The sequence below is a fragment of the Staurois parvus genome, unplaced genomic scaffold, assembly GCF_062004578.1.
Source record: "Staurois parvus isolate SC_StPar_1 unplaced genomic scaffold, SC_StPar_1.0 ptg000988l, whole genome shotgun sequence".
Classification (NCBI taxonomy): Eukaryota; Metazoa; Chordata; class Amphibia; order Anura; family Ranidae; genus Staurois; species Staurois parvus.
Genome location: NW_028318784.1, coordinates 2,468,219 through 3,621,651, shown reverse-complemented (window position 1 = coordinate 3,621,651; position 1,153,433 = coordinate 2,468,219). Strand labels below are relative to the sequence as shown.

At 40.9% G+C, this 1,153,433-nt stretch overlaps 1 protein-coding gene and 1 pseudogene across 3 annotated transcripts; one reads left to right on the top strand and one right to left on the bottom strand.

The window, feature by feature from the left end:
- Positions 1-93,570: 93,570 nt before the first annotated feature.
- On the bottom strand, positions 93,571-95,070 carry LOC149441403 (uncharacterized; annotated as a pseudogene).
- Positions 95,071-518,845: 423,775 nt separating this feature from the next.
- On the top strand, positions 518,846-1,034,405 carry NCAM2 (neural cell adhesion molecule 2). Of its 3 annotated transcripts, XM_089657373.1 has the most exons (18): positions 518,846-519,351; positions 805,758-805,832; positions 810,775-810,981; positions 812,931-813,074; positions 817,869-818,006; positions 820,259-820,376; positions 865,231-865,391; positions 878,695-878,840; positions 896,688-896,838; positions 899,591-899,778; positions 910,857-910,953; positions 911,761-911,934; positions 914,504-914,623; positions 949,240-949,361; positions 973,762-973,942; positions 1,007,625-1,007,829; positions 1,011,852-1,011,968; positions 1,019,410-1,034,405. In XM_089657373.1, exons 1-18 carry the CDS (start codon positions 519,300-519,302, stop codon positions 1,019,519-1,019,521), a joined length of 2,508 nt encoding a protein of 835 aa, XP_089513499.1. In that variant the 5' UTR covers positions 518,846-519,299; the 3' UTR covers positions 1,019,522-1,034,405. The 3 variants fall into 3 exon arrangements, with proteins under 3 accessions (XP_089513499.1, XP_089513500.1, XP_089513501.1); XM_089657374.1 differs by lacking the exon at positions 1,011,852-1,011,968 and having other exon boundaries at positions 518,847-519,351; XM_089657375.1 differs by lacking the exons at positions 518,846-519,351; positions 805,758-805,832; positions 810,775-810,981 and having other exon boundaries at positions 812,950-813,086.
- Positions 1,034,406-1,153,433: the final 119,028 nt, after the last annotated feature.

The following is a 1,153,433-nucleotide window of genomic DNA, read 5'->3' as shown; positions in this document are numbered from 1 at the left end:
ATTTTCAGTCTTATTTCATTTGTTTAGAAAAAAAAACTCAGGGGTGATTAACTAATCTCCAAAAGAAAGCTCAGTCTATCTATCTATCTATCTATCTATCTATCTATCTATCTATCTATCTATCTATCTATATATCTATCTATCTGAAAAACAAAATGTTATATGAGAACAGTGTTGCATGATCGCACAATTGTCATTTAAGGTGTGACAGCACTGAGCTAAAAATTGGCCTGGGAAAGAAGGGGGTGAAAGTGCCCAGTATTGAAGTGGGTAATTGAACAAGCTGAAGTTAGAAGCTGATTGGCTACCATTCACGGCTGCACCAGATTCTGAGTACTCCAGTTTTAGTAAATCCCTCCATAGGGTCGGGTATGAAACCACAGCACACAGCAGAGGACAGAAGCATCCAGCATTCACCAAAAGTGTTGAATATTGCACAATACCACTAAAGACTGCACTACTGTCTAATTTTGTGTAGCATAATAAAGATGCACTTTGGACACTGAACTCGCATTACATTTTTATGTTGAACACATTTGGTATTCATTTACTGTAATAGGCAGTGCTTTGAGCTTATATACTATCATAAACAGGGTAAAACCTTCCGGTGCTCAAATGGTTAAATGTTGACTAACTGAAAAAATATGTTCATATTTTTTTTTCCATTTTTATTTATTTTCTTTATTTCTTTACTTTTGATTTTTTTCAGGTTTCACTTTCCCCTTTTTCTAGTTTATTTTTATTTTCATTTTTATTTTCTTCTTGATTTTACTTCCTTTTTGATGCTTTTCTCTCTGATCAATCTTTTTCACATTCATAGTAGGTCTCTTGTGCTACTTCTCCCATGACCAAATTACTTTACACATCTGACACTTATTCCTTCTGATTATGTGGCAGCCAATGATGCATATAACCTCCTCCCTTGCCTGGAAACCCCATGATTAAGCTTCGGGGGGGAGGGGCAAGAAACACCTTGGGGCGTGGCTTGGCCTGGAAGAGCCTGGCTGAGACTGCTACAACTTCCTTACATTAGTGTATTTGCAGTGATCTGAAGCTTGAGGGACTTCTCTTTCACTATATGTTGACTAGCTGGAAAACCATGTAAAGTAGATGCCTTCAATGAACTCTTTCTAAATAGTGTTGTAAACTATTAAATTAATGAAGCTCACCGTTTACACATGTTTTTATCAACAAACCTTCCAAAATTAATGGGACAAGTTCACAGATAAATATTAATATGTCACTTTGCATATTTACCTCTTTACAGATGATTGTTTACTTTAACTGAAAATTAAAATACAATTACAGTACAAATCAATTAAATCTAAAATCCCCTCTATATTTTTTGCATGCATCTGTCTGTGCTTTATCTGCATATAAAAGTTACGTGTGAATTACAAAACCTGTACCAGGAGTATATTTTGTATGTTCCTTATTTACTCTTTATTTCATTTCTTTAATGTTACAGCATTTATAGCAGATATCAATACAATTGTTCCATTTCAGCTAAACAATGGCCACAGTCTATCATTCTAAGAGCTGGAATGATATGTGACTGTTTTGCCATTTGTATATATCTTAAAAACTATTGTGACTGGAAAATAATATGAAAGAATGAAAAAATAATAAAAAATAAGAGAAAATGTATGCTTTTTCATTTTCTATCTACTGTTGAGAGATGAAAAAAAGCAGTGATATGGGTTATGGTTTTTATATCTTTCATTTTTATGGGATTAATAAAATGGATGATGGTAAAACTCCATCACGGCTTATTTCTTTGAACTACACAATTTCAATAAAAACTGCTTAAATGTCAAACTATTTTCAATAACTCTGAATGTGGTTTGATTCAATAAAGCTATGGCATCAGCATATGATATGTACATGACTTATCTGTTTCTTTGAAAGTTCAGATTATTACTTTTCATTGAAACTGATTTACGAAATTCTCCATTTTGAATCATTTAAATTATCTGCGCACAAATTACTAAATCATGGCTATATAACTGTTATCAAATAGAAGAAAAAAATCGAAACGTTATTTTGAAATTTAAATCAAATAAATTAAAATGATTGATATCACGTGTTTGTATTTAATAAGTAATATAAGAATAATAAATGTTACTGCGGATTAAATCTTGTATTTGTACACGATGACGTGCATGCTATTGCTTTTGTGTTGAGCGTGTAGGTACCGTAATTCTTATTGCACAAACAAGTTAGTAGAGGTTTATCTGTGTATCACTGGATCAGACAGCAGGTGCATAATGCTGATTGTATGATTTGAAAACATATCTTAGTGTATTGTGTATATTACTAATTTACATGCCCTTGCCAGTAAATTCCCTAGTGCTTTATAGAACAGAAATAACCAATCACACCTGGCAATGACCTTGAAGAAGTCTAACCCCGTAAACTGAACATTATTTTGTTTTGGGCTTGCACAATGAAACTAGAGAACTAAACAATTTGGGGTCAGCTAAGCTTCTGGGAATAGAGAAAATGCATCTTTGTAAAGGCCATGCCTTACAGTGTATAGATGTTGACTATTTTTTCATTTACAGCAGCAGCAATTGACACTTTTGTATCTAACCCTCTGCTTTGTAGGACTCACTCTCCCTGATTTCCTGTTGATAAGACCTAAAGCCCCTATTCCCCCTGGGCCACCAGTTGTGCAACTGCCCCATATAGTTCTATTATATAAGCAGCATGTAACAACATTGCTATTTGCTGCAGAGGGAGCATGGGAGCATTGTGACAAAGAAGAACATTGGACTGGAAAAAAGACAACATTGGACATCATAGACTAGAAATAATGTATTTTTTATTTAGAAACAGGAACTATTACTAGGGAATAAAAAAATTAGTAGGGGTGAAATACTTCTTTAAGCTTTTCTGTATTTCAATAAATCCTATGGAATCACAAACATCACCAAAATGTTTTCCAATATGTCTCCTATACTTCAAAAGGAAAGTCAACACATAAACAAATGAACTGTTTGTTTCTACCTCAATCCCCGTTTAATGGACCATTCTGAAACCCCTGTTACAGCTAATAAAATATACACAGAGATCATAAATCACTGTCACTGTCATTATGCAGTTGGGTTATTTAAAGAAGAGGTGAAAAATTATATTACCGGCTTGTTCAGCAATGGTCATATAGCACTCTTGGTAACAAAAAAATTAGAATAGATCGATAGATACATAGATAGATAGATAGATAGATTTTAAAAAATAGAGCTCTTACTGGTTATTGCAGTGAATTTATGACCTGAAGGATCTTTATTAAATCACTCCTTAATTGTAAATGATATACTGTAAATATATATTGCATTTCATAAATCAGATATTGTATACATGCATATTGTTCATGCTCTTAACCTTCAAAATGGAAATCAGAGTAAGGAAGTCCTGTGTACCTCTTTAATACAGTAAGGTAGCCAGCTTCTCTATGAACAGTGTAATTGATTGCAATAGATGTCCCCCCTCCCCTTCTGTCTAAACTAAAAGGATAAAGATGCTTAGACCTCATAATCAATTAAACATAAGACACCTTATTAACTGTATGGTGTCACAAAATCTGTGGCAGCAATTCACTGGTTACCCACCAATCTTTAAACATGAACATCATGCTTATAATACAGTAGTAAATATAAACCTTTTTATTCATAAAATAAATAGCAGGGTGCTCCTTTGGACCTTCCCCTAATAAGGGCTCAGTAACATCCCTGTGACACCTCTGCTCTATAATGGCAATAGTATGCTTCATTATTAAGCTATGTTATCAAAGTCAGGGATTCTAGCTGGCATATGTGTCAAACGCAAAGCCTGAGGGCCAAATCTAGCCCACTGGGCCATTTCATGTTGCCCTTGCACCCAGGGATTTTCTTCAGCTGAAATGTGGCGGAACTCCATTTTGCCTCCTCCGGATCTCACCCTCCACTCCCCGTTCACCTACTGTGTTTACAAGGACAGATTTCCTCACATATCCCTGCACTCATGGCTGGGACAAGGGAGATGCAGATGTAGGTTTAGGTGGGGAGTGTGGCATCATATGGTAAGCTGCATTGGGATCCCCATCTATGATATCCAGGGGCGCAGATACCAACCAATGATCTCCCTGCAAGTCAGAGAGAGAGGCGGAGCTACATTGCCAAGAGGTACTAGAGCTGGACCAAGTAGGTGAGATGCAAAGAAACTTTTGGGGGGAGAGATGAGGGCTATAGAGGGAGATGTGTAGAGAGGTGATGGATCCTGAAGAAGGATGAAGAGATCTGAGCTGAGGAGGGGTGGAAGATGTGGACAGCCTGTGAAAGAGAGCTGAACCCTGCACACTATGCATAACACACCCCTAAACCTTGCACTCTGTACATAATGCATCCCTGAACTCCAAACATAATGCACTCCTGTTATTTATTGTCTCCTCCCTCTGTTAGTGCAATATGGCCACACACACCATTCAATCCAGTTTGGGGGTGGGCGGGAGAGGGGGGGAGTTGAGTTCCTACACCTATTCTCTGAGAAAAAGCCATGGATAAATTATTATAGTCTTACAGATACAACTGGACAACCGTAATGCTGATGCGGCCCACAATGAAATTGAGTTTGACACTCCTGCCCTATGGTGTTAAGAATTCCTTACACTGCCAGTTAAGGCTCTATTAATAAAGCAGTGAATGTGATTTTCACCAAACATTTACTGGTGGTGAATCATTATCACTTAAAAACACAGGCACTTGAGAGATTCACCTGCTGTGAATGTTTGCAGAATGTCAGATTCACTGCTTTATAATAATGCCCCTAAGCATTACCCATCACTGACAAACGGTCATTATGTAGTTTTCTGTGGTCCAAGAAGAGATGGGGTTGTGGTTTGACTGGCAGACTATTGACTGACTGCAAGGAGTGTGTTGGACCTCTGCAGAGGAACCACACAAAGAACAAGGGCTCTTCTCTGTAGCATGCTGACAGGACAGGGGCTTTTCTACTCAGGCTGTGGCTAGTTTTTTAAAGAAAATGAACTGAAGGACTTTGCACACCTTTTGCTTTGGTGCAGTTGGAATGTATTTGGCTAATATAAAATTAAAGTTCAGCTGAGCTTTAAGGTAGTGAAAGTAGAATATCACGGCATATCAGATGTTCTGCTACTGACCAGACACTGACCATTTCCACTTCTGATCCACTCTTCAAATTCTTTTACAATTACTGTATGCTCTTTTTGATGTTCCCAGAGCTGGTTCTGTGGACAGACATGTCTCAATATCCTGACTTTCTGTTTCTTCTGCAGATAAAAGATGTGAAGTCAAAGCAGTTGGTGCCTGTGATGCTGGGGGAAGTACATTACTGCCAATCACTTTGCAGCAGTTTGCCAGCTAACACTGTCACCACAGAAGTGTGAAGACAGAAGTTGTGCATAAATAGCTTCAAATTAGTAATTTACATCGGAAAGTAATTTCTGTGAAAAATTGTTTGTTCTGCAGCTAATAATAGGTTGTCTGTGACTAGAGATGAGATTCCTTAGTTGTATAATAATTTCTCTAGTTACTTCATAAGTGGCAAACAAGGGAAAGATGTAGCCTCGTAACATGGCTGGCAAGCTATTTTTACTGCAGTCCTTGTAAGGCACATTTGGTTTTGTTGTGACTGTAGAACATGTTCTCAAAGCATATCCAAATCCAATCCATATTTTGTCTAGGGTTGGAAATTTAAAGGTGCCAGATACAGATATGAAACCATGTGTTAAAATCATACAATTTCTTTCTTTCTTTAACCACTTCAAGTCCGGACACTTTTACCCCCTTCCTGTCCAGGCTGATTTTCAGCTTTCAGTGCTATCACACTTTGAATGACAATTGCGCGGTCATGCAACACTGTACCAATATCAATTTTTTAGCATTCTTTTGAGACAGATAAAACTTTTTTTTGGTAGTATTTATTCACCACTGGGATTTTTATTTTTTTGCTAAATAAATGAAAAAGTCCAAAAATTTTGAAAAAAAGTGTTTTTCTTATAAAATTTTGCAAATAAATAGTCTTTCTTTATAAATCTTGGCCAAAATGTATTCAATTATCTTTTTAGTAAAAAAAATAAAATAACCAACATTAGTTTATAACCAAAAATTATAATTTTTCAAAATTTTTTTTTACATTTTTATTTTTTTTTATATTATTATTATATTTTTTTTAACATACTGTCACACTAGCAGTACAGTGTCACCTTAGTGACACTGTACTACTTGTGGGGGGTGATGAAGATTTTTTTTTCTTTTTACACTGATTGCTTTTACACCCATTGCTGTAAAAGCAATAATTTCTCCTTCTCTCTGGCTGCATTCTTGCAGCCATTGAGAAATACTGTGAGAGCTGTGATTGGTCACAGCTTGTCACATGGTACAAGGCTGTTGTGAATAGCCTTGTACCATGTGACCGCTGATCATTCACAGATTTCACTAGTAGTAAGCAATGATGTCAGGAAGTGACATCTTGTTTACTACTATTTATGTGATCACTGATTGGCTAATCAGTGATCACGTGATCAGGAGCTTACACAGAGGTCCCATACAGCGATCGGTGTTCCACTGTGTTCTTCAGACACATCGGGCACTGGATCACGGTGCCACGTGCTCCCAGGGAGCTCGCACAGCCAGAAGAAGCCGGTGCCATTTATGAAGGTAACCCGCTCCTGGACTGCTCATGGACCGTTTACGTACATGGGCCGGACAGGAACTGGTTAATAAATAAAGAGTTATGATTTTTTTTGCAGTTTACAATATGATCATTTGCAATGGCCTTTGATTGCAGGAAATTATTCCTTTGCCTACCTCAAGATACAAGTAATCACAGATACCATGCCCATGTACTTAGGTCAATAATATGCAACTCATTTCATTAACGTCTTGAGCCCACTTCAAATAATCTCATAAGGCATTTTGCACATGGGAGTAATAATTACTGAGTTTTTTATGAGGTGCATTGTTGTCTATGGGACATTGCACACAGCTGAGTAAAGATCAGTAATACAGTGTTAAGTACAAAGTAGTAAAACAAAAACAGAACATTTTTCATTAGATGCAGAAATTTACCAGCATACACTTGCTCGTGTACAAGGGGCCAAACACTGTGTGTAAGGGCCTGAGTAATGTTGTGTATCGGCAAGTAAGGATGTGTAAGTGTATATACGAGTATAGATGAGTAAGCTTCCTCTTCAATATACTCATTTAGTCCTGTTGCATATAGGAGAAAAACATGATGTGTTTTTACTGATCTGAAATGAGGTGTATTGTTGTCTAGGGGGCATTGCACACAGCAATTGGTAAAGATTGGTAATACAGTGTTAAGTTCAGAGTAGTAAAACAAAAATAGACATTTTTTCATTAGATTCAGTAATTTACCAACATACATGTGTTTACTTGTGACCAGTGGTGTATTTAGGTTTTGTGCTGTCCTAGGCAACACAAAAATCATCTGCCCCCATGGACACCGACCAACCCCCCCCCCCCCCTTCCTCCACCCGCGGAGAGAGCCTGACATTGACCAACAACACCCCTGCCTTCCACCTGGGAGAGCCTTCCACTACCCCCCTGGTGATAGAAAGAAAGACACTCATCTTCACAGCTCCGAACATCCCCAGAAACAAGAGTCAGGCTCTACATATACCATCAAGCAGCCCCTCTCGGATCCCACCTGGTTCCTATCGCGTGCGTGTCTCTTCTTTCATCCCTTCTTCTGGGGAAGAAGTGCTGCCCCCCTGAAAAGTGCCACCCTAGGCAAGTGCCTTATTTGCCTTGTGGTAAATACGCCCCTGTTTGTTACGCTCGAGTGCAAGGGGCCAAAAACTGAGTTTAAAGTAACCTAAGTAATGTTGCATATAGGTGAGTTAAAGTGTGTAAGCATATTTACGTGTAAACTTCCTCTTCATTAGCAATATTGTAATATACTCATTTAGGCCTGTTGTATATGGGAGACAAAATGCTGTGTTTTTTACTGATCTGAAATGAGGTGCATTGTTGTTTATAGGACATTGCACACAGATTAGTAAAGATCAGTAATACAGTGTTGAGTACAGAGCAGTAAAACAAAAATAGAAACATTTTCATTTGAGTGCAGTAATTTACTTGCGTGTTTACTCGCAATGAAGAAGAATTTAAATCGTCTGTACGCTTACACACCTTTACTCATCTGTACTTAATACCTTGACGCAGACGTCACACAAATATCTGGCCTCAGGGAACTGGGCTTTTTTCGTGGGGCCGCATATCTGCGTACCTGCCTTTGTGCTGGGAGCGTGCCGCACTGTGCGCTCCCAACACAAAGACCACGGTGTCACTGAGAGCCCCGGGTCCCATTCTAACAATCGGCACCCGGGATTCCCGATTCCAGGTCACATGATCGCTGTGATAGCCTCTGATTGGCTATCACAGTGATCAGTCACTGTACAACCTGGCCCTCTTGTTTTTTTCTCTCTCTATGGAGAGAAGAGATATACATTGTATCTCTTTAACTCCTGGCATAGAGAAAAAAAAATGTTTGTAAAAAAATAAATAAATAAATATTAAAAAATAAAATAAAAAATAAAGAAGATTTGATCTAGTTCAGTGCCAGGGTTACTGTTTGGGTCAAGGTCAGGGTCAAAGGTCAAGGTCAAAAGGTCAGGGTCAAAGGTAAGGATTTAAAAAAAATGGTATCAGTGTCAGTTAGTGTCAATGTCAGTGTGTTTTAGGTAAAAAAAGACAAAAACAAAATGTGCACTATTTTTTCTGGGCTGTACTACGGGTACAAACAACAAATAACATACAGATATATGGTATCGCTGCAATCGTCAGGAGCTGGAGAATTTATGTTGGGTTGTTCTTTGGTGGTAGGTTATGGTAGTAACAAGCAACAGACAGCTAAATAAAAAAAAGTATTTTTTTTACTATTTTTGGCCAGTTTTCCTTTGATAATAAAATAAAATCAGGAGATATCCATTACAATTTACCACCAAATGAAAACCCAATTTGTCCTGAAAAAAATGCAGTATAATCAGGGGCGGACTGACCATTCAAGCACTCGGGCACTGCCTGAGGGCCCGGGGTCAGTAGGGGGCCCCATGAGATGCCCCAGGTACCTTTCATTGGCTTTATACATAGGCTTTTTTGCTATGGGAGAGGACACAGGGGCCCCATGACACCCTATTGCCCGGGGGCCCCATGAGTTGTCAGTCCGCCCCTGGGTATAATTCACCTGGATGTACAAAGTAGTTGTGATGATATGTACAGTTTTACTAACACATGTCAACATTGCAAAATTGTGCTTAGGCATTTAGATTTGTTTTACCCTTAGGCGTGAAGGGGTTAACATTACTCATGTCTTTACACACAGTTTTTGGCCCATTGCACACAGGCAACACAAGTTCCTGAGTAAACATCAGTAAATTATGACACCCATGTGCAAGGTGCCTTATACTTGCGTAAACATTATAAACAAGTAAACACACAACTAAATTACTGCACTCAAATGAAAAATGTTCTGTTTTTGTTTTACTGATCTGTACTCAACGCTGCATTACTGATCTTTACTCAGCTGTGTGCATTGTCCTTTATATAGCAATGCATCTCATTTCAGATCAGTGAAACAACTGGCCTTAATGTGTGTTACAATATTGGCAATGAAGAAGGATTTTACCCATCTATACTCATCTATACACTTACTTACCTTTACTCACCTATACCCAACATTACACAGTGAAATATGATGCCCATGTGCAAGGGGCCTAATGGGTGGCTGTATTTTCAATACATTTCCCTATCCATTTCTTTTAGGCAATCTCCAGCAGGTGTCTCCTCCCTATAATACAGCCAAGTGAGGTACATTAACCACTTCAGCTCCAGAAAGTTTAACCCCTTCATGAACACACCATTTTTTGCTATATCACACTGCACTACTTTGACTGGTAATTGCAAAGTCATGTACCCAAACAAAATTTATATAATTTTTTTTCACACAAATAAAGCTTTCTTTTGGTGGTATTTGATCGCCAGTGGGTTTTATATTTTTTTTTGCGATATACAGGAAAAAAGACCAAAGATTTTGAAAAAAAACCCCAATATTTTATAAAACATATCCAATAAAAAAAATTAAAAAATCAAATTTCTTCATAACTTTTTGCCAAAATGTATTTTGTTACATGTCTTTGATAAAAAAAATCCTAATATATGTATATTGCTTGGTTTGCATGAGAGTTACAGTATAGCAAAAACAAACTATGGTATATATACTGGATTTTTTTTATATTACTAATAGCGGTGATCAGTGACTTATAATGGGACTGCAGTAGTGCGGTGGGCAATCTGACAATGACTAACTGACATTGACATCACCAGTGACATTAATACAGTGATCAGTAATAATACTATACACTGTCACTGTACTAATGGCACTGGCTCAGAAGGGGTTAACATCTAGGGTGATAAAGGGGTTAAAGTGTGCCTAACTAAGTGTAATGTTTGCTTCTTTTACTAAACTATCTCTACAGATAGCTCCATTTGTACAGACCTCTGTGTTGTTTACCAATAAATAAAAGAATATAACAGAATAGAAAAAAATAGAATAGAAAAGAACGTATACAGAAGTCTTCTGAAATTTGAATATCCAAAATAATAGAATAGAATAAAAAAGATTAGAATAGAAAAAAATAGAGTAAAACAGAACAGAAAAGAAAAGCATAGAAAATAAAAGAGTAAAATAAACTAGAATAGAAAATAAAGAGATAGAATAGAAAATAATAGAATATAAAGGAAAATAATAGAGAATTAAAGAACATAATAGAATAGAATTTTAAAAAAATAGAATAGAAAAGAGTAAAATAGAATGAATATAACTGTCTTCTGAAATAGAATGGAACCAGCTAACCTTTACAATCAAATTGGACCAATGCAATATTTTCGTTTTGAATTTGATTTGAATTCAATTTGAATACTTGTAATCCATTGGAAAATTTTGAATCTGGTCAAAAACAAATAAACGAAAATAAACTAAACTAATTTCGTTATGAATGCAATGAAACAAAATTAGAAACTTAAAGGATAAGTTCACCTTTTGGACAAAAATAATAAATTTGCAGGTAAAAAAATGTGCATTTATAATTATTGTCCAAAGGAGCCTGGAAAGCAGTGCACCAGTGATCAGTAGATAACTGATGCCATGCAGGTCTCCTGCAGACCTGTCAGAATATCTGCTTGCCGTATGGGATGTACGAACAAGCACATATACTGACAGGAAGTTTCAATGAACTACCACGGCGCTCCACAGTGCTGTGGTAGTCCATTGAAACTACAAGCTGACAGCCGCTAAGGCTGTCGGGACTTGCAGTTCATTTTTTAGTGAAAGTCCGTGAATGAATGACGGGACAGTGTGGGCGGAGCCCCGTATGATCACGCTGTTTTAAAATCTGACAGTTAGTACTGTCATAGCTGCAGCTATGGGAACATGCTACATATCACATCCTAAAAATGGGTGGAACATGTAACATGTTCCCAATGGTGAACTTATCCTTTAACAAATTGATCCGAAATGAAACACGTTTTTTCATTCTGTACATGTCTGCACATGCATGGCGCACAGCAATGTGGTTTATAGATGTACTTAGTCCTCTTCTAGCTTAATAGGTAAATAGATAGGGATTGTAAAAAAAATAAATGGAGGCAAGAGCCCTTTCAGGTGACCTGTCAAGGTCACATGATCAACACTCAGACAAATATGGGGTTCATTATCAGTATCTGACCTCATAAAAAGCTCTTTTGGATGAATGAGCATAAATGGTTATATAGTATATACTGTATGCAAGAAGGGGTGGATACATGATAATACAGCTTCTGAGTACAACAGTTCTCATTGCCATTTTGTAAGCTAGAAGTATGGCCTGAGCTATATTGAGCTATTGAAAGTGAAAACTCCATATATATATATATATATATACAATTTTCACTTTCAATATCTCAGTATAGCTCAGGCCATACTTCTAGCTTACAAAATGGCTATGAGAGCTCTTATACACAGACACATAGACACACGCACACACAAAAACACACACACACATAAATATATGAATAAAGCAAAATAGAAAAAAAAAAATATATATATATATATACATATAAATATATATATATTATATATATATGTGTGTGTGTACATTTGTGTGTGTGTGTGTGTATATATATATATATATATATATATATGTGTGTATGTGTTTTATATATATATATATGTATACACAGTATATATCCGTCTATGAAAAAGTAGGTACACCCTTTGGGGATTGTTGAATTTTTCAATACATATGAAGAGGCACACATTTGATATTTTCTGTGATGTAAATGATTATTAGTACACTTCTACATTTACAACCACTTTAAATCCAAGAAATTAGAATCTGATGCTGCAGATGCCAGTGATTAGAAGCTCCTTAGGGAGAATGCAGGTGGAATCTGTGTCATTGAAACCTCAGACATCTAGGGCCTGGTGCTATTTTTGCTCTTGCTATGCATGATGTCATCATGGCAAGATCAATAGAATTGTTTGAGAAAAGTTGTGAAAGTCTATGAGTCTGGCAAGAGATTTAAAAAGACCAACAAGTGATTTGAACTCAAGCATGCCACTTTAAAGTAGGTATAAAACCCCAAAACAAAAATGTACTATATTGCTTACCAAATATCAAGATATGGTGGCTGCATCAGCTTTTTTTTTTTTTTTTTTTTTTTTTTTAGGCTTTCCTTCCTTTGTTTTCAGCCAAGAAATCTGTTATTTTCCAAATTACTGTAACAGACCGAACTGTCCAGCAAATTTGGCAGTTAGAGGGCTGAGACAAACTTTTAACATTTGCTTAACAGGCACTTTTACCCCCTTCCTGCCCAGGACAATTTCCAACATTTAGCTCTGTTGCAGTTTCAATGACAATTGTACAGTCAAGCAACGCTGTACCCAAACTAAATTTTTATCTTCTTTTTTAGACAAATAGAGCTTTCTTTTGGTGGTATTTAATCGCCACTGGGGTTTTTATTTTTTGCTAAACAAACAAAAAAAAACAAAAATTATAAAAAAAAAAGTTTTTCATCATTTCTGTTAAAATGTCTTGTAAATAAGTGATTTTCTCCTTCACTGATGTGTGCTGATCATGTTGCACTGATGGGCACTAATAGGCTGCACTGATGGGCACTAATAGGCTGCACTGATGGGCACTGATAGGCTGCACTGATGGGCACTGATAGGCTGAATTGATGAGCACTGATGAGTAAACATGTGCAGTTCATTTCATTCCGAATCGAAATTCAGACAAATTTCCGTTAGGCTACTTTCTCACTGAGGAATTTTTGAAGCGTTTTTGCATTAAAAAAAGTGCCTGAAAAACTCAAGAAAAATGCTTAACTGTGTATGTGAATGTATGTTTTCACAGTGAAGCGGTGTAAAAACTCCCGTTTTGCAGCATCTTTGGGGCATGTTTGGTGATTTAAAAACAATGCCCCCAAAACACCTCTTCCCATTAAAATCAATGGAAAACGCCTGAAAAACGGCTGAAAAGCATCTAAAAAATGAAGCATTTTTGGTGCAGTTTTTAAGTCACGTATCCATTAAAAAACGCTCAGAAAGTGCGGCAAAAGCGCAGTAAAAATGCTTATGCATTTTTGCTGTATTTTTGCAGTGGATCAGTGTAAATATAGACTTATATGGAGATTTGAATGTATCCAAATTCTGAATTTCAATAGTAACGAATTTGACATATGAACAACCAATTTTCTATGCAGTGGTATGACGGTCGTACGAAAAAAATCAAGCGGATGTTTATGTCCAAGGAATCTTCGTAAACACGAATGAAAAATCCAAATGTTAAAAGTAGATTGGCCTAATGAGATAATAAAACCAGAATTATGCATATTATATGTACCACCATTTATGTAAATAGATAATGTAATAAACTATATTATACTCATTGCTGTTACTTGTTGTGTATATCGCTCATTCTGGCCGGAAGGGCGTGGCTACAAGGTCACATGCACACTGCATCACTTCTACTTGTATGGCCCGACGAACAATTTTTTTAGATTGGTTAATGTGGGCCACGATTTTGACAAACAAATGAACACCTCAGTCGTCGGATGACCGATCGATCGATTTTCTAATCATGTATTCCCATCTTATGGGTCTGGGCAAGTTGCAGTCACTGAGTCAACTATACAAGCTGCGTCATATCAAAGTGTGCTTGATGAGCAAGTGAGGCCATCTCTCTAAAAGTTGAAGTTAAACATGAAATGAGTATTTCAACACAAACATGTTCCAGCACACAACAAATTCAACAAGGAATAACTCAGATTAGACAGTTATGGACTGCCATAGTCAAAGCCCTGATTTGATTCCCATTGACAATTTGTAGGGGGATGTTAAAAAGGATCTTCAGTTCCCACCCATAAACTAAAAGTCAGCAGCTACAAATACTGTAGCTTCTGATTTTTAATAAAAAGACACTTCTTTATCCATGGATCTGGTGCTGTCCCCACAGGGGCCAGCTCTTTAGCATTCTTCGGGCCCCTGGAGATAGCATGTTAACTAAGAGAAGTCATCTCAGGCTTCACAGATGGCTTCCCACTGCACATGTACAAGCTGTGCTGAACTTTGTAAATGGTCCTGCAGCCTTCTGGGACCTGTGACGTGTCCTAGAAATTTTGGGTAAAGGGGGGGGGGGTGAAGTGGGAGCCAGGTTCCCCCCTCAACAAAAAATATGTCCAAAAGTGGTAGAGGAGGTGGGAAGAGGCACTTTTGATAGCTCTTTGGATAGCATTTGATGTCTTTTCATCACCTGTCAAATGCTATCTGAAGGGTGATCTGAACACAAATCAAATCATGTGTAAATGAATAAAATTAGCAGTGTAGCGCTTAATTGTTGATATATGTGATTATTATTAATGACCAATCATCCACCAATGGTGAGAAATCACTAAATAAATAAATAAATAACACAGATAAACCAATTAAAAAAAGTTCAAATAATCAAGAAGTATTGGTGCTTCGCAAGAAGCCAGAACCCAAAAGGATAGAGAGAGTCCTTCACCTTCCACCCAATCATGCCTCTTACTAGAAAGTTTAACCATCTGAAGGAATGGTCAAACAGCGCAGTTATCAGGCTCAGTTGATGTATCAAGGACTGGAAGATAGAACCCCCAGAAAATCCAGACAATGTATATGAGATTCTCCAAATGATATAACTCCTAAATGGCAGATGTCTCTCCTCACATTGGATACCCAAAAGGGGAAGATAGTGTAATATGTAAAAAATTGATTAATTTATTAAAAGTATTGCAATTACAATCAACAGGATAAACATGAGCATGTCTGTATGAAAGTTTCCATCCATCAAAATGGCCACGGTCCGTAGCAGTGCGTAGTGATGTCACGCATCGAGGCTCCACCCTACGCGATACGTCACTCATAGGAATTCGTCGGGGCGTCATGTGTAAATCAGCCCTAAAAAGGCAGAGCATGCATGGAAACCCACAAACATCTTGAAATTGAAGACATTTAGAATGGAGACGTCAAGGACTGGTGTGCAGTCATACAAAGTGTCTACAAAAAGTAATTTCTGCCAGAGGAAGCAATACCAGCTACCAGCTAAGGGTGTTTTTACAATATGCACACAGTATATTTTATATATATACATATATATACATTTACATAGTTACAGTGTTATAGTGTTGTAGTAAAACAAATCTTTTGAGAGTGATGCTTTTACACAGACTAACATCCACATGGGTTAATTTAATAAAAGGAAAAGAGCTGTTCACTTCAAAAGTGAAGTTGCACATTGTAAGGGACTTTTCCACAGAGCTTAATGCATGTGGTGATATTTCACTTTGCAAAGAATTCATTGCAAGGAAAGTGAAAAACACAACATTTTTGCTTGCACCTAACTGGACATTTTTACAGTGGCTGTTTTTGGCTTTTGGTGTTTTTTTTTCTACAGCCAATAAACACCCCAGCATGTTATTCTATGTGTCCATGCTTTAATCTGCATTTTTTGGCAGGGGCGTTTTTTGGCTGGAAAACCCAGAACTAGGGGAATGTTTTAGCCGTAAACACGCCCTAACGCTGAAAAACGCAGTAAAACGCGGCAAAAAAACTTTTTTTTTGAGCAAAAATGTTTTTCCATGTGTAAAAAAAACGTTAAACAATTCAAACACGGAAAACGCAGCTAAATGCTAATGCAAAAACGCTGAAAAACTTGCATTTTTAACATGACTACACAGTCAACGCTACCAGCGTTATTAAAACGCATGGAGCCTTATAAATGACAAGGATAATTTATTTTTACCATCAACTGTAATCTACCACCTAATCCATTTATTATTATTAAGATTATGATCACTCACTCTTTCAAATATTACTTTGAATGAAATGCCCCTTCTGATTACTATTTTGGACCTTGCTTATTTTGCATAATTAACTTGAATTCAAGACAGAGTTAGATCCTCTGAGTGCAAATAGAAAGCTGGAAAGGTGCATGCTGATAATATTATCATTTATAATCCAAAATACGCTCTTTGTTTGTCAATTATAATTTTGTTTAAAGAAGGAATATAATGCTGCTGCTAACTTTAATGCTTGTAAAATATTGTAAAACACAATACTGCTATTTAAAATGGATATAGCACCAGATATGTGTTTTCATGATGAGGTCACATATGCTGAGTAATGTGTAATTTAACACTTCCAGGGATGCATTACCTCTCAGAGATTGCAGGACTTCCCCTGAAAATACCTTCATGTTTTTTTGGTTTGTTTGTTTTCCTACAGAAGGACATAGACCTCGTTGTGAAGATGTAAAGCCTTTCCTAAGTTCTCAAACCAATTTTGGAAAAAAGAAAAAAAAAAGTAAAAATGTTCCTAAACATTCAGCCCAATTGTGAAAGAAGTAAAAATGTTACTAATGTATTTTTTGTATAATCTTAGATTTAGGCACAGAACCTGAATACTACTATAATATCTACATTGGGCCGACGACTTGATGGTGATTTTTTTTCACCTCATTAACCATTCATAATATGGATATTACACCAAAGTCAGAAGAACCGTAGAATCCAAATTATTATCATTGCTATATTTAATATAATCAATATTGTCATTGTTTTTATATGTATCTTTATTTATTTTTATTTTTTAACATCATCATCATTTCTGCCACTATTACTGTCAGTGTGTTTTTAATCCAATATATCAGAATCATGGCCTAATGCATCATCCTATTAAACTCAAGATTGTGTGTTTTTGTCATCTTCCAGCTTTTTATAATAAATGTGCATGATGTATGATTTTAATACATATGTAATCCATCATATGTGTATATATATATATATATATATATGTGCATAACTAAATATATATATATAATATATATATATCATTTTTTTTTACTTACATACATTTTGTATATGCATATTATCTATTTACAATTTAATGTTTTTAACCTGCATTGAGCTTTCTCCCCAGATCTTTAGTTTTTTGGGTTTTTAAATTTTATTTCTACGATATACTGCTATATACTTCAATGCTAAACTACAACTAGATGTTGGTATACATAAAAAAATCTATAGCATTATGCAGATCAATGAAACAACATCAAAAATACAATTTTAGATAGCATACTAGAATCATATAATTGTTGGTTCATCTGCATTTTTAACAATGATCAGACAGTGCTGTAGTCTCTGACTATGTGACTTGCTACAAAGTTGCACGGTTGCAATTGAATTACTGGAGGGGAGGAGACTGAGGAATTTGTCATCTTGCCTGCAGCAGACTGGTGACATCATTTCAACTTAGGCAAAGTCACCTAAATACAATTCAAGGATTGCTTTGGTGTAGACCTGGCTAATAGGGATAAAATATAGTTATAATCATCATCATCATCATCATTACTAGAGATGAGCGAATCGAAGTAGGCGAAGTGGAATTCGAGTCGAATATTGGAAAATTTTTCCTAAAATGGCGGCGGACATGTGCGGCGACGGAGCGGGGATGTCTGGGAAGGCGCGCAGACAAGGCGCGCTGACCCATAATGCATTCCTTAATGACATGTGATCGCATTAGCCAATCAGCAGCCAGGCAGCCAGCACTGTGTAATGGTCGAGCTATAAATAGCGGCCATTTTAGAATTCTTCATTTGCCTCCAGTCATTCAAGAGAGGCAGACCGCTCTGTATTAGGGACAGAGTTAGGGCCACAGAAACGTTACTTGGGGACAGAGAAACGTTACTTAGGGACAGAGAAGCATTACTCAGGGACACAGAATTGTTAATGAGGGCCACAGAATCGTTACTTAGGGCCAAAGAAACGCTAGTTAGGGCCACAGAATTGTTACTCAGGGACAGACAGAATTGTTACTGAGTGCCAGAGAATTGTTACTTAGGGCCACAGAAACGTTAGTTAGGGCCACAGAATTGTTACTCAGGGACAGACACAGAATTGTTACTGAGGGCCACAGAACTGTTACTTAGGGCCACAGAAACGTTATTAGGGCCACAGAATTGTTACTCAGGGACAGACAGAATTGTTACTGAGTGCCAGAGAATTGTTACTTAGGGCCACAGAAACGTTAGTTAGGGCCACAGAATTGTTACTCAGGGACAGACACAGAATTGTTACTGAGGGCCACAGAACTGTTACTGAGGGCCACAGAAACGTTAGTTAGGGCCACAGAATTGTTACTCAGGGACAGACACAGAATTGTTACTGAGGGCCACAGAACTGTTACTTAGGGCCACAGAAACGTTAGTTAGGGCCACAGAATTGTTACTCAGGGACAGACACAGAATTGTTACTGAGGGCCACAGAATTGTTACTTAGGGCCACAGAATTGTTACTCAGGGACAGACAGAATTGTTACTGAGTGCCAGAGAATTGTTACTTAGGGCCACAGAAACGTTACTCAGGGACACAGAATTGTTACTGAGGGCCACAGAACTGTTACTTAGGGCCACAGAAACGTTAGTTAGGGCCACAGAATTGTTACTCAGGGACAGACACAGAATTGTTACTGAGGGCCACAGAATTGTTACTTAGGGCCACAGAAACGTTACTCAGGGACACAGAATTGTTACTGAGGGCCACAGAACCGTTACTTAGGGCCACAGAATTGTTACTCAGGGAAAGACACAGAATTGTTACTCAGGGACACAGAATTGTTACTGAGGGCCACAGAACCGTTACTTAGGGCCACAGAAACGTTACTCAGGGACACAGAATTGTTACTGAGGGCCACATAACCGTTACTTAGGGCCACATAATTGTTACTCAGGGACAGACACAGAATTGTTACTGAGGGACACAGAATTGTTACTGAGGGCCACAACCGTTACTTAGGGCCACAGAATTGTTACTCAGGGACACAGAATTGTTACTGAGGGCCACAGAACCGTTACTTAGGGCCACAGAATTGTTACTCAGGGACAGACACAGAATTGTTACTGAGGGACACAGAATTGTTACTGAGGGCCACAGAAACGTTAATCAGGGACACAGAATTGTTACTGAGGGCCACAGAACCGTTACTTAGGGCCACAGAATTGTTACTCAGGGACACAGAATTGTTACTGAGGGCCACAGAACCGTTACTTAGGGCCACAGAATTGTTACTCAGGGACAGACACAGAATTGTTACTGAGGGACACAGAATTGTTACTGAGGGCCACAGAAACGTTAATCAGGGACACAGAATTGTTACTGAGGGCAACAGAACCGTTACTTAGGGCCACATAAAAGTTTATCAGGGACACAGAATTGTTACTGAGGGCCACAGAACCGTTACTTAGGGCCACAGAATTGTTACTCAGGGACAGACACAGAATTGTTACTGAGGGACACAGAATTGTTACTGAGGGCCACAGAACCGTTACTTAGGGCCACAGAAACGTTAATCAGGGACACAGAATTGTTACTGAGGGCCACAGAACCGTTACTTAGGGCCACGTAAACGTTAATCAGGGACACAGAATTGTTACTGAGGGCCACAGAACCGTTACTTAGGGCCACAGAATTGTTACTCACGGACAGACACAGAATTGTTTCTTGAGGGACACAGAATTGTTACTGAGGGACACAGAATTGTTACTGAGGGACACAGAATTGTTACTGAGGGCCACAGAACCGTTACTTAGGGCCACAGAATTGTTACTTAGGGACATAGAATTGTTACTGAGGGCCACAGAACCGTTACTTAGGGCCACAGAATTGTTACTTAGGGACACAGAATTGTTACTGAGGGCCACAGAACTGTTACTTAGGGCCACAGAATTGTTACTCAGACAGACACAGAATTGTTACTCAGGGATACAGAATTGTTACTGAGGGCCACAGAACCGTTACTTAGGGCCACAGAATTGTTACTCAGGGACACAGAATTGTTACTGAGGGCCACAGAACTGTTACTTAGGGCCACAGAATTGTTACTCAGGGACACAGAATTGTTACTGAGGGCCACAGAACTGTTACTTAGGGCCACAGAAAGGTTACTCAGGGACACAGAATTGTTACTGAGGGCCACAGAACTGTTACTTAGGGCCACAGAATTGTTACTCGGACAGACACAGAATTGTTACTCAGGGACACAGAATTGTTACTGAGGGCCACAGAACCGTTACTTAGGGCCACATAAACGTTAATCAGGGACACAGAATTGTTACTGAGGGCCACAGAACCGTTACTTAGGGCCACGTAAACGTTAATCAGGGAAAGACACAGAATTGTTACTGAGGGACACAGAATTGTTACTGAGGGACACAGAGTTGTTACTGAGGGCCACAGAACCGTTACTTAGGGCCACAGAATTGTTACTTAGGGACACAGAATTGTTACTGAGGGCCACAGAACCGTTACTTAGGGCCACAGAATTGTTACTTAGGGACACAGAATTGTTACTGAGGGCCACAGAACCGTTACTTAGGGCCAAAGATTTGTTACTTAGGGACACAGAATTGTTACTGAGGGCCACAGAACTGTTACTTAGGGCCACAGAATTGTTACTCGGACAGACACAGAATTGTTACTCAGGGATACAGAATTGTTACTGAGGGCCACAGAACCGTTACTTAGGGCCACAGAATTGTTACTCAGGGACACAGAATTGTTACTGAGGGCCACAGAACTGTTACTTAGGGCCACAGAATTGTTACTCAGGGACACAGAATTGTTACTGAGGGCCACAGAACTGTTACTTAGGGCCACAGAAAGGTTACTCAGGGACACAGAATTGTTACTGAGGGCCACAGAACTGTTACTTAGGGCCACAGAATTGTTACTCGGACAGACACAGAATTGTTACTCAGGGACACAGAATTGTTACTGAGGGCCACAGAACCGTTACTTAGGGCCACATAATTGTTACTCAGGGACAGACACAGAATTGTTACTGAGGGACACAGAATTGTTACTGAGGGCCACAGAACCGTTACTTAGGGCCACAGAATTGTTACTCAGGGACAGACACAGAATTGTTACTCAGGGACACAGAATTGTTACTCAGGGACACAGAATCGTTGAATTAAAGAGTATGTCAGACAACATGCAGAGGAGTGGCAGAGGAGGCAATGTTTTAGGAGCGAGCAGACGTGGCAGCAGAGGAAGGGGTCGAGGCAGCACTATTCGCAGCCAGAGGCCAGTGCTCCCGGTGTCATCCAGCGGTCGTGTCTCCACCGACAACCCTGCCGTCGTCGATTGGTTGGCTCGGTCGTCTTCCTCTTCCCAGGTCACCTCTGACACCTACAGCCAACGGTCGGTGGGTACGTCAGACACAACCGTTAGTTGGCATGGCCCGGGACCAAGCCCACTGAAATCACGTGTCCTCTACCTGCCCCTGTCCTTTGGTGTTCCCTCACCAAGCGAAGTATCGCATGCTGTGGGCTCAGCCCCACTGTACAGTGAGGAAGAGCTAACAGAGGGCGGTCAGAAACGGGGGGAGACATCCGCCTTTTCAGCAGCCAGGCGAAGAAGTAGTGGCGAGGAGAGTGGCTCGGTAGCCGGTCTAGAGACAGGTCTGTCTCCTGACCCACACGCAGCCGAGGGGGCTAGTAGTGAGGCGGAGACCCTACTTGATGATGAGGAGGTTGATCGCACTTGGCAGCCTCGTCGTCATCAGGCAATTTCTTCCGCATCATCAGGAGAAGAGGGTGGCAGCTTGGCAGCGAGCAAAACAGTCGGTGGGTTGCCCAGGAGACAGCAGCAGGGTCGCAGCAGTGTCAGTGGAGCCAAACGGCCACGGAGTAGAGCACCAGCTCCACTGCAGCCTACCACCACGGCCAGTAGTGGTGCCGGTGTGCACGGAGGAAGCAGCAGTCAGCCAGTGAGGAGTATCGGGGGCAAAGTTTCCTACTCGGCGGTGTGGCAATTTTTTGTCAAGCCGCCCGAGGAAGTAAACGTAGCCGTATGTCGACTATGTGGCCAGAAAGTCAAGCGTGGCCAGGGGGCCCATGTTGGGACTACAGCGTTGCGGCAGCATATGCAGCGTCGCCATTTGGTGGCCTGGGAAAACCGTGATAAAGATACGGCGGTTCTGCCCGCCCCAGCCCCCGCTCCATCACCCGCTCCGTTACTTGCTCCGTCACCTGACGTCAATCGCCCTCCATCAGCCAGTCAAGGCTCCAACACCTCTGCTGAGGGGAGTTGTCGCTCGTTGGCATCTTTCGCTCGTTCAGATGCTCCTTCTCCTGCTACTCCTCTTCACGGATTCCGTCAGCAGTCTTTCTTGGAATCCGTTTCCAAGAGACAACAGTTTGCGAGCACGCACCCGACGGTGCAAAAGCTGAACGTCCTCCTGTCCAAGTTGCTGGTGCTGCAGTCCCTCCCTTTCCAAGTGGTGGACTCAGCACCTTTCCGAGAAATGATGGCTTGTGCCGCGCCGCGGTGGAGAGTGCCAAGCCGTCATTTCTTTGCCAAAAAGGCAGTGCCAGCCCTGCATTCACATGTAGAAGAGATGGTGGGCCAGTCTTTGAGCATGTCGGTCTCTGCCAAAGTGCACGGCAGCGCCAACGTGTGGAGCTGTAACTACGGTCAGGGACAGTACATGTCATTTACGGCCCACTGGGTGAACGTGGTGCCGTCACAGCCGCACCAGCAACTTGGACAGGTCACGCCGCTTTTGCCTCCACGTTTGCACGTCCTTGGTCCGGCAAAGATGTCCGCCTCTACCACCTCTTCTTCCGCCGTGTCCTCAGCCGCCACCCCCGTGCCAAGTCCCATTACCCGACCGGCATATCACATGTGCAGGGCGCAACGGTGTCACGCTGTGCTGCACCTGGTATGCCTTGGCGAACGTAGTCACACAGGGGAGGAACTTCTCAGTGTAATGAACAGAGAAATCGACAGATGGCTGTCTCCGCGCAAACTCAAAATCAGAACCATGTTGACCGACAACGGAAAGAACATGTTGTCTGCTCTGCGTCAAGGAAGGTTGTGCCATGCGCCATGCATGGCTCACGTGTTCAATCTGGTTGTCAAGCGGTTCCTAAAATCCACCATCCCACTGCAAGACATCCTTAAAATGTCACGTAAACTTTGCATGCATTTCAGCCATTCCTACACCGCAAAGCACACCCTCCTTGAGCTGCAGCGGCAGAACGGAATTGCACAGCATCGCCTGATCTGCGACGTTGCAACAAGGTGGAATTCAACCCTACACATGTTAGACCGCCTTTACGAACAGCGAAAGGCCATCACCGATTTCCTGATGTTACAAGCGGATAAAGGTACTCCCCTGTGTAACTTTGATGTCAGCCATTGGCAGCTCATGCGTGACACCTGCCGCTTGCTCAGGCCCTTTGAGGAGGCCACGCTATTCGTGAGTCGGCAGGACTATGGGATGAATGACGTCATTCCTCTGTTGCACGTCCTGGAACAAATGCTGTTAACAATGGCTGGTCAGGGTGCGGTAGACGTGGCGCACAGATCTCAACGCCACATGACCCCTGTGGGGACAGGACAGGAAGAAGAGGAGGAGGTAGAGGAGGACATTTGTGCTCAGGAATTATTGAGTGAAATGGGTGGTTTTTCCACTCAGCGGACAGGAGTGGAGGAGCAGGAGCATCTGGTAGAGGAGGAGGAGGAGGAGACAGAGGACCCAGACGCATCGTGGCAGTATGCTGTGGAGATGGAGGCAGGGAGTCCCTCGCATTCCTTGGCACAAATGGCCCATAGCATGCTCGGTTGCTTGCGTAGCGACAGCCGAATAATAACCATCAGACAGAGGGATGACTTTTGGCTGTCCACCTTGTTGGACCCTCGCTATCGTTCAAAAATGGTGGCCTTTTTCACATCTGCTGAGAGGGAGGCCAAAATAACGTACTATAAAAACCACCTATGTAGTCAGCTGGTCTCTGCCTGTCTGCGCCAACGTCCATCCTCAGACACTGTGGGCCCTGTGCGCTCGCGTTCCGCTGCCATGGCAGCAGGGGAGGGGTGGGGTGGTAGGAGCAGTGGCAGCTCCACCAGCAGCGGCTGCCTCAGTCTGCAGTCGATGATGAGTAGCTTTCTTCACCAGCGCAGTGAGGAAACTACTAACCAGCCGCAGCAGCAGCAGCAGCAGCAGCAGCATCAGGTGGACCTGGAGCAGGACCTCAAACAACAGGCTTATGCCTACTTGGACAGCACCCTGCCAACCGAGGTAGACAATCCCCTTGACTACTGGGCAACGAAACTTGACCTTTGGCCCCAACTAGCTGAATTTGCCCTTGAAAGGCTGTCATGCCCGGCCAGTAGCGTGGCATCGGAGCGCGTGTTTAGTGCGGCAGGAGGTATTGCAACTCCGCGGAGGACACGACTGTCCACCCAAAGTGTGGAGAGACTGACGTTTGTGAAAATGAATCAGGCGTGGATTAGTCTGGATTTCAAACCACCAGTTCCTGACACAACTGACTAAATCCGCCATGAATCATGCCCCAAACATGTGCCACTTTCAGGTCTCCTCACACTGCTGGTGTGTTCCATTTTTTGTCATAGGGTGCTGGCAGATTACGGGCCTCCCATAGCTGCTGCCAGGCCCCTAATCTGCCATGGGCCCCTATACCGCCTCCTCATGCTGCTGCCAAGTCCAGAGTCTCTCATGGGTCCCTGTACGGCCTCCCATTGCTGCTGTCTCCATCGCCACACTCTGCCATGTGCCACTTTCAGGTCTCCTCACACTGCTGGTGTGTTCCATTTTTTGTCATAGGGTGCTGGCAGATTACGGGCCTCCCATAGCTGCTGCCAGGCCCCTAATCTGCCATGGGCCCCTATACCGCCTCCTCATGCTGCTGCCAGGTCCAGAGTCTCTCATGGGTCCCTGTACGGCCTCCCATTGCTGCTGTCTCCATCGCCACACTCTGCCATGTGCCACTTTCAGGTCTCCTCACACTGCTGGTGTGTTCCATTTTTTGTCATAGGGTGCTTGCAGATTACGGGCCTCCCATAGCTGCTGCCAGGCCCCTAATCTGCCATGGGCCCCTATACCACCTCCTCATGCTGCTGCCAGGTCCAGAGTCTCTCATGGGTCCCTGTACGGCCTCCCATTGCTGCTGTCTCCATCGCCACACTCTGCCATGTGCCACTTTCAGGTCTCCTCACACTGCTGGTGGGTTCCATTTTTTGTCATAGGGTGCTGGCAGATTACGGGCCTCCCATAGCTGCTGCCAGGCCCCTAATCTGCCATGGGCCCCCGTACCGACTCCTCATGCTGCTGCCAGGCCCGTAATCTGTCATGGGCCCCTGTTGTCACTTGTTGGCATATTCCGCTCGTTCAGATGCTCCTTCTCCTGCTACTCCTCTTCACGGATTCCGTCAGCAGTCTTTCTTGGAATCCGTTTCCAAGAGACAACAGTTTGCGAGCACGCACCCGACGGTGCAGAAGCTGAACGTCCTCCTGTCCAAGTTGCTGCTGCCAGGCTCGTAATCTGTCATGCGCCCCTGTACCGCCTCCTCATGCTGCTGCCAGGTCCAGAGTGTGTCATGGGCCCCCGTACCGACTCCTCATGCTGCTGCCAGGCCCGTAATCTGTCATGGGCCCCTGTACCGCCTCCCCATGCTGCTGCCAGGTCCAGAGTGTGTCATGGGTCCCTGTACGGCCTCCCATTGCTGCTGCCAGGCCCGTAATCTGCCATGGGCCCCCGTACCGACTCCTCATGCTGCTGCCAGGCCCGTAATCTGTCATGGGCCCCTGTACCGCCTCCTCATGCTGCTGCCAGGTCCAGAGTGTGTCATGGGTCCCTGTACGGCCTCCCATTGCTGCTGTCTCTATCGCCACACTCTGCCATGTGCCACTTTCAGGTCTCCTCACACTGCTGGTGGTTTCCATTTTTATCATAGGGTGCTGTATGGCCTCCCATTGCTGCTGCCTCCACCGCCACACTGTGGCTCCACACTCTGGTTTTGGCCCCGTGACTGCCCAAATGAGTGAAGTGTGCGGTGATTCTAAGATCGACGGCACTCATCTGCATGTCATACTGACTGACAGTATTATTTCTCTTCCCCAGCAGACTCCAAGGGCATTTAAATTAAAGGTACAGTGTTCTGCACTAATATTAATATTAGCCTAGAAACACCCTTTTTTAAGTTAAATTCACAGCGAATATATTCGACTCGAATCGAAATTTTTCCACGAATTCGCCGAATCAGTCGAATCAAATTTTTGAATACTTCGCTCATCTCTAATCATTACCATCATGATCATAACCGATAAAAGAGTGTTTTTGAAAAATTATACTGTTGCTGTATCTTGGAACATGCCAGGATTGTAATCATGCAAATGTATTAAGTTATTGAAAAGTCCACTTTAAAGCTGAGCTCTAGGCAGCTGTATAAAGCATAATGTAATATGAATAGACCAAAATAAAAATATGTTTTAATGCAACTATAATATTTAACCCCTTCTGCCCATGCCAATTCTAAAAATGCTCATATACCTGTTATAAGCAGCATTTTTTTTGCTAGCAAATTACTTAGAACCCCCAAAAATATATATTTTCTGAAAGCAGAGGCCCTTAAGAATAAAATGGGGTTGTTGCAATTTTTTAATGTCGTATAATGTCTCACAGTCATTTATCAAACGCAAATTTTTAGAATTGCATTGTGTTTTTTGTACCAAAAGGCACTTACATTCATTTTAGTGCAAACAAACACATTATAATACCCACTTTTTTAGTAAAATATATAAGATGATGTTGGTTAAAGTTTTACACGCCCATGAAATGGCAACACACTGCAGTATCTTAAAACTTCCATAATTGACACTTTAAAACCTTTACAGGTTACCAGTTTACAGTTTAACATGGTGCTAGAATTATTGTTCTTACTCTGAGGCTCGCGGTGATACCTCACATGTGCTGTGCAACCACCTTTTAAATCTGCATGTGGGGCCTACAGGGGTGCTTTACATTTTTTAAGCATTTCATTATTTATTTTATTTAAAATGTATTATGTTTACACTGCACCTTTAAATGTTTTCTTTCTATTCAACTTTATTGATATCACAAGAGAGGAGCTACATCCCTTGTGATAGCATGGGTAGGGACAGGTACTCTTTATGGAGAGATCTGGGGTCTATTAGTCAGCAGTTTGCAGCTGTTCCAGGCATGGGAATGGCAGCAGATGGTAGGAAGCAGGCCCCCTTCCATGCCCTGTAAAAGTGATTGGGCAGCCGCAGAGCCACTTGGATCACTTTAACTGTAAAGCTTATCTCTGGCTGTGAAAAATTGATACTAGGATCATGGTTGCAGCTACTTCCACCCAAGGCTGTGTATATACTGTATGGCCTAAAGGCTGGAAGTGGTTTCTTCTGTCATGCTATTCCCACTGGAGATGATGAGCATTATGAGCCAATCACAAGTGCTGGCTGGAAATATGCCCAATAAAAGAGAGAAGAGAACTGATAACTTGTAATTGTGCTTCTGTTACTTGAATTTTAAAGCATTGTGAAGGGGATATGTTGTAGACCAAGTTTAAGCTGTTGCTACAGTGTCACAATCTGGTTGTAAATGCTTGTCAGGGCTCCTAGATCTCAAAACGTTCCGAACTTAATTACAAATCCTTTGGCAGAGAACTTGGTTACACTATATTTACTTCAACTGTATATTTTTCTGTTTGCTTAGAGTTCAGGTTTAAAACCTAATTATTGCCCAAGGAACCTTTACATGTAGACCGAAGTACACTTAAAAATAGCTCCACACCTTTTCATTCGCTAGAGATGCACATAGGTTCAATAATGTAGAGAATCCGTTTTTATCCATTTGTCAACTGCCCTATAGCAGATATACTGTTACAGGGCGGCCACTCTGTGCAAAATCATCTATATACAGTGTATGTGATTTTGCACTTCCTGGTGTACGCGCTCCGCTTCTGCTGTGATTGGTCACAGCAGAAGCAGATCAACAGGTGTCGGCCATTGGAGGAGTGTTGGCACCCATTGATCAACTTGGAGAGTGACAGGACACAGCTCTGCCTATGTAAACAAAGCAGAGTTGTGTCCTGTCAGTGGCGATCTGCTGGATTTTCTTTCACTGCAAAGCATCCAGCAGAATACCTACTAAAATCACCATACTGTGTACACAAAAACAAGGATTAGCCACACAGTTAACCCTTTTATTGCCCTATATGTTTAACCCCTTCCCAGACAGTGTTATTAATGTAGTGACAGTGTATATTTTTAACACTGATCACTATATTAGTGTCACTGGTTCCCACAAAGTGTCAGTGTCAGTTTCAGATGGTCCACCGCAATATTGCAGTCCCACTATAAGTCACTAATCGCTACCATTACAAGTATAAAAAAAAATTCAGTATATATACCATAGTTTGTAGAGGCTATAACGTTTGCTCAAGCCAATCAATATATTGGGATTTTTTTACCAAAAATATGTAGCAGAATACATATTGGTCTAAATGTAGGAAGAAATTAGATTTTTTTAAAAAAAAACTATTAGATATGTTTATTAGCAAAAAGCAAAAATTATTATTATTTTTTTTTTTTTTAAATTGTCAGTCATTTTTTGTTCATAGCACAAAAAATAAAACAACCCAGAAGTAATTAAATATCACCAAAATAAAGCAGGGCAAGTGGTTATATTTTGTTTTAATCAATCAGAGATTAAGTCCCATACCCCATCATGGGGTATGGGACACAGCCTAGATGAAAGATTTTTATTTTCATCTAGTAATTTTTTTGCTTTACCCACTATATTGCCAAAAGTAATGGTCACCCCTCCAAATCATTGCATTCAGGTGTTCCAATCACCTCCATGGCCACAGGTGTATAAAACCATGCACCTAGACATGCAGACTGCTTCTACAAACATTTGTTAAAGAATGGTTCACTCTCAGGAGCTCAGTGAATTCAAGCGTGATAGTTAGTACCGTGATAGGTTGCCACCTGAGCAATAAGTCCATCTGTGAAATTTCCTTGCTACTAAATATTCCTCGGTCAACTGTTAGTGTATTGTACCAAAGTAGAAGCAACTGGGAACACCAGCAACTCAGCCATGAAGTGGTAGCCTACGTAAAATGACAGAGTGGGGTCAGAGCATGCTGAAGTGCACAGTGTGCAGAAGTTGCCAACTGCAGAGTCAATATCTAAAGACCTCCAAACTTTGTGTGGCCTTCATATTAACACAACAGCAGTGCATAGAGAGCTTCATAAAATGGGTTTCCATGGCCGTGCAGCTGCATCCAAGCTTTTGCATCACCAAGTACAATGCAAAGCTTCATATGCAGTGATGTAAAGTACGCCACTATTGGACTCTAGAGCAGTGGGGACATGTTCTCTCAAGTGTTGAATCACACTTCTCTGTCTGGCAATCCAATGGACGTGTATGGGTTTGGTGGTTGCCAGATGAACAGTACTTGCCAGTTTGGTGGAGGGGGGATTATGGCGTGGGGTTGTCTTTCAGGGGTTGGGCTTGGCCCCTTCATTCCAGTGAAGGGAATTCTTAAATTCCCAGAAGAGTTGAAGCTACTATAGCTGCAAAGGTGGGCCAACTTAATATTGAACCCTATGGACTAAGACTAGAAGGCCATTAAAGTTCATGTGCGTGTAAAGGCAAGCATCCCAATACTTTTGACAAATAGTGTGTGTGTGTGTATGTATATATATATATATATATATATATATATATATATAATGTAAACATTAAAATACTCTCACACACACACAAATATATATATATATATATATATATATCCAAACATTTTACAGTTTCCCTTTAATCCATAGAACAGGTACTTTTAGCAATCATTACCTGATATACAATAAGTTCATCCTCTTTTTTTTCTGACTGAAGCTTCCCTTTCAACTTGAAAAGTTAGAAAAGAAAGACATCAAGGATCCAACTGACTGGTATCAACACCTGTAGCAGAATGGTAAGAAGATTGAGCTTTCAAATGTTCGGGAAGGTAGACATCATAGCTTCTGCAGAGTGATATCAACATTTATAGGTGAAAAGACAGAGTGCTGAAAATAGAGGAGGAAGCACTAGTTGGGATTTTCTGTATACTTTACATTGCATAAAATTGTTGAGTATAAATTGTTTGATCCTTCAACCCTTTGGAAAAAGATCTGAAAGATATAATATGCAGGAATTTGCAATGCATTTAACCAGTTTTATTAGCATCCCTTCTTAATTTCTTAAACTTTACAATGCCAGGTCAGAATACTGTTAAAGCACAAAGTGCTTCCTATAAATGCACTCAAGAGATACGCATTTAGAAAATGTATAATGCATTGTAATGCATGTAATGTGTATTGTCTGTTTCCAAGATTATACACAAGATCTTATAGGTTAAATCTATTTGAATATTATTATATAATGACCCTTTTATGATAGGATGGTTTCACACTTTTGTTTCCAGGTAGTAATGTTTTAAAGCTGAACTTTAGGTAAACAGGTAGAAACAAAATTTAAATCTATATGTTGAAGCTGTTTTGTGTGTCAAAGGATTTATGTTTATCCGGTCTTGAGATTTAGGCTCGTTTACACTTGCTGTGACTTCAGCACACATTAAAGTGCCTACCGCTTCAACATACTTTTTTTAATGTATTTTTGATGCATCTGTGATGCTTTGGTGATACTTTGTTCTTCGATTATGCTTTTTTTAAGCCTTAATGAAGCTTGGCAGATGCCCTGTGTGTGTGTGTTGATATATCATACCTGTAATACCTCTAATGCTAAGTGAAGCTAAAACTGAATAAAAGCCTTTCAAAAACTGCAGGTGCTGTAAGCAAGCTTTGTCATAGACTTCTATGGAGACTTTGAAAATTCTTTGAAGCACCACTAAAGCGACATGGGGTATATATTTTTTTAATTATTATTATTATCTTTTTATTAGGTACAAAACCACATAATAAATACAATAAACTTAATAATCACAACTTTCTTTACAAATTTTTCCAATAAACTCCCCCCTCCCTCTGGACCCCCCCCCCCCTTTTCAATTTCCGTTTCTTTTCTCTTTCTAATAGTTTCTTCAGATCTCTACGTTATCCTTTATCTACTCTTATTTACACTTATTGATCTTGCTTCTTCACTTTATATTTACCTTTTTCCCTTTTATTTCAGCAACTTTGCAAATCTCTGTGAAGTTTTGAATTCTCCCCACTTTTCCCTGATCTTTCTAAATACGTCCATTTTACCTTCTGCACTAAAGTATAGCTCTTCATTCTTGTAAATAAATGCTGTCCTTTTTTCCAATCTTTTATTCTTGGGTTCTCTTGGGCCTTCCAAAATTTGCGTATCAACCCTTTTGCTGTATTGATTAAATGGGGTGTCATAGTGTTTCTATACTGTTTTGTTGTTAACTCAGTATTATGAAATAGGCACACCCATGGGTCTCTGTGTATACTTTCCCCCATAATCTTGCTTATTTGTTGTAGTACCTCCTGCCAGAATTCCTGTATTTTAGGGCATTCCCACCATTGATATATTTCCCTTAAGACCTTATGTCTTTTTTACCAGGGAGTTTAATCCTTTTACATTTTAAGTTATAAAATTAACTGCCTTCCAATCCTCCATCCTTTTTTCTATTCCTGCTTCTTTTCTTTCACTCCACCTAAGTGTAAATCTTAATATGGCACTTTTAACCCAGCAAGACACTACCAAACAAATTTTTCTACCTTCTCCTTATTTCCCCCATCCCTCCCCCCGCCCCCTCCACCTGACTCCCACCCCCTCATCCTGTCTCCCACTCCCCCCCCAAAAAAATCCTATGGCTACTCTGTAGCCTACAAATCTGATATGGGATTATACCCATCATAGATCCCACTAATTGGGGAAAGGCTCTATCTATGTACTCCCACACTTTACAATGTTTAACCGGGGATATATTAGCCTCCATTTTACCTGCTTATGCTATACCTTTCACACCTCTACTTCTAATCCTCAGTCCTCCTTCCCCCCTCTCCATATCACCCCCCTCACTACGTCTGGGGAGAAAGATCTAGGGGAGAACAGGCCTAGAAGGGGGAGAAAGAGGAGGCAAAACACCAGCCTGGGGAGGAAGGAAAGAGCAACAGAATGAGAGAGGAGAAAGAGGGATTTCCCATCAGGTTCCCATTCTACTCCCACTATTAAGACTAAATATTATCTCCTTCCATTCTTCAAGTCTCTATTACTGTCTCTCTTTTAGGATCTTAAAGTCCATCTCTCTTCATCCTTTTTCCTCCTTTATCTCATCAGTCCATCCTGGAATTTCTGGTATATGCAGGTCTAATCTTCCACAAAAGTCATTAAGCTCTTCAGGGAACCTTAGTCTCACTGAGCAAACATCCTTCCATCCTATTAAACATGCTGGGAACCCCCAGCTGTATTGGATATTTTTTTTCCTCATTTGTTCCAATAATGGTCTCAGAGTTCTCTTTGTTGACGTTTCCGGAGCAATATCTGCGTATATCTGCACAGTCACCCCTTTGTATTTCATTGAGGATAATCCTTTCATCTTCTCCCAGACCTTCATTTTATCTTCATAATGGTAAAATCTTACTATCAAATCTCTTGGTGTTTCTATGGTTATTCCTTGAGGTCTTCTTATCCTATGAACTCTTTCCATCTTTACTTGTTCTGTGGTGGATCTACCTAATTTTAAGTTTATTAGGTTGTTCATTACGGTTGTTAGGTCTTTTCCTTGAGATAATTCAGGTAGACCCCAGATCCTTAAATTATTTTTTCTACTTCTGTTTTCTTGATCTTCTATCTTATACAGCAGTTTTCTCTGTTCACTCTGCATTTCTTCCATTTGCCCCTTAATCTTAGATATTACTTGTGCATGTTTATCTTATGTTTCCTCTGTTTATTCCACCTGAGCCAGAACCTGTCCTATATCCTTATGTAGGATTTCCATTTTTTTCTTTATTGATATTTCTAACTTCGCAAACATATCTGCCATTTCAGTTTTTGTGGGTATTTGTGAATTTCCTATTTGTTCTTCACCATTTCTTTTATCCTCCGCACGTTCTATACTTAATCCTTCTATAATTGGGTTCAACTATGTTTCTAATGAAAGTCTAAATTGTTCACCAGTATTACTTTCCATGTCTTGACATCCATTTATTTCCCAAATCTCATTCCTCATTAGAATCCACTCAAAGCTGAGCCCACGAATGCATCATCATCCTCATAAGGAATACCTCCAGAGACAAACTTATAATAGTGTAGTATCCTTTAGACATGTGATATGTGCTCCTCTCTTCAATACCACTAGTTTAATGAAAAACACTCTCCACCACCTTCCAAACCATACACCTTACTGGACTTTAAATGTCCAATAGCATAGATGAGAAATGATGTGAAATGGCTCCTCTTATTCCGCACTGATCCAATCTCCAATCACATTAAAGCATCATATCCTAGATCAAAATAGAAAGACCATATATAGTAGTATGTCATATAAATGGGTCTACTTTATTAAAACTGTGCTTACAAGAAAAACCTCTTAAAATCGCATATTTCCTCAGTGAAAAAGTATAGTGTCCATCCAATACAGCATAGGGTATACAGAACCTCTCTCAAGATGGCCGCTCCGCTACTTCCGGTTTACGTCCACGTCCGACGTCATGTCCCTTGACGCGTTTCGTCACTTCCAACTTCTTAAAAAGGGGTGTGTTTGTCGGAAAGGCGGCTAGCTCTTTACTCTCCCTCCTCACCTCTTCATACACCAAAAACGCCATCTTAGAATGGGGCAGCACAGCTCACAAAGCCGTTCTCCAGCTACCACATATCCAAAATCCCTCATGCAAGGAACAGCATCTTGAGACAGGACATTTCATTATATAACTAAGTTCAGCCCTTACTCAGTTCTTGCACACAGCACAGCTCTGTTTGGCAGGCGAGGGGACCTCATCTTTCTGTATTGCAGTTTCACAATTACCTACAGGTCTCTTCCCCACCCCCACCCCATGACTGGACATTGCAAGAAGAAGCTGAATGCTGATGAGCTCTTTGTTCTGACACTCCAATCTTTCCTCCTATCAGTATGTCCCTTGTACTTTAGCATAGCTGACTCCTTGTGCTGCCCTTCCCTACCAACTCTCTGAGCTCTGAAGCACAAGCACTACAAGAGGTCAAAATCTACTTATTCAGCTTTCATTTACAAAAAATAATTTTAATGATGTATTAATAATTGCAGATCTGCATTTTGTGTGCCTTTTATATCTGACTGGAGTTGAGCTTTAAATGCTTTGTATTTTAATACAGAGGTTATGCTGTCTGTTTGTAGGGACATATTTAGTTTCATTTTGATAGCATTACTCAAAAATAAGATTTCAATTTGTGCCTATTATTCATGAAAAATTTGTAAAAATAAACATGAAAATTAAAATTGTGTTTGAAGATTATGATCAATTGGCTGAGCATAAAGATAAACTTTAAAATTCAACCTGTTATTGTTACTTTTTTTTTTTACCCCTGCCTCAACCCAAACTCTAATCCTAGGTTTAGTCCTAACGCTAGTTCTTACCATAAAACCAACACTAAAATGATATAAAAAGTTTATTTGTTTAAAAATGAATAAAATTCCTTATATTTTGGAACAATACCATGCTTTATGTTATTCTGTCTTTCTCTGTGATGTGTCAGAAAAAAAGAGAAAGGCATCATGATAAAGACATGTATTCTGTATACATTTATCTCATGATTACTCCAGCCAATAAGAGATATCTATCACTGTAAGTCACTCAGATATGGTCTTGGCAAGGCTGAGATTGTTAATTAAAGCTGAGTTTGGTAAAGCAGCGGTGTGGTGGTGATCCAGGGGGTAAGTTTGGTAGTACATATAAACCTATTTTGGTTTGTAAAAGTGTTGTAAAGTGGTAACCCCCCTCCCCTTAAAACCATAGATCTCCAAAAAGTAGCTAAAGAAGAACTCCATGAAGCCTATCTTACCTCCATGACATCCTTAACCAGATATACAGATTTAAAAAGATTTTTTAACATAATACACCACTAAAATTCTTGATTTTTCCATTACTTCTCCTAGAGGAAGAGGTTCTGTCATGTTTCACATGACTGTCATATGCCTTTAAGTGTTCTTTGTATTTTGTCTCTGCTCCTCCCTTTCCTTTGGTTTAGTTAATGCTGTATAGATAGCCCCACCCTTTTATTCATTTCCCAGTAATGCATTTCAGTTTCAAACCTCATGTCATGAAGTAGATCACATTATGATCTTTTGACCTATCCAATGTTCATTGTGTAAGATTCTGTCAGTTTATGGAATTAACTTCACAAGATCTCAAGGTGTTATCTGGATCGAGTCACTGCCTGTGTTACTCAACTAAGATTGGAGTTATCACTATCTCATCACAACTGTAAGTTACAGAGATCACACTTTCAATGCTTAGATTGGAGAGACAGAACAGGTCCTGTTCTTTTCCCACCAAGATGGCCATTGAAGTCTTCACTCTGCTCTGGCCAGGAGATGGGATCCCCGATGCAGGATGGCACCCTGCATCACTTCTTTCAGTTTCTCATAGATCAAGTTTTGAGTGCTGAGTAATAAGGAAGGGGGGGGGGGGTCAGTTTACAGTTCTGTAGTGTTTGCAATTAAAGAAATCCAGGCAAAATTATTTTTTCCCATGCAGAGCTGTGCCCACACTGCATGTGTTAAATGCTTGTTTTTGTCTAGGGGCTTGGAAAGTGCAAAGCTATACTTTCCTAGTTCACTGACGTTCCAAGCCAAGACTGGTCCCCGCCATTCCTGTCCACCCCATACGAAAGCAGTCTTATGAATGGGCTGTTCCTGATGTCATCACGCCCACAGACCAGCTCAGAACAGTTTACAGTTCTGTAGTGTTTGCAATTAAAGAAATCCAGGCAAAATTATTTTTTCCCATGCAGAGGAGCTGTGCCCACACTGCATGTGTTAAATGCTTGTTTTTGTCTAGGGGCTTGGAAAGTGCAAAGCTATACTTTCCTAGTTCACTGATCTTCCAAGCCAAGACTGGTCCCCGCCATTCCTGTCCACCCAGTACGAAAGCAATTTATGAATGGGCTGTTCCTGATGTCATCACGCCCACAGACCAGCTCAGGACATGAGGATGGCAGGAACAGTCCACCGCTGGATGTGGGGGGCACGATTTTACAGAGGATCTCAGGAATAGGTAAGCACATCTTTTCCCTGAGCCCCTGTACAAAATGAGCTCTTAACCCATGCAGTGCGGGCACAGCCCCACAGCCCCATGGGAAAGTAAAAGTGTTGACTGAAGTTCTGCTTTAAGTACACATTTCATAAAACTTATAGGAATTCCCCAACTTAATAGGATGTTGTATATTCCATGCTGAAAAGTAGACCAAAAACTATAACTATGGGGTTGATTTACTAAAACTGGTGCACTCAGAATCTGGTGCATGGTAGACAATCAACTTCTAACTTTAACTAGTTCAGTTAAGCTTTGGCAATAAAAACTGAAAGCTGATAGGTGTCAATGCAAAGCTGAACCAAATTTAGCATTCTTCAGTTTTAATAAATAAACCTCTGTAGCTTACTTAGTGAAACTAAACAGAACTTCAGCTTCCTAAAACATTTACAAGGCCAAATCAACCATGGTGTGGCACGCGTTTTGAGGAAAACTCCATCTGGGAACCCAGATGTGTGCAAATAGTTGTGGCTGCTGAGCCTGTATAAGCAATGATAGGCTGAAAGCAACCACAACTGTTCACCAGCATTCAAAGCAATCACAGGGAGCGAGTAGCTGTGATCATCCCTGGCCACAAGCTTTTTTTATCTGGGATGATCATCTATCCCTAACTGAAGGTAAATGTATGTGTGCAAAATAGTCATGTAACTTTAGTTTTTGGCCATCTCTTGTTAAATGTTGCTAGGCTTTGTTAGTCCCTTATAACACTTTGCCATTCCCTTGGAAAATGGTAACTGTTTTGAGAAGTCTTTTAGAAAATAGAAGCTGTCATAGCTGTAACCTAACAAAAAATATGTTTTTCCCAAACTGGCTTAATTTTTCTATGCATTGCTCCCTGCCTGTAAATGGACCGTCACCCTCACGCTAAAACTGGAGAGTGCAAAATCTAATGCAGCTTTGCATAGGAACCAATCAGCTTCAGGTTTTATTGCCAAAGCTTAATTGAACAAACTGAAGTTATAAGCTGATTGGCACCAGATTATGCACTATCAAGTTTTAGTAAATCAACCTCTTTGTGTTCCAGTAGCGTAGTGTTGCAGTACCATAACCTCAGAATCACTAAGTCTCTAAAAAACGTTGCTCTCATGATAATAGAATCATTGATGGTTTCATACCTATATAAAATTGCTCATAATATACAGGTTCACATTTTACTAAAAACCAAGGGGGTTCTCCCACCCACTCTTACTTATTATTCCCCCATATATACCTCAGATACAGATGGATCCTCTGTGCGCTGTTCGCCAAGCCAGACAGTGCTTACATCTATTTCTCTGCTGTACTTTCTGTTGCTGTAATGTGCAAGGATGACTATAAGTGCTATAACAATAATAGAAGAGCTGTCTAGGTTCTCATAATCATTAATTGTGGCTGAGCACTGCAGCACACGTATTTGCTGTGTCCATTCTGCATCTAAAGTTTGTGTAGGGCATAATACATGGTGGGGGTGAGTGGGGGCAGAGTTTTTAGTTTGAACATGAACTTGTACTTTAACCACTTCCCACCTGTAGGATGTCATATGACATCCTGGATTTTCAGTGGATATAGACATCATCCCTGTATCAAAATTTTTGGCCAGCAATGTTGAATAATGTAAAAGCAATCGGAGTGGCCAAATAGCCACTGGATCTCTTTTACATGTGGCTGGAGGAGGTCTTATCCCTATCTTCCAGTGCCTTTCTTCCCTCTCCTGTCCAGTTGGCTCACCATAGAGATAACCAAGGAACGGAACTTCCCCGATCATCTCTATGGTTTATGAAACTGGAAGCAACAAGGATTATGTCACTTCCAGTTTCACCAAGATGTGAACAAGCCATTACTGGCTTGTGAAAGCATCTGATCAAACAGATCTCAGCTTGATCAGATGCTTTTAAGGACAGAGGAGATATATGGGGTCTAATAGACCCCAGATGTCTCAGTAAAGAGGGATGTTGTCCATCCCTTGTGATATCAATAAAAGTGATAGAAAAATAATGGGAAAGTGTAAAAAAAAAATAAAAATAAAAATGAAGTGCCCCTACCCCCGTGCTCGTGCGCAAAGGTGATCGCATACGTAAGTACTGTACATAAATGTAAACAGTGTTTGTGCCACACATGTGACAGGTATCATCTCAAACATTAGGGCAAGAGCATTAATTCTAGCACCAGACATCCTGTGTAACTCTAAACTGTCTTTTAAAGCTCCTCCTATGGAAATTTTAGGTACCATAGTTTGGCTTTATTCCACAGGCATACACAATTTTGTGCTAGGTATCCATTTACTTGGCATATCATCATCTTTGCTATTTTACCAAAAATGGGTATTACCGTATATACTCGAGTATAAGCCGAGTTTTTCAGCACATTTTTTGTGCTGAAAAACGGCCCCCTCGGCTTATACTCGAGTCAACGTCTGCAGGTGTGGGCGGGATGACATGCCGTCCCTGTCATCTGGACACACCCCCGGGATCAATCCTCGCTGGTGATTGGCCGCCGGAACTGTAGCTCAGGAGAGGCACACAGGCGCCCAATCACCGGCGAGGAGGTGGAGCTTGGAGAGGAGGAGCCGAGCGGCACCGCGAAGATCGAGCGAGTGAAGAGGAGGAGAGCGGCCGGAGAAGGAAGACATATGACCGGTAAGTGTGTACCATGGGAGAGGGAGGGAGCGAGCGAGCCCAGGCTGGAGCAGGGGTCAGCAAGGTAAGTATCATTCCTCCCCCCACTGACACCGACGATGGGGCACTATTCCTCCCCCCACTGACACCAACGATGGGGCACTATTCCTCCCCCCACTGACACCGACGATGGGGCACTATTCCTCCCCCCACTGACACCAACGATGGGGCACTATTCCTCCCCCCACTGACATCACCGGCTTATACTCGAGTCAATAGTTTTTCCCAGTTTTTTGTGGTAAAATTAGGTACCTCGGCTTATATTCGGGTCGGCTTATACTCGAGTATATACGGTATATTGTGCTTGTATGCACTACAATTCATTAAAGTGTATTTTTTCCCAAAAATTTGCATTTAAAAAAAAACACTGCACAGATACTGAGTAACCTAAAATATTGCAACATCCACCATTTTGTTCTCTAGGGACTCTGCTTAAAAATATACAATGTTTAGGGGATCTAAATACTTTTATAGTAAAAAAAAATAATGATTTTTACATGTAGGGGAGAAATATCTTAATTGGCCCATGTAGGGAATTAGTTAAAGTGGAAATATAAAAATGTGAAGCAATTAGATCATCATTGCAAAATAATTACTGTACTAATTAATGTATTTTTAAATGCAGTTATTTTCAAATATCTGGTATAATTCCTGGTATATTCTTTTTGTTATCCCCTGTAAAGCAGCACTCAAATTGGAAGAGAGGGGAGCAACACTAGGAGCCAATCAGGTTAGCTACATGCATACGTGCTGACAAGGAACACGCTGACAGTAGAGAAAAAAGACGTCATCAGTTTGATTCTGCTTGTTCACTGTCCAATCACTAGCTGGGATCAAGAGGTTACCAAACTGTGTTACATAAGTGCAGTGCAGTGAAATCACGTAATTGACCTAGCTGTGCCATCTGTCAGAGTTGTAAAAATCTCTTCCTTGATGTACAGAAATACAAATCTTCTAGCATATAATAAAAGCTCCCTTGTATTTATTTTAGCTGTGTATTTAGCTGGTTGATTTGAGTTCAGCTGTAAATTATTGCTAGGCATGCCATGCCACGTTTCCATTCCTGATGGCATTTTGCAAAATCATTGTTCTGAGCAGAAGAAAGACTTAGTGACATGAAAACTAAATTACATTCATAACATAAGTTTTTAAGGGCTTAGAAAAATCTTAGCTTTCATGTAAAGACCTTTCCTTGAGCAACTCTTGAGCATGTTTTGCACAATATTCAAACAATGAACAGAAAAAAAAGAACCCACTAAAATTTTATGGGGATTTTGCTATTGTTAACAACTTTCAGACCATAATGTTGCCCCTTGGGATGAGTGCAAAGCTGTACCCGAACAAAATTTATATAATTTTTTTCACACAAATAGAGCTTTCTTTTGGCAGTATTTAATCACCACTGGGTTTTTTATTTTTATTATATAAATGAAAAAGGACTAAAAGTTTGAACAAAAAACAATAGTGTTTACTTTTTGCTATAAAACCTATCCAATAAAAAATAAATAAATACATTTAGGCCAATATGTATTCTGTTACATATATTTGGTAACAAAAATCCCAATAAGCATATATTGATTAGTTTGCATGAAAGTTATAGTACCTACAAACTACGATATATATAAAACTGTAATTTTTAATTACAATAATACTATTTGTATGAATTGCAGGGAGAAGAAACAGGGAGATGGTTCCCTCTGTACAGAGCTCTGTGTTCAGCAGATCCCGGGCATGTTTCGTTGGCCAGGACCTGCTGACAAAGTCCTGCTGTGTACAATCACAGTGGGAGTAGGCAGGCGATGGAATGGGTAAGCACCCAGTACCTGGAAGAGGCCAGCAATGTACAGGCATGTAACTATGCCTGTATGGGGTGCCCATCCACAGTACATTGCAGATGGGCAGTCTGCAAGTGGATAAAGAGGCTGTCATGTGGCTTTTGAGGCAAAGAACAAGTCCAGGGTAGGTAAAAAAAAAAGCAGGAGCTATCTAAAGCTTTTTTCAACCATAAAAGCCAACAAAAAACACCAACATTTCGCTTTCTAATGGATTCCAAAGCATTTTGCAAAAATGTCTATATTTCACAGAAATATCCCAAATTTTGCATGAAAACTCTCACCCAGAATTGCCTCCTTATGTATGATCCCACTGTTACATTCATACTTATACCAAAGGAATCCACACACATACAAAACTCTCCCATTGAAATGATCTCTAATTATTAGGACACGGATAGTACTGATGTGAATATGGTAATCATTATATACTAATACAGTTGCTGCAGTGAATGTTTGGAGCAGAGGTAAAGTTCATTTGTAAGGAAATGTGAGAACCATGTGGCCCAGAACTGTAAAAAAGCCATCAAAGTCAGTGTGGTCCCAAAACAGTGCCCAGATCCTAGGTCAACCGCTGAGGAGCTCATCATGAGGTTACACAGACTTTCACCAAGTCATCTTAATTTATAGTGTTTAGGGAAACAGAAGCAGAAACTCACAGCAACAAATAGGAAATTTCACTGAACTGCTAATAGACTCAGTTAGCTCAACCTTTCTGCAAGTTTAACCACCCTAACGGTCTGATTATGTCCATATTTCTGTGCCCAAAGCGGTACATCTTTTTGCATGGAAATGTGTATTTTTTTATTGTAGGCCTGTAATTTTTAGGAATAACTCACTGAAATCTGTCCCAACATGAAATCATAAATTATAATTTAATAAATAATCATAAAAATAATAATATAATAATAATAAATTTAATTCAATAATATAATCAAACTAAAAACACTGAAATTTGAACGTTCGCACATCACTGAGCAAAGTCGCGAAATTGTTTTCAGTGTCTGATGATGAATTTCCCCACGAATCATTATCACTCAATTCTGCAAGTAGTTCTAATTTACTATCACTGTTCTCTAGCTGGTCTAAAACCGATTTTGACCTAAAGGAACGCTTTTTGGACGCCATGGACGTTTCTCAGTTTCCACGCAGAAAGAACAGTAAAAATGCAGGCAGGGCACAGGACAAAGAACTCGGGACAAAATGTATGTGAAATGCTTTGATACAGTAATGTTTTACTATGTTATTTTAGTGAATTTAGTGAATGTCACTTTTTGTCATTTTCAAATTTCCCGCCGTTCCGTCCTCGTACATCCTGACGTTGCAGGGGATGGAACCCAGAAGACAGATGCCGGCATCCGCCGGAGGACATTACAGGGGACACTGCAGGAGGGACATCGCGGGAGAGCAGGACAAGGTAAGTGCAGAAGAGATCCCGGAGCAGCGCGAGTGTAGCTCAAGGTTACCGCTTGTGGTGCCGCTTGCACTTCTGGCAATGGCACGTATTGATGTGCCATCCTGGAGCAATTGGACTGCTTGTGCAACCTCTGTAGGGTCAAGGTATCACCTCATCTACCAGTAGTGACACTGACCCTAGCCAAATGTAAAATTAATGAGAAACAGTCAGAAAAGATGACTAGGTAAAAAAATGGCAGTGGCCTCCACCTGTAAAACCATTACTGTTTTGGGGGTCGTTTCATTGTTGCCCATCTAGTGCACCTGTTGTTAATGTAATTAACACCAAAGCAGCTGAAACTGATCAACAACCCCCTCTGCTACTTAACTGACCAGATCGATATCCCAGGAGTTTATATACAGTTGTGGCCAAAATTATTCAACCCCCACTGAAATTGAGTGTTTTGGCCAGTTTGACATTGCTTTTGATCATTCAGTCATCTTGCTTACATTTACATTAAAGAGGCACTTGTAGGTCAGACAAATATAACATAACAGTTATAATGAAATAACCACAAATGTCTTTTCTGTGCTCACAGCATTATCAGTTTTATTCAACCCCCAGGTGACATTCAATCTTAGTACTTAGTACAGCATCCTTTTACAGTTATAACAGCTTTTAAACGTGAAGCATAGCTTGACACAAGTGTCTTGCAGCGATCTACGGGTATCTTCGCCCATTCTTCATGGGCAAAGGCCTCCAGTTCAGTCACATTCTTAGGCTTGCGCACTGCAACTGCTTTCTTTAAGTCCCACCAGAGGTTCTCAATCGGATTTAAGTCTGGTGACTGCGATGGCCACTCCAAAATGTTCCAGCCTTTCCTCTGCAACCATGCTCTAGTGGACTTGGAGGTATGCTTGGGATCATTGTCCTGTTGAAAGGTCCAACGTCTCCCAAGCCTCAGGTGTGTGACGGACTGCATCACGTTTCCATCCAATATCTCCTGGTACTGAAGAGAATTCATGGTACCTTGCACACGCTGAAGCTTCCCTGTACCTGCAGAAGCAAAACAGCCCCAAAGCATGATTGACCCTCCACCATGCTTCACAGTAGGCAAGGTGTTCTTTTCATCATAGGCCTTGTTCTTCCTCCTCCAAACATAGCGTTGATCCATGGGCCCAAACAGTTCTAATTTTGTTTCATCAGTCCACAGAACACTATCCCACAACTTTTGTGGTTTGTCCACATGGCTTTTGGCATACTGCAGTCGACTCTTCTTATTCTTTGGAGACAGCAAGGGGGTACGCCTGGGAGTTCTGGCACGGAGGCCTTCATTACGCAGTGTGCGTCTTATTGTCTGGGCTGAAACTTCTGTACCCACATCTGACAAATCTTTTCTCAGTTCCTCAGCAGTCACACGGGGACTTCTCTCCACTCTACGCTTCAGGTAGCGCACAGCAGTCGAAGTCAGCATCTTCTTTCTGCCACGACCAGGTAGCGTTTCAACAGTGCCCTTTGCCTTGAATTTGCGAATGATGCTTCCTAAGGTGTCTCTTGGTATGTTTAACATCTTTGCAATCTTCTTATAGCCATTGCCCTTCCTGTGAAGAGAAATCACCTCTTCTCTTGTCTTCCTGGACCATTCTCTTGCCTTCACCATGTTTGTAACCACACCAGTAAATGTCTAGAAGGAGCTGAGTATCACAGTCATTTTAAAGCTGCCTAATTGGTGCTTATTATGCTTGATTGCTGCTCGGTGACATCCACAGGTGTTTTCAATACCTGATGGAAAGCACCTGTATGAACCTCTGTTCTTCAGAGTGGTAGTCTTTAAGGGGTTGAATAATTGTGGCAATGAAGAAACCACATAAGAACCATTTACTACTGTATTACATAAACAATTGATGTCATTTTAGTTGCATTTGGGTAGTTACAACGTCCTTGTAGGATTTGATTCTGAATACAATTCCAAATGTACACTATAGTCCCTAAACCCCTTTACAGCATTGGGGGTTGAATAATTTTGGCCACAACTGTATATAGTGACACAGGGTTTTTTTTTGTAGTGGGAACGGGGGAGGGGAGCAGTTCCGGCACCTCCAGCATGTATGTAATGGTATGTAATGGTACGTGGTGGGGTGTGCTGGCTGCTGGGGGATATATTTCCACTGGAGGGGATCTATTTTTGCATGGTGGTCTATTGTTGATAGAGGAGATTCTATTATTGCTAGGAGGTCAACAGTTGCTGGAAGGGATCTACTGTTGAGGCAAGATCTGTTGTTGCTACTGGGGGTGTGTTGTTGCTGGGGTGGTATTTTGTTGCAGAGGCCCATTGTAGCTGGGGAATCTACTGTTGCTGGAGTGGGGCTATTGTTTCTGGATGCAGGGGATCTGTTTTACTGCTTTTCTTGTAATCATTAACAAATTACATACAAAATGATACTTGGCTCTGTATTCTCTAAAAGGAGCAGTGCAAGGAGGTGGGTAGGGGTAGGAACCAAGGGACGGTGCTCAGAGTTGGGTAGGTGGGCGGAAACAAAGGGTGACTCAGAAGAAGGTAATTCCTGCACCAATTCTCTGAGAAAAAAAAGCCCTGTAGTGAGATATTGAATGGTGAGGTGATAGAGGGACTCTGTATATCACCTCGAATGCTTTCATGTGTAGGAAACTAAGTTGGAATCCAGTCCACGTTTCCCAGGCCACCTTGGCAGTGTAGGATGTGGGTTTTGCTTCCCACTTGTGACCAGCAATGGTGGGATAAATAAGGAAGTACGGGAGCAATAAGTTGCTCTAGCCTGGGACTCAGGAAGGTAAAAAAGAAGAAAGAAAGGCACACCAGCCTAGTGCATTATGTTTGGTGCGTCTTTCTTTCTTCTTTTTTTGATTTTTTGCAGTATTACTGGACTCCCCCCAGTCGTAGGAAGGCAACAAGGCCTCAACATCCCTGGATTTTGGGATCATAGGGGAACCTGTCGAGTTACCCTGGTTCATCACACCCATGTGCAGGAGGAATTGTTTCATTTTGGACTCAGGAAGCTAAACCTGAGAGAGCTACATTTGGAAGGCCTGGTTCACACCTTTGCGTGTCTGCGGGCCACATTTGCTCAGTCACACCATTCATTTGCATGGGTTGTTGTGTCTGCGTTACATGCACTTTTTTCTAACCACGGCCCGCAGGGAAATTGCATGGTCCTTGTGGCCATGTGATTTTCCTGCAGTTGCTGCACCTGCAAACGCTCTGTGTTTTTACATACGTAAGGGTACCATTCAGAATGAATGGGAGCCCCACGTGTTTTCTCACATCAGCGCATTTTCACTGCAGGTGGCTGAGGATGTGGGAGTATTTGTTATTCCCGCACCAGCAATTACCCACATAGATGTGAACCAGGTCTTAGAGAAAGGAAAAAGGTTCACCAAACGCTTGTTTTTTTTTTTGGTGACTGGGAGAAGCCCTTCCCCTGTCAGAGAGGAATCTGTACTATTTAGTTAATGCCTGAATGGCAAAGACTTACTATTTTTATTCTGTTGTTTGTTTCTGTGCAAGCTTTTTAAACAAAATTGACTACAAGTCAGAATTGTTAAAAAGACCTGTATATACAGTATACTGTATATATATATATATATATATATATATATACTATATTGCCAACAGTATTGGGACGCCTGCCTTTACACGCACATGAAATTTAATGGTGTCCCAGTCTTAGTCTATAGGGTTCAATATTGAGTTGGCCCACCCTTTGCAGCTATAACAGCTTCAACTCTTCTGGGAAGGCTGTCCACAAGGTTTAGGAGTGTGTCTATGGGAATGTTCGACCATTCTTCCAGAAGCGCATTTGTGAGGTTGGGTACTGATGTCGGATGAGAAGGCCTGGCTCGCAGTCTCCTCTCTAATTCATCCTAAAGGTGTTCTATCAGGCTGGGGTCAGGACTAGTCAATTGCAGGTTAGTTAAGTTCCTCCACCCTAAACTCTCTCATCCTTGTCTTTATGGACCTTGCTTTGTGGACTGGTGTGCAGTCATGTTGGAACAGGAAGGGGCCATTCCCAAACTATTCCCACTTAAGAGTTCCATTCACTTGAATTAAGGGACCAAGCCTAGCCTCTGAAAAACAACCCCATGCCATAAACCCCCCTCAACCAAACTTTACACTTGGCACAATGCAGTCAGGCAAATACCGTTCTCCCAACCACCAAACACAGACAAGTCCATCGGATTGCCAGATAGAGAAGTGTGATTTGTCACTCCAGAGAACATGTCTCCACTTCTCTAGAGTTCAGTGGAGACGTGCTTTACACCACTGCATCAGACACTTTGCATTGCACTTTGTGATGTAAGGCTTGGATGCAGCTGCTCGGCCATGGAAAGCCATTCCATGAAGCTCTCTATGCACTGCTGTTGTGCTAATCTGAAGGCCACATGAAGTTTGGAGGTCTTTAGATATTGACTCTGCAGACAGTTGTCGATTTCTGCACACTGTGCATGCGTGGATCCTGCTCTGTCATTTTACATGGCCTACCACTTCTTGGGTAAGTTGCTGTTGTTCCCAGTTGCTTCCAATTTGTTATAATACCACTAACAGTTGACCGTGGAATATTTAGTAGCAAGGAAATTTTATGGATGGACTTATTGCACAGGTGGCAACCTATCACGGTACCACGCTTGAATGCACTGAGCTCCTAAAAGCGACCCATTCTTTCACAAATGTTTGTAGAAGCAGTCTGCATGCCTAGGTGATTGATTTTATACACCTGTGGCCATGGAGGTGCTTGGAACACCTGAATCCAATGATTTGGAGGGGTGTCTCAATACTTTTGGCAAAATAGTGTATATATATTAGATGTGTATTTACTTATTTCATGTATTTGCCCAGATTTCAGCTCTAAGATTATACACAAACTCTATTGAAATGGAACTAAAAGCACAAATGCTTTCAACAGTTTTACGCCTTAGTGGTCCATCGCTGGCTTAGTATCTTCTCCCCAATTTATTCTGAATCCCAATCTTCAGCTATTTTGATTGACAGGCATGGGAAAACATCACTCCTTCCCCATTATTTTTTTTAATATGCATATATGTCTACCAGCTATTTCTTCTACAATACTTTGTAGAGCACAACATTCTGCTGAAAAGAAAGAATACTTTGATTGTCTTTATCTAACATTCCATTTTTCATAGGTGTTAAAGACTTTTATTGTATTATGGACTGAACTGATAGATTTTGCAGGTGAAATAAATAACAATGAATACATCAAAAATCAACTGCTATCTCAACAGCTACATACAATGCAGAACATTATTTTTTCCTTTCGCCTATTCAGAAAGTAGAACAATAAGGACGTATGACACACAGACTATTGTGCACTGCGGTGTATCATATTAATATTGTATCCCAGAACATTGTTAGGACAAGCTGAAGATAAATCTATAAACCTCAGAAGCTCTTTCACTTTACTAAAACATTGGAGAAAGTGATGTTTACAGCATGCATCAGCATTTGACCTATGGTTGTTTACAAGAAAGATAATTATGTTATTTTGAAGCACTGTTAAGCCCAACTTAAGCAAATAACTTTTCTTTAGTTTTGCAGAAATTGTGAAAAGAATAGAACATCTGTCAGTATTTTTTTCTTTGTGTCTCAAACGGGAAATTTTCTTTCCTTCTTGTCAAGGTGTCCCTGTCAAACTTTGTCACACAGTGGGCTCTATTCACGAAGCAGTATCTACCACTTTAAGAAATGAAGTAAAATACTTCTTAGAGTTTTTCAAAAGGTTTTTTGACATTCACAAAAAAAAATGCTTCTAAAATACTGCATGCAGTATTTTTGTGAAATATGAGGTATTTATCTCATGAAACCATGTAATATTTTATCCCATGCGATATCCAGTGGGATGGCCACAGTGGAGAAGAATTCGAACCCCTGTTAGTTTTTATTGCTAATAAAGAGGCAAAATGGTTTAAGCCGTAGAAATATTGTAACTCACAAAATCAGTGCAGTCCCTACAGCATATGTATCAATACAACAGAAAAAAATAACCAAAATATCAGTCAAAGGGAAGCTGCTTTCATAGGACACACACGTGTTCAAAAAGAAAAAAGTTAAATTGAGTAAATACAAAATACCTTTATAAATATCAAATACTTTATGAAAATAAAATCAAAAATCACACACATATATAAATACCCATCTTCTACAACATTATCTTTTTTATTGGTGGAAGAAGGATACTTATATGTGTGATTTTTAAAATACTATTTTTATTCAATATTTGTTATTTATAGACATTTTGTATGTACTTAAAGGATAAATTCACCTTTTAGGCAAAAATAATAAATGCACATTTTTTTTTGCAAGTAAAAAAATGGCCATTTATTATTTTTGTCTACAGGAGCCTGGAAATAATTGCACCAGCAATCAGTAGATCGCTGATGCCATGCAGGTCTCCTGCAGACCTGTCAGAATATCTGCTTGCTGTATGGGATGTACGAATGAGCAGATATTCTGACAGGAAGCTTCAATGAACTGCTTCACAGCGGACTTCTGTGAAGGAATGATGCAGCCCTTCCTGAAGATGATCTATTGGTCGAAACGCACCGAGGGCTTATGACGCAACTTCCACTGATGTCACTTCCAGTATTTGGAATGCATGCTGGAATGAGGCGGCCATCTTAATTCCCATTCATAATACATAAAGTTGAATACACCTAGTGCCAAAGTTGAATACACCTAGTTTTTTTGTGAGTGGCATTTCTATTGTTTGACCCCATGTTAAAGTTTTTATACAGTTTTACACTATGGGATGTCTGGTTTTGTTTTGATTTATGCTGAATATATGAAACACTGCCTGTGAAGGAGAGGAGTGGCTTAACATTAATGCAGATCTAGTGGAAAGCTATCCGTTACCACCAGCAACCATGGTTATAAGGGCAAAGGAATACTGGCCATCAGAACCGGATGCAAACTGGGATAGTCCCAAGAAGCAAGTGTGATCTACCTAGAGATAGGTGGTCATGAAATGACGGTGAGTTTACATCTATGTTGGGCACCAATGTGAACACAGTGAAGCACTTGTCATTTCAGTATGGAGTATCACCGTTAAAGATACAGCACCGTTGCACCAATTATTCACATGTTGGGACTGAATAGTACTATTGTACTTGTATTTTGCTCATTGTTATCACTTTAAAGATTGCACAGTTTATTTAGGCAATTTGTGACCTTAGTGACCTTGTGAAATATTTAAAATGTTATCCTATGTGTCTATGCACACATAGGCTGTAATCAGTGTTTTTTGGCAGGGAAAAAAACCCAGAACTAGTGGGTTTCTAGTGGAGTTTTTTAGCTGTAAAATGCTAATGCTGAAAACGTGGCAAACCGTGGTAAAACACAGTAAACCACTGCAAAACAGCGTTTTTAGAATTTTTTTGAGGAAATTTTTTTTTGGTACAAAAAAAACCCGCTAAAAAACACAAACATGGAAAAACATGGAATAACATGGCTAAACATGGCTAAACGCTAATACAAAAATGCTAAAAACGTTTTTAACATGACTTTAGACAGCTAAAGCTGCCAGCGTTGTTAAAACGCTGACTGTGCATGGAGCCTTAACGAGATTCACCCTCTCTATTTGTCCTGTTTACCATTATCATTGCAAGTACAAGTAAAATAAAATCCCAAATTGTGGGTTGTCCCCAGAAAAGTAATAAAGGGGAAATCTTCCAATGGGGACACTAGTTCTGGTGACCTAGGAAACCCCATGGGATTCCCTTAATTTGCATGGATTTTTCTGTTTTTGCAATGAGACAGGAAGTGAAGATAAATTTCCCCATTGGGATACAGATGGAAAAAAACTGACAGGGGTTCTAACACTCCATTACTCTATCCAAAATGAAAAAGAAAGTTTTGCCTTCAGTTACACTTTCAAGCATCCTTTCTCAACCTTTTTTAGCACCGAGAATCCCTTGAAATTTTCCAGTCTCATGAAATCCCTGCTAAAAATTACCGTATCTACAACTCATGATACATTAGTGCGATGGTCAGTGGGAAGAAATACCCCTATATAGACAGCTAAAAAGATCAATAGTGTCAGTGGGAAGATTTCTATCAAATAATTGTGAAAACGTAAAGTATCCCCACTACATTTATGACATACTGTATGTTCTGACAAGGAATTAGACCAATGTGATATGCATGGACATTGGATTATGTTTGGAGTCAACAGGAGTTTTTTTGCAGCAAATGATGTACAGTATATGCTTGTATATACACAAAAAAGTCTCTGAAAATCTGGCAAAATGACAGGAGAAAATAGCTATATTTTATTACACGGCTCTCAATGGACTATGAGTGATTTTTCTACCACTTCTGAGGTAGAAGGAGCTCTCCTACTTCTCTTCCTGGTTTTGCAAGGAATGCTGGAACATTTGGCTTCCGCTCCTCACACCAATTACAATTTTTTCTTTTCAAATTTTAAATTTTACATTTTTAGATTCCCTTGATTAAGTTCTCTGATCTCTTGGTTATCTGGAATTGTCTCATAATCTGCCCCAGCTTACTGCTGATTCATCTCTGAATCTTTCCTGGATCACTGGACCTCTTTCCTTGCCCTGCACTAGACCTCTTTCCTTGCCCTGCACTGGACCAATTTCCCTGCACTACACTATGAATAACTGGACATTTGTTTTCCCTACTGTACCTGGATCTCTCAATCATGCTGCTTGGGTACACTGAACTGCCACTCCTGCTACTAAAACAGAACTATTTTTTGGCTAAAGATGCATATGATCTCACATCACCTGGGTTACCCCGCCCCCTTGTGATGTCATATACCCAGCATGCATCGGCAACGTCACTGGGTGCCTCACTCCATAGATATTTAGGAACTGTCAAACGGCGGGGGCCAGCATTGGGAGCGGAACCTTTTTTTTTTCTTTTTTTGGGACAGCGGCGGGCATCATGATTGATGTTGGATCTACATAGAGGGGAAGTTTTTTATTTTTGTTTTTTTATTAAAGTCAAAAACTGCCTATTGTGGTTTTTTACACTACACTCTTTTTGTTGTGAATGAGTAGTGGTACTATGTACCCCATACTCATTCACAGGGGGGCAGGATCTGGGGGCTTCCAGATTCTGATAAGCCCCCCGCCCACAGACCCTCAGAACCACCGATCATGGTTGGCAAGAAGCCCTTGTCCCCATCAACATGGGGACAAGGTGCTTTGCCCCAAAGCATCCCTCCATATTGAGGGCATGTGGCCTTGTATGGTTCAGAAGAGAGGTGCTTGGTGGCCCCCCCTTTTCCTGACCTGCCTAGCTGCATGCTCGGATAAGGGTCTGGTATGGATTTTGGGGGGGACTCCCATACCATTTATTTTTTTCATATTTTGGCAAGGAAACCCACGCTGTTTTTTAAAAATTGATTTCTAATTGCTGGCAATTCTTGTTTTTTACATTCAGCTGTCATCAGGAAACCCACTGACAGCTGATGAGCCATCTGTTGTTAAGGGCTCGGTTCCGGCTTCCTTAAAAAACAGCTACTGCGAGATAAATTAGCACATGTAAATATGTGGTAATTACCTCAATAACGATATTTTACCACATGAGTTATTTTCTGCAAAATTCTTAGTGAATTGCACATTTGTAAAAGATTTACTGCATGCGTTATTTTACCGCATTTTTTCAGTAGTTATTTAACTCTTAGTTAATTGACCTCATTGAGTGCTAATAACAAGGGATTACTTATTTCTGACTTTATTGTAGACAGTAAGTTGGACCTTCTGTGCTTAACTGAAACCTAGCACAAACAAAATGATGACATCCTTTTCAATCAATTACTTGACCTCCCACGTCTCTCGGGCAATGGTGGAGATATAATTGTTATTTACAGCTTGCTATACACCTTATCCCCTGTTTACATACCCAGTGGTATATTTAGGTTTTGTGCTGGCCTATGCAACACAAAAACAAAAATTACCTGCCCCCACAGACACTGACCAACACAATCCCCCCTTTCCCCTTCCGTGGAGAGAGCCTGACACGGACCAACAACACCCCTGCCCCCCACCCGATAGAGCCTTCCACTACCCCTCCCCCCCAGCGATAGAGAGACACTCATCTTCACAGCTCTGGACATCCCCGGAAACGAGAGCCAGGCTCTATATACACCATCAAGCAGCCCGCAGTCTTTCTTGGATCCCACCTGGTTCGCATTGTGCATGTGTCCCTTCTGAAAAATGCCGCCCCAAGCAAGTGCTTTGTTTGCCTTGTGGTTAATATGCCCCTGAACATAACCTCTTTCTCTTCATTTGAATGCCTTGTTCTAAAGGTCTGTGTTCCCTACTCATCTATTATTGTTACTGTTTATCAACCACCCAAGTCTTGCAGAACTTTTTAGGTGAATTTACTGATATTCTTTTATTTTTATGCCTTAGTTTTAAGAGAATCATTATCCTTAGGAATTTTAATGTACACTCTGACTCACACTCTTCCAGTTTATAAAAAGATTTTTTGGCTTTACTTGAATGTTTGACCTAGTTCAATTTGTTTGCACCCCCACTCATATCAAAGGACACACCCTGGACATTATCATTGCTAATTGCACTTTTGTCTCTGATAGCTCTTCCCTTGGCTTAGGACTGTCTGATCACCTAGCTATTTTTTTCAATCTGGAATTAGCAGTTTTTAATACCTTCATGTCTCGATCTGTTAATTATCACAATTGGGCTACTACTGATCAGCCCAAATTTGCAAATTCTGTTACTTCCTCCCTATCCTGCATCTTCTTCTCTGACACCCTTGTTGACAAAATAGATGCCCTTAATCAGGCACTTTCATTTTCCCTTGACATCTTTGCCCCATTAAAAACTCAAACCATCTCATTCTCCCGCCTGGCTCCATGTTATATTTCTCACTTGCGTTCAATGAAGGTAGTCTCGTAGAGACTTGAGCATAGGTGACACCGTTCTGGCCTGACTGTTCACTATCAGGTTTGGAAAGATCATTTGTGTATCTATAAGGCTCAAATTGAGATGGCTAGATTAACCTCCTTAGCGGTATTCCCGAGTGTAGCTCGGGGTAACATTTCAGTACCAAAAGCGGTAACCCCGAGCTACACTCGGGCTTACCATGCGGCACTGCTCCGGCATGTGTTCTTCACTTACGTTACCCTGCGCTCCCACGATGTGTCCCCTGCAGCGTCCCCGGCCATCTCCTCCGGCCGATGCCGGCATCCGGCTTCTGTGTCCTGTCCCTGTGACGTCGGGCCGTACGGGCACCGCCGCCGCAGGCGGCGGAAAATTAAAAATTTTTTAAAAATGTCATTTTTTTTTTTTTACATTTTACATAGTAAAACATTGCTGTCTCAACCAATTTCACATACATATTGTCCCTAGTGCTTTGTCCTGCGCCCTGCCTGCATTTTGTCTGTTCTTTCTGCCTGGAAACTGAGAAATGTCCATGGCGTCCAAAAAGTGTCCCTTTAGGTCAAAAGCAGTTTAGATCAGCTAGAGAACAGCGATAGTAAATCAGAACCACTTGCAGAATTGAGTGATAATGATTCGTGGGGGAAATTCGTCATCAGACACTGAAAACGATTTTGCGACTGAGCTCAGCAATGTGCGAACTTGGTGCTATATTTCACATTTCAGTGTTTTTGGTTTGATTACATTATTGAATTAAATTTTTTATTATTTTTATGATTATTTATTAAATTATAATTTATGATTTTGTGCTTCAAATTTTATCATACCCGGGATGTTTACTAGACTCTTGTTCGGACAGATTTCAGTGAGTTTTTCCTAAAAATTACAGCCTACAATAAAAAAAATACATATTTCCATGCAAAAAAATGGTACCGCTTTCAGCACCAAAAATCTGAAATAATCATACCGCCAGGGAGGTTAAACTAATTATCCCATGCCATCGAAAAAAATCTTGGAAACCCTAGACAACTTTTTTGCATCATTACCAGTCTCAATGCAGCTCTGTAACACATTTTTAGATTTTTTTCTCCTCAAAAATTGACAAAACAAGGTACCAAATTCTTACCACATGTTTCTTCCATATCAATTCCTGACACACCCAGTTTTACTGTTTCTTCTCTCTCCCACTTTTCTGTCCTTGACTCTGCATCTCTGATTAAATTGGTCTCTAATATGAAATCTTCCACCTGCATACTTGATCCTTTCCTACCCTTTTATTTAAATGCTGTCTTAGTTCTCTATGCCCCATTATTCTCAATATCATAAATGATTCACTTAGCATTAGTTCTATACCAACAATCCTTAAAACTATCACTATTACCCCAGTACCAAAAAAAAACCTAACATGACAAATGCAAACAACTTTTTCCCCATATATACCTTACCCTTCCTTGCTAAGATACTCAAGCGGGCTGTAATATCTGTTACATAACCACCTGGCTTCAAATAACCTATTTGAACCCCTCCAATTTGGTTTTCAGCAACTGCACAGCACAGAAACCGCCTTTCTCAAAGTCACTATCGATCTTCTGTTAGTTTCTGATTCCAGTTCACTAACTATTCTTATTCTACTGCATCTTAGTTCTGCTTTTGATACTGTAGACTATAATCTTTTACTCTCTTGAAACCACATTTGAAGTCTCAGAATTGGCTCTAAAATGGATTAGGCCTTATCTCATTGATTGCTGTCACTTTGTTTTTCTTGTCAGATTTCAGTCTGAAGTCAGTCCAGTCAAGTTTCATGTTCCGTAGGGCTCAATCTTGGATCCCTTACTTTTTAGCATTTACATGTTTCCACTTGGCCAACTGCTTGAATCATATGGGCTTAATTATCACTTCTATGCTGATGACCCTCAGATATATATCCACACTAAACCAGATTCTACAAAGGCTGCTTCACTCCTATGTAACTGTATTTGTGATATAAAAACTTGGATGGCCCATAATTTCCTTCAATTAAACTGTGACAAGACTGAAGTCATGCTTATTGGCACCCCCCATCAATTGTGTAAGGCCAGTCCTGGTAGCCTTTCTATTGATGGCACTGTACTTGAGCTTCAGTCTAAATTGAAAAATCTAGGGGTGGTATTTTATGCTAGCTTAATCTTTGATCCACATGTACAAAATGTTGTTAGAATATCTTTTTTTCCACTTGAGAAACATTGCTCAGCTGTATCCTATGCTATCGTACATTGTACCTGAAAAGCTAATCCATACATTTGTGTCAACCTGACTTTACTATTGCAATGCTCTATTTGCTGGTGTATCTAAATCCACTATTAATTGACTGCAATATGTACAAAATTCTGCATCCAGAATTCTCACTAGGTCTGGTACAAGTGACCATATTACCCCTATTCTGGAGTCCTTGCACTGAATACCCGTCAGGTTTCACATAGACTTTAAGATCCTCTTGCTCACCTATAAGGCTCTTCATGTCTGAACTTTTATCAACTTATTCCCCCCCTTGTAACCTCAACTTTTCAAATTCTGGTCTTCTGTGTTTCCCCCCTACTCACCTACTATTCTTCAAAACTCTGGAATTCACTTCCAACAAACATCAAAGAATCATCTTCTCTAAATTTATTCAAATCAAATCTAAAAGCGTTTTTCTTTAGACAAGCTTGCACTTAATTGTCCTTTTTTTCCTTTGTTTTATCCTGTATATTTCTTGTGTTTTCTTTGTAAAGCACTTTGAGAAGCTACCTTAAAGGTGCTATATAAGATAAAGTGTATTATTATTATTATGTAATGCAGTGGATTTCTTCAAAGTAATGGGGTGGATTTACTAAAGGCACATAGACTGAGCACTTTGGAAGTGAAGTTGCTCCAGAGCTTCATAAATGAGGGGGAGTTCTGCTGACTTCCATCATCCAATCATGTTTTTTTTTTATTTTCATGCCATCTGTGTCCCATTGGGAAGATTTGCCTTTACTTCCTGTCCCATAGCCAAAACAAAGTGAGAGAAAATCCTTCAAATATAAGGAATCCCTTGGGCCCCCATGTCACCAGAACCAGTGTCCCCATTGTAAAACTTGCCCTCTATTACTGTTCTGGGGACAACCCAAAATTTTGGATTTTCTTTTACTTTCACTTTCAATGATAATGGTAAACAGGACAAATAGAGAGGGTGAATCTCCCTAATGGAAGCACACACAATTAAAAACCGGACAGATGTTCCAATCCACCTCCACTCTATCCAGAATTAAATTAAGTTTTTCCTTTAGTTATACAGGGTGTCCCTAAAGTCTGGACACATAGGAAAATGCATACTTTCAAAAAATTTCAATAACCATTTCAACAACATTTTATTTAATTGGAATATTAATCAATAACATCTTCAAATTGATTTCCACCATTTGTGATACAAAGTTCCATGCACTTTGCAAAATTCACATGAACCCAATGCAGTAACTCCACGTTTCCATCACTCTGAGCACATTCGTTCATGATGCATTTCTTCAGGTGATTCATATCTGTGATTTTCATTTAGTACACCTTCTCCTTTAGCATACCCCAATAAAAGAAGAAGTCAAGGGGTCTAAAGTCTGGTGAGCTTATGTAGTGATATATACAGTATATATATATATATATATATATACATATATATATATATATATATATTTTTTTTTTTATGTGTTCAGACTTTATGGACACCCTGTTCTTTAAGTAAATAAACCCCAAGGATGTCCATACTTCCATAGGTTTCTATGTATTACTATTGAGAGAGCCAATTAAAAAAGTTAGAGACTACTCAAAATTGGCTATTATATTTTTACATTCCTTAAATACTGTATGCCTGGATCACTACTTAATTAATTCATGCATTTAACTATTTATTTCCTTCTGTGAATATACTTTAACCCTTTTTATGCTGTATTTACTGAGTGCTTTGCCGTAAATACTGCAAAATGGCATAGTGAATTAACAATTTCAGGATAGCATGCAATATTTAGGGAAAATGTGTCTGGACATGTAAATATCTCATGCAATCTGCTTTAGTGAACGGAGCCCAGTGTCACTGATATAAGGAAATATTTCAAAAGTCATGTATCCTGGATGGGAAATCTGTATATCTCTCCCTTATTTGGATAGTGGACCCTTTAAGGAGAAGTAGAGGGTTACCTTATCAGCAAGGGGGGTTTATACCAAGTAAGTCCCTACAGCAGAGAGTAGTGAGAGTCTGAGAGTGATACAAGTGTCTGGGAAAAAAGCTGTTGGATCTGTAAAGATATATTCTTAGGTATAAAGCTGGTTATATGCTATTAGTTTTTCAAAAGATGATTTGTATGAAAATACAAATGAAAATTCTCAGAACTTTTGGCAGCTTGATGAACATCATTCAAAAAGTAGTTAACAATTTTATTTGTTTTTAACATTTGATTTTGGAGTGAATGGACTGTGGAAAACCACATACACTGTTAGACTCTTGTTCAAGCCAGAAAACTGTTGCATCTTGCTCCTTTGTATTTCCTCACCACTGTAGTTGAAAACGAAAGTTGATTTGACATTGGCCAAATATCGGCTGGTACTGGCTGGTCAAACAGAAACCAGTTGACATTTGGCTAGTGTGTACTGCATCCTGTCCAACAGAAGTCAGCCTAACGTTTGGCTTCTGTAGAACAGGCATGCTGGACAACCAGTAGCCAACTGACATCCGATCAGCGCTTACAACCAATAGCTGTGAGTGCTGATCAGCGTATCCTGTTGGGGGGCTGTCAGAACACAATAGCTCAGCAATGGAGATCATTGGACTAACATTGTTACATCACTTGTGTTAGTACAGCAATCTGTCAGTTTTTTTTATCATTCAGCCCACTGGGCTAAATAAAAAAAAAATTATAGTGTGTATCCCGCATTAAACATTTGAATAACATTTTATTAGTGTATACCTAGTATAATGTTGTAAAACTATACGATGCTATTCATTATTACTGCTGTTGCTATCCTCTACTAACCCAAAAGTTTGCCCCAGGACCTCCTAGTACCCTGTGTACTTGCAATAATTGTAAAGGTGATAGATCTGCTCCGGAGTGGAGGCAAAAATGGTAAACACATAGTTTAAATACATATGCATGAACTGTCTTACCACTCTAACATTGGATAGAATGCCTACCTACCTGCTGGTAGTTGTTTTTCTTTGCAATATTCTTGCCAACTGTTGGCCATAGACCCACTCATGACTTTCCTGGCCTAGGCCTTAAAGTAGAACTATGGGTAAAACTTTTTTTTTCATTTTGGATAGAGCAAGGGAGGGTTATAACTCCTGTCAGAATTTCTTCACCATCTGTCTTCCATTGAGGAGATTTCCCCTAGTTTCCTGTCTCATAGCCAAACAGGAAGGGAGGGGAAAATCCCTGCAAATTAAGGGAATTCCTTTGGGACCCTCAAGTCACCAGAACCAGTGTCCCTATTGGAGGTTTTCCCCTCTATTACTTTTCTGGAGACAGCCCAAAATTTGGGATTTTCTTTTACTTTCACTTTCAATGATACTGGCAAACAGGACAAATAGGTTGAATCTCCTTAATGGGGGCACAGACAGCAATAAAAACTTATAAGCGTTCAAATCTCTCTTCACTCTATCCAAAACTAAAAAAGACATTTTGCCTTTAGCTATACTTTAATATTTAAGAACAAAGGAATGTCCATGCAAGAAATGTTTTCCACACTTTACTGTAGCTTATAAAGATGGCCATGACTTTTAACCTCACATTGACATACTGACAGAATTCTTCTGCGCAAATCACAATATACAGGAACAAACATTCTGTAGCTATCATTTGAACACAGAACACCAGCATGTAATTTGTAATCCATCTTCCTTATTACATTTCCTCTCTCCTTGGAAGCACCACAGTGTTGGGACCACTTCCCCGTGTATATAGCATTCAACTTACAACACCAAGTGTAATCAAGGTGTGCCTTATTAGTATAACAGCCTCTCCCGTTGTATCATACTATAGCTCTGCCCAGCTGGGCACACTCCTCAATTTCATACTCATTCCAGATATAGTAGTACTCATTTCAGAGGACTATTAGCCTAGCCTGAAAGGCTTTTTGCATGCTGCTCAAAGCCTGCACCCAACCTGCAGCCTCACCCAGAGCTGCAGCCCTATCCAGGGCCCTTAGCAATAGCTAGCTACATCTGACTAGCTCTGGGGTGTTCGGCTCTCATGCCCCATCTCACAATGCTTCTCCCATTCTGGCACATATATGGGTACTAACTCCACCCAGTACATCACTAAAGAAAGGTTTCTTCTTAAAGAGCCTACCACCCAGTTACACAATTCGCTTTACCATACTATGCGGTTGATTTACTAAAACTGGAAGCTGATTGGTTTCTGTGCCAGATTTTGCACTTTCCAGTTTTATTAAATACACCCTCATATTGAGAACAAAGCCATCTAGTCACTGACTAACTGCACCTGCTAACATGTGTTTTCTCCTTGTGTTTTGAGTTTATTTTTGGGGTAGATTTGGTGGGTTTTGAAGGCTTTTTCTCCTCAGAAAATCAGAAGTCTATCAACTTAAAAATGTAAAAAGGCAGTGAACCTCAGTTCTACATTAGGAGCTTTGTCCTAGGGCATAACTAAATGGGTTGCAGAGGGTACAAAAGCTTCTGAGACCATGAATCAGGAGGCCCTACGGGAAAGGTTACTTCCCATTGTCCATATTTTATTTTGTACAAACAGCCTTTCTCTTTGCTTCACATTACTTTTGAGTTCTGCTATCTGGTAGGCTTTGAGGGACTAAACACATTGAAGTCTAACCTTTAAGCTTTTGGTTCCACCTTTGGTTCTCTCCTTATGGAAAGAGCCTCTGTCAATACCTTTTTCATCATTCATTTAATCAAACAATCTCTACCTTTATTTTTGGAGTTGTCTGTGATTGAAAAAATATCATTTAAAGTTTAAATTTTAAATGATTTATTTTTGTTATAACTGTGAAATTCCCTTGGCATATTAATACATTTTTCTTTTCTTTTATTTTAAGCTATTTTCTTATTTCTTATCCTCCAGTCTGTAACAAAGGATTTCAAGGCCATTTGGTGTACCACCTAGAGAGCTGATGGACATGTTTCTTGTGTGTTGCTTTAACAAAAATAGAAGATTTGTTCCTGCTTGATAGATTCTTTGTGCTCATGAATATTTAAAAGGGATTTTTCAGTCCCCATAGATTATAGGAGTATTTAAAACTGAAAGACTGATAGATTCTCTCATTTAAGATCTATTTCTGTATAATGTGAGCAATTTCTGTTGGTATTTCAGGGGAGGAATGAATGCATTCCTGGTCTCATACAGCTGCACAGGTGGCACTGGACACGAGTCTCATACAGGGCGTGCTTCACATAACTTTACTTTTCTCTCCAACTTCCAATAATTTCAACCTGAGAAAATGGAAAACAAAAAGTACAATGTACAATGTCCTTGCAATCCATGTCATTGTTGTGTCTGATAACAGTATCCAACATAAATAAGATGTGGCCTCCTGAACTCTTTTGACCCTTGCAGGAAAATAAAACCCATTTCTAAAAAGGACACAATATCAAAGCACATTCATGAAATGGCTCTGTACACATAGTGTACTACAATCTTGTATAAGTTTTTTCCTAATGCATTAGTTTTCATTGTCAGATGTTCAGGCTTCAGACTCTTTGCACACCAATAAAGATACTCATTGAAGTTCTTTGTTGCACTGCCTCTTCCACATACCACCTGTCCATGTTCATAACGTAAGTTACTGTATGCGAATTGGGTTGATTTACTAAAACTGGACAGTACAAAATCTAGTGGAGCTGTGCATGGTGGCCAATCAGCTTCTAATGTTAGCTTGTTCAATTAAGCTTTGAGTAAAAAAAACCTTAGAAATTGATTCCTGAGGGAATCACGTGAGCAGTGACGGAACACATCGGGCAAATCCAGGGGACATCACTTTCTTGCCATGGTCGAGACCGGAAGTAGTGGTGAGAGGATCGCTGTTTCTACAATACTGATTTTAATGCATTTACTCTCATCCATGGGTGTTTGTATATTAAATGTGAGTGCAATTTTATTAGAATTAAAGTAAGAGTTTAAAAAGTATGTATAAAAATATAGGTCTATTCTGAAGTTGAATAGTCACTCTGCACATAGTTGGAGCACAGTGGTTTTGAGTGCAACAAGGTGGAGTGTATCTTTGTAGATTAGTCACCTATGGAATTACATGAATTAAGAAGTTTATGCATATGGACTGCGATTTTAGTTTACATGTGGACATTTATTGTTAGCACTGTTATGAAAATTAAGTGACTTGCACAAACAGCACTGGGATATCAATTGACACGTGTATTTTGTATGGAAAGTATTCAAATGCACTGGTGTTTTGACATCAATTTCCATATATTAGATAAATTCCATATATTTATTCCATGCACTTGTGGACCATTGTTTGAGCACTTTCAGCACATGTACTTTTATACATTATTTGCATTAATTTGCCTTGTGTATATATATTAAGTATTTATTATTTTGTTGTATGGAATACAGTTAACACATTTTGGCTTTATGGACACTATTTATATTATTGGTAAATATTGAACCAGCACCACGTTTCCTGTAATTATTACTGTATCTATGTGGAGACACATATATTATGGTGAGCAGCTGCTCATGTATAGGAATCCTTTATTTCTAATCAGCTTTAACCTTGACTTTACACCCTATCCCCTATGGTTATTCTACATTCTGATTTCTATATTCTGTTTTCTATATTGTTATATTATTAATTATATTGGAATTAATCTTTTATAACATAAAAGATTAATTCCTTCTAAAGACATTTGTTGTGCCACCCAGCCTTTATTTAGCAGTAGTTCAGCTGCTTTTTTTTTCATTGTAGTATTTTTAATTAACAATTATAAAAGTACAAAGATACAGCATTAACATATGTGTGGACAATATACGTAACAAAGACAACATATGAAACAGTAAATAGTTAACAGACAGTACAGTAAGACTGAATATTTTAACAACATATGATAACACAAACCTGCAAAGGGACTATGTGTAGAACAAGATTGCAGGTTAAGAAATGTCAGGGGTAGATGAGGAGACAAAGGGAATGATCCAATATTTCCCAAGTTACAGTAAAGTGGCCTTGGTAAAATTTTATATACAGGTGAAACTCGAAAAATTAGAATATCGTGCAAAAGTTCATTTATTTCAGTAATGCAACTTAAAAGGTAAACTAATATATGAGATAGACTCATTACATGCAAAGCAAGATAGTTCAAGCTGTGATTTGTCATAATTGTGATGATTATGGCTTACAGCTCATGAAAACCCCAAATCCACAATCTCAGAAAATGAGAATATTGTAAAAAGGTGCAATATTCTAGGCTCAAAGTGCCCCACTCTAACCAGCTAATTAAGCCATAACACCTGCAAAGGGTTCCTGAGCCTTTAAATGGTCTCTCAGTCTGGTTCAGTAGGAATCACAATCATGGGAAAGACTGCTGACTTGACAGTTGTGCAGAAAACCATCATTGACACCCTCCATAAGGAGGGAAAGCCTCAAAGGTAATTGCAAAAGAAGTTGGATGTTCCCAAAGTGCTGTATCAAAGCACATTAATAGAAAGTTACGTGGAAGAGAAAAGTGTGGAAGAAAAAGGTGCACAAGCAGCAAGGATGACCGCAGCCTGGAGAGGATTGTCAGGAAAATTCAGGAAAAGGACATTCAAAAGTGTTGGGGACTTTCACGAGGAGTGGACTGAGGCTGGAGTCAGTGCATCAAGAGCCATCACGCACAGACGGATCCTGCACATAGGCTTCAAATGTCTTATTCCTCTTGACAAGCTGCTCCTGAACAACAAACAACGTCAGAAGCATCTTACCCGGGCTAAAGAAAAACAGACCTGGTCTGTTGCTCAGTGGTCCAAAGTCCTCTTTTCTGATGAGAGCAACTTTTGCATCTCATTTGGACCCAGAGGAACACTGGAGAGGCACACACTGCAAGATACTTGAGGTCCAGTGTGAAGTTTCCACAGTCTGTGTTGATTTGGGGAGCCATGTCATCTGCTGGTGTTGGTCCACTGTGATTCATTAAGTCCAGGGTCAATGCAGCCGTCTACCAGGATATTTTGGAGCACTTCATGCTTCTTTCCACAGACGAGCTTTACGTGGATGCTGACTTCATTTTCCAGCAGGACTTGGCACCTGCCCACACTGCCAAAAGCACCAAAACCTGGTTCAATGACCGTGGGATTACTGTGCTTGATTGGCCAGCAAACTTGCCTGACCTGAACCCCATAGTGAATCTATGGGGCATTGCCAAGAGAAAGATGAGAGACATGCGACTGAACAATGCAGAAGAGCTGAAGGCCGCTATTGAAGCATCCTGGGCTTCCATGCCATGCTGCATTGAGGCAGTAATTGCTGCAAAAGGGGCCCAAACCAAGTACTGAGTACATATGCATGCTTATACTTTTCAGAGGTCCGATATTGTTCTATGTACAATCCTTGTTTTATTGATTGCATGTAATATTCTAATTTTCTGAGATTGTGGATTTGGGGTTTTCATGAGCTATAAGCCATAATCATCACACTTATGACAAATCATGGCTCAAACTATCTTTGCATGTAATGAGTCTATCTCATATATTAGTTTCACCTTTTAAGTTGCATTACTGAAATAAATGAACTTTTGCACGATATTCTAATTTTTCATGTTTTACCTATAGGTCATCTCTATAGGTGACACATCAGGAAGTTTTAGTAGCCGACTCCCAAATCATCTGCCAGCTTTTTAAAGATAACGTCAAAGGGCTCCCTCCCAGTTACTTATATAATGATGTGGACGTTCTTCTATAGGGTCGCAATTGTGAAGCAATTTATACCATGAAGATATAAGGTGCAGCTGGGAAGGACCTTGAATAGCTATTCATTCAAAGTCTGTAGGCCGATCCAGTGTTAAAGAAGAACTCAGGGCTTGGAAAAAGTGATGGAATTGGAGGTAAGTATAATGGGCTTGTGAGGGTATAGAGGGTTTCCATGCCCTGATCTCCTCAAACGATCTGATTTTGCGAGTGGCTGGATTGGTTAGATGGCGAAGTTGAAACAACCCATTAATTGCCAACAAGTTCATTTGAGTATAGGATAAACTATTAGGGATTTCAGGGTTATATAAAATATTGATCAGAGGAAAACATGTGGACAGCAACATATGAGATTTTATACAGGTCGACCATAGAGTTGAGTAAAGGTGGGAGGGAGATTAGAAGCAAAGCGGCGTTCAAGAGGCATAGTAATGAGCAGGTATGAACAGGATATAAATGGTTTATTTCTCTCTCCAACGATCTGCTATGGGGAATCTGGGAGAACCAGGCCAATGTTTGTTGTAGGTGAGTTGCCCAATAGTATTTAATTATGTCCGGAGCCTCCAGACCCCTCTAATTTTTGGGGATAAAAGTACAGTTTTTCCTATTCTGGGCTTCTTGGCTTGCCAAATAAATCTAAGGACCAAGCGTTGTAGGGTCCGTAATTGAGACTGTGGGACTGCGACTGGGAGTGTCTCAAAAGAGATAGAGCAGCTTCACCACATTAATCCTGCCTAGAAAGGAAATGTTATGTTTATCCCACTGATTCAGAAGGGCATGAATCTCCTTACACATGGGAGGAAAGTTAGCTTTATACAAAAGTGAATATTTATAAGTTATATGAGTACCCAGGTATTTAAAAGAGTTGGAACACCAGTAATATGGGTAATTTTATTGTAATAGCTGGAGATCCTAGATAGGGATGTGGAGAGGCAAAGCATCTATCTTTGAAGTATTTATTTTGTAACCAGAGAGGTCACCAAAGAGTTGTAAAAGTTTATGTAGCACAGGCAAACAAAGGTGGGGTTTAGTGATTGTTAATAAAACATCATCGCAAACAGTGATAACTTATATTCTTTCTTTCCAACATTCACTCCTGATATGTCTGAATGCGTTCTAATTGCCATTGCTAAAGGCTCGAGGCACAACACAAATAGCAATGAAGACAAGGGGCATCCCTGTCTAGTACCGTTAAAGACAGAAAAAGTGTCTGACATGGCATAAGGGAGTTTGACTTGTGCAGAATGTTGTAGCAACTCAAGCATATAGGGCCATCCCAGTCTGTCTAAAGCTTTTTGAGCATCTAGACTTAACAGCAAAGCAGGAGAATGCAAGATATTAAGTATGTCGATTAAATTCACCGTTCATCTCATATTATCACCCGCCTGTCTGGCCATAATAAACTGTTTAGGCAGTAAGGGAGCTAGTCAATTCGCTACAATTTTCATGAAAATGTTATAATCCGTGTTAAGTAGGGCTATGGGTCTGTAATTGGCCGGAGTGGCTGGGTTTTTACCTGGTTTGGGAATGACTGTGATATAAGAATGTTGGAAGTGTGGATGAAGTGCTTCCCCATTCATCAGAGAAGAATATAAATCCAGCAGAGTGGGGACTAATTCAGCAATAAACTGTTTGTAGTAAGCATAAGAAAAGCCATCAGAACCAGGTGATTTTTGCGTGGGAAGATCCTTGACAACTTTACATAATTATTCCATGACAATAGGTGCATTTAAAGTAGGCCTATCCTGTTGTTTAAGTTTAGGTAGGAGAAACGCGGACATGTAAGTATCAAATGATTCCTTATTAAACACTGGGTGTAAGTCTGGGGACAGACAATTATAAAGCTTGCGGTAAAAATAACCAAATACCTTGGCTATCCTTTGAGGACAAAATTAGGGGGTGCCATCTGCTTGGAATAAGAATTCAGGAGAGGCACTAGATGAGTTTGCCCTCAGTTTGTTGACTAAAGGTCTGTGTGGTTTATTAGCATACTGGTAGAAATTGTGGTTCATCCACAGCAAGATCTTTTGCTGCAGAATTTTCTTCTAGTACTTTAAGTTGATTTTTAAGTTGTATTACTATCCTAAGTCTAGCAGTAGATAGTGATTCTACAAGGTTTTTTTCTGCCAGTTTAGTTCCCTTCCTGATTAGTTCCCTTTTCAGAAGGACTGAGTTTTTCTTGAGATGGGAGCTTTTTGCTATGAAGCGACCTCTAATGAACTCCTTATGAGCTTCCCACAAAGTTGAGTAGTTGGGTACAAAATCAGCATTAAGGTAGAAAACCTCACACAATGCCGCTGTCATAGAAGCTTTGATGTCTGCATGATGCAGAAGAGTGTCATTCAAATGCCAATGGCATGTGTGGGAGTTTGTTTGATTTATAAGTAAATCAATCAAGTAAAAGAGTGATCAGACCAGGAACTGTTGATAATAACAGAGTCTACCATCTGTTTAACCTCCCTGACGGTATTCCCGAGTGTAGCTCGGGGTGAAATTTTAGTACCAAAAGAGGTATCCCTGAGCTACACTCGGGCTTACCATGCGGCGTTGCTCAGGGGTTCCCTGCAGCACTTACCTTGTCCTTCGCTCCCATGATGTGTCCCCTGCAGCATCCCCGGCCATCTCCTCTGGCCGATGCCGGCATCCGGCTTCCGTGTTCCGGTCCCTGTGATGTCGGGACATACAGGGGCCAGAACCGGAAGCAAATTTTAAAATTGTAAAAATTGTCATTTTTTTGTAAACGAATAGTACATAGCAAAACATTGCTGTTTCAAAGCATTTCACATACATTTTGTCCCGAGTGCTTTGTCCTGTGCCCTGCCTGCATTTTGACTGTTCTTTCTGCCTGGAAACTTAGAAAAGTCCATGGTGTCCAAAAAGCGTCCTTTTAGGTCAAAAGCGGTTTTAGACCGGCTAGAGAACAGTAAATCAGAACCACTTGCAGAATTGAGTGATAATGATTTGTGGGGAAATTTGTCATCAGACACTGAAAACGATTTTGCGACTTTGCTCAGCGATGTGCGAACTTGGCGCTATATTTCAAATTTCAGTGTTTTTGGTTTGATTATATTATTGAATTAAATTTATTATTATTATTATTATATTATTATTTTTTATGATTATTTATTAAATTATAATTTATGATTTCGTGTTTCAAGTTTTATCATATCCGGAATGTTTACTAAACTCTTGTTCGGACAGATTTCAGTGAGTTATTCCTAAAAATTACAGGCCTACAATATAAAAACTACATATTTCCATGCAAAATAATGGTACCGCTTTCAGCACCAAAAATCTGAAATAATCATACCGCCAGGGAGGTTAAGCAGAGGATAGGATATAAAAAAATAATCCAGTCTGGTATATATGTTGTGTACAGGGGAGAAGAACGAAAATAGTTTGGAATCTGGGTTTTGCACTCACCAAACATCAAACAATCTGTGTCCTCTGATCCATTGCCAAAAAAAGTGGATTGTTTAAGTACATATTTGGAAGGTAGGTGGCCCATAAGAGATCTAAGATCTCCAGTAGGAGATACATTTAAGTTAAAATCCCCCCTTTGATCATAAAAAGACGAGATGTTGACAGCAAAGGGGAAACGGAATCTCTGAAAAATTCCATCTGGTTAGCATTTGAAGCATAAACATTCACAATCGTAATATGGGTGTTGCTGTATTGACAATTTAGTAGTATGAATCTACCTTGGGCATCAAGTGTAGATGAAAGCCCTCGAATAGGGCAATGTTTCTTTAAAAGGATAGCAACACCTGCTTTACAAGTATGATCGATAGCCGAATAGGTTGTGGGGTAATATTTGAGAGCAAAATTAAATGAGCTTTCTTTTATAAAATGGGTTTCTTGAATAAGAATAATATTAGCTTTAGAGTGGCGAAATTCCCTCAGGGCCAGCCACCTTATTGTTATCAAGTTCAATCCTTTAACATTACATGAATATAAACGTAAAGACATGAACTCATATTTTTCATAATAAGCTGACATATGCAGGTCAGAAAAAAAAGCAGACCATGCTGTATTAACATAATATAGAGAACAGAACAAATAGGATCTGTGAGTCCAACAAAAAGCCAAAACATGGTGAAGGCCCAAGTAACAGAAGAGACTCAGTCATCTATAGCAATACCCATAGATTGCTGGGGCAGCATCGGGAGAATGAATTCCAGGAGGCGTCTTCCCGCCTCACTTTCAAAATGAATAAAAAGCTGTAAAAAGGACTAAACCTTTAGAAAGTCCCATCTATCATCCCAAGGGTGTGTCGGGTATATCCTACTAAGGATATAAAATATGCGTTGAAAAGAAAAAGGATATATATGTCTGCATATATTAGTGATTACCAACCATCTAAGGACCAGACGTTTTTAAGTAGCTGATGACATCCACGTATTGGGAGAGCATTATGGAATCGGTATGCATGTTTTGTTTCTAGAGATCTTGCTAGGAGTGTTGGCAGATTTAGCTTTTGATATGGCAATCTTTAGGGCCTCATCCGGTAGAGGGGGTAAACCCAGGTTTTGCAAAAACGCCTCTCCTTCTTGAAGATCCCTGATGACATGTTGATTCCCATTTTTGTTACTGTCAGTTTTTAAAGGGAACCCCCAACTGTAGATGATACAATGTTTTCAAAGATGGAGAGTAATCGAACGAAGCAAGCGTCTCTTAGTTAGCGTAATAGGGGACAGATCACTATAAACTTTCATTTTTTCTCCTTTGTAGTCGACGGATGCCGTGTTACGTGTAAAATTCAATAGGTATTCCTTACTGTCATAATAATGAAACCGAATGATAATGCTCCTTGGTCTCGGTCCCAGTTGTGGTTTCAGGGCAAGGGAGTGGTGAGCTCTATCCATACGCCAATCTATATTCAAGACTGCAGGAGCCAATGTGGTGAATAGGACTGACTCTTGCAGGTCAGTGTCTCCTATTGATTCAGGGATGCTACATATACAGATGATTTGTCTCCTCTCCCTATTTTTCAAATCCTCTTGCTGTGATTACAGCTGAGAGACATGTTGTTTAAGGGTATGGGTATCCTCTTCTAACACGTGCATATATTGTACTGGATAATCAAATTTGGTCTTGAGATGGTCTGTTTGTTCCTCCACCAGAGCTATCTCCCCCCTAAATTCTTGTGCTATTTTCCCCACTGCTGCAGAGTTCCGCCACTGGGTGAGGATGATCACTAAAGGCTGGGGATGCGGCGCAGGAGATGAATTTCTCCATGTGTGTAGGCCGCTGGTGTTTGGCGGGTGATGGAGGGTACTTTTGATGCCCTATTTTGCCCATTGGGATTTGCAAGTGGTGCTGAGTCTTATGCCGATGCTCCTCTGCTGTTTGTGGCTAGCGTTCGCTCCGGAGGAGCCAGAATGGAGATTGGTGAAGCGGAGCGAAGTTAGTGTGCGACCGCCATCTTCAGGCTCTGCACATGCACCCCCAACAGTGGTTCAGCTGTTTTTAACATCAGAAAAAGGAAAGCATGAGATCCGAGAACTAGGCTCCTTTATTTTGCTATTTTTTTGTAATAATTAATTTAAAATTGCAATATCAGATTATAGGTTTAGATTGTGATACAACTAGAAAAATAATTGACAGGGTTATAGTTTAAAGCAGTGGTCGACAAACTGTGGCTCGGTTGCCAAATTCAGCCCTTTGCTTGCTTTAATCCAGCCTTTGGAGAACTATTTTCATACACCAATACCAACAATGGAGCATAATTACCCCCCACTGACACCAATGAAGAGACAGGATTCTTCCCAATGGCACCAAAGTTGGGGCACAATTCCTTCCAATGACACCAATGACGGGGCAAAATTCCTCCCAATGACACCAATGATAGGGCACAATTTAGCCCACTGACACCAATAAGGGGGCACTATTCTTCTCACTTGCACTAAAGATGGGGCATTGTTTATTCCCACTGATGTTGGGACCTTTTCTAATCCCAATGGCCACTGTATGGCCTCCCTTAACTCTGAAGGACAGTAAACTGGCCCTATGTTTAGAAAGTTTGGAGGCCCCTGGTTTAAACTTTATGCTCGCCTTTCATTAAAAAATAATAAATGCACATATTTTTCAGAAAAATGTGCATTTATTATTTTTTCCTACAAAAGCCTACAAAGAATTGCACCTGAGATCAGTGGATCACAGGTGCAGTGTCAGACTTCTGCAGACACATCCTGCAGCTTTCTTACCCTTACATATGTATGAGCTTTCTGTTAGAAAGCTGGATGAAGTGTCAGTGGGCTACAAGGATGCTTATTAGAACCTTAACATTCTATTAAGAACTAAAAGTCCATCTGCTGCAGTGGCAGATGGGACTTATTGCTTCTTCATCCACAGAGCCCTGCATAACCATGCCGATTTTGAACATGACACTGAATATGAGTGTAACATGTAAATGTTCCAGTGGTAAACTTTGCCTTTAAGCTGACTAAAGAAAAAACTAATTAGCAATAATGATAGCTGACCACTAAGAAAATGTGTTATAATAAAGTCTACATTTAGTCAAAATAAAAAAATAAATAAATCAGCAACAAGGGACTTACTATCATTCTGATGTACCTCTTGTGCTCCTGGCTCCTTCTTTTTTTTTTTTTTTAAAAGAGACTTTATTAGGTTTTATCTTATACACACATGAACCAACGATAAAAGTTATACAGTATGCGTAGCGTAGCAACATGTCAAAGCAGGTAACAAAATCCAAAAATACCAATTTTTCTCATAACGAATATGCAAAAGCCCCAAGAGAGACAAAGAGAAAAACAAAGATGTGTAGAAATAAAAGATTTACTTATGGAAAGGGAGACATCGCACGAAGTGTCGAAATGTAAGGGCTTAGGAGTAATGTATCCAGGTTGTTAAGAAGATACGAGTCAAAACATGCAAAGGTATAATTCTAGAGAGACAAGCAGATATATTCCATGTTAGCCAATAGTCAAATGACCAGGAGGAGGGTCAACGTGCATATGGATAGGAAGTGGGAACAAAAACAGAAAACATAGAATAAAGAATAGAGATTAGACCGTAGGGAAATAAGGAGAAAGAAAATTGAGAAAACAAGTCTAGAAAGAAATAGACCATCATGAAAGACAAAGATAAAGAAAGAAAGAAAGAAAGAAAGAAAGAAAGAAAGAAAAGAGGGAGAGGGAGAGGTAGAAGACTTAGGAATGTATTACCTAGGTTCAGAGGCCAGATGACCGGAAGAACATGTCAGTAGCAAGAAACAGCTCGACAGTGTGTGGAGGTGTAGATGGGCTAGTATGGGGACAGTTCCCTAAGAGTCATCAAAGAAGCGAAGTTGTGAAAGAAAGAGAGTAGAAGAAAAGTGAAAACTGAATCCAATGTGGAAGGAGGGTAGATTGTCAAAGGTCCAAGAAGGCCCAGAAAGTATAATTCAAACAGTCAGATTACCCCTAATACGAGCAATACATAATGCATCAGGAATATCCCAGAGGCTACATTAGGACCAGGCTAGAAATCCATGTGAGGGGTGCTGAGACTCCGAGGAAGGGAGTATTCTTGAAACATATTGTCCCCACTTGCGGTTGAACTTTTCCTCTCCTGGAGTAGATGGGGAGTTATGAATGCTGAGCCGCTCCAAACGAAGTAGAGAGTGTAAGTCCAATTTGACATCCGAAATGGTTGGCGGGCAGTTGGAGGCCCATTTTTTTAAAATTGACCTTCTCGCTGCCATCAGGCAGGTGGAGAGCCACGGTTTGGCAGTTCTGAGCAGAGCAATGTGCTGATGTGAAGCAGCAGTTACGGGAACATCCAGGTTTCCAAAAAGAAGGAGCAGTGGGTCTCTAGGTAGCGGGAGAGCAGTAACGAAGAGTATAAAGTTCAAGAGTTGGGACCAGAAATTAGAGATCGAGGGACAACTCCAAAACCTGTGGTGGAGGGATGGCTTATATGAGCCACAAAGCGGACACGCAGAGATCGTTGGGTCCGATCTTGAGTACAAACAAGGCATATAGGCATGATGCATAATTTTAAATTGCTGCTCCCGCCAAAATTCGTTCGTGTTGAACGCACAGGTAGTGTTAAAGCCTGCAAGTATTTGTTCCGCAGTGAAAACATTGTCGAAGTCCCGCAACCATGTTTTGATGGAGGTAGAGGAGTCCAACGGTGTAGCATATTGCAAGGACAATTGATTATATATGTTAGATATGTTATACTTCTGGTTCCTCACAAGAACCTCTATCATAGTCGTGCAAAAACGGGTGGACTTATCCTGAGCTATGGATTTCACAAAATTCCTGACTTGTAAAATATACAAAAAATGATGGGAAGGTAGTTCAAACGAGCCAAGAATTTGTTGAAACGAAAGGGGAGAACCTGATGCACCATCATACAATTGGTTCACAAGTCTAAGACCCTGGTTATACCACAAATCGTAGGCTGCATGTTGTTGAGAGACAGAGAAGGAAGGATTGTGATGTATGGGAAGAAAGCGAGATATCCAGGGAGAAACTCCTAGTCTACGTCTGACCTCCCTCCAAGTGAAGAGTGTATCCCGTATGAGTGGATTATGTTTAAGATGAACCGGTATTGAGTTGGAGTTAGAATGTAATAGGGCCGACAGGTCGAACGGACTCACCATGGCTGATTCAAGTAGGTAATTGGAGAACATGGACGCTTGGGATAACCAATCTATACACACCCGTAAAATACAAGATAAATTATAGAGCCGGATGTTGGGGAGGCCCAGGCCGCCCTCACATCTAGGGAGAAACAGCTTGTGTATAGCTATACGCGGGCGACGCCCTCTCCATAGGAAACTGGAAATCCCCTTGTTTAACTTGACTATATCCGTGCGTTTGAGCAGAAGAGGGATAGTTTGGAGAGGGTATAAAAGCTTCGGAAAGCTTGTCATCTTGAAGAGATGGGCTCTACCCATGAGGGATAATGGCAGGTCTTTCCACACTTCCAATTCCGCTAAAATTTTTTGAATAACTGGCGAAAAGTTAAGAGAATAAAGGGACGAAGCCAATTTCCCAATTTTGATACCCAGATAGGTAATGTAACGTGTATTGATTTTAAAGAGGGAGTCGCAGGCCCAATCTGGAAGTCGGGCGTGGTATAGGGGAAGGACCTCACTTTTTGCAAAATTAATACGAAGACCCGAGCAACACCGAAAGTCTGCAAAAACTTTCTGAATATATGGCAGATCTAGTGACGGGTTGGATGTGAATATTAATATGTCGTCCGCAAATAAAGCTAGGCGAAGGTCTTGTTGAGCAACTTGAACGCCATGAAGTTGTGACTGAAAAAGCAGGAAGCGGGCTAAGGGTTCCAATGCTAAATTGAAAAGCAAGGGAGATAGTGGACAGCCTTGCCTTGTTCCTTTATGTAGTAGAAAAGAGTTAGATATTTTTCCCGCGGCTACTATCTGAGCCGTTGGGGCAGAATACATAGCCTGAATTAACTGTATAAACGAACCGGAAAAGCCGAATTTAGAGAGTACTAGTTGAAGCCATTGAAAACTAACGTTATCAAAGGCTTTTTCAGCATCGAGAGAAATAATCGCTAAATCCTGAAGGGGGTTATTTTTAGCCTGATGCAGAACTGTAAGCACTTTGCGGATATTAGACGTGGCCGATCGACCCTTTATAAAACCTGCTTGAGAAGGGTGAATGATAGAGGGTAAAATAATGGCCAAACGGTTAGCTATGATCTTAGAAAGGATCTTTGCATCTAGGTTAAGGAGGGAAATGGGACGATACGATCCAGGATCAGAAGGGTCTTTACCTTTTTTTGCTATTAGTTTAATGTGGGCTTGCGAAGCCGATGGGAGATATACCCCGCTCTCCTGGATGGACTGATAAACTAGCTGGAGAGTAGGAGACAGAGTTTTGTCCATTAGTTTAAAAAATTCAGAGGTGTACCCATCTGGACCTGGAGCTTTACCATTAGCTAGAGATCTAATAGCTAGACAAATATCCGCCTGTGAAATAGGGGCATTTAGAGATTGCAGTGCTATTGGATCTATTTGGGGCAAATTTACACTTTCCAGAAAGGACTGTGCTCGTGCCTGGTCAATAGGATCCGGCCCGTACAAGTCTGCATAAAAGTTTTCCAAAATAGATATAATCTCTTCCTGAGATTGTTTAAGTGCCCCCTGGGAGTCTTTAAGAGAGGTGAATTGCGTAGGGGTGAAAGGCTTCCTACACATGCGCGCCAGCAGTTTGCCTGGTTTATTACCAAACCTGTGATATTGTAAGTCAAGGTGTGAGTGATGTAATGCTTCCTGAGCAGCCGCCCAGGTATCAAATTGGGTTTTAGCGTCCGCCCAAGCTTTTCTGTTGTCCTGCGTATTAGAGTCCGCCATTTTTCTTTGAGTCAGTCTAAGAAGGTTACTAGCTTCAGTGAAATTACGTGAAATTCTTTTTTTATAAGCGGACGTAAAAGCGATGATTTTGCCGCGTAACACAGCCTTCCCTGCATCCCAAAACAAATTTGGATTAGAGACATGGACAGCATTCGTAATTTGAAAGTCTGCCCAGGTGTCCTGTAATAGTTTGGAGAGCTCCTGATTATTCGCCAGAAACGAGGGGAAACGCCATATCCTAGGATGTGGCGTAGGGTCTAAAAAGTTTATAGTAATAGAGATTGGAGAGTGATCTGATATGGCTATGTCATGTATGGTAGATGATACAACATGTTGCAGTAGAACGGAATTACAAAAGGTATAATCTATTCTAGATAAAGAATGATGAACAGGGGAATAGAAAGTGTAATCTTTGCCGTCCGGATGGGTTAAGCGCCATATATCGGTAAATTGCATTGCTTCAGCGAAGCTACATAGCAAAGTAGGTGTGAGACGGGGAAACTGAGGGGAGCGAGGGCCACGGTCTACATTCTGCGATTTATCCTCCTGCTCTTGCATAACAGAATTAAAGTCCCCTCCCACGACGAGCGGCTTGTGAACATATGCCGCCAGCCGTGAAGAGAGGGCCTGGAAAACCTGCCTCGTCGGGGAATTGGGTGCGTAAAAACTAGTAAGAACCAATTCTTGGGTTCCGAGTTTGATATGAGCTGCTATGAAACGGCCTTCAGTATCAGCATCCATAGCGACTAATTCCGGATTAAGCCGTTTGTGAATAAGAATAAGTACCCCTGCTTTATTATTTAGGGAGGAGGAGCCGAACACATGACCCACCCATAGTTTACGCATGCGGATAAAGTCAGATTGGGTAAGGTGAGTTTCTTGGAGCAAAGCTATATCCGCACGCAAGCGCCGTAGATGTCGTAGAACCGCCATGCGTTTGTGAGGGGACCTGAGACCCTTGACATTCCAAGAGAAAATACGTGTCATCTTAACTGATGTGCTTGATATGATAGAAGGATAATCATTTTACCCATTAGAAATGTACGCATAATGAACACTGCTTCGCTAGACAATTGGGGGTGATTAGAAACCGGTCTCAGAGGACGGAGGAGTTCTCCCAAGAAATAAAGTTGGAGAAGAAAAGAAAAGCGAGAGAGAAAGGCGAGAACAAGATCAAGGGCCCTAATAGAGCCCAACAAAAAGTCAAAACATACAATATACCAATACAGTATACAGGACTTCACGTCATTCCGCATGCTGTTTCCACCAATACCAGCGTGACCGGGAGTATATGGGAGAAGAGCCTGCCCCAGGGGCCAGTGTATAATTGTTGGGATGGGAGAGGGCCTCCCTCAAATTTATTCCCATCAGCGGCTCCAGCATCTCCCCCCCCCCAGCACCGCTGAAATAGGGAACCAGGCACATGCAGGAGTAGGGAAGTATAAATTCAAGCAGATATATGATTTACACAATAATGTTGAAGCAGGTGAGCGTGAGAGAACGCCGCACCATCAGATAATATATATATATATAACATTACAAGTTGAACAACCAATAAAACTCAGACTTTGGAAAGTATGTGCATTGCAATAGAAAGCAATAGAAACCAAGCAAAAAATGAAAAACAGTGAAAAACAGTCACATCCGTACCAATCGGGCCAGGAGAGAAGCTTAAAGCTAATATGTAGAGACCAATGGCCTCTTATACCTTCAAGGCGGGCGAGATTTGGAAGACGCTGGGTTTGTGCGTTGACGCTTAGGTGGGTCTTTGCGAGGACTACGTTGATCTCTAGGGCCAGAATTCCTGCCCGCAATACGCGTCGACGGATCCCCGTCATTTAGATGATCTTGGAGGTATTGGTGGGCTTCTTCAGGGTGGACGAAAGATTTGGATTCCCCGGATGGTGCATTGAAACGTAACGTAGCCGGATACGCTAATGTGAATTTTATTCCTTTCTGGTGAAGAGTGGCGCAGACTTGCTGAAACGCTTTCCGTTTACGTGATACTTCCTGTGAATAGTCCGCAAATATTAATAATTTGTGACCCTCAATTTGTAGAGAATGGGAATTACGAAAAGAGGTGAGGATCGCCATGCGATCAGCATAGTTGAGATAGCGGACAATCACCGAACGTGGTACCCGGCGTTCGTTAGATGGGGGCCCCAGGCGATGAGCTCTCTCCACCTGACAGGAGGAGGATAGACCCAAAGCTGCAGGGATTCGTGCTGAGCAGAGATCGGGAAGAGAACCTGTATTAAAAGATTCTGGGAGACCCACGATGCGTAAGTTATTTCTACGTGAACGATTTTCCAGATCGTCGATTTTATCCAATATATTTTGCTGTATACGATTGGATTGTGACGTAACTGCTTGTATGGAATGGACTTCATCTTCTAAGTCAGATAAGCGCTGCTCAGCCACAGTTAACCGTTTAGAATGTTCGCCCAAATCTATTCGCAGCTGTTCAATGCCCTGGCTTACAGCCTTATCCACAGCCTGTGTGATATTTGGGAGCAAAATTGAAGAAACTGCCTGGGCTATTTTTATATATTGCTCAGAAGAGCTATCAGTGCCTGATGTGAGTGGAGAGGCAGTGAGGATGGTGGGGAGAGGTGCAGACATACCTGCTCCCACGTTGTGATCTCCCTCTGTGCCTGTGTCCATGCTGTGACAGGCAGCTTCGGCGGCCATCTTGGCTGCAGGAGGGGGAGAGCCGCACCCCTCCGCCCCAGCAGCCGACTCGTGGCCGGACTGCATCGGGAGAAGGTACCGCTCCATGCTGGGGCCGCCGCGGGATGTGAGGAGGCACCCCAAAGCCAAGATGCGGGGGTCCCCGAGGCAGATGGCAGATGTTATACGGGCGGGTTCCCGGGAGCCGCGGGTCCCGTTAGTCACAGCATCCGGCGCCGGAACCGGAAGTCTGGCTCCTTCTTTATTTGAAATCTTTATCCTCTAATCTCCTTCTACCTTCCAGTACTGTAATTTTCTGGTGTGGTGGGGGTTAATGGAGCTGAAGGTGCTGGGACAGGCACTGATCACAGGGAGGGCAAACAAGAAAATGTACCCCAGCACTGCAATTCAAACAACTCGAGAATAATTGGTTACAGTAGATGTAAGCATAACCACAAAAATCCCATACAAGCTTTAACATGATGATATAACGTGGGAAGCCTATTTTTATTTTAATTGCTAGCTGTTATAAAAATACCAGCTGGTGATACTGATACAGAAGTTTTTATTTGGACACTTTGGGGTTGATTTACTAAAGGAAAATAGGCTGTGCACTGCAAGTGCACTCCAAATGCAGTTCCTCTAGATCTGAGGGGAACATGCAAGGAAAATTAAAAAACAGCATTTTTTCTTACACATGATTGGATGAAAGAAATCAGCAGAGCTTCGCCTCATTTCAGAGCTTTCCCTCAGATATATAACAATTGCACTCACAATGCACGGTGTGTTTTAGTACTTTAGTAAATCAACCCCTAAGTCTTATGAAGGGACAACACTCTTCCCCTGGCTCCCACAACCTTCTGCCTGTAAATTACCCTGCTACATGCTCTCCCGAAAACGAAAAAAAAAAAAAAATAAATCAGCAACAAGGGACAGTCTACTACTAAATGTAGACTTTTGTGTTGATGCACGTTGCCCAGGTATATTCAACTGTTCTCAGCTATCATTTAAAGTGGACCTTCCATGAAAATGAAAGGTCATCTCTATTGAAAGTCCTCCAAGTCAAATTGGTTGTAATAGTCACTTGAAAATAAAGGTATAACTAAAAACAAAAAGAAAAATACTTATGTAGGCTTAGCTTCCAGTGTCTTCAGGAGATGCAGGTGACATCATTCACCATGCCTCACCGCTGTTACCTGACATAGCAGGGCACTCAAAATTCTATGAGAATGCACTCCAGACCCATTCAGAGGCATAGTCTCATGAGATTTTGAATGGCCAGCTGTCCCAAGAGGTACCTGTGAGTCATGGGGACATGCCCTGCATCTCACAAAAGCATAGGAAGCCAGGGCCAAGGTAAGTTTTTTTTTTATTTTTAGCAATGTTATTTTTAAATAGTCTTTGCAGGCATCTTGACTTTTGTGGCTTTCAATAGAGTAGACTGTTCATTTTTACAGAAGGTGAACTTTATAAGCAAATGACGTTAAAAAAACAATTGCAGAACAAGGAAATATGATCTGTGAAAAAACACATGCAGCCAATTATCATGCATTGGACATATGGACAAGGATAGGATTCAATAAGGCTGTTGGACATCAGCACCATTAGGAGGTAACAAAATAAAAAAAGGTATAAAAAACCCTTACCTCATCCACACCAAAAATGTCTTCAAGATACAAAGGAATTTGCTACCTACAGGATAGAAAGGGCTTTACATTTTCTTTAAGTGACCTGCCAGAGCATACAAGGCATAGACTAATGTCTCCATATGGCTTTTATCAGCAGCACTCCCTATGCTTTCCTTATTAGATCTAAAGCACATAGTCAATATGGTTGCTGGGAACCCATCCTTGTATAGTGAGGGGGTCAGCTTATCCAAAAGTCCTCTTATTAGCACTTCTAAGCCAGCAAAGCTCAAAGGCCAGGTTACTATTAGACCTGTGTGATACGTTTCTTTATGAATCAAAATTCTAACACATTTTTTGCTATTTAGAGATTCGGATGCATCACAATAGTAAAGAATTTCAGCTAATCCAAAATAAATGATAAGGAAAACAACTAATTCATTTGTGACTTCAATTGGTTCAATATGTGCCACATTCTGTATTATTATGATTTCTAAAGCCAAAGTTGCAAAACACCAAAGTGGCAAGAAAGTCACATTTAAGGTGCAAGCAAGTTGCATCAAGTCGGAAGCAAGTTGCAAACTAGGTCGCAATACAAAGTTGCACTGGAAGTCGCACGAATTTGAGGTCACAGCAGTGTGAACTGAGCCTTAATGTTTGAAACATTCTAAATAACATAACAACATAATGAATGAATCCTGAATCTTCAGAAATAGCTTCCAAAAATACAAATTGGCAGCACAGTGGCTAAATGGTTAGCACTTTCGCCTGGCAGTACTAGGGTCATTGGTTCAAATTCTGACCACGTCACCACCTGCCTGGAGTTTGCATGTTCTCCCTGTGCCTACATGGGTTTCCTCTGGGTACTCCAGTTTCCTCCCACACTCCAAAGACATGCTGGTAGGTAGATTGCATCCTGTCTAAATTGTCCCTAGTATGTGTATGTATGAATGTAAGTTAAGGACTTTAGATTGTACACCCCTTGAGGGTTGAGGACTGATGTGAATGTACAATATATATTTAAAAGTGCTGCGTAAATTGACAGTGCTATACAAGTACCTGTAATAAATAAATAATAATTGATTCAGATCAACAAATATATTAAACAAATCTGAATATGTAAAACAAATTAAAAAAACAAATCATTCTAACATAACCAATATGACGAAACAAAATGAATAACTTAATGAATGAAACTAAACAAAACAAATGTTTTTGTCGTGCACATCTCTAGTTACTATGGATTCCTGCATATTTGCTAGGTCTGTGAGCTGAAAAAATGTAGGTTTGCCTTGTACCTATGTTAGGGGTGAACTTGAACCTCATCCCTAATGGACAAACACATACAAATTATTACAACAAAAAGAAAACACTCTCTAATTTCATTGCAAAATAGCCACTGTTTTCATCACAAGGTGTCCTGTAATGCCTGCCACAACACATCTTTTCTGGCATTTTGATTTTAAGACTTTTCTGGTACTATGTTATCAAGCATTATTATCTTCTCTACCCTATTGATTCCAAAACTAACAGAAATTGCTTTTTTGCTTAACTCCTGTTGTTTCACACAAGGTCTGCTATATTAAATCTTTCAATATGTCCTTGCTACTTTTGTCTATATTCTACTGCAGCAAGTGTAAAATCAGGAAGAAAATTAAACATTCTTTCATTAAGACAGCTGACAAAGCTAACCCCAACATCTTCACTTGCAGCTTCACTCAAATAGTTTTCAGTTAAAAGTAAGCTGCATAGAATTACTGTATGCCTTCCCTGCCCTTCATCTAAAAGCTCCATGGCAAGTATAAATTAAAGATAAAATGAAACATACCTATTGCAGAAATAGAGCTGACAAAGCTACTCTTTGTACTTTCTTGCCACAGTCTGAATGGTGCAGTATCTTGTAAATCCATTTGTACAGAAACACCATATGCCTGTTAAGTTTGAAATAATTAAATACACTGTCCTTAGAAGTGAAAGCTTGAAAAAGAAAAGAGAAAAATGCAGGGAGTAAATTTCCAAGGTGGTGGTGACAGTGACAAGGTTAAATCATGACCCTTGGACTGAGATCAGCTAATCCACAAGACTGCAATTAGTGCAAAGTCAAATACACTGTAGGGCCAAATCTATGTGGACACCTCTCCAAATTACTGTATGCAGTTGTCTGTAGTGAAGGGTACTAGTAATGTAACAATATACAAAGTCATTTTATTCAATTGTTCTCTTACAGCCTTGTGCAGCAGTTTGAAGAATGCCCTTTTCTGTTCCAGCATTACTGTGCCTCTGTCCATAAAGACATTGTTTGGTAAGTTTGGTGTAGAAGAGCAAAAGGTTAAGACAAAGCCTACAAACATAGCAATCTCTTAACAAATGCTTTAAAATAATAGTAAAGTGAGCACTGGTAATACAATTATAAAGTTCTAAAATATTAAAAATGATATATAAATATGAATATAAATGTAGCAGCTAGCACTCAGGGTATTGGCAACAGTCCCAGAATTGCAATTTCTAAAGTATTAGTATTAGAGCTGCACTAATACTTTAGAAATCTTAAAAAACACATACACATACTGTACATGAAAGCTGAGGTCAGCATTCAGTCTGTTATCTGGTGTCAAACTAAATTTTCATTTGTAGTTCAAAGGTTTTCCTTTGCTGAGTATCTTTAACCACTTGCCCTCCTGAGGATTTACCCCCCTTCCTGACCAGGCCATTTCTTGCGTTACGGCACTGCATCACTTTAACCTCCCTAGTGGTCTGATTATGTCAGTATTTCTGTGCTCAAAGTGGTACATTTTTTTTGCATGGAAATATGTTGTTTTTTTTATTGCAGGCCTGTAATTTTTAGGAATAAATCTGTCCAAACAAGAGTCTAGTAAACATCCCGGGTATGATAAAATATGAAACACGAAATCATAAATTATAATATAATAAATAATCATACAAAATAATAATAAATTTAATTCAATAATATAATCAAACCAAAAACAGTGAAATTTTAAATAGAATGCCAAGTTTGCACATCACTGAGCTTAGTCGCAAAATCGTTTTCAGTGTCTGATGATGAATTTCCCCACGAATCATTATCACTCAGTTCTGCAAGTGGTTCTAATTTACTATCACTGTTCTCTAGCTGGTCTAAAACCCCTTTTGACCAAAAGGGATGCTTTTTGGACGCCATGGATGTTTCTCAGTTTCCAGGCAGAAAGAACAGTCAAAATGCAGGTAGGGCAAAGGACAAAGCACTAGGGACAAAATGTATGTGAAATGCTTTGATACAGTAATGTTTTACTATGTGATTTTAGTGTACTGAGTGAATGTCACTTTTAAAATTTTTTAATTTTTTTAATTTTCCGCCGGTTCCGTCCCTCGTACGTCCCGACGCTCGCAGGGAATGGAACCCGGAAGATGGATGCCGGCATCAGCTGGAGGAGATGGCCGGGGACGCTGCAGGGGGGACATTGCAGGAGCGCAGGACAAAGTAAGTGCAAGAGGGATCCCGGAGCAGTGCTGCAGGATAATCCCGAGTGTAGCTCGGGGGTTACCGCTTTTGGTACTGAAAGTTTACCCCGAGCTACACCAGGGAGGTTAACTGACAGTTGTGCGGTCATGCATCGCTGCACCCAAATGAAATTTGGATCCTTTTTTTCTCACAAATTGAGCTTTCTTTCAGTGGTATTTGATTACCTCTGCAGTTTTTTTTTTTTGAGAAAAAAACTATTTTTTGACTTTTTATATGTCCAGTAAAAAAAATTTAAAACTCGTCATAAATGTAGACCAAAATGTATTCTGCTGCATGTCTTTGCTAAAAAAAATCCTAATACATGTAAATTAATTGATTTATGTAAAAGTTATAGTGTTTACAAAGGCGGTATAGATACTGGAACTTTTTCTTTTTTTAACTACTAATCAGCAACTTATAACTGGACTGCGACAGGCATTCTTACACTAGGGGGAACTGATTTGGTGTCACTGGCATCCCCATTGACACCAATACAGTGATCAATGTTAAAAAAAAGCACTGACACCATACTAATGGCACTGGGCATGAAGGGGTTAACATGAGGGGTGATCAAAGGGTTAACTGTGTGCTAGGTGTGCTTTACCATGGGGCCGTGTGTTTGTGTTGCACTCTAATCACACTGCTTTGCAAAACAGTGTGTATGAGCTGACAGGGAGGAGAACTGTTTTGTTTACAAACAGTTCTCCCCGTCAGAGATGCTTGGCAATCACTGGGCACTGGCGAGTAATCACTGGCAGGGACCCGGTGATTTACAACCATGGCAGCGAATGGCAGCGCTGGTAGGCCGTGTGCATGTCCTCTACCCAGAAATGCAAAATCACGTATATATACATGATTTTGCGCACCCGGGCCGCCCTGTAGTAGTATATCTGCTATAGGGTCGGTCGGGAAGTGGTTAAAGTTCCCTTTAAAGTGATTGTAAAGGTTCCATTTTTTATTAAAATAACAAACATGTCACACTTACCTGCTCTTTGCAATGGTATTGTACAGAGCAGTCTCCTCTTCTAGGATCCCCTTCTGGCGGTCCTGGCTCCTCCTTTCCACCAGGTGCCCCCATAGAAAGCTGCTTTCCAAAGCCACCCTATCTGTGTCTATCGACCATTCATGGCTCCCTCCTCATATAATTTTATTGACAGGAGTAGGAGTCTATGGTTCCCACTTCAATCTGCCCAATAAGGAGGGACAGAGCTGGGAGAGCTGCTGCTGGATCGAGATCAGGCTCAGGTAAGTATAAAGGAGAGCTGGGGGATCCTCTGCAGCAGAAGGTTTTTACCTTAATGCATATAATAACAAATTGATAAAAAATAATGTTCTTTAGCAAGGAACATACATTCCACATATGCTTCCAAAATGAGTGTGTGATGTAAATTGTCTCCAGCATTATTCCCTTTTTCTTCTTGCTGGAGGCTGCCATTTTGCTGAACTCTTGATCCCCTGAGCAACAGTAAATCTTTAGGCTGTCAGCAGTCTCTACAGATTCAGCACAGTGACACAAAATAGAGCACAACTGAGCATGTGCAGAGAAGAGTGAAACAGTGTATTACTGGGTTTTAAGCAGTATAGGCACTTACTTTTACATAGCTATACAATCAAAAGGAGCCAGCCTGAAGTGATCTAGTGGGATTTTATTTTAATGTTCTACTTTAAAATAAAAAACCTTAAGGCTGTAGAACCATTATAAAAAACAAAACATTTATTTCTTCCATAGAGGGGACTTTTTGTGAAAAAAAGGTGTACAGCAAACAAAAGGTGTGCAGCAATCATCTTCATTATGTAGATTCATTGTTTTTGTAATTGTTGTCCCGTTTCACCAATGTAACATCCCTGGTTGCACTAGTTGCACTGAATGAGGTACATCCTAGTACTAAAAGTGCAACTGTATGGTCGGGTAATAATGAAGGTGTATGTTATGCATGTCGTTTTTTAATGGATTGAGGTGGCTGCAGTTTGCAGCACTTATTGTTGCCATATTTTGTTCCCTTACTGAAAGGAATGATTTTCTTTTCCCCTCAGAGACCCCCGGTCTGTGGAGAGATTCCTGGTTTATCAGCAGAATTCTGGGAACACCCCTTGAACACGGAAATCACGACATACGGCTTATGTTCAGAGATGTTCAAAGTTTATTAGACATTAATAAGATTATATAGACTACAGATAATAATAAGGGAGGGGGGAGCGAGTTTCAAAACTGTAACTTGTAACTTTCCAACATGAGCTAACTACATGAAACATAACATATACATTTCTTGGTACAAATTATTTTGGCTAACTTTCTGGGAAAACAGCCAGACAAAGACATTGTCAGGGTCGTGTTAGCTTCTGTTGATACATCCTTGAACAACCAAAAACAGTTTCATTAAACTTCTAATATCTCTACAAAAAGCTAACTTAATACTTAATACTTAAAATGGCGTACATAATACAAAATGGAAGTTATCTAGATCCTTTCAATCCCCTCTAAGATCATGAACATGATCTCAATTCTTTACTTCATTCATCTTTTTGTACATAGCTAGATAACCTTCATTTGTAGTCTGCAGCTTTGTAGCTCTAGCAATGCAATATAATGAGCATTTAAACCATAGATATAAAGATAAAACAAAAACAATATCATGACTATGCTTACAGTGATACCTTTCATCCATGAAAAGATGGAACCAAATCCTGATCCTAACCAATCAAAATGAGTCCATCCATCTTTTCCTATAGCTCTAGCTTCTTCCATCAAACCATCTACCTGTTCCCTGTGTTGCTTTATTATTTCATAATAATCTGGAACAGTCATTGTGGTATTATATATCCAAGTACAACATTCATAATCCTCTGTCATCTCACACAAACCTGTCAGAGCAGCACTCATACTTTCAATAGCTAATTCTTGCATCTCCAGCTGTTTTCTAATAGCTCTGGTCTCAGTATTTAGCAACCCCATGTCCTTAGAGTTCCTCTCCAGTATATCATCAATAATGTTTGTGTTATTATTTATTTTGTTCATGAGTGTTATTCCCCATCCAGTGTAAGTAGGAAACCATGACCAAACCTTATCCCCTGTAGAGAATAGATCTACCTTTTCTTGTTTGGTTTCCCTTCTCTGTCTCAGAGTTAGTTGGTATTTTGGGTATGTACTGGCTTTTACCTGGTGTTCCTTTTGGTCTATAGCTGCCATAATTGGCACTAATTGGGCTACATAGCACCAGCCCTGGACATTACTCGGTATCCAAGGGTAACAGATCTTACCACAACAGATATAGGTATTGTTTCCCAAGGAGATCGGCAATTTTTGTATTGCAGAATGAAATTCAGGGGTGACAACAAGTGTAAAATAAAAAAGAAGTTTTCCAAACATAGCTTTCCCCACATTATCTTGTATCCCTTCTAAACTTTCCTTCAGGGTTCTACCATTTACTTGCCAGAGTTTCACAGAAGAAGTTCCATCCCTCCTTCCAGGATCAGATATGTTTAATATGGACTGAGAGCACATTCCCCTTCCCTTGTGAGAAGTATTCCCCAGTCTAAAACACCAATCGGGGAGTTGAGTGACTCCCAGAGTTGGAAAAAATATGGTGGCATTAGAAGCAATATTGGTCAAACCAATACTTACATTCCCTTTTATTAACAAAAATATTTTGACTGGAGCGGCCAGAAGAGGAATTTCATATGTGCTAGGATGTAACTTACTACATATCCAACATTTATCATAACCTGACTTTTGAGCATAAGCATATTTAAACTGCATCATCAACATTTTTCCTGAAAAAGGATTGTTCTCTTCAAAACTTTCTTTTTGACTTTCTTTCACTTTTGGTTATCTGGGTCTCATTTAAAACTAGTCCTTGACCACAGATACCTTTTATTAGGCCCAAGTCCTCAGGGTGATAAATACAGTTAGTTAGGATCCATACTGGCAGGAAAAAGAGCACAGTCAGTGTGCCCAATAGGATCCAGAGTTTCAAAGCACCATGAGGGGCAGTAAAAAATTTCATCTTCAGGGCCTTTTTCACTTACTTCACCCACTCTTCGAGGATTTTTCTCTCATACTTCACCTCCTTTTTCCATCTCATGTTTCTCAGGTGTTTGGTTCACCTTCTTCACTCAACTAGCATGGATCCAGGACTGGGAATTCTCCACCAGAACAGCCGTTCTGGTAACCGCTATCACCGTAGTAGGTGGTCCAAAGGGGTAGCCTTGCTTCTTGTCTTTAGCGAGTTGGCGGACCACTACGATATCTCCCACTTGGAAAAGGTGTGTTGATTCCTGAAAAAATAAAGAAAAAGTGCGAGCAACATTTCTTTCAACCTTATCTAAACTCTGAATCAATTTTCTCACATGTTCTTGTTGTACCAGGTCAAGGTCCCCTCTTTCTAACATAAGTGGCTGTCTAGCCCAAGGAGTGGGGAACGGTCTTCCCATTAATATTTCAAAAGGAGATAACCCTGTAGTCTTATTAGGTGTCATTCTTACCTCTGCTAGAATTGCAGGTAACATCTTCTTCCAGTGGGTATAGGTTCCTCCAGTGGCCTTCCTCAACTTATCCTTAATCGTCCTGTTCATCCTTTCTACTATACCCGAACTTTGAGGATGATAGGGAATATGAAACTTCCAATCTATCTTAAGTACTTTTACCAAATCTTGACATACCTTGGCCACAAAAGCTGGTCCGTTATCAGAATTTATCTGCAGCGGACATCCCCATCTGGGTATTATCTCCTGTGTAAGAATTCTGACTACAGTTTGTGCGTCTTCTTTATTAGTGACAAATGCTTCCACCCATCTGCTAAACATATCCACCATTACCAACAAAAACTCTTGCCTCTGTCCTGTTTTTGGCATGTGGGTAAAATCTATTTGTAAATGGGTGAAAGGTGTCCTTGTAGTCAGAATTAAGTTTGGCTAACTCAGTAGATTGTTTGAAGAAAGGCCTGGATGCATTCCTAAATACACATAATATAACGGAGTATTAATATTTAGAGGTAATAACACCAAGGTTAGTTGATCCAAGGAATATCCAATTGCCTCTAGGGGATAAGGAATTATTTTTGTTTCCCTCATTGGAGTAAATTGGATCATGCATTATTGTTTTTAATTTTGCCTTCCTCTGGATCAACTGTGGGTATAGGATTGTGTAAATGGGGGTTTTCAATATCTTTTTCATGTTGGTTGAACTAGATGGATTTGTGTCTTTTTTCAACCTCGCTAACTATGTAATTATATTTGTTGCTTGTTCATTTTTGTTTAAGGTTGGATGATTGTTTGATTGTCAGCAATGGGTGCTGCTGGAAGATTCCTTTCAGTTTTTCACCCTGTTTTTTTGATGAGCTGCATCTCTTTGATTATTATTATCCATTATATTGCTGTATGTGGTTACTGGAAACACACAGTTTTTTTTTCTATTTGAGGTGATTTTCTCTTTGGTTTTCCAAAGCAGCAGTCATACCTGTACTACTGGTTTTGGTGCTGTAGCATTATCTATGGAAGGATTCTGCTAGATGAGATGTTTATTTCTGTCTTTTGGGTCACAGCATATGCAGTGGTATCTAATAGCTTTGGTGTGTATTTGATCATTTCAGGTACTTAATGATCAGGTACATTACAGGTTGTGTAAATGGACAGCACTGTCCATTTATACAACACTTTACATATATATATTGTACATTCACATCAGTCAATTAACCTACCAGCATGTCTTTGGACTGTGAGATAAAACTGGAGTACCCAGAGGAAACCCACACAAGCACAGGGAGAACATACAAACTCCAGGCAGGTGGGGTCATGGTTGGGTTTCAAACCAACGACCATAGTGCTGCCAGGTGGAACTGTGCTGCCTGTTTATAATGATTTGTTTGGTGTGCTGGGGTGGAAACTAGATTCTTGCATTAGCAGGTGGATTTTCTTTATATTTTGGTGCGCAGTTTTTAATCTGATGGGTACTGTGGTGTTTATGATGTTTATACTGTATATGGGCTTGAATAGTCCATTTTTAGTTTGATTGAAAGGTGAAATGTAGCAAGTAAGCAGTGATTTTTGTTGTAAGCTGTTAAGGAATTTGTCCTCCAGGTCTGAAAATCTGTAGCTTTTATTTGACTGAGCTGTCTTTGTTCTTTAGCAAACTAAAAGTCAATTAGCTAGGATTTAAAACTACTTTAATCTACAACTGCCACTGAGGGCTTCCTTTTTTTCTTGATGTCAAAATGGTAGGCTCAAGGTTTGCACACATAGGGGTGCTGTATGCAATCTAATTTAAAAGGATCTTTAATTATTAGCAGTACAATGCTGAGTGAAGGGAACCAGTCACTTAATACCCATGTCAATCTGCTGTGAAAGAGCACACAGAGAACTTACCTTTTTTTTTCTGAAAGTGGAAAACCCTGTATCTAAACTTTTGAACTACCTATAACTACTTGAAGTTGATTAAAATATTCATAACACAAGACATAACAAATGTTAAACATAAAATAGAATGTTTTGCCTTTAAATCATACCTTGATGCTTTTTTTTAAACTATTTGACATAATTCATTCTGTCATCTGTGTCATACTGATTATATGTCACTCTGGAGGATTAATCAGAAAATAATTAGTTCTAGATGGTTTTAGTAAGTTTCTCTCCTATTTGAAGCTCTCCGGAGGAAAGTTTACTTAATTCAATTGCTTAAGATTGTATTTGCCCACACCATGGATTAATTGATCTTGGGTTTTACATTACCATTTTTGATTAGGGTAAACATGCTGTACAGCATGATGAAATGATATGCACATTTAAGGGAACAAAAACAGAATTACTGAGTGCTAGTGGAATCTAGAATACAATTTGTTATGACATAATTGGTAGATTAATATACAGTACACACTTTTTTAATGTCTAAAGCAATCCTTATAATTACTGTCTTAAAACAGAGCACATAGAAAATCGTCTATCTTTTTGGTTGTAATTAAAAATCCTTTCCACCCCTGCTTTTTTTACTACCCAATGTCAAACTATTTGCATTAGTATATTATCTTGTATGTAGAAGCGTTACAAAATCATAATTAAAAAACGAACTCTGACCTTTTGAAAATATATTTTTTTCAATGTAAGGAACTATATAAAGAAAAGTAGGCTATTTACTGTGTATTATCAACTTAGAAACATAGAAAAGTGACAGCAGAAAAAAGACCGAGTGGTCCATCGAGTCTGTCTGTTTTTTAAATACATGTTTTGTATTTAATTTTGTTTTGTTTTGTTTTTTGTTTTGTTTTTTAACTTTTTTGGGTTTTTTTTGGAGTATAGATCTATGTTTGTCCCAAGCATGTTTGAAACCACTTACTGTTGACTGGCTTGCTGCCTCTGCTTTAAGTTTATTCCAAGCATCAACTGCCCTTTCAGTAAAATGATATTTTCTAAGATTAGTTTTGAAATTTCCTGCAGTTAGTTTGAGATCATGTCCTTGTTTTCTTGATCTTAGTTTCATATTGAAAATACTGCTCTCTTGAACCTTATTCACCCCCTTGAAGTATTATTATTATACAGGATTTATATAGCGCCAACAGTTTATGCAGTGCTTTACAACATATTTGCAGCAAGATTACAACACAAATTAATACAGGAGGATTCAGAGGGCCTTGCTTGTTAGAGCTTGCAATCTAAGAGGGAGAGTTGAGAGGTAATAACTGTGGGGGATGGGTTGATGGACAAAATACATATTCAGATGTTAGGTGGGGGCTTGGATAGGCTTCTCTGAAGAGATAATGTAAGTTTTCAGGGACTGTCTAAAAATGCACAGAGATGGAAATAGCCAGACGCATTGGGGAAGGGAGTTCCAGAGGATGGGAGTGGCTCTGGAGAAATCCTGGAGGCAAGCATGGGAGAAGGTGACAAAGAAACTAGAGAGCAGGAGGTCTTGGGAGGAACGAAGAGAACTATTTGGTTGGTATTTTGAGACCAGGTTAGTGATGTAACTAGGGGATGAGTTGTGGATGGCTTTATAAGCTGTTGTAAAGGTTTAAAGGTTTAAATGTGAAAGGTTTTAATTATGTCTCCTTTTTCCCTTCTTTCCTCCAGACTGTACATATTAAGTTCCTGAAATCTCTCCTGATATGTTTTATCTCTCAGACTTTTCACCATTTTTGTTATCCGTCTCTGGACTAATTTTATCTTATCAATATTTTTTTTGTAAGTGAGGTCTCTAGAACTGGACACAGTATTCTAAATGAGGTATCACAAAAGATCTCTCTAGGGGAATCAGAACTTCCTTCCTCCTACTGGTGACCCCTTTAGTAATGCATCCTGAAATTCTATTCACTTTTCCCACTGCCTGGTCACACTGTTTGCTCATTTTGTGATCATCTAAAATAAGTACCCTCAGGAGGAAAAAGATTTAGGCCTAGCTTTAGCGCATAATCAACTCAGGCTATTCACTAGGTTTTACCAGCTAAGCTGATAATGTTTTACTTCATGGGCACAGGTATGTCCACTCCTTCCACAACAGCTTGGTTTATTGTAGTAATTAATTGTGTTTTGTTGTAGATTTCTGTGTGCAATTCCCTTGTTTATGTGTTAAATGGTTTTAAGCCCTTAGTTAAACACTTTCTTCTTCTCATGTTCCTGTTAATTTCGGTCTTACCATTAATAGTAAAGCAGCTTTAAAAGAGTCAAGTGACTTTGTGATTGGAAAGAGATGCACGTAGCGAAAGGAAGGAAAAGAAAAATAGCGCAGGGCAGACATGACTAGGCCAAGAGGGGGTTAAAAAAGACAGGAAAGGGTGAGAGGAAAGTAAGAGGTGGGTTTTAGTTAAGGCTAAGTACCTGATTGGTAACTGGGGGTGGAAAGTGGGGTCTTCTGAACCTGTGGGTGGGTATGGGGAGGGTCGTTCTGCAGTCCAGGAGCAGACAGCAGAGAAAGAGCTTCAGAGAGCTTGGAGCTGTTGCTTTCCACCATTCTTGCAGGGACTTCTGAGTGCGGCTTTCATGGATGTGGAGGGGCTGATGTCCCAGCTGTGGGAGGCTGCTGTGTCCCGTGGTGCTGCCTGGCTACAGAGTTGGGTCTTGGCCATGCTGGGGGGCCTGGGCTTGGTACCAGCAGCGGGTGGGCGGGAGTGCCCACGCGCTCGGAAGTCTTGGCCTCCAGAGCGGTTTAGTCCGGGCTCCTCCCCCAGAGCTCAGCGCCTTCCTGGGAGCCCCGATCAGTACCCTCCGGCCCCGTGGGCAGGGTGCTCCCCTGCCACTGCTGGCGTAGTGGTCGGGAGGAATCCCCATCCGCGGCTGAGCTCAGCAGAGTGGTCGCCGTGGTAACGGCTCCTCCCCTGGCAGGGCGCCGGACCGGGAGGGGGCTCAGTGTGGGAGACGTTCAGCTGCGGCTGCTGGGCTGTCCCCTCTTGCAGCCGGCGGTCCCTCAGGGGGGTCAGGAGCCTCAGCATGGAAGACTGGCAAGAGAAGCATTGCTGGGCAGAGAGCAGCTAGGCGCGTGGCTGGATGGCGATCTGGGACTGCAGCGGGCGGGCCTGGTGCCAGGAGGTGGAGTCGTGAGCGGCACAGACCAGCAGGACCCGTGGCTTCTGGGACCGGGAGGCCATCTGCTTGGCGGCGGTGGAGTCCGAACCTGCGGCTGATGGGACCTCTCCTGGGCAGCCTGGTGAGTTGAATGCTTTGGTTCTTCTTTCTCTTTCTGTTCAGCTCTGCGGGACCTGTTGGGGGGTGGGGCCACCCCTTTAGTGGCGTTGGATGGTGGCGTGGCCTCCGCCCCTGCGGTGGCAGACATCGGTGCTTCCCTGTCCGTTTTAATGCGGGTCTGGGCGAGTTGGTTTCGGGGTTGCGGGACTTGCTGCGGCTCCTTGAGCAGGGTGGTAGTGTCAGCACTTGGGCCAGCTTCTGCGTGGCTCCCTTGTGCTGGTGGGGATGTGGTCAGGGTCCCGGGGCGGGACCTTGCTGCGGTGCAGGGGTTCCTTCTTCTCCATGTTCTGGGCCGGGTGTGGTTCCAGCGGAGGCCTGTGCTCTCGGCCCTGCGTGCCCATCCACGCCTTTGGGTGTGGGGGCACGGGTTTTGGAGCTGCTCTGCCTGGCGGACTCTGCTAAGTGTGAGATGTATGTTTGCATCGAGGGTCCGTCAAGTGCGCACTTGCAGCCCGATGTCCGGGAGAAGATTTGGAGCGGTGAGTATGTGGAGATCTTCACGCTCCTGCCTTTGGAACACTTTCCTGTGGATGGGTCATGGGTTGAGGGGGGTAGGTGGGAGTAGGCGGAGAAGGGGGTTTTCGGTTTATCTCACGGACCTTCTCTAACTGGTTGCAGGCGTTCGCTATTATGGCCAGTGTCATTGGGGAGAAGGCTCCAGAGCATTGCTTGGTGCTCTTCTGTAATCTCGACGCTATAAGCGAGGCTCACAGGGTTTACGGGGGCACCGCTTGGCTCCATTATGATGAACAGTTCCAACAGCGTAGGGCCGTCCGCCCATCTTTGCATTGGGACCACAAGGACATTGGTGACTTATGACTCCAGTGCGGGCCCCTGGTCAGTTTTTTCAGGGTGGGGCCGGTGGTTCGTTCTCCCCGGGGCAATCGGCCGCAAAGCATAGGGTTTCTGCTGGCAGTTCAACAAGGGATCCTGTCGGTGTTAGGAAGGGGTTAATTTGGCCCCTCGGATGATCTGGGAGACCCTTCAGAATTTTAGGAAATTCTGGGAGAATTCTGAGAAACCAGGAAACGGATAGGCTCTTAATGTGCTCATTTAAAGGTAGCATGAGAAGGAATACAGACAGTTATTGAGGGAGGATGTCCCTCCATCCAATCAGATTATTATAACCAATATCAATTCAACCAATCAGAACATCATTAGCTAGGAATATTCCATAATATGATCTCATCCTAATAGTTGTTATGTAAAAATGCTATGGTTTGCAGAAATCCAAAGTTCGATATTTGTAACTAGCGTGATATTAACAATTTTGGGACTAGGTTGTCATGACCCATTAAATGTGAATAAGCAGTGGCTAGAATAAACATTCAGTATTGATTAGACCAAAGTTCTCTTTCTGTGAGGGAGAATATTAAGTGCTGATATATTAGAATTATTAAAGTAGCTTTAGACAGGAATAAGAGATTAACCCTTTCCCCCACAATCCCTTCTTAAATAACAACGTGATTTCCCTCACAGAGCTATATTCATTTCTATGATTACATATACAGATAACAATTCTATATACTGCATATAGAAAAAGGAGAAAGAGTAAACACATTAATATCAGCATTCCTGCTTTCTTAGACCATAGGAAAATACCTCCAAAGAAATCACCAATCCCTCCTAGGCCTTTAAATGGATTCCATCCTTCTTCAGCTATTTTCCTGGCCTTCTCTTGGAGGGCTGAGACCTCTTCTCTATGTTTGCTAATTATGTCATAATAGTCTGGGACATCAAAACTAGTGTTATGTTTCCAAGTACAGCATTCATATTCCTCAGTCATTTCACATAATCCTGTTAAAGCAGAACTCATAGATTCAATAGCAAAATTATGTATTTCCACCTGCTTTCTAATTGCTCTTTGCGCTACGCTTAAAAGTTTAATATCTACAGTATTTTTTTCCAGTATGTCATCTAGAATGTTTGAATAGTTATTCAATCTATTCATTACCTCCACTCCCCAACCTGTCCATGATGGAAACCAGGCCCAAATCGTATCCTGAACTAGAAACAGGTCCCGTTTCTGTTTGTACCTTAGTGGATACTTTGGATGAGGCCCTGCTTCCAGAAAGTGTGTGTACGCATCCCCTTTCCCTCCAAGGACTCCCATGACGGGTATTAAGTAAGCTAGATAACACCATCCATGGGCTTCCAAGGGTATCCAGGGGTAACAGATCTTTCCACAGCATATGTAAGTGTTGTTCCCAAGTGACATAGGTTGAATACCTATAAACATTTGTACTGCATTGGAATATCCTGCAAGGGCTAGGAAAGCAAGAATTTTACTTAAAGCAGGATTCTTATTATTAACCATAACATCTACTAAAGTTTCATTGAACACTTGATCCTCAGTGTAACATGCAGAATCTGAACTAAGAGAAAAATTCAACTTTGACTCACTGCATGCTCCCCTCTTTTCACTTGAGATATTTCCTAACCTAAAATACCAGTCTGGAAAATGTGTCTTACTAACTACATGAAAAGATATAATGTTCTCACACATGGCTGATATATTAGCCAAGGTCACTGGAGGTGATCAATTAAGGAAAGGGAGGAATCTTGAGGGGAGGCTATCAGGGGGAATCTAGTAGTGCTGGGGTGCAATTTGCTACATATCCAGCATTTTTCATATCCTGACCTCTGTGCATAAGTACACTTGAACTTGAACAATGACATTTTCGCAGTGTAAATTTCCACATTATTAAAAGCAATTTCCCTTTTTCTGTCTATCATAGCTATACTGTGAGCCACAGATAGAATTAATCATACCCAAATCAACTGGATGGTATATACAATTAGAAACAATCCATGTGGGCAGAAACACTATCAGGACTAGGACAAATAGTCCACACATTAGTTTCCCAGAATGCAGGGGCAAGACTAGCCAGGACATCTTCTTCAGAGACTATATCACCTGCTTCACTCACTCTTCAAGGTTTTAAAATACCTGCTTCACCTTCTTTATCTGTATCCAGTCCTTCAGGCTTGGAGGGAATCTTCTTTATCCTGCTTGCATGGATCCAGGTATTAGCTTGTTCGGTTAGGACAGCTGTCCGGGTCACCGCAACCACTGTAGTTGGTGGTCCAAAAGGGTATTCTCGCTTCTTATTCTGATTCAGTTGTTTAATTACCACAACGTCACCTGGTACAATGGAGTGGATTGGTTCCTGTGAAGGCAAAGGAAGAGTGCGAGCTACTTTGCCATAAACACTGATTAATTTGTCAATCAGATTTTTACAATATTCTTCCTGCATTTGCTCCAGGTCGCCTATTTCTATTATTAGGGGCTTTCTAGTCCAAGGAGTGGGAAACGGTCTCCCTATCAGGATCTCAAATGGAGAGAGACCATTTGTCTTGGAGGGAGTCATTCTGATATCAGCCAAGACTGCTGGCAGTGCATTTTTCCACTTGTGATAAGTTCCTCCTGTGGCCTTCCTGAGTTTGTCTTTGATTGTCCTATTCATTCTTTCCACTATTCTTGAACTTTGGGGATGATAAGGGATATGAAACTTCCACTCAATCTGGAGCAGTTTCACCAATTCCTGACATACTTTGGATGTGAAAGCCGGCCCATTGTCAGAATTTATCTGAACCGGGCACCCCCATCTTGGAATGACTTCCTGGGTCAAGATTTTGACTACAGTCCTGCTATCCTCTCTGGTTGTCACAAAGGCCTCTACCCATCTGGAAACATGTCCACTATCACCAGCAGATACTCCTGTCGTGTACCCATCTTGGGCATGTGAGTAAAATCAATTTGCAAGTGTGTGAAAGGTGAGGTAGGATATTGCAAATGATCGTGTGTGGGTTTGTGAGGAATGTTAGGATTATTCCGTATGCATTTGATGCATCTGGCTACAAATACTTTGCAAAGCAAAGGTAGGTGCAATATGTAGAAATCCTTGGCTATCAGTTCTGCAGTAACTCTCCATCCTCTATGTCCTATGCCATGGTACTGTGAAATGAACAAGGACGCACTTCCTTGTGGGATACCTGGCTTCCCCTCTTTGGAGATGAGCCCTGTATTGGGGTCCAATTCCAAAGCTTGTGAAGCCCAGAAGTCCAGGTCCTCTTTAGTTGCAAAGGCCTGGAGATCTTGGAGTACTTGTTCCCAGGGAAGGGAGGGGGGCATTAAGGGAGGAAGTTGTACAAGAGCCTGAGTGGCACTAGCAGCCATTTTTGCAGCCGCATCTGCCAGGGCATTTCCTTTAGCAACTGTGTCTGCGCCATGAGTATGTACTTTGCAGTGAATGATAGCAACTTTTAGTGGCAAATGAATGGAGGCCAATAAATCATCAACCAAGGATGAATGAGAGATGGCTTTACCATCTGAAGCAATGAATCCTCTCCTTTTCCATATTACTCCGAAATCATGAACAACCCCGAAGGCATATTTGGAGTCAGTGTAAATGTTTACTTCTTGATCCTGGAATAGCTGACAGGCCCTTGTGAGAGCAATCGGCACAGCAGCCTGTGCTGACTGGTAGGGAATCAGTTTGGCCTCCAAAATTGTGTCAGGTAAACGCACAAAGGCATAGCCTGCATAATAAGTGTTATCATTAGGTCAGGAACAGAAGTCATCCACAAAGACAGTCTGCACCCCCTTCATTGGAGAAGAAAGCAGATCAGCTCTTGGGGAAGTATCCTGATGGATGATTTCAATACAGTTATGTGGGGAAGGTACCTCATCACCCTCCCATTTCAATCCCAATAAGGCATTTAAAACGGGGGTCGGGCCAGAGGTAGGGGAGCCATATTTAATGACCAGGGATGGGTTACTCAAGAGGATAACTTCATATCCACTGAGTCGCTGGGCAGACATGTGTTGTGTGTGTAGGTTCTTTAACAAGAACATTATCTGATGTGCGGTGTGTAATGGGATGACCCATTGTAAGTGGTGTAGCCATCTCCACTGCCATGGCACACGAGGCCAGGGCCCTTAGACACGCCGGCATGCCTTATACCTGCATTGGAACTACTTTGGAAAAGAAGGCTACAGGTCTCAGCTTACCACCATGCTCCTGTGCTAGAACCCCTGCCATGGTTTTACAGTTGTCCCTTGCAAACAAATGAAACATTTTGCAGTAATCAGGAAGTCCTAAACCAGAAGCTGTCCCCATTGCAGTTTTAAGATACACAAAAGCATCAACCATTTCATCAGACCATATTACAAAATCAGAGTTTTCAGGTGAGGTTGCTTGTCTCAGGATGTTGTCATAGAATGAACAGTCAGGTATCAATTTGCGGCAGTAACCAATCATACCCAAGAAGGTTAACATTTGCTTCTTTGTTTGTGGGCGCGGCAGACCCATCAGAGCCACAGCTCGCTTGTGACTGATCTTTCTCCATGAGACAATGTGAAACCCAGGTATTCCACAGTTTCCTTACACCATTGCAATTTCTTTCTAGACATTTTGTGACCTGTCTGCGCTAAATGTTCAAGCAATGAGATGGAGTCTTTCTCACATGACACTTTGTTAGCATTACAGAGCAATGTCATCACAATACTGAATCAGGATGGAACCATGGCAGGGTGCCCAACTCTGTAAGGTAGCCTGGAGTGCTATAGAGTAGACTTCAGGCGAGTCTATATAGCCTTGGGCTAAACGACACCAGGTTAACTGGCGCCCCCTATATGTCTAGGCCATCAGTAGCTGTGTCTCTTCGTCAACTGGGATAGAAAAAAGGCGTTTGCTAAATCAACAACTGTAAAAAACCCTGCATCCACAGGAATGGAGGTAATGAGAGATGGAACATCAGGTACAATTGGGGCAATGGGGACTACCAGATTATTAATGGCCCTGAGGTCTTGTACAAACCTATAGGTTCCATCACTCTTCCTCACTGGATAGATGGGCGTGTTACAAGGTGATATGACTGGTTTCAATATCCCTTGCTTCAAAAAGTGCTCAACCATTGGGGCTATGCCTTCTTCCTTTTCTTTGGACAGTGGGTATTTTGGCTTGGTAAGGGTGGCCTTGTGTTTGCTGTGTCTGTTGTAGCTGTTGTGGCTGTGGCTGTTGAGGCTTTGGTGGATGTGGACATTGATTCCTCCAGTGGCCCTCCTGGCCACAGTTGAAACAATGAGTGCGCCTAACTCCCCCTTCTTGTCCTCCGCATCTTTCTCCTCTCCATTTTGGTCTTTCTCCTCTCCCCCACTTCCTATACTCTCCAGTATTATCACGGGGCCCGGCATGCACTGGGTTGTACTGCTGCAAACTTCCCTGATAATGCAATGCTGTCACTCCCTTTGAATCAAAACAACCTGCTGCATCCTTCTCCATAATCTTACTAGTAAAATCATTCACTGTTAAACTTGGCCATTCAGAAATTATTTGCTTCACCATGAGCCCTGATTCATTCTTAAAACCAGAAATGAATGTTTGAATGAATAAGGGACCCATTGATCCTTCAGTAGACAAACCTGCTTCTTCCTTCCACACTTTCATAAACCTTTTGAAAAACTCCACAACTTCCTCCTTACTCTTCTGTTTACATGCCACAGCTGTGGGGAGAGAAGACCTTTCACTAAAAACCCGCTTCATCTCTGTTGTTAATTGAGTCCACATATCATCCCACCCAGCCTCAGTATTGAGTTTATAGGCACCAGCTGCTGTGCCTGGGCCTTGAATAGTGTTTATGGTTGGGACCTTGGTCCAATCCCAAGCACTTTCCTGGCCATAACCCATGATCCCGTCTATGTTTAGCCTCATATCTTCCTGGGTGAACTGTCTATCTTTGCATGCACACTTGAGAAACGTTATGCAAGCAGCAGGATTGTGCTGGGGTTTTGGGGCTCTGTTAATAATATCAGCTAATTCTCCAAATTCCAATGGCTAGAGAATCATCTGATCTCCCATGATTGAGTAGGGCAGTGTACTACTAACTTGTGGTCCTGTTCCCCCAGTTGCTCCTTCTGTTACTTCTGGTTCCCACATCTCTCCTTCAGGGATCCCTGGGCAGGTTTTACCTTTAACAGAAAACCTTTTAAGTTTCTCACCAGCTGCCATTTTGGCCTGTCTGGGGGCTTCAAGTGTTTCTTTTTCCTCCTGCATTGCCTCATCGAAATGTTCCTTCAATGTATCTATTACATGTTCCAGCATCGCCTTCGAGACAGTTATCTCTTCTTCACCACCTGAATCTCCTGACTCTTTGACCATACTTGGTAAGGGGGCAGATGCAGATGCCTGGGCCTGAGCAGCAGGAACTTGTGGGGCTTGGGGTTTCAGGGCCAATGCAGCTATTTGGATGAGCTCCTCATCCTTGGCCCTTGTGGTTCCAGCTGGGAGAACTGGATATAGGGGGCAGTAACACCTGCAAGCATTGTAGATGGGCACTTTACTTTTGCATCTATTACATGTAGTTGTTTAGGGGTAAAGGTGGGTACATTACCTTCCTTGTTCCTTTTTAGTTTCAGTTTGGGCAATACTAACCTTCCCTTCGGCTTCTTTGATTCTCCATTATCTCCATTGGCTTACTCCCTTACTCCCTTTATCCTCAACCTCATGCCAGAAAGAGGCTACTAAAAGCCAGTTTTCTCCCCCCTTTCTCATATAAGACTGATCCCAGCCTGGGTCACCTGAATACCATGGGAAGGCGGTTCTATCCCCTAAACAAAGTCCCTTTATCATATCCATATGGAACGGATCATTTGCTCCTTCCCGAGGAAATGGGAAGGAGCTTCCCATTAGTTCAGTCCATCCTGCCAGATTATCTACAAAGGGGTTAACAAGGAAATGGTCTGTCCCCCAGACCCGGGCTACATAAGTTTTACATGTTTCCCCAGGGTTGGGGGGGAGGATACTACCTTTTGATCCCATTCTGCAAGTGTGTAAGTGTGTAAAAGCAGTCAATTATAATTGTGGTTAACTGTCAGCCGTGTCTCACCTTACAAGGCTTTCGGCAATCTTACAACTCTATGAATGGCAACCTTATATTTTATATCATGCAGCGATAGAAGAGGTCAAGCAATAGAGGTTAGGAGTCCCTCAGATCATCCACTTCCCTTGGTCTTTCCCAAAAAGACCTATTTACTTAGTCTATCAAAGACAATATTTGTACTTCCCAAAAGTACAGCAGAAAAACTTCTATTGTGTACTGAACATAACCGTTGCGTACCAAACACAACCTCAGCTGCTAACAGCTGCTAAATTTAACTACAGAGAGATGCAGTATAGTCAGAGCCGAGGCAAGAAGACACAAATTCACTTACCCCGGATGATCACTGCATCCCACCGCTGCCACCATCTGTTAGCAAGGGGTTAATTTGGCCCCTCGGATGATCTGGGAGACCCTTCAGAATTCTGGGAGCACACAATGAAAACCAGGAAACGGATAGACTCTTAATGTGCTCATTTAATGTTGGCATGAGAAGGAATTAAATAGAGACAGTTATTGAGGGAGGATGTCCCTACATCCAATCAGATTATTACAACCAATATCAATTCAACCAATCAGAACATCATTAGCTAGGAATATTCCATAATATGATCTCATCTTAATAGTTATTATGTAAAAATTCTATGGTTTACAGGAATCCAAAGTTCAATATTTGTAACTAGCTTGATATTAACAATTTTAGGACTAGGTTGTCATGATCCATTAAATGTGAATAAACAGTGGCTAGAATAAACATTCAGTATTGATTAGACCAAAGTTCTCTATCTGTGAGGGAGAATATTAAGTGCTGATATATTAGAATTATTAAAAGTAGCTTTAGACAGGAATAAGAGATTAACCCTTTCCCCCACAGTCGGTTTGGTGGGTCCTGCCAGTTTAATCACGAATGTTCCGGTTGCGGTGGCTCCCATTCTTCGTCGCGCTGTTTCAAGCAGGGTAGAGGCCGTTCCGGTGGGCATGCGGGTAAGAGGGATGACGCCGGTGAGGATGGAAAGGATGTGGCCTTTCCTAAATAGATACCTTGATCGGGAGGCTGCCTCGCTGCTGGCGGCGGGGTTTTTTGAGGGTTTTCACATCCCTTGTAATTTGGCTGCGGTTCCGCCATTGGCGCGGAATTTATGGTCTGCCTTGCAGCATCCGGAGGTGGTTTCAGCTAAGTTACATAAGGAAGTGGGGTTGGGACACATGGGCGGCTCGTCTTATTATGCTCCGTTTCCGGATCTGGTTGTTTCTCCCTTGGGGGTTGTGCCCAAAAAAGAGCCCAATGTGTTTCGGTTGATTCATCATCTTTCCTTCCCCAAAGGGGTCAGTGAACGACACGATCGCTCTGGAGGCGTGTACTGTGTCTTATACGTCTTTTGATGCAGCTGTTTTTTGGCTTTGCCGTTACGGGCGGGGGGCTCTCATGGCCAAATCGGACTGTCATTGGCAGGGCTCGTTTTATGTTGATCAGTGCCTTCCCATGGGGTGTTCCATCTCCTGCACGTTGTTCGAGACGTTCAGTTCTTTTGTGGAGTGGGTGGTGCAAGATGTCTCGGGGGTTAATTCCGTTATCCATTATTTGTATGATTTTCTCTGTGTGGGTCCGCCAGCTTCCAACGTGTGTGCTGTTCTGCTGGCCACGTTGCAACACATTTCCGAGCGTTTTGGGATTCCGCTGGCTTTAGAGAAGACGGAGGGCCCGGCTTCGGTGATTACTTTCCTGGGCATCGTTTTGGATTCTGGCGCTATGGAGTGCCATCTGTCTAAGGACAAGCTGTTGGCCCTCCAGGTTGAAATTTGTGGGGTCTTGGGCAAGCGTAAGATTCAGCTGCGGGCCTTGCAGTCATTGTTGGGAAAGCATAACTTTGCTTGTCGCATCCTGCCAATGGGTCAGGTGTTTTGCCGCCAGTTGTCGGCGGCAATGTCAGGTGTTTCCTTCCCTTTGCATTTTATTCGCATGACTCAGGAGCATCGGGCGGACTTGAGGATCTGGCACAGTTTTTTGGATTCCTTTAATGGGCTGTCTCTATGGATGTCTGGCCCAGTGAGAAATTTTGATTTGGAATTGTTCATGGACGCGGCCAGTTCCGAGGGCTAAGGGGCTTTTTCCGGGGTCGGTGGAGTGCCTCTCTGTGGCTGTCTTCTTGGCGGAAGGCGGGTTTTCTTCGCAATCTTGTTTTGTTGGAACTCTTTCCGGTTGTGTTGGCGGTGGAAGTTTGGGGGAGTTTTTTCGGAATTTGAAGGTTAAATTTCACTATGATAATCTCGGGGTGGTTCAGGTTATCAATTGGGTCTCGGCTTCTTCGCAGCCTGGACTGGCTTGCTTCGCCACTTAGTGTTGCGTTGCCTGCAGTTGAATGTTTTTCTCTATGCTGTGCATCTCCCTGGGGTTGATAATGCTCTGGCTGATGCTTTGTCTCATTTTCAGTGGGACAAATTCCGAGAGTTGGTGCCGGCAGCGGAGCACCGCGGGGTTCCTTGTCCCAACTGGCTGTGGGAGATTGCCTTGGGGTCATCGCGGGCTGGATCCGGCGTTTGGTGAGTGAGGCGACGTGGTCTGCGTACTCCAAGGTCTGGCTGGAGTGGCTGTAACTGTTGCAACTGGTTGGCCTTGATCCGTGGGGGCCTGAGGTACGGCTTGCTGTGTTGTACTTCGTGGCTAGGAACTTTGAGTGGGGTGTGTTTGCGGCGGTTGTGGACCGCAGGTTGGCCGACTTGGCCTTTTTCTTTAAATTACAGGGGTGTCAGGATTTCACAAAGGATTTCTGGGTTTGACGGGCTCTTAGGGGTTATTGTAGGGCTCATCGGCGCGGGGATTCATGTCGGCCGGTGTCTTTCGCGTTATTGGGGACTCTGTTTGAGCAATTGAGGTCGTTGTGTTCATCGGGCTATGAGGTGGGTTTATTTCAGGCGGCCTTTGTGGTGGCCTTTTTTGGGGCATTGAGGATAGCCGAACTTGTTAATCCATCAAAATCAGTTCTTGGGGGGTTGTTTGTGGACTGGAGAGTGGGTTGAAGTGCGTATCCAACGGTCCAAGATGGACCAGTTGGGCCGTGGCACGCGGGTTCGGTTCTTTGCTCTTCCAGCTTCTCCTGTGTGCCCAGTGCATGCAGTTCAGGGTTTTTTATCCCGCCGTCCGACGGGGACAGGGTCCTTTTTTGTGCATGCTGATGGGTCTCCCTTGTTTTGCTTTCAGTTTGTGTCGGTTTTTCGGAAGTGTCTGGCGGCGGTTGGATTGGATGAGTCATTGTATGCCTCACATTCCTTTCGTATCAGGGAGGCCAGGGAGGCTCCCTGGTGGGGTTTGGCTGATGATGTGGTGAAACGTATTGGTCAGTGGGAGTCGCATAGATTTTGCCTTTACGTTTGTCCGCATTTGTTGGGGGAATAGGTGGGGGGTCCCGTGTTTGTTTTTCCTTTGGCTGGGTTGGAGTTTTTTATCTTTCACTCTGGTGTGTTGTTATGGTTGTATTTGTTGTCTTTTTTCTTTTTAGGTGGTGCGGTGTGCCTTGTGTGGATCCTTGGTCACTCCTATGTGTTTTGGGGGGCCAGGCGGGCTGACGTGAGGCCTAATGGCAGGCAGCTGGGGTTGTCTCAGCAGTCGGCCTGCGTCCGCTGGATTGGAGTGCCTGGCATGTTGTGGGGTCGTGTGCTCCATTTTGCTCGTCTGGACCGGCCGCCTGATGTGCTTTTGCTTCATGTGGGCGGAAACAATTTGGGGGTTAGGTCTATGAGGGAGCTGGTTTGGGATGTCAAGTTGGATTTTCTGTGATTGCGGAGTGAATTTCCGGATATGGTGGTTGTGTGGTTTGACATGGTCGCCTGCACTTCTTGGCATTTGGCTAGATCGGTGGAACGGCTTAATAAGGCCTGTATAAAAGTTAAGGAGGTGGGACGGTTCTTTATCCGCAATGGGGGGCTGGTTGTACGACATTTGGAGTTGGAGATTGATACTTGGCGGTGCCTTCATAGTGATGGGGTGCACCTGAACACAGTGGGGATGGATTTGTGGTCCCTGGGTCTGCAGGATGGTGTACAGCTGGCCGTTTGGGTGTGGCATGGCACGCATGGGTAAGGGCTTACACAGCGTGCTGTGGCTGTTGTTGGTCTTTTGGAGGCGGCACTTATTTTGAAGTAAAAGATAATGGTTTGGGACCCATCGGTGGTATGGTGTGCCCGGGGATATTCCAGTTAACCGAGGTTTAGCTGGAAGGTGGTGGTTCTACACTACGGATGGTATGTTTTGTCTCCGAGCCGGTGCATTGCGGCTGAAGGCCTAGTTATAGTATTGGTTCCACAGGTGGATATTGGTTCTGGTTTGGTGCCTTCGAAGACCAACAACTTGTCTTATATGTTTCTGTTTTAAGGAATGTTTTGTGTATTGAAGTTGAAGTGTTAATAAAAGGCTGTGTTGGCCATTTTACTCCAATCGGTGTTATGTTTTCTTTAATGATTGGTTATAGTGGGGGTATGTGAGAAAATTAGATGGTGGTGTAAGGGGTCTTGACTTGTGCACTAGTCATGCTTTGCACCTCTGAGAAAAAACCCAGAAAACAAATGTGGACCAAATTTCATTAGATTTCTCTGTTAGTCTTACTGGTGAGTTGATACTGCTTTTGAATCTTGTTAAGTCAGAAAGTTGACATACTGTCTGCCCGCCCAGACTGGATCTCAGGAGGTATGTACTGTATATTGCATAAGTGACATTTGAAACAGAAAATCTACTACAGTGTAGGGTTTCCCACAGAGTCTAGCATATACTAAGCATGCAGATATCAGATGATTAGCATATTTTATTTACAGAAACCTATTATTTGAAGATACATGCAATTTTTGTAGGTATGAAGAGTGTGTGTGTATATATATATATATATATATATATATATATATATATATATATATATATATATATATAATTTTTTTGTTATGTTTATAAGGCACTTTTTAAGTGTAAATTTATATTTTATTAGAGTGGGGAAGAATTTTTGCCAGGTTATTATCTCTGTCTGTGACTACACTGGGAGATTTCCCCTCACTTCCTTTCTCCATGCTGCTAAAACAATAAGCTATGGTGAAGTAATTAAGTTCTAAGTTCTAATTATATTCTAACACTTCCCCATCCTGCTAGACAATGGAAGCCATTTATCAAGCAAATTATTGACAAAATTAGTTGCAAATCAGTCAACAAACTCTCTTCAGCAGGTTTACAGATCTGTGAGTCTGTATTCCTGTGGCAGCTTGCAAAGACTGACTTATTACTGAAGAAAAGACAGATTTCCACTCTAAACAGAAGCATAACTAAGAAGTGGATTACTCATTGGTCCTCTTTGAGCTTGTATATGCAGTGTATGGAAAGCCAACTCTAGTTTTTTATTTGTTTTGGACAAATATGGAAGGCCCCTGTTACTTTTTTTTATTACTGACTGTGTCTTTGGGGCAATTCACATCTCCACTGGTCTTGGTGACCATTGTCTCCAGTACAAAAAGTAATGGAAAATCCAAAAGTTCTGAGTTGTCATGGGAAGAGGAGGTGAGAGTATATCTCCCAATGGAAAAATCTACTCTGGTGACAAGTATAAAGAAAGGAATATCCTCTTGCTTTGGAGAGATATTCTGCTGTAACTGCTCTGGAGCAGAACGTAAAAGAAAATCTCCCTGATGGTATGCAGACAGAAACAAATAAAAAATGACAAAAATCCTTAACCATTCCCTACTATATTCAAAATTGTACTAAATTGTTTTGACGTTACATATAACTTAACCTAAGTTCCATAGTACAGTCATTTGCACACACATACTTTCTAGGAGCAATTTAGATGCATGCTAATTGAAATGAAGTGAATTTAAGAAAAAATTGAAAATATTGTAGATTACTAGTCTTTAGATGTGATGGCTGCATTCCTTTTCTTTTTTTCACACATACTTTTCCTTTCATTTTTCATCTGCTGATCCTGCCAATGACATACTTCCTGTCTTTGGGTGACAACACTCACTAGACTCAATCTATTGAAGAGAAACTTTGTCACCCTAGGATAAGAAGTGACTTAGGACTGCAGAACACCTCTCCTTTTCCTTATCTCAATTAAGTACTATTGAGGAAGGTGTCCCTGGAAACTGCAGGGTTAGCAATATTGCTTGAGATAAGACTGAAGAGAACCCAGGACTGTACTGAATTTCCGGTAGGACTGACTAGTATTTTCTGCTCTTATCAAACAGATATAACACATAACTCAACAGTGTACTTGTCTTAATTGAGAGCACTAAGCGTCATTCCTGTCTGCTGCTTCGTTCTTCTGCTATCTGAACAAATTACTTCTGACAAGTTTTTCTGACACCAAGATATAAATGGTGACAGGGGAAGGACCTCCATCTGATTGACAGCCTCAGCTCTGTTCCTGTGAGCTGTGTGGAAGGGAGTGTGTCTCTTTCCTCCAATCAGCTCTCACACCTCTCCTCACTGAGATCTGCAAAGTGTAATTTCAGCTCTCCACCCTTTTTTCTAAACTCTCAGACAGGCTTTATATATTCAACATTTTGAACAACTGTAGAGAAGAGAAGACTGCAGGTAAGCAGGTACAACTGATGAAGGAGGATTTATTTCATCTCTGTGTTTCACCTAAGGCTGGTCACTTTACTGGGTATATGCAAGGGTTTGCAACCACATTAACATATCAAAAGGGAACAAATAGAAATGGTTGATTGCTGGAGTTTACTTGTTAGTAAACAAAAGGAGAAATAAAAAGATAATGCAGATCATATCTTGATGTGAACCAAACCTGGGTCATCATCTCTGAAACCATCAGTGTGCTACTCACTGGGGGAGATTTACTAAAACCAGAGTACTCAGAATCTGGTGCAGTTGTGCATGGTAGCCAATCAACTTCTAACTTTAGCTTGTTCAATTAAGCTTCGACAATCAAAGCTGGAAGATGATTTATTGGTTTTTATTCAGAGCTGCACCAGTTTTTGCACTCTCCAGTATTAGTAAATTACCCCTGATGCATCACCATGCTTCCCAATTAGCTACCTTTTAGAAATAGGTAAATCACATCAAATAAAAACCTGTCTCTAAATAAGATGAACTATAAAAGCCACAATAATAAATCACTGGGCATGTTTGAAATTTTATGCTCCATTTAGATGTGATTTTTTCAAGTACTGAAGCTGTTCATGTTTTGCTTCAATCTATCCCCCATTCAGCCTATAATACCTCTGGAATTGTGGAAGAGCGATATATGAAATATGTTTTGAAAATGCAAATGTAAATGTGTAAGAATTTCCAAAACACTTAAGAGCTCAGCTTCTGGGAAAGCCTATTATCTGAGACCCTTTTTTGAATTATGCATCTTGAAACATAGCGGATGGGGCACCTGGCCAGCCAAGTGTATTGTAAGCTGGCAGGAATTGTTGTTCGTTTAAACATTGGTTTAGAGCAGTTGCATTAAAACATGAATATGTCAGCAGCCTCCACAAATCATGCTTTTAAAGTCCATCATGATTATGCATCTTGGGTTTCTTCTCAATCATAAAGGTAGATGTATGTAAATGTTCATTACATAAAGGCACAAGCTGTACTGGATTTTTATTTTATTCCTTTAAATTCTTAGCTTATTTCCCAGAGGAGGTTCAATGAAAATTAGTCATTTGATGATATACAAGCTGCTGTGATTTATTATTTCTATTGATTGATCTATCTCAGGATTTTGTTTCAGTCAACTTTTTTTTATGAGACAGCTATTTTAATGATTAAATGATCTTAGTTGAATATATTATTTGAATTTTGCTTTCTGTTATTTAGTATAGTTTTCAATATATACAAGTTTATATAGCACAAATAAAGTTAAAAGAAATAGTTAATCAATCATTTATAACTAGCACAGGAAGCCATGGTGAGTTATAGTTCAAAGAAAAATTTGCCCTCTATTACAGTACTTTATATCAAAGTCAAAACTTTTTTTTATCTAGTTAAGGATACTTTTTGGTTTAAACCCCTAACAGTTGTTTCCCCTGTGTTCTCCCATTAGGGAGAATTACCCTCACTTCTTGTTTTATACAGTAGATACTAGTAGACATGAGTGAAATCCTATTTGAGAAAGTTGTTATCAGATCAGCTTTCCAGGGTGGAAGATTATGCCTCAATTTCTGTGACAGTAACAACTCAGAATTTGGATTCTCTCTTAGTTTTAGTCCTGGTGACAATGTTTTCCAGAACAAATAGGCAATCTTAATAACAGGGACATATACAGCAATAAAATCCCAACAGGTGTTCACACCCTTGCTAATGCTATTTAAACAGGAATGTTTTGGCAGCTCTAGAAACTCTTTAAAATACCCAATTCATCCTGCTATGGAGGAGCATGGAACTTACATTCTTCTCATATAACAGCACTGGTGCCTAGTGATTAGCCCTGCATTGTCACATGAAGGTAGGAAGAGAGACCTGAGCCCTGTGGTCTGACTAGAACAACTAGAGCTTATGTTAAAGTGATAATAAAGCTTCAATGTTTCTTTAATAACAAGCCTGTTACACTTACCTGCTCTATGCAATAGTTTTGCACAGTGCAACCCCGGTTCTCTTCTCAAGTTCCTTGCCGGCTCTATCTACTCCTCCCCCCTGCCAAGTGCCCCCATAGCAAGTCGCTTGTTATGGGATCACCTGTGTATGCTTAGTCCGGGGCTGGCTCTGTATGTCCATAGCTGTTACACTTACCTGCTCTATGCAATAGTTTTGCACAGAGCAACCCCGGTTCTCTTCTCAAGTCCCTTGCTGGCTCTATCTACTCCTCCCCCCTGCCAAGTGCCCCCATAGCAAGCCGCTTGTTAAGGGATCACTTGTGCATGCTTAGTCCGGGGCTGGCTCTGTATGTCCATAGCCATTGGCTTTTGCTGCTGCCTCTTTGTCCAATGAGGAGAAAGAAAGCCAAGAAAGCTGCAGCTCCCGTGCACATTGCTGGATCAAAATTTGTTTCAGGTAAGTAATTAGGAGGGGCTGGGGCAGCACATTAAAGGTTTGTTTAACTTATTGCAGAAAATCCATTAACCGCTTCCCACCTGACCATTGCACATAAACGGCCAGGTTGGATCTTCTCTGTTCTGAGCGGACATTCCTAAACGTCTCTCAGAACATGGGTGTGCGCTCAGCCTCATGGCCGTGCAGCTGCGCGCAGTGCACAGTGTGCCTGTGTCACCTGGACACAGCACAACGCCGCATGGCAGAAGGGCTCTCTGATTGGCCAGTCTGATCACATGATGGCTGTGTCCAATCACAGCCATCATGTGATGTCAACAAAGCCGCCAGTCTATTGATTGGTTTTGCCTCTCCTCACAGAGAACCCACTAGTGAGGAGAAACAGAGCCGATTTCTGTAAAATTGAGTTACACACCCACACACATCACCACATAGTGTCCCCCACACAGCTGTCAGTGCACTAGTGATCCACAACTGCCACAGTGTACTAGTGGTCATTCACATCTGTACCAGTGATCCACATCTGCCACGGTGTACCAGTGTAAATTCCACATCTGTACCAGTGATCCACATCTGTCATGGCATACAAGCATAAAATCTACATCTGTACCAGTGATCCACATCTGTCACAGCATAAATTCAACATCTGTACCAGTGATCCACATCTGTCACAACTTACTAGCATAAATTCCACATCTGTACCAGTGATCCACATCTGTCACAACGTACTAGCATAAATTCCACATCTGTACCAGTGATCCACATCTGTCACAGCATACCAGCATAAATTCCACATCTGTACCAGTAATCCACATTTGTCACAGTGTACCAGTGGTCATCCATATCTATACCAGTGATCCACATCTGCCACATTGTACCAGTGTAAATTCCACATCTGTACCAGTAATCCACATTTGTCACAGTGTACCAGTATCTGTCACAGTGTACCAGCATAAATTCCACATCTGTACCAGTGATCCACATCTGTCACGACGTACTAGCATAAATTCCACATCTGTACCAGTGATCCACATCTGTCACGGCATACCAGCATAAAGTCAACATCTGTACCAGTGATCCACATCTGTCACGGTGTACCAATGGGCATCCATATCTATACCAGTGATCCACATCTGTCACGGTGTACCAGTTTAAAATTAACATCTGTACCAGTGATCCACATCTGACACGGTGTACCAATGTAAAATTCACATATGTACCAGTGATCCATATCTGTCATGGTGTACCAGTGTAAATTCAACATCTGTACCAGTGATCCACATCTGTCACAACGTACCAGTGTAAACTGCACATCTGTCACGGCATACCAGCGTAAAATAAACATCTGTACCAGTGATCCACATCTGTCACAGCATGCCAGCATAAAATCCACATCTGTACCAGTGATCCACATCTGTCACTGCGTACCAGCGTAAAATCCACACCTGTACCAGTGCTCCACATTTGTCATGGTGTACCAGCATAAATTCCACATCTGTACCAGTGCTCCACATCCGTTGTGGTGTACCAGTGGTCATCCATATCTGCACCATTGATCCACATCTGTCACGGTGTACCAGTGTAAAATTAACATCTGTATCAGTGATCCACATCTGCCGCAGTGTACAATGTAAAATTCAAATCTGTACCAGTGATCCACATCTGTCACAGTGTACCAGTGTAAAATTCACATCTGTGCCAGTGATCCACATCTGTCACAGTGTAGCAGTGTAAATTCCACATCTGTACCAGTGATCCACATCTGTCACAGTGTACCAGTGTAAAATTCACATCTGTACCAGTGATCCACATCTGTCACAGTGTAGCAGTGTAAATTCCACATCTGTACCAGTGATCCACATCTGTCACAGTGTACCAGTGTAAAATTCACATCTGTACCAGTGATTCGCATCTGTCACGGTGTACCAGTGGTCATCCACATCTGTACCAGTGATCCACATGTCACGTCCCACCAGTGTCAAATCTACATCTGTCACAGTGTACCAATCCTCATCCACTTCTGTACCAGTGATCAACATCTGTCACTGCCTACCATCTGTCACAGTTTACCACTGCTCAATATCTGTCACACAATACTAGTGTAAAATCCATATCAGTACCAGTGAATAACATCTCTCACAGTGTACCAGTGTCAAATCCACATCTGTACCAGTGATCAATATCTGTCACAGAGTATCAGTGTAAATCCACATCTGTACTTGTGATAAACACCTGTACCAGTGAACATCAAAATCAATATCAGCAATGCAGCATAAACATGTCTAAACAAATTATACACCAAGGAGGAGGCTTTCCAGATACTGAGTATGACGGACGAGAGTAGCGGGAAACTCTCTCTGTAAGACTCAGATTTTGAGTATGAGCCAGTTGAAAGCAGTGGGTCAATAGATTCTGAGGAGGAGAGAGTCCAAACAAAGAAGTTCAGGATATCTGAGGAGGAGCAAACATCCATCAGTCTAATGTATTGTGATTTGATGGCGACTCTTTTCCTTTAGCCTAAAGAAATGACATCAGTCACTTCTCATGTTCCTGACATCTTGGCAACGATGCTTTATTGTAAAAATTACCCAAGAAACAAAGGGTCCAAGGTCAACACATTTCATAGGCATTACATGGTATAATTTTTGGTATGTACATGCTATGTGTTAGAAAAATCTTTTAAATGGATAACTTTGTTTAAAAAAAAATACATTTTCATTTTCTGTCCACATTTTGGAAAAAAATGACATGTTCAAAAGACTTATTATGCCTCGTAGAATATACAATGGGGTGTTTTCTTACCAAAATGCGATCATTTTCTGTGTAATTCTATTGTCCTGGTGCTCCAGAGCCTTAAAAAATGTGATAGGTAGTCAGGAAATGAGATGTGTCATTTTTGCCTCTAGAATGCCTGTGGGTACTACTTGGATGTTGGGCCTCTGCATGTGGCCAGGCTGTGGAAAAGTCTTACGCATGTGGTATCCCCTTACTCAGGAGGAGCAGAATAGTGTATGTCGGGGTGTCATTTTTGGTATGTACATGCTATGTGTTAAAATTTTATTTATTTTTTTTTTTTACACAAAGTTGTCCATTTATAAGATATTTCTAACACATAGCATGTACATACCAAAAATGACACCCCGACATACACTATTCTGCTCCTCCTGAGTAAGGGGATACCACATGCGTAAGACTTTTCCACAGCCTGGCCACATACAGAGGCCCAAAATCCAAGTAGGATCTATGGGCGTTCTGTAGGCATAAATTACACATCTCCTGACTACCTGTTACATTTTTGAATGACCCCATTTTTTAAATCAAACACCCCAATGTATATTCTATGAGGCATGATGTGTCTTTTGAGCATGTCATTTTTTCCACAAGTTTTTGGATAATGTGGAAAGAAAATAAAATTTTATTTTTTTTTTTTTTTTTACACAAAGTTGTCCATTTATAAGATATTTCTATTTTCTTTCCACATTATCCAAAAACTTGTGGAAAAAATGACATGCTCAAAAGACACATCATGCCTCATAGAATATACATTGGGGTGTTTGATTTAAAAAATGGGGTCATTCAAAAATGTAACAGGTAGTCAGGAGATGTGTAATTTATGCCTACAGAACGCCCATAGATCCTACTTGGATTTTGGGCCTCTGTATGTGGCCAGGCTGTGGAAAAGTCTTACACATGTGGTATCATCCCCATACTCAGGAGGAGCAGCAGAATATGTTTTGGGGTGAAGATGAAAGAATGCATATGTCATGTGAGAGGAATAACCTGTTAAATAAAACAAATTGTATTTACTTTCTTCATGTTCCAAAGACTTGTGGGAAAAAGGTTCAAAAAATCACCATGCATCTTACCTTGGAATGTCTACTTTCCAAAAAGGGGTCATTTGGGGGGTATTTGTACTGTCCTGGCTTGTTAGTGTCTCAAGAAATGAGATAGGCCATCAGTACATCAGGTTTGATCAGGTGTGATCAATTTTCAATTATTGGTATCATAGTTTGTAGACTCTATAACTTTCACACAAACCAAATAATACACACCGATTGGGATTATTTTTACCAAAGCAATGTAGCAGTATATATTTTGGCCAAAATGTATGAAGAAAAATTACTTGTTTGCAAAATTGAATAACATAATTGAAGAAAAATGTGTTTCTTTTCAAACTTTTCAGTGTTTCTTAATTTATAGCACAAAAAAATAAAAAAAACCAGTGCTAATTAAATTCCACCAAAAGAAATCTCTATTTGTGTGAAAAAAAGGACAACAATTTAATTTTGGTACAGTGTTGCATGACTGAGTAATTATCATTCAAAGAGTGAGAGCGCTGAATGCTGAAAATTGGTCTGGGCAGGAAGGGGATAAAAGTGCCCTGTATTGAGGTGGTTAAGGTATAAAACCTTTAGGCTTTAGAACCACTTTAAAGCGGAGTTCCACTCACACTGTAAAAAAATAAAAATCAGCAGCAACAAAAACAGTAGCTGCTGACTTTTAAAAAACAACCTCTCACCTGTCCCACAATCCCGTGGTGTCCTCCCCAAAGCCCGTTTCATCAGCCGTCTGGTGTTCCAGGTGCCGGCATCTTCAGTGTGGACACCCGGCTGTTACAGCTTGAGGCTTCACAGCCGGGTGCCCACTGTGCATGCGCTAGTAGCGCTGCGCTTCATGAATGGCTCTATAGTCTTCTGGGACCTGTCATGTGTCCCAGAAGACTACAGAGAGGGAGGGTAGGAGGACAACTTTCTCTTCTGATCACCTAGGCAATAGCAGCAGAAGTGGGAGCGGGTACCTGTCAATTTCAGGTATCCGCTCACCCCCCTGCTCCCCAAAGGTGCCAATCCTTAATAGAGAGTGGGGGACCAGTCTTTAAAGTGGAACCTCCCCTTTTGGGTGGAGCTCCACTTTAAGCTGATTTACTTGATCCTGGAAGCCAAATGGAGCAGTGAAGGCTAGGTAATTATGTGCTTCTGGGTATGAACTCAAAAAGTAAACATTTTCTAGGAAACATTTACAAATGTTAATGTTGCACAAGCAGTACCTCAAAAGACAAAATTTTTTTTCTTGAATTCTTCATTAAAAAATGCAGTGTACTTACTGGTATGTAAGGGTACCTAGGCACTCCTGTGTCTATAGCCTTGTAGATTTATATCTGCAGTGTGAAATCTAAAGGCACTTCTGCCTTTTACTGTTAGTCTTAGGAGGTTTGAAGTGAAGCACTACTGTGCTGCTCACTGTTTCTTGCTGGAGGCTCTGCCAACAATGAGTCATAAGTGTAAGGAAGGTCCAATGTGTACTATTATGAGAAGACCATTGAGAGCACATGGGCATATTTCCGAAAATAAACTCAGAAACATTAGCGCTCATGTACACTTGCCACTGGTATTGGCACTATCCAATGGTTCATAGGTGCTTCTAGCTTCCTGTGTAACAACTTCACACAGTGCTCAGACTCTGAGGCTGCCAACACCTCTATAGCATGTAGATCACAAGAAGGGTAGTCAGCACTTGAGATGCCATCCAAAAATAATCTTTATTAATTGAAAAAGCATGTACAAAGGCTTGATGTCTACAACACATCGCCTGTTTTACAGTCTTTGTACATGCTTTTTCAATAAAGGAAGATTATTTTTGCATGACATCCCAAGTTGCAACCACTCTTAATGTGATCATTGGCACTGTCCAGCCTGTTTTAGCTGGAATGTGGCATGGACAGATTGCTGAAGCTATGCTTGCTTTTCTGTATATGACTCACCCTGTCTTCAACCTGCTTTGGATTCCTGTCTGCCTGTTTAGACCTTGCCCTGTGTTTCATAATCTATATCCTGCTTTCTGATTTGGTAGCTTGCTACCTGGCTATGAACTGACCTTAACTTGTATTCTGTCTCTGCCTTATGTTTCTGTACCTCACTGTCTGGCTATTGATGACCTTGGCCTGTATCCTGACATTTTCCCTGCCTTCAGATTCACTACATCTTTGCCCAATTGTTGGCGACATCTGGCTTGTATTCTGGCTTTGTTCTTGTCCACTAATTGGATGCTACTGTGTTCCTGCCTCTGGTCCCTATACAGTGCTTCACAATCAACATTGTCTTGCATCAACATCTGGTGCTGCCCAGAACAATGGTCCTTGTACCACTCTGTGTCCCTACATCCCCTATCACCACTACCAGAGGTGTTGGACAAGAGGAGAAACACCCCACTGTTCTGTTTGAGGTCGAACATTTGAACATAATGAAAGTTCGACCAGAACTCCAAACAGAGGGGACAATTATCTTACCACATCTGAGCATGCGGTACAATACCACACAGCTATTAAAAACATTATTTAATGTTTCAGTTATAAGCGGGGTTCCCAACAAGGGCCCCCCCATGTGAATGAGTATGGGGTGCATGGTACCACTACTCATTCACCAAAAAAAAAGTGTAGTGTAAAACATAACACAACAATAGACAGTCTTTGACAAGTCCTTTATTAAAAACAAACATTTTAATAATGTCCCTTGAAGTAGATCCAACGTCGATCACGATGCCTGCCACCACCGCCGACCCGAAAAAAGAAAAAAAAGCTCCACTCTTGACTCTGGCTCCTGCTGTCTGACAGCTGCGCTGGGATGACAGTTCCTAAATACGGTGATGAAGTCACAAGGCAGGGGGGGTCACTCCGCCCCCTTGTGACATCATCGTGCACTGTGATTGGCCAAAACATTGCACCTGATCTGTGGTGATGTGAATTGCTTTGGTCAATCACAATGCACTGTCAGGGCACAGTGCATTGTGGGGTGTGGCGGGCGAACAGCTCACTGAACGCTCTTACTGTTCAAGTGTTCGCTGAACATATAGGCCAACACTAATCTCCATAAAGTATGTGGCAGTAAGTAAGAGGGTAAAGATAAGCTGTAGTCATTTACTCTCTTCCAGCCTTTCTTTAGGTTTCCAGAGTTCAGTTTCTCTTTAAAGCAAAACCAATATGGCTATGACTAAGGCTTTGTAGCTGAAACTCTTAAGCCATTGTATACCTGTACTCCTCCTACAACAATAAACATATCTGCTTCTGGATGACGAGTTGCCCACTACTTATCTTGAATTCATGCTACACCTGGGTAGGAAGACACCATCAGCCAGTGCACTGAACACTCATCTCTTTCAAGGAACACAGACAAGCGTTGTCTCTTCTCCACGAAATATTACATTGTCCTGCATGAGCAATATTTGCATTTAGGGTAAGGGGCACTTGAATAAAACACACTGCATTTAACAGCTTTTAGCAAAAGTTTGATTAGTATGTATAGGATCCAAGGTCATATAAGACACTGATAAGCTATAAAGAATGTCAGGCATATTAAGAAAAACAAGTAACCTGTTTGCACAGTCTTATCTTTGTTTTATCTTCAACAGTCACCAAAAAAAATGCTAATGCAGTATTACAATCTTAGGTAAATGTCACTTTAAGATAAAAATACCATTTACAAAACTATATATTTATTCCTGAAAACACTTGTTAGCGTAAGCGCTAAAATTCTATAAATACAAAATTAGGCAGTATACAAGGTTGAACATATAACATTAGAAGAGTAATGGTTGGTGATGACAGAAAGAATGCCACTGTAGCAAGCCGGGAATCTATTGAGCTTTACTAATGTGACACTTTTTATAACCTGCACAGATTACTATGTTAATAATAGATGAGCAAAGGACAACAATATTTTTCTTCATTTCACAAGAGGAAAAATATATTTTAAAAGATAGAAAAAATAAAATCCTATCAAACAAATGGTAGCTTTAGCACTTACTGAAAAACACATTTAAAACTAAAATCAAATTAATTTTCTAAATAAAGTGGTGATATCACCGCCATCATCACTGACTTTAGCAGTACTATTTTTATTATGATAAATCTTTTCTTTGACTCTTTAGAAATAAAATTAAAGCACAACTCCAGTCAAACAGCTCTTATACTAACATTCGCTCAAGTAAACTCTGCTGGTATTCAAATTTAATTTCACAGTCCCATTCACTCTATTTACAATATGGTAAGTGTACACCAGGTGAATGCAGAAGCCAGGAAGACCCTCTCTTGGGTGGGTATTATGAGTGGGTTTAGTTGAGTCCTATATAATCTAGAGCCAGAAGAGCCTGGGGCCAAGGGAAAAGGCTACCCCTGGTATACTGCCATATAAGCTTGTAGTCTTTGGACGTGAACCCTTCGAGGTAGGTCAGGAATAGGTTCTGTTGGAGAATTCACCTATGGAGACCCACAGTGAGGACAATGGAAGAGTTGGACGGCCATCCTATGTTGGTGTTGGTCTTGCACTGAGCAGAATTATTGATGTTGACACAGAATAGGTGGAGGTGAAGGGTATGTTGGCCAAGAACTGTTCATTATGCTTTGGCTAAAATAAAATCATGAAAACTTTGAACATGTGAACATTCCTTATTTGTGGAGGTAGGCCTTGGACCTGGAGAATGTGAGTGACCGAAGATGAGTGAGTTTGTCCATTTTACAGGTGTGTACGTTCCCTATCTAAATCCTGAGCAAGAGGACAGTAGAAGGAGCCCTTGGCCAGCATGCCTATTGCTGACGGTAAGTTGGGGTTTTACTAACAAGTGAACAGTCACTAAATCTCACTTAGTAGTATAGTAGCAGTCAGAATAGTATATACTGTGCAAGGGAATTTGATGGCAATATCTCTTAATGGTGCTGAAACAGTTCTTATACATTTTCAGCACTAGGAGTATTAACTGTCATGTTTATTTTTTAATGTATACCATTGAAAAAAAAAAACAGCATGTCAACCTTCCTCCAAGAGTTAACATACCAAACATGTAAAACGGAATGCGTCAGTGAGTGTGTACCCCCTACTATGTTGATGCCAGACAGCATTCCTTTCAACTTTGGGAATGGGTCTTTGAAAGGGGTTTCTCCAACCAATGCACTCATTGCCACTGCAAATGGGCACCAAGCTCTTTGGTTACCGTGAAGCAAGTAGGTGGCTGTTCCTTCCCTGGTGAGCTGTCGTTTCTTAGGTGGTTGTCTCCTCCCATTTATTCCTACTAAGAGGCTGCCAACTGTTGCAGGACAGATGTCCTCTCTATAGAAATACAGAATAATATCCCCACTTTATTAGATTGCAAGCTCTCAGGAGCTGGGCCCTCCTAACCCTCTTGTATTGTATTGTATTGTATAGTATTGTATTGTATTGTATTGTCTCCCTTTATATTGTAAAGCCCTTCATAAACTGTTGGTCCTATATAAATTAAAAAAATAATAGTAATAATATGTTTTTCTTTTGTGGTTGTGCAGCACCCTTTGGACCAGAGTGTGGACAGATGAGAAGGCTTGTGGGGGTATGTTAACCATTTCAGCTCCAGAAGGTTTTACCCCCTTCCTGACCAGGGCATTTTTTGCTATTTGGCAGTGCGCTGTTTCAACTGGTCATGCAACACTTTCCCGAAACAAAATGTATATCTTTTTTTCAGACAAATAGAGCTTTCTTTTGGTGGTATTTGATCACCCACCACTGGCTTGTTTATCTTTTACGATCTAAACTAAAAGAGACTGAAAATTCTGAAAAAAGAAAAAGAATTACCCCCTTCTGAGTCACCCCTTGTTTCCGGCCCTCTACCCACCACTGAGCACCGTTCCTTGGTTCCTACCCCTACCCTCCCTCCCCATACTGCTCCTTTTAGAGAACACAGAGCCAAGTATAATTTTGTATGGAATTTGTTACTCATTACAAGAAAATCAGTAAAATAGATCCCCTGCAGCCAGCAACTATAGCCATACTCCAGCAACAGTAGATTCACCCAGGAACAATGGACCCCCACAACAAAATACCACAGCAGCAACAACACACCCCCAGCAGCAACAACAGATCTACCCTCAACAGTAGATCCATTCCAATTGACCCCCCCAGCAAAAATATATCCCTCTCCAGCAACAATAGACCACCATGCAAAAATAGATCCCCTCCAGTGACAATAGATCCACCAGCATCAATAGACCCCCCAGCACACCCCAGCAATACTTGCCATTGCATGCATACAGGGATGGATGTGTTGGAGGTGCCAGAACTGGGTTCCCCCAGCCTCTTGCTGAAAAAGAGCCCTGCGGGTATGTCACTCTCCCTGTACATGCCGCCTGTCCACAGTACAAGTACTGTGGGTGGTCTGCAACCGTAGGAAAATAGATATAGGTGGACTTTTAAAAGCTGGGCTTTACATTTTTTTATTATATATATAAAAAAAGATTACTGTTAAAGAAAACATTTTCCAAGGGAAACATGAGAGCTGCCATTGCTGACATCTCATCCCAGAAATGCTAGTTGCCTGACTGTCACACTGTCCTCAATGCTCTAGCCTAAAACAAGTCACTAGCCTAAAACAAATGCACAGATAAGTATTTCTGGCCGAATCTTAATTTTCCAAATTTGTACTTTTTTTTAAATTTGTTTAATTTCTTTGTTCTGTAATTCAAAAACTTTTGAAACTAAATGATTAACATTAGAGATGAGCGAAGAAATGAAAAATTCGATTCGACTGATTCGGCGAATTCGTGGACAATATTCGATTCGAGTCGAATAAATTCGCTGTGAATTTAACTTAAAAAAGGGTGTTTCTAGGCTTCAGAGAGACTTAATATTAGTGCAGAACACTGTACCTTTAATTTAAATGCCCTTGGAGTCTGCTGGGGAAGAGAAATAATACTGTCTGTCAGTATGACATGCAGATGAGTGCCGTCGATCTTAGAATCACTGCACACTTCACTCCTTTGGCCAGTCACGGGGCCAAAACCAGTGTTTGGAGCCACAGTGTGGCGGTGGAGGCAGCAGCAATGGGAGGCCATACAGCAACCTATGACAAAATGGAAACCAGCAGGAGCGTGAGGAGACCTGAAAGTGGCACATGGCAGAGTGGGAGCAATGGGAGGCGGTACAGGGACCCAGGTCACACTATGGGCCCAGCAGCAGCGTGACCAGGCGGTACGGGGGCCCATGGCCGATATGGGGCTTGGTGGCACCTATGGAAGGCCTGTAATCTGCCAGCAACCTATGACAAAATGGACAACCGCAGGAGTGTGAGGAGATTTCAAAGTGGCACATGGCAGAGTGGAAGCAATGGAAGGCCGTACAGGGACCCAGGTCACACTGTGGGACCAGCATCAGCGTGAACAGGCGGTACGGGGGCCCATGGCCGATTTGACCTCATTCATCCCATAGTCCTGCCGACTCACGAATAGCGTGGCCTCCTCAAAGGGCCTGAGCAAGCGCAGGTGTCACACATGAGCTGCCAATGGCTGACATCTAAGTTACACAGGGAGTACCTTTATCCGCTTTTAACATCAGCAAATCTGTGATGGCCTTTAGCTGTTCGTAAAGGCGGTCTAACATATGTAGGGTTGAATTCCACCTTGTTGCAACGTCACAGCATGAGGAGTCGGTACGGGGGCCCATGGCAGATTACATGTCTGGCAGCAGCTATGTGAGGCCCGTAATCTGCCTGCACCCTATGTCAAAAAATTTAACACACCAGCAGTGTGAAGAGACCTGAAAGTGGCACATGGCAGCAGAGTGTGGCGATGGAGACAGCAGCAATGGGAGGCCGTACAGGGACCCATGAGAGACTCTAGACTTGGCAGCAGCATGAGGAGGCGGTATATAGGGGCCCATGGCAGATTAGGGGCCTGGCAGCAGCTATGTGAGGCCCGTAATCTGCCTGCACCCTATGTCAAAAAATTTAACACACCAGCAGTGTGAAGAGACCTGAAAGTGGCACATGGCAGCAGAGTGTGGCGATGGAGACAGCAGCAATGGGAGGCCATACAGGGACCCATGACAGACTCTGGACCTGGCAGCAGCATGAGGAGGCGGTATATAGGGGCCCATGGCAGATTAGGGGCCTGGCAGCAGCTATGTGAGGCCCGTAATCTGCCTGCACCCTATGTCAAAAAATTTAACACACCAGCAGTGTGAAGAGACCTGAAAGTGGCACATGGCAGCAGAGTGTGGCGATGGAGACAGCAGCAATGGGAGGCCGTACAGGGACCCATGAGAGACTCTGGACCTGGCAGCAGCATGAGGAGGCGGTATATAGGGGCCTATGGCAGATTAGGGGCCTGGCAGCAGCTATAGGAGGCCCATAATCTGCCAGCACCCTATGTCAAAAAATTCTACACACCAGCAGTGTGAGGAGACCTGAAAGTGGCACATGGCAGCAGAGTGTGGCGATGGAGACAGCAGCAATGGGAGGCCGTACAGGGACCCATGACAGACTCTAGACTTGGCAGCAGCATGAGGAGGCGGTATATAGGGGCCCATGGCAGATTAGGGGCCTGGCAGCAGCTATGTGAGGCCCGTAATCTGCCTGCACCCTATGTCAAAAAATTTAACACACCAGCAGTGTGAAGAGACCTGAAAGTGGCACATGGCAGCAGAGTGTGGCGATGGAGACAGCAGCAATGGGAGGCCGTACAGGGACCCATGAGAGACTCTGGACCTGGCAGCAGCATGAGGAGGCGGTATATAGGGGCCTATGGCAGATTAGGGGCCTGGCAGCAGCTATAGGAGGCCCATAATCTGCCAGCACCCTATGTCAAAAAATTCTACACACCAGCAGTGTGAGGAGACCTGAAAGTGGCACATGGCAGCAGAGTGTGGCGATGGAGACAGCAGCAATGGGAGGCCGTACAGGGACCCATGACAGACTCTAGACTTGGCAGCAGCATGAGGAGGCGGTATATAGGGGCCCATGGCAGATTAGGGGCCTGGCAGCAGCTATGTGAGGCCCGTAATCTGCCTGCACCCTATGTCAAAAAATTTAACACACCAGCAGTGTGAAGAGACCTGAAAGTGGCACATGGCAGCAGAGTGTGGCGATGGAGACAGCAGCAATGGGAGGCCGTACAGGGACCCATGAGAGACTCTGGACCTGGCAGCAGCATGAGGAGGCGGTATATAGGGGCCTATGGCAGATTAGGGGCCTGGCAGCAGCTATAGGAGGCCCATAATCTGCCAGCACCCTATGTCAAAAAATTCTACACACCAGCAGTGTGAGGAGACCTGAAAGTGGCACATGGCAGCAGAGTGTGGCGATGGAGACAGCAGCAATGGGAGGCCGTACAGGGACCCATGAGAGACTCTAGACTTGGCAGCAGCATGAGGAGGCGGTATATAGGGGCCCATGGCAGATTAGGGGCCTGGCAGCAGCTATGTGAGGCACGTAATCTGCCTGCACCCTATGTCAAAAAATTTAACACACCAGCAGTGTGAAGAGACCTGAAAGTGGCACATGGCAGCAGAGTGTGGCGATGGAGACAGCAGCAATGGGAGGCCGTACAGGGACCCATGACAGACTCTAGACTTGGCAGCAGCATGAGGAGGCGGTATATAGGGGCCCATGGCAGATTAGGGGCCTGGCAGCAGCTATGTGAGGCCCGTAATCTGCCTGCACCCTATGTCAAAAAATTTAACACACCAGCAGTGTGAAGAGACCTGAAAGTGGCACATGGCAGCAGAGTGTGGCGATGGAGACAGCAGCAATGGGAGGCCGTACAGGGACCCATGAGAGACTCTAGACTTGGCAGCAGCATGAGGAGGCGGTATATAGGGGCCCATGGCAGATTAGGGGCCTGGCAGCAGCTATGTGAGGCCCGTAATCTGCCTGCACCCTATGTCAAAAAATTTAACACACCAGCAGTGTGAAGAGACCTGAAAGTGGCACATGGCAGCAGAGTGTGGCGATGGAGACAGCAGCAATGGGAGGCCGTACAGGGACCCATGAGAGACTCTAGACTTGGCAGCAGCATGAGGAGGCGGTATATAGGGGCCCATGGCAGATTAGGGGCCTGGCAGCAGCTATGTGAGGCCCGTAATCTGCCTGCACCCTATGTCAAAAAATTTAACACACCAGCAGTGTGTGAGGAGACCTGAAAGTGGCACATGGCAGAGTGTGGCGATGGAGACAGCAGCAATGGGAGGCCGTACAGGGACCCATGAGAGACTCTGGACCTGGCAGCAGCATGAGGAAGCGGTATATAGGGGCCTATGGCAGATTAGGGGCCTGGCAGCAGCTATAGGAGGCCCATAATCTGCCAGCACCCTATGTCAAAAAATTCTACACACCAGCAGTGTGTGAGGAGACCTGAAAGTGGCACATGGCAGAGTGTGGCGATGGAGACAGCAGCAATGGGAGGCCGTACAGGGACCCATGAGAGACTCTGGACCTGGCAGCAGCATGAGGAGGCGGTATATAGGGGCCCATGGCAGATTAGGGGCCTGGCAGCAGCTATGTGAGGCCCGTAATCTGCCTGCACCCTATGTCAAAAAATTTAACACACCAGCAGTGTGTGAGGAGACCTGAAAGTGGCACATGGCAGAGTGTGGCGATGGAGACAGCAGCAATGGGAGGCCGTACAGGGACCCATGAGAGACTCTGGACCTGGCAGCAGCATGAGGAAGCGGTATATAGGGGCCTATGGCAGATTAGGGGCCTGGCAGCAGCTATAGGAGGCCCATAATCTGCCAGCACCCTATGTCAAAAAATTCTACACACCAGCAGTGTGTGAGGAGACCTGAAAGTGGCACATGGCAGAGTGTGGCGATGGAGACAGCAGCAATGGGAGGCCGTACAGGGACCCATGAGAGACTCTGGACCTGGCAGCAGCATGAGGAGGCGGTATATAGGGGCCCATGGCAGATTAGGGGCCTGGCAGCAGCTATAGGAGGCCCGTAATCTGCCAGCACCCTATGTCAAAAAATTAAACACACCAGCAGTGTGAGGAGACCTGAAAGTGGCACATGTTTGAGGCATGATTCATGGCGGATTTAGTCAGTTGTGTCAGGAACTGGTGGTTTGAAATCCAGACTAATCCACGCCTGATTCATTTTCACAAACGTGAGTCTCTCCACACTTTGGGTGGACAGTCGTGTCCTCCGCGGAGTTACAATACCTCCTGCCGCACTAAACACGCGCTCCGATGCCACGCTACTGGCCGGGCATGACAGCCTTTCAAGGGCAAATTCAGCTAGTTGGGGCCAAAGGTCAAGTTTCGTTGCCCAGTAGTCAAGGGGATTGTCTACCTCGGTTGGCAGGGTGCTGTCCAAGTAGGCCCAAGCCTGTTGTTTGAGCTCCTGCTCCAGGTCCACCTGATGCTGCTGCTGCTGCTGCGGCTGGTTAGTAGTTTCCTCACTGCGCTGGTGAAGAAAGCTACTCATCATCGACTGCAGACTGAGGCAGCCACTGCTGGTGGAGCTGCCACTGCTCCTACCACCCCACCCCTCCCCTGCTGCCATGCCAGCGGAACGCGAGCGCACAGGGCCCACAGTGTCTGAGGATGGACGTTGGCGCACAAAGGCAGAGACCAACTGACTACATAGGTGGTTTTTATAGTACGTAATTTTGGCCTCCCTCTCAGCAGGTGTGAAAAAGGCCACCATTTTGGACCGGTAGCGAGGGTCCAACAAGGTGGACAGCCAAAAGTCATCCCTCTGTCTGATGGTTATTATTCGGCTGTCGCTACGCAAGCAACCGAGCATGCTATGGGCCATTTGTGCCAAGGAATGCGAGGGACTCCCTGCCTCCATCTCCACAGCATACTGCCACGGTGCGTCTGGGTCCTCTGTCTCCTCCTCCTCCTCCTCTACCAGATGCTCCTGCTCCTCCACTCCTGTCCGCTGAGTGGAAAAACCACCCATTTCACTCAATAATTCCTGAGCACAAATGTCCTCCTCTACCTCCTCCTCTTCTTCCTGTCCTGCCCCCACAGGGGTCATGTGGCGTTGAGATCTGTGCGCCACGTCTACCGCACCCTGACCAGCCATTGTTAACAGCATTTGTTCCAGGACGTGCAACAGAGGAATGACGTCGTTCATCCCATAGTCCTGCCGACTCACGAATAGCGTGGCCTCCTCAAAGGGCCTGAGCAAGCGGCAGGTGTCACGCATGAGCTGCCAATGGCTGACATCTAAGTTACACAGGGGAGTACCTTTATCCGCTTGTAACATCAGGAAATCGGTGATGGCCTTTCGCTGCTCGTAAAGGCGGTCTAACATGTGTAGGGTTGAATTCCACCTTGTTGCAACGTCGCAGATCAGGCGATGCTGTGGAATTCCGTTCTGCCGCTGCAGCTCAATGAGGGTGTTCTTTGCGGTGTAGGAATGGCTGAAATGCATGCACAGTTTACGTGACATTTTAAGGATGTCTTGCAGTGGGATGGTGGATTTTAGGAACCGCTTGACAACCAGATTGAACACGTGAGCCATGCATGGCGCATGGCACAACCTTCCTTGACGCAGAGCAGACACCATGTTCTTTCCGTTGTCAGTCAACATGGTTCCGATTTTTAGTTTGCGCGGAGACAGCCATCTGTCGATTTCTCTGTTCATTACACTCAGCAGTTCCTCCCCTGTGTGACTACGTTCGCCAAGGCATACCAGGTGCAGCACAGCGTGACACCGTTGCGCCCTGCACATGTGATATGCCGGTCGGGTAATGGGACTTGGCACGGGGGTGGCGGCTGAGGACACGGCGGAAAAAGAGGTGGTAGAGGCGGACATGCTTGCTGGACCAAGGACGTGCAAACGTGGAGGCAAAAGCGTCGTGACCTGTCCAAGTTGCTGGTGCGGCTGTGCCGGCACCACGTTCACCCAGTGGGCCGTAAATGACATGTACTGTCCCTGACCGTAGTTACAGCTCCACACGTCGGCGCTGCCGTGCACTTTGGCAGAGACCGACATGCTCAAAGACTGGCCCACCATCTCTTCTACATGTGAATGCAGGGCTGGCACTGCCTTTTGGGCAAAGAAATGACGGCTTGGCACTCTCCACCGCGGCGCGGCACAAGCCATCATTTCTCGGAAAGGTGCTGAGTCCACCAGTTGGAAAGGGAGGGACTGCAGCACCAGCAACTTGGACAGGAGGACGTTCAGCTTTTGCACCGTCGGGTGCGTGCTCGCAAACTGTTGTCTCTTGGAAACGGATTCCAAGAAAGACTGTTGACGGAATCCGAGAAGAGGAGTAGCAGGAGAAGGAGCATCTGAACGAGCGGAAGATGCCAATGAGCGACAACTCCCCTCAGCAGAGGTGTTGGAGCCTTGACTGGCTGATAGAGGGCGATTGACGACGTCGGGTGACGGAGCAAGTAACGGAGCGGGTGATGGAGCGGGGGCTGGGGCAGGCAGAACCGCCGTATGTTTATCACGGTTTTCCCAGGCCACCGAATGGTGACGCTGCATATGCTGACGCAACGCTGTAGTCCCAACATGGGCCCCCTGGCCACGCTTGCATTTCTGGCCACATAGTCGACATACGGCTACGTTTACTTCCTCGGGCGGCTTGAGGAAAAATTGCCACACCACCGAGTAGGAAACTTTGCCCCCGCTACTCTTCACTGGCTGACTGCTACTTCCTCCGTGCGCAACGGCACCACTACTGGCCGTGGTGGTAGGCTGCAGTGGAGCTGGTGCTCTACTCCGTGGACGTTTGGCTCCACTGACACTGATGCGACCCTGCTGCTGTCTCCTGGGCAACCCACCGACTGTTTTGCTCGCTGCCAAGCTGCCACCCTCTTCTCCTGATGATGCGGAAGAAATTGCCTGATGACGACGAGGCTGCCAAGTGCGATCAACCTCCTCATCATCAAGTAGGGTCTCCGCCTCACTACTAGCCCCCTCGGCTGCGTCTGGGTCAGGAGACAGACCTGTCTCTAGACCGGCTACCGAGCCACTCTCCTCGCCAGTACTTGTTCGCTTGGCTGCTGAAAAGGCCGATGTCTCCCCTCGTTCCTGACCGCCCTCTGTTAGCTCTTCCTCACTGTACAGTGGGGCTGAGCCCACAGCATGCGATACTTCGCTTGGTGAGGGAACAGCAAAGGACAGGGGCAGGTAGAGGACACGTGATTTCAGTGGGCTTGGTCCCGGGCCATGCCAACTAACGGTTGTGTCTGACGTACCCACCGACCGTTGGCTGTAGGTGTCAGAGGTGACCTGGGAAGAGGAAGACGACCGAGCCAACCAATCAATGACGGCAGGGTTGTCGGTGGAGACACGACCGCTGGATGACACCGGGAGCACTGGCCTCTGGCTGCGAATACTGCTGCCTCGACCCCTTCCTCTGCTGCCACGTCTGCTCGCTCCTAAAACATTGCCTCCTCTGCCACTCCTCTGCATGTTGTCTGACATACTATTTAATTCAACGATTAGGTGTCCCTGAGTAACAATTCTCTGGCACTCAGTAACAATTCTGTCTGTCCCTGAGTATGAATTCTGTGGCCCTGAGTAACAATTATGTGTCTGTGCGAGTAACAATTCTGTGTCTGTGCGAGTAACAATTCTGTGTCTGTGCAAGTAACAATTTTGTGTCTGTGCGAGTAACAATTCTCTGGCACTCAGTAACAATTCTGTCTGTCCCTGAGTAACAATTCTCTGGCACTCAGTAACAATTCTGTCTGTCCCTGAGTATGAATTCTGTGGCCCTGAGTAACAATTCTGTGTCTGTGCGAGTAACAATTCTGTGTCTGTGCAAGTAACAATTTTGTGTCTGTGCGAGTAACAATTCTCTGGCACTCAGTAACAATTCTGTCTGTCCCTGAGTAACAATTCTCTGGCACTCAGTAACAATTCTGTCTGTCCCTGAGTATGAATTCTGTGGCCCTGAGTAACAATTCTGTGTCTGTGCGAGTAACAATTCTGTGTCTGTGCAAGTAACAATTTTGTGTCTGTGCGAGTAACAATTCTCTGGCACTCAGTAACAATTCTGTCTGTCCCTGAGTAACAATTCTCTGGCACTCAGTAACAATTCTGTCTGTCCCTGAGTAACAATTCTCTGGCACTCAGTAACAATTCTGTCTATCCCTGAGTATGAATTCTGTGGCCCTGAGTAACAATTCTGTGTCTGTGCGAGTAACAATTCTGTGTCTGTGCAAGTAACAATTTTGTGTCTGTGCGAGTAACAATTCTCTGGCACTCAGTAACAATTCTGTCTGTCCCTGAGTAACAATTCTCTGGCACTAAGTAACAATTCTGTCTGTCCCTGAGTAACAATTCTCTGGCACTCAGTAACAATTCTGTCTGTCCCTGAGTATGAATTCTGTGGCCCTGAGTAACAATTCTGTGTCTGTGCGAGTAACAATTCTGTGTCTGTGCAAGTAACAATTTTGTGTCTGTGCGAGTAACAATTCTCTGGCACTCAGTAACAATTCTGTCTGTCCCTGAGTAACAATTCTCTGGCACTCAGTAACAATTCTGTCTGTCCCTGAGTAACAATTCTCTGGCACTCAGTAACAATTCTGTCTGTCCCTGAGTAACAATTCTGTCTGTCCCTGAGTATGAATTCTGTGGCCCTGAGTAACAATTCTGTGTCTGTGCGAGTAACAATTCTGTGTCTGTGCGAGTAACAATTTTGTGTCTGTGCGAGTAACAATTCTCTGGCACTCAGTAACAATTCTGTCTGTCCCTGAGTAACAATTCTCTGGCACTCAGTAACAATTCTGTCTGTCCCTGAGTAACAATTCTCTGGCACTCAGTAACAATTCTGTCTGTCCCTGAGTAACAATTCTGTCTGTCCCTGAGTATGAATTCTGTGGCCCTGAGTAACAATTCTCTGGCACTCAGTAACAATTCTGTCTGTCCCTGAGTAACAATTCTCTGGCACTCAGTAACAATTCTGTCTGTCCCTGAGTAACAATTCTCTGGCACTCAGTAACAATTCTGTCTGTCCCTGAGTATGAATTCTGTGGCCCTGAGTAACAATTCTGTGTCTGTGCGAGTAACAATTCTGTGTCTGTGCAAGTAACAATTTTGTGTCTGTGCGAGTAACAATTCTCTGGCACTCAGTAACAATTCTGTCTGTCCCTGAGTAACAATTCTCTGGCACTCAGTAACAATTCTGTCTGTCCCTGAGTAACAATTCTCTGGCACTCAGTAACAATTCTGTCTGTCCCTGAGTATGAATTCTGTGGCCCTGAGTAACAATTCTGTGTCTGTGCGAGTAACAATTCTGTGTCTGTGCAAGTAACAATTTTGTGTCTGTGCGAGTAACAAATCTCTGGCACTCAGTAACAATTCTGTCTGTCCCTGAGTAACAATTCTCTGGCACTCAGTAACAATTCTGTCTGTCCCTGAGTAACAATTCTCTGGCACTCAGTAACAATTCTGTCTGTCCCTGAGTATGAATTCTGTGGCCCTGAGTAACAATTCTGTGTCTGTGCGAGTAACAATTCTGTGTCTGTGCAAGTAACAATTTTGTGTCTGTGCGAGTAACAATTCTCTGGCACTCAGTAACAATTCTGTCTGTCCCTGAGTAACAATTCTCTGGCACTCAGTAACAATTCTGTCTGTCCCTGAGTAACAATTCTCTGGCACTCAGTAACAATTCTGTCTGTCCCTGAGTATGAATTCTGTGGCCCTGAGTAACAATTCTGTGTCTGTGCGAGTAACAATTCTGTGTCTGTGCAAGTAACAATTTTGTGTCTGTGCGAGTAACAATTCTCTGGCACTCAGTAACAATTCTGTCTGTCCCTGAGTAACAATTCTCTGGCACTCAGTAACAATTCTGTCTGTCCCTGAGTAACAATTCTCTGGCACTCAGTAACAATTCTGTCTGTCCCTGAGTATGAATTCTGTGGCCCTGAGTAACAATTCTGTGTCTGTGCGAGTAACAATTCTGTGTCTGTGCAAGTAACAATTTTGTGTCTGTGCGAGTAACAATTCTCTGGCACTCAGTAACAATTCTGTCTGTCCCTGAGTAACAATTCTCTGGCACTCAGTAACAATTCTGTCTGTCCCTGAGTAACAATTCTCTGGCACTCAGTAACAATTCTGTCTGTCCCTGAGTAACAATTCTCTGGCACTCAGTAACAATTCTGTCTGTCCCTGAGTAACAATTCTCTGGCACTCAGTAACAATTCTGTCTGTCCCTGAGTATCAATTCTCTGGCACTCAGTAACAATTCTGTCTGTCCCTGAGTAACAATTCTCTGGCACTCAGTAACAATTCTGTCTGTCCCTGAGTAACAATTCTCTGGCACTCAGTAACAATTCTGTCTGTCCCTGAGTAACAATTCTGTCTGTCCCTGAGAATGAATTCTGTGGCCCTAAGAATTCTCTGGCACTCAGTAACAATTCTGTCTGTCCCTGAGTAACAATTCTCTGGCACTCAGTAACAATTCTGTCTGTCCCTGAGTAAAAATTCTGTGGCCCTAATAACGTTTCTGTGGCCCTAAGTAACAATTCTCTGGCACTGAGTAACAATTCTGTCTGTCCCTGAGTATGAATTCTGTGGCCCTAACTAGCGTTTCTTTGTCCCTAAATAACGATTCTGTGGCCCTCATTAACAAGTCTGTGTCCCTGAGTAATGGTTCTCTGTCCCTAAGTAACTTCTCTCTGTCCCCAATTCTCGTTTCTGTGGCCCTAACTCTGTCCCTGTCCCTAGTACAGAGCGGTCTGCCTCTGTTCAATGACTGCAGGCAAATGAAGATTTCCAAAATGGCCGCTATATATACCTCGACCATTACACAGTGCTGGCTGGCTGGCTGCTGATTGGCTGATGCGATCACATGTCGTTGAGGAATGCATTATGGGGCAGCGCGCCTTGTCTGCGCGCCTTCCCCGACATCCCCGCTCCGTCGCCGCACATGTCAGCCGCCATTTTCGGAAAAATTTCGATTCGCGCGTCCGAATTAGGCTGTTTTTCGGATTCGGCACGAATCGAAATTTTTCCGATATTCGACTCGAATTCCACTTCGGATACTTCGATTCGCTCATCTCTAATTAACATGATAGCTATACAAGTAGCATTTTCAGAAAGAGATCAACTCTGGTTGCTTCCATATTTCTCTTTTGAAAGGTTAGCATTAATGCTGAACTCCAGGCAAACAATTAATACACAGATGATATGGATATACAAGAGCTGTTTTACCTGCTAAAGGATTTGTATTTCTGTCCATCCAGTCCTGAGGTTTACACAGCTCAGCCACACAGCAGAGGAGGAGATCATTTTACAGGTCTGTTCCTATTTTTAGTGAAAGGAGATGCAGCACAGTGTAAGCAATCCCACTGTCACTCTGTACTCTCTTCCTATCAGCATGCTCCTTGCACTGATTGGATTCTTGTGTTGCTTCTACCTTCCCCTTCTCTGAGATCTGTTGTGCAGATAGTACAGTAGGCTGCAAGTCAAATTCAGGTGCTTACCCAGCTTGTGTTGACTTACTTACCCTGTCTGCATTCAAATATACAATTTCATGATATATTAACAGCTTCCCCACCTCCCTATAGCAGAAATTCTATAGGGGGCATGGCTGTGCAAAATCATGTGTGTATATATATATATATATATATATATATATATATATATATGTGTGTGTGTGATTTTTCATTTTACACCCTACCAGCGCAGCCATTGGCGGCTACTGATGTCAATCATCAGGTACCGGCCGGAGATTTCCCACCTATGTGTAAACAACACAGGTCTCTCTCCTGCCAGCAGTAACATGCTACTGTGTATCTCTCTTTACAATAGAGAAATACACAGCAGCATGTTTCCCTAGTAAAACACACACACAGCACACAGTTAATCCTTTGAAAGCCCTATATGTTAACCCCTTCCTGCCCAGTGCCATTAGTACATTATCAGTGCTTTTCATTAGCACTGATCACTGTATTAGTATCATTGGGATGCAGGTGGCAGTTAGCCAGTTCACACCCAATGTCAGAATGCCCGTCGCAGTCCCGCTATAAGTCGCTGATCGCAGCCATTACTAGTATAAAAAAAAATTAAAATTCCAGTATATATACCGTCATTTGTAGATGCTATAACTTTCACGTAACCCATTTAATTTACATGTATTGGGATTTTTTTTTTTAACAAAGACATGTAGCAGAATGCATTTTGGCCTAAATTTATGACAAAATTTGATTTTTAAATTTTTTTTACTGGATATGTTTTATAGCAAAAAGTCAAAAATATTGTTTTTTTTCAAAATTGTCTGTCTTTTTTTGTTTATAGCGCAAAAAGTAAACGAATGCACAGGTGATCAAATACCCCATAACGAAAGCTCTATTTGTGGGGAAAAAAAGGACACAGATTTAATTTATGTACAGCGTTGCATGACCATGCAATCGTCAGTTAAAGTAATCCAGAGCCGCATAGCAAAAAATGGCCTGGTCAGGAAGGGGGGTAAATCCTTTGGAGGGCAAGTGGTTAATAAATACACAGCTGCAGTAATGTGTGTCTTTTATAGCTGTCTGGAGTTCAGCTTCAAGCCATTATTGTGTAGAGACTGGCAATTGGCAAATGTACAATTAGCAATATGTTGTAATATTAGGAGTGCAAAAGTAATTTAATTTACATTTATTTAAAATTCTGTAATCATAGAACAAATGTATCCAGCAGCTATTAGCAACTATCAACATTTTAAAGTATGCACATTAGCATGTTTGAAAGGCAAACAGAATGCAGAACCTAACTGAATGGAGTCTTCAAGTTGCTTGTTACAATAATTTGGCAGGAGAATGGCTAAGTGAGCAGGTAAGTGTAGATAAGTCTCTGCTGGAATTTGTTAGCAGGTATATCAATCAGCCGAGTGTTCTAGAGAGACAAAGGTCAGCTTATACTCAGCACTTGCAAATCATTAAAATGTTTAAAGGTTATCACTCTCTAAATATCCTAATCCTCTGACGCACCTCTGCATTAGCTTTAAAATGACCACTGATTCACAGTAATCACAGGAGTGAGTTTTTGCTGCATAATTGGATATTATAAAATATGATTTGCAAGGATTTCTCTCTCTCTTCTGAATATGGTTACACTGATGACTTAGACAAGTGAATGAATCAATCAATTGATCAATCAATATCCAACCCATGTGGATCCCATTTGTCTTTTAGTTCCTGTCAGTGTGTTACTCTGAATATTTGTATCCACATTTTAAAGGAAGACTGCTGTGAACTGAATTTGTGGGATGACTCTTGCCAAAGCCTCTTTTTTTCTGACTGTGAGACTGCATATCAATTTTGGAAAACTGTTAAAAGCCCCCTTCAAGCTCAATAGTGGGACACAATTGTTAATAGGCTAAATTTACCATAAAGTCACATTAAAGTTTCAAAAAATAGATATGCACTCAGATATTTTATTTTTAAAATCAGATGTTTATTTTTTTTAGTTTTCAAATACTATAGACAAAATACAATTTTTAGGAATTTTGTTGTACCAATTATAGATGATTTTTAGATAATATTATAAAATTACCTTGATTCTGGTGGCTTATGAAAGTATGGCGTTAGGGCTCTTTCCCACGCATGTTCAGATCAGGTTCGCCTGCCCGTTTTTCAAGCGAACCCAATCGGAACCTCCATTCTCCTCTATAGAGTGGCGGGTATAAATGGACATGTGTCCATGTACACCCGTTGACATCCAATTCGATCCGATTCGCCATAAAGGGATGGATGGGGATCCAATTCCCCTTCCGTCTATCGGGTCAGATGAAAATGGACAGGTGGTTCATTTTCATCCAACTGTCCATTGTGGAGAGTGAGTGGGTCTGTGTTTGCTCTGCAGCACCATAGCAGACACCCGCTTGGATCAGCAGAAAGATCCCCCGCTGTGCAATTGGATCTGCTAAACAGATCTGCTCCATGTGAAAGAGCCCATACACTCGAAAGCTTCTTTAAAGATAGCAAGGTCCTTAAAGCTGATTTTTACCTTAAAGGGGACATTCAGTTTTATGCCCTCCTCCCCCTATCATCTTATATTTTGGGCACTCTTTTGGGCGGAGATTTGGTACTTGGTTTTGTCAGGTACCTGATAACATTTCCAGTTGGATTGCCACAGTGGATCCACCAGAAGTCCCCCTCTCCCTGCCTGCAACCTTATGTAAATGGACATGTCACAGGTCCTAGAAGGCTGCAGCACCATTCACAAAGCACAGCATGAATCAAGCATGAGCAGTGGACAGCCAGCTGAGAAGCTGCAAGGAATCACAGCCAGCTGCACACAGTAAACATGGCAGCACACAGGACCAGAGAAGAACCAGTTTGGCTGAGGAAGGCACTGGATCCCAGTGTCCTTTTATTAAAAGATTTTTTTTTTTTCAAACAGAGGGAAGAATAGCTTTAATTTATCAAACTGGTTGCCATTTGGAATGTAGTTGATGGTAATTTTCTCTAATATCTTAAAGTTTCAAAATTCATGTTGAGATTGCCTCCTACCCCTTATATCTCCTTGTGAGCTGTGAATGGGAGATTGCATATTGGTGATATTACATATTTATAACAAATTACCTTCTGAAGAATCAAATTCATGATCTGAGAAATGTATTGAGACAAGCCTTCCTTACTGGTTCTCTCAAAGAAAATAAAGTCAAAGAGAGAAGTGTATTTAGCAAATTTGAGGTTGATGTATATCATACTAGTAAAATAATGGATGTACTTGGAGGCTGATATCTATGTCAAAGTCTACCTCTAGGAAAAACCTTTTTTTTTTTTTTTTAGTTAGAGTAGGAAGAGTTAAAGTGGTAAACTCAAAAGGTTTTCACCGTAATCCATTCTCTACATTAGGCCCGGTTAAAGTGGTTATAAACTCAAAAGGTTTTCACTGTAATCCATTCTCTACATTAGGCCGCACACTAGTGCGGGCTGTGCGGCCACGGCAGCCCATTCATTGGAATGGGCTGCTGTGATGACGTTTCACACAAGGAAAATGCATGCACCTTTTCCAAAACGCATCCACAGGAAAACCACATGATCTCTTTGACCATATGGTTTCCGCACCCACTATCATGCTGTGGGATGAGATGCATGGGGTGCCATTCAGAATGACCATACGGTTTCCGGGTGCGGAAACCACATGGTCAAAGAGAGCAATGTTTACATTTAAAGCAGAGTTCCACCCAAAAGGGGAAGTTCCACTTTAAAGATTGGTCCCCCGCTCCCCATTAAGGATTGGCACCTTTGGGGAGTGGGGGGGGGGGACGGGTACCCAAATTTGACAGGTATCCGCTCCCATTTCCAATGCGATCGTCTAGGCGATCAAACATTGCTGAGTTAGGCTTTAGAAATTGCAAAAAAAGTTTGTTTAGACCAGAGCTTTTTTGTAACTGTTAACAAGCAAAAAAAGTTACATTTCAACTCCAATGTTGCACAGTTTGCAAGTAGTATAGAATCACAAATTTCAAACCTGTATGACAAACTGCCACCCTAATGATAGCAGTCTGGAGAAATGTTCACTTAAACAGATGTTATAAATTGCAGGGAACATTTTATCTAGTTTTAAATTTGAGTTTTTTAATGCAGCCGCAGCTTCCTCAGTGTACAGAATGCACACAAAATGCAGGGCTTGTGTAAATTGTGTTTTGACAGCTGTGAAAGCACATAAACTACTTTTCATCGAAACATTTTTTTGTTGTAAATAAAGGTCTGGCTGCCAGCATTGCAATGTGTTCCTCAATCAGGTTTGAAGCATAAAAAAATAGTTAGAAATTAAACACTATAACACAGAGCATATGAACAGAAATATTTAAGAGTATTTAACTGACAGTGATATTAAGTTACAGAGTGGAGTTGTAGACATTATTTGTGATAGATTTGAGGTGCATGTTAATGGAACACAATGAAGATAGATAGCACATTTCCATTATTATTGAGCAGACAGCTGCCTTGTGAAATGTTACTATGCCACTAAACATCAATCTTTCCATGATAGCTGCTTACATCAAAGAAATCAAACGCACCCTTGTGAATCCTTAAAAAGCCATTTCTGCCTGTTTGTTAAGTTGCTTAACTTTGTTTTGATTTTATGGGTATTGGCTTGGATTTTAAACCCATGAGCAGTGGCAGGATTGTACTTGGGCAACCTTGGATGTAGTTCAAATAAAAATACATAAATTATGCAATAATTTGGCACAATGGTGGTGTAGATCTTGATGTGTGTTATACATTATCATACTGTTTACCAAAGGAATTGCTATACATTGTTTGTTTTTTTGTGAGCCTGCATTTACGAAACATTTATGATAAAGTAGGATTATTGTATGATCACAGTTCAATAATGCCTTCCATTCTTTGTTATTCTGTGACCTTTCTTTATTGTGTGCATGTGATAAAGACAGAAGACTATGCTGAAAAATCAGCTTTCATCTCCAATTTCCCAGTAATAATAGTTCCAGTGGAGAGAGAGCAATACCCTATCCCTTACATCCCTTGCACTAACCCTTCCTTTATTAAGGTGAACCTGTTCTTTGCCCATGTAGAGCACAGCACCAACTTAATTTTAACATTAGCCCTAGCTGATTTTTATACTCACCTTTTTTTTGCTTCCCCACTGCTTTGTTTGCCACCAGGATCTAAGAGTACACAGTAGTTCCAATATAGGGGCATGCTATTTAACTACTTTCCTCCCATGTGACAGTGTTTTGATTTTTGGCAATTGGGTACATTGAAACCAGACCTATCAAACACAAGACACAAGTCCTCATCACAACTAGGATCAACTTGGAACTTACATAGGTTTTCATCTCCTCAAACCAACAGATTGATGGGGAAGAGAAGGAAAAAGTATAAGGTGGCTTTTCCCTATCAGCAATAGACATACTAGAGTTGATTTACTAAAGGCAAATATTCTGTGCACTTTGCAAGGGAATTTTTCACTTTACAAGATGAATAGGGTGAAGCTCTGCTGACCTTCATCATCCAATCATGTGTAAGAAATACTCTTTCGTCCTTGCATGTCATTGGGTATACTCTGCAAAGTTAATTTTTACCACATTCACAAAGCTAATTGTATAATCCCATGCAAAGAGAAAAATTTCCTTGAAAAGTGAAGAACCGTTTTCCCTTTAGTAAGTCAATCCAAGAAAAATGTTATATAAACTTAGTTACACATTGCTATAATATTCTAAGCCAGGTTAGTACCAGTAAACCAAGAAAATCTTTATTACAGTACTTTGGATGCCAACATTGTGTGACTAAGGCTTCCCATGATGGAAACCATACTCTGTTTCCAGTTAAACACCTGTTACAATGAAAATAGTCAAAGGTGGAATGTCTGTTCACTTGAAGAGTTTCCTGTCACTCTCTAGCAGTTATATTACAATTAAAGTTAGAATTCTCTGACCTATGGCATGCAGAACTTAATGGGGGCCTTATATACGAAAAATGACCTAACAAAAATATACAAAAATACAAAGATAGATAGATGATAGAAGAAAGCTGGCTGTCAAGGATAAGGATATATGTGTGTGTGTATATATATATTTATATATATATAAACACTTTATTGCCAAAAGTATTGGGATGCCTGCCTTTACATGCCCATGGACTGTAACGGCATCCCAGTCTTGGTCTGTAGAGTTCAATGTTGAGTTGGCCCACCCTTTGCAAGGCTGTCCACAAGGTTTAGGAGTGTGTTTATGGGAATGTGTGACCTTTCATCCAGAAGCAAATTTGTGAGGTCAGGCACTGATGTAGGACAAGGAGGCCTGCCTTTCTCTTCTAATTCATGCCAAAGGTGTTCTATTGAGTTGAGGTCAGAACTGTGCAGGCTAGTCAGGTTCCCCCACCCCAAACTCACTCATCCATGTCTTTATGGACCTTGCTTTGTGCACTGGTGCGCAGTCATGTTGGAACAGGAAGAGGCCATCCCCAAACTGTTCCTACAAAGTTGACAGCATGAAATAGTTCAATATGTCTTGGTATGCTGATGCTTTAAGAGTTCCCTTCACTAGAACTAAGGGGCCAAGTCTAACTTCTGAAAAAAAAACCCGCACCATAATCCCCCCTCCACCAAACTTTACACTTGGCACAATGCAATCAGGCAAGTACTGTTCTCCTGGCAAACCATGAAACCCAGACACTTCCATTGGATTGCTAGACAGAGAAGCGTGATTCATTACTCCAGAGAACCTGTCTCCACTGCCCTAGCGTCCAGTGGTGGCATGCTTTACACTACTGCATCCAACACTTTGCATTGCATTTGGTGTTGTAAGGCTTGGATGCAGCTGCTTGACCATGGAAACCCCTTCCATGAAACTCTCTGTGCACTGTAGTTGTGCTTATCTGAAGGCCACACAAAGTTTTGGAGGTCTTTAGCTATTGACTCTGCAGACAGTTGGCAACTTCTGCGCACTGCACATTTCAGCATGCGCTGACCCCGCTCTGTCATTTAACATGGCCTACCACTTTCTGGCTGAGTTACCATTGTTCCCAGTTGCTTTCACTTTGTTATAATACCACTAACAGTTGACTGTGGAATATGTAGCAGCAAGGAAATTTCCCAGATGGACTTATTTCACAGGTGGAAACCTACAACAGTACCACACTTGAACTCACTGAGCTCCTCAGAGTGACCCATTCTTTCACAAATGTTTGTAGAAGCAGTCTGCATGCCTAGGTATTTGATTTTATACACCTGTGGCCATGGAGGTAATTGGAACACCTGAATCCAATGATTTGGAGGGGTGTCCCAATACGTTTGGAAATATAGTGTGTATATTACGGAAAATTATCATACTTGCCATCATTTTCCTTTCCTGGACTCTCCTCAAGTCAGCCTACCACGGGTCAGCTCCACCCTCCTGACCCCTCTAGGACAACCCATAGCTAGCCCATAAATCTAAGCTAATCCCCCCCTCAGGTGTTCCATCACAAGCCTCGCAACGGAAATGAAGGGTGGGAGAATCAGGCTGATATGAGGAGGGTCCAGGAAAGGAAAATTAAGGTAAGTATGATAACAATTTTCTGTATTCCTGGGCCTCCTCAGGTCAGCCTACTACGGGACATAACTAGCAATGGCAATGCCCAGATGGAAGGAAAAAAAAAAAGAGACTAGGACCAGAAAAGTACTGCTAAACACACAGACATTTAATGGTTCACAACTGAAGAAATAATTGCAGCCCCAGTGTTCAGAATCCCTCAAACATCCATCCATCCTGTAATGGTGCATGAAAGTATTTATAGTGCTCCAACTATCCACCTTGCAAACCACCTTTGCAAAGACTTTTGAATAAGAAGCCCATGATGCCACAATGCCCCTGCTTGAATGAGCCCTTACTTCTGGAGGAGGAAGGTTCAAGAATTTATAAGCCAATTGTATACTTCTAACAATGTAGGCTGAGGGAACCCTAGGAGGCATAGCCTGACCTCTTCTTGGGTCTGAAGGGTAGACAAAGAAATGATCCACTTTTCTGACATGTTTGGTGCGCTCTAGGTAGACTGTAAGAGATGAAACTAGATCTAGCTTTTTCCATTCTTCTTCTGTTTCTTCAGGAATAAAGGATGTTAATACAGACTCCCAATTCAAGTGGAAAGATGTGGACACTTTGGGAAGAAAAGAAGGTACTGGCCTGAGAACCACTCTCTCTGGAAAGACCAAGCAGTACTTTTCCTTCACTGAGAAGGCACACAACTCTGAGACTCTTTTTGCTGAGGAAACAGCTATTAGGAATACCGTTCTTAAAGTAAGAAAATACATTGAACAGGAAAATGGAGGGTCAAAAGGAGATCCCAGTAAAGCTTTTAAGACTTGGGTCAAATCCCACTTTGGGAAGTAGGTCTTCACTGGAGGACGGATTCACTTTGCGGTCCTCAAAAAGCGAATCACCAAAAGATGTAATGTCCATCTCTTTTGGGTCAGAGCTGCTAAGGCCAATACTTAGACTCTCAAGGAATTATATGCCAGACCCTTATCCAAGCTTTTTGGAGGCAATCCAACACATTAGATATTAATGGAGAGATAGGATCCCAGCCATTCATAAAGGCAAATTCACAAAATTCTCCCCACACATGCTGATATGTGTAATTTAGTGACTGTTTCCGCGAGCGTAAAAAGGTGTCGATGACTATCTGAAATACACATTTCTTTCAACCAGACCCCCTTCAATCTCCAAGCCATTAGATTCAATCTTCTGATGTATGGGTGTCTTTTCCCATTCTGCATCAACAGATCTGACCGATGTAGTAGGGGAACTGGATCTTCTAGCCTCGAGCATTCATTTCATACTAAAAGGAACCAGGGCCTTCTTGGCCAAAATGGAATAATTACTATTGCCTGGACCCTCTCCCTCTGTATATTCAGCAATACCCAAAGAATTAGAGGGATGGGAGGGAATATGTACACTAGGCAAAAGCTCCAGGGTTTGAAAGGGCATCTTGGCTCAGAGCTTGCAGATCTCGAAAACGAATTATCGAGGAAACCTATCGTTCACAGCTGAGGGCATCAAATCTATCACTGGTGTCCCCCATTGGCTGAAGATTGGCTGGAGACTGAGTGGCCACTTGTTGTGGTTTAAGACTTTCCGACTTAGAGAATCTGCTATGGTATTCTGGGACCCGGGAAGATATGCCACTGTTTTGGATGTCAGATTAAGTTCTGCCCAGAGAAAAATTTGAGCTGTGATCTTCAGTAGGTTCAAGCTCTTTGTACCTCCTTGACGGTCCACATAGGCTTCTGCTGTTTTGTTGTCTGACAAAATCTTCACTGCTCTTCCTTGAAGCAGTAGATGGAAAGTTTGAAGAGCCTTCACAATCACCATAAGCTCCAACTGATTGGAGGCTGCCAGAGGGTTCTGGTTCCACTGACCTGGAGCTTGTTGACCCAAGCAATGGCTCCCCAACCTAAGACGAGCATTTGTTGTCACAATCCCTGCAGCAAGTGGTTGAAGCAGCACACCTCGTGCTAAGTTCTTCATTCTCAACCACCACCTCAGAGACTGAGCAATTGAAGCGGGTATGAGAATACCTTGTATTAGGGAACGGCGATCCCACTGCTGCAGAAAGTTGAATTGAAACCGTCTGCGATGCCATCTGGCCCACGGGACTGCTGGAATTGTTGAGGACAACTGGCCCAGGTACTGCATACATTCCCTCACTGATAAGATTATCTGCTTCATTACAGCTCTTGTCGAGCTATGGATCTATGAAATTTTCCTCTGAGGAAGAAATACCCGATCTGGGTCTGTCTTGAAGAGGATACCCAGTTATTCCCGGTTCTGAGAAGGTTCAAGATGGATTTTTTGAATGTTGAATATCCAGCCAAACTGCTTGAGGGTTTTGCAAGTTGGGGAAATGTGCTTCTCCACTTCCTGTTTTGTGCCTCTTAAAATGAGAATATCATCCAAATAATGGAAGATCTGAACACCCTTGGTCCTTAACAGTGCGATAACTACTGACAAAATCTTTGAAAATGTTCTTGGAGCTGTACACAGTCCAAAAGGGAGGCACCAAAACTTAAAATGAGAGCCCCTGATAGCAAATCATAAAAAGCAATTGTGACTTGTGTCCATGGGCACATTGAGATACGCATCTGCCAAGTCTACCGATGCCATCCAATCGTTGCCTCTTACTATCGCAATAATCGTTTTTACCGATTCCATCCTGAAAGCTGGAGGTTTTATGAAGGAATTCAGGTATTTGAGATCTAATACCAGTCTGAACCCGCCTGGTGCCTTTGGTACAAGAAATAAGGGAGAGTACACCCCCATACCTCTCTCCCAATCCAGTACTGGAACATAAGCTTTGGCAGCCAACAATTCTTCTACATAATTGTACACATAAGAAGCCTTTTCCTGGGAAGAGGTGATTCTGGTTTTCACAAAGTGCCTTGGACTTGGGTCTCTTAGTGAAGGAGGACTGACCGGACCTCCAGGAGGGTCTGAAATACTCCTGTCCAGGTCTGTAAGACTTTGTGTCTTTAAACTGATCTTTCAATCTCTTATTTGTATGAAAGGAATGGTGCTGCCTTCTTCTCTCCCGGGGCAATAATCCTGACTTGCCCCGTTAGACTCTGTGAATGGCCTCCTTGAGGGTATTTCTAAATAGAATCTTTCCCCTCAAAGGGAATAGAACAAAGGGCCTGTTTTAATGCATTATCAGCAGACCAGTGCTTTAACCAGAGAGCTCTGAGTGCTGTCACTGAATGAGCCATGAGCTTGGCTGCCATACGTACCTGGCCAACTGCCATTTCTGGGATAAAATCTGCTGCAAGTTGTAAAAGTAGCAATGGTGAAGAACTAGAGCTCCTCTGCACTCCTATCTGAGATTGAAGCCAAATCAGAAATCCAAACCCCAAGAGCTTTTGCCACAGATGTCAAAGCCACAGCTGGTGTACATGCTGCTCTCGCCAGCAAAAAAAATATTTTGAGGTCTGTATCAACTTTTCTAGTCCATGGGGTCTTTAAAGGAAACAGAATCCCTAAGAAGCAGTGTAACATGTCTTGCCAGCCTCTGCAATGCTGCATCTACCTTGGGGAGTGTATCCCAAAGCTCAGAGTCCTTTATTTTAAAAGGACATAGTTTAGCTCCCCTAGTTTGCAGTTATTTCCCTGACTTTGAAAATCAAAGAGAAAGAAGGCAATTCTCTTTTTAGTTTGGGATAATATTTCCTCTGCTTTCTTGGAGGAGAGGCTACTTCATCCTCCCAGACAATGGCTTGTTTAACCACATTCACCAAAAAAAACTCTAATGAGTGTGTCTCAAGAACTGAGGAATCAGAATCTGCATTTCGTTCATGATGGGAAGCCGACATTGGAGACAGTGAAATTTCATCCGAGGAATATCTTCTTGACATTTCCTGAGATCTTCCCAAAAGCCTGCGAAAGCCATCTGCCACTGCCTCTTTAATATAGGATTTAACTTCTTGAAATTCTGCTTCTTTATCTTGTGCTGCATCTTTAAGGCAAGAAACACATATCAATTTTGTAGGTAGCGCTGGCACTGAACAGGCCCAGCACAAATTCTCGTGCATACTTGATGGAAAAGCCTCTTGAGAGGAGGAGTCCACACCTTCACGTCGCTGGTGTGCTCTCCTCCTGCAAGACATTCTCGATTTGTGGATGACCTTTCCTCCCAGGACCTCCTGGTGACTTTCATGAGCAACTGGGGAAGGCACACTGATCATCACCACGCCACTGATGGAATTTTATTCCACGCTGGGCTCTTCTTCCTGTCCAAGAGAGGATGCATCTTTTTTGAAAAAAGTTGCCAGAACCAAACTAATGATAAAAAAACACACCTGCTCTTACTAGTATAAAGAACACACAAAATAAATAAATAAAATAACCTTTCAGAAGTTTGCTGCAGTGCTCTGGTTGCGATGTAGAGGAACTCATGATGGCACTAAAGAAACAGAAATAAAAGAGAGCATGTGAAAAACACAGCACAGGAAGAAGCTTAAACTGACAGTATCTCAGAAGGATCCATAGACTCACAGGGGCAGTTGGAGCTTAAAGCCAGCAGAAAGAGATCAGGAGGCTGCAGGTCTGTTTGAAGTATTCACAGCTGACAGGAGCAGAGGAGGAAGCTGGATTTAAATCTCCCACCCAGAAGACTCAGAGAGGAGCTGAAAAATTCCTGACTGATGCCTAGCAACCAGGAAGTCCTGGCCAGTCACAACTCCTGCTGCATCCAATGAGGCAGTCTGAAACCCAAACAGCTGCCTAGCTCAGAGTCTCTGCAGCAATCGCCCCTCCCCTGTGAGTCACAAGGGAGAAGGAAGACAGCAAGCCCCAGCCAGTCCAGCCATAGCAGATGAAATAGAAAGGAGAGGAAGGAAGTTAAGCACCTCAACACCTACAATCTGGAGCAGTTTATGCTCATAACAGCCCACTTGCCCGAGTACTCGGGGCACCCACCATATAGGAGCCTTATACCTAAACAGGGGGTCTCCCACCCAGGAGAGTCTAAACCTGGGCAGGGGTCACACTTTCACAACTTCTCTCTTCAATGAGTGTCCGGAGTGAGGATGAAAAAAAAGAATGCCTGAGGAGAGATTAGCTTAGATTTATGGTCTATCTATGGGTTGTCCTGGAGGGGTCAGGAGGGCGCAGCTGATCCACAGTAGGCTGACATGAGGAGGCCCAGGACATATATATATACTGGGGTTGATTTACTAAAACTGGACAGTGGATGTGACGGTTGTGGCGTCAGACCCCCAGCCCTTCTCACCAATTCGTGACCGAAGGACTAGCCAATCTAAAACTGTGCTGTCACATGCTTAACAGTGCCACGCTCAGCTGCACCCTGTACAAATATTTTCCAGCTAATGGACCGCAATCTATGTACCTGCAGCCTAGGAGTGATTGTTACTGGGTCAGGTTAATTACACAATTAGCCATTTGATGCCCGGCCAATAGCCGTATCGCGTCCGGAAAAATGCACTAGCTTTCCGGGAGGCCACCATATGGCGTACTCCCGCACATGCGCAGTTCGCTCGTTTGCAGAGCCGCGCAGCGGTGCGATCTGTCACCGGCCGTGTACCTCAGACATGGCCGATGACAGATCTGAGTATTGGCCCCGTTGCCGGTACCATGTGACCTGCTGTGACCAATCACAACAGGTCACATGACAGTTGTATACAATGGATGGCTTCATTCATGCCATCCATTGTATACTAGTGTCTAGCTGTGAATGGTCACAGCTAATCACATGCACATGTCATGTGATTAGCTGTGGCCAAATCACAGCTAAGCACAAAAAAACAAAACAAAAAAAAACCCTGATTGAATTGATGTAATTTCGGTAAATGCTTGCTTATAGCAAAGTAATTCTTTGCTATAAGCAAATTGTGTAAAAAAAAAAAATACTGATCACTTCCCCAAAGTAGTACAATGTTACTATGGTAACATTGTACTGCTTTAGACATAGAAAAATATGAAAAAAAAATCTTAATAAAAGGGAAAAAATGGTAATAAAAAATTTTAAGTAATAAAAAAAAAAAAAAAATATGTGTATATATATTTTTTTTTCACACTGTCACCAGTCAGTGTCCCTGATCACTGCCATGCCAGTTATATGATGATGCTGTACTGCACTGGTGACAGTATGTAAAAAAAAAATAGTGAAAATATATTTTTTTATTTTTTCATATTCCGAAAAATTATGACAAAAACAATACAACTTCAAAAAGCTTGCCATTCCTCTTATGAAGTACGTCGCACTGTCTACTTTGCAAAAAGGGGTCATTTGGGGGATATCTGTACTATTCTGACATTCTTGGACCTCAGGAAATTAGATTGGCTGTCAGTACTTCAGGATTGATCAATATTCAGATCTATACCATAGTTTGTGAACTCTATAACTTTCCTACAAACTAAAAAATACATCCTAATTTGGGATATTTTCCCCAAAGACATGTAGTAGAATACATCTTGGCCTAAATTTATGAAGAACAATTATTTATTTGCAAACCTTTATAACAGAAACAAAGAAAAACGTTTTTTTTCAGAATTTTCGGTCTTTTTTTGTTAATTTAGCAAAAAATAAAAACCCTGGCGGTGATTAAATACCACCAAAAGAAAGCTCTAGTTGTGTGAAAAAAAATGATAATTTTAGTTTGGGTACAATGTCGTATGACCGCGCAATTGTCATTCAAAGTGTGAGAGCGCTGAAACCTGAAAAATGTCCTGGGCAGGAAGGGGGTAAATGCCCGGTATTGAATTGGTTAATCCTTTGCACTGCCACCACCGCCTTTTTGTGCGGAGAAGGAGGAAACTCGCCAGTCTTAGCAGTAACACTATGATGTTTGAATAATCGTCTGTATACACAATGTCACCGCAGACACATACACCGCAGACAGATGTATGCAGAAGTTTAAAACACACAGTAGCGCTCTTCAGAGACATGGATTCTTAGTTTGCATTAAAGAGCTTTAGAAACAGTTCAACACTTTTCAGAAAATAAGATTTATTACTAAAAAGGTCAAAATGCTGCAATAAAAATATTTACAGAAAAAGATGTAGCCAATATATATATATAAATACAGAGATCAATACCACAACAGAGAGATAACAGAAGTTTAGAGAGGTAGAATACTTGCCGTCAGCCTTGGTTTAAGCAGATCAAGTTTCCTGAACAAAAGGGTACCATCTCCCAAGTTGGTTCCTGATGTTAAAAGGGAGATCTCTTCATCTTACTTCTCCAAACCTGACAGCCTTTTTCTAGGAACTCAGCAGGGTGTCTCCTTACAGAAGAGAACCAATTGCCTAAGTTGGGGAGGGGTGTTTTAGGCGGGGAACTCAGGCTATGACCAAATCACTCCCAGTTTATATCATGGTCAATAACCTTCCCTAGGTGCATGTAGCAGCCTAACCACTAGTAGATTAATATACAGAATGATATCCTGAACGTCCCGACATCAAACATGCCATATTTCACTATTTCAGCTAGAACTATATGACTCTCTGCTCTCCTGTAGACTTCAACTAGGGATGTAAGATATTATATGGAAAAGTGGGTTTTAAATGTGATGTCTGTTTTACGGCTATCCCGGAATGCGTTTGAAGTCCAGTGAATGACTGGTTTATGGCTTTAAGATTAGCTTTAGAGCAAGAGTCTCACAGACATACTGGGCCCAGGCTAATTGGGGTTTATAACCATGAAGCTACCCCTCTGGGCCTGATACCTGTGATCTCTCGGCAGACATACAGACCACATTCCTGAGGGAGGGGGGATTAGAGGGAGAGAGATTGATACAAGATGGAGGATCCTTAGCAAGATGGATGACCATGTCCATCTCTGTACGTACAATTGCTACAGTGGACAAATCTGGTGTAGCTGTGCATGGTAGACAATCAGCTTGTTCAATAAAGCTTTGCCAAGAAAGCACCTGCACGCTGATTGGTTTCTATGCAGAGCTGCACTAGATTTTGAACTCTCTAGTTTTAGTAAATCTCCCTTCACTATATCACGATATATATATATATACAGTTGTGGCCAAAATTATTCAACCCCCACTGAAATTGAGTGTTTTGGCCAGTTTGACATTGCTTTTGATCATTCAGTCATCTTGCTTACATTTACATTAAAGAGGCACTTGTAGGTCAGACAAATATAACATAACAGTTATAATGAAATAACCACAAATGTCTTTTCTGTGCTCACAGCATTATCAGTTTTATTCAACCCCCAAGTGACATTCAATCTTAGTACTTAGTACAGCATCCTTTTACAGTTATAACAGCTTTTAAACGTGAAGCATAGCTTGACACAAGTGTCTTGCAGCGATCTACGGGTATCTTCGCCCATTCTTCATGGGCAAAGGCCTCCAGTTCAGTCACATTCTTAGGCTTGCGCACTGCAACTGCTTTCTTTAAGTCCCACCAGAGGTTCTCAATCGGATTTAAGTCTGGTGACTGCGATGGCCACTCCAAAATGTTCCAGCCTTTCCTCTGCAACCATGCTCTAGTGGACTTGGAGGTATGCTTGGGATCATTGTCCTGTTGAAAGGTCCAACGTCTCCCAAGCCTCAGGTGTGTGACGGACTGCATCACGTTTCCATCCAATATCTCCTGGTACTGAAGAGAATTCATGGTACCTTGCACACGCTGAAGCTTCCCTGTACCTGCAGAAGCAAAACAGCCCCAAAGCATGATTGACCCTCCACCATGCTTCACAGTAGGCAAGGTGTTCTTTTCATCATAGGCCTTGTTCTTCCTCCTCCAAACATAGCGTTGATCCATGGGCCCAAACAGTTCTAATTTTGTTTCATCAGTCCACAGAACACTATCCCACAACTTTTGTGGTTTGTCCACATGGCTTTTGGCATACTGCAGTCGACTCTTCTTATTCTTTGGAGACAGCAAGGGGGTACGCCTGGGAGTTCTGGCACGGAGGCCTTCATTACGCAGTGTGCGTCTTATTGTCTGGGCTGAAACTTCTGTACCCACATCTGACAAATCTTTTCTCAGTTCCTCAGCAGTCACACGGGGACTTCTCTCCACTCTACGCTTCAGGTAGCGCACAGCAGTCGAAGTCAGCATCTTCTTTCTGCCACGACCAGGTAGCGTTTCAACAGTGCCCTTTGCCTTGAATTTGCGAATGATGCTTCCTAAGGTGTCTCTTGGTATGTTTAACATCTTTGCAATCTTCTTATAGCCATTGCCCTTCCTGTGAAGAGAAATCACCTCTTCTCTTGTCTTCCTGGACCATTCTCTTGCCTTCACCATGTTTGTAACCACACCAGTAAATGTCTAGAAGGAGCTGAGTATCACAGTCATTTTAAAGCTGCCTAATTGGTGCTTATTATGCTTGATTGCTGCTCGGTGACATCCACAGGTGTTTTCAATACCTGATGGAAAGCACCTGTATGAACCTCTGTTCTTCAGAGTGGTAGTCTTTAAGGGGTTGAATAATTGTGGCAATGAAGAAACCACATAAGAACCATTTACTACTGTATTACATAAACAATTGATGTCATTTTAGTTGCATTTGGGTAGTTACAACGTCCTTGTAGGATTTGATTCTGAATACAATTCCAAATGTACACTATAGTCCCTAAACCCCTTTACAGCATTGGGGGTTGAATAATTTTGGCCACAACTGTATATATATACAGTATATATTAATAAAAATATATAATGATGGGATAGTTGCTTTACTTTAGATGATCTCTCATGTCTTTATCACTGCTTCTTTATGCAGCCCTGATATACTCTTTCAATTATATTGCATTAAATTCTAGTTAATCGCTACATTTATATTCCTCTATCTGGCACTGTGGTTTTATTATTTAGTATGTGACTGTTGTCCTGAGGGTCCATAGATGTGAATTATATGTAAGATAAATGATTCAATTATCTTTTTTTCTTGTGGACACTGGAACATAAAAAAATCAGTGATAGTCATAAAATCTTTAATTATGCAATGTTTATATTTGTACAGTAGGAAATTATTGGTGCTCTAAAACTGTTTAATACCATCTATAAAACATTTCTCTATCGCTTTACTTTCATTGTTTGATAAATTGCTAGATTAAAAGGTATGACTCTTTGGTTCACACTTTTAAAGTTGTTCTATATCATTGTATAGGAATTTATTTTTAATTAATGGCAATAGACAGTTCAAGTAAGGGGCTAGATGCCCAAACTATTTTAAGGACCTGTGATAAAAAATAGAATATTAGCATGGTTAGCTAGCAATAAAATAGGGAGGGAAATAAATTAGATTAAAAAACATTCCACCATTTAGGGTGGAAATACTGTCACATTCTGGGGAGGAATTACTGCCACCATCTAGGGTGGAAAAACTGCAACCATCTGGGAGTTAAATACTGCCACCAGATCATGAGGAAATATTGCCACTATTTGGGGAGGAAAGGTAAACTTGGGTAGTTGGCAGAGCAAGGGACTAAGCCTTGTTTAGCTGAATGAGAACCTTTTTGACCACTGTCAGATAAAGAGAGGTCGGCAATAATAAATTCTATTTTTTGCTCTGAGCAGACTTTATGTAGACAGTGTTCCTGAAGGAGATCATAGCTCAACTCTAGCCAAGCTGTCTATTAACTAATTGACAGGAAGTAAGGGGCATCTACCTAATGGGGATGCAGAAATAATAAAAAACAAAACAAAACGTTCACTTTTATCACTGCCTGCATCCATGTTGGGTAGGGGAAGGATCCATAACACCAAGGCTCAGCATAGCAGAGCACAGCACAACCACATGTCCTCAGCAGCAGTAAACATATCCCTGGTAAATGCTTGGCAGCAGCCACACTCTAGGCCCGTATTTTCTATCCTGAACCCCAGACTCCAGCTCCTGGTCACTCTTTCTCTCTCTGTCTCTAACTTTCTGTCCCTGGGTTCACTGCTGCACTATTCACAGGCTCACAGCTCTCCACATGGGTATTAGCCAGGGGCGGACTGACCATTTGGAAACTCAGGCACTGCCCGAGGGCCCGGGGTCAGTAGGGGGCCCCATGAGATTCCCCTGGTATCTTTTTCTTAGGCTTTTTTGAGTTTGGGCAAGGACACAGGGGCCCCATGATCCCCTATTGCCCGGGGGCCCCATGAGTTGTCAGTCCGCCCCTGGTATTAGCTGCTCTATCCTGCATTTCAGAGAGCGGTGGGTGGGATTAATTCCCTGCCTGAGCAGCAACCAATCAAGTCTATTTCTGCCTCATTGTTCAGGATGGGCTCATTTTAGGCTGCTGCATCAGACAAAAAACCTCCTCTACAGTCCAGACTTCTTCTCATTGAACTCTGTCTCCAGGTCAGGAGAGAGATATAATCTGCAGCTGAGAGAAACATTCTGCCCAGACAGCTTAAAGGGGTTATTGGCAGGTGCTATATTGATATGGAATTTTCAAGTTAGAGATGTAAATGAGATCCTTTTACAATTGACTGCTCTTTCTTGAATTCCCACTATAGATTGGGTCCTGTTTGTAGAGTGTCATATATTAATAGTGTATCCATTACTTCATGAGAATGTATACTCATTAAGTTTCCTCATTTTAGGACTGTGGGCAGAGCGATGCAAATCATGCAGTTACTGTATACACAGTGCAGTGTATGAAAGCCTTATTATTTTTATTAGTATTGGGACTTGGTCTTGGAACCTAATAAGACAGTATAACCATACAGATTATGATAGGAAGGAACTAAAAGAAAAGAAAATCCCCCAACTGAATCAGTGCATTGCCCAGTGGAGTGTACTTAGAACAGAAGGTGTTTACAAATCCTTTCACATTCTTTATTTGACTTATTCTGATAAGGGTTCCTTTAACTTCAGCCCGATATTGCATAATTTTTTCTCTTGTTTGATATCTTTGCAGTATAGAATAAAAGGGTCACTGAGGATTTATTTGCCACAAAACATCAACTCCAATTTTTAAATTTTAATCTTCCTTTATTTTTTTCTTTTGTTGAGCTATCACAGAGCAATTGTGGATATATAGTATCTATCAACAGTAGTTATAGAAGACAGAGTGAGCTATTTATATGCAAGCTCCCAGGTGGTTAACAAAAAAGTTCAATATGAGCTGAGAAAATAAAAAAGGCTGCTTCTAACTGCCTATCAACCATTTCTGACTGATGCAATATAAATCTAGACCTACACAGTTATGGTACTGGTTGCCTAGCATAGATGACTTTGCCAAACATGGACAGTCCATTGTCTCATACGTAATTTTCCCATGAGAATAAAATGTAAGTCATGCCAAAACATCCTTTCTACTGGCATACTCCCAGTTCTGAATTAATTTCAGGGCTATTAAATTTAGCACATATACACATGTACTAACAAATATTGCAGAATGCTGATTGTCCTCTGTACCTTTAGCAGAGAAACAGCTCCAAAGCATAATTGTCAGGAGCCGCCACAATCCGCGGCTCTGCGCAGGCACACTGTGCCCGTTCACGCTAGTGTATGGGCACTAGGTCTTGGCCAGCCACGGCGGAGACGGAACCCGCGCATGCGCACTCGGAGCCGCGGGTGCGCGCCTGGCACCAATGACAGCGCAGGGCGCGATATTTAAATGCGCTGACAGGTATTGCCGTTTGGTCTCCCTGTGTTCCTGATCCTGTTACCGTGATTCTTGCTGACTCGGATTGTTCTTGACCTTGCTGTTCTCTCCTCCTCTGCCCCTTGGCTTGCCTGACCTCCCTCCTGGATGCCCCCTTGTGGATCTGATCTTCTGTTGCTGACCTGGCGTGTGACCCGACCATTCTCTGCCCGCTGCTTTGTACCGTACTGCTCCCACGGCTACCGATTCGGCTTGTCTGACCACGCTCTTGCTCATCCATCCATCCACCTTGCCCTGGCATATCCGCCTCTTCACATCAGGCTCTCACCCTGCAGGAACCTCTGGCAGATTCCTCTACCACGGGTAGGTGTACTCAGGAGTCGCGACCTGGTCTCGGTTCGCTCCAAGTCCATCCCCACCATCAGGGGCCCTGGTGAACAAGCGGACCAGGACTTAGACTCCGCGCTCTGGGGAAACCTGACCAGTGGGCTGCTAGAGGTACCGCCAGGCGGTTCCTTACAATAATGTTTCTGCCTCAATGCGTGACTGTAGGGATGGTGTTCTTAGGGTCATAGTCAGCATTTTTCTTCCTCCAAACATGGCGAGTCAAGTTAATGCCAAAGAGCTCAATTTTGGTCTCATCTGACCACAGCACTTTCTCCCAATCTTTCTTTGAGGCATTTAGATGATCATTTAAAAACTTCAGATGGGCCTATACATATGCCTTCTTGAGGAGGGGTGCTGCAGGATTTCAATCCATGGCAGCGTATTGTGTTATCAATGGTTTGTTTGGTTTAATGATGCACTGGATGCACAGTTCCTCATTTGAGCAAGGCCTTTTTCAAGTTGAACACCATTGTGATCCACATTTGGCCTTATAAACTTTTGCAGGGTCCAGTAACCTTAGCACTTTGGTCCACTTTTTTCAGCTGCTATATCCATCTTTCCTATATCATATACTTACCATCACATAGGCTGCATGTGAAAGGGCCCTGATAGTCTTGACTAGAGATGAGCGAATCGAACCTGGCAAAGTGGAATTCGTTTCGAATATCAGGAAAAATTCGATTCGCATCGAATCCGAATTTTAGCATACTTCGGGTGCGCGAATCGGATTTTTCCCGATCAGCCGGCAAAAGTGTCACTGCAGAGAGCTCCGCTATTTCTGACAGTTCTGACAGTTCATTTACAGCGGTTGAAACATTGTATCTATTTGTTTCCATTTAGGATACAGATGTTTTTATTCGGAAATAAATAGATACAATGTTTCAACCGCTGTAAATGTGAAGGAACTGTCAGAGAACTGTCAGAAATAGCGGAGCTCTCTGCAGATACACTTTTTGCTGTACTTTAATTCTTCTTCTTTTCATTCTTCTTCTTCTTCTTCTTCTTCTTCTTCTTCTTTTCATTCTTCTTCTTTTCATTCTTCTTCTTTTCATTCTTCTTCTTTTCATTCTTCTTCTTTTCATTCTTCTTTTCATTCTTCTTCTTTTCATTCTTCTTCTTCTTCTTCTTTTCATTCTTCTTCTTCTTCTTTTCATTCTTCTTTTCATTCTTCTTCTTTTCATTCTTCTTCTTTTCATTCTTCTTCTTTTCATTCTTCTTCTTCTTCTTTTCATTCTTCTTCTTCTTCTTCTTTTCATTCTTCTTTTCATTCTTCTTCTTCTTCTTTTCATTCTTCTTTTTATTCTTCTTCTTCTTTTCATTCTTCTTCTTCTTCTTTTCATTCTTCTTCTTCTTTTCATTCTTCTTCTTTTCATTCTTCTTCTTCTTCTTTTCATTCTTCTTTTCATTCTTCTTCTTCTTCTTTTCATTCTTCTTCTTCTTCTTTTCAATCTTCTTCTTCTTCTTCTTTTCATTCTTCTTCTTCTTCTTTTCATTCTTCTTTTCATTCTTCTTCTTTTCATTCTTCTTCTTCTTCTTTTCAATCTTCTTCTTCTTCTTTTCATTCTTTTTTTCATTCTTCTTCTTCTTCTTTTCATTCTTCTTTTCATTCTTCTTCTTCTTCTTCTTCTTTTCATTCTTCTTTTCATTCTTCTTCTTTTCATTCTTCTTTTCATTCTTCTTCTTCTTCTTTTCATTCTTCTTCTTCTTCTTTTCATTCTTCTTTTCATTCTCCTTCTTCTTCTTTTCATTCTGCTTCTTCTTCTTCTTTTCATTCTTCTTTTCATTCTTCTCATTCTTCTTTTCATTCTCCTTCTTCTTCTTTTCATTCTTCTTCTTTTCATTCTTCTTCTTCTTCTTTTCATTCTTCTTTTCATTCTTCTCATTCTTCTTTTCATTCTTCTTTTCATTCTTCTTTTCATTCTTCTTTTCATTCTTCTCCTCTTCTTTTCATTCTTCTTCTTCTTTTCATTCTTCTTCTCATTCTTCTTCTTCTTCTTCTTCGTCGTGCCCCGTGACTGCCCAAATGAGTGAAGTGTGCGGTGATTCTAAGATCGACGGCACTCATCTGCATGTCATACTGACTGACAGTATTATTTCTCTTCCCCAGCAGACTCCAAGGGCATTTAAATTAAAGGTACAGTGTTCTGCACTAATATAAAGGCTCTCTGAAGCCTAGAAACCCTTTTAATAAGTTAAATTCGTGGCGAATAAATTCGCATCGAATCGAATTTCTCCCGCAAATTCGGCGAATCAGCCGAATCAAATTTTTGAATAATTCGCTCATCTCTAGTCTTGACCTATATACAGATAATTTTCCATCATTATATGTTTGATTAATACTATCTCTCGAGCACTATTGATCACATCACAAGTCTACATAGATACAGGTAGCATTGTGTTCACACATACAGTATACTGTATGTACATAGTTATATGCCCTTCACATGCAGTATGTGCATGATGATCATTTCCATGTATGTATGCATGTACATGTGTGTGTGTGTGTGTGTATATATATATATATATATATATATATATATATATACACAGGTGAAACTCGATTGTGATGATTCTGGCTTACAGCTCATGAAAACCCCAAATCCACAATCTCAGAAAATGAGAATATTGTGAAAAGGTGCAACATTCTAGGCTCGAAGTGTCCCACTCTAATCAGCTAATTAAGCCATGGGATGCCCGAAGCCTGGAGAGGATTGTCAGGAAAAGGCCATTCAAAAGTGTTGGGGACTTTCACAAGGAGTGGACTGAGGCTGGAGTCAGTGCATCAAGAGCCACCACACACAGACGGATCCTGGACATAGGCTTCAAATGTCATATTCCTCTTGTCAAGCCACTCCTAAACAACAAGCAACGTCAGAAGCATCCTACCTGGGCTTACGAAAAACAGACCTGGTCTGTTGCTCAGTGGTCCAAAGTCCTCTATTCTGATGAGAGCAACTTTTGCATCTCTTGGAAACCAAGGACCCAGAGTATGGAGGAAGAATGGAGAGGCACACACTGCAAGATGCTTGAAGTCCAGTGTGAAGTTTCCACAGTCTGTGTTGATTTGGGGAGCCATGTCATCTGCTGGTGTTGGTCCACTGTGCTTCATTAAGTTCAGGGTCAACACAGCCGTTTATCAGGAGATTTTGGAGCAGTTCATGCTTCCTTCCGCAGACAAGCTTTTGGATATGCTGACTTCATTTTCCAGCAGGACTTGGCACCTGCCCATACTGCCAAAAGCACCAAAACCTGGGTTCAATGACCAGTGGGATTAATGTGCTTGATTGGCCAGCAAACTCACCTGACCTGAACCCCATAGAGAATCTATTGGGCATTGCCAAGAGAAAGATGAGAGACATGAGACCGAACAATGCAGAAGAGCTGAAGGCCGCTATTGAAGCATTCTGGCCTTCCATAACACCTCAGCAGTGCTACAGGCTGATAACTTCCATGCCACGCCGCATGGAGGCAGTAATTGCTGCAAAAGGGGCCCAAACCAAGTACTGAGTACATATGCATGCTTATACTTTTCAGAGGTCTGATATTGTTCTATGTACAATCCTTGTTTTATTGATTGCATGTAATATTTTAATTTTCTGAGATTGTGGATTTGGGGTTTCATGAGCTGTAAACCATCACAATTATGACAAATCAAGGCATGAACTATCTTGCTTTGCATGTAATGAGTCTATCTCATATATTAGTTTCACCTTTTAAGTTGCATTACTGAAATAAATGAACTTTTGCACAATATTCTAATTTTTTGAGTTTCACCTGTGTATATATATATATGTGCGTGGGTTTTTTTTTTGTTATGGCCATCAGTTATGTATTCCACTTGGTATTTTAGCAATATGGAATATTTTCAATTTAGAATTCTTCCATACATGCTTGGATGATGTTCTGACACATATTGTGCATTCTGGTCTGCTGTCATGTTTTCCTCTCTCCCCCTTGGTTTTTTTTCTCTAGTCCTCCCTTTAGGCTCTTTGGAGGTTTATATCTATGTTTGTACGTTCATTTCAATATGTTTCAAACATTTTTAGTATTTTATATATAAAACTATTATTAGGTATTTCATACATAGCAGAAATATTTTATTAATTATTTCACATGCCAACAATTTTGTATTCCTATTTTTTGCTATTAGTAGTGCTGTCATTGCCATTTAATAATATATAATAATATTGCATCACTTTGAGTGCTTATTGGTAGTGGAGATCCTCACCCATCCCTCTCTGTGCCCTCATGATGGATCCTGGCTTTTTCATGTGTGTCCCCCCTCTCCCCTCTCTTTATACTAGATTTTTCAGATTTTTTTCCCCCGTTTTACACTCTGTTTTTCAATTCTTTTAATTCTTTTGTTCCGGGCTTATAACAGGGCAGCTGACCGCTGCTGTCTCCTAGATTTGCCATATCTTGGTCCCCTTACACTGCACACTTCCACCCTCAATATCCATCACTTCCGCATATAGGATAGAAAATGTAGATACCTTTGGCGCATGCGCGGCCGGCACCTCACCTGGCGTGCATGTGGAGTGTTCCCGGATCCGCTTTCAAGCTTCCTGCATTGGCATTTTTATGCACACACACATTATAGACACCATGACAGTCAACCATCTTTAGTGCTTTAAAAAAATTTGTTTTGAAGTGTTTTGCCATTTAAAGGAGCAGGTTGATTTTTGTGCATTTTATATGCACAGACCTATAGTTACATTTATGCTCATTTATAATACATTATTTCCCATACGGTCTCGATCAGTCCATCTGGTAAGTACTTTTTATTGCCATTTGTTCCTATTTCATTGCCATCTTTTGCCATTACCATTGCCTATTGCTATTTCTTAGTCTATTGATTATTTATTGATTGCCGCACTATAGTCAATGTCTCCCACTTGGAATAGTTACATTTTTTTTTTGGCGTTACTTGCAGGAGCCTGCCCCACTTTTTGAACAGAGGGGGAGTGGCCAGGGTTCTCACTGCCATTTAGTCCTATACATAAGAATCTTTCTCATGCATTGTGTTTTCATCTATTGCTCTGAGGAAGGGAGTTTGACCCCCAATATGTGTTAGCACTTTACCCGAGGACCTATGCTGTCCATAACTGGCATCCTTTGACTCCTTGTCCCTGTTGTTTGAGCTTTTTGGCTTGTGAGTATGCATTTGTATTTTTATAATAGATTTCATATTATCACAGTAATGCACGAGGAGAGTGCGCCCTGTTTTGTTCTTTTCTGCTAGTATCAAGATTCCCTGATCTACCAAGTGCAGCACCTCAGCAAGTGCTGGGTTCCATTTTGAGTGTAGCAGGAGAGATTTGAGCGCTGGTTTCTGGTTACTGTTGAACGGTTTGTTTGGTGACTGTGGTCACAACTGCCTTGAGATCATTCACAAGCTCCTCCCATGTAGTTCTGTTCTGATCCCTTCCTTTTCTCATGATCATGCTTATCCCATGAGGCAAAACCTTATATAGAGCTCCAAACCGAGGGGGATTAGTGGTTCTTTTGTATTTCTTCCACTTGCAAATAATCAATCCAACAGTTTTCTCCTTCTCACTAAGCTTCTTGCTGATGGTCTTGTAGCCCATTTCAGCCTCGTGCAGGTCTACAATCTTGTCCCTGTTATCTTTTGACAGCTCTTTTGACATTTCCCAGTAGTGACCAGTTTTAAGCATGGTGCAGTTTTTTTAATCCAACGTAATCCTTTAGTAACGTTTAAGCTTAATCATTGCCCAGTTCCCGCTGTCACCACATTTTAGGGACACAGTCACTAGGAAAATGGAAGAGAATATTAAAAGCAAAACAGTCTTTTCAGCTGAAGATATCAATGACAAGGAAACTTATGAGATGACATTCCACAAATTACAATGTTTATCGGCCACAGAAACCCACCTATGGTGGGATGTAGCATTCCTTGAAAAATATTAAAAGGAGAAGAGGACCCCAAGAGGTCTAAGAATAAAAAGGTTCCCCTCCTTCCAAATTGAGGATGAAGATTTTAGAACCAATTGGACCCAAGTCCTAGATGAAAGCTTGTTTAAACTAATCAAACTCATAGTGGAACACAAGAAACAATAGCTTAAAACCATTACTAATGAAATCACACAGTGCCAGCACAATCTAGTGAGATTCCACAGCCAGCCTGATTTTCAAACAAGAGAAACCAAAATTATCAAGTCTCTGAATACTCTTGAAGAGGATATAATGAAAAGAAAAAGAGTATAATTTTTAAGAGACAAATTAGATTATGAGGAGGGTACAGTTTATTAATGGATTACTCCAGGATCACAGAATAGATCCAATACTTCAGGAAAATCCAGATATTCCATCCCCAGGACAGCATCAACACCAGTCACAACTCCCAAGAGGGTCAGCTTTTTGGAGACTGAAGCAGAGGCAACTTGTGCTTCCTCGTCCTCATCTACATCGGGCACACAGGACAGGCAGAGGAAACTGAAAGACACTTTTTCAGAGGATAGTGACTCGCCCCGGCCAAAAAAGTACTATCCTCCCAAGAACAAAAACAAAGGGTGGAAAAATGGTTAGCAAAAAGACAAGAAGAAGAAAAAACATGTGTCGGGGCATCAAGAAGTCTCATCGGTCCTCAATAAATTTGGTCATGAACTATTCTGATTATGCACTGTCAGCGGAAGGCAGTATTATCAAGAAGTTTAAATTTTGCACCATCACAGGACTTTGACTTATTTTAAACATTTATTGATATAAATCATTTTGTACAGTGTCTCACACTCAGAAAACATTTACTGCACACATAATTCTTTACAGGTTCAACAGGATCCAGAGACCCATCAGAATGAATTTGACTTCCAAATTCTACATGATATTCTACATAATATGAGCTCTTTAGATAATCAAGGCTATTCAGGGATTCTAACGGTGGATAAGATTAAGACCCCAAAATGTCTGGATGTCACTTCAACGCAACGCCTCGATTTTTATCCAGTGCAATCAAGAGGTGAGAATATGGCTCTCTTTCAAAAACTTATTGAACAAGAACTTGTCTCTCTAGCATGGGAGATAGAAAGGTCTCCAAGACATGCTACATCCAATATGAATCGAAATAAGAAGATAGTCTTCCAATCCCTCAAGGAGAATTCTAAAATTACCATCAAGCAGATAAAGGGGAAGCGGTGGTAGTGTTGAACTCCACTGATTACCATCAAGAAGCATTGCAACAGCTAACTGTAAGACAAGTATATGAGCCTCTTAGCATGGATCCTACGCCTCTATATAAACAAGAATTGAATAACATCATATGAGAAGCTACAAGTCTGAATATATTAAAACCCAATAAAGCAAGAAAACTTGTACCTGAATACCCAGTAATCCCCATTTTCCATCAATTGCCTAAGGTACATAAGACGGAGTTACCCTCAAAGGGGAGGCCCATAGTTGCAAGTATAGGCTCCCTTGGAGAACCTTTGGGAAATCTCATGGACAGTTTACTTCAACCTTTTCTAACTCGATTACCATCTTATATTCGAGATACAAAACATATTATCCAGGTTCTTGAAGATTTCTCCTGGACGGAGAATTTGAAGTGGCTAACCTGTGATGTACAATCATTATATTCATGTATACCACACAACTTCATCCTTCGAGCCTTAAAGCATCACTATACACCGGTTATAATCAAGAGATGAAGTGGTTTGTCTTGAAAAGTGTATATTTTTTGTTAAAACATATTTTTTTTCTATTCAATCAGAAGTTCTATCTACAGACACAAGGATGCTCAATGGGAGCCCGGTTTGTACCCACACATGCCAACCTCTACATGGGAAGGAACAGTTCATTTACAGTACCTCAAACCCTTATAGACATCTAATCAAGGTATATTTTCGTTACATTGATGATCTGATTTTTATAGTGGACAAGGACGTACCGTTTAAAGATTTTCTCATGTACCTGAATACCAACACCTGGAACTTGGGTTTTACAGAAGAACAACCCATGTCCATCAGTTACTTGGATGTTACCCTATTGGGCTCTTCACAATTGCAACAAGTTACTGTAACAGAAAACCTACATGAAAGAACTCCATATTCCACACATCCAGTTGTCATCTGAAACATGTCATTCATGCTATTCCTAAAGGGCAGTTTACCAGTAACAAAAAGAATGTTTCCCTCATGAAGGAATTCGAAATCCATGCTAAAAATATAGAAGACATGTTTTTGGAACGAGGCTATAATAAACATCTCGATTTGAAAGCCTATCAAGCAGTGAAGAACACACCCCAAAAAGATCTACTTAGCAACAGAAAAGCTTCAAGAAAAAATAGAAAGAAAACTAAGGCAAGTCCTACGTCTGTTTTTTCAAAGCAGTACAGTAATCAATACCAATATATCAAATGCACTCATATCTCAATACTTACCCATCTTACATGGGGACCCTGACTATAAAACTATTCTTTCTAATGATGTGAGGTTTGTAGCCAGAAGAGCTAAGACAATAGGCAATGTAATTTCATCAAGTCTGTTCCTTTCAAGACAACCTGAACACACCTGGCTACATACCACAGGTTTTTTTTTAAATGCAATGCTACACGGTGTTCTAGCTGTCACTTTCCAGGGGATCCCCATACCATTTCCTCATGTGCCAATGGCAATGATCACCATATTATACAACTTGTTAACTTTCAGACTAGGTATGTGATCTATGTCATAACGTGCCAGATATGTAATGTACAATATGTGGGTCGTACAACCAGATGCCTGTACCACAGAATGCAGGATCATTTGTCCAATATAAAAACAAACAAAGAAACCAATGTTTCTAGATGCTTCAGAATACATCATATTTCAGATATCCCTTCCCTCAGAGTGCAAGTCTTAGAAAGCATAGATCAACACAACAGAGGAGGAAATAATTTCTCTCTCCTCTCCAAGAGGGAAGAATTTTGGATATTCAGACTTGAGACTCAGATACCCAAAGGACTACATTTTGAGTGGGATGTCACTCACTTTTATGAATAACATCAGGATTGTAGACAGCTTCCCAGCTCTTTTTTTTTCTTTTCGTTCCATAAAAAAAGAAATAAAAACTAAGACCAAGATCAAAGGATATTGGTATATAGATTTTTTTAACTCTCATTATGTCCTATATAATGTCCCTGAGTAGGACAGCAGACTCTTGCGTTTTTATATAACAGTTTTTTTTTCTTTATTTTTTATAATAATTATTTTTTTTATGTTTACATTTTTCACTTTTTTATTTTTCACATTTCATTCTCACACTTTTTAATCCAAACATCTTATTTTTCTTCTTTTCTTTGTTTTTTCATCTTTTTTTCTTTTCTTTTTTGATTATAAATACATATATTTTTAACCACTTGCCTACTGGGCACATATACCCCCTTCCTGCCCAGCCCAATTTCCAGCTTTCAGCGCTGTTGCACTTTGAATGACAATTGCGCAGTCATGCAACACTGTACCTATATGAAATTTTTATAAATTTTTTGTGACAGATAGAGCTTTATTGTGGTGGTATTTAATCACCTTTGGGTTTTTTATTTTTTCTTAAACAAACCCAAAACCACTGAAAATTTTGAAAAAAAAAATTTTTTTTCTTAGTTTTTGTTATAAAATTTTGTAAATAAGTGATTTTTCTCCTTCATTGATGTGCGCTAATGAGGCTGCAGTGATGGGCACTGATAGGCTGCACTGATGGCAACTGATAAGTGGCACAGATGGGCACTGATGAGGAGGCACTGATAGGCATTGACAGGCATCACTGATGGGCACTGAAAGGCAGCACTGATACATGGCACTGATAGGCAGCACTGATAGGCGGCACTGACTGGCACCGTTAGGTGGCACTGACTGGCACTGTTAGGCAGCACTGACTGGCACTGATAGGCGGCACTGATGTGCACTGATAGGCAGCACTGACTGGCACTGATAGGTGGCACTGACTGGCACTGATAGGTGGCACTGATTGGTAGCACTGATAGGTGGCACTGATTGGCATTGATAGGTGGCACTGACTGGCACTGATGGGTGACACTGAAAGGCAGCTCAGATGGGCACTGATATGTGGCATTGATGTTCACTGGTAGGCACTGATGGGCACTGGCACGAGGCACTGATGAGCACTGATTGCTGGCACTGATGGACACTGACAGGTCGCACTTCTGGGGCCACACTGATCATCAGGGCACACTGATCATCAGTGCCCTGATGATCAGTGTACATGTCCCCTCCGTGGAAAGCCGATCACCGGCTCTCCTCTCCTCCTGAGCTGTCAGCGTGACAGCTCAAGAGGAGAGAAATGCCGATAACCGGCATTTCCCTGTTTACATGTGATCAGCTGTGATTGGACACAGCTGATCACATGACCGAGCCGCCATCTTCGGCTCTTTCCGCGATTGGTGATCCGCTGTGTCCGAGGGACACAGCGCGCCGTCGATCGCCGCGCTGCGCGCTTCCTGAGCCGCACATGTGCAGTGAGAATGGGAGGACGTCATATGACGTCCTCCCAGAACAAGAGAGCCACCTTGCGCACATCATATTACTATATGGCGGGCAGTAGGTGGTTAAAGTATTAATTTTAAAAGCATCTTTCATAACAAAGTACATACACATATGCACACATTGTTTCTGTCTTCACTTTTTTGATTTTCATTCCTGTTTATTTTTTAGTTTTTCTCCCCTTTTTCATATAAGTACCCCTGATTGGTTTATTCATTTTTTTTTAGTATTTTTTATTTTTTCAACTTCTTTATTCTTTGTTTTTATTTCTTACGTTTATTTTCCACATATACTTTCTGCACATTTTCTCATACATTTTCTTTTTATCGTTGTGCTTTATTTTTCCTTTTCTATCTCATTTCTTTATTCCTTCTGCATTTCATTTTTTCACTTTACATACCTGTTCATCTCCAATCTAAGCATTGAAAGTGTGATCTCTGTAACTTACAGTTATGATTTGATAGCGATAACTCCAATCTTAGTTGAATATCACAGGCAGTGACTCAATACAGAAGACATCTTGTAGCTCTTGTGAAGTTTATTCCATGAACTGAGAGAATCTTACAACAATGAACATCTGATAGGTCAAAAAATCATAATGTGCCTTGCTTCATGACATGAGGCTAGAAGCCACAATGCCTTACTAGTAAAAAGGGTGGGCTATCTATACAGCATTAACTAAACCAAAGGAAAGGGAAAGCAGAGACAAATTACAGAGAACACTTAAAGGCATATTACAGTCATGTGAAACATGACACTCCCCATCAAAATCTATGATTTCTATTAAATTAAACTTTAGTTCAAGTCCCATATAAGTAATGAAGTTTCTTTCCAGGAACATCTACAAAACAAGAGGCAAAGGAAGAACAAAGGAAAACAATGCAACCATTTAGCATAATACTAGCAGATGTTGGTCTCGAAAGTCTAGGCTGAGACATGAAAATCCATATTCAGAGGGAAAGGCAGCAACATGCACTATTCCTTCTTACCTCCCTTTAAATCAAGTTGATGACTTGTCTTTCTCTATGGGCAAAATAAGTACTAGTTCCTTTATAGGCCTGGAGTAAAGGTGTGCAGAACCTCTTTCATGGTGGATATAGCCAAGATGTGTCCCGAAATGCAGTAGTAGGTACTGCACGACTGCCACAGTCAGCAGGGTTGAGACTAGTGGGAACATAGTGCCATTGTTCAGGTGTAGAGAACTTCCTTATGTGTTCCACTCTCTTGCGGACATACACATAGAACTGTCTTGTGCGATTGTGTATATATCCTAGCACTATTTTGCTGTCTGTATAAAAGTCAAAGGAGTCTATTTCAACATTTGTTTCAAGTTCTATAAGCTCAGCAATTTCCACAGCTAACACAGCTGCACAAAGTTCAAGCCTTGGAATAGTATGTGCAGGTTTGGGTGTGAGCTTGGTCTTGCCCATGATAAATCCTACCTATTTCACCGCTGGGATCCGTAGCTTGAAGATAAGCCACCACAGCAATGGCTTTGTTGGATGCATCGGAGAAGACATGAATCTCTCTTCTGATGGCATTCTTTAAGGATGCTTGGGTGTAAGAGCGTGGTATCTGCAGTTGTTCTAATGCTTTTAGAGACTGTTTCCAGGATTCCCACCTTTGTTGTTTCTCCTTGGGTAAGGGGTATCCCAGTCTGAGCTTTTAGAAGTAAGTTGTCTCAGCAGTATATTACCCTGAATGGTGAGAGGTGTAATGAAACCTACGGGATCATAAATGCTGTTCACTATAAACAAAACTCCTCACTTTGTGAAGGGTTTGTCACAAGCTGATGCTTGAAATGTGAATGTGTCTTGTTTAACATTCCAAAGCAATCCAAGACTGTGTTGTGTAACAGAAAGGTCAGATCCTAGTTGGAATTTCTTCACACTGACAGCATAGTCATCTAAAGGAAAAGCTATCATGACCTTGTTGCTGTTAGAGATGATTTTGTGAAGGTTCTCAGTGGCAAGCATGTTCTGGGTTCTAATGAGAAGGTCAATAGTTTCTTCTTCCTTGGGCAGAGATTTCAGTTCCTTCGGCTACATAGAAATTCCTTTCGATGAACTGTCTTGCATCAGATCCAAATTCTTTCTCATCCTCTTGAGCTGTTTTCCTCAGTCCATAAATTGCTACTGCAGGAGAAGGACATGTACCTTCATTCGGTAGTCTATGACTTCATCATTGACATCATTATTGTGGTACCATCGGAACCTGAGGAAGTTTCTGTAGTCTACATGGATGATGAAATAGAGGAACATCTGCTGAATGTCAGCCATAACAGCAATTGGCTCTTATCTGAAGCGAAGTAAAACTCCTATGAGATTGTTGTTCAGATTAGGCCCAGTGAGAAGATTGTCATTGAGGGAGATGCCTTCATGATGAGCACTTGAGACAAAGACCACCCTAATCTGATCAGGCTTGCAAGGATGGTAGACACCAAAGCATGGTAGGTACCAACATTCTTCGCCTTCCGTAAGAGGAGGTGCAGGTTCAGCATGATCTCTCTCAAACTCCTTCTGCATGAAGTCCACAAAGTGCTTTTTCATCTCAGGCTTCTGGTTCAAACTGCAATTTAAAGAAACAAACCGTGATTCTGTGTGTACCCTATTGTTTGGTAGTCTCTTTCTTGGGGTACGAAATGGTAGAGGTGCTACCCAACTGTTGGAATCATCTTGGTAGAACTCTTTACTCATGGTTTTCAAGAATTCTTTGTCTTCTATGGTGGCTGCCAACTCATTGTCTGTAGTGGTTACCTTGAACACAGTGTTGCCGATGTTGTCATCCCAGAGATTAAGAGCTTCTTATTGTCTTGTATGATGTGCTGTTGTGCACTTTTTTCAAACAGTCTTTCTTTCACGATATATTTATGTGGTCGTTGTGCAGAACAAGTTGTTCGCCCATTTGACAGGACATGTGTTTTAAAGGAAGAGACTGAGTAGGACTTCCTGTCCTTGTCTAGGCAGACATTGCCTATGATGACCCATCCTAGGTACAGACGCTGAGCACATGGTGCATTGTGTGGACCGTTGATTTTATGATGAACTTTGTGCACCCTTAAGATGTCTCTACTGAGTAACAGCAGGATATCACCACTTTCATCGAGGGCTGGTATTTGGTTGGCTAAGTACTTTAAGTGAGAATGGTGAAAAGCAGCTTCAGGCGTAGGGACCTCCTCTTTGGTGCTGGTTGCACTCAGTGATAGTGGGCAAAATATTTCCACATTGTCATTCAGAGGAGCAACTACAAGACCACTGGCTCTCTTACCTAAGACTTCTGTAGTGCCGGAACAAGTGCTTAGAGTATAAGGCAGAGCATCTCCAGTAATGTTCAACAGTTAAAAAAACTGAGTTCTTGCAAGAGATCTGTTACTCTGATCATCCAGAATAGTATACAGTCTTATGGCCTTTTCAGGTTGACCTTTGGGGTATACACGTACCAAGCATATCTTTGCACAGGATTTGTTGCAGAATCCTTCTCCAAAGACCTCTGTACATGTAGAGAATGCTGGGGTGGTAGCTGCTGCTTGATCTTGGCGCTCCCCACCTTGCTTTACCTCAGGAAGATTGTTTGTGAGTGTAGTAGAGTTGTGCAAATATTGATGAAGAGCTTGTACATGGTCATCACTGTCACACTCTATACATTTGATGATCGCTTTACAGTCCTTTGCAAAGTGTTCTGTGGAGGCACAGCATTTGTAGCAAACCCCAAATTTCTTCAAAAGTTCCTTACGTTCTTGGAGGGTTTTCTTTTTGAAGCCGATACATTTCTTAAGTGGATGTGGTTTGTTATGTATTGGACATTGCCGATTTGGGTCCTCAATTTTCTTGTCTTGATCAGTCTTTTCAAGAACTGTAACAGGCAAAGGTAGAACATTAGTCCTTTTTACTGAACACTGGACCTCTATGGTCTTTGTGTGACATACAGTACATGTGTTTGTAGGTCTTGGAGAGAGTGTACTGAGAAGGTTACAGTCCCCATATGAGAAACTTGGGTCATTCTTAGTGCCTGCAATTCTTTTGATGAACTCGCAGATGTAGGAAAAAGGAGGAAATGCAACTCTGTTCTTCCTTATACTTTGATCCAAGCGCTGCCCATCTTTCTTGAATTCCATATGGTAGCTTGAGAACAATAGATTTGATGCCGTGAGAGGTGTCAAGGTAACTGAGACCAGGTAAGTTGATGTCAGCCTTAGCAAGCTGAAGCTCTAATAAAACATCGCTGAGTTCTTGAAACTTTAGATTGTCGTTAGCAGAAATCCTTGGGAAGCTTTGCAACCTTTTGAATAAAGCTTCTTCAATGGCTGCCAAAGGTATGTTCAAGTCTGCCCCAAGCAGCATTAAGGCCGCAGCAGGGTTGTCAATATGAACTGCTTTGAGCCTCTTGATGCATTCAGTGGACTGGAGACCTAGCGATCTGATGAGTAGATCTAATTCCTCTGTGGCACTCGTGGCCTTAAAAGTGGATTTCCAGCCTCTGTAATTTTCAGGCTTATCATCAAACTTGGTGAGGCCTGTCTTAACAAGCTCTCTGCTGAGCATGTATTTAAAACTGTGACATGTCCATGTTTTCTGATTTTGGGTGCATGATTGCAGGTGGAACAGAGTTGGTTGTGAAGGTTGGTGGACTTACGTGGAGTGACTTGGGAACATATGTTGCTGCTAAGGCATTCAATGCCGGATCTGGCTTAAAGTCCATTGGCATGTTGGTTTGCAGAGTAGTGCGTTTGCTAGGAGGTACTCTGTTGGTGCCAAAGTAAGGTGGACGGTCTATTATACCAGTGCCTGTGGCTAATTAAGATTCTGCAGTCTGATGTATTGGGGGATATAAGGGCAAATCGCCTTGAGGTACAGTAGGTGCAGAGAAGAGACTTTGATTGAGTAGTTTGGCTGCTGTGACAGGGAGTTGACATTCTGGAGAGGTGTGTGAAAAATCTGAGACAAAAGATACAACTGAGTGTGTAGAATTGTTGTCTCTTTCGTTTTCACTAGCGACTTATTCTAAGATCCTTAACCTTGCCTTGGCTGTGGCATGTTCACATTGTTTTTCCAAAACTTCAATTTCTGCCCTATGGAGTGTGGCTTCAGCTTCTTTCTCTGCTTTCTGATGTGTGGCCTGAGCCTCATTTCTGCTTTCTTTTATGCGGCCTGAAGCTCCATTTGTGTGGCTTGAGCCTCCATTTCTACTTTCTTATGTGCGGCCTGAGCCTCCATTTCTGCTTTCTTTTGTGCAGCCTGAGCCTCCATTTCTGCTTTCTTATATGCAGCCTGAGCCTCCATTTTCTGCAGCCTGAGCCTCCATTTCTGCTTTCTTATATGCGGCCTGAGCCTCCATTTCTGCTTTCTTATGTGCGGCCTGAGCCTCCATTTCTGCTTTCGTTTGGGCAAAAACTGCTTGAATTTTGTAAGCTTCAGCATCAGCACGGGCTTTTATTAGTTGTTGACTGAGTGTAGAAGACCTTGATTGTAGGGATTTAGAAGATCTTGAGGAGCGTTTAGTAGACGCAGAACGATAAGAATTGGATTCACTGAGCTGTGTTATTCTCACTTCTGCCTTTATCTTTGTTCGCACCACTAAATTGTCTCTTTCAAGATTGAGCTCCTCAAAATCCATTAATTCTTCCAATGACCTTTGAGTGTTGTTCCGCTTTATGAGAGCAATATATTTAACACACAGTCTTTGATAATTCTCATAAGCACCATTCAGTTGCTGGATAGCGCCCTCTAGTTGTATTGGCTCATGAGATTGTTGGGAGTATTAACAGTATTAACAGTATTAGACCATAAGTCATTAATATTAGACAGCAATTCTAACTTGTCAGCATTAAGATTCTCTTGCACTTTCCAGGATGGTTTTCTCTTTTGTATAATTCAGGGTTTAAATTCTGCTCTGGATGAAGCTCTGATTGTGGATGTGTATTAGTTTCCCCAGACTGTATATTATCTTCCTGAAACATCATGTTAGCAAGGAGAGGGGTTGATAGAAAGTTTACAGAGAAATGTATCAATTTCTCTGTGGGTGAGCTCAGGTTTCCTAAGGCAATGGTTGCAGAAAAGTTTTCTTTTACTTTCTTTAAGATTTCACAGACAAGCCATGTGCTAATGAATACAGATGCAGTGTATAAACTTTCAGTTGTAAGACATTCACATCAATAATTTTTCCTGACACCGATGAGTGTTATGCTGAGATATACTTGCAGACATGTACAGGCTTGTGTAGAGATGGCTGCACAGTCTGTAGCTGCTATTCCAGTGTCCATATAACATCTCACTGTGTATCCAAAGCTAGCAAGGTTCCTATGAAGACATTTCACTGATCTTTTGACTGATCTTTTGAAGCTAGCAAGGATCCTATGAAGACATTTCACTGATCTTTTGACTGTTCTGTCTCTCCAATCTAAGCATTGAAAGTGTGATCTCTGTAACTTACAGTTGTGATGAGATAGCGATAACTTCAATCTTAGTTGAATATCACAGGCAGTAACTCAATACAGAAGACATCTTGTAGACCTTGTGAAGTTTATTCCATGAACTGAGAGAATCTTACAACAATGAACATCTGATAGGTCAAAAAATCATAATGTGACTTGCTTCATGACATGAGGCTAGAAGCTGCAATGCCTTACTGGGAAAAAGGGTGGACTACCTGCATTAAGTAAACCAAAGGAAAGGGAGGAGCAGAGACAAATTACAGAGAACACTTAAAGGTATATGATAGGCATGTGAAACATGACAATACCTTTCTCTATGTCCATATTATGACATGTCTCCTATGTCTCTTTAGTATTTCTTCTTTAATGTTTTCTCTGCACCTTCCACACACACACTTGTCTTCACGGCCGATGATGTTGATTATAGTTCTCTGGCTGTCTGTCTCCGATGTCTCTGTGATGAAGCCTAGATGGGCGGGGTGAAACACATCAGGAGGCGTGGCTGGAGCAGTGGCTAAGGCCATCTACAACATGCCACCACTGTCTGAGTCCGGGGATTGGTTTTGAGCAACGTCCGCTCCTCCATATACCGCATTAGTTTCTGGAGTAACTTGGGACACTGCTCCCCCACCTCTTTGCTCTGTCAGTGGGGTGACTTTCACCTGCATCCAGCCTCGAGTGGCACCACAAGTCTCCCATATAATTTAAACAATGCAGCCTTAGTTAGACTATTCATATTTCGACACTTCCAGGAGTGTCAAATGTCTGTGTCTCCCACTTTTTGCTATGGCTTCTTCTGTAATCAATATATCATTGTAAGACACAGCACATTGATGTAGGGGTCAAAGGAAAGAAACAAAGCACATTGTGGGCATCAGATCAGCCTCTTCTGCAGACTTTTACTTTATGACTTGCTAAAATCTAAAGGGGTTGATTTACTAAAACTGGAGAGTGCAAAACCTGATGCAGTTCTGCATGGAAACCAATCAGCTTCCAGGGTTTTTTTTTTAAATCAATGCGTAACCACTTCCCAACCGGCCGTTGCATATAAACGGCCGGATCGTGGCAGTACAGGGTCGGGTGGCCGTTTATGAACGGTCTCCCCGCACCCTGCTTGTGCGCGCTCCCTGGGAGCGCGCAGTTCCGCGATCCGGTGCCCGCTGTGTCCTCCGGACACAGTGAAACACCGATCATCGGACGGGACCTCTGTACGAGGTCCCGATCATGTGATCACTGATTGGCCAATCAGTGATCACATGCAAAGTAGTAAGCAAGATGTCACTTGTGACATCATTGCTTACTACGTGTGAAATCTGTGAATGATCACAGAGGTCACATGGTACAAGGCTATTCACAACAGCCTTGTACCATGTGACAAGCTGTGACCAATCACAGCTCACTCTGTATTTCTCAATGAGTGCATGAATGCACACAGAGAGAAAGAGAAATGATTGCTTTTACATCCTATATGGGTGTAAAAGCAATCATTGTAAAAAAAAAAAAAAAAAAATCTTCATCACCCCCCACAAGTAGTACAGTGTCACCATGGTGACACTGTACTGCTAGGGTGACAGTATGTAAAAAAAAAAATAATAATAATAATATAAAAAAATAAAATAAAAAATGTAAAAAAAAATGTTTAAAAATTATAATTTTTGGTTATAAACTAATTTGTTTTTGTTTGTTTTTTTACTAAAAAGATAACGAAGTACATTTTGGCAAAGATTTATGATGAAATATTATTTATTTGCAAAATTTTATAAAAAAAACACTTTTGTTCAAAATTTTTGGACTTTTTCATTTACATAGCAAAAAAAATAAAAATCCCAGCAGTGAATAAATACCACCAAAATAAAGCTTTATCTGTCACAAAAAAATGTTAAAAAATTAATTTGGGTACAGTGTTGCATGACTGCGCAATTGTCATTCAAAGTGTGATAGCGCTGAAAGCTGAAAATTGCCCTGGTCAGGAAGGGGGTAAAAGTGTCCGGTCTGGAAGTGGTTAAAAGAACAAGCTGAAGTTAGAAGCTGACTGGCTACCATGCACAGCTGCACCAGATATTGCACTCTTAGGTTTAAGTAAATCAACCCCATAGTGTCGCAGTTGAGGCTGAAGGATATCCTTTTCTTGCCACAGCAGATTGATGACATAATTTCATACTAGGCAAAGTGACTGGGCTGGAGTTCAATACCTGTGTTTTAAAGATTTTTTTTAAGATATAGTTGTTATATATTGGGAAATATAAAGAATTTATTCAGGCAGACTTATAAAGTTAGGCTACTTTCACACTGAGGAGTTTTTGAAGAGTTTTAGCATTAAAAAAAGTACCTGCAAAGCTCAAGAAAAATGCTTCCCTATATATGTGAATGTATATCTATGATGTTTTCACACTGAGGAATTTCGCTTGGAGAGCAGTGTAAAAACTCTTGCTTGCAGCATTTCTGGGGCATGTTTGGTGAGTTAAAAAAAATTAACCCAAAAACGTTTCTTCCCATTGAAATCAATAGAAAACTCCTGAAAAGCGCCTGAAAAATTATTCAAAATGCCTCTGAGAAGCTTTTTTGGTGCCGTTTTTAAGTCACGTGTCCTTTAAAAACGTTCAGAAAGTGTGGCAAAAGTGCAGTAAAAACGCCTCTGCAGTTTAAAAGTGAATACTTGTGAGCTACTATAACTCAGGTGTTCAGTATATTAGGTGAAATAGGTGGTAGTAAACTACCTGTATATTGTGCTAGGTGCGCTGGCACTTTCACAAACTCACTTGATTGTGTATATGTTAATTAGTTAAATGTACTTATAATGCCACGCTCCTACTATAAATACTTAATCATATATTGTGTATCACTCATAATAATCAATAAAATGAATAAACTAATAATTAATAAATAAACTAATAAAAAATAAATAAAAATCAATTAATTGATTATTGTGATAAGTAAATATGCATACGTTGCATCGGAGAGGCTCGGCGATTCCAGCAGAGGCAGACAGAGAGGCAGAGGGAATCACAAGCTCTGCATATCTGCACAAGATAAGTGCCTCAAATGCCTGTATCACCGCATCTGGTAGCAATAAATACTCTTACCTAAAAGGATAAGGCACCATGGTCTTTTTTTCTCCATCTGATTTATATATCCAATACTGAGGAAAGGTGGATATGAGAAGGAGGTGTCCCCAGGAGGGGAAATAGGAGATACTCATACCCTTTTCAAATGTCTATCTATGAGAGGCTACGTGTATGAACTGAGAGGAGATTATAGGAGGATCTGAGCAGGCCTTCACATCCATCTGGAATACTGCATAGAGGAGCATTATCCCACCAGTCCTGGAAGGACTAAAAGTCTATTTGCCTAAATTTATTTGGGCAAATATTAAGGTGAGCGCATATTGAGACTACACGGCACCTGGAAAGAGGGATTAAGGAGTTCACCTGCACATTTGCACAAAGATATATAAGACTTTTTATTTATTGATTTATTTTTTCATGCACTATATGAATTACATTAGAATATTTATTATGGCATTGATATTATTGATTGAGCACTGATGGCATGCTTTAGCACAATAATGGTTTGATTTTTATTTACTTATCCCAATAATCAATTAATTGATTTTTATTTATTTTTTATTAGTTTATTAATTATTAGTTTACTCATTTTATTGATTATTATGAGTGATACACAATATATGATTAAGTATTTATAGTAGGAGCGTGGCATTATAAGTACATTTAACTAAAAAAAGCCTCTGCGTTTTGGCGACAGATCAGTGTGAAAGTTGCCTTACTGAAAGGTCCACTTTAAAGAACTAAGAGGCAAAATTCCCTCCAAGCAGTTAAGGATCTCAATTATGCATTTGAAGTTTTCTCATTTAATGTGTTAAGTAACACTGCAGCTCTGGAATATGTGACAACTTACAACTGCAATCAAATTTTCACTTCTGCATGAATACTGACTTCCCCATGTGTTTGCTTCATCCAGCTGTGCTCCTTAAATTTTAATTTCAGAACGATGGTTGTTTGAACAAACAACATTTTTAATGTAACATGATTTGTAGAGATGAGCAAATTGGTTTTAAAAAATGTTGAATGTTGATAATTACATATTGACATTGCATAGTACTAATTCTCTGTTTTTAGTTTTTTTTGAAATGTGAAACAGTACCACTTCACGTCCTCTGCAAACTGGGTGTAATTCTCTGTATCTGCTTTTATTTTGTACAAAAGGAGTGCATAATAGTATGTCTCCTGCTCTGTATGCTATTTGTAACGTTCAGTATGGGCTTATGCACACTTATACTGGAGGGGGGGGGGGGAGATGAGATGGGCGGTAAAAATAGACAGTTGAGCCTCAGTTTTACTGTCCACCAAAAAAAAACTCTTAACCTAACCCATGAAAGAGGGTATACTGTACACATATCACAACTGCAGCAAAATGTATACCTCCTGTCTCATTTGGTGGAAAGTACCGCCACCAAATGTGACCCATTCAAGTAAAGGCAGCTGTGCAACAACCTTTGAGAAACTACGTGCTATGCACATGGTTGTAGCACAGTGGTGCACACTTTGCAGTCTTAAAAAAGTGGCGGGGAGGCAACATATCACCTATTAACCACCATCTGAAAATTGATCTGGCATGGATCTATTATCTGGGGGGTCGCAAGGGCTGCTACTAGTGTACACAAGCCATAATTGTGTTTATTTTGCACGAATTATAAAAAGTAGCACATTTCTTGCTCCATATTCTCTGTAATACTCAGTATCTGTATTTATTCTGTAGGTATAACTACACTAAACAGTTATATCTACAGAATAATCACTTCTGTTGTCCTGCATGCTGGGTGTCATTCTCAGTATCTGCTATTATGTCTGCATGGACACCACACAGTGTTATTTCCTTTACATCCTAAAAGGTATTCTTGACATCTGTAATTATTTTCTCAGAGCACTTTACAAATTCCTATGTCTGCTCAACATTTACTTTCTTTACTTTTAACTGTGTGTTTTTTTTTTTTTATTTCTGACCCTTAAACAATTACTGTACCTAGTGATGTGCATGATGAAAACATTTGTTTTGTTTCGTATTCATTTGCTAAGTTAATCATTTCCTTTAGTCATATTATTTATGTTAGAACAATTCAATTTCTGAATTCATTTTGTATATTCGGATTTGTTTCCCATATACGTTGTTCCACATTGATTCGTATTTTCGAAAGTTATTTCGGAAAATTGGCTATATGTTAACATTTTTAATTAATTATTTTGGGAGATTACTTATGCACTCTGAGTCATCCCTGTTAGTCCAACCCACAAAGAAAAATGGAATAAGCTGATTGGATGATATCAACTGGAATTGCATGTATCCGATAAAACAAATGGAAAAAAAATAATTTTGGATTCATTTATTTTGTTGTGTTTGGAAATGCTAATGGATCCACCTCTACCCAACCCGAAAAAGTAGGAATCAGCTTATTTCACATTTTATACCTTACTGTATTTATTGCAATATATTTCTATTTCATATGTAGCTCATTTTTTTTAATAATGAAAAATGTTAATGCAAAATAAGAACAAAATGAATCCGAATCAATGCAGATAATTTGTTATGTTGTTATGTTATTTTGGGAGCTTCAAACATTAACAAAAGGCCCAAAATAGCCCATCATGTCATCAGATATGAATGAATACAAATTAATTTGTTGTTTCGTTATAATTTATTTTGGATTTTTTGAAATTTGTGATTATTGTGATTTGGAGATTTGGATACATCTGAATCACCATATTACAAAAATTTCACCTGAATTTCAATTAGTAAAGATATGAATCGCACATGTCTAGAATTAACCAATGCGCAGGGGCGTCCCTAGAGTTAGTGTCACTCTACATAACACTTGGTGACACCCCCTCCGATGATCCCCACAGGATGGATCGGATCTGGGATTTGAGCATAATGGATCGGACTCTGATCCATTATGCTCTATCCGCAGATCCGATCCATCCTGCGGGGATCGTTCGCTTGCTTTACAACTTACCTTTTCATGAAGCGGGTCCGGTGACACCCCGTGCGGTAGGTGTCACCCGGAACGGCGTGTCCTAGGGACGCCACTGCCAATGCGTATATATAATGTTTTCCCAGGCTTACATCTCTGATGGGCTACAGAACGATAACAACCAAATTGTCAACAATTGCTGTCATTGTCACATGGCTGAGATGATGACATTACCATTTCCTTTAGACTCACCCACCAGCTGATTCGGGGCAATTTGGTGCTGGCTAAGATAGAGAAAGGAGTTGTGGGGGATCACCAGAGGGGTGAGCAACAGTGGGTTGCAGGTAGGGAAGATTCCTAGAGTCTTGAAAATTTGTAACAATGCTTATAGGCATGTTTTACTGGTGTAAAACCAAGTGAATAAACCCCACCACAACTGGTTAAGTTAGTGCAAACTATGTCACTAGCTTCATACTGCTAGGAAATCACTAATGCTAAATACAGTCCTAGAACTTGCAAGTGTTTTCGACATGTACATTTGACAAGCTCATTGACAATGGGATAACAAGTATTACCATGTATCTAACACATATTAACATCATAACTGTATAATGCGCCATGGTTCTGTGTTGCATTAGTTGCTCTGCTGTTGTGATTAACCTTTAAAATAGATCAGCTACAGAGATTTCATCCCCTCAGAGGTCCATTAAAATGTCAAAGAGATATTACTAACCAGTGATATGTAATTTAAAAATGTTTTATTTCTGTAGTAAGAAAAAAAGGCATTGCTATGCAGAAAAGGGCAGCGGTAAAAAAAAAAATTACATCAATTTGACCCAAAACAAGTTCCTGCCACATGCTGTTGGCTGCAAAATATGTATACCCACTAAGCAGAGTCTTACAGTAGTTCAAGAGTGCACATATGAAATGACAACTGGACATACTCTAATATTAAAGCTGTCTATTTAAATATTGACACTAAATTTTATCCTTATTATTCAAAAATAATCCATACACATCCACTACTTAGTGGCTTTGCAATCTATTTTTAATTAAATTGTTTCATTCTCTGTTTTTCTGCTTCTTTGTAATGTCCTCTGTGAGCTTCTGAACTTTTTTCCCCTTACTTTAGTTTGTTTGGAATGATCAGTGCATGTTAGTTGAGGTCATGTGCAATGCTCTATGCACACAACACATCCCATAGACCACAGTCCATCTCGGGAGTGAGCAAGAGAGGGTGGCTCTATTCCTACATACAGTGTGACCATGGAGAATGAATGTAGCTACCCTCTAACAGAAAGTCAGATCACAACAACAAAAAATGGAATTTTGGAGATTTGGATGAATATGAGAGTTAAGAATACATACTTAAATACAATTTTTTTTTTAAAAAACCCAGAGTTTAGCGTCACTTTAGCACTTTCGCTACCAGAGATGTTTTTTTTTTTTTCATTTTTTGCACACGTGTTTAAAAAATAATTTTAGGCCTGAAGATTACATAAACCCCCCAAAACATTAAATATTTTCTGAAAGCAGACACCATATAGAATAAAATAGTGATAGTTGCAGTTTTTTATGTCATACAATATTACCACAAAGGTTTAGGAAATGCAACATTTCTGTAAAAGGGTTAATCAATGTAATAAAATACCCACAGTTTTGGTAAAATATAAAAGATGAGGATGCATCAAGTACATAGATGCCCAACATGTGAGACCTTAAATTTGTGTGTGCCTGTGAAATGGCAACAAACTTCAGTACCCTATCTTTTCTATAGGCAACGCTTTAAAATCCCCCTATAGGTCATTAGTTTAGCATTACAGAGCAGGTCTTGTGCTAGAATTATTGCTCTCACTCCAGCATGCGCGGCAATTTGTAACATGTTTATCACAATTGATGTTTTCATGCATAGGCGACCCCAATGTGTGTACATGCGTATATGTGGGGGTGGAGGGCCTCACATTTTTTTTGGGGGGGAGGATTTTATGAGCTTGAGTATAACTTAAATTTTTTGCAATTAAATTTTTTTTTTTTTTTGCTTAGTTTTATTTATCACATAGGGGACAGGGTTCTCTGTAATGAGGCATGCATGGTCTAAAAGATCCTGCATGTTTCCCCTGTGCTCCACTGAATGTATTGCAATGCAGATCACATTGCAACACATTACTTCCTGGCTTTACTAGTCGGGGAAAGTGACAGCGCGACCCTGTAGTGACATCATACATGTTGCTTTCTAGGTCATCAATAAGAATTGGAGGAGAGCAGACATGTTTCTGCTCTCCTTCCTCCCCTCTACCCAGTGGCACCCATCATGTCGGTCCTGCACCCCACATAGGGGTGCAGAGCCTCAAATACATTATTATATTATTATACAGGATTTATATAGCGCCAACAGTTTGCTCAGCGCTTTACAATATAGCAGGAGACCATACAGCAACAATACAGTTCAATACAAGAGGGATAGGAGGGCCCTGCTCCTTGGAGCTTACAATCTAGGAGATATGGTGGGAGCATGCTCCGGGGGAGGGGAGCACTGATATGGGGGTGTGCGGGGGCTGTAGCGCAGATTTTCACACAATCCCAGTGACTGCAGCCATCAGATATTGTGTAGAGCCTCCCATTGTCAGGTCTGTACAATGTACATACAATCCAAAGAGAATAGTAAAAATGTCCAAGAGTCCAAGGTAACTTAAAAATATAATTAATTCATAGCAGAATAAATCCAAAGTGTATTGGGGCAGAATAAAGTCTACACATTTGGGCCCTGAAATATATTGGATTTATTCTACTATGAATCAGTTTTACCATTAAATCACTTGGAAGAAGAAAACCTTTGTGGGACTTTATTGCAGCAAACTGGGACATTACACATGTACACCCAAGAAAACTTAAAAAAAACTTTATTACATAGATATGCTTATAAGAAATACATATTTTTTTGTTAAAAAAAGCATTCACTCTGACAAGTATTACAAAAAAGCTTTCTTCACAAAGTGAAAAGACACCCAAGAAAGAGAGGAGTAACTCTCTCCCTTTCTTGGGTGTCTTTTCACTTTGTGAAGAAAGCTTTTTTAACAAAAAATTATGTATTTCTTATAAGCATGTCTATATAATAAAGTTGATATTTTTTTTAAGTTTTCTTGGGTGTATATGCGTAATGTCCCAGTTTGCTGCAATAAAGTCCCATACAGGGTTTTTTCCTTCCATGTATCCATTCAGGGATGAACAGCCAGATACTCGATCCTTTTGGTAATGACCATTAAATCACTTGGGCTCTTGGGATTTTGGCTGTCTTTGGATTGTATGTACAGTATGTGAATTCCAAACTCTGGGTCCTTCCCCTGTTCCTGGGTTAAGTCCTGGGTTTTTGGAGTGATGCCAAACGAGCCAGTGTGCCCAGTGACAATTTCACTGATTCTTAGAAAATTTGAATCCAGTACCCTGTTTCTTCTTGTGTTTAGCAATAGAAACCTGACAGAGGTTGTAACACTTCCTCACTCTATCTAACGCTAAAAACATACACTTTTTATTATGTTATTTATATTTGATTAATAAACAAATATTTTAGACTAATACGTTTTTCTATTATTTCCGCAGTCTTATAGGTTTGAATCTAAGATGTTGTTTGATACTGTCAGGAAAGGCTTACCCATAGTGCAGGTGAAGATTTGCGGCACATAAGTATGCGCATGCGCAGAACAGTAATGGGGCAGACAGATGTGCGTGGACTTGGGCATAGGCGCGTGCAGTCGCACGCTCATGCTCACTCACGCATTCAGGTGCATGCCTGTCACTAATGCTGGTACCAAAAGGGCTATTTAAACTGTCTCATTGATATTTGGTCTATAGCTTCTGAGTGTGTTCCTGATTCTTGTGCCTGACCCCTGATACTGAACTGCTTGTTCCTGATCTCCACTTGTCTGCTACCTGCCCTGACCCCAGCTAGTCTTGAATTACTCTTCTGCCTCCTGCTCCTGTCTGATCTAACCTCCACTGCTGACCTGGCCTGTGATCCCAATAATCTGCCTCCTACTGTCTATGCTTGATCTGCCCGACTGCTACCTGCCTGGCTCATCTGACCTTTCATCCTCCATCCTAAACACAGGCACTCATAAATCGGAGCTGTACGGGAGGCCTGCCTGTTCATGTCAGGCTCACTATCCAGATACATGACAGATATTTAGTAGGAATGTGTTTAGTTTAGTCATCTATTTATTTTTTATTGTATACACAAATATCACACTAACATCTTTCTAACTCATAAACGTTTCCTATGAGCAGCTCCAATATTTCTCTCAGGCAGTCTGCATTGTTTTAAAACCATTTCCTCATTAGAGGTAATACTTCCACTTAAACGTACTCAACTTACAATTACCATGTTGCCAAAACCTACCTTTTTAAATCGCCTATTATCCTCTTGACATTGATCCTCTTTACTTTATTCCCTATTGTCTGGAAGTTTCTTCCTTGGTCAATTAGACTTATTCCCTCCTTTACCATGCATAATAATCTGTCAAAACCTGTTTCAATTTGCCTACCAATTATCTTCTCTATTTAAATAATTCATTACCCTGTAAAAAAATGTTCATATCCTCCAGTCATTGCTTTCTCTCTTACTGTTAATATCAAGTGTCCCACCACCACTTAGATCAGTGCACATTAAAGTATATGTAAACTCAGTCACTATAGTGCAGGAGCATCATCCCAAACAATTTTGGATCCTCAGCTTTCACAGGACCTTGCTGTAAGGCATGTGATGCCAAATTCAACCAGCAGCACCAGTGGAAATTGAGATGCGATGTAAGTAATTTTTTGTATTTTTTTATTTTATGTGTAATGCTGCATTTTTACATGGAGTGGTGCAACCTAAAGAACTAAGCAGCGTTGTGTTTGGGAAGAGCTGGGACCCTGCAGCATCATCATGCACTAGAGGTTGTGCTCACACATCCCACATATACACATGTGGATATTTTATACTGAATATGAATTTGTCTAATGGTTAGATTAACATGTGGATATGTGAGTATATCTTTTATGGCTTTTAAAGCTTTTTTTCTAGATCAAACCTTGCATTTTTATGCAAGGTTCATTTGTTGTACAATTCTCAATGTTATATGCCCATTTTTATAAATAAATAATAATGATTATGAATGTAAATAATATTTTTTTCTCTTTAATACCACATCTTCGGCAACATTTTAAATTAAAAAATACTCACGTTAATGTTGAAGCAGCTAGCTTTCAGTAAGGTGAAAGTATAAGAACGTTTTGATTGCTGCAAAACACAAATCTATGACAATTACCCCAGCAGCTTTACTCAATGACTTTGATGTCTCTTTGCAAAAAAGCAACTGTTATGACAGCTATGTATTGTGAATTATTATTGCCTGCAGGCTGGCAAGATTACATTAACCACAACCGGGTTAGATTATAGTTTTGTAGCTGTGGGAATCAGGTAGGCTAAAACTTAGCTTTGACCAGGATCTGAAAAAGCATTTAAAAACTTACAGTATAATTAGGTTTGTAATATTATTGGAGGCCTCTAACAGTTTTATATTTAAGAAATAAATGAAAGAATAAAAAGCAGGTAGGCTACAGCTCAACTTTTTCCAGATACGGAAAAGCATTTACAAATATACAGAAAGATTAGGTTTGTAAAATTATTGGAGGCCTCAAACAGTGTTATATTAAAAAACTAAAAAATAATTAAAATGTAAATATCTATTAGTAAATGTAAATACATATTAGTATAATTAGTAGATCACTAAATGCACATTCAGAGTTGAGATATATTGAAAAGAAGCTCCAAATATAGTAAAACAAACCAGATATGACCTAAAAAGTTAATGCCATTGTGGAATATGCACTTATGTAGATGTCATATTTTCTGGTAGTACTTATGTTGGTCTTCAACTCAAGCCTTGTTCCCCTGTGTAGCCCCTTGGATCCTAGGTCCAGGCTGAACACAAAAACTAATCTTTTCTCCAAGTCCATTTAAGTCTCAGACTCTGTCATTCAACTTGTATGGCCCACTGAAGCTCTGAAATGTGAAAAATGAATAGCAGGGAACATAGGTTTGTGCCAGAATGCAAAACTCAACTATATCTATCAAGGAACAATGTTATTAACCTAAGCTGCTCTCTTGATTTGGTTATAAGCACATCCTCCTATCCCAACTCCATACCATAGGGGTGGTGTTGAGCAGCCCACAGAAAAGAACTGGTGAGGGAACATTTAGGGTTTTATTCCAGTGTACAGGTAGTTCTTAGAACACAGGATTTGTGGCAAAATCAACAGGTATTTTTCTGTATTTACAGCAGATCATGTAAGCTAATGAAGCCACCACATCTAAGAGTTTGGAGAGATGTCAAGGTATTGCACATAGCCTGCATAACAACAGGGACTTTTTAGGAACACAGGAAACATTTGAAATCTAACAGCTACTTACAAGCACCACAAAGGGGCCATTGCTAAAGCACTTTTGTTACCTTTACCTGATTGCCATTACCTCCTTTACCCTCCCCCATATCCCTACTGGCTCATCAGTATGACTGGTAAGATTAATGAGTATTTTCTTTACATGCTGAAAATGTTCTTAGCCTAAAAAAAATAACAAATAAAGCAACCACCTTATCTAGAGACTGGTAGACTGCAATGTATTATTTTGTAGTTTTTGTGTTTAGTTATTCTTTACATGTCTTTCCTTTTTTTAATGAGAATACAATTGAAAGTTCTGTATAAATCAAAACTGAATAATAGATTTGTATAACTATTCCAGCCTCAGTTGCACTTTATGACATTTTGCTTTCTGAAATCTGCTTGTGCTACCTCTCCTACAGAATATTGCCATCTACCTCTACTAAGTCTCATGTAGCCAAACATGGCAGATACCGTAGAGTAACAGGCTACACAGTGATAGGGAAATACCCTACTTTCTGCACAAGTATAGCTACTCTTACTTACAGATTTCTCAGTGCTATAAGTAGCAATTTTCCAAAATGTAGATTTTATGTAAAGTTTATCAACCCTTCAGCTATATTTTTTCCTTTAAATATTAATATGAAAGTCTTCTGGGAACTCTTTATATTGCAATTGTATTACTGAAAGAAATCTCAATTTTCCAAGTTTCTACTTCTCTGTATTTGACATAATTTATTTTCTAAAAATATATATTCTGCATTTTATCAGTCTTTCAGAAGTAGAATTCTCATTTTTCCCTGTGCATACTGAAAATAACTTTTACTGTTCCTGTTTGGAAATTCTTCTCTCACTTAATTGCTACATTTGACCCTGTTACATTTGTGTGCTGTGAAGAGGATGAAAAGCACTCATAAGGGCAATTTTACTTGAGATACTTTTTATTAGTAAGATAATTATATTTGTCTTGCTCATTTACTTATTAATAACATTAAACCATGAAATTGTCATGCGGGTATACTTTTTTCTCTTCAATACACGTTTACCAAATACCACACTATAGAAGCAATCCTTCTAGGTAATTAATTACAAAATTAAGATAATTTAAAAACTGCAGTGTGTGAAAGCATCCATCATATGCTTTAATTTGGATGGATCCAAAATATTGTTGGACTTTCTAGTTAGTAAATACAGTATTTCTGAGTCCATAAGATAAAGAGCCCAGACATGATGCTTGCTATTTACCAGATCTCTGTTCCTATTTATTTATTTATTTATTTTAGACTTGTTACAGGATAAAGTGCACATTTCCATCACTTTTTCATTTTTTTACTTGCTGGTTAGGATTATAAGTAATACAAATGATAAATATTACAGACTATTAAAGATACTGTAGATCAAGGGCCTCCAATTAATAATGTGCATCTGTATGTACAGTTTTTTTAGTCCCCTCACAAACCTGTTGATCCTACCAGTGAAGTCCACCTAATGCAGCTTCCTGTGATGGTGTGACAACACTGCTGCACTGCTCCTACCTTCAGGGTAGAGAGCAGAGTTGCCCCTCTCATATATGCTGTGCCTGCTTGCACTACAGTAGCATCGGAAAATGTTGCAGGGGATGTGGCTATCAGCATTGTTACTGTTTATACAGAAGCCTGTAGCTTGTCAAGCTGTACCTAGACCCACCTACTCCTGCCCACTGTTTTTTGGATTGGCAGCACTGCTTCTGTTGCTGAAACTCTCCCACTGTAACAATTTAAAGGGGCACTGTAATTTTGAGAGAGAAAGAACAATCTAGATCGTGTTTAGTAATCCTGGAGTAAATGATGCTGAGCAAAAATATGTATGCATATAAGAGCTAATATCTTATAGGAATATGAAGAAGAGAATAATTATACCATTTTAAGCAAACTGCAAACTTAAAAAAAAAGTGTATTTAACATTTTATATCCAAGAAATTAATTGTTAGAGTTTACACTTGAATAGCAATCATGGAGAAAGAATGAAGGAAGTCAGGAAAGATAAGTAGGATGGTTAAAAAAAAGGAAGGGTGGGTGGAAGAAAGGGTAGCAAGAAAGGTAGGAAGGAAGAAAGAGGGGGATATAAAGAGCAAAAAAGAGGAAAATAACACAAAAGCATGGTGTAGGGGTAAAGACAGAAGGAAGAGAAGAGAGAAAAGTTAGAAAGGAGGAGGAAAGACAGGAAGGAATTTCCAGGAAAAAAGGAAGGAAGAAATAAGGAGGTAAAGGGCAAAAAGAGGTACAGAGTTAGAAAAAGGGTGGATATGGGGGGATGGAAGGAAAAGGAAATAAATGATCTTTATCTGTCTGATTTGTGAAGTTGAGTTTTAGTTTACCATGAATTTCATTCCCTTTTACTTTCAGGATGTACAAATGAAATGCACTGGGGCATCCAATTTTACTTTGCAATGAATGACATTTGGCAAATATAGCTTCAATAAAAGAATAATATCTTGTGAAACGACTGCTTTCAAAACATTTGGCCATCATTCTAAGTACTTGGCTCCAAGCCTTGTATTCATTATTTATCGGAGAAGATCAGATCTATAATGGGGATGTTAAACAATTCACAATGAATGTGAAAGATGATCTTTAGTGATACTGTCAGCAATTAATCCCTAAATCAAAATGTAACAAAATCACTTTAAATGTCACTGAAGAAACATTTGGCCTTCTGAGTTTGAAACTAAATTTGAAAGCTGTTGGTTTTATGAACAGGACAAAGAAACGATTCGTTTTCTTGCATTTTTATTTTACTCAGGAGCTGCTCAAAATTGTTTCTACATGAAGACGAGACAAGTTTAGGCTTATAGATAACATCCCACTTTACAATGACAAAACTTTAAATGTCTGTTTATACATTTTTGAAATAACTGTTTCAGTATATACAGCTGGGAAAGCTGCTAATATACAAACTGTCAAATCTCTTGTGTCACCCAAAAGAGGTTTGGAATCTACCCACCTTGCTTTAAGATAATTGGAAGTCTGTTAATTATGAAACCATCCAAATGGGGCTGTAATTGCTACACTAGGCTTTACATATATGGGAAATTACACAAAGACAAAGACTTGTAAGGAATGTACCATTTCATGTGCTAGTTGTAGTAACTGGGCCTTGTGGGGCTTCCAGAGAATGTAATGTCATTAAATCAATGTCTCTGTTCCTTGAGAAGATTGTGGTGGATCATGGCAGTGAGTTTGATGAGTTCAGGGACTCATCATCTATTGTGTATGGTAAGACATGTGTTCTTCATGCAAAGACCTGCTTTTTATGCTAAATTATCACATATATATAGGTATTACAATAATCTGGGCTTCTGCATATGAAGCTAGGAAAGTACTTTGGTTATCTGCTCTCGATCGACTAAACATTTCTTGTTATTCAGCAGCAGAGAGTTACACAATGCTACATGATGGTTTTGCTTTTTGTAGCTGACTTGCTATCTTGAAATTAAAGCATATGGTGATGGCTGATTTAGGCAGAAAGGCTGTTCACTTTGCAAGGGAATTATCCCTTGGCTTAGTGAATGAGGAAAAGCTCTGCTGACCTCCATCGTCCAATCATGTGAAAGCAGAAAATGGGGGGGTTGTTTTTTTTCTTGTATGTATTTTCTGAAAAGTGAATTTTCACCACATTCAGTAACCTAAGCGAAATTTTTCTTGCAAAGTGAATAGCCTATTTACCATGGAGTCCTTAACCAGTTCCTTTGAGTAGAACATTTTCTAAAACTTTTTGCATGCGTTGTAAAATCTGTTTTGCCTATCATTAAATTACTTAAAAAAACAACATTATATATTTTCCAGAATGCAGAATCCATTTAGAGTAAAATGTTGTTGTCATAATTTATTATGTTGCAAGATATTTGCACAACTGTTTATCAAAGCTATACTTTCAGAAAGAAAAATACTAATCAATTTATTGCAAACAATTTAACTCAATGTAATACCTATTTTTTTGTACACAATACAAGATGAGGTAGTATTGAGCAAATAGATATCAAATATGTGAAACCTCAAAACTGCATGCACCTGCAAAATGGTGAGAAATACAGAACCCACATTTTTTAATATGTGAAATTTTAAATAATTTTACAGCTCAGAAGTTTAAAATTAACCATAAATAAGATACCGAGAATTATTGCTCTCACTTTAAAGCTCACAGCAATATATAACATGTGTTGCCCAATCACTGCTGACTTGTACTTGCATGTCCTAGGCACATGTTTGCATATATGGCTGTGTACAGTGTTAATTTTTTTGTGTGATTTATATTAATTTCACTATAATTTTGCACTTGATTAGCTGCTTCTATCTCTAAAGCCAGCGCTTAAGCTGGAAATGCTCAGATATGTGTGCTTCCAGTTTCATACATAGCAGAGGAGATTGGAGAATGGATGTTCCCCAATCCCCTCCCACTTCAGATAAAAACCAATTGCTACTGTTGCAGTCATGAGCTTGTTTTAAATGCTTCACACATATTGCTAGTTAAATGAAAATTCCAGACACAATTCAGTAAAAACATACAGTATAAAATGAATAATTGAATAATTAACTGTGCCCTTTTTGTCTTCATGCTGGAGGAATAAGTAGAAGAATAAAGATATACACTGAATTATGAGGTTGGTTTAATACAAATAGACTGTTCATGTCACAAAGGAGTTTTCACTTTGTAAGACATTTTTCCCTTAGCTTTGTGAATTGAGTGAAGCTCTATTGACTTCCATCATTCCAACATCCAATATGAAAGCAAAAATACTGTTTTCTTGCACATAAGTGGGTATTTGCAAAGTGAACAGCTTATGTGCATTTGGTAAATCAACTGAATAAACAGCCCCAGGGAATCTGAGGTATGATCTATGACAGCAGGCAATTGTTTGACAAAAATTCTTCAGGGAAAAATTCCCTTTGATAAGATCCACATTACTATTTGTAGACAAAAAAACTAGGTAAGTATATTTTTTGTGCTCCAGCCTAGGAATCTCAAAAACTCACAAAAAATTAGTATAAACAAAACATCATAGAGGAGTAATACCAAAAAAGACCAAGTAGTCCACTAAGTCTGCCTTTTGTCTGGGTATAGATCCATGTTTGTCCCAAGCATGTTTAATTTCACTTACTGTTTGCTGACTCACTAGCTCTGGTGGAAGTCTGTTCCAAGTACTTTCTAACATTAGTTTTGAACTTTCTTCCTGGCAGTTTGAGGTCATGTTAATGTGTTCCTGATCTTAGGTTTTTTATTGGAAAATTTTCCCTCCTTTATCTATTACTTTACCTTTAATTCCTTGTACAAGTGTCAAAGGGATAACAGGGGAAAATTTCCCACCAAAGGGTCACTGATACTAAACACCTAACAGAAATTTCAAGTCTTCTTTCTCGCTATCTAAAACAAAAACCATGTGTCTGAAGTTAGCTTTTAAAGTCAAAATTAGTTTTCTTTGCTTTGAATAGAGTTGGGAAGATAGAGATATTTCCCTTCCTTTTCTGTCCTACTGACAACAGTTTACCACTATAATTTTTTTTTCCTGTCTGTGTCTCTGTTGGTTATTTTCCATCACTACCTTTTTGGTGAAACCATTTTCAGCAGGACAAAAAATGTGGGAACATATCTCTAATGGGGCCCCAGATAGTAGGGGTTGTAATCCTTCTCCATTCCATCCAAAACTATAAAAAAAAAAAGGTTTTGATTTGACATACACTTTAATATCAAAATGACTAAGCACAGGGTGAGAGGGAGAATAAGGACATTGGAAAGGAAAAAAAAATAAATAAATAACAAGACACGAGTGTAAAACAACATCCTTAAATGAATAAAACATTATAAGAAAAGATCCTCATTAAGCCCATTAGGGTGTAAGAGAAAAAACCTAATACGCTCTCTCTGTAGCAACAGTAATTTAAGTTGCATCTTATTAAATATATCTTCTAGCCTAGAAAATGTCATCCAAGGTCAGAGAGCAGACTGTTATGTTGCTTAAGGTGTCGGGAAATTGTGGTATTATTCAGATTTTTTTTCTCAAGGAAAGTAAGTGATAGTTTGTCATATTTCTGGGAAAATTTTGGAAGGCAATTTTAGGTTCATTGGTATAAATGCAAATTTATTGACTGGTCTGCCCCACCCAGAAAAAAAGCATTTCAAGAGTAAAACAACCCTTTACACATGAAAAAAAACACTAAAAATTTAGCAATCACTTTAATTGTGAGTGAAAAATCAGAACAGTATATCTAGTTTAATATGTCAGTATAGAAAGATAGTCTTGGGTATTTACATCTATTCCGATCTATTTTGCTTTTCTCTGAGGAAGGATGGCATTTCCTCCAAATGATGCTGTCTTTATGGTTTAATCTCTTGTAAGCATAGCTGGAGTCTTGCTGTTTTATACACACGATTTTGGGCCTGTAGCAGGAAATTAAGTCTCTTTATCCTGACTGTGTGTGCCTCTAACAACAGACAAGCAACCTCATACAACACAGTTGGATCAAGCAACAGTTTTGATCAGCACACGGCTTAAGTCAGAAACTTGCACACCTGCTGGCAGCTGACTTTTAGATTTCAGCACAATCATATTATCTACTATATCTTGCAGCAACAGAAAATAAATGAGTCAAGTGCATAGAACTTGATGTTTGGTAAGCTTTTAGTGCTGAATGATAATGCATGGGATCACGCTTAATTCAGGGTAGCCACACCCAAGATCTGCCATATATATTCTTAAAATATTATATTATGCTCCTCTTTCTTCTCTGTATGGAAGGGTTTTGAATAGATACCATGAACAGAAATGTATATATCCCTTATACTAAACGTAGAATGGTTACTATGTGCAGGAAGGCACAAAGATATTCAGAAAAATATATCTTACTATCTCAGACTTTCTGGAAACAAATTACAGATACAATAAAATAAAATACATAGCCCTCAGAAAGTAACCTTTTCTTATGTCCACAACTTGGGGTGAGATGCAAGCTTTTAAACTCACAAAGCATAGTTTATCCACTAAAATGCATGTCCTCCCATTGCATGTGCAGCTATTGGGGGGGCTCTAAACAAAAATGATGGCCCCTTGATCCCCTTCTGTCCTGGCATTTGCAAGATTAACTGTCAATCTGTGAGTGTGCACAGTGCACTCACCATGCACCAGCTTAATTCCATTATCATAAACCTTTCATACTACATTCCAGTATCACAGATTTAAAGTACTAAATATTCCTTATGTGCTCTACCATATGATAACATGCAAAACATCCTTTGCATATAATAAAACCTTCCTCCCCAGTAAAAAGGTTCTCAGATGGGCTCTTTCTTCAAATAGACTATTCTTCACAGGAATATCTGACAGGGTTGATGCTTTTTTAAACACTGTTGTTGATTGGAGGGGTAAGATGTTCTTCAACAGGCTGTCCCTCTGTAATATGGGCTATACTTTATGGTATTTCCCATATTACTCACTTTGGATTCACAGTATGGTAAAACACACAGGGGTGATCCCCCCAGTCCAAATATCCTTCAACAGGTCCTCTCTCTTAGTTTTGAATGCATACTGATAGGTCTCATCAACCATTCTTGTATTACATTTCTTTTCAGCTAATTTATTTTCAGAGAACTATCCTGTTATATCTGAGTAGCTACTTCACTGTATATCCAGACTGATTTCTGTGATCCAATCATGTAATGACAGTTGTTTACTGGCATGTAACCATTACAGTTAGTTTGTTTTTGAAAAACAGAAATTTCAATATTCCCATCAATTATTTTGGCTATAAAATCAAATGTAACTTTTTTATTGCTAAAATTGGAGGTAAACTTCAAATTCTATTCTGGTTTATCCAATGTGCCTAAAAATTCTTTGAAACCCATTTTGAAGCCCCTACAAATAAATAAACAATTGTGTATGTAATTTTTCCCCATGTCAACTGTGAACCAATTTTGCTCTTAACAAAATTATCCTCACAGGCTCCCATATACTGTGCATATTTGCATATGAGGGTGCAAACATGCGACCCATTGTAGAACCTTTCTGTGTCTCCAGTGGGAACCTTTGAACAAGAACATGTTCTCCAGAATTAGTCTAATCACCTCTAATAAAATGTCTGCTCTGTTATAGTGCTCACCGAGGCCTATTCCACTGTTCGTATCCTTCTCTCATTATCTAGAATTGTGTAAAGTCTTTTAACATCACATGCAAAAAGTATCCCTCTTTCTGACCTATCTGAACCAAATGCCTCAATGTATCTTTGGTGTCCTTGAGGTTTAATGGTAATTGGGTAACAGGAAGCTGCAAATGCATGTCAATATGTTCTGAAAATCTTGAGGTGTGTGAATCTTGAGGTGTGCAAGTCAGCTCAAGCTTTTAGTGCTGACTGAAGAACTTGTTTAAAGTGCACCTGTGGCCAGAGCATGGGCATTAAACTAATTACATAATCTTAACTATTTGAGTCCTCAGGCATTTTCCTTCCTAAATCCCTTTGAGTCCCCAGAACATTTTTTGTTTTTGTTTTCATTTTGATGATCTCTTGGTTCTACACATTATACATTATATAAAAGTAGATAAAAAAATTACCGTAATTTTTCCCAAAGCAATGTTTCTATAATTTTCACACTCCCCATCTATTTACCAAAACATATTATTAACAAAGTCTGTTGATAGCACAACATTAACATACATTTATTTTGGATTGCACACCATAATCCCCCCTGCACCAAATTTTACACAATGCAGTCAGGCAAGTACCATTCTCCTGGCAAACCACGAAACCCAGAAACGTCCATCAGATTTCTAGACAGAGAAGCATGATTTGACACTCCAGACAACATGTCTACACTGCTCTAGAGTCCAGTGGTGGCGTGCTTTACACCACTGCATCTGACACTTTGCATTGGACTTGGTGATGTAAGGCTTGGATACAGTTGCCCGGCCATGGAAACCCATTCCATGAAGCTCTCTACACACTGTTGTTGTGCTAATCTGAAAGCCACATGAAGTTTGGAGATCTTTAGCTATTGACTCTGCAGACAGTTGGCGACTTCTGCGCACTGTGCGCTTCAGCATGCACTGACCCTGCTCTGTTTTTTTACGTGGCCTACTACTTCATGGCTGAGTTGCTGTTGTTCCCAGTTGCTTCCACTTTGTTATAATACCACTAACAGTTGACCGTGGAATATTTAGTAGCAAGGAAATTTCACAGATGGACTTCTTGCACAGGTGGCAACCTATCACAGTACCACACTTGAATTCACTGAGCTCCTGAGAGCGACCCATTCTTTCACAAATGTTTGTAGAAACAGTCTGCATGCCTAGATGTTTGATTTTATACACCTGTGGCCATGGAGGTGATTATAACATCTGAATCCAATGATTTTGTCAATATATTCCTGTAATAAGGTTACCACTGTCTTCCAGTTGTGCTTCTGCATTCTAACACAGGCTTCTGATGAAGAATACAACTGGTCATTTCAACATGTTTCATTACACAGACACCTGTGGCCTGGAGGTGATTGGAACACCTGAATCCAATTTGGAGGGGTGTCCCAATACGTTTGGCAATATAGTGTATATATAATAGATGTGTATTTATTTATTTGCCCAGATTTCAGCTCTAAGATTATACACAAGCTCTATTGAAATAGAACTAAAAGCACAAATGCTTTCAACAGTCTTATGCCATCTCTGGCTTGGTATCTTCTCCCCAATTTCTTCTGGATCCCAATCTTCAGCTATTATGATTGGCAAGCATGGGAAAACATCACTCCTCCCCATGCACATGGGTGCAGTCATACTGGCACACTAGCAGTGCGCCAGAATGTTAACTGAACTCTGCATGTGTAGCTCAGTGTACATTCAGCAGAAGATTATGAATGGCCAGGTAAGTGTACTTTATTGCAGAAGAGACATTGTGTACCTCTTCTGTAATAAAAATTACACCTCTTCCCAACTTGTTTTTCATTTAGTTCAATAAACACATTTAAGGATTGTTAAAGATGTTTTAATAAATGCATATCTGGATATCTCTCCAAATCCTCTCCAAAGCAATTTATAATTTTACATCGTCTTAGAAATACAAAAGAAAAACTTGTATTTCAACTAAAAGTGTTTTGTTCAAAAAAAAAATAAAACCCTATACATGGTATACTGTATGATAGCTTTTCACACTTGCATTTGGACAGCATTGCAGTTTCTTGTTACATAATTCTGTACTGTGCAACCCCCACTTTGCAGTTTCTAGTATTTTTCAGACAGCTTGCAGTGTGTCAGAAAGAGAGCAGTGCTTGTGCCATAGAACACAATGATCTGTCTTTTCAGGTTCTGGATATTCAAAAGAAATGGTAACAAAAAATTATCATGTTGGACAGCCAGGTGTAGAAGCTGCGTGTCTTTTGACTCTGAAGCGCCAATATCTCACATTTTACTAAAGTGAACATTATTTAATATCTATAACCCTTGTCACTGTTATATGTAAACTGAGTGATATCCTTTTTTGATGCCTTAATTGAAGATATTATTTTGCTCCATTTAAAACACCTCTTGCCACCTATGTAACGCATATATGCTGCAGCAAAGAGGGTGGACTTTAATGCCCACACAATGCATAAATACATCCAGGGTAGCACAGCTTTCTCTGTTGAGAATTAATTAACTGCATATTCCAAGGACAGTGACTGATCTGTCAAAGACAGCTCTTGTTCTGTACCAATGCTCAGGAGCCAGCAGGACCAACTTCTGCTCATGTGACCACTGTGACAGCCAATTACAGTGGTCACGTGACTGGCCAATTCTCCCCTCCTCCTGGCATATAGACCTTGTTAAAGGGATGCAGGGCTGGGCAGGAAAGGATTAATTTATATCTATTTGTATTTTTATTATTGTCTAATTGACATTAGGGTCATGAGGTTTAAAGGAAGTTTTAATTGCTTAGTTAAATGTTGACTAGAGGCGAAGTTTTGTAATTCTAATGAATAGCAATGACCTAGTATAAACTGATTAGCATTATAATTAACACAAAGGTAAACAAGTTTTTTTTTTTTTAGGATCATACTGAAGCCTTCTGTTGATAACACATCTGATTCAGATCACAAGCAAAATAACATTATGTTTTGCATTTAAAGTATGATCATTTTTTTTTCCTTTTCTTGTTTAATAAATTGGCACTGAAAAATGTCTGAAATTTGTTTATTTTCCCTTCAACCATGCAATACAAATACTGTAATTGTGTGTTTGTGTGTCTGTTTGTTTATATCAGAGAGCTTACAGGCTACCTCTACGACTAAGCCAGGGGGGCAGGGCAAAACGCATCAGAGAAGCATGGCCTAGAGAGAAGCTGAGGCTGTGTCACCGGTTGATTTAATGCTCAGCTGATCAGATGTACAGGTGAAACTCAAAAAATTAGAATATCGTGCAAAAGTTCATTTATTGCAGTAATGCAACTTAAAAGGTGAAACTAATATATGAGATAGACTCATTACATGCAAAGCAAGATCGTTCAAGCCGTGATTTGTCATAATTGTGATGATTATGGCTTACAGCTCATGAAAACCCAAAATCCACAATCTCAGGAAATTAGAATATTACATGCAATCAATAAAACAAGGATTGTACATAGAACAATATCGGACCTCTGAAAAGTATAAGCATGCATATGTACTCAGTACTTGGTTTGGGCCCCTTTTGAAGCAATTACTGCCTCAATGCGGCGTGGCATGGAAGCTATCAGCTATCAGCTATTGTGGATAAATTTGTCCACAATGCTTTTAACCCTTTTGCTGCCAGAGCTGTTTTTTTTTCTGTACAGATATTTAATAATCAATATCCATCTAGTGTATGTATGTATATATATATGTATATACCCTGGATGAGCAGTGTGGAGTCATATGGCATCGAAAATTCTGAGCACAGACGGCAAAAAATATCCCATTAAACAGTTTATAAACTGTGGGACGTCCTTTGTTATCTATGGTCTAATCTGCCCTTGTAGCCTATTATATGTAGGCCGTACCTCACTTTGCCTAAGGACACGCATCAGTGAGCATAAAAGCAACATAAAATTGGTAAAAGATAAATACTCAGTCCCCCGCCATTTTAAAGAAAAACATCAGAGTAATCACGATGGATTGAAAGTCTTTGGAATTGAGGCCATTACAAAGGACTTAGATAGTGGGAGGAGATACCAAGAGCTCTGCAGAAGAGAAAGTTTTTGGATCTTTACATTGGGTATCTTGTCTCCTAGAGGTTTAAACGATGACCTTGAAATTCATACTCTCATCTAGCCACTAGGTAGTGCAAATAAAATTAGTTGATCTCTACTTTTATCATACTATTTTCATTCTGCTATTTATTATACTAATCTTATCTACTAATAAATTTATTGTTAGTATCAGTAGTGTGTTGAGTATAAGGAATGTGGTCATCTATTACTAGCCATGACAATAATAATCTCTCATCCTACTATACCATATTGCAAGTGTCAACCAGTGACTCCCTAGGACTGTTAACATATTGCAAGCCCACGCTTCATCAATTTTCATATGTGTATAGATATGAATTGGATATGAATTCTATCATATCTTTATTATTATTATTTCTTTGCATATATATCATTTTAGATTGTTACAGCTATTATATATATCCTTTATACAGGTTCTCGATACATATGCAGTAATATTATAATCCACCCTATTAACAAACAACAAAACCAAAAAACAAAAAATAATAGATTGCTTCAGGTTTGAGGTGTAAGTGGTGGCCTTTTATGCTTGATCATAGTATCCTAATATTAGGCTTTTTCACTATCAGTAGTATTATCATTTTATAATTTTAATGTCCTTTATCAGTACTATGGTGTTAAAGCGCTCAATATCGTGTTTTTTACCTCTATATCTAATGTGCAATTATGTGTATAGAGTCTTAGTTTTATTTTATATTATATTATTTTATTTTATCTCATTGTATTTATTATTTATCATTATATTTTTTATATATGATGCATGGATGGCGTTTATGTGGACACATGCGTATATGTTTCATATTTTATATCCACCGGCAACACTACTGTCACATCCACCCTGGGTGACACACGCATATATATTTATTATATACACATATATACATATGCTTATGCTGATGTCTTCCACTATATCACACTTTTGTATTGCGGCAGCCATGGCCTTCTGACCACCCCATTTGATTGGACATGACATGGACTCAACAGCAAATTCGTCAGAGGGGAATCCCCAGACAGTTCCCCCAACTAGAGCCTTGTCAGAGGGTGGGGGCGGGTGGCAGGTCTGGTATCTTGCCCAGTAGAGTGGTGCCATTGTACGCGTGCGCAGTGGCCGTCAGATGCGCGTGATGTGCGCTCACGTGATCGTGCCGACGGACCTGTCCTCCTCATACTGAGCATGCACATGTTGGTTCACGCATGCGCAGTCACGACCACGCTATACTGGCATGCATTCCACACACAGGATCAGCCTGCAGCTATAGAGGGAAGCACAATATCTCCCTCTGCTGCTGACTATTCAATATTACGGATCCAATATTACTGATCCAATACTATCCACCAGAGACATGGATTCTCCATCATCCGATCATGAAGTACATGCAGCTGCCTGGAAATACACATCACACAGCTTCTGGTTGAAGGTTTATGTGTGTGTGTGTATATATATGTGATTGTGTCATTGTATGGTCACCTATCCATTAAGACATCTATTGACTAATAATTTATTGTTATTTTGACATTATATGCTATATACTCATCCAGCATCATGACAAGCTCTTTGGATGAATTGCCCATTTGATACATCGTTCACTAATGAATCATGTAATAATATTAACTATTTACTATTTATTATTTTTCATCATGTATTATCTATCATCATCATTTCCATTGCTGTTATCTCTCAGTTGATATATTGCATGCATACTAAGTGGTTTATGCAAAATGTGGTTTTATATATTATATATTTTATGTTTTTTTTTTTTTTTTTTTTTTTTATATTATTTCTCTCTGATGGCATCACAAATAGCTATTGTCTGTTGACGATACCTTGGCCCCTCCTACTAACCTGAGACTGCCCAACCCAGAGGGGAGGGCCTATGTTCAGTCCAGGAGTATATATAGGAGAGAGCACTCCTATATATTCTTCTGATGAAGAAGGGACTCCCTTCGAAACGCGTCAACTATACTGAACACCCATTCCCTTGATGGGACTCACGCTATCTTCAAGTCCCTGTGAGGACTTACATGCCTGATTTCATTCGCTGTTTGTGAGTATATTTTTTACAATTAATAAATTTTGGTTACTGAGGTAATGTGCAAGGTTGGTGCGCTTCTCGTTTTCATTTCATTCTGAGCAGTGGTTATACCAGGATCATGGTTGCAACTTCAGTCATGATCCTGGTATAATTTGTTATAGTTAGTAATCAGTTTTTAGCTAAAAGTGATCCTAGCAGCTTCACAGCCACCCAATCACTTTTACAGGGCTTGGAAGCCCCACCACCCCTGCCTGCTGCCAAACCCAGGCTCTCCCATTCCACCAGGGAGTTAGGGACTGGTGCAAGGGTTAGGGTCATTTGCCCACAGAGGTAAGGGAGGAACATCCCCTCTCCTCTGTGATGAATGAAGCCAGAAGCAATGAGGATTTCTTCATTTTTGTTTTCAGTGCTGAGTTTCCCTGTCCAGTACAGCAAGGGAAGCATCTGATCAAACTGATCATATTTGATCACATGCTTTGGAGGATAGAGGAAGGATCAACAGTCTAATAGACCCCATATCTATTTATAAAGAGTACCTGTCATTGCCAAAGCTCTCACAAGAGATGTTATTTACCCCTTGTGATAGGAATTGTAACCCCCCCCCCTCATTCCCTCATTCCCTCATGCTCACATGCAAACATTAACACACACATTATCACAAACATCAGAGTGTGAGCAATAATTCTAGTGTTTGAGATCACATTTAACTCTAAACTGTAAAACTGTAAAGGCTTTTAAAGCGGATTATAATTGAAGGTACTATAGGTTGTCAACATTTCACAGGCATGCCCAATTTGAAATCTTTACATGTTTGGTATCTATTTACTTTGTGCAACATAAGTTTTTATATTTTACAAAAAGAGGTATTATATTGTGTTTGCATGCAAATTGTTCTTTTGATTGCCAGCCGCTCAAATATTGTTTGACATAAAAATTGCTCCAACCATTATTTTATTTTCCAGGACCTCTGCTTTCAGAAAATATATACTATTTTGGGGTTCTAAGTAATTCTCTAGCCAAAAAATGCATATTTGAATATGTGTGTGAAAAATAACAAAATTGCCAAACACGCCAAACAGAGACCCTGAAGAATAAACTAGTGCATTTTCATTTTTTTTTAATGTCACATAACAATATTGAAACAGTTTGTCAAGCATTACATTTCAGTAAAAAAACACACTAAAGATACTTTTAGGGCATGCAAACACAATATAATACCCATTTTTTTGTAAACTATAAAAGATGAGGTTGCATCAAGTAAATAGATATCCAACATGTCAAGCATGCATCCATGAAATATTGACAAAACTTTGGTTCCCTAAATTTTCCATAGGTGATGCTTTTACAGGTCATCAATTTTGAGTTAACCATGAATAATGGCCCTTTATTTTTATATTATACATTATATATTTTAAAGTTTTCTAGTCTTCCTCTCCTCCAACTATAGGCACCTGCTGTACAAAGGACCCATGACAGTGGTGTGGGGTTCAAATGTACCTGGGGCATATGAAGGCAATTGGGTAGCTATAGAGATGCCCAATCACTTTTGCCTGACAACTGACAATTGGCTTGTCAGATTTACACACATTATTGGCTTTTGTAGTAGCTGGGAGTGTGTGGATAACCATCTGCTGCCGGCCGACATACTGTATATATACAGTATGTCATAGGTCGGTAGCAGTAAAAGTGGTAATTGCAGAAGTAAATGAGTGCTTGATTAAATTGCTTTAATGCATTTTAATATTTTATTGTGCATAGACTGGGCATGGGTTCTCTGTAAAGTGTTTATGGATTATTTATGCAAACAGTTCTTTGGATAGATAGAAGTATTATACACTTATGCCAACCATACTGTAGATGGATCAGAATTTGGCCAGTTGAGCAAGGACCAGTTGAATTTCGATCCATGTATGAGCTAGCCGGTTATACACAAGTCAATCTATGGATCAACTTGTGTACAACCAGTCTGTCAGGTTTTTCCCTGAAGGAATGGTGCAGCTGGAAACATTGATCATTGTATTTTGCTGGGACCAGCAGAACACAATAGCACTGTGGGAGTCTTTCCCCTATGCACATCAAATGTTTGGATGGGGCAATCTGCTCATTTTTTTCATTCATCTGCTTGTAGAATTAAAATGTACATGAACCAAAAAAGTGAAGATTTTTTATGTTATCCAGAAATGGTAATTGTGCCTAAGCACGAAAACTTACCTGTTGTCTTGAGTTCTTCCTGAAAAAATGTCAGTGCACTTCTTGGCATGTGAATGTGCTTAGGCACTCCTGTGCCTACAGTTTCATAGCAGAGGCAAGTAATTACTGTACTGTATATGAATAATCCTCTCTGGAGTTCCTCAATTCCACTATCACTAAATTATAACCACCTGGCCTAGTAATAACTACTAGCATTTCAGCCTACAAGGCAAACAGTTTGGTATCGTTGTAGTTGTGACTTTGCAGACCCCTGTCATGTTGACGCCATTCACCAGCATAAGATAGTTTAATGTATATGTATCACTACATACTCATATAAGCTTTAACATTGTAATATTATTTGAAAAGTTATTTTGTTTATTTTCATAAAATATGAATCATAATAAATAAAAAACGGAATAAATAAGAAAATAAATACATAAATAATATATTCCTATAAAAGGGTTACACTTGTCTTCCAGTTGTGCTTCTGCATTCTTACACAGACTTCTGATGAAGAATACAAGTGGTCATTTGAACATATTTTACTACACAGGTATGGTCTAATGTAATCACCATCATAAATACACTCATGAGAAATGCCATGTAGCCAATGATGTACTGAAAATGACCAAGGTGTTTTTCTTCGCCACCCAAGGAACCTATCCATATGCCCTAGGAGCCCCACTCATTTGTTTCTATCTAGCAATACCCTGCTCCTTTTAACTTGTATTACTCTCTCCCACTCATTGTGGTTTCCTCTATGTTTACAACAGTTGGAATTTTACAGTTGGCTGCCAGGCCTCATGCCTTAACGTTTTTCTACTGTGAACGTACTTTGCATATTGTTTTATGCCATGTAACTTTAAAACTCAATAAAAAGTTTGAACAAGAAAATTACCAAGGTGAAAACAAGTTTTTATTAAAAAAAATTAAACTTATTTATAATACAAATTAATTCAGCAAAATAAATATTACTCAGTTAGACTTAAAATCTAACTCTAGTTAGAGGTGCCAATAGTGCTGCCCACCCCATCACTCAAGCTTCCACTTCCTTGGCAGTATATGGCTGCCATTGTATATGGCTGACATTCCTCCTGGATTGAGTGGAATGAGCATATTGTATATGGAGATAGACAGAATAACATGGGTGTCATTTTGCCCAAAGAGGATGGTCAGCACTGAACCAAACAGGACAGCACTGGAGGATGAAAGACAGAAAAAATGGAGTTTTACTTTAAATTATTTATTTATTATTTATTTCAGTTACTTATATAGTGCCGTCAATTTACGCAGCGCTTTACACATACATATTGTACATTCACATCAGTCCCTAACCCTCAAGAGGTCCCTAACTTGCATCTACTTTAAGTCACTAGGTTGTCATTTATCTTTGTTGTTATGCTACAAGGTGTCCCCAATCCAGTGCTTTTAGCAGAAAATACATCAGATTCAATATTTTATAAAGAGGAATGCACATTATGAGCAATCCAACTAGCTGGGGAAAGCAAATTAGATTTTTCCCCTGGATGGCTTTGTGGTTTAACTCATTTAAATGGAAAATACTTGTGTGACTCCTTTTTGAGGAACTCCTACTCCTATTTTTTCCCATTTCATAATTGATTTATTAAATGCTAAATTAAACAGCATATCAAATGCCAAAGAATAAAAAAATAACATTTTCAACCTTTCATTTTCCAGTAGACTTAATTGACCATGAATATGTTAGCAGTAGAGCTTTGAAGTGAGACACAACTAGAGCATAGGTACATATTATTTTAATGAACAATGATGTGTGAAATTAATCATATTCTTGTCAACAAGATAATAGTGGATTATGCTCTATTTATGGATGAATGGATTCATGACAAGCATGCAGGATATGGCTTGCTTGAATGCCAATTAACATTTATGTTTCAGAAGTGCAAATGTAAAGAGGAGTGTGAAACTCTAAGCCATCATGTTCTATGGATTGTTCTTATTCTGTTACATATGTAAAAATTAACACCGCGTTCCACCTCTAACACTGTCTTTGCAGAAGAATAAAAATAATGAGTTCTGCTGTAATCCATCTTCATTGAAATAAGCTTCTCAAATGTTTCATGCCAATGCAAGGAGAAATTGATGCAATTAACTATTGGAATAGAACATGCAGAGGTGGCCTTGCACTGGTCAGGATACTGCTGACTACTTATGTTAATTTGTTAGCGAGAAAATGTATAAATCACCACTTGTGAGTGTACTGGGGCAGACATAACACCCCAATGTGCTTCTACAAAAGAGATCAAAAGGTTACTGGAGTGTTAGGTCTTCACTTAAGCTGCTGGTGGTGCACTGCTAATGTCCCAGGGTGAAACTCATGGAAAGTGATGGTCTGAGTTTCATGTGCAGCACTGTGAAGAAGAACAACAAAAGAGAAGCGCACCAACCTTGCGCATTACCTCAGTAACCAAAATTTATTAAATAAAAGAATGGTACTCACAAACAGCGAATAAAAACAAGCATGTAAGTCCTCAAAGGGACTTTAGAGGCAAGATGCCAATGCGAATCCCATCATGGAGGAAGCCACTCAGTACAGCTGACGCGTTTCGAAAGACATGCCTTCTTCCTCAGAGCTCTGAGGAAGAAGGCATGTCCTTCGAAACGCATCAGCTGTACTGAGTGGCTTCCTCCATGATGGGATTCGCATTGGCATCTTGCCTCTAAAGTCCCTTTGAGGACTTACATGCTTGTTTTTATTCGCTGTTTGTGAGTACCATTCTTTTATTTAATAAATTTTGGTTACTGAGGTAATGCGCAAGGTTGGTGCGCTTCTCTTTTGTTGTTCTTCTTCACAGTTTTGTTTGGGCTTCCCTAGCCTTGGTGTGGAGCTGCACGACCTTGTCTATTCCGGTGGTCCCTTCCTTTTTGGAGTTTGATTCCATCTACTCACCACCGGCCTGGGTCCCGGAGCGCAGGAGACACTGCATTTGTTTCATGTGCAGCAGGCAGACTGCCAGATCAAAAGCAGGCTAAGTTCTGATATGAAGGCAGGTATGAGTTCAGTGTACCGGCATAAAGGTTCAGGTAGATACAACAGGCTGGTTCAAGCAGAATTAAATAGAACCTGATCTTCCACAGGCTTGAGGTTCTGATAGAGAGAATAAGGTTAAAGTGGAACATTATGCACAACAATATGATAAAAATTAATGTTCTTAAAAAAATGAATATGCTTTCCACATTACTACTGTAATTACGCTACCAAAATTAGTGTGTACTGTAAATTACCTTCAGCATTGCTGCAATTTCCTCTTGCTGGAGGCCACCATTTTGTTGAAGCCCAGAGCAGTCACTTCCCTACTGGAAACTCACCCCCTCTCCTTGGTCTCAAAAATGATATGTCACTTTCTGCAAATAGAATATGTGTATTTCCAGCCTCGATTGTATGTCTTGGCTCAGAGAGGGAGGAAGACTGACAGACACTCAGTCTAATAGGGCTGTGCTGCTAGGGGAGAAAGGAGAGAAAATCAAGGAAATATGATAAGACACTGTCCCTGTAAGTTTAACTATTTAGTGTCTTCCTGGCAGCAAAGTCTTTCCTGTCACCTTTCCTGCTTTTCTTTTCTATGTCCCTAGTCCCCCCACACAGTCTGTCATTCCTGATCCTTCCTTCTCTTCCCTTCCCTCAGCAGCAAGGCTGTCAGCTGATTGGCCTCAACTGACTCACTGATTTTAGGCACAGTGCTGAGAATAGGGAGCAACTGAGCATGTGCAGAGCAGGGTGAGACAGTCCATCGAATATAGAAAAACTGTTTTTAGTACCAAAAAGAAAAGAAAAAAAATCGTAAGTCACAGCCACACTCAAAAGCATAAAATACAAATGCTAAAGAAACAAATAAATCCAAGATTGTTGCATTATGTTATTCATAAAATCCAAATGTTGTGTCAATAAAGTACATTGAAACCATAAAACAATGAATGTCTATAAATAAATCACCTAAGTGTTGTTAAATAAATTACCAAACTAAAGTGTGACCCATAAAGTCCATGAAAAGTGTCTCTTAGTGTTCCAAATATCCAAAATATGTGTTTCTATGGATAACCATGTCTACAATATCCTCCAGAGTTCACAACCAGGTGACACATGCAGGGGTGATAGAGGATCGGCCTCTACTGACACAGATTTTAGGCTCAGTGCCGAGAATAGAGAGCAACTCAGCATGTGCAGAGCAGGGTGAGACAGTGCGTTGAATATATAAAAACTGTGCTTAGTGCCAAAAAGAAAAGAAAAAATATCAAAAGTCACAGCCGCACTCAAAAGCATAAAATACAAATGCCCAATGAACAAATAAATCCAATATTGTTGCACTACGTTATTCATAAAATCCAAATGTGTCAAAAAAATACAATGAAACCATAAAACAATAATAAATACTGTCTATAAATCACCTAAATATTGGACAGTATTATTCATAAAAAACAAATATACTGTAGTATCATTAAAGCACAGTGAAACCATAAATCAAAAAAAACAGTAAGTGTTGTTAAATAAATTACCAAACTAAAGTGTGACCCATAAAGTCCATGAAAAGTGTCTCTTACTGTTCTAAATATCCAAAACATGTTTCTACGGATAACCAACCAGGTCTATGGCATCCTCCAGAGTTCACAACCAGGTGACCCACCAACGCAAAAACACACTGTCTCTTATAGATTGTTAGACCCCAAATTATAGGTGGTCCAACATGGCGTAGAGCTGCATGACTCTTACTTCATAGCTTTCTTAGCATAGGCGACACATGCCACACATCTCCAATGTATTCCATTGTTCACTCTCCCTTTCTGTTATGCTGTAAGTCTCCGTCACATCGATGAAATTCCAAATAGTGTAATACTGTCAATTATTTTTATATATAAATTAAATTCTACTTACAAACATCCATCAATATGCACATTTAGGAATAAAAATGCCACTGGTGCCAGCTCCAGACAGGCATAAATGTCAGCACAAAATTCTGCCCCGCCCTGATGCACATTTCATCTCAACAGACGTTGTCAAGGGGATCAGCTGATTGTGCTGACATACGGAATGTGGTAAGCTTTAAAAGACATGTGCAAGTATACAAGAGCCACTTCCTCATCCGAGCTGGTATGTTACCAAAAAATAATATCAAACTATGCACACAAAATCCACAAATATAAATATTAGGAAGAGGTTTTAATATTCATTAAAATCCTATCAATTATATTATTCAAAGTGCTATATACCATAGCTATTAACTACCCCAAGTGGTTGAGTATGTATCAAGATATATTACACAACTCCAAAAGGAGCCAGCCAAAAGTGATCTATAAGGACTTAATTTTCTGACTTTCCACTGACACTCCTGGAATGCTCGTAGATTCTGATTTCTTAGACTATAGAGATGATTGGCACCATTACAGTTTATGATCAGCTCTATGGTCAGCTGGCAGAAACTCCAGCTGCATTCTTAGGTTCTCCCTATGGCACGGGACTGCCATAGAAAGCTGTGAAAGGCAGCGGGAGTGGGGGTATCTTCTCCTGCTGCATGTAAAAGTAATCTGGCAGCTAATTAGAGACTAGGTTTGATTAAACATTTAAGATAATCATTGGCTGAAAGAAATGATACCAGGATGATGCCTGCAGCTGTAGGCAGCATCCTGGTATAACAACTCACAGTCCAGTGATGTACCAGTATGTTGCTGGTCCTTGTTGGGTGTGCAATGTTCTTTTTTTTATGCAGCCTGTGGGCTAAATGAAAGAAAGAGAAGAAATATCTGCCAGAAAAAGTGTGTGGTATGCCCACCATTAGAATATACCGCCCTGCATCCACCCACTTCTAATGGTGGACACACATGAAATGTTCTTTTTTTGTCATTTCAGTCCATGGGCTGCACACACTTATGCATATTCTGAAAGACCCTGTTGCTGTCCGAACAAACAGATCAGTACTGCAGCTGAATAGCATTTGTGCAAAGAAAACAGAAACGGTTAACAACAAAACAGTACCGATAAAGCAGTAACTCAATAAAACAATGGCTAACCATAACATAGTAACTCAATAAAACAACTTTTTTTTATTGAAATATGTGCCAAAAAATATTATAAAATATATATGCTGAAGCATAGGGGCCTTCCAGCCACTGGCCACCCCAGGCCCCCATGCTTGGACATATATGCTCTTTTTTACCTGCAGACAAAAAATCTCATCCAACAGCACTGCACAAACGTATGTATATTCTAAAAGAGCAAGACCCTATTGCTGTCAGAATAAACAGATCTGTTCTGCAGCTGAATGACATTCCAGCAAAGAAAACAACAATGGTTACCAATAAAACAATAACAATAAAACCGTAACAGTAAAACCGTAACAGTTATACAGTAACTCAACAACAATAAACAACTATTTTTGTTTTTTAATAGTTTAATTAAATCCATATCTGTCATTGTCAGGGATCCCCTCGATCCCCGCCGCGATGGTCCCGGCGCAGGCACAGTGCACCACCCTGTGCAGGGACATGGGCACTAGGTACGGGCCGGCCGCGGCGTTCGAGTTCGCGCATGCGCAGTAGAAGCCGCGGCTGCCCGCTGGGCACCAATGGCAGTGCAGGGCGGGATATTTAAATGGCCCTGAGCTGTCATTCAGTGCCTTCTGGTCTTTCCTGCATCCTGTGAATCTGCGAACCTGTGCCCTGTAAGTTATTGACCCGGATTGTACCTGACCTTGCTAATTTCTCCTGTCCTGACCCTTGCTTTGCCTGACCTCTCTCCTGGATGCCCCCTATTGGATTTGACTTGCTGTTGCTGACCTGGCGTGTGACCCGACCATTCTCTGCCCGCTGTCTTGTACCTTACCATCCTCTCTGTTACCGACCCGGCCCGTCTGACCTTGCTCATCCATCCATCCATCCGTCCATCCCTTGTAGTGGGGTCTTCTGACCTCATATCAGACTCTTTCCCGTGGGAGCCCTTGGCGCATACCACTACCACTGACGGACGTACCCAGTAGCCACGACCTGGTCTCGGGGGGCTCCAAGTCCATCCCCACCATCAGGGGCCTTGGTGAACAAGCACCCTGGGACTTAGATTCCGTGCGCTGGGGACGCCTATTCAGTGGAGTGCTAGTGGTACCGCCGGGCGGTCCCTTACAGTACCAGAAGGCCCTGACTGAGTCTAGAAGAGGGCCCTCTCCGCTTGAGGAGACCTGCAGGCACCTATCTAATTTGACACAGGCCTTATCGGCCCTGCAGGACAGATGTCTGCAGATTGAGAACCAGTTCCAGACCTGCACTATATCCGTCCCTGCTCCACAGGCCACGGTCCCCGCACCCCCGGCCGTAGCAGCCCCTGTGCCAGCTTCTGGGGCTCCCGCACCACTCCCTGCGACCGAACCCCGAGTACCCTTACCAGAACGTTTCCACGGGGACCGCACACGCTTCAGGTCGTTCCGTGAGTCCTGCCTTCTCTATTTTGAATTACAACTACGCACCTTTGTGACTGAATCCGTGAAGGTGGGGTTCGTCATCTCCCTCCTGCAGGGTGAACCCCAAGACTGGGCCCACCGACTGCGGGGAAAGAATGACCCTCACCTAAGTTCGGTTGACAACTTTTTTGACGCAATGGCTATCCTATACGATGACCCACAGCGGGCAGCCTCTGCTGAAGCTACTTTGTACACGCTCCGGCAAGGCCGTCGAGCGGCGGAGGAATACGCATCTGAGTTTAGGCGTTGGATGGGGGGGACACGCTGAAACGAGTTTGCACTTTTTCATCAGTTCCGTATTGGCCTATCAGAAGCCCTGAAAGATAAACTCGCCCGGGTAGAGGTGCCTGAGACATTAGAGGACTTAATTGCGCTGACCATTAAGATTGACCGTAGACTGTGGGAACGCAGGTTTGAGAGGTCCGGTCAGGGTCATGGAAATCCCTGGGGGTCATTTCAAGGTCCCAGCCAAGCAACTAGGCCAAATATCCAGAACCGGCCACCTGGAGATATCCCTGAACCCATGCAGCTTGGCCTGGCACGGTCTAAACTATCTCCAGAGGAACACCAGCGCAGACGATCCCAGAACCTGTGCCTCTACTGTGGTGAAGCTGGTCACATGGTACGATCCTGTCCGCAGAAACTGAGTAAGTGCACCTCTTCTTCCTTGTCCATTGGCAATGTTAGTCCATCCCAATACTTAGTGGTGCCCCTTTCCTTTCAGCTTCCAGAAAGGACCGTGGAGGTGACGGCCATAGTTGATTCGGGGGCATGCAGCTGCTTCTTGGACATTAATTTTGCTCACCAGCAGGGTATTCCCCTCCAATTTAAACAAAAAGGGTTCAATATATTTTTGGCCGACGGTTCCCGGATAAAATCGGGGGTAGTTAACCAGGAAACCCCCTCCATCGCTACTGTCATTGCCGGCCAGCACCAGGAACTCCTCCGCCTGGATGCTATAGCATCACCCCTTTTCCCAGTCATTTTGGGGCTCCCATGGTTACGGGCCCATAACCCCCAAATTGACTGGGAGACCGGAGTAATCTCGTTCCCTTCCCCATACTGTCGGGTACACTGCCGCACTTCGGGCCCGGAGGTCCCCCAGTTCCTCCTGTGCTCTGAGGGGGATGCCGATTTAAAACAGGTAATCCCTGCAGCCTACCATGAGTTTCTGGATGTGTTCAGTAAACGGGGAGCCGATACTCTACCCCCCCACCGCCCATATGACTGTCCCGTTGACCTGTTACCCGGCTCAGAGATTCCTTTTGGGCGAATCTTCCCCCTTTCGGAGCTCGAATTGGGGGCCCTGAAGGAATACATCGAGGACAGCCTCCAGAAGGGGTTCATCCGCCCCTCCACTTCTCCGGCAGGGGCGGGAATTTTCTTTGTTGAAAAAAAGAACAAAACCTTAAGGCCGTGTATCGATTACCGGGAGTTGAACAGGGTCACAATAAAGAACCGTTACCCACTGCCATTGGTACCGGAGTTATTCCAAAGTTTAAAAGCAGCAGTGGTTTTTACAAAGCTGGATTTGAGGGGAGCGTACAACTTGGTTCGCATAAGGGAGGGGGACGAGTGGAAGACGGCATTCTGCACCCGCTTCGGCCACTTTGAATATTTGGTCATGCCGTTCGGGTTGTGCAATGCTCCGGCCACTTTTCAACACTTTGTGAATGATATTTTTAAGGACTTCCTGGATGTCTTTGTTATCGTCTATTTAGACGACATTTTGATTTTCTCCCCTTCCTTGGGGGAGCACAGAATACATGTAGCAAGGGTATTGGGGCGATTGCAGCAGCATGGGTTGTACGCCAAGGCAGAGAAATGTTGCTTCAAACAATCCAGCATTACTTTTTTGGGCCTGATTATCTCCATCGCGGGGGTCGCGATGGACCCTCAGAAGGTCGCTGCGATACTGGATTGGCCTGAACCCACGGACAGGAAAAGCGTCCAACGATTTATCGGGTTTGCAAACTTTTACCGGAAGTTCATCAAGAACTTCTCGTGTCTGGTCTCCCCCATTACTTAGCTAACGAAGCTTGGAACTCGGTTCAGATGGACACCAGAGGCTCAGGAAGCTTTTGAAGCCTTGAAGAAGCTGTTCACCTCGGCAACCATTTTGGGTCACCCAGACGCCGCCCTACCCTACATCTTAGAGGTAGATGCATCGGAGAATGCAGTAGGTTCCATTCTTTCCCAGCGGAAAGGCACCAAGGAATTGCTCCATCCTGTAGCATTTTTCTCACGGAAGCTTACCCCCGCTGAGAAAAACTATGATATCGGTGATCGAGAACTACTGGCGATCAAAACGGCGTTAGAGGAATGGAGGTACCTGCTGGAAGGCGCCGTGCACACCATCTTGATATTTACAGATCACAAAAATCTGGAATACCTGAGGACCGCCAAGCGTTTACGTCCACGACAGGCAAGATGGGCATTATTCTTTTTGAGATTTAATTTCCACATTACGTACAGGCCTGGATCAAAGAACACAAAGCCAGATGCGTTATCACGTATGTACGAGGACGCCAAGGAGATCCCAGTGCCCGACACTATCCTGTCCTCAGGTAACTTCTTGGCCCTTCAGTCGGACCTTCGTTCCAAGATAATGGAGGCGTCCACAACCGTCTCAACCCCAGTCGCAGGGCCCCTCCAGAACAAGGGGGGACTCCTATGGAGGGAAGATCGGATTGTGGTGCCGGAGGAAGCCTGAACCCTGGTCTTGGGACATTGCCATGACCACCCGATGGCGGGGCACTTTGGCCCAGAAAAGACCCTGGAGCTTCTCCGACGCTCCTTCTGGTGGCCGGACATGGTTAAAGATTGTAAGGGCTATGTAAGATCCTGTATCACCTGCCAGAAGAACAAGCCATCAAGGAACAAAGTTTGGGGTCTGCTGCGGCCCTTACCGATTCCTGAACAACCTTGGCAAAAAATCTCGCTAGATTTTATAGTCGAGCTTCCGCCATCGCTAGACCACGCGGCAATCCTTGTGGTCGTGGACCGCTTATCCAAAATGGCCCACTTCATTCCATTGAAGAAAACTCCCTCGGCAGCCGAGACTGCGCGAGTCTTCATTCGTGAGGTGGTAAGACTGCATGGGGTCCCCGAAGACATTGTCTCGGACCGAAGGGTCCAGTTTACGTCAAGATTTTGGAGGGCACTATGCAAAGCCCTGAACATCAAATTGTCCCTCTCCTCTGCGTTCCACCCACAGACTAACGAACAAACCAAACGGACCAACCAGACCCTGGAGCAATACTTGCGATGCTACACATCTTTTACTCAAGATGACTGGATGCCACTTCTACCCCTGGCGGAATTCGCGTACAACAACGCTTGCCATTCAGCAACGGGGCAGTCCCCATTCTTTGCCAACTATGGGTTTCACCCCGTCTTCCTCCCGGATTTGGTCTCGGAATGAACAGTTCCAGCAACACAAGATGTAGTAACATTTTTCTCCGCAAACAACAAGAAACTTCAAGAGGCCATCAGCCGGGCCCAGGAAGACTACAAGAAGGCATTCAACAGGAAACGGAGGGGAGATCTGGTGTTGCGGCCTGGGGAGAAGGTTTGGTTAGCGACATCCAATTTAAAGATGCTTTGCCCTTCAAAGAAATTGGGACCCAAATTTATAGGCCCCTTTTGCATTAAGCGGATGGTCAACGAAGTGGCCTACGAACTTGTCCTCCCTGACACACTCAAGATCCACCCAGTCTTCTATGTGTCCCTGCTGAAGCCAGTGATCCCAGATGCCTTCCCTGAACGAGAATCTAGACCTCCGGAGGCCATAACGGTCGAGGGAGAAGAAGAATTTGAGGTAGAAACAATCCTGAAGTGCCGAAGGAGGGGGGGCCAGACCCAATTCCTTATCAAATGGAAGGGCTATGGCCCTGAGGACAATTCTTGGGAACCAGCCCATAATGTCCATGCACCCAGACTTGTCCGGAGGTTTTTTCGCGATCACCCATGGTGGAGAGATCGGGGGGGCATCCGGAGGTTGCCCTAGGAGGGGGCAATGTCAGGGATCCCCTCGATCCCCGCCGCGATGGTCCCGGTGCAGGCACAGTGCGCCGCCCTGTGCAGGGACACGGGCACTAGGTACGGGTCCTTGCTTTGCCTGACCTCTCTCCTGGATGCCCCCTATTGGATTTGACCTGCTGTTGCTGACCTGGCGTGTGACCCGACCATTCTCTGCCCGCTGTCTTGTACCTTACCGTCCTCTCTGTTACCGACCTTGCTCATCCATCCATCCATCCCTTGCAGTGGGGTCTTCTGACCTCCTCATATCAGTCTCTTTCCCGTGGGAGCCCTTGGCGCATACCACTACCACTGACGGACGTACCCAGTAGCCACAACCTGGTCTCGGGGGGGGCTCCAAGTCCATCCCCACCATCAGGGGCCCTGGTGAACAAGCACCCTGGGACTTAGATACCATGTGCTGGGGATGCCTATTCAGTGGAGTGCTAGTGGTACCACCGGGCGGTTCCTTACAGTCATGCTGGGGAGAAATTGTTTGAATACAGCCAGAAAAACTAATGAGGGACTCATCAACACAGATGTTTTGCTGGGGAGTATAGACATCTGCAAATTTGTGATTAATATGATTTACGAGGGGCCAAATTTTGTGGAGCCGGTCAAATTCAGGGTCACCCCAAGGATGACAGAGTGTACTGTCATTGAAATGCATAAATCACATTATATTCTCATATCTATTCCTGGCCATGGGAGCAGAGAACATGGGCATATGATAAATCGGGTATGTGGACCAATACAACCGCAATTCATTTTTTTTGAAATGCCCCAAACAACTTTACATTTTTATGGTTTGAATCTGTGTTGGTGGTAATAAATTGTTGTGCATATAAATTGCTTTGATCCACAATCAATGAATACAGATCTTCTGTGAAAAACAGCTCCAAAAAAATCAAGGGGAATAGTTAAATTTGCTGTTTCCACCTGAATTCCAGGTTGGGCAGTGAATGCGAGAAGTACAGGTGCTGCAGAATTTGTGGGCTGCCAATCGGGATTTGCAAGCACATTCAGAAGGACACTATGGGCTCTACAGGCCTGTGTTTGAATTCTTGGTGTCTGAGGGACACTACTTGTGCACCGCACAAGCTTTTATTGCACTTATGGGACTTGCCACATCACCAAGTGATACTGCAGTTCTGGTATGTATAAGACCAGGATGTACTAGGCCGCTGGTGTTCACTAGTTCACCAAAAGGTTGAGTGGCGCTAGTACTGGAACTTTGCTGCATATGAGAATCATCATGCAATTGTACCATCTCAGCAACCTGGGAATGGGGTTGGGCATGTCTGACCTTAGCAGGGACCTCTACTCCATCATCTGAACTATCTGTTAGGGTGCCACTGCTGTCTGCAGGTTCCTTTTCTGGGTCTGATTCTGTCAGTGAGGCTCCCCCTTTGCTCTCACCCGACGTAGTCAGAATCCTGTAGTCCTCTTCACTAGAGTACCTTTTTTTGGACAGGAAAAAGAGATGCTGGCTGTCAGGGACTTTTTGAACTGCTACAAAAAAATGTACCGGCAAGTGCTAGGTGTTGTGTGCAATGTATCAAGTGACAGTGATCTACTGACAATGCACTTGCTGGGGGAGAGGGGGGGGGGCTAAGCGTAGGGGCTAAACGCAGGTGCTGGAAGATGCCGGGGCTGATCCTGCTAATGGTGCATTTTTTGGGACACTATACTATTGTGAATGCTGGTATAGTTCTGGTCTGATCAAAGATCTTGTTCATATACTATACTAGCAATGGAGGTTTATTGTGTATGTGAGCATGTTCCTGGCAATCAAAGGTTTAAATTTGATGGCTGATGTAGAGGTGGGCAATCTGACTCTATCTGGGAGGGATGCTAACTGATGCTAACTAACGCAGGTGACACTAGTACAGTGATCAGTAATACAATCTTTACACTGTGCCAATGATACTGGTGACAGGGCAGTGAAGGGGTTAACTGGGGGGAAATCAGGGGGTTAAATGTGACCTATCAATGCTTTTACTGTGTGTGTGTAGTGCTTTTGACTCATGTTGATCCGCTTTATTCTCTCTCTGGAACGGAATGTGCCCAGGGATAGAAGATTGCTTAATTTCCAGTACCTGTGTAAATGTAAACACAAGTACAGGATGATGTCTGATAGGGCAGGGATCAATCAGCAAATCCAGGCCAAACATCACTGGCCTACATCTGTTGATTGATCTGTCAGGCACCGAATCACGGCACTGCCGGGTCGGCGCATGTGCCCCCGGCCCTCGATCACGGTGGGAGCATGAATCATGTATATATATGTGATTTTACACAGGAAGTCCACCCTATAGTAGTAATTCTGCAATAGGAAGGAGCTAAAGCAGTTAAGCTCTGCTGACTTCTGGACTGGACATCATCCAGTCATATCCAAGCAAAAATACTGTTTTGTCTTGTGATTGAGTGTTATTTACAAAGTGAATTTTCACTGTATTTACTAAGCTAAGTGAAAATTATTTTTTGTCAAAAAGAACATTCTATACTCTTTTACTAAACCATCCCCATAGTTACTGTAAGTATGGTTAGCAGGACAGCCAGAGCTACTGGAATGAGGCAAGTGAACTAACTAGAGCAGGGCCCTCCTTTAAGTGTTGTGGTGTGATTTTTAGTCCATTCATAATGGTTGCCTCAAAGGAAATGTTAGTGCTGAAATCTATGTAATTTCAATAATAAATAGAATGTGCCAGGAAACACATGAAAATAAGACCCATTTTAGGTTCCTTTGAGGTACTGGCCCAGATGGATACTATTATGGTTACAGTATAGCAGTATGGTAGCTATGTGCTTGAATCAATTATGATAACTGTCAAAAGTGTCCCAAGCTCTTGTTTCCCAATGTGACCCTCTGTTATTTATAGTCTAGTTCCTCCACTGAAAGCCTAAGGTAATGTATCTTAAAATTGTGGAGAATGCACCTAAATAAATATTTAGGGTCAGATGCATTTACTGCAAAATAAATAGCATAATACATTTAATCCCATAGTCTGTGCTAGTGAATAAGGTGATGGCACAATAAAATGTTTGCCATTGGTATGGAAAAAGGAAAGGGGGATTTATTTTTAAAAAGCACTCCTAACAGAGAGAGGTAGAGAATTGTTTTAAAAGAGTATGTGAAATCATGGAATTAGCTTAAGAATAGCATTGTCAAAAGGAAGTATCAAAGAGGTTATGTAAAGGTTATTGAGATGATTTCCTATGGATTTCTGGAGCTTGAAAATGTTGGCAAAGTTAAAAATGTCAATAATTGAATATTTGGAATTTTTGATAAACAAAAAACAAGGGGGTGGTATTTATAGTGAATTCTGTTATTTAATTCAGTTGTCTTTAAATTTGTTTTTGTTTTTCTCTTTAATTTGATTGCTATTTATATATTGTTATTTAAAGCAATGTATTTACTTTTCATTTCTGATTGTTTTTTTTTTCTGTAGGGAAAATGTAAACTAATTAGGCTAATGAGGACCTGTTTTTTTTACCAAATGAATAGAATAAACACCAAAAGCCGCCTTCATTTTGTTCTTACCCATTGACTTCAATTCAAAAACCAAAACAGACATATTTTATGGATATTTTCAGATTTTCAATAACACTCCAGGGAAACAAAAGCTTGCATTTAGCCCTAGTTAGTATCATAATAATATTATTTTATGGTTTTTCTTTATCTATCTTTCTATCTATCTATCTATCTATCTATCTAACACCTTCTCTGGTATTGTAAAAAATAATATTTTAGGAGAGAGTACTGAATGTAATATGATTTATTAAATGTTCCAAAGACTAACATATGCACAGTTTTATTCAGTGAACGTTTCTCAGACTTTTTTTCACTCTTAAACATGTCAAGTGCCAACCAGACCCTCATTCTTATTCCTCTACTGACAGATATTTTGTGACTAGTGACATTATAAAGAATGTTTTTTTTTTTATTTATTCTTAAAGTCATTTCATAAACGTTTTTAAATTTAGCACAGTTTAGATTTCCGTAAAGCAGAACAAACAAATCCGACAGTGTGGAGGTGTCAGATTGTAAAGAACTTTGCAGGCTATAGACAGAAGTTTTAAAGCCTGTGGGGTTGATTTATTAAAGTATTAATAAATCTTACTTTGCTTATAGCAAATCTAGATTTTGTTCATTCAGGGCAAAACAACAGCATATATTTGCTTTGTATCACTTACTGCTACATTTTGTGCTGAAAGTTAAAAGAACAAAAAAAAAAGCCTTTTTGGCCATACTTTTCTTGTGGGTAACAGAAGTGAACTTACTTTTCCTCTGCTGTGACCCAGAATCAGCTGATAGTGTGTTATAGCCTGCTATCAACTCATGTGGTAGAGCTCTGGAAGGATTCCAAAAATTTAGTTGGGATTCTCTCAGTTACCTGATTGACAGATGGCTCCACTTCTTAGCATATGGCTGAGAGCCAGAGTCAGCTGTGCTTGCCACCTCCCTTGCCTGGCTCTCCAGTGAGTGCTGCAGGGCCAGAGCAGAGAGCGGTGACTGATAGTAACTGTTCTCCACTCCAAGAAGACTGAGAACTAAGGGATTAGCATTCATGTGATCACTTCTCGATCTTAGAGCTATTTTGGGACAGCTGTAGCATCATAGCAATGCTGAAGCATTGAGGTGACTATATATGTTTATTTATTTTACAAACCCCAAACATCTTTGAATGAAATTCCCTCTACTGTTGGGTTTTTAGGAGCATTTGACATACTTTATGTGACAAAATTGGACCAATCATCTGTATCATATCGGGAGTCCATAACACCTTGTAGCCTACAATTCCAGTGACTCGGAGTACAAGAGACTTCCTTTTGCTCCTAGAAGCTAAACAGAGTAATACAAATAATGATAGTAATAATTCAGTTATGTGCAAGTAAAGATCCTGTTTTTATTATTATTATTATTGCACATGGTTGAGTATGAAAAGTGAACACAGCTTTTCTTTATGCTATGTAAACCTATACTTTGCTAAGTGAACAACCTTTACCACTTAGTAAATCAACCCCTTTGAGAAACTGACCAGCATTGGAGAGATTGACAAAGAGAATCAGCTTTTCAGAGGTGAGAAAAGAGGTCAAGGAGTCAAGCAGCAGTCTGTTTGCAGGCAGCCCACAGTGGTTCATTTTAATTGTTAAATGTGAAGTACATATAACAGTTATTTAACTGTGGCAACAATGATACCATACTGTTGAGTTAATGCATTAAAAAACAATTGTTCCACTTCTGCTTTATAAAGAACAACATGTGAACAACAGAGAAGATGTGTTACCACAGTAAAATAATATACAGTACATATAGTCAAATTTTTATATAATGTATTTCTATACTTATTGTAACATATCCCCTTGTCTCTTTAAATCTGTTATAATAGCAGGAGTCAGTTTATGTTGTAATAGCCACTTAGTTAAAGTGTATGTTATCCTAACATTTCATATTTCTGCTATGTGTACTGTACGATGTATCTGTCTGAAATAGTATCTCAATATGTTACCTAACCGAAGTATACTTAACTTGTCAAAATGTTGCAGGTGATGTACTACACATTTTCTTGTATTGAACATTGTAATTCATTCTTTATCTATGTCAATAAAACATCATTGAACAAGAGAAAGTACCCAATTCTCTTTTTATTGCTTCCTTTGTGTGAAATGTCTGGTGATCCTGCCAGTCCCTCTACTTTCCTATTTCAAGCTAGGCAGCATATTGACATTGTTCCCCTATAGGAGCCAAACACATTAGCCGTTATTTCTTACTGAAAGCTGCAGTTATCTCAATACCCACAAACTGCCACCAAAGCTGCTACAAATCCAGACTGCTGATGTTGTTTGCCTGTGTGCACCCCAAGTTACTGCATGACATCCCAATCTTAACTCCTGCCAATCTTCTCTCCACATTGTACTCTCCTTCCTTTAACCACCTTCCGCCCACCATATAGTACAATGACGGGCGCTAGGTGGTTCTCTCGTTCTGGTATGATGTCCTTCCATGCTCACCGCGCATGCGCGGCTCAGAGAGCACTCAGCGCGGCGATCGCCGGTGCGCTGTGTCCCTCGGACATAGCGGATCACGAAAAGAGCCGTAGATGTCGGCTCAGTCATGTGATCAGCTGTGTCCAATCACAGCTGATCGCATGTAAACACAGAAATGAAGGTTATCGGCATTTCTCTCCTCTTGAGCTGTCACGCTGACAGCTCGAGAGGTGAGGAGAGCTGGTATTCGGCTTTCCGCAGAGGGGAAATGTGCACTGATCATTAGGGCACTGATGATCAGTGTGCCCTGATGATCAGTGTGGCCCCAGAAGTGCCACCTGTCAGTGTCCATCAGTGCCAGCAGTCAGTGCTCATCAGTGCCACGTGCCAGTGCCCATCAGTGCCACATCAATGCCACATATCAGTGCCAACCAGTGCACATCAATGCCACATATCAGTGCCCATCTGAGCTGCCTTTCAATGTCACCCATCAGTGCCAGTCAGTGCCACCTATAAATGCCAATCAGTGCTGCCAATCAGTGCCACCTATCAGTGCCAGTCAGTGTCGCCTATCAGTGTGCATCAGTGCCGCCTATCAGTGCCAGTCAGTGCTGCCTATCAGTGCTGTCTAACAGTGCCAGGCAGTGCTGCCTAACAGTGCCAGTCAGTGCCGCCTATCAGTGCCAGTCAGTGCTGCCTATCAGTGCCACCTATCAGTGCCATATATCAGTGTCATGTATCAGTGCTGCCTTTCAGTGCCCATCAGTGATGCCTGTCAATGCCCATCAGTGCAACCTACCAGTGCCTCCTCATTAGTGCCCATGAGTGCCACCTATCAGTGCCCATCAGTGCAGCCTATCAGTGCCCATCACTGCAGCCTCATTAGCGCACATCAGTGAAGGAGAAAAATCACTTATTTACAAAATTGTATAACAAAAACTAAGAAAAAACTTTTTTTCTTTCAAAATTTTCAGTGGTTTTTGGTTTGTTTAAGAAAAAATAAAAATCCCAGAGGTGGTTAAATACCACCAAAAGAAAGCTCTATCTGTCCCAAAAAAATGATAAAAATGTCATATGGGTACAGTGTTGCATGACCGCGCAATTGTCATTCAAAGTGTGACAGCGCTGAAAGCTGGAAATTGGCCTGGGCAGGAAGGGGGTATAAGTGCCCTGTAGGCTAGTGGTTAAATGCATTTGTCTTCACTTAGTTGATTTAAAGGGGTACACTCACTGACTGAGTTAAACTTTTCATCTAATTGTTTCTGAATTCTACAACCCAGGAACATTCCATTGTTTTTCATTCTAACATTTAAGGGTCCCAACTGCTCCGGCAGAGGTTAACATCTTGTGGTCTGCCTGTTTTTTTTTTTTTTTAATTTAAATATTTATTAAATTTTTCATGTTAATACAAAAACCCAAAAAGGGAAATAATTCTCATACAAATAGACATTTATAACATTTCTATATTTCCCTTACTAAAAACTCTTTTCTTTCCCATCCCACAACCCCCCCGTCCCGCCCCTCATCCCCCCTCCTCCCCCTCTGCAGACTCTAGCCATTCTACTCACTTGAGGTTTATTCATTTTTTGCTAACATCCTAGTTCATATTTTCCTATATTTCTCTTTCAAACCTGCTCTTTCCCACTTTTCCCATCTCCTAAAATAAACTCTCATCCTATCTTCCTGCATATGGTATGATCTTTCCATTCTACTTATCTGGTGCACCCTATTAATCCAGTCCTCCTCCTTCGGCACCTCAGCCCTGTGGTCTGCCTGGTGACAGCACTAGTTTGATAGTAGTATAACTAACTTTCCAGCCTAAGCCTTGTCCATCCAGACTGAGAGCCCTAAATTGTACAAGCCTGCCATTCTTATCATTAGCCATTCCACAGTCACTACCAGGCACTCACAGGCATAATCTCCCAGTCAAAGAGCTACTGTTTATGCTCTTGGTACTGCAGTACATGCTGAGTGCATTCTTAAAGGTACCCAGGTTAATTGGTATTCTGGAGGTATCAATATGAGTGAGACCTCTGTTAGGGTCAGATAATAAGCAGAAGACTCAATATTACCAGGGGCTCCTGCGGGGGTGACGCTACAACTTAGAGAGTAACCTGCAGATAAACCGAAGCTGTCTTTTCCTGGTCCTATGTACACATGCCTATTTTGACTCATTTGCTAATACAAGGAGTCAAAACTATCTTGTTAGTGAGGTGTGAGGTTCATGTGGTCTGTCTCTTCTAGTGGATCATTATTTCGGACTTTTTATGCATTTGTTATTTACATTATTTGTTATATAGCAGCAGCGCTGTTATTTCTAGTTTTTGTTCATATCATCTGGTATTCTAAAATTATTTAGAGGTAACAGCTGCCTAAATATTTGAATATTGTTTATACTATTTTTATTCTTTTTATCACATTTCATAGCATGGGCACTTATAGAGATTCGCTGCCTGTACAAAGGCAGGCGCTGTTGAGCAGGTAGGAGATTAAAGAAGGGGAGTGGATTCCCCCTCTTCAGTATGATAGGGATCCCTTGCAGAACGGTTATACAGTTGGGCAAAAAAGTATTTAGTCAGCCACCAATTGTGCAAGTTCTCCCACTTAAAAAGATGAGAGAGGCCTGTAATTGGCATCATAGGTAGACCTCAACTATGAGAGACAAAATGAGAAAACAAATCCAGACAATCACATTGGCTGATTTGGAAAGAATTTATTTGCAAATTATGGTGGAAAATAAGTATTTGGTCAATATCAAAAGTTCATCTCAATACTTTGTTATATATCCTTTGTTGGCAATGACAGAGGTCAAACGTTTCCTGTAAGTCTTCACAAGGTTGGCACACACTGTTGCTGGTATGTTTGCCCATTCCTCCATGCAGATCTCCTCTAGAGCAGTGATTTTTTGGGGCTGTCGCTGGGCAACACGGACTTTCAACTCCCTCCAAAGTTTTTCTATGGGGTTGAGATCTGGAGACTGACTAGGCCACTCCAGGACCTTGAAATGCTTCTTACAAAGTCACTCCTTCGTTGCTCAGGCGGTATGTTTGGGATCATTGTCATGTTGGAAGACCCAGCCACATGGATCAGTCGTCCTGGTCCCTTTGTGGAGAAACAGCCCCAAAGCATGATGTTGCCACCCCCATGCTTCACAGTAGGTATGGTGTTCTTTGGATGCAACTCAGCATTCTCTCTCCTCCAAACAGGACGAGTTGTGTTTCTACCAAACAGTTCTATTTTGGTTTCATCTGACCATATGACATTCTCCCAATCCTCTTCTGGATCATCCAAATGCTCTCTAGCAAACTTCAGACGGGCTCGGACATGTACTGGCTTAAGCAGGGGGACACGTCTGGCACTGCAGGATCTGAGTCCCTGGCAGCGTAGTGTGTTACTGATGGTAGCCTTTGTTACGTTGGTCCCAGCTCTCTGCAGGTCATTCACTCGTTCCCCCCGTGTGGTCCTGGGATTTTTGCTCACCGTTCTTGTGATCATTTTGACCCCACGGGGTGAGATCTTGCGTGGAGCCCCAGATCGAGGGAGATTATCAGTGGTCTTGTATGTCTTCCATTTTCTAATTATTGCTCCCACAATTGATTTGTTCACACCAAGCTGCTTGCCTATTGCAGATTCGGTCTTCCCAGCCTGGTGCAGGTCTACAATTTTGTTTCTGGTGTCCTTCGACAGCTCTTTGGTCTTCACCATAGTGGAGTTTGGAGTGTGACTGTTTGAGGTTGTGGACAGGTGTCTTTTATACTGATAACAAGTTCAAACAGGTGCCATTGATACAGGTAATGAGTGCAGGACAGAGGAGCCTCTTAAAGAAGAGGAAGCCACGTGTCCTATCGTGGTGTAACGCGTAGAGAGCATGTGCGGTGACACACTTCCGGTTTCAGCGGTGATGCACTTCCGGTTTTGACACCATCTTGATACACCCGAGTCCCCTAGTACACCCATAGCACATGGGAAACTGCTGTACTAATAGGATTTTAATGTGAGTGTCCATTTATTTGGCGTTTTTTCATTAATAAAGTGGTATTACACTATGGAGGTCTTTCTCTTTACCCCTGTCATGCATGCCTGAGCCTATTGTGTGAAAGGGATATTTGATGCGCTGAGTTATAATCAGAGCCCGATTGCTCTGTTCTGCAACCGTTTTGGCAAGAAATGCACAGGCTAGTGATGTCTGTAACTACCTTGCCTGTGGATTTCTCTCCGGCTCAATTCCTCCTCCATCACTCTTCCCTTTCCGGGGGGCAGTATTTCAAATCCTTAGCTATGCACATGATCAATGCAGCCAGACTCTGCATCCCTGTCCTGTGGGGTTCCACACGCCCCCCTTCTATACGCGATTGGCTCACCCGAGTGGGAAAAACGGCAGTTATGGAAGAACTGATTGCGACTGCACTTGATACCCCTACAAAATTTTCCCACACTTGGGCCTGTTGGACTCATTTTCTGACTACCCCCGCATATCGATCTCTGATGGACCAACCTGTTTGAATTGACTTAGATTCCCTACTGTTGTAACTCAGTTGTATTTGACCCGATGGTGGTAAACATGCTCCCCCTCCTCCGTGTACGTCCCACATTTATTTGACACTAATGTTTAAACTTCTACCGCACCTGATATGACCCGTATTGATGATCAAATAATTTTTGCAGTTATCCCTTCCCTCACTCCCTTCTACCCAGGTGTTTCCCTCCCCCCCCCCCTTTTTTTTTTTTTTTTTTTCTTCCCCTTTTCTTTCTCTTTCTTTCCTTTGCGCTTCTCTCCTTCCTCTTTTTTTTTTTTTTCTCCTCTCTTATGCTTGTACAAGCTCCAGATAATTATTCCGCTGAGCATTAGGCATGATGTCAACATCTTATCTCCTTTCCCATTAGCGATTTCCATGACAATTTACTCCCATATACGCTCTCCGCCACCTCCACTATCTCAAACCTGTAGTATGGACTTCTGCTTAGATACTGTACGCTCCCTCCTTTCCTCCATAGCACCATACTTTGAGACATTAATGTAGAACGCCTGGTGCCTCCTTGCTCTAATCGTTTGACAAGCACACTGGAATATTGCAGGCACAACCTTGTCGTGGTTTTACTCATCCAATTTGTTCATTTCTGCATTGGATTTCATGCTCTTCTGTATGATATATGTTTTGCCATATGCCCTATGTTCAACCCGTTTGAAATTTTATTCTGTCTTGTATCAATCTGTGTGTTTGGTTTTCAATAAACACCTCTTTTTTGGAAATAATCAGAGCCCGATTGGAGTCAGTGGAGTCGGTGGAGCCATAGTGTGGGAAGCCGTCTGGTTTGAGGATTACCCAAGGTGTTGTGGCCCTTAAGGGTTGATGTTAGGAGGTGATCAGGCACTTTAGCCACTGTGGGATAAGTCAGAAAGAGTGTCACTGAGAGCAGTTATAGTGTGCACTGAAGATTGAAGCAGTTTTTGTTGGACTGGTCACTATCAATGTTTACACTTAATGATTTTATTCAATTGTCGTTTATTTATTTTTTTCCAGGCATTTTTTACACAGTGTGTTGCTGTTTTTAAGCACGGGTCACTTTGTATTATTTCAAGGATTGGAGTCTGACGTTAATATTATTTATGTATATATATCTATTTTGGGTATATATTTCATTTAACCTGGTGTGTTTATATTTTTATTGGCAGCCTAGGCACTTGTTTTTGCACAGTGAGTTGCTGTTTTAAGCACGTCACTCTATATTATTTAAAAGATTGAAGTCTCACGTTTTAATTATTGCTTATTAATGTATATTTATTCACCTACATTTGTGTGTATATACACTGATTTGTTGCATTTGCATAGCGCTTCACCATTTTTTGTTATAATTTACACATCCTGAGGTATAGGGAATAGGTGATAGCAGCTGGCTATTTATTAGGTAATTTCATAGTTGAGCGCAGGAGGATATTTCAGTCTTAAAGAAGAAGGTACAGGTCTGTGAGAGCCAGAAATCTTGCTTGTTTGTAGGTGACCAAATACTTATTTTCCACCATAATTTGCAAATAAATTCTTTCCAAATCAGCCAATGTGATTGTCTGGATTTGTTTTCTCATTTTGTCTCTCATAGTTGAGGTCTACCTATGATGCCAATTACAGGCCTCTCTCATCTTTTTAAGTGGGAGAACTTGCACAATTGGTGGCTGACTAAATACTTTTTTGCCCCACTGTATACAATGGCTGCAATAATTGGTGAAACACACTATGGATTAAAACTTTGATTATTTCCTCTCTTCTACCTCTATGTATTTATGCCTGTCTCATGATAAAAACAAATTGTGTGAGTCCTTGTCCATTAGGGGTTACCACTATTGCTTACAGTGGTGACCTAATATGTCTTCCCTTGGAGTTATAGCCTGTGAGGGTGAAGCCCTTTCATATTCCTTTCTTGTATGGCCAGTGATTTTCCATCCATTTTGCAAAGATATTCTAAGTGCCTTTAGTGTGCCAAAATGTATTGCTATCTCTGTAATGGTTGGTTTTCCATGAATGCTTTATATGAAGGAAAAAGGGGCATTAGCTAAAAAATACTGCAGGCATGTGAAGACAGAGGAATTTGTTAACAAAACACCCATATCTTTTGTGTCAGTTTGTAGACTTTGGAGCTTGGATTTGGGATTTGGAGAATGTGTCTGCTACTCACTAGGAGACTGCTCTTTTATTGCACTGCTTGATATTATACTTATTATACTAGCCCAGGGGATTGTGACCTACTCAGGGTAGGAACCGGAAAGAATTATGTATCAATTGTAGAGTTAAAAAAAAAGTAAAATGACTTTTCCATTAAGTGACTAACCCCTTGGCACAGAGAGTACATAAATTAGCAGCCCCACTGGACTGGGCTTTTTTTTCCATTGGACCGCTAATTTGTGTACCTGGCTTTGTGCTCCAGCACAAAGACCAGGGTGTCAGTGAGAGCTCCGGGTCCCATTCTAACAATAGGGACCTGGAACAATTAAACAAACAATTTAAAAACCGGTATGGGGTCCCCCCTCCATCCATATCAAGCCCTTCGGGTCTGGTGTGGGATTTGAGGGGAACCCTCACTCCAAAATGTTTTAAAAAATGGTGTGGGATCCCCCTCAAAATCCATAACAGACCTTTATCCAAGCATGCAGCACAGCAGGTCAGGAAAGGGGGGGAACGAGCGAGCGGCCCACCCCCTCCTGAACCATACCACTCAATAATCTGCCCTCAACATGGGGGGATGCTTTGGGGCAGGGGGACCGGTGGTTGTGGGGGGTCTGTGGGCAGGGGGCTAATCAGAATCTGGAAGCCCCCTTTAACAAGAGGGTCCCCAGATCCCACCCCCCCATGTGAGTATGGGGAACATGATACCGCTACTCATTCACAAAAACAAAAAGTGTAGTGTAAAAAAACAGGAGACAGTCTTTGACAAGTCCTTTATTAAAAGAAGAACAATAAAAAAATGTCCCCCGAAGTAGATCCAATATCAATCACGATGCCAGCTGCCCACCCAAAAAAAAAGGAAAAAAAAGGCTCTGCTCTCAACACTGGCTCCCACCATCTGACAGATCCACTGGCCTGACAGTTCTTAAATATCTAAGGGTCAGGGCCACCCAGTGACATCACCTGTGTGACCCCGCCCCCTTGTTACATCATCGACCCAGCATGCCTTCGACAGATACCAGTACATACCACATGCCTGGACAACTACTTAATTACCGCATGCATTTAAATTATTTATTTGATTTTGCAAATTGACTTTAAGGCCTTTTTATGCTGTATTTACCGAACATTTTTGCTATTTTTGGTAAATAGCACATACTAGCAATAGTGAATTGACATTTTTAGTATCCCATGCGATATGTGGTCATGTGACTGACTTAACTTATACGATAACCTTTAGTGAATTGATCCCAGTATCTGTTTTTTTGTGCATTGAACTATGTTTTGTAATTTTATAATTGATTGCCATTAATTATAATATTGCTATTTAATTTTTTTAGATGACTCAATGAATATCCCAAGGAAGCAAACACTGTAGCTTTGTAAAATGCATCAGTCAGAGAATTTCCCATTCCTCAACAAATGATTCAATATCATTCCCGAATGATGTCTAATTTGTGTTATGACTTGTGATAAACAAGGTATATGAGTTGAGTTTAGGCATGAGTTGAACACAAATAATATAATCCTGGCTCTAGAATGGAGCAGATTTCAGATTATTTTGTAAGATTTTTTTTAATCACAAACATTTTTTTTTATAATTTACTTTTTATTGGTTTTCAAAATGTTTACAACAAACAGAGTTGCATAAATTGTGAAAGAAGCAATAAAAAACATAGAAAGAAAGAGATTTATAATGCTACTCCTAGGCAGTAATTCATCCAACATCAGTGAAACCCCCTTGATGGAATATCATACAAAAATTATCACTCCAAAAATATTAAATAAATAAATATAATAGTACCCAATGTCACTAAAAGTCCAATATAAAATAAAAATTATATTATAAGTGTCCACACTCCAACTTGATACTCCTTTAAATATTGAACCCTTCCACTGGCTCCCACGAAGATAGAGAGTACCTTAAAAAAAGAGAAACTCAAAATAGTGTATTACCTTAATAAACCTATAAATCATAGCAATACCACTATTTAATGTGCAAAAATGCATATAGTGCCAAAATAGTGAAAAATAAATCAACAAATCAGTGATGTGCTTCACTCTGTGCATACAACTCCAGTGATCCCACCAGTGTCACTTCTACTGTACAAGGCAAATATACCCCTTACCAGAAAGAATAAGAAAACACGCCTTATCAAAAATAGAAGGAATCAGCAGAAGCATGCTTCCGTTCCCTGAATGCAGAAGCCTTCAAAGAGAGTAAGCTTATCAAGGGTTAGAGAGGAGGCTTTAGAGGAAACAAATTGACATATCTGTAGATAAACATAATACTGGTGAGATGAAAGACAGATAGCTTTTTGGATCTCAGGAAAGGATTTAAGTTTGGGTGGACCAAGTGTCGCAACTGAAATAGATTGGCCTCGGCACAGGGATGCACGTGAACCAATGCTAAGCTATCTGGGAGACTGGGATTAAGTATAACATTGGTCAGGGGGACTAGGAACAGGGGGGAAAGCGGGCATCCCTGGTGAGTTCCATTGGACATCTGAAAGGAAGGGGATATAAATGATGCTAATTTGACCTGGGAGAGGGAGTGGAATAAAGGGTTTTTAAGGCAGCTACAAACAGACCACTAAACCCGAATCTCTCTAGGACTAAAAACATGTATGACCAACTTGGTCTATCAAACACTTTTTGGGCATCCAAGGTCAACAAGACAGTAGGGGTCGGAGACTTATTGACTAGATCAATCAGGTCAATGGTCCTCCCGGCATTATTTGCAGCATGCCTAGCCGGGACAAATCCCACCTGGTCTCTGTGTATAAGCTTGGAGATATATTTGGCTAATCTGTTAGCTTGTATTTTTGTAAAAGTCCAGAATTGAATAAGGCTATAGGGTGATAGTCATCTGTAAGGGAATGATCCTTATCCGGCTTGGGGATCACCGAAATGTATGCGTGGGTAAAAACTTCATGTGGATGCACCCCTTTCAAGAGATCCCGCAACAAGGTCATGAAATGGGGGGCCAAGATTCCGATAAAGGACTTGTAATATAAGTAAGGAAGACCATCCGACCCTGGAGATTTGTGAGAAGGGAGGTGTTTGTCAACATCCAAAAGTTCTTTGGTAGAGATGCTTGCATTGAGGTATGTATCATCGGAAGGTGACAAACATGGTAATTGAAGTGAGCCAATAAAAGCATCAAAAGCAACCATCTGAAGGGGTGGGTGGTTATCAGGGGCTAGGCAATTATAACATTTTCCATAGTATTCCCCAAATACTGTAGCCATAACATGTAGGTCATATGTGGGTTTGGCATCAGACTGGAGGAGGTGGCCCGGCAATGAGGGGAACACTTGGGATATAAGTTTATTTACAAGCATACAATGCAGTTTATTAGAGAACTCATAACATTTTTGCGTAACCCAGGCAAGGGATTGAGCAGATTTATGCAGATCAAGAGCCTTAAAGCGGAGTTCCACTCGACCTATCAAAAATAAAAGTCAGCAGCTACAAAAACTGTAGCTGCTGACTTTTAAAAAACAGTCACTTACCGGTCCCTCGGTCCCGTGGTGTGTCCCCCACAGCTTGTTTCACCGGCCATCCTGTATTCCAGGAGGCCGGCATCTTCAGTGTGGGCACCCGGCTGCGATAGCTAGCAGCTTCACAGTCAGGTACCCACTGCGCATGCGCGAGTAGCGCTGTGCTTCATGAATGGTCCTGTAGTCTTGTGGGACCTGTCACGTGTCCCAAAAGACTACAGGGAGGGAGGACACCTTTTGTTTCCGATCGCCTAGGTGATCGGACCGGAAGTGGGAGCAGGTACCTGGAACCCGCTCCCCCCCCCCCAGCAGCCCTTAAAGCGGAACTTCCCCTTTTGGGTGGAGCTCCGCTTTAATTTGATCCCATATAAGGGAAACATTCTGAAACCAAGGAATGTCTAGTATCCGATTCTCAGCCAAGGATAATTGACGCAGGAGGGATTGTCTAGTAAAAACAGAGGCGGTCTTCAAACAAGAACCCATGGAGATACAGAGGTCTCTGAAAAGGCCTTATAGGCCTCCCAGAGGGTTGAGGATGATGATACCGAACCAGCATTAAGTTGGAAATAATCATCCAGGCCTCGAGAGAACTCCTTCCAAAGTTGTTCCAAGCACAGGAAACTTTCATTGAGATGCCAATGACAAAATTTAGGGGAGCAGGTCGGGAGAAGGAGAGCAAGTGACAGTGAGGAATGATCTGACCAGGTCATCGGGTTGATCTCCGAGAAAACCAAGAAGGATATCAGGGAAATGGTGACGAAAAAATTATCTAGTTTAAAGAACATACGATGTGGAGTAGAATAAAATGTGAATTGCCTATGGAGAGGATGTTTGATTCGCCAGGCGTCAAAGAGGCAATGCTCCTTAATCAATTTACGAAAAGCCGTCGAAAAGGAGCATGGTCTTTTCGAAGAAGTGGGCGCAAAAAACACCCTCCTATCTTTGTGAGGGGACATAACCAGATTAAAATCCCCCCAACAATCATACATGGAGTAGATAGAGAACACAGTTTATCCAGGCTTTGAGAGAGAAATAACACCTGACCAGAGTAGGGTACGTACAAATTCAAAATCACAAGTGGAGAACCTTTGTACATACATTCCAGCAATATATAATGACCTAGTGAGTCAACTTGAGAGGAGGAGACCCAAAGGGAGCAGTTTTTCAATATAGCTACTCCAGTTTTCCCAGAGGGATCAAAAGCCGAGTAGGACTGTGGAAAGCTCTTGGAGGCGAAGCAAAAAGAGCCATCCTGTTTGAAATGGGTTTCCTGAATGAATATGACATCTGCCCCTGAGGATCTAAACTTCTTCAGAGCCATCCACCATTTTTGGACTGAATTAAATCCCTTGACATTATATGACAACAGCCGTAAAGACATCATAAAACAGTAATGAGTGTAGCAGCTGTAAAACCTAAGCATACAGAAAAATTATCATCGATGAGACAAAACAGAAAACAACAGAGAACCAGGTGATTATCAAGGCAACAGGCCTAGTACAAACAAAGACATCACTCAAAACAGAAGCTGTAGAGATTACGACCAGAAACAAAGATATCATCAAAGATATATACCCGGGATAAAAACCTGACACACGAGGGGGCAACATGGCAGCTGACCCAAAATGACCAGTGCCTATCTCAGTGGTTCACAAAACAGCTATAAACAGGACATACCAATTAATAAAATCAAAAAGGCACACATGGGGGCTCAGAAACTCATTTAACAGGGCAGTGGACCTGATATTTAAGAGAGTCAGGTGGTGGGGCCCATCGAACGAGGAAGCCAGCAACATTGAGGAGTGCATGGACATCTCTTCTTCCCAGGTTTAGCAGGTGTCCAGGTCTTGTGTGGAGTAGTAGAGGACCTGGACAGAGTAGGAGGTTGCAGAAGGGCCTATTTCGGCAGGGGAGGGAGTCCCAACTGTTTAAAGGAGTCTGCTTCATGCAGATCACGAAGTACAACTTGGGCATTGTCTTTGGAGACAACTAGCTTGAAAGGAAATCCCCACCGGTAAGCAATGCGGTGCTGTTGAAGATGAGTGGTGACTGGCTTCAAGGCATGCCTTTTTGCCAAGGTGATGGGGGACAAATCACTGAAGATTTGAAGTCTGTCTCCTTTAAATTCCAGGAAGGGCTTGTTACGGGTAGAAGAAAGTAAGGCTAGTGAAAGCGAATGATAACATCTCTGGGCCTAGTACCCTCAGGGGGCTTCGGGCCTAACAAGCTATGGGCTTGATCCATATGCTAATCTACTTCTGGTACTTTGGGGGTCAGAGTGGCAAACAGGGACAGCAGGTAAGTGGAAGGTGGGCATCAGGGACCATTTTAGAGATACCACGGACACGAATATTCTGGCTGCGCTCCCTGTTTTCCAAGTCTTCATGCTGGAGCTGCAGCTGAGACACAGAATTTTTCAGAGTCGCATTATCCTCTTCCAGGACATGGACATATTGCACCAATTCATCAAACTTAGACTCAGGGTGGTCTGTGCAGTCTCCCAATTGGGTAATCTCCCCCCTAAGCTCCTGAGCCAACTTCCCAATTTCACCAGATATAATGCAGGTGATATTGTGTGAAAATACTTGCAGTGTGTCCTTTAGGATAGCCACCATTAAGGAAGGGACCACTGGAGTAGAAATCAGGGCAGCAGGAGCACTCACTCGGGCCACCGCAACTACTCGAGTCTGGGGATGCAGACTTAGTGAAAAATCGATCCAGCATGGAGGGCCGGAGATCCGGAGGAGGCAGCGTGGGCAGCGTCCAATGCCCGATTTTACCCATATGGGTGCCTAGTGGTGTCCGATATGCCGGAGTGCACTCCTGGATCTGTGTCAGCTGCAGAGGTGAGTGGGAGGGCTGTAAGAACCGAGGGATGGTGGAACTCAGATCTCACACATCCGCCATCTTGGATCGCCTTGCATACGCCCCCAGAAGAAACTTTTTTTTTTTTTTTAATATTTTATTAAATTTTAAATTTCATCTATTTCATTCTAATATAAAAATTCAATATCACTTATTCAAATATTTTCACCCAAAATACAAAAATACAAAACTTCCCCCTCCCCCACCCTCTCACAATCCATATCTTCTCCTCCTTCCCTTTCCCTCCCCCCCCACTCAGCATCCATCCTCTCTCTTTTGGAGCCCTAGGGTTTTCTATCTAATTTCAATTAATCCAACCTTCTTAAACTCCTCCCACCTTTTCCACTTCTCACGGAATCCTTCCATTTTATCTTCATCTAAATGGTATAATTCCTCCATTCTATATATCTGATCTACTCTCTTAATACAGTCCATTATATTTGGTACTCCCTTTTCCATCTAGAATTTAGGAATTAAACTTTTCGCTGCGTTCATATAGTGCAATAACCCAGAGTGTCTATATTTTTTTATTGTTAATTCTGTTGCATGCAAAAGCCATATCCCTGGGTCCTTTAATATTTTTATCCCTGTTATTTATTGTATCTGCTGGATTATTTCTTCCCAATATTCTTGTATTTTATAACATTCCCACCAAATGTGACCTACCATACCCTGTTCCCCACATCCCCTCCAACATAAAGGTGATTTATCGCTATTTTGTTTGTTTACTATCATTGGTGTCATATACCACCTCGCCAAACATTTATAATTCATCTCCACATCTTTCATACTTATATTACCGTGTGTTAACATATAAATCTTTTTTTGTTTATCTTCTTCTATCTTAACTCCTAATTCTCTTTCCCATTTCCCGATATATGCCGGTGCCGTGCTTGTTATTAATTTAGTAAAAATTGTATATATTTTTGAAGTTCTGTGTTTCCCATCTCCCCGTGTACTAAACAAAAGTGCAAATGGATTCCACTTCTCTTTCTTCCTTAGGGGCCTTGGGAGCTTTTCTATAAAATCATTCATTTGTAAATATCGCCACTCATCTACTTTAATAAACAACTCCTTCTTCTTTTCCATTTCCCCCAAGGGGCATATTTCCTCACCATTCATTAGATCTCTTAATTGTGCATCTCCCTTTCTTATCCATCTTCCTGCAATCTTTTCATTCCCAGGCAGGAAGAAATCTGTGTTTAAGATAGGCATTAACATTGAGTTAAATTCCCAGCCCATCTGTTTGTGTATTGTGTCCCAAACCCTCTGTCAAGGTCCTACCTTTTCCCTGTGGTTATGTTACTTCATGTGCTGGTGTCCATCTTGGATTCTGCTGTGCATGATGGGAGCCCTTTTATGCCTTCAGGTTTCTGTGGTCCATCCTCCAGAGGGGTGTGGCTGATGACATATAAGCCTGTGGCCCGCACATGCTCTTTGCACTTGTGTCTTGTGTCTTTGTGTTGCTGTTACTCTGTTCTGACTCTCGTGACTCTCCTGGTATCTGATTCGGCTTGTCTTGACTATTCTTTGTATTCTCCTTTGATCTGACCCTCTGTTGCTGAACCCGGCTCGTGACCTGTGATTCTCGTCTGCTGTCCTGTACTGTCCTGTCCTGTTGTTGTTGACCCCGGCTTGTCTGACTACTCTTTTGTCTCTTCCACCAGCTACACGCCATTGGCGGCGGCCATTACCGCAGCTGAGGTGTCTCGGGGGCCGCGACCTGGTTCCTGGCTGCGTCAAGTCCATCCCCACCATCAGGGGCCCTGGTGAAGGGCAGCCTGGGACTTAGACTCCGCGCCCTGAGGGACTTCGGTCTGTGGGTGGTGGTTGTCGTCAAGCAGTGCGTTACATTGTTAGGCCTGCCTGTCCGTTCCTCAGCTCCTGCCCTGACATTCTCATAACCATTCTTGTGAGTATACTTGTGCTATCTATCATTCCACGACAGTGAGGTGGTAACCATATTATCTTACTCAAATGTATTTTACTTATATTTATCCAACTTTTCCCCTGTGCATTGTGTATCCAATCAAAAATTTGTGATATTAATACTGAGTTATAATATCTTCTAAAGTCAGGAACACCTAATCCCCCATTTTCTTTATCTCTAATTAGAACTTCATAACTTATTCTAGGTTTTCTATTCCTCCATATAAACTTTATCATCATTTTTTTCATTATCCTAAAATACTGTTCTGGAAGCTTTATTGGAATCATCTGAAATTTATATAAAACTTGTGGAACAATTACCATTTTAATTAAGTTTATTTTTCCTAGGCAAGATATACCACCTATCACAAATTTTCTCATTTCTTCTTTGATTTCATTTAATAGTGGAATATAATTTATCTTATATAGATTTTTTAGGGATGTTGTTAACTTTATTCCTAAATATTTTAGTTCTTTTTCCTTCTACGAGAAAGAGAATTCCTTTTGTAAAGCCTCTCTCTCTCTCCTTGGAAGATTTATGTTCAAGATTTCCGTTTTAGTTGGATTGATTTTTAAATTAGACAGCTCCCCATAATCCTGCAGTGCCTTCGTTAAATTAGGTAATGTTATCCTTGGATTACCTACATAGAACAGCAAATCGTCAGCATATGCCGCTACTTTATGCTCTGTCCCTCATACATAAATTCCCCTAACGTCTATGTTTTTCGTTATTTTTGCCAAAAGGGATTCTAAGGACAGGACAAACAGCAAAGATGACAATGGACATCCCTGTTGGGTCCCATTACACATCTTAAAGTTCTCTGATATTTCCCCATTAACCTTTATTGTCGCCGTTGGTTTACTATACAATTTCTCTATCCATATTCTCATTCTTGGACCCACCCCCAGAACTTTCAATGCATCTAACATATAAGCCCAATCTAATCTGTCAAATGCTTTCTCAGCATCTACCGACATTAACACAACAGGACATTTTTCTCTTTTACTTTTTTGTATAAGCAACAATAATCTTAATCCATTGTTCCTAAACTCTCTCCCAGGAACAAACCCCACCTGGTCTATATGAATCCACTCCGGCATTAAATCTTTTTACCTGTTTGCTAGCACTTTTGTGTATAGTTTAGTGTCTATATTAAATAACGATATTGGTCTATAACTAGAACACTGTGTACTATCTTTCCCTTCTTTTGGTAATATTGTCATATGAGCTTGTAGGTATTCTTCTCTTATCTCCATCTCCCCTCCCAGTGCGTTCATATATACACTCAATTTAGGTATTAATTGACCTTTAAATTTTTTATATACAGTATCTCACGGTATATCCATCCAGTCCCGGACTTTTCCCTGCCTTTGTGCTCTTCGATGCCCTTTGGATTTCATCTTCTGATATTTGTCTCTGCAGGGAAATTAACTGCACTTCTCTCAATTTTGGTAGCCCCGTTTCTTTTAGGTATGTCTGTCTTTTTTTACTTCTCTCCTCCTCTTCTCTTATGGACCGTTGAGGATTAATATTATTTAATTTGCTAAAATACTCTTTAAACACTTCTGCTATATTTTTGGTAGAATATTTTAATTCTCCTTTATAATCTCTTACCTTTCTTTTTTCTTTGAGCTCTCATCAAATACTTTCCAGGCCTATCTCCCCATCGATATTTCTCACTAATCATCTTATTAAATACTCTCCTCTTTTCCTCTTCCATTAAATTATTTAGTTCTTCTCGTTTTAATATAACCTTCTGTTTAGTCTGTTTTGTTATTTTCTTTTTATGTACCTATTCTAATTCCGACAATTCTCTAAGAAGTATGTTAATTCTCTCATTCCTTTCCTTTTTTTTTCACCCCTATCGCTTTTTAGATTCCTCTAATATAGGCCTTATGGGCTTCCCACAATGTTGCTACAGACACCCCCTCAGCTTCATTTCTTTCAAAATATTGTTCTATCTCTTTTTTAATTATCTTCTCTGTCTCATGATCCTGAAGAAGTGTCTCATTCAATCTTCACGTGTTTATCCTCTTATGTTCTTTTCCCCATATCAATCTCATTGTGACAGGTGTATGATCCAATAACGTTATCACTTCTATCTTTGCCTTCACTAAAACTCAATGAGTCTGTGATCCAGCAATATATAATCCAATCTTGAATACGTCTCATGTGCATGAGAATAAAATGTATAATCTCTATCATTTAAATTTTTGATTCTCCAGCTATCTACCAACTGACACTGTTGTATTGTTTTCCTTAGTACTTTCAAATATTTGTTCCCCTCTCTTAGCACATGTGACGTCATATCCATCTGTGGTTCCATGCAACAATTAAAATCTCCTGCCACAATTAATTTGCCTTTTTTAAAATCCAATAGCTTCTTCAATATGTTCTTTAAATAGACCTCTGGTTTTCTATTAGGGCAGTATATATTTGCCAATGTACATTCTACCTCTTGCAATTTCCCCTTTAAAAATAAAAATCTCCCCTCCGGATCCTCCATTTTTTCTTCCAAGCAAAACCTTATATTTTTCGCAAACCCAATTGCTTCCCCTTTAGCACATTTAGTTGGGGAGTCTGCATAATACCATACTGAATAATACTTAGTATACAATTTTACACTTGTTTCTTGTATTAAGTGGGTTTCTTGTATAAACACTACCTCAATAAATCTTTTTTGTAGCTTGCTAAGTATCTTAAATCTTTTCTCTGGGCTATTTAACCCTTTAACAATTTAAGTCATAAAGTTAACCTCTTCCATTACTATATATTTTTCCATTCTTTCTTTCCCTAGGATTCTTCCTACATCTTCTGTCTCCTTTCCTTAAGCTGAGTATCACCTTTATCCCTCCCATCCCCTCATTTCCACCTCCCTCCCCTCCCCATCCCTTAGGCTATCTTTTTGCCTACAAATCATTTGTGGTCCTAATACCACTTTAGATTCAATTTTAAGGTGGTACTCCGAACATGAATGATTCACCAGCCACTCATCCCGCTCCGTATCCTACCACTCTCCATTTCAAAAGAAAAAGAGGAGAGACAAAAAAAAAGAAAAAAACCTCTCCAACGACCCATCTAGTTAGACATGAGTTAGAGGAAGAACCCCAAGGGAAGCAAAATAGTAGAGCAAAATATGGGGGTGATGGAAATGGCAGCAAAGAGAAAAGAAAAAAAAATTCTCTTTCCCTTCTCCCTCCCCTCTCCACTCCCTATTACTCCTTCCAACTACCTGGGGGGATTTCTCTTCTTTTATTGTCCTGTTTGTCACTTTAAATCCCCCTCTCTACCAGAGTCTATATCCAACGGGTCTTATCCTATAGTACTTCTCTCCTCTTCTCCTTTTAGGCCCCTGTGGGTGATCTCTCCCTTTAATCTCGCGGCACAATTCAGTTCTTTCAATATAATGCAAAAAAAAATGCATATATAGCTTTGCCACGCTCACTCACCCTCCTGTTGTCTTCTTTCTTTATACCCGCCAGAAGTCTCTTTTCCTTCTGGGGTCTGTGCTTTCCCACAGCCCCTTTCTCAAAGTTCCAATGTTCTTTACATAGTGATTGGGAAAGGAATGTGATGGATTTAAGCAGGAGGTGGATATAGGGGGAGATTCCCCCCTCTGGGTCCGCTTCTTCCCTGGTCTTCTATGGCCAGAGGCACTTACACGATTCCCGTACTGTTTAGGAGAGAACCGGCATCCTCCTCCACCCTGGAACGCCAGCTGGCTTCTCCCTCTCCCAGAGCTCCTTTGCGGCCAGTCACGTGGTTCTTTCTGTGTCCTTCTGGCTCCAGGCTGCCCTCCGCGCCTGACGGAATTTACCACCGCCTCCTTGCAGCGTCTACCCTGGGCTCCGTCTGCCTCTCCCCCCGCTCGTCCCGTGACGTCCGCACTCCACAGCCCCCTCCGGCCTCCTCCTCTCACAGATAGGTCTTTTTAATTACATTTCGCAAAGAGCTTTGGCATGTCTTCCCGAGGGATGGGCGGCTAGCTTGACGGAGAGCTCTCACCTTGAGCTCTCCCCCCGCCATGTTTCAAAACATTTTTTATTAAACAATGTGTCATTTTGTACAGAGAAATTAAATGTAAACCCCAAAAATAGTTAACAGTACAACTGTGTGAGGGTTAACTGACAACATATGTGAAGATACAGCATATAAAACTATAAAAGGAATATTATTTGTTTTCTGCAATTATTCTCCAGACCAATTACGGCATAGGTAAACCTTAGTAATAGTGTTATATTGTATGTACAAAAAATACAAGAACAAGTAGACAAACAATTCAGAGTGAGCATCAACCACACCAGAACAACCCAACACCCTTACACAGGCCTTCCAAATGGGGGGGAATCAGAAATAAAATATTGTATCAGCCCACTTTGCAGTGATACTGTCAGGGCTCCGGGTGTGACCAGAAGTGTGTGTACTGACACAGGGAAACGCAAGCTTCAGATATGTTATAAATAAGACAATTTATTAAAGACTAACAATACAAACATAAACGCAGTGCACCAAACCCCAAGCTAACACAAATACATACAACAAGGTGAAACAAACCCAAACCTAAACTGATACAGATACACAGGTACATACACATATAGAGCACAACGTAATCAGGCAGGCCGGGTTGATAACTATCGGGCAGGTAGGTACAGGAGGAGCAGGTGGAGAGAATGGTCAGGGTCACAAGCCAGGGATCAAAACAGGAGAAGTCAGCAGAGGTCAGGATCAGGCCGGGTCGGCAACAAGTCAGGCAGAGGCAGGAACAGGAACAGGAACGCAGGTTACAAGATACAGGGGCCCATGGAAAAACACACACCAAGGCACAGACTGCAGGTCTGGCCATCCCTTAAATACACCTCCGTAATCAGCTTCAGGTGTTTGGCTGGCTGCAGGGTTGAGTCTCTGATTGCTGAGAGCACCCGCTGGCCAGCCCTGGTACTGCAGCCCACAAGGCAGGTGAGTCCCACCATTACTGGCAAGTCCATTCCTGACAGTTACTAGATTGCTACACCAGTCTTAAGGACTCTCCATGGGGGTAATCAATCTTAGTTGTAACAATCTGTTGAGAGTGAGTTGAGGGGGAGCTACTCTCAAAGTATCTAACCAGCATTGCCAAATAGTCATCAGTTTTTTGGGTGCGTTTCTATGATAAAATGTGTTTTTCTCCTGGATAAGGATCAGATTAACCTGTCGAATCCATTGTTGGCAGGTTGGCTCCTGAGAAGACAATCAATACCATGCTATCAGTTTCCTGGCCAAGTACAATAGTCTAATAAGGACCACATATGTTGGAGAAGGATATAGTTCCTCTTCTAAACCATCAAGTAGGCAGGTCAGTGGGTACAGGTTTAATTGTACTTGGTATACTTGATTAATGACCAGGACCACATTAGTCCAATAGTGCACTAATTTACGGCATTTCCATAGCATATGCAGTAGATCACTAGGGTGGGCCTGACACTTAGGGCATTTAGGGGAGTCCGCCTACCCCAAGTATAGAGTTGTAGTGGTGTCCTATAGGTGCTATGTAGTATAGACAAGTGTGGTAATTTGTGAGCTGCTGATACAAACACCAAAGGTCCAACTGTAAGTACCTGCTCCCAACGTTCCCCATCAATTGGTCCAATGTCTGCTTCCCATTTTACACAGCATGGCAAGAGATCAGGTGCTTGTATATGGGCTAGTAGTTTTGTGTATAAACAGGAAATAATACCCTTTTTATCATTTTCGTGGAAAAGGGAAGTAAAGAATTCAGAGTCAGCAATCCACAAGACAGTGTGCCTACCCTGGATTCAAACAGCGCGATGCAATTGTAGATATTGATAATAGCAATGACGCAGTAATTTTGTAGGATTTTACCAATTTGTCATAATTGGTTGACGTTTTACTGTATTATGTTTTGTACAAATAAAATTAATGATTTTACAAATGCATGTTGTTATTTTTATAGCACCTTAAAAATCTTTCTTAAAGAGTTCTATGTGCTGTAAAAAACCAAAACCAGTGTTTTATTACAGGGGTCAATGACATGTACAAAGCAAATTTGAAGAAGGACACTTTCTAAATCATCATCAAGATGCACAGGAAGCCTTTTTATTAACTCAGATTGTGCTCCAAAAATTGGCAAACTAAAGTTTTCATTAGTGGAAAAAGATACAGCAGTTAAAGTACACGTGTTTGTATTAAAAAATGACTTGTGGCAATTAATCTGGAAGAAATTAGTTCCCTTAGCCTGCAGTCTTATATTGTAAATCTAAAAACCTCATCATTACAAGGAAGCTGACATATTTAGTTATCATCATTGCAGTAAGACAATGAAAGGACATGTCTGTTTTACACAGCCTTGAAATACCTAATCAATCCACTAGTAGAGACCAATGACACAATGAATGCTATGCTTGCCTTACATGAATAAAGTCTCTCTCTCTCTCTCTCTCTATATATATATATATATATATATATATATATAAAGTATATGAAGTTCTGGTGTTGGCTTCAAGTCAGCTGAAAGTACCCTTATCAATAATGTAGACATTCATACATGGCTCAATCTACTGTATTCTGTGCAGGTACGACATAGTGATAGCTACATGTTATATAAGCAGCAGACATAAATTACATAAAGGTGGCTTATGCTCAGGCCTGGACTGGGACAAAAAAATAGGCCAGGGCATTTTAGGCCGAGCAGAGCAACCTTTGCAACCCTGTCAGTAGGTTTTTATTTTTATTAAATTTTTTACAATTTTATATTTTATTTTATTTTACATTTTTTTTTGTAGAAAGAAAGGAAGGAGGGAAAGAAAGGAAGGAGGAAAAGTAGGAAAGAGGGAAAGATGGAAATAGGAAAATAAAGAAGGAGGGAAATAAAGAAGGAAGGAGGAAAACAGGAGACAGAGAGAGAGAGAGAGAGAGAGAGAGAGAGAGAGAGAAATAAAGTGATGTATAGAAAGAGGGTAGGAAAAAGGAAGGAGGGAAAAAAAGAAAGGAAGGAGGGAGGAAAAGAGTGAAAGAGGGAAAGAAGGAAAGAAAGAAAAAGGGAAAGACAGGATGGAAAGAAAGAAGGAGGAAAATAAAGGAAGAAAGCGGGAAATAAAGAAGGAAGGAGGGAAACAGGAGACAGAGAGAGAGAAAAAAAGAGGGTTGTATAGGAGGGAAAGAAAGAAAGGAAAGAAAGAAAGAAAGAGGGCAACAGGAGACAGAGAGAGAGACATATAGAAGGAGGGGAATAAAGAAGAAAGGAGGGAAAGAAAGAAGGAAGGAGGGAAAGAAGGAAGGAGGGAAAGAAGAAAAGAGGGAAAGAAAGGAGCAAACTAAAGAAGGAGGGAAAGATGGAAATAGGAAAATAAAGAAGGAGGGAAATAAAGAAGGAAGGAGGAAAACAGGAAAGAGAGAAAGAAAGAAAGAGATGTATAGAAAGAGGGTAAGAAAAAGGAAGGAGGGAAAAAAAGAAAGGAAGGAGGGAGGGAAAGAATGAAAGAGGGAAAGAAGCAAAAAAAGAAAAAAGGAAAGACAGGAGGGAAAGAAAGAAGGAGGAAAATAAAGAAAGGAAGAAAGAGGGAAATAAAGAAAGAAGGAAGGAGGGAAACAGGAGACAGGAGTGACAGCTTTCTCTTTCCTCTCCTGTCTGTGCTGGTGGGGGGACTGGATATGCTGACAGATCCCCCACAGCGCTCTATGTGCTGCCAGGTCTCCTCTCCTGTCTAGGTGGCCTCATGCCCGCTGTGCCCTATGGCTAGTTCAAGCCTGCCTATGCTCACTAATGAGCTCCCAGGCCCAACCACCCTCCCTGACCACTATTCAGCATCTCTAGCTTCACTCTGGAATTTTAATGTATTTTAAAATACAGTGACAAGTTTAACACTCCTACTACTGTGAGAGGACACAAGTAACAAGATATAAGATAAAATAAAGTGAGATCAAGGTTGAAAAATAATAATGGTGCAAGGTCTGAAGCACACAACAGAAGAACTTGGGAAAACATAATACATACAGCCTTGAGGAAAGGAGGGAAAGGTAGGACATTTGTCAATTCTTTACATAATATTGTTCAGAATTTTGAAACTGACCCCATGAATACAGTGTCATGAAGAAAGTTCAGCGTTAGAATGTATTAGTTTATTGAAAGAGTGGTGGATACTTGGAACAGAATTTCAGTAGATATAGTAAGTGAATACTTGGTGATCCAGCCAAAAATGTCCTGTAGATACACTTGCAGTTAAGTTCTCCTAATTGTGCTTCTTCAGTCCCTATTCCTACTCCTGCATAAAATATAGAAGCCGTATGTCTACCACTTCTATATATTACAGCTTCCAGCTGTCAATGATTTAAAAAGAAGCAGTGGGTGCTGGCACCTACTGCATCCCTAGCAACCACTGCCATCATGGGGACATTGGTTATATGGTCAAATAGGAGGGTCTCCCCTGGCAAAGCACCCCCATGTCGAGGGCATGTGGACTGCTAGTTTAAAAGGGGCTGCATGTTCATTTTGCCCTGCGCTATCCTGGCCAGCCAGACTACATATCTGGATAGATTAAGGCTCTGGTATGAATTTCCTGTTGGACACACATTTATTTATTTATTTTTTGCATGGAATACTCTTTAAAATCCATATAATATTTTAAGATTTTGTTTTTCATTTTTGCTGTAGGATATAATACAGTAAAAGTAACAATTACAAATTAAAAAATGGTACAGTTTAAATTACTGGCAAATGACTTCATTTCCGGCTTCTTTTTTTAAATATTTTGAGGAGCCTTTAGCAGAGTCTCTGTGACATTTTTTTAAATAGAAGCTGGGAGGAAATGTCATTGACTCTAATTAATTTGTAATTGTCACTTTTTAGTGACAACAATTTTCAATTTCATTTTTATGCAAAAAAATCAGCAAACAGCTTCTAAAGTTGTGAACTCTAGCTTAAAATAATTTTGCAGGGGCCATATTCATTGTTGCTGTAATATTCGAGGAAAGGTCAATATATTTCTCGTTATCAAAAAGTCGAGTACCTGGCTGCTCATCCCTAATAGATATATGAAAGAAAAAAAAACCCTATAGGACCTTCATGCAGCAAGCTACTCATGAGAATACATAATCTTTATATTTTCGAAAATACATAATCTTTAAAAAACACACTCTGACAAATATTTCAAGAAAACTTTCTTCACAATATGAAAAACCACCCATAAAGGGAGGAGGTTACCCCAATGCGTTTTGATCATTCCACATTTTTGATCTTCTTCAGGGGCATAGATACAAAGAGAGTTTCTAATTAGCACATAGAAAAGGAATGATAACATGCATATATAAACAGTGATCAGTAGCATTTAAGTTATTGCTATAATTAGAGATGAGCGAATTATTCAAAAATTCGGTTCGGCTGATTCGCTGAATTCGCCGAATAAATTCGCTTCGAGCCGAATATATTCGCTTCGAGCCGAATATATTCGCTGCGAATTTAACTTATAAAAAGGGTGTTTCTAGGCTTCAGAGAGCCTTTATATTAGTGCAGAACACTGTATCTTTAATTTAAATGCCCTTGGAGTCTGCTGGGGAAGAGAAATAATACTGTCAGTCAGTATGACATGCAGATGAGTGCCGTCGATCTTAGAATCACCGCACACTTCACTCATTTGGGCAGTCACGGGGCCAAAACCAGAGTGTGGAGCCACAGTGTGGTGGTGGAGGCAGCAGCAATGGGAGGCCATACAGCACCCTATGACAAAATGGAACCCACCAGCAGTGTGAGGAGACCTGAAAGTGGCACATGGCAGAGTGTGGCGATGGAGACAGCAGCAATGGGAGGCCGTACAGGGACCCATGACACACTCTGGACCTGGCAGCAGCATGAGGAGGCGGTACAGGGGCCCATGACAGATTACGGGCCTGGCAGCAGCATGAGGAGTCGGTACGGGGGCCCATGGCAGATTACGGGCCTGGCAGCAGCATGAGGAGGCGGTACAGGGGCCCATGGCAGAGTGGCGGAGCGTAAGCAGCTAAAATTGAAGGCCATACAGAGGCCTATGTTAAAAAGTCTCCCCAGCAGCAGCGTGGGGAGACGACTATCAAGAGTCCAACAGGTCTGTGCTGCCCTTTGGTGTCTGGCTTAATGCGCACAACACTGAACGTCCCAGCGTTTGTCAACGATTTGCCGTTAAGTGATGCAAACCCGCTGAACCACGTTCATGAGGAGCCGGTACAGGGGGCCATGAATCAGTATGGACCTGGCAGCAGCGTGAGCAGACGACAGAGGCACATGGCGCAGGGTGGCGGTGGAGGCAGCATTATTCTGAAGCCATACACAGGCCTAGGTTAAAAAGCGGAAGCCGTCAGCAGCGTGAGCAGACGACAGAGACACATGGCGCAGGGTGGCGGTGGATGCAGCAGTATTCAGAAGCCAAACACAGGCCTCGGTTAAAAAGCGGAAGCCGTCAGCAGCGTGAGCAGACGACAGAGGCACATGGCGCAGGGTGGCGGTGGAGGCAGCAGCAATGGAAGGCCATACAGCACCCTATCACAAAATGGAACCCACCAAAAGTGTAAGGAGACCTGAAAGTGGCACATGGCAGAGTCTGGCGATGAAGTCAGCAGCAATGGGAGGCCGTACAGGGACCCATGACACACTCTGGACCTGGCAGCAGCAAGAGGAGGCGGTACAGGGGCCCATGGCAGAGTGGCGAAGCGTAAGCAGCTTAAATTGAAGGCCATACAGAGGCCTATGTTAAAAAGTCCCCCCAGCAGCAGTGTGGGGAGACGACTATCAAGAGTCTAATGGCAGAGTGGCGGAGCAGAAGCAGCTTCAATTGAAGGCCATACACAGGCCTAGGTTAAAAAGTCCCCCCAGCAGCAGCGTGGGGAGACGACTATCAAGAGTCCAATGGCAGAGTGGCGGAGCGGAAGCAGCTTCAATTGAAGGCCATACACAGGCCTAGGTTAAAAAGTCCCCCCAGCAGCAGTGTGGGGAGACGACTATCAAGAGTCCAATGGCTGAGTGGCGATTCGGGAAGTCAGCGTTGTGATTGCAGATGCAATGCAGAAATTCTACGAAGTAATGCCGTGGGTGCGAAGAAGATCATATACCGTCGTACTTCCATCCATAAGACGGAACAACCTGCGAACCGGGAGCTTTATTGCCCTGACCCGCTGAGCAGCTTCTGGGATACCCAAGAGGCCCATGGCAGAGTGGCGGAGCGTAAGCAGCTTCAATTAAAGGCCATACAGAGGCCTATGTTAAAAAGTCCCCCCAGCAGCAGCGTGGGGAGACGACTATCAAGAGTCCAATGGCAGAGTGGCGGAGCGGAAGCAGCTTCAATTGAAGGCCATACACAGGCCTAGGTTAAAAAGTCCCCCCAGCAGCAGTGTGGGGAGACAACTATCAAGAGTCCAATGGCTGAGTGGCGATCCGGGAAGTCAGCGTTGTGATTGCAGATGCAATGCAGAGATTCTATGAGGTGATGCCGTGGGTGCGAAGAAGATCATATACCGTCGTACTTCCATCCATAAGACGGAACAACCTGCGAACCGGGAGCTTTATTGCCCTGACCCGCTGAGCAGCTTCTGGGATACCCAAGAGGCCAATGGCAGAGTGGCGGAGCGTAAGCAGCTTCAATTAAAGGCCATACAGAGGCCTATGTTAAAAAGTCCCCCCAGCAGCAGCGTGGGGAGACGACTATCAAGAGTCCAATGGCAGAGTGGCGGAGCGGAAGCAGCTTCAATTGAAGGCCATACACAGGCCCTAGGTTAAAAAGTCCCCCCAGCAGCAGTGTGGGGAGACGACTATCAAGAGTCCAATGGCTGAGTGGCGATCCGGGAAGTCAGCGTTGTGATTGCAGATGCAATGCAGAAATTTTATGAGGTAATGCCGTGGGTGCGAAGAAGATCATATACCGTCGTACTTCCATCCATAAGACGGAACAACCTGCGAACCGGGAGCTTTATTGCCCTGACCCGCTGAGCAGCTTCTGGGATACCCAAGAGTTTGGCTTCTGTGGGGAATATGGTTGAAAACTGAAACTTAAAGGCATGTTGACGGAAGGGCACCAGTGTCAGTGCTCCGGAGGGAATATAGCTTCAAAGCTGACACTTAAAGGTATATCGACGGTCAGAGACCACAGGAAGTGGAGCTTGCGTCTTAAATCGACTGAATGTGGCAGACGTGAAACGTCTACGGGCCGTATATGAAACGGGTTGTTCCTCTTTCTGGAATAAGTGTTGGAAATGGCCACTCTTTTTGGTGTGGCGTTTTGTCTATTTAATTCCGATAACGGACTCTACTCCTCCATGCAATCTAGTTACGAGACCCTGGGCAGGTCTGGGTCCAATTTGTGGTAGAGACTGGTTTTGTTCAGCCATGCTTGAGCGAGTAATAACAGGTCTGTGCTGCCCTTTGGTGTCTGGCTTAATGCGCACAACACTGAACGTCCCAGCATTTGTCAACGATTTGCCGTTAAGTGATGAAAACCCACTGAACCACGTTCATGAGGAGCCGGTACAGGGGGCCATGAATCAGTATGGACCTGGCAGCAGTGTGAGGAGACCCGAAAGTGGCACATGGCACAGGGTGGCAGTGGAGGCAGCAGTATTCGGAAGACATACACAGGACTAGTTTAAAAAGCGGAAGCCGTCAGCAGCGTGAGCAGACGACAGAGGCACATGGCGCAGGGTGGCGGTGGAGGCAGCAGTATTCGGAAGCCATACACAGGCCTAGGTTAAAAAGCGGAAGCCGTCAGCAGCGTGAGCAGATGACAGAGGCACATGGCGCAGGGTGGCGGTGGAGGCAGCAGTATTCGGAAGCCATACACAGGCCTAGGTTAAAAAGCGGAAGCCGTCAGCAGCGTGAGCAGACGACAGAGGCACATGGCGCAGGGTGGCGGTGGAGGCAGCAGTATTCGGAAGCCATACACAGGCCTAGGTTTAAAACTGGAACCCAGCAGCGTGAGCAGACGACAAAGACGCACATGGCAGAGGATGGATCTGGCAGCAGTATGAGAAGGCGGTACAGGGGCCCGTGGCACAGTGTGGTGATGGGGGCTACAGCAACTGGATGCCAGAAAGTGGCCGATAGGGCTATATACTGCATGAAATTATAAAGTTGTAAAGACAGCGGCCTATAAGGCTATACACACTATAACAATCATGACTTGATTGACCATTGGCCTATAAGGCTATACACAGCATGAATATCATGACTTATTCTGAGAGTGGTTTGGAAGGCTATATACAAAAAGTAATTCATGAGCTGTCCGGACAGCGGACAATAAGTACATATATACAAATCAATTCATCAGCTGTCCAGCCAGCGGCCTCAAAGGCGACACATATAGAAAGCAATTCATGAGCTGTTCAGACAGCGGCCTCTAAGGCGACAGATATACAAAGCAATTCCCGAGGTGTTCAGGGAGCGGCCTGAACGGCTAGGTTATTACTAAATATATTTTTGTGGCCAAACATCGGCCTATAAATAGATGTCTACACAGTGACAAAAAATTATGTCGCCAGACAGCGGCCCCTAAGGCGACAGATATACAAAGCAATTCCCGAGGTGTTCAGTGAGCGGCTTGAATGGCTAGGTTATTACTAAATATATCTTTCTGGCCAAACATCGGCCTATAAATAGATGTCTACACAGTGACAAAAAAGTAGGTCGCCTTACAGCGGCGTATCCTACAAATTGACATTATAAGAAATGGTTTAGACCAAAAAAAAAAAAAAAAACTTTGATGCGATGCTATACCTTAGTAGATTGTGGAAAGTCGACAAGTCAAGCGTAACTGTGTACATTACAGAAAATCTTAACAAGACAACCAAACATGTGGCCAAACCGTGACCAATACAACAAGTTAACAATGTAAGAAACAGGAGGGGGCCAAACCGTGGCCAATAAATAAACAGTCCACCTCATTGATGAGATGGACAACACGTGTCAAATAAATATTTTAAAAAATTGCTATTCCATCGGTCTGGAACTGGTCGACTATAAATAATTAAAAAGTTTAAATTCATGTGACAGTCGTCCAGCGACGTATAAATAATTTAAAAACACCAATTCATGAGGGGCCCGACCAGCAGAGTATAAGTCATTAAAAAGGTTCAATTCATGTGACGGTCGTCCAGCGAAGTATAAATAATTTAAAAACCCCAATTCATGAGGGGCCCGACCTGCAGAGTATAAGTCATTAAAAATGTGCAAAACATGAGTCGGCCGACCAGCAGCCTCTCAATAAAATATATATACAAATGTACGGATCAGGTGGAGGTCTTCCATTTGTCCCTAATAACATGTTTGGGGCATGATTCATGGCGGATTTAGTCAGTTGTGTCAGGAACTGGTGGTTTGAAATCCAAACTAATCCACGCCTGAATCATTTTCAGAAACGTGAGTCTCTCCACACTTTGGGTGGACAGTCGTGTCCTCCGCGGAGTTACAATACCTCCTGCCGCACTAAACACGCGCTCCGATGCCACGCTACTGGCCGGGCATGACAGCCTTTCAAGGGCAAATTCAGCTACTTGGGGCCAAAGGTCAAGTTTCGTTGCCCAGTAGTCAAGGGGATTGTCTACCTCGGTTGTCAGGGTGCTGTCCAAGTATGCCCAAGCCTGTTGTTTGAGGTCCTGCTCCAGGTCCACCTGATGCTGCTGCTGCTGCGGCTGGTTAGTAGTTTCCTCACTGCGCTGGTGAAGAAAGCTACTCATCATCGACTGCAGACTGAGGCAGCCGCTGCTGGTGGAGCTGCCACTGCTCCTACCACCCCACCCCTCCCCTGCTGCCATGGCAGCGGAACGCGAGCGCACAGGGCCCACAGTGTCTGAGGATGGACGTTGGCGCAGAAAGGCAGAGACCAACTGACTACATAGGTGGTTTTTATAGTACGTTATTTTGGCCTCCCTCTCAGCAGGTATGAAAAAGGCCACCATTTTTGAACGGTAGCGAGGGTCCAACAAGGTGGACAGCCAAAAGTCATCCCTCTGTCTGATGGTTATTATTCGGCTGTCGCTACGCAAGCAACCGAGCATGCTATGGGCCATTTGTGCCAAGGAATGCGAGGGACTCCCTGCCTCCATCTCCACAGCATACTGCCACGGTGCGTCTGGGTCCTCTGTCTCCTCCTCCTCCTCTACCAGATGCTCCTGCTCCTCCACTCCTGTCCGCTGAGTGGAAAAACCACCCATTTCACTCAATAATTCCTGAGCACCAATGTCCTCCTCTACCTCCTCCTCTTCTTCCTGTCCTGCCCCCACAGGGGTCATGTGGCGTTGAGATCTGTGCGCCACGTCTACCGCACCCTGACCAGCCATTGTTAACAGCATTTGTTCCAGGACGTGCAACAGAGGAATGACGTCGTTCATCCCATAGTCCTGCCGACTCACGAATAGCGTGGCCTCCTCAAAGGGCCTGAGCAAGCGGCAGGTGTCACGCATGAGCTGCCAATGGCTGACATCTAAGTTACACAGGGGAGTACCTTTATCCGCTTGTAACATCAGGAAATCGGTGATGGCCTTTCGCTGTTCGTAAAGGCGGTCTAACATATGTAGGGTTGAATTCCACCTTGTTGCAACGTCGCAGATCAGGCGATGCTGTGGAATTCCGTTCTGCCGCTGCAGCTCAAGGAGGGTGTGCTTTGCGGTGTAGGAATGGCTGAAATGCATGCAAAGTTTACGTGACATTTTAAGGATGTCTTGCAGTGGGATGGTGGATTTTAGGAACCGCTTGACAACCAGATTGAACACGTGAGCCATGCATGGCGCATGACACAACCTTCCTTGACGCAGAGCAGACACCATGTTCTTTCCGTTGTCGGTCAACATGGTTCCGATTTTCAGTTTGCGCGGAGACAGCCATCTGTCGATTTCTCTGTTCATTACACTCAGAAGTTCCTCCCCTGTGTGACTACGTTCGCCAAGGCATACCAGGTGCAGCACAGCGTGACACCGTTGCGCCCTGCACATGTGATATGCCGGTCGGGTAATGGGACTTGGCACGGGGGTGGCGGCTGAGGACACGGCGGAAGAAGAGGTGGTAGAGGCGGACATCTTTGCTGGACCAAGGACGTGCAAACGTGGAGGCAAAAGCGGCGTGACCTGTCCAAGTTGCTGGTGCGGCTGTGCCGGCACCACGTTCACCCAGTGGGCCGTAAATGACATGTACTGTCCCTGACCGTAGTTACAGCTCCACACGTCGGCGCTGCCGTGCACTTTGGCAGAGACCGACATGCTCAAAGACTGGCCCACCATCTCTTCTACATGTGAATGCAGGGCTGGCACTGCCTTTTTGGCGAAGAAATGCCGGCTTGGCACTCTCCACCGCGGCTCGGCACAAGCCATCATTTCTCGGAAAGGTGCTGAGTCCACCACTTGGAAAGGGAGGGACTGCAGCACCAGCAACTTGGACAGGAGGACGTTCAGCTTCTGCACCGTCGGGTGCGTGCTCGCAAACTGTTGTCTCTTGGAAACGGATTCCAAGAAAGACTGCTGACGGAATCCGTGAAGAGGAGTAGCAGGAGAAGGAGCATCTGAACGAACGGAAGATGCCAACGAGCGACAACTCCCCTCAGCAGAGGTGTTGGAGCCTTGACTGGCTGATAGAGGGCGATTGACGTCGGGTGACGGAGCAAGTAACGGAGCGGGTGATGGAGCGGGGGCTGGGGCAGGCAGAACCGCCGTATCTTTATCACGGTTTTCCCAGGCCACCGAATGGCGACGCTGCATATGCTGACGCAACGCTGTAGTCCCAACATTGGCCCCCTGGCCACGCTTGACTTTCTGGCCACATAGTCGACATACGGCTACGTTTACTTCCTCGGGCGGCTTGACGAAAAATTGCCACACCGCCGAGTAGGAAACTTTGCCCCCGCTACTCCTCACTGGCTGACTGCTACTTCCTCCGTGCACACTGGCACCACTACTGGCCGTGGTGGTAGGCTGCAGTGGAGCTGGTGCTCTACTCCGTGGCCGTTTGGCTTCACTGACACTGCTGCGACCCTGCTGCCTCCTGGGCAACCCACCGACTGTTTTGCTCGCTGGCAAGCTGGCACCCTCTTCTCCTGATGATGCGGAAGCAATAGCCTGATGACGACGAGGCTGCCAAGTGCGATCAGCCTCATCATCATCAATTAGGGTCTCCGCGTCACTACTAGCCCCCTCGGCTGCGTGTGGGTCAGGAGACAGACCTGTCTCTAGACCGGCTACCGAGCCACTCTCCTCGCCAGTACTTCTTCGCCTGGCTGCTGAAGAGGCGGATGTCTCCCCCCGTTCCTGACCACCCTCTGTTAGCTCTTCCTCACTGTACAGTGGGGCTGAGCCCACAGCATGCGATACTTCGCTTGGTGAGGGAACACCAAAGGACAGGGGCAGGTCGAGGACACGTGATTTCAGTGGGCTTGCTCCCGGGCCATGCCAACTAACGGTTGTGTCTGACGTACCCACCGACCGTTGGCTGTAGGTGTCAGAGGTGACCTGGGAAGAGGAAGATGACCGAGTCAACCAATCGATGACGGCAGGGTTGTCGGTGGAGACACGACCACTGGATGACACCGGGAGCACTGGCCTCTGGCTGCGACTAGTGCTGCCTCGACCCCTTCCTCTGCTGCCACGTCTGCTCGCTCCTGAAACATTGCCTCCTCTGCCACTCCTCTGCGTGTTGTCTGACATACTCTTTAATTCAATAAGCACCCCAAAAATAAAACCGGATTTAACTCTTTGAACGTACAATAGTGGTTGTGAAGCAGAAAGTCAGTTTATTTAGCACAATCGGTCAATTGCAGCTTGCCGTTGGCTGGAAACTGTACGTTTATGTCACTGGAATGCACTAATCACCCAAAAAATATTACCGCCACCCGGCGTGTATATGGATTTAACTCTTTGAACGTACAATAGTGGTTGTGAAGCAGAAAGTCAGTTTATTGTACACAATCGGTCAATTGCAGCTTGCCGTTGGCTGGAAACTGTACGTTTAGGTCACTGGAATGCACTAATCACCCAAAAAATATTACCGCCAGCCGGCGTGTAAATGGATTTAACACTTTGAACGTACAATAGTGGTTGTGAAGCAGAAAGTCAGTTTATTGTACACAATCGGTCAATTGCAGCTTGCCGTTGGCTGTAAACTGTACGTTTATGTCACTGGAATGCACTAATCACCCAAAAAATATTACCGCCAGCCGGCGTGTAAATGGATTTAACTCTTTGAACGTACAATAGTGGTTGTGAAGCAGAAAGTCAGTTTATTGTACACAATCGGTCAATTGCAGCTTGCTGTTGGCTGGAAACTGTACGTTTCTGTCACTGGAATGCACTAATCACCCAAAAAATATTACCGCCAGCCGGCGTGTAAATGGATTTAACTCTTTGAATGTACAATAGTGGTTGTGAAGCAGAAAGTCAGTTTATTTAGCACAATCGGTCAATTGCAGCTTGCCGTTGGCTGGAAACTGTACGTTTATGTCACTGGAATGCATTAATCACCCAAAAAATATTACCGCCAGCCGGCGTGTAAATGGATTTAACTCTTTGAACGTACAATAGTGGTTGTGAAGCAGAAAGTCAGTTTATTTAGCACAATCGGTCAATTGCAGCTTGCCGTTGGCTGGAAACTGTACGTTTATGTCACTGGAATGCACTAATCACCCAAAAAATATTACCGCCACCCGGCGTGTAAATGGATCTAACTCTTTGAACGTACAATAGTGGTTGTGAAGCAGAAAGTCAGTTTATTGTACACAATCGGTCAATTGCAGCTTGCCGTTGGCTGGAAACTGTACGTTTATGTCACTGGAATGCACTAATCACCCAAAAAATATTACCGCCACCCGGCATGTAAATGGATCTAACTCTTTGAATGTACAATAGTGGTTGTGAAGCAGAAAGTCAGTTTATTGTACACAATCGGTCAATTGCAGCTTGCCGTTGGCTGGAAACTGTACGTTTGTGTCACTGGAATGCACTAATCACCCAAAAAATATTACCGCCAGCCAGCGTGTAAATGGATTTAACTCTTTGAACGTACAATAGTGGTTGTGAAGCAGAAAGTCAGTTTATTTTGCACAATCGGCAAACTGCAGCACCAACTGTGCACGACAGCCACCAAAAAAAAAAAGGGTGTATGTCACTTTAAATTTTCGATTCTTTGATAGCTGTGGCCCTAAGTAACGATTCTGTGTCCCTGAGTAACGATTCTGTGTCCCTGAGTAACGATTCTGTGTCCCTGAGTAACGATTCTGTGGCCCTAAAGTCTCTGTGGCCCTAACTCTGTCCCTTAATACACACAGGTCTGTCTCTCTTGAATGACCGGAGGCTAATGGAGAATTCTAAGATGGCCGCGATTTATAGCTCCACCATTACACAGTGCTGGCTGGCTGCTGATTGGCTAATGCGATCACATGTCATGAATGCATTATGGGTCAGCGCGCCTTGTCTGCGCGCCTTCCCAGAGATCCCCGCCCCATCTTCTCTGTCCATTTTCTCCGTCGCCACACATGTCGCCGCCATTTTTGGGAAAATTCGATTCGTGCATCCGAAGTTTGCTAATCTTCGGATTCGTCGCGAATAGAATTTTTCCAAATCTTCGGAACGAATTCCACTTCGTCATGTTCGATTCGCTCATCTCTAGCTATAATGATACTTGCAGAAAATCAATATTGATCAGAGCAATTGTAAAATATGGGCATCTGGAATGAAACTGCATGGACCAAGGCTCCAATGTAGTGGACTCAAGGAGAGCAAGAGTGGTCAGATGTCGACCCCATGGATCCAACGACAACTGGGAAACATCAAATCACCCTCTATATCTTCTAAGGACATTGTGAAAGATATATGAAAGAAATATAAGGCTTATGCCTTGTTACTTTGAAGATAGTATTAAAAATAATCTATAAGAAGTGAGACTAACCACATTAGACATAGCCAATAGTGGTAAAGATGTTACCGGTCCGGCAGGACCACGACAAGAAACAAATGATTGAAAGATTAAAAGTTTTTTTTCTTCCGAAAGTGAAGATGTCTCAAATCATCCAAGACCAAGACATAAGATAGTTTGTTGGAATTACAATAGAAATCAACAAATTATTAGTGCACTGGCACGTACTGGCACAAATTGCCTTTAATGGTATTGGAAGTCATCACTGTTATAATTATCCATAACGCTTACTAGAATATAGAAATATAAAAGTATCCTTGCCTCAGAATGATGCAAAGTAAAGGTATGGAAAGTCTCTCCACGGGCAGAATTCTATCCAGCTAGGATATTTATATATAGAAAAACACACCAAATGGTGAAAATACTGAGAGATTGACATAGTAATAGATATTGATCTCCTATAAAAGGATGGCGTTCATTGCTCACCAAACCATGGAGATAACGCAGAAAAACTCCCTAAAAACTGGGATATCAGACCACTAGGAGGCAAAGATGAAAAAGGCCTCATCCAAAAGAGCTATATCCAGATTATTATCTATAAGCAACCTTCTCACTTTGAAGGCAAAGTGGCAAATGAGTCGGAATCTTCCCTTTCCGATTCTTCCAGCACAGTTAGTCAACATACGCCTCATTCCTTTGGTATGTACCAATCACATCCTTTGTTTGTTTTAGGTTGAAACTGGGGGAAAGGCCTCCGACGGGGGAGATAAGGTCGGGGTATAGAACAGTACTTGATTTAAACTTAATCCCTTCACGCCTAAGGGTAAAACAAATCTAAATGCCTAAGCACAATTCTGCAACATTGACATGTGATAGTAAAACCGTACATATCAAAACTACTTTGTACATCCAGGTAAATTATACCTTGATTTTTTCAGGACAAATTGGGCTTTCATTTGGTGGTAAATGGTAATGGATAGCTCCTGATTTTTTTTTTTATCAAAGGAAAACTGGCCCAAAATAGTAAACAAAAATATTTTTTCTTTATTTAGCTGTGTGTTTCTTGTTACTATCATAACTAGAGATGAGCGAATTATTCAAAAATTCGATTCGGCTGATTCGCCGAATTTGCGGAATAAATTTGATTAGATGCGAATTTATTCGCCGCGAATTTAACTTATTAAAAGGGTTTCTAGGCTTCAGAGAGCCTTTATATTAGTGCAGAACACTGTACCTTTAATTTAAATGCCCTTGGAGTCTGCTGGGGAAGAGAAATAATACTGTCAATCAGTATGACATGCAGATGAGTGCCGTCGATCTTAGAATCACCGCACACTTCACTCATTTGGGCAGTCACGGGGCACGACGAAGAAGAAGAAGAATGAAAAGAAGAAGAAGAATGAAAAGAAGAAGAAGAAGAATGAAAAGAAGAACGAAAAGAAGAATGAAAAGAAGAATGAAAAGAAGAAGAAGAAGAATGAAAAGAAGAAGAATGAAAAGAAGAATGAGAAGAATGAAAAGAAGAATGAAAAGAAGAAGAAGAATGAAAAAAAGAAGAAGAAGAATGAAAAGAAGAATGAAAAGAAGAATGAGAAGAAGAATGAAAAGAATGAGAAGAAGAATGAAAAGAAGAAGAAGAAGAATGAAAAGAATGAAAAGAAGAATGAAAAGAAGAAGAAGAAGAATGAAAAGAAGAAGAAGAAGAATGAAAAGAAGAATGAAAAGAAGAAGAATGAAAAGAAGAAGAAGAAGAATGAAAAGAAGAATGAAAAGAAGAAGAAGAAGAATGAAAAGAAGAAGAATGAAAAGAAGAATGAGAAGAAGAATGAAAAGAAGAAGAAGAAGAATGAAAAGAAGAATGAAAAGAAGAAGAATGAAAAGAAGAATGAGAAGAAGAATGAAAAGAAGAATGAAAAGAAGAAGAATGAAAAGAAGAATGAAAAGAAGAATGAGAAGAATGAAAAGAAGAAGAAGTAGAATGAAAAGAAGAATGAAAAGAAGAAGAAGAAGAATGAAAAGAAGAATGAAAAGAAGAAGAAGAATGAAAAGAAGAAGAAGAAGAATGAAAAGAAGAATGAAAAGAAGAAGAAGAATGAAAAGAAGAAGAAGTAGAATGAAAAGAAGAATGAAAAGAAGAATGAAAAGAAGAAGAAGAAGAATGAAAAGAAGAAGAAGAAGAATGAAAAGAAGAATGAAAAGAAGAAGAAGAAGAAGAATAATGAAAAGAAGAATGAAAAGAAGAAGAAGAAGAATGAAAAGAAGAAGAAGAAGAATGAAAAGAAGAATGAAAAGAAGAAGAAGAAGAATGAAAAGAAGAATGAGAAGAATGAAAAGAAGAATGAGAAGAAGAATGAAAAGAAGAAGAAGAAGAATGAAAAGAAGAATGAAAAGAAGAATGAGAAGAATGAAAAGAATGAAAAGAAGAATGAAAAGAAGAAGAAGAAGAATGAAAAGAAGAATGAAAAGAAGAAGAAGAAGAATGAAAAGAAGAAAAATGAAAGAAGAAGAATGAAAAGAAGCAGAAGAATGAAAAGAAGAAGAAGAAAAATGAAAAGAGGAAGAAGTAGAATGAAAAGAAGAAGAAGAATGAAAAGAAGAAGAAGAAGAAGAAGAAGAAGAATGAAAAGAAGAAGAAGAATGAAAAGAAGAAGAATTCCAGTACAGCAAAAAGTGTATCTGCAGAGAGCTCCGCTATTTCTGACAGTTCTCTGACAGTTCCTTCACATTTACAGCGGTTGAAACATTGTATCTATTTGTTTCCGAATAAAAACATCTGTATCCTAAATGGAAACAAATAGATACAATGTTTCAACCGCTGTAAATGTGAAGGAACTGTCAGAGAACTGTCAGAAATAGCGGAGCTCTCTGCAGGGACACTTTTTGCCGGCTGTAGAAGGGATGAAAATCGGCCGATCGGGAAAAATTCGATTCGCGCATCCGAAGTTTGCTAATATTCGGATTCGGTGCGAATCAAATTTTTCCTAATATTCGAAACGAATTCCACTTCGCCAAGTTCGATTCGCTCATCTCTAATCATAACCTACCACCAAAGAACAACCCAAAATAAATTCTCCAGCTCTTGACGATTGCAGTGATACCATATACAGTTGCAAGAAAAAGTATGTGAACCCCTTGGGATTACGTGGAGTTTTGCATGAATTGGGCATAAAATGTGCTCTGAACGTCATCTAAGTCACAACAATAGAAGAACACAGTCTTCTGAACATAATACTGGTGAGATGAAAGACAGATAGCTTTTTGGATCTCAGGAAAAGATTTAGGTTTGGGTGGACCAAGTGTCGCAACTGAAATAGATTGGCCTCGGCACAGGGATGCACGTGAACCAATGCTAAGCTATCTGGGAGACTGGGATTAAGTATAACATTGGTCAGGGGGACTAGGAACAGGGGGGAAAGCGGGCATCCCTGGTGAGTTCCATTGGACATCTGAAAGGAAGGGGATATAAATGATGCTAATTTAACCTGGGAGAGGGAGTGGAATAAAGGGTTTTTAAGGCAGCTACAAACAGACCACTAAACCCGAATCTCTCTAGGACTAAAAACATGTATGACCAACTTGGTCTATCAAACACTTTTTGGGCATCCAAGGTCAACAAGACAGTAGGGGTCGGAGACTTATTGACTAGATCAATCAGGTCAATGGTCCTCCCGGCATTATTTGCAGCATGCCTAGCCGGGTCAAATCCCACCTGGTCTCTGTGTATAAGCTTGGAGATATATTTGGCTAATCTGTTAGCTTGTATTTTCGTAAAAATCCTGTAGTCAGAATTGAATAAGGCTATAGGGTGATAGTTATCTGTAAGGGAATGATCCTTATCCGGCTTGGGGATCACCGAAATGTATGCGTGGGTAAAAACTTCATGTGGATGCACCCCTTTCAAGAGATCCCGCAACAAGGTCATGAAATGGGGGGCCAAGATTCCGATAAAGGACTTGTAATATAAGTAAGGAAGACCATCCGACCCTGGAGATTTGTGAGAAGGGAGGTGTTTGTCAACATCCAAAAGTTCTTCGGTAGAGATGTTTGCATTGAGGTATGTATCATCGGAAGGTGACAAACATGGTAATTGAAGTGAGCCAATAAAAGCATCAAAAGCAACCATCTGAAGGGGTGGGTGGTTATCAGGGGCTAGGCAATTATAACATTTTCCATAGTATTCCCCAAATACTGTAGCTAGAGATGAGCGAATCGAAGTAGGCGAAGTGGAATTCGAGTCGAATATTGGAAAATTTTCGATTCACGCCGAATCCGAAAAATAGCCTACTTCGGACGCGCGAATCGAAATTTTTCCTAAAATGGCGGCGGACATGTGCGGCGACGGAGCGGGGATGTCTGGGAAGGCGCGCAGACAAGGCGCGCTGACCCATAATGCATTCCTTAATGACATGTGATCGCATTAGCCAATCAGCAGCCAGCCAGCCAGCACTGTGTAATGGTCGAGCTATAAATAGCGGCCATTTTAGAATTCTTCATTTGCCTCCAGTCATTCAAGAGAGGCAGACCGCTCTGTATTAGGGACAGAGTTAGGGCCACAGAAACGTTACTTGGGGACAGAGAAACGTTACTTAGGGACAGAGAAGCATTACTCAGGGACACAGAATTGTTAATGAGGGCCACAGAATCGTTACTTAGGGCCAAAGAAACGCTAGTTAGGGCCACAGAATTGTTACTCAGGGACAGACAGAATTGTTACTCAGGGACAGACAGAATTGTTACTGAGTGCCAGAGAATTGTTACTTAGGGACACAGAAACGTTAGTTAGGGCCACAGAATTGTTACTCTGGGACAGACACAGAATTGTTACTGAGGGCCACAGAACTGTTACTTAGGGCCACAGAAACGTTAGTTAGGGCCACAGAATTGTTACTCAGGGACAGACAGAATTGTTACTCAGGGACAGACAGAATTGTTACTGAGTGCCAGAGAATTGTTACTTAGGGACACAGAAACGTTAGTTAGGGCCACAGAATTGTTACTCAGGGACAGATACAGAATTGTTACTGAGGGCCACAGAACTGTTACTTAGGGCCACAGAAACGTTAGTTAGGGCCACAGAATTGTTACTCAGGGACAGACAGAATTGTTACTGAGTGCCAGAGAATTGTTACTTAGGGCCACAGAAACGTTAGATAGGGCCACAGAATTGTTACTCAGGGACAGACACAGAATTGTTACTGAGGGCCACAGAACTGTTACTTAGGGCCACAGAAACGTTAGTTAGGGCCACAGAATTGTTACTCAGGGACAGACAGAATTGTTACTGAGGGCCACAGAACTGTTACTTAGGGCCACAGAAACGTTAGTTAGGGCCACAGAATTGTTACTCGGACAGACACAGAATTGTTACTGAGGGCCACAGAATTGTTACTGAGTGCCACAGAACCGTTACTTAGGGCCACAGAATTGTTACTCAGGGACACAGAATTGTTACTGAGGGCCACAGAACCGTTACTTAGGGCCACAGAATTGTTACTCAGGGACAGACACAGAATTGTTACTCAGGGACACAGAATTGTTACTGAGGGCCACAGAACCATTACTTAGGGCCACAGAATTGTTACTCAGGGACACAGAATTGTTACTGAGGGCCACAGAACCGTTACTTAGGGCCACAGAATTGTTACTCAGGGACACAGAATTGTTACTTAGGGCCACAGAAACGTTACTCAGGGACACAGAATTGTTACTGAGGGCCACAGAACCGTTACTTAGGGCCACAGAATTGTTAATCAGGGACAGACACAGAATTGTTACTCAGGGACACAGAATTGTTACTGAGGGCCACAGAACCGTTACTTAGGGCAACAGAAACGTTACTCAGGGACACAGAATTGTTACTGAGGGCCACAGAACCGTTACTTAGGGCCACAGAATTGTTACTCAGGGACAGACACAGAATTGTTACTGAGGGACACAGAATTGTTACTGAGGGCCACAGAACCGTTACTTAGGGCCACAGAAACGTTAATCAGGGACACAGAAATGTTACTGAGGGCCACAGAACCGTTACTTAGGGCCACAGAATTGTTACTCAGGGACAGACAGAATTGTTACTGAGTGCCAGAGAATTGTTACTTAGGGCCACAGAAACGTTAGATAGGGCCACAGAATTGTTACTCAGGGACAGACACAGAATTGTTACTGAGGGCCACAGAACTGTTACTTAGGGCCACAGAAACGTTAGTTAGGGCCACAGAATTGTTACTCAGGGACAGACAGAATTGTTACTGAGGGCCACAGAACTGTTACTTAGGGCCACAGAAACGTTAGTTAGGGCCACAGAATTGTTACTCGGACAGACACAGAATTGTTACTGAGGGCCACAGAATTGTTACTGAGTGCCACAGAACCGTTACTTAGGGCCACAGAATTGTTACTCAGGGACACAGAATTGTTACTGAGGGCCACAGAACCGTTACTTAGGGCCACAGAATTGTTACTCAGGGACAGACACAGAATTGTTACTCAGGGACACAGAATTGTTACTGAGGGCCACAGAACCATTACTTAGGGCCACAGAATTGTTACTCAGGGACACAGAATTGTTACTGAGGGCCACAGAACCGTTACTTAGGGCCACAGAATTGTTACTCAGGGACACAGAATTGTTACTGAGGGCCACAGAAACGTTACTCAGGGACACAGAATTGTTTCTGAGGGCCACAGAACCGTTACTTAGGGCCACAGAATTGTTACTCAGGGACAGACACAGAATTGTTACTCAGGGACACAGAATTGTTACTGAGGGCCACAGAACCGTTACTTAGGGCCACAGAAACGTTACTCAGGGACACAGAATTGTTACTGAGGGCCACAGAACCGTTACTTAGGGCCACAGAATTGTTACTCAGGGACAGACACAGAATTGTTACTGAGGGACACAGAATTGTTACTGAGGGCCACAGAACCGTTACTTAGGGCCACAGAAACGTTAATCAGGGACACAGAATTGTTACTGAGGGCCACAGAACCGTTACTTAGGGCCACAGAATTGTTACTCAGGGACAGACACAGAATTGTTACTGAGGGACACAGAATTGTTACTGAGGGACACAGAACCGTTACTTAGGGCCACAGAATTGTTACTCAGGGACAGACACAGAATTGTTACTCAGGGACACAGAATTGTTACTTAGGGCCACAGAACCAATACTTAGGGCCACAGAAACGTTACTCAGGGACAGACACAGAATTCTTACTCAGGGACAGACACAGAATTCTTACTCAGGGACAGACACAGAATTGTTACTGAGGGACACAGAATTGTTACTGAGGGCCACAGAATTGTTACTCAGGGACACAGAATTGTTACTCAGGGACACAGAATTGTTACTGAGGGACACAGAATTGTTACTCAGGGACAGACACAGAATTGTTACTCAGGGACAGACACTGAATTGTTACTCAGAGACAGACAGAATTGTTACTGAGGGCCACAGAAATGTTACTTAGGGCCACAGAAACGTTACTCAGGGACACAGAATTGTTACTCAGGGACAGACACAGAATTGTTACTCAGGGACAGACACAGAATTGTTACTGAGGGACACAGAATTGTTACTGAGGGCCACAGAACCGTTACTTAGGGCCACAGAAACGTTACTCAGGGACAGACACAGAATTGTTACTCAGGGACAGACACAGAATTGTTACTGAGGGACACAGAATTGTTACTGAGGGACACAGAATTGTTACTGAGGGACACAGAATTGTTACTCAGGGACACAGAATTGTTACTGAGGGCCACAGAACCGTTACTTAGGGCCACAGAATTGTTACTCAGGGACAGACACAGAATTGTTACTCAGGGACACAGAATTGTTACTGAGGGCCACAGAACCGTTACTTAGGGCCACAGAATTGTTACTCAGGGACAGACACAGAATTGTTACTCAGGGATACAGAATTGTTACTGAGGGACACAGAATTGTTACTGAGGGCCACAGAATTGTTACTCAGGGACACAGAATTGTTACTGAGGGACACAGAATTGTTACTGAGGGACACAGAATTGTTACTCAGGGACAGACACAGAATTGTTACTGAGGGCCACAGAACTGTTACTTAGGGCCACAGAACTGTTACTTAGGGCCACAGAAACGTTACTCAGGGACACAGAATTGTTACTGAGGGACACAGAATTGTTACTTAGGGACACAGAATTGTTACTCAGGGACAGACACAGAATTGTTACTGAGGGCCACAGAACTGTTACTTAGGGCCACAGAACTGTTACTTAGGGCCACAGAAACGTTACTCAGGGACACAGAATTGTTACTCAGGGACACAGAATTGTTACTGAGGGACACATAATTGTTACTGAGGGACACAGAATTGTTACTGAGGGACACAGAATTGTTACTCAGGTACAGACACAGAATTGTTACTGAGGGCCACAGAACTGTTACTTAGGGCCACAGAAACGTTACTCAGGGACACAGAATTGTTACTCAGGGACACAGAATTGTTACTGAGGGACACAGAATTGTTACTCAGGGACAGACACAGAATTGTTACTGAGGGCCACAGAACTGTTACTTAGGGCCACAGAACTGTTACTTAGGGCCACAGAAACGTTACTCAGGGACACAGAATTGTTACTGAGGGACACAGAATTGTTACTGAGGGACACAGAATTGTTACTCAGGGACAGACACAGAATTGTTACTGAGGGCCACAGAACTGTTACTTAGGGCCACAGAACTGTTACTTAGGGCCACAGAAACGTTACTCAGGGACACAGAATTGTTACTCAGGGACACAGAATCGTTTAATTAAAGAGTATGTCAGACAACATGCAGAGGAGTGGCAGAGGAGGCAATGTTTTAGGAGCGAGCAGACGTGGCAGCAGAGGAAGGGGTCGAGGCAGCACTATTCGCAGCCAGAGGCTAGTGCTCCCGGTGTCATCCAGTACAGTGAGGAAGAGCTAACAGAGGGCGGTCAGGAACGGGGGGAGACATCCGCCTCTTCAGCAGCTAGGCAAAGAAGTAGTGGCGAGGAGAGTGGCTCGGTAGCCGGTGTAGAGACAGGTCTGTCTCCTGACCCACACGCAGCCGAGGGGGCTAGTAGTGAGGCGGAGACCCTAATTGATGATGATGAGGCTGATCGCACTTGGCAGCCTCGTCGTCATCAGGCTATTGCTTCCGCATCATCAGGAGAAGAGGGTGGCAGCTTGGCAGCGAGCAAAACAGTCGGTGGGTTGTCTCTATCGCCACACTCTGCCATGTGCCACTTTCAGATCTCCTCACACACTGCTGGTGTGTTGAATTTTTTGACATAGGGTGCTGGCAGATTACGGGCCTCCCATAGCTGCTGCCAGGCCCCTAATCTGCCATGGGCCCCTATACCGCCTCCTCATGCTGCTGCCAGGTCCACAGTCTCTAATGCCATGTGCCACTTTCAGGTCTCCTCACACTGCTGGTGTGTTGAATTTTTTGACATAGGGTGCTGGCAGATTACGGGCCTCCCATAGCTGCTGCCAGGCCCCTAATCTGCCATGGGCCCCTATATACCGCCTCCTCATGCTGCTGCCAAGTCCAGAGTCTGTCATGGGTCCCTGTACGGCCTCCCATTGCTGCTGTCTCCATTGCCACACTTTGCCATGTGCCACTTTCAGGTCTCCTCACACACTGCTGGTGTGTTGAATTTTTTGACATAGGATGCTGGCAGATTACGGGCCTCCTATAGCTGCTGCCAGGCCCCTAATCTGCCATAGGCCCCTATATACCGCCTCCTCATGCTGCTGCCAGGTCCAGAGTCTCTCATGGGTCCCTGTACAGCCTCCCATTGCTGCTGTCTCCATCGCCACACTCTGCCATGTGCCACTTTCAGGTCTCCTCACACACTGCTGGTGTGTTGAATTTTTTGACATAGGGTGCTGGCAGATTACGGGCCTCCCATAGCTGCTGCCAGGCCCCTAATCTGCCATGGGCCCCTATATACCGCCTCCTCATGCTGCTGCCAAGTCCAGAGTCTGTCATGGGTCCCTGTACGGCCTCCCATTGCTGCTGTCTCCATCGCCACACTCTGCCATGTGCCACTTTCAGGTCTCCTCACACTGCTGGTGTGTTGAATTTTTTGACATAGGGTGCTGGCAGATTACGGGCCTCCTATAGCTGCTGCCAGGCCCCTAATCTGCCATAGGCCCCTATATACCACCTCCTCATGCTGCTGCCAGGTCCAGAGTCTCTCATGGGTCCCTGTACGGCCTCCCATTGCTGCTGTCTCCATCGCCACACTCTGCCATGTGCCACTTTCAGGTCTCCTCACACACTGCTGCTGTGTTGAATTTTTTGACATAGGGTGCTGGCAGATTACGGGCCTCCCATAGCTGCTGCCAGGCCCCTAATCTGCCATGGGCCCCTATATACCGCCTCCTCATGCTGCTGCCAGGTCCAGAGTCTCTCATGGGTCCCTGTACGGCCTCCCATTGCTGCTGTCTCCATCGCCACACTCTGCCATGTGCCACTTTCAGGTCTCCTCACACACTGCTGGTGTGTTGAATTTTTTGACATAGGGTGCTGGCAGATTACGGGCCTCCCATAGCTGCTGCCAGGCCCCTAATCTGCCATGGGCCCCTATATACCGCCTCCTCATGCTGCTGCCAAGTCCAGAGTCTGTCATGGGTCCCTGTACGGCCTCCCATTGCTGCTGTCTCCATCGCCACACTCTGCTATGTGCCACTTTCAGGTCTCCTCACACTGCTGGTGTGTTGAATTTTTTGTCATAGGGTGCTGGCAGATTACGGGCCTCACATTGCTGCTGCCAGGCCCGTAATCTGCCATGGGCCCCTGTACCGCCTCTTCATGCTGCTGCCAGGTCCAGAGTGTGTCATGGGTCCCTGTACGGCCTCCCATTGCTGCTGCCAGGAGGCAGCAGGGTCGCAGCAGTGTCAGTGGAGGCAAACAGCCACGGAGTAGAGCACCAGCTCCACTGCAGCCTACCACCACGGCCAGTAGTGGTGCCGGTGTGCACGGAGGAAGTAGCAGTCAGCCAGCGAGGAGTAGCGGGGGCAAAGTTTCCTACTCGGCGGTGTGGCAATTTTTCGTCAAGCCGCCCGAGGAAGTAAACGTAGCCGTATGTCGACTATGTGGCCAGAAAGTCAAGCGTGGCCAGGGGGCCCATGTTGGGACTACAGCGTTGCGTCAGCATATGCAGCGTCGCCATTCGGTGGCCTGGGAAAACCGTGATAAAGATACGGCGGTTCTGCCTGCCCCAGCCCAGGGTTCCATTTTGTCATAGGGTGCTGGCAGATTACGGGCATCCCATTGCTGCTGCCAGGCCTTAATCTGCCATGGGCCCCTGTACCACCTCCTCATGCTGCTGCCAGGTCCAGAGTCTGTCATGGGTCCCTGTACGGCCTCCCATTGCTGCTGTCTCCATCGCCACACTCTGCCATGTGCCACTTTCAGATCTCCTCACACACTGCTGGTGTGTTGAATTTTTTGACATAGGGTGCTGGCAGATTACGGGCCTCCCATAGCTGCTGCCAGGCCCCTAATCTGCCATGGGCCCCTATACCGCCTCCTCATGCTGCTGCCAGGTCCACAGTCTCTCATGCCATGTGCCACTTTCAGGTCTCCTCACACTGCTGGTGTGTTGAATTTTTTGACATAGGGTGCTGGCAGATTACGGGCCTCCCATAGCTGCTGCCAGGCCCCTAATCTGCCATGGGCCCCTATATACCGCCTCCTCATGCTGCTGCCAGGTCCAGAGTCTCTCATGTGTCCCTGTACGGCCTCCCATTGCTGCTGTCTCCATCGCCACACTCTGCCATGTGCCACTTTCAGGTCTCCTCACACTGCTGGTGTGTTGAATTTTTTGACATAGGGTGCTGGCAGATTACGGGCCTCCCATAGCTGCTGCCAGGCCCCTAATCTGCCATGGGCCCCTATACCGCCTCCTCATGCTGCTGCCAGGTCCAGAGTCTCTCATGGGTCCCTGTACGGCCTCCCATTGCTGCTGTCTCCATCGCCACACTCTGCCATGTGCCACTTTCAGGTCTCCTCACACACTGCTGGTGTGTTGAATTTTTTGACATAGGGTGCTGGCAGATTACGGGCCTCCCATTGCTGCTGCCAGGCCCGTAATCTGCCATGGGCCCCCGTACTGACTCCTCATGCTGTGACATTGCAACAAGGTGGAATTCAACCCTACATATGTTAGACCGCCTTTACGAACAGCAAAAGGCCATCACAGATTTCCTGATGTTAAAAGCGGATAAAGGTACTCCCTGTGTAACTTAGATGTCAACCATTGGCAGCTCATGCGTGACACCTGCGCTTGCTCAGGCCCTTTGAGGAGGCCACGCTATTCGTGAGTCGGCAGGACTATGGGATGAACGACGTCATTCCTCTGTTGCACGTCCTGGAACAAATGCTGTTAATAATGGCTGGTCAGGGTGCGGTAGACGTGGCGCACAGATCTCAACGCCACATGACCCATGTGGGGGCAGGACCGGAAGAAGAGGAGGAGGTAGAGGAGGACATTGGTGCTCAGGAATTATTGAGTGAAATGGGTGGTTTTTCCACTCAGCGGACAGGAGTGGAGGAGCAGGAGCATCTGGTAGAGGAGGAGGAAGAGGAGACAGAGGACCCAGACGCACCGTGGCAGTATGCTGTGGAGATGGAGGCAGGGAGTCCCTCGCATTCCTTGGCACAAATGGCCCATAGCATGCTCGCTTGCTTGCGTAGCGACAGCCGAATAATAACCATCAGACAGAGGGATGACTTTTGGCTGTCCACCTTGTTGGACCCTCGCTACCGTTCCAAAATGGTGGCCTTTTTCACACCTGCTGAGAGGGAGGCCAAAATAACGTACTATAAAAACCACCTATGTAGTCAGCTGGTCTCTGCCTGTCTGCGCCAACGTCCATCCTCAGACACTGTGGGCACTGTGCGCTCGCGTTACGCTGCCATGGCAGCAGGGGAGGGGTGGGGTGGTAGGAGCAGTGGCAGCTCCACCAGCAGCAGCTGCCTCAGTCTGCAGTCGATGATGAGAAGCTTTCTTCACCAGCGCAGTGAGGAAACTAATAACCAGCCGCAGCAGCAGCAGCAGCAGCATCAGGTGGACCTGGAGCAGGACCTCAAACAACAGGCTTAGGCCTACTTGGACAGCACCCTGCCAACCGAGGTAGACAATCCCCTTGACTACTGGGCAACGAAACTTGACCTTTGGCCCCAACTAGATGAATTTGCCCTTGAAAGGCTGTCATGCCCGGCCAGTAGCGTGGCATCGGAGCGCGTGTTTAGTGCGGCAGGAGGTATTGCAACTCCGCGGAGGACACGACTGTCCACCCAAAGTGTGGAGAGACTCACGTTTGTGAAAATGAATCAGGCGTGGATTAGTCTGGATTTCAAACCACCAGTTCCTGACACAACTGACTAAATCCGCCATGAATCATGCCCCAAACATGTGCCACTTTCAGGTCTCCTCACACTGCTGGTGTGTTCCATTTTTTGTCATAGGGTGCTGGCAGATTACGGGCCTCCCATAGCTGCTGCCAGGCCCCTAATCTGCCATGGGCCCCTATACCGCCTCCTCATGCTGCTGCCAAGTCCAGAGTCTGTCATGGGTCCCTGTATGGCCTCCCATTGCTGCTGTCTCCATCGCCACACTCTGCCATGTGCCACTTTCAGGTCTCCTCACACTGCTGGTGTGTTGAATTTTTTGACATAGGGTGCTGGCAGATTACGGGCCTCCCATAGCTGCTGCCAGGCCCCTAATCTGCCATGGGCCCCTATATACCGCCTCCTCATGCTGCTGCCAGGTCCAGAGTCTCTCATGGGTCCCTGTACGGCCTCCCATTGCTGCTGTCTCCATCGCCACACTCTGCCATGTGCCACTTTCAGGTCTCCTCACACACTGCTGGTGTGTTGAATTTTTTGACATAGGGTGCTGGCAGATTACGGGCCTCCCATAGCTACTGCCAGGCCCCTAATCTGCCATGGGCCCCTATATACCGCCTCCTCATGCTGCTGCCAAGTCCAGAGTCTCTCATGGGTCCCTGTACGGCCTCCCATTGCTGCTGTCTCCATCGCCACACTCTGCCATGTGCCACTTTCAGGTCTCCTCACACTTCTGGTTTGTTGAATTTTTTGACATAGGGTGCTGGCAGATTACGGGCCTCCCATAGCTGCTGCCAGGCCCCTAATCTGCCATGGGCCCCTATACCGCCTCCTCATGCTGCTGCCAGGTCCAGAGTCTCTCATGGGTCTCTGTACGGCCTCCCATTGCTGCTGTCTCCATCGCCACACTCTGCCATGTGCCACTTTCAGGTCTCCTCACACTGCTGGTGGGTTCCATTTTGTCATAGGGTGCTGACAGATTACGGGCCTCCCATTGCTGCTGCCAGGCCTGTAATCTGCCATGGGCCTCCGTACCGCCTGGTCACGCTGCTGCTGGGTCCACAGTGTGACATGGGTCCCTGTACCGCCTCCCATTGCTCCCACTCTGCCATGTGCCACTTTGAGGTCTCCTCACACTCCTGCTGGTTTCCATTTTGTCATAGGTTGCTGTATGGCCTCCCATTGCTGCTGCCTCCACCGCCACACTGTGGCTACAAACACTGGTTTTGGCCCCGTGACTGGCCAAATGAGTGAAGTGTGCGGTGATTCTAAGATCGACGGCACTCATCTGCATGTCATACTGACTGACAGTATTATTTCTCTTCCCCAGCAGACTCCAAGGGCATTTAAATTAAAGGTACAGTGTTCTGCACTAATATTAAGTCTCTCTGAAGCCTAGAAACACCCTTTTTTAAGTTAAATTCACAGCGAATATATTCGACTCGAATCGAATATTGTCCACGAATTCGCCGAATCAGTCGAATCGAATTTTTGAATACTTCTCTCATCTCTAACTGTAGCCATAACATGTAGGTCATATGTGGGTTTGGCATCAGACTGGAGGAGGTGGCCCGGCAATGATGGGAACACTTGGGATATAAGTTTATTTACAAGCATACAATGCAGTTTATTAGAGAACTCATAACATTTTTGCGTAACCCAGGCAAGGGATTGAGCAAATTTATGCAGATCAAGAGCCTTAAAGGGGAGTTCCACTCGACCTATCAAAAATAAAAGTCAGCAGCTACAAAAACTGTAGCTGCTGACTTTTAAAAAACAGTCACTTACCGGTCCCTCGGTCCCGTGGTGTGTCCCCCACAGCTTGTTTCACCGGCCATCCTGTATTCCAGGAGGCCGGCATCTTCAGTGTGGGCACCCGGCTGTGATAGCTAGCAGCTTCACAGTCAGGTACCCACTGCGCATGCGCGAGTAGCGCTGTGCTTCATGAATGGTCCTGTAGTCTTGTGGGACCTGTCACGTGTCCCAAAAGACTACAGGGAGGGAGGACACCTTTTGTTTCCGATCGCCTAGGTGATCGGACCGGAAGTGGGAGCAGGTACCCGGCACCCGCTCCCCCCCCCCAGCAGCCCTTAAAGCGGAACTTCCCCTTTTGGGTGAAGCTCCGCTTTAATTTGATCCCATATAAGGGAAACATTCTGAAACCAAGGAATGTCTAGTATCCGATTCTCAGCCATAATTGACACAGGAGGGATTGTCTAGTAAAAACAGAGGCGGTCTTCAAACAAGAACCCATGGAGATACAGAGGTCTCTGAAAAGGCCTTATAGGCCTCCCAGAGTGTTGAGGATGATGATACCGAACCAGCATTAAGTTGGAAATAATCATCCAGGCCTCGAGAGAACTCCTTCCAAAGTTGTTCCAAGCACAGGAAACTTTCATTGAGATGCCAATGACAAAATTTAGGGGAGCATGTTTTGCATGAATTGGGCATAAAATGTGCTCTGAACGTCATCTAAGTCACAACAATAGAAGAACACAGTCTTCTGAACATAATACTACACAAACATTAGATGTTGCTATGGGTTAATTGCACATAACATGTAAACATTCACAGCGCAGGGAGGAAAAAGTATGTGAGACCCTAGCTTATTGACTTCTCCCAGAGATAATTGGAGCCAGGAGTGAGCCAACCTTGACTCCAATCATTGTGATGATATTGGGTGTGTTGCCGACAGCTGTCCTGCCCTTAAAAAACACACACCTGTTTTGGGTTTACTGGTTTCAAGAAGCACTGTCTGATGTGAACCATGCCTTGCAGAAAAGAGCTCTCAGAAGACCTACGATCAAGAATTGTTGACTTGCATGAAGCTAGAAAGGATTACAAAAGTATCTCCAAAAGCCTTGATGTTCATGTGTCCACGGTAAGACAGACTGTCTACAAATGGAGAAAGTTTAGCACTGTTGTTACTCTCCCTAGGCGTGGTCGTCCTGTAAAAATGACTGCAAGAGCACAGCGCAGAATGCTGCATGAGGTAAAGAAGAATCTCAGAGTGTCAGCTAAAGACCTACAGAAATCTCTGGCACATGCTAACATTTTTGTTGACACATCTACAATAAGGAAAACATTAAACAAGAATGGAGTACTTATTAAACAAGAATGGAGTACATGGGAGGACACCACGGAGGAAGCCATTGCTGTCCAAAAAGAAGATTGCAGCACGTTTGAAGTTTGCAAAAAAGCACCTGGATGTTCCACAGCACTACTGGCAAAATATACTGTGGACAGATGAAACCAAGATTGAGTTGTTTGGGAAGAACACACAACACTATGTGTGGAGAAGAAAAGGAACAGCACACCAACATCAAAACCTCATCCCCACTGTAAAACATGGCGGAGGGAGCATCATGGTTTGGGGCTGTTTTGCTGCCTCAGGGCCTGGACGGATTGTTGTCATTGATGGGAAAATGAATTCCAGAGTTTATCAAGACATTTTGCTGGAAAATGTACGACCATCTGTTCGCCAACTGAAGCTCCGCAGAGGATGGGTGATGCAACAGGACAGTGACCCAAAGCATACAAGTAATTCAACAAAACAATGGCTGCAACAGCACAGAATACGCCTTCTGGAGTTGCCCAGTCAGAGTCCTGACCTCAACCCGATTGAAATGCTGTGGCATGACCTTAAGAGAGCGATTCACACCAGACATCCCAAGAATATTGCTACACTGAAACAGTTTTGTGAAGAGGAGTGGTCCAAAATTACTCCAGATCGTTGTGCAGGTCTGATCTGGACTACAGGAAACGTTTGGTTGAGGTTATTGCTGCCAAAGGAGGGTCAACCAGTTATTAAGTCCAAAGGTTCACATACTTTTTCCTCCCTGCACTGTGAATGTTTACATGTTATGTGCAATTAAACCATGGCAACATCTAATGTTTGTGCAGTATTATGTTCAGCAGACTGTGTTCTTCTATTGTTGTGACTTAGATGACTAGAGATGAGCGAATTATTCAAAAATTCGATTCGGCTGATTCGCCGAATTTGCAGAATAAATTCGATTCGATGCGAATTTAACTTATTAAAAGGGTTTCTAGGCTTCAGAGAGCCTTTATATTAGTGCAGAACACTGTACCTTTAATTTAAATGCCCTTGGAGTCTCCTGGGGAAGAGAAATAATACTGTCAGTCAGTATGACATGCAGATGAGTGCCGTCGATCTTAGAATCACCGCACACTTCACTCATTTGGGCAGTCACGGGGCCAAAACCAGAGTGTGGAGCCACAGTGTGGCGGTGGAGGCAGCAGCAATGGGAGGCCATACAGCACCCTATGACAAAATGGAACCCACCAGCAGTGTGAGGAGACCTGAAAGTGGCACATGGCAGAGTGTGGCGATGGAGACAGCAGCAATGGGAGGCCGTACAGGGACCCATGACACACTCTGGACCTGGCAGCAGCATGAGGAGGCGGTACAGGGGCCCATGGCAGAGTGGCGAAGCGTAAGCAGCTTAAATTGAAGGCCATACAGAGGCCTATGTTAAAAAGTCCCCCAGCAGCAGTGTGGGGAGACGACTATCAAGAGTCCAATGGCAGAGTGGCGGAGCAGAAGCAGCTTCAATTGAAGAAGAAGAGGATGAGGATGAAGAAGAAGAAGAAGAAGAAGAGGATGAGGATGAAGAAGAAGAAGAAGAAGAGGATGAGGATGAAGATGAAGAAGAAGACGAAGAAGAAGAGGATGAGGAAGAAGAAGAAGAAGAGGATGAGGATGATGAAGAAGAAGAAGATGAGGATGAAGAAGAAGAAGAAGAAGAGGATGAGGATGAGGATGATGAAGAAGAAGAGGATGAGGATGAGGAAGAAGAAGAAGAGGATGAGGATGAGGAAGAAGAAGAAGAGGGTGAGGATGAGGATGAAGAAGAAGAAGAAGAGGATGAGGATGAAGAAGAAGAAGAAGAAGAAGACGAAGAAGAAGAGGATGAGGAAGAAGAAGAGGATGAGGATGAAGAAGAAGAAGATGAGGATGAAGAAGAAGAGGATGAGGATGAGGATGAAGAAGAAGAAGAGGATGAGGAAGAAGAAGAAGAGGGTGAGGATGAGGATGAAGAAGAAGAAGAAGAAGAAGAGGATGAGGAAGAAGAAGAAGAAGAAGAAGAGGATGAGGAAGAAGAAGAAGAAGAAGAAGAATAAGAAGAAGAGGATGAGGATGAAGAATAAGAATAAGAAGAGGATGAGGATGAAGAAGAAGAAGAGGATGAGGATGAAGAAGAAGAAGAAGAAGAAGAGGATGAGGATGAAGAAGAAGAAGACGAAGAAGAAGAAGAGGATGAGGAAGAAGAAGAAGAAGAGGATGAGGATGAAGAAGAAGAAGATGAGGATGAAGAAGAAGAAGAAGAAGAAGAAGAAGAAGAGGATGAGGATGAAGAAGAAGAAGAAGAGGATGAGGATGAGGAAAAAGAAGAAGAGGGTGAGGATGAGGATGAAGAAGAAGAAGAAGAAGAAGAGGATGAGGAAGAAGAAGAAGAAGAAGAAGAAGAAGAAGAGGATGAGGAAGAAGAAGAAGAAGAAGAAGAAGAAGAAGAAGAGGATGAGGAAGAAGAAGAAGAAGAAGAGGATGAGGAAGAAGAAGAAGAAGAAGAAGAGGATGAGGATGAAGAATAAGAAGAAGAGGATGAGGATGAAGAAGAAGAAGAAGAAGAGGATGAGGATGAAGAAGAAGAAGATGAGGATGAAGAAGAAGAAGAAGAAGAAGAAGAAGAAGAGGATGAGGATGAAGAAGAAGAAGAAGAAGAAGAGGATGAGGAAGAAGAAGAAGAGGATGAGGATGATGAAGAAGAAGAAGATGAGGATGAAGAAGAAGAATAAGAAGAAGAGGATGAGGATGATGATGAAGAAGAAGAGGATGAGGATGAAGAAGAAGAAGAAGAAGAAGAGGATGAGGATGGAGAAGAAGAAGAAGATGAGGATGAAAAAGAAGAAGAAGAAGAAGATGAGGATGAGGATGATGAAGAAGAAGAAGAAGAAGAAGAAGAGGATGAGGATGAAGAAGAAGAAGAGGATGAGGATGAGGAAGAAGAAGAGGAAGAAGAAGAAGAAGAAGAAGAAGAGGATGAGGATGAAGAAGAAGAAGAAGAAGAAATGGATGAGGATGAAGAAGAAGAAGAAGAAGAAGAAGAAGAAGAGGATGAGGAAGAAGAAGAAGAGGATGAGGATGAGGAAGAAGAAGAAGAAGAAGAGGAGGAGGAGGAGGATGAGGAAGAAGAAGAAGAAGAGGATGAAGAAGAAGAAGAAGAAGAAGAAGAAGAAGAGAATGAGGATGAAGAAGAAGAAGAAGATGAGGAAGAAGAAGAGGATGAGGATGAAGAAGAAGAAGAAGAAGAGGATGAGGATGAGGAAGAAGAAGAAGAAGAGGATGAGGATGAAGAAGAAGAAGAGGATGAGGATGATGAAGAAGAAGAGGATGATGGTGAGGAAGAAGAAGAAGAAGAAGAAGATGAGGATGATGAAGAAGAAGAAGAAGAAGAAGAGGAGGATGAGGATGAAGAAGAAGAAGAAGAAGAGGATGAGGATGAAGAAGAAGAGGATGAGGATGAAGAAGAAGAGGATGAGGATGAAGAAGAAGAGAATGAGGATGAAGAAGAGGATGAGGATGAAGAAGAAGAAGAGGATGATGGTGAGGAAGAAGAAGAAGAAGATGAGGATGATGAAGAAGAAGAGGAGGATGAGGATGAAGAAGAAGAAGAAGAGGATGAGGATGAAGAAGAAGAGGATGAGGATGAAGAAGAGGATGAGGATGAAGAAGAGGATGAGGATGAAGAAGAAGAATAAGAAGAGGAAGAGGATGAAGAAGAAGAAGAGGATGAGGATGAAGAAGAAGAGGATGAGGATGAGGATGAAGAAGAAGAAGAAGAAGAAGAAGAAGGATGAAAATAAGAAGAATTCCATTCCAGCAAAAGTGTATCTGCAGAGAGCTCCGCTATTTCTGACAGTTCTCTGACAGTTCCTTCACATTTACAGCGGTTGAAACATTGTATCTATTTGTTTCCGAATAAAAACATCTGTATCCTAAATGGAAACAAATAGATACAATGTTTCAACCACTGTAAATGTGAAGGAACTGTCAGAGAACTGTCAGAAATAGCGGAGCTCTCTGCAGGGACACTTTTTGCCGGCTGTAGAAGGGATGAAAATCGGCCGATCGGGGAAAATTAGATTCGTGCATCCGAAGTTTGCTAATTTTCGGATTCGGCGCGAATCGAATTTTTCCTAATATTCGAAACGAATTCCACTTCGCCAAGTTCGATTCACTCATCTCTATAGATGACGTTCAGAGCAAATTTTATGCCCAATTCATGCAAATCTCCACGTAATCCCAAGGGGTTCACATACTTTATCTTGCAACTGTATGTGTATGTTATTTGTTGTTTGTACCCATAGTACAGCCCAGAAACAATAGTGCGCATTTTGTTTTTGTCTTTTTTTGTTTTGTTACCTAAAACACACTGACACTGACATTAACACTAACTGACACTGATACCAAATTTTTTTAATCCTGACCTTTGCCCCTGACCTTTGACCTTGACCTTTGACTCTGGCCTTGACCCAAACACTAACCCTGGCACTAAAAAAGATCAAACCTTGATCTAGGTATTTTTCTTTATTTTTTCTTTTATTTTTTATTATTTATTTATCTTTTTTTTTTTTTGCAAACATCTTTTTTCTCTCTATGCCAGGAGTTAAAGAGATACAATGTATCTCTCTTCTCCATTCATAGAGAGAGAAAAAAGCAAGGGGGTCGGGCTGTACAGTGACTGATCACTGTGATAGCCAATCAGAGGCTATCACAGCGATCATGTGACCTGGAATGGGGAGTCCCGGGTCCCGATCATTGGAGTGGGACCCGGGGCTCTCAGTGACACTGCCGTCTCTGTGCTGGGAGTGCGCTGAGGGGCGCGCCTAACAGCACAAAGACAGGTACGCAAATATGCGGTCCCACAGAAAAAAGCCCAGTTCCTTGAGGTCACATATTTGTGTGATGTCAGCGTCAAGGGGTTAACTACGACAATAAATATTGTTAATTTGTCCTCATATACGCTAACTCAAATTGAAGAAAGTGTGTTGTCAAGTGGATTGAGTTTTTGCCCACACCAAAATGCTGATGAATTTGAATCGTCAATTATTTGCCAGAAAACTTTCTCTTATGTGTGCACATTTCAAATCAGACAATAAGGCAGAGTCATTTGACTGGTCTCAATACTCCAGCAGTGACTTCAAGGCCCTTAGGGACTTAACTCTCCTGTTGGAAGGAAGCCAATCGAGTGACCTCATTGATCAATTGGATCTTGATCTATTATTGGGCGATTCTGATCAGTCTCAGACCAATTCTCTTATGCAATTAAAAAACTATCCTCCAAATTTCCTTTGTTAAATAACTGAGTATTGCAATATTTCTGAAGCAAACATTAAGAGATATTAAGAAACTCTCATATAATTAAGCGCTGCGTAAATTGACGGCGCTATATAAGTACCTATAATAAATAAAATAAATAATCAGAATCACAATGAGAATGTGTTGCAGATTGGACAAACCCCATTACGCGCTTTACAGGAGAATAACAACATTACAATCAAACCATCTGATAAAGGTGGTAACGTAGTCATTATGGACAACATATGGACCCGCGTGGACGCATAGAGCGGAGCTCTCCGTCCAGCCGCCAGTGACAGAAGCGGCTCACACAGACCCCAGGGAATTCCAGGCACACCAAGCCCTACATAAGAGGTGCCCGCACCTCCGCAGCTATGCCAGGGAGGAGAAAAACCCCGGGACAGCCCGGAAAACTGTCCCAATTCTTCCTTGTCATCTCGACAGGAATCCAAGATGGTGCCGGCGGCTGATATTCAGGGGATTGCAGACAGGAAAATGACATGCAGAACCAGAGATCCCAGGCTGCAGCATCCACTATACCCAGGGGATCCTGGTGAGTTGTCTCCCCCTATATCCCCCACCACAAGCAGCCCAGCCAAATCAAGGCCTAGACTAGACTTGGAACACCAAAGACCTGATTATCAGGCCCCTATTAATCCACTTCCTCAAATTAACACAGACCTCCCAGCAATAGAGGCATTCCCGGCGGCAGATCAACCATTGACAGAGCTATCTATGAAAAATATGCTCCTATCGCTAAGACAGACCCTGCACAATGACATATCATCATCATTAGTGCAACTCAACATCGCGGTCCAACACCAGGAACACAGGGTACAACATATTGAATCCAAAATGGGTGACATCATTACAGCGCACAACGACCTAATTGACGCACATACAGAACACACGTCTGACATCGACCAAATCAATTTGAAAATTGCTGATTTAAAATATCAATCAAGACATAATGATATAAAGTTCAGGCGCATTCCTGAAAGCAACACTAATGAGGCATTGCTTCCCTACATCCAACAATACATGAAACTCCTCATTCCATCTTTCTCCGATCTCGAATTGGCTATCGATCGAGCCCATCGGTTACACAAACCTGCGTTCCTGTCAGCATCTATCCCTAGAGATGTCCTGGCTCGGATCCACTTCTATCACATCAAGGACAAAATTATGCTAGCGGCCAGGAACACATCTACACTCCCACCATCGCACGTCAATATCCGACTGTTTGCTGACCTCTCGAAAGCCACACTACTTAATCGCAAGAAAATGATAACCATTACCAAGGCCTTAAGAAACCACGGCATAGCCTACCAGTGGGGATTCCCCACAAAATTAACCATCAGACAGCAGGGCCGAATTTTTACTGTCAAAAATCTCGAAGCGGTCTTGGACCTTCTCAAGGCCTGGAATATTATCCCTGGAGAAACGCAACAACCCACACCTACTTTGCTCCAAAATATGGAAGATGAATGACCCAACCACAACCAACTTCTGTCATCTTACTACTCTCACACCACAAGTTGCTATACCACCTCACTATTCTCTGGTGGTCGGCCATGTTTAGAAAGTTTTATGATCCCAAGATTCAGTTGGCATGACCTATGTTACGGTCAAAGCCTAATCAAACCCCCCAAATCTGTAGTAGCAGGACAAGCTACTCAGACCACTTGCATTATTTGCGAGTATTTTTTTTACCCCCTACCACCCTCACCACTTTCTCCCTCCTCAGCACCACCAGTCGTTCACTTTTGCTCTAATGATCACCTGACTTCGATGAACTCTTGTAAATCTCTCATCCTAAACCCGAGACCAAATTCCAACAGCTTCAATCAAACTGTCGAAACACTTCCTTCCACAGAAACAACCACAAAACCTTTCATTCCTTCAAGACTCCAATGCAGTATTCAGCTCAGCACTCAAGAACTACAATATGATTAACCTCACTTCTCTTAATGTCCGTGGTTTGAACTCGCCATTCAAAAGGTCGATGCTCCAAAGAGAAACAAGAAAATCTCAGGCCGACATCCTCTTTGTACAGGAATCCCACTTTGCCACAAACTGGACCCCCAAACTCCACCTCAACCACTTTACGCATGTCTTTTTGGCTACTAACCCCAAGAAAAGAAATGGCATCATAACCGCCATAAAGGACTCTATCCAGTTCAGCCTCATTTCAGAAACCGCTGACTCCCAAGGTCGCTATCACATCCTAATTTGCCGACTGAATGACACTCTCTATACTTTAGTAAACGTCTATGGTCCCAACAAACACCAGTTCAAATTTTACAACAAGCTCTACAAAACCATAACTCCCTTAAAACAAGGCAGACTTATTATTGGAGGAGACTTCAATAATTTTGGCAATTCACAAATGGACTCGTCCTTCCACAGAAGAGTACCTAAACAAACCTTCAATCAATTTCTACATAACCACGACCTTTACGACATTTGGAGATGCCATCACGGCACTGAAAGAGACTTCACCTATTATTTTCCTACACACCTCGCATACTCCAGAATTGACTTCTTCCTTACGGATAAATGGACACTGCAACACATGACTTCGTCCAAAATCGACACGATTACCTGGTCAGACCATGCTCCAATCAACATTACATTAGACGAAAATCAATGCGCAGCACTCCCACCTATTTGGAGATTAAACTCCATAATATTAAAAAACGAAGATCATCAGAAACATTTGTTAGATGCTCACAACTTATTCTTTGACACCAACTCCACTCCCGACATTCCTATTACGACACTATGGCTTACATATAAGGCCTACATGAGAGGCATCCTCATACAACTAAACTCCCGTATCAAGAAACAACGATCCCACCAAATTGACCAATTACTAACCGCCATCAAACTCAATGAAGAGTCCAACAAAAATAACCCAAATCCCTCCATAACTGCAACCTTGACCTCAGATAGAAATAAACTACGACTCCTGCTACTACACAACTACGATCTCAACCTTCAGAGAACTAAATCTAAATTCTATCCACTAGGTAATAAAGCGAGCTCCCTCTTATCGAAAACGGTTAAACAAAAACGACTTAAATCAAAAATTGCCACTATCCAACACCCAACCACACAAACACTACTCACTAACCCACAAGATATATCCAATGCATTTGCGACGTACTACCAGAAACTATACAACATCAAAAATGACCCTGACACAAACCAACCTACAACTGAGACCATTCAAAACGTTTTAGACACTACCAATTTACTGCGTCTCACACCATCTCAGCTTACGTCTCTATCACTTCCAATTTCTCCCACAGAGATACAACAAAATATAACAACACTACCCCTTAACAAATCTCCAGACAAAGACGGCTTTACAAACGAATTCTACAAAACGTTCGCACCCAACCTCACACCACATTTATCTACATTATTCAACCATGCTGCCTCCACAGGAACTTTCCCTTCTGAAATGCTACAATCCATCATTACCACAATACCCAAACTAAATAAAGACCCCCAAATAGTTCAAAATTATAGACCAATTTCTCTTTTAAATACAGACATAAAATTATATGCCAAACTTCTTGCACAAAGGTTGCGCACACACCTTCCCACACTAATCCATCCAGACCAAGTAGGCTTTATCCCAGGCCGACAAGCACCTGACGCAACTAGAAGAATTATATCCTTACTACACAACCTAGAGTCCACTAAACAACCCTCATGGCTCTTGTCCCTAGATGCTGAAAAAGCATTTGATCGAATCAATTGACTTTTCATGAAACTCACCCTACAGAAATTTGGGATTCTAGATTGGATGTTATCAGCAATACTCTCCCTATACTCCAATCCTTCCCGCAAAGGCTTAAACAATGGTACTCTCTCACAAACCTTCCAGATCTCCAATGGCACCAGACAGGGATGCTCACTTTCACCCATAATTTTTACCTTACTAATTTTGAACCCTTGGCATCCAAACTCAGAGACGACCCTTCTTTCACAGGTATCAATTATCTTGAAACAGAACACAAAATTAGTCTATTTGCAGATGATATTATTCTCATGATTACTAACCCTTGTAAATCACTCCAAACGATACGCACTCATCTTCACAATTACTCAGACATCTCTTACTATAAATTTAACGAACCAAAATCCTCCATTTTGAATCTATACACTCCGCCTAAAATCCAAAATTTGATCGGTAAACACTTTCCTTTCTCATGGGAATAATACAGCATCCCTTATTTGGGAATTAAACTTACTAATACAACAAACCAACTATATAATGCTAATCACAAACCATTACTCGACTCTATTCCGCGAGAAATCAAACAATTACGTACATCTACCCTCTCAACACTGGGTAGAATTGCTACATTAAAAATGTGCATATTACCTAAAATACTCTACATTTTCCAAACTCTCCCGATCCCAGTCCCCAGTTCTTTTTTTTCCAAACTCCAGACGATCCTCAATAAATTTACATGGGACTCCAAAAAACCTAGATACTCGACAAGTTTATTACTACGACCCCCTTCTAAAGGAGGAGCGGGACTCCCACATTTACAATCTTATTATAACGCAACGCTCCTGGACCAACTATTATTTTGGTGGCATCCCACTAAAGATAAGAAATGGACCAACATGGAAAACCTCCCACCTCTAAGATATACACTCGATAAATTATTATTCCTACCACAGAATTCTCAAGCTCATCTACTACGCAAACACCCCTGTATGAAAGCCACCCTACAGGCCTAGTTTGAATTCCATCAGCGAACCACCCCGATTCTGAAATGAAAAGTATTTACACACCTATCTCCACTCTACACCTCCTAATCCCCTTTTTATACCTATCACAATGGGAAATCAGAAGTATATCACACATACGAGATTTATATACCAACCACAGATTAGACTCCTTCACTACTCTCCAAACAAAATTCCATCTACCCATAATGAAAATTTCAACTATTTAAGAATATCTCATTCTCTACACACAATGGTCCTACCTCCAGAGTTAACAATCCCCGCCACAGCTTACCTATTTTTCCACAAAACACAATATCCTAAAAAAGGAATCTCGACATTTTATAAGCTACTAACCAATGCCCTATTTTCCATACACACCACCTCTCTCATTAACTGGGAAAGCAACTTTCTCCAACCAATTTCTCCACATATCTGGGCGAAAACTTTCAACATTACATATAAAGCCTCTAAATGTAGTTCCCATTGGGACTCATACTTAAAAATCTTACATCAATGGTACCTCACACCAGTTAAACTCGCTCTTTTTTACCCCCAACACTCATCTAAATGTTGGAGACAATGTGGAGAATCAGGCACAATCACTCATATACTATGGAATTGTAAATCTCTTAAATCATATTGGAATAAAGTGTTTCAACTAATTTCTTCAATATCAGGATCCCACACACCCCCAAATACAGCCCTAGCCCTTTTGAATATAGGAATAGACAAATTTCCTCCAAACTCACGAACTATCATCATCCATATACTAGCAGCGGCTAAAACTAATATTACTAGATTATGGAAATCCAACAAAACTCCTTCCATTTCGACCCTTATTTCTGATCTAAATTTCCAATGTGAAATGAAAAAGAGAACGGCATTCCAAAACCTCACATATCATAAATTCCAATTTCAATGGTCTCGATTAGAGATGAGCGAATCGAACTTGGCGAAGTGGAATTCGTTTCGAATATTAGGAAAAATTCGATTCGCATCGAATCCGAATTTTAGCAAACTTCGGATGCACGAATCAAATTTTCCCCGATCAGCCGGCAAAAGTGTCACTGCAGAGAGCTCCGCTATTTCTGACAGTTCTCTGACAGTTCTGACAGTTCATTTACAGCGGTTGAAACATTGTATCTATTTGTTTCCATTTAGGATACAGATGTTTTTATTCGTAAATAAATAGATACAATGTTTCAACCGCTGTAAATGAACTGTCAGAACTGTCAGAGAACTGTCAGAAATAGCGGAGCTCTCTGCAGATACACTTTTTGCTGTACTGGAATTCTTCTTCTTTTCATTCTTCTTCTTCTTTTCATTCTTCTTCTTCTTCTTCTTCTTCTTCTTTTCATTCTTCTTTTTATTCTTCTTCTTCTTTTCATTCTTCTTCTTTTCATTCTTCTTTTCATTCTTCTTCTTTTCATTCTTCTTCTTCTTCTTTTCATTCTTCTTCTTCTTCTTTTCATTCTTCTTTTCATTCTTCTTCTTCTTCTTTTCATTCTTCTTCTTCTTCTTTTCATTCTTCTTCTTCTTTTCATTCTTCTTCTTCTTCTTTTCATTCTTCTTCTTCTTCTTTTCATTCTTCTTCTTCTTCTTTTCATTCTTCTTTTCATTCTTCTTCTCCTTCTTTTCATTCTTCTTCTTCTTTTCATTCTTCTTTTCATTCTTCTTCTCCTTCTTTTCATTCTTCTTCTTCTTTTCATTCTTCTTCTTCTTCTTTTCATTCTTCTTTTCATTCTTCTTCTTCTTCTTTTCATTCTTCTTCTTCTTCTTTTCATTCTTCTTTTCATTCTTCTTCTTCTTCTTCTTTTCATTCTTCTTCTTCTTCTTCTTCTTCTTTTCATTCTTCTTTTCATTCTTCTTCTTCTTTTCATTCTTCTTCTTCTTCTTTTCATTCTTCTTTTCATTCTTCTCATTCTTCTTTTAATTCTTCTTTTCATTCTTCTTCTCATTCTTCTTTTCATTCTTCTTCTTCTTCTTCTTTTCATTCTTCTTCTTCTTCTTTTCATTCTTCTTCTTCTTTTCATTCTTCTTCTTCTTCTTTTCATTCTTCTTTTCATTCTTCTTCTTCTTCTTTTCATTCTTCTTCTTCTTCTTTTCATTCTTCTTCTTCTTTTCATTCTTCTTTTCATTCTTCTTCTTCTTCTTCTTCATCGTACCCCGTGACTGCCCAAATGAGTGAAGTGTGCGGTGATTCTAAGATCGACGGCACTCATCTGCATGTCATACTGACTGACAGTATTATTTCTCTTCCCCAGCAGACTCCAAGGGCATTTAAATTAAAGGTACAGTGTTCTGCACTAATATAAAGGCTCTCTGAAGCCTAGAAACCCTTTAAATAAGTTAAATTCGCGGCGAATAAATTCGCATCGAATCGAATTTCTCCCGCAAATTCGGCGAATCAGCCGAATCGAATTTTTGAATAATTCGCTCATCTCTAGTCTCGATGGCTCCAAGACCCTAACTGCTCCATTAAATGATATCTATCTAACATCCAACACCACCGCACAACTAACGCTTTGACTGGTGCTCTTCCCCCTCCTTCTCTTTTTCCCCCTCCGTCGTTCCCATTTTTAACATACTTTGAAACCATTATGGTTCACATTAGTATATACATGCTTTACAACTATACGAAAACATGCCCACTTCTTCCCCAGCCAACTGGTGGGGAAACATACCCTCAATTTACATATACTTCAACTTGTTACCGCATTCTAATGTGAACTGTATTGTTTTATGTTGCATATAAAGCCACTTTTTCACAATTTGCCCCACATGCTGTGAAGCTATACCTAGCTTAGACCATCCCCTATGGTACTACCCTTTAGTCCTTTTGGAAACAAATCTATGTCTACATTTAAAATGTCTCCTTCTAGCATAATGGCCCTCTTGTGTTGATTGAATAAAGGAACAGTATGTCCCATCTGTGAATAAATGAATGCTGTGTTCACTTGAAATACTCAATCATGTTGGGGAGTAAATAAAAAAGGATTCTGGCTTAAACATGATTGGATAATTGATGTGAACAAAGCTTTTCTTTATTTGATCAGCAAAGTGAACAAAGTTTACTACTTTAGTAGTAAATATAATAGAGTAGTTGTTACATTGCAAATGAAATTTCAAATCTAAAATGTTAACTTTGTTAGAAATAGAAAGGACTTGTTTTTACTTATATTTTAGGTGTGTACTTATCTATATGGAAGAGATGTCAAACACAACATATTCTTTCCTGCACCCTACTGGTTCATCTTTGTGTTTCCCACTGATCCACATACTCTACCTCTCTCTTTTTCTTTCAATAGTCTGCTAGCCTTTAGGGGGAATGTGTACAGTGATTCTCAAATATGAACAGACAGCTAATTTAAAGAATATGTAAACCTAACATTTCATATTTCTGACATGTACCTGCTGTACCATGCACTTGTATAAAACAGTATCCTGTTCTCTTTGTATTGCATCCTTTGCATTAAATCCCTGGAGTTCCTGCCAGTCCCTTTGCTTTCCTATTACAACTGACCACACTAGTCAGGAGAGCACAGCGTGGTCAGTGCTCTGGTTGTTCTTGCATCTAATCCAATGATCAGGCTTGTGCTGACACATCCCCCCCTCCATGCACACACACAGCTGTTCACAGCGAAGTAGAGATGGGAAGGCATTGAAAAAAAACAGATGGTTTTACTGGAAAAATTGGGAAAAAGTGTGGAATATTTTATTTTACAATGATCAATAATATATCTATGGCATGGTATTCAAACTATATAACATGAATTACTTAATAAAAGATCTGCCATGAGAGCACTGCAGGGAAAAGGCTCTAGGTTAATTTGCTTGTGGGCTCCATCTTGTACCTTCTGTTGAGAGCAAAGCTGCAATTTTCAAATATTTTGAGAAGAAATATTATTTTCCAGTTGCTATAAGGATGACAAAACCCATCCAGCATGCCAGAGGTGCATTTTTCTGGATTCGCCATGTGCCTCCATGCACCCCTCTGTAGTAACTTCAGACCAGGCAGGAGACAGTTAATGGAACTTTTACTGAGATGTTCAAAGATACAGTCCAACAGCACAAAATGCACACATATCAGTTCAGTCCTAACTACTTAGTGTAGGATGCCCAGGTTTTGACCTTCCCCAAGATACTAGTCCTTCAAGTCCATAACTGGTAGTTTCCTGGCTCCAGGTAGAGTCCCAAGTGGGTGACCCAATAACAGGAGCCAAATGCTCCAGAAAGTACTACATGGTACAGAATTCCCTTTCCTCCAGTCCCATGTGCTTGCTTCCGACCCTCCCAGCCAACCTCCCAAAGTATTTAACGGTCCACAAGGAAGGACAGGACCCCAAAATACCCAGGAAAGTTCTGTGATACAATTTTTTCCTTCTCACCCTAGGCAGTCTGAACTTACTGCATAACAACACAATGCAATGAATACACCAGCATTAATATATTCAAGGGTACCCCATAAGCACCTGCTTACAAGCTGTGCTGGGAGACTATATATAGCTATGCAGTTTAAAAGACCTCAGAGTAAGAGCCAGTGCTCTCAGTAATGTACTAGATCTGGTCATACATGCCTTCTTACCTTTTCTGCAAACACGAGTCTGTGTGAGGACATTTACGTTGAGGGGTATACCAGGACAAGACTGTGGTGTCAGGTCTGGAAGCAGCATTTTCAGAGTAGAGACAAAAAAATGTATTTTAAGACATTTCCTATTAAAAAAAAATCATAACATAAATCCTTCCATATATATATATATACATATATATATATATATATCAAAAAAATTAAAGGAGCACTTTGAAAACACATCAGATCTCAATGGGGAAAATATAATGTATCATGCTGGCTGTCTATACTGATATGGACTGGGTAATGTGTTAGGAACATAAGGATGCCCCATTGTTTGATGGAAATGAAAATGATCAACCTACAGAGGACTGAATTGAAAGACACCCCAAAAATCAAAGTGAAAAACATTATGCAGCAGGCTAGTCCATTTTGCTGAAATGTAATAGCAGCAACTCAAAATGGTACTCAGTAGTTTGTATGGCCCCACATGGTTGTCTGCATGCCTGACAACATCGGGGCATGCTCCTAAAGGGACGACGGATGGTTTCCTGGGGTATTTCCTCCCAGATCTGGACCAGGGCATCACTGAGCTCCTGGGCAGTCTGAGGTGCAACATGGTGGAGTCATATGGAAAGAAACATGATATCCCAGAGGTGTTCTATTGGATTTAGGTCATGCGAGAGTGGGGGTCATTCAATGGTATCAATTCCTTCATCCTTCAGGAACTGCCTGCATACCACTCCTACATTAGGCCAGGCATTATCGTGCACCAGGAGGAACCCAGGACTCACTGCACCAGCATAGGGTCTGACAATGGGTCCAAGGATTTCATCCCAAAACCTAATGGCAGTCAGGGTGCCATTGTCTAGCTTGTAGAGGTCTGTGCGTCCCTCCCTGGATATGCCTTCCCAGACCATCACTGACCCCCAACCAAAACAGTCATGCTGAATGATGTTACAGGCAGCATAATGTTCTCCATGGCTTCTCCAGACCCTTTCACGTCTGTCACATGTGCTCAGGGTGAACCTGCTCTCACCTGTGAGAAGCACAGGGTGCCAGTGGTTGACCTGCTAATTCTGATATTCAATGGCAAAAGCAAATCGAGCTCTATGGTGCTGGGCAGTGAGCATAGGTCCAACTAGAGGATGTCGGGCCCTCAGGCCACCCTCATGAAGTCTGTTTATGATTGTTTGGTCAGAGACATTCACACCAGTGGCCTTCTGGAGGTAATTTTTTAGGGCTCTGGTAGTGCTCATCCTGTTCCTCCTTGCACAAAGGAGCAGATACCAGTCCTGCTGATGGGTTTAGGACCTTCTATGGCCCTGCCCAGCTCTCACAGAGTAACTTCCTGGAATCTCCTCCATACTCTTGAGACTGTGCTGGGAGACACAGCAAACCATCTAGCAATGGCACGTATTGATGTACCATCCTGGAGGAGTTGGACTGCCTGTGTAACCTATGTAGAGTCCAGGTATTGCCTCATGCTGCCAGTAGTGACACTGACCTTAGCCAAATGAAAAAGTAGTGAAAAACAGGCAGAAAAGATGAGTAGGGAAAAAAATGTCAGTGGCCTTCACCTGTAATATCATTCCAGTTTTGGGGATCATCTCATTGTTGCCCATCTAGTGTACCTGTTGTTAATGCCATTAACACCAAAACAGCTGAAACAGATTATCAACCCCCTCTGCCAGATGAATATCCCAGGAGTTTAATTGCCTGGATGCTATGCTCTGATTAAAAAGTATTCCTTTAATTTTTATGAGCAATGTAAATAAAATTATATATATATATATACATACACACACTATATTGTCAAAAGTATTGGGATGTCTGCCTTTACATGTACATGAACTTTAATGGCATCCTAGTCTTAGTCTGTAGGGTTTACTATTTAGTAATATAGCTATAACAGCTTTAACTCTGCTGTGAAGGCTGTCCACAGGATTTAGGAGTGTGTCTATGGGAATGTTTGATCATTCTTCCAGAAGTGCATTTGTGAGATCAGGCACTGATGTTGGACAAGAAGACCTGGCTCACAGTCTCCACTAAAATTCATCCCAAAGGTTTTTATATCGAGTTGAAGTCAGAACTCTGCAGGCCAGTCAAGTTCCTCCACCCTAAACTCACTCACCCATGTCTTTATGGACCTTGCTTTGTGCACTGGTTCACATTCATGTTGGAACAGGAAGGGGCCATCCCCAAATTGTTCCCACAAAGTTGAGAGCATGAAATTGTCCAACATGTCTTGGTATGCTGATTCTGAAGATGATGAAGAGTTCCCTTCATTGGAACTAAAGGGCCAAACCAACCCCTGAAAAAACTCCACACCATAATCCCCCCTCCACCAAATTTTACACTTGGTACAATGCAGTCAGGCAACTACCATGTTCCAGGCAACCGCCAAACCCGGACACGTCCATTGGATTGCCAGACAAAGATGTGTGATTTGTCACACCAGAGAACATATCTCTACTGCTCTAGAGTCCAGTGTCGGTGTGCTTTACACCACGGCATCCATTGCTTTGCATTGCATTTGGTGATTTAAGGTTTGGATGCAGCTGCTCGCCCATGGAAACCCATTCCATAACGCTCTCTATGCACTGTGGTTGTTCTAATCTTAAGGCCACATGAAGTTTGGAGGTCTTTAGCTATTGACTCTGCAGACAGTCGGCGACTTCTGTGCACTGTGTGTTTCAGCATGCTCTGACCCCACTCTGTCATTTTACATGGCCTACCACTTCTTGGCTGAGTTGCTGTTGTTCCCAGTTGCTTCCACTGTCTTATAATACCACCAGCACTGTGCTGCTTCCTGCTCTTCTCTCTGCCTGTAACATGAGAGCGGCAGAGGATGGGGGAAGGCAGATCGATCTGTTGGCTCCCCGAGGTCAACCGGCCAATCCCCGGTATATATATATATATATATATATATATATATATACACACAAATTACAAATCACAGCATACAGGTGTACGGGACTCTGAAGTGATAACAAATTGTAAGACTACAATTGGGCATTAAAATAGCTTGTGCTGCAGTTGTATAGGTTTTTATAGAAAATTGAGTTTCTCTTCAAGTTCTCTACTGGCCCTAACAGTTATTTAATGGTATATGCTTTCAAACTTTTGATGTTAAACTAAAGAAAAATGGGAGATATTTTTTTCCAAGTAGCACTGATACTGTCTAGTATGCAGAAATGTAATCATTAGGGCTTTTAGTTTGTTGTCACTTTAGGGTCAGGAGAAACAGATGGAGAAGCTTTCATTTTTCTTTTACTTGTGCATGAAAGAGCTCTGGATGTGTTTTTATGCCAGTGCTGGTCCTGATTAAAAGTTTTCTGTGCTGTTACAAATAAGTAGCTGCTGCTAAACGATATGTATGTCTTCTTTTATTGTACTATATATCATCTTTTGTACATAGTGCTATAGCCCACAATGTGCCACACATTCTTGATTGACTAAGGTATTCCCAGTGAAGTGTATATTGGATGCACTCTTTAGTGGGGAAACTTCTTCACCTGACCTAAAAATTGTCATTGAAAGAGAAGAAGGCGTGAGCAGGCTTGTAAAACAGTGGGGATGCTTGTATATAATTTTAAAACTGGTGCTTCATACACACTAGTTCGGAATATTTCCTGAAAAAAATGCCATTTCATGACTTTAGTAACCTCCTGCTAATGCTAAGCTGAGGGCATGATAAGGTACTTACAGAAATATATTATGGACATATTCATTGAAAAGTAATTGAAAGTATCTTTTCAAGAGAATCTAGTAATTAGCATCTCTATGTGCACATGTTAGCAAAAGCAATATGAAAATGATGTATCTGTATTATAATATGAACCTCTAATTTGCTCATGCAGGGAAAAGCAACAGGTTTACCTTAAGGCTGCACTCTCAACTTAGAGATTTTTGAAAATGCACCTAAAACATGCAATTTCGTATGTGGTTATGAAACATGCAAAAAACGAATGTTGCACTTGTGGTGCCATTAACTGTTAATGATTCCTCAATGGCAGTAAGTAGACGTGCAAAAACGTCAAAAATGTACAAAGTTCAACATCTATGAGCTACTTTGGCGCATTTGTTGTGAGTAGGAAAGGCCATTGAAAATAATGGGCTGCACTATGTGTGTAAAGCAAAAACGCATGTAAAGTGTGGACAGACAGAAGTGTGGACAGACAGATGACTGGGGGGGGGAGGGGGGCAGGGAGCAAAAGGATGGTGAGTATATCCTACAGGGGAAGGCTAAATTAAAGAAGAATGCCAGGTATGGCTATGCTATACATAGTTACATCGGTCCAGCTTGGACCAATGTAACTATTGTACAGGATACAGGATGGATCCTGTACAACGGGTATATTTTCCCACTATTTTGGCTGTTGCCCCTTTAAGGGAGTTAGTATGAAGACATTGTTGAGTACTCAAGGGTTCTCACCCATTCAGGGTGAGGGGTTCTGGAGTAGTCCAGTTGAAGAAGAAAGGACTGATTTTCAGTATTCTCTGGATTGGTAAGTCCTCATTAGGGACTCAGAATTTGGAGGTTTAAAGAGTTTTGGCAGGGAAAAATGTCCAAACCATAACTATGGGGACCAGAAGGAGTTAATCCATCTGCATCAAAGTCCAGAAAAGGAAACAGCCAGCACCCCTCTGTGAAAGAGGGAGCAGAACACAAATGAGTGAGCAATGTGGGCTGGCTTGTAGCTGAGACCCAGTTGCTGAATGGTGGTAACCAGGGGCGGACTGACCATTTGGAAACTCGGGCACTGCCCGAGGGCCCGGGGTCAGTAGGGGGCCCCCATGAGATGCCCCTGGTACCTTTTTCATAGGCTTTTTTGAGTTTGGGCAAGGACACAGGGGCCCCATGATCCCCTATTGCCCAGGGGCACCATGAGTTGTCAGTCTGCCCCTGGTGGTAACTTCCTCTTTGGGACCCTTGAGGCAGGCAGGAGCTTGTAAACACCTTGCAAGGGATAATTGTGACTGGCAGTGAGCCATATTTTTATTTTTGTACCAGCAATTGGACTATTTTTGTTTTCTGAACACAAGTTGTTTTTCAGTTTGCCTGTTTTTTGAATAAAAAGGACTGTTTACATTTAGTAATGTGCTTGGCTGATGATCTCAGGATCTTCAAGGTCACACTATGTATGTATATACCATACCTAGCCAATGCCTCTGGATGCCACCATTACCCCAGGGATCTCCACTTGCTTCTTGGCCCTGTGCACGGCAGCTGCACTCTTGCTTCCTGAACACAAAGATCAGCTGCATGGCTGCCATTCCTCAAATGGCTTCCATTTTCTGCATTAATTCAAAGCATTCTCTAATTGAATAAGGTGTAGAGCATGACATCACCACCCCCCTCGTTTAATTAGAAGATGTTTTGCATTCATTCAGAAAGTGTCAAACCTGTGCAAAGTGGCTGGCCTCCTGTGTTCAGTAAGTAGGAATGCAGCTTGAGACCCAGAGGGATGTGGAGATTAAAGAAGTAGCTATGTCTACTTCAGTGATTTCCAGTTTCCAGGGGCATTAGATGGGTATGGTATATACTGTAGTTACATTGGTCCAAGATGAACCAATGTAACTATGTATAGTATAACCATACCTGGACTTCTTTCATTTTGTGCTCCCCAGTAGGAATTACTTATCTTCCTTTTGCTCTTTACCATTCCATTTAGCTCTCAGGAGTGAAAGGAAACTACTGGACTACTGAATGTCACCAGAATTGCAGCTTCCTTAGAGACATGGCCTTAGCATCTGATAGAGATCATTAGCCTATGGATGTCATACAGAATGAGTCACACTCAGCTCCACACCTATAGCAGTGGGAAGAAGTAAAGCTCCTGGGCATGAGGGGATGGTAGTTTTAAAGCAATCTATGTTACTGTAAATAAAAATTGCAATTTGTATACTTTAATTTGTCTAGTTCACATCAATTTTAAAATTATGTTACTAGTACAAAATATGGTAAGTTTAGAAATTAAATATAGGCTTTTCTGCTTTTTTTGCATGCATATGTGTGGACTTCAGGACAGGTGCCATGTGTAAAAAAATCCCTTATTTCACTGAAGAAAGTTTATACATCTAACTTTCTTTTTTGATAGAAATAGCTTAAAGTTCTGAACTTGCCGTAAACATCTGATATTGTCGTAGTGATGAAAGGCAGAATTATTTCTTCAGCAACTTCACAAGCAGCAATAGATAGATCTCCATCCTTTCTTTATTCAATTCTGTTTGACGTTTCCCTGCAATGTCTATTTTTTCTTTTATTATTCACTGGATGTCTTTTTTCAACTGAATATATTCTTCTTCTGTCATGTGTTGTTGAAATGTGTCAACCCAAACACATTTACAAAGTTGATGTGAGAAATATTATTATTCACATTTGTAAATTGATTTCAGCACTCTAAAACCATGGATTGTAGTTTTTATTGTGTCCCTTAAATCATTTACATAGTAAATTAATAATTGCACTGAAAAGTGACCCTGAGATTTTTTGAGAATCACTCTCATGGAACTAATTTTATTTCATATTTTAGGTGTAGCACTACCCTTGTGAGGGCTACTGTGTTGTGGGTACCCCTAAGCTTCTCTCTACACAGCCAGCAACAGGTATTTCCTAAAACAAAAAAAGGTAGCGCTATCAGATTAAATGTCCAAATCAAACAGTGATAAATAAAACAGTGAAAATATTAAATAACCAAAAAAATGTCTCTAAGAATTTTCTCTTTTCATCAACAGTGAAAAATGTCCATCACCATAAGAACAGATGTGTGCAAATAAATCACCAACAGAAATGAATAAACTCACCAGAGCAAATTGCCAGTTAAATTATAAACCAGCAATTGCACTTGTTTGCTCTGGGAGCAATACTCTGCAGGTAGACTCAGAGGTGACCAGCTTTTCAAATTATTCCTCTCTTAGCTTGTTGATGTAGAATATTGCAAATCAGGGAGACTCAGATACCCAGACACCTATTTATCCTCTCTGGGAGCAATACTCTGCAGATCTATAAATTCAGCAGCGAAAACTTCCAGACCGAATTCCAAGAACTTCATACACAGGCTCAGAAAAGAAAAGGAAAACAAACGATCGTGTGATACCGTACGACACATTTATTTGTAAAAACTCATCATAATCCACTTACATGGAACAGTGTCACAGCCGACACTAGCAACAAACACATTTTGTTTAAAATCATAGAAAGCCGAGACGACAGCCTCTTACAGAACTTATTGGCGTTAGTCTGAAGCTCCACCCTACGCGTTTTGTCATCCGACATCTTCACGGAGCGGAAGGATGAACATCACTACATCCACAACACAGCAATTTATACCCGCTTGCCAGCGTGGGAACAAATTGTCGGATCAATACTTATAAAATATTATTAATACGAAAACATAAATTCATATTCTTCATAAAACAACAATGATATCAAAAATTTGAAAGTATCCTCGTATTTGGGAATCATAGTATCTACAACAAAAAACAACGCCCTCTTCTGGATACGCTCCGATCGTGTAACATTCCGTACAGATGGAGGTTCCCCTTCTGTCTCTCTGTACAAGTTAGTGGTCGTTCCTACAACCTGCGCACCCCTGAAGAACTGCCCTCTTTTTGTGCCTCCATAGACATCCCGCTGATTGACCTGCCTGATTGGTTCAGCTCCATGAGATTGCCGCTATCCCAGGATTTGGCAGCCGAGGATAATGCTATGGATTGGCGCGGTCAGTCTTCTCGTAGAGGGCGGATGGCCCCATCGACCCCTCCGAGACCCCTCATGGGGGACGCCCCTTTTTTCGTCCGCCCGCCCCATATGTTCTAATTGCGCACTTGCGCTCTCTGATCAATGCTCGTCGGACTCCTACTTTACCACCTTTACTATTTATCCGTCAAGATCGCAGCCTGTGCTTCATGGAACTCTGTCACTGCCCTATGCGCAAATAGTGGGCCTCCACAGCTCCTTCATGCCTTACAAGGGGTTGGGAGTCGGCCCCATTCTAGCTGTCTCGTCCTCATACATGGGGGATCAGTTTTTGGGCTCTGCCTTACTAATTGTCACCTAGTCCTCCGCACTCCACAGCGAGTCCTCCGCCTCCAGTTGGTTATCAATTGGTGCCTTCTCCTAGCCTTCTATTTCCTATTACCATCTGGAGGCATCCTGGGCGATGAACATCCTCCGACATCGTCTTGCTGGCAAGCTCTGAACTTCGCCCTCACATCTTTGCGGACGTCCTGCTGCTCGCTTGGGGCTGTTTGGTGATGGATTGTTCGCCCCCCACATCCTCTCCGTGGACATTGGAACGCTTGGCCTTCCCGATCCTATGGCAGTGATCCCTGCTCAATTTGTAATGTATAATTTCTGCGTGCATATGTTAGTGTCTCTAAATTTCGACCGGGGGGTGGTTTGGGGGGAGTTGGTTATTGTTTGCAGGGATGGATAACTGCTTTTTTTCGGGGAGTGTAAATGTTCTTTTAGTCAGTGGAATCTGATTGTGTGGACGAGCTTCACCTCTTCCCGCTACTGGCTAGATATTTCAGAATGGTACCATGTCATTCTCTTCAACCTGGCTTTTACTTGGCCGAAATGGCATACCTGAGGGCCTGCGTGCCTTTGATCACTCCCATGCTCACTTCCCTCCTCCTCCTCCTCCCCACTCCTACGCCATTCCGAGAGAGGTGATGCTCGTACCCTTTGTTTCCCTGGGGACGCTAGCTATTATCTTTGTGTGGGGGGGTAGGGGGAGGAGGGTTTTCTATGTCTTATTTAGTCCCCTTGGTACTCATATATTTGTGGGATGATGACGGGCCTTGATCTTAGGGGGCTTCATTAGTAACGGCTGAATAGGGGCTTATTGATGTTTTATCTGATTTTGTCATGCTCATTCATGTTTTGATATTGTTGACTTGTTATGTTTGTGCCTTGTGCTGTGGTTTGCCTGTAATATGTGCAGGGGTCTTCCGATATTCTCCATTCAGTAAGGTACCCCTTTACTATCTCGCGCCCGCCTTGGCGTAGGCTGCTCTTCCCAATGCGGTCACTCTGTAAGTGCCTTACACTTCTTTCATACTAAGCGTAGCTAGACCCCTCGCTCGGCAACATTTCACGTGTGATACATCTACTAAAGTTGCCCAGGTCTTCTTCCTCTGCATGTCATATACCACTTCATCTCCCATGGAAGACCGGTACCCAAACCTTTATATGCCCCACCCCTGCGGACTTCTGACATCACTTACATCTCTCGAACCCCGCCCCCTTGTTCTTGCCTTTTGTTTTATAATTTCTCATAGGGGGCTACCGGCCGGCGGATGCGCACTTCCTGGTTTCACGCCGACCTCGTTCCCCACACAGTGAGCTCGGCGAGCTTCCACTGATCCTTTTCATTCGGCTTCTATCCGTATCTTTTTTCTGAGCTTCTCTTCTTTCTTTCTGCTCCTCTTCCTTTTCCCCGACCCTTTCCCCTCTTCCTGTTTTCTTTCTCTCACGTGGAACAGCAGGTCTGTTCCTCTAGCCGTATACTTTCTATATTCTTTTTTTTTTTTCTCCTTCCCCCCTCCTTTTTCCCATACCGAAGCCCCGGACTCAGGCTCCGCCTTCCAACAGCCATGCTTTCTTCCGCTTCACAGACGGGACAACTGTCTCTGAAACTCCTTTCACTTAGTGTCAAAGGTTTGAACGTACCCGAAAAGCGTTCCATGCTCCTCTCTTACTTACACAAACAGAAAGCGGATGTGGTCTTTTTACAAGAAACGCATTTTCGCCAAGACTCCATTCCAAAGCTTTACAATTTCTACTTCCCCACGGTCCTCCACGCCGCCAACCCCCTGGCTAAGTCTAAGGGGGTTGCAATATTGTTCGCCAGACGCCTCCAGTTTCATATAACGGATTCCATGGTGGATCCTGAGGGTAGATACCTGTTTATAAAGGGAGTATTCGCTAACAGACCTATCACATTCGCCAATGTCTATGCCCCCAATGTTCAACAGGTCTCCTTCATGCGCTCAATCGTCTCTTCCCTAGCTGCTTTCCAGGAAGGGTTACTGGTACTTGGAGGCGATCTGAATGTCCCCTTAAGCCCTCTGCTAGACTCCTCCTCGGGAAGTTCTTTTCTGCCCTACAAGGCTCTCAGGCAAATACATATACAATTACAGCTTCTACAATTACATGACACCTGGCGTACACTTTATCCCACTGTTAAAGATTATACTTTTTTTTCCCCACCACACAATAAGTATTCTAGGATAGATTACTTTTTTTTGTCGCAACCAGATCTCCCTCTCCTCCATGCTGCTACTATTGAACCGATGGTCCTTTCCGATCATCATCCCATCTCCATGACGCTACGGTTCCCCATCTCGCACCCGCGCTCCAAATACTGGCGTTTGGATGCTTCCCTTCTTACGGATGCCGCTATTGTTCAGGAGCTCCGCTCTAATATGGCTGAATATTTTTCCTTGAACAGCTCGTCAGACACCTCACCCATCACACAATGGGAGGCCCACAAGTGTGTCATACGGGGTAGCCTCATAGCCCTTGCGACAAGACGTAAGAAAGCCAAACAGGAGCGTCTGAAGCTCCTCTCAGATAGGATCCACTCTTTGGAGAGAGTACACAAACGGACTCTGGCTGCGTCGACCCTTTCGGAACTCACGCATGCACGCACACAGCTTCTCATGGAACTGGGTAAAGCGGTTAGAAAAAGATACATTCTTACACATAAGCTCTATTATGAGTTCGCAAATAAGAGCGGGAAATTTCTAGCTAGAGCTCTTCGGGAGAAACGGGCTAGTATGACGGTTCATAAAATCAGAGGCTCTGATGGCATTGAGGCTATATCTAACCTCGATATTGCCGCCCATTTTGAACGCTACTATAAATCCTTGTACAACCTCCCTCCGGAACGTCCCCCCATGCATTCGGACAAATCTAGAACTACCTTGATCTCTGAATTTCTCCATCTCTACAGTTCACCCGCCCTCTCCGAGGATCTGGTACACGCTATGGAAAATGATCTCACCCTATTTGAACTGCAATCTGCAGTAAAACAGATGAAACCGGGGAAGAGCCCGGGCCCTGATGGTTTTTCAGTAGCCTATTATAAATCCTTTTTAGATATACTGGGTACTCCATTTCTTGCTGCTTTTAACACTCTCGCTCAACCTTCAGGGCCACCTAACCACCTGTTGGAGGCTCACATTACAGTTATCCCCAAAGACGGGAAGGACAACACCCAGGTTTCCAATTATAGACCCATTTCCTTGCTGAACGTGGACGTCAAACTATTCGCGAAGATCATTGCTAATCGTCTTCTTCCCTCGCTTCCCTCCCTGGTCGATTTGGACCAAGCAGGATTTATCCCTGGTAGAGAAGCAAGGGACAACACTATCAAGGCCCTTAATCTCCATCACTGGCTTCGCAGGTCTAACACGCCGGGTTTTTTCCTCTCCTTGGATGCAGAAAAGGCCTTTGACAGGATTGCCTGGGATTACTTGAACGCGTCTTTGGTGGCACTGGGTTTGGGTGAGAAGATGCTCAACTTTATCATGGCCCTTTATTCTGCCCCTACTGCCCGGGTCCGGGTGAATGGCCATCTGTCAAACTCCTTTCATTTACGGAACGGTACATGTCAGGGATGCCCCCACTCCCCACTTTTGTTTGTCCTATCCCTTGAGCCCCTGTTGCGGAAAATTCGTTTAAACCCTGATGTTAAAGGAATCACGGTGACAGACAAGGAATATAAGCTTGCAGCTTATGCGGATGATATTCTTTTGTTCCTGGCGGACCCTCACATCACTCTTCCAAACCTACTGAAAGACTTTGCCCTTTTCAGATATTTGTCGAATTTTAAAATTAATTTTTCCAAATCTGCCGCCCTTAACATTACTTTGTCTGCTGAGCTAGTCTCTGCTTGTGAGGCCCAATTCCCATTTCACTGGGAAAGGGATTCCCTAACTTATCTTGGTATCCAGCTCACCAGCAACCTTGATGACCTTTACGTGAAAAACATTCTTCCCGCTCTTCGCTCTATGCAAGAAGACCTCAATAAATGGCACCATCCTTGTTTCTCGTGGTTTGGAAGGGCAGCGATCATTAAAATGAATGTACTTCCCCGTCTCCTGTATCTCTTCCAAACATTACCAATTCACTTACCTCCCGCTTTCTTTGCTTCTTGCAAAAGACTGTGTTCACTGTTCCTTTGGAGCCACAAACGTCCGCGTATTGCCTACTCCCAATTAACCCTCTCTAAACTTAAAGGGGGTATAGGATTCCCTGATCTTTACCGCTACTATTGGGCGTGTCATCTTTCCCGGATAGTTGATTGGCACGTTCACACTGCCTCTAAAGACTGGATATCTATAGAGAATGCTTGCTCGCCCTTCCCCCTGGCATCGATTCCTTGGCTTTCGCCGAAACACACGCCACAAGTTCTTCTCACCCATCCTTTGGTGGGACCTACGTTAAAAATTTTCCGTTTGGCTTGTAGATCTGCAGCCATTTCTGGCACACCCAACCCCCTGACCCCCATACGCCTCAACCCTGACTTTCCCCCTGGCATGCATAAAGACTTTTTAATGAAACACTGGCCACACAAACAGATCTTAGTGAAATATTTTCTCCGCAAGGGCAAGGTGAAAACACTCCGAGAATTGCAAGAAAGCCTGGGTATTCGCGAATTCCCTTTCTGGGTATATTTCCAGATCAGACATTATCTGCTCTCTCATAAACCCCCTCATAACTGGCATCGCTCTCTTACCCCATTTGAATCTGCATGCGCGAAGGCTGAACCGCGGAAACATCTGATCTCGGAGATCTACCCACTTCTCGTGGAGAGCCGGTCTTATGACTCCCTCCCCGCATGTCGGGCTTGGAGGAGAGATCTTAATGCTGAGCTGTCGGACTCAGACTGGGACCTGGTCTTCCAATACTCTCATAAATGTTCCCTCAATGTCTCGACACAAGAAAACAGCTACAAAATAGCCTCTAGATGGTACCGAACTCCCTCAATAATTCATCATTTTAACCCCGCCTTCCCCAACAGCTGCTGGAGATGCGGGACCCGGATGGGTCCTTCCTTCACATTTGGTGGTCTTGCCCGATTCTTCAACCATTTTGGCAGGAGGTCCATAGGTTAGCAGTGTCTATAAGTACCTTACCCTTAGCTCTCTCTCCTGCTCAATTCCTCCTCCATCATTCTTCCCTTCCCAGGGCTCAGTACTTTAAATCATTAGCCATGCACATGATCAACGCAGCCAGACTCTGTATTCCGGTTCTGTGGGGCTCCACTCGCTCTCCCTCTATACGTGAATGGCTCACCCGAGTGGGTAAAACGGCGGACATGGAAGAACTGGTTGCGACTGCTCTCGACACTCCTACGAAATTCTCTCACGTATGGGCCTGTTGGACCCATTTTCTGACTACCCCGGAGTATCGATCCCTCATGGACCAACCCGTCTGAACCTGATTTGGACTTCTCGATAGTGTTCTTTAGTAGTATTTGACCTGAGGGTGCTATCATACTCCCCCCTGTGTTACACGCGCATTCTTTCGACGCCGATGAAAGCGTAGGTTCCACCCACTCCCGCTACTGTTTGTATTGAGGATAAGATATTTTTGACAGTTGTCCCTTCTCTTATTTTACCCTCCATATTTGCTTCCCTTCCTCCTCCCCCCCTCCCCTCTTTTTTTTTTTCTCTCTTTCTTTCTTTCCCTTCCTCTTTCTTTCCCTTTTTTCTCGCCTTTTCTTTTCTTTTCATATGCTTACACACGCCTCGGACAATTTTTCCAATAGAACATTGAGTAGGTGGTCAGCATCACCTCCCGCAATTCGTCAGCGGTTCCCACGACAATTACTCCTACATTCGCACAATTCCATCATCGTATTCTGTAGTATTGACTTCTACTTAGGCATCGTATTTGCTCGTCTCCCCCCTACAGATTTTTACCGCAAGACAATATGGTAGGAGGCCAAACGTCTCTTTCTTTTTAGCACTTGACAAGCATACCTAAATATTACAGGCACAACCCTGTCGTGGCCTAGTTCATCCACACTGTTTGGTTTTGCGTTGGACCTCATTTGCCTTTGTATGATACATGCTTTGCTGTATGTCCTATGTACACTTCATCTGTACATTTTCATTTTCGTGTGATCATTTGTATCTTGTTTTCAATAAACTTTGTTTTTTTGGAAAAGAAAGGGGAGATACTTTCTTCCTATATACAAAGGCAGATCCTGGATTGTTCTTTTCTTGAAAGCCATCATTCATTGCAGTGTCAAGAGCCCTTTATAGGTGAGGAACTAGCAGCCCTTCAAAAAGCCAGCTTAACTTCTAGTAACTACATGCAGAGATGTCTTCTTTCCCCCTGTAGAGCTGGTCCCAGCTCCACAGCCTACCAACACTATCAGCCCTCCTGGCTTCTCAGAAGTTCTCCCGGGACAAAGATAAAAGATTGAGCCCAGCGCTATCATTAAAAACATGCTAAGTGTGGCAGTATTTCCCCTTGTCAAAAGCCCAGAGAGTGCTACTGTACTTACTCTGTCCTCCTTGCTCTTTGCTGCTCCAGGTCTCAGTCTTATTCATGCCCCACTCCTGAAGTTGAATAAAAACTGGTAACAAACTATGTGAACAAACACCATAGTGAACTCAAACTGGAGCTATGCACTCCATTAAAGTGCCACAATCTGAATTAAAATAAGTGAAACAACAGTGAAACAATGCACAACCATGCAATGTGACACATAGACTAAATGACACAAATAATTATATCCTAAAAACAAGATAGGATGGTGATAGTGAATGGTGGTCCAAATTTAATAAACCTGTGATAGGTCTATACCACAATAGACTCTATAGTAAACACATGAACATGCAAAAAACCTTGTGCATAAAAAATAATAAATGCACTCGCCAAATAACTCCTAGTGCCGAAACATATATCAAAGAATATATACCGCAAATAAAAAACAGTATTGATGGAACATATACAATGTATCAATAGGTGCAATGAATGTATATATAAAACAAAAAAAAATAAAATAAAAGTGACAAATATTCTGTGCCAATATTGTGAAAAAAACACTTGGTTTGAACAAACTAAAAAGTCTGATCTGTGCACCAAATTCAAATTCGGTGTTAATAACACTACTTGATCAAAATCCAAAAAATACACTCGTGCTGATGTTAGTGACTGTGGGTAACTGCTGCCAAAATCCAACAGGTGGCTGGATTAGCCTCTCACCTCAGAGCTTCGACCCGTGTGGGTCAAAGCGTTTTTTTGGGATCACACCCTCAGATCCTTCAAGCATACAGCCTCTCCACTGGTCTGCTCTCCCCGCAAATAGATCTCCCTCCTAGGGGTCAGCACTCAGGTGGTGGCTCCTCTCCAGAGAGAGCATATACTGTATGCTTTGATATATATGTTTTGTCACTACGAGGTATTTGGCGAGTTTTTAGGATATAATTATTTGTGTCATTTAGTCTATGTGTCACATTGCATGATTGTGCATTATTTCACTGTTGTTTCACTTATTTTATTTCAGATTGTGGCACTTTAATGGAGTGCATAGCTCCAGTTTGAGTTCACTATTGTGTTTGTTCACATAGTTTGTCACCAGTTTTTATTCACATTTATATGTATGTATTTATTTATTTATTTATTTATGAAATGTGAGTAGCGCTACATCATTTATATGTATTATATTCAATAGACCATGGGTATGTGATTAAATGTTAGCAGTTTCTCATAGTAGTATATTGTATTTAGGAATATAAGCACAGGAGGTTCACACCATCACTCCTGAATTTATCTTCGCCAGGCCAGCCCAAGCTAAGCCTAGAGGCCAGCCCCCCTAGACCTAGGGGACCCCTCCCAGACACTGACAGTCTCCTCTGCACTCCATCTTCCACCCCACTCCTCTGTCATTCTGACTTTCCCATATTTATGGGCCAGTCCATCACTCTACCAGGGCCTCCAAACCTGGTATTGTCTGGACTCCCATGAACATGCAGATTACCCCACCCCTTCCTGCTCACTGACATCTGGAAGGTTCTACGTTCCTCCAGAGTCAGGAGGAGCCAATAAAGCCACAACTTGTTGAGTCATCCAGTTGACCTGCAATACCCCTACCTTAATCACTGACTCACACAATTACCATGAGTCATACACAATGATTTTACCTATGATACACTACACTATTCTAGTAGCAAACTAGAAGGGACTACACATGTAATATCTGCTTTTTAGTGAATTAACATAGACCCATCCACTTAACAAAGACCTGTGTTGTGAAAGTTGTGTGCCCCAAACTGGCAAGGAGAGGACCAAGGACAATCCACCAGTAATGCCTGAAGTCTCCCTGTAGCTTATTTATTACTTTATTACTGACTTATAATGCTTTGCTTTGCACTATGCAGAGGCATCTATCTTGGCAGGGGAGCAAAGCTTTGCTTCTTCATGTATGAGTTGCAATCCTGATGACAGGTGTTCTAAAGACTGGTGGGGCAGTGATCAAGGAGCAGCAGAAGAGATGCAGGATGTCCTCAGATATAGCCTCCTTTTTAGCAATAAGAACAAAATCAGACTTCAAATCTCATGAGAATATCAGTCAAAAGAGGGTGCTTTAGATGATCTCACACAGCACTAAAGAAATGCAAGACAAAATGTAAATCTTTTAAAGTACTGCTTAGGTGCAATAAAAAGAGAAGTATGTACGCCTTCCGTATTCATATATTCCCCACAAATATAGCATTTAATCTCGTATACAGGTGTGACTGATTTCACATGGCTCACACGCTCCTGAACTGGACGCACAAATCATAACATACACATCATCCTGTGCTTCCCTTACCTAACACTTCACATTCCCTTAATATACGGACTGACAAGTCAATAGATCGGTAATCAATATACCTACATCGATTTATCTATTATACGTTGCGTATCTACTGGTTTGTTATATATATTTGACATAATGATATATCTCACCTCGATTTGTACTACAATTTAAACCCACGGCCCGTCTGCAAAACGGGATGCTACATGCTGTGTCTATGTCCGGACTGTGATCTGTATTTGTATGTATATTGCTATAGCTTACTTTTTTAAAGTATTTTTGGGGAAAAAAAAAAGAGAAGTATGGGAATAACAAAGAAAAAAAAATCATACTCACCTAGCTGACTGCAGCACTAATCCCAGCTGCAGCTGTCCCCCACCGACTCTACTGTGAGAATGAGATGATCAAACTGCTAATCGTTCAGTTCTCCCCCTCCACTCTGGACAAAGAGTGATGACTGTTAGTCACCGACTTTCTGCTCTGACCATTCAGCACTCACTGAAGCACCGGGCTGTAAAGGGGGCAAGATGGGCTGGCTCAGGATCTCAGCGACGTGCTGAGAGGCTGAGCCACCTACCAGTTCAGGCATCTGGATGGATCTTGACTGTAAAGTCAGGATCTCTCCCAAGCCTGGACCAGTGATGTCGACCAACTGTGGGCTTTAGCCAGCTGTCAGCAGAAAATGGGTCACAGGAGTGTAGAACGAACTGCGCTTCTGTGTTCCATAGAATTATAGCCAAAATAGCTTTGGTTATACTTCTCCTTTAACATTTCAAATTGAATAGGAAAAAATCAGCAACATGCTCTGATTAAAAATGTATTAATACTTTATTAAAAAATAGCAAAGATTGCAAAGTAAGTGACAGGAGTGGAGACAGTATTTTCATGTGGATTTGATAGAAACTTTGAAAATACTCAAATCATTTAAATAACACACTTGGGGATGCTTTAAAGATGTATGCAATGCTATGGAACAGATCAATTTTCATGGACAGTCTCAGTGACACAGTACACTGGCAGAATATATTTGACTGTGAAACTGATTTTGGTAAATTTACAATTAGTGTGGCTTACATACGGCAGCAGCACACCATTATTCTATTATTATTCTAGGTTTGAATAAAAAAATGTTTGGACACCTTTCACAGAGACGTATGCTTTTCATCAAATTGTAGTAGATCCGCTTTGGCTTGCATATAAAGACTGGCAAATAATTTACTGTTGCTGTCCTTGTTCTTGCTGATGCAAAACTGTTCTGCTCTGGCTAATTTCTACAAAGATCTCATTATGCATTAAGAGACCACAGATGATACAGCAGTGTAAAATTGGCCAGCAGCAGGATATTTTTAATGAGGGAAGATTGGCAGGAATGTACTATTGTGCAGGCCACTATTTTTAAACAAGAATTAAGAGACCACAGATAACACTGCAGTGTAGAATTGGCCAGCAGTGGGACAATTTCAAAAAGCAAAGCTAGGCCAAAATTTTCTGGATACAAGATACAAGGAGCACAGGCTGGGGCTTCATTACGAGCTTTATGATTCTGCAGAGGAAGCAGAAGGGTAAGATTTCAAAATAAAAGACCCAACCTGTGTATGACTAACTATTATTTTCTATTGTGCCCCTTATTTCCTTTTGGTTGTAGATCATTAATTGCACTGAAATGAGACCCTGGGATTTCTGGAGAGTCTCTAACATTGAACTATTTTTATTCCTTATTTGAGGTAATATCTTCTTTTCAGTTAAGGAAGATAGACCCATCCTCCGCTGGTGACTACCTGTAACAAATAAAGGACTTCTGAGATACAAATCAACTATAGGCTAAGGAATCAGGGATTGAAATGTGTTTAGTGAATTTAAAGAAAAGGCGCTGCAAAAAAAATACAACCTCTGGCAAAAGTATGGAATCTCAACTCTTGGAAAATGTTCATTCAGTTGTTTATTCGTGTAGAAAAAAAACCAATCACAGACATGAAAACTATTTTTATTTAACATTCTAACGTTCTGGCTTTAAGAAACACTTAAGAAAATAAAAAGAAAAAAAACTGTAGTCAATTGCAACTGTTTTTGCAGATCAAGCAGAGGAAAAAAATATCAAATCACTAATTTCAGAGGAAAATATTATGGAATCACCATGTACAGTTCTAAAATAAACATTTCCATCAAATTACATCTGCTAATTAGTCTGCAGTTAAAAAAAAGAGTGCTTGCACACCTTGGTGAGCTGTTGCACCAAGCTGATTGACACAAATCATGGCTCCAACACAAGTGATTCACAACACAACACAACACAACACAACACAAGTCAGTTGAAACAAAGGAAAGGATTATAAAACTTCTTCAAGAAGGTAAATTATCATGGAATGTTGCAAAAGATGTTGGTTGTTCTCAGTCAGCTGTGCCTAAAATATGGATAAAGTACAAATCAAATGGGAAGGTTATAAAGGGGAAGCATACTGGTAGACCAAAGAAGACATAAAGGCCCTGATTTACTAAGAATTGAGTCTACCAGCAGACGCTGAACATTCAGGCAGACTCAATTCAATCAATCTAGACCTGTCAGTCATCAGAAAGGCGTCTAGTAAACTCATTGAAAAGAGTCTACTTTGTAGACTCTTTCCTGTTAGTAAATCCGGAATCATGTCAAGCACATTTCTAGATGCAATTCCGGATATGTTCGCTAGGTGGAGAACAACCGCGGGCTAAGAAAGAAAGAAAGAAATGAACCACTTTACATTGCCTTTCACATATTGTGCAGCAACCATAAAAACAATGTAAGTATAAACTTTTGTAATTGATCTTAAAAGACGTGAATGTTTTTTTTTTTCAAATCTACATTGACACTTGTGTTTTCTTAATGTTAGTAAAGCCGTAATAAACATACTGAGTGAGAATGACATTTGGCTCCATCATGTGATACCCAATTACTTTTTCCATGAAAGCATTTAAAGATACATTATACTTTGACAAAAAATAAAAAGTTTAAAGGGTATGGAAAATTTACATGTTTTTTTTCACTGTCATTCTGCTCTTTTACAATTTAACTCAAGAGAAAAATAAAGTAACATGTTTACTATGTATACTTGTTTTTACAAATGCAATTTTGTATTATGTGGAGTGGTTATATTTCCGCACAAAACACTGTGATTACAGATGTGGTTTGCACCCAAAGCTAGCCTGTTTGCAGTTTGGAAAATAGGTGAACAAACTGGCCATATTTTCTCAAATTCACCCACCTAAACCCAGGCTAGTGTTTATAAAAATATCAGCCAAAAGTCTGTCATTCTGTGACAGTAGCACTACTGATACAAAATGACAGATCACCGGCTGGCTGGTGTTTGTAAATAAATCACACGAAGATCCACATCATTGATCAAATATGGTTCCAGTTGATTAACCTCCTTGGCGGTATTCCCGAGTGTAGCTCGGGGTAACATTTCAGTACCAAAAGCGGTAACCCCGAGCTACACTCGGGAATACCATGCGGCGCTGCTCCGGCATGTGTTCTTCACTTACCTTACCCTGCGCTCCCACGATGTGTCCCCTGCAGCGTCCCCGGCCATCTCCTCCGGCTGATGTCGGCATCCGGCTTCTGTGTCCTGTCCCTGTGACGTCGGGACGTACGGGCGCCGCCGCCGGCGGGAAATTTAAAAATTTTAAAAAATGTAATTTTTTTTTTTTTCATTTTACACAGTAAAACATTGCTGTTTCAACCTATTACACATACATATTGTCCCTAGTGCTTTGTCCTGCGCCCTGCCTGCATTTTGTCTGTTCTTTCTGCCTGGAAACTGAGAAATGTCCATGGCGTCCAAAAAGTGTCCCTTTAGGTCAAAAGCGGTTTAGATCAGCTAGAGATAGCGATAGTAAATCAGAACCACTTACAGAATTGAGTGATAATGATTCGTGGGGGAAATTCGTCATCAGAAACTGAAAACGATTTTGCGACTGAGCTCAGCAATGTGTGAACTTGGCGCTATATTTCACATTTCAGTGTTTTTGGTTTGATTATATTATTGAATTAAATTTTTTATTATTTTTATATTATTTTTATGATTATTTATTAAATTATAATTTATGATTTTGTGTTTCAAATTTTATCATACCCAGGATGTTTACTAGACTCTTGTTCGGACAGATTTCAGTGAGTTTTTCCTAAAAATTACAGCCTACAATAAAAAAAATACATATTTCCATGCAAAAAAATGGTACCGCTTTCAGCACCAAAAATCTGAAATAATCATACCGCCAGGGAGGTTAAGTCATGCCAGATGACGTTCAGATTAGATAGGTTGATTGTGCCTAAGCACTACTTTGGAAAAACCTCTTGCCTTAAATTCCTACTGAAAAACAGTGCACTTACTGTACCTGGGGAGCCCTGTGTCTTGAGACTCATAGCTGTATATCTGCAGTGTGAGATCATCTACAGTGCTGTGCTTGCTAGTTTCACAAAACGTGGAGCGAGATTTAGTGATGTTATTGCTGGGATGTTCATTGTTCTTCATTAGTGGAAAGAAAGCTGTACCTGAAGACTTGCAGTGTATTGCTTCTCTTTCATTCATTCTGTGGGTCTGTTGTTTGCACAAGGAGTGGTTATATTTCAGACCAAAAGACTGTGAGGGATGAAGGTCATGTTTCTGTTGCACATGGGTTTGACCCAAATCCTGCCTGTTTGCACCTTGGCAAACAAGTGAACAGACTGGCCATATTTTTTGGAGCCTAACCACATACAGGAGCCTGAAATCCAATGACCACTTTGAAAGCCTGAAGGTGCGTAACTTCCTCATTTCACTTCCTCACTACCTATCACAGTTTCAGAGGCCCTAAAATGCCAGAATAGCACCAACCCCCCCCCCCCCCCAAATGACCCCTTTTTGGAAATTAGACACCCCAAGAAATTTAAAAAGAGGCATGGTGAGTATTTTGCAGATCTCATTTTTCTCACAAGGTTTTGACATATATATATAAAAAAAGAAAAATATATGTTTTTGTTTTCTTTCTTCATTTTCCAAAACTTTTGGCAACAAAGGAGATCTGCTAAATACTCACCATGCTTCTTATCAAATTGCTTGGGGTGTCTACTTTCCAAAAAGGGGTCAGTTTGGGGGATTTGGTGCTACTCTGGCATTTCAGGGCCTCCAAAACTGTGATAGGTAGTCAGGAAGTGAAATGAGGAAATAAACCCTTTAAAAGCCTGAAAGTGCTTATTGGATTTTGGGATCCTGTACTCGGCTAGACGGCCAAAAAGATTCTCACATGTGGTACCCCCATACTTGGGAGAAGTAACAGAATATATTTTGGGCTTTTTATATTTTTATATTTTCCGCTTATATTCAAGAACTAGTGGTAAAAAAAAAAATTCTTCTATTGACTCAAAATGCCTCTTGCAGGTAGGTATGTGGTCTTTTTCCTGTTCCTTGGGGGCCCCCTCAGGATACCAATGGTCACACCTGGACACAGCTACGAGATCTTAGAAAGTGAATGCACTCAAGTCACCTCAGTGGCGATTGCAAACACTTCAGCTTTAATGGCATAACATCAGGGTTTTTATACTGTAGTCTTTGGGCAGACACACCTTCAGACCATCCAATCAAATACATGTACGATATTTTTACATTAACTCAACAATTATTTGTATGAAGTCTGCATTTACAATTTTCTGCCTTATCTGTCACACCATATCTGGTCTAACACCCAGACCATGGTTATAATCTGGCCCAACGCCCAAGCTGTGGTTACAACTTTTCAGAAATGAGAGTAAAGGTTATCTAATTTTTTGTAAAGTTTTAAAAAACACTTATTTCTACAAAAAGATGGCATAGACAGTTGTGTTAGTGTGTACAAAGTTCATATATATGTGTATGTTAAACAAGCATCTTGTATTAGTGTATACAAAATAGATTTGGTTATATTCCATTAATCCTTTCACCTCTCAGCAAATAGTTTGGGGTTTCTGCTTTACAAAAAGGGGTCATTTTGGGGGGTGGGGGCATGTTATGCCCAGCTTTGGAAGTTTGTGCCACACATCATTCACTCTTCTAACCACCTAAAGACCAAGCCTTTTCTGACACTTTTTTTCACATGAAGTATTTTTTGCTAGAAAATTACCTTAAACCCCCAAACATATTTTTTTTTAAAGCAGTCACCCTAGTGATTAAAATGGTGGGTGCTGCAAGTTTTTATGCGATACAGTAGTCGCACAGCGCCTTTTTAAATGCAAATTTTTTGCAAAAATACACTTTTTTTTACTTTTAATGCACAAAAACACAATGTATTGGCAAATTATTTGGTAAAATATAAAATATAATAGTATGCCGAGTAAATAGATACCAAACATGACATGCTTTAAAAGTGCACATGCCCCATGGCAACAAACTGCATACATTTTTAATATCCATAGGCAATGGTTTAAAAGCCTTTAGAAGCTACCATTTTAGATTTGCAGAGGAGGACTAGTGCTAGAATTACTGCCCTTGATCTGACTTTTGCGTTGATACCTAACATATACTTCACATGCATAGTGCAACCGCTGTTTACATACTGGAACAGGGTCAAAATGCTCACGCAAGCAGGTACGCAGACGTGTGTGTGTGTGTGTGTGTGGGGGGGGGGGGTCGAGGGTGTTTTGTTTTAAGTTATTTTGATTTTTTTTTTTATTATTTTTGCACTGTCCCTTCCGGTTTTTTTTTATCACTTTTAATGCTATCATAGAGAATGCAAATATCCCCTGTAACTTCAATTGGCATTGTCATATATACTTTTTTGAGAAATCTGGGGTCTATCAGACTCTAGATATCTCCTCTGCCCTTACATTATCTAATCTTATCAAGATTGAAGTGATCAGATGCTTTCCCAATTTACAAATGGCGCTGTTTATATGCTGCGAAACTGACGTGATGACATGCTCATAGCTTCCGATTTCTTAAACTATAGAGATGATTAGCACTATTCCAATCTCCAATCAGCTCTATGGTCAGCTGGCAGAAACACCGGCGGTATTCTCAGGTTCCCCCAATGGCACGGGTCTGTCCGAAAAGGCCGTGGAAGGCAGTGGGGGAGGGGAGGCATCATCTCCTGCTGCTTGTAAAAGCAATCCTGCAGCTAATTAGCCACTAGGATTGCTTTTAAATGAAAGACAATTGCCAGCTGAAAAAATCCATATCAGGATGATGCCTGTAGCTGTAGGCATCATCCTGGTATAACCATTCAAAATCCAGTAATGTACCAGTATGTCGCTGGTCCTTGTTGGGTATATATGCTATGTTCTTTTTTTCTATGCAGCCTGTGGGCTAAATCAAAAAAAAGAGAAGAAATCTCTGCCAGAAAAAGTGTGTGGTATGCCCACCATTAGAATATACCACCCTGCATCCCCTACTTCTAATGGTTGGCACAAATTTGGTCACACGGTGCCAACTGTGCCAATTCCAAGACTGTACAAATGTCTAAATATTGGCACTCTTGAATAAAAATTGTCCACATATAAGTGATACCCTATATGGAAAAGGACGACACCAAGTCCTAAACTATCTTGCACTGCTTCCCATGTAGTCTGGGCATCTGGGGGGCTTCACGTGACTATCTTTTCCCTCATAAATCCGAAACTTATATGTATTTCCTGTTTCCCTCTCACAGGTCTTATACATCTTGACCCCATATCTTGCACGCTTGCTGGAGAGAAATTGTTTGAATGCAAGGTGGCCAGAAAAATGAATGAGGGACTCATCAACACAGATTTTTTGCTGGGGAGAATAGACATCTGCAAATTTATGGTTAAAGTGATTTACGAGGGGCTGAATTTTGTGGAACCGGTCAAATTCAGGGTCACCCCGAGGACAACAGAGTGTGTTGTCATTGAAATACATAAAACATATTATACTCTCATACAGTTGCAAGAAAAAGTATGTGAACCCCTTGGGATTACGTGGAGTTTTGCATGAATTGGGCATAAAATGTGCTCTGAACGTCATCTAAGTCACAACAATAGAAGAACACAGTCTGCTGAACATAATACTACACAAACATTAGATGTTGCCATGGTTTAATTGCACATAACATGTAAACATTCACAGTGCAGGGAGGAAAAAGTATGTGAGTCCTTAGCTTAATGACTTCCCCCAGAGCTAATTGGAGCCAGGAGTGAGCCAACCTTGACTCCAATCAGTGTAATGATATTGGATGTGTTGCTGACAGCTGTCCTGCCCTTAAAAAACACACACCTGTTTTGGGTTTACTGGTTTCAAGAAGCACTGTCTGATGTGAACCATGCCTCGCAGAAAGAGCTCTCAGAAGACCTACGAAAAAGAATTGTTGACTTGCATGAAGCTGGGAAGGGTTACAAAAGTATCTCCAAAAGCCTTGATGTTCATGTGTCCACGGTAAGACAGACTGTCTACAAATGGAGAAAGTTTAGCACTGTTGCTACTCTCCCTAGGTGTAGTCGTCCTGTAAAAATGACTGCAAGAGCACAGCGCAGAATGCTGCATGAGGTAAAGAAGAATCCCAGAGTGTCAGCTAAAGACCTACAGAAATCTCTGGCACATGCTAACATTTTTGTTAACACATCTACAATAAGGAAAACATTAAACAAGAATGGAGTACATGGGAGGACACCACGGAGGAAGCCATTGCTGTCCAAAAAGAATATTGCAGCACGTTTGAAGTTTGCAAAAGAGCACCTGGATGTTCCACAGCACTACTGGCAAAATATACTGTGGACAGATGAAACCAAGATTGAGTTGTTTGGGAAGAACACACAACACTATGTGTGGAGAAAAAAAGGCACAGCACACCAACATCAAAACCTCATCCCCACTGTAAAACATGGCGGAGGGAGCATCATGGTTTGGGGCTGCATTGCTGCCTCAGGGCCTGGACAGATTGTTGTCATTGATGGGAAAATGAATTCCAGAGTTTATCAAGACATTTTTCAGGAAAACGTACGACCATCTGTCCACCAACTGAAGCTCCGCAGAGGATGGGTGATGCAACAGGACAATGACCCAAAGCATACAAGTAATTCAACAGAACAATGGCTGCAACAGCACAGAAAACGCCTTCTGGAGTTGCCCAGTCAGAGTCCTGACCTCAACCCGATTGAAATGCTGTGGCATGACCTTAAGAGAGCGATTCACACCAGACATCCCAAGAATATTGCTACACTGAAACAGTTTTGTGAAGAGGAGTGGTCCAAAATTACTCCAGATCGTTGTGCAGGTCTGATCTGCAACTACAGGAAACGTTTGGTTGAGGTTATTGCTGCCAAAGGAGGGTCAACCAGTTATTAAGTCCAAAGGTTCACATACTTTTTCCTGCCTGCACTGTGAATGTTTACATGTTATGTGCAATTAAGCCATGGCAACATCTAATGTTTGTGTAGTATTATGTTCAGCAGACTGTGTTCTTCTATTGTTGTGACTTAGATGACGTTCAGAGCACATTTTATGCCCAATTCATGCAAAACTCCACATAATCCCAAGGGGTTCACATACTTTTTCTTGCAACTGTATCTATGCCTGGCCATTGCAGCAGAGAACACGGGCATAGGATGAATCGGGTATGTGGACCAATACAACCGCAATTAATTTTCTTTAGTAGTGCCCATGTTAAGGCTTATGCCAAAAAAAATGTAAATTCTGAAACTATAATGGGTTTCCATGCGAATGGTCTGGCAAGGTTTGAATTTAGGTTGGCGGCGATAAATTGTTGTGCATATAAATTGCTTTGATCCACAATCAATGCATACAGATCTTCTGTGAAAAACAGCTCCAAAATATCAAGGGGAGTAGTTAAATTTTCTGTTTCCACCTGAATTCCGGGTTGGGCAGTGAGTGGGGGAAGTACGGGTGCTGCAGAATTTGTGGGTTGCCAATCGGGATTTGCAAGCACATCCGGAAGGATACTAGGAGCTCTATGGGCCTGTGTGTGAATTCTTGGTGGATGTGGGACAATACTTGTGCTCGCCACTGCATCAGCTTGTACTGAACTTATGGGACTCGCCACGTCAACAAGTGATACTGCAGTGCTGGTATGTGAAAGATCAGAATGTACTAGACTGCTGGTGCTCGGCAGTTAACCAAAGGGTTGAGTGGCACTAGTACTGGCACTCTGCTGCATTTGAGAGTCATCAAAATTTACTGGCAAGTGCTAGCAGAGATCAGGCCTGATTCTGCAAACACTGCAGTTTTGTGTGCAATGAATCAAGTGACAGTGACCTACTGACACTGTACTTGCTGGGGGAGAAGGGGGGGCAAGCGTAGGGGATGATCTTGCTAATGCTGTTTGTTTGGGGGCACTATACTAATGTGAACACTGGAATAGTGCTGATCTGATCAAAGATATTGATCCGTTCAGACACTATACTAGCAATGGAGGTTTATTGAGTATGAGCGTGTTCTTGGCAATCTGACACTATCTGAGAGGGGCATGAAAACCACGGGAGTGCGAATCACGTATATATATATATATATATATATATATATATATATATGTGTGATTTTGCTCACCCGTGCCGCCCTGTAGCAGTATTTCTGCTATAGAGCGGTCAGGAAGCAGTTAAAGAAGTGGTTTGCGTTACGGCACTGCGTTACTTTGACTGACAATTGCGCAGTCATGCAATGCTGCACCCAAATTAAATTTGCATGCTTTTTTCCCACAAATAGAGCTATCTTTCTGTGGCATTTGATCACGTGTGCGTTTTTTATTTTTGCGTTATAAAAAAAGACCAACAATTTTGCAAATTTGCAAAAAAAAAACTATATTTTGGAATTTTGTTATTAAACACGCCCAGTAAAAAAATGTAAAAATGTAAAAATCAAATTTTGTTAAATAAATTTAGGCCAAAATGTATTCTGTGACACATATTTGCTAAAAAATCCCAATATGTGTAAATTAATTGGTTTACATGAACGTTATAGCATTTACAAATGGTGGTATAGATACTGGAATTTTTTTTTTATAATTTTTTTATAATTTTTATACTAATAATGGCGGCAATCAGTGTCCTTATGGTGGCGAGCACTCTGACACTGAGGGGAAGTGACTTGGTGTCACTGACATCCCCAGTGACACCAATACAGCGATCAGTGCTAAAAAAAAGCACTGCCACTATACTGGGCTAACATGAGGGACAATCAAAGGGTTAACTGTGTGCTGGGAGTGTTTTACTAGGGGGCGGAGGGTGTGTGCTTCACTGCAAGCACACTGCTCTGAATGGCTCTGCTCAGCCATCGAGAGCAATGTGCCCAAACCGACAGGGAGAAGGACTATTGGTAAACAAAGCAGCCCTCCTCCCTGTCGTTGATCACTGGTAATCACTGGGCGCCAGCGGGTAATCAACGGGTGGGACCCAGTGATTGACACCTACAGCTGCGGGTGCAAAATCACACACACATATATATATATATATATGATTTTGCTCACCCGTGCTGTTGTATAGCAGTATATCTGCTATACTGCGGTGGGTAGGTAGTTAAAAAAACAGTGCACTTGTTCTAGAGCTTAGTAAATGAGCAGAGGCTCTGCTGACTTCCATCATCCAATCATGTGCAAGCACAAATGCTGTTTTTTTATTTTCCTTGCATGTGATTGGGTAATCTTGGCAGAGGGAAGCTTTACCTCATTTACTAAGCTCTGGAGCAACTGCACTTTCAGAGTGAAATTGCACTTTGCAAAGTGCACAGTCTAATTGCCATTAGTAAATCAACCCCCAAGTGTTGAACAAGATATGGTTAGTCAGAAATGGGGTAAAAATTAGATGCAGAGAGAACACACCTAATACTGATTACTAGTCCTTTGTTCTCTGCTTGTAATTTTTCTACATAGCTTGCACAGTTCACAACCTCTTTAATTGCTTCTGATTTGAAATACTTGGGCATCATGCACACTGGACATTTTATTTAACTCTCCTAGAAGCCTCCTCCTGGCAACAGTGTTTAGGCCAAAAAAGATCCTGACGCTTGTAAAAGTGTGTAACACGTTTAGCCGCGTTTACCCACATTTACCCATGTCAAGCGTTTGGGAGTTAATTAAATTTATTGGCCAGAACAAGTCATTTATTCTGGTCTTTGAAATGAATTAATGCTCAAGTGTTAAACGTGCCTAGCATTAAAGTTCATTTAGATACATGTAGATGCTTTTATACGTGTTTCTACACATGTCAAGCATTTTTTCTGCCAAAAATCTGCTACTCCTGGACGCACTGGCAGGGTTTTCTTTTTCCTGATTGTAAACACTTCTAAATGTTTATGTGTGCATGGACACATAAGTTAATATGCAGAGGAATTTAAAGGCAGGGAAAAAAAATATGCAGAGAAAAAAGGCAGGGAAAAAAAATCCTGATGCCCCTAGGAGTAGCTGTAAAAACATCCAGTGTACATGATGCCTAAAAGTGTACTGGTTGTAAGTTATGTTGAAGCTATTTGATTTCTATTATTAACTGTGATGAAGAGAGTGTCTAGGGTAACAGAAGATGAGGCTATTGGGGCATTACCCTTAGAATTTAAGATCTGTGTTTACTTATTTACTTAATTGGCCCATCATTCCACTTGGCATTGGGAGCTGAAGAAAATACCCCATACTTGCTGGTATAGGGGAACATTTGACTTGCTACTGGTGACAGTGCTGGGTCAAACAAGGCATGTGAGTTTTGGTGAAAAGAGAGCTTCCAGTTCTGACTCACTAGGGACATATCAGACTTCTCTAGTACATCAGTGTGGCTCTGCAACATCTGCAAGAGCCAGCTGACCTTTATGGAATAGGAGACACACTCTCTGTGCACACTTTCTGACAATAGAGCCATAGTATGAAATTGAGCAGGTATGTCTTATTACCAGTTAAGTAACATGGTTTTCTCATTAATTTTTCTTTCCTGCTGTTCCCAATCCATGTTTCCTTTGTATTCCCTTATCAGTTTTGCACTCTACTATTTTACTTATTCACTATTCATTTTTACTAATTACCATTTTTTTCATTTATTCTTTATTTATTTGGCACCAAACAGTAAGGCACAATTTGACTTCAAAGGCAAATCAAGATCAGACAAGTTTATAAAGATATGCATGAGTTTATATGATATGTATTTCTGAACACAGCATAGACATTATGGTGTTTTGGTTCCATAATGTAGTTTAACCAATAAATGCAAACAAAAAATGAGTTCAAGATAATGGGGAAAGAGGGTAGGTAGGAGCAAGAAAGTGAAGTGAGATATATGTCAGCTAATTAAATAATTATAGTTTTGCCCAATTTTTAAGCCACTTCATTTAATGAGCCCTTCCTCCCTAAACCCCCTTTGAACCCCAGAGCATTTGTTTTCTGAATTTGGAAATGTCCCAGTTCTGAGATTTTAGATCTGTAGTTTACCATATTATACATTCTTTGAGACACATAGGGGTTGATTTACTAAAACTGGAAAGTGTAAAATCTTGTGCAGCTGTGCATAGAAACAAATCAGTTTCCAGGTTTTTGTTTGTCAAAGCCTAACTGAACAAGTTAAAATTAGAAGCTGATTGGCTACCATGCACAGCTGCACCCAATGTTGCGCTCTTCATTTTTAGTAAATCAACCTCATAGGGTTTAATTTGATAACAGATTTGGACAATACATTTTTACTTCATGGGTTTTATTTAGGATGAAATAGCCAACAATTGGAGAACATTTTTTCTTCCTGTTGTTTTTTATAACTTGACCTACTTTGCTGAGCCCCAATAATTATTACAATCTAAAATCCCCAAATTTTTATGATTAAAAGGAAGTGTGCTTTATGTATGTAATGTAAGGCTAAAGTGAACATATGTATCATTGTCTTTTACTCTGTATGAGCTAAAGTACTTGAGGTACTGGCACAGCTTACTGACAAAAAAAGACACGATGCTTCTATTTTGATACCTTTCCACATATGTCCTCTGGTTAAAAAAGAGTAACATTTAATTGCAAACTAGTTGGAAGTGAGGCAAGGCTGTAGAGAACCAGAAGATGTCTAATTAGACTGGCTAAAGGATGAATGTTGGACACACTTTCTGGAATTTGAGGTATGCAAGTTGTGTTTCTGGACTCCAACCAGAAGAGAGATCAGTACGCTCTGTATTTAGCAGTGGACTCTTCCTCAGGTTCAGGTTGGCAGATATAACCTTGTTAAGTGATTTGACATTTACCTATGCAAAACTGTTAAAAGTATGCAGAGCCATTTTCTGGATTGCTAGGTATAGGCTAACACATTATTTTACCCTTCAATCACCAGCAGAGAATGGTATTTTAATATAGGTATTCTATCACATTAAGAAAAAATGTAGCATATTCTTTTGCCACCAACTGCTAATACTATATAATGACTTTATGTTTGTATTTGTCTGCTCTAAGCAACCTGTTCCTGTTATTACATTGCATTTCAATGCCAAAGGAGTATGTTCTGTCATACAGCCTCCCCAAAAAACCCCAAAATGCCTCAGCAGGGCTGATGTCAGATCTGTGCTCAAAGTTCAAGCAGTCCTTTCCACACTCCTTCTGGACTAAGTAAAAACATTTTAGAACTTTTTCAAACAATGTAAAGTGGTTTTAAAGGCATTTTTTAACATTAAAATATTAAACATGTGATATTCACTTGCTCTGTGCAATGGTATAACACAGAGCAGCCCCAAACCTCCTCTTCTGGGGTTTCACTGCTGGCGAGATCTTGGCTCCTCCTCTTCTGTATTTGCCCCATTGCAAGTGCTTGCTATAGGGGGCTTACATGCAGGCTTTATCTAGAGTGTTTCCATTGACCCTCCACTCTCTGCTCACAGGATTTGACTGACAGCAGCAAGAGTCAATGGCTTTGCTGCTCTCAGCAAGCTTGTGAGATCGGGTAGAGACAAGAGTAAGACCAGTATTTGGGGGTGGGAAGAGCACAGCAAGTGGCAAAACATTTTTTACCTTACTGCAGGGAATGCATTAAGGTAAAAATAGTTTTATCTTTAGAACCACTTTAAATCTTTGCCTACCAAAAAATTAATTAGGATTTCTAAGCCTACCAAAATTAAATTAGGATTTTGGGCAGAGTATTCTACAAAATAAACCTAAACAACAGGCTGCGACAATCTGCCCATACTCAGGTTAAGGCCATAGTTTTAAAACTGGTACATTTCTATTTGATCCAGTTTTTTACATTCTAAGTTAAAATTAGGAGCTAACAGACTTGACAAAGCAAAACAAATAAATAATTCAACTCAAGCATGACACTTTATGCAGATATTTTATGAAAACAACCCACACGCTACTGTTTTGGTTTTTTTTTTATATACTTGTTTTTATGATTTCTTGCTGTTTTGTTTTTTTTAAGTGAACAAACCACTTTTCCCCTTTTTACTTGCTTCTTTCTGTGATCCAGTTTTAATTGCTAAAACATCAACATTCTTAGTGCTCACAGCCTCTATGTAATGAAAGTAAACAATGATAAAAGTGAAAGAGTGGGTAAAAAAGGATACAGGACATAGGTCTAGAATGTTTGGATGGCTGTAGACGCTGCCACTGACAGGTGATTCTGGTGGGTCCAGCTACACAGTGCAATCAGCAGCTCTCCATTAGCAGCAGCAAGCTTTCCATCTTTCATCATTGCTATACCCTATAGAAAGAAGAGAAAATATGTTTTTCTGCATATAAGGAATAGTTAAAAAGGCACAGTTTAATGCGTGTGGCTGGCTTAAAGGTGATCTAAAGCCAAAACTTTAAATTTGTATTTTTGAAAAGAGTAGGGAACAATTAGAACCTCTGTTAATTTTTTATTACCTTCTGTCTCTATGCTGGAAAGACTGGTGACCATTGTCACTGAGATAAAAAGTAGGGGTAACCCCACAATTTAGAGTTTTGACTAGGTTAGAAGAAATATTCCAATGGAAACACTTAGTTACCTAAGAGAAAAATCTCACTTTCTATACATTTCCTCTTACCTCTTGTTGTGTCTAGAGGACTGGAAGTGAAGGTAAATCTCTGGGATGGGATATAGATGGTTCCAACCATTTCTTATACTATCCAAAAAAAGTAATAAAAAAAGTTTGGCTTTAGGTGCACTTTAGACTGAAATCAACTCACACAAGTTAATGAGACATTTTCCTTCCTGGCTGTCTTTTTAGATGACTTTGTAAGACATTTTAGTCAGAAGGAGAGCCTGAAGGCAAACAGCTGCTGCTATGTTAACTTTAAAAAAAAAAAAACATAATGCACTACACTGAGAATCCAATGCCTTGGCTGTTTTCTGTATTATGTATTTGAAAAACTGAAACTGAAATAATATTTTGTACGTTTAATACAATATAATGTACAATATAATGTATTCAAACCTTTACAGTTTCCCTTTAACCCTTTGATGTCCAGGAGTAATAAAAAACATACATGACCAGACCAAATGTTGAAGTTTTGATAAACACTCAACAATAACATTCTAACCCCTTTTCATGCCAAAATGATTTTCAGACATTTCTGTAGAACATAGGAAACCTTCCTTTAAATGTACTCTAGTTTGCTTAATGCATACTGTATTTTGTATAATTAATACTATTTGAAACATTTTCACCATTTTTTTTCCCTATTTATGCAAAGTACAGGGAAGCCAATGTGTGTAGATTCTGATACATACATTGGTACTGTATGTCTGATAGCACAATGTACAGCATACTAGTACAATGACTGTACTTTATCAACTAGACTGGGAAACATAATTGCACAATAGGGATATTGTGAATGGGTTAAATTAAAAAAAGTGACTGTTGACATTATTATTATTATTATTAACCACTAGGGGACCGCCCACAGTACATTTACTGCGGCAAAGCGGCCCCTGTAGGCAGGATCACGTTTATAAATGTCATCCTGTTAACATGGTAGGGGGCGCATGTGAGGCATGAGACCGCCCTGCCCTTGGCACTGATCATGGCTGCGGGTGTCAATCACCGGGTCCCGGCTGATGATTACCTGCCGGGTCCCGGCGATTGCCGGCAAACACTGACACAGAGCACAGCTGCATTGTTTTCAATTAATAACACAATTAATTTACACGTATTGGTATTTTCTTTTAGCAAAGACATGTCGCAGAATACATTTTGGCATACATTTATGATGAAATTTGATTTTTAAATTTTTTTACTGGACATATTTTATAGCAAAAAGTCCAAAATATTGGGGTTTTTTTTCTCAAAATTGTGTTTTTTTATAGCGCAAAACATAAAAAAATGCACTGGCAATCAAATACCACTAAAAGAAAGCCCAATTCATGGGGAAAAAAGGATGCAAATTTCATTTTGGTGCAGCGTTGCATGATAGTGCAATTATCAGTTAAAGTGGCGCAGTGCGATAACACAAACTGCTTATGTAACCGTTTCCTTACCGCTCTATAGCAGCAATACTGCTGCAGTTGGCACAGGTGTGCAAAATCACATATACAGTATAATATATATACGTGATTTGCACTCCCGTGGTTTACACACCCCTCCCAGATAGCATCAGATTGCCCGCCAGTACACCACTATTCACATTTAACCCCTTGATTGCCAGGAAGACGCTTATACACAATAAACCTCCATTGCTAGTATAGTGTCTGAACGGATCAATCTCTTTGATCAGATCAGCACTATACCAGCGTTCACATTAGTATAACGTCCCCAAAAATGCAGCGTTAGCGGGATCAGCCCTGGCACCTGCCAGCACCTGCATTTTGCCCCTATGCCCCTACCCCCAAAAACGACCCCTTTTTTTGGAAAGTAGATACCCCAAACTATTTGCTGAGAGGCATTTTGAGTAAATAGATTAATTTTTTTTTTTACCACATGTTCTTGGATATAAGCAGAATTACTCCCCAAAATACATTCTGCTACTTCTCCCGAGTATGGGGGTACCATATGTGAGAGACATTTTGGCAGTCTAGCCAAGTACAGGACCCTAAAATCCAATATACTTCCTTACTATCACAGTTTCGGAGGCCCTGAAATGCCAGGATAGCACCACCCCCCCAAATGACCACTTTTTGGAAAGTAGACACCCCAAGGAATTTTGATCAGAAACATGGTGAGTACTTTGCAGATCTTGTTTGTTGCCACAAGTTTTTGAAAATTGAAGAAAAAAAAAAAAAACATAATTTGTTTTTCTTTTTTTATATTTCAAAACCTTGTGAGAAAAGAGAGATCTGCAAAATTCTCAGCATGTCTCTTTTTAAATTTCTTGTGGTATCTACTTTCCAAAAAGGGGTAATTTTGGGGGGGTTGGTGCTATCCTGGCATTTCAGGGCCTTCGAAACTGTGATAGGTAGTGAGGAAGTGGAATGAGGAAGTTACAAAGGCTTCAGGCTTTCAAAGTGGTCATTGGATTTCAGGCTCCTGTATGTGGCTAAGCTCCCAAGAAGTCTCACACATGTGGTACCCCTGTACTAGGTAGGAGTAGCAGAATGTATTTTGAGGTGTAATTCCACATATACCCATGGCTTGTGTGAGAAATATATCATTTAAATGACAACTTTGTGTAAAAAAAGAAAGTTTTTGTCATTTTCCAGAAACTTGTGGAAAAAAAATAAATCTTCCATGGACTCAATATGCCTCTCAGCAGATAGCTTAGGGTGTATACTTTCCGAAAAGGGGTCATTAGGGGGTGTATGTACTATCCTGGTATTTTAGCATCTTAAGAAATGTGATGGGCAGTCAGAAAGTAAAAGATGTGTAAATTCCATTATCTATACCATAGTTTGTAGATGCTATAACTTTCACACAAAGCAATAAATATACACTTATTGAGATTTTTTTTAATCAAAAACATGTAGCAGAATACATTTTGGCCTAAATTTATGACGAAATGTTGGTTTTTTTGGATATTTTTTATGACAGAAATGAGAAAATATTGGTTTTTTTTTTAATTTTCTGAAAACTTTTTTTTGTTTATAGAGCCAAAAAAAAGCTCTATTTGTGAGAAAAAAGTACATAAATTTCATTTATGTACTGTATTGCATGACCGCGCAATTGTCAGTTAAACTAGTGCAGTGTTGTATAGCAAAAAAATGGCGTAAATTGCAGTATCTATACCATAGTTTGTAGATGCTATAACTTTCACACAAAGCAATCATTATACACTTATTGGGATTTTTTTTACCAAAAACATGGAGCAGAATACATTTTGGCCTAAAATGTATAACTAACTTTGAGTTTACTATATATTTTTTATAGCTGAAAGTAAAAAATATAATATTTCTTCAAAATTTTTGGTCTTTTTTTGTTTATAGCATAGAAAATAAAAAACGCACAGGTGATCAAATAATGAAAAAAGAAAATGAAATGATGTGGTGCTACTACCTAAGAACTATACCCTAAACCTGCAAAAAATTAATTAATACATAAACGCATGTAAATATCCACAAGGAGACATATATAATAAATACACAAATCAAGTGATATTATGGTGCATGTGATAAATGCCAAATAAATATAATTGAACAAATGAACATGCATAAACTGATAGTTAAAAATAATGCCTAAACACAGTGTATGTACATAAACAGCACCAAACCAAACAACACTCCCACCAATCTGGACTGATTGTCCAATTTTCACTATAGGACTACTATAGGTGCTACAAATCACTCAGGATAGTGTACCCCACATAAAGTGTCATAATACATACACATATAACACATACATAAAATAATGAATGAACCAACCAACTAAACCAATATGGGAAAAAACACATCACATTCCATGCAAATACACAATATAATGATGGAAGGTGCAAATATCAAACCAATATATCTACATGCATAAAGTACAATGAATATATCTCAAGCCGTGCAGAAAAATACATATATATATATATATATATATATATATATATATATATATATATAAAAAACACACCCTAATATAACAAAAAAATGTCCAAGATGGGTGCAATACACATAAAATATGAGATCTTGTGGACTTGAGTGATATGTGCAGAAGGTGACAAGAGGGCATCCACTAATGGAAAAAATGCGCGCTCACCTCCCCGCGTCGACCTGTATAGGGTCACAACACTATTAGGATCTCTAGTAATGGATCCTTCATGTATACAACTCCTCCATAACTGCGTCACTTTCTCCTGGATGACATCCCTCTTTCAGACTGGTATATGCAATGACAGACCTCTTTCCCGTAGTATCGTAAGTATGGCCAGTAACTCACATAGAATACAAGCAGAAACTCCAAATAGTGTAATACTGCTTTTATTAATTAGTGTAGGCAACAGTAAAATATGCACTCACATAATCCTCCTTCTTGTGAACAGCATTAACAGACATTCCCCTTCACAATGGGTGTAGTTGAATGGGTCCACCAAAAGAAAGCTATATTTGTGTTAAAAAAAGGACATATTTTTCGTTTGGGTACAGCATTGCATGACCGCGCAATTATCAGTAGAATTAGTGCAGTGCCGAGTAGCAAAAAGAGGCCTGGTCATTAAGTAAATCCTCTAGAGGACAAGTGGTTAATAACAATAATAATAATAATAATAATAATATTCCAAGTATTTATATAGCAACACCAATTTATACATCACTTTGCATATGTTGGACATACACACTTTCTGCCCTCAAGGAGCTTGCAATCTAATGTCAGCCATAGATGGACTGAAACTTGGTCCGTTAAGCAGGGAGCAGACAAGATTTGATCCATCTAAGTGCAGGCTGGTTGTACTGAAGTTGATCAATTGATTGAGTACAACCAGCCTGTTGTATTTATTTATGCAATCACTGTTGGCGGCTATAGATGTTATATGAGAAGTCTCCTTGCCAGCAGAACACAACAACGCTGCAGGAGGGATTCCCCCATCAACACTTACTGTATTGAACAATATTCTATCCTTCCACCCATGGTGGAAGGAAAGAAACTAGCATAATCTGTGGGCTGTTTAGGTCCCTACCTCACATGTACACATACCCATACAAGGACCAAACACGACAGGAGGCAATTAATTTAGCAGCATTCCTTTGGAGGAAGAAACTGGAGTACCCAGGGAATTTTCATGGAAGCACAGGCAGAACATGCAAACTCCATTCAGTTAGTGTTATGGTTAGGATTTGAAATGATGACATGACAAATAACAGATTTTTCTAGGTTCAATCCTGTGCATGTGTGTATGTATGTATGCTTGTGTGCATGGGTAATTTTTAAAAATGTATTTCTATCATAAGGGGACTTTCAAGGTCCTCTTTATGGGGACATCAGAAGTCAATTAGACTGAGGTCTATATTCTTTGTGCCCACATTGTGGCTGTTAGATTACCTTTAGAGCTTCAATTAAAGCGGAATTAAGGTTCTTTGTTTTGTAAAATACCAAACATGTATATACTTACTTGTTCTGTGCAGTGGTTTTTCACAGAGCAACCTGGATCCTCCTCTTCTTGGGTCCTCCGCAATCTCTCCTGCTTCCTTCTGTCAGAGCTATGGTTTGGCCTCACCCCCTCTCTCTCCTCATTGGCTGACTGGCTGTGATTGACAGCAGTGAGAGCCAATGACTCCTGCTTGCTTTCTCAGCCAATGAGGAGGCAGACACTTCAATGGGTCTTAGCTAAATATTGAGGGGCCTGGGGGCACTGCTGCACACAGAAGGTTTTTTACCTTGAGCCTTTACAGCCTCTTTAATCCTTTCATGGAAAGTCATTGAGAAATAGGATTTCCCATGTTAGCTTACTTTCCTTAAGAGGACATAAGAGTCACCATAGAAAAGGTTAAGTAATATGGTGAGCTAGGGAGCTATATACTAAAAAGAAAGGGAATTTCTGAGGTTTAAAGGTATGTGGAGCTGGGGTTTGGTGACCTTGGAGCAGAAATCTGTTGAGTGTGAGAGGCCACAGTAAAAGCAATTTTAGCCATGCTTTTTACTGTGCAGAAAAATTCTTTCTATTATAAGAAACATTTGCAAACCTCCTGGCTATTTGTTGAACTGTCCTTTCCAGCCTCAGCCTCCTTGCTGGACTGGTCATCTAAGCCTCTGGCTCAAGCTGTTTACACACAGACTACCTCTGTCCCTTGACAGTTTCACAGCTTAGATAACTGTCTGATATGGCCTATCTTCTGTCCTATCACAGACAAACCTGGATACACACTCCCAATATATCCACCTTATCCCACTGCCTCAGCAGCAATGGCTTACACAGAAACAATGAATGTTGACTAAAAACACGTGTCCTTAATTGGACTTCATTGGATTACCAGTCCTGAACTACCATGCACATATAATCTGCCAAATCCTGCTCTCCCAGTGTCATTATGACATGCAAACTCTGACAGTCAGTGATTATATATATATATATATATATATATATTTTCTAAATTTCTAAATCATAAAGTACAAGTTTATCCCTTTGATGTGTATAGCCATTTCACACTTTTCACATTCAGGTCCTCTTACACTCAGAAAAAGCTACAAAGCTGTGTACATCTGTCTTTAGACAACCCAATGTTTTTAGCTCACCTCCTTTCAAGCCAGCCGGGTACTGAACTGTGTAACACAACTACATTAGTTTTACTCCAGGTCACACATACACAGGGGCGGACTGACCATTTGGAAACTTGGCACTGCCCGAGGGCCCAGGGTCAGTAGGGGGCCCCATGAGATGCCCCTGGTACCTTTTTCATAGGCTTTCTTGAGTTTGGGCAAGGACACAGGAGCCCCATGATCCCTATTGCCCGGGGGCCCCATGAGTTGTCAGACCGCCCCTCCAAATACATTATTACAACCAATATCACAGCATTTTAGTGTTATATGAATAAATACATACATACATACATTTAAAAAAAACATAAAATTAAATCATATGCAAATATATATATATATATATATAATGGAAATGTTTTTAAAACTAAGAGGACAAGAAAAAAATATTATAGATTACAATTAAAAGACAACATTATATCAATGAAGCCCTGTATAACAGTCTGTGTACTCCGTGTACTGAAGTTTTGGATAAAATGAGAAAGCACTGTTAATTTTTTATTGTTGTCTTTGCTCCAACTTTGGGGATTTCTCCTCTCTTAATGAGTGTCAGACAGAACATGAAGGGAACATGGAACACATGATTGTTTCTTTGAGACTTTGCTATCTCTACATTCCTGCACCAACGGGGCATGATTTCCTGCTTGTCTAGAACTGTTCTGCTATTGCCTTTGCAAGTTTTAAAATGTCCTGTGACATCAGAAGTGGATTCTCAGGGCTGTTTACTTCCAGGTGTAGGCACTCTCATTAGGACTTTTCCTTTATAGTTATGTCAAACTATGTACACTAAAAATGGACAGGGCTGCCCAGCCAATGCAATTCATTACTGGTTTTACATCCTGGCAAATAGCAGTCCTTTTCCTTTGCCATAAGCATCTCTTTGCATTCCACTCCTAGTTTTTGAGCTCATACATATGTTTGTGCCCATAACATGAGCAAATAATTTATTTTTAATTTTGTGGTGTCACACTGGGTGATGATAGTTGTTGATTTGTTTGGAAAAAAGCCACATTTGAACTTCTGAATTTTTCTTTGGCTTTTCTAGTATTTTGTTGAGTGTATACAAAGCCAAACCCTTTTTTTTAAGTAAACTTGTGCCCAGATTATGCAGCCTAAAATATTTAAAGTATCTTAAAAAGCAGTAAAAGCTTTTTAAAACAAGCCCTCACCTCTTTAGTCAACACAAAGGATCACTTGCTCGTCATGGGCACCATTTAAAGGATACCTTGTGTTTTCCTCATGGAAAGCAGAGGTGGAGTGGTAAAATCAAAATCTCCACGTCATCCATTCAGAGAATGCCTTATATTCACTGAGAGAGATACAAAGCATTCTCCAACTGGCTTCATACTTCAAGCTACATGCAACTAAAGAGCACAGGGATGGTTTGTTTTAAAGCTCTTTTACTGCCTTTTTGAAAAACATAAATATTTTAATTCATAGCCTGGGCATAGGTGCCCTTTAAAAATGTTCTGCTGTGCTTCACACTCCAACAGCATGAATTCTCCAACATTTGGATTGCTAACTTAATCTCACCTGTAAACATATAAATATCCTGTTTTTCTTTTTTCATCTAGCACATGCATTTATCAATGTATTGATTGTACAGCTCAAACTGCTGCTGTTTGTACAAAGAAGCATTGCTTGATAATGAGGATACTGTCTGTTCAGGGTTAATGAAAATAAATCATCCCTCACTGATATTTATGACAATAGTAGTTCAGTGCATGAATTTTCCAGTAAGCAGCTTTTATTTACTGTGTCTTGGGGATAGCTTGTTAATTAAAAAAAAAGTAACACCTTCATTCTTAAATATTTTGATTTTTTTTTTACTTTTTCTCACTATTTTGTGGAATCCCTATGTGCATTTTCATAAAGATTGTTTATTATAGTATGTATCAACAATAATCACCAAGCTTTTATATAAAGTAAGCTTTAACATGTATATGTAATATTAATAGTCATTTTATAATATTTTAGAATCTGCAGCATTTGTGGAAAAATACCTGGCGACCCAACCATAAAAAGGTCCTTTCACATGGGTGGACCAATCTGATCATGGGCTCCTGCCTGTTTTTCAGGCAGACCTGATCGGACCACTCATTTCCCTCTATGGAGCAGCATATGTAAATAGATATGTGTCCATTTACACCCTCCTACCCCCAATCATATCAGTTAAAAACAGACAGATAGGGATCCGTCTGGCGGATCAGATGACAGTTGGATGTAAACGGACAGTTTACATCCAACTGCCCTACAGAGAACAGTAGGAACAGCAGGCTGTGTCTGTGTCCATTCTACACAAGCGGAGTGGACACAGATCTGTCATCTGCCTTCTCAGCAGGAATCAGTAGACAGATCTCCCACTGAGCAGACAGATCCGCTTGGCAGAATCTGCCCATGTGAAAGGGCCCAAAGACTTTTATCTGGCACTTCCTGTTATAGGGTGATAAAGCTCTGTCCTTTTCTCCCAAATGTGCTCCTGTGCTCAGTCTTTCAGGAGGGATTTCCAATGGAGACTACTAGTACCCTTTCTAACACACAGAGGATTTAGAAATGGCTGTATCCCACTTAGAAGTTCCATGTAACTATTGCTGGAGTGCATGTAGGGAAAAGTGTCTGTAAAGAGGTTGCAAGAACATCAACAGCACTGAAATGCCAAAAAGGATGAATAAAGGTGAAAACAAGTATTTTATTTTAACTACTTCATCTCTTTGGACACACTATGTATGTTCAAAGAGTGAACCATTAATCACAAGGTAATAGCTGTAATAGCAGCGATCAGCCTGAGCAGGTTTTCTTCAGCCAGCTCCTGGCTTCAAAGTGAAAGTGATCCGGTGGTTCTGCAGTTGCCAATCACTTTCCCAGAGTGGGTGGCACAGTGCCCCCCCCTATCAGTCTGACAGTGCCCCCCCCCCAATTGTTCCCAGGCGCTACTGCTCTTACCACAACTGCTGGCTTCAGGATGGACAGTGGGGATAGACCAAGGCACATCCATGCCTCAATCTCCCCTGTAAACAAATAAACTAAAAGCAACAAAATCACCCTCTCTTCTGGTTTCTTTGTTTACAGATCCACAGTGTCCTGGTCGGTACAGCCAGGGGACACATCCTACCAAGCAGATCTCTATTAGTCCCCTAATGTTTACATAAAGAGTACCTGTCATTTGCCCAATTCCATCACACTAGGGTTTATGAACCCTTTGTGACAGCAATAAAGTAAAAACAAACAAATAATAGAAAAAGTTTGAAAAAACAATAAAATTACACACATGCATAAATGCACCCAGGGTGCACACGTGTATGTATATGCGATGTACCACCAAGAATGGTAAGAGCAAGTTTAAAAAAACAATAAAATTACACACATGCGCAAACGCATCCAGGGCGCACACGTGTATGTATATGTGACGTATCACCACAAATGGTGAGAGCAATAATTCTAGCATAAGAGCTCCTGGTTAATGCTAAACTGATAAGCTGTAAAGGCTTTTAAAGCATTACCTATGGAGATTTTTGGGTACCATAGGTTTTTGCCATATTTGGTATCTATTTACTCGACACAACCTCATCTTTTATATTTTTGGCATTATATTGTGTGTGTTTGTGCTAAAATTAATGCTACAGTATTATATTTTTCCCCTGAAAATTTGCATTTCATAAAGGGTTGCGCAAATATGATATGATGTGAAAAAGTTGCAACTATCATATTTTTATTATATAGGGCCTCTGCATTCAGAAAATATATACATGTAAATATATAATGTTGTAGGGGTTTAAGTCATTTTATTACCAAAAATGAAGATTTTAATATGTGTGAAAAAAAATTGCTCTAGAGCTGAGCTAGTTAGACAGTGGCAACTGTGAATGATATTCAGTGCTTAAACAAACAAGATGTAATTCAGTTGAAATTTGCATATAATTTAACTGGTCATGTTCACAGTTACTTTGTCAGTTACTTTGTCATAATTCCAATTGTTTGGTCTATACACACTCACAGACATAATGCATAGCTCTCTGGATCCAGTCAGTTTTGATCTTGGGGTAAATAGCAATTGGTTTTACTGAAAAAGTATGGGTTTTTTTCGACCAAAATAGTCTCTTTCCCTCTCCTGGCTTTATAGTCATTTAAGTGCAAGCTCAGAAGATGCCTTTGTGAGAAAAAAACAAGTTTTGCTGATGGTTGTTCATGGTCACCTATTGTTCATCAGCTTTGGCATTATTGTTCTGCTATCCTCTTTTGTACAAAATGCCTTTCATGAAGCTTTTCTAAGCATGAAAACCACATTAGCTACTTACTTGGGTTCATTGCTAGAACTTACAGGTCATTCATTACAGTTTGTTAGCAGCTTTGATTGGCATTGACTTCCTTTAATGCCTCACAAGTAAAGAACCAGACAGGTTTATTTGTGACCTACAGTTACCAGAACGCACACATTTTTTTTGCGATTTTTCATTGCCTAGAAACACAGTAAAAGGCTGCAATTGGATTTCCATTGTACATTTCTAGTATTCTTGCTGCAGATACTAGTTGATATCTGAATCTCATTTAAAAGTGTTTACAACCTAATAAAGGGGACTACCAAGGACTTGTAACCATCTCTATGTGCAAATATGTTAAAAAACATTTACCTCCAAAGCCTGGTTTAGAAATAACAACTATTACTATTAAAATACAACATTATTTCCATTCATTACCACCCACCTTCTGCCTGGGGATAATAACATACTAGATATTGCAGCGAATACTTTATTTGTCAGTTTATTATATTATGCACTTTATTTGATCTAACTTTATATATTTTTTTCCAAACACAATTTTATTGAGAAAAAAATAGTAACAGAACAAGTCACATTATGATCATGCAGCGTACATGCAGAGGCCCCAAATCAGGGTGAACATCAATAAAACGTACAAAATCGCAAAATGTAAACAGGAAATAAAACTGGTAACAGTAGAAGACACTGACTAATGAACCACCATGTTTTCTCATTACCGGCGGTGGGCTGCTTAACAGGGGAGTCACGGTGCATTCCGTCAGCGCCTATAGTCAGCGACGCATAACCACGTATGGTGGCTCAGCAATAGCAGAAATTCATCAAGCAGTGTCTATAGGTAAGTTGGAAGCACGTTACATGTTACATTGCATGTGCCTACGCAATGTATTGGATAGTATTGATGAATGAAACCTTCCCGGCAGCCGAGAGTTAGTGTCCATATACTATCCAGGGGGAGGGTAAGGAGGGGAGGTGGAAGGGACGGAAAGGAAGAGTGAGAAGAGAATGAGAAGGGGGAGAGAGAGAGAAAGGAAAAAAAAAGAGGATGGAGAGAGTGATGCAGTGGAATGAAGTAACAAAAGATTAGAAGGTGCAACAGCTGAATTTGTCAGTCGTGTCAATAGGATAATTCAAATCCTCTGAACGGTTAGTGTTGTCTGGCATGTGACAAACTCGGCTATATGTATACAAGTACCACAGGGACATAGGGCAGGTTCATCAGTCACAATCAGGTATAGTGTGTGCGATGGGCGTATCCCATGTCTTATCTAAGCAAACAGTGTGTCCACAGGTACAGTCTCACACAGAGGGAATTGTTATGTCAATGAGTTCCTCCATCTCTGCCACTTTATTTATTCAGGTAAACCATTCCCGAATAGAAGGGATGTGTGTAGAAGGTGGATAGGTATGCATTGCTTTGCTGCATTTACCATATGAATTGCGAGTGATTTAGTATAAGTTTTAGAAGAAAGTGACGACACAGGACATAGGTCCAGGGAGAAGGTCGTCACTTGAGCAATGATTGAATGTACTTTGAGTCAATAAGGCTGAAGCATTGGACACTCCCACCAGATATGTAGGAGTGTACCAATAGCTTGGTGGCATCTCCAACAAGAGTTGGAGATACTCTGGTCGAATCTGTGGAGCAAAGAAGGTACTCTATACCATCTTGAATATAGTTTGTAGTTGTTTTCTTGGATCAAGATGCATATTGAGCCTTTATGGATATTATCGTATATACGTTTCCAATCATCAGGTGATAAGTCCAGTTGTCAGTCCCTGCTCCAGGCCACGCATGCCTTTCTAGAGGTTATCTAATTTTTGCTTCCCAGCAAGGTATATAGCACAGAAATAACATGTCTCTGGGGGTTATCCATAGAGCAGAGTTTTTCAAATGGAGTGAGGGGCCTTGCAAGAGCCCTTTTTTGAAATGTTGAAGCTATATATACATCCATGGAGTTAGTTTGGTTGTCGGCCACTTAGCTATGATGCGCTCTCTCGTCAAGAGTAAGCCGTCATTGAAGAAATTATGGGATCTCAGGTGAGCAAGAGGCGAGACTTCGGACATGAATGTATTGGACATTCCAGTTGGGAAATCTGGGTTCATTTGCGTAGGTGTAAGGGGACCAGGTGTCGAGGACAAGTCTGATTTCTCACAGACCAAACAGAAACATGACAGTGTAGGCCCAATGAGTGGATGTTCTTTGAGTGTGATTGGGATGTGTGGCCTCACCAGCCATGGGGATGTGGCTAGAGGGGTTGTAAAGAAGGCAGCTTCCAGGCTTACCTATGCCTTCCTTGCATAGTTGGTAGTCCAGTCAACTATTCAAGCCAGGTGGCAAGCCCAATAATATTGGCGAATGTCAGGGAGTCCAATTCCTCCCTCACACTTTGACATTGTAAGTTGCTTGTAGCTGAGCTGAGGATGTTTGTGGCACCAAAAGAATGCAGTGCATAATTTCTTGTATGATTCGAAAAATTAATTAGGGAGACCGATCGGGACTACCTGCAGAATGTATAATAGCCAAGAAAGTACATTCATTTTGAGAATTGCTGCTCTACTGAACCAAGAGAATAGTGGTTTGTCCCAATTCTGGAGATCATTAGTTATGTTTTGGAGAATGGTTAAAAAGTTCCTTAGGTATAGTTCTGAAAGGTGAGATGGTAGTTGAATCCCTAAATAGGTAATTGCCTTTGGTTGCCACATGAAAGGGAAGTTATCTTGTAATTGCCTGACCATCTCTGTAGGTAATGTAACATTAACCTCCCTGGTGGTATTCCCGAGTGTAGCTCAGGGTAAAGTTTCAGTACCACAAGCAGTAACCCCGAGTTACACTCGGGATTACCATGCGGCACTGCCCCGTGATCCCTCGATCACTTAACTTGTCCTGCACTCCCGCGATGTCCCTCCTGCAGTGTCCCCGGCAATGTAATCCGGCGCATGCCGGCATCTGTCATCTGGGTTCCGACCCCTGCGAGCGTTGGGACGTACGGGGGAAGGAACGGTGGGAAATTTGAAAATGACAAAAAGTGACATTCACTAAAATCACTAAAATCACATAGTAAAACATTACTGTATCAAAGCATTTCACATACATTTTGTCCCGAGTGCTTTGTCCTGTGCCCTGCCTGCTTTTTTACTGTTCTTTCTGCCTGGAAACTGAGAAACGTCCATGGCGTCTAAAAAGCGTCCCTTTAGGTCAAAAGTGGTTTTAGACCAGCTAGAGAACAGCGATAGTAAATCAGAACCACTTTCAGAATTGAGTGATAATGATTTGTGGGGAAATTCGTCATCAGACACTGAAAACGATTTTGCGACTTTGCTCAGTGATGTGCGAACTTGGCGCTATATTTCAAATTTCAGTGTTTTTGGTTTGATTATATTATTGAATTACATTTATTATTATTATATGATTATTTTTTATGATTCTTTATTAAATTATAATTTATGATTTCGTGTTTCAAGTTTTATCCTACCCGGGATGTTTACTAGACTCTTGTTCGGACAGATTTCAATGAGTTTTTCCTAAAAATTACAGGCCTACAATAACAAAAATACATATTTCCATGCAAAAAAATGTACCGCTTTGAGCACAGAAATATGGACATAATCAGACCGCTAGGGAGGTTAAGAACATGTGATTTATTGAAGTTAATTTTAAAGTTAGAAATGTACTGGAAGATTTTGAAATCTTGGAGTAGATTGGAGAGAGTGATGTGTGGTTCCAAGAGAAAGAGTAAGATAAAATCAGCAAAAGCCGCTAGTTTGTTTTGTTTACCCTCTACCATAATACCTCTAATGTTATCATTTGCTCGAATGTGTCGTAAAAAGATTTCCAACGTGATTATAAATAGAAGGGGTATAGTGGGCAACCCTGTCTGGTCCCATTGTGGATGGGGAAGGCATTTGACAGGAGGCCGTTGACCCTGACCTTGGCCGTGGGTGTGGCATATACAGACATGATCAAGTTCATTAGGCGCGGGGGGAAAACCAAGTTTCTTTAAGACCGCTTCCATGTAATCCTAGGCAAATGCCTTTTCCGCATTAAATGAAAGGAAGAAGCCTGGTCGCTTCGAAAGCATCAACCAATGATGTATATTTATTGCCCTTACGGTATTATCTCTTGCCAATCTACCTGTCAAGAACCTAACCTGGTCAGTTGATATGAGGGAATCAAATATGCTAAGGAGGCAGTTTGCTATTATCTTGGCAAAGATTTTCAGATCTACGTTAAGTTGGGAAATTGGGCGATAGATAGCCACCAACGTAGCATCCTTATCTCCTTTTGGTATAAGTGATATATGCGCTTCTGAAAGATATAGTATGGACTGGCCTGGGGTATCGAGCGAATTAAACACATGCAAAAAAAAAGGTTGTGCAAGAATCTCCAGGAAGGTTTTATAGTAAGTTGCAGTAAACCCATCCGGGCCCAAACTTTTGCCAGGTTTCAGTTGAGAGATTGCCGCTTTAAGTTCCTCAGATGTTAATAGACCATCTAGTTCACGTGCTTTTGTTTGAGAGATAGGTTTGGGAAAATAATGGGCTATAAAATCACGAATAATTTCCACACTCGGTTGAGTATCCCCTGTCGGTCGCGGAGCCTGTGGAAGGTTATAGAGAGTCATGTAATATCTTTCAAACTCCGCCTCTATGCCTTTATGTCTGGTGAGGCTTTTAAGACATGGCCTTGCTGGGTATGGATTTGATGTATGGTCAGTGCCACCTTTTCCGCTTGTAATGCCCTAGTGTACTTGCCACTTTTATTACCATGTTCATAGAACAATTTTTTAGATATTATATACTTATGATTAGGAAAGAAAAGGGAGACCAAGAGAAAGAGATCCCTTAGATCAAGGGTTCCCAATGAGGACAAAGTTTGCAGCTTAAATGAAAAAACAATTCAACCATTTATTGTAGAATTAGTTAACAAACATATAAAACCATGAAAAATGAGACCTCACCCCCACCAGCAGAAGAAAGTGAAGGATGGAGATGATGTGATCATCCAGAATGATGCCACACGCTGAGAAGTCCTGGCAAGTCAGTGAAAGTATTATGCCATAAGGGGTCATGCACTATGTAGAGATGAAATCATGTAAAATGACATGATGATAAACAATAATGGTACAACCTAGATATACTCTCCTCTAAAGGATTATCCTTCTAACAAGGAATAAAGGGACTAATGATACTATTAAAGGGAGAGATGAGGATGTATATTGAGAAAATGTCCCATAGGAGCAGAAATTGCATGCCTGAACAGGATCCTTTCTGTATATGGAACTGCAATGGCAGATGCTATTGTCCACTTGTGATGGTGACATAGATATTAGAAGCTCTTCCGTAAATGGCCAAATGCTGAGAATAACATCAAAGAAGTCCCCCACATAGCAGAGCCCAGGCAGGGATGTACTATGGGTATATTGGATAATAATAAGCATGGCAATAGATGCAATGTACACTGATAGGCTTGAATCAAAGTAGATGTCATATGCTTACATCTGACTTGATCAGATAGTAATGGTGTTCACTATTAGTAGCCAGTAATTTAGCCATATAGTAAATAGTGTGCTGCTTGGTGGTCTCACCACATCCTGCACTAGCATGTCATAAGAGTACCATCCCACACCTATTGCCAGTGGTGTAATGATTGCAATTGCTGCTAACTGGTTGTCCCAGAATAATGAAATACATGCATGTAGATGATAGCTTTAACGGTACTAGCAGTGGGGTAATATGTTCAAACCTTCCACATGATCAATGGCAAATACATAGTATGCAGCGGTGCGATCCGGTCCACCTGCGGTGTCAGGGATGAATATGGAGTCTGCAGCTATGCGGCCGGGTAATAGTCCTGTTAGGGATAACGTGGGAGACCATGTAGTGATCCAGGCAGAGCACGCAGGGAAGAAATCCGACGTGTGACTGCCGGTCAGCCGAGACTGGGCAAGCGCGGGCGTCACTCGGATGTGACGTAAGGCGTTTCGCCCACTGAGTCACGTGGGCTTCTTCAGACTAAGGGCAGCCATGTTTGTTGAGTCCTTTATATTTCCAAGGAGGCTCGCTTCCATATATTGCTCGCATGTGTGCTCCATGGATAATCAAAAAAAGGGGGGGGGGGGAAAATGGGTAATAGATGAACACAATAAATACATGTAAATATAATAATTAATGAAAAAATGAGAAAATGAAAGATTAAATAGTGTTTAAGAAAAAATCAATTACGGATCCAAAAATATATGGAGACTAAATTCATTATTCAGGCCAACCGGTGCAAAAGAACCCAATTTGAATATCCATTCTTTCTCTTTGCGCAACAGAATGGTATCAAAATCACTGCGCCTTAATGAAAGATTTAAGGCATATATGGCTTTAACCTGTAATGCATTAGGAGAAGACTGATGCATCTGGGCAAAATGTTCTGCCACTGGGGTACGGTCGTGGTGATTACAAATGCTATTAATATGTTCACCTATTTGGACTCTTAACAGGCGTTTAGCTTTGCCTATATACATTTTTTACAAGGACATCGTAACATGTAAATCACCCTGGTGGTTGCACAGTGAACAAAATGTCTTATATGAAATAAATTCGTACCTGTGGCATCTGTAAATGTGTCCGTGCGGTCAACATATTTGCAAATAGTGCAATGGCCGCAAGGATACATTCCCTTCAGAGGAGTAGAAGAGGTAGGCAGGCCAAGTCCTAAGGGGGTGCGCATGAATTCCGACTGCACAAGGTTATCGCTAGAGATGAGCGAAGTATTCAAAAATTCGATTCGGCTGATTCGACGAATTTGCGGAATAAATTCGATTCGAGTCGAATATATTCGCTGCGAATTTAACTTATAAAAAGGGTGTTTCTAGGCTTCAGAGAGCCTTTATATTAGTGCAGAACACTGTACCTTTAATTTAAATGCCCTTGGAGTCTGCTGGGGAAGAGAAATAATATTGTCAGTCAGTATGACATGCAGATGAGTGCCGTCGATCTTAGAATCACCGCACACTTCACTCATTTGGGCAGTCACGGGGCCAAAACCAGAGTGTGGAGCCACAGTGTGGCGGTGGAGGCAGCAGCAATGGGAGGCCATACAGCACCCTATGACAAAATGGAACCCACCAGCAGTGTGAGGAGACCTGAAAGTGGCACATGGCAGAGTGTGGCGATGGAGACAGCAGCAATGGGAGGCCGTACAGGGACCCATGAGACACTCTGGACCTGGCAGCAGCATGAGGAGGCGGTACGGGGGCCCATGGCAGATTACGGGCCTGGCAGCAGCAATGGGAGGCCCGTAATCTGCCAGCACCCTATGACAAAATGGAACCCACCAGCAGTGTGAGGAGACCTGAAAGTGGCACATGGCAGAGTGTGGCGATGGAGACAGCAGCAATGGGAGGCCGTACAGGGACCCATGAGACACTCTGGACCTGGCAGCAGCATGAGGAGGTGGTACGGGGGCCCATGGCAGATTACGGGCCTGGCAGCAGCAATGGGAGGCCCGTAATCTGCCAGCACCCTATGACAAAATGGAACCCACCAGCAGTGTGAGGAGACCTGAAAGTGGCACATGGCACAGTGTGGCGATGGAGACAGCAGCAATGGGAGGCCGTACAGGGACCCATGAGACACTCTGGACCTGGCAGCAGCATGAGGAGGCGGTACAGGGGCCCATGGCAGATTACGGGCCTGGCAGCAGCAATGGGAGGCCCGTAATCTGCCAGCACCCTATGACAAAATGGAACCCACCAGCAGTGTGAGGAGACCTGAAAGTGGCACATGGCAGAGTGTGGCGATGGAGACAGCAGCAATGGGAGGCCGTACAGGGACCCATGAGACTCTCTGGACCTGGCAGCAGCATGAGGAGGCGGTACGGGGGACCATGGCAGATTACGGGCCTGGCAGCAGCAATGGGAGGCCCGTAATCTGCCAGCACCCTATGACAAAATGGAACCCACCAGCAGTGTGAGGAAACCTGAAAGTGGCACATGGCAGAGTGTGGCGATAGAGACAGCAGCAATGGGAGGCCGTACAGGGACCCATGAGACACTCTGGACCTGGCAGCAGCATGAGGAGGTGGTACGGGGGCCCATGGCAGATTACGGGCCTGGCAGCAGCAATTGGAGGCCCGTAATCTGCCAGCACCCTATGACAAAATGGAACCCACCAGCAGTGTGAGGAGACCTGAAAGTGGCACATGGCAGAGTGTGGCGATGGAGACAGCAGCAATGGGAGGCCGTACAGGGACCCATGAGACACTCTGGACCTGGCAGCAGCATGAGGAGGCGGTACGGGGGCCCATGGCAGATTACGGGCCTGGCAGCAGCAATGGGAGGCCCGTAATCTGCCAGCACCCTATGACAAAATGGAACCCACCAGCAGTGTGAGGAGACCTGAAAGTGGCACATGGCAGAGTGTGGCGATGGAGACAGCAGCAATGGGAGGCCGTACAGGGACCCATGACAGATTACGGGCCTGGCAGCAGCATGAGGAGGCGGTACAGGGGCCCATGGCAGATTACGGGCCTGGCAGCAGCAATGGGAGGCCTGTAATCTGCCAGCACCCTATGACAAAATGGAACCCACCAGCAGTGTGAGGAGACCTGAAAGTGGCACATGGCAGAGTGTGGCGATGGAGACAGCAGCAATGGGAGGCCGTACAGGGACCCATGACACACTCTGGACCTGGCAGCAGCATGAGGAGGCGGTACAGGGGCCCATGACAGATTACGGGCCTGGCAGCAGCAATGGGAGGCCAGTAATCTGCCAGCACCCTATGACAAAATGGAACCCACCAGCAGTGTGAGGAGACCTGAAAGTGGCACATGGCAGAGTGTGGCGATGGAGACAGCAGCAATGGGAGGCCGTACAGGGACCCATGACAGATTACGGGCCTGGCAGCAGCATGAGGAGGCGGTACAGGGGCCCATGGCAGATTACGGGCCTGGCAGCAGCAATGGGAGGCACGTAATCTGCCAGCACCCTATGACAAAATGGAACCCACCAGCAGTGTGAGGAGACCTGAAAGTGGCACATGGCAGAGTGTGGCGATGGAGACAGCAGCAATGGGAGGCCGTACAGGGACCCATGACAGATTACGGGCCTGGCAGCAGCATGAGGAGGCGGTACAGGGGCCCATGGCAGATTACGGGCCTGGCAGCAGCAATGGGAGGCCCGTAATCTGCCAGCACCCTATGACAAAATGGAACCCACCAGCAGTGTGAGGAGACCTGAAAGTGGCACAATGCAGAGTGTGGCGATGGAGACAGCAGCAATGGGAGGCCGTACAGGGACCCATGACAGATTACGGGCCTGGCAGCAGCATGAGGAGGCGGTACAGGGGCCCATGGCAGATTACGGGCCTGGCAGCAGCAATGGGAGGCCCGTAATCTGCCAGCACCCTATGACAAAATGGAACCCACCAGCAGTGTGAGGAGACCTGAAAGTGGCACATGGCAGAGTGTGGCGATGGAGACAGCAGCAATGGGAGGCCGTACAGGGACCCATGAGACACTCTGGACCTGGCAGCAGCATGAGGAGGCGGTAAAGGGGCCCATGGCAGATTACGGGCCTGGCAGCAGCAATGGGAGGCCCGTAATCTGCCAGCACCCTATGACAAAATGGAACCCACCAGCAGTGTGAGGAGACCTGAAAGTGGCACATGGCAGAGTGTGGCGATGGAGACAGCAGCAATGGGAGGCCGTACAGGGACCCATGAGACACTCTGGACCTGGCAGCAGCATGAGGAGGCGGTACGGGGGCCCATGGCAGATTACGGGCCTGGCAGCAGCAATGGGAGGCCCGTAATCTGCCAGCACCCTATGACAAAATGGAACCCACCAGCAGTGTGAGGAGACCTGAAAGTGGCACATGGCAGAGTGTGGCGATGGAGACAGCAGCAATGGGAGGCCGTACAGGGACCCATGAGACACTCTGGACCTGGCAGCAGCATGAGGAGGCGGTACGGGGGCCCATGGCAGATTACGGGCCTGGCAGCAGCAATGGGAGGCCCGTAATCTTCCAGCACCCTATGACAAAATGGAACCCACCAGCAGTGTGAGGAGACCTGAAAGTGGCACATGGCAGAGTGTGGCGATGGAGACAGCAGCAATGGGAGGCCGTACAGGGACCCATGACAGATTACGGGCCTGGCAGCAGCATGAGGAGGCGGTACAGGGGCCCATGACAGATTACGGGCCTGGCAGCAGCAATGGGAGGCCCGTAATCTGCCAGCACCCTATGACAAAATGGAACCCACCAGCAGTGTGAGGAAACCTGAAAGTGGCACATGGCAGAGTGTGGCGATGGAGACAGCAGCAATGGGAGGCCGTACAGGGACCCATGACAGATTACGGGCCTGGCAGCAGCATGAGGAGGCGGTACAGGGGCCCATGACAGATTACGGGCCTGGCAGCAGCAATGGGAGGCCCGTAATCTGCCAGCACCCTATGACAAAATGGAACCCACCAGCAGTGTGAGGAGACCTGAAAGTGGCACATGGCAGAGTGTGGCGATGGAGACAGCAGCAATGGGAGGCCGTACAGGGACCCATGACACACTCTGGACCTGGCAGCAGCATGAGGAGGCGGTACAGGGGCCCATGGCAGATTACGGGCCTGGCAGCAGCAATGGGAGGCCCGTAATCTGCCAGCACCCTATGACAAAATGGAACCCACCAGCAGTGTGAGGAGACCTGAAAGTGGCACATGGCAGAGTGTGGCGATGGAGACAGCAGCAATGGGAGGCCGTACAGGGACCCATGACAGATTACGGGCCTGGCAGCAGCATGAGGAGGCGGTACAGGGGCCCATGACAGATTACGGGCCTGGCAGCAGCAATGGGAGGCCCATAATCTGCCAGCACCCTATGACAAAATGGAACCCACCAGCAGTGTGAGGAGACCTGAAAGTGGCACATGGCAGAGTGTGGCGATGGAGACATGGGCCCCCTGGCCACGCTTGACTTTCTGGCCACATAGTCGACATACGGCTACGTTTACTTCCTCGGGCGGCTTGACGAAAAATTGCCACACCGCCGAGTAGGAAACTTTGCCCCCGCTACTCCTCACTGGCGGCTGACTGCTACTTCCTCCGTGCACACCGGCACCACTACTGGCCGTGGTGGTAGGCTGCAGTGGAGCTGGTGCTCTACTCCGTGGCCGATTGCCTCCACTGACACTGCTGCGACCCTGCTGCCTCCTGGGCAACCCACCAACTGTTTTGCTCGCTGCCAAGCTGGCACCCTCTTCTCCTGATGATGCGGAAGCAATAGCCTGATGACGACGAGGCTGCCAAGTGCGATCAGCCTCATCATCATCAATTAGGGTCTCCGGCTCACTACTAGCCCCCTCGGCTGCGTGTGGGTCAGGAGACAGACCTGTCTCTAGACCGGCTACCGAGCCACTCTCCTCGCCAGTACTTCTTCGCCTGGCTGCTGAAGAGGCGGATGTCTCCCCCCGTTCCTGATTGCCCTCTGTTAGCTCTTCCTCACTGTACAGTGGGGCTGAGCCCACAGCATGCGATACTTCGCTTGGTGAGGGAACACCAAAGGACAGGGGCAGGTAGAGGACACATGATTTCAGTGGGCTTGCTCCCGGGCCATGCCAACTAACGGTTGTGTCTGACGTACCCACCGACCGTTGGCTGTAGGTGTCAGAGGTGACCTGGGAAGAGGAAGACGATCGAGCCAACCAATCGATGACGGCAGGGTTGTCGGTGGAGACACGACCGCTGGATGACACCGGGAGCACTGGCCTCTGGCTGCGACTAGTGCTGCCTCGACCCCTTCCTCTGCTGCCACGTCTGCTCGCTCCTGAAACATTGCCTCCTCTGCCACTCCTCTGCGTGTTGTCTGACATAATCTTTAATTCAACGATTCTGTGTCCCTGAGTAACGATTCTGTGTCCCTGAGTAACAATTCTGTGTCTGTCCCTGAGTAACAATTCTGTGTCCCTCAGTAACAATTCTGTGTCCCTCAGTAACAATTCTGTGTCTGTCCCTGAGTAACAATTCTGTGTCCCTCAGTAACAATTCTGTGTCTGTCCCTGAGTAACAATTCTGTGTCCCTGAGTAACAGTTCTGTGTCCCTGAGTAACAATTCTGTGTCCCTGAGTAACAGTTCTGTGTCCCTGAGTAACAATTCTGTGTCCCTGAGTAACAGTTCTGTGTCCCTGAGTAACAATTCTGTGTCCCTCAGTAACAATTCTGTGTCCCTGAGTAACAATTCTGTGTCCCTCAGTAACAATTCTGTGTCTGTCCCTGAGTAACAATTCTGTGTCCCTCAGTAACAATTCTGTGTCCCTCAGTAACAATTCTGTGTTCCTCAGTAACAATTCTGTGTCTGTCCCTGAGTAACAATTCTGTGTCCCTGAGTAACAGTTCTGTGTCCCTGAGTAACAATTCTGTGTCCCTGAGTAACAGTTTTGTGTCCCTGAGTAACAATTCTGTGTCCCTGAGTAACAATTCTGTGTCCCTCAGTAACAATTCTGTGTCCCTCAGTAACAATTCTGTGTCTGTCCCTGAGTAACAATTCTGTGTCCCTAAGTAACAGTTCTGTGTCCCTGAGTAACAATTCTGTGTCCCTGAGTAACAGTTCTGTGTCCCTGAGTAACAATTCTGTATCCCTGAGTAACATTTCTGTGTCCCTGAGTAACAATTCTGTGTCTGTCCCTGAATAACAATTCTGTGTCCCTGAGTAACAGTTCTGTGTCCCTGAGTAACAATTCTGTGTCACTGAGTAACAGTTCTGTGTCCCTGAGTAACAATTCTGTGTCCCTGAGTAACAATTCTGTGTCCCTCAGTAACAATTCTGTGTCCCTCAGTAACAATTTTGTGTCTGTCCCTGAGTAACAATTCTGTGTCCCTCAGTAACAATTCTGTGTCCCTCAGTAACAATTCTGTGTCCCTCAGTAACAATTCTGTGTCTGTCCCTGAGTAACAATTCTGTGTCCCTGAGTAACAGTTCTGTGTCCCTGAGTAACAATTCTGTGTCCCTGAGTAACAATTCTGTGTCCCTGAGTAACAATTCTGTGTCCCTCAGTAACAATTCTGTGTCCCTCAGTAACAATTCTGTGTCTGTCCCTCAGTAACAATTCTGTGTCCCTCAGTAACAATTCTGTGTCTGTCCCTGAGTAACAGTTCTGTGTCCCTGAGTAACAGTTCTGTGTCCCTGAGTAACAATTCTGTGTCCCTGAGTAACAATTCTGTGTCCCTCAGTAACAATTCTGTGTCCCTCGGTAACAATTCTGTGTCCCTCAGTAACAATTCTGTGTCCCTCAGTAACAATTCTGTGTCTGTCCCTGAGTAACAATTCTGTGTCCCTGAGTAACAGTTCTGTGTCCCTGAGTAACAATTCTGTGTCCCTGAGTAACAGTTCTGTGTCCCTAAGTAACGATTCTGTGGCCCTAAAGTCTCTTTGGCCCTAACTCTGTCCCTAATACAGAGAGGTCTGTCTCTCTTGAATGACCGGAGGCTAATGGAGAATTCTAAGACGGCCGCAATTTATAGCTCGACCATTACACAGTGCTGGCTGGCTGGCTGCTGATTGGCTAATGCGATCACATGTCATGAATGAATGCATTATGGGTCAGCGTGCCTTGTCTGCGCGCTTTCCCAGAGATCCCCGCTCCGTCGCCACACATGTCGCCGCCATTTTTGGAAAATTTTGATTCGCGCATCCGAAGTCTGCTAATTTTCGGATTCGGCGAATCGAATTTTTCCTAATCTTCGAAACGAATTCCACTTCGCCAAGTTCGATTCGCTCATCTCTAGTTATCGCATAAATTCATGGCTTGCTTAGCCACCATAAAAGGCCTAGATCCTACAATAGAAGACAACTCAGGTGTTTGTGTAAGTATGTGCCAATGCTTAGTGAGAATCATGTGCACTGCATTCCATTGAGTCCCATATCTTGTAATGATCCGCACAGGAGCAGATTCAGTAGAAGATTTGGATTCTGCACCAGTCAGGAGTTCACTGCGATTTCGCTTCGCTTGGATTTCGATTTTGCTTGGAGGCTTTAGATTGAGATTTCCGGAGAGTACCATGAGAGTATCCTCTTTCTCGGAATCTCTGATAAAGGTCATGGGCCTCATCCACATAGTCCCCCTGATCAGTGCAGTTACGACGAAGTCTTACAAACTGGCCTGTTGGGATTCCTCTAATAAGTGATTGGGGGTGATGGCTAGATGCCAAAACCAAGGTATCCTTACGGATGGTTTTAGTAGATAATGTTTCAGCTTTAATGGATATTTGTAAATCCAGAAAGGAAATGTGATGTCTATCAAAGGTGTACGTCAGTCAAATGTTTCTATCATTTTGATTTAACTCAGCCAGAAAGGTATGGAGGTCAGATTCAGTGCCTGTCCATAATATCAGCACAACATCAATATAACTTAACCACATTGTCACATGGCTGTGATAGAGCTTAGACTTGTACATCATTTGCTCTTCCCACCACCCCAAATGCAAACAGGCATATGCCGGGGCCCAAGGGGCTCCCATAGATGTACCTTGTACCTGATGGTATGAAACCCCCATGAACTGGAAGAAATTGAAATGCAAAGCGAACTACACAGTTCAACCAAAAATTAATTTTGAGCACCCATAGATGGATACGCTTGATCAAGGAAATGGGCCACTGCTCTAATGTGGGGGGATTGAGTTATAGAGTGATTCAACATCTATACGAACTAGAAACGTATCTGAGGGTACTATAATCTGTGATATTTTAAGTAATACATCTCATGTATCCTGGACATAGGATGGAAGATTGAACACCATCTCCTTGATCAAGGCATCAATATATTTAACAATTTGTTGCAAGGGGCCCCCTATGGCAAAGATAATAGGTCGTCTGGGGGGTCAATAAGTCTTTTATGGACTTTCGGGATGATGTGCAGTATATAGTAGGAATATTGTAGTCTTCCACCTGTAGATAATTAAGTTCACTAGTTGATAGGAGGCCTGCTTCACAGGCCAAAGTCAGTTTCCTATTGAATAAGGACACCACTTTGGGAAAAGGGTTAGAATCCAAATTAGCGTATGTGGCCTCTTCCAAAAGCTGCCGTCTAATTTCACGCTCATAATTGGTTGCAGTCATTAAGACCACATTGCCCCCTTTATCGCTTGGTTTAATGAATAGATCCGATGCTCTTTTTAGTTCGTTAGGTGCACAACGTTCATCACGGGTCAGATTGTCACTACCCTTCATATCCCAATCAATGAGAGCAAGGTCCCATTGTACAAGATCCAAAAATACACTTAACCATTCATTCTTTTTAAATGGTGGCATTTTTGTGGATCGAATCATTAAATTAGCCGATCTAAGCCAGGAGTTAACAGAACTCTCCTCATCCTCCTGACTCGGTGCAGTTTCCTCTAAAAGAGACAGTAGAGCCTCCAGTGCTTGTTGATCAGTTCCCTGTAAGGAAGAAGTGAAATTGTCACCTTCTGTGATGTTTTGTGTATGCTGATACATGGATCTAAGATAGACCTTCCTTAGGAAGAGATTGATGTCCTTATATACTTCAAAATGATTCATAGTACTGGTGGGCGAGAATCAATATTCTGAAACATTAGGGGTCACCTTAATAGAACCCTCTGGTTACAATTCACCAACATATACCTAAGGGCAACTCGGTTTTTTATATATTTTGTTCTTAATATACTTCCACTTAGTTTTCCCCCCAGCTCTTCCAGTAGTTGTGTTCAAAGTCAGTTTACATTTATGAATACACTCTAATTTGTAAACTTTCTGTATTAAACAGTCTAAAGATGCTTGTGCTGCTCGTTTTCGAGAAGCTGCGATTGCGAGTAGAAGTCCGCGTGCTAAACATTTTTGTGCCTCCCACTGGCTGAGCGAGGTAGTATCAGGGGATACATTTTTTTCAAAAGTAGTTAAGCAGGCAATCTTGAGTTTTAGAGATCACAGATGGGTCTGTGAGAAGGAACTGGTCTAGCCTCCAAGTTTTTTAAGTAACCTGGGTATCCAGAAGACATAAGGTCATGGTAATGGGATGATGGTCCGACAGGACCATTGGTTCAATGGTGGCTGAGGTAGGGAGATCTTTTTGCAAAAGAAAGAGATAGTCGATTCTCACATAGCAATTATGGGGTGTGGAGAAGAATGTAAAGTCATTATCGGTCAGGTGTAAGGTACGCCTGGTATCATGTAGGAGGAGGTCTTTAAGTTGCACCTTGATTTGTTTGAGCGCTCGATACGCTTTAGATGAAGTGCCGGTTGACGTATTTTCCAGAGGATTTAAGGCCCCATTAAAGTCGCCGCCCAGAATCAAGATGCCTGATTGGAAAAATGCCAGCATTTGAGTAATTTTTCAGAAAAAGCCGACCTGAGCCATATTATGGTTATATATGCTGGCCAACGTGATCGACCTGTCATAGAGTGACCCTTTGAGAAAAAGGAACCTACCTTCATCATCAGCAAGAGAATCTGCAATCTTAAATGGGAGTCTTTTCGAAATTAGAATAGAGACACCTTTACCTTTCACCTCTGTATTGATTGTGTGAAACACTGTCAGGTATGTTGAGTTCGAGAATTTAGGAATATGGTCAGCACAAAAGTGGGTTTCCTAAATAAAGAGCACATCTCAAGCTCCTCATATACAGTATGTTAGCAGTTGTGAGCATTTTTCAGGGATGTTAATTCCTCTGGCGTTCAAAGATGCAACTGTCAAGGTGTTAGGTGTAGCCGTGGTCATTAAAGGATTCATTGTTTCTGGTGCCTGGAGTGTGCATCGGCAATTGCTGTCAGGTGGTGTAAATGGTAAGGTAGGTAGTAGGCAAGTGCGCACAGGTATCTGCAAGGTGCCTCAGAGAGTTGCAGGAGTGATAGAGGCAGCAGAAGTATAGGACAGAGAGGAAGAAGAGAAGGAGGAAAGCAAAAAAAAAAAAAAAGGAAGAGGGAGGGGGCATGGAAAGGAGGGGGAGGATGGAGAGAAGGGCAGGTAAACGCCTCAACCAAACGGGATATGGAGGAGGTGAAAGGGGTGAAAAGGTGAACTGTTCGAATATCCGGTGACTGGGTAGGCCGGCTACTCCACCCTTTCTAGGAGGGTACGGGTAAGGTCAGTCAGACTCAAGGGAGTCCACTGCGTGGGGGTATGGTCAAATCTAGAGAATGATGGTCGTGCACTCCATATGTACTTCACACAGGTACAAGCAAAGGACGAGACGAGAATGAAAGTCATGACAATTCTGTAGTGAGAGCATTAACAGCACGGATTGGTCAATCGTTTGGGGGCTGACCGTATCATAGTCAGCATGTGCTAGGTGTGATCCTTCATACTGTGCGTTATTTCTCGCAAAAGAGAAAGGGGGTCTGTCTTAAACTTGTTACATGTCTGAAACGTCAGGAGGGTTTGAAACGAAGTACGATATGGCTTTGTTTTTGGGATGTATATGTGCCTATCCATACTGTAGCCCATCATGTGTGTAGAGGTCATCAATATCACATTTTTAAAGCACTATAGACATATTGTAATTCATAAATCTTTGTCTTGGTTCTATACAATGCAAATGGAAGAAATATTTTCACTAGTAGTCAACAGGTACTGAAAAGCATATATACATTATTCACATTTTCAAGGTTGAGCCAAGCCAGGCAAGTAACACAGTTGTCATTGGATACCTAGGTGAGTTAGCCAGCCCGGCACTCAAGCACGCCTCTTAGGATGGTGAGTCCAAACAGAATATCCCATAAGAATAAACATGGGTGGGCATCACCAACAGGTAATGGCATCAGAATTTCTAAATAGATTGCTGCCAGAGGCACCAGGGCTGGCACCACCCCCATCAACAACAGAGTTTACACCACCACATAGAAGTGTTATTCACACCTGCATACCCCACAGGGGGAGAGAGGGGCTTCCCAAGAGCAGATAACGGTAGGTGGATCTTTAGAGATATCAAGACCGTATCTCACTTTCACTGGCAAAGACATAGTAATTTGAAATCCCTCTGGGCCTCCGCCACTTTGTGTTGGTTCCCAAAATATATATCACTTGGTCAGGACATGTCTAAGAAGCGGTAATACCTTAACTCTTTTTAGCTACACAGTAATAAAGAGTAAGATTCTGCATACAATGAGAGACAAAAGTGAGTAATCATCCAAACATATTCAGCAAGCACTTCATGAAATATAGTGTGAAAACAGTTTGGCAGTAGATATGGTAGCACATGAGGGTGCCTCTCATCAATTGTAAGCAGATCAGGTTATCAGCAGCTAGTAATATCTACAGCGTAACGTCCAGTAGAAATTTCAAGTGTTCAACGTATAGCATGATACGCAAATGGAGGAACATAGCATATAGCATTTCAAGCCATCAAGAAAGTTAGCTGTTACACGCATACCCCAGGGTCTCAAGTAGAAAGATGTCATCCAACTGTATCATGCGAAATGCTTAAAGACAGGCACAAGGCGGGCTTTGTCTGTTATACTGAGGAGATTGACACTCTGAATGTGATACTACTCATGACGTGCCTTACAATGAGCTGGGGAGGCTGGGAGGCTATCCCCGATTGCAGATCTTTGCAGAGTTGGGGAAGAGGGAGCTCGAGGTGGAGATCTGTGGCATCTTGATCTCATAGGGTCTCTGGACGGCTGATCATTCATAGGCTCAGCTCCTACCAGAGGTGGTAAATGGAGGCCACTATACCAGTTACGTAGATCCACTGTCGGAACATCCAAGGTCTCGCAGAAATCGTGTACATGTTCTGGAAATCGTAAGATTGTCACTCGACCCATGTGAGAAGCAGAGAGGCCAAATGGACATTTTCAGGGGTATGGCATGCCAAATGAACAAAGTAGCTCAAGCAAGGGACGCAAATCGTTTCTGCATTGGAGGGTGATATGTGAGAGATCCTGAAACAGCTTGATTTCTGCTCCATTGAAAATAATGAAATTCCTGTTTCTTGCTCTGCGTAGTATCTCTTCCATGAGCCTGAAATCAACTAGGCAACATATTACATCTCGTGGGGGTTCAGCTTCTGTACCCCTGGGTCGGAGCGCCCTATGGAGATGCTTTATCTCGATAGGTGATTCCTGGGGTTTTCAAGGAGATCATTGAAAATAGTAAGGATAGTTTGCGATAGTTGACCCACCCCGTCGTCTCCCGAATACCCCGTACCCATAAATTTTGGCGCTCCCCCTGTTATCAAGATTCTTGATATGGTGGATTTCACAGAGCTGAGTGGTATGGGTATCAACCAGCCGACATGTATCTTGTATGGCAAGATCATATTGGATTGCCTTGTCTTCCACATCCTCTAGCCTCTGTGCCATGGCCTGCATGTCCAGGTGCAGATCTGCTATGATTGAAGATAGGGTGTCCTTTACCTCCGATGCCAATGCCCTGAGGTCCACAATGGAAAGCAGAGTCCATGCAGACATGTTGGCGGTAGCTGACCGCGGAGTGCAGGGTGCGGCTGGGCTGCGGGAGGGGGATGCTCCAGGCATAGAGGGGGAGGAGGTTGCGCTGGGATCCTGGGCCTGTGTCTGGAATATGTCCGGGATGCTGAGGCTTAACTGGCTGCTTGTCGTGTGGGGGGACCACGACCAATTGGCGGCTGACTTGCAGTCTGCCTTCCCCATGTTTAAGCTGGCTCTCCCTGCTTACACACTTCTGCCAGACTCTCCATGTGATCAAGCAGCCATCATCTTTACGAGCTCAAGCCACACACCCCCAACTTTATATTAATGACTGGCAGTAATCTCCAAATGTTTTATACACTGCTCAAAAAAAATTAAAGGAACACTTTGAAAACACATCAGATCTTAATGAGGAAAAATATCATGCTGGATATCTATACTGATATGGACTGGGTAATGTGTTGGGAAAGTAAGGATGTCCCATTATTTGATGTAAATTAAAATTGTAAACCTTCAGAGGACTGAATTCTAAGACACCCAGAAAATCAAAATTAATAATGATACAGCAGGCTGGTCATTTTGCGGAAATTTCATTGCAGCAACTCAAAATGGTACTCAGCAGTTTGTATGGCCCCCATGTGCTTGCATGCATGCCTGACAACATTGGAGCATGCTCCTAATGAGACGATGGATGGTGTTCTGGGGTATTTCCTCCCAGATCTGGACCAGGGCATCACTGAGCTCCTGGAGAGTCTGAGGTGCAACCTCGTGGTGTCAGATGGTCTGAAACATGATACCCCAGAGGTGTTCTATTGGATTTAGGTCATGCAAGCATGGGGACCATTTAATTGTATCAATTCCTTCATCCTCCAGGAACTTCCTGCATACTCTCGCCACATGAAGCCGGGCATTGTTGTGCACTAGGAGGAACCCAGGACCCACTGCACCAGCGTGAGGTCTGAAAATGAGTCCAAGGATTTAATCCCGATACCGAATGGCAGTCAGGGTGACATTGTCTAACCTGTAGAGGTCTGTGTGTCCCTCCATGGATATGCCTCCCCAGACCATCACTGACCCACCACCAAAACAGTCATGCTGAATGATGTTACAGGTAGCATAATGTTCTCCATGGCTTCTCCAGACCCTTTCACGTCTGCCACATGTGCTCAGGGTGAACCTGCTCTCATCTGTGAAAAGCACAGGGCACCAGTGGCTGACCTGCCAATTCTGGTGTGCAATAGCAAATTCAAATCAAGCTCTATGGTGCTGGGCAGTGAGCATAGGGCCCACTAGAGGATGTCTGGCCCTCAGGCCACGCTCATGAAGTCTGTTTCTGATTGTTTGGTCAGAGACATTCACACCAGTGGCCTTCTGGAAGTCATTTTGTAGGGCTCTGGCAGTGCTCATCCTGTTCCTTTTCGCACAAAGGAGCAGATACCAGTCCTGCTGATGGGCTAAGGACCTTTATGTCCCTATCCAGCTTTCCTAGAGTAACTGCCTGTCTCCAGGAATCTCCTCCATGTGCTTGTGGCTGTGCTGGGAGAAACAGTATACTTTCTGGCCATGTCACATATTGAAGTGCCATCCTGGGGGAGTTGGACTGCCTGTGCTACCTCTGTAGGGTCCAGGTATCGCCTCATGATAACAGTAGTGACACTGACCCTAGCCAAATGCAAAACTAGTGAAAACAGTCATAAAAGATGAGTAGGGAAAAGAATTTCAGTGGTCTCCACATATAAAATAATTCCTGTTTTGGGGGTTATCTCATTGTTGCCCATCTAGTGCACCTGTTGTTAATTTCATTTTTTTTTTTCAGTTTTGGCACATCCTCGGTTAGGGATCCTTGGTAGTCTTGTTTACTAAGAAGTTGTAAACCTTTTTGAATTAAACTTCTTTACCTTGGAGTGACTCTGGACCTATTGCTTGGGCTTGGCAACCCAATTATCTTTATTCTTTTCTACTTGATATCTCAACATAATAATATATTAGTTATCATACTAATTTTTAATAATATATACAGTTCATCAGAGCAGTTCAGACCGCCTGAATAACCTCAGTTGTACAAGAATCTTCTTGATTCCTTAGAGAGTTTAATTACATACATCATATCCAGCGGGCTTTAAGTCAGTCCTGTGATGGAATGAGCACTTCCTCTTCTCCACCAGCATCATTGGTCCTTAAGTCTGGACAGAGCACTGAATGGGGGCCTTTTAATGTAGCTGTAGTTTAATCCCATATTGTCATAATTACACATCAAAGGGAATGTGTCCACAACAGCCTATGTTTACAGGAAGTGGGTACAAGGACAATGGACATCATTCAACCCACATGAGGACCATCCCTGGACCTCAAAGCAGTTAGACTGTGGGAAAATACTACAGGTGAAGTGAGGAATTCAACAGCTGCCATTGTTTAATGTTAACACATTCTGGGAACTTTATTTTTATATATTTAAAATATGTAGAATTGATCTTTCAAGTAAATATAAACACAGTTTAGCTAAATTATAGATTTATTCTACACTGTGCATTAGAACTAAAAGAGGGACAGTTGTGGAGGAAAGAGGTACAGAAACATTGGGATTTAAAAGAAGGTCATAGAAAAATCCAGCATGATTCCTTTGGATATGTAATACTGAAGAAATTGGATTGCTGCTTTTGAGAAGTTGGTTTATCTTTTTGTTTGACCTCAATCAATGTTAAAAAGTTGTCAGGACTATATTAAATGAAGCAATAATTTTGGATGTTATCTGTTCTTTAGAATGATTCATTTAGCCAGCATTTTACGACTACTGTTCTATGAAATCTTTTTCTTTAACACCTTCCCTGACTGTGCAATTATACAGCTCATATACTGTAGAGAAGACAAAGGGGCCTTTTTTTTAGGAATTAAAGCATTTAATATGGCGATGAATATATTTTATGCCCTGTCAAGATATGTAACATTTTGTCATTGGTAATATCAGAGATATACGGCTGCAGTTTAGCCTTTGAGATCCCTAATTCACTCTGTAACGGGTGACTTGTTAGAACAATTTACTGTACTGTACAAGACAGGTGTATCTTCAAACTTTCCTTTTCAAAGAATAATCAGGAGGTTAAATCTCAACAGATTCTTGTCCTAAAAGTTTTATGTATTTTAATCCAATATTTAAGGATTAAAAGACATTGGCCAGTGGCATTAACAGTTAGCAATTCTTCTCCAAAAACTGGGGGATTATTATTTAAAGGATAGGTTCACCTTTTAGAAAAAAATAATTAATTTTTTTGCAGGTAAAAAAATGTGCATGTATTATTTTTGTCTGCAGGAGCATGTAAAGCATTGTATCAGCGATCAGCAGATTGCTGATGCCATGCAGGTTTCCTGCAGATCTATCAGTATATCACCTTGCTCATACAGGATGTTCGAGCGAGCAGATATACTGACAGGAAGAATGAATGAACTACCATGGCTCTTCACAGCATCGTGGTAGTTCATTGAGGACTACAAGCTGATAGCCACAAAGACTCTCGGGACTTGTAGTCTCTCATTCACAGATGACTGTAAATGAGTGATGAAACCATGTGGGCAGAGCCCCACACAGCCACGTTTTTTAAAAATTTGACAGCTAGTGAGGTGGGAGAAGATCTCCCGCTAGTTGTCAAAGCAGGGAGCGGGAGCCAGTCTGATAGTAACATGTTACCTTTACACTCTGAATATGGGTGTAACATATTATATGTTACGAAAGGTGAACTTATCCTTTAACAACATTGTTTTTTGTAAACCAGTGAAAAGGGCATTTGTTCTAGTGCCATTAGAATGGGAAACCTATCAAAAGATTTGAAAGTAGTAGAGAGTGAGCTGACATAGATCATTCTCCCTGCTGCATCTAACAGTCCTTTGTTTTGTAATATCTGGTCCAATCAGGACTGAATTTATAGCTTTGTGGAAAGTGATGCAAATTACATGAAGCGGAATCTCTTAGAGGGATAATACGGCAACTTGGATTTCTTGGGTGCAAATTATATGACATTTTTACACCATATACCAGAAACATAAGAATCACAATGACATTTGTGTCTGAAAATGTTATTTTAACTTCATATTTATTTCCATGCAGACATGCTTAAAATACTAACCTTGTTTGATACACATATCAAGTATGGTTATGTTACAGTTACAAATAAATGACATCATAAGATCATAATTAACTGTTATTCATATAAATTACAAATCCATGTAAATAACAGGTCTTGGCCATTTTCCTCCAGACTACTCTTACTCCAGGTAGCAACTCATGAAAGTATGGTTTCAGCCTAAATGAGAAAGGGTGTCCAATTTGGTGAGTGGAATTTACCAGTTAGCAATATATAGGTCTATCTATTGAAGTGCCTGTCACTTTGTTCTACAGGATATACTAGTCAGTATTAGTCTGCCTTTGTTTGTTAATCAATAATTGTGATTCTGTTTGTTAGGAGCCTGTTAGTGAGATGTAACACATTTATAAAATGGAATGATTTATCTGGATAAAATGTAGAGGTCACAAAAAATGCTTTACCTTTCTCACTAATGAGCCTAAGTTACTTTCAATGTTATAAATATGTTCATTTAATAAAGCAAATGGGATTCATGACTTTTAGGCTACCATGGATGAAATAGGGAAGGGTTAGGATTTCTCTATCTGTGTCCCCATTTGCGGGATTCCCTCATAATTCTGGTTCTGGTGGCAGTTGGTAAAAAGGACAGAAAGTGATGTGAAGTTTCTCCAGTGGGGATAGTAAAACTGCTTATTCATCTCTGCATCCAAAAAAATTGTGGAGAAATTTCATTTTCAAAATTCACAACACAGATGTTGATATATTAGCTTATGGAAGCCAGATTTTGTCAGGTTGCAAGCCTGTCTCTATGAAGCCAGCAACATCCTTGACAACCAGTGACAGGTGTAAGGTGGGGGGGTAGTGGCAGAAAACATGACACCCTGCTACACAGGACACAGAGGCAGGCACACTGCCTGTGTTAACAAAAAAGAAAAAATATGTTTAAAAATTGAATAAAATTTTTTTTTAAATATTTATTTTTTTTGTTGTTTTTTTAACACTGTCATCAGTCAGTATTCCTGATTACCACCACACCAGGCATATGATGACATTGTACTGCACTGTTGAGAGAAAAACTCGTTCACAAAAAAATTTGAAAAAAACAACAAATTGTTTAAAATGTAATAATTTTCAAAAACAATTGTAACAAATGATTACAACTTCAAAAATTTCACCATGTTTCCTACTAAAAAACTTGGACTGTCTACTTTCCAAAAATGGGACATTTGGGGGGTCATGTGTACTGTGCTGGCATTTTAGGAACCTCAAGAAATTAGATTGGCGTCAGTTCATCAGGACTGATCCTTTTTCAGACAAATACTGTATATACCATAGTTTGTAGATGCTATAACTTTCACACAAACCAAGTAATATTGGGAATTTTTTATTTATTTTTTTTACCAAAGACATGTCACATAATACATTTTGGCCTAAATTTATAAAGACATTAGATGTTTTATATATTTTCATCCAGTATTAAATATTTTCATCCAGTATTAAATATTTCTGAAACTACTATAGCTTTCTTTTAAATATACTAAATGAAAGACTTTATCCAGGAATACAAACAAAGGTTAGTTACAGAAGTTAGTTATCAACTCAAACATCTGCAAGTTTTTTCTATTTTTTAATTTTTAAATTACGCTCTAGTATGTGCTTTTAATATCATCATGTTTTTTATAGTAAATGTAAAATTCCTAAATCATTCAAAGAGAATTGTGATTATTGAAACACAGTAAATTAGGAAGCAGGCTAATACATTTACATTTTTACTCAAGAACTTGCCACCAAAGGAAACCATTAAAACAAAATCAGAGCAAAGTCAAGTCAACAAGTCAAATTATGATGTGTTTTGTTTGTGAAGGATTATACTGCTTTGCAATGAATGCCACATTTTTTTCTCTAAAATATGTCTTTCACCTTCAGAAAACCTTAATGGATGTGCCTGATGCACATTCATTTATACATCTAGAACCTTTTCTGCCTATTTGAGTTTATATTTTTAGTCCCTTCTGTAAGCCTTTGCAGTATTTTAAGTTCCCAAGCTGAATTTTCCATTTATGTTATTGTTAGGTACACTAATGTATTTAGATGGACCTGTGATTTTAGGGTTGCTAGATGAGAAAATGTTTTAGGTGAGTTAATTGATTCACATCTGCTAAAACTCAAGGCAAATCAGAACAATTGACTTAATAGGTTCAGTAGTAGGTTGGTGGTGACACTTTTTACACCCTTTTAGTATATGTGAATTAAAGATGTGTCTTTCACAAACTGTTGTTGTTTAAGGTCTTTATTTAATAGATCCAGGGGGGATCCTAGGCAAAAAAAAATAGGGTATGGTCTCCCCAAAAGTCCTTACCGGTCCCTTATCTGAACCTGCAGCCAGGAAAGGGAGAGGCAGCAACCATGCAACACCCAAACTATACCAGGCCATGTGACCTCAACGTGGGGAGGGTGCCTTGCCAGGTGGGGCCTCTTACAAGTTTCCCTATGCTGATGAGGATAGTTTTCTCTTCACAATTTCCCTGTTTCAATAGATATATAGGATTCTGTGCAGAAGATTATTTGGAATCTGGAAACCATCTTAACATCAGGGTACCTCCAGGAATCTTTCCTCCCCCATGTGAATTCACAGACACTGTAATAAATTCCTGTTTCAAAGAAAAGTCCCCAAAAATGTCCCATATGTAGATCCATCATCAATTGTATCCAGTAATGTAGATCCATTGTCAGTCATGATAAATAATACTCTGCTGATCAAAATATGATGACCAGCACAATAACCCTGCTCTCACTAGACTCTGGCCACAGCTGGCAACTCCCAAAATGGCTTCTATATAAAAACAAGCCAGCTCGAGATGCTTCCTAATGTAATCAACCAAATTTAGTCATGAATGATGTCGCCTAGAATCTCCCAGCTGGTTTGTTGGTGAAGCAAGCCGGTGGGCATGCCAGAAAGTCAATCATTATTGATGTAGTAATATCACCATTAAATGAGCCAGCTCCAGCTGCAGCAGCTGCCAGAAGTGCAGATTGGTAAACAAGCCAAATCTTAATATTAGGTTTGCACATTCAGCTTGATCTCAAAGCTCATCCCTAGAAGTGAATTACCACAACTGTAAAAAAAAGTGAAACATAACGTTTGTTTTTACAAGTGTGACAACAGGCTCATGTCTCATCAGCAGCTGGTTTGGCAGTAACCAGTCATACTGGTGCTTAAATTACTGAAAAAAGAACCAGAGTGAATCAGAGGGAAAACTAAGAGAAAACAGAACTATTCCAAGGGAGGGGAGTCTCTATTGCAGAAACATGGATGTGGGCCAGTGAGGATATGGAGTGACAGGAGTGGATAAACTGTAATGAATGAACCTATCTGTAAAAGTAGACTGTAAGTGTGTTATAGGATGTGTGATGGACTTTGCCTTCCACCAGGCTAACTGTGCTGTATTATTTTAAAAATAAATAAATAGAATAAATAAAATACTTGGCTGGTTCAATACCACATCAAGAATGATTTAGGCTTTTCCTGAAAGTTTAGCCTGGTAAAATCAGTGCTAGATTCTATGCCACCAAAAATGAGGTCTTTTGAAAGTAGACACAGCAGGATTCATATTAGTGTAGTCTTCACTCAGAATTACATTTAAAAGAGAAGTATTTTTTTTTTTAAATCATACTTAGGTGGATGCATCATTTATCCGATGCTGCATCTGTCCCTCAATGGCTCTAAGGGTGTGCCTGAGTAAGCAGACACTGCTGATTGCTCAATTCTCCTTGCTGCTCTAAACAGAGAGCTGTGACTGCCAGTAACTGCTGTCTGCTCTGCTCCCCCAGAGCTCACTGGAGTGCTGGGCTGTGGAGGGGGCGGAAGCGACTGTCTCAGGTTCTCAGTAGCTCACTGAGAGGCTGACCCAGGTGCCAGCCAAAGCTCCTGGGTGGATCCCGACCATATGGTAGTGATCTTTCCTCAATCTGGATTGGCTGAGTGATGTCAGTTGACAGTGGATTGTAGCCCACTGTCTGCTGAAAATGGATCACAAGAGTACAGAGAGGACTGCACTTATTGATCCACAGGAGAAGTATAGCCAAATGAGCCTTGGCTGTACTTCTCCTTTAACACTAGGGGAGATTTACTAAAACTTGGAGCACTCAGAATCTGGTGCAGCTGTGCATGGACGCCAATCACATTCTAACTTCAGCTTGTTCAATTAAGCTTTAACAATAAAACTTGGAAGCTGATTGGTGTCTGTGTAGAGCTGCACCAGATTTTGCACTCTCCAGTTTTAGTAAATAACTCCAACTGTGACAGAGCAAAGATGCAGCTTGGTCATCTCCCTCAGGACCTGAAGCCATACTTTGTCAGCCTGGGGCACAAGCTATGATTATCAAGGAGAAAACAAAACCTTTTAAAGGCTCCTACCCTTTAGGGAGCAAATACTCCTATTACATCTGTATTCCAGAGGAGGAGATCATTGAATTGTAGAGCTAAGTATTCTTAATTCACCTGGTGTTCTCAGACAACGGCTAAGCATTGAAATCCTTGTGGCCTTCACAATAACCTTTTTGTGTCCTTTGCAAAGGCTGATATTCTAAGCATACAGTAAATGTTCCTAGTTTTCAGGCTTGGACTGTCCACAAATCTGTAATGTCTAACCTGACATATACTACAATCTAGAGGACTCCTCTTGCTCAAAGATCATATGCAACGTTAGCTTTCCACACAAGGGGCCCTGTACCCACCATTTGTTGCAATGTTGCTGTTAGAAGAGGGTTAAGAAAGAAATTATGATAATCTGGCTGTGTCTTTTAAGATTTTAAGGTTGATATTTCTAGTTTTTATTTTTTGATATGTGAGCAATATGTATTGCATGTGTTTACAAATATACAATCCATGTACAATGAGATGTATGTTCTAACGATGTGATTTTGATTTTACTGTAGATCATAATGTACTGACTGCAGAGCCTCCCTGAAGAAGGAACCATTGTCTCTGAAACATGTTAGGTGTTCTTGAATAGCTACTGCATTTCAAGTTGATATATCAAATTTTCTGTACTGGATATTACTATTTAATAAGGTACTGCTGATACATAATAAGAAATCAAAGTTAAAATTCCTTTTTATACTTTTATAACATATTTATAAATATAGATTATTATTTTAATTATTGTTGATCTGCCTTTAAAGTCCCATTAAATGGGGTGACATTTTCACATTTTGTTGCAATAGATTCCATTTAAACTTGTGGCATATGCTTTTTCAAGTATGTATATTTTTAAATATATTGCTGAAACATTGAACTCAACATCTGTCTTTAATTTAAACTAGCTTCATAAATATGTAATAGAAAATAGCCTAAATGGGATTTTTAAAAACATACTTATCTCTGAATATTGCCCTTAATGTCCTTTCACCAAGTATGGCAATAACATTATTTGTGTGTTTATTCTCATTTTGAAAGAAGCAGCATGAGAAGAAAAACAACTCTAAATATCTGCAAAGGCAGACAGTAAGCCCCTGTCTAAAATGAATCAGCTGCTCAGGACTGGGTATTAATAGCCAACATCACTGCAGTGAAGGTTCCTAGAAACCTAAGATAGTTTAGTCACTTTTGACTGCCATGTGACTATACAGTAACATATTTTTGTACAAATAAAAACTCAAAGAACAGAATTATGTATTGACATGCAGTTTTATAATTTCTCTTAGACACTGGTTTCTAAAATATAACTGGCTCACAAATCCATGACCCAGAGAGATTTTCCTAGACATAGACTAAACTAGATGTAAAAGGTTTCATGTACGATTCTATGAAATAAAATAGATTCTATGAAGCTGATATTTTTCTCCACAAAGCTATTCATCAGTAACAATGAAAACAAAAAGGTGCCAGGGAGAACATTATTGAGACGTTATCTGAGTCATCAAATATACAGAAAATTATGGGTTGTGATATACTAAATACATATAGGTAAAAAGGCTGTTAACTTTAGATGGAAATTTTCAAGGGAATTTTTCCTTAGATTACTTTCATCATCCAATCATGTACAAACAAAAATTCATTTTTTTTATATTTCCCTTGCATGTGATTTAGTATTTTCAAAGTGATTTTTTTTACCACATTCACTAAGATAATGGAAAATTCCCCCACAATGTGAAAATTCCCTTACAAAGTGTCTTATCTAGATCAAGCTATAATATTATTCTTTCAAGTTTCTATTTTATTATAGTTTTACATACACAATGCATAATAATTATGTTTTGTAACTAAACATAATTAGGAAATAAAACAAAGATTGATATCGCCTTTAAACTTTAGACCATTTACCCCCTTTGCTGCCAGAGCCTTTTTTTTGTTGTGTATGCATATTAAAATGTGCTTCTTGTACATAAAAATGCACTTAAAATATAAAAATATTATATATTTCCTAAAAGCAGGAGCCCTGTAAAAAAGATGGCTGTTGCAATCTTTTATGTTGGACTGTATTAGTTGTAGATCACATAGCACAACATAATATATTAACAAGCTTCTTTTTTAATATAAAAGAAGAGGTTGTGTTGAGTAAATAGATACCAAATATATCAAGTGTTAAAGTGGCTAAAACTATTTTTTTTACATAACAATCATGTCATACTTACCTGCTCTGTGCAATGGTTTTGCTCAGAGCAGCCTTGATCCTCTTCTTCTGGTTTCCCCCTCCAGCATTCCTGGCTCCTCCCCTGTGGTGAGTGCCCCCATAGCAAGCCGCTAGCTATGAGGGCACTTGTGTTGGCTTGATCCATTGACAAACAGAGCAAAACTGGGCCTTGTCCCCTGCTCTCTCCTCATAGGCTGTGATTGACAGCAGCAGAAGCAAAATGCTCCCGCTTTTGCCTCAAAGTCCAATGAGGAGAGAGAGAGCAGATAGAGATGCTGCTCTCCAGCATGGTACTGGATCAAGATCAGTCTCAGGAAAGTATAAATGGGGGCTGAGTTTTACAACCATTTTAAAATTGCTGTGTCTGTGAAATTGAGAAGAACTATGGTACACAAAAGTGTACATAGTGACCATTTAAAAGCCAATTTATTGTTAGAGCATTTGTGTGCCCTTCACACTTCCTTGTATTTGTATGTTCACTTATATGGGGTGGTGTTCTTTCACAAAACTGGAAGGGGGGTCTTTTTATATATGGTCTGGTAAGAGCTTTCACGATTCTGGAGGATGTATTGGTATGTCCTCCCATTCTCACTGCTTGTACATGGCTTCAAGGCCACACAGCAGTGTGGCATGTGATTACTGTATCCCTCAGACACAGCAGATCACAGATGCAGGGTGCTGTACCATGTGATTACTGTGATCAATCAGTGATCACACATGTAACCAAAGGCTGCAGCCTTTGGCTTCTCTTCTCTCACAACAATCAGCTGTTAAATGGTCATTATCATTTTCTAAGATTCAGTTGGGCTCAGATTTGGGATTGTAATTTCAGTCATGTTTGCCAAACCTGTGTTGAATTGAACCTGGGTACTTCTCATCCTTATTCACTACCATAAATGTGTCTCAAATGCCTTATTTAATCATTCCAGAATGTTTTTGGTTATCATCTATTGTATTTCTTTTTGTTGCATCCAGTCATTTACTAATAATTATTATAATGAATTTCTACAGGTTAAAAAATATTTCTGTTGCTGCATACATGTTTTTGATTATGGTTCATTACAGTATATAATTAGAGTATTTCATCTTTTTCTACTGTATTTCCTTATGTTATAGCAATTACATATTTATTGATTATTATTTTTTCTACCATAGAGTTTCTATCCCAGTTAATTTTTAGACACTTTAAGTGAATTATTAACTACTTGCCACCCACCCACAGGGCAAGTACTGCGGAAGAGCGGCACAGCCAGGCTAGGTGATGTAATGGTATGTTGCCCAGCACATTCATACTAGCATGCCCCCTGGGGTGCAAACCTTTGACCACTTTGTCCTGTGGAGAAACCATTTGACAAGCCATAGTGATCACATGATATTTATCTAAGCAAACGGTCATGAATGGGTTTCCATTCATGACAGCTTGATTACTGTTGTAATGATGTGATTGGCTCACAGCTATCACATGGTACCTGTCTATCTGTACCATGTGATTAGCTGTACCAATAAAAGCATGCCAACAGTAACTAAACAACCATGAATGTTAACCCATTCATGACAGCTAAAACAAATGCTCATAATAGTGAACTTCACTGTTATAAGCAGTCACGGTGTAAAAAAAAGTGAACTAATAAGTTAAAAAAGAGAAAATTTAAAAAAAAAATTTTCAAAATGTATTTTGTTTTTAATACTGTCACCAGTCAGTCACTGCCACACCAGTCATGTGATGATACTGTACTGCACTGGTGACAGTATGTAAAATTTGTGAAAAAAAAATCTATTTAACTTCTTCATTTTCAAAAAAATGGTGGCAAAAAATTAAAACTCACAATGCCTTTTACTAAATACCTCAGACTGTCTACTTTCAAAAAAGGGGTATTTTGGGGGGTATTTGTACTGTTATGGCATTTTAGGGCTTCAAGAAATGAGATAAGCCATCTGTACATCAGAACTGATCATTTATCAATATATTAATGTACACCTATTTGGACTATGTTTTTACTAAATAAATGTAGCAGAATACGATTTGGCCTAAACTTGTAATGAAAGATTATTTATTTGCAAAATTTTATTACAGAAACTAAGAAAAACATTGTTTTCAACATTTTCTGTATTTTCCTTTATTTAGCAAAAATTTAAAAACCCAGTGGTGTTTAAATATCTCCAACAGAAATCTCTATTTGTGTGATCAAAAATAATATACATTTACTTTGGGTACAGTGTTGTATGACTCAGCAATTGCCACTTAAAGTAGCACAGTGCTGAATAGCAACAAACAGATGTCCTGGTCATGAAGGGGGTAAAACCTTCTGGAGATCAAGTGGTTCATTTCATGTTATGTTGATTAGATGTAACATACATACAGTACACGAATATATTTATGTTTTATAATGTGTTTATACTATCAATTAGAACTAAAAAAAAAATCTTTTACTTTATGTTTTTTATGTCTTATTCTTCTTCAGATGGATTTCTGATCTGAGTTTCTGAATGTATTGGATTTCTCCTCTGACCTTTTGCCATATGCAAAAAGACTTACTAGACCTTGATTAAATTTGTGGTGCTCTCTTCCTTTTTACATTCTTTATTTGTTAATAAAAGTAATTTTCTAAGAAGCAAATTAACAGCCATAGAGGCAAAGGTTTTCTATACCTTATCCAAGCACACAATATGTTATAATTTTGCATAGTAGCATAGATGTGCTGTATTTTTTTTTTATCCATCCTACGCAATATTTAAAAAAAAGACCACTTAGTATATTGTTTTCATCCTAACAAACACACCTTTGAAAATATGCCCATGTAATAAAATCTATAAATACCTTGTGAATATGCCTAATTTGACAGGCTTTTACTTCTAAAGTCCTTACCATAATGTGTGTATTTATAGCTAACCTGTTGTTTTATAGAAACATTACATGTATATATATATATATATATATATATATATAATATATATATATATATATATTATATATATATATATATATATATATATATATTACTTGGACTCCTTCACTCAAAAGTCCACAGCATGACAGCAATATAAATGTTTTCTCTTTCTATTTGTTTCCTTCTGTGGGTTCACAATATGAATAACATAATGGTCATAAATAGCACTTCAAGTAATCTGGTCAATTGCATACGATAATAATCTAGAATTCCATTACGAGACATACATTGTAAAAATTAATGGTGAAAAGTAAAAAAGGTAAGTCAAGTGAATCAAATAATGCTGAAAACTCTAAGTGACTTGTGATTCAGACAATCAAGCACAGCAGGTTGTACAATAAAAAGAGTATTATGCATGCACCTGGGCGACAATGTTCATTCTTGTCATGCTGCGGTAATGTTGGAATGTTCATGCTCTGTGCATGATTATTTTAAATGTATGCAATGTGCTTCTACTTTATCTTTGAGCAGTTTTAATACATGGATTCATAATTATGTTGCTGTGTGAACTTGTGAAATGATGTGCTTTATTGATAAACAAATGTGTGTGTGTTTTATATTGACCGTGCAAAACGAGTAACTAAATTTGACTTGATCAAAAACAGAATGATGAGGACAAGTAATAAGCAAACTATGGCTTTATCATGTAAATATTAATACATTTTCCTGGTGATCCTGCCAAGAGAGTCCTTGTTCAGGCAGTCACTACCCCAGTCTCCCAATTGTGTTCTGGAGGCTTTAGAACCACTTTAACCACTTCAAGTCTGGACACTTTCACCCCCTTCCTGCCCAGGGCAATTTTCAGCTTTCAGCACTATCACACTTTGAATGACAATTGTGCAGTCATGCAACACTGTACCCATATGAATTTTTTAGCATTTTTTGAGACAGATAAAGCTTTATTTTGGTGGTATTTATTCACCACTGGGATTTTTATTTGTTTTGCTATGTAAATGAAAATGTCCAAAAATTTTGAAAAAAAGTGTTTTTCTTATAACATTTTGCAAATAAATAGTATTTCATCATAAATATTGGCCAAAATTTATTCTGTTATCTTTTTAGTAAAAAAAAAATAACCCAAAGTAGTTTATAACCAAAAATAATAAATTTTAAACATTTTCTTTTACTTTTTTTATATTATTATTTGTTTTTGTTTTTTTACATACTGTCACCCTAGCAGTACAGTGTCACCATGGTGACACTTTACTACTTGTGGGGGGTGATGAAGATTGTTTTTTTTTTTACACTGATTGCTTTTACACCCGTAAAGGCTGTAAAAGCAATAATTTCTCCTTCTCTCTAGCTGCATTCTTGCAGCCATTGAGAACTACTGTGTGCGCTGTGATTGGTCACAATTTGTTACATGGTACAAGGCTGTTGTGAATAGCCTTATACCATGTGACCTCTGTGATCATTCACAGATTTCACATGTAGTAAGCAATTATGTCACAAGTGACATCTTGCTTACTACTCTGCATGTGATCACTGAGTGGCCATGCACAGAGGTCCCGTCCGACGATCGGTATTCCACTGTGTCCGGAGGACACAGGGGGCACCGGATCACGGTGCTGCGCGCTCCCAGGGAGCACGCACAGCTAGAAAATGAGGGTGCCATTTATGAACGGCAACCCGCCCCTGGAGTGCCACCGTCCTGCCGTTTATAAACAGCAGGAGGACGGCAAGTGGTTAACAGCATAATATTACATGTATAATACCATCACAGCCATGACATGTGCTCAGCTTACACAGATGGCAAATGTGACAAAACACCTGTCACGCCGATTGGGTGATTCCATCAGAGAACTGCTTCCTTGCAACTGGACACAAGGTATTATAGCTGGGAATTGCACCCAGGACTAGATGAGACTAGCTTAGATGCAAAACAGGAACTACTTTATTAAACAGAAATACAGTTTTTATACACTCCAGAAATAAGGCAGTGCCCCCACATGAACAACACAAATATTACACATTGGGATAAACATACCTCAATGATTAGGTAAGAGCTTGAACACATTATCCTAAACCATATGAACGTTAAACAGTACAGCCAACAGTGATCTAATTAACAGTAAGCTAATCAACAGCCAGGCACACAGCCAATGCTTTCATTAATCAGGGAGCCCACCGCAGACAGCCCAGCAACAAACCCACCCCTGAATACACAAAGTACATTACACATGCTGTCTTTCATGTGTTTGCTTTCACTTTTATAATCCTTCCATCATAAGACAAAACTCATACAATATTCCAACAGTCTGAACAGAGGAATTATTTATCTTTATAGATTTCTTGAGGGAGATTGTTGATAAATATTTCTGTCCCAAATAGAGGAGCTTCTCCAACCCAGTCCGCATGAAGGCCACCATACTTGCTCTGACCATTAACCTGTACCATTAACCTGTACAAGATTAATATTACATTGTTCCATCCACTCCAGAAGGGAAGATTTATTGTTTTTATGCAGAGAATTAATCCAAGCCCCACTCTAAACGTTGATCACATTGTTGTCCATCATTAGAGAATGATCTGCTCTCTCCATGGGCCATGATCAGTGGGTAGAAGGCTAGCCCCCAATCCCCCCCAAAAGCCCCTGCCCTGGTTGGGTCTGTCACAGCAAATAATATTTATAGTGGTTTTGGGCTGAGCAGCCAACTAGAGTTCATACAATCCAGATATCAGATGGACTGTCTGTTTCCAGCAAGTAGAGGGTAACAGTTATGTGCAGGCTCAACAAATGCCCAGTTTTTAGTAGAGTCTTTTATGGTTCAGATGGACATTGGCTAGAGAAAATGCAGCTCTTAAGAGTGCCTGGAGGGGAGGGCTTGCAGTACAAGCAGAACCAAAGGGAAATAGAAGATCAAAAGGCGAAGCTGCGGTTATGACAGGCTGGATTGTGGCTGAGTATAAAACTGATGTTTGGCAAGTCAACAACTAAAAAGAAGAAGCTGAAATGCAATCAAATCCATAAGTGAGTAACACGCATTTGCAATCAAAAATGTAACATAGAATCATTATTAAATAAATTGTTGTCACTATATAAATGGAACAAAGATGCACAGATATAATATTTACAGTATAATTTAGGTTCAGATATTATTTGAATATTTCCAGCAGATGTCATAAATGCACAGCTAAATACAGTATATCCACACAATTCAAAAAGGCTTGTGATACAGGAGAGATTAGGGAACATTTTACCTGTAGCCTGCAAGAGGTACACATCTGCCTCTAGATGACTATGCCAGATGTTCTATCCAATACAAAAACCTAGCTTGTAACTGCCAAACCAAGATTGTTAGTCAATGCCTTCCTTTCAAAATGAACAATTGGGTTAGTCACCAATAACTGCTTAAGCTCTATTAGGCAGAGGGTGGCCCTTTACTGCTATCTTCTGAAAAATATTGGAGTTTTATGGGCTTTAGTAAACAAACATTTCTGGATAAAAAAACAATCATAAGAAGCAGAAAATCCCACCCAAATCCAATATCAAGTTTATCTTTTTTTTGGTAGTGGTGATTAGTAAATGGAAGTTGCTGTCCTCGATCTCTGCTACTTAATCAACTGGAGTTCTGTCTCCCCTCGCTAGAGTCACATCACACCAGTGTTTTTAGTAAGAGTTATGGAGCTTTAAAGTTTGTTTTAAGTGTTGGGAGCATTTTTTTAGAGATGAGATTTAAAGAAGAAATATCATTTCATATATGAGTTAATGAAGAATATAAAGAAAAAAAGGCACTATAAACTTATCTTCTGTTTTTTTTACACAGTATTGAAATTACTTTTGTACTTCTCATTCTTTTTGAAACAAATCTATTGACCCTTATGACATGCAGACTGTTTGCAACAAGGGGAACTAATTTACGTTAATGAAACCTCAAAATGATCTAACAGATAAAGTCATATTCCGCGTCTTAGTAAATATGCTATTTTTTTCATTACTCCCAAGCTTAACACAGAAATAGAATGCTAAGCCTTGCTCAATTAGTCAAAGAAGCTTTTTGAAGGTTACAGTGAATGCATCTTTGGCAATTAGTGATGTACCACATAATCCCTATGCAATAAAAAGTGTGTCATTGCTTAAAAATAAACATAAAAATAATTAGGTCTCTCTTTCTCTCTTTGGGTTCTGACTCAGTTACAATGCCATCTAACAAAATCGATTCTCTCAGCACGCTCATTAGCTGCATATCCTTTAAGCTATAAAAAATTATATACTGTAGCTACACCACCATTTTTTTCCACCTAGACATTTAACAATATCACTCTGAGCAGAGGTGATTTTCAGAAGTGAATGAAAATGAATAGTTAAAAAGGTACATCCGCTGTGGTGTATGCAGATCAAAAGTACTGTGTAGTCAAAATATAAGTGTTAAAATAACAATTTGCTATAAACACAGTAAATACATTCTGCTAGTCTTTTTTTTATTTAATAAGATGGGCAGTATTTATTTTGCTTTAAAAATATGTACACATTCGTTTTTAATATAATTACCTGAGTTTTACTTCGTGAATGAACTAAAAATATCTCACCATAGATAAAAATCCTGTTACACTGGACATGTATAACTTGACCTCAAGATCTGTTCAGACTTTATGTCACAGAAGTGAAACTGTCAGAAAAGCCAAGTAATAAGAGAGTTCTGTCAAACAAAATGCTTACACGGCTTCAAGGTATGTCAAAAAATTCCACAGGTATGTATATTAAATGTGATAATATTATGATTCTAAAACTGCTATATGTGGTTGTCCTAAAAAGAAATCATCCAGAAATTGTATTTATTCACAAATATTTGGAAAACAAATTCAAAACTCTAAACACAAGACCTGAAATTTATACAGATAGAAAATGTTGACATCATGTGAAAACTCCTTCACAGTAAGTGTATACTGTATGTTATAATGCTGCAGCTAATTCAAATATTGTTTTACAGGCCAAAATATTTACAGGAAAATTAATTTTATCAAATTAAAATTTTAATACTTTACTGAACTGAAATGGTTGTCAATATTATTGAATTAATTATTTTTAGAATATAATCTAAAAAAAAAGAATCATATAGTGTACAATCCCTATATCAGATAATTTACTGCATCTTTTTCTGTAGTATGTTTGCCATTATATAATTTGGATGCTATTTACAGTATCAGATTAGCAAACGTGTGTTATAATATACTGTAAATCCCTGCCTATTTTAGTTGTTTTGGATATGGTGAAAATGCAAATTGAGCAATGGCATAGTCATTATTATATACTCACCTTAAAAAGTTGAGGGAAATATTTTCAGCATAGTCATTAGTTGCAACAAAGTGTTGTGAATTTTAAAGCCAAAACTATTTGGATAGAGTAGAAAGTATTTTTCTTTTTTTGCTGTTTTTGTCCCATGAAGACATTTTTCCTCCTTTACTGTCAAGAAAGCACAATAGGAATAAGAGAGAATCAGATGTCACCAGAATAGGTGTCAAGTCATTTTCCTCAATCCCCCCCCCCCCCACCAATTCACAATTGAAAAAAAAAAAACTCTTCTTCCAGTCACCTGCATCCACCTTCACGTTACCCACTGTGGCATCTCTTCTTGTAGTGAAGACAAGTGATCCAAAACTGCAATTTACAAATCCATTGCTTATCTTACAGAGTCCAGGACCAGAAAACTAGGCTATGGGTGCATGGCAGTGAAGACACCACAAGTTCAAGCATAAAAAAAGGTAAATCCAGCACACCAGCAATACTACAGTCATGTGAAAAAGTAAGTACACTCCATGTAAACGGTTGACTTTTTTAATGTATCTGAGCAGCAAACATTATAATCTTGATTTAAATATTACCTAAAGATAAAGAGGATATACTTGAACATACAATTGACATGGATTTGTCATATGGAAAAATTTAATGATTTTTTCACCTTTTGAGAACATGTTACGTGTTCCACCAATTTTAAGGGTGGAATATGTATGTAACATGTTTCCACTTCTGCAGCTGCTCTCCGACCGCCACCTCTAATGTTAGTTGCACCAACACACCCACATCATTCATTCACAGTTCTGTGAGTTCTGTGAATGGGGGAACTACAAGTATAGACAGCCTTTGAAGCTGTCAGCTTGTAGTTCTCAATGAGCTACCAGGGCTCACTTGAGCTCTCTGTGTAGTTTATTGTTTGTCCCTGTCAGTGTGTATCTCCCTGGATGTATGAGGTATGAGCAGACAGCTTACTCTGACAGTCTGCAGGAGTCCTTCATTGCACCCGTGATCTGCTGATCATGGGGACAAGGCTTTGCAGGCTCCTAGTAAAATAATAAATAAATTCACTTTTTTTAACTACAAAAGAATGTGCATTTATTATTTTTTCTTTACCAAGATGAATGCTTTCTTTAAGTGCTGTATGCTCTTACATTTACCACCAATTCAAAGCCATGAAATTTGAATCTGATGTTCCAAATTTGGTGCCAATGATCAGAACCTCCTTAGGGAGTATGCAGGGGGAACTTGTCTTATTTATTAATATTGAACCACATACATCTAGGGTCTGGTTTTCTCTTTGCTATTGGAATGTGTGGTGTCATCATGCCAAAATCAGTAGAACTCTCTAAGACCCTATTTATTGTGGATAATTGTGAGTCTGGCAGGAGATTTAAAAATATTATTTAAATATGTAAAATATTAATTCCATTATAAGAAAAATAATCTACAAATAGCAAAGATTTCAAACAACTGCTAATTCGGCCAAGTCTGGCCTGCCCAGCAAATTCAACCCAAAAGCCATTTGATGCTTAAATTAGCTGCTTGCCATCCAGCCACTGTGGAAAAATGGCCAAAAGGTGGCACCGCTGGGCAAAATCACGTTTTAAAACGTGATATTGCAAAACAAGTAGGGGGTGCGCGCGAGGCGCGCGACCGCCCTACCCGTGCCGCCGATCGCGGGTCCCGGGACCCGGCTGGTCATTACCCGCCGGGTCCCGGCGATTGCCAGCAAACAGTGACACAGAGCACAGCTGCATTGTTTACAATGCAGCTCTGCTCCCTGTCACAATGTCCGCCGCAGTCACGCAGTCTCACCATAAGTTGCTGATCACTGTCATAAATCGCTGATCACCGCCATAAGTCGCTGATCACCGCCATAAGTCGCTGATCACCGCCATTATTAGTATATAAAAGAATCCCAGTATCTTTTCCGCCATTTATAGACTCTATAGCTTTCACATAAACAATTAATTTACACGTATTGGGATTTTTTTAGCGAACACATGTTACAGAATACATTTTGGCCGAAATTTATGGCGAAATTTGATTTTAAAATTTTTTTACTGGACATGTTTTAAAGCAAAAAGTCCAAAATATTGTGTATTGTATTGAACTGTATTGTTGCTGTATTGTCTCCCCTTATACTGTAAAGCGCTGAGCAAACTGTCGGCGCTATAGAAATCCTGTATAATAATAATAATACCAGCACTGCAGTACGACTTGGTGACGTGGCGAGTCCCATAAGTCCAGTACAAGCCGGTGCGGTGGCGAGCACAAGTATTGTCCCCCAGCCACCAAGAATTCGCACACAGGCCCATAGAGCCCCTAGTATCCTTCCGAATGTGCTTGCAAATCCCGATTGACAGCCCACAAATTCTGCAGCACCCGTACTTCCCCCATTCACTGCCCAACCCGGAATTCAGGTGGAAATAGCAAATTTAACTACTTCCCTTGATTTTTGGAGCTGTTTTTCATGGAGTAGCTGTATGCGTTGATTGTGGATCAAAGCAATTTATATGCACAACAATTTATCAACCCAAATTCAAACCTTGCCAGACCAGTCACATGGAAACTCATTACGGTTTCTGAATTTACATTTTATGTGGGCCTAACCCTCAACATGGGCATTACTAAAAGAAATGAATTGCGGTTGTATTGGTCCGCAGACCCGATTCATCATATGCCCGTGTTCTCTGCTGCCATGGCCAGGCATAGATAAGAGAGTATAATGTGTTTTATGCATTTCAGCGACAATACACTCTGTCATCCTCGGGTGATCCTGATTTTGATTGGCTCCACAAAATTCAGCCCCTCGCAAATCACCTTAACCAAAAATTTGCCGATGTCTATACTCCCCAGCAAAACATCTGCATTGATGAGTCCCTCCTTAATTTTTCTGGCCGCCTTGCATTCAAACAATTTCTCCCCAGCAGGCGTGCTAGATATGGGGTCAAGATGTAGAAGACCTGTGAGAGGACAACAGGCTATACTTATAAGTTTTGGATTTACGAGGGAAAAGATTGTCACGTGGAGCCCCCCGGATGCCCATGGGGACTACATGGGGAACAGTGGCAAGATAGTTTGGGACTTGGTGTCATCCTTTTTCCATATGGGGTACCACTTATACGTGGACAATTTTTATTCAAGTGTGCCACTATTTAGACATTTGTACAATCTTGGAACTGGCGCATGTGGCAAAGTGTGACCTAATGTATGCCCACCATTAGAAGTGGGTGGATGCAGGGCTGTATATTCTAATGGTGGGCATACCACACACTTTTTCTGGCAGAGATTTCTTCTTTTTTTTTCATTCAGTTCACAGGCTGCATACAAAAAAAAAACATAGCATATACACCCAACAAGGACCAGCGACGTACTGGTACATCACTGGACTTTGAATGGTTATACCAGGATGATGCCTACAGCTGCAAGCATCATCCTGGTATCATTTTTTTCTGCCAGCAATTGGCTTTCATGTAAAAGCAATCCTAGTGGCTAATTAGCTGCAGGATTGCTTTTACAAGCAGCGGGATATGATGCACCCCCTCCCCCGCTGCCTTCCACGGCCTTCTCGAGCAGTCCTGTGCCATCAGGGGAACCTGAGAATGCAGCCGGTGTTTCTGCCAGCTGACCATAGAGCTGATTGGAGACCAGAGTGGTGCCAATCATCTCTATAGTCTAAGAATTTGGAAACTACGAGTATTTCATCACTTTAGTTTTGCAGGATATAAACAGCGCCATTTGTAAATTGGGAAAGCATCTGATCACACCGATTTTGGTTTGATTAGATAATGTAAGGGTAGAGGAGATATCTAGAGCCTTACAGACCCCAGATTTCTCAAAAAAGAATATATGAAAATGCCCATTAAAGTTATAGGGGATATTTTCATTCCCTGTGATAGCATTAAAAGTGATAAAAAAAAAATGAAAGGTACAATGTAAAAATAATTAAAAGAATCAAAATAACTTAAAAAAAAAAAAACTTGCCCCTCCCATGCACGCACACCTGTGTGCACAAGCGTTGACCCTGTGCCGGTATGTAAACAGCAGTTGCACCATACATGTGAGGTATCGCCGTGAACGTCAGATCAAGGGCAGTAATTCTAGCACTAGACCTCCTCTGTAAATCTAAAATGGTAGCTTTTAAAGGCTTTTAAAGCGCGGCCTATGGATATTAAAAATGTATGCAGTTTTTCGCCATTGCACATTTTAAAGCATGTCATGTTTGGTATCTATTTACTCGGCATACCATCATCTTTTATATCTTACCAAATAATTGGCCAATATACTGTGTTTTTGTGCATTAAAAGTAAAAAAAGGGTATTTTTTAATTTCCTAGCAAAAAATACAGATTTTTTTTCATGTGAACAAAAAGTGTCAGAAAAGGCTTGATCTTCAGGTGGTTAGAGTGAGTGAGTGATGTTTGGCATAAACTTCTAATGCTGGGCATAAAACGCCCCCACCCCCCAAAACAACCCCTTTTTGAATAGTAGACACCCCAAACTATTTGCTGAGAAGCATGTTGAATCATTAGAAGAATTCATTTTTTTACCACAAGTTTTTGGAAAATTACATTTTTTTTTTTTTACACAAAATTGTCACTTAAATGATTTACTGCTCACACATGCCATGGGTATATGTGGAATTACTCCCAAAAATATATTCTGCTACTTCTCCCGAGAATGGGGCTACCACATGTGAGAGACATTTTGGCAGTCCAGCCAAGCACAGGACCCCAAAATCCAATAAGCAACTTCAGGCTTTTAAAGGACTTTATTTCCTCATTCCACTTCCAGACTACTTATCACAGTTTTGGAGGCCCTGAAATGCCAGGATAGCACCAAACCCCCCGAAATGAAGTAGACACCCCAAGGAATTTGATAACAAGCATGGTAAGTATTTTCCAGATCTCATTTGTTGCCACAAGTTTTTGGAAAATGAAGAATATAGCAAAAACATATTTTTATATTTTTTTTTATATTTCAAAACCTTGTGAGAAAAAATGAGATCTGCAAAATACTCAACATGCCTCTTTTTAAATTCCTTGAGGTGTTTACTTTCCAGAAAGGGGTAATTTGGGGGGGTTTGGTGCTATCCTGGCATGTCAGGGCCTTCTAAACTGTGATAGGTATTGAGGAAGTGGAATGAGGAAGTTACACACCTTCAGGCTTTCAAAGTGGTCATTGGATTTCAGGCTCCTGTATGTGGCTAGGCTCCCAAAAAGTCTCACACATGTGGTACCCCCATACTCGGTAGAAGTAGCAGAATGTATTTTGGGGTGTAATTCCACATATACCCATGGCTTGTGCGAGAAATAAATCATTTAAATGACAACTTTGTGTAAAAAAAAAAATGTTTTTGTCATTTTCCAGAAACTTGTGGAAAAAAACGAAATCTTACATGGACTCAATATGCCTCTCTAAGCAGATAGCTTAGGGTGTCTATTTTCCAAAAAGGATCATTTGAGGGTGTTTGTACTATCCTGGTATTTTAGCACTTCAAGAAATGTGATGGGAAGTCAGAAAGAAAAAGCTGTGTAAATTCCATTATCTATACCATAGTTTGTAGATGCTATAACTTTCACACAAAGTAATAAATATACACTTACTAGGATCTTTTTAACCAAAAACATGTAGCAGAATACATTTTGGCCTAAATTTATGAGAAATTTTAGTTTTTTTGGATATTTTTTATGACCGAAATGAGAAAATATTTTTTTTAGAAAAAAAATGTTTTCTTCAAAAATGTTTTTGTTTATAGCGCCAAAAATAAAAAATGCGCAGGTGATCAAATACCACCAAAATAAAGCTCTGTTTGTGTGAAAAAAGAACATACATTTAATTTTTGTAGCATATTTCATGACCGCGCAATTGTCCGTTAAACTAGCGCAGAACTGTATAGCAAAAAAATGGCAGTATCTATACCATAGTTTGTAGACGCTATAACTTTCACAAAAAGCAATCAATATACACTTATTGGGATTTTTTTTACCAAAAACATGTAGCAGAATACATTTTGGCCTAAATTTATAACTAACTTTGAGTTTACTACATATTTTTTATAGCTGAAAGTAAAAAATATAATTTTTCTTCAAAAATGTTGGTCTTTTTTTGTTTATAGCATGAAAAATAAAAAGCGCACAGGTGATCAAATACTACTGAAAGAAAGCTCTATTTGTGTGGAAAAAAAGGACATAAATTTTGTTTGGGTGCAGCATTGCATGACCGCATAATTATCAGTTGAATTAGTGCAAAAAGAGGCCTGGTCATTAAAGGGGGTAAATCCTCAGGAGTGCAAGTGGTTAGTCTCTAAAGAACCACAACATTTCACTGCAGGGCATGAAAGCAACGCTTGCAAATGCTGGGAGCCAACATTAAGAAAAAGATTGCATCCACATTCAGAAAGTGATTGCATCAACTCAACCTACATGAGAGGTTATATCTTGAAAGAACATTGGAGCAAGATTATAGTTTGCCAATGAACATAAAGGCAAAGACTAGGTCTTCTGGAACAATGTGCTAAAGGCTAATCATTCAAGATAGGTATGAATCACAGTAACAGAAGAGATGTTTGCAGCAAACCAAAGACTGTATTTGAGGAGAAGCACCTAATAACATCTATGAAGCATGGTTAATAAATGTTATGGTTGAAGACTGCTTTGCAGCTTCTGGGCCTGGGCAGCTCACAGCCCTTCAGTCAACTAGACAGTCTCCTTTATATGAAGGTATACTTGTGAAATCAATTGTGGGGCCATCTGCTCAAAAGCTGAAGATGAACCAAAATGAGTCTTTGAACACAAAAATATTTGGAATGGCACTAGCAAATCCAAGGAATGTTTCAAACAAGAAGAATTAGAGGGTTTTGGACTACTCTATTCAAAGAAATTATTTGATTCCCATTAAAATTTTGAAGATTCATTTTTCAAGAAAATCCACAAACATTTTGCAACTGAAGGAATTTTGTATGGAGAAATGGTCAAACATGTTGATGATAATGTCAGAGACTGATAGACAGCAATACAAGAAGTCATTTCTGCTTCAGGGATGCTTTTTCCACACGTTTTTCGATATTTTGAATAATGGAAAAGACATTTTTCTTATTTAAATGTATCACCTTTATCTGTTAGCACTGTTTGAATAGAGATCTATTGTTTGCATGTTGGAATATGTTGAAAAAGTCAACAATTTATATGGGGTGTACATTAAGTGATTGTAAAGCCTTTAAAAATGTAAAATATAAAACATTTTTTTGCCTGCTCTATGCAACAATATTTCACAGAACGGTGGTTTACCTCCTCTTGTGAAGTCCCTCGCCAGCACTGGCAACTCCTTCTTCTTCCAATTTCCCTCTCGGCAACCCTGAGGGGGCACCCATGCAGGCTTGCTCCTGAGCAGGGCTGTGCTCATCCATAGATACACACAGCATGGCTTGGCCATGCCCCCCCCACTATTTCCTCACAGGATTTGATTGACAACAGCAGGGGCCTAATGCACCCATTGCTCACAGAAACTCAGGAAGAGGGAGCAACAGCACTGCTGGCTTGACAGTCCTGGATCATGAGGGGACTCAAGTAAATGTTTAGAGACAGGGGGACTAGAACGGGTGGGGGGGGGTTTAATGGTTAATATAACCATTTAATGTTTTTCACCTTACTGTATGTAAACACCCTTGAGATATTTTAAGTGTGGATTCACATATGTGCAGTGTGGATTGAAGCTCAGGTTTCACAGCTAATTGACACAGTAGTTGTTCAGTGGTTCAGCTTTACATAAGGTTCAGGACAGGCTCAGATCAGGTTCAGGTCAGGATTTGATCCTGTTTACAACTGGTGACATGTGGGGTTTAGAAACAATACCCATAGAAGTCAATAGCCTGTAATTCGCACCTAAACTGGACCACACTGAATCCACACCACCAGTGAATCCACACAGCCAGTGTACCAGACATATATGAACAGGCACTATAGGAAGTAATGTTATTTCACATGTCATGCAGATTGGATGCGGTTCATATATGTGAACCCACACTAAGTGTATCTATATAGAAAGGCAGTAAGTGAAAATCTGCAATTGAGCGTCAAAGTAGGTAGACAGTAGCAAAACTATAAAATGATCCCTCTACTGAGAGCAATATTGATGTATCATTACTGACCTTTTGAAAAACACTATTAGCCTAAATGGCCATGTCAATTTTAGTGTCCCTGTCAATGGGACAGAAAGTGAATCTCCCCAACATTAATGCAGATAGCAATAAAAACTTCATAGAGGTTGTTGCAAGTCCCCATGCTGATAAAGCAGGAGCCATATACCGTACTCATGGGCCTGTCCTACAGAACACCATCAATGGAGCACAAGAAGAGAAAGGGAAATACTCTCCTTGTGGGATGTAGTGAGCAATAATAACCCTAAAAAGTTTGTAAGCTACCCTTCTCATTTCAACAACACTAAAAAATAAGGTTTTGGACGGATTATGATTTACTTAATTTTTGGTAGCTTTTGAAAGCAATATGTATTTTATTATTATGATAAATGTCAATTATGAAAAAAGTAATTAAAAAATAAAAACAAATATCTAACACATGCAAACATTATACACCCTCTTACCACAAACACATTACCTGTACTTAGCAAAATAACTAAATTTATACTTTTATGCTGTGATATGTGGCTGTGTGTGCTTTCTCCCCACCCACCACATCATTCTTATTTTGATTGGTTTAAATTTTATTCTCTTTATCGCTATTATAGAAATACCTGAATTAGCGAGGCAAATGTATCACGACAGTCTTTTTCGAACATAAAAATTCTTAAAAAGAGCCAACAATAGCTGAAAAATGTGATATACTTTTTTACCAATAATATGTTTTTTTCAAAGCCTGTAATGTTTCAAACAAGAATAAAAGAGTAGAAAATTGGTTTGAGAACTATAGTACTGTAACAAATTGTCCTGAAAAGCTAAAATAGTTATTATCATAGTTCACAGACTAATTTATTGTTTAAATGGTGTCAGCTACTATATATATATCCTTTCAGTATGCAGAGAACAAGCGCAATCTTTAACCTCCCTAGCGGACTGATTATGTCCATATTTCTGTGCTCAAAGCGGTACATTTTTTTGCATGGAAATATGTATTTTTTTTATTGTACCTCACTCACCGCCCACGAGATCGCCAATCACTTCCAAAACAAGATCGACGCAATCCGTAAGAACATCGCCAATGCTCAACCTACCTCCCCACCTAGCCTCCCTCCCACTATAACCCCATCAACTCTCCCCTCCTCTGACCTCGCAACCGCCCTACCCCCCACCACACCTAACGTCCCGCACACTATAACCTCCCCAACACTCCGCTCCTTCAGCCTTGCTACCACTGAGGATGTCACTAAGGTCTTTTCTGAAGCCCGCCTCACCACTTGCCCCCTTGACCTGTCCCCACACAACTCCTCCGGTTACCCTCCTCCTTCATCCTACGTTCCCTCACCCACATCTTTAATCTCTCCCTCTCTACTGGCGCATTCCCCTCCCCCCTAAAGCATTCGCACATCACTTCATACTCAAAAAACCCTCCCTGGACCCCACCGACCTGAACAACCTTAGACCCATCTCCCTGCTGCCATTTACTTCCAAGCTCCTTGAGCGCTTAGTCTACAATCGCCTAAGCGCCCACCTCACTGACAACAACCTCCTCGATCCACTACAGTCTGGCGTCCGTCCCCTACACTCCACCGAAACCGCCCTACTCAAAATCACTAATGACCTGCTAACCGCCAAAGTTAATGGCCACTACTCAGTCCTCTTACTCCTTGACCTTTCCGCGGCCTTCGACACAGGTGACCACCCCCTCCTCCTTAATAAACTACCCTTCCTCGGCATCAGAGACTCTGCTCTCTCCTGGCTCTCCTCCTATCTATCCCAACGCTCCTTCAGCGTTACCTATAATGCTACCACCTCCCCTTCTCTCCCCCTCTCTGGGGTCCCCCAAGGCTCTGTCCTCGGGCCCCTTCTCTTCTTCATCTACACCTCCTCCCTCAGCAAACTGATACACTCCCCACGGCTTCAACTATCACCTCTACGCCGATGACACGCAAATTTACCTCTACACCCCTCGCCTCACCCCTCCAGTCTCCGCCCGTATCACCCACCTACTGAACGACATATCAGACTGGATGTCGCTCCATTTCCTCAAATTGAACCTTTCCAAAACTGAGCTCCTGATTTTCCCCCCAGCCCGTGCCCCCCCCCTCCCTCTCCATCACGACCAACAACTCCACCATCAGTCCCTCCCCACAAGCCAAAGTCCTAGGTGTCACTCTAGACTCCAACTTGTCCTTCCAACCCCATGTCCAATCATTGGCAAACTCATGCAGGCTCCACCTCTGCAACATCTCCAAAATACGTTTGTTTCTAACCCCAGACACTACTAAACAACTTGTTCACTCCCTTATTATCTCACGTCTGGACTACTGCAACTCTCTTCTCACTGGCCTACCTCAACACAGACCATCCCCGCTTCAGTCTATCCTGAACTTAGCGGCCAGACTCATCCACCTTACCAACCACTCCACATCTGCCACCCCCCTCTGCCAATCCCTCCACTGGCTCCCGATTGCCCAACGCATTCAATTCAAACTACTAACACAGACATACAAAGCCATTCATAACACTGCCCCAAACTACCTCACTGACCTGATACCACACAACCTGTACTCTTCGCTCCTCACATGACCTCCTACTTTCTAGCTCCCTGGTCTCCACCTCCCACGCCCAACTGCAGGACTTCTCCGGGACTTCCCCCATTCTCTGGAACTCACTACCCCAATCCATCAGACTGTCAACTACCCTCCTCACCTTTAGGCGCACCCTGAAAACCCATCTCTTCAGGGAAGCCTACCCCGCCCTCACCTAACGGCCGATCTCCTCCACTCCTCCTACCACTCCATCCCCCACAGCCACTTCCTCCTGTACCACTATCCCCTCCCTCCTAGATTGTAAGCTCAAAAGAGCAGGGCCCTTGACCCCCTCGTGTTTTGTTTTGTTACTGTATTGTCTCATGTTCTGTCCCCCACTATAATGTACAGCGCTGAGCAAACCTTTTAGCGCTATATAAATACTGTACAATAATAATAATAATAATATTGTAGGCCTGTAATTTTTAGAAATAACTCACTGAAATCTGTTCGAACAAGAGTCTTGTAAACATCCCGGGTATGATAAAACTTGAAACACGAATCATAAATTATGATTTAATAAATAATCATAAAAAATAATAATATAATAATAAATTTATTTCAATAATATAATCAAACCAAAAACACTGAAATTTAAAATATAACGCAAAGTTCGCACATCACTGAGCAAAGTTGCAAATACGTTTTCAGTGTCTGATGACGAATTTCTATTTACTATCGCTGTATTCTAGCTGGTTTAAAACCGCTTTTGACCTAAAGGGACGCTTTTTGGATGCCATGGAATTTTCTCAGTTTCCAGGCAGAAAGAACAGTAAAAATGGCAGGGCACAGGACAAAGCACTCGGGACAAAATGTATGTGAAATGGTTTGATACAGTAATGTTTTACTATGTGATTTTAGTGAATGTCATTTTTTTGTCATTTTCAAATTTCCCGCCAGTTCCGTCCCCCGTACATCCCGACGTTCGCAGGGGACGGAACCCAGAAGACAGATGCCGGCATCCGCCGGATTACATTGCCGGGGACACTGCAGGAGAGACATCGCGGGAGCACAGGACAAGGTAAGAGATCGAGGGATCCCGGAGCAGCGCTGCGTGGTAAGCCTGAGTGTAGCTCGGGGTTACCGCTTGTGGTACTGAAACTTTACCCCGAGCTACACTCGGGAATACCGCCAGGGAGGCTACGGAGGAATGGTTGGGTAAAAAAGGTGAAATGGTCATTTGATTGGTCTTCCTAAAGTTAAGGTAACAGGATATCCCCAGCACAAAAACACATTGTTTGCTCATTAAAAAAATAGTAGTTATAGTAAAACGCTGGCCAATCCATGAATATTTAAATATTTACATATTCTAAGCAAAACAGTAATTACTAGAGATAAGCGAATCGAACCTGGCGAAGTGGAATTCGTTTCGAATATCAGGAAAAATTCGATTCGCATCGAATCCGAATTTTAGCAAACTTCGGGTGCACGAATCAAATTTTTCCCGATCAGCCGGCAAGAGTGTCACTGCAGAGAGCTCCGCTATTTCTGACAGTTCTGACAGTTCATTTACAGCGGTTGAAACATTGTATCTATTTGTTTCCATTTAGGATACAGATGTTTTTATTCGGAAATAAATAGATACAATGTTTCAACCGCTGTAAATGTGAAGGAACTGTCAGAGAACTGTCAGAAATAGCGGAGCTCTCTGCAGATACACTTTTTGCTGTACTGGAATACTTCTTCTTTTCATTCTTCTTCTTCTTTTCATTCTTCTTCTTCTTCTTCTTCTTTTCATTCTTCTTTTCATTCTTCTTCTTCTTCTTTTCATTCTTCTTCTTTTCATTCTTCTTTTCATTCTTCTTCTTCTTCTTCTTTTCATTCTTCTTCTTCTTCTTTTCATTCTTCTTCTTCTTCTTTTCATTCTTCTTTTCATTCTTCTTCTTCTTCTTCTTTTCATTCTTCTTCTTCTTCTTTTCATTCTTCTTCTTCTTTTCATTCTTCTTCTTCTTTTCATTCTTCTTTTCATTCTTCTTCTTCTTCTTTTCATTCTTCTTCTTTTTTTTTTTTTTTTTTTATATTAACAATTTTTATTGGTTTTCAAAGAAATCATATGTTACAGAAAACAAGGAGAGAAAAACAAAAAAGACAAGCAAAACAGAGAAGTACATCGATGGCAAGGATTACATTTAGTCAAGACCAATAGAGTCATATATTAACAGTGCGTTAATAATCAGCGTCTTACATTTCAGGCCAGCATAGAGGAAGAGAAATTATCCCACGGGAGCCAGATCATCCCAAATACAGCAAACAAACCACTATGTGAAGCAGTCAAACACTCCATCTGTCTTACATCGGCAATAAGTTTATACAAAGTTGGCAATGAAGGTGGAGTAGAGGATAACCAACACATAGAAATACTTCTCCTGGCCGCTGTTAGCACATGTGCAGCAAATTTTCTGGCTAGTTTAGGTAGACCCGGGAATGGCAAGCCCAGCAAAAAATGCAATGGGTCAAATGGGAGAGAAACATGTAACAACGATTGCAACAAGGAGCGAACCTCTTCCCAAAAAGGAGCAATGGAGCTGCAGGTCCAAAAAATATGATAAAGAGAGCCAGAAGCTCTACTACAGCGCCAGCAAGCAGGAGAAGCACTCGGATTATAAACATGAAGAACTTCTGGTGTTTTGTACCACAACATCATAATCTTGTATATATTTTCCTTAAAAACCACACAAATAGAGGATTTAGATGCATTGTCCCATATTTTCTTCCATGACAATAAGTCAATATCACGTTGTATAAATTGAGACCATCTACGCATATAGAGGTGAGCGTCATTGGACAAAGGGGGGGCCTCCATAAGAACTTTATAGGTGCTAGAGACAATACCCCTTTGGTGGGGACCTTCCATACATAGACGTTCAAAGGGGGTAGGTTTCCCTAAGCTCAATGAGGGAGATAGAGTAGAGAAAAAGTGGCGTATTTGAAGGTATATATACAGATGGCGAGAGGGTAGAGAGGCTTTCCTCTGGAGATCCGAGAATGAATGCAACTTACGAGTCACCGGGTGTATCAAGTGACGTAGTTGAAAAAGGTTAGATCCTACCCAGAGAGACATCCGGGACTTGGCCATACTGTCTGGAAGATTAGGGTTATAAAGGATATTTGTCAGTGGGGAGCAATCAGAGGCCAATGTGAATTTAGCCTTACATTTCTGCCAAACATTCAATGAGAAAAGCATGGGACCTAGGAATAAGTGTCGAAAAGAAAGGACTTCCACTGCTGAGGTCGACCAGAGAAGGGAACACGGATGAACAGGGGACAATTGCAAAGACTCAATCTCAGTCCATGTATTGGGAGGGTAGTGGGTGGACCATGACATGAGAAAGCGAAGGTGGGTTGCAAAGTAGTATGTTATTATATCCGGCGCTCCCAAGCCTCCCCTAGAACGTGGGGAAAGCAGAACCGAACGAGCAATCCTGTGCCGCCTGTTGTGCCAAATAAAGTGTAAGAAAGATTTCTGAAGGGAGTGGAGCTTGGACATAGGAACGGGTACGGGCAGAGTTGCAAACAGATATAAAAGTTTGGGTAGCACGGTCATTTTTAGGACATTAATACGACCGAGGAAGGAAATGGGCAAGGCATCCCAGTGTTTCAGAGAGCGAGAAATTGCTACAAACAGTGGGGGAAAATTGGCCTCATATATGGTTTGGTAAGAGGAGGTGAGGTTGGTACCTAAATACTTTAAAGAGTGGGTGCACCATCGGTAGGAAAAGGCTGCCTGAAGGGAGGAAAGAACGTCAGGAGAAACATGTATTGGAAGTGCCTCAGTTTTGGACGTGTTGACCTTATAGCCTGATAAAGCCCCAAATTGTTTCAAAGTTTTGTGCAAAATCGGTAAAGAGGTGTGGGGACTCGTAAGTGTAAGGAGAATGTCATCTGCAAATAACGATAACTTGTACTCACGAGAATGGGATTGTATTCCCCGGATATCCGGATCCAACCTGATGGCGATAGCCAATGGCTCCAGGCAGAGAATGAACAGCAGGGGAGAGAGTGGACAGCCCTGACGAGTGCCATTTGACATCTGAAAGGGTGGTGAGAGAAAGGAGGCTAATCTGACCTGTGAGAAAGGGGATGAATAAAGGGCCTTCAAAGCTGCTACAAATGAACCCCTAAAACCAAATCTCTCCAAAACCATGAACATATAGGGCCAGCTTAAACGGTCAAAGGCTTTTTGAGCATCCAGACTCAATAACACAGCAGGGGTAGAGGAACGATTGACCAAATCAACCAGATCAATAGATCTCCTGGTGTTATCTGCAGCCTGTCTGGCAGGTACAAAGCCCACCTGATCCCTGTGTATGAGCTTGGAGATAATACCGGAGAGTCGATTGGCCAAGATTTTAGTAAAAAACTTATAATCGGAATTAAGTAGGGCAATAGGGCGATAGTTATCTACAATAGAGTGATCCTTATCAGGCTTAGGGATAACCGAGATATATGCACGGGAGAAGTCAGTCTGGGGTATGATTCCCTTAAAAAGATCTCGGTAAAGGGAGAGAAGATGCGGGGCCAAAATACCAATAAAAGATTTATAGTAGGAGTAAGGCAATCCGTCCGGTCCCGGGGCTTTACGAGAAGGGAGGTGTTTGATTGTGTCCAATAATTCCTCTAGTGTAATGTCTGCATTAAGGGCGTCCATGTCTGAGGATGTTACTCTCGGAAGTGACAAGGGGTCAAAAAAATTGTCAAATGATGACTGTGTGAGAGACGGGTGAAGGTCCGGGGTCAGACAATTATATAATTTCCCATAAAATGAGCCAAAAAGTGTTGCCATGGCCCGAGGGTCATAAGTAGGGCTTCCATCTGGCTGTATTAGAAGATCGGGCATCGTAGAAGGGGACTGAGTTTTGAGACGGTTGACTAACATACGGCGTGGCTTGTTAGAAAATTCGTAAAATTTCTGTTTAACCCAAAGGAGAGACTGTGCAGTCTTACTGGAGTCAAAAGCTTTAATTTGGGCACGTAGAGATGCCACCCTCTGAAGCCCCGAAATAGATGGCCTATTCAGTAACCGACGTTCGGCCACCAAGAGCTGTTGTATGAGAGAGGCCCTAGCACTCGCCGAGGACTTTTTTAAACGAGAACCCATGGAAATACAAAGTCCACGAAAAACCGCCTTGTGGGCCTCCCACAGAGATGAAGAAGAAGCTACGGAACCGACATTAAGAGTGAAATATGAATCGAGTCCCCGTGACAATTCATCCCTAAGATGATCTGTGGAAAGAAATGTCTCATTAAGGCGCCAGTGACACGGTTTGGACACAGCAGGGGGAAAAAAAAGATTTAAGGTCAAAGAGGCATGGTCAGACCAAGTGATGGGATTGATTTCAGAGGAAACCAGAAGTGGGAGCAAAGAGGCAGAGATGAAAAAATGATCTAGGCGCGAATAGCTACGGTGAGGGTTGGAGTAAAATGTAAATTGTTTATGAAGAGGGTGTTTAATCCGCCAAGCGTCAAAGAGACGATGCTCCCTAATCAATTTACGAAACGATTTTGAAGAGGAGCATTGCCGCTTCGAGGGGGTGGCTTCAAAAAGCACCTTCCTATCTTTATGAGGGGAAACAATCAGATTGAAATCACCCCCTACAATCACCTGTGAGGTAGTAATGGAATCCAGATTAGCGAGCGTTTGGGACAGGAATTGCAGTTGACCTGTATTGGGAGCATATAAATTCAACAGAACAAGGGGAGTCTCGCCAAGCATACACTCTAAAATAATATAACGACCCTGACGGTCAACTTTGGAGGAAACAACCCGAAGGGAGCAGTGTGACCCAATAAGGATTGCCACCCCGGCCTTCCCAGAGGGATCAAAGGCCGAGTACGCTTGGGAAAAAAATCTCGAGGCAAAACAGAAAGAGCCAGTCGATTTGAAATGGGTCTCTTGGACAAAAATAATGTCTGCTCCTGAGGATCGGAATTCCTTCAAAGCCATCCACCGTTTTTGAATGGAGTTGAGGCCCTTGACGTTATATGACAGAAACCGCAAAGCCATTATAAAATAACGACAACGGTTTTACATGTAATAGCATGAAAAATGAATGGAATACCATCGATGTAATACAGTAAAAAACAAAAAACATCAAACAGTTGAACACAATACTTTGCAAGGCAATAGTGTAAAGAACAAAAAACAGAGAAATAAGTATCCGCAAGGATATAAACTCGGGAGCAACAATGTGACCCAAGTCGTCTAGGCCTATGGCTAGACAAAATCGGGAGCAGCACGACAACCAGAACATCGGAGAGGACGTCAAACCCGGCCAGCAAAGAAAAAGTAATCAAAAATGAAAAAAGCACCCAACACAATTTGGCCGGACAGATAAGGGAAACCCGTGGGAAAATTATGTAGAGAAGAAAAAAAAAAAAAAAAAAAAAGTGCAAGAGAGAACCAAAAACCCAGGAGGAAAAGGTTCATCACCAGATCCAGAAGGTAGCCCCAGAGATTCGTCAAGCAGGTGGATCAGTTGACCGAGGATGGCGCGGACGTTGTGGGGTACGTGAAGGTCTCTTCCGACCTCTGCGAACCGGGGTCCAAATCCCGCTGGGGGTGGCGGACGGACGAGACGGAGTTGGTGGCAGAGAGGACCCATCCTCTGACAGAGGCGGAAGTCCCAGGCGTTTTAGGAAGGAGTCCGCCTCATGAAGATCACGGAGCACAACTTGGGTATTGTCCCTATTTACGACCAACCGAAAGGGAAACCCCCAACGGTAAGGGACATGGTGTTGTTGAAGGTGCATGGTAATCGGCTTCAGGTCTCGTCGCTTAGCCAGCGTAATCGGGGACAGGTCGCAGAAGAGTTGGAGTCTGTCACCCTCAAAATCCAGCGATGATTTATGACGAACAGCAGAAAGTAGAGCTTCTTTGCTTTGGAAAAAATGAAAGCGAACAATAACGTCGCGAGATCTGGTGCCTTCAGCAGGTTTTGGGCCCAAGGAGCGGTGAGCCCTATCCATACGCCAATCTGCTACTGGAACTAAGGGGGCAGTGGCAGTAAAGAAGGACAGAAGATGACGGTGCAGCTGTGCATCTGCAATAGACTCGGACATACCGCAAATACGGATATTTTGGCGCCGTTCCCTGTTTTCCAGGTCCTCTTGCTGGAGCTGCATTTGGGACATGGAGTGCTTCAAGTAGGCGTTATCTTCTTCCAGTACGTGGACGTATTGTACCAAATTATCAAACTCGTTTTCCAATCTGTCCGTGCGGTCTCCAATCTGGGCAATTTCCCCTCTAAGCTCCAAGGCCAGCTTTCCCACCTCCGTGGATATGGATGCAGTAATGTTGCGCAAAAAATTTTGTAACTTATCATCCAACGCCGACAATGTGAGGGAAGCTGATGAGGTGGCCTGCTGAGGTGCCTGGATGGAGGGAGGATGCTTCCCTGATGCAGACTGCTCCGCAACCCCCCCGGTAGCATGCTGGGGCTCATAGTCCTCCAGCAGTGATTGTGTCAGGGCAGAGGCTGGAACATCTGTGGGTGCAGTACCCTCTGCGACCACCGGGGGGCCGCGATCCCTTCCTGGGCTCCCAGCCATACTAGAGGCCGGGGATTGCGGCCTGGAGAGGAACCGCCGGAGCGGCGACGGCCGCGGGTCACGTGACTGCAGAGAGGGGGGCCTCCAGCGCCCTATCTTCCCCATCAAGTCCCCTCAAGTGCCGGGCCGGGTGCGGGGTACGTAGGACTCACCCACAGCTGAAGAGGAGTGGAAGCGGCTGTCGGGTGAGTCTTTACTGGCCGGGGATGAGCGGAGCTCACTTAAAGTGCGGCCGCCATCGATCCTGGCCGCGCATGCGCCCCCTCATTCTTCTTCTTTTCATTCTTCTTCTTCTTCTTTTCATTCTTCTTCTTCTTCTTTTCATTCTTCTTTTCATTCTTCTTCTTATTTTCATTCTTCTTCTTCTTCTTTTCATTCTTCTTTTCATTCTTCTACTTCTTCTTTTCATTCTTCTTCTTCTTTTCATTCTTCTTCTTCTTCTTTTCATTCTTCTTCTTCTTTTCATTCTTCTTCTTCTTCTTTTCATTCTTCTTTTCATTCTTCTTCTTCTTCTTTTCATTCTTCTTCTTCTTCTTTTCATTCTTCTTCTTCTTCTTTTCATTCTACTTCTTCTTCTTTTCATTCTTCTTCTTCTTCTTTTCATTCTTCTTTTCATTCTTCTTCTTCTTCTTTTCATTCTTCTTCTTCTTCTTTTCATTCTTCTTTTCATTCTACTTCTTCTTCTTTTCATTCTTCTTCTTCTTCTTTTCATGCTTCTTTTCATTCTTCTTCTTCTTCTTTTCATTCTTCTTTTCATTCTTCTTCTTCTTCTTTTCATTCTTTTTCTTCTTCTTTTCATCCTTCTTTTCATTCTTCTCATTCTTCTTTTCATTCTTCTTTTCATTCTTCTTCTCATTCTTCTTTTCATTCTTCTTCTTCTTCTTTTCATTCTTCTTTTCATTCTTCTCATTCTTCTTTTCATTCTTCTTTTCATTCTTCTCATTCTTCTTTTCATTCTTCTACTTCTTCTTTTCATTCTTCTTCTTCTTCTTTTCATTCTTCTTCTTCTTCTTTTCATTCTTCTTTTCATTCTTCTTCTTCTTTTCATTCTTCTTCTTTTCATTCTTCTTTTCATTCTTCTTCTTCTTCTTCTTCTTCGTCGTGCCCCGTGACTGCCCAAATGAGTGAAGTGTGCGGTGATTCTAAGATCGACGGCACTCATCTGCATGTCATACTGACTGACAGTATTATTTCTCTTCCCCAGCAGACTCCAAGGGCATTTAAATTAAAGGTACAGTGTTCTGCACTAATATAAAGGCTCTCTGAAGCCTAGAAACCCTTTTAATAAGTTAAATTCGCGGCGAATAAATTTGCATCGAATCGAATTTCTCCCGCAAATTCGGCGAATCAGCCGAATCGAATTTTTGAATAATTCGCTCATCTCTAGTAATTACATTAAAAACAAGCCTTCAATGACCTATGTAGCTAGTAATTCATCCACAAATGTAAGTCATTTCAGTTTTTTAGCAGTTATGTTCATCAGGCTTCTCCTCCCAGCTCCGTCTTGTCACTGGTTTTGCAATCTTCTGCCCTTCTAATGCTAACACAAATCACATGTACAATAAAAGGGGGAAGTAGCATGCTGTGACGTGACTTGAATGACTACACTGCTTCTCTGAACGCTAAGGATGAATGCTCCACAGCGCATGCAGCTACAAACGTAAGACCTTGTTTTTAATGCATATTTCCTGTTTGTTAAGAATATGTAAATATGTATATCTACAGCTACAGGTTTACTTTAAAGTATGATTTCAGCTTTGGTAATAGTCATTTTAATTCTCTGCACCATAACAAATTGCTTTATTTTGTGGTCATGATTCCACAATCTTTATTCCCCTTCACCTGTAATTGGTTTACTTCCCACCTTCTTAATCTCTAATGGGATACTTGTACATCTAAAGGAATATCATCCATCAAAATTGCACACGTAGCTGAGAATGAACACACACAGTACTTCTGCAAAATGTTCTACTTGACCTCCTTCTGCTAGCTACAGTGCCATTGTCAAAGCCAGTATCTACAGAGCAGATGAAGGTTTCAGTTCTGAGTGCACTTTTAGTTTAAAAGGGTAATAAAGTCCCCCCCAAAAAAATTGCGCCCTTGGGTTTCAGTCATAATGTGCTAGTATGCACTGCATGCTAACACATTATGAAAGACTTACCCTAAAGTCCTCCAGCTGGACACCGTCACTAATGTTGGTGCTTCCATCTTCATTTGGTCTTTTTTCCATGTTCACTGGCTCTGGCTGTTTGAATGGTTGGGCCAAAATGTGTTGTGATGACGTCACTCTGGCACATTGAGCAGGAGTCACAGTCATGGCACACCGCTCTGAATAGATGGCACATTCCAGTATGCTATCCATTCAGAGCACAATGCAAATGCACCAGAGACTTCAGTGGCCTTTACAAATGTGAAAATTTACACATTTAGGAGATATTCACTGTACATAGAGGTAAGTCTTAAAATAGGCTTAACTGTAGCTACAAGTCATGCAGCTGACTTCACTACTGCTTTAAATCATTTAAAAACCGGCTGCTTTAAAAAAGGTAAAGAAAGACCATTGCTCTCTGTGTGGATACAGGCATCACTCTACTAAGGTATAACAAATCCCTACTGAGTCACAGTTATAATTCTCCAACCAGCAGGAAGCATGTACTTTGCTATGTCACACGGCACTAATGTCTCACAGCTAGACACACTCCCAAATTTAAAAGTAAGGGGTTTTTAAGGATAATTTTGAATAGCAATGCTGCACGATGAAAGTAGGCACATTTTGTTGTTGGGTATAAAGTCTACTGAAATAACAGCAGATAATAGTCTTTCAGAGTGTTCTTTGTTCCCTGTATTAATAATTATTCAATTTCTTTTCATGAAAAGACATCTGCTGCCCATGATCTCAATTCTTTGATGATATTCTTTTTGCTAAATATTATACTGGGAAAGTATTTTAATTTTATTTAATCAAAAAAGGATGGTCTTTTAATTAAAGGCTTTTGTCAAAGAAACTTTACCTGAACCCCATTACCTTTAGATCAGTTATTTGGAGGAGTCAAATCAACTCAAAACCATTCATTTTAGGAAATTTTAATGACTTCAAAATGCACAATGATAAACTTTTTTTATAATATCATTATATCATGGCAACATTTTCTTTAAGAGCCCTGCAATTCTTGGGAATACCTTTAAGAAGATTTGACAGTATAATAGCCCCACCTAATTTCAGAGAATTGCTCAGAAAACTTGCAGGTTTATTCATAGTAGTGGAAGTGGAAAGGATTTATTTGCACCAGGGGCAGGCACTGCTTTATTGATTAAGCTGCAAAGGGCTGGCTGTCAGAAAAATAACCTAACTGAATAGTTTTCAATTATCTAATATAACAAAATCATAAAAAGCTTTTACTGTGGTTACACTTTATTCCTAAATACATTAGGGTCCAGGGAAAATGCTGATCTGATTAGAAGAAATAAAAGTTGAATTTTGGGAGTGTAAAACCACATGAATTACACCAAATTAGAAAAAAGAATGCTGTGCATCAGTAGAAAACTGAATATCTATCACCATTCCACTCAGCAATAATGTCAATACCCACTATATTAAATTACTACAGGGTAACCCCCTTGCAACCTCCACATAAATCAGCTTACAATTCGCCTCAGCAAATTCCTTGTTCATCTGTTTTTTGAATTATTCTTTTGTGAGCTGCAATGCAGCATATTTGGTAAATAGATGCTAAATTTACCTCTGGGAAAAAAATAACAAATGCATGTATTTTTGCATAAAAAATGATTTTTTTTTCCACAAGGAGTCTACAAAGCATTGCACCTGCAATCTGTGAATCACAGGTGCAATGCCAGGCTCCTGCAGACAAGTCCTACATTTTTCTGCCCGTACATCTGTACAGGTTGACAGTTTCAAAGTTGCAGGCTTGTGATTGAACTCATCAGTGCCATCACAGTTCATTGAAAGCTACAAGCTGTCTGCTACAGTGGCAGACAGGACTTGTAGTTTTCTCATCCACATATCTGTTTGAATGAATAACCCGGCTGTGCAGGCAGAGCCCCATGCTGATTTTGAAATGTGACAGCAGGTGAGGAGAGAGGAACCCCCACCTGCTGTTCAGGGAGGGGAGCTCTAAAGAGGTGAGAGGGAGGGACTTGCAGCATGTTACATTTTGCACCTTAAATACAGGTGGTATAACATGCCACATGCTCCAAAGCTGAATTTATCCTTTAAATCAGGACTTTATCCAAAGCTTTTTTTTCTAGCTTTGGGCTAGGCTAGGTAAGGGTTAGGAACTCTGTCATGTTCTATTTCTAGCTATGTCTGAGTCACTTTACTTTTTTCGTTGGTGACAAAAAGTGTGTGTGTGCGTGTGTTTGCAGGAGAATTCTGAAAATGTTACAGTTATGGTTACCAAAACAGAAAGTAAAGGGAAACATCCAAATGCCTGTGACAGTGACCAAGGGTGTAACGACAGAACCAGCAGATCATGTGTCTGCTATGAGGCCCAGAAACACAAAGGCATTCAGCGCTTTCTGGTAAGACACTGATTTATGCAGGTAGCAGTGGCATTTGACAACTACATATGGGTAACATTTATGCATATATAACTTAAAGTGAAACTATAGGCAAGAGTAATGGAGGGTTATAACCCCTGTCAGTTTACCTTTTGCCATCTGTGATTTCCCTTCACTTCCTGTCCCATAACCAAAACGGGAAGTGAAAGGAAATCCCTGCAAATTATGGAAATTCCTTGGGGCCCCCCAGGTCACCAGAACTAGTGCCCCCACTGGAAAATTTCCCCTCTATTACGTTTCAGGGGACAACTCAAAATGTTAGATTTTTTTTTTTTTTTACTTTTAATGATAATGGTAGACATGACAAATAAAGAGGGTGAATCTCCCTAATGGAGACACAGACAGCAATAAAACAGTAATAAAAACCTAAAAGGTGTTCAAATACATTTCCACTCAAAACTAAAAAAAATAAATAAAAGTGTTACCTTTAGTTATACTCTTAAGAAGGTCTATATGAGTGCCATGAAATCAATTAATACTCTGATCACCAAAGAAACTGCCTTAAAGATAGCAAAAACTGGGAAAACCTCTAAATTGTTATGTTATAGAAGTCCAATCTTACTTTGGGTAGGTTTATGACCCTTGCAAAGAGTCATGTATAAAACATTTGTTGTGCGAATGTGGCAAACATCTGCACAATCAAAGTGAAAATTGCAGTTCTTCCTCTATTTATAGTGGCCACAATATGTTTTTGTTTCCTGAGCGAGGTATTTCTGGAAAAAAAAACAGATTATGACCAGTAGTGGGTGCTCACAATATAGTATCTACACACATTAGAGACAATTATTATTATTATTATTATTAATAATAATATTTTACAGGGCTTGTATAGCGCCAACAGTTTGCACTTTACAATAAGCAATTTTCATTGAGTTGCGCATTTGTTTGTTATATCTGCACAGTGAACATTTTATATATAGAGCTCATTACTAATTACTAAAATTGGAGAGTGCACCATCTGGTGAAGCTATGCATGGTAGCCAATGAGCTTCTAACTTCAGCTTGTTCAAGTAAGCTAACATAAATATCTGGAAGATGGTTAGTTTCCAGGCAGTGCTGCACCAGAAATTGCACTGTCCAGTTTTAATAAATCAACCGCCATCATGTATCAAGCTTCTGATATGGATGTTTTTATAAATAATTGGCAGTTTCACTATATTGCCAAATCATTGGATTCAGGTGTTCCGATCACCTCCATGGCCACAGGTGTATAAAATTAAGCACCTAGGCATGCAGACCGCTCCTACAAACATTTTTGAAAAAAATGGGTTGCTCTCAGGAGCTCAGTGAATTCAAGTGTGATACCGTGATAGGTTGCCACCTGTGCAATAAGTCCATCCATTAAATTTCCTTCAATATAGAAAAAATGGTGTAACGCTACTCACATACATATAATAAACATATTTTCATTAGTATAGTCAAAGAAGTGAAGACTTAATTTGTAGTGACACAATGTGCAAATAATACCATGTGATAGGATCCTAATGTGGTCTATACCAAATAACTAAATTGTGTTGTAATCCTATTGGATCAACAAGTGAAAGAAAGGAGAAACAACGCACATCTACATAAAATGTGAGACCATATAATACATAAAATAAGTGCATATATCCTAAGCAGGATAAAACAGTGACGGTGGATAATAGTCCAACTGGAACTCAAAAGTGGTGAGTCTATATCAATATAGACTCAACTTAAGATATAAACGCATAAACATGCAAGACTAATAAACGTGCATTTAAAGATGCGATTTCAGGTAAACTGATCATATATCCAGTAGTGCAACTATCAACAAAATTGCAACTCCAAAGGAAAAAAATATATATACAAAATACACCATAGTGAAAAAACAATAGTGAAAAAAACCATACAATAGTGAAAAAAGTCCATGTGACACAATTTCGATTCTGCGGCGAACCGCACACTAAGAGATAATACACAGTAAATCTGTGAACCAAAGCCCGGAGCAGTGCTAACCGCACCACTTAATCCAAAACCAAATAATCACTCGTGCCTGCGTATGGTGACTGTGGGTAATTAAATTTCCTTGCTACTGAAGGGGGCGCATGCGTGGCTGGCTCCAGGACGGACGTGATGTGACAGGAGCTCCGTCCACCCGCTAGCTATCGGATCGGCACACCCCGACCCCAACGCAAATTAACCTGCCAGACTATCTCATAAGGGTGTCAGCACCCTCCTAGTAAAATGCCACACCACAGAAAAGCCCCAGGACAGCCAGGGAAGCTTACCAACTTCTTCCCTGTCACAGCATCCAGCCAAGATTGCGCCGGCAGCTCCTTAAATGGCCAGAGTCCCTATGAAGGGAACCACAAATCCCAGCATTCGGATCCCAGGCTCAGGAATCCACTATACTCAGGTGACCCGGGTGAGTCCTCTCCCCCCTTATCACCAGCAGCCCAGCCAAATCCAGGCCCAGACTATACACGGACCCCCTATCTGACAATCAGCCTCTCCTCACACAGATGATACCTCACACCGCTACACCATCTTTGATAGAGTCCTTCCCTGCTGCTGACCAGCCTATCACCGAAATAGGCATGAAAAATATGCTTTTATCTCTACGTCAAACAATACATACCGATATGACAGCATCAATATCTCAAATCTCAAGCGTGTTGCAGCAGCAAGACCAACGACTGCGCCACATTGAAAGCAAAATGGGAGAAACGGTTACAGCGCACAATGACCTGATTGACGCACACGCAGACCATGATGCTGATATTGAAAAAATACATCTTAAATTAGCGGATTTAGAAGACCGATCCAGATGCAATAATATTAAATTCAGAGGTATACCTGAGAATGTTACTAACGATGCATTACTCCCCTATATTCACCAATATATGAAACACCTCATTCCGTCACTCACATAGAGCTAGCCATTGATCGAGCACACAGTATACCCAAACCATCGTTCCTCCCAGCTTCAATCCCCAGAGATGTTTTAGCACGCATCCACTTTTATCACATAAAGGAAAAATTAATGTCAGCAGCTAGAAACCCACCACCACTCCCACCATCTCACGCAAATGTCAAATTATTTGCTCATTTGTCCAAAGCCACACTACTCAACCGCAAAAAGCCAATTACCATCACCAAAGCGCTGCGGAACCATGGAATAGGCTACGAATGGGGCTTCCCCACAAAAATCACTGATATATACCACAGTACAATCTACACCATCAAAAACCTAGAAGCAGGCATCGACCTCCTGAAGACCTGGAACATAATACCTGTAGCTTCACACCAACCCACCTCAGCCAATACTCAGCAAATGGATGCTGAATGGTCCTGACTTACAACACCCTTAATCCTCCTACATCATATTGCCTTGGGCATTATATCTACATTACTACATGCTAGCAAACGGCCCTTTACCGAATATTTCTACGTTACAAGATACTTTTTGGTATGATCTCATTCACGCTCAATACCTGTTCATACCCCCCTGTTATGAAGTAGCAAGTTCTGCTACTCATATCACTTGCATTTTTAGCAAGTTTTTTTTACCCCTTCTTACCTTCAACCTTGCCTGCACCACCAGTCGATCGACCAACTCCTCCGCTCAAATGAAACTCTCACTACAACAAGGAAAACTTCTCCTATCTCAGTGACCGAACCAAAACCACTCTACCCCATACATGAAAAGACATCATCAACGACCTCAACCTATCAATCTTCTTCAACTATTAAAAAAACAACACTCCTACTTAGTTAACCCAGCTAATAACCTTTAAAATGATTAATATATCCTCGCTTAATGTGCGTGGCCTCAACTCACCCTCAACTCACCCTTCAAAAGATCACAGCTCCAAAAAGAAACCCGCTGACTTCACGCTGACGTACTCTTCCTACAGGAAACCCACTTTGCATCAACTAAGACCCCCAAGTTTCACCGATACCCCCACGTCTACCCAGCAACGAACCCCAAGAAAAAAAATGGAGTCATCACAGCCATAAAAGATTCAATTTCACCACATCTCAGAAACAGCACACTCCTTAGGGCGCTACCATATTTTGATCTGCAAAATCAACAATATTCCATACACCCTGGTGAACGTCTATGGTCCGAACAACAACCAGATGCAATTCTACAATAAACTTAACTCCACCATATCTTCTCAAAAACAATGCAGACTTCTCTTCGGCGGAGACTTCAACGTCATCAGCAACCCACTTCTGGACTCTTCCTCCAACAAAAGATCCCCCAAGCGTAACTTCAGCTGTTTCTTACACGAACATGATCTCTATGTCATCTGGCGGTGCCAACATAGCACAGAAAAACACTATACCTACTACTCCCCATCCCACTTATCCTACTCCAGAATTGACTTCTTCGTCACAGACAAATGGACTCTACAACATATAACATCCTCCAAAATTGGCACCATAACCTGGTCTGACCACGCTCCAATCAACATAACCTTGGACAACAATCAACATTCCTTGATCACTCGCATATGGAGACTGAACTCATCGATATTGAAGAACCCAGATGGCAAAAAGCAATTACTAGAAGCGCACAATAATGTTTTTCGAATGTAATACCACACCTGATATCGCTATAACCACTTTGTGGCCTGCTTACAAAGCATACATGAGAGGTATCCTCATACAATTAAATTCACGTATCACCAAACAGAGAACCCAACAAATCAACCAACTCCTGACTTCCATAAAACTAAAAGAAGAAATGAACAAAAAAATCCAAATCCCTCCATTTCTACATCCCTTACATCAGATAGAATCAAACTCCAAGCCCTTCTACTATATAAATATGACCTTAACCTACAAAAAACTAAAACACAATTATATTTCCTAGGTAATAAAGCAAACTACTTTTTAATGAAATTAATCAAACAACGACACCTAAAATCTAAAATCTCCTCAATTCAACACCCATCTACTCATACCTCCCTCACAAATCCGCAAGATATAGCTAATGCTTTTGCGGCTTACTATCAAAAATTATACAACCTCAAAACAGACCCAAACACAACCCAACCAACAACCTCATCCATACAAAAATTCCTAAGCTCTATGAAATAACCCCAACTAACTCCAACACAACTCACATCTATATCCAACCCAATATCTCCTATGGAGATAGAAAAAGTCATCAAAACCTTACCTCATAACAAATCACCAGGAAACGATGGTTTTACCAACGAATTTTACTAAATATTTGCCCCTGACCTTTCACTACACCTGTCCAAACTCTTCAATCATGCCGCCTCTACAGGGAAATTCCCCAAGGAAATGTTACAATCCATAATCACTACAATTCCTAAACCTGGTAAAGACCCCCATATTGTCCAAAACTACAGACCCATTTCACTACTTAACACAGATATAAAAATCTATGCCAAAACAATAGTCCAAAGACTCCTAAACTATCTCCCTACTCTAATACACCCTGACCAAGTTGGATTTATTCCTGGTGGGCAAGCCCCAGATGCAACTAGAAGATTCATATCCCTTATCCATAACTTAGAAACCACCAAACAGCCCTCCTTATTTTTATCCCTGGACGCAGAAAAAGCATTTGACCACATACACTGGCACTTCATGCAAATAACACTACAAAAACTCGGTATCACAGGCTGGATGCTATCAGCAATTCTTTCCCTATACTCCAACCCATCAGCCAGAGTATTAACTGACGGCACACTCTCAGATCCATGTAACATCTCAAACGGACAAGGATGCCCCCTATCTCCCATAATATTTACCCTTCTCACTGAGCCCTTAGCCTCAATACTCAGAAACGACTCCACATTTACAGGAATCACACACATAAAAACAGAACAAAAAATCAGCCTATTAGCAGATGATAATATACTAATGATTACTAATCCACACAAATCGCTACAGGCAATCCGCTCACACCTTCAATATTATTCAGAAGTTTCCTATTATAAACTCAATGAAACCAAATCCTCTATTCTAAACCTCCATACACCTATTCATACCCGAACAATACTAGCCAAACAATTCCCCTTTTCTTGGGAACAACACAACATCCCTTGTCTAGGGATCAAGCTCACTGCTACGACAGATCAATTATATTCCTCGAATTACAAACTCTTACTTGAAACCATTCCACGAGAACTTACCAACCTCAGCACAGCAACGCTATCTAAACTAGGAAGAGTAGCAACATACTACCCAAAATTCTATACATACTCTGTACACTCCCCATCCCCATTCCCAATACTTCTCTAAATTACAAGCAATCTTTTCCAAATTTGTCTGGAACTCTAAAAAACCCAGATGCACTACAAATCTCTTAATATGTCCAACATGCAGAGGGGGAGCAGGTCTCCCACACCTAAAATCATACTATAACGCCACTCTTCTCGACCAAATTTATTTTTGGTGGCATCCAACTGAAGAAAAATCTTGGTCCATCATGGAAACACTTCCACTTTCCCCACTAGTTCCATGTAACATACTTCTCTTACCACAAATGCCCCAAACTAAACTCCTACTCAAACACCCGTGTATTAAAGCTTCCCTTCAGGCCTGGTATGATCTCTATTCATCTAATTCTGCAGATACCAAACAGATATATACCCAGATTAACACATTACACTTCACTACACCCTCCTTAAACCTGCTACAGTGGGACAAATGTGGGTTATCTAATATACAAGACCTCTACACAGATCATAAATTAGATTCTTTCCCGACTCTGCAAAAGAAATTCAACTTACCCACCACTGAATATTTCACCTACCTGAGAATAGTTCACTCCCTACAAACAGCAAATATCCCACTTCTTGCAAACATTCCTACCACCGCCTACCATTTTTTCAACAAAACAAAATACCCAAGACAAGGTATCTCAACTTTCTACGCACACAATAAATACACAATTCACCCTACAAACTACTTCTCTAATCAATTGGGAGAAAATTCTCTTACAATCATTAACACCACATACATGAGAAAAAGCCTTTAAATAACCTATAAAGCCTCTAAATGCAGTTCCCATTTGGGAATCATACATGAAAATTTTACACCAATGGTACCTAACACCCGTAAAACTATTGCTATACTACCCACAACATTCCCACTCTTGCTGGAGACAATGCGGTGAAACAGATTCTACACTCCATATATTATGGACGTGTAAATCACTCAGATCGTTTTGGAATAACGTCTTCCATCTGCTCTCAACACTAACAGTAACCTCAGTAACCCCAAACCCTGCTTTAGCCCTCCTCCACATTGGGATTGAAAATTTCCCGAAAGACTCTCGAACCATCATTATCCACGCATTAGCGGCAGCAAAGCTTAATATTACCAAATTGTGAAATACTTCTAAAATCCCCTCCCTCAACTCACTGATAACAGACCTGAACTTCCAATGTGACATGGAAAGAAGATCAGCACTAAATAACTCTACCTATCACATTTAAATTTCAATGGTCTCTTTGGCTAAAAAATACAAATTGTTCCGTAAAACTCTGATAATCTAATTGTTAAATACCATTCCCACCCCTAGACTGGTGCACCCCCCCTTCCCTTCCCCCCCACCATTTATCACATTCCTATATCTTACCCCCTCAATATAACTTACCCACCTCATCACGGTTCAGACCAAACAAAAAAATACCTCTCATGTCTATGAGACATAATTATATATTGCCCCGAGCCAACTGGTGGGGAGCTTTTAACATTCTAATCTATACTGTTATATCTGTATGAACCGTATTGACATACATTGTTTTGACAAATCTTTTCAATAAAAACAATTGAACATAAATGTCCTTGCTACTAAATTTTCCACGGTCAACTGTTAGTGGTATTATAACAAAGTGGAAGCAACTGGGAACAACAGCAATTCAGTAAAATGACAGAGCAAGGTCAGTGCATGCTGAAGCACACAGTGCACAGAAGTCACCAAGTCAATAACTAACCAAACTTCCAAACTTCATGTGGCCTTCAGATTATCACAACCACAGTGCGTAAAGAGCTTCATGGAATGGATTTCCATTGCTGAGCAGCTGCATCCAAGCCTTACATCACCAAATGCAATGCTAAGCGTCAGATGCAGTGGTGTAAAGCACGCTGCTACTGGCTCTGTCTGGTAATCCAATAGACGTGTCTGTGTTCGGTAGTTGTCAGGAAAAAGGTACTTACCTGACTGATTTGTGCCAAGTGTAAAGCTTGGTGGAGGGGGGATTATCATGTGGGGTTGTTATTTAGGGGTTGGGCTTGGCCCCTTAGTTTCAGTGAAGGGAGCTCTTAAGACATCAGCATACCAAGACATTTTGGACAATTTCATCCTCCCAACTTTGTGGGAACAGTTTGGTGATGGCCCCTTCCTGTTCCAATATGACTGTGAACCAGTGCACAAAGCAAGGTCCATAAAGACATGAATGAGAAAGTTTGGGATGGAGGAACTTGACTGGCCTGCACAAAGTCCTGACCTCAACCGGAGAGAACACCTTTGCTATGAATTAGAATGTAGACTGCAAGCCAGGCCTTCTCGTCCAACATCCGTGCTTGACCTCACAAATGTGCTTCTGGAAGAATGGTCAAACATTCCCATAGACACACTCCTAAACCTTGTGGACAGCCTTCCCAGAAGAGGTAAAGCTGTTATAGCTGCAAAGGGTGAGCCAACTGAATAGTGAATCCTACGAATTAAAACTGAGATGCTATGTGCGTGTAAAGGCAGGCTGCCTAATACTTTTGGCAATATAGTGTGTGTATATATATATATATATATATATATATATATATATATATATATATATATACATACATATATATATACACATACATACACACGCACTAGTAACCAAAGCAAAAATAACTTTTTATGCTGCATCATGTCTCATATGGTATAATTTGGTTTATAATGCTATACATTATCCTAGCAGTTATTAAGTATAAGCATTAAATTCAAACCTTTACATTAATGGATGTTTCCAGTTTGCTATCCATAGATTCTGTGCTTTCTTATTTTTTCTTCACAATTTGATGTCTCTACTAGGTGGAGGAGAAACATGTACTTCAAGCATTAAATGTAACTGTCATTCTGTTCAATGGCATCCACTTCTTTATACTATTATAAATCAGTAAAACCACTGAAGATAAGAAATGGAAATTGTAGCATAGTAAACAATGCTTTTTCCTGTAATTATTATTTTGCTCATACTAAAAGCACAGGCATGACAACAAGAGACAGACACGAATGAGGGATTCCATTATTTTTCAAATGTTAAAGTTTACGTTGTACTTTAATTACATATCAAGCAATCCCTGTTAATGATAAATGTTACTGAAAGCAGCAGCTCGAAGGCATCTATTTATAAAAATTTGCTTTGCAAATGTTTCATAATTGTAATAATTCACATGTATCTAATATGTTTAGTGGTTGTAAGCTCCATTCAGTGTTCATAATGTGGTATTTTCCTGACTGAGGTATCTCAGTGATTATTTGTGTGGTTGTGTTAAGGGCTGCAACTAATGATTATTTTCATAATCAATTAATCAGCCGATAATTGTTTTGATTAATCAATTCACTGGATAAAAACCTCAAAAAAGCGTGGTATGCAATTTTTTTTACTATGTAAAGTTTAAAAATAATCTTGAATATCTATATGCAGTGGTAAATTTAAATAACCAGCTACAGTTGTGACCAAAATTATTCAACCCCCAATGCTGTAAAGGGGTTTAGGGACTATAGTGTACATTTGGAATTGTATTCAGAATCAAATCCTACAAGGACGTTGTAACTACCCAAATGCAACTAAAATGACATCAATTGTTTATGTAATACAGTAGTAAATGGTTCTTATGTGGTTTCTTCATTGCCACAATTATTCAACCCCTTAAAGACTACCACTCTGAAGAACAGAGGTTCATACAGGTGCTTTCCATCAGGTATTGAAAACACCTGTGGATGTCACCGAGCAGCAATCAAGCATAATAAGCACCAATTAGGCAGCTTTAAAATGACTGTGATACTCAGCTCCTTCTAGACATTTACTGGTGTGGTTACAAACATGGTGAAGGCAAGAGAATGGTCCAGGAAGACAAGAGAAGAGGTGATTTCTCTTCACAGGAAGGGCAATGGCTATAAGAAGATTGCAAAGATGTTAAACATACCAAGAGACACCTTAGGAAGCATCATTCGCAAATTCAAGGCAAAGGGCACTGTTGAAACGCTACCTGGTCGTGGCAGAAAGAAGATGCTGACTTCGACTGCTGTGCGCTACCTGAAGCGTAGAGTGGAGAGAAGTCCCCGTGTGACTGCTGAGGAACTGAGAAAAGATTTGTCAGATGTGGGTACAGAAGTTTCAGCCCAGACAATAAGACGCACACTGCGTAATGAAGGCCTCCGTGCCAGAACTCCCAGGCGTACCCCCTTGCTGTCTCCAAAGAATAAGAAGAGTCGACTGCAGTATGCCAAAAGCCATGTGGACAAACCACAAAAGTTGTGGGATAGTGTTCTGTGGACTGATGAAACAAAATTAGAACTGTTTGGGCCCATGGATCAACGCTATGTTTGGAGGAGGAAGAACAAGGCCTATGATGAAAAGAACACCTTGCCTACTGTGAAGCATGGTGGAGGGTCAATCATGCTTTGGGGCTGTTTTGCTTCTGCAGGTACAGGGAAGCTTCAGCGTGTGCAAGGTACCATGAATTCTCTTCAGTACCAGGAGATATTGGATGGAAACGTGATGCAGTCCGTCACACACCTGAGGCTTGGGAGACGTTGGACCTTTCAACAGGACAATGATCCCAAGCATACCTCCAAGTCCACTAGAGCATGGTTGCAGAGGAAAGGCTGGAACATTTTGGAGTGGCCATCGCAGTCACCAGACTTAAATCCGATTGAGAACCTCTGGTGGGACTTAAAGAAAGCAGTTGCAGTGCGCAAGCCTAAGAATGTGACTGAACTGGAGGCCTTTGCCCATGAAGAATGGGCGAAGATACCCGTAGATCGCTGCAAGACACTTGTGTCAAGCTATGCTTCACGTTTAAAAGCTGTTATAACTGTAAAAGGATGCTGTACTAAGTACTAAGATTGAATGTCACTTGGGGGTTGAATAAAACTGATAATGCTGTGAGCACAGAAAAGACATTTGTGGTTATTTCATTATAACTGTTATGTTATATTTGTCTGACCTACAAGTGCCTCTTTAATGTAAATGTAAGCAAGATGACTGAATGATCAAAAGCAATGTCAAACTGGCCAAAACACTCAATTTCAGTGGGGGTTGAATAATTTTGGTCACAACTGTATATAGTTATGGAACTAAACCACTCTAAGAATAACAGAAGAGATATACTGTATATACTTATAGAGATAAACAAATAATGCATTCTGTATGCAGACCAACTAATTGGCAGACCAACTAATCGATTTTTATTATTGATTATAATCTATTATGCTGATTCGTTGTTTCATCTTTAGCTGTGTAAATGGTGAAATATTCACACAACACATTTTTTTTATAAATAGACCCCTTAGGGCTTGTTCAGACCACGATGTAGAGGTCAGTGTTTCTGCACGCGCTCTGCAAGGGCACAATGAAATCAATTGTTCTCTATGTGCCCTGTTCACACCACAACACTGGTATCATGTGCGCATGTTTTCTGTGCAGGAATCAGCAAGGTGTATAAGGCCCCTTTTCTCACTTGCGGACTGTTTGTCCGTTTTTCATCCATCCATTGACAGATGAAAACCGGACATCAGTGCTTCTCCATGAAAAAAACAAATGTAAACAGATGATCATCATGTCAACATCCTTTTTTTTTTTATGGATCAAAGCCCTAATTTTGGTCCATTAGAAAAACAGAACAGATAAGAAGTGGATGTAAATGGACAAACGATCCATTTTTGCATTGATAGTGGATGTAAAAAACTGATGAAAAACTGTTGGAAAAACGGATGGTAAACTGATGAAAACCTGATAATAACCAAATGAAAACCTGATGAAAAACTGATGTAAATTTCTTTGAAAAAAATGTGACTGAACTGATGAAACGGACAGTCCGCAAGTGTGAAAGGGGCCTAAAACTCACTGAAATGTGCATGAAAACTGATGTAAACTGATGTCATTGCAAGTGAAATCTGCACGTCAGTTTCCATCAGTTTGTCTGCACATATAGACGAGGAACAAGGCCTTAGGCTGGCCATAAATTATACAATTATCTGCAGATTTTTGGTTTAGATTTACCAAAAACCATATAATAGGAGGACAAACCTAAACAACACTTTCAGTTGTATCCAATTAGGCAGGCCCTTGCACTACATAGTTGAAGGTAAATCTAAAGGAAATTGGGCAGAAAATTTGCAGATAATTGTATAATGTATGGCCAGCCTTAGTGTTTAATTGTATGCTTTTAAATTCTAAGAGGACCAGTAAAGACTTGGCATTTTAAAGTATAGCTAAAGGCAAAACTTTTTTTTTTTGTTTTGCGTGGAGTGCAGAGGGATTAGAGCACCTGTCAGTTTTTAAACAAAAATGTGATACGCTACCTCCTCATATAAAACCATAAACTTTAAAAATCTTTAAAAGGCATGCAGTGACAGTCCCAAAAAATTCCAATATAGTGTGATAATAAAGTCCAACATATGTTGTGCTATCATCCAGTAATATTTCACGCCGTGCTTGAATTGTGGCCACACTCCCTGCTCACCTTAAATGTTGTCCTATAAATTATTATACGTCAAACACACATCAAAGAATATATATAAAACCTTTTCTACAAAACCTGTATACAATATAAATCTTCTTGTAAATAACCAAAATAAGTCCAAAATGTCCACAACAAATATAGTCCAAAGTTTCCACAACTACTGTTTTTCAATCTTCCAAATCGTGAGAAAATCCCGGATACCTCAAAAAAATTAGAAAAACTGCATATAGTGCATTACCCTTATTCAAAAACAAACATATTGAATACATGCACACAACTTGTGAAAGAAAAAAAAAAAAAAAAACTTTTAAATTTATGTGTATATACACTTATATAAAGTAAATCAAAATACACAGCACTCTGTGACAATAAATAAACATACTAAATACTCCAATTTGTAAATAAACAATCTGTGACTCTTCACTCGTGAAAATAAATCCACAGCAATTACACAATCCATCAAAGAATGATGTGCCTCCAGATTTCTGATCCACAGAGTGTTCCTTCCACGTGCTTTATCTCTAATGGATCTTTGAACTCCAAATCCATGAAAAATAAAACAGAAAATACCGTAGTGCAACACTGTTTTTTCAAAACCAAAATTTAACATGTTACAATATCCACTCACATTAAAGGAAATGTATGTGTGCTCCAAATCATAGCGAACAAGTATTTGCATTATTCCACCGTGCTAACTAGTGTAGTGTTTCCCATCACTGAGTAGGTACACCATGCACTCATCTTCTTCCCTGACCTATCAAAATAGGTCATACACGCTTAGGGATGCTAGATAACATCTGCTGATCCACTGTCAATCTTTAGTGGCTATTTTCTTAGCTCTGGCCCTTTAAGGAAATGGACTCCAGGATGTCCAGTGGGATTATGATGTATATAATTAAAGAGGATAGGAATAGATCATAGGGCAACCCCATAAAACATATCCACTTTATTTTATGTAAAAATTACACTCACAAAAGTATTAAATGCATAGCATGACCATAGCTATCAATCAAAATGGTTCCTCACATCGCTCGTACCAGTTTGCGCATGACCAGAAGTGACATCACTAGGCTCCACCTGATGCGTTGCATCACAGATCACGTGACTTCTTCAGGGTTACCAGAGGTAACACATCCCATTTTTATTTAATTATTTAATTTGAGTGAGAGTACACTAGACCAGTGAGTGCAGCAATCTCCTCCTTCTGTTATTACATTTTCCACATAGCAGTGCATAAGCTTGTACTATCTGTATTTTACCTGTCATTTTTTATTGCTGTCTGCGTCCCTTTTAGGGAGATTCACCCTTTCTATTTGTCCTGTTTACCATTATCATTTAAAGTGAAAATAAAAGAAATTCTCAAAATTCTGGAGGTCTTCATAAAAGTCATAGAGGGAAATCTTCCAATGGGGACACTAATTATGCAGACCTGGGGGTTCCCAAGGGATTCCCTTAATTTTCAGGGATTTCCCCTCCCTATCTGTTTGGCTATAGGACAGGAAGTGAACTGGAAGTGATGTAGGATGTAATTATGTCATTACACCTGACATCGTTTCCGGTCCCGGCACTGTATGCATTCCACCATGGTTGAGGCTCTTTTGAAGTTCGTTACAACTTCTAGCTACAAATTCCATTTCTAGAGGGGTGAAAGATGATTTTTCATGAAAAACAAAATGGCTGAGACCTTAGCAAGATGGCTGTTGAGTACAGCTTCCATGTCTCTATTGCGCATAATCATTACAGCGCCTTCTGTTTTCTTGTTTAAACAGATCTAATGTGTATTTAATCTAATCTAGTTGATGTAATGAACAAGTACATCACAGTAATTCCATATAGGAAGGTCAATAAAGTAAAACAATCAAAACACAGAATGGCCACTTATTTGTTTCTATCTTGCTAGATCAAAAAGCAGCCAAGTTAGTCTCTAAGCATGCATTCAGCAAAACAGCAGTTTCCAATATATTCAGAGAATTTCATTGGACCCTATTAGAGTTTGCAGAAGGGTCATGTAAAGGTGAAGGCAGAAAGCAAATCAAACCTACGCCAGCATAGCAAGTCATGCATAGCCATCATAGCAAGTAAAGCATAATAATCACGTGAAGGAGATCATATGTGATTTTAACAATTCTTTGTTGCACAGAACATCCGTGCATCTGTGTGGCGAATTGTAAGCACAATAAAATAGCCAGGCAGATGAACTGTAGAGAACTTGTACTTGGAGCATGATAAAACCCTTCTGGTTACATTTGCTGTAGACTCCTACTCCTGAGTTGTAGAAGCCATATAATTCAATCATATCCCAAACATTCTAACTTGGCTGTATATTTACTGATCAGCAAAATATCAGTCATGCCTTACACAAAAGCTTTGATTATGGGGGCTGGGACGTTGCTGAACCTGCAGAAAACTATAGATCAGTTCCAATGGCATTCACTTATAGGGTCACATAACACAGTCAAGACACAAAAGTGTGCAAAGTGTTTGAATGTGCAGACTCTCAAAGAAAGAAACTGGTCTCCATAAATTTTTACACTTATATGAAAGGGTGTAAGGTGTTTAGCAACTATTTTATTTCATTTTTTTAAATTCCTTTTTATTTTATTTAATTTATTTTATTTCACCTTTTGTTATAAATTTCATAGCAGCTCACAGGTAACATGATAATAATTAGTCTATAAATAATGCGTTGTAAATGAGGCAAATGTCACCAGGTTCAGAAAGCATATCCCATGTTGATCAGCTTGATAAACTTCTCCCCATTGATAGGCTTCCTCTCCCTGAAGTTCAGCTTTGTATGTAGTACTTCTCAAACCTGTCAGTCTTTATGGAGCAAGTACAGCATGTGCAGATTAAATGTCCATCAGGGGATGTGGCAGAGAACACCGCTACCTGCTGTGATGCATTACGCAACTGTTAGTGGAAACATTGTCAAGGACATTTACTAAAGGCAAATAAACTGTGCACTTTGCAACGTGCAGTTGCACTCTGCAAGAGCAGTTGCTCCAGAGCTTAGTAAATGAGCAGAATCTCTGCTGACCTCTAATATTCAATCATATGGAAGCAAAAATGCTGTTTTTTTCTATTTTCCTTGCAGGTGATTGGGTACTCTTTGCAAAGTAATTCTTTACCTCATTTACTGAGCTCTGGAGCAACTGCACTTACAGAGTGCAACTGCACTTTGCAAAGTGCACAATCTATTTGCCTTTAGTAATTCAACCCCTTGGTGTCCACTTGTTGCCACCAACGGTGAACCAACATGTCTTGGAAGCCAGCAGTGTTGTCTCTGCTCTCAATTTTCATTTTCTAACTGCACAGAAATTAATGAGTGCCAATTTGATGTACATTTTTATATAAAAAAAATTACAAAAGTAATACATATTTTAACCATTGCAGCTAAAAATGGTTGTATGATGATTTCTTATGATGGCATTAGCGTCATCTAGTGTATATCATGCCGTATTTTTCCTGATTGTGTTATTACAGGTAAAATATGTCATTATGGCCACTAGCGGGTGCTTATAGGAATAGGAAATAATCATTTTACACAAAATAAGATATTTCATTTTGGCTGTGAGAATGTTTGTCACATTAGTACATATTTATTTTTTACAAATAGACCCCTGGTACAGAACAAATAGGCATCAAGAAAATATCAGTCATCAAGTCCCTATGTGCACACAGTGGGCCAGTGACTCAAACTATTGCAAAAATGTCAGTATGACAGCAAGATAACTAACATTTTCATCAACAGCAATGGCAACCTTCATGTTTCCCTTAAAAGAGGATGATTTCTTGCCCTTCATTCCTACCCCCTCCCCCCATACCATATTCTTCCCCACACACAGCTTTTTTTTCGGGGGGGGGGGTGGATTTGCAGCAGTTTTACAAGGAACCCAAGTGTAAAGAAACATAGGACCTGCTCAGATGCTGTCATCCTTACATTTCCTTGAATGGATATACAAATGTTAAATGCTTTACAGCACACTACTTTCAAAACAAGTCAGCGCTGGCAGCCTATATACTTATCCTGATTTTTTTTTTTTATAATGCTACTAACACTGAGTAACTGCTGCAATCTTCCCACAAGTATTTTATCACTTGAATTATATTGTATAGTTAATCCCTTAAATGTGGATGTACTTTTAAGGTGTCAGATATGAGTCAAAGACCATATATTAAAAGCATACAGATATGCCTTGTTACAAATACATACAAATATTTAAGGACCATTAAAAGACAGGAAATGTCTTAAAATTGCCACACTGTACTTTTAATTTTATTCATAAAATACAGGAGTATATTTAAACCTTGTCTTATAGCCAGCACTACTGAATATGGATGTACATATAACTTCTATCTATATACTTTGGAGTACAAAATACATATTGTTCTTTATCTATATGTGGTATACAGAGGGGGTGGCTGCATTTTCAATGCATTTTGCTATCAGCTTCCTCAGAAGGTTAAGGTCAGAAATTTAGATCATAACATTTTTAAACATTTTTATATATTTAGTTTTGATTTTTATAAATAATATAAACACATCTCCATACATCACCAATAATTTAACATGGACAGTGGGGACAATTCACTAAAGCTTATCGCAGGTGTTATGTCAGTCATGTGAGCACATATCGCATGAGATACTGAAAAATTCCAACTCACTATTGCTTGTATGTAGTATTTAGTGCAAATAGCAAAAATGCTCGGAAAATACTACATACAAAGGCATTAAAGTCAATTTACAGACGTAAATAAATAAATGCATGTGGTAATTAAGTAGTGGTCCAGGCTTGCAATAAGTATGTTATTAGTGTGGGAATTGTCAGACTTAGTTTAGAGGATCAGAGATTGGTTTAAAAAAAATAGGCGGCAAAGTGCAAGCTGGACCAGGTGCTAGCTAGCTTCTACTCAGGAGTTGTCTCTGGAGGCTGGCAGACTGCATAGCACAGAAGATGGAGTCATTTGAACCCAATCTTCTGGAATGTAAAGTAATGCAGAAGCGGAAGAAGAGAAAAAGATCAAGGAGGTCACCACAGATGATCAACACCATCTAGAATGAGGGGGGGTGGAGCCTGATCATGGCGGCACGGGAGAGGGTGTAGCAGACACTCTTCGTTAGCCTCCCCTCGTTTATCCTCCCTATGAGTCCTCGACAGAATGACCAGCAGCATTGAATGCGCCCAGAGACCCACCTGCAGGAGAGGGTTTGCGGAGTCCTGAGGGCGGCCGGATCCAGGAGAGAGCCAGGAGAGGAACATCTCGGGGGTATTTTCCCCGATGCCCTGCGGCTACATCTGAAGAGGAATAGGGTAGCCAGGGAACGGACGGGCAGCCTGGAGACAGGAGAGAGCCAGGAGAGGACGCCTCGTGGTATGCTCTGGCGTCTCGCAGTGGCTTCGGAGGAGGAGCAGGGTTGCCAGGGAGACGCCAGTAAGACGGCCGAAGCATTGGAGCGGCACCGACACGTGGGAAGCCGCGGAGGAGCCCTGGGAGCTCTGTGAAGGAGAGAGATTGCCCGGCATCTGAACAGGAGGGTGAACTGGTTGAAAGAAAAGTAAAGGTCAAATTGCCCCCATAATATACAATATATGCAACTTCTAAACCTGCACAACATCTCCCTGTCTCCTCTACCTAACCTTCCTCCACACCATCCTCATATCATCTCCATACCATTCTCAACTTTACAGTTTTATAATACTATATCTCCAATCTCATAATACGGCTAAATAGCATACCTACCACACTACTCCTTTCTCTATTCAAATATTAACATGCAAATCAACTCTAATTTATGAGGAACTGTGATCGGAAGATAAGCTATATGAGCTACGCGAGACTCCTAGGAATCCCTTCAAGAGATTACCAGGGGATATAAATACAGAGGAGGACTGCTTCTGGAGTGAGGTTCCAACATGGTGGGTGAGTGATGACCGTGGGTTCGCCTACAGGTCCCCTTTTATACGCCATATACATTGGATTTGTATAATAGACTTTTATATATATTGAGTTCCTGCACTAGATTCTAAGTGCCCAGAATAAGACAGTGCCTTAAATACTCAACTTGAAAATAAAAGAATTAGGGGATTCCTAGGATAGGTCTGAAGATCGGGAGGAGTAAGAGAATTGGAGTAACAATTTTAACAACAACATGAAAGGTAAAAATATCAAAGGAAGTGGGCCTAAGAACACCCAAACTGGTTCGATTAAGAAGTATGTGTCACAAGGAAATGTTACCCCAGAAAGAACTCAGGGAATAAGTGAAAAAAGTGAACTGGAAATAAGTGTTGATAACAGCCCGAGACTTTCCCCGGGACCAGTATATAATAATCAAATGGAAGGTATTGAACCGAGAGAGTTGGAAAGAGATATGCAAATACCGAATAAAAAAGAAATGGCGGAGATGTTTAAAGGTTTGGAAAATTCAATAAAGCAAGAGATGGGGATGATCCGGGAAGATCTAGGACAATTGTTAACTAGGGTGGAGGAAATGGAGGAGAAGGTACAAGCCCAAGCTCAGACCATCCCAAAATTAGAGAAATGGATAATCGAAGATAGAAAAGAACACAAGAGATTGCTTTATAGGATGGAAGAACAAGAAAATAGAGAAAGGAGAAATAATATCAGAGTAAGAGGAGTTCCGGAACTGACACAGGGGGAAGATCTAAAAGAGCTAACTGGTAAAATCTTGAACCTCATAAGGGATAAGTCGGATGAGGAGATGTTTAAACTGGATGAAGTATACAGGATTGGGAAGTACCAACAAGGAAAAGAGGTAGAAAAACCAAGGGATATAATCGTTAAATTCCATAACCATGGAGATAGAGAAGAGATATGGAAAAAGATTAAAGGAAGAACAAATATCACATATGGAGGGAAAAATATCCAAATTTTTGCAGATTTGACAGCAGAGACTCTGAGAAGGAAGAGATCACTGAAACCCCTATTAGAAGAGATGAAAAAACAAAGTGTGAAATACAGATGGGGCCGTGACTTAAGTTTAATTGGGTGGAGGGATGGAACTACAGCTATTTTAAGATTCCCGGAAGATAAGGAAGAATTTTGTGATAAACTTGGACTGCAGCGACAAGAGATCCCTGGTTGGGAGGTGGAGGAGGGAGAGTTGGACACTTATGGGTCAGGAAAGTGGCAGCTGGTTAAAAGAGGAAATAGAGAATCAATAGATAAGGGGACACTGGGGAGGAGGAGGGGGAGGTAAGCGGCCATGGGCAGAGTCGAACCCCTATAGAGGGATCAAAAGTAGAATATGATCCAAAGGTATGGGAAGCCTGGGGGGGTGGGGAGACGGGAGAGGATGGGATCTGGGTGGGAGGGAGGGAGGGGAGGAGGTATTGGGTCAATACTCTGCAGGACAGAAGGGATAGAGAGGAAGAGGCAATCTGGAAGAGAGATGGAGTTAATTGGGAACAATGGAAGAAATACAGTTTATAACTTATAATGTGAACGGGCTGAGTTGTCCAGGGAAGAGATTTAGGATGTTTAATGAGTTACATCATAGGGCGACGTCAGTGGTATTTTTACAGGAGACGCACTTTGAGATAGAAGCAAACGTGAAATTGAAATCCAAACATTACCCAATATGGTACTATGCAGATTCTCCAATTAAAAGAGCAAAAGGGGTTGCAATAGGTTTGGCAAAGAATATGAGATTTGAGCTGGAGGATAGGAAAACCGACCCGGAGGGGAGGTTTCTATTCTTAAAGGGTAGACTTCAGGGGATTGAGTGTACTTTAGCCAATATATACTGCCCAAATAAAAACCCGGAGATGTATATGAAGGGTCTGTTGAAAAAACTAATGGAGTTTAAAAAAGGGCGTTTGATATTGGCTGGAGACCTCAATTTCTGTATGGACCCACAAAGGGATAATACCTCTTCTGTGCAGAGAGAGGGGAGTAGGTCTCTGAGAGCTTTGAAAAAAGTGATGCATGAACATCAACTAGTGGACACCTGGAGAATAACACATATGAAAGACAGAGACTATACCTTCTTCTCTAATGCACATGAAATATACTCGAGATTAGATTACATCTTAATAGACCATCAACTTATAGATCATCTGGTTAAAATTGACATAGAGACAAGGACGTTCTCGGATCATGCTCCGGTCGTAATGAAAATGGGATGGGGAAGAAGGTGGACTGGAGGATTAGGGTGGAGGTTAAATGAGGCTCTTCTTCTGGATGAGGTTGTAGTTCAGAAAATTGAGAACGAGATTAAGGCATTTTTTAGGGAGAACGAAACAGAGGAAGTATCAACAGCTACAGTCTGGGAAAGCCATAAGGTATTCATAAGAGGAATCTTGATTGCGGCAGGAGCAAGGAAGAAAAAGGAAAGAAGAGAGAGGGTTAGTGGGCTATTAAAAGATATATTGGACTTGGAGCAGATCCATAAGAAGAAAATAACAAAAGATACGAGACAGAAGTTATTGGATAAAAAAGATGAGCTAGAGAGGTTGATGGATGAGGAGAAGAGAAGAGTATACAACAGGGTTTTGAACGAGAGATATAGATGGGGAGACAGACCAGGAAGATATCTAATGAGAGCTCTGAATAAAAAGAAAAATAGGAACTATATAGAAAAGATAAAAAGTTCAAAGGGGCAGTTGGTTTATTCAAATAAAGAGATTACTAAAGTGTTTACGGAGTATTACAAAAAGTTATATAATATTAGTCCCCAAGGCCCTTTAAAAGAAGCTCAAGAGGGAATTAATGAAAAAAAGAAGACATACTTAGAAAATGCGGGATTACCAAAACTAAGTGAATCACAGTTGAACTCCCTAGACGCAGAAATTTCCCAGGAAGAAATTAAAATAGCATTAAACAGCACAGGGGGAGGAAAAAGCCCAGGTCCAGATGGTTATACAGTTAAGTACTATAAGAAATTTAGTGAAGTTCTGTTACCCAAGTTGGAGAAATATATGAATGCTCTGGGAGGTGGGATGGAAGTGAGGAGAGAATCCCTACAGGCCCATGTAGTACTCATTCACAAGGAGGGAAAAGATCCATCTCAGTGCTCCAGCTATAGACCTATCTCATTATTGAACACTGACACCAAACTGTATGCAAAGGTATTAGCAAACAGGTTGAGGGATCTGATGCCTGAATGGATCCATCGAGACCAGGTGGGCTTTGTACCGGGGAGAGAAGGTAGAGATAACGGCTTGAGAACCCTGATGCTTATTCAGAAAAGTAGAAAAGGGAAAGCCCCGGTGGTGCTCCTGTCAATTGATGCAGAGAAGGCATTTGATAGAGTGGACTGGGGCTTTATGATGGACAACTTAAAAGTGCTGGGGATAGGTGATAGAATGCGAGAGTGGATAAGTAAACTATATAGGGAGCCTACTGCAATCATCACGGTAAATGGAGAGAGATCAGAACCCATCGGAATGTCTAATGGTACAAGACAGGGCTGCCCACTGTCCCCTCTGCTATATGTATTGTCACTCGAACCTCTGTTGTCAATAATAAGGAATAGTGGATCGGTAAAGGGAATTCAGATAGAATCCATAGAACATAAGGTAGCGGCCTTTGCAGACGACTTATTGTTCTATGTGGGGAATCCCCGAATAACTCTCCCAAATATAATGAAGATTCTGAAGGAGTACGGTGAACTATCAAATTTAAAAATTAACCCAACGAAAACAGAGATCCTGAATATTAATATATCAAAGAATGAAAAAGAAAAACTACAAAAAGAGTTCCCCTTTGTATGGAGAGAAAAGGAGATAAAATACCTAGGAATAAAACTCACTGCCTCATTTAAGTATTTGTATAGATTAAACTATATCTCTTTGATAAATGAGATTAGGGAAGATTTAAAAAGACTAGAAGGAGGAAACCCATCTTGGATAGGACGTATAAACCTAGTCAAAATGGTAATTATGCCTAAAATACTGTATAGATTTCAAATGGTACCAATTAAAATTCCAGAAGCCTTCTTTAAGATAATGAAAAAAATGTTAACAAGATATATATGGAAGAATAAAAAACCTAGAATAGCATATGAAATATTGAGTAGGACTAAAGAGAAAGGAGGATTGGGTCTACCAGATGTCAAGAGATACTATAAAGCAGTGGTTTTAGCAAGAATATATGATTGGACATTTAATCACAAGGGGAAAAGTTGGGTAACAATTGAAAATGATCTTAGTGGTATTAGATTGAGTCAGACGATATGGATTCCACCACAGTTTAGGGGAATTAAAGAAAGCACAAGTATCTACACTTTAAATGTTTTTAGAGTATGGGACAATTTACACAAAAATATGAAATGGGAATTTAATTCTATATTAATGCCTCTCACAAATACTGAGTACTTTCCTCCGGGAAAGAATAAGATATCAGGGAGATGGTTTAGAAAGGAGGATACCCAACTGAGAGATGTTCTGGTGGAGGGGGAATTGAGACCACTTAAAGATTTAATAGAGAAGAAGGGAGATATTTTTATTAGAATAGATGAGTGGAAATATCATCAGTTGAAATGTTTTATTGGAAATCTACCGAAACCTCTGAGAACAAAACAGGAGTGGAATATGTTTGAAAGGTTGTTAGAGACACGAAGGGATGGGAAACACGGTATTTCAAAAGTGTACAGAATACTCACAGAATTAGACACAAACACAAAATTAATTTTTATCACAAACTGGGAAAGGGACATGGGAGTTGGGTTTGACGAAGATAGACAGAGAAAGATGTTTAGATTGATACACGATAATGTTAGTATGAGAGAGGTAGAGGTTAATTATAAGTGTGTGACACGATGGCACATTACACCGAGTGTAGAGCACAAGATGAATGGGGAAAACTCAAATATGTGTTGGAGAGGATGTGGAGAGATTGGCACGGTGATTCACATATGGTGGGAATGTCCGAAAATCCAGGCTTTTTGGAAGATAATAGTCAAATTGATTAAAGAAATAACTGAAATTGACATAGGGTTAGACCCAATGACGTGCCTCCTACACAATGTTGAGACATCTGTAAATAAATATAAAGATTCAGGTATTTGGTACTTCTTGAATGCGGCGAAGGGATTGATACCCAAGTTTTGGCGGAAAGTTGAGGTACCGAATGAGGAAGACTGGATCAATAGAGTAAACCAGATAAGTAGAATGGAAAGATCATACCATATGCAGGAAGATAGGATGAGAGTTTATTTTAGCAGATGGGAAAAGTGGGAAAGAGCAGGATTGAAAGAGAAATATAGGAAAATTTGAACTAGGATGTTAGCAAAAAATCAACAAGCCTCAAGAGATTAGATTGGGTTAGAGTCTGCAGAGGGGGAGGAGGGGGGATGTGGGGGGGGGAAGAGGGGGTAGTGGGACGGGAAAGAAAAGAGTTTTTAGTAAGGGAAAGGTAGAAATGTTACAAATGTTTATTTGTATGAGAATTATTACCCTTTTTGGGTTTGTTTTCTTTTGTATTAACATGAAAAATTTAATAAATGCTTAAATTATAAAAAAAAAAAAAAGAGAAAAAGATCAAGAGTGGTAATTTTAAAGGAAACTTGCTTTTAGGAGTGCACATTGCTGGATAATGACATGGATGTGGATATCCTCCAGAAGTTCCAGTTATCCAAGACACTAAATATGGAGCTGTATGCCCAACTCATAGGTTACCTTGAGCCGTCAATCCAACAAAGTCATGCCATACCAGCCATGACTAAATTGATGGCCGCATACATTTTTTTGGGAAATCATCCTATCAAGACAGTGGGAATTTCCCCAGCATAATGTTCCCATCTCATAGCCAATATATTGCACAGTCTGTGTAATAGCATCTAAATGCATTAACTTTCCGGAATCTCGTCAGGGGTGGGATTAAATTAAAAATGATTTTTTTTTTCAGATTGACAGAATCCCAAATGTGCTTGGTGCAATTGACTGTAGACACGTTGCTTTTCTTGCACCATCTTTTAAGGACCATGTCTACACCAACAGAAAAGGTTACCACTCCTTAAATATCCAAGTAGTTTTTGACATATGTCACAGGTATGTCACAGGATGTGACATTTGTGAGATATGTTTGCTATAATTTACTGCATGGTTTCATTTGGTAATTACCACATCGTTCAAAAAAAATATAATGCATGCGATATATTAAAAGGTACATTTATTAGTAAATTATACTGTTTTTTTCCCCAAAACGATGTATGTTATTTTCCGTATACTCGGATACAGTAAAATATCACGTAGCAAATTGTACCCACTATGTTTAAGCAAGTCACACATAAAGATATGCAAAAACTTAATATGATCCATATCAAACTGTCATGTTTGGACTGTGGGAAAATAAACAGGTAAACATTAAGCTTACACATATGAATTGTCATTCCTTTAGGCATGAGCGATAATATACTCAAGTAACATTTTGCTGGAAAATTCAAGTCCTGACAATCCACACAGTTATAGAATGGAGTGTCTTGTGAATGAAAAATAAAAGAAATAAGAGGAAGGAAAGGGGAGGTGTGTGTGTGTGGGGGAGGGGGGACCTGGTAGAGTATAACTTGTATAATCTAAATGGAGGGAAGGAAGGGAATGAATAGAAAAGAAAACCAAAGAAAAGTAAAGGGTATATTTAATAAAATAATTCTAAACCTTCTGGTTCATGGTTTTGCCCAGGGTCCAGTACACCTTGCTCTTTTGGGAGGGAAAGAAAGAATGGCAGAATGGTGGGGTCATAATAATGGAAGAAAACCTCCTGCGCTGAGAATCGATGAACCCTATCAAAAGCAGCTACCACCTAAACTTTAACCACAAAGTCAATGATACTTGCATACAATAATAGTGGTGTAGCGCTAAATATAATAATTGAGCATGAAGTACATATAAAATCACAGACTCTTGATTCCCCCACATATATATCCCCAATCGGGGGACCAATAATAGGTGAAGTGAGTGATTCCTCACATGGGAACACAATAAATAACACAAGTGAAAAAAGGTGTCCCAATATAATGCATCATGCTATATTGCAGTCCAAAATAGCAATTCCAAGGTGCAAGAATTTCCTGCACATTGTGACGTGAATATAACCACAGACAATAGGTGCCACACACTGTGACGTGATATCCGTAAGTGACCAAAGTGCCTCTTCACCTCCTTTCTGTGACCACAAGGGCCTATTCGCTTAGTGGAATAACCACAACAATCCAATAGACAACCACGTCTCCAGATGTACCCTCCTGGATGCCTGGTAGCCTCCAATGTTCTTGATAACTCTCCTGTAACTTGGCACTCACATATATCCGCTTTCCATCATAGGGTCATGATAAACATAAAAAAAGAAGAGAGGAAGGAGTCCAGAGGAAGAAAGGTGGAGAAGCCCCCAAAGAAGAGGGGATGTCGAGCAGGGAGGAAAAAACAAAAGAAAAAGAGAGCAGTAGGGGAGGGGGTATTTAACCTAAGTGGATCCACCCTCACTAAAGAAGAACTAGAGGTGCTGGATAAGGGCCTAAAATACGCCCCCCTTAAACCTGCAAATAAGTTTGACATTTATGTGGACACTCAAAAATTCATTAAGAAATTGAATCTCAAAAAATATTTTTTGGGCTTACCCAGATCTAAATGTGTTAGCTCAAGTGCTTTTAGCAGTGTTATTATTCATTCTAACCTTAGAAATAAGTCTATTTTTAATCCTCACATCTCAAGTAACAACCAGGTTGACACTTTTAAAAGAATGGTGAACCAGGACTTGGATAAATTAAGTATTCCAAAAGTAAATCCCAATCTCGGAATGCAGATCGGGATGAATAGGCTTAGTAAGAGGCAAAATATAGTGATCAGACCAGCCGATAAGGGTGGAGGAATAGTGGTGCTGTCCAAAGATTACTACACTAATAAGTTAGGGGGACAGTTAGCAGATACAGCTACTTATCAGCCATTACCTAAAGATCCTACTCTGGGTTATAAGAAGGAATTGGCTAAACTTGTTTAGAAGGGTGTGGAAAGGAAGATCCTTAATCAAAAATCATCTACACTGTTACGAAATTACATAAAGATCACACCAACCCCCCCAGGAAGACCTATTGTCAATGGCATTCAGTCCATTTTGGCCAGGTTAGGTCTATATATTGATGTGTTCCTGCAACCACTAGTTAAAGATACTAGATCGTATCTAAGGGACACGAAACCTTTTATACAGATCTTAAATGAAGTAAAAATTGACAGGACTTCTGACATTCAGTTAGCCAGTGCCGATGTGGCATCCTTATACACCATCATAGGACATAATGAAGCACTAGAGTCAGCACAATGGGGTCTTAGAGAATTCAGCAGTATGACGTGGACACAGAGGAAATACCTTATAGAATGTTTGGATTTTTGTTTGTCACATAATTATTTTTTGTATGACAATAAATACTATAAACAGGTAAAAGGAGTTGCGATGGGGGCAAGATTTGCCCCTAGTGTGGCCAATTTATTCATGGCCCACTGGGAGGAGGATACAGTCTACCAACAAACCCTCAAAGAACTAATGATTTATAAAAGATACATTAATGATGTATTCATCATATGGGAAGGTGAAAGTAGTGCTTTACTATCCTTTCTTGAAAGGCTTAATCTCAACACCAAGAGTATTAGGTTCTCATCGGAGCATAGTAATGAACAGATTAACTTTTTGGACCTTAATATTGCTATTAACCAGGGGAACGTTATCACTAAGACCCATTTCAAGAATGTAGATCGCAATGGATATATTCCAATTGACAGTTGCCACTACCCCCCCGTGGCTGTTGAATATACCAAAGGGACAGTTTGTGCGACTTAGAGGGAATTGCACCAATAAGGATGACTATATGGAGCAAGTAGAGAAAATAGGGGATAGATTTTGTAAAAAAGGGTATCCACAAGGACAGATCTGTACAAAAATCAAAATGGTTGGAGATTTACAAAGAGAATTTCTCCTGGAGGATAAAAATAGAAATGATACCAGTAGAGGTAGAGATGAACAGGTGGCCATTATACTCGATTTTAATGTACATTTAAAAGAGTGGAAAAAATATTCAAGAAACATTGGAGTATTTTGAAAACCGCTATGATTTTGAATAAGGTTCTATCGGATCAACCTAGATTTATCTATAGAAGAGCACCCATGCTAAGGACAAAACTGGTTAAAAATGTTCTGGATCTACCAGTAAAAAATAAAATTGTTACGTTTTTGGACCAAAAAGGCTTCTTTCCTTGCAAGTCATGTTATAGTTGTAAGGAGACAAGGGGTTTGAATCCAAAGCGTAAATCAATTGTGGCAAATAGTACTGGGGTTGAATACAAAATCCATGACTTTATTTCCTACAGGACTGAGGGAGTGGTTTATGGCCTTGAATGCCAGTGTGGCTTACAATATGTTGGCAGAACAAAGAGACCACTATGGAAAAGAATTTGCGAGCATGTGCAAAATATTAAGAAGGGATACCCTAAACATAATGTATCCAAACATTTTTCTATTCATCATAATAAGGACCCGTCCACACTTACCTTTTGGGGTATTGAGAAATATAATAGTCACTGGAGGGGCAGTCATAAAATTTGCTCGCTGAGCAAGGCCGAATCTAAGTGGATTTATACAATGCAAACTCAAGTTCCTAAAGGCCTCAACGTGGAGTTTGATCTTAATTGTTTTATAAGTGATTTTTAGTTATTTATCTCACCTGGATGTTTAATATCCTTGATTTTATACATGTTCTTAGAGTTATTTTATGTAGTTGATATGCTGGCCTGAATAGGCAGATATCTATCATATATGTTTATGAATTAGATGTGAATCCTATGTTATGGGAGTGTCCACATAGTAGTATTTTTTGCGGTCGTTTTACATCCACATTTTTTCCACCTCAATTTTATTCATATTATAATTATTTATATACCTTTTTTAGTCTTGGTTTTATTCCATTTTTAGTGATTTTTTTATATATGTAGTCCACGCGATAGTGAGACACATTTACCTTCATGTAATTATGTCCTATATGCGGTTTTTATCTAATACAGCCTGGTTTATTATGTTTTTATCTTTATAAATAAAGTTGATATAGTTTTTAATTTAGATGTACCCACAACCCATATCTAGGCTGGATTCTGGGCTGTTTATTTATTATGTTTCCTTATATGCACATATTCCTGGTTCGTGTGACCACTAGAGGGATTGTCCGTATGTAGATTTTATGTAATCACAGCTGGACTTCAAGAAAATGGCCACCGTGGGCTGTTCCCTTTGCTAATTGATGCCCAGGCTGCCTATTTAAGCATTCTGTCACTAAGGGGCAGTTACCCTGAGGAAGTCACGTGGTAATCATGATGCAACGCGTCGGTAACGTAGTGACAGGACGAGGCGTGGTGACAGCATCACGGACACGGACGCCATCTTGGAAATCGAGTGTACATACCCATAACATGGGAAAACGCTGTGTGTACTCTATGGCAATGTGAGTGGGCATTTCTTTATATATATTCTGGCGGATAATAAAGCTTTTACAGTATCACGCTATGGAGGTTCTTTTTTTATGTTTATCATGACCCTATGATGGAAAGCGGATATATGTGAGTGCCAAGTTACAGGAAAGTTATCAAGAACATTGGAGGCTACCAGGCATCCAGGAGGGTACATCTGGAGACGTGGTTGTCTATTGGATTGTTGTGGTTATTCCACTAAGCGAATAGGCCCTTGTGGTCACAGAAAGGAGGTGAGGAGGCACTTTGGCCACTTACGGATATCACATCAGTGTGCGGCACCTATTGTCTGTGGTTACATTCACATGTGTGTGCAGGAAATTCTTGCACCTTGGAATTGCTATTTTGGACTGCAATATAGAATGCTGGGGTGTATTAGAATAAAAGAAATAAGAAGGGGAGTGGCCTGGACAGCGAGGCAGATGGACACACACTAGCTGAGCTCCGTGATCCCGACAGTCTCCAGCATGGCACAGCAAACTCCCAGCGGTGACAAAATGGGCAAGATGCTTAGTCACGCACCACAGACCCGTCAGCATTGTGCCTCAACATCCTCAGGCCGCAACATCTCCTCTATTTTTAGAGCCCAGGCATCTTCGAGATTGGGCACGCTGGAGGCCAAGATTAGAGGAACTGAATTTATTCTCTCTTGGAAAGAGGAGATTAAGGGAGGATATGATCAACATGTATGAATACATCAGTGGTTCATATTGTGAACTCGGAGTAGAGTTATTCACCCTTAGATCCTCACAGAGGACAAGGGGGCACTCTTTAAGCCTGGAGGAAAAAAGATTTAATCTCTAAATACGGAAAGGTTTCTTCACAGTAAGAGCTGTGAAAATGTGGAATAGACTCCCTCAAGAGTTGGTTCTGGCCAGCTCAGTGGATTGCTTTAAAAAAGGCCTGGATTCTTTCCTAGAGACAGATAATATAACTGGATACTAACATTTATAGGTAAAGTTGATCCAGGGAATATCCGATTGCCTCTCAGGGGATCAGGAAGGAATTTTTTTTCCCTGCAGGAGCAAATTGAATCATGCTTTGCTGGGTTTTTCTGCCTTCCTCTGGATTAACTGTGGGTATAGGATTATAATTTTTTTTTTTTTATGGTTGAACTAGATGGACTTTTGTCTTTTTTCACATGAACTAACTGGATGTAACTATTTAATTAAATTCTGACCCTATTTGTTTGAAAATCTCCAGGGGAAGATGTATAGGAATTGTCTGAAAAATCTAAAGCAGATGTGGCAATATGTTTCTTTTAATATTTACCATCTGATCTACCTAGGAAAAGGAAACATTTTTCCACTTATGATCCTGTTTTATCCATGTCAATAAAGGTAAATAGTTTAAGTCATACAAACTTCAGACTATGGTTAGAATCATAACACTACGGAGAGTGATATAAACTGTGGTCCAGAAGATGCTCAATTTTATAATGTCCCTGTATTCAGGCCCGACTGCGCATGTCCGGGTCAATGGCCATTTGTCAAACTCTTTCCCTTTGGGTAACGGCACGCGTCAGGGTTGCCCCCTCTCTCCACTCTTGTTCGTCCTTTCCTTGGAGCCCCTTCTACGGAAGTTGCGCTCTAACCCCGACATCAAAGGAATTGTGGTTTCGGATAAGGAATATAAGCTTGCGGCCTACGCGGACGATATTCTTCTCTTCCTTGCCGAACCGCATATTACTCTGCCGAATTTACTAAAGGACTTTGCATTTTTTCGTTATTTGTCGAACTTTAAGATTAACTTTTCCAAGTCTTTCGCTCTCAACATCACCTTGCCTTCGGAAGTGGTTTCTGATTGTGAGTCGCGTTTCCCGTTTCATTGGGAAAGGGACTCACTTTCTTATTTAGGTGTACAGCTTACCCGCAACCCCGACGATTTATATGCTAAGAATTTTTTACCCACTCTTCGTTCTCTCCAAGGGGATCTGAATAAATGGCACCGTCCTTGCTTTTCGTGGTTTGGAAGAGCTGCGATAATTAAAATGAACATCCTTCCTCGCCTTCTCTATCTCTTTCAAACTTTGCCCATCCACATACCGCTTGCCTTCTTCACATCCTGTAGGAGGCTCTGTTCTCTATTCCTTTGGAACCATAAACGCCCGCGCATTGCTTATTCCCAACTGATTCTCCCTAAACTTGATGGTGGTATTGGCCTTCCTGACCTTCACCGTTACTATTTGGCGTGTCAGCTCTGCCGTGTAGTGGACTGGCACGTCCATTCTGCTTCTAAAGATTGGGTGCAACTAGAACATGCCTTCTCGTTCGCACCCCTGATTTTGATCCCTTGGCTGCCGCTGAAGCATACGCCTCAGGTTCTTCTCACTCACCCTTTGATAGGCCCTACCCTGAAAGCCTTCCGCTATACCTGCAAATCATCATCTATTTCTGCGTCTCCGAACTGTCTCACTTCCATCCGACTCAACCCTGACTTCCCCCCTGGAATGCACAAGAACTTTCTATCTGAACATTGGCCGCATGATCAAATTTTAGCTAAACACTTTCTCCACGAAGGCCAGATGAAATCACTCCACGAATTGCGTGAAAGCTTGGGTACCCGCGATTTTCCTCTCTGGGTTTATTTGCAAATAAGGCATTATCTGCTCTCGCATAAACCTTTCCGTGATTGGAGCCGCCCTCTTACCCCTTTTGAGGATATTTGCTCGAAAGGAGAACCGCGTAAGCATTTGATTTCAGAAATTTACCCCATCTTAATTGAGAATAGGGCCTATAACTCCCTACCCTCTTGTCAGGCCTGGAATAGAGATCTGGATGATAATTTGTCGGATTCCGACTGGGCACGTGTATTCAAATATTCTCATAAATGCTCCCTTAATGTCTCAACGCAGGAAAACGGTTACAAATTGGTATCGAGGTGGTATCGCACCCCTTCACGAATTGCTCATTTTAATCCTTCTTATCCCAATACCTGTTGGAGGTGTGGGGCTGCGGACGGATCATTTTTACACATCTGGTGGTCCTGTCCGAGCATTCAACTGTTCTGGCAAGAGGTTCATAGGATTGTAGTTTCGGTGACGACCGTGCCTCTGGATCTGTCTCCGGCCCAGTTTCTCCTCCATCATTCCTCCCTTCCGGGGGGACAATATCATAGATCTTTGGCCATGCATATGGTCAACGCGGCCAGACTCTGCCTTCCCGTTCTTTGGGGCTTTTCTCGCCCCCCCTCTGTTCATGATTGGCTTGTCCGTGTGGGTAAAATGGCAGACATGGAGGAACTGATTGCGTCGGCCCTTGACACTCCCACTAAATTTTCCCACATCTGGGCCTGCTGGATCTATTTCACAACTACTCCTACATACAGGTCTCTTATGGACCACTAGGTCTGACTTGGTCCGGCTTTCCTGCTGATGTTACTTCTTTTCAGTAGTTTCTGTGGTAGGCACTGTGACTCTTTTCGATAATGTATCCCTTCCCATACGACTCTGGCGTTGGCTCAACTCTTATCCCCATACATGATTAACCCCAGATATTGCTGTCATTCCTCACCCCATATGTTTCCCCCCCCCCCCCCCCCCCCCCTCCCCACTATTAAATTTTTTTTTTTTTTTTTTTTTCTTTCCACCCCTATCCTCCCCTTTCTGTTCCCATCATTTTTCTTTCTACCTCCCTTTCTTTCTTTTCTCCTTTCTCTTTTCTTCTCGCCTCTTGCTTTGCTATGCTACCTGGAACACTAGACATGCCATTCTTTCACTCTCCCCACTTCCATCAACGGCTCCTACCGCAACGTTTGCCGGTTTTGTAACTCTCCCCATTGCCATAGGTTTTTGACCGAATCTTACGTTCAGGTGCTATGACCACTCTTCCTATCGCTACAGCCCTACATGACGAAGCACGAGCGCAGGGGATATTATATGATGCATTTACACCCCATACTATACTATATTGGCTCCGGTTTGCTGCAAGCATCACCTTATTGTACTCGGGTTTTGTATCATTGCATTATCTGTATTTTCTTGTTTGAGTTACTGCTGTGTCGCTGTAGATTGTGCCTGCTGTTTCGCTTAGGCACCCTGTACATGTCTTTTGTACCATTATGTTTTTTATTAATAAAGGCTTTCTTTTTGGAAAAAAAAAATAAACTGTGGTCCAAACAAATGGGTATTGTCATACGTATGGATTTGTTCATATGTATTTTTAAATTTGAGATAGATGAAAAGAGTAGGTTGGGTAGCATTGTCTGAGCGTTGGTCAAAAGAAACAGTATGTCATCCAAGTAGGTGACAGTTATATATGTTTCTTTACTGATTTGAAATTCCTTAATGTCTTTTTCAGCTCTTCTGGATTATAACATAATATATAATTAAATCATACAATGATCATAATTCCTACTTGTATTTGATTGATCATTTTACACATATAATATAAAATCAAGATAGAATGTGGTGTAGCCAAGTGGGACCAAAGCACCACAGTTGCACAAAGGAAAATAGGCACAACAAAAAGCAGCCCTCATGTTCGTCCATTATCTATAAATGTAACAAAAAATAAATATAGCACACAGTAAGGCATGCCATAGATTATACTTTTTTCTTTCCTTCCATGACGGGTGGAAAATTACTTGATTTCCCCATCAACAAAGTCAATAATGATGTGGGAATCTTTCACGCAGAGCTATTGTATTCTGACAGTGGGAGTCTTCCTTACTGGCAGAACTCAATGATCGCTGCTAGTGGCAAAAAATTTGACGTGCTGGTTGACTTAAGTCGATCAATAGATCGACATCAGTATAACCAGCCTACCTATAGATAGATCAAATTTTGGCTGGTCCCCACTGCACTGGCTGAGATTTGATCCATCTATGTCCTTCTTAAGTATCCCTGAATAAATCAATCTACCCCGGAGATAGATCCCAAACTTTCAATTCCATAAGAAACTGTTACTTTCAGATGTATTTATTTCTGTGCATGAAGTGGAATGAACACTTGTCAAAATAGAAAAAAACAAATTTTTCTTTTAAATTTGTGTACATCCTTTTCTCTAGATCCATAGAAAAAAGATTGCAAAAAATAATGCCCAAAGAAAGTCTAGTTCCAACCTCCTTATCCCCCAAAAATGTATTTAATACTTAATTTTAAGTAATACCAATGTTATCACCAAATAAACAAGCCCACTTTGGAAATGTAAAAATCACTTTGGCCCATAAGGGGTTTACAGGTACAGAAGCCAAAGTGGTTTCAATTGTCTTCTTAATAATACTTATAGATATAGAGGTGAATGAGTGCTTTTACTGCTTATTTAGAATATATAAATACATACTGTATGTAAATATTTTAATGTGCATGATCTGGGCACATGTTCCCTTTAAAACAATACTAAAGCTCTGTTTTTTGTTTTTTTGTTTTATTACAAACATGCTACACTTACCTACTCTGTGCAGTGGTTTTGCACAGAGCAGCCCCAATCCTATCCTTTTTAAGTCCCCACTGGCATTCCTGGCTCATCCCCCCCGAGAAGTGCCCCAAGAGGAAGCCGCTTGCCCTGGAAGCGCCACTGCTTGCTTGTCCCCAAGCCTCTGCTCTATTCATCCATAAGACACATAGAGCCCGCTCTGTCCTCATGGGCTCACTGGCTGTGACTTCTGTCTGAGCCAATGAGGAGGGAGAGTCCCCTTATAGCAGACGCTCTCATGAACATTGCAGGATTAGAGGGGGCTCAGGTAAGGATTGGGGGGTTGGGGGGAGTGCTGCACACAGAAGGTTTTTTTACCTTCATGCATAGAACCACTTTAATTCTATGTTCAAGGATACAAAAGATAACATGTATGCTTAAATTTACAAAAGTCCCAAGCAGGGGCGGACTGACTATTCGAGCACTCGGGCACTGCCCGAGGGCCCGGGGTCAGTAGGGGGGCCCCATGAAATGCCCCTGGTACCTTTTATAGGCTTTTTTGGGTGTGCTTTGAGTGTGGGCAAGAACACAGGGGTCCCATGATCCCCTATTGCCCAGGGGCCCCGTGAGTAGTCAGTCCGCCCCTGGTCCCAAGTTGCCTTGGTAAAATTTAGCAATGACAGTAGAAATTTCAACTTAATAAAGAGCATTTATATTTTTACAGTCATTTTATGAACCCACTGTGCCTAATAAGATTTGTTTGTTTGAATACTGAGAGCTAGCAGGAGAACATCATGTAAACATGGGGGGGAGGGGGGGGGGGTATTTACTAAAACTGGATCACTCAGAATTTGGTGCAGCTGTAACCAATCAGCTTCTAATGTCCGCATGTTCAATTAAGTTTTGATAATAAAACTTGGAAGATGATTGGTTTCTGTGCAGAGCTGCACCATATTTTGCACCATGCAGTTTTAGTAAATAGCCCCTCAGTACTTCTACACTTCATGCATGGCATTGGCAACATGACCAGTAGTAACTTTGGCTGGTATTGGTTTTTAACTGCATTCAAGCTAAATCAGCTCAATTTTATAGGCAGCTTTCTTAGATACATTCAAATGTAATCCCCACTGCGACAGGAAATGATATGTAAAGCATTATGGACCAAGCTGACACTATATAAATTAATAATTATAAAAATAATTGCCTTTTCCTAACTTATTAGCCTTTGGTGAATAGATAGTCTCCAGTCTAATGAACAACGCTCTGTCACAGATTGGTTTCCTCCACAGCGTATAGGTGAAGAGTTCACTTAAAATAAAGAAAATGCTATACTTACTGCACAGCAAAGTAATTTGAAAACGCAGTACCGACACATTATTTTAGTCTTGCAGGTTTTCTTTACAATTCTTGCAGAGAGCCGGAGTTGCATAAATTATGTGATTGTAGAGCTGCTTTGGGGATACGAATGGCAAGAATAGCTTTACTGGCAATGTACAGGAATTCTTAACACATCTACCTACTCTTCTGTCTTCTTATGTTACACTTTCTCCAGGAATTTGCTTTCTATACAGAACTGTACAGAATAACCTTATCTCTTTTTCTAATCTTCCAGTAGCGCTTCTATATCCCCCATTACCTCTTTTTTTTTTCCAACAATGTGTTTTAGGATTTATACCAGCATTTAAAGGTAGCTTTGTAGATTTAACTGCTCTTAAGCATTTAATAGTTATTAAGATACTGTAACTCTGCTCATTAAATACAACCTGCATAAAATTTTAACAAGCTCATTACCATACTTATATTTAACAATATGGCAGTTTTACAATGTAAGAATAGTTATTTACTTTTAACTGAATATGTGCTTGTTTTAAGACTAAACTTATGATATCAGAAATGTGCAAACATTGCAGCACACACAGTACAATTGATAGTGAGAGATCTGATTATGGATAAAATTATAACCAAACCAGCCAAAATAACCATCTGATATATTAACTCAATTCTTACCATTTTTACCCATTTTAAAACAAATGAAGGCTAACATATGTGTTAGACATGATTCTAGTGATCTCTGAACTGCAGGCTTACTTGGTGGGAAGGGCAAGCACCAGGAGTCAACCAAGCTTTGATGCAGTGCATTTGTGCCGATGTGTTGAGATGATGACAGATCACAACTTGCATAGGGATGACCTCATCAGTGTGCCTATATTGCTTCCTTAACCAATAGGAAAGTCAGGGAGAGGTTTTACGCAATGTTTTTAACCATGTTGACCTGCTGCAATGAAGGTCAAGAATCTGTCTGTGCTGTCTGTTAGGATATTCTAGGTTCCAAGACTGGTCGATAACCTGCCTTATATGTATCTCAATTGTGTATTTAGCTGCCTAGCTGGAGTTCAGCTTTTTGACATTTACTCCCTCTCCATTGTTCCCTTTCTAGTTTGTCTTCTAGCAGTCATGAAGCTCATGCTATCTATAAAGTGAACAATAATAAATGAAATAAGGATGTACTGTAGATGTAAAGCTTCGCAAGCTCAATAAAAGACATGCATACTAAATTCAGGAATACGTGGTTCTACTGAATTGAGTTTACTTGTTCTCATTATTATAAAAGATAATTGGGACAATGTCATTGCTACACTGAAGGTAGGCTTCAAGCGTTTGTAAGCCTTTTCTTCATTATCACCATAGTGTTCACCTGAACCCCTAGTCTTGGCTTAGCCAGTGTGTACCCCATAGGTTGCACCCCTTCCCCCTTTACCCACACCACTTTGCTCTCTTTGTGACACTCTGTAGATATCTGCCCTTTTTAAACAATACATGGGCAAGGCAGGGTTCCTCTAGGAACCATAAAACGGGATGCATGTCAGGTGTATGATGTCTCCTGCCATTGAGACAGGTCCCTGGACATCCTTCACTCACACTTACTGCTTCCATACCATGTCTTATGTACCCAGCCCAGACCATGTCTAGCCTTACATTTATCCTTACAATGACCTTACAGTCCTACCACCACATAAGGCCTCTCAAATTACTTTAGTAGTTTACACTATGTTAACCATTACATGTCTGATATGGATTGAGCTATTTACATAGTTACATAGTTAGTCTTGCTGAAAAAAAGACAAAAGTCTTTTAATCAATTTATTTCTGTAGTTTTTATTTCTGTATTTCTGTATTGGAACATTTATAAATAAAGAATGCCAACAAAAAGATATGGAAGCAGTTTGGTTTTTAGGAATTTTTTTTTACTCAGGAAAGAAGCTCCCAATCAAATATATCACCTACTGCAGACCCTGTTTTTATTTCAATTGTTTGTGATATCTTTCTGCTGATACACAGCTTGGAGGCTTCCTTTTACAAATATAGCCAGTGGCATCTCACCCTTCTTGCTGTGTTTGCTATAATATAAAATGCATTTAAAAATCCAACAATCAGAGCCAGTATCATTGTAAAGGCTTTGGCAGATGGATAGAGGTGGGAAGATCAGAGCAAAGATATTGTTATCAGAGTCCTCAACGCATACAGTATGTGGAACCAGTTTATAACTAAATTCACAGGTTCCAGTCAAAATTTTACATATTTATTTTGTCATGGTTAATTATTTATATGCAAGATAACTACAAGAGATTGAGAGAAATTGAAGGTAATTGTAAAACGTTTACTAGACATACCTATTCCATCTGAACAAAAATATATATGAAACAATAATGCATAGTAACCTCAAAAAACATAGTTAAAAACAGGAACATTTTCTCCAAAGGTATTAAGTCAACTCTGCTGAGGAAGTTAACTCTGGACACATACAGGAAAAAGATCATGTAATTATTGCTACATTCACTACCCTGCATACTGTATAACCACCAGAAAAATGTACCCTCTTCAAGATCAGACCATTTTGTGAATTAGAACTGCGCTACTTTAACTGGCAATTGCTCTGTCATGTAACACTGTACCCAAATGAAATTTATATCATTTTGTTTCTCACAAATAGAGCTTTCTTTTGGCATTATTTTATCCCCGCTGTTTTTTATTTTTTTTATATAAACAAAATACTTTTTGCAATAAAATATATTTAATAAAAAAAAATTAAATTTTTTTAAAAAAAATTAGGCTAAAATTCCATTATGCTATATATTTTTGTAATTTGTTTATTAAAAAAAAAAGTTTGCATAAAAGTTATAGCTTCTAAAAATTATGGGATACATACTGGAATTTTTATTTATTTATTTATTTATTTGTTTGTTTATTTATTTATACTAGTAATGGTGGCAACCAGCAACTTTTAGTGGGACTGTAATAGTGCAGTGGGCAATTTGACACTAACTGACACTTTGTGGGTACTGGCTAACTGACACTGACATGACCAGTAACACTAATACAGTGATGAGTGCTAAAAATGTACACTGTCACTGTACTTAAGACACTGGCTGGGAAGGGGTTAACATCAAGAGGCAATAATGGGGTTAATTGTGTGCCTAGCAAGTGTTAATGTGTTTACTGTATGCTGCTTTGTACTACAGATTACTTTATTTCTTTTCCCTGTGGTGAGTTGGCAAGTAAATAATCACTATCATGGAGATATACAGGTACTAAGACTGGAGTTCTTAGAATCTGGTGCAGCTGTGCATGATAGCCAGTCAGCTTATATCTTCAGTTGTTCCATTAAGCTTTGACAAAAAAACCTGGAAGCTGATTTCTATGCACCAGAATTTGTATGCTCCAATTTTAGTAGATGTCGCCCTATGTGTAAACCTTGTAGTGAAGTATGTCACACAAACAGAAAGAAGTTGTCATTTTAAAAAACAAAGTTGTAAAATTGTAAAAAGCTGCAGTAAACCTGTAACCACTTTATGATATATGCAATTCAAAATTCCTTTTTAATCGAATTGTATTTTCTTTTACGTACTTTCTGCTTAGTGACGGAAGTGTTAAAAGTGTAGAAAAGACTAAATATTTAATTGAAAGCTAAGGAATGCAGTACAGTCACAATTGTAAGAAACACGGTTTAATATATGCAGTTTAGAAATAACGTCTTCTAGTTAATGTACAGCATGTGACTAATTTATTTAATGATACACTGCACTGTAAGTTTAATACATTGCATTAGTTCTATAAATTAATATTAGCATTATAATTATTATTATTTACGTTTTCTATATTCAAATTTATACTTCAAATGTATCTTTATTAAACATCAATATTCATCACTCTTCCTAGAAAAACCTAGATTATGCACAAATTAAAAAAAATTTCTTTGTGTATTTATAGTAGGGATTTTAACCCTTTAATTAAAGTTTATGGTAATCCTATGAGTGAAATTTCACATAAGCTTTGGAATATTGATGTTATTTCATAAAACATTTTCAGCAAAAAGTACCTGTTGATCCTGACATGAAGCCTTGTCCAGGTACTTTCTGCAATGGGTGCTAAGTCCTTCTTTCCTAACTGTGCTTGTCAAATGAGCTTCCAATGGAGTCAACAACTTCCTTATTTAGAGGGTACTTTTATGGGAGGGGGGTGTATTTAGAGTAGCTCTTTGTATTTCATTTAGTATTTTTTGTATTTGTGGTGTGTGTGTGTGTGTTCAATTATTATCTGTGTACGGTCACTTCAAATGTTTTATTTCACTTTCTTTGCTTTTTTTTTGTTTGTTTCTGAGAAAAAACATAAAATAATGATTATAATGAGGGGCAACTGAACCCAATTACATCCTTAAAATCTACCTTTCCTCCTTGATTTCATTGCATTTTACCAAAATGGCAACATTTTGCAGAAATCTCCATATTTTCACCAACAAATTGGAGAATGAAAGCTATCAATGTACTTATTTTCACCCCGTCTGTGTCTTGTTCACACAAAAGTTTAAATGAACTACTCTAGTTTAGAGGTGATACGTGCACATGTGCAAGGACCATTTGATGCCACAGCTTCTTTTTTCATGAAACACAACTTTTGATCAGAGTGATAATGATAACAAAAAGGTGAAGGGAATGTGGAAATGGTTTTAATAGTTTAATGAAGAGTTGAGACTGGCAAAGAAGGAAAGAGATAAAGATGATCTAGAGGATAAGCATCCATAATCTAAATGTAGAGTTGCCTTTAATTCTTAGTCAATAGTTATAGAACATAAATTTTCTTTCAAAGTGTTTACATCAAAGCAGGTCACGTGTTCATGCCAGATTTTTTTTGCATAGCCAACATAGACCATGAATTGCGGTGGCAGTAGCTCATTACTGTGTATAATGACAAATTGTAGACTGCCACCTTTTCTGCCTGGTCAGTGAGACCTTGTCTTCATTGCAGCTGTCCCTGCACAGTCTGTGTGCTTTTCATAGGGTATGTTACCCAATCTGCAATTAAACTGCTAACAGAGAAGGATGACAGTTTATCCTACTTTTCTAGAACACAGTTCTATGATGAATAACATAGAGTGGCTTCCAACATCTCCTAACCCAGCCATTGAGTGTGCTGTGTGACTATGATGTCTAGTGGAATCTTAGAGAGATGGATAGATAATAACTGGACTGCGGTCAAGTCACAGAAAAGCTGAACAATGATATATCAACTGTAGCACTAACTACTGAAAGGGCTGCTGATTTGTGTCTTAGGTTATTTTCCCAATATGTACATTAGCAGCCACGAAAACAGTATCAGTAACTCTTCTGCCTCAATGATTAGTCTAGGGGTACCTATTTTGTATGCTTTTTTTAAAAAAAACTTGAAGTTAGATGGGTGCAGGGTAACCGTGGGATACTCAAGTAATGTTAAGTAGTAACTTGAGGACAACTTTCTTTCTCCTAAAATTTTTTTATCACAGACCTTGCAGAAGCAAAAGATGGGCTGAGCTACACAGGGACACCATGAGCAATGTCCATTTTTAGTACAAACTTACTTTGATGCAAGAGGGATAGAAGCAGCACACAGTCACTGGAATCTCACACACTGGTCTGTACTCACAAATGTCTCTGGATAATTGGATGCTTCCAATATCAGCCAACAATTACTCCCATGGTAAATATAAATCACTAATTCTCCCCAACTCTTTTTAAGCACACTTCACCTCTACCCTTAGAGGTTCACAAATATAAACATAAATATGCTCAGTGAAAATTAATAAAATAAACCCTTCATTAGATAATAATTTCAAATTAAAGTCCAAAATATATAAAAAATTATAAAAATTAAAAACCAAAATGTCCAAAAATATATATATCCAATATCCCAATAAAATAAATAAATACGTGTAGTCCAAAATTGATTCAAGTGTAAAAACTCTCCGCTGCTTGCAAAAACTTGATTACCTCAAAAAAAAACAAAAATATACATAGTGCATTATCCTTTATAAATCAAAAATTTGCATGTGAAATCACTCCAATAATAATCACCCAAGTGAGAAACAAATGTATATATCAAACCACATACACATGCAATATACAGTGCAAAACCATGTATGTGAAACACTCTACTGTGCTCAAAAACTCCTAACACAGTGTACACTTCTATCAAGGTAAGGAGTGAATACCCTTACCAATATTCAAAACAATTTTTGCTTTGATCTCGATCCACAGAAATTGCCCGATGATATAAATCCTCCTGCAGATGTCCTCGGGGTTTTCTTTGATCCTATAGCACTGTATGGATCCTTCCACACTAGCAACTCAGATATGTTTCCACCATATACGCCATTCAGATACCTTTTCCTTGTATTCTTTTTATTCCATTTTCTTTCGTATTTTTCGCTCCATAAGACGCACCTGACCATAAGACGCACTAGCAGGAACACAGGAACAGGAACAAGAATGCAGAATTATAAGATACAGGGCCCAGGCCTTGGCGTGTGTGTTTTTCCTGGGCCCTGTATCTTGTAATCCTGCATTCTTGTTCCTGTTCCTGTGTTCCTGCTAGTGCGTCTTATGGTCAGGTGCGTCTTATGGAGCGAAAAATACGAAAGAAAATGGAATAAAAAGAATACAAGGAAAAGGTATCTGAATGGCGTATATGGTGGAAACATATCTGAGTTGCTAGGGTGGAAGGATCCATACAGTGCTATAGGATCAAAGAAAACCCCGAGGACATCTGCAGGAGGATTTATATCATCGGGCAATTTCTGTGGATCGAGATCAAAGCAAAAATTGTTTTGAATATTGGTAAGGGTATTCACTCCTTACCTTGATAGAAGTGTACACTGTGTTAGGAGTTTTTGAGCACAGTGGAGTTTTTCACATACATGGTTTTGCACTGTATATTGCATGTGTATGTGGTTTGATATATACACTTGTTTCTCACTTGGGTGATTATTATTGGAGTGCTTTCACATGCAAATTTTTGATTTATAAAGGATAATGCACTATGTATATTTTTGTTTTTTTTGAGGTAATCAAGTTTTTGCAAGCAGCGGAGAGTTTTTACACTTGAATCAATTTTGGACTACACGTATTTATTTATTTTATTGGGATATTGGATATATATATTTTTGGACATTTTGGTTTTTAATTTTTATAATTTTTTATATATTTTGGACTTTAATTTGAAATTATTATCTAATGAAGGGTTTATTTTATTAATTTTCACTGAGCATATTTATGTTTATAATTACTCCCATGAACTCTTCAAACCAGATCCCCAAAAGGAAATCCCTCATTCAGCTCCAGCAAAGTTCAAAAGAATAGGCCCCCAAGCTAGCACAGCTGGAATCTTGATGAGCAAATGGTGAAATACAGAGAGACTGCCGAGAAGGATGGAAACCTTTTAGGCTGGGTCCCTCTCATCCAGGACAAGAACAGGGCTGCTCTAGGCTTCAGACTGTTTATGCTCACTCCCAGCCACAATCTGGGTACTCTCTCCCAGGAATTGGCTGGAACAACATAAATATTCAGATGATGATTTGCTTCATTCAGCCCTCTCCTTTCCAGACTTATCCGGAAGGCAGGGGGAAGCAATCAAACCCACAGTCCGTAAAACTCAGAGCAGGCAAGAGCAAACACAAGCAGCTCCACTGACTGTAGGAGACCTAAAGGGCTACATTTACTTAACCTAGAACCTATCTAGAAGGGAGCTACACAACTCTTAGAGCAAATTAAAAAAGAAAAAAGCGCCACTTACAAAAAACACCAAAATGTCAGCAGCATATCCCACCCAAAAGAAATTTTGGCAACAATAATCCGAATTAAAAGGTATGCGCTAATAACAAACTTATACAAAAGTGTATATCATCATCCAAAAAACATTAATGTTTTAAATAAATAATTATAGTGTCCAAACATAAATTAGTGTCCAAAAAATATATATATATATCTTCAGTGACTTGAACCAATCACCGTCTAACCGGTTTCGTCGTACCGCCCCTTGATGACGTCGGTGTGACAAAACCGGTTGGGCGTAGCCTACTCGATGTGGACGTTAGAGAGCCTTGCTGTTCTGTGCTGTATGGGAGAGATCTGCGGTGAGCGTTAACTGTATCTCAACCCTTTTTTGCGATTGAAGCTGGTGTCTGTTGGACACTTTGTTTGTGAGTTTCCTTATACCTTTTTTTATTAAAGAGATAAATGAAAAAAACGTATTGCACCATTATGTTCTCTTTTTTGTCCCTGAGTGTACTGCATGCTCTCATGGAGGTATGAGAAAGAGTGGAGAAGTTCATCATAAGAGCTTGGGCTGCAAAGTTGTTTGGCTGTGATTATTATTATCTGGAAGTATCTGAAACATCACCTTATCTATTTGGACATCGGGTTCATTGCTCCCAGAGCACAAGCGCTGTTGCTGGTTTATAATCTGACCAGCCATTAGCTCTGGTGAGTTCATTTACTCTCCTTTGGTGGTGGATTTTTCACAATTGGTTCAAGTCACTGAAGATATATATATATTTTTTGGACACTAATTTATGTTTGGACACTATAATTATTTATTTAAAACACTAATGTTTTTTGGATGATGATATACACTTTTGTATAAGTTTGTTATTAGCGCATACCTTTTAATTCGGATTATTGTTGACAACTCTTAGAGCGTTCACCTAAAACGTAAGTTAGTTGAGATAGAGCCCTCATTCATTCCTACTTCCCATTTTTGTCTTTGTCTCATTTAAATTTTGTTATTTGTACTTCTTCAATATTCAGTGTACAGTGGTGAGTAAAAGTTAGCGCTGAATCTTCTGCAGGCCATAGATTAGGCAATTTTCTTTCCTTCAATCATAGTTGCAAGGAAAGATACTCACTTGATTCCCTCCCATAGTGATATTGTGTTCTGCCACCTGGGAGCCTTCCCGGCCAGCAGAACACAATGATTACTGCTAGTGGCTATAGCAGTCATCAGTAACCACATGTAAAAAAAACAACAGGATGGTTGTACTCAAGTAAATCGATCGACTTGGGTACGCCCAGCATGCTCATAGGTGGATTGATAGTCCGTAGGTGCCTGCTGAACTGGCAGAGATTCGATCCATCTGTGGCCGGCTTTAGAAATTCAACTATCTATGTAAGAATGCCATCAGCAGATCAACAGGATGCTGAACTGGGCCTAGCAGCAGTCAATGTTGTAACCTTTTTGTAATCAGAGGTCATTAATTCCTAGCTGCTCAACCTAAATTTAGCAGCATCCACATAGTCAATGGGGTTTATTCACTAAAGGCAAATATGCTGTTCACTTTGCAAGAGCATTTTCCCCAGAGCTTAGTGAATGAGGTGCACCTCTGCTGACTTCCATCATCCAATCATGTGTAAGCAAAAATGTGTTTTTTTGTTTGTTTGTTTTTTAATTTCCCTTCCACATGATTGGGCATTCTTTCACCATATTGCAGACCCTTTATTGCAAATTTATTATAACTAGCATAAATATTTGCTTTATAATTTCTTCCTCTGATTAGAAATTACACACTACTCTATATTAAGATGTAATCTGTTTATCTTTTCTACAATAAGCTAGTGCAATGTGTATCTGATTTTAATTATTTTGTAGCATTGACGTTTGTCTTTTTCTGTACTGTATTCTTCTAAACATTTAAATAAAAAATTCACCCAGACATTGAGATATCCTAAAGCAAAAGAGTTGCATTGAGAACATGAGGGAAAATGTATTTTAATGATATTAACAATCCTAAATATGGAGGAGTATTTGTAAAAGAGCAATTTTGCTATATATTCCCCATTGGACATCTCTTGGAAAAGAGTCCTCATTTAAAAACCCATTCTTCAGCCAAATATGCGATCAAGTCACTTTCACAATCACTTGCCCAACACTTGGATTTATCATTCTTCAATAGGAAATTGAGATCTCAATGACATTATTAATCCAAAAAAATGTAACAGTCACAAGTCTAAATCAAATCAATTCTATCTGACATTTACAAATGGTAAATCATTAGTTTTTCAATGATTCACTAGCAATTCCTTGGAAAGACCCAACAGACCTACTCCCATTCACTTGTTACCATATACACTACAGATCTATATGGCATAAAAGAGCATAACCTATAATTCTCATTTGCATACTTGGCATTTACCCTCTGCACCTAATTTTATCATTTAGATAAATGTGCAGGGTGAATGCCAACAAACACTGAGATATGTACTTATACAATTGACAGAATACAAATAAATATAATAACCCTCTAGCTGGAAGTCTAAATGTAGGCACTGAATTTACTTAATATCTAAACTAGCATTGCTATATACTGCCTTGTGCTTATAAACAGCAGTTGCTGCAACATTGTATTTCATGCTGAAGACTAGTGATGAGCTGAACATACCTGGGTCGCTTCAGGGCATGTTCCCCAAACAGTACTAAAGATCAGGTACTGAATCTGAACCCCAATTAAGTCAATGAGAGCAGAATGTTAAACAACTAATGGATATTTTCTAGGCTGATAAACAAGCGATTGTGAAACAAATGTCATGAGGACCGAACACTGCTCTGGGGAATATGTACCGAAGTAAAAAAAAAAAAATCTGCGGGTCAGGGAGAAGAAATTTTAATAATGCTCAAATTGAAACATGTAAAATGCAAAATGTCATTAAATAACATGCCAGAGGGATGCCATTAATCTGCCTGTGAAGTGGCGCATGTGTGCCATGTATACAACCTACTACAGCAAAATTCACATTTACAAAGAAAAAAAGCCAGCAAAATTACAAGTTCAGCTGCTTCATTCCATTTGTAAAAAAAGGGGACCGGGGATTACATCCATCCATACCATACCCTTGTCATAGATGAGGGTTTGATATACACTACATTGACATAAATATTGGGATGCCTGCCTGTACCTGCACAGATAAGGAAATGACAGGAGGGTAGTGGTTCTCTCGTTCTGGGAGGACGTCATATGACATCCTTGCACTCTAACTGTGCATGAGTGCCCCCGGCAGAGCTCTGCGATCAGTGGTGAGCTGTGTCCCTGGCTCTTTACTGTGATTGGTGATCCGCTGTGTCCCAGGGACACGGCGGATCACCGATCACAGTAAAGAGCCAATGACGTAGGCTCTATCATGTAATCAGCTGTGTCCAATCACAGCTGGTCACATGTAAATAGGAAATTCAGGTTATCAGCAGTCCTCTCTTCACGCTGACAGCATGTGAGGAGAGCCAGTAAGCTACATTCTTTAGAGGGGACATGTATACTGATCATCAGGGCACTGATCATCAGTGCCCTGATGATAAGTGTAGCCCCATCAGTGCCACTTGTCAGTGCCCATAATTACCACCTGTCAGTGCTCATCAATGCCACATACCAGTGCCCATCAGTGCACAACAATGCCACATATCAGTGCCCATCAGAGCTGCCTTTCAGTGACAACTATCAGTGCCACCTATCAGTGCTGCCTATCAGTTCCAGTTAGTGACGCGTATCAGTGCCCATCAGTGCCGCCTAAAAATTCCAATCAGCGCCACCTTTCAGTGCCAGTCAGTGCCACCTTTCAGTGCCAGTCAGTGCCACCTATCAGTGCCCATCAGTGCCGTCTATCATTGCCATATATGAGCGCTGCTTTTCAGTTTCCATCAGTGATGCCTGTCAAAGCCCACCAGTGATGCATTGACGTCCATCAGTGCCACCTGCAGCCTGCAGCCTCATTAGCGCACATCAGTGTAGGAGAAAAATTACTTATTTACAAATTTGTTTAAAAAAATTTCAGTCTTTTTTAGTTTGTTTAGCAAAAAAAAAAAAAACAAGTGGTGATTAAATACCACCAAAAGAAAACTCTGTCTCAAAAAATTTTATTTGTGTACATTGTTGCATGAACGCCCAAATTTCATTCAAAGTGAGACAGCCCTGAAAACTGAAAATTGGCCTGGGCAGGAAGGGGGTAAAAGTGTCTGGTAGGCAAGTGGTTAATGGCATCCCAGTCTTAGTCCGTAGGGTTCAGTATTGAGTTGGCCCACCCTTTGCAGCTATAACAGCTTCAACTCTTCTGGGAAGGCTGTCCACAAAGTTTAGGAGTGTGTCTATGGGAATGTTTGACCATTCTTCCAGAAGCACATTTGTGAGGTCAGGCACTGATGTCGGACGAGAAGGCCTGGCTCACAGTCTTCACTCTAAGTCATCCCAAAGGTGTTCTATAAGGTAGAGGTCAGGACTCTGTGTAGGCCAATCAAGTTACATAGTTAGTCTAGTTGAAAAAAGACAAAAGTTCATCCAGTTCAACCATTAAAAAAAAAGTTATAATCCTACACCCACAGCTGATCCAGAGGAAGGCAAAAAACCCAGCAAAGCATAATCCAATTTGCTCCTGCAGTGGAAAAAAATTCCTTCCTGATCCCCCGAAAGGCAATTGGATATTCCCTTGATCAACTTTACCTATAAAAGTTAGTAACCAGTATAAAGGACATTGGGAATTTGTTCTAGATGGCAGATACATTTCCCCCATCTTTGTGTGGTCTTGTTAAGGCGAACAATTGCAAAAACATTGACACCTCTATATGGTTATATTTGTATTAGGGTCCTGACTACCAGGACTTTGGTCCCAAAGGGGTTAAGTCCAAGGTGAGGGAGGCTTAAATGTCAGCATAGGGAAATCAGCAGGTGTATCAGGGAAGTGAATGGGAAAGAGACTCACAAGCTGTGTGGCAAATGAGAGCTCTCAGACAAGCTGAGACACAGGCTGCTGACCTCTCAATGTGGCCTGCCTGATACCCTTACTATGGAGGAGCCTAACCCCTGTATGGGACCAAAGATTAACAGTGAGCTTGTGGTTTAGCTTCCGATATCAGGTTTTGGACTGTTTATAGACTTTGGCTGAAGTAAGCTGTCTTTGTGATCCAAATAAATGAACTATTTTGCTTTCACAAAACTGGCTGGTGGTCATTACAGAGCTACCCCAGATTACATTTGGTGGCAGATTTGGGGCAGAGTGCTCGGCCATGTAAACCCATTCCAAAAAGCTCTCTACACACTCTTGTTGTGCTAATCTGAAGGCCACATGTAGTTTGGAGGTCTTCAGCTATTGACTGTGACTGTGCGCTTCAGCATGTGCTGACCCTGCTCTGTCATTTTATGTGGCCTACCACTTCATGGTTGAGTTGCTGTTGTTCCCAGTTGCTTCCACTTTGTCATAATACCACTAACAGTTGACTGTGGAATATTTAGTAGCAAGGAAATTTCACGGATAGATGTATTGCACAGGTAGAAACCTATCATGGTACCACATTTGAATTCACTGAGCTCCTGAGAGCACCCCATACTTTCACAAATGTTTTAGAAGCAGTCTGCATGCCTAGGTGCTTGATTTTACAGTATACACTTATGTCCATGGGGGTGCTTGGAACACCTGAATCCAGTGATTTGGAGGGGTGTCCCAATTCTTTTGGCAATTTAGTGTAGATGTTAATATGGGACCCCAGCAAAATAAAAACAGCATGGGGGGTTCCACCCCTAATTCATATCAGGCTCTTCAGGTCTGTTATGAATTTTAAGGCACCCCCCTCCCCCCCCAAAAAAAACAGTCAGTTTCAAACAGAGGGGCAGTATCTGGGCACCTCCTTATTGGTAATGAGGACTTTCAGATTCCCTCAACTTACAGACCCCCATAACCACTGGAAAAGGGTAGTTGAGAGTAGAGGCCTTTATTCTCACCAAGATATTGAGGGCATATGGCCTGGTATGGCTTAAGAGGCTGATTACATGCTCAACCCAGCCACTTTCCTGGCCAGCCATTCCATTGTTTTGATCACTCCCCTTTAAAATTCATACCAGATCTGAACAGTATGGTAAGAATTACTTTATGTATGAACCCCCACTTTTAGTTTACATGAGCACAGATTCCCAGGCGATAAATTAATGGGACTGTAAGACATTGGTGGCTGCTAAGAACACTGTTAGAGCAGATCCTTCACAACCATTGACAGCAGAAGAAGGAAGCTGTCATATATATTAGCAGGAGAAAAATGATACAATACTGGATATGATTTTTGCCTCCTGCAGAATGGGCTGAAAGTTCAGCTTTTGGATAAATGCCCAAACAAGCAAAGTTTGGTCCACACCAGTACTCAGACCAAACTGGGAGCCCATCCTTAATGCAGATGCAAAACATTGAATATGCATATAATCTTTACACAGATACCAGACAGAATGTTTGATCCAATTCTTAAAGCCTAACGTTCTGAACAAAACCATACTTTAAAGACAACAAGCCTTTTGCTTTAAAGTGCCATGCTATGATCTTACATGATCTTAACATCCAGTAAACAAACTTTACAACAAGCCTCAGTGACCTCTCTAGCAGCAGACACCAGTAATTAATCTGCAAAGGTTGCACCAGACAGTTCTCAGTTTTACTTTCACTTTCTCTCTGTACTTCTACTCCACCCTGCCAGAGGTGAGTTGGAAGGAGATTTGAGTGAATTGATTATCTGGTGGACAGGCAGAAACAACAGTTTTAGGCATTTTTGTACCTGCAAATATGCCAGATCCAAGCAGAAGCTTCAATGAGGCAAAACTGATTTTTGTTCATGTAAAGAATCGCTACTTTATTGGTTTTCTGTGTTCTGGTATTCCCTGTAGCAAACAACTGACACCTCCATATTTTTTTTGTACTATAAAATTGTATTTGGTTTTCCAGAAAATAAAGTGCTGCGTAAACTGTTGGCACTATATAAATCCTGTATAATAATAATAATATTTGGTTTTCCAGAAAAAAATACAATGGAAAACAGTAACAAGTTTGAACATAAATTTAGAAGCTTGGCATAGCAAATATAACCAGTCCATGAGCAGCAGTAATGTGTAAAGCTGGCATGGGTAAAGCTGAATGACAACACACAGCAGGCAAGCATACTGTATAAAGAAGATATAAGACAAATAGAGACATGGCGGTATTCAATAAGTTTAACAATAATAGGAAGCCATATAGTACAAAGGGTGTGATGTAAGCTGAAGGCACTTAGGCATCTCACTGGGCCTGGATATGCTTCTAATACCATAAAAAAAGAAAAAAGAAGCCACTAATACTACCATCGAAGCTGTCAAAGATGGGGGAAAAATATAGCCAAAGATTATTAATCATAACAAGGTTGAGCTTCTGGGATCTTTAATCCAAGGGTTCCATGTCTTAAGAAATGAACATAAATATAGAAGCTTGCCATAGCAAATATAACCAGTCCAAGAGCAGCAGTAATGTGTAAATCTGACATAGGTAAAGCTGAATAACAACACACTGCAGGCAAGTATATAAAAAAGATATAAGACAAATAGAAACATGGTGGTATTCAATAAGTTTAACAATAATAGGAAGCCATATAGTACAAAGGTTGTGATGTAAGCTGAAGGCACTTAGGCATCTTACTGGGCCTGGATATGCTTCTAATACCATAAAAAAAGAAAAAAGAAGCCACTAATACTACCATCAAAACTGTCAAAGATGGGGGCAAAATACAGCCAAAGACTAGTAATTCAAAACAAGGTGGAGCTTGTAGGATCTTTAATCAAAGGGTCCCATGTCTTAAGAAATGTATATAAAGCTAGGTGGGCCTTGGCAAACATACACTCAAAGATGAAGTGATAATTTAGGATGTTGATAATTTCAGAGTGGCACTTCTGGGTTTAACACCATGTTCACTCATGGTTTAAACAACAGATTGCTCTACATTGATTTTTTGTTGAGCTTTAATAAACAGTAAATATTTAACACAAGCCCTTTCTGACCTCTATAGCTGCAGGTACTGTAGAGTAATTTATTCTCAAAGTTCTGTTTAAAAGCATTGGCGTCATTCAAGTTTTTCTCTCTGCAGCCCAGTTTTCCCTGCTTTCTCACTGTAGTGCCTGCAGCCAGAGGTCAGTGATGGCTTGTTTTAAAGCTCTTTTACTGCATGTTGCAAGAAATAAAATCTCCCATACACATGTTACAAATATGTTGCCACAATACTAAATCTTTATTATATAAAAGTATACATAGAATCATATTATACTGTACGTATACAGACATTTTACATTTTAAAACACAAACAGAACCACAATCCCATAGATGGATAGAGAATATAATGTGTTCATATAAATGTAGCACCTTCCTAGGTAGGTGCTAAGATAAGTACTGTAGATTATTGTTGTTTCCTCTGATTAACAGGAGAACTGTTGGAAAAATCTAATTAGGCTTTCTGCTTAACAGAGAGTTGTAATTGTTAGTAGTGCTTGCTCAGTGTGTTCAAGTGCTGCTAGTTCTGCCCCTGACCTCCTCTGTATCCAAGTAACCTAGGAAAGTTTTGGATGTATAGGTGGAACTCATTCAAAACAGTGTGAATATTAATGCCACTCCAACCTCCAACCAATCCCAGGGATTGCAGCCCTGAGGAATGCTGGGAGAGGGTATGCATTCTTTGGGCAAACTGAGCCCTGGGTCTTTCCTGAAGTGGATTGCACCAGCCTGGGGGGAAGGCAAACTGACTCCCCAGGCTCTTGCTGCTATGTGGCCTCAGGCAGGCAACCTGAGAGCCTGAAGTAAGAGAGAGAGTGACCCTGGTTCTTCAGTAAGCTTACTGAGGGGAGATGTCTGGTATCACTGGAGGACATTGCCTTTGAAGATTACATGGAGGCTACAATTTTGTCCTTGGAAGTTACGTATGTCCTCAACTGTAATTAATTCTATTCCTGAAGTATTCTACTATATTCCCAATTTCACTAAATATGTTATGATCACACACATTACTCCACTGGTATTTCTATTCATTTTAGGAGAAGCCCCTAAGTGGGTAGACTTGGAAGCATTTTGCTACTCCCTGGTGTCCTTCAATCACTCCCTTGGCTCCCACCTAAGTCTAGGCCCCCAACTAAGGATCCCCTAATGTGGCATAACTTGAACATCTGGGATACTATCAAATACTTTAGGAAACTACTCTCATCACATCCACCCGTTACCTCACCAGGGCAACCGGGCATTCCCTCTAGGCCCAGAATCACCTGGAATTTTCATTGGTGGCATTAGTGTACATTCCATCATATATACATCCATCATATATACTTATTTATCAACAATCACTTTTTACATAGCCGGGTGAAATTAGGGAAAAAATTCAAGCCCCTTCTTCATATTTTTTTCCCAAATGCAAATCAAACATTGGCTTACATTGAAGCTTGCTGGCAGAGACCTTCCCACCAACGTTCTTTACTTGAATGTATTTGCTATCATATGCCTCCCTCTTCAAAGTTGATTTATATCATTTGCTTTCAGCTCAGTTGTTTAAATAAACACATAAATCATGGCTTCATTCCCAAGTGGAAGAGGAACCTTCAGTGCACCAAAACTGAGGTGTACTGGTAAAAAATCTGGTCCATGTTCACAAGTTTTATAAACATAACCACAACTGAATCTGCATTTAAAGCTGTCACTAGGTAGTATATGGTCCTGTCTCAATTGGCACACCTCCACCCTTCACTTACCTGGTTTGGGCTCCTTAATCTCAAATCCTCCAGACCCGCACCAAGACTCAGTTTAAAATACCTACTTATGTCCTAGCTACAAAACAAACTATAGCAAGAGCTTGGAATTTAAAAATGTACTCGATGTTCATCAGCATATAGGCATGTGTTTTATAAATAAGAAGCTCACTAGCATTCTTTCGGACAATCACAAAAAATGTTTTGGTGTGGTCCCCCATAGCTACAATACACCCACCCTTCTTTACCAATAGTAAATTACAGTGCTCTGTAGGTGACAGGCCTCGAGGGGGGAGGGGACATTGCTTAAAGACCTGGTGTGCCACCCTTTTTCCTTACAACCCCAGTCCACTCCCCCTTTTCCCACCATATCTCTTCTACTTACCTTCTTTTCCTACCTCTTCTTGTAATTTCTTTACTTCATTCCTCTCTCTCTTTTTCTTTCCTTTTCTTTTATTAAAAGAGAGTTTCTTTACTTCCCCCCTTTTTGAAACAGATCACTTCCATCCAAATGCCGCATTCTGCTACTGACTCCTTTTTATTTAAAGTAAAACAGCCTTCTTTTCCTAATCTGAATCTAACAGATATTGTTAGCGTCTTATTGCTTTTGAATACTGCATCCTGGGAGTATTATTTTACATATTTTTGTTTTCTTTTTTTATTTCAACTTATTTTTATTGAATTTTTACTGTAAACAATACACAAGAATAACAAATTTGTTTCTGTTTCCTCTTATACATGTAGGGTAAATTCAGAGGCAGTGCAACATTTAGAGTACAGGTATTGTGGTGATCCCCTAAGTAGGTACAAAAGGGGGGATCATATGCCGTAAATGTCAGTATTGTAGGAACAGGAGGGGGGTGGGAGTTAGGGTAGGAGAAAGTAGGGTGGGAGGGAGGTGATGGGAAGAGTAGGGAGATACAAAGGGGGGGGAAAGAACAAAAACAATGTAACATTGTAACTAAGCCAGTCATTAGAAAGAAATGCATTTACTCTAAATGGTAAGAACTATCAAGTTTAGATTGTACAGTTAGGATTAAGTGACCATAGAGACCATGCTTTATGGAATTTGGTGTTGGAGAGTTGTAGGAGGGAGAATCTTCTCTCCATATCATATTGGGAGTTTAAATCAAATATTACTTTAGTTAACCACTTGCCTACAAGGCACTTATACCCCCTTCCTGCCCAGGCCAATTTTCAGCTTTCAGCGCTGTCACAATTTGAATGACAATTGTGCGGTCATGCAACACTGTGCCCATATGAAATGTTTATCATTTTTTTGAGACAGATAGAGCTTTCTTTTGGTGGTATTTAATCACCTCTGGGTTTTTTTTATTTTTTTTTGCTTAACAAACCGAAAACAACTGAAATTTTTGAAAAAAAAAAGTTTTTTCTTAGTTTTTGTTATAAAATTTTGTAAATAATGGATTTTTCTCCTTCACTGATGTGCGCTAATGAGGCTGCAGTGATGGGCACTGATAGGCTGCACTGATGGGCACTGATGAGGAGGCACTGGCAGGTGGCACTGATGGGCATTGACAGGCATCACTGATGTGCACTGAAAAGCAGCACTGATAGGTGACACTGATAGGTGGCACTGATTGGCAGCACTGATAGGCGGCACTGACTGGCATTGATAGGTGGCACTGACTGGCACTGATAGGTGACACTGAAAGGCAGCTCAGATGGGCACTGATATGTGGCATTGATGTGCACTGGTAGGCACTGATGTGGCATTGATGTGGCACTGATGGGCACTGACAGGTGGCACTGCTGAGGCTACACTGATCATCAGGGCACACTGATCATCAGTGCCCTGATGATCAGTGTACATGTCCCCTCTGAGGGATGCTGATTACCAGCTCTCTTCTCCTTTCGAGCTGTCAGAGTGAAAGCTCATGAGGAGAGAAATGCCGATAACCGGCATTTCCCTATTTACATGCGATCAGCTGTGATTGGACACAGCTGATCACATGACTGAGCCGACATCTTCAGTTCTTTCCATTGATCGGTGATCCGTTGTGTCTGAGGGACACAGTGCACCACCGATTGCTGCACGGTTTGAAAACGGTTAGAAAATGTGTACCGCGCATGTGCGGGAACCAATATGGCGTCATGCAGCAGTTCTGCGCATGCGCATGGATACATATAAATACAAGTCCCTGGCTTAAGCATGGTCCCTTTGAAAACGTGCAAGTGCACGAAATGCATTAGGGAGGAGCCAAGCCAGTGACGACACGCTGCACGAGCCACGAGGGAGTCCGGCAGCCATTTTTGATACTGTTTCTACATTCCTGTATACCTGAGCTGCATTCCTGTATACCAGATGTCAGGGCTTGCTGTCAGAATACATATTTACCATTGAATTAATAAACTTACTGCACTTTATAGCACTTCTCTTTCTGGCTCATTTATTTTGAGCTATTAAGGTGGATTCCTTAAGTGCTTTATATTGGGTACATACACACTTGAAGTGGAGATTTCCTGGAATTCGGAGAGTAGCAGTGGATGATCAGCTGATGTGCAGACGTATGCCAGATGATCCCCGTGGTTACCCCAGGATGTTGATGACCAGGAGTGGTCTATGTTACTCAAAGGCGCTTTTTATTCTTTATTTATTTTTTTTTTCTGGTTAGTGCAATGTATTCTCATTCCCACATTCACTGAAAGCACAGATTTTCACCTACCTGTATATTGGACATTTGCTGTCACCTACGCACCATTTGCGTCACACTCAGACGCAATTGATACTTTCACTGTTGCGCTCCGCAGCGCATTTATTTTCATCGTTATTTGGACTGTGCACTTAACACGCAAGCATTTAAGATTGTTATATGTGCGTTTACCTAGGCGCATTTTATTGAGCCAAATGAGTCTTTATTAGAGAGTTTTTAATGTTATATGAGGTTGTAATTTTTTAGAGCACTGCATTTTGTATTTATATGCCTTTACCTGGATATTTATTTTTTGGCAGGAATTGGAGTGCTTGAATGGGAATTGGAGTGGAGTGAGGAATTTCAGTGTTCTTAAGGCAATGAGCAATTCTGTGATAGGTAAAGATCTCCTGTTGTGAAAGTGAAAATTTGTTTTGAAGGTATTGAAATGGTGCTAGTTCTTGATTTATGTATAAGTCCGATAGGGCCATGATACCTGCAGATTCCCATTTGGAAAGATTTATATGTGGCATGAAGGTGTTTAGGCTTCTAAGGGGAGTTGAGATATTCCCTGAGTGTCAGGGACATGTTGGCCATGGCATAGCTGAGGCTCGTAGCCGCACGCGAATGTGCAGGCGCGGGCCTGCAGGTGCTCGTACTGTTGTGCGTGGCCGTGCGCATATGCCCACACATATGCACATGCGCGGGCATACACGCAAGGAAATGTGCATTGGCTAACTCTGGCACCCACTGGCCTATAAAGGTGCAGCAGCTGCACTAGTGAATTGCTGTCTGATCTGCAGCTCCCCCTCCTGTATTCCTGTGCCTGTTCCTGTGAGTGACTACCTGTGGTTAACCCCAGCTTGTTTCTTAGTCTCCACAGTTTAGGGTTGGGTAGCCTGTTTGGTGTGGTTAATGTGATTGAAATGTGGTCTGACCACATTATTGAACCTATTGAGAAGAAGATTATATGTGTTGTAATGTCCATTTGTCTGATATAAAATAGTCTATTCTAGAGTAGGATAGTTGAGAGGGTGAGTAATATGAGTAGTCTCTTCGGATCCGTGGTGACAGATATTGTATAAGTCATTTCAATGCAGAAATTGGTTTGCGTTATGATGTGGAGGTTTTTTGTTTGATGATGAGTCCATTTGGGGGTTCCCCACTATATTAAACTCACCGCCTATAATTAGATGGCCTTTCTTCACCGGCCTGAGTTTGTTCATAAGTTGGTTGAGAAATATAAGTTTGACGTTGGGGACGTAGATATTCACAAGTGTGAATGGATCATTGTTGATAAGGCATACAAGGATTAGAAAGCAATCCAATGGGTCAGCATATTCAGCTGTAAGTTGGAAAGATATTGTGTCTTTGATTGCAGTTAGGACTCCGTTAGTTTTTTTTTTTTGGTGGGAAGCCATGTATCTCGTTGAGAAGTTTTTCAGTTTGAAGAGAGGTGTTTTAGTTGCGTCAAAATGGGTTTGTTGGATAAAGATGATGTCTGCGCAAAGTGCCTGTAGTTCTCTGTTTAGTAAGGATCTCTTGAAGGGAGAGTTGAGTCCTCTAATGTTTAGTGATGTCATTTTAAGCATTATTGATTAGGTTAACAAATAAAATATTATATGTGTCGCGCTCCTCAGAATGTTGTTAGGTGATATATAATGTGTTATAAAATATAATGAATTAAATGAATAAATCTAAATAAATAAAAAAATAAATATTATCTCATGATGATATATTATAACTTAAATTAAAACATGCCCAGTGCTGTAATTAATTTAATTATAAATAACTAAATGTGTTTAATGGTATGAAAAAATATAATATAATGTGCCACAAATTAAATGAATCAAAGAAGAACCTCTTTGTTCAAAGATAAATATGTGAAAAAATTGTGTATGTGCAAAATATACAAATATTGCCCACAGCAGTAATAAAAATATATATATAATAAAGTGCAATACTCAATTAAATCTGGGAAAATAAATAATAATAAAAAATGTGCAAATAATGTGTAGTAATCACTTCACTTGTGCAACCTGAAACGATGATAAGGACTATATACTCCTAATCCTTATTTAGGATGAGATATAAACGTCCCAATTTGTGCAGATGTATAGAAAGTCTATTGCTGTTAGGGTAGACTATGATGTTGCTTTCTTCCACTAGATGGCCTCCCAGTTCCTTCCGAATTATGAGGGCTGGATGGATAGATATGGATATCTCCCCTCGTGTGGTTTGGGGTCTATCTCTTATCTCCTCTTCCTCCCCTTTTACTCCAGACCCAGGGCATCCTCTTCTGAGTTTCCAGACATATGCTCTGATTCAGTAAAAGTCAAGTTCAGTTCAGACAGGGATAGAAGTTGCTGTGATCTCTTCCTTTCAGTCCTGCTGCGACAGTCCCTCTTTTCCTTTTTGACCAAAAAGGAAAAGAGGGACTGTCGCAGCAGGACTGAAAGGAAGAGATCACAGCAACTTCTATCCCTGTCTGAACTGAACTTGACTTTTACGGAATCAGAGCATATGTCTGGAAACTCAGAAGAGGATGCCCTGGGTCTGGAGTAAAAGGGGAGGAAGAGGAGATAAGAGATAGACCCCAAACCACAGGAGGGGAGATATCCACATCTATCCATCCAGCCCTCATAATTCGGAAGGAACTGGGAGGCCATCTAGTGGAAGAAAGCAACATCATAGTCTACCCTAACAGCAATAGACTTTCTATACATCTGCACAAATTGGGACGTTTATATCTCATCCTAAATAAGGATTAGGAGTATATAGTCTTTATCATCGTTTCAGGTTGCACAAGTGAAGTGATTACTACACATTATTTGCACATTTTTTATTATTATTTATTTTCCCAGATTTAATTGAGTATTGCACTTTATTATATATATATTTTTATTACTGCTGTGGGCAATATTTGTATATTTTGCACATGCACAATTTTTTCACATATTTATCTTTGAACAAAGAGGTTCTTCTTTGATTCATTTAATTTGTGGCACATTATATTATATTTTTTCATACCATTAAACACATTTAGTTATTTATAATTAAATTAATTACAGCACTGGGCATGTTTTAATTTAAGTTATAATATATCATCATGAGATAATATTTATTTTTTTATTTATTTAGATTTATTCATTTAATTCATTATATTTTATAACACATTATATATCACCTAACAACATTCTGAGGAGCGCGACACATATAATATTTTATTTGTTTATTTTTACACAGTATTTTGAGTATGTGTTTTATGTGTTGATGCACCATTATATTTAAAATAATTAATTGAAAGCACTTTTATGTCACCATAGTAGCTCACAAGTATACACCCCTATAAAATTGATTAGGTTAGCTTTGTTGTGGGTATGGAATGTATCAAACTTTTGTTGGTGGTTTGCGGTAAGTTGACTTCTGGAGTGCTGATAGAAAATGAGATGGTAGTTGGGGTCAGTTGTGGATAGGAGGAATATATATGAATTCCAAAAATGTGGTGTTTGGTAGTGGAATAAAGAAGACTGGCTGAAACAAAGGGTAATAAACCAGAAGCTTATATAAGAAAATAACGTGTGCAAAATGCAAGAGTCATTGGTAGCCTGGAAGACTACTGTCATTCGGGGCATTGGCTCGTAGTGAACATAAACCTGGTATTTCCCTGTAGTGTCTTGTAGTTCACAGTTAGAATTTAGAGAATTTAGGTGGTTTGGTACTTCTGAAGTAGGTGAGGTCGGGGGACTGACTTTTGATGGATTGCAGGTTATGACCAATCACCCTCCATTTGGTGGAGATGCTGGTGGTTACGGCGGTGGACATCTTCTGGTATTATGTTCCATTCTTTGAGAAGATTAATTCTTTCATCTAGGCTTCTTATGGTGTAAGTTTTATTTTGATGCATTATAAGGAGTTTGATCAGGAAGCCCCATTGGTACCCTATATTATGATTTCTAAGTGCCTTTGTGACCAAAATCAATTTCTTCCTGTTGAAGAGTATTTTTTTGATCCCTGTGTGGGAGTTCAGGAGTGCTGAGGTATTTCTTGCCACCGCCATTAGCTTTTCGCTAACATGGTAAAAATGGATCCTTACTAGGACATCTCTTGGGACTGAGACAGGTAGAAATGCTGGTTTTGGAATTTGGTGTGCTCTGTCGATTGTGGCTTCTATTGTATTGATGGACGGTATTAAGTGTTGCATTAGTTGTTGTAGGTAGGGATGGAGTGCTCCTGTTGTGATTTATATATACAAAAAATGCAGCGCAATACTAAATAATCAAATAATAAATGTACATAAAATCTTGCTCCATGACAATTATTTAAATACCATATGAGTGCTTAATCATATCACCTTATAATAACATACTCCATCCCATAATAGTGATCATATCAACCATATGTTTTCTGAAACATATTCACTGTGCGTTTATATATAAACAATGTCCCAAATAAATGAATACTTCTTAATCAACCGTCCCTTTAAGACTCAGTGCTCCAAGTGATAATGTGCAATCTCTCCTCAGTACATATACATCCAGTGATTTCTTGTGACCCCCAGTGTTATATCCACCTCCGACACACTTATGCGCTCACCTTGTGCAATGACCTGAACCGTCAGGTCAAACCGCGCCTTTCCCTTTAACCGGGGCGGGTATGCTGATGTATCACTCTCCAACACCTCCTGCACCTCCACACTCCAAAATGCACTTCTTGGAAGTTGACCCGAACCCTCAGGTCAAAAGCGTGCCTTTCCCTTTAACCTAGGTGGGTTCACTGGTGTGTTTAATATTTCCAACTCCTCATGCACCTCCAAACTCCAAAACGTACCACAGAAATGGAAAAAATGCTCCAGATGGTGAAGTATATCAAACCAATATCAACTTTTATTAAAACTCTAAAATCTTCCACTCACATTTATATGTGTCCCCCCGGGACACTATAGGATCAAGAACTCTTCATGTGTAATTTTTATGAATGAAACCGCATTGGATTGTATCCAACATGGCAGAACGTCCACTTCCTGTTACGGCTTGTTTTTGTGATTGTTTCTGGACTGCCTCGGATTTTGATGTTGTTTCTTCTAGAGCGGTTTTCTAGGTTCACTATTTTATTCCATAATTGTTAGATCTCAGAATCTGTATCTGCATGTGCATCCACTACTGTGTTATGGGCCTTGCACACGTCAGACATTTTGTTTTCAATATGCTGTAAGCGTCTTGAATGGTCAGCAATGGTGTCAGAAATAGGAGATATTACGTTGACAATATCTTGGTGTAATGACTCTCTTAGGGAGAGAAGCATATTTTTCATAGCTAATTCCGATGTGAGTTGTGACCGCCATCTTGGGATCTCGGGTCCCAGGGTGCATAGAAGTCTGTCAGCTTTTGTTGCTGTGTTGGGGCTTTCTGCCACCTTGGCATTATACTGGAGGGTGAAGGGAACTTGTCCCTTGAGATTTGAGGGTACGGTCCCCCTGTGTCAGGTTGTAGCCACTCTGAAGTTTTCAGTGACTACGGAGAGTTACTAGATCATGGCCATCTTGGGAGTCGGCAGCGCATGCGCCCCCTATTTTTATGTTCTTTATGTATTTGGACGTGGCCCTCTACTGGGTAAAACCAAAACATTAATGCTGACTGTAAACTGGAAAATCATACAATTTCTCAAGTTAATTGAAGTTCTTTCAAAAATGTTTCAATACAAATTCAGCAAAAGAGTTATCTTAATCATAAAGATTTTTGCAATTTAAGTAAATATCATATGACATACAGTATTACTAAGCCAAATGCTAAGGTGGATGTACCATTAGTAAAGAAAAGAAAACAAGAATTCAAAGCCTCTATGATTAAACTGCTACTAAAAATATGTTAGAGGGAGTTCTCCCATAGGTAGGAGAAAGAACTAAAGACATTTTTTACTATTAAGAGCTCACTATATGTTGAGGCAGAATGTGGATGGGCACCATTTTGTTGAAGTCATGTTGAGGTGTCTGAGTGAATGTACTTTAATAAAAAAAAAACAATATACTTATAAACAAAGTGCTCCATCCCCTAACACTCCTTTAGTGAAGCACTGTGGTGTAATAAATATTAGTAATAATGTTTCAAGAAATTTACAGCATCCACAATTTAAACTCATATCTTAACCAGGGACTTTAGTTGTCAACTCATCACTTTAACTTCTGACAAATAAACTTTCTTAGTTCTGTTAATTTTAGTTAGTACCTTGCCTTCATTTAATGAGCCACAAAACCTGTGTAATACGTATGTCACTTTAAATAAAATGGATGAGCTTGCAAATGAATGACTGCCTGTTTACAAATCTGACAAAGCTAACACCTTCAACTGTTAACAGATGTATTATGTTCAGCAGGAATACTGTTTTCTAAAACCAAGGCTTCCCTGCTGCTATGCTTCAGCAAGCTGCTGTCACTAGCTGTATCAGGTTGTCAGAACTCAGAGACCTGTTAATTTATACATAATTATGATTTCCAGATCCAGGAAATTAAAACATACATTTGAAAAACAATTGTAATAGAAACTTTAACAGCTGGCTCACACTCCCAAAGTCTGGGATTTTTCCAATTACTTGGGAGGACTTATCTTCCCTCACCTACCCCTCCTGAACATTGTAAAATGTCCCGAGTTCCCTTCATGCATGAAATCATCAACCAGGTTCCAGTGGTGGCCTAATAAAGGGTTTGACTTCCCCCCCACCCTGTCCTATAGCAGAAGTACGGCTACAGGGCGGCAGGGATGTCCAAAGTCATGTGTATAAATACATAATTTGCATTTCTGGGTAGGGGCGGTCACGCCGCCCTTCCAGCGCCGCTTATGGCTGCCGAGCATGTCAATCACTGGGTCCTGGCAGGCAATTCTCGTCCGGGACTTGGCAAACATCAGCAGAGCTGACAGGGGAGAGACCTGTGTGTAAACAACACAGGTCTCTCTCCTGTCAGCATAGACATGCTGATTTGTATTTCTCTGCACAGCAGGGCAGTATACAGGGGGTCAGCAGGACAGAGGATGAAAGGTCAGCAAGGGAGTGTACAAAACTCAGTAGGACAGTGTACAGGCTGTCAGTAGGGCACAAAATAGGAGTCAGCAGGGCAGAGGATGGGAGAACAGCAGAGGAGTGTAAAAGAGTCAATGGGGAAGTATACCATGGTTCAGTAAGGCACAGGATAGGGGTCAGCAGGAATAAAATGGGAGGTCAGCAGGGGAGTGTACATGAGTCAGTAGGGCAGTATACAGGGGTTCAGTAGGGCAGAAGATAGGGGTCAGCAGGGCAAAGGATAGGAGTCAACAGACAAGATAACAGGGGTCAGCAGGGTGAAGAACAGGGGTTATCAGGGCAGAGACAGGGCAGTAGGGCCGAAGACAAGCCAGTAGGGCAGAAAAAAGTGGGTCAGAAAGGCAGAGAAAAGAGGGTCAGCAGGACAGAGAACAGTGGTCAGAAGGGCAGTGTATGGGGGTCAGCAGGATGGAGGACAGAGGTCAGCAGGGCAGGGTACACAGGTTCAGCAGGTAAGAATAGAAGAGGACAGGGTAAGAACTGCAACATAGTAGCCAGCTATACACTGTATATTGAGGCTGTGCCTGTAAAAGAATCCGATTTCAACAATGCACTGTGTGGGGAGCAGGAGATCTATTGACTGCCCTGTGTGTGGTACTTGGACAAGGCTATTTAGTTCCCAGGGAAAGATGACAAACTAATCCCCCCCCCCATGTGTGAGCATCCTGTCTCAGAATAACTACCCACCCTTAAAAAAAAATAAATAAATAACAGTGCTAATGTCAGGAATGGACTCGGCACTGGTGGTGGGACTCGCCTGCCGTGTGGGCTGCAGTACCAGAGCTGACCAGCGGGTGCTCTCAGCAATGGACTCAGCACTGGTGGTGGGACTCACCTGCCATGTGGGCTGCAGTACCAGAGCTGACCAGCGGGTGCTCTTAGCAGCCAGAAGCTCACAAGCAGCCAAACCTGGGGCTGATTACAGAAAGGTGTATATAAGGCATGACCAGGCCTGTGCTCTGGGCCTTGGTGTATGTTTTCCCATGAGCCTCTGTACCTGTATCCTGTGTTCCTGCTTCGTTGCTGACCCGGCTTGATCCTGATCTCTGTTGACCGTCTCCTGTTCTGACTACTGGCTCATCCCTGACTATTCTTCTGCCTACTCCTATGCTGTTTGACCTCCTGTTGCTGTACCTTGGCTTGTGACCCGTTTACTCTTTGCCTGCTGCTCTGTACTGATCTGCCTCCACTGTTACCGACCCGGCTTGTCTGACCACGCTAACTACTCTGCCATCCATCCATCCTGCACGAATCCAGCCGTACCTGCACATACCTCTGGCGGATCCCCCTACCACTAGCAGGTGTACTCAGGGGCCGCGACCTGGTCTCAGTCCTGCGCCAAGTCCATCCCCACCATCAGGGGCTCTGGTGAAAAGGCAGACTGGGGCTTAGACTCCGCGCCCTGGGGAATCCTGCCCTGAGGACCGCTAGAGGTACCACCAGGCAGTCGTTACAGAACCCTATGGCCGGCCTGACCATTCCACCTCTCCAGCCCTGACTACGCCTGTGTTCCTGCACCTCCTAAGATTAGTGGAAGGTTAGTTTGTTCACTGTGCGTTTATATATATCTGGGTGGCTAATAATAACCTGTATTGTATTGTACCTGAGACCTGCATTTCCCTGTGTCAGTCCACACCTTTCTGGTCACTCCTAGATTCCTGACATCACACCAAGGCCCTTTCCTGACCAGAAGTGGCTGCACAGGGAAGCCATCTGGACTTGTTGTGAAGGATGCATCCTGATGAGGTTATATATTTGTCTATGCTAGTCTTTGATGACAGAGAATATGCCTATCAGACTCTGCGGGTGTATACCAGGGATCAGCTACTAGAGTGCATACGGGTCGCTCATTCCCTAGTAGGTCAGGACCTAGAGCTCTCTGAGGTGCAACCATTGATTCAGGCTTGTGTTGAGTTGGCTTTATCTAGTACCCCTGAAAGCAGGGATGAATTTCTTCCTCCATTCAGGGCGAGTCAAATAATATCACTGGTATGGTTGTTGGAGGATGATCCGGATTGCTTCTTGGAGCATTATTCAGCATGTTCACCACATGTGCTAAAGAAGTGTATAAACGCAGTGCAATCTTTGACCAGACAGGCCTTGTGTAAGCTGAGCGTTGTCCAACCCTTACTGCAGATATGGTCAGACTTGTTACACCCAGCCTCAGTCAGCTTGCAACGAACCAGTCCTGTTTCTCATCATTCCTCTGCTCAAAGCTCTTTTCCTGCATTCCCGACAGCACCCCCAGTGACAGCCCCCCCAGGGACAGCCCAGTATACCCTGCTATCTACCACATGTCAGTACCCTGCTCCCACTCGCTGTACCATCGTGCCGGTCGACTCGGTGCCCGCTGTCAAGCCAGATGACTTGATGCCCGATGACTCGGTACCCGCTGTCGTGCCCGTTGACTCGGTACCTGCTGTCGTACCAGTTGACTCGGTGCCCGCTGTCATACCAGTTGACTCGTGCCAGCTGACTCGGTGCCTGCTGTCGAGCCAGATGACTTGATGCCTGATGATTCGGTGCCCGCTGTCGTGCCAGTTGACATGGTGCCCGCTGTCGTACCAGTTGACTCGGTGCCAGTCGACTCGGTGCCCGCTGTCGAGCCAGATGACTTGATGCCAGCTGACTCGGTGCCCGCTGTCGTGCCAGCTGACTCAGTGCCCGCTGTCGTGCCAGCTGACTCGGTGCCCGCTGTCGTGCCAGTTGACTCGGTGCCCGCTGTCGTGCCAGTTGACTCGGTGCCCACTGTCATGCCAGTTGATTCGGTGCCCACTGTCGAGCCAGATGACTTGATGCCTGATGATTCGGTGCCCGCTGTCGTGCCCGTTGACTTGTTGCCCACTGTTGTACCAGTTGACTTGGTGCCAGTTGACTCGGTGCCCACTGTCGTGCCAGTTGACTCGGTGCCCGCTGTCATGCCAGTTGTCTCGGTGCCAGCTGACTCGGTGCCCACTGTCATGCCAGTTGACTCGGTGCCCGCTGTTGAGCCGGATGACTTGATGCCTGATGACTCGGTGCCCGCTGTCGTGCCAGTTGACTCGGTGCCCGCTGTCGAGCCAGATGACCTGATGCCTGAGGACCCAGTGCCCGCTGTTGAACCACATGACCTGATGCCTGATGACTTGGTGCCCGCTGTCGTGCCAGTTGATTCAGTGCCCACTGTTGTGCCAGTTAATTTGGTGCCTGTTGTCGAGCTTGGTGAACCGGTATCCGCGGTTCTGCTAGATGGCTCGGTGCCCGCTGACATGCACGGTGACTCGGTGCCTGCTGACTTGTCAGGTGGCTCTGTGCCCGCGGTTCTGCTAGATGGCTCGGTGCCCGCTGACATGCCTGGTGACTCGGTGCCCGCTGACTTGCCAGGTGACTCTGTGCCTGCGGTTCTGATAGATGGCTTGGTGCCCGCTGACGTGCCCGGTGACTCGGTACCCGCTGTCGTGCCAGATGACTCGGTGCCCGCTGACGTGCCTCTGCCCGCTGCACAGCCCGACATGCCAGCCCCTGATGTCCAGCTAAACTGGCCAATAACTGATTCCCAGCCTACTCCTGGAAATCCTGTGCCCAGTGACCTGCCTTCCTGGGTTCTCCTACACAGAGAGAAGTCTACCAGCAGGAAACCCAGCCAGCCGGTTTACTCCGGCAGTTGGATATTCAGCCAGTTACCTGACACGGGTGGTGGAACATTTTGCCCACTAAGGACTGTCTGGAGCGTCCTGAGGCCGCTCCTTGAGGGGGGGGTACTGTCAGGAATGGACTCGGCACTGGTGGTGGGACTCGCCTGCCGTGTGGGCTGCAGTACCAGAGCTGACCAGCGGGTGCTCTCAGCAATGGACTCAGCACTGGTGGTGGGACTCACCTGCCATGTGGGCTGCAGTACCAGAGCTGACCAGCGGGTGCTCTTAGCAGCCAGAAGCTCACAATCAGCCAAACCTGGGGCTGATTACAGAAAGGTGTATATAAGGCATGACCAGGCCTGTGCTCTGGGCCTTGGTGTATGTTTTCCCATGAGCCTCTGTACCTGTATCCTGTGTTCCTGCTTCGTTGCTGACCCGGCTTGATCCTGATCTCTGTTGACCGTCTCCTGTTCTGACTACTGGCTCATCCCTGACTATTCTTCTGCCTACTCCTATGCTGTTTGACCTCCTGTTGCTGTACCTTGGCTTGTGACCCGTTTACTCTTTGCCTGCTGCTCTGTACTGATCTGCCTCCACTGTTACCGACCCGGCTTGTCTGACCACGCTAACTACTCTGCCATCCATCCATCCTGCACGAATCCAGCCGTACCTGCACATACCTCTGGCGGATCCCCCTACCACTAGCAGGTGTACTCAGGGGCCGTGACCTGGTCTCAGTCCTGCGCCAAGTCCATCCCCACCATCAGGGGCTCTGGTGAAAAGGCAGACTGGGGCTTAGACTCCGCGCCCTGGGGAATCCTGCCCTGAGGACCGCTAGAGGTACCACCAGGCAGTCGTTACAGAACCCTACGGCCGGCCTGACCATTCCACCTCTCCAGCCCTGACTACGCCTGTGTTCCTGCACCTCCTAAGATTAGTGGAAGGTTAGTTTGTTCACTGTGTGTTTATATATATCTGGGTGGCTAATAATAACCTGTATTGTATTGTACCTGAGACCTGCGTTTCCCTGTGTCAGTCCACACCTTTCTGGTCACTCCTAGATTCCTGACATCTAATCAGCATGCCCCCCCCCCCCAAGCATAACTTCTGTCTGCAAGCCAAAATTTTCCCCAAACAATGCAAACACTCCCCCTCCTCCCAGTATAAACCCCTATCCCAGCACAAATCTTTGCCCCCCAACCCCACCTCCAATGCTCCATTTTCCCCCTCCTAGCATCCTAGCACAAATCTTCCTCACCCAAAAAATCACCCTCCTCGCAAACATCCACTTAACTCTCAAACTTCCCATCCAAGCACAAATCTCCCCCACATTCTCATTACCCATCCCCCCTCCTAGCACTAATTCCCACACCCCCAGTCCCCCATCTTAATCCAAATTCCCTCACCACCTCTTAGCACAAATCGCCCCACCAATCCCCCGCTCCTAGCACAAACCCCCCTACTAATCCCGCTTCCTAGCACAGCACCCCAATCCCCCCTTCTGGCAAAAATCCTCCCAATCCCCCCTTCTAGCAAAAATCTCCCCACTAATCCCCCCTCTTAGCACAAATACCCCCAATCTCCCCTTCTTGCACAAATCCCCCCCCCCCAAATCCCCATCCTCCAATCCTCTCCCTATGACAAATTCCCCTAAATTCCTATTTCTAGCACAACCCCTTCCAATATACCTTTCCCAGCACAGATCCTCTCCTCTTAACCCAAATTTCCTCACCAACCTCCTGGTACAAATCCCCCCCAATCCCCCTTCTTGCATAAATCCCCCTGATAATCTCCCTCCTAGAACAAGCCTCTCAATCCCCCATTCTAGCACAATTACCCCCCAAATCCCCTTCCTCCAATCACCTCCCTATGACAAATTACCCTAAATTCCTACTCCTAGCAAAACCCATTCCAAAGTATCCTTCCCAGCACATATCCTCTCCATTTCCAAATCCTCCACCTTTTATCCCAAATCACCCCCCCCCCAGCACAAATAGGCACAATAATTCCCTCTAAGCACCTTCCTGGCTCAAATCCCCCCAAAACCTTCTCCTAGCAGAAATCCCCCCCAACCACCATTATCGTTTCCAGCACAAATAGCCCCTTCTCACCCGAAGTACAAATGACTGTTTCCCCTCACACCTCCTCCTTCATTATGTAGAATTTGCCTGTAAGCTCCCCCACCTTCATCCTCCCAATTTACAGTCCAGAGGTTAGGGCTGTGATGTGCTCTTGCCCTCCTCCTGTCAGAACAGCACTGCTCCAAATAGCTGATGACACAGTATTGCTCCAACCACCGGACTGTACAGTTTCTATACCCTACCCACATTTCCTGCTGTGGGAGACAAGTGGTTTTTGCAGGAGATTGGGACAGGTAATGAAACTGTGTACAGCCCAATGGCTGGAGCGATCCTGTGCTCCTACTTGCTCTCTCTCTTTTGTCACTTTCTGGACTTAACTGCTCCAGGCTTTCTTTTCCTTGTCCCAGCTCTGAGTGTGGGGATGGGGGGGAGGAGCTTAGCAGTCACAACCAAAATCTGTGGGTCGCAGCCCACCCTAGCACCCCCTTAGATCCAGCCATGTATACATAGCATACTTGTGGGGCAAAAAAATCCTTTTGTTTCCAAAGCAGTTTTTTTGTATACATGTTAAAATACCTATTTTAGGCCTGGACATTATTTAAAAACAGTATATACTTTAACCATTACCTCGCTGTCCACCCATTCCTATGACATTGCTCCTGCCTCCCATCCCAGCTTCCTGCCTTGTGCTGGTGCACACCTGGCAACCTACCATACCAGCTCTGCATATCACTACTGTTCCTGAATCAGAGGTTCATCAGTCTTCCAAAATCTCCAGCTGCAAGAGCTGCAAACAACATCTGCTGGCCCTCTTGTCTCCCTGGTCCCTAGACACCCTCTGTTCCACTTCCAGTGGGGTCAGGGCTAGTGACACAAGTGAGGCCGACCTCATCATTTCAGTCTCCAATCAGGTACGTGACATCCACACTCCAAGATATTTTAAAGCCTTGGCTACCCATTTAAAAGGGCATATGAGTTGAATATCAGTTAGTTTCGGACCTGGGAGTGAGATAGACTGCAGCAAGTTTCGAACCTTTCGTAACTCCTGTGACCTATATTTTTCTCTGCTACCAAGAACCTTTGCATCACAAAGCACCAAAGTGGGATTCATTATTTCACTCCTTCAGAATGAACCCCAGTCCTGGGCACACCACCTTCGTGAGCAACATGATCCGGCTCTGACTTCTATGGACTCTTTTTTTCTCAGCGATGTCACAACTTTACGCTGATCCCTTCCGTCGTCAGACTGCAGAATATATGCTTAGCAAGCTACAGCAAGGCCAAAGGCCTATAGAGGAATATGTCACTGAGTTCTGTATATGGAGTTCTGACACTCAATGGAACGAGTCTGCTCTCCGCCATCAGTTTAGCCTTGGTCTCTCTTACATCTTGAAAGATGAGCTTGCCCAAGTTGGGGTACCAACCAGGCTAGAGGACCTGATTAACCTTGCCATTCAAATCGATCGACAGATCCAGGAAAGGCGGGATAAAAGAACTAGCAAGGGTGTCTTGATCTGCTCAGAAATGGAGACCCCTGTCTCCTCACCCACTGCTGTCACATCAGACATACTCCACAGCAAAAGAGGGCCTCATAATTCTCCTCGTAGGAGCTTTTGGAGGCCAACGTTATCCTCTGCTGAACGTCTTCGACAACAAAACTCCAACCTTTGCCTCTACTGTGGTGATGCAGGTCACTATGTACTGACATGGCCAGTGAGACCTCATAAGCTTTCTCCTAGCTGGTTCCATATGATGCACCCCCAAGGAACGAGTCACACGCACCTCTCCTTCCATCTTCACTTACAACTTGCTGAAAGAACTATTACTGTTCTAGCAATTATAGACTGCCTGTAGCTGCTTCATGGATTCGACCTTCGCTAATCAAAACAATATCCCTCTCGATACTAAGACACAAAGATTTTCGGTCCATCTGGCTGATGGCTCTGGTATCAGTTCTTGCCCACTGACACAATAGACTATGCCAATTGTCTGCCACTCCTCCTCAGGACATCAGGAATTTCTATGTCTGGATGTCATAACCTCACCAATGTTTCCAGTCATCTTCGGCATGCCCTGGCTAAGGGCACACAACCCATCCATCGATTCGCTTTCTGGGGAGATCCTCTTCCCTTCTGAATACTGTCAGAACCATTGCATTCCAAAGGAACCATGCGCAGTGACTCCTCTTCTTAGTATCCATCCTGATTCAGAGATGATGAAACTTGTCCCTGCTGCTTACCATGACTACTTGGATGTATTCAACAAGAAGAGTGCCAGTGCTCTTCTCCCGCACCGGCCCTGCGATTGTCCTATTGGACTTCTGCCCGGTGCTGAAATTCCTTTTGGGCGAATTTACCCCCTCTCCAAATTGGAACTAGAGGTCCTCTGAAGTTATATAGATGAAAGCCTGGAAAAAGGGTTTATTTGGCCCTCGACATCACCAGCGGGAGCTGGCATCTTCTTTGTCAAAAAGAAAGATCATACTCTGAGACCATGTGTGGACTATCATGATCTGAATAAGATAACAGTCAAGAACCGCTATCCTCTTCCCCTGATTCCTGAATTGTTCCAAAGGCTACGAGGAGCATGTGTCTTTTCAAAATTAGATCTGAGAGGTGCATATAATTTAGTCAGAATTCATGAAGGGAATGAATGGAAGACAGCCTTTCAAACATGCTTTGGGCATTTTGAATATCTGGTGATACCATTTGGCCTCTGTAATGCCCCAGCAACATTCCAACACTTCGTTAACAATATATTCCAGGACTATCTTGATCTATTTATCATCGTTTACTTGGATGACATCCTAGTCTCTTCCAGCTCAATTGAACGACAACAGAATTATGTAAAGAAGATACTGGGTAGATTACGCCAATATCACCTCTATGCCAAAGCTGAAAAGTGTGAATTCGAGAAACAGACTATTCAGTTCCTTGGACTTGTGATCACTCCCGATGGCATTGCTATGGATCCCCAAAAGGTGACCTCTGTATTAGAATGGTCCATTTCAAGAAAAAGGAAAGTGGTACAACGCTTTGTGGGATTGCCAATTTCTATAGGAAATTAATTAAGAACTTTTCAGGTATCATTGCACCAGTCACGCAGTTAACTAGGCAACATGTTGCTTTCAAGTGGACTCCCAGAGCTCAAGCAGCGTTTGAACAATTAAAGATCTTATTCACCTCTGCTCCTATCCTGAAGCACCCAGATCCTGCCTTAGCTTATGTCCTTGAAGTAAATGCTTCTGAAGATGCTGAAGATGCTGTTGGAACCATATTGTCGCAACGACAGTGACTCAAATCCCTCCTTCACCCTGTTGCCTTCTTCTCAAGAAAGTTAAGCTCCCCTGAAAGGAACTATGATGTGGGAGACAGGGAGCTGTTAGCCATCAAATTGGCCCTTGAGGAATGGCACTGCAGGGAGCTTTCTACCCTATCCTCATCTTTACGGATCACAAGAATCTAGAGTACTTGAGAACTGTAAACGCCAGCCACGGCCAGCAAGATGGGCACTGTTCTTCTCCCGCTTTGTGTTTCACTTGACATACCATCAAGGATCAAAGAACAGCAAGCCCAATATGCTCTCACGCATGTTTCATGACCCAATTGTACCATCCAAACCTGATACGATCCTGCCAACTAAACATTTTTTACTCCTACAAACAGATCTTGTAGCACAAATAAAAGACGTAGTTGATGATCATCCACCCCCCTTGGAAATGCATCTACAGCTAAGAGAAGGTCTGTATCTTCACCAAGAACAGATTTATATACCAGAACAACTCAGAACTCTCATTCTTAAAAGATGTCATGATCATCCTTTAGCTGGTCACTTCGGGATCCAAAAGACCTCAAATTTGGTCTCCCATTCCTTCTGGTGGCCACATTTAATGAAGGATTGTAAGAACTATGTTAGATCTTGCTCAGTATATCTCCAAAACAAGTCTGATAAAGCCAAAACCTGGGGCCTGTTGGAATCTCTGCCAGTACCTAAAAAGCCATGGAGTATGATTTCTCTGGATTTTATTGTAGAGCTTCCCCCATCTGAAAGGTTCACCACCATCTTTGACGTGATTGATCGTCTGTCAAAAATGGCCCACTTCATTCCCCTGAGAAGGACTCCTTCTGCTGTTGAGACTGCTTCTGCTTTTATTAAAGAAATAGTGAGATTACATGGTGTTCCGAGCAATATCGTGTCCGATCAATGAGTGCAGTTCACTTCTAAGTTCTGGAAAGCTCTGTGTGAGGCACTAGAGATTGAACTTTGCTTTTCTTCTGTGTATCATCTGCAAACAAATGGACAAACTGAGAGGACAAACCAGACCCTTGAACAATACTTAGGATGTTTCTCATCTTATTCACAGGATGACTGGGTGTCTCTCCTTCCATTGGCAGAATTTTCATATAACAATTCCATCCACTCTTCTACTAAACAGTCCCTTTTATACTCCAACTATGGATATCATCCTTCCTTCCTCCCTGAAATGCCGGTGGAACACGCTGTCCTGGAAGTACAAGAAAGTTTGGATTTCCTCAGTAGGAACGGCCAAATGGTACAAAAAACTATTTTGGAGGCTCAAGCAAGTAACAAAAACATTTTTGACAGAAAAAAGGAGGGGAATCTAAATCTGAAACAAGGAGATAAGGTCTGGTTGTCTACTACAAATCTGTAATTGAGCTGTCCTTCAAAGAAGCTTGGTCCGAGGTACCTGGGACCATTTACAATTAAGAGAAGGATTAACCCTGTGGCTTTTGAATTAATACTACCAAAGAATATGAAGATCCATCCGGTATTCCATGTCTCTATTAAACTATTAAAACCAACAATACCAAGTTTATTTCCGGATTGAGATCCAGAAACTCCTGCTCTACTGCTGGTCGAAGGTAATGAAGAATATGAGGTGGAGGCTATCCTGGATTGTAGAAAGAGGGGTGGTCAGACCCAGTTCCTCATCAAATGGAAAGGCTACGGTCCAGAGGATAATTCCTGGGAACCATCCACTAATGTCCATGCCCCACGATTAGTTTGAGCTTACCTTCATCTTCATCCTGAAAAACAAGCTTTAGTAGGCATCCGGAGGCTGCCCCTAAGGGGGGGGGCAATGTAAGGAAATCCCAGTGAGACGATTGGTGAATAGAAGTGTGCATGCACACAGAAATGCGTGATTGTGCACATGCAAGCGCATGTGTACACGCACGGTGAAGATTGGCGCCAGATGGACTATTTAAAAGGTGCCTCTGCCTGTGCTGAGTGCCAAATGGTCTTCAGCTGTTCCCCATTTCCTGCTCGTTCCTGTGTGATTTCCTTGTTGCTGATCCAGCTTGCTACTGACCTGACTCTTGATTACTCTCCTGCTTGATACTTGTTCCTGACTTCGACTCTGCTCCTGACTTTGGCTTGCTTATGATTTGGTACCTCGCTGTCCGCCCGTTGATGACCCCGGCTATTCCTATGACATTGTACCTGTCTCCCATCCCAGCTTCCTGCCTTGCTCTGGTGCACACCTGGCGACCTACCATACCAGCTCTGCATATCACTATATCACTTATATCCCACATTTCCTGCTGTGGGAGATAAGTGGTTCTTGCAGTAAATTGGGACAGGTAATGAAACTGTGTACATCCCAATGGATGGAGCAATCCTGTGCTCCTACTTGCTCTCTCTCTCTTTTGTCACTTTTCTGGACTTAACTGCTCCAGGCTTCCTTTTCCTTGTCCCGGATCTGAGTGTGGGGATGGGGGGGGGGAGCTCAGCAGTCACAACCAAAATCTGTGGGTCGCAGCCCACCCTAGCACCCCCTTAGATCCAGCCATGTATACATAGCATACTTGTGGGGCAAAAAAATCCTTTTGTTTCCAAAGCAGTTTTTTTGTATACATGTTAAAATACCTATTTTAGGCCTGGACATTAGTTAAAAACAGTATATACTTTAACCATTACCTCGCTGTCCACCCATTCCTATGACATTGCTCCTGTCTCCCATCCAAGCTTCCTGCCTTGCGCTGGTGCACACCTGGCAACCTACCATATCAGCTCGGCATATCACTACTGTTCCTGAATCGGAGGTTCATCAGTCTTCCAAAATCTCCAGCTGCAAGAGCTGCAAACAACATCTGCTGGCCCTCTTGTCCCCCTGGTCCCTAGACACCCTCTGTTCCACTTCCAGTGGGGTCAGGGCTAGTGACACAAGTGAGGCCGACCTCATCATTTTAGTCTCCAATCAGGTACGTGACATCCACACTCCACGATATTTTAAAGCCTTGGCTACCCATTTAAAAGGGCAGATGAGTTGAATATCAATTAGTTTCGGAGCTGGGAGTGAGATATTTAAAGCCTCAGATTTGTAGTAATTTATTTTTAAATTGGAAACATACCCGAAATCATGGAAAACATCTAACAGATGATAGTTAAAAAAAGAATATCGTCAGCGTATGCTGCTACTTTAAACTCTCTGTTCTGAATTACATGGCCACGGATAGAAGGATTGAGATTCACTGTGCGTATAAAGGATTCCAACGTTAAAACAAAAAAGGTGATAAATGGGCAGCCTTGTCTAGTACCATTAGATATTACTATCAGTCCCGATAGCAAGCCATTAACCTTAATTTGAGCAGACGGATTGCAATATTGAGAAGAAATCCAAGAGATCATTTTAGAGTCCAGGCCAACATGTGTGCATGTGGTGAACATATAGTCCCAGGCCACTCTGTCGAAGGCCTTCTCGGCATCAATGAAAGAGAAGACCCTCAACTGTATCCAAACCCATCTTGTACACCATATTTACAGCTTTGATTACATTGTCTTTTGCTTTCGTGCCAGGCATAAAACTTACTTGCTCAGGACCTATTAGTTTAGACAACAAAGTTCCAAGACGGTTGGCTAAGATTTTTGCTAGCAATTTTAAGTCTATATTTTGGTCTATAGCTCGAGCAATCAGTTGCATCTTTGTCTGGTTTCGGGATAACGGTAATGTGTGCTGAGGAGAATGAGTTGGGAATATCCTGGGATTCGCTGAGGGAGTGGAAGGCCTGTAGAAGAGGTGCCTTCAAAATTTCCTGAAAAAGTTTATAATATTGTGCTGTGAATCCGTCAGGACCCGGACTGTTGCCTGACTTCAATATTTTAATAGCTAGCAATAATTCTTCCTCAAATATAGATTGCTCCAAATCTTCAATCTCCTCAACAGTCAGGGTAGGCATCTTACTATTAATTAAGTATTCCTTGAGAATATGCTCCCTAGAGCCCTGCAAACCAGAAGGTTTGTGTTGTGGCTAAAGGTTATATAAATGTGAATAGAATGCTTGAAAGTGGTTAGCGATATGTTCCGTGGTATGATCCAGTTTACCCTCTTTGTTTCTAATGCCATGAATATTATTAGCAAACTGAATGTCTTTCAAAGCCCTAGCAAGAAATTTGCCACTTTTGTCTCCATATTCATATTAAACACCTTTTCGCGAAAACAAGATATGTTTTGCAGTCATATCTAAAAGTAGGAGTTTACTTGTGTCTTTAAATTTGGTCTCCACCTGGGTTGTCAAGGCGTATTTGTGTTGTGCTTCAAAAGATACAGTTTTGTTGAAAATATTTGCAAGCTGTCATTCTCTTTCTTTCTTTCTTATGCCTGGCTCCCAATTTAGTAAATTCACCTCTAGGTGTGCATTTATGTGCTTCCCAAATCGTTAGGGGTGCAACATCCACCGCGGAGTTCACGAAGAAAAAGTAAGTGAGCTCCCCCAGTATATGCTGCTGGGTCTCTATGTCTATCAGTAAAGTAGGGTTCAATCACCAAATAAAGGCTTTTTTGGATTAAAGTGTCACTGGAACCAAACTTATGGAAATAGGGGCATGATCCGAAGTAGACTGGATCTCAACATTGGCTGCCTGTAAGTTCGGTAAATCGCGCTGTGACAAAAAGACATAATCTATACGGGGGTATTTATTATGTGGGGCCAAGTAGCATGTGTAGTCCTTATCCTCAGGGTGTAACGTTCTCCAGGTATCAACCAGTGTTAATGAGCGTTGTAATTTTAGTTATTTGAAGAACCCTAAATCGTACACTAGGTGTGCCAGTGGAGGTATCAATCAGAGCATCTAACGGTACATTAAAATCTCAGCCTAAGATAATACACCCCGAGGAGAAGCATTTCAGCTCATCTACTATAGTTTTACAAAAAGAGACATGCAAATTATTTGGGAAAAACACATTGGCCACTGTGACCGTGCGGCCTGCTAGAGTGCCTTTTAGAAATAGATATCTACCCCCTGGATCTGTTAACTGTTGAGTCAAGGTGAATGACACTGCTTTATTTATTAGGTTAAAACTCAATTAGTTTTAGTAGTTTTGTTGGTAGCATGAAAATCCTGGGTACAATGTTTGTGTATCAGTTTAGGGATATGATTTTCACGAAAGTGGGTTTCCTGCAGGAAAACTACTTGAGGACCCACCTTCGTAAATTCATGTAGTAGAGCTACCCTCTTCTCAGGCATAATCAATCTCCTACAATTAAAGGATACTATGGTGGATTTTTCCCTAAAACAGAAAATGCCATAGTTATTTAGAAATCGTATAAGTGATAAGATTGCTAGGTTATGTCTGCGTAAAGTGATGCTAAAAGTAAGGTCACCTCACCTTAACAATATAGAGAAATTGTCAAAGTTGGATGACCAGTTATTCCTAAAAAAAAAAAATGAAATAAAAAAAAAAAAAAAAAGGGGTGGGGAAGGAAAAATGGGGAGAGAGGGAAAAAGATGAACCTAGTCAAAACAAACAGAAAAGTCACAATAAGTAGTCACAGTAACCCAAAGGGTATCAAGTATATAGACCAAAGAAAGAAACAACACCTATCAATAACCAATATCTAAGGCAATGTCAATTTGTAGTTGTAATGTCAGTGTAGCAGGTAGCAACAAGCAGATGAGATCACTACTGGTGGGGTGCGTGGGAGGAACTAAGGCGTCATTTTTTCCAATCAGTGTAAGACTTATCTACAGGACCAAAAGGAAAGTGAAACTTAAGTTTTCCCAAAAATGGCAACTTAGCATATGAAAAAACCTATTCTGATGCCTTCCAGATGGTGTCATGCGAACCATCTCAAACTAGAACCAGACAAATCCAGGAACAATATATTAACATCCCCCCCTCTCCATGGGGGGAAGAGGGGAAAGAAGAGAAGGGAGTCACTCCTCCCATTTCCCCCCCTCCCCAAACCCCGGAATACAAAACCAACAATCATTAAAATCCTTGGTGTAGGTCAAACCAAATGAGAGTGCAAATGAGCACCATTTAGCACATACCAGCCATGAAGAACACATTTCCATATTTAAGGACCTAAGACATTAGATGGCCTAGACCACCAAATAAACAAAGCAGAAGGTGTGGTAAAAGGTTACACCATCTTCATATTATACAGGAGCGGAGCAGGACATCAAAACCGATATACCTGAGGGAGGAAAAAAAAAAAGGGGGAAAACACCCCAAACCCCCCTCCTTCTTACACATTCCAATCCCCCCTCTCCCCCCCAACCACGTCTAATGATGACCCCAGGAGCACCACAGTAATGTGTTTAGCTCCTCTGGTGGGGGGGTGAGGCCAAAATGTCAAAGTAACAAAGAACAAGCAAGTGAAATCTAGCAGTGAATGAGACCCAATGTAAAGTTGAATATGAATCAGAATGGGTCCCTGATTCTTGGTGTCTTGGGCGATTTGGTATGGAAGGAAAGCCTGCCAGGTGTCAGCCCCTGATTTTGCGATAGTTTATTCCTCTCAGTAGGTTGTTTGATTGGAGAGTCAGGTGGAGTGGGTGGAGGACTTCTCACTGCTAGGGGGAGTCGAAACTCCATATACCAATCAGGTCATTCAATGAGTGGCAGTTGAAGTGTCTCACAAAAGGACGGCAAATCATCTGGGGTGCAAAGTAAAAGTGGTTTATAGTTGTAGTTCACTCTTAAAGCAAATGGAAACTTCCAGCTATAGGCATGTCCTTTTTCTCTAAGCACTTCTAACAAGAGGCACAGTGCTCTCCTATTTTTGATAGTTATAGGGGAGAGGTCCTGGTACAAGATACTATTATCACCATTAAAGACAATCTGATCATTAGCTCTTGCTTTTGCTAAAATGTCTTCTTTCAGAGAAAAGCTGAGTAGGCAACATAAAATATTTCTCGAGGGAGAGGATACCAGGCCTTTAGGTCGCAAGGCTCTGTGCACCCTCACAAACTCAATAATAGTGTCATCTGTCCATTCCAATAAAGTGTTAAAGACTTTTTGTAGCACCAGTTTGATCTGTTCAGGGGGGATCGTCTCAGATATGCCCCTCACTCTTATATTGTTGCGTCAACCTCGATTGTCCAAGTCCTCAATACATCTGTTCATGTCTATAAGATGGTAGGCATGTGTATCAGTCAGTTGTTCGACACTCAAGATGGCTTTATCCCTCTGTTTTCCGGCCCGCTCCACAGAGGTCAATGGCTGTAGAAAATGTGTTTTTGATATCAGCAGCAATGGCAGTCATGTCAGTATAGGTAAGAGGAAGCTCAGTTGGTATGGCTTGTTTTACCGAGTCCTCTGCTGCTGAGAGAGATTCTTCACTGTAATCTGCCTGCAGGCAGGCCTGTGCTATCTTGGCCAACAGCGCGCTCGATCTCGAGGATGCCTGGGCTCTAAAAATAGAGCTGTTGCGGACTGAGGATGTTGAGGCATGATGCTGGCGGGTCTGCAGTGCTTGTCTAAGCATCTTGTCCATTTCGCCACTATTGCAAGTCTGCTGTGCCGTAATGGAGATTGTCGGGATCACGGAGCTCAGTTAGTGTACGTCCATCCGCCTCGCTATCCAGGCCATGCCCTGACTATAGTTTCATTTAATTTCTTCAAGTTAGTTATTCTTGTCCTGCTCCAATTAGGGCTGTGTATAATTTTTTTTCTGGGGGGGTTCAGCCCCCACCAACTTCTCCCCCTTGAAGGAAGGGCGAGTGGAAGGAAGGAAGGGTAGATAGAAGGAAGGAAGGAAGGAAGGAAGGAAGGAAGGTAGGGGTGAATGGAAGGAAGGAAGGGTGGGGTGGATAGAAGGAAGGGAGAGGTGGGTGGGTGGAATAAAGGAAGTGAGGGGTGAATGGAAGGAAAAAAGAGGTGGGTGGAAGGAAGGAAGGGAGGAAGGAAGGAAGGTAGGGGTGAATGGAAGGAAGGAAGGGTGGGGTGGATAGAAGGAAGGGAGAGGTGGGTGGGTGGAATAAAGGAAGTGAGGGGTGAATGGAAGGAAAAAAGAGGTGGGTGGAAGGAAGGGAGGGGTGGGTGGAAGGAAAGAAGGGGTGGGTTGAAGGAATGAAGGGGTGGGTGGAAAGAAGGAAGGAAGGGGTGGGTGGAAGGAAGGAAGAGTGGTAGGAAGGAAAAAAGGGAGGTAGGAAGGAAGGGGTGGATGGAAGGAAAGAAAGGAAGGAAGGAATGTTGGGATGGAAGGAAGGGAGGGGTGGGTGGAAGGAAGGAAGGAAGAAAGGGAGGAAGTAAGGGAGGCGTGGGTGGAAGGAAGGAAGAGAGGGGTGGAAGGAAGGGTGGGTTGAAGGAAGGGAGGGGTGGGTGGATGGAAAGGAGGGAGGGATGGAAGGAAGGGTGGGTGGAAGGAAGGTTGGCAACTCTGCTTTGGGAGGGGGGTTCAGACCATCACTGACTCACCACCAAAACGGTCATGCTGAATGATGTTACAGGCAGCATAATGTTCTCCACAAATTCTCCAGATTTCTTTCACATTTGTCACAGATGCTCAGGGTGAACCTGCTCTCACCTGTGAAAAGCACAGGAAGCCGGCGGTGGACCTGCTAATTCTGGTGTTCAATGGCAAATGCCGACTGAGCTCTTAGGTGCTGGGCAGTAAACAGGGCCCACTAGAAGATGTCGGGACCACAGGCCACCCTCATGAAGTTTGTTTCTGATTGTTTGGTCAGAGACATTCACACCAGTCACCTGCTGGAGGTCATTTTGTAGGGCTCTGGCAGTGCTCATCCTGTTTCTCCTCGCACAAAGGAGCAGATACCGGTCCTGCTGATGGGTAAGGACCTTCTACAGCTCTGTCCAGCTCTCCTAGAGTAACTGCCTGTCTTTTGGAATCTCCTTCATGCTCTTAAGACTGTACTGGGAGACACAGCAAACCTTCTGGCAATGATACGTATTGATGTGCCATCCTAGAGGAGTTGGACTGCCTGTGCAACCTCTGTAGTGTCCAGGTATTGCCTCATGCTACCAATAGTTACACTGACCCTAGCCAAATGCAAAACTAGTGAAAAACATTCCGAAAAGATGAGTAGGGAAAAAAATGTCAGTGGCCTCCACCTGAAAAACCATTCCTGTTTTGGAGGTCGTCTCATTGTTGCCCATCTTGTGCACCTGTTGTTAATTTCATTAACACCAAAGCAGCTGAAACTGATTAACGACCCCCTCTGCTACTTCACTGTCCAGAACAATATCCCAGGAGTTTAATGGACTTGATATTGTACTCTGATTAAAAAGTGTTCCTTTCCATTTTTTGAGCAGTGTATATATTAGAGGTTTTTATATATTTCCCATTTAAAGTCACCAGCCATAAATAGAGAGAATTAGTTAGTGAGGTTTTAGTCATTAGAACTTATGTTATCTGCATCCCTAAACAGACCTTTAAATGTTTAATGTATTTTTAATTATTTTAACTCTCTCCCTTCCCTTTCAAAGACTTCTCAGCTGTTATTTGCAGTCGAATGGTACAGAGACAAAAAAAGGCAAATCGGAATAAATGTAGGAGAAGGCTAGAGCAAACTCGCCTTCTTTAAATTCTTTCTGGATAATACAGAGAAATGTGAGCTGAATACAAATCAGGGAGCTGGTGTGACTAACGTGATCGCCTGACAGAAGGCACATTCATCAAAAACTCACCATTCAAATCGAAATATTACTTTTATTTAATGCCGTTCCAAACTGCCAGCTCACGCAATACAGCAAAGTCAAACATTTTATTATGTTAATAATATGTTTTTATTTGCTGTTGCTCATAAAGCGACCTCAAAAACATTTAGGTTAGAAGGATGTAATGTTTATTTTGTTTCACGTCAGAAAGAAAATCAAATCTATTATGAAGGTTTGTATGCTTTTATTTTAGGATATCAATATAGTTATGAAAATAAAGAAGTCTGAGTCTTTGTAAATGTGCGAGGGGCTGTAAAAGTAAATATTTTTGACATAATTTTCAGTGAATGTTTTAGCTAAAAAAAAAAAAAAATGATTTCATTGTTGTGCACAGAGCTACTACATTCAAGATCATATTACTCTTAAAGTGAATTTAAAGCTGAACTCCCGGTATGATATTAATTAAGTACATACCTTGGCCCAGCTTGGTAATGTAATTATATATATCTCATGCTTGCGGGACCCCTGTTGATACTTACAATCACTATAGTAGACTGTACTACTACAGTTATCAACGTGATCTTCCAGGTCTTTTTCCCATGCTGTCCTGCTGCAAAGTGACCAAAAAAGAATGCTCAGTACTGGCACCATTGACAGAATGTCCTGTATTCGTCTCAACAAGGCATTCCCTAAATTGGACAAGGTGGAGAAGAGGGGCAGCGATGTCTCTATTTCGCTCTTTGTCCAATCAGAGAAACCTTGTATTAAATTGGTTATAAAGGCAGAAGGGGTTTTCCTTTTACTTAATGCATTCTCTGCATTAAGACAAAATAACCTTCTGCATGCAGCTCCCCCCCCAGCCCCCATCTTATACTTACCTAAGCCCAATCTCAATGCAGCCATGTCCACAAGAGCAGAGGCGCTCTCAGATCTCTTCCTCTTCACAGGCTCAGAGACAGCAGAGAGAGCTATTGGCTCCTGCTGCTGTCAAAAACAGCCAGTGAGGAGGAATTGGGGGGCTGGGGCGAGATATGACCTGTGTTTCAATGGACACATGGGGCCAGCTCAAGAGTTCTTCCAGACCAAGTGGCTTGCTTTGGGGCACTCAGCAGGTTAGGGGGAGCCAGGAGCACCAGTGGGGGATCCAAGAAGAGGAGAATCAGGGCTGTTCTGTGCAAAAGCATTGCACAGAGCACATAAGTATAACATGTTTGCTATTTAAATTTTTTAAAATGAGCATTTAGAATCACTTTAATTTAAAAAAAAGAATAAATGTTCGGTGAATGGGGGCAGCACCCCCCATGGTCAGTATTTAGTGGGACAGCATAGACTACTACAGTGATTGTCAACTTCCACAGTGATCCCACAGAAACAATATGAGCTATCATCTAAGCTAAACCAATATAAGTATGCAATTAAGATCTTAATGCAAAAGCCTCAGCCCGCCTCTGGGGGCACTAGCAAGTGCTCTCTCCCTGCCCACATCTTTTGAGATCCTAGCAATGCCTCTTGCTACAGAGAGGTTTGTGACTAATCTTAATTGCTCCACACCCCTAATCATTGTTTTATTATGAAATAAAGTAGATACTATAGCCCCTTTGAATTAAAAGCAGCTATAGGCATGTGGTCAGGCAATATTTGATACATCCAAAAGCATATAAATGAATTACTGAATTATTAACAACCATGGAGCTATGCCTACTAGTTAGGAAAAAGACAGCAATGAGAACTTGACCCTAACCACTCCCCAGTCGAAAACAAGACAAAAAAAAATTTTGTATAATAAGGGTTGGCAGTGCTTCAACTATACAGTGTTATAAAATAATCATTATACACTGCTCAAAAAAATTAAAGGAGCACTTTGAAAACACATCAGATCTCAATGGGGAAAATATCATGTTGGACATCTGTACTGATATGGACTGGGTAATGTGTTAGAAACATATGGGACTGTAGGCAGTATTCTTTATTCTATACAATAAAGACCACAACTCTTATTGTTTTTGGCCATTTTGCTATTGGTTTAAATATCATTCTTTATAATAACACTTTATTTTTTACATATTAGCTTACTAATAATTGTAAAACAGTTTTACTTCAATTAATCTTATTCAAAAACCCCAGCTTAGTTACTACGACTCAAGCTGTACCTATTAACACAACACTTATTAACCATACAACTCTTCAATTTACATACTTACGTATTTTACCATCATCAAATATGATACTTACCAATAATAATTGGCCGCAATGAAAATGGGTTTGTGGAAGGGAGCACCACAGAGATGCCTCCCAGGTTTCTGAAATTTCTGTTAATGGACCCCCTTTTTATAGCCCTCCCCTCTCTCCAATTCTTTTCCCTATTGGTCACTTTTTCCTTCCAGGAATGTCCAGGTGTAGTGGAGGGCTAAAAACTCCAAATTCTAGAATCTTCCCCATTATATAACATACCCGGGGGGGGGGCTTAAAACTCCTTTTTTCTAGAAGCTTCCTCATTATACTGGTGTATCATGGGGGAACTTGAAACTTTTAAATGTTTTTTCTCCTCCTCACACCAGTGGGGGGACTAAAAATCCTTCTGACCTTCTAGAATGTTCCCCCACTATATTTTTACAGTGGGGGAACTTGAAACCTTATTTCCCTGCCACAGTCTCATACAAAAGGGGGGGCTATTTATTCCCCCTTTCTTTTCCTAAGGATGCCCCATTGTTTGATGGAAATGAAAATTATCAACCTACAGAGGACTGAATTCAAAGACACCCCAAAAATCAAAGTGAAAATATGATGCAGCAGGCTAGTCCATTTTGCTGTCATTACAGTAACTCAAAATGGTACTCAGTATCTTGTATGGCCTCCACGTGCTTGTATTCATGCCTGACAATATTGAGGCATGCTCCTAATGAGACGGTAGATGGTACCCTGGGGTATTTCCTCCCAGATCTGGATCAGGGCATCACTGAGCTCCTGGACAGTCTGAGATGCAACCTAGCGGTGTCGGATGGACCGAAACATAATATCCCTGAGGTGTTCTATTGGATTTAGGTCAGGCGAGTGCGGGGGCCATTCAATAGTATCAAATCCTCCAGAAACTGCCTGCATACTCTCGCCAGGCATAGTCGTGCAACAGGAGGAACCCAGCAATCACTGCACCAGTGTAGGGTCTGACAATGGGTCCAAGGATGTCATCCTGATAGCTAATGGCAGTTAGTTAGTGCCATTGTCTAGCCTGTAGAGATCTGTGTGTCCCTCCATGGATATGCCTCCCCAGATCATCACTGACCCACCACCAAAACAGTCATGCTGAATGATGTTACAGGTAGCATAACGTTCTCCACAGCTTCTCCAGACCCCTTCATGTCTGTCACATATGCTCAGGGTGAACCTTTTCTCATCTGTGAAAAGCACAGGGTGCCAGTGGCGGATTTGCCAATTCTGGTGTTCAATGGCAAATGCCATTCAAGCTCTATGGTGCTGGGCAGTGAGCACAGGGCCCACTAGAGGATGTCGGGACCTACCTCAGGACACCCTCATGAAGTCTGTTTCTGATTGTTTGGTCAGAGACATTCACATCAGTTGCCTGCTGGAGGTCATTTTGTAGGGCTCTGGCAGTGCTCATCTTGTTCCTCCTTGCACAAAGGAGCAGATACTGGTCCTTCTGATGGGTTAAGAACCTTCTATGGCCCTGTCCAGCTCTCCTAGAGTAACTGCCGGTTTCCTGGAATCTCCTCCATGCTCTTGAGACTGTGCTGGAAGATACAGCAAACCTTCTGGCAATGACAAGTATTGAAGTACCATCCTGGAGATGTTGGACTGCCTGTGCAACCTCTGTAGGGTTCAGGTATCGCCTCATGCTACCAGTAGTGACACTGACCCTAGCCAAATGCAAAACCAGTGAAAAACAGTCAGAAAAGATGAGTAGGGGAAAAAATGTCAGTGGCCTCCACCTGCAAAACTATTCCTGTTTTGGGGGGCTGTCTCATTGTTGCCCATCTAGTGCACCTGTTAATTTCATCAACACTAAAGCAGCTGAAACTGATTAACAACCCCCTCTGCTACCCTCAATATCCCAGGATTTTAATTGACTTGATGCTATACTCTGATTAAAAAGTGTTCCTTTAATTGTTTTGAGCGTATATATATATATATATATATATATATATATATAGTGCAACATGTATCGTTTGCACACAATAAAAGCACTACTTTACATTGGTTTGCACATTTGTATGGTTCATGGTATCAGAGCCTGTTTCAATTGTTTATTTCGCATTTGCACTTGATATTGAGGATTGGAGGATGCGCTGTTGCAAAAAATGTGTATGTGTGTGTGTGTATATATATATATATATAGATATATATATATATATATGTATATATATAGATATATATATATATATATATATATATATATATATATATATATATATATATATATAGTTTTAAAACACTATATAAATGAAGTAATGCTAATTCTTATTTGTTTTTGTTGGGGCAATAAAGTACACCCTTGCTTTTGGTAGCTGCCAGAGATGATGTATTATCTAAGACATATAGATCGTTCATTGTGGCACATGTATTGAATCTTCTTAACCTTCCTGGCGGTATTCCCGAGTGTAGCTCGGGGTAAATTTTCAGTACCACAAGCGATAACCCCGAGCTACACTCAGGAATACTATGCGGCGCTGCTCCACGATCCCTCGATCACTTACCTTGTCCTTTGCTCCCGCGATGTCCCTCCTGAAGTGTCCCCGGCAATGTAATCCGGCGGATGCCGACATCTGTTTTCTGGGTTCCATCCCCTGCGAGCGTCGGAACGTACGGGGGACAGAACGGCGGGAAATTTGAAAATGACAAAAAGTGACATTCATTAAAATCACTAAAATCACATAGTAAAACATTACTGTATCAAACCATTTCACATACATTTTGTCCCTAGTACTTTGTCCGGCTCCCCGCCTGCATTTTTACTGTTCTTTCTGCCTGGAAACTGGAACTGGAAATGTCCATGACATCCAAAAAGCGTCCCTTTAGGTCAAAAGCGGTTCTAGACCAGCTAGAGAACAGCGATAGTAAATTAGAACCACTTGCAGAATTGAGTGATAATGATTCGTGGGGAAATTCGTCACTGAAAACGATTTCGCGACTTTGCTCAGTGATGTGCGAACTTGGCGCTATATTTCAAATTTCAGTGTTTTTGGTTTGATTATATTATTGAATTAAATGTATTATTATTATTATTATTATATTATTATTTTTTATGATTATTTAATAAATTATAATTTATGATTTCGTGTTTCAAGTTTTATTCTACCTGGGATGTATTCCTAAAAATTACAGGCCTACAATATAAAACGCCAAATTTCCATGCAAAATAATGGTACTGCTTTCAGCACCAAAAATCTGAAATAATCATACCGCCAGGAAGGTTAATCCCTCAATAAAAGTTTAGATACACTGGAATTGAACCTGGAATTCTAGTGAGATAAACAATTATGTGTGTCAGTAAGCTTTTACTTAAAAGAAAAGTATGGCCAGAGCTCTTTTGGCCATACTTCTATTTGGCCATAATTCATCCTCCCTCGTGGACTACGGACGTGTGTCGGCGAGCTCCCGCTCCCGCTGGCCCCAATCCACGACCATCCGCTACCATCTGGGCGGCAGCGGACCCTGACAGGGGCCCCACGTCTCTCCGGTCCCTGCCCGTCAGCCAGGGAAGGCCACTGACCTTTCTCCTGCAGCTCCGGGACTTGCGGCCTACCCGGCACCCGAAGCCACGGCCTCGATTTTTGGCACGGCCGACCAGGATCGCCGGGCATCAGCCCGGGCTGCTGCAGCTCCATTCCCCGGCCCCCGCCGACCAGCCAGCCTCCCCAGGGTCCCCCTCACAGACCCTGGGTCCATCCCCGACCACCGGGTACCAGCTCTCCTGGAGCAGCCACCTGACTGCCAGCTCCGGCGCCCCTGCGCCCCATCCGCTGCCATCTGGGCCCCTGAGCTTGCTGCCGAGGTCCCCACCAACACCCACAGACACTCCGTCCCTCCAGCGGCGCTCCGGCGGTCCGAAGCCGCTTGAGGCCTACCACGGCACCCGAAGCTGCAAAGTTTCCTGCCGGCCGTGGCTGGAATCGCGGCGGGAATTGCGGCCGCGCCGGGATGCCTCCGCTCCTCCGGGGAAGCTACCACCAACGGTCCTTCTAACCTAGGAGGGATCCACCTCCACCCCGACGCTCCAGGACCCAGGACACCAGGTACTCCACCAGGGGCACCCACTACCCATCAGGGAGCCCAACCACCATCCCACCGCCAGCCACAGGGACACACTCAGGGATCCCACCATCCACCAGAAACCCCTAACCACCAGGGACCCTAAACCACTATCCCTCCAGGGATCGCTACTACCCCACCAGGGATAGCATGGTCACCATCCCACCAGGGATCCCCTGCCCACCATTCCACCTGGGACTACCAGCCACCTCCCACGGCGTTTCGGACACTCTGCTTCGCCATCCCTGACCAGCACCCCCTCACCCACCCCGACCTTTCCAGCACCCCGCTCACCCCAACATGCTGCCCGCGCTCCTCCTCCTTGTCCTCCTCTCCTCCATCCCTAAAACCGCCTCCCTCTACCCACCCACCCCCGCTAAGCAGCTCTATGTTGCCCCCTCACTTCTCCACCACTTTCAGACCCACGCGCTCCTACACCTCCCGTTCCCACGCCACCTTCCTCACCCTCCTCTTTCTCATATCAGCTGGAGACATATCCCCGAACCCTGGCCCCTCACCACCTCACCCCCCCCCCTAGTGACCCCCCTGCTCACGCCAGCCGACGCAATCCCCTCAACCTCATACATGTACCCATCCTCCCCATATCTATCCCCCTTCTCTCGGTTGCACTCCTGAATGCCCGTTCGGTTTGCAATAAGCTTACCGCCATCCATGACCTCTTCATCTCCCGCTCCCTCAACCTCCTAGCAGTCACCGAAACCTGGGTACATGCCACTGACTCCACTTCCCCTGCGGCACTCACCCATGGAGGTCTCATCTGGACCCACTCACCAAGACTGAGCGATCGCAGAGGTGGTGGTGTCGGCTTGCTCCTATCACCGCTTAGCACCTTCCAGGTCCTCCCCACCCTCTCTTTCCTTCCCCTCCTTTGAGGCGCACTGCATCCGACTCTTCTCACCCACCCCCCTAAGGATCGCAGTGATCTACAGACCTCCTGGGTCCATACCCCACTTCCTGGACAACTTCGTCGCCTGGCTCCCCTTCTTCCTCTCCTCTGAGCTACCAACCATCATCCTCGGGGACTTCAATATCCCCATCAATGACAACAACCCGGCTACTTCCTAATTCCTCCACCTAACCTCCTCCTTCGCGCTCACACAGCACACTCAATCCTCCACCCACTTCGGAGCGAACACCCTGGACCTCGTCTTCTCCCACCTCTGTACCCTCAACCAGTTCTCTAACACCCCCTTCCCTCTCTCCGACCACCACCTCATCACGTTCTCCATCTCCCCTTCGCCCAACTCCCCCCCCCAAAAACGCCAAACCATCACCAGCCGCAACCTCCGCAACCTGAACCTGGCCCCCCTCCACTCTGCCGCCGACTGCCTACACGAAAGCATCCTCTCACTGTCATGTCCTGACATAGCCACCACCTTGTACAATGACTCACTGTCAGCTGCCCTAGACTCTCTGGCACCCCTTACCACACGCATCATCAAACCCAGACCGCTTCAACCCTGGCAGACCGACAGCACTAAACGCCTCAAACGTCGCAGTCACGCACTGGAGAGACTGTGGCGCAAAACCAGGTCCCCTCATACATTCTCCCTCTACAAATCTGCATTTCTCACCTACACCTCCTCCCTCCATGCCGCCAAGCAGGCCTACTTTGTTAACCTGATCAACACCCTCTCCTCCTGCCCCCGCCGACTCTTCTCCACCTTCAACTCCCTGCTCTCTCCCCCCCCCTCCTCCACTCAGTACCTCTCTCACCGCCCACGAGATTGCCACCCATTTCCACAACAAGATTCACGCTATCCGTAAGGACATCGTCAACTTGCAATCTACCTCCCCACGTAGCCTCCCCACCCCCGTCACCCCTTCATCTCCCCCCTCCTCTGCCTTCACAACCGCACTGCCCCCCACCTCTCCCAAGGCCCCGCCCACCATAACCCCCCCTGCACTGCACTCCCTCAGCCCTGTCACTACTGAGGAAGTCGCCAAAGTCCTCTCAGAAGCCCGCCTCACTACCTGCCCCCTGGACCCTATCCCCTCTTAACTCCTCCGGTCACCCCCCGCCTCCCTCATCTGCTCCCTCACCCACATCTTCAATCTCTCCCTCTCTACTGGCGCATTCCCCTCCCCCCTAAAGCACGCGCATATCACCCCCATCCTCAAAAAGCCCTCCCGGGATCCCGCGGACCCCAACAACCTCAGACCCATCTCCCTGCTGCCACTCACCTCCAAGCTCCTTGAGCGCATAGTCTATGATCACCTAAGCTCCCACCTTACAGACAATAACCTCCTTGACCCACTACAGTCCGGCTTCCGTCCCCTACACTCCACTGAAACTGCCCTACTCAAAATCACTAACGACCTACTAAATGCCAAAGCCAAGGGCGACTACTCTGTCCTCCTTCTCCTGGACCTCTCTGCGGCCTTCGACACAGTTGACCACCCCCTCCTCCTTAATAAACTACTCTCCCTTGGCATCAGAGATACCTCTCTCTCTTGGTTCTCATCCTACCTATCCCGACGCTCCTTCAGTGTCACCTACAATGGTGCCACCTCCCCCTCCCTCCCCCTCTCTGTTGGGGTCCCCCAAGGCTCTGTCCTTGGACCCCTTCTCTTCTCCATCTACACCTCCTCCCTGGGCAAACTCATACACTCCCACGGCTTCAACTATCACCTCTACGCTGACGACACCCAAATCTACCTCTCCACCCCTCTCCTCACCCCCACTATCTCCGCCCGCATCACTCACCTCCTAAATGACATCTCAGACTGGATGTCGCTACATTTCCTCAAGCTCAACCTCTCCAAAACCGAGCTCCTCGTCTTTCCCCCTGCCCACACCCCCCCCATCCTATCCATCATCACCAACAACTCCACTATCACTCCTGCCCCGCAAGCCAAAGTCCTTGGCGTCATTCTTGACTCGAACCTCTCCTTCCAACCGCATGTCAAATCACTCACAAACACATGCAGGCTCCATCTCCGCAACATTGCCAAGATACGTACCTTCCTCACCCTTGACATCACCAAACTTCTAGTACACTCCCTCATCATCTCACGCCTTGACTACTGTAATTCTCTTCTCATCGGCCTACCCAAGTGCAGGCTCTCCCCGCTCCAGACCATCCTGAACTCAGCGGCTAGACTCATCCACCTCACCACCCGCTCCACCTCTGCCACCCCCCTCTGCCTCTCCCTCCACTGGCTCCCAATTGCCCAACGCATCAAATTTAAACTTCTAACCCTGACCTACAAAGCCGTTCACAACACTGCCTCTGACTACCTCACCAACCTGATCCCCAAGTACCGCCCTACCCGTACCCTTCGCTCCTCACTGGACCTCCTTCTATCCTGCTCCCTGGTCTCCTCCTCCCATGCACGACTGCAGGACTTCTCCAGGTCCTCCCCCATCCTCTGGAACTCACTGCCCCAATCCATCAGACTGTCGCCTTCCCTCTTCACATTCAGGCGCTCCCTCAAAACTCATCTCTTCAGGGAAGCCTACCCCACCCTCACCTAATGGCCATTCTTCCTCTTTCCTCCCACCCCTCATTCCCCTCAGCCACTTCCTACTGTACCTTTACCCCCTCCCTCCTAGATTGTAAGCTCGAAAGAGTAAGGCCCTCTTACCCCTCGTACGTTGTTTGTTATTGTTGTACTGTGCCATGTATTGTCCCCCCCTCTATTGTACAGCGCTGAGCAAACCCTTTGGCGCTATATAAACTCGATGTAATAATAATAATAATATTGTGGGTCACAGAAGTGCACTTGTGTTCCTCGGTGACCCAGAAAAGCCCACTGTCAGCTGGCACTACAGAGCAGCTCCAGACTCTGCAGGGATCCTGACAATAATATCTGTATCCATCTAAATGCCTTCTAGACAGCTGGCTCAGCATCTCAGCCACCCTCTCCTGCTCCCTCCCTAGCCCGGCACTCCAGTGAGTACTGGAGGGACAGAGCAGAGAAGGGTGACTGACAGTTACCGCTCTCTGCTCAGAGCAGACCCAAGACCTGAGCAATCATTGGTCGCATGATCACTCAGTTCTCAGGCTTAGGTGAAGGACAGCTGCAGCTTTGGACTGATGCTGCAGCAGGTAGGTAAGCATGTCTCTTTATTTTCTTGAATTCCAACACTTCTCCTTTAATAAAATACCATAATGACAGCAGTTAAAACCGCAGTTCAGTGTTTCTAAATGTAAAATAATACACCTAAGGAAAAAGAATCCCTTGATAAAGTATAATATTGGGAATACAGTGGTGACCAGCACTACAGAGGAAAAGATTTGGGGGTACTTATTTCAGATGATTGCAAAATGAGCAAACAGTGTGGCCAAGCAGTGGAAAAAGTGATTACACTTTTAGGATGCATCACTAGAGGGGTCACCAGCAGGAGCTAGGAGGTCCTGATTCCCCTATATACAGCAGATCTTTATCTAGAACTCATTTAGAACACTGTGTCCAGTTAAGGATATCTCACTTATAAAAACATATTAATGAGATAGAACAAGTCGAAAGATGGGCAATAAAAATGGTGAAAGGTCTGAGGGATAAATATCTTGAAACACTTCAGGAATGTAATATATACAGTCCAGGGAAAAGAAGGGGAAAAAGGACACATGACCTCTAACTTTTACATTCATAATGGGTGTGAATAAGGGTTGGGGGGGGGGGTTCAGTATGAAACTAAGATCAAGAGCACATGAACATGACCTCAAACTAGCAGGAGATAAGTTTGAAAATAAATTTAGAAAGTATTATTTTACCGAAAGAGTCAATAGACTTCCAACAGGGGTAGTGAGTCAGTCAACTGGGGATGCTTGAGGAAAACATAGATCTAAGTTCAGACAAAAGTGTGAGGAAAAAAAAAATATGGTCTATGGATCACTTGGTCGTTTTTTTTTTTGCATCATTCTTCTGTGTTTTTATGATGCTCCCATTTGTAGAATGGAATAATAGAAAATCATGTTTTAATTAAGGTGTGGATGCAGAACCATAGGATCAATACTATCTTTGTTTCTATGCCACTGCTTGCCAGTGTTCATAGATCCTAGGAAATTTGCATATTCTATAGTGTTAAGGTCAGCAATAACTGGTCCATTTACTTTAATCAATGGTTGGAATGTTGATGCCTAACACAACAAACAGATCTCAATCCTCTGCCAAACAAGGGTGTAATGTGTTTTGTCATGCCATTAATTGGCCAATTCAAGGTACACCAATATGTCTGTTTACATGCTTTCTACAACAGCCAGTTCAGCAGACAAAATGACAGTGGCATCGATAAATGAGGTTAATGAGCGAGAAACTGATCAAACAGCTGTATAGAGATAAACAGGTTTTTAAAATTCCAGTATGGCATTAGGCACTGTAGGCCTTAACAGCTAAAATAAAAGCCTACATTGTTATGCAATTATTATGTACCATCTACGAAGAATAAATAGATCATTAGAGATATAGATAAGGTTTGCAATGTTTCAGCAAACGAGACAATAGTAAGTTCCAGCTCTTGTGCAGGATCATAAGACTTGTCTGTTTCACTGCCTCTGGGCTTTTCCTAATTAAAGACTTAGCTCATACTGTCTCCCTGCAGTCACAAGTTCTGTCCTAGACAAGGAAACTACATAATATATAGCATTGTGGAAAGTTTAGGATGTTTGTAACAAAAAAAATGGGTTCGTATTACTTCCCAGCTGCTTGGGAAAGTCATGCAAGCTATTAACATTATGTTGAATGCTGGGATACGTTCTTGCCATTTTCCTACCTCAGTGAAGGCTAGGATGCTAGCAAAAGTAAGTATTTATTACAAGAGTCCTCCAGGTTCTTGAGAACATTTGTTTTGATGCACCTGGAAATTTACAAGGTGGGACAATTTAATTCCCAGAATGCAACATATCACTATGGAGGGCAAGGTACACAGCCATTCGCACTCAAGCTCTGCCATGTTCTAATTTTCACTCACCCAAGTCGCAGACCAGTTGACTCAGTCTATATGGAGTAGCAGAAGAATCTGGAGAAGTGGTTTAACATCAAATTGTGCATGGAAATTGGCAAAAGTGCAAGTGAAACTTTAGCTGGGTTACAACAAACATCTGGTGAACATTCAATGAAGAAATCAAGCTTTTTTTGAATGGCATAGGAAGGGCGGGAAGATGTCCATGATGACAAAAAAAGTGGGTAGCCAAAAGCGCAAAGGACGGATGCAAATATGGACAATATGGAGTGCAAACCTGCATACGCTCAGATTGAAGAGTGCATGAATGATGGCAGAAGAATGGAACATAAACAAGGAAACAGTGTGGCAGATTCTAACAGAGAATTTGGGAACCTGGTACTGTATTTGGCTAGTTTAAACTAAAAGTTCAGTTAGGTTTTAAAGTGTAATCCACTTTTTCAGTAAAACTTGAGAAAGCCCACTATATGTTCATTATGCATTCACAGTCACACAACAAACCTAAAAAAGATATTTACAAATATTTCTCTTTTAGATTTTTTGTTTAGAAGAATGTATCACGGCTGATTCGTAAACTAGCCATAGATGGATCAAACATTGGCCAATACAGCAGTTGCCAGCTGAATTTCAAACAATGTGTGGCCACCCCTGCTCAATGAAAGTCGATCATTAGATCAACTCCTGTCAAAAGAGAATGTTAGAAAAATTTTATCGGTCAGCGGCTGCAGCTGCTGATCTGTGCATTCTGTCAGTAGGGGAGTCCTGGAAAGGGGGATTCCTCTATCAACCTCACTTCTGTGGATGGCAGAATCTGTTTGTTTGTTTTTTGTTCAGCCCACCGACAGAACAAAAAAATATAATTATAACAGCATGAGAAATTTTGGACAGTCTTTGTCTCTATACAGAGTGAGCTATTCCTCATTACCATACATTGCAGGATGGTGGTTTGTTAGGACAGACGGTGTTCAAAGTTAGTTTACAGCTACAGTAAAGAACTGCAAACATAGCACAGACAGGGTTATAACAGCTTCCTGACTGGGAAGGGCTGCACAAAATCACGTATATACACGTGATTTTGCATTTCCGCCCTACATGCGCAGCCATTGGTGGCTACAGATGTCGATCACCGGGTCCCGGCTGGAGATTCCCCTCCGGCATACGGCAATCACTGATTATCACTGACAAGGGAGAGACCTGTGTGTAAACACATTACTAGTATTAAAACAAAAAAAATTCCAGTACAGTATATATACCGCTATTTGTAGATGCTATAACTTTCACTTAAACCAATTAATTTACACGTATTGGGATTTTTTGTATAGCACAGACATGTAGCAGAATACATTTTGACCTGAATTTATGAAGAAATTCGATTTTTTAAAAATTTTTTACTGGATATGTGTTATAGCAAATAGTAAAAAATATTGTGTTTTATTTTTTTTAATTGTCGGTCTTTTTTTTATAGCGCAAAAAATAAAAACTGCACAAGTGATCAAATACAATCGAAAGAAAGCCCTATTTGTGGAGGAAAAAAAGGACATGAATTTCATTTATGTCCAGTGTTGCATGACCATGCAATTGTCAGTTAAAATAACACAGCGCCATATAGCAAAAAATGGCCTGGACAGGAAGGGGGGTAAATCCTCTGGAGGGCAAGTGGGTAAACATGACTCCTCAGCCCCATCCTCCAAACATTACAGAGCAGAGAGAGTGTGTAAGGATTATTAAGCAAGTAAAATGCATTTTAAAAGCAACCAGAATGTTGTTTGTTTGTTATGCTATGTTAAAGAATATGTAAACCCAACATTTCATATTCCTGATGTTTGCCTGCTTTACCATGTACCTGTATGAAACAATATCTTGTTCTCTTTGTATTGCTTTCTCTGTGTGAAATCCCTGGTGTTCCTGACAGTCCCTCTGCTTTTTCTAGTGAAAACTGGCCACACTAGGCATGAGAGCACAGAATGGTCAATTCTCTAGCTGTGCTGGGAACTGACGTATTCTGACACACCTGCCCCCCGCACAGCCATTCACTGGGAAGATCAATGTCCTGCTGTTTCTCCTCCCTGAGTTCCCAATGCAGCTGAGAACAGAAGGTATGTGAAAAAACTGTTTTTTTTGTATGTATACACACAGTATACACACATTTCTATTTTAAACTGTATGGGCTGTTTTACAAGGTGAGGGTTTACTTTAATGAGAACATGTAGGAAATATAAAGTAGGTGTTATTTCAATTTGGCTGCTAAAGTAGAAATGCAGTTTAAGGAACAATTACATCCATAATTACAGATTTAAATATCTTTGAATATAGTGAGGCAGGAAGTTTGTTGCTGTTTGGGATCCCGACAAGGTGATTAATACTTCATTCCAGAGGCGGACTGACAACTCATGGGGCCCCCGGGCAATAGGGGATCATGGGGCCCCTGTGTGCTTGCCCAAACTCAAAAAAGAGTATGAAAAATGTACCAGGGGCATCTCATGGGGCCCCCTACTGACCCTGGGCCCTCGGGCAGTGCCTGAGTTTCCAAATGGTCAGTCCGCCCCTGCTTCATTCTGACATGAGTGCAACAGACTGAAATCCAGATTCTGTTCTTGGTGGACTAGTTCTCCGTACTCTGAGAAGAATGCACTAGCAGACAATGATACAGCGCTGATGTGCCTATGCCTTTGAATTGATTCTACACAAAAAAATATGTATAAAGAAGATGAGCCACGGCTGCGAACACTTTGTTCTTTAACCTGGTATAATTGTCTATAATTTGTCTTTAGGGAAAAAAAACACACAGGCATTTACCAGCCATATTCAGACAGTATTAACCAAGCAATAAACTAGCTTGAAGCAACTGTCTGGGGCTCTTAAAGCACCTATGAACCTTAGTTTGGAAGCTCTGTATACAGTATATACATATATACAGTATAGCTCATAAAGGAAAAGTACACTTTTAGTCCTCATTTACATTGGTGTTTAAAGAAGTGGAAAAACATGTTTTAGTGCTGCAAAGGCAGCAGAATGGAGTGTTCACATGCCATTCACCTGATGAGCCATGCAATTCATATGATTGGGGCATGGTGATGTCGGTTTTTATAGATTAAAACAGCCAGTGAGTAAGCAACATGATGCTTCTTTACTGCCTGCCCTTTGAGGACCAAGGGACGTATTTGTCCCATGTTTTTAATTACGTGTATCATCTGATTAAGAACTTAAAACTCTTTTTTTTTCTTGGTTTGAGTCAAAATATTAGTTCTTATCAACAAACAACAAATGGATCTAGCTTTTTGCCAATTATTTCATGAAATGGCTTAGTTACAGCAACTGAAGTGTACGAACTTTAAAAACAAAAAAATTGATTCTTTTGGCGTTCCAAAACCTTACGGTCCTCAAAGGGTTAACCTCTAAAGCAGCCCTGATCCTCCTCTTCTTGGGCTCCAAGCCTGCGCTCCTGGCCCTTCTCTTTTGCCAAGTGTCCCCATAGCAAGCAGCTTGCTATGGGAGCACCAAAGAATGCTCAATCTCAAGCCAATGCTCTGCGTGTCCATTCTGCCCCAAATCCGTCCCTTCTCTATGCTCATTGGCTCACTAGCTGAGATTTATAGCCCACTGCTGTCTCAGCCCATGAGGAGGGAGAGTCCCTGGAGAGCTGAGGATCTTGTGCACATTGCTGGATTGAGCTCAGCCTCAGGTAAGTATCAGTGGGCCTGCTGCACACAGAAGGTTTTATACCTTCATACATATAATGCATGAAAGTAAAAAACCTTGAGCCTTTACAACCACTTTAATGAAAGTTTGTTTGTCAGGCTGTGGATAGCCTTTCCAATGAAATGAATGAAGGCTGCAGTAGTGTGCCTGCATAGAAGAATTAGGCCAGAGGATTTGATATACAAGGCAGGCCCTGCAGTAAAAAAGAAGGAACAGCAAAGGTGTCAATAAGTATATGATATACCAAAAGTGCTTGGGTAGATGGGGCAGAAAATAAAAAGTACATTCAAATAAAAATCCTTGCAAAGTATACAGTACACATAGATAGGACTGTTTTTATTGTCTTACACAAAATATAGTCACACCTTATATTAGCTCCACTTACCCTGCACAAAACACTGCTTTAAAGTGTTACTGATCCCATGACCCTGCATTCACTCTATCTGGTCTCCCACTGTACACAGACCATGGAAATTCAATTATTTTAGTAAATATAAACTGCTAAATACCTTTTCGCATCAGTATTTAGTGCAGTCTTTTTACTTCTATCAGTGTCCAGCAGAGCACTGGTTAAAGCTTGTAGAAGGAGTTTTATTCTCCTATCACTGTCCTAGGAGACTGCAGGACCCCTTACCCTCTGTCTGGACAGTGCTGATTGGCCCTATGCTTATCACATGCACTCTCAAGAGAAAAAAAAAATCTCTAGCAATACACACCAAACTGAGCATGTGCAGCTCACCCCCCAAGGCTCTGTTCTATCAGGAGATGAGTTGGGGACAGTGGAAGAAGGGGAGGATCAGAGAAGACAGGATTAAACATCCTTTTTACACAATGCAGAGGATTGACCCCTTAAGTTCCACAGTGATTATAACAAGCATGCTTTACTGCATATAGACACTAATTTTACTGTTGTGGGTTTAGTAACACTTTAAAGGGGTTGTAAACCCTTACATATAGCCAGTGAACTGTCTAACTTCAAGTGAAACACAGAGGTGAAAGAAATCATCCCATATAAGTTATAGCTGTTTATCTGCACCAAGCTCATCTGTAAAACCTTTTAAAACATACAGATCAAATGATTTTTCTCAACAGTAGAAAGCAGGAGATCTGGCATCACAAACACTACAGAGCTAGAGAATAGAGCTGTAGTGTGTTCTGATAGTTGAGGATTATCTCAGTGAAGGGACACACCCTCTTTAAACAGGTTCATAGAAAAACATACAGAATGGAGGCTATGAGTCACCTACTGTGTCTTGAAGGGGGTGATGGCGGCCATCTCCCAGAGGCTGTTGTGTGGGCGTAGAGTTCTATCAAAGAGTCATGCAGATAACAGATATAGGAGAGAGGAACCAGATTCAGGTCTTTGGATTTAGGCTAGTATACACTATAGTGTGATGTGCCTCTTTCATTCTAAAGCACTGTGGTGCTGTGTCTACTTCAGAGTTCTTAAACAAGAGAAGTTTTATAAATTCTAATGCTGGGAGGAAGAGAGCCTGGTCTCTATTGTATATCTGAGTGCTGCTGCAGCATTATGCAAGCTCCACATCACACCCTGCATTTTAGGAATGACTGTACATGCAGGTGTACCTTTAAATAGCATGTTTAGTCTAAGATTATGTTTAGGATAAATAACTACAAAAACAGTTTCATGTAGAAAAGGAAAAACACAATGGAGATCTCCAGTCAAAATCTCAAATCATTCAATCAGGTAATTATGTAAAAGCAATAATATTTCTCTATACCTATGTAACTACAGGGGTAGCAATTGTGACCCTATTTAATGCTCCAGGGGGCCCGTGCAGCTCCCCTGCACACCTGGATAATAGGGGCAGCAAGGGAGGAACATAAAGACACCAATCCCCTCCATGTTCCTCCTGAAGCTGCAAAAAGCCTGCTTCTCCTCATCTCCCTCCTGCAGGCATTCAGCGGCCGTAAGAGTAAAATGGAGGGGATTAGTTTCTCTATATGCCACCCCTCCTATCCAGGTCCTGCTGCCCCTTGGACCCTGTGTACTCTTCTACTCCCCCCTTACCCCCTTCAGCTCTGCCCTCTTCCCCCCTCTCCTCTCCCTCCGGATACTGGGGAATGCTTTCAGGATGGAGGGAGGGGCCGGAAACTATGTAGTTTACCAGTCCCTTCCTTTTCTGAATGAGTACCAATCACTACCAATCACTGATTCTGTTCATTCATAACTGAAGCATAGTAAACTGTATTTACTATGCTTCAGTTTGTAAATGAACAGAAAGCTCTGTACAGAACTATTCCTTCCCATTTGTTCTGTGCAGACGAGGCTGCAGAGATGGAAATCCTAAATCTCCTTTCTCTGTCTCAAAGGTGAAACATCAGAGGTCTGTTCAGACCCCTGATATCTCAACAAAGCCCCCCAATGGTGCTCCTAAAAAAAAATTGAAAAAATAAATATAGTAAAATGGTAGAAAATAAAAAAAATAAAATAACAAAAATACTGACACCAGTGTCATAACTACCAGGGTTGCAAAGGCCGCACTTTCAACTGGGCCCTAGTGTTTTGCCACCATGAGGGGGACCCAAGACAGCAGGAAGGGGACTGCTGCAGAACATATAAAAGGGTCCTGCCAGAGGTCACACGGGACCCTCATGGTTTCTTGCACCAGGGCCCTGAAGGTTCTAGTTATGCCTTTGATATCTATTTTTTAATTTTGAATATACCATTTAGAAAAAAAAATAATGGGGCATTTTGGCCCTGCTTTACTAAATGAGCACTGTTTCAGATAAAGTCCAGCCCTTTGAGCGTTGTGGACAACAAACTATACAATACACATACAGTAATGTTCTCCCATCTTACAATAAACTTTCCCTCATTGACACCAAGAGACTTACCATCAAATGCGGAGGAATGATTTACAGAACCACCAAGTAATTTTAGCTTGACATAACGGTGATTTTATCATCCTTGAAGGAGTCATTTTGAAATAACACTTTTTTTTATTTAAGAGCTGTGTAAAGATATATAAGGAACCACCTGGTCCTTATCCCAGCAAAGCTGCCTATGTCACGCACAGATTGTGCTATTAAAAGGATCATTCCAAGGTTTTGCTTCAAAGCCTTCATTATCACACCTGTTACCATGAAGCAGTATCTTGATATAGGTTGCTGGACCGCATTATATCTATAAAAAGACAAAGTAATATAACATTTTTAATCCCATCTCCAGAATCTCCAGACTGCTTTGTGACATAGTGAGACACCTTGAGTCTTCTATAATTTTATGGTGTAGCCCTATGTTTATATATACAGGCCAAGAAATCATTCTGTTAGCAGAAGCTAAATTCATTCTGTGTATTCACTAGCCACTGATGATTTGTCGAGTTGTGAGGCAAAAAGTTCAAGACTAAATTTTAGAGTCACACTGAACCCAGGTACTCAGTAAAATGTTTTGCTTTGGGATCACAAGATCTAGGACAACGGCATTAGAGAGAAGCAACATAGTGATGGCATTTCTTCTACAAGCCAAAACATCTAGTAGTTTCATGTGTGGTCCATATTTATGACTGTCAACAAGATATTACATATCTTCTGTAGTGTGTAGGGACCCTGCCTTAGACAGGAGAGCCCCTAGCCAGGGGCGGACTGACCACTTGGAAACTCGGGCACTGCCCGAGGGCCCGGGGTCAGTAGGGGGCCCATGAGATGCCCCTGGTACCTTTTTCATAGGCTTTTTTGAGTTTGGGCAAGGACACAGGGGCCCCATGATCCCCTATTGCCCGGGGGCCCCATGAGTTGTCAGTCCGCCCCTGCCCCTAGCCCATATCTAGTGGGCAGTTAGGCTGTAGTCAGCATGAGGTCTGATTGCTATTGTTTCTCTGGTTTCCCCTATGTTCAGGATATTGTATACCTATGCCTGTTGCTGGGGAATGTTCTCCATTAGATCAAAAGAGCAATGAGAAATGAGTTATGAGTTTTCTCTGTAGCCAATCACGTGAAGGTTTCTATTTTGCCACTTATGTAGGCTGGGATAGGGGAATATGTATTTGGAACCAATGCAAACAGATGTGGTGGTGCTGCTACCTTCCTTCAATGCTTGGCTCCACCAGGTGTTCAGACTATGAGGCTGCTGATGTCTCTGCATACCATAGACCACTGGAGGAACAGTCAGCACTCAAGATAGCATCAAATGACAAATCTCCTTTAACAAGTAACATGCATAACAGCTGTAAAACAGCCAATGCATTTCTGCTGCCAGGCCTTAATCATGGCTGAGATAAAAATATATAACACAGACTTAAATAATAACCAAACAGTCACATGATCAATGAGGTCACATGGATATTGAAACACTACACAAAACCCAAAATGGAATGAAAATAGATTAAGAAATGGGATGGCCTTCCAAAAACTTGGCATTGGTCTTCTGCCAGGAGTTGTGGGGAAGAGGCCTTTGTCCTCATCAACATGGGTTCAAGGTGCTTTAGAGGGGAGCCCCTCTCCCCCAAACCCCCCCACCCCAATGTTGAGGCCATATGCCTGGTATGGTTCAGCCCCCCCCCCCCCCCCCCCCGTTTCCTGGCCTGCCAGGCTGCATGCTTGGATAAGGGTCTGGTATGGATTTTTGTAGGGACTCCACGCCATATTTTTTTAAATGTTTGGTATGGGGTTCCTCTTAAAATCCATTCCAGACCCAAATGGCCACGTAAGGAATGGGGGGGACCCACACACTGTGTTATTGTTATCTTTTTGTTTACAATCTGTTTTGTTTACATTGTGTTATCAGGAGAAATCCTACTGACAGCAAGTGAGTCATGGTTGTTAACCCCTTCACGCCGGCCGCACGCAAATGTGCGGCCTCCCGGCGTCTGAGCCTAGATGCCGAGCGGCCGCACATTTGCGTTCAGGTAGCAAAAAACATGTTCTGAGAGCGCGTGCCCTGCGCACTCCCAGCACACATGTGAGGTACTCACAGAAAGGTCCGTCCTTTCTTTCGATCGGGACCTTTCCTGATCATGTGACCGGTCATGACGTGACATGACACTAAGCCATGCCCCGTCCCACCCACCTCCCGGCACAGGAACTCCTCTTTATGCCGGGACGATCCAGCGTGAAGGGGTTGAGGATGTAGAGACCGCCTGCTCCTTAACCATTTCCCGCCCTCCTGCCCACCCGCAATGTACTGCGGCAGAGCTGCAGCTACAGGCTAAGCGATGTACTCGTACGTCGCTCTGGCTCTACTAACACAAGGGGGCAAAGCTCCCCCCTCACGACTGCTGTCTCCAGCAGAAACAGCGGAATGAAGATCCCAGTGAACGGGACCCGGTGATCGTGTGATCGCATAGCGATCACTTGATCACAAGCTAATCAAAGCTGTTATGAATCAATTTCATTCCTAACAGCTCTGCTTCTCTTCCTAGTGAGCTGTGATTGGCACACAGCTGTCACATGATACATGGAGCTAATCACAGCATCCTGTACCATGTGACCAGCTACAGCCAATCACAGATCACTACCCTGAGCTGTCAAAAATGAACTCTTTCATGACAGTTCATGAATGAGTTAGATTCTGACTGCAAGCTTTGCATTGCAGGAGAAATGATCTTTATTCTAAAAAAAAAAATCCCTGATCACCCTGCGTCACTTCCTATTTTGGGGTGTGAACGCACCTGTGCCCCTCGCTGCCCCCCCACCCATTGGTCTAGGAAGAGTAATGAGAACATGGCACCGAGTAAAAGCATTTTACACACACACACATGCGTTCGATTAGCACATTTAACCCTTTGATCGCCCCTATTAACCCATTGATCAGCCCGTCACCCAGCCAGTGCCATTAGTACAGTGTCAGTATATAGAATTTTTCACTGATCACTGTATTCCTGCCACTAACGACATCAGTTAATGTCGATGTTAGTTAACGCCCCACCCAGCTAGGGTCAGCTAGCATTAGATTGCCCGCACACTATTGCACTCACGCTATAGGTCGCTGATCACCGCCATTACTAGTTTAGTGTTTGTACGGATCAAGATATTGATCACGTACAGAACTATACTAGTGCCTACTTTGTATAGTGTCCCCAAAAATGCAGAGTTAGCAGGATCAACCCCGTTCACTGCGAGCACTAGCGCTTAGCCCTTCCGCTGTTTTTCACAGAAGATTTTTACCAACTGATTGTGGGCCAAGGCAATTTATATGCACAACAATACATGGCTGCCCACCCAAACAAATCTCTTGGAAACCTGTAACGGTTTCTGAATTTAAAACTTTTGGGCCTAACCCTCAACATGGGCATTACAGAAAAGAATAAATTGCGGTCATGTTGATCCACAGAGCCAATTCATCATATGTCCCAACATGGACCAGCAATGTACTGTTACGTCGCTGGACTTTGAGTGATTATACCGGGATGATGCCTGCAGCTACAGGCATCATTCTGGTACCGATTTTTTTTAGCTGTCGGTCGGCTTTCAAGTAAAAGCAATCCTAGTGGCCAATTAGCTGCTTAATTGTTTTTACGAGCAGCCCCCCTCCTGCTGCCTTCCACAGTTTTCTTGGGCTCTCCTGTCCCACAGGAAAATCCAAGAATGCAGCTGGCAGTTCTGCTGGCTGACCATAGAGCTGATCAGAGACCAGACTGGCTCCAATCATCAGAGACAGGAAGCATTTAATCACTTCTGTTTTGCAGGATATAAACAGCACCATTTGTAAATTGGGAAAGTATCTGATCACACCGATCTTGGTGAGATTAGATAATGTAAGGGCAGAGGAGATATCAAGTCTGATTGACCCCAGATTTCTCAAAAAAGAATATATGACAATGCCCATTGAAGTTACAGGGGATATTTGAATTTCCTTTGATAGCATTAAAAGTGATTAAAAAAATGAAGGGAACAATTTAAAAATAATTAAAAAAATCAAAATAACTAAAAAAAAAAAAAAAAAAAAAAAAAAGCACCTGCCTGCGCAAGCATTGATCCCATGCCAGTATGTAAACAGCGATTGCACCATGCATGTGAGGCATCGCCACCAACGTCAGATCGAGGGCAGTAATTATACAACTAGACCTCCTGTGTAAATATAAATTGGTGACCTGTAAAGGTTTTTAAAGCATCACCTATCAATAATAAAAATGTATGTACTTTCTTGGCATTACACAGGCATGCACAATTTTAAAGCATGTCATGTTTGGTATCTATTTACTCAACATAACATCATCTTTTACATTTTATCAAACAATTGGGCAATATATTGTGTTTTTGTGCATTAAAATTCTAAAAAGTGTATTTTTCCCAAAATATTTGCATTTGAAAAATCGCTGCGCAAATACTGTGTGACATAAAAAAATTCAGCACCCACCGTTTTACATTCTAGGGCCTCTGATTTAACAAATATATAATGTTTGGGGGTTCAAAGTAATTTTTTAGCAAAAAAAGGTTTTTCGTGTGAACAAAAAGTGTCAGAAAAGGCTTGGTCTTCAAGAGTGGGTACTGTGTGTCATAAGCTTCTAATGTTGGCCCTGAAATGCCAGGATAGTAGAAGCAACCCCTCCAAATGACCCCTTTTTGGAAAGTAGACACTCCAAGGTATTTGCTAAGAGGCATGGTGAGTGTTTTGCAGATCTGATTTGTTGCCACGTGTTTTTGGAAAATGAAGAAATAAAACAAAAAATGTATTATTTATTTTCTTTTTCAAAACCCTGTGACAAAAATACTCACCATGCCTCTTATCAAATTCACATGTGGTATCCCCATACTCAGAAGAAGTAGCAGAATGTGTTTTGGGGTGTTCCACATATACCCATGACATGCATGAGCAATATATCATTAAAGTGTGTTAAAAAAAAATTCATATTAAAAACATTTGTGGCAAAAAACAAAACGTTCCATGGACTCAACATTTCTCTCAGCAAAATCGTTGGGATGTCTACTTTCTAAAAAGGGGTCATTTGGGGGGGTTTGTACTGCCCTGCCATGTTAGCACCTCCAGAAATGTGATAGGCAGTCAGAAAGTAAAAGCTACATAAATTCCAATATATATACACCATAGTTTGAAGACTCTATAACTTTCACATAAACCAATTAATACACATGCATTGAGATTTTTTTACCAAAGACATGTAGCAGAATACATTTTAGCCTAAATTTTTGACTAACTTTGCATTTATTGGATATTTTTTATAACCAAAAGTGAAAAATATTGTTTTTTTTTTTTTGGTCTTTTTTTGTTTAAATGTGCAAAAATCAAAAACCGCAGATGTGATCAAATACCATCAAAAGAAAGATCTATATGTGAGAAAAACAGGAAATACATTTTGTTTGGGTACAGCATTACACGACAGCGCAATTACCAGTTGAAAAAACGCAGTGCCGAACAGCAAAAAATGTCCTGGTCAGGAAGGAGGGTAAATCCTTAAGTGGTTGCAGGTGGCAAGTGGCAAGTGGTTAACAACCAGCTGTTATTCACAATGAATTTGAATGTTTATTAGACAAATTAGAAAATGTGACATCACCTGAATGAAACAAATAAATGAATTTGTTATTTTGCTTTATACATTTTTTTTTTTGATTCATTGTCAATCATTTCTATGTTTATTTGGACATTCAGATGCTTCTGAATCTCTAAAAATTTAATTTTTGGCTGAAAAACTAATCAAAATTGCACGTCTGCTCTCTTAAATGTTTATATATAAAGAGATAGGGCTGTTTAGATCTTTAGCAATGCTGAGCTAGTATAGGACTAATTTATTGGGCTGTCTAGCTTACACTACACACCCTCAAGCTTAAATGCACCTTCTATTAAAGGTTTATCCTATTTAAAAAGAATATTAGAACCAATATTTAAACATAATTACATAAACTAACACTTCATAAATTTACAACCTTTAAAATAAAATCATCTCAAATCTTGTGGCAAGGAATACCTTAGCACAAACTCTACAGGGTAGATACTTTTTATCATGCCATATATTATGAAAATTTTAGTTACTATTTGCTGAATTGAATTATTACTAATTACTGAAAACCTGATGATAGATACCAAACATGCAGTGCATACAAGACCCAAACTCAGACTATTTTGACTCCCTAATGTACGAACAGGATAATATACTGCCTAACTGAAACATTGGGAGGTTGACATTAGTGTGGTTTTGCTTGGTACTGACTGACAGAATGCCCAAACTTTTTAAAACATGCAGAATTAATCAAGAAAATGACTGAAAATCACCACACATTTTTATTCTAAAATGTATACCCCCTATAAAAGTAGAATTAAAGTCAAAATGTTTTTTTTAATTTTGGAAAAAGTATGGTAGGGTTATAACACCTATAAGTTTTTTTGCCATCTATGTCTGATTGGGGAGATTTCCTTTTACTTCCTATCCCACAACCCAAACAGGAAATCAGATGAAATCCCTCAAAAAGTGAGTTAATCTCTGCTTGTCATTGGGGTCACCAGAACTAGTGTCCCCATAGGGACAGATAGGGTGAATTTCCCCAACAGGGACACAGACAGCAATAAAAAACTGAAGGCGGTTTTAATCCCTCTCCACTCTATCCAAAACCGAAAAAAACATTTTGCCTTTAGTTATACTTTAAGTTGAAACTTCAGGCAGATTTAAAAGGCACAAAATTGCAGTTCTGTAATCATTAATATAGCATTACATGTACTTATTATAATGAAAGCAAAAGTACCTTATTTTGACTTGGTATCTGCCTTTTGCAGTCCCTATGCAGCAGAGCTTAGAATGGGAGAGGAAGAAGAAGCAGATTAAGCCAATCACTTGTGAGGCAGTGTATGGAGCATGCTGATAGAGTACAGTGAGAGAAGCTTGTCCATCTGTGGTTTCTCCTTTCATTATCCAGACACAGATTGGGAGTGGGAGAAGACCTCCATGGTCATGGTTTTCATTTGAAAGCGAAACTGCAGTAGAAAAAGATTGTGTCTCCTTCCTACCATGCTAGACAGGGCTGTGCTCTGGGGCACAGCTGTGTAAATCTCAGAACTGGATAGACAAATTCAAATCCTTTTGGCAGGTAAAACAGCACCCATTTACAGTATGCATTTAATTAAAGTATTTAGCGGTTTGTCTGGTGTCCAGCTTTAACATGTTTCCCTGTTTTATTTTCAGTGCTTAGGTTTGTAAGATGTTTATATTTTATAATAGCATTTGAAACCTAAGCAACTTTGTTATCAGTTTTGTTAGTGTGTCTATGAATATATTGGTAGCGTGTACGGATTTAATGCCGGCCATACATGCAATGATAAATGATCAAGACAAACTTGGTCATTTCAAACAATCTTTTATTCAAAATTGATTTTTGGCTATAAGAAAGAAAAAAGATTAATCTGGTGGAATTTGACTTTATTTTCCACCAAGGTACTTAATTTCTTTTCGATAAAAACGATTGCTCATGGCTCAGCTTAACACAAACAATTAAATGGCCAGAATAAAAAGGAGAGCAGGAGAGGAAGAAAACACGGAGCAAGAATGGCTTATTAATAGTAAGAGAGAAAAGAAAGAGAGAGGAGTGAAAAAGTGAAAAAGAATGTTTGTGTGAAGGGGGGGGGGGGGGGTGGAAAAAGACAGAATAAAGCAGATGTAACCTCAACCACTAAAATGTCATTTTAGCTTTAACAGGATGATATGATTTCAAAAATTATTTCTATATCTTTTAAATCTGCATTTTGCATTAAAGTGTATGTCCAGCCAAAGCGTGCATACACACACACAGCTAAAAAAAACGGGTAATGTAATGAAAAGTAAGGATGCCCCATTTGATGGAAATGAAAATGATCAACCTACAGAGAACTGAATTCAATGACACCCCATGAATCTAAGTGAAAAGATGATGCAGCAGGCTAGTCCATTTTGTTGAAATTTAATTGCAGCATCTAAAATGGTACTCAGTAGTTTGTATGGCCCCAGCGTGCTTGTATGCATGCCTGACAATGTCGGGGCATGCTACTAGTGAGACGACGGATGATGTCCTGGGGTATTACCTCCCAGATCTGTACCAGGGCATCACCAGGGGCGGACTGACCATTCGAGCACTCGGGCACTGCCCGAGGGCCCGGAGTCAGTAGGGGGCCCCATGAGATGCCCCTGGTACTTTTCATTGGCTTTTTCATAGGCTTTTTTGAGTGTTGGCGAGGACACAGGGGCCCCGTGATCCCCTATTGCCCAGGGGCCCCATGAGTTGTTAGTCCGCCCCTGGGCATCACTGAGCTCCTAGACAGTCTGAGGTGCAACCTGGGGGCGTTGAATGGACCGAAACATGATATCCCAAAGGTGTTCTATTGGATTTAGTGCAGGCGAGCGTGGGGGCCATTCAATGGTATCAATTCCTTCATCCTCCAGGAACTGTTGGCATACTTGCACCACATGAGCCCGGGCATTGTTGTGCACCAGGAGGAACCCAGAACCCACTGCATTAAAATAGGGTTTGACAATGGGTCAAAGGATTTCATCCTGATACCTAATGGCAGTCAGGGTGCCATTGTCTAGGCTGTATAGGTCTGTGCGTCCCTCCATGGATATACCTCCCCAGACCATCACTGACCCACCACTAAAACAGTCATGTTGAATGATGTGACAGGCAACATAATGTTCTCCATGGCTTCTCCATACCCTTTCACATTCGTCACATGTGCTAAGGGTGAACCTGCTCTCATCTGTGAAAAGCACAGAGCACCAGTGATGGACCTGCCAATTCTGGTGTTCAATGGCAAATGCCAATCGAGTTCTATGGTGCCGGGCAGTGAGCACAGGGCCTGCTAGAGGACGTCAGGCCCTCAGGCCACCCTAATGAAGTCTGTTTCTGATTGGTTAGAGACATTCACACTAGTTGCCTTCTGGAGGTCATTTTGTAGGGCTCTGACAGTGCTCATCCTGTTTCTCCTCGCACAAAGGAGCAAATGCTGGTCCTGCTGATGGGTGAAGGACCTTCTACAGCCCTGTCCAGCTCTCCTAGAGTAACTGCCTGTCTCCTGGAATCTCCTCCATGCTCTTGAGACTGTGCTGAAAGACACAGTAAACCTTCTGGCAGGATGTACCTTCCTGGAGGAGTTGGACTGCCTGTGCAACCTCTGTAGGGTCCAGGTATCACCTCATGCTACCAGTAGTGACACTGACCTAACCAAATGCAAAACTAGAGAAAAACAGTCAGAAAAGATGAGTAGGGAAAAAATGGCAGTGGCCTCCACCTGTAAAACCATTCCTGTTTTGGCATTCGTCTCATTGTTGCCCATTTAGTGCACCTGTTGTTAATTTTATGAACACCAAAGCAGCTGAAACTGATTAACAACCCCCTCTGCTACTTAACTGACCAGATCAATATCCCAGGAGTTTAATTGACTTGATGCTATACTCTGATTAAAAGTGTTCCTTTAATTTTTTTTGAGCAGTGTATATATATATCACCAGCTAGACAGCTTTAGGTAAAAGTTAACAGTCTTTATTGTGCATTCCAAAAACATCAAACAAGCAAAACAAATAAAAATGGTCCATAATTCTGGTGTGATGAAAATAAATGCTGGCTCACCACCTGTACACCAACTCCACACCAGGGGTTTGGGGTTCCCACCTATTTTGAGTTGCTGCAAGGCCACAGTTTGGCAAACACTGCCTCAGTTGCCAAATTGGCCACACTTTCCCAGAGCTGTGACCTGCCTCACACTCCCCCTCTCCAACAGGTGCCAATTCTTTCCTGCTGCCTTTCAAGCCTCACTTGCAGGTGGGTGAACTCCTTCATGACCATAGTCCCCATAATTGGGGTTTAGAGGATATTCCCTACCCCTGTGTCTCTCCAAGCCTCTAAATTCTGGGTCTCAAATGAGAATTTACCAATCCTGACAGTACAAAAAATCTATTCTCTCCACCCCAACTTGAAACACCTCACCCTGCATGAGTGAGAACCTCTGAGTACTAACAATGTCTCTTTAGCTCTCCCTTAAAAGGATCACAACCCAAATAGTGGGGAAATATATCTCCTGTCCGGGACCTATCCCTGGCTTTGGTAGATGGAAGATCATCAGCACAGGCTGGCTGAGCAGCAGGAGAATGATCAGCAGATACAGCCTGGGCAGCAAGCAGATAATCAGCAGAGACTAGCTGGGCAGCAAGCAGGTAATCAGCAGAGACTGGCTGGACAGCAGGCAGATGATCAGAGACTGACTGGGTAGCAGACAAACTATAGATGAGTAGCTGAACAGTGAGCAGATGATCAGTAGAGACTGGATGAGCAGCAGACAGATGATCAGCAGAGACTGGCTGGGCAGCAGGCAGATGATCAGCAGGAAATGGCTCGTCAACAGGCAGATGATCAGCAGAGACTGGACAGCAGGCAGATGATCAGCAGACACTTACTGGGCAGCAGGCAGATGATCAGAGACTGACTGGGCAGCAGACAAATGATAAAAGATTGGCTAGGCAGCAAGCAGACGATTAGCAGAGACTGTCTGGGCAGCAGGCAGATGATCAACAGATACTGGCTGGACAGCAGGCAGATGATCATAGCCGGGCTGGTCAGCAAGCAAAGGATCAGCAAAGACTAGTTGGACAGCAGGTAGATGAACAGAAACTGGCTGGGCAGCAAGCAGATGATCTGCTGAGACTGACTGAGCAACAGACAGATAACCACCAGAGACTTACTGAGCAGAAGGAAGATTTTCAGCAGAGAGTGGCTGGGTAGCAAGCACAGAATCAGCACTGACTGGCTGGGCAGCAGACAGATGATCAGCAGAGACTGGCTGAGCAGCAGACGGATGATCAGTTGAGACTGGCTGGACAGCAGATGATCAGATACTGTCTGGACAGCAGGCAGATGATCAGAGAATGGCTGGTAAGCAGGTAGATGATCAGAGAATGGCTGGTAAGCAGGTAGATGATCAGAGAATGGCTGGTAAGCAGGCAGATGATCAGAGACTGGCTGGTAAGCAGGCAGATGATCATCAGAGAATGGCTGGTAAGCAGGTAGATGATCAGAGAATGGCTGGTAAGCAGGCAGATGATCAGAGACTGGCTGGTAAGCAGGCAGATGATCAGAGACTGGCTGGTAAGCAGGCAGATGATCAGAGACTGGCTGGTAAGCATGCAGATGATCATCAGAGACTGATTTGGCAGCAAGAAGAGGATCAGCAGTGACTGGTTGGACAGCAGGCAGATGAACAGAGACTGGCTGGTAAGCAAGCAGATGATCAGCATACACTGACTAGGCAGAAGACATATTATCAGTAAATACTTGCTGAGCAGAAGGCAGATGATTAGCAGAAACTGACTGGGCAACATACAGCAGAGGCTGGCTGTGCAGTGGGTAGATGATCAGCAGAGACTAGCTGAGTAGCAGGCAAATGGTCAGTGAAATAAGGCAAGCGAAGTTGTTAACTGACAAATAATCACATTGGCAAAACATAGTAGGAGTTCAGACCAGAGTCCGTAATGGATGAGTAGCCAAGTGAGGCTGGGTTGATAACAGACAGTCAAATACAGAATAGCAGAGAGCAGGCTTCACAGAAACATTGTAGAAAAGACAGATCCAAGAAAACATTTTTTTTTTCGTAAGACTATACATCCCTCTTGTATTTAGACAATATTTGCATATCTCCAGCTTTAGCTTTTAGTAAAAATAATCCTCCACAGGTAATGTATATCACCCTCTCCACCACAAAGAACCTCTCATACAATCAGGTGCCCTCTCAATGTTATTCTATCCTTCTTCCAGTAATAACACTCAACAGATTTATAGAACCTTAGATCATAAAGGTGTCAAAGCACTCAAATATTCTCAACAAATCAATTTTCAGAGTAATGAGCAGATTCCCATCTCCATATATCTCCAATTGTTAATCAGCAAATGTTATGACTATATAGAGACATGAGAAAACACACTAATAGTGCATTACCGCTAATAACATCACATTTCTATTAACATGCACAGAGGGGGGTATACATCACCTGTGGTGGATTATTTCACTTAACAGTTAAAGAAATAGCACTTTGTCCTTGTCTCCCATTTGCTCTCCTGTGTTGTCATCCTGTCACATGCACTTCTACAGGAGACTAAAAGGGGTCGAGGCCAGAGGAGATCAGCAGTACTAAGATGCAAAAAAAATGTTGCTTTAGAAATCTTCGAGTAACAGCCTTCATCTATTTTAAAGCTGAGCTCCAGGAAGATATAAAATAGACATATTAATGCAGTCCTATGTTCAGTACAGCCGAATTCCAGTTTTTTTTTCTTGCAGTTACTGCTTGGAACGAAGTAAGTATACATATTGCATACTTGGTTATTCTCTAAGGATGGGAAGAAACACTGTAGTAGCCACCTACAGGCAGGACCATGGATAAGGGGGTTCCACCAGTCCTCCTGTACAAGGCCCAGGCCAGCAGGGGAGCCCAGACAGCTGGGTGAATCAGATTTGGGCACGATGGGGCAGTAATTACTGGAACTGATCCCCTGTATGGCTCTCTCTGCAGCAGCTGAAAGTTGGCTTATTCTCCTTTACCTCTCACTGGCTTTTTGCTGCTGAAGAGAAAGCCATACAGGGGATCGGTCCCAGCAATTGCACCTCCGCCACACCCATCACCCTCCCTGTGCACCATACATTTCCCCCTTCTGCCCGGGCCCCCCCCCCCCCCCCCCGTGTGCCTCCACCCCTGCAGTGCTGCTGGATTCCCTCCTCTCTTTTTCTGCAGCTGTATGCACACAATGGGGACCTTCATGATGGAGAAGGGTACAGAAAATATGTCACATTTACTAGCCACCTTGTTTCCTGAATGAACACAATGAGTGATTGGTACTGACCACTCACTGTGTTCATTCATAACTGGAGCCTATTAAACTGTGTTTTTTTTTGGTGGGGGGGGGGCTGTTAGGTTTGCTGTATAGGACCCCGTGGCTTCTAACAGAAGCCCTGCCTACAGGCATTCTCTGCATGGACAAGCTGGAGAGGCATTGCAGTGATGTCAAAATCTCCACCTCATCCAATCAGAGAAAAATGCAAGGTGTTATGTTAATAGGCAGCAAGAAAGCTGCTCAGCATGGGATATGGAAGACCATGATAAACATTGTAGTAGAGGTGGCTACTGGAGTGATTCTTCACTTCCACAGGCCTCCTCCAGCTATGGAATATGGATATATGTATAAGGTTCAAATGCAAAAAGAAAAAAAAAAACATATTGTACCTAGAGTTCAGCTTTAATAAATAATTACATTTTTTTTCAAATGCAACAAAGTTAAGTATCTAAATATCATTTGATATTAGCCTCTAATAAGGGAAGGGACTCACTGGTGTGCTGCATGCAAATGTGTTAGCAAGGAGCATACTGAAAAGGATAAGAAAGCAGAAGGAGATGAGACATGACATCTCCAGTCTACTGCTTCCTCTCCAATGTGTAGTCTGAGGGCTGGAGGGCTGGAGACACCAGGAGTGTGCCAGACTCTTCATCCTCACTGCAGTTCAGTTACATTGCCATTAATACACAAAGCAGAATTACTGAGCTGGTTGATAAAACACTGGTTGCTATGGCTCAGGAGGCTTCTTGCTTCATATCAACCTCTGACACTCTATGGCCATTCGCCTGCATCCTAGCAACCAATAGTGATGTGTAGTCCACCTGCCAGCATCCAAGCAACCGGTGATGCACAGCTTCATTGGTTGCTAAGTTAACGTGCCAGCATTTTAGCAAAGAGGGACAGCAAAAATGGGGCGGTACCCAAAGTGTTCATAGGACATAGAATAGTAGTGAATTTTTTTAATATTTCAGGGGTCGGGCAGCAAATACAATTGCCTCAAGTGGCAATTAACCTAGGCATGCTCCTGAGAAAAAAACACCATTATCTTACATAGTTATATAGTTACATAGTTAGTCTGGCTGAAAGAAGACAAAAGTCCATCCAGTTCAACCACAGAAATTTTTTTTTATAATCCTATGCTGACAGTTGATCCAGAGGAAGGCAAAAAAACCCAGCAAAGCATGATCCAATTTGCACCTGCTGGGAAAATATTCCTTCCTGATCCCCCGAGAGGCAATCGGATATTCCCTGGATCAACTTTACCTATAAATGTTAGTATCCAGTTATATTCTGTGTATCTAAGAAACAATCCAGGCCTTTTTTAAAGCAATCCACTGAGCTGGCCAGAACCAACTCTTGAGGGAGTCTATTCCACATTTTCACAGCTCTCACTGTGAAGAAACCTTTCCTTGTTTGGAGATTAAATTTCTTTTCCTCCAGACATAAAGAGTGCCCCCTTGTCCTCTGTGATGACCTCAGGGTGAATAATTCTACACCGAGTTCACTATATGAACCACTGATGTATTTATACATGTTGCTCATATCCCCCCTTAATCTCCTCTTCTCAAGAGAGAATAAATTCAGTTCCTCTAATCTTTCCTCATAGCTGAGCTTCTCCATGCCTCGTATCAGTTTGGTTGCCCTTCTCTGTACTTTCTCCAGTTCCCCAATGTTCTTTTTGTGAATTGGTGCCATGTGATGCAGATTTCAGCACACCACACGGTTCCTTTTTTCTTCTTTTTGTCAGCTTTATTTGAAGTGCACAAAGTGACACTTCATTCATGTCACTTGCCAGCAGTGTGGTTCATGGTGTTGCTGTGTGGTGACATGTGGCACCTACATATGCACTGTGCTAAAATTCAACATGTCTGCATTTGATCACTTCGCAACGTACCGCATTTCTGGGCTGCATTTCAGTGTGAACAGGACACATAAAAAGCAACTGTGTGGTGACATGCAGTACCTACCTGTGCGCTGCAATAAAACACCAGTCAATGCATTATGTGTGAATGAGCCCTGAGGAAAATGACTCCTTTAGGGCTAATCCACACTAATGTGTTGATCTGCGCTTTAGCGCACTTGTAAAATGCAGATCAACGCATAGACACATAAAAAACACTTGTTTTCTATGTGTCCCTGTCACACTACAATGCTGCCTTGCATTAAAATGCAGTATGTATGCAATGCAATGCAACACCGCGCATATAAAACTTCAGCGCAACAAGAGTAAAGAAAAAAAAAATTGCCTTGTCATTAATTTTGCCCCCAACGCACAAACAGGAACAGGACGTGATTTCACAGGAAACATGCAAAATGTATAACATTTGAACATACGCTAAAGTGTGTCTATACAAGTCAAAGAGCAATAAAATGCACATAAAATGGATGGAGATTTACATCCATGGAAGTTTGCCATACATCCATTTCCCTGCAGTTTACTGCAAGTCAGTGAGAATTTAGCCACAGCCTTCAGTGCTTTCATACCGCGCACAAGTAGGAACTGCATGGCACACCACAGCAACATGGTGCATTGCGCTGCTGCTAAGTATTTTAGATTGTAAGCTTTAATGAGCAGGGCCCTCTGATTCCTCCTGCATTCACTTGTATTGTAACTGTGCGGTTTGCTCTCACATTGTAGAGCGCTGCGCAAACTGTTGGCACTATATAAATCCTGTATAATAATAATAATAATCACTTTGTGCTCTACCAAAAAAAAAGAAACTGTGTAATACCCTAGAACTTGCTTCACACCACCACTACTGCGCCTCACTGCTGCCTAAAACTGACAGCTGCTCCCCATGCTACAATGGTGCGTTTGAATGCAGACGGTGTGATTGGGCGCTAAATCAGTTTGGGAGCAAAACAACTGAGGAAGCTGATAGTGAGCAAAAAATTTACTAAAAGGAGTCAGACATGTAATAATCTGCTTCAATAGCCAATCAAGTGAAATTGGAGAGCTCCTATGTTTTTCTTTTTTTTCAATTTTCCTGCACACAGTTGGGTGGGTTCAAATCATGCCCTTAGTAACTCAATCTCATACATCATCTGATTTTTTAACAATTGAGAAAAGAAACCGAGAGCACAAGTGAACATTTTGCACATATCATCCAGTCAAGTTTTTCCTTTTATTATATGGAACACATAAGCAAGAATTCTGATTGATTATTCTGAGCCTCCCAGACTGAGACGTTGTAAAACATACCTAGTGTAATTTAAAAAGAAAAATGAAGGTGGGACAGGAATATTGATAGAGAGGAAGAATGATTGGGGATGTACTTAATGCACAATAATAACGTTTACCAAAATGAACCTGCGCCAGCTTTAATTGTCCAATCAGCTGCAAGAAAGGTTCCCTTTTTCTAGCTCCTCTGTGTATACCTGTATATCTGAATGAAATACTCCTACAGTCGACTTCATTAAATCCCCCGTATAATGTCAAAGACTGACTAGACATAATAGACAGGCAGACAGCAATGTACAAAATCCATTGTTTACATTGTAGTGTGTGTTCATTTCAAATTAGTTTCATGAGGATTTATGGAATGAAAAGGCCTGAATCTGATTTGATATCTCAACATGGCCTATAGGCCCTTCTCCCTATTAAAATTGAATGCATAGAGAGAAATACATGGAAAGAGATAAAAGAGAGAGAGATGAAGAAACAGCAAGAAAGAAAGAAGTGGAGAGAGAAAGGAAAAAAGGGAAAAGGAAAAAAGGAAAAAACACCAATCAGCTATAACATTATGACCACTGACAGGTAAGGGAATAACTTTGACTATCTTGTTACAATGACAGTAATTAGGCAACAAGTGAACATGTTGTCCCTAAAGTTGATGTGTTGAAAGCTGCACAAATGGGCAATCCTAAGGATTTGAAAAGGGATGAATTGCAATGGCTGGATGAATGGGTCATAGCTGTCTTGTGGGATGTTCCTGGTCTACAGTGGTAAGGAACGGCAACAGGCTCATGGGTGGTCAAGGCTTATTGATGCACGTGGGAGTGATGTCTGGCCTATGTAGTCTGATCCAATAGAAAAGCTACTGTAGCTTAAATTCCTGAGAAAAAGTTAATGCTGGTTCCGAAAGAAAGGTGTCAGAACACATAGTGCCTTGCAGTCTGTTGCATATGGGGCTGTGTAGCCACAGAATGGTAAGCATGCCCATGCTGACTCATGTCCACAGCAAAAAGTGCATACAATGGGCACATTAGCATGAGCAAGAATGGTAAGAGGAACACAACAATGAGTCTGAAGTGTTAACTTGGCCTCCAAATTCTCAAGATCCCAATCCAATCAATCATTTGTGGGATGTGCATGAAAAACAAGCCAGACACATGGAGGTCTTATATTGCAAATAACAGGACTGCAATTGAAGGCTTGGTGCCAGGTACCACAGCAGTCCTTTAGAGGTCTAGTGGGGTCCATGCCTCAACAGATTATGGGGGGTGGTCATAATGTAATGAGAGAGGAGAGAGAAAAGACAGAAGAGAGAAAGAGGGGGGAGAAGAGAGAGAGGAGAGAGGAAAGAGAGAGAGGAGAGAGAGAAAATGAGAGATATGGAATGAGAGATGGAAGAAGAAGGGAGAGAAAGAGGATGAGAGGGAAAGATAGAGGGAAGGAGAAGGGAGGGAGAGAAAGAAAGAATGAATGAGAGAAAAGGAGTGAGAGAGAGAAAGGGAGGGTAAAAGAGAAGGAAGGAGAGAGAGTGAGAGAGAAAAGGGAATGAGAAAGAGGAGAGAGAATGATAGAAATAGTGATAATGAGAGAGAGGGGAAAACAGAGAAAGACAGAATGAGAAAAAGGGAACGAGATGGAGGGAGAAGATGGGGAGAGAGAGAGAATGAGAGAGACAGAGATAATGATGATAATGAGAGAGAGGGAAAGAATAGGAGCACAAGAGAAGGGAGAGAGAATGAAGGTGAGAAAGGAAATGAGAGAGAGAGAGGGCGTGATGGGGGGGAGAGAGAGAGAGAAAGATGGGGCAGCTGGAGAAGGACAGGAAGCAAACTTGAGAGAAGAAGATTCTTGCAGGATAGGCTAAGACTACACAAGAGATCAAGGTGCATGTATAGCCAAAGGTGTTGGGTTTCCTGTCCCTTTCTTTCTCAGTGACAGTGGTCACCAGTACAGAGGGTTGAATCACCCTAGTGGAGACACAGATAGCAATACAAATTTGATAGAGGGTCTAACACTCCCCCACTCTATCCAAAATAAAAATATAACCAAAAAAAAAAAGAGACAGATTGCATCTAGGCCCGATTATCTGTATCTGGACACAAGTAGCTGCTGGATGTGCAGATACATGTGAGCAGTGGTGGACAGCTATGGCTCGTCTGCCTCTCATTGCTTTGAAATCCACTGATAGACCTAACCACAAATTTAACCACTTGCAGGGTGGGCACTTTCACCCCCTTCCTGCCCAGGCCAATTTTTACCTTTCAGCGCTGTTGCACTTTGAATGACAATTGTGTGGTCATGCAACACTGTACCCATATGAAATGTGTATAATTTTTTCCCCACAAATAGAGATTTCTTTTGGTGGTATTTAATTACCGCTGGGTTTTCTATTTTTTAATTGCTAAGGAGGAACTCAGTAGAGGATGGAGATGACAGTGCCAGTGGGGGACTACCAAAGAGGAGGTAAAGGATGGCTCTGTGCAATATCATTGCATCATTGCACAGGGCAGGCAAGTATAGCACCTTTTTTAACACACAAAAAGAACTATCCTTTAAAGCAGTATTAAACCCAACAGCAAACATTTAATATATTACTGCTTACCAATTCTTAGATGTGACAGCTGCAGGGGCGGACTGACCATTCGGGTACTCGGGCACTGCCCGAGAGCCCAGGGTCATTAGGGGGCCCCACAAGATGCCCCTTGTACCTTTCATAGGCTTTTTTTGGGTGTTGTTTGAGTGTGGATGAGGACACAGGGCCCCCATGATCCCCTATTGCCCGGGGGCCCCATGAGTTGTCAGTCCACCCCTGGACGGCTGCATTAGTTTTTTTTTCTGGCTTTCTTTCTTCTATTTTCATCTGGTGATCTGGTCAGTAAATCTCTTGTTTTTCAAAAGAACAAGCTCTCCAGCAGAATGTATCAGTTTACAGGAATGAAACAAACCAAGTTACACTTGCAGGGGTGTTTAAAATGATCAGCTTTTATTTTTTCATATACATTTATCCCAAAAGTAAAACAAAAAACAGTTGTTTTATAAAGTGTGAGCTGGAGTTCGGCTTCAATTTGTTAGTGTATTTAAATTTAAATTTTCTAGTCTATACCCTCCCCCCAGATTAACAATACTGCTGTGCAAAGGTGCCCCCTGTGCTCCTTCTTCGAGAGTGGATGCACTCTAATACAGGAAGTGCAGCCTCCACATGTAATGATTCGTAAGCTGCAATATATTATTTTCATTTTTGCAGTTAATACCACTTTAAAGCGGTTCTGTAGGTTTTTTTTTTAATGCAAATCCATTACACAGAGCAGGAAAGTTTAACATATTTGTTATTTTAATAAATAATACAAAAATAGCATTTACAACCATTTTAATATCAATTTAGCCATTTGCCCTCCAGAGGATTTACCTGCTTCCTGACCAGGCCATTTTTTGCTGTTTGGCACTGCACTATTTCAACTGGTAATTGTGCGGTTGTGTAATGCTGTATCCAGATGAAATGTAGGTCCTTTTTTTTCATTCTTTTCTGTAATGTCCATGTTGGTTGGGTTAGGCCCAAAAAAGTTTTAAATTCAGAAACCGTGATAGATTTCCATGCAAATTGTCTGGCAAAAGCTGAATTTGGGTGGGCAGCAATGTATCGTTGTGTGTATAAATTTCTTTGGCCCACAATTAATTAGTACAAATCTTCCATGAAAAACAGCGGAGGGGCTAAAGGCTAGTGCTGTCAGCGAACGGGGCCAATCCTGCTAACACTGCGATTTTAGGGACACTATACAAAGGAGGCACTAGTATAGTTCTGTTCGTGATCAATATCTTGATCTGTACAAACACTATACTTGTCAAGGATCAGCAACCTATAGCGTGAGTGTGATAGTGTGCGGGCAATCTAACGCTAGCTGACCCTGGCTGGGAGGGGTGCTTACTGACCCTGTTGCTATCTGATGTCACTAGTGGCAGTAATACAGCAGTCAGTGAAACATTCTATATACTGACACTGTAATGGCACTGGTTGATGACAGGGAGATCAAAGGGTTAAATGTGCTAATCTAACGTGTGTAAAATGTAGTGGTTTTACTCGGTGCCATGTTCTTCTCTCTTCTCTCCCTGGACCGACGGGTGGGGCACAGATGTGAAAATAGGAAGTAACGTAAGATTACGGTGCTTTGCCAAGAGCTACTGCTCACCCGCAAAATGCAGGTAAGCGGTTGGCAAGTAGTTAAAAAAAAAACTCTTAAAAAAAATCTCAATATGATATTTTGTTTAATTTTTAATTTTTTTAATACTTTTATCAGAATAGTACGATGTTACCATAGTAACATTGTACTACTGTGGGGGATCAGAGATTTTTTTTTTTTTTTACACTTTGCTTTGCAGGAGAAATAAAGATCATTTTGCCGCAATGCAAAGTTTGCTGCCATGACCCTAACTCATTCATTATTAGTGATCTGTGATTGGCTGGAACTGGTCACATGGTACAGGGTGCTGTGATTGGCCCCATGTTTCATGTGACAGCTGTAGGCCAATCACAGGTCACTAGGAAGAGCAGCAGAGCTGTTATGAATGAGATTGATCTACTGCTAGAATTAGTAAATAAGATAGGAAAGTATATATTTAATTGTTTTAAACTTTTTTTTTTACATTTCTCCAGGAACTTCCTGGTTTCTAGCCTAGGCAAATTATAGTATACATCCCAGGAGTCTTCAGGAGGGGAGGAGGGTTTTTCCCAGCTAAGCACACCCTCCTGCCTGCATGTCTGAGCTAAGGGCAGAGGGACTCCAGGAAGTAAATGCTACATGAAAGATCTGCCCTTACTCAAGATGGCCGCAGCCAGAAATGCTAGGGGTGAGTTTTTCAAAGTGATTTCTCAGCAAAATAACATGCTTGGAGACATGGATGGATTGGGGAGTTTGCTTTGAATATTAAAAATGAAATACAGTGATTGTAAAGACTGAAGGTTTTTTTTTTACCTTTATGCATTCTATGCATGAAGGTAAAAAACTTTGTCTGCAACATCTCCCCAGCCCCTTTAATACTTACCTGAGTCCCATCTCAATCCAGCAATGTGCACAAGAGCCTCAGATCTCTGGGGACTCTCCCTCCTTAGCTGAGACAGCAGGGGGAGCCATTGGCTCACGCTACTGTCAATTACAGCCTGTGAGCCAATAAAGGAGAGAGCAAGGGGTGGGTCTGAGCTGTGTCTGTGTGTGAATGGAAAACGGGGGTGGGCCTGCTTGTGTGCCCTCATAGCAAGCTGCTTGCTGTGGGGACAATTGGCAGGAGGGAAAGGCCAGGAGCACAACGGGGGACCTGAGAAGAGGAGGATCAGGATGGCTTTGTGCAAAACCACTGCACACAGCAGGTAAGTATGACATGTTTGTTATTTTTAAAAATTAAAAAAATAAGCCTTTACAATCACTTCAAAGGACAGGTTCACCTTTCTGGACAGAATTTAACTTTCCATAATAAATAAAAGCATTTTCCAATGCCCAGCCATCCCAATATGCTTTTCTCTCATGTACCTCATCCACAGGAGGTTTAAAATCTTGTCAGTTTATTTGAATTTTTGAAATGATTTTCAGTTTCCATCACTTCCTGTAGGTCAACTCTCAGTATTCACTTCCTGTAGGCCACCTCTCAGCATTCACTTCCTGTAGGTCAACTCTCAGCATTCACTTCCTGTAGGCCACCTCTCAGCATTCACTTCCTGTAGGTCAACTCTCAGCATTCACTTCCTGTAGGCCACCTCTCAGCATTCACTTCCTGTAGGTCAACTCTCAGCATTCACTTCCTGTAGGCCACCTCTCAGCATTCACTTCCTGTAGGTCAACTCATAGGATTCACTTCCTGTAGGCAACCTCTCAGCATTCACTTCCTGTAGGCCACCTCTCAGCATTCACTTCCTGTAGGTCACCTCTCAACATTCACTTCCTGTAGGCCACCTCTCAGCATTCACTTCCTGTAGGCCACCTCTCAGCATTCACTTCCTGTAGGCCACCTCTCAGCATTCACTTCCTGTAGGCCACCTCTCAGCATTCACTTCATGTAGGCCATCTCTTAGCATTCACTTCCTGTAGGATACCTCTCAGCATTCACTTCCTGTAGGTCAACTCTCAGCATTCACTTCCTGTAGGCCACCTCTCAGCATTCACTTCCTGTAGGTCACCTCTCAGCATTCCCTTTCTGTAGGTCACCTCTCAGCATTCCCTTTCTGTAGGCCACCTCTCAGGATTCAATTCCTTTAGACCACCTCTCAGCATTCACTTCCTGTAGGCCACCTCTCAGCATTCACTTCGTGTAGGCCATCTCTCAGCATATACTTCCTGTAGGCCCCTTCTCAGCATTCACTTCCTGTAGGCCATCTCTCAGCATTCAATTCCTGTAGGTTACCTCTCAGCATTCACTTCTTGTAGGCCATCTCTCAGAAGCCTTCACTTCCTTGTTACATTACAGAAGAGGGTGTGATAGGTGTGTTCACCACTTTGGACCACGCCTTCCTCATTACAATACTACCTTCCTTTAGATTTACAGAAACAATATATTAGGATAAGACACCATCTCTCCAATCACTCTGTATCCAATGAGACAGTGCTTTGAACTACATAGTTCAGTGTTTCTCAACTCCAGTCCTCATGGACCCCCAACAGGTCATGTTTTCAGGATTTTCCTCAGATGAAACAGCTGTGGTAATTACTAAGGCAGTGAAACTGATCAAATCACCTGTGCAAAATAATGGAAATCCTGAAAACATGACCTGTTGGAGATCCATGAGGACTGGAGTTGAGAAACACTGACATAGTTGATGGTAGATCTAAAGGAGATTGTACCATCACATTGTATAGTGCATGGTGAGCTTTAGAACACAATTCTCCTGTTTTCAGTACGGCTGCTCCATCCACACAGGCAGTTATCTGATCGCTCAGCACACTCTGCTAAATGAATGATCTATGCAAGATAAAATTAAAATAGAAAAAAAAATTGGTGCCTGTGTATTTAATGAGAATGGTGATCACTGACTCATTGCATTGGAAAACTGTGCATCTGTGGGAGTGGATGGTAGTGATCTGCTGGAAGGGGAGAAGACAGCCAGAGGTGTGTGCTAATGAGGTCAGCTGATGAAATTATCTTGTGTCTTATTGGTTTTTGTCCCTTTACACACAAGCGTTCAGTATGTCCGTTTATCATCTGTCCATTTACGGATGAGAAAACAGACACCCATGTATTTCTATGGCTAGCGGATGTAAACGGATGATCATCTACATCCAGTTTTTTGAACGGAAGAAAACCCTATTTTTCTTTCATTTAAAAAAAAAAAGGAACAGATGAAAAACAGATGTGCAGAATTAAGTGCAGAATTAAAAGTACATTTTATTAAAAACATGCAATTGGCAACTCACTGCAGAGTAGACAAAGACAGGCATGTCAATGTGATGTCCGGATCCGCTAGGGATGGTTGATAACCGGTGGTCTATGCATAGCTGAATGGGAAGCAAGAAGAGCATCTTACTGCGGCCGACCGCCATATTTACCAGCGTGGAACGCAAGATGGCGACGGACATGACCCCAGCAAGAAACGTGCTGATGTAAAATGGGCGGTAACGCATTTCAAAGCTTCCTCTTCTTCTTCAGACTTGATTGGCCAGAAGAAATGGCCATCTTAAATAGATTGACGTCATCATGTTTCTTGCTGGTGTCATGACCAGTCCGGCGCCATTTTGCTTTCCACGCTGGTTAATGCAGCGGTCGGCCGCATTAGGATGCTCTTCTTGCTACCCATTCAGCTATGCATAGACGGCCTGTTATCGACCATCCCTTGGGCATCCGGACGTCACATTGACATGCCTGTCTTTGTCTACTCTGCAGTGAGTTGCCAATTATGTTTTTAATAAAATGTACTATTAATGCTGCACTTAGTCTGGCGCCCCTCTTCTTCCTTCTTCTTTCAGTTTTGCTCTAAGGGTGCTGCTGCTGATGCCGCTTATTTGTGCTCCCTCTTGAATTTCACATGATCTCCCATATGGACTGCTATATGGACTTTAAATATTACTAAACACCCCTCCAGTGCCAATTATTATTCTGTTTGCCAGATGTAAATGGATGTAAATGGATAAAAAATGGATGTAAACAGACATACAGTCCATTTTTGCATTGGTAAAGGATGTAAAAAAATGGATGTAAACTGATGAAAAACTGATGTGCACTGATCCATTTTTTCTTGGAAAAAACGTGACTGAACTGATGAAAAAAACAAAACGCCTGTGTGAAAAGACTCGTCCTGTTCTTATGCCTTCCGCTCACGATCAAAAAATCAGATGACAAAAATTGCTTTCGCAGGGATCGTACGATAAACTGATCATTAGTACACAGCTTTCAACAGTTGATCGCCACAGTTCATGCGACAATATTCGTAACAAACACGGAATGTTTTCACGTACGATAACAGAGCAAATAATTTTCAGTTAATAAGTACAGTATTTGTCCAAAAAAAATCGAGAGACCAAGACCACGCATGCTCAGAAACGCAAGTATACATTACTATACAAGAAATCCCTTCCAAAGTTACATTCTGTCATACGAGATTTTTTGTAACTTTAGTAGCCTCTTCACTTTTGACATGAGACTAGAATTCAACAAAAACTGAATGATAATCCGATAATCAGACAAGATTAAATAAGCAAATATCTGATTATCTCACAACTGATTTACTTTATATTGCCTATATGTATTTCTAACAGAGAAGCGGCACTGAGAGAGCAGGAGGTAAGAACTTCAACAAATCATTAAAATGGTTCTAAGGCTCAAGGCTTTTTACCTTCATGGATTCTCTACATGAAAGTCAAAAACCTGTGTGCAGATCCCCCAGCCCCCCAATCCTTACCTGAGACCCCTCCAATCCAGTGATGTTCTCATCAGCCTCTACTGTCCTCATTGGCTGAGACAGCAGTGGGAGCCCACTGGCTCTCACTGCTGTCAATCAAAGCCAGTGAGCCAATGAGGAGAGGTCAGGGCCAAGCCGTAGCTCTCTGTGACTTATCGACACATAGAGCAGAGGCTCGGGGACCAGCATGCAACAGTGCCCCCAAGGCAAGAGGCTTTCCCTGGGTGCACTGCACAAGGAGGAAGAGCCAGGAGTGCCAGGGGCACTGCTCTGTGCAAAAAAACACTGCACAGAACAAAAAAGTATAGAAATGTTTGTTATTTAAAAAAAAAACAAGTTTTAGGCTAGGTTCACACCTAAACATTTTGCTTTGCAGAAACACACTACAGTCCATTTAATATGATTTCCTATGGGACAGGTTCACATCTCTGCTTTTTCACCCAATGCGATTTTTGGAAAGGGTCAGGGACTTTTTTTTTTTTTGTTTACAAACGATTTTATTGTACATGAGTAGACAGTAAAACAACAGCACACTTTAAAAGTGATATTGTTAGCAAAAACAAGGCACTTTTGAAAAGTACAATACATAAAAGTATATTAACATAACAAAGAAGATAAGAAAAAAAGAGGAAGTTACAAGTGCATGAAGTACGTAAACGACAAAGTAGGTTAGGTGATACACCTGTCAATAGTACATGCCAGCCAACCTTTACTGGGGATGTTATTAAGCATGTAATAAGTGTCTGCAATTTCTCCATGACTCCCATTTTTTATTGTATAAGTGCATCTTATCCAGTAGGGTATAATGAATGCGTTCCATAAGCATTACAGTGTCAATTCTGTGTAAAACGGAGTCCAAGGGTACAACATTGGACCTCCAATGTAGGGCAATAGACCATAAAGTGGCAATACATAATGTGTGTATCAATCTCAGATTGGCATCAGAGACCCCTGGGATATGGGCCCCCAATAAACAGGTCTGCATGGACAATCGTATCGGGGCACCCGACAATAAGGCAGCGACCTCAGAAATCCTACGCCAGATCAAAGATATGGTCGGGCAATCCCAAAATATATGAACCAAAGTACCCGTGCAGTCACAGCCCCGAAAACATAGAGGGGACGTTTGTGGAAACAGTACATGTAGTCTTGACGGGGTATAATACCATCTGGTTAGAACTTTAAGGGCCGTCTCACGAACCGAAAGAGATCTAGAGCTCTTGCATATATTATCCACCATGGAATCCCAATCCTCATCCGAAAAAGTGACGCCACAATCCTCCTCCCATTTTCGTCTGTACAAAGGGGGAGCATGAAAAAGACAGATCAAAAATTGGTGATAAAGATTTGAGATAAGACCCCTACCCCTGGGAGAGTCACGGCTGATGCGTTCAAAAAAGGAAATCGGAGAGGATGGGGTAAGGCCAAAGTGCGCCTTAAAAAAGTGCCTAATCTGTCTATAACGAAGGTACTCACGAAGAGGAATATCAAATAACACGCGCAGCATATCAAAGGTAATATAAGATCCTCCTCTTTGGAAATCAGATAATCTGATAAAAGATCGATCATACCACCAACGAAACATATGAGGGGAAGAAAAGGCTACAACAAAAGTAGGATCCCCAAAAAATGACACACCTGGGGGAATAGGAGAGACTAAACCCAATTTAGATTTGTGTTTGGACCAAAGCGTCAGTGAGTGAGTCACTATGGAGTTATGAAAAACAGTCGATCGGGGGGAGATGTTAGACCATAAAATTCCCGGTAAATAAAAAGGATGTATCGACTGAGACTCAAACTTGATCCACGGGATTTGAGAGTTAATAGTAGCCCATTGTGACAATTGCGCAAAACGAGCCGAGAGATAATATAGCCAAAAGTTAGGAAGACCGAGACCTCCCGACCATTGTGAGCGGTACAAAATGGATGAGGCATAACGTGGATGCTTATTTCCCCAAATAAAATTATTAATAGTCCGCTGAAAATGATCCAAAAACGTTTTTGAGACCGGAACTGGAAGTGCTCTAAAAAGATAAAGCAATTTGGGCAAAATATTCATTTTAACCGCCGTGACTCTACCCAGAAAGGAGATATGATAACCGTGCCAGATCTTCAGTAGAGTAGAAAGACGCGATACCCATGGTGGATAATTAGCCGCAAATATATCCGAGTATCTGGGAGTGAGGTTAATCCCCAGATAGGATATCCTGTCCTTGACCCAGCGAAATGGGAAAGAACTACGGAGAGATGCACTTAGGGAGTCAGGAACATTAACAGGCATGACCACAGATTTGGTAAAATTAACGGTGAGACCGGACACTTTGGCAAAATCGTTCAATACAGCACACAAGTTAGGTAAAGAAGTCAACGGGTTAGTAATAAAAAGCATAACATCATCAGCATACATGCTCAGCTTAAAATGTGAAACTAATAATGAATAGCCAGAAATATCCGAATGTGATTTAATCGCCAATGCCAAAGGTTCCAACACCAGCGCAAATAAAAGGGGTGAAAGAGGACAGCCCTGGCGGGTACCTCTACCCAGTGTAAAGAAGTCAGAGTTACAGCCAGGAAGCCTAATTCTCGTTTTAGGAGAGTCATACAGGGCATGTATGCCTGCCAAAAATACCTCACTGAAGCCTATTTTCTGTAGCAAGGAGAACAAGTAGGGCCAAAGAACACTATCAAAGGCCTTGTTTATATCCAAACTCATCAACAGAACCTCTTTGGAATGTAAATTGGCGTCTTGAATAACATTTAGAGTGAGACGAATGTTATCAGTAATAAATCTGTCGGGAATAAAACCCGACTGGTCTGGAGAAACCAAAGAGGAGATGATAGGGGCCAACCGGTCCGCCAAAATACGGCTAAATATCTTTAGATCATTATTCATGACTGAGATTGGTCTATAGTTTTGTGGCAAACAGTGGTCCTTCTGTGGCTTGGGTATTAGAGACATGTTAGCCAATAACATCTCCTCAGGGAACTTACCCCCCTGCAAAACATCATTAAATAAAGTTATCAAGTATGGAGCCAATGTAGAGGCAAAATGTTTATAATAGCTAGCGGTAAATCCGTCAGGACCCGGCGCAGTAGAGCGCTTGAGCGCGCCTATTGCACATGTTATTTCCTCTAAAGTACAGGGGGCATTAAGAGTGACAATCTGAGAGGGTGTAAGGGCAGGGAGGGGTATAGAGTCCAGCCAAGAGTCCGACAGAGGGACAGAATCCGACTGCGGAGGAGCTAGTAGTTTAGAATAAAAATGTTCGAAAATACCCAAGACTTCCTGAGGTAGAGATGAGATAGCACCCGAATTTGTGCGTAATTTATACACGTGTGGGGGGCGCAGAGAGTGGTTCAACTTCCTTGCGAACATGGTAGATGCCGAGTTACTATGTAATAGGAATGAGGCCTTCGACCAGCGAAGGGCCTTTTCAGTTTTTTGGGAAAGCAGGGCATTCAGTTCCAAGCGCTTTTGGGACAGTAGCTGTTTATTAAGTAGAGATGGATTAGCGACATGGCTTCTATAGTGTGCTTCCAATTCTCGGGTTAGAAGTAGTATTTGCTGCCAACGTTTTCTATTTCTGGATGAGGCCATGGAGATAAGTCGGCCTCGTAGGACCGCCTTGTGGGCTACCCAGAGTGTAGCTGGGGAAATATCAGGGGTTAAATTAGATTGAAAATATTCCTGAATAGATGTAACCACTTCCTGGCGAGAGTCAATATCGGTTAGCATAGAGTCATTAAGTCTCCAAGAGAAGGGAGTAGGTGCCAATCCCACAAATGTGATAGATAAGGCCACAATACTGTGATCCGACCAGGGGCTCAAGTGAATGCAAGCTACCCTAGAATTAGCTAGTAAAATTGGGGTACAATATATATAGTCTAATCTAGCATAAGAGTCATGTGGGTGGGAATAAAATGTGTAATCCCTGGCTCCGGTGTTGTGCGCTCTCTAGGCATCCACCAACTGGAGGGTATCTAATTTCTTAGTAAGGGATTTTGGGAAAGCCTGGGAAGAATGCGAGGGGGAACTACGGTCCAAAAGAGGATTTGCCACCAGATTAAAATCCCCACCCACCAAGAGATGAGGAGACAAAAACCTATCCAGAGTACAAAAAAATTTTGAAAAAAAGGTAGCTTGTGCTGAATTTGGTGCATATACATTAGCAATAGTAAGTTCTCGACCTGAAAGGGTGCCTTTAAGAATGATAAACCTACTGTCCGGATCACGATACACATATTGAACCTCAAAGGGGAATGAGTTATGTAGAAAGATGGCTACGCCCCCACTCTTGGAGGAATGCAGGGTATAAAACCCCTGCCTATAAGATCTATGAAAATATGTCGGGTGTTTTGCAGCTGCAAAATGTGTTTCCTGTAATAAGATAATCTTGGCTCCCAGTCGTTTATATTGAAGAAAGGCCGTTTTGCGCTTGTTTGGCGAATTGAAACCCTGGACATTATGCGAAATACATTGAATTACCATAGTAAACAGAGCTTATTACTATCATCATAAAAGTACACATTACAAGGATATCCCCTAAAATTAATTGGCTAGACATAGAAATCCGCAGGTCTATAGCAGACAGACGTACAGGTGGCAGAACCAGCCCAGGGGACCCCCCGGCCCCAACATGGGGGCCATGATGTCCACAGACCGACACAACACCATCCTCATGCACTAAAGTGTTGAAAAAAAAGAAGACAAAAAACAATAGAGAGGAGATTTGAAGAGCTCCTACAAATAAGGTAACTGAAGAACATGGATCAGGCTGAAAATTTGTCATACCTGATAAAAAAAAAAGTTCAAATATTAAGGGGCCAAATGGGCCCAAACCCTGTCTCCCTAAAACATGGAAAACGGAACTGCCACCCCTCAATCGGGCGGCGACACTTCCGGCCATGTCAGGAGGCAGGGTGGGGTAACGTGTCAAAGAGTTGTGAAACCATAAACCAATGGGCGCAATTAAGAGGGACCAAAGACCCTTGTTATACCTTGACTCGTCCAGCTATCAATGCAAGGCACACACATTACTCAGGATTATAAAATTAACATAGCAGTAACCATAGAAATACACATCCTGACAGCGTAAGATGTAAGAAACAAAATCCCTGTGTCTCAATTCTCGGTAAAGTCATAAAAGACAATAGGCAAGACCAGGGACTGTCAAACAATAGGTAATAGGCAAATGAGAATGGACCTGTCAACCCGGATCCTGTCTGACTCTCCTTCTATCTCTCCGTGGAGATGGGGTATGCCAAATGGGAGAGACACGAGGGGTGGAGGGTGGATGTTGAGGTGATGGGGCATCCTCTAGGCCCAGTTTGGCCAAGATTGCTCTACCTTCAGAAGGAGATGTAGCTATATATGTGCTCCCATTATGTGGAACAATCAACTTAAAGGGAAAGCCCCATTTGTAGCGGATACGAGCTGAGAACAGGACCGTTGTGACTTCTTTCATTTTTCTACGCTTCTCCAACGTGGCCGGGGAAACATCCGGAAAGATTTGTAAGACCGAGCCTTCAAAGGAGATCGTAGGGGTATTGCGAGCAGCTCTGAGTATTTCCTCTTTGGTCAAAAAGTCCCTCATGCACAGGACAATATCCCTAGGTGGCTTGTCAGTAGGAGGTTTAGGGCGCAGGGCTCTATGGATGTGGTCACAGGCAAAGGACCCAGGGTCACGATCCGGGAGGAGTGATTGAAATAATTTGGTCACGATTAAGGAGAGGTCAGACATAGACTCCGGGATTCCCCTGATTCGCAGATTATTCCTGCGATTGCGATTATCAAGGTCCTCCACCTGCGCCTGTAGTTGAAAAAAGGCCGTTTGTAAATGATCATGCTCTCTGGAAAGTTCACCATAGGCCAGGCTAAGTTCATCGTGTTTGGTTTCTAAGCGGTCTGTCCTGGAGCCCAATGTGGCTATTTCCTGAGAGAGAACATTAGTGCTTTTATGCAATTCTGATTGAAATTTGGCGGCTAGTTTGGCGTACATAGATTCCAAGCAGGACTCCAAGTCTCCTTTTGTAAGTTGCTGTGTATTTTCACTGACCAAGGCTGATAAGGGAGCGGTGGTATCCTGTGTGGGATCGGACAGGGATGCTCGCTCTGTATTGACTGGAGACATGTTACAAAGCTCGTGTGCCTTAAGTAGGTATGTCGTGAGGGACTTCTGGGCTTGTCCCTTTTTTTTTCTTTGTGGACGGCATACAGAGAGTCTCCTGGGGGTGATCAATTGAAAATAGGATAATGAATGGAGATTATAACCCCAGGGGACCTATAACGCCCAAAATAGGTTTAGGATTGTAGTTACATGAATGCGGTTAGATCCATCTGCGAGAACATTATATTGTAAAGATAGTTAGCAAGCCATGGAAGGGTAGAGAGGACATAGATCACAGTAACACGCAGATATAGCACACCGGAGCAGGATAATGGCACCAGATCCCAACCTAGGACACAAGAGGGACAAGTGGGAAGCAGAGGACCTCCAACACCAAGCACAGGGCCCTCCAGGGAGACACTCCACGGGGCAATATTGCAGTCCCGTGCAATTTACGTGCAATGTCTGTGCGGATACATTTTGTATGGCTCAAAGCGCATCTCATCCACACCAAAAAGGTGCAGAACCCTCTTTTTTTTACCCGCAAGTGAATCGCATTGCATGGGTGTTCTCAGTCATGCAATGCGATTTCTGGCAAATGCATTGTGTTTTGCGATCTGTTTCGGGGTGTCATTAATTTAACATTGACACCTGCACCAGATTGCATGAATGCCATGTGATTGCACAGGATTCCCAGCATTTCCTGAACCATCCTGAATCAGTGTGAACTTGGCCTTAGTGTTACTTTAATTGTGGATTCCTGAACCATATCAGTGTGACCCCGGCCTTTGTGTCACTTTTAACTGTGGATTTTATTTTTATTATTATTATGTTGAAAGTGTAAAAAGACAAATAAAAAAAAAGCAACCCCCCCCCCCCCCAAAAAAAAACTCTGAAGGTTTAATTTAACATTGACACCCACACCAGATCGCATGAACACCATGCGATTGCACAGGATTTGCATTGTTTCCTGCACCGTATCAGTGTGAACCAGGCCATATGCCCCCCCATACAGGTATAGAATATCGGAGGAAAATGTCGATGGATATGAAGTGAAAACTTTCATCGTTTCAACCAAAGTGTATACATTTATGGGTTATTCGAAGGGAAAATTCCCGTCTAGTATTGCCCTTTAGTGTCACTTTAACCATGGGTTCACATATATGAGGTGCGGTATATCGCATGTGATTCGCACAGGAACCGCACCGCATTCCTGTTTAAATCACGTGAATTGTGTGTGGTGCGATCGGAGCCATGCATTTTGTAAAGATATAATCGCTCCGCACCTTCACCAAAAAGGTGCAGGACCCTTTTTTGGGTCCGCACTAGAATTGGATCGCATAGGTATTCACATCTATGTGATCCGATTCGGCACATCGCACTGCGTTTTGTAGACCGCTTTTGGGGTGTTGTTAACTTAACATACATACCCGCAGTGGTTTGGGGTGTGGACTGCTTTTGGGGTGTTGTTAACTTAACATACACACCCACAGTGGTTTGGGGTGTGGACTGCTTTTGGGGTGTTGTTAACATACACCCCGCATGAATGCGGTGCGATTCTGCTGCGGTGCAAAATTCGCACAGAAAACGCTGCAAATTCCGCACCACATCAATGTGAATCAGAGCTAACTGTGGATTTTTTTTTCTTAAACTGAATGTATAAAAAAATAAAACAAACAAAAAAAAAAAGCAAAAAAACAATAAAAAACCTTTGAAGGTTTAATGGTACTTTAAATATAATACAGAGAACTATGTCCTGATTGATAGGAAAGTGATGGGGAACACAGAGAGCCAGCTGACAGAGAAGGGATGGGTAGACACCGATAAATCCAAGGGTGGGAGGGGTTTAGTGACAGATTTCCCCGCCCCTCCACACTACTGTTACCGCTGCCGTCGCTGAGCCGGTCAGTGGCCGGGCGCCGCGCAGCCAGGAGGATCGTAGCGAATCTCCGTACATTGCGCCCCCCTCCCCGGCCGCCTGGAGAAGAGTGAAGCAGCCGCGGACGAATCCCTGAGCCAGGAGAGGGTGACGCGCTTCTTGCGGATGAACACCTTGGCCGCCTTGTGGCTGATATAGAGCTGCAGTCAGATCGCTGCTCATCACTTTGCTGAGGAACTGGTTGCTGCGGGCTGTGCGTGTGAAGCTGCGTCTCTGTGCACCGGGGCTGTGTTCTCCCTCCTCTACACCCGGGCTGTGTTCTCCCTCCTCTACACCCGGGCTGTGTGCTCTCTCCTGCTCATTGCGCATGCAACAGAGGCGACACATTGTAACTTAGCAGGAAAACCAAAAAAAAAGATTGTAAATCCCCAACTCCAGTCCAGGAACTGTCCAGCAGCCCAACCTCCTGAACATGAACCTCCCTCATTTCTACCTGCTTGGATTACTTGTCACCAGCGGGCAAGGTAGGAGTCCACTGCCATTCATGAACTCTAAACTAGTTGCCATCCTTCACCCTGCTCATGAACTAGCCATCTGCATCCATGGAGGGGAGGATGATGGAAGTAGGGATTTTCTAGGCACTGCATCCTTTATTAGTAGTGTTGTGTTGGCTCTGGCAAGATCTGAACTGCGATCAGGGATTAAACAGGTTGCACAGCATCCAAAATTAGATTTTTCATGCTGGAATAAATCAAGACGACGTCTGATCATTATTTAAAAATTGATGTAAAATACATGATCGCGCAGCACGCTGCGTTTCCCTGTTTGTCAATGCGTTCCAAGGTCTTTTTTTTTTGTTCTACTAAGTGTCTCTTGGGTGACTTTTATAATCACATTGTCTGTTGCCATACTTCTCGGTTACATTTCAGCCTTCAAGTTCACCTTGAATGGATTTAAGCGCCGGCTTCGGCAGGTATCCATCCATTTCTGAAATTGTTTCGTAATGTTCTGGGGTTTTTTTTTTTTTTCTTTTCCGAGCTAAAGGTTGTAATTATGAAGTCACCAAAACATCAAGTTGTGCATGTTAATGTTGGGCTATTATCACAAAAGGTTGGAGCCATCTTGTTTTCCTCCAGCAGGGGGAGCTGGCGTTCCATATTTGAACTTTTTGGTGGCCGGTTTCACCTTCTTGCCTAAACTATGTGTTAGAAAAAGCTTTGACACGCTCCTTCTATCATACCTCAAGCGCGGCTTGACATTTTGGACACGAAGCCGTCGTTTCTTCATACCAGGGAAAAAATGAGCAGTCAGGCTAGAATCATGATTCTTGGGTGCAAAAAAAAAAAAAAGTATAAGAAAAAAAAAATGTCCCCAATTGAGAAAATAGTTTTAGATATGAATGAAGCTATTTTGGTAAGACAAGTCTGGTAGCCAAGTAAGGAGCAGAGGCTTCGAATCCAATTAGTGTTCAGTAGAAGGGCTGCCTGCTGGCATAATGAGATGCTGGAAGCGGCTACATTAATATTTCAGCTCAGGATGGTGCTGAAAACAAATGCGGTGGCCATTTAATGGTCAGTTTGCGGAACTGTAACAACATCCTTACTCTTTGGAGATGCGTGCCAGCAACCCGGGATGGTCTCTTTATTAGCATAGTGGTGATTTCAGCAGAATGGTACAGGGATGGGATAGGCAGGGACCGCCAACTGCTTGTGTTTACTCAGCCAGGTACTGGCTTATGCTGTCCCTGCTCCATTAATATGGCAGCGGGGAGTCATGAGAAGCAAATTTAAAATCATCGATTGTGCAGTGTGCGTAAAGAAAAGATCAAGCTTTTACACTTGTGTGTACATGGGAAAGTGGAGAGATCACCGGCTGAAAGGAAAAAAACCCAAATCAACGGTGTGTGGACCATTGCTTCGAAACAGCAAAAACCACATCCCAAAATTGACCATGATTATTTATTTAGAGGGGTGGGGAAAAGTCTATAAGGTCCTCATGATTACATTGGAGGTTTTCAATTGCAATGATACTGATCATGATTTGTTATATTGGCTAAATATAGATTGCAAGCTTTATGAGCAAGGTCCTAGTATTGGTCGCTCGTTGCATAACATTGTATTGCTATATGCAGTTTATTAGTTAAAGTGCTTTTTTTAAACAATCCAGATAATAATAGTAATAATAATGATAATAGCAATAATAATAATAGAATATACAAAAATATTTTTAATACGACTACTACTACTACTACTGCTGCTACTAATAAAAAATAGTAGTAGTAATAATAATATTAATGATAATGATATACTATTACTACTACTAAAATACAACTACTGCTGCTACTACTAATAGAAAATAGTAATGATACCAATAATAATAATAGCATTACCAATAATATTAGTAATAATAATAGAAAATACAAAAAATATGTATAATATAAAAACTACTACTACTGTTAATAAAAATAGTAACTGTAATAGTAACAGTAATAATAATAATAGTGCTATTGCCATTATTATTATATAGTATTTATTATTTAGCATTTTTAGGTAGAAAAAATACTATTTACAAACAGAAGCCCTACTAAAAGCACTGTATTTTATTATGTTGCTATAAATGTTGATACAGGACACCACACCTATAGATGTAAGCACATTGCATGCAAGTCTTTGCATTTTAAGTGGGAAACAACGTCATGTCATTTTTTTTCAAGTTTTAATCAGCAGTTTCTAACTTTCAGCTTAACATATCAGAGCTGTTAAAAGCCGTTAAGGTTCTTAATAGTCCAATCCAATGTCAGTGCGTTTCTACTTAACTTTCCATGTTATGCTATTAAATTCAATTTCTACGTAATGACTGGGGGTTGGAACCAGTTAAGCACCATTAAAGCTGGGATAGTCAAGCTATTTAATATTTTATTCAATTTTTTTTATATATGATTCTTAGGGGTATTATTAGCCTCAAAGTTCAATCATTGTTGTCTAGGTCATATCTGTAGGAATATTTAGTATTCCAATTATCAGTAATGGCACAATACATCATTGCAAATCTAAAATAACCACATAGCCTACCCCTTGTGGAGATCCAAGGATTTCTGTAATGCTTTGTTCTGGAACATAAAGTTTGCCATATAAATCCTATACTTGTGTAAATATTTCATTATTCAGCCTTCCTCCTTAGCATGTTTGCAACCAAACAAGTCTCAGATGCCTTTATGCAACTGGAGCTTTCCTTGCCCTGTTTCTACATGAGCTGAGCTGATGTATTGGTTGCAGTAGATAAATTGCTCATTTTTATATATTTTTTTAAGGAATTGTTTGTGAATTATTAGAACTTAAACAAATGACTAAGCTTTATGTGTAACTAAAAGCATAAATAACACAATTTAATATTTAGGGAAAATGCAGTCATTTTTGTAAATGTATGGTATTCACATGCACTAAACTGTAAAAAAAAAGAAATATGCAAGGGAGTTTAGCATTTTTGCTCCTGTGTGTGGCCACTCCTTCTCAGCATGTTACATCTGATTTGTTGGAGCCAGGAAACCAGCTGATTTTTCTGTGATGCAATCCACGTGTGACCCTGCTCGATACAAAATTTGAAAAAGTGTCAGGTAGTGAGCACCTAAGTAGCTCCATTAACCACTTGCCTACCGGGCACTTTTACCCCCTTCCTGCCCAGGCCAATTTTCATTTTTCAGTGCTGTCACACTTTGAATGACAATTGTGCAGTCATGCAACACGGCACCCAAACAAAATTGTTATACTTTTTTGAGACATATAGAGCTTTCTTTTGGTGGTATTTAATCTCCACTGGGGGTTTTTATTTTATGCTAAACGTATTAAAAGAGACTGAAAATGTTGAAAAAAAAAGTTTTTCTTAGTTTCTGTTATAAAATGTTGTATATAAGTAATTTTTCTCCTTCACTGATGTGCGCTAATGAGGCTGCAGTGATGGGCACTGATGAGCAGGCAGTGATAGGTGGCACTGATGGGCATTGACAGGCATCACTGGTGGGCATTGATAGGGATCACCGATGGGCACTGAAAGGCAGCATTCATATATGGCACGCACTAATAGGTGGCACTGATTAGTGGCACTGATAGGAGGTACTGACTGGCACTGATAGGTGGCACTGAAAGGCAGCTCTGATGAGCACTGATTTGTTGCATTCATGTGCTCTGGTAGGCACTGATATGTGGCTTTGGTGGGCACTTGTATGTGGCATTGTTGGGCACTGATAGGTGGCATTGATGGGCACTGATGGGGCTACACTGATCATCAACGTGAGGAGAGGACTGCTGATAACCGGCATGTCCTTGTTTACATGACATTAGTGTGACCAGTGATCCGCTGTGTCCCAGGGAGTGCGCATGTGCATTTAGAGTGGGAGGACATCATATGACATCCTCCCAGATTGAGAGAGCCACCGCCCGCCCGTCATTTCTTTACACGACGGGAGGCGGTTAAATATAAAGTAGATGGACTACTATGTGCTGCTTGTTAAGTGATTTATTTCTGTTTTTCCTTTCTTTTTCTGCATCTATGCTTCATTAGTTAAACAACAATTTGTGATCTGTATTTTAGTTAGAAAGTATGGGGATGATTTACAAATAGGCAATTTCACTTTGCAGGAGAAATTGCACTTTGCAAGGGAATTGGCCCCCAAGCTTACTGAACATGGCGAGGTCCTTCTGACTTCCATCATCCAATCATGTGTAAGCAAAAATGCATTTTTTACAAATTTTTCTTGAATGTAATAGTGTATTCTTTGCTGGTGAAAGTTCACCACATTGGGGTAAATTCCATTGCAAAGTACAACTTTCCTTGAAACATAGACAGCCTGTTTGCCTTAATACATCAACCTCGCTGTGTGAGTATTCATGTGGCCCCTGGTATGTGCATGTGTGTAGGTATGTGTGTATGGCATCTAGTTCAATAGCTAGACCATGCTTTGAATAGGAACAGTTAATGTAGGTAGTGTAACGGCTGAGCACATTGGGTTTGATCAGCATGTGCAGTATGTAGTCATTCCGGTTCACTGCTTCTTACACAAGTTTTTTTTTTTTAATTCTGATGGGAATTTGCCAGCGTGCATAAATCATGGTAATTAAAACCTGTATTAATGCAGAGCGGATCACTGGCAATGGAAAGTGTCTGTATCCATATCATGAATCCTTACTGAGATTTATCTTTACAGCTGGAGCTGTCACATCTGCTGTCACACTAGCATTCTGTCGGGAAACCCCATGTCCACTGATAAATTAAAGTTTGCTGCAGTTAAAAATAAAATTATATATATATATATATATATATATATATATATATATATATATATATATATATATATATACACACACACACATACTATATTGCCAAAAGTATTGGGACGCCTGCCTTTACACGTACGTGAACTTTAATGGCATCCTAGTCTTAGTCCGTAGGGTTCAATATTGAGTTGGCCCACCCTTTGCAGCTATAACAGCTTCAACTCTTCTGGGAAGGCTGTTCACAAGGTTTAGGAGTGTGTCTATCGGAAGGTTTGACCATTCTTCCAGAAGCGCATTTGTGAGGTCAGGTACTGATGTCGGATGAGAAGGCCTGGCTCAGTCTCCGCTCTAATTCACCCCAAAGGTGTTCTATTGGATTGAGCTCAGGACTCTGTGCAGGTCAGTCAAGTCCCTCTACCCCAAACTCACTCATCCATGTCTTTATGGACCTTGCTTTGTGCACTGGTGCACAGTCATGTTGGAACAGAAAGTTTCCATCCCAAAACTGCTCCCACAAAGTTGGGAGCCTGAAGTTGTCCAAAATGTCTTGGAATGCTGATACCTTAAGTGTTCCCTTCACTGGAACTAAGGGGCCAAGTCCAACCCCTGAAAAACAACCCGCACTATAACCCCCCTCCACCAAACTTTACACTTGGCACAATGCAGTCAGGCAAGTACTGTTCTCCTGGCAACTGCCAAACCCAGACACATCCATCGGATTGCCAGACAGAGAAGCGTGATTTGTCACTCCAGAGAACACGTCTCCACTGCTCTAGAGTCCAGTGGTGACGTGCTTTACACCACTGCATCCGACGCTTTGCATTGCACTTGGTGATGTAAGGCTTGGCTTGCAGCTGCTCAGCCATGGAAACCCATTCCATGGAGCTCTGTACGCACTTTTGTTGTGCTAATCTGAAGGCCATACAAAATTTGGAGGTCTTTAGCTTTTGACTCTGCAGACAGGTGGCGACTTCTGCGCACTGAGTATTTCAGCATGCAATGACCCTGCTCTATCATTTTACATGGCTGAGCTGCTATTATTCCCAGTTGCTTCCACTTTGTTATAATACCACTAACAGTTGACCGTGGAATATATATATATATATATGTATATAGGCATTTGATAAGGGATATACTTTCTCTTACCAAACATTGTCAATACAGTGCATGAAGCCCTCTACTGCTTAAAATGTTTTTGCTGATGGTAATCTGGTGTTGTGGAAACACCAACTGCTGAGTCATTGGACGATTGGACATTCCCAGCCCTATGCACCGGAGAGTCCTTGTTTCTTCCGTTCCCTATATAAAAATCAGAAAAAAAAACAGTGGGTTAGTGTGGTTTTCAGGCAGAAATAGTATAGTGCAAGATTTTGTATCACCTTTTGCAAATAGTATTTTCATCACTAGCATTGATGTGAATGTATTTACCGCAGTGATAATGTATAAACAGTTAAGAATATTGTATAAAGGTTAGGTTTGGCACTTAAAGAGTAATTCCATTTTTGTTGAGAAAAAAACAAACAAGCCCCCTGAATGATCAATGTACACTACTGGGATTTTAACCCCTTCCCCACACCACCTCTTAGCCCTTTAAGAAATTCTAAATGCTGGGAGGTGGAGGCATTCTGGTCATGTAACCTCTGTGAATGGCAGTCACAGTGGTCACATGAACAGAAAGCTCCTGATCGCAAGTATACCCACTGATAACTGTGCACTCTGTCAGCATTGAAATGTTTAAATTTGGGAAGCCTATATGCGGCCTCTCTGTGTTAAAGCCAACCCATGGAGAGGCTGCATATATGTGTGAGATTGGCAGGAACAAGTTCCCCAACTTTGTAGGAGATGCCTACCTTTTGTTCCTCAGAATAAATAGCTGTTTGTTTCACTAGACTGATTTTAGACTAATTTTGAATGGGAGGGTCTAGTTCACTATAATTACCTAGCGCACTCTCAGTGTTTTAAGGAGAATAGTGTTAGGGTCTGCATCCCTTTAGTAGTATATCTGTCTTGGAGAGTATCTCATCAAAACTGACATTGGTATTGCAGAGGATGCCTAAAATATGACTTGTATCTTAGTGCAAGCATCTGTAAAAGTTACAGAAAATTACAGTTCTGCAGATTGAAATGGAAAGGGTAATTTTAATAACAATAAATTACAATATGACTTGTGTAATAGCCATCATGGCTGTAAAAGCAATCACAGTGAAATAAATAAACATCCTGATCACTCCCCACAAATAGTACAGTGTCATTATGGTGACATTGTACTGCTAAGGTGACGGTATGTAAAAAATTAAACACATAAATAAATACATAAAATGTAGAAAAAATTAAATAAAGTGAAAAAAAGTGTTAAAAATGTTTTTTCTATATACTGATTTGAGTTATTTTTACAAAAAAAGGTAGCAAAATACATTTTGGCCTAGATTTTTGAAAAAATACTATTTTCAAAATTTTATAAGAAAAAAACTTTTTTTTTTCAAAAATGGCAGGCTTTTTTTATTTATATTGTAAAAAATAAAAAAAAACCCAGCGCTGATTAAATACCACCAAAAAAAACCTCTGTCTCAAAAAAATTATAAACATTTCATATGGAAACAGTTTTGTATGACTGAGTAATTGGCATTCAAAGTGTGAGAACACTGAAAGCTGAAAATTGGCCAGGACTGGAAGAGGGTGAAAGTGTCCGGACTTGAAGTAGTTAAAGAGACAATACATGGAGAAATATGCTAGTATTGAAGAGATGCGGCAAATATGTTTGTTTTGTTTTTTTTAATTTCACAGACATACACGTTAAGTTTTCAGGTGTGATAACATATGCCATCTAGAACTACATGTGCCGAACAATTTGGTGATGCAATTTCTAGTGCCAAAAACAACTATTATGATTTTTAGAAGGCAGAAACCAATGTACTGGGCAAAGAGGACATTCTGACTGTAGTACAATTGCATCGACTCACTGATTGATTTCACTTGTTGCTTGGAATTGCTCTTCAAAGCGCATCTGACACTGTACACTCAATAACCATTTTGTTTGCGGAACCCATGTTCCTAAAGATACAGCCTATCAATACACTAGTAGATAGTGACATTACTAAATGCCTGATACAACAGTGATTGCCTAGTGATATGGTTTGATTCTGACATTTTTGTTAGTGGCAGGCCAACTGAAAATAGATATTTATGGCATCTGAATCAACTTATGTTATATTAGATTGTTATGATACACTAACATCTGTAAAGCTGGCAACACAGCATTTCGTCTTCAAGCAACAACTTATTTAATGCAGTATAAGGAGCTCAACTCAGTTGCAACAGTAGCTAATATAAAATATAAAGTCTAACCTGTTTTAATTGAATCAGGGGAATCTGCAATTCGAAGTACTGCAGTAATCGCAGATGAACATATAGATCTTCCCTACAGTTATAGTTGAAGAAATACCCCAGATGTTGTATTGAATAGCCTGCAGCCATGCATTTCTGTGACTACCTCTTAGGCTGTACATACACGGTACAATGTGATTGTATAGTCTCCTTTGGATCTACCGCTAATGGTTTAGTGTGTATGGGTTTATCCTTCTAATGAAAGGTGTTCATAAAGCTGGGGGGGTCAGGCACAAGCAGATTGAATAGTGTATAGTAATAATTCTTAACATATTCTTTAACTCAATAATATATATTGAGTTAAAGAATATGTAAACCCAACATTTTATATTCCTGATATGTGCCTGCTGTGCCACGTACTTGTTTGAAAACATATCCTGTTCTGTTTGTATTGCTTCCTATGTGTGAAATCTTTGGTGTTCCTGCCAGTCCCTCTGCTTTCCTATTAACTGACCCCTCTAGGCATGAAAGTACCGCATTATCAGCTCTCTAGCTGTGCTGATCAGACTTGTCCTGCCCCCTCTCTCCAGTACAGGCATTTACTAGGTAGATCAGTGTACGGCTGTTTCTCCACCCTCACCTCTCCATGTAGCTGAGAACAGAGGAAATGTGAACACTTTTAAAAAGGGGAAAAGGGTATTTGTATATCTATACACAAATGGTTTACCGTTCATTTCTATTTTAAACTGTATGGGTTGTTTTACAAGGTGAGGGTTTACATATACTCTAACCCATTGGTGATGGTGCCTGCTGGTCCTTTAAGGAGTTTCAGATGCCTGGGTAGGGTTTCTGATCATGTGACCGCCATGATTGGCTGTCACAGCAGTCATATAATCCTAAAGCTCCCGATCGCAAGTAGAGATCAGGAGCTTTCCTTTAGCCACCAGTAACTGTGGTGGGAGTGCACAGGGCGCGTACTCTCTGCAGGTCTATTTACATTCTGGTGTGCATATATGCGACCTCTCAGTGTGATGGCCCACACGCCGAGAGGCTGCATTTATGTGTACCGCTGGAGAGAGAGAGAGCTAAACACATATTTATTTTCAGATATATTTTGCTTGCATAGCTATTCTCATTAGATACATATTTTATTCATGATATTATTATTATTATTATTGTTAATTATTATTATTATTTCTACTGTAAATATTATTACTGTTAACCAATTGACAAACTAAAATGGTATGCTTTAATATTCAGATTCTCACATGTGTCTAAGGTTCTTGAACATTGCTTTATTATGCTGACATTTTTTTACATCCAACATTATGGGCCATTGGGTATTTTGTTTTAACTATGATCTCGAGGAGGGGAGATTGTATTGCTATGGAGGTGATCTTTTTTGAACCCCTGAAACGCATTAGTGACTCTTTGGATCATCCCCTTGACTTTTATTGGAATTACGTCATATCTATACCTTTTAGCCAGCGCAGGTCCAAGAAGAGCAGCATTTCTGAGAACTGCTATTAGAGACCATATGCAGATATTTGACAGATACATGGAGTAATTGGCAATATGTCCAACCAAGAGCATGCTTCATTACCATTTCAGATCCTATATTCACCACCAAGCCCTCCACAAATTGTGTCTACAAAAATCCATAGAAAATGAACAAAACTTAGGACCATTGGTGAAAACAATGTGCTTATGCTGCATTAGTGATAACTAGCAGCCAGAGTTACCTTGACAGAATGCCTTTCTTGTTAATAATGTAGTCGACGTTTTATATGGCAGAACCACAGAACAACTTTAACCACTTCCAGTCGGACACTTTTACCCCCTTCCTGACCAGGGCAATTTTCAGCTTTCAGCGCTATCACACTTTGAATGACAATTGCGCGGTCATGCAACACTGTACCTAACACTGTATCCATATGATTTTTTTTACCATTTTTTTGAGACAGATAAAACTTTATTTTAGTGGTATTTATTCACCGCTGGGATTTTAATTTTTTTTGCTATGTAAATGAAAATGTCCAAAAATTTTGAAAAAAGTGTTTTTCTTATACAATTTTGCAAATAAATAATATTTCATCATAATATTTCATCATAACCAAAATTTATTCAGTTATCTTTTTAGTAAAAAAAAAATAAGCCAAATTAGTTTATAACCAAAAATTATAATTTTTAAACATTTTTTTTTACATTTTAATAAAAAAATTTTTATTTTTTAAATTTTTTTTACATACTGTCACCCTAGCAGTACAGTGTCACCATGGTGACACTGTACTACTTTTGGGGGGGGTGATGAAGATTTTTTATTTTTTTTTATAGGATGTAAAAGCAATCATTTCTTTCTCTCTGTCTGCATTCTTGCAGCCATCGAGAACTACTGAGTGAGCTGTGATTGGTCACAGCTTGTCACATGCTACAAGGCTGTTGTGAATAGCCTTGTACCATGTGACCTCTGTGATCATTCACAGATTTCACACGTAGTAAGCAATGATGTCAGAAGTAACATCTTGCTTACTACTTTGCATGTGATCACAGACTGGCCAATCAGTGATCACATGATCGGAACCTCGTACAGAGGTCTCGTCCAACGATCGGTGTTTCACTGTGTCCAGAGGACACAGCGGGCACCGGATCGCGGTGCTGCGCGCTCCCGGGGTGCACACAGAAGCAGGGTGCGGGTAGGCCATTTAAAAATTGCCACCCGACCCTGCACTGCCACCGTCCGGCCGTTTATATACAACGGCCGGTCGGGAAGTGGTTAAACAAATGTTATATGATAAAGAATCAAGTACAAGGACTTGGCTTTGTATGAATGCCAGATCCTGTGATGTAAACTGCAGCAATGCATTGAAATTTTTATGCGCACTAATCACAACATCCTGTAAAACGCACAAAGCAGATAAAGATGATTAACATATTAAACATAACACGGGTATAAAGGGTCAATGTGAGTTAGCATAAATGTATGTGTAAAAGTTGTAGCAGTTTAAATTAAATACATATACAGTAATTTATCTATCTATGTATCTATCTATCTATCTATCTATCTATCTATCTATCTATCTATGTATCGATAAATCTGAATACACAAATTAAATGCATGTATTTGAGCTGCTTGACCTACCAAAGGATTTCTAGTTTCTGCCTAGCCAGTCATGACATTCAAACAGCTTTGCCACACAGCACAGCCCTGTCTGGTAGGGAAGGAGACCTGATTTTGGTCCCTATGCCCCACAGCATCACCATTATTTATATATATCAGAATGCTGTGCTCTATTCCCTAAACCAGTGTTTCTCAACCTTTTTGCAGCCAGGGCACCCTTTTAAAATCATGGATTTTCAGTCAAGGCACCCTTTAAAATTCTGTGCAATCTCAAGGCACCCCATTCTAAAATGTAAAAAAAAATATTTTACACACATCCACACACATAGTACACCCACCGTCATTTATTCTTCCAAAGCAAATATATCTGGTGCTGACTAGTATTCCAGTGTGTCTCTCTCAGTTTTTCTCTCCCACTCTGCTAATGTGACCCCAGTGCTGATGAAGAGGGGCTGGGGATGGGCAAAAAAGGATGATGTGCATGCACCCGATGTCCTCATTATCAACTGATGATATCATTGGTTATTTGGACACCAGCAGCTAGAAGGTCTTAAAAGTGCACAGTGAAAACCTGTGTTTTTTTTGTAGCTGTAAGGCAGGATTGATCCACCTGGTGGCTTGTATACAGTGTTTGGCAATTTTTAGGCATTTTGCCAAAGCTCCCCTAAAGAAGCCTGGAGGCACCCCACCTCTTCATCTGCTGATGCCTGGATAGAACAGCTGGTGCTGGATGCACACAGCACTAGATGGGCTGCTCTGGAAATCCACAAATGAGCACTCATAGAATCCCTCCCCACCCACGCATGTGCAGTCCACTCTCCCTTGCAGCTCAGCATATTTATGAGAGGAAATAAAGTGTGGTGAGGAAGAAGGCCAGGAGTTTGTGGATTTCTGGGACCACACATCTGGCGCTGGATGCATTTTGCCATCTGTGGGTTCACAAGCCCTGATGTGGTTAGGTCTTGCACTGAGATAACCAATTTCAAAAAGTTGGTGATAAGGCAAGACTGTATCTAGAGGGCCTATGGTTTTAAAAAAGTACCTTCACCAAAAGGGCCTGTGAAAACTGTTTTTGGATCTTGGAAAGGGAACCAATGCTTTTTCTTTCCATGTACAATACATCTGTCATTACAATTTTTCAGGCTTGGGACATATAACGTTACTAAGCCAAAGCTCTGATAGTCCCATGTCTTAGGCAACATGTGAGAGCCATGAAAGCTGACCGCACTCCATAGATGTAGTGGATGAAACTTTCATTTATTTACTTATTTCATTTCATACTTCATGTAAAAAGCAAAGATCACAACTCCACTACAAGGACAGAGGGAAGTTAACACGTTTCACACAACAACCTGTGCTTAGTCATAACCAATTTATCCTGATTGTGGAATAGCTTAAATAGTCCTACAAACAGCTGACCACAATCAAAGATGCACATCCTCCCACTGATTAGATCCAAAAATGATCTTGAATGAACCATCAGCGGCAGTATTACTAATACTGTATATGCAGAGAAACCAACATAAATAATATAGAACACAATTACAAACAGATAAAACCGCTGATAAATTTCTAGTCGAACCCAAACAACATGTACGTCATTATGTATAAAGAGGTTACTTATGAATTAACGTCAAAAATTCTTAGTATAAATTGAACCACCTAACATACAGGGAAATTGTATAAAAAGCAAAGTGGGGAGTGTTACCTCTTTTTTGCTGTGCAGGAGAGAACAACAAAAAAAATCTTTATATTATCAAAACAATAAATATAAATCTCAGCCCATTCAAACATTAAACCTTGAGAAGTGTGAGTTTCTAAACGTAAAATCCAAAAAACTTCTCTCCTGCAAGCGAAACTCCACGGTTTGGAGTCTTGACTTTTTCTATCACCTGCATTCTCACCAATGATAAATCCCCTGCATGCATAGATGTAAAGTGTGTGGCTACAATTTTTTAACAATTGTTTCTAATATCACCAAGATGTTCATGAAATTGATCCTTTAGTTTCCTGCTAGTGCGTCCTACATATTGAATTCTGCACCCCCTAGAGGTAATCAGGTAAATGACATACTTGGTATTACAGTTGTAGAAATGTTTTATCTTAAATATTTTACCATTACTGGAAGAACATAATTCATCACCCAACATGATGTGGGAGCAGGACATACAATCTGGAATACTGGATTTGAAATTTCCCTTAAATTAAGCCAAGTTGTAGATTGTTTAACTACAAGATGGGAAAAAACTAGGTGACAACAAATTGCCCAAAAAGCAAGCTCTCCTAGACACAATGTTAACACCATCGCCTAAAATGTCAAAACAAATTAAATCGTTATGGAGAATGGGCAAATATTTGTTAACATAGTCTTAGGCACTGAGAAAGATGGGCAAAATTAAGTACACAGCAAATGTAGACTTTAGGAATGCATGAACTCCACATATGTAGGTTTGCAGATATGCTGGAAACAGCTTTATTACCCATCACTGATAGAACGTGCAGATTTACAGATAGAATGAAAAAAACAAAGGGTCATAATAAATACTGGATTTTTTTAAATAAACAGTAGATCCCCTGTTCCTCTTCACATCATTATTTACATAACTTGGAAGACTCTTTGTACTTTTGCAAGATAAATCCCATTTGATTTGGATAGTTGAAAGGATGTTGATTCTCGCATTAACATTATATATTCCTTTATAGAATGGTGTTACCTTTTGAGCAAGCTGGTTATTTGAGTTAATTAGACACAGTGGGACTGCACGGGTTATTCCTTTTTAATTAATCTCTAGTCTACTGGCTTTATAACATTGTGTACATATTCCATTATAGCTATGAGTAGAGCCTTCAGAAATATTTCACCTTCAATGAAAACCTTTTTGGTCTCTCTGATAACCTGGAATGGAGTTGATCTGCTGCACAACTGTGGGCAGTCGAATTTGAATTTAGGGTAGTATTTGTGTGATCTTTCTGTCTGTCCTTCTGATCCAACTGTTACTAGTTGTGTTTCAAAAAGTGTGGGAGGGTTACCTTATCAGGGCATTTGCTCAACCTAGTGTCAGCTATCAATGGTAGTCGTTAGAAGGTTTTAACACCTGGACAAGAGAATATTTTAGAGAGAATGACCTATGACTCTTTTTGGGTAAATGTATATTAATGTTTAGAACTCCTTAATGCTGACCTTCACCCTGTAAAACAATGTAATCACACTTGGGTCCATCTCTCTCACTCTCCAACAAGATGGTAGATTTTTTGCTGCAGCACTTCCTTTATTCTCACCTAGGCATTTTGCTTACTGTATCCTATCCCATGCACACTGTTGGTTCCCACATGAGCGCAGATTTTCTGTAGGATTTAAGGACCTGGCAGAAATTCAGACCCTGAATCTTGCAGTGTCTTCATATTCATGGGAAACTCCCCATCACATGTGCATATATGCCGTGAGTCTCTGATGGGTCCTAAAGGCCAGGCAGTGCCCTTTGGCACATATGTGCATGCACAATATTTTCAAAGATGTTGGTGCCATAGAGGGCAGGCATGACTGACTATAAGGGGGACTACAGTTCCTATTTAAAACACACTGGACTGATAGTGTCACGTACCTGATAGAAGTCTGAATTGATAAGGTCGGCCTCTCTTGTATCTCCAGCCTAGGCCCCACTGAAGGTGGAACAGATGGTGCTGAGGGACAGGAGGAACACGAGTGCCTGTGTATATTGATTGTGGAACTTGCGGCTGGTTATGTACCCTCAGTAAATCAGACAGGGCATCCAGTCAGGAACAGAGGAGATGCCGGAATAGCCAACTGAGGTTAAAGATGCACTCCACTGGAACTGCAAGATATGTGTACGTGGCTTGCCGGAACTTCTGATAAGCATGATGCCGGAACACACCATGCAACTGGAGCTGATGTAATGACAGACAGGACAGGCACTCGGCAGGACTGTAGAGCCAAAACTGGAGCCAGAAGCGTAGTGGGTAATAGCCAGGGTCAGCAACGAGCAAGCAATGAGGTACCGAAACATCAGACAGGAACGAGGTCAGGAGGAAGCCAGGATCTATGAGCAGAAGCATAAACAGGATCCAAGAGCAGGTCAGTGGCAAGCCCGGTCAGTAACGGATACACCCAGGATACAGCAGGAAACAGGAAGTTAGCTGAAGACCAGTCAGCACTGACAAATAGTATGAGCCTCCTTTAACTAGTCTGTCTGGCGCCAGATGCAGTGGGCATGCTCCCACGTGTGTGCACCCGTGTGCATGCATTTTTGCTCACATGTGCAAGCCTATGCTCATTTCTATTAGCCAGTTGTCATAAAGGAATTCCCTTACAGATAGGAGTGTTTATAGCACCACATCCCGTCATAGTTCAGAACATTCTTTATAGATGCAGAGTGTACCAAGACTCTTAAGGAGCAGCCTTACAGCCAAATAGGAATAAAATGTGTTTTCTAATAAATGAACAAAAAGCTCATGACATAATAATAATTAAAAAAAACATTTGTCTTGCACAACGTATTTGGTTGCAAAGGCATTGTTGTTTGTAGTCTTTTATACAGCTGTCTAGATTCTTTAAAAAATGCAACTAATTTACTTGATGAAAGGGCAACAGCTTTCACTTGACACGTTTCACACAATGTGGCTTCCTCAGCAGTTAATATTATGACAATGTCCTACCAAGTGGCATGACAGGACCAACCCTGTATCCTAGATGGAGGGTATGAAACTACCTAGAATATCTCATAGAAACCTGTGATCAGGGAGCATGCATAATCAATTTCTAGAGTTTTTGATCAATGTTGGTAATCTCTGACTAATCCTTTTAGAATGCCTATGGCAGACATAAAGACTTGAGGGCTTGTGTAGCTGTTTGTATTTAGAACAGTGTCAGCCCATTGGATCAAAGATCTTTCAAAGATTATTTTACTGCAATCCTAATCCTAACATCCAGTTTGCTTGCACTTTCACTGGTTTAAGTAAATGGATAACACCATTAGTTATAAAATAGTAACAGTTTGAGAACTGGTTTCATCGATGACCTGTGACAGCCTCTTAAGCTACAACCATATCCAGTGGTAGTGCTCATCGGTAACATTAGATGTATAAAAAAAATTGCAAGCCCCCCCACAACCGCATATATTTACAAATGTGTGCAAACAAAACCCTCTGTTTTTAGCGTAAATTGTTAGACAGGGTCAATTTGGTTGTGTTGCAGGCTGGCTGCTAAGTGTGTTGGGATGTCTTTTGTTTGTCTGCAACATTAGGTGTAACCTTCATTAGGAGAGGCGCAGTTGTCCCCTGAACTACCTTATTAAAAACCGCTTGATGTTAGACTGAGTACAGCTGGGCTAGAGTGTTTATAGTATATTGTTCCATATAATCCAGTTCAAAATAAAAAAATGCATTTCATATTCATCTACAATGATCTACATATTGAACATATATTCCCAATAAGGTAGCACTTGGATGATGTAGACTGGCCTTCTTAAGATTGAGATGAATGTTATACATATCAACAAGGTAAATGTTTTGGAAAATTTCTAGCCAAATCATATTACTTTTTAAAGCCGTTGGATATATTCTTTTTTTAAAAACGAACTAACTTATTTAGATCAAAATAAAACATGTAACAAGTAACACAGCAAGAGAAAATTATACTTTCCGCTTCAGTTCCAAGTTGGACAAGCTGTAAGTGGTAACTGGAAATAACTACAAACAATATTTGATCATCATCTCTAATATTTGTCATCTTTGGCAACTTCTAAGTGGGATTTTGACCTTTTTGACTAGGATCTAGGAGAGTGATCTTTCTGGCTATGTAATTGGGCAGAGGCATGGTTCTCAATAAAATTATAAATCCTTTTATAATGCTGCCAAAAAAGCGGTAAACAAATGTGTTTTAATTGGGCATTTATAGTATAGCAAAGCAGTAAATGCATGCATGCCAATGGGTGTAAAATTGTTACACTTATTTTTATACAGTATATTACCTCTGACATATATTACATTGCTCCTACTGGCAATGGCTTTGTCTGCTTTCCTTTCCAGGGGAACAGTGTCATGTTTGTAAGCATCTACTTCAAAGATCATGTAAATTTGGGTGTCTGTACAGTTCATGACAGTCACCAATCGGCCCTCTGCTGCAGCCTAACATCTTGTGACTTGCTAGAGAGTTACAGTGTATAACAGCCTTTCTCAACCAAGGTGCCCAGTGCAAAGGGTGCCTTGACTGACAAAAGGTTGAGAAGCACTGGTGTAGAGTCTAATACTGGGGGGAGGAGACTGAGGAAATGCAACCTCCTGCATGCAGCAGACAGCTTGGCAAATTCATTAGTCACTGAAGGACTGCTTTTTAATAATAAAAGGAAAAACTTTGTGAAAAAGTATACTGTTGCTGTAAATTGTGACATATCCAAATGTATTCAGACTTATAAAGTTACCTAAATGTCACATTATCAATGTCTGGCCACCTTAGCAACGTTGGAATACTTGCCAAGCAATTCTTTTAGCTCCAAGTTTAGCTTGTTAAGAAAGATTTAATTTTGTTACTGTATACAGGGTATTCAGCCTACCAAAAAAGAGTATTCAGCCTTCCAACTCTGTCTTACCACTAGCCAGTTTATCTTCAGGAATAGGGACAGGCATGAAGCTCTACAGAGACATAACAAAAATATTGTTTCCCTAAGTAGAGATACCTCAGTGTCAGGTACCGACTGGCGGTGACTCTAGAGATCCCCGGCCTGGGATTCCCCAGGGCGCGGAGTCTAAGCCTCAGTCTGCTTATTCACCAGAGCCCCTGATGGTGGGGATGGACTTGGAGCAAGCTGAGACCCGGTCGCGGCCCCCGAGTACACCAAGCTGCGGTACAGGTAAATGCCAGTGGCACGTAGTGGATAAGAGCCTGCTATGAAGGGGCGGAGCAGATCTGGGCAGTAGCGGATGAATCCATGCAGGATGGATGGACGGATGACATCGTGGAGAGATAGTGAAGTCAGGCAGGCCAGGTCGGTAACAGCGGAGGCGAAACGGTACAGAGCAGTACGCAGAGAGTAATCGGGTCACAGACCAGGTTCAGCAGCAGGAGGTCAGATAATCAGGAACAGGCAGAAAGAGAAGTCAAGACAGCCAGGGGTCAGGGCAGGAGACGGTTAACTGCAATCAGGGTCAGGCTAGGTTGGCAACAAGGCAATCTCAGGAACAGAATGAGCAGGAACAACAGGAACAAGACCTTACGGCAATTTGAGCATTGAAAGAGGTACATTTAAATAGTGCGCCCTGCACTGTCATTGGTGCCAGGGGCGCGTCTGCGTGCACATGCTCAGCCGTGATTGTTGCCGTGGTCGCCTATGTCCTAGCGCCCACATGCTGGTGCGCATTGGTATTCCGCGCATGCGCAGACTCGTGCGCTGCGGCGGACCTTGAGATCCCTGACACTCAGACATCGATACTTCTTTTGTGGTGAGAAATGTTGAGAGCAGCAAAAGAAAGCTGATACTGTAAAGTTTTAAAAGGTGTGTTACAACAAACCATGGCCTTTAGGAACAACCACCTTTCACCATGTCCACTAATTTCATGTGGCGCTATGGCACACTGTGCGGTTTACTTTTAGTCCATTAGGTGTGTTTTCTCCCCAATGCCAAAGCTTCCTCCTCTGTCCTAGACTCTATCAAAATGTTGCATTTCTGAAGACAAATACATGTGGGAGTTGGCTGGAAAGGGGCATATACAGTTACATTATTTCTGGGGCAGCAATAGCCATTCTCTGATTTAATTAATTTGTTACATGAAGCTGTGTAATATTTACGCGATTCATAATTTTCCAAATAGGTACGCTGATCACACATTTTAAAACCGCAAAAAATTGAGTTAAAGGGCCGGAAAAAGATGAATATTACACTGTGAAAAGCAGTTCCAAATTCTATTACTTTGGTTGGTATTAGAGAAATCATAAAGTAACATGAAAACAGCAGAAAAATGAAAACATAAGACTTTTCAAATGCTGCTTTGTAAATTCTGGATTGTTTATATAAATCTGTATTTCCTGCTTCCTCTGAGCTTTAGAAACAAATTAAATGTTCTTTGTTTATGTAGAGAGCAAGAAAAAAGAAAGCTTTCTATAGCACAGTACATTATGCCATGCTGACTCACATAATGCATGTGCATTTTTATTGTGAAACACAATTGTTTATTTCGTTTGTTTTTTCCTTTGGCTCATGAGTAAAACAAACACACTATTATGGTTATATAATGTTTGCTTATATTTTAAATTATCCTTTCTTTATAAAGTTATGCTTGAGGACCGGTTCACACAAATTGCAATGCATGAAGTCTTTTCCTGCACTGCACAAGAACGCACTGCAGTATGCAGCTGCATGAGGGTGCCAATACATTTTAACTACAACCCCATGTATCTCTCAAACACGAGTTCCATGCAGCTTGGTACAGCACAATTTTAAAAGTTGCTCCTGCTGTACTTTTTTGCACATTCTTGAGCTCATTGAAGTTAATGGGTTCCTAAAAATGCACCACACACTTGGAAGCACCAAGATGATGTGATATGGCTCTCAGTCAAAACTGGTAAATCTTGTAAAGCAGGTCTCCCTAGGTCGCCAATATTGACCTCCAAGGTGCTATACCCAGGGGTTAATAAAAGGGGGTTCAGTAAATGTTTGGCATGTCAATAGGTGGTCAACAAAAGCTGAATATAGCCAGGTCTCAAAATCCTGTACCCCCACCTCCCCCAACCTCAAACTCTTTTGGAGAGCCAGTACACCCATAATGGTAGGAGTGGTGCCCAAAAAACTGATTGCTGTGAATTTACTTAAAATCAGCATTGTAACAAACATAATGGCATTATAGCGAGAGGAATTTTCAACAGTATTGATGGGAATATTATCTATTGTTTTTATTTGTAGTAATATTATTTAACGTAGTATACATATGACATAGTTTTAATATAATAAATATTTGGGGGTCAATAACAAATCTGACCCCCTTCTTCATAAACAAGTTGATAAGTTGAAGAGTTTGGCAACCCATGATATAAAGCTAAAACTTTTTTTTTAGTTTTTGTATATATGAGTAAGGGGTTAGAGCCTGTCCTCCAGACTACTATTATTGCGGCTAAACACGTGGATGGATCTTCCAATGGGAACGCTTCTCACTTCCTGTTGTATTTATAGGACAAGAAGTGAGGGGAAATCTCCCCAATGGGACACAGATGTCAAAATAAACAGTGTTTTGCTTGGGGCTTAGTTTACTAGTGCACCAGTCTATCCCATTGCATTTGTAAGTAATCTGTGAACACCTATTTTTCTTTTGTAGTGCTGGAGAAAAATTCCTAAACAATCCCACTGAAAACTCCTTCAAGCCTAATATCAAAATGTCAATTTCAAGAAGTTTATTCATTTCAATACATACTCTATCTCCTCTCACCTAATCTCACTGCTATAGCAAGCAGATAGAGAGGTCTGTCTTTTGTCTGGTTGTAGCATATTCAAATTTAGGTAAATATATAGTGAATAGCATTAGCAGTTCACTGGTTCATTTCACACACACGTATCCTGAAAATTGAAACTGATCTAAATCAGGTAAAACAAACTTTGCGCTTCTGATTTAATATGAGTGTTTGCTTTTTTACTGTGTGTATGCTGTAACTTCAGGCACCTTTATGTGGTGGAGAGCTAATTCACAGCATTATCCTTGCTGGAGGACAGCTTAAGATTTGTTCATGACCACTACCAACCTTGGAGCTTGTTGATATCTAAGCGATTTATTGAATTGGTGCATGGTATGATAACTACAAAAGAGAACTGGGATATTTTATTCCATGGTTTATGTGGCATTAGGCCCAAAAATAAAAATGGTATATAGTGCAGCTTACAAATTCTTTAATGTGGTGACTGCATTCATTTTTTGGGGGGGCTTTTTCTTTATTTTCACCTGGTGATCCATCCATTAACACCTGAATGTAGAAGTAACGGAGACCTTTGGAGAGCAGCATCACTTTTTAAAGTGCAACATTTCTAAAAAAAAAATAATAAAGTGAGAACAGGCAGGTTTTTTGATACAGAAGAGACACACTGGGATTGATTATCTAAAACTGGAGAGTGCAAAACCTGGTGCAGCTGTGCATGGTAGCCAATCAGCTTCAAATTTCAGCTTGTTTTAACCACTTCAGCTCCGGAAGATTTTACCTTCTTTATGACTAGGCCATTTTTTGCTATACAGCACTGCACTTTTGATGGTAATTGATCACCACTGAAAATGTTTGAAAAATAAACCCAATATTTTTTAGTTTCTGCTATAAAACATATCTAATCAAAAATTCTTCATACATTTTGGCCAACATTTTGTTCTGCTACATGTCTTTGATAAAAAAAGAAATCCCATTAAATGTATATTGATTGATTTGCGTGAAAGGTATAGAGTCTACAAACTATGGTATATATACTGGAATTTTTTTTGTACTACTAGTGGCAGATATTGGCTACTTCCAATGGGACTGCAGCAGAGTGGCGGGCAATCTGCCACTAACTGCCACTGATATCACCAGGGCCATTTATACAGTGATCAATGATAGTACCATAGCAGGTTTCTCATCCCTGCTTTATAGATCACTTCCTTTATACAGAGCTCTGTGTTGGTAAATCAGTAGGTCCCAGCCGTGAATTATTGGCCAGGACTTGCTGACAGGCTCCCACCTGCATAATCACAGCAGTGCTGGCAGTATGGGGGGGTGCACTCGCCCTCGAAACCCAGAAGTAGGCAGCAACGTACCCGTACCTCACTGCATCCACCCATCCTCAGTGCGGGCGAGCGGATGATCTTAAAGATGTTAATTAAGCTTTGACAAGAAGAAAAAAAAAAAAAATAATAGGAAGCTGATTGGTTTCTATGTAGAGCTGCACCAGATTCTGCACTCTCCAGTTTTAGAAAAGTAACCCCTCTATGTAAGTATTATTACCTGCCTGTCTGCACTGTACACTGAGCTACACACACATGCGGCTCAGTGTACAATTTCAGCATCAGTCAAAATTACACATGCATGGGAGTGACATCCTCTCTGCCCAGCCAATCAAAATGGCTGAAGATAAAAACCCAGAAGGACTGAAGGTAAGTATAGTTCCACTTTTAATAAGTTGGCACAAAAGTCTTTTTTTTTCCTTTTGGACCCAACAGTTTTACATAATTAAATAAAATGAAATAAAAGCCGACCATTGTAAGAACCTCTCTCATTGTTAAATGGTTTGTCTTAACACTTTAAGCGACATTTTTGCTGGACAAATTGGTTTTTTTAAAGGAATTTCTAAAATATCAGACATACTGGTTGGATAAATAGGATTCTATAAAGGAATTAAAGCCTGAAAAAAACTAATGCAGCCACCATGTATAAGAATTGGTAAGCTGCAATATAATATATTTTTTTCTTTTGGGGTTTAATACTACTTTAAATTCAGACCTATACTGTTATCTGAGGTTTGCTTTGTGCTCTAAAGCTCCTGTGTACAGCAGTTTGGATGCTGTTTACATAGAGTACAGTGATTGTCATCTTCCTAGGACATCTTATTATTGTACTTAAACCTCATTTTGAAAAGTGCAGAACTTTATATAACAACCTTTAATGACCATAGTCAATGCTGCTTTTGCAGAAATGACTCACAGACACTGAGACAGCTGTGACAGTGGGTATCATTACTGATACTAAATGCCTCTTTTAAGGAAAAACAAGCTTGGGTGATGCATAGGTGAATCTCAAATACACAGGAAGACATAATGCATTACTGTAGTGCTTCACTTCAGTATGATAGCCCTGAGATTGTGGGGCATGCTTATCAATCATATTAAATATGAAATTCACCCACCCCCCCATGATTTTTTTCAATAGCCTCTTACCTGTATTGCTGGGTTATCCTCAATTCACATATCCACCTACCCAATGAATCCAGCATTGATTTTCTCTGATCCACTGCTCAGCTGCTGTACACTGGGTCCTGCACTGACGTCTTTCTCTATTTAGTCAATAGAAGCTTGCTGTCTCTTCCTGGTCCAGGCAGTCCTCTCCTGATGATGTACACCAGGTCTGCTCTCCCCTAGTATTAAATATTCCTCATCTGAAACCTCAAAGGATATACGATGTGCATGTACCAGTAGGCACCAGGAGCAGGGAAATGTCATGTTTGTCTTGGTGAGAATCGAGCTAGAGGGTGGGATGCAGTAAAAAAAGGTAAATTAACACAAAGCTCCAACTGTTGTCCAACCAGCTTGGAACAGATTATCTCTAGCAGAAACCATGTTGGTGGTTTTCTCTCCACTCCTTGCAGTGCTGACAGTACAGGCTAGACAGCTTCTGATTGGTCAGCGCAGTCCATGTGACAATGCTGACCAATTAGAATCCCTGTAGTCCATACTGACAAAGCAATACAGACATGAGATTAAGCTGTGAAAATAAGCTGTGCAGGTTTCAAATCCCCAAACCGGTGAAGCGGCTTTTCAATTTCTGACAGCAGGGATTACGTCAGTCGGGATCCGGAGCTTTGCTAGTGGAACCCGTCATGCATGGAGGTTTCTTGCACTGCTCCTGTGTGAACTCAGTCACTATGACAAGCTTGAGTTCAAACAGGAGCTGTGCGGGAAACCACATGCGATTTGGACAGGAATCGCACATCATTCCTGTTCAAATTGCATGCAATTCTTTGCAGTGCGATTAGAGCCCATTCATTTTGTATTGGCTCAAATCACACTGCAAAGGTATCGATACTCAGTACAGGTAAGTACTTGACTGAAAGTATCAGTACTTGTACTCGCTGGTAAAAAGAACAGCATCTGTGCAGCCCTAATTAGAACATAGGAATATTTGCATAATAGTCACTTCTGCCCTGGAGTTAGCAGCCTGGACAGGACAGGTGTCTGAGACTTTCTGTTTCTCCCTTTTCTTCTGGGGTTTCAAGTTCCACCTCCCAGAGACAGGAAGTGCTAATGCATAATTATGCACAACACTGTGATATTAACAGCTAACAGTGGAGGGCAGCAGATTCGTACACCAGTTACTGGTGAATTCCCACTAGTGCCATTAACTGAACAGTTCACATGAAACAGGGATCTTAAGTCAACCTTGACTGCCACAATACAAGTATGAATCTTGTCACTGTGTTTGTTAGTTACAAATCCACGTACCTCTCTCTGTGCTAAGTGAGTGACCTTAAGAAACTGCACACTGTACCTGATGACCAGCATGGTCCAACTGGAGCAGGGGATAGACCTCTGCCTTGCTTGGAAGAATTTCCTAATGATCGTGCCTTATCTATTATCTATTATAAGAACCCACCGTTCTGATTTAACTAAAGTTAGATATGCATATCTGGACTTTGTTGGTGGCATCTCATTTAAAAGAAAATGTGTGTATTCATTAAAGTTGAACGCTGAGAAAACAGCTCTTTGGCTTTTCACCATGTAAAACGTTACCTGTAATGATGGGTGTCCTAGTATTGGCTGGTGCTGTAGTTAGTAAAACTCCTACTTTAATTCAGCCCAGACACTGCTATAAGCACTGAACCTCTAGGCAGAATATTATAGTCCCAGCTCTACAACACTGATCAAAATTAGTTGTTGCTATACACCTCCATTCATAAAAAGCCTAGCATTGCTTTCACAGAATGCTTCTGTGAATGGAGGAGGTAAGGATGAACATCACGATCTCCCCTCCTTCAATCACAGAATTCCTTGCACTTAGTGCAAGGAATTCAAGACATTTTGGGAACGGAGGAGATCTACAGTGAGTGACCCACTATGATAAAAGTAGTGGAGCCAGGACTGTAATATTCCGTGTTCAGAAGTTTGGCAGTTACAATGGTGTTTGGGGATCAATGAAAGTAAGAGTTCTGCTAAACACAGCAGCAGCCAGTAATATGGTACCCGTCATTACAGGTAATTTTAATTTATTTTTACATGGCCAATGGCAAAAACAACTAGTGTTCTAGTGTTCAGCTTTGGACATAATTAGTATAAAGCAACATTTATTAAATTCACTTTCCAGGGAAATGTTAACTTTAAGACATGGCTTAATAAAAATCCAGGGCATGTCAGCCAAAGTGGTTAAAATGTTTTATTTGCAGCAAACCATTTTAATCTGCTCTCTTATTCCCAATGGAAGAACGTTTCAATTGATGGTTGGGTCCTGATTTAGCCAGGCCCCACAGTGCAAATTAGTAATTTAGGTACATATGAGTTAAATTAAAACTTAGAAAAAAGGGGGGTGCTGCAGCACTTATATATAAATACATCTACACTTTCAGTTTTCTTGTAGCCCTCCTGCAAAATCCTGTGTTGATTCTACCAGTGAAGTCCACCTAATGCTGTTTCCTATAGTGATGTGGCAATGCTGCTACACTGCTCACAAATTCAGAACAGAATACTCATACTCTCATATAGTGTAATAATATAAACAGTAGCATATGAGCGCTGGGTAATATAGAGAAAGGAAGCAGCCAGCATAGAAGCGGAAAAACCTCAAATCCTCCAGTATGCCAATAAAACAGTAAAAATGCGGCGCTAAAATGTGCAAATGATAAGCAGATAAGCTAATACACAACTGAAGTAAAATCTTAAGTATAGTTCATAAGGTGCAGTGTGACAATAGTGGTTCAATAAGTAACTGTATAACTTTTGTGACTCCCATGGCTGTGAAGAATGAGCATACAATGCACTAACCAGATAGCACAAGTTCTTGTGCGTTGGAGTATATAAGACCTACTCCTAGGTGCTCTGGGGACAGAAACTCTGCATGCGGATGAAGTCGTCAGGTGGGGGTGCATCACCAGATGTCATCCAACCAGGGCAGGTTGCCTCTCTCCAGCAGCGTGTGAACACATCAGGTTAACTATATCCTGCAGTACGGATTTCAGCCTTCGGGGGGGGGGGGGATCATACATTCAAGTGTGAATCCACTTTAAAAGAACCTTCAGGGGAAGGGGGCTCAAAATACCAAAAAAATTAGCCCAGAAGAGAGAAAACTCCAATAGTGTAGTATTTTTAATGGACAAATGGAGTAACATCAAAATCAGATAAAAAAGGATCAACACTTACATCAAAGGTGAGCAATAGGTCATGCAGTCAATAATCCATGATGTAGGGGGGTCTCCCTATATAGCGTATACTTGCTTGTACTGCAGTAGGATGCAAAATTGCTGAATAGGCATGGCTACCAGTATTGTCACTGCTGATTCACAAGTCTTTAGCTTGTAAATTGGCACCTGGTGACACATGGTCCTGCCCGCTGTTTTCTGGATTGTCAGCACTGCGTCCATTGCTGAAACACTCCAATAGTGAGCTGCAGTGTTTGGGTGGGGAAACATGTGAGATACAAATGAAGAAGAAGTAAAGGATATTGGTTTACTTTATGGGGTTACTATCAGAGTAACCAAGGTACATCAGAAATGTTTGGTTGTTTGTTTCCATTATCTGCCAACACAAAGTTTCAGACTTTAATTGATAGTATGTCTATCTTCTACTAGTGATTTTTTTTTTACTCCAGACAACCAAATAAATACATGGTTAAAATATATATAATGGGGCTGTATTACCTGTCAATGAATTTTTATTACTGTGTTTACTGTTCTCATATTTACACAGCTCTGCCAGATGGCTGGTGACCTGACTTTTCTTCCCTGCAGTTAAGCAATAAAGTTAGGTCACCTCACTTCCTCCAGCCTGTAATTGGTCAGTGACTGAGCAGCAGCACCTTATCCTCCTGTCACTTTGCTCTCATCTCATGTAAACAAGATTCTTGCCAGCAGATTTGCATGCAGCACACCTTATTGGCCTATAGTGTTGCCCCCGCCCTCTCTGTCTGACTTTTAGGGTCGGTTCATACCATGCCCACATTTGCAATCTGCAACAGGTGTCAATAAAAAGTTGCCAGCACCCAAAACAAAGGTCGCAAATGTTTGCCCGCATTGGATCGCATGGTATTTTAGTAATATACGATCTGGTTGAAGTGTATTTTAAAAATGAGTGCATGCACTACTTTTGATGCTGTGCAGTCCGATTTCTGCCCATTTAAAATCACTGAAATCGCAGCACACAAAACTGCATGTGAATCACATAGGAACGCACAGTGCGTTCCTGTGTGATTCAGATGCGAGTGTGGTGTGAACTGGCGCTTACTGTAAATAGGATTAAAACAGGCTGATATGAAGTCACAATCAGATACTCAAACTAGTTACTTAAGAAAACATATTTAAAGCTGAAGTTTGAAATAAAGAAATATTGTCCAAATATAAGTGTATTCTTACTGGTGTGCTTTATGTACTCCTTCCAGATCTGTGCAGTATTGCAGTTTGAAACTGCTTCCTGTAATAAAGACTGGTCACTGTTGAGCTCTCTCCTTGTGCAGGGTGACTGGTCTTGTCTCCGCCCCCTCCTGTAGTTTTCTACAAGCAGCCTGTAGTGGGTGGAGCTGCGGAGTCCCTACTGCAGATATGCTCTCTGCATATCCTATGTACAGCACACTGATGATATCACAACTTTTAGAACTGATTCACACGTGCGGTGTGGATTGAATATCAGTTTTCACAGCTAATTAGTACAGTAGTTGTTCAGGGGTTAAGGTCAGGTTTACATTAGGTTCTGGACAAGTTCAGGTCAGGATTCTATCCTGTTTACACATGTGCAGTTTAGAAATGGTTCCCATAGAAGTCAATAGCATTTACCTGAACTGGACCGCACTGCTCAGAAATCAAGCTGCAGTCATTTTGAATCCACACTGAATCTGCACAACCAGTGCACCTGACATACAGTTGCAAGAAAAAGTATGTGAACCCCTTGGGATTCCGTGGAGTTTTGCATGAATTGGGCATAAAATGTACTCTGAACGTCATCTAAGTCACAACAATAGAAGAACACAGTCTGTTGAACATAATACTACACAAACATTAGATGTTGCCATGGTTTAATTGCACATAACATGTAAACATTCACAGTGCAGGGAGGAAAAAGTATGTGAGGCCCTAGCTTAATGACTTCTCCCAGAGCTAATTGGAGCCAGGAGTGAGCCAACCTTGACTCCAATCAGTGTGATGATATTGGATGTGTTGCTGACACCTGTTTTGGGTTTACTGGTTTCAAGAAGCACTGTCTGATGTGAACCATGCCTCGCAGAAAAGAGCTCTCAGAAGACCTACCATCAAGAATTGTTGACTTGCATGAAGCTGGAAAGGGTTACAAAAGTATCTCCTTGAGCCTTGATGTTCATGTGTCCACGGTAAGACGGACTGTCTACAAATGGAGAAAGTTTAGCACTGTTGCTACTCTCCCTAGGCGTGGTCGTCCTGTAAAAATGACTGCAAGAGCACAGCGCAGAATGCTGCATGAAGTAAAGAAGAATCCCAGAGTGTCAGCTAAAGACCTACAGAAATCTCTGGCACATGCTAACATTTTTGTTGACACATCTACAATAAGGAAAACATGAAACAAGAATGGAGTACATGGGAGGACACCACGGAGGAAGCCATTGCTGGCCAAAATGAAGATTGCAGCACGTTTGAAGTTTGCAAAAGAGCACCTGGATGTTCCACAGCACTACTGGCAGAATATACTGTGGACAGATGACACCAAGATTGAGTTGTTTGGGAAAAACACACAACATTATGTGTGGAGAAAAAAAGGCCCAGCACACCAACATCAAAACCTCATCCCCACTGTGAAACATGGCGGAGGGAGCATCATGGTTTGGAGCTGCTTTGCTGCCTCAGGGCTGGACGGATTGTTGTCATTGATGGGAAAATGAATTTCAGAGTTTATCAAGACATTTTGCAGGAAAACGTACGACGATCTGTCCGCCAACTGAAGCTCCGCAGAGGATGGGTGATGCAACAGGACAATGACCCAAAGCATACAAGTCATTCAACAAAACAATGGCTGCAACAGCACAGAATACGCCTTCTGGAGTGGCCCAGTCAGAGTCCTGACCTCAACCCCATTGAAATGCTGTGGCATGACCTTAAGAGAGCGATTCACACCAGACATCCCAAGAATATTGCTACACTGAAACAGTTTTGTGAAGAGGAGTGGTCCAAAATGACTCCAGATCGTTGTGCAGGTCTGATCTGCAACTACAGGAAATGTTTGGTTGAGGTTATTGCTGCCAAAGGAGGGTCAACCAGTTATTAAGTCCAAAGGTTCACATACTTTTTCCTCCCTGCACTGTGAATGTTTACATGTTATGTGCAATTAAACCATGGCAACATCTAATGTTTGTGTAGTATTATGTTCAGCAGACTGTGTTCTTCTATTGTTGTGACTTAGATGACGTTCGGAGCACATTTTATGCCCAATTCATGCAAAACTCCACGGAATCCCAAGAGGTTCACATACTTTTTCTTGCAACTGTATGTGAACAGGCACCACAAGAAGCAATGTTTTTTCACATGTCATGCGGATTGGATGCAGTTCAAACTGCATCCATTCTGCTTATATGTGATCCGGCACTTACAAGGCATTAACTGGCTTAGCAAAGGCATTTGGTGCATAAAGTGGATTTATATTCCCTGTAGCTTTCGAGGAATATTGTTAAATAAAAGTTTTGGCTCCTGGAGTTCATAATTATTATTAAATGCACTATTTGGTGTATTTGTTAGAATTGAAAAGAACTCGGCTTCAGCACGTTTTTGATATTTTATTGAAACTCACAAAATTTTATGGACAAAGATCTTTTCTATATACAGTAGATCGGATACAGTATTCTTTACACTTCGCCTTTAACTACCACGCTGGCAGATTTACAGTTTACTACGGAGATGCTGAATATACTGCTTTTCGGCAGCCAATTAACTATTCTTTTTGCTCACAGCTCACTTTAGCCCACGGTAGTGCATAACGGCACTGTGTACGATTTAAAAGCATTTAGAACAGCTCATCTTTGGATTCCGAGCTCAGTTCTGTTTGTCCAGAAGGTTTATTTGCTGGCTTTATTACAAAGTCTGAGGAAATGAGTTACCGGCACATTCCGTGTGTTCCAGCATTGCCCATACGAGTAAATGAGTGTAGGTGTATGCATGAGTTCAGCCTACTGAAGTTGAATAATTACTTGGCACAATATAGGGAACTGGTGCCAGTAATGCAATAATATGGAGCCCAGGGTTAGTTCTGAAAAATGATTTTCTTTTACTGATGGAAAAAAAATTGACAAGGACGTTCATGGTAAGGATATTACATTTGCCTTCTTCTGGGTAAACGAGAGTTGACATTTTTATGTAGTTATCATCAAAAAGACCACCAGATGGGATAAAAACTGACAGTAAGCTTGAGGAATATAAGGCCCTGGAATGTCTTTTTTTTTTAAACTGTGAGATACAGAAATATGTGCTCTGTTGATTGCTAACTATTTTAAAGAAATTACTTAGGATTCATTTGAACTGGGGAACAGCCTATGTGAATGGAGCTGCTTTGTGTGCAATAGTTACTACGTTGTCTAGTTTTAAAACAGACTCCCACACTGATATTTCAGTTTTGTTGCAGAAGAAATTGGTTGTAAACTCTGTCAGGTTTTTGTTAAAAAGCTAACAAAATGCCTGTGCTTAGTGTACTAAATATATGGCTGCTGCACCCAAACAAATCTGAATCCAAGATGTGCAAATCTGCAAAATATAAAAAAAAACGGTGTGCTGTCCCTTTTAAAAATTAATAAATAATTTCATAGCATGATCTTCCAATAATATCATTGCAAATATATGTTATGACACAATTTATTGATTTATAAAGGGCAGTGCACTTTTAATGATATCATACAATATGCAAAGTTGATAACATGCATTGTGCAAAATGTGAAAGTTCCAAAGTGAGAAATACTTCTTCCACTGACAAAACAACTTATCCATGCCTTGGTTATATCCCGCCTCTATTGCTGCAGCTCCCTCCTCACTGGTCTACCGTTACACAGTCTGTCCCCCCTTCGGTCTATTATGAATGCTGCTGCTAGACTCATACACCTTACCAACCGATCAGCGACTGCTGCCCCTCTCTGCCAATCCCTTCACTGGCTTCCACTAACCCAACATATAAAATTCAAAATACTAACCACATACAAAGCCATCCACAACACTGCCCCTAGCTACATCACCAACCTCATCCCCAGATACCGCCCAAATCGCCCATTCCACCCCTCCCATGATATCCTCCTCTCTAGCTCCCTCATCACCTCCTCCCACTCTCGCCTCCAGGACTTCTCCAGAGCCTCTCCCATCCTCTGGAACTCCCTACCACAGCATGTCAGGTCAGCCCCCACCCTGTCTGCCTTTAGGCGATCTTTGAAAACTCACTTCTTCAGAGAAGCCTACCCCACCTCCACCTAAGAACTGTACTTGAATCACCTCCGCCAGATCATCCCCCGCAGCTATCACCTTTTGTATCACCTTCCCCTTCCTTTAGATTGTAAGCTCCATGAGCAGGGCCCTCCTATTCCTTCTGTACTGAAATGTATTGTAAATGTACTGTCTCCCTTATATTGTAAAGCGCTGCGCAAACTGTTGGTGCTATATAAATCCTGTATAATAATAATAAGAATCAATCAAATGCTAATAAAAACTGCAAACCAAAAGTGCTCCAAACTCATCCCACTAGTGTTTGAACCCTTCTTACTGGATACAGTGATCCCAAACAGAGATTATTATTATTATTATACAGTATTTATAAAGCGCCAATAGTTCGCTCAGTGCAGAGATCGCAATGTGCTGGCTGCCTTGCAGTAATAACCCACTCCAACACTTTTACACAGTAATCCGAAATAGTACTCATAGCAGAGATGTGAAGAGAAAAAGAAACATATCACATAGTGTAGTATTTAAAAGCAAAGGCTTGATTTATTAAAATTCTACTCACAATGACAGAGGATAGATTAGTGCTTGTATACAGGAACTGGCACAGCCAAACAAACCACACTGGCATGTGTGATGGTGCCACGTATCAGGTTTTTACTGTTTTCAGTGTCCCAGTGGCAGAACAGGAAGTGAGGGGGAGTTTCCCCTTGGGGCAGGAGGTAAGGTGGAAGCTTCTTACAGTAATGAGCAGATAAACAATAAAACTCTGATAAATTCTAAGCCTTTCCTTCTCTACTAAAGTGTTTATTCTACTGTATGTATAGCATTGTGGAGGTTTTCCATGGGGGAAACGGTAATACAAATTTGACATTTGAGATAACAGTATTATTAAACCCACATCATTAATAACTATGAATGCTATATTACATATTGTTCATATCCACTATGGGATTTGTTTTCTGCATTCTGCAAAAAACCTGGTCGATCCTGATGTTCTTTGTCTTCCCCTCCTGTCCATGTCCCCACTGCAGTTGGGGATTTTGCAGAGCGGTGTTGGCAGCGAATGCACATGCTCAGTTTTAACTGTATTTCTACACTGAGTACTTCCTTCCTATCAAATCTAATCAGCCCATATGACTATAGAGTCACACATGTGGGCATATACACAGTGGTAAATGAATTTGTCAGAAGAACAAAGGTCACCATTGGAAGGTATCCCCTCTACTCCTGTTTTAGGGACCACTATATATTGTGTGGATTCCTCATGTCCTTCTCTTTTTACATATAGCAAGGTTATTTCACCCCAAATGAGGATATAGACAGCAATAAGAATCTTTTTACCCTTTCTTGCACTATCCAAATCTAGAAGCTTTTTTGGCTGGAGTAACCCTTAAAATAGGTATACATAAGTAAACTAAATAAGGGTCAAATGTATACCAATCATATTTTAATTTAAAGCTGAACTCAGAACTCTTAATTTAAAGCTGAAACTAGAAATCTACCCTTGCAGTGGAGCTTCCCCAGCACTGAACAGGTTAAAGGCTTGTTTTTGTCTATGGTACCCTAACATTTTCATTTTACCTACCTTATCACCTTGCTCCCTCAGACCCCTTCTATCCATGTGATCACTCCCCAAAGCTGATTCTGGTCAGTAGCACTGTGACATCATCATGTACAATACAAAATTGGCAGTTTTGCATTGTAAGTGAGGATGCCAACCCGCAACCTATACAAATGGGATGGACAAAGAATTCACTGGGTTGCTGAAGGAGCAAGGGGTAAGGTAAGTAAAATAACTTTTTTTAAGATGCCCTAGAAGGGAATTTATTTCTTGCAGTGTGGGGGAAGTCACACTGCAAGTTTAGTTGTGCAATTTCACGGAGTTAAGCTTTAATTCTCATATACTGTAAAGTAAGAATAGGTTTCAAGTATCTTCTACTTTAACATTGCTAACTTGAAAAGCTACCTAGACTTCCATAATTCTCTGCATCACTTTTTGGACAGGTTGGAAGCTTTTTTTGTTGCTGAGACTCCAACACCCTGACTGCATCAAAAATTAACCATATACAGTATCTTCTTCTTTTGGAAAATCGTATGTCTGTCATACATCTTTCATGTCTACAGAAATGTTATAAAAAAGTACAGGTTGAAGTTCTGCAGCCTTCACTCAGGAGCAGGTGAATTTTTATGACTTGTTTTATTTTACTTTCTGGATATCAAATTTGTTTGTCATCTTTATTACCATCGGGTTTGCCTGCCTACTTTTAAAGGCATGATAAGTCATAGTTGGGCTTATTCAACAAAGCAATTCCATGAGTAAAACTGTATCACTACTGGTTATAGCACTTTGCAATTTGCTCTTTGCCCATGTATTTGTATATGAACTCACAAAATACTCGAAGTGGTTGCAAAACCTAAACATTTCTTTACCTGTGGAGTTCCAGTCAGTTTTGAGTTTATTAAAAGTCAGCAGCTACAAAAACTGTCTTTTAGTAAACACACACTCACCTGTCCCAGGGTCCAGTGATATGCGCACCCTCATCGTCCCTGCTCTGCCTCTTCTCTCCTCCAAGCCAGCATCACAACTGTGGACACAGCCTTTACATCCAGGTGCCTACTGAACTGCTGATTGGTCCAGCAGTCTTTTCGGACCTGTGAAAGTTTCCAGGAGACTGCAGGAGGAAGGAGGGGGCCGAACCTCCAACTCAATTCCAGCAAAACCAGGTACCCGCTCCCCCCTCCCCCTCAAAAGGTGCCAAATTTGGCAGAGGAGGGGGTGAGGAGGCAAACAAGTGGAGCTTCCACTTTTGAGTGGAACTTCGCTTTAATGCCTTCTTCAAATTAAAGTAAACAATGTTTAGGTAAAAGTATTGAACGAGCACTGTACCTGTCTGCAACGGTTCTCTCCTCTCACTACCCGGTACCACGGGCTTTGCTGTCAGTCAAATCCTGTGCATATGTGCCAACAGTCACAGATTGCACTCACGGATTTTTGACATAAGTCATGGACCGTCTTTGTCCCGGGCTGAATCACGGAAAATGATTTTTGTCATGGACACTTACTTTGTTACGGACGTCTGCCAGCCACAGCAGTCGGGGCATGATCTAGTACTGCAGTGAGTGTTAACTATACTTCCCCCTCGCTCCCTGCGATCGAATCCTCTGCCCCACCTCTCTGTCCTCCCCCTGCCTGGGACTGCCAATCAATGAGAGATAGGAAGTCATGTGGCTGTTTCTCCCCTGCTGATTGGTTGTTACTGTGTGGGGGATGTGGCCAGCCCAGGGGTGATCGCGCCAGCCCGCCTTAGCCTCCTCCTCCTCCGCACGTGTAGCAGAGGATAGTGTGTGAGAGAGAGAGTTGTGTGTGTGTGTGGGGGTGGGGTGTGTGCAAAGTTTGTGTGTGTGTGGGGGGGGGTGCAGAGTTTGTGTGTGTGGGGGAAGAGTTTTTGTGTGTGTGGGGGGGGGGGGAGGGGCAGTATGGTGGAGCATACTGTAATGTTTAGGGTGGAGCATAGTGTGCTATTTATGGTGGAGGATCTGTGATATTTATGATTGAACATGCTGTGATATTTATGATAGAGCATGCTGTGATATTTATGATGGAGCATGCTGTGATTTTTATGATGGAGCATGCTGTGATATTTATGGTGGAGCATTCTGTAATATTTATGGTGGAGCATTCTGTGATATTTATGATGGAGCGATCTGTGATATTTATGGTGGAGGATCTGTGATATTTATGGTGGAGCATACTGTAATATTTATGATGGAGCATGCTGTGATATTTATGATGGAGCATGCTGTGATATTTATGATGGAGCATACTGTAATATTTATGGTGGAACATGCTGTGATATTTATGGTGGAGCATACTGTAATGTTTATGGTGGAACATGCTGGGATATTTATGATGGAGCATGCTGTACTTTTACCATCCCTTGTGCCATGTCTGCAGTCTCTAACCATCTCCTGTACTACTCCTGCAGTCTCTGATCCTCCCCTGTACTAACGGAAGTAACCTATAGCAACCAGTGAGAGGTAATGTGCTGTAACCTCTATCAACCAATCTCTGAGTGTGAACCAGTTCTTTATGTTTATATTATTAAAGGTTTGGTTTTTTTTAGATAAGTCTGTGTGTTTATTTGTTTTTTGGGCTGTTGGAGAGCAAAATTTGCATGGGGGAGCCCAAGAAAATCTCAGACTCTATTTAATCACACCCCATTCAAGCCGCACCCAACATTTAGAGTAATTTAAGCCACAGTTTTACCTCCAGACCACACTCACAATTGATGCCCCTGCCCCTAATTTACATATTGCTCCACTTACGCTGGCTTTCTGGACATACAATAAAAAAAAGTGTCCATAAAAATGTTTTTGAAATGTTGGCAACTATGCTTGTGATGAAGGTGTGTATGGGGGGGGGGGAGGGGCTGGGTTGAGCCGCACTGTCTGGTTCTGTCTTTTATGTTTTGGCACAATGCATGTTGCTTTTTCAAGATATTGTTTAATATAAAAGCATCTGATATGTGCATGTTTATTTATTTATTATTTTCTTGGTATAGTTGGGATTCAAATGATGTTTTTCAATAGTGCATGCTATATAATTTTATGATTTACCACTAGTAACATTTGTACTGCGCAACACTTATTCTTTTGTATTGGGTATGCTTTTTTTTGTGGGAACACAAATGGTGTGAGTAGCAGTACCAACATTAGTTATACACATTCAAGCCCTAAAGAATAGGGACACTTTTTCATTTTTTTTAGTCTGCACATTTACAGGTAATTTCACAACGTTCTGTTAGGGTGGTTTTGCTGAGGTTTGTCCCTTATCATGTTGTCCATATTGTTTGCCATTGCAGTATGGGATAGCAAAATGAAGAATCTGACTGCTTTTGGCACCAAACATTATCTGAAAAGTAGTCTCGTATCTTTGCATCAGATGTGCTAAGCAATGAGAACGAACACAATATTATTGGGCACTGGCCCTTTCCTTCTAACACAAGAAAACTTGTTTTTTTTTTTAATACAGTGGAGAAAACTAAACATTTCTTTTAGTTTTTTTAACTTTAGTTTTCAGATTTAGTCTGTGACCCCATTGGGAGATTTTCTTTCACGTTTCCTTCCTTTCCTCACAAATGCATTTTTTTTTTTTTTGCTTCTCTGTTGAAGTGATTTTAGGTATTTTCTGTCCTTTGACTTTTATCCAGTCACATGCAAGACAAAATCAGTTTTTTTTTTCTCCTGCATATAATTGGTAAGTGAATATGTTTTAAAGGGTAACTTTACTTTGCGTGGGTAAAAAATAACAAATAATAAAAAAATAATATAGTGTATACAATTGCTACACAAGTCATATTTTAATTGGATATTATTAAATATTGCCTTTCCTTTTCAATCTGCAGTGCTGTAATTTTCTGTAAAATGCAATGCAATATGACAACCTGGAGGCATTCTGTACACAGATGGCGCACAGGACAACCCCTAGATATGTAATTTCCTGCTTGTGTGATTGACTCACTGATTTTCCAGAAGTCTGCACCAAGATACAAGTCAGATTTTGAGCATCCCCTGCAACAAAATGTTATTTTTGGTGAGATACTCCCAAAGGGAAATCACACGTAAAAGGATGCAGACCCTGCAATTTTCCTAATTAGATCCCTGCAGGTGCAGCAGCTGATTGATATTTATAAGGCAACTCCCATTCATCTTCACTTTCCACATGGACACATACAAATAAATAGCTATTTCTTCAGAAGAACAAAAAGTAGGAATCTACAACAGTTTGTTAAAATCCTTGAAATGTACATAGATCACCCAGAGGGGAATGATTTCTTATTATTCTGTTATTATTATACAGGATTTTCTTCTCAACAAAAGTGGAGCTATGCTTTACATGTATTCAGACTAGAAGATTGTTCATTTTGTCAGTTCCATCCTCTTTTAGTAAATCAACCCCATTAAGTCCATTAAAACAGTGTGGAATCGAGCTCCAGCTCCACAGGCAGGCAAGCAAAATTAGCACTTGTGAATATTGGTGGGTGTTGAACTGCTAATCTTGTCTGTTGTAATTTGTGTTTGAAATATTTTAAGTAATTAATTCCTATTTAAGGTAAAGTACGTGTATGCTATAGCAATAAGTAAAAGTGCAAGTGAGATAATTAATTATCAGTAAAGTACAAATGTGCGAATTTCCATAAATATATGTTATTAAAAGGTTGTGACATGCTGCATGATGAGAAAGAGAGAATGTATAGTAAGGATACTAAACAGCCTTAGGAAGTACAGGTGTTTTAAACATTTCTTGGTGGCACCAAATGCCTGCCTCCCCCTGTCTGTTCTGATTGAACTGTAAGGCTAGCCATCAACACTTCAGAAGCATCAAAAGTGCTAAGCAGTACTGATTTAGAGGGTTCCTCCAATGCCAAACTGGCCACCTAAAGGTAGATGTAAAAAACAAAATGTGAAAGAAAAGAAAATTATGACACAGAGGTTACCTGAAGAACAGGCTTATGATAATGTGTACGATAAGCAGATCTTAAAACGTCTGCTCCTCAAACCCTTCACTCGTTCTGTTCCAAAATTCCTTTTTTATTATGTCTCTGTAAGTCTGTGATAGTTATTTTCCCTCTCTGTAACATTTTCAGGAGAAGCATTTATGTTATACCCTCTACCTCTAGGGTCCAAGGCAGTACTTGACCTGAAAATATAACTCTTAGTGCAGATATAAAAAGCGTCATGGATTGTACTCAACCGTTCAGTGTCTGCTACCCCTCTCTCTGCCAGGACTTCCATTCACTCAACAAATAAAATTCAAAATACTAACAATAACCTTCAAAGCCATCCACAACTCAACCCCTAGATACATCACTAACCTAGACTCAGAATGCCGTCTAACAGTTCATGTTAAAAACAAGGGGTTTAGTATGTACGCATTTGCAAATGAATAAGCTTCAGTGGCCACGTAATCGCACCCCAGTGTACTGCAGTCCTAAATCTACAATTTTGAGATTCTCCTGAGTTGGAGCACATACATAATTATGGGTAGATTAAGGGCAGGTATGCCTGGAGGGAGCCCACCCCTCTTTAAAGGTATAGAGATACTCTGGGCACCCAGCGATAGCATAATGGCAATGAAGGTATCCAGTGCATGCCCTCACCAATTCACCATGAGTACAGACAAATGGCAACCACCCCAACCTATAACTGTCCTTTGCATCAAGGAGCACATGAAGGGGCAACTCATGTCAAAAAACATTAAACAAAAATTCCCAGCTCACTTACCAGTCAGCCTGCAACAAAATGAGTTCCCTAACCGTTCACATTAAGAATAAGGGATTTAGTTTGCACATATTTGCAAATATTTGCATAAGCTGCAGCATCCATGTCATGGCACCCCAGTATACTGCAGTCCTAACTTTATAATTTTAGGAGTCTCGTGAGTTGGAGTACATATATAATTATAGATAGGTTAAGGGCAAGTACGCTTGGAGGGAGCCCACCCCTCCTTAAAGGTATAGGGATGCACTGGATACCCAACAGTAGCACAATGGCAGCGAAGGTATCCAGTGCATCCCCTAATAATTCACCAATGGTACAAGCAGATGGCAACTACCCCAACCTATAAAGCTAGGTTGACATATCTGCGGCTGTGTGGACCGCGTTTTGGGCGGGCATGAGAGCCCATTCATTTGAATGGACTCCCATGCCCCGGGACATGCAGGGAAGAAGTCCCTGCACTTCTTCAGAAAACGCAGCCCGCATGAGAACCGAGGTTCCCAGTACAGTTGTGATTTCTAGTGCGGGCGGTGTGCCATTAGAATTATTGGCACCCCCCGTGGGTCCGCATTCCTCTATGCGGGTGGTGCGGCTGCACATATTTTTGTGCAGATCCGCAGCGGCACCACCCGCACAGATGTGAACCTAACCTAATTGCCCTTTGCAGCAAAGAGCACATGGAAGGGAATTTTTGTTTAATTTTTTTTGACTTGCATCACCTTTCTATGTGCTCCATGCTGCAAAAGCTAGTAATAGATTAGGGTGGTTGTCATTTGTTTGCCCCCCTTGTTACTCCCTTTTGTATCACTTGACCTTCCCTTTTACATTGTAAGCTCTAACAAGCAGGTCCCTCTGGTTCCTTTTATATGGACTTGTATTGTGACTGTACTGTCTCCCTTTATATTTCCAAACTGTTGGTGCTATATAAATCCTGTATAATAATAGTATTTAACGGTGTCATTGGAAGTGCACTAATACCACTGCAATAGAATTGCAATTACCTAAGCCTCTGTAGACTAAAGCCTATAAAGATTGTAGACAATAACTGGGTAAAAAATATCATGCATGTTTTCCTGCATTTCAGGATCAGCCAGTTGAAATATTTTACCATAACTATTATCTATGCACAATAAAAACGTGTTTGAGGATTCATTGACATATAGGAGGGGGGCATTTTCAAACCCAGACAACTTTCTATGGTGTTTTTGCCAACCTGCCCAGACACACAGCAGTTACATGCAATGATATCATTAGTAAAGTATGACACACTATCAGCGTTAATGTTGTGGCTGCCTGTGATTTTTGGCCAGCTGTCTGAAATAAACTACATTTTAGTTTGGCAACCATGGTTCCATGTTTGCCAGCCCCAGTGTGGTTCTAGCAGCTGAGTTCCAGATACATGCTTGCTCTGGAGCCCTAATAAACCCTTCTTTTTAACTCCAGGTAGCTCAAGAAGTTATGTTATAACAATGTCGCTTCTCTCCTTTTCTTGTTTTCCTATTGATGCATTAATTAAATGTATCCATGAATAAATGTTGTGTGGCTTTTAAAACAGAACTTTGTGTTGTGTAGAGACAGATGTTTGAACATGTCCAAGATATCAAAAGTGTTAGTTTTCTCTAATCAATAGCAGCCAGGTATTGACATGGGTTGTTTGACTAATGCAGTCAAATATTCGCATAGCCTTGCCAAGCTGCTTCATTGCACTAATCCAATGAGGCTCAAGGGGAATTTCTATTCTTTTTCTTTTTTTTCTTCTCAACACTTGGCATTTGAAGAGACCACTGGTTTGCCTAAGTGAGCGTTCTACTCGTAAATGAACCCCAATGTATCCATCTTTCAGCCACCCCACTGCAACTATGGATAATAATAAGTTGTTAATAGTCTGGACCCAGAAAGCATGCTGTAAACAAACCATGCACAGTCCTCCTTTATATCTTTTTAGATTCTTTTAAGTTCCTAAAAGAATTGAATTCAGTCTTATGATATTATCATACATGCAGATCATACAGAATAATACATCTTTTAATAAAAAATTACCTTCTTCATCTTTTCCCAGTTTTAACATTACACACACAAGACAATGTTAGAAGCAGAACAATGCAAATGGAATTTCATCACACAGAGATGTTTCATAAAACAGGAGCACTTAGATCTGATAATCAACTGTTGCTCAAAGAAAGAAAATGTAGTAATGGATTTTTTTTTCTTTCAGCTATTCAGACATTTTATTTTAGTACGTTCATTACCTAATACACATTTTACATCACGCATAAATAATCTGCATAATGCTACTCATTAATTGCATAATATAATTAAAAAGCATAAAACAAATATTTTACATAATATAAAATGAATTACAATGTTATTTAAAGGTCAAGTGTACTTTGGAATTATAATGTTGTATGTGCCCCCTCCCCCCAACCACCACCACTTCCATCATCATCAAATAAGTCAATAGATGTGCAGCAATGTAAAGTAGATTTGAGAGGAGCAGTTGCAGAATGTTAGCTCCACTCATGCAGGTCATAGAGCCAGTGTCTAGATTTAAACCTGGGGCTTTGCCAACCTTTCTGTATAAATAGAAATACCTTTATATATTGAGAGAAAATAAATTACTAGAATAACCCTAACTTCACTGTAACCACAAGCCATGCAGCTCACAATACCTTCAGAAGGAAAGCAGTGCATGCAGGGTAACCTGGGGGTTATATTTTTTTCTAACTTTCTCCTGTAGACCTGAATAAGAAAAAAAAAGAATCCTATAAGAAAAAGATAAACTTCAGCATAATTTTTACATTACTTTTGTTCTATTTATTTAATACAGTGCTACATATTCTGAGCTATAATTTTCCTTTTGACAAGTATGTGGAACCCCTTCCAAGTTAAAGAGTTCAGAGGTTTTCAGTGAAAAGTCCTGGTAAATAGAACTATGCCCTCCTATATGTGCTACAGCACTTAATCATAATTGCGTTTGCATTTACCATTTTTTCTTTTATCCCCCTTGCAAAATCTTCCAAATACTTGTTGATCCTGCCACTGAAATGCACCTAATTCAGCTTCTTGTGATGAGGGACAACTATGCTGCACTGCTTCTGACTTCAATGTTGCATTTTTTCTGATATGAAGTATGCTTACTTGCACTAAAGTCGAATAAGATGTTACAGAGGGTATGGTTATCAGCATTGTTACAGCTGACTGACAAACCTGTAGATTTCTAATCAACACCTGGCCTCACTGCTTTTTTAATTGGCAAAATTATTTCTGTCCTGAAGCTCTCACGCTGTGAGCTGCAGTGTCCAGAAGTAGAACCATGTGAAACACAAATGAAGATGAATGTGGGTGTCTCAAGTGAAGTGGTGCTACATAAATCATCTGCCCTTACTCAAGATGGCCACTTCCAGAAATACCAGGGGGTGTTTTTCAAAATAATTTTTCACCAAAATAAAGTTTTTTTTTTTATGGTTCTTAAAATTGCATCACAAAATAACTGGATATCTCTTTTAGACTGCCACACAGGAACATTTAGATGTACTTTAGTGCTACAACATACAAAAACATTTTAGACAATTGTGCACCTCTAACCCTGAGGCAACAGATTGAGGAAGGTCCTATTCTATTCAAGCATAACTGTGCCTATGTGCACAAAGCCAGCTCCATAAAGACTTGGTTTGTTGAGTTTGGCATTGAGGACCTTGAGTGGCATTACCTCAACTCAACTGAATGCCTGACTGAAATAAAACACCAATTATGAGCCAAGTCTTCTTGTCCGACATCAGTACCTGACTTCACAAGTGCTCTTTTCACCAACTAACTGCACATTTCCAAAGTCACATCTAAAATCTTGTGAAAATACTTTCTAGAAGAGTAGAGGCTGTTATAGCCATGGGTATACATGGTTTTAAAACTGAATGTCCAACAAGCTTATAAAGGTGTGATGGTCAAGTGTCCAAATGCTTTTGACCGTGGTTCTCTTATAACTATAATGATAATAGTTCTCATCATTTTGAATCAAAATATTGTCACAGTTCAATGTGACAATGGCAGTAGGCATAAGCGGTGGTAAAACTCATACAGCAGTTAATCACTGAACTGTTTTCTTTAACCACTTCCCGCCCGGCCTACAGAAAAATGGTGGGACTCTCATCGATCCAGGAGGGCATCATATGATGTCCTTCCCGGGCCATGCTGTGGCAAGATCTGTCACTGTTTGTGTACCTCGGACACAGGCAAAGACAGATCTGTGTACTGGCCCCATTGCCAGTACAATGTGACCTGCTATGACCAACCACAGCAGGTCACATGACAGTTGTAAACAATGGATGGCTTCCTTTCATGCCATCCATTGTATACAAGTGTGTCTAGCTGTCAATGGTCACAGTGATCACATGCACAGGCTGGGCCAATCACAGGCCATCTGTGTCATGGGATTAGCTGTGGCCAAATTACAGCTAATCACAGAAAAAAAACCTGAATGGATCGATTTCATTCAGTTAAATGCCTGCTTATAGCAAAGAAATTATTTGCTATAAGCAATCAAATTGTGTAAAAAAAAATACTGATCACTTCCCCAAAGTAGTACAATGTTACTATGATAACATTATACTACTTTGGTCTTAGTGTAATATGAAAAAAAAATCTTTAATCAAGAGAAATTTAATAAAGAAAAATAAAAATTAAAAAGTATCAATTTTTTTCCCTGATCACTGCTACACCAGTTATATGATGTTGCTGTACTACACTGGTGACAGTATGTAAGAAAAAAAAATGAAAATAATTTTTTTAATTCCTTCATTTTCCAAAACATTATGACAAAAAAATTGCAAACTTCAAAAAACTCACCATGCCTGTTATGAAATACATTGGACTGTCTAGTCTCAAAAAGAGGTAATTTGGGGGATATCTGTACTGTTCTGACATTTTTGGGCCTCAATAACTTAGATTGGCTGTCAGTACTTCTGGATTGATCAATTTTAAGATCTATCCCATAGTTTTGCGAACTCTATAACTTTCCTACAGACTGAATAATAAATACTGATTTGGGTTATTTTCACCAAAGAAATGTAGCAAAATACATCTTGGCCTAAATTTATGAATAACAATTATTTATTTGCAAACCTGTATAAAAGAAACAAAGAAAAACTTGTTTTTTTTTTTTGTTTTTTTTTAAAGTTTGTTTTTTTTTTTGTTAATTTAGAAAAAAACACCAAAAGAAAGCTCTAGTTGTGTGAACAAAATGATTGGGTACAATTGCGCAATTGTCATTCAAAGTGTGAGAGCGCTGAAACCTGAAAATTGGCCTGGGCAGGAAGGGGTAAAAGTGCCCGGTATTGAAGTGGTTGTAAACCCTCACATATACCAAGTGAAGTGATTGACCTCAGGTAATACACAGAACTGAAACAAATCATCCTATATAATCGGTAACTGCCTAGCTGCAGTCTTCTTTTATCTACAACCATTCAAAGTGCACAATTTTAAAGCTTGTCTGAGCTGCCAGAAAAAGGGATGGAGAACTGAAGTTACACTCCACAGAGCTCAGTGAGAAGAGCTCTGAAAGTTGATTGGAAGGTAGAGACACACCTCCCTTCACACAGCACACAGGTACAGAGATAAGGCTGTCAATCTGCTGGAGGTTCCTCCCCTGTTACCATTTTTTCTCTTGGTATCAGGAAAACTTGTCAGAAGTGACACATTCTGATAGCAGAAGAATGAAGCAGCAGACATAAATGACACTTAAAGGGATATGCTTTTAATGTCTAAAGTTTACAAACACTTTAAAAGGGTTTCTAAATATAATGTACCGTATTTTTCGCTCCATAAGACGCACTTTTTCCCCCCAAAAAAGGGGGGAAAATGTCAGTGCGTCTTATGGAGCGAATATAAAGTGGCCGGTCCGGTATTTCTGCCGCCACCATGTCAGAATACCGGGCCGGCCGCTCAGCTGTTGTCTCCTGCAGGGCCTTACCTGTTCCTCGCTCCAGCGCTGCACAGTCTTCCCGCGCTGGCTTCTGTGACAGCCGGGTGACCACTGCACATGCGCTTTGCTTTGTGAATGGTCATCGCAGTCTCTGGTCATCGCAGTCTCTGGTCATCTGTACTATGTCCGCAGTCTCTGGTCATCTCCTGTACTGTGTCCGCAGTCTCTGGTCATCTCCTGTACTGTGTCCGCAGTCTCTGGTCATCTCCTGTACTATGTCAACAGTCTCTGGTCATCTCCTGTACTGTGTCCGCAGTCTCTGGTCATCTCCTGTAGTATGTCCGCAGTCTCTGGTCATCTCCTGTACTATGTCTGCAGTCTCTGGTCATCCCCTGTACTGTGTCCGCAGTCTCTGGCCATATCCTGTACTATATCCGCAGTCTCTGGCCATATCCTGTACTATGTCTGCAGTCTCTGGTCATCTCCTGTACTGTGTCCGCAGTCTCTGGCCATATCCTGTACTATGTCCGCAGTCTCTGGCCATCTCCTGTACTATGTCCGCAGTCTCTGTCCATCTCCTGTACTATGTCCGCAGTCTCTGGTCATCTCCTGTACTATGTCCGCAGTCTCTGGCCATCTCCTGTACTATATCCGCAGTCTCTGGTCATCCCCTGTACTGTGTCCTCAGTCTCTGGTCATCTCCTGTACTGTGTCCGCAGTCTCTGGTCATCTCCTGTACTATGTCCGCAGTCTCTGGTCATCTCCTGTACTGTGTCCACAGTCTCTGTCCATCTCCTGTACTATGTCCGCAGTCTCTGGTCATCTCCTGTACTATGTCCGCAGTCTCTGGCCATCTCCTGTACTATATCCGCAGTCTCTGGTCATCCCCTGTACTGTGTCCTCAGTCTCTGGTCATCTCCTGTACTGTGTCCGCAGTCTCTGGTCATCTCCTGTACTATGTCCGCAGTGTCTGGTCATCTCCTGTACTGTGTCCACAGTCTCTGGCCATCTCCTGTACTATGTCCGCAGTCTCTGGCCATCTCCTGTACTATATCCGCAGTCTCTGTACTATATCCGCAGTCATCCCCTGTACTGTGTCCTCAGTCTCTGGTCATCTCCTGTACTGTGTCCGCAGTCTCTGGTCATCTCCTGTACTATGTCTGCAGTCCATTGGTTCAGAATTTTTTTTCCTGTTTTTCGCCTCTAAAACCTAGGTGCGTCTTATGGAGCGAAAAATACGGTATGTTTTCTGGACAAAGAAACAAGTTTAAATTTCAGTGGTGTTACTGAGTGTTGAAAGAGTGATTAGTACACAAAAATATATCTAGCTATAGGCTCTAGCCACATAAAAAATGATTATTTTAATGAATGAATATACCATTAAACAATGTGTAAACCCAACATTTTATATTCCTGATATGTGACTACTGTACAATGTGCTTCTATGAAAAAGTATCCTATTCTCCTTGTGTTGCTTACTTTGTGTAAAATCCCTTCCAGTGCCTTTGTTTCCCTATTAAAAACTGACCACTCTAGACATGAGAGCTCAGTATGATCAGTTTTCTGGCTGTGCTGGGATTTCAGCCTGTCGCTTCCCAATGACCAGACTTCTGATGACATGGCCCCCTGCACAGATACTCATTGGGAAGACCAGTGTTCTTTTGTTTCTCCTTCCCTTGCTCTCTGAGCTCCTTATGCGGCTGAGAACAGAGGGTATGTAATTAAAAAAAAAAAGGGAAAAAAAGGTGTTTAAAATGTTTATTACAGAAATGTTTTACCTTTTAATTTTCTATTTTTAACTGAAAGGGTTGTTTTACAAGGTGAGGGTTCACATATACTCTAACTATATAAATGACTTTAAAGCAGAAAAACAATCCAGCTTTTTAATAATCTATAATGAAAAACAGATATTGGTAAAAACAATAGTCATTTGATGTCCTGCCAAGGGTAGCTGGGGGATTGTTAAAGAACAAGGGAAACAGTAACTTTAGCTAAGAGGATAAGCAGCATGGCCTGCTATGTTAATAGCATTATATTATTTTGGATACTCATCACAGTTGCCGTGCCTGTTTAGACAATCCTCTATTAAATGCTTTGAAATTTACGAGCAGTTTATTATTGAGAAAATGTTCAGTAGACATAATTATTAAGCATTTATCAGCAGTCTGTAATGATTTATCAACAAATATGAACTATCATAGTAGGACACCTGTTATAAGTTATTATATGGATGAGTTAAAGATATGTCATATCCTTTGCTTTTTCTACTATTTGGTCTTAATGCTGGATGACTAAAACACTTGATTTTCACATTTTTTTTCTCTTACTTTATCATGGTATCAGTAATGTCTCTTATAGTTCATGCAAATGTATTTAAATACAAGGGAACTGGATATCGGATATTTAATTAGAGAATTGTCTGCTACAAAAGCAATAATATACTGTATACAATTTCATTTTAATTTTATCAAAGAAGTTATAATGTTTAACCGCGTCCCTGCTGCCCTATAGTAGAATGTATGTATATATACACATGATTTGCATTTCTGGGGAGGGGGCGTGCGGGTGCCAACCTGCCCGCGCTGCCATTGGTGGCTACGACTGTCAATCACCAGATCCTGGCCGGAGATTCCTTGCCGGCACCCAGCGATCGCTGAGTAACACTGACACAGGTCTCTCTCCTGCCAGCAAGAACATGCTGCTATGTATTTCTCTGCACAGCAGAGAAATACACAGCATCATGTTTCCCTAGTAAAACACACCCAGCACATTATGTAAAACAGCACACAGTTAACTCTTTGTTCACCCCAGATGTTAACTCCTTCCTGCCCAGTGTCATTAGTACAGTGTCAGTGCTTTTTATTAGCACTGATCACTGTATTAGTGTCATTGGGATGTCAGTGGCGGTAAGCCAGTTTCCTCCCAGTGTCAAAATGCCTACCGCAGTCCTGCAGTCCCACTATAAGTCACTGATCGCCGCCATTACTAGTATTAAAAAACAAAATTCCAATATATATACCGCCATTTGTAAACACTATAACTTTCACGTAAACTAATTAATTTACACGTATTGGGATTTTTGTTTAGCAAAGACATGTAGCAGAATACATTTTGGCCTAAATGTATGACTAAATTTGATTTTGTACGTTTTTTTTTTTTTGCTGGATATGTTTTATAGCAAATTAAATATTTTTTTAAATTAAAATGATCAGTCTTTTTTGTTTATAGCGCAAAAAAAAAAACGCAGAGGTTATCAAATACCACTGAAACAAAGCTCTATTTGTGAGAGAATAAAGCACATAAATTTAATTTATATACAGCGTTACATAACCGCGCAATTGTCAGTTAAAGTAATGCAGCACCGTATCGCAAAAAATGGCCTGGTCAGGAAGGAGGGTAAATCCTCTGAAGGGCAAGTGGTCAAAGGAAACCTACACTATGCAAAATGAAGGTGCCATAATTGTTCATCTACTTCTGGGAATGCTCATTGCATAGTTTTCGTATTGGTCTACTGACTTCATTGTTTACTAAGTCACTGACTTGTAAAAAATAATGTTGTCAGTGAAGTCCTAGCAATGTCAGAAAACCTAATCTACATGATTTTTCCCAGATTAGTATCTCAGGAAGTATTGAAGCTCTTACATTAGCAGGACAGCTATCTGGCTAACATTTTTAGAAGGAGATGTCAGCAATGGCCATCATTTTCTCAACACAGACCTTGTCTGCCAGAACATTTTGATTACTGCCCTTCCTCAACAGCTGCTATTTATTACAATATAACATAATATCAATAGGAGGATTAGGTAGAACTGAACATAATGGTTAGCATATATGGCCGCTGATTAGCAATTACGACTTATTCATCTCATCAGTTAAAAATTCTGTTTATCAAATATTGAAAATAAAAGCCCTTACCGCCGGCTTTCTAATAACACGTCACTTTGAACATCTCAGCGTGCCACCGTCTTCCCAGCAAATAAATCACAGACACAATCAAGCAAATAAGAGACTGCACAATCACGGCTAATGACATATACTTCAAAACAGGCCTTAATCTGTAAAAAGCCACAGTTAAATATTCAGCAGTTGCTGAAACAATTGCAGCTGGAGTGTAGAATAAATATTTTCTAGTACCTTATCCATTATGTAATTCTTCATTAGCTCAAGTTAGCACAACATGAATCATTGTTATACTGAGTTTAGAACTGTCTGTCGGATATAAGCAGCTCATGGTGGAAGATGGAAGATGCTTATAATGACTCGATAATGATGTGAAACATCATGAATATTCTACATACTTGCTACCAAATCTTTTAAACTGGCAAGAAAAAGTTTTAGATAAATGTGCATTGAAGTTTTGAATGTTAGAGGTTATTTTAGGATTGCAAAAAAAAGTCTGTTGCAAAATATTTATTTATTTAACATTTAATATTTACATGCACTTTTTTCTTATTATGGTCATAAAGTAGCATAATACCACGCTATTTATACATATATTTATATACACCAACCAGCCATAACTTTATGGCATCTGAAGGTCAGAGGGATATATTAGACATGTCCCTGAAGTTCATGTGTTGAAAGCAGAAAAATGGGCATTGCAGTTTGCTGTGTATGGGGCTGATACGTGTCCACAGCCAAAAGTGCCTACAATGGGCACGTGAGCATCAGGACAAAGAGCAATGGAAGAGGGTGGCTTGGTCTGATGAATCACATTCTTTTTAATGTCATGTGGATGGTCAGGTGTGTGTGCATTGCTTACCTGGGAAAGAGATGACACGAGGATGCAGAATGAGAAGAAGACAATCTGGCGGAGGCAGTGTGATGCTTTGGTCAATGTTCTGCTGGGAAACCTTGGGTCCTGCCATTCATGTGGATGTTACTTGACAAGTACCACCTACCCAGACATTGCTGCTGACCAAGTACACCCCTTCATGGAAACGGTATTGCCTGATGGCAGTGGCCGCTTAGGATAATGCACTCTGCTACACTGAAAAAAAAACGGTTGAATAGTTTGGGGAACACAACAATGAGTTTGAGATGTTGACTTAGCCTCCAGATTCTCCAGATCATAATCCAATCGAGTTTCTCTGGGATATGCTGGAAAAAAAAGTTTCACTGTTGTGGGATGTGTATGTCTAAGATTAGGCAGTGCAGCAAGAGCAGTGGTAACCACCCTGCAGCCTTTTGCTACATGCTGGGCAACCATTAGGTCAAAGCTGTCAGTATTGGGAATAAGAGCATTCATTTGTAAATGGGCTGCAATCACAATGATCACTACTACTTAGTCTTACTAGATACAACTAAGTCACTACTACTTTGTCTACTACTTAGCAGTCCTGTGAAACTTGCTCCCAAATCTTTGACTCTCTCCTGCAGCAGGTCTCCAGTTACCAACCACCTATAGCAATTCCCCGGTATATGCCCATCTCCTGTAGTTTGTCTGCTGTCACAGCAGATTAACTGATGTAGAATTAGTTTACCTTCATGTCAGGCACCAACTATTTGGAATCTTTGTTTAGAGATACCTAAAGTAAGTTAAAACCAGGGGCTGCTTGGAAAACATTTTACAAAAATACAAGAGTATTTTCTAGTTTTTAGAAATGGCTGTCCTGCTTAAATGCCATTTTAAAAACACATACCGTATGTTACATTTTGAATTAATTAACATATCAAATTATAAAGAAGAATTAGGTAGAAAGTAACTTAACTTTGAAAGCTTTGCCCAAAAAAGGTGGCAAAAAAAAGACTAGTAACCAGAATTGGTCTCTCTGTATTGTATCATTTCCCATTACTGACTTGTCATGCTTCATTATGCATTATGTCTCTGTGTCTGCCATTTTGGTAAGGTAGCAGGAGCCACATAATAGTGACATCACCAAATCACACTCCAAATCTGGCGAGACTAGCAGTCAGAGACAACAATGCCCTAGATGATCTCTCACTGCAGATATAAAGCTATGAGGCTGTAGGAATTCAAGACATTACAGAAAACATTTATGGTACTGCTGAGAAAAAAATATATATTTCCAAATGTTCGCTATGAGCAGATCTTCTCTTTTTGGGTTAAGGTCCACTTCGGAGCCCTAAGTCAGTGTTGAATATAAGGAATAGCAAAGTTTATTTGTGTGCCTGAAAATATTGTTTAAAATACAAGACAGAAATATTGTATACATATATGTGAAAGACTGGCAGTTTTATAATGATTACTGACATTGGAACCACAGACAGATGGTAGAACAGTTACAGTTATATTAGTTATTTTACTGAATTAAAATGATCTTTTGACGAATTGCATTCATCCAGTGACTGTTGCACTGTTCAAGGATGAGCTCACAAGGAGATCTGGGTGTGTCCTAATTAGTATATATATTTTTCCATGTAAAAATATATAAATCTATGTTTATAAACTGCTGTACTTTGGTATTTAATTGTTTTATTGGTGATCACACAGAAGTTGATCAGATCTATGCTACTGCAGAATCAAATAATATAGGTCAGTCCAAAATTTTGCAAACATTTTATACCATTTTAATGATAAGTAAACAACAAGAAATGAGTTCCACTGTGGCAGAGTGAACACTATTTGCTCGGCTAATGTGAATATTCTATTTAAGCTCTTTCTAGCTTAGTTTGGGGGCCATATACAGTGAGTGTTGCCCTAGGAGATCAGAAAGACCCTCTTCCATGGGATTGCATATCCCCACCAACACACCTATCCACCCAAAACAAGTATGATTTTGGTAAATATGTTGGTGCAGGGGATTGTGAAGTGAGAATACTTACCCACTGTAACATCACTGTCCTAATGAAGAACTGCAGTATATTTCCTTCTTAGTATCAACTAGGTAAGATTATTACATACCCATTTGTGTGAATAGAAGTAGGATCTCCATCATACCTCACTCATTCTGGTTTCCTGCAGAGCGGTGGGTCATGTGCATTCTGCAAAGTGGTCTTCTAAGCTGCTTTACCAGTTCACTTGCAGTCCGTACATTTGGAACAAACCAGTCATATTCATATTGAGGCCTGACTTGCTTGAACCATTTTTTTTTATCAAGTAAGCAATTTTTGGATTGCCGTTTCAATGCAGGTGTGTAAATTAAATATTTCTTTTATATCTCGGTGTAGCTTTTTATAGGTAAATATGAGTTATTGTACATGTTGACAGACAACATATTGGGGTGATTTACTAAAGAAAAATAGGCTGTTGACTTTGCAAGTGGCGTTGCACTTTCTAAAGGAATTTGCCCCAAAACTTAGTGAATGTGGTGAAGTTGCAAAAAATACCCAATCACATGCAAGTTAAAAAAAAAATTTAATGATTCCCCTCCTTCTTGTTCAAACTTTTTATTAAATTCAGAGTCAAAATAACAAACATAAGGCATTTCAATACATGTATATGAACAAAAGAATAAAAATTAGAAAAGAAAAAAAGAGGGGGAGATGAGGGAGAGCAGGTTGCCCCGCTCCAGAAAGGGTTTGCAATATGATGAACAGTTAATGAGGAACCCTTGAATAGTTAAAAGTGTTGCATAACAAGGTAAGGTAAGACATGGCAAGCTATGGGATGAGAGCAATATTTCCTTGAACTACATGAGGGTTCCATGTAAGGCCATGGTAAAAGGGTTAAGGTAGAAAAGAGAGAGGAGGGGAGGAGAATAGGAAGAACCAGAGGAAGATACTGAGAGGGAGGCAGGGAGGTTTGTGACCTCCGGGGGAGAGAAAATAGTCTCGGGACCAAACCAAGGTATAATTTAAATAGAAAAATGGTAATGCCTTCACAAGGAAGGACTTGATACTGCTAAGGGAGAAGCAGCATATCCTCAAAGTTCGGTGGAAGTAACCAGTCCACCCATGGGGTCCATATTGTCAGGAATTTGGAGATCGAATCTAGGATGGTAGCTTCCACTTTGGGATGGATCATTGCTTGGGTATCTTTGTTCTTAACTGCAATAATACTCAGAGATAAGGACTTCCACACCTTGGCCATTATCTGTATAGCTGCTGTGATTTGTAGGAGAAGTTTAAATTGAGATTTAGAGATAGAGGGGGGAGGAAGATTTAAGAGGTCCACAGTCCGATCTGGTGGAAGTGGCTTAGCAAAAAGCAGGGATAGCATGTGAGGAATTTCAGTCCAAATATGAAAGTAAGTTCCGACCATTGAACAACCCCTAAAGCATTCTGAAGGGTAGCCGGGGGTATATTTAGCGATCCTCGCCGGGAATAAATACCAACGTGTTAAAACTTTGTAGTTAGTCATGATTCCCCTCTTTCAATAAGCTCTAGGGCAAATTCCCTTGCAAAGTGAACAGCCTATTTACCTTTAAATCTAGTAAATCACCCCAATTGATTCTAGGCAGTCAAAAATATTGATTGTATTATTGTCTGTAACTTGAACAAATTAGAATGCCCATAATCAGTCAAATTAACATTCCGCTATTTAATACAGTGTCCAAACTGGAGAGGTTCATCCAGTTTGTGAAGATTTGTAATGTCTGCTAATAGATATTTTTCGTAATTCACTTATATGCATGTGTTATTTGCCCTTACATCATTGATTATTAGATATGTTACTGTTCTTTTTAGCTCTGATTGCTGAAAACTATGATCATTATAACAGATAGTGATCATTGTAACTTGGTGAATTGTGCATATTGTCTTCTGGGTCAGAAAAATCATTGCACTAGTACCAGTAGCAGTTATTGTGCCTTTTATATCATTTTGTAAGCGAATAAAGCCATTTCTGCATTAAGACTGCAATCTGTTTTCAGTCTGCAGGTATCTTATCACAATCCGCTTTTACTTGTCACCTAGAAATACTTTAAAGGTCAGGCCTTGTTACGATTTTACCATTCCTTCTTTTCAACATGTCAAAATAATGAAAAATGGCCTTTCACTGTAAATTTCTATGATTCTACAAATGGCTGAGTTTTAAACTTCACATTTGTAGAAAGTTGACTTTGGGTGTCATATTTTTCTCTGTGGGTTTCAAGAGAAAGAGAAATTGTACGTTTAATTGATGACATTCAAATGCTGGGTCATGGGTTATGTCATGCCTTTTTTGCAGAAATCTATCATACTTTCATTGTAACAGAATTCTATAGCATATCAATGCAATTGACAGACCACCTTACAATAAGGGGCCATAAAAGAACTTCTCATTAAGCCTTACATGGGGTATTTTTTTTTTCTTGCTACAGAACAATCTCGATCTAACTATGTGCACAAGAGCCAAGGCTGTCTCGGCTTTCTCACTCCCTATTGGCTCAGATACAGAAGCAGGAGCCATTGGCTCCCGCCACTGTCAGTCAGAGTCAGTGACATGGATCGAGGGATGGGTTTGAGCCCCATTCTGTGTGTTTTATGGACACACAGAGCAGGGCTCAGGAGCGAGCAAGCATTAGTGCTCCCAGAGCAAGCTGCTTGCTCTGAGGGCACTTGATGAGGCGTGAAGCCCATAGAGCTGGGAGAGGACCCCCAGAAAAGGAAAATCAGGGCTGCTATGTGCAAAACCATTGCACAGAGCAGGTAAGTATGACATGTTCTTTATTTTATGAAAAATAAACAAAAAAATTAACCTTTAGCACTTTAATTTGGACTATTTGATTATTTAGTCTAGAGCTTCTTTCATTGTTGCTTATTTTGTTCTGATCTATCTTTCATGGGCTGCTTTGACAGTACTGCCATGATAATACAAGGAGACATAACACGAGGAGACAAAAGCTGGCCATACAGGCATACACAAGATTTCTTACATGCAGCCCTACTAAATTTAATTGAACTGGGTGGTGTCAGCAGGGCCACCCATTGCTTGAATTTTTCCTAGCCCCTGAAGCACTTTGGCTGTTTGGCTGCAAACCAATAAGTTCATTTGGACTCTTTTTATCATTTGGCTGGCTGTTTTGTTCTGGCAACCTGCTGGTTACCCACTGGAGGGTATCTCAGTATGTTGTGAGCTGCCTACCCTAAGCCAATGAGCGCTACAAATGTTTTCCTCTCAATTTTTTGTATGAACTCATGTCAAAGTTTCAACGTGTCTTGGATTCTTTTTACTTCATTGAAGCCATGAAAGATGAAAGGCTTGTTAACTTGTCATTTTTTTTCATAAATGTTATTGAAAAGGCAAAAAGTAACATAATTTCAGAGCAAAATAAGAAGCTGGAGTAGAACAAATGGAGTCAAGGCAATGTACACGTATTAAATTCCCATAGGATAATATATCAAGTGTATTTACATAACATATCAATATAGAAATTTTGTTAGGCAAGACTGTCGAAGATCACAGAGACCAAGTAAAGAAAGTGCAAACGTTTTCCCCGTAAGTTACCAGCTTTGCGATATAGAAGCTGTGGCCAGTCAATAAAGCAAATGAGATTTTAAGAACCAGGCTTTAAAAAAAAAAGGAAAGAAAGAAAAAAAAAAGGGGGGGGTGGACTTCAAGAGATGACAGGGGGAGGGGGTCAAATGTTACCAACCCCCTCTCAGGTAGGTTAGCTGAAAAAAAAGGCCATAGAACATCCATCCTCAAGGGACATTGTCATTTTTGAGAGCATATACAACATTCGGTATCTTCCAACTTTTGTGAAGGGAAAGAATGACAACATTTAGCTTATTGGTCCTTAGATGTGGAGGCTGAATTAGTTTTCTTTCCTTTTAGGTTTTTATTCCTTTATTTTCACCTGCCCCCAATGCACTTCCTAACCTAGAGTGACAACACTCACTCACTGTATTAGATCTATGGAATTGCAGCTGTAGCACCCTAAACTGCTTGCTCCTGATTTGGACTGCAAACACCTCCCCCTCTCCTTATCATTACATAAGGGGTGATGTTTTGTAGTTGACAGACATGAGAACACTATTTGAGATTTCAGTTTTGGCTAGTTTTGCATAGTGGGGAAGTTAACTGTTATTGCTTTAATACACTTCATTGATATGTTAAATCTATTGCTGCTTTTTACCACTAACTTTTTTTTTTTTTTACTAAAGATACTACCATGAGCTGATGTGTAACAAGGCATCTCTTGTAAAGTAGCCTCTATACTAATGTGCTGTGTTCATATTCCTACTTTAAAAGTGCTGCATTTGCACACAGCGTCTTCGGCTTCAGAATCTTCAAATCCTCCTTAGAATGGCAGCTCCAGCTTATAATGTTGTTACTGTGTGTTCCTGATCAGAATGCAAAGCAGTCTAAATCCATAAGTCTTTTTTCCCTTTCTGCTGGGACCGGTGCCAGCTCTGTGTCATCCTTTAACTTTTGAAAATGGCAGATGCGATTTAAGTTGATCATCAGCAATTAGAGGAAACAAAGAAATCTATTCACTGGGACTTTTTACAGTGCATTTAAGCTAGCTGCTTGGATTTGCTATATTGCAAAATCACAACTTTGTTCAGACAAACCAAATTGCTACTCACTGTAGAACTGGTACTGCATGTGCTGTATATTTAATCTGTCTATAAAACGCAAAAAAGAAAATATAGACATGGGACACTGTCATTTTATCTCTGAGATCTGCTTTCCATAATATGCAATGATATATATTATTTTTCTCCTTCATCTGTGGGGTAACTTTTGCTTTATTCTCTAGTCTCACAGTTATGCACTGAATGATAAATTGAACACTATAATTCAGTAATAGGATTTGGTTAACTTTATTTCTGTGCCTAAGATTGCTTAAAGTGTTACGGAGGACCCTGTATTCACTATATATGGTCTCCCACAGTACACAGAACATGGAAGTGCAATTATTTTCGTACATATAAACTGCTAAATACCTTTTCTCATCAGCAGTTAGAGTAGTCTTGTAACTTCTATCAGTGTCCAGCAGAACACATGTTAAAGCTTGTAGGATGAGTTTTCATTTTGCTCTGGGAGGATGCAGAACCCCTGACCTCTATCTGCACAGTGCTGATTGGCCCTGTGCCAATCACATGCACTCTCCCAAGCAAACAAAAACTCTCTAGCAATACACACCAAACTGAGCATGTGCAGAGTGACTCCACACAATATGTCTTATCAGGAGATAACAGGGGGACACTGGAATGAGGGGAGGATCAGAGAAGACAGGATCAAACAGCCATTTCACACAATGCAGAGGATTAACCCTTTAGGTTCCATAGTGAGTATAACAAGCATTCTTTACTGTATATACTTTATATGTAATTTGCAATTTAAAAAATAATTTAAAGCCCGACTGAACCTTCATTTTAAATAATCTAAATTAATTCCATGTGTATCAAAGCAAAAAGTATCCAATGTCTTAAAGTTTTTTTCTTTCTGAAGAAGCCACAGCCTGAGTAGAAAGGCTTGACCCTTGACAGTATGCTGCAGTGAAGGAACTCTGCTCTCTGTGTGGGGTAAAAGTGGTTTTATGTGTGTGTCAAGTCTATAGCTTTGCAATCGGCAAAGGGGTCAGTTTGGACCTCTGAAGAGAGATCACTCCAACGGTGGATTCAGTGAAGAGGGGAGATTGTCAATAATGGCTGCAGAACCTGGGCAACGACATCACCCATAGGCTTACTATGGGGCATCCATTGTCAGCTGTCTCCCCTCTACACTGAAGACGCCTCTGGGAGCTGATAAAATGACCAGACCAGAACACCCTCACAACAGATAAGTATAGACCTCTTTCCTTTATGGGGTAGTTTGAATAGGCTTAGAATGGGAGTGGGAGGAAGTTTATATATAGTGAGTATTTGACTGGACTTCCACTTTAAGTGTCTGTTCACCTTCCTTGGTCAAGCACAAACTTTTTTTTTTGTGTAGTTGCTCCTGGAAATCTTTCAATAGACATGCTTGATTGTTTCCTTTTTGATTCTTTCTCTTTTTCTCAGTCCATTACTGTCTGAAATGAGTCACTATCAAGGGCAGCAACCTACGAGTGTCATTCAAACAACCCATCTTCACCATTGGGGGCTTTGTCATTCTCATGTTGAGCCATTGATGCCCATTGATGAAAACATGTTTCCCTATTTGTCTGATTTTGTATATTATAGTTGTCTAGTCTAGATTTTGTATCATTTTGATAGTGCACTTGACTGGTATCCTCTTTTGGCATTTGATCCTCAGAAAAGCTTTACATAATGAATTTATCTAAGCCTACTCTTGAACCTGCACTTAAAGTGTCCAAGCCCCTAAAACCCAACCAGTAGTCTTTTGCTGGACCTCATGATACATTAGTAAAGTTGAATTTAGTTACTGTACATGGGATTTTCAAGTTTTAACAGTATCCCATTTATAGTTAGGAATCAGTTCCGACTAGGTGACAAGTTTAAGATCCAGCTGTAAACAAAATATAGCAATTATGGAATATTGTTTAGATATTCCTTATATGATTTAGGTTATTTTTTACTTGTTCTCTTTTACATATATTTCAAGTTAACCTTATCTATTTTGCTTAAAAAGACAAAAAAAATTAAAACAGAAAAAATTAACCAAACACCACTAGTTTCCTTTATTCAGTGTATAAAAACATCTCCATGCCTTTCTATCACTAGGCTCATTTCCCACTAGATGTGTTGTTTCTACACGTAACCTGCACCTGGGGAAAAAGGGAGAGTGAAATTAGATAAATGTTCTAAGTTTATTTAATTTAATTTTGTTAAAAAAAACACTGTGTGAGGGGGGAGTTCAATATTTCTATTACCCAATTTGTCCATTTTAGATTATAGCTGTTTTTAACATTTTGTTTCCTAGTATTCTATTGGACTAATTAATTGGGAAATAAAAAATTGAGACAAAGTTTGGAAGACTAATATGCACTATTGTATGTTTAGATTTTTTTTATTATTTTGTTTGTGAGTGTATAATTGTTTTTAATTTATTTGCATTTTCTGCAAATTTCTAATTTGATTCCTGAAATTTTGCACAACTTTCTTTCGATAATCATTTTATACAGTTAACCTACAGTAGGATAACTTTTTTTTACAGATAATTTATATATAATTATAGCATATCATCCTCATTTTATTTTGTCCTGAGTTTATGATGAACTTTTTCTGTGAGGTGTTTGGATTTTGGACACAGAGTTCTGCTGTATTTGAATTCCAGATTAAATTTTTTATGCGAGTTAGATCAATTTATTCACTGTTTTTTCTTGAGACATGCAAACTAATAGGTAATTTGTCACTACAGATTTGTGTGTAATCATTGTCTTTTGATTAAATAAATGTATTGCTTAGTTATTTTGTTTGTTTCCTTCTTCATTTTTTTCCTTTTTCCCTTTCCCTCTCTGGGCTTGGGAAAATGACAACAGTCAACAGAAACTTCCTGGGAATTAACCTCCAACACAATCCTACTTGAAGTTAAATAAGAAAATGGAATATATTAATACTCTGCTAGACAGCATTCAAGGGTAGAACATTAAGTTAATGGTTTCCATTTTGCAATTAGAATTATTAAGGCAGAATTGTGTGTTTCACAAATGGAAGATCAAAAAATTGGCAGTTTTGTGAGTACTGAGAAACAAAGTAAAGAAACGGTATGTTCCAAAACAAGAGAACAGGGTACATCATAAAAAACTATCAATAAATGCTGTATAACATGTTCATACTCACTATGGGCTTCAATTTCGAGAGCAGTGTTGGCAGATACTGCACGTGCTCAGTTTTCAGTGAGATTTTATACTCAGCAATTCCTCCCTATCACATCTGAGCAAGCCATGTGACTATAGAGTTACACATGTGGGCGTATACACAGTGGTAAAGACAACCCATTCCCCCCTGCCTCCTCCATGCCCACTAACCAGATAAACACAATTGGGTTGAATATTACATTTCGACCCATGGAGTCTGACTTTATCTCTTTGTTATTCCAAGACACAGTGACTGGCAGAAATCTACCCACACCATGTTATTGGCTAAAAAATATTGAATTTGATTTCAAATATATATTTGTATGACAATTTAAAACCGTTTATTGATATTAATTATTTATTTTTACTCTGTATGTCAAAGGCTGTTTTATTTGTTTATATTTATTTTGAACATGTGACCAGAAGCAGAGGTCTACAAGCTCCTCCTGCCATTATTTTCCTATAGAGAGGCTGGGAAGGAGCTGGGCCATGTAACAGGTATATATTGATTAAGGAAAAAGGTACTTTGATTTTTTATATTAAAATCATTACAGTGCCGTCATCCACATACAGAAAGAGAAGGGATAATGTAAATTTAAGTGTGTGTTTAGCATCACTTTAAGGCCTACACAGGATAGACTTGCAAAAATTGCAGTTTGTAATTCCTTGCCAAAAATATGTAGGAAATGCTGCAATTACATTTTGCATCTAAACTCAAGAACTAAAATGTAATATATTGCAGCGCATAAGTCCTTAGATTTGGTAACTGCATTCATTTTCTATCTGGTCTATTTCCCCTTTTTTTTTCACGAAGTGGTCCTGCTGGTAAGCACTCATTCTCTAAAATATATCTTAGAAGTAAAAGTGTTAACATAAAGGGAACATTTCTGTAGTAAAGATAGAGAACTAGAAACAGTGCTAACTGACAACAGCCAGAAGAATCATAGAGCACAAAAAGTAGTTTAGTTTTTTTTTTTTTTTTCAGCTCAAAAGAGTTTTGGCAGAATCATTAGGTACGTTTTGTACTGATGAATTGTTATAACAAAATGCTTCAAATAGCATATTCAACAGACCAGATAAACGATGATAACTGGGAGGATTGGCATACACTGGGACTGAATTAGGATAGGACGAGAGGTCCAAAGATGGTTATGCGAAGAATAGCTGTCCTTTTATTTGTATTGTTCTAAGGATGAGTTTGTATTATAATGCAGAATTACAGGGCTTAGTCTACAATGCTTTATGAGGGCTTCTGTTTACCACTGTTTCAGGATTTATTCATCTTGAGGTTGCAAGTAAATAAAAGGTATTAGCTCCATTGGTAAAAGCTGTCTAGGGGGTAAAAGCATTTTGCACTCTTATGCCTTGCACACTTTCATCTAGAAACAGAGAAAGGTCTGACATATTTTGCTAAAATCCCTTCCTTAGAAGAATTCTTAAAGTTGTATATGTCCTGTAATACTGTATTGTATTCTGTTATAAAGCCAGTGAGGGATCCACTTTGACTGGCTTTGAAAAAAAATATTTTGAGGAAAGGTTGAGTTGATTAAATATTTGTTATCCTATAAAGGCGAGTGATTATTTTGTTTCACAAATTCCTTTTAGAAACATGTTTTAAATAGGTTATTGATGTAAAATGAAAATTTACAGTTTATCTGTATGTCTTACATTAGAACATTCCCTGTTTTTTTAATATATAATATATACACCCCCTAAAATAAGAGCATTGGAGCTTTTAGTTATTTCATATTGCCTTTCCGTCCTTATAACCGGCTTCAAGTTACAGAAATTGATCTCATGTGAAAGGGTCAACTAAGGTAGTGGATCAAAAGGATTCTGAAGAGGGAACCCTCTTTGATTCTCAGTATTAAGCCCAGTTGGATTCATATGATTCAAGAAATGCTTGCGAGAAAAAAAAGGGTATAAAAGTCCTTTTCTTTATCACACCAAATGTTTTCAGGGTGATTTTTTTCTAATCTGTTGTAATGTTCACTCTTCTGTCTGAGATAGCATCAAAGATTCACTTTAGCATGCTACTCTTTATTTTTTTCTCTAAAAGGGTGAAAGTCATAATTCTTGCCTATTTTCTTTAAAATTTTTCTGAAATTTTTTTGCAGAAATATTGTAAGAGATACATTTTCCACAAGAGCATGCCCTCCCCGTTGTAGAATACTGCTAATGTTCTACTATGAAAAAAATCATCTTTCACTTCAAAATTAATGGATTTGAATATGAGACCTAGAGCTGCTTGCATTTCTTTACTTATTTACTCTCATTATTAGAATGCTAGATAGTTTAAATCAAGAATAATGTAGAAGCTTTTTTATATAATGGAGACAGAGATACAGATTGTGCATTTTTTAAGTTAAGTAAATTAATTCAAATGTAAATGCAGCGCTAAAGCATACGTGACAAATGCAATCATAAGTGCTTATGTGAATAGAAGTGTACAGTGGGGATCAAAAATTTGGGCACCCCAGCTAAAAATTTGTATTAATGTGCATAAAGAAGCCAAGAAAAGATGGAAAAATCTCCAAAAGGCATCAAATTACAGATTAGACATTCTTATAATATGTCAACAAAAGTTAGATTTTATTTCCATCATTTACACTTTCAAAATAACAGAAAACAAAAAAATGGCGTCTGCAAAAGTTTGGGCACCCTGCAGAATTTATAGCATGTACTGCCCCCTTTGCCAAGCTGAGAACTGCCATTGTCATGGATTGCTCTCAATCATCGTCTGGGAAGACCAGGTGATGTCAATCTCAAAGGTTTTAAATGCCCAGACTAATCTGACCTTGCACCAACAATCAGCACCATGGGTTCTTCTAAGCAGTTGTCTAGAAAACTGAAATTGAAAATAGTTGACGCTCACAAAGCTGGAGAAGGCTATAAGAAGATAGCAAAGCGTTTTCAGATGTCAATATCCTGTGTTCGGAATGTAATTAAGAAATGGCAGTCATCAGGAACAGTGGAAGTTAAAGCAAGATCTGGAAGACCAAGAAAAATATCAGACAGAACAGCTCGCAGGATTGTGAGAAAAACAATTCAAAACCCACGTTTGACTGCACGATCCCTCCAGAAAGATCTGGCAGACACTGGAGTTGTGGTACACTATTCCACTATAAAGAGATACTTGTACAAATATGGTCTTCATGGAAGAGTCATCAGAAGAAAACCTCTTCTACGTCCTCACCACAAAAATCATCGTTTGAACTTTGCAAATGAACATATAGACAAGCCTGATGCATTTTGGAAACAAGTTCTGTGGACCGATGAGGTTAAAATTGAACTTTTTGGCCGGAATGAGCAAAGGTACGTTTGGAGAAGAAGGGGCACAGAATTTAATGAAAAGAACCTCTGTCCAACTGTTAAGCATGGGGTTGGATCAATCATGCTTTGGGGTTGTGTTGCAGCCAGTGGCACAGGGAACATCTCATGAGTAGAAGGAAAAATGGATTCAATAAAATTTCAGCAAATTTTGGATGATAACTTGATGCCATCTGTGAAAAAGCTGAAGTTAAAGAGAGGATGGCTTCTACAAATGGATAATGATCCTAAACACACCTCGAAATCCACGGGGGATTACATCAAGAGGCGTAAACTGAAGGTTTTGCCATGGCCTTCACAATCTCCTGACCTCAACATAATTGAAAATCTATGGATAGACCTTAAAAGAGCAGTGCGTGACAGACAGCCCAGAAATCTCAAAGAACTGGAAGACTTTTGTAAGGAAGAATGGGCAAAGATACCTCAAACAAGAATTGAAAGACTCTTGGCTGGCTACAAAAAGCGTTTACAAGTTGTGATACTTGCCAAAGGGGGCAGTACAAGATATTAACTGTGCAGGGTGCCCAAACTTTTGCAGACGCCATTTTTTTTTTTCTGTTATTTTGAAAGTGTAAATGATGGAAATAAAATCTAACTTTTGTTGACATATTATAAGAATGTCTAATCTGTAATTTGATGCCTTTTGGAGATTTTTCCATCTTTCCTTGGCTTCTTTATGCACATTAATACAAATTTTTAGCTGGGGTGCCCAAACTTTCGATCCCCACTGTACATACAATATTCCAGTGAAATAGATCAAATAAAATGGCTCAGATCACATACAATCATGAAATAAACTAAAAAATTCTAGATATAAATAGTGGATAGCCCGTGGCACTACAGGTCACAGAAGTGCCAAGTGGAATATGTGTGCTTATTTAGCAATAATGGTGATTATGCATAGTCTGTGGCACTACAGGTCACAGCAATGCCTGGTGTTCGTGGAACTAAAAGGTGCAGCAATATCAGCTGGGATGCTCAAGAGTGCTCATGATCCAACATAGGAATCCACCACCTTATATGGATGTGCACTCACTAGAACGGTACTTGTATAATAGCATTAATGCTGATCCTTATGGGTGGTCTCAGGAAGCCATAAATAGGGACCGGACTTCTCCAGGGTCAGGGCTATGCAAAACCAGCAAAGGATCCTCCTAAGAGGAGAAGCTCACCACAGGAGCCAAAGGTATGGCAATATAGTGTAGTATTGTAAATAGTTAAACGCAATCCACGTGGATACAGCAAAGAGTTAAATGCATAAAAGCATACCAAAATGGCCACCCATGGGTGGAACCTTACATGCTGATGTCACGCCCGAGCTCGGAGCTTTTAAGGTGTCAGCATACCAAGACATTTTGGACAATTTCATGCTCCCAACTATGTGGGAACAGTTTGGGGATGGCCCCTTCCTGTTCCAACATGACTGCACACCAGTGCACAAAGCAAGGGCCATAAAGGCATGGATAAGCGAGTTTGGGGTGGAAGAACTTGACTGGCCTGCACAGAGTCTTGACCTCAACACGATAGAACACCTTTGAGATGAATTAGAGCAGAGACTACGAGCCAGGCCTTCTAATTCGGCATCAGTGCCTGACCTTACAAATGTGCTTCTGGAAGAATGGTCGAACATTCCCTTAGACACACTTCTAAACCTTGTGGACAGCCTTCCCAGAAGAGTTATAGCTGCAAAAGGTGGCCCAACTCAATTTTGAACCCTAATTTTGGCAATGTAATGTGTGTGTGTGTGTGTGTGTGTGTATAATATATCTGAAAAATACATGTAGAGATCTAGTGTTCTAGATTGATGAATCAACTGAAATGACATTTTTTTTATCATATAGTCTCACATTCTACTGTGTTTATCTTGAACCAACTTGGAAATAAAGCCTTTTTTTTTTTTTAGTTTCTTATAGAGTAAGGAATAGTTAAAACTCTTTTTTTTTTTTGTTCTATGTGTGGGGAAATTCAACTTTTAGTATATTATAACAAATATTGTGTTCACTAAACCTTTCTTTGAGAAATGTGTTTCAAAGTCAGTTTAATTTACATTTATGTCAGCAAAGAATATCTATACCATGCCTACAAATAGATATAGTAATTTAATTATACATATTAATAGGAAAGTAAATCCCCCTTAACTGTTATCAGGACAAGATTTCCACTCATTTCCTTTTGCTGACAGCTGTAAATTGTTTCCAATTGCATTCGGTGCTGCTAAAAATTGTCAACAGAACAAATAGCAAGGATGAATTTCTCCAAAAGCAACAAAGAAAGTAGGTTGTAACCATTTGCAACTCTAACATTAAAAAGACTTTAGCTAAAAATATGCTTTAGATGTGTAACATCTTGAGTGAAAATATTTATTGTAATACTTTCTCAACTGTCTTAATCAGTGACTTACTGACTAGTTACATTAAGATGTATCATGCAAGAGTGCCCCGTTTTTTAATTAATAATCGATCTGGCTATAAAACCCCTGCAACTAGTGGTGCCATTTTCACTGCCAGAAGAATAAGTGGGTGAAAAGCAGCTGCAGAGGCTGTTATAAGTTGGACAAAGAGCCAGAATTGATGGTTAATTAGTGTGGGGTTCAGGGTGCCTAGCCTCCTTTGGTATAACAATTTATGCTTCAATAAATATTTGCTTGGCTATAATAATCACATTATTAAGATCCCAATTTAAAAGAGCAATTATATAATGGCTTTTCATTAGCCTTTCTTCCTCATAAAACTGTTAGACAATTCATGAAAAAATACTGACATTGACATACCTTTGGGGATATCCTTAAAGCCTGGAGATATTTTTAGTCTGTTGTCTGCACTTCTAGTTTGAATTTTCTACTTTATTAGTAATCCCAGAGTTGAACTTAGTCTGGCAAACCAGATTTTTGGAAATCGTGTCTTACCAATATTATATTGTTTTTAGATTAAACATATAATATAATAAATATTTTGATCCTGTATTCCTTTTGTATGTAGTGGAGCAAAATCCATTTGGGAGGAATGAATTGGACTGCGTGGACCTGGCTGTACAAATCACTTATTCACTTTGTCAGCAAACCAGTTTCCTCATTTAAGAGGTATGACCTCACACATTTGTACTGGGCAGCCTGTAGGGCTTGTGTATCTACTTTTCTGGGACCTGCAGTTGCTATATGCTGATGACCACTGAGATGAATTAGAAGGTGCAGTTGTATGTGGTTATGCCCCAGGGGTTGCTTAAAGTACAACTAAAGGCAAAACTTTTTTTTAGTTTTGCATAGAGTGGAGAGGGATCACAATGCCTGAATCAGAACTGAATCAGAATCACTTTTTATTGTTGTCTGTGCCCTCATTAAGGAGATTCACCCTTTCTATTTGTCCTGTTTACCATTACCATTGAACGTGACCATAAAAGAAAATCCCAAATGTTGGGTTGTTCCCAGAAAAGTAATAGAGGTGCATCTTCCAATGGGGACACTAGTTCTGGTGACCTGGGGGTCCCCAAGGAATTCCCCTGATTTTCTGGGATTTCCTCTCACTTCCTGTTTGGCTATGGGACAGGAAGTGAAGAGAAATCTCTGAAATGGGACAAAGATGACACAAAAATCTGACGGGTTATAACCCTCCCTTATTCTTTCAAAAATTAAAGAAATTTTGCCTATAGTTCTACTTTAAAACACATGCACGCACACTGATTTATGATCCAAATGCAGATAATCATTTCTGGTTCACTGCTTAGGAATCCCCCCCCCCCCCCATTTTAAAGCTGAAATTTAATCTGCTTAAATTTTCACTTTCCTGGTTGTTCCCATTCATACACATGCTAATGAAATATTGAAATAATAATTTTTTTTTTATTATGTATTATGTACCTTATTTTATACCCAATGACATCATCACTAGTTCACTATGCATCTCTGTGCAAGGCAGATCATGGCTGGTGAGGGGGGGGTCAGAAGAGTGTCCTAAATAATTTTCTGAAAACATCACAGTACTTGCCTCAGCATGCCTCTCAAAAGTGCACAGCCCTGATTAAAACAGTCAGCTGGCTCTTGGGAGATGGTATGCAAATATTAAATGGGTGGATGTCTGTAAGAGAGGGTGTAGACTGTCCTAAGTGAGTCTCCACGAACTAAAATCTAGTTACAAAGAGGCAGGCCAGGGACAGTTAAACTGGTAGGATTTATTTTCTTTTCTTTTTTTGGGGTGTGCACACACAAAATTAACATCTAGGGCAATAAAAGATGAGCACTCAAAAGTGAGGCACACAAAAAAATGCAGGGGCGGACTGACCATTTGGAAACTTGGGCACTGCCCGAGAGCCCGGGGTCAGTAGGGGGCCCCATAAGATACCCCTGGTACCTTTTTCATAGGTTTTGTTTGAGTTTGGGCAAGGACACAGGGGCCCCATGATCCCCTATTGCCCGGAGGCCCCATGAGTTTTCAGTCCGCCCCTGAAAAAGTGCACAGGGTGTAACACATGATCCTCTTCCAAATAGAAAATACCCACAGGGTGCAAGAGTCCTGACATAGACAGAGTACTTTTGTTCCAACTGGCTGAGACCAGGTGGACAACATTTTTCAGAGGACCTAAGAAGCAAGGTCTATCCAAGTACTGAACTAGACTGCCCCAAAGGGAGATCCCAAAAGAGTAGGAGAACATGACCAAAAGACCGTATGTTCCCCCTAAGGTTTTTAGGGCAAGTCCAAGGATGTACACCCTACTAATTATGTGAATAAAGTACTGTGTGCTGCGCAAAATGAAAAAAAAAATGACTGAATAACTGAATAAAAGACTGGGAAGGAATGAGCTAGATGATGTTGGACATCCTTCAGTTCAGAAATGAGGTGGGCTCTATCTGGCTTATTACAGTGTATAATGTACAGTGTGAGAAGCCTCCAGTGAAATCAGAGTAAGAAATTTCCATACAGGAGCGGATCCCATACAACGCTGCAGTGGGCTAAAGTGGGAATTTAGCTTTAAAACCTGTGCTCTAATGAATTTTCTGTTCAGTAATGTGGGCAGAAATCATTGTAGATCACACTTCAAGGATCATGCAACATTTTGCATGTGCTGTATATGTATTATGATTTGAATGTATAATACTGGGTTATTTGGGGCCATATGAGATAATTGCAGAGAATCTAGCCTCATAATTCTCAAATAGGGTCCTTCTTTAGATTCCACTCACACTGTATACTGGTGGATTGATTGCAGCACAGGCTACCAGCATGGGAGTAATCTGTTGTACTTTAAACTGGTAAAGGTTCCTTTACATGTTTCTGATTTAAGTTAAACTTGCCAATAGAGTGATCCCAGTTCATGGAAACCAGTTTGCTCTCTTCCAACATGAATAACAATAATACATACTGTGCACATTTCAACTAACCAGTTATATAAATGTAAAATGCATATTGAAAACATTTGCTAGAAATTTAAGGACATGATCCCAGAATTTAATACAATTTATTTTTTTGGTTAGTAAAGTTAGTTGCTTTGGCGTACAATTTCACAGAAGAGTTCTGTGTACCTTTTTAAATGTTATTCTATCTAGTGTTTCTGTAATGAAGGCATGGCTACTTTTAAACTAGAAAAGTGAATTGTTTCCTTTATTTAATAAGGTATTACTAAAGTCTAAACTTTTTTTTTGTTTTTGATAGATTAGAGAGCAATTACAACACCTGTTGGGTTTTTATTGCTGTTTGTGCCCTCATTAGTGAGATTCTCCCTATTTGTCATGTTTACCAATGCCACTGAAAGTGAATGTAAAAGAAAATCCCAAATTTTGGGTTTCCAGAACAGTAATAGATGTGAAATCTTCCAATAGGGAACACTAGTTCTGGCGACCTTGGTGACAACTTGTCCATTTGGCTATGAGACAGAAAGTGAAAGAGTGTTTGCCACAATGGGGACACAAAAAATTTGACAAGTTATAACCTCCCTTACCCTATCCAAAAACGAAAAAAAAAAAAGTCTTGCCTGCAGTTCTCCTTTTAAATAAGGAGAAAGAGTGACCACTCCAGTTTTATGGACAAGCAAAATTAAATATTTTCACCAATTTCCCTTAATTTAACTTCAATTTAATTTCTTTTTCACATGATTGGGTATTTAAGGTAGACATAGCATTACTTAACTGAGTGAAAAAGTGAAGTCACTGTAAATATATATATATATATATATATATATATATATTTACAGTGACTTCACATTATATATATATATATACTTCACTATATATATATACTGTATATATTACAGAATATTCAACAGCCACTTCATCTTCTATGTTTTTCTCTTTTTAGATAAATTGCTCCTATAGAAACCTTGTAAATTGTTAGATATGACTCAGATGAGGTTCAGACCCATTAGGATAAATCTTCAGCAAACTTTATTTTCTCTGCCAGAACAGCAATTTCTACAGCAGAACAGCAATCAAAGCAGAGAAGTGAGAACTAAGATGGTTTCTGTTCTCTCGCATCAATGCTACTTGAGAGCTTATATATCTTTCATATAGAAACCTAAAAGGTTTCCAATACACACTTCTCTTTCAACTAATTATTAATAGCTAATAAGTGACAGCAATGTCTCAGTCTAATTAAATGATGCTAGACATCTATCTCTGGATGGTACAGATAAACAGAGAAACATCTATTGTATAGTCTATATGGGCGTTTTACAGAACATATTCTCAGCATAGATGTAGAAAAAAATCAAACAATTAATACAGAAGTCAAAGACAATTCCTGTTAACAAATCCCCCAATACACATATTCAAACGTACATTTAGGTAACTGTAGTCTGTCATACAAATATTTTTGATTTTACAATAAAGATAATGCAGGAGGCTAAATACAAGACAAAACATAAGTAAAGTTTGGTGTGCCAGACAGTGTACATAAGCATTGTTTAAGGCATGAGACATTCCTATAAAAAGTTAACTATATCATTCCACTAGGAAACATTTACATTTTTATATTGTTTCTTCTTCCTATTCAATTCTCCATTCAAAGTATTTCAAGTTATTGCAAACCCATATTTTTTAAAAATAACAAACATGTCGTACTTACCTGTTCTGTGTAATGGTTTTGCATAAAGCAGCCCCAATCCTCCTCTTCTGGGGTCACATTGGCTGTGATTGACAGCAGCAGGAGCCAGTGTCTCTAAGCCTATGAGGAGGGAGAGCTGAGAGAGATGCTGCTCTTGTGCACATCCCTAGATCAAGATCAGGCGGAGGTAAGGATTATGGGGGGCTGGGGGGGAGTGCACTCTGAAGGTTTTTTTTACCTTAATGTAGAAAATGCAAAACACCTTCAGCCTTTATAACAACGTTCAAGACATCAGATATTTTCTTCCTTCTGTATTTTATACACTGCTCAAAAAAATTAAAGGAACACTTTGAAAACACATCAGATCTCAATGGGTAAAAATATCATGCTAGATATCTATACTGATATGGACTGGGTAATGTGTTAGGAACCTAAGGATGCTCCATTGTTTGATGGAAATTAAAATTATCAACCTACAGAGGACTGAATTCAAAAACAACCTGAAAATCAAAGTGAAAAAATGATGCAGCAGACTAGTCTATTTTGCTGAAATTTAATTGCAGCATCTCAAAATGGTACTCAGTAGTTTGTATGGTCCCCACGTGCATGTATGCATGCCTGACAATGTCGGAGCATGCTCCTACTGAGACAATGGATGGTGTCCTGGGGTATTTCCTCCCAGCTCTGGACCAGGGCATCACTAAGCTTCTGGACAGTCTGAGGTGCAACCTGGCGGCATTAGATGGACCAAAACATGACATCCTAGAGGTTTTCTATTGTATTTAGGTCAGACGAGCATGGGGGCCATTTATTGGTATCGATTCCCTCATCCTCCAAGAACTGCCTGCATACTCTCGCCACATGAGAGGCATTCTCGTGCACCAGGAGGAACCCAGTACCTACTGCACCAGCGTAGGGTCTGACAATGGGTCCAAGGATTCCATCCTGATACCTAATGGCAGTGTCATTGTCTAGCCTGTATAGGTCTGTGTGTCATGGATATGCCTCCCCAGACCGTCACTGACCTACCACCAAAAAGGTCATGCTGAATGATGTTACAGGCACAGGCAGCATAACATTCTCCACGGCTTCTCCAGACACTTCCATGTCTGTCGCACATGCTCAGGGTGCACCTGCTCTCATCTGTGAAAAGCACAGGGCACCAGTGATAGCCCTGCCAATTCTGGTAAAATGCAAATGCCCATTGAGCTCTATGGTGCCGGGCAGTGAGCACAAGGCCCACTAGAGGAAGGTGGGCCCTCAGGTCACCCTCATGAAGTCTGTTTCTGATTGTTTGGTCAGAAACATTCACACCAATGGCCTGCTGGAGGTTATTTTGTAGGGCTCTGGCAGTGCTCATCCTGTTCCTCCTTGCACAATGGATCAGTTACTGGTCTTGCTGATGGGTTAAGGACCTTCTACGGCCCTGTCCAGCTCTCCTAGAGTAACTGCCTGTCTCCTGGAATCTCCTCCATGCTCTTGCGACTGTGCTAGGAGACATCCTGGAGGAGTTGGACTGCCTGTGCAATCTCTGTAGGGTCCAGGTATCACCTCATGCTACCAGCAGTTACACTGACCCTAGCCAAATACAAAACTAGTAAAAAACAGAAAAGATGAGTAGGGAAAATATGTCAGTGACCTCCACCTGTAAAACCATTCCATTTTTGGGGGTCATCTCATTGTTGCCCATCTAGTGCTCCTGTTGTTAATTTCATTAACACCAAAGCAGCTGAAACTGATTAACAACCCCCCCGCTACTTACTTGTCCAGATCAATATCCCAGGAGTTTAACCTCCCTGGCGGTATGATTATTTCAGATTTTTGGTGCTGAAAGCGGTACCATTTTTTTGCATGGAAATATGTATTTTTTTTATTGTAGGCTGTAATTTTTAGGAAAAACTCACTGAAATCTGTCCGAACAAGAGTCTAGTAAACATCCCGGGTATGATAAAATTTGAAACACAAAATCATAAATTATAATTTAATAAATAATCATAAAAATAATAAAAAATTTAATTCAATAATGTAATCAAACCAAAAACACTGAAATGTGAAATAGAGCGCCAAGTTTGCACATTGCTGAGCTCAGTCGCAAAATCGTTTTCAGTGTCTGATGACGAATTTCCCCCACGAATCATTATCACTCAATTCTGCAAGTGGTTCTGATTTACTATCGCTGTTCTCTAGCTGATCTAAACCGCTTTTGACCTAAAGGGACACTTTTTGGACGCCATGGACATTTCTCAGTTTCCAGGCAGAAAGAACAGACAAAATGCAGGCAGGGCGCAGGACAAAGCACTCGGGACAACATGTATGTGAAATTGGTTGAGACAGCAATGTTTTACTAGGTAAAATGTAAAAAAAAAAAAATGACATTTTTTAAAATTTTTAAATTTCCCGCCGCCGCCGGCTGCGGCGCCCGTACGTCCCGACGTCACAGGGACAGGACACAGAAGCCGGATGCCGGCATCGGCCGGAGGAGATGGCCGGGGACGCTGCAGGGGACACATCGTGGGAGCGCAGGGTAAGGTAAGTGAAGAACACTTGCCGGAGCAGTGCCTCAGGGTAAGCCCGAGTGTAGCTCGGGGTTACCGCTTTTGGTACTGAAATGTTACCCCGAGCTACACTCGGGAATACCGCCAGGGAGGTTAATTGACTTGATACTCTGATTAAAAAATGTTTCTTTCAATTTTTTTGAGCAGTGTACATAATTTTATCCTCTCTAAGAACTCTCCCATCAATATGGCATACAGCTGTTTACCCATTTCAGGGCAAGTGAGAGGTAAAAGAGATCTTTGATATGACAAATTAAATTGTTGTGTTATATAAACCGATGTCTGAAGTCCTCTTCATCCCAAGATATTTCAGTAATCAAATGATTAAGCCTCTGTCCACTTTCTTTCATACCAAACAAATATAGATGTTGCATGTAGTCCACTCATCCCTAGATACATGCAAACATTATTCCCTGTTATTCAGTTATCATACTAATGGCGTGCATATTCTGTCTATGACCATAGGGCAGCTTTTCTCGGAAACTGTATTTTTTTCCAACACCGTTTTTATTATAAAGCTCAATAATGACTCTCTAAGGGCTGACTAAATCAAATCCTTCTCTCCTACAAGTCTGTGTACATTTTATCTAGAAGCTCACCTTTCTGTATGTAATTTACACCTTTCTCTCCAGATGTGCTTATCCAAAATCATCATATAATGTACCCATATCTATACTTTTTAAGAGAGAATATACTGAACTGGGCACCAAAGTTTCAAATGTATAGCTCTCTACTTTTTGTCTTTCAAACACCCTGTTCATCCATATCAGGTCAGATGTGCTCAAAAAAATGAAAGTCCTGGCCACCTGCTTCACTTTTCCCAAGTGTCATACCAGGGTTCCTGTTTTACAGCACTCAAAGTGAATGATCACCTCACCGGTATGAAGGGGAGCAGTGTCCAACATAGTATCCAGTCTAGTAAGTGTGATGTGAGAAGGATGCTGCTCTAACCGCACGTGGAATCTTGTATGAAGATTATCTCAGCTATCGCTCCTGCCACGCCCCCTGATACGTTTTGCCCTGGCCACCGGGGGGCTCGATCACAGAGGAATGAGAGACAATGATTGCCAGGCATTATAAATGCATCATTGGCCACGAGGTGGGTGAAGATCCACAAGTGTTTACTGATAAGAAAGATTATAAAATAACAGATAATAATGAGTGAAGACAATAAGAAAAAGGAAAAGAAGAAAAAAGAAGAGTGAACAATAAAAAAGTAAAAAATATATATTTTATTGAAAAAATAATCATAAAAACAATAAGAAAAAAACTAGGAAAATAAAATGAAAAATAAAAAAAAACATATTAAGAAATGTGTGATGAAAAAAATATAAAAAATAAACTAATATAAAAATATAATATAAAGAAAAATATAAACTAGGCCTAAAATTTATTTTATTATTATATACGACTAATAAAATTAGAGGTTAGTTGTCCAAATCAGGGACATCATGTAGGACATGGTCAAAAATGTAACAGAAAGAGGAAGGAAAAAAAAAGTTCATTTTTTAGTTTATTACATAAAGATTTTTTTTTCTAGATGTCTTTGGTTAAAAGAAAATCCCAATAAGTGTATATCAATTACAGGGTCTACAAACTATGGTATATATACGCAGTTATAGATGCTATACTTGTAATGGCAGTGATCAGTGACTTATAGTGGGATTGTGTTAGTGTGGTGCTCAGTCTGGTACTAACAGACACTGGCTGGGAGGGACATTAACTGACTGACACTGACATCGCTAGTGACACTAATACAGTGTTTAGAGATAATACTGTACTAATGTACTGTCACTGGCTGGGAAGGGGTTACCATCTAGAGGCAACCAAGAGATTAACTGTGTGTCTAACCATGTGTAATGTGTGTAATGTGTGCTGCTTTTACTAACAGATCTGGCAGTTTTTTTCTCCCTGCTTTTTAGGGAAAACAAACAGCCAAATCACTGTTCTGTATACAGAGTTTTTAAACACAGGACTCTACACTGTGAATAGACACAGCTGATCAGCTGGTTTCAGCCATAAATCATTGGCTGAAACCTGCTGACAAAATTGTGCTGTGTCCAATCACAGCATGGGTCAGCAGGGGGCTTGCACATGTACACCACAAACCTGAAGGAAAGCCAGCAACACAAACACATTTTTACAGTAGCCAAGCCTGCACGTACTTGCAGTACATTTACTGTGTGGGCACATCAAGTGGTTAACATGTAAGAAGTTCATTGGAAGTCATGGTACTTAACCAGTTCCCTACCGCGCTATAGCCGAAGGACGGCTACAGCGCGTTTGTCTGGTTCTGGGATGACGTCCATAGATTTCTTTCCAGAACATGCCCCCTGTGCTCACCCAGTGCCGCCGGTGATCGCTATGTCCCACGGACACAGCTGATCATGTGCTATGGTAATTTACAATGGTGTTTCCAATGACACAGCAGATCACCGGGAAAATACAGTTGCCGGTTATCGGCTGCACTTTCCTCACGCTGTCACAGCATAAGGTAAGTACTGCCAATAACCAACAATTGTCAGTGAAGTGATCAGCACCGATCATCAGTGCTCTGATGATCAGTGCCGCCCACCTGTGCCACCCACCTGTGCCCATCAGTGCCACCTATCAGTGCAGCATCAACAGCGCCAGCTCATCAGTTCTGCCTATCAATGCCTCCTATCAATGCCCATCAGTGCTGCCTATCCATGTCACCTCATCAGTGCCTATCAGTGCTGCCTATACATGTCCATCAGTGCTGCCTATCAGTGCAGCCTCATCAACGCACATCACTGAAGGTGAAAAATTACCTGTTTGCAAAATTTTATAATAGAAACAAAGCACAAAAAATAAAACACCCAGCAGTGATTAAATGTCAACAAAAGAAAGCTCTATTTCATATGGGTACAATGTTGCATGACCGTGCAATTGTCATTCAAAGTGCAACAGCGCTGAAAGCTGATTGCTGATTGGCCTGGGTAGGAAAGGGGTATAAGTGCCCAGTAGGCAAGTGGTTAACAACTAAAAGTCCAACTGATATGTCCAAATGTGGTTTCTTTTGGATGTAAAGCATATAGTGAGTCGAATAGGGGGTAGGCTCCCTAATATCTCTCCTGACTTACATTGTTATGATTTCTTGTAAAGGAATTAAGGAACTGAGTTAATGTAATAATAAGACAGGATGCTTTTACATACTGGATGGCCATAGCTGTAACATTTTGCATCCAAGTATCAACTAAAATATAGTAGCTGTGTAGAAAAAAAGTACCAGACATCAAAATCATCACGGAGTCATTAACACTATCCTCCAACTCCAGCCAGCTGTAAGATTCATATAACAAGTTCCCTTAACTGTATAGTCTGATCTGATTTAAATAGGGAAGACAACGTTATTTGCACTTTAAACCGCAAATTTAAATACTCCCCTTGATTTTTCAGAGCTGTTTTTCACAAAAGATCTGTATGCATTGATTGTGGATCAAAGCAATTTATATGCACAACAGTTTATCACCGCCAACCCAAATTCAAACCTTGTCAGATCATTCGCATGGAAACCCATTATGGCTTTTGAATTTAAAGTTTCTTTGGGCCTAACCCTCAACATGGGCATTACTAAAAAAAAATGAATTGCGGTTGTATTGGTCCACAGACCCAATTCATCATATGCCCATATTCTCTGCTGCCATGGCCAGGCATAGATATGAGAGTATAATGTGTTTTATGCATTTCAGTGACAACACATTTTGTCATCCTCGGGGTAACCCTGAATTTGACTGGCTCCACAAAATTTGGCCCCTCACAAATCACCTTAACCAAAAATTTGCAGATCTCTTTACTCCCCAGTACCAAAACATCTGTATTGATGAGTCCCTCATTAATTTTTCTGGCCGCCTTGCATTTAAACAATTTCTCCCCAGCAAGCGAGCCAGATATGGGGTCAAAATGTATAAGACCTGTGAGAGGGCAACAGGCTATATATATATATATATATATAAGTTTAGGATTTACGAGGGAAAAGATAGTCACGTGGCACCCCCCAGATGCCTAGACTACATGGGGAGCACTGGCAAGATAGTTTGGGACTTGGTGTCATCCTTTTTCCATATGGGGTACCACTTATATGTGGACAATTTTTATTTAAACGTGCCACTATGTAGACATTTGTACAATCTTGGAATTGGCGCATGTGGCACCATGCAACCTAATTGCCGGGGCTTGCCCCAATGGCTTGTAAATACCCATCTTAGAAAAGGGGAAAAAGCCTGCTTGAGAAATGAAGATGTCATTCAGCTGCAGCACCGGCTTGTTTATTTTGACAGCAACAGGGTCTTGCACTCAGAATATACTTAAGTAGGTGTGTGTAGTGCTGTTGGATGAGATTCTTCATCCGCAGTTAAAAAAAGAGCATATAAGCTGAAGTATGGGGGCTTGGGGTGGTCAGTGGGTCTTTGGTATGCTTTGGCATATATATTTTATAATATTTTTTGGCACATTTCATGTGTGCCCACCATTAGAAGTGGGGGGATGCAGGGTAGTATATTCTAATGGTGGACATACCACACAATTTTTCTGGCATAGATTTCTTCTCTTTTTTTCATTCAGCCCACAGGCTGCATAAAAAAAAGAATATAGCATATACATCCAACAAGGACCAACAACATACTGGTACATCACTGGACTTTGAGTGGTTATACCAGGATGATGCCTACAGATGCAGGCATCATCCTGGTATCGTTTCTTTCATCTGGCGATCGGCTTCCATGTAAAAACAATCCTAGTGGATTATTAGCTGAAGGATTGCTTTTGTAGTGGGAGAAAATGCCCCCCCTCCCCCGCTGCCTTCCATGGCCTTCTTGAGTAGTCCCATTGAGGGAACCTGGGAATGCAGCCGTTGTTTCTGCCAGCTGACCATAGAGCTGATTGGAGACCAGAGTGGTGCCAATCATCTCTATAGTCTTAAGAAATTGGAAGCTACGAGCATTTCATCACTTCAGTTTTGCAGGATATAAACAGCACCATTTGTAAATTGGGAAAGCATCTGATCACACCGGTCTTGGTGAGATCAGATAATGTAAGGGCAGAGGAGAGATCTAGAGTCTGATAGACCCCAGATTTCTCAAAAAATAATATATGACAATGCCCATTGAAGTTCTAGGGGATGTTTGCATTCCCTGTGATAGCATTAAAAATGATAAAAAAAAAAGAAATCAAAGGGACAGTGTAAAAATAATTAAAAAATCAAATTAACTTAAAAAAAAGAGAAAAAAAAGTACCCTTGCCCCCCAAAAAACATGTAGCAGAATACATTTTGGCCTAAATGTATGGTTAACTTTGAGTTTACCATATTTTTTTTTAGCCAAAAGTAAAAAATATAGTTTTTTTTTCAAACTTTTTGGTCTTTTTTTGTTTATAGCGCAAAAAATAAAAAGCGCACAGGTGACCAAATACAACCAAAAGAAAGCTCTATTTGTGTGAAAAAAAGGATGTAAATTTCGTATGGGTACAGCATTACATGACTGCGCAATTACCAGTTGAAATAGTGCAGCGCCGAATAGCAAAAAAAGGCTGGTCAGGAAGTGGGGTAAATCCTCAGGAGGGCAAGTGGGTAGGTGTGTAGGAGTAATATTAAGATCATAAGCAGAAAGATGTAGTGACATTGGGAAGTTATATTTTTGTCATTCCATAGTATTATGAACTAGACTTGCATCCTTTTTTGAGTTGTCAGTAATCCAGAGGATGTAATTTAGTATCCAAACCTGGCCATAGTTTCAAAAGTAGAGGTGAAACGGTTTCATCTCCCCACATACATCTGAATAGGAAAGGCCATGCATCCCCTAAGTGCCTCAACTGTTCACAAAGTGGTCTTTATTAAACCAATATAAATGGCAAGTAGATCAACAAGCTGAATTAGCTGAAAGGTTTCCCAACTTTGTGATTCAAGTACAATGAGATTATTCCTCAGATAATCAAACTCTTCCACAAAAGAAGAATGAAAAGTTGCAGCCTCTCCAGAAATTGTATTTAAATTGCACTTGGGTTGGCAAGAGGATACTCTCTCCTGTGGCTTCTACTCTGGATCTTTATTCTTACTTCTTGATCATTAACTAACCATAATGCCAAAACAAAAGACTTATTCTTTATCACCTGCTGTGAAAAAAACAATGAAACTAACTTTTTGATTTTCACACATCTTAGTCTAACACTGTCCTGTGCCACTGCACCTGTGGTCCATGGTGAGAGGGTGAATAGCTTAAAAAAAGTATAGTGTACCTAGTCTGAAATATAGATTTCCATATTAAGTGCATGTATGCTAATTAATGTGTAAGTATAACACTTGGTTGTGGAGAGGAGCCTGAGGAAATGGTTTGTCCTATTTGTAGGAGATTGGTGACATCATCTCAGCCTAGGAAAAGTCACTGAAGTTCAAGGACAGCTTTTTCAAGAGTATATAAATGCATGAATGGAGGTTAGATCATCCATCAAGTTTTCCTTGTCTAAGTTCAGGTGCATATTGGCAGAAAATAAGGGAAACACCAAATTGTAGAGTTGTTATCAGAGCAGTGGTATGGGAAAATCATGCAATGGGGACAAATGTTCTGGATATTTCACTTGGCTTTATTTACAATATTCTACTCTTTTTCTCATCACAATATTCCAGAGAAGTTTGCAAAACTGAATAATTTTTTTCTCTTTGCTATTGGAGAGGGCATTAGTATTCTGCTCTTTGACAATAAAAGTTTTCAGTTATAGTTGTTTCTGTCACAATGTGTAGAAATAACTGTTGTTTCTGTTCATTAACCGCTTTCCCGCCAGCCTATAGCAGAAGTACTGCTACTGAGCGGCAGGGCTGTGTGTGTGTATATATATATATATGTATGTATATGCGTGATTTTGCATTTCCTGTTAGGGGGCGTGCACCCTACCCGTGCTTTCATTGGCGTCCTCAGCTGTTGATCACCGGGTTCCCGAAAGGTGATTCCCTGCTGGCACCCGGCGATCGCCAAGTATCACTGACAGGGGAGCGGTTTGTATGTAAACAATACAGATCTCTCTCCTGTCAGCTCCTGCATACAACACACAAACAGCACAAAGTAAAACACACACAGCACGCAGTTAACCCTTTGATCACCCCGGATGTTAACCCCTTCCTGCCCAGTGTCATTAGTACAGTGTCAGTGTTTTTTATTAGCAGTGATCACTGTATTAGTGTCACTGGGGATGTCAGTGACAGTTAGTCAGCTCCCCCCCAGTGACAGAATGCCTGTCACAGTTCCGCTATAAGTCTCTAATCGCCGCCATTACTATTATAAAAAAATATATATATACCGCCATTTATAGATGCTATAACTTTCACGTAAACCAATTAATGTACACGTATTGAGATTTTTTTTTAGCAAAGATATGTAGTAGAACACATTTTGGCCTAAATTTGACAAAATTAGATTTGTTACATTTTTTTACCCGACATGTTTAATAGCAAAAAGACAAAAATATAGTGTTTTTTTCAAAATTGTCATTTTTTTCTTGTTTATAATGCAAAAAATAAAAACTGCAGAAGCAATCAAATACCACCAAAAGAAAGCTCCATTTCTAGGGAAAAAAAGGACATTAATTTAATTTGGGTGCAGCATTGCATGACTGCACAATTATCAGTTAAAGTAACACAGTGCTGTATCACAAAAAAATGGCCTTGTCAGGAAGGGGAGTAAATCCTCTGGAGGGCAAGTGGTTAAGCAATATCAAGCAACCAAAATAAGTTGCTGATAATCACCCCAAGCATAAATCACAACACCAGTTGACAGCAAAAGTATTTTAGGAAGGAAGCAATAGGTTATGGAAATGGAGATATTGTGAGTAGTTCTAGGAGGTTCCGGAGTGATAGATCTCCCTGATATACACTGATAGCTTAACCTGTAAATTACCTGCTGCTGCAGGTTTATTTCAACAGATCAGAATTCTTTATGAACAACTTTACACAAGGATGCTCTATGTAAAAGAATCGATGCATGTGTTTTGAACCATGATTGGAAATGCATTGGAGTTTATTTACTAAACCTGGAGAGTGCAAAATCAGACTCACTTCTGCATGGAAACCAATCAGCTTCCAGGTTTTATTGTCAAAGCTTAACTGAATAAGCTAAGGTTAGAAGCTGATTGGTTTCTATGCAGAAGAAGGTCTGATTTTGAACTCTCCAGCTTTAGTAAATAAACCCCATTGCATGACTATATTTGCACAGGTATCTTTAAATTACTTATGACTATACAGTAATGTTCTCTAAGTTGTATTGCTTATGTAAGATTTTTGATGAAAAAATCATGCAACACTGAGAAAGTCCATTATCTTGATGAACCTTCCAAACTTTTCTTTGCCTAATTACTTTATCCGTCTGTAGTATTATTATTATTATTATTATACAGTATTTATATAGCGCTAAAAGGTTTGCTCAGCGCTGTACATTATAGTGGGGGACAAAACATGAGACAACACAGTAACAATACAAAACAGGAGGGGTTCAAGGGCCCTGCTCGTTCGAGCTTACAATCTAGGATATATCTGTATGCCTAAAAAAACAATAAAACATGTTCTTAAAACAAAATACACAAACATATGTTGTTTAAAACAGAACAAAAAATGCAGGGTCTGTTTTCATGGAGACCTCTATCGCCTAATTAGAAATTGCTTGTGAAAGTGGATAAAAAAATTAAAAAAATTAAAAAATTATTTTAAACCATGGGTAGTGGCTATTTCTTGTAAGCAACATTGATGTCATTGGGACTAACCATGGGGTCCTGCCAAACCTCAGCATAAAAAAATCTGACAACAAATTTCTCCATTGCTATACAGGAGCACAATTTGAAGAAATTTTGGATCCTCAGCTAGGCCAGGATTCTGAGAAAAGGGCCAGTGATACCGCTGGGGCCTACAGGAAAAGTCCACTTTAATGTGGTCCTAAAGTCTCCTGACTGAGCTCATCTCTAGCAATGTACTGTCTGCAAGCTCCCTTGTCATCGTTGACCTATTCACCGAGTCTCCTTCTAGGTTCATAGTTTTTGCAATTTTTGCTTTAAAGTCAAACTAAAGTCTAATGGCTGAGCTCATCTCCAGCAATGTGATGTCCACAAGCTCTCTTGTCATCACTGATATCTTCATCAGGTCGTCCTCTAGGTTGACAGTTTTTTGCTATCTTGATTGGCTGGAATGTAATAATGCTAATCCTGTGCATGTGTACATGCTATTTATGAATAGAGGACAGGCAGAGGAATGAAAAGTCACCTCCTTCATTCATAATGTGTTTTTCATTTATAAAAGCTATAGTGCAGCTTCTCTAAATGAAGAAGAGGGTCAGAAAGTGTAGGCACAGTTGGCACTCTTAAAGAGTGCCTGTGACAGGTCTCGAGCCTATTAACCTACACAGCATCAGAATATTATGGCTGTGTGGTATCGGGAAGGCAAAGGATTTGACCTATAACAGTTTACACCAGCAATAGAGATTTTTTTTTTTTTAATTTCACCTAAACATAGGCTTTAGGGCACTTTTTTATTGCTATCTGTATACTTGTCTTCCAGTTCCATTAATAATTGCCAAATATAATAGCATACTATATGAAGATCAAACAAAACTGATAAAATAAGAAAAGTAAATAAAACTAAAAATAATATTGGTATAAAGTGTGAATGGGGTTCACTTGGTCCTTAAATGTACTTTGCAGCTTTCCTATGGAACTCTTTTACAGTTTGCTCATACTCGTTCATATGGGCACTATTAAGAACAATCTAACGCCGTTTCCTCCCTAAATAACTAGTGTTGAAATGATTGTCTTTTGTAAGATAGTGTGACCTTGAATTGCTATAAACTAGAATTACAGAAAAAACAGATGTAAAACTATAGAAGAGTGGATAATTAGAAGTTTGTTCTGGCTGTGATTCTGCTAGTCTGCTCCCTGGAGCTGATCTCCCGAGTTAGCAGCTCTGGTTAAGATGGTAATTAATATTTCCAGTTTTGCTTTCTTGTTTATTTTCTTACCCTTTAATGTTTTGTTAATAGTTGTACAATTATAAAAAAAAACACGCATTTACAGTTTAAAAAATGAAATACAGACACCTGGTACACAAGGTCTAGTACTAGTACACGAGGACTAGTACCCCCATGCAAATCTCCACTATAGCAAAGCAAAAAAGAATAATGTTGATTAGCAAATAAAGCCCTACGTTTTTCAAAGCTGCAACGCAATGTTGATGTACATAAGGGGAAATGGGTTCAAATCACTACTTCCTCTTACTTATGATAATCCTCTTGCTCTCCTTTTCTTGTCTTCTTGTTTTTTAAAAAAACCTGTCAAAGGTTAAAGTAGATGTAAACCCAATCATTAAACCTCATATAACATTCATATTATATTTAAATTCTTATATATACATTATATATTATCATTATTATATCCTGCCTCCTAATTGTTCTCCTCTATTGCCTTCCTGTCGCTCATTCTTTACCAACACTCATGGCACAGGTATGATCCACTGTTGTCACCATCAGGAAATCTGCCTTGAGAAATGCCATGCAATAATCACAGGAGAGTAGGTAGACATGAAGTAACTAACAGCAACAGCTCAGCAGTACTGAGAAGCAAAACAGTTTAAACAGGTAAAAACAGTTTTTAAAAATGCCAATTGTTTATTGCACGCAGTGCTTTAAAAAGTTCAGTTAAAGTTTCTATCTTCTTTAGCTGTGGGGAAGATGAAACCTTTTTTTTTCCCACTCTCCTTTAGTTTTTTTTCTGTGGCATTAGCCCCTAATATGTCTTGTTGACTAGATGCATATGCTACTCCCATTTAATTCCTCTTTGGCACACTCAGAACCATATGTGTTTAAGACTTTCGCTGCCAGGCCCAGCACTCTACTTTTAAACTCAGATGGCCAAACCATTTTTGCGATTTTTTTCCATTGTTTTTTTATTTTTTTTCCCTTAGGTCGCATAATATTTGCGCAAATGTTTATAAAAACAATTTTTTTTTTGCTTAAAATACACCAAAATCATTATTAGCAGATACAAACACTAAATTCCTACTAAATCTAAAAGCTAAAACTGTAACAAATATTTGTAAATTTTAAATTGTGCCTTTTGCAAAATGGTGAAAACTGTAAATAAGTAACTTACTCTAAAAAGCTGAAGGTTATCTTTTTTCATCTACATCTTTCAAAGTTTATAAAAGACCCCCACATCTTACATTTTCAGAAAGCACATGACCTGTAGAATAAATAAAAGTGTGCAAATGTTTATCAAATCTCTATTCTCCTTAAAAATACTCTAAAATCATTATTAATTGATGCAAACACAACATACGAGGGATGTTCAAGTCAAACTGGGACTTTTAATTTTACAGGTATAAAAAGGGATACTAAAGTAGTGTTACTGATAGGTGGCACACATATCACAGCCTAGTCCAAAGACTGTTAATCAAGACTAACAGTGTTAGTGGGTGCATGGAACAGCATGTCACAATGAAGTTTCTTGTGAAAGGAGGCGTAGAACCCTTGGATATCTACAAAAGACTTCAAGTACAGTACAGTGATGAGACGCTCAGTTGCAGTAAGAAATCTGAATGGTGTAAACATTTCAAAGATGGCTGTACATCTGACCATGATAATCCCGGCTGTGGTGGTTCCCAGCCCACAGCAGTCATTCCTGTGAAGATTAAGCGCACAAAAAGTCTGACTCAGTATAATTGGTGCATGACCTGTTGTGAAATTGCACAAGAGATGAAACTTTCTGTGGGAACGATGAACACAATCATTCACAAATGTCCTAGGTTGGTTCAGGCGTATTGACAAATCTTTCTATGCTGAGGCTTTGCAGGCATTAGTTAAATGCTGGGATAAGTGTATAAATGTAGCAGGGGAGTATGTCAAAAATAAATACAGTTTTCATTCCTTGAGATTTGTTCTTTTATAATAAAAACTCAAAAGTCACGGTTTAACTTTAACGCCCCTCGTAACTTACAAAATGATTGCTACATTTATACAAAGGCCTTGTTTACATGGAGGGTACACATGTTTATGCCTGTGAAACGCTGTGTTTACCCACATGGGGATGCAAAGGTGTCTGTGCATCCCCATGCAGGCAGTCTCATTGATATCAATTGGGACTCAGCTCCTGCACAGACTCAGCTGCTGCTCCCAGTCTGACATCTGTGTGGATGCAGGTGCATGGCCCTAAATGCAGACATTGTGAGTTTAGGGACATGCATTGTAAGTTTAGGGACATCCTGCACAGGGATACGTGAAACAATTGTGCATCCCTGTGTGGGAAGACATGGCCTTGAGTGGGCGTACTTTGTAGTATGCTCCATGTCAGTGAGGCCTTACTAGGTGTTTTTTTTTTTTTTTAGAATTTTATTTGTGTTATTTTTTACAATTTTATTTGTATTATATTTATAATGTTTTACAGCCTTGTTTTGGGGCTTTGGTGAGATATCAGGTGTCTGAACAGACCTTTAATGTTTCTATTTTGAGACAGAAAAAGTGACTGTGGACAGATTCCTGAATCCGTTTTTCTGCAGATGAATGAATAGGTAACCTCAGTACAGACGATTCCTATTTGTTCGCACATTGAAGCATAGTAAACACTGTTTATTATATTTCAGTGATGGCTGACCACAGGAACAAACAGTACAAATCGTTTACTGTCTTCATTCAGGAAAGGAGTGGATCAGTAAACATAGTATGTTTACCAGTTCTCCTCCCTCTCCATCCTGACACAGATAACCTGCTGCGGGAAGGGTCTGCCAGGTGATGGGTGGGATAATCTCAGGACAGGGAGTGGTCAGAGTTATTGATCTTTGTGGATATTTGATGTTCTTGTGGCTCCTCTACAGCCACTGAAGCAAGCGGGGGGTGGTGTGTAGCCAGATGCATGGGAGCTACAGGAAGTCCGTTGCTGCATAGGGTAATCGATGCTGTGGGGGGAACAGGCGGACTGACCATTTAGAAACCCAAGCACTGCCCGAGGGCCCGGGGTCAGTAGGGGGTCCCATGAGATGCCCCTGGTACCTTTTTCATAGGCTTTTTTGAGTTTGGGCAAGGACACAGGGGCCCCATTATCCCCTATTGCCCGGGGGCCCCATGAGTTTTCAGTCCGCCCCTGGGGGGGGATGATACTGTAGTGAGGACAAAACAACGAACAGTACTGAGGTGGGGGGAAATGAACTAGCCTCTCCCCATTCTAAATCAGCCTGCAAAGAACATGGTGAAACAAACTGCTATTTCTTCAGAGCAACAAATGATGGGAATCTGCAATAAGGCTCCATTCACACCTATGCAGTTTGCTTTTTGTCTGTTTTGCAGTGCTTTTCGCAGTTCATTTTGCATTTTTGTAAACACATTTTTTATGTGTTTTTGATGCATTTGATGCATTTTATCGTGTTTTGTTCAACTTTTTTTTTAAAGTGGAATTTTTTTTTTGCTGGGCAGAATAAACATGCAAAACGCGGCAAAAATGCAGCAAAAATGCAGCTTCGGCAGATTCTCCATAGAAATCTATTGTATCTGATTTTTGCTTTTAAAAAAGTCCCTGACCCTTTCCAAAAATGCAGCAGCTTAAAAAAGCATAGATGGGAGCATGTTCCATAGGAAACTATGTTAAATGAACTGTAGTGCGTTTCTGCCAAATGTACTAAAAAATGCATTGGTGTGAATGAAGCCTAAAGTTTTAGATCCCTGCAATGCACAATCATAATCCAGACAAGATTATTTTTTTCACAACATAAGTGGTGTTACTTTTAAAGGTGAACTAAGGCGTTTTTTTGTAAAGCCTGCACTGTTTTTTCAAGTTCAGAATTGTAAGTGCATTCATGCTTGCTAATCCATGTTTGCATTATCCATATTTCATAATATCCATTTGCCATTTTGCCTATTCTGTGCTTCAGCAACAGTGGGTGGTAATAAAGGTGGTGCTACCATGATGGAATTTTTCTCCTGCAGAAAGGACGGGAAAGTATTTTCATTTTTGCCAGGAGCCAGGCATGTGATAGTGTGGTTCTGTCCCCACCCTATGGGATTGTAACCAGCATGTTCAGAAATGAATCAATGCAACAACAGCACTGGAGGTGAATTGGCCGCAGCCTCTTTATTACTGGTATGAAATATGTAAATAACTTATATCACATTATCAATAACCATTTAAACTTACTTTAACATCAACCATTGAGAACAACCCAGCTACTATGACTCGGGTTGAAAATATATCCAAAGACATTTAAATAAACTGTCCCTTTTAGTAGGAAGCTGTCAGACAGGGGTATAGGGACTGGCTCAGAGCCCCGCATGGAGCCCCTTTTTATAGGGGTTAAGCCCTTTCTAGAAGGTTCCAAAAGGTCAGCTGACCCTAGGCTACAGAGCATGTGACCTTCCAGAATGTTCCCCAGGGTCAGCTGACCGATCCTGTCTCCAGGCAGATCACACTTGTGCCACCTGACATGGAATGTTGCTAGGCAGATTTCCCATAGCTGGACCATGTGACCTGATCTCTGACCGGCCAAGCGCCTGGGGAGAAAGAAGTTGGGGCCTTTAAACTGCCCACACAGCTGTCACAATCCCATGAGTGTGGGGGGCCTTAAGACAGGATCCCCCTTACTTCCATTACTCCTTTTATCAGCTAATTGTTCTTACTTCTTTGATTAGGTATATCTGTTGATTAAAAGAAAATGGAAAACTTAGGGTAATGCTGTGTACACGCAGAAAGTTTTTTCTTCATTCAACATTCGGCAGGCTAAACGAAGAAAAACAAACAAACAATAGAAATTACAGTACACATCTGATGTTAGTGCGGCGATCTCCCCGCTGAGCTATTGTGTTCTGACAGGGCGGGCCCCCTCAGGACACTCTGATTAGCCAAAAGCTGCCAGTGGAGATCGGATGCCAATCAGATGCTGGTTTTCCAGCATGCCCGTTTGTCAGAAGATGGTTGTGAGACTGGCTTCTGTCCAGGGGCGGACTGACTATTTGGAAACTCGGGCACTGCCCGAGGGCCCGGGGTCATTAGGGGGCCCATGAGATGCCCCTGGTACCTTTTTCATAGGCTTTTTTGAGTTTGGGCAAGGACACAGGGGCCCCATGATCCCTATTGCCTGGAGTCCCCATGAGTTGTCAGTCCGCCCCTGCTTCTGTCAGACGAGGAGCTGTAAACACGAGGCAAAAGTCAGCCAGTTCCTGCCAAACTGACTGTTTTTCGACCCATGTGTACAGTATACCTAGCTTAAGACTGGCAGGGGCCTCATTGTTATCTGAAGTGATGTTCTCTGTCCTCCATGCAAATGTGGGATCTTAATGAAATACTAAGAAGGATGTGTGGAAAGCCTGGTCCTGCATTGTGCCTGCACAGCAAGTCAGACACCTTTGGGAAAGTCACTGTCGTAGTGTTCTTATTAAATGAAAAATAATATATATATTTTTTTTTGCTAACTATTGGGAATATATAACTTTTTAGGACAAGTTGTGAGAATACACAGCTTTAAGCCAAATAGTTATATGCTCTCATCATGATGTTGTTGTTGTGTTATGACTTGAGGCTAAGTGCTGAAAGCGGAGAACCTGCGGTGAATTTCACTAATTATGAAAACAGCGCTGTTAACAAGATCTCAGTTTGGAGGTTTCAGGATACACAACAGATGACAGAAATGTGGTCTAATTGTTCTAGACCTACCTACACTGATGCCAGCTCGCATTTTAGCCCAGTATCTAGAAAGTATTCTAGTGGTGTGACATTACATGGTTTACTGCACATCATTGCTTTTTGTGCTGTGTTATTAAATGAATTTCACAACTAAAATAGATAAGAGCTTAGGAGACTCATTGGATTCTGTAATAGAGACTAGCATAAGTGTGCACATTCATTGAATGGGCTTGGAATTCACAAGTCCCAGCAGTACAAATAACTTTTGTCTATTAAAGCTAAAGTTTAGCTATAGAAACATTTTCTTCACAGCTTTACATTGCTATACTTTACCAGCAGTGCAGTCCATCTCATGATGAAGATTGCTGGATTCTGTAGAAATCGTCACTGCAGGGCTGCAATGTCCACTTTCTGCAGATATGGTGCTGTGGGGGATAACAGCTTCAGGTCTCCAGGCTAAGCTGCACTAAAGATGTGCTGATCAATATTGCTTTAAAAAAGGCCTGGATTCTTTCTTGGATACACAGAATATAAATTGTTACTATTTATAGGTAAAATTGATCCAAGGAATATCTGATTGCCTCTCGGGGGATCAGGAAGGAATTTTTTCCCCTGCAGGAGCAAATTAGATCATGCTTTGCTAGGTTTTCTGCCTCGCTCTGGATCAAACTATGGGTGTAGGATTATAACTTTTTTTTTCCTTTAATGGTTTAACTGGATGGACATTTGTCTTATTTCAGCCATACTATGTAACTTTGTAACTATGTAGAAGCACCCAATCCTGCCCTCTTCTCCATTGCAAAAGTGCTCTCTTTGATTACACTGCCTTTAACATGATCTGTAAATGGGAGAGAGCCTGATCAGTCAAAAGATTTTCTCCCCCATTCATAGATTGTGTTACAGACAGTGTGATGATCCCTGTTGGATCATCTGTTCTGCTGTTCTGCCCAACAACCTGGAGCTGTTAACCCACATAGCATTGGAAATTCAGAAGCAGGACAAGGACAGGGAGTCCTGTAATGAAGATTTCCACAAAATCCAACAACCTGAACTTCATTGGACTTCATTGCAGGTAAATAATGTAAATAAAGCTGTAGAGAAAAATAATGTTTTTTTGCGAGCTTTAATATGACTATACATTGATGATCTGCGGTATAGAGAATATAACATAGAGCACACCATACACAATGGACCTTTGTGGAGTATGTATAGTATAGCATAGTATACAGAGTGAAGCAGTTTGGAGTATGCCATGCAGAGCACAGTACACATTTTATCTAAATACACTCAGCACAATCCATCATACACCGCTATGCACTCAGCAAATACATCACATTTCATGTTAACACAGAGCACCCAAGCATGTATGAGAAGGTCATCACTTGTCAGGCTGCAGGCATATTTGTTCCCTAGGCTTCTCTGTGACTCAGAGCTTCACCCTCTTTATGAACATCACTCTTCCCCTCCCAGTAATAGCCCATAAATATGTCATGGAGGAGGGTGTGAGTAGGGCTTTCTGTATTTATCCCCTCCAGCTAGTGGGGGCTGGTCCTTGAAAAGTTTGTAATTCTGAAGATATTACATGGACTTCCTGATGATGTGATTACTGAAATTGGCTGTCACAGTGATCATGGATCAGGACCCCATCTTACCAGCTCCTGACCATAAACAGTGACCATGAGCTGTTATTAATAGCTTGGTCACAGTGCTGGGGGTGCCGAGTGAGCAGGCTCTCAGCACAAAATTGGTGTTGCCAATTTTGCGCATATATGAGGCAGCACGACATTAATGCCCACATACAGCACACACTGTTCTGCCACATATATGCATACAGCAGGCGCTAAAGAGTTAATATAACCATATAAAAAAATCAAAGGAAGATACTGATTATTTTTGTTTTTGTTGTCTTTCATTAATCATTTCTGAGTGGCTCATTAGTAATTCTTTTTGAGCATTCCTGCACCATGTTCAGTGCTAATCACTTTTGCCTGTCTACTGGCATCTTTCTTTTAGCTTCTTTATAAAGGCGCGTCACTGAATGGCAGTGACATTGATTTCCAACTAAAGCCAAAACTTTTTTAGTTTTTGAAAGAATGGGAAATAGTTAGAACCCCCTGTCATTTTGCTGTCTGTGCCCTTTAACTGGGGAGACTCACAGGCTTTGTTTGTTCTGTGACCATTGTCTCAGATTCAAAATGTTGAATTGTCACCAAGCAGAAATAACTGGGAAATCTTCCAATGACAACACTTGTGATCTAATGGGATTTCCTTTATTTTGTAGAGAGTTCTTCTTACTTCCTGTGGGGTCTATAGGACTGGAAGTAAAGAGAGATCTCCCTAATGGGTTGTCATTCCCCATTTTATACATAATTGAAAAATGACTTTTTATTTACTTTATTTTTTGTCTAAGGTAACTATGGACATTAGATTACAGTTGCCTGATCTGACCATTTTCAACTGAATCATCTCATGTTTATAGGGATTAGCCAACCTGGCTAGCCACTGTTGGAAGAATATTCATCAGGTAGGTTAGAAAAGCTCCACTGATCACCTAGTTGCTTCATAAAATGAGTAACACTAACAGCCTCGGATGGCACTGCTAATCACTTTCTGTCTATGCTCTATATTCACATAAATGAGAATGCTTTGCTAAGCATGACATTCAAGTTCATGGTACTGCCAGATCTTGATGCATTAAAGTGCCTGTAACTTACACAGCTGACTTCACTTATAGCTCTGCCGCTTCCTTAAGTACTTTAATGTAAATTGCTTTTTTAATCCCTTAGCCGTTAAAGTGGACCTAGCATCAGAATTTTTTGTCAGATGAAGTGCATGCATGCTCAGTAATGTGTAAGTGTAACACTACCAGATATTATTATCTCATACAGAGATCACATAACTTCTCTTGACAGTGCCTTCATCTGCTTTTCTGTTCAGAAGGATGGCACTCTCTTTGTACAAGGTATCATTCAGGTTCACCATCTACTTCTTGGACTCTGTTGCATCAGAGATGACACAATCATAAAAATCCTGGTGCCTATGCAGTTTTTGGCCTACACATGTCCAACTCACCTGCTGAAGCCTCTCACCTTATGACTTGCTAAGGGGTTACTATGTTGCTGTCTACTCACTGGGGGGAGGATATTGAGCAAATGCTTCCTCTTGCCTGCAGCAAACAGAATGTATCATCTTGGCTCAGGCATAGTCACTGGACTTCAGAGGGGTGAGGGTCTTCATAGGGCATATTTATGCTCTTATTTAATTTAACTATTACAGTATTTTATTTTCAATTTTTGATCATTTTTCAGTGGTGTGAAGGTCTCCATAGTACTCATAAAGTTTTAAGGGTTCACTAAGCGCAGTATCCATTTGAAATATTCACTGGACTGGAACTCAATGACTGCTTTTTTAATGATCAATGATGAAGTTTTTCTGAAAAATGATACTGTTGCTGCATGATTAGAAGTGTCAGAAATGTCTTCATGCAGATTTTGAAAGCTACTGAGAGGTCCCTTTTAAAAGTGAAACTATTATTCAGAGTTACACATATGCCACCTCCCTCACCCCAGCCTAGTTTACCTTAGTAAGGCCATTCAGTACTTGTTTGTCTGTATCCTTAAAGTGGTTGTAAAGCTAGAAGTTTTTTTTTGCCTTAATGCATTCTATGCATTATGGGGAAAAAACCTTCCGTGGTCTGCTCTTCCCCCAGCACTCGCCCCCTTATACTTACTTGAGCCTGATCTCCATCCAGCAATGTGCGTGAGAACAGGAAGTGGCTTTCTCACCTCTCTCCCTCCTCATTGGCTCAGAGACAGCAGTGGAAACCATTGACTTTTACTCCTTTCAGTCACAGCCAGTGAGAATAGGCGGAGGTGGAGGCGAGACTTAACCATGCTTGGTATGGGGGCATTTGTCAGGGGGAGGAGCCCAGAGCACTGGTGGGGGACCTGGGAAGAGGAGGATCATGGCTGCTCTGTGCAAAGCCATTGCACAGAAAAGATAAGTATGCTGTGTTTGTTATTTTAATGAACAAAAAAAAACAAGCTTTACAATCTCTGTAAAGTGGTTGTAAAGGCAGAAGTTTTTTTTTTTCTTTACTGCATATGCACTAAGGTAAACAAAAAAAAACCTTGTAGCTTCCCTCGCATTCCCCCCCCCCCCAGTGATGAGGGGGGGGGCTTTTATGGACACAGATTTGGTTTGGAAGCAGGCATACATGAGTGGGGGCACTCGGTGGGAGTCAGAGCCCAAAGAGCTGGTGGGAGACCTCAGAAGCGGCAAATTGGGGTTGTCCTGTGCAAAACCACAAAACAAGTAAGTATGTCTTTATTTTAATAATATTAATAATAATTGAAAAAAAGCTTTGCAATCACAATAAATCCTGAAATTAAACAGTTAAGAGTGCAACAAAGAAGTATAATTTCAGGATAATAAAGCGTGTTTATTCAGGTCTATAAAACATAACTAAGAAAACACATTTTTGTGCCATAATCTCTCATAATGCCATTTGTTGCTAGTGAACACAATCACATAACTGGAAACCAACTAAGAAATCAACATGATACTACGCTTATTAAGTCAGGAAGTCACACACAGTGAGGAATAAAAGACGCGCTGACTAAGTGTGCTTTTTTGCAACCACTGTGGGAAGTCTAACCGTGGTTTAAACTGTACGCTTACAGCCATACTTCTCTGGGAAAGAAGTCAAAGCACCATGTTTAAAAGCCCTGGTTCATGAACCAAACCCAGCTTTCATTTTCCTACAGGCAAACAGCGATACACTTTGTAAGAGACACCTGGAAGTGTTGAGAAAATGGGGTTTATTGATCATCACAGCTGTCTAGGTTAGAAATTCTTTCACCTCCACTACGTTCATAAAAGCATATAAAATGCTCGTAACTCCATGCACAGTGGTAGCATGCTTAGATTCCACTATCCAGATTTCACTTCTACTTTGCATTTTTATTTTTATGTGAACAGTCATCCAGTGCATGCTAAAGAGTTCAGACTCTATTGAATATAATATTGTCACTTGGTCAGTATTTATTGACCTGGCAAGAAAAACAGAGACCTACTACCAGTGTTAAAAGTTTCTAGTCTTTTTAAATGATTGAATATACATGCAAAAGGGATTATCTTTAGGTAAATAATAAAAAGGCTAAAACATTATAGCGAGGAGTGTCTAAAATGAAGCTACTGTACTGTGTTAAAAAGGTCAGCAGCATTTTCTAGCACTAAGATTCTCATTATATTGTGCTTAGTTAGTATAGCAGTTAGTGGAACTAAACCCATCAATTTAAAGTGTATCTTGACTTTATTTATTTCAAACATAAAATATGCAAAAAACTCCATATGGCACCACATCCTTATTGTATATGGAACACAGAAAAAAGAAACAAAGATAAGGACTTTCCGATGCCAAACACAATCTCACAAAAGGTAGACACAAACCCTGATAACATTCAACACATTTTATTCAACAACATATTTTTTATATTCCTTGCAGACAGGCTGAGAAAGAGCCATGTGACAGCTGTATATTAATTAGGAAAAAGGTACTGAGATTTTTTAATTAAAATTACAATTACAGAGCCATCATCCATATACAGAAAGAGACGGGATCATGTAAATTAAACCATGTGTTTTTAGTATCACTTAAATTTAATTATGCATTTACTCTTTTGGCTGCAAAGTAACTTTAACCACATCAGCTCTCACAGATGTACACCCTCTATAGACCAGAGCACTTATTATGAACCTGTTTATTTGTCAGTAGCATTGTCATTAACCGCTTTTGCGCCCCCCTATAGCAGAAATACTGATACAGGGTGGCATGGGTGTGAAAAATCACATACAGTATATATGTGATTTTTGCCATTTTGGATAGGGTTGTGCGCATCCTACCCGTGCTGCCATTCGTAGCCTCGGCTGGCAAATCCTCGGGTTCTGGCCGGTGATTCCTCTCAGGCACCCGGTGATCGCTGAGTATTACTAACGGGGAGAGACCTGTGTATAAAAAACACAAATCTCTCCCCTGTCAGCTCCTGCATAGCAGAGCCATACAAAGCAGTGTGCTTACAGTGTAAAGCACACACATAGCACACAGTGAAACAGCACACAGTTAACCCTTTGATCGCTCCACATATTAACCCCTTCCTGCCCAGTGCCATTAGTACAGTGTCAGTGCTTTTTATTAGCACTGATCACTGTATTGGTGTCACTGGGGATGTCAGTGACACCAAGTAAGTTCCCCCCAGTGTCAGAATGCCCGCCGCAGTCCCGCTATAAGTCGCTGATCGCTGCCATTACTAGTAAAACAAAAATTTTAGTATATATACCACCATTTGTAAATGCTCTAACTTTCACTTAAACCAATTCATTTATTGGGATTTTTTTGTAGCAAAGACATGTTGCAAAGTACATTTTGGCTTAAATTTATGACGAAATTTGATTTTTTAAAAAAACATTTTACTGGACATGTTTAAAAGCAAAAAGTCAAAAACATTGTTTTTTCTCAAAATTGTCAGTCTTTTGGTGTTTATAGCACAAAAATAAAAAAACGCATAGGCGATCAAATACCACTGAAAGAAAGCTCTAATTGTAGGAAATTTCATTTGGGTGCAGTGTTGCATGACCACGCAATTGTCAGTTAAAGTAGTGCAGCGCCATATCGCAAATAAATTACCTGGTCAGGAAGGGGGGTACATTTTCTGGAGGGCAAGTGGTTAAATAAGACAACAAAGTTATAACTGTTTTTTGTTTTACTCTTAAAGGACAAACAAGGTTATTGTTTTGTGATATTGTCATGTAAAAATTATTTTTCTGCAATCCCAAGACAAAAAAATACAAAAAAAACCCCCAAAAAACTGAAAATGCACTTTTTCTTTTATGACCAGTGTAAGTAAAAATTATTTTTACTGTAATAAGTATACATTTTATTCTGTAATTTTCCTTGTTTAAAACAGCATTCAACTCTGCAAAGTTTTTTTAATGGCTCTTGCAGGTTTATGCCGTAATGTGCTTGCTTGCACCACAAATAAGCACATTATGACAGACTTACCTGTCTAAAGGAGCCCTCCAGTGCTGCACAATCAGTATTTCCCTGGTCCCAGACTCTTCCATCTTCGGCTAGCCTTCATTCTGAGTTCTGTCTCTTTGGACGCTTGAATGGCCCAGCCACGATGATGTCACTCTCTTGCCCGTGGCATGGGAGTCATATCACCATAACACAGAATGGATGCTGTAAAGACCACATTTCACGCTGTGCATGCAGGACTGGAATACTATACACAGCCTGTGTACTTTTATTAAGTTTTATTGGGTTTGTATATCACTTCACTGCCAGTATCCTCAACTAGTTAAGAAGGGATACAGAATGGTTACAAATGGTGAATTTGCTCCCTTTAGTGGCCAATTCACAAAAGATAATATTTAACATAACAGCAGTTAGTTGATCCAGGGAATATTCGATTTGCTATTGGGGGATCAGGAAGGAATGTTTTACCATGAAGGAGCAAATTGGATCGTGCTTTGCTGGGTTTTTTTGCTTTTCTTTGGATCAACTGTGGGTATAGGATTATAACTTTTTTTTTTTCTTTGTTAATGTTTGAACTGGATGGACTTTTGTCTTTTTTCAGCCAGACTAACTATGTAGCAAAAGCAATCAAGATCATGTGTGTAGAAAAATGTAAAAGGCATATAAAAAAAAATTGCAATAATACCTCAAGATATGTTGCTGCTGAAAATACATTACATGCTTCCTTCCCTGGGAAAAGGATTAAAAAATGTGGAAGACAGATACTTTTTCTTAGAAATGCTGCCAATCCTAACTGAAACTTTTTGTCAAACTTTCAATACATTTAATGGCACTGTTTCAGACTTGATAATGAAGGTTGGATATTTATATAGTGAATAAGTATCTCAGTGATGGTTAGTGCATATTGAAAAAATAATGCATTTTATCAAAAACAATGTGATTCTTAATTGATCAACTATCTCCATTTTAATTAATTTTATCTATATAAATTCATGTGAAAACTATGGAAGTCTGCAATAGTTATCTAAGATGAATATCTAAGGGTAGATATAAAGAAATGTGGGTCAGCCTGGCACACATTTGCATAAATGGAAAATCATAAATAAGTCAAAAGATCTTATTTGCATATTTATTCTGGATCAGTTACTTAAACTATTGAAGACTAACAGGCAACAAGACAACCACGTAGTTAACAGCAGAATGAGAAATCAACTCAAAAACTCAAGCAGGTGCATATGTGCAAGGGCAAGATAATACGGGGGGGATAGATATCTTGAAGAAAAAGTGCCTATTTACTTTTTCTTGAGGATGTAGAAAAGGATCATTTCTGTTCTTTCATTACCTACACTTACCCTTAGGTAACCCTAATCAACCTTAATGAACCCCCCATTCCTCCCTTTCTCCACTTGCTTGAACTTATTTTTCCAATTTAATTTTTTTTCATATTTCTTTGCAGCGCTCTCTTTACTTATAAGATATTTCTCACACTTCACTACACAAACCAGGCTAAAAAGTAGGTAAACAGATCTAGGGCAGAAGTAATCAGGTGATTTCTGAGTTTCAAAGCTGGCATTTAACTGACATTTACCAGTTGCAAGAGCGTAGTTTATGAAGCTCTGGTCATTAAACATCAATGGAAGATCATTTAATTAATGGAAGACTGTACTTTAAAATCCTCATCAGACTGATTTCAAAGAAGGCTGATATAAGTCAGTTTTCAATCCATAAATGTACACATTCCATGAATGTAAAATAGTTAGAAATGTTAGTGGATTTAGTAGTTGCATATGTCTTACAAGTCATGGGAAACTATATTGCATTGTCATTAAGTATACATTTGATGTTATCTAGCAGAGTTTCTATTCTTAAAGCACAATTTTATATTTGATATTTTATTTATTTCCCAGCCACTTGCCTTTTGGGGGATATTTTTAATTATTCACATACATGTAAAAATCTCCAATTTTTTTTACTAGAAAATTACCTAGAACCCCCAAATGTTATATATTTGTTGAAAGCAGAAGCCCTGGAGAATAAAATAGTGTTTGTTTTTTATGTCACACAGTATTTGCACAGCCGTTTATTGAACATACATTTTCAGGAAAAATACACTTAGAAGAATTTTAGTGCGCACAAACACAATAAAGTACCTACTTATAGGTAAAATATAGAATATGATGTTGCGTCAAGTAAATAGATACCAAACATGTTAATATTTAAAAATTTTGCATACCCGTGAAATGGCGACAAGCTACAGTACCTAAAATTTTCCATAGGCAACATTTTAAAAGCTTTTACAGGTTGTCCGTTTAGAGATAAACCTGAGCTATGGAATTATTGCTCTAACTCTGTTGTTTATAGTGGTACCTCACATGTGTGGTGCAATCACCATTATATGCATTCCAGGACTACATGCATGTTTGCATTTGCATTTGAACACAGGGGATAAGGGCGCTTTTACATTTTTTAATCAATTTTCTTTTATTTATTTTATATACCTTTTTTTTCTACTGTTTTTCATTTAATTTTATTGCTCTCACAAAGGGACAATCCCCCTTGTGATGGCTTTGGACACTGACAGGTACTCTTTATGGAAACATTAAGGGTTAATCAACTGCCCACCAAGGCAGCTGATTAAGCACAGATTGTGTTTGATCAGCTGCTTCCCTGGCTATAATGGCTAGGGAATCAAAGCTCTGAAAGTGGCTAAAAGTGACTAAAACCTTTCTCTTCAGGCTTGATTCATCACAGAGGGGGTGGGGGATGGGTGTTCCTCCATCTCCTTTGTGGGCAGCCATCCCTACTGCTTACTACAGTCTTGGGTTCCCTGTTGGAACGGGAGAGCCTGGGAACTGCAGCAGGTGGTGGAAGGAGTGGAGGTAATCACTTTTACGGGAAATCCAATTGCTGGCTTTTAAAAATGGTACCAGGATCATGGTTGGAGCTGTAGCCATAATCCTCGTATAACCACTTGTAGCACAGGGCATTTATATACATAAGGTGGATGGCAAGCAGTTAAATTAAAAATCTAGCTTTTGCTGCAGTATTCAAACCCTCTTTGGAGCATTCTCACTATTCCGGTCTTCCTGCACTGCTCCTCTTCAAGTTTGAGTAAAGACCAAAGTCATTCAGCCCACTTTATGTGAACCCAAGCTGTCATGGACACACTTCTTGAGGATGTGTCATCATGTTGACTCATAGAGCATTCAGGATGGCCCATTGCCAACACCTTAGCAGAAGAGAAGTACCCCAGAGATTGCATGGCTGAACAGAAGACTGCTAGATTTAAAGTTTGAATGCAGGGAGTCTTTCATAAATTTTTAGGTTGTGGGTCTGTTAGTTTTAATAAATTCTACCCATTGCTTATGAGCTTCTTTCAATAAACTCCTGAAAAGAAACTGTTAAGCTGTCAGGTGATTCAGCTTCCCTGAAAAAACTCTAGTAAAGAGTTGTATTTACCTGTCAACTGAATAACATCATAAAGGTCAAGAGAAGCATATGAGTGGAGTAATATGTACCTATTAGACTGTATCATGTTTGGGGGCCTGAGTAATGTTTGCAGGGAAGCTGATGAAGTAGTATTTTCACTGCTGAGTCTCTTTTTACCTTTTAGTAAATGAGCATTCTAATATACAGTATGTGTATTTGTGTGCATGTATTGAATATTGTTGGCCAATGACTTCTAGTGACCAGGGCCTGACAATTGCTTATTTTCTACCTAAAATGAGCTATCGTAGGGGGACCGTGCTAAAGGATATACTCATGCAGACTGATTTCCCTCATTCCACAACATGCTCCACGACTGGCAAACCTGGAAGCTACTAGTGTCTGGTTTGCGCCACTTGCAAACACTCAACAGGACAGTTTTTCTTGTAAATGTATCTAAATTAAACATCAACTTTCCTGTACATTAGACTTTGTGATTGATCTGCTGCATTGCTCCTGTAGCACTGGAAAAACAATTGCCACATTTAAAGAAAGATTGCAAGACCGCAAATCTGCCATACAACAGGCTGTCGACCAGAAGTCTTCCAATCAACCTGTTGGCACTTCCTGGAATATAACTACCTCATCCTGGCCATTGACCACTTCCCTGTTCTCCTGAGGGGTGGTGATCACCACAGGATATTATTCCAAAGAAGCCCAATTGGATATTTGAATTTGAAACTCCCGCTCCTAGTGTCTTAATGAACAATTGGGAATTGTTTTCTGTGACTGGTGGAATGACCTTCCACCTGGTATCTAGCACTATTTTTGGTGGTCACAATGGGCAGTTGGGTACGTATCTCATCTGCCAATCCTGAACCACTCTGGTTTTTCTATTTTTTCTTTTTCTTGTTCCTGGACTTGGCCATTAACTGCTTTACTTCATCTCAGATATACCCTGGACTTTGTCCCTTAGAGTATTATATACAGGTATTTCACGATACTATTTTTCCTCTTGCATGTGAGTCAGGTGAACATGATGTGTAGTAGATTGTTAGTGTTTCACACTTTACTGCTTGGCCTAATCATCAATCTCAAGATCTGTTTATTATTCATTTTATTCATTGTACTTTCATCTGCTTTTCTTTAGGGAGTTCTGTGTAAATTGGATATTGTTCATATTGTGATTGCTGGTCTACCTTAGCCACCATTCCCTATGGGATCACATGGGAGGAGTTTTGGTGCTACTGATTTTTTCACCTTGCTGCTTTACATGGTCTTTGTTTAATTCTTCTACTTTTTTTTAAGCTTTTTGTACTGCACATTTACATTATATTACTCTGTTTTTCATTGGCTGCCTGCTTTTTTTCCTTCACAGGTTCTCCTTCTCTATAGCTACCCTTTCACACTTGCCTTTTTTCTCTTTGAGTTTATGTCTATGTCTCAGCCATCTATGTTCATCATTTACTTTCGTCATTGTCCTTTATTTGGTTTGCTGATATGGTGTTTCTTTTTGGCATGCGCATTCTTATGTTTGTATTTTTATGTTTTGCTAGTACTTGATGTTAAATATATTCTATGGCACATACTGTGGGATTTCATCACTGGGAGGTGGTGGTGGGAGGGGCTTATGGGGTCTTAGGATTGCTATGTCACTAGAGCTTTTGTATTGAGAAAAGTGGCTGTGCCCCACTGAAATGACAAATTGAATAAACTACAGTTGCTTTCTTTTGGTCATGCACAGGCTGTGGGTTTGATAATAGGTAACAATAATATTGGTTTGTTTTTGTGGCGGTGTTTCTTTTTCCTCACAATATGTGGTTGATTTATTAATATGGGGGAGATTTACTAAAACTGATGCACACAGAATCTGATGCAGCTGTGCATAGTAAACAATCACCTTCTAACATCAGCTTGTTTATTTAAGCTTTGGCAATAAAACCTGACCCCCTTTTGCGAGATGATGAGGAAGTGTCAGTCATCCTGAATGGTACCCCCACGCATCTAACCCTGTAGCGTGCTCACAGCTGCGGGAACTGCACGAAAACCGCATGTTCAAGAAGACCATGCAGTTTCCATGCGGATGCAATTTGGAAAAAGTGCATTCACCTTTTCCTTGTGTGAAATGCAGGTACAGCAGCCCATTCAAATGAATTTTCTGCTGTGCCCACACAAACATCGGCCGCACAACCCGCACTAGTGTGAACTGGGCCTAAAAGCTGATTGGTTACTATGCACAGCTGCATCAGATTCTGTGTCATCTAGTTTTAGTAATTTCTCCATGTGTGTTTTTTTTTTTTTTTTGAAACTATATATTTACTGTCTGATGTTCATAATGTTACTTCGGCTTGGTTTTTCAGTTCTTGTATTTGTGATTTTCTACATTTATATATTCATGTAGATGGAACTGTGTTACTTTAGAGAATTGTGAGGCATGCCTTAGATCCTGAGAAAGCAGAATATCCGAGAAACACGTAGATCGACAACGTTATTATCAGGAAGTTTGACCTTTTAAATGTGTATTATACAATCCATCAATTTTATGTATGAATGGCTTTTTAAAAATTATTATATTTTTAAAGTGTTGTTTTTTATGATCAGTTATTCTTTCATGGGCAGCATATTTAAACTTCTCCTTTTTTCCATTTAGTTATTGGGATTTTTGGTTTAATTGGGATGATGCATCAGGAAAATATCATGCATATTTGTTGGTATGATTCCACTACTATCATAAAGTATCTTGTTTAAACAAATGTGTTACTGTAAACCAAACAGAAACTGTAGCTGCTAGGAGAAGGGCACGTCTATGAAATTCACTTGAGTGTCCAATACATTATGTGTGAGTGGGTTGTGTCCTATCTTATTTGGTTGCGGGTTTGGAAAGGAATAATCTTACTTCGGCACCAGGAATGGAAGCTTTCCTTAGGCAGTACTGATATAGCCAGGGCTCCAACTAGCAGTTTTATGCAATACAGTTTGTCATCAGCCCACCACACATTGCTGTAATTAGGAACAAAAGGGATACCAGGTGCATGGTGTGGCAGTCCATGTATGTTTGATGAGTTCCAAATGGGCAGGGGTGAAGGTAGTCCAGTAGGCACTAAGGGCAAGCTACGTTGAAGCGAAGCATAACTCTGCAGAAGGGAAACAAAGAAACACAGCGCCTCTAAGTATGTACTGTGAAGGTATTTAATAGAAAGATAAGTAGTAACTCACATCTTAGAATTTAAAAACAGGCTCATGGGTAGGAGGGTGAGACATCTGTAGCCAGATGTTGTTGTGTGTCCGATCCAGAGAGGAGATCGATTGAGTCCGCCAGAAGGTGGTGCTGTGCATGTGCAACATGGATGGTAAGCCTGGTGGAATCTCCAAGGTGTCTGCGATGGTGCTGTGCATATGCAGCATAGATGGTGAAGCATGGCAGAGTCTCCAGGATGTCCGGGATCAGCACATGTGGCGTCTGACATCATCAAAATGTGACGCATTTCTGAGCATGTGCAGGGCGAGATGAGTCCAGGCGCGCACTTTCATCAGGCAGCTATCTTTCTATTAAATACCTTCACTTACACACTTAGAGGCACTGTGTTTCTTTGTTTCTGTAATTAGGAACAAGCCATCTTGGAGAAGTCTTCAGTAAAAGCATTGTTAGAACTCAAAATAGCTAAATATTTTAACCATTAGCATCTTGAATTTTAAAGAATATGTAGATCCAACATTTCATATTCTTGATATGTTGCTGCTGTACCATATACTTGTAAGAAAAAGTATCTTGTTCTCTTTATATTGCTTCCTTGTGTGAAATCCCTGGTGTCCCTGCCAGTCCCTCTGCTTTCTTATTAAAAGCTCACCACCCTAAGCAGGAGAACTCACCATGGTCAGTTCTCTAGCTATGCTGAGAACCTAGTGTGCTCTCCTCCAATGATCAGACTTGTCCTGACCTCCTTCCCCTGCACTGCCTTTCACTGGGAACATCAGTGTACTGCTGTTTCTCTTCCCTCAGCTCTTACCCTCTGAGAACAGAGGGTATGTGATCACTTACGAAAAAAAAGGGGGAAAGGGTATTCATATATTTTTTATATCTGTACACAAATGTTTTGCCTTTTATTTTTTTTTAACTGAATGAGCTGTTTTACAAGGTGAGGGTTTACAATCACTTTCCATTAATTTAGTGAACTAGAATGCTGAAAAGCAATTGTAGTATCATCACCCATGCATGATCCCACACAGTAGATGTTGGAAGGTTTATTCGTTATTATATTGTGTGCAATGGCTAGTTGTGTCATCAGCACAAATAAACAGGTGGAAAAAACACCTTGCTATAAAATTGTTTTGTTATTGCCACAGGCTCAAAGTATGAATTGTTTTGCTTTCCTGACCCCCAAACATACAACAATTTGTTATATAAATTATATTGTAAAGCACTGAGCAAACTGTTAGTGCTATATAAATCCTGTATAATATTAATATAAATTTCTGTTTCACATTTGTTGTTTTTAAATATTAAATATTCTTATTAAGACACAGAATGCCATGCGTTCCAGTTCAACAACTAAAGTTCATTGAAATGTGTGGGTTGTGGTATGTTTGTGCTAGGCTTAAACATGTGTTGCCATGATCTTCAAAATTTGCAATGACTTTGAGATTGACTGAAAGGAATTGTTGACCGGATAGCAGTTTTGGGAGCATCGATTAGGCAGAAATTTCTGCTGCAAAGTGCACAGAGCACATATTATTCATGGAATGCATAGGGAATGACTGTTTACCAGGTTTCCAACACTCAGTCATAAATTAGTGCGCTCATAAATATTTATCATCTATCCATCACTCTAAGAGTGGAAAATCTATTGGAGGCTGTGATAAATACCCTCTCACTTGTGATTTTCATAAAATATTAATAGCTTATAAATAGGGAAATTAAAAGTAAAGCATACTTTCAAGTGCAATTCAGAGTAACACACACACACACACACATATATACTGTATAGATACACTGCTCAAAAAAATAAAGGAACACTTTGAAAACACATCAAGTCTCAATGGGGACAAATATCATGCTGGATATCTATACTGATATGGACTGGGTAATGTGTTAAGAACATAAGGATGTCCCATCATTTGATAGAAATGAAAATTAACAACCTACAAAGGATTGAATTGAAAGACACCCCGGAAATCAAAGTAAAAAAAATTATGCAGCAGGCTATTCCATTTTGCTGAAATTTCAATGCAGCAACTCAAAATGGTACTCAGTAGTTTGTATGGCCCCCACGTGCTTGTATGCATGCTTGACAACATCGGGGCATGCTCCTAATGAGACGACGGATGGTGTCCTGGGGTATTTCTTCCCAGATCTGGACCAGGGCATCACTGAGCTCCTGGACAGTCTGAGGTGCAACCTGGTGGCATCCCAGCCATGCAGGCATCCTCAACAACCATTGACAGCAGAAACTGTCATGTATAAAAGCAGTAGTAATCCATGGTTAAATGTTCAAATGCCTGAATGGCCAAACTTCGGTCCAAATTTGTGTTCTGACTGAACTTTAGGCTCATCCCTACAAAAGAACAATGTTTACTCCAGCTTGGAAATGTAATGAAAGCTATTAAAAACGGAGAATAAAAAGACAAAAATAGTAGTTTTTAAAACGTTTTTTGATGTCTGTGAATATTTTTTTTAACTTAAAAAATATTTGCCCATTTCACTTGAAGCTTTATTTGAAGCTAATAGTAGGGAAAAGCTTTGCCGTACTCTTTTAGTGATCAGTTTTAGATGTACTGATGCAAGCTGACAGTGGGCAAACTGTCTCTTTCAGCCTCTCCGCCCTTGTGTGGCTATGATGTCTGATCTTATTATTGTGATACTAAACCTAAGAAGGAGGGGGGCACCACAAGGCAGTTGGTCTAGAAGGGCAGAAATTTTGGTCCAACTACTCAGGTATTTGTTGTTTCAGTTTTGTGCTGCAATACAAACAATTGATGTCCATCTTTGAATCACATGTTTAAAAGTGTTGCACAATGCAATAAAATAAATTTATAATTTTTTGTACTGGATGATTTAAAGGAAAGGCTGACTAGATAATCGGGACTCCTGGGCAATGTGATCTTTTTTCTGTTTCTTCCATTTGATAGAGAAATTAAACTTCTGATCATAATGCCTTTTTAGGAGCCAAAAATAAATATGAAAAGCGCCATGTAATCCACCACCTAAAGTTAGATTTAACTGAAAGGATTTACTAATCTGGATTCTGAGTTGTATGGGTTTTGCACATTTTTTTTATAATTTTTTTCTCTTTTCAGTGTCTTATTAAAAAAGCTTTCCACCCAGGAGTTATTTTTAATTGTTACATAAAGTCTGCTGGGTTTATCCATATTTATCATTTTATACCCATGTACTTAAGAGCTGAGATTTCCCTGACTACTGTGCTCTGTTGCAACCAAATTTAAGATGTTTTAAAATTCAGCCCACTTTCAGATGTTCCTATCTGGCACTACTGCCAAACTTAAATTTTTGTAAAATACGGCAGAAACAATAGAACCTTCTTCTAAAGGGCACAGAAGATGTGCACAAGTATTACTAGTGGAGTCTCCAAGAGATACAAAGTTTGTCAATCAAGTTTCCAGCATCTACAATGACTCTGCTTGGCTGGAGTGATTCTTAACTAGCTTGTGAACAGGACAATACAGGAAAAGAGCGAGAAGGGATGCGACGATAAAACTAATATGTAGAGGGATGGGATGGGGGGGGGGGGGAGGCATTTGTATGGTTACTTTAGAAATGTGTATAAATAATATGGGCTCTGTCCATATTGCAGCAGACATTTCTGCTTAATCGATGCTCCCAAAACTGCTATCAGGTCAACAATTTTTTTTCAGTCTATCTCAGTCACTGTACATTTTGATGATCATTCCAACAGGTGTTTAAACCTAGCACAGACATACCACAACCTACACATTTCAGTGAACGTTAGTTGTTGAACTGGGACACATGACATTCTGTGTTCTAATGTTATTTTTTAATAATTTAAAGCAACAAATTTCAAAACAGAATTATATATAACAAATTGTTGTGTGTTTAGGTGTCAGGAAAGCAGTAAACAATACATACTTTGAGCCTGTGGCAAAAACCTCTGTCAAGGTGTTCTTGCCACCTGTTTATGTGTGCTGATTACACAACTAGCCATGTGAGCATGCTGGGTTGATTATGTCACAAGGGGGTGGGGTCACTCAGGTGACATCTCCAGGTGCCCGCGCCCCTTAGATATTTAGCTACTGTAAAGCCAATGGAGCTGTCAGACGGCAGGAGCCTGCGTCGAGAGCGGAGCTCTTTTTTTTTCTTTTTTTATGGTTTGCTGTGGCAATGATGGGCATTATGATTTGAAGTTGAATCTACTGTGGGGGACATTTTTTATTTTTGTTGCTTTAATAAAGGACTTGTTAAAGACTGTAGTGTAATAAATGTCAGTAGTCATTTTTTTTTTGTGAATGAGTAGCAGTACCATGTCCCCCATACTTGTTAAAGGTGGCTTCCAGATTCTGATAAACCCCCTGCCTACAGACCCAAACAACCACCAGCCAGGGTTGTGGGGAAGAGGCCCTTATCCTTATCAACATGGGGACAAGATGCTTTGGGGGGGGAGACCCCCCCAGCCCCAAAGCACCCCCCATGTTGAGGGCATTTGGCCTGGTATGGTCCAGGAGGGGCAGCACTCACTTGCCCCCCCCCCTTTCCTGACCCGCTGGGTTGCATGCTCAGGTTAGGGTCTGGTAGGCTTTTGGGGGGATCCCACACCATTTTTTTTTACGTTTGGGCGTAGGGGTTCCCCTCAAAATCCATACCAGACCCAAAGAGCTGTTACATTTTTAATTTCTGGCAATTCTTTTTTTAAATTCAGCTGCCAGCAAGGAACCCTGGTGACAGCTGATACATTAACGTATGCTTTCACTATTAAAATATTGCCAACTTTTTGGGAAAAAATACTGTGCTGTATTTTACCGCATACTCGGTTGTAGTAAGATACTGCTCCACCAATGAATACCTTTTCCCCCTTTTTTATACGTGATCACATCTCTATTTGGTCTGTTACCATCATCATAGAAAGTGAAAGTAAAAGAAACCCCAAGTTTTGGGTTGTCCCCAGCAAAGTATTATTAGGGGAAAATTTCCAGTGGGCACACTGGGGGTCTCGAATAAATTCTCTTAATTTTCAGGAATTTCCTCTCACTTCCTGTTTTGGCTATGGGACAGGAAGTAGTTAAATCTCCCCAATGGGACACAGATGGCAAAAAATAAACTGATGGGGGTTATAAGCCTTCCTTACTCTTTCCACAATGGAAAAAAAAATTGCCTATAGTTCTACTTTAACACTTGACAAGAACACTACGGGTTAAAATAAAACAGGAGAGCTGCTTTTTGTCAGGGCAGGGGCCGAGGAACGGACAGGCAGGCCTAACAATGTAACGCACTGGCTGACGGCAACCACTACCCACAGACCGAAGTCCCTCAGGGCGCGGAGTCTAAGCCCAAGGCTGCCCTTCACCAGGGCCCCTGATGGTGGGGATGGACTTGACGCAGCTAGGAACCAGGTCGCGGCCCCCGAGACACCTCAGCTGCGGTAATGGCCGCCGCCAATGGCGTGTAGCTGGTGGAAGAGACAAAAGAGTAGTCAGACAAGCCGGGTCAACAACAACAGGACAAAACAGTACAGGGCAGCAGACGAGAATCACAGGTCACGAGCCGGGTTCAGCAACAGAGGGTCAGATCAAGGGAGAATACAAAGAATAGTCAAGTCACAAGCCGAATCAGATACCAGGAGAGTCACGCGAGTCAGAACAGAGTAATAGCAACACCAAGACACAAGATACAAGTGCAAAGAGCATGTGCGGGCCACAGGCTTATATGTCATCAGCCACACCCCTCTGGGGGATGGACCACAGAGACCTGAAGGCATAAAAGGATTCCCATCATGCAGAGCAGAATCCAAGATGGACGCCAGCACATGGAGTAACATAACCTCAGGGAAAAGGTAGGACCTTGACACTTTTCTAGCAATATGTGAAAAGGAGATTAATGGTCTGTCTGCATCTTTAACAGCAGAAAGCAAGATATGAATATGCTTTATGTTTACCTAACTAACAAAAAAATGTTTATTCTTAAAAATAATACCAATAAAATGTATAAATTATTAAGAAATCACTATGCATTACTTTAAACAAGTCCATATTAGGCTACGGCTGAAAAAATAAGGCTTCTCTTGTAATTTTTTCATGATAACTATAACTTTGTGCAACTTATGCCAAGGCAATGGGGTTTATTTACTAAAAGCTTAATTGAGCAAGCTGAAGTTAGAAGCTGATTGGTTACCATAGCTAACAGCTACACTAGATTTTGCACTCTCTAGTTTTAGTAAATCAACCCCAATGTGTCTTCTTTTGGAGGGTGTGTATGTATGTATGTACAGGTGAAACTCAAAAAATTAGAATATCGTGCAAAATTTCAATTATTTCAGTAATGCAACTTAAAAGGTCAAACTAATATATGAGATAGCCTCATTACATGCAAAGCAAGATAGTTCAAGCCGTGATTTGTCATAATTGTGATGATTATGGCTTACAGCTCATGAAAACCCCAAATCCACAATCTCAGAAAATTTGAGTATTACATGCAATCAATAACACAAGGATTGTACATAGAACAATATCGGACTTCTGAAAAGTATAAGCATGCATATGTACTCAGTACTTGGTTTGGGCCCCTTTTGCAGCAATTACTGCCTCAATGCGGCGTGGCATGGAAGCTATTGTCAGGGCTCCCAGGTGTGACCAGAGGTGTGTGACTGACGCAGGGAAACGCAGACTTCAGATATGTGATAAACAATATAATTTATTAACACTAACAATGCAAACATAAACGCAGTGCAATACTAAACATAATACAGTGCAAACAAACCAACCACCCACAGATAACAGTACATACAAGCAAGCGTCGTCAGGCAGGCCGGGTCAATATCAATTGGGCAGGTAGGTACAGGGGGAGCAAGCGGAGAATGGTCGGGGTCACAGGCCAGGTTCAGCAGGTAGCAAGCAGCGTAGTACAGAGGGTCAGGCAGAGGGATGGTCAGGGTCACAAGCCAGGGATCAGAACAGGTAGCAAGCAGCGTAGTACAGAGGGTCAGGCAGAGGGATGGTCAGGGTCACAAGCCAGGGATCAGAACAGGTAGCAAGCAGCGTAGTACAGAGGGTCAGGCAGAGGGATGGTCAGGAGCGAGCCGGGATCAGAGCAGGAGAAGTCAGCAGCGGTTTAGATCAGGCAGGGTCAGCAAAGGAACAGAAACAGGATGCAGGACAGATACAGGGCCCAGGACAAACACAACACCAAGGCAGAGTCTGCAAGTCTGGCCATCCCTTAAATACACCAGTATCATCAGTTCCAGGTGTTAGCTGGCTGAAAGGTTGAGTCTCTGATTGCTGGGAGCACCCGCTGGCCAGCCCTGGTACTGCAGATCAAAAGGCAGGTGAGTCCCACCATTGCTGGCCAGTCCATTCCTGACAGCTATCAGCCTGTGGCACTGCTAAGGTGTTATGGAAGACCAGGATGCTTCAATAGCGGCCTTCAGCTCTTCTGCATTGTTCGGTCTCATGTCTCTCATCTTTCTCTTGGCAATGCCCCATAGATTCTCTATGGGGTTCAGGTCAGGCAAGTTTGCTGGCCAATCAAGCACAGTAATCCCATGGTCATTGAACCAGGTTTTGGTGCTTTTGGCAGTGTGGGCAGGTGCCAAGTCCTGCTGGAAAATTAAGTCAGCATCCCCATAAAGCTCGTGTGCGGAGGAAGCATGAAGTGCTCCAAAATCTCCTGGTAGACGGCTGCGCTGACCCTGGACTTAATGAAGCACAGTGAACCAACACCAGCAGATTACATGGCTCCCCAAATCAACACAGACTGTGGAAACTTCACACTGGACTTCAAGCATCTTGCAGTGTGTGCCTCTCCATTCTTCCTCCATACTCTGGGTCCTTGGTTTCCAAATGAGATGCAAAAGTTGCTCTCAACAGAAAAGAGGACTTTGGACCACTGAGCAACAGACCAGGTCTGTTTTTCTTTAGCCCAGGAGCGGCTTGACAAGAGGAATATGACATTTGAAGCCCATGTCCAGGATCTGTCTGTGTGTGGTGGCTCTTGATGCACTGACTCCAACCTCAGTCCACTCCTTGTGAAAGTCCCCAACACTTTTGAATGGCCTTTTCCTGCCAATCCTCTCCAGGCTGCGGTCATCCCTTCTGCTTTTGCACCTTTTTCTTCCACACTTTTCCCTTCCACATAACTTTCTATTAATGTGCTTTGATACAGCACTTTGTGAACATCCAACTTCTTTTGCAATTACCTTTTGAGGCTTTCCCTCCTTATGGAGGGTGTCAATGATGGGTTTTCTGCACAACTGTCAGGTTAGCAGTCTTACCCGTGATTGTGATTCCTACTGAACCAGACTGAGAGACCATTTAAAGGCTCAGGAACCCTTTGCAGGTGTTATGGCTTAATTAGCTGATTAGAGTGGGACACTTTGAGCCGAGAATATTGCACCTTTTCACAATATTCTAATTTTCTGAGATTGTAGATTTGGGGTTTTCATGAGCTGTAAGCCATAATCATCACAATTATGACAAATCATGGCTTGAACTATCTTGCTTTGCATGTAATGAGTCTATCTCATGTATTAGTTTCACCTTTTAAGTTGCATTACTGAAATAAATGAACTTTTGCATGATATTCTAATTTTTAGAGTTTCACCTGTACATATGTGTGTGTATATATATATATATATATATATATATATATATATATATATTTCAATAGATGCGTCTTTAGTTTTATTTTTTTTTTACTTTATTTTTTTTTGGGATAAAATTGTTTTTGTAAAATGTTGCAGTATGCAGTAAAAAGTATGCAGATATACTATGCTACTTGCATTTTGCTTGTGTTTGTGTTTTTTTCCTTTTTTTTTGTCCTGCTTAAGCAAAAAATAAAAATAGTAATGATACAAGCAAGCTCAATGTCAGGGTGACATTTGCTGTTGAAGATAATGGAAGTTGTTTATACAGTATGTAAATAAAAGTAGTGTAATACAGTTGTAAATAGAAATATAATTTAATTACAAGCACATATGATGTGATTTCTGCATTTTTTCAAAAAAATTATTTAACTAATGTATTTATTAGCCTAAAATCACCTAAAATGCATACAAATTCCAATCACAAGATATTTTAGAAGACATGGAAGACGAGAGGGAGAGCAGAAGAGCTGGCCATCCAGTCCTGAAACATAGCTCTGCCACATACTGTAGCAAAGCTGTCAGGCAGGGAGGATATCTTATTTTTTTCTTTTTTCCAGTTAAGTAACACTTGGTGATTTTGTCCTTCCACAGTCAATATGCTCTCTTACCATTATGTTAGCACATACACATTGTAGCACAACTGATTAGCTTTGTATGCTGCTACTTACTCCCAGCCTGATCTCTGATGTACAGGTATTGCAAGATGCTGATCACAAGTAAAATTATTATTATTAAAAAGAGATGCATTAATTTGTGTCTTTTATATGTGCGCTATGTTCATGGAAAATATTACGGTTGCTAATATCCACCATTCTTGATAATTAACAGGGATGGGTAACAACTGTCTGGAAAGTTTTGGGATTTGACCAAAACTTTACAAATGAACAATTATATGAACAAGATGATGGGTATATTTAGATATTTCCTAAATAGAAAATTACAAATAATTTTAATCAAAAATGTATGTTTTGTATAACAGTATAGAAGTTAGCTTTATAGATTTCTGATGTTTCTGATGAAAAGTCTTTAGCAAATTGAAAATGAAACTGTGTGATACACTCTACCTGAAATGTAGCCATTTTATAGTATCAAACATTGCCCTGGTAGGAATGTTCGCATTTCAATTGTTTGTTGCCATTAAAGCAACTCTATTCATGCATGAGTTCCTGAGGCTGAACTAATGACAGTTCCTACAAAGCAATTCTCTTGTGGTCCGAGGCATAGGGGATATCTCATATGCGGCTTATAAGTGGTAGGAATCTAGCAGCAATTGTAATATTTGCACAGGGCTCTTCACCCTTAAGTTGTTAAGGAAATCTTCATTCTTGGAAATGAATACTGTATCTACAGGTTGCTAACATAAGACCTTTCCTGGTAGCAAACTATGACTTTCATTATGATCATCCGTATTCTTTTCCATTTTGACAATGTTAAGACTAAAAAGTTCTACACTTGTAAACCCTGTTGCTGCACACAGCTGGCCAAAAGAAAGATGATCTCTACTAAAGTGTAACTAAATCCAAGAATAAAATCATTTCAGTATAACAGTCTTTAGCTGTGGTAGCTCCATTGTTTCCTTTATTTTCACCTTGTAATTATGCCAGTAACATACTTCCTGTCCTGGGGTATACCACTTAGTCACTGCACTGTAGGACAGGAGTGTGCTAGGACTACAGAAAACTTTGCCCTCTCCTTATCTCCAAAAAATAGGGGGAGGTTTTCTGTAGTTTGCCTAGAAACTAGGACCAATGTTAACAAATAAACAGGCAGTGGCAAAGTGGACACCTCACTGGATTTTCTGGCAGGATCAAAAGTTGCTTTTTTTATTGAAAAGATATTACAAAACACTTTGCATAGTATATTTTACAGACCAAAAGAGAGCTAATAAGAGAAGCTCATTATTAGAGTAGACATATACACTCACCGGCCACTTTATTAGGTATACCTTGCTAGTACCGGGTTGGACCCCTTTTTGCCTTCAGAACTGCCTTAATGCTTCCTGGTATAGATTCAACAAGGTGTTGGAAACATTCCTCAGAGATTTTGATCCATATGGACATAATAGCATCACACAGTTGATGCAGATTTGTCGGCTGCACATCCATGAACCATTGGTAAAAGGCAGGATGGATCTATGCTTTCATGTTCTTTACTCCAAATTCTGACCCTTCCATTTGAATGTCTCAGAAACTCATCAGACCAGGCAATGTTTTTCCAATCTTCTATTGTAAAATTTTGGTGAGCCTGTGCATTGTAGCCTCTGTCTCCTATTCTTATCTGACAGGAGTGGCACCCAGAGTGGTCAGAGTGGTCTTCTGCTGCTGTAGCCCATCTGCTTCAAGATTCAACGTGTTGTGCATTCAGAGATGGCATTCTGCATACCTTGGTTGTAACAAGTGGTTATTTGAGTTACTGTTGTCTTTCTATCATCTCAAACCAGTCTGCCCATTCTCTTCTGACCTCTGACATCAACAAGGCATTTTCATCCACACAACTGCCACTCACTGCATATTTTCTCTTTTTCGGACCATTCTCTGTAAACCCTAGAGATGGCTGTGCATAAAAATCCCAGTAGATCAGCAGTTTTTGAAGTACTCAGACCAGCCCGCCTGGCACCAACAACCATGCTATGTTCAAAGTCACATAAATCCCCTTTCTTCCCCCCATTCTGATGCTCAGTTTGAGCTTCAGCAAGTCGTCTTCACCATGTCTAGATGCCTAAATGAATTGAGTTGTTGCCATGTGATTGACTGATTAGCAATTTGTGTTACCAAACAGGTGTACCCAATAAAGTGAAATAAACATAGGAATGCGCTAATAATAAATAAAAAAAACAACCAATTAAAGTGTCCATAAATTAATTTGTGAAAGTCCAAACACCATAAACATATCCAAAAATCGTCATGTGAAAAAACATAACACCGTGATCAATCCACCACCAAATAAATTGGATGAACTCACCAGAGCTATATGCTGCTCAAATTATAGACCAGCATAAGCGCTATTGCTCTGGGAGCGATGAATGTAGCAAATTCCAGACTCTTTGATGTAGTATTCTGCAGTGGTAATATTCAGATAATAGGAAACAACCCTCTGTAGTATAGGCAGATTCCAGATATTCAGGAATCTGTTTATGGGGATAAAAGTTTTTCCCTCCACTTTGTTGTAGTTAAGGATTCATATACTCATGTAGAATACTAATACTTACCATAGTATGGAGTCTGTATGTTATGCACACTGTTTGCTATGGTAATAGTATATTTTCTGTACTGATCGAGCGGTGCTGTGTAAATATAACACCGCTGGGATTGGTTGAGTCTTTGCCGCTATGCAATAGCATGTGCGGTATATATATATAGAAGGTCTGACTTCCGCATCTGTACTGCTCCTTGAGGACGTTGTGGTGACAAAACGCGTAGGGGGGGGCCAATTGGAGGCTGACGTCATTAGGTTTTTTTCCTGTGAATGTCGGAGGTGACCCGTGGTGAGCGGAGCTTTTCACTGTTTATGCGATTGATGCTGGTATCAGTCTAGACACCTTGTTTGTGAGTGTCACGATCTTTAAAATAAACGTGTACTGTTTAAAGACATGCTGCACCATTATGTTTTTTCTTTGTCCCTAAATATGGTCCCAATGCTTATGGAGATATGGTGATTATTTATTCATGAAAGAGTGGCTGCAGAGCATTCCTCCTGAATATCTGGAATCTGCCTATACTACAGAGGGGTGTATCCTATTATCTGAATATTACCACTGCAGAATACTACATCAAAGAGTCTGGAATTTGCTACATTCATCACTCCCAGAGCAATAGCACTTATGCTGGTCTATAATTTGAGCAGCATATAGCTCTGGTGAGTTCATCCAATTTATTCAGGGGTGGATTGATCACGGTGTTATGTTTTTTCACATGACGATTTTTGGATATGTTTATGGTGTTTGGACTTTCACAAATTAATTTATGGACACTTTAATTGGTTGTTTTTTTTATTTATTATTAGCGCATTCCTATGTTTATTTTATTTGATACCAAAAATCTTTTTGGAGTTGGAGTTGCTGCTATACATAATTGAGGGTGTTGCGCTTTTCTATAATTATACTGTACCCAATAAAGTGGCCTGTGAGTGTACATTAAAACCACTTCCCTACCAGGCCAATTCAGACATTTCTCTCCTACATGTAAAAATCATAATTTTTTTTCTAGAAATTTACTTAGAAATCCACATTAGATTATATAGCTTCTTGTTCCGGTCTCCAGGTGAATTGGCCTAAATCTAAGGTTCTCCCATTGGGCAGGGATGCGGGTAGCCTTCTGTGGCCCACTTCTCTGCTCCAATGGGTGTCACAAGTAAAATATTTAGGGGTAACCATTTAATTCCGTGCTTGATTTTATAAGGTTGAGTGTTTCCCCTATCCTTTCCCATTGCAAACAAAAGATTGGTGCCTGAAGGAATCTCCCACTCTAGATGATTGGCAAGGTAAATTTGATCAAAATTAAACTTCTTCCACTTCTGTTATATGTCCTGCGTAGCTCTCCAGTGTGGATTCCTCATACTATTTTCCAATCTATACATGGTTTAATCTCTAAGTTCATCTGGAAGTGTGAAGTTCCTAGACTCCGGCTTGGGATCCTACAACAACCTTGGAAGGAAGGTGGTCTTACAGTGCCCAACTTCTATAAATATTTTGTAGTTGGTAAATTAGTTTTCACATATAGATGGTTGACAGGCCCTCAGGATGATGCTGCAGTGGCCTTACAGGCAGCTGTGGTTGGCTCCTATGAGGCCTTAGCCCATCTGGTACACAGAGGTCCGACATCCCCACATGTTTTCACCGGTTCCATGAGATCTGTATTATGGACTTGGTTGGTGGTGCATGGGGCTGAATTTGGGGGACTTTTGCTCCCTCACCTCATGCTCCTCATTTTTACATGTATCAGGACCCTATTGTATGGAAAAAATTTGAGGTGAAAACATTGGGAAATATTATACATAATGGTCAGTTGAGAACATTTGATGAGCTAAATGCCTTGTGTCACCTACCTAATAAGCAATTTTTCCATTATCTCCAATTGCGGCTTATCAAGTGCAATTTGGACCCTCTGGGGTTTCCTTTTCTCCCTCAGATCTGGAGTCATTACTGCGGGACAATGAGTTATCTAAGCCTTTATCCACTGTATATGTCTATTTTCCACTAAACTAGTAAACTAGGTGGGAGGCAGTGGTCCCTGACCTGGATAGAGAGGACTGGGAGGATATTTTGGATGCTCCTTTCCCCAGGCTGGTCTCTGCCCATAACCAGCTAATACACTTTAAAGTCTTACATTGTATATATCTGACCCCAGCCAAAATTGCTAAGATTTTCGGATCAGTCTCTTCCTCTTGTTGGCATTGTCTGGCGGATGGGGCTGATTTCATGCGCATATAGGAAACGGATTGTTCTCTCATGGAAAAGAACACATGCTCCTACCATGGGGGCTTGGAAGCTCTCTTCACGTTTGACAAGGCTTGGGGCCGTGCGTATCATCTTCCCTTATGGTCTCTGATTGAGTGAATATTCTACTACAATCTTCTACTATTAGGGTCTCTTTACCTCTGTTTTTTGTATTTGAGTGAGAATTGATCTCTTGATGTAATTCTGTGGCTTAGTCTCGGTTTACACTACTGCGACCTGCAGTGCAACTTTTCCAGGCGACTTGAGTACTACTTTGAAGCGACTTTAAAGCAAGTCTGAAACAACTCTGAAGCAACCTTCAGGGAATGCCTTGGTAATCTTCCTGTAATGTCGGATCCAAATCACATCAGTATAGATGAGGATCCATCTTGGAGGTGACTTCCATTAAACCCTAGGGGCATGAGTTGGATAGAAGTCTCCTTGAAGTAGTACAGGAACCTTTTCTAAAGTCAGAGTGACTATAGTAGTGCTAATAAAGACAGCTCTCATTGACTAACATGGTATTTTACATGTCATGCGACTTGGGGTCTCAAAAGTCAGATTCCAAGTCATGGCAGTGTGAACTGAACCTTAGTCAATGTTAATATTGTTTTGACTACTGAAAATCTTAATTAAAAATCTTGAACAAGAAAAAGGTCTGGACAAAGAAGAAAATGCATTACTTGAATACATTGAAAGGGAGTTTCTGCTATTCCATTCAGTATAAGATGTGTAGTCAGTCACAGTGGGCTACAAATATATATATAAGTATATTGGTAATATAATATGTTATAATGTATTATTATTCCTAATTTAGTATAAGTAGGGTTTTTTGATACATTTAACATCTCCTCAATTTAAAACCCCTACTTTTCATTTTGCCTATTGTTTGACATTTTACATATGCAAGCAAGCATGAAGATACCCAACATTTATCAAACCTATGCTAATCCTACATTTAAAAACAACTTTTGGAATCTAGCTAATGAACCATGTAATGTAAAATCTGTATTTCCCCAATATCCACACCTGCCTTAAGCACCTTCATAGAAAATGAGGGCTAGAATAGTTCAAATACATAGGGTCGTATTTATAAAATCTGCAGAGCTGTTTGTCCTGTGAAATTGCATGTACATTAGGTCTGTGTATATTAGGGCCAAACAAATGTAATTGGGCTATTTTCTCTCCGGGTCATGCATTTTTCTTCATACAGAACAGAGCGTATCAGGGAAAAAATTCATATGGCCGCTAGATGTAACTGATAATCATAGTAAAGAAAGTTTTGGTTCCCAATGATCATCAGCCCCATCTAGTGACAATAATACAAATGTGCAGTTTCACAGGATGATTAACCAGCTCCAATCTGCACAAATTTTGACATTCCTTTCTTACATGTAAAAATCTGCATTTTTTTCTAGAAAACTACTTGAACTCAAAACATTATATATTTTTAAGCAGAGGCACTAGAAACTAAAATGGTGGGTGTTGCACATTTTTATGTCACAATATTTGCACATTGATTTTTCAAACTCACATTTTTGTGAAAAAAATACACTTTAATGAATTTTCATACATAAAAACCACAATATAATAAACAATTGTTTGGTACAATACAAAAGATGATATTACATCAAGTAAACAGATACTAAACTGTCATGCTTTAAAACTGTCCACACCTATAGAATGGGCATCTGGCACAAAAATGTTTGCTCGTGCTCTGACATTTGTGGCAATACTTCACATATATGGTGCGATCACTACTTACATATGTCTGTGGGACCTACGCTCATGTTTGCATTTGCATGTGAGCACAAAGTGGCAGGGGCACTTATATTTTTTTATTATTATTATTTACTTTATTTTCTACACTGCACCTTTAATCTTTTACCTTTTTTTTATGTTGTTTTAGATCAACTTTATTGCTATCACAAGGGATTAACATCATCCCTTGTGATAGCATGGGCCATGACATGATCTCTTTTTAGGGAGATCTGGGGTCTCTTCTCTGGCCTCCAAATCATCTGACCAAACAGAAAAATGGTTGCATTCACAGGCCGATAAAGGCTTGTTTACATGAGACGAAAACTTACCTCTTCCAGTTTCTGACATCACACAATGGAAGGAACATCATCAGTTGCTCTCACTGTGTCCCAGGGACTGGATGCCACTGGTCGCATCCTTAATGAGCTCCCCAATTGCATGGGAGTGCCCAGTAAAGGGGGGAGGAGACCCCCTTCTGCTGCCTGTAAACATAATCCACAATATCAGGATCCTGGTTATTGCCTATAACCACTTCAACCTTAGGCCATTTATAAGCAATCTAAGAACTGGAAGTGGTGATCCCACACAAATGTAAATACAATTATTTTATGTAGTCCATGTATCCATAAATCGGTGCTCATAAGCAAAATGTTTACAATTCCATGCGGCCATTTGTTCCCACCATTGGATATCATCCTAATGCAGTACACCTAATAAAACATGGACTCTCACCAGATAATAAGACCCTTAGAAATTAGTGGGTCATAGTGCAAGTAAAAGTGTAGCCACCATATGTCACTCCCCTTCTCTCAGATTGATCTTCTAAACGTCCATCCATGTCCCAAGTCACTCCAGAAATTTTTATGCAAACAAAAAGGCCAAATCCATAGTGAAGTAATTATTGTAATTTAAAAAAATTAAAAATATGCTTACATAAAATGAATATGCAACAGCTCTAATCACCATTGACAATAATGCAAATAACTCTTCCTGTCTATCCACTTCACCACCGTGCAAGATCCCACATGAGAATGGAATCTCACCAGATTCGCAGACCCTTGGATCCTAATGGGTCATATCAGGCATGGAAGAGTGGGACATGGCTCCCAGGATCCTCCCTACTGCTTTCAAGTCCACTCTCCAAACCATTATCAGTGCTTTCAACTGATCCAAGGAATATCACAGGAAAGACCAATAGCAAAGCTCATAGGGGTTTATTTGCTAAAACTGAAGAGTGCAAAACCAATCAACTTCCAGGTTTTACTGCCGATGCTTAATTGAACAGGCTGAAATTAGAAGCACCAGATTCTGAGTGCACCAGTTTTAGTAAATCTACCCCATTGTGTAGTAAACTAGTTAAACCAATTTATTCATTAAAATTTTGCTTACATGAGTTATAAATTGCAGTAGTCTTATCAGCATATCAAATAGGTAACATTAAATATGGCAGATGCTCAAATTCCAGTTCTGGTCAGCCTCTTCCTCTTCCTGACATCACTTCCCCTTCCTCCATGCCCAGGGATACAAGGCCATTTCAGCTGCTGGGGGTTGTTGTATGTATGATTTATATTGAGAGGATATTGGGATTCACCTGAGTACTGGATGTTAGATGTTTACAGTTTCACAGGATGAATAGCTCTGCAACTTTTTTTTAAATAAATGCACCTCATATTGTTTATCTCTTTTTTATATATAGCGCTGAGTACTTTATAAAAGATGTTTCCTGTGTACACGTACATTTCCATTACCCATTTCTGTATTTCTCCTCAACAATAAAAGGACTGTAATTATTCCTTCTTCTTTTTGAAAGCAGTGCAACAGCAGAGAAAAATGCATTTTAAGATAGTTTGAAATTTAAATATAAGGTACAATCACGTTGCATACTTGTATAAAAAATATTTTGAATGATATGTCTACCAAGGCCAAACTTTTTCCTTTAATTATTTTTGCAGCATAATAAAATGCACATTTATACTTTTTATTCAACAAATGTATCTTAATAATTAATAATAATACAGCGACATTGTTATATGGAAGCTTAGCAAAGTGTAAAACCCCCTCTCAAACCATGAAAGTCACTCATTTCCCAAGGCTGATAATATGACAGTCACTTTTATAGATTTTGCAGTTAAATGTATAAAGAATTTGACCTGGTAACCAATTTCTGGCTACTTAAAATAATATAAATTCAATTTAAGACACACATTAATTCGCCTTAGGTTGAAAGTATTTTGTACTTGAAGGCTACAATAGCATGGATTTAAAGACATTACTGAACTTATTACACATGTGTACAATATACTACATAATGATTGGTAAACGTAAAGCACAGAAGGAATGAGATGTTGTATATTTTCTTTTGAGCTACCTCCCACCTTTTGGGCAATGTTATTAGAGGAGAACTGAGTGTTGTTCCCAGTAGTGGAAAACACCTGCTTGACCTTCATTTAATTATCAGGCCCATCTGAGAAGATGAGCATCTTCTACCGAGGGGGTGTGTGTGTGTGTGTGTGTGTGTGTGTGTGTGTGGGGGGGGGGGGGGGGTGTTAAAACCTAGTGGTTGAGCTGTGGTTTTACTGCTCCCACATCTGAGATGCTTTGTTGCCAGTCACGGTTCATTGTTTAAGTTCTGCAAGCACCTCCAACTAGTGTGGGTTAAAAGGGTTTAAAGCAGTCTTCAGAGGCCAAAACTAGTGTGAACGAGCTCTAAGAGTCACATACTGTGGACTGTTTTGCAGCCCAACTCAGGACAAAACAAAAATTTCCCTTGTAGTTAGGCTGTGAGGGTTAACTGCTCATTTTTGTCTAGGGGATTGGATATATACTTACCTATTCCTCCTTTCATCCCAACCCAAACCCAAACCTTAATCCTAACGCTAACCTAACCTTAACTCTAACCCCTTACCCTAACTAAAAACAAAATAATAAAAAATGAATAATAATAATAAAAACTAAAGCTGAATGAAAAACTGATAAAAATAAAAACTTTGCAACAAATGATGCAACAGATGATATTTTTCTCTGTTGGCTAATAAAAAAATGCCAACATTCAAAAACTCCTAAAAACGCTTTCTATTTTTCACACTTATTATGGACTTAAAAATGATATAGTTTAGCTGTATTTTATTGATTTTTTTTTAGACATTTTACATTTTTAATATATTATGATCAAAACAACATGGCTGACAGGGCAGTGATAGGTACTCTTATAGAATACCAAATGCTTTCTCTGCTTTCAACCAATGCATATTGGGGACATAAATCCAGTATAGCTAGCCCATTAACCTGATAGTGTTCTTTAAGATTTATTTCGATTATAAATCTGAAATATCCTATAATCAGTTTCAGATTTATGAAGCAGCCAGGTAATCCTATCTACTTATAAGAGGAAAACCAGGTGTTGTTTTTTTAAATAAGCTCTCAACTCTAGTACACATAGCTTTATTTTATAGCTTTGAATGCCATGCTTTGTAAGATACATCCTTGGCATTCAGAGTTTTAAAAAGGAATTGCAATTCTGTTCAGACACTCTTGCAATTCAGTCACCTCTGCCACAGACCCTGTGATTTTTACCGGCCTGTTCATTGTTAAATAAATCCATCAATGTGGTAATGCTGTCTTTTGAGCAGACTGGAAGTAGAGAGGTGATATAGTAAGCTGATCAATGGGTGAACAGCAGTGTTGGTTGCTTGGCTTGACAGTGTAGCAATTGTGTGAAAAAAAACAGTATTGGTTGAACAAAGGAAATCCTTTGGCAAGTAACATACATAGTTTATACACAGTGTGTGCATCAGTTGTACTTGAATGCTTCCTGGAGTTCAATATTAGAGGTACAATGTAGAGTTTTTATAAGTGAACAGGAGAGAAAGAGAAACTCTGATACACTTGGCCATCAGCCTTTTAAGCAATGATGAATTTGGGTGTGTCCAGGCAGGGCTGGGATAAGGGGTGGGGAGGAGGAGCAGCTGCCCAGGGTGCAGTGGTGTGGTGGTGGGGGGGGGGGCTTCAATGCACTCAAGCTCCAGATCAATGGCTAGCAACCACAGTGGCTGCTTCGACAGCTACTGCTGTCAAAGTATGCTCCAATGTGTCTACTCTCTGCCCATAATGAATAAAACACTGTGCATTTCAAACCACCTTTTACTAGAAAGCAAGCAATTGGCCAAGCATGTGCTGTGAACACTCTATACCAGCTGGAGCAAAGGAGGCAGAGAATGGGGACATGGCGGTACACCCATTCTGCAGTATGCATTAGGAGCAAAAGAGGAGGCAAAGTTCTGTATCCATACCCTGGGTGCTGAACCAGCCTGTCCTGCTACTGTTTCTAGGCTAAGATCAGAACCCATGTATATGAGACCACTGGGAAGCTATCATATGTACAAGCTAATTTTCAGTAACTGGAGCATTCCCTGCTCTCCAGTTATACATATGCATGCTCCTTGTATATGTGCAGGGTGGGGAATGCCCAAACCACATATGATTAGCCCATAGAGATGACGGCTTCCTGGTGGGATAATATACCTGGGTTCGGATCCTAGTCCAAACACACCAATCCTCATCACTACTCTTGAGATTTGCTATTCTGCTGTTTGATTTCATGTTCCTCTAAGCTCCCCTTAGTCCTACCAAAAGGGAGTAGAGTACTATTTTCTCATTATAGCTCTGTAAAATATACTGTATATAAAATGACTATATACAGTACAGTAGATGTTCTGCCACACTTCTATGTATTTTTACTGCATTGAACATAGCCAGAAGGGACAGCTGCCAGAGAGAGTAAACCACACAGTTTACTTCTCTGGCAGCTGTATGTTGTGTGTCAACCCGCTCTAAGGAAAGTCATTGTCTTCTTACAATTCAAAAAATGGAAAAACATCCTTTGTACTGCAATTGCCTGAATTAACTGAAGAAAAATTTGCAGTGGATTCAACTTGTGTGTCTTATTGAAGAGTTAAGGTGATTGTAGATTGTAGATAGTGCCATATCTGTCTGGACGCACACTGTCCAGACAGATTGGTTCTAAAGAGGTATGTCAGTGCATAAAATGACATTTGAAACAGAACAATGGATATGCACTTTTTTAAGTCTCTTTGCCTAGGCAGATGTCAACAGGCTGCTTAAGGAAAAATGAAATATTTCCTCAGCCCCACCACCCCCAATACAGACACACACACACATGATCACAATATTCTATATTATAAAATGTATGTGGCGCTTACCCCTGGGAAAAGCCACTGGTGATGATGGATCCTCTGTTCTGCCATGACTCATACCTCATGGAACTTGTAGTTCTACAACAGCTGGAGGGCCACAGTTGCCCACCCCTGCATTAAAGCCATTTACACCTGTAGGTTTAAGGGTCAGTAGGCTACCACTCTAAGAATGCACAAGAATAAGGCTGCAAACAGCTTGGCGATAAATCAACTGAATGTACTAACCACTTGCCCTCCTGAGGATTTGCTCCCCTCCCTGACCAGGCCATTTTTTGCTGTTTGGCACTGCGCTATTTCAACTGGTAATTTGGCGGTCGTGCAATGCTGTACCCAAGCAAAATGTACAGGTGAAACTCGAAAAATTAGAATATCGTGCAAAAGTTAATTTAATTCAGTAATGCAACTTAAAAGGTGAAACTAATACATGAGAGAGACTCATTACATGCAAAGCAAGATAGTTCAAGCCTTGATTTGTCATAATTGTGATGATTATGGCTTACAGCTCATGAAAACCCCAAATCCACAATCTCAGAAAATTAGAATATTGTGAAAAGGTGCAATATTCTCGGCTCAAAGTGTCCCACTCTAATCAGCTAATTAAGCCATAACACCTGCAAAGGGTTCCTGAGCCTTTAAATGGTCTCTCAGTCTGGTTCAGTAGGAATCACAATCATGGGAAAGACTACTGACCTGACAGTTGTGCAGAAAACCATCATAGACACCCTGCATAAGGAGGGAAAGCCTCAAAAGGTAATTGCAGAAGAAGTTGGATGTTCCCAAAGTGCTGTATCAAAGCACATTAATAGAAATTTATGTGGAAGAAAAAGGTGCACAAGCAGCAGGGCTGACCGCAGCCTGGAGAGGATTGTCAGGAAAAGGCCATTCAAAAGTGTTGAGGACTTTCACAAGGAGTGGACTGAGGCTGGAGTCAGTGCATCAAGAGCTACCACACAGACGGATCCTGGACATGGGCTTCAAATGTCGTATTCCTCTTGTCAAGCCACTCCTGAACAACAAACAACGTCAGAACCGTCTTACCTGGGCTAAAGAAAAACAGACCTGGTCTGTTGCTCAGGGGTCCAAAGTCCTCTTTTCTGATGAGAGCAACTTTTGCATCTCATTTGGAAAACAAGGACCCAGAGTATGGAGGAAGAATGAAGAGGCACACACTGCAAGATGCTTGAAGTCCAGTGTGAAGTTTCCACAGTCTGTGTTGATTTGCAGAGCCATGTCATCTGCTGGTGTTGGTCCACTGTGCATCATTAAGTCCAGGGTCAACGCAGTCGTCTACCAGGAGATTTTGGAGCACTTCATGCTTCCTTCCGCCAAAAGCACCAAAACCTGGTTCAATGACCGTGGGATTACTGTGCTTGATTGGCCAGCAAACTCGCCTGACCTGAACCCCATAGAGAATCTATGGGGCATTGCCAAAAGAAAGATGAGAGACATGAGACCGAACAATGCAGAAGAGCTGAAGGCCGTTATTGAAGCATCCTGGTCTTCCATAACACCTCAGCAGTGCCACAGTCTGTTCGCTTCCATGCCACACTGCATTGAGGCAGTAATTGCTGCAAAAGGGGCCCAAACAAAGTACTGAGTACATATGCATGTTTATAATTTTCATAGGTCCGATATTGTTCTATGTACTATCCTTGTTTTATTGATTGCATGTAATATTCTAATTTTCTGAGATTGTGGATTTGGGGTTTTCATGAGCTGTAAGCCATAATCATCACAATCAGGGGCGGAGTTGACAACTCATGGGGCCCCCAGGGAAATAGGGGATCATGGGGCCCCTGTGTCCTTGCCCAAACTCAGAAAAGCCTATGAAAAAGGTACCAGGGGCATCTCATGGGGCCCCCTACTGACCCCGGGCCCTCGGGCAGTGCCCGAGTTTCCAAATGGTCAGTCCGCCCCTGATCACAATTATGACAAATCATGGCCTTAACTGTCTTGCTTTGCATGTAATGAGTCTCTCATATATTAGTTTCACCTTTTAAGTTGCATTAGTGAAATAAATGAACTTTTGCATGATATTCTAATTTTTCGAGTTTCACCTGTATGTCCTTTTTTTCCTCACAAATAGAGCTTTCATCTGGTGTTATTTGATCACCTCTGCAGTTTTTATTTTTTGTGCTATAAACAAAAAATGACTGAAAATTTTGAAAAAAAATTATATTTTTCACTTTTAGTTATAAAATATATCCAATAAACTCAGGCTAAAATTTAGGCTAAAATGTATTCTTCTACATGTCTTTGGTAAAAAAAATCTCAATATGTGTATATTAACTGGTTTGTGTGAAAATTATAGTGTCTACAAACTATGGTATATTAACTGGTATTTATGTAGCTTTTACCTTCTGACTGCCTATCACATTTCTTGAGATGCTAAAATGCTAGGGCAGTACAACCCCCCCCCCCCCCCACCGCAAATTACCCCTTTTTTGAAAATTTGACACCCCGAGGATTTTGCAGAGAGGCATGTTGAGTCCAAGTTGTCACTTTAATGATATATTGCTCATGCATGCCATGGGTATATGTGGAATAACACCCCAAAACACATTCTTCTACTTCTCCCGAGTATGGGGATACCACATCTGAGCTACTTTTTGGCAGCCTAGCTACATACAAGTCCCAAAAATCCAATGACCACCTCCAGGCTTTCAAAGAGCATATTTCCTCATATCACTTCCCCACTACATATCACAGTTTCAGAGGCTCTAAAATGGCAGGATAGTACAACGACCCCCCCAAATAACCCCATTTTGGAAAGTAGATACCCTAAGGAATTTGATAAGAGGCATGCTGAGTATTTTACAGATATAATTTTTGTCACAGGGTTTTGAAAAAGAAAAACAGGAAAGAAAAAAAATAATTTTTTTTGTTTTCTTTCTTCATTTTCCAAAAACATGGCAACAAATTAGATCTTCAAAACACTCACTATGCCTGTTAGCAAATACCTTGAAGTGTCTACTTTCCAAAAAGGGGTAACTTGGAGGGGTTGCTTCTATTATCCTGACATTTCAGGACCTACATTAGAAGCTTATGCCACACATCACCCACTCTTGAAGACCTAGCCTTTTCTGACACTTTTTGTTCACATGAAAAAACTGTTTTTTTTGCTAGATAATTACTTTGAACCCTCAAAATTATATATTTTTTTAAAGCAGAGGCTCTAGAGAATAAAATGGTGGCTGTTGACATTTTTTTACTTCACACAGTATTTATGCAGCAATTCTTTTCAAACGCAAATCTTTTGGGAAAAATATACTCTTTAGCATTTTAATGCACAAAAACACAACACATTGCCCAATTGTTTCATACAATATAAAAGATGATGTTATGCTGAGTAAATAGATATCAAACATGGCATGCTTTAAAATTGTGCATGCCCGTGCAATGGCAACAAAGTACATACATTTATATGGATAGGCGATACTTTAAAAGCGTTTACAGCTCACCAGTTTATATTTACACAGGAGTTTTGGTGCTAGAATTACTGCCCTCAAGCTGACGTTCGCGGTGATACCTCACATGCATGGTGCAAACACTGTTTACACAACGGCACGGGGTCAAAGCTTGCTCACGCAGGTACGCAAGGGGGCAAGGCTGCTTTTTTTATAGTTATTTTGATTTTTAAATTGCTTTTGCACTGTCCCTTTCATTTTTTTTTATCACTTTTAATGCTATCACAGGGAATGCAAATATCCCCTATAACTTCAATGGGCATTGTCATATATTCTTTTTTGAGAAATCTGGGGTCTATCAGACTCTAGATATCTCCTCTGCCCTTACATTATCTAATCTCACCAAGATCGGTGTGTTTAGATGCTTTCCCAATTTACAAATGGCACTTTTTATATCCTGCGGAACTGAAATGATGACATGCTCGTAGCTTCCGATTTCTTAGACTATAGAGATGATTGGAGCCATTCTGGTCTCTGACCAGCTCTATGGTCAGCCAGCATAACTTCTGGCTGCATTCTCGGATTCCCCTGTGGGACAGGAGAGCCCAAGAAAACTGTGGAAGGCAGCAGAAGGGGGGTTTTCTCTTCCCACTGCTCGTAAAAACAATTCAGCAGCTAATTGGCCACTAGGATTGTTTGTACATGAAATCCAACCACCAGCTGAAAAAACAATACCAGGATGATGCCTGTAGCTGCAGGCATCATCCCGGTATAACCACTCCAAGTCCAGCGACGTACCAGTACTTTGCTGGTCCATGTTGGGCACATGTGTAACAGCGGAGAACAAGGGCATACGATGAATTGGCTTATGTTGAGGGTTAGGCCCCAAAGAGTTTTAAATTCAGAAACCGTGATAGATTTCCATGCGAATTGTCTGGCAAGAGCTGAATTTGGGTGGGCGGTCATGTATTGTTGTGCAAATAAATTGCTTTGGCCCACATTCATTGGTACAAATCTTCTGTGAAAAATAGCAGAGGGGCTAAATGCTAGTGCTGGCAGTGAACCGATCCTGCTAACACTGCATTTTTGTAGACACTATACAAAGGAGACACTAGTATAGTTCTGTTCATGATCAATATATTGATCCGTACAAACACTAAACTAGTAATGGCGGTGATCAGCGACCTATAACATGAGTGCGATAGTGTGCGCTATCTGACCCTGGCTGGGAGGGATGCTTACTTACCCTGACGCTATCTGATATCCCTAGTGGCAGGAATACAGTGATCAGTGAAAAATTCTATATACTGACACTGTACTAATGGCACTTGCTGTGTGATGGGGTGATCAAAGGGTTAATATGGGGCGATCAAAGGGTTAAATGTGGTAATCTAACGCATGTGGGTAAAATGTAGTGGTGCTTTTACTTGGTGCCGTGTTCTCTCTTCTCTCCCTGGACCGACGGGTGTGGGGGGCAGGTGCATTTACACCCCAAAATAGGAAGCGACGCATGATTACATTGTTTTGCCAAGAGCTGCTGCTCGCCCGCAAATGCGGGTAAGCGGTTGGCAAGTAGTTAAAAAACAAATAACACTCTAAAAAAATTAAGAAACAAATCTCAACATGGTATTTTTTTTTTTTACATTTTTATTGTTGTCAGAATAGTACAATGTTACCATAGTACTACTATATGGGAGGTGATCAGAGGTTTTTTTTTTTACACTTTGCATTGCAGGAGAAATTATCTTTATTTCTCCTGCAAAGCAAAGCTTGCTGTCATGAACCTAACTCATTGATGAACTGTCATGAATGAGTTAAGTTTAGACAGCTCATTATTGTGATCTGTGATTAGCTGGAGCTGGTCACATGGTACAGGGTGCTGTGATTGGCCCCATGTATCATGTGACAGCTGTGGGCAAATCACAGCTCACTAGGAAGAGAAGCAGAGCTGTTATGAATGAGACTGATTCACAATAGCTTAGCTTACATAGTGATCATGTGATTGCATGGCAATCATATGACCACAGGGTCCCATTCACCAGGATCTTCATTCCACTGTGTCAGCTGGACACAGCAGTTGTGGGGGGGGGGGGGGCACAGCGCCCCTTTTTGTTTTAGTACAGCCAGAACCACGTACGGGTATGTCTCTTTGCCTGTAGCTGCCGCCTGGCCATAGTACATTGTGGGCGGGCGGGAAGTGGTTAAGGAAATTAAATGCAATACAATGCAAATCAATTAACAGATACAATAAAAATAACCTCAACCAGTTCAATGGAGTCAAAAAGGATTCTGGTGTACGCATTGTACTTATAACCTCAACAGTGGGCGAGTTTATGTATTCCTAGAGTGGGGCTACCCCTGAAGGTGGTGAAAGTACCTGGCCCCTAGCAATTATGATTGGGTGGCTTTTGGTGGGGCCCTTCTTTAAGTGGTGTACTGTCCCTTTAAGAGTATTAATCAGCAAAGGTTAAGCTGCTAAGCAGGAGCAGTCTCTGTTTAGGCTAGCTGTGTGTAGTGGGTGGTTAGGCATGTAGTTCAGCTCATCATTTCCTGGCAGGCTACTACTCTGGTCCCAATGACTTAGTGACTCATGATTCCCAGCGACCAGGTCCCAGATCCTCACACAGGCCGCAGCTCAAACTCTGAAGATGCAGTAATTCTCTCTATCAACTTGCAATCAAAAGGCACAATCAGCAGGCTTTGGTGCATACCCATCCCCTCCCCCTAACATGGAAGAACAAGCATTGCAACAGGTTATTTTAGCTCATATTTAATGGCTGTGGTCCATCAGCTGTGAGCCACAGACCCTGGCTGTAATTCTTTCCCCATTACCTTCTTTCCAAGATTGACCCAATCTGGAGTAATTTGCCTGGGAAAACAGTCAGATGCAAGGATTTGTGGGAATTAAAGTCCTCAGCCTGCCAGCCTCCATTAACAAGTGTGGAGCTGTGTCCCTTTAATAATTACAGTTCCTATTATCCAAAGCGCTGCAAACACACACAGCCCACTAGTAGGGGGATGAGTGCCGGAACATACAGTGCTTCTGTCAATGGAGAGGAAAGCAGGCATTAATAGCAGCAGCCACTCCCTGAGTCTGCTGACAACCTGGCAGAGGGGCAGGCAGATGAGTGGGGGTGGGGTCAGCTGCTTGGCTACAATAGCTTTGTAGCAGGCTGCAGTGGGGGGCAATTTGTGTCAGACCTTGCTCCTATCATTTACATGATTATGCCATTTCTGATCCAGCATATCTGTCCACAAAGGACATGCTGACCCTGGCTGATGCCTGTACAAAGGCTATTTAGTACTTTTGGAGAGCTGACCAAATGAAAGTATTACCAGGAAGCATACTGGGATCTCTTTGATAGGTAATAAAAACCAGTAAATATGAAACTTACAAATTGCTTAGAATACGTGTAACATGAAAAATGTATGTCATGTAAGGTCCACTTTAAGATTCTTAACAAATATGCTTAAAACAGATTTTTTTTTCATATAGGGGTATGACTATTATGTGAAATGAGTTGTAGAAGATCGGTTTATCCGTAAGCCTAAGCCAGTAAAAAGAAACCATGATATCATTGGGACTGACAACATGTACTGTTGAATTGCATTATACACTATTATTTTATAAATCAAAGTGGCTTTAGCCTAGTAATATATCGGTATAGGAAACGTCAAGCCTAGCCTCAAACAATATATAGCACTAGCTACAAGACTTTCCCATGTCTGATTGCCTTTTATTGAGAATGTTTAATAAAGCAGAGAAATTATGCACTTGAGTGAGCATATCAAATATCAGCCCTTCAGAAATGAAGCAATTTGTTAAACTTCTGGATTTAAGAAAATGCTATCATTTCAGATATAGGTTATCTAATCCTTGGAACATAGCAGTGCTTGAACAATGTGTCACTGTGTGAATTGCCCTTCAGCTGTTAGTCATCTTGTAGGTGAAAAGTCAATGAACGGAGCACATGTCATGCTCACAAGAAGTCAATAAAAACAGTTTTTCAAATAAACCAGAACCTCACACATCGATTGTTCTTAATGAATTTATTTTCCTTGAGTCTTAAAAATAATTTGAATGAGAACACTGCAACACAGTGTTTAAAAGAAAAAAAAAAAGGGTATTAACCCAAAATGAAACCCAAAAATGAAATCATAGTTTAAAGGGATGTTTTATTATAAAAGCATGTTGGGGGATTCAAACACCCATTAAACTCCATTATATATACAGGGCAATAGTGTCAAGATCCCCTTAACTGCAGTTTCTGGCTTTTCTTTGTCATCTTGGTGTCCTGCTTTTGCTATAGCAACTTATAATACAACAAGCGAGACATCTTCCTAAAGGCTTGAATTGCAATGTACACTGGCTGTTGCTAAAAGGGTGGTTATGTTTAAAATTTTTTGGTAGTGTGCATTTCTGACTGCTGTGAAGTTTCTGTGTTCAAAATAACATCAGGCCTCTTCAATAGTCACACAATTCAATGTTCCTTAAACTTTTTCTTAGGGACAGCATAAAAATTAGTCAGTTTTCCTGAATCCCAGACTCTTTGTTAAAATGAATTACGGTTTTAAGCCAGCCATAGATGGATCAAATCTCAGCTGGTTTAGCCAGGACCAGCCGAGATTCAATCCATCTATGGTCAGGATGATTGCACCAAAGTTGATTCATCAATAGACTTTGGTACAACCAGCCTGGCAAATTTTTAGCATGCAATTACTGCCTGCGGTTATAGCCGCTAGTAGTAATTGTGTTCTTCTGGCAGGGATGTTTCCCCTCTGGGAGAACACAATGGTTTCACAAGAGGGATTCCCCCATTAACACTGACAACCCATTGCAGGAAAGAAAACTGCACTATCTATGTTCTAAGGGTCTGTTCACATGTGTCTGCATGCAAAAATGTTCTATTCTAATTACCATCTAATTTTCTCATCATTAATTCAAGTAAAGACATATCTGAGACATGGATGTGCTGTACCTGAACTTAAAGCGGAACTTCACCCAAAAGGTATCCGCTCCCACTAGGCAATTTGAGTGGAAGTTTGCCCCCCCTCTTTGCCCGCAGCCTTCTGGGACACATCACAGATCCCAGTAGGCTGCAGGACCATTCACAAAGCTCAGCCCAGTTTGTGCATGCACATTGGGAAGCCAAGAGTCACAGCCGGATGCCCAGTTTGTGCATGCACATTGGGAAGCCAGGAGTCACAGCCGGATTCCCAAAGCACTCATGCCAGTGCTGAGAAAGACCGAGGAAGAACCAGTCTGGGTAAGAATGACAGGTAGGTGTCCTATTATTAAACGTCAGCAGATACAGGCTTTGTAGCTGCTTTCACTGCAGAAAGTATCCCAACTGGAAAATGTGTTCCTGTTCTCATGACAATTTAAAAATTTGGATTGTGTTTCACATTCATTTCTGATTATAAAGGCCATTAAGGCAAACAGAGGAGGTGACACATGCGTATGTGTCATATAACATTCATGACATTATATAAAACATCAACATATACTGTACATATTGTTTTAGTCATGTCACTGCTCTACTGGTTTTATCACTGCAGACACATTTCTTGTTGTGCCACTCTATTTCTGACTGTCTCTGCAGTTAAGTTCATGGTTGTATCAGGGCTGTGTCATAGTTGTTCATGCTTAGGGTTGTGTCATGGTTGTTCAAGTTTATGCTTGTGTCAGGGTTGTACCAGGGAATATTTGTTTGCCTTAGGGGATAAGGAAGATATTTTTTGTCCTGGTCGTGCAAATTGGACCATGCTCTGAAGGGTTTTTTTTTTTCCTTTTGGTTAGCTGTATTTTTAGAGATCTGTGTACACAGGGTTTGATTTATTTTTTATTTCAAAGTGTTCATGTTATATCCTTGATGACTCTGGGGCTACATAAAATACAGGTACACATTTTGACATAGGGATATAAGAGGTGCAAAACACGCAGACATAGAAATAATAGAAAAAAATGTTGAATATGAACACTACCTTGGGTAAAAGGATGAGATAATAATAACATACTAAGCGTGGGCAAAAGAGATCATACAGTATTCAAACATAATGGTAGGATAATGTCACAGTGGCAACCTAGATATAATTAATATGTTAAGGCCATTATTAGTTCACTCCCTGCAGCAAGATAAAAGAATAGAGAAAAACAGACGAAAATATAGATTGAAGAGAGGAAAAGAAGATAGAAATGAAGAAGAAGATAAAAAGGTGGAGGGGGAAGAAAGTATGTTTTATGGGGGAGAGGGAATGGAGAATACTCCAGAAGTGTGTAGCTAGAGCAGGAGGGCTGATACTAAAGTTCTTATAATTGCGTAGTGTGTTTAGAGAGTGGAAATTGACCAATCCATAATTTCCAAATCATAAAGATCTTAACATCTGTATCATTGAAGATGGATGCTAGTTTCTGTCGATGAATGTACCCTTTATATGACTTATCACATCAATAAACTTCAGAGATTGGGATTTCCTGGGCAATGGTTTATTTTGTAGCTATGAATATATGTGAGATGTGTTTGTGATGACAAGAAAGAGCATTTTCAATTTTCAGCCTTATGTAAGAAGGCTTCACAAGGGCCCTTCCAGACGGTGACCCTAAGGATCATATTAATCATGGTGTAAACCCATATCCATAGACTTCGGACCTTGGGACATGACCACCCAAAAAAGCGCATCCCTCAAAACAAGTGGGTGGAAATGCTGATAAGTATTTAGCAAACCTGACAGGAGTATAGTACCATTGTGAAATCACTTTCTAGGAATTTAAAAAGAGCTAGCCAAATTTTGTTTCATTCTTCAGGGGAATAGGATTACAGTCTGTTTCGCATTGAGAACAATAATTAATTATTGGAGGGTGGAGGGGACAAGGCCTAGATTCATTAGTAAATCCATATCAATAATTTTCTTAAAAAAATGCCTTTTAAATACCATTGCTGGTTCTTTTGAGTAGTAGTTACATGACCAATTTACCCCCAGTTCCTCCTTGAGCTCTGAAGGGTGGTAGTGGAGACTCAAACAAATGCATAATGATGCAGTTGGTGCATATATTCTCATATTCTGGGATGTCACAGTGGTACGTGACCTCTGGGTAAAAAACAATTATTGCAGTACAAATGATCAAATGTAGATCTTAAAAGATAATCTGGCAGCAGCCCTCCTTCATTGGATTCCCATCTCCAAACATTGCTATGGAGTAAAAGAAAACTTTACTCATACACTTTTATTTGACACAGCTCAGGCATGTATTCTACTGCCCTGGAAGCAAACACGTCCTCCACACCTATAGTGTGCAAAAATGAATAAACTTAAGCCTGTGGATGACCTGACAGCTTCCTTGAAATGTAAAGAAAAACAATTTTTTTAATATTCAATTTGTTTTTATTGAACTTTTGCAGATAACATGGTAGGGAAAAGAAAAACAGGAACAACAATAGGTTCACAGATGTACCTACGTATATAGTTATGAGGATAAGCCTGGTAGAGATACATTGTTTTAAGCTTAGGATGTGGCTGGAGTATGGATGGGTATCCATCTCTTAGAAACTTGTACATAGGGGAACCTTAGGGAAGCATGGAGGACAGGAAGGATTTGGAGAGGATAAGGAACAAGTAAGTATGGTAATAGAGAGAAAATTAACAATACCAGTCATAGAGGAGAAGAATCACATATAATGTACTCCAAACAGTGACGTAATCATATTAGAACTGTACATTTGGAATTAAGTGACCATAAGTACCAAGAGCTATAAAATTTGGGGTAGGAAAGGTTGGACATGGAGTATTTCCTTTCCATATCGCACTGGGTGTTCAGGTTAGTTATCATTTTGCTTATGGACAGGAAGGTTGTGGATTTCCATATGGATGTGATATTTTATTTTACTGTGTAGAGAATATGTATAATAATGTTTCATAATTCAGGGGAGAATTTATCTATGCTGATGTGAAGTAGGGCTAGTCCTGGGTTGGGCTGTACTGCGTTACCTGATATTTCTGAGATTATTGTAAAGATGTTGTTCCAAAAAGATCTTATGAATTTGCAGGACCAAATGATGTGGCATAGGGAGCCCACTTCGCCATATTGTCTCCAACATTGTGAAGAGTATGCTGGGTAGATTTTGGTTAGACGCAGTGGGGATTAGGTACCATTGATGTAGGAGTTTAAGGTAAGATTCCCAGTGTGTAGCACATCGGGAGGCTTTGTAGGTGATGGAAAAGATATTGTGCCATCTCTGGTCGGGGACTTTTTGGGAGAGTAGTGTCTCCCAGTTTGTCAGTGACATTGTCTTTAAAGGAAATTTCAAGTCTAGTATGAGTGAGTAGAAGAAGGAGATTCCTTTACCTGGGTATTTGGATTTGTTCATGAATTGGAGTGCTAAGGCTGGTAGTGAGGGAATTTTATTGCTTTTTAAGCAGTGATTTATACGGAAATAGTTGGAATTCTCATTTGATGGGATGGAGTATTTGAGTTGGAGTAGTTGGAATGTGGCTAATTTTTGTTTTTTAAATAAGTCCGATATCAAAGAAACTCCTGAGGATTCCCATTTGGTTAGGTTAAGGTATGGGATGTAATTGGAGAGGGCACTTAGTGGGATATGAATCTTATTAGATTTTTTGAGGGAGTATGTCAGGAATGTCAACCATGCCTCTAAAGAGGCCTTTATACAGGGGTGATTGATTGAAGTGAATTTGTGGCCAATGGAACAGAGCAGAAGGTAGATGAGATGGAAGGTACGGGCTTCCATGAAGGACCATATTTTTTCCCCTGAGGGATACCACCAGTAGTATAGCTGGTCAAGTACTGTAACTAAGTAGTAAGTATGGAGATGAGGAAGACTCATTCCTCCTTTACGGTGAGGGTGGATTAAAAGATTTACAGCATCTGGGGTGCTTGAGCTCCCATAAGTACTAATTGAAAAATTTCCTAGGTACAGGTATGAGAAGAGTCCTAAAAATATACAATAGTTTAGGTAAATTAAAATAAACATTTTCAGGGCAGATATGGATCCTAATTTGGAGAAGCCATATGTACGTAGAGAAGAAATCTCTTTGGGGAGATCTAGGAGGAACTGCTTATGATTGTAGTTGTAAAGTTGGGATGGGGAAGGTGTTAGGTTGATTCCTCGGTAGGGGAGTGAGTGTTCGGCCCATATGTAAGGGAATTCTTTTGTGAGGAGCTGTTGAGTTTGTTTGGGCGTATGTAAGTTTAAGATTAGAGATTTGTGTTCATTAAGTTTATAGTAGGAGATTGCGGCATAGGAATTTAGGAGCTCCCTTATTCGGTGTAGTGATCTGGCTGGATTAGTGATCATTAGGATTGTATCGTCTGCAAATAGACTTATTTTGTGTTCAGTGTTATGTGATTTTATACCTGTTATCAAGGGATCTTGTCTAATTTTTGCTGCTAGAGGCTCAATTAGTAGTGCAAAAATGATTGGGGATAATGGGTATCCTTGTCTCGTTCCATTAGAGATGTCAAATGGATGTGAAAGTATTCCATCTGTCAACACTTTGGCTGATGGAGACGAGTAAAGGGACAATATAGCTGTTTGTAGACAATCTGTGATTCCAAATTTTTGTTGGACCGATTGCATAAAACCCAGTGTATTAGATCAAATGCTTTCTCTGCATCAAGTGAGAATAGTAGTGAAGGTGTATGGTGTTCTTGGAGGTCATGTATTAGTGAAATTAGGCACCTAGTGGCGTCCGGGACTTGTCGACCTGGTATGAAACCAACTTGGATGCACTAAAGGGGGGAGGAGGGGGAGCAGTCTGCGGGCTATTAATTTCACAAATGAGTTAATATCAGTATTAATAAGAGATGTGGGTCTGTAGTTTTGTACTTTTTGGGGATCCTTTCCCATTTTAGGGTTAGTTGTTATGGTGGATTGCAACATATCTTTAGGTATAATACCTGTGGAGGCAAGTATATTGAAGAGCTTAGCAAGGTGTGGAAAGAGGATAGTGGCAAATTGTTTATAATATTCATTAGAATATCCATCACATCCTAGAAATTTGTGGAGTGGTAAAGATCGAATGACTGATTCGATCTCTTTGATATTAAAGGGATCCAAAATATTTTGCATTGTTCTGCAGAGAGGGCTGGAAGTTTAACTGATTGTAAAAATGAGTTTATCTCGGAGATGAGGGTTGAGGAGTCTCTCTATCATCCTTTAGGTTATAGAGAGTTTTGTAAAATTCTGAAAATGTATTTGCTATATCTAAAGGATTAGATTACGGTTCATTGGATCGTGGATACCGGATTATCTGGATTTTCAGTTTGAGACGTTGGCACTTAACTGGCCTGGCTAAGAGGGAGCTTGCTTTGTTATTTAGAGAATAATAGTTAGCTTTAGCTTTATTTAAGTTTAGGTCATATTGGTATGACAGGAGGGATCAGAGTTTTTCCCTCTCTTTTAAAAGGGCTTTTCTATCTGGTGTCTCTTATGAATGAGACTAGGGAAGATATATTAATTAGTATTCCTTGCATAAAAGCCTTATAGGTAGACCAAAGGGTACTAATGGTTATGTCAGGAGTATTGTTAGTTTAAAAAAAGAGAGCGTGAGCATCCATATTCATTTTCCTATGAGCAGGGTCTGTCAGTAGCATTGAGTTTAACCTCCACAGCCAAGGAATATTAATTCTGTTGGATCTGGTCAGTTCAATGGTGATTGGCACCTGGTCCAACCAAGTTATAGAGCCTATTGAGGATGAGGAGATACGTTGTGAGGAAGAAGTCTATTCTGGAGTATGACCGTTGGGAGGGCGAGAAGTATGAATAGTCCTTTTCAGAGCCGTGTTGGCATCTCCAAATATCGTGTAGGTCGTTCTTGTGAAGAAATTGTTCAAGGCTGAGTTTTGGAGCTCATTTGCCAGATGAGGTGTCCATGCATATATTGCTTACTATGTTGAAATCTCCCCCAAAGAGGGGGCGTGGCCGGCTGCGGAAGGAGATGGCCGCTCATTGAGAGAGCTCCCAGAGCAGCCGAGATCCGCAGCCCAGCCAAGCAACAGGTGTCAGCGGGGAAACTTGCCAGCAATACAGTAAGCCCTCGGAAAGAGGAGGGCATCGGGGAGACTAGATGGGGAAGCAGAAAAACATTGATTGTTTTACTTCGGCGGGAGGCCCCTCCCCTCAAGATGGAGCAGGTCTCTGTTCCTCTCCCAGGAGTCAGGGACACGTGAGGGGGGATGACAGCGCCTCTCTACCTCATCCTCTAGCCCAGCACAGACTGCAGGCTCTGCTCAGTCTTCCCCTACACACAGCCCACAAAAACAAAGGCAACACTGCTCCTCAGAGGCACAGCATGGGAATGAGAGCCTGCACAATGTATCCCTACATAATTCCACTACTGAGTTTGTGAAACATGTGAAGGATTACCCTGCAAAATCATTTCCCCTCACGACTGCAGTGATGAAAGATATGTTAATTACACTTAAAGGCTTCCTGCAAAAAGATATGATGGGCTTTGTAGCGCAAGTTAACAAGGATATTGAATGTATGGGAGAACGGGTATCTCACGTGGAGACTAAAATGGGGGAACTCGCTAAAGCCCATAACGAATTATTGGACGCACATAATGACACTGATGATGACTTAACAGCATTAAAGAGGACCTAGAGGACTGGTCCCGCAGGAATAATATTAAATTCAGGGGTATTGGCGAAAGTATCACTAACACTGAACTACGCAAATATATTCAACAAATGATCTCTGCTCTGATGCCTCATACTCTGAACAGAGAAGTAGTAGTAGACAGAGAGCTATTATTAACACCTCCCTGGACGTCTCACACTCTACTCGCAAATTAAGAAATTCTCTCGCTAATGTGATGTCCGAGGCTAATCTGTAAGACCCCTGGAGATGTCTACATGTTTCTGAAAGGGACTATACGCATTACTCAGCACCACACAACTCCTACTCAAGAATTGACTTCTTCCTGGTGGATATTCAATTATTACAAAAGGTTACTAGTGCAGATATTCATCCTATGATGTGGTCGGACCATACCTATTTCTCTGACTATTGAGGAATCCTTAAAATTTTCTCCAGTGTTTTTATGGCATAATAATGGCTCTATGTACTATAACCCTGCTTTTTGTTCTTCCCTTACCACAGCTTTACAGGAATTTTTTTATGTTAACTCCCCTTCTACTACGAAATGTTTTCAGCACGTGGTGCGCACATAAAGAGTATTGTAGAGGTATTCTTTTGAAATTGGCTTCACAGGCTAGATGTGATAGGAATAAATCCTTCTCAGAATTGATCCACAAAATAGCTAGACTAGAACACCTTCATAAGCAATCCTTATCTCCTAAGGTCCTACAGGACCTTCAAAATGGCAGGCTTGAACTTAGAACCCTTATGTCTTGGCGACACGCAATGAATTTGAAAAGAGCCAAAACTACCTTTTATTCACAAGGGAATAAAGCGGCAAGGTGCTAGCGAGATACCTTGCTATTAGACAATCAAAATCTAAATTAACGTCAATTGTTGATCCTGTTTCCAATAAAACTTTGCATCATCCCAATAAAATAACGGATGCATTCCGCTCTTACTACTCTTAACTATATAACCTTAAAGAGGACCCTAACACTCCCCAACCCACCCCAGAGCTTATCCAAAAATTCTTTGATAAATTAACACTGCCTAAGTTATCGAATCAAAAATTAGACGGGCTTAACCAACCTATTTTGGAATCCGAGATAAGTATGGCTATTAAAAGCACTGCCTAAAGGGAAATCCCCAGGGGCAGATGGCTGCTCCGCAGAATATTATCAAGAATTCCAATCCATCTTAGTACCTGATCTTAAAAAGACTTATGGCGAAGATATACTGAAATCCGAATTCCCATCGGAGATGCTAAAGGCTATTATAGTCACTTTGCCCAAACCGGGGAAAGCCGCGGACCGTCCTCAAAATTTCAGGCCAATTTCACTTCTAAATACTGATCTTCAAATATATGCTAAAATTGTAGCTAATCGCTTACTAATTATTACTCCCCTTCTTATCCAAGTGGACCAGGTGGGGTTTGTTAACCGTTTCAATACCGTGCAATTTTACACCTTCCTGCCCAGGCCATTTTTCAGGTTTCAGCGCTCTCACACTTTGAATGACAATTGCGCGGTCATACAACACTGTACCCAAACTAAAATTTTATAATTTTCTTCACACAACTAGAGATTTCTTTTGGTGGTATTTAATCACCGCTGGGGTTTTTATTTTTTGCTAAATTAACAAAAAAAGACCATAAATTTTGAAAAAAAAACACATTTTTCTTTGTTTCTGTTATAAAAGTTTACAAATAAATAATTGTTCTTCATAAATTTAGGCCGAGATGTATTCTGCTACATGTCTTTGGTGAAAATAACCCAAATTAGGATGTATTCTTTAGTTTGTAGGAAAGTTATAGAGTTCACAAACTATGGTATAGATCTGAATATTGATCAATCCTGAAGTACTGACAGCCAATCTAATTTCTTGAGGTCCAAGAATGTCAGAATAGTACAGATATCCCCAAATGACCCCTTTTTGCAGAGTAGACAGTCCGACGTACTTCATAAGAGGCATGGCGAGTTTTTTGAAGTTGTATTTTTTTGTCATAATTTTTCGGAAAATGAAAAAAATGAAAAAAATTATTTTCACTATTTTTTTTTACATACTGTCACCAGTGCAGTACAGCGTCATCATATAACTGGCATGGCGGTGAACAGGGACACTGACTGGTGACAGTATGAAAAAAATATATATATTTTTTTAATTTTCTTTTATTTTTTTATTATATTTAATTTTTTATTACATTTTTTTTAATTTTTTTTTTTCATATTTTACTATGACCAAAGTAGTACAATGTTACCATAGTAACATTGTACTACTTTGGGGAAGTGATCAGTATTTATTTTTTTTTTTACACAATTTGCTTATAGCAAAGAATTACTTTGCTATAAGCAAGCATTTACCTGAATGAAATCGATTCATTCAGCTTTTTTTTTTTTTTTTTTTTGTGCTTAGCTGTGATTTGGTCATAGCTAATCACATGACATGTGCATGTGATTAGCTGTGACCATTCAGAGCTAGGCACTAGTATACAATGGATGGCATCATGAATGAAGCCATCCATTGTATACAACTGTCATGTGACCTGCTGTGATTGGTCATAGCAGGTCACATGGTACCAGCAACGGGAGCCGGTACTCGGATCTGTCATCGGCCGTGTCCGAGGTGCACGACCGGTGACAGATCGCACTGCTGCGCCGCTCTGCATTAGCACAAACGGCGCATGTGCGGGAGCACGCCAAATGGCGTGCACCCGGAGTGGAGAGACACTTCTGAAGCCGCCAAACGGCCATTGGCAGGGCGGCTAATGGTTAAAGGCCGCCAGGCCGTGGATGGCACTCGCAGAATTCTCAATCTGATGCACTTCGCTGAATCAAAGGGTCTTCAGGCAGTGTTCTTGGCATTGGATGCCGAGAAAGCATTTGATAGGGTTCATTGGAGGTATTTGGATGCTACTATAACCAAATTCGGGATAAATGGCTTCATAAAGTCGGCCATTATGGCATTATATACTGTCCCCTCCGCTCAAGTGTTCACGTCTAATGCCCTATCAGCCCCTTTCACTATTACCAACGGTACAAGACAAGGTTGTCCTCTATCCCCTATAATGTTTTCACTGATGATGGAACCTTTAGCGGCTGATATCAGATCCAATCCACAGATATCAGGTATCCAAGTGGCATCTACTTCCCATAAAATAGGTCTGTTTATGATGTAATCCTTACGGTCACTGACCCGATGCAATCTCTCACTGAACTTTCAGATTCCTTGTTGTCCTTTAGTGCAGTATCTTATTATAAACTCAACATTACTAAATCTTGCGCCCTCCCTATTGCAATTAAGAAAGGCCCCCTAAGTTTTCTCAAGCATAAATTTCCTTACCAGTGGACCACCAAGAAGTTGGATTATCTTGGTATTTGTATATCAGCCCCGTCATCCCACACTTTTAAAAATAACTTTGAAAAACTGTACCAATCTACTCTGTTAGAAATGCAAAGGCTTGACAAGTTCAAAATGTCGTGGATAGGCAGAATCGCAGCATTTAAGATGTTAATCTTCCCTAAGATCTCTTATTATTTGAGAATTACAATTCTCATCCCTCGGATCTATTTCCATAAATTAGAGGTGGCTATAAAAAGATTTATTTGGAAGGGGAAAAAAACGCGGATCCCATTTCTGGCCCTTACGAAACACAAATCGAAAGGAGGAATGTGTCTACCCGTTTTACCTATGTATTATTTTGCAACACTCTTAGAACGACTTCCGGCATGGTTCGTTCCCACAGACAAATTGGTGGTGCAAATAGAACGGAATATGATTCCTAATAAAGACCTACAGGCCCTAATCCTGGCCAGAGCGGTTTCACCTAAACTATTGACTACATTTTTACCATCTATTACCGCCACACTAGAAGCTTGGAAAATAGGTTTGAGCTTAATGCCCGACTCCTCTCCTAAATTTCAAATTAACATTCTAATCTCTGCATATGAACATCTTATCCCAAATCTAAACACTAAATCATTAAGAGACCTAGGGTACAATACATTTGAGGAAATAAGACAACCCGTTCCGAGTACAGGGATGCACCCATACCTGCAGATCCCTGAAAAGCAGTTTGAGTATTTCTAATTGTACTAATCACTGGGATTGCTCCCTGAAAATAATGCACCGTAGCTACTTCACTCCATATAAATTATCTAAAATGTACCCTAACACATCCCCATTATGTTGGAGAGACTGTGGCGGAGAGGGGAATATACTTCACATTTGTGGAAATGTCCCTGTTTGCAAACATTCTGGAAGGTGGTCTTTGCACTTATCTCGAGGGTGTCGGGTACAGTTTCCTCTCCGGCTCCACACTTAGCCCTCCTTAACCTCAAACTATACCTTTTTCCTAGTAAATATAGGGCAATTATAGGTCACATTCTTATCGCTGTTAGATTGGCTATTACTAGTAGATGGAAATCGTTGCACTCCCCTTGCATCTCAGAAGTCATCCAAAGAGTACAGACACACTATGTGTATGAGAGGGCTCTAGCACTTAGTCATTCTTCTATGGAGAGGTTTGATGCGAAATGGTTCCGTTGGAAAGAATTATCTCTACTATTTCATATTACTATATAGACATTTCTGCAGGATAACCATAAAGGATATGACAGCTCTGGTCTCCTCTTGCTCACGTGGTTGCTCTTTCTTTATTCTTTTTCTTCTCTCTTTCCTCTCTTCCCATTTGGGTTCAGTTTTTTCTTCTTTTTTCTTTCCTTATCTGCTCCATGTTACCTATATATATATTTGTGGGAAATCAGGTTCAGGTGGGCCCGCTTTTTCGGGTCTTTGAAGAATGGATTCAGCAAAACGCTATGCACAAATACGGTATGTTTTGTTTATGTAATTGACTGGAAGTATAAATTCTCTATACTTGCTACCCTTGATATTTTACGCATATCTTGGTCGTGTATGTATATTATAGTATTGAGAAAAAGATGTGTTTCTCTCTAATCTGAACCTGTACTGTGGTTGATATGTTTGTGTTTAAAACTTAATAAAAAAGATTTGAAAAGAAAAGAAATCTCCCCCAATTAGAAGTTGACCTTGTTTCATTGAGGATATTTTGGTGATGAGCTGTTTATAGAATTGTAATTGGTCTGAGTTTGGGCCATATACATTTATTAGGGTAAAGGGGTTGTTATTTAGCAGTCCCACCAATATGTGAAAGCGGCCGGTTGGGTCAGCATATACCGAACGAAGTTGGAAATTAAGCGAGTCTTTGATTGCGGGAATGACTCAGTTTGTTTTTTTGTGGTGGGAAGCCAAATCGTATTGAGAAATTTTTGAGATGGAAGGACAGTGTTTTAGATAGGGCGAAGTGGTTCTCTTGAATGAAGATGATGTCAGCACAGAGGACCACTACTTCCTTGTTTAGTAGAGATCTTTTGAAAGGAGAATTAAGTCCTCTGATGTTTAGTGAGGCTATATTAATCATTTGGTGGCAGTGACCTGGTTGAATGGGTGTGGAATGGATTATATCTTTGCAGAGTTATTGAGCAGCCTGGTGGAGAATTCATAAATGATAATTCAGCGCCGTGCGAAGTTAGCGGTGGTACTGTGCACTGATGTTGAGGCTTTGTGAGAGGAGTGTTGGTCTTGTGAAGATGTTTGCCAAGGAATTGTAGGGCAGTAACGGTGTATTGATGACTGGATAGAACTAATAAGAACAAAATAACTTGCAGGTAAAAACGTCTTGCTAACAATGCAAGAAACATGAGTAGTCTGGATAACTACTGACATAGTGGGGCGTGAGGAAACATTCAACAACAAGTAGTTGTCATTCTGTTCACAAAAGAGAAAGCAGAGCTAGGGTTAAAGAAAGGCCTAAGCTCTACAGCAGCGGGTTGTAGTGTTTTGGTCGGGACTCCGACTTGCTTGAAGATAGCATTCAGGTTCAGTCACCCTCTATTTGGAGAGGCTGGGTAGGGTTATTCCTACGATCTTCAACTGGAACTATGTTCCATTCCTTAAAGAGATTTATGCCATCATCTATATTCTTGATGGTAAAGGATCTGCCCTGGTTTTTGACTAGGAGTTTTGTAAGGAAGCCCCATTGGTATCTTATACTGTTGTTTCTGAGAGCTTTGGTGATGGAGATAATTTTTTCCTGTTTAGGAGGCTTTTTTTGGAGAGGTCCGCATACAATTTAATTACTGTATGAGAGGTGGGAAGTCCTGCGGGGTTTCTGGAGGCTGCCATTATTTTTTCTTTAATGTGGTAAAAGTGAACACTGACTAAGGCATCACTTGGGGTGGATGCTGGTAAGAATGAGGGTTTTGGTATTCTATGTGCTCTGTCAATTGCAATTTCAATTGTATTGGTTGATGGAATAAGATGTTTAATGAATTGTTGAATGTATAGTAAAATTGGCATCATTGGTGACCGATTCTTTGATTCCGCAAATTTTTATATTGTTTCTTCTGGAGCGGTCTTCCAAGTCCGCTATTTTGTTTTTCAATTGGAGCATTTCAGATTCATGATCTGTGTGGGCATCTACTACCGTGTTATGAGCTGCGAACATTGCAGCCATTTTGTTTTCAATGTGTTGTATTCACTTGGAGTGATCCGTTATGGGGTTTGAGAGAGGGGCTATCACGTTTGAAATGTCACTGTGTAAGGTTTTCCTTAAGGAAAGCAACATATTCTTCATCACCAATTCAGATACAGGTTGATCTGAAGCTGGAAATTGCTCAATTGTGGATTGTAGTTGTAATGTAGGAATAGGAATTGTATCTGAGGAATTAGGATCTGGAATTGAAGGGTCTTCAATTCTGGGCCTGGATTTGGCAGGGCTTCTATATGTAGGGGATAGAGGAGGATAGGACTCACCCAGATCTTCATCATACAGAGGGACCAGGAGCCTAGGATCCAGAGTGTAGCTGTGTATGGCTGAAGCAGGAGCAGGGATGGAGCCTCTGTGCTGTGAGGTGCCGGCACCATCTTGGCTCCATGTCCAGGACCGGGTAGAAGTCCATGAGCCGCTGAGGGTGAGCGAGGGACTTCCTCCTTATGGGAATAGTTTTGGAGGGTGCCGATGGGTTATACCCCTTAGGGAATGGTGCAGAGTCCCGTTGGCTGCGGTAAATCAAGCTGCCGTAGCGGTGAGGCAGCGGAGCTGTGTTACGGAGCTGCCAATTTAGGTGCCAGCCACGCATGCGCCCTGAAAACAATTTTTTTCAATGCTGTTTTATAGGATAGATTTCTCCCTCACTTAAGAATGTAAAGAATTACTTATCAATTACTAAGGGGACAACTATAGGTACTGCCTAGTCTTTGAAGTCTAAGCTAAATTTTTATTAAAGTAATACTAAACACATACTGTTCAATTTACATTTTCCGAACTCTTATGTGGATGGTGACACTAATAATAATCATAATAATAATTAAAAAAAATGTAAGTACCTTTTTCCTAATCAATGTACAGCTCTTTCCCAGCATGTCTGTAGGCAAACGGTGGAAGGAGGAGCTTCTAGTCCTCTGCTACTGGTCACATGTTCAAAACAGAAAAAAAACAGCCTTTGAGATACAGAGTGAAATAAATAATCAATATCAATAAACGGTTTTAAATTGTCATACAAATATATATTTAAAATAAAATAGTTATTATTTTTTTGGCAATTACATGGCGTGTTCGGATTTCTGCAAGTCAGAGGATGCGTTACACCCCCTCCAGCTTGTGCCTTAGAATAACAGGGAGGTGAAGCCTCTATCAATCAAGATGTATTATCCCACCCCCCCTATTGTGTTTAGCTGGTTAGTGGGCATGGAGAAGGAAGGAGGGAGTAGGATATTATTTACCACTGGGTATTCGCCCACATATGTGACTTTATAGTCACGTGGGCTTCTTAAATGTGAATGTCGAGGAAAGGATCAGCTTAGAAACTTACTGAAAACTGCACTTTTTACTGATTGAAAACACAATATGATCTTCCAAACTCTAATTTTTTTCAATTTATGCAACTCCTTCTGTTCCCAGTTTGGGGTGGATCCGATTCACCTATTAGATGAGGATTTGGAGTCTCTTCTATGTGACCCCTCCTTAAGGAGTCAGCCATCTATAAAGCACTGCTACCCACAATCCATATGGGTCTTAACTCCCCACAATCAAGTTGGAGGATTGGGAAGATGCTTGGGATTATCCCCTTTCTTACTTAGTGGCCACCAGAGACAATTTGATACAGTTTAAGATATCACATATGACCTATCTAATGCCATCTAGGCTACGTAGAATATTTTTTGAGGTGCCATCTAATTGTTGGTGCTGTGGGGATGCCTTGGTGGATTTCTTCCACATATTTTGGCATTGTCCTCATATCTCTGCATTCTAGCTGGATATCCTGGGTTTTATCCACTCCATGACTACCATAAACATCCCCCAGACAGTAAATGTGTTTATTTATTTAGCTTGATTAATACCCTGGCGCAAATTAGAGCAAACAGGATGCTTCTTGGTTTACTACTCTTTTATGCCAGAAAGACTATAGTTTTAAAATGGAAGGTGGCTCAACCCTCCTCTTTAAATTATTGGAAAACACAGGTCAACTCAGTTGTTCCATTTTACAAAATTACTTACATATCCAGCAGATACCCGAAAAAGTTTAATACAATTTGGGATGATTCATCTTCTACAGTTGCTGCTGAATTGGAGTGAAGAATGTTGGGTACTCCTTTAGAGAAGGGAAACGATTTTTGTCATATGAGACCCTCCCCCCCTTTATGCTAATGTAAATAATTTTTGTTCTGCTGCCTCCCCACCAAACTTTTTTTTCTTTTTACTCCAGGAGCATTTTGACTGCTCCCAGGGACTGTACTCTAACTTGAGTACCTGCCCACTACATATCCCTTTTATATTTCTACAACTGCCAAGATCTTTACTCATCCTAATGTATCCTTTAGACAGCAACACTGGCTAACAGAGCATTGAGTGAGCTACTACTATGTTTCTGTTGTGTTGTGTTTTGTTTTATTTTATCTTGTGATTCTACTAAGTGAGCTGGGGAATGCTCAAAGGCTCTGTTTTGTAACCTCTTCTTTTAGAAATTCAAATAAAAAGAATAATAAAAAAAACTGAGCATGTGCACTAGCTGCCAACACTGCTCTGCAAAATTCCCAACTGCATTGGGAACATGAACTGAAGGGGGAGATAGAGAACAGCATGATCAACCAGGTTTTTTGCAGAATACAGAAATCGAATCCCATAGTGACTGAAAGAGAATGAAAAGTATTTATTGAGTTTTTTATGATGTGTGTTTAGTGAAAACTTTAATAAATAGTGTTTTAGTGTTTGTAATGTGCACATAAACCATCAATGAATAGTTGAATGTGTCGCCTGCAGAATTATTTTGTAAAGGTGCAAAGGTTGGTTTGGATGGCTTATGTTTATTTCCCTGCATTTGGTGGCACTTCAAAAATATGGCTTGGATCCTATTGCTTCCGTTGCCACTATATATTACTCATCTCGAGCACTGGGAAAGCTAATTTGACTCCCTGAATTTGATTTTTCAAAGGAAAAGAGACTGCTTAGTTACTCCACACTGTGAAAGCAGAACTAAACCCATTGATTTGACTGTTTCCTGAAACAGATACTGTATGTTCAAGGCATGCTGTGCATGATGACTGTCACAGATGATTGTGCTCTCAACCCAACCATCAAGCCAGCAAGTGGCTGGTGTCATAACTTATCACATGTGTAGCACCATGGCAACTACAGATCAAACAGAGGCTAAAATGGCAGCTTCCTTGCTTTATACACATGAAATGTAATTGTCTGATTTAAACTGAAGGTTCAAATGGGCTTTAGGCACCTTTTAATCATCTGAAAATGCAATACAAAATGAGTAATACAAAATGTTCTAATTTGTACTTATTAGGTATCAGCAGTATGATACAGTTAAGAGTTGTGTGAGTAGAGGTCTTTATGTGAAGTGGCACTTGATTGACAAAGACAGCAAAGGTCTTTCTTATCAACATACTGGCAGAGAACAGGCTTTACTACTCAGGATGTGGCTACTTTGTAAAGAAGATGAATTGTAAGCCTTTGTACAGATTTTGTCTTGATACACCTGAAACGTAAATAGCTGATTTTAACTGAAAGTTCAGTTGAGCTTTAAATATTTTGTAATTATTTGGAAGAAAAAAAAAAGTTAAAATTCTCCCCTTCATGAAAAGGTTAAGTAATACAAAACATGCTGTTTCATGCTTATTATGTATCAACCATATAATGCAGTTAAGGAGGGTTTGAGTGGAAATCTTTATGTGAAGCGGTACTTGATTGACACAAGTGATCTTTAGTTATATCTGCTGGGTGCATGAAACAGCTTTACTGTACTAGTTTAAAGCAGGCTTTTGAGTTAATTCACCTTCTAAATGTTCAAACAGTAACCTATTCTACATAAAAGCTGTACTAATATCATTAGCCATAGATACCTAAAACCACCTAAAATTACATAGAGAATTTTTGCTCTATAAACAAAAGGAGATCCGCTTCTGGGTCTTTCTGTGAGTCACACATTGACTTTTCAGTACTTTGTACCATTCAGATTTTAAAGTGGAAGATTCTGAAATGTCACACCGGAAAGATTTCCAATTAAAATCTCATACAGAACTTTTGTTCTAATGTGTAAAAGTCAATCATACTTTAAAATGCCTAGCACACTGTATGCAGCATGAATAGCAAGCAGGATACAAAAAGCTTCACTGGCAACTGTTCAAAATCGCATTAAAGAACCCTTCATAGAATAGGCACAATTATCCTTTATTCATACAGACCTGGGGTGTAAAAGGTTGAGTTTGGTAATCAGTGTTGTTATCAGACATTAACACTCTTGTTTTTGCTAAGCTGATTTGCTTTGTAAATACAGTTCCTCTTTTTATTGGGTTCTCAATGCATATTTTTTAAATTCCGTTTTTTTTCAAGTGCTAAGAATATTTTGTAATTTACATCACAAACTAGATTCATATGTTGCTCTGGAATTGATAGTGCTAACAGTAAATCAGATAAAAAAAGAATAATCTTTTTAATATGATTATGTATTAAAATGCTGTACTCATCTTTACTTTAAAAGGAACTGACTCTGTATTTGTAGCAGGGAGCAGGAGGTGCATGGTGAATAAATTAGATGGATTAAAATAACATCATTTTAAAGCAAACCCCTTGTTTAAGATCTTTGTAGGTTTGCTTTTTTCAGAATGCAACAGGCCCAATGGGATATGTTTAAAATCCATAGCGAGTCTGGTTTCTTTGTCAATTGTATGTGTGCAGGAGACTCCAGTTGCCAACCTTGCAGAATCCTCTTTGCCTGAGTGACTGCTAATTACAATGCTGGATTGGGGGCTCATGGGGTCTGCAGATTTTAATTAAGATGAGATTATCATACATCCCTATCTAATTATATTAAAATGTATGCATATATATTTAAAGGACAAAAGTGAATATTTATATTTTTCATTGGCTGTAGTGGGTTAATTTCCTTACAATTTCTGCACACTCTAATGGAACAAAAAACTGCCTACAGTAGATTATATTTCTGTACTGAATTGACAAGGTCATAATAATGATGTCACAGCTTGCATTTTGACCCATTGATTTATTTATTCTACACCGCAGAATTTATATTGGAGCAGTTTGACTCCCCACATGTGGGCTAAAGCAAAGTACAAATGTGATGCAGTCTATTAGGAGCATTAATGCGCATGTCAAGACAAAATAAAAAAAAATGTGCAGCAGGTCTCTGCAAAACATTTTCCCATGTTTTTTCCCTTGACCCCCTTACAAACCCACCACTGGACATAAATAGCCAATCCATTCCCCTCTTATTCTGGGGTGACATCCTGGTACCTCCTCCTGGAACAGCGCTCCTCTGCATTTGTGCACCCTTACAGAATTGTGTTTAAACATGGCACATTACAAGCAAAAAGTACACAGCCAATCAGAGAGGATTCAAGGTAAACAATGACTGGTTTACAGATAGCTCTCCTCTTCCTCTTATATACCAATTGCAGGTAGGTAGGTGGTCTTTTTCCTGTTCCTTGGGGGCCCCCTCAGGATACCAATGGTCACACCTGGCCACAGCTACGAGATCTCGGAAAGTGAATGCACTCAAGTCACCTCAGTTGCGATTGCAATCACTTCAGCTTTATTGGCATAACATCAGGGTTTTTATACTGTAGCCTTTGGGCAGACACACCTTCAGACCATCCAATCAAATACATGTACATTATTTATACCTTAACTCAACAATTATTTGTATGAAGTCTGCATTTACACTTTTCTCCCTTGTCTGTCACACCATATCTTGTCTAACGCCCAGACCATGGCTATAATCTGGCCCAACGCCCAAGCTGTGGTTACAACTTTTCAGAAATGAAAGTAAAGGTTATCTCCTTTTTTGTAAAGTTTGAAAAAACACTTATTTCTACATAAAGATGGCATAGACAGTTTTGTTATTGTGTACAAAGTTCATATACATGTGTATGTTAAACAAGCATCTTGTATTAGTGTATACAAAATGGATTCGGTTATATTCCATTAATCCTTTCACCAATCGGGTGTGAAAAGAAAAGAAAGTATTTGTTTCACATTGTGATTGCCAACCAGCACTGGCATTATTTCATACCAGCAGCTTTACAGCATCATCTACTAGCAGTGTCAGCTAATGACAGTGTATCAGCTCCTGAGTGCCAACTAGCACAGTACAGTGTTCTATGCCTGTATCAGCTAGCGCCAGTGTCCTGACTGCCAGCCAAAACCAGTACAGTGTTCTAATACCAGTGTCAGACACAACCAGTGTCTTGATCACCAGCCAGCCTCAGTACAGAGTTCTACTACCAATGTCAGCAATAACCAGTGTCCTGATTACCAGCCAGCACCAGTACAGTGTTTTCATGCCAGTGCCAGCCAGCACCAGTGTCAGATCACCAGCCAGCACCAGTACAATGTTTTCATGCCAGTTTCAGTCAGCGCCAGTGTCAGATCACCAGCCAGCACCAGTATTTGTGTTCTAGTATCAGTGGCGGCCTGTGATAGTCTCCTGATTACCAGCCAGCACCAGTAGTGTATCCTAATACCAGTTTTGGCCACAAGCAGTGTACTGATCACTAGTCACACTAATACCAGAGAAATCTAGTACCAGTGTGATCTATTACCAGTGTCCTGATCACCAGTACCAGTTTCAGTGCTATCAGGTACCTGTACAGCCACTGACAAAAATGTCCAAAAAGGGTAAACTAATGTGGAGTCATTTCAAAATCTCATTATGACTAATGAGAGCAGTGAAGGAACCATACAGTCAAATTCAGAAATGGACTGGAGTATGAACCTCTGGAAGGCAACAGTTAAACGATGACCACCTCTGATTCAGAGTATGAATAAATGCCTACTAAAACAGGCATGTGTTCTATGTCAGGTATCCAAGGGAAATGCAGCAGGAAAGCATCAGAAGTGCAGTGCATCCTAAGGAAGTGGCAAGCACTAGGGGAAGGTGTGTGTGTGTGTGTGTGTGTGTGTGTGTGTGGGGTAACAGCAATGACTAAAAATTAATAACACTAGTCTCCAAGAGGCAATTTAAATCCTTTGTGGCTACCACTTTATTTGGTAGGACCTGTCACTTCCCCCACTTACAGCCCAACCAGGTGTTTAGGAGGAAATTAAGCTGAAAATTGTACACTCTTTCATTGTTTTATTTTTTATTCAATTTCATTGTGAAAAAAAATAACTTTAAAATAAAATTTGCCAGCAATCATCATTTCTGCCAGACCATTTGATTGGAAGCCTATTAGGATTTCAGAATTTAAAACCTTTTTCAACCTGGTTCTAAATGTACTACCAAAAATAAAAAGAACTGAAATCATGTTGGTCCACACACCCGATCCACCACATGCCCTTAAACTGTATTTATCTGTCATGTCCAGCCCACAATATCACACATTAATTACAATTCTATGTGCCCTCTCAGAATTGATCCCACTTATAATATGTTCCCCAAAAAAAGCCACTCCGCAATTACTTTCTCCTCAAATTTGTGGAAGTGCGTGCACCCCAGAAAAACATTTGTATCAATGAGTCTCATTTCTTCTTTACAGCAGACTTAACATCAAGCAGTATCTCCATAGTAAACATGTCATGTATTGGTGTAAGGTATAAATTGTGTAAGAGGGCCACAGCTAAATTGTTTGATTTTCACATTTACAAAAGGGACAGATAGTTAGCTGCAGCCCCCTTAATGTCGATCTTATATTGGTAGTAGCTGAAGGATAGTGTGGGACCTTCTTGTCACCATTTTTCCATCAGGCATACAACCTCTATGTGGACAATTTTTATTCCAGTTTGCCATTTTGTATTTCAATCAACCATGTACAATTCAAATGGGATTTAGAAATCTGCAAGACGATCTTACTCCTTTTAAATATATTAAGAAGAGATTGTCACAGCCTTAAAGTGGTATTAAACACCAAACCAAAAAAGTAATATATTGCAGTTTAGTAATCATGATTTCAGCTTAGCTTAGCTCATCAGTTTTCTTTAGTATGGCTTTTTCCCTCTGTTTTCACCTGGTGATCTGGTCATTAATACACCTCCCATATTGCAATGCCCCTACTCTGGATGAATGATTACAAGGGCACCTTTGGACAGCATCGTTGTCAGTCTGGAGTTAGGGGAGTGTTAGATTTAACCACTTGACCCCCAGGCCAGTTCTAACATTATTGTCATACATGTAAAAATCATGCTATAATATTACTTAGAACTCCAATATATATACAGTGGCGATCGAAAGTTTGGGCACCCCAGCTAAAAATTTGTATTAATGTGCATAAAGAAGCCAAAGAAAGATGGAAAAATCTCCAAAAGGCATCAAATTACAGATTAGACATTCTTATAATATGTCAACAAAAGTTAGATTTTATTTCCATCATTTACACTTTCAAAATAACAGAAAACAAAAAAATGACGTCTGCAAAAGTTTGGGCACCCTGCAGAGTTAATATCTTGTACTGCCCCCTTTGGCAAGTATCACAGCTTGTAAACGCTTTTTGTAGCCAGCCAAGAGTCTTTCAATTCTTGTTTGAGGTATCTTTGCCCATTCTTCCTTACAAAAGTCTTCCAGTTCTTTGAGATTTCTGGGCTGTCTGTCACGCACTGCTCTTTTAAGGTCTATCCATAGATTTTCAATTATGTTGAGGTCAGGAGATTGTGAAGGCCATGGCAAAACCTTCAGTTTACGCCTCTTGATGTAATTCCCCGTGGATTTCGAGGTGTGTTTAGGATCATTATCCATTTGTAGAAGCCATCCTCTCTTTCACTTCAGCTTTTTCACAGATGGCATCATGTTACTATCCAAAATTTGCTGAAATTTTATTGAATCCATTTTTCCTTCTACTCGTGAGATGTTCCCTGTGCCACTGGCTGCAGCACAACCCCAAAGCATGATTGATCCAACCCCATGCTTAACAGTTGGACAAAGGTTCTTTTCATTAAATTCTGTGCCCCTTCTTCTCCAAACGTACCTTTGCTCATTCCGGCCAAAAAGTTCAATTTTAACCTCATCGGTCCACAGAACTTGTTTCCAAAATGCATCAGGCTTGTCTATATGTTCATTTGCAAAGTTCAAACGATGATTTTTGTGGTGAGGACGTAGAAGAGGTTTTCTTCTGATGAGTCTTCCATGAAGACCATATTTGTACAAGTATCTCTTTATAGTGGAATAGTGTACCACAACTCCAGTGTCTGCCAGATCTTTCTGGAGGGATCGTGCAGTCAAACGTGGGTTTTGAATTGTTTTTCTCACAATCCTGCGAGCTGTTCTGTCTGATATTTTTCTTGGTCTTCCAGATGTTGCTTTAACTTCCACTGTTCCTGATGACTGCCATTTCTTAATTACATTCCGAACAGAGGATATTGACATTTGAAAACGCTTTGCTATCTTCTTATAGCTTTCTCCAGCTTTGTGAGCGTCAACTATTTTCAGTTTCAGTTTTCTAGACAACTGCTTAGAAGAACCCATGGTGCTGATTGTTGGGGCAAGGTCAGATGAGTCTGGGCATTTAAAACCTTTGAGATTGACATCACCTGGTCTTCCCAGACAATGATTGAGAACAATCCATGACACTGGCAGGTCTCAGCTTTGCAAAGGGGGCAGTGCATGCTATAAATTCTGCAGGGTGCTCAAACTTTTGCAGACGCCATTTTTTTGTTTTCTGTTATTTTGAAAGTGTAAATGATGGAAATAAAATCTAACTTTTGTTGACATATTATAAGAATGTCTAATCTGTAATTTGATGACTTATGGAAATTTTTCCATCTTTCCTTGGCTTCTTTATGCACATTAATACAAATTTTTAGCTGGGGTGCCCAAACTTTCGATCCCCACTGTATATATATATATATATATATATATATATATATATATTTATTAAGCAGAGCAATTTTTTTATGTTACACAATATTTGTGCAGCAGTCAAATGCTAATTTTTTTGGAAAAAAAAGCCATTTGATGAATTCTAGTGAGTACAATCACAGTGTAATACACATTTTTTTAAATATAAAATATTATGTTGCGTCATGTAAATGGATAACAAATATGTCACACTTTAATATTGTGCACACCTGTGGAATGGCTACAAATTAAAAGGTACATTAAATTATCCATAGGTGACACTTTAAAAGCCTGTACCAGTTTAGAGTAACACAGGAGGCCTAACTTTAACTCTGACATCTGTGGCGATCTCTCATATGTGTAAGCAATTACTGCTTACATAGGTGTGCACATTTTACGTGCACTTTAATTTTTTTTTTTTTCACTATTGTTTATTTTATTTAAATTTATTATTTTTCACTGTACTAAACTGTATTGCTATCACAAGGGATGAACAACAGCATGGGCTTTTTTGAAGAGGTCTGGTGTCTATTAGAATCCATATCTTTCCTCTGGCCTCCAAAGCATCTGATCAAACCCAGATCAGTCTGATAAAATACTGTACAAGCCGGGGATGACTGGTAAATAAACAAAACCAAAAGTTACAAATCCTCATCGCTTCCAGATTCTGACTTCAAGAAAGGGAGGGAAGGAACTTCTGTTCTTTCTACTCTTCACAGTGATTGTGATCAGTGTGGTTACATTGGTACCAGTCTCCCCGATATGATGAGAGAGCCCCGTAAAGGTGGCAGCTGAAGGGAGGTCATTTTGCATGTGTTTCTCCCATACAGGCACTTCAGGGTCTTAGAAAATGTGATAGGTAGTCAAAAACTTAGATCCACCTAAGTAGCCAAAAAGTCCCACATATGTGGTACCCCATACACAGGAAGAGTTGCAGAATGTGTTTTGGGGTGTAATTTTAGGTATGCCTATATTATGTGTGATAAATACCTTGATAAAATGACAAGTTTGTGTAAACATAATTCATTTGTTTTTTTTCATTTTACAAAAAAATTGTCAAATATGTTATCTGCAAAATACTTACCATGCCTCTTGCTAAATATTTTGAGGTGTATAAATTGCTAAAAGTATTGGGATGCCTACCTTTACACGCACATAAACTTTAATGGCATCCCAGTCTTAGTCCATAGGGTTCCATATTGGTTTGGCCCACTCTTTGCAACTATAACAGCTTCAACTCTTTTGGGAAGGCTGCTCACAAGGTTTAGGAATGTATCTAGTGTTTCCAGAAGCGCATTTGTGAGGTCAGGCACTGATGTCGGATGAGAAGGCCTGGCTGCAGTCTCCGCTCAAATTCATCCCAAAGGTGTTCTGTTGGGTTGAGGCTAGGACTCTGTGCAGGCCAGTTATGTTCTTTAACCCCATACTTGCTCATCCATGTCTTTATGAACCTTGCTTTGTGCACTGGTGCGCAGTCATGTTGGAACAGGAAGGGACCATCCTCAAACTGTTCCCACAAAGTTGTGGAGGTCTTTAGCTATTGACTCTGCATACAGTTGGCGACTTGGCGCAGTGTGCTCTTCAGCATGCACTGACCCCACTCTGTCATTTTTAGTAAAAAAAAACCCAGAAACAAACAAAAAATAACAGTAGTAATTAAACACCACCAAAATAAATGTATTATTGTCTTGAAAAATGACATAAAGTTAAAGTTGGTACAGTGTTGCATGACTGAGTTAGTCACCCTAAGTTGCATTGAAATATTGCCTGATAATGAAAGGGACAAAACATGCTGGTACAAAGGTAGTTAAAACCCTGCAAGAAAAGACAAATCCAGGAGTTAGAGAACAAAAATGGAAACACTACATGACTTGCAGGTGTGAAAGTGACGACATGTTTCGCATTGAAAGCAGAAGTGATGTAATGTTCTTTTGCTTCCACTGTGTGATGAGACACCTAGCTAACTGATAGGAAGCCTCACTTTCATCATCGTGCACTGCTAATAATATGGGGTCAAGTCAGAGCTTACTGAGCATGTTGGTGCCCGCTTAGCTGGTGCCTCTGTGACTGAAGTTGCCAATTTATTTGCTATGTCGAGAGATACAGTATCAAAGGCTATGATGGCATATACAGTTTCTGGGAAAACATCATCTAATAAGCATAAGCACAGTCGACATGGTCAACTGACCGAAAGAGACAAAAGGGGTCTTCCATTTGCTGATACTCCCTGCGGTGAAGGAAACCAGAACTGACGAGCATTTCAGCAATTTTGTGTTCAGAGCTATCATTACCTGTTGGCTGTGGCTGGGAAGCGGCTAATCAAGCATATTTTGCACTTGATTAGTTGCAGGGAGTGCAGAGGTGACCCTCGGGGTCCTATAGAACTATCACCAGCAGTATGATATTACATAGGGAGTTTATTAGCCTTCCTATGTGATAGCAAAAAAAAAAAACAGAACTAAGCTAATTAACATTTAACTATTGTTGATGATTTTGCGACTAGCCTTAGTAAATAAATAGGAACATATATTATTTTTCAATTTTTTTTACATTTATTTAGTTGCTTTAGTAGGCCTAGGCTAAAATAATTTCATACATCCCAGGAGTATTCTTGTGCATTTGTATTCTTTCATCTGGAAGAAGGGGAGGAGGGGCTTTATAAACTAGTTAAGGGCAGTTGAATTCCAAGATGTAATGCTACATGAATCATCTGCCAATGCTAAAGATGACAATGATAGAAATGCTAAGGGGACATTTTAAAAATTGATTTCTCAATTAAATAAATCAGAGAGACATGGATGGGGGAGTTTGCTTTAAATATTACAAATGCAATAAATAGCATTTTCTGTTCATAATGTTCAGATACAGTTAAGTTTTTAAACTTTAAAGTTATATATAACCACTAAAATTTTTTTAAAATGTTTAAAGTTCCCCTCCCCCAGCTACACGCACATATGGTCATAAAAAGAAAAAGGTGTGCATGTGCAAATGATGATTGTGCTACACATATTAGGTATCAACACATACACTGAGTGAGAGCAATAATTCTAGAACTATAATGCATAGTTACCTCTAAACTGATGACCTGTAAAGGCTTGCATCGTCTGTGAACACATTTGGATACTGAAATTTGCCATGTCATGGATGCACACAATATGGTGTTACTACCACCAATATTTGTTCCAGGGTCCCTGTTTTCAGAAAATAAATGAAAATAAATTATGTTTGGGGTTTTAACCGATCTTCATACATAAAATTTGTTTTTCTCCGTGTGAAAATAACCCTGCAATTTCAAAAGAGCCCTGTCAGCAAAGAGGTTAAAAGGTGACTCCCTCTTTTTTGGTCACATAGAGGGGAGTGCAAGCTTTGTGTTGAGAATATTGAGTGGAGGTGACTGATGACACTCTGCTCCATAAGCAGTAAATGGTCCTATAGACTGCTGTTAACTGGCTTACTATTATGCCATATTAAGAAAAAACATTTGCTTGGCAGAACAATTAAAAGAGACCTGCTCCATCAGTCAATTTGCATTTTTCATCGCTACTGATTGGGCTATTGGATGAAATATGTACACTCTGGAGTTGATTTACTAAAAACAAATAAGCTGTTTATTTAGCCAGGGAATTTTTCCTTAGCTTAGTGAATGTAGTGAAATAAAGAATAAAAGAATACTCAATCACGTGATATAAAAAAAAACAAAAAAAAGCTGTTTATTTAGCCAGGGAATTTTTCCTTAGCTTAGTGAATGTAGTGAAATAAAGAATAAAAGAATACTCAATCACGTGATATAAAAAAAACAAAAAAAAGCTGTTTATTTAGCCAGGGAATTTTTCCTTAGCTTAGTGAATGTAGTGAAATAAAGAATAAAAGAATACTCAATCACGTGATATAAAAAAAACAAAAAAAAGCTGTATTTTGCTTGAACACGATTGGATGATGGAAGTCAGCAGAATTTCATTGCATTAACTAACCTAAGTAAAAATTGCCTTGCAAAGTGAACAGGCAATTTGCATTGAGTAAATCAACTAATTTATGTCCAAAAGTTTGTCAACACCTTAGTGTTATAACTATTAGACATGTGCTTTTTGTTTCATTACACAGGTCTGCAACTAAAAAGCTGTTTGATTATTTTCAGCTAATTTCCATGTATTTTAGTGTGCTGAAAACAAATAAAATATTGAAAAAACTCCTAGACGTCATGATTTGCCACAAAATGCAAAATTGTCTTCAAATTTATCAAATTTTTTAAATTGTTGGTATTTTTTTTATATTATGGGTTTTTAACCAAAATGAAAGTCCAAATTACTATTAATTAATTCACATAAGTGCATTTAAGATATAAAATGACAAAAAAAACCTTAAAGGGGTTGTCCGAGTTATGTAAAAAAAAATATAGCACTTTAAATCTGATGGTCAGCAATATATACATAAGCTAAGCAAGTTTTAGGGAAAACAAATTCTATTTCCTCATTTCTCTAGTTCTCTTCTGGTCCTTTGTTGTTATTTGCAAGTAAACAATCTCTGCCCCTCCCCCCCTGCAAAGGGGATGAATACAAGTGCTGCTCTGAGTGCCATGTCTGACTACTGGCATACTCAGCAGCATGCTGTATGTGTAAGCCTCAGCCCTGAGTCTGTGCTTCTAATGGTAGAAGGGGTTAATCTTTGCTGAAGAATCCAGTGGGAGGGAGACACAGGGCCCAAAGCAGCAGCTCTGGTCAGTGCAGGGGGGCGTGGCCAGCTGTGACGTCTCCTGTACAGACACAGAGCTGCTCTCCTGCAGTCCACACTTGTGCACAAATCATCATCAGGTTCTTGGTTCTAGGCTGTTCACACTTTTTCATCACAGTTCGTGTTAGCTCGTCATTCTTCAACCGTTATGTTATGGCTCCGCGAAAGTGTATTAATTCGCCAGACAGTTTCTGTTTCATCTGTGGTGAGTATACAGTGTTGAAGCAACAGCAGAATATTACAGACTTTGTGAAAAAAGTATACTTAGCAGACTAAAAATTGGAAATCAAGATGAAGTTTGGGCGCCTCATAAAGTGTGCAAACGGTGTGTTGAGGACCTCCGAAACTGGTTCAAGGGTAAGAAAAAATCTTTCCGTTATGGTTTCCTATGGTACGGCGAGAGTAAAAGAACCATAGTGACGACTGTTACTTTTGTTCATGCGATGTGAAAGGGCTTAATTCCAAATGGAAGCATTCCATTTCGTACCCCAATCTTCACTCAGCAATTTGTCCCATCCCCCATGGCACAGATATACCATTACCCAAGCCCCCTGCTACCTTGGAAGAGATACCTAGCTCCGATGAAGGTAAAGTCATACCTCAACCAGATGACGAATCAAGTTTTGACTTTGAAGATGATACAAGACCAAAATTGTTTTCTCAGGAGGAGATTAATGATTTGGTAAGAGACTTGAATCTTCCCAAAGATGCCGCTGAGTTATTAGGATCAAGGCTGAAAAGCAGGAATTTATTGTTGCCAGGAGTATCATCTTCATGGTTCTGATATCGTGAAAAGGAGTTCATTCTTTACTTCGCCCAGGAAGACAAGTTGGTTTATTGCATCGATGCCGAAGGTCTAATGGGTCAATTTAAAATCCAATGTGATTCAGAGCAATGGCGTCTTTTTATAGATTCTTCAAAAAGAAGTCTCAAAGCAGTTTTACTCCACAACGGTGGTTTTTACGCTTCCATACCTGTAGGTCATTCCGTACACTCCGTAAACCTACGAGAACTTGGAAATGGTTCTTCGTAAACTTAAATATGAAGACCATGGTTGGCAAGTGTGTGGGGACTTGAAGGTCTTGTGCATGCTGCTCAGGCAACAAGCTGGGTATACCAAATACCTTTGTTTTCTGTGTCTATGGGACAGTCGAGACCGACAAAATCACTGGACCAAAAAGAGTTGGCAGCCGAGGGTGCTAACAGTTAGTGAAAAAAATGTCCTCCGAGAAACTTTGGTACCTTTCCATAAAGTTCTTTTACCACCTCTCCACATAAAATTGGGATTGATGAAGCAATTCATAAAATCACTTCCAAGAGATGGAGAATTTTTTTTTTAATTCTTTTATTTAAAAAGTTAACAATTGACAAATCATAAAAACATTTCCGTACAAAGAAAAACACAAGTTCCAACCCATATCATAACAGTCAAAATCAACACACAAAAAGAAAAAACATACACATTACAATTTACCCAAGAGATGGAGAATGCTTCAAATACTTGGTCACCAAGTTTCCAGGCCTGTCGGAGGCAAAATTGAAGGAAGGTGTGTTCGTCGGACCAGACATTAGAAGGCTTATAGTTGATCAAGAGTTTGTCAATACCATGACGGATCCTCAAAAAGAAGTGTGGATTGCATTTAAAGAAGTCGTACAGAAATGTTTAGGCAATAACAAATATCCTCACTACAAAAAGATCGTCGGACGAATGCTGAAAGCATTTCAAGCTTTAGGTTGCCTGATGAGTTTGAAAGAACATTTCATCCAGTCCCACCTTGACTACTTTCCTGAAAATTTGGGAGCTGTGAGTGAGAAACAAGGTGAACGATTCCACCAAGACATTAAAGAGATGGAAAGGAGATACCAGGGAAAATGGAGCATTACAATGATGGCAGACTACTGTTGGATGCTTCAGAGAGACATTCCAGATGCTATTCACAAGCGTAAATGCACCAAGAGGAGCCTCACAGGGAAGAAGAATCGAGTTTAGTGTGTGTAGGTGAGCTCATTTCAGTTCAAAAAAGGATTTTCATGAAAAAATTGTAATAAAACTTTAATTTTATAAATCTATTTCCATTTATTTTGAGGTATTGCCTTATTTAACATATTTACCTAAATTGTCAGGAAACATGATGTTCTATGACAAAATGGAGGTCATTTTTGGATTCAGCACACCAAAAAACATAAAGATTACGTGGAATAACCAAAACAGCTCTTGAAAAAAAAATTTTTGCAGACCTGTGTTATGATTCATTTTTCTGACAAATTTATTTTTTTGGAGATTCAGATGTATATGAATCTCCTAATGGAGATAGTAACGCATGTCAACAAATTTGATAAAAGTTATAATAAAATTAACTAATGCATTCATTTCATTAGTTTCATTACGATGACATCACATGATACGACACCATGGGGGAATTAATTCACTTTTTTAAATTATTATTAGAGATGAGCGAATCGAACTTGGCGAAGTGGAATTCGTTTCGAATATTAGGAAAAATTCGATTCGCACCGAATCCGAATTTTAGCAAACTTCGGATGCACGAATCGAATTTTCCCCGATCAGCCGGCAAAAAGTGTCACTGCAGAGAGCTCCACTATTTCTGACAGTTCATTTACAGCGGTTGAAACATTGTATCTATTTGTTTCCATTTAGGATACAGATGTTTTTATTCGGAAATAAATAGATACAATGTTTCAACCGCTGTAAATGTGAAGGAACTGTCAGAGAACTGTCAGAAATAGCGGAGCTCTCTGCAGATACACTTTTTGCTGTACTGGAATTCTGCTTTTCATTCTTCTTCTTCTTCTTTTCATTCTTCTTTTCATTCTTCTTCTTCTTCTTTTCATTCTTCTTTTCATTCTTCTTCTTCTTCTTTTCATTCTTCTTCTTTTTCTTTTCATTCTTCTTCTTCTTCTTCTTCTTTTCATTCTTCTTTTCATTCTTCTTCTTCTTCTTTTCATTCTTCTTCTTCTTTTCATTCTTCTTTTCATTCTTCTTCTTCTTTTCATTCTTCTTCTCATTCTTCTTCTTCTTCTTTTCATTCTTCTTCTTCTTCTTCTTCTTTTCATTCTTCTTCTTCTTCTTCTTCTTCTTTTCATTCTTCTTCTTCTTCTTCTTCGTCGTGCCCCGTGACTGCCCAAATGAGTGAAGTGTGCGGTGATTCTAAGATCGACGGCACTCATCTGCATGTCATACTGACTGACAGTATTATTTCTCTTCCCCAGCAGACTCCAAGGGCATTTAAATTAAAGGTACAGTGTTCTTCACTAATATAAAGGCTCTCTGAAGCCTAGAAACCCTTTTAATAAGTTAAATTCGCAGCGAATAAATTTGCATCGAATCGAATTTCTCCCGCAAATTCGGCGAATCAGCCGAATCGAATTTTTGAATAATTCGCTCATCTCTAATTATTATTATAATGTCTTTATTCATTTTTTTCCATACAAATCCATTTTAAACCAACAACATACGATATAAAAATCAATATTTTATTACAATCCCCATCCCCATTTTACCCTTCCCACACCCTCCCCCCTCCCTTTGTCTTCTTAATCCTGCTATTTACTTTATTTGTTGATCTATTTAGCTTTTTCTCCTCCTTTTCTTTTTACTCTATCATTCCTTGCATTTCCAAATTCTTATTTATTTTCCTTATGCTAAACCACTTCTAGGAATCTATTTGATTTTTTGAAATTGTACCACCCCTCCCAGATCTTCTTAAATTTTTAAATTTTCCCATTTTATCTTCATCTACATGATACAGTTCTTCAATTATATATATATATATATATATATATATATATATATATATATATATATATACATACATACATACATACATACATACATACATACACACATACACACACACTCAACTCTATCTATACAATCTTTTATTTTTGGGGGTTCTGCTGTTTGCCACTATGTAGGGATAAGGCTTTTATGTTTCAATATTTTTATTGAATTTGTCAGAGAAAAACAAGGCAGTGCGATATGGTTCATTCATACAGTATTACATTAGACGATATATAGTTAAACCTTTTTGTTGTTGTTCCACCCAATGGTAGGTGGAGGTGTAGATCTTGTTTAGCAATATCATCAGAGGTATTCATTTATAGGTATGATGAACCTTGGTGGGGAGTTGGGTTGTTAGGGGGGTTTTGGTGGGGGAGGAGAGGATTGGGGGAGGAGGGATATAACTGGGTAATTGAGGAAATACCAGTCTTGGTTTGGGCGGTAATTCAACTAATAAAGTGTCATCAGGAATGTACAGACTATTTTGGGTGGTTTAGCCATCGGGTCAATTGGTTGTTACATTTGTGATAGGAAGAAGTATTAATTGCTGATAGTTTTTTTATTTAACATTGGGTATTAAGGTCTGTAATTAATGAAGTGATTGAGATGGTATTATTTGTGTTCCATAATCTGGTAATGTTAATTTTGGCAGCAAAGAGTATGTGGGTAATAATTGTTCAGGAATGAGGCGGGAGTTTCTCGATCCCGATGTGTAGGAGTGCTAATGAGGGGCTCGGGGTTATCAAGATTTTGCTTATTTCAGTGATTAATTGAAAAGTAGTATTCCAGAAGGATCTGAGTGACTTACATGACCAAAGGGTAGGAGGAAGATAATTCTTCTGGTAGCATCGAGTGCTTGGCGACCTGGGATGAAACCTACTTGGTCTGGGTAAATAAGGGTGGGGAGGTAGGGGAGAATTCTTTGGGATATGATTGTTATGTATAGTTTTATGTCGATATTGAGTAACGAAATTGGCCTGTAGTTTTGGACAAGTTGGGGGTCTTTGCCAGGTTTTGGTATAGTCGTTATGTTGGATTGCAACATGTCTTTTGGGAATGAGCCTGTGGTGGCAGCATGATTGAAGAGTTTGGTCAGGTGTGGTGATAAGTCTGTGGAAAGGTGTTTATAGTATTCGTTAGTGTATCCGTCGTTTCCTGGTGATTTGTTAATTGGGAGTGTTTTTAATGGTTGTTTCTATTTCTTTGGGTGATATTGGGATAGAAATGGTGTCAAGTTGGTCTGAGGATAGTTGAGGGAGATTGGTCGTTTGGAGAAATTGTTGTATGGTGGTGTTTGTTGGTTGAATGGTGTCAGGATCATTTTTAAGGTTATATAGGTTTTGGTAATATTCTGTGAAGGCGTTAGCTATGTCTTGTGGGTTTGTGTTTAGGGTATTTCGTAGATGGGTGTTTAATTGAGGCTATTTTGGATTTCAGACGTTTTTGTTTTACCGATTTGGCTAACAACGAGCTGGCTTTGTTACCTAGTGAGTAGAATTTTGCTTTAATTTTTTGGAGATTTAGATCATATTTGTAGAGTAGAAGGGATCTTAATTTATTTCTATCTGCTGTCAGGGACGAAGAGATTGTTGGGTCTTGGGATTTTTTGTTTTTTTCCCCATTTGTTTTGATTGAGGTTAAGAGATTATCTATTTGTTGGGTTCTGTTTCTGTTAACGCGAGCATTTAGTTGTATCAGAATACCTCTCATGTATGCTTTATAGGTTGACCACAAAGTGGTTATGGATATATCAGGGGTATCGTTAAATTCAAAAAATGTCCTGTGTGCATCAATTATTTGTTGCTTGTAGTCTTGGTTTTTCAGCAAGATCGAGTTCAATCGCCATAATCGGGGTATCGACGAATGTTGTTTGCTGTCAAGGGAAATAGTGATCGGAGCATGGTCTGACCAAGTGATGGTACCAATCTTGGAGGAGGTGATGAGTTGTAAAGTCCATTTATCGGTGATGAAGAAGTCGATTCTGGAACAGGATAAGTGGGATGGAGAATAGTAGGTATAGTCCTTCTCTGTACTATGTTGGCATCTCCAGATGTCGTAAAAATCGTTGGAGTGAAGAAATTGGTTGAAGGACTGTTTTGAAGATCTTGTCTTGGATGATGTGGCGAGAAGAGGGTTCCCGATAGTGTTAAAGTCTCCACCGATGAGTAGTCTGCCTTTTCTGTGTCGATTTATAATGGAGTTAAGTTTGTTGAAGAATTGGAGTTGATTGGTGTTAGGACCATAGACGTTCACCAATGTGTATGTAGTATCATTGATATTGCAGATCAATATGTGGTAGCGGCCTTGTGGGTCTGCTGATGCTGAGATAAATTGGAACTGCAGGGAGTCTCTTATGGCTGTAATGATGCCGTTTTTCTTTTTTCGGGTTTGTTGCCATATATACTGTGGAGAGGCGAGGAATATTGAGTTTAGGGATTTTGGATGAGGCAAAGTGAGTCTCCTGTAGGAATACGATGTTAGGTTGAATGGAGCGGATTTCTCTTGAGAGCAAGGACCTTTTGAAAGGGGAGTTGAGACCTCGGACATTAAGCGAAGATATAGTAATCATTTTGTTGATTGTAGATGGTTTGGATTCCATAGCTGTATTGTTTCAGGATTATGGAGGTAAGTGATTTTCCGTATGATGGCCCGCCAGGTATGTGGCTTTGTGAGTATGGGTTTGTCTTTGTTGTGGATTGAGTGTTCAATTGTGTGGAGGGGGTTGTTGAGAGGGTTGGTTCTAGTGACTGATGACTGGTAGTTTGGGGTATGAACAAGGGTAAAAACAGGGGTAAAAAAGACTTGCAAACAACGCAAGTAACATATGTAGCAGTATTTGCTACTGTGAAAAGTGGAGGCACGAGAAAGCATGACTTTTTCAAGAGCTCATGCTTGAGACGAACGTGGACGATCAACATATTCGATCAGGGGCCGATTACCAACTTGTGTGGTAGAGAGTAAGGCCCAGGGAATTGGGGTTGGAGGTATCATGCTTGATCGTAGGTCATGACCATTCTGTTTCCATCTGTTGCGGCCGATTGGATGCTGGTTGATGGGAGTCTGCTGGGATGATATTCCACGATTTCAGCAATTCAATGCCTGCTTCTAGGAATTTAATTGTGTAAAATCTGCCTTGGTGTTTGACATTAAATTTTGTAGGGAAGCCCCACTGATATCTGATTCCATGATTTCGTAAAGCTTTAGTTATGCTGATGAGCTTCTTACGATTGGAGAGTGTGGCTTTGGATAGGTCTGCGAACAATTTGATGTTTTCTTGGGCTGGAGGAATGGAGGTCGAATTTCTTGCTGCCATCATTATTCTTTCCTTCACGTGGAAAAAGTGTATGCGCGCCAATTTGTCTCTGGGGACCGTCGCTGGTAGAAATGACGGTTTGGGGATTTGATGTGCGCGATCTATAGCCAATTCTACATCTGTGAGGGTAGGGATGAGAGTTTTCATATATTGTTGTATGTATTGAACTATGGCGTCTGTGGTGATGGACTCCGGGATCCCACGGAATTTAATATTGTTTCGCCTGGAGCGATCTTCTAAGTCTGCCAATTTGAGATTGATTTGTTCGATATCTGCCTCATGGTCTGTGTGTGCATCTATGAGGTCATTATGTGAGGTACACATTTCTCCTAGTTTATTTTAGATATGGCGGATGCGTTTTTCTTGATTTTGGACCATATTTGAAATTTGAGATATTGATGCTGTCAGGTCATTATGTAGTGTTTGTCGCAAGGAAAGGAGCATGTTTTTCATGGAAATCTCTGTGATAGGTTGGTCAGAAGCAGGATAGGATTCGATTAAAGATGGAGCATTAGCTGATAGAATATTAGCTGAGAGTGAAGGCTGTCTGTCAGGGGGTGATCCTGTGTCCAGTCTAGGTCTGGATTTTGCCAGTCTGCTGGACGTAGGAGACAGGGGGGGAGAAGACTCACCCGGATCTCCTGGATATAATGATCCCTTCAGCCTGGGGTCTGGAATATATGCTGCCTGGAGATCTGTGTTTTCTCCCTGCTGTGATGACTGTGCAGACAGGCCGTTTTGCATGCAGTCGGTGCCATCTTGGCTGCTGGGGCCAAGAGCAGGGAAGAAGCTGGTCATTTTACTAGGGTGTCCCAACATTTTCCGACATCTGGTCATAGCCCTGTCGGATGGTGAGGGGTTAAAGTTTCTGCTTCTGTTGTTTAAATTCCCTGGGGCTGTAGTGTGCTGCAATCCTGCTGGTGGGGGAAGGAGCTCTCCTCAGTGAGCTTCCATCCTCGGAGCCGGCCACGCCCACAATATCTGGGGATAAGGCTTTTAGCTGCATTTAGGAGGTGGAACAAAATTGTATTTTTATATTACTTCACCGAGAGGTCTGATTTATAAAATAGGCATGCCCACTGATCAATCAGTATACTAATCCTCTGAATCTCTTGTATATATTGCGTTATCTTCCTCCAAAACTCCTGTGTTTTGGGACAATCCCACCAGATATGTGCCATTGTGCCCCTACTCCCGCATCCCCTCCAACACTGGGATGCAACTTCTGACCTTAGTTTATGCATCACATTGGGTGTAATATACAATCTTACTAGGTACTTGTAATTAGTTTCAACTATATTCATATTTACCACCCCGTGTGTTAAACTAAACATTTTTTTTTTGTTGCTCGTTCAAATTTGTTGCAAGCTCCATTTCCCACTTTTTTGGGGTACTAGTTCCTCTATTTCAGTAATTATTCTATATATCCTTGAGGTAATGTGTTTCTGTATTCTATTTGTACTTAACAGTTGCTCTAAAGGATACATTTCATCCTCATTCCTTAGTGGTTGTGGGAGCTTTGCAACAAAGTGTCTTATTTGACAATACTGCCACTCATCCAGTGTAGAAAATATTTCCTTATTATTCTTCAACTCGTGAAAAGAGCATAAAGCTCCTCTATCCATAATATCTTTTAAACGTGCATTTTTATCTATTATCCATTTCCCTGAAATATTATCATTCCTGAACGGGAAAAACCTAGTTCCCGCCAATGGAATTGGTCATTCTTACCAAACTTCTCCCCTGTGTATTGAGTATCCAATCCACAATTCATGATAGTAACACCAAATTATAATACCTCCTAAAATCTGGCATATTTAATCCCCCTTTTTTTATTGCTGCACAAAACTTCTACATAAGTTTTGTTTTTTAAATAGTCCACACATACTGTATCTAAGTATAATTTTTTGAGAAGCCTAAAAAAAGATGTACTGGAAGCATATTAAATTTATATAACACTTTTGGTACTATAATCATCTTAATTATATTTATCCACCATATCCAAGATAGCTTTCCCATAGCAGCTTTTCTCAGTTCATCCTTTATCTCATTTATTAATAGGATATCATTTGTCTGATATAGATTTTTTTAAAGGCAATGTTAGTTTTATTCCCACATAGAATTTTTCTTTCTTTGCAGCGTTTATATTCAACATCTCACTTTTCGAGGGACTGATTTTCAAATTAGTTAGCTCCCCATATTTGAGTTTTCTCATTAAATTCGGTAATGTTAATCTGTGGTTTCTAATATAAAATAGCACATCATCTGCATATGCTGCCACTATATGTTCAGCATCCCCTATCCACATTCCCTTGACATCTACACAGTTGCTAGTAGTATATGCTAGATTTTAGGAGGTATTATAATTCGGTGTTACTATCATGAATTGTGAATTGGATACACAACACACGGGAGAAGTTGGGTAAGAATGGAAAGTTCACTTAGTAAGGCACTGTTAGAAACGTTTATTTGGATATGACAGGCAATTTGCACTTAGGATGAGGATACAAGCACTTTTACACAGAATGAATTTAGGATTTGGGATGAAATAAATAAACAGAAGGACTACAAATTTAATTAATTGTCAATTCCATTGGTGGGAACTAGGTTTTTCCCGTCCAGGAATGATAATATTTCAGGGAAATGGATAAAAGATAAAAATGCACATTTAAAAGATATTATGGATAGAGGAGTTTTATGTTCTTTTCACGAGTTGAAAAATAAGAAGGAAATATTTTCTACTCTGGATGACTGGCAGTATTGTCAAATAAGACTTTGTTGCAAAGCATATAGATCACAAACAGCAATGGAGACAAGGGACATCCCTGTCTTGTTCCATTGTACATCCTAAAAAATTGTGATAATGAACTGTTTACCTTCACTGCAGCTGAGGGAGTACTATATAACTCTTTTATCCATGGTATCATTCTAGGGCCGATTGCTTATGTTCTCAGCATATCGAACATAAATCCCCAATCTATTCTATCAAAAGCCTTTTCAGCGTCAGCTGACAGAATAATTCCCAGTTCCTCTCCTCTTTCATTTTTTTGCAGGATAAGCAATGTTCTTAAACCATTATCCTTTCCCTCTGTACCCGGAATGAATCCCACTTGGTCTAAGTGTATCCAGTCAGACATCAGCTCTTTCATCCTTGTGGCTAGTACCTTCACATACAATTTTGTGTCAGTATTCAACAACGGTATGGGTCTATAACTGGTACACTGAGAGAAATCTTTCCCCTCCTTGGGTATTAATGTGATATATGCCTGTAACAATTCCTCCCTCATCTTTGTCTCCCCTCCTAGTGCGTTCATAGATGAACACAATTTAGGGACTAGTAGTTCTTTAAACTTCTTATAATATCCTACAGTAAACCCGTCTAGTACAGGCTTTTTCCTGCAGCTGTACCCTTTAGTGCTAAGTTGATCTCTTTTATTGATATTGGGTTGTCTGTAGTCTAGTTTTATCCAATCTATGAAGGTCGGCCTCCTCTAGATAGATCTGCCTCTTCTTCTTCCTCTCCTCCTCTGGTTCCTTCCGGTTCTTCCTGTCTACTCCATATAAGCCCTTTTAGTACTTCTGGAATGTGTTAGCGATATTGGTAGTTGAATAAACTGTAACTACAGTTATTTCCTTTTTGTTTAATTGTTCCAGCTGATGAAGTTCTTCCGCTAATATCTTTTTCTTAATTCTTTTTCTTTGTTCTTTTAGCTCCTATTACAATCAATATACCCCTAATATAGGCTTTATGTGCTTTCCATACCGTGGCGATAGAAACCTCCTTGGACTCATTCAAGTTAAAATACTGGTCTATTTCCTGCTTTACTCTTGTTTCTTCTTTGGGGTTTTGTAGTATAGACTCATCTAATCATGACAAATTTATTTTATCCTGTTCCCTTCCAAACTGTAGTCTCATTGTGATGGAGGCATGGTCCGATAAAGATATTACTTCAATATTAGTTTTCATCAAATACTCCAAGAGTCTATGTTCTATGAGTCTCTTTCCTTTGGGTGTTTAACCCTCCAAGCATCCGTCAGCTGACATTGATGTAACTTTTTTTTAATGTTCTTTAGACTCCTACCTCTCTCTGGGCACACAATGAAGCATCCATCTCTGGATCCATGCAGAAATTAAAATACCCTGCCACAAACAAACTACCCCTTTTGAAGTCTATATAAGTTTTGTTAATATTACATCCAGATATATCATCGGGTTTTTATAAGGGCAATACATATTTGCTAGTGTACACTCTATTCCCTGCAATGTTCCTCTCAAGAATAAATACCGGCCTTCTGGGTCTCCAAACTTTTCATCCAGAGTGAATTTTATATTTTTCCCAAACCCACTCGCCACTCTCTTTGCCAGTCTTATTGGGGAATCCGCATAATACCAGGTTGGTAAATACACAGAGTATAGCTTAATATTTGAATCCTGGGATATATGTGTTTCTTGAAGATACACCACTTCAATAGATCGTTGATGTATTTCCCTTAGTACCTTATGTCTTTTTGTTGGAGTATTTAATCCTTTTACATTATATGTCGTAAAGTTAACCATATTCCTCCGTCTTGTTTAACTGCTGTCCTCTTAACATCCTTTGTAGGGGTAAAAAGTAAAATAATTTTTAAAACAAGAAGACCTACCCTTTTTTCTCCTTTTCCTGTCCCCCTCTCCCCCTTTCCATCTCTCCCTACCCCCTCTCTTTCCCCCTTCCCTCCCCCTAAAGTCCCCCAAGACCTTTTTTTGGTCCATGAATCAACTGTAGCCCACAGTCCCAGTTAATTCCTTTTTTTGGGTAAGACTCTAAGCATTTACACCCCTTCAGACCCCGATCTCTCATATTTGGTCTGAAGTTAGCAGCATGTCTAGCCTCCCTACTGCCCGCCGTGATGCTCCATCCCCTACCCCCACCTACCCTGTATTCATTGTTATGGTTCTGTATCCTGTTTAAAGCACATTTACCTTAAACTGAGAGCTCCCTTTGGCCCATCTTTAAAGGAAAAGGATTTTAAACCTAAAACATTGAGGAATGGGGCGGCAGGTGCATGAGAGGGTTTGTGGGAGAGGAAGGATAGAGAAAAAAAACACTTCTTTTCTCTCACCTTCTTCCAGTCAATGCCCCCCCCCCCCCCCCCCGATGCTTTCTTCTAGAGACTCTTTGCCAGTTATCTTCATCTAATCCATTTTTCTCTTTTCTTCCCACAGACCACCCCTCAATATCTATCGTCTGTAAGTCTGATTTTTCACAAAAGTCATTTAGGTCTTCTGGGAATCTCACCTTTGCTGATTTCCCATCCTTCCACCCAATCAGGCATGCCAAGAAACCCCAATTATAATGGATAATCTGATCTAACAATGGCCTCAAGGATCTTCTAGCAAGTGTCTCCTGTGCTATATCTGCGAAAATGTGCACTTTAGTCTCTCCATACTTTATATCTGACATCCCATGTAGCTTTTTCAAGATAATTTCTCTATCTTCTTTGTGATGGAACCTTGCTATGACATCCCTGGGAATGTTGGATATAATTTTTTGGGTTTTTTTTTATCCTGTGCACTCTTTCTATTTTCAGCTGTTCTGTCTCTCTCCTTCCCATTATTGGGTTATACAATCTTCTCATAGTATCCCTTAGATCTTCTCCTTGAGACATTTCCGGTAGACCTCTAATCGTTAAGTTATTTATTCTCTATTTGTTTTCCTGATCTACTAATTTGTAGGATAGCAGTCTCTGTTCTCTCTTCATTGCCTCTACTTGCTCTTCTAATTAATTTTACAAATATATTTGCAATTTCTACTTTTGTGGGCATTTGTAGCCTTACTTCTTGCTCCTCCATGCTTTTTTTCCCTCTTTCACTTTCAGATTTTGAGATTTCTTTCAGCTGATTTCTTTCAGCTGATTTCTATCCGATACTTCAAAATACAATCTTCCCTGCCCTTCAGTATATTATTCCTCTCCGTGTCTTACTTGGGTTAGTTCCTCTGGGCTTTTCTCCTGTAAAGGCATGTACTTTTTTATTGTATTTCTATTTAAGTTCATCTGCGGGTTTTTGCTCCCCCTCCCTTAATGGATCTACTCTTCATAATTCTCAAAGTGATCTGGGTTTTAATGCTTAAAGCAGGTTCCCTTTTCAACTTAAGTCCTGAGTACACTGTTCCATTCATTTCTTCTGAGGACCCCAAACACTTGTGCTGTATCCTCGGTACCCCCAGCTTCCATTAAAACATACAGGTCATAAAGTTTTCAGTATTGGAGGTTTACCGCCTCCCGCGGCCACCCACCCTTTACTGTATGTTGTTCACCTTGTCTATTCGTCGGTTGCTCGATCTTCCTGTGTGAGGGGGCTCCCAGGGCCGACAGTCTCCTCCTCAGGTCTTCACCTCATGTCCTGTGAATGGCTCTGTAGTGCACTCCCCTGTGCAACTGCGGCCGTCACCACTCCAGTCTCAGTGAAGGGTCTGCCATGCTGCTCTGGGACTGCATTGATGGCCTGTTTAGGGATGGAGTGGAGGGGATCCATACAGCTCCCTCCAGAGTTTGGCTCCCAGGCTCACAGTATCTCCGTCCGGTCACCTGGCTAATCACATGGCTCCTCTGTTTCCTCCGCTTCTTCACCGGGTCCCTCTTCCTCTAGTGACAGGTGATCATGGCACAACTCCCTGCCCGCTCTGCACCTCAATTCACTGTCTGCACCAGACTCCCCTGCATCAAGACCTCTGGACAGCAGCTCAGGTAGGCAGTGGAGGTCAGATGAGCACCATTCGTTCAACGAGTGTGGTAGCTCCTAACCCATGTCTCTGTTGAGTACCATACTCACGCCCCTCCCCCTCCCCTGAAAAATTAACTTTTTTAATACAGTTGATCATTCGGATTTGAATAACTAATAAATGTATGAATTTCCTTCTATTCATTAATTTGGAAGTGCATGATGCCAGTCGATGTTGTTCAATCAGCTATTTGCATTGCTCTTTGTGGGTTGGACTAGCGTCCAAAAATATTGGGTCCTTACATTTAAAATCTGTCTGACTCGATAATGTATTGAATATATAGCAATCTTCTGGAAAAACTGCAAATTTTTTTAATCCACTAGAACCAACCAAAATACAAAAGGAATGCAGAAGATACAAAATGAATTCAGAGAATGAATCGGTTCAAAAAATATGACAAAACAAAATTCTGCAATGAACAAATGCATCTCGGAACTAAACAAAATGAAAATTTCTGGCGTTCACATGTATAATACCTATATGAACTAATTTGACATCCTATTTTAAAACAATGGGCATTAATATTGGGTTTTTCCTCTCTCTTTGTTGCTTTAACAGCCTCCGCTTTTATGGTATGCTTTTCCACAAGATTTTAGAGTGTGTCTATAGTATTTTTGCCAATTCAGCCAAAATCAGCTACTATTGTTGGACAAGAAGAAGCTTTTTTTTCTCCACACAAAATTCCTAAATTATGTCTTTATGGAGCTGGCTGTGTTCACAGTGACACAGTCATGCTGGAATAGCTTTCCCTGAATTTTTGCCTCAAGAAGGGCTCTATCTAAAATATCTTTGTATGGTTTAGCATATATCTACATATTTGTGACTATACTGTATAGTGTAGGTGTTATAGTCAGGTATTCACATACTTTAGGTCTTATAGTATATAAACGTATATAAAAAATACAGTGGTAGAAATGTGGAACTGCAAGCGAGCACAACTGTCAATGATGATAGAAATAATAACCTGAATAGTTTACATACTGAAAATAGACTGTAGATTGATCTGGACTTGTGTGCACTCAGTCAAATGTTTTCCTTTCTTCAGTTCAGGAACTGCTACACGCCCAGGTGTGCTTCTTCTTGATGACAGATTACCATTTAAGACTGCATTAATATTTTGCAGGGTATTTTAAATCCATTGGTTTATGGTAATTTAGGTTTTAGCAAATCTTTTCTTTTCTTCCCACTTTTACTTATTGGATTTAGTAACCCACAGAAACTGTCACATTCCACAATATAGCAAATTATTCCACATACCTCTTGGTATAATTATACTCACTTACTTAGGCTTGGGAACATTCTGCTGCTCTTCATAACCTGGATTTATCATTTCTTATTTATATCATTATAAATCAATGTTTTCACAGCATGGTAGAAAAGATTAATGCAACAAAACCCACATTCAGATTATCTTTATAGTAGTTAAATCGCAATCCTTTAAAATGTCAGTTTAACAGGAATTAAGAATGATTTTAACAAAGATCCAGAATAATTGGATTTTTTTAATTGCTTTCTGCCTGTGCTTATATTACTATATGTCAGAACTGATGTTTAATTGTACTAATCATAAGCAATGGCCGCTGAATGTGGAATTGAATTCATATATCTTTTTCAAACAGTCATTTTAGTGTTCTTTTTTTCTTTAGATTCTTGGTGGAAAATTACTCTATATGAAAACGTGTTTGCTCCATCTTGTGGTATCAGTCATTTATCAATATACATCTGTTTCATTTCAGAAATCCCATTTCTACGCTTCTGTGCTTTTTAGATTATTTTTAGAAATCTTTCTTTCATGGTTTGTTTTCTGTTCACAGTTTACATTGACTTGGTTCATTTTGGAAAGCTTTTAGAACAAATATATGTAGAACGATTGCCATTGAGCAGTGAGATCAAAGGCATGCCAAGTCCAAGCCCCAAGTTATATTACTTAAAAAGGATCTGTCTCCAAAACGAATAGCTAGAATGAAGCTGCCCTTCCAAAAAGAACTTTGATATTCACCTGTCATGCTGTCCATGCTATCAAGATAAATTATGGTCCCGTATGGAAGCATCCCTTTACGTGAACAAAAATAACTACACAACACGCATAGCAACTAAATTAGGTTCACTCTATCATAAATCCAAATTTCTGTCAATTAGTGCACCCTTTAAAATATACTCTGAGGTCCCATTGTCCTCACGAGCTGCTACAACCTTACAAAAACTTACCATACCCATCACTGTCCTACAACACTTTATGCCAGACCTTAACCGCAATAACTGGAAATCTAAGTTCCTCCTTTTTATGTCTGACCTCTATTTAAATGACACTATTCACTCATTTAAAAAATCTGCTCAACATATAACCTAGTGCCCTAGGATCATTTTTATACTTATGAATATGTTCTTTCTTCAGTAAACACCCACTACCCCTAGATATTGATATACATGCTTAAACTTATATTATATTTACAGACCACTCCTGTAAATTCAAAGGTATCTCTATGTTTTATAATCTATTAAATGAGAACAGTGTTTTTCTAAGTCTAACACCACATATAAAAGGGAATCGGATCTATGGGTCACATTGTTGGACACATTCTGGCAAAAAGCTATCTCCACTACTTATACATCTTACCAATGTGCAACTCACTGGGAGCTATTTCAAAAAATAATTAATTGCTGGTATCTTACACCCTACAAATGTTTCAAGTTCTATTTTTCTGTACCTCTTCCTGTTGAAGACAATGTGGGGAAATGGGATCCCTATATCATGTATTTTGACAGTGTAGCTCACTTCAACCTTATTGGTAAAAAAATTCTCCATAGCCTCTGACCTCCTAGGCTCTACAATAAGACTTGACCCTTCCTGTGAGTTTCTTCATTTAGGAATTGAAACATTTCCTCCAAACACCAGAGTGGTAATTGTCCACTTACTCTTTGCAGCTAAACTACCGGACTCTGGAACTCAGCGAATACACCCTACATTAGAGATACCTTGACTACATTAAATTTTTTTTTTTTGTTCCACAAAGTTTGAGAAAAATTCAAAACATATAAATGGTATAAATTGTACAATGTAATACAATGTGCCAAAGAAAAACGCGGTAAAACACAAATCGCACATGCCAAACAATAAGAAATACGCAGGCAAACAAAATAATAAAGCCATCTCGTGTCACCTGTAACAATAATGAAGGCGAACTTGGAAAGAAAAACACGAGAACACAGCAAAAAAAAAAAGGAAGGCAAACACCAATCATAATCACCACATAGCGTACAAAATATCACCAAATGAGCAGGATCATGTATTTGCACCCCCATATATCTTTTATCGTAGAGTAGCAGAGTAGGGGGGAAAGGGATAAAGCTAAAGGTGCTGGGCTTCTGGTGCAAGGAAGAAGTAGCGAAAATATAGAAAGCTCGGTGTTATCCATGAAGAGCAGCAAAGGTACCACTCAAAGGTAGCCAGCGCATATGAGAATAACTCCGTGGAATGGGAGAGGCACATGTGCAAGTGTAATCCGGGTGTGAGATTAGGTTGCCTATGGACAGAAGAATAAACGTATGTGTAGAGGAAAAAAAAAAAAAAGGAAGAAATGAAGTGGAGAAGATGTGAAAAACAGCAAAGACAGTAATGGCAGGTACAGGGCACAATGAGGAAGGTGTCGGGAGAAAATAAAAAATAAAAAATGGTGAGAAGCTGGAAAGCCAAAGAAGGTAGAAAAAAGGTGTAGAATAAAAAAAAAAAAAAAAAAGGGGGGGGGGTAAGGGTCAAAGGGGAAGGAGACTAAGGGGGGGGGGGGCGGCATGGATAGACATGTCATGTAGGTGGAAGCTCCAGGACAGAGCTGGTGTGCTCATCCCCTAGGGGATAGAGACATAAAGCAGACAATCGGGCACCAGGGAAAAGGAGTGTCTCACTACCTGATCAGGGAAAGGGATATAATATAAAAGTGTTATCGACAGCCTAGCAAGGGTCGAGGAGTCAATACAATACAGAGTGTAATACAAAGCCACAGGTCTGGCTCAGAGTCAGGACCCATGATGGAGTGGTATTCGTGGGTCGTTCGGAAGTGAATCCAACACGACCAAGTATGGGAGAATTTAGTCGGGTTATCTTGGGAGGAAGCAATCAGCTCCTCCATCTCTGCAATTCTTCCTAGACGAGTGAACCAATCTTTTATTGAGGGGGGTTGAGTAGATCTCCAAAGCACAGGAAGACAGAGTCTAGCAGCATTAATCATATGCATAGCTAACGATCGGAAGTAGAGACGTTTGGGGAGCGGTGTATGGTGGAGGAGAAATTGGGCCGGGGAGAAATCGAGAGGTAAAGTAGACACAGACGAGGTTATACGGTGGACTTCCTGCCAGAAGGGCAGGACGATAGGACAGGACCACCAAATATGGAGAAGGGACCCATCAGGTGCTCCACATCTCCAACAATTATTGGGTAGAGAAGGGTTAAAACGATGAGTTCTGGAAGGGGTAATGTACCAGCGGGAAGCTAGCTTGTATCCGTTTTCTTGGGTCGATACATTCAGCGAACATTTGTGGGAGTATGTAAAAATTTGGTCCCAATCTGAGGAAGAAAAATCTATATCAAGGTCTCTCCTCCAAGCTCGGCAAGCAGGGAGCGAGTTAGGATTCCCATCACCGGTGAGAAGGAGGTACATGGATGAGATTAGATGCCGCTGGGGTTCAGCCTTAGAACAAATTGATTCAAAGGGGGTGAGAGGACGGGTCCATTTGTGGCGGTGAGTAGAGGATGTGAGAAAATGCCTGATTTGAAGATAGGCCCAAAAGGGGAAGGTACGATCCTTCATGGTGCTCGCCAAAGAGGAGTAAGATTTCAATTGGCCTTTATGAAAAAAGTGTTCCGCTTTCACCTGGTCATACGGCCAATGTTCCGACAGGAAGGCCTTGTGCATACCCGGAGGGAAATCCGGGTTTAAGCAAAGGGAGCTTAAAGGGTTGGGGGCATCCGAGATGGAGGCCGACTTGCATGTCAAGCGGAAGATGCTCAAGGTAGGACCAATCAGTGGATGAGTGAGAAGGGCCTGGGGGGTATGTTTCGTCAAGAGCCACGGGATCGAAGCTATAGGAGAAGGAGAGAAGGAGTTTTCGAGATGCACCCAGTCTTTGGTAGTTGAATGGATATTCCAATCTATAATTCTGCAAAGATGGCAGGCCCAATGATATTGCCTGAGGTCTGGGAGCCCAATCCCACCCCTGGATTTGGGGAGAACCAATTGGCAGAAAGATATGCGCGGACGCTTGTGGTTCCAAAGGAAGAAGGAGCACATTCTCCTACATGAAGCGAAAAAGGCGGGTGGCAATTGGATAGGTAAGGTTTGAAATAAATAGAGGAGGCGGGGGAGAATGTTCATTTTTAATATAGCAGCTTTGCCGAACCAGGAAAAGCATGGTCGATGCCATTTAGTGAGATCTTCCTGAATGGATTTAAGTGCTGGGATAAAGTTTTTTACGTAAAGGTCAGAGAGGTCGCACGTAAGCTGAATGCCCAGGTAAGTGAGAGTCTCACTGTCCCATCTAAACGGGAACTGCGATCGGCAAAATGAGACTACATCAGAAGGGAGGGTGACATTGAGGGCGTATGACTTTGAATGGTTGATTCTAAGGTTCGATATGTATTGAAAAAGTGAGAAATCTTTAAGCAAATTGGGCAATGTGGTCCGAGGTTCCGTTAGAAACAGCAAAATGTCATCCGCATAGGCGGCGAGTTTATACTCTTGAGCCGGTGCGGAAACGCCCTTAACATCTGGGTTGGAACGGAGTTTACGCAGCAGTGGCTCTAACGATAGCACAAAGAGGAGAGGAGAAAGGGGGCAGCCCTGGCGTGTGCCATTGCCGAGAGAGAAATGGTTCGATAAATGGCCATTCACCCGAACCTGTGCCGTGGGTCCAGAATACAAGGTCATGATGAAATTAAGCATGTGTTCTCTCAAACCAATCGCCTGAAGGGTTGCCCTCAAATAATCCCAGGACACTCTGTCAAAGGCCTTCTCAGCGTCCAAAGAGAGAAGGAACCCAGGATTCTTCGATGTGCGAAGCCAATGGATAAGGTTTAGGGCCTTGATAGTATTGTCTCTCGCTTCCCTGCCAGGGATGAAACCCACTTGATCGAGGTTAATCAAAGAAGGGAGTAAGGGGAGGAGACGGTTGGCCAGAATTTTAGCATAAAGTTTCACGTCTACATTCAGAAGGGAGATGGGCCTATAATTGGAAACCAAAGTTGCATCCTTATCTCCTTTGGGTATGACAGTGATGTGCGCTTCTAGAAGGCGATGACACGGCACAGGGAGTGAAGAGAAAGAGTTGAAAGCCGAGAGGAAGGGGTTGGACAAGACGGTTAAAAACTCCTTATAATATACTGCAGACAGGCCATCAGGGCACGGGCTTTTACCAGACTTCATTTGTTTGACGGCCCGCGACAGTTCCTCTGCCGTGATATTTTGCTCCAGTTCCAGGGCGGATGTCTCAGAAAGTGCAGAAGGGCTATAAAGATGAAGAAAGTCCGAGATCACCGTGGCTCTGAGCTTGTTGGTTTCAGGTGGGGGACGTTCCGGAGGGAGGTTATATAATGCCTTATAATACTGCTCAAAATGAGAAGCAATGTCAGCATTAGTGGTGGCAAAAGAACCGTCTGGACCCCTGATTTTGTGGATTGTTAAGCTTGACTTTTTCGCTTGAAGGGATCTGGCGAGGAATCTCCCGCTTTTGTTCGCAAACTCATAAAATAATTTTTGAGACAAGACATATCTACGTTTGGCCACCTTGCCCAATTCGGTCAAAAGCTGCGTGCGAGTGTTTGTGAGTTCAGTCAAGGTAGAAGCTGCTTGACTGTGTTTGTGAACTCTCTCCAAAAACTGGATGCGCTCCATAAGTCGTCGCAAATGTGCTTGTCTCTCCCTTTTACGCTTCGTAGCCATAGCTATGAGAACCCCGCGAATTACGCATTTATGTGCCTCCCATTGCGTCAAGGAGGAGGTATCTGAAGTCTGGTTGGTCGCGAAGTAATCCACCAATTGGGAGCGGATCTCGGCTTCATTCGTTGGGTCGGAAAGAAGAGATGCGTCCAATCTCCAAATCTTGGGGCGGGAGTGTTTTTCAGGAAAACGCAACGTCAAGGTTATGGGATGGTGATCTGAGAGGACCATTGGTTCAATGGAGGTGTCATGAAGAAATGGCAGATCCACTTGTGAGAGAAAAATGTAGTCAATTCTGGAGTACTTATTGTGTGGAGGAGAAAAAAACGTATAATCTTTAACGTTCGGGTGTAGGATTCGCCAAGAATCGTGAAGTTGTAAATCTTGAAGTTGTGTGCGGATCTGTCTTAGGGAGTTGTATAGTAAAAATGAACTGCCCGAGGAGGAATCAAGTAAGGGGCATAAAGGGACATTAAGTTCTCCCCCCAAGATCAGCACACCCGACTGAAAGGAAGAAAGAGAGGTGGTGATTGAGCGGAAGAAAGGAACCTGCTTGGTATTGGGCGCATATAGATTTGCCAGTGTAATGGGTCTGTTGGCAAAAGTGCCTTTTAGAAACAAGAACCTACCTTCTGAGTCAGGGAGCGACTCCGTGACAGTTAAAGGGAGATGTTTCGCAATCAAGATGGCGACACCTTTTGATTTGGCATGAGGGTTAGGGGCATGATAGACTGTCGGATAACGTGAGTTAAAGAGCTTGGGAATGACATCCTGTCGAAAATGCGTTTCCTGTAGAAAAACAATATCCGCTCTTTGTTTATGTAAGTAGGAGAGCAGAATGGAGCGTTTTTCAGGTGTGTTCAAACCCCTCACATTAAGAGATAGAACTTTTAAGGATAAGTGTCCCGACAACGATTTGGAAGAAGACATGTCCAAAAAGGTATATGAAAGCAACCTAAGGAGAAGGAACACGGAGTACTAAGAGGATGGGAATAGGATTGAGGGGGGAAAAAAAAAAAATTTAAAGAGATAAATGAAAGAAAAAGAAAATAAGAAAGGAGAGAGGAGGAGAATAGATACAGGTAGGAAAAACAAAACAAAAAAAACAGAACTACCAGCGGGAGGAGTAGTCCAGCTAGTCCACCTAGATATATAAAGAAAGGGGAGAAGAGAAAGGAAGAGAAGATGGGGGGGGGTTAAGGGGTAACAGAAAAGAGAAAGGAGGGAGTAAAAACAGCCGGCAAGAGTCAGTAAAAGCTCTCCGAGCTTACTGTGTGGGGAACGCAGTGGGTCGAAAACCAAAATAAAAAAAAAAAGCCCGCCGTACGGAAGACCTCAAAAAGTGCAGGGAATGGAGAGGTAGGGCGAGGACAGGGCATGCACAGAGAGGGACTACGCCCAGCCGGCGAGGGAGATGTATCAACCCTCACCTGGTAGGGCGTATGGCTCAGGATTTAGCGAGAGATTGGAGTCAAGAACAAAACGGTAGCCTGCGCTAGGAGGGAAATAAGACAGACAACAAGCCATATCAATGTTTGTGAGATACACATATGAACAGAGCACAACGTAGGAATGCTAGAGCGGAAATACGGTGTCACGAGTATACCGTGGTGGAACTACTAGGAATGTCGTTCTCAAAGGTATGGCGTCATAGAACGGTCAGACCGCCCTCTCCTCAGGGAGAGAACAGGCAGAGTCTCACAACACATGAAGTCATAAATCTGAGGAACAGTAAGGCATGACATGTGCAAAAAAAAAAAAACATACAGCTCAAATATTGCATATAAAAAAAAAAAAAACACAATATACTAAATTGAAAACAGCTAAAATGACATAACAAACCCCCCCCCCCCAGCCTGGACTCTCAAGGTACCCCCGGAATCGAGCAGCACCTCATATCAGATAGGAGGAAAAGCGTGGGGAGGGAAGAAGAAGGCACAGACAGAGTACCTACAGTGGAGCCTCATCAATGGTACTATATTAGTATGCAGAGGGCGGAAAAGGATACAGAGCGGGATGGGAGAGACCGATCTCTGCTAGGAGTCTCCATCTGGAGAGCTTATTGAGGTGATGCTCGTTCCCAGGTGCACAATAACAATGTGATGGAGAAAAAAAAAAAAAAAATTGTCCCAAGTCACCCCCCCCCCCCACCCATCCCAATCCAAACTCAGCAACCCGGTCAGCTGAGTACATGAAAAAGGATAACTGATGCCGAGGACTTATCATCCTCTCCGTACTCGGTCTTCTGGAAACGGTGGAAGACGAGTTGAATACGATGTGTGCGGGGGGACATGAAGTCCTTCAGTGGCGAACCCGAGATCCTCGGAGGTCCCCAGGGTAGGCTCGGAATCAGATGTGCAGGAGACGTAGGAGGATCGGAGCCCTCTGGAGTCCACCCGGGGTCTCTAGATGGCAATAGACCTGTCAGAGGTGTCATGGAGGAAGTTGGGCAATACATTGGTTGTAGACCCGAAAGTCCCGTTGCGGAGCGACAGTGGTGGTGCAAAAAATGGGCGGGTAGAAGGGAGGAGCTTATCGGAACGTTCTGTGCCAAACAATCTGTAAGGGTCAAGAACCGTAGGGATGAGAGCTCAGTGGCCCCAGCTGCATAGGGCCGCCTGTGTGCAAGAGTACCATTGAGTCCAGTCCAGATCAGATGGAGGGGAGACCCCAGGATGATAGATCAGAAAGCTCCATAGGTAAGGCGAAATGGAACATGGGATTTTGCAGACAGAGTCTGAAGAGTGGCTGAACGGATCCTGAGCAGTGAAACCAGTGGTAATGCACAATAGATTAAGAAAATCAGGACAGAGCTTAGAGAAGGGTCTCTAAGCTTCATGACGAGGCCTTCGATGTGCAGGAGAGGCCGTCGGGCTGGTGATGCTGGTAGAGCTACTGGCTGAAATTCTCGGCGGGGTTGCGGGGACCAATCTGCGTCGGCGAGAGCCAGGGCCCTGCCATTCCATATCACTTGGTGTCGGTCCGGATTCCGGAACACCTGGGAGACGCATAGTGCTGTACCAATCGGGGAGGTCGATTAGTGGGATATCTAGGGAAGAGCAGAAATTAGGCAGATCCTCCGGAACTCGCAGGTAGGCTGTGCGCCCCTGCGCCTGTGCGGAGAGACAAAATGGGAAACGCCACCTATATGATATGTTATGTGAACGGAGTACATCCAATAGGGGGCGAAGTTCCCGTCTTTGTTGCAGAGTAAGATTGGAGAGATCCTGGAATAAATGTATTTCTGACCCCTGATATAAGAGGCGCCTTCTGTCCCTGGCGCGCCTGAGGATGTCCTCTTTTAGTGGGAAGCTGACTAGGCAACAAATTACATCTCTTGGGGGATCAGAATCTCTGCCCCTGGGACGGAGTGCTCTGTGTGCTCTTTCCAACTCTATAGGCGTGGCCGGCGGGCGACCTAGCAGGTCATTAAAGATCGCCACAACCGTTGTAGAGATGTTGTTCGGTTCCACAGATTCTGGCAAACCACGGAGTCTAATGTTATGTCTGCGTCCACGATTATCCAAATCCTCTATTTGTCTGTAAAATTCACGGATATGCGATGCGTGTGAGACAGTTGTCTGCTGTATTTCTGCTATGGCGACTGCATTATTGCGGCTAACAAGTTCCACTCCCTCCAGCCTTGTGCCCAAGGAAAGTAAATCCTCTCGCAGGTCACTGAGGGCGGTGGTGAGTGTGACTTTAATGTCTGCAGCCACCGCCTGAAGATCTCTGAGGGATAATGCCTGGGAGTCAGAGGAGAGGTCATGCTGTGGGACTGTGTCTGTGACATGCTCAGTGTCACTGCTTGGAACACAGGCTGCAATGGAGGAGGAAGGAGGGGGGGGGAGAGGGGGAAGCTGCTTGGGCCCTGTCCCTCTGCTGGAGCGGAACAGCTCCTGTATATGCCGCGATTGCGGCTGATTAGGGACCCGTGGGGAACGGGAACGGGAACCGGGTGTGTTCCGGTCCGTTTTCCCCATGATTATGCGCCCCTGTCTCACCCGATCCTCTGTGCAGAGTGAGGAGAAGTCTTCGGCCGGCGGGAGCTCCTGGCTTAAGCGGCCATTCCGGATCGCGGCAGACCACGCCCCCTTGACTACATTAAATTACCTATGTGAAATGGAAATAAGGCTGGCAATTAAAAAAATCTAACCACTCCCAAATCCCATAACATCTGGTCTATATAGTTAAATTATGCCACCTGTACAATTACAGGATTACTTAATGATTGTTAATGATTATCATGCTTAATACTGTGTAGTGATTGGACACTTCTGTTCCTGTTATGTATTGCAACACTTATACCTGGCTGGTTGCTTGCTTGTTTCTGCTTACTACCTTCCCTATACCAATCAGTCCTGGTTTTCTCTCTGCAGGTTTTAATTCTTTAGCTTTGACATATTTATCTTGCCCATAAAGGATTTCCTATTCTGGGGTGACCACCTTGGTATAGGCTGTGCATGTGCAGGAGTTTTCACCCTAAGATGAGAAAGGTGCACTTATAGCAAAGCGTAAAGCACATCATGAATGGTGTTCTTTTGCAAATAAAGTTAATGTAAAAAAAAGACAAAAAAGAGACGCATGTTCTGTTAACATACTCCAATTATGTATGTGCAATACTATTTATGGTTTAGTTATACCTGTACAACAATCACATGACCATTTGCACTGTTATAATAAGAAATTTTGCATGTTTTAAAAATGTTCAACCTGCTCATCAAAGCTGTAACTCCACTGGGTCTTTGTCCTCTTTTTGTCATCTTTTTTGTCATCTATTTGTTTTTTTTTTAATCTCGTTTCACACAATATCCACTTAAAATTAATGTATTTTTCGAATTAAATATTTGGAAGAAATTAGTGAAACTTTAATGAAAGTTGTATGAATTTTGGGTGAAAATTTGGCAAACAAGCACAGGTTGTTTAATAAATTAAAATTATTGCTTTATATCAATAATCTGTGCAAGGGTCATCAGGTGGATCACAAGCTTTGCACACAGTTCTGGAAAAAGTAGTACATTAATTACAAGAGTAGAGAGATTAGGACTCCAGGAAATCCTGTCTAAAATTGAATATCATCTCCGCAAGTAGGAGGAATTCACTTTTTTAACTGACTTGACTTTTAATATGGATAGATACAGGTAATATTTTTTGTGTAGATAGGATTTCCCCCTAAATATTGATAGAGTTAGACATATTTTGAAGGCCCATTCAAACTACAGTGTTGCATGGTTACACATGAAACACTGGACAGTATAGTGCAGTGCCATTCTTTTTTTAATGATGCCCCAATGCACCTACTGTAGGTAGCGAAGTTCAACTCAGTTGCATTTTTGTAAACTGCAACACAAAGGTGTTTGTCAGCACTATGCGAAAATCATGTGAATTTTTTATATACAAAGCAATGTCAGTGACTTCTGGCACTGTATTCCTTCCTAGGTGGACGTGATGAAGCCAAATGCATCCTTTAACACTCACACTACTTAAATATCTCCCTACCTAGTTTTGCTGAAATTTGTCAAAGTGAAACTCTCCACTTCACTTATCTGTGCTGGGCTGTATTTAGATATCAGGGTGCTGTAAGAACACCAGAATGATGACACAATTTTGGCTAGATTGTGATATTGGAGGAAACATGTTGTGTGCTTTATATACACAGATTTTTTTACCTGTACAGACCTCCAAACAAGAGAAAAAAGGATGGTTTTACATTCCCTGAACTCTAAAGAGCCTTATGATTCCACTAAACAACCCCTGCACCCAGTTCCTCTTACAGTTCTCTTAGGCAAGCCATAGATGATTTGATTTTCTTTCCTGCAACCATGCAGTGCTATTTTGTTCTGCCGACAGAGAACCTTCCTGGCCAGCAGAGCACAATGATCATCTGCTAGAGGTTATAGCCACTGACAGTATATGTATGTAAAAAAATCAGACAGGCTGGTTGTTTCCAAGTCGATCGATGGATTGACTTGAATACAACCAGTCTGCTCATAGATGGACCGCTCGAAATTCAATCTATCTATGGCTTTAGTCACAAATTTCAGAAATGGCCAGAAGAGGGAAACAAGATAAGGAAAAGGTTATCACAATTTGAAGCTCTCCACCTCCAACCCTTCACACCTCTAACCCCACTCCCTTATGCACTGACTCCTTTTGGCAAAAATAGCCCTACGTGCATGTGCCACTACCTATAGCATTACATGCTTTCCAAGAAATGATAATCATTATTTTTTCTTGTTTTCATGATTTATTTACCAACTTTTTCTACTACTGTCTACAACCATCCACCAACACCCCTTGACAATCTACCAGCAGATTTCATAACTTTTATTTTAATTGCTTTAGCTTTCACACCTGTACAATCCCTATGGACTAGAGCACTTTTAACATTTCTGCTATGCACCTGGTTCTTCTAGAATAACTATGCATTACTTAAGACAAGTAATGAGATAGCAAGAGTTTCTTTTCACGATATTGTCTTGCAAAAAATTATTGTTTGTGCAAACCCTAGACAAAAAGTGAAGAAAAAAACTAAAAAAAACCCAGATTTTCCCTAACTTGTTAATTAAAAAAATGTGTTGCTGTAGATAAAAAATACAGATTTTGTTATATAATTTGTCCTCTTTAAAATAACACTAAAATTATGGTTCTGGTACAAATTATTTTAAGTTATTTATAAATGAACAAAAAATGTTTTGTTTTTTTCAAATTAACAAAAAAGTTCAAAAGAAAGCAGTAACATAATAGATAAAGGGAGATGGGGAAGAAGAAATTATTCAGGGTTGATTAGAGTGAACTCAGAATAATGAGTTAAATAGAAACAAATTTTATTTATTTATTTCTTTGCTTTACCTGATATCATATGTAGATCAAATCTCATCCCTTTGATTTGCAGATGAATGGCCAAAGTAGATACAAAAGTAACAATATTACTTTGTCTCTCTATTTAGCATCTGAACACTGGTGATAGACACTGGGGTTTATTTACTAAAGGCAAATAGACTGTGCACTTTGCAAAGTGCAGTTGCACTCTGGAAAAGCAGTTGCTCCAGAGTTAGTAAATGAGCAGAGGCTCATTGCTGACTTCCAACATCCAATCACATACAAGCAAAAATGCTGTTTTTTTTTAATTTTCTCTGCACATGATTGGGTATTCTTTGCAAAGTGAAGCCTTATCTCATTTACTAAGCTCTGGAGCAACTGTACTTTGCAAAGTGCACAATCTGTTAGCCTTAGTAAATCAACCCCGCTGTGTCAGATGGTCCATTTTTGACAGCAGCTGCTGCTATAACTGCTGTATTTACACAGCAGTTTCTGACTTTAATTGCTGGGTTTTGACAGAAAGCGGGGTGGGATGGGTTGCATTGGCAGGACAAAAGGACTGAGACTTGAGCATGTGTAGCACATGGAGTATCCTCGACTTGTTCTCTTTCAATTTAAAATGCATGATCATTGTTAGAGACTAAATAATAAATTGAACTTGCATTGTATTATGAAATATAAAATAAATCAGCTTTTTTTTTAGGTTCAATCTACCATATATTGCCAAAAGTATTGGAACACCCCTCCAAATCATTGGATTCAGGTGTTCCAGTCACTTCCATGGCCACAGGTGTATAAAATCAAGCACCTAGGCATGCACACCGCTTCTACAAACATTTGTGAAAGAATGGGTCGCTCTCAGGAGCTCAGTGAATTCAAGCGTGGTACTGTGATAGGTTGCCACCTGTGCAATAAGTCCATCCGTGACATTTCCTTGTTACTAAATATTCCACAGTCAACTGTTTAGTGGTATTATAACAAAGTGGAAGCAACTGGGAACAACAGCAACTCAGCCACCAAGTGGTAGGCAGCATATATGTCCCTGACAGAAGCTAAAAGCTGTTGCCTAGAAATGTGGAGGTGTGTCTCCTATTGTCAAGTGAGCTCCAATGAGGGCAAATCTAAAGTGGTCCTATTGGTGCAGTGGCCGACAGTGTCATGGCGATGCATGTCACCTGCTCATGCATAATGTGAGTTTACTACTCACGCATGCGCTCAAAGTCATTCCTGCTCCGGCCACCATTATCATGGAAACCCATGATGTCAGCGCTGGGCAGGATGAGGCAGAGGCAGGTTGCCAGTGTCATGGAAACACATGACACTGGTGCCACACAAGCAAATGGGCGGGCAGGGTTGCAGAGAGGAGCTGTGAAGAAATAAGAACAGAAAGAAAGCAGATTGAGGGCCAGTTCACACCACATGCATTTCACATGTGTTGCCATGGGCAGTTCTGCTGCCCCTACCTTTACAAATTTGTTTGTTGGATATATGGAGGAGCAAAACATTTATCCCATGCCTTTGTTCATTGATCATGTCAAATGCTGGCTAAGATATATTGATATCTTCCTTCCTTATTTATGAGTTTGTCGATCAGCTTAATAGCATCTTTCCCTTTATCATTTTCAACCCTGAGATATCCCCCGAAAGCATTACATATCGTGATGTGTGAGGATCACTAATAACCAGGGTACACTCCAGACATCTGTGTTCTCAAAACCAAGAGACAGAAGCTCCCAGAACTGGACGACCACGCTGTAGCCATCATTTGGCTATAGCATGGTCAACAAGTGGTTAAACTGGGGCACAAAGTTTAAAGTACATAATTGTCTTTGCCTGCTGTAGCAATAACCGCACCAATTACTGGAAGAACTTTAACTTTAGCCAGTGTATGATGTGTGAAAAAGGGGCATGGGGGAGGTGCGCATGCGCAAGACCGCCGGAACGGACATGTCTGCCTGAGGCTCTGCTGCATAGTGAGGGAAGAAGCCTCCCTGATGCCAATCCCTGCCCGACACAGCCCCGTGCCTCGTCCGGTTGCCATGGCAAACCCTGCCCCCCCAGAGGGACGGTTTGGGGAGCTGCCAAGTACCAGCCACAGGCCAAACCCATAAAAGAGGCATTGGCTTAAGATGGTGACCGCTCCTGTGACACAGACAGAGACACAACCATATGCAGCCCTGCAGGCTGCTCATTCTGGATCCCACTGCACTTCGGATGGTGAGTCAGATTCCGACATGGGGACACCTGTACTCTCTCTGACCTTACTTCTTCTGATCTGCTTAAACAATTTGAAAGGATGCTACACAAAGCCCTGAAACAGACCTCAGACCTTATAACTGACAAGCTGTCTAAAGAAATCCACGACCTGGGACAACACACATCTGACCTAGAACACAGGGTTGACAACCTGGACGCCACTCTCCATAGCCACTCTAATGAACTTGAACTCCTATGTGATGAAAATCTGCTTTTAAAGTCCTGCCTGGAGGACTTAAAAAATAGGGCCCGTCGCTCAAACCTACTCATCTGCGGCCTCCTGGAATCCATCATGGACGTCATTTCCACAGTCACGGCCCTGTTCCAAGACTTGACCCCAGCAATACCCATAGAACGCCTCGAACTAGACAGAGTTCCCCGTGCGCTAACCCTCCGATGCCCAGACGGCCCACCACACGATATGATCACCAAATTTCACTGTTTTTGTGCAAAAGAGCAGCTTCTGCAAGCAGCATGCAATGCTGGTACTTTAACCTTCCAGGGCCATAAATACCAGCTTTTCCAAGATTTGTGCCCAGCTACGATTACTAAACGTAGAGCCATGAAACCCCACCTCCAGGTCCTTCAGCAACATGTCATAGCGTACAGATGGAGCTTCCCATTTGCGGTTAATTACTCTTTCCAATCTCGGAAAGACACCTGCAGGACCCCTGATGATGTACTGAACATGCTGCGAATTCTCCAGTTTCTCCAGTTTCAACCCCAAGCAGCCACTCTGGACGGCTCTCGCCGATGGTTGGCGTCATGTTCTCTGCAAAAAAGCCACCCTTCCCACTCTGCCATGGGTCAACTCCGCTCCTACAAATGAGGTCGATATTCCTCTCCAGCTCCGATACCCTAAGACTCTATGGACTGACATTTGCTGGTGCACCTGGACCCCCTTTATTGCCCTCTGTTGGGCTGAGTGTAGACCCAAGACCGTTGTCCTCAGTCTGAACATTATACCCCTTTCTAGACAAATCTCCCCAACCGCCACTCCTGCTGTCCTCCAAAGTCTCCTTCCAACAATTTTGCATTGCCACGCTTTAGCCGATACGTGAAGAGAGCTTAATCCTGTGAAATGCCGATATACCTTTCACTGTCACTCCCACAAAACGTTTTTGGGTATCGATAATATTTTCATGACCGTCGGCTCTTTTTCTCGACTTCTCACCTCTGATATCCTCCCTATACCTTGGTCCGATCATGGTGCTGTCATCACGTCTATCTCATCCCTAGCTCCCTTGGCAACGAACGCCTCGTGGGTTATCAATGACAACCTACTATCCCATCCTTCACAAATAGTATCTGTCTATGAATTCCACGCTGGGTATTTCCCCCCTCCTCCTGTGGGAGGCACACAGACCTGTTCTTAGAGGGTTCTGTATCAGCAAATCATCTTTTTTAACCTCCCTAGCGTTATTCCCGAGTGTAGCTCGGGGTAAAATGTCAGTACTAAAAGCGATAACCCCGAGCTCCACTCGGGCTTACCATGCGGCACTGCATAGGGATTCCCTGCAGAGCTTACCTTGTCCTTCGCTCCCGCGATGTGTCCCCTGCAGCGTCCCCGGCCATCTCCTCCGGCCGATGCCGGCATCCGGCTTCTGTGTTCCGGTCCCTGTGACGTCGGGACGTACGGGCGCCGCCGCTGGCGGGAAATTTGAAAATTTTAAAAAATGTAATTTTTTTCCAAACAAATTTTACATAGTAAAACATTGCTGTTTCAACCCATTTTACATACATTTTGTCCCTACTGCTTTGTCCTGTGCCCTGCCTGCATTTTGTCTGTTCTTTCTGCCTGGAAACTGAGAAGAGTCCATGGCGTCCAAAAAGTGTCCCTTTAGGTCAAAAGCGGGTTTAGATCAGCTAGAGAACAGCGATAGTAAATCAGAACCACTTGCAGAATTGAGTGATAATGATTTGTGGGGAAATTCGTCATCAGACACTGAAAACGGTTTTGCGACTTTGCTCAGCAATGTACGAACTTGGCGCTCTATTTCAAATTTCAGTGTTATTGGTTTGATTATATTATTGAATTAAATGCATTATTATTATATTATTTTTTATGATTATTTATTACATTATAATTTATGATTTTGTGTTTCAAATTTTATCATACCCGGGATGTTTAATAGACTCTTGTTCGGACAGATTTCAGTGAGTTATTCCTAAAAATTACAGCCTACAATAACAAAAACTACATATTTCCATGCAAAATAATGGTACCGCTTTCAGCACCAAAAATCTGAAATAATCATACCGCTAGGGAGGTTAAATAAGGAAAAATGTTAGCTGCACTCCCTCCTTGAGGCTAACTAGTCTCAGTCTCATCAGGCCTTCCAAGCCACCCCATTGTTCAGTAACTGTCGGACCCTTAAGCAATCCCGTTTGGAACTGGACCTCTTTCTCATAGACCAAGCAGAACTCCCTTAGAAGTTCGCAAAATAAGTACTATACTAAAGCGAACAAACCAGACACATTCTTAGCCCTCTCACTCCGCAGACTTGATCAAGTCACTAAACCGATCCGCTTCCAGGTATCCCAAGGCATTTACACTAGCAATCCAGTGTGTACACTACAAGTTTTTCACAAACACCTGTCTCAACTGTACTCCCTGTCAGAACCCTTTGATCTGTCTCTTGCAGAAACCCTCCTAGCTCACCTCACGTTCCTGCAACTGTCAGCTCATCAATTGGAAATCCTTGGGAAACCAATCACACCTGTTGAAACTTTGAGTGACATCAAGGCTCTGAAGTTGCATAAGCGCCCAGGCCCGGATGGCTTCTCCGCTGCCTACTAGAAGAAATTTGGTCACCTTCTTTCCTCAGTCTTAGCAAACGCCTTCAGTGCCATCCTCGCAGGTCATTCCTTTAGACCCAAAACAGTGATGACCACTATCTCCATGATCCCAAAACCTAACATAGACGACCCGGTATGGTCCAAATACAGGCCCATTTCCCTCCTCAATATTGACATTAAACTCCTCGTGAAAATCCTTTCCACTGGCCTTAACTCATTTATAGGCTCTCTAGTCCACAATGATCAAGTAGGCTTCATACCCTCACGCCAAGCGGGTGACAATGTAAGACGTGCAGTCCTCCTATCACACATGGCCCGTACTTGCAATATCCTCACTTGCTACCTGTCCTTGGATATTAGGAAGGCCTTTGATACGGTCTCATGGCCTTACCTCAATTTCATTCTATGTCGCTGGGGTTTTGGGACTCATTTTCTGTCATGGATTTCCTCCCTGTACTGTGAACCATCGGCCTGTGTTAGATACCTGGGTAACAAATTGGCTGCCAAGGTTGCCCACTTTCTCCATTACTCTTTGCCCTAGCCATCGAACCCTTGGCCTTCTTGATTAGTGTCGACCCTGGTATACGTGGACTTGAGCTGGGAGATTCTCAGCATAAGCTTTGTCTCTTTGATGATGACATGCTCCTCTTTCTCACCTCCCCACTGACTTCCACTTTACTCCAACACCTTCAGAATTTCTGTTATATTTCCGTCCTTCATGTAAACCCCCAGAAGTCAATAGCGTTAAATATCTCCCTACCCCCTTAGTAGCTGACCCACCTGCAACAGGTTCTGCCATTTACCTGGTCACAGCACTCTATTCTCCTCAAAATCCTATAGTTGTTCAGAGTCCTACCTATTCTAGTGCCGGTGCACTTCCTCCGTATTTTGCAGCTGCGAGCTTACGTATATATCTGGAGTTCCATTCGCCCTCGTATACCTCAATCAACCATACATAAACCCAAGCTTTTGGATGGGCTAGGACTCCCAGATTTTACAGCACACAATAAATAGTTGATTGTGACCCCCCCTCTCAGTCATTAACTTCCTATGGCTTATTTCTCCAAATCGTCACCCGCTTTGTAACTCAATAATGTCTCATTATGTTTCACTCTGAGACAAACTAAAGTCACGCTTCTTCATGCACTGGGTTGCTGCAAACTTAATTTGCGCTCCCCACTTTTTGACCAATAAGGGCTTCAAGTCCTTTTCTTCCCTCCGTGAATCCCACTCTATACCGGTGCCAGAAATATTTCAGTATCTCCAACTGAAACATTTTTATGCCCCGCTCGCTGCTCAACTCCATTCGGCCTCATCTATGACATTTTTTTAATGCTACAGGAACCCTCATAGGAGAGGCCTTATATCCGCCCTTTATAACCTCATTTCAACCGTGATTCTCCTCCAAACCTTACCTATGTCGCTAAGTGGGAGAAGGATCTTGGGCTCCAATTGAGTCCAACAGATTGGGAATGCATCTGGTTGGCTACCAAATCCTCCTCGCAGAACGTAATAGCTGTAGAGACGAATTTCAAAGTTTTGACCCAATGCCACTTGGTCCCAGCGAGGAGTGCTATATATACTCCCATGTTATTCCCCTAATTGTTTTCGGGGCCTTGCGGTGGAAGGAACATTTTCATATTTGGTGGTCTTGCCTGGTAGCCCAAGCTTTTTGGGCCGAAATTTTTCATATGCTGTCCTTGCCCTTTGCAAAACTACTGTCACCAGACCTGATCAAAGCCCTGTTAAACCTCCACCCTCCATCCATTTCTAAATCCCAATTCAAGCTTCTCCTGCAGGTCACCACATAAACTAAACAAATTATGGCCAAATCATGGAAGTTGCTATCCCTATGTAATCTAGCTGTTAGAAACAAAGTAATGCAAAGTAACAAAGTGACAAAGTGACAAAGTAACAAATTCACGCCAAAGTGGAAGCAACCATTATGGACTCCCCAAATTCCTAAAGGTCTGGAACCCCTGGGTGGAACACTTCCTCCTATCAAATTTTGATGATTCACTGCTCCTCCCTTAACATTTTTCTTTATTCTCACCTTATAATGGTCCTATGTGCCATTTCCTACACTGGTCTGATCCCAAGCTGCCCCTCCCCTTCTGGAAGTCACATGCCCCCTCTCCACTTCCTCTGTTCCCCATCTTGGCCTCCTTTTATTCTTTCTTTCTTCTTTCCAACCTGATCCCATTTTTTGTTCTTCCTTCATTTCACATGGAACCTATAGGTAGTTCTGTGGTGCAGTACACCCTAGTTGAACCATAACCATGCTTTACCCCCCTTCGTATTGCATTTTCCCAAATATTTCTTTGTGGTTCCCAGTTGTATGTTTTTCACATGACTTTTTTCCTTTGGGCAACATGTTCTCCAATACTTATCTATTTACATGTCCTAAGCTTGTTTCTAGCTTGGAAAATCAATAAAATGTTTGAACAAGAAAAAGGAGTATGGGATCTCAACCATCCAGAACTAATCCAGAAGGACCTATTTATATTTCACTTAAAACTATGTAGTTACAACACCATTTTATTACCAGGAAGAGTACTGCTTCTCATTTGTAATTACTGCACCCTTGTGGTAAATTTATGAGGATGTCCAAAGGACCTATTAACATGTTCACTTTGTAAAGGACATTTTCTGAAATTCTTACTATAAATAGGTAAAATATTACTTATTTACATAGCCATTGAAAATGTAATTTGGTGAAAAGTGACAGAACATTTTGATTTCACCTCATGATAAATGTACCACTTACGTTATGTTGGGAAAAGATACTAAAAAAACAATTACTGCATCTTGGGCAGAATTGAAAATGTGTTCACCTCCAAATGTAATTATTTATTTATAATATACTAAAACTAGGGGAAAAGGATTTGTAGAAAAACATTTATAAACAGAAATACTTTAGATCATATGCATACTGTATACAGCATATGAATTAAGTCACTTAAAAATAGCCAAACACTTTGGTATAAAGTGGGCTACTTTTATGACCAGAGCATAAAAGTCAGACACCAACAAAATCCAAAACAGGTTTCCTACAGTGCCTATGACCTTCATTCTTCACATCCTTAATGCCAAACCTACTTTCTACACACCCAGACCATAATCATCATTTAGGTCTGCTATGATATGGCCCTTTATGACCTGAAAATAACCTTGACCTTATAACCTTATTCAATAAAGAATGCAAGGAGAAAAGTGCTAATTCATAAAACCCAACTCTTATGTGTCCCTCCCTACCTCTGAATTTGCCTTCCTACAGCACTGATGGGACCACTTTACCTGCTACATCTTCCCCAATGCTTTCATCTTCCTTCTCCTGAATTGGTGTGTTCTCTTTTCAGCCTTTGGAAGGCCAAAGATGGTATAACTCAGGCACACCAAATTTATCATATCCTGGCACCCAGCTCCACTCTCTGCATATTACAGATGGTGGTAGTGGGTTGAGGGTGCACATTGCTTTGCACGTGCACCACAGGCAATGTACACCCCCTACCCCCCCCAAAAAAAAAAAATGCTATTAGACAAGTAAATTATGTTTTGACAAAAGAAATATAAAAATGCTCTTCTACCAAAAAATTCTTCCTGTTGGAGCTTTAATTTTGTGATTGTGAGCAGCACCTGTACTAGAATTGAAGTTTGAAAATGCCATCATGACAGTGGAAAGTTTAATCCAAATACAGTAAATAAGGTGGGGATGGTTTGCTGTTTGTTTCAAACTACATTCTGTAACATGGCTAGTGTCTTCTCTCCAACCAAAAGAAGAGTGTTGTACCAGACAGTCTAATTTTACTACCATGTGCTCAAAACTTAATGGGACATGTTTTTTTTTTAATTTCCAAGCTGTGCATTCATGTATAAACACAGTCATGACTGAATGCTTTTAATTGTACAAAATCCATTTCTGAACTAGGTGAGATTTTCTTTAAGTTCTTTTTAAGAAAGAGATGCAATAAAGAACAAAATATGTACTGCACAGCTATGTAGAAAATGCATATACAGTATATGTTGAAGAATATGTAGAAGTATATGTAGAAGATACATATGAATGTTCTATTGGAAATATACCAGTGCGCTATCAAAGCCCTGCTGGATTGACACAGGGCTAATGCAGATCTATGGCCTACCCCGGGGGTAGGCAACCTTAAAGAGGTGGAGATCTACCTGAACAATATTGGAGAAGTCAAATATCACTGGGCATAGAGTCAGCCAGTGTCGCCTCCTCACACCTGATTTAAACCTCTAATTGCTGTACTACCATGTCACAATCACGTGCATTGCACGACAATCATGGGTTTAAATCAGGTGGGGAGGGGGCAACCTGTCAAACACACTCTAATCATTTTGCAGAGGAGCAGCAGTGCCTACTGCGCTTGTGCATGAGCCCTTAGTTGCATCCGGCAGCAGCACCCTTAGGGCTCGTTCACATGTAAAGTTGGGGTGTGGTAAAACCCTGCGGTTGAGTTACAGTTTTACTGGCCCCAATCCCTACCCCTTTTAGCTGCCAAGGCAGTAGTCAAATATGTACACATGCTGAAACAGGAATTACACCCCCTCTTGCTTTTGGTGGGTGCTACTGCCTGTCAATCGAGACCCAATCAAGTAAATGGGGCCACTCTACAAGTGCCCCATAACTGCATGCTTCTGCAGGGTCCAAGCAGGTGATGAGAAAGCAATTGGCTCTGATGAAGAGGGGATCACCCCTCGAAATGTGACGTGATTGCTTTGGACACTTATATGCCTTTCTCTACACAGTTGTTTGTGAGTATATATCTCCTTTTAACTCAATAAAGTTAATTCTCAAGTAAAGTTGGTGCGCCCTCTGTTTCCTTATTTTTGCAGTGAGAAAGCAATGCATCACTGCCTGTTTAACCCCTTGTTCGCTGTACTGCACAAGATTGCAGGGCACTTGCAAAGTGGCCTCATTCACTTGAATGAGTCATGCATGGCAAGTGCTATACCCACCATCCATGACAGGGTGTAGGAGCCAGCACAACAGAGGAGACATCAGCTTATGTTGCTCTTGCTCCCTACTACAGCTCCAACTTTACAGGTAGTCCCTCTGCATTGCACTCTGTTTGATGCTCTGGGGTGTCAGATCAGCAAGCCCAGACCTTGATCTACCAGTCACCTGGCTGAGATCTACTGGTAGATCACGATCTACTGGTTGCTGATCCCTGGACTACTCTAAGTAAGGCCTTCCTGTCCTTTAAGTCTGGCACTAATGTTTACTTAAATTATCACTTAAAGCAAACTTTTTTTTAATGTTTTGGATAGAGTGGAGAGGGTTTAGAACATCTGTGAGGTTTTTATTGCTGTATGTGCCTCCATCAGGGAGATTTGCACTCTTTTTTTTCCCCACTTACCATTATCACTGAACGTAAAACTGAAAGTGGGTTGTCAACAGAACAGGGAAGGAAAATCTACCAATAGGGACACTAGTTCTGGTGACCCTAATGACAACCATGGATTCCCTCACTTTTGAGGGATTTCCTCTCACTTCCTGTTTTGGTTATGAGACAGGGAGGTAAGGTAAATCTCTCCAATGGGACAAAAATGATGAAAAAAACCTAATAGAGGTTATCACCCTCCCTTACGCTATCCAAACTGAAAAAAATAATTACGTTAGTAAATTACGTTTAAGTAAATACAAAATGAACTCATGCTTTGCACATGTTCAGTAATTTTCCTGCCCCTTCCCACCTCTGATACTCACTTTTAGTTTGCCCCATGCCCCTTCCATTGGTAAATGAAGTGAAGAGAAATACACAGTGCTTTAAGATGTGGGTAAGCATGTGATTGTTCACTCTTTCTTCCGAGATGCAGAGTTGGGTACCCCTGCAACAAATAACCATGCTCGAGTGATTGCACATGGGTGCAGGAGAATAGCTTTCAGCCTGTGTATGCACCAGCCTGATTGTCTTGGAGCTTGCACAAGGCTTTTTCACTTTGCTTCTATGGGCAATAACATTAGTGGGGGAACAAACAAAAGTTTGGGGAGTGGCCAACTGAGTGAGATTCACTTTACTAAGAAAAGTACCTGTTCTGATTTACCTATCCTGGAGTCTCGTGTATTATATGGGGTCAAATATATTGTTACAAACTAAAAGATTAAAAACTTTCCTACCACAATCAAGATCTATGTCATCCCCTTGACAGCTATCAGCTTGTCTGCTGGCTTTCAATCCTAGCAGTGTGGTTCCCAAAATCTGATTATTTTAATACTAGGTCAGCAATAACGTGGTGCTTGTATGCAAGCTGAAGGCTTACAGAGAATACTACTACCTGTAGATGGGCGTTGCCTTTGTTTACAATGGTATAATTATAGTAAATATACACACACACACACAATATATATATATATATATTTTAGAGCGGTGAATTTACTAAAACACCTTAGAAAATAAAATCCATGTATCCTTGAATGTCCTTAAAGGAGAAGTATGGGATTTATAACAAAAATAAACATCCGTACTCATCTCTATGCTGCAGCTGTCCCATGTCTGCTCTAATACAGGAAACTGAGCAATCACATGATTGCTGGTTGCTCAGTTCCTGGTCTGCTTGAAGTGGAGAACAGTAACTGCTCTATGCTCTTCTCCTCCACTACTCACTGGAGCCTTGGGCTGGAGAAGGAGCAGGTGCAGTTGGGTGGATGCCAACAATATTGTCGGGATCCTTCCAGAGTCTGGATTGGCTCTGCCATGTCAGCTGACAGCAGGAAATAGCCTGCGATAGGCTGACTCCTCTTGGTCACACAAGAGCAAACGTAAGTGTATTCCTGCGACCTACAAAAGATATATGGCTTTGGCCATATGTTCTTAAAAATATATGTTATTTAGGTACAGAAATTATTATTATAATTATGTTAACCAATGCATACTGACATACTGATGCTGCTAAATTCTGCTTTAGTGACTCCTTTTCATGAAAAGGTTAACAAAAAAGGTTAACATATTATAATTGGGATGATTACATTTATATTTACAACGTATACAGTATAATTATAAAAATAGCTCAGCTTCCCTCTGTTATAAAATTTTTTTTATTCTAATGTAATAGACGTAAGGTGTTTTCACAACTGAAAAACTACACATTCTATAATATTCTACAAATATTATATTGAAAATTATTAGGTACATCTTGTTCATTAATCGGCTTAAGCACTTACTATATGTGCTTTATTTTCAGTTACTTTATGCAGTTCTCTTCTGTTGTTTAGTCTTCTAGGGTGGCTTGTAATCTTTTTTACAAGTACAAATTCCATTAAGCTTAACAATCGTTCGGAAGGAACAATGAAAATTGATGTGTCAACTTCTCAAAATCTGCTGGCAAATAAATGACAGTGTTTGGTATCAAGCAAATCCTTTGTGTCAGCTTTCATGGTATGTTATCATTGTATTAGATTTGCTATATTCCAGCGGCCATAAATCATAATTTAAAGATGGCTGAAATAATCAAACTTAATTACGGCAATCCATTGCCAGTTAATTAGCCGAGGATAAATGGATCAGTCTGTTGCTTGTGTTTTACTGTCTGCCTCAGCACATTTGTCTGCTTTCTACATGGGTATCTGCTATTGATTGAAAGCATCTCACGAGCCTTGGTGCTGGACCAATGCACAATCTTTCTTACTGGATAAATTAAAGAAGAGTAAACACACGGACACAACAAAGGCAGGAAGTAATAAGAGTTGCCATCTTGTAAAATTAGATTATATCCTTGCAACATTTCCTTTTTTGCTTCAAATATAATATTTCTATGTATTATTTACACAATGCGGAAGATTTATAAAGACTGAAGAGTGCAAAATTTGGTGCAACTCTGCATAGAAACCAATCAGCTTCCAGGTTTTATTGCCAAAGCTTCATTGAACAAGCTGAGGTTAGAAGCTGATTGGCTACCATGCACAGCTGCACTAGATGCTGAGTGCTCCAGTTTTAGTAAATCTCTCCCAATATTTAGACAATTATTTGCCATATAACCTGGAAATCTTAACTTATTAAAAATACCTCATTATAAATATAATACATTTCCCTTCTATTTATGCATATATTCATTCAAGTCATACAACTTTCACCCAATATTCACTAGTTCTCAATCCAAGATCCCACTCAAACAATGTGTGAATATAGGGTAAACATTGTGTAATCTTGGGTAAAAAACATTGATAATCAGACTCCACAGTGCCCTTTTATAGGAAACATACAACAAGATTGTGCCCACAAAGGTTGATGCTAACAGGTGTTAGGGTCGGTAGTTACAGTATTTTGTATCCAGGTTGATGGAAATGCAAAAGCAACTAGAAGCAGGTTGAATGCAGGTCACATGCACCTGTCAATGAATTCCATATGATCTGGTAGATCTTAGAAGCATTAAACTGTTGTCATACAGCTCTTGACACCTGCTGTCAATTGTTAAGCCTTAAAATTGACTGAGAAGACAGACATGATATCTGACCGTAGATATTAGATGTTGGTTGGATTGGGCATGCATTCTGCCTTTTCACAGATTATAGGTTAACCACTTACCATCCATAGGATGTACCTGCACATCCTTAGATTGGAAGGGTGATATCTCAATCATCACTGCAGGTGCAGCAATGAATGAGATATTGTTTAGAGCAAGCAATGCTGAACAAAGTAAAAGTAATCTGAGTGGCTAAAGAACTCCTGATCTGTAAAGTCAAAATAGACTGTTCACTTTTGAAATGCAGTTGCACTCTGCAAGATAATTTTCTCATGTGCAAGAATTTTTTTTTTTTTGTATGTCTTTGAGTATTCTTTGCAAACTGAATACCACTGCATTTACTAATCTCTGTGGTAAATTTCCTTACAGAGTGAAAATTCACTTGCAAAGTAAACAATGCATTTGCCTTTAGCAAAGCAGCCCCAGAGTGAAGCTGTTTTCTCCAGCCTTGACATGCGCTTTGACAAGTGATGGGGCCTATCCAACAGATGTGCGTATTGTGACGAGGTGGAGCTGAGCACATGCAGGTCTCCTGCTTAGTTGTGAAGTATCTGGGGGTATTTATGATCTTCTTTGAAGTGTCTCTGCTTCAGAGAATTTGCAACACAGAAGCAGTGATAGGGCAGCAACCACAGAGTTCAGAGTTGGAGTACCACACAGTAATTGGGTCAACTGGAAAGTGTGTGGTGCTGGATGCAATGTGGTATTATAGAGAGAGATATGGGTATAGTGTAGCATGAAATGGTGCAGACAAGATAGAGGTACAAAAGACAGGTGGCTGGGGGAATTTTTCAAAGAATGTTATTTCAGAAATTGAAAGTAGAGTTTCCAGAGAACATACTATAGAAGGTGGGAAGTGGGGCTGTCCTGAACATATTTCACATAGATCAAGGGTGACTCAGATAATTTTGGATTGTCTTAACTGAAATATTTTAGTTTCAATATCTTTTTATTGAAAAGAGAAGAAAATGGTACAAGCAAAATTGTTTAACAGAACCATGATATAGAATGCGACAACTCCTACAATTTAACAACTGTATTATAAAGAAGAAAACTAAGAAAACTGAGACTGGGAAGGGAAGAGATAATGGGTATAACAAGGGGATGAAGAGGGAAAGAAATAAAATGAAAAAGAAAGAGAAATAGCTGGTATGCTGCCATAGTTATTGGGGGTACCTATATAAAACAAGTAGTTGACAATACTTCAGAGAAAGGCCCTGCAGCACAACCAAGTAAAATAAAATATAAAAGGCAGCTAAGTAAAAATAAAGCTGAATAATTAGGAAACTAAATAAATAAATTGACAGGGAAGGCATGGGTGTCAAGGCCATAACAACATTCTACTAAGGGTTTATAAAGGGGGCTTTTACATCAGTAATGAGTATCAAGGAGACTGTAGACTGGGAACCCAGTTACGAAAAAATGTATTCAGTATGAGGTGAACTCAAATATTTTAATGGATAGACATATACGATCCAACACACATATTTCAATACATATGTTCTGATTCTCTAGAATTATAGAGCCTATGTCAGGGCTAAGATGAATTGAAAGATTAGTTATTTTATTTATATATCACTGTTGTATGTCACAATGGTTTAAAGATATTCACATCTTCAATGACGTATCAAAGACTACAATGTGGTCAAGGACACTTGTGCTAAATAGTTGATAATTCTTTAATTTGCAGTGAGGCCCAACAAACGGTCACATGACTTTGAGAATCCTTTTCTACCATTATGTATACTGAGAGCAGTGGATAAGAATCCAAGGAAACAGAAATAAGGAACATGTGAAGGTTAATGTGATAATTTTGTTCCATGTATTCTCTACCTAGTTGTTTGTTCATTTCAAAGGTTTATTCTACTTATACATCTAATACATCTAATTATTGTAGTCTAATTGTATAATACTTATAATTGCTACAGAAGACTTTTTGTGATTAGTGTTTATAAGAAACATTACTTTTCTAGTACATTCTGCAACCAGCTATGCTTTTCTGAAGCTAGCACAAAAAAGCTAGCACAAAAAAGACTTTCAAACATTGTTACATTGTAATGCACTTCTCTGCACGCTGTTGCTATACATTATTTTTTTATGCATTTTGTCTTGTTCATGTGACTGACTTGCTGCTGTTTCCACTGTTTTACCACCTACACTTGGACTGATAATGTAACTATAGCATGAAAGTTATCCCACTCAGCCTTTAGGAAGCAGATATTCTCTGTGGGAGGTAGAAAGTTAATGGGATCCAATTGGGAGGCAAATGGCAACAGGTCGGACTTTGCAATGAAGTCTGATAAATTTTTGTTACACTTTCAATAGGAATGTGAAAATTGTGTGATTTTTTTTTTGTTACACATGAACAGAGATCATCTTGATATACATCTTATCAATAAGCGTTTAACATTTTTTCTTCTTTGTATTATTTGTAGTCATATACTGTATGTGTATAAGGTAGCAGCTATGTTTTCTAATTACATAGGAAAGCTTTACACTAAAATTAATTGGTGAACATTCACCTTATGTATAAATCCAAAGAAATGGATTTGTCCAGTGTAAATTACATTCTTTGACATTTGATAACGTGTTCTCCAATAGGAAAATGTCTTTACTGAATAATTATCCATGGGCAAAAAAATAATTACAGTTATCTTTCCTACTCATTACCAGGGAGCCTAAGGAACTAAAGTAAAATACAGAGTTCCTTCTAGTGGTGAATCTACAAATCTTTAACTAGTAACAAAATTATGATAGAGATCCTTTAAAGATATTAGATTCACATCAAAATTTACTAGGTAAACACTACAATATTAACCTTAAGACAGTGGTGTATTTAGCTCATGTACTGCCCTAGGCAACATTAACATAGGATTCCCCCCTCCCAGGGCCCCCCATCCCTGCCAGTACCACCCCTTTTGCCCCACCACCACAGACCACACCACAATCCTCTGCCCATCCCAACACCGCCCCCACCACCGACCAACACATATCCCCCACTGGCCCCCCCACTGTGACCACCCGATCCAACCAAATAACCTTTAGATAGACAATAAAAGTAGGAGCCAATCATCCCCGCACCCTCTAGCAGCGTGCAGCCGTTTCTGGATCTCATGGCAAAGCTGACCAGGTCCCCATCCCTGACAGTTGTTTCCCTTCTTCTGGGGGGCAGCGCTGCCCCCCTGAAATGTGCTACCCTAGGCAAATTCCTTGTTTGCAGTAAATACACTTTTGCTTTAAGGCTCTATTCACATCTGAGCTACTTGGAATCATGGTTAATTTTTAATGGCACCCCACTAAGAAAGTGGGCATTTTACTGCATGACACAACATTTGATAAACACGCCAAATAGCATGGTTTTAAAACACACCAAAGTCACCTCCAAAAAAAGGCATAGAAGTTAATTTGGCATGTTTTTGAAGTGCAGGGCAGCCCATTCATTTGAATGGTGTCACTACAAAACCTTGGCAAAAAACATGCTAAAAAATCAGCGTGAAAAAATGTAATGCTCCCACCTCACTAGATTCTGTTTTGCATGCATATTAACTCTTCCCTGATGAAAAAGTGTTCTATTTTAGGTCTTGTTCACATGGGTGTATTTAAACATGCACTCATGCAAGAGCCATGTTTGCTTGCACAGGGTGTACAGGTGTTCTGTGCATCCCTATGCAGGCAGTTCCAATTAGAATTCAGTGGCTTCACAGATACATCCGCTGTGTTCAACTTGACAGTCATGTGTTTGGGGCCGTGTACCCACACAGCCGTCAAACTGGGAGTAGTGGCTGTGTCTGTGTAGCTGCTGCTTCCCAATAGGCATAAATGTGACTGCCAGCACAGGGATCAACAATCAATACCTGTAAATCCCCATGTAGGCAAATGCATGTTTTCTTAAAGTGGTTGTAAAGGCTCAAGGTCATTTACCTTCATGCATTTTATGCATGAAGCAAAAAACCTCCTGTGTACAGCAGCCTCCCTAAAATTACCTGAGCCCCATCTGGATCCAGTGATGTGCACGAGAGCAGTGGCTCTCCAGGGAATCTCCCTCCACATTGGCTAAGACAGGAGCTATTAGATCCCTCTATGCTCAATCACCGCCAGTGAGCCAATGAGGAGAGAACGGGGCCAGTGTGAATCTACACTCAATGTGTGAAAATCAAAAAATTATATATAAAGTGCTTGTGATCCATTATGCTCAATCCACAGATCAGATCCATCCTACGGGGCTTTCTTTACAACTTACCTTTTCTTGGACCGGGTCCGGGACAACAGCGTATGTCCCGGTTTCAGGCACGATCAATCGATGATAGCAGTAGTTCTATCATCGACTGATCGTGCCTGAAACCGGGACATGCGCAGTTGCTGCAGGGGGACATATCTACATGGGAGCAGTAATGTATTTGTGTTGCCCTAGGCAACACAAAAATTTTGCGCCCCCCCCTCCCCCCCAATGAAAGAGCGAGAGAGTTCAATAAATGTGTGTATGTATATATGATTCTCTCTCCCTTTCTTTCTGTTCTCTCTCTCTTCCCTCCCTCTATCTTCCCTTTCTCTCTCTCCCCCCCCCCTCTTCCTTTGTGTCTCTCTCTCCCTCTCTCTCCCCCCTCCCTCTTTCTCCCCGCTCCCTCTCTCTCTCTGCCTCTCCCCCCTCCTCCCTCTCTCTCTCCTTCCCCCCCCTTCCCTCTTTCTATCCCTTCCTCTTTCTCCCTCTCTCTCTCTTCCCCCCTTTCTCTTCCCACTCCCTCTCTCTTTCTTCCCTCTCTCCCTTTACCCCCTCTCCCTCTTCCCTCTCCCCCCCTCTTTCCTTCCTCTCTCTCTCTCCTCCCTCTCTCTTTCCTTTCTCTCTCTCCCTCCCCCCCTTCTCTATTTCCTTCCTCTCTCTCTCCCCTTTCTTTCTCTCCCCCCTCTCCCTCAGATTGTATGGGGCCACACACACACACACACACACACCCACCCCCCCCCCTCTCCAAGGGCTGCTGATCTCAGCAGGAGGGGGGGGGGGGGGGAGGTGTGTGCAATCCCATACGATCTATCAGTGTCAGTGTAATCTGCTGGATGGATGGCAGGAGGGAGAGCCCACAAAAGATAACACAGCTCACCTCTTCTGGGCTCTTTCATCGCTTCTCTCCCTGCTCCAGGCATTCCCCTGGTCCTGGCTTGTCAGCTGATGGAGGGAGAGGTGCACGATCGTCGCTCTGCAACTGCCCTCCCCCACATTGATCTTCCTGCTATCCGCCGCTGCTCAAAGGGTCCCTTCTTCGGGGGGAGGGGGCAGTACCGCCCCCCTAAAAATTGCCACCCTAGGAAAACACCTTGTTTGCCTCGCGGTGGATACGCCCCTGCATGGGAGACACATCTTTCCGATACACCAGTGTCACCCTGCAGGATCATTCGCATGCAACCTATATGGGGTGACACCGGACCTGCTCCAAGAAAAGGTAAGTTGTAAAGAAAGTCGGCGATCGGATCCATCCTGCGGGGATTGTTGGCTTGCTTTACAACTTATTTTTTTGTGGAGTGGGTCCAGTGTCACCACGTGCGGTCGGTGTCACCCGGTGCGGACCGCACCCCCCGCACCTGCCTCGGGACACCACTGATTAGAAACCAACTGAAATTCAATAATGTATAGCCAGTTCTAGTCTGTCTATGTCTACACACCCTAAAGGTCTTGTTTACACTGGCTTCAGCAGACATTAGAGCAGTGTGTTCAGAAAGCTTTTCCAAGTCATTTTAAAGCAAAGTTTTGAGCAGCTTTGATGATGCCTTTAAAGAAACCTTCACTTCCATCATGAGGATATAAAACATGGATGTTATTAAAATTGTAGAGTGTCATCAAAAGCCAGAATCTAGTAGGTTTCAGCATTCAACAAGCTCCAAGTACTGCTGAAACCTACTGAAGCCTGTAGCCTAGTGGAGCCTTTTATCAGCTTGTTTAAAGTGACATTCTGTATTTTGTGCTTATCCTCCCCAAACTAGAACTGAATAGTACTTTAAAGGCATTGTTGCCTTTTGCAGGTGAATGTAACATTCCCTGACATTTAACCCTAAAACAAAAAGAGCGATGAGGAAATCTGACCATAGGAGTTAAAGAACATTCACCAACAGAGAAAATAACCTAACACTATAGGCTAAGAATATTGAACCAGCAGGGGAAATAATGAGGGAGACATATTCTATGGAGATAATTGTTCAAACAGCCAAATTAACTACTTGCCTACTGGGCACTTATATGCTGTCACACTTTGAATGACAATTGCGCAGTCATGCAACACTGTACCCATATGAAATTTTATCTCTTTTTTCACACAAATAGAGCTTTCTTTTGGGGGTATTTACTCACCGCTTAGTGTTTTATTTTTTGCGCTATAAACGAAAAAAAGGAAAACAATTGGAAAAAAAAAGTTTTTCTTTGGTTCTATTATAAAAATGTTGCAAACAGGTAATTTTTCTCCTTCACTGATGTGCGTTGATGATGCTGCACTGATGGGCACTGATAGGCACTGATAGGCGGCACTGATAGGCGGCACTGATGAGGTGGTACGGATAGGCAGCACTGATGGACACTGATAGAGGGGGCACTGATGGTACCGATAGGCAGTACTGATAAGGTGGCATGGATAAGCAGTACTGATGGGCACTGATAGGTGGCACTGATGAGGCAGCACTGATGATGCTGCAGGGAAATGCAACAATGATGGGCACTGACAAGAGGCACTGATGGGCACTCATGGGAGTCACTGACTGATGGCACTGACTGGCAGCACTGCTGGGCACTGACTGGCGGAACTGCTGGGCACTGCTGGACAGCACTGATGGGTGGCACTGATGGGGGCACTGCTGGGTGGCACTGCTGGGCACTGGTGGGCACAGATGGGTGGCACAGCTGGGGACTGATGGGTGCAGGTGGGTGGGACTGCTGGGCACTTGTGAACGGCACTGCTGGGCACAGGTGGGTGGCACTGTTGGGCACTGATCATCAGAGCACTGATCATCAGTGCCCTGATGACACTGTTCAACAAATTTTTATTTTTTGCCAGTTTTGGAAACAAAAGGATCCATTTCTTAATGAATTTCATATTCTGAGTTCAAATATAACAATGAAATTTGTCAATTGGCTCTAGTTTTTCTGTAAACGGAAAGTTTTCTACTATAGGCGTAATGACTACATAATGCACAATAATTATATAGATAGATGTCTTTCCACAAATATAAAGCAAGTGATATGGACTACATAACAAAGCCTAAATGGCATAATATATTGCATAGGATTACCAAGAAAAATTATAGCCATAAGCTAAGTTGAATCATTTTAATACTTAGGATTCTCACTAGTTTTGTCTTCAGTTTGTGTCGGTTTTGCTTCTCTTGGCTTTTCTCTTGTATTCGAGGAAAGGGCCATCTCTTACAACTGCACGTGACTACACGCTTCAGGTTCTTCCTCACTTGACTCAACCACGAAGGATTCTGGTGCTTTAGGAATTGGTAGCCCCTCTCCATGAGGAACTGGACGTATTGCCGATGGAATATTTGGATAGTGCACAGATAACTTTTTCTTCTTATTTAGCCCTTTTACAATTGGAGGCACCATACAAAAGTAACAATTACTAACATGATCTGTTGGCTCTCTCCAAATCATTGGCACAGCGAAAGGCATAGATGCCTTTTTTCCCATTCAACCATTGCTCCAGTGCCGTCCCACAAGAATTGCAGCATATATGTGGTGCCCAGCTCTTGTCCTGGTCTCCTATCTTGCAGCCAAAATACAAGTTGTAGGCTTTCTTAATCATTCCTGTTATCCTCCTTTTTTGTGAGATAAAAGTTATTTCACCGCAGATATAGCAGAAATTATCTGCTTTATTCACACAAGTTCGAGGCATTACTGAGTATCCTATATAAGCATAAAACAAAATGTAAAGACGCTGTCAAACTACAATCAGCTACAGATACTGCAGCTTTTATGCAGTGAAGTGATGCAATTAAAGGCTAATATTGCATCATCTCAGTATACATGCAATTTTCTATTGGTCACCAGTATCAATTGCACAATATGCAGCTGAAGTTGCATCATAATTTTGAATGGCTTACGTCATTAGATGGGTGAATATATCATGGAAACTAGAGCCAATCAACATTTTTAGGGTCATTTTCGTTTTCAGCACCCCAAAATTATGTAAGATTAGCTAATTTTATGCCCAAAACTTTTTACCTGTTGAACAGTGTGATCGGTGCTGATCCGTCAGCTGTCAATTGCCGGTTATCAACAGTGACTTTCCTCACACTATGACAGCGTGAGGAAAGTGCAGCTGATAACTGGCAACTGCATTTACCCGGTGATCTGCTGTGTCATTGGACATAGCTGATCACTTGGTAAAAGGCTACTGTGATTGGCCTATTAGCACAGCACATGATCAGCTGTGTCCATAGGACACAGCAATCACAGAGATCAGCGGGTGTACGCCCCCGGGGGCATGCGGGAGAGAGCATTCTTGGAGAATGTCATATGACGCCCTCCCAGAACTGGACAACTGTTCTGTAGCCATCATTTGGCAAGTGGTTAATAGGTGTTAGACCAAAGGAACTGGATTGTTGGCTACTACTGAATATAAAAAAAAAATCAAATATTAAAAAAGTGTGCCCTCCCCAAAAAAATGCTAGTCAATCAGCTTCTAACTTCAGTTTGTTCAAACAAGCTTTGGAGAAAAAAAAACTGGTTTCTATGCAGAGCTGCACCTGATTTTGCACCAGTTTGAGTAAATAACCCCCAAAAGGTCTGATATGGAATTTGGAGAGGGCCCCACATTTTTTTTCTTTTTCATGGTGTCCTCTTTAAAATATAGATCTAGATCTGAAGGGTTGCCCATGCCAGTTCCCCAGGGCTGTCTTTAATATTGACACTGGGCAAACATTTTCTTGCCCCGTCCCCATGCAATTTTGCTCTCCACCCCAGCATCCCAAAAAACAAACACATGCATAGACTTATCTAAAGAAACCACCATAGTTACACAGGACCTTTCTACCAAGACCTGTACTACCCCCATCATTACACAGGACCTGCTCCTCCATACTACCCCCATAATTACACTGGACCCCCCTCCTCCATCACTATACATGACCTCTCTCCCATACTACCCCTATCATTGCACAGGACCCCCCCTCCGCCATCATTGAACATGGCCTTTCCCTGATTCTACCACATCTTTACACAAGACCCACTCCCCCATAATACCCTCATTACACAGGACCCTAACAGGCAGGTGCTCTGAGCAGGAAGCTGCCACATTAAGCAGTGATAAAAATACCACTGCTGGAGATTTGGCCATTCACACACACGTTTATTCGGCTGCTTGCACAGTAGACTCCATAGACTATTTACACAGTGCTGAGGTCTCCTTTGCTGGTCGAATGCTCTTAGGCTATAGTGTTGGGCTATTTTCTCTATTGGTGAATATCTCTTGCTCTTATGGTCGGTTCTTAGGGAATGTAAGATTTTTCCGTTGAAAGGCAACAAACAGTAACACACATTACAAATGTTACAAATGTTATTTGTTACTTTTGCAAAAATTATGAAACATTTGAAAAGTTTTTAATAAATAGATCCCAAATTGTTTTGCTAATTAGCATATATAAAGCTGGTTTTCACTGCAAACCATACTTTATACCAAATGGACTCAAGTGTGTGGTGGCCAAAGCTCAGGTGATATTTGCAGAGATTCTCTTAAACAGCATTAGATGCTCCCTGCTATTCAGAGAACAACAGCTATCACACCTGCGTCAGTGGGATGTCAAGAAGGCACGTGCAAACAAACAAAAATAAATAAAGAAATAAATAATGTGCTCGCTATCTCCTTTACACCTGTGTCTTTGTCCTAGATGTCCTACAGTTTTGATAAATAACTCTTTTAATCTAATATTTTTTTCTTATCATAAATCAGCTCAGCCTTCCATATTATTCATTAAAGATTGCAGATGGTTATTTGTAGCAGTTAAACCAACTGTAGCAAAATGGCTAATATTAGCTAGTTCTCAGCCCTTGCTGCTGTATATTCGAAGCACTAAGGCAGCCAGGCTTTTTTAATTAGTGCCACAGTAGGTTTGAAAAAAAAAAAACAACATATAGAATCAAGTCTTATTCAGGTTCCTATAACATGTTTCAAGGGTTCAAACCCCCCCCCCCCCCTTCTTCAGGGCTATAAGTTATTAAAGTGATACTAAACACACACTGTTTAATTTACATTATACCTTCTCTTTTTTGTATATGGATGACGGCACTGTAATTATTTTGATTTAAAAAAAGTAAATTTTTCTTATGTGATATACAGCTGTCACGGGACCCAGCTCTTTTCCAGCCTGACTGCAGGGCGAGAGGAGCTTCTAGTCCTCTGCTGCTGGTCACATGTTCAAAAAATAAAACAAAAAAACAGCCTTTGGGATACATAGCCAAATAAATAATTAATATCAATAAACTGTTTTAAATGGTCATACAAATCACACGCCCTCTCAACCTGTCCCCTCTCACACAGCTACCCCCTTATCCCCCCTCCCCCTCGACATAACCCGCAGGGACTTCGTCGCTGCTCAAACTCTCTCCAACCCCCTTCACCCTCACTCAGCTACCCCCTCATCACCCCTCTCCCACGGCCCCACCACTGCTCTGACCTCCTCTTCCACCCCACCCTACATTCCTCATACTGAAGCTCCCCCAACACTCCACACCTTTGACCTTACTACCATCGAGGAAGTCTCCAAGACCCTCTCTGATGCCCGCCTCACCACCTGCCCCCTCGACCCTATCCCCTCACAACTCCTACAACCTTCCTCCTCCTCCATCCTACGCTCCCTCACCCACATCTTCAATCTCTCCCTCTCCTCAGGCACTTTCCCCTCCCCTCTGAAACATGCACACATCACCCCCATACTTAAAAAGCCCTCCCTGGACCCCAATGACCCGAACAACCTCAGACCCATCTCCCTGCTCCCATTTACATCTAAACTCCTCGAGCGCCTAGTCTACACCCGCCTATGCTCTCACCTCAACGACAACAACCTCCTCGATCCCCTACAGTCCGGCTTCCGTCCCCTACACTCCACCGAAACTGCCTTACTCAAACTCTCCAACGACCTGCTAACCGCCAAAGCTAATGGACACTATTCAGTGCTCCTACTCCTTGACCTCTCTGCGGCCTTCGACACAGTCGACCACCCCCTCCTCCTCAAAAAACTACACTCCCTCGGCCTCAGAGATTCTGCTCTCTCCTGGATCTCATCCTAACTGTCACAACGCTCTTTCAGCGTTACCTATAATGCTACCACCTCCCCCTCACTCCCCCTCTCTGTTGGGGTCCCTCAAGGCTCTGTCCTCGGGCCCCTTCTCTTCTCCATCTATACCTCCTCCCTTGGCCAACTCATACACTCTCACGGCTTCAACTACCACCTCTATGCCGACGACACACAAATCTATCTCTCAACCCCCCACCTCACCCCCTTGGTCTCAGCCCGAATCACACACCTACTGAGCGACATATCAGACTGGATGTCGCTCCACTTCCTTAAATTGAACCTCTCCAAAACCGAGTTTCTTGTCTTCCCCCCAGCCCGGACACCACCCCCCATTGATTTCTCCGTCACATCCAACAACGCTACCATCAAACCCGCCCCGCAGGCCAGAGTACTGGGTGTCATTCTGGACTCCAACCTATCCTTCCAGCCCCAAGTCCAATCTTTAACAAACTCGTGCAGACTCCACCTCCGCAACATCGCCAAAATCCGCACGTTCCTAACCCCAGAAACCACTAAACAGCTCATCCACTCCCTCATCATATCACGACTCGACTACTGCAACTCCCTCACTGGCCTGCCTCGCCGCTGGCTATCCCCTCTTCAGTCCATCCTGAACACGGCTGCCAGACTCATTCACCTTTCCAACCGCTCTGTCTCCGCCACCCCCCTCTGCCAATCCCTCCACTGGCTTCCGATTGCGCAACGGATCAAATTCAAAATCCTAACGCTGACGTACAAAGCTGTCCACCATACTGCCCCAAACTACATCACTGACCTAATATCCAAGTACCGCCCAGCACGCACACTCCGCTCCTCACAAGACCTCCTTCTCTCTAGTTCCCTGGTCTCCTCCTCCCATGCCCGCCTCCAGGACTTCTCCAGGGTGTCACCCATCCTCTGGAACTCCCTGCCCCAACCCATCAGATTATCACCTACTCTCCTCTCCTTTAGGCGCACCCTGAAAACCCATCTCTTCAGGGAAGCCTACCCCACCCCCTGCTAACTTGCCTCCCTCCTCCACTCTTCCTACCACTCCATCCCCCACAGCTATCTCCTCCTGTGCCACCACCCCCTCCCTCCTAGATTGTAAGCTCGAAAGAGCAGGGCCCTTGATCCCCTCATGTTTTGCATTGTATTGGTATTGTTCTGTCACATGTTCTGTCTCCCTTTGTAATGTACAGCGCTGAGCGAACTATTGGCGCTTTATAAATACTGTATAATAATATAATAATAATTATTTTTTGACAGTAACATGGCGTGGGTGGAATCCCACCCCTACAGGCTGTGTCTTAGAATAACAGAGGTCAAGTATCCATCAATCAGGATTTAGTATCCCACCCCCATTGTGTTTAGCTGGTTAGTGGGCATGGAGGAGGAGGGAGGGAGAGGGCTGTCATGTACCACTGTGTATACGCTCACATGTGTGACTCTATAGTCACATGGGCTGCTCAGATTTGATAGAGAGGAAATGCTCAGGGTTGAAATACACTAGCTGCCAACATGGCTCTGTAAAATCCCCAGCTGCTTTGGGGGCATGGATAGAAGGTGGAGATAGAGAACAACAGGATCAACCCATGTTTTTGCAGAATACAGAAAGTAAATCCAATAGTGACTGAGTGAGTATGAACAGATAGCATTTATTGATAGTTTTATGACAGTTTAAAAACATTTTAATTGATCACTTTTTATCTGTGTCCCCTATGGGATATTTGCTTTTGCTTCCTGCTCTGAAGAGGCACCAAGAGGTAAGGGGAATTACCCTATTAGTTGTCACAACAACAGGTGGAAAAATTATTTCTACCACTATGAAATTTCAAATTTCCAGCTCTTTCTGTCTCAATAGTCACCAGCACAAACTAAGATGGTACATCACCCAGTGGGGGCACAGACAGCAAAATAAAATAAAATAATTGAGCTGGGTTGTAACCCTTCCATATTCTTTCCAAAACAAACAACAATGTTTTGGCTCTACATATACTTTAAAGTAAAACTTTAAGATGGCTGAAAGTTAAAAGGTGTTTTACCTTAATGCAATTCACCCCCCTAACTAGTAACCTCAGCCTGATCTTGGTCCAGCGCTGTGCACATCTGCAGCAGCACCTCTGCACTCTCCCAGATCTCACAGGCTTGGCTGAGAGCAGCGAGAGCTATTGGCTCCTGCAGCTGTCAGTCAAAGCCTGTGAGCAGAGAGCAGGAGGGAGGCCAAGCCGGGCTGTGTGTCTTAATAGATGCAACCAGCCCGACTCAGGAGTGAGCCCACATGAGTGCCCCCATAGGAAAATGCTTTCTATGTGGGCACTCAGCAGGAGAGAGGAGCGCTGGTGGGGGCCCAAGAAGAGGAGGGTCATGGCTGCTCTGTGCAAAACCTATGCACCGAGCAGGCAAGTATGACATGTCTATTATTTTAATGAAAACATTGACCTTTAATATCACTTTAGGTGAAAAGCTGAAAATGTGTGACCAGTCAGGCCTTTTATTGCTGAAGAGACATAAATTAAAGAATCCTTACTTGGCTGTCTGCAGTCTTTTGTACAATTTAGATTACAGCGCACATGCTGCACATTTTTTTCTTCCCGTCATTCTGGTACAGATTAATCTTGGTTTCATCCATCCAAAGAATGCTTTTCCAGAACTGGTCTGGCTTTTTTAGATGTTTTTTGGCAAAGTGTAATCTGGCTTTTCTATTCTTCAGGCTTATGATTGGTTTGCACCTTGTGTTGAGCCCTCTGTATTTGCTCTTGTGAAATCTTCTCTTGATTGTAGACTTTGACAATGATACCCCCACCTCCTGGAGAGTGTCCTTCACTTGTCTGGATGTTGTGAATGGGTTTTTCTTTACCATAGAGAGGATCCTGCGATCATCCACCACATGTTGTCTTCTGTGGACGTCCAAGCCTTTTTATGTTGCTGTGCTCACCAGTGCGTTCTTCTTTCCCTAAAATGTACCAAACTGTTGATTTGGCCACTCCTAATGTTTCTACCATCGCTCTGATGGATTTGTTTCATTATTGAAGCCTTACAATGGCCTGTTTCACTTGCATGGACAGCTCCTTTGAACGCAAGATGTAGGTTCACAGCAATAGATTCCAAATGCAAATACCACACTTAGAATCAACTCCAGACCTTTTACCTGCTTAAATGATGAAGAAATAATGAAGGAGTAGCCCACACCTGGCCATGAAACAGCTTTTGATTCAATTGTCCAATTACTTTTGGTCCCTTGAAAAAAGGAGGGTGGCTACTCATAATAGCTGTAATTCCAAAACCATTCCTCCAATTTGGATGTGCATACCCTTAAATTAAACCTGAGAGTGTGCCCTTTCAGCCCATATCCATTATATAAGTATAGCTTTAATATGTTTTGGTAAATACCTGAGAAAATCTAAAATTGTGCCTGTGTCCAAATATATATGGACCTGCGTATGTGTGTGTGTGTGTGTGTGTGTATATATATATATATATATATATTATTATACAGGATCTATATAGCGCCAACAGTTTGCCCAGCGCTTTACAATATTATATATATATATTTTTTTTTTCTTATTTATGTGCATGCTCTAGCTTCCATTCTCCACTTCGCCCCCCTCCATAACATAAAATGTATTTTAGGATCAGTTTTGTTCTCTCTTTTATGTTAATTAAAAGTTCCTGGTGTACAGTGAATACTAGAGAGTCAATTTATTAAGACATTTGCAGTATGAATGGTCACAGCATTTGCACTGCCATGAATAATCCCCGTAGTTTGTCTAGCATGTTTATGTCTTATGATTCTCAGCTCCAAATAGTGGCCATAATGCAGCATTTTCCTGAAATATCACAAGCAGGAAAATACCACCTTATGACAACAAGGTAGAGATGATGATCATAGAAAATAAACATATTAGACACATTATGGGGATTATTCATGATGGCTGTGTATATACTGTTAATATTCATATAGTGTTTTTTTTTTTTTAATAAACAGATCCCGAAATGTGCTTTTTGGTCTTATAATTGTACAATTTTACTAATATAATTATTTATCTTTTTTTTCATGCAACGTGGATTTCTTTGATCTCACTCACTGACATTTTGTTAATATTAGGTAAGTGGATTACAAAAAGTTGATAACTATGCAAATATGTTGCTTAGTGGTAGAATTATGCTGTACATATAATCTGTGTATTTGTTCATGATTCATTAGGTTCTTGTTGAATTGTCCTCTGTCCAAGGATAATTATGTGTTAAATGTGCAGCATGGTGATTATTCACATTAATAATAATTATAATGTCAATATACATTCTTTCAGTCGAAGCCTGCCAGACCATAATGCCCTTGGTTTTCTTAAAGGTTCACCCGTTTAATTAAGTATGTTCTGCCATATGGTGGAAATATGTCATACTAAGTTCTACGAAGGCAGAGTTTGATTTGAATGTTTTAGTGTTCTGTATTTACCACTGGAGGATATGCTAATGTTACTATAAAAATATAACTTTACGACTGGAATTCTTAAAAAAAAAAAACAAGTGTTATGAGCTGCATCTGAAAGAATGCCAACATTTTTTAGTCTTTAGAACTGTTAATAAAGCTGAACTGCAGGCAAATATAAAGGCATACATTAATGCAGCTCATTAATACATAATTAAATGTACTTATACGTAAGCAGTGTAAAGTCAGTGCACAGCAAAGCTCAACTGAAAAACATATAACAAAAAACAAATCAGGTGTTTTATGGTGCAAATAGAGTTTGAGTGGGTGGGAGATTTGAAAGTGAAACTGCAGCAGAGAACAATCAGATCACCTCCTCTGACTGGCAGGACTAATGTGGGGTTGGTAGATCTCTTTTGCTATTGGTTAAAATAGAACTTTGCCCCCCCTAAAAAAATGTGTTACAGTATGTAATTATATGTGCATCTGCATTTACATTTCTCTTTTAGTCTCACTGCAAAGTCCCAAAAATATCAGTTGATCCTGAAAGTTAAGTCCGCCTGATGCAACTTTGTGTGATAGGTCTGCTGCGATTTACCACTACAAGAGTCTGGAGTTGCCCTGTATTGAAACTAACAAATCAGAAAAATTCCCACCCCTGGCTGTGCAACTATAATATCCTATCTCTGTGTGTGTGTGTGTGTGTATATATATATATATATATATATATATATATATATATATATATATATATACGTACACACACACACACACACTATGTTACTAACAGTATTGGGTCACCTGTCTTTACACGCACATAAACTTTAATGTCATCCCAGTCTAGGTCCATAGTGTTCACTATTAAGTTGGCCCAACCTTTGCAGCTATAACAGCTTCAACTCTTCTGGGAAGGCTGTCCACAAGGTTTAGGAGTGTGTCTATGGGAATGTTTGACCATTCTTCCAGAAGCGCATTTGTGAGATCAGGCACTGATTTCAGGTGAGAAGCCCTGGCTTTCAGTCTCCACTCAAATTCATCCCAAAGGTGTTTTGTCAGGTCTGGACTCTGTGCAGGCCAGTCAAGTTCCTCCATCTCAAACTCTCTCATCCATGTCTTTATGGACCTTGCTTTGTGCACTGATGCGCAGTCATGTTGGTACAGGAAGGGGCCATCCCCAAACTGTTCCCACAAAGTTGGGAGCATGAAATTGTCCAAAATGTCTTGGTATGCTGACACCTTAAGTGTTCCCTTCACTGGAACTAAAGGGCCAAGCCCAACCCCTGAAAAACAACCCCGCACCATAATCCTTCCTCCACCAAACTTTATACCTGGCACAGTGTAGTCAGGCAACCACCAAACCTAGACACGTCCATTGGATTTGCAGACAGAGAAGCATGATTTGTCACTCCAGAGAACATGCCTCCACTGCTCTAAAGTCCAGTGATGGCGTGCTTTATACCACTGCATCCATTGCTTTGCATTGCACTTGGTGATGTAAGGCTTGCATGCAGCTGCTCGGCCATGGAAACCCATTCCATGAAGCTCTCTACGCACGGTTGTGCTAATCTGAAGGCCACACAAAGCTTAGAGAAGCAGTCTGCATGCCTAGGTGCTTGATTGCATACACCTGTGGCTATGGAGGTGATTGAAACACCAAATCCAATGACTTGTCCCAATACTTTTGGCAGTATAGTGTGTGTGTGTGTATATATATATATATATATATATATATATATATATATATATTCAGAGTTGTGACAAATTAATTCCCGGAATGTGGTGTAGCACTATCATAGAGTCACGCATCCATTCACACTCTAGAGTGTTCTGACATTTTCTAACTTGTACCACCTGAGTCACAGCCCAATTGACTCAGTCTTTATGAAGTAGTAGAAGAAATAACTTGTGTGTTTTGTGGTTTTGGTGGAAAATAAGTGAGAGGAATTTGCAGAAGTGGATTAACATCAAATTGTGCATAACAATTAGGAAAAGTGAGAGTGAAACTTTAACTCTGTTACAATAGGCTTATGGTGAGCATTCCATGAAGAAAGCAAATGTTTTTGAATGGCATTTGAAGGAGGGGTGAGAAGATGTGCACTGTGATGCAAGAAGTGAGCAGCCAAAAACACAAAAGACGAATGCAGATGTGAACAGAGTGCTAACACTCATAGTGGCAAAAGAATTGCACATAAACAGGGAAATATTGTGGCAAAATTTGGGAGTGAGAAGGATTTCTACAACAATGGTGCCTCGACTCTTGACAGAAGATCAGAAGGAATGTCATCATCAAATTTTATCTGGTCTGTTGAAAAAATGCAGAGCTGTTTGATTTTATTTTTACAGTATATTCCGGGAATTAAATTGTTACACTATATTGTAAGCTCGAAAGAGCAGGGCCCTCAATCCCCTCATGTTTTGCATTGTATCGGTATTGTTCTGTCACATGTTCTGTCCCCCTTTGTAATGTACAGCGCTGAGCAAACTATTGGCGCTTTATAAATACTGTATAATAATAATAATATACACTGACTACTTTATTAAGTACACCTGTTCAATTGCTTGGTAACACAAATTGCGAATCAGCCAATTACATGGCAGCAACTCAATGGATTTAGGCATGTGAACGTGGTGAAGACAACTTGCTGAAGTTCAAACCGAGCATCAGAAAGGGGATTTAAGTAACTTTGAACATGGCATGGTTGTTGGTGCCAGATGGGCTGGTCTGAGTATTTTAAAAACTACTGATCTACTGGGATTTTCACGCACAACCATCTCTAGGGTTTACAGAGAATGGAAAAAAAGAGAAAATATCCAGTGAGTGGCAATTTGTGTTGATGCAAATGCCTTGTTGATGTCAGAGGTCAGAGCAGAAAGGGCAGGCTGGTTGCTGCACCATTCAGATGGTAGGGTCAGAATTTGACATAAACAACATGAAAGCATGGATCCATCCTGCCTTGTATCGATGGTTCAGGCTGGTGGTGTAATGGTGTGGGGGATATTTTCTTGGTACTAGCAAGGAGTACCTAATGAAGTGACTGGTGTGTGTGTGTATGTATATATTGTGGGAACTCGCTTCAACGTGGTAGAGCTTCTTCAAAGCACACAGCAACTCGCTTCTTTTAAGAGCTTTTTTGCCCACTTTTATTTACAAGAAAGTTCAAGAAACACAAATGCTTCCCACGCAGGGGTATCCAACATCAAGCAAATCATATTCAGCCTCCTGGCTTGTACACGGTTTTAAGTCTGCCTCCTGCAGACTCTTCCCAAAGTATGGCACAAGCACACAGCTAGTCTGGCTTCCACCTCTCCTAGGTGTAGCCCACCTGACTCCACGGCAGAGACCTCCCGTCTGCCTGGGTGGAGACCTCCTGACTCCTAACTGCCGGGGTGGAGCCCTCCTGACTCCTGTCTGCCGGGGTGGAGCCCAGAATCATGGCCTGGCCTCCGCTAAAAGGCCTGCACACACCTGTGCAATCAGCACGCTGGCTGCTCCCAAAATATGGGTCCAGGATTGGCGATTTCATCCCTCCCAAATCTCTAAGAAATCTCCAGGCTACAGGTCCCAAAACAGGCTTTACCAACCAAAGAGGAAACTGTTTCCAGTTTCCTCTGCATTAGGAGATTTGCCTGGAGCCCCTCAACCTCTATGGTTGAGAATCCTGGGTCTCCATCGTGCTTTCCACCGTGGCAGGATACCGCACTGCCACATATCCCCCCCCTTTGTTTTGATCCCGTAGGGGGCAGAACACACAAGCCCAAACTCTTTACTTTGGCACCTCTGTGCCAGCTTTCACCTATATGAGCCCATTCCTGACTGACATCACTTTCAAAGGGAAACTTTCCTTGTGTTCTCCTACTACACGGACTTGGGCCCTATAAAGACACTGTGCCTTTTTACGGGTACGCTTCCAAAAGCGTTGCCTCTCTATTTTCCTTGGGGCCACCCAAGTCACCTTCCCATTAAGGAACTTCCAAAACTTAGGACCTTTCTGAGGCTGAGGTTGACGCCTGAGCTTTAGGTGTCTGATAATATTAAAGCTACGCTGCACTTTCAACAGCCGGTTTCCCTTTACCTTTGAAGGGGTCCCGCTTTTACACACAAAAAGTGTGGGTTCTTTTATTGGGGTTACCTTAGTCCCTCTCTGCATTCTATGTACAGGCATCTTCCTACTGACCAAACTTAGCTCTGCTTGTTTCCCCCCGTACACCGCATGCTTCCTTTTGTCACTGACATTCTCAGACGACAGCAATGTCCTACTCTCCTTCTGAAGGACAGCCCAATTGCCTTGCCCTTCAGATGTTTTTATGTCAGGGGACCTCTTTAAATAATCCACTTCCTTAAAGTTTTCCTTCGGGGCAGATATGCGATTTAAAGTTTCTCTTCCCAGAGCACCCTCCTGAACCTGTAGGGGGCGTAATTCTACTGCAGCTTTTAGCTCAGCTGTGTCTACCACATCATTACCCACCACATCACATGTTTCAGGGTTATCAGCACACATGTCCACTTGACCTTCAGGTCCATCATTAGATTTATGGTCACCCACAGCAACTAAATGATCGACATTTACCAGTGCCTCGCACTTTTCCAAATCATCATAAATAACATTTACAAAGGCCTTGCATTTTTCCTCATGGTCAGAAACATCCACACCTTTGTCAGAATTAATTTCAATGTTTGGCAGGGCAGTGTCTGGAGACCAAGTGCACAGCGTGGAGTGGTTGTCTCCCATGGCAATGTTGCTATCCACCAGCTCCACTGGCACATGAACCTCTTCCAGCAACTGTCCTGACACCCGACCGTCATCACATAATTCTACATTTGGTTTACTGACCCCAATCACTTGATTTGTGCCATCTGACACTTCCACCAACACCAGCTCATTTGGGATCACACTATTCATTCCCACACCATTGGATCCTTTGTGGTTTGTGGGCACGATCTCTGCTATGTGCTCAATCTCACTTGGCCCGTCCATATTGGGCGGGAGATCATCTGCAGCAACAGCAAGTGTGCCCTTGTCTATAAGCTGCTCTGCAGGCCCTCCATTTAGCACAGCAGAAGTCATGTCCACTCCACTGTTGGAAACAGAGGTCCATTTCAACAAAGCCAACATGTTTTCAGCCCATCTGTCCCAGTCTACTTTCTCTTTGCTCCAATCAGAGGTACTACGCAGTACTCCATCAACTGCAGGAGGAGACACAGGACAGAGTGGCTCAGCAGACACATCACATATATCACTTTTGTTCAAACAAAACTGTGGCACTAAATTTTTAACCTCAACAGGTTGCAATATCACACCCTCACCACCGTACTTTGATGGCACTTCATTCACCTCAGGAACACTTCCATACCTATTGTCAGCACTGACAGACTCAGTTAACCCATTATCACCATGAGCATTTTCAAAGATTTCAGTTTTAGCATTTAAATCATTTGGTTCAAGTACTCTCTTGTCCAGAGCAGCAACATAGTTGTCCCAGGCAACCTCTGGCTCCAACACACAGAGCTCCCAGGAAGTTTCCATGGACACCTTTGCAGCCTTGGATACTGTTGCCAAGGGCAACAACATATCTTCAATCATATTCACATCAACACTGTTATCTTTAGTGAGCTGTGCTAGCTCATCACCAACCATAACCTTACATTTACCAACAGTAACACTTTTGTCGGCATGACCATCAGCATTCTCATTGCATATAGACATGACTGTGGCTTTTGCAGGTAATCCCTGGCTATTACCCAGCTGAGCAGCCTGTGAGCCATGCCTCACAGCACTCTCTCTCTTTAAAGGGACACTATATTCAGTTTTAGCAGCTCCATAGCTGACCTGGGAAATCCTCTGCTCCGTCACTGCGGGCTCCTGGGAGGTTTCCCTGGGCATCTCTGCAGCACCCATCACTAGGGAACACGGTGCCATGACAGTTTTGGTCACCCCTAGTTTACCTTCCCCAGCCTTCTGCTGGATTATAGCAGGCACCTGCAGAGTCCCCATGTCCTTTTCCATATTTAGTCCTGCTAATCGTTGGGCTGTTCCCTGTGCCTCCCCACTACTCAGGATAGCACACAGCAGCCAGTCCATGTCCATCTGTATTGTGGAACTCCCTGAAGGACACACTCTCACTTCCTTGGACTCAGTCCCACAACCTGAAACAGTCTTACCATTTCCTGAAGCAGGTGTCATAGCCTTCACTTGAGTGCGTAGTCTCTCCTCTGTGGTTTCTCCACAGGCTGACTTCCCCAAGTGGTCACGGTGCAACACTGCAGCCATTCCGGACCAACTTACACCCCTTGCAGGTAACACAAGATCCCTGTTGCTAGGGATAACAGACTCGCTCTCAAAAGGCAGTTGGCTATACCTCATGTTGGACGCAGACTGTTGTGCCCTCTGTTCAGGGCTGACCACTTCACCTAAGCGGCCGCAACACAACACCTTGTATTTCTCTGGCTTTCTGATCTCTTGGCCTTCCAGTGACACCTCTCCCATCCTGGAGCATTGCTGGCCAGCCATGACACGCCAAACTTCCCCTTGAAGGATTTCCTCTTTAAAGGTGCAGTAGTCATCCTGGTCCCAATCCATCAAATGGTAAATCGACCGGAACTCCCTCGGTAATAAGGTTTGCAGCAACTTTGGCCACCGGTCCCTAGGCCATTTTCTCTGTGTAGCACCTTTTTCAAATCTTTCAAGGAAGTCCCCAACCTCCTCTGTAGGTAGCATGGGTTGCATGTAATCAGAGGCCCAGAACTCAGCACCTCTCACCGTAGACTTTACATTGCAGCTGTTGCTATGAGCAACCACACTCCTCTCAAACTTGTGGTCAGCCTGTCGCTCCTTCCTTGTACTCAGAGCCGGCTTGCCAAACACAGATGCAGTCCTTTGCTTTGCTATGCAATTTTGCAATGGAGGCTGAGACAAAGGGCATTTGGAGACAGTGTGCCCCCACTCCCTGCACCGCAAACATCGCTCTTGCCAGCGTGTCTTGTCCAGGCTCCCCACATTGCAGTCTTTTTCCAGCTTAGAACTCTGCACAATAGCTGGTCTCCTTTCAGCAGTGTTGCTAGGGGCAACAGCATGCACTTCCTACTGTGGCAACCTTTGTTCAGCCATGTATGGGGCTTGTTCTGGTGATAACCCCTCCAGCCACAGGGCTCGGTCTCTCATTGCAGCAAATCTTTCTTCTTTTCTTTGCTTTGACCGTCCCATCTTCAGTCGCTCCACAACACTTTTGCACAGTCCCGCAACAAAGAAATGAAGTACTGTCTCTTTAAGGCAGGTTCTCCTCACCTGCACACACAAATTGTGCTGTCCATTGCACAGAAACACAGTTCAAATAACTGATGAACTTACTTTTGCAGGGATCTCCAATTCTGCCCACTGCATCCTCCACCATATGTGGGAACTCGCTTCAACGTGGTAGAGCTTCTTCAAAGCACACAGCAACTCGCTTCTTTTAAGGGCTTTTTTGCCCACTTTTATTTACAAGAAAGTTCAAGAAACACAAATGCTTCCCACGCAGGGGTATCCAACATCAAGCAAATCATATTCAGCCTCCTGGCTTGTACACGGTTTTAAGTCTGCCTCCTGCAGACTCTTCCCAAAGTATGGCACTAGCACACAGCTAGTCTGGCTTCCACCTCTCCTAGGTGTAGCCCACCTGACTCCACGGCAGAGACCTCCCGTCTGCCTGGGTGGAGACCTCCTGACTCCTAACTGCCGGGGTGGAGCCCTCCTGACTCCTGTCTGCCGGGGTGGAGCCCAGAATCATGGCCTGGCCTCCGCTAAAAGGCCTGCACACACCTGTGCAATCAGCACGCTGGCTGCTCCCAAAATATGGGTCCAGGATTGGAGATTTCATCCCTCCCAAATCTCTAAGAAATCTCCAGGCTACAGGTCCCAAAACAGGCTTTACCAACCAAAGAGGAAACTGATAAACCAGTTTCCTCTGCATTAGGAGATCTGCCTGGAGCCCCTCAACCTCTATGGTTGAGAATCCTGGGTCTCCATCGTGCTTTCCACCGTGACAGGATACCGCACTGCCACTATATATATATATATATATATATATATATATATATATATATATATATATATATATATATTATAGTTGCACAGACAGGGGTGGGAGTTTTTCTGATTTGCTAGTATATACTGTATAAATGCTGTATATATAGTCTCTCCCTACTCTAATGACTACAAATAAGATGCAAACCTTAACAATGAAGTTCTTTTATTTCCTTCCTTCCCGTTTTAGTCTGTTAAACATGCTAATGGGAGCATTTAATTATATCTGTTCAAAAAGTCCAAATGTGACCTGTTGATGATGTCAGTATTACTGGTGATAGTACCAGAAATGTAGAGATGTTCTGTGTCATATGTACTCTTCCTGTTTTATTTCAAGGACTCTAATTAGACCTCCAGTTTTTTTCTTGGATTCCAGAACAATTAGTCCAAATGTTGTAGATATGAAGACAGTGGGAGGGATTAAGTAGTTTAGAATAGGACAGCTAGGCAGGGCTGACACCATTCTCTCAAAATATGTGTGTTGTCAGAAAAAAAAGAAAATTAGGATCTGCATTTAAGTGCATTTCAGCAGATCAATAGGTATTTTTCTGTACTCACAAGGTCCATAAGGATATAAAACATGGGAATTGTATGTGTAATGCAGAGATGCACATTTAAATGCATACCTTTTTTTGCTGTAAAAATTACTAATATCCAATAGCAATAAACAGAAAGTAGAGGCATTCCCAGGTGAGCAGGAGTATGTGTCTAAATGAGAGAGATTTTTTCTGTGCAATATGTTAATGGGTCACAGTTCACCTTTGTCAAGATATTTTCCTGCCCTGCTATTGGATTTTAGTGTTTTATTATTTGCAAATAAAGTTATTTATGTTAAAATTGAACTTCAGGCCAAAATAACAGGCACTGATTAACTGCATCCCCACCGCCCTATAGCAGAAATACTGCTGCAGGGTGGCAGGGGTGCGCAAAATCACATACATATATATGATTTTGCAATTCCGGGCAGGGTGCGCACGCAAGCCCTACCCACGCCGCTATTCCTGGCCGCGGCTGTCAATCACTGGGTCCCGGCCTGTAATTATTCGCCGGCGCCTCATGTTAACCCCTTCCTGCCCAGTGCCATTAGTACAGTGTCAGTGCTTTGTTCACGATCCCCACAGGCACCCAAGATACCAGGCACTACTGTGCTCTACGAGCGATTTCAGGAAATCGGGTGAAAGCATTAACAGGTGAAGTTTCTTCTGGCACAGACCTTCTTTGGTATTATGCCATTTTTGAGTCCTCCTGTCAGTTTATATTGCTGACCTTTTATTTGGAAAGTTTAGGTAGACAATCCCACATGAGCATATCCTTTCTCACTATGTAAAGGGGAACATTTCCCAACTGTCATATCATACATGTGTAGCCCTGTTTTGGGGGGGGTTATGTGAAATGGCCCACACCAAACAAGCTATGGCGCTAACCTGTATATGAGTAGGCAATCCTGAGCCTTCGCTATATGGAAGAGGGGGTTGTGATAATACAAATGGCAGTGCCTCCACCTAGAAAAGGGATCCTGCAATTGAGGAGACTCACCCCTTTCTAGGAATGTAACAGGTAGACAACTTAAAGTAACTATACATAGCAGTATTAATGCACCCAGCTTATATTTCTAACATGAAAACATGTCACCACACCTGTATGAGATTAATGCAAAGTTTATATAAAGCAGCCACTTAAAACAGGATGCATAAGAATAACATTCAGGAATTACAATTTAACATAAATTGGGAGGTTGCAATTATACCCAGGTATATGTGCATGTAGTAAACAGAATACCTCCAACCATGGGTTATAGCGCAGTCCGGTTGCAGGGGCCCCTGGAGAGGTGAGAGTCAATAAGATGCACGCTTCCACTTTAGATGCTGTGATGGCGTCCAAGTAACATGCTGGTGATTGCACGGCTTGTCTGAAGATCAGCGATGCATCACCTAAAAGGATAAAATGCTCTATCTATCCTCACTCTTAGTCCCTATCCCTAAACTGGGCTGTCACTGCAACCGGGCCTCTATCTGTCTAAGTGGCCGTCGGATGCCTAACCTACCTCTAGCCTAATCTTATCCAATGCTCCCTATGCTGATTCTAGCTAAAGAGAGATCCAGACCAATAAGGATGCTATAGCTTTAAGCAAAGAGGCTGCAAAGATAAAGTTCACCTGACAGTCTTATGCAGGTGAAAACACTGATCCATATATATATATATAGACAACTATAAGGATTCTGCAGTGTGTAAATAGAATAATAATAATGAACCACAAATCTCTCTCTTACAGAGATATTAGGGTTCCTATACAGAAGTTGAAATATAACAGAGGCAGACCTAATCTGCTTCAGTAACAACTAAATAGATAGCAGCCTTGTTAATCTGGATCATTACTCACAGAATTCCCATACAGTTCTCCCCAGATACATAGCACATGGCAGGCTGGTACCCTCTGCCTGATACTTCCTGGAAAAACAAACTATATCACATCCTGGGGTTTCTTGACCTCCTTGTAGGGGCAGGAAGCACACCTAGGGACTTGTCTGTAATGGGACCTCTATGGTAGTGGCTGTATATGAACATAAACAAACCACAACCAGTGTATAAAATAACAGTTCCCTACACATGTCGTAGGTCATATATGTCAAAAAGATCAAGCCATTGTTGATCTTGGTTACAGAATTGTTTGGTTACAAAATTACTGTAGAACGATAGAAGCATCTAAATGCAAACTGACATTTGCCCCACATACAACAATAGCATCTATGTTACCATTGTATTAGAGGACACTTGAGCAAACATTTTCAACGACATTTGTTTGAAACCTTATGCCACTTCTAAAACAGATTTTTTTCTGTGTAAGTGTGTGAAAAATCAGAATATATATCAGACCTATCTCAAATACAACGCGGAAAAGCAGAAATACAAGTTATTTGGCAGGTAGAATAACTCCCTAGGGAATAATTCCCTAGAGTTCCATTTTTTTAATGCAAAAATGTAAAAAAGAAAGTTAGTTCCATATATCAGGATTTCAATTAATAGGGGTGGGAAGAAGACATGTAGGTAAAATTGAAACTGCAGCAGAGGACAATCAGACCACATTTCCTGCCAGTCAGTGCTGTGCAGTGTGGCAGAGTGGCAGAGCTGCATTAATCTTAGGACTGGATGAACAGAAATAAAATCCCTTTTGGCAGATAAAATAGCTCTGATAAATGTATTTTAACTGTGCATTTATTTATTTAGCTGTAATTATAAAATACAGTTTACTCTGCATCTATGAAATATGTTGTAGTTTCACGTGCAGGAGTGGGATTTTTCTGGATTGTAAGCAACGATATTGCTCATTCTTTTCTCACACCATGGAACGGGGATATGATTTTACTTTCTGCTTCTATCTGTAATGTTTATCTGCTTGTCTGAACATTAGTCAACTGAGCAGTGTTTGTGTTGATCATTGTACAAATAAGCATTCTTTAAAGCTATGCAGGCAGACAGATGAATATATGTGGTATCTGCCAAAGAATTTGCAAATCTGCTCAGTCTGTCTTGTGATTCATGCTCCCCCTTCCTCACTTCCTAGCCAAGAAGGTGACACCACCTGGAGATATTATAAAAAAAACTCCTAGAATCACATATCTGCATTTTGCTTGCATTGTGGAGAACTAATCAATATCTTTACACTTCTAATCTGCAGTCAGGCTGCAAAGCTGATTCAGGAAATATACACTATATTTCCAAAAGTATTGGGATGCCTGCCTTTACACGCACATGAACTTTAATGGCAACCCAGTCTTAGTCCGTAGTGTTCAATGTTGGCTTGGACCACCCTATGCAGCTATAACAGCTTCAACTCCTCTGGAAAGGCCATCCCTTAAGGTTTAGGAGTGTGTCTATGGGAATGTTTGACCATTCTTCCAGAAGCGCATTTGTGAGGTCAGGCACTGATGTTGCATAAGGAGGCCTGGCTCACAGTCTCCTCTCTAGATTAACCTAAATGTGTTCTATCAGGTTGAGGTCAGGACTCTGTGCAGGCCAGTCAAGTTCCTCCACCCAAACTCTCTCATCCATGTCTTTATGGATCTTGCTTTGTGCACTGGTGTGCAGTCATGTTGGAACAGGAAGAGGCCATCCCCACACTGTTCCCACAAAGTTGGGAGCATGAAATTGTCCAAAACGTCTTGGCATGCTGATGCCTTAAGAGTTCCCTTCAATGGGACTAAGGGGCCAAGCACAACTCCTGAAAGACAACCCCACACCATAATCCCACCTCCACCAAACTTTACACTTGGCACAATGCAGTCAGGCAAGTACCATTTTCCTGGCAACTGCCAAACCCAGACATGTCCATCAGATTGCCAGAGATATGCGATTCATCACTCCAGAGAATGCGGCTCCACTGCTCTAGAGTCCAGTGGTGGCGTGCTTTACACCACTGCATCTGATGTTTTGTATTGCACTTGTTGATGTAAGGCTTGGGTGCAGCTGCTCAGTCATGGAAGCTCTCTACACACTGTTGTGCTGATCTGAAGGTCACATGAAGTTTGGAGGTCTAGCTATTGATTCTGCAGACATTTGGGGACTTCTGTGCACTGTGTGCTTCAGCATGCACTGATCCCGCTCTGTCATTTTACGTGGCCTACCACTTTTTGGCTGAGTTGATGCTGTTCCCAGTTGCTTCCACTTTGTTATAATCCCACTAACAGTTGACCATGAAATATTTAGTAGCAAGGAAATTTCACAGATGGACTTATTGCACAGGTGGCAACCTATCACAGTACCACACTTGAATTCACTGAGCTCCTGAGAGCAACCCATTCTTTCACAAATGTTTGTAGAAGCAGTCTGCATGCCTAGGTGCTTGATTTTATACACCTGTGGCCATGGAGGTGATTGGAACACCTGAATCCAATTATTTGGAGGGGTGTCCCAATACTTTTGGCAATATAGTGTAATTGTAAATGTGCTGTCTTATATCTTCAATACATTGTAGCAGTTAATATAAAGACTGAAAGGGTTAAACATCATTCAATAGATATAACATTTCACATATATGTATTTTACTGCATATTTAGTTATTTTGCCTGTTTACGGTCTTTTTGAAATGGTCTTTGAGAGCATCATCCATTAAATCTGGTTCTTATAGTGATGTTAGAACGTCTTTGTTATGATAAGTTTCTGAAGCATCTTTCATTTCCTTATGTAAATGTTATTGATTACTCTTGTAGAATATAATGGAACTCTTGTTTATCCTTGCTTTAACAGCAGCACAATCCTGATAATCACCTAGCTGTGCTTTACTGACAGAAAAACATTTGTACATTACTGCATGGAGTTTGTTTCTAAAACACTTCATGACATGCTGAATAGGTCACACATTCTTCTATTCGATTGTATATAAAAGGCAAGGTGATTACTTTTCTCCCATTTTTATTGCTTGCTCAAAGCCATATCCCTAGCTATTATTCTCCTTATAAAATACAATCTAGAACGTTATTGATTTGTATTTGAATGCATAATTTTGGGACCATTACCACAATGAATGCCACATTTACATCTGTGGGCATTCAAAGTCAAACAATGTGCACAGAGAAATAGATTTGTTCTCTTTCACACTTGACTGCACTTTCACTATCTGTTTGACAATTAATTGTCTACTATTAGATGAGAACAACATACCTGTATCCACTGTGAGATGAAAACCACAAAAATGCTTTCACTATTAGATTTCAACCACATATCAGCTCCTTCTATGAGTTGAGAATCACATACAGTACATGCTTCCACTATTAGATCCGAAACACATACTTGTATCCACTATTATACGAGAACTACCTACCTATATGCACTATGAGATGAAAAACTCATTGTTGCTCCCACTACTAGATGAGAACCGCACACCAACATCCACTATTCAATAATAACCACATACCTGCTTCCACTATGATGAGAACCACATATCAGCTTCTACTATGATATAAAAACTACATACCTATTTCCACTATTAGATGAAAACTGCAATCCTGCATACACTATGAGATGAACACCACATGCTGCTTCCACTGTTAGATGACAGCCACATACCTGCATCCACTATTTGATAAGAACCACATACCTGCTTCCTTTTTGATGAGAACCATATATCAGCTTTTACTATGAGATAGAAACCACATACCCGCTTCCACTGTTAGATGAGAACCACAGACCTGCATCCACTATGATGAGAAACACATAACGGGAATCACATACCAGGTTTTCAGGATTTCCTTCACCCTGCACACATGCTTTAAATCAGTGTCAAGGACTTGGAACTAATTAGCTATTTTATCTAATGTGAATTCCAGAAACACGGCCTGTTGAAGACAGATTGGGAACAACGGCACTATTAAAAAAAGAACCGCAGACTTGCTTTTAGTATTAGATGAGAACCAATAAAAAGAAGTAGAAACTTGACACTTTAAGTGATCAAATACTAGAAGCCATCTTGTTGGCAAGGTGAAACAACCCAAACTGAAATGGTAGGTGGGGCAGCCCTCCTCGAATCGGGGAATGCAGTACTGCAAGAACAAAAACAGAAAGGGCCTAGTGCATTATCTTTGGGCACGTTATTGATGAAATAAAAAAAAATAGATGAGAACCACTTACCTGCTTCCACTATGGGATGAGAACCACATATCTGCTTCCACTATGAGATGAGAGCCCCATACCTGTTTCCACTATGAGATGAGAACTACTTACTGTACCTGCTTTCACTATGAGATGAGAACCAGATACCCGTCTACACTAGTAGATGAGCATGGGATACCCACTTCCAGTATAAGGTGAGAACCACATACCTGCTGCCACTATGATGGGAACCACATACCTGTTTCCATTATGAAATAAGAACCACATACCTGCTTCCACTATTAGTTTTAGTTCTCTATGCCTCATTATTCTAAATATTATAAATTACTCCCCTAGCACCAGTTTTGTACCAGCGATCCTAACAATTGCCCCTCTCATCATGGTACCAAAAAAAAACTTGGCTCTGGACAATTTAAACAACTTTTGCCCCATATATAACTTACCCTTTCTTGTTTTCTCAGTTACATAATGACCTGACTTCAAATAATCTATTTGAACCCCTCCAATCTGGTTATCAGCAACTACGCAGCACAGAAACCACCTTGGTCAAAGTCACAAACGACCTTCTGTTAGTTTCAAATTCTGGCTCACTAACTATTCTTATTCTACTGGATCTTAGTTCTGCCTTTGATACTGTAGACCATAATATTTTATGCTCTCACCTTGAAACCATATTTGGAGTTTCATAATTGGCGCTGAAATGGTTTAAGACATATCTTACTGATCACTGTCACTTTGTTTCTCTTGGCGGATTCCAGTCTGAAGTTGGTCCAGTCAAGTTCGGTGTTCCTCAGGGCTCAATCTTGGGTTCCTTACTTTTTAATATTTACATGTTTCCACTTGGCCAACTGCTTAGATCACATGGACTCAATTATCACTTCTATGCTGATGACACTCAGATATACATTCACACTAAACTGGATTCTACTTTGGCAGCTTCTCTCCTATCTAAATGTATTTGTAGTATAAAAACATGGATGGCCCACAATTTACTTCAATTAAACTTTAACAAGATTGCTTATTGGCACCATCCATCAATTATGTAAGGCCAGTCCTGGTAGCCTGTTTATAAATGGTACTGTACTTGAGCTTCAGTCTAAACTGAAAAATCTTGTGGTGATGTTTGATGCTATTTTAACCTTTGATCCACGTGTACAAAATGTTGTCAGAACATTTTTTTTCCACTTGAGAAACATTTATCGGCTTTGTTCTATCGTATCATACACTGTAGCTGAAAAGTGGATCCATACATTTGTGTTCACCCAACTTGACTACTGCAGTGCTCTACTCGCTTCTGTACCTAAATTATTAACCAACTACAATATGTACAATATGTGCAAAATTCTGCAGCCGGAATCCTCTCTAAGTCTGGGACAAGTGACCATATTACCCCTCCTGGATTCCTTGCACTTGCTTTTGCATAGACTTGAAGATCCTCTTACAAACTAAAAAAATCCCAGCGCCAATCAAAGAAAGTATACAATTATGCAGCTGTGCACCAGTGAAAACCACCAATAATAAATAACACAAAAAACAGCGCAAAAATTAAATACATAAAATTATTCACAAATAAATAAATGTCCGTGCAAAAATATATATAATATTTCAAACATAAGTCCTTATTTTCCCAAAAGGATTTTCAAAACAATGTTCCAAAATGTGCTTCCACCTAATCACCACGTGAAAAATAATATTGACCGCACTCACCAGATGGAGGTGAGTAATAAGCCTCATAGGATATAAGGGATCCTGTAGCCCCTCAGGAGGAACTCAAATCGCCTTCACCCTGCTTAGATACAGCAATCGACTCCACTCTACTTCTCCATGGAATCCTCAATAGTGTGCAAGGAAAGAAAGGCTACATAGTGTAATACTGCCACTCAATACCATGTAAATCAATAGAATAAGGACACTCACATGTTTCAATAAAATAACAGGCCTTGTTTAATAGCCTCAAAGGCTTCAAAGGAACAAGTTTCCAAATTGTAAATATAGGGATCTCACGCTTTAAGGATCACTGTAGAGGATGACCAGCTTTCCACCTCAAAAATGGCTGCTTTAACCGCAAAAGTCGGCGTGCGTTCCAAATACCGGAAGTGACGTAGGCCAAGAAGACGGCAGACCAGAAGTGCGTCAATGCATTTCGCCCCACCCACAGGGCGTTTTCAAGACCCTGGTGGTCTTGAAAACGCCCTGTGGGTGGGGCGAAATGCATTGACGCACTTCTGGTCTGCCGTCTTCTTGGCCTACGTCACTTCCGGTATTTGGAACGCACGCCGACTTTTGCGGTTAAAGCAGCTATTTTTGAGGTGGAAAGCTGGTCATCCTCTACAGTGATCCTTAAAGCGTGAGATCCCTATATTTACAATTTGGAAACTTGTTCCTTTGAAGCCTTTGAGGCTATTAAACAAGGCCTGTTATTTTATTGAAACATGTGAGTGTCCTTATTCTATTGATTTACATGGTATTGAGTGGCAGTATTACACTATGTAGCCTTTCTTTCCTTGCACACTATTGAGGATTCCATGGAGAAGTACAGTGGAGTCGATTGCTGTATCTAAGCAGGGTGAAGGCGATTTGAGTTCCTCCTGAGGGGCTATAGGATCCCTTATATCCTATGAGGCTTATTACTTACCTCCATCTGGTGAGTGCGGTCAATATTATTTTTCACGTGGTGATTAGGTGGAAGCACATTTTGGAACATTGTTTTGAAAATCCTTTTGGGAAAATAAGGACTTATGTTTGAAATATTATATATATTTTTGCACGGACATTTATTTATTTGTGATTATTTTTATGTATTTAATTTTTGCGCTGTTTTTTGTGTTATTGAAGATCCTCTTGCTCACCTACAAGGCTCTTCATGGCCTGGCACCCCATTATCTGTCTGAGCATTTATCAACTTAATCACTCTTTCGTAACCTCCACTCCTCAAATTCTGATTTTCTTTGTTTCCACCCTACTCACAAACACTCGATGGGAGACAGAGCCTTCTCCTGCTATGCCCCAAAACTCTGAAATTCACTTCCAAAAAACATCAGAGAGTCATCTCCTCTAAACTCATTCAAATAAAATCTAAAACATTTTTCTTTAGACAAGCTTTCACATAATTGTCCCTTTTTTCTTTTATTTTATCCTGTGTATTTCTCTTCTCATTGTAAAGCGCTTTGAGAAGCTATCTTTAAAGTTGCTATATAAAATAAAGTTGTTTATTATTATTATTATGATTAGCTGAAAACCTGCATCCACTGTTTGATAAGTACCACATACCTCTTCCAATATGATGAGAATCATGTATCAGCTTCCGTTATCATGAGAACCACAAACCTGCTTCCATTATGAGATAGGAATCATATACCAGCTTCTGCTATTAGAAGAGAATCACATACCTGGATCCACTATTAAATGATAATTACATGCTTACTTCCACTATGATGAGAATTACATACTTGCATCTACAATTAGATAAAAATCACGTACCTGCTTCCACTATTAGAGGAGAACCTCATACCTCCTCCAACTATTGCTTGAGAACCACATACATGCTTCCAATATTAAACAAGATCTGCATACTTGCTTTCAGCATTAGATGAGAACCACATACCTGCTTACACTATGAGATGAGAACCACAGACTGGTTTCCATTATTAGAGGAGAACCAAAACCAGCTAACACTAGGATGACAACTACATATCTGCTTCCAAAAATAGATGAGAACCACATACCTGCATTCACTATTAAAGAATCATATACTTGCTTCCACTATTACAGTTTTCCCAGGCTCAATCCTCAATTACCTCCAACAGCTTATGCTTCCAGAATTTCCTTCACTTTTCACATGAGCTTTAAATCAATCTTGTTGGCTTGTTATTAATAAGAGCTATTTTATCTAAGGGGAACTCCCAAAACATGATCTATTGGAAATACTTGAAGAATGAGGTTGGGAGCCACTGAAAAAGAACCTCATATTTGCTTTCAGTATTGGATGAGAATCTCATGATTGCTTCCACTATGAGATGAGAATTACAATACCCACATACTTGCTTCTAATATTAGAGAAGATCCATATGGCTGCTTCCACTTTTAAACAAGAACCACATATTTGATTCCACTCTGCAATAAGAATCACATACCTAATTCTACAATGAGATGACAACTACATGCTTGTTTCCATTCTGATGAAAACCACATATCTGCTATTAGAGGAGAACACATGCTAACTTCCAATATTAGGGGAGACCCACATATGTGCTTCCATTATTGGGAGCATCTTTGTTGCATCATATAGTATTTTGAAAAATAAATGCAGTTTACAGTCCTTGCAATTTATTATTTTATTATATAAACTCAAAAGTCCCAGTTTTACTTGAATGCCCCTCATAGTTACAGAAATCTGATAATGCTGTGTTCCTATTTTTTTTTAGTTCTAACTAGGACCCTATGTGAGATGTCCATTTTTACTTTTTTGACAAAAGTGTAAGGTTTTGAAGTTGGGGAGCATTTGAAAGATGCATAGGTCTCTAGGAAGATGTGTGATCCTAATGATGCTAACTTTTCTTGTTCAGGACAAGGGTTAATGAGGCCAGCTTGTTAGGTATGCTTTGAGTTTGCTGTCTAAAGGCATTTAGTTTGAATAATATAAGTTGGCTAGGCTGCCATGTGAAGACAAATGCAAAGTAGAGACATATTCAGGATTCCACATGTCATGGAAACCACTTGACCCTAGCTCCTGGAGGGGACTAGGGGCCAGCCTTCTTCTTGACTATGGGCCCAGGACTAAGGAGACCACCATCTTGGTATTAGAAGGAACTTTTTCCCCAAGAGAGCTACATTATATCACTTCTCTGGGTACCTGGCTGGCCGTGAACTATACCAGCTATCCTTTCTATGCAACTAGCACTGGAAAGACAGTTTCTGGGACCCCTTGACATACTGTGCATAGTGGAACTGTTATATTGGAGCGATGAGTTATGTGCAGGAGGTGAATTCCAGCTTAAATAGGGTTAAAAAAATATTTTCTCTATTACAGGTTTCCTGGCATCAACTATTGTGCAGTTTAGAGGAAATACCCAGTCAAGGTGTCAGGCAGTCCGTTATAGCACATTTCAATAATTTAATATTAAAGTTTGAAAGTTCTGCCTTTTTGTTGAGCTTGTGTAATCTAGTAGGCACAGAGTCTGGGGTTACTAAAATAAGACATCATCCACATACGCTGTCAATTTACGTTACCTATGATAGTCAGAAGTTTTGGAAATTTCCAGGTTATTGTGTATTGGTGCTAAAAGGAGTTCTAAGGACAGTGTGAACAATTATGGGGACAGGGAACATTCTGGTTTTTTGCTGTTGTAAGTTCCATAGAATCCAGAGAGGCAGCCATTAACTCTTACTCAGACCGAAGAGTGGGTATCAAGGGTACTTATCCAAGAGTAAAAATTACTGTTGAAATTAAATGAACATATTAAAACTTAAATATGAATGTAGTAAGTAGGTTTATATATACTTTAATGAAACAGAAAATGGTTACAATTAAAACATAATAATTCCCAATATATTTATATTGCCTTTTGTTTAAAAAAACGCTGTTGTCATTTGATGTTAAATCCCATCGCTCCATTTCTATAGCCTTCTGCTTTGCTGGAAACAACATAAATGGCTTTTCAGTGCTAGTAATTGACATTTAAATCCAATTTACGTCAATTTTTCAGGTCGTATTTATTACCCAGTATGCATGCATCAGTAGGCTGATAAAAGACCGCCTATGGGCCTTTGTATTCAATATGATGGAGTTACACCTTTACAGGTGCTTAGAGTGTGATATTTCACATTGATCTGAATTCCCCAGCCTTAGGCTTATGTAGATTACTGCTGAGAATGCAAACACGAAACATACTTGAAGTGTTTTATAATTTGCAATAAGATGTTAAAATATGTACAGCGTATGCACAGAATTAGCCTCTGGTTTTATGCATATAATGAAGTTGGATTACAGTGGAAAATACATATTAGATTTTGCCAGAATAAATAATTTGAGCAGTAGGTTATTTGTTTTTAAAGAGCCCTTTACATAAAGAGTTAAAAAATATTAAACAAAAGAGCTAACACCATAATTTATTGATCTCATGTTATGTGCTGTCAGGAGGATGTAATGCTCCTGACCCATGCAGCTGCTGGTCTCATTCCAACATTCACCATAATTGAATGATCTCATGTTATGTGCTGTCAGGAGGATGTAATGCTCCTGACCCATGCAGCTGCTGGTCTCATTCCACCATTCCAGTTTTTTCTGAGTTGCACTCTCTCTCCAGACTGCCCACCTGCAAGGTGATTTCTAGACACAGCCTCTAAGTGGTGTTCAAACCAAGCCAAGCCCTCAGTGTCATGCTTGTGATAGTGTTTGCAATATGTGCTTCAAGCTCCCTGTTTCCCTGCCTTGTTCCTGTGCCATGACCTTCATCTTTACCCAAGTCTTGCCCTGCCAGCTAGTTTGGATTCCAGTAATTAACCTTGGATTGGACTTTGACTACACTTTGAACTCAGCCAGCCTTTTGACCACTGATTTGACCAGAACAACTCTCTGAACACTGCCTGCCCTGAATCTGGACTGCCACTGACCATTCTGCCTGTCTGCCAATCTGTTAGTACCTGTTCGCTGTTCTCAGGTTCGTGCATGACTGAGCATGGTAGCCAGACACTATAGCATTGTGTAGAAGACATGGAGGCAACTGAGTACTGGTAGGCCTGCTTGCCTAAGAGGGCTGCTATAGGTGAAGAACACAGAAGCCAGCTATAGTGCCTGACACCAACGCTAGAGATAGGCGTGACATGTGCCCTTACTTTTCCTTTTCCTTTTTTTTTTTTTTGGGTGATAGCAGAGTTGAAGGTTCCTTATGGCTGAAATCTGATTCAAATTACAGCATTTTGTGCATGGACATACGGGAGAAGCTTGTCAATGGTAAAGACAGTTGTTTTTTGTGTAATGACTAGATAACGTCAGGCTTCATTTCCTGCTGCAGACCCAAGCCTTTTTAGAATATTGTTTTATTCTTTTGGATAATGTGCCAACAGAGGTGACTCACTTTTCATATTGCTTGTGTTCGTATTACTAAACTTTTTACCACACCTGCTGTCTTATACCTTTAAATCCTTTGTGGATGCTGACTGAAATGTACTTAATAGTTTTCAGTTTTTTGTGTGAAATAGATAGCATTTTACATCTGATGGTTCAAAGACAGGTGACCCTCAAAAGCATTTACCTGATATGTTGCTACTTACATTTCCTTATACTGATGTGCACTCACTCTGATGACATCCGCATATGTCTATCCATTGCAGTGGCTGCAAACCCATGAAATTGCTTGCCAGCCTTTTGATAACAGGCAATGGTTCTCTGCTCAGACTTCTCCATAAGGGAATCTTGTCAGAGGACAAAAGATTTAAAAAAGCCTTTACCTCTGTTCAAACTCACTATAAGAAAAGTATTGATTTTTGCCCATTCTGATGTAGCAATGAGTATTGATTATGAGTATTTCTCAGGCAGAAAAGTTTACTAACGTCTTCATATTTTGAGGTTACAGGACATAAATTAAGGTCAAGTAAATCAATTCTGTATGTTTTCTGCTTCCCTCGCTCTCTGCTGCTTACATCTGTACTTTTGAAAGATCAGCACATTTTCAAACTTCCTCTCAGAGATTGCTAGCTTCTTATATTTTGAAGCCACATTTTATTTCAGTCTGTTGATAAATAACTAAAGTGCATGCATATTTCTTCAATTTCTTTCTATATAAATCTTTTTACAGAACCACCAAAATTGCATGGTGTTTCCATCATGTAGGGAATGATATATATTTATTATTATGCATTTTAAAATATGAAAATCTATTATTGGGCAAAGAGCATTCACATACCCTCATGGCCATTAAGAACCAGGAGTTCTTAATGGCCATGTGCAGGTCAGAGTTATAACTGATGCTTGATGATGGAGTAAAAAAATTATTTTATAGCTAACGTACAAACAATATATGTTACAGCTACATATGACTTTAATAGCTGTAGGCCATGGACATTTGCCTCTGATCTGACTTGCTGTTTTTGCTGTATTTCATTTTTGAGTGAATTCTTTCCATTTACAACAGTTGCTGCGTTCCCTTTCACTCCTGAAGGAATACATATCCATTTCTGTGTTACTCAGTACTATTACACTAGTGCTGCTTCTCACAATAGAAATCTATGAGTCAACTGACTCAGTGAAAACAATGTACTCCCTGTGTGGCTAATATTTTATCACAATAGTTGTTAAACAACCCAACATTCACATCTTGTGGATGTTAATTTGCGGGCAACTCTCAATCATTTAACATCCTCCTTTGCAAGTAAAAATAGATTTATTTAAGGATATCTACTGTTATAGTGGACATAGCATTAGATATATTTTTTCATGTTAAATACATGCATACCAAGTAATGTGACATGTAACAATGCAAGAAAAACAAAATATATAGTTTGGCTTTTTTAATAAGGCTTAAAGAATAAGTTCACTGTTTGCACAAAAAAAATAAATGCACATTTTTTTTGCCAGTATGGGATGTACGGGCAAGCAGATACACTGACAGGCAGATTTAGTGAACTACCACAACGCTCCACAGCACTGTGGTAGTTCATTGATTACTACAAGCTGACAGCTTGGGATTTGTAGATCATTCATTCATAGAACACTGTGAATGAATGACGTGGCAGTGTGGGAGGAGCCCCAGAAGGCTCCTGTTTTTAAATACTGACAGCTTGTATGGGAAACATCTCCTCGTACTGCTGTCGGGGGGCAGCAGGCAGCAGCAACGGGAACATGTTACACGTTCCACCCTAAATATAGGTGGAACATGTAACAAATTCCCAAAGGTGAACTTATCCTATAAAATGAAATATTAATCGCTTCCCGACCACCCTATAGCAGAAATACTGGGTGCGCAAAATCACACACAAAAACACATATATATATATATATATATATATATATATATATATATATGATTTTGCATTTCTAAATAGGGGGCGTGTGCCTCAGCTGTCAATCATCGGGTCCCGGACGGTGATTACTTGCTGACACCCGGTGATTACCGAGGATCTCCGACGGGAAGAACGGTTTACTAACAGTTCTCCTTCCTGTCAGCTCGAGCACACTGCTTTGGATTGCTGTGTAAGCAGTGTGCTTACAGTTAAGCATATAGACACCGTCCCATAGTAAAACCAACCCAGCACACAGTTAACCCTTTGATTGCCCTTCATGTTAACCCCTTCCTGCCCAATGCCATTAGTACAGTGTCAGTGCTTTTTTTTTAGCACTGATCACTGTATTGATGTTACTGGGGATGTCAGTGACACCAAATCAGTTCCCCCCGTGTCAGAATGCCCGCCGCAGTCCCTCAGTAAGTCACTGATCGCTGCCATTACTAGTAAAAATAATTTAAAAAACATTTTAATTCCAGTATATATACCACCATTTGTAAATGCTATAACTTTCACGTAAACCAATTAATTTACACGTGTTGGGATTTTTTTTAGCAAAGACATGTAGCAAAATACATTTTGGCCTAAATTTATGATGAAATTAGATTTTTTAATTTTTTTTACTGGACATATTTAATAGCAAAAAGTCAAAAGTATTGTTTTTTTACTCAAAAGTGTCAGTCTTTTTTTTTATAGCGCAAAAAATAAAAAATGCACAGGCAATCAAATACCATTGAAAGAAAGCTCAATTTGTGGGAAAAAAGGATGTCAATTTAATTTGGGTGCAGCGTTGCATGACTGCGCAATTGTCAGGTAAAGTAACACAGCGCCGTAACCCAAAAAATGGCCTGGTCAGCAAGTGGGGTAAAACGTCAGGAGGGCAAGTGGTTAAAGACGCATATTTACTTTAAATAACATGCTTGATGGATGCCTTAAAACTGCCAGGGAAGTGGCACACATGTAGGATTTATTAAAGCAAAAGTGACATTTTATAAGGAGAAAAAATATATTATTTTCCACTAAAAGACATTTCCCAGCCAGGTTTGTTCTGTTTGTAAACATAAGTAATTTTCAATGCTAAGAGGCAAGAGATTGTTAACTGGTTCTGCACTGCAGAAATACTGTACAGAAATACAGGTATATACAGTATATACGTGATTATGCAGTTCCGGGTAGGCGGCACGCAGCCTTGGCTGTCAATCATCAGGTCCCAGCCGGTGATTACTTGCTGGCACCCAGTGATCGCTGAGTGCCTCCAACGGGGGAAAGACCTGTGTATGAACACAGATCTCTCCCCTGTCAGCTCCTGCACACTGCTTTGTATGGCTCTGCAAAGCAGAGCCATACAAAGCAGTGTGCTTACAGTGAAGCACACACACAGCCAACATAATAAAACAGCACACAGTTAACCCTTTGTTCACCCCAGTTGTTAACCTCTTCCTGCCCAGTGCCATTAGTATGGTGTCAGTGCTTTTTATTAGCACTGATCACTGTATTGGTGTCACTGGGGATGTCAGTGAAACCAAGTCAGTTCCCCCAGTGTCAGAATGCCCGTTGCAGTCCTACAGTCCCACTATAAGTAGCTGATAGACACAATTACTAGTAAAAAAAAAATTTAAATTCCAGTGTCTATACTGCCATTTGTAAATGCTATCATTTTCATGTAAACCAATTAATTTACAGATATTGGGATTTTTTTTACCACCAAAAGAAATCTCAATTCATGGGAAAAAAATTATGTAAATTTAATTTGGGTGCAGCTTTGCATGACCGTGCCATTGTCAGTTGAAGTAATGCAGCGCCGTAATGCAAAAAATGGCCTAGTCAGGAAGGCGGTAAATCCTCTTGATGGCAAGTGGTTAATCAAGGCATGGGCAACTGGGCACTAACCTGGAGAACATGTGCCATATAAAAAAAAATGATTTAGAAGGGAACAGCTCTTTTAAGAAGGCTCCTCTATAAGCACCATTAGAACTACATAATTCCTTTAAATAACATGTTTGAGGGATGCCTTAAACCTGCCTGTGAAGTTGTGCACCTATACAATGAACTACAGCAAAAGTGACAGTTAAACAGGAAAACAAATACAATTTAAATGGCTACCAAAGGAGTTTTCCCTCACAGCTTTGTTCTATTTGTAAACAAACAGCATTACCCTAAACATTCACCCCAGATCCGTCTTTTAGAAGAGGGTCTGGTATGTATTGTAAGGGAAGACCTCATGAAAAAAAAAAAATGGTGTAGGGTTCTACTAAGAATACATACCAGACCCTTATCCTTGATGAGGGCCTCGTATGAATTTTAAGGAGGACCCCACACAACCCCCCACAAAATAAAACAGTATGGGAGTCCCCACACAATGCTCATCACAAAATCCCTACAAGACCTTTATCCAAGTTGGCATCCAGGCTGACCAGGAAAAGAAGGGGCAGTGGAAGTGTTTGTGCCCCTCCTTAACCATACCAGGCAACGTGCCTTTAACATCGGAAGAGTTTCTTGCCCCCCCACTGGCAAAGCATCTTGTCCCTATGTTGATGAGACAGAGGATTTACCTCCCTTCCCAACCAGGCCATTTTTTGTGATATGGCGCTGCAGTACTTTAACTGAAAATTGTGCGGTCATGCAACGCTGTACATAAATGATATTTATGCCCTTTTTCAGTGGAATTTGATTCCCTGTGTATTTTTTTGGGGCTATAAAAAATAAAGACAGATAATTTTGAAAAAAAAAAACCCAATATTTTTGCTATAAAACATATCCAGTAAAATAATTGAAAAAAATCAAATCTCATCATAAATGTAGGCCAAAATGTATTCTTCTACATTTCTTTGCTAAACAAAAATCCTAATACATGCAAATTATTGGTTTACGTGAAAGTTATAGTGTCGAAAAAAGGCAGTGTATATATATATATATATATATATATATATATATATATATATATATATATAAATATATATATATATATATATATATTATTATACAGGATTTATATAGCGCCAAAAGTTTTCTCAGCGCTTTACAATATAGCGGGAGACAATACAGCAACAATACAGTTCAATACAAGAGGGCCCTGCTCCTTGGAGCTTACAATCTAGGAGGGAGGGGCTAGTGGTACAAAAGGTAGTAACTGTGGGGGATGGACTGGTTGGAAGAGTAGAAAATTCCATTATTAGCTGAGGGCAGGATAGGCTTCTCTGAAGAGATAGGTTTTCAGAGATCGCCTAAAAGTGAGCAGAGTAGGCGATAGTCTGATAAATGGGGGTAGAGAGTTCCAGAGGATAGGGGAAGCTCTGGAAAAGTCCAGGAGATGAGCATGGGAGGAGGAGACAAGGCAGCTAGAGAGTAGGAGGTATTGGGAGGAGTGGAGAGTACGGTTTGGGTGATATTTAGAGACAAGATCAGTGATGTAATTTGGGGCAGAGTTATAAATGGCTTTATACGTTATTGTTAATGTTTTGAATTTTATCTGTTGGGCAATTTGAAGCCAGTGGAGGGATTGGCAGAGAGGGGTGGCAGATACAGAAAGGTTAGTAAGGTGGATAAGTCTCGCAGCAACATTCATGATAGACTAAAGAGGGGATAGCCTGCGATGAGGTAGGCCAATGAGGAGGGAGTTACAATAGTCAAGGCGAGCTATAACAAGGGAGTGAATAAATTGCTTAGTTAGGAACGGGCATATCTTGGAGATGTTGCAGAGATGAAGTCTACAAGTTTTGGACAGTGATTGGATTTGGGGGTGAAAGGACAGATGGGAGTCTAGGATTACACCTAGTACCCTGGCATGAGGGGAGGGAATGATGATTGTGTTATTGATCTATATTGATCTATATGTTATTGATATATATATATATATATATATATATATATATATATATGTATACTATTTTTTTTTAATACTAGTAATGTCGATGATCAGTGACTTATAGCGGGACTGCGGCAGGAATTCTGACACTGGGTGGAAACCGACTAACTGCCACTGCCATCCCAATGACACTAATACTGTGATCAATGCTAATAAAAAGCACTGACACTGTACTAATGACACTGGGAAGGAAGGGGTTAACATCTGGGGCAATCAAAGGGTGAACTGTGTACTATTTTTCATAATGTGTTGTGTGTGTTTTACTAGGGAAACATGCTGCTTTGTATTTCTCTGCTGTGCATAGAAATACACAGCAGCATGTCCTTGCTGGCAGGAGAGACTTGTGTTGTTTACACACAGGTCTCTCCCCTGTCAGTGTCAATCAGCAATCGCCAGGTGCCAGCAGGGAATCTCTGTTCAGGACTCGGTGATTGACATCTGGTGGTGCAGGGAGGGCGGCATGCACGTGCCGCCTACCCGGAAATGCAAATCACATATATACGTGATTTTCCACAGCCCTGCTGCCCTGTAGCAGTAATTCTTCTATAGGGTGGCTGGGAAGCGAGTGGCCCTAGATATTTACTCCCTGATACACAATGCTCCTGATTACACATTCACAGTTATGTCATCTGGAATCCTGTGACACTTTGTTTACATTTAGCTGCTGGGAAATATTCTTTGCAGTGGGAGTCCATCAGGAGTGCATCATGTTGGAAGACAGCAAGTTTTGTCTGAAATTTTTTTTCTAAAGCCACAAATTAAGTTTATACTGGAAGCCTTCCCTCTGCCAGGCTATGTAATAGTAGGGCTGGCTTGTATTATTTTTGGTCTTTCATCTTATTGTACATTTCTAACTTTAACTTAGGGGGATTACTCCACGATAGAATTAAAGACACAAAATTACCCTTGCCTGCAGCAGATGAATAGCACATCTCATAATCCATGATAATATTTTGCTGTCATAAGCTGTAACTGATTGACTTTACATGCTCTTTCTCAGTCTGTGGTCTACTAATACCACCAAATCCTTTACCATCAAGGATTTATGTTATATAATCCTATTTAATGCATATGTTACATGATTAGTCTTACTACTTGAGAGAAAACTTTCCATTTCTCCTCCTATGCATCTTTAATAATGTCCCCTCATTTACGTTGACCACATCACATAGCTGACCAAATTAAAATGTAGAACAATCCTTTGAAATATCTGTTATAGAGTATAGCCATTGCTGGATATTTTAGTCTATAGAAGAGTTGTTCAGCCTTTTTCAGCTTGTTTAAATATTAAAATTAGGGAAGAGCCACAGGGAGCCATGTATGGAAGATAATAGTCAAAACTTTGGTTATTAATTTGTAAATAATTTAATTGATACAACAAGCATTAGTTAACATTTCTTTACTGCATGAATGTGTTAAAGCAAAAATATTTTCTAATTTCTATTATAAAACATTTCCAATAAAAAAATAGAAAAAATTCTTCATACATATAGACCTGAATGTATTCTGCTATATAATTTTGGTAAAAAAATATGAATAAGTGTATATTATTTACTCTCTAGGAAAGTTGTAGCGTCACAAACTGGGATATATATATATACTGTATATATATATACAAACTGTGTTCCAAATTATTATACAAATGATATATTTCACATTTAGCTAAATAATTGATGTGAATAACAGTCAGCATAATTCTCATGTCATCAACTATTAAGAGTACAATTCAAATTTTATTGAACAAACCTCCTAATGATAACAAGATTTTTTTTAAACATAAACTTACAATGCACTGTTCCAAATTATTACGCACAGTAAGTTTCAAAACACTTTATAGGTTGTAAAGAACTGAAAATTGTCATTTGTTGTGTTTGCAGAATATTTACTGAAATCAAAAGCTATTTCAGTCAAACTTTTAACAACATTTTAACTTTTTAAACATTTTAACAGGTCACGTTACATTTTAACATAGAACCCCTTATTTGATAGCAGCTTCACAAGTCTTGCATCCATTGAACTTGTGAGTTTTTGGACAGTTTCTGCTTGAATTTGTTTGCAAGATGTCAGAATAGCCTCCCAGAGCTGCTGTTTGGATGTAAACTTCCTCTCACCCTCATAGATCTTTTGCTTGAGGATGCTCCAAAGGTTCTCAATAGGATTGAGGTCAGGGGAGGATGGAGGCCACACCATGACTTTCTCTCCTTTTATCCCCATAACAGCCATTGATGCAGAGGTATTCTTTGCAGCAAGAGATGGTGCATTGTCATGCATGAAGATGATTTTATTACGGAAAGCATAGTTCTTCCTTCTGTACCAGGAAAGAAAGTGGTCAGTCATAAACTCCACATACTTTGCAGAGGTCATCTTTACACCTTCAGGGGCTCTAAAGGGGCCGACCCGCTCTGTTCCCATGATTCCAGCCCAAAACATGACTCCACCACCGCCTTGCTGACGTCGCAGCCTTGTTGGAACAGGGTGGCCTTCCACCAACCATCCACTACTCTATCCATCTGGACCATCCAGAGTTGCACGGCACTCATCAGTGAACAGGACTGTTTGAAAATTAGTCTTCATGTATTTTTCTGCCCAATGCAGCCATTTCTGCATGTGAGCATTGGTTAGTGGTGGCCCAATAGAAGGTTTATGCACAGTTGCAAGACTCTGGAGGACTCTACACCATGATGTCCGTGGGACTCCAGAGGCACAAGCAGCTTCAAATATCTGTTTGCTGCTATGTAATGGGATTTTAGCAGCTGTTCTCTTGATCCAATGCATGGATCTGGCAGAAATCTTCCTCAATGTGCCTTTATCTGCACGAACCCGTCTGTGCTCTGAATCAGCCACAAATCTCTTAAAAGTGCGATGATCACGCTTATGTGTTCATGAAATATCTAATGTTTTCATACCTCGTCCAAGGCATTGAACTATTTCACTCTTTTCGGCAGCAGAGAGATCCTTTTTCTTCCCCATATTGCTTGAAAATGGTGCTCTGCTTAATAATGTGGAACACCCTCCTTTAGTAGTTTTTCCTTAAATTGGGCTCACCTGCCAATCTAATTATCACAGGTGTCTGAGATTGTTTTCAGTGATCAAAAGAGCCCTGACACACAATGCCATCCATGAGTTAAACTGAAAAACAAAATATTTCATCTTTGTGACACTTAAATAGAATTTGCATAATAATTTGGAACGCGGTGTATATATATATATATATATATATATGAAAATTGATCAATCCTGATATACTGACGTATGATCTCATTTTTTGAGGCCCTTAAAATACCCGGGTGGTACAAATAGCCCAGATTACCCCTTTTTTTGGAAAGTAGAAATTCTGAGGTATTTAATGAGAGGCATGGCAAGTTTTTTGAAGTTGTAATTTTTTTGTCACAATTTTTTGGAAAATGAAGAAATTGAATAAAATGCATTTCTTTTCCACATTATTTTCTGCATACCATAACCAGTGCAGTACAGTGTCATGACATGACTCGCATAGGGGTGATTAGGGACACTGACTGGTGATAGCATGAAATTTTTTTTTTAAATTAAATTACTTATATTCAATATTTTAAATATTTACATTTTTTTAACATTGTTTTTTTTTAATACTTTCATCAGAGTAGTTCAATGTTATTATAGTATTGGGGGGGGGGGTTACACTTTGCTGGTACAATAAAAATCATTGTACCAAGAATGCTTTAAGTTCATGACAGCTGTGATTGTCTGCAGCTAATCGCATGGTAAAGGGTGCTGTGATTGGCCCAGGTGCCATGTGATAGCTGTGGGCCAATCACAGCTCACTAGTAAAAGAAGCAAATCTGGTATGAATTATATTGATTCATAACAGCTTTGTTGAAATTGCATGTTGATCGCATAGCGATCACATGATTACCGGGCCCTGAGTACCAGGACCCGCATTCCACTGTGTCCGGTGGACACAGCGGTCGTGCGGCAAGTAAATGTGAGTGGTTAAATCGAAAGATTATACACTTTAATACTCAAAAGTTGTGTTGCCTTTTACCTTTTGCTTTGTGTGCTCACTACAAAAGAAATACCGATTACACGGCCAAAAATATGCTCATAGCTGTCTGTTCACCATCTCATTACAAAAACCATTGCTTTTAATTTGAATTTGACCCTCTTTTTGCTTCGTCTCTAGTCTTCTAGAAAAACATTAGACTGTTGGTAGTAGAAAATCTGACCATTTAATCAGAAGAACATTGGTAAGGTGGTAACTCATGTTAGGCAGTCAAACCTTTCTTGCATTTGACATTCTATTATGCTGCATTTCAACAAGATTGAGTCCAGGGCTCTGGAAGTAAACTTCTTCCAAACTCATCTCACAAAATCCTTAAAGGAGCTTAATTGGAAGAAATCTGAGGACCTGACTTGGAAACTTGTGACTTGTGATGTATTACAGGTTATCCAGACACTTTTGGCTTTATTGTAATTCCAGAGGCACGTTTTGGAGCCAGCTTTACAGCATATGTCCAAAGCCCCCATCTGAATATTCAGCAATCACAAGGCCAATCCCAGTTTTGTAAAAAAATGCCTTGTTTATCTGGGAAGTGGTACCTACTTATGTGCTAACTACAACTCCGCCATGTAGAAAATACAAAAGAAAATCTCTCCCACCCTGCTCCAAATTTCAAAGATGCCTTTTGGTAGCAAAAAAAAGGAATGCGTATGTTGTTTTACCTTGTTTTAAAAATGTCTTTCAGTGTTCATGTATCTAACTGGTTCACTGATATATAGTAGACGTATTCCAGCTTATCCAAATGTAGAAACTATTCCCTTTTATAAGAAACCTTGTGAACTAACAATGCGATACAATACAAAGTCAGAATTATAGGCCTATAAGAAATGAAAGTGCATAGGCTATCTTTGATGGAATATGTAAGTGGAGTACAATGCCATTTCTTTTTTTTAAGTGTCAGGTAGCAGGGTGTCAGTTGTGATTTCACACTGCCCCAGTACTTCTCTTCTGTTTTTATCTTTTTATTCTTTTCTCTCCCTGGAATAAGCCCCATTGTGTCTTATGAACTTTTGTGTGAACAGTTTGTACCTTTTGCTTTGTGAAGTTGTGTTACTCCTTCCAGCAGAAAGCTTTAAAGTACAGAATTAGTTACAAAGTACTGGTTATAGCACAATGTCATACTGCATATTCATCTTATATTTCATGCACTTTCATAATATTATCATTTACCATTTCATTTGATGGTCATAGGATTCTTATGGAAATGACAAAGAACCTTTCCAGGTACAGTATATATAACATATTGCATAATGGATTTTCAACTGTGGTAATGGAGCATAGTATCAAGTCTAGTAAACTCCCTCGGTTCCAATGCTCCATGACATCTTCTAGATTTAATAACAATTACCATACTTTATGTATAAATGCATCACAAAACATAAAGCCCTTGATAGTAAGAAAACCTTTAATAAATGATTAGCAATATAACATAATTGTATTTAATACAGACTTGCAAACCTATGTTGGAAGAGCGCATACATTATCCATATACCAGCAGCTCTGTTATTTGTTGTCAGTCCAATTAATAAAACTAACATGTTTGCCATTTCATAGTGTTCAAGAGTGCAGCCTCTAGGTCAGGACCACAAATTACATCCCATAATGAATTTTTGGGATCTCAGAATTGTTAGACATAAAATCAATATATTAGAGCTCTAATGAGAAGCACAGTTTTAAGTCCCCAAAACAAATGGCAGTAAATTTTACGCTGACACTTGGGCCACTGAATAAAGCATGAGTGCATTCCTGTGCTCTTGCAGGAATGATAGGGGAACCCACCTTGAGCAGGTATGCTGGCACTTGCAACCAGTAAGCAGTCTGTTAATTATGTCATATAGGCATATTGAAATTTATATTTTGAATATTAATTTTGTAATATATTCTGTTAAATAGCACTCAAGTTTAGAAATGGATAGTAATCAGAACCAAAATCAGGCTCGATTGCACTGTTTTCTAAAATAGAGAGCAGAGGTCACAGAGATGATTACTGCTTTCTTGACTTTAATTGGAAAACTGGTCTTAGCTCCCCGCTGTGCACAACAGAATCAAATGTACAGTATTTTCTAGGCTCTAGGGCAGCCTTTCTCAACCAGAGTTCCATGGACCACCAATGTTTCTCCAGAAGTTGCTTGGGGTTCTTTAGGCAATAAGCAGAATTTTCCTATCAAGTAAGATATTACTGACACCAAGGATCATTTTAACTACCTATAAGGAGGGAATTTTTCCCACTGATCACCAGGCTAAGGTACAATCAGCTGTGGGTATAGTAATGCTCATCAGGGTTCTCTAAGATCTGAATATTTTTTCAAGAGTTCCTCCATGTTAAAAACATTGAGAAAGGCTGTTCTGCTTCCTTACAGTAATCAGTTGTAATGTATCTCGTTAGTCCTTCCTGTAGGTGGTTTCTCTCAGGTTAAATAACAACCAGTGTAAATAACCCACTCTGTGAGCCCGGGACATCAGGTACTTACCCATGGAGGTGCACCATTAACCCTTTCACTGCTCTCCTCCCCTTGTTGTTGCTGACCCGGAAGCGACGTGTAAAACGTCACTTCTGGGTGCCCATGTCAGTGTCCCTGGTCAGTATGGCCGAGAGAGAATCTAATTCAATGCGATATGCATTGCATTAGATTCAATGGAGCACATGGAAGACATCCAGGCTTTGTAGACCCTAGATGTCCCATTAAAGAGAACCTGTCACTAAAATAATAATCACATACAGGACTTTTTGTCCCTTATGTGATGAAAAAAAAGTTAAGTAAATCAAAGCACATACAATCCCCCCAAAATTTTTGGAGCCCCCCACCCACTATATACTGTGTATATATGTATATATATATATATATATATATATATGTATATATATATATATATATATACTCTTGTACAAAGGTAAGCGCATGCGTTGGGGGCACCTTTCCATCAAAACATCAATTAAAAAATTTAAATACATATGTTACATCTCACCACGCATGACAGAGTGAGAGCAATATTTCTAGCACCAGACCTTCTCTGTAACACCAAACTGATGACCTATAAGGGGCTTTAAAGTGTTGCCTATGGAAAATATAGAAAACTGACATTTGTTGCCATTTCATGAGCACAGAGAAATTTAAGGTTTGACATGTTGGGTATCTATATACTCGGTCCAACCTCATCTTTTATATTTTACACAAAAATTGGGTAATTTATTGTGTTTATATACGCTAAAATTAACTTTAGTGCATTTTTTGCTGAAATGTTGTGTTTCCTATACCTTTGCAGTAATATTGTGTGATATAAAAAATTGCAACTACCAATATCCTATTCTTTAGGGTGTCTGCTTTCAGAAAATATATAATATTTTTGGAGTTTATGCAATCTTTCAGCCTAAAATTGCAAAAAATGCAAAAACAGCTCTGGCAGCAAAAAGGTTAAGCTGCCCTAGACTCATATGAGAATGCTACAAGGGGAAGGGGTGTCAGAGGCCTAGCGGGTGCCCTGAAGTGGGCTATATTATTGATTTTTAATTGGCATATACCATTTGCTTGTAGATTTTCAAATTATGTAATACCATTCAGTACATTGGTTTATGGTTGAAATTATGAACTGGGATATGTATTACAAATATTATTGACAGGACAATTTTAAGTCAAACCTTTGTTACATCCCGAGGACTGTATAGTTTTCTGTGTAAGATAAAGTCTGATGTAGCATCAAAGACGATACAAAGTTTTTTTCTAGAGTATCATTTTTCTTCTCTCAGATATAGCTTTAGAAAAAACCCTTTGTGCAGCTCTTAACACGTACTGTGATAACACCAAGGAGCAATATAATTATAAATATGAATCTTTCCTTGCAAATCCTTGCATGAGATCTTATCCAACAAGGTTTTGAGTATATTATATAAAGGCAGAAAAAAAGGCTTTACATGATCTAGATAGATGAGCAATGGGCAGACAGAGAAAGGGTTTTAAGATAGATGTTAATGAACAACTACTGTCAGAATAAAATCCACCAAACTCACCTAATGTCAGAGTATATTTATTTTGCTTGATTGTGAGCTGCAGAAAGCCCTGCAATTAAATATAATTTTAGCTGATCATGTATTTCTAGTTAAAGCAGTTTGCTGGTAATGTAGCTAGTTAATCAAGCTGTTTATAGTCTGTAATGTCTAAGGCTATTGTCACATCTATGCAGCTTGCGTTTGATCCATTTCTGCAGTGCATTTTTCATTTTTGCACATGCATTTTTGACACATTTTTTCTGTGATTTTGATGCGTTTTGCATTTTTTTTCCTAGCTAGGCAGATTTAAAACACAAAATTAATAAAACAAAAGTGGCAAAAATGCAGCAAAAATGCACTACATGATTTTCTGCAGCATTTCCATTGGAGTCTACAGAACCAAAACCTTAACTTTTTGCATTTAAAAAAAGTCCCTGACCCTTTCCAAAACATGTACCAGGTGAAAACGCGAGATGTGAATCTGTTCTATAGGAAATCATGTTAATTGGACTGTAGTGCATTTCTTGAAAATGCAAAACAGTTCTGAAAACATTTAGGTGTGAACCTAGTAATAGTGCTAATCGATGGACACAGAACAGCTGCACATGACAGACACATTACATTTCCTATGATATGTCCAGTACCTTATAGGTCATTATGATTTTCTTTCTAATAATTAAAAAAAAAAATACAAATTTAACTTTTAATTTTTCACTAGCTCTTTTGTTTTAACTGCCATTGCCCTCTAACAGATATTCTTTCCCTAATTTAATTTTTGTTAAAAGCAGTCTAATTTGATTTATTGTTCCTTCTCAGTTTTTACACTTTTCATAAAAATGAACAATATTTATTCTATAGAAAATATTTTCCCTTTTTTATTTATTTTTTTAAGAGCAAAAACGTCATATCTGTAGTCAATCCCTTAAGCAGGGTGGAGCTTTTAAATTGCTAAATATACAGTGTATTTGAGACTGAATATTCAAAATCATCCAATTGTACTTTATTGCATATACAAAAACATTTGTTCATAATTTCATTGCGCTAGGAATTTATAAAACCTTTAGATTGCCTCTCAACCATCACTTTTAGGTGTACTGTAGGTATTCCTACATACCATATCCATACGTATATTAAATAAACTCATGTATTTAACCGGTTTCCCGTCGCCCTATAATAGAACTACTGCTACAGGGCGGCATGGCTGCGCAAAATCACGAATATATACGTGATTTGCATTTCTGCGTAGGGGGCTAGGCATGTCAATCACTGTGCCCTGGCTGGAGATTCCCACAGGTACCCGACGATTGCCGTGTAGAACTCACAGGGGAGAGACCTGTGTGTAAACAACAGAGGTCTCTCTCCTGCCAGCAAGCACATGCTGCTGTGTATTTCTCTGCACAGCAGTCATGGCAGAGTTTGCTGAATGCCTAGACCATGGGAGGCAGAGAAAGGGGGGGGGGGGTCATGAGCCGACTGCACAAAGAATCACAGGATCTGGCAGAGGGGTTCTGTCTTCCTATCTACTGCCAGATACTGAGACAAATTGGGGGGGCTGAGACAAGGGGGTGCCCCAGTAGCAGGAGAGGTGCAAAGACTAGCAAGTTTGGCCCGCAAGTCTTGTGTTTGACACGTGTGTATTGTGTTAATGCCTTATGCAAGAGGTATTTATAAGGAAAATTACTGGATTAAAGAGTATATTACATCTTTTTTTCAGTATGTTTGGCATTGTGTCTTACTGTATACAGTCTTCTTATTCAAAAAGGCTTTTGTGTTTGCAAAACATGCTGATAACACTTCTGCTAATTAAATAGCAATGCCTTGGATATGTCAACCTGCAACAGGATCTCCAGATAAAAAGCTTTACAACAGATTCACAAAAACAATTATTTATTTGGGAAAACTGTGTACAGTGTGGCATGATGCCAAACATACTGGAAAAAAAGACATATGGCTTGCATACCCTTTGTACACAGGACACTTCTGAACGGTGGAAACTGACTGCTGGAAAACGTAGGTTAAAAAACTTCTGTTTAGCCGCGTTTGCATAACGCGTTTATATACGTTTATGTGTGTTTGCGTTTAGAAGTGTTTTTTAAAGATAAGCACAGGAGAACCTCCCAAATGCCCAGAATGCACTGAAAAATGATTAACTATTTCAGACTGTTTCAGAGAAATACAGAGAGTAGAAGCAAACACAACAGTATCTGTTGACATTAGCTAGGTGTGAGTTGCTCATTAACATTTCTTCTGTTTCCAAGGGTGGGACAGGTGTCTGGTGGAGTCATTGAACCCACCTGGCAGGGGGTCCTAGTCAGGAATTTGAGGTGTGAATGGTCATTAACATATCTTCTGTTTCCAAGGGTGGGAGAGGTCTGAGGTGTGAATTGGTCATTACAATGTGTGACAGGCTTGGTAGGAACATCCTCTGTTAAATTTTTTGTCCATCTGAGCACCTTGAAAATGCTTTGCATGCCTTTTTCATGATGAAAAAAGGCTCTGGACAGCATCAGGAACTGGAAGAGCTAAAAAAAATGTAAAATGCAAACGCTTATAAACGCGATTTGCCCCGTTTAGCGGTGTTTACAAGCGTTTTGCATTTGAAACACTGATAAAATCGAGTGCTAAACGCAAGTTTGGTGCATTTGAAAAAACCACTGTAAACTCAAATGCTAACCGATGATGTGTACATGGACACATAGGAAAACATTAGGGTGAGTTCAGGGGCTGCTGAAAAAAATGCTGAACAGCTCCTAAACGTGAGTTTATCAGCTGTAGTGCATGAGCCCATACTCAATGGAAGTTAAACTGCTGTCAAAGCATTTTATTTCACATTTAGTAATGCAGATTTGTCAGATCTGTAATGCTGTTCTTTTCCCTCTTGGAGAGATTTTTCCCATATTTCCTGTCCTGTTGGCACCTATCATGTAGAAAGTATATTCGGGGAATCTCTCCAATGAGACACAAGCAGCAATAAAACCAGAAGGTTTAGGGGAACAGGAGCATCACACCAAAGGCTTAGGACTCCAGAAGTATTTATTTGATAGAACAAGTCTAGAATGCAACACGCCAATGTGTTTTGGTGACTATAAGATTTCCCTTAAACTGGCTTGAAATTAATGTATGGGTTAATAGAGGGTTTGTTTAGATTGGGAATAAACTGGTTCCTTCATTTCAAATAAATGCTTCAAATTCTGGTGTGTATTGTTTAACTCCTAAGCACCAAGCGTACACAAATATGTGGTCTTGGCGCCAACAAGCCGCATATTTTGGTTGCCCAGTGCAAACAAAACATGTGCTGAGAGTGTGTGCCCCGCACTACTCGCATATTCACCGACACCTCACGGAAAGGTCCCATAGTCAGTCTTGTGGCTGGGAGCTTTCCGATCATGTGACTGCTGTGACAGCCAATCCTGGCAGTCACATGATCCTAAACTCTGCCCAACCTTCTGGCATCACAAAACCCTCTAAAGGGCTGGGAGGCACCAGCGTTAAGGGGGTTAAAGCAATCTATTAAATTAAATCTTCTGATGGGTAAAGTCCTTTAAAATGTGTGTGAGGGATTGTGTGGATTAGTATAGTCCTAGTTTAAAGAAATATGATATAGTTCACCTACTGTTGTAATATCTCAAGCAAACACAGGGACCAGATGAGACTTAGAGATCAAGTAATTTGAAAAGACATAAGTTACCATGTACCATGCTGTGAATGCAATTGATGAGATTACTCTTGCTCTGGAGTGGAGTTGTGCAAGTTTGGTAAACAATCTATTAATGAGCAAGTTGAAGTAGAAAATCTAGTATGGGGAACAAAGAAACATTTTCCAATCATCTTACTGAAGAGATTAAATCTTATGGTACCATCTTTAAAAGTATTTAACTAATAAATTACAATTTAGAGCATCATTATTAATGATAGCTTACAGGTAAATAACTTTAGAACATTAGAAATCACGTAGATGCAAAAGATAACCATTAGGTTCAAAAATGCAGGAAGTCCAGCACTGCCTTTATAAACTATAAGTCTAAAAAAGATGTTGACTCTTTTTTAATGGCAATGGGGTTCCTTTTTTCCATATTTGCATATCAGCATTAACAACAGAACTGACCAAGGATTGATTAGTATCTCTTGTGACCCAGGTTTCACAAAGGAATGTAAAACAGGGCTGCCATTTAGATACATGTTGGATCTAAGATCAAAGCACAAAGACAAATAACCTGCTGCAAAGAGAACAAAATGTAACCCCTTATCTGCAGATAAAATTAATGTGACCTGATCAGTCATCTTCATCCCTCTTAAGACCCAGCAGGTTACCCATTGAGTATCATTTTATATAGTAATCCCCTCTTCATTACCAAACTATTTTTCAGTTTTCAGTGTTGTGATAATTTGACTGATAATTACTTGCCTGTGTATCATTGAACCCAAATTATTTATTTTAAATCATTTTTTGACATGAATAGAGCTTATTTGGTAGTCTTTATTAACCACTAGGAGGGAGGAGCAGGTTAAAGGGGTTAATACAGGTTACAAACAGTGGGAAGTTGGAGTTATGGGGGTTCAGAATAAGGAAAGCAAAGAAGATAATATACAGCAGAGACAATAGAGATGAAGAGTGGAGGGTGAAAAACATAGGTTGGTAGGTTAATTGGATCCTGTCTAAATTGGCCCTTGTATATGAATGTGAGTTAGGGACCTTAGATTGTACGCCCCTTGAGGGTTAGGGACTGATGTGAATTTACAATATATATGTAAAGCGCTGCATAAATTGACAGCGCTATATAAGTACCTGAAATAAAATAAATAAACATGGTTCCACAGGCAGAATGAATTGGCTGCTGCTGATTCATTCATTTATTTAAACTTCCTTGATTGACTTTCACAAAGGAAGCAAGGGAGAGCTCTCAAATTTAAACACCGGAGTGTTTGTTTGTGATTGCTGTGATTGGTCATCTAGCAATCACAAGGTACAGAGTTGCTCTGATTGGCTCTGAACATTGTTCATGTGATTTGAGCCACAAAATGATGGCCTGGGGTCAGTATATGGATGCATTGGGCATCAGTGTGTGTTTTCTGCAGCACCATGGGATGGGGATTTCTTGTGATTGAGTTGAAAAGTATATTCCCCAAGAACTAGAGATTTTTCATTTTGAAAGGAAGTGGTGATCTTACTCCTTTAGGTGATTTTTAAAATATTTGTTTTCCATTAACTTGTTAATTCCCTAATGCTAGCCTTCCCTAATGTTTGAAGTCTGTTCAGTGTAACTAGCTGTTTGTGCAGCAAACTATACAGGTGATATATCAAATGAATGATTGATGCAGACTGATGCCCATCCACCCATCTCAGCTGAGCAGTCACTGGTTGGTTTCCTCGAGGGATACGTTGCTGCCATCACCTTTGTATCATTTTCAGATAAACCCCTCTAAGTCCCCCTCCCCACCATATTTGGTATGTATTTTTTTTGGGGGGGGGTGGCGGGGCGGGAGTGGGTATCTAGTTTTGACAGGTACCCACTTCCACTCAGATTTACTAGGCGATCTGAGTGGAAGTTCTCTTCCCACCTCCCTCTCAGTTTTCTTTGTCACATCACAGGTCCCAGAATATGTGCAGTGTGCACATGTTCAGTGGGCGGGCAGCTGTGAAGCAGAAAGCAGCATAACCATCGCCCACAGTTAGGATGCTGGCATCAAAAACTTGAAAACTAGCAAAGAACTAGTCCGGGTGAGGATGGTGCTGGATCCCTGGACAGGTAAGTGTCTTTTGATTAAGTCAGCAGCTACAAGATTTTTAGCAATCTTATTTTTATTCCTTTCCCTAAGTAAGGATCTGCTTTAACCAATAAAACCTAGTTGCTAATTCACTTCCTTCTTGTCTCTCACCTTGACTATTGCAATTCACCTACCTCTACACAGGCTATCCTCCCTCCAGTCTATCAAAAATGCTGCTGCCAGACTCCTCTACCCTCTCACCCACTTAGTATTTTGAAAGTATTTGTTGTGAAGGATTAAAAAAAGTGGGTGCAGAAACTAACAACAACATATAGAGCCACTCACAACTCTGATGTAAGCTGGATCGCCAATCTTGTCACAAAATGTTACCAACCACGCCTTGCTTCCTCCTCCCATACTTGCATCCTGGATTTCTCTAGAGCCCCCTCCATCCTATGGAGCATTTTACCTGAATCTGTTTGGTTATCTCCTACTCTGTCCACCTTTAAGTGATTTCTGAATCCCTGCCAGGACGTCCAATGGTTCTCACAGAATCCCTGCCAGGACGTCCAGATTTCCCTGAAATGAGGCTGGGCATGTCCCCTGACCAAAAGGATATTTAAGTTTCAGTCCTTGAAGTGGCTACTGCTGTGTCTTGCCAGCTACCCTTATACAAAGAGCTATAATACTTACCTGTGAGATTGCTTGACAGTTGCGGACCTGGATTGACATGATTCTTCACCTGCCTGATAACCTAGTAACAGTTTGCAGCAAAGTAGATTGGGACCGCTAGTGTCTCTGGCTCATCTCTACCTTCAGGTGCCCTGGTGAAGACCAACTGTTGCTTAGACCCTGTGACCCTGTGCCTCAGGTGAGCCTATGTCACCTGCCAGAGGGCACCATAACAGTTGGTGTAAATAAATGATTACTTCAGCCAAGGCTGCTTAGCTTAGATTTTGTATGATTGGTAGTTCCATCCATCTTATCACTGATTATATCTAGGACTACTGCTTTACAATAGAAGCAAAAACCCAATATTAAACTGTTCATTAAACTTCTATAATCATCTGTTTTGGACCTATAAAATCAGCTCCTAATTGGCTTCTGGATGCACCTTAACAGGGTATGAACATGGTGACTAGAGAAAAAAATTCTAGGAGAATATCACACCTCAGTTCCAAAGATAATGTTTTTTTAATTTTTTTTTACTTAATATATTTTTAAAGGTCTGTTTTAAATTTTCTTTTTTTTTCCTCACAATAATATGTTTATTATTTTTAAACAAAGGAAGTTAATATACAGTAATATAATACTGGTTGACAGTTAAAGACAATTACTGGAGATCCTACATAGCCAGAGAGGTGACATTGAAAAAAACATGTCAATGATAATATCAAAAAACAGTATTCAACTTTTGATAGAGATTAGTATCTGAGATAAAATTAAACAGGATAGAAAAATAAAGACAATTATGTACATATGTACATGGTATAATGGGTCATTTAGGTAAGATAAAAACAAACAATAATAATGGTGAAACAATACAAATCTTGTGTATTACATTTGTCAACCTCAAAAAAGGATAAGGCACATTATATATTATTGATTAAAGTAATTGCTTTCTTGTACTCAATAACTGAAAGGGGGGACAGTTTCTGTAGGTGTAGCTACAGAACATCAGGATCCCAATAAAAACCTAATGGGTGACAAATATGATATAACGCTTATTTTTATGATACAGTGATAAGGAAAAAACCCTTGCTCCTCGAAGTTTCAAGGTAGGAACTCAGGGAAAAAAAACACCACTAAGAGTACTGACATAGTATACAACCATGTAATGACCGTAAATAAAGAATGCTATCCAGTGTCTGAATTTGGTGTATTTACTCAAGTAGACATAAGAGATCTATAGTCATCCGAATATATAAAAAGAGACCAAACCCTCCAGGTTTTGTTAAAATATAAGATTCTTTTGCTATCGCAATGGTTTACACCATATGGTAAAGTGATTTAACAGCAGTAATCCACTCTTTTATAGTAGGGAATATGATGATTTCCAGTGAAAAGGGATTAATGATTTGGCAGCATGTAGCAAGTGTTTAGTTAGAGAGTTTGTATTTTTTTTAAGCAGATGCACAGAGATGTGGAGTAAACAACAAGCTGCGTCAAGATTTATGTCAGTATTAGTGATACTAGCCATCCATTTACAAATTTGGTTCCAATATTGGGCAATCATAGGACATTGCCACCAAATATGGAATAGTGTGCCTTTATCTTTTCCACATCTCCAGCATAAGTCAGAAGCATTAGAGTACCATTTGTTGACTTTATCAGGAGTAGCATACCAGAGAGTGAGTAGTTTTTATGATGTTTCTTGAAGTCTGGTGCTTAAGGAGCATTTGTGTGCAAGGACACATGCTTCTTTCCATTGCTCATCTGTAAAGTTTGTCTGAAGTTCAGATTCCCTTTGTGTTTTGAAGGTGCTAGCCTCTTTGTCCCCGGTTTGTTGCAACCAGGAATATGAAAGGGAAGTAGCTTTGCGTATCTCTTTTTCCTAAAAGAATATGGATTCAAAATTAGATAGAGCTTTGGAAAAAAGGCTTTTATATTATGATTATATTTTGTATGTATTTGATGGTATATCCAGTGTGATATACACTATATTGCCAAAAGTATTGGGAGACCCCTCCAAATCATTGGATTCAGGTATTATAGTCACCTCCATGGCCACAGGTGTAAAAAATCAAGCATCTAGGCATGCACACTGCTTCTACAAACATTTGTGAAAGAATGGGTCGCTCTCAGGAGATCAGTGAATTCAAGCGTTGTTCCGTGATAGGTTGCCACGTATGTAATAAGTCCAGCCATGAAATTTCCATGCTACTAAATATTCCACGGTCAACTGATAGTAGTATTAGTATAGTAGTAGAAGAAACTAGGAACAACAGCAACTCAGCCATGTAAAATGACAGAGCAGGGTCATTGAATGCTGAAGGGCACAGTGTGCAGAAGTCACCAACTGTCTGCAGACTCAATAGCTAAAGACCTCCAGACTTCATATGGCCTTCAGATTAGCACAAAAACAGTGCGTAGAGAGCTTCATGGAATGGGTTTCCATGGACGAGCAGCTGCATCCAAGCCTTACATCACCAAGTGCAATGCAAAGAGTTGGATGCACTGGTGTAAAACACGCCACCACTGGACTCTAGAGCAGTGGAGATGTGTTCTCTGGAGTGATGAATCATGCTTCTCTGTCTGGCAATTCGATAGACATGTCTGTGTTTGGTGGCTACCAGGAGAACGATAAATGCCTGACTGCATTGTTCCAAGTGTAAGGTTTGGTGGAGGGGGGATTATGGTGTGGAGTTGTTTTTCAGGAGTTGGGCTTTCAGGAGTTTCAGTGAAGGGAACTCTTAAGGTGTCAGCATACAAAGACATTTTGGACAATTTTATGCTCCCAACTTTGAGGGAATAATGTGAGGATGGCCCCTTCCTGTTCCAACATGACTGCACACCAATGCACAAAGCAAGGATCATGAAGACATGGATGAGCGATTTTGGGGTGTTGAAACTTGACTGGCCTGCACAGAGTCCTGACCACAACCTCGTAGAACACCTTTGGGATGAATTAGAGTGGAGACTGCGGGCTAGGCCTTTTTGTCCGACATCAGTACCTGACTTCACAAATGTGCTTCTGGAAGAATGGTCAAGCATTCCCATAGACACACTCCTAAACCTTGTGGACAGCCTTCCCAGAAGAGTTGAAACTGTTATAGCTGAAAAAGGTGGGCCAACTCATTATTGAACCCTATGGACTATGACTGGGATTCCATTAAAATTCATGTGCGTGTAAAAGCAGGAATCCCAATACTTTTGGCAATACAGTGTATGTTTGTCACCATACTCTTCTTGTAGTGCTTCCCATGTTTTAATAGTGCCTACATGTAAGCAGTGAATCAATAAGAGAGATGTATAATTGGTTTTCAATGGAGTCAGGTTGCTGAATAGACCAGGTGGGAATTCTGGATTGTTTGATATGAGTGTTTATGGGCCTGGTATAGAGGCTATGTGGTTACTAGTGTTTGCTTTGTAAAATACTTTGAGTGTGGACTTAATCAAGGGATGTTGTTATATAGATAAACAGAGAGAAGAGTGTGAAATCCAGGGTAGATGTTTCAAATGAATGTTGGTCCAAATGCTCTTGAAGGCTACTCTTGACAATGCCAGTCAATTATTCTGGTTAAATAAGTAGTGTAATAATATTTTCCAAAGTCTGGTAACCCCATTCCTCCTGTTTCCTTTGGTTTAGTAAGCAGGCAAAGTTGAATTTGTTTTTTTTTACTGGCCCAGACAAAGTTGTGTTGAATAGAGATTAATTGTTTGAAAATACCAGAAGGTAATTTGATTGGAAATGCGTGCACATGGTGAAGAAGTCTGGGTAAAATAGTAATTTCTAGAATTACAGCCCTGCCAAGCCATGAAAAATGTTTTGGGTTCCATATTTTCAAATCTCTCTCAATTCCTTTGATCAGAGGGTGATAATTATGTTCACAAATTGATTCCAGATTAGAGGTTACCAGATACCTAAGTACTTTAGAGCCTTAGATTCCCATTTAAACAAATAATTCTCCTGTGTGGTTTTTAATATGCGAGGAGATAAAAATAGGTTTAGATCTTCAGATTTACAGTAATTTATTTTGAAGTTAGATATGTAGTCAAATTGTTGGAACTCTGTTAGTAAATTTGGGAGAGAAATGTGAGGTTGGGTGACAAAGTGGAGTAAATCTTCAGCATAACCTACTGACTTGTCTTCCCTGCCTGCAACCATGAATCCAGGAATGGATGGATGTTGATTAATGGTTCTAATGAAGCGTTCTAGAGTGAGAATAACTAGTAGAGGAGATAGGAGACAACCTTGTCTAGTTCCATTTTTATTTTAACCGATTCTGAAAAGGTGTTATTAATTTTAGTTTTTGCTTCAGGTTGTTGGTATAAGGAGGAAATCTAGGTTAGCATTTTTTTCTCAAACCTATGTGAGAGCAAGTAGTGAACATAAAGTCCCATGCTACCCTATCGAAGGCCTTCTCAGCGTCCGTTGACAAGAGAAGACCTGCAATTTTATTGTTATGGGCTCTATGAATGAAATTGAAAGCTTTTATGAAGTTATCTTTGGCCTCTCTGCCCAGCATCAAGCTACCCTGTTCTGGTCCAATGATCTTAGCTAGTAATGGGCTTAAGTGGTTAGCCAGTATTTTAGTAAGTAGTTTCAAATCTATATTTAATAGAAATCAGCCGATAGCTTTAACACTCCGCTGGTTCCTTATTGGGTTTGGGGATTAGAGAAATATGTGCCATAAGAATTGTATCCGATGTGTTAGAAGGAGTGTTAAAGAAGTTTAATGTCAATGCCAATGGTTTTGTAAGTAAGGATGTAAAGGTTTTGTAATATTGGAAAGTAAACCCATGGTCCAGGGTTTTTGACGGTTTTTAAATTTTGAATAGTTTGTAAGAGTTTTTTCCTCAGTGATCGGTTTATCAAGTGGCTTGGTATTGATTGGTGATAGGATGAGTAATATGTTCTTTATCAGAAAGTCTCTAGTAATTGTTTCTCTGTCTCCTTTCAATTGATCAGGTTTGTGTTGTGGGGGTAGATTATATAATGTATTATAAAAGCTATGGAATTGAGATGCAATTTTTTTTGTAGTGTGTACATGTTTGCCTTCTGTATCCCTAATACTATGTAAAGTACTAGTTAATTTGGAATCCCGTAAGGCTCTGGATAGTAGTTTTCCAGTTTTGTTTTCAAACGCATAATATATTAGTTTATGAAAAAACAAAGTTCGATTAGTTTGTAAGTCTAGATGTTGTTGCAGTGCATTACGAGTGTCCAAAAGGTCTTTAGCTGCAGTAACCGATAGTAAATATTTATGTTGCAATTCTAATGTTGCTGTTTTGTCAGTTAATTTAGTTTGTGTTCTCTCTCTTTTTTATGTTTAGAGCCCCACTTGATAAAATCACCTCTTAGTACGCATTTATGCGCTTCCCAGACCAAGAGGGGTGACCATATCTTCTTGGGAGTTGGTGGCGAAATATGGCTCCTGCGATATGGTTTTGTATGATTGAGTCAGTTAGTAGAGAAGAATTAAGTCTCCAATTATAGGGTTTGTTAGGCAAGTGTGTTGAAGCAAGAGAAAGTGATACAGGTGCATGATGTGGATATAATTCCAATTGTTGCCCTTTCAAAATCGGCAGGTCTCTTTGGGATATAAAAAGATAATCAATACTTCAGTATCTGTCATGCGGTATTGAATAAAAAGTAAAATCTTTTTCCCGAGGGATGAATTGTTCTCCAAGTATCAACCAAATAAAGTGATTGTAATAGAAATTTAATGTGTTTGCGTATTTTGTATGCTAGGCATGTTTTGCCAGATGATGTATCTTGTAATGGGTTTAAGGGGATATTAAAGTCCCCTCCTAAAATGATACATCCTGTGGCAAACCATTTAAGTTTGTCAATGATGTGTTGACAAAAGGAGATGTATGCTTTGTTTGGGAAATAGATGTTTGCTAATGTGATTGGTTTGCCTGCCAATGTGCCTTTTAGAAAAAGGTAACGTCCTTCAGGGTCTTTTAATTGTTGGGTTAAGGCAGGGGTGTCCAAACTTTTTTCAAAGGGGGCCAGATTGGATGAAGTGAACATGGTGGAGGGCCGAACATTTTTCCGAACATTCTTTGAACCATTACAATTAAATGCAGATAAATTATTTTATGCCAAGTTAATTGCAAACGACATACTTTTCATTTCATAACATTAAGATCAACTGACAGCTGAGTTTTCACAATGTATTGAAAATAAATTTTAAAAAAACTTACCTGCACTAATGTGAAGGGTGAAAAAGGTAGCTGGAGCTGAAGTCTCTGCTCGGCAGCCGGGAGGGGAAGAGAAACACACTTCACGCTGGAAGCCCGGCCCTGACGTCACCGCCCTCTGTCGCTCCCAGCGCGGCGCAGTCACGCATGCGCAGTCTTCTCAAGCAGAAGACTGTCTGCCACAGAAGGGAGGGCCGTGCGACAGCCACATTTACACAGACCAGGGAGAACGCGCCGCAGTCAGGCATGCGCACTGCCCTCTGCTCTCAAGCATAAGACTGTCTGCCATAGAAGGGAGGGCCGTGGGAGGGCCACATTACACAGAGCAGGGAGGGCTGTTGGAGGGCCTTATTAAACCGACCCCCCGGGCTGTAAATGGCCCGTGGGCCGGACTTTGGACATGCCTGGGTTAAGGTGAATGAGGAGTTTTTGCCAAATAATATAGCAACTCCTTTTGAATTTTTCAAAAGGGCTAGTTGAGTGGAATTCATATGTACAATAATTATAAGTAAGATGTTGAGCATGTTGAGATTTGAAGTGTGTTTCTTGGAGAAGCACAAATTGTGGTTTAATTTTGTGAGCTCCTTCTCTGGTGTGTTAAGGCCTTTAACATTATGATATTAGAGTGGAACATTTTCCTAGATTTTAATAGGCCATAGTCGTATATGTCAGAATCACCGATTGGGAAAAAAACCCTTTAGTGAAGCATCAGTTATTAAGATATGAACATTCCTAATAATACTGTAAACAGGTTGGTAGTCTAGGTATATTAAATTGTAGATTTACAATCTTGGTAAAATCAGAAAGAATGTATCTACCATGTGGGGGGGGGGGGCAGGGATCAAACTGAAATGGAAATAACTATAATAACGCATTCAAACTGAGTCAAGAAAAGGTCTAAATTAGCAATAAATATAATGGGAGTCTATTGTTCCCCAGCATCTAGATGCACAATATCTATACCAAAAGTGATCTCTATTTAATTTTGGGTAGAGGGCTTAAACAAATGAATATAGGTTTACATATAATTAGAAACCCAGCAAAGTGTTTACAGGTTGAGCAAGTTTATTTCTATTGATATAAAAGAGGCCTTCTAGCCAAGATCATGAAATAGAGTGTAGTTTCTCAACAAGGGAGATAGAAGCGTTTCAGTATCTGTACCATCAAAACATTAAGACTAGATGTACCAAGTTTAATTATGGGCTATTCATATTATATTGAGCATAAAATGCTGCTACTTAATAAAAGTGGTCTTCTAACTCTAAAAACTAGAAAACAGATGGAGCAAATAGTAAATGTAAACACAAGTTCATATCTCTATGAATGGTATAGACTATCAACAAGAACATTTACACACTTTGAATCCTAGAACATCATTTGTGTTCAGGGTTATGATAACTCAAATTGACAGATAATCAGAGAAGAATTTAGCATATGTTATCTGGAATATCTTAATTACTAATTCCCAAAGGGTGTATTGTTGTCAAATATATAATTTCGCTAGTTTACACCAGCCGAATGACCTAAATAGGATTTCTGATTATATATATCAGAAGGAGAAGGAGCTGTCCTTACTCAACTGAAAAGTCACATCCAGCACAAAAGAGGGAAGTCAGTCTTCCTGTTTTTATCACATAAAGAAACATGAAAAAGCCATCTGTTGCTCCAGGCAGCAATCATCTCAAGGTTTAGCCTATTTAAACTTGGCAGATGCTCCACTAACACCTGATGCAGAGCCTTTGTAAAATGTGCTGTATTTCAGCTGAGGCTTTGCCGTATGTGGAGGTGCACGAAAATCTTAGTACCACTCAGGTAAATCAATGGGTTTCAATAAATGTAAATTGGCATAAAAAGAAGGCAGGTCATCTGGCATGAGCAGAAAGAATTGCTTGCTGTTAAGTGTGGCTTGAAGAGCAAAAGAAAATTTCCATTTGTAGGTGATGCCTTTTTTCCTGAGGACTTCCAGAAGGGGGTGCAACGCTCTCCTGTTCTTCAGTGTAATGGGTGATAAGTCTTGCAATAAAGTGATGGTTTGACCATTGAAAGTGATCAAATCATTTTGACGGGCTTTGACTAAAATGTCTTCTTTTAAGCCAAGGTAAGAGATGGTGTCCCTTGGTAGACAGTTTCTGCGCCCCTTGGTCTCAATGCTCTGTGAGCACATTCAAATTCTATAGGTGTTTCAGCTGGTCTCTCCAATGGGTTGTTAAAAGTGGAGCTTAAAGCGGGTTTTACTGTATTTGATCAGAATTCACTGATTCAGGTGCTCCTCTCACTCTAATATCGTGGCATCAGCCTCTATTATCAAGGTCTTCAAAATGTCTATTCATATTGATAAGGTGTTGTGAATGAGAATCTTCTCTAGCATGTTTATGGATTTTTCTCTGTTTGCCTGCTCTATCAGTAGCTGCAAGTTGCTCTGTCAGCACAAGTAAGTTAGTAATGGCTGCTGAGAGATTTTTTTACATCTGCAGTGATAGAGGTCATATCAGCATAGGTGAGAGATTGGTCTGGACGGGAAACTTTTCCTACTAAGTCCTCTGATGCAGGCAAGGATTCCTCATCATAATCTTCCTCGTGGAGACTCAGCACCATCTTCCTCTCTGCTGTACTTCTCCTTGCCATTGCTTGGTTTTTGAAGAGATCAGGGATGTGTCTGGCAGAAGAGGTGGCTGATGAACGCAGAGCTCCGGTGTGTGAGCCGGGATTTGATATTTTACCCATTTTCAAGTAGGTAAGAGGTCGCAAGCTGCCTGAGAAACTAATAGAGATCCGGAGCTCTTCAAGCAGGCTTCCATTCCTGGCAGGCGCCAAGCCACACCTCCTAAATTTTCAGTTTATACAAAAGCTTTTTTTTGTACAAGCTCCATGGAAAAGGAGCTTAGCACCCCAGCAGATTGCAGTATCTATCGTGTTCTGATTGGCATTTCTTGGTTTGTACAGTTAAAAAGTAACTGAATTATATTAAGCAGACAGCATGTTTCCTCAGATATGACATCAGCATTTATAAAAGAAGAAAAGCTTGATACAAAGTCAGGAACTTGTGCACTAGGACATCATGAATCAGGTGTGCCTACAGCAGTTTGAATATAGATTGTTCAGAAGAGCTTGTCAGAACTACGATGGTGGTTTGAGAGCATTTAAGCCTGAAGAAGTGGATGGGGCAGGTTATTGCTGGAGTAGATTATAGAGAGTTCACTCATCAATAGATAATAATAATTAATAATGATACTTGTTGAATTTTTTTTTGCTAGATAGCCTTGACTTTTTCATATTTTAGAGCTTGATGAGAAAACATTATGAATGGAATAGCTTTGCAGGTTGTAAGTCATGAAAAAATCAATCTTCACAAGAATATTTTAGACTTCTAATATGTGTTGGATGAATGCCCCAGATTCCATTAATTTAAGTTCTTTGTAAAAATGTTATATGCAGTTTTTGTAAAGTGCAGTGATTGTTTAATAACTTGCAATTAATTTTTAAATAATCCTGAATATGGATTTTGCTTTTAGCTAAGCTTTTAAACTCTTACATTCACAGTAAAATATGAATATTGCTAAATGTTTAAGTGAATGTAACTCAAAACTAACAAAATGTTAGTAGCAATAGCAGCAATGTAAAATGCACTGTAGGCAATAAGGATGAAGACAAATTCCCAATGTAAGATGACATAAAAAAAGTGGCTGAGAGAAGAACTATTTGTGTGCTTGTAGTGTTTTGGGCTTAGTAAAGCAACAAAGTTCAAAACTCATTGTTGCTATTTACTAGATAGATACTTGTAAGATTTGATATTTTAAGTGCACTTTAAATAGCAATTTTGCACATACCCCAGAGTGTGCATTGTTTTTGCTGTTTAAATGTCTGATTTTACTAGGTTCTAGCCTTGTTTTTTAACCCCTGTTTATCTTGAATCCATAAATGCTTCAAGCAATTGTGTTGGTTTAATTAGTGGTTTATTATGAATACGCTACTCAGAACTATAGTAAGGAAAAGTACAGAATAGTTACAGCTAAGAAAACAGATAAATATCAACCAGTTTTCCTTGTAGCAGCAAAAAAGTAGAATAAAAGAAACAGGATCAATTTTTATTTAGTTTGATTATAAAAAGAGAAGGGGGGGGGGAGTGTCTTCCACGAAAATATATTTCTCATTAAAGATAACAAAGTAAAAGGAGAATCCTCTTTGTAATCTCAGGGTTTGCTCCATGATCCAATTTCAAAGTATTTCATTGTTGTTTAGTTAGACTGAAGTATAGTAGCTTCAGTTGGTGAACTTAAAGTGGTTGTAAAGGCTCAAGTTTTTTTAACTTCATGCACTCTAGGCATGAAGGTAAAAAACCTTCTGTGTGCAGTCCCTTCACAAACCACCACCACCACCACCCACCAACTGCATCTCTCCTGGGTCTCTCCCTTCTCATTGGCCTGGACTGGGACATAAAATAGGCCTGGGCATTTTAGACTGAGTAGCAAAGGGACCAAGGGAGAGATAGGGGGTAGGCGTTCATGGGGGCAGTTGGTGACAGGATGTTCATGCAGTTCCCCTTACATTATAGTGTCCTGGCAATCACAGCCCCTCCATCACAGTGCCCCTTGCAGTTATGCACCCCATTTTCTCTCTAATCTGAGTGCCCCCTTTTACTCTCTGCCTCCCCTGCACAGTCCTGCCTTCAGCAAAGAGACATCCCCATATATTCAACAAAGAGACATCCCAATCCATCAAAGAGAAATACCCATACAACAAAGAAATATCCCCATCCAGAAAAAAGACATCCCCATGCGGCAAATCAATATCCTCATTCACCAAAGAGACATCCCTATAGAGCAAAGAGGCATCCAAATCCAGCAGAGAGACATCCCCACATAGCAAAGAGACATCCCCATCCAGCAAAGAGACATCTCCATATAGCAAGGGGGCATCCCAATCCAGCAATGAGACAGCCCAATCCAGCAAAGAGACATCCCCATCCACCAAAGAGACAGCCCAGTCCACCAAAGAGACAGCCCAATCCAACAAAGAGACATCTCCATAAAACAAAGAGACATCTTCATATGGCAAGGGGACATCCCAGTCCAGCAACGAGACAGCCCAATCCAGCAAAGAGTCATTCCCATTCAGCTAAGAGGCATTCCCATCCAGCAAAGAGACAGCTCCATATAGGAAAGAAACATCCAAATCCAACAAAGAGACATCCTGATATAGCAAAGAGACACTGCAATCCAAGAAAGAGACAGCTCCATATAACAAGAGACAGCCCAATCCAGCAAAGAGACATTGCAATCCAGCAAAGAGACAGCTCCATATAGCAAAGGGATAGCCCAATCCAGCAAAGAGACTGCCCAATCCAGCAAAGAGACAGCACCATATAGCAAAGAGATGGCCCAATTCAGCAAAGAGATGGCCCAGCCCATCAAAGAGGCAGATCCATATAGCAAAGAGATATCCCAAAATCCAGCAAAGAGACAGCCCAATCCAGCAAAGCGACAGCTGCTTTTAGCAAGGAAACATCCCAATCCAGCAAAGAGACAGCCCAAGCCAGTAAAGAGACAGCCCAATCCACCCCCACACACACAGCACCACAGAATCTGTGGCTGTAACACACACTGGATCAGTGCAGGGTTCAAGGCCCTTGCCTTCTTCATGGTTAGGAGGCTGCCCACCTTTGTCTCATGTAGTGTATTTCCAGAAGCAGGCCTGGGAGGTATGTGTCCCCTGCTGGTAGATCCTCTTCTGCCCCTCCTAATTCTCCAGTGCCGTCTCTGCTGTAGACATAGCTGCACAGCAGTAGGCGAGCTGCAGCCGCGGTCTGTGTTAAACTTGAAGAAAAACGAGAAGACGCTTTTACTCCTGTGCTAGACGATGGACTCCACAGTGACTGTAACCATGCATGGATAGCCTATGGAATGCACGCCTTGCTGCCCTCAATGGACCAGGGGAATCCAAATGTACTGCATACAAAAAGACAAACAGGGCACACAGGCCTAGTGCAGTACCTTTAAAAATTGGTTTGTTGTATGAAAAGTGATATACTCACAAAGGAATAAAAGTCAGAGGCACATCATAAGAAATACAGCAAGGTCCAATCTCTCTGGAAGGTGTCTTGCCGGCTCTGAGGAAGAGGCATTGCCTCGAAACACGTCAGTCATTTGGAGGTCTATAGTCCACGACAAGACACCTTCCAGGGAGATTGGACCTCGCTGTATTTAAGATGTGCCTTTGACTTTTATTCCTTTGTGAGTATATAACTTTTTATACAATAAACCAATTTTTAAAGGTAATGCACTAGGCCTGTGTGCCCTCTGTCTTTTTGCATGCAGTCTGTTAACCCTTTCCAGACCATGGCCACCGCTTACCTCCTGCTGTGCATCCCAGTTATCAACAGGCCACTCTTAGGATGCGTGGCCTGGTGGCCCCGGCCCACCAGGAAAATGCCTAGTGTGCCCTATGGCCAATCCAGGCCTGATCACCCACCTAGATACTGTAGGAGCTATTGGTATATAGAATTAGTTTAATAGGTAAATTTAGATGTCACTCTGTAGTCAGAGTGGCTGTAATTATTTATTAGGTAAAATCATAGTTAGCTCACTGTACTTGGTGAGCTGTGATCATTTACTTGAGTCTGCTCTGTGTGATCAGCTGCTACTAGTCTAACTAGCTTCCTCTGTATCCAGGAAACTTTAGAAATTTCTGGATGATAGGTGTCCAGTTATGCAGATGGAAGCATGAATATCGATACAGCCTCAGCCTATCCCAGAGAGACTGGCTCTGATGGAATGCTGGGAGACTGTATATATTCAGTAAGCCCATGGGGCTCTGGGTCTTTTCTGTAAAGGATTGTTTCAGTCTGGAACAAGGCACCTACTGCCATGTGGTCTCAGGTGGGCTATCTGGGGGCCTGAATGCTGAGACCCAGATTCTGCTATGCTGACTGTTGGGCCATCTACTGAAGATCTGACCTGGTATCACAAAGGAAGGCATTGTGAATACAGACATCCCTAAAGGATCTTAGAGAATGAGTGCTGTGTAACCCCTCTGGTGCTAGAAAGTTAGCTGCGGGTCTAGCAAAGGGAACACCGGCAGATGTTCTGAAGAGCTTTATCCATCTGACCTAAAGGGACACTGCTCTGGGACTATAAAGAATTTACTACTACTACTATGGCCTTAAGTTGAATTTCGCTGTTTGATTCAAGCAAGGACTCCAACATAGCTTATACTGAAGATTAGATAAAGTCCTCAATGTGAGTAGTTCCTATTTTTGGAGCATCCAGAAATGGGTGAATGAATCCATGTGCCTGGCTGTGAGGTAAAGTAACTGGGGAGGAGCTGGACAGTATTCCTGCAGCTCCTATGAGAATAGCGCTAATATATATATATATATATATATATATATAGATATATATAGATATATTCTGTATGTATATACTGTATATATTGTTTGGAATGTGCATTATAGGACAAACTACATAGTCGTACTTAATTGTAGTACAATTACAATACATTTTTAAAGACTCCCACTGACTGTGAAATGACTTCAAACACTTTTAGTTCTTTATGTTGTGAAACTTTTTAGTTAATTCCAAGGAAAAATTATGTACAGCACAGTTAAACCTGTTGTATAGGCTTTGTATTCCTTCTAAACTGCACAATACATTAACCACTTTGAAAATAATAATCACAATTTCTGTTCTCTAAAATAAATTTTTTTGTGTCATGGTACTATTTCATCTAAGCTGAACACATTGAATAAAAAAATCCTGAAATTTTCAGTGGTTTTTTTTATTATGTAAATTTTGTACCATTTGGCAACTGTTAGCAATTTATCTATTTTCCAGCGCAGATAATGTTTGCAGAGGTGAACATAATGTTTTGAGTAAGAGCTTTGCAATGCTCTTAGCATTGGAGTTACGGCTGCAAGTCTTTCACATGCTAATACCTATCCTCACGCAACCTAGCATTAAGCCGCCTCTCTGGATAGCTGTGATAAATAGCTTGTCAGTGTTTATGTCAGCTGAAATATAGATTCCTAAACATGCTTTTATTCTAAGTAGTTTGACATTCTGGATCAATTAATCCTGTGTTCTTCCTCTGCTCTCCAAATAAGGTGTCGTCTTAAACTTAACTTTGTTTTTTTATATTTTTATCTCCAGCATATTTTCTATACATTACCCTTATTTCTACCTGTATTTATTTACTAATTTGCTCAGTTTTTCAAGATTCTTAGTTGTGTTCTTTTACTCTTATTTTTGTTTTTTTATTTTTTATTTTGATGGTTTCATGATCCGGAGAAATATATATTGTATATATATATATTATTGAAAAAAAAGTTAATTTCACTAAAAGTTTCTTCAACCATCACCTATTCCTAACATTATCATCACTTATGTGTCAGTTCCAATGAACTTAACACAAGCTACAGTATTCCCTAAAGTTAACCCTTAAGGTGTTAATTCACCTTTATTAAAAAAATGTAAAGATAAACTAACGCCATTCATCCTCCTAACTACCCCCCAGACTACACTGTACTTACCTCCAGGGCTGCTTAGCTGTGAGTGACCATGCAGCCAATCCCTGCTGTTCTCACACTGCATTGCTTATGGGATGAACCAGAGTGATTCTGATTGGTCAGCTCCTGCAGAGTGAATCGCTCTGGTCTGTCCCAGAAGCACTGCACAGAGAAAATGGATGAGTAGAGATTTCAAATACCCTAACTGCTGGACCACCTCGCTGGGCACAGATAGCTCAGCAACCCCAGAGGTAAGTACAGCAGGGACCAGGGAGTGGGGTGGGGATGGTATATGGTGTTTAGTTCACCTTTATAATTTTTTTGTAAAGATGAACTAACACTTTACAGCAGAACAGTACCTTTATTTTACAAACATATATTGTAATGAGCCTAGCACACTTATTAAATTGAAGATATTAAATGATATTTGTTTTTTTCTACACAAGCTAAAGCTTTACCTTGATCTGCCTAACTTAACTTCCAAAATCAACCAAAATGGTGCTTCCTTACATCATCACTAACTCGCCATTCAGGCTCTCGTGGAGGAAAGAGAACACAGGAAATACTATCCTGTGATTTACAAGTCACGTCTTTTAATGCAGTTGTGGAATCACAGTCAATTAATACGTTACTAGGTGAGTGGGACAAACTGAGGGGAGCCGAGTGGTTGAAACTTATTTAACAAAGGGACAGTTTCCCTTTAATGCCTATCTTACTTCATAACACTGAAATATAACCCCCAACCTAACCCTTAAAATTGCCCCTAATAGTTAATCTAACCCATAACACAACCCTTAAAATAAATCCATAGTCTAACACTAAAAACTACATTTTACCACTTAGCCTAATATAGTCTTATGACACCACTAATTTATTTCTTAAACCTAACCAAGACTTGGCTTAAACCTAACCCTTAAAGTGACTGTCACTAATATTAAAGGGCAAAGAAGATGGAGAATACCTACCTCTTCCACTGCCCGTGCCCCAATACACCTCTGTAATGATGAGAAAATTATGATTGAAATCTCTCCAGAAACCTACACTTCTGGAAGTGTCAATCTTCTGGTCCCCCACTGAGCTCAGTGGTTCTTCCCACTGGACCTTCCATCACTACTGTGTCCTATAGTGTTGCAAAGATGCAGTGCTAGCACATGGACCACTAAGCCATGCTTCAATTTTTTTGAGCGGATTGATTAATTAAATAAACAGAACAAATGAACTTCCATGGTAATATATAGGCATGTCCTTTGCCATTTAGTGTGTCTTTCAAAAGTGGGGCTCTTAAAATAATCCCCAGTTTCTTCAACACTGCCAGTGTTATAAGATGTGCTATGTGAGTATGAAGGGGAGGAAGGTTTATGCTACTTCCATTAACCCAAGGGAAGGACATTCACAAGGGTACAGAAAGTATTAAAACACTGACAGATTTAAACTAGCTTTACACCAGATTTATTCAAAATAAAGGCAACCCCATATTAAAAAAAAAACAGACCCCAAGGGGTGCTTCTGACTTTATGCATCCTATACAAGATCTTGATTTTATTCAAAAACATTATAATGATTTAATGGTTCGTAGCAAAGCCCCTCACATTTTAAAATATCCAACAGCCTTGCACAGCAAGGTTTTAGACAGTGGAATTTTTAGTGATCCCATGGTTCAGTGCCATGCTGTAGTTTATTCATTGATTAATTTATTTAATATTTGAAGATGTAAAAAAAAAATCTTTAAATTCGAGGATCACACAAAATGATCTGAAAAATTGTCCTCATAGCAGATCTTGGGGAATTGGATTATATTTAGTTGATAAATATTTCAAGGGCATTTATAAAAATAGTTTTTTTCTCAAAAAACTCAATATAAAAAAAAAATGGCAAGCCTTCAAGGGAAAATAATATGCAATGATAATACTAACCTGCATATACTAAGTATTATGAGAGTCCTATTTTATGCCATATATATTTTCTGCAGAGAACGTGTGACACACTTTGATGAATGTTGATGTTTATAACCCAATTATAAGCATTTCTGTTTCTAAGGAGAATAGTCTTCATTTATAGAACACACAAAGCATTTTTACCTGTTTTCCAAAGTAGGTCAGGATGATGTTTATTTATCCTTTTAAAACAAATTATTCATGCCTTAAGAAATATACACTATTTATAACATTGCTGCAGATTAAATTATTTACATAAAACTAATTTTTACCAGACAGCTTACAAAACATGTTAGAAACATTCTTTATTTATATTCTCACTTTATTTCAAGGTAGGTTATTTATGTATCAATTTTTTATACATTTTCCTCCCAATGGTAGATATGGATCTTGTAGTCCTCTGATGCTCAGAAATGAATACTCTAAATGCAATCGTCTCTTCAAATTACTAGATCCCTTTTATTAGAGGAGCTCAGATGTTCTCTGACATTATATCCATATACTTAATTTAGCCTATATGTGTGCTATTGTTTAGACCATTCAATATGAGAGTGTTAGACCCGACTATTGCTGTTTTTCTTTCCTCTTGAATGAATTTACATGTATTCAAAACCCTCAAGTTCTCCAATACTTTCTCTTCCTCTCTTTTTTATGCATTTTTCTACTCCAAGGCAACATTCACGACAGTGTACAAATTGCTTCTTAATGTGAACTTACTGTTCCATCATATTAACAATAAAACATCTGTGTATTTATTGTATAGATTACTGCTTCTTACATTGCTATGTATTCATTTTTCTGTAACATATTTTTCATACAGTCCTTGGACTGGGCTTTTAGACATTTTTTGTACTGTTATTATATCATTTGTACAAATTCTCTTTTGAAAACTGTTAATAAAAATACATTCAACACTAAAATCCATTGCATATACCAAGTTATTTTTCTTTTTGTTTGGTTGTATGCTTTTGAACCAATAACCAAGCACAAGCAAAGTAATCTGTGAAGTATGCAAACACCTGTACATTGGGAAAACAAAACAACCTCTTAATAGACAGACAGACAGACAGACAATGATAGGGTGAACTCAACAGTCTTTCTACACCTTAAATATATTTCCCAGGCTTTACACACTAAAAGCTTTATATATTATGATCGAACAAAAAAAAATACTTTTAAACAAATCACCATCTACATATGTAGCTATAGGCATTATAGAGATATTTATCTTCAAAGTTCACAACAGAGGCACTTTTAGCTCTGTTTTACTACTTTCTACTGAAACAGTCATGAGTCATGGAAACCTTCTAATGTATTATGTGTTAGAAATAAACCGAGGATTGTTTAACCATTGGTAACCACGCTATAGCCGAATTGTGGCTACAGCGCGGTTACCCAATTCTGGGAGGACATCATATGATGTCCTCCCAGAACATGCCCTCCTGCGCGCCCACATGGGTGCGCACCCGGCGATTTCCATGATCACTGTTTTCTACGGACACAGCTGATCACGTGATGAGGTAAAAGGCCAATTACAGGGCCTTTTACCACGTGATAAGCTGTGTCCAATGACACAGCAGATCCCGGAGTAAATATCGGTAGCACTTTCCTCACACTGTCATAGTGTGAGCAAAGTACTGCCAATAATCGGCAGCTGTCACAGAGGAGATTGACACTGATCATCAGGGCACTGATCATCAGCACCCTGATAATCAGTGCCCTACAATGCTGCCCAGCAGTGCCACCTACCAGTGCCCAGCAGTGCCACCCACCAGTGCCCAGCAGTGCCTCCCATCAGTGCCCATCAGTGCCCCCCAGCAGTGCCTCCCATCAGTGCCCAGCAGTGCCACCCAGCAGTGCCTCCCAGCAGCGCCTTCAGTCAGTGTTATCAGTCAGTGCTGTCAGTCAGTGCCGTCAGTCAGTGCCACCTGTCAGTGTTGCCAATAAGTGCCACTTATCAGTGCCCATCAGTGCTGCCTATTAGTGCCGCCTATCAGTGCAGCATCATCAGTGCCTCCTCATCAATTCCTACCAGTGCTGCCTCATCAGTACCACCTCATAAGTGCAGCCTATCAGTGCCCATCAGTGCTGCCTATCTGTGCCACCTCATCAGTGCCCATCAGTGCTGCTTATCAATGCAGCTTGTTAAGAATATGTAAATACTTTAATGTTCATGGCCTAGGCATAGGTGCACTTTAAGGAAAAGATACACGACCTCAGGAGTAATTGGCATGGTGAGAAAATGCTGATGAGAGTGTTGTTTTTTCACACATTGGAGGTTTGAATGTATAACTCACACTAGGCATACCAGAGTTCCTGGAGGCATTATTTGTTTTATTTGATGCTTGTAAGTAGTTTTTTTTTATCTATAATAAATCTGTTGGTTTTTATGGTGCTATACCATTGGAGCATTTCTTTTTTCTTTATGGATAGTATGAATTAATGTATTAAAATAAATACCTGAGATCAAGGCTAGATCAAGGCTACCATGGGGAAGCACAGGAATTTTCCTTTTTTCAAGCACTATAAGCTGTTCTGTTTTCAGAATGGCATCCTACGGCAGTGAGTGTCTGTCATTTGGGAAGTGGTGGAGCATTATACACTTCTGTGTAGCATTGAAGATAATATTGTGTTTTGGACACTAGAATCACAGAGTGCAGTGTTTGGTTATATCACAAGAGATTTTGGGACTTTTACAGACTGTACACTGGTGATATTTGCGACTTATTATTTTGATTGTATTATTTGTCATGATCGCAGCACTACATATGAGTATATAGGGCCCTCAATCCCCTCATGTTTTGCATTGTATTGGTATTGTTCTGTCACATGTTCTGTCCCCCTCTGTAATGTACAGCGCTGAGCGAACTATTGGCGCTTTATAAATACTGTATAATAATAATAATAATATCTTTATATTGCAAAGAGTGGACTCGAATTTCTTCTTCTGGGGTCCCCCGCAGGCAATGAAGGCTCCCCCTCTTTTGTGTGTTTCACCATAGCAAGTCAATTTCTATGGGGGCCCGCGTGCGGGCTCACACCCAAGTTGAGCTGAGTGCATCTGTAGACACACACACAGTTTTGCCCTGGCCCCCACTCCACTTTTCAAGGCATTTGTTTGATGGCTCCCACCGCTGCCTCTGTGACTTGTTAATGCAGGAAGAGAGGAGAGAACTGCTACAAATGGACACAGCGCTGGACTGAGTAAGCACTCAGATAATTATTGGGGGGGGGGCATACAAATACTGGGACATTTTTTACCTTAATGCAGAGATGGCATTAAGGTAAAATATATCTTGCATTTTCAACCACTTTAAGGAGACTGAGATACCCATATGGATATAAATGCTGGGGTATATTCATGACAATTACTAGAAATGAAAAGACCAAACACGTCTAGTCGAATGTGACTAAGTACTAATAGCTTCACTGAAAAATCACATCTGTAGCTTAAGCTATGTCAGATTTCTTTTGATAATGTTTTTTGGAATAATTTATTCACTTCTTATAAAGATTAAAAGCTTTTTTAGAGAAACGTATAAAAATGTTAGATAGTTGTCAATTGGCAAAGTTCATATGTTTCTAGAAAAAACTTTTGTGGAATAGGGAGATTTTTTACAAGAAATATGCAAATAAGCAGCAATAAATGTATTAGTTTATTAAGTAAAAATATTATATTTTTGGCACTAATGGTTAAGAGGGAAAAATGGAGCACCATTTCCAATTTTTTTTTGTTTCTTTGATGCTAGTCTGAAGTTTTCTTGCAGAATCTTCAATACATATAAGCAGCTTATAAAGTGACTAACATGTCCTAAGACATTTAACTTCATATGAACCAATGGGAGATTTCATTTTAATCTGGGATACAACACCATCAACTCTATGGGGCTGATTTTCTAAAACTGGATAGTGCAAAGCCTGGTGCAGCTGTGCATGGTAGCCAATCAGCTTCAAACTTCAGCTTGTTCAATCAAGTTTTGACATAAAAATAAAAAAATCCTGGAAGCAAATTTCTATGCAAAGCTGCTCCAGATTTTGCACATTCAAGTTTTAGTAAATCAGCCTCCTTGTCTACCTACACTTACAGTATGTTTAACCAAAATCAGCAAAACAATAGCACTTTCTTATGTGGAATTGAATTTTTAAGTTCAATAATGGATAGCAACAAATTAGAATTCATCTTTTATTTTGCTTGTTATCATTTCTTTATTGCAGTTCTTCGTTGAATGAACCCAAATAATGTTGTCACTTGTAAAATTATAGTAAAACTGAAAAAAAAAGTTGAAAATGAACAGCCCATTAAAGATGAAATAACCCCAGTCCTTTTTTCTGCAACTAGATGTCATAAGACTGATAGCCAGCATCATTCTTACATTCATACATTTCCTTTTAGCCTAGATTGTCCTTGACTCGCTCCCAGCTGATGGCAGGACAGTAAAAAGGGAAGCAACCTACTGATAAGATCATCTCTTTATCACCTTGCTTTCTCTTTCTGTCAGCATGATTCTTTACAGTATATGAACTGATTGGCTGCTTACACTGTTTCTTCCTGTCACACTGACATCCTACAGTATAGGTACAGAGGCTGAAACCAAGTAAAATCAGGTACTTATACTGCTGTCATTTAAAAAATACATTTAATGATGCATTATTGAATACAGGACTGCATTAATTTGTCTTTTTTATGTCAATGATATTTCTTAATTTTCAAGTAAAGATACATAGGAAAACAAATATGTGTTGCATAAATGTGTCATAGTTTTATTATCATATCACAAACATTTAATCAGTTGAGAGGATAAAAAGGAAACATAAAGGACTGTGGAATTTTTAGCATGAGATGAAAAATTTAAATATGTACTGCTTATGCAGATATGTAATTAAGACAAGGATCCTAAATATTTTTTATATTTGCCCAGAGTTCAAGTTTAATTGCAGTTACACTCAGCCAGAATTTTCCTACATATTGTTTTCAGTAGCTGCTTAAATTCTTCCAGCAGTACATTCTATACTAGACAGTTGGGAAAAGTGCTGATTTGTTCAGCGAGAAGGGAATATAGTACTAGGCAGAAATAAAAGGAAGTACTTGCCAAAACTGGAAGGTTAAGCAAGTGCCATGAAAATCAATTTGGAAAATGCATCATCACTTTGAGAGCAATTTCTCAGACACAATTATCTTTCTGAGTACTTTTTGTTGATCAGCTTCTGACACCTGTTATTGATTATTTTGGAAGTTACTTTTCATTTCCATAAATCACTTTTAACTTAGCTTTCCCTGTTTAACAGCTGTGCAGCTTGTTCACTTACCTTGTTTAAGCTTTTATACGTGTAGTACACTGTGCCACTGTTGTGTATGGGACAACAATTATCACTAGGAATACATGGAGTTTTTAAATTGAAAATGATTTTGCTGTGAAATTACTGATTTTACCACTGGCAAGTTTCCAATGGATAACCATTTTTGAGCTGCTTAGACAAAATTTGTTTAAAAAAATAAAACATTTTTTTCTTATTTAGAAGGAATTTTTGGAGGGTATGCTTAGTTAGGATAATTTTAGTTTATTTCATTTTTTGTGTATTTTATTGATAATTTTTTTTCAGTTTGTTTTCTGTTTGTTTGTTTTTTTTATGGGTAAAATTAAAAATCGTAAAACTAAGAGAGTATTATTTAGAAGAAAAACAGGTCCAGCTCATTACACTATTAAAGGCAGCCAAAGCGCATCATCTTTTTGCCTTCCCCATTGACTGCAACTTTGCCAAATGGCAATATTTTACCAATTTCCACCAAATTTCTGGGAACTGAACTTTCATCCCTACCTATCATTGATTAAAGAGTAAGTAGGGTTACTCCGTTTGACCTTTGGCACATATTTGGTAAATAATTCACAAAAGGAGAACTGACATGTTTGTAAATATCATTAAAGAGCTAGTAAACATTGAGGGTGATTTGCTAGAGCAGAGAATTTTAATTCTGTAGAATGAAAGTTAGTTTGTTAGTAAAAGAGGGAAATGGTGTTCAGCCATTCAGTAATTTTTATTGCACATGTTGGCTTCTATATTGATTTTTTTTCTATTGCACATGATTGGCTTTAGGGAGTGGGATAAATCTTTGAAATGGAGCTAAGGGTATGAAAAAAACCTGACAGCAACTTCAGCTGTTAGGAACTGATGTAAAGGAGGAGTTATTTCTGGATCAAACTGTATTGTGTATAATGGCAAGATTCCTGTTTTAAAACAGAGATATGAGATGTTTATAAATACATCACTTTCTTATTTTACAGAAATAGGAAGAGATAGCCCAGCCACCAAACACCTCACCTGGCTCAAATGGTTAGCAGGTAAAAGCAGCCTTAGCTTGATTCATTCAGACCAACACCCTAATATGTTTTGCCCCTCCCCCGGGGCTTAATCATAGAGATTCCTTCTCCATGAAGTGGGGTAAAACATGTTGGAGGCATGGCCTGGATGAATCGAACTGAGGCAGCTTTTACCTGCTAACCACTCAGGCCAAGTGAGGTGTGCAGCTATCTCTTCCTATTTCTGCAGCATGCTTTGGATTTGGATGGACCTCTCCTCAGCCTGCACCACCACTAGTCAGCGGCATCCAACTCATCAGACCTTGACAGCCTGAGCGGGGACTCTTAAGCATTTATTGTGGGTCGCTTTCTTATTTTACTTGTATTACAGTTTGGATTGTTAACATTTATTTTAGCAAACAGACAAGTATAAAAGCATACAATAATAAAAATAATAATATAATACTGTATACTGATTACTAATCCACATATCTATGTATACTAATTACAGAATTCTCCGTTTTGCTCAACCACCCTCCATCTGCCTACTGCTTATAAATAGAAAGAGGTTGGATATTACCAGGGAAGTCTGCTTTGTTTTACTTAAAACATGCTCACGCATGCCCTCTAGTGCAGATTTCCAAAAAATCTCAGCAATCACAAAATGTAGACAATGGCTGTGATTTTCAGCCTGATCTCTGTACTGTGATCACACTGTCCATTAGACAGTATAGATCCCAACAAAGAGGCAAAACCAACAGTAGCTAACGCTCCCTTTTTTCTCACAACACCTGTATGTGCTGATCACAACCAGTGCCAGTCTATTACAGTTTGCAGATCAGCACATTATGTTCCAGATCACAGATCAGTGCAGTGTGTTCTAGTTTATAAATGATCACAGTGAAGTTCATCCCAATTATCAGATCATAACATAGTGTGTCCCAGTTTGCAAATCACAGTGCAGTGCAGGAAAATGTGCAGAATACAGTGTAGTGTTTCCCAAGTTTGCAGATCACTGGCAGTGCATTCCAGTTTGCAGTTTTAGCAAGGTCCAGTGTTTCCAGTTTTCAAATCATAACAAGTGCCAAAGAATCCAGTTTTGGTGATGACAGCCAGTGCCAGTTTTTCAAGTTTTCTGATCACAGCCAGTGCCATTGTTTCCAGTTTGTTCACCAGGGCCAGTGGTAGTGTTTCCTTTGCTGTTGATTGTAACCAGTGCCAGTGTTTCCCTTTTGTACACATTTTTTGGTGCTGTCCCAATGTCTACAAAAATGTACAATAGTGAGGAGGTGTATAAAATTCTTACTATGACTGATAAGAGCAGCAGAGAGATCTCACACTCAGATTCAGATTCAGGAGTATGAACCTGGAGAAAACTGCATTTCATTATCCTCCCTAGCGGTATGATTGTTTCAGATTTTTGGTGCTGAAAGCGGTACCATTTTTTTGCATGGAAATATGTATTTTTTTTTATTGTAGGCCTGTAATTTAGGAATAACTCACTGAAATCTTTATTATACTTACAGCATGTATTAGGTGTAAGCATCATACAGTACAGTATAAAAAAAATCCTGTCCTACCTTATAAATCTTTGGATCTGCAATTGTGTTGATGTATTGTATTGATTGCAATGTTGACATTTTGTCCTACCATTGAAGGATATGTTAGCTCAGCAAAAATTATGCTGTCTAACTATAAAAGACAGATGCAGGAGCAAGGCACAGATTGAAGTCTCTATAACTGTTGGTTGATACTGTATCATAAGTTAATAGAATAATAAAATTTGGCAGCTGTATTGCATTTTAATCTGTTGTACAGATGCATAATTAGTTATACAAGTAGCATATTTTTCACATCATTTCTGATGTAAGCTTTTTGCAGAGCCTTTACCTGATCCCTCCCCATAAACTCTTATATAAATGTATCTTAGAATGTGGGGTTATCCTAGGAACACCAATAGCAATAGCTTCATACTAAAAATCTTACATGTTCATAATTTTATGTCCCCAGTGTCTATACCAGTGTTCTTATTTGATGATTTTCCTGAAGAGGACACATGAACAAAAATATTGACACATCCAAGAATAAATTAGCTATCAATTAAAGTGATTCTAAAGGCTTTTTTTTTTTATAACAAACATGTCTATACTTACCTGCTGTGTGCAGTGGTTTTGCACAGAGCTGCCTGGATCCTGCTCTTTTCAGGTCCCCCTCCAGCACTCCTTGCCCCCCCCTCCTGTTGGGTGTCCCCACAGCAAGCAGCTTGCTATGGGGGCACCTACTGCTCCGTGTATCCATTGACACATGGAGCTGTGGCTTGGCCCCGTCCCTTCTCTCTTTTCATTGGCTCACTGGCTGTGATTAACAGCAGTGGGAGCCAATGGCTCTTGCTTCTGTCTCAGCCAATGAGAAGAGGGAGTCCTGGGATAGCTGAGACTCCAGTGCATATCACTAGATTGAGAGCGGGCTTAGGTGATAATTGGGGAGGGGCTAGGGGGAAGCTGCACAGAGGAGATGTTCTACCTTTGTGCATAGAATGCATGAAGGTAAAAAACCTTGAGCCTTTAGAACCACTTTAATGGATCAGCATGAAATTTTCCCCTTAGTTTCTAAGAAAAAAGTAATCAAGGTGCAAATATATTGTTCCATTGGAATGTTGGCATTGTTTGCTAAACTGTGTACTGATCAAGGCGTTCTTGACATTGTATTTTAGGTTTTGATTGCAGAACAGTTAAAGTGTAAAAGTATCTATAACCATTTTTTTAGTTAAGGATAGAATAAAATAGGGGAAGGTTAGAACCCTGTTAGATTTTATGGCTATCTGGGGCTTTGTTGGAGAGATTTTCCTCCACTCTTTGTTCTGGAGACAGTGTTTAATCAGGAAGGAAGGGCATCTCTCCAATGTATCCCCAGAAAGCAGTAAAACCTGATAGAAGTTCTAATTCTTCCCCACTCTATCGATCTATTACACACAGTTTGCACATTCTCTGTGTTTGGGTTCTCCTCAGACACTCCAAAATTTTCTGACAGGTTGGTTCCCATCTATATTGGCCCTAATATGTGTGTGTGTGTGAGATAGGGACATTAGAATGTATGCTCCTCGGGGGTAGGAACTAATGTGAATGTACAGTATATAAAGCGCTTCATACAATATATACAATTTAAATACCTGTCTGTAATAATAAATAACACTAAAAAAAGAGTTTGGGCTATACTGTAGAAATGCTTTTTTTAACACATTAAATGTTTATTGAGAAGTTAACAGAGAAAAATATAAACACAGCCTCCAAGTTAGTTTACTTCTTAAACAAGGTGCAATTGCAAGAATGACATAGTAGAGTAATTATGAAACTAGTAGATATATATCCATGCCTAGTTGCAAAATATGCTATTAGAAGTATTTGTAACGTGAATATACTTTAAGTAGTTCCATCTTTCCAGATTTTTTTTCAGGCTCAATACATTTCCTCAGATTTACTTTATTTGCTTAGCTAAAGAATTGAAAGAGTTTCAGGTGTTTTTTTTTTACCGTCATAAGCATATGGAAGGAAAAACACACACTAATTGTTAAAGAAAGAGGGTATTATTAAGTACTTACTTCTATGGTGTCTAACCTTTTCTAGTCTGGTAAACTTTAGAAAATAAATAAGATTAAAAAATAAAATTAATAGTAATTGGGTTTTCAAATTTTCAATAACACACTATATTTAAGTTCGCTCCCTGATGATGTTTTCTTAGATTCAATTGGACCTTAAACAAAATTAGTGAAACAAGTGATTTAAACTGGGTACCTAACATTTTTACTTTATACATTTATACATATACTGTGCTTCATAATAGTGTTGTAATGCATATTGTCAGAGCAAAAAAAAAAATTCCTCTGCCTACAGGACTTCCAGATTTCATATTACTAGCTTACACAGTACACACAAAAAGCAATGTTTTTTTTTCTTTTAAATTGCAGTGGTATTTTGTAAAATGGATGTAAATAAATGTTTCCTGGTTTTCTTTTCCTGTGTTTTAAGGACTGTGGGATGCTGGGATAAATCAGCCAATCTAATCAGCTTTTGTAAAAATTTACTTCACAGTTTGATAAATATCTAAGAACTGAACAATTCTGGTGGAAGGAATCTGTCTGATTTGTTTTGTATCTTGATACACTTAATATGCTTTTAAAACAGAATTCCGGGCACACAGCAAAATGCACAGTTGAAATACAAAACTGTGTACTGTTTTACCAGCAAAATGATTTGTAATTCTGTACAGTCCATCTTGTGATTTACACATGTTTACCATGCTGCACAGCCATGCTGGTTTAGAAGTGTTCCTTCACCCATGTATCCTGTATGCCACCAATGTGTTCACTTTATAATGAATCAGCGTCAGTGTCTAGGTCCAGTTAGCAAGGAAATGATCCAGGAAGTTTAGAGTCCAAAGGATTTTTCCTAGTTCTTGTGAGTCCAAAGCTAGCACTGACACAAGGTTTGTCCATTTTTTAGTCTGTAAGCTATTCACCTTTGCTATCTTGTCAACATGACAGAAGAATAAGTCAGTGAAATACCAACAAGATACTTTTAAATTCAAGGAAAATCTGGGTTTTAGAATGATGTACTCTACTGAACTTCAGATGTTTGTCAATAATACAATGTTTCAATCTAAAATATGCAATCATTTTATCAAAGAAATCAGAGTCTTAGAGGATAAAAAAGACTTCAAGTAACTGACATGATAAGGTTCCACTGTCTTGTGTGTTTAGCAAAAGGCATAGATAAATTGCATAAAATGAAAATATTTGTACGGCAATAACAGTGATCTTTGTGAAAATATTAAATACCTAGTTTGATTTTTGCTGAAGATATGACTAAATAGCATAAAAAAAATGGGCAGTTCTACATCAAATGCTTGAACAAGTATAACAGAGCAAAATGGGCAAAAATTAGATTCACTGCTTAGCTGAACATCTTGTTGTAAATGTCAAATATGTGAAAACGAGAACAAGAGTAAAATAAGCTTTTAAGGTTAACAGAACATCTTTTGTGTTAACCATCAATTAAAACAGAAGATTTAAATTGATAAATAGAGTATAAATGATACCATGTATTAACTAATTTAAAAGACTAAAAATGCAAGAATTGGCAACATGTTAGGGTTAATTTACTAAATCAGTAAATCGTGTTCACTTTGCAAGGGAATTAGCTTAATGTATGTGGTTAAAATGCAATTTGCAAAGAATACCTCATCATGTACAAGGGAAAAGACACAGCATTTTTGCTTGCACATAATTGGTTGCCCATTAATTAAAGTAAGTGAAAATACCTTTGTAGAGTGAAAATTCACTTTGCTAAGTGAACAGCCTATTTGCCTTTAATAAATCAACCCCATTACATTTCTTCTTTAGGGAAATATAAGATCTAAAATCAAACACATTGTAAATGCAAATAAGCAGTAATGTTGAAATTTTTAATTTCTGTAATTAAAAGGTTTTAATCTCCCCCTGGTGACAATTTGCAAATGAGCAAGGGTTCGTAACAAGAGTTACTTTTAGAAAATATTTATTTGGCAGTTCTCTGAATCAATATTTTACACAGTAAAGAGCAAAAACAAGACTAACAAACTTGTGTCCATGTCAAACATCCAGATAAAAAATATGATTCAGAAAATAAATCTTTCCCTTGACTGGCTATTAGATAATATTGATAAAACAAGTATTCTTTGGAATTTGTTTTCAAATGTCATATATTACAATCTGAAAAAAAAGTACTGGAATACATTTTTTTCATTTGATGCTTTTTAGGGGAGAATGAGGGCATTCTGTTTTGAATGTAAAGTACTATAGACATTGAAAAAGTTCAGCGTTCATTTACTAACCAATTGCAAAAAAAATTCCCTCTGAATAATGACCTGCATTTAAACACATACAGCATTTCCGCAAGAAATTTGCTATGTTTTTAGTTTCCTTTTATATGTATGATTCATTAAATTTTGTTGCTAGGTGTGTGTTAATATGTCTTTCTTAGATATCTGCCAAAAATTTACAAAAAATGTATTCTGTTTTTCAGCTATATTTCAAGTCTCAATTTCTCTCAGCAAAGTTGAAATCAGTGTGGGACAGTCTAAGTATTTTACATGTACAGGTAGGCAATGTTTTTCCTTCTTTCTTTTTGCTATGTTTTGATAACTATTTATTTCTATGTCTATCTTATAATCAGGAGATTCATATGATTACATTTATTATTATTATTAGTAGTAGTAGTTGTAGTAGTAATAGTAGTAGTAGTAGTAGCAGTAGTAGTAATAGCAGAACTCATAGTAGTTGTGATAGTGTAATATTTAAAAAAAATTCCTACATTTTAGTGCTTTATAGTGGTTGTAAACCTCAGACATGAAATATGAACAAATCATTCCCTGTATAGTGTGTGTTCTCTCAATACAGAGTACTAAGTGTAATTTCTGTCTGCTGCCTTGTTACTCTGCTCTCTGTATGAGTCACTCCTGATGAGTGTTCCTGACACCTAGAGAAAAATGGTGACGGGAGGATACCTGTGATTGACAGCCTAAACTCTGTACCTGTTTGCTGTGTGAAGGGGTGTGTCTCTTCCTTCCAATCAGCTCTCAAAGCTCTCCTCACTGATGTAACTTCAGTTCTCTGCCCCCTGATTTTTGGAGAGATCCTTTGTAAATTCTGCACTTTGATTGGATGTAAGGGAAAGATGGCTGTAGTTGCACAGTAACAACTCGTGTTATGTAGGATGATTTGTTTAATCTTAGTGTATCACCTGAGGCCAGTCACTTCACTGGGTATAAGAAAGGGTTTACAACAACTTTAAAGTGGACCTACAATTATTCTCTTTTTTTCATGTTAAGTGTACACATGCTAAGCAATTTATAAGAATACCACTTACATGTATCTATTACTTGTCATAGAGATCACAATACTCCTCCTATATAGCGATAGATGAATCTGCCCAGGTTCCATTTGCCAATGGTTGATGATACTTCTTCAATATTTGGTGAACTCAAAGTTTGAGGTTAATGTTATTGAAGTTTACGGGGGGGTGGGGATTGTGTTGCTAAACTCTGGCCTTTTTAGGGATAATAGGTAAACTACTGTCAAAAAAAGGCATAGAAAGCTGGGAGCTGTCACGAGGAACATGAACCAATGCAAAAAAAAAATTAAATAACATACATACCATACAGAGGGGAGAGGGTCTTTCTCATGCTACTTTGCCTAATAGCATTAAAGTATTTAAAAAATATCTTGCGAGCCAAAAAACAAAAGATCACCCTAATATACAACATAAAATGTATATCCTCTATATGGTAGGATCGCAAACATCTAACACATAACTACCAATGTGTAAAAAATTGTGAATATAACCCTATAATGTTGCGCTCCCAAAACATATATATAATCACTGATCTATGTCCTCAAACCATATGCAAAAAAGTGAAAAAATATGTAATAAATACCTTAACCAAATGACATATGAAATTTACTTAATTAATAAATATCCGTGATTATACTAAAATAAAATCTGTGATTAAAGAGTACCTAAATTAATATTACTACACTTATATAAAAAAATATATATAAATGATTTAAATAAGTATGAATAAATAAATTAATTAATATATCTGTGAAAACAGTGTCCCATATAATAAAAGTGACTGTGTGCTTTAATTGATCTTCAATCCATAATTGCATGTGAATCCGTGACTGATTGTGAATCCTCCCATTAGTGCAGATGTACGCTCACCTCCTTATCTGCCTATAATTAGGCTATATGCGCTTTTGGTTCTCCTCCTATGGAACCTGCTTGATTAAGACTCTTTCTTTTGGAATAATGGATATCCGTTGTTACTGATATATGCTCTGGGATTGATTCCTTCTCCAGAGGATTCAACTCCTCTATACTCTCATCTCCATACGACTCTCCACATAGGAAAAAGATCTAAACATAGTGTTTTATCCTTTTTAAAGATTGGCTTTATTGACTCCAAGTATTACACTCACATGTGTTGTTTTCATAAAAAAGCGTATTACAATGTAGACCAAGTCCTCCGCTGACTGTAAGAGGCATGCACCCGTGGTCCGGTAAACGAACTGACTCCCTCCGAGTGACGTTGCAGTCCCACCCCTACGCGTTACGCCACTGGTCACGTGGCTTCATCAGGGGGATTTTCAGGGGGGTATAACTAAAGGCAAAACTTTTTTTTAGTTTTGGACAGAGTAGAGATGGGTTAGAACAACTATTAGGTTTTTATTGCAGTCTGTGCCCCTGTTAGGGAAATTCACTCTCTGACTTTCTCCTGTTTACCATTATCATTGAATGTGAAAGTAAAGAAAAAAATTAACATTTTGGGCTGTCCCCAAAAAAGGAATAAGGGAAAATCTTCCAATGCGGACACTAGTGCTGGTGACCTGGGAGTCCCCAAGAACTTCACTTAATTTGAGAAAATTATCTCTCACTTCCTGTTTTGGCTATGGGACAGGAAGTGAAGGTCAATCTCCTCAATGGTACACAGGTGGCAAAACAAATCTGACAGGGGTTATAACCATCCCTTTCTCTATCCAAAATGAAAAATGTTTTGCCTATAGTTCTACTTTAAAAAATATACAAATCCTTTCAAAAGTATGCTTGTAGGATGCCTTAAAGCTGTACATGGTGTTACAGTATGATTTTTATTGCCTCAGTAACAGCATACCCTGGAAGTGCATATTTTTTCCCCTCTGTAATTATTTTGACCCTCTGTAATTACAACAGCAGCATGACAGTCTGTTTAATTTCAGTTTGAAAAAGAGGTTTACCCTAATCAAAAAGTACGGGACAAAAGATGTGTATTCATAGATCATGGGTTATGGGATACCTTTAGGTGATTGGACACTATCAAAAACCTTGCTAAGGCCCCTACCCCCTCCTTGTGCACACTCATGTAACCCCACCCACTTTCCAGGTTTTTGGTGGCATTTCTGCAAGTATGGATCCAAAATGTCTAAGATCTCTGGGTCCAGTATATCATTGCAAAGAGGTAAAAAATATAATTTCTGTCTTTGCCCCTTCTTATTTTTTCCCTTCCAGTCTGCCAGTTTCAGACCAAAAAAAGGCAGATTTAATAACCACCTTTTTCCAGCTTCAGACACAAGGAGTGGTTGCACCAGTTCCTTTTGAAAAATGGTTTCAAGGTTTTTAGTTAAACATATTCACAGTCCAAAAATAACACTTCTCATCAACATTCTTCAACTGATAACTATCAGATTATTTTTACGTCACTGGGCCTCATTTCTGTTTGGTCGCCAAGTTAGGGTACAGTTGGACAATGCTACAATAGTGGTGTACATCTGGGGGGGGGGGGTAACAGAACTCAAGCTGCTGTAAACAGAACAAGTCTGATGCACTCCTGGGTTGACACTCGCATTGTAGTTTAACATACCTGGGGTGGAAAATTTCTTAAGCTGCCAAGCTCTAGACTTTAGGTTATGTGAGCTTTAGCCTTAAAGTGCTTCAAACTTTCAAACTGTTACCTAAGTGTTTTGGGTAATTTTTGTACCCTTTGTTTTCTTGTGGGCCTCTTGATAGTTCTGTTTCTTATATTTTCTTATATTGTTGCTCTCCTCTCAGTTTACTTTGGTGTGTCGCATGGTCAATGAAAATTCTTTGTCCCATTTTGTGCAAATTTTGACTTACCTGTAAATTCCTTATTAGAGTACAGTACAGGACACAGGCCTTCTCCTCTGTGTCTTAATCACTCATTTTGCACTTGGTGGCTGGAATGAGTGGGGGAAGCAAGTTTTTTTCAAGTGTCCAATCACCTGAAGGTAGACTTCATTTAACCCATGGTCTATGAGTACATGTCCTGTGTCCTATACAGTACTTTAAGATAAAGAATTTACAGGTAAGGCAAAATTCCTATTTCTTTCAGGTAGCTTTACAAGTCGTACAGTCAAATGGTGTTAGACCTATTGTAACCAGCAGATAGAAAAATGGCTAGTGATTCACGTTGGCTGCCCCTGTTCTTACAGTTTCTATCAAGCTCATTTTAAGAATTAAGGGCTCAAAGATGATAAAGCAGTATAAAATTGGCCAACCGTCATACATTTTTAAGGAAGTATGATTTGCTGAAATGTACTGGAGAAAAAAAGTAGGCAGGTGTTTTACTGCATTGGTTGGGAGACTGTGAATGTTATAGTAGTGTAAAATTGGTCAGCAGGACAATTTTAAATAGTAAGGCTGGTTCAACGTTGAATGCATTCAAGAAGCACAGGATTACTATGATAATTAGGATACTACAGGGAGTACAGTAGTGTAAAATTGTCCCGCAGCAGGACAGTGTTCATCAGGGATAATAGGTCTAACTGGTGGATGCCTAATTTATTTCTTTCCTTGGGGATGAAGGGGAAGGATGGGGTTCTGTGAATGTAATTATTTACAGTTTTTATTTTTCTTTTACACAATACAGTGATGTTCTGCAAATGAAATACAAATACAAAAGCAGATGGTCAGTAACAAGTGAATTCCTTTTAAAGAAAGGCCTTGCAGCAAAAAAAGCAGTTTAGTTTAAATAATGAAAATGCTGTGAATTATGGTTAAAAAATGTATCCTGAGCGAATCTGCGCATGCATTTGCTTAGATCATGAATATCAAACCTGCAAGGTTAGCCTTGAACCCATGGTATCAGCTACTCATACCTACAACTGAAATTGCCTTTATCCAGGTTTGACATCTGCTTCCTGAACTGAGATGCTTACTCAGGGATCCAATATGGTACAGTCATTAAAATCATGTTGCCTGTTCAGTTCTTGGTTGGGCATGGTTGAGTTATGGGGCAGGAAGTGTCAAAAGAAATGCTTCAGACTAATGACATTAGCTTAGTCTAGGTAGGGTCATTTAACTAGAACCCAAGGACCACTTTTTAATGCTAGAAGGTACCATTTATGAAAAAATATATTGTTATCTTTTCATGCAGATTATGTGTTTGTAAACAGTAAATTTGTGTGCAAACTATATGCATTACCTCAAAACCACTAATCTTTTGTTTACTGCATCTTCCTTCTTTTTTTATTCTTTTCATTATTAGTCTTAGGAGAGCCTGAAACAATAGACTGGTATAGCCCACAAGGAGAAAGGATAACTTCTAATCAGAGAATTGTGGTGCAAAGGGAAGGAATCCGATCATGGTTGACAATTTATAACGCTAATATAGATGATGCTGGAATTTACCGGTGTCAAGCTACCGATTCAAAAGGTCATACTCAGGAGTCTACAGTTGTTCTAGAAATCTATCGTGAGTATCTGTACAATTTTTCATACATTTTACATATATTGTTTCATTTGTGCATGTTACTGTATATACTACTATATATATTAACATATTTTAATAAGGAAATACCTGGGATTTTTTTTTACTGAATTCTTTGTCTTGTTATAAATTTAGGAATTATTGGACATTGATAACTAATAAAATATCAACAATGTCTTAAGTTAATGTAAAGGTTTTAAAATACTACATCACAAATTGCTTGAATTTATTACATATGACTTTCTAGAATAATCATAGAACTTATTTTATGAAGTGTGATTTCCATAGAAAATAAAACACACCGGGCTTTTGCACTGTACTATATGATGTGGATACATCTGTGAATGAAAAAGTTGCAAATGTGTCACAACCCTGCCCAGGCTCTTTAGGTTCGTGGAAAATTTGGCTGTGTCTCAGGACTTTGGCTGATCCTTGCCAAAACAGAGTCATATACCATAAATTTATCAGACAGCAACCAAACCCAAATACATACTCAAATCCCTTTTAAGTGACAACAGTTTGTACTACCAAATCTGGGAATTAAATTTGCCTCTGATGATATACTATCACGTGAAACTCTCTACTTTGATTAGAAAATAATAAGAAGAGCTACACACAGGCTACATATAACTTTTCTTGGATAGGTAGAATCAATGCAGCTAAAATAATGCTGCTTTTAAAACTGGTGTACTTCTTTAGATTTTGTAGTTATTTAGATTTCTTCCAATCCTATTACCAGATGGAAACATCAAAAAGTGTCAATCCACAATAACAACATTTATTTGGGGTGCACGGGGGTGTCAAATAGGGAGTCTTCCCTTTTTAATATATTATTACTGGGCAGCACAATCTTCACAGCTTTCTATGTTGTACTCTGGCACATATTCCCCAGACTAGATAAAATTATAGGCAGAGGAATGTGCTGACTATTCTATTGATCACCTAATGTGGGAAACTTGAAAACAGAGACCATCAATTTTAAGACCTGTCCTGTCACATTCGTTAAAATTTTGGGATGACATGTGATGAGTCTCCTTCGGATCCTTCCATTCTCCTTTATCCCCCATCTTTTACAGTCCACTTTTTGAGCTTGACAAACTGCCCTAGCATTTCGCCTGGTGGCTTAACAAGGGGCTCTACAGGGTGCACTACTATATCACAGACAAGGGGCTGATGGATGCTACTCATTTAGAGGGTTAAGTTGAAAATGCTCCAATATGGATCTATTTCACAGCCCCTATTTAGCACATTATCCGCATAGTCTTATAAAGAATGTCATCGTGTGTGACTAGTTTGACAGCTTTTCAAGGGCAGCTATTTGTTCTTATACTCAGTTACCTCCTCAAGCAAGCTGCTACACCTTATGACATAAGAGAGTGATCTGAGCACTATGGCAGAATCAGAGGGCTGGTCCCAATGGATATAAACAATTTATAAAGAGGTTCTAAATAAAACCTCTAATGGAAGCAAATTTTAAAGTCTTGAAATGGTAGCAGTCAGACTTGTTCGAATGTCCCCAGATTGCTCTCTCCATTGCTTTTGGAAGTGCTGTCTCCTAGGGAATATGTTCCATATTTTGTGGCAATACCCAAAGGCGAAATTATTTTGAAACTGTAATTATACTATTATACAGACAGTAATGGGAATAAAGCTCTCCTAGGTATTCCAAAACTGTTGATGGTCTTTTGTAGCATTTCTCCAGTTTTTCATTTTAAGGCACATTGCTGACAACATACTACTTAATTACTGCTGTGCTACCTGAAAAGTCTGAATGGAAAGAGGGCAGAAGAGACACTTTGATGAAAAATCACATTTAAAAATATGAAAGTTTTTTTTTTATTTACAGTAAATATGCATTAGGATGCATGTTCCATGTTTTGTTTCTGTGTGGATTATTTTTCTGAGAAATAACATTCCATTTACCTTTACCTTAGAGAAACTGACATTTGAAGATGTCAATTCACCTCAAGAATTCAGAAAAGGTGAAGATGCAGAGGTTGTTTGCCACGTCAACAGCTCCCCTGCTCCTATGGTCAGGTGGTTGAATAACGGGGAAGATGTAACAGACATTGATGACAGTTAGTATTTTGGTAACGTTTTAAGTTATGTTTTTCAAAAGAGGTTCTAGTTGTAAAATTATAATTAGGATGAAAAATATAAAAAAATGTCATAACTTAGTTTGTTCCATCAGCATCTTGTATTGATTTTATATCATATGTTTGACATTTATTTCTGTATTTGAAGGACAAAAAGTATATTCATTCTTATAACTTAATATATGCTTTGAGGTAACCCACATGGGAAAAGTTGGAAACAACTAAGTAAATTGTTTTGTTGGTCAATTTCTTTATCACTACCTCTCTATTTGTGTTTAAATGTTATGAATCCATGGTATATGATTTGGCCAGTATTGCTTTTCCCAAGTAAATTCATAAAAATCTTCAAATATCAGTATTCATTATATGCATATTGCTATGTTATATCCTGATTTTTAAGTTTGAGATTTTAAAACAAATACAAACTTGCAAATTACTAAAACACATTTTTTCATTTTATTGAGAAAACAGAGTAACTAGGAAAGGAAGGAGACATGCCAGTGCTTGAGTCTCTGTAGGAATGGGCCATATATTGACACAGCACCCTCAGTATGCCACATTCTTTCTTCTTCCTTCCTTGGCTTAGAGGGGGAATAATTTTAAATATTCCACTGCCTCTGCCCTGTGTCACCCCATCTCTAAGTTCATATGTTTAAAAATCTTTCACTGTATCAGATGAAACAGAAATAGCTCTCTTATAACTCTCTGTCACATTGCAGTTTACTACTGAGTGCTCTCTCTAGAGAGGATATTACGATACAGTGCTGGCTTCCAATTGGCCCTTGTAAGCCAGCATTGCTCAGTGTTACTTCTAGAAAGCAGACTCATGTCTGAATTGAGGGTTTTTAAAAATTATTACCTGGGTTCAATGATACAGGGGCATGGGGGTGCAAAGGTAAGGGAAACATTAAAATTTTTGTTGAACCATATATTATTTTCTGGTTTTAGAGTGAGGAATGGATAAAACATCTATCAGGTTTTACTGTTGTAATGGGCACTGTTAAGGAGATTTGCATTCACTTACTGTTCTGTTGAAAAGGAGGTGAGTCATAGACAGAAATACAAATCTAATGGGGTTTCTAACCTTCTCCTACTCTACTAAAAAAAAATGAAAATAATTCTGTCAGTGTTTCTTATGGAAAGTGAGAGTTCTAGCATAATATTATCAGCAGAACAGATATTGAGGTTAAATCTTTTTAAAGGAGCCCTGGATAATAGTCTAAAAACTGATAGGGATTCTGACCCTTCCGCACTTTATAAAAATACATTTTGTCTGGACATCCACTCTAAGTGATTTTGTGGTTTGTTCATTGGGTAACAGCCTAATGAAAAACATAAATGAGAAATATGGGCTTAGCAAAAAAAGAAAAACATATTATACTTACCTAGGTGGATGCAGCATCGATCTGATGCTGCATTGGTCCCCTGTCAGCTCTGTACTGAGCGATCAAACACTGCTCATCTCTCAGTTCTCCTCCTCCACATTGAGCAGAGAGCCATGACCTTCAGTCTCTGGATCTCTGCTCTGCCCCTTCAGCACTCACTGGAGCACTGTGCTGTGGAGGATTAGGAGGGACTGGCTCAGGTTCTTGGCAGATCACTGAGTGGCTGAGCCAGGTGCTGGTCCAGGCTTCTGGTTGGATCCCTGCCATATGGTCTGGATGTTTTCAGAGCCTTGACTGGCTCTGTGACTTCAAGCCTGCTGATGGCTGAAAACAGGTCACAGGAGTGCAGGATGTACTGCACTCCCATGACCCATGGGAGAAGTACAGCCAAACATATATGTGGCTATACTTCTCCTTTAAGTAAGTTCCAGCACAGCAGCAGCAGTTCTATGGTACCAGCCCATTGTTGGCTTTGGCCCTGCAAAATTAATTACCAAATAATGAAACTTTATATTTCTAAATGTTGGTGTAAACAACTTTAAGTACATTTAGAGTGGAACGTCATGTATATCATGTCAACAGAATGTTTTCAATTCAGATTCATTATGTAAAATGTTTTAATATCAATGTTTTCAATCCAGATACATTTATGTAAAATGTTGTAAAATCTTTTTGTAAAACATCAACTTCAGTTTACATGAGTTTCAAAAAATGAAATTTTCATTGTAGAATACATAGATAGAAAAAAATAAGACATTTAAATTCTGTACAATCATTTTTTTGAAGGTAATGATGGAAATTACTCTTGTCTTCAGCAGTCTATTTAAGTCATGAAATAATTGTAGGCATTAAACACGTTTATTGCACCAATTTAATTCTTGCTTACTGTACATCTTTTTTGTAATATTCCTTTATTTTCCGTTAATGCACAAATGAATATTGTCCTTCCATCTCCTAATGAATATCTGTATAAACAATGAGAAACTTAATAGTATTTAAAGGTTATTAGAAAAAAGTACTGAATGCATTTCAAATAATAACTTAATGCTAGTGCACGTGACAGCTAAGAAATGCAGGGTTTGAAATTGATCTTATAGAGCAGCATAGACGTGTGTGTGTGTTTTTTTTCTTGTTACACTCATTATACTACTGTGCTTTTATTCCTGCATAAAAGTCAATGTAACTGCATTTCATACCGATTTCTGACTGTTCCTAAATTAATCAAACTTGCATATGAGCCTGGCTGACATATGAGCCTGGCTGACAGGTACAGTAACTCTTAAGCACGTTAAACATATTTTTCATGTCTTTTTTTTAATTCTTTGAATTTCTCCAACATTTGTCCAAATGAAATTCTTAAAAAGACTTCAGACCACTCATTTAGACAAAAATATCTTTATAAGGTCTGCATAAACATTTGAAGTGTAAGCAAAAAGGATTGGACATTAGCTAGGTACCAATAAGGTACCTCTAATGATGTTTTCCTTGTTGGTGGCTGGTGCTTCTTTCTTGAAAAATGTTATTTACATGTGGCCTCTGATGGAGATGTCACTGTTGAATTTCCAGCAGTGAAACTGGCAGTGGAGGCTGGAGCATCATGAGTGATCACAGCAGATCAAAAGTCATATAGTTAGTTGAAGGAAGAAGCATAGTAGCTGGGCCAGCACAAAGAGTAATTAGACATTCCCAGAGAAGGAGAGAGATATGACATCTAAGTAAGAAAAGGGATGTGCTGAGGAACTGACTCTTGCTGAAGTCTTTCAGGGTCTTTTTAACCACTTGCCTACTGGGAAAATTCTGACATTTCTCTCCAACATGTAAAAATCATATTTTTTTTGCTAGAAAATTACTTAGAACCCCCAAACATTATATATTTTTTAAGCAGAGGTCCTAGAAAATAAAATGGTGGGGGTGTAATTTTTTTTGACACAGGGTATTTATGCAGCAATTTTTCAAACACAATTTTTTTGGAAAAAAGCACTTTAATGAATTTGAATAAAAAACACAATATATAACCATTGTTTGGGTTAAATATAAAAGATGATAACCATTGTTTTGGTTAAATATAAAAGATGATAACCATTGTTTGGGTTAAATATAAAAGATGATTTATGGCCCATAAGTAGATGCCTAACATGTTATGCTTTAAAATTGCGCACGCTCATGGAATGGCACCAAACCACGGTACTAAAAAATTCTCCATAGGCGACGTTTTAAGCATTTTTACAGGTTATCAGTTTATAGTTACAGAGGTGGTCTAGCGCTAGAATTATTGTTCTCACTATAACGTTCGTGGCAAAACCTCACATGTGTGGTGAAAACACTGTTTACACATGTGGGCGTGACCTTCATATGCATCCATTTCTGTGCATGAGCATGCGGGGGCACTTTAAATTTCTTTTTTCTTTCTTTTTTTTGCACTGTCCCTTTTTAAATTATTTTTTTAATCACTTTTATTTCTTTCACAAGAAACTTAACCATCCCTTGTGATAGAAATAATGCATGACATGTCCTCTTAATGGAGACATTTAAGAACCCAGATACCTCCTCTACCCTGGAAAGCATGAGGTCAATTAAAAAAAAACATGGATCTCTGCTTTCCAGAAAAAAAATGGCAGTGTTTACATCTGCCAGAGCTGGAAGAGATGTCATGATGTCACTTCCAGCCTACCAGGACCATAGAGCTGGCCAGGGACCATCCAGACCATAGCCAGCTCTATGGAAACCCGGCGGCACCACTGGATCGGATACCATTCTCCCTGATGGCACAGGAGAGCCTGGATAGGTGGTTATAGGTGGCAGGAGAGTGGAATATCCCTTCTTGTTGCCTGTAAAAACACTTCACCAGCTGATCAGTCACTAGGATGGCTTTTACAAGCAAGGGGAACACTATCTGAGAAGATAGATACCAGGGTGATGCTGTGCCCATTATGCTTATTTATAATCCAAATATGGTATATTTTGTTTTGAAATTGGACCTTTAAGGTTATTAAATAATTATATTGTAAGAACAATAAATCATTTTACATGTTTATTATGAACATTCATCTAAAAGCTGACAGTGTTAATATATGTGAAGCAATATAGTAATGCATCTTAATCGCAACCTAATAACAACTCTGGTGCCAAACATAAACTCTTTGTTCATGATTTCAGATATAAAATATATATTTTTTCTAGCTTAATACAGAATAGTTTTTCCTGGCACAGAAAAAAAATATTAAACTTTGAAAATTACATTTTACTTTCAAATTGGTCAATGCATTTTTCATGAAATGTCGAATAGTGTTAGGGAAGAGCAAACCGTTAAGGTATCAGAACTGGTAGATGAAAATTTTTTTCAGTTCACTTGTTTCTGACCTTTGTGTATATCTTCAATTTTTTTCTGTAGGTCGGTTTGCTATGTTAGCAAACAATAATCTCCAGATTATGAACATAAGTAAAAAAGATGAAGGTATTTATAGATGTGAAGGGCGAGTTGAAGTTCGAGGAGAAATTGATTTCCGAGATATCTTTGTCATAGTTAATGGTAAGGAAAATGATAACTATATTATTTTTACATTTCTGTATTTTCATTAACAATGCTGAGTTGTGATCAAAAAGCAGCAGAAATGAATTAGTATAGCTGTTTTCTAAAGCTGTACATATGCAAGTATGTAGCTAAACTGAGGATGTGAAAATAATCATTTAGAAATGATTCCAATGTAAAAAAAAAATCAGATCATTACTAGTGTGTTACAAATTCTGTTTCTGGGTAGCATGCTCCAGAGAAGACCACTGGTTTCAGTGTGAGAGTATCTGATTCTCTGCAACAGTCTAATATGCCCCCTGCTGAGTCAGACCTAGAGTATAGACTCCAGTAAGAAGAACACATGCTCCACAATGATTGCAAGGAAAAGTTTAAATATACATTTGTCTGGAAACTACAGTTGGGCATTACAGGTATACAGGCTGACATCAGCTCCATAGGAGCCACTCTACAACTCAAGCTTTTGGTCTATGTCTTGGAACTAAATTGAATGTTTTTTTTAAATCAAATCAAAGTGAAAAATACACAAGGAGCCTGCTATGTGCTGCCAGAACTTGATTGGGCAATTATTTTTTTACACTGAAAAATAACTGAATTCTGGAAGCTATAAAATAATTGCTGGCTTACCATTACTGTTCTGTGCTGGGTCCCTGTGTGGGGGAAGATGACTTGGTAGTGGCAAGAATTTGCTTCTTTATGACTGAGCCTCCAGCAAGGAGAGCAGTGAGCATTACAGTAGTGACATCACTGAATCTCACTTTGAATCTCCTGGGACTAGCACTCAAAGGCAGCAGTGCCTTCAATCCCAAATTTCAGATATACAACCATGAGGCTGTAGGCACAGATGTTCCTAGGCACACTCACATGCACTGCTTTTTTAAGGTAACATTTTCAGGGTAGTGTTCTGGCACAATTATTATTTTTAGACATACTTTATAACATAGCTGTTCTTTACATTTTGAGCTTAGGTCCTTGTTAACGTTTGGTTTAAGTAATAGTTAAAAGCAGAAAAAATAAATGACACTGATCAGCTTTGAAGTCATTCACTCAGTATGAATTGTCCATAATGCCACTTTAATGAGCTTTGCTGGCATCTCATGGGGTAGGGGTTACACTTTTGCTCTTAATTTAAAAAAAAGTGATAGTTAATGAGGACTGACAAACTTTAAAGTTAAAGTATTATCCTCTTAGAAACTGCAAAAAAAAAAAATGATGGTTCTTTCCTGCATAACATTTGTGATAAATCAGATATACACTATATGCCAAAAGTATTGGGACGCCTGCCTTTACACGCACATGAACTTTAATGACATCCCAGTCTTAGTCCGTAGGGTTCACTATTGAGTTGCCCCACCCTTTGCAGCTATAACAGCTTCAACTCTTCTGGAAAGGCTGTCCACAAGGTTTAGGAGTGTGTCTATGGGAATGTTTGACCACTCTTCCAGAAGCTCATTTGTGAGGTCAGGCACTGATGCCAGATGAGAAGGCCTGGCTCGCAGTCTCAACTCTGATTCATCCCAAAGGTGTTCTATCCAGTTGAGGTCAGGATTCTGTGCAAGTCAGTCAAGTTCCTCCACCCCAAACTCGCTCATCCATGTCTTTATGGACCTTGCTTTGTGCACTGGTTTACAGTCCTGTTGAAACAGGAAGGGGCCACCCCCAAACTTTTCCCACAAAGTTGGGAGCATGAAATTGTCCAAAATGTCTTGGTAAGTTGACGCCTTAAGAGTTCCCTTCACTGAAACTAAGGGGCCAATCCCAACCACTGAGAAAAAAACCCCACACCATAATCCCAACTCCACCAAACTTTACACTTGGCACAATGCAGTCAGGCAAGTGACGCTCTCCTGGCAACCACCCCCCAACCTCTTGTCACAGGTTTTTATTGACAGCAGCGGGAGCCAATGGTTTCCACTGCTATGGATCTACCCTGTGAGGAGGGACAGAGCCAGGAGAGCCATTGCTCTCATGCACATTGCTGGATCACGATGGGACTAAGGTAATTATAAGGTGGGGGGGGGGGGGCTAGGGAGGATGCCAGGCACAGAAGGTTTTTTACCTTAATGCAAATAATGCTTTAAGGTAAAGAAACTTAAGTCTTTAGAACCATCTTAAGCTGGTAGATTTCTCTATTTTCACAGTACACTAAAACGTGCTTTGCCAGCTATACAATCTGAGTGGCTGTATCTCACTTTAATAAAAAGACAATTATATTTCATCTATCTGATACATATTTCTTATAACTCATTCAGTGCCTCCAGCTATCTTAATCCAGCAACGGTCCTTTAATGCAACTGCAGATCGGCAAGAGGATATTACTTTATTTTGTCGTGCTACTGGCTCACCGAAACCTCATATCACCTGGCACAGGTAAGCACTCATTTTCCATCTTACAAAAAAATAATTTTTTGTTACAGATATGTATCTGCACTCCAGTATTATAGAACCCCTACCACATGTCTACATTGCTGTATTAATGCACCCTCACCAATCTACCCTATGATACCACAATCCAATATACAATTAAAACATTTAACAACTTTAGGTTGTTACTAATCAGGGGCGGACTGACCATTTGGAAACTCGGGCACTGCCTGAGGGCCTGGGGTCAGTAGGGGGCCCCATGAGATGCCCCTGGTACCTTTTTCATAGGCTTTTTTGAGTTTGGGCAAGGACACAGGGGCCCCATGATTCCCTATTGCCCGGGGGCCCCATGAGTTGTCAGTCCGCCCCTGTTACTAATATTATTATTTTTCTAATATGATTCTTATTATTTATTTATATATACACATACAGTACTAGGGCCAATTTAGACAGGATACAATTAACCTACCAGCATGTCTTTGGGGTGTGGGAGTACCCGAAGGAAACCCCCGCAGGCACAGGGAGAACTTGCAAACTCCAGGTAGGTGGTTCTGTGGTTGGGATTTAAACCAATGACCCTAGTACTGCCAGGCAGAAGTGCTAACCAATTTGTGAATTAGCACACGTTAGGCCTGTTTTACTAAAGTAAATGAACACCAGCAGGAATAAATCACTATGGCATACTTTTGTTTCCAGCTTACTTGACTGTTCAAAGTGTATGCGCTCACAACAAATGCAATAGTTGAACTTATCTAGAATATTATACACTGATATTCAATGTATATGATGTGGACCTAGTTTGATGTGTTGAGTATCCAAATCATGCTGCTTTTGTGCCTTCTGTTTTCCTAAGGAGGCCTCAGGAATACAAGAGTCAATATTTAATTGATTTTTTTTTTATTACAGTGTGATCAGCTTGCTTAACAATAAAATGTGCATGCAGCAGGGAATGCATCAGAAAAAAAAACACACGCCATGCTTGCTAACAAATAAAAACAATATATGAGTGATAATTTATCACTACAAACCTATTCGATAGCAGCATCAAAAGAAATGATGTACAGTTCATGCACTTTCTGTGGCCACATCTGGCTTATTTGTGCATACACCTAACAAAGTGTGCATTATGGCATTTTTACTTTCATTGTTTGTTTTGGAGTCTCCATTAATAATACATCAGTACACACTTCTTATTGATTTGTTCCTACATACATGTAAAATTAGATTTAGAGAAACATTGGATAGGATTGCATTTATATTTTACACCACCACTTAGCTGGCATAGGTTCAGACATCAACACATACACTTAGCAAAACACACGCAATATTATTGTAATTACCCAGTATCCGATCTTGTCCATTGACCTTTCAGTTGTATAGTAATTACTGTGAGGATATGACTTGGTTGTCATGTGTGGCACTACCATTAGGCTTAGCAAATAGGGTAAATCTGTGTGTTTTTGTTTTCTTTTGCATAGGAATAAATGATTAAAGAGAATGTTGTTACATATTAAAGTGGTTGCAAACCTCAGATATAAAATATCAACAAAGCATATCCTTCTATAAAGTGTACTTGTCTCAGTCCAGAGCACAAAGTGTCATTTCTGTATGCTACCTTGTTCCTCTACTATCTGCATGAAGCACTTCTGACAAGCTTTCCTGATACCAAGAGGTAAAAAAGTGACAGGAGAGGGACCTTCAGCACACAACCTGTGATTGACAACCTCAACCCTGTTCCTGAAGGCTGTGTGAAATGTGTGTGTCGTCCTTTCCCTCCAATCACCACTGAGAGCTCTCCTCACTGAGCTGTGCAGAGCGTAGCTTCAGCTCTCTACCCCCTTTTTTATGACAGTTCAGACAAGCTGTATACACTCTGGACTGAATGGATATAGAGAAGAAAATACTGCAAATAAGCAGCTACAACCTATGTCGGTGGATTTGTTTCTTCTTTGTGTGTCACCTAGGTTGGTCACTTCACTGAATATATGTAAGGATTTACAACTACTTTAACCTGAAAAGCTTCTAAAAAATATCCTATACCAATTTAAACAAATACAAAAGTACACAGCAATTTATTAATGGTTTATAAAACCAGATGAATCTGTGTCAGTTTAAATAGACAGCAATGGCTAGGAGTATGTTAAATGTCCCATTTAACACTGTGCACACTGCTTACACTCTTATATATTTCTAGCTAAGAGGGAATTTAAAGTGGTTGTAAACCTCAGATATAAAAAATGAACAAAGCATATCCATCTATTGTGTGTACTAGCCTGAATCCAAAGCAACAATATGGCTACTCCTTGATCTTTCCTCTTTGCTATCTTCATGAGCCACTTATTATTTCCCAGCACAACAGCCTAGAGTAGGGTGGCTGGCCCCCCTCCAGAACACAGCAAGTGACTCATAGCCTTAGCTCTGTGTATTTTCCTATGAGTCTGTAAGCATGCGTGCATGTGTGTGGGTATGTGTGTGTGTGTGTGTGTGTGTGTGTGTGTGTGTATGTGGGAGGGGGGGTCACTTTCCTCCAATCAGCTGTCAGATATAAGGGGACTCTCTGCTCTATGCTCTGCAGTATGTGTGTGTCAGATCCTCACCCCCTGCTACTGGAGCTGAGAAAAACCATAATTTCTGTGTGTTTTTAGAATCATCTACAAGATAAATTGCAGCAGATTAACAGGTACAACATATGTAGGAGGGTTTGTTTCATCTCCGTGTATCACATGAGGCTAGTTACTTCACTAGGTAAATGTAAGGGTGTACATTGTTTAGGTATAGTAACAGGGGCGGACTGACAACTCATGGGGCCGCCGGGCAATAGGGGATCATGGGGCCCCTGTGTCCTTGCCCAAACTCCAAAAAGCCTATGAAAAAGATACCAGGGGCATCTCATGGGGCCCCCTACTGACCCCGGGCCCTTGGGCAGTGCCCGAGTTTCCAAATGGTCAGTCCTCCCCTGTTTAGTAATAGTACAGCTGTGATTGATGGCTATTCTATTGTTCCTATTGAGTCTTGGATGATGTTTCCAGTAAGAACCAAACTGTCCATGTGTATCATTTTGGTCTTTACTTATATTGTAGAAGTCTTCTGCAAATCTGGAGGCAAGGATCTAGAAGAGCAATCAGGCAGCTCGACTGTTTGTTCACAGTAAACATACTACCTAACTTTATTTTAACGATAACCACATTTTATTTAACGTGGCTATTTTAATTTTTTTAAAGCTTCTACATCTCATATATTTCCTACTAACATTTTCAGTCCCAAAATTGCATAAATGATCATTACATATACAGGTATCTTACCAGCTTGCAATATATGTGTGAGAGTATTTACTTTTATTATATACTACTTTATTTGGCATTATTTGGCAGAGACTCTTTAACCTGGCAGAATAAATGTATATCTTCAAATATTTATTTTAATACTATCAGGGGAATTCCTAAAGGGTGTCCCAGTCACCCTTTAGAATTTGTTTGGGTGCAGCATAACAGCTTCCTGGCACAGGCACAGCCCACTCTGTGTACTGGCACATCTCTGTACACCAGCTCTGAATTGATCTTAATAACCACCCATTTCCTAATCTAAGTACTGGCAGTAATTCCTTAACCACTTCCCGACCGCCTATAGCAAAAGTACTGCTACAGAGCGGCAGGGATGCGCAAACTATATATTTGATTTTGTATTATTGGGTAGGGGGGCGTGAGCGCACGCACCCTCCCGACCTGCACCGCTTTTGGCTCCTCTGCATGTCAATCACCGGGTCCCAGCCGCCGATTCTCGACCAGGACTCGGTGATCATCGGCGGAGCCGACGGGAGAGGTCTGTATGTAAACAATACAGATCTCTCCCATGTCAGCATAAACAGTATGCTTTCTATTGCTCTTCACAGCAGAGCAATACAAAGCAGCTTATCTATGTAGTAAAACAGACATAGCACAGGATGTAAAACACAGCACTCGGTTAATCCTTTGATCGTTCCAGATGTTAACCCCTTCCTGCCCAGTGTCATTAGTACAGTGACAGTGCTTTTTATTAGCACTGATCACTGTATTAGTATCACTGGGGATGTCAGTAGCAGTTTGTCAGTTCTCACCCAGTGTCAGAATGTCCGCTGCAGTTCCACTATAATTCACTGATTGCTGCCATTACTAGTAAAAAATAAATAAATACATAAATTTGGTAGTTTTTTCAGCACAGACATGTAGCAGAATACATTTTGGCCTAAATTTATGACAAAATTAGATTTTTTAAAAAATTTTTATTGGACATGTTTAACATCAAAAAGTCAAAAATATTGTGTTTTTCCAAAATTGTTGGTCTTTTTTTGTTTAAAGTGCAAAAAATTAAAAATGCACAGGTGATCAAATACCACCAAAAGAAATCTCTATTTGTGGGAAAAAAGGACATAAATTCCATTTATGTACAATGTTGCATGACTGCACAATTGTCAGTTAAATTGACGCAGTGCCGTATCTCAAACAATGGCCTGGTCAGGAAGGGGGGCTAATCCTCTGGAAGGCCAGTGGTCAAAGAGTAACACCACCATAGATGAGATGAGATGGGTGATCAATGTACATTACAAGGATTTTACAAACTTTTTTGCAGATTCATACCTTTTGTTATTCTGGAGAAATAGCTGTTTGTATAGATTGAATCTGTATGGGAGTGATTTTATAATTATCAATCAGCTGCTGCACCTGCAGGGCTCAAATGAGGAAAGTGGCAGGGTCTGCATTCCTTTAGATGTGATTTCCCTTTGGAGTATCTCACCAAAAATAAAATTTTTGTTGCAGGGTATGTCCAAATCTGATTTGTATCTTAGTGCAGACTAATGGGAAAAGCAGTAAGCCGATCACGCAAACCGGAAGTGACATTTATAGAGGGGCATTCTTTAAACCATCTGTGTACAGAACACCTTCAGGTAGCCATATTGCATGGCTACCTGAATTTATTTGATATTTTTATTCCCAGTGAACTGGAGCTATGCTTTAAGAATTTATTGCTGCCATAGTGATAGATTCCTAAAGTGGCAGTTGTAAAAACAACCTGAATTTGCCGCATCTGTCAGTAATTTACAACACTGCCGCAAATGCTTGCCATAATTTGCACAGGTAATTCATAATGGAACTTTTGAGTACAATCTGGCACTAAGGATATATTAAATGAATATATATATTGTATACAATTTTTGCCTCTTTCAATGTTTATAACAATGCCTTTTTTGTCCATTATCATTAAAAGTAAGCAAGTACTGCAGTGAATTTAAAATTTAAGATCCGTACAGTGTTGCAGAGTATAAAATAAAATAGACCAAAACAGTTGTGTTGTGTTGAGAAATTAATATTCACTATAATTTTAGTAATTATACTAGCATGCCAGTCAAAGCATTTACGTATGATCTATACTTCTGTCTATTCTTAGCATAAGAGCCTCAAGGTCTACACAGGCTGAGAAAGTTCTTGACAGCTCTCTCCTGCGTATGGTGTGATTGACTCTTATCGACTGTGGCTATTCCATAGAGAAATGCACACAATGGACTGGTTGCATTGTATTAGAACAGTAACTGACATGAGTGGACATGAACAAATTCATGTCTTATCAAATAGGGTACCCTGAATAATTCAGCATGTCCCTGCACACCACAGATGAAGTAAAGCTTAATCTTTTGCAATAGGCTGTGTGGCCCAGAGGAATGCCAGCAACCTATTATATTTTATTGTGCAGTATGAATTTTACTGACAGGCCTTAAAAGACTGCTAACTTTCCAAAATATATATAATCTGTATATAAAGACACATGATCTTTACCAACCCATAAAGAAGCTGCATTTATTTATGCAAATAGTTAGCTAGTTCAAAGAAAACAAATATTTTACTTAATGTGTTGTGTGCGCTGCATGTGCTTGGGTAGAAATGGTAAGGCAGTGTTGTAAATTTTGACTGCCTAGAATAATACCTGGAAAAATTAACATAAATTTGACTCTGAAGTCATAGCACATAAATTTAGGTTTATTGCGGTTTGTATTTCATTCAATGTCATGTTCATTTAAATCTGAACGCCTGGCAAAAAGATAAACACACACAATACAAATATTTGGGGGTTGTTTTACCTGCAAAATGATTTGTATAACTGCCCATCAGGTCCCGTCATTTGCATAGTTTTGGCATACAGCACAACCCTTTATGGCAAGGCAGGAGACCTAACTTTTCTCTTGTGCAATTAAAATGATGCTGTAGTTCCCAAACAACGCAGAACTTGGTTGCCTGCAACAGAAGACACTAAGTACTTTTCTAGTGGATGGTGAACTCTGTCTTCAACCACTGGTAAAGTCGTCAGCATTCACTAGTTTTGGGAGAGTTAACTACCTGCGTATTGTGGTTGCTTCTCGACAAAACCTGTAGGTAAGGTAGGGGCCACCAGGAGGAACCATTGAGTGTGGTGAGGGACATATGCATTCAACATGCAGTAAGATTGATTTACTCAAGGAAAATAGACTGTTCACTTAATAAGAAAGGAACCTGCACTTTGAATGGCATTTCCAAAGAGCTTATTGAATGAGGTGAAACTCTGTGACTACCATCATCCAATGACAAGCAAGCAAAAGTGCTGTTATTTTTTTAAATATTCCTTTCACGCAGTTGGATATTTTTTGCAAAGTAAAATTGCACCACATTCACTATGTTCTGGAAAGTTAACAATGACATAGTTGCTTGCGATGGTCAAATTATATTTATTTAGTTAAAACTTTAATTCAAAATGGAATAAAACATTTTTCTGTAACAACTTCAAAAGTGATAGCTTGAGCTAATACTTCATTACCTTTGAACTTATTCATCTACATCTTTTAGTCCATCTAACACTACCCTCTACAAAGGTTGATAGTGCTGCTGTCCAAAGGGTGGCAATGATGCTCCTCCATAGACACAGTAGAAGAGTGAGTGTAGCTACCCTAAAACAGGACGTGTGTCACTGGCTGGATCACCAGGTTAAATAAGAGAAGAAAGCCAATTTGGGTGAGCTGCACAACTGACATAAATCCTTCAGTAAAGGGTATACACATCAAGCAGGCTGTATATTCTCTGCAAAAAAATATACCAACAATCTGCTGCAATACATTTCTTGTATTCCTCTTATGATAGAAACCAATTCTAACAGTGCAGTATTAGCAATAAACAACCTGAGTTTTTTTTTTTAAATACATGTTTATTGAAGTTTTTCAAGGTTAATACAACAATACATTCTTGATATAGAAACCTTATCAATCAGAAGTATTTGAAAATCAAGCAGTACAAAAGCCTGTACAACAACTACCATGTATAAAAAAACTGTGTCAGAAAAAGGCTTGGAAGATATAATATGACAATAAAGAATGGCAAACCTTAAGGTTAATCATTTCCCTAGGAATGGAAGCTTGGATACAGTAGCCTGAACAGAAGTTGTCAGGGCTCCCAGGTGTGACCAGAGGTGTGTGGCTGACGCAGGGAAACGCAGACCTCAGATATGTTATAAACAATATAATTTATTAACACTAACAATACAAACATAAACGCAGTGCAATACTAAAACATAATACAGTGCAACCAAACCAAACCAACCACCCACAGATAACAGTACATACAAGCAAGCGTCGTCAGGCAGGCCGGGTCAATATCAATAGGGCAGGTAGGTACAGGGGGAGCAAGCAGAGATTGGTCGGGGTCACAGGCCAGGTTCAGCAGGTAGCAAGCAGCGTAGTACAGAGGGTCAGGCAGAGGGATGGTCAGGGTCACAAGCCAGGGATCAGAACAGGTAGCAAGCAGCGTGGTACAGAGGGTCAGGCAGAGGGATGGTCAGGAGCGAGCCGGGATCAGAGCAGGAGAAGTCAGCAGCGGTTCAGAAACAGGATGCAGGACAGAAACAGGATACAGGGCCCAGGACAAACACAACACCAAGGCAGAGTCTGTGGGTCTGGCCATCCCTTAAATACCCCAGCATAATCAGTTCCAGGTGTTAGCTGGCTGCAAAGTTGAGTCTCTGATTGCTGGGAGCATCCGCTGGCCAGCCCTGGTACTGCAGATCAAAAGGCAGGTGAGTCCCACCATTGCTGGCCAGTCCATTCCTGACAGTACCCCCCCCTCAAGGAGCGGCCTCAGGATGCTCCAAACAGTCCTAGCTGGGAAAAATGTTCCACCGCCCGGGTCTGGTAACTGGCGGGATATCAAAGACTGGCACACCGGGCAGGACTCCGGGCAGAGGCACACCGGGCAGAGGCACATTGGGCTGGACTCCGGGCAGAGGCACACCGGGCAGAGGCACATCGGGCTGGACTCCGGGCAGAGGCACATCGGGCTGGACTCCGGGCAGAGGCACATCGGGCTGGACTCCGGGCAGAGGCACATCGGGCTGGACTCCGGGCAGAGGCACATCGGGCAGAGGCACATCGGGCTGGACTCCGGGCAGAGGCACATCGGGCAGGACTCCGGGCAGAGGCACATCGGGCAGGACTCCGGGCAGAGGCACATCGGGCTACCAGGAGAAGCAGCAGGCAGCGGGCCACCAGGCGGAGCGGCAGGCACCGGGCCCCCGGGCGGGGCGGCAGGCACCGGGCCCCCGGGCGGGGCGGCAGGCACCGAACCCCCGGGCGGGGCGACAGGCACCGGGCCCCCGGGCGGGGCGACGGGCCTCGGGCCCCCGGGCGGGGCGACGGGCCTCGGGCCCCCGGGCGGGGCAACGGGCCTCGGGCCCCCAGGCAAGGCGACGGGCCTCGGGCCCCCAGGCGGGGCGGCGGGCGCCGGACCCCCAGGCGGAACTACAGGTCTTGGGCCCTCAGGCGGAGCGGTGGGCGCCGGACCCCCAGATGGAGCGACAGGTCTCGGGCCCTCAGGCGGAGCGGCGGGTGCCGGACCCCCAGATGGAGCGACAGGTCTCGGGCCCTCAGGCGGAGAGGCGGGCGCCGGACCCCCAGATGGAGCGACAGGTCTCGGGCCCTCAGGCGGAGAGGCGGGCGCCGGACCCCCAGATGGAGCGACAGATCTCGGGCCCTCAGGCGGAGTGGCGGGCGCCGGACCCCCAGATGGAGCGACAGGTCTCGGGCCCTCAGGCGGAGCGGCGGGCGCCGGACCCCCAGATGGAGCGACAGGTCTCGGGCCCTCAGGCGGAGCGGCGGGCGCCGGACCCCCAGACGGAGCGACAGGTCTCGGGCCCTCAGGCGGAGAGGCGGGCGCCGGACCCCCAGATGGAGCGACAGATCTCGGGCCCTCAGGCGGAGTGGCGGGCGCCGGACCCCCAGATGGAGCGACAGGTCTCGGGCCCTCAGGCGGAGCGGCGGGCGCCGGACCCCCAGATGGAGCGACAGGTCTCGGGGCCCTCAGGCGGAGCGGCGGGCGCCGGACCCCCAGACGGAGCGACAGGTCTCGGGCCCTCAGGCGGAGCGGCGGGCGCCGGACCCCCAGAAGGAGCGACAGGCCTCGGGCCCCCAAGCGGGGCGACAGGCATCGGGCCCCCAGGCGGGGCGACAGGCATCGGGCCCCCAGGCGGGGCGACAGGCCTCGGGCCCCCAGGCGGGGCGACAGGCCTCGGGCCCCAAGGCGAAGCGGCGGGCACCGAGTCACCAGGCACGACAGTGGGCACCGAGTCGTCTGGCAAGACTGCGGGCACCGAGTCAACTGGCGGAACAGCGGGCATCGAGTCGTCTGGCAAGACTGCGGGCACCGAGTCGTCTGGCAAGACTGCGGGCACCGAGTCGTCTGGCAAGACTGCGGGCACCGTGTCGTCTGGCAAGACTGCGGGCACCGAGTCGTCTGGCAAGACTGCGGGCACCGAGTCGTCTGGCAAGACTGCGGGCACCGAGTCGTCTGGCAAGACTGCGGGCACCGAGTCGTCTGGCAAGACTGCGGGCATCGAGTCAACTGGCGGAACAGCAGGCACCGAGTCGTCTGGCAAGACTGCGGGCACCGAGTCGTCTGGCAAGACTGCGGGCACCGAGTCAACTGGCGGAACAGCGGGCATCGAGTCAACTGGCGGAACAGCGGGCATCGAGTCAACTGGCAAGACTGCGGGCACCGAGTCGTCTGGCAAGACTGCGGGCACCGAGTCGTCTGGCAAGACTGCGGGCATCGAGTCAACTGGCGGAACAGCAGGCACCGAGTCGTCTGGCAAGACTGCGGGCACCGAGTCGTCTGGCAAGACTGCGGGCACCGAGTCGTCTGGCAAGACTGCGGGCACCGAGTCAACTGGCGGAACAGCGGGCATCGAGTCAACTGGCGGAACAGCGGGCATCGAGTCAACTGGCAAGACTGCGGGCACCGAGTCGTCTGGCAAGACTGCGGGCACCGAGTCGTCTGGCAAGACTGCGGGCACAGAATCGTCTGGCAAGACTGCGGGCACAGAGTCGTCTGGCAAGACTGCGGGCACAGAGTCGTCTGGCAAGACTGCGGGCACAGAGTCGTCTGGCAAGACTGCGGGCACCGAGTCGACTGGCGGAACAGCGGGCACCGAGTCGTCTGGCAAGACAGTAGGCTCCGAGTCAACAGGCACGACAGTGGGCACCGGGTCATCAGGTATCGGATTGTCTGGCTCGACAGCGGGCATCGGGTCACCAGGTATGACAGCGGGCACTGGGTCACCAGGCATCAGGTCATTTGGCTTGCCAGCGGGCACCGCGTCATCTGACAAGGCAGTGGGCACCGGGTCACCAGGTATGACAGCGGGCTCTGAGTCAATTGGCACGACAGCGGGCACTGGATCAGGTACCGGATCATCTGGATCAACAGCGGGCATCGAGTCAACTGGCCTAATAGGATTATTTGCAGATAAGGGGAGTTGCCATGGGCGCCCGTTTTGCACCCAGTATTGCCAATCTATATATGGCTAAGTGGGAGGAAGAAGCAGTTTTTTCTAATGTCGATAGCAATATAGTTCTATATGGCAGATTCATTGATGACATCCTATTATTGTGGAAAGGTGATATATTATCACTTACCAATTATTATCAGAATCTGAATATGAATGTTAAAAATATAGTATTGAGTTGGAACATCAATAAAGAAATAATACATTATTTAGATCTTACTCTGATGAGTACAGATGAGGGTATTACAACAAAAAATTATTTCAAAAAAACTGATCGCAACTCATATATCCCAGTTAATAGCTGCCATTACAGACCATGGATCCAAAATGTACCAAGGGGCCAATTTTATAGGTTACGACGCAACTGCACTAATATTGAAGATTATAGAACACAAAGTCAAATACTTGTCCAAAGGTTTGTAGATAAGGGTTACAAAAAAGAAATGATAATGGATGAAAGAAGTAAAATAGAACTCATAGATAGAACTGCATTATTAGAGGGGAACAATAAAAAATTCAGAACCAAAGATCAAGAATTATCCATAATATTACCATACAATAGACAATATAGAGATGTTCAGAAAATTATAAACAAACACTGGAATATACTCCAACTTGATAAGACCTTGAAAGATGTAGTTAAAGAACAACCCAGGTTTGTTTATAAAAGAGCACCGAATATTCGTGACCGAATAGTTAAAAATGTGTTAGAACCCCCCCAAACTTTGAAAACCACTTTGAGTTTCTTTACTGGAATCGGATTTTATAAATGTGGACGCTGTTACAGTTGCAGGAAAACACATGCAAATCCAAAACATAGAGAGTCCTTCATTAATCCAAGGAATGGTAAACAATATAAAATAGAACAATTTATGTCCTGTGACAGCACAGGAGTAGTGTATGCTTTAAAATGTCCCTGCAATTATTTGTACATAGGCCGCACAAAGAGAAGTCTGAAAGAGCGTATGCAAGAACATATACACAATATAGAGATAGGATTCAAATACCATCACCTATCAGTACACTTCAAAACGCACCATAATCAGGATGCAAACAAAGTAGAATTCTGGGGTATCACTAAACATTTTTCACATTGGAGAGGAGATAACTTAGTGCGTGAAATAAGTAAAAAAGAGTCATTCTGGATTTATGAGTTGGGAAGTTTAGCACCAGGAGGATTAAATAAAGATTTTGATTTATCATGTTTCATTAGTGATGTGTAGATTGGGTATTGTGACACGTATCCATTCAGTGTGTATGTGCGGACGTGAATGGGCATGAGGTCCACTGCGGGGGGCTACTCTCACTGCCATCGGTCATGAGCGCCCCGTTGCTGGCCTTCTGCCCTCGTGATGATTCGCGTTTTCACACGTGCACGCTGCCTGTGATTGTATTGGTCACACTCTCCAATCTATATATATTTTAGTTTGGTTTATTTGTGAATAAAGTTGATTTATTTATTAATTTTTATTAATTATCAATTAAATATATATTTTTATATCAAAATAATTTTTAATTATTTTTATATTGATTACCAATGTTTTTGGAACATTGATTTAATTAGTGTTTCATATTAGGTAATTATTTTGTTTATCTGCATTAAATATATGGTATGGGATACTGCATATTCATTGGTTGGATCAATCTAAACTAATGATTTTTAAACATAATTTGTTTTAAATTTGGTATTAATGGTATTTTTATATCTATCTGTCATATGAGTTATTTTATAAAGTAATCGATTCTTAGTCCTTGAGCTGGCTGCAGAGTAATGGCGTCTAGTACCCCTCCGGGATAGGCATAGTGTTCACAGTGTTATTTACAATTCACCATATATCTATAAGAAAATGGCTGCCCCCATTAGATAGCCAACAAAATGGCGGAGCCGAGCTTTATAAGCCGACAGCTCACGAGTGATTGACCAATCAAATCCCCCTGATGAAGCCACGTGATTAGTGGCGTAACGCGTAGGGGTGGGACTGTTCATGTCACTCGGAGGGAGTTAGTCCGGATATCGGATCACGCACGCACATCTCCAACAGCCAGCGGAGGTCTGAATCAGCTGTACTATCACTATACGATTTATGTGAGAGCCGCCTGTCAGCTGTACATTAAAAGCTTTGAAAACGATAAAGCACCATGTCAGAATTTTCTTATTTATGGAGAGTTACATGGAAATAAGAAGACAGCAGAGGGGCATCCAGTGAGAGGATACTGGTCTACAACACAGGTCGCATTATAATTGTTATCTCATCTACAACAGTTCCTAAACAAGTAGGTTCCAAGGAGGTGAACCGCAAGCTTTAATAGCCTAATTGCAGGCTATTCATGAGGTGAGCGCACATCTTCACTTGAGGGAGGAGGCACAAGCAGTCACCTATTTAAAGTTATAGAAGATTTTTTTCAGCACAAAGTCACCTATATATTTCTCTGTGGGACATTATTATTTTATCAATATATTATATGATTTCACTATATTTTTAGTATTTTTTACTATTTCATTCATGTGAGTTGATTGGCTATATATTCATTTATGTGAGTTGATTGTCTATATATTCACTTATTCAGATATTCAAATATATTATATACATTTTTATAGGTTTATTATATATAGATTGGAAGGTTGTGAGCGCAATATTATATTTTTATTTACATGGCCTAATAGGATCGTCGGGCTGGATCAGTTCATCATGCTGAGTAGCGGCATCAGGCTGAGTAGAGGCTTCAGGCTGAGTAGAGGCTTCAGGCTGAGTAGAGGCATCAGGCTGAGTAGAGGCTTCAGGCTGAGTAGAGGCTTCAGGCTGAAGAGAGGCATCAGGCTGAGGAGAGGCATCAGGCTGAAGAGAGGCATCAGGCTGAAGAGAGGCATCAGGCTGAAGAGAGGCATCAGGCTGAAGAGAGGCATCCGGCTGAAGAGAGGCATCCGGCTGAAGAGTGGCATCAGGCTGAAGAGAGGCATCAGGCTGAAGAGAGGCATCCGGCTGAAGAGAGGCATCCGGCTGAAGAGAGGCATCCGGCTGAAGAGAGGCTTCAGGCTGAGTAGAGGCTTCAGGCTGAGTAGAGGCTTCAGGCTGAGTAGAGGCTTCAGGCTGAGTCACGGAAGGCAGGTTCACCGGTTTGGATACTGGCAGGATGGTATTGGTTGGAAAGAATTTTCGCTTTTTTCTGGTTTTAACTACTGGAGCACTGCAAGTAAACGCAGGTCTGCAAACGAATGGAGCAGCTGGAGACAGAGAAGAACTGGAGGATGGAACAGGAGAGGGAGCAGTTGCTACAGAGGGCTTTTTTACAGGGTTAAAGGCAGGATAGGTGCAGCGAGTGGGAACAGGGTACTGACATGCGGTAGATAGCCAAGTATACTGGGCTGTAACTGGAGGAGCTGGTGGGAATACAGGAGTAGAGTTAGAAGCAGGACTGGGTTTTTGTAAGCTGACTGAGGCTGGGTGCAACAAGTCTGTCCATGTCTGCAGTATGGGTTGAACAAAGCTGAGCTTACACAAAGCCTGTCTGGTCAATGACTGCACTGCGTTTATACAATCTCTTAGTATCTGTGGTGAACATGTGGAATAACGCTCCAGAAAGTAACCCACATCATCCTCTAATAACCACACCAGGGACTCTACCTGGTCTGCACTAAATGGTGGCAAAAATTCATCCCTGCATTCGGGGAAACCAGATGAAACCAACTCAACACAAACCTTAATCAATGGCTGCACCATAGAGAAATCTGTGCCCTGATCTACTAGAACATGAGCGAGCCGTATACATTCTAGCAGTTCATCCCGGGGATACTCCTTCAGAGTCTGATAAGCATATTTTCTGTCATCAAGCACTAGCAGAGATAAATACTCAACCTCATCCAGATCCATCCTTCCCAGCAACAAGCCAAGATGGCTTCCCTGTGCAGCCACTTCTGGTCAGAATTGGCCTTGGTGTAATGTCAGGGCTCCCAGGTGTGACCAGAAGTGTGTGGCTGACGCAGGGAAACGCAGACCTCAGATATGTTATAAACAATATAATTTATTAACACTAACAATACAAACATAAACGCAGTGCAATACTAAAACATAATACAGTGCAACCAAACCAAACCAACCACCCACAGATAACAGTACATACAAGCAAGCGTCGTCAGGCAGGCCGGGTCAATATCAATAGGGCAGGTAGGTACAGGGGGAGCAAGCAGAGATTGGTCGGGGTCACAGGCCAGGTTCAGCAGGTAGCAAGCAGCGTAGTACAGAGGGTCAGGCAGAGGGATGGTCAGGGTCACAAGCCAGGGATCAGAACAGGTAGCAAGCAGCGTGGTACAGAGGGTCAGGCAGAGGGATGGTCAGGAGCGAGCCGGGATCAGAGCAGGAGAAGTCAGCAGCGGTTCAGAAACAGGATGCAGGACAGAAACAGGATACAGGGCCCAGGACAAACACAACACCAAGGCAGAGTCTGTGGGTCTGGCCATCCCTTAAATACCCCAGCATAATCAGTTCCAGGTGTTAGCTGGTTGCAAAGTTGAGTCTCTGATTGCTGGGAGCATCCGCTGGCCAGCCCTGGTACTGCAGATCAAAAGGCAGGTGAGTCCCACCATTGCTGGCCAGTCCATTCCTGACAGAAGTACTTCTCTATCTTATAGAGCACTATAAAATAATGACCATGTGGGCTAGTTACAACCTATTTTGGATTATGTAATCCACAGAGAGTCAGGGAAGAGGATGAATGGGGGGTGGGGCTAGAGAGCGGGTTGGTCACTTGGAATGTGGTGGTTAGTTGGGCTTTGAGATACCAATCTGTGTAGCAGAAGGTTTCCATATGAGCGGATAATTCAGCAGGTGAGAAGGAATGCTCCATGTAGTGTCGTCATTTAGAAAAGAAGCGACGAGTGGACTTAAAGTTTTGGGTGATGGTGTCAAGCTTTTCCAGGTTGAAAAAGTTAGCGCATGTGTCACTTCTTTTAGAGGTGGTGTATTTGGATGAATCCAGTCCTGCATGAGGGCTCTGCGGGCCATCAATAGACAAATATGGATCCAGGGAGAGCAGTAGGGCGTGTCAATGTTGTAGGCTCTTCATAGCTAAAGAGATAAATCATGGGATCTTTGGAGACAGAGATGTTGTATATTTGATTGATGTAATGAACAATTTGTTCCCAGAAAGATGAAACTCGAGCACATTCCCACAGGCGATGGAACAATGATAGTCGGTTGTGATCACACCAAGAGTATGTTGGGTGGGCAGCAACTGCTGAGTTCGTGGAAAAAGGGCAATAGGCTTGGTGAATGATTGATTTTAAACTGAGTTTCGCTCCACGTTTCAGAGTACGAGCGAAACAATTTTCCTGTATCTTGATAATATTTTGTCTGGAGCGTCATCTGTACAGAGTATGGGGGTCCATGATTTAAATGGAGTAAGGTTGTATTTTGCAGATTGGTGAGAGACCAGATAAGGGTATGTGTTTGAGATGGAGTAGCAGTCTTGTCGAAGTAGTATCTCTATGAAGGAGCGTTGGAAAGGATTCTGTTTAGAGGAGTATCAGGACCAGAGATAGGTCACCAGCTGATGATGGCGGAAAATATGGGATCCCAGCAAGGAGTATTGAGCAGCTAACACTGAGAAGGGTTTAAATAAATGTTGGGTATCATCAAAGACCGATATGACATTAGTAAATCCCTTACGTGACCAATGTGTAAATCCTGCGTGTTTACTAGCTGGAGGGAACATAGGGTTTCCAAGTATAGGCAAGTAACGGGATATCCTTAATGGTAAGCGTGTTTTTTTGTGTTGCCATAGAAAGGCTTGTAGGACTGTATGAATCTTCTGTACATTAGTATGTTTTAACAAAATAGGAAGCGTTTGTAAAGGGTATAGCAATCTCGAAAATTAAACCATTTTGAAGAGATGGCATCTCCCAAAGAGTGAGAGGGGGAGGGATTACCAAGCTTCCAATTCCTGCACAATCTTATTGATTAGAGGAGGGCAATTAAGGTAATAGAGAGATAATGGTTCTCTGACTATATGTATGCCCAAATAGCTAATTGAGTGTTTAGCTATACAAAAAGGGGAAGACCTGAGCCAGTGAGTTGAAGTAGTAGGGTTCAAAGGGAGTACTTCACTCTTGTCAAAATTGATTCGTAAGCCTGAGCAGCTACGGAAGATCGCAAATATGTTCTGAAGTAATCTAAAATCTGAGGGTGGATCTAAAGAAAACAATAATATAACTTCCACAAAAAAAGCTGAACAAAAAGTGTGTTTGCCGATCGTGACACCATTTACCCTTGCCTTGGAGTTAAGTAATCTGGATAGAGGTTCTAAAACAATATTAAAAAGAAGGGGGGAGGGCAAATGTGCAGCATCCCAAGATGGCGAATGTGTGAAGGGTGAGCTCCGCTGATCCTCGGACTGCAACGGCCTCCTGATACCCTTCAGCAGCAGCCACAGCTCCAGGAGTGCTCTCACCCATGTCAGGACGTACTACCCATGGGTAAAATTGGGCGATGGAAGCCACCCACGGCGCCTCCTCCAGATCTTTTCATGCTGGATCGCTATTTCACTAGGCCTGCATCCCCGGAATCGAGTAGTTGCGGAGGCCCGAGTGAGTGCCCCGGAGAGTCTGCTGACATGGCGGAGATAGACACAGATGCCCCTGTTGCCTTGCTTCCTACGCTCCTCTCTCTGACGGTGGATATCCTGGAAGACAAATTGCAAGTATTTTTACATAATATCACCCGCACTATCTCTGCTGAAATTGGGAAATTGGCCCAGGAGCTCAGGGGGGAGATTACTCAATTGGGAGATCGCACAGACCACCTTGAATCAAAGTTTGATGAATTGGTGCAATATGTGCATGTCCTGGAGGAGGATAACACAAATTTGAAACATTCTGTGTCCCAGTTACAGCTCCAGCAGGAGGACCTGGAAAACAGGGAGTGCCGCCAGAATATTTGTGCTCCTGACATCTCTGAAACAGTCCCTGACTCCCAAATTAAATGCCACCTGCTGTCTCTGTTTACCACTCTGGCCCCCAAAGTCTGAGATGTTGATTGGCATGTGGATCAGGCCCATAGATCGTTAGGCCCGAGACATCCTAAGGGGACTAGGCCCAGAGACGTTAATATTCGCTTTGATTACTTTGACAGCAAAGACATTTTGATTGCCTCTACTCGCAACAAAACCTCCCTGGAATTTAAGGGTGACAAGCTTCAGATGTTCAGATTTTCAGTGAGCTATCCCCCATTACTTTGGCAAAGAGACGTGTCTTAAAGCCGGTTACCACTCATCTCCAGCAGCATCGGATCATTTACCAGTGGGGATTTCCTTTTAAGCTTGTTGTCTCTAGAGATATTTCCCAAATCTTCCTCCGTGATCTCCATAAAGCAGACTCCTTCTTTAAACAGTTGGGACTTCCTCCCCCACTGGAAGAGGCCTTTTTGCAACTTCCTACGCCATCCCAGTCTTCCGCTACTCCACGCAATATCTGGACACCTGCTAAACCCGGGAGGAAGAGGTTTCCACCCACTCCCCAATGGCCCCGACTTTCTGGCTAGGAGGGCCCCACCACATGACTCTTCCAGTTATCAGGTTTCCTGCCTTGCTAAATGAGCTCTTATGCTCCCTTGTGTGCCTTAGAAATTGTTTATTACCCCTCCCTCATTTGTATGTCCTGCTTACAGATGTTCAATGGTTAGCTGAGGTAGGCACCTGTCATTTACGGTCAGCTGCCGCGTTGCCCCCTTGTGCGTCAGGCTTTCAGCCCTGATGACTCGGGATATCCCCGATATCCCAGGTACATATCTTTGATGATATCTTTGTTTCTGGCCAAAGTCCCTGCAGCCTCTGCTCTCTGTGATACATTTGTTTGAACTAGGCCTGTTGCCATGATAATCACCTGGTTTTCTGTTTTGTCTCATTGATGATATTTTTTCTGTATGCTCAGGTTACGCAGCAGCTGTTTTGCTTTGCTATTTTATGATGGCTTTTAGGCTGTTGTCGTATAATGTCAAAGGGCTTAACTCAATCCAAAAATGGTGGATGGCTTTGAAGGAGATCAGATCCTCAGGAGCAGATATTATATTCATTCAGGAAACCCACTTCAAACAGGATGGCTCTTTTTGTTTTGCCTCCAAGAGCTTTCCACAATCCTACTTCACCTTTGATCCCTCCGGAAAAGCCGGTGTAGCTATCTTGATCCAAAAAAACTGTTCCCTGAGGGTCTCTTCCTTTCGATTTGATCCACATGGTCTCTAAGTGTTGTTGGAATGTATGCATGTGGGCTCTCCATTTATACTTCTGACTTTGTATGCACTCAACTCTGCTCAATTGCTATTTCTCTCTCAGATTTTAGACAAGTTATGCTCAATATCAGCTCCCTGTATGATCATTGGGTGGATTTTAACTCCTTATGTCACCCCATAAGGATAGAAAAGTGTTTTTTGCCCCCACCCCATCAAAGTGGCTATGCTCCTCCTCCACGGCTTTCAGCAAACAGATTCAGGAGCAACGTCTTTTCGATGCCTGGTGTGTCAAACTTCCTCTCCATAGGCAATTCACATTCTATTCTACTCCACATTGCATGTACTCTAGGTTTGATCATTTTTTTTGTCACCGCCCTCCTGCTCCCCTTCCTGGTTTCTTTGGAGATTAATCTGATGACTTGGTCATATCATGCCTCCCTATCACTTGACCTCGTTTTTCCTGACTCTACCCCTAGGGTTTGCCACTGGCACTTTAACGAGAGTTTTCTGTGCTCAGAACCACTTTGAGAGGAGCTCTCTCAGGGTCTGGATGCTTATTTTCATTTCCATGTTGGCTCAGTATCCTCATCCTCTACCCTATGGGAGGCCCATAAGGCCATCATTAGAGGCCTCTGTATTTCCATGGGCACTCGTTTAAAGAAGGCCAGGCAATCCCTTCTCCAACAATTATCCACAGCAGAACGTCATTTGTTGGATAGGCCGTCTATACCTCAGTTACAGAAAGTCTCCCATTTACATAATTAAAATCCGGGCTCTTTATCTACATAAAACTGCTCAATCTCTCGCCTGGGTAAAGCAAACGTTTTACGAGTTCTACAACAAACCACACCACATGCTAGTGAACAGACTTAAATCTCAAGCATCCCCTTATTTACCGGGCCATTTACTTCAACCTGACGGAAAACCCATATATGACCTGCATGTTATGTCTACCATATTTGAGGAATACTATGAGAAGCTTTATAACTGGCTGGCCCCTGATGCTCACCCTCCCCTCCAGATGACTACTTTTGATGCCTTTTTTTGACTCCTTATCTTTGCCGCATTTTTCACCCTCCGTTCTTTTGGCTTTGAACACAGAGATTTCTATCAAAGAACTACTGAATGTTGTTACACATCTCCCCACTCACATGTCCCCAAGACCGTACAGTCTTCCCTTCATTGGAATCCTAGCCTCTCATCTTCTAAATTTGTTTTGGGATCTCCTGAAAGGGTCTTCCCCGCACACTGATTTTACACACTCTTATATTTCTGTGATCCTGAAGCCAGATAAGGACCACTCTCTCCCAGATAATTATCATCCCATAGCTTTATTAAACTCTGACTACAAAGTTTTCATGAAAATAGTGGCCAACTGGTTGGCCGGATGTATCTCCAAGCTTATATACAGAGACCAGGTGGACTTTGTCCCAGCTAGACATGCATCAGATAATACTAGGAGGACTATTGAATTAATCGATCTTGTCAACAAGTCCCCATCCCTAAAACATGCTCTCTTGTTGAGCTTGGACGCTCAAAAAGCATTTGACTGATTAAGTTGGCCTTATATGTTTCTTGTTTTAGAGAGATTTGGTTTTAGTTGTCCATTTGTGGCAGCTTTGAAAGCCTTCTACTCTACTCCTTCTTCCCAGATCAAACTGGCTTCATTCTTATCACCTTCTTTCCGGATGTCTAATGGTATGTGCCAGGGTTGCTCTCTTTCTCCTCTACTGTTTATCCTCTGCCTGGAACCCCTGGCTATCGCTGTCAGATCCAATCCTGATATTCAGGGGATACACTGGTGCAATATGTGCATGTCCTGGAGGAGGATAACACAAATTTGAAACATTCTGTGTCCCAGTTACAGCTCCAGCAGGAGGACCTGGAAAACAGGGAGTGCCGCCAGAATATTTGTGCTCCTGACATCTCTGAAACAGTCCCTGACTCCAAAATTAAATGCCACCTGCTGTCTCTGTTTACCACTCTGGCCCCCAAAGTCTGAGATGTTGATTGGCATGTGGATCAGGCCCATAGATCGTTAGGCCCGAGGCATCCTAAGGGGACTAGGCCCAGAGACGTTAATATTCGCTTTGATTACTTTGACAGCAAAGACATTTTGATTGCCTCTACTCGCAACAAAACCTCCCTGGAATTTAAGGGTGACAAGCTTCAGATGTTCAGATTTTCAGTGAGCTATCCCCCATTACTTTGGCAAAGAGACGTGTCTTAAAGCCGGTTACCACTCATCTCCAGCAGCATCGGATCATTTACCAGTGGGGATTTCCTTTTAAGCTTGTTGTCTCTAGAGATATTTCCCAAATCTTCCTCCGTGATCTCCATAAAGCAGACTCCTTCTTTAAACAGTTGGGACTTCCTCCCCCACTGGAAGAGGCCTTTTTGCAACTTCCTACGCCATCCCAGTCTTCCGCTACTCCACGCAATATCTGGACACCTGCTAAACCCGGGAGGAAGAGGTTTCCACCCACTCCCCAATGGCCCCGACTTTCTGGCTAGGAGGGCCCCACCACATGACTCTTCCAGTTATCAGGTTTCCTGCCTTGCTAAATGAGCTCTTATGCTCCCATGTGTGCCTTAGAAATTGTTTATTACCCCTCCCTCATTTGTATGTCCTGCTTACAGATGTTCAATGGTTAGCTGAGGTAGGCACCTGTCATTTACGGTCAGCTGCCGCGTTGCCCCCTTGTGCGTCAGGCTTTCAGCCCTGATGACTCGGGATATCCCCGATATCCCAGGTACATATCTTTGATGATATCTTTGTTTCTGGCCAAAGTCCCTGCAGCCTCTGCTCTCTGTGATACATTTGTTTGAACTAGGCCTGTTGCCATGATAATCACCTGGTTTTCTGTTTTGTCTCATTGATGATATTTTTTCTGTATGCTCAGGTTACGCAGCAGATGTTTTGCTTTGCTATTTTATGATGGCTTTTAGGCTGTTGTCGTATAATGTCAAAGGGCTTAACTCAATCCAAAAATGGTGGATGGCTTTGAAGGAGATCAGATCCTCAGGAGCAGATATTATATTCATTCAGGAAACCCACTTCAAACAGGATGGCCCTTTTTGTTTTGCCTCCAAGAGCTTTCCACAATCCTACTTCACCTTTGATCCCTCCGGAAAAGCCGGTGTAGCTATCTTGATCCAAAAAAACTGTTCCCTGAGGGTCTCTTCCTTTCGATTTGATCCACATGGTCTCTAAGTGTTGTTGGAATGTATGCATGTGGGCTCTCCATTTATACTTCTGACTTTGTATGCACTCAACTCTGCTCAATTGCTATTTCTCTCTCAGATTTTAGACAAGTTATGCTCAATATCAGCTCCCTGTATGATCATTGGGTGGATTTTAACTCCTTATGTCACCCCATAAGGATAGAAAAGTGCTTTTTGCCCCCACCCCATCGAAGTGGCTATGCTCCTCCTCCACGGCTTTCAGCAAACAGATTCAGGAGCAACATCTTTTCGATGCCTGGTGTGTCAAACTTCCTCTCCATAGGCAATTCACATTCTATTCTACTCCACATTGCATGTACTCTAGGTTTGATCATTTTTTTTGTCACCGCCCTCCTGCTCCCCTTCCTGGTTTCTTTGGAGATTAATCTGATGACTTGGTCATATCATGCCTCCCTATCACTTGACCTCGTTTTTCCTGACTCTACCCCTAGGGTTTGCCACTGGCACTTTAACGAGAGTTTTCTGTGCTCAGAACCACTTTGAGAGGAGCTCTCTCAGGGTCTGGATGCTTATTTTCATTTCCATGTTGGCTCAGTATCCTCATCCTCTACCCTATGGGAGGCCCATAAGGCCATCATTAGAGGCCTCTGTATTTCCATGGGCACTCGTTTAAAGAAGGCCAGGCAATCCCTTCTCCAACAATTATCCACAGCAGAACGTCATTTGTTGGATAGGCCGTCTATACCTCAGTTACAGAAAGTCTCCCATTTACATAATTAAAATCCGGGCTCTTTATCTACATAAAACTGCTCAATCTCTCGCCTGGGTAAAGCAAACGTTTTACGAGTTCTACAACAAACCACACCACATGCTAGTGAACAGACTTAAATCTCAAGCATCCCCTTATTTACCGGGCCATTTACTTCAACCTGACGGAAAACCCATATATGACCTGCATGTTATGTCTACCATATTTGAGGAATACTATGAGAAGCTTTATAACTGGCTGGCCCCTGATGCTCACCCTCCCCTCCAGATGACTACTTTTGATGCCTTTTTTTGACTCCTTATCTTTGCCGCATTTTTCACCCTCCGTTCTTTTGGCTTTGAACACAGAGATTTCTATCAAAGAACTACTGAATGTTGTTACACATCTCCCCACTCACATGTCCCCAAGACCGTACAGTCTTCCCTTCATTGGAATCCTAGCCTCTCATCTTCTAAATTTGTTTTGGGATCTCCTGAAAGGGTCTTCCCCGCACACTGATTTTACACACTCTTATATTTCTGTGATCCTGAAGCCAGATAAGGACCACTCTCTCCCAGATAATTATCATCCTATAGCTTTATTAAACTCTGACTACAAAGTTTTCATGAAAATAGTGGCCAACTGGTTGGCCGGATGTATCTCCAAGCTTATATACAGAGACCAGGTGGACTTTGTCCCAGCTAGACATGCATCAGATAATACTAGGAGGACTATTGAATTAATCGATCTTGTCAACAAGTCCCCATCCCTAAAACATGCTCTCTTGTTGAGCTTGGACGCTCAAAAAGCATTTGACTGATTAAGTTGGCCTTATATGTTTCTTGTTTTAGAGAGATTTGGTTTTAGTTGTCCATTTGTGGCAGCTTTGAAAGCCTTCTACTCTACTCCTTCTTCCCAGATCAAACTGGCTTCATTCTTATCACCTTCTTTCCGGATGTCTAATGGTATGTGCCAGGGTTGCTCTCTTTCTCCTCTACTGTTTATCCTCTGCCTGGAACCCCTGGCTATCGCTGTCAGATCCAATCCTGATATTCAGGGGATACACACCCACAATAGTGATTTTAAGCTATCTTTGTTCACTGATGATATTTTGCTAACACTGACAGAACCCCATACTACTCTTCCTGTTCTGCATCATAATCTCCAACTCTTTGGGGCCTTGTCGGGTTATAAGATTAACACGTCTAAAACTGAAACTTTACCGCTTCACATACCCCCTGCCATTCCATCTTCTCTTCAGTCAAATTATCCCTACTTCTGGTGCCCCCACTCATTGAGGTATTTAGGTACCAACCTTACATCTTCTTACAATTCCCTTTATGAAGCTAATCCCCCCCCCTTCACGCTATTTCTCAATCCTTAAAATCCTGGAACAACCTTGCATTCTCCTTTCTCTGAAGGATTAATGCACTGAAAATGACTATACTGCCCAAGATTTTGTATTTGTTTGAGATGCTCCCTGTTCCTGTACCTATGTCCAAGCTCCGTTCCCTTCAGAAATCTTTCCTCCACTTTATCTGGCATAGCAAATCTCACAGCATTGCCTGCTCAGTTATTCTCTCACCATGACCTAGGGGAGGTCTGGGGGCCCCAGATCTTGTGTCGTATTATTTGGCTATTCACCTCAATACTCTCATCTCCTGGTCTTCTCAGCGTCCCCCTAACAAATGGTCCAAGATTGAATGACTGCAGCTATGTCCATTGCACCCTTGTTCTTTACTCTGGTCTATGACCAACACTGAAATCTCCTCCTATAGGCATCTACTGCTTGGGCCCATGCTTTTTACGCTGTCTATATGGAGGAGATGTAGGGGTAGATTTGCCCTGTCCTCTTCTTGTTCACCTCTGACCAATGTCATCCTTAATCCTAATCTTCCTGATAGTTTGATCCCAGCCTGTATAAGTCCCTGGGCTAAAGCCAACGTATTTCAACTGCAGCACCTGGTCCACCCAGTGATATGAAAGCTTAGACCCTTTTAGCGAGTTACAAAAAACTTCACACATGCCTCCTCATCAGAATTATGTTTACCTACAGATACGGCACTTCCTCTTCTCCAAGATTCCCTTCCTTACCTTAGAGACGCCTACTCTTTTTGAATGCATCTGCATTCAGGGTCCATACCAACTGGGCTTGATCTCCTCTATCTATAAGTTGCTTCAAGACACTTGTCTCCTTTCTACTGAAACACACCTTTACATGCGAAAGTGGCCCAGAATTCTCCAACAATATATTCCCTTAGATAAATGGAGCAGGATCTGGGAGGCCACCTCTACATCTTCTATATGTGTGGTATATAAAGAAAATACTTATAAAATTTTGATGTTCTGGTACAAGACTCCTGAGGTTCTCCATGCTCACAGATCAAATGTTTTTTCTGTCTGGTGGCGATGTGGTGAGGAAATTGACTACTTTTACAGGTCCACATCCCATTTGACCCCATTAACTTTTTACTGGGCCTACCTTTTACAGACCTCTCTAAATTTGACAAGAAGCTATCTTCTCATGTCCTACCAACAGCCAGGAGAGCCATTCCCATGTATTGGCTTTCTACTACGCCTCCTACACGGTCAGAATTGGTTAAGGTTGTTGCTGAGATTAGAAGAATGGAGTACCTCACTGCTATGCATGCTAGTCTTGTCCCCTTTTTTGAAGCAGTGTGGGAGCCATGGGATCTTTATATGTCTACTCAGATGTCTGATATTGCTAGCTAACCAACTGCTATGCACTGACATGGTATGTGCTGTATCTGCATTTTCATCGAAGAACCTGTTTCCTCTCTTCTTTTGTTGATTTGTGACTGTTACCTCACAACTCTGCAACTTTTTGTTTGTTGTATTCCTTTTAAAACTCAATAAAAACTAAAATAAAAAAAGAAGGGGGGAAAGAGGGCAGCCCTGTCTCATACCCTTAGTTATGGGAATATCAGTGGACATAAAGTCAGGAGTGACCAATCTAGCCGTGGCTGAAGAGTACATCTGCTGTAAAAAGTGACCTGAAATACCAAACTTCTGCATGACCATAAAGAGCCAGGCCAAGCTAATGTTGTCAAAGGCTTTTTCTGCGTCCAAGGATATGAGCGCCAAATCATGCATTGGGTGCATTTTAGCACATTCTTGGGCCAACACTACTTTATGGATATTGAGCGTCGCTGACCGTCCCTGTACGAAACCAGACTGGGCCGGATGTAACATGGTAGGGAGTAGTAAGGCCAGCCTGGCCACTACAATATTCAATAGAATTTTGGCATCAACATTAATCAGAGAAATAGGTCAGTAAGATCCCGGCAAAAGTGGGTCTTTCCCCTTTTTAGCTATGAATTTGATATGTGCTTGGGAGCCAGTTGGGAGATAAGGGCCAGCTTCCCACATTACCTTGTAGACATGATGCAAGGTGTCTGGGATGAAGTCTGCGGTTAGTTTATAGAACTCAGCACCAAAGCCATCAGGGCCAGGAGCCTTAGCAGAGGGTACATTTTTGATAGTAGCACGGATGTCTTCCAACGTGATAGGAGCATTAAGAGCCTCTAGCTGGGATTGGGTAAGCCTAGGCAGGTGTACAGTGGCTAATAAGTCCTCAGTGGCTTTAGGATCAGTTGGGTCCTCTGAATGTAGAGAAGTGTAATAAGATGTGAGAAGGTCATTAATATCCGAGGGCGTCTTAAGAAGATTTCCAGAGGGAGACTGGATGGTGGAAATATACGTAGGAGCACGGGGGCCAGCACAGAGCCATGCTAGTAGTTTACCTGCCTTGTTGCCATATCTGTAGAATTTCAGAGTGGAGTAGGCCAATTTGGCCACCTCCTGGTGTTCAGCCCAGTAATCAAAGGTTCTTTTAGCAGATTGCCAGGTCAGTTTGTTCGCTGGAGTGTGTATGAGGGAGAGCGTTGGGGATATACCCCCCAAGCAAAATAAGCACTTAAAATTTTTCCGCATGAGACAATCTCCACTACTGAGAAATAACACAACGTTCATGGGGGGGGGATAAAAAGAAAGGGGGGAGGAGGAAAAAGGGATGAAGGGGGGGTAATGTGAAGAGGAGGGGAGTGATAGGAGAGAGAGGCACATCAGGCAAGAGGGGGAGCAATAGGGGAAGGGACCTGAGAAGCCCGTCTTGCCTGCCAGGGGGAAGAGGCGTACATAGTGATTAGCCTTAGGAGAGGCCTTTAACCATATTATCCTAGGGCTGAGCCCTGGTGCATTCAGGGCTCAAAAGAAAAAACAAAAGGGGGTGGGGCAGAAATGTGAACCACCATGTATGGGTAATTGGACAGTAGGCACTGCTTCCTAAAGGTACAGAGAGGGTGTTAGGTGAACTATTACTTAGACCTTATGTAGGCATGTCAGCGATTGACATAGCGGTCCTCTGGTCGACCAAAGCGGACCCGTTTGTGAGGTGGTTTTTGAGGGCTTGGTTGGTTTTGGAAGGGCGCAGTTTTTCCCTGGGAGAGAGAAGGGAGAAGGTAGAGAAGACACTGCTTGATCCATCGCCATTTCCTGGATGTTGTTGAGATAGTGGTCCACTTCGGATGGTGAGATTAAAGAAAGAAGTTCCCCCTCCAGTGGTTGAATATGTGGGACAGCAGAATACGCCAGAGTAAATTTGATATGTTTATGGTAGAGAGCAGAGCAAATCGCAGAGAAGGCCTTACGTTGGCGCATAACCTCTTTGGAGTAATCCGCGAACAGGAGTAATTGGTGTTCATCTACAGCTAACGTGTGCGTCTGCTGGAATTTTTGAAGGATGGCTTGCTTGTCAGCATAGTTGAAGTAGTGTACTATCACCGGCCTAGGCTTGGTGCAGGAATTGGAAGGCGGGCCAATACGGTGAGCTTGCTCGACTGCACATGGATAACGTAGGCCCAGTTGTTCCAGAATGGACGTTGTGCAAATAGTGGTAGGCATAAAGGGAGTAAATGTTTCAGGCAAGCCTATAATGTGTGAGTTGTTGTGCCATGAGCAGTTTTCAAGGCCATCTACCCTTTCTTGTAGTTCCCTGTGAATGGACATGAGTCTGGCTACTGCAGCCGATACAGCCACAGAGTCATCTTCAATGGAGCAGATTCGTGCTTCCACCTGAGTAATGCACAGAACCTATGCATGGAGATTTATGTGGAGCTTTTCTAGGCCTTTAAGAACCACACTGTCTACAGTTGCTGTGAGAGTAGGAGTAAGGAGAGCCATGACTGCCTGGGCTATGCCTGCTGGGAAGGCAGTGTCCGGAGGCTGAGAAGGAGAAAGTTGGGGCTGTGCACTGTGATTCTGGTCCCCTGTGTCAGTGTGTGTAGAAGCTGTGGTGGCCATCTTGGCTGCAGTGGGCGCTGTGTCCCCTTGAGACATGTGAGGGACGGAGGAGGAGCGGATGTGTGATCGCTCCATAGGACTCCCCTATGACAGTGGGTGTGGAGGGGAGGTGAACCCTCGGGATGTAGCAGATTTACTGAGGTGCAGTGGAAGAGGGTGGCGGGAGTGCTGTGTCTTCACGTCTCCATGTGGCGCCAGAACAAATGATTGAGCACCAGGTTTCCAAGGAACATGCTAAGTTCTTCGGGGGACAGGTAGATTCCACATCTTCTCCGGTCCCAAGGCACGCAAATAATTCTGTGACATTACAATTTTTTTCAACCTTATGAGGTATAAAAGAAATTGCAGCAGATTGTTGGTATCACACTCTATCTATCTATCTATCTATCTATCTATCTATCTATCTATCTATCTATCTATCTATCTATCTATCTATCTGTCTGTCTGTCTGTCTGTCTGTCTGTCTGTCTGTCTGTCTGTCTGTCTGTCTGTCTGTCTGTCTGTCTGTCTATCTATTACCTAATCATTTTAAGTAAGTAACACAGACTTTCAGTGTAAAACATAAGGAATACAATGTTTAGAAGATTATAAGGTTTTAGAAAAACTAGTTTAGAGGATGAAAAAATAGTATAGTTTATTATTTGCCATGTGTTTTTTTGTTACAAACCAATTGTTGGACAAAATTTAGATTTTTGGAGATTCTGATGTATACGAATCTCCGAATGGAAATAGTAATGAATGTCAATGAATCTGAATATAGTTATAACAAAGTTAACAAATACATTTGTTTCATTCGGATGACGTTACATGATGCAGTAGTAAGTCGGGGCCCATGGGGAAATTAATTACATTTTTGAATTTGTTTGATAATTCAGGTTCCAGTAAATTTGACTTAAATTGAATTTGTAATTGTCACAGTCACTCAGTTCAGTTCCACAGTCTAGTGAATTCCTTAGTTTTGAAAAATTTGGGGCCACCGAATTTTGCATTATTTATTCCATTGTGTCCAAAAGTATTGAATCCTTCCAAATAGTTTTAATATATGAATACCAAATCCACCCATAATATCGAAACTGCTAAATGTATTGAATACACCCAGACCAACGGATATACTAACCAATGACGAATATAATTAAATACATTCTGAAAATGAATCTATGCAACATGATGAATATGACAAAACAAAATTCAGCAGTGAGCGAATCCATCCGAAACTAAATAAAAATTTCTGGCATGCACATGTCTATTATTTACCAAAAATATACAAACATCCATCATACACAGAGTATAGTCCATAAAATATCTTAAAGTTCATAGTGAAATACCCAAAAAGCAAATAAAGATTTTTTTTGCCACTATTGTGCTGATAAAGTGTAAATCAAAAACACCCAGTGATTAATCCCATAGAAGAGCAGTACACCATCACAATCGACCCTGAAGAATACAAGAAGGTCTGGAAGTGCTTTTGTATAAGCCTGTACGGACTGCCATCCTCATTTATGACTCCAGATCACAGATGGATATATCAAGATGGAAATCTCATATGCATTGAAAAGAGGCAACAATATTGAAGTACCACTTAAAACATTTTACAAATTAAATAATCAAATAAAAAGCTACACTCACATAGGCAAAAAGGTGTCAGTATGTCATAAATTCAACAAAATGCTATCTTCTGTTTTCCTTCATTTTGGACCTTGCTTGCCTCTTGGAAAGATTGCTCCATACTTTGTAGCTATGCACTGAACCATTGCCTACCACTGGAAATCGATGAGTTTACATTTTACTCAAGTAGTATCCAGAATAGATGCCATTATGCTTATGGAAAAGGTTTTTCATACTATTTATGATTCTAAACCCAGATTTGATGCCAAATGGGATCACAGGTTTATCAATTGCTTACCTCAGTAGCCCTAATTTTGATTGTATCTTTGACCTTAATGTAGCTGACAGAGTTCTAGCCTTATAGTTTTTAGACTCTGTTTGTCTGTTGTTTCTTCTTTTTTGAGAAATATATGCTATATTTCCAAAAGTATTGGGACGCTGTCCTTACATGCACATGAACTTTAATGGCATCTAAATCTTAGTCCGTAGGGTTCAATATTGAGTTGGTCCACCCTTTGCAGCTGTTATGTTTGCATGCTATATGTTGCTGTAATGTTTGACCATTCTTTCAGAAGCGCATTTGTAAGGTCAGGCACTGATGTCGGATGAGAAAGCCTGCCTCGCAGTCTCCACTTTAATTCATCCCAAAGTTGTTCTATCGGGTTGAGGTCAGGGTTCTGTGCACGACAGTCAAGTTTCTCCACCCCAAACTCACTCATCCATGTCTTTATGCTTTGTGCACTGGTGTGCAGTTATGTTGAAACAGGAAGGGGTTTTTCCCAAACTGTTCCCACAAAGTTGGGAGTATGATATTGTCCGAAGTGTCTTGGTATGCTGATTCCTTAAGCGTTCCCTTCACTGTAACTAAGAGGCCAAGCCTAACCCCTGAAAAACAACCCCACACCATAATCCCCCCTCCACCAAACTTTACACTTGGCACAATGCAGTCAGACAAGTGCCGTTCTCCTGGCAACCACCAAACTCAGACACATCCTTTGGACTGCCAGACAGAGAAGTTTGATTTGTCACTCCAGAGAACAAGTCTCCACTGCTCTAGAGTCCACTGGTGGCTTTCTTTATACCACTGCATCTGACGCTTTACATTGCACTTGGTGATGTAAGGCTTGCATGCAGCGGCTCGGCCATGGAAACCCATTTCATGAAGCTCTCTACACACTGTTGTTGTGCTAATCTGAAGGCCACATGAAGATTGGAGGTGTTTAGCTATTGACTCTGCAGACAGTTGGCATCTTCTGCACACTGTGCGTCTCAGTATGCGCTGACCCCGCTCTGTCTTTTTACGTGGCCTACCACTTCATGGCTGAGTTGCAGTTTCTTCTACTTTGTTATAATACCACTAACAGTTGACAGTGGAATATTTAGTAGCAAGGCAATTTCACGAATGGACTTGTTGCACAGGTGGCAGCCTATTACAGTACCAAGCTTGAATTCACTGAGCTCCTGAGAGAGACCCATTCTTTCACAAATGTTTGTAGAAGCAGTCTGCATGCCTAGGTGCTTGATTTTATACACCTGTGGCCATGGAGGTGATTGGAACCCTTGAATCCAATGATTTGGAGCGGTGTCCCAATACTTTTGGCAATATAGTGCACATCCAAAGGAGCTAATTGATACCTTTTTCTTTACCATGGAAGTTCCTTTTCTTTTTGAAGAGTAGTTCTCCTTTTCCATTTTTCCTTTTTGGTGCTCTGTCTTTTTTTTCTGTATATTTTGACTATTTTTATGTTTTACCCTATCTTTTTCTAATGTTTTGGCAGATCTCTTTAGGATCCTCTTTCTTGATTACTATTAAAATGTGTCATGTTTTTATTGACTTCTGTACCTTATATTGGTTTCACTAAAAGTTTGTAATAGAAAAAAAAAAGCTATGGACTCACACTCCCACACCACAAATTAGGTACTCCTGTAGCTCAAGAGTCTCCAAGTGTGATGATGACACTGGAAACCCGTCCTACAAGTTTCATCTGAATTACTTTCTTAGGGGTTTATTATAATGCTTAAAAGTGGTCTACAAGGCAAAATATTTTTATTTGGAAGAGAATGGTAAGTGTCAGGTTTATATTGCTACAATTGTTTGTTTTTGGAAAATTTTGTCACTTTAAATCTCTCCTGTTTTATCTTGAAAAAATGTTTTGACTTAAATCTAATTAATGTAGAAGAAATGTCACTTTAAACACATCTAGCTGAACATAGGTAGTGCACTACTAAAATTAAATAAATGTAATGATAATTGGAAAGTAGAAAGTGTTGCTAAATCTGATACACAGAAATGTAGATGCTATTGCTTGCAAGGTAAAATCATTTGGGAACTTAACAGCCAAATTCATTTGCAGTCCACTGAAGTGATTCTGCTTGTAATCACTTATGGTGCCAGCTGAATTAATCAAGGCATGTATTAAATTATGAATTCAGGAAATTGTGGGTTTTCAGACGGCCCAATCTCCAGAATTGCTCAACTCTAATGAATCTAATAATTTATCATTTTGGAGTAACTTACTTGCTCAAATCTTTTAATTAAAAATTCAGTATGGCATGTGTGCACCTGATATGGCATATACTGCATGCGAAGAGCTATTATGTATAGATTCTAAAATATTTCTAAAGTATAGGGTTTCATTTAAGAACATGTTAAAGCAGAACACCAAGACAGCAGCCAAATATGCAGATGAAATACATATTTTGAAAAAGATCTGCATTTTTTCCAGCTCTGCGACTTAGCACAGCCCTGTCTATTGGGGAAGGGAAGGGATCTTTCTCTGCAGCAGTTTCACTTTCACTTACAGGTCTCCTCCCCAAACCTAGTTGCACCTTAATGAGCTCATCTCTCTGCCAATGCAGTACACCCAGTTGGCTCTGTATGCTTCTTTTCCCTCTCCCTTCCTAAGCTCTCATGTACAGACTGTACAGTAGACTGTATGCTGAGTATGTATACTGCTTGCATTTTTTTGGTTTTGTGCAATGGTTTTGCTAAAAAAAAACCCTGATCCTCCCCTTCTCAGGTCCCCTGCCTGTACTCCTGCCTCATCTTCACTGCCAAATGCCCCCAGTTCAAGCCACTTGCTATGGGGGTACTTGTGTGTGCTCACTCCCGAGCCTGCACTGTGTATCCATTGACACACAAAATGCAGCTTAGCCCCACCCCCTCTCTTTCCTAAGTGGCTGAACTTAGGAAAGAGAGAGAAAGCTGAGAAAGCTACTGCTCTTGTGCACATCGCTGGATCAGGATCACAAAAGTATTTATCAATGGGCTGTTTGCAGAAGGTTTTTTACCGTAATGCATCATTTCTGCCCTTAGAACTACTTCTACACAAGAAGATATAGTTCTTGATGTAAGTGCATTCAGAGCATGCTATTTAATGATCAATGTGTTTTTTCTGTTCTTTATTTAACAAAGAATCAATACACAGAGAACATATTAAACATTTACAGATATTAGGAGATTCCCAAATATCAACATAGAAGCTGAATCCCTGCAGTAGGGAGTATGGATAAGGCCAGAGCATTCTAAATGGTAAAATCTTACAGATTCCCTGAACAAGGGTCTCTGTCCACCTCCACCATTGCTCATGAGCATGCTTGCATCCAGATTAGGATTCTATTTTCCATGTAAGGAAAAAACAAAACTCCAAAATAGAGCTCTCCCAGTGAAAGGGAGAAAAAAAGGGAATGGGGAAGAGAAGGAAAAGAGAGGCAAGGGAAAGAGGGGGACAGTGGAGAAGGCAAAAAAAGGGAGAGGGTGGTTAACCGGTTCCCGACCGCGCTATAGCCAAAAGATGGCTACAGATTGGTGGCTAGTTCTTGGGGGGCGTCCAAGGCCATCTTCCCAGAACCATGCTTCCTGTCCGACCCCTGGAGCGCGCAACGGGCACAATCTGTGACCGCTGTGTCCTTCAGACACAGCTGATCAATTGCCCAAGTAGAGGGCCACAGGTGCCTTTTACCATGGGACCATCTGTGTCCAATCACAGCTGATTACAGTGTAAATAGTAAATGCTGGTTATTAGCAGTCCTCTCCTCACAATGGGGAAAGGAGAGCCGGTAAGCAGCATTTCTCAGGGGGACATTGCCTTGATGATCAGTGTAGCCCCATCAGTGCCCATCAATGCAGCTAATAGTGCCCATCAGTGCTTTGTATCAGTGCCAATCAGTGCTGGCTATCAGTACCAGCTATCAGTATCTCCTCAGTGCTTGCTGTCAGTACCCATCAGTTCTGGCTATCAGTGCCCATCAGTGATGTCTATCAATGCCCATCAGTGCTGCCTATCAGTGTTGCCTATCCGTGCCGCCTAACAGTGCCTCCTCATCAGTGCCCATCAGTGCAGCCTTATCAGCACACACCAGTGAAGGAGAAAAATCACTTATTTACAAAACTTTATAACAGAAACAAAGAAAAGCTTTTTTTTTCAAAATGTTTGGTCTTTTTTTGTTTGTTTAGCAAAAAATAAAAACCCCAGTGATGAATAAATACCACCAAAAGAAAGCTCTATTGGTCTCAAAAAAATGGTAAAAATTTAGTTTGGGTACAGTGTTGCATGACCATGAAATTGTCATTTAAAGTTCAGCAGCGCTGAAAGCTGAAAATTGGCCTGGGCAGGAAGGGAATAAAAGTGCCCGGCAGGCAAGTGGTTAACAAGCCCACTATCTCTGGAAATATCCCAACAATGCCAGTTTAGGTGGGAGGGCCATACCTACCCTGGATGCGCTAGTGAAGTGTACTCAGCAGAGTATACAAATGTGTGCCAATGAAACAATTTTTTCAGGAATTGTTCTCAACTTTTTCTCTCCATGGCTACCGGGAATTCCATTTCATTAATGTCTCCAATTTTTGCTATCCAAGTGGCAATTTTTTACTATTTTGAGCACGAAAATAAAATAAGTAAATAAGTGACCTTGGAGTTCTAAAAGTTTAGTGAATCAGGTTCAGTAGGAAAAATCAGCAATTGTATTTCATCCTTTTAGTGAGTCAGGCCAATTAAGTTTTATTTCTCTTGTGCTGGTTAGAATATTAAAGTAATACCTGGCTATCTGACTGCTGTATTACTATACCTCTGTGGTGGGCATATCATAACCATCTTGGGAAAACAAAAGGTATGCTTCATATCTGTATCTCTGCAAGGAGATCAGTAATCTCTTTATTAGTTTTTTACTATTCATCATTTTTCAGGCTTAAGGGAACCAATCTAAATGACACTGTCAGGTGACAGTAAAGATACATTTCCTCAAACTGCTACTGATTAAATTAAGCATTTATAGGTGAGCTGCCTTAGTGACAGCTTGTCAACACTTTGGCATATATTGATGGATAACGTATTATGAAAATTCTACTCTTCTGTGTTACAATTACCAGTTGACATGCATCAAATAATCTTTATTTTAATTAAGTAAATAATCAGTGTTCAAAACCTTCTTTGTTCTAGCTCAATATAAACACATGGCTAAACAATACTGAAAGTAATATACACTCTCTCTCTCTCTCTCTCTATATATATATATATATATATATATATATATACAGGTGAAACAATTAGAATATCGTGCAAAAGTTCATTTATTTCAGTAAAGCAACTGCCCACACTGCCAAACGCACCAAAACCTGGTTCAATGACCGTGGGATTACTGTGCTTGATTGGCCACCAAACTCGCCTGACCTGAACCCCATAGAGAATCTATAGGGCATTGCCAAGAGAAAGATGAGAGACATGAGACCGAACAATGCAGAAGAGCTGAAGGCTGCTATTGAAGCATCCTGGTCTTCCATAACACCTCAGCAGTGCCACAGGCTGATAGCTTCCATGCCACGCCGCATTGAGGCAGTAATTGCTGCAAAAGGGTCCCAAACCAAGTACTGAGTACTTGAAACAAGTTCAGAGGTCCGATATTGTTCTATGTACAATCCTTGTTTTATCGATTGCGTGTAATATTCTAATTTTCTGAGATTGTGGATTTGGGGTTTTCATGAGCTGTAAGCCATAATCATCACAATTATGACAAATCACGGCTTGAACTATCTTGCTTTGCATGTAATGAGTCTATCTCATATATTAGTTTCACCTTTTAAGTTGCATTACTGAAATAAATGAACTTTTTCACTATATTCTAATTTTTTGAGTTTCACCTGTATATATAGAGAGAGCTAACAGGGCATTCAACATTAGATATATACAATCTTGAGGGGGAGGGGAGCTCCTGCATCCTTTCTCCAGGTTATAGGGACTCTCTGAATTAAAAGAGAAGTATGGCCAAAGTTGTTTTGGCACACTTTTCTTCTGGGTCATAGGAGTGCACTTACTGTATTTCTGCACTGCTGTGACCTAGATTTATCTTACAGACCACTGTTCACTGACATCACAGAACCAGACAAGGCTCTGGAAAAATCCAGACTTTAAAGCTGGGATCCACTCAAATGCCTAGGCAGCTAGCTGAGCCTCTTAGTGCACCACTTTGAGCTTGAGCTAGTCATGTCTGCCCCCTCCACAGCCTGGCACTCCAGTGAGCAGAGAGTGGTGACTAATGGTTACCATTATCTGCTAGGTGAAGACCGAGAACTGAGAGATCAGCAGTCATGTGATCGCTTAGTTCTCTGTCTTAGAGTCGGCAAAGGACAGCTTTAGCATGGGACCAATGCAACAGCCATATTTAGTAGGTGAATATGTATGTTTATTTTTTTGATATCCCACACTGCTCCTTTTAAAGTTCCAATCAACACCCTTACTAGTTTACCATACAGTGGGTGGATTGCAAATTTCTGTTCAGCGATGAAATTCTCAGTTGCTGGTCCAATGAAAAGTTGGCAGAGTGGATTTGATAGCATTTCCCCTTCACTACTTTCCTCTGTTGTGGAGAATATGTCAGGAGAAATTACTAGATTGTTTGGCTTCCTAACAGCCACTCACTTTCAGTGAGGATTTTCAAAATTTAAATCAGATCCTTAGGTCGTCTGTCCTGGTTTAATTTATTTTTTGCATATACTATGGAGATGGCCCAAGCTATTTCCATACTGGGAGGCTTTAGTAGACAGCATTGTTAAGGTATATAATCGTAAATTCTGATTCCTGTCTTTAGGTTACTATTTGTAGCTTGAAAACGTATATCAAGGTAATGCATCTACCCACACCCCCTTGCTATGGCAGAATGGAGGAAGCATGTTAACTCCATTATTCCAAAGAGAAAAAAAAATCAATTTGCCAAAATAGGAGATGCCTACAAACATTTAACAAATTCTGGAGCTCATGGCTATCAACACTTGGCTTAGCTCCCCAAAATCGTGTTATGGGGTGCTTATTTCAAGGGTAAAGCTGGGTACACACTGATACCAAACTGGTTAAATGAAAAAAAACTTAACAGATTGCCATAGCAACACAAAGGATATTGGTTAAATGATCTCCCCTGCTGTTCTATTGAATTTTGAAGGCGGGGAGGTTCTCTCACCAACCCCCCACCCGTCATTAGACCAACTTCTGTTGGAGTGACAGCTGTACACACTGACCAAAAATCAGAAACTGGGTTATGTTCATCCAGTGTGTACTTAGCTTCAACTCTGAGACTAAAGAGTGGAGATAGTCCATGCAGAGATCTGGTGGATCAAATAGAGGCATTACTGCTAGGACAATAACACAGTGAATACATGCTGTGTTACACATTTTTTTGTAATTGTATTTTTATTTATATTATAACATGTTCAATAAGTGCAATAAGCATATTTACATATCCATTTCAAAATGGTGCATAAGTAAATACAACATAGGCAGGCTTAGTTCAAATGTCAATATGGTAGACAGACTTAAAATACAGGATGTGATAAAAAATAACATGTTATAAATCAGAATCAGTTTCAAAGTTGAAAAAACAACATGTAATATAAAACCACTGAGAAAGGGAAAAAGAAATTAAGCGCATACATAGGAACCTATCAGTTTCAGCCCATGTATAGCTTACACAGTATGATATAGAATGACCTACTAAGTGTACTATGTAAGTAGAATAAAAGGTTAAGTACTGGCTTAAGTTGAGTTGGGGGGAGAGACATAAATGGAGTTGTGTCAAAGGTTCCACATTTACCAAATTGGTGAAGACATTCCCCGGCTTGGGCAGTTAAATATTCCATATTACACCTCTGATATAGCCATGATAAGAATATTTAAGGAGGGAACCTTTATTGTCTTCCAATACCTCAGAATTAAGCACCTCAGAGCAGTCAGGATATGCATACACAATGTTTTGGAGCATTTAGGGATACCTTTAATGGGTAAATCTAAAAGATAGTGGATATGATCTAACAGGAAAGCATAATCTAAAATCTATTTCATGACTTCCTGCACCATGGTCCAGTAACCCTGGATTCGGGGACAAAACCAGAAAACATGAGCCAATGACCCCTTGCCATTTAAGCATCCCCAACATTGTGCTGATGTTGATGAGTTCATGGCATGAAGGACTACAGGGGTTTTATACCAGGGCATCATGATTTTATAGGTGTTTTCTTTGTAAATCACACATCTAGATGTTTTAGAGGCTGTTTCCCATATTTTCCTCCAAGTCACCAGAGATATCGGCCTTTGGAGAGCTTCCACCCTTTTTCTTATGTATAAATGAGTGTCTTCCTCAAGAGGGGTAGCTGTGTGAAACAACTTATATAAATTTGAAGTTAAGTGTGATTGAGTGGGGCCCTGCAGAATACATGTTTTTATTAAATCCAGTAGGAAATAATAGGCATATACCTCTGATTATATGCATACATGTATTATTTGAAATTTATTAACCATTGATAGGCACAAGTTTGCAATGGCTCCTCCTGATACTGTATGTGTCATGGGTATGAATAAATTCTGCTTTGTTTGCCTGTGGGATATATGTACAGTATATGGGCAGCACAGTGGCTAAATGGTTAGCATTTCCACCTGGCAATACTAGGGTCATCGGTTCGAATCACAGCCACGGCACCACCTGCCTGAAGTTTGCATGTTCTCCCTGTGCCTGCGTGGGTTTCCTCCGTGTACTCCGATTTCCTTCCACACTCCAAAGACATGCTGGTAGGTTAATTGGCTCCTGTCTAATTTGTCCCTAGTATGTGTATGCATGAATGTGAGTTAGGGACTTTAACTTGTATGCCCCTTGAGGGTTAGGGACTGATATGAATGAACAATATGTGTAGAAAAAAAAAGTGCTGCGTAAATGGACGGCGCTATATATAAGTACCTGAAATAAATAAAATCAATAAATAAAAAATATTATATGTATCCTATGTTTTTATACTCTGTATTAGAGGTTGTGGACAAAGTCTGTGTGAATTTTTTGACTTGGCTTAGAAAATCTGAAAAATTCAAAAAGAAAAACTATTTTGAAAAATGTTTTTTTTTTTTTTTTAATTGGGGTCATTGAAAGTAATAGTCTTTTAAATAGGCTAAATATATATGCGAATACATTCCAATTATTTTATTTACATAAACACACCTAACTCTGAGGATTCGCGGGCAAAAGAAGTTATTTCTGCAATTTACATTTATTAATAGGATTACATAATATTTCAGCTTCAGGTATGGTCATGCTGAGTGCATTGTACTGCATCCACAACTATGTTCACAGATGTAGGAAATACCAAAACATATTTTTAAAGGATTTACGTTTTCAGTTTCCCCTTCTACCATATTAGTATTTTCTTTTTTCTGCATTAGCACATGTCTGACATGGTAGTGCCCAGCTGTCCATGCCCTTTTTTTAGCATAAGCTTGTAAATTAGCACAAGGTAAAAAAAATAACGATTTTTTTTCAAGTTTTAGAAAATTTAACACAATTCAGCTCCTATAGTGGAGTTTAGCACTATCCTTGGGATTATTGGACCTTTTGCTTGGTTCACCGAACCTCCTGCAAACTAAGCTTTAGGTATTCAGATATATGGGAATATAATTAAACCGTTGATTGTGTTTCTTCATATGTTATACTCCTTCCAGATTCCCCAGTGTTGTTACTCTATTTCAAAGGCTTGGCCATTGTGTTTTTTGCATAATGCATCTCACATGGGTTGTAAGCATCAACCTTATTTAGATCCTCCAGTCGAACTGTGTCCTGTGTACATTTGTTAGGTGTAGTGACAAATCAAAGTGTCTTATATTAGCCACTGTACAGAAGGAGAGAGGGATTTAATTAACATTGTTACCAAACTGCTTTATCTATATCCTGAGACACAAAGCACTTGGCATGACCAAACCTGAAGCTGAAGCTGAAATATTATGTAATCCTATCAATAAATGTAAATTGCAGATTGAACTTCTTTTGTCCAAGAATCCTCAGAGTTGAGTGTGTTTATGTAAATAAAGCTAAAGAGCTAGAAACTGTCATTAATCGTGAGCAGTCACCTGGAGCAGAAGGGTGGGTGTTTTCTTTTTTTAGCGAGTTGGTAGTCATTGTATATCATGATTTTCATGGATCTTTATCACTGGACAATGCCAATGATGTATTTGCATTGTGAGACTTTTTTTTTTCAAAGGACAGTGTGTGTTTGTACCCCTTACTTATTCATGCAGCATATTTGGTTAGTTACGTAAATCAGGATCCTCAGCCAGTTTATAAAAGAAGGTAGCTGGGAACTGTCATTTAGTGATAGGAATTCTACTGCTGCAAGCAACATCACTTTTAAAGCATGAATATGTTGCATGAATAAATAAGTGGTACAAACATACACTGTCCTTTAAAAAAAAGTCTCACAATGCAAATCCATCATTAATGACAACTCCTAGCTCTTTAGCAGAATGTACACCTAGGAATTGGCTAAATAAGGGCATAGCCACATTTGTTCAATGATGTCAGTTGAGACCCTGTCCTATTTTAATACATTCAGTTAAGGGGCCCAGGGATTGGGGGCTGTCATTCACAATGAGCAGTTATTAGAAGCAGATGTATAGAAGTGCTTTTTTTAGTGGGTAATCTGGATCATTGTTCATCAAGATTGACATGGACCAACATTGCAGGATGACAATGGATTTATACCATGGAACATTTTTTTTAAAAATACTTTTTTAAACATCAGTACTATGTACCCCTTACTCATTCATATAAGGAGCAGTATGTGGAGACACCGTTATTTTAAATGGGGCTTCCAGATTATGGTAAATACCCCTGGTCCTTCTCCTCATCAACATGGGAACAAGGTGCTTTGCCAGGGCCCCCTGCCTTCCAGTAAGGTAACCCTTACTTTCCCCTTTTCTTTTTTTAAGATCAATACCATACCCATAGTGATGTCCTCTTTAAAATAAGCATAAGATGTCCTCCTTCGTATGTTAATGTCACGACTATGGCGGGTAGCTCTCTAGACCCACAGCTAGGGTTTCCCAGGGTGCGGGGTCTAAGCCCCAGTCGGCTTGTTCACCAGAGCCCCTGATGGTGGGGATGGACTTGCAGCAGGCTGGGACCAGGCCGCGGCCCCCGGTACACCCAGCTGAGGTGGAGGAGACCACTAGTGGAAGCAGGATACAGGGTGACTATTATGTACCGGATTGGGGAGCCTGAAATGGAGAGAAGGCATCCTCTTACGGCTCCCGCTCGGAGTCCCTGAAGGTGGGAGCAAGGATGCAGAGCCAGGAGTGACAGAAGTGCCATGCGGATCTTGCAGCTGTCAGTAGGTAGCTGGGAACTCAGGAGATTCGGACACAAGCCAGGTGCGGGTGCAGGAACGTAGGTGCAGCAGCAGGCAGGTGTGGCGGTAGTCTGGATGCAGAACCGTGAGTGCAGTGGTAGGTATGCAAGATGCAGGTCAGGTGCGGTTGCAGACAGGGTCATACAGCAGAGTCAGGCAGACCGGGTCGGTAACTAGCGGGCAGAAAGTACAAGAGTAGCAAGCAGGAGAATTGTCAGGAATAGCCGGGGTCGGTGTAGGTGGAGTTTTTTTTTAGGGGATAGTACAGGAAAGCAGGTATCAGGATCAGAATCAGGAATTTCAGCACAGGAACATATTTAGACCAGAAGGCAATGATTCTTCCTTGCAGCAGGTTTAAATAGCGCGTCGGCCGTGACATGGGTGCTTACTGCGCATGCGCGAGCTTCCCACGCTACCGCGCATGGTACCTTAGACCATATTTTCTCAATGACTTCCCCTGGGAATCTTGAATGCTGGTAGTAATGCAGCCAATAAATTAATGACTTCCAGCAAAAGGTTTGGTTGAGCAAATGGGCTAAATAGTCCCACTGCCTCAGGAACCATGAACAGGCAGGGTTAGGTGAAAATCCTGGACTTTCACTAACCCAAACTTCATCCCTCTCTGCCAAGCCTGACAAAGTTCACCCACTGCTACTTCTATTTCAAATGACAGATCCAGAACCAACTGCTGAATATCAGTCACCCAGGACCCCCCAGCCAGTCTGTACACAACACCGGGTGACAATGACAACATTGTTGATCAAACTTCAGAAAGGCTGGATTTGTGTCAAACTTTTGCTCTTCCCTAGTCCAAACTTTTTTTACCTGACTGTAGACTCCAGTAGCATTCTACATTTTAAAAGAAAGTAAATACTGTCATTTTACAATGCCTGTGCCGGGGCTAGTCCCACCCAGCTCTCCAGTGTGGAGGGGTTCCGCTACTTAGGAGTCCAGGTAACCAGGGATTTGACCCATTTCTTTGGCCGTAACCTTCTACCCCTCCTGTCTCTCCTGCGAGAGCAGTGTCAGACTTGGCATGGTCTTCCTTCAAATTTGATAGGGCATATTAATTTATTGAAGATGATGATCCTGCCTAAGTTCAACTATATCTTTCATAACTGCCCAATTTGGATCTTTCTTTAGGGAGATAGATTCCTGTGTGACCCCCTTTCTTTGGAAGGGTGCCCTATCCCACCTCGTGAAATCCACCTTGCAACTCCCTGCAGATATGGGGGGTTTGGCCTGTCCTGGAAAATGCACTCCTTGCTGCCCTCAATGGACCGGGGTAGTCCAAAGTCACCAGATACAAAGAAAACAAACAGAGGGCACACCGGCCTAGTGCATTGTCTTACAAAAAAAAGGATTAAAAGGATATAAAGTAAGTATCGTACTCACAACTGACATACAGGACAAAGGCACATCACACTAAATAGCGGCGTCCAATCCACACTGCATATAAGTCCATTAATGGAACCCTGGACTTCAAACAGGCTAATGCATTTTGAGAACTCAGCCTCTTCCTCAGAGCCAACAAACTGAGAGTCTGTACTTCTCTTATATATGCTAGCTAATGCAGATTCTGAAAATACATGTGGGCTATCCCAGATGAGCCCAGGGGCGTAGACTGACATCACATGAGCTGTTCTTACATGCCATCATAAATTGAATATAAACATAGATGCAAACATCATTAGAGCAATACCACGTCAAATAAATTTTAGACTGACCACAAAACACATAAAAAAACACCTAGAAGGTGTTTTCTTTGTCTTCTTAGAAGCAGCCTGCCTGGGATCTCTAGCTAATCACCACAACGTTCCTTATCGGGGATGTAGAGCTTATGATACTATCCCCGGGCCGACGCAGACTACTTTGCGAATTTGGGGTTCAGCTAGACAATGATTTCAATCTGACCAAATCTCTTTGGCCAAACCGTTTTTCAGGAATCCTACACTTCCTCACTTCTGTTCCATCCCTGATTCACACCTCTGGGTGAGATATGGTATTAGGACCCTGGCTGATGTTGTGTCCTCTGGGGTATTATTACCATTCAGCTATCCCAGAAATTCCATCTCCCACGGAAGATGCTCTTTCTGTGTTTTTAACTGTGACATGCGGCCATGGCCTAATTCCGGCGACCACCTATCCTCCATGGGGACCTTATTGAGAAGTTGTTGACTCAGGAAGCAAAAGCCACTGTCTTCCTTCTATAGAACATTGCTTGATGTTAGCTCCCCTAAGATTGAAATTATGGACCATATGGAAAGAGGATATCCCTTCTCTGGATAAGGAGGATGGGGCAGAGGCTCTAGAACAGGGTCCTAAGTTAGTTATCTTCTCCAGGGATAAGCTTATACAACTCACATTTCTACATAGGGTTTATTATACCCCCTTGAGGCTCTCCCAGATATACCCGGAGTAGGACCCTACCTGTTCTCATTGTCGGTTACATCTGGGTACCTTTTTACACATGTTCTGGATGTGCCCTAGTATTGTTTTGGTCTGATATTTTTAATTTGATCAATATATGGCTGCAGCTGTCCTTGACCCCTTCACCTACCTTGGCATTGTTGGAGCTTCATGATGATGTGCAATGGTCCCACCACTTGAAATTGCTGATCTCATATCTCCTCTACTATGCGAATAAAGAGATTCTATTAAAGGGGAACTCTGGGGATCCCCCAGTGACATTGTCCTAGGAATCAGATGTGGATGCAGCCCTTCCAATGTATGAGCTTACCTATGTTAATAGGGGCTGTCCATGGAAATATGTTAAGGTATGGCTCCCCCGGACATCTTGCTGAGGGACTGTAGTGGTCATTGCTGACCCACTGCCATATGCTAAGGTTTTTCAGTCTAGATTTCCAGTAGTCTCTCCTTATTTTATTCCCTCCTCTTTCTCCCCCCCTTCCCTTCTCCCTTCTGCTCCTCTGTCCTCCTCCCCCTCTCCCTTCCTCTTCCCCCTGTAGCCCCCCTTCCCCTTTTTTTTCCGCTCCCCTCCATTCCTCTGCTTTTCTGAATGTTTCCTGCTCCTGATCCCCTTGGGTTTTTCTTCACACTGACTCTGATGAGGTAATAGTGGACTGATTTTTTATGATTACTGCATGAAGTTTTTTTACTTCTTCTTCCCTTTTGTCCTACATTGAATATTGTGCAACTTATTGTTAATATTCATCTGTATTTTACTATTCCTACCATCTCAAATGTTTGCATTGTTTTTCTGCTGTAATGTTTTTGCATTTTCCTTTTACAAAAAAAACCGCCCTGTATTGTAAAAAAAATACTGTCATTTTTTTCTAGGAATGGGAGAATGATTGAAGAAAATGAAAAGTATTTCTTAAAAGAAGATAACACAGAATTAACCATTAAGAACATTATCAATGGTGATGCAGGCTCCTATACCTGCAGAGCAACAAACAAAGCTGGAGTCACTGAAAAACAGTCCTTTTTACAAGTGTTTGGTAAGTCTGTTATATTATGTATGTATGTGACATCTTTTACAACATAACTGTTACATATAAAACAATAACATGCTTAACCAGTTTGTCAATGCGGATGGACATCATAGGACGTCTTCCCCGACTGCTGCCTTGCACGTGCCTGCAAGGCCACTCTGCTGTAAGATTTGTCACCAGCTCTGTCGATTAGACACAGATGACTGATCTGTGTACTGGCCCATTGCCAGTACTATATGACCACTGTGACCAATCACAGCAAGTCACATGACAATTGTAAACAATGGATGGCTTCCGTTCATGCCATTAATTGTAAACAATTGTGTTGCTAGCTGTGAATGGTCATGGTACAGACTGGGCCAATCAGAGCCCATCTGTGCCATAGCTAATCAGAACAAAACAAATCAAATAAATCCATATCATTCAGTAAAATGATTGTTTATAGCAATGAAATTAATTGCTATAAGCAACCAGAATGTGTAGAAAATAAAAAAAATACTGATCACTTCCCCAGAGTAGTACAGTGTACTAGAAAAAAAAATCATAAACAAAAGAAAAAAAAATGTAATAGAATTTTTTTTTTTACTGCCACCAGTCAGTGTCCCTGATCACTGCCATACCAGTTATATGATGACATTGTACTGCACTGGTGACAGTATGTTAAAAAAAAGAAAAATTAAACTTTTTTTAATTTCCTAATTTTCCGAAAAAATTATGACAAAAAAATACAACTTCAAAAAACTTGCTATGCCTGTTACTAAATGCCCCAAACTGTACTTTTCAAAAAGGGGTCATTTGGGAGGGGGGGAGGGGGGATATCTGTACTGTCCTGACATTTTGGGCCTCAAGAAATGAGACTGGCCACCAGTACATCAGGACTGATCAATTTTCAGATTTAGACCATAGTTTATGGACTCTATAACCTTCCTACAGACTAAATAATATAAACTGATTTGAGTTATTTTCACAAAATAAATGTAGCAGAATACATGTTGGCCTACATTTATGAAGAACAATTTTTTATTTGCAAAATTTTATAACAGTTAACAAAGAAAAACATATTTTTTGAATTTTTTGTTTATTTAGCAAAAAATAAAAAACCCAGTGGTGATCAAATACCATCAAAATAAAGCTCTAGTTCTGTGAACAAAATGATAAAAATGTAGTTTGGGTACAGTGTTGCATGACTTCGCAATAGTCATTCAAAGTGCAACAGCGCTGAAAGTTGGCAGGAAGTGGTTAAAGTGCCCAGTACTGAAGTGGTAAAACACCTATTAACGTGTATGTAAAGGTATAAGTGCATTTTTAGTTTGGATAGCACAGGGAGAGGTTAGAGCTTTTTTTTCAGTTTTTAGAGATGTCCTTGCTCTTGTTACTGTACCTGCTGGTAAAAGTAGACTCTCTATTTGTGCTGGTGACCATTGTCATAAAGATGAAAAAATTCAGGCCAAGAAGTGAGGAAACAATTCTCCCACGGGGGCACCTGTTCTCATGACAACTCTCTATGATGGGAATTCTGTTCTCTCTCATTTCCTGCTGTGTCTCTAAGGCAAGAAGTGAAAGGAAATCTCTCCAGCAGGACACAGGCAGCAAAGAACCCGCTGGGAGTTTTAACTCTTCCATACCTTATTAAAAAAAAAACACATTTTGACTTATTAAATGCTTTAAAGGGTATTTTACTTTGCCAATAGAACATAGTTATATTTGTTTTCTGTTAATGGAGGAAGAGACTCAATTCTTAGCCGAGATATCCATAATAGAAATGAAAAATGCAGCAGATAAAATAAGACCCCACCTAATGGCTGCAGCTAATAAGTGAAACTGGGAGTTTAGCACAAACCTCAACATTGAAAATATATAAGAAGTCAGTGGATGAAATAACAGTCTCTAAAAAATGCTAATGGACACCACTAGAGGGCATTGTAGATGGGTGACGATCTGTTTTCCAGTACACTGGTAGCCATGAAAAGTTGCTGCAGAAAGAGAAATTATTATTATTATTATTATTATTATACAGTATTTATAAAGCGCCAATGGTTTGCTCAGTGCTGTACATTACAAAGAGGGACAGAACATGTGACAGAACAATACCAATACATTGCAAAACATGAGGGGATTGAGGGCCCTGCAGAAATGAAGGTGAACACTGCTGGATCGCTGCAGGATGGGCATAGAAAATATGTGATTATCATCAGATCAGGTTCCCATTGAAAGTTATTTTAGCAGGCTGTAAAAACATTTCAAAATAAAGAATATGAGTTAAAAGCACATTTATCTTTTAAAACGTTTTGTAATCGAAATACGGTAACTGTGAAAGCATTATCACCTTTGAAAGTTTAACAATAAATAATTTGCAAGTATTTGAAGTGTTATGTTTTAGGCAATAAGTAACGTGATGACTAATGTGTGATTACCAGTAAATTAATATTAAACATGGACAAAATGTAAAAGAAATGAGGATGAGCAGATACACTTTATTTAAGAATCTTGAGATTTGCTTTGCATTGTCTGTCATAGGGTAGCTGTACACAACATTAGGGTGGACCTTTCTAGGAACAACAAAACACGCTTGAAATATCAGAACTCTAGTTCAAGCTCTTTAGTCTTATACCCACTATTTCAGACCTCACATCTCCAGCTCTTTCAACCTCCTGCAGCTAACATTTTGCATTATTACCTATATCTAAAATCCTCAAAGCCTATAACCCTTTATATTTACCTAACCTCCACAACTCATTTACTCATCTTTTTACCTTGCACAGTAGATCTCCACTCCAACACATTTAGTTCCAGATTCAGAATACTTTATTAATCCCAATGGGAAATTATTAACCTCCCTGGTGGTATTCCCAAGTGTAGCTCGAGGTTAACTTTCAGTGCCAGAAGCGGTAACCCCGAGCTACACTCGGGATTACCCTGCAGCGTTGCTCAGGGATTCCCTCAAGATTCCCTCTTGCACTTACCTTGTCCTGCGCTCCTGCAATGTCCCCCCTGCAGCATCCCTGGCCATGTCCTCGGGCCGATGCCGGCATCCATCTTCCAGGTTCCGTTCCCTGCGAGCATCGTGACTTACGGGATGTACGGGGGACGGAACCGGCAGGAAATTCAAAAATGTAAAAATGTGACATTCACTCAATACACTAAAATCTGATAGTATTACATTACTGTATCAAACCATTTCACATACATTTTGTCCCTACTGCTTTGTCCTGTGCCCTGCCTGCATTTTTACTGTTCTTTGTGCCTGGAAACTGAGAAACGTCCATGGCGTCCAAAAAGCGCCCCTTTAGGTCGAAAGCGGTTTTAGACCAGCTAGAGAACAGGGATAGTAAATTAGAACCACTTGCAGAATTGAGTGATAATGATTCAAGGGGAAATTCATCATCAGACACGAAAAATGATTCTGCGCCTAAGCTCAGCAATATGCAAACTTGGCGCTCTATTTCAAATTTCAGTGTTTTTGGTTTGATTACATTATTGAAATAAATGTATTATTATTATATTATTATTTTTTATGATAATTTATTATATTATAATTTATGATTTTGTGTTTCAAATTTTATCATACCCGCAATGTTTACTAGACTCTTGTTCGGCCAGAGTTATTCCTAAAAATTACAGGTCTACAATAAAAAACCGACATATTTCCATGCAAAAAAATGTACCGCTTTGAGCACAGAAATATTGACATAATCAGACTACTAGGGAGGTTAAACAAGTTGGATAAATATAAGAATCTGGTGTTCTGTTGGCATTCCTTCAATCATACTTTCTGCTTTCTTATTAATAAGGGCACCCTGCTAGTATTAAGGGCCTTATCTTACAATACAAAAAGCACTTATCTCTTTCTGCAAAATCTGCTACATTTTCCTATTTACTCCCGATGTTATGTTCTCATAACATCAGATAAAAACTTTGTGCTGCATGGCTTGCCCAAGGAGGGTATAGACGGCCTTTTCACATAGCATGGGACATATAATGAGGAGATGATAGATGAGATCAGGAGATGACAAATTGTCAGTATTATAGCCAAAGTAGTTCCTTAAATATTTGATTTATTTTATCACTAGTCATAGGACTGAGATTGGCTGAGCATGCCTGGGCTTGGGGGGGGGGGGGGGGGGGCATGATATAAGCTTCAGGATATGGCCAATAAGAAAAAAATGCTCTGTTGCTTTCTGATAGCATAACTCCAAACTGGAGCCATTGGCAGTAAAACACCTTAGGACAGGAAAGGGGGTGTAAGCCTTCTAAGAGCCCATTCACATTATAGCAGAGAGCTGTGTTTTTCTGTAGCCTGCAAGGGCACAGAGAAAAATATGGTTTTCTATGTGTCCCATTCACACTACCCCACAGCTGTCACCTGCTGAGCAGAACAGAGCAGAAGTCATGACAGTAAGTAACACAACATCATGTAGTCCCATTGTGATAGCAAGCACTGAGTTGACAATCCTACTATGGGATTTGCAACCATTGGTTAGCATTGTCAGCATAAGAGAGTTGGAGCTTGAAAATACTGATAGGGATTTAGTATAATTTTCGTACAACTAACAAACATTAGATATTTGTTCAATCACTGCATAGAGATTGATTTTAAAAAAAACAAGGAACATTTGCCTTTTCAATCATTTAGTGAACCAAAATATCAATAGGTGTAATGGTGTACATTGGAAAAAGTATTAGCTTACTTGAACCAGGAATCTGGTATCACTCGCTTTAACAGAAATTATTTATGGTAGGTCTTTGGCATAACTGCCCATCAGTTTCTGACATTGACCACTCCTTCTTGCAAATTCCTTCAGTTGCAATATGTTTGTGGATTCCATTGCATGAACTGTCTGTTTCAAATCCCAGCACAATATTTCCATGGGATACAAATTAATGCTTTGACTAGGCCAGCCCATAGCACTCAATTTCTTCTTTTTGAACCACTTTATGGTGAATTTGCAAGTGTGATTCAGATTATAATTATTATAGTGTTGAAAGATCCATTTTCTGTTCAACTTCAGCTTCACTTTGGACAGATGGCCTTACATTCTCAACAAGCACACTTTAATATAATGTGTAAATATATAAAGGTATTGCGCTTAAGGGTGAACAACATAAACCAAACAATATTTATAAAGCACAATAAAGTGTACTAAATAAATAGATAATGACAGTCCATACGAGACCCTGAAGTGCTCAAAGTTTTCAAATGTGAAAGATAATTGCAAAACAGTCTCTGTGAATGAAGACATTCTCTCAAAGTGCAAATAATAAAACAATTTAAAAATTCTACCTCATTCCAACCAGAAATCACCCATGTGAGTGGTCACCACCGTGTAGGGCAAATTGAAGGCTTACCAGATCACCAGACCCCTTATTACAGGAGGTCGGGTTAGGCTCAATGTGAATAAGGCTCCATCAGGCAGATGGACTATACTGAGACCCACCTCTCCACTCCTACCATTCCAGGTTAAGCCCCGGAAGACGCCTTTTTAATACGAAATGTGTCGGGTGGAGCCTCCATTCTGACATCATCGCATTGTCCACCATTTTAGAACAATCAAACATAGCGATTGATGCCTGTTACTTCAGCACTGTTGTAAGAGCAATTTTGTCTTGTTCTAATAAAATTACTGGAGATATTACACTAGGAGAGGCATGCCTTTATTATCTTTTATGAACCAATACTGATCTTTAACCTGGAATGGTTGGAGCGGAGCGGTGGGTCTCAGTATAGTCCATCTGCCTGATGGAGCCTTATTCACATTGAGCCTAACCCGACCTCCTGTAATCAGGGGTTTGGTGATCTGTCAATACTGATCTTTAACCCAGAATGGTTGGAGCGGAGCAGTGGGTCTCAGTACAGACCATCAGCCTGATGGAGCCTTATTCACATTGAGCCTAACCCGACCTCCTGTAATCAGGGGTCTGGTGATCTGCCAATACTGATCTTTAACCCAGAATGGTTGGTGCGGAGCGGTGGGTCTCAGTACAGACCATCAGCCTGATGGAGCCTTATTCACATTGAGCCTAACCCGACCTCCTGTAATAAGGGATCTGGTAAGCCTTCAATTTACCCTACATGGTGGTAGACACTCACATGAGTGATTTCTGTTTGGAATGAAGAAGCATTTTTACATTTTTGATTATGTGCACTTTGAGAGAATTTCTTCATTCACAGAGACTGTTTTGCAATTATCTTTGAGGACTTTGAGCACTTCAGGGTCCCTTATGGACTGTCATTATCTATTTATTTAGTACACTTTATTGTGCTTTTTATATATTGTTTGGTTTATGTTGTTCACCGTTAGCACAATACTTTATACATTTACACATTGCTTAGGAGAAGAATATCCCTTTTGGTGAGTTTTGCTTCTTTGTGGGGTTGTAGATGTGTGACATTTTCATAGGTTTTACTTTTATTCTTACACTTTAATATAATGCAGAATTCATAACTGACTTTATGACTTCAATCTGTCCAGGCCCTGAAGCAGCAAAGAAACCCCAAACCACATAATTTACACTACCAAGATTCACAGTTGATATTAGGTTTTTTTCTGAAATGTTGCCTTTGGTTGGTGCCAAACATATCTACTGTTATTGTGGCCAAAAATTATATTTGATTCATCTATCCACAACACATTGTTCCAGAAGGTCTGTTTTTTCTCTGCATGTTCATTGGCAAATTGTAGTCTTTCTCTAATGTTTATTGTGAACAGCAAATACGTTTTCCTGGCAAACCTCCTACTCAGGTTAAATTGTAAAAGTTATTTTCTGATTGTACAAGCATGCACTTTAACAACAACTGTTGCAAGAGTTATCTGCAAATCTGTGACTTTCTAATCACTGACACCTAATCTAGAACCCCTCATTCTAATTTTGTGGATTTGAAGTGGGGATACATTGAGGGGTCTATCTGATTTCTGAGGGCCCTATAGAGATCTTTTGATCTTGGCTTGATGACATCACACATGTCAATAGCAAAGAGAACCTAGATATCTCAGGTTTCAATAACCAAGACTCCCCTTGTATACTATCTCATGCTCAAGACTCATTCATATGGGTGGTAAGCTTCTCTGCCAGCAAGAATCTGTGGTGAAGAAACATGCATATGTTGTGCATGAACAGTTGCTCCCAGCAGCCGCATGACCAAATTTGTGCAAATCAATTGACAGCAACAGCACTGTTTATATGTAACTGCTTATATGAGAAGTTACATACAATCAATTTTGACTGGCCTTGGATGCAGAAAGTTTGCATCCAGGTCAGGCAGTTCTGGCCACATACATACCGGTAGCAGCTAGTCATCCAGCGTGTGTGCAGCCATAGCACAAAGTGCTGCTGTGTCCAGATAAGGCTATAGAATATAAATTATATAAATCCATTTACGAACCAATGTGTATTCTTTTCTCCTTCATTGAAACCAACACATCCTTGGAGGATGGAAAGATGTGAATTTAAACACATATGCAGATGGGAATATGATTTGAATGAATCCACTGTAATAATAAAATAAGACAGTCATTTTGGTCATGTATCAGTTTAAATGTTTTTAAATTATGTATATTTATTATAGGTCTGTGCTTAATAGAATAGAAAGATATGATAACTTTGTACAAATATGTGTGTACTGTTGGGTATCTCCAATATTATAGAATTATTGATATATTCAATGGAAGGTTAAGCCTAAATTAGATTGTTAGATAGGAAATGAGTGCTCAATATATAATTTAAGAATTCATATCCAATCCCCTCACTTTCTATATGGTAAACATAGGGATGTACTTATTTTTAGAATGTGACAAATCTGAATTTTCAATCATTTAGCTTATGAGAATAAATACACGAAGCCAAATCTATATGTAATTTGTTCAATGATGTCTTGTCTATCTAGGGTTAATTTACTAAATCTGAAAAGGGCAAAATCTGGTGCAGCTGTGTATTGTACCAATCAGCTACCAACTTCTGCTTGTTCAATTAAGCTTTGACAAAAATCCTGGAAGCTGATCAATTTTTATGCAGAGCTGCACCAGATTTTGCACTCTCTAGTTTTAGTAAATTGACCCCAATGTTTTCCTGTTCAAATATTTTAAATGTGTTTAAATATTTCTATGGGATGTACTTATTTTTTAGCATTATGCTGCTAAGAAAGACAATAAAATAAATGTCGTTTTTAGGTTTACACTTTAAGGTAAACTAACAGGTTATATTAATGAATGAAAATTTGTGCTCACTGAATATGCATGATACCGTCCCTCTAGCTAATTAGGCAATATGTTTGTGCTTACTTTTTAACCTGTTAGTGCGGGCAGATGCACAGCTTGCATTGTTTTTGTATGTTAAAATCCAGCTGCCAGAAAGGAGCATCTCAGGTCCAGCATTTGGGAGGAATGCCTCCCATTTGATCAATTTATGAGCAGATTTATCAGAGAGGATTTGGAGTATCCAGATTTCATTTAGAATGATTTTTTGGCAGATGCAGTCAGGTTTGGCTTGTTATCAAGGTTAAGACACCTGCCACAAATTCAGTCATGCGCTTTGCAGGTTTTATAACTAATCACAATGCTTCTAGGACAGCTCAGCTTCTGTCCAGTCCATTTGGATCTTCCTTCATATTTATCACCTTAAATACACAAAATAGTTGCATTTTCAAGCCTAAGGCCATTTATAGGAAACACATTAATATTAACAATTTGGATGTATCTGCAAATAGGTGTACATGATTGTGTGCAATGTATAAATGCAGTTGTGCATAAAACTTGCAACAAATCTCACAAAGCGCAAATATCGATACTTTGCATGAACTCATCATGGTTGTTAGAAAAAAAATTATAATAAAAAGAAAGTTTACATAAATCATTCTTACTTGGATAATCACAGTCAGGAAAGCACAAGATACCATCTTCTGTATAGTACTTCCTTAATATGTCAGCAATGTCTCGGGGGTAGAGAGTCTTAATCCATAATCTTTAAAACTGAGATCTTCATTGGATCCTTCCAGGTGACTGGAGGTCACCCACAGAGTAAGAAGGTCAATCGTCCTTGGAGTACTGGCTTCCTGTTTGGGGCAGCATTGTCACTCTGCATTACAGTGAACTGTTTTGTGGCAGTTTGACAGTTATTGCTACTTAGCGATTATCCACCTTGCAGAGCTACAGAAGCAAAATTTCCAGATTTTTTTTTTCCTTTATTTAAAATTATTTATGTACAGGCAAATATGACAGCTCCTATACCTATGCACCTGTATAAGTTATCTATGCACATATAATTAATTAAAGAAAGTGTAAAACATATTTTTTTTAGTTAAAGAATCTTTGTCAATTTTACCCTCAGGAGGAAAGTAAAGAGTTTCTTGCTAGCCAACCCCGGACCTACGTGTACACACTACCTGCTACTTTGTTCACTGCAGCCATAAAAATACTGAGAGAGTCGGGTTAATGATGTCACCCGACTCTCTCAGGTGAACTGTATATGGGCCTGAAGATTGGCCACTCAGGCCCAGGCACTAAATCAAAGAAGAAGGTCATATGTTTGCCTGTACTTTAAAGCACCTGACATTTTGCAGTAGCTTCACTGGGAGAAGAGCAGCACTGTGGGGATTGTGGGGTGGAGGGTGCATTGGTTGCAAGCTACCATGAGACTTTGTCATTTTGCCTTGAATAAGAAAAGTGATAGGATCTCTTTTTCAACCACTTGCTGCCCTAGGCAATTTTTTAATTTTTCCCACACATGTTAAAAATCAGCATTTTGTGTTAGAAAATTATTTAGAATTATTTAGAACCTCCATAAATTATATATTTTCTAATTAATTAGTAATAAGAAGGCCCATCCTATAAGGCAAATGCCCCTTTCAGTGCAAAATTGCACTATATATATGAACAGATCAATAAAGGTGGGCGCTGACCCATCTCAATAATAACCATATGCAAACTCCCCCTGATATAAATTGTGAAAATTTTAAAAAATTTTAAAAAACATGTAATAAAAATAAATATAATAATATATTATACTATAATGTCCAAATGATGAATAGTAAATAGTCCCAAACACCATATTCTTGTGATCAAGAAAAGGAATGAAGTGATCAATTCTGATAATTAAAATTAGCAGTGCTCCACCAATGAGTCCAGATGAATTGCTCACTAGATCACATTGGCCAACAAAGTAGCCAGCAATTATTCAATATCAGATATTGTGTATGGCGAAGTAGGATATCTACTTCTGTATATAGAATCGCAGTAGATTAACAACCCATAAACTCACTATTAAACCACGGATCGGGTGAAACGTATTGAGGCTGAGCCGCACACGTCACTTCCATCACTCAGGACCTACATGCTATTTTTTTTTTCTTTTTTTAAATTTCTTGCTATCTCAAGAAGGCTAACAAGCCCCTTAGGTGATAGCTTTTGGCAGGTGACAAGTACTGGTTATGGAGACCTCAGGGGGTCTATTAGACATCCCCCAGTGCCTCCCCTGGCTTTCAGAGCAGACTATTACGCACAAATCATGCCTAATTAGCTGCTTCCCTGGCTGTAGCAGTTAGGGAATGACAGCTCTGAAGCCTGAAGTAATGGACGCATTGTTTCTAAGCTTCTTTAGTCACAGAGGAGATCAAGGAACAGATGTTCCTCGATCTCCTCTGTATTTTTATCTATCCTGGCCATTTACTGTAGTTCAAGGCTCTCTGGAGGCCCTTCTCACCACTGCAGCTACAGCCATGAGCTTGTTAGAACCATTTGCTGACAAAATGTTTTTCTGTTTGTCGATTAGTAAATGGTTAAGCACACATTTATTGGGTTATTTAAAGTTGATCACATATTTTATACATAAAGGTAAGCATTAGCAACCGTACGGTGAACTACAGTATATCCTAATGCTATGTGTAAATACTGAGATATGGCAAGAAAAAATATTTGACACCGATTCTCTTTCTCAATAACTCAGTTGAGAAATGCATTATTGCTGCCAGCACATTTAGTATATAAAATGTAATTTTAGATAATCCAAAAGATCTCACAAGCATATAACCTTAGCTGAAGAATTGTGGTGCTATATCTCTGCTATATGGTGTTTGCTGTAATAATTTCACTGAAAGAAAGCAATACAAAGGCTGAAGCCATGCTGCTTTTCTAGAAACAGCAGCCTGTAAGTGTTCACCTGGGAATGAGTGTCTGCTAGATTGCATCTTGTAGTCAGTATACAAGAAAGATCAGAGAGTTATGGCAAGCACAAACTGAATTTTGTTGTTGTGGGATAAAAACTGTTTTGAAGCAGTCAGGGCCAAAAGCTAGATTTTTAGAATGAGTGATTATGTACCTGATGAAAGTGGTCATGCTGATGTATGAAAATCTGTCAGACTGACCTAGACAGTAAAATATAAGATTTTAAATAAAACTACTAAAACATAAATTAGTTAAGGACAAACTGAATTTGGAAGCTGAACCCGAAAAAGGAAAGGCTGATCAGTGACCAGTATTGCCCATGGTCTGCCTGCAGCTGATGTTTCCTCATTACTGCCTTACCATGCCTTGTTCTGCACTGTCTGTGTGCGGTCATTAAAATCATTTTTTTCCCCATGTCAGAGCCTCCAGCAGGGAGAACAGTGAGCATTGCAGTGTTGAAATCACTAAATCTCATTCACAATCTCATTGGATTAGCAGTCAAAGAGAGGGGCGGACTGACAACTCATGGGGCCCCCGGGCAATAGGGGATCATGGGGCTCCTGTGTCCTTGCCCACACTCAAAAAAGCCTATAAAAAAGGTACCAGGGACAATTCATGGGCCCCCTACTGACCCCAGGCCCTCGGGCAGTGCCTGAGTGCTCGACTGGTCAGTCCGCCCCTGGTCATAGATATACAGCTATGAGGGTGTAAGCACAGAGGCGCCTAGACACACTCATGTACCAGGAACGTCAGTGCTATTTTTCTGGAGACATTCCAGATAAAAGGTAATTCTTTCAGTGTACTGCTAAGGCACAATTAACATTTCCAAATTTTCCTTTTAACATAGAAAAAAATACTTTTTCAGTTTAGTTACACTTTAAGTTATATATAAACCCAATAACAATTTTTTTTTTATTGCAACATACTGTACCAGTCCTTAAATGTGGTGGCTGCATCAATTTTTGGGGCTTTTGCCTTTGTACTTATCTGGTGATCCTATCAGTGACATGATTCCTGTCATAGAGTAACAATGCTAACTTACCTGAATCTGTGAAGGGACGATGTTGTCATTCTAGGACAGAAAGTATGTAAGAAATACAGAGATCCTTCCCCTCTCTGTATCATTATAAGAGAGGTGTTTTCTTTAATCCAGATTGAGAACTCAGAACAATATTAGGTGATAAAAGTCAGTGGAGCCAGCAAGCAAAGGAAGTACACAAGATTTCTGAGTCAGTTGGCTTTTTGCACTCTCTGATTCGATCTATAAAAAAATGATATGTAAGAGATGTTACCTGTTAGGTAAAGTGTACCACATGCAGTGTATATTGCCTGCTAACTAAATCTATGCAAATATGCTGTGCTGCTATTAGTCTTCATTCTGGCCCTGAAAAGTTCTATACCAATCTACCATTTTAAATTTAGTCAGTTTTAGATCACATGTTCTGTATTACATTTCTGTGATTAGTGTTGAGTGTTTTTGATGAAATTTGCCCTTGTTATGTCATATTTACTTGTTTAAATAGATATTCATAATTCTCTCAGCATTCAGTGGATTAGTTAAGGGACTGCAAAATGGTACCACAGATTGCAGGAAAGAAGATCGTTCTATTCCCCCATTAACATAGTCAGTGTTAATGGGGAGTCCCTGGCTGCTGACAAATTACTGTGAAGGGGGAGAGCAGGCCTTCTATGCAGCTCACCTGTTAATTTGCTTTTTGCCTGATATGGACATAATCAGATTTTGCATAATAGTACATTATTTACCTACCTTTCACTTCTTGTTTTTTGTATGCTCTACTATATATATATATATATATATATATATATATATATATATATATATACATACTGTGTATGTATATATATATATTGCATTAAATATGGAGGTTTATATTATATCCACTAGAGGATGCTCTATATTTCACAAAAGCCACTAAGCCGCACTGCATTACAACACTCAAGATAACATTATCCCTATATGGATACATAAACTTATAGACTTGCTCTGTAGCTGTAAAACACAACCATTGTATGACATTGTATTGTATATTACAGTGATCATAGACTTGTTGGAATTGTTTACTAGTCTTTCTGTCTTATTTCAGTATTGTGCTACTAAATAATTTTAGCAGTAATTTAACTAATTTTGTTAACAGTGCAGCCTCATATTATACAACTGCAGAATGAGACGACAGTTGAAAATGGTCATGTGACCTTGACATGTGAAGCAGAGGGAGAACCTGTACCCGAGATTACATGGAAGAGAGCAAGTGATGGGAGGACTTTCTATGATGGAGATAAGGTGAGATTGTTTTTTTCACAATTATGTGTAAATAAAAAGGTTACTATAAAGAAGAACAGGCAATGGATATTCAATATTTATTCTTAACAAGCAGCAAATATGCTCTAACCACTTGCCAACCGCGTTATAGCTGAATGATGGCTACAACGCGCTTGTCCAGTTCTGGGAGGGCATCATACGGCGTCCTCCCAGAACAGTCCCTCTCACGCGCCCCCGGCGATCTCTGTGATCGCTGTATCCCACGGACACAGCTGATCACTTGATGTGGTAAAAGGCCAATCACAGTGGCTCTCTACCACGTGATCAGCTGTGTCCAAAGACACAGCAGATCACTGGGTAAATGCAGTTTATGGTTATCGGCTGCACCTTCCTCACACTGTCACAGCGTGAGGAAAGTACTGCTGATAACCGGCAATTGTCAGAGGACGGATCGGCACCAATCATCAGGGCACTGATGATCAGTGTCCTGATGATCAGTGCCCAGCAGTGCCACCCACCAGTGCCGCCCACCAGTGCCCAGCAGTGCTGCCAACAAGTGCCGACCTGTGCCACCCACCTGCGCCCTTCAGTGCCCAGTAGTGCCACAAACCTGTGCCCATCAGTGCCTAGTAGTGCCACCCACCTGTGCCCAGCAGTGCCCTCCACCAGTGCCCATCAGTGCCCCCCATCCGTGCTGTCCAGCAGTGTCACCAGTCAGTGCCCAGCAGTGCCATCCGTCAGTGCCACTCATCAGTGTTGCCCATCAGTGCTGCCCATCAGTGCCCATCATTGTTGCATATCTGTGCAGCATCATCAGTGTTGCCTCATCAGTGCCAGCTCATCAGTGCTGCCTATAAGTGCTGCCTATCAGTGCCCATAAGTGCTGCTTATTCGTGCCCATAAGTGCTGCCTATTAGTGCAGCACTTGACATCAGTGAAAGATAAAAATTACGATTGCAAAATTTTTTTTTTTTTTAAATTTTTTGCTTTTTTCTGTTTATAGCACAAAAAATAAAACACCCAGTGGTGATTAAATATCACCAAAAGAAATCTCTATTTGTGTGAAAAAAATGATATAAATTTCATATGGGTACAGTGTTGTATGGCGCAATTGTCATTCAAAGTGCGACAGCACTGAAAGCAGAAAATTGGCCTGGGCAGGAAGGGGGTATAAGTGCCCAGTAGGCAAGTGGTTAAAGTACATTCCCAGCTAAAACTTTTTTCCTCATTTTGGAGCATGGGGCAGGGTAAGAGTCCCGTCAGGGTTTTAGTGCTATCCCAAGCTCTTCTAAAAAGTTTTACCCTCACTATCTGTTTTGCTGACAACATTTTACCAGACAGGAAGTAGAAGTAACTCTAAACAGCAAAAAGTACTTTTAGTATAGTAAGGAAAGGGTAGAACATCTTTTCAGATTGTTATTTTTGTCTATGTCCATATAGCAAATTTCTCTTACTTCCTGTTTGGTGAAACTGTTGTCAGCAGGAAGTGAGGGTGAGGAGGCCCTGGATAGAAATAAAATAAATCAGGAGTTATAATCCTTATACTCTCTAGTCCCCACTGATATCTGTAGCTGCAGCAACTATGGAAATGTCTTCTTAAAGTTCACAATACATATCAAAATTATTTGCTGGAGCACCAGAAAGATTAACAGTTGGCCTCTGTCATATGTTCCTAAGTTGTTATACATTTTGATGCCAACCAGGCAGGGTTTGGTTTGGAAAAGAAATATAGGAATTACGGATTGTGCCAGAGTGGAATTTGGGGGAATCTCAGAGTGTCAGCAGTATGCAGTAATGCATGAGCAACCCTCCAAGCTCTGAATGTGGTTTTCATTGTAGAAGTCAAACTCTAAGAAGCTCTGGGACCTCTAAAAAGTAAATTTCGCCAAAAGACCCATGTTGTGCAACATCCAAGATCACCACTGCATTGTCCTGATGCAGGCTCACCTAAATATGTGCATGAGATAGCTGTCTTGCAATAACATTTTTGAAAAAATCAGGCATTTTAGGACTTCCTTTTAATTAGGGCAAAAGCACAAGATTTTGCACTCACATAAACCTTGTTTAGGGAATATTAACCTAGCAGGCACTGATTCCTAAATCAGCTGCTTGTGGTCCCTCTAATGCATTTACATGTTAACGGGATTCTCACATGGTTAAGACCAAGCTGACGCCACTCTTACATAGTTTGTGACCATGTGTGCCTTAACAGTGTGCAGGAGGATGCTATTTTGTTATAGTTCATGATTATCAGGTACTGTAATTCCACAGAAGTTTTTGTTTCTTGGACTGGGTTTTGGGGACCATTCCCCTTCCTCAACATTCCTGAACTGTGTTTCTTGCAACAGAACATGTAGTGGTGGGTTGAGCTACCTGCTGATCATCAAGTGGGTCGGAGCATTGCTGCAAATGAAAATGAAACTGTATCATTAGTGCAGGTGATGTCATTTTTACCGTTTCATGACAGAGGCAGTGGCAATGAGCGGCCTAATCAGGTGTTAGTGCCTGTTGTCCTTTGTATTTCCGGAATGAGGTTTCCCTTATGTGAGTGCAATATTTTACGCTGTCTCACTCTGCCTTCTTCCCTTGTGTTTTATAAAACCTAGTTGGCAGCACTCGGGGGGGGGGGGGGGGGGAATGAACAAATTATTTAAATATTTAAATGCCAATAGCCTAGTAACAGTACAACTTTAGGACAATGGGCATGTAGAACATTTTGCTCTAGTGAAACCCTTTACCATTGTAAAACATTACATTTCTGCTGCTTATTAACACAAATAACTTTTTAGAAATATCACAGTTCTGTTAGAATTAATTTAAAATAGTTGGTACAACTTGAAGGGCACTAAACATTATAAGTCTCATTAAGTTAAAAAAATTAAGTGCTAAAATATTAGGTAGAGGGAACCTATGGTTTAATCACACAAATGTAAGTAATTATATGGTTTTAATGGGTTTCCTTGCTCCTTTCATTTGTTCTACTTCTTTCTCTTGATGGCGTGGCTCCTTTGAGATATTGACAGTGCTTTTAAAATGCAAATAGTGGCTCTCTGTGAAGCTGTGGTTGGTCTTACCCTGCCCACTTCCTTTTCTTTGTGTTTAGTCCACAAATATGATAAAGTTTCAGGGGGAAAGGCAAAAGGAGACAAGGACAAGCACAGCTTCAGGAAAAGCTGATTTTTGCCTGTTAGAAGCAGCTCTGTTAGCATGGCAGTGAACATCACTAAAAAAGCAAGAAATAGCAAAATCAGAACATACATGAAAGCCCTTTAAGAAAACCTTTGCAAACTGAAATATTGCTGAACTTCTATTGAAAATACCTGGCTGCTTCCAAAAGTAATGTTTTGAGGGTTGGATTGCAGTAAAAAAATAAAAAAAAAAAGATTCAATATCTCACAGTGTATAGCCATGCTCACAGTTTTTAATAAGATCCTAGACACGCGGAATTCTATTTTCTTTAAATGCAGCTAAAGTGACTGCACCAGATAAACACTTTAACAGGTTTACAGTTTTAATGGCACCTTTGAAAAATAATTACCTGCATTTACCCACGGCTTTCAGCAAAGAAAATCACTCTATTACCCCCACAACACAGTCAGTGTTGATGGAGGAATCCCTCTGCAAAGTTATTGTGTTCTCCCAGTGGGAGGGACAGGGAGCTATCCCTATCAGGAGAACACAGTGATTATTGCTAGCGGCCATAGCTACTGGCAATAATCACATGAAAGCTTTGGAAGGCTGGTTGTACCCCAGATGTTCAACAACTGATTTGGGTACAACCAGCCTGTCCATAGATGGTTAGAATTGCAGCTGGTCCCTGCTGAACTGGCTGAGATTTGAACCTGTCTATGGCCGGCTTAAAGTGGTTGTAGAGGCTCAAGGGTTTTTTACCTTCATGCATTCTATGCATGAAGGTAAAAATCCTTCTCTGTGCAGCATCCCCCCAGCCCCCCCTAATACTCACCTAAGCCCCCTCTTGATCCAGCGATATGCACTGGAGTCTCAGATATCCTGGGACTCCCTCTTCTCATTGGCTGAGCCAGAAGTGGGAGCCATTGGCTCCCACTGCTGTCAATCACAGCCACTGAGAAATGAGAAGAGAGTGAGAGCGGGGCCGAGCAGCAGCTCCGTGTGTAAGGATACATGTAGGATCTGGTGCCGCCATAACAAGCTGCTTGCCGTTGGGGGCACCCGGCAAGGGGGAGAGGTCAGGTGCCCTGGTGGAGACCTGAGAAGAGGAGGATCCATGCTTCTCTGTGCAAAACCATTGCACACAGCAGGTAAGTATAGGCAGATTTTTTATTTTTTCTATAAAAAAATAAGCCTTTCGAATCACTTTAAGCAAATCTAGTTTCCAAAAAAATAAGGCTTTACCAATAAAGCAGTGTAGATAAATGTGGTGATCTAAGGTGGCCAATCATATTTTACTCATGTTAGATCTGTAAAAGTATCTGATGAGTTACAACTATACATTGCTGTTAAATAACTCAGTACTATTTTATAGAGGATAACAAAATAATAAAAGCAGCAACTTACAGATTTGGACTTTGATATCAGTATAGAAACATGTGTAACTAGGAAATTGAGCTGCTTTTAACAGATGTACCATATCTATATATCATTTCCAACAGGCTTGTAAAATTAAAATAATGCTGCTTTATAATTATGCACAGTAAGATTTTTGGAAATGAGAAACTTTAAACAATTGGTTGTATATTACAATTGAAAACTGTGCCAGCATTCCTTCCCTTCCAGCTATTTCATTTCAAATTACCTATGATTGTTTATTCACTTAGAATGAGAATGTCAATTCTGGGCATGCAGAACAGCCATCAGTCAGACTGAATTGTATCACAGGTATTTAATAAGCCACAACCATAGTCTGGTATTCAAAAGTACAGGTTTCTATAGATTTAGATTTGTTAATAAACTCCTAACTGCTTATTTAGTTTGTTAACCTTATCGTGCCATTATTAAGTAAATTTTATCATATCACCTTTTATGTTTTAGTTTTAATTGTTAAACTATATTTATGATTAGAGATGAGCGAATCGAACATGGCGAAGTGGAATTCGTTTCGAATATTGGGAAATATTCGATTCGCGCTGAATCCGAAAATTAGCCAACTTCGGATGCACGAATCGAATTTTCCCAGCGGGGATCTCTGGGAAGGTGCGCAGACAAGGCGCACTGACCCATAATGCTTTCATTCATGACATGTGATCGCATTAGCCAATCAGCAGCCCGCCAGCACTGTGTAATGGTGGAGCTATAAATTGCGGCCATCTTACAATTCTCCATTAGCCTCCGGTCATTCAAGAGAGACAGACCTGTCTGTATTAGGGACAGAGTTAGGACCAGAGAGACTTTAGGGCCACAGAATCGTTACTTAGGGACACAGAATCGTTACTTAGGGACACAGAATCGTTACTCAGGGACACAGAATTGTTACTCAGGGACACAGAATTGTTACTCAGGGACAGACAGAATTGTTACTCAGGGACACAGAATTTTTACTCAGGGACACAGAATTCTTACTGAGGGACACAGAATCGTTACTGAGGGACACAGAATTGTTACTCAGGGACACAGAATTGTTACTCAGGGACAGACACAGAATTGTTACTCAGGGACAGACACAGAATTGTTACTCAGGGACAGACACAGAATTGTTACTCAAGGACAGACACAGAATTGTTACTGAGGGACACAGAATTGTTACTGAGGGACACAGAATTGTTACTCACGGACACAGAATTGTTACTCAGGGACACAGAATTGTTACTCAGGGACACAGAAGTGTTACTCAGGGACACAGAATTGTTACTCAGGGACACAGAATTGTTACTCAGGGACAGACACAGAATTGTTACTGAGGGACACAGAATTGTTACTGAGGGACACAGAATTGTTACTCAGGGACACAGAATTGTTACTCAGGGACAGACACAGAATTGTTACTGAGGGACACAGAATTGTTACTGAGGGACACAGAATTGTTACTCAGGGACACAGAATTGTTACTCAGGGACACAGAATTGTTACTCAGGGACAGACACAGAATTGTTACTGAGGGACACAGAATTGTTACTGAGGGACACAGAATTGTTACTCAGGGACAGACACAGAATTGTTACTGAGGGACACAGAATTGTTACTCAGGGATACAGAATTGTTACTCAGGGACACAGAATTGTTACTCAGGGACACAGAATTGTTACTCAGGGACAGACACAGAATTGTTACTCAGGGACAGACACAGAATTGTTACTGAGGGACACAGAATTGTTACTGAGGGACACAGAATTGTTACTCAGGGACAGACACAGAATTGTTACTGAGGGACACAGAATTGTTACTGAGGGACACAATTGTTACTCAGGGACACAGAATTGTTACTGAGGGACACAGAATTGTTACTCAGGGACACAGAATTGTTACTCAGGGACACAGAATTGTTACTAAGGGACAGACACAGAATTGTTACTCAGGGACACAGAATTGTTACTCAGGGACACAGAATTGTTACTGAGGGACACAGAATTGTTACTCAGGGACAGACACAGAATTGTTACTCAGGGACACAGAATTGTTACTCAGGGACAGACACAGAATTGTTACTCAGGGACAGACACAGAATTGTTACTCAGGGACACAGAATTGTTACTCAGGGACACAGAATTGTTACTCAGGGACAGACACAGAATTGTTACTCAGGGACACAGAATTGTTACTCAGGGACACAGAATTGTTACTCAGGGACACAGAATCGTTACTGAGGGACACAGAATCGTTACTCAGGGACACAGAATCGTTACTCAGGGACACAGAATCGTTACTCAGGGACACAGAATTGTTAATCAGGGACAGACACAGAATTGTTACTGAGGGACACAGAATTGTTACTGAGGGACACAGAATTGTTACTGAGGGACACAGAATCGTTACTCAGGGACACAGAATTGTTACTCAGGGACACAGAATTGTTACTCAGGGACACAGAATTGTTACTCAGGGACAGACACAGAATTGTTACTGAAGGACACAGAATTGTTACTGAGGGACACAGAATTGTTACTGAGGGACACAGAATTGTTACTCAGGGACACAGAATTGTTACTCAGGGACAGACACAGAATTGTTACTCAGGGACACAGAATTGTTACTCAGGGACAGACACAGAATTGTTACTCGGGGACAGACACAAAATTGTTACTGAGGGACACAGAATTGTTACTGAGGGACACAGAATTGTTACTCAAGGACACAGAATTGTTACTCAGGGACACAGAATTGTTACTCAGGGACAGACACAGAATTGTTACTGAGGGACACAGAATTGTTACTGAGGGACACAGAATTGTTACTCAGGGACACAGAATTGTTACTCAGGGACACAGAATTGTTACTGAGGGACACAGAATTGTTACTCAGGGACAGACACAGAATTGTTACTCAGGGACACAGAATTGTTACTCAGGGACAGACACAGAATTGTTACTCAGGGACACAGAATTGTTACTCAGGGACACAGAATTGTTACTCAGGGACACAGAATTGTTACTCAGGGACAGACACAGAATTGTTACTCAGGGACACAGAATTGTTACTCAGGGACACAGAATTGTTACTCAGGGACACAGAATTGTTACTGAGGGACACACACAGAATTGTTACTCAGGGACAGACACAGAATTGTTACTCAGGGACACAGAATTGTTACTGAGGGACACAGAATTGTTACTTAGGGACAGACACAGAATTGTTACTCAGGGACACAGAATTGTTACTCAGGGACACAGAATTGTTACTCAGGGACAGACACAGAATTGTTACTCAGGGACACAGAATTGTTACTGAGGGACACATAATTGTTACTCAGGGACACAGAATTGTTTCTGAGGGACACAGAATCGTTGAATTAAAGAGTATGTCAGACAACACGCAGAGGAGTGGCAGAGGAGGCAATGTTTCAGGAGCGAGCAGACGTGACAGCAGAGGAAGGGGTCGAGGCAGCTCTAGTCGCAGCCAGAGGCCAGTGCTCCCGGTGTCATCCAGCGGTCGTGTCTCCACCGGCAACCCTGCCGTCATCAATTGGTTGGCTCGGTCGTCTTCCTCTTCCCAGGTCACCTCTGACACCTACAGCCAACTGTCGGTGGGTACGTCAGACACAACCGTAAGTTGGCATGGCCCGGGAGCAAGCCCACTGAAATCACGTGTCCTCTACCTGCCCCTGTCCTTTGGTGTTCCCTCACCAAACGAAGTATCGCATGCTGTGGGCTCAGCCCCACTGTACAGTGAGGAAGAGCTAACAGAGGGCGGTCAGGAACGGGGGGAGACATCCGCCTCTTCAGCAGCCAGGCGAAGAAGTAGTGGCGAGGAGAGTGGCTCGGTAGCCGGTCTAGAGACAGGTCTGTCTCCTGACCCACACGCAGCCGAAGGGGCTAGTAGTGAGGCGGAGACCCTAATTGATGATGATGAGGCTGATCGCACTTGGCAGCCTCGTCGTCATCAGGCTATTGCTTCCGCATCATCAGGAGAAGAGGGTGCCAGCTTGGCAGCGAGCAAAACAGTCGGTGGGTTGCCCAGGAGGCAGCAGGGTCGCAGCAGTGTCAGTGGAGGCAAACGGCCACGGAGTAGAGCACCAGCTCCACTGCAGCCTACCACCACGGCCAGTAGTGGTCCCGGTGTGCACGGAGGAAGTAGCAGTCAGCCAGTGAGGAGTAGCGGGGGCAAAGTTTCCTACTCGGCGGTGTGGCAATTTTTCGTCAAGCCGCCCGAGGAAGTAAACGTAGCTGTATGTCGACTATGTGGCCAGAAAGTCAAGCGTGGCCAGGGGGCCCATGTCTCCATCGCCACACTCTGCCATGTGCCACTTTCAGGTCTCCTCACACTGCTGGTGGGTTCCATTTTGTCATAGGGTGCTGGCAGATTACGGGCCTCCCATTGCTGCTGCCAGGCCCCTAATCTGTCATGGGCCCCTGTACCGCCTCCTCATGCTGCTGCCAGGCCCGTAATCTGTCATGGGTCCCTGTACGGCCTCCCATTGCTGCTGTCTCCATCACCACACTCTGCCATGTGCCACTTTCAGGTCTCCTCACACTGCTGGTGGGTTCCATTTTGTCATAGGGTGCTGGCAGATTACGGGCCTCCCATTGCTGCTGAGAGGCCCGTAATCTGTCATGGGCCCCTGTACCACCTCCTCATGCTGCTGCCAGGTCCAGAGTGTGTCATGGGTCCCTGTACGGCCTCCCTTTGCTGCTGTCTCCATCGCCACACTCTGCCATGTGCCACTTTCAGGTCTCCTCACACTGCTGGTGGGTTCCATTTTGTCATAGGGTGCTGGCAGATTACGGGCCTCCCATTGCTGCTGCCAGGCCCGTAATCTGCCATGGGCCCCCGTACCGACTCCTCATGCTGCTGCCAGGCCCGTAATCTGTCATGGGCCCCTGTACTGCCTCCTCATGCTGCTGCCAGGTCCAGAGTGTGTCATGGGTCCCTGTACGGCCTCCCATTGCTGCTGCCAGGCCCGTAATCTGCCATGGGCCCCCGTACCGACTCCTCATGCTGCTGCCAGGCCCGTAATCTGTCATGGGCCCCTTTACCGCCTCCTCATGCTGCTGCCAGGTCCGGAGTGTGTCATGGGTCCCTGTATGGCTTCCCATTGCTGCTGCCAGGCCCGTAATCTGCCATGGGCCCCCGTACCGACTCCTCATGCTGCTGCCAGGCCCGTAATCTGTCATGGGCCCCTGTACCGCCTCCTCATGCTGCTGCCAGGTCCAGAGTGTGTCATGGGTCCCTGTACGGCCTCCCATTGCTGCTGCCAGGCCGGTAATCTGCCATGGGCCCCCGTACCGACTCCTCATGCTGCTGCCAGGCCCGTAATCTGTCATGGGCCCCTGTACCGCCTCCTCATGCTGCTGCCAGGTCCAGAGTGTGTCATGGGTCCCTGTACAGCCTCCCATTGCTGCTGTCTCCATCGCCACACTCTGCCATGTGCCACTTTCAGGTCTCCTCACACTGCTGGTGGGTTCCATTTTGTCATAGGGTGCTGGCAGATTACGGGCCTCCCATTGCTGTTGCCAGGCCCGTAATCTGCCATGGGCCCCCGTACCGACTCCTCATGCTGCTGCCAGGCCCGTAATCTGTCATGGGCCCCTGTACCGCCTCCTCATGCTGCTGCCAGGTCCAGAGTGTGTCATGGGTCCCTGTACGGCCTCCCATTGCTGCAGCCAGGCCCATAATCTGCCATTGGCCCCCATACCGACTCCTCATGCTGCTGCCAGGCCCGTAATCTGTCATGGGCCCCTGTACCGCCTCCTCATGCTGCTGCCAGGTCCAGAGTGTGTCATGGGTCCCTGTACGGCTTCCCATTGCTGCTGCCAGGCCCGTAATCTGCCATGGGCCCCCGTACCGACTCCTCATGCTGCTGCCAGGCCCGTAATCTGTCATGGGCCCCTGTACCGCCTCCTCATGCTGCTGCCAGGTCCAGAGTGTGTCATGGGTCCCTGTACGGACTCCCATTGCTGCTGCCAGGCCCGTAATCTGCCATGGGCCCCCGTACCGACTCCTCATGCTGCTGCCAGGCCCGTAATCTGTCATGGGCCCCTGTACTGCCTCCTCTTGCTGCTGCCAGGTCCAGAGTGTGTCATGGGTCCCTGTACGGCCTCCCATTGCTGCTGTCTCCATCGCCACACTCTGCCATGTGCCACTTTCAGGTCTCCTCACACTGCTGGTGGGTTCCATTTTGTCATAGGGTGCTGGCAGATTACGGGCCTCCCATTGCTGCTGCCAGGCCCGTAATCTGCCATGGGCCCCCGTACCGACTCCTCATGCTGCTGCCAGGCCCGTAATCTGTCATGGGCCCCTGTACCGCCTCCTCATGCTGCTGCCAGGTCCAGAGTGTGTCATGGGTCCCTGTACGGCCTCCCATTGCTGCTGCCAGGCCCGTAATCTGCCATGGGCCCCCGTACCGACTCCTCATGCTGCTGCCAGGCCCGTAATCTGTCATGGGCCCCTGTACCGCCTCCTCATGCTGCTGCCAGGTCCAGAGTGTGTCATGGGTCCCTGTATGGCTTCCCATTGCTGCTGCCAGGCCCGTAATCTGCCATGGGCCCCCGTACCGACTCCTCATGCTGCTGCCAGGCCCGTAATCTGTCATGGGCCCCTGTACCGCCTCCTCATGCTGCTGCCAGGTCCAGAGTGTGTCATGGGTCCCTGTACGGCCTCCCATTGCTGCTGCCAGGCCCGTAATCTGCCATGGGCCCCCGTACCGACTCCTCATGCTGCTGCCAGGCCCGTAATCTGTCATGGGCCCCTGTACCGCCTCCTCATGCTGCTGCCAGGTCCAGAGTGTGTCATGGGTCCCTGTACGGCCTCCCATTGCTGCTGTCTCCATCGCCACACTCTGCCATGTACCACTTTCAGGTCTCCTCACACTGCTGGTGGGTTCCATTTTTTCATAGGGTGCTGTATGGCCTCCCATTGCTGCTGCCTCCACCGCCACACTGTGGCTCCACACTGTGGCTCCACACTCTGGTTTTGGCCCCGTGACTGCCCAAATGAGTGAAGTGTGCGGTGATTCTAAGATCGACGGCACTCATCTGCATGTCATACTGACTGACAGTATTATTTCTCTTCCCCAGCAGACTCCAAGGGCATTTAAATTAAAGGTACAGTGTTCTGCACTAATATAAAGGCTCTCTGAAGCCTAGAAACACCCTTTTTATAAGTTAAATTCGCAGCGAATATATTCGACTCGAATCAAATTTATTCCGCGAATTCGTCGAATCAGCTGAATCGAATTTTTGAATACTTCGCTCATCTCTATTTATGATAATAATGTTTTAAATAGTTTTTACCATTTATGTATTATTTTGAACATAAAACATATCATAGAAGCTGCACAGAGGTCATTGGTGTCCCAAAGCATTGTGGGTTTTCTAAAAATAAAATGCTGCAGAAGCTGTTTGGTTTGATAGTATACAGCTAAAATGTTTAACACAGTTGAACACGCAGGATGAGAAGGATGGAGTGGATAAAGCACTCAACTGACTCAATTAGTTGTTTGTGTCATTTGCTCTTGAGCCTGCTGTTACAAACAGATAAATAAGCAAGGCTAGGCGTGAAGTCCATGGGCTACCATATGAAAACATTAGCACTTTGGAGGAGGCTTTTCTTGTAGTGTGAACAGGGGAGAAATTTGGAGTGAAGTTAAATTAATTTAAAATAGCTAAAGGATAACAATTACTCCATTTAAATATTATTTAAGTAACCAACCACCCAGCATCCACCCAAAGTCTTCTACTCATCTAAACCACAATACTTTTAAATCCACGCAGTAATGCCCTTGGAGAGCCACTGCAAACTCTCCCAGCTGGTCTCTTGCTTCTTCTGCACATGCCCAAAAAATCTATTCATTCCCATGCAAAGGCCATCTATTGTGGTCTGGCAGTAGCATGCAAATATATATATAGGTCCTTGGGAGGGTGGTGGCTCTGATGTGGCTCTATGGCTTACGTACGTATTTGCAAATGTGTGCTGACTAAACCCCTGTTTTTAAACGCATGTTCTTAGACAGGTTAATTTGGTTTTTGATAGTTGGCTAACTGGCTGGCAGTTTGAACTGGCTTTCTTATCCCCCTCTTTTGATAAGTTATACTTATCCATGTTCCTTGCCGACAATAGCCATTATTAGACTAGGGTAGGCTGGCAAGTTGAACTGGATAGTCCTATTTTTTACTTTGTGATGCCTTCCATGTTCACTGTTTAAAAAGCCAGTTATAGACCTGGGTAGGTGACCAGTTTTTTCTTTGTTTTTTCCTTGGGAGGGGGGTGCTAGGGGAGGAGGTACAATTAAATTAAAACTATGGAAAGTATAATTATTAAAGTATATTTTATATTAAAGTATATTAACCGTTACATAATTAGCAGGGCAGCTGAGTGAATCATCAAAGTTCTAAAGTCTATCACAAACCAATGACAAAGGAAAAAAAAAATTATGTACATGTAACAAATGTCCATTAAAATCCACCATTCCTAGTGCAAAAAGTCCATCCTCCAACACCACATGATGGAAAGAATCTTCAATGTGTATATGTAGGCTCTATTCCACAACTCCTTGCGTTGTAAACACCTCCCCCTATACACCAGCACTTATCAGAATTAGAGATGAGCGAATCGAACTTGGCGAAGTGGAATTAGGAAAAATTCGATTCGCACCGAATCCGAATTTTAGCAAACTTCGGGTGCACGAATCGAATTTTCCCCGATCAGCCGGCAAAAAGTGTCACTGCAGAGAGCTCCGCTATTTCTGACAGTTCTCTGACAGTTCTGACAGTTCATTTACAGCGGTTGAAACATTGTATCTATTTGTTTCCATTTAGGATACAGATGTTTTTATTCGGAAATAAATAGATACAATGTTTCAACCGCTGTAAATGTGAAGGAACTGTCAGAGAACTGTCAGAAACAGCGGAGCTCTCTGCAGATACACTTTTTGCTGTACTGGAATTCTTCTTCTTTTCATTCTTCTTCTTCTTTTCATTCTTCTTCTTCTTCTTCTTTTCATTCTTCTTCTTCTTCTTTTCATTCTTCTTCTTCTTCTTTTCATTCTTCTTTTCATTCTTCTTCTTCTTTTCATTCTTCTTCTTCTTCTTTTCATTCTTCTTCTTCTTCTTTTCATTCTTCTTTTCATTTTTCTTCTTCTTCTTTTCATTCTTCTTCTTCTTCTTTTCATTCTTCTTCTTCTTCTTTTCATTCTTCTTTTCATTCTTCTCATTCTTCTTTTCATTCTTCTTTTCATTCTTCTTCTCATTCTTCTTTTCATTCTTTTTCTTCTTCTTTTCATTTTTCTTCTTCTTTTCATTCTTCTTCTTCTTCTTTTCATTCTTCTTTTCATTCTTCTTCTTCTTTTCATTCTTCTTCTTCTTCTTTTCATTCTTCTTTTCATTCTTCTTCTTTTCATTCTTCTTTTCATTCTTCTTCTTCTTCTTTTCATTCTTCTTTTCATTCTTCTTCTTCTTCTTTTCATTCTTCTTCTTCTGCTTTTCATTCTTCTTTTCATTCTTCTCATTCTTCTTTTCATTCTTTTCATTCTTCTTCTCATTCTTCTTTTCATTCTTCTCATTCTTCTTTTCATTCTTCTTCTTCTTCTTTTCATTCTTCTTCTTCTTCTTTTCATTCTTCTTTTCATTCTTCTTCTTCTTTTCATTCTTCTTCTTTTCATTCTTCTTTTCATTCTTCTTCTTCTTCTTCTTTTCATTCTTCTTCTTCTTCTTTTCATTTTTATTCTTTTCATTCTTCTTTTCATTCTTCTTCTTTTCATTCTTCTTCTTCTTCTTTTCATTCTTCTTTTCATTCTTCTTCTTCTTCTTTTCATTCTTCTTCTTCTTCTTTTCATTCTTCTTTTCATTCTTCTTCTTCTTCTTTTCATTCTTCTTCTTCTTCTTCTTCTTTTCATTCTTCTTCTTCTTCTTTTCATTCTTCTTTTCATTCTTCTTCTTCTTCTTTTCATTCTTCTTCTTTTCATTCTTCTTTTCATTCTTCTTCTTCTTCTTCTTTTAATTCTTCTTCTTCTTTTCATTCTTCTTCTTCTTCTTTTTATTCTTCTTCTTCTTCTTTTCATTCTTCTTTTCATTCTTCTTCTTCTTCTTCTTTTCATTATTCTTCTACTTCTTCTTCTTCTTCTTCGTCGTGCCCCGTGACTGCCCAAATGAGTGAAGTGTGCGGTGATTCTAAGATCGATGGCACTCATCTGCATGTCATACTGACTGACAGTATTATTTCTCTTCCCCAGCAGACTCCAAGGGCATTTAAATTAAAGGTACAGTGTTCTGCACTAATATAAAGGCTCTCTGAAGCCTAGAAACCCTTTTAATAAGTTAAATTCGCAGCGAATAAATTCGCATCAAATCGAATTTCTCCCGCAAATTCGGCGAATCGGCTGAATCGAATTTTTTAATAATTCGCTCATCTCTAATCAGAATGTATGGATTATCTGATATTGATAAGCAAACACATCTGTAATGCAACTTTCTCCTTCTCAAATCTCTTCCTCCACATCAGCTATACTACTCAGCAGTGTAAATCCCATGCAATAGTAAGAGATTTATAATCTAGTAGTTACAATCTATAAGTGTGGTGGCTGTATAATTTTTCATTTTTAGGCTGTTTTCCTTCTGCCCAGTAACACACTTTCTGTCTTTAGGTGGTTCCACTCTATGGAAAATAATGGAGTAATAACTACCCAAAGACATAAAGTGTGTTACTGGTCAGAAGGAAAAAAAAGCCTAAAAATGAAAAACTAATACAGTCACCACACTTAGGGATTGTAACCACTAGCTTATATATCTCTTCCTATTGCATGGGATTGACACTGTCGACAACCTGTTTCCCTGAAATCCTGTGACCTCCTGTGTTTTGTGGACACACATTTTTAATGTACAGATTTACTTCTAAAAGGATATTTATATGGATATCCCTGCATAGGGTGTGGCCATCCTATTCATTCTACAGTTGACATGGTGGTGAGCAGGGCCGTCATCTATTCTACGGGATTGGCTCCTTGGGTTTGTGCTTTTCTGCTCACCTGAACGGTGTCTCCTCCTTTTTGGCTCCTGGGTAGAGGAATTCCGATATCTGGGAGTCCAGTTAACCAGGGATGAGAACCATTTTTTTGGCTGCAACCTCCTTCCCCTCCAATCCCTCGTACGAGAGCAGTGTCAGAATTGGTCAGCTCTTCCTTTAAATTTAATAGGACCTATTCATTTATTAAAGATGATGATCCTGCCTAAGTTCAACTATATCTTTCATAACTACCCATTTGGATCCCTAGATCCTTTTTTAAGGAAGTAGATTCCTGTGTGACCCCCTTTATCAGGAGAGGTGCCCTTCCCCACCTTGCAAAATCTACATAGGAACTCCCTTCGACTATGGGGGTCTGGCCCTCCCGAACTTTCATTCATACTATTGGGTGGTGATGCTGGTGTCGGTATATTGGTGGTTTGGGTGCTTTAGGTCAAATGCTGCTGCCTGTTTAGAAGCTGCCTGCTTAGGATCCCTAGCTGATCTACATAACATTCCTTACCAGGGACATAGAACTTATGATACAATCCAGGGCTGACACAAGCTATGTCATAAATATAGGCCCTTCCTTGGATGAGAAGGACTGGGCAGAGACTTTGGAACAGGGTCCCAAGTTGGTTATTTCCTCCAGGGATAAACTTATACAGGTCAAGTTTTCACATAGGGTTTATTACACTTTGAGACTTTCTCGAATATACCCGGAGTGGGTTCCTATTTGCCCTCGTTGTTGGCTAGATCCGGGAACCTTTTTACACATGTTCTGGACATGACCTAGAATTGTTCCCTTTTGGTCTAATATTTTTGATTTGATCAATGTACAGTTGCAGCTGTCCCTGCCTCTTTCACCTGCCTTGGCACTGCTGGGGCTTCATGATAATGTACAACAGTCCCACCACGTGAAATTGTGATATCTTATCTCCTGTATTATGCTGGAAAAGAGATTCTATTAAAGTGTAACTCCGGGAACCCTCCTGTGACATTGAAATGGGAATCAGCTGTAGATGTGTCCCTTCCAATGTAGAAGCTTACCTATTTTATTAGGGGCTGTCCCTGGAAATACGATAAAGTATGGCTCTCCTGGACATCTCTCTAAGGGTCTTCAATAGGAACATTTTGCCCACTGCCCTCTGGTGTGATCTTTAAGTGGGTGTTTATGGTAGCATCTCCTTTTTTTCTTCCTCTCCCTCCCCTCTCCCCTTTTTCTTCCCCCCTCCCTTCTCCCTGCTCCCACTTTCTTTCCTCTCCTTTCCCTTACTTTTTTAGTTGTCTGTTTTTGATAGGTTCCCTACACCCTGGGTCTCACCCTCGAATTGACTCAGATGCAGTACTATTAGATTATTGCTTTGTAACTACTGTGTTTTTTTTTCTTCTCTCTTGATTTATATTGAATATTGTGCAACTTACTGCTATTGTACATTCATATTGTACTATGTCTACCATGTCAAACAATCGCATTGTGTTTCAACTGTAATGTTCTTTCATTTTCCTTTTACAATAAACATCCTGTCTTGTATAAAAAAAAGGATTGGTGAATTTAATGGACATTTGTTACATACAGTATATATAATTTTTTTCCCCTTTGACACTGGTTTTTGAGACATTTGTGTAATTATTAAGTGATAGACTTTGATGATTCACTCAGTTGCACTGCTAATTATGTAAAGATTGGTATGCAAGGGGATGTGATACACAGATTCATTAATAAGCAGCAGCAGTAGCATTTTTTGTGTGTTTTTTTAATATAGATATATGTATGAAATAAGTCACTATTTTCAGGCACTTTATATGCTATTTAATTATTCAATGATTATTTTTGCACATCTCTGGTGCGGTGATTCAGGTTTTAATTAAAGTATATTATTGTTGATTGTTAAATGTACTCTATATGCTTACACTTATATTGTTATCAACAGTTCGGTATATATACACCACTTATTAAATAAGATATTTGATAGTCAATTATACTTTTCTCTTTAATAATAAACATATTCATGCTGTGTTATCATTAGAACCTAGTTCCAGCCAAATGTTTCAGTTTTGGATAAAGTGGGGAACAGTTCCATTGTCTGTTTTTTTATTTCTGTCTGAGAACCTTTTTCAGGAATGTTTCTCACTTTCTGTGCTGTGATACCAGGGGCTAACAGTTATCAGTGGTGCAGAAAGGCTTACTCATTGATTACATTTGAGGTTGTTTTGCTGGTCTGTGCTTGTTTATATGGATAAAAGAAGATGCAGTAATTGGAAGCATTTTGGGAAATCAGTGTTTTCTTTATATTTTTACAGAGCCAAGATGAACGAATAGAAAGTATAGGACACCATGGAAAATCCTCCTTGCGCATTAAAAATGTGATTTTATCAGATGCAGGAAGATATGACTGTGAGGCAGCAAGTAGAATTGGTGGTCATCAAAAAAGCATGTATCTAAATGTTGAATGTAAGTTTATGACTGTCCCTTCATGTTTTTATTTATGCATTTGATGTGCATTTATTATTCAAATTATGCTCACCAACTGAATTTTGAATTCTGTAAGAGAATTGGCTCTGCTTGCACAATTTAAAGCATATAATTTTTGACAGAAGCAGTTCAGTAAAAATAGAAACAAACAAGAGAATTAACTATGGACCCTCTAAGATATGGTAAGATCCCAGATTTGGAGCTGGAATAGCTAAGCACGAAGTTTTCTCATTTAAAAGAAGTCTTTCAGAATGCTACATATCCAGCACTGGAAGCTGCCATCCTCCTACTTTGGAGACAAGTGATAATTCTTGGATAAGTTGCAGTAATGAATTTGCAATCACATTAACTTGTCTTTAATGCATACCTTGGGAAATGCAAAACCTCTGGAATTTGTATGTAGGAAGCCTCTATGGCAATATAGAATCCTTCACGCTTACAGGTGAGTTGTCATGAGGTAGAATTCCTTAAGGATTTCTGTTGCTTGCATGAATTTTTTTTTTTTTGGTAATTTAGATGGTTCAGTTGGTGTAAAAACAAGATTTAAACTAAACATTTTTTCCAGACCTAAAAGAGTAGTATGGTATCTTACAGAAAAGTATAGTTTTAGTGGAGGAGCAAGCAAGCCTTACTTTTAGTGGTATTCCACTTTCAAGAACTATTTTGTATGAATTTTAAGAAGATAAAAATAGCCACTTTTTTTCAAGTTTGACTAACAGAAGGTTACAAAATAGTTTTACTCTAGATATAGAATACAAAGCAAAATGACAGAAAACATTAAACACATTTGAGTTGAGTTGAACAGGAAAAAATGATAAAATAAAACTATATTTAGGAAAAAATCAAATGAATATTATGGATTAATATGGTTAAATAGGAAGAATCCCTTATAAAAATTCAACTGTTTGGCTTTGATGTAGCTCCTCTCATAATCAGAAAACAGAATAAGCCTGTGATCCCTATTCACAGGTGATGCAACAGTGTAATATTATACTGTAACAATGCACAAACCTACTAGCAAGCATTTATAATCGCTGTAGCAGGAGCAGCCTTGACTGATAAATGCATATAAATATAAATGACCTGGAGGCTTCACTGAAATCCTCCAATCTGTTCTGTGTTCCAGGGGTTTTAGAAAACCTTATATTGTGGATTTACTAAAATGATTATAATTTTCTAACAAGGGAAACCTTTCTTTTTTAACTTTACCTTGCAAAACTTATACCATACTTTTTATTACTTATTCCATAGAAATACCAAAAACTTCAGCTTACTTCTTGACTTTTATGGAACTTGACATATGACTCAAATAGCCATTATCTAAGTTATTAAAACAGATAATATACAATTCAAGTAAAATAGCACTTTAAAGAATCATAAAATGTACTATTCACAACCTCCTATATCCTAAATTTCACTGCCTGGCCACCATCATCATTCACTAATTAATTGCAGTATTTTTCATTACATGGGTCAATATTAAAGCAGTGGAAATGCTTAATGTATTCCCCAAATTTTAATTGTCAAGAAATTTATAGAAATTGATTTATTATCACTTTAAATAAACATTCCACTCATTCCTTCAGTAACCAGTAAATGTGTCTCCCAGTGAGGGTAAGGGGGACTGCAAGGGATAAGGGAATTTAAGACACCAAACCTATTCACGCCAGTATATTCACTTAATAGTTATCAAAATATGTGCTGTTAGAACACAAAGATTTTTCTCATTTAGCCCATAGATTCCATTGATTCCCCCTGTACACACTAAACAGAATGGAAGATTCTTCCACTGCCAGCAACCACTCAGATGGCGCTCACTGCTGTCAGAATACCCAAACAGTGACTGCAGTTTATTGGCTGCAGGCACTGTTTGGCTGACATTTCTCTGACTGACTCAGTAGATCTCTCAATTGAGGTTTGTCAAGATGGGAGGTTTGTTAAGATGGGAGGTTTGTCGAGATGATCATCCATTGCTCAAATTTTGGCTGATTTACAGGAGTCAGATAAAATTCAAGCCATGTATGGCAAGCTTATGTGTCGCCAGCATCCAATTCATATATTCTCGAGTGATAACAAGGGACGTGACCTTAGTGATCAACTCTTTAAAATGTCAGTAACAAAATAATCCTGCTAGTTAGCCTGGCACCACCTATTCTCTGTTCCTAAGGAGATCCACTAATAATCCACCATGTTATGAAGAATACAGTTTTATTGTTTTTATATATAACTTAATATAAGATAATATATACGTATATATTAATTCATTATATTAATATAAGATGTTATACATTTATGAGCTTTGATCACTTGTCTAATATCTTGAAAGTTATGTAGCAAGTTGAGCTTTTGGTATATCTGTAAGTATGAATACTTGCAAATCTGTGAGTTTGGTAATTTTTATAAATACTACTAATGCCATAGAATTTTATTCTTAATCAATAAAGTAAAAAAATACTCGCACATACTTCTTTAATCAGAATTTATTATTAACATGGATTATATTATGTAAGTATTGCTATATTACAAATGTTATATCTACTTCCAATTTTTCAATATTCATTTTGCCAAACCATGAACTTCCATGAATTAATATCTGAAGTACAAAAACAATATGGATGTAATGCAATGCTGTAATGAATATTTCTGCAACTGTAACGAAGAACAGTAAAAGTACTGAAGCAAATATAATTTATTTTTATATTCATGAGGAATCCCATTTGTTTTCCTACAGATGCACCTAAATTTATTTCAAATCAAACCATCTACTACTCCTGGGAAAACAATCCAATTAATATCAGTTGTGATGTGATTTCTAACCCGTCGCCATCAATTTTCTGGAGTAGAGACAAAATTTTGTTACCGGCAAGGAATATAACAAATATAAAGACATACAGGGATGGGAAGAAAATACTACTAGAGGTAAACCCCCTCTGATCATAGTTTCACTAGTATATTTTATCATTTTAAATGCTTTGCACAGATTTGTCTGGGGTCATATGCAGACATCAAAGGTGCTCAGTGGGTTAACCAGGTAGTAGTTTTCAATGGTCTGCACAAGTAACAATATGTTGGCAGCTCATTAATGAAAATAGATATTTACATCTACACCTTCTGCATAAAAGCAGTTTACTTGGAGAAACGTGTGTAGGCTGTGAAAGACACTTTTATATGCTGTTCTGGATGAAAGTTTATGGGCAGATCTGTGGATATCTGTGTAAACTGTTGGCACTATATAAATCCTGTATAATAATAATAATAATAATAATAATAATAATAATAATAATATTGGAGCATTCCCTTTTCTGTTTTTTTTTTTGTATACTAAATGAAGATGACCAGCCACTTTTGCAAATAAACTATTAAACTATACAATCATTGATAATAATAGTTAAATTATAGGAACATTTCATTAGTTAAATTTATAGATACAATTATCTCACATACAGTAAAGCCTTATCGGTGCCTTTCTAGTGGTAGTTCCGTTTATGAGCACCTGCACCAAATTCAGGTGAGCATTTGCACCATTTTCAGTAACACTGCCGACATGGGCAGCAAATATAGGTAGTTTTAACTACCTCCACTTTAGGAACCTGTCACAATGGTAGTGACAGAGTCTAACAAGAATTAGTGTCAGTTTGCAGATTGGGAACCTGATGGTAATTAAGATTAACTCTAAATTGATGTACAGAGGTTCACCAGTTCGTGGAGTGGGGCATGTCTGTACTGGGAAGGTGTCATGTCATGGAGAGATTCCCTAGTTGAAAGCTAAATGTAAACAAAGGGGCCATGGATAGTGGTGTTGTTACTACCAATATTGGGATATAGCTTGTGTGGGTGAAGCCTGATTGGGATCCAAGAGACAAATTCTCCACCAGGTCCAACTTACGTTTGATTGACAGTGCAGTGTGTGGATTCAAACACAACTACTGGACCGAATAGCAGCTATGGATCCACCCTCTTCTGTGCACCATTCATCAACAACCAGATGGACATGTTGGGGAACTAGTGACACATTTCCCCATCCCTACTACAAAACTCAGGAGCCATGCTCCTGTCGGTGTGATGAGTGCAGTACCTGTTGAGGGAAGGAGTGTACTAAGGAAGGATTGTTCAGTATGACCTCAGTGCCCAATGCTGACATATTCATGTACCAGTGTGAGACAGGTACATGAATTGGCCAAAACCACCAACAATTTCAGTGCATATACTGAGGGTATTTTAAAGAGTGGCTTCAACAATTTTTATGAATTCCCTGACTGTCTCCCTAAGTTTGAGTAATGCTGTAACCTGCCTAAATGGTAGGTTGAAGGGAAAAGAAAATTAAAACAATTTTTAGAAAACAACTGTGAAATGATCTGTGTAAATTGTGATATACATTGCTTTAAAAAGCTTAATTAAACTTAGTGATATAACAGCTGATTTGGACTTTAACCCCTTGACGCCGACGTCACACAAATATGCTGCCTCACAGAACTGGGCTTTTTTCCATGGGGCCGCATATTTGCGTACCTGTCTTTGTGTTGGGAGCGCGCTGCACTGCGCGCTCCCAGCACAAAGACCTCAGTGTCACTGAGAGCCCCGGGTCCCGTTCTAACGATCGGGACTTAGGACTCCCGATTCTGGGTCACATGATCTCTGTGATAGCCTTTGATTGGCTATCACAGTGATCAGTCACTGTGCAGCCCAGCCCCCTTGTTTTTTTCTCTCTATGAATGGAGATGAGAGATACACTGTATCTCTCTAACTCCTGGCATAGAGAGAAAAAAAATGTTTGTTAAAAAAAATATATATATAAATAAATATTAACAGAATAAAATAAAAAATAAAGAAAAAATACCTAGATCAAGGTTTGATCTAGTTCAGTGCCAGGGTTATTGTTTGGGTCAAGGTCAGGGTCAAAGGTCAAGGTCAAAAGGTCAGGGTCAAAGGTGAGGATTAAAAAAAAATTTGTATCAGTGTCAGTTAGTGTCAATGTCAGTGTCAGTGTGTTTTAGGTGAAAAAAAAATTACAAAAACAAAATGCGCACTATTGTTTCTGGGCTGTACTATGGGCACAAAGAACAAATAACATACACATATATGGTATCACTGTGATTGTCAAGAGCTGGAGAATTTATTTTGGGTTGTTCTTTGGTGGTAGTTTATGGTAGTAACAAGAAACACACAGTTTAATAAAATAAAAAAAAATTTTTTATACTAATTTGGGCCAGTTTTCATTTGATAATAAAAAAATCAGGAGATATCCATTACAATTTACCACCAAATGAAAGCCCAATTTACCCTGAAAAAAATGCGGTATAATTCACCTGGATGTACAAAGTAGTTGTGATAATATGTACGGTTTTACTAACACATGTCAACGTTGCAAAATAGTGCTTAAGCATTTAGATTTGTTTTACCCTTAGGCACGAAAGGGTTAAAATTAGTTACTTATTACCCTAATTTATTAATATAGTAAGCCAGCATATATTACATTTTAGTTCAAGTTAAATTATAGGCAGAATAAAATAAAACATATAGGATGCAGTCTGTGACTATCATTAAAGTGGTAGTAAACTCATATTTTTATACTTTTACCTACAGGTAAACTTACAATAAAGCCTACCTGTAGGTAAAATTAATATCTCTTAAAAGTGCACCATTTAGGACATATTCTAGTGAGTGGCAGCTGGTGACATCACCGATGCATGCACACTGAAGGAACAGCATACCCGTGCCATTCCTGCAGAGCTGTGTGCTGTGGCTGTATCTCCAGCGCGCATGCACGGGAGTAATGTCATTGCAGCTTCAGCCATTCAAGTGGGAACCCAGAAGAAAGAACAGGTAAAAATGAAAGCCTCTGCAGTGACAGGAGGGCTTTGTTCTCAGGTAAATTTCAGATAAGTCTTTCATTATATAATACTAGCACATGATAGCATTACCTTGCAGGGGAAAATCTTTTTTTTTTTTAAGTTTACTACTGCTTTAACACAGAAACATTTACCCATGTCCCCCATTACATGGTCTTATTAGGTTTTGTTTACAAGGGTTACAAAAGACATTGAACTTTTTATTTATGTAGTTTAAACTTTTTTATCAAAAGATAAATAAATCTGTTGATGTAATTGCATAATATGTGCTAGCTGGAGTTGGGCTTTAATTGGTTTGTCATTTGCTTAAAATCCATTAAAACTATATGTCTTTCTAAGACTGTCCTGTCCTCAGGGTGACAACACTGCTGTGTGATTTTACTGCAGAACAAATAATGCTGTTAGCCTATTATAGTTAGTGGTAAAGTAATGGATCTAAGAAATTAGAAACTGATATGGAAAGATGTTTACTTTTTTCAGTGAATGAATAGAAATTACCACATTAAGCATTGATAATGAAGGCTTTTATTAGTTATTCTTGCTTTTGTAATGTAGATTTTGGTTATAGCATTAATTTCCCTAAAGTAACAACCCTGTTTCACAGGTTTCAGCAAGGGCAATACAGAGGAGAAGCTTGTTTTATACTTTTTGTAGAATTAAATTAGAATAACTGCAAAACATTTTCAGAGTAGAATCTCTGGCTTCCTCCTTTGGAATGACCTACTCATTACCTATGCATAAGCCTACTTGGATCTATGACTAAATATGCACAATATCCCACATCTACACCAACCTACTTCATTCATAGGTACATACTGCCCCTCTCACATGTAGAATCCGGCTTGCACCAATGTAACTATGCATATTCCACACCTGTGGGATCTATCCAACAAGCTTCCAGGTCCCATGTTGAGTGGTCAACCTCCAGTGTTCACAATTTATCAGGGCAACCATTTTTCAAAGGACCCAGAAGCTAGTGGAGATCACTGGGGTAGGGGTGTCTACTACAGTTACTTCAAGCTTATAGAAGGATCCCACAGGTATGGGATATGCAGAGTTGCATTGGTGGTCTAAACTGTAAAAATGTCATACCTGGAATTAATCTTTAAATAGGAACATGATGTAGTCCAAATAGATGACAAACAATGAGATATTATTCTGATGCATCACTCATGTTTCCCTCTCCAACACCAAGTTCAAGACACCAAGAGACCTTTGCAGCTGTTCATTACACAGGGTTTATGGAACTCCACAATCGATCCAACAGTTTGGTAGCTGGGACTCTCCCTCCAAACACCAGATGTCATGTTGAGAAAGGCAATTTGCTACATGTTTTGGCACTTCCCAAAACTGTTCTGCTACTGACAAAATGTCATTGAACTGATTACCAAAATATTTGTTTTGAGAACATCACCTGCATTGCTTGTTTGAGCCACCAGCTGACAACCATCGTCAGACTTGATCTATTAACATAGTCTTTTTTAAGCTAGAAAATTGAAAAAAGGATATCTCCTTCACCTCCCACAGTAACAGAGTAGATAATGTAAGTTAAAGTGTTACTAAACCCCGGACCCTACATTCACTATATCTGGTCTCCCACAGTACACACAACATGGAAGTGCAATAATTTAAGTAAATATAAACTGCTAAATACCTTTTCTCATCAGCAGTTAGAGCTGTCTTGTGACTTCTATCAGTGTTCAGCCCACCACTAGTTTAAGCTTGTAGGAGGAGTTTTCTTTATGCTCTAGGACAGGGGTAGGCAAACTGCAGCTCTCCAGCTGTTGCAGGACTATAAGTTCCATCATGCCTCTGCAAGTCATTGCCGTAACTGTCAGTTTTGTAATCTTTGCAATGCCTCATGGGAAATGTAGTTCCACAACAGCTGGAGAGCCGCAGGTTGCCTACCCCTGCTCTAGGAGGATGGAAATCCCCTGACCCTCTGTGACAGTGCTAATTGACCCTGTGCTAATCACATGCACACTTCCAAGAAAAAAAAACTCTCTAGCAATACACTCCAAACTGAGCATGTGACCACGGGTTCAGTCTGTATCAGGTGGTCATTTCAACAAGAGGAGGGGCAGAGAAGTCAAGATCAAACAGCCTTTTTACACAATGCAGAGGATGAACCCCTTAGGTTCCACAGTGATTATAACAAGCATGCTTTACTGCATATCCAGACTGATTTTACTGTTGTGGGTTTAGTAACACTTTAACTCGTATCTTAGGCTAGAAAAACTTCCATACCAACAATTAGGCTGTACTAATAAAATTTACAGGATGTGGTCAGAATAGTTACATAAACCAGAGGCAGCACTGACTGTTGTAATTCGGTGTAGATTACTGGGTTAATACCCTAATATTCTACTTCTCAGCATATATGCACCAGACTAAATATCAATGGCCTACACACTTTATAATGTTTGTTTGGCTAAATATCAACGTTATTTTCTTGCCAACATCTACAAGGTAACATGTAGGAGGACAAGTGATAGATAATTTGTACATTTCTAAGACAATTACAAATATGGTAACCTAATAGAACATGTATACCAGATTCTAAAACTGGACATAGATGACTCAATAAATAGAAAACGGATGGATTCTCCCATCCACACAAGCAAGGTGGATAAGGGAATACTCTCTGTTGCGCTATTGTATTCTGACATCTGGACTCCTCTGATGTCAGACATACTGATCAGCTGATGAAACAAAAAATTACCAACAGTCCTGTAACATAGAAGTCAATCATTAGATCAACTCTTCTCAAATGGAAAAGGCAAGAGATAGATTGAAATTTGGATAGTGCTTGCTGAACCAGCCAATTTTGGATCAATCTATGGCCAACCTAATGTGAAGGCTTTCATGAGTGTACTTCTTTCATTATCAAAAGAGAGTGCCCCAAAATGCTTACCACAATACTTTTAAGGTTGGTGCAATATGGTGATATTTTCAACTGTCCTGTTTCAGAGAAGTTGATCATTAGATCTACTTATATCAAACAGGAAAAACCATAGATGGATTGAAATGCATTAGGTCCTTGCTGAACCAGCTGATTTTCGATCCAAGTTTTCACAATAAAAGGGGAATACACCAGTGCTTTTAGGGTGGATGCAATATGGTAGTGTTTACTTTATTTCCTACCATTTGTTCCCTATTTCCCCTTCCTTTACTGGAAAACCTTTTTAGAGACCCCCAGTTACCATGCCACCTTCCTGGTTTTTGTACAGTACATGTTGGTAAGTAAAATTATAAAAGTTTTGTAATAAAAGAAAATATGAATAAAGGAAAAAACGCTAGAAAAACAGTCAATGGTCACTACATGGATTAATTACATTTAACCACTGGGCAACCGTGCTATAGCCAAATGACGACTACAGCATGGTTGTCCAGTTCTGGGAGGGAGTCATATAATGTCCTCCAAGAATGCGCCCTTCCACAGTGTGCACCCGGCGATCTGCATGATTGCTGTGACCTAAGGACACAGCTGATCACGTGATGTGGTAAAAGGCTAATCACAGCAGCCTTTTACCACATGATCAGCTGTGTCCAATGACACAGAAGATCACAGGGTAAATGCAGTTGCCGGTTATTAGCTGCATTTTCCTCATGCTGTCACAGCGTGAGGAAAGTACCGCCGATAACCGGCAATTATCAGAAAACAGATCGGCCCAGATCATCAGGGCACTGATGATCAGTGCCACCCACCAGTGTCATCCACCTGTGCCCAGCAGTGCCACCCACAAGTGCCAAGCAGTGCCATCCACCTGTGCCCACCAGTGCTCAATAGTGCCACCCACCTGTGCCCAGCAGTGTCCCCATCAGTGCCACCCATCAGTGCTGCCCAGAAGTGCTACCAATCCATGACAAGCAGTGCCACCAGTCAGTGCCCAGCAGTGCCACAAGTCTGTGCCATCAGTCAGTGCCACCCAACAGTGCCCATCAGGGCTGCCCATCCGTGCCACCCATCAGTGCCACCTATCAGTACCCATCCATGCCACCTATCAGTGCCCATCATTGCTGCATATCTGTGCAGCATCATCAGTGTCAGCTCATCAGTGCCGCCTATCAGTGCTGCCTGTCAATGCCCATCAGTGCTGCCTATCCGTGCTACCTCATCAGTGCCACCTATCAGTGCCGCATATCAGTGCCCATCAGTGTTGCGTATCAGCGCTATCAGTGCTGCCTATCAGTGCAGCCTCATCAATGCACATCAGTGAAGGAGAACAATTACCTGTTTGCTAAATTTTATAATAGAAACAAAGAAAAACCTTTTTTTTTTAATTGTTTGCTATTTTTTTGTTTATAGCACAAAAAATAAAACACCCAGTGGCGATTAAATACCCCCAAAATAAAGCTCTATTTGTGTGAAAAAAAATTATAAACAATTCATATGGGTACAGTGTTGCATGACTGCTCAATTGTCATTCAAGTGCAACAGCACTGAAAGCTGAAAATTGACCTGGGCAGGAAGGGGTTATAAGTGTCCAGTAGGCAAGTGGTTAATTTCAACATTTAACACTAAAAAGGCATTGGGTAATTTTTTTGCGATATATTATATTAGATGTGGTATTTTATGATTTATAGACTAGTATATAATGTCTTCAGTTGTTTCTAGTTCTTAAATGTCATAACATATATTTGATTGCCTTTATGTGTGTGTGATTCTATATCTGTGTGATTCTTTCAGATTAGCTCATTGCTTTAAGTATGTTTGATGTTTTTTTAGTGTTGTGTTTTTGCTTATACAGTTTTTTAATTTTATACAGTTTCTAATATCTGTTTACTGGACTATGAATAGTAATTCGAGACTTTAGCATCAATACTTTCATTGCCTGTAGTGAATTTCTGTGTATAATTGTTTTATTTTTTTCAAATGGCATTTGAACAAACCTTCAAACTGTATGGCATAAGTTTTCACCAGTTTATTTTTTAAAGTAATTGGACTTTCATTCACAGTTGCATAGAACCAAAGTGAAAAAATAAAAGATTTCAATCAGGTTCAGCTGATTAAATGGTTCACCAAAAAACGAAAAACTACAGTCTTTTAATGTTCTTATACTTCCTAAGTGACATATGGATTCATTCTCTGGATGCACATACTGTATATCTTTATATTTATTATTCAAGACAAAAATTGTACCTTTTAAAAGACCTTTGACAAAGGCATTCTTAAGATAAAATAACCATTCACTGCAATTGAAACACAACAATGTGCTGGCTCACTGGACTAATATTACAACAATTCAACAGGACAGCCAACAAAGTATCTACAAATTTTATTACATTCTCTTGTTAAAAAATGAAAGGATGGAAAATGGATATTTTTCACATCAAGATACATTTTTTTGTTCATAAGAAACACTATTTTTGCATTAAAATGAGGCTTAATGTTTAAATGTATGCAATCACAAGTGAATGAAGGCAGGATGCAACTTAAATAAAAAGCACTACGTGAAAAGTATGAAGTACAGAAGTGGATACCCATGGATTACTATTATTGGTGGTATACAAAGGACATCTTTATGAAAAAACACTTCCTACAGACAACGATGGAAATGGTGTCTCTTTCTGTTGAAGTATTAAGTGTTTTAATATTTAAAGTCTGCAGTTTTGAGTCACTAACCATCGGAGCTTGGGTTGATTTTTGCATTTCCTCAGTTATATACTTCTTGCCATTTCCCAACTACGCTTTGTACTTGAATTTCAATATCAGTTACAGAAAACTGTAATTACCAAGATAAAAATTGTTTACCAATTTCTGATTATGTCTGTTCAAATTTCCATTGCAGATCTTTTACAACTAATTAATTGTCATGACTTCATAAAATCCATCAATAAAGTTTAAGATAATTAAACTTTGAATAGATTGGGAATACATGAGAGAGCTGGAAAAATATAGTGGCTGATATGTTATAGCTGATTTACAGGCACACAGATAGCATTCCAGTGCAAATGCTTATAGTGGGAGAAGGACCTTGGGATTGGTATGGCCCAAGAGGACTGGAAGCAAATACAGCAGATCATAGTCCACTGCTGCATACATTCATCAGTAATAGAATCCCTTTGAGTGGACCAATCTCACAATTGACCTATACAATGTTGACTGCTGGCATGGATTAATTTCCTGATTTCACCCCTAATCCCTACCTTTTATATTCCTACCCCTCCTGCACCTTTCCTTTTCTCTGATCTCTGCTGGAGAGTGCAAGAACTGGTGCAATTCTGTACAGAAACCAATCCGCTTCCAGGTTTTTTTTGTCAAAGCTTAATTGATCAAGCTGAAGCTAGAAGCTGATTGGCTACAATACACAGCTGCACCAGCTTTTGAATTCTCCAGTAGTAAATCAACCCCAGTCTGTGGCCTGACACTATTATTGTTATGGAAATTTGTAGGAAGTTAGATTTTCCCAAGTGAAAATAAATACATATCTACAGCATATGAACATTTTAGAACATTGCTAAAAAAAACTCTACTGTGGAGAGTGTAATTTGTAGACTATTTCATCTTCAGTCCCTACAATCTGTATGCGCTTTCTTTGTGGAATAAACATATTGAGACAGAATGGACTGCTGGAGCATTAATGGAGGGACAATATCAGTCATGATTCGTATGCCATCAGTACTGGTTTAATGAGCTTAGGTATGGATGGTTTATTGTAATTTTCAATCCTTCTGAATTACTGGAGTCAAAACCAAACAAGACACCCTTGGATTATCCAATTATAACCTTCAACAATGGAATTAAAGAGAGCTCTGCTGAAACTTTATAGCCACAACAGTGCTGCACATATTCTATATCCTTTGATTTGCTCCATCTGTGCTACCATATCAGTACCTATTTTCAATGTGCATTCATTTTTTTGGTGTATTGTTCAGTAACAGTTGAACAGGTATTGCTAACCTGCCAGAATAATATCACAAGCTGGATATATCATTAAGTGTTCCCTTTTTAAAATATATACATGCTTGGAGCAGTCACAAGACAAGACAGGAAACTGCACATGAATGTGGACAGCTGTATCCCAGACTCCATAGTTATATAGGGAGATTGTGTCATTGATGTTTACATTTGGTGCATTTGTGAGACGTAACCTAATTGGTTGGGTATTCTTTGCAAAGTAAATTTTCATTACATTCACTTAATTGAGGAAAAAATCCCCTGCATAGTAAACAGCGTGTTGGCTTTAGTAAATTAACCCCAATGTATGTTTCATTTTGGGGTTGATTTGCTGAAACTGGAGAGTGCATAATCTGGTGCAGCTCTGCATAGAAATCAATCAACTTCCATTTTTTTTGTCAAAGTTTAATTAAACAAACTAAAGTTAGAAGCTGATTGGCTACCATAAACAGCTGCACCAGATTTGGCACGCTCCAGTTTTAGTGAATCAACCCCTATATTTCCTTGTTTATATCACTTGGTGTTTGTTACAGCTTGTTTCAACCAGCCAACATTTTAATTGTATTAATCAATGACGATTTCTGTAGCAAGTTTCCTAAATGTATTCTTAGGCTCATTGTATAAGGGCGCTTAAAGGATAAGTTCACCTTTTGGACAAAAATAAATGCAAATTTTTTTGCAGGTAAAAAAAATGTGCATTTATTATGTTTGTCCAAAGGAGCCTGGAAAGCATTGCATCAGCGATCAGTAGATTGCTGATGCAAGGCAGGTCTCCTGCAGACCTGTCAGAATATCTGCTTGCCATACAGGATGTACGAACAAGCAGAAATTCTGACAGGAAGCTTCAATTAACTACCACTGCACTCCACAGAACCATGGTAGCTTATTGCAAACCACAAGCCTACAGCCGCTAAGGATGTCGGGAGTTATAGGCACTCGTGAATGAGATGTGGGCTTGTGGGCGGACCCACACTGTTTTCAAATCTGATGGATAGTAAAAGGAAAGATCTCCTTGTACTATCTGTCAGGGGGGGCGGCAGGCATTGCTGTGGTTATGGGAACATGTTACATGTTCCACCTTAAATACGGGTAAACTTATCCTTTAAAATATGAAGAACCACATTTATTTTGCTATATATTAGAGTTTTGACTTTTGGTTGGTTTCTTTTTGAACAATAATCACCTCATTATTAATTGTGTAGATATGAAATAATATGTTTTCTTCTCTTTTCTATTTTTATTTAAAGATAACTCCAATATCAGATAATGATTTTGGACGATATAACTGTACAGCCATCAATTCAATAGGATCAAGGATCCAGGAATATATACTAACTCTGGCTGGTAGGTATTACACAGTCGTGATTAACATACTTGTCTAAAGATTATTAGCTTTCTGTGCAATAAACACCTTGGGGTGTGTGTATATACTGTGTGTGTGTATGTATATAAACTGCAGCTACATTCATGTTGTGCAAATTGGGCAAAATGAATGTTATTAGGCTCTTTTCTCACCAGGTCAAATGTTTTTAATTTACAGGTATAGAGTGCAAGCATGAAAAAACTGAATTATGGCTACTAGATAGAGCATATGGTCATATTAATTGAGTATTTATTTCATATGATCATCAGCACAATGCAGTTTCACATGATGAATAGCTCTGTGATTTTTTTATGAATACACCCTAAATTGTGTATATTATTCCTTTGTTTCCAAAAAGTTATTAAACTTTTTTTTAAGATTATAGGTAAAACGGATGTAATATACAGTTTTCCAGTTAATGTCTTTAGAAATGATTGTAAAACAGAAAAAAAAAAGATGACTGAACGTAATATTCTTGATGTAATATACATATTTATGATGCAATGGGGTAGATTTACTAAAACTGGACAGCTGTATATTGTAACCAATCAGCTTCTAACTTCAGCTTTGACAATAAAACTTGGAAGCTGATTGATTGCTACAGCCGCATCAGATTCTGTGTAAGTTTTCCCCTCTCTGTTGCTTTGTTAGGCTTAGGTGCACACAAATGCTGTGCTCTTCAGTCAATCCTATATATAGTCTTATATAAAAAAAATCTTAAAACATACACTGTACTTGAATTTACCTTTCCAGTTTTAATGAATTTATGTTTAATATGCTTGTTGTAGATGTACCTTCCAGTCCACATGGTTTGCGAGTTATAGAGCTGTCACAGACATATGCCAAAGTATTTTTCAACAAGCCAGACTCACACGGTGGCGTGCCAATTCACCATTACCAAATGGATTTTAAAGAAGTGTCATCAGATATTTGGAAAGTTGTCCATTCCCATGGAACGCAAAGTGAGTTTATTAGTGTAAAAAATGAGAATGAATATCTTTATAATTAAGTACAATGTTTGATTAGATTTTTTTTAAGCATGTGAGACCTTTATTTTTGTCATGAATGAAAGTATTTTCCATTTAAACTTGTTAGCGAGTTAAGTATGTAAAGTTGAACGACTTTAAAAAAACTAGATGATCAACTTGGTTTTTACCTTCTCAGCCATTTAAAAATTACAGTTGATCTACACTAGAAGCTGTTTATTAACCCTGCCTATTTCCTATCCTCCATCTCCTCACAAGCACATCCTCCTTTTATGCTTTTTACAACAGCCGTTCTGACCTTACTTAGCTCTGGTCTCAATGTTTTGTCCATTGCTTAGCTACTGTGTTAGGGTAGGACCTGTAGGTGCTAAGCAAGTTTAATATTATTAAAAAATAAATTCGTACAGAGTGGGCATTCAAAATAATGGGATGTATAGAAAAACCCTTGACTAGCTAAAAGGCAGTAACAGATTACATATATGGTATTCTTGTGTAGTTCATAGCAGGTGTTCAGAATCCTTCTACATAGAAAATGTTGTACACTGCATTAGAGCCTAAACAGAAATGCTAGAGAGTTAATTGTTGAAAAATACAGTATTTGAACAGATAATGATTATTAAAGTATCCTCCCAGCACGACAAATCACATTCATGCTTTTATTTATATATTTATCTTGTTTAATAATTGATTGGCTACAAACTAAGTCAGTTGTAATTGAAAAGGTTGAACACAAACAGAAAAGGTTGTACACAGAGCATTAGAGCCTGAACAGAAATGTTAGAGATGTAATTGTTGAAAAATATTTGAACAGATAATGATTATTGAAGTATTGTCCTAGCAGGACTAACCATGTTCATGCATTTATTTTTGTTTAATTGGTTGGCCACAAACTAAGGCAGTTGTAATGGTGATTTTTATCCTTTTTGTCACATATGTTCTTTTGCAATGTGCTTCAATTCAACTCCAATTACCCAATTATAGTCAGAAAAAATAAAGCCATTTAGTTGAATAATTGAGAACCCTGGAATAATAATAATAATCATCATTATCATCGTCATAACAGATTAGAAATATTAGCACATACAGCCTATGATCGACTGCTACAGCTTACTGCACTTAAAGTGGTTCTAAAGGCTCAAGGTTTTTTACCATCATGCATTCTATGCATGAAGGTATGAAAAGCTTGTGTGTGCAGCAGCCCCCCCCCGAATACTCACCTAAGCCCCCTCTCGAGCAATGTGCACTGGAGTCTTGGCTGTCCTGGGATTCTCTCTTCTCATTGGCTGAGACAGAAACCAGAGCCATTGGCTCCCACTGCTGCCAATCACAGCCAGTGAGCCAATGAGAAGAGAGAGGGAGCAGAGCCAAGCCACGGCTCTGTGTGTGAATTGACACACAGAGCAGCGGGTGCTCCAATAGCAAGCTGCTTGCTGTGGGGGCACCGGCCAGGAGGGAGTGGCCAGGAGAGCCTGCGGGGGACCTGAGAAGAGGAGGATCCAGGCTGCTCTGTGCAAAACCACTGCAAACAGCTGGTAAATATGGGCATGTTTGTTATTTTTTCTTTAAAATAATAAGCCTTTAGAATCACTTTAAAGCAATAGTTAACACGGAGGAAAAAAAAACCTTTCCTCCTGCAAAGCAATACTACAATGTGCTAGTATGCATTGCATTCTTGCGCTTTATGTAAAACTTACCTTAAAATGAAGAACTCCAATGGCATGCTATCACTGCTGACAGGGCTTCCATCTTTGCCTGGTCTTCCTTCTGGGTTCAAGAACTCTGGTCCTTTTAATGGATGATTCATGATGACATCACTCCTGCACACACAGTTTACAGCACAGGGCTCTGAAGGAATGGCACCGATACGCCGTTCCTTCAGAGCGCATGCACCAGTGATGTCACCAGCGGATTCACAAGCAAATATCTCCTAAACGGTGCATGTTTAGAAGATATTTACAGTGCCTACAGGTAAGCCTTATCATAGGTTTATCTGTAGGTAAAAGATAAACAAAAGCATTTAGTACCATTTTCAGAGTTAACACTCTCTACTTATTAAGGCCAATCATCTTTGTCATAACTTACTCTTGTTATTTGCATCACATTATTGTGTTTACTTCAACATATATTCATATAATTATTTAAGGGTTCCAGTCAGAATGGCACAGCAAAGGCTTCCTTCTTTTAGTGCAAACTAATACTGCCCAACTCCTAAGGCTTGTATTACTTCCATGGTGGATCACATTACTGTGTGTGCTGATAAGGTTTGATCCACTCGGAACTCGGCATCACTGATAGCTTAGCTAATCAGTAGCTGACAAATCTTGACCAACCCGATAGGTCACCTTTATTACTCTCATAAGAAAATGGAGATTAAAAAAGTAAGGAAACATTCTTTCATGACTGAAAAAAATGTATTATTGTTTTAATATTTTATAAAGTCACGCTTGATACAATGTAATGTAATTATTAGAAGCTGTTTTTAGGAAGAATGTATGTGGTTTAAACACTAAAATGTATTTAATGTGCTTTTTTTTGTTGTTAATAGCAATTGTTGTTCTGGGCAATCTGGAAGCTAATACAACATATGAAGTCAGGGTTGCTGCTGTTAATGGAAAAGGACAAGGGGAATATAGTAAAACTGAAATTTTTCAGACGCTTCCAGTCCGTGAGTATATTTTTTTTAATTGTCCAAAGTTTTGCTTTTCCGTGTCATAAATAACATAGAACTTATCAAACATTTATTACAATACAAACTAAAATATATGGAGGACCTTGTCCTCTCCTGGCAGAACAAATAAGAAGTTTATAAGAAAACAGTTTTACTGGACTGATTTTACTTTCTCTTTAAGAGAGATAGACACTCCTAGCTAGTGACCGTTGACTCTCTGAATCCTTTCTCTCCGGTACCTCCAAAGAGCAGGTCACCTCCCCCCCCATTTACCTGCCCTGTTTTATACATACATTTTTCCATCAACAACTGACCTTCTATAATGTTTATTCTAATTTTTAAGGTTATAGTGTATAAACCTGTAACCATTCTTAAATAAAGAAATAGCAATTAATATAGTAATAAATAGTTACTTAGTCAAAGTAAATCTGTACTCATATTTGAACTTTCAAAATTAAACAAATTAAAAACTAAAGTCCAGCCTAGGGGCAGACGCTACAAGATGTTTGGTATTACTTTTTTAAGCTAGAAAACAAAAACAATCTCATTTGTGTGCCTCTCTGATTTAGTTTTACTTAGTTACTCTGGCATGATTTTCTTTGAAATCATAGCAAACAATAACAAGCTGCTACCCCCTATCTATTTAGAATGCCCTTTCTGTTCCCCGAGGCAGTTGCATCTACAGTAGAATGGCTGTTTACAGGACTGAGCCATGAAGTCAGACCTCTGTAAAAAAGTAAAACTAAATCTAGGAAGTGCAAAAATGGCTAATAAAGGTAACGGTGGGCAACTTAGGCAGAATGTTTGATTCTAAAAGTTTAAAGCTGACCATGGATGCTAGAGGTGGATGGAGTAATCTTCCTCTCTGTGCCATTGTATTCAGACAGAATACATGGAATTGGCAGCAGCTGGCAATTGATATATCAATTTCTGTTGGTTGGGAACAGCAGTAGATAGATTGAAATTCAGCTGGTTCTTGATGAACCTGCTAGATTTTGATCCACTTATGGGCAGCTTTAGAATTTATTTGTGTCAGATCAATTTCATGGATCAAATAGTCCAGTTTTATCCTTTTTTTAGTTAAATCTTTGGATATGCAGGGTAAAAAATACCCAGGATATATTGTTAATGCAGTGAATGTGACATTCACTAAACATTTACTGCAGGTGTATCTTACTTGTACGCAAGTTTTAAATTACAATGATTGATTCACCTGCAGTAAATGTTTGGTGAATGTCACATTATTCCCCCCATACTTCTTGTGTACAATGACTGTTTTTTGTCATTCTATAAAAATAAATATAGCAATAAGTGCATTTAAACATAAATTCACAGCATGGTTGTTCTCTTTATTACAAAGTAATCAAATTATTATGTACTTTAGTTTATTATATAAGATTTTAAATCTCAAAGTAACTACATATTTAGTGATTTGATTAATAAAAATCATATTGTTCCTAATGGCAAAAACACATCATTACTAAATAAAGACTATATATTTCTATGGAATATTTAACAAAAAAAACAGCTATTACAGAACAGCATGCATCTTTAATTCTTCATTCATTCTGCAAGGATATAAAATATGTAAAGGGAACCTTCAATCTTTTTTATTATAGCACATATAGTACATTTTACATGCACTTGCTGGAAATTCTTAAAAATAACAGCAAGCACACTAAAAATCATATATGAGAAACAAGCCATACAGAACAATAATACAATACTCGTTATATGTGTAGACACACATAGTCACCTTTCCTTTTCACCTCCACTGCTCTGTTCAGTCTACAAGATCTGGGAAAGCCTTCTCTCTCTAGTCGAAGCTTACACAGGGCCCATCCACATGTGACAGCCCTGGGCCAAGTATCAGTGTTGGTGCTTGGGGTGAGTTACGTGCCCCTCAAAACCTAGAAGTGAAGGCATTTCCATCTCTACTAGATGCTGAACAGAGTGATGGGGTAGTGAAAGAAAGTTGAGCATAGGTTTTTGGAGCATTGTACTTTTAAAGTGAAACTATTTTTTGCCATGCATGGGCAGATTTACTTTAATGTGTTTAAAATGGTCTCCAAAAGGAAGCCCGAACTGAAAGGAACATGAAAACCACCATAATTGACCATCTGCTTCCAATTTTAATAGACTCTCACTGATCCAGAATTCCCTTATTGGCATGCTTATTCTAGGTCAGTGATTACAAAATTATTGAAACCATTAGATTATTATGAAAACCATGCAACTGCCATTTTCAGAGCAAGACATCAGTATATTCCCTTTGGTACTAGCTTCTTTTATAAATATCTTGTATCAGTGAATGGTTTGTAAATGTATATTTACAGATTTGTGGAAATCCTTATTTGCTCATCACTAAAACCTGCTTTTCTTCCTGCTGTTCTGAACAATGACTGTGCTTTACTGCTCCTTTCAATGCACTCACCATAAGGTCCCGTGCACATGATTACATTTAGCTAGCCTTAAGACTCATACACACAGATGCCTAGAGGCATGAAATATGGTCTACCATAAAATTCTAGCATACTTATCTGCCTATTGAGCCACAGCTGGCCATAGAATGACTGTACGGAGTCATACACAGCTAAATTTCCATGCCTATACCTTTGTACATTGACATACACTGGTGCATGAAAACATGTTTATTTGCTGTATTTCCCAGTTCCAGAATTTATTTTGAGGAATATGTCATATGGGCATGTGTATATACCCAAAAACAGCTACATACAGCTATTCAATTCTGTGGTCAGCTGTACACAACACCTAGGCAGCAAAATATCAGGGTTTTATGTTTCAGTTGTCTATGTGTGTGAGGTATAAAGCCGGCAATACATGGATCAAAATTCTGCTGGTTCAGCAGTGACTGTATGGGCAGGCTAGTTGTACACAAGTCAATCTACCGATCAGCTTCTGCACAACCATCCTGTCAGGTTTTTCCTGATCAATCAGCGCCATCAGCTACAGCCTGCAGCATTGATCAGTGTATTCTGATGGCGGGAAAGGCTCCTTGTTGTCAGAGTACATTGACTCAGCGGGAAGGATTCCCCTATGCATATAAACTGTGGATGGGGGAATCGAGTCAAAGTCTTTGTTTAACCCACTGGTTGAACAGAAAAATAAATTAATAAAGTGTGGCCTGACTAAGACTAGCTAAATGTATTCTTTGCAGTCATAAAGTAAGAATATGTATCACATTACTTGATGTACTACTAATGTTACATAGTTAGTCTGGCTGAAAAAAGACAAAAGCCCATCCAGTTCAACCATAAAAAAAAACAATTCCTTCCTGATACCCCAAGAGGCAATCCGATATCCCCTGGATCAACTATATAAATAGTAAAAGGTATATTCTGTGTATCCAAGAAATAATCCAGGCCTTTTGTAGCCTCCCTGGTGGTATTCCCGAGTGTAGCTCGGGGTAAAGTTTTAGTACCACAAGCGGTAACCCCGAGCGACACTCAGGTTTACCATGAGGCGCTGCTTTGGGATCTGTTATTCTCTTACCTTGTCCTGCGCTCCCGCGATGTCCCTCCTGCAGTGTCCCCTGTAATGTCCTCCAGCAGATGCCGGCATCTGTTTTCTGGGTTCCGTTCCCTGCGACGTCGGGACGTACGGGCACGGAACGGCGGGAAATTTGAAAATGACAAAAAGTGACGTTCACTAAAATCACATAGTAAAACATTACTGTATCAAACCATTTCACATACATTTTGTCCCGAGTGCTTTGTCCTGTGCCCTGCCTGCATTTTTACTGTTCTTTCTGCCTGGAAACTGAGAAACGTCCATGGCATTCAAAAAGCGTCCCTTTAGGTCAAAATCGGTTTTAGACCAGCTAGAGAACAGCGATAGTAAATTAGAACCACTTGCAGAATTGAGTGATATTGATTCGTGGGGTAATTCATCATCAGACACTGAAAACGATTTTGCGACTTTGCTCAGTGATGTGCGCACTTGGCGCTATATTTAAAATTTCAGTGTTTTTGGTTTGATTATATTATTGAATTAAATTTATTAGTATTATAGTATTATTTTTTATGATTATTTATTAAATTATAATTTATGATTTCATGTTTCAAATTTTAACATACCAGGGATGTTTACTAGACTCTTGTTCGGACAGATTTCAGTGAGTTATTCCTAAAAATTACAGGCCTACAATAAAAAAACTACATATTTCCATGCAAACAAATGTACTGCTTTGAGCACAGAAATATGGACATATTCAGACCGCTAGGGAGGTTAAAGCAATCCACTGAGCTGGCCAGAACCAACTCTTGATGGAGTTTATTCCACATTTTCACAGCTCTTACTGTGCAGAAACCTTTTCATGTTTGGAGATTACATTTCTTTTCCTACAGATGTAAAGAGTGCCCCCTTGTCCTCTGTGATGACCTCAGGGTGAATAACTCCTTACCAAGTTCACTATATGAACCATTGATGTAGTTATACATGTTGATCATATCCCCCCTTAATCTCCTCTTCTCAAGAGAGAATAAATTCAGTTCCTCTAATCTTTCCTCATAGCTGAGCTCCTCCGTGCCTCTTATCAGTTTGGTTGCCCTTCTCTGTACTTTCTCCAGTTCCCCATTGTTCTTTTTGTGAATTGGTGCCCAAAATTGAACTGCTTATTCCAGATGAGGTCTTACTAATGATTTGTACCGGGGTAATATGATATCTCTCTCTGGAGTCTCTACCTCTTTTAATACAAGAGAGGATTTTGCTTGTTTTAGAAACCGCAGCTTGGCATTGCATGCCATTATTAAGCTTGTGATCTACCAGAACTCCCAGATCCTTCTCCACCATTGATTCCCCCAGTTGTACCCCCCTAGTTTGTATGATGCACGCATATTCTTAGCCCCCAAGTGCATAACCTTACATTTGTCAACATTAAACCTCATTTGCCATATAGTTGCCCAATTAAACAGTGCATTGAGGTCGGCTTGTAAATTGGAGACATCTTGTAAGGACATTATTCCACAGCATAGCTTGGTGTCATCTTCAAAGACTGAAATGGTAATTTTAATACCAAACCCTATATTGTTTGTAAATATATTAAAAAGAAACGGTCCCAACACTGAACCTTGGAGTACACCACTGATGACCCTAGACCAGTGATGGGCAACCTTTTATTCAACTGAGCCAAATCTCGCCAAAACCACGATTGAAATTTATTTTGAGAGCCACATTTTTAAAACTGAAAATACATCCCCCATATAGTAATTCATCCCCCATAGTAATTCATCCCCCATATAGTAATTCATCCCCCATATAGTAATTCATCCCCCATAGTAATTCATCCCCCATAGTAATTCATCCCCCATATAGTAATTCATCCCCCATAGTAATTAATCCCCCATATAGTAATTCATCCCCCATATAGTAATTCATCCCCCATATAGTAATTCATCCCCCCTATAGTAATTCATCCCCCATATAGTAATTCATCCCCCATAGTAATTCATCCCCTATAGTAATTCATCCCCCATAGTAATTCATCCCCCATATAGTAATTCATCCCCCATAGTAATTCATCCCCCATATAGTAATTCATCCCCCATAGTAATTCATCCCCCATATATAATTCATCCCCCATAGTAATTAATCCCCCATATAGTAATTCATCCCCCATAGTAATTCATCCCCCATATAGTAATTCATCCCCCATAGTAATTCATCCTCCATATAGTAATTCATCCCCCATATAGTAATTCATCCCCCATAGTAATTCATCCCCCATATAGTAATTCATCCCCCATAGTAATTCATCCCCCATATAGTAATTCATCCCCCATATAGTAATTCATCCCCCATATAGTAATTCATCCCCCATAGTAATTCATCCCCCCTATAGTAATTCATCCCCCCTATAGTAATTCATCCCCCATAGTAATTCATCCCCCATATTGTGTCAATTCACTTACCTTTGCTCCGCGCGTTCTTCTCGCCGTGTTCCCGCGCCGTTCTGGACTTCAGGGCGGACTGTGAGAGATGAGGAGTTCGTCATGCTGCCCCGCCTACATCCTGGCTGCCCCGCCTACATCCTGACAGCTGCAGAGTCCTGACTTTTGGGGCGGCCGCCCGAGAGGAGGGAGGGGAGCGGGCGCCCGGCACACAGAAGAGCCGCATTTAAGTTTGTAAAGAGCCGCATGTGGCTCGCGAGCCGCGGCTTGCCGACCACTGCCCTAGACCATTCAGAGTATGAATCATTAACCACTACTCTCTGAATACGATCTTTTAGCCAGTTTTCTATCCGTTTACATACGGATTTTTTCAAGCCTGTAGACTTTACCTTACCCATTAGCCATGTGTGAGGAACTGTGTCAAACGCTATTGCAAAATACAAGTATCCAAGTCCAATGTGCACATAATAATAACAAATACACCATAGTTTCACTTTAAGGTAAAAATACAGTTAATTTTCCTGCTACATCATTTCTTAAAATATAACACCTCCATTTATCAAGAATTACTGTATATAAAATATATATATATATATATATATATATATAACTTGAGAAATCCCTGGTACAACATGTTCTTTGATGTTATTTTTTATCATTCCTTTGTGTTAACCTGACCCATAAAAGCTAGTGCGATCAACATAAACCAAATTATTTGAAGCTCAACTATATAGGACATAACCAGTAGAACAATGAATTAACTTTGTTATCTCATTTTCACAGGCTTTCAAATGTATAACAGTGCAAGTGTCACATCTAGCCACTCCACATCTGAAAGACCTCATAAGAATTTCAGTCCTCCCATGAGATATTATATTTCCTCTAACGCAGCTGGAAGCTATATAATTTTAAAAAATAAAACAGTGTTCCTCAGATTTATGAGGTCCCTAAAGTAATTCCTCTCGACATTCTGTGCTGGCGGGTTCTGGTTTTTACACATGGGGCAGAGAGGTTACTGACACCATGTTAGACCTTTTCAGCTCCAGTTTGTTCAACCTTAAAACATGTTTACAATATACAGTATTTCTTTAAAAATCCTCTCTCGAAAGAAACTGATTTGTCACAAAACATTTTTCATTAATTGCATAATGTGAATAATATTTTGTTTTCAGACAAGGCTTTAATTAATATACTAAATGGATCTGTGAATGCTGCAAGAAACAGGCATAAGTATAATTAAAAGATAAAAGTTAATGTAATTGCTATAATTGCTTAATTTAGGTGATGTTTTCCTAAACATTTTCTAAGCATTGAATGAATAGTGCAGGCTGTGCTCAAGAGTGCCCCTAATATAAATATAATATATATAATTTTATATGCCTTAGGGTAATTTATGCAGAAAAATAGAAGAAAATAGAAATTTGATTCCCTGAAGGAAAATAAGGAAAATCATAGGAGAATTTGCTGGTAAAACAGCAAGTACAGCTTACCTTAGCCTGTTAAATAGTCAGCTAAAACCTTGCTAAAGCATTACTGCTATCACTGAAGGCAAATCTGGGTGCTTGCATATGATTTTAGCTTTTCTGTTGTGTGCCAACCAGAGCCTGGAGTCCTGGCTGGAATGAAAACACAAAGGATTATGGACTTTGCAGCATTGTATTTATAATTTGTAGCACATATTTAAATATAGTGCTGGTTTTGCATGATAATATAATATAATATTTATTTAATCACAACTGATTCACAATATAGGGATTATTAAAAATGGTTGATTTGTTGGTTAACACGGTTATAGGTGATATATAAAAAAGAATAAATTACAAAGTCAAATATGTTACATTGTCCTGATATCAGCCTCCTGTATAGTAGAATTTAAAGCCCAAGTCTGGGAAAGTAGAGAATCCTCCCTTGCAGTGGGACTGCTGCCCATTCTGCAAGGGTTAACTGCACTTTTAGTCAAGGTTAGAATGGAAGCACTTTACTTTACCTGATCCTCTGTTGCCATGGTAGATGGAGCTCCCCTATTCTCCAGTGGTGGACTGTTCATCAGAGTCATCACATCCAGTGCAGGGTTATGGACCCTGCATTGGTCATGATGACATCAGAACCTTGGTCCACTGGAGCCTGGTGCTATGGGGATCAATCAAGCACCCTGGAGGAACAGAGGATTGGGTAAGTAGATCTTCTTTTCTATGTCCCCTAGACCTAAATGAGCTATTAATCCTTGTAGTATAGGCAAAGCTTCACTGCAAAGGATAATTTGTAAGTTTCACAGATTTGAAATTTAACTGCACTTTTGGTCAAGGTTAGAATGGAAGCACTTTACCTTACCTGATCCTCTGTTGCCATGGTAGATGGAGTGCCGCTATTCTTCCGTGGTGGACTGTTCATCAGCGTCATCACATCCAGTGCAGGGCTGTGAACCCTGCATTGGTCATGATGACATCCGAGCCTTGGTCCACTGGAGCCTGGTGCTGTGGGGATCAATCCAGCAGCCTAGAGGAGCAGAGGATTGGGTAAGTAGATCATCTTTTCTATGCCCCTAGACCTAAATGAGCTATTAATCCTTGTAGCAAAGCTTCACTGCAAGGGATAATTAGTAAATTTCACAGATTTTAAATTTAATCTTGGGGAGGAAAGACTAATTGGGCCCTGCTACAGTAACATGTGCTATCCTTGATTGCACTGACATGGGAATGGAGCTGAGGGATGCCGTCATTGATTGCTGCTCATTCATTGTCCAAACAGCAGGCTATATTAGAGCTTTTGACCCATGTTGTAGAATGTGGTTGCATTGTCTGAATAACAAGAGTGGCTGCTAGATTAGTTTAATTAAATTAATTTGAAACAGTTTTCAGCTGCGCTTTTAGCTAACTGTATGCAGTACAGTTTCTATATGATACTGGTGCTGATAGAGGTAGGGAGCTATGCTTTTGTAGACCTGTTACTGAAAATACTATTTGTCTGTCCGTCTCAGGCTTTAGCACTCTTGTTTTTAGTACACACTGCAAACATATTCTAAAAAATCAGACAAAATCTGCAGTTGTTCTACTATCAGTTATGACACTCTCAACAGTTCTGCTACCAGTCTTGCTTACCAGAGACAGCTTACTTTTCTAGATATACTGTATACTGTCAGGGCTGCTGTTAGAAACCACAGGGTCCTATACAGCAAACCTGACAGGGCCTCTCCACCAAAAAAAAATAAAATGCTTTAGTTATGAATGAACACAGTGATTGTTACCGATCGCTCATTGTGTTCATTCAGGGAAGGAAGTGGCTGGTAAATGTGACATATTTACTGGACCCTTCCCTCACTCTTCATCCTGAAGGATCCTATTGTGTGCTTGCAGATGTTGGTAGAGAGGAGGGAATGCGGCAGCACTGTGGGGGCACACAGGGGGGCCTGGGCAGCAGGGGGAAACGTATGGTGTGCAGGGATGGTGATGGGTGTGGTGGGGCAATTACTGGAATTGACCCCCTGTATGGCTCTCTGCGGCAGATGAAAGCCAGCAGGAGAAAGAGAAGAACCCACCCTCTCTGCCCACATCTGATTCAACCGCTGGCCTGGGCCCTGTACAGGAGGACTGGTGGTATCCCCTTATCCAGGGCCCTGTATACTGTATCTCATAGCTTTTCTGAGACCCTTGCTCTTAGCAATTAATTTTCACAGTCTACTTATATTAATACTGCACACTGATGCAAGTCCAGCTTGCATCAACAAGAACAAAGATTTGATTATGCAACTCTGCATGAGAAAAAATCAAACTGTTCATACCAAAGGGTTCATTAACTTAGGCTGAGTTCACACTGATCCATTGCAAAAACACAGTAGAAATGCATATGCATTTTTGCTGTGTTTTTACCTTGTTTTTCCATCATTTCCGGTATATTTTGTACCTGTGCACATGACACCAAAAATTCAACAAAACCTCAGCCGAGAATATGTTTTTGATGTTTTTGCAGCGTTTTTATGCATTTTCCACTCACTTCAATGTGGAGATGCATTTTTTGGTATGGTCTTTTTAAGGCACCAAACATGAACGAAAAATGCAGCATGCAGGATTTCTAAAAACGTAAAGGACCCGCAACTGACCAGTGTGAAGAGCTCCATAGGATTTAGTGGTCATACATTTTTCTTCCGCTTTTGGTAAAGCAAAATCGGAAGAAATACTGATGCATGTACAAGGGGCCCTAAACATCCAGAAAACAAATTATAATAAAATATATAAGAACCAACAAACACAAATGCTCCTGTGCTTGGGGATGGACTCGATGCAGGCTACAGCCACATTGAGAATGTCCTGGAACATGCACACCTTGCTGCCCTCAAATAGACCGGGGGAATCCAAATATACTTCAGAAAAAATGAGGAGGGTTGTAACAGCGCAAACACTGCAAAGTCCTGGTAAATGGTAGTATGGAGTGATCGTGGTATTAGTGGCTACTGTATGAAGAGCGTAGGATTCCGTGTGGCACTGAGGGCAAGGCTTCCAAGTAAGCTGTAGCAACCTCTGTAGATGAGAAAAGGAGAGAAGCGCCTCTAAGTGCAATAAGTCTTTTTATTCAAGTCTAAATGTAGAAACACTCACATGTGTGAAGTAATCATAAGCATAAAAACCGTGGTTAACAATAGTTAACGGTGGGGTGGTAACCCGGGTGAATGTGGGGAGGTCAGCTCTCGGCTGGAACAGCGTGGTGGCTGGCGGGGAACAGCAGTGAGGCCGTCCAGCGTGCACGTCCTCCCTCAGAGCCGGATGGAATGCACGCTGGAACGCAGTGGTGGCGTGACCGTGATAACGTCAGATCCCAGGGTGCACTGCGACGCGTTTCAGAGCATGCGCTGGCCGTGGAAGGCGGAAGTGCGCTCCTTTTTCAAGCAGCATCCAAATATACTGAATGAAGAAAGAACAAACAGAGGGCACACAGGCCTAGTGCATTACCATAAAAAATGTTTAAGAAGAAATAAAATAGGTGTTGTACTCACAAACGACAATATATTCAAGGCACATCATAAACGAACAGCTTTATATACATATTTCTGTCTGCATTGCTGTTGAAGAGTTCTCCTTACTTCTTGTTTGGCAAAATGTGAGGGACAATCTCCCTAGCAGAGCCCCAGATATCAGTAACAACCTGAGAAGGGTTCTCATTCTTCCCAACTCTATCCAAAACAAATAAAAAAGTCCTTGCTTGAAAAACATTTTTGTTATTCATTTGCTCCATTGTATATCAGCAAATCACGTTAACAATTTGCTGCTTAAATGGGATGTATAGGTTTTTTTACATATTTCTTTGAGTCATGACTGAATTTTTTTTTTTTTTTTGTAGTCAAAGGAATAATGAAATGTTACAAAAAAAATGTAGTATTCTTTAGAAGACCAGATGAAGCTTTAGTGTCCTTTTCATATATTAGGTAATTTTGCTCTAGTTTTACAGGAAAAAAATCTAGCTGTTAACATACCATAAGTGAATCATCAAAGCAGTGACTCATCCCTTACCACAAAGCTCAGAATAGGTTTTAATAAGTATATGTTTTAATAAGTATAAAGAATGTAGCAACTCAAGATTCATTTTATGTACTGCCCTTTTAGGTAATTTATTCTGCTTTAGGAATCCTTTGTCATACAAATTAATGGTGTTGATTTTACTAAAACTAAAGAGTGCAAAATTTGGTGCAACTGTGCATGGTAACCGATCAGCTTCTAACTTCAGCTTGTTCAATTAAGCTTTGATTAAAAAAAATCTAGAAGCTGATTGGTTCCTATGCAGATCTGCATCAGATTTTGCACTCTCCAATTTTAGTAAATCTAGCCCAATGTGTATTTTTAATTTGATCCATTGTCCATTGTCTATTGTGTTGTGAGCTGCTGTGGTGTTGTGTTTTTTTGTCCACGAGATGGCATCTTTTGAGATACTGAGCATGTGCAGTTTTTAGTCAACAAGATGATGTCTGTTAAGGAACTGAGCATGTGCAGGGGCCATTTTGATGGCTATTCCTATCCACTTCAATACAGGGCACTTTTACCCCCTTCCTGCCCAGGCCATTTTTCAGGTTTCAGCGCTCCCACACTTTGAATGACAATTGCGCGGTCATATAACACTGTACCCAAACTAAAATTTTATAATTTTCTTCACACAACTAGAGCTTTCTTTTGGTGGTATTTAATCAACACTGGGGTTTTAATTTTTTGCTAAATTAACAAAAAAAAATTGAACATTTTGAAAAAAAAAACACGTTTTTCTTTGTTTCTGTTATAAAAGTTTGCAAATAAATAATTGTTCTTCATAAATTTAGGCCAAGATGTATTCTGCTACATGTCTTTGGTGAAAATAACCCAAATGACCCCTTTTTGCAAAGTAGACAGTCCGACGTACTTCATAAGAGGCATGGCGAGTTTTTTTAACTTGTATTTTTTTTGTCCAAATTTTTCGGAAAATGAAAAAATTAAAAAAATTATTTTCACTATTTTTTTTTACATACTGTCACCAGTGCAGTACAGCGTCATCATATGGCAGTGATGAGGGACACTGACTAGTGACAGTATGAAAAAAATATATAATTTTTAAAAAAATTTTTATTATTTTTAATTTTTTATAACATTTATTTTCTTTTTTTAAGATTTTTTTTTATATTTCACTATGACCAAAGTAGTACAATGTTACTATAGTAACATTGTACTACTTTGGGGAAGTTATCAGTATTTTTTTTTTACACAATTTGCTTATAGCAAAGAATTACTTTGCTATAAGTAAGCATTTACCTGAATTTTTTTTTGTGTGCTTAGTTGTGATTTGGCCACGGCTAATCACATGACACAGCTGGGCTGTGATTGGCCCAGCTTTTGCATGTGATTCCTGTGACCATTCACAGCTAGACACACTAGTATACAATGGATGGCATGAATGAAGCCATCCATTGTATACAACTGTCATGTGACCTGCTGTGATTGGTCACAGCAGGTCACATGGTACTGGCAAAGGGGCCGGTACTTAGATCTGTCATCGGCCATGTCCGAGGTACACAACCGGTGACAGATTGCGCCGCTGCGCGGCTCTGCAGGTGTGCAAACTGCGCATGCCCGAAAGGACGCCATATGGCGTCCACCCGGAACGGTGAGGATTTTTGCCGGCCACCATCCGGCCATAGGCCAGATGGCAACCGGCTATATACTGTATAGAGGTGAAACAAATGATAGGTGCCATTTTGCCACCATGTGCAGCTGAGCTCAACTTCCAGCCACTATGTGACCTATTTTATTCTTTATACTCCTGACGAAGTTCTGTTTTTTGGAGTGGAGCATGTAGAGTTTTCTTTTTTTGCTTTGGGTCTTTCTTTGGGAGCACTTTTGTAATGCACATGGTATTCACTCCTCCCCCCTTTTTTTTGGAGAGGCCTGTACTGCGTTTTACAGTACATCATTTGCATTCCTCAAGACAGTGAGGTATTTTTCTCTGGATATGGTGATGTATGGGCCATGAGAGGCTGACATTTAAGCCCGTGGATGAGTGTACCCATGTTACATATCTATAGTAAGATAGATTATACTATCTAATTAGTTTTGTCCATGGGGTAACTCCATTTTCTTAACAGAGATGATATATTCAAGTTGATAGGCTTATGATCAAACTACAGTGCATCTTTGTATGCCATGACTTCATCTAAAACTTTATGGTATTTGATTTGGTCTCGTATTATTACCCATTTGGATGCAAGGTAAATTGTAATTGTATCCAGCAGGGTGGATTTGATTTAAATCAAACTGATTTAAATCACAATTTAAATCACAATTTAAATCACTAGTCAGTAAGGCTTGATTTAAATCCTAGTTTTCTGCATAAAGACTAATTCTTGCTGGTATAACTTTAATATGGAAGTAGATGAAGATTTTTAGAATAACAACTTTTCATATTAGTATTTTCATATTAGTTTTTTTATCCCCAGTTTAATAGGTTAATCATTCATATTTGGACAACTTTTCTGTTGTACTTAGGAAGGAGAAAAATAATCATTACCTTAATAATAATTTAAATAGATTTATTCAAATGAAACAATAACATTCCAGCATATGTGATTTGCTTAAACATCCATGTTTGTTAACTAATTTGGCTAAACAAAATATATATATTTTAAGAAACTTAGACTGTCAGCCCCTTCCTCCTCACACTTAGTTTCACTTTCTTCTTGTGCAGATCTATTCCACTCCAAACAATCAGAAAAATATTGTTTCTATTCTATTCACTGAACTTCTTGAAACTTAGCACTGAAGGGGTTGATTCTGTATTCATAGGTTTGTAGAAGTTAGGATTAAGGTCTTTTTCTTAACTCTGTTCATGTTATAACATTTTTGCTGTGAAGAAGAGGCATGTGATCTCCGCTGAGTCAAATTCAGTTTTGAGAACTGCAAAAGTAAACCAAGCATCTGTGATAATATCTTGTAGGCAGAGAAACTGCCCAATAATCTTACAAAAACCTCTGGAAGAGCATGACATTGTGAATGGATTAATGGAATTTATTTACCAAAAAAATTAAACATATACAGCCTTATTCTACATAATTAAAAAATTAATCTTTATTTCATGATGGAATAACCTTTGGATGGTAATATATTTTCCTCAAAAAGCATTTTATTTAAAAAAATCCGATTTAAATAAAAAAAATAAGATTTTTTTGATTTAAAAAAAATCATTGATTTTTATCCACCCTGGTATCCAGTCATATTGTTGTGCGCAGTACATTCCACTCCAATAGGAATTAATTACAGCTGAGCATACATTTTCTATATATTTAAATAAAGGTTATATATTTTACATTCATCAGTTGACCAAATGGTGATTAGGGAAACACACCCTTGTCCAGTATAGATTTGTTATTTGCCAAAGATAATGATTTACAATTAGGGCTTAGTTCAATAGTTGATTGATATTGCCTACTTTATATTAGCACTGTTTGCTTGTTACATGTACATTATGATTATTTAAAAAAATAATTACAGGAAACTAACATATATAACAATGTACTGTATACTTCAGTTAAATAGGATTACAAATTATAAAAAATATTAGTAATAATAATAGTGATTATGTTTAGAGATGAGCGAAGTATTCAAAAATTCGATTCGACTGATTCGGCGAATTCGTGGACAATATTCGATTCGAGTCGAATATATTCGCTGTGAATTTAACTTAAAAAAGGGTGTTTCTAGGCTTCAGAGAGACTTAATATTAGTGCAGAACACTGTACCTTTAATTTAAATGCCCTTGGAGTCTGCTGGGGAAGAGAAATAATACTGTCAGTCAGTATGACATGCAGATGAGTGCCGTCGATCTTAGAATCACCGCACACTTCACTCATTTGGCCAGTCACGGGGCCAAAACCAGTGTTTGGAGCCGCAGCAGCAATGGGAGGCCATACAGCAACCTATGACAAAATGGAAACCAGCAGGAGTGTGAGGAGACCTCAAAGTGGCACATGGCAGAGTGGGAGCAATGGGCAGCGGTACAGGGACCCATGTCACACTGTGGACCCAGCAGCAGCGTGACGAGGCGGTATGAGGGCCCATGGCAGATTTGGGGCCTGGCAGCACCTATGGGAGGCCTGTAATCTGCCAGCAACCTATGACAAAATGGAAACCAGCAGGAGTGTGAGGAGACCTCAAAGTGGCACATGGCAGAGTGGGAGCAATGGGAGGCAGTACAGGGACCCATGTCACACTGTGGACCCAGCAGCAGCGTGACCAGGCGGTACGGGGGCCCATGGCAGATTACAGGCCTGGCAGCAGCAATGGGAGGCCCGTAATCTGCCAGCACCCTATGACAAAATGGAACCCTGGGCTGGGGCAGGCAGAACCGCCGTATCTTTATCACGGTTTTCCCAGGCCACCGAATGGCGACGCTGCATATGCTGACGCAACGCTGTAGTCCCAACATGGGCCCCCTGGCCACGCTTGACTTTCTGGCCACATAGTCGACATATGGCTACGTTTACTTCCTCGGGCGGCTTGACGAAAAATTGCCACACCGCCGAGTAGGAAACTTTGCCCCCGCTACTCCTCACTGGCTGACTGCTACTTCCTCCATGCACACCGGCACCACTACTGGCCGTGGTGGTAGGCTGCAGTGGAGCTGGTGCTCTACTCCATGGCCGTTTGCCTCCACTGACACTGCTGCGACCCTGCTGCCTCCTGGCAGCAGCAATGGGAGGCCGTACAGGGACCCATGACACACTCTGGACCTGGCAGCAGCATGAAGAGGCGGTACAGGGGCCCATGGCAGATTACGGGCCTGGCAGCAGCAATGGGAGGCCCGTAATCTGCCAGCACCCTATGACAAAAAATGGAACACACCAGCAGTGTGAGGAGACCTGAAAGTGGCACATAGCAGAGTGTGGCGATGGAGACAGCAGCAATGGGAGGCCGTACAGGGACCCATGAGAGACTCTGGACCTGGCAGCAGCATGAGGAGGCGGTGCGGGGGCCCATGGCAGATTACGGGCCAGGCAGCAGCAATGGGAGGCCCGTAATCTGCCAGCACCCTATGTCAAAAAATTCAACACACCAGCAGTGTGAGGAGACCTGAAAGTGGCACATGGCAGAGTGTGGCGATGGAGACAGCAGCAATGGGAGGCCGTACAGGGACCCATGACAGACTCTGGACCTGGCAGCAGCATGAGGAGGCGGTATATAGGGGCCCATGGCAGATTAGGGGCCTGGCAGCAGCTATGGGAGGCCCGTAATCTGCCAGCACCCTATGTCAAAAAATTGAACACAACAGCAGTGTGTGAGGAGACCTGAAAGTGGCACATGGCAGAGTGTGGCGATGGAGACAGCAGCAATGGGAGGCCGTACAGGGACCCATGAGAGACGCTGGACTTGGCAGCAGCATGAGGAGGCGGTATATAGGGGCCCATGGCAGATTAGGGGCCTGGCAGCAGCTATGGGAGGCCCGTAATCTGCCAGCACCCTATGTCAAAAAATTCAACACACCAGCAGTGTGAGGAGACCTGAAAGTGGCACATGGCATGAGAGACTGTGGACCTGGCAGCAGCATGAGGAGGCGGTATAGGGGCCCATGGCAGATTAGGGGCCTGGCAGCAGCTATGGGAGGCCCGTAATCTGCCAGCACCCTATGTCAAAAAATTCAACACACCAGCAGTGTGTGAGGAGACCTGAAAGTGGCACATGGCAGAGTGTGGCGATGGAGACAGCAGCAATGGGAGGCCGTACAGGGACCCATGACAGACTCTGGACCTGGCAGCAGCATGAGGAGGCGGTATATAGGGGCCTATGGCAGATTAGGGGCCTGGCAGCAGCTATAGGAGGCCCGTAATCTGCCAGCACCCTATGTCAAAAAATTCAACACACCAGCAGTGTGAGGAGACCTGAAAGTGGCACATGGCAGAGTGTGGCGATGGAGACAGCAGCAATGGGAGGCCGTACAGGGACCCATGACAGACTCTGGACCTGGCAGCAGCATGAGGAGGCGGTATATAGGGGCCCATGGCAGATTAGGGGCCTGGCAGCAGCTATGGGAGGCCCGTAATCTGCCAGCACCCTATGTCAAAAAATTCAACACACCAGCAGTGTGTGAGGAGACCTGAAAGTGGCACATGGCATGAGAGACTGTGGACCTGGCCAGCATGAGGAGGCGGTATAGGGGCCCATGGCAGATTAGGGGCCTGGCAGCAGCTATGGGATGCCCGTAATCTGCCAGCACCCTATGACAAAATGGAACCCTGGGCTGGGGCAGGCAGAACCGCCGTATCTTTATCACGGTTTTCCCAGGCCACCGAATGGCGACGCTGCATATGCTGACGCAACGCTGTAGTCCCAGCATGGGCCCCCTGGCCACCCTTGACTTTCTGGCACATAGTCGACATACGGCTACGTTTACTTCCTCGGGCGGCTTGACGAAAAATTGCCACACCGCCGAGTAGGAAACTTTGCCCCCGCTACTCCTCACTGGCTGACTGCTACTTCCTCCGTGCACACCGGCACCACTACTGGCCGTGGTGGTAGGCTGCAGTGGAGCTGGTGCTCTACTCCGTGGCCGTTTGCCTCCACTGACACTGCTGCGACCCTGCTGCCTCCTGGCAGCAGCAATGGGAGGCCGTACAGGGACCCATGACACACTCTGGACCTGGCAGCAGCATGAAGAGGCGGTACAGGGGCCCATGGCAGATTACGGGCCTGGCAGCAGCAATGGGAGGCCCGTAATCTGCCAGCACCCTATGACAAAAAATGGAACACACCAGCAGTGTGAGGAGACCTGAAAGTGGCACATAGCAGAGTGTGGCGATGGAGACAGCAGCAATGGGAGGCCGTACAGGGACCCATGAGAGACTCTGGACCTGGCAGCAGCATGAGGAGGCGGTACGGGGGCCCATGGCAGATTACGGGCCTGGCAGCAGCAATGGGAGGCCCGTAATCTGCCAGCACCCTATGTCAAAAAATTCAACACACCAGCAGTGTGAGGAGACCTGAAAGTGGCACATGGCATGAGAGACTGTGGACCTGGCAGCAGCATGAGGAGGCGGTATAGGGGCCCATGGCAGATTAGGGGCCTGGCAGCAGCTATGGGAGGCCCGTAATCTGCCAGCACCCTATGTCAAAAAATTCAACACACCAGCAGTGTGTGAGGAGACCTGAAAGTGGCACATGGCAGAGTGTGGCGATGGAGACAGCAGCAATGGGAGGCCGTACAGGGACCCATGACAGACTCTGGACCTGGCAGCAGCATGAGGAGGTGGTATATAGGGGCCCATGGCAGATTAGGGGCCTGGCAGCAGCTATGGGAGGCCCGTAATCTGCCAGCACCCAATGTCAAAAAATTGAACACAACAGCAGTGTGTGAGGAGACCTGAAAGTGGCACATGGCAGAGTGTGGCGATGGAGACAGCAGCAATGGGAGGCCTTACAGGGACCCATGAGAGACTCTGGACTTGGCAGCAGCATGAGGAGGCGGTATATAGGGGCCCATGGCAGATTAGGGGCCTGGCTGCAGCTATGGGAGTCCCGTAATCTGCCAGCACCCTATGTCAAAAAATTCAACACACCAGCAGTGTGAGGAGACCTGAAAGTGGCACATGGCATGAGAGACTGTGGACCTGGCAGCAGCATGAGGAGGCGGTATAGGGGCCCATGGCAGATTAGGGGCCTGGCAGCAGCTATGGGAGGCCCGTAATCTGCCAGCACCCTATGTCAAAAAATTCAACACACCAGCAGTGTGTGAGGAGACCTGAAAGTAGCACATGGCAGAGTGTGGCGATGGAGACAGCAGCAATGGGAGGCCGTACAGGGACCCATGACAGACTCTGGACCTGGCAGCAGCATGAGGAGGCGGTATATAGGGGCCCATGGCAGATTAGGGGCCTGGCAGCAGCTATGGGAGGCCCATAATCTGCCAGCACCCTATGTCAAAAAATTCAACACACCAGCAGTGTGTGAGGAGACCTGAAAGTGGCACATGGCAGAGTGTGGCGATGGAGACAACCCACCGACTGTTTTGCTCGCTGCCAAGCTGCCACCCTCTTCTCCTGATGATGCGGAAGCAATAGCCTGATGACGACGAGGCTGCCAAGTGCGATCAGCCTCATCATCATCAATTAGGGTGTCAGGGATCCCCTCGATCCCCGCCGCGATGGTCCCGGCGCAGGCGCAGTATGCCGCCCTGTGCAGGGACGCGGGCTCTAGGTCCGGGCCGGCCGCGGCGCGTGAGTTCGCGCATGCACAATAGGAGCCGCGGCCGCCCGCTGGGCACCAATGGCAGCGCAGGGCGCGATATTTAAACGGCCCTGAGCTGTCATTCAGTGCCTTCTGGTCTTGTCCTTGCCCTGTATCCTGTATCCTGTATCTGAACCTGAACCTGTAAGTTGCTGACCCGGATTGTACCTGACCACTGCTGAATTCTCCTGCCCAGACCCTTGCTTTGCCTGACCTTTCTTCCGTATGTCCCCTATTGGATTTGACCTACTGTTGATGACCTGGCGTGTGACCCGACTATTCTCTGCCCGCTGCCTTGTACCGTGCTGTCCTCCCCGTTACCGACCCGGCTTGCCTGACTCTGCACTTGCTCATCCATCCATCCATCCATTCCTCTCAGCGGGGTTCCCAGACCTCCTCATATCAGGCTCTCTCCCGTGGGAGCCCCTGGCGACCACCCCTACCACTGACGGGTGCCCTCAGTAAGCACGACCTGGTCCCGGGGTACTCCAAGTCCATCCCCACCATCAGGGGCTCTGGTGAACAAGTACTCTGGGACTTAGACTCCGTGCGCTGGGGACGCCTGATTAGTGGAGTGCTAGTTGTGTCGCCAGGCGGTCCCTTACATAGGGTCTCCGCCTCACTACTAGCCCCCTCGGCTGCGTGTGGGTCAGGAGACAGACCTGTCTCTACACCGGCTACCGAGCCACTCTCCTCGCCACTACTTCTTCGCCTGGCTGCTGAAGAGGCGGATGTCTCCCCCCGTTCCTGACCGCCCTCTGTTAGCTCTTCCTCACTGTACTGGATGACACCGGGAGCACTAGCCTCTGGCTGCGAATAGTGCTGCCTCGACCCCTTCCTCTGCTGCCACGTCTGCTCGCTCCTAAAACATTGCCTCCTCTGCCACTCCTCTGCATGTTGTCTGACATACTCTTTAATTAAACGATTCTGTGTCCCTGAGTAACAATTCTGTGTCCCTGAGTAACGTTTCTGTGGCCCTAAGTAACAGTTCTGTGGCCCTAAGTAACAGTTCTGTGGCCCTAAGTAACAGTTCTGTGGCCCTCAGTAACAATTCTGTGTCCCTCAGTAACAATTCTGTGTCCCTCAGTAACAATTCTGTGTCTGTCCCTGAGTAACAATTCTGTGTCTGTCCCTGAGTAACAATTCTGTGTCCCTGAGTAACGTTTCTGTGGCCCTAAGTAACATTTCTGTGGCCCTCAGTAACAATTCTGTCTGTCCCTGAGTAACAATTCTGTGTCTGTCCCTGAGTAACAATTCTGTGTCCCTCAGTAACAATTCTGTGTCCCTCAGTAACAATTCTGTGTCCCTGAGTAACGTTTCTGTGGCCCTAAGTAACGGTTCTGTGGCCCTCAGTAACAATTCTGTGTCTCTGAGTAACAATTCTGTGTCTGTCCCTGAGTAACAATTCTGTGGCCCTAAGTAACGGTTCTGTGGCCCTCAGTAACAATTCTGTGTCCCTGAGTAACAATTCTGTGTCTGTCCCTGAGTAACAATTCTGTGGCCCTAAGTAACGGTTCTGTGGCCCTCAGTAACAATTCTGTGTCCCTGAGTAACGTTTCTGTGGCCCTAAGTAACAATTCTGTGGCCCTCAGTAACAATTCTGTGTCTGTCCCTGAGTAACAATTCTGTGTCCCTGAGTAACGTTTCTGTGGCCCTAAGTAACATTTCTGTGGCCCTCAGTAACAATTCTGTCTGTCCCTGAGTAACAATTCTGTGTCTGTCCCTGAGTAACAATTCTGTGTCCCTCAGTAACAATTCTGTGTCCCTCAGTAACAATTCTGTGTCCCTGAGTAACGTTTCTGTGGCCCTAAGTAACGGTTCTGTGGCCCTCAGTAACAATTCTGTGTCTCTGAGTAACAATTCTGTGTCTGTCCCTGAGTAACAATTCTGTGGCCCTAAGTAACGGTTCTGTGGCCCTCAGTAACAATTCTGTGTCCCTGAGTAACAATTCTGTGTCTGTCCCTGAGTAACAATTCTGTGGCCCTAAGTAACGGTTCTGTGGCCCTCAGTAACAATTCTGTGTCCCTGAGTAACGTTTCTGTGGCCCTAAGTAACAATTCTGTGGCCCTCAGTAACAATTCTGTGTCTGTCCCTGAGTAACAATTCTGTGTCCCTGAGTAACGATTCTGTGGCCCTAAGTAACATTTCTGTGGCCCTCAGTAACAATTCTGTCTGTCCCTGAGTAACAATTCTGTGTCTGTCCCTGAGTAACAATTCTGTGTCCCTCAGTAACAATTCTGTGTCCTTCAGTAACAATTCTGTGTCCCTGAGTAACGTTTCTGTGGCCCTAAGTAACGGTTCTGTGGCCCTCAGTAACAATTCTGTGTCCCTGAGTAACAATTCTGTGTCTGTCCCTGAGTAACAATTCTGTGGCCCTAAGTAACGGTTCTGTGGCCCTCAGTAACAATTCTGTGTCCCTGAGTAACAATTCTGTGTCTGTCCCTGAGTAACAATTCTGTGGCCCTAAGTAACGGTTCTGTGGCCCTCAGTAACAATTCTGTGTCCCTGAGTAACGTTTCTGTGGCCCTAAGTAACAATTCTGTGGCCCTCAGTAACAATTCTGTGTCTGTCCCTGAGTAACAATTCTGTGTCCCTGAGTAACGATTCTGTGGCCCTAAGTAACATTTCGGTGGCCCTCAGTAACAATTCTGTCTGTCCCTGAGTAACAATTCTGTGTCTGTCCCTGAGTAACAATTCTGTGTCCCTCAGTAACAATTCTGTGTCCCTGAGTAACAATTCTGTGTCCCTGAGTAACAATTCTGTGTCCCTCAGTAACAATTCTGTGTCCCTCAGTAACAATTCTGTGTCTGTCCCTGAGTAACAATTCTGTGTCTGTCCCTGAGTAACGTTTCTGTGGCCCTAAGTAACGGTTCTGTGGCCCTCAGTAACAATTCTGTGTCCCTCAGTAACAATTCTGTGTCTGTCCCTGAGTAACAATTCTGTGGCCCTAACTAACGTTTCTGTGGCCCTAAGTAACAGTTCTGTGGCCCTCAGTAACAATTCTGTGTCCCTGAGTAACGTTTATGTGGCCCTAAGTAACGGTTCTGTGGCCCTCAGTAACAATTCTGTGTCCCTGATTAACGTTTCTGTGGCCCTAAGTAACGGTTCTGTGGCCCTCAGTAACAATTCTGTGTCCCTCAGTAACAATTCTGTGTCTGTCCCTGAGTAACAATTCTGTGGCCCTAAGTAACGGTTCTGTGGCCCTCAGTAACAATTCTGTGTCCCTGAGTAACGTTTCTGTGGCCCTAAGTAACGGTTCTGTGGCCCTCAGTAACAATTCTGTGTCCCTGAGTAACAATTCTGTGTCTGTCCCTGAGTAACAATTCTGTGGCCCTAAGTAACGGTTCTGTGGCCCTCAGTAACAATTCTGTGTCCCTGAGTAACAATTCTGTGTCTGTCCCTGAGTAACAATTCTGTGGCCCTAAATAACGGTTCTGTGGCCCTCAGTAACAATTCTGTGTCCCTGAGTAACGTTTCTGTGGCCCTAAGTAACAATTCTGTGGCCCTCAGTAACAATTCTGTGTCTGTCCCTGAGTAACAATTCTGTGTCCCTAACTAACGTTTCTGTGGCCCTAAGTAACAGTTCTGTGTCCCTCAGTAACAATTCTGTGTCCCTGAGTAACGTTTCTGTGGCCCTAAGTAACAATTCTGTGTCCCTGAGTAACAATTCTGTGGCCCTAAGTAACGGTTCTGTGGCCCTCAGTAACAATTCTGTGTCCCTGAGTAACAATTCTGTGGCCCTAAGTAACGGTTCTGTGGCCCTCAGTAACAATTCTGTGTCCCTGAGTAACAATTCTGTGTCTGTCCCTGAGTAACAATTCTGTGGCCCTAAGTAACGGTTCTGTGGCCCTCAGTAACAATTCTGTGTCCCTGAGTAACAATTCTGTGGCCCTAAGTAACGGTTCTGTGGCCCTCAGTAACAATTCTGTGGCCCTCAGTAACAATTCTGTGTCTGTCCGAGTAACAATTCTGTGGCCCTAACTAACGTTTCTGTGGCCCTAAGTAACAGTTCTGTGGCCCTCAGTAACAATTCTGTGTCCCTGAGTAACGTTTCTGTGGCCCTAAGTAACAATTCTGTGGCCCTCAGTAACAATTCTGTGTCTGTCCCTGAGTAACAATTCTGTGGCCCTAACTAACGTTTCTGTGGCCCTCAGTAACAATTCTGTGTCTGTCCCTGAGTAACAATTCTGTGGCCCTAACTAACGTTTCTGTGGCCCTAAGTAACAATTCTCTGGCACTCAGTAACAATTTTGTCTGTCCCTGTGTAACAATTCTGTGGCCCTAACTAGCGTTTCTTTGGCCCTAAGTAACGATTCTGTGGCCCTCATTAACAATTCTGTGTCCCTGAGTAATGCTTCTCTGTCCCTAAGTAACGTTTCTCTGTCCCCAAGTAACGTTTCTGTGGCCCTAACTCTGTCCCTAATACAGAGCGGTCTGCCTCTCTTGAATGACTGGAGGCAAATGAAGAATTCTAAAATGGCCGCTATTTATAGCTCGACCATTACACAGTGCTGGCTGGCTGGCTGCTGATTGGCTAATGCGATCACATGTCATTAAGGAATGCATTATGGGTCAGCGCGCCTTGTCTGCGCGCCTTCCCAGACATCCCCGCTCCGTCGCCGCACATGTCCGCCGCCATTTTAGGAAAAATTTTCCAATATTCGACTCGAATTCCACTTCGCCTACTTCGATTCGCTCATCTCTAATTATGTTACAGTTGTATTTAAATCACAACCAAGCATGGAAAATGACTAACAAAGATTTAATAACATATAGTACAAACAGTTTCTACCAGAAAGCACACACATATGTAAAATCACATTATAAAGTGCATGAATATTAAAAAATGCAAATCTACACACCTAAAATCATGCCAAATAGAGAAAGTTGTGACAGAAAGACAATGAAAAAATAATATCAGTAGACTTTGAAATATATTATGTTTGTCTTTCTTATGAAACTACATAAATCATCTAGTACAATGCTTTGTTTTCTGCATGTATACTGGAAATGTTCTGCTAGGTTTTATTGAAATAGTATAAAACATTCAACAAATACACAGAAAAGATTAATCTCTTCAAGACTTTCTTTTTGTAGCAAAAAGAAAAACAAAATTGGCAGCCACCTATATAATGGGATTTTTGTATGGCATTTTCCTTAGGGTACCTACTTTTGTCTAAAGAAAAGCGAGAGCTGTATAATTAAACACAACCTGCGCTTCCATGGAAGCTGTGCATATTGTCGACTTGGGACTCTTGTGTTTAAAAACACAAAGGAAAATAAAAGAACCATTTTCCCTTGGTCATTTCAGTGCCAGTTGCTCATTTTGCAATTTAAGCAACAGAGAGTACTGTAGTTATACCACCCTTTAATGTGTGTTTGGCATTACTTCTGATAAGGCATTCTGACACTTGAAATGGACACAGTTGATCTATGAAAAGACATAGTTTACCATTATTCAGTTTTAAGTCAACGAAATAAAGTGTATCGCTATCCAAAAATTTCCTTTTTTTATTAAGTTTTAAGCAGCATAGGAAGCATGTGGGGGTCACAAACAGCACAAATCTGTTCCCCTTGTAATTCCTTGTATTCAGTAAAAGGTAATACATCTTTTTAGAACTAAATAAAGTAAATAAGTAAATAATTGCAACACAATATACTTTTTTTGTTCATTTTGATTAAAACATTAAATATTACAACATAAGGTAGAGGTACAAGAGAGACATGGAAGACTGATTTAATAGCATTAGGCTAAGCAGAACCAAAGTTTAACAGGCAAGCTCGCTAATACATAGTGGTGGTTATTTAATAAAGACTGGAAACCAATCACTTAGAACATAGAATCCAATCACTTCCAGGTTTTACTGCCAAAGCTTAAGTGAACAAGCTGAACTTAGAAGCTGATTGGCTGTAATGCACAGCTACACCAGATTTTAGGTGCGCCAATTTTAGTAAATCTACCCCAATGTATAATCTTTATCTGCTATCATCAGATGATAAAAGGCAACAATAATAAAGCACTCAATATGAAACTAAGACATCAGTTCAACAACTGTACATAAGATACAATTAGTCTGTAGTACAAAGTATACATTGTATGTGTGACGTACACAACAGGAATCTAAAAGAAAGAACTGAAAAAAACCAGAGGTCTACACACCATCATGGGAAAAGCTGCTGAAGATACCTTTTAATGTGAGTTGGGGATATCGTTGGAAGGGGAGGAGGAAAGGCATGGATGACCATAGCAGTGAGCTGTCCCAATAAGCCAAAGGGTGATCAAATAGATTTCATTTGTCTCTCAATTTGGCTGTAAGATATTCTAAGTGACACAGTTCCACTATACCAGGTGTTGGCTCATAGATGGGTTTACAGTGTATCTTCAGTGGAGTGTAATTAGTAAAATATATACCTTTTACTAAAAAAAAAAAGAACAATGCAGATGATTAGAGATGAGCGAATCGAACTTGGCAAAGTGGAATTCGTTTCGAAGATTAGGAAAAAATTTTCCAAAAATGGCGGCGACATGTGTGGCGACGGAGCGGGGATCTCTGGGAAGGCGCGCAGACAAGGCGCACTGACCCATAATGCATTCATTGATGACATGTGATCGCATTAGCCAATCAGCAGCCAGCCAGCACTGTGTAATGGTGGAGCTATAAATAGCGGCCATCTTAGAATTCTCCATTAGCCTCCGGTCATTCAAGAGAGACAGACCTCTCTGTATTAGGGACAGAGTTAGGGCCACAGAGACTTTAGGGACACAGAATCGTTACTTAGGGACACAGAATTGTTACTCATGGACAGACACAGAATTGTTACTCAGGGACAGACACAGAATTGTTACTCAGGGACAGACACAGAATTGTTACTGAGGGACACAGAATTGTTACTGAGGGACACAGAATTGTTACTGAGGGACACAGAATTGTTACTCAGGAACAGACACAGAATTGTTACTCAGGGACAGACACAGAATTGTTACTCAGGGACAGACACAGAATTGTTACTGAGGGACACAGAATTGTTACTGAGGGACACAGAATTGTTACTCAGGGACACAGAATTGTTACTCAGGGACAGACACAGAATTGTTACTCAGGGACAGACACAGAATTGTTACTCAGGGACAGACACAGAATTGTTACTGAGGGACACAGAATTGTTACTGAGGGACACAGAATTGTTACTCAGGGACAGACACAGAATTGTTACTCAGGGACAGACACAGAATTGTTACTCAGGGACACAGAATTGTTACTCAGGGACACAGAATTGTTACTGAGGGACACAGAATTGTTACTCAGGGACAGACACAGAATTGTTACTCAGGGACAGACACAGAATTGTTACTGAGGGACACAGAATTGTTACTCAGGGACAGACACAGAATTGTTACTGAAGGACACAGAATTGTTACTGAGGGACACAGAATTGTTACTCAGGGACAGACACAGAATTGTTACTCAGGGACAGACACAGAATTGTTACTCAGGGACAGACACAGAATTGTTACTCAGGGAACGAAACAGAATTGTTACTGAGGGACACAGAATTGTTACTGAGGGACACAGAATTGTTACTGAGGGACACAGAATTGTTACTCAGGGACAGACATAGAATTGTTACTCAGGGACAGACACAGAATTGTTACTCAGGGAGATACACAGAATTGTTACTCAGGGACAGACACAGAATTGTTACTCAGGGACACAGAATTGTTACTGAGGGACACAGAATTGTTACTGAGGGACACAGAATTGTTACTCAGGGACAGACACAGAATTGTTACTCAGGGACAGACACAGAATTGTTTCTCAGGGACAGACACAGAATTGTTACTCAGGGACAGACACAGAAATGTTACTCAGGGACAGACACAGAATTGTTACTGAGGGACACAGAATTGTTACTGAGGGACACAGAATTGTTACTGAGGGACACAGAATTGTTACTCAGGGACAGACACAGAATTGTTACTCAGGGACAGGCACAGATTTGTTACTCAGGGACAGACACAGAATTGTTACTCAGGGACAGACACAGAATTGTTACTGAGGGACACAGAATTGTTACTGAGGGACACAGAATTGTTACTGAGGGACACAGAATTGTTACTCAGGGACACAGAATTGTTACTCAGGGACAGACACAGAATTGTTACTGAGGGACACAGAATTGTTACTGAGGGACACAGAATTGTTACTGAAGGACACAGAATTGTTACTCAGGGACACAGAATTGTTACTCAGGGACAGACACAGAATTGTTACTCAGGGACAGACAGAATTGTTACTCAGGGACAGACACAGAATTGTTACTCAGGGACAGACACAGAATTGTTACTGAGGGACACAGAATTGTTACTGAGGGACACAGAATTGTTACTCAGGGACAGACACAGAATTGTTACTGAGGGACACAGAATTGTTACTGAGGGACACAGAATTGTTACTCAGGGACACAGAATTGTTACTCAGGGACACAGAATTGTTACTCAGGGACACAGAATTGTTACTCAGGGACACAGAATCGTTGAATTAAAGAGTATGTCAGACAACACGCAGAGGAGTGGCAGAGGAGGCAATGTTTCAGGAGCGAGCAGATGTGGCAGCAGAGGAAGGGGTCAAGGCAGCACTAGTCGCAGCCAGAGGCCAGTGCTCCCGGTGTCATCCAGCGGTCGTGTCTCCACCGACAACCCTGCCGTCATCGATTGGTTGGCTCGGTCGTCTTCCTCTTCCCAGGTCACCTCTGACACCTACAGCCAACGGTCGGTGGGTACGTCAGACACAACCGTTAGTTGGCATGGCCCGGGAGCAAGCCCACTGAAATCACGTGTCCTCTACCTGCCCCTGTCCTTTGGTGTTCCCTCACCAAGCGAAGTATCGCATGCTGTGGGCTCAGCCCCACTGTACAGTGAGGAAGAGCTAACAGAGGGCGGTCAGGAACGGGGGGAGACATCCGCCTCTTCAGCAGCCAGGCGAAGAAGTACTGGCGAGGAGAGTGGCTCGGTAGCCGGCCTAGAGACAGGTCTGTCTCCTGACCCACACGCAGCCGAGAGGGCTAGTAGTGAGGCGGAGACCCTAATTGATGATGATGAGGCTGATCGCTTTTGGCAGCCTCGTCGTCATCAGGCTATTGCTTCCGCATCATCAGGAGAAGAGGGTGCCAGCTTGGCAGCGAGCAAAACAGTCGGTGGGTTGCCCAGGAGGCAGCAGGGTCGCAGCAGTGTCAGTGGAGGCAAACGGCCACGGAGTAGAGCACCAGCTCCACTGCAGCCTACCACCACGGCCAGTAGTGGTGCCGGTGTGCACGGAGGAAGTAGCAGTCAGCCAGTGAGGAGTAGCGGGGGCAAAGTTTCCTACTCGGCGGTGTGGCAATTTTTCGTGAAGCCGCCCGAGGAAGTAAACGTAGCCGTATGTCGACTATGTGGCCAGAAAGTCAAGCGTGGCCAGGGGGCCCATGTTGGGACTACAGCGTTGCGTCAGCATATGCAGCGTCGCCATTCGGTGGCCTGGGAAAACCGTGATAAAGATACGGCGGTTCTGCCTGCCCCAGCCCCCGCTCCATCACCTGCTCCGTTACTTGCTCCGTCACCCGACGTCAATCGCCCTCTATCAGCCAGTCAAGGCTCCAACACCTCTGCTGAGAGGAGTTGTCGCTCGTTGGCATCTTTCACGCGTTCAGATGCTCCTTCTCCTGCTACTCCTCTTCACGGATTCCGTCAGCAGTCTTTCTTGGAATCCGTTTCCAAGAGACAACAGTTTGCGAGCACGCACCCGACGGTGCAAAAGCTGAACGTCCTCCTGTCCAAGTTGCTGGTGCTGCAGTCCCTCCCTTTCCAAGTGGTGGACTCAGCACCTTTCCGAGAAATGATGGCTTGTGCCGCGCCGCGGTGGAGAGTGCCAAGCCGGCATTTCTTCGCCAAAAAGGCAGTGCCAGCCCTGCATTCACATGTAGAAGAGATGGTGGGCCAGTCTTTGAGCATGTCGGTCTCTGCCAAAGTGCACGGCAGCGCCGACGTGTGGAGCTGTAACTACGGTCAGGGACAGTACATGTCATTTACGGCCCACTGGGTGAACGTGGTGCCGGCACAGCCGCACCAGCAACTTGGACAGGTCACGCCGCTTTTGCCTCCACGTTTGCACGTCCTTGGTCCAGAAAAGATGTCCGCCTCTACCACCTCTTCTTCCACCGTGTCCTCAGCCGCCACCCCCGTGCCAAGTCCCATTACCCGACCGGCATATCACATGTGCAGGGCGCAACGGTGTCACGCTGTGCTGCACCTGGTATGCCTTGGCGAACGTAGTCACACAGGGGAGGAACTTCTGAGTGTAATGAACAGAGAAATCGACAGATGGCTGTCTCCGCGCAAACTGAAAATCGGAACCATGTTGACCGACAACGGAAAGAACATGGTGTCTGCTCTGCGTCAAGGAAGGTTGTGCCATGCGCCATGCATGGCTCACGTGTTCAATCTGGTTGTCAAGCAGTTCCTAAAATCCACCATCCCACTGCAAGACATCCTTAAAATGTCACGTAAACTTTGCATGCATTTCAGCCATTCCTACACCGCAAAGCACACCCTCCTTGAGCTGCAGCGGCAGAACGGAATTCCACAGCATCGCCTGATCTGCGACGTTGCAACAAGGTGGAATTCAACCCTACATATGTTAGACCACCTTTACGAACAGCGAAAGGCCATCACCGATTTCCTGATGTTACAAGCGGATAAAGGTACTCCGCTGTGTAACTTAGATGTCAGCCATTGGCAGCTCATGCGTGACACCTGCCGCTTGCTCAGGCCCTTTGAGGAGGCCACGCTATTCGTGAGTCGGCAGGACTATGGGATGAACGACGTCATTCCTCTGTTGCACGTCCTGGAACAAATGCTGTTAACAATGGCTAGTCAGGGTACGGTAGACGTGGTGCACAGATCTCAACGCCACATGACCCCTGTGGGGGCAGGACAGGAAGAAGAGGAGGAGGTAGAGGAGGACATTGGTGCTCAGGAATTATTGAGTGAAATGGGTGGTTTTTCCACTCAGCGGACAGGAGTGGAGGAGCAGGAGCATCTGGTAGAGGAGGAGGAGACAGAGGACCCAGACGCACCGTGGCAGTATGCTGTGGAGATGGAGGCAGGGAGTCCCTCGCATTCCTTGGCACAAATGGCCCATAGCATGCTCGGTTGCTTGCGTAGCGACAGCCGAATAATAACCATCAGACAGAGGGATGACTTTTGGCTGTCCACCTTGTTGGACCCTCGCTACCGTTCAAAAATGGTGGCCTTTTTCACACCTGCTGAGAGGGAGGCCAAAATAACGTACTATAAAAACCACCTATGTAGTCAGTTGGTCTCTGCCTTTCTGCGCCAACGTCCATCCTCAGACACTGTGGGCCCTGTGCGCTCGCGTTCCGCTGCCATGGCAGCAGGGGAGGGGTGGGGTGGTAGGAGCAGTGGCAGCTCCACCAGCAGCGGCTGCCTCAGTCTGCAGTCGATGATGAGTAGCTTTCTTCACCAGCGCAGTGAGGAAACTACTAACCAGCCACAGCAGCAGCAGCATCAGGTGGACCTGGAGCAGGACCTCAAACAACAGGCTCGGGCCTACTTGGACAGCACCCTGCCAACCGAGGTAGACAATCCCCTTGACTACTGGGCAACGAAACTTGACCTTTGGCCCCAACTAGCTGAATTTGCCCTTGAAAGGCTGTCATGCCCGGCCAGTAGCGTGGCATCGGAGCACGTGTTTAGTGCGGCAGGAGGTATTGTAACTCCGCGGAGGACACGACTGTCCACCCAAAGTGTGGAGAGACTCACGTTTGTGAAAATGAATCAGGCGTGGATTAGTCTGGATTTCAAACCACCAGTTCCTGACACAACTGACTAAATCCGCCATGAATCATGCCCCAAACATTATTATTTTTAACATAGGCCTCTGTATGGCCTTCAATTTAAGCTGCTTACGCTTCGCCACTCTGCCATGGGCCCCTGTACCGCCTCCTCTTGCTGCTGCCAGGTCCAGGTGTCTCAAGGGTCCCTGTACGGCCTCCCATTGCTGCTGTCTCCATCGCCACACTCTGCCATGTGCCACTTTCAGGTCTCCTCACACTGCTGGTGGGTTCCATTTTGTCATAGGGTGCTGGCAGATTACGGGCCTCCCATTGCTGCTGCCAGGCCCGTAATCTTCCATGAGCCCCCGTACCGCCTCCTCATGCTGCTGCCAGGTCCAGAGTGTCTCATGGGTCCCTGTACGGCCTCCCATTGCTGCTGTCTCCATCGCCACACTCTGCCATGTGCCACTTTCAGGTCTCCTCACACTGCTGGTGGGTTCCATTTTGTCATAGGGTGCTGGCAGATTACGGGCCTCCCATTGCTGCTGCCAGGCCCGTAATCTGCCATGGGCCCCCGTACCGACTCCTCATGCTGCTGCCAGGTCCAGAGTGTCTCATGGGTCCCTGTACGGCCTCCCATTGCTGCTGTCTCCATCGCCACACTCTGCCATGTGCCACTTTCAGGTCTCCTCACACTGCTGGTGGGTTCCATTTTGTCATAGGGTGCTGGCAGATTACGGGCCTCCCATTGCTGCTGCCAGGCCCGTAATCTGCCATGGGCCCCCGTACCGCCTCCTCATGCTGCTGCCAGGCCCGTAATCTGTCATGGGCCCCTGTACCACCTCCTCATGCTGCTGCCAAGTCCAGAGTGTGTCATGGGTCCCTGTACGGCCTCCCATTGCTGCTGTCTCCATCGCCACACTCTGCCATGTGCCACTTTCAGGTCTCCTCACACTGCTGGTGGGTTCCATTTTGTCATAGGGTGCTGGCAGATTACGGGCCTCCCATTGCTGCTGCCAGGCCCGTAATCTGCCATGGGCCCCCGTACCGACTCCTCATGCTGCTGCCAGGCCCGTAATCTGTCATGGGCCCCTGTACCACCTCCTCATGCTGCTGCCAGGTCCAGAGTGTGTCATGGGTCCCTGTACGGCCTCCCATTGCTGCTGTCTCCATCGCCACACTCTGCCATGTGCCACTTTCAGGTCTCCTCACACTGCTGGTGGGTTCCATTTTGTCATAGGGTGCTGGCAGATTACGGGCCTCCCATTGCTGCTGCCAGGCCCGTAATCTGCCATGGGTCCCCGTACCGACTCCTCATGCTGCTGCCAGGCCCGTAATCTGTCATGGGCCCCTGTACCGCCTCCTCATGCTGCTGCCAGGTCCAGAGTGTCTCATGGGTCCCTGTACGGCCTCCCATTGCTGCTGTCTCCATAGCCACACTCTGCCATGTGCCACTTTCAGGTCTCCTCACACTGCTGGTGGGTTCCATTTTGTCATAGGGTGCTGGCAGATTACGGGCCTTCCATTGCTGCTGCCAAGCCCGTAATCTGCCATGGGCCCCCGTACCGCCTCGTCATGCTGCTTCCAGGCCCGTAATCTGTCATGGGCCCCTGTACCGCCTCCTCATGCTGCTGCCAGGTCCAGAGTGTCTCATGGGTCCCTGTACGGCCTCCCATTGCTGCTGTCTCCATCGCCACACTCTGCCATGTGCCACTTTCAGGTCTCCTCACACTGCTGGTGGGTTCCATTTTGTCATAGGGTGCTGGCAGATTACGGGCCTCCCATTGCTGCTGCCAGGCCCGTAATCTGCCATGGGCCCCGTACCGACTCCTCATGCTGCTGCCAGGCCCGTAATCTGTCATGGGCCCCTGTACCGCCTCCTCATGCTGCTGCCAGGTCCAGAGTGTCTCATGGGTCCCTGTACGGCCTCCCATTGCTGCTGTCTCCATCGCCTGTCTCCTGGCAGCAGCATGAGGAGGCGGTACAGGGGCCCATGGCAGAGTGGCGGAGCGTAAGCAGCTAAAATTGAAGGCCATACAGAGGCCTATGTTACGATTCTGTGTCCCTGAGTAATGATTCTGTGTCCCTGAGTAACGATTCTGTGTCCCTGAGTAACAATTCTGTGTCCCTGAGTAACGATTCTGTGTCCCTGAGTAACGATTCTGTGGCCCTAAAGTCTCTGTGGCCCTAACTCTGTCCCTTAATACACACAGGTCTGTCTCTCTTGAATGACCGGAGGCTAATGGAGAATTCTAAGATGGCCGCGATTTATAGCTCCACCATTACACAGTGCTGGCTGGCTGCTGATTGGCTAATGCGATCACATGTCATGAATGCATTATGGGTCAGCGCGCCTTGTCTGCGCGCCTTCCCAGAGATCCCCGCCCCATCTTCTCTGTACATTTTCTCCGTCGCCACACATGTCGCCGCCATTTTTGGGAAAATTCGATTCGTGCATCCGAAGTTTGCTAATCTTCGGATTCGTCGCGAATAGAATTTTTCCAAATCTTCGGAACGAATTCCACTTCGTCATGTTTGATTCGCTCATCTCTAATCACTAGAGACTGTGTTGAACTTTCATTTTACGAGGAGAGGACGTTGCAGTCCAAAGGGAATGATCTAATGTATTTTTGATTGAGGGGGAGGTGCATTGTAGCACACATAATATGTGGAATCCTTTTGTTTTGTAAGTTTTAAAGGCACTATATATAATTCGTAGATGTAAGTTTGCATTATAGCACTTGTAAAATACTGACCACAGTTCATGTATTTGATGTATTGAATTGCACATTGGAACACTAGCACATTATCCAGCACAGTGGGAAGCCTATTTTATCAATATATATAGATTCATCGAGTGGGAGAGGTGCATTGTAGCACTGTATATACCGTATTTAATAGGCAGTGCTGTACTATTCCTTTTACTATTTTCACACATTCCATTAGGTTTGTGGAATTAGCCATTGATCCTTGTCCTTAGATTTTAGAATTAAACAACATAGCATCTTTTGCATAAATCTAACTATATGTTACATTTTGCCACGTAACTTTTTAAAGTAAATTGTGATGAATCATAAACACATGGGGATTTTTTTGCATTGCTTTGAGTTTTAAATAATCATTTGTTTTTTTTGTTGCTCTTTTGTCATAGGTGAACCTAGTCCTCCATCTATTCATGGACAGCCAGGCTCAGGCAAGAGTTTCAAGCTGAGTATAACAAAACAAGATGATGGTGGAGCTCCAATTTTAAATTATGTTGTTAAATACAGAAGTGTGAGTGTATTATTTTTATATTTTCTTTTCTGTAATAATCATTTGGCTATATGCCATCATGCATTTTTGTAATGTTTTTCTTGGTTATGTCGCAGTATGGCACAAGTATACATTATATTTTTTTGGTTCAAAATTTTTTTATAGGTTTTCAACATATAATCAAATGAGCACCAAATTTACAGGGGCTATCAATTAAAACTGCAAAGAGCAGTAAACATGCCAAAATTCTGATTATAGTCTGACAATCAAACTTGTAAACGAATGAGTGGGAAGACCAGGAGGGATACCTCACAAGAATAATAATAAAAATATGTGTGTTTTCCTTCTTAAGAACAACCCAAAGTGGAAGAAGGAGAAGAAAGATGAGGGGTTAGAGACCCCAAGAGTAGGAGAAAGAAAAGACAGAATGAAAAGAGGGGAGGAAGAGGGCAGAGGGAAAACTGGGACTCGGGACTGTGCCAAGTGATGGTCATAGGTAACCAATACTGGATTCAGCGAGGGAAAGGAGTACTCGATTCAAGGTTCCCAGATTTTGAGAAATTGAGTAGGAGTCCTTCAGAATGCTAGACTTCTGTTTGTTAATCATTAGAGTCATCATATGGTCTTTCACTCCCTCAAATGAGACCATAGGTTTTTTTCAGGCTTGGGCAATGGTTCTCTTCCCTCACAAAAATAAATAGGATGCCAGTTTCTGCTGGTGGGCATAAAGGCCTAAGATGTGACAGAACAGCAGGGCCAATTTAGCACCCTTACCAATTGTCAAATGAAACAAACTACACACAAAGCCAAAAACTCGGGACCAAAAGCTTACCAATCATGGACAAGTCCACCAGATATGTAGGACATCCCCATGATGACCACAACTTCTATAGCATGGCCAATCCGAACGGGGACCCAGTACCTCCGGATGAGAACTTTAAAAGTGTCTTCAAGAGTGGTGTTTTTAAAGGTTCACTTTGCTACAGAAGAGCAGGTATGCTCCAGTCTGCCAGGTCAGTGGTAGTTGTCAAGTCTTGTTCCCACTGAGCCACATAGGAGAGTGAAAACGCAGATGGGCAACTGTTTAGAGAGAAGAAAAGAGCTGAAATAAGGTCTGGTGACCCTGGGGCATATTGACAAACATGTTCAAAGCTCAACTTGCAGAACTGGTACTCAGAGGTGCAATGAAGGGATGAAAACCAATGTTGGAGTTGGAGATATTGAAAGAACTCCAGACCAGAATGACATAGCTCCCTCTAATGCCACCAGGAGTTCATTGATTCTTGCTCCAAGATTTGCATGGAATGCACAATGAGCAGTTCAGTGTGCATTCTAAACAAGATTGTGAACAGGCAGGTAAGTTTGTTTTATTGCAGAAGTTACAAAGCATGTCGTCTGCAATAAAGTTCCTGTCTTCCTCAGTTTTTATTTTACTATTAATTTCTGGATTAGTTTTGGATTAACTTACACATTAGCCATTTGTGGGGACCAGTATTAACCACTTTAGCAAAGTCCACATTTTCTATATCCACAGCCACTCTTTTGTGGAAATTTTTGCTTACATCCTCAAAATAGATTTGCATAACAACTTCAGTCTAATAAAGACTCAGTAAAGACTTTGGTTCCTTTTTATAGACTAAGATTCCTTTTAAGCTTTCCTACTTTCATTTGCAAATGCCCATTTCTTATTCTTTTATGGCTTTTTAACACTTAACATAAGCCACATAGGTTTCACTTAAATGTTTTGTCCATGGGAATATATTTTTCAATTAGTTTGTGTACAGTCAATTTAAATCATTCACATTTCTGCTTTATGTTCTTTGATTACAATATTCCAACGCAGCCTAAGTCGTGGAGAGCAGCCCTCAACACCAGAAAATCTGCTGCTGTTGTGTTTCTTGTTCAAACATTTTATTGAATTTTCCAAGCTAGTAACAAGTGTAGGACATTCAAATACATGTACAAAAATAAAAGAGAACATGTTTCCTAGAGGCAAAAAGGAAAATGTAATTCAAAAACATATACAACAGGGAACTATAGAGAAACATTATAGAATAATGCAATGCAAAGGGAGGTTAAATATGGTTAAGATCTAAATAGGGAGTACTACTCCCCAGAACTACATGTAGGTTCCAAGGAAAGCAAAATAAAAAAAGGAGGGAAAAAAGGAGGGGGCAGGCTGAAAAGAAGAAAGGAAAGATAGAGAAAACCTTGAGGGGGGAACAGAGGGGGGGAGGGGTGTGTGACTTCCAGAAAAGAAGAAGTAATCTCGGGACTGGACCAACATGTGGATTGGTACGTAGGATCACCATAAGCAGGACATTGAGACATTAAGGGAAGAGCAGCGAATCATCAAAATGTGGCAGAAGGAAGCATTCCACCCAAGGGGCCCAGATCATTAGAAACTTGGGGAAAGATTCCATAATGGTTGCTTCCACTTTGGCGTGAATCATTGCTTGTGTTACCTTGTTGCTAACTGCTAGGACACACAGGGATGGAGACTTCCATGATTTGGGCATTATTTGCTTAGCTGCTGTGGTGACCTGCAAGAGAACTTCTGATTTTGATATGGAGGGGGGGGGGTGAAGGTTTAACAGGGCCATGGTCGGGTCTGGCGATAATGACTTTGCAAAAATCAGGGACAGCATATGAAAAACTTCAGCCCAAAAACATGGGCAGCCAGGCAAGACCACCAAATATGGAACAGCCTCAAAAACAGTTAGGAGAATAACTGGAGTTATATTTAGCAATCCTCACTGGGACCAAATGCCATCGGGTCAATACTTTATAATTAGTCTCTACAGCTACTACATTCTGCGAGGAGGACTTGGTAGCTAGCCAGATGCGTTCCCAATCTGTAGAGCTCAGTTGATGCCCAAGGACCTTCTCCCACTTAGCGACATAAGAAGGGTTTGGTGCAGATTCAGTAGTTGAGAGGAGGTCATAGAGGGCAGAAATAAGGCCACGTCTGTGTGAGTCCCTGTAACAAGAGCGTTCGAATAAGGTCATGGGATGGGCTGAACGGGATTGAGCAGCAAGCGGGGCCTAAAAATGCTTCAACTGGAGATACCTGAAGTAAAGAGTGTGACTCATGGAGGGAAGGAAAGGATTTGAGGTCCTTATTGGTCAAGAAGTAATGAGCGAGTTTGCCGAGGACCAATACATGAAGGAGCGTGGAGAGGACCATGCCAGGGGGAAATCCAGATTTTGAAGGTATGAGAGTAGGGGATTATGCAGCGACTGAAGAGAATTGCGGGATTTTAGCCTGTCCCAGAGCAAAACGTAATGAGACATAATTGGTTTATGAAGCGTCCAATGGTCTGAAGGCCTAAGCCATAGGAGGTTCGCGACAGAGAGAGGGTCACAATCGGCCGATTCAAGAACAACCCATTGAAGGATATCGTGCGTCACATGGCACTTTGGTAGTTGTGCAAGATGCGCAGCTTGGTAATACTTACTGAAATCTGGGAGGCCCAAGCCGCCCCGAAGCTTGGATTTGTGTATGGTTGAGCGAGGTATACGAGGGTGGGTGGAACCCCAGATATATTCGTGAGCTTGTCATTGCGAAATTTCTGAGGAAATGTGCTGCACTGGAATGGGCAAGACTCTGAACAAATATAGTATTTTAGGAAGAATGGATATTTTCACAACAGTGATTCTGCCCATCCAGACCAATGGTAAGGAGGACCATGAGGCTAGTAAGATGTGTTAGCATAGGTAGGTAATTGGTGGAATAGAGGCCCGATGTGCTTGCAGTCAACTTAACGCCTAGATAGGGAATGGATTCTTGGGACCAGGAAAATGGTAGAACCTGTTGCAAGTGGGCGAGCTTCTGCGGGGATAGGGAGACATTTAACGCTATCAATTTTTGGGGGCTAATGTGGAGGCCAGAGATGTGGCCAAAATACTGAAGGAGCCGGAGTAATGTCAGAGTGGAAGTCAGTGGGGAGGTGAGAAAGAGAAGCACATCATCAGCAAAGAGGCAAAGCGTGTGGTGAGAACCTCCTAACTCAAGTCCACGTATATCCGGGTCGGCCCTTATTAAGAGGGCCCAAGGCTCAATGACTAGGGTGAAGAGTAACAGAGAATGCGGGCAACCTTGGCAGGTGCTGCGTAGGATTGGAAATGAGGCCGACTTGTGCCTCAAGTATTTGACACAGGTCGAAGGTTCACAATACAAGGAGGAAATCTATGACAGAAAATGAGTCCCAAAACCCAACAACGGAGAATGAAGTCAAGGTAAGGCCACAAGACGGTGTCAAAGGCCTTCCTAATATCCAAGGACAGGATGTAGCGAGTATAGGCCAATTACGAGAGGAGGACCGCGTGTTTAACATTGCCACCCAGTTGGCGTGAGGGTATAAAGAGATTGATGTGATGACAGCACCATGGTCGGACCAAGGTATGGGGAGTATGTCGGAGGCGAGAAGTCGAGACGATGAACCGACAGTCATGAAAATGTGATTGATATGTGAGATCGTTTTGTGGGGGTGAGAATAAAAGGTATATAGGAGTTTCACAGGATTAAGCTCTTTCCATGTATCAACTAAAGAGTGATGACGTAGAAGTTGTTGAAAGGGGATTTTGGGGGACTGCGGGAGAGGCAGTTGGGAGGATTTGTCTAGAAAGGGGTATAATGTGAAATTAGAGTCTCCGCAAACAAGCAGAGTGCCACGTTTATGTCAGTCGATGAGTCATTGTGTGGGAGAGGAACGGTAGCGGGCCCTAATTGGGGGCATAGTAGGTAATGATGGTAACATCAGAATTAAGGAGATGCCCCGACAAGAGGAGGTACCGACACTCAGACTCTTTGATCTCGGTATGAAGTGTAAAGGGGGCTGTGCGATGGAAGATTATAAGGACTCCTCTACACTTGGATTTTGCGGAAGTATTGAAAACCTGAGGATAGTGGGGACCAACAATTTTGGGTGTGGAAGTAGTAGTAAAGTGCGTCTCCTGTAGGTAGACGACATGTGCCTTTTGGGATGCAAAATATCGAAAGGTTTTGTTGCGTTTCTGTGGACTATTCAGAATGAGGATGTTCAAGGGACCCATGGGGGGAAAGCATGATCTGCCAAAAAGAGGTAAGCCCTTAGTTCAGTATGCACAGTACGGTGCCGAGGGGAAGAGAAGAAGTTGAGCAAGGGGGGAAAGGAGAAAGGAAGTCACATAGGAGAGCAAGAGAGGGAGGGTAAGTGGTAGACAATACCTGATAAGAATGAGAAAGGGCAACAAAGGCCCACAGTTTGGCCCCTGGGTCATCCACATAGCGCATATATCTGGGGGATGAAGGTAGCCCAGGCAGCACAAAAACCCAGTACTGCATGGGCTAGTGGTGGGTGACAAACATAGGGGGGAAGACATCCCAGTCATAAAACATAAGTAGGCAGGCTCATGCTGGAATAGCAAGAGCCTAGGCTCCCGAGATGTCTGGGAAGTCCAAGGGCCAGGCAACACATCTGGCCACCACAGCCCATCAGGGATGTGAAAATGTGGAAGTAGTATGATGCCGCAGGCGCATCCGGGTCCAGGCCTCCCAAGCATGTCAAATGGCACCACTGTTAACATATATAACAACAATAACAAATCAAAAAGAAAAACCTTAGGCATTATAAGCGTGGTCATTGGCCAAAGAGCCGAGACAGGCTAAGGGGTGCGCTATATTAGCCTACAGGGAGGCTGAGGTTTGTCCACATTTGAGGGGGGGACCGAGGAAGACGGTCTCAGGTGTAGACATGGAGTTGCAATAAGGTAGATCTGGGTGCATTTGCGAGCCTCAGTCCATTGAGTCCTGGGGAGCTGGAGCTGGAGAGGAATATCAACCTCGCTTGTAGGAGCTAAGCTGACCCATGGCAGAGTGAGAAGTGCGGCACTTTTGCGGAGAACAGGACACAGACCATCAGCGAGAAGTTGGAGATTCCTCGTGTTGAAAAGGTTGTCAGGAGACCTGCAGGTGTAGTCCTGAGATTGAAAAGAGAAATGAACCGCAAATGGGAAGCTCCATCTGTAGGCTATTCCTTGTTGCTGAAGGACCTGGAGGTGAGGTTTCACGTCTCTATGCTTGGCAATCGTAGCTGGGCACAAATCTTTGAATAGTTGGTAGGTATGGCCCTGGAAGGTTAAGGGCCCAGCAGTGCGGGCTGCTTGTAGAGGCTGTTCCTTCATGCGAAAGTAGTGAAATTTGACGATTATATCGCATGGTGGGCCATCTGGGCTACGTGGGGTCAACGCCTGGTGAATGCTGTCTAGTTCAAGGCATTCAATAGGTATTGCCAGGGCTAACTCTTGGAACAGGGCCGTGACTGTGGAGAGGACGACCGTGATGGATTCTAGGAGGCCGTGAAGACGTAGATTTGAGCAGCGGGCCCTATTTTTGAAGTCCTTCAATCTGGACTGTAGAGTCACGTTTTCATCACGTAGGAGTTCAAGTTCGTCACAATGGGTATCGAGAGTGGCATCTAGGTCATCTACCCTGTGTTCTAGGTCACAAATTTCTTTAGACAGCTTGTCAGTTTTGTGGTCCGAGGTCTGTTTCAGGGCTTTGCGCAGCATCCTTTCAAATTGTTTGAGGAGCCCAGGAGAAGCAAGGTGGGGGTGTGTTTGGGTGTCCCCTGGTCAGAGTCTGACTCATCATCCAAAGAGCAGCGGAATCTGGGTTGTGCAGCCTGAAGGGCTGCATATGGTTGTGTCTGTGACTGACACAGATGCAGGAGCGGTCGCTATTTTGGATGTGGCCCAAGCCTGGGCCTCTTTAATTGGCTTCGCCTGTGGCTGGTGCTTGGCGGCTGCCCAGACCATCCCTGCAGGTGCCAGGGATTTTGCTAAGGTAACCAGGCTGATCGCAGGGCCAAGTCTACCTGGGAAACACGTCCGGGAGGCTGTCTTCCCCGCTGTGCTGTGGAGCCTCAGGCGGAAATGTTTGTTCCAGCAGCGCCTCGCATGCACACCCGCTGTTGTTGTGTTTGATGTGTTTTTATCTTTCCAGTATGGGATTGTTGTTTGCAACTAAAAATAAAAAAAATCATAGTATAGGTCACTGCTGTCCAGAGTTTTTGTTATATGAATTTGTGAAATAAGCTCCACATTGTTTGAGAATAACAGGTCCAGCAATTGGGGTGTCTAAGCTGTCCTGTAAAATTGCGGTTTTACATTTCCACCCCTTTACTATTCCAGCAGTGCCATTACACCCATCAATTTTAGGGTAGCTAAAATCTCCCAATATTACCATTTTCCTAGCATGTGCAGTGCTTTCTGCCTTTGTAAAGAGCTGAGTATCTTCCTCTTCAATAATATTCACATTAATTAGTGCCCCATCTCTTAAGTGCTCCCAGGTAATCTGCAATGTTACTAAAACACCTTAATTCTGTAACAGCTTGTATCAGAATATAAACCTGAAATTTCATCCACTTCCTGGTTTGTGTGCAATAATGTCATTAAGCCCCGCTGAATGTATTTCATCATGGTCATGTGACTTCATCTGGGAAATCCCATCAGGTTCTCATCAGGATTCAACATTTGTATAATATAGTGCTGAAAAAATGATGCTAAAATCATAAAGAAAAATAAATATAAGCATAATCATTGTGACATAAAAATATAAAAACTCAAAGGTGCATTACTAGTTTGACATATAAAAAATGTCAATCACACCTGTGATATCACAAAAAATTTCAAACAGTATATGAAATTAAATACAGAACAATAAATATTGCTGTATACGTGTCCAAACAACAAATCATCAAGTGTCCCAAGTGCCGCTCTTTCTGTGTGCTACAGCTCCAAAAGTAAACTCCCTTCACCTCTAGTGATGGAAAATGCTTATCATTAGACCTCTAAAATCCGATGAGGTGTATAAGCACTTTGTTTATTCCTAAGGATAAAACCTGCCATTTCATCCTTCAAGTGTAGCTATAATCTGGTGTGGAGAGGTCTAAATTTTAGCTGCTGCTGGACCCATCAAAGCTCAGAAGGAAATCATAGTGCTACACTATGTGTAATGTATTGACCATAGAGATGCAGTAGAACATGCACATTAAAAAATATCCAAATAAACTTAGGAATGCACAATCCTTCACCCAATAAATTGATGCATACTTAGCTGGCTTGGATGGATTAGGAAGAAAAGCTCTGCAGAGATTGGCAGCAAACACTCAAGAACAGTGTACTGACATCATCAGGCTATGCATGGTTACCTGGAATTATTCAGAGGGACTGTACAATCAGCCTGTTGGAAAATGTTCTCTCTATCACCACCACCGGCTATAGCTTGTGGTGCTGATCAGTGTATTCTGATGGTAGAAGTCTCCCCTCTGTCAGAATACAATAGCTCAGTGGGAGGGATTTCCCCATCCACATTGAACATGTGGATGGGGAAATCAAGGCTTTTCTTTAATTCATCCAGCTAGTTCAATGATAAAAATTACTCATTGACCAGCAGAATCCTTTGGTAATGCCAAATCTCAGACTAAATTTTTTTTTTAGATAGAGTGAAGAATTGACTTCCAATATTACTCTGAAATTCGTCATGACCTGAGCAAAAAGAGCAGTTGTCACAGTGAATATGTTTCTTCATATCATTGGTATAGTGAATTTGAATATTTTTTGTTTGTCTTTTCTTGTTTCTTGATCAGAAGTTTTCAAAAAATATAACATTACACATCCATAGCTAGCCATGATCCAAAACTTACTACAGTCCTCAGAACAAGACAAAGAGTCACGAATCCTAAAAAGAGTAAGAAATGGTTTAAACTCTTCAAGTAAAACCAACTTTAATTCACAGATAAGAAACATATGTTCTAAATGATTGACAGAAATCATACTAGATGATCAACATCTTCACTTAATGAAAGCTGAACAACTGAACACACACCTAATATGGCATGGTGCTAGACATTTCTAATCATTTCCATAAATCTTTAATTTTCTGAATTTATCAGAATGTCGGAAAGTTACAAAATTTGTTGCCAAGTGTGCAGATAAATTTGCCAAATATATCAACACTGCACCAACTGTCAAATTAAAGTAGAACTAAAGGCAAAAGTTTTTCATTTTGAATAGACTAAGGGAGGTTTATAACCAACGTAAAGTTTATTTTTACCATCTGTGTCCCACTTGGGGGGAATTCCCTTCACTTTCTGTCACATAGCCAAAACAAAAAGTGAGGGAAATTGAAGAAAACCCTGGCTGTCACCAGAATTAGTGCTACATTAGAAGATACCCCCACTATTCCTGTTTTGGGGACAGCCCAAAATTTTGGATTGCCTTTTACTTTCATTGATAATGGTAAACAGAACTAAAAGAGATGGTGAATCTCCCTAAGAGAGATAGGTGTTTTAATCCCTCTCCACTTTATCTAAATAAAAAAAGTTTTGCCTTTAGTTATACGTTAAACCTTTTCCACCAACTATGGCCCATGCTGGTAAATGGGGTCAGTACATTCTCGCCCTTGAGAGCAACTCCTAACTCTGGCTGTCACTGACAGCTCAGGTTCTGACTAATGACACAGGCCAACACACATTTTGGTGCCTCAAATAGTACACCTGAGTTTGGGTATATTTGACCCACTGATCATCCAAAAATGGCACCAGTTTTCCCTATCAACTCTAGTTTTTAAGATATAGCATAAATGTAAAATGCCACTCTTCCCTCTAGTTGCCTGTACAAAATATATTTTAATGTAGTGTTTTATTTAATCTCCTTGTGGCATGAAAGAAACACATAATAAAGTAACCATAACCTCTACAGTGCTCTATCTGCAAAAATTATATAATATGAGTGGCATTATATAAACACCTCCTATAGAACCATAACAATAATACAGTTAATAACTTACACTTTAGAATCCAATGTTTCTAATATAAGATTACAGTTGGAAGTGCGGAAGCACTCTCGCTAAATGTGCTAAGTCATATGCCAAAGTATAAATTAGGTAACCAAAGATTAAGTTGATCAGTAAGATCTTCTCAAAAACTGACTTAAAAATTGTATACATTTAACCATATCTAAGAAACTAGAGTAGATGCAGTCTAGACAGTGCAATTTTCTGAATTAGCGCCCCAAATAACCCCAAGAACAGATTTAAAAAGCAAGGCACCAAGAAAAAGGCTTTTGTTTGTTGGACTTTGTAATCAGGAGCTAATCAGCATGGCTTCCGATCATGTGATGAAAGCTGGAGGACTATTTATAAAATCCAGTTCCCCTATGCACCAGTATACCATAAATGTACCTCAGTTGCAAAAATATCCACGTTCTCTTTGATATGGAGAACAAGGCCTTACCTTAGCCTTTGGTAAATGTCTTAGAAAGATTTTTCATTTCCTGGAATGCAGACAGAAAAGCCAGTAGGGCCCTGGAAGCAATTTACCAGCTGATCTCATTAGCACACACATCCTGCACTGACCTCATTAGTACACAGTCTTCACCCATCAACTATTTTTCACAGCATCCCTGGGATCTCTCCCCATGTGCATTTGCCTGGCTACCCCAGCATCTCTAGAGACAGGCTCAGGCCAAGTGATTGGATAGATGCTGTGTCCTCCTATTATATAGATCCTACAGAGATTGTACAATCAGATAGTATAGTGTATGGCCACCTTTATACACCTAAAATTACCTAGTTGCACTCTCAGTGTAATTAATCGTAAAAGCACACCAAACACAGAAACAAGCCCAAGTTTTTGCCACATGAAATAATGGGTGACAAATTCAGCGAAACATGCAGTAAAAAATGTGCAACACACATCACGCCAAAATATCCCACGAGCTACTTTGCCACGTGTATCACAGCCCATTAGAACCAACAGGCTGCCCTATGTGTCTCACTGGAAAAATGAGCCAAAAAACTTGCACTCCCTCTACTCTGTGTGAATGGGGCCTGAAAGTGAAATTGGTGCATTTACACAGAACAATGAGACTCCATTCACATCTGTGTGTTTCTGGATGTATAGTAATCTGCATAGAAAAAATGCGTGCTTTGCCTTGCATTTCAGAAACACGCTGCAAATGTGCATTATGTTTGTGTTGTCATTACATGTTAAAGGCACCCCAAGTGTGGTAAACACACCAAAAACTGTGATAACGCACTGTGTTCCACTCCAAAAAAAAGTTCTGGAGCTTTTCTGGGGTGATGTTGTGTGTATGACAGTTCATGTGATTGGGCTGCCCTATGTGTGATGAGTGAAAATGCTCCAAAATGCCCAAAACAAACACATGCGGGAATGTGAGTCTTCACTACGTGGAGAAGTGAACGGTGCCTGACAACTGAGTGTCTCCTTCCACTCCCTCCTATGTACTTGTATAAAGATGGCCATACACTATTCAATTTCTATACAATTTCCTTTAGATTTACCAGAACTATGGAATAGGAGGACACACCTGAACAATTTGTTCAATTTGTATCAAATCAGACAGGCCCTTGTACTACATAGCTGGTGGGAGGAAGGCAGTATTGTAATGATGGTGTGGTCCAGAGTGGTGAACACACCCAACCACACCCTTTTTCTGTGATGCAACAAGGAAGTGAAGGCTTCTGGGAGGTGGTCTACAGGAAGTGAATGCAGAGACCATCGACAGGAAATGTTGCTATCTGAAAATCCATTCAAAATCTCACATAAACTGACAAATATTAAATGTCCTGTGGATGAAGTAAGTGAGAGGAAAGCACACTGGGATGGCTGGGCCAGAAATACTATTGGAAAATGCTTCTAAGTATTATGAAAATTATGTGAAATTCTGCCCAAAAAACTTAGCCTTTAAAGCTATACAGTTGTGGCCAAAATTATTCAACCCCCAATGCTGTAAAGGGGTTTAGGGACTATAGTGTACATTTGGAATTGTATTCAGAATCAAATCCTACAAGGACGTTGTAACTACCCAAATGCAACTAAAATGACATCAATTGTTTATGTAATACAGTAGTAAATGGTTCTTATGTGGTTTCTTCATTGCCACAATTATTCAACCCCTTAAAGACTACCACTCTGAAGAACAGAGGTTCATACAGGTGCTTTCCATCAGGTATTGAAAACACCTGTGGATGTCACCGAGCAGCAATCAAGCATAATAAGCACCAATTAGGCAGCTTTAAAATGACTGTGATACTCAGCTCCTTCTAGACATTTACTGGTGTGGTTACAAACATGGTGAAGGCAAGAGAATGGTCCAGGAAGACAAGAGAAGAGGTGATTTCTCTTCACAGGAAGGGCAATGGCTATAAGAAGATTGCAAAGATGTTAAACATACCAAGAGACACCTTAGGAAGCATCATTCGCAAATTCAAGGCAAAGGGCACTGTTGAAACGCTACCTGGTCGTGGCAGAAAGAAGATGCTGACTTCGACTGCTGTGCGCTACCTGAAGCGTAGAGTGGAGAGAAGTCCCCGTGTGACTGCTGAGGAACTGAGAAAAGATTTGTCAGATGTGGGTACAGAAGTTTCAGCCCAGACAATAAGACGCACACTGCGTAATGAAGGCCTCCGTGCCAGAACTCCCAGGCGTACCCCCTTGCTGTCTCCAAAGAATAAGAAGAGTCGACTGCAGTATGCCAAAAGCCATGTGGACAAACCACAAAAGTTGTGGGATAGTGTTCTGTGGACTGATGAAACAAAATTAGAACTGTTTGGGCCCATGGATCAACGCTATGTTTGGAGGAGGAAGAACAAGGCCTATGATGAAAAGAACACCTTGCCTACTGTGAAGCATGGTGGAGGGTCAATCATGCTTTGGGGCTGTTTTGCTTCTGCAGGTACAGGGAAGCTTCAGCGTGTGCAAGGTACCATGAATTCTCTTCAGTACCAGGAGATATTGGATGGAAACGTGATGCAGTCCGTCACACACCTGAGGCTTGGGAGACGTTGGACCTTTCAACAGGACAATGATCCCAAGCATACCTCCAAGTCCACTAGAGCATGGTTGCAGAGGAAAGGCTGGAACATTTTGGAGTGGCCATCGCAGTCACCAGACTTAAATCCGATTGAGAACCTCTGGTGGGACTTAAAGAAAGCAGTTGCAGTGCGCAAGCCTAAGAATGTGACTGAACTGGAGGCCTTTGCCCATGAAGAATGGGCGAAGATACCCGTAGATCGCTGCAAGACACTTGTGTCAAGCTATGCTTCACGTTTAAAAGCTGTTATAACTGTAAAAGGATGCTGTACTAAGTACTAAGATTGAATGTCACTTGGGGGTTGAATAAAACTGATAATGCTGTGAGCACAGAAAAGACATTTGTGGTTATTTCATTATAACTGTTATGTTATATTTGTCTGACCTACAAGTGCCTCTTTAATGTAAATGTAAGCAAGATGACTGAATGATCAAAAGCAATGTCAAACTGGCCAAAACACTCAATTTCAGTGGGGGTTGAATAATTTTGGCCACAACTGTATCTGTTAAATCAGATTATTACCAATAAAATAAAGATCATTTGTAAGCCTACAATAAAAAAAAGAAAGAAAAGAGCTATTTAATCAATGTACTAAAGTAAACCTTGAGCTAGTTCTTAAATATATCATGCAAATTAATTAGGTATGTAGCCCAGTCTTAAAATTGTTGTTGGATTTACTGACATACTGATGCTGCTAAATTTTCCTGGGCAACTAGGCATTGATAACCCTACAGAAGGGTTAAACATCACATATAAAGACTGCTAATTTTTGCCAGGGCATCCCAGCATTTATGACATCCAGTCAGAATAGAGTCCGTCAGGGAATGCTAATCTTTTTGCTTGATAAAATGAGCATTTACACACCGTATATTAAATTTAGTGATCAAAATATGGAAAAGCAGGCTAATAAAAAATTGGAAGTCATGTCAAGAAATTAATTAAATACTGGCTAAAAATATAATATGCTTAGATAATCCTGTCTGTAAAGCCACAGATTGTAAAGAATTAATTGTTAAGCATTTTGTTACACTTTAAATCTTAATTGCACAGTTGAAAAAGTGACAATAACTGTCTGACATCAACTACTGTGCTCCAAATAATGCTGTTAGAAAAGTAGGAATTTACTATACATTACTTAACTTCAGAGTTTAACAGCTACACTTATTCTGTGCTTGATCAAAATTATATATATTTAGAGTAATGGACTTACTTACAGTTGAATTTTATAGTTGTTTATATGTGCCTTGTAATTTTTGTGCATGCATTACTATGTCTGAATTGCTTACGGTAATTTGTTTGCAATATTTATTGAAGTGTCCCTACTGGGCATTCTACAAAGGCGTGGCAGTTGTAGATTTAGCTAGTAGACATATGAGTTTCATTTTGTTTTGATTTGCTTTTTGGTTTCATTTTTGGAGATTCGGATGTATAAGAATCTCAGAATGGACATAGTAATTACTGTCAACAAATCCAAAAAAATTTATAACAAAATTACTAAATTTGTTTCATTCATTTCATTTGGATGACATCACATGATGCAATAGTAATTCCAGGCCATGGGGAAATTAACTAAATTTTCAAATTTGTTTGATAATTCGTATTCAGATGATAAATGGATCTCAATTTCGTTCCATTTGTTAATTTGAATGCACATGATGCCAGCCTATATTGTCCAAACAGCTCATGCCATTTCTTGGTTGGTTGAACTAGAGTCCAAAAATATTGAATCCTTACAATTCAAACATCCGATTCAATAATATATTGAATAGATACCAATCGTCTGGAAAAACTGCAAAATTTTTTTAATCCATTCAGACCAATGAATGTATGAAACAAACTCTGAAGATATGAAACAAATTCTGAAAATGAATCAGGTCAACATAGTGAAAATGAACAAATGCACACAAAATGAAACAAAAATTTCCTCAGTGCACGTCTATTAGCTAGCCAGTAATTTGCTTTTGTACAAAGTAGAATTGACTCTTTTTGTTCATCAACAATTTGCAAATGTTTAGGGTTTGGCCATACTACTTCCACCATATCTAGCATAAACGGTAGTAGCAATAGTAAAACTAGATTTATTTTTTCAAAATTTAAATGGTATGTTATATTGATAGAAGCAAATAAATAAATAAATAAGTTATATAAATAAGATGCACAATTACCATAAATCTAACATAGAAAAATATATATTTGGCCACTTTATAAACTGAAGTTTAATGTGTATTTTACATGAGGTAAAAGATGGATGTGTGCTGATTCAACAGCACTTATTATGGAAGTACCAATTTTCTTAATTATATCAACAAATATTCACTTAATCAAAAACAAGAGGAATGCAATTGAAAGGAAATGATTTGTTAATTAAATGTTGAATAATGGCTTATGAATGATTTATAGATGGCCATGTTAGGTCCAGATTTAAACTGATTATTGTTATTATTATACAGGATTTATATAACGCCAACAGTTTGCTCAGCACTTTACAATATAATGGGAGACAATGCAGCAACAATACAGTTCAATACAAGAGGGATAGGAGGGCCCTGCTCCGTGGAGCTTACAATCTAGGAGGGAGGGGCTAGTGGTACAAAAGGTAAAAACTGTGGGGGATAGACTGGTTGGAAGAGTAGAAGATTCCATTATTAGCTGAGGGCAGGATAAGCTTCCCTGAAGAGATAGGTTTTCAGACATCGCCTAAAAGTGAGCAGAGTAGGCGATAGTCTGATAAATTGATAAACTGATAATCAACTGATAATCAACACTGGAAAGATAGAACACATGCAATCAGGGCTGCTGTTAGAAACCACAGGGCCGCATACAGCCAACCTGACAGGACCCCCCCTCAAAAATAAAAGTTTACTATGCTTCCGTAATGAATTAGCACAGTGAGTGATCAGTACTCATCACTAATTGTGTTCATTCAGGAAAGAAAGAAGCTGGTAAATGTGACATATTTACAGGACTCTTTCCCTACTCTCCATTCTGAAGGATACTATTGCATGCATGCAGCTGTCAGTGGGAAGGTGAGGAGAGAAGCTGGCATTGCTGCAGGGGTGGGGGGTCACACAGGGGGGCCTGGACATTAGGGGTATAGGTATCGTGCACAGGTATGGTGATAGGTGCGGCAAGGGGGTAATTACTGGAACCGATCCCTTGCTGTCTCTGCAGCAACTGCAAGCCATACAGGAGATCGGTTGTGGTAATTGACCCCCCCCGTCATGCCAATCACCTCCCTGCCCATATCAGATTTGTCCAGACCTTGCTTTGGTGCCCTGCTTGCCTGAGCCCCATACAGGAGGACTGGTGATACCCCTATAACGACAGCCCTGCATGCAATACACACTCAAGGAGTATGTATACATGCATTAGTATAATAATTCAATATTTGTTTTTCAAGAATATTCAGAAAAATATAAAGCTCATATTTAATAGGGATGATTGGAAAACATTAACAAATTAGATTTTTCTGTGGATTGTCCCATTTTATGCTTGTTTTTTTAGACACACAGCTGTTTTCAATCTCCATCTTTGAGAGAAGGCTTTGTGTAGGACTCCATGCTTTCTCAGTCCTCATCACTGTTCCAGCTTTTCTTGCTATAATGGGATCTGTGTTATGTAGACACAATCATTCACAAAGTACTTTCCTGTGGATCACCATTGTTCTCACTTTCTTTCATAATGTGTTTGTTTACTGTAAAACTTTACTTTATTATAAAACTCATTCATTGTTTGTCACATGATTAGCAGGTCAGTCAAGAATATCTTGATTATGTTGCTATTGTATCCACTTTTCCAATTGACTCCTATGCATTTGGCAAAATTTGGGAGAAATATCAGACATTTTAGCAAAGTGTAAAAAATGTCATGTTTGCTTATCCCTTATGTCGAACACAGCCTGTTAGGACTAATTTACATGGGTGGCAGCCCTTGCCTCTCTCTCTTAAAAGCAATCCACAGTGGATTGCTTTTCAATAGAGAAGAAGTTGTCAGGCTATCAGGAGGTGATCCTGATAACTTTGAATGCCCATTTTTTAAAGCTGCATGGGGATTTTGCATGTAAATATTGCACTTGAACCATTACCCAAATGTTTACTGTTTCACTTGAATGGGTCAGCTTTGGGGATAGTATTGCCCACCAGATGCAACAGAGGGTAACATTTCTACTGTGTTTGCAAAGCACCATGGCCACAGAATGTGTACAATCCCAAACAGCTGCATGTCGTCTTTTAGGTGGGTGGTTGGAGGGTAGTAAAATCGTGGCTCCACCACCTATTTGTATCTATCCCCAGCCGATGGCATGAATGACGCCTTAAAGGATGAAGGGGTTCTTTAAAGCATGATGGGGTTTCTGTATGCTAAATATAGATTACTATCTTTATATACTGCTAATTTTGGTAGGGATGGTCAAGACACTTAGCTATGAGTACAGGCAGCAAATACTCCTAGCTAATGGGCAATGAAAGAACAATAGGAGACTCACTATGTTCCCTTGCAAGATAAATTGCATCGTTTGTGACTGTTCACACAAAAAGGATTCTGTATGTTTGTTTTTGTTTATTGAACATATGCAGGAAGCATTCACATATTAGTAATAATGCATATGAATGTGTATAAAATTGTTACACATAACAGTATAATTCATTAAAGAATACAGAGAGATCAAAGCTCACACAAAGACACTCAAAATGAATGCAGCATAGGATTCTGAATATACTTGTAAACAAACGTTCTGTAATCTGTTTCAAACAATGTACTGTACAACTTCATAATACAAATTAATAATGTGTTCACCCATATGCCAGGTAAACTAAAAGGCAGGACTTATAACCTGTTTATGACTGCTGTGTTTTGTGTACTGCACAACAGATCCAGATTTACAGCATAGTATAGCATGAATAAAACATGGTAGAGGGACTATAAGGTGTAGAATCTGTGACTAGTGAGAGTGAAGAGTCAGTAGTGTCTTGAGTGTCTAGCCAAGGGCCCCATAGCTTATAGAATTTCTTTGGGCACCCCCTAGCCTCATATCTCAGTTTATCACAGGGTAAGGCCTAGCTTGTCTGCATGTTTCTCTGCAGTCAGATGATTGTTGTTAAATAGAGAATATGCACTTGCCCTCCAGAGGATTTACCCTCCTTCCTGACCAGGCCATTTTTTGCAATACGGCGCTGCAGTACTTTTACTGAAAATTGCCTGGTCAAGCAATGCTGTGCCCAAATGAAATGTATGTCCTTTTTTCCCACAAATTGAGCTTTCTTTTGGTGGTATTTGATCGCCTCTGCGGTTTTTATTTTTTGCGCTATAAAAAGAAAAAAGACCAACAATTTTGAGAAAAAAAAATATTTTTTACTTTTTGCTATTAAACATGTCCAGTAAAAAAATTAAACAAATTAAATTACATCATATATTTAGGTCAAAATGTGCTCTGCTCCATGGCTTTGCTAAAAAAAATCCCAATACATGGAAATGAATTGGTTTACATTAAAGTTATAGCATCTACAAATGGCGGTGTATATATACAGGAATTTTTTTCTTTTTTTACTAGTAATGGCGGCAATCAGAGACTTGTAGCGGGAATGCGGTGAGCATTCTGACATTGGGGGGAACTGATTGTGACTGACATCCTCAATGACACCAATACAGTGATCAGTGCTAATAAAAAGTACTAACACAGTACTAATGACACTGGACAGAAAGGGGTTAACATCTGAGGTGATCAAAGGGTTAACTGTGTGCTGTTTTACTGATCACTCTGTGTGTGCTTTACTGTATAAGCACATTGCTTTGTATTGCTCTGCATAGCATGTGCAGGAGCTGACAGGGGAGAAATCTGTATTGTTTCCCCCGTCGGTGATACACAGCGATCAGTGGGTGCCGGCGGGGAATCATCGGCCGGGACCCGGTGATCGACAGGTGATGCAGCCAATGGTGGCGTGGGTAGGGCTCGCCCGTGGCTCATGCATGCCCCCTACCCGTAAATGCAAAATCACGTATATATATGTATTTCTGCTATAGGGCAGTGGGAAAGAGGATATAGTTGTGTATATATCTAATGCCTAACTGGCCGGCCAATGCTTACTACTCAGCCATCAAAACAAATAACCTGCTTATTATAGATTGTCAGTATTAACAAGAGTAACATAATCTCTTTCTATGCTCTTTCCCCATATTGCTTATCCTGTATGACTTACCATTAAAATCTTCAGCTGAGACTATAATAGGTCCCACCCCTGAGCTTCCCAAATACAGCCATGATATGGTCGACCATGCCCAGCATCACTTTGCGAGCTGGACCATCAGCATTGTGTTATTAACACATATACATGCCTGAGAAACCACAATATAACTCAATTTTCTGTTCTACCTGAAATCACTTTATACTTTATCATTCACAGAAAGCAGTGGTTCCCTACTAATAGAGCCTTTTAGCGCTATTAGTTCTTAAAGTGTATGATGAAGCATTTGTTCCAAGGGAGCAGAAAAGAATATCTGATAATTTATATGGAATGAAAACTCTCAAGATAACTTCTAAATCACTGACTGATAATATAGAACTAATAAATAAACATCTTTAATCCATCTAGTAACAACTTGTTATAAAAGGGGGTGTTTATCTGATCTTATGAACTAAATTCAAATATATTTTATAAATATATATTATATAAATTTCATGTGTTTATTCTTTACAGCTTAATACAGTTAGTAAAATGTGAAAATAGGTAAATTAAAGACTAAAACATATTTATTGCTTTAATTTGTGGTATGATCCATTTTATTGTTATTTCTTGTATTATAACTTTTTGAGATTTCCATTCATTCTCACGGTATTTCTCAATAGCCTTCATATAGTTTTGACCTGCACTAAGCTAAAACAATTTGATTTACAGCTTCAGCCTATATATATCTGCGTCCATGCCCTGGTCAAATAACAGATATTTTCCTAACATTTTCTACCAGCTGCAAAGTAAGCTGTTTACAGTATGCAATTAATTGCAACAATTTTCTATTTTCAATTTATCTGTGGCCAAAGGGAGCTCTTGTATGTAATTGGTTTTATAATGTAAGTACTACTACACTTTATCTTCTATCTATGAATTAGATGCTTTTGAATTTTAAGTAGTTTTTATAATTGTCTCATTTGCATTGTTTTGCAAGTTAAGCTCATTCCCATGTGGGTTGACTATCTTTTTGGGACATTTTTGGAGGTTTCTGTTGCTTTTAAACAAAACTTCAAAACTGTGAAATTTTGAAAGAAAAAAGAGCACTGTATATTGAATGTCCTGAAAAGTATGGTGTAAGCTGGATAATAAATATTTTCCTAAACAATGTCAGTACAGATATGCCTATGCTGTTTAACAAGGGAGCTCTAAAGAGTAAATGCCTTTCAAATAGTGAATTAAAGTACATTAAAATGCAATTTTTTTAAAGAGTAGGAAATGGTTAAAACCTCTGTCAGGTTTTTGTTTTGCTATCTTGCTACCATTCATGAGATTTACTTTCACTTAAGGACAGGACATGAGAGGACTTTTTCAGAGTAAGGAAATTCCTCTTTAACCCCTAGCTGTCCAATGTATGCACATACAGTCAGGTCCATAAATATTGGGACATCGACACAATTCTAACATTTTTGGCTTTATACACCACCACAATGGATTTGAAATGAAACGAACAAGATGTGCTTTAACTGCATACTGTCAGCTTTAATTTGTGGGTATTTACATCCAAATCAGGTAAACGGTGTAGGAATTACAATAGTTTGCGTATGTGCCTCCCACTTGATAAGGGACCAAAAGTAATGGGACAATTGGCTTCTCAGCTGTTCCATGGCCAGGTGTGTGTTCTTCCCTCATTATCCCAATTACAATGAGCAGATAAAAGGTCCAGAGTTCATTTCAAGTGTGCTATTTGCATTTGGAATTTGTTGCTGTCAACTCTCAAGATGAGATCAAAAGAGCTGTCACTATCAATGAAGCAAGCCATCATTAGGCTGAAAAAAACAAAACAAATCCATCAGAGAGATAGCAAAAACATTAGGCGTGGCCAAAACAACTGTTTGGAACATTCTTAAAAAGAAGGAACGCACCGGTGAGCTCAGCAACACCAAAAGACCCGGAAGACCACAGAAAACAGCTGTGGTGGATGACCGAAGAATTATTTTCCTAATGAAGAAAACACCCTTCACAACAGTTGGCCAGATCAAGAACACTCTCCAGGAGGTAGGTGTATGTGTGTCAAAGTCAATAATCAAGAGAAGACTTCACCAGAGTGAATACAGAGGGTTCACCACAAGATGTAAACCATTGGTGAGCCTCAAAAACAGGAAGGCCAGATTAGAGTTTGCCAAACGACATCTAAAAAAGCCTTCACAGTTCTGGAACAACATCCAATGGACAGATGAGACCAAGATCAACTCGTACCACAGTGATGGGAAGAGAAGAGTATGGAGAAGGAAAGGAACTGCTCATGATCCTAAGCATACCACCTCATCAGTGAAGCATGGTGGTGGTAGTGTCATGGCGTGGGCATGTATGGCTGCCAATGGAACTGGTTCTCTTGTATTTATTGATGATGTGACTGCTGACAAAAGCAGCAGGATGAATTTTGAAGTGTTTCGGGCAATATTATCTGCTCATATTCAGCCAAATGCTTCAGAACTCATTAGACGCCGCTTCACAGTGCAGATGGACAATGACCCAAAGCATATTGCAAAAGCAACCAAAGAGTTTTTTAAGGGAAAGAAGTGGAATGTTATGCAATGGCCAAGTCAATCACCTGACCTGAATCCAATTGAGCATGCATTTCACTTGCTGAAAACAAAACTGAAGGGAAAATGCCCCAAGAACAAGCAGGAACTGAAGACAGTTGCAGTAGAGGCCTGGCAGAGCATCACCAGGGATGAAACCTAGCGTCTGGTGATGTCTATGCGTTCCAGACTTCAGGCTGTAATTGACTGCAAAGGATTTGCAACCAAGTATTAAAAAGTGAAAGTTTGATTTATGATTATTATTCTGTCCCATTACTTTTGGCCCCTTAACAAGTGAGAGGCACATATGCAAACTGTTGTAATTCCTACACCGTTCACCTGATTTGGATGTAAATACCCTCAAATTAAAGCTGACAGTCTGCAGTTAAAGCACATATTGTTCATTTCATTTCAAATCCATTGTGGTGGTGTATAGAGCCAAAAATGTTAGAATTGTGTCAATGTCCCAATATTTATGGACCTGACTGTATGTGGCCTCAGTGAAGTGCGTCTTCATCCATGAAAGTACATATGGACTTTCCTGTATTTGTGCTGGGTGTCCACTGCACATTGTCTTGGCGAGTCTCAAACTAAAGATTAGGAACTGGGATCAGTGATTGTCCATTACTGGCTAGCATTGTATCTTTTTCTCTTTGCTGGAAGAGAAAAATGGAAAAAAAAAAGAAAAAAAGAAAGAAAGAGAGAGAGAAAGAAAGAAAGAAAGAGTAAGTTAGGGTCAAGGTCAGGGTTTAGAGTCAGAGTCAGTATGTTTTAGGTATTAAAAAGCAAAATGTGCACTATTGTTTCAAGGTCCTACTATGGTTACAAACAACAAATATGCACACACATTGTACCACTGTGATACACACTGTGCATTTGTAAGAAATAATCAGATAAAGCTCAAAACATAATAAAATATAATATTTTAAACTTTTTTAAAGCAGTTTTCTTTAAATATTAAAATAAAACACAAATGCTAAAAAAAAAGGTATAATTTGCCTGGATACACTAAGTACGCTGCTCAAAAAAATTGAAGGCACACTTTTTAATCAGAGCATAGCATAAAGTCAATTAAAATCCTTGGATATTGATCTGATCAGTTAGGTAGCAGAGGGGGTTGTTAATTGGTTCAGCTGCTTTGGTGTTAATGAAATGAACAGGTGCAATGAGACAACCCCCCAAACAGGAATGATTTTACAGGTTGAGGCCACTGACATGTTTCCCTACTCATCTTTTCTGACTGTTTTTCACTACTTTTGCATTTGGCTAGGGTCAGTGTCACTACTGGTAGTATATTTTCAAAAGTATTGGAACACCGCTCCAAATCACTGGATTCAGGTGTTCCAATAATCGCCATGGCCACAGGTGTATAAAATCAAGCACCTAGGCATGCAGACTGCTTCTACAAACATTTGTGAAAGAATGGGTCGCTCTCCGGAGCTCAGTGAATTCAAGTGCGGTACCGTGATAGGTTGCTGTCTGTGCAATAAGTCCATCCGTGAAATTTTCTTGCTACTAAATATTCCACGATCAACTGTTAGTGGTATTATAACAAAATGGAAGCAACTGGGAACAACAGCAACTCAGCCACAAAGTGGTAGGCCACATAAAATGACAGAGCGGGGTCAGCGCATGCTGAAGCGCAAAGTGCACAGAATTCTCCAACTGTCTGCAGAGCCAATAGCTAAAGACCTCCAAACTTCATGTGACCTTCAGATTAGCACAACAACAGTGAGTATAGAACTTCATGGAATGGGTTTCCATGGTTGAGCATCTGTATCCAAGCCTTTCATCACCAAGTGCAATGCAAAGTGTTGGATGCAGCTGTGTAAAGCACGCCACCACTGGACTCTAGAGCAGTAGAGATGTGTTCTCTGGAGTGACAAATCACTCTTCTCTGCCTGGCAATCTGATGGTCATGTCTGGGTTTGGCGCTTGCTGGGAGAACGGTACTTGCCTGACTTCATTGTGCCAAGTGGAAAGTTTAGTGGAGGGGGGTTTATGGCGTGGGGTTGTTTTCCAAGGGTTGGACTTAGCCCCTTAGTTTCAGTGAAGGTAACTCTTTATGTGTCAGCATACCAAGGCGTTTTGGACAATTTCATGCTCCTATGTTTGTGGGAACAGTGTGGGGATGGCCCCTTCCTATTCCAACATGACTGCGCACCAGTGCACAAAGCAAAGTCCATAAAGACATGGATGAGCGATTTTAGGATGGAGGAACTTGACTGGCCTACATAGAGTCCTGACCGCAATCCGATATAACACCTTTGGGATGAATTAGAGTGGAGATTGAGAGCCAGGCCTTCTTGTCCGACATCAGTGCCTGACCTCACACATGTGCTTTTGGAAGAATGGATAAAACATTCCCTTAGACACACTCCTAAACCTTGTGGACAGCCTTCCCAGAAGAGTTGAAGCTGTTATAGCTGCAAAGGGTGGGCCAACTCAACACTGGACCCTACGGGCTAAGACTGGGAGGCCATTAAAGTTAATGTGCGTGTAAAAGCAGGCATCCCAATACTTTTGGCAATATATCATATCTGAGCTGAGACTAAATCTTCTGATCAGAATATGACATTGGCTGTTCATTATACCTCAGCCTTGAATGCGAGCAATAGCATATTCAAGTAGCAATCATTGAGCAAATCAAATTTAAAATGATTGTGTTTAGGTAATAATTGGTACATGTATTGATGCCTTCATATATGTCAATTGGTCTTTCAGTTCTTACTGTGTAGATTAAGTATGAAATACCTCAATGAATAAACTATATACAGTCTGTTTGTTTTTCCACAGAAAGACAAAGAAGATCAGTGGCTTGAGAAGAAGTTTCTTGGAAATAAAGATCATATAGTTCTAGAGCATCTACAGTGGAATATGGAATATGAAGTTCAGATTATAGCAACAAATAGGCTTGGTCAATCTGAGCCAACAATGTATGAGTTTATAATGCCACCAAAACCCAACATTATCGCTGGTATGTGCACTGTCCCATCAGTTGTTGCTTCCACATAATGTATGTGTTGCATTTCTATGGGTCTTTTTAATACTCTGTTATTCCTTTGCTATAAGTGAATTTCATCTCTTCAAACATGCTATCTTTGTTTTACCTTTTCTGCCTTTAAACACTAATAAGATACATTGTAAAGGATGATGTTAAGGGGAATACTGTCAATAATTTGGAATTGTATTTCAAAGACTGTTTATAAAATAAGCATTGTTAGGACTAGTGTTATTGAAGGTTTTTTGCAAATGAATGTGGTAATGACTGGATTGTTTTGAAATTTGATTAGTAGCACTTTTTAAAACACCTTGAAGTACGAAACAAAATGATGCTAAAGTCAGAGATCTTACCAAGTGTGCAGTGATTGTGTGCAGACACCTTGTGAGGCCTACCAGTACTTGTATTTATGCTTTAATACAATAAGAGGATACGATATAGGAAGAGGCAGCACAATTAGTCAGCATTGCTGCAATGCAATGAGCATAGTAATAGGAGGAAAAAGCAAAGTGACAAATTGATGAGCTCTTTAGTGTGCTGCTTCTCTTTTCGCTGCCCAGAAATTATGTGGGGAGTTAATGTGTTATTTAACTGCATCACAGATAATTTATGTCTCCTGCTCTGCCATGCAGGGCTGTGCTGTGTGAAAGAGCTGTGTAAATATCAGGACTGGATAGACAGAAATACAAATCTTTTGGCAAATAAAAATGCTACCTTATGGGCATTTCATCTGTATATTTGGCATATTTTCTGTAGTACAGTTTGAAGGAGACAATTTAAATGAACAAGTAAAGATTGACCAGTTCCCAGCACAAAAACAGGAAGAAACACACATATGACTGAACTAAATTACAGATCCTTTTGGCATGTAAACAAATAACATACGTTTATTGTGACAATCCATCTTTCTGTAACTCCCACAGTACCAGATGCAAAAACAAAACAAGCAATAAAAAAAAGGTAAGACACCACCAGCTTACCATTTTGTTGCTTCCTAAAGCAATGGTAAATATTTTTACTTCAACTTTAGTTGGGTGTTAATGGCATCAAGTAAATAAGTAAATCCATATATTTTATGCAGCTAATAAAGTAAACTAACCAATATAAGACAAGTTATTGACAAATATATATATTTTATATTAGTTATGTGGAAATTGGTACACGATTATGATTAAAGATAAAAAATGATGTCTGATCTACTGGGCATTATAAATGTTATTTGGGTCCAAATGGCTACCAGTTCACATTCACTCTAAAACTGGAGTGTTTGGTGAACAGTCTTTATGCAACATAGCTAATGCAGAAGTAGTTGGCCTGGACACTGCAGCCAAAAAACAGTAGTTGTTTGAAGGAGGGAGAGGGTCTTGGGGCACCTACAAAAGCAATTCCTATGTTCTTAATGACTTATTGTTGGCAGGTGGATCTTGTCAACTGCTGGTATTTGTTTCTAAAGGACACACTTTATTTTTAAACTCCAATAACAAAAAACTAAAACCAAAATCAAAGTAACAGCCAGAGCTTCACACTATTGTAGATCAATCCTACAATAAACAGAAATATTATTTTATTACAGTAGAACTCTCCATTAATACAGACATAAGCTAAATGCGAACATAACATACTGCTCCTCAGGGTACTATCTTTTGTAGCTTTTCAAACTTTGCTTTTGCTTTTCATATACAGTTTTCAGACCTATACAAAATAAAATCTCCAACATCCTCCCTTGCTCACCAAATGCCCAACCCTGTTCATAGGACTATACTCCCTACCTTTCCAAAGAAGACATTAAAGGCCCTTACAGCCTGGTTCTCTTTCCTTAGAAATACAACACACCATCTCCTCATTATCCTATTGTAAAAGCCCAGTTTGAGATGACTTCAGAGACACATTTTGTAAACAACTAAAAGACAGGATTTCATGCATACTTGAGGCCATCTCTCAGCACAAGCACAATAAACTAATTTCACCTTGATCCTAAAGGAAGAAAAAGACTACACCCTGCTTCTTAGGTACCACCCAAACTGTCTAGTAAATGCAGACCCTAAAATATAACTATAGACACAACTTTTTTTTAGATTTGGAAATAGTGGAGATGGATTAGAACACCTATCAGTTTTTTTTCTGTCTATGCCCCCATCAGGGGGGATTCATTCTCTCTATTTGTCCTGTTTATCATTATCATTGAAAGTGAAAGTAAAAGAAAATCCCAAATTTTGGACTGTCCCCAGAAAAATAGCAGAGGCAAAATCTTCCAAAGGGGACACTCATTTTCGTGACCTGGGGTCCCCAAGAAATTCTCTTAATTTGCAGGGATCTCCTCTCACTTCCTGTTTGACTATGGGATAGAAAGTAAAAGTAAATATCTCCAATGGGAAAAAGATAAAAAAATAAACATTACAGGGGTTATACCCTCCCTTACTGTATCCAAACTGAAAAAAAGTTTTGCCTATAATTCTGCTTTAAGGTATTTGCTAAACATATCACTAACAGAATCCAGTCTTATATTTCCTCTTTGATTCACACTAAACAAATGGATTTGACCCATTTTGAGAGGCCTGTGACAACACAAATCCATATGATAAAATAAGGCACTTGATCATCTGAGCTGGAATTTCTGGAAGCTACTCTACAGCATATTGGCATCCCCCCTCTTCTTGCGGAATATAGCAACCCTATGACCCATATTCATGCCAACAACTTTTTATCTGACCCCATGACCATAATTAGCAATGGAACATTTTGCCTGAGTGATTCAAGATAACCTCACCATCCAGTGCCTCTCTGTAAGTGGGCAACACCACAAAAATCAGATGCATGCTGTTGTACATTTTGAACCCGAGAGTAATATTTCCTATCTGGATTATTTATATGTGCTTTGACCACTTCAGAAGTCTTCTGTATTAATGCTAACTAAAAACTGGCTCAGGAACCACCCCTCTCAGTGGCTGCCCCAACTCCCCTTCTACCCTCTGTTTTCCCTCTCTGCTTTTTATGCTCACATATCTTCTCTCCACTCTGTTACTTTTCCCTTTTCTATCCCCCACCAGATACCTTCCTTTAGTACACATGATATTTATATACTTGCACCTATCTACTCATGTGCTTCCCACCTTAACCAATTTACAATGCAGGGCACTTTTGGATCATACGTGTCCTACTAACTTGGTTGTTGATATTTTCTCTCAGAGATTGTGTAGCTAATTGTCTGGTCAGCACAGAGAGGTAAGTGAGCGCTAAAATCAACTGAGCTGCTGAAACACCAAAAGGGTAGCAAAAAACCTCCAAAACATCAATATAAATTGGGTGCAGCGCTAAAACCATAACATAACGGGTGCCATTTTCACAGAAAAAAACAAAGTCAGTGCCATTTAGATCACCAGGGAGTCTAATATGCATTACAATCACCCGAAAAGGGTTACAATCTATGTCAAAATGGATATAATCAGCAAGAGTACTAATTATAGTATTAATGGGAGCAGTGTATTCCAACTTAAATAGATTACCCTCAGGGAATAGCCACAGCGCATGCACGCTAGATCCCAGGTACCTACAGTGGGGATCGAAAGTTTGGGCACCCCAGCTAAAAATTTGTATTAATGTGCATAAAGAAGCCAAGGAAAGATGGAAAAATCTCCAAAAGGCATCAAATTACAGATTAGATATTCTTATAATATGTCAACAAAAGTTAGATTTTATTTCCATCATTTACACTTTCAAAATAACAGAAAACAAAAAAATGTCATCTGCAAAAGTTTGGACACCCTGCAGAATTTATAGCATGCATTGCCCCCTTTGCAAAGCTGAGACCTACCAGTGTCATGGATTGTTCTCAATCATCGTCTGGGAAGACCAGATGATGTCAATCTCAAAGGTTTTAAATGCCCAGACTCATCTGACCTTGCCCCAACAATCAGCACCATGGGTTCTTCTAAGCAGTTGTCTAGAAAACTGAAACTGAAAATAGTTGACGCTCACAAAGCTGGAGAAGGCTATAAGAAGATAGCAAAGCGTTTTCAGATGTCAATATCCTCTGTTCGGAATGTAATTAAGAAATGGCAGTCATCAGGAACAGTGGAAGTTAAAGCAAGATCTGGAAGACCAAGAAAAATATCAGACAGAACAGCTCGCAGGATTGTGAGAAAAACAATTCAAAACCCACGTTTGACTGCACGATCCCTCCAGAAAGATCTGGCAGACACTGGAGTTGTGGTACACTATTCCACTATAAAGAGATACTTGTACAAATATGGTCTTCATGGAAGATTCATCAGAAGAAAACCTCTTCTACGTCCTCACCACAAAAATCATCGTTTGAACTTTGCAAATGAACATATAGACAAGCCTGATGCATTTTGGAAACAAGTTCTGTGGACCGATGAGGTGAAAATTGAACTTTTTGGCCGGAATGAGCAAAGCTACGTTTGGAGAAGAAGGGGCACAGAATTTAATGAAAAGAACCTCTGTCCAACTGTTAAGCATGGGGTTGGATCAATCATGCTTTGGGGTTGTGTTGCAGCCAGTGGCACAGGGAACATCTCACGAGCAGAAGGAAAAATGGATTCAATAAAATTTCAGCAAATTTTGGATGGTAACTTGATGCCATCTGTGAAAAAGCTGAAGTTAAAGAGAGGATGGCTTCTACAAATGGATAATGATCCTAAACACACCTCGAAATCCACGGGGGATTACATCAAGATTCGTAAACTGAAGGTTTTGCCATGGCCTTCACAATCTCCTGACCTCCACATAATTGAAAATCTATGGATAGACCTTAAAAGAGCAGTGCGTGACAGACAGCCCAGAAATCTCAAAGAACTGGAAGACTTTTGTAAGGAAGAATGGGCAAAGATACCTCAAACAAGAATTGAAAGACTCTTGGCTGGCTACAAAAAGCGTTTACAAGCTGTAATACTTGCCAAAGGGGGCAGTACAAGATATTAACTCTGCAGGGTGCCCAAACTTTTGCAGACGCCATTTTTTTGTTTTCTGTTATTTTGAAAGTGTAAATGATGGAAATAAAATCTAACTTTTGTTGACATATTATAAGAATGTCTAATCTGTAATTTGATGCCTTTTGGAGATTTTTCCATCTTTTCTTGGCTTCTTTATGCACGTTAATACAAATTTTTAGCTGGGGTGCCCAAACTTTCGATCCCCACTGTATATATGTAAGGCTAGATATATAAAAAAACGGCTTACATATAAGCATAGGTCAATCAGTAAATCTTGCATCAAGATGGATGCATACAAATATATGTAAAATCAAGTAAGTCGAATAATAGTATGCAAAACTGGTGAAAACACTGGCACAGACATAAAATAGATATCAATATATATAAAATGAAATACATATATAATGATAAATAATTATAAATAAATATAAATAAAACGGATCAGATAAATCAAATAAAAATATACAAATATGTAGAACACCTAATTATAAAAATGAAATAAATAAATAAACTTTAATAAAATTAATAATAAAAATATGATAAAAATAATACTAAAATAATCCTAAAATTCGCAATGATGGGGATGGGAGTAAAATCAGCCACAAAGGAAGGTGAAAAATGGGGGTAAAAAATATAAAAAGGTATATAAAATGCAAAAAGCACACATAAATAAATAAATAGATAAATGAGAGGGGGCAACTATTCAACTATTATCTATAAAGCAGTTTATGTCTATGTCATATGGATATCCATTGTCATTTATTGACAGTCAACCTATCTTTCCATTTATGATGGTTTATGATGATCTCATGTCTGTGGGATGTGCCAGACACAATTTGCATCCTGAACTCTGAAGAAATAGGCATTCTAGTCAGAGCAATTACTATGGCTTCTTCCTTCCTATAAACCAGAGGTTTGTTGCTGCTGTACTCTCTTTCCTTGCAGAGGCTTACTGTCATAACATAAGCATGTGGAATCCAAGATATTGTAATTAATTTGGCTGGAAAAAATCTGTAGACCTTTAGCTCTGGGTTTTACCTGAATGCATGCAACTTACATTTTCCACAACTACTAAAACCAGCAAAATAATTTTTATCTTCTGTAGCACAAAAAAGGAAAACAAAAATGAGAAACCTTTTTCTCATCAATGTCTTTAAAGTTGCGGTGACAAATACCTTTTGGGAAATGCAGGTGTAAGTATTAAATCGATACAGTGGAGTTCAGTATTTATATGGATTAACTGTGATAAGAGTTTATTAATTCTTCAGATGTCAGGGCAAATAGTCTCTTGAGCAATTTTGAAAACACCAAGTAAAATCTCTGTAGGATAACATGTCATAGATCTTGGCAATTTTTGACAATAGCAGTAATTTTCCAGTTAATCGAAAAATATTCTTTTGTATTCCATGACCTAAAAATATAACAAGAGGATGTACTTGATATAAACAAGCAAATTTGTGCAGACTGACATTTGAAGTAAAGTGGACTGATTCATAGATAGTGTACATCAAAAATATCAACCAATCAATATGCCAATCTTTATATTTTTATATTTGTTCTTAACCCTTTTAAGCAAATATAAAATGGCACAATTCTTCAGTAGAGATAAAGTAAAGCATTTATAGAAATCTAGTAAGCATGTTGCCTGCTTTGATTCTGATACCAGGATGTATAAGCATTAGTACTGAGATAAAGTTTTAAAGTTGTTTAAGTAGGTTCTTCTAGAAAGATAATCTAACTTGATATTGAAATACTCAAAGGGGTTGAAGCTTCACTTTGCAAAGTCAGTCATATCATCGCAAAGGACAAGGGGCCACTCTTTATGCCTGTGGAGCTCCTGGCCCCTTCCTCCTGTTGGGTGCCACCACAGCTGGCAGCTTGCTATGGGGCACCCGAGCAAACACGGTCCCAACCCGCAGCTCTGCGTGTCCATTCACACACAGAGCCGTGGCTCACCCCCCCTCCCTCTCCTGATTGGCTCACTGGCTGAGATTGACAGCAGTGGGAGACAAAGTCTCCTGCTGCTGCCTCAGCCAATCAGGAGTGAGAGTCCCCAGAGAACCGAGGCTCTCGTGGACATAGCAGATCGGGATAGGACTCGGGTAAGTGTTAGGGGGGCTGGGGGGTGGCTGCTACACACAGAAGTTTTTTTACCTTCATACATAGAATGCATGAAGGTACAAAACCTTGAGATTTTAAAACCACTTTTTAAATCTCCAAATACAGAAAGGATTCTTCACAATAAGAGTGATGAAAATGTGGAGTAGACTCCCTCAAGAGCTTGTTCTGGCCAGCTCAGTAGATTGCTTTAAAAAAGGCCTGGATTATTTGCTAAATGTACACAATATAACTGGATACTAATATTTATTGGTAAAGTAGATCCAGGGAATATCCAATTGCCTCTTGAGGGATCAGGAAGGGTTTTTTTCCCCTGCTGGAGCAAATTGGATTAAGCTTTATTGGGGTTTTTTGTATATTTTTTCCCCTTTCATTTGTTGAACTAGATGGACTTTTTTTCAACCAGATTAACTATGTAACTATGTGCAGCAAAAAAAAAAACAGCATTTTTGCTTCACATTATCGGATGATGGAAGTCAGCAGTTCTTCACCTTATTCACTTAACCTCTGGGGCTAGTTCAAGCACAACTACACTTGAAAAGTCAATGGCCTATTTGCCTTTAGAAAATTAACCCCAGAGCCATAATAAAAGTTACGGGAATCTTGATGTTTGTTTACAAAATGCGGTTCACTTTTTTTTAATAGAAACCCTTTTTTAACTTTAGAACATATCTAAATGTAAGACCAAAAATATATTATGTTGCAACTCATCAGTCCTTAGATATGGTGGCTGCATTCGTTTTCTTTTTCAGGCTTTTATTCCCCTATTTTCACATGGGGATCAGGCTAGTAATACATTTCCTCTCCTAGAGTGACAACGTTAATTCATTGTACTGTTTCTTTGGAGATACAGCATCAAGGACACCCTAAGCAGGATTACAGATACACCTAACAGGTATGCCTCCCCCTCCTCTTCTCAACAACATGGGGGAAGGGTGTTCTGCAATCCACTAAGAGATTCAGATTCACTGCTAACTGTTAGGTGTGTAGCACAGACAGAGAGAGGTTATAACCCCCAATATTTATGGAAGGGTCAACAGTTTTTTTGCACTTATTGAACAGAAAAATACTTTGAATGGTGTAATGATGTATCATCTAAAGAAATCTCCCTTCAATCCTTCCACTGATACAAAATTACTACTGTCAGTCTGAAAATGACTGCTTAGGAAGTGGTAGCCAATTTGTGTCTCAAACAAGATTTGCTCCTGGTTGAGGCAGAAAGCCAGTAATAGTGTGGAAACAACATTGTCATAGCTCCTGCCAGAAAATCAGTTCAGGCAACAGATAATTAAGTGTTCTTGCATGGCAAGACCGCTTACTGTTATCTCACATATATATTCTTATTATTATAGCCAAATTTACCACCCTAACTCCTCCCACAGTTTTTACACTACATAGACAGTAATATACTGAAATGTGCCGATTGTTCCCGATTGGTGTGCTATTACTTTGTGGAACGTTTTCTGAATAGTTCACAAAATATCAGAGTTTTTGTGCTGAAATTGGTCCCATAGGAATGAATGGCGGAATGTTCAAAACTAGAGTGGGAACTGACAAAAGCTAGAGTGTGAGCTGAAAAATCAGGACATGATTTCTAAGCTGCCATCACTCCCTCATTTTCAAGCCCACCTACACAAATCTTATATCAAAATGTTCAGCTATCCCTGCTGCCACTAAAAATGTCCATGGCTAAGCCATAGTCCTGATAGTTTTCACAATATGACTATTTGTTTGCAACTCATGCTGCCCATTGGCATTCATTGAAACTCCACTCTAGCCACCTCAAATTTGAAGGGCAATTTCTATACTGCGACTGTGCCTTTAATTTTTAATATTTCAGAGACATACTATACATCAAAATGTAGGCCTGGGTCTTGTGATTCACACAATATAAAGCTCTTCACTGTAGAATTTATCATTTTTAAACTACAACCGTTTGAAGATGGCAACCGCCAGTGAAGTGAGCACGTGGAGCAGTTTGTTTTTAACCGCTCTTCTCTGCCCTTGCTGTAGAGTGAGTTGCCATACGAACCCAGGTGTGTGAGCAGGCAGCAGAGTGACAAGCCACTCCACCCAGTTACTCTGCCCACTCCACTACTGGTGGAGGCAAGAACACTTCACACAATTTCCCCAGAAATTTTCTAGTTACTAAATATTCCGTGTATGGGGAATGTTTAAGCCAAACATTTTACTTTATTATTACAATTTTTTAATATGTCAATTTCAGATGTTTTATTTTGAAAAATTGATATCTTAATATATAAGCAATTCTTCAGTAACCTTATTTTTTTAGTTAGTGGAAAGAATAGGAAGTCATTAAACCCTTTTTTTTTGCTTTTTGTATCCCTTTGAAGACCCTTTCCTTCACTTTCTGTCCCAGAAACCCAACGATAATAGAGAATAAATCTCCAAATTGAGGGCAAATCCCCTCTATAAAGCTGTCATTTAGACAGGTGTACAAATATTTCCCTTTTATTACTCTAGTGGCTGAAAAAGGACAAAAGTCCATCTAGTTCAACCATTTAAAAAAAAAAAAAGTTATAATCCTATACTCACAATTGATCCAGAGGAAGGCAAAAAAACCAGCAAAGCATGATCCAATTTGCTCCTGCAGGGGAAAAAAATCCTTCCTGATCCCCTGAGAGGCAATTGGATATTCCCCAGTTCAACTTTACCTATAAATGTTAGTAACCAGTTATATTCTGTCTATCCAAGAAAGTATACAGGACTATTTAAAAGCAATCCACTGAGCTGGCCAGAATCAACTCTTGAGGTTGGTAAAGAGTGCCCCTTGTCCTCTGTGATGACCTCAAGGTGAATAACTCTATACCAAGTTCACTATATGAACAGTGATGTATTTATACATGTTGATCATATCCCCACTTAATCTCCTCTTCTCAAGAGAGGATGAATTCAGTTCCTCTAATTTTTCCTCATAGCTGAGCTCCTGCATGACTCTTATCAGTTTGGTTGCCCTTTTCTGTACTTTCTCCAGTTCCCCAATGTTCTTTGTTCTTTTATGAATTGGTGCCCAAAACGGAACTGCATATTCCAGCTGAGGTCTTATTAATGATTTGCACCGGGGTAAAATTATATCTGTCTCTCTCTGGAGTCTATACCTCTTTTAATACAAGAGAGGATTTTGCTTGCTTTAGAAACTGCAGCTTGGCATTGCATGCCATTATTAAGCTTGTGATCTACCAGAACCCCCAGATCCTTCTCGACCATTGATTCCCCCATTGTACTCCCCCTAGTATGTATGATGAGTGCATATTCCTATCCCCAAAGTGTATAACCTTACATTTATCAACATTAACCTCCTTGGCGGTATTCCCGAGTGTAGCTCGGGGTAACATTTCAGTACCAAGAGCGGTAACCCCGAGCTACACTCGGGAATACCATGCGGCACTGCTCCGGCATTTGTTCTTCACTTACCTTACCCTGCGCTCCCACGATGTGTCCCCTGCAGAGTCCCCGGCCATCTCCTTCGGCCGATGCCGGCATCCGGCTTCTGTGTCCTATCCCTGTGACGTCGGGACGTACAAGCCCCGCCGGCGGCGGGAAATTTAAAAATTTTAAATAATGTCATTTTTTTTTTTTACATTTTACATAGTAAAACATTGCTGTCTCAACCAATTTCACATACATTTTGTCCCTACTGCTTTGTCCTGCGCCCTGCCTGCATTTTGTCTGTTCTTTCTGCCTGGAAACTGAGAAACGTCCATGGCATCCAAAAAGTGTCCCTTTAGGTCAAAAGCGGTTTAGATCAGCTAGAGAACAGCGATAGTAAATCAGAACCACTTACAGAATTGAGTGATAATGATTTGTGGGGAAATTCGTCATCAGACACTGAAAACGATTTTGCGACTTTGCTCAGCAATGTGCGAACTTATTATGGCGCTCTATTTCAAATTTCAGTGTTTTTGGTTTGATTATATTATTGAATTAAATGTATTATTATTATATTATTATTTTTTATGATTATTTATTAAATTATAATTTATGATTTTGTGTTTCAAATTTTATCATACCCGGGATGTTTACTAGACTCTTGTTCGGACAGATTTCAGTGAGTTATTCCTAAATATTACAGCCTACAATGAAAAAACTACATATTTCCATGCAAAATAATGGTACCGCTTTCAGCACCAAAAATCTGAAATAATCATACCGCCAGGGAGGTTAAACCTCATTTGCCACATAGTTGCCCAATTAAACAGTACATTGAGGTCGGCTTGTAGGTTGAAGACATCCTGTAAGGACGTTATTCCACTGCACAGCTTGGTGTCATCTGCAAAGACTGAAATGGGATTTTTAATCCCAGACCCTACATCATTTATAAATATATTAAAAAGTAAGGGTCCCAACACTGAACCCTGGGGTACACCACTGACACCCCAAGACCATTCAGAGTATGAATCATTAACCACTACTCTCTGAATACGATCTTTTAGCCAATATTATATAACCATTTACATACAGATTTTTCCAAGTCTGTAGACTATACCTTACACATTAGCCGTAAATTGACTGTTGATGTCCTATAATTTTCTGTCCTGGTGTCAATGGTCACTGGGACAAATAGAGATGATAAAACTGCCTGAGTTCTTTACTGTATCTAGAAAAAAAATTATTTAAAATATACTTTTAAGGGACACCATAGTAGATATTGTGCATAACAGGCAAAGATAATAGGTAAAAGGTAATAGGGTTACATAATATCACCTTTTAGTTATATTGAGTACTATTTGTTGTGTTGCCTAAAGTCTATTTTAATTTTTTTCTTACAGCTGAACTTCAGGCAGAGCCCTGAAGATCTTTGCCCAGAGATAAGCTTTAACCACTTGCCTTCCGAAAGATTTACCTTTAATGACCAGGCCATTTTTTGCTATTCAGCACTGCGTTATTTCAACTGGTAATTGCACGGTCAGGAAATGCTGTACCCAAACAAAATTTATGTCCCTTTTTTCATACAAATAGAGATTTCTTTTGGTGGTATTTGATCACCAATGGAGTTTTTATTTTTTGTGATATAAACAAAAGAAGACAAAAAATTTTGAAAAAAAAACCAATATTTTTTTACTTTCAGTTATAAAATATATAGTAAACTCAAAGTTAGTCATACATTTAAATTTAATTGTATTCTGCAACATGTCTTTGGTAAAAAAAAAAATCCAAATACATGTATATTAATGGGTTTGTGTGAAAGCTATATCATCTACAAACTATGGTATATATATTGCAATTTACACAGCTTTTACTTTCTGACTGCTTATCACATTTCTTGAGGTGCTAAAATGCCAGGGCAGTACAAAAACCCAAATGTCCCTTTTTTGGAAAGTACACACACCAAGGAATGTTCTGAGGGGCATGTTGAGGCCATGGAACATTTCATTTTTTGTCACAAATTTTTGGAAAATTAAATTTTTTTTTTTTTTACACAAAGTTGTCAGGCAAATGATATATTGCTTATTCATACCATAGGTATATGTGGAATAACACTCCAAAACACAATCTGCTACTTCTCTCAAGTATGGGGATACCACATGTGAGAGACTTTTTGGCACCCTAGCCGTATACAGGCTCCCAAAGTCCAATGACCATCTCCAGGCTTTCAAGGTGCATATTTCCTCATAACACTTCCTCACTACCTATCACAGTTTCAGAGGCCCTAAAATGCCAGGATAGTAAAAACACTATAGACACCCCAAGGAATTTGATAAGAGGCATGGTGAGTATTTTGCAGCTATCTTTTTTGTCACAGGGTTTTCAAAAAGGATAAAAGAAAAAATACAGTCAGGTCCATAAATATTGGGACATTGACACAATTCTAACATTTTTGTCTCTATACACCACCGCAATAGATTTGAAATGAAACAAACAAGATGTGCTTTAACTGCAGACTGTCAACTTTAATTTGAGGGTATTTACATCCAAATCAGGTGAACAGTGTAGGAATTACAACAGTTTGCATATGTGCCTCCCACTTGTTAAGGGACCAAAAGTAATGGGACAGAATAATAATCATAAATCAAACTTTCACTTTTTAATACTTGGTTGCAAATCCTTTGCAGTCGATTACAGCCTGAAGTCTGGAAGGCAAAGACATCACCAGACGTTGGGTTTCATCCCTGGTGATGCTCTGCCAGGCCTCTACTGCAACTGTCTTCAGTTCTTGCTTGTTCTTGTGGCATTTTCCCTTCAGTTTTGTCTTCAGCAAGTGAAATGCATGCTCAATTGGATTCAGGTCAGGTGATTGACTGGGCCTGGCCATTGCATAACATTCTACTTTTTTCCCTTAAAAAACTCTTTGGTTAGTTTTGCAGTATGCTTTGGGTCATTGTCCATCTGCACTGTGAAGCGGCGTCCAATGAGTTCTGAAGCATTTGGCTGAATATGAGCAGATAATATTGCCTGAAACACTTCAGAATTCATCCTGCTGCTTTTGTCAGCAGTCACAGCATCAATAAATACAAGAGAACCAGTTCCATTGGCAGCCATACATGCCCACGCCATGACACTACCACCACCATGCTTCACTGATGAGGTGGTATGCTTGGGATCATGAGCAGTTCCTTTCCTTCTCCATACTCTTCTCTTCCCATCACTCTGGTACAAGTTGATCTTGGTCTCATCTGTCCATAGGATGTTGTTCCAGAACTGTGAAGGCTTTTTTAATGTTGTTTGGCTAACTCTAATCTGGCCTTCCTGTTTTTGAGGCTCACCAATGGTTTACATCTTGTGGTGAACCCTCTGTATTCACTCTGGTGAAGTCTTCTCTTGATTGTTGACTTTGACACACCTACACCTACCTCCTGGAGAGTGTTCTTGATCTGGCCAACTGTTGTGAAGGGTGTTTTCTTCACCAGGGAAAGAATTCTTCGGTCATCCACCACAGTTGTTTTCTGTGGTCTTCTGGGTCTTTTGGTGTTGCTGAGCTCACCGCTGCGTTCCTTCTTTTTAAGAATGTTGGCCACGCCTAATGTTTTTGCTATCTCTCTGATGGGTCTGTTTTGTTTTTTCAACCTAATGATGGCTTGCTTCACTGATAGTGACAGCTCTTTGGATCTCATCTTGAGAGTTGACAGCAACAGATTCAAAATGCAAATAGCACACTTGAAATGAACTCTGGACCTTTTATCTGCTCATTGTAATTGGGATAATGAGGGAATAACACACACCTGGCCATGGAACAGCTGAGAAGCCAATTGTCCCATTACTTTTGGTCCCTTAACAAGTGGGAGGCACATATGCAATTTGTTGTAATTCCTACACCGTTCACCTGATTTGAATGTAAATACCCTCAAATTAAAGCTGACAGTCTGAAGTTAAAGCACATCTTGTTCGTTTCATTTCAAATCTATTGTGGTGGTGTATAGAGCCAGAAATGTTAGAATTGTGTCCCAATATTTATGGACCTGACTATACATTTTGGTTTTCTTTTTTTCATTTTCCAAAAACTTGTGGCAACAAATAAAATCTGAAAAATACTCACCATTCCTCTCAGCAAATACCTTGGAGTAAAGGGGTCATTTGCGGGGGGGGGGGTGCTTCTACTATTCAGGCATTTTAGGCCAACATGGCATTTTAGGCCAACATTAGAAGCTTATGCCAGACATCACCCACTCTTCTAACCACGCCTTTTCTGACACTTTTTGTTTACTTGAAAAAAACTGTTTTTTTCCCCAAAAATACTTTGAACCCCAAACATTATATATCGTTTTAAATCAGAGGCCCTAGAAAATAAAACGGTGGGTGTTGAAATTTTTTAAGTTACACAGTATTTGCGCAGCGATTTTTCAAACATGTTTTTGACAAAATACACTTTTTAGAATTTGAATGCACAAAAACATAATATATTGCCCAATTGTTTGAGAAAGTATAAAAGATTATGTTATGCAGAGTAAATGAATACCAAACATGACATGCTTTCTATTGCAATCCTGTGCAATGGCGACAAATTATGTAAATTTGTACTATCCATAGGCAACACTTTAAAAGCCTTTACAGGTCACCACTTTAGATTTACACAGGAGTTCTAGTGCTAGAATTACTGCACTCGATCTGACGTTTGTGGTGATACCTCACATGCATGGTGCAATCTCTGTTTACTTAACACCATGGGACCACCTCTTGCGTTTGCCTTTGCACATGAGTGCGGGGATGGCGGTGGAGGGTGAATTTTTTTAAATATTTATTTTGCTGTTTTTAAATACTTTTTACACCTCCTTTCTTTTATCACTTTTATTGTTATCACGGGGAATAAAAATATCTCCTGTGATAGCAATAGGCAGTGACAGGTATTCTTTTCTGAGAAATCTGGGGTCAATTAGACTCTAAATCTCTCCTCTGCCCTTATAGCATCTAATCACACCAAAATCGGTGTGATCAGATGCTTTCCCAATTTTAAAATGGCACTGTTTATATCCAGTGAAAAGAAAATGATGATATGATTGTAGCTTCTGGTCTTAGACCATAGAGATGATTGGAGGCATTCCAGTCTCCGATCAGCTCTAATTGTCAGCCAGTGGAAGTGCCAGCTGCATTTTTGGGTTTCCCAGTGGGATGGGAGAGCCTAAGAAAACCTTGGAAGGTGGCAGGAGTGGTGCGGGAGTCCCTTCCCGCTGCATGTAAAAGCGATGCAGCTGCTAATTAGCAGCTAGGATTGTTTTTACATGAAATCCAACCATCAGCTGAAAAAAAATAATACCAGCATGATGCTTGGAGCTGTAGTCATCATGCCGGTATAACGACTCAAAGTCCAGCAACGTACCAGTATGTTGCTGGTCCATGTTGGGCATATATGTAATAGCAGAGAACATGGGCATATGATGAATCGGGTCTGTGGACCAATATGACCGCAATTCATTCTTTTGTGTAATGCTTATGCCCATGTTGAGGGTTAGGCCCAAAAAAGTTTTAAATTCAGAAACTGTGATAGGTTTCTATGCAAATTTTCTGGCAAGAGCTGAATTCGGGTAGGTGGCGATGTATTGTGGTGCGTATAAATTGCTTTGGCCCACAATCCATTAATACAAATCTTCCGTGAAAAATAGTGGAGGAGCTAAACGTTGGCAGTGAACGGGGCTGATCCTGCTAACACTGCATTTTTGGGGACACTATACAAGGGAGGCACTAGTATAGTTCTGTTTGTCATCAATATATTGATTTGTACAAACACTATACTAGTAGTGGCAGTTATCAGAAACCTATAATGTGAGTAAGATGGTCAATCTAACACTAACTGACCCTGGCTGGGAGGGGTGCTAACTGACCCTGACACTATCTGATGTGACTAGTGGTAGTAATACAGTGATCAGTGAAAGAAAAAATTCTGTATACTGACACTGTACTAATGGCACTGGCTGGGTGATGGGGTCAAACAAAATGAAACCAGCGCTCAAGTCCTTATGCAGACCAAAGGATATTTGGAATTCAAAGATCGGAAAATCTGAACACTGGTAGACAAAAGCAGACAAGGGTGCACTCTCATCGTGCATTACCGTGGTACACCACGTATTTATTGTGTAAAAAAATAGATATATACTCACAAACAAAAAGGAAATAAAAGCAGGATAAGTGGTCCACAATAGCAGTCAATGCAATACTGTGCCCTTAATAGGGATAAGCTGACGCGTTTTGGGAGACGAACCCCCTTCCTCAGAGCTGAGCTTATTTTTTTTGTTTTACTATTTTTTTTAAATACTTTCATCAGAGTAATGCAGTGTTAACATTGTACTACTCTGAGAGTTGATCAGTGATTTTTTATTTTTTTTTTTACATTTTGCATTCCACGAGCAATGAAGATCACTGCTCTGCAATGCAAAGCTTGGCTTTAACTGTCTTGAATGAGTTAAGGTTATGACAGTTCAACATAATAGTGATCTGTGATTGGCTCCAGCTTGTCACATGGTACAGGGTGCTGTAATTGGCCCCTTGTGTCATGTGAGAGCTTTGGACTAAGCACAGCTCTCCAGGAAAAGTAAAGCTTTTGTGAATTAGATTGATTCATAAAAGCTTTGTTGTCATTGTGATCATGTGATCGCATAGTGATCACATGATCACCTGGTCCCAATTGCCAGGATTTTCATTCTACTGTATGAAAATTCTACTGTATGGGTACAGAGTTCTGTGAATGAGTGCCTACAACTCCCGACAGCCTTAGCGGCTGTGGGATTGTAGTTTTCAATAAACTACCATGGCACTGTGGAGCGCCGTGGTAGTTCATCGAAGCTTCCTGTCAGAATATCTGCTTGATCATAAATCCTGTTCAGCAAGCAGATATTCTGACAGGTCTGCATCATCTACTGATCGCTGGTGCAATGCTTTCCAGGCTCCTTTGGACAAAATTAATAAATGCACATTTTTTTACCTGCAAAAAATATGAATTTATAATTTTTTCCAAAAGGTGAACTTATCCTTTAAATATATTCACTTTAAAGCAAATACGTTTACCGCTGCAGCATGTTTGCACCATTGATGAAAATTTTACACAAATACAAACATTAGTGATATTCATTTCTTTTTTCATCTCAGCAAGATTCCTGCATTTTGATGTTACAAATTAATGAGTCTTAATGAGTTAATTTAATGACTTAACAGAGTTTTTTGGCACAAAATACCTGCTGTGCTTCCCTTGATTGCTACTAGCTTAATAGAATATAAAGTCTGTGATTAAAAGATATATAATCAACCTATAGGAAATGTTTCAAAATGTTCATCATCTCAGGTCATTAAAGGAAGTTGCATCTAAGCTATTTTTCATTGATTTCATTCCATATTGTAGAATCTCAATGGAATACATTTCTGTCTTATCTTCTGCCAATAATTTAAACTGTAAAGTAATTTCTCCTTTCTCCTTCATGTCACTGATTCATACTAGATGAGACTTTGGAATTCATAGAAGCAGGAAAACAAAATGCAATATCAAGCAGAGCTTAAAGAATAAATCCTCCAGTATTTCTATCAGTAATTTTCATTCTGCATTTGACAACCATGTTAGAATTTTGACAAGGATAACTTTGCAGATTTGTTTTGTAATTAAAGAGAATCAGCCACAATCAGATTTCTACAAGAATTTGATCAATTAGTATTAAAGTATAACTAAAGGCCAAATATTTTTAGATGTAGATAGGGTGGTGAGGAATTAGGAACTACTGTCAGTTTTTTTTTTCTTCTTCACATATTTTATTTTCAAACAGGGAATAAGGGGTACAAAGAGTGTTGGTAGTCAGTGATCAGTAATCATAATAACATAGTAGGTACATTTGTATGAATACAAGGGGGACGCAGCCCTCATCATGAAAAAAGTGAACAGTAAATGACAGTTAAAGACAATGTATTGATGCATCAATTATGAACAATAAAAGAAACATGTTTCTTAGATGAGAACTTTGTGTAGCGGATTCCTGAGTTGCCCCAGCGAGGGAAGGGGCCATTAATTGTCATGATGACCTTGGAATGGCGTGAGAAGGTTGTTTGAAAAGGTTTTACAAAGTTGTATAGGTAATGGTACTTGAGTGCAGGGGGGCATTCCAGTAGTAGATATATAAATAACTGTTCACTATGTGGGGAGCACTTACTATAGTGTACTGTCAGTGATAGTCATAATTTGTAATACGAAGAAAAGAAACGAGAAAAAGTGAAATGGAGAGAACAGGTAAAAGAGAGAAGAAAGTGGTAGGCCCTGGTGGGCTGTAGAGGTAAAGAAGAAGATAGATCAAAGGAAGGAAGGGGTGGAGAGAGAGCCTCGAGGGAGGGGTGAGCAAATTGTGTCAAATTAGGTCTAGGAATATATTCCTGGTTCTAAGCTGAAAGGAGAATCATCAATTTTTGTACTCTATCTAGGAGGACTGCTTCAACCTTGGCATGTATCATTGCTCTGGTGATTCTATGTTTGGTTTCTGCAACATTTAGATGTGGTGATTTCCAGGCTCTGGTGATTTTTTTGCTTTGCTGCTGTTGTAACTTGTAGGGGGAGCTTAAATTGTCACCTTGACAGGTCTGGTGGTTGTCTGTTAAGGAGAGCTGTGGCTGGATCAGGTGTCAAAGGGCAGGAAAACATAATGGAGAGGGTGTGAAAGATTTAAGCCCAGAATGTTTGTGCTGTAGAGCTGTTCCACCAAGTGTGGAGATGTGTGCTAAGGTTGGGGCAGCCCCTTAAACAAGAAGAAGAGTAGGTAGGAATGTATTTTGCCCTCTAAGCAGGGACCAGGTACCATCTCATGAGCACTTTGTAATTTGTTTCAAGGGTAACTATGTTCTGGGATGCTGATGTCGTTGCCGACCAGATCTCATCCAATTCCATAGCGTCAAGTTGAAGACCCAAATCCTTTTCCCATCTAAGCACATAGGGTATAGAAGAATGTGATTGTGGAGCCAGTAGTAGGGTGTAAAGTGTAGTGATCAGGCCTCGAGTGTGGGGGTCATTTTTGTAGATTCATTCAAATCTGGTCATATCAGGAAGCGAGGTGTCTGTACGCAGGTAAGGGGTGAGGAAATGCTTGATTTGAAGGTAACCAAAAAGTTCAGAGCAAGGGAGACCATGGGTCTCGTAAAGGGATGGGAATGATTTGAAAGTGTTTGGGGTCATAAGTTTGTGGGCCATAATGAGATCAGTGGTTGACCAATTGTGGAATAAGAGTGGGGATGTCCAGGTTAGGTAAAAGGCTGGATTGCGGAGGAAGGAAAGGAGCGGGTTCTGTGGAGATTGTAGACTGTAGCATGATTTGAGGGAATCCCATAAAGATAATCAATGCCTAGTGATAGGGTCTTTTGAGTAAAGCCATGGTAAATTTGCAACTGAGAGTGGATCGCAGTCTACTGATTATAAAGTGACCCAGAGTGGCACCTCATGAGTCGCATGGTATTTTGAAAGTTGGGCTGCTTGGTAGTATTTAGAAAAGTGTGGAAGGCTTAGGCTGACCTTCTGTCTAAGGGAAAATGTTGTTGTTTTTGTAACTCGAAGTTTGGTTTTGCCCCAAACAAAAGTTAAGGTGTGGCGTTGCAGTATCCATAGAAAATGTGACGGAACTGGGATAGGTAAGACATGGAAGAGGTATAGTATTATAGGTAGGATGGACATTTCAACTACTGTGGTGTGCCCCATCCGTATCAGTGGTAAAAAAGACCAAGAGGTCATAGGGTTGGTCAGATGCGTCAGCATAGGGGGGTAGTTGGTGGAGTAGAGAGAGGATGGGTCACCAATGAGTTTTATATGTAGATTGGGTAAATGGTGGGGTGACAAAGTAAATGGGAGGGTGTGCTGTAGTTGTGTAAGCGTGGGTGGAGGCAAAGAGATATTAACAGCCTTGGACTTCTACGGATTAGCCTGTAGACCAGAGATTGCTGCAAACCAGTCTAGGATAACTAGAAGATTGGGGGTGGAGATGAGAGGAGTATATCGTCTGTGAAAATGCTTAATTTGCGGTGATGGCCCCAAATTTCAAGGTGGTTGCTTATCAACTGGGCCAGAGGTTCAATGGCCAGAGCGAAAAGAAGTGTGGATAGTGGGCTTCCCTGGCATGTTCCTTGTAAGACCAAACACGAATTCTTCTGCGCTCTAGGACCCAGGCAGGTGGCAAATAGATGGAACCAGAACTAAAAAAACAGCGGCCACCAGTGCTTCAAAGGTTGTGCAGCTCCAAACAAGGCTGGGAAAACCCGACCAACACTGCAAAGCGAAATAAAAACGAGAAGCGCACAAACCTTGCGCATTACCTCAGTAAACAGAAATTTATTAAAAAGAAAGGTACTCACAAACAGCGAATAAAATCAAGCATGTAAGTCCTCACAGGGACTTCAGAGATAGAGGGCCAGCGCGAGTCCCATCGTGGGGGTAAGCACTCAGTTCAGCTGACGCGTTTCGAAGGCCAGACCTTCTTCATCAGAGCTGACTGAACTGAGAGTGATCGCTCCCTTTTATATCCCAGGACTGAAATATTGACCCACCCCTCTGGGTTGGGCAGTCACAGGCTGGGAGGGGGGAGGGGAAAACCCCAGGTGTCAACAATAAATAAGATCTAGTTGTCATGATAAAAATAAATGTGTGTATATAAAAAGCATATGAGAAATATATATATATATAAATGAATATACCCACATATACACATATAAATAAATAAATAGAGTTTAAAACAATAATACGAATATCATTAATGATAGTGATAAACATGCAAGAAAAAGAAACTACTAGATGAATGAAAGAATGGTAATAAAATATAAATAGTATAAATAGTATAAAATCATATCCAAACCTAATAATAAATAAATAAATTCATCAGTCATTGGGTGTGCACACATGTGTATATGATCATCACCATATATATGAATTAGGAACTCATTAATTGATTAATATTAACATTATTTATGAGACCTGAGTATTCCTATGTGGCTTGTGCGGATCGGGAGGAGGAAATCCCATGTGTCGGGCTGGTCGATCATATTCAATACTTAGCAGCAGAGGGAGATCTACTGTCTCCCTGCTATGGCTGCAGATTGCTCGCTGCTGACTGCTTCTCCCTGGAACGCACGCCAATACAGCGTGGACCTAACTGTGCATGCTCCGACCAGCACGCGCCTGCGCAGTGCGTGAAGAGCTGGCCCGTCGGCGTGATCTCAGCCAAACACTTCCGACAGCCAATACGCATGCGTGGAAACGGCGCCACTCGTAAGACAGGGTGACAGCGCTCCCTGCCAGTCCTCACACAGACAAAGCTCAGGGAGAAACACTCAACTAGGAGCAAAATCTGCCCAAACCACTAACGGACATCTCAGGTGCCCAATTCTAGAGGGCAAACTTAGAGACACCAGCTGCCACAATAGTGATGAGACATAGTGAAGAAAAATAGAGATGGTAATAAATCATTAATAAATTATTCATAAGTAATAAGTAATGGATTGTAAAAATAATATTAACGTATATTACTCATTAATAATTTATTAATTTAATTTATGCACGAATAGGTGCTGGCCCTCTATCTCTGAAGTCCCTGTGAGGACTTACATGCCTGATTTTATTCGCTGTTTGTGAGTACCTTTCTTTTTAATAAATTTCTGTTTACTGAGGTAAGTATGTTCCTTGTAAGATCAGGGATGGGTCAAATTTGTATCCTGCATATTTCAAATACGCCGATGGGTTTGCATATAAGGAGGAGATCAATTTAAGGAAGTGTGAACCGAAGCCTCAGTGATGAAGGGCATAATGTAAATAGGGCCAATAGACTGTCTTAAAGGCTTTTTAAAGGCTTTTTTAATGTTGAGTGACATGAAGCAGGTAGAGATGTGGCAATGTCCAGCTTGTCTCAGTGGGATGAAACGTACTTTTTTCTTATGGATGTGGGACCCTATAACCCTATGAAGACACATTAATAAGATTTTAGCCAATATCTTGAAGTCAACATTGAGGAGGGACATGGGGCTGTAATTGGTGCAGGAGGTGTCATCCGAATAAGGCTTAGGTAGCAGGAAGATGATGGCCTGGAAGGAGTCTGGCTGAAAGGATTGCTCTTATCGCAGGGAGTTAAATGCTCCAACTAGGAGGGCAGCTGTCAGGAATGGACTGGCCAGCAATAGTGGGACTCACCTGCCTTATGAGCTGCAGTACCAGGGCTGGCCAGCGGGTGCTCCCAGCAATCAGAGACTCAACCTTGGAGCCAGTCAAACACCTGGAACTAATTATACTGGTGTATTTAAGGGACATTCAGACCTGTAGACTCTGCCTTGGTGTTGTGTTTCTCCTGGGCCCTGTATCCTGTTCCTGCTCCCTGTTCCTGTCTGATTCTCTGCTGACCCTGCTCTGATCCCTGGCTTGTCTGACCATTCTCCTGCTCCTGATCCCTGGCTTGTCTGACCATTCTCCTCTGCCTGACCCTCTGTACCACACTGCCCGCTACCTGCTGAACCTGGCCTGGGCCCCCCGACCATTCTCCGCTTGCTCCCCCTGTACCTACCTGCCCGATTGATATTGACCCGGCCTGCCTGACGACGCTTGCATTGTATGTACTGTTATCTGTGGGTGGTTGGTTTGGTTTGTTTGCACTGTGTTATGTTTTAGTATTGCACTGCGTTTATGTTTGTATTGTTAGTGTTAATAAATTACATTGTTTATAACATATCTGAAGTCTGCGTTTCCCTGCGTCAGTCACATACTTCTGGTCACACCCGGGAGCCCTGACAGCAGCAAGGAAGTCTGCAAAGTGTTTATAAGGAGGAGGAGGCTGTGAATCCATCAGAGACAGGACATTTGTTAGCTTTGAGGGTTTTAATCGTGTTTAGGACCTCTAGAGCCAATATTGGCTGTTCCAAGGTTGAGTGGTGTGAGTCCGACATTGATGGAAGTTTTAAGTTGGTGAAAAGGGACTTGGCTCAAGATTCGTCAAATGGGGTTTTTGCTGTGTATCGGTCTGTGCGGTGTCTACGAAATACTCTCAAGATGTGTAGGGGGTTGCTGGAGTATGTATCTTTGGCTATTTTTAGGCAAATGGGTTTATGGGTGTTATCCAGTCTGTGGAGAGACAAGGTTAAGAATGTGTCCAGTTTGTTAGCTTTCATGTAGATCTTATGATGGGATCTATGGAGTGCCTTTTCTGCTGACTCTGTCAGGAAGAGGTCTAATTCTAGTTGGGCTTTTTTTAATTTCTGCCCGTGGGTGGGGGAAGGATATGCCTGAAATGCTATGTGAGATTGTTGGAACGCAGTGTCTAGACATCTGTGCAGCGGATTTCTTTCCCTATGTAGATGGGTTGCCAGGCTGTTACAGGTTACTTTAGGGAGATTCACTCTCTCTAATAGTTCAGATCAGATCATGGAAATGAAAGTGAGTGTAAAACCAAAAACCTAACAAAACAGGAATAATCTACAGGAAAGGAAATGACAGGAAATTCTTCTTAATGAAACACAGATGCCAATAAAAAACCATCCCCTATTCTACAAAAAAAAGACTTTAGATGTTTATAAAACTTCTGCCAGGTGTGTTTTTGCCACCTACCTCCCATTGTGGAGATTTCTCTTCACTTCCTATCCTGCTGATGCAACAGGAAGGGAGGGGTAACCTCTCCAAAATAAGGATGACTACCAAAGACAATAATAAAGCCTAGCAACCTTTCCCACTTCATCCAAAACTTTAAAAAATGTCTTTGGATACATTTTAAATAATAATATTTCCAGTTAGTCATGGAAAATGTATATATCTACTACTTTATGTAATGTCCATTACACAGCAGAGTGAATGCTCACTTCAAACAATATATGCTCACTTTGCAAATTACATTTTAAGAGTCTTCTTTCATTCTGAATGACCAATACTTTAAGAAATATATATACACTGTTCAAAAAAATGTAAGGAATACTTTTTAAGTATAGCATCAAGTCAATTAAACTCCTGGGATATTGATCTGGTCAGTTCAGTCACAGAGGGGGCTGATAATCAGTTTCAGCTGTTTTGGTGTTAAGGAAATTAACAACAGGTGCACTAGATGGGTAACAATGAGATGACCCCCAAAATAGGAATGATTTTACTGGTGGAGGCCTCTGACATTTTTTTCCCTGCTCATCCTTTCTGATTGTTTTTCACTAGTTTTGCATTTGGCTAGGGTCAGTGTCACTGCTGGTAGCATGAGGCAACACCTGGACCTTACACAGGTTGCACAGGTAGTCCAACTCCTCCAGGATGGCACATCAATACGTGCCATTGCCAGAAGGTTTGCTGTGTCTCCCAGCACAGTCTGAAGAGCATGGAGAAGATTCAAGGAGACAGGCAGTTACTCTATGACAGCTGGACAGGGCTGTAGAAGGTCCTTAACCAATCAGCAGGACAGGTATCTTCTCCTGTGCAAGGAGGAACAGGATGAGCACTGCCAGAGCCCTACAAAATGACCTCCAGCAGGCCACTGGTGTGAATGTCTCTGACCAAACAATCAGAAACAGACGTCATAAGGGTGGCCTGAAGGCCCAATGTCCTCTAGTGGGCCCTGTGCTCACTGCCTGTTCACTGCCCAGCACTGATTTTCACAGATGAGATCAGGTTCACTCTGAGCACATGTGACAGACGTGAAAGGGTCTGGAGAAGCCGTGGAGAATGTTATGCTGCTTGTAACATTCAGCATGACCGTTTTGGTGGTGGGTCAGTAATGGTCTGGGGAGACATATCCATGGAAGGACGCACAGACCTCTACAGGCTAGATAATGGCACCTTGACTGCCATTAGGTATTGGGATGAAATCCTTGGACCCATTGTCAGACCCTACGTTGGTGCAGTGGGTCCTGGGTTCCTCCTGGTACACAACAATGCCCGGCCTCATGTGGCGAGAGTATGCAGGCAGTTCCTGGAGGATGAAGGAATTGATAAATGGCCTTCACGCTCACTTGATCATCAGGGCATTGACTGATTGTCAATGTAAATGTCCCTGTCATAAGAAATCCAAGTTTTGGCTTTCCTTTCCTCAGCGCTGTGACAGCGCTGAGAAAAGGAAATGGCAATAACTGTCATTTGTTTACATGTAATCAGCTGTGATTGGACACAGCTGATCACATGGTAAAGAGCCAACATCATTGGCTCTTTACCCTGATCAGTGATGTGCTGTGTCCAAGAGGGGCATGAATGCATGGCAAGAATGGGAGGACTTCATATGACGTCCTCCTAGAATGAGAGAGGTCCGACCCAGCTGTCATTGTACAGTAGGCGGGGTGGGAACCAGTTAAAACTGATACCACTTAGTGGCATATTTAATAGACTAAAATAAAGTGTATTGTTCTTCAGTGTTGATGCTTGAAAATTAACAAGTTTCCAAAGCTTGCATGTTCTAGCATTGATATACAACACGGCTAGCGGAAGGACAGAACATTCCATAGGGAAGCCACAAATGGGAATTCTGTAAAAAATAAGATCACATTTTTTATTTTTGGAGCCTGTAAATCATTGCACCAGCGATCAGCAGATCGCTGGCACAATGCAGATCTCCTGCAGACCTCTGTGAATCTGTGTGCCAGAACACCTCGTATGGGCAAGCAGATACTTACTGACAGGAAGACTCAGTGAACTACCATGGTGCTCCATAGCACCATGGTAGTTCATTGAGAACTACAAGCTGACAGCTGCAAAGGCTGTCGGAACTTGTAGTGTTCTCATTCACAGAATACTGTGAATGAGTGATGCGGCCGGGTGGATAGAGCCATATGACCACATCTTTTTAAAATTGTTACAGCTAGCAGGAGGGAGAAGGAGGATGAGAGGGTGAGGGAGCCTGTCTATTCGTAACATGTTGAGAAAGGTGAACTTATCCTGAGTGTGTGAGGTGGTCACATTGGAGCAATTAATTTGAAAATATTAATGATTTAGACTATAAACAGGAACAAGGTTGGGCTGTACATAGATGAGTAGTGCAACAAAACTGAAGGATCATATGACTAGAAGTTTAATTGTAGCCCACACAGTATTAGATGACCAGGGCAGAGATTAACAAAAGAAAGAGGACTAACTTAATTTGGACTTTATAACAAAGCCTGCAGCATTACAAAGAGAAAAGAGTGCTTCAAATTTTTGACACTCCAGAAAAAGTTTATTGGTCACAAAGGTATAGGGAAATATCAACATGTTTCAAGGGTTGAAAAGGCCCCCTTCATCAGGGCTGCAAGAATAATAATAATAAAATAATAATAATATAATAGGTATTACTTAGCAACACAATAGATAACATATTCATAAAAATTCAACTACCATTGTACAGTGTAGAAAATAAAATAAAATAAAAACTTTTTAATAACATACATTAAAATATGCTATTATGCAGTTCAAAAGATCTCTAATTTTTGTGGGATAGATCTGATAAAAAGAAACAATTCATTTTGATTATCACACTAGTGGGAAAATTCATTACAAAAATTACAAATATTCATATATCTACATTTGATTTTTGTAAATAAAGATTAATAGAAAGCATTTTGCATAAAACATCATTCAAAATGATTGCTCTGTAATAAAGATATGTATCTAAATCTACAGTCATTCATAATGGAACTTGTAGGTATGACCAAAAATCTTTGTGCAAAAATAAAATATTTTTATATACATATACTTGTATAGCTATTACCTATTATGGATTATTGATCAAACCTAGCTAGGGTTGTATCAAGCTAACATTTGTTCTTTGAGGTATATGAACCAGCATTTTATGTTTACCATTATTAGTGCTTATAATAAAAACAATGCATTGCAAGATACTTCCTAAGATGCTTTAGGAGAATTATTGTTGATTAGGGAGAGTGAGGATGTATTGAAAAATGTACCATATGAATCCTAGATAAAGTGAATTTGTATGCACTCTAGAGGAAAAAAATTATTTAGAACTATATAGTCGGGTGGAGAAACAGGTGTATTATTAATACATAGTTTGATAAGAAAACTATAGGTAGGTAGTAAAAACGAGTTTGTTCTGAATCAGCTATTATAGTGTGCTGATTCAGAATCAACTCTTTTTCTTACACATCTATGGTGTCCTTATCTTGTTTCTCTTGCAATATTTTAAGCCAGCCATAAATAGTTCATATATTGGCTGGTTCAGCAGGGATTGGACAAGATTCGAACCATCTGTGGGCAGGTTTGATTGTACCCAATTTGATTGTTGTACAATTTTGGGTACAACCAGCCTGACAGATTTTTAATGCAATTATTGCCAGCAGCTATAGCAGATAGCAATAATCACTGTGTTCTCCCGTCAGGGACGGCTCCTCTGCACCTCCCCTCTGGGAGAATAGCTCCATAGAAGGGATTCCCCATCAACACTGTCAGCAAACCATGGTTGCAGGAAAGAAAATCACATCATCTATGGCCTACTTAAATAATCCATGAATACAATTGCCATCTTTATCTTCTGCACCAACATCTTAAAGGACAAGTTAATTAATCATATGAACCACACCCAGCCCCATAGTGAACTAAACTATCCAAAGCTGAACCATTATTTTGCCTGCAGGTGCTTACCCACTCTAACAGTAGTGGCCTCCTGCAATGTTTTCATGCTGGCCAGTAAAAATCTGTTTTGTAGATGTCCTGCCTGTGCACTAACATCCATAGACTTGAATAATACCTACTGTACCTGTACTGCAGGAGAAACATCCCATTCAAGGCTGTGGGACATAAATAAGTACCTGAGGGGGATGGCTAAGCTTAGGAAGATCAGGAGGTAGGGGGCTCATTTGTAAGCAAACCTTGAGTTTTCATGCAAGGTCATGTTATCAGATGTTAGTATGGAAAATAAAGATGACAACTGCTTTTAGGAATACCTAAAATGTTGCCATCTTATTAATGCAGGCTGGCTAATAAAGAATTACAATGTTCCTGATAAGAAACTATTAATGCTTGGATTAGTATTTTACTACCTTATTAGTGCAGTGAGGACCGTGGGAGATTTTTCAACTACAATGGGTAAGAACGTGCTAGAGCTATAAATTGGTGAATAAAAAAATAAAGTCAGCCATACATGAATTGAAATTTGGCAGGTTCAGCAGGGTCCAGCCTAGTTTCGATCTATGCATGGGCAGGCTGATTGTACTCAAGTTGATCCATCGATCAAATGGGTACAACCAGCCTGTTGGATTTGTTTACATTTGATTACTGCCAGTGGCAGTAACCCTTGTGTTCTACCTGCTGGGAAGGTGCCCTGCAGCCACTGCCAGCAAAACACAATAGCACTGCAGGAGGTATTCCCCCATTATTACTGACTGTGTTGATGGGGGGACTGAGCGACTCTCTCTCCTTCCACCAGTGGTGGAAGGAAAGAACACTGAGTAATCCATTGGCTGCTTAAGGCTATTCCAAATCTAGCCAATAGACAGCATATTGTTTTGAAGAACTGATAAGTGCATTGCTAACTATACAAGAGAGTTTGGGAGCATAATTACTAATAGTTTAGTTTTAAAAGGTTAAGTTGAAAAAACAGAGATGCTATTGAGGACCACAGAAAACAGAAAATTAGCTGTATTATCTGTCATAAGTTCACATAGCATAGCTGAGTCTTACTGGTCCCTAAGGGAACAGTCTTATACTGCTCAAAAAAATTAAAGGAACACTTTGAATACACATCAGATCTCAATGGGGAAAAATATCATGCTGGATATCTATACTGATATGGACTGGGTAATGTGTTAGAAATGTAAGGATGCCCCATTGTTGAATGTAAATGAAAATTATCAACCTACAGAGTACTGAATTCAAAGACACACCAAAAATCAAGGTGAAATAATTATGCAGCAGGCTAGTCCATTTTGCTGAAATTTAGTTGCAGCAACTTAAAATGGTACCCAGTAGTTTATATGGCCCCCACGTGCTTGTATGCATGCCTGACAATGTCAAGGCATGCTTCTAATGAGACAACGGATGGCGTCCTGGGGTATTTCCTCCCAGATCTGGACCAGGGCATCGCTGAGCTCCTGGATAGTCTGAGGTTCAAAATGGTGGCATTGGATGGAGCAAAACATGATACTCCAGAGGTGTTCTATTGGATTTTGGTCAGGCAAGCATGGGGGCCATTCAATGGTATCAATTCCTTCATCCTCCAGGAACTGCCTGCATACTCTCGCCACATGAGGCCGGATATTGTCATGCACCAGGGGGAACCCACGAACCACTGCACCAGCGTAGGGTCTGACAATGGGTCTAAGGATTTCATTCCAATAGCTAATGGCAGTCAGGGTGCCATTGTCTAGCCTGAAGAGGTCCGTGCGTCCCTCCTTGGATATGCCTTCCCAGACCATCCTTGACCCACCACCAAAACGGTCATGCTGAATGAAGTAACAGGCAGCATAATGTTCTCCATGGCCTCTCCAGACCCTTTCCCATCTGTCACATGTGCTAAGGGTGAACCTGCTCTCATCTGTGAAAAGCACAGGGCCACAGTGGTGGACCTGCCAATTCTGGTGTTCAGTGGCAAATGCCAATTGAGCTCTACAGTGCTGGGCAGTGAGCACAGGGCCCACTAGAGGATGTCGGGCCCTCAGGCTACCCGCATGAAGTCTGTTTCTGATTTTTCAGAGACATTCACACCAATGGCCTTCTGGAGGTCATTTTGTAGGTCTCTGGCAGTGCTCCTCCTTGCACAAAGGAGCAGATACTTGTCCTGCTGTTGTTAACCCATCTATGGACTTCTACGACCCTTTCCAGCTCTCCTGGAGTAACTGCCTATCTCCTGAAATCTCCTCCATGCTTTTGAGACTGTGCTGGGAGACACTGCAAACCTTCTGGAAATGGCATGTATTGATGTGCAATCCTGGAGGAGTTGGACCACCTGTGCGACCTCTGTAGGGTCCATTTATTGCCTTATGCTACCAGTAGTTACACTGACCTTAGTCAAATGCAAAAATATTGAAAAACAGTCTGAAAGGATAAGTAGGGAAAAAAATGTCAGTGGCCTCCACCTGTAAAACCATTTCTGTTTTGGGGATCGTCTCATTGTTGCCCATCTAGTGCACCTGTAGTTAATTTCATTAACACCAAAGCAGCTGAAACTGATTAACAACCCCCTCTGCTACTGAACTGACCAGATCAATATCCCAGGAGTTTAATTGACTTGATGCTGTACTCTGATTAAAAAGTATTCCTTTAATTTTTTGAGCAGTGTATATGCAGTATGCAACTTTGCATAGGTAATGACTTTTAGAAACTAAATGAGATGTGGTGTTAGCGGTAATAAGGCTAGAAGAAATATCAAAGAACTATCAAGGAAAATGTTTTATCATAACCTTTTTATTTCCAAGACTTGCAGAAAACATAACATGTTTGACTGGTAAACATACTGTGAGAAATATTGTACTAACACTCATAACATTTGAAACATTACAATAACCAGTAATATTAGAAAAATATAGTTATATTTTTCACCTGGAGATTTAAGAACCATGAAGTTGTATGGTTAGCAATATTAATAATGTAAATTCATTTGCCATGAGTTCATTTGCTCTTATACCTTTTCAGAAGAGCCAGATTTATTTTTATATATTTTACATGTTCTTAACTTGAACAGAAAATAAAGCAATAATAATGTAATAGTTATTTTTGTGCAAGCTGTCTTAAAAATGTATTTAGTCAACAGATAATCTAAGTTTACAAACTAACAAATCTTGAATACAGTGTAAGGGCAGCTGTACATTATGCAATTTTCTTTCCTTGAACCACAGTCAGTGTTGATGAAGTAATCTCTCCTTCAGTGCTATTATGTTCTGCTGGTGGGGAAGCTGGGAGCCTTCCCCACTGGCAAACTACAATGATCTCTGCTGGTAGCTTTAAAGAGAAAAAACCCCAACAGGCTGGTTGTACTGAAGTTGATTAATGGATCAACCTCAGTACAACCAGCCTGCCCTTATATGGATTGGAATTTGTCCAGTTCCTGCTGAACCAGATTAATTTTGATCCATCTATTGCTGGCTTTAGTTACACATAGAACATATGGGTGAAGCATGAAACATCTCTTTTTTTTAAGGTGCCTTTATTAATTTTTAACTAACAAAACAAAAAAGGAAAACCGGTCAGGTTACATACTGACAGGCCAGAAGTACAAAGGAAAATAAAGCAAATGCAGGGGAGGACTGATCATTTGGAAACTCGGGCACTGCTTGAGGGCCCGGGGTCAGTAGGGGGCCCCATGAGATGCCCCTGGTACCTTTTTCATAGGCTTTTTTGAGTTGGGCAAGGACACAGGGGCCCCGTGATCCCCTATTGCCTGGGGGCCCCATGAGTTGTCAGTCCGCCCCTGAGCAAATGTTAACATTTTCATAAAAAAGTCACAAATGTAGCCCATCAAAAGTACAACTCTAACATCATGACTGGTGAGTTTCCATTATAGGCACATATAGTACAAGAAACAATATACAAGACAGGTAAGGCACAAAACCATAAATCTCATACAAGACCACCAAAGCGACAGGGTATAAAACACATTATAAGGCCAAACCAATACAAATATGTAAAGTGGGGGGTCTCTTTTTTCCCACTGTAAGACAATGACCTTTTTTGCATAAAAGAAAAGGAATCTGAGTAAGGCCCCTCTCTCCTCAAGGTCTCCTAAGAGACATCGAGCTGGGGTACATATATTAGGCAAGGCCAACTTTTTCTCCATAAACAAAGTGATAGTAGACCAAAATCTCCCCATCCCTGGGAAATCCCAGATCCATGAAAGAAGTCTCCAGTAGCAACATGACAACAACAGCAGTCTGGAGAATCCAATCTACCCATAGCATACAATCTAAGTGACGTATAGTAAATTCTATGTATAAACATCTGTTCAATTAGGAGTTCAGGAATGTGATACTTAGTCAAAATAACAGGGAAAGTTTCTGAGCACAACTTATGGGAAATTTCTCTTGATAGGCCACCAACCACTCATTTAATTACAATTATAACGGCACACGGGACTTAAAGAGAAAAAACATGGAGGGGAAGGACTAAAACTGGTGCACACAGAATATGGTGCAGCTGTGCATGGCCAATTGGCTTCTAACTTCAGCTTGTTCAATTATGCCTTGACAATAAAACCTGTAAGCTGATTAGTTACTTTGTGCAGCTGCACCAGATTCTGTGTGCACCATTTTTAGCAAATCTCCCCCAGAATTGTTTTGACAGAGTGGGTGTATTTGCCACTAGGAACCTTTTGTTGTATTAAATGCTTATAAAAAATGTAAGTAAGATTGTGGTTTGCTATAAAAAGAACCAGTGCTGTTATAAGGAAACTGTAGTGTAGATAGGTAACACATGCCCTACTCTGTCTGCAGTAAGGTAATGTATAATTGGATATGTAGTTCTTCTGCAGACTCTGCTATTTCCCAGGATGTCACATGAGATGAAAGGAAGTCAGGGGCAAAAAAAAAGAAAGAAAGAGAAACATAAAAGAGTGATGGCAAGTGGTCCATCCAGGGGCGGACTGACAACTCATGGGGCCCCCGGGCAATAGGGGATCATGGGGCCCCTGTGTCCTTGCCCTAACTCAAAAACCCTATGAAAAAGGTACCAGGGGCATCTCATGGGGCCCCCTACTGACCCCGGGCCCTCGGGCAGTGCCCGAGTTTCCAAATGGTCAGTCCGCCCCTGGGTCCATCACATCTGTCCCTTCTTTGTACATTTATGTAAAAAGGATGCATTTTTTAAGATAGAGATTTGGAGAAAAGATTAATAAGAAATTAATATTTTATTTATGAAAAATGCAATTCATCTTAACATGGTGAACTTAGCCTTTAAAGAGAACATTAAATACAACAATACACAGATAACATTGTAAAAAAATATGCATTCATAACCTATGTGTTTTTAAAAATCCTCATTCTAATTGTATTTTTACGTTAACACAATATAAAGTAAGCTGTTGACTAAAAGGTTTGACATAAAATGACACTGAAAGATTTGCTAGTAGACCTGGTTCAGATACCAGCTTTTGAATGAGACTGTCTGTTTCCAGTGCCTTAGATTAGATTTTGTATTCACTTTACACACAACAATTCTAAAAATGTATATTCAGTGCAGAATATAGTTGCCAAAAGAACATGAATAAAATAAAATCTCAAGTAAATTGTTTATTGTAACATATATGTTATTTTTTTTTTTAAAGATACACTTTTCAGCGGCCTTGGAGTTGGAGCAGTCATCGGTTTGGCAGTAGCTGCTCTCCTGCTAATTCTTGTTGTGACAGATGTCAGTTGCTTCTTCATGAGACAGTGTGGATTGCTTATGTGTATAACCAGAAGGATTTGTGGAAAAAAAACTGGCTCCAGTGGAAAAAGTAAAGAATTAGAAGAAGGAAAAGCTGCATACTTGTGAGAAAAAAAGTGTTTTTTTCTGCTTATGCCTAATAGAATGTGACGATTCCTTTCTGTAGGCTTACACACAGGACATCTTCTGTATTTAAAATAATAATAGTGTAACAATTTTTAATGATTATTTTAGCAGGTTTGTGAAGCAGACACTGTGTCAGCTTTTTACTAACCTAAAGAAAGAAGAGTCAAAACTGCCAGAATGGATTTTAGTCACCAGAACGGTAGAGATCTAGAGTGGGGACACCCTTAGCTGGACATTACTACCAGTCTGAAGGGGGTTCTCATGTTTTCAGTAACAGTAAAATATCTTTCAGATATGTTTTTATATTAGTTAAATAACTACATATTTATTTTTTTACACATGTATTCATAGCATTCCAGAAAGTGATTATTTGTTATTTTTCTTGCTGATCTCTTTGAAAAAGTAAATATGGAAGGTATGTTTGCTTTGTAGAGCAATTTGTAGTAAAGCTGTGCCAATGCCATCTACAAGCAGAAACCCTCTGGTGTTTAAATATTAATTCATACTTCCTATGTAGCTCCGAATCCTGACCTTTTTGGTTAGCTTGCCTCCTTTCCCTCTTGCCTCCTAGTGTCACTGCTGGTCCAACACTGTGATAAGTAGACTTACTGGCCAATACTGAGGTACAGGCATTAGGGTTATGCTCACAAAATTTGCATGCCAGAAAAAAATTTTGGGATCTTTGGTCTACTGGGTTTTCTGGTACCATTTGTACTTTTGCAAAATTATTATCACTTCTGTTCCGCTTTAGGGCCATAAATAAAGTTATTACTTTGGGTAACTCTTTTATACATGTATTCTTCCTATAAAACATATGGTTTTAGGAAATGGTTTTAAATGAGTCATGTGACACTGTACTTCTGGGCTAGTTTTATCAAGAGGTGTTCAACAAAGTAGGAACATTTTTACACGATTTTCACTTATACAGACAAAGCATTTATGCTTGAAGGATTGAGGTCTTTCAGTATTGATTATTAGCTCTATTGATATTTTGAGGGAGGAGAACTGCCTGTTTTGTAGGAGGAAGTGTAATAGACTCCAGCTGTTACTGGTGTTCATTTTTTTTCTTCTGTATGTATAGAAAACTACTTACAGCACAAACAGATACAATAAGATAAGCACAAAATCAGATTTGTAATTTTGCACCAGAAATTTTTTTATGCCTTTTGTGCATTTATTATGACCATACTAAAACGATGAACATGTATAAGATATTTAAAATCACTAAACATAACACTCACTTACCCTGTAAAATGATCCTTGCTCTAACCTTACATATTTCTACTGTCTCCTGTTGTTCCATTGTCTGTAAAGTTCTGTAAACTTTAGTATTGTGCATATTTTTTTATTAAAAAAAAGTGTTGCATTCATAATTGGAGATACAGTAAATTGAAAAATGAAAATTATAAATAAAAAGTTAAATATTACTTAACAACAAACATCTCCTCTCTTATTTTTCTATATTCTGTATATATAAGTAGAATGTGTTCTTATGTTCCATATTTAAAAAAAGATATGTTATTATATTGATAAGTATACTCATTGAAGGCTGTCAGTATTTCCAACAGAGTGATAAATCCTTTTGTTGGGACAGTTGCTCTTGACTTGTTATTACATCTTCAGTCTTTGAACTGTCCTATTTCTCATATAAGAAAGCATAGATTGTACTAAAGTTAATAAGATGCAATCTGAAGAACAGAAAAGTGTGTCATTGGAATGGAAATGTACAATTGAAAACACTCAATGTACTGAAACCTCTCTGAATAGGAACACTTTGATATATATTTTTTTTTATTTATAAATCATTTTACAGGATGTTGAAATAACTCAAAGTGTTCTTCCTTCTCAAGAGGTCTTGGCTGCTAGCATATGTAATCCATATACTTTCTTTGTTCTACATTCCATTGTTGTTAGAATGTTAGAACTTAATTTAGAAGTATATAACAGACAGAGAAGCCTTTGTGCAACACTTTGCAGTTTTGTAAATGGTTAGCCAATTTTAATAGTTCCCTAAATAGTCAAGATGAATAAAAAATCACTCAATGTTATGTATATAGAGCATATTCAGGACATAGTCAAGGGTGCCAGTGCAGAAAATGCAGAGATTATTGTGGTGTGTAAGTTTAAGGCTCTTGGTGTGTAAAATTTAGGATAATGTTTTTATCTAGTTAACATGATAGGTTGTGCAAAATTGTGGTTGTCACAATTGAAACCTGGCTCTAAAGAAACAGGGGCTGTGATTGGACCACCACTCCTTTCCCAACTTGTAGAATATTAATCAGATCTGGTCTCTTCTCAGCTCTGACCAGCATCATGCATCTTCTGGCTCTTCCTTGATGCTCAGATTAGGCATTTAAATTTGTCATGTTTGATTTTATCATCAAAAGTGAAAGTAAAAGAAAATCACAAATTTTGGGCTGTCCCCAGGTCAGTATTAGAGGGTAAATTTTCCAATGGAGACACTAGTTATGGTGACTTGGGGTCCCCCAATGCATCCCCTTAATTTGCCAGGATTTCCTCTCACTTCCTGTTTTGGTTATGTGACAGGAAGTGAAGATGTATCTTCCCAATGGGACACAAATGGCAAAATACAAAAATGAAAAACTGGCAAGGATTTAACCCTCTTTTACTCTATCCAAAATGAAAAAATGTGTTGCCTAAATTTTTACTTATAGTTTTTTTCAATAATTGCTATAAATTGTGTTTTTTGTTTTTAACTTTTCTTACACCACTTATTTTTTTTATTAAAGTGGAACTCAAAAAAATTAAAATAACAGGAATACTTTAATTCAGTTATTTATATTATGTTTCAATACGTTTTCGGTCAAAGGGAAATTCTGTTTGTTTAAAGATGCATTAGGTTTACATTTAAGGTCAGTTGCTTCTTGGGTCATTTGCAGTTTATTGACAGGTGCATTTGACCTGCACTTGACCTACTTCTGATCAGCATTTGTCCTCTTTTCTGCACCAGGCCACTTCTAGCTACTTTTGCATTCCCTTTTACTAGTTTGGAGGGAAATGCAGTTCTGATGCAACAAAAGCCCTGATCAAGCTGCTGCTATAAAATTGTCTGTTCAGCAGATTGGGGGAGTATAGGTAAAAAATCAAAACTTCTTCAGCTGTTTTTTTTCCTATGACCAGCTATCTGATGTGTTAGTTCCATTAGCATAATTTTAAAAGAAGGAGGATGTTGAACTTTGCACCTGTAAATGTAAAAGTAGAATATATAGAGAGAATACTGCTGAGATCCGGAAATTTTAGCTTGGCATTGTGCAAAAATCTATGCTTCTTTGAGTATATTATATAAGGCTCAAAATGCACTTATAATTAGGCCTTAGATCTCCTTAGAAGATCAAATACCCTCATTCCTTAAATGACCCACAATTTTACAAATATGCTTTATATGTGCTGCTAAAGCATATAATGCTGAATCCAGTACATGACCCCTTGGCTCAGGAGACTATGTTGCCATGTGCTAAAGGCAAGAGCAAAGGCTATGGTAATGCATGGGTGATAAGTAAACATAGTTGGTAGGGTTGCTCTTAATGGTCCTCTGGCCAATAAAAGTTGTTTTTGTAAATTGTTGATAATAGGAAAAGTACAGAAATATAACCATGGTACCATCTCTTTTTAAGTATAAAGTATAAAAAATTACATTTAAGTATAGTGTATAGTGTATATTACTTTCTAAGGGCCTGTTTTGACAGGCTTTGGGCATGTGTTAATGGGCAAATGCAGCAGATTGGCTTGCAATTGGTGGATATTTCACAGTTTATTGACAGCTGCATTTGACCTCCCTCAACCTACTTCAAAATAATTTTGGAATTCCTTTGACTTTTAGGGGTGAGAAGTATATCTGACAAGAATAAAAGCCCTTCGACACAGGTCCTTCATTAATTTTTTTTAATATGAATTTTTGTGCACTACAATACATACGAATTTCCAGACTAACAAAAACTGTGGTCAATACATCATTTCAAGAGTGTTTGATATCTTGTAGGAAAGCTGGATCAAAACAGCCAATAGTAGAGATGAGAACTGAGGATGAAATAATTGCTAATCATGATGGGAGCCCAGTAAATGAGCCAAATGAGACAACACCTCTTACAGAACCTGAGTATGTATTTTGCTCTTGAGTTTTTTTATTCTCTTATAAAGTTCAGCATCAAAGCAGCTAAACATAAGAGGACTTTATGATGCCGGATGCTAGCATTCAAATAGCTCTATTTTCATAGATACTGTATCTCTCTCTTATGATCTGCTATGGCATTTTTCTCTGCAAATACAAAAATGCATGTTATGAATACATTGCTGAAATAAAAATAGAATAATATGAGAAAAAAAGGAGAAGGAATCAGTATATCAAACAAATCATACATTGGTCACTCAATCAGCCTACCAATAAATTACCCAACCTATTGCAATGTGGAATTGCTGTGTTTATTGTTTCCATTCCATTAGATTATAGGCTTAAAGAGTATGTACACCCTTCTGTTTGCTCCCTTTATGGTCGGTTAAATATTGTGTTGAAAGTGTTTTGTTATACCTTACTATTGGATAAGCAAAAAAAACCTGTTGACCCTGTCATAAATTGTAGCTTCCTGTGTAAGCAGTGTTGTCAGACCTGCCCAGTTCACCTCTGTGGACTACACAACACTCCCTATTGTTATGGAGGGAAAGAGGTGTTATTTAGTCTTGTCCTAGTGAGGCTGCTCCTTCACAGACTCAGTACTGTTGTTTTTACCTAGAATCACTAAGAAAAAAATAGGGAAAGCAAGCCTGAAACAAAACACAACAAACAAACAAAAAAAAGACAACAACTATGCAACAGCACATCTAAGGACTGCTTAACTGCTATATATTGTGTTATGTTGTACGTTTAAGTCAAAGGTCAAAAATTTGTTTTCAAAATGACCAACTGTCCACTCAAGATCTTGACATGATACTGTATACCTTACTATCATACATACTTTGAAGGCAATTACAAAAACTAGCATCACACATCGGAGAAGCCTCATTTAAAATGTATCTGCTTATTATTTAATTACAATAACTTCAGAATGCCTTATACTGAAAAACATACTGTAGTACCATGCGTTCCGACTGCTGTGTGTTTTGTAAAGTAGTGAATGCAATACTTTTAGTGTGGTATGGCACAATTTCAGCCCATTCAAATGAATTGGCTGAAATTGCACTGCATACGGATCATATGTGGACCACACAGGAATGTACTGCATGTTTCTGAATGATTCATGGTGTGAACCGACCCTAATTATTATACAAACCAAATAACAAAAGAAAATATAAAAATGTACTTACCGGCCCTTAGATGTGGTGGTTGCATTAGTCTTTTAGTTTCAGTTGGTGTCAGTAACACACTTTTCTGTCCTAGGGTGACAATGTTTACTCAGTGTGCTGTTTCTGTGGTGGAGCAGTTGCTCTCCTGACTTGAACAACAAACACCTTCCCATCTTCCCTTTTCCACAACATGAGGGAAGGTGTTGTGTAGTCTACAAAAGTGAATAGGAAACAGCAAGCTACAAGGATGCTACATTTTTGGCAGGATAAACAGGTATTTATTTGTACTTGCAGAACATGTATTTAGCCTGCGCAAAGAAAACAAATGTAGAAACCATATCTAAAGACTGGTAAGCTGCAATGCATTTGCTTTGTTCTTGGGTGTAGATATACTTTAAGCTACTGCCCATTTTTATTATAAGGTGAAAGAAGCAGTTTGCATCGGTCAACCTACCTTCAAACAGTAACTTGGTTAGAAGGATGCAGTTAATTCACTTGTATTTATTCAGAAATCTTTTTTATGTAGCAGGGGAACACATCCATTCTTTATCGTGTTCCTGCTGGGCTCTCAAGTAATTTCCTCAGACTGTTCTATGAGCATGGGACCAGCAGGATACCAGTACTGATCACTGCGGACCATAACAGCCTGGCCTAGCCAGGGCTTCTCAGAATCCTTTCCTATTTGTTATAGATTTAATTGGCAGTGGAACCCACTGTGACCCCAATGCAAGAAACTATCTGCAGGAAATATTGGTTAGATAAAAGCGCATTCCATGTAAGAATGAAGTTTTGCAGGTTTACCAAATTAATGATTGCCAAATATAGGTCACCCTTTCAGATAGGTGGTGACATAAGGCTTATAGATCATTTTACAGCAATGTACAGATAGAGTAAGTTCACTATGTAAGATATAGAAACCATATTCCAGAGAGCAGAGACAGTTTGAGAGGCTCATACCTTCATCTGGGATGTCCCAGAGTCCAGCAGTCCCTCTTGGGGGGGGTGCAAGTAGTTCCAACACCTACAGGTTCTCCAGGTTCTTCCATCTTCCCCCCGGATATATGCTACATGCTAGTCTGTGCTGTTGCACCCACAGGGAAAACTTGTAATCACTCTTCTTGTGGCAACTAACTTGTTAGCCAACTCTCCACCTTCCTAATATAACCTCACCAGGGTCCTACTAACCTAGCAAGGACATGGCTGGCATTTAACCTAAGTGGCTCATAAGCTGAATATAAAGTTATAGGGGCATCTAGAGGCCAACCAGGGGAACTACAACAGGCCACATTAATGCTATACCCTGCAATTTCTATGGTACTACAGACTTGCATGGCAATCTTGCATGGATTTTCTCTTGACCAGGGCAAGGAAACTAGCTACCCATTTTTCAGTTTAGCTACTATTTAACCATTATCACTTTTTAAATGTTGTGATAAAAAATATTAATTTAAATTCAAGATGCGTATTTATGCCCCTTATAAGGGAAGTTGAAAGGGCCAATATATATTGATACAAAAGATAGCCATTTATTATCAGTATGTCTCTATTTCAAAGGTAGAATATGTTTTTATATTCTAAATTATAAATTTTTTTTATAAATCTAATAGTGTAATTCTTTTATAGCATTATTCTTCTTACGCAGTACTTGATATGGTAGTGTGATGTGACACGATCAAGGATCAAGGAGCTGTGAATATAGTATAATATAAGTCATGCAGGTAGAACAGCATCTATCGTAGGAAGTCTGTAATGTCACTTTGATGTGGGTCAAGAGTGTAAAATATTTATAAGATAGCTGAACCTTTAGAAAGTTTAAAGCCAGAAAATAAAATCTGCAATAGGCCAAGGGCAAAACCTCATTCTACCTACACATTTTCAAAATGTTAATACGGTGTTATATCTGAGTTTTTGTATGAAAGCAAGTACAACAGCCAGGGGCTTCACAATCTACAATACCTTGAGAAGTCAGTGGCTAAATACCTGGTTACGTGCATCATGATAAATGTTAATGTTGCAGGTTTTCTATATGTTCCACAATCAGAAGATAAACTAACAAAGAGGAAAGGGCCATTCCGTGAATGCCTAAATGATTGAGTACAAATTAGGCAGTACTGAGATAAAAAAGGAAAGATTATATTTTTTCAATTGTATTTTAACATTGTTTGGACAGTTAATATGTATTTAAAGTTACATATATAAAAAGATTTATTTTATGAATAAATTATTAATACATGGTGTATTTATGATACTCAGTTTGAAATGCTGGACTTATAAGGAAGCCCACCATTGCCACAAGCAAGAAACCAAAGCCACATGCAGCCCTATGTGATAGAAGCCTCATCCACAAGTGTCACATGACTCATTTTGACATTTTATTTGGTTATGTTAAAGATACCTGAAGTATACCTTGTTTTATGAATACATTGCAATTTTGATAAAAAGTAATTACTAAGGAACCTTGTTATCTATGATAATTATTTAAATTAGATGCTGCAACTGTTCTAAAGGTGATCCTAAAGTCAAAAGCTGATCCCTCTTGCTGTTGCCATAACATAAATTGAAGTTAGACTATTCAAATGTTTACCTTTCTAATAGAGCAGTTTCCCAGAGTCAATCTGTCTGCTGCCTGGCTCTTAGCAGTACAGGTGGGTTTTTCGTAGCAAAAGGTATTTATTGGCTCACACTGCCTGAACAGCCATAAAGTGCCTCACCTGAAAGGCAGAGCCCTCTTAGCCATACCAATGAGGCAGAAGCTAGTCAGATACTATGGGTTCCCACCTCATGAGAAAGGGCAAGTTTTGGCTGGGCATGGAGGAGTTGACTTTGGGACTGCTTTAACATCTTGTTTTGGGTTATTTGTAAATGCTGATTAATATAACAATAATTTAGTAATGTTGTTAATACAATATGGTTTTATAGAAAAGTACAACGTTTTAAAATTAATTGTTGTTAAAATTAAACTGGTATTGTAATCCCTATTTCTTGTAGTAGGAAATTAACCAATATGCACTTGAATGTCTCTTCAGAGACTCTTCATTTAGACACCTACATATTCACTTAGCTTAATAAATAAGGTTATATATATTCACTTTGAATACCGAAATATGTGCAATGGAAACATAGGAAACCATTTTTTTTTTGCAAACAATTGGTTGATCAGAGTAAAAACTGTCTCACGTTTACTAATTTAATTTCAGTTTGCAGAGTGACCAGTCTTAAAAAAATAAAGTATAGTCGTACTGTATTTTATATCTGTGCTTTAAGGGAAAAAAAAGGAAGTGCATTTATGAAAGACAGCAATGTACACAAATGAATACAAGTTCTGTGGAAAAAAAGTGAAAGGAGATTATGATAGCAAACGGTCATGTGACCTGTCAAAACAATGGAGCCAATCATGGAGTTCTGTCTGCTGTATTAGTAGAGAGAACGTCACAGGGTATCACAATACACAACCTATGGCTCACATTTTATGAAGGGACTGTAAATCAAGGCTGCAATATGGGCTTTATTACCCCTTTGTGTCCATGCTTTAGTCACAAAGAACATTGCAAGAAAAATATCTGTTGCAAAAATGTCCCCTTTTTTCTGCTCAGCTGCCACATTCTACAAAAAGGAAGCATGGTTCCACATTGATTTCACTTTTTCACTATCCACTATGTACCTGAGTGATGAAGACATTGGCTCTCCGAAAAAAATATTGGATCTGTTTAATTTGCAGTTTTTTTTCAGTTTCAAGATCAGTGATGATGTGAAAAATGTACCAACCCATAAAAGCTAAACTGATTTTGGCTTTCTATAACCACATCAGACAAAAGAACAAATCTTGTTGTTACTGCTACTACATATAATAGGGTTTTAATTATTAAAGGCAAATAAGCTTTGCACTTTGCAAGTGCAGTTTCTCTAGAGCTTAGTAAATGAGGTGAAGCTCTGCTGACTTCCATCAACCAATCATGTGCAAGAAAAATGCTTTTTTTGTTTCCTTGCATGTCATTAGGTTTTCTTTGCAAAGTGAAGCTTTACCTTTAAAGCTTTTTGAAAACATACCTATATAAAAGCTTTCTGCAGATGCCATGAGGCTCTCATTATTGTACATAAACTATATATTAGCAGGTTGCATAAGTCTGTTCTGTGTAAATCTCAAATTTTACCAAAAAACAAATCTTTTTCTTTTTTTTTTTCCTTAGTCTTGGATAGAGTGGAGAGGGATTAAAACACTCATCAAGCTTTCATTGCTGTCTGTGCCCCTGTTAGGAAGAATCATCCTCTCTATTTGTCCTGGTGGCCAAACACCAAAACAGTAATAGAGGGTAAATCTTATGGGGACACTAGTTCTGTTGACCCTGGTGACACTGACAACCATTGATTTCCCTCACTTTGGAAGATTTCCTCTCACTGTTTTTTGGCAATGTCACAGGAGGTTACATAGTTAGTCTGGCTGAAAAAACACAAACGTCCATCCAGTTCTACCATTAAAAAAAAGAAGTTATAATCCTATACCCACAGTTGATCCAGAGGAAGGCAAAAAAACCAGCAAAGCATGGTCCAATTTGCTCCTGCAGGGAAAAAAAACTCCTTCCTGATCCCTCGAGAGGCAATCAGATATTCCCTGGATCATTTTTACCTATAAATATTGGTATCCAGTTATATTCTGTGTATCTAAGAAAGAATCCAGGCCTTTTTTAAAGCAATCCACTGAGCTGGCCAGAACGAACTCTTGAGGGAGTCTATTCCACATTTTCACAGCTCTTACTGTGTTTGGAGATTACATTTCTTTTCCTCTAGACATAAAGAGTGCCCCTTGTCCTCTGTGATGACCTCAGGGTGAATAACTCAACACCGAGTTCATATATATGAACCACTGATGTATTTTACATGTTGATAATATCCCCCCTTAATCTCCTCTTCTCAAGAGAGAATAAATTCAGTTCCTGTAATCTTTCCTCATAGCTGAGCTCCTCCATGCCTCTTATCAGTTTGGTTGTCCTTTCTCTGTACTTTCTCCAGTTCCCCAATGTTATTTTTGTGACTTGGTGCCCAAAACTGAACTGCATATTCCAGATGAGGTCTTACTAATAATTTGTACAGAGGTAAGTTAAGGGAAACCTCCCCAATAGGACACAGAAGACTTAAAAAAAAAGTGACAAAAGTTATAATCTTCCCTTACTCTATACAAAATGAAAAAACACATTTTTGTCAGCTTTGTATTTCTATATTTGGTCCTATTGAGAAGATTTTGACTCACTTCTGGCCACCCTGCCCTTTCTATCTTAATGTGCTACCTCTATGAGAAATGGGAGTGTTGGTGTTACCAGCACAGAACAACATCAAAAGCAATAAAACACTGTCAGATGTTCTAGTCCTACCCCAATCTACTTAAAATGTGTTTTATTTTTGTCTGTGTACCTGTTGGAGAAATTTCCCATCACTTCCTCCTGTGTGAAGAAGTGAGATGAGATCTTCCCTAAAACACACAGGATAGCAATAAAAACCATACAGACTTTAACCATTCCTTTATTCAAAACAAAATTTGCTGGAGTTAGGCTTCAAGCTGATCTCCAGGTTTCATTTAAGTTTAATTAGTTCAATTAGTTCATTTGGACCAAATTGATCCAAACTGTTTACTCCACTAACAATTGCAGTGTATAAGAGTGCTGTATAAACTTTATGTTGCCTCAGCTACAAACAGTAAACAGCTATATGTTTCAGCAGCGGGATGAGAACTTCCTGTACTGCTCCAGGAACAAAATTGAGTTGGGCTGATTGCTGCTCAGCCATTCAGAGGAAGTGTTGTATTCTATGAATGAATACAAAGCTTCCTCTGATTGGCTGAGGCAGATAGGTGGGCTGATGACATCACAAACTCCACCTTAGTCAATAAGGTAGCTTTTTATTTCATTCATACAAAACAAAGATCCTTCTGAATGACTTAGCAGTGCTCAGCCTGACTTGTTTTTGCTCTGGGAGCAGAGGGGAAGGTCTTGTTCCACTGCTGAAACATAGCGCTGTGTACTGTATGTAGCTGAGGCTCTCCAAGCTGCTTCGACTATTAGCGAAGTAAATATCCTACTTGGACCAGCTTGGTCTAAATGAACTATTTAAAGTTAAATGAAACCTGGAGATCAGCTTTAACTAAATTGTTGTAATCTTTGCAGCTTTTGTGAACAAATCTCTCTTTTCTTTACTCTGTGTTATATATCAATTTCAGTCTATGCAATTTGTCATGACTTTACACTTACCTTTTACATATTTAATTTCAGGAAATTACTACTAAAGGAAGAAAATGGGAAAGAAGCTTTGAGTGCCGAAACAATTGAAATCAAAATATCGAATGACATCATTCAAACAAAAGAAACCGACAGTAAAGCATAGCATGATACAACTTATTATCATACAATATGGGAGATTGATGACACAAACCCAAATGTCAGTGCTCTGCTGCAGACAATTATTGGCTAATCTTAGCTTTCGATTGTCAGTAAAAGTGTCCATACCTGAAACAACTCACATCTACTGTACTTAAAAATTTTGTTTATTAATTTAGTTTGTTTGTCTGACTGATAACAGTATAAATGTAAAAAGTTAAAGATGATTGCAAAAATTCCTTTAATTTATTATAAAATAAAGTGTTCTATTTATAAAATATTTTCTTTTTTTTCCTTGTAAAAAAAGGCATCCTGTGGTTTGGCAAATGTGCTATACTAATATATAATGCATACTTTTCACACATAGTTCTCTTTTCAGTTATCCTGTAGGTCAAAGACCAGTAAAGCTTGTTCATTAGATGAAGGCAAACCTGTAAAAATGTATATTTATCGTTTTAGTGTATAGTTGTTCTTATCTTTGCTGAGATAGCGGAGTTGAGTTGCCATATAGTATAAATTGTTACATAAATTGCATTGTAATGGAAAGCAGCTTTGTGTAAGAAATCCTGGAATAAAATATAGCTTATCTACCCCCCCCAAAAAAAAAAAAAAAAAAAAAAGAATATCCTACAGCTTACTATTCCTTAGATCAGTGGTCTCATAACTACGCTTAACTTAACTTGCTTTTATCTTGAGGCACCATTCCATCCAAAGACATGACTGGGCACTATTCCTTCCACTGACACAAGTGTTGGTGCAGTATTCCTTGCACAGACATTAAATACCAACAATGGGGTTCCATTCCTCAGACTGATACCAGCAATGAAGTACTATTCCTTTTAATAAATCAATGATGGCCCTTTGTTTAGAAGGTTTGGAGATCCCTGTCTTAGATGGTTTGGCTGCATTAGTTTTACTTTTTCTGGCTTTTATCATTTTTTTTTTTAACCTGGTAATCTTGTGAATAAGATGCTTTCTTTCCCTGGGTGACTATGCCCATTTGCTACACTGTATCTACTGAGGGAGCCATACTTATCACACTGGGCTGATCTCCTGATTCATACTACTGTTCCTCCACTCCATCTTGATTACATGTGGGAGGGGAGATTTGTAGTTTAAAGAGGATATCTAGAAAGAAGATACGATTGATTGTTTTTTCAGATTATTTTAATAAGGAAGTGTCAAGGATATTGCATTTCTGATAGGACTGACAGGTATTTTTTGTACATGCAGTAAATGTTCTTATCCTGATTAAAGAAAACTAATCCACCATATTTAAGAACTAGTGACAACATAGAACACTTTTTTTGTTTTTGGGTATAAATGTTCTTTAAGGGGATACAAATAAAAAAGAAAATAGAATGTTTCATATTTACAAAAGCTCTAACAAAACTCTGCAGTTGTGTTCCCTGTATCTGCATGTGGGTTTTAATACATACTGGCTTTACCGATATAATGGTTGTATAGCAAAACATGCTTCTTGAGAATATATATCTGAACATGCTAGATGTGTTTTTTTCGATGTCACCTACATTTTCCTCTTTTTATTTGGAAGACTCATTTCTAGGCTGCTATAAAACAATGTGCTTTGTGGAAGAATTACAATTGTTTCTTATTTTTGATTTTTTTTAGTAGTTTGTGGATTTAAGAGAATATTTTTAATACAAGCTTTCTCAATTACCTGCAGTTTTTTGTATGCAGTTTCAGCAAGTGCAGAGAGTATCTTGACAAACATATTTGTGAGTCAAATGTAGACCAAAAAAAAAAAATGTCAATCCACCTTTATTTGGACTACCATGGAAGCCAACATAAACACAAAATTATTGTTTTCAAAATATAGTTAACTCACAGCCATAATGCCAAAGACACATCTTTATTGTATATGCATATAATGATAAATGCATACCATGATATTTATCAACCCCTCTAGTCCACAATCCATGTGTAGGAACCTGCTATATGATATGCAATATATATGTAGAAAAAAATATCTCCATGTAACAATAAGAAAGAGAATATTTGACTTAAAAATGACTAAAATTCACTGTGAACATGTATAGGAAAAGAAAGCCTCTTCAAGTGGTTGTAAAGGCTTAAGGTTTTTACCTTCATACATTCTATGCATGACGGTAAAACCTTCTGTTTTCAGCATCCCCCCAGTTCCCCTAATACTTACCTGAGCTCTATTGTCACCCAGTGATGTGCATGACAGCCTCTGCTGTCCAGGGACTCTCCCTACTCATTGACTGAGACAGCAGTGGGAACCATTGGCTCACACTGCTGTCAATCAAAGCCAGTGAGCAGAGAGAGGGGGCAGACCAAGCCACGGCTCTGTGTGTGAATGGACATGCAGAGCGTTGGCTCAGGAGGAGTCTGCTTGGGTGCCCCCATAGCAAGCTGCTTACTCTGGGAGCAGGAAGGAGGGGCCAGGAGTGCTGGCAGGGGACCCGAGAAGTGGATGATTGGGGATGCTCTGTGCAAAACCATTATACATGTAATTATATGTTTGTTCTTTTTTATTAAAACAAAATGCATTTAATGTCGCTTTACGGCAAATAAAAAGCCGCCTAAGCCAAAAAGATGAGTGATATAGATATAAGACCCGTCCTAATGTATAATGGATCACTATCTCACACTCCCACACTGGCCAGTATATCTTTTAGCAAGTGATCTATTATACAAGAATATGGGTCTTATATCTATATCACTCATCTTTTTGGCTTAGGTGGCTTTTTATTCCTATTCATGTTTACAATGGACTTTGGTCCTTATGATCATATGACAATATTTTTTCTACATTTATTTTGTATATTGTATAGCATGGTTCTATACACCCCCACTTAGGGGTGGAAACACATAACCAATGCTGATGACACTCATAACAGTCTCTGTGGTAGGCAGCCAGGGAGCTGGAAATACAGTTCCCTAGTACTATTTGGGAACACCAAAAAGGAAATTTGTAAGTTAATTCAGCACACTATTTTTAAGTAACAGATAGACTCACTTATTAATCTAGCCAAATTTAAAAAAGGTGCAAGAAGTAGGGCTTTGGTCTTTGCAGTCATTTTCTGATTGAAGCCACACATCTATCTTGTTTTTTTTTTTTTAAGTGTTCAGAAAACACCTTTATATCTAAACATAGAAGAAGCTCTGGGGGTATGCAAATTTGCAAGCAACATTTTTTCAGTTTTGGATAAAGTGGTTATGAGTACTCGTGCCAGATTTTTTGTTATCTATGTACCTGCCAAAAAAAGAGAAAATCCAAAATCGTGAGATGTCAACGAAACAGAAGGAAAACAATGCAAAAACTCTATTCTATTCAAAATTTAAAGACATTGACATTATATATAGTACTTTAGGTTGATATTTGATTTGATGTATTCTTAATGTATATAGTGCCTTTAATTCACACAGGTTCATCTTTCTGTGCAAAGGAAACTGGTGAACTCTAAATAGAAGAGAACAAATAGTGTACCAAATAAGGTGCACAAAGATTACTTCTCATTGAGCTAAAATCTCTCGTAAATCCATCATTATTATTAGTAGTTGTAGTAGTAGTATTTTTTTACTATATTTGCTGCTGCACAAATACCATCATTTTTCAAATGTTTTAAACTGTTTCAAAATATTTTCAGCTGTTTTCACTTATTTCTTCATGTAATAACTTTATCAGAGACATGTTGTTCATAATAAGGTTTAATTTGATAATACAGCAAATCTGTGTTTTTTGTAGAAATTCTGTCACTTTATAAAGAGTAATAAAAAAAAGTTTATTTAACTCTTTAGGTGTTTGATGCAAATCCTGCATAACCATGATGCTAATCATACTTAATCATTAACAAGATTTCTTTAGTAGATCAAAAAGAATCTAAAAAGTGTAATAGGTAGGACACGTGAGGCTCAATTCATAAAGGCATAAGGTAGACTGCACTTTCATTATCAAACCTAACTTTATTTTTTTACAATTTATGATTAATTTTTGGTTCAAATGGATTACCACACAAATTACATGAGTTAACCTGTACATGTATTTAATGTACTCATTTTACCAATTATTTTCTTAAAATGACCCTGTTACCAGGTTGATGGACTTACCACTATTTCAAGTGATGTGTTGAAACTTTAATCTCTTGAGAGTTTCTTTAAACTACGTCTACCCAACACTTTTGAGTGTGTCAGCATGTCCCTCACTGGTTGTTGTGGTCCCTCCCACTGACTCTTGCACCATTATAAGGCACTGTAGGGGCCTGCATGGAGCCCTCTCAGTAAGTGAAGTTTTAACATACTGACTATTACAGAGATAAAGTTCTTTACCTCAGGGTTGATTTAGTACATTTTGTATGTACAGTCAAGTCACAAATATTGTGATGACATTTTTTCTTATTGTAAATACACATAGCTTTAAGCTGCTGGTGACTTAGGTGTCAGTTTATGAACCAGCAGTAATAGATCGCTGCTCAGTTCTCCGGAATTCTCGGAGAACACAGTTCTCCTGTAAATGCCGTTTATGAAGCATATGTAGATCAGTTCTCCAAACGAAGGGAGAACGGTCTACAAATGCTGGAAAATGGCTGATTTTACTATAATCTCGCGAGATTACAGTAAAAGATCAGTTTACTAAACAGAGGTAAATTATCTCTACTTAGTTTGCGTTCCTTCGATTCTCCAGCTCTGGGCTGGAGAATCTGGAGGGAGAACACAGATCTCCAGTGAAGGGCTGAACATGTTCTCCTGGGTGTCATAAACTGTGAATGACCAGAGAATAGCTGTGATCCTCTGAATCGCAGCTATTCTGTGTGTCATAAACGGACACCTATGTAAATTAAGAAGGGAAAGAAACAGAATTGTTTCAGGAGGTTATAAAATAATATTTCATGAGATACAATTATCATAATTTATGAGAAAATAAGACTCTAAGCAGTACAATGAATGTTTTTCAAAATGATTTCATGCCTATGAAATATTTATTTTTCTAAACTGAACATTTCACAAACTGGGATGAGATAAAATGAGTGGAATTAAAATAATTATTAAATCTTAATACATTTTGCTCCAATAAAGCTTCAGAAAATAAGCACTGTTAGAAGCACTGGAACAGAGGTAAGTAATGTAGTCTGCAGATCATAAAGGATGTTGATTAAAAAATTTAAACATTTATGCAAAAAAGCTGATATAAATGTTGTGATTAAAAAATGAAAAACAACTTTTATATTAACCTCCCTGGCGGTATTCCCGAGTGTAGCTCGGGGTAACATTTCAGTACCAAAAGCGGTAACCCCGAGCTACACTCGGGAATACCATGCGGCGCTGCTCCGGCATGTGTTCTTCACTTACCTTACCCTGCGCTCCCACGATGTGTCCCCTGCAGCGTCCCCGGCCATCTCCTCCGGCCGATGCCGGCATCCGGCTTCTGTGTCCTGTCCCTGTGACGTCGGGATGTACGGGCGCCGCCGCCGCCTCCGGCGGCGGGAAATTTAAAAATTTTAAAAAATGTCATTTTTTTTTTTTTACATTTTACACAGTAAAACATTGCTGTTTCAACATATTTCACATACATATTGTCCCTAGTGCTTTGTCCTGTGCCCTGCCTGCATTTTGTCTGTTCTTTCTGCCTGGAAACTGAGAAATGTCCATGGCGTCCAAAAAGTGTCCCTTTAGGTCAAAAGCGGTTTAGATCAGCTAGAGAACAGCGATAGTAAATTAGAACCACTTGCAGAATTGAGTGATAATGATTCGTGGGGGAAATTCGTCATCAGAAACTGAAAACGATTTTGCGACTGAGCTCAGCAATGTGCGAACTTGGCGCTCTATTTCACATTTCAGTGTTTTTGGTTTGATTATATTATTGAATTAAATTTTTTATTATTTTTCTATTATTTTTATGATTATTTATTAAATTATAATTTATGATTTTGTGTTTCAAATTTTATCATACCCGGGATGTTTACTAGACTCTTGTTCGGACAGATTTTAGTGAGTTTTTCCTAAAAATTACAGCCTACAATAAAAAAAAATACATATTTCCATGCAAAAAAATGGTACCGCTTTCAGCACCAAAAATCTGAAATAATCATACCGCCAGGGAGGTTAATATTACCAAAGTCACTTTGGTCCACCTTCTGATACATTGTAAGTGCTAGTGCTAGCACATCACAGTGCTAGTTAAATGGAAACCATTTAGGAGTGCCTCCAACATTTTCAAAAAATTGTCTACACAAATAGAATCTATACAAAATCTTTGTACCTTTGTTTGCTTTAAATATTGAATACATGAAACAGGATTACAAGAGCACTATGCAATCTAAAGAAAGATCACTGCTGTAATTGTCTTTCAAACACTGCAATTAAACAAATTTGCTAAAGGCAAAAAGGGTTCCTGCTTTTCCAGGGATTTTTCTTTTCTGAGAGGAAATTTTCCCTTAGTTTAATGAATGTGGTGAAAATTAATTTTACAGTATACTCAATCTCATGCAAGAAAAAAGCAATAGTTTTACTTGCACACAATTGAACAATGGAAGTCAGCAGAGCTTCACCTCATTCACTAAGTGAAGGGAAAATTCCCTTGCAAAGGGAAAATTCCATTGCAAAGTGACCAACCAATCCCTCTGTCTCTGACTGAAATTTTGGACTGAATCATACAAGGATGGGGGGGGGGGGGTACTGTTCTGACCCATTCAGTTGCATACATTTACTGTACATTTAGACAATTTGCTTTTTATAATGGGACTTAGGAAGAAAATGAAAACATATGGAAATTAGTCTAAAGCTTAATCTGCTGCATCATAGTTACCTTACTAAAGAATATTTTTAGTCCCAACCATTCTATTTGACTTGCCTTTTATCTTTTAGGGTAGATTTACATACTCTATATGTGTTAAGGCAATGCATGTGTGTTTATATTGGTATTACCTCATCACATGGCAACACACAAATAGCACCTTTCCATATTAAGGTAATGCACATGTGTTGCAGTGCACCATAGTGCGTTGTTGTGCACTACAGTAAACATTTTGTGGCAGGTTTATTAATAGGGATGCTTTTGGGTGTTAGCAGCCCATTGATTTAATTGGTCTGCCTTCATGCAACACAAGTTAATGCATGACATACAATGTTAAAGCGTGCATTAATGTACCCCAGAAATGTAAGGTTGCCCTAAAAGTCATTCCGCCCAAACAGGAAATAGCATGTTGAATGTCTAACCTGCTTCTCATGTATCTCATACACCCCAGCACCTGAATTATCAACACAGATCACCTGGAACAACCACCATGATTAGGCTTTACTCTCCCTGGGGTAGTTTGCATTTTTTTTTATTTAAAACATTGAAAATACTTAAATGAATGAGAATCATAGGTACATAAATACCCATTTCTTAACAATGCAAAAAAGTCTAATTTATTAAAGTACTATCTTACCTTGTTCTTTGTTTACATTAGGAATCCAATCAAATTTGGGGGAAGTTATATTTTTTAAATTCCTCTGCATCTGATTTGGCTATTATAGTGATTAAAGACTGAGGTGAAAATTATCATTTTCATTAAACTATATTGCAGAGAGCATCCATGTTAGTCCATCTAAACTAAGAACAAATATTGTAAAAGCTGCATGTCAGGACTATTTTACAAAATATGGAAGGGAATAAAATATGAAAGCTAAGGCTATTGTCTTTTCAAACTGAATTCACACAAGTCAGCAGGAATCTCTATGTTTCATGTCAAAACTCATAAAAAAGGCCATTTATCCTAATATCACATGGAAATGAAAAGGGAGCAGTGTTCTCTGTTTATTAAAATAGGTTTTTGAAAATGTGTTTAAATGTTATTGTGGAATACAATAGCAAAATAATATGTAAGTATGAACAATATGTAAAACCATAAAGGACAGCTTTTATTATATTAAGATGAACCATTTCAGATAGCAAATATGGTGTAACACCACATTTGTTACAAAAAAAATATCCTATATATCATTGCTACACTTGCCATTGCCATTGTGTTACTTAATATTAGAATTGCCTTTCCATTCCATTATTTAACTGCTATGATTTTCATCACAGATATGAATCCGCTGCTTATTTAAAGTCCTAGCTACTGGGACAGAGCTTTTATTTCCGGTGTGATTGGGGCATTCCTTTTCTTAGAAAAGCACTGGTGCTGATCATGTGGCTGTACAGGCACTCCATGTTACTGTGCAAAGTGGAAGTAGAATGTTAATGGAATGAATGTGTGAGTTTCTACCAAACAGCAACAGACATGAGTAATGTGTTAAAGTCCTTGCAATGTATACATTTGGAATAAAGTGCATTTTTCCACCCACTAAAGTGGAGCTGCATTTTTAAAATACAATATTTTCCATTTTTAGAAAATGAACATTGGTTGTGTACAGTTGACCCACTGATCCCTCCATTGATTTCCCCTTCCCATTTCTTCAGCACAACTGATGAAAATTATCTGGTGCTGTTGAGTATGGTGGAGCATAACACCTTCTGCTATGATGCAGTCCAACAAATATTTTGACAACAGTAGTGATGAAGGAATGGGTAAGCAGCCATGTCTTTTTAAAGCAAACCAATACATTACTAGAAATCAGGCGTGATAATGTTTGTTTAACTGGCTATCCTTGCAGGCATCAAGCAGTCCCCAAAGGTCAAATGTAAATAATTTCCTTAAAGTTTTGGCTTCAGAGCCTGAGTAAACTAGCAGACTTGCTTATTGCCTCATGTAAGGTTTAGGGCATATCCACACTTCAAGATAGCTAATGTTATTGGTATAGCACATTTTGTCTATAGACTCAGGAAATAACTTATTGGAGAATAAGGACAATAACAATTATATCTCTATGCAACGTCTTTACAAAATTATTATTTTTGCAGCTAAGTTGGAAATTGCAAATAACCAGATTTAGAGAAATCAAAAACGTTAATATGATTGGTTATTTGAAATCAAACTATAAAAATAATTGTTTTCATATATAAGTAACACAGTAGGGGGGATTTACTAAAGGCAAATAGACTGTGCGTAAGTTCGGCTTCACTTATTTTATCAGGGCTTAGTAAATGAGGTAAAGCTCTGCTGATTTTCATCATTCAATAAGTGCAAGCATTTTTTTTTTAACTTTCCTTGTATCTGATTGGGCATGCTTGTAAAGTAAAACTTTATCACGAAATGTCATGGAACAACTGAACTTGAATAGTATACAATCTATTTTCCTTTACTAAATCCACCCCAATATCTATCCCAAATAGTTTACTCCATGATATACTATTTATATATTGTACATAAATTGTAAATATATAATATACAAAACCAGTAAAGCATAAATTAAACTGCATATGCATACCCATCTACTTTCCCTGATTTGCATTGTAAGAGGGGAGGGGGGGGCGTTCAAATGTTTGTCAGTTTTTATTATTTTGAAACATTTTCATGGCAGGAAGCATGGAGAGATTTCCAGAAGGGACACTAATAGCATTAAAAAAAACATTTTTTTAGATTAGGGGAAAGCTTGAACTGCCCTACTATGGGAAGTGAGGGGAAATCTCCTCAACAAGTCCTCTACTGAGAACTAAAACCATTTTGGCTGGAGTTATACTATAATAAATATTATGGACATAAGCTTTAACTGAGTGGTCAAATCGATTTTTCTTTAAAGTATATCTAAAAAGAGGGTTAGGGACTGATATCAATGTACAATATATATGTAAAGCGCTTAGTAAATTGATGGCACTATATAAGTACCTTAAAATACATAAATAAATAAAGAAAAACAAAAACAAAAATGGAATATATTACAGCTTACCAGTGCATTTGCTGCTTGTACAGGAAAATTCCTATTGATCCTATTGATTGAACAGAAATCCAGTATCATTGTAGCTTCCTGTGTACTGAAGAAGAGAGTGGTTTTTGTAGTCAAAATCAGGAGAGAGACTTAGGGTGAGCAATGTCACTTTAAAACAGAAGATGTGTTACTGGCAGACTAAACAGGTGAAAATTAAGGAAAACAAGTGTGGAAAAAAAGAAAACCATTTCAGCCACCACATCTAAAGACTGGTAAGCTGCAATATACAGTATCACATTTAATGTTGTGCTTTAGATCACTCTCTTGTTACAAAATATAGTCAACATGCAAGGTAATCATTTAGTTGGTGGATAATTAAAGTCTTATTAATGCAGAAAAAAAATGTGCATAATGACATTACTTGTTGACGTTATGGAACTTAGCATGGTTTGAACAAATTTAGGTAAATCTGAGCAAGTCAAAATGTATCTGTATTGTCTCAGAATGTAATCCAATAATTACAACAAAATACACAATATTTAATAGTTGCCATTTGCTTATTGCCTAAGGGCCCCTTCACACTGGTGCACTTTTTACCACGCTAAAACACACCTTTCCAGCACGACAAATGCTCTTGAAAATTATTACCCTTTAAATCCTAAAGTCCTATTTAACTGTTTACATTGCTGCACTGTCTTTGCATTGTATTTTGAAAAATCCTGAATGCTGCATATAAAAATGCAGCTCTTATTGATTTCTATAGGAAACACACCAGAGTGCATCAAAAATGCAGTCCTCTTTTGGTGCATGCTTGGAGTCCGGAATCCAGAAGATACACCAAAAACACATTGAAAATGCATCAAAAACCCATACGCATTTTTGCTAAATATATAGTGTGCTTTTAAGTGCACCAGTGTGCAATAGCCCTGGTAAGAGGTTACATTTACTGGAAGAAGCTATTTGTAAATACTATAAAATAATAAAGGGTATATATGTATTACTTGTACTCAAAAATACCTAAACTGCTATTTGTTGTGTGCTAGTTTTTTAAATTACATATTATATGGTAAATGCAAATAATTTCAAATGTATTTCCTGCAAACAGAATGGTTTGCAGTATTCCTCCTGCATATATTTAGTGACAATTTGACAATTGCCACAATGAACACATGCCTGATTAGGTTAGCAAAAGTTAAGGCAAACATTTATTTCAAAGATGTTTTCAGAAGAGGAAACACAATTAATTTTTCCATTTTATTTTGCACCTTTATCCACTATATGTAATTTTATTGATGCTTTTAAATTGTAAGGGCAAGGTGTCATAGAGGTTTAGTCATAAATGCAACATTTGTTTTGTATTCAATATAAAAATACACAGGCTTGATTTATTTAAATGTAAAGTGATAATAAGTGAAATTTGACTAGATATACTAATGTGGAAAGTAGGCTGAAGCAAAACCATATGCCCTTCAAGCATTCACGCATTTGCAGGGGAATTTAAAAAGAAAAATAGTTTATTTTTTAACACAATTGAACATTTGAGGTTAACACAGACTTACTTCTGGTCACTTCACACTTTAGTATAGCTGTTTTTGGTTAAACCACATGACAGTTTCTTACAGTACATCTTTCTGAGACTGGTGAGATCTTTGTGCTTGACTTTTGACTCTGCTTGGTTGATTTTAATTTATTACTATATATTTTTTATATATTTTCATATAATATGGTCAATCCAAGAAAAGGTTCTGGAGCGCATAAAGGTGGGCAGGAACTCCCAAACATATCTTACTGTATAAGCATCTATTTGCAATTGTTGACACAGCCCACCATGCTTTACATATAAAGACAATTTTTGAGCGTTCTGGCCCTTTAATCTCTATTCATTGCACTTCCCTGTCCAGTATACTTCTACAGAAGACAGCTCTGGTGAACTGTACATTCATTCAATTCCATAATGATGTAAGGATTACATGAGTCATTTTTTCAGTCAAAGAAGATTTAGGATACTATTATTTGTCCTTCTCATTGTTAAAATGCTGCCATCTTGATACAGTAAATCATTTGAGCTTGTACTCTTTTTGGCTAGTTGTTTAGCTGAGTTGCTGTTTAGTTTGAACATGTTATGGGTCAACACCTCATGAACAGAAAATAATACATCTGAACTTAAACAGCCACAGATGGTCCTTGGTGAAACTATTTTCAGTTTCTCAGCTACAGAACTGTTCTCTCCTAGCACAGATGATTCCAGAAAACATCTTGAACCACTTTTCTAGTTATACCATTATGTGTATATTATAACACCCCATAATTGACACATCTAAAATTTTCATTTGCAAAAAATCTAAATGTTTTAAAGGCATGATGGTAGATAAATTGATTTGCTCTACTATACTGACACATTTTGATCACTGCTTTGATAATACATGAAAGTATGCATTATATTTTAGGGTAGCTTTAATACATTAACAGTATATATTAGATCAATATGATGTAAAAAAAGGACTATAGTGCTTTTACTGCTATTGAATGTTACCATTAGATACATTATTAGCATATGTAAATCTTCTGACTTGTGAAGCTATATTTCTGTATGCAGTAGGGGGGCATGGCAAAAAAAAATGAAAGCATTTTATGGAAAGAAAAAACAAATTGTCACAATCTATTCATGTATATTTTTGATGTCTTCAGGAGGGAGACATTTTATAGTAACTTGTAAGATATGTCAAATCTGAAAAAAAATATTCTTACATTTTTTATAAGATATTTACACAGATCTGTATAACTATCACTTATCTTGTCAAAATGTGATTCCAAATTGTATTATATGTTAAAAGTTATTTTATTCAATATATGGTGCGATTATTAGAATTCAATTATTATTTTAATTCAACCAAAGGTGATATCAACTTTCATATGATTTTAATATACTGGCTTGTACATGATATTGCTGAGCATTTCCTGAATGTATGTATTGTTTATTTTTATGTTAGTGCGATTTTTTTTTTTGTTTGAAAACTTAATATAATACAAATTGTTCAATCTATGCTGTTCAAGTTATACTCGAGAATCTAAGGAAAAGGGGAAAAAATCTATCCAGTCATCCAATTGCCTGTATTTCCAGGTGGCTCAAGATTGTCTTAGGGTTTGGATACAGAATGTAGTACTTAAGGTACAGAAGTGAAGTGTGTGTAAAGAATCCAAGGTATTGGTGTTTAGATTTTCTTGGTGCTGAGCTTGCAGCACTGACTTTGGTTCTGGTTGAAAAGGGTAAATACAGAATTTTTGGGCATTAGTTTCAAGCTTAGGTTAAGGGTTAAATGTTATGGAAGGTTAAGCAGTAAAGGTTAATTTAGGTTGTGAGGATAATTAAAGTGTTATATTTTAGTGTAACTTAAGCAAAGTCACATAAATAGTCTCTTAGGGACTTTGTGCTAACAACCTCCATCCTTATAGTCTCAGCACCACCACACAGAAGACAGTACAGTTCAATAGGCACCAGGATCTAATTACACTGTCCAGTGCATGTCATATTCTAACAGGCATGGTCACACACACACCCTGTCTTCCTTAACACTACAATCCATAGGAGCATGTTTATGATGTAAGGTACCACTGTTTCTCATCAATACCAGCAGAAAACCCATATTGGAAGCACAGGCAGTACATTTCCAAAAGCGAGAAAATATATTTTAAGGAATGTCCAAGTTAGCTTAAAATTAGACTATCAAGAAAATAATGGTGAGATGACCACATGTGAGAATGGGATTAGGTGTCAAAGAATGGTGATATATTAGGGGAGCCCGTGGTTAAAATAATAAAAGTACATTATTTTAGCACTGAAAGATATTTGTTCAAATATCTTGTAAAAAAAGGGAACATAACATTTGGTGGTGCACACTTTGTACTGGCATTGGATAATACTAGCAGAAAACACATATTGGAAAAGCAGGCAGTGCATTTCTAAAAGAGAAAAAATATAGTTTAAGAAATTTCCACGTTAGCTGAAAATTAGGCTATCAAGAAAAAAATGGAGAGAGGGTTGCATGTGAGAATGAAATTAGGTGTCAGAGAATAATGTTATTTTAGGGGATCAGTGGTTAAAGTAATTAAATGTACATTTATTTTAGCACTGAATGGTGTTTGTTCAAGTATCTTGTAAAAAAAGACAACATAACATATGGTGGTGCATATTTTGTACTGGCATTGGATAATACTAATTTTTTTTTCAGTTTTTTCAGTAAATCTTTGCTTTAGCTCTAAACTCTTTTTAAACTTCAGGAACACTAATGTCTAGTGCACATGATGAGAAAATCAGACGGAAAAAAATGTTTTCAGAGCGATCATACAATAATCTGATTGTTAGTACACAGCTTTCATGAGCTGATCATGACAGTTCATGCAAAATTATCAGAAGGGACAAACACTAATTTTTTTCTGATAAGATAACAAAAAATGACAGTACAATTTTGTTTAATCAGTACAGCATTCGTCCATGAAAAATAGAGTGACCAAGCCCACACGTGCTCCGATGCAAAAGAATACGTTACAATACAAGTTGTATTCTGTTTTATGAGAATTTTCGTAACTCTAGTAGCATATTTGTTTTTGATATGAAACTAGCATGCAAAAATAGGATGATTATTCGTTCAATATTCTGATGTGTACTAGGCTTTAGGCTCTGCAAATGTTTATGTTCTCTGTTTGCATTTAGGCACTAATGCATACAATCAAATCATTATGATGGGATGGAATGAATAAATGCTTTGAGAACCATGTGCAAGACTGTTTACAAGCCAATAATTAAAGTCATTGAAAGTTAGGACATCCCTTTAAACTTTCATGGCTAACATTGCAAAGCAAAGACAATCTAAGTTAAGTTCACTTTTAGATGCAAAAAAGGATTCCTAACATGAACGTACAGTATTATTATGTATTATGACAAACACAGACATTCATCTTTATTAATATTTGCATAAGATTACATTCTCATGATTTTTTGTACAGTATATAATATGCTAAAATACAAGTCTGTTGTCATCCAGTTGTGAAGTTTACTTTGTTCTACAGGTTGTTCACTTGGAAATGTGGATGGATAAAGACTCTTTTTATAATTATTCTGTGTTTAAGCTATTGTTTTATTTAAACATCCACACTTGTTCCATTTAAATATATACTGAATGGGAACACAGAAAACACAGTTTATTAGTACAGTTAGTACAGTTTAAAGTTGAACTGTAACCAGGCAATAGACATTCAAGTATTTAAATTATTAACATGCAGTAAATAGATTTTAAAACAAGCCTTTGCTCACCTCTTTGACTGCTGGCACTGTGGAGTGAGTGAGTAATCTATCATCAAATTTCATGTTCTCTGTGTTACATTTGAGATTAGGAGACTGAAACACTGCCAAGTCACTGTTGACAAGGGGAGCTTAACTACAGAGAGAAACTGAAAGTAAAAATGATAATCTTCAGCTTGCAAACCAAACCTGCATGTAAACCGGAAACCAAAAAGTTAATATATTGCAGCTTTCCAGTCTTTGGGGAGGTAGCTGCTGTCATTTTTTCTATACATCTTTTGCTTAATTTCTTGTCTGGTAAATCTGGAAACAACACACTTCCTGTCCCTGGTGGACTATGTCACTGCTCCACTGTATCTATGGAAGGAGCAATGGTTGGCACTATAGGCTGCTCTCCTGATATGGACTACAAACATGTTTGTATCTCATCATCTCTATTACATAGAGGGTGAAGCAATTGGAAAAGTACATTTATTTTTCTGTGCATCTCTCAGTAGTGACAAGGATGCCACATTTCTGGCAGGAGCAACAGGAGTTTTCTGTTCTTGCTGAGAATGTTCTTATCTTCAAAAAGAAAGAAAACTAAGGTACAAAGTACTTCTTTCCCTTTAAAGAATGAACTACCCCCACTGTGGTATAGCTACAGAGATCAGTGATCAAATTTTAAAGTTTATTTACTGCTTGATAATAATATGTAAATATTAGAATGTCTATAGCCTGGCCACAGTACCACTTTAGGTATTTAAATTATATACAACTTTTAGTAACAGGCCAAAGATGAAATAGGTTTAAAAATGTGATTATTATCACCTATATGGTTTATAAAAAATAAATGTTTTTTTAACCTGTCAATGTTTATTCAGAAAAATTACAACACTATACAAAGAACAACTCCAATAAAAAGTGAGAGAACTCATGGAATGGTTGTGACCACATATAAATTATGCTGGCCTTATGTCAGCTACAGTTTCCCCTTATCTTTGTACATCATCTAATGAAAGCAGCCAGTTCACATTCCTTTGCTCTATGATACTGCAAATTCTTCCAGGAGTATGATCTAAGGCTGAGAAAGAAGCTGTATCATGCAAAAGACAGGACCGTTCCAGAAGTTTAAATTCACTACTGTACTTGATAACTGAAAAAATCAAATATTCAGAGAGAAGACACTTCAAATACTACAGCATGTCACAGCTCCGACTAACAAGTTTTGTCACTACTAACTTCACTGGGATTCCCGATGAAGATGATAATGATGAAACACATCTGGCAGAGCTTTGATATGACACATAAATGTTTGTTTTTTGCATTTTTCAGTGTATTACACAAATATAGACTTGCACTGAGTAAGACTATGAAGGATGTCCTGAATGAGAGATATAAATACTTGCAAATTACTTACATTAAGCAGCCTATAAATATTAGACAGATGATGACCGTGCATGCATGACCTTGCCACTGAGCAATCTTTCAAAAAGATCTTTCTACAAAAATATAAATTGGGTGAACATACATTTTGGTGCATGTGGGGGAGTAGATGCATTGTGGGAGTTTGTTGGCTTGAGTCCTCATGCACACTGGACATTTTTACAGCTGCTGTTTTTGGCTTTTGATGTTTTTTTCTACAGCTAGTAAACCCCCCAGCATGTTATCCTATGTGTCCATGCACGCATGGACTGTAATCAACGTTTTATGGCAGGGACATTTTTTGGCTGGAAAAAAAAAAAACAGGACTAGTGGGTTTCTAGAGGAGTTTTTTAGCTGTAAAAACACTCTAACACAGTAAAATGCCGCAAACCCGTGTTTATGTTTTTTTGACCCCCAAAAAACATTTTTTTTGGCAAAAGAAACCTAAAATATGCAAACGCAGAAAATGCGGAAAAACACTGCTAAAAGCGGCCAAACGCCGCTAAACGCTAATGCAAAAATGCTGAAAAAAGCAGAAAAACTCACGTTTTTAACGTGACTTTACACAGCTAACATTACCAGCATTATCAAAACACCCAGTGTGCATGGAGCCTAAGAGGAATGAAAACAAATGCCTGGTAAAATCCACTGCAGTCAATAAACTTTGTACTGAACAAGATTGGGCAAGAAAGCTTGCCCACAGTAACAGAAAGGTCTACAAAAATATTTTCCCTCTCATTATCATAGGTGGTTATAATTGGCAAACCACCTATCTAGGGTTCTTAACATGAGCAAAGCAGCAAGTTACCTTAACTCCTTTCTTTCACCCCCTAATAGGAGGGAAGACAAATACCCTTACTTTGGGTAAGAGGGATAATATGACCTATTTCCCTTCATTCCATGTGGCTGCATTGGTGCTTGGTGAATGGCCTGTTGCTGTCCCATGATGGCAGGGAGAGAGACCACAGCTCTGTGCAATCCAATATCCAGCTTGTGACTGTAGAGTTTACGCAGGTCTTCTTTTCTTTATTTCCAGTGACTAAAGCAAAGGAGCATTAGAGGGGCAAAAAGAAAAATGAGCATTTGTTACTGGAGAAGCATTTTTCTAGTCATGTCCTTTGGTGGATATAGGTGGAACTTAGTGGCACTTATTACCAAAGTACAGTGCTGTTTCCTGCTAAAAACTAAGCATCTTTATTATTAAATAGGCTATTGGGGTTTTTTTTAAGTCCTTAAACTCTGAGCCCAATATCCTGCATGAAAAATATTTTAAAAGATCTTTTTTTTCTTTTCCATAACACAAAAAAAGAACACATTTTGATAACAGGTGAAACCATAAAACTAAAAGGAGCTAAGGGGGCTTTAAGATTAAATAATCCCAAGAGCAGAAATTGAATATATTGCAGTTTACCAGCTTTCAGTTTTTTTAATGCTAGCAACATTTTCAGCAAGTACATAAAATATCTTGCAAGAAATGCAGTTGTCACTTTCTATGACTTGAACAGAATGCACAAACAATGCTACATGCCTTCAATAAACTACTAATCTCCTCAAATCCCATGTAAGGGGGGTCATTTCCATTTGGTGGATATAGGCAGACATGTCTGAAAAACAGCCTGGTTATCAGGAACAGGAAATGTGTTTTTTCAGGAGTACAAAAAGTCTGAAAAATAAAAATGAGATCCAAGGACTTGTAAGCTGCAATATTTTACATTTGTATTTTGAGTATAGATATAGCTTATTAAAATGAAAAAAATTAGTATCAGAGACAACTAATAACAAATATATACACTGAATTATTAGAAAAATACTTTACTTGGTTTAAGTCTATATGGGTATATTGGTTGTCTTCCCCACAGAATTCTGCTCACAGTATTTAATCTTAGATAATTTACCTTACAACATTGAGGCGTTGAAGTGTTGGTGCTGAAATCATTGAGTTTATGAACAACTGTTTTATACCAGTAATTTGAAAACAAATTACAAAAATTATAGATATTAATAGGAGGAATACAATATGTACAATACCTTAATGTACAAACATTAAAGAGGTGGCCATGTTATTTGCTGGATCCAGTGGAAAACATGAATAACTTTTCAACAGCGCAGTGCTATTGAAATACAATTTAAATCTTAAGTACCTTATTTGTGAAATCCATTTCATTGTTTACGGTTAAGAATTGAATGCTGAGAAAAAAATTCAAAAAACAAACTAGACATTTTCTTATGGGCCCTTATTTAAATTTTTTTGTAAAATATTATTAAAGTGAGCTTGATGAGGCGCTACATCTTGTGGTTCAGGCCAAATTATAGGCTTCACTAAAGCCTTAAGTGTACCTATTCACATATTCAAATATTCTTTATACAATAAAATCACACACTCCAAAAAATATTAAGCATACAAAAAAAGCAAATAAATGCTATATTTGCATCTACTGTAGTTTTTGTTTAGAAATCGTATCAAAGATGTTTTTTAAAGGGTAATTGTATCAATGTTTCTGAAATGTACAACAAAGAAGGCTTAAGTACAAAAGCATCTGTACATCTGACAAAGTGAGGGTTACTGCAATATACAATACAGTACAATAAAGATCTATAGAGATCAGATGTAATTTAAATATTCTAGTCATATCAAAGTAAAGTGTCTAACATTTCCAGCAAAACAAAAAGAAGTACAAACAACAAAAACTGGTGACAATCAAAAGCATTTCACATATGCGCATATGAACAATAGATGAAAAGGCAAAAGTGCACAGACATGGACTCCAAGATGTGCAGCTGGACAAATGGTAAAGTTATATGGCTCGGAACCCAAACATTGACATAGTGTACAATCATTTAACATGTATGTAGAGACAAGACATACTTCAGTCCTCTATATCACCGAATACCGTTTATGTCCATCCTGACCAAATTTCATCAAATTTCTTTGGGCAGCCCCTAGAGGAAAATGTCATTTTATATGCAATCAATGCCTTATTTATGAAATCTATCAAGAAGTACAGATTGTGAAGTCTGGTTAGTAATGGAGTGAAATTAACTGGAAGCACTAACTTCTCTATAAATGTGGTGATGTCTGACTAGATCTTCCTAACAGATGAACGTGCCCATATTATATTTTAAAGAAATCACCAGTGAAAGCATGACATCATGAGAATTCCAGAGAGGCTATTCTCTCCATTTTATGTAACCCCCTGGGGGCATAATAAATACTCTGCAGATATTTGAGTTGAATCAATTTGTCTCTGGCTGAAATGACTATTGAAAGCTGGCTCTCTATAATGTCTTCCCATATCAAGAATGTTTGAGCAAATCAACAGTTCTCTGTGTGACTTAAGTAAAAGTATATCAATTGCCATGTACATATTTTAAAAGAGCTTTAAAACAAGCTTTCATTAACCTATGTAGTTGCTGACATTCTGGAAAGATCCATCTTCATATTTCACAGAAGAGGCACTACCATCAATAAACAGACACTGCAGGGCAAAGTGACAGTGTCTCTGCAAATGCACATTCCCAACTCACTTATAGTTACCTTGGTGCTACTTCCTCCATTACAATTGGAACTAAAGTTGCTTTCTGACCTGGGCCTACATGGGCATAGTGACAGTGTCTCTTTAAAATACTTCTCTGTGGAAATCCAGCTAATCCTTTCCTTCCTCCCACTTTCCCTTTCTTTTACATTAGAGATTACATGCCTAAAAGGCTGCAGAGTCAATGAAGGGGAGCAGGGGAACTTAGTTGCAATGAAGAGAACTAGATTGACTTAAGTTATGCTGTGAACTGCTACATAGTGCGTGGTACGGGGGCCAGTGAGAACTTGGCTGTTTATAATCTGGCCACAGGTATCTTTCAAAGTTTATAACACTGCTTAATACGTATTTATTTAGGCTAATTATAAGATAAATGGACACTTTCTAAGGACTGTATCTTCATCTATGACTCACCCATTCAAACTTTCCTAGGTTAATCAGCCTATTAACAGACACTTAAAAATATAAACAAACTAGAAAAGTCTCATGGTAGAGAATGTTTTCATTAATGGAAATTAGATACAATCATTTGAACCCTGATCTGCATCAGCGTCTGTTCCAGAACTATAAATAGGTCCTCATTTTTACCTACCAATTAAAGACATGCTTTAATATGATATGTAGCAAAGTAAAAATAATAAATCTTTGCTCTAGTATCTTTTAAAACTTGGTTCTTTGAAATATACTTACTATGCAAAATTAACTCAAGATCACTGCGATATAAAGTAGAAGGCATCAAAGTGAGGTTTAAAAATAATCCTAGTTAATCCTTAATTAAGTGTTTCTACAATGCAATCAAGAAATGCTAAGTGGAGAATTCCTATATCATTGATACAATATTTTTGTGCTTGTGTTTATTGTCCAGATACAGTAAATAAATACAGTATAACATAACTGATATCTCTAAATTCATGGACCACTTTGTCCCCTGTATTTCTGTTTTGCTCCCTCTGGCTCTGCTTCACACTGTAGGAACATGTCACCCCATTGTGATCTAAGGCTTTCTCAATCATACCTATTTCTTTCCGTCACCAATTCTTCTCCCTTTTCACCCTTAGTGTTTACCTTTTTTTGACTTTCTTTCACTAATGTTTCACAATTTGACTTTATTCTTTCTTCCTTTGCCCTACCTTTATGATTTATTTAAACAACCAAGTTTCAGAGTTGTCCAGGCATATACCATGTCTTTGCCTGCTGGTCATACATATACCATGTCTTTGTCTGCTGGTTATGTAATTAGCTTCATTCATTATCCAATTGACAAACCTTAGCTCCCAATTAAATTTTGCTTGCATTCCTTATATAGAACATTATGTTAAAGCCAAATTCCGCCCTTGCAGTGAGATCCCCCCCTGCCCAAGTTTGTTGCTTATTATGTCTAGGGAATTGCAGATAGGCTTTATCTTTGCCTTTATCCTCACTCCAGCTGGCTCCATTGTTCTCTTCCTCTGACAAAAGTTTTGGTCTATGGCAGTGGTTCTTAACCTTGTTGGAGGTACTGACCCCCACCAGTTTCATATGCGCATTCACCGAACCCTTCTTAATTGGAAAAATAAAATATGATTTTTCAAATTCAAAACATAGGTATATATTTAGGTATATATTTATACATAGGTGCACAAAATGAACAAAACCATTAAGAACAAAGAACAAAACCATTAAAACATGATTTTCACACAAAAACAAAAACATAATAATGAATATTTACTGCACGAATCATATGAGTCGGGTGTGGGTCTTCACCTCCGCCGAACCCGCGAGACTGACTCACCGAACCCCTGGGGTTCGATCGAACCCAGGTTAAGAACCACTGGTCTATGGACTAAGCATTGGTGTAATCCAGTGGTTCTTAACCTTGTTGGAGGTACTGAACCCCACCAGTTTCATATGCACATTCACCGAACCCTTCTTAATTGGAAAAATAAAATATGATTTTTAAAATTCAAAACATAGGTATATATTTATACATAGGTGCACAAAATGAACAAAACCGTTAAGAACAAAGAACAAAACCATTAAAACATGATTTTCACACAAAAACAAAAACATAATAATGAATATTTACTGCACGAATCATATGAGTCGGGTGTGGGTCTTCACCTCTGCCGAACCCGCGAGACTGACTCACTGAACCCCTGGGGTTCGATCGAACCCAGGTTAAGAACCACTGTTTTATAGTAATTCATCCCCCATAGTAATTCATCCCCCATATAGTAATTCATCCCCCATAGTAATTCATCCCCCCTATAGTAATTTATCCCCCATATAGTAATTCATCCCCCATAGTAATTCATCCCCCATATAGTAATTCATTCCCCATAGTAATTCATCCCCCATATAGTAATTCATCCCCCATATAGTAATTCATCCCCCATAGTAATTCATCCCCCCTATAGTAATTCATCCCCCATATAGTAATTCATCCCCCATAGTAATTCATCCCCCATAGTAATTCATCCCCCATATAGTAATTCATCCCCCATAGTAATTCATCCCCCATATAGTAATTCATCCCCCATAGTAATTCATCCCCCATATAGTAATTCATCCCCCATAGTAATTCATCCCTCATAGTAATTCATCCCCCATATAGTAATTCATCCCCCATAGTAATACATCCCCCATATAGTAATTCATCCCCCATAGTAATTCATCCCCCATATAGTAATTCATCCCCCATAGTAATTCATCCCCCATATAGTAATTCATCCCCCATAGTAATTCATCCCCCATATAGTAATTCATCCCCCATATAGTAATTCATCCCCCATAGTAATACATCCCCCATATAGTAATTCATCCCCCATATAGTAATTCATCCCCCATAGTAATTCATCCCCCATAGTAATTCATCCCCCATATAGTAATTCATCCCCCATATAGTAATTCATCCCCCATAGTAATTCATCCCCCATAGTAATTCATCCCCCATATAGTAATTCATCCCCCCTATAGTAATTCATCCCCCATATTAATTCATCCCTTATATAGTAGTAGTAAGTAAGTAGCAAGTAGTAAGCCAAGTCCCCCCTGTGTCAATTCACTTACCTTTGCTCCACGCGTTCCTCTCGCCGTATTCCCGCGTCGTTCCGGTCTTCAGGGCGGACTGTGAGAGGAGCCTAGCTCCTCTCACGTTCGTCATGCTGCCCCGCCTACACACATCCTGACAGCCAATCACTGGCTATCAGGGTGTGAGTGGCAGCGAGACTGGCCAATCATTGCATTTGAGCGCGCTGCCCTGGCTGTTTTTTTTTTTTGGATCACGCTGCAGAGTCCCTGCCGCCCGAGAGGAGGGAGGGGAGTGGGCGCCCGGCACACAAGAGCCGCATTAAAGCGTGTAAAGAGCTGCATGTGGCTCGCGAGCCGCGGCTTGCCGACCACTGGGCTAAGCGATGTTGCGTGACCACCTGCAGCCAATGATGGACAAGCGGGGCATGTCATCACGAATCATATGAGTCAGGTGTGGGTCTTCACCTCCGCCGAACCCGCGAGACTGACTCACCGAACCCCTGGGGTTCGATCGAACCCAGGTTAAGAACCACTGGTGTAATCATATACAATATATGGACGTTACGCTTGCATTGTATATTTAGGAGGCTTGAGTAAGAAGGGTGCCAGTCACAGCTTACAGAGCAGGCTGCCAGGGCGGACCACTCACAGCACAGGAGGGAGACTGCTGGAGCAAGGGGTATAGTAAGTATTTTATCCTTAATCCTCTGCCCCTAGATGAAACAAGCATTTAACCCTCACAATGTGGGGGGTCTCCACTGCGAGGGTGTATTTTGTATTTTTCTGGAGTTGGGCTTTTATAACCCATTCCAAATGTGTCTACTGTACCTTAGACAGCTGAAATAATGTTCTCTTCAATGTATATGTGCTTGAGGAAGAAAGCTATTGTTACATACCTGGTTGTAGAGCCTGACATAAAGAGTGAGGCCTCTCTTGCAGCTCCAGCTCAAGGACCACTGGTAGTAAGACAGTGGCCACAAGAGTGTGGTGAGGTACGAGTGCCTGTGGAATATCAATCAGGTAAGTAGCTGGTGCTTCAACAGGAACAAATCATATGGCCCAAACAGCAAATGGCAGCAGGAGCAGAGCCCCATGAGTGTGACAGATGGCAGGCTGGTAGAAGACTGTCTGTTGGTACCAAGCAGGCTAGCAGGCACTGGCTGGCAGATGACCGGCTGGGACCAGGTAGGCAGCGGGCTGGTCAGGAGATGCTGAGCAGGCAAATAACACAGGATGCATGTTCAGATCAGGCGTGGACAGCAGGCAGAAGAGTGGTCAGGATAAAAGAGTCAGATACAAGAACAAGCACAGAAATACAGGGAATGCTGTAGATCAGACAGCACTTGTACATCTGCTGCACTTATATAGTCCACTTGATGCCAGTATCAGTGGCATGCACAGGAAGACGAACACCCCCAGGCTTGTGCAGCTCATCTGTGTGCATCTCGGAGCTTCATTTGCACTATGGCCATTGTGTCCCTGACAGTTCTACAGTCATTGACCACAGGTTATAGGTGGCTGACTGTAAAGCATTTAGCTTCTAAATCACTGATACTGCTGTGTTTGAGACACCATTACCATAATAAAAATTAAGGTACCAAATAAAATTAAGGTACACTTAATTTCACCCTGGGGCAGTCATCTAATTATGTTTCATTGTTTGTTTACTAATGTTTAACATGAAGGCAGCAAAAAAAGCAGACATCCATTTATATGGCAAGCACTTTAAGTAGAATTCCAGGGCATCTCTAATGTAGCTGAAAGAAGAAACCCTACAATATGTTCTTCTTTCTGGATCCCTTCCAGGTTGGATAAGCAAGCAATAGCTATAAGGCATACAGAATACTCTGAAAAGTGAAGTGAAGTAAAGCAAATGAATAAGAACACCATGACTGCTAATTGATCATGATGAGCTAGGAACCACTGGGTTACAACTGTATTTCTTTTTATTTTGTTTCATCAAACCTTTAAGTACAGCAAGAAGTGTATAGTTTATTTTGATGCTGTTGTATTTTATATAAAACAAATTAGCAAGTTTCAAGCTGAACACATTGACTTGGAGCATACTGGTACAATATTCCTCTTATTTTTTTTTATTTCTTTCCTATCATCTATTTATCCATTCAGGGTGGGTGTGGAGGTGATTAGCTTTGCACATAGGTTTTATGTAAATTCCAGAACCAAATAGGTTCTTATTTTCATGATAAAAAATTTCATATAACCATAAAAGACTTGAAAATGACTTGAAAATGAAATTAAACATAGAAAAAGAAAATATTATCCAAGTAGGAAGTAGTCTAACAAGATGAATCGGCATCAGTGAGCATTCTAAATGCTCACATGAATGTCTAGGCAGGTTACTGTTATGATTCAGGCACTTCCTCTCATAAAGTGATAATGCTTTTTTTCTTTCTCCCATTTATGCTTCCCATTGAAGCTACAAGTGGTCATTTAACACATATTTCATAAGTAGGGCCTCCCACTACTGTCACCATTAGGAGTCCAATCCTGAGAATTGACACACAGTTATTACTAAACTACAAGCATGCAGACAGGGATGGGCTGCAAAGAGGCTACAAGAAAACAGCAGCAGTGAGATGATAAAAGGTGAAAACAAATATTTTGTTGGTGCTTTTTTTTTTTACATGGCAAATATTATTGGCACACAGTGCTATAGAACACTCATTTTTTCATCCTTTTTTTACCACTTCACTCTCATACAAACAGTAAAGAACCTGGACTTTCTATTGGAAACGTGGCAGTGAAGGTGTGGCACCTTTACAGTACAGGAGCACTGGAATAGGACAGAGGTGAAACACAGAATCTTCACTCTATCAAATACTACACATTTGATAGCTGAGGTCGAGCTGCAGAAACCTTGTGTGGCACCTTTATAGTGGCAGAATACTGGAATAGATTGCAAATTTTGTGGCACAATGCATGATTTACCCTACAGCAAACAGAAACTATACTTCTTGCTGACATATACAGAAGGGCAGTCCTAAAAAATGACTGTTGGTTAGTCTGGGAACTGTAAGCACAGGAGGGTACACAAGAATATATATCCTACTAAATTGCAATCCAGAGTAATTTAGCTCAATATATCATAGTATATCTTTGTATAACAACTAACTGTCCCTACACAGACTTAGCTCTCCCTAAACTACTCCAACACACAATGAAAAATAGCTGCTGAGAACCCACCTTTTTCTAATGAGGGAGATGATACATTTATAAAGCCCTTCAATATTGGCCTATGTAACGCTTCTCGGCCTTTTGGCTAAGATCAAGTGTAGTATCGACCTTGCCTTTAGGGGTGTCCCTGCTTCCAGCTAGGACGTTGAGAACCACTTGAATCTATCCCAGCCATTTGGTCTGTGTGGGGTACCCTCTTCTTGGCCTTGTAGGATTGTCGATTAAATTCGGCTTCACCTGCTTGCTGCTATTGGGTTTGAGGCTTAGCCCCCACACAGAACGAGTTTGTGATCTTCCCCCCCCTTGTTCACTCTGCGTTACTACCTCCGGGCAGTAGACGCTCAATAGCCTTTTCAAAGGCTAAGCAAGAGTGAAGCCGCCGAGGAAGAAGAAGGAGAAGGAATCCGACCAAGATCTCTGGGAAGCCCTCCTGAGAACTCCTCTGAGACAAGATGGGGAAGAAGCAGACTACGAAGAAGCCACAGAACGCCGCCCCTGCCAAGACCCCGGGAGAAGCCCCCTCCGCCTCCACCTCCACCTCAGATCGCCCCGGCCCTGCAGACGGTCTCCCTCCACTGGAGCCCTGGATGAAGCAGACAGTCGCGCTGCGGCTGAAAGAGGTGGAAGGCAGAATCCCGGACATGACCCCGGAAGTCTTTGGGAAGAAAATGATCCTTGAACAAGGATTCAGCAAGGCAGAGACCCTGTCGGTGCAGTCCTTTGTGAGAGGTATGTTCCTTGTCACTTTCGTCTCCCTACAGGTATGCAGAAGGTACTGGGAGGCAGTGAAGACCTCTGGACCCGACTCCCTCTTCCGAAAGTTCACTGCGAACTCTCCCATTCAAAGGGACGAAAGGCGGATCACGGTGTCCATGAGGAACCCTCACGTCCCTGGTAGAGACATCGCCACCTACCTCCAAAGGTTTTGCGTCGTGTTGAAGGACCCAGTCCGGATACTAGACGCCAACGGCTTCTGGACAGGTAAGTGGGCTGTGTTTTGCAGGCTACTAAGAGATCGTCCCGCTGGAGATCTCCAACACCTGCAACAGTGCTTCTCCCTGGGATCGTCAACAGGACTCCTACACTACCCGGATCAACCCCAGTCATGCCGCAAGTGCGGCCAGCCGGGGCACGAGGGTAAGGAATGCAATGTGCTTTCTTGTAGGTTCTGTAGGTCTGCAGGCCACGAGACCAAGGATTGCCCGAGGTCCAGAACCTGCAACCTCTGTGGACGGGCAGAACACGTCTACAGAGACTGCCCAGAAAGAAGCAGGACGTACGCTGGGGCCCTGAGCAAGGGCCCTGCCACCAAACCAGCGCCACAGAAACCTCCAAAAGACCTGGGTAAGAGGAACCCCCCCCCAGGCCCCAGGTCCCCCTGCCCCAGGTCCCCCTGCCCTAGGTCCCCCCGCCCCTGGTCCCCCTGCCCCTGGCCCCCCTGCCCCCCCTGGTCCCCCTGCCCCTGGTCCCCCTGCCCCCCCTGGCCCCCCTGCCCCTGGTCCCCCTGCCCCTGGTCCCCCTACCCCTGCCCCTGGTCCCCCTCCCCCTGGCCCACCTGCCCCGGGTCCTCCTGGCCCCCCTGCCCCTGGTCCTCTCGCCCCTGGACCCCCTGCCCCTGGTCCCCCTGCCCCGGGCCCAGTTCCACCCCCCCCTGACCTGTCCTCACAGGAGGACTTCCCGCCCCTTCCCCCTGTCACCCCTGTCAGCAACTCTGCGACGGGGTACAGGAAGCGGAAGAAGGAGCAGGCCAGCCCGGCGGCGGAGGACCCCTCCTCTGCCACCAAGCGGCCCGCCGTCCTCCAGAATGTCGCAGGTCCCGACCCCGTGGGGGAAGACCTCGACACGCTGGAGGAAGAAGAGGTGGAAGAAGAGATGGCTCTGACCCAGTCGGACCCAGATCTCTCCACCGACTTCGATGAGGTCCTCAACGAGGTCCTCAATCAGATTGGTCTGGGCCAGGACACTTGTCAGGCTGCAGAAGTCACAGAGGTCGCCCCCCCTCTCCAGGGGAGGTAAGCACAGCCCCTGCCAACTAACCCCTTCATCTCTTTCCCATGATGGCTGAGATATCTATCTTTTCCATTAATGTGAGGAGCATCAAGGATGTGTCTAGGAGGCAGACTGTGCTGACCTTTCTTTCCACACAGCAGAGTGATGTGTACATGCTTCAGGAGTGCGCACTTCCCCCTCTGAGGAGGTACACTCATTTGTCCTCCCAGTGGACCCACGGTCCCTCCTACTGGTCTGGGGGTGGCGATTGCAAGTCCGCAGGGGTTGCGGTTCTTATCAGGGGAGGACGTTTCACTGTTGACTCCGTCCATGAGCTCGTCTGTGGCCGCCTTCTGGTCATAGACGGTTCGTGGGCGGGGGAGCCCGTTAGGCTCATCAACGTGTACGCCCCCCCGGAAAAGAACGCGCGGCTGGAACTTTTCCAAACCCTGCGGACGCAACTCGCCACAACGAGAACAGTAGTAATCGGCGGTGATTTTAACTGTCTGATAGAGGAGGATGGGCGCAGCTCCAGCATGTACGCAAAACTCGACGCCACCTCGAAGCTGCTCCGGGAGATGATTGCGGAGGCTTCCCTGCGAGACGCAGTGGGATCCGTGGGGCGCGGTTCCGTGAACTACTCATGGAGCCGCCCCGATGGATCTGTACGCTCCAGGATTGACTTTGTGCTCACCTCCAGGGCAGTCAGGCACCGCGGGTTCTCCATGGTTCCCTGCTTTTTCTCTGACCACAGGGCCATTCACTTTCAAGGTGATCTGGGAGAGGGCTTTGCCCCGGGCCCAGGCTCCTGGAAGCTGAATTGCACCCTGCTGGACGATGAGGAACTGCTAGAGGAGCTCAGGGAAACCTACGGTGCCTGGCGAGAGGAGAAGTCTTTCTTTCCTAAGGTAAGCGACTGGTGGGAGTTCGTGAAAGTCAAGCTGCGCAGCTTCTTTCAGGCCAGGGGACGCCAGAAAGTGTGTGCCAGGAGGAAGGAACTCAGGAGGCTGCAGCGTCAGCTGCAGTCCCTGCAGGACCTTCATCACTGTGGCTGGGACGTGAGGCAAGACCTGGAGGACACCAAGAAGTGCTTGAAAAAGCACTTTGAGGAAGAATCCAGGCACATTGTCTTCCGTGCCAAGGTGGAGCATCTCGAGAAAGGTGAGAAGTGTAACTCTTTCTTTTTCAGGAAACTCCACTCAGGACACACACCCCTGTCGGAACTGCGCGACAAGACTGGAATGCTCCAGAAGGGGAAGGAGGCCGTGATGGAAGTGGTCAGCGACTACTACTCCGACCTCTACTCCCCCAAAGAAACAAACTCGGAAGCGGCCGACAGGTTCTTGTCAGGTATCTCTAACGCTATTGATCCTGCAGGTTTGTCGGCCACCAACGCCCCCTTGACGTTGGAGGAACTGCACTCTGCCGCTAAATCCTTTAGGCAAGGCAGGACCCCGGGCTGCGACGGTCTCCCAGCGGAGCTCTATGTAGCGCTGTGGGATCTCGTGGGCCCGGACCTGCTCGAGCTGTACGAGGAGATGGTGGTGGAGGGCAAGATGCCTCCTTCGTTGAGGGAGGGGATGATCACGATCCTGTACAAGCGTAAGGGGGAGAGATGTGATTTGAAAAATTGGCGTCCCATCTCTCTCCTGAACGTGGACTACAAGATCCTCGCCAAAGTCATGGCGAACAGGCTGAAGGCTGTCATCGGACAGATCATCAACCCGGATCAGACTTGTGGCATTCCTGGCCGCAGGATTGCGGACAGCCTAGCGCTTGTCCGGGACACGGTCCAATACATCAAGGACCGCCGTGTGCACGCGGCCCTGGTCAGTCTTGATCAGGAAAAGGCCTTTGACCGTGTCTCCCATGGGTTTATGTGCAGAGCCCTGCGCAGGTTTGGTCTCGGGGAAATGTTTTGTTCATATGTTGACATCATGTATAATGACATTTGTAGTTCCGTGCAGGTGAACGGCTGGAAGACTGACCCCTTCCCGGTCCTCTCCGGGGTCAGACAAGGCTGTCCTCTCTCACCTCTGCTTTTTGTTTGCTGTATAGAGCTCTTCGCCGAATGCATCAGACGGAATCCAGAGATCGGGGGAATCACTGCACCGGGACCAGACAGACGGGAAGTGAAGTGCTCGCTCTACATGGACGACGTGACGGTGTTCTGTGCCAACCAGCGCTCCATCGACCTGCTCGTCCAGACCTGCGAGGACTTCGGCCAAGCTTCGGGGGCAAAGGTCAACTGCGGGAAGTCGGAAGTCATGCTCTTCGGAAAGTGGTTCCTGCCTTCTTCTGCATCCATGCCCTTTGGCATCAAGACAGACTTCATGAAGATTCTGGGAGTTTGGTTTGGTGCCGAGGGCGCAGCCCTGAAGTCTTGGGAGGAGAGACTGGCCAAGATGCGCCAAAAGTTTGGACTCTGGAGCCTCAGAGACCTCACCATCGAAGGGAAGACACTGGTACTCCGCAGCGAGATTCTCCCTGTGTTGCAGTACCTCGCCCAGGCCTGGCCCCCTCGTGTCAACACCTGCAAGGCCATCACCAGGGCGGTGTTTCACTTCATCTGGGGCTCCAAGATGGACAGAGTGAAGCGGGCAGTCATGTTCAAGGAACCCCTCAAGGGCGGTAAGGGCGTGCCCGACATCGCCACCCAGCTGAGGGTGTTCTTTGCTTGCAACTGCATCCGCAGAACTTTGCCAAGACGGATTATGGACTCTGGCGGGAACGCAATGTCTTGCTTCTTCCTGTTGCCTCTCTGGAGGTCCCTGGGGTGGGACACTTGGGATAGTTCCATCCCCTACAACTGGGACACTCCTTGGTACTACTTGGACACCTTCAAGTTCATCAGGGAGCAAGGGCTGCAGGGAGTCAAGCCTGACTTGTGGAAGCCAAAGACTATCTACAAGCTCATCCGAGCCAGCGACATTTTGGAGTCGGTTCCAGGCCTGCCTTCAGACACCTGTAAGGTGGTCTGGAGGAATGTTTCTTCCAACATCCTCACCAACAGGCACAAAGACCTGGCATGGATAGCTATCCAGGGGGGACTGCCTCTCAGGACATTTATGCATGCCAGGAACCTGAGCAGATACAGACACTGCCCCTTCTGCATCATCCATGAGGAAACGTCTTACCACGTTTTCTGGGAGTGCTCATTTGCTCAGGCCCTGTTGGGGGCCCTGGAACCTGAACTCAAGGACTTTATGCCACAGACAGCCATCACTCACTTCGGGGTGTTGAATGGACTGTTCTGTGGAACCTTTTCTCTGGAGGACATTGACGGCGCCTGGCGGGTGCTGTGCTGTTTTAAGGACGCTTTATGGTGCGCCAGAAAGCGCCTCATCCACCAGCGGGAGAGGATGTCCATTGAGGACTGCCGCAGACTGATCCTCAGTCTGCTCAGAGACTATTCCTTGATGGACTTTAAGGAGGAAGAGGACGTCTGAAGATTTCCCCCTTCCCCCTACTCCCCCTTGCGTGTCTTTGTCTTTTCAATAAAGCTTCGGGCCTGTGTTTCCCCCCTTTCCTCCCCTTCCCCCCCCCCCACACACCCGATGCCTATTGTGAATCGTGATTTTCAGTTTATCGTTTTTCTGCATGACATAGTGACTAGGAAATGTATATTGTATTAGGATGCTACAGTTTTTGGGGTAAGCGGCGTCATGCAGGACGTGGTGGTCCGGGGGATTCATCCTCCGCGCACATCACGTCAGGCATCATACCGCTGAGCGAATGTATTTATTTCTGAATGTATTTATCGTATGCTTGGAACTGTATTGCAATGTGGTGCGCTGCGTCGCAGTACAGGGTGAGATGTACCCCGATTACAAGTAACATGTTGTTTTTGATGCTTCTGCAATAAAAGTATCTTTTCAATCAAAAATTGGCCTATGTAACACTATACTGTAGACCACAGTTGATAGGTCAGGCAGTGCATTATAGTTACAAAGAATTCATTTTGGTGAATTTCCACTTTAACCACTTGCCTACTGACCATTTTTACCCCCTTCCTGCCCAGGCCAATTTTATGCATTCAGTGCTGTCACACTATGAATGACAATTGCGCAGTCATGCAACAATGCACCAATATGACATTTTTATCATTTTTTTTTAATGCAATTAGAGCTTTCTTTTGGTTGTATGTAATGGCCACTGGGTGTTTTATTTTTTGTTAAACAAATTAAACATTTTGAGAAAAAAAAGGCTGCACCGATGGGCACTGATGAGGCAGCACTAATAAGTAGCACTGATGGGCACTGATAGGCTCTACTCATAAGTCGGCACTGATGAGGTAGCACTGGTGGGCATTGATGAGGAGGCACTGATGAGGCTGCACTGATGGGTACTGACAGGCGGTAATGATGGGCACTGATAGGTGGCACTGATGGGCACTAATAGGCAGCACTGAATTGCACTGATAGGTGGCACCTACTGTTGGCACTGATAAGTGGCTCTGACTGGCAGCACTGATTGGCACAAATTGGCAGCACTGTTGGGCACAGATGGGCACTTTTGGGACAGCACTGATAACACGGCACTGATAACACGGCACTGATAATCCATGCCCTGATTATCAGTGTAGATGTCTCCTTCAACACTTGCCGGTTATCAACAATACTTTCCTCACACTGTGACAGAATGAAAAAAGTGCTGCCAATAACTAGAAAGAGTGTTTACATCATGATCAGCTGAGATTCAACACAGCAGATCACATGGTAAAAGGCCGCTGCGATTGGTCCTTTACCATATCATGTGATTAGCTGTGTCCAAAGGACACAGAGATCACAAAGAGCACAGGGTGTGCACCGCTGGGGGCGCACGGTAGGGTGCAGTTTTGGGAGTACGTCATATGATGCCCTTACAGAAATGGACAACTGTGCTGGTGCCATCATTCAGCTATAGTGCGGTCAACAAGTAGTTAATTCAATGGGATCATGGATTTCCAACATGCTGGATCAGCCATGAACCCATTTCAGTAGAGAACCCAAATATCAGTTAGAAAATGACAAACAGATATGTACATTTGTATGCTATTCTGTGATTGTAGATTAATAATTAATCTCTGTTGCAAATACTTTTTGCTTTGAATCATGGCATACTTTAGACTGTAGGATTCCTTAAGCTGTCCCTTGCATGGACGATGTCTTTTTTTTTTTAATTGTTAACTGAGGAGAGATGAAAAACCTTTTTGATAAATATCTCCCATTTTCATCAGTTCTTTTTATGCTGAAAAAGATTGATTGTTGTTTGTATTTCTTGAACTGCAGAAAAACACATAATGTTGACTAGATAATTAGCTTCACAAATGAATCTGTTAGCCTTTCCTTGTTACTTTCACTCCTGAAGTATGTTTGAGTAGGGTTCTTTCTGATTTGAAGATTTGTCGTTTTTAAAGCTGATTGATGAACAATAAAGGCCCAAGCCTTATGTCAACTATGCGTGTCAATCTTTTGCTGCTTTTAAATCCCTGGGAATAATGTCTTAACATAATGCTTATTCTTCCTAGATGTGTCAATTACAGATTCCTTTGGAGATGGTTGACATTACCTTGAAAGCTTATTTATAAGCTGTTTGATCTAGTCTTTTATTCCATAGGTTTTATGCTAATAACTGAATTCTATTTTAAATTCTTCAATTTTACTAGTTCTCATTGGCATCTGTCAAATTGAGCACTTTTCTTGACAAAACTAAGAAGAGAGTTAACAATTCAAAATATATTTGTCTTGCTATGGGTCATGCTTAACTGCTTGCCCACTGCCATACAGAAATACTGCTACAGGGCCGCAGGACTGCTCAAAATCGTTTACATATACAGTACGTGATTTGCATTTCGGGTAGGGGGCGTGGGATGTCAATCACAGGGTCCCCGCTGGCGATTCCCCAGCAGCACCCAGCAATCGTCGGGGAAAGCTGACAGGGGAGAGGCCCGTGTGTAAACAATCCAGGTCTCTCTCCTGTCAGCATGAACATGTCGTGTTATATTTCTCAGCACAGCAGAGAGGTACAAAACAGCATGTCTCCAAAGTAAAACACACACAGCACACTGTAAAATACACATAGCACACAGTTAACCCTTTGATCACCCCAGATGTTAACTCCTTCCTGCCCAGTGTCATTAGTACAGTGCTTTTTATTAGCACTGATCACTGTGTTAGTGTCACTGGGGATGTTATTGGCAGTTAGTTCCCACCCAGTATCAGAATGCCCGCCGCAATCACCTCTATAACTAGTTTAAAATAAAAATTACAGTATATATATATATCGCCATTTGTATAACTTTCATGTACACCAATTAATTTACATATATTGGGATTTTTTTAGCAAAGACATGTAGCAGAATACATTTTGGCCTAAATTTATGATGAAATTTGATTTTAAATTTTTTTTTATTGGATATGTTTTATAGGAAAAAGTCAAAAATATTGTTTTTTTTAAACATTGTCTGTCTTTTCTTGGTTATAGCGCAAAAAATAAAAAACACAGAGGTGATAAAATACCACCAAAAAAGCTCTATTTGTAGGGAAAAAAATTACATAAACTTAATTTATGTACAGCTACTGTGCAATTGTCAGTTAAAGTGCAGTGCAGTATTGGCCTGGTCAGGAACGAAAGATAAATCCTCTGGAGGGCAAGTGGTTAAATTGCATGTCCAGGAAATCATTTTTTTTTAGTTTTAAAGTCACTTTATTAGAGAGACTTCACCTCAATTCTATCCATCTTTAGTAGAGTAGCAAGGATAGAACATCTGTCATATTTTTATTACCGTCTATGTCCCTGATGCATACTGACTCTCACTCTGCCTCAATAAAACCATTGTTCCTGGTGCAGCAAGTGAGGTTAAATCTTTTTAAAGCCAGCCATAGATGGTTCAAATCTCAGCTGGTTCAGCTGTAGTGACGTAACGTGTAGGGTGGGCTGATGGCATCAAGCTTTGCAACTGGAATTTTGCAAGCCGCCATCTTGTGAGTGACTAAAGAACGCCAGACTTGGAAAGTGAATACAGGCTGTTACACTGCAGTGTTCCAATCAGGCACTTTTTATGTGAGTGTAATTTATTTGTAATAAATATTGGTGGATGCAAGAGATACACTATGATGTGCATTCTTTCTGAATTTTTGGAGGATATGCTGTATAAAGAAAAGGAAGATCAATCTGGCTTAGATTGTGGAGGAGATTGGAGAGAAAAAGGAAATCATACCTCCCCGGGTTATAAAGTAAAAGCGCTATTTGACCTAAATACATATAGGTCAAATACAGGAGGTGAGAGTATATATGTGTGTTGGTGGAGGAGGAATGTACACGAGTGATTTTCAACACGACGGGGATTTGAACGAATAATTATGAGAATATATTGACATTTTAAACAAGGAGGACTTTGCACAATTCATAAGGATTTGAATAATCATTTGAGAGTGAAATATTGCAAGATGACTAAATTGTATATCTGTTATTTGCACATTGGTTGTACTATGGACTTTATGAGGAGGCCTTGCACAAATGATATAAGTTTTTAGCACTGTCTATAGCACATGAGTATTGCGCAGCACTGTTTGTTAAAGTTTTATCTGTTTATGTGGGAACGCATATAGTGTCAGCAGCAGCATAATATTGGAAGAGAGATCAATTCACTAGTATAATTTCACTGAAGTACATTGTGTCTATTAATGTGAAGAAACACCTTCCCAGTGAGCTGTGAGCTATAAATAAAAACCATATATTCATTAAATGAAACTCAAAAAAGTCCTTATTAGCATAAGTTCATCAAATCATGTGAATTTCACTTAAAGTGCTTCAATCCTCTTGTCACTTTACATCCCTAACAAATATCACCACATGCTGTGGTGCCGTGGATATGATCGTATCCCCCTGATGAAGCCACGTGACTTGGTGGCGTAATGCGTAAGGGAGGGGCTCTGACGTCACAATGCATTCTGGTATCCACGACGAGTATAGGCAGTGTGCAGGGCACACAGAGAGGAGCTGACATTTGTTTATAAAGCGATTTTAATATATATATTAAATGTGAGTTGTATGGCAATATATTGCACAATAAAGATATATAAAGGATAAGGCACTATATTCTTTTCTCTTTTTTGGCAAATTAATATGGAGCAATAAAGGGAAGAGGATAAGGAAGGAGTAGACCCCTGCAGGAGAGTGGGAGAAATCCATCCATCCTTAAAATAAACACAGGGATCAGCTAATCAGAGAGACCCCAGGTAGAATATTAGAAATATTACAACCTACTCTTGATTAAACCCTGGAAGGATATCTACCATTGGAAAAGATCTCATCAGTCCAATTAAGGACCAAAAGCTGTGTTAGCCTAATTTTGTGTTAGGCTAAAAGTGAGGTGAGCGCATAAGAATATTATATTGGATCCATGTTTGAAGTTGCTATTTCTAGAAGTTTTATCTAATAGCAGACACTTTTTTGGATTGATTCATTTTGGATTGATTTTTTTCACCAATAATAATTTTTTTTTTTGTGTATTGTGGACACATATTTTTTATTGCATTTTTTTGAGTAATTTTTTTTTAATTATTTTTCCACTATAATTAATTTTCACTTGATACTAATGATATATTTATTTTACTATCAGATTGATTTTTGGACACATGAGCCATAGTTTTTTTTTCAATTATTAGATTTATTACCGTATTTTTCGCCGTATAAGACGCACCTGACCATAAGACGCACCTAGGTTTTAGAGGCAGAAAACAGGAAAAAAAAAATTCTGAACTAATGGACTGCAGACACAGTACAGGAGATGACCAGAGACTGCGGACAGCACAGGGATGACCAGAGACTGCGGACAGCACAGGGATGACCAGAGACTGTGGACAGCACAGGGATGACCAGAGACTGCAGACAGCACAGGGATGACCAGAGACTGCGGACAGTACAGATGACTGCTGACCTTTGGGGAGGTGGGGAGCGGGTACCTGAATTTGACAGGTACCCGCTCTTACTTCCGCAGAGTTTTTGTTTGATCTTACCTGTTCCTCGATCCAGCTGCGCGCTGTCTTCCCGGCTTCTGTAATGGCGCTCGGCATGACAGCCGGGTGCCCAGTGCGCATGAGCGAGAAGCACTTGCGCTTTGTGATTGGTCCGGCGGCTTCTGGGATCTGTCATGTGTCCCAGGTACCGCCTTACCATTCACAAAGCGCACCACTTCTCGCGCATGCGCACTGGGCACCCGGCTGTCATGCCCAGTGCCCACACTACAGAAGCCGGGAGGACAGCACGCCGCTGGAAAGAGGAACAGGTAAGGTCCCGCTGCAGAGCTGAGCGGCCGGCCCGGTATTCTGACACGGCCGCGGTGGAAATACCAGACCGGTCGCTCCATATTCGCCTTATAAGACGCACTGACATTTTCCCCCCCCAGTTTTGGGGAAGAAAAAGTGCGTCTTATATGGCGAAAAATACGGTAGGTATATTGATAGAGTGGAGCGCGGCACATATTTATTATTTTAAATCAATGATTTATATTTTACTTCAAATCGAGTCCACATCTCCATTGCTTCATTTTTTTTATGAGCTCTTCTTTTAATATTGAAAATCCCTACGCAATGGTGAATCTTTAATAATCCTCATAATGCACCTTTTACAGATTTTACACAAAAAACAAACATCAAGGGGTATATTACTCATTATCTGCAGGATGGCTCTGATGTACCTTGTGTGTTTTAGTGGAAAGCTATTTTACTAATAAATCTACACAGATTGAAAAAGTGAATGTGAGTTAAAGATTTATCTGCTATAGGATATCATATAAGCACAAAGCTGATAAATGGCATGGAAGTAGTCATTTTGTTTGAATCCCCTGACTTCATCTGTCTGGAGACCTTTGGGTGTTTTGCGCCCCCTGTTGCTATTTTTTTTAAAACATAATTAGAAATCAGCAAGCTCATCGCACATTAAATGGTATTAAGATATCTCCCTGATATGTTCCTGTAAAGAGAACTTTCATGTAATTTCATCAGATGTAATTTAGATTTTACTAACTGTGAAGATTACTTGAAAACAGCTTAATTTTTCTCTTTTATGTGCTTGATGTGCACATCTTTATGGATAGGCCTCATATACAGATTTTGTGGAAATGTGAATCATATAAAAAATGACATTAAAAAAAATATAGTAATCATTGGGGTGTGGCTTGGACATGCTGTGAGATGGCTGTCTGAGCAAAGAACACCAGACTTAACAAACTCTCAGTGACCCACACTGACAATTATAAGCACATTTTTCTGTTCCCCAGTAAGGTTTTGTGTCCCCTAAAGAGGCTGCAATGCATTAGCAGGGGAACACACCGAAAACTTACAGGCTTGCTCTCTGCTGCAGAGCAGACAAAGCAGGCTGGTCTTCAAGATGATGGCTATCTATCCAACTGCAGAAACTCTTCTATGCCCTGTCACTTTGAAGACACAATGGTCACAGTGGAGAGACAAATGAAGCGACATCTACAGGATGCTTCACTGAAAAGACTTCTCCTATAGGATCCTCTAGTTCCAAGTGCCCTGTAAGTGAAAAAGCCAGCACAGCACTTGTAAATGTTGTAATTGACTAGGGCCCATAATGTGCTTGTGGGTTCTCATACTGAGCAAAGAGATGAACTTAAGGGAATGGAACTGCTACACTGCTGTCATATTAGTTTGACTAGTTACTTAAAATTTCAAATTGAACCATTATTCTAATGCTAACAAAGCTGGAGCAAACCTGGCTAGAATAATTAAACAGTGCAGGTATAAAAACGTGACTAGACAGGGTGCTAAAGTGTATAGTGCATGAATTGAGGGATTTTTTTTTTGGAAATATTTTTATGGTAACATTTCAAGGTGCAATAATGTGGCTTCATTATGGTGTTATACTAATACACGCTCCCTAGTATTCCATCTCAAGGCAGAGGTGAAAGAGCGGTGTAAGAGGAAAGGATTTGAGTTTCTAGAGCACCGGGTTGACATTTCATTGGGGTACAACGTATGTGCTAAAGGTGGTTTAAACCTAAATGGAAGATGGTCTACTGTACTAGGGGAGAGGTTTATGGGAAGGCTGGTGGAGTATTTAAACTAGGACTAAGGGGGTAGGATGAATTGGATTATAATGGGTCAGACAGGTCAGACAGGGATCAGTCCCTATTGGTGGGTGGAATGGGTAAACATGGGGGGAGGGCTATGGCAGGTGATAAGAAGTTTCCCCTGTTACAAACAACAATTGGAAATGGCACTATTTGTACTAAAATTCACCAATGCCATAAGTCTGCCAAGGAAACTAGACACATTGAAAGCTTTGGTGCACAAAGAGAACTATGGTTTAATTGGTGATTCTTGGCTTCATTCCTCATATGACTGGGATATTAATATTCTTGGATATACTCTTTTTCGGAGAGACAGGGTAAAACCATGCAGAGCCTTTTACTAATGTTCATATAATAGAACATCTGGGGGGGAGGTTCTTGACTGCTGTCCAAGATGGCTGTGTAGCTCCGGAGCTCCTGAACAACGGAGGAACAATACCTGCTTTCCAGAGAGCCTTGCATACTGACTGACCATGGGAAAGATCGGGCAGAGTACCCCATCCTCCCAGGCACCGAATGACCCAGGTACGCAACTGTCCAGACATATCCCGGAGCTCTTCCACATACAGGCCTCAGACGGCCATGCGGCCTCTTAGACCGGGACCTCCCTCTCCCTGAGTAGCTGCTCGGACTTGCCAGCTACTACTGCCGACACATCCCATGCAACCCACGCTTCCTCAAATAAGTGTATGAACCTCACTGACCTCCAGAATGTGGCCTCTGATATCAAGAACATGGTCACTACAGCAGTCAGTGACCTCAGGGCAGACATACAAGCTATGGCATCCAGGCTGGATGAAATTGAACAGGCCTCCCATCTTCACACAGATGCTATTCGACAAGTTTAGCGTACCTATGATTCCCAGCTACTCCATCTTTAGAACATGCATACAAACATTGAAGATCTGGACAATAGTGGCAGACGCCATAACATTAGAGTACGGGGGATACAAGAGGCGGTGGAATCAGAGGCCTTACAGCCTGCCCTGTGCACAATTTTTAATGATTTAATGGGTCAACCACCAGATACCCCTATATAATTGGAAAGGGCTCACAGAGCCCTGAGACCCCGAGACTCAGAACTCCCACGGGTTATTATATCCTGCTTACGCAACTTCCTGCTCAAGGAGGAAATCATGCGTAAAGCCAGGGAAAGAAACAGCATTACATACAATGCCTCTGAGATAAAGCTTTTTGAAGATCTATAACAGCTCACACTGCAAAATCATAGAGCCTTGCGACCTCTGCTGGATGCTCTTAGGATGTGAAGCATCACATACAGATGGAAATTTCTATTTTGCCTGTCTGCAACCTCCAGGGGGCATACTTATCTTCTCCTCACCCCTGAAGATCTCCTTGCATTTTGCAATGAACTTGATATCCCCCCGATGGAACTTCCGGAATGGTGTGCATTCTACTTCCCCTCGGAACCATGGAAGCCAGTCTCCAGTAACCCCTCACCTAAAGAGCAAAGGTCACGCACTCATCGCCAGCTCCTAGATCCTACCTCACCGGCACCCTGTCCTCCTCACAGAGAGTCGGATGCAGCCCAGGTTTTTCACCTATTCCAAGACTGACTTTGTTGATCCCCTGTCTAATCTTACACAGCTAAGTGCTGAGCGCATTATTAATCTGAAATTTCTACTGTTATGCCTACAGCTACATAAGGAAAGTGTTCTGTACCTGTCTGTTATTTCTCATGATACCCTAAGAACAGTAGAGATATCTTGTACAGATTTCTTTATGCCTGACATACTTAGGATTGTGGAGTATCTGTTTGTAATATAAAACAAAAAATAATTTCCAGACCAGAAATCACAATGTCAACATGGATATGTTGCCAGTAACTACGACTCCATTGCAGAGTACGTTTTGCATGTTTTAATGCTCTGAAAACTTGGTAAAGCATATACAGTTGATTGCTTGCAGTGACTTGTACTCTTGCCATTTCATACCTTAGTGGATAGAACTATAAAAGCAGTGTACTGGATGTACTGCTGCGTTTAGCTTGCAGCTCCATTCACACTTGTGCATTGTCACAACTTGCATGTGTTTCATTCATTGCAGTGTGTTGGTAGCTCATTCGTAATAACGGGGCTGCCTTATTGCAATGCACGTGAATGGTAGCCATCACCTGCATAATGCACCCCATCAGAATGCTGAAGTGGGTGTCAGGGCTCTGTCCTCAGCAGAGGTGTTAGGAGACCTGGCACCCCTGCCAGTACATTGCATGGACGCAGAAGTACACATTGGCTCAAATTTGGCAGCAAATGGCCCTTATAAGGAAGCCCTGCACTACTCTCAGGTGCTGGTTGATCTCTGGCCCCCCAGTACCTTGTTCCTGTTCCTGTGCTACTGTGAACTGTGATTTCCTGTTCCTGTGCTACTGTAATCTGTGATTTCCTGTTACCGACTTGGCTTGCTCCTGGACCTGTCTTCTCTGCCTAAACCCTGACTTGACCTCGGCTTGGCTAATGGATATTCTCTCTTGCTACTCTGTGTATGACCTCGGCTTAGCTAATGGATATTCTCTCTTGCTACTCTGTGTATGTGTGTACCTCAGCTATCCCGTCTGACTACGTCTGCTCTGATCTCCACCCGATACCAGACCTTGGCTTTGAACCTGCTATCCAGTAATCCTCTGTTCCCTGGATGGGCTTGCATACCTCACACAGGCGCCACCTGTCTGCAGACCTCATCTCAGTGCATCAGATGTGCTCCTGAGTGGACCACCAACAAGCACTCCTACAGGCGACCTGTGCCACTTTGGGCCTGACACCTGCTGTCCCACTCTCAGGGGAGTCTGGAACTTAGCGGCAAGGGAAGCCCTCTCTCCATTGGCCTCTCACACCAGGTACGTGACAGTGGGAATGGATTCTAATAAGCGCAGGTCCAGTAAAACACACCACTCTTTAAATCAAGGGTTGCTAACATTTGGTTTGCTGAACCCTGAGGAATCTAGCACTGCAAAACAAGTATAGTGTTTGCCATCTTTTATCTAACTGTTACCCCATGAAGTCTTGTGTATGTATTAAGGGAAGGGCATTGAGGGGGTCGATCTTGCCCAGCGGTGATCCGTCCAGGCTCTCGTGGAACGCATTTGGTCGTAGGTCATGATTCCATACTGCAGGAGGGCCAACACTAGCAGCGTTTAGCCTTATAAATGCAATCCAATGGTCATCTCTTTTTATGAGATCATTTAAGTTGTCTGTTTAAATGAAAAGATTGTTTCAGTATCCAGAAGTTGATATGTTTGCTGGGAACTCCGCTAGATTAGTTTAAAGCATTGTCTGTGCTCTCGCACTACTACAATCCATATCCCACAATAGTGCAGCCTCTTGTTTGACATAGTCTTTCCCCAACCCCCCTACAGAAATCCCCTGTGATGATTGCTGACTGTCCAGAACTCTTTCTTTTTTTCCTTTTCTTAGCTTTAGGAGGAATAGTATTTCTATTTCCACCTCCTGTATACTATCTTTTCTTAGTACACTCCTCTCTACTTGCCTTTTGCCTGCCCCCCACCCTTCCCCTCCCCACTTCTCTTTTTTTTTCCTCTTTTTTCTTTTCTTTCCTTTTATCTCTCTCTCTCCTCCTCTTCCACGGGCTCCAGCTCCTATTGCAGAAAACCTACATTTCCTTGCTAACTCAACAGTTCGATGCTTTGTATTCTTTTTGAGCGTGCAGGTATTGACTGTGACATCATGACTGACTCGGCAAACCAAAGCCATCCCTTAAATTTGAAATTGTTATCGCCTAATGTCAAAGGTCTCAACTTACCGGAAAAGCAATCCCAAATCCTTGCTTCTCTCTCTAAGCATAATGCTCACTTCTTGTTTCTTCAAGAAACCCATTTTAGAACATACTTTATTCATAGAATATCCAGTAAATATTACCCACGGGTGTATCACGCTACCAATTCCCAGGCTAAAACTAAAGGTGTATCGATTTTGATCTCTAGCAATGCTCCTTTTCAGCTTTCTGATACTCTTATCGGTCCAGACGGTCGATATATTTTTCTCAAGGGCATCTACACTCATAAACCAATTAATTTAGTGAATGTACAGTATACAGTCCACACGTACACCAAGTCTCTTTTTTTCGCACTGTTTGAGATCTACTCCACACCTTTCAAACTGGGATTCTAATAGTTGGAGGAGATTTCAATGTGCCACTGAACCCATTAGCTGGCTCCTCCTCAAGCACTGCAGCAATTCTTTACAAAGCACTGGTTCAGATTAAGGCACAATTGCACGATTTAACTTTACATTATACTTGTTGTACACTTTTTCCCAAAGAAAAAGATTACACCTTTTATTCAACCCCTCATATTAAATATTCCAGAATAGGTTACTTTTTATCTCACAACGCAACCTCCCATTATTTACATATGCTATGATAGAGCCGATGTTCCTCTCGGATCACCATCCTATCACAATGTCTCTGTCTTTTTCTGAACATGTTAAGCAGACCAAAATATGGCGGCTGGATGCATCCCTCTTGATAGATCCTGAGACTGTTCATACTGTTTTTTGCCTAATAAATATGGTGTTAAGCTATGGAAGTTTCCCTTTGATGTTTTAATGGTGGTGGAGGAGTACTGTGGAGGTTCTGGATGATTGATCCAGAGGTGTTTCCACTATGGAGTCTGTCATCAGCCTATAGAGGTGTCAAGACCACACAGACGGCCAACTTTCCTACAGGAGAGCACTGCAACATCCCATGCGATATTTGACCTACCATTCCAGGTGGTCAATTATCTGTGGTGAGTGGGGCTCTGGAGGGGAGCACTTATTGGAGCACTACACACAGAGAATTGCTATGGATAAGAAGATTTACTACTGTAACACTTAATATTCACACCGGATGCAGATGGGGGTTTCTTTGGTTTTTGTTTTGGAACTTTCAATTTTTTCGGAACTTTTACATGTTTGCACAATTATTGGGACTTTAATATATATATATATATATATAAATATGTTATATATATAAATGGTTAGCACTTCTGCCTAGCAGTACTAGGGTTGTTGGTTCGAATCCCAGCCATGGCACCACCTGCCTGAAGTTTGCATGTTCTCCCTGTGCCTGCGTGGGTTTCCTCCGGGGACTCTGGTTTCCTCCCACACTCCAAAGACATGCTGGTAGGTTAATTGGATCATGTCTAAATTTGCCCTAATATGTGTATGTATGAATGTAAGTTAGGGACCTTAGATTGTACACCCCTTGAGGGTTAGGGACCGATGTGAATGTACAATATATATGAGTAAAGCGCTGTGTAAATTGACGGCGCTATATAAGTACCTGAAATAAATAAATATATATATATATTATACAATTTCACTGTATACACAGTTTCATAGCACTGTATATGTGCTATTTTTAGCACTATTGTCATTTAAGCACCTTGTATTTACTTATTGGTTTATTTGGGATTTAATCACTGGGGAGGAGGGATATAATTGCCAGCCCATGGGGCATTATAGTACATACACATTTGTGGGGACCCTTTGTGTAGTAGGGAGTTCATTTTGTTATTTAATTATTTAAAGTAGTTTTTGGGAGAGGCAGCACAGCAATTTTTATGTTTGTTCATAATCTTTCTTCTAGACTACAGGTTTTTTTTTGAGGAAAATGGTTCACCCGATTTTTCCTGGACATCACTATGGGAAACTCACAAATGTGTGATTCGAGTTGAACAATTGGCTCTGTGGGCCAAGCAGAAAAAATCCGCCAAACTAAACTCAAGGCTCTTATTGACTGCATACACATGCTGGAAAATCTCCATAAACAGTCTTGTGCAGGGCAGGCCTTGCTGGAGCTTTCTCAGCTGCGATCTCTCCTATTAGAGGAGCTGGGCATACAAACAAGACGTCGCTATGTATTAGGACAGAGAGTGTTTTATGAGTTTGGAAATAAAAGTGGGAAACAGTTGGCTAGGGCTGTACAGACGATGAGATCATCACTCCAAATCCACCACCTTAGCAGAAAACGAAGAGATAGTACACCAAGTTGAATGCTACTATAAGAGTCTTTACAATTTACTCTCAAAAAAACATATTGCTCCCATTTCCCATACTAAGCAGATCAGACGGTTTCTGGCTAAATATGGACCGAAAGCTATCTCCCGACAGGTGGCTAGTGACCTTGAACATAAACTTTTTATGGAAGAACTCATAACTGCCTTGAAGCAGATGAAACCAGGGAAGAGCCCAGGTCCAGATGGCCTGATACTACAATATTACAAATGCTTCCAAGAGGTAATAGCACCTCAATTACTGGAGCTGTTTAACTCTCTAGCAGACTCTGACTCTCCCTAAAAGCTTTTTAGAGGCACACATTACTGTAATCCCTAAGGAAGGAAAGGATGCATCCAGAGTTGAAAGCTATAGGCCAATATCACTCCTAAATGTAGATATAAAGCTGTACACAAAAATGTTAGCAAACACACTGCTTCCACTGATACCCTTCTTGGTGGGGCTAGACCAGGTGGGCTTTGTTCTGGGAAGATAGGTTCATGATAACACTATTGAAGTGCTCAACCTTCATCATACATCCAGCAAGATACAGGGTTTATTTCTGTCCCTTGATGCCAAAAAGGCATTTGATAAGGTAGCATGGACATACATGCAATCGGGCTACTCCCCAGGATGATGGCCAATATTTTAGCGTTGTACTCCAACCCAACTGCTCGTGTCCGTGCCAATAGGCACCTGTCGGAGGCATTCTCTATAACCGTTGGAACCCGACAAGGTTGCCCTCTATCCCCCCTAATCTTCATTTTAACACTAGAGCCCTTTTTGAATAGAATTCGATCACATATAGATATAAAGGGCCTTTCTGTGGGAGGTATCAATTTATTTGACAATATTTAAAATCTACCTCACCTAAAATAAACACGTGGTATGTCCTTGATTACCTTTTCTCAAGAAGCTACCCTGATGGAAAAGACAGTTTCAGTATTCTATGGCTCAAAAAACCTCAAAAACCTTGGAGAAATATTTAGATCAGAATAGTCAAAGTGAAATCAAAAGTCATTATTAGCAGATCCATTAGTGACCCAGTGTTTTCAATGTGGACAAATAGCATTTGCAGATGGAAAAGTAACAATAGCTGACTCCATGTTTGTCCCAGCAGTAGTGCCTTTTAACAAAGTACAGGTGGAACAAAATATATGCAAAAATTTGCCTGTGAAATAAAAAAAAAAACCTGAGCACTGAAATTTAGGCATGTAAATTCTATTAGATTCCAGCCAGTCCGCAGGGAAAAGTGTTCTCTGAATGGTTCAAACTACATGAAGTAGCTAAGTGCAGCAATTATTCTGATAAAATTGTACAGATCATTTGTGCTGCATTTAATTCTCATGACTCATCTCTTTTATCTCCAAATATATTGCATCACCATAACAACATCATCCTGGGAGCACTTCTCCTCAGCATGAGCAAGTGACAAAAACATTTAGATATTTGCTTCCCGAAAAGATATTGTGTTAAGCAGTTTCTACACCATTTAATACAGTCCCCTTGTTTATGTTTGATACTGAACACACCAACAATGTTTTTACTGTAAAGGGACAACTCATTTGACTGTTGTCTCTACTAAATGCTAAGCACACATTTACAGTATCCCACAATCCCATAATCTTAACCCACCCCCTGCACTCCTCATCATGTTTTTGAATAGCAACAAAGACCAAGGGATCTTCTCGCTGAATATTTTACATTTTATTTGCTTATTTATCCTCATTATTCCTTAAGGTGACTGGAAAGGCTAACACATATAATAATTTGTGTTATGCCTCATCTGCCCTGTGTAAAAACACTGTCAAATAAATAAAAACAAGACATAAAGTGTTTTTTTTATTTTTTTGTGGGTTGCTATGACTGCTTCCTCTCTTTCCCTGGATTCTGGCATTGGCTGTAGGCTGATGTGGTGATGCTAGCTGTAGGAGGACTTGGCCAACGGTAAAGCATGGGGGCAGAGGCTACGTCCCTATTTCACACTGTAATTCATGGTGAAGGAAAAAGAAGAAAAGATAAAAACACTGTGGTTTTTTCTTAAGGCATCAAGGAGTGTTGTCTCCCATGAGCAGAAAGTGTTTTAACACTAATTGCTGATCAACAGATCAGAGCTAGACAGTCACATGGAGTTTGCACATGGCATACAGGTATGGAAATTTAAGGATCATTAACTGTTTGATAATTTGCATTCATCTAAGCATACACTATAAAGGTGCTTATATTCCTTGTGTATCATTGTGTTTCAGATTTCTGTCCCAGCTGGAGGCACAGAATTAATCATCTGCATATGCAGCACGTTTATACTGTCTACCTTTTATAGTAAAACCTTTGGCAGAAGCATTAAGGTTGACTGTCTATATAAAGGGTTCAAGAGTTATGATGAACAACAGTGGCGGCAGGGGACAACCTTGCTGTGTGTCATTCTTTATGAACAGCTTCAAAAAATGCACTACTAACTTTAACTTTAGCCTTGAAGCCCTGGTAAAGGAAGGAAATACAAGAAAGCATTTTGGTCTGTAGCCCGCATAATGATATTTTATATTAAATATAGTTAGCTGCTAAATAAAATTTGAAAGTTTTTTTCCTAATATGTGAAGTTGATTATTTGGCACATTCAAAGTCCATTGTGTGAAGAATAAACAATTAAACTATCTGTTGTTATATTATAGAATAAATGACAGGAATAGTGGGACACTCCCCCACCATTAAAATATTGTTAATAACCCACAAAACAATATATATTTTCTGTAAAATGGAAAAAAGATGGTACTTGCAATTTTTGTGTTGTGTGATATATGCGGATCTGTTTATCATATCTAAACTCAAATTAATTTCAGTGCAGACAAACAAAATGTATTTTCCAAATGGTTTGTTAAATATAAAAGATGAGACTGCTGTGAGTAAATACAAAACATGTCAAGCTTCAAAATTGTGTGCACCTGCAAAATGGAAAAAAAATATGATTGTACATATGCAAATAACCAAAGTTGTACAAAGGTGGCATGTTAAAAACCTTTCCAGCTCATCAGCTTGGAGTTACCCATAAAAATGGCCCTAGAATTTTCCCCGTTTCTCTAATGTGCTGGAGTACTTAATATGTATTGCACAATCATTGTTTTCATACTCATGAATGCCCTACATGTACTTTTTTTTTAAAAAAAAGCCTTTATTATGCTTTGTATTTTGAAATCCTTTTTTCATTTGTATTTATTTACAGTATTTATTGCATTTTCCTTTTTTGCTATCACTTTGTGCTGACAAACCCCATTGTGATAGAATTTGTGCGTGGCAGCTACTCTTTTTGGAGGCATTAGGGGTCTGTTGTTTCCTGATGCTTGTCTTGTACTGGTCCAATCATCAAGTCCTAGCTCTATAAAAGGAAGAAGAGTGAGTCACATGTTCCTCTGTTGAGTGTTTTCTTCAGTCCTGCTGGTGGAACAATAAAAGAAAGAAGAGATTGTGCTGATGGAGAGGGCGCATTAGTGAAAGCCTGTTATTTTGTCCAGATTGCACAAAGCACAGGTTTGCTTTAAATGTTTATACAACTTTCCTAATACAACATACTAAATAGATTTTTTTTGTACGTATACCAATCTGTCTTTGGGAACTGCAATACAAAAATAAATCTCAGAAATAACAATTGATTTTATGCTAATAATAATTCCTTTTCAATATCTTATTTTCCCTCACAGTGATAAAATGCTCCCCATAGATGCTAGATTAATTCAGCTATAATAATGGTACAATATAGCCTCACAAAGTTATCTGCCATGCATTGTTCCAGCTTCTCAGTTAATGCGTCTTATGTTTTTTTTTTTAGTCAAGATTCTCTCACCTTTTGGGATTTCAAATCATATCTATTTTTGTTATCTTACGGGAAATTAGGAAATGATACAATGGTTTGTTTTTAGTTTATGAACCAGGAGAGTTGAAGCCAAGAATCATTTTGTGAGCAGAATATGCACAATAATGAAAAATGCATTGCAACTTTATAGTCTCCTCTTGTCATTTCATTCACCACATTCGTGTTACAGTTTGTCATGAGCCAGACATAAAGTAAGTGACAGATTGATCGTTTCAAAAGATGAGCAAATACAAAAGAGTGAAAAAAAAAGAAAATCTGATATTAATATATAACATAATAATCTGAAATTTTTTTCTATAAAGTGTAGAAATCTTTTATTTGAGGTAATGCTTTGTGTCAACCCCTTTTCTAGCTGACCCCATTGAAAACAAGGATGAGCACATGATTTTGCTGTTACAAAAGTTAGCTGAAATTAGTCTATTATTTGTCATGTGAAAATACTAGGAGAAAGAGACTGTAAGACCTCCCCTCTGTGTAATGTGGTTTTGTTGATAAACAAAGCCAAATGCGGCCCCAACACATGAGACATAATTTGGTTAGTGCTGACATAACTATTATTTGCTTTCCTGAAAGTTTCCATTGTATTTCTTTCCAGCTGCACCTAGAATTAAATATTTCTCTTAAAGAAGACAAGTCTAGACTACTTGAAATTTGCTTGCTTAACCCTCATAAGCCATTTACAGGCCATTGCATTTTTAAAAACTATTTTATCGACTGCAGTGCATTCTGGTGAACTGTCCAAATTTTCACTGAAATTTTGCAAAGTAAAACTCATCATTTCACTCACCACCCTTAAATAAATATTTTTCATGGGCTCCATATCATACAGTGGTATATGTTGAGTACACTGAAGAAGGCAGAAGAATAAACACAGGAGGCAACCAACCAAGTTAAGCTGGGCACACACACTAAATCTTTTTGCCTTCAACCACTGGGTTGAACAAAAGAATCCACTTAGGCATCTCTCCCACTGCACTTTTGTATTCTGACAGCAGGGATGCTTTCCCTATCAGAATACACTGATCATTGACTGATGAAATATTGGTTTTCCAGCAGCATCATTCTACAGAGACTGGTTTAATGACCAGCTTCTGTTGAACAGAGAGAGCTACACACAGATTGAAATTCAGCCTGTACTTGCTGAACCACCAGAATATTTGTCTTTGTGTACCCAGTTTTAGTCACTAGCTATTTCTTTGATTTGGTCATATACTTACAAAATTAGCACCATAACACTAAGCATTGATAACAAATGTGCATATGGCATCACATGGCCAATACACTTGTGGCCATAACAATATTTTTTCAATGCCTTGGTGATTGTTGCAATATATGGGTAACAAAATTGTACAGCATACTGACAATCAGAGCCATACTGGGGCAACTATTTCATTTTTGGCAATAATTGGATAACAAGAATCAATTTGCAAAGTCTGATACTGTATATACAATTCATTTATATTTCTCTGCGTATTTGTGGCAAGATTACAATTACATAACTATAAAGAATAAGGATGTGCACTCCCATGCATCAGTGTTCCCTAGGCTAAAACTTATTTGTCCCAACTTGGCCATTTTTTAAGGAGCCTAAAAAGTCTATGCACATAATCCTATATACAATGTTCAATTTACATTACTACCAGAGAATTTAGAAACATGTGAGGATCATCAATGTGTGATCAATCATGTGCAGGATCATGCACACAAAAGGTAGGTACGTGAACCTCTTATTTAAACCATGTGAGGTATTTGACTCCAATCAGAATATCGAGAGTTGCAGTTTATTAATTCATGGAAGTCTGTGAATGAATGATGTGGCAATGTGGGCAGAGCCCAGCACAGTCGTGCTGTTTTCGAATTTGCAGATATCTGTCAGAGGGAGGGGATGTGGTTACGGGAACATGTTACATGTTCCACCCTAAAAAGGGTGGAACATGTAACATGTTCCCAAAGGTGAACTTGTCTTACCTTTAAGGAAAATGCAACTGAGCATACGAGGAAGTGAAAAACCAGAGGGGGAAGACATAGACAGCATCTTTTCTTCTGTATTATGGAAAATGCAAATGAGCATGAGTGGAAGTGACAAACCGGAAGGGGAGGGCATAGACAGCATTTTATCTATAAATAGTGGATGTTTCCCAACAGTCTCCATTTTGATACAGGAACACCATGTGGTGGCTCATTAAGACACCTTTTTAAATTATTTTGGGCATCCCTGACAAAGCACTTTCCAAGAAGTAACATTTTGGGATTTTTGTATTTTGTGTTGTGTAGCACGCGCCCTAACTTTGCACTCTGTACCCAGCACTCCTGAACTCTGCACTTTGTACACCACCACTCCTAATCTCTACGCTCTGTACACCAACACTCCTGATCTCTGCACTCTGTCCACTGCCACTTCTGATTTATGTGCTTTGTACACCACCACTTCTGAACTCTGCACTTTGTACACCGCCACTTCTAATCTCTGCGCTCTGTACACCAACACTCCTGATCTCTGTGCTCTGTATACCGCCACTTGTGATCTCTTTGTTCTGTACATTGCAACTCTTGATCTCTGCACTCTGTACACTGCCACTCCTGAACTTTGCACTCTATACTCCACCACTCCTGATCTCTGCATTCTCTACAATGCTACTCCTGATCTCTGTGATCTGTACACCACCACTTCTGATCTCTGCACTCTGTACACTGCCACTCATGATCTCTATGCTCTGTACACTGCACACTCCTGATCTTTGCACTCTGTACACCACACACTCCTGATCACTGCACTCTGTAAACCACACACTCCTGATCACTGTACTCTATACACTGCACACTCCTGATCTCTGCACTCTGTACACTGTGCACTCCTGATCACTGCACTCTCCACACCACCACTTCTGATCTCTGTGCTCTGTACACTGCCACTCCTGATCTCTGTACACCAGCACTCCTGATCTCTGCACTCTGTACACCAACACTCCTACAAGCTGTACACTGTGCACTCCTGACTTCTGCACTCTGTACACAGCCACTCCTGATCTCTGCACTTTGTACACCGCACACTCCTGAGCACTGCACTCTGTGCACCGCCACTCCTGATCTCTGAACTCTGTACACTGCACACTCTTGAGCCCTGAGGTGGTCTAAAGGAAAATGGTTAATAGAGTTTAAAGCAGCATTAAACTCAAAATCAAACATGTATTATATTGCAACCAATTCTTAGATGTGATGGTTGTATTAGTTTTCTTTTTTAGGCTTTATTATTTCCTTTATTTACACCTGGTGATCCTACCAGTGAGTCCCCTTTTTTGAAAGGAACAGGTTGTCCTGCTGAACTGAGTCTTTGCTCTGGGTAAAAGAATGCCTGGCTTCACCACTGGAGAAGGGTGTCATTGCCATGGCCCTGCCAGCTATGTCACTCTGTTATGCATGGTGAGGATTTGCCAGAGTCAAGCCAGCAGAGAGCTCAATTTCATATAATCTTTTTCCTCTTCTTAAAGTGTATCAAAGCAGTCCAATGTTATGTTGAAGGCTGGGATTTGTTTATTCATATGATACAATATAGATATCCCTTTCCTTTAAAACATTTTGTCTGCTTCTCACTTTCTCCTTGGTAGTCTTATATGTTAGCTCCCATTTTAGGGAAAACACAGTAAGAGCCTACACAAGGAGAGTTGCAAATTTTATAACCTGGCTAGCACAACCATAGATTTGCTTTCTATTGCTATCTTTACACAAATGTAATGTGGTCAATAAAAGGTGAACTGGCAAAGAATGAAAGTATTAAACTGACTAATTAAATATTTTGCTCTCTGAACTTCCAAATTTGAAAAAAAAATCAATGTCTGTCCCTTATTAGACTTGTCCTTTCTATTCCAGGCCAATATCTTCTTTCCCTTCTGCATATTTTATTAGGCAGATGTAATAAATGATAATCAGCCTTGAGTATGATAGAAAATGACCAAGGAGAAAAGGAAAAAAAAAAAAAAATATATATATATATATATATATAAAGTCTATAGAGTATAGGAGTTTACCCAAATCTCTAATAAAGGAACATAAAGAAAATTTTAATAGCACGCCCCCCCCCCCGATAAAAATTTAAACATATTGTCAATAACAGAAGAGCATCACTTCCATTTATAAAGCTTTGCGAAAGCTCAGGATCAATGTACAATGAAATAAAACTCAGACATTCTGGTAGAGAAAGATAAAGAAGGAGAATGAAATCACTGTCACAACAACAGAGGTAAAACAGACAGAACATCCTAGAAATACAATGCAGCTTCGCATCTCCTAGCTCATCCTATCCCTCTTACAGGCTCAGTGTAGGTCTGTATGCATAAATAAAACTTCATTGCCTCCACCAAGTACCTGATTCCCAAATAATGGAATCCAGATTGGATAGTTCTGTAAGCTATAAAGTATTTGATGCTTGATTCTGCATGGTGATTTGCTATCTTTAACCTGAAATATATTTATTTACTTAGAAGAGAATGCCTTTAAAAGCTAGAAGAAGATAGATAAAATGGAAACAAAAAAAGAAGGGTAATTGTGTTCACAGACCTTTACATTCAAATGCTGAAAGAATAATTGAACCTTTGCTTTACAAATATATTGTATCTAGTCTAACACAAATATTAAACGAGCAATAGAAATAATTTGCCTTTTTGTGCATAGACTAAGTTTTTGCTGTGGTCTTCCTAACTTAAGGTGATGCTAAAGGCTTAGCTTAAAAAAAAAAAAAAGTTATACTTACCTGCTGTGTAGTGGTTTTCTACAGAGCAGCCCAGATCCTTCTCTTCTTGGGTTCCCAACAGGTGCTCGTGGCCCCTCCCTCTTGTTGGGTGCCTGCTATAAGGGCACCCAATCAGGTGTGTTCCCAATTCTCTGCTCTGTGTGTCCATTCACACATGGAGCCATGACTTAGCCCTGTCCTCCCTCTCTTCTCATTGGCTCACTGGCTGTCATTCACAACAGCCGGAGCTATTGGCTCAGTCATTGAGGAGAGGGAATCCCAAGATAGCCAAGGCTCCAGTGCACATGTCTGGATCGAAAGGGGGCTTAGGTGAGTATTATGGGGGGCTGGGGGGATGCTGCACACAGAAGATTTTTTACCTTCATACATAGAATGCATGAAGATAAAAAACCTTGAGCCTTTACACCCACTTTAACACTGTGGCTAAAATCAATCAAAATAATTGCCACTTACATCATTCGTAGTATTCAATACACAAAAGGAAATTGAGACAACCAATCAGCTAACAGGTGGACTGGACTAACACAGGGGGAGCTGACTGATGGAAACATCAGCAAAACCTTGTTTGCTTACTTGGCATTATTAATATCTGGCACATTTAACCTAAAATGTAATGTTTTTAACTTTTGTTAAATGTAATAGTATCTATCAATGACAATAATTGTGTAGCATCCCCCTTACAAAAGCCCCTATAAAGTATGCAAAAAGGCACAATATACCAAGGCACCAGTTTTAGTGAGGGAATACAGGTTCAGAGGTTACGGGAAGACAGCCAGATCCTCTTCCCAACTTGGTAGGAGGGTGCAGGTAGACTTTGGTGGTTTGTACTTCTCTCTGGAGCGTTGCAAAGATTCTTAGGTCTGCAACTAAGTGGAACAGTGTTCTCAAAAATGTTCTTCTGCAAGAATTCCCTGTGTAATGGATGTATCAGGCAACATGGATGGCTGGAACCCATAAACAGAAATAATCGGGAGGCAACATTGATTAAGTTTTTGTGAGCAAACTCCACCCAAGGTAACAGGTCCAACCAGTTGTTATGGTGGTCTGAAACATAGGAACGTAGGAACTGTTACAAGGCTTGGTTGGCCTGTTCTGCAGCCTAATTGGGCTGTGAGTGATATGCCGAGGAGAAGGAAATCTGAATTCCCAACTGTGCACAAAAGGCTCACCAAAACCTGGACACAAACTGGCTACCCCTGTTCGAGATGATAACTTTAGGTAAGCCATGTAACCAAAAGACCCCCAGAGGGAAAATTAATGCCAGTTCTTAGGATGTAGGCAACTTCATTAGCGGAATGGAATGTGACATTTTCAAAGACTGGTCAACCACCATATGAATAACTGTATTAGTCTGGGAGTTAGGTAAATCCACAATAAAATCACTAGACAAGTGGGTCCAAGGCCTATCTCCACTGGGTGTGGGTTGTAGAAGGTCTACTGGAAGGTGTCGGGGTGTTTTATATGAGCACACATGAGACAAGCAGTTACAAAGACGGTTAAATCAGCATGGAGACTGGGCCACCAGAATTGTTGAGATATAGACCATATGAGTTAATTGTTCCCTGAGTACCCAGTGACTTTCGAAAAATGGTAGGTCTGGAGCAAAGCAGTGCAGAGATTCTCGGGGACAAAGCAGTGGTCATGGAGGAGAACTTTCAGGAGGAGAATGGATTTGAAAAGCCAAAATTCTCTCACTCAAAGGTGAAGTGAGACTAGTGAGAGTAGTGGCCAAAATGCGGTCTGGAGGTATCACAGAAGTAGAAATAGACTCTATTTTAGAAGAGGAGGAAAACTTGTGCGATTATGCATTTGCCCTTATATTCTTTCATACTGGGTAAGAATGAGACTATGCAATTGAAGCTTGACAGAAAAAGAGCCCATGGAGCCCTTCTAGGAGATAAGCGTTTAGCCTAATATAAGAATGTAAGATTCTTATATCAGTCAAAATGAGCAGTGGTAACTTTAAGGAGATGCCTCCATTCTTTAAAGTGTTACTAAACCCACAACAGTAAAATTAGTCTGTATATGCAGTAAAGCATGATTGTTATACTCACAGTGGAACATAAGGGGTTAATTCTCTGCATTGTGTAAAAACGCTGTTTGATCCTGACTTCTCTGATCCTCTCCTTCTTCCTGTGCCCCCTCTTATCTCCTGATAAGACATATCGTGTGGTGACACTTTGCACATGCTCAGTTTGGTGTGTATTGCTAGAGAGGTTTTTTTTTCTTGGGAGAGTGCATGTGATCAGCACAGGGCCAATCAGCACTGTCCAGACAGAGGTCAGGGGTTCTGCATCCTCTTAGAGCAAAATGAAATCTCCTACAAGCTTTAACCAGTGCTCGGCTAGTCAATGATAGATGTCACAAGACTGCTGTAACTGCTGATGAGAAAAGGTATTTAGCAGTTTATATTTACTAAAATAATTGCACTTCCATGTTCTGTGTACTTTGTGAGACCAGATATAGGGAATGCAGGGTCCTGGGTTTAGTAACAGTTTAAGAGCAAAAATGATAGCTAATAATTCTCTGTCCCTAATTTCGTAATTGCATTCTGCTGGAATCCAGTTTTTAGAAAAGTAGCCACAAGGATGCATAAGGCCTACAGAGGAAGGACGTTGGGACAGGAGAGTGCCTACTCCAGCCTCAGATGCATCAACCTCAAGAATGAAGGATAACATAGGATCAGGATGTGCCAGCACTGGGGCTGCAGCAAAAATGGCCCTGAGGGATTCAAAGGCTTTAATGGAATCTGGAGACCAATTCTGTGGGTTGCCCTCCTTTTTGGTCATATCAGTCAGGGGAATAATATGAATACATTTCCGATAATCATTGGCAAAGCCAAGAAAACATTGAAACCTCTGTAGCACATGGGAGACGTCTGTGTGGTGGTTCTTTAGGGATTTTGAATATATGAGAATATAACCGAGTTAAAGCGCCACACATTTCTGCAGCATATATCAGAGGACATTGTTAATACAATCTTAGAAAACCACAGGAGTGTTGCAGAGACCAAAGGGCATTACGAGGTATTAAAAGCAGATTTCTGTTTGTGGTCCTCTTTAATCCTCACGAGATTGTATGATCCTCTTAAATCAAGCTTAATGAAGACATGTGCTCCCTAGAGATAGTCAAATAATTCCGTTATCAATGGGACTGGATAAGCATTTTGAATAGTAATGTGATTGAGACCCCTATAATTGATAAAGGTTTTTTTTTCACAAAACAAAACCAGCATATGCAGAGGAGAGGATTTGGAGATGAACCCCCCCAAGATAGTGAATCCCCAACTTACTCCTCCAAAGCCTTATCCTTCGAGACAGACAAAGAGTAAACCCGGCCACAAGGAGGAATGGCACCAGGTTGAAGATCAATTGTGTAGTCATAAAGCCGATGTGTTGGCAACATACCAGCCTGACCTTTGTCAAGGACATCAGAGAATTCCTGGTACTCCTCTAAAAAAGACGAGACTGAAGATGTGCACAAGATCCTACTCACTTTCTGAAAGCAAGTATTAGTGCCTTGTGGCAACCATGACAGAACCTCGGCTCTATGCCAATGAAATGAAGGATTGTGCTTCTGTAACCAAGAATAACCAATGACAATGGAGTAATGAGGTGATAAAGTGACTTGGAATTGGATTATCTCATGTTGAAGAGTGCCTACAGCCATGATCAATGGAGCAGTTTCATGGGTCACATGGGCAGGCTGTAGAGTTCTCCCATCAATAGCCTCAATGGCAAGTGGGGAGACACAAGGCTGCAGCCCCAGAATCGATTAGTGCCTGTGTGTTGATGGAAAACTCAGACCAGGAAAGGTTAACCAGAACTTGAGGCTTATCTCTAGGATAGCTGGGAATGCAACAATGCCAACTGAGGTCTGTCCCCTACAGGACCTCAGGTGTGAGCATTTCCCAAATGGGTTTGACAAGGCTTCAATAAGTGACCTACTTGGCCATAGTAAAGGCACAATCTCTCCTTTTTCCTAAAGGCCCTCTCTTCTGCACAAAGATGTGTGAAGCCCAACGGTATGTGCTCTACTTCACTGAAGGAATCGGGCCCAGGAGGCATGGGAGGTGAGGGAGACATAGGTGGGAATGCAAAGATCAGAGCCAAATGTACAGGAGGATTCCGCAAGCTCTCCTTAAAGCAGTGTTTCTCAACTCCAGTTCTCATGGACCCCCAACAGGTCATGTTTTCAGGATTTCCCTCAGATGAAACAGCTGTGGTAATTACTAAGGCAGTGAAACTGATCAAATCACCTTTGCAAAATAATGGAAATCCTGAAAACATGACCTGTTGGGGGTCCATGAGGACTGGAGTCGAGAAACACTGCCTTAAAGGAAGGTTTCTTGGGGTCTGGTATCAATGAGAATGGCAAACAAGATCAACTCCTCAAGATTCTTAGGTATATCTCGAGCAGCAATCTCATCTTTAATATTATCAGAGAGGCCATGGAAAAAGCAGCCATGAAAGCATCATTGTTCCAACCAACCTCTGCTGCCAGATTATGGAACTCAATAGTGTAGTCGGCAACAGCTCTCATACTCTTGGCATACAGCCAAGAGTCTAAATGGATTTTCTCCATGCAAACGCAGACACCTAGAGGTTTAAATGTGGAATTTGATCTTAACTGTTTTATTTGTGATTATTAATATGTGGGTTTAAATTATTATCCTTTTAAATTATTATCCTTTCTTATTCAACTTATCTATCAATACATATCTGAAGGATCCTTAATTACCTGACTATTATTTTAGTTCATTTTAGTATATTTTAATACATATATAATATTTATATTATTGTGCACCGATGGTATGGTTGTTTTTGCATGGGGTATAGGGAGAGAGTTATCCCAGATACTTTATGATAAACCAGAAATAGGCATTTATAAACGCATTTTATTTTATTTTATGATATATTGGGCACTTTAAATAGGCAATTATAAATGCAATTTATTCCATCATGCGTTTATGAACAAGATATTTTTTAGGATTATAATTTTAGTAGTACTTGATAAGGGGCAACCTTAAATAGGCATTTATAAACGCATTTTATTTCATCATGTGTTTATGATAAAAAGATTTTTAGGATTATGTTTATAGTAGTACTTGATAAGAAGTTTATTTATTTAGGTCAGACCAATTATTAGGGTTTTTCCCCTTCCCCTATGCATTTAGGTATAGTTAAAGGGGACATACATGTGTATGGTGATGATTGATTGATTTATTAATCTAATATCACAGTTTTAATATCATTTTAATATTTATTTTAATACATTTATCTTAATAAAAATAATTTTATGTTCATAGGTTAATTTGGATTAAATAATTTTATATTTTCTTTTAATTATTATTAAATATAGTCATAGAAGTTTTAGTTATGCCATTAAGTTTGTTAGTATAGCTATTCATTCCTTTATTCAGCCACCGGTTATCTCTCAAATATATATTTATTAGTTATCGGTATTCATATGGGACTCCAATAAAATGGCTGCCGTACAGGATACCTTATGGAGTTTGATATATACTCCATTAGAATGGCTGCCGTATGCTATACCTTATGTAGTTAGGTATAATATATATCCCCAGTCATAAAAATATCTAGTTTGGCCATAAAAATATTAATAATAATATAATTATTTGGGTCAGCCAGAGTTTCTCATATTATCGGTTTCCGTAGCATATGCTGGGGAGGAGAAGCAGTGGATAGGTCTGTCAGTGTCCTCGGTCCACCATAAAATGGCCGCCAGAGGTCTGCCTCCAAGAGGTGATTTACATCCAGCTTCCCTATATAAAGCCGAATGTTACCCTGAGGACGTCATGTGATAACGGAACGTAACGTGTAGGAAAGTGATGACGTATTTCCAGCTCGGACGCCATCTTGCTACACACAAAACCCATGCAAGTACACCCATAGTACGTGGTTTTAAATGCTTGAGTTTATGTTATACAAAGTGAGTGGGCAATTAGCTCAAATTGATTTATATATTTAATTAAACGGTTTTACACTATGAAAGATCTCTTTTATGTTTTTACCGTGAATACAATGTGAGTTGGCTGTATCACATCTATATACACCTGAAGGGGATCCTGCTGCCTAAACGCACTTAACTGAAGGGGATATCACCCCTTTGGGAGAATATCATCCACAGAGGAGAGTCTTATTGTGGAGGATCCTTTTTGTGATCCTAAAAGCGTTTTGGCCAGTTTGGGTCACTGCAAGGAGGTGAGGGGGCACTTCAGCTGTTTAAGGATTATTTACCATTGGTTGTATGCACATCCACCAAATCACCTGCACGTTTGAAAAATCATTGGACCACCTGGTGTTTATGCACCTTTGAACTTTTTTACTTTTTTATATTTTTTTTTATATTTTTTTCTTTCTTTTTTCTACATGCACTTGTGTATATTTTATAGAATTTATTACGTTTTTTATGACTTTCTATTTTTATATTTTCATTATTATTGACTTCATGTTTAGTATATTTATACCGTTACCCACAATTAAGAAATAGTGATATTTTTTATGTTTTTTTATCATTAGAGTTTTTTTTTTTGAAGATTCAGCACAGCACGCACCTCTATAGAGAAGTCATATCCCCTATTAGAGATTCACCTATCTGTCACTTATATTTGAATTTATATTCATTTTTTAGATAAGCATTGGTCACTGCTATTGTTTTCTGCTTTGAGTGGTATTAATCCCAAAATAAGGGATTTGTGACACTTTATTTCACATTTTCAGTCCCATTTGGACTTTGGATTCATCGCTTTTTGAGGTTGTCGCTGTAGATCCCTGATTAGGATCAGTGTACTTTGTTCACTGTATTTTAGTCCCATTTGGATTTGTTTGATTTCACTCTCTGAATATTATGTTCAACCACTTTCTCACTATAGATCCCAGTTGGGATCAAGTTTACGTTTTTGTCACGTATGCAATTATATTAGTATAAATTATTTTAATAGTTTATCTATAGGTGAGCGCTGCACCATTTGATGTATTATAGCTCTCATACATGGACATGAGGCTCTTGGCAGCAAAGATGGAGTGAGTGGAAATATCAAATACCCTTTAAAAGGAGATTCAAACCTGTCCTTTCAACCCCATGTCCAATCGTTAGCAAACTCATGCAGGCTCCACCTCCGCAACATCTCCAAAATACGTACGTTCCTAACCCCAGACACCACTAAACAACTTGTTCACTCCCTTATTATCTCACGTCTGGACTACTGCAACTCCCTCCTCACCGGCCTACCTCATCACAGACTATCCCCGCTTCAGTCTATTCTGAACTCAGCGGCCAGACTCATCCACCTTACCAACCGCTCGTCTTCTGCCACCCCCCTCTGTCATTCCCTCCACTGGCTCCCGATTGCCCAACGCATCAAATTCAAACTACTAACACTGACATACAAAGCCATTCATAACGCTTCCCCAAACTACCTCACCGACCTGATACCCAAATACCACCCAACCCGTAATCTTCGCTCCTCACAAGACCTCCTACTTTCTAGCTCTCTGGTCTCCACCTCCCACGCTCGACTGCAGGACTTCTCCAGGACTTCCCCCATCCTCTGGAACTCACTACCCCAATCCATCAGACTGTCACCTCCCCTCCTCACCTTTAGGCGCACCCTGAAAACCCATCTCTTCAGAGAAGCCTACCCCACCCTCACCTAACAGCCAATCTCCTCCACTCCTCTTACCACTCCATCCCCCACAGCCACTTCCTCCTGTGCCTCTCTCCCCTCCCTCCTACATTGTAAGCTGGAAAGAGCAGGGCCCTCGAACCCCTCATGTATTGTTTTGTTACTGTATTGTCTCATGTTCTGTCCCCCACTATAAAGTAGAGCGCTGAGCAAACCTTTTTGGCGCTATATAAATATTGTATAATAATAATAATAATAAAAAGGAGGTCACAAACTCAGGGTAATTCTGGACAACAAGAGTTTTTGTGTCTCCCATAGAGGGTTAGCCCAAGCCAAAGCTTTGCCAGAAAGCAAAGAATAAATGAAGCCTACTTTGCTTCTATCCATAGGGAACGCTTGGGGCAGCGTCTCAAAACACACTATATTGCCTTTACATTCACATGAACTTTAATGGCATCCCAGTCTTAGTCCGTAGGGTTCAATATTGAGTTGGCCCCGCCCTTTGCAGCTATAACAGCTTCAACTCTTCTGGGAAGGCTGTTCACAAGGTTTAGGAGTGTGTCTATGGGAATGTTTGACCATTCTTTGAGAAATGCATTTATGAGGTCAGGCACTGATGTTGAACGAAAAGGCCTGGCTTGCAATCTCCGCTCTTAATCATCCCAAAGGTGTTCTGTCAGGTTGAGGTCAGGACTCTGTGCAGGCCAGTCAAGTTCCTCCACCCCAAACTCGCTCATCCATGTCTTTATGGACCTTGCTTTGTGCACTGGTACGCAGTCATGTTGGAGCAAGAAGGGCCATCCCAAACTGTTCCCACAAAGTTGGGAACATGAAATTACCCAAAATGTCTTGGTATGCTGACACCTTAAGAGTTCCCTTCACTGGAACTAAGGGGCCAATCACAACCCCTGAAAAACGACCTCACATTATAATCCCCCCTCCACCAAACGTTATACTTGACACAACACAGTCAGAAAATTACAGTTCTCCTGGCAACCACCAAACTCAGACACGTCCATCAGATTGCCAGACAAAGAAGCATGATTCCTCACTCCAGAGAACATGTCTCCACTGTTCTAGAGTCTAGTGGCTGTGTGCTTTACACCACAGCATCCTACACTTTGCATTGCATTACTTTGCAGGCTTGGATGCAGCTGCTCGGTCATGGAAACCCATTCCATGAAGCTTTCTACACACTGTTGTGCTACTCTGAAGGCTACACAAAGTTTGGAGGTCTTCAGCTATTGACTCTACAGACACTTCTACGCACTGTGTGCTTCAGCATGTGCTGACCCTACTCTGTGATTTTACGGGACCTTCCACTTTGTGGCTGAGTTGCTGTTGTTCCCAGTTGCTTCCATTTTATTACTGTATAATACCACTAACAGTTGACTGTGGAATATTTAGTAGCAAGGAAATCTCATGGATGGACAGTTGGCAGCCTATCACAGTACCACACTTTAATTCACTGAGTTCCTGAGAGCGACCCATTCTTTCACAAATGTTTGTAGAAGCAATCTGCATGTCTAGGTGCTTGATTTTATACATCTGTGGCCATGGAGGTGATTGAAACACCTGAATCCAATGATTTGTAAGGGTGTTTTAATACTTTTGGCAATATAGTGTATATACCAACCTGATTGAGAAACTCTCTGCAGTGAGCTGGATCACCCCCAAACCACTGGGGAAGCTGAGCAAAACCAGTCATACCTCTTACAGTGGTAGTGTCAATGGCAGCTGCCTGATCTGAGATAGGAGCAGCAGCAGGAATGGCTTGCAGCACTGGTTGTATCAGAGCAGCTGGGGTAGAAGAATTCAGATGAGCAGCTTGAATCAGGAGCATTTGTAATGCTATGCCACCTTATCCAAGTGGAGGTCCTGCTTGTCCAATCTGGAAAAAATATAATGACTAGGTGGATTGCCTGTGTCTTCTAAATTCATGGCCCTTGAGTAAAGTCAGGAATCATGAACCAGGCGGAAACAGAAAGCACAGTTAAAATCACACCTTATGAAAGTGCAAAAATAACACAGTTCAGGAACGTAGTCATAAAAGAAGGCAGGGTTTGAATGCCAGAGCAGGTAATCAGACAAGCCAGGGTCAAGAAACCAGAAGTCAGCATAGTCAGGAGCCAAAAATCTGGAACAGAAATCAGAAAAGAAGTCAGCCAGACTGAGTTGTACACAGGAAAACAGGCAAGAACACACTGGAGATCACAGACCATGCAGGGGCAAGGAGGAAATGAGCTAAGCTGTTAAAAAAGCAAAAAGGATGGCTGTGGGCTGGACTAATGAGGCAGGTAATGGTATCCAGATGAGTCATTGTGGAGACAATGAGTGGCTAGTAATTAACCGACAGCTCAGCAGCTTCTGAGCACTGAAAGAAAAAAGTTGCTCATTAAACAGAGCCCAGCCCTGACAGGAATGTAATAATCAGAAACCACACTACAGACAAACAATACCAGAAAACATTTTGTTATTCCAGCATTAAAAATTGAAAGCTTAGGGAACATATGTGTGTCCTTTTGCCGTTGTTTGCCATAGTCACCAGTAGAAGAAATAATGGGAAATCCAAAACGGTCTTTGTACCATTGATGAGAGGAGGTGGGAGGAAATTTCCTTTATGAGAGAATGCAATTTAAAAAAATCATAACCTTTTCCCTCTCTATCAAAAAGAAAAATATTGTAACTGGTGTTCTCCTTTAAGGACTGAAATATAAACAGATGTATACTGTTTTTTGGATGCATTGCTATTAAAGAGTACCCAAAACCCATCCTGTCACTGAATTACACGTCCAAGGTTGCATATGTCAAAGCTGCATTTATTTTGCCTTCCCTGGTTTCTGAACATTCTAATTCAATTTTATACCATATTTCGGACCCAGTGACATCACCATTTGGTCTCTGTGTCTCAATGGAATGCAGCTAGATCATGGCTGATGGGAGGGGCCGGCAGGGTGCTGTAAATAGCTTCCTGAAAACATCACAGTACCCTATGTCAGTACTGTCTTCAAGAGCCCTCAGTCCCAATGGAAGCAGTGAGCTGAAGTTATGCAAATATCAAAATGCCTTTATGGGTGAAGGTCAGCCTGGAGGAGTCAGCATTTCTAGGCAGGCTGTATTTTCATGCAGATCACCATAGGCATCGCCTACATTTGATGCTGAGCATTGAAATGTAACTAGTGTTAGCGACTAAAGTTGTGTCTTCGTACACTGCGTGCATCAATAGAAACACATGGCCCCATAGCCTAGGGTGAAAAGGCACTGCCCTGCTCCTTCCTCCTCCTCCCCCTCCCTTCTCCAAGCTAACAAGTTGGCACCAGACTGCACTTCCCACTGTTAACTCTTTCCTGTGAAGACTGAAAGTACAGGGAAGCAGCACTGAGAAATCAGAACTCAGCAGCATTAAAACTAAAATGCAAAAGCTAGGCTAACAATGTTAACAAATCGTTTACTTGGGAATATTTATTTTATTGTGCTCAATGTGTTAGGCTAAAAAAAACACTGAGGGTTTAATACTAATTTAACCTTGCGAACCAGTGGCTGGATAGGGGCATGCTGGTATTTACAGTTTAGTGGCAAGAAGAGGAAAGTGTGAATTTGTAAGGCACTGTGCTCAAGTGCTTCTCTCCATCACCAGTGAGCACCCCGGTGCTGTGGTCATTACTGGTGCAGATTAATTAGTGACCACAAGAAGCTGGGAGTAGGGTAAGGGGAACATTTAATCCAGGGTTTCTCAACTAGGTTCTCTGGAACCCTGGGGTTCTTCCAGAGGTTGCTAGGGATTCTTAAGCAATGAGAAATTTCTGCCTCTCAGGAAAATTCCCACTGACACCATTGAACCTTTTAGCTATCTGTAAGGAGGGAATTCTTCCCCATGACCACAAGTGTAAGGAGAATTATTCTCAGTGACCAACACACTATGTATCAAGCGTTGTAGATATAGTAATTTTTATCAAGGGATTCCTGGGATTGGAAAGTAATTTTGAAGGTTTCTCTGTGTTGAAAAGGTTGATAAAGGCTGATCCAATCACTTTGTATAACTTAATCTGCTACTTCATAATAAAAAATTGTGCTAAAGAGGAAAATTCCAAACCAGCAGCTAGCACACAATTGGATACAAAATGATAATATTAAAAAAAAGAAAAAAAAAACTCAAGTGCAATGCTCATAAAACAAAACTTAACTAACAGACCTGTGCAATTCAATTTGTTACGAACTAAAATTCAGATAAAATTTGTGTAATTTGGAGATTCAGATACATCAGAATCTCCGAATCACAATAGTCATGAATTTCAACTAATCCAAAATAAATGATAATGAAAACAACAAATTCATTCATGTGAATTGCCAGAATGCTATATACAGTATACCTTATACTGCTGAAACCTTAATAACTGGTATGTAACAAATAAATTTACCATGTGACAACAAACAGCACTTCAAAACAATTACTTATTTGTATATATGATACAGTATATCACATTCTTTTTGCATTTTTCTTTTTTTTTTTTTTCAATCCATTTTTATTGATTAATGACATAAAAAAGTAAAATAATAACTACTGCGGTTACATGTGATCAGAGACGATTCACATAATAAATTAATTTTTTTCATGTAGGTTTATTTATTATTATTATTCCTATTATTATTATTTATTTAGTTAATACATTTTTAATAAGTTTAATAAAAAAAAGGCACTACATATGAAATAGAAACATATTGCAGTACATACAGTAAGGTACAAAAGGGAAGTGAACTCCAGTTGTTCAATCCCTTTCTCTTTGTGGGTTAGACTAGCAGGGATGATTTAGAGTGCGCAGGTAATCTCCTGAAATAACAAATTAATGTGTTAAAATGAATATAGCCAATCTTCTGAAATAACATAGGAATAACAGAATTTCATACAATACGAATCGATACAGAACAACAACTATATACTCTCCTGAAGTGAATACAATTTTCCAAAAATGAATCATTCTAACATAACGATTATGATGAAAGGAAATTATTCACTTAAATGAAACCAAAATGTAACAAAACTAATTTTTCTGTTGTACACATCTCTAATAGTCAATACACAGTCTCAAGGTCCCATTTTTTAACTTTTTTTTTCGTACCACCACTATAGATGAGGCATGCAAACTTTGTGATTTCCTAGTAATGTTAGCTTTCTTTGGGGCTAAATGTCAGCCTAACTGGAATATACCCATCATATGAAAATGTCTGTGTTAATATGCACTGAATTTCTAGATCTTCCAGTTTTCTGCAGGGATATATGTTTCAAATACTTACCATAAAAGTCCTGATAAAGCAGTGCTACTTGAGCCCCTGTGTCTAGAAGTGCTTTGGTGTGTGTGTATATATATATATATATATATATATATATATATATATATATATATACATACATATACCCTCCACTTGAACAGGTACTGTGAGGGAAGGACCCACTAGCTGATCGGGAAATTGATGGGATGATGCCCTCATCTGCATTTTATTTCCTTTTGAAGCTTGTTGTGTTGTGTTTTTGGGGGGCTCTATGAGATTGTTGTGCATTACCTCCACTGCACCAGACCCAAAGTTGCATGAGATTTCTGCTCAGAAACAGAAGAGGAGGTCCATGTTAATGACTCAAACCCTTGACAATGTTTCTTAACTTGCTTTGATATGGAGCTTTTGGTGGTGAATAGGCACCCAAAGTTTTCTGTCAGCTTTCCAAGCAAAGGTTTCTGCAACACTTTCCGTGCTTAGGAAATAAGTTCTGGGATGACTTCTCATTTTGGGCACAGTGCCTTAAAGTGCCCAAGCTCTCCACAATTAATACATCTCTGTCCCATCATGGTTGGTTTTGATACAGGTAGGATTCTTTCGGAGACTTTATTTTCAGACGTAAAAGCTGTCTTGGCTTTCTTCTTATCTAAGAGGGACTTCTGTAAATTTACCTAGGTCTCTACTACATGTAGGACTGTATGTTGCCTATTCTGTTGTGTCTGTACCATGTGTGGTAAAACATCTAAGCCAGGAGAAATCGTGGGCATCTTAAACTTTGATTTGAAAGTTGACTCACTGTCCATATTATCCTGCTCCTCCGAGGAACATCTTCTCCTTCTTGGATTTAGGTTTGAATTCCTGTTGTTTCTCTTCCAATAAGTCTTCTTCTTCACATACTGTCCTGTGAAGAAGAAGATAGGTTAAGGACTAAACTCTATCAGAGGTTTTCAGTCTTAACCATAATGGATCAGAGTGCAAAGTTAAAATCTGCTTCCTCCTTGCCTGATCTAAAGCAATGAATCCAATCCCTTTCTTGAGAACAATTTGATATATCGACTTATTCATCTGCCTAATATAATCAGACCATAGTTCATCTTGATACTGGATTTGTATTTGTATTGATAAAATAAGTCTGAGACTTTTTTGGTCCAACCAAACTCCTCTTGCAGCATGACTAGATAGTTATGTGTCGTACAGACCCTTTGACTAAACTTTAGATTTCTAATAGCCTCAAGACCCTCCTTTAACTTTCTGTGAGATGTTTCTTCTTTTGTGTCTCAAGAACATTCAATCCTTCAAAGACCTGTAACCCTTGCTGTAACCCTTCTTCACCCTTCAGCACTGGCTGTGCTCCAGAAAGTCTTGATTTCCATTAGCCAGCTCCAGAGTGTGTGGTGTTGATATGATTGCATTTGGTCACGAACTCCTCTACATCTGTGAAAGGTTCTGCTCCTATGGTGATTCATGCAGTAGATGAAGAGAAGTTCCTGGACAGCATATGGGGTCCCGCTTCTCCGCTGCTCCTAAATGTGGGCTCTAAATGTATCACATAAACCACTGTTTCATCATTCATTTGTAAATTACAGCCTTGGAAGCTAAAGGGAATCCCTTTTCTTTCACTCCAAAACCACCAGTGTTTTGACTTTGTTCTGATCAGTACTGAGGTCTATGATAGACACTGTCTGTCCTAGAACTAGGGCCATTACAGATTGACTAATCTGTTCTTCTAAGGAAGCAGCCCCAGGGATTTCTATGGAAACAATCAACTATGATGCCCATTCTCCTCTACACACCACTGTATAATATCGTCCACATCCATGTTTCAATTTATTGGCTCACAGGGATTCTGGACGAGCCTCTCGTAGGAGTAGTTTGGTAATCCCTCTGGAATTATCCTGCTTTCACTGAATTGGGTGGTGTAATACTTCAACCACTCTGACACATCCTTTACATGAATAAGCCCCACCAGTTTAAAATGACCTTGAGCATATTGAAGGTAAATGAGTCAACAAAGACAAAGTTATACAACTATAATTACAACATTATAATAATTCACTACCATGCAATGCAGTCATAAAACAGACTTAGCTATGCAGATTTTTAACTAAAGGTGACTGAGCCCAGATCCCACCTCATTTATCACTTGACTGGGAACAGGACCACTAACAGTCCAAACAGCGTAGCTACAATAATGTTAAAACTTTATGGAGCTAAGATACCTCTGAGATTCAGCGATGGCCCTGCTAAATTGAAGCTGCCTGCAGGGCTTTGATATATTAAAAAAAAATGATCTTTCATAAAATAAATAGTGAGACAAGTGCTAATAATTAAGACAAGAGGAGATTGTACCTAAACTGTAATTTTTCTTTTCTTTTTCTTTTTCTTTTTTTTGCTTTTGCTAGCTTAGTTGGGGCCCTTCTTTGATCTTGGTTAGGCCCACCAATATTGCTAGAAATGTTTGGGAGGTAATACTTTAGAAAAAAAAACTGAAACACTGAAAGGTGAAGATAGTTGAAACAACCTCCAACGGGAGGAGAGAGTAGGACAAATTCTATTTACATTGAATGTCCATATTATATAGTAATATCTGTTTTTTTATGTAATTTGTGTAAAATCAGTTTGACAACCCTCTCTCACCAATCCTTGTTCACTGGTCTTAAAAGCGGAAGGCCCCTTTCAGCTTAATAGCTTGAACTCCAGATAGACTGACCTGATCTATGAGATATTATGAGGGATGATCATAATTTGCTGGTGTCCTCTCTTTAAATTACTGAGGGGTGTACACAGAAATATAATACCAAACTCCATTCAAAAATGACCACCAACCACATCTTGTTGTAATGGTAGCCGCTAGTGAGACTGACAACTCCCTCTGGGATTGTTACTGACTGTTAAAGATGGCTGCTATCTTCTCTGAGGTAATGGTGATCTCAGGTGAAATTGAAGGCTTTGTTGACTGGTAAAGATGGCTTTCATCCTCTCCCTGAGGTAATTGTGACTGCAGAAGGACAGAAAAATTCACCAAGTTCAGTTCTCACTCCTAGCTATAGACAGAGCCCAGAAAAAAAACACATCCTCAGTGCTCCTTTAGATGTGAAAGAGCCTAACTATATCACTAGGGCTCCTCTGAATGTGTCAGAGCCTAGAAACAACACATCCCCATTGATGTGTCAGAGCATAGAAACTGTACATGCCGTGAGCTCTATAAGATGTGACATAGTCTGGGAGCTGTGCACCCCTCATGATCCTTTAGATGTGACCGAGACTAGCTATAAACAAAAGGGAAAAATAGCAAGACTACAGCACTACTGAGACACCCTAAATGACACTGGGGGGAGTTAAAAGATTGGAATTAGTATGCAGTGAATAGGTTTGAAAGGACAAGAAGTTGACTGCTCCCCTATGATAGGTCCTGAATACCTAGTACACACAAGGGAAAGCAAACAAAAGAGGGCACCTCCTTCTAAATGTGAAATGTAAATATATGTGATATTAAAAAAATGTGTTGCACTCATTCGTCAGATCGGCAGGCAAGCAGCTGTGCTTAGATGCGGCTAGATGTCAAACTGTCAGTGGTTCTAGAGGCTCCAAAGATTTGCAAGCAAGCAGTTGGTGCTGACAGAGTGATGCTAGGAAGTGACTGAGTATTATCCTCTTCGATCGCAGTATTGATTTGAAGTGTGGAAGGACACCCACAAAAAATACATGCATTCACAGGGAGAACATACAAACCCTGCACAGGTAGTGCCATGGTTGGGATTCAAACCAATGACCCTAGTTCTGCTAGGTGAAAGTGCTAACCACTTTGCCACTGTGCAGCAACTGTCCCGTTAATTTTCTCCTGTCTTTTGTTCAATATTTATTTAAATGCCCCCCTTTCCTTATTTCTCTGTAAAGTTGAGTACAATGGTACTGTTTAGAATGTAATTTCAAAGATATAATATATGTTTTTTTCCCAAAGTGAGGTTTCCCAACAATAGAAAAAGACTACAAAATGAGCAAAGTCCCCCCATAAGAAAGCATTACCCCTATTTGGCAACAATTTGAATTTTTGCTCACTTTCTGTCCCAGTGACAATGGTCACTGCGACAAATAGAGAAGGAAATCCAACAGGGATGCAAACAGCAATGTAAACTTTAAAGGTGCTCTAATCATTGCCTAACCTATCCAGAACTGAAGAAAAAAAGTTTTTTTGGATTAGATAGACATTAAGCAATTTATATATTACACTCAATAAAGTCTAAAGCACTTGCAATCTGATAGGACATTTTTTTTAGGAAATGTTATTGTATCAAATATGGAAAAAATCTAAAATATTGTAAACTATTCTAAGCTATTTCTTGGTTTCTGATGAATATCTTTAGGACCATTAGATGTAACCGAATTTGACACTAATGGAATGAGTTTACAAAAGTGTGAATGGAAAGTAGCCATTACAGAAATGGTGTGAAAAGGCTGCAAATATTGCACGTGTTAAAATGAGAGAACTAAAAGGCTTTCATGTTCTAAACTATATTACTCTGTTTCCCATTATTTAAAGAAGAAATATGAAAAAAATCATTGTTTTAGATGATATTGGAGTGAACTTTCCTAAAGGACATTTCCTCACTGTATAAAAATCATCACTAATATTACTTAATGCCAGAATACATGCACTTGGAAATTCACTTTGCTTACATGCTGTAGTTACAGTTGCAAGAAAAAGTATGTGAACCCCTTGGGATTACGTGGAGTTTTGCATGAATTGGGCATAAAATGTGCTCTGAACGGCATCTAAGTCACAACAATAGAAGAACACAGTCTGCTGAACATAATACTACACAAACATTAGATGTTGCCATGGTTTAATTGCACATAACATGTAAACATTCATAGTGCAGGGAGGAAAAAGTATGTGAAGCCCTAGCTTAATGACTTCTCCCAGAGATAATTGGAGCCGGGAGTGAGCCAACTTTGACTCCAATCAGTGTGATGATATTGGATGTGTTGCTGACAGCTGTCCTGCCCTTAAAAAACACACACCTGTTTTGGGTTTACTGGTTTCAAGAAGCACTGTCTGATGTGAACCATGCCTCGCAGAAAAGAGCTATCAGAAGACCTACGATCAAGAATTGCTGACTTGCATGAAGCTGGAAAGGGTTACAAAAGTATCTCCAAAAGCCTTGATGTTCATGTGTCCACGGTAAGACAGACTGTCTACAAATGGAGAAAGTTTAGCACTGTTGCTACTCTCCCTAGGCGTGGTCGTCCTGTAAAAATGACTGCAAGAGCACAGCGCAGAATGCTGCATGAGGTAAAGAAGAATCCCAGAGTGTCAGCTAAAGACCTACAGAAATCTCTGGCACATGCAAACATTTTTGTTGACACATCTACAATAAGGAAAACATTAAACAAGAATGGAGTACATGGGAGGACACCACGGAGGAAGCCATTGCTGTCCAAAAAGAATATTGCAGTACGTTTGAAGTATGCAAAAGAGCACCTGGATGTTCCACAGCACTACTGGCAAAATATACTGTGGACAGATGAAACCAAGATTGAGTTGTTTGGGAAGAACACACAACACTATGTGTGGAGAAAAAAAGGCACAGCACACCAACATCAAAACCTCATCCCCACTGTGAAACATGGCGGAGGGAGCATCATGGTTTGGGGCTGCTTTGCTGCCTCAGGGCCTGGATGGATTGTTGTCATTGATGGGAAAATGAATTCCAGAGTTTATCAAGACATTTTGCAGGAAAACGTACGACCATCTGTCCGCCAACTGAAGCTCCGCAGAGGATGGGTGATGCAACAGGACAATGACCCAAAGCATACAAGTCATTCAACAAAACAATGGCTGCAACAGCACAGAATACGCCTTCTGGAGTGGCCCAGTCAGAGTCCTGACCTCAACCCGATTGAAATGCTGTGGCATGACCTTAAGAGAGCGATTCACACCAGACATCCCAAGAATATTGCTACACTGAAACAGTTTTGTGAAGAGGAGTGGTCCAAAATTACTCCAGATCGTTGTGCAGGTCTGATCTGCAACTACAGGAAACGTTTGGTTGAGGTTATTGCTGCCAAAGTAGGGTCAACCAGTTATTAAGTCCAAAGGTTCCCATACTTTTTCCTCCCTGCACTGTGAATGTTTACATGTTATGTGCAATTAAACCATGGCAACATCTAATGTTTGTGTAGTATTATGTTCAGCAGACTGTGTTCTTCTATTGTTGTGACTTAGATGACGTTCAGAGCACATTTTATGCCCAATTCATGCAAAACTCCACGTAATCCCAAGGGGTTCACATACTTTTTCTTGCAACTGTATGCATACTTTGGCGCTATGGATGCTTGTTCTTAACTGGAACAGCTGTTGAAATGGAGAATGGATGGAGTTTATTAGTAACTCAAATAGTTTCTGCTGTAGAGTTCAAGACCATGTAGGAGCTGTGTTCTGTCCCCCTGTCCCAATTATCAACACTTAAATGGAATTCAATGTGAGCGTCATCTTCATTTTTGTAACTGTACAAATGTATAGCTGTAAAAGAAGAAGGGGGGGGGATTTTGCAGGCAATGAGGAGGCATTGTATCATCTCCTCATTGCCTGCTTTAACACACATGCACCGCCATTCACTTGAATTAATCACAGTTGGTGACCATATGAGGTATAATCTTGCTACTGCTGCAGAGCAAAGCATTTGCAGCTTGGCATGTGTTCACTCCCAGTTGCTGCCACTGCAGCTAAAGGTGCTAGTGGCTGGGGTTGGTAAAACTGCTGCTCATCTGCAAGGTTTTACTGCCACCACCCTCACAAGTGAACAAACCCTAATAGTGCAGTCAGTCGCATTGTGTCAGGAAAGGCTTGCGCATGCAAGAACAATTATTGGCTGGATAGATGTGCATATACTTAGGCATAGGCGTTCGCAGTTGCGCGTGCACATGTGCGCTCATGCATCCAGGCGCATGCCTGTCACTAATGCTGGCACCAAAAGGGCTATTTAACCTGGCTGCAGTAATGTCCCTTTGCCGTTTGGTCTTTAGCTCCTGAATGTGTATCCGGATCCTTGTGCCTGACTCCTGACACTGAACCAGTTTGTTCCTGACCTCTGCTTGTCTGCTACCTGCCCTGACCTCTGGCTTGTCTTGGATTACTCTTCTGCCTCCTGCTCTTGTCTGATTGAACCTCTGCTGCTGACTTGGCCTGTGATCTGACTACGCTACCTCCTGCCATCTATGCCTGATCTGCCCGACTGCTACTGACCCGACTTGTCTGACCTTGTATCCTCCACCTTGCTCCCCAGAGATCCATCCATCCAGCTGCATCTGGATCCTGCTCTCTGCCATCAGTCTGTCCTGCTGCTCTGCCTGCCTGCTGGCTACTGCTGAAATACAGACTACTTGACTGATCACAGGCGCTCATACCTCGCCGTGCTCCTGCGGCTGCTGTCCCACTATCAGTAGCCCTTGAGTCGGAGCTGTACGGGATGCCTGTCTCAGCACGTGAGGCTCACTATCCAGGTACATGGCACATTGTCTTTTATCACCATTACACCAGTCAGTGTCACCAAACCAGTGTAGCTAGAAACAGTGTTCCTGATTGCCGCCACACCAGATCAGTAAATGCCAGGAATAGATTCCTGATTATCACCACACCACTTACAGTATCATCAGACCAATGTTTGCCAGTTACAATGTTCCTCACTGCTACCACACACATTGCAGAGTCACAAAATGAGTGTAAACCAACAACGGTGTACCCAGGAGCTGTCACACCAGTTCCAGTGTCAACAGACCAGGGTAAGCCAGCAACAGTGTTCCGGATTGCCTCCACACCAGTCCCAGTGTCACCAAACCAGTGCAGTAAGCAGCACTGTTCCTGATCACTTCCGCACAAATGCAATGTTGCCTCTGGAACTGGTGTGGCAGCAATTGGATACACTTGTACTGACCCTGGCCTGTTTATTGACCACATTTCTGCTTGCTGCATGTTTGCTAACCAAGTATCTTTGTGCTGCCTGAACTGATCAATTTTCACATCTCACTGACTACGTTGCAGTGAGACACCAGTTTGAGCCATCCCCTGTGGACAACTGCACTTCTGGAACCACTGGAACTCTCTTGATTTCCTTCCTGTGCTTCCTCGGCAGTGAACAGGGCATTCCTGAGGGCAGTAACAAGTCAGTAGGCTAGGCTTGCAGGAATGGGGACTGCTATAGGTGACGCTAGACCAAGATATATTACCTGTCCACTTGTACAGAGGCAACCATTACAATACATTGTTTTTGATACAATCGGTTGGTGATACACATTAGTTGGTGATACGCAAGATATAATATCCTGTACATAATTAGCCTAAACATTGAAAATGTCTCACACGTGGTATTGCCATGCTCAGAGGAGTATACCTAAGCTGTGTGTTAGAAATATCTCATTAATTGAAAACTTTATGAAAAAAAAATACATTTTCATTTTTATTTTGCATTTTTCAAAATTATTTTTCAAAATTCAAAAACTTGAATTCTTTAAAATAATCGCCATGCTTCTTATAAAAATTAGATGTGTAATTTATGCCCTAGAAACCCTGAGGGCGCTCCTTGCAATTTGGAGCCCTCTAGGTGCATAGGCCATGAAAAAGTATCACACATGTGGTATCTCCATACTAAGGAGTAGTAAATGTGTTTTGGGGTATAATTCTACTTATATCTATGTTGTGTGTTTCAAATATCTTATTAATTGGCAACGTTGTGTAGAAAAATTACATTTACATTTTCTTTCTACATATTCCAAAACTTGTGGATATAGATGACATTTAAAAAAAAAACTCATTATGCCTTTAAGAAAATACCTTGGGTATTTACTTTCCAAAATGCAGTCATTTTGTGGGTGTTTCTAATGTCTTGGCACTTCAGAGACTCAAGAAATATAGTAGATTGTCAGGAAATTAGATGTGTAATTTATGCTTCGTGAAAGCCGGAAGGTGCTCCTTAGATTTTGGGCCCCTCTATTCTTCTAGGCTGTGAAAAAGTCTCACACATGTGGTATCCCCATACTCAGGAGGCATAGCAGAATGTGTTTTGGCATGTAATTATAAATATGCCTATGCTGTGTGTGAGAAATAACTTGTTAAAATTACACCTATTCAACATTTTTCAAAAAAATTGTGCCAACAAAAATTGTCACTTGAAAAAACTTACCATGCCTCTTGTTAAATACATTGGACTGTCTACTTTCCAAAAAGGGGTCATTTGGGAGGTATTTATACTGTCCTGGCATTTTAGGGCCTCAAAAAATAGGGAGTCAGTCCATCAAGACAGATAAATTTGTAAATATATAACATAGTTTGTAGACTCAATAACTTTCCCACATACTAAATAATATATACTGATTTTTTATTTTTTTTTTTACACAAAGGGAAATGTAGCAGAATATATTTGGCCTAAATGAAGAAAAAACATTTATTTGCAAATTTTACAACAGAAACTGATTTTTTTTTTTAAAATGTTCAATCTCTTTAAAAAGTTAAAAACCCAGAGGTTAAGTACCTTCAAAACAAATCTCTATCTGTCTCAAAAAGTGATATAAAATGTATTTGGGTATTGTCATTCAAAGTGTTAGAGGACTGTAAACAGCAAATTGCCTGGATTGGAAGGGGGTGAAACTGTTTTGTCTTCAAGTAGTTATCTTCTATTATAGTACAGCACAACATCTACAGATGTATCTGTTAAATGTTTGATTCTCATATTTATAAAGCAATTGTTTTACTACTGTTCTTTTAGCAAAATCATTGTAATTAGAGATGAGCGAATTATTCAAAAATTCGATTCGGCTGATTCGCCGAATTTGCGGGAGAAATTCGATTCGATGCAAATTTATTCGCTGCGAATTTAACTTATTAAAAGGGTTTCTAGGCTTCAGAGAGCCTTTATATTAGTGCAGAACACTGTACCTTTAATTTAAATGCCCTTGGAGTCTGCTGGGGAAGAGAAATAATACTGTCAGTCAGTATGACATGCAGATGAGTGCCGTCGATCTTAGAATCACCGCACACTTCACTCATTTGGGCAGTCATGGGGCACGATGAAGAAGAAGAAGAATGAAAAGAAGAATGAAAAGAAGAAGAAGAATGAAAAGAAGAATGAAAAGAAGAAGAAGAAGAAGAATGAAAAGAAGAAGAAGAAGAATGAAAAGAAGAATGAAAAGAAGAAGAATAAAAAGAAGAAGAAGAAGAATAAAAAGAAGAAGAAGAATGAAAAGAAGAATGAAAAGAAGAAGAAGAAGAATGAAAAGAAGAAGAAGAAGAAGAAGAATGAAAAGAAGAAGAAGAAGAATGAAAAGAAGAAGAATGAAAAGAAGAATGAAAAGAAGAAGAAGAAGAATGAAAAGAAGAAGAAGAAGAATGAAAAGAAGAAGAATGAAAAGAAGAATGAAAAGAAGAAGAAGAAGAATGAAAAGAAGAATGAAAAGAAGAAGAAGAAGAATGAAAAGAAGAAGAATGAAAAGAAGAAGAATGAAAAGAAGAAGAAGAAGAATGAAAAGAAGAATGAAAAGAAGAAGAATGAAAAGAAGAATGAAAAGAAGAAGAAGAAGAATGAGAAGAAGAATGAAAAGAAGAATGAAAAGAAGAAGAAGAAGAATGAACAGAAGAATGAGAAGTAGAATGAAAAGAAGAATGAAAAGAAGAATGAGAAGAATGAAAAGAAGAATGAAAAGAAGAAGAAGAAGAATGAAAAGAAGAAGAAGAAGAATGAAAAGAAGAATGAAAAGAAGAAGAAGAAGAAGAAGAAGAAGAATGAAAAGAAGAAGAAGAAGAATGAAAAGAAGAAGAAGAAGAATGAAAAGAAGAATGAAAAGAAGAATGAGAAGAAGAAGAAGAATGAAAAGAAGAAGAAGAAGAATGAAAAGAAGCATGAAAAGAAGAAGAAGAAGAATGAAAAGAAGAAGAAGAAGAATGAAAAGAAGAATGAAAAGAAGAATGAGAAGAAGAAGAAGAATGAAAAGAAGAAGAAGAAGAATGAAAAGAAGCATGAAAAGAAGAAGAAGAAGAATGAAAAGAAGAAGAAGAAGAATGAAAAGAAGAATGAGAAGAAGAATGAAAAGAAGAAGAAGAAGAATGAAAAGAAGAATGAAAAGAAGAAGAAGAAGAAGAATGAAAAGAAGAATGAAAAGAAGAAGAAGAAGAATGAAAAGAAGAATGAAAAGAAGAAGAAGAAGAATGAAAAGAAGAAGAAGAAGAATGAAAAGAAGAAGAAGAATGAAAAGAAGAATGAAAAGAAGAAGAATGAAAAGAAGAATGAAAAGAAGAAGAAGAATGAAAAGAAGAAGAAGAAGAATGAAAAGAAGAAGAAGAAGAAGAATGAAAAGAAGAAGAAGAAGAATGAAAAGAAGAAGAAGAATGAAAAGAAGAAGAATTCCAGTACAGCAAAAAGTGTATCTGCAGAGAGCTCCGCTATTTCTGACAGTTCTCTGACAGTTCCTTCACATTTACAGCGGTTGAAACATTGTATCTATTTATTTCCGAATAAAAACATCTGTATCCTAAATGGAAACAAATAGATACAATGTTTCAACCGCTGTAAATGAACTGTCAGAACTGTCAGAGAACTGTCAGAAATAGCGGAGCTCTCTGCAGTGACACTTTTTGCCGGCTGATCGGGAAAATTTGATTCGTGCACCCGAAGTTTGCTAAAATTCGGATTCGGTGCGAATCGAATTTTTCCTAATATTCGAAACGAATTCCACTTCACCAAGTTCGATTCGCTCATCTCTAATTGTAATATTAAAGGCTAACTTAACCTTTGTGGAAAAAATAATGAATGCACAAATTTTTGGATCATGGTGCATTGCCAGGCTCCTGCAGACAAGTTCTACAGCTTGCTGCCTGTACTTTTGTACTGGTTTTCTCTTTGAAAACTGCCTGGCTTGTGAATGAACTATGCCATTGAGACCACTGCCATGGTAACAGACAAGACTTGTAAATTAACATGGATACATATATATTGGATACATACATATCGAATGGTAGGTGTATTTTAACATTGAGAGACAGAATAGCAAAAAAAATTCAAAAGAAATGCATGTCTAACAAATTATGCACTGATTCATGAGGGAAATAAGTATTTGATCGCCTATCATTCGGCAGGATTTCTGGCTACCAGGTGTCTTTCATACAGGTAACAAGCTGAGATTAGAAGCAGTCTCTTAAAGGGAGTGCTGCTAATCTCATTTTGTTACCTGTATAAAAGACACCTGTCCACAGAAGCAATCAAACAATAAGATTCCAAACTCTCCACCATGCCAAAGACCAAAGAGCTGTCCAAGAATGTCAGGGACAAGACTGTAGACCTACACAAGGCTGAACTGGGCTACCAAACTATCACCAAGTAGCTTGGTGAGAAGGTGACAACAGTTGGTGCAATCATTTGTAAATTGAAGAAACACAAAACAACTGTCAGTCTCCCTGGTGCACCATGCAAGACCTCACCTCATGGACTGTCAACAATCCCAGGACTACACATGAGGATCTTGTCAATGATCTCCAGAGATCTCCAGGCAGCTGGGACCACAGTCACCAAGAAAATAATTGGTAACACACTACGCTGAAAAGGATTGAAATCCTGCAGTGCCCGCAAGGTCCCTCTGCTCAAGAAAGCACATGTCCAGGCCCACCTGAAGTTTGCCACTGAACATCTGAATGATGCAGAGGAGGACTGGTTGAAAGTGTTGTGGTCAGATTAGACCAAAATCGAGCTCTTTGGCATCAACTCAACTCGCCGTGTTTGAAGGAGGAGGAATGCTGCCTATGACCCCAAACACACCATCCCAACTGTCAAACAACTGTCAAACATGGTGATGGAAACATTCTGCTTTGAGGGTGGTTTTCTGTTAAGGGGCCAGGACAACTTCAAAGAGACAATGGATGGGGCAATGTACCGTCAAATCTTGGGTGAGAACCTTCTTCCCTCAGCCAGGGCATTTAAAATGGGTTCTAGATGTTCTAGCATGACAATGACCCAAAACACATTGCCAAGGCAACAAAGGAGTGGCTCAAGAAGAAGAACATTAAGGTCCTGGAGTGGCTTATCCAGTCTCCATTCCTTAATCCCATTGGAAATCTGTGAGGGAGCTGAAAGTTCGAGTTGCCAAATGTCAGCCACAAAACCTTAATGACTTGGAGAGGATCTGCCAAGAGGAATGGGCCAAAATTCCTCTTGAGATGTGTACAAACCTGGTGGCCAACTACAGGAAACGTCTGACCTCTGTGATTGCCAACAAGGGATTTGCCACCAAGTACTAAGTCATGTTTTTTGAAGGGGATCAAATAAGTATTTACCTCATGAACATGCAACTCAGTTTATCATTTGTTAGACATGTATTTCTTATGAATTTTTTGTTGCTATTCTGTCTCTCAGTGTTACAATACACCTACCATTCGATTTTTAGACTGATGATTTCTTTGAGAGTGGGCAAACATTCAAAATCAGCAGGGGATCAAATACTTATTTCCTTCACTGTATATAGTACAAACTTTATTTACATCACATGTAAAACCAATCATAAAACATTGTGGTTGGTTTGTTTACATTGTACACTGTATACTTTCAGTTACAGAATATCCCTTTGTCCATGGTAGAATAATGTCATATATTTTTCATACTGCTTGTCTGTACCATTGCCAAACCAGGTGTCAGGACCTGGATCACCTGCTAGTGACACTGTGGTTCCTGAGGGATGCAGTGGGTGCTGGGTTCTTCCTGGTGCATGACAATGCCGGCCTCATGTGGCTGGAATATGCAGGCAGTTCCTGGAGGATGAAGGAATTGATGCCATTGATTGTCTCCCAAATTAGCCTGACCTAAATCCAATAGAACACCTCTGGGATATCATGTTTAGGTCCATCCAAATCTGCCAGGCTGCACCTCAGACTGTCCAGCAGCTCAATGATGCCCTGGTCCAGATATGGGGGAGGAAATACCCCAGGACGCCATCCATCATATCATTAGGAGCATGCCCTGACGTTGTCAGGCATGCATACAAGCACGTGGGGGCCATACAAGCTGCTGAGTACCATTTACTATGATTTTCAGCAAATTGGACTAGCCTGCTGCATAATTTGTTTTTAGTTTGATTTTCCGGGTGTCTTTGAATTCAGTCCTCTGTAGGTTGATCATTTTCATTTCCATCAAATGATGGGGCATCCTTACATTCCTAACACATTACCCAGTCCATATCAATATAGATATCCAGCATGATATTTTTCCCCATTCAGATCTGATGTGTTTTCAAAGTGTTCCTTTAATTTTTTTGAGCAGTGTATATGAATTTCTTTTGGGTTTCACATGTGATGAGTTGAAGATATTTGCGAAGCAAAGGTGAATAAAGGAGAAACACACAGTTTGTGATTTGACAGTTTATTGTACCCATTTGACATAAGTGGATTGTAAATCTGTTAAGAGCCTTGAAAAGTCATCTGCAGGACAGGGGCGGACTGACCATTTGGAAACTCGGGCACTGCCCGAGGGCCCAGGGTCAGTAGGGGGCCCCATGAGATGACCCTGGTACCTTTTTCATAGGCTTTTTTGAGTTTGGGCAAGTACACAGGGGCCCCATAATCCCTTATTGCCCGGGGGCCCCATGAGTTGTCAGTCCACCCCTGCTGCAGGATAACACTCCCCATTTATAATTGTTCCTGAAGCTCTGGACATTTTCTTGAATTTTTGAACTGAGTACACCAGGGGGTGTTGTTGATCTGTTCAGCTGTTTGGGACACTCTGGGAGGCACTTGTGTGCTGGTGGACTTTTTAAGTTTATTCAGTCACAGACTGCTGTGAATGAAGGACATGGTTGTGCAGGCGGAGCTACGCAAACCCATGCTAATTTTGACAGCTGAATGGGGGAGAGAAATTGGCACCCTCTTTCACAGGGGGGATCTGGAGGGGCTGGAGCATGTTACAGGTTACAGCCTAAATACAGGTGTAACATGTAACACGTTTCAAAGGTGAACATAGCTTTTAAAGCTGACACACAGCAATCAAAGTAAACAAAATGGCTTTTTGTTTGTTTCTGAAGAATAAACTACTGTATATATTTTTTTAAATAACAACACATCGCATTTTTCACAGGCCTCAAAGTACACATACTATAATGCAAATTGAGATATCTTTCAAATAGAAATGTTAAATTAGCAGTATGCACTTCACAAAACAACCAGCTCTTTTAGCATTGTTTGTATGTTGCGTACATTTGAAATAAATGTCTTTTGATTATAGAACACTTTGTCTCTTTATTAGTTTGACCTTCAGTACAGCTACCTATGCTGAACTAGCTCATTTGCTGATGAATACAATCTGTTTAGATATCTGCTCATCAGAACGTTCAAATAATGCATTTGTTCATTTGAAGCTTCAACAGTATCAAGAGAAAACAGACCTTTTGATTTTTACATTGTGTTTTTTTTGTGTGACTTGATGCTGTGACCATGTAGATGTTATTCTAAGGGTTTTCAAAGAAAATAAAATGTATATAGAAGAAAAAATAATACAAATTAATCTGATTTCTAATTTTCCAATTACACGAACTCTTGAAAATCATACACTGAACATCATTATTACATGTATTAACCACAGTTAGAAGAATACAACAGTTTTTATTAAAGTTGTCTTTTAATGCTGAATTCAAGCCGACAAAAAAAAAATCACACTAGTTAATCTAGTATTGTACTGATTACAATTCATTTCAGTGATAAAGTATCCATATGTAGACATTAGAATCCTAAAATTTCTCACAAATAAGCACTCATTTTGGGTAATGGAATATAGCATTTAGGCTTCTATTGCTTTTCACAACATTGCTAGTCTATTACTGTAAACTTGTATACAAGTAGAGAGAACACAAAGATGACCTTATCAGTGTGCTATTACTCTTTAGGTCTGCAATCAAAGTTTTGGGAAAGGTCCTTGGTCATGCTATGACACATAGTATATAATTATCTAGGATTAGGGACTTTCTAGGCACTTACACACAAAATATGATAAATGTATAAATTATTATACATTTGTACACATTTATTAATACAGTTTCATTAACCCCTTGGCACCGGTGCCTCCCGACCCTTTAAAGGTTTCAGAAGCTGGGAGGCAGGGCTGTGTTTAGGGTCATGTGACCGCTGTGACACTCCGTCACAGCGGTCACATGATCGGGAAAGGTCCCGAGTGAAAGAGGAGATCAGGACCTTTCCGTAAGTACCGGACATGTGTGCTGGGAGTACGCAGGGTGCGTGCTCTCAGCGCATATGTTTTTTTTAATAGAACGCAAATATGCGGCAGCTCGGCGTCTAGGCCCAGAAGCCAGGGGGCTGCACATTTGCGTTTGGCCGGCGCCAAGAGGTTAAAAACATTGCATAAAATTAACATCTGATCAGCCAAGGTATGTATACAGAGGCCATCCTCACATCTACAGAAAAAAACATATATAAGTGCTTGGGTTTGACATGCTGTGAATTAGCAGGGACTGAGGATAAAACAGCAGTCATGGTACACATTGGTACAAATGAGAAAGTTAGAGGAAGATGGAGCACCCTAACAAATTTCAGATACTTGGGTAACAAGTCAAGGAAAAAGACACCCTCCAAACCACATCAGAGAGACAGCGGGATCTTATGGAGTTGAATAGGTGGCTGAGAAACTGGTAAAAAAATTTTGGGTGCGTTTTTGGTTCCTGTAGAACTGGGCTCTAGTTGTAGAATCAAGTTACAGATCAAAAATAAGTAATACAAGAATTGTAAATGCTAATACAAAATTAAAAGTTATAAGGTCATTTTAAATTCTAAAAAAATAAATAAAATGTATATTCACTATATATATATATATATATATATATATATATATATATATATATATATAGGGGTTGATTTAATAAAACTGGAGAGTGCAAAATCTGGTGCAGCTGGTCATGTTAGCCAATTGGCTTCTAACTTCAGCTTGTTCATTTAAGCTTTGCCAATAAAGCTGTCTGGATTCCATGCAGAGCTGCACCAGATTTTGCAACATGCAGTTTTAGTAAACAATCCCTAAAGTGTCCAGTGCATCAACAACAATGAAAAAGTGTCCTGTGCTCCTTTAATGTAGTGTTGTATTTCATTTGCTCCACTTTTTATAAATATTTACATGTCATGTCTGTCCTTCACATCACTTAGTGCATCTGTGTATCACCACAAATACATTGTAGGATCTATTAATTTCAAACAACATAGTGCTCATTACAGATGTGCCAGTTGGGGACTACTTGGATAATAGTGATCATGGTAATCACATTTGCCATACGTTTCAGGAAATAGAAGCATCTTGGCATGACAAAAACTCTAGCACTAGATTTCAAGAACGTTAACTCCAGTAAGCTATAATCCTTACAGTTTCACTCAATGGGAACAAAGAACACAGAAGGCAAGTGGAAGTGTTAATACATTAAACAACTGCATTGGTCATTGTATTCCATTGCGTATCAAACATAAAGTAACCAAATATAAAAACTGTTTGACTAAATTCTGGTACTAGTAAAACAAATAAAAGAGAAAAAACAGGCCTTTGAAAAGAACATAATAGAAGGGACACTCACGTGGGCTAATTACACATAACGAACATTTAATTACTTTAATTATGCCCAGGCACCAGACTTTACTGTGATACTGTATTTGTGTTGTATTAGATCACAGGTTATGTTGTATGCTGTAGCACAAGTACTTTTTTTTCTATGTCATTTACCCACAGTGCTTTAAGCTGTAACTATTTGCTTTAGTTGCACTCAATGTGCCTTTAGAAAAGAAACTGTATTTGTTTAGTCTTCAGTTTATTGATGGGTGATATTTATGGTTTGCACTGGGGGGAGCAGACCTGGTGTGACTTTGGCTCATTTATTTCTTCTACATGGGCTGGCAGGGATTGACTCGATGGTTTGTGAACCTCCCTGTTGCCATCAAGCCCATTCTCTCAGGTTTTCATGACCTTCTAGAGATGTAATTTCCTATTTATTTTCCTAAATGTGATATGCATACTTCTTATTAAGTTCTTTATATTTGGCTGGTTGCTCATAGAACAACAGAGCCCCCCCTTTCCCTTTTTAATCTCATTCTTCAAAATCTAGAGACATGTTGAGTGGGTAAAGGTTCTGCCCATTAGCAGGCTCTATACTTCAATAGAAGGGAAGCCTGGTTTAATTATTTGGACTGAGGGTTATCATTTATGGGATATTGCCTACTTTCTTTGTGCTAGCTCTCTTTGTTTTTTTCATTCCCCTATTCCCCTCTCTTCCCTTTGTGTTACAACGTGGGATGTCTATACTTACCTTAGAGTGTATTCTCTATCCCTCTACCTTTCCTTCCTCCTTTGAGGGAGCCCTGGCTGGTGTGTAGAAATCCAACATTTCCTAGAATTTCCTCTGAATGTACCACAAAAAATAGAAGGGACATTGTTGCCATTAGAGATTTACAAGGAATGCAACAGGAGATGCAAAAGAGTGGCTGAAAAGGAATATGAGAGAGACATAGCTACAGCAAGGAACAAACTTCACCCCCTTCCCCTGCCCCCAAAAAAGTTCAAATGTATGACAGGCAGCTGCTATTTCTAATTGTTTAAGACACTTTACTGACTGGAATGGTGCCAAATGATTAGCAAAGAGAAAATGTGGTACCAATATACAAAATGGATTGGGATACTGTATATACCAAAAAACTACAGACTAATCAGCATACCATCTATAGTGTAAAATATTTGAGGAAATGATAAGGAACTCAGTTCAGCAATATATCTGCTGAAGATTTTTTACATACATTCTATGCATGCAGGTGAAAAACCTTCTGTGTGCTGCTCCCTCCACAGCCCCTTCTTAATACTCACCTGAGCCCCTTCTCGATCCACCGATGTGTGCGAGAGCCTCGGCTGTCCCGGGACTCCCTCTCCTCATTGGCTGAAACATCAGCAGGAGCTATTGGATTCCACTGATGTCAATCACAGCCTGTGAGACAAGGGGGATTGAGCAGGGCGCAGGCCCAAGCAGCAGCTCTATGTGTCTTATGGACCCATAGAGCCAAGCTCGGGAGTGAGCACGCAACCAGTGCTTCTATAGTAAACAGCTTGCTATTGGGGGCACTGGTCATGGGGGAGGAGCCAGGAGCACCGGCAAGGGACCTGGGACCCAAGAAGATGAGGATTGTGGCTGTTCTGTGCAAAATCACTGCACAGAGCAGGTAAATATAAAATCTGCATTATGTTTTTTTAAGCCAAACCTTTAATGCCACTCTAAGTATCAACCATAATGGGTTTATGAAAAATGATTCTTATCAGGCCAACCTGTTATCATTCTATGAGGAAGTGTGCAAGAAACTGGATGGTGGAAGAAAAATTGACAAAGTTTATCAGGATTTTGCTAAAACATTTATTACTGTGCTTCAAAATACTTAATCTTTAATTTTAACATGTGCATGCATAGGAAACTGGTTACTAGGGATGAACTGAACTGCCATAGGTTCGGGCAGGGTTCATCGCAGATCAAAGAAGTGTTGATGCTGAATCCGAACACCACTGAAATCAATGGGAGTCGAACCTCCAAGTGAAAATTATACAAAGCCAATGTACGTCCTGGCACTGTGCAAAAGTCCACTGTGTGTGTGTTGGTGGTTGGATTACTGACATATACTGTACATATTGAAATATACTTTTATTTTTATTATTTATAAGTGTTTGTGTCCACCTATTGAACTAACCATGTCATTGTGGGACTCTGTTTAATTACCAGAAAGTTATATTGTGCTTTAATTAATTAGAATACCCATCCTCCAATAGCAGCCACATTTATATTTAAATTACTTTCCTTTCATTGTCTACAATAGTTGAAATCAGAGTTAATTAGATGGATTTCATTGTCCTTAATTAGTTATCTTTGTGCATTTTTTGAAGGCAGCTTTTAAGACAATAAAAGTCATTTATGAAATGCAGAAAAATTGACATGGTGAGAGTACAATTATTTCAAGACTGTATTTCTATAAAGACTTGGTAAACACACTGGTCTGTATCTTATAGCACTTTGCAATCCTGAAAACTCAGTATTGATGTTTTTCGGTTATTTATGTAATTGTTAGGTATTTTGCATCCATATTAAGAGTACATCAATTTCCATAAATTTCTACTACAGGGGAGACTATAATCTAATGTTCTACTGCAATTCTGCAAGCATACACACACAGGAAGTTAATTTACTAAAACCGGAGAGTGCAAAATCTGGTGCAACTCCGCATAGAAACCAGTCAGCATTCAGGTTTTTTTGCCAAAAGCTTAACTGAACAAGTGGCAGTTGATTGGCTACCATGCACAGTTGCATCAGATTCTGAGTGCACCAGTTTTAGTGAATCTATCCCACAGTTTAGGATCAAGTCACTGTCCAATAAGCTTTAGACTGTGGGAGATATCCCATACATACTGTACATGGGGGAAACAAGCTACTTCTATTAAGTGTCCCTAGTAGGAAATGGGAAACCATGTCCCCCATTCAGAAATGTAAACATGCTAAAAACTTAACCATGTCAAAGTCCATTACCAGTAGATGGCATTGAGCGAAGGAAAACAATGTACTGGATATAAAATTCTTATCTCAACTTATCTCGGACACATGCTTTCTGCTAAGACCTCTAGGCAGAAACATTATGTAATTTTTTAAAAGGTAATGATCTCTTCATGATTGTGCACAGTTAACCACCCACTGCGTAATCCAAACTTGAATGATGCAGAAATAGGTTCAATCTACATTATTTCCTTTTGGTATACCTGGTGACTTGCTATGCCCACTATTCCTCCTCTTTAGTTTTCCTTTATGAGCTGAGCTCCAGGGATCTACAGTTCCACAAGGGTTCACTGGTGGTGCAAGCTAGAAAAGGGAAATCCATGGAATTGCAAGATCCAGATGCACTATGGCCTTCCATCCAACCTACAGGAGAGGCCATCAGTGAACAGACTGTTGACAGGAGGACATCTATGATAGATCAGTGTGATGCTTGTAATAAATAAATAAACAGACCTCTGTGTGTCAAACTGGATTGCTGCCACTGAAGCTTTGCTGCCACTAGCAGAGCTCTTCCTCAGGAAATTATATATCATTATATCACCCAATTATATAACAAAGACCTCTACTGCATGGAGGATGGACTGCAAGCAAACACATTGGGAAACATCTCCTACAAGTCTGATTCCCACGCCATGTTCCCTTTAATATGCCCCCTCTATTCCCCCTTTTTATATTACTATCCTCTGCTCTCAAAATCTCATTTATTTGCTCCACCCCATGACTTACACATATCACCCTCACTTCTACCATCTCCCTACTACTGCTCTCATCACCTGCTGATACTTTACTCACCTGCTGACCCAAACACCAGGACAGGAAGGCATGTGCACTCATATACATCCCACTCCCACCTTACTTTCCTCACCCTCCTTCATCTCCTAACCTCTGGGGATATCTCCCCAAACTCTGGTTCTCCAGTATCTCACCCCCACACTAGTCACCCTCCTTCCTCCAGGAATAGAAACAATCCACTCAATTTAATCTCAAATGCTCCTAAAAACCACCCTCCCTTTTTCATGTGCACTCTGGAATGCCAGCTCTGTCTGTAGCTAACTTCTGTCCATGACCTTTTTGTCTCCCACTCCCTTAACCTACTAGCGATTGCAGAAACCTGGCTTCAAGCATCAGATTCTGCTTCTCCTGCAGTACTTTCCTATGGATGCCTTCTCTGGGCTCACTCACCCAGACCCAGTGGTCGGAAAGGAGGTGGAGTTGGTTTGCTTCTATCCCCACTCAGCACCTTTCAAGTCCTCCATAACCCTCCCTCTCTATCCTTCACTTCTTTCAAGACTCAGCTGTTTTCTTCTAGTTCTCTGAGGATTGCAGTGATCTGCCAGCCCTCTGGATGGGTGTCCCACTTTCTTGATGACTTCCCTGCCTGGCTACTCTATTTTCTCTCCACTAAAATACCCACTATCATTCTTGGAGATTTTAACATCCCCATTAATGTTAACAACTCAGCTACATCCCAACTCTTCAATGTAACCTCATCGTTTGCCTTAGCACAATGGACACATTCCTCCACTCACTCTGATGGGAAAACATTAGACTTTGTTTTCTCCCATCTTTGCACTCCCTATATCCTCACAAACACCCTCTTTCTTCTCTCTGATCACAATCTCATCACCTTCACAGTGTCCTCATCTTCAAACACCTATCTCTCCAAGCAGCAAACAATTACCAGCAGATATTTTCATAAATTAAACCCTTCTCTTTTCCACTCTGCAACTGACTGCCTCTGTGACAGGATCTCTCCCTTGTCCTGCCCTGACCTGGCCACTGCTGTCTACAAAAGTTTGCTTTCATCCACACTAGACTCCCTTGTTCCTCTACTTACATTAAGTATCAGGCCCCGACCATTACAACCTTGGCAGACTGATGACACCAGAAATCTTAAGAGACATAGCTGTGCACTGGAGCTCAGCATTCATCCTATAAAAATCTGCTTTCTTAACAAACAATTTGTCCCTCCATGCTGCCAAACAAGCCTATTTTGTCACTCTTAATAATACCTTGTCATCCAGTCCTTGTCATCTCTTCTCTACTTTTAAGTCTCTACTTTCTCCACCTCCGCCTCCACCCAGTACCTCACTCACTGCTTACGAGATTGCAAATCATTTCAAAAACAAGATTGATGCAATTCAAAGGGGCATTTCCACTGCACAGACATCTATCCCACTTAGCATACTGAAGAGGTCACTAAGGTTTTTTTCACTAAAGTAACCAAGTGAGGAGGTGTAGATGGAAAAGAGAAGGGGTCCAAGGACAGAATCTTGAGGGACGCCTACAGAAAGAGGGAGTGAAGAGGAGGAGGCAGCGCTATAGGTAACACTGAAGGAGTGCTGCGATAGGTAGGAGGAGATCCAGGAGAGAGCAGAGTCTCAGAGGCCAAGAGAATGGAGTTTTTTGAAGAGGAGGGGATGATCAACAGTATGAAAAGCCGCAGAGAGGTCAAGTAGTAAAAGTACGGAGTAGTGGCCATTGGTTTTAGCAGTTAGTAGATCATTAGTGAGTTTTAGTAGGGCAGTTTCAGTGGAGTGTAGTGAGCGAAAGCCAAACTGTAGAGGGTCAAGAAGGTTGTTGTCAGTGAGGTAGGAGTTCAGGCGATTGTAGACTAAGCATTCTAAGAGTTTAGAGGTAAACAGGAGCAGGGAGATAGGTCTTAAGTTGTTTAGGTTCAACGAGAGCTTTTTAAGTATGGGAGTGATGTGTGCATGCTTTGGGGGGGGGAGAAGGTGCCAGTAGAGAGGGAGAGATTGAAGATGTGAGTGAGGGAGCATAGGATGGAAGAAGAGGATGACCGTAGTAGTTGTGAGGGGACAGGATCCAGGGGGCAGGTAGTGAGACGGGCTTCTGAGAAAACCTTAGTGACCTCTTCGGTAGTGGCAAGGTCAAAAGAGGAAAGTGTTAAGGGAGGTTTAGTATAAGGTATGCTAAGTGGGATGGATTTCTGTGCAGTGGCGATGCCCCTACGAATCTTGTTTTTGAAATGATTTGCAATCTTGTGAGCAGTGAGTGAGGTACTGGGTGGGGGTGGAGGTGGAGAAAGTAGAGAGTTAAGAGTAGAGAAGAGACGACAAGGACTGGATGACAAGGTATTAATAAGAGTGACAAAGTAGGCTTGTTTGGCAGCATGAAGGGATGACTTGTATGTTAAGAGAGCATATTTATATAGGGTGAATGCTTGTTGAGATTTGGTTTTACGCCACAATTGCTCCAGCGTACGACTATGTCGTTTAAGATTTCTGGTGTTGTCAGTCTGCCAAGGTTGTAATGGTCGTGGCCTGATGCTTCGTGTTGTTAGAGGAGCAAGTGAGTCTAATGTGGATGAAAGCGAACTGTTATAGACAGCAGTGGCCAGGTCAGGGCAGGACAGAGGAGAGATTCTGTCATAGAGTTGGTCAGTTGCAGAGTGGAAAGGAGCAGGGTTCAAGTTGTGAAGGTTTCTGCGGGTAATTGTTTGCTGCTTAGAGGGATAGGTGTTTGAAGACAAGGAGAATGTGAAAGTGATGAGTTTGTAATCAGAGAGAGGAAAGGGATTGTTTGTGAGGTTGTAGGGAGTGCAAAGACAGACACAGCTGATCACGTGATGTGGTAAAAGGCCAATAACAGCAGTCTTTTACCACATGATCAGCCGTGTCCAATGACACGCTGATCACCGGGAAATGCAATTGCCGGTTCTCAACTGCACTTTCCTCACACTGTCAGAGCGCAAAGAAAGTACTGCCGAGAACTGGCAGTTGTCAGAGCAGGAATTGGCACCGATCATCAGGGCACTGATGATCAGTACCCTGATGATCGGTGCTCAGCAGTGCCACCCACCAGTTCCGCCCACCTGTGCTCAGCAGTGCCGCCCACCAGTGCCCAATGGAGCCACCCACCAGTGCACATCAGTGCAACCCAGCAGTGCATCCACCTGTGCCCAGAAGTGCCACCTACCTGTGCCCAGCAGTGCCACCCACCTGTGCCCAGCCACCTGTGCCCAGCAGTGCTACCCACCTGTGCCCACCAGTGCCCATCAATGCAGTGCTGCCAGTCAGTGCTCAGCGGTTGTGCCAGTCAGTGCCCAGCAGTTGCACCAGTCAATGCCTAGCAGGCCGCCAGTCAGTGCCCAGCAGTGATGCCAGTCAGTGCCACCTATCAGTGCTGTCTATCAGTACCCATCATCAGTGCCACCTATCAGTGCCACCTATCAGTTCCGCCTATCAGTGCCGCCTATCCGTGACACCTCATTAGTGCTGCCTATCAGTGCCCATCAGTGCCACCTATCAGTGCCGCCTCATCAACGCACATCAGTGAAGGAGAAAAATTACCTGTTTGAAAAATGTTATAATAGAAACAAAGAAATTTTTTTTTCAAATTTTTGCACTTTTTTTGGTTATAGTGCCCAGCGCAATAAAATACCACCAAAAGAAAGCTCTGTGAGAAAAAAAAATTATAAAAATTTAATATGGGTACAATCTTGCATGACTGCGCAATTGTCAATCAAAGTGCAACAGCGCTGAACGATGAAAATTGGCCTGGTAAAGAAGGGGACATAAGTGCTTGGTAGGCAAGTGGTTAAAGAAAGAATGGATCTGCCAATTTTGAATTTGCAGTTATTTGTCACCTAAAGCCAGAGATGTTGTTTTCCCTTCCCACCAATTCTAAAGACATTATTCAGCATACACAGTCAATTCAACCATTAATGTTTATGGAAATATCTTTTATCTGAAATATCTTTCAGCAGACAGATAGTTTGTCAGTGATTGTTTGATTGCCTCCGACACCTTTAGTCCTTGTTGAGTGGTATGCTAACAAAATGATGAACTGTTTTCTCTTAGGCCAGGTTCACATCTTTATGCTACGCGAATTGCAATGTGCACAACATGGTGAAAGACCTGGGGATAGAACATATCAAGAGCAACTTCAGGAACTTAACATGTACATTCTAGATGAAAGAAGGGAAAGAGGAGACATGACTGAAACCTTTAACTACATCAGCTACTACGCACACACACAAAAACAAAAACGTGCAGACTCGATGGACAGTCTTTTTCTGCCATCACTTTTCTATGTTTCTGTGTGTGCTGTGTGTGGTGCCATTTATTGTTAATGGGTTTCTATCACATGGTAACACACTATGGTGCGTAGTGGTGTGCTGCATTGCAGAAAAAAAGTATATTGCATGCACCTTTTTTTTTGTGTTGTCATTTGAATGGCACATTAACAAGCAAAGTAATGAATCTCAATGCACTTTGTATTAACACACTGCAGCACCATTGAGGTTCTAAGAGTAAGCAATATGACTCTGATGTTATTTTTAATGATATTTTGTATTTTGAGAAATAAATGTAATAGAGATACTGTGCCAGATTTACATATTGTAGCTTAAAAGTCCTATTTTTTTTCCTACAATTGATTTGCTACCTTTTTGGGATGGTGGTACTGTATGTTAAAACCATTCCAACTTTTTAAAATCCACACATTTTGGGAAGGGACACCTGAAGTTCCCTAGATTTGGTTGTGGAGCTGTTGTTTGTGGGGCTCTTGAGATGTATAAAGTATACATATTTTTTTGTAAGGATTTAATTTTCTTGTAAAGCTGTTTACCTCCTTATTTACATGTTGTTTTATAGTCTGGCAATAAATAATATGTTTCTTTATTTAACCACACATTCTTTATTTATACACACATGCGTATATTTTTACGCTATCTGGTTAGTGTAAATTTCTACCATTTGCACTAGGAATCACGGAGCACTTCTTTTACTGGACTGTGTTTTTATCACTTTCTTTAAGCGCTGCATTTTTATATTTATGAATCGTGGGACTTTATATGCGTTTTCCTTTATGTTCAGCTGCTGCCACTATTATTGAGCGCTTACTGTATATTTTTTACCTTATATTCTTTATTTAACCACTTGCACTCCAGAAGATTAATGACCAGGCCATTTTTTACTATTCGGCACTGCGTTATTTCAACTGGTAATTGTGCGGTCATGCAATGCTGTACCTAAACAAATGTTATGTCCTTTTTCACACAAAATTGAGCTTTCTTTTGGTGATATTTTATCAGCAATGGGTTTTTTCTATTATTTGGGATATAAATAAAAACATTTTTGAAAAACAAACAATATTTTTTACTTTCGGTTATAAAAAATATCCAGTAAACTCAAAGTTAGTCATGCATTTAGGCCAAAATGTATTCTGCTATATGTCTTTGCTATAAAAAAATCCCAATACATGTATATTAATGCGTTTGTGTGAAAGTGATAGTATCTACAAACTATATATATTGGAATTTACACAGCTTTTACTTTCTGACTGCCTATCACATTTTGTGAGGTACTAAAATGCCAGGGCAGTACAAAAACCCCACAAATGACTCCTTTTTGGAAAGAAAACACCCCAAGGAATTTCCTGAGAGGCATGTTGAATCCATGGAAGATTTTATTTTTTGCCACAAAGTTTTGGAAAATGACACAATTTATTTATTATTTTTTACACAAAGTTGTCATTAAATGATATATTGCTCACACATGCCATGGGTATATGTGGAATAACACCCCAAAACACATTTTAATACTTCTCTCAAGTATGGGGATACTACACGTGAGAAACTTTTTTGGCAGCCTAGCTGAATACAGGCCCCCAAAATCCAATGACCACCTCCATGCTTTCAAAAGGCAAATTTCCTCATATTACTTCCTCACTACCTATCACAGTTTTGGAAGCCCTAAAATGCCTTTTTTCTTTCTTTATTTTCTAAAAACTTGTTGCAACAAATGAGATCTGCAAAATACTCACCATTCCTTTTAGCAAATACCTTGCAGTGTCTACTTTCCAAAAAGTGGTCATTTGGGGGGGGGTGCTTCTACTATCCTGACATTTCAGGGCAACATTAGAAGCTAATGCCAGACACAACTGACTTTTCTAACCACTTGAAGAACAAGTGACACGTTTTGTTTACTTGAAAAAAACTGTTTTTTTGCTAGGAAATTACTTTGAACCCCCAAACATTATATATATATTTTTTTAAATCAGAGGCTCTAGAGAATAAAACAGTGGGTGTTGAAATTTTTTCTGTGACACAATATTTGTGCAGTGATTTTTCAAACGAAAATTGTTTGGAAAACAACACAGATTAGAATTTTAATGCACAAAAGCACAATATTTTGCTTAATTGTTTGATAAATTATAAAAGATGATGTTATGCCGAGTAAATAGATCCCAAACACGACATACTTGGTCACCACTTTAGATTTACAAAGGAGATCTAGTGTTAGAATTACTGCCCTCAATTTTTACATTCTAATTATTTTTACACTACCCCTTTCATTTTTTTTACTCACTGTTATTGTTATCACAGGGAATGTAAATATCCCCTGTGATAGCAATAGGCAGTGGCAGGTACTCTTTTCTGAGAAATCTGGGGTCTATTAGACTCTAGATCTCTCTCTTGCCCTTAATGTATCTGATCACACCAAGAGCTGCTGCTTTCCCAATTTTAAAATGGTGCTGTTTATATCTTGAAAAACGGAAATGGTGAAATGCTCATAACCTCCAGTCTCTTAGACCATAAAGATGGTTGGAGGCATTCTGGTCTCTGATAAGCTCTATGGTCAGCCAGCAGAACTGCATTTTTGGGTTCCCCGGTGGGAGAGGAGAGTCCAGGAAAACTTTGGAAGGCTGCGGGAGGGGGGAAATCCCTTCCTGATGCTTGTAAAAGTAATCCAGGGTCTAATTAGTGCCTAGGATTGTTTTTACATGAAAGCCGACTGCCAGTTGAAAAAAATGATACCAGGATGATGCCTGTAGCTGCAGACATCATCCCAGTATAACAACTCAAAGTCCAGTGATGTACCAGTATGTTGCTGGTCCATGTTGGGCATATATGTAACAGCAGAGAACATGGGCATAGGATGAATCAGTTCTGTGGCCACAATTATTTCTTTTTTGTAATGCCAATGTTGAGGAATAGCCCCCAACAAGTTTTAAATTCATAAGTCATGATAGGTTTCCATGCGCATTGCCTGGCAAGAGCTGAATTTTAGTGGGTGGTGGTGTATTGTTGTACGTATAAAATGCTTCAGCCCACAATCAATTCATACAAATATTTGGTGAAAAACAACAGAGGGGATAGTGCTGGCAGCGAATGAGGCCAATCCTCCTAACACTGCGTTTTTTGGGACACTATTCAAAGGAGGAACTAGTATACACTATATTGCCAAAAGTATTGTGTCTCCCCTCCAAATCATTGAATTCAGGTGATCCAATCACCTCCATGGCCACAGGTGTATACAATCAAGCACCTAGGCATGCAGACTGCTTCTACAAACTTTTCTGAAAGAATGGGTCACTCTCAGGAGCTCAGCTAATTCAAGTATGGTACTGTGATAGGTTGCCACCTATGAAATGAGTCCATCCGTGAAATTTCCTTGCTGCTAAATATTTCACGGTCAACTGTTAGTGATATTATAACAGAATGGAAGCAACTGGAAACAACAGCAACTCAGCCATGAAGTATTATGCCATGTAAAATGACAGATCAGGGCCAACGCATGCTGAAGCGCACAGTGCACAGAAGTCACTAGTTATCTGCAGAGTCAATAGCTAAAGACCTCCAAACTTCCTGTGGCCTTCAAAGTAGCACAACAATGGGGCATAGAGAGCTTCATGGAATAGGTTTCCATAGCCAAGCAGCTGCATCCAAGCCTTACATCATCAAGTGCCATGCAAAGCGTCGGATGCAGTGGTGTAAAGCACACTGCCACTGGACTCTAGAGTAGTGAAGACGTGTTCTCTAGAGTGAAAAATCATGCTTCTCTGTCTGGCAATCCGATAGGCGTGTCTGGGTTTGGTGGTTGCCAGGAGAATGGTTGTTGCCTGTCTGTATTGTGCCAAGTGTCAAGTTTGGTGGAGGGGGCGTTATGGTGTGGGGTTGTTTTTCAGGGGTTGGGCTTGGCCCTTTAGTTCCAGGGAAGACAACTCTTAAGGTGTCAGCATACCAAGACATTTTGGACAATTTCATGCTCCCAACTTTGTGGGAACAGTTTGGGGATGGTTCCTTCCTGTTCCAACATAACTGTGCACCAGTGCACAAAGAAAGGTCCATAAAGACATGGATGAGCGAGTTTGGGGTGGAGGAATGTGACTGGCCTGCACCTAAATCTGATAAAACACCTTTGGGATGAATTAGAGTGGAGACTGCAAGCCAGGCCTTCTTGTCCGACATCAGTGCCTAACCTCAGAAATGTGCTTCTGGAAGAATGGTCAGTCTTCCCAGAAAAGTTGAAGCTGTTATAGGTGAAAATGGTGGCCCAACTTAATATTTAACCCTATGGACTAAGACAGGGATGCCATTAAAGTTCATGTGCGTGTTAAGGCAAGCATCCTAATACTTTTGGTAATATAGTGTATATGTTATTGTCGATAGGGAAGTGGGAGTGATACATTTTTAAGTCATGTTATACTCTTTAAAGGACCATTGGTAAAATTATGTGTGGCCCATTTACAGAATTCCCTGACACACAAATAAATAATTTATTAGCATATCTATGCTCCTGACTGACAGCATAGGTATTTAGGAACTACCTTTGAAAACACTGTTATTTAACCATACAGTATCTCCTAACAGAAAAAAAAATGTTGTCATCTTGTAAAGCTTTGTAAAGTGGTCATGCAGTGTAATAACAGACCACACCAGGCATTGATATATCCTCCAGATCCAGCAAGACCTGGAGTTTGTATTGTAAGCAAATATATTTCTATTAAGTCTGCATGTTCTCACTAAATGTGGGTAGCTTTATGTAGGTCACTAATAAAACTTCAAATGGCATCATGTGAACTGCTGAGGCCAGGTTTGCTTTAAAAAAAATTGCATGGTTTTGCTTTATTAAAAAAAAAGTAATGAGATCACCAACTCTGTGCTGACTTTCTAATAATTGGCTTTCTCTATAAATAAAGCCAAGCCTCTGACAGCTGTCAACATACATAGGTCTTTTTAGGTATACACATAATGCAAAAAAGGATTTTTTAACTAAAAAGACCGAACCTAGTTAACCACTTCACACAGGCCGCATATATGCGTCTATAGGTAAACAGTTTGCTGTACTGAGAGTTTGCTCACTGAGCACTCCCAGCACAGTAACTAAACTGTCACAGAAAGCTCTCAATGCATACTTGCGATCTGGAGCTTTTAGTCATGTGACCACTGTACCAGCCAGTCACAGTGGTTTCATAATCAGAATACCTGCTTCCGCCACCTGGCATTTCGATCTTCTTAAGGTGCTTGGATGCGGTGGTGGGAGAGGTTAAAAAAAGTAATGCAATTTTAAAAAATTATAAAGCAAAAATAATAAAGCAATTCGCAGGCATCTTATTGTGGATCATCATTGTCCTTCTTTAGCACTATACACAGTTCCAAATGATGTCACTTTGAATCTACAAAGCACAGGAAAATAAATTGATCTATTACTTACAATACCTTTATTATCCATATCAAATCTTCCAAGGTATTAACAAAGCCAAAAGCATATTTAGAATTGATTGCATTGCTTTGTCAGGCCAATGAGAAACTATCTCAATACCTTGTCTAAATTTGTGGTCAGAGTGAGAAACAGAGATTAAAAGTAATCCAGAATTTTTTTTGCATCCTCAGAACAATCATTTTAAACAGTATTGATATTTTGAGTACAAGGTCTGGTTTTACCTCCATGTTCATGTGCTTAATAAAACATCTACAAATTGAATGAATGTTAACATTTACAATGAAAAAAATATGTATCATACTACTGTAATGTTCAAAAATATGCAGGTTTATAGCTGCACTTACTGTACACAAACTTGTAGAAATCAGTTGATTAAAAATTGGACGGAAGTGTTGACAGCTGTTTCAGAACAGATGGTAGAAATTACTTGTTCAAAGAGAAACAAAGTACAAGCCAAATTGTATTTATGCAGCAAAGAATACACACCAAATATGTTATGTAGTTAGTGCAGAAGTAATTTTTTTTATCTGTCACAAATGTAATATTAGCATGCATTTTATGAATTCAGTGGGATTTTTTGTGTTGCTCTATAATATAATTAATGCCAAATGAGTGAAGATGATGCATCCATTTATCATATCAATTGTAAAAGTGACTTCCATCTGTAGAACAGACTATTTTTTTTTTATTAGTGGAGTTTCTTATATTCTATGCCAAAAAAATCATAATTTATGTAAACTGTAGTTATAATAATCCAGACTTGTGTGGTCTTTAAGTAGTAATTTGCAAATCAAATTTTCAAATAATTTTACAAATACCAATAAAAACACAATCTAATACATACAAACGCCAGAGCTTTTTTAAAATATTTTTTCTCCTGAACAACTGTTCATTATTAGGCATTATTTCTTATGTATACAGTATACAATATGCAACTAACAAATGTAGACTTGGGGCTGTATCACTTTATATGATATGTTGCTGTATATTTTGCTGGTAAAAGGAATGATGCTGGGATTGCAGACAATAGCATTTTTGCTTGGTAAATATTTCCACAGGTGTATTATATTTTCATGACTAATACCAGCAGCATAATATACCAAATATCATACCCTATTGGAATATACACTTACAGGTAAAACTCGAACAATTAGAATATCGTGCAAAAGTTCATTTATTTCAGTAATGCAACTTAAAAGGTGAAATTAATATATGAGATAGACTCATTACATGCAAAGCAAGATAGTTCAAAGCTGTGATTTGTCATAATTGTGATGATTATGGCTTACAGCTCATGAAAACCCCAAATCCAAAATCTCAGAAAATTAGAATATTGTGAAAAGGTGCAATATCCTAGGTTTAAAATGTCCCACTCTAATCAGATAATTAAGCCATAACACCTGCAAGGGGTTCCTGAGCCTTTAAATGGTCTCTCAGTCTGGTTCAGTAGGAATCACAATCATGGGAAAGACTGCTATCCTGACAGTTGTGCAGAAAACCATCATTGACACCCTCCATAAGCAGGGAAAACCTCAAAAGGTAATTGCAAAAGAAGTTGGATGTTCCCAAAGTGCCGTATCAAAGCATATTAATTGAAAGTTATGTGGAAGGGAAAAGTGTAGAAGAAAAAGGTGCACAAGCAGCAGTGATGACCACAGCCTGGAGAGGATTGTCAGGAAAAGGCCATTCAAAAGTGTTGGGAACTTTCACAAGGAGTGGACTGAGGCTAGAGTCAGTGCATCAAGAGCCACCACACACAGACGGATCCTGGACATGGGTTTCAAATGTTGTATTCCTCTTGTCAAGCCGTTCCTGAACAACAAACAACGTCAGAAGCGTCTTACCTGGGTTAAAGAAAAACAGACCTGGTCTGTTGCTCAGTGATCCAAAGTCCTCTTTTCTGATGAGAGCAACTTTTGCATCTCATTTGGAAACCAAGGACCCAGAGTATGGTGGAAGAATGGAGAGGCACACACTGCAAGATGCTTGAAGGCCAGTGTGAAGTTTCCACAGTCTGTGTTGATTTGGGGAGCCATATCATCTGCTGGTGTTGGTCCACTGTGCTTCATTAAGTCCAGGGTCAACGCAGCCATCTACCAGGAGATTGTGGAGCACTTTATGCTTCCTTCCGCAGACGAGCTTTATGGGGATGCTGACTTCATTTTCCAGCAGGACTTGGCACCTGCCCACACTGCCAAAAGCACCAAAACCTGGTTCAATGACCGTGGGATTACTGTGCTTGATTGGCCAGCAACTCGCCTGACCTGAACCCCATAGAGAATCTATGGGGCATTGCCAAGAAAAAGATGAGAGACATGAGATCGAACAATGCAGAAGAGCTGAATGTCGCTATTAAAGCATCCTGGTCTTCCATAACACCTCAGCAATGCCACAGGCTGATAGCTTCCATGCCACGCCGCACTGAGGCAGTAATTGTTGCAAAAGGGGCCCAAACCAAGTACTGAGTACATATGCATGCTTATACTTTTCAGAGGTCCGATATTGTTCTATGTACAATCCTTGTTTTATTGATTGCATGTAATATTCTAATTTTCTGAGATTGTTGATTTGGGGTTTTCATGAGCTGTAAGCCATAATCATCACAATTATGACATATCACGGCTTGAACTATCTTGCTTTGCATGTAATGAGTCTATCTCATATATTAGTTTCACCTTTTAAGTTGCATTACTGAAATAAATGAACTTTTGCACGATATTAAAATTTTTCAAGTTTCACCTGTGTATATATAGTGAAGCATAATAATAAATCTACTGGCTTTTTTGGCTTTATATCCACATTAAATTGGAATACAGATACTTTTACATTTTAAATGCTGGTACAAATGTTAAAATGGTTGTAAATCCTTACATATACTCTCTCCAGTGAAGTGATTAGTCTTGGGTTATTCACAGAGATGAGACCAAGCCTCCTACATAAGTTGCAGGTGTTTATCTGCAATCTTCTCTTCTGTTTATCCATTCAAAGTCCAGAATTTATAAAGCTTGTCAGCACTTTTAGAAAGCAAGGGGTGGAGAGCTGAAATTAAATACTGGAGAGCTCAGTGAGGAGAGTTCTGAGAGCTGGTTGGAGGGAGGGGACACCCCCACCCCTTCACACAGCACACAGGAAGCTGAGGCTGTCAATCACAGGCTGAGTGCTGGAGGTCCTTCCCTGTCATATTTTTTCTCTTGGTGTCAGGAAAACCTGTCAGAAGTGATTCTTGCTAATAGCAGAGGAATGAGGCAGCAGACAGAAAGGCACTTAGTGCTCTTAATTTAGACAAGTACACTTTATAGATGGATATGCTTTGTTCTTATTTTATGTCTGAGGTTTACAGCCACTTTAATTATTAAAATGTAGGTATGTTAGAGTGATACTAAACTCCAAACTAAATTGTTCAGGTATGTATTCTTAACTCCTGTTAGACGGTGACTGAGTTTGTTCTCCACGGTCCCACTTTACGTAGAAACACAGTCATCCTTTCTTGCTCTCTTGCTCAATCCCAAAATGCACTATAGATTATGGGATTTGTAGTGTGCACAGAGCAGTGCACATGACAGCAACTAACATGTGCTGTTCATTGTAAACGGATGAAAGTGAGGGGGGGAAATGGGTTCTGAAGATCACTGGGTGCATTAATAGAGGCAAAAAAATAACAAAAAGAAACAATTTAATGAAAAAAATTGATTACATGGTCATTAAGTAGCGGATGTGTATGGATTATTTTTGGAGAATAAGCATATTGTTTAGTGTCACTTTAATCACTTGCCCTCCAGAAGATTTACTCCCCTTCCTGACCAGGCCATTCTTTGCATTACAGCACTGTGTTACTTTGCCTGATATATGCGTGGACATGCACTGCTGCACTCATTAATTTTATGTCCTTTTTCCCCACAAGTAGAACATTCTTTTGGTGGTATTCGATCACCTATGCCTTTTTTATTTTTTGCGCTATAAACAATTAAGAAAGACAATGTTTTTTAAAAAAAATATGTATTTTTTACTTTTTGCTATAAAACATATCCAATAAAAAATAAATAAAATAAATTTTTGCTAAAAAAAATCCCAATAAATGTATATTGGTTTATGTGAAAGTTAGTGTCTAAAAATGGTGATAAATATACTGTAATTTTTACTTTTATTTCTTTTATACTAGTAATGGCGGCGATCAGCAACTGGGAACTGGGTGGGAACTGACAAACTGCAACTGACATCCCCAGTGACACTAAAGTGCTGTGCAGAGAGATAAAAAGCAGCATGTCCATGCTGACAGGAGAGAGATCTGTGTATAATCAATGCAACACACAAAAAAACAGATAAGTGAGCGCTAAAAGTAGGTTATAGCCGCTGAGCACAAAAGGTACCAAATCAACCTCCAAAACTCATATGTAAACAAAAGGTGCAGCGCTATGGAATACAAGATAAATGAATAAAATAAAAATGGGTTATAAAACCAGTATCTCGTTTTGCATAAATTATTGTGAACAACACATCATAGTGCAAAATACATTAAAGTGCAAAAGGTCCGCATAATATATGTCACTATGTCATGACTAATTCAGAGATAATCATGAGTGCCCAGTCCACAATATCCCAGTGAGTTGAGTGTTGAGAGGATCATGAGGATCCCGAATAAATGTGGTGATATCCAAAATTGATATAAGACTGCGCACTCACCAGATGTGCAATCAATATGCGCATGTAAGAGATAACCCCTCTTAAGGTAAGGATCCAGGAAACCCTCTGGAATGTGGTCTGGTCTATTCTCGTACTCTGCTCACCCAGCCATCAAGCATGGTTCTGTCCTCCTCAGACGTGACTCTGTGGGTAGTAGGAAGCTCACCGGGAGCCCCAGAAAGAAAGGAGGCCAAAATAGCGTGATACTGCATGATAATGTAGATTTATTCCATCCAGAAAGCATGTGTAAACAAGAAAACAGATACTGACCAGATAACTGAAGATGGCCGCTGGGACCCACGTGGTGCTGGCGGCGGCGGTGTGACGTCACTGTACTGCAGTTCCTCCCTGATGCGTTTCGTGCAACCGCACGTATTCAAAGGGGGTATGCTCTCAGTACAAGACGTCTGACAATGTCCTTATATAGCGAAAATCGTGCACGTGCAATAAGCAAGCACCATTTTGCGATAGAGAAATGTCTCCAAATGGGCGCCATTTTGTCGAAGTTCGCACATGCGCATCAGTCACCCGTATCGAACATGCGTGCGTGATTAGGCACCAAATTAACATTCCCAATCGCTCATGTGTGAGCGCCATTTTACCGGATATTCAAACAGATAGCTGTGTCACCCAGTCTACCAGGAAAAAAAGGGATAAATAATAGGTAAAATTATCCATAACTTTAATTACCAAAGGTGCATATTAGCACCCAAATAGACAAGGGGGGAATATATCCTCAGCATGTGGAAAAAACGGCAATTGCACGCATGCGCAGAGTAAACCTCTGTATATATATGCCTGAAATGCAAAGTTGCAATTTCAGGAGTGGTTAAGGAATACAAAGTGTTTGCATCCAGTGCAAATTGAACCAACCTCTATATACCTAATGGTAATCACTGGTGTGAATGGTGGCACAGGATTAAAACATATATAAAATGTGTATGATAAAATGGTCAGAAAAAATAAATTAATACAATGGTGCACATAGTACAACTGATGTGACTTAAAAACAACATGAATAATTTTATTAAAATGTAAATAAAATAAAAATAGGATAAAAATAAAAATAAACTAAAATAGAATTCGCAATGGTCATAAAACAGGAGTGATGCCGAATATAAAATATATAAACATATAGATTAAAAGTATATTGAATGTAAAATATTTAAAAATGGTAATGTAAATGTGGAAAATACTAAAAAACGCACCTATCAATAAATACGGATAAAATTTAACTGTTATCTATAAAACAATTAATATCCATCTTGATGTTGAGTCCCCTAGGTTGCATAGATCCAACCTCGAAAATCCATTTGGATTCCATCTGTGAAACAGCTCGCTTTTTATTTGTACCTCTCCATTGCGTTTGTACAACATCTAATCCCACAAAAGTCAAGGATGAAGGGTCTCTATGGTGACACCTCCGATAATGGTTGGAGAGGGAATGTTCCTTAAAACCACACTTGATGTTATACACGTGTTCGCGTAAATGGTCCCTTAGCCTTCTTGTTGTACGGCCTATATATTGCTTCTTACACAGGCACTGAAGCAAATAAACCACGTACCTACTGTTGCAGGTTATAAAATTATCTATGTTATAGTTTCTTCCAGTGGTAGAGGACACAAAGCTGTTCACTCTTCTTTTCTTTTGTCCATTACATGTGCATATCACACATTTATTGTATGGATAAAAACCAACTAGGTTATTAAAAAAGGAGATATTAGGGGGAGGATTGATCACATTAGGTGCTATTTTGTTACGTAAGGGAGTGGCCCTCCTAAATGTGATTTCGGGTTTCTCGGGCAAAATCTGCGCCAGTATAGGATCAGTCTTAAGAATCTTCCAGTTATTCCTTATGATCTTAGTTATAGATTTATATTGAGTGGAATAAGTGGTCACAAACAGCACATTTTTGATGGACGTGATTTCACCGATTCATTTAACAGTGAGTTTCTATCAAGATTAGCAACCTCCTCTAAAGTTAGTGTAGGTTCATCATAACCCTTCTCGATAAACCTATTTTTTAAGATGGTAGCTTGTTGATAGTATGTATCCAGATTGGTGCAATTCCTTCTAAACCTCTGGTATTGACCCTTTGGAATGTTAGAAAGCCAGGTGGGATGATGGCAACTATTTTTGGGAATATAACTATTCCTGTCGGTTCCTTTGAAAAAGGATTGTGTGACTATACTGCCACCATGATTCATAAGCGTGAGGTCCAAGAAATTAATACTGTTCATGCTATACTCATAGGTCAATTTAATATTCAAGTTATTGTTGTTGAGGGTTTTAAAAAAATTAATAAGTGCTTGTTCCTCTCCCTTCCATATAACTAAAATATTGTCAATATACCTTCTATATGCCCTGTAACAGTATCTCTGCAATGGGGAGGCTCTTAAGTGGTTAAAGTGAATCTAAACACTCCTATCCTTTACAGCCAAGGGATCTGCCATTTTAGCCTCTGTTTCATCTGTCATTGCCATGGTGCTGCACATGTGATCAGTTATGAGATCAGCTTGACAGTTTGATTGAAAGAAAACGCAACATTGACAGTTAACATTCACACAATGCATTGTTTTAGTAACAGTTAAATTGATTGATTTAGTTCTGCTTTAACTACTGAATCAGATTAACCACTTGCCTACCAAGCCAATTCTGACATTTCTCTCCTACATGTAAAAATCCTATTTTTTTTGTTATAACATTTTGTTATAAAATTACTTAAAACTTCCAAACCTTATATATTTTTTTCAGCAAAGACCCTAGAGAATAAAATGTGTAAAGGTTGAGCTCCACCGATGCTCAGTCTGCAACGGCCTCCCGTCACCCTTCTGAAGCAGCCACTGAACAGGGAGTGCTCTTCCCCGCGTCAGGATGCCCTCGCACATGGGAAAAATAGGGCGATGGAAGCTGCCCACACCGCCTCGTCCAGATGCAAGGCCTTCCATGCTGGATCACTTTTTCGCTAGGCTTGCATCCCCGACCTTGAGTAGTTGCGGAGGCCCAAGTGAGTGCTCTGTGGAGTCCACTGGGAAAGACACGGACACCCCTGCTGCCTTGCTTCCTACTCCGGTGCCCCTTCTCTGATGGTGGATATTCTGGAGGACAAATTGCAGGTATTTTTATATAATATCACCCACATTATCTCTGCTGAAATTGGGAAATTGGCCCAGGAGCTCAGGAGGGAGATTACCAAATTGGGAGACCGCACAGACCACCTTGAAACAAAGTTTGATGAATTGGTGCAATATGTGCATGTCCTGGAAGAGGATAATGTAAATCTGAAACTTTCCGTGACCAGTTAATGCTCCAACAGGAGGACCTGGAAAACAGGGAGCGCTGCCAGAATATTCGTGTTCGATGCATCTCTGAAATGGTCCCTGACTCCCAACTTAAATGTTACTTGCTGTCTCTGTTTACTACACTGGCCCCCAAAGTCCCAGATGTTGATTGGCACATAGACTTTGGCACATAGACTGGGCCCATAGATCATTAAGCCTGAGGCCTCCTGAGGGTACTAGGCCCAGAGGCGTTATCATTCATTTTCATTACTTTGACAGCAAAGAAGCCTTGCTCTCCTCCATCAGCAACAAGACCTCCCTGGAAGTTAGGGGGGCAAACTTCAGATTTTCAGTGATCTATCCCCCATTACTCTGGCAAAGAGAACTGTCTTGAAGTCGGTTACCACTCAGCAGCACTGTATCACTTACCGGCGGGGATTTCCTTTTAAGCTTGCTGTCTCCAAAGATAATTCCCAATTCCCAATCTACACGAATCGGATTCCTTCTTCAAACAGTTGGGACTTCTTCCCCTGACAGAAGAGGCTTTTTTGCAACCTCCTACTCCATCCAGGTCTTCTGCTACTCCACACAAGATCTGGACACCTACTAAACCCAGTAGGAAGAGGTTTCCACGCACTCCCCAATGACTCCGACTTCCTGGCTCACAGGGCCTCACCATCTGACTCTTTCAGATATCAGGTTTCTTGTCTTGTTAAATGAGCTCTTATCCTCCCATGTGTGCCTTAGGAACTTTCTATTGCCCCTCCCTCATTTGTATGTCCTGATTACAGCTGTTAAGTGGTTAACTGAGGTAGGCACCTGTCATTTAGGGACAGCTGTCTTGTTGCCCCTTTATGCGTCAGGCTTTCAGCCCTGAGTCTGACGACTCGGAACATCTCCAATATCCCAAGTACATATCTTTGATGATATCTTTGTTTCTGGCCATAGTCCCTGCGGCCTCTGTTCTGTGTGATACATTTGTTGGCACTAGGCCTGTTGCCATGATAATCACCTGGTTCTTTGTCTCTGTTGTTTTCTGTTTTGTCTCATCGATGATAATTTTTCTGTATGCTCAGGTTGCACAGCTGCTATACTCATTACTGTCTCATGATGACTTTAAGGCTGTTGTTGTATAATGTCAAAGGGCTCATTCAGTCCAAAAACGGTGGATGGTTCTGAAGGTGTTCAGATCCTTGGGAGCAAATATTATATTCATTCAGGAAAACCATTTCAAACAGGATGGCTCTTTCGTTTTGCCTCCAAGAGCTTCCCACAATCCTATTCAGCCTTTGATCCCTCCAGGAAAGCTGTAGTAGCTATTTTGAACTGCTCCCTGAGTGTCTCCTCCTCTCAAGTTGACCCACATGGTCGCTATGTCTTGTTAAAAAGTATGTATGAGGGCTCTCCGTTTGTACTTTTGAATCTGTATGCACCCAACTCTGGTCAGCTGTTATTTCTCTCTCAGACTCTGGACAAGTTATGTTTGGTATCTACTTCATGTATGATCATTATGTTTCCCCACAGTTATACGGGTGTTTCTCCCGTATGCTGGTGATGTGGTGAGGAAATTGGCACTCTTTTTCAAATTTTCTGGCTTTGCCAACACAGTACACCTATCTGGAGCGAGGTCCTTAGCCTTTTGCAGCTACTTTTACGGGTCCAAATCTCATTTGATCCCATCCACTTTTTACAGGGCCTGCCTTTTACAGGCCTCTTCAAATATGCCAAGATGCTATCCTCTCATGTTTTAGCAGAGGTCAGGAGAACCATTCCTATGCATTGGCTGTCTACTACACCTCCTACGCGGTCGGAATTGGTGAAGGTTATCGCTGAGCTTAGAAGAATGGAGTACCTCACTGCTATGCATGCTAACTTTTCTGAAGCAGTTTGGGAACCATGGGATCTTTTTGTTTCCTATATGTCTACTCAGATGTCTGATACTGCTGGCTAATTCATTGTTATGCACTGACATTGTCTGTATATGCACTTCATCGATTAGCCTATTTAGTTTTGTTCTTACATTGATTCGTGACTGTTATTTCACAACTCTGTGCAAATCTTTTTTTGTTGCATGTCCTTTAAAACCCAATAAAAAATAGATTATACAAAAAAAAGTAATCCAACAGCTGCGTAGCCTCTTGGATTACTTTTATGCAGGGGCGGACTGACCATTCGAGCACTCGTGCACTGTCCGAGGGTCCGGGGTCAGTAGGGGGCCCCATAAAATGCCCCTGGTACCTTTTATAGGCTTTTTTGGGTGTGTTTTGAGTGTGGGCAAGGACACAGGGGCCCCATGATCCCCAATTGCCCGGGGGCCCCTTGAGTTGTCAGTCCGTCCCTGCTTTTGTGTGAAACAGAAATGCCTGCAGAAAAAAATTATAACCTCAACCATGATCCTGATATAATCGCTTGAATACCAGGCCATATATATATACATATACATATATATATATATATATATATATATATACACACACACACATACATATGGTGGTATTGAAGGAGTTAAACAATAAACTGAAACAAGAGTAAAATTAAATATCCGATTGGTTGCTGGGTATGACATTTCTTCTATAAAACAATTTCAATTATAAGATAATCTGTACCATTGTGAACCCTCATAAAACGTATATTAAAATAATTTGGGGTGAAATACAATTTGGGATGAAATACAATCTAAATCAGTTAATTATGCCCTATGGAGCTAAATTTTTGTGTACTGCTAATGGGTAGTCATTTAATGTACAACTGTATAACATGAAAATATAACTTTCATTATGGATATTTCAGCTAGCTTGTTGGGGAAATATTAGCTTTAAATTTGGTCATGATACTAATATTAACCCACTGCTATGTGCCTAAATAAGGTGTAACTGCACCTTTAATAAGTACAGAGAGTGCAAAACACATTAAAACTGCTTAAAAAATCCAGCTTATTAAATATTTTCTTTGAAAAAACAAGATATTGTTTTTAATAAATACAATTAGAATATCTAGTAGTGCAGAACATTCAATTAGAATATACAAACTATAAAAAAAAAAAAAAAAAAGAACTTTTTAACAAGCGCTAACTTGTCGTTTGGTTGCCATAACAATGTAACTATTATTATCATGGCTAAGGAAAGGTACAGAGCTTTCAATCCCTGCCGTGTTTATTAAAATTACACTGTCAAAAAATTAAATTGTTGAAAAAAGATGCCCGTTAAGAGATATAATGTATACCTATCTTGCTGCCCGTGTCAATGATATTTTCTCTCTTCAAGAGTTACAGAGCTCAAGAGAATCCTCTTCATCTGACATACACTCAGAAATGTCATATTACTGTTCCCTTTTTAAGTGCTGTACTTTCTTCCATCAGCCCCTGTTCACTGCAGACCAACATAGTGGTGTAGAGGCCAAGATAAGGAACAACTTGGTGCGAGGTCAGGAATCTGACACTCCTTGAAGTTAGTGCCCAGAGGGGATTCTAAGAGCACTGACAGGTATGTACGAAGGGCATTCAAGTCAAACGGGGACTTTGGAGTTTTTATAATAAAAGAACAAATTGCAAGGAGTGAAAACTGCATTTATTTATTAACATACTCCCCTGCTACATTTATATATTTATCCCAGCATTTAACTAATGCCTGGGAAGGTTCGGCATAAAAGATTTGTCAGTACGCCTGAACCATCCTAGGACAACCTGCTTCACTTCATCATTAGTGGTGAAATGCTGACCTCTGAGGGACTTCTTTAGGGGTTCAAACAGGTGGAAATCACTTGGAGAGAGGTCTGGTCTGTAAGAGGGATTTGACAATACCTCCCAGCCAATTTTCTGTAATGTGCACATAGTGAGGTGAGCAGTATGAGTTCTTGCATTTTCCTGGAGAAAAAAAGACACCCTTAGTGATCAAACTGGGCCATATTTTCTGCAGACACATATGCACATCACTCAGAACATGAAAGTAATATTCAGTGTTGGCACCACAGGGTAGAAAATCCACAAAACACTTGCCCTCACTTTACCTACAGACGCAGTTGTTCGGAATGATTTTTGGTGGTGGTGAGTCCACATGCTTTCTCTGCTTTGATGCTCATTTTGATTCTGGAGTGAATGTTTACAGGGATGACTTCTGTGGCCTGGGAACCACCATTGCCGGGACTGTCACTGATGGACGCATGGCCATCTTTGAAACGTTTACACCACTCAAATACTGAGCATCTCATCACCATGTGCTTGAAGTCTTCTGTAAATATCCACAGATTTTACATCTTCATTCACCTTTGAAACTTCATAACCACACTCTGTTCCATGCATGCACTACCACTGTTATCTGTCATCTTGCTTAACAGTCTCTGGACTAGCCCATGACATGTGCACCGTCTATCAGTAATAGGACACACTTGCCACTTACTACTGTGCATAGAACCACCACACTACCATCCCTTTTTATACCTGTAAAATTAAAAGTCCCAGATTGACTTGAACGCCCCTCATATAATATCTCTTCTTCATTCATTTTAATCTAGCATATTGTCACTTTAAGAACACACATTAGCCACTAGTAGGAACATTTAAAATACCTAAATAAATAAGCATGCATGGAAACACATTTATATTAATTAAAAACAATGATGAAAATCATAGATATTTTTGCTCAGGGCATGTACCAGCCAGTTGCAGGATGAAATCATTAAGAACAAAATTAAACTCTGCAACACAAAGCAAATAATCAAACTGGATCATCTCCTCATCACGTCACACCATTATTAAACTGCATTTGCTGAAATAACAATTCCTTTAAAACTTATATCTAGTGTAATACATCCTGTGGCAATATTCATAAAAGCATTAGACTCACGAATCAATATATACATTATATTTTAACTTTGTAGAGTACTGTAGGTAAAACAGCATCACATTATTTTTTGTTAAATATATGTTTTTCTCTTTTCATTGTTCATGTTTATTTCTCCCTGCACTGTACACTGTAGACTCTTTGCATGAACCTTTTGTGGATGTGTCCATGATCCAGTGGCATCTGCACATCATATCTTTACTGCAGAGACTACACAAAATGTCTTATGGCATTGTATGTTATAATGGCTGCTTAAAGTTCAATTCAGGAGCCAGGGCTTAACGCGGTGACGTATTTCCGGCGTGGCGGCCATCTTGGTACACCTGTGCATTCAGCTGTACACCCAACAGATATATCCTCATCTGAAAGCATGAGGTTTTTTTTCTTGGACTGGCTGCTACGTAAGTTGTAATGTAAATATGCTATATGTTCCTATGGTATAATTAAATATACTACACTATGGGAGGATTCCTTTGTCTCATTTGAGAGATTGACACTACAACTTTTCCTGGAGAAGAGCCATAGTGGGAATATTATACTCTGAGAAACCTGTCTTTGGAGTGTTTTGGTGCTTGGAGGATCTGTGAGAGGGATCCACTACTGCTCTTTGATCCGCAAGGGTCGAAGGGATGAGGTGAGAGGCTAATCCAGATGGTGGTTGGATTCTCAGATTTGTACACACCCAGAAATCTGCACGAGTTTTTTTCACCTGTGGTCACTAACAGTATTATTTGGAAGCACTGTTTACTGTTTTTGTCACCAACAATATATTTTTTGGACTTTGAGATATATGTTTGTTTGTACCATTATTATGGTTGTTTCACCTCACATTAGGCACGTGTGATTACATCATATATATGTGTAATTTTGGTTCATGCACATATATATGGATATGGTTTTTGTGTTTCCACATGTTTTGAGCTATTTATTTGATTCATGATATTATCAGTGAGCACGTATTGATCTGTATTATTAACATTGTCACATTTTATTTATTGATATTTTGGGATCCCACATTCACATACCTTTATGATTTGAATGTAGCGCTGCATTCCTTACTTTTCTTATTTTATTTAATCACTGGTATATGATTTAATGCTAGCAGCTCCCATTGGGATTTATACACATATTTATTTGATGTATTATTTTTTAGTTTTTTAAATAAACACTTGGGAGCGCAGGAGGTTCACACCATCACTGTCCCAAGACATTTAAGTAAAATAATTTTGGTTTGTGTCTGGGGTTAGATACAATTTGCAAACTTTAATAACCTTAGACATACTGTATATGTCACGGTGTCCCCCTGGCTCTCCTTCATCCTTCCCCCTCCCTTCCCCTTACAGGTCCCTAAGTCCGGCACAAGCCTACATCAAAGGCTGTGCCCCATGTCAGAGATCTGCCCCCTGCGGTGTGGTTTGCACCTCTCCTCAGCCAGACTCTGAGGAGTCTCACACCCCGCTGTACCTGCACATGGATTTTCCACGTGCTTGCCACCTGGGTATCTCTGCACACCTCCCTCCCCTTGTCTCTGTGGGCACAGCTCGGTCCCCAGTTTCCCGCGCTCTGCGCTCGCCGGAGACAAAGGCCGCGCTCCCTGTGCACTGCCGGAGTGAGGGGATGGGGCGGGGCTGGCTGTTGCCGGGGCAACCCGGAAGCATCCTGCTCAAGGTGATAAAATTCCGGAGCAGGACCCGGGTAGGCAGTTCATCCCCCGCTCGGGACAGGGTGCTGTGTGAGGTCTGAGCTGAGGCCAGACCCCACAGCCAAGACCCTGCTGAGTCCCTGCAAGCCTGTTGGTCCTCTGCTCTTGAGGGAAGCACTGTGTGGGGTCTGAGCTGAGGCCAGACCCCACAGCCAGGACCCGGCTTCCCTGTTGGTCCCTTGCTCTGGATAGAAGCCCTGTGTGAGGTCTGAGCTGAGGCCAGACCCCACAGCCAAGACCCTGCTGAGTCCCAGTGAGCCTGTCTGCTGATCGCTGGTTGTCCCTGAAAGGCTGAGTACCACTAGGGTCCCTGTCTGCTGATCGCTGGTTGTCTCTGGAAAGTGATCCCTGTCTGCTGACCACTGTGTCCCTGGGAAGCTACCTCTGCCTGCTGACCGCTGTTTGTCCCTGGAAAGCTGCTCCTATCTGCTGACCGCTGTTTGTCCCTGGAAAGCTGTTCCTGCCTGCTGACCTCTGTGTCCCTGGAAAGCTGAGTGCTGCACGGGTACCTGTCTCCTGACTGCTGTGTGCCTCTGGAAAGTTACCCCTGCCTAAACCATGAGTGCTCAAATTCTCCTGCCTGAACTGCCCCCCTTGAATCCATATATTGCCCTGTCTGGACTTCCCCACTGAATGCACTCATGCTTTCCCTGCCTGGACTGCCCCATTGAATCTATTATCCTTGCTGTACCTGCCCACTTGGATTAATACTTGCTCAGACTGCCTATTGCGTGTCTGGATTATCATAGCTACCTGGACTGCCCCCCCCCCCCCCCCCCGAGTGCTCGGGCCATCGCTACCCGAATCGCTCTATCGTAGGCCGGATTATAACTGTTTGTACTCTTCCCCCCTCTTCCCCCCTTTTTGGGTACGCTACATAACTACCCTGATTAAGTGTCTCTCCCATTTCAATAAAACTTTGTGTGTTCATCATCCTCCATGTACGTTCTGTCCTGCCTACGCTTCCGTCCCAGTATATTTAAAGTGCAAATCCCCGGCAGACAGCGCACCCCCATGCTCCGATGGACAACTGCCCCCCCAGTGTCATCATGTCCATTACAGGGCTACAAACTCTGATTTGGTCTTAATGATGGCTGGATCCTAAACTGCTGAAGCGTGGGGAAGACACTGCTAGGACTGGTCTAGCAGCATTGACAAGCCGAGGGTAGGGTCAGTAAATCTTCCTTTATTGTTCCTCTTGACCTAAACGAGCAATTACCCTTTCAGTGAAGTGGAAGAATGAGAATGAGAATATTCAAAATCCATGCACTTGAGTTTCTACATCTTTTCAGATTTGACAGTCTCAGGGTAGGGTTCAACTCCAGGAGTGCAGAGCTATCACTCAAGTAACTCTTCACAAAACTCTAGGCTCTAGCGTTCCACTTCACTATCTACAGATTCAAAACAAGGCTTCTTCAGGTACACAGCCTGATCCTGTAGTCACACCACTGTCACAGGCACACAGTCTCTAGAGGGCCAATCACTTTTGGTCCTGAGCTCAAGCCAGGTGCACAGCCTCCTAGTCTAGGACCTCACTCTAGAGGGAAGAGGAACTAAAGGCCTATCTGAAAGGATTTTCGAGGAAAAATGCTTGATCTTACTGTTAAAACATTTTTTTAGACAAATAGAGCTTTCTTTTGATGGTATTTAATCACCACTGGAGTTTTTATTTTTTGTTAAACAAATGAAAAAAAGAATGTGAAAAAAAGGTTTTCCTTAGTTTCTGTTATAAAGTTTTGTATATAAGTGATTTTTCTCCTTCACTGATGAGGCTGCACTGATGGGCACTGATAGGCCGCACTAATGGGCACTGATGAGGCTGCACCCATATGCGGCACTGATATATGACGCTGATAGGCAGCACTGATGGACAGTGATAGGCAGCACTGATGGGCACTAACAGCATCACTGATGGGCACTGATTGCCAGCACCGATGGACACTGACAGCCAGCACTGATGAGGCATAGATAGCCAACACTGATAGCCAGCACTGTTGGGCACTGATAGCCAGCACTGATAGCAAGCTCTGATGGGCACTGATAGCCAGCACTGATAGCAAGCACTTATGGCCACTAATAGCAAGCATTGATGGACACTAACTGCAAGCATTGATGGGCACTATTAGCCAGCACTGATGGGGCTCCACTGATTATCAGTGCCCTAATGATCAGTGTAGATGTCTACTCTGAGGAATGCCACTTACCGTCTCTCCTCTCTTCATGCACTGTCAGCGAGTGAGGAGAGGACTGCCGATAACCAGCGTTTCCCGTTTATACTATGATCACATGGTAAAAGGCTGCTCTGATTGGCCCTTTACCTCAATCCATGATCAGCTGTGTCCAAAGGACACAGTGATCACAGATCACACCCGGTGCGTGTATCAGGGGGAATGTGGGGTGTGTGGTTCTGGGAGGACGTCCTCTCAGAACTAGCTAATTGTGCTATAGCCATCTTTTGGCTATAGCGTGGTCAGGATGTGGTTAATATTTACTGCATATTTAATGGTACAATATTTAGAAAAAAACATTATTCCTGATATATCACCAAGGGGATTTAAATCCATAATAAAACAATCTTGATAAACTCTAAAATTCATGCCAAGTTCCAATCTTGATTTAGTAGTAGAGGCGTGGTGTAAAAACCTAGTAAATTGGTTTAACTAAACAAGGAAGTAGAGACTGCTATTAAATGTTTACCATGTACATCCCATAAACTATATCAGAAAGGACATTGCTAATCACCCTCAATAGCACAGTCTAAATAAGTACACCCACCACATTTAGTATTAAAAGTAATCAAAGGATAGATACAAAAATGCAGATACAAGTGCAAGCTAGAAATGGCTACTGTGCTACATACTGTACATTTTATAATTACTAACTACTTTCTTACTGGGCACTTTTACCCCCTTCATGCCCAGGCCAATTTTCAGCTTCCAGCACTCTCACACTTTGAATGACTATTGCGCGGTCATTTGAAATTGTACCCATATGATTTTTTATAATTTTTTTCACACAAATAGAGATTTCTTTTGGTGGTATTTAATTGCCACTGGGTGTTTTACTTTTTGCACCATAGACAAAAAAAGAGCAACAAATTTGAAAAACAAAGTTTTTCTTAATTTCTATTATAAAATTTTGCAAACAGTTAATTTTTCTCCTTCACTGATGTGCGTTGATGAGGCTGCACTGATACGTAGCACTGATGAGCACTGATAAGCACTGATGATGTGGCACAGATAGACATCACTGATGGGCACTGATATGCTGCACTGATGAGGCGGCACTGGTGGCCATTGATGAGGAGGCACTGATAACGCTGCACTGATATGCAGCAAAGATGGGCACTGATAGGCGGCACTGATAGGCAGCACTGATGGGCGACACTGATGGGTGGCACTGACTGGCGGCACTGACTAACAGCACTGCTGGGCACTGCTGGGCACTGATGTGTGGCACTGCTGAGCAATGGTGGGAGGCACTTCTGGGCACTGGTTGGAGGCATTGCTGGGCACTGGTGGGTGGTACAGCTGGGCACTGATCATGAGTGCTCTGATCATCAGTGCCAGTCTTCTCTGTGACAGTGACTGGTTATAAGCAGTACTTTCCTCACACTCTGACAGCGTGAGGAAAGTGCAGCCAATAATCGACAACTGTTTTTACTTGGTGAAGAAGCCTATAAAGCATTGCACCAATGATCAGTAGATCGCTGGTGCCATGCAGGTCTCCTGCAGACCTTTCGGAATATCTGCTTGCTGTACAGGACTTGTAGGCACTCATTCACAGAACTCTGTGAATGAGTGACACGGCTGTGTGGGTGGAGCTCCACATGGCCACGCTGTTTTCAAATCTGACAGATAGTATGGGGAAACTTCTCACCATACTATCTGTCAGAGGGAGGGGGGGGCGGCAGGCACTGCTGCAGCTATGGGAACATGTTACATGTTCCACCCTAAAAATGAGTGGAACATGCAACATGTTCCAAAAGTGAACTTATTCTTTAAGCATGGAGAATATTACATGCAAGAAAACATTTGAACAGTACCTGTACTCAAAGGTTGCTTCAAATAAATACATAAAGACAATGGATGAAACACTACAAATCTACCCAGCATTTCAGAGTTATTACAAACCCATTTTGAAGAAAGCCTCAGTAGAGCAAAATTAATTTTAAATAATAGGAGGAAGCTGTGTTCACTTTGATCACCCAATCATTTGTGAGAGAAAAAAGAAATTGAAACATTTATTTTTCTTGCATGTTTGGATTGTTAAAGTGCAATTTCAGTGAGGTGCCCTTTTATAATGGCAATGTCAGTCACGGGCTGAGGTTTTAGTAAAAAGGTGACCTAAATGAAAAAAAATACAATGATTTTATGATACACAGTGCTCTACCAAACTAAATGTCATCCAGTGAGAGTTTATTTCTGTATAATTGTTCGATTTTCACTCTCAAGTTTCTTTATGAAGTCCTGAGGGACATGAAAAAGAGAGTATTCCCAAGAGTTTAACACAATTTTCTGAAAACTCTATTCTATAAACAGAAAAAATAATAGTACATTTTAAGATTGAATCCTATTCTCTAATAATTGACCATGTATAGCAGATTCTGATCCATCTTAAAGTGATACTAAAGGTTCACCTTAAAAACACGCTCTGTGCAATGGTTCTGCACAGAGCAAACCTGATCCTCCTCTTCTTGGGCCCCCCCGCTGGCACTCCTGGCCCCTCCCAGCCCCCCCCCTTGTTGAGTGCCCTCAGAGCAAGCTGCTTGCACTGGAGACATTTGTGCCTGGTGCTCCCAAGCCCCAAGAGTGTGACTCAGCCCTGTCCCCACTCCCACTGCCAATGGCTATTACTGCTGTGTCTCAGCCAATGAGGAGGGAGAGCCACTGCTCTTGTACACAGTGTTGGATCAAGATCAGGCTCAGGTAAGTATAAGGGGGGGGCTGAGGGGGAAACTGCACACTGAGGTTTTTAACCACTTTAAGACCAGCCACTGCAAAAAAAAGTTTGCAGGGCGGCACGGCTGCGCAAAAATATATTTTAAAACGTGCTATTGCAAAACAGGTAGAGGACACGCGCGAGGCTCACCACCGCCCTACCTGTGTGACCAATCGCAGCCGCGGATGTCAGTCGCCGAGTCACGGTCAGTTTCCCGGCGATTAGCGGCAAACACTGACAGAGAGCAGGGCTGCATTGTTTACACACAGCTCTGCTCTTTGTCAGTTCCCTGTCAGCTCCTGACAAGCTGATTGGGACAGAAGAGTTTATCTGTCCCGATTAGCGTGTCTCCCTGTAGTACACACCCCCGCCCCCTAGTAAAACACTCCCCTCACACAGTTTACCCTGTCATTGAATAAAAATGTTAACCCCTTCCTCCCCAGTGCCATTAGTACAGTGTCAGTATTTTTTTTTTTTTGCACTGATCACTGTATTGGTGTCACTGAGGATGTCAGTGACCCCAAGTCAGTTCCCCCCCAGTGTCAGAATGTCCACCGCAGTGCCGCAGTCCTGCCATAAGTCGCTGATCGCCGCCATAAGTCACTGATCGCCGCCATTGTTAGTATAAATAAAATCCCAGTATCTTTCACGCCATTTGTAAACGCTATAACTTTCACGTAAACCAATTAATTTACACGTATTGTTTTTTTTTTTAGCAAAGACATGTCGCAGAATGCATTTTGGCTGAAATTTATGACGAAATTTTATTTTTAAATTTTTTACTGGACATGTTTTATAGCAAAAAGTCCAAAATATAGTTTTTTTTTTCAAAATTATCAGCCTTTTTTTTTTATAGCGCAAAAAAAAAAAACGCACAGGCGATCAAATACCACCGAAAGAAAGCTCAATTCGTGGGAAAAAAAGGACGTAAATTTAATTTGGGTGCAGTGTTGCATGACCACGCATTTGTCAGTTAAAGCAACGCAGCGACGTAACACAAACCGCTTCTGTAACCGCTTCCTGACCGCCCTGTAGCAGAAATACTGCTACAGGGCGGCATGGGTGCGCAAAATCACATATGTATATATATTTATATATATAAATATACATGATTTGCGCTCCCGTGGTTTTCACGCCCCTCCCAGATAGCGTTAGCTTGCCTTCAGTACACCAGTAGTCACATTTAACCTCTCAATTGCCAGGAACACGCTCAATCACAATAAACCTCCATTGCTAGTATAGTGTCTGAACAGATCAATATCTTTGATCAGATCAGCACTATACCAGCGTTCACATTAGTATAGCGTCCTCAAAAACGCAGCGTTAGCGGGATCAGCCCAAACACCTGCGTTTAGCCCCTAAGCTTACCACCCCCTTCTCCCCCAGCAAGTACAGTGTCAGTAGGTCACTGTCACTTGATACATTGCACACAAAACCGCAGTGTTTGCAGAATCACGCCTGATCTCTGTTAGCACTTGTCAGTAAATTTTGATGACTCTCATATGCAGCAGAGTGCCAGTACTATTGCCGCGCTACCTTTTGGTGAACTGGCGACACCAGCGGTCTAGTACATCTTGGTCTTTCACATATCTCTTAGATTGTAAGCTTCCAATATCTGGGCCCTCATAACCCTCTTGTATTGAACTGTATTGTTGCTGTATTGTCTCCCGTTATACTGTAAAGTGCTGAGCAAACTGTTGGCGCTATATAAATCCTGTATAATAATAATAATACCAGCACTGCAGTATGACTTGGTGTCATGGCAAGTCCCATAAGTGCAGTACAAGTCGGTGCGGTGGCGAGCACAAGTATTGTCCCGCAGCCACCAAGAATTCGCACACAGGCCCATAGAGCTCCTAGTACCCTTCCGGATGTGCTTGCAAATCCCGATTGAAAGCCCACAAATTCTGCAGCACCCGTACTTCCCCCATTCACTGCCCAACCCTGAATTCAGGTGGAAATAGCAAATGTAACTACTCCCCTTGATTTTTAAAGCTGTTTTCACGGAATATCTGTATGCGTTGATTGTGGATCAAAGCAATTTATATGCACAACAATTTATCGCCGCCAACCCAAATTCAAACCTTGCCAGACCAATCGCATAGAAACTCATTACGGTTTCCGAATTTACATTTTCTTTTGGGCCTAACCCTGAACATGGGCATTACTAAAAGAAATGAATTGCGGTTGTATTGGTCCGCAGACCCGATTCATCATATGCCGTGTTCTCTGCTGCCATGGCCAGGCATAGATATGAGAGTATAATGTGTTTTATGCATTTCAACGACAATAAACTCTGTCATCCTCGGGGTGACCCTGAATTTGACCGGCTCCACAAAATTCAGTCCCTCGCAAATCACCTTAACCAAAAATTTGCAGATGCCTATACTCCCCAGCAAAACATGTGCGTTGATGAGTCCCTGATTAATTTTTCTGGCCGCCTTGCATTCAAACAATTTCTCCTCTGCAAGCGTGCCAGATATGGGGTCAAGATGTAGAAGACCTGTGAGAGGACAACAGGCTATACTTATAAGTTTAGGATTTATGAGGGAAAAGATAGTCATGTGGAGCCCCCCGGATGCCCAGACTACATGGGGAGCAGTGGCAAGATAGTTTGGGACTTGGTGTCATCCTTTTTCCATATGGGGTACCACTTATACGTGGACAATTTTTATTCAATGCCACTATTTACACATTTGTACAATCTTGGAACTGGCGCATGTGGCAAAGTGTGACCTAATGTGTGCCCACCATTAGAAGTGGGTGGATGCAGGGAGGAATATTCTAATGGTGAGCATACCACACAATTTTTCTGGCTGAGATTTCTTCTCTTTTTTTCATTCAGTCCACAGGCTGCATACAAAAAAAAAGAACATAGCATATACACCCAAAAAGGACCAGCAACATACTGGTACATCACTGGACTTTGAATGGTTATACCAGGATGATGCCTACAGCTGCAGGCATTATCCTGGTATTGTTTTTTTCTGCCGGCGATCGGCTTTCATGTAAAAGCAATCCTAGTGGCTAATTAGCTGCAGGATCGCTTTTACAAGCAGGGGGGATATGATGCACCCCCTCCCCCGCTGCCTTCCACAGCCTTCTCGGGCAGTCCTGTGCCATCAGGGGAACCTGAGAATGCAGCCGGTGTTTCTGCCAGCTGACCATAGAGCTGATTGGAGACCAGAGTGGTGCCAATCATCTCTATAGTCTAAGAATTCGGAAGCTACGAACATTTCATTTCGCAGGATAGAAACAGAGCCATTTGTAAATTGGGAAAGCATCTGATCACACCGATTTTGATATGATTAGATAATGTAAGGGTAGAGGAGATATCTAGAGCCTGATAGACCCCAGACTTCTCAAAAAAGAATATATGACAATGCCCATTGAAGATATAGGGGATATTTGCATTCCCTGTGATAACATTAAAAGTGATCAAAAAAAAATGAAAGGTACAGTGTAAAAATAATTAAAAAATCAAAATAACTTAAAAAAAAACCTCGCCCCCTCCCATGCACGCACACCTGTGTGCACAAGCGTTGACCCTGTGCCGGTATGTAAACAGCGGTTGCACCATACATGTGAGGTATCGCCGTGAACGTCAGATCAAGGACAGTAATTCTAACACTTGACCTCCTCTGTAAATTTAAAATGGTAGCTTTTAAAGGCTTTTAAAGCATTGCCTATGGATATTAAAAATGTATGCAGTTTGTTACCATTGCACGGGGCATGCACAGTTTTTAAACATGTCATGTTTGGTATCTATTTACCATCATGTTTTATATCTTACCAAATAATTGGCCAACATATTGCGTTTTTGTGCATTAAAAGTAAAAAAAGTGTATTTTGTTTTTAAAAATTGCTTTTAAAAATCGCTGCACGAGTACTATGTGCCATAAAAAATTGTAGTATCCACCATTTTATTCACTAGGGTGTCTGCTTTAAAAAAATATATAATGTCTGGGGGTTTAAATTAATTTCTTAGCAAAAAATACTGATTTTTTTCATGTGAACAAAAAGTGCCAGAAAAGGCTTGATCTTCAGGTGGTTAGAAGAGTGAGTGATGTGTGGCATAAACTTCTACTGCTGGAACATAAAACGCCCCCACCCCCCAAAACAACCCCTTTTTGGAAAGTAGAAACCCCAAACTATTTGCTGAGAGGCATGTTGAATCAATAGAAGAATTTACTTTTTTTACCACAAGTTTTTGGAAAATGACAAAAAAATCTTTTACACAAAATTGTCATTTAAATGATTTTCTGCTCACACATGCCATGGGTATATGTGGGATTACTCCCCAAAATACACCACATGTGAGAGACGTTTTGGCAGTCTAGCCAAGTACAGGACCCCAAAATCCAATAAGCACCTTCAGGCTTTTAACCAATTCAATACCGGGCAATTTTACACCTTCCTGCCCAGGTCAGTTTCAGCGCTCTCACAATTTGAATGACAATTGCGCGGTCATACAACATTGTACCCAAACTAAAATTTTATCATTTTCTTCACACAACCAGAACTTTCTTTTGGTGGTATTTAATCACCGCTGGGGTTTTTATTTTTTTGCTAAATTAACAAAAAAAGACCAAAAATTTTGAAAAAAACACATGTTTTTCTTTGTTTCTGTTATAAAAGTTTGCAAATAAATAATTGTTCTTCATAAATTTAGGCCAAGATGTATTCTGCTACATGTCTTTGGTGAAAATAACCCATATTAGGATATATTTTTTAGTTTGTAGGAAAGTTATAGAGTTCACAAACTATGGTATAGATCTGAATATTGATAAGTACTGACAGCCAATCTAATTTCTTGAGGTCCAAGAATGTCAGAACAGTACAGGTATCCCCCAAATGACCCCTTTTTGCATAGTAGACAGTCGGACGTACTTCATGAGAGGCATGGCGAGTTTTTTGAAGTTGTATTTTTTTTGTCATAATTTTTTGGAAAATAAAAATGTAAAAAAATTAGTTTCACTATTTGTTTTGTACATATTGTCACCAGCGCAGTACAGCATCATCATATAACTGGCATGGCGGTGATCAGGGACACTGACTGGTGACAGTATGAAAAAAAAAAAAATATATTTTTTTTTATTATTTTTTATTAATTTTTTTTTATTTTTTTTATATTTTTTTTTCATATTTCACTATGACCAAAGTAGCACAATGTTACCATAGTAACATTGTACTACTTTGGAGAAGTGATCAGTATTTTTTTTTTTGACACAATGTGCTTATAGCAAAGAATTACTTTGCTATAAGCAAGCATTTACCTGCATGACATTGTATCATTCAGGGTTTTTTTTTTTGTTTTGTTTTGTGCTTAGCTGTGATTTGGCCATAGCTAATCACATGACATGTGCATGTGATTAGCTGTGACCATTCACAGCTAGACACTAGTATACAATGGATGGCATGAATGAAGCCATCCATTGTATACAACTGTCATGTGACCTGCTGTGATTGGGCCGATATTCAGATCTGTCATCGGCCGTGTCCGAGGTACACGGCCGGTGACAGATCGCGCCGCTGCTCTGCAGGAGCGCAATCTGCGCATGTGTGGGAGGACGCCATATGGCATCCACCCGGAACACTGATGACGTTTTTGGAAAATGAAGAAAAAAAAATTTTTTTTCTATTCTTTTTTATATTTCAAAACCTTGTGAGAAAAAATTAGATCTACAAAATACTCACCATGCGTCTTTTTAAATTCCTTGGGGTGTCTAATTTCCAGAAAGGGGTCATTTGGGGGGTTTGGTGCTATCCTGGCATGTTAGGGCCTTCCAAACTGTGATAGGTATTGAGGAAGTGAAATGAGGAAGTTATGCACCTTCAGGCTTTCAAAGTGGTCATTGGATTTCAGGCTCCTGTATGTGGCTAGGCTCCCAAAAAGTCTCAGACATGTGGTATCCCCATACTCGGTAGAAGTAGCAGAATGTATTTTGGGGTGTAATTCCACATATACCCATGGCTTGTGTGAGAAATAAATAATTTAAATTACAACTTTGTGTAAAAAAAAAAAAATGTTTTTGTCATTTTCCAGAAACTTGTGAAAAAAAATAAATCTTACATGGACTCAATATGCCTCTCAGCAGATAGCTTAGGGTGTCTACTTTCCAAAAAGGGGTCATTTGAGGGTGTTTGTACTATCCTGGTATTTTAGTACCTCAAGAAATGTGATGAGCAGTCAGAAAGTAAAAGCTGTGTAAATTCCATTATCTATACCATAGTTTGTAGATGCTATAACTTTCACACAAAGCAATCAATATGCACTTACTGGGATTTTATTAACCGAAAACATTTAGCAGAATACATTTTGGCCTAAATTTATGATGACATTTTCGTTTTTTTGGATATTTTTTATGACCGAAATGAGAAAATATTGTTTATTTTTTAATTTTTTTTCTTCAAAAATGTTTTTGTTTATATAGCGAAAAATAAAATGTGTACAGGTGATCAAATACCACCAAAAAAATTTCATTTATGTACCATATTGCATGACCGCGCAATTGTCTGTTAAACTAGCGCAGCGCTGTATAGCAAAAAAATGGCGTAAATTGTAGTGTCTATACCATAGTTTGCAGACGCTATAACTTTCACACAAAGCAATCAATATACACTTATTGGGATTTTTTTCACCAAAAGCATGTAGCAGAATACATTTTGACCTAAATTTATAACTAACTTTGAGTTTACTATATATTTTGTATAGCCGAAAGTAAAAATATAGTTTTCCTTCAAAATGTTCGATCTTTTTTTGTTTATAGCATGAAAAATAAAAAGCGCACAGGTGATCAAATACCACTGAAAGAAAGCTCTATTTGTGTGAAAAAAAGGACGTAAACTTTGTTTGGGTGCAGCATTGCATGACCGCGCAATTATCAGTTGAATTAGTGCAGAGCTGAGTAGCAAAAAGAGGCCTGGTCATTAAGGGGGGTAAATCCTTAGGAGTGCAAGTGGTTAATTCTGATGGCTATCTTATTGTACAGTCTACCCTTTATTAACCTTTAGTTCTTATTGGGCACTATTCTGTTTTTTATTTTATGTGGTTGCCTTGAGGTCAGTCGTCACTTTTAGCTGCTGATCTATCCAAATCTTTTTTTTTATGTTTTATACTGCTTCGGTTTGAAAAATGGACTTTTGTGTCAAGACATGGGCTTTTGTTTCAAGATGGTAACATTTTGAGGTTTTCATTCATTTTGAGGGTATATTGTTTTTTTTTTTAATGTTGTTAGGGCATTTATTTTAGGTTGAGCTGCTTTTTTTTTAATAAGTAGGCTTTTGATGTTTACATTCCTTTTTAAGGTTTACTTTATTTTATGTTGATATAGCCATTTTTAAATTTGGTGTGCTCAAAACAGACATTCACTTTCAAATTAACATATTCTATTTAAGCTGCCTTTTGTTTGCAGCACAGTGCTGCATCATTTGAAAGAAAAGCAGAACCTAGTGCAAGAAGAACATGCAGCTAAACCACCTCACCACCTCACATTATATTACTCACATTCACTGCACCCACCCATTGATAAAGTTACAGTTAGACCTATTATCCATAATTAGTACTGATTTGCTGCTGGCCAGTTTTACATTACTACATCATTTAAATGTAATAAAAAAGGAAAACCTGCGCTAATAGTTCTGTTGTGCTGCAAATCAAATTCTAAACTGAAGGCTGCATACAAATATTTGTGTTTCCACGAAACCTTATTGAACTAAATAAAAATAATTTAGTTGCACCTCCAGTGTATATTCAGAGTAATTCACCTCTAATGTATAAACCAATAAAGCAATAAAAAAAAACAGTGTACTCACATAAATATTATTCTCTACAGTGCATTTGGTATCAACCAACATATACTGTATATTTCAACAGTAATAATGTGCCACTCTCCTCTTCCTCCTTTTTCAAAAATACAATTATATAAATAAAATCAATCAAATTGTGTCTTTATATAATAGTCTTTCTTCCATGTGATTACATGGTGAGCCACTTTCACCTTTGGTGTCCTCACAATGGATCACACAACATATAGGGGTTTATTTCCTAAAGCTGGAGAGTGCAAAATCAGGCTCACTTCTGTACAGAAATCAATCAGCTTCCAGGTTTCATTGCCAAAGCTTAACTGAACAAGCTGAAGTTAGAAGCTGATTGGTTTCTATGCAGAAGTGAGCCCGATTTTGCACTCTCTAGCTTTAGGAAATAAACCCCAATGTGACTCCCACCACTTTTCCACAGATGCGCTCACCTTCATTTATTGAGCTGTAAAATACTAGGTCAAAATTCGCTTTCCCCTTCTGGGGGTTATTCCCAGAGTCCGTGATGTTATTGCTCCTTTCCTTCTCCTCTTTAAAGTGCCACTTTTATATCTTCCCACTTATCTTAGTGTATGGCCCTTTAAGAAATTGGTTGTCCCAGTTCTGTGGATCAACTCATACAACAAAGGGACCCCTCATGGTGTAGTAAGTATTTTAAAATTAATAAGACTTGCATTTACAATCATATAAAAGAATATCACTTTAAACATATAAAGACAGCTGGGCCGCGGCTTCCGCGTCTCTTCCGGTTGCAGCTTACGTCACACTTTTAGTCACCCAGCACTGTCCTATGCGTGTCGTCATGATCACGTGACTTCCTCAGGTGCCCAGTGGTGATTAAATACTACCAAATGATAGCTCTATCTGTCTCAAAAAATGATAAAAAATGTATTTGGGTTGTATTACATGCCTGAGTAATTGCCATTTGAAGTGTGATATTGCTGAAATCTGATATTTTGCCTGGGCAGAAAGGGGGTGAAAGTGTCCAGTATTGGAGTGGTTAACCCTTTTATTGCCATCATTGTAAGGCCTACAGAGGTGGCAGTGGTGGGGAAGGGGGGGGGGGGGTAACACACACACACATCTAATTATAGCAATCCTGCAGCTGTATGGCCACAGATCACTTTCCACTTCCCCCAAAGTGTGCCCCCTGTTGTTATCTTCCCCACAATGCTTGGAGGACATTGCCTGCTGGTAATGTAAACCAGTAAACATCAATTTTCTGATCTCTCCTAGCTATAATGAACCCACGCGTGATGTTTAAAACATAACTTCCTGTTTCAGGTGACACAGGGAAGAAGCTATTGGAGTACAGATTTCAATGGAAGGCAGGTAAGACATCAAAGGTCTAAAAGACCCCCAATGCCTCATTAAAGAGATCAAAAATGAAAAACAGAAATAATCAAGCGCTGGGTGAGTAATGAAGTATAAGTAGCTGCTAGCATAAGAAGGCAAACCTCAAGGACCCACAAATCAAAATTGGTATAAGTATACATTATGCAGCGCTAGTAAACCTACGGAAAGCAATCACATACATCAAGATATATATATCAAAACAGATGCTGAATCCCAATATGGTGGGATATAAAATGTGACAAGTGTAGTAAAGTCAATAAACTTGTTATGCAGGATATCCGTGACTCCTGTGATAAAGTCAATATACTTGTTATGCAGAATATCCGTGACTCCTGTGATAGTGGAAATGGATATAGATTGCACTAACCAGATAGCAAAATCGCTTGCGCATGGAGTATATAAGACCTACTCCTGGTTCTCTAGATCTGGAACACTGAAGTCATAAGCGCAGCAACCGCCAGGTGCCATACATCTGGATATGGTAACTAGCCTCCAGAGATGCCGACAACAGCCACCAGGGGTATCATGTCCAGTACCAGATAGTTTTGTAGTTCGAAGCTCCAAAATGCATGAGAAGCAAAAAGTTATTCTCAATTAGTGTTGGGCTCGATGTTTGAATTGAATATAAGTCGTTCATGTGTTCCCCGAACACATCCACAGTAAGGGTGTTCGGTGGGCGGCTTGTACATTGTGCTGGGATTGGCCAAAGCATTGCACCTGACCCATGGTCAGGTGCTTTGCTTTGGGCAATCATGGTTCTCACAATGCACTGTGAGAGCACCCCACAAAGCACTGTGCTCTCATAGTGCATTGTAAGAGGCATGATTGCCATGATTGCCCAAAGCAATGCACCTGACCAACTGTCAGGTGCAATATCTTGACCAATCACAGCACAATGTACTATGAGAGCCATGGAGACTTTGGCCAATTATGGCTCACAGCTAAGTCCATGCCCAACACAATAGTACTATGCTGATAAAAGTTTAAAAATAAATAAATAAATAAAAAAATACCATATTGACAATTAAAAAAAAAATGTAAGGGTTTTTTTTTAAACTACTTGCTGACTGCTAACCCACATTTTGCGGGTGAGCAGGAGCTCTGCACAAAGCAATGTAATCTTACGTAGATTCCTATTTTGGGGTGTTAATGCGCCTGTGCCCCCCGTTGCCCCCCCCCCTCGGTCAGTCCAGGGAGAGAAGAGAGAACACCTCACCGAGTAAAATTATATTTTACATGCATATGTTAGATTAGCACATTTAACCCTTTGATTGCCCCTATTAACCCTTTGATCGCCCTGTCGCCAAGCCAGTGGCATTAGTACAGTGTCAGTATGTAGAATATTTCACTTATCACTGCATTCCTGCCACTAGCAACATCAAATATCATTGGGGTCAGTTAGCCCCCCTCCCAGCCAGGGTCAGCTAGTGTTAGATTGCCCGCACACTATCGCACTCTCGCTGTAGGTCGCTGATCACCCCCATTCCTAGTATAGTGTTTCTACGGATCAATATAATGATCATGAACAGAACTGTACTAGTGCCTGCTTTGTATAATGTCCCCAAAAATGCAGTGATCAGACCCGTTTGTGGTCAGCACTAGCGTTTAGCCCCTCCACTGTTTTTCACAGATTTTTACCAATTTATTATGGACCGAAGCAATTTATACACATAACAATACATCGCCGCCCACCCAAATTCAGCTTTTGCCAGACAATTCGCATGAAAACCTATCACGGTTTCTGAATTTAAAATTTTTTGGAGCCTAATCCACAACATGGGTATTATAAAAAAGAATGAATTACATTCATATTGGTCCACAGACCTGATTCATCATATCCCCATTTTCTTTGTTGTTACATATACTGTATGCCCAACACGGACCAGAAATGTACTGGTATGTCACTGGACTTAGTGACATACTGGCATGATGCCTGCAGTTACAGGCATCATCCTGGTATCATTTTTTCAGCTGGTGGTCAGCTTTCATGTATAAACAATCCTAGTGGCCAATTAGATGCTGAATCATTTTTGAAAGCAGCGGGAAGGGACATCCCCCCCCCTCTCCTGCCACCTTCCACAGTTTTCTTGGGCTCTTCTGTCTCACAGGGGAATCTGGGAATGCAGCCGGCAGTTTCTCTGGCTGACTATAGAGCTGATCAGAGACCAGAATGGTTCCAATAATCTCTATGGTCTAAGAGACTGGAAGCTACGAACATTTCATCATTTCCATTTCGCTGGACTTTAACAGCGCCATTTGTAAAGTGGGAAAGCATCTGATCACACTGATCTTGGTGACATCAGATTATGTAAGGGCAGAGGAGATATCTAGAGTCTAATAACCCCAGATTTCTCAAAAAAGAATACCTGTCAATGCCCATTGCAGTTACAGGGGAAATTTACTTTCCCTGTGATAGCAATCAAAGTGATAAAAAAAATGAAAGGGACAGTTTAAAAATAATAAAAAAGTCAACATAACTAAAAAAAGCACTTTTTCCCACGCAGGTACCTGTATGCGCAAGCGTTGACCCCATGCCTGTATGTAAACAGCGGTTGCACCATGCATGTGAAGTATCGCTGCGAACGTCAGATAGAGGGCAGTAATTCTAGCACTAAACCCCCTGTGTAAATATAAATGGGTAACCTGTAAATGCTTTTAACTTCAAATAGTTTTTATTGAAAGGTTTTTTACACAAATGCAGTAATACAAAACGTAATACACTGTGGTTCACATTAGAATGAGGTGGTACATAAGGTATGTATAACCTGAGGATGTATTTTCCCACCAATTGGCTGGGAAAGATGTGGCCCTGTTTTCATATTATTGGTAGATAAGAATAAACTAATGTGAATCTAGTAGTTTCGGAATACATTGTGAATGGGGTTGGACGGGGATGAAGGAAGGGAGGGAGGGGAAAGGGGGGAGTACCAGTCAAGCGTTATGTACTTAGTAGTAATGATATTATATGGATATCAGTTAATAGAGCAGTTAGGGTCATTGAGCCAACGAGACCATTGGAATTGGAATTTATGGTATGTGAGGTTTCGTGATGCTGTTCTCTTTTCCATTTCGCATTGGTAATTTAGGTCATTGATAAGGGTTGAGTAAGCAGGAATTTTGGTGGACTTCCACAATCTGGTGACATTATTTTTTGCCGCTGCCAATATGTGGATTATGATAGTTCGTGTGTTTGGGGGAAATTTGTCTATTCCTATATTTAAAAGGGCTAAGGCTGGATTTGGGGGGATGCGGGATTCTGCTATTGAAGAAATTAGTTGAAACACTTTATTCCAAAATGATGTAAGAGATTTACATTGCCATAGTGTGTGAGTGATCGAGCCTAATTCTTCGTAGTGCCTCCAAAATTTAGGTGAGTGTTGGGGGTAAAAAAGAGTGAGTTTAACTGGTGTTAGGTACCATTGGTGTAATGTTTTTAAGTATGAATCCCAGTGGGAGCTACATTTGGAAGCTTTGTATGTAATGTTGAAGGTTTTTGCCCATATATGTGGGGAGATTGATTGGTGAAGATTGCTTTCCCAGTTAGTGAGTGAGGTGGTGTTTATGGCAAATTGGGCATTAGTTAGTAGTTTATAGAATGTCGAGATTCCTTTTTTAGGATACTGTGTTTTGTGAAAAAAGATATAGGCCTTGGCGGGGATTGTTAGTTCTGAAGATATGGCCATTGTGAATAGGAAGCGGGATATTCTTAGGTAATTAAAATTTTCATTATCAGGTAAGTGATATTTTGTTTGGAGAGTAGTGAAGGAATTTAGTTTGTGGTTGGTGTATATATCTCGTATATGTGTTATTCCGTTGGATTCCCATTTTGAAAGGTTCAAAAAAGGGATGAGTAGATGCAGGGTTGAGATAGGTGCATAGGTTCTCTTCAATTCAGAATCTGGGTGTTTTGATGATAGAAATTCAAACCAGGCTTGTAGGGTGGCCTTCATACAGGGGTGTTTGATTTGTAGGAGTGTTTTGGAATTTTGTGGTATGAACAATAATTTGTCAAGTGTATATTTTAGGGGAGGAAGGTTGGACCATGTCTGGTCTTTAGTAGGGTGCCACCAAAAGAATAATTGATCTAGAAGTGTGGCATTGTAGTAGGATTTTAGATGAGGAAGTCCTGCACCTCCCTTAGAGGGCGAATGTATTAGTAAATTTGTCGAGTATCTAGGTTTTTTGGAGTCCCATGTGAATTTATTGAGGATCGTCTGGAGTTTGGAGAAAAAGGAATTGGGAACTGGGATCGGAAGAGTTCGGAAGATGTAGAGTATTTTCGGCAAAATACACATTTTCAATGTAGCAAGTCTGCCCAGTGTTGAGAGGGTAGATGTACGTAAATGCTTGAGTTCTCGCGGAATAGAGTTGAGTAATGGTTTGTGATTAGCATTATATAGTTGGTTTGTTGTATTGGTAAGTTTAATTCCCAAATAAGGGATATTATATTGTTCCCACGTAAAAGGGAATTGGTTACGGATTAAATTCTGGATTCTAGGTGGGGTGTATAAGTTCAAAATGGAAGATTTTGGCTCGTTAAGTTTATAGTAAGAGATGTCTGAGTAATTATGGAGATGAGTGCGTATCGTACGGAGTGAGTTGTAAGGGTTGGTAATCATGAGAATAATGTCATCGGCAAATAGACTAATTTTATGTTCTGTTCCAAGATGGGAGATACCTGTAAAGGAGGGGTCGTCTCTGAGTTTGGATGCTAAGGGTTCAATCAGTAATGTAAATATTATGGGTGATAATGGACATCCCTGTCTAGTGCCATTGGAGATTTGAAAGGTTTGTGAGAGAGTGCCGTCGGTTAAAACTTTGGCGGAAGGATTGGAGTATAGGGAGAATATTGCTGATAATAACCAATCTATAATCCCAAATTTCTGTAAGGTGAGTTTCATGAATAGCCAATTGATTCGGTCAAATGCTTTTTCGGCATCTAGGGACAAAAGTAGTGAGGGCTGTTTAGTAGATTCTAGGTTGTGTATCAGGGATATAATTCTCCTAGTTGCGTCAGGTGCTTGTCGGCCAGGGATAAAGCCCACTTGATCTGGGTGGATTAGTGTAGGGAGGTATGGAAGTAACCTTTGTGCAATAAGTTTGGCGTATAGTTTTATGTCCGTATTTAATAGTGAAATTGGTCTGTAGTTTTGAACTAATTGGTGGTCTTTATTTGGTTTGGGTATTGTGGTGATGATGGATTGTAACATTTCAGTGGGGAAAGTACCTGTGGTGGCAGCATGGTTGAATAATGAAGATAGGTGTGGTGTGAGGTTGGGTGCGAATGTTTTGTAGAATTCATTTGTAAAGCCGTCATTTCCTGGAGATTTGTTAAGAGGTAATGTTGATATGCAGCGTTGTATCTCTGTGGGAGAAATTGGTAGTGATAAGGATGTAAGCTGAGATGGTGTAAGACGCGGAAGATTGGTAGTGTCTAAAATTTTTTGAATGTTTTCAGTTGTGGGTTGGCATGTGTCAAGGTCATTATTGAGATTGTACAATTGTTGGTAGTATGTCGCAAATGCATTCGATATATCCTGTGGGTTAGTGAGTAGCGTTTGTATGGTTGGGTGATGGACATTTACAATCTTTGATCTAAGTCATTTTTGTTTAACTGTTTTTGATAGAAGTGAGGTTGCTTTATTACCTAGGGCGTAAAATAAGGATTTGGATCTCTGGAGGTTGAGATCGTATTTGTGTAGTAGAAGGATTCGTAATTTATTTCTATCTGAGGTCAAATTTGCAGCCGTAGAAGGGTTTGGGTTGGTTTTTAGAGATGAGCGAAGTATTCAAAAATTCGATTCGACTGATTCGGCGAATTCGTGGACAATATTCGATTCGAGTCGAATATATTCGCTGTGAATTTAACTTAAAAAAGGGTGTTTCTAGGCTTCAGAGAGACTTAATATTAGTGCAGAACACTGTACCTTTAATTTAAATGCCCTTGGAGTCTGCTGGGGAAGAGAAATAATACTGTCAGTCAGTATGACATGCAGATGAGTGCCGTCGATCTTAGAATCACCGCACACTTCACTCATTTGGCCAGTCACGGGGCCAAAACCAGTGTTTGGAGCCACAGTGTGGTGGTGGAGGCAGCAGCAATGGGAGGCCATACAGCAACCTATGACAAAATGGAAACCAGCAGGAGTGTGAGGAGACCTCAAAGTGGCACATGGCAGAGTGGGAGCAATGGGAGGCGGTACAGGGACCCATGTCACACTGTGGACCCAGCAGCAGCGTGACGAGGTGGTACGGGGGCCCATGGCAGATTTGGGGCCTGGCAGCACCTATGGGAGGCCTGTAATCTGCCAGCAACCTATGACAAAATGGAAACCAGCAGGAGTGTGAGGAGACCTGAAAGTGGCACATGGCAGAGTGGGAGCAATGGGAGGAGGTACAGGGACCCATGTCACACTGTGGACCCAGCAGCAGCGTGACCAGGCGGTACGGGGGCCCATGGCATATTACAGGCCTGGCAGCAGCAATGGGAGGCCCGTAATCTGCCAGCACCCTATGACAAAAAATGGAACACACCAGCAGTGTGTGAGGAGACCTGAAAGTGGCACATGGCAGAGTGTGGCGATGGAGACAGCAGCAATGGGAGGCCGTACAGGGACCCATGAGACACTCTGGACCTGGCAGTAGCATGAGGAGGCGGTATAGGGGCCCATGGCAGATTAGGGGCCTGGCAGCAGCTATAGGAGGCCCGTAATCTGCCAGCACCCTATGACAAAAAATTGAACACACCAGCAGTGTGTGAGGAGACCTGAAAGTGGCACATGGCAGAGTGTGGCGATGGAGACAGCAGCAATGGGAGGCCGTACAGGGACCCATGAGAGACTCTGGACCTGGCAGCAGCATGAGGAGGCGGTATAGGGGCCCATGGCAGATTAGGGGCCTGGCAGCAGCTATAGGAGGCCCGTAATCTGCCAGCACCCTATGTCAAAAAATTCAACACACCAGCAGTGTGAGGAGACCTGAAAGTGGCACATGGCAGAGTGTGGCGATGGAGACAGCAGCAATGGGAGGCCGTACAGGGACCCATGACAGACTCTGGACTTGGCAGCAGCATGAGGAGGCGGTATAGGGGCCCATGGCAGATTAGGGGCCTGGCAGCAGCTATGGGAGGCCCGTAATCTGCCAGCACCCTATGACAAAAAATGGAACACACCAGCAGTGTGAGGAGACCTGAAAGTGGCACATGTTTGGGGCATGATTCATGGCGGATTTAGTCAGTTGTGTCAGGAACTGGTGGTTTGAAATCCAGACTAATCCACGCCTGATTCATTTTCACAAACGTCAGTCTCTCCACACTTTGGGTGGACAGTCGTGTCCTCCGCGGAGTTGCAATACCTCCTGCCGCACTAAACACGCGCTCCGATGCCACGCTACTGGCCGGGCATGACT

Coding starts and splice junctions, on each gene's coding strand:
- NCAM2 (XM_089657373.1), top strand. CDS start 519,300: ATGAACCTCCCTCATTTCTACCTGCTTGGATTACTTGTCACCAGCGGG. Junction 818,007..820,258: donor TATCTTTGTCATAGTTAATG/GTAAGGAAAATG, acceptor TAACTCATTCAG/TGCCTCCAGCTATCTTAATC. Junction 973,943..1,007,624: donor AAAACCCAACATTATCGCTG/GTATGTGCACTG, acceptor TTTTTTTTAAAG/ATACACTTTTCAGCGGCCTT.